This window comes from Ambystoma mexicanum, chromosome 5q (genome assembly GCF_040938575.1).
Source record: "Ambystoma mexicanum isolate Mex_15411 chromosome 5q, UKY_AmexF1_1, whole genome shotgun sequence".
NCBI classification, from domain to species: Eukaryota; Metazoa; Chordata; class Amphibia; order Caudata; family Ambystomatidae; genus Ambystoma; species Ambystoma mexicanum.
Genome location: NC_090933.1, coordinates 1,235,439,317 through 1,236,592,749, shown reverse-complemented (window position 1 = coordinate 1,236,592,749; position 1,153,433 = coordinate 1,235,439,317). Strand labels below are relative to the sequence as shown.

General features: G+C 45.7%; 5 protein-coding genes, 1 long non-coding RNA gene and 4 other non-coding genes across 10 annotated transcripts; 2 read left to right on the top strand and 8 right to left on the bottom strand.

Annotated features, from left to right (window-relative positions):
* Window positions 1-34,517: 34,517 nt before the first annotated feature.
* Window positions 34,518-34,679, bottom strand: LOC138498973 (U1 spliceosomal RNA). Its single transcript, XR_011279060.1, has one exon. It is a non-coding gene; the product is annotated as a U1 spliceosomal RNA (small nuclear RNA).
* Window positions 34,680-59,569: 24,890 nt separating this feature from the next.
* Window positions 59,570-59,731, bottom strand: LOC138498967 (U1 spliceosomal RNA). The gene has a single exon (XR_011279054.1). It is a non-coding gene; the product is annotated as a U1 spliceosomal RNA (small nuclear RNA).
* A 24,513-nt stretch (window positions 59,732-84,244) lies between these two features.
* LOC138498994 (U1 spliceosomal RNA) lies at window positions 84,245-84,406 on the bottom strand. The gene has a single exon (XR_011279061.1). It is a non-coding gene; the product is annotated as a U1 spliceosomal RNA (small nuclear RNA).
* A 24,902-nt stretch (window positions 84,407-109,308) lies between these two features.
* On the bottom strand, window positions 109,309-109,470 carry LOC138498997 (U1 spliceosomal RNA). The gene has a single exon (XR_011279063.1). It is a non-coding gene; the product is annotated as a U1 spliceosomal RNA (small nuclear RNA).
* Window positions 109,471-230,326: 120,856 nt separating this feature from the next.
* THEM6 (thioesterase superfamily member 6) lies at window positions 230,327-298,492 on the bottom strand. The gene is made up of 2 exons (XM_069621743.1): window positions 297,920-298,492; window positions 230,327-231,527 (listed from the first exon to the last, which is right to left on the bottom strand). Exons 1-2 carry the CDS (start codon window positions 298,421-298,423, stop codon window positions 231,414-231,416), a joined length of 618 nt encoding a protein of 205 aa, XP_069477844.1. The 5' UTR covers window positions 298,424-298,492; the 3' UTR covers window positions 230,327-231,413.
* A 178,516-nt stretch (window positions 298,493-477,008) lies between these two features.
* LOC138497967 (lymphocyte antigen 6E-like) lies at window positions 477,009-556,976 on the bottom strand. Its single transcript, XM_069621742.1, has 3 exons — window positions 556,719-556,976; window positions 504,652-504,774; window positions 477,009-480,569 (listed from the first exon to the last, which is right to left on the bottom strand). The coding sequence occupies exons 1-3, from the start codon at window positions 556,768-556,770 to the stop codon at window positions 480,361-480,363; spliced, it is 384 nt and encodes a 127-aa protein (XP_069477843.1). The 5' UTR covers window positions 556,771-556,976; the 3' UTR covers window positions 477,009-480,360.
* Window positions 513,349-937,278, top strand: LOC138497968 (uncharacterized). The gene is made up of 3 exons (XR_011278675.1): window positions 513,349-513,475; window positions 563,141-563,436; window positions 937,063-937,278. It is a non-coding gene; the product is annotated as an uncharacterized lncRNA (long non-coding RNA).
* Window positions 901,779-985,047, bottom strand: LOC138497966 (three-finger toxin A2-like). The gene is made up of 3 exons (XM_069621741.1): window positions 984,875-985,047; window positions 926,519-926,623; window positions 901,779-905,547 (listed from the first exon to the last, which is right to left on the bottom strand). The coding sequence occupies exons 1-3, from the start codon at window positions 984,924-984,926 to the stop codon at window positions 905,303-905,305; spliced, it is 402 nt and encodes a 133-aa protein (XP_069477842.1). The 5' UTR covers window positions 984,927-985,047; the 3' UTR covers window positions 901,779-905,302.
* A 30,226-nt stretch (window positions 985,048-1,015,273) lies between these two features.
* On the bottom strand, window positions 1,015,274-1,035,941 carry LOC138497965 (lymphocyte antigen 6E-like). Its single transcript, XM_069621740.1, has 3 exons — window positions 1,035,744-1,035,941; window positions 1,017,873-1,017,977; window positions 1,015,274-1,016,388 (listed from the first exon to the last, which is right to left on the bottom strand). Exons 1-3 carry the CDS (start codon window positions 1,035,793-1,035,795, stop codon window positions 1,016,144-1,016,146), a joined length of 402 nt encoding a protein of 133 aa, XP_069477841.1. The 5' UTR covers window positions 1,035,796-1,035,941; the 3' UTR covers window positions 1,015,274-1,016,143.
* A 70,520-nt stretch (window positions 1,035,942-1,106,461) lies between these two features.
* Window positions 1,106,462-1,108,491, top strand: LOC138497964 (nuclear apoptosis-inducing factor 1-like). The gene is made up of 2 exons (XM_069621739.1): window positions 1,106,462-1,107,291; window positions 1,107,606-1,108,491. Exons 1-2 carry the CDS (start codon window positions 1,106,871-1,106,873, stop codon window positions 1,108,445-1,108,447), a joined length of 1,263 nt encoding a protein of 420 aa, XP_069477840.1. The 5' UTR covers window positions 1,106,462-1,106,870; the 3' UTR covers window positions 1,108,448-1,108,491.
* Window positions 1,108,492-1,153,433: the final 44,942 nt, after the last annotated feature.

The window sequence follows — 1,153,433 nt, the reverse complement described above, 5'->3', positions numbered from 1 at the left end:
GCTTGTAACAGATTTTCTTTGGCAATGTTCTGTAACTTTTCTACCCTCTCTTTAAGTTGGTATGCATACTCAGTAAGTGAGATCTCTTGACTTGGCTCCTCTTCCCAGTTTTCCTCTAAAATATCGAGTAGCGTTCTCACTGATCTTCCAAACAGAAGCTCAAATGGTGAAAACCCTGTCGATGACTGTGGGGTATTCCTTAAGGTAAGGAGTATCCATGGCAACAATCTGTCCCAATTCTTTCCTCCCGGCTCTCCTGTTTTACGTAACATTTGTTTTATGGTTTGATTGTACCTCTCTACAAGGCCATCAGTTTGAGGATGATAGACGGCGGTTTTTAAATGCTTCATTTGTAGAATCGTGCACACTTGTTCCATCACTGATGACATAAAGTTGGATCCTCTGTCGGTAACAAACTCCTTCGGTATTCCCACTCGGCTGATAAAGGGTATCAAGGCATCACATATACTTTGTGTACTAGTAGACCTAAGAGGAAAGGCCTCCGGATACCTGGTAGCATAGTCGACAATCACTAAGATATATTTATGACCTCTAGATGAAGGTTCTAAGGGGCCAACAATATCTAATCCAATCCGATGGAAAGGTTCCAACACGACTGGCATCGGCTGTAAAGGTGCTTTCCTCACATTGGCTTTATTTTTCTTCTGGCATTCTGGACATGCCTGGCAGAAACGAGTCACCTGAGCATAAAGCCCCGGCCAATAAAACCTGGCAAGGATTTTCTGTGTGGTCTTCTCTGTTCCTAAATGACCTTCACCAATTTGTAGATGTGCCACTTCCATCACCGTTTGATAATATTTCTGGGGTACTAGTAACTGTTTCAGAATAGTTCCAGTGGCATCCTTGCTAGTTCGATAGTATAATCCTTTCTCTTTAACAAAAGAGGGACCATTTCCTGATACCCCTGAGTTAACTGCAGCCCTAGCATTTCCTAATAGTGGATCTATTTCTTGTGCCATTCTGAAAGTATCTCCCGCTTCATCAATTTTCCAGTCAATTGCAACGGGACAAACATTTTTTTCGGCCCAAACTTTCTTTAACTTTCTTAAATCAGACTTCACTTTCCTTTCTTTATTTAACGGCTCTGCAATGGTCTCTTGGGCGAAAGGGGCACTTCTTAACCAATTTTCTTCTATCGACTTTATTATCCGTGAAAAATTTGGAACATCGGAACCAATAAGTAGAGGCTCTGGTAATACTGGCATTAGGGCTGCCCTCACCTCCATCTGTTCCCCGGCTACTTTTAACCTAATCTCTTTGTTCGGGTAAGGTTTGACATCTCCATGGACACAACGTATGGGAATTAATGCATTCGGGTTCCCAGTATTCCCCACACGTTCTGTACTTACAACTGTTTGCAAACTGCCGGTATCCACCATGGCTCTTGTAGGTTTCCCATCAACCTCTGCTTCGCAAATATACGAATACGATGTTTTAGGGATTGCCGTTCCTTCTTGATATTCTCCTTCTCTGGGAACCTCCATGTTTCCCACGTCCATAGGTTCAGCCTTAACTCTTTTGGGACACATTCTTGCTAGGAGTCCCCACTCTCCACATTCAAAACATTGTATGCCTTTTGGTACCATACTAGCGGGCCTGATGCCTACAGGGCTCTCACTCGTTGGTCTCCCCTTTGGAGCCTCCCACTCCGGCTTACGTAACATCGAGTTCGGCCATCTTGTCACCGTAGTTGTTCTGAGAGAATGGTTAGTCCAAATGGGTGTGGGGGTTGGTTTGTTGTTTACCGCATATGTCATGGATCTGCCTTGTCCAGCCTTTTGATAGGCTGAAGCAATGTTAACAGCTTCAACCAGGCTGGGTCGGTGATGTTGGCGCACCCAACGTTGCATTGGTAAAGGTAAGGCTTCCACAAACTGCTCCATAACAATTTTCTCTGACATCTCATGAGCGGTACTGGCGTTAGACTGCAACCATTTCTCTCCTAACTCTTTAACTCTATAAAAGAGCTGCCTCGGGGTTTCTTCGGCTTGTAGCTTGACTTCTCTAAATTTTATCCTATGTGCCTCTTCATCATGTCCCAAGCGTTCCAGTACTACTCGCTTCATATCCGCATACGGGGTTTCCCCGGTTGGATTGGCTGCTTGGTAAGCACTCTGCATCTCACCTGTCATGAGGGGTGCTATGTAGTGACACCAGCTATCGTTTGGCCATTGAGCGTTCCTAGCTACTCTCTCGAAGTTCACAAAGAAGTGGGCTGGGTCTTCTCCTACTGCGTACTTTTGCAAGACTGATGCTGGAACCTGGGAATGTCGTTGTACGGTGGTCGCCTCCATTAATTGAGCTTGTTGTAGTTGTATGGCCTGTTGAAATGCTTGCCTATCTGCTTGGGCTTGTTGGTTCTGTAACTGTAACGCCTGTTGTAGTAATTGTTGCCCCTCACTTAGCGTTTTAATGAGTTCTTCCATGGTGTTCGGCTTTAGATCCCACTTCTGACACCAAATTGTGAGGTTTATACACAATATTGGTAAATAAACACAGTTAAACGGAGAATGTATATTCTTATTCTCAAGATAACTTTTATTATCAACGTATAACTCTTCTAAACTTTTTTCTATGTTTTCTTTCAGATAACCAAATAACAAGGATACAGGTGGTTCCCCGATGTCTTCTGGAGAGGACAGAGTTCTCTTTTGACCAAGCGGAACAGAATATTTCAGGTAAGCCTTTGTTAGACTTCGTGTCTTCCTTTCTTTGACGTCTATAATATTGTTTGAGTCTTTTCTCTTTTCCCTTGCTCGGATTCACTTCTTTTCTTTTAGTCTTCCTCTTTCCCTTGTCAAGACTATCCTATGTTAATTAGTCTTTTCTCCTTTGCTTAAGGTCTTGTCCCCCTCTTTATTCTCTTCACTCTTCTAATAGTCTGAAATCAACATTTCTCAGCATGCGTTTCGGCCCTTCGCACCCAGTTCATAGCGTAGCGGCTCTTCCCAAATAACTCGTAGGGTAACTGTGTTTCATCAACAACTCATAGCGTGATTGCGCTTCCTAAAGTATCCATAACGCAATGGCATTTCCTAAATAACTCGTAACAAGTCAGCGTTAACTAATACACAGCGCAACGGTGTTCGCTTATCACAGCGCTGCTCTTTCTTTCATAGTAACAGCTTACCGCTAATCAGCTGGGTCACGTCACATGGGTCTTCCGATCGGTCCTACGGGGTCATTCCCCTGCTTGCTCCCTCGTATTCATCAACGTTGGTTTACACCACTTCCGAGGGTCGCCTTCTGGTCACTCTGTCAGCCTGTAACGACTTTCTCTCTCTCACCTCCAGGCAACTGCGGGGAATCCATCACGATCGCGTTCACTACTCTTCCAGAAATACGGCGATCATTCTTCTCTCCTCAAACAAACCGCTTCCCCTCTTCTTAGCCGTGACACACGATCAGCTGTTCGTCTTGGCGTTCTCCGCTGACCAATACTTCTATCTTCGGAAGACTCACCGAGTCAACAGCTGCTCGGCTCGGCGCGGTCTCCGTTGTTACGAGCTCCGCCGCAGCTATCCGCTTCGACAGATCAGCTGTTCCGTCGTACGCTGACTCTCTCCCTCTTCGGTTTCTCTCGGCCTCACATGAGACAAACCCAATAGCGATTTCTAACTATCGCATATATTATTAGTTTCATTAACTTCTGCTTAACTCGGTGCAACGGCACAACTCCCTTCTTCTCTTTTGCTCTCTCAGTACGCCCAGTTCAAACCGTCTTCCTTCAAATCCTCCTCCTCGGTCTCCTGGCAACCAAAAAAAAATAAAGAAAGGACAATTGTTGTCATCCAAGTTCATCTCTCTCAAATCTTCTCTGTGATTGGCCCAGTGACCTGTCAATTACTCCCTTCTTTTAGATATCCTCAATTAACCCTTCATATGGTCTTTCTGCCTAGTATTAACAGAGCCTGAGCCAGCTGGTGTCTTTGTTACAAAATCTGCTCCCTTTTTATCACACCGGCCCAAACAGCTAAACCCATTGCCTTAATAGAAGCATCGGAAGCCTCATAGGGGTGCCAAGTGACAATCTATTCCGACTTGGCATACGTCACCATTATGGTGTATTGTAGATTAGCACAGTGGAAGAGGAGGAGATTTAAAAGAGGAGATGGGTCCCTTGTACAAAATGCGGCTTTGCTGAACAGGTTAATTCATGCCCTAAACTGAACCACTCTAGCAGCAGTGGTGAAATGCGCCTCCCACACCAATAATACAAACAAAATGTATCTCGAAAATGCTGCAGCAAATACATCAGGGAAAAACACAGCATACCTCCCGCTTACTGGAAATTGCAGAATACCCTGAAGTTGCAAACATGCAGGTACAATTGCCAGCCCCTTACACATCCATGCCCATAAGTGAAATAATTGAATTACAAGGTAGGGCTCCATCAGAGAAAGAAGTGTTGTAGGTCAAGAGAGGGTGTGTTCAGTCCCAACAGACATGATGTGGTGCCAGGGGGCTATAGGTAAATTGGTGATGTCCGATGAGTTGGTGTTGATTGCGTTCAAGCAACTACACTTTCCTTCTCATGTGTCAAAGCAGAATATTGCTGCAGACATAAAGGAGGACTGGTACAAATATGTTTGTGTCCAACTGTACTTTTTGTTAGAGTTGAGGGCGAAAACTGCGAGGTACTTTGCCTCGCCCTACTGGGCCATTCCATGAGATTCATATTGACTACGCTGACATGGGAGAATAGTGCAACAAATTCAGATACTGAATAGTAGTTGTGTACCCCTTCTCCTGTTGAGTTGAGGCTGCTCCATGCACACATTCAGATGCCAAAAGTGTGGCCAAATTTATTGTACGAGAAGTGTTTCCCTGATGAGGAGTGTGCAAAGTATTAAGCTCAGATAATGGCACACACTTCTTCAATGAGCTGTTCAAAGAAATAACAGCTCTATGAGGCATAAAGCATAGGTTGTGTTCCAATTATCATCCTCCGTCCAAGGGCATCGTCGAACGAATGAATGGCCTCTGAAAGGCCAAACTATCCCAGTTGTGTGCTACCCTCAAGAAGAATTGGGTCTACTGTTTGCCCGTGTCCCTTTTAAGCATGCAGACGCAGCCCTGTATGGATGACCATTCGTCCCCACATGAAATTGTAACAGGGAGGTATATGAACACGCCACTGTCTCTGGTTAGGAGAGCTTCTGATGCTCACAGGGCTGCTTCGAGCTTGGGGATGAGTTTAAAGAATATGTGTCTGTTTTGATGCACTCAATCAAACATAATTCTCAACGGAAAGCACCACAACTAACAGACGAACACACCAGCACTGCACCTGATTATGTCAACTTAACTCCTCTCCAACTGGCCACTTTTAGCTACGTGACAAGAAGCACTGAACTATGGCCATTTTAAGAGTGAGGCCTAGGGCAGCTGGCTCCAGCAATAGCACCTCATAGTATTTCAGCACCAATACACTTTCCCATCCATGTTCCCAGCTCAGGAGGCAGACAAAAGGGCATTCACACCAAATAGATACAACCACCCTGTTGTCACACATGGCAGGCCTATGCAACTAGAACGTAATGTTAGTAGTCAAGTACGAGCAGGGCTGCACCTGTCTCTGAAGGATGATCTCCTGGGAGTCTGGGCAGAGGCTAGTGGAGCTTTCCCTTCTGTAGGGTCCCATCCCATGGATCACAAATGACCAGTGTTATGTGACCGCAAGAACTCCCTCTTGAAAAACCACTGTTCATGTCATGACTGAGTTGCCCTACAGAGCTTTCTGCAGATGTCGAGGGCTCATACCCATCCAGTGTGAAAACGTAATACTTTGCCATTTTGAAATAGAGTGAAAATAAAATCCAGTACCGCTGCAGCTCAAATGTACAGGACAAATGTCTATGGGGAAAAGTCCCTTAAGGTTGCACAATGTACTCTTATCCAATCCAAACCAAACACCCGGAAGGCAGAGGCTCTAGAGAACCATTTGAACATGATGGTAGGGGAGCCCCTTTGCTTAGAGTGGAGGACAAAGGTCTAGGCCACCCATGGAGTGCTTATATTATAATGGAGGCAAGGGGGTTAATAGGCATCGATTATCACGAGAGCAGACAGGGAGCTAAAACACTGAACGCTGCCTGAAAAGGATGCTTCATTTTTCAGCTCCTTGCTCTCTGGCCGTCTCATGATTAGTCCTTCTTTGTCAGCGAGGGAGTAATGTAGAGAAAACAGGTACCACAGAGGCCTGAGGCAATGCCCAGAATGGCTCCAACTAACGTAGCTTGTAATGTGTGCACTGCAATGCTCACATTTAAAATTCAGAATGAAAGGCAAAGATTGCTGTGTCATACGACTACTGACTGCCAACATTTGGGCAGTTGCTGGGGGCCTCCCAGAAGCCCCTTTCAAATGTAATAGTTGAAAGGCCCGGATGCTGTCCCTGCCTAAAGAATAATGGGAACTTGAACGGCCCGAAAAAACAATTGGTCAGGATTAAAGCTGTGGTAAGACATCTCCAACTATATATTAAAATACTATTATTAATCCCATTTTGAATAATGAACGAACATTCATTTGTACCTTGACACTGACTTCCAGAATTATCTGTGTAATAGGTATGTATTGGAGAGTGTCACTGCCTAGACGACAACCGAGGGTCCGTTCTCTGTATTTCATATTTTATACTATGACTAAATGTCTACTGCTCTTCAAAAGTACAGGAATGAGTAATGGATACACCTCCTACTCAGACCCTCACTACTACGAAACAAGCAGTGATTCCAGTAATAAAGGTGAACCAGGCCCAGCCCACCAGGTGTACTTACTTCACCCATTTAAGGTAGCATGGGCTGCAGGCAGGCTATACTTTTCAGGAGATATGATATATGATATGATACATAGTCTTTTTGTATAGCGTCTACCAATGTGTTTCAAAGCGCTTCAAGGCAAGGGAGGGAACAAAGAAAAAAACAATGACATTCTTACAGACCATAAACAGTAAGGAGGTGAAATTAACCATCCTACTCGGCCTGACGACATTTCAGATAGGTCAAGAGCTAAGACATACATCAGGAAGGGAGAGGGAGAGTGGGAAGGAAATGGAAACAGACAGGCGACTACCGTACTAGGCCTGACAACATTTCTGGTAGTTCTGAAGAAATACAAAAGGTGAGGGAGAGGGGTGCAGAAAGGGAGGGGAGGAACCAAATAAGCGACTATCGTGCTAGGCCTGATGACATTTCAGATAGTGCTGGAGGTGGGGGGAGGAAAAACAAACAAGTAAGGGGGGGGGGGAACAGACGAGGTTGCTATCATACTAGATCCAGGGACAATTCCGATAGAGTAAGTGCATAGAAGAAAGTAAGGGGAGGAGGGGATGAGAGAACAGGTAGTAAGCCATCAAAATAGGGGAGAGCGAATACAATTGCAGAAGTCAATAGTAACACATAATGTTGCAAGCCAGGATACAAGATGAAGATGGGAACAGCATGATTCAGGGTCACCATGAGTACAAGGTGCAAAGGAAGTCCAGCATGAGTTGAGAAAGGGTGACGCACCGTGAATCAATGAAGTCCATGAAGTCAAATCCAGCATTAGCCACAAGACGGTGACGGTGAAACCAGAAGCAATCAGGACAGACTCCTGTAGAAGTAGGCTGGTGGGGGTGGGGGTGAGGAAGGGGTAGCAGAGTAAAAGAATCAAGCAAAACAGGCAACACCTGTGTGCGAGAAGGGAGGGGAGATATGTGAGCTACCTCAGAAGCATTCCAAACAATTATAGTACCCTGATATCAAATAAAAGAAAGTTCAACTAAGGTTATATAAAAATATAAATGGGATACTTGAATTAAGCGAATAATACAATTGCACTAATCAAAACCACTATAACCTACCGCTGTAAAATAAGACACAGGATATGCACACTTGTAATGGAAGTGGGCACTCTGACAAGTCCACTGAACAAGTCTTTTTAAAAGGTAGAGGGTGGAATCTTACTAGTTACTATGGATCTTTAATGTGTGCCATGGGGACAGAACCACTTAAAATACCTTTAAATGCGTGTTCTTTGGACTCAACAGCACCAAGCTAGTAATGGCTTGGCAGGTAAAGAACAGTGGTTCGGAGGGTTGCCCAGATGAATGTCAGAGGTTATGATTAAAAAATGAAGAAGCATATAAGAATAACCAGAAAGGCTGTGCTGGTCTAATAAAATAAGGAACAAAACCCTGCAAGAGAATATGCAGAGTATCCTGATAAAACCAAGATCAAACAAAGTTGTCTAGATTTGGGTATTAGTCAAAAGGACACCCAAAGAATAAAAACAACCTGGCAGGGGAGGGTACCAGGTGTCTTGAAAACATAAAGATAAACAGCCAAAACTGTTTATGAACTACTTAAGGATGAACCAAAGGGGTGGAAGAGAAGTCCTGAGATGGAAATATCAGGACTACTAAAAACCCACAGAATTCAGAGGAGAAGAAAAAACTTACCTCTGAAGTAGAGGTTTCCAGTCTTAAAATCCTTTTGTTTATGTTTGTAAAGATCCAGGGGCATAAAGACTTTGTGTAGGGGAATTAATGTATAAAGAAGGTACAACGTTTTTCTTTTAACCCGACACCAATATCCAAAAGAGTGAGAGAAAATGAGAAGAAGAGAACCACTCGCAAAGCAAAGCCACCTAAAGTGCTTCCATATTGGAAAAGCACAAAAGAAAAACCAAGAACTGTAATTTCTAAGAAACCATGAAGAAGAATCCAGGGAAGGGAAACATCCTATGGAGCAAGGAACCACATGCGTGAGAGACTTTTTGTTGGAGTTACCTATTTCTTTACCCATTTGAATACTGAAGGCCAAAGACATTATCCTTTTCACCTTAGAGTTCATCAGGGTAATTCATAGAATTTCGCAGAAAAGTGTCGCAAGCGGCTGGCGCAGAGTGTCCGCGTGCGATTGTCTGCGCCAGGCACGTGCGCTAAAACCAATTTCCGCGCACAGCGTATTCATGGATTTTAGGCTCCCAAACCAGCCGTGGCGCAGAGTATCGCAGCGACCCTGCAGCAGCGCCAGTAACGCCCCCAAGAACGCCCTCGCGCAAGGAAAAGCCATCAAAATCGCTAAATCATCGCAAAGGGCTGCGCTAACCCTGGACCAGTTTACAGGGCTGCCAAACAAGGAACGCAAAGCGGGTAACGTGCATATCAGGGGTAGGCGTGAAGTAATACACGCGATTAGGCAGGGTACGTGTATTACAGGGGTACGCGGGAAGTTTAACACGCGATTGGCCAGGGTACGTTTATTACAGGGGTAGGCGTGAAGTTTTACACGCGATTAGCCAGGGCACGTGTATCACAGGGGTATGCGGGAATGATCACACGGGATTTGGCTGGGTACGTGTATTACAGGGGTACACGGGAAGTTTTACACGTGATTTGGCTGTGTACGTGTATTACAGGGGTGCGTGGGAATCATCACACGCGATTTGGCTGGGTACGTGTATTACAGGGGTGCGTGGGAATCATCACACGCGATTTGGCTGGGTACGTGTATTACAGGGGTGCGTGGGAATAATCACACGCGATTTGGCTGGGTACGTGTATTACAGGGGTGCGTGGGAAGTCACACACGCGATTAGGCTGGGTGGGTCCTCACAGGTGTTCCCTGTACACCCTCCACGGCCCCTGCAGGCAGCCTACAAAACAGGGGACTACCCTGCACACCTGCTCATGTCCCCCTGCACCCCCACCCCCCAGCAGTGCAGGGGCAGCCTCCACCAGGCCCCCACTCATGTCCCCAATCACCCCCACCCCCCAGCAGTGCAGGGGCACCCTCCACCAGGCCCCCACCCATGTTTCCCACCACCCCCACCCTCCCGCCACCAGGGGTACCCTCCACCAGGCCCCCACCCATGTCTCCCACCACCCCCACCCCCCAGCAGTGCAGGGGCACCCACTACCAGGCCCCCACCCATGTCTCCCACCACCCCCACCCCCCAGCAGTGCAGGGGCAGCCTCCACCAGGCCCCCACTCATGTCTCCCACCACCCCCACCCCCCCCGCCACCAGGGGCAGCCTCCACCAGGCCCCCACCCATGTCTCCCACCACCCCCACCCCCCCGCCACCAGGGGCAGCCTCCATCAGGCCCCCACCCATGTCTCCCACCACCCCCACCCCCCAGCAGTGCAGGGGCACCCACTACCAGGCCCCCACCCATGTCTCCCACCACCCCCACCCTCCCGCCACCAGGGGCAGCCTCCACCAGGCCCCCACTCATGTCCCCTATCACCCCCACCCCCCAGCAGTGCAGGGGCACCCTCCACCAGGCCCCCACCCATGTCTCCCACCACCCCCACCCCCCCGCCACCAGGGGCAGCCTCCACCAGGCCCCCACCCATGTCTCCCACCACCCCCACCCTCCCGCCACCAGGGGCAGCCTCCACCAGGCCCCCACTCATGTCCCCAATCACCCCCACCCCCCAGCAGTGCAGGGGCAGCCTCCACCAGGCCCCCACCCATGTCTCCCACCACCCCCACCCCCCAGCAGTGCAGGGGCAGCCTCCACCAGGCCCCCACCCATGTCTCCCACCACCCCCACCCCCCCACCACCAGGGGCAGCCTCCACCAGGCCCCCACCCATGTCTCCCACCTCCCCCACCCTCCCGCCACCAGGGGCAGCCTCCACCAGGCCCCCACTCATGTACCCAATCACCCCCACCCCCCAGCAGTGCAGGGGCAGCCTCCACCAGGCCCCCACCCATGTCTCCCACCACCCCCAACCCCCAGCACTGTGGGGAACCTGCCAGCAGGCCCCCACCCATGTCCAACCCATGTCTCCCACCACCCCCACCCCCCAGCAGTGCAGGGGCAGCCTCCACCAGGCCCCCACTCATGTCCCCAATCACCCCCACCCCCCAGCAGTGCAGGGGCAGCCTCCACCAGGCCCCCACTCATGTCCCCAATCACCCCCACCCCCCAGCAGTGCAGGGGCACCCTCCACCAGGCCCCCACCCATGTCTCCCACCACCCCCACCCTCCCGCCACCAGGGGTACCCTCCACCAGGCCCCCACCCATGTCTCCCACCACCCCCACCCCCCAGCAGTGCAGGGGCACCCTCCACCAGGCCCCCACCCATGTCTCCCACCACCCCCACCCCCCAGCAGTGCAGGGGCACCCACTACCAGGCCCCCACCCATGTCTCCCACCACCCCCACCCCCCAGCAGTGCAGGGGCAGCCTCCACCAGGCCCCCACTCATGTCTCCCACCACCCCCACCCCCCCCGCCACCAGGGGCAGCCTCCACCAGGCCCCCACCCATGTCTCCCACCACCCCCACCCTCCCGCCACCAGGGGCAGCCTCCACCAGGCCCCCACCCATGTCTCCCACCACCCCCACCCTCCCGCCACCAGGGGCAGCCTCCACCAGGCCCCCACTCATGTCCCCAATCACCCCCACCCCCCATCAGTGCAGGGGCACCCTCCACCAGGCCCCCACCCATGTCTCCCACCACCCCCACCCACCAGCACTGTGGGGCACGTGGCCAGCAGGCAGTCAGGCAGCCGCAGATGGCAGGTGGGAGCGTGCTCAGGGCTCTGGGGGGCAGTAATTTGGCCTCCTGTCCAGGAGCGTGGTCTTTCGTGTGTGAACGCGTGGACAGCCTGATAGGGAGTGATTCTGCACGTGAAAATCCCACACGTCAGCGTGTGAATCGAGGAAGGCCCTTAGCGCGTAAACCCGTCACCAGCATATGCGCGCCTATAGTCACCTGCACGTGCAGGAAAATGTTGCGTGACACGTCCCAGTGTCAAAGCGTGTGATTGGTGAAAATGGATCTACACGCAGAAGTGACAAAGCGTGTGATTGGCGAAAATGGATCTACACGCAGAAGTGACAAAGCGTGTGATTGGAGAAAATGGATCTACACGCAGAAGTGACAAAGCGTGTGATTGGTGAAAATGGATCTACACGCAGGAGTGACAAAGCGTGTGATTGGTGAACGTACACGCCGCGTAAGTGACGCTGTACGTGTGGGCCTGTATATAAGGTACGTGTAGAACACCATTTCCTTGTATGTGCTTTTCGTGGAGAGCGAGTGGGTGAATTCTGTACTTCTTGTCGTTTCACACGCGATTTACTTCACGGCGTTTCCAGTTCGTACTCCCTGTTACCTCTGACAGCTTTTTCTCTTTTTTCTCTTGTACTGGTTTACCTGGGCCTGTTCCCTCAAACAGTGTCCCCTTCTACTGTTGTCCTGTCTTCTCAGACAGCGTACACATCTTCTTTTGGCGGGGGTATTGCCAACCAAACGCGCTCATTTTTCACGCTCTTTTACCTGGCAGACGGTGAGTCACGCACGTATCTAACTTCTGTGCTTGCCCCGTGTGTAGCCTACCCCTTCAGAGGTCATTCTAGGCTGCGTGTGACATGCATACGTTCATTCTTGTGTTACTGGGTGCCACAGCGTAGTGCAGGTTTTTATTTCTGCACACGTGGTCTAGGAGGGGTTGCGTGCACGTCATCTCCCTTTTTTGGGCCTCCTGTGCGTTGCGTGACCCGTCATCTTTCCCCAGGGGTTACAATCAGCCGTGCTAGAGCACTAGGGTACAATTACCATCTGGTACCCAACCCCTTTGACCCCCAATTGCCCAGGACAATTGTCTACAGCCACTCCCATACGCACATTAATATCAGTGCCATGGCTGGGAGGTGAGGATTCCGTAAGGGTGGCAAAGGTGGAAGAGCCACAAGTGGTGGCCGTGGTGGATCCGGTAGGGGACGTGGTCGTAACTTGCAGGGTGAGCCTGTCCCCACATGTGTGGAGGACCAGTCAAGGGCACCCATCATCCCCCCCTCCCCCCCTCCCCCCCTCTCGTTGAGGCTGAAGTGGCTGACACCATCCATGCTCAGCCCTTGTTGGACCAGCCCATTGTGGCACCAGACCTGGCTGACTCCATGGCTGACTTCCAGGTCAGCAGGGCTACGACACGTGCGCTGGTGCACGTTGATGCTATCATGCCACGTGGATCTGGGGCAGCAAGGTCATCTGCTGCACCAAGTAGGCAGGGCGGAGAGGCTGCAGGGGCAGCTGCGGCTCCATCCACCCCAGCTCTCACACACCCAGCCAGGACAGTGTCCGTCCTAGTCCATTCTGCTGACATTCCCCATGACACCATTACACTTGAGCCAATGCCTGCACCAACTCCCATGCTGAGTGTGCAATCCCACACACCTGATACAGAGCCCACCAGGGCTCCTGCCCCTAGTGTCCAGAGCGGCGCAGGACACTCAGGATCACCACCACCTTCCAAGCGGAAGAGGAAGAGTGCTCGTCCGGCACAGGCTGATGCCCCAGACACGGCTACACAGTCCGGTCCGTCGAGGAAGCCCAGCTTCACGGATGACGAACTGAATGCACTTGTCCAGTATGTGTCCGGACATGATAACGAGATGGTCATTGTTGCAGGATCCAAGACCACACCTGCACAACGCCAGGCACACTGGCAGACCGTTGCGGATATCGTAAGTGCCCTTGGAATTGTGAGGCGCACAGCCAATGATTGCTACAAGCGCTGGAATGACCTAAAGCGCAGGGCAAAGAAGAAGCTGGCCTCAAGTCATGCCGCAACTCTAGTGACTGGAGGTGGGTCTCCAGTAGAAGACATGGAACTCACTCCACATGAGTCAGTCGCTGGGACCTACGTCACGGAGGAACAGATCCAAGGCGTGGGAGATCTGCCTGATTACGAGGCATTGTCCGGTGAGTGCACATGCATGTGTGTGTCATCCATGTGCATGGTGTGTGTGTGAGGGCATCTGTTTGTGTGCCAGGTGAGAGTGCGCAGCTGCATTTTGCCATTGCAGTATCCCTTCTGCCAACAGTAGACATCTAGGCCAACAGCACCCAAGTTGGCCTTGAAGTGTCACCTTGCCACAACATTGTTGCTTATTTTCCTATGTTCAATCAGACAGATTGTATGCATTCCACCACTTATACTAGGCATTCCTCAGTCCTCTAGTCACATGTATGGCATGGCCATGGTAAAGTGGAGTTACTTTGTTACCTGGATATCATATGTTCACACATGTCCCTGTGCAATTGGACCATATTGGACTGCCAGCTCCAGGTGATAAAGCAGACCTTTTTGAATTAGAAAAGCTATTGCATGTGGGAACTGGACAGAATGAATAAGTGCTGCCCTCCTCTCCATCTACACTCAATAGCAATGGCACATGCCATCTGTGTGATGGCATGTGTGTGTCACCTGGCAATCACAGGGCAATGTGTGATGCCACTGCCAGGCAGCATGCATGAAATGTGTTCAACTTCCATCTTTGTGTAATGAGTGTGTGCCATTTGCCTGCCCTTCATACGCAGTTAGGGTGCATGCATGGGAGGGTCTTAGTCATGTGGGACATGTGTCAATCAAGTACTGGTTCTCTTGCTTCTCAGCCCTCATTGTGTGCCATGGTGCTAATGCGGGTTTCCATTTCTTTGTCATTATGTCATTGCAGGGGAAGACGCACCTGATACTGCTGGGGTTGTGGAGATGGTGCAGACCCAGGAGGGTTCCGAGGGCCGACCAACCACCAGTGAGGGACGTGGTCTGCTGGTGGGTGAAAACCCACAAGTGCTGCAGGTCGTGCTCTCAAGGGGTGTCTCTGGCTGCACCTCCCCCGAGCTGTACTCAGCTGTTGACTCGGATGATGAGACCTACGTGCCGTCGCAGGTGAGTGTTCCAGGGAGGGAATCTGTTCTGTCCCACCCACCTGCACCAGGGTCAGAACCCTCAATGGGGATGTCAGTGTTGGCAGCTAGGCCTTTGGTGGTTACGGATGCAGGGTCACACTCCGCGATATCTGATCCTGTTCCTGGGCCAGCAGATCAGAGGGGGAATGCAGTCCTGCAGCCTCAGGCAGTGCCGGCACAGCAAGGCGCAGTCCACCTTGCCCCAGACAGGTGTGGTGCCCGCCGACGTGGTGGCCGTACGCCACCTGGCAATACCGCATGGGAGCAATCCATTTACGGTATGGCTACCCAACAGGCAGCATCATCCGAGATGATGGCTCAGGCCATGGATAGGGTGGCCACTTCCATTGTCCCCCCTGAAAGGCTGATGGAGCGACTAGAGCAGGCAACCGACTCCATCTGCCAGTCACACAGGGAGGACATGTTGGCGTCCAACAGGGACAGGCGGGCGGCACTGGCGACTCTGCAGGAGGCCATCTCCATAGAGTCCCAGGGCCACAGGGAAGCCCTGAGGCAGGAGCTACATCAACTCAGGACGACTCTTGTTGAGCTAGAGGCTTCAACACACCAAAGGACAGAACAGCAGCTGGAGCGTCTCACCCGTACGCTCTCAGCTGAGATGCAAGCAACGAGGGCGGAGGTCCGGGCATCCCGTGAGTTGTTGCATGGGGACCTCCGCACACTCATCCTCCAGAACGAGACCTACCACACCGGCATGCTTGCAGCCATGGAGGAACAGAGTAGGGCCTTGCGTGGGCTGCCTCCCATAGTGCAACCACCTCCGGATGCAGCTGCACAGGGTGACAATAGCGACAGCAGTGATACTCCCACAATAGGGTAGCCGTGTGGGCCATGAGCCCATGGAGGTGTTTTTTTTTCCCAGGATCCACACAGGTGGTTTCTGGTGTGCACCCTGACCTCGGACCTCCTGGGTGGCCTCCCCAACCCCCCCGGGCCCTTTAATGGCCATTTTTTTTTTTTTTTATTTTTTTTTTTTAATTTTTATTTTTATATTTTTCCCAAATTTTTTTGGGACAATTTGTTGGCTTCCGTGGTTCCTGTGGGCATACGCTGCATTGTGGCTGGGCACATGCAGGCTTGTCATGTATTAGGTTCAGATGCCTGGGTTTGAGTCACACACACCCCTCCTGCTTCCCGTTTCCATGGGCTTGCAAAGGGTGTGCCCAAGTGACATTGAAGTACATGGTGACATTGGACTCCCACTACATGTGTGGGTAGTCTAGTCAATACTGTGTATACATTCCTAGTGCATATTGCTGTTGTGTTGTACACTGCATGTTGCATTGATGTGTAACTCATCATCTGTGTCTGCCTCCCAATTTGCAGGTCCCTTCCTCATGTCTACACAAGGCCCTCTAGTCTGGAGATGGGGTCCTTGTTGGCAGCAGTGCACCTACAACTCTACATGGCACCAACACTGTTCAGTTGGAAGTGGTGGGAGTGCAGGCATATCCAGGTGGTGAGACAACTGATCTATTACATTACTGAAGTCATGTTAATGGTAGTACGTGCTCAAGTTTGTTGTTTGTCCTGCATTACAGTGAGCATTTCAGGTGTAGGAAGTTTCAATTGGGGACACTGTACATCGCAACACTTGTCATGTTGTGGGGATTACTTTGTTTACCTGCACATAGCATGACATGGCACGGTGTGTTGTGTGGCGGTGCTGGGGATGGGTTGGGTGACATGGCACTGTCCTCTTGTTGCATTTAGCCAGTGGGTATTCATTTTGGCTGCTTGAATGTGTTTCTTCACAAAACTGCATTGGTGTTGTGTGTGGGTAGGGATGCACACATTGTAACACTTCCAGGTGAACAATCTCAGGCTGATATGCTTTTCACGGTTGAATCTCCAGACATCCAGGATCAGTGTCAGGTTGAGTCATCATTGATTGTCAGATGGAATGTGCCAGGCCAGTGTGCACTCCACAGGGGAGTGTATACTATGTGAAGTAATTAGCCACTAGCTGTGTACGGGTTGCCTCCCCTCGTGCCCTCCCATGCGCAGCGGCTGTGCATGTGGTTGGGGATGTGGGGCCACCACCATGTCCACGGGCAGGCCCCGGCGTGTTGCAACGTTGTGCAGGACACATGCTGCCACTATGATCCTGCACACTACTGGGGGAGCGTATAACAGCTGCCCGCCAGAACGGTCAAGGGAGCGAAAGCGTGACTTTAGCACTCCGAATGTGCGCTCCACTATGCCCCGGGTTGTAATGTGGGCTGTGTTATATCTTACCTCGGGTGGCGTGGTGGGGTTCCGAATTGGCGTCATCATGTGGGGGCTGAGAGGGTAGGCACTGTCCCCTGTGGAGGTGGTGATTGGTATCATTGGTGGGGTTGTGACCTTGCTCAGTATCCAACATGCATGCATGTGCAGTGGCATACATACTCACCAAGCAGCCATGTATCGCCATGCCGCCCAGCTTCTAGGTCCCGGCTTAGGGTGGACATTTGGTAAATGAAGCTGTCGTGGGTGGACCCGGGATAGTTGGCATATACTGAGGTGATGATTCCCTTGGCATTACATACTACCTGCACGTTGATGGAATGCCAGTGCTTGCAGTTCCTATAGATGTGCTCAGATGCCCTGGGGGGACGTAGAGCCACATGGGTGCAGTCGATGGCACCTAGCACTTTGGGGAATCGTGCCACACCGTAAAAATCCAGGGCGGCAGCAGGTGTTCTGGGCAGGTATATGTGCGATTTTCGCTGTGGACTGTGCGAATTTCGCTGTGGCCTGGCGCACGCCGTTAGATGGCCTGTGCGCCAACGTGCGCCGCGCCCTTTCTTATCGCACGTCCGATGGTTTTCTCACGCACGGCCTTCCATGAATCGATGTGCGCTGCTTTTCGTGCGATTTTCGCTATTCCACTGCGATTTTCTCTATTCCACTGCGATTCGCACGTTTTTGGCCACTTGCGCCGCGCTAATTATTCCATGAATCGGCTTGCATTTCTTTAGAATGTGAGGGTCACAATAGTACTTTGGACACAGCACGGTTTTGTTTTGGACATTCTGACACGGACATATACTTAGTATTGAGTTCAGGTAGGGAAACACCTCAAGTGCAGGGACAGCAAGACATTTTCCCACACGCATTTTATTTATCAATAAAAGTATTTAGCCAAAACCACATTCAACCTGTGTTTGAGTTTCATTACTGACTTCTCACAGTACTCATTGTGGATGTTAGCACCTAGGGCCTAGAAGCTGTAGGGTGAGGCAATTAATGTTCCATATGACACACAAGTGTTGAATGCAGTGGAGCCCGATTAGTCTGTGATTGACAAGAAGGCCTTAGCTTGCATGTGAAACGTTGATAATTCCTGGCAGTTCTTATGAGGTGGACATTTGGAAATCTGTCCTGATCACAAGCTATCAGTTGTTCTTTTTTCCAAAGGGGACACGATTCCTCCCATATTGGTTAGGCTTGTTTGTCGTTTTACAGTGCCAAGTTCTTCTCCTGTCTACCTTTAAAGGGGTGCCCATGAAGTAGATGAGCTAGACGTGCCCCTGAAAATTGCCAAAGGGATGAGGTCAGTTCTCCAGAGAGGTGGCAGTTTAAGGTTAAGACGTTAATTGGTATGTGTGGCCTCCACAAAGGCCAGAGAGACAGTCCTCTGCCCATACTAATAGGTTTAAGAAGAATTGTCAGTGGAGTGAGTGGTGGTGTTCAGGGGTGAGAAGATCTTTCCCCCACTAAAGATGCACCAGAGATTGGCCTATTTGGCACACACAGGCCACATGGGAATTTCGGCCACTAAGAGGGTGTGGCCAGAACAGTTTTGGTGGTCTAGCACGGTGGACCATTTGTGTGTAATTGCCGTGTAAGATACCTTGAAAGTCAGGACACCGACAATGATTCCGGTACAGATCCCCACGGCACCCTGGAATAAGCAAGGCCAAGATTTTGTTAAACCCCGGGAAGGCAATACACCATTTTGTGAATCGACGAATTCAGCAAATGGCATGAAGTGGGATTTGTTATGCACTCTGACATTGTCCAGGGTTATCACTTTCTTGCAGGCCCTGTCCATATGGGAGAGTTGGCCCACATTACTGGTAATGGATAATGGAGTGCAGTTCTGCATGAAGGAAACAGGAGAGTTCCTGGCACAGTGTTGAGAAAAACAGACCAGAAACTCTGTGTTCCATTACTGTAGTAATGGTCAGTTGGATCAGTTTAACAGGACGCTTAAGGAGGCGCACCAGGCAGCCACCGAGACGTGTGGGAATTCAGAAAAGGGTTTTCAAGAACGTCCTTGGGCTATCGCACTGTACTCAATTCCATGACTGCAGTAACCCCATTTGATGTATTGGGAAGAAGGGGGTTGGCACGAAACTTGGCCCCTGTGATTATTCTAGGAACAACCCCAGAGTGAGGTCAACCAAGAGGTCATTAGAGAAAGGGATAGGCACAAGCAGGATAGGAGTAAGGGATCATTTGGCAATAAGGGGGCATCAAAGGTTAGGTGAATCTGACTATGGGATTGGGTAAAGGTCACCCTCCCAGCTCCCTTGTGCCCGTGTAAGCTATGGAAATGTTCTGAACAGTAGCCGGTTCAGGAGGGGATAACTAATTTGGTTGTGACCATCGATGGTCGCACTTGGACTCTTAAAAGAGTATTCACTGTGAAGGCACCATGGAGAGAGAAGTGGGTCCTGAAGAACACTGAAGAAACAGACAACCAGAGGGAGACCAGTCTTCCTTTGAGGTTAAGGTGAAGGTGGCCTGTGCAGTTGTGTGTGTGTGAAAGAGGGAGCTGTGTGGCATCTTCTGCCAGCACCAGGGTGGACACTCATTATTTTGCAAGTTGTGTTCTGTCAAGCAGAATCCTCCCTCCCTAGGGATCCTTTGTCAATTGGTGGGAAGAGCACCTGGAGGGACACTGTACATTGTGTGTTGGTGAATAAATGCTCTCAACTTTCCTTCTGGCCTCATTCTCACTATTGCAGGGGTTCACTTCCACAATCGCTTTTGTCTTCACTCCCTCCCAGCTGGCAGCTTCAAAGCCTCGTACTGTGCTTACCTTCTTAGGGATTGTGGCACCCAGAGGCATTTGAGCTTGCAGCGTGCTTCGTCTGCATCACTAAACATGAACACACATATAGGTCTCAGGGGCAACGTGCTTGCACAAGCGGAGCAACACAGGTTCGATCCCCTGGTCTGCGCTTAGAAACCTCTGGGTATTAAGCACGTTATAAATAACCAATTATAAAAGTATAACAAATATAGACAAGTGCAGGGGAGTCAGATGCCTCTCTATCATCAGCCACTGACTCTGCAACGCAGTCTCAACTGGCTTATTTATTTATTTAATTTATGTATTTATTGCATTTATTTGCAACGCCCAACCCGTAAGTATCTCGGCGCTGATACAACTTAGGAAACAAAACAAAAGGAAAAAGTACACAAGCATGATAGTAAATATTGCAGAGCCTGGTAAGGGGGATGCCCAAGTTTCAGGTTAGTCGTATTTGCCTATCCTAAGTCGGCTTAGGATAGGCAGCTCAGTTCAAATCGCAAGACCTTTCTAGCTGATTAATAGCATTCCAGAACGATGGGCTGGTATCAGGTTTAAAAGCAGATATCCAATTAAGAATCCACTTAATATGAGACTTCTAGAAGTCAACCTGGTCAAACAGCAAAACAACACTAGACCCTGATGGCGACAAAGCAAGAATTAGGTATATATTGATGTTAAGGGCACGTAATTGTATGACGTAGGTGCTGGCAATACTAACTGTTAAAGACCAGTCATGGCCCGAGCGAAGCGGATGTACCTAACGAGCGTTCGCCGGAGCATGAGCATCATCGGCTGGCAGCATGGAAAAAATGTGTTCTAACAGAAACTAAAAAAAGGTACTTAAAAAGAAAGTGATGGGAATGTATTGCGGAGAACACCAGGTGCTGCAGGAAGCAAGCAACACTCGGGAATGAAACAAACAGGTTGCTTGGAACTGCCGCGCAATACCATCAATTACTACCCGGCGAAGGTCTATCAGAATGTTACAAACAATCGATTGGCCCTCGCCCGGTCCATACCCTACACAGAATCCTTCGAAGCTTTCGCTTCCCTGGCGGGGGGGTTGTGGCAGCTCCTCAGCCAATGAGGATGCTCGGAACAGGGTGATCCCTGTTCTGAGCCTCCGCAGGGCAGGAGGCTGCCATCCTCCCCCGCTGGGGATTCAGGTAAGTGGTTTCCACACCCCTGCCCCCCATTCCTCCAAACAATCCCCTCCACACCCTCCCAACCCGACTTACCTTCTTTTTCTTTCGTTTTCGAGAGCAAACGTGCTGGCAACACTTCTGTCCCCAGCCCATCCGCTCCCAATGGCCACCATGGAAGGGGAAAACCGCCTCTGGCCATTTTCTTTTAGATGTTTTTTTTCCTTTTCTGTTCCGAAATGCCATAGCATTTCGGAACAGAAAAAGATTGCTCTTAGTACCCCAGCCTTGTGGGCCGGGGTACTAATAGCAATAAGCCTCTCGCCGCGGGGCCATTACCGAGTTAGGTAATGCCCCAGGGCATGACTCGGTAATGGCCCAGCGGCTCAGGGCTTATTGCTTAATTATTCCCCATATTTCAGACGACATGATTGGATAGTATACACTGATGTGGTGATATATATGTAACATTTCTGCATTCTGAGGGCATTATCAGGTGGGAACAGCCCTCGTCTTCACTTTGGTCTTTCACCAGGCTAATGGCAACAGTCATCAGGCATCATTACTATAAGAACCTTCAGCCCAATGAGGAAAGAATGCTATGTTTAAAAACAAGAACAACGGAGAAACATTTGAATATTGGGAAAGAAGATTTATACCAGCCATAATAGCAATGGAACGTTGTTATGACCATTGTGAACAATGGTCACAACAAAGCTTCTCTGGGTAATAACTTGGGCTGCTAGGACATCACCCCCCACCTTCCAGCCCTTGGAATGAGGGATTAACGCCATATTATTGTCCTCTGCTGCCGTATTGTCTTTCGATGGCACTGCCAGCATTCGAGTGATCTAATTTAGCTTCATAGCCCAATCATGAAGGCTACTGGGAGTTATTGAAGTGGAAGCCCAAGTTAACGCCTGAGCGAAGCGAGGGCATTTACATGACCTCAGGGTCTTTACTACCAGTGTAGCCCAGAATGCTATTAGTACGCATGGGTCAGATGCTGTACAGTCCCAGAGGTACAAATAACGAGAGGTGCAGGAGTGCCAGGAGAAAGTGTGCACAGATGAAGAAACAGGGCTTCTGTAGCCATCACTGGCGCGAGATATTCTTGAGTATCGGTCCTATTGATGCTGCAGTGGATACTTACATTTTCAAGGAATATCGTTAAATGGTTCTCTGAGGTCCAGTATACACTGAGCCTCATTTCGAGGTTGCCGGTCCGGTAACAACGGTACTGGTATGCATGCCATTGTCAGCGAACTCTGAGTTGTGCTCGCGGGTGCCTTTCATTCCTCCAGGCCTAGCCTGGCAAGCACAGCAAGCCTGTAGCCTGTACACCTGTAGTTCAGTTATGAACGGTGCAGGTTCTACAGGCATCCCCATTCCCATTGAGCCCTATGCGGCTCAAATGGGAATGGGGAAATACCGGCACCGGATTTTCTTGCCGGTATGGAGGTAGCCTTGCCGGTAAAACTGCTAAACTGCTAAAAAGGCTTCCTCCATACCTCGTAATGAGGCCCATTGATTAAAAGTACAAATGCTATTTCGTTGTCCATCTTAACCTCCAACCTTATTCTTCAACTTTGCAAATATTTATGACCTTTTTAATGGCCACGGCCAACCCTCCCTTTGGCCTAGCCTTCAACCTTTAACAGGCAAGTAGATTGATAACCTCGTAACCATCAAATATCAGATTTACTTTGGCTGTTTCTTGAAGAAAAAAAAATCGTATTGATTCAAATCCATAGATAAGTCTACATTGGACAATACATTCCTAAATCCTCTAATATGCCATGAAAGAAAATAGAGGAACTATTTCTCTCTAAAGTGGCTCACTCAGTGTTTTCAGGTGAGCTGTCGAGTCTTTTAATGTTAAAGCCAACCATCGCCAGTTAGGTGCTTCATTGAAAGCATCTCCCTGAGCATGACTGCCCTCATTCCCTGATTCCCTCCCTGTACTTTCTGGATTCTCCCTCATACCCACCTCTGAGTGTATATTCATCACATTCTTAAAAATCGCGCAATGTCATACTCATATTTTTGCAGGTTGGCTGCTTATTTTAACAAAATTTTGCGAACCACATAGGAGTGAATAACCAATCTCACATAATCGTAACGCGTAGGATGAATAAAGTCCATCAATTGAATATCCGCAGAAGTGATCAGGCGAAGCGCCGGAATCTCATCAAAGAGGGCCAGAATACCCATTCTATGAAGGGAATCCAGGCCACCTTTAACAAATAAGTAATTCAGAATTAGACTAGGCGCCTCACGGTGTATTGGATAACGCAGCTTACGTGGTTGCTCCTGTGTTGTTTCGACAGACCCACGATATCCCTTTTCATCCCTACCACTAACCTGGATTGCTACACAACCTTCTGACTTCCCCCTCAGGTAATCTCCTTCTGTGTTTGTTGAACATTCTGTTAACCCTTGGGGGCTCTTCCGCACTTTCTACCAGATTCCTCACTTTCTATTAATCCTCCAACATTCTTCTCAGCCAAAAGATACCTGACTATATTTCTTACTTCACATTCTGACATAACTGGAGCCATTGATATTCCCCTGATCCCCCAATATAGGTCCCGTCACTCCCCCTTCTTGGTGAACAGACTTGCCCTTCTGATTTTTCTTCATAACACCCACTTCAATACACTTTCCTCCAGTGCCTTTACCTGCATCGTTTACAGATTCAGAAGCTGGTAAACGATCTTCAACCATATTACAAATATTTTCATTACTTATATGCTGACTAATATAGTGAGGCCAAGGTAGCTTTGGCTGGGACAATGCGGCTTGGTTGAAAATGTCATATGTTTGTTTAATAATTGCTGCATTGTTATTCTTCTTCGTTGCAGTACAGACTTCCCTCCGGTTTTGTTTTAAAACATCAGTCAATCTTGCATCGGAATTTACATACTGATTTCGCTCATTAGCTGTTATCATGGATTGACTGAAACGTGAGTGCCCCCCCTTGAATTGGCCCCCCTTCTCTCCTTGCCACCCTCCCCTTCTACACCCTTATACTCCCTCCCATTGGTTTTGTTACACCTTCCCCTCTTGAGACTGATCATTGAGATCTTGGAGAGCCATATTTCTAAGGTATTTACGGGATGAGGCTTTAGAGATTTTTTTATGTCTGAGGCCTTATTAATCCTGTTTTCTTTTTTCACGTTTTTCAAGTTTTTCAACCCTGCTGTAATAAAGAGGCCCTTACCCTCCTTCTCTAGCTGAACCTCTAATTGCTCACCGAAGGTTACCATAACCACATCCCCATTCTCCTCCCTACCCCCTTCTTCCATATTCACAGTGTACCCTGTTGGGACCATGTCCACCGGCTTATGAAGAGACTTTAGCAGCTTTTCTGCGATCGAAATCATACATTCATTTTGAGTTGTAAATATGTTAGAAAGACAGCTAGAAATCTCTTTTAGGTATCCTGATTGCACTATTATTTCCTTCCTAATAGAAGCTTTCCTTCCTTCCAGAGTATCAAGTATCACATTATTGTTCTGGTCAGAATAGGGATTACCTATAGGTACGGCCATTCTACGCCATCCGGTCCCACCGCTTTCTAATGTTCAGATATTGCCAACATCGTTATTTCCCCACTGAGGAAAATAGGAGGAGTGTCCAGAAAGGAACAATCTTGGATGCCTTTATCCACCCCCTTCGCCCGGTGGGTCACTTACATCGTCCCCAACCGTGTTTAATTCCAGATCCTCTGCATAGAGGGATTGTGAATGGACCAGAATGGACCCAGATCTGTCCACCCCAACCCCACTAAGCCATCATGCTTAGGCAGCACATCCCTTGTTTCACATGCCCTCTGTGGCGCAATACATGAGTCTTGTGGAGCCACTCCTTCCTTGAAGGCTCTCTCCTCAGACTCTTTTCCTGGAGATATGTTACACTCTTTTTCTGCAGATATGGGCAACGGCATTGCTATAGCCCTAGATAAAGTATTTCTTCTATTTGTAAAAAACAGGGGTGCAGCCAATATGTCTTTACGACTACTCGTCGCTTTTATCTTAATTCTTAATCTTGGTTACAAAAATGCACCCCCAGCCAAGCATTTTATTTTTTCCAAGAGGTCCATTCTCACACATTCCACACCTCAATCTAGTTACACACACGAGGGACAAGCTTACCCCTCACTCCCCCGCCCCCCAGCCAACAGCACTCTCTGGTACTCCCTTGGTGCGATGGCGCAGTTGTGCAGGACTGTGTGCTTTTCAGAGTTGCTGGTAGGCTCTGGACAGGGCTAGGAAACATAACAGAAAGAAAGGAGCTTTAGCGTCTACTTCTATGTCCGTGCTTCCATGTTTCCAAAAGAGTATGTTTCCAAGTGATTTCAATAGATATATGAACTACGATAACTACCATTCCATTTAGTAGACAATCCGAAAGAGAAACAGCTGACACTCTGTGGCACGACTGCAAAGGTCTCCTTCCGGCCAAAACCACTCTCTGGCACTCCCTCTGTGCGGTTACATTACAGTGCTTGTGTATTATTCCAAGGGTACTAATAAAGATCAACCATATTCTGCCTCAAAAACGTAGCTTCTCTGGGCCTGCAACACCAAGGAAATGGTCCTTTCAAAAGACCTTGCCAGGGAAAGCTAGAAGCCCTATTGAGTATTCTGATTGGCTCCCAGAAGGTCATGGGACATGCTGAGTAACTTGTTATTGTTTCAACTCTAGGCATTTAGCCTTAGTGTCCACATCTGAGGACCAAAAGCAGCAATGGGTAACGTAATGTTTAGGCCTGTTAGGGTCAGAAGCGGCCTATGAGCAGAGCCAGTGCTGAAGCCAGGAAAAACATTCTTTAGGATAACACCTTTTTGCCTCTTTGCCAAGCTTGCTCTTCACCAGACTCCTAATTCTGCACAGAGGGACCCTTCTACCCAGTAACTCTCGAATCACTCCTGAGCTAATACCTCAAAGAGCCATGGGACATCCCAGTTTTGGGGTTGCTAACAGTCTTTTGGTCACATACCACCCTACTCAGAACTTCTACCCGCTCCTTTCTAGCCAACATTTCACCCCTACTCAATTTCCACTTACCCTCCTAACCTCCCTCTTGAGCAGTGCTGGTCATCCACCGTCTTAATTTGCTCACCTCTGTTATCCTTCATCGTACACCACTTGCTTACTTCCTCCTTGTACTCACTCTTTTTCTCCCCTTCTTTCATAGCCTTCAGCCATCTTAATTTCTACCTCACTCCCCCCTTGCCTATTTCCCTCTGCGCCCCTTATCCTCACACCCCTCTCCCATGACCTCCAATCGCACCTATCTCCTTCGCCTATGGCATGACACCTGATCATCTCCCCCACCTCCTATCACTCTTTGACTTGGTCTCTGGAATGTGCAATCCTTGTGAAACAAGTCTTCCTACGTCACCAACCTCTTCGACTTTTATCATCCTAATTTGTCACTTCTTGCAATCGCAGAAAACTGGACCTCACTGCATGACTCTGCTACCCTAACCACTCTCCTCACTGACTCTGCTACCTTCTCCCACTCTCCCTGCCCAGTTGCGAAGGGTTTTGGAGTTGAAGTCATTATCAATAAGGATGTCAACACTGCCCTCCCACTTCTGTATGATCTCCCTGCCTCCTCACTATTCAATTCTTCCATCCTCCTCTCACTGGTCTGGCTCTCTCAACTCTTTCTATGGCCCTTCTTTTTGAGTAACTTCCCACCAACATACCCATTGTACCCTCTGCAGTCACACACCTTGAACGTAGTTCCCTCCTTTCTAAATAGTCACACAACAACCAGCCTATCCACTCTGTTGAGAACTATTGATCTTTTCTTTCCCTCTTCTTCACTCTCCTCCTCTGACACTATTGTACATTTTCCTGTCTTGGTCCAGCCACCTGGTGCTCCTCTACTGTATTTAATTCCCAATAGAAAATTCAAGCAGCGATATTGCCTTTTACCTTGACGAAACAAGGACCACTCTCCTTTCCTGCTCCCCAACTCATGCCTCTTCCACTGACCGTGCTTTTTCTGACTACACTATGCACCCATGACTCTCTTTAACCAACAGTATCCTTCACTCACATACATACCTTTCCTGCCCCTGTACTCAACTTTGGACAACCTCTGTGATCCAGACCCTAAAAAAAAACATATGCCGTGATCTGCCACACTGGTGCAAATTCGGGACACTCACCCCACTCTTAGGCTACAGAAATTCCATTGCTGGGCTCTCCACTGCACTTGACTCTGCCAAATTCTCCTACTTCACAAACCGATGCTCTTCCCTTTGTAATCACTGTTGCAAACATGCATGTACCCTCCAATCTTTGCTCATATCTCCCAAGCCCATATCTATTGCCTCCTCCATATCTACTGAGTTTTCTCACTTTTCCTCTAAAATCTCAGACATTTGTGACACTCTCCTAGCTCTCCTCTCTCTTCTTACCTTACCCTCCTTTTCACCACATCTCCCCCATACCCCTTCTACTCTGAATTACTTCTCCCCTACCTTCAATCCAAATTAGCACCCATTCTTTGCAGTGCAAGTCTATCTTGCTCCTCAAACGGTCAAAGACTTAGTTCCAATCATATCACTTCACCTCTCTGAGCCCTTTAACCTCTCCCTCACTACTGACTCTTCCAGGCCTCCTTTAAATCTACAACTGTCCTATCTCTTTTGAAGAAACCATCTGCTGTCCAACCATCCTTACAAACTATCTTCTGGTTTCCTTCCATTCTTCAAAGGTCATTGAGTGGGTAGGTTTCAATCAGATCACTACATACTTTGTATATAATGGCCTTGGAGTTCCACTTCAATCTAGCTTCCACAGTAAGCACTCCCCAGAGACTGCAGTCCTGCATGTCTACAACATTTCCTCTTTTGCTCACTATTCCAAACTCTCATCTCCAACCACATCTCTCAAACCTCTCGAGCCTGTCGGTACCACCTCTATAACATCCGCAAGATCTGCACCTCTCTCACATTCCATGCTTCCAAACTCCTAATCTCCTCCCTCATTTTCTCCCGCCTCTTCTACTGCTCCTCTCTCCTCTTAGGACTCCGTGTCTCTCACCTAACTCCCCTAAATTCCATCTACCACTCCTCTATCCGTACTCTATGCCTCCTCGGCCCTCAAGACTATATTTCTTCCTCTCTCACTCAACTTGGCTGGCTTCCCTTCCTCTCACAACTGAAATTTCAATTCCTGTGTCTTGTCTACAAATCTCTCCATGACCTAGCGCCCCCTACCTTTCCTCCCTCCTCACATTTTACTCCCCCTCCCGCTCTCTCCGCTCAGCAAACCTCTACCTCCTCACTGTACCCCAAGCCCCATGTGCCTCCTCACGCTTCCGCTCCTTCCAACTCTTGGCCCCCCTACACTGGAACTCCCTCCCGATCTCCATCCGCTCCACCCCCACCTACTCATCCTTGCGCCACTCCCTGAAAGCTCATCTTCTACACTCCCACCTGACTTCCCTTCTCTACCCCTCCTCCCCTTCCCATGCCCCCCTCCTTTTCCCCATCCTCTCTCCTTATCCTCTGACCTTAAATTAGTAACACATACTACTTAAAGGCAATGAGGACACCAGATCACTCTCCCTTCCCTTCCCCTCCCCCCGTCCATCCCCCCTACCTCAAATCCTACACTGTAACTCCCTTCTCCTACCCCCTTCTCTACCCTATCCCTACCCTCCCTCCCCCCCTTGTAAATAGTTCTACTTATTGTTCTAATGACCTGTTCATGCTTGTATATATGCTTCCCCTTCCCCTCCCTCCTCGCTCCCCCCTACCTCAAATCCTACACCGTTACTCCCTTCTCCTACCCCCTCTCCACTACCCTATCTCCCCACCCCCCCTTGTAAATACTTCTACTTATTGTTCTAATTACCTGTTCATGCTTGTATATAGGTTTCTCTCACTTTTGTACCTGTTGTTATATTGTAAAGCGCTTTGGCTTAAAGCGCTATATAAATTCAATAAACATAAACATATTTGGACTCCTCTCACACTTCCAACACTGTCAACCGCTCCTCTCTCCTCTTCACTCATGAGAGCGAAGATTTTGCATATCTGCTCCAGCCTGGAATGATGGAATGATTCCTACCTGGACAGTCACTCCTTTAAAATATCCTGGCACTCACAAACCTCTGACTGGAACCATCTGCCTGCCTATGTTTCCCAAGGATCAGTCTTTGGATCTCTACTCTCCACCCACGATACATCTGCCCTAGGTAAAACTATTGCATCATTTGGCTTCCACTACCATCTTTTTGTTGAGGACACTCACATCTCGTTCTCCTTTCCCTCCTTCACACCAGCCATCTTGGTACAGATAGCCACTGGATGGCACTCCGCTGCCCCATGCTAAACTCTTCGAAAATGGAAGTTACCTTTCTCTCAGATTCCAATATCTTCCCTATCCGTCCCTCTCTCCTTTCCGCCTAATCTTCTTGCTCCCTTTAACAAGGCTCGCAACCATGGGGTCCTCTTTGATAACCTCTGACTGCAACAATTCAACACTGCTATTGCCCCGGCTTCTCGTAGTAACTTCTGAACATTCAATAAATGTATTGTAAGTGGTCTTTTATAGCACCCTTCTTCCACGGTTACTGACATGGCTGTGGAAATATGAACATTTCGTACTCGGCACTCTACAGAAACTCTAATCTCCACATTTGTGCTCAGCAAATTTGACTACTGCTCAAGCCTACTCCTTGCCCTTCATCTCTACTTTTTCCTGCCCCTACATAAGGCCCTTCATTTTGCTACCCGCACTCTTTACAGCCTACCCAGATACTCGCCCGCTTCTACCTAGCGACACCAGGCTGGATGGCACTGCATGCACAACCACTCACTTTAAGATCCTTTTCCTAATCAATAAAGTTATCGATGGGGTCCCTAAGTACCTGTGTGACCTGTCTGACTGTATTTCTGTCTATTTACCATTTTTGTCCCTTCACCTCTCCTCTGAATGTAACCTCACTGTCCCCCTCTTTCGCCCGACTCACCCTGCTCCATTGGAACCCGCTGTCCATCACAATAAAAGCCATCTCAACTGTGGATTTATTTACTATTTACTCAATTGGTTATTTATAACATGCCTACTACCGGAGTTCATTTCTAAGCACTGAGTGGGGATTCGAACCTCTGTTGCTCTGCGGTTTTGCTTCCAAGACCAGCTGTTGCCCCTGTGCTATCCTCAGTTAGGATCTCTTCATGTCTTGATTTAAATTTGATGTACTGGTCAAAGAGGGAGAACCCCACCCCATAATCCTTACCGGTCCCCACCACTACCTCTGGTGCTGCTTCATGTTGCAGTTTTGCATATCTGTGCAGTAATCCTCTTTAGTCTGCAGCTCTCGCCCCCTCGGTTAATGATGCCTCGTGTGATGTTGACTTTGTAAGTCACCTGTTTCTTGTCCCCTGTCTATGGCCCACTTTGTTCACGGCCTCATGAACTGGCTCACGACGTGTTAGCCCCTTTTGGCGCTATTGTACAGGCGCCCTGCCTGGGAATGCATCCACCATCTGTACAAATCGGAAATTGACATCCGTGCTCTTCAAATAAATACAAATACACATTAACAATGTTTAGTGGGAAGTAAGGTAAGTACTGGGAGGCAAGGAAAACAGGCATGGTGGGCAAATCCCACAATTATAAAAACACTTGAAAAGGGAAAACCTTTAGAATTCGAATTTTAAACTATTTTACTCTATTTGTTTATACTTACTGGTTTACTGTAGCTGTAAATACTTCATGACTGTACATTATGTTTAATCTGATATATGTTAAGCCTATGTCTTCCACTGTTGTCTGTGGTAACTCTTGTAATGTGTATTACTTGCTCTCCAGCGGCCAGATGACCACGGGTTTGGCGCGCTCTACAAATGTAAATAAATTAAATACATACATTTCAAATATAATTATAGAAAATTGGCCTATCAACTTTAAGAAGTTTCATGTAAAGGGCAACTGAAAATGTGTTACCAACTTTTAAATATGTACCCCAATGAAGTAGGCGCCCCCACTATAAGGCTGGACTGAGTGCCCAGTACATACTAATTTGCTCCCAGCCATGAGTGCTCGGGCGATCTCCAGAACCCCACTCTGTGCTGCTGCACAGCCACTCACAAGTATGCCAAGAGTACATTTAACCCTCCCCTCCCTGCTGCTACACTAGCTCCCTCAAAAACGGGCCTCTGGGATATGTTTGGTTATTTATAACGCGCTTAATGCCCAGAAGTTTCTAAGCGCGGACCCGGTGTTCGAACCTGTGCTGCTCCGTGCCGTCTTGCTTTCAAGGCGAGCACGTTGCCCCTGAGCTATGCCTCCGAGATGAGGGGAGACCCGCAGCATCCCCACGCTCTTCCTATGCCAGCGCCAAGAGACATCTCAACCTGCTGTGTGGGCTCTAGACATGAATAAACATAAAGAGACTTCTTCCGGGCAAGGTGAGCGCTCAGAATCTGGCACTGTGTGGCACACAATGCCACACCCCTGTCAATAATTACATTTTACTCCACAGGGCGGGTGGCTGAATAATATGTACCTCTAGGAGCGTGCGCATGGAGACGGCGCACCCCAAACGCAGGTACAGGACAGCGCCTGCAATTGATGTATGCAACTATGATGGTTATGGCTTTAATTGCACATGTTGCGCAGGGTTCCAGTCTTGATTGATGATAATAGCATTTCAAAATAAACGATGCACTTTGGAAAGATAATGATGTGTGATATAACGTCAAATGCATTACTCAAAGAACTGCCGTGGGACAAAGTATATGCACTGCGTTGAATAATTATTGATCCAACCATGCTGCATGAGGCCATTCTGGGGTGGGTGTAATGCTTTCTTTTGTGCTGGCTGAGTGGGCCACAGGCCCAGGGATGCCTTTGCATCCCATCTTGGGGTTAACCCGACCCTCAGCCCTGGGAGGGGGTGATGCCATTTCTCGCTGGCCTGGAGCCAGCCAGGTTAATGGACCTCTTCTGCACATGCCAGGGCAGGTGGAGAGGCAACACAGCCCGTGGTGTGGTGACCAATCTCCCTGCTCAACTCCTGTGCCCCTAAGTGCAATAGAAATGGTCACACAGTGAAGGCAATCTGGTGATACATTTCAATCAAATGTATTCTTCAAAATGTAAAAAAAAATACTCAAATCTGTGAGCAGCTATGAAGAAACTTAACTTTAAAAGAAACAAAACCAGATATGAAATCAACACCAATGGGTGGGGAAACCAAGTGGAAAGGTGAAGCTTACGGTGTGCAGCAGCAGTGTGGGTGTGGCTCTGAGTGCAGGGGGCACTGCTTCCCCCTGCACTAGATGAGTATTGGCCCTCTACATCGGCAAAATACTACCAAGTGGAAAGGTGGAGTTTACAGTGTGCAGCAGCAGTGTGGGTGTTGCTCTGAGTGCAGGGGGCACTGCTTCCCCCTGCACTAGATGAGTGTTGACCATCTACATCTGCAAAATACTACCAAGTGGAAAGGTGAAGCTTACGGTGTGCAGCAGCAGTGTGGGTGTGGCTCTGAGTGCAGGGGGCACTGCTTCCCCCTGCACTAGATGAGTATTGGCCCTCTACATCGGCAAAATACTACCAAGTGGAAAGGTGGAGTTTACAGTGTGCAGCAGCAGTGTGGGTGTTGCTCTGAGTGCAGGGGGCACTGCTTCCCCCTGCACTAGATGAGTGTTGACCACCTACATCTGCACAATGCTACCAAGTGGAAAGGTGGAGCTTACGGTGTGCAGCAGCAGTGTGGGTGTGGCTCTGAGTGCAGAGGACACTGCTTCCCCCTGCACTAGATGAGTATTGGCCCTCTACATCGGCAAAATACTACCAAGTGGAGCTTGCAACGTGTAGCAGCAGTGAGGGTGTAGCTCTGAGTGCAGGGGGCACAGCTTCCCCCTGCACTAGATGAGTATTGGCCCTCTACATCGGCAAAATACTACCAAGTGGACAAGTGGAGCTTGCAACGTGCAGCAGCAGTGTGGGTGTGGCTCTGAGTGCCGGGGGCACTACTTCTCTCTGCACTAGATGGGTGTTGGCCCTCTACATCTGCAAAATACTACCAAGTGGAAAGGTGGAGCTTACGGTGTGCAGCAGCAGTGTGGGTGCGACTCTAGGTGCCGGGGGCACTGCTTCCCCCTGCACTAGATGAGTGTTGGCCCTCTACATCTGCAAAATACTACCAAGTGGAAAGGTGGAGCTTACGGTGTGCAGCAGCAGTGTGGGTGTGACTCTAGGTGCCGGGGACACTGCTTCCCCCTGCACTAGATGAGGGTTGGCCCTCTACATCTGCAAAATACTACCAAGTGGAAAGGTGGAGCTTACGGTGTGCAGCAGCAGTGTGGGTGTGACTCTGGGTGCCGGGGGCACTGCTTCCCCCTGCACTCGATGGGTATTGGCCCTCTACATCTATAGAATTTTAGTTGTGGGATGCATTTCCAAGACCCCTGCCCTCCGAAACGATTCAGAAAGATGTACTAGGGATACATGATAATAATAATGATGTATTTCTTAGGTAGCGCTACGCACCCATAGGTCTCAGAGTGTTCAAATAATAGAAGGCATTATTATCCCACAGAGTGGTACACGTTTTATTGACCTCCGAAAAATGAAAGGCTAAGTTGACCCTGCCGGGATTCGAACCTGCCACAGTTGGCTGCACACAGATATCAGGGGCGAGTGCTTAGCTCACTGTGCTATCTGACCCACATGACATAAATGTGTGACTGTATCGGATAGAGCAGGCTTGTCCAACCTTTTTGAATGTGGGGCCGAAGCATTAACTTTTTGTCACCCAGTGGGCCGGCGAGCCAAAAGTCAACAACCTCACCCAAAGCAGTATATTAAAAAGCGATATTGTGTGACCTTTGACACAATAGCATCACAGGCAGTGATAGCCATGCAGTCCCAAAGATAGCTTTTGGTGTCATGGGCAGTGATCAAAGGTTAGTTGCCTGTGATTTCTTTCAGTGTCTATGTGTTCATATTTTTCTGAAATAGTGGGGGCGTCCGAGCGCAGCGAAGGAGCTATAAGGTTCTAGGGAGGGTTTGGGGGGGTTACCCCCCCAAGAATTTTATTTCAAATATGGGGTTGAAATTGTGAATTTTACAGCAGAAAAGGTGACCAAAAAGCCATAAGTTTAGAATCAGTTCTAAAGGGGAACATGAAAATTCCATGTCACCAACAGCAGAAAAGAACATTTTACAACACAACACATTTTAATGATCAATGTGTCCACAGTGTAAAACAGCACTGTCACTGATGTAACACATTGTCATGCTGGTTCTACCCAAAATATGCCCCTGTAGCAACATGTCTATGCTGGCTGTTCCCAATATAGGCCAGCATTGTCCTGTACAAAGCATGATTGATGCTGCCTGAGCATGTGCAGTGTGCCCAATACATATGGCAGTTTATCTCTGTAATACACATTACTTCTGTGGTGATGAAATAAGCATAATTCAATTCAACAGACAAAATGTGGAAAAGCGATCACCCAAAGGTGAACCTAATTGAAGAAAAGCAATTTGAGCACAATCTTAAAGTATTCAACCTAGCAGGCCTAGTGCACACTTTACCTTTTCTTTCACCAATAAATCAGGGGGAGAGCGCAAACGCAGTCCCACACTACCCGAAATAATGCAGTCGTGTATCCTGCATTTGGGAACATAGCAGGGGTCAGCAAATCTGATGTGCAATGGGTAAGCCTCACCCTGGGAGATCTGCCCTTGAGATCAGAATCTCCCCTGCCAGCTAAGTATGAGTTGCATGCAAGAGGGCAGGGGTTGGGTCAGTTCTGGGAAGCCCCGCTAAACGAGGGTGAGAAGGCAGGCCCGGACCCAGCTCCAACCCCCTAGCCCCCCGGAAGCTCTGAGCATCTGCAGAGCTGCCTGTCCCACGTGCAGGGGGAAGCTCCAGCAGGCAGAGCCCAGAAGAAGAGCAGATTGTAGCGCAGTTCCTTCCTCCCATCATGCCCTGCTCGGCCCGAGATTAGAATAAATAGCAGGATGGCTCGAGCAGGCCTGTTGCAGTCTGCCCACAGGCCTGTCGGCCCCACAAGGGCCCATGGCCCTCCTGAGTGGAGCTGCCCAGCGCTCGCCCAATTGACACCATCATAATCATCCAGGACCTCGACGCTCAACCACCGCTGAATCTCAGAGTTCTGCTCAATGACAATGCTGAATTTTTGACATCTTTGCCGTAACCATATGCCGTGTGGTGTCAGCCGAGCCTGCACAGCGCCAAAGGCAAGTATTCCTTGTCCGGGCCCCGAGGTCACTTAGTCTTCCAGTGCCATCCACTTGGCACAGCCTACTGTTCCCAGTGTTTTCTACCCGCAAATCAGCATGACTGCCAAACAGAACTGCATCATTGGGGCCCAATGCTGCTGCTCTCTGACTTGACCCCAGCCCAGTGCAAAGGCACCCATGCTTCTGGTCTGATGCTGAAAAGCCTGGCTCTGCTGAGATCCAAAAGACAAGAACTAAGGTATTTTTGGAATATAGTACTATTGTTTTTTGTGTTGCAACTGTATCAGCTCACACCCCTCCTGAAGGGTATAGGCTGCCCTCAGACTGCGCTACCAAAAGAGTGAAAATAAGTTATACCTGTTGGGCTTGCCTGTTTCACTTTTATGATTGGGATCACTGCTGCATGGGTATTAAGCGCGTTATAAATAACCTATCATATCAGATCATATCATAGATCACAGATCAAGATCATAAGCAACTTTCAGAAACCTTGGCAGGTGGTCCACTGAGGCCCATTTGCAGGTTGCAGTGTGTTATTGGGGCACTACTAGGGTAACATATTGTGCTGTACATGTGGTACTCGCCATGCTTTGGTACCCCACTGGCCACATCTATAATGTCCAATGTACTTGGTATATGCATGGACATTTTCATCAATCCGCACTGTGCTTAGAGGTAAACGTAACAGAGCTCCCGCTGTTCTTTGTCTCGAGACGAGGAAAAAAAGCACTGCAAAGGTTAAGTTTCTCAGCTGATAAAGGTTCATCTTCGGTGACATTCGCAATTCAAAAGAACGATTTTTGGGGCAGACAGGCTGTGTTGCCGCAACCCCTGCTGAACATATGTCCAGAGATGACGAACCTTGAAAGTAACTCCGTACAATGGCCCTCCGAGCAGCAGCCCACGGCTAATCAGGGGTTCAGGAATCCACTGTGCTGCCCACGCTGAGAGGAACTCCTGCACAGCACCTGTCCACATAATCCTTCGCCCGGGCCAGCACTCTCTTCTCCTCACCTCACCACCTCCTCCCTTCATCTCAGCTCGCCTTTTGCCCCTCAGAGCACCATGCAAGAGAGGAACAGACATGCCTGGGCCGGAGCCCATTCCTCTCTTGCATGGTGGGTCCTACTTGCCTGAAATGGGATATTAAAAATGCATAGTAATCGCTACTATATTAATCCCATTGTTCATAGTTTGTGGGAGTACTGGGCAATTGTATGGACCCGCGCTCACTGAAAATGAATCGTATTCCCGAGGTACGCCTCACTATGCCGTGATACAAATTAGTCTCTCCTTCCTCTATCATCAAGTCCCAAGATCTTGACAAATGACAAATTCTTGACAAATGTATTTATTTCTGCAATGTTTGTTGGATATCCGACAAACATTGCATAAATAAATAAATTAACGCTTCGTGGCTGAGGACTGTAACTACCTCTGTTGACCCCATGGGGTCACCAAAGGAAGCAACAGATTTGCGCACAGGCACATTTAAAAAAAAAAATTAAAAAAAATCTTTATTTTATTATTCTTTTTTTTTTTACTCAAGAGTTGTCCAACATACAGCCTTGCGGGCCACATAAAATGGCTTGGCGGGCTGCATTGTGGCCCGCGGGCCGTATGTTGGACAGCCTTGGGATAGAGGGTGCCCTGTAGGGGCTAGAGAACATTATAAGTTTGCAGTAATGGAGGGTAGGAGAGCAATGTTTAGTCATGTGTCAAGAAGCACTGAACTATGGCCTTTTTAAGATTGAGGCCTTGGGCGGCCAGGCTCCAGAAATAGCAATAACACATCGTAGTATTTCAGCATCAGTACAGTTTCCCATCCCCCTTCCCAACTCAGGCAGAAGACGAAAGGGCCAACACACCAAATAGATACAACCACCCCATTGTCCCATGCGGCAGACCTAAGCAGCTAAAAAGGAATATGAATAGCCATGTACGAACAGTGTTGTGAACAATGATTACAATTGAATAGGTCCAAGAGAAATAGGTGCTAACAGAATACTCCTGTTTTTTATCACCCTCTGCATCAAAGAAGAATAAAAATTTCCAAGCTCTGTTGTAGAATCAATCTTATTTTTTATCTAATGTTAGTACAGTTCAAAATAAAATGGACGTTTCAGAGTTAGCAACAAGAGAAAAGGGAGGTCATTGACCTAAAGTACAGAAAATATTTACATCACACGGAATCAAAGGTTTTTCGATAGGACAACCATTTTGTGTGTGCAAGACAAAATCAAAATCAAATTTCATTTTTCAAGGGCTTTCGCATGAAAATGGCAAACATATAAACAATTGGACATTTACAACATCATTTGAAGATTTACTGTTATGATATGATATGATAGGTTAGGTTATTTATAACATGCTTAATACCCAGAGGTTTCTAAGCGCGAACCCAGGAATCAAACCTGTGCTACTCCTTGTAGTCTTGCTTCCAAGGCAAGCACATTGCCCCTGAGCTATCCTCCCGGGACATGGGGTACAAGGTAAACAGAACAAAACTGCAATATTGCCAACAGGAAATGTTATACCTGGGTCAACTTATTTCTATTTATGGTAAGAAAATAACCCAAGAGCTCTATGTGAGGTGTAAAACTGTGACCCCAGCCACCTTTTTGACAGAGATTGTCACGGACGATGATGGCATATGACTTATGAGGGACGGGACAAGGACATACCAAAAGCACGCGATTATGCTCTTGATGATGGGAAGTGTTCTTCATTGACGGGTCAGCAAGGATTGACCGGGCGATGGGCAGGAGGCATGTGGGAGTAGCAGTTGTCCATTTAGTGTATGGGGAATATGAAACAGTAGTGCAGAAAAGGTTACCCATGCATTAGCCGGCCCAAACAGCTAAACCCATTGCCTTAATAGAAGCATCGGAAGCCTCATAGGGGTGCCAAGTGACAATCTATTCCGACTTGGCATACGTCACCATTATGGTGCATTGTAGATTAGCACAGTGGAAGAGGAGGAGATTTAAAAGAGGAGATGGGTCCCTTGTACAAAATGCGGCTTTGCTGAACAGGTTAATTCATGCCCTAAACTGAACCACTCTAGCAGCAGTGGTGAAATGCGCCTCCCACACCAATAATACAAACAAAATGTATCTCGAAAATGCTGCAGCAAATACAGCAGGGAAAAACACAGCATACCTCCCGCTTACCGGAAATTGCAGAATACCCTGAAGTTGCAAACATGCAGGTACAATTGCCAGCCCCTTACACATCCATGCCCATAAGTGAAATAATTGAATTACAAGGTAGGGCTCCATCAGAGAAAGAAGTGTTGTAGGTCAAGAGAGGGTGTGTTCAGTCCCCAACAGACATGATGTGGTGCCAGGGGGCTATAGGTAAATTGGTGATGTCCGATGAGTTGGTGTTGATTGCGTTCAAGCAACTACACTTTCCTTCTCATGTGTCAAAGCAGAATATTGCTGCAGACATAAAGGAGGACTGGTACAAATATGTTTGTGTCCAACTGTACTTTTTGTTAGAGTTGAGGGCGAAAACTGCGAGGTACTTTGCCTCGCCCTACTGGGCCATTCCATGAGATTCATATTGACTACGCTGACATGGGAGAATAGTGCAACAAATTCAGAAACTGAATAGTAGTTGTGTACCCCTTCTCCTGTTGAGTTGAGGCTGCTCCATGCACACATTCAGATGCCAAAAGTGTGGCCAAATTTATTGTACGAGAAGTGTTTCCCTGATGAGGAGTGTGCAAAGTATTAAGCTGAGATAATGGCACTCACTTCTTCAATGAGCTGTTCATAGAAATAACAGCTCTATAAGGCATAAAGCATAGGTTGTGTTCCAATTATCAACCCCCGTCCAAGGGCATCGTCGAACGAATGAATGGCCTCTGAAAGGCCAAACTATCCCAGTTGTGTGCTACCCTCAAGAAGAATTGGGTCTACTGTTTGCCCGTGTCCCTTTTAAGCATGCAGACGCAGCCCTGTATGGATGACCATTCGTCCCCACATGAAATTGTAACAGGGAGGTATATGAACACGCCACTGTCTCTGGTTAGGAGAGCTTCTGATGCTCACAGGGCTGCTTCGAGCTTGGGGATGAGTTTAAAGAATATGTGTCTGTTTTGATGCACTCAATCAAACATAATTCTCAACGGAAAGCACCACAACTAACAGACGAACACACCAGCACTGCACCTGATTATGTCAACTTAACTCCTCTCCAACTGGCCACTTTTAGCTACGTGACAAGAAGCACTGAACTATGGCCATTTTAAGAGTGAGGCCTAGGGCAGCTGGCTCCAGCAATAGCACCTCATAGTATTTCAGCACCAATACACTTTCCCATCCATGTTCCCAGCTCAGGAGGCAGACAAAAGGGCATTCACACCAAATAGATACAACCACCCTGTTGTCACACATGGCAGGCCTATGCAACTAGAACGTAATGTTAGTAGTCAAGTACGAGCAGGGCTGCACCTGTCTCTGAAGGATGATCTCCTGGGAGTCTGGGCAGAGGCTAGTGGAGCTTTCCCTTCTGTAGGGTCCCATCCCATGGATCACAAATGACCAGTGTTATGTGACCGCAAGAACTCCCTCTTGAAAAACCACTGTTCATGTCATGACTGAGTTGCCCTACAGAGCTTTCTGCAGATGTCGAGGGCTCATACCCATCCTGTGTGAAAACGTAATACTTTGCCATTTTGAAATAGAGTGAAAATAAAATCCAGTACCGCTGCAGCTCAAATTTACAGGACAAATGTCTATGGGGAAAAGTCCCTTAAGGTTGCACAATGTACTCTTATCCAATCCAATCCAAACACCCGGAAGGCAGAGGCTCTAGAGAACCATTTGAACATGATGGTAGGGGAGCCCATCCATGGAATGCTTATATTATAATGGAGGCAAGAGGGTTAATAGGCATCGATTATCACGAGAGCAGACAGCGAGCTAAAACACTGAACGCTGCCTGAAAAGGATGCTTCATTTTTCAGCTCCTTGCTCTCTGGCCGTCTCATGATTAGTCCTTCTTTGTCACCGAGGGAGTAATGTACAGAAAACAGGTACCACAGAGGCCTGAGGCAATGCCCAGAATGGCTCCAACTAACGTAGCTTGTAATGTGTGTACTGCAATGCTCACATTTAAAATTCAGAATGAAAGGCAAAGATTGCTGTGCCATACGACTACTGACTGCCAACATTTGGGCAGTTTCTGGAGGCCTCCCAGAAGCCCCTTTCAAATGTAATAGTTGAAAGGCCCGGATGCTGTCCCTGCCTAAAGAATAATGGGAACTTGAACGGCCCGAAAAAACAATTGGTCAGGATTAAAGCTGTGGTAAGACATCTCCAACTATATGTTAAAATACTATTATTAATCCCATTTTGAATAATGAACGACCATTCATTTGTACATTGACACTGACTTCCAGAATTATCTGTGTAATAGGTATGTATTGGAGAGTGTCACTGCCTAGACGACACGGAGGGTCCGTTCTCTGTATTTCATATTTTATACTATGACTAAATGTCTACTGCTCTTCAAAAGTACAGGAATGAGTAATGGATACACCTCCTACTCAGACCCTCACTACTACGAAACGAGCAGTGATCCCAGTAATAAAGGTGAACCAGGCCCAGCCCACCAGGTGTACTTACTTCACCCATTTAAGGTAGCATGGGCTGCAGGCAGGCTATACTTTTCAGGAGATATGATATATGATATGATACATAGTCTTTTTGTATAGCGTCTACCAATGTGTTTCAAAGCGCTTCAAGGCAAGGGAGGGAACAAAGAAAAAAACAATGACATTCTTACAGACCATAAACAGTAAGGAGGTGAAATTAACCATCCTACTCGGCCTGACGACATTTCAGATAGGTCAAGAGCTAAGACATACATCAGGAAGGGAGAGGGAGAGTGGGAAGGAAATGGAAACAGACAGGCGACTACCGTACTAGGCCTGACAACATTTCTGGTAGTTCTGAAGAAATACAAAAGGTGAGGGAGAGGGGTGCAGAAAGGGAGGGGAGGAACCAAATAAGCGACTATCGTGCTAGGCCTGATGACATTTCAGATAGTGCTGGAGGTGGGGGGAGGAAAAACAAACAAGTAAGGGGAGGGGGGGGAACAGACGAGGTTGCTATCATACTAGATCCAGGGACAATTCTGATAGAGTAAGTGCATAGAAGAAAGTAAGAGGAGGAGTGGATGAGAGAACAGGTAGTAAGCCGTCAAAATAGGGGAGAGCGAATACAATTGCAGAAGTCAATAGTAACACATAATGTTGCAAGCCAGGATACAAGATGAAGATGGGAACAGCATGATTCAGGGTCACCATGAGTACAAGGTGCAAAGGAAGTCCAGCATGAGTTGAGAAAGGGTGACGCACCGTGAATCAATGAAGTCCATGAAGTCAAATCCAGCATTAGCCACAAGACGGTGATGGTGAAACCAGAAGCAATCAGGACAGACTCCTGTAGAAGTAGGCTGGTGGGGGTGGGGGTGAGGAAGGGGTAGCAGAGTAAAAGAATCAAGCAAAACAGGCAACACCTGTGTGCGAGAAGGGAGGGGAGATATGTGAGCTATCTCAGAAGCATTCCAAACAATTATAGTACTCTGATATCAAATAAAAGAAAGTTCAACTAAGGTTATATAAAAATATAAATGGGATACTTGAATTAAGCGAATAATACAATTGCACTAATCAAAACCACTATAACCTACCGCTGTAAAATAAGACACAGGATATGCACACTTGTAATGGAAGTGGGCACTCTGACAAGCCCACTGAACAAGTCTTTTTAAAAGGGAGAGGGTGGAATCTTACTAGTTACTATGGATCTTTAATGTGTGCCATGGGGACAGAACCACTTAAAATACCTTTACATGCGTGTTCTTCGGACTCAACAGCACTCAAGCTAGTAATGGCTTTGCAGGTAAAGAACAGTGGTTCGGAGGGTTGCCCAGATGAATGTCAGAGGTTATGATTAAAAAATTAAGAAGCATATAAGAATAACCAGAAAGGCTGTGATGGTCCAATAAAATAAGGAATAAAACCTGGCAAGAGAATATGCACAGTATCCTGATAAAACCAAGATCAAACAAAGTTGTGTAGATTTGGGTATTAGTCAAAAGGACACCCAAAGAATAAAAACAACCTGGCAGGGGAGGGTACCAGGTATCTTGAAAACATAAAGATAAACAGCCAAAACTGTTTATGAACTACTTAAGGATGAACCAAAGGGGTGGAAGAGAAGTCCTGAGATGGAAATATCAGGACTACTAAAAACCCACAGAATTCAGAGGAGAAGAAAGAACTTACCTCTGAAATAGAGGTTTCCAATCTTAAAATCCTTTTGTTTATGTTTGTAAACATCCAGGGGCATAAAGACTTTGTGTAGGGGAATTAATGTATAAAGAAGGCACAACGTTTTTCTTTTAACCCGACACCAATATCCAAAAGAGTGAGAGAAAATGAGAAGAAGAGAACCACCCGCAAAGCAAAGCCACCTAAAGTGCTTCCATATTGGAAAAGCACTAAGAAACCATGAAGAAGAATCCAGGGAAGGGAAACATCCTATGGAGCAAGGAACCACATGCGTGAGAGACTTTTTGTTGGAGTTACCTATTTCTTTACCCATTTGAATACTGAAGGCCAAAGACATTATCCTTTTCACCTTAGAGTTAATTTCTTTAGAATGTGAGGGTCAGAATAGTACTTTGGACACAGCACGGTTTTGTTTTGGACATTCTGACACGGACATATACTTAGTATTGAGTTCAGGTAGGGAAACACCTCAAGTGCAGGGACAGCAAGACATTTTCCCACACGCATTTTATTTATCAATAAAAGTATTTAGCCAAAACCACATTTAACCTGTGTTTGAGTTTCATTACTGACTTCTCACAGTACTCATTGTGGATGTTAGCACCTATGGCCTAGAAGCTGTAGGGTGAGGCAATTAATGTTCCATATGACACACAAGTGTTGAATGCAGTGGAGCCTGATTAGTCTGTGATTGACAAGAAGGCCTTAGCTTGCATGTGAACCGTTGATAATTCCTGGCAGTTCTTATGAGGTGGACATTTGGAAATCTGTCCTGATCACAAGCTATCTGTTGTTCTTTTTTCCAAAGGGGACACGATTTCTCCCATATTGGTTAGGCTTGTTTGTCGTTTTACAGTGCCAAGTTCTTCTCCTGTCTACCTTTAAAGGGGTGCCCATGAAGTAGATGAGCTAGACTTGCCCCTGAAAATTGCCAAAGGGATGAGGTCAGTTCTCCAGAGAGGTGGCAGTTTAAGGTTAAGACGTTAATTGGTATGGGTGGCCTCCACAAAGGCCAGAGAGACAGTCCTCTGCCCATACTAATAGGTTTAAGAAGAATTGTCAGTGAAGTGAGTGGTGGTGTTCAGGGATGAGAAGATCTTTCCCCCACTAAAGATGCACCAGAGATTGGCCTATTTGGCACACACAGGCCACATTGGAATTTCGGCCACTAAGAGGCTGTTGCCAGAACAGTTTTGGTGGTCTAGCACGGTGGACCATTTGTGTGTAATTGCCGTGTAAGATAACTTGAAAGTCAGGACACCGACAATGATTCCGGTACAGATCCCCACGGCACCCTGGAATAAGCAAGGCCAAGATTTTGTTAAACCCAGGGAAGGCAATACACCATTTTGTGAATCGACAAATTCTGCAAATGGCATGAAGTGGGATTTGTTATGCACTCTGACATTGTCCAGGGTTATCACTTTCTTGCAGGCCCTGTCCATATGGGAGAGTTGGCCCACATTGCTGATAATGGATAATGGAGTGCATGAAGGAAACAGGAGAGTACCTGGCACAGTGTTGAGAAAAACAGACCAGAAACCCTGTGTTCCATTACTGTTGTAATGGTCAGTTGGATCAGTTTAACAGGACGCTTAAGGAGGCGCACCAGGCAGCCCCAAGACGTGTGGGAATTCAGAAAAGGGTTTTCAAGAACGTCCTTGGGCTATCGCACTGTACTCAATTCCATGACTGCAGTAACCCCATTTGATGTATTGGGAAGAAGGGGGTTGGCACGAAACTTGGCCCCTGTGATTATTCTAGGAACAACCCCAGAGTGAGGTCTACCAAGAGGACATTAGAGAGAGAGGGATAGGCACAAGCAGGATAGGAGTAATGGATCATTTGGCAATAAGGGGGCATCAAAGGTTAGGTGAATCTGAGTATGGGATTGGGTAAAGGTCTCCCTCCCAGCTCCCTTGTGCCCGTGTAAGCTATGGAAATGTTCTGAACAGTAGCCGGTTCAGGAGGGGATAACTAATTTGGTTGTGACCATCGATGGTCGCACTTGGACTCTTAAAAGAGTATTCACTGTGAAGGCACCATGGAGAGAGAAGTGTGTCCTGAAGAACACTGAAGAAACACAACCAGAGGGAGACCAGTCTTCCTTTGAGGTTAAGGTTAAGGTGGCCTGTGCAGTTGTGTGTGTGTGAAAGAGGGAGCTGTGTGGCATCTTCTGCCAGCACCAGGGTGGACACTCATTATTTTGCAAGTTGTGTTCCGTCAAGCAGAATCCTCCCTCCTAAGGGATGCTTTGTCAATTGGTGGGAAGAGCACCTGGAGGGACACTGTACATTGTGTGTTGGTGAATAAATGCTCTCAACTTTCCTTCTGGCCTCATTCTCACTATTGCAGGGGTTCACTTCACCAATCGCTTTTGTCTTCACTCCCTCCCAGCTTGCAGCTTCAAAGCCTCGTACTGTGCTTGCCCTCTTAGGGATTGTGGCACCCAGAGGCATTTGAGCTTGCAGCGTGCTTCGTCTGCATCACTAAATATGAACACACATATAGGTCTCAGGAGGATAGCTCAGGGGCAACGTGCTTGCAGAAGCGGAGCAACACAGGTTCGATCCCCTGGTCTGCGCTTAGAAACCTCTGGGTATTAAGCACGTTATAAATAACCAATTATAAAAGTATAACAAATATAGACAAGTGCAGGGGAGTCAGATGCCTCTCCATCATCAGCCACTGACTCTGCAACGCAGTCTCAACTGGCTTATTTATTTAATTAATTTATTTATTTATTGCATTTATTTGCAACGCCCAACCCGTAAGTATCTCGGCGCTGATACAATTTAGGAAACAAAACAAAAGGAAAAAGTACACAAGCATGATAGTAAATATTGCAGAGCCTGGTAAGGGGGATGCCCAAGTTTCAGGTTGGTCGTATTTGCCTATCCTAAGTCGGCTTATGATAGGCAGCTCAGTTCAAATCGCAAGACCTTTCTAGCTGATTAATAGCATTCCAGAACGATGGGCTGGTATCAGGTTTAAAAGCAGATATCCAATTAAGAATCCACTTAATATGAGACTTTTAGAAGTCACCCTGGTCAAACAGCAAAACAACACTAAGCCCTGATGGCGACAAAGCAAGAATTAGGTATATATTGATGTTAAGGGCACGTAATTGTATGACGTAGGTGCGGGCAATACTAACTGTTAAAGACCAGTCATGGCCCGAGCGAAGCGGATGTACCTAAGGAGCATGAGCATCATCGGCTGGCAGCATGGAAAAAATGTGTTCTAACAGAAACTAAAAAATGGTACTTAAAAAGAAAGTGATGGGAATGTATTGCGGAGAACACGAGGTGCTGCAGGAAGCAAGCAACACTCGGAAATGAAACAAACAGGTTGCTTGGAACTGCCGCGCAATACCATCAATTAGTACCCGGCGAAGGTCAATCAGAATGTTACAAACAATCGATTGGCCCTCGCCCGGTCCATGCCCTACACAGAATCCTTCGAAGCTTTTGCTTCCCTGGCGGGGGGTTGTGGCAGCTCCTCAGCCAATGAGGATGCTCGGAAAAGGGTAATCCCTGTTCTGAGCCTCCACAGGGTAGGAGGCTTCTTCCTGCCCCGCTGGGGATTCAGGTAAGTGGTTTCCACACCCCTGCCCCCCATTCCTCCAAACAATCCCCTCCACACCCTCCCAACCCGACTTACCTTCTTTTTCTTTCGTTTTCGAGAGCAAACGTGCTGGCAACACTTCTGTCCCCAGCCCATCCGCTCCCAATGGCCACCATGGAAGGGGAAAACCGCCTCTGGCCATTTTCTTTTAGATGTTTTTTTTCCTTTTCTGTTCCAAAAATGCCATAGCATTTCGGAACAGAAAAAGATTGCTCTTAGTACCCCAGCCTTGTGGGCCGGGGTACTAATAGCAATAAGCCTCTCGCCGCGGGGCCATTACCGAGTCAGGTAATGCCCCAGGGCATGACTCGGTAATGGCCCAGCGGCTCAGGGCTTATTGCTTAATTATTCCCCATATTTCAGACGACATGATTGGATAGTATACACTGATGTGGTGATATAAATGTAACATTTCTGCATTCTGAGGGCATTATCAGGTGGGAACAGCCCTCGTCTTCGCTTTGGTCTTTCACCAGGCTAATGGCAACAGTCATCAGGCATCATTACTATAAGAACCTTCAGCCCAATGAGGCAAGAATGCTATGTTTAAAAACAAGAACAACGGAGAAACATTTGAATATTGGGAAAGAAGATTTATACCAGCCATAATAGCAATGGAACGTTGTTATGACCATTGTGAACAATGGTCACAACAAAGCTTCTCTGGGTGATAACTTGGGCTGCTAGGACATCACCCCCCACCTTCCAGCCCTTGGAATGAGGGATTAACGCCATATTATTGTCCTCTGCTGCCGTATCGTCTTTTGATGGCACTGCCAGCATTCGAGTGATCTAATTTAGCTTCATAGCCCAATCATGAAGGCTACAGGGAGTTATTGAAGTGGAAGCCCAAGTTAACGCCTGAGCGAAGCGAGGGCATTTACATGACCTCAGGGTCTTTACTACCAGTGTAGCCCAGAATGCTATTAGTACGCATGGGTCAGATGCTGTACTGGCCCAGAGGTACAAATAACGAGAGGTGCAGGAGTGCCAGGAGAAAGTGTGCACAGATGAAGAAACAGGGCTTCTGTAGACATCACTGGCGCGAGATATTCTTGAGTATCGGTCCTATTGATGTTGCAGTGGATACTTAGAGAGACACTCTTCTATTCTACAATTTACATTTTCAAGGAATATCGTTAAATGGTTCTCTGAGGTCCAGTATACACTGAGCCTCATTACGAGGTTGCCGGTCCGGTAACAACGGTACTGGTATGCTTGCCGTTGTCAGCGAACTTTGAGTTGTGCTCGCAGGTGCCTTTCATTCCTCCAGGCCTAGCCTGGCGGAATGAAAGGCACCCGCAAGCACAGCAAGCCTGTAGCTTGTACACCTGTAGTTCGGTTATTAACGGTGCAGGTTCTACAGGCATCCCCATTCCCATTGAGCCCTATGCGGCTCAAAGGGGAATGGGGAAATACCGGCACCGGATTTTCTTGCCGGTATGGAGGTAGCCTTGCCGAAAAACTGCTAAACCGCTAAAAAGGCTACCTCCATACCTCGTAATGAGGCCCATTGATTAAAAGTACAAATGCTATTTCGTTGTCCATCTTAACCTCCAACCTTATTCTTCAACTTTGCAAATATTTATGACCTCTTTAATGGCCACGGCCAACCCTCCCTTTGGCCTACCCTTCAACCTTTAACAGGCAAGTAGATTGATAACCTCGTAACCATCAAATATCAGATTTACTTTGGCTGTTTCTTGAAGAAAAAAAAAATCGTATTGATTCAAATCCACACATAAGTCTACATTGGACAATACATTCCTAAATCCTCTAATATGCCATGAAAGAAAATAGAGGAACTATTTCTCTCTAAAGTGGCTCACTCAGTGTTTTCAGGTGAGCTGTCGAGTCTTTTAATGTTAAAGCCAACCATCGCCAGTTAGGTGCTTCATTGAAAGCATCCCCCTGAGCATGACTGCCCTCATTCCCTGATTCCCTCCCTGTACTTTCTGGATTCTCCCTCATACCCACCTCTGAGTGTATATTCATCACATTCTTAAAAATCGCGCAATGTCATACTCATATTTCTGCAGGTTGGCTGCTTATTTTAACAAAATTCTGCGAACCACATAGGAGTGAATAACCAATCTCACATAATCGTAACGCGTAGGATGAATAAAGTCCATCAATTGAATATCCGCAGAAGTGATCAGGCGAAACGCCGGAATCTCATCAAAGAGGGCCAGAATACCCATTCTATGAAGGGAGTCCAGGCCACCTTTATCAAATAAGTAATTCAGAATTAGACTAGGCGCCTGAGGGTGTATTGGATAACGCAGTTTACGTGGTTGCTCCTGTGTTGTTTCGACAGACCCACGATATCCCTTTTCATCCCTACCACTAACCTGGATTGCTACACAACCTTCTGACTTCCCCCTCAGGGAATCTCCTTCTGTGTTTGTTGAACATTCTGTTAACCCCTGGGGGCTCTTCCGCACTTTCTACCAGATTCCTCACTTTCTATTAATCCTCCAACATTCTTCTCAGCCAAAAGATTCCTGACTATATTTCTTACTTCACATTCTGACATAACTGGAGCCATTGATATTCCCCTGATCCCCCAATATAGGTCCCGTCACTCCCCCTTCTTGTTGAACAGACTTGCCCTTCTGATTTTTCTTCATAACACCCACTTCAATACACTTTCCTCCAGTGCCTTTACCTTTATCGTTTACAGATTCAGAAGCTGGTAAACGATCTTCAACCATATTACAAATATTTTCATTGCTTATATGCTGACTAATATAGTGAGGCCTAGGTAGCTTTGGCTGGGACAATGCGGCTTGGTTGAAAATGTCATATGTTGGTTTAATAATTGCTGCATTGTTATTCTTCTTCGTTGCAGTACAGACTTCCCTCCGGTTTTGTTTTAAAACATCAGTCAATCTTGCATCGGAATTTACATACTCATTTCGCTCATTAGCTGTTATCATGGATTGACTGAAACGTGAGTGCCCCCCCTTGAATTGGCCCCCCTTCTCTCCTTGCCACCCTCCCCTTCTACACCCTTATACGCCCTCCCATTGGTTTTGTTACACCTTCCCCTCTTGAGACTGATCATTGAGATCTTGAAGAGCCATATTTCTAAGGTATTTACGGGATGAGGCTTTAGAGATTTTTTTTAATGTCTGAGGCCTTATTAATCCTCTGTTTTCTTTTTTCAAGTTTTTCAAGTTTTTCGACCCTGCTGTAATAAAGAGGCCCTTACCCTCCTTCTCTAGCTGAACCTCTAATTGCTCACCCGAGGGTACCATAACCACATCCCCATTCTCCTCCCTACCCCCTGCTTCCATATTCACAGTGTACCCTGTTGGGACCATGTCCACCGGCTTATGAAGAGACTTTAGCAGCTTTTCTGCGATCTCCATCATACATTCGTTTTGAGTTGTAAATATGTTAGAAAGACAGCTAGAAATCTCTTTTAGGTATCCTGATTGCACTATTATTTCTTTCCTAATAGAAGCTTCCCTTCCTTCCAGAGTATCAAGTATCACATTATTGTTCTGGTCAGAATAGGGATTACCTGTAGGTACGGCCATTCTACGCCATCCGGTCCCACCTCTTTCTAATGTTCAGACATTGCCAACATCGTTATTTCCCCACTGAGGAAAATAGGAGGAGTGTCCAGAAAGGAACAATCTTGGATGCCTTTATCCACCCCCTTCGCCCGGTGGGTCACTTACATCGCCCCCAACCGTGTTTAATTCCAGATCCTCTGCATAGAGGGATTGTGAATGGACCAGAATGGACCCAGATCTGTCCACCCCAACCCCACTAAGCCATCATGCTTAGGCAGCACATCCCTTGTTTCACATGCCCTCTGTGGCGCAATACATGAGTCTTGTGGAGCCACTCCTTCCTTGAAGGCTCTCTCCTCAGACTCTTTTCCTGGAGATATGTTACACTCTTTTTCTGCAGGTATGGGCAACGGCATTGCTATAGCCCTAGATAAAGTATTTCTTCTATTTGTAAAAAACAGGGGTGCAGCCAATATATCTTTACGACTACTCGTCGCTTTTATCTTAATTCTTAATCTTGGTTTCAAAAATGCACCCCCAGCCAAGCATTTAATTTTTTCCAAGAGGTCCATTCTCACACATTCCACACCTCAATCTGGTTACACACACGAGGGACAAGCTTACCCCTCACTCCCCCGCCCCCCGGCCAACAGCACTCTCTGGTACTCCCTTGGTGCGCATGCGCAGTTGTGCAGGACTGTGTGCTTTTCAGAGTTGCTGGTAGGCTCTGGACAGGGCTAGGGAACATAACAGAAAGAAAAGAGCTTTAGCGTCTACTTCTATGTCCGTGCTTCCATGTTTCCAAAAGAGTATGTTTCCAAGTGATTTCAATAGATATATGAACTACGATAACTACCATTCCGTTTAGTAGACAATCCGAAAGAGAAACAGCTGACACTCTGTGGCACGACTGCAAAGGTCTCCTTCCGGCCAAAACCACTCTCTGGCACTCCCTCTGTGCGGTTAAATTACAGTGCTTGTGTATTATTCCAAGGGTACTAATAAAGATCAACCATATTCTGCCTCAAAAACGTAGCTTCTATGGGCCTGCAACACCAAGGAAATGGTCCTTTCAAAAGACCTTGCCAGGGAAAGCTAGAAGCCCTATTGAGTATTCTGATTGGCTCCCAGAAGGTCATGGGACATGCTGAGTAACTTGTTATTGTTTCAACTCTAGGCATCTAGCCTTAGTGTCCACATCTGAGGGCCAAAAGCAGCAATGGGTAACGTAATGTTTAGGCCTGTTAGGGTCAGAAGCGGCCTATGAGCAGAGCCAGTGCTGAAGCCAGGAAAAACATTCTTTAGGATAACACCTTTTTGCCTCTTTGCCAAGCTTGCTCTTCACCAGACTCCTAATTCTGCACAGTGGGACCCTTCTACCCAGTAACTCTCGAATCACTCCTGAGCTAATACCTCAAAGAGCCATGGGACATCCCAGTTTTGGGGTTGCTAACAGTCTTTTGGTCACATACCACCCTACTCAGAACTTCTACCCGCTCCTTTCTAGCCAACATTTCACCCCTACTCAATTTCCACTTACCCTCCTAACCTCCCTCTTGAGCAGTGCTGGTCATCCACCGTCTTAATTTGCTCACCTCTGTTATCCTTCATCGTACACCGCTTGCTTACTTCCTCCTTGTACTCACTCTTTTTCTCCCCTTCTTTCATAGCCTTCAGCCATCTTAAATTCTACCTACCTCCCCCCTTGCCTATTTCCCTCTGCGCCCCTTATCCTCACACCCCTCTCCCATGACCTCCAATCACACCTATCTCCTTCGCCTATGGCATGAGACCTGATCATCTCCCCCACCTCCTATCACTCTTTGACTTGGTCTCTGGAATGTGCAATCCTTGTGAAACAAGTCTTCCTACGTCACCAACCTCTTCGACTTTTATCATCCTAATTTGTCACTTCTTGCAATCGCAGAAAACTGGACCTCACTGCATGACTCTGCTACCCTAACCACTCTCCTCACTGACTCTGCTACCTTCTCCCACTCTCCCTGCCCAGTTGCGAAGGGTTTTGGAGTTGAAGTCATTATCAATAAGGATGTCAACACTGCCCTCCCCCTTCTGTATGATCTCCCTGCCTCCTCACTATTCAATTCTTCCATCCTCCTCTCACTGGTCTGGCTCTCTCAACTCTTTCTATGGCCCTTCTTTTTGAGTAACTCCCACCAACATACCCATTGTACCCTCTGCAGTCACACACCTTGAACGTAGTTCCCTCCTTTCTAAATAGTCACACAACAACCAGCCTATCCACTCTGTTGAGAACTATTGATCTTTTCTTTCCCTCTACTTCACTCTCCTCCTCTGACACTATTGTTCATTTTCCTGTCTTGGTCCAGTCACCTGGTGCTCCTCTACTGTATTCAATTCCCAATAGAAAATTCAAGCAGCGATATTGCCTTTTACCTTGACGAAACGAGGACCACTCTCCTTTTCTGCTCCCCAACTCATGCCTCTTCCACTGACCGTGCTTTTTCTGACTACACTATGCACCCATGACTCTCTTTAACCAACAGTATCCTTCACCACTCACATACATACCTTTCCTGCCCCTGTACTCAACTTTGGACAACCTCTGTGATCCAGACCCTCAAAAAAAACATATGCCGTGATCTGCCACACTGGTGCAAATTCGGGACACTCACCCCACTCTTAGGCTACAGAAATTCCATTGCTGGGCTCTCCACTGCACTTGACTCTGCAAAATTCTCCTACTTCACAAACCGATGCTCTTCCCTTTGTAATCACTGTTGCAAACATGCATGTACCCTCCAATCTTTGCTCATATCTCCCAAGCCCATATCTATTGCCTCCTCCATATCTACTGAGTTTTCTCACTTTTCCTCTAAAATCGAAGACATTTGTGACACTCTCCTAGCTCTCCTCTCTCTTCTTACCTTACCCTCCTTTTCACCACATCTCCCCCATACCCCTTCTACTCTGAATTACTTCTCCCATACCTTCAATCCAAATTAGCACCCATTCTTTGCAGTGCAAGTCTATCTTGCTCCTCAAACGGTCAAAGACTTAGTTCCAATCATATCACTTCACCTCTCTGAGCCCTTTAACCTCTCCCTCACTACTGACTCTTCCAGGCCTCCTTTAGATCTACAACTGTCCTATCTCTTTTGAAGAAACCATCTGCTGTCCAACCATCCTTACAAACTATCTTCTGGTTTCCTTCCATTCTTCAAAGGTCATTGAGTGGGTAGGTTTCAATCAGATCACTGCATACTTTGTATATAATGGCCTTGGAGTTCCACTTCAATCTAGCTTCCACAGTAAGCACTCCCCAGAGACTGCAGTCCTGCATGTCTACAACATTTCCTCTTTTGCTCACTATTCCAAACTCTCATCTCCAACCACATCTCTCAAACCTCTCGAGCCTGTCGGTACCACGTCTAGAACATCCGCAAGATCTGCACCTCTCTCACATTCCATGCTTCCAAACTCCTAATCTCCTCCCTCATTTTCTCCCGCCTCTTCTACTGCTCCTCTCTCCTCTTAGGACTCCCTGTCTCTCACCTAACTCCCCTAAATTCCATCTACCACTCCTCTATCCGTACTCTATGCCTCCTCGGCCCTCAAGACTATATTTCTTCCTCTCTCACTCAACTTGGCTGGCTTCCCTTCCTCTCACAACTGAAATTTCAATTCGTCTGTCTTGTCTACAAATCTCTCCATGACCTAGCACCCCCCACCTTTCCTCCCTCCTCACATTTTACTCCCCCTCCCGCTCTCTCCGCTCAGCAAACCTCTACCTCCTCACTGTACCCCAAGCCCCATGTGCCTCCTCACGCTTCCGCTCCTTCCAACTCTTGGCCCCCCTACACTGGAACTCCCTCCCGATCTCCATCCGCTCCACCCCCACCTACTCATCCTTGCGCCACTCCCTGAAAGCTCATCTTCTACACTCCCACCTGACTTCCCTTCTCTACCCCTCCTCCCCTTCCCTTGCCCCCCTCCTTTCCCCCATCCTCTCTCCTTATCCTCTGACCTTAAATTAGTAACACATACTACTTAAAGGCAATGAGGACACCAGATCACTCTCCCTTCCCTTCCCCTCCCCCGTCCATCCCCCCTACCTCAAATCCTACACCGTAACTCCCTTCTCCTACCCCCTTCTCTACCCTATCCCTACCCTCCCTCCCCCCCTTGTAAATAGTTCTACTTATTGTTCTAATGACCTGTTCATGCTTGTATATATGCTTCCCCTTCCCCTCCCTCCTCCCTCCCCCCTACCTCAAATCCTACACCGTTACTCCCTTCTCCTACCCCCTCTCCACTACCCTTGTAAATACTTCTACTTATTGTTCTAATTACCTGTTCATGCTTGTATATAGGTTTCTCTCACTTTTGTACCTGTTGTTATATTGTAAAGTGCTTTGGCTTAAAGCGCTATATAAATTCAATAAACATAAACATATTTGGACTCCTCTGACACTTCCAACACTGTCAACCGCTCCTCTCTCCTCTTCACTCATGAGGGCGAAGATTTTGCATATCTGCTCCAGCCTGGAATGATGGAATGATTCCTACCTGGACAGTCACTCCTTTAAAATATCCTGGCACTCACAAACCTCTGACTGGAACCATCTGCCTGCCTATGTTTCCCAAGGATCAGTCTTTGGATCTCTACTCTCCACCCACGATACATCTGCCCTAGGTAAAACTATTGCATCATTTGGCTTCCACTACCATCTTTTTGTTGAGGACACTCACATCTCGTTCTCCTTTCCCTCTTTCACACCAGCCATCTTGGAACAGATAGCCACTGGATGGCACTCCGCTGCCCCATGCTAAACTCTTTTCGAAAATGGAAGTTACCTTTCTCTCAGATTCCAATATCTTCCCTATCCGTCCCTCTCTCCTTTCTGCCTAATCTTCTTGCTCCCTTTAACAAGGCTCGCAATCATGGGGTCCTCTTTGATAACCTCTGACTGCAACAATTCAACCCTGCTATTGCCCCGGCTTCTCGTAGTAACTTCTGATCATTCAATAAATGTATTGTAAGTGGTCTTTTATAGCACCCTTCTTCCACGGTTACTGACATGGCTGTGGAAATATGAACATTTCGTACTCAGCACTCTACAGAAACTCTAATCTCCACATTTGTGCTCAGCAAATTTGACTACTGCTCAAGCCTACTCCTTGCCCTTCATCTCTACTTTTTCCTGCCTCTACATAAGGTCCTTCATTTTGCTACCCGCACTCTTTACAGTCTGCCCAGATACTCGTCCGCTTCTACCTAGCGACACCAGGCTGGATGGCACTGCATGCACAACCACTCACTTTAAGATCCTTTTCCTAATCAATAAAGTTATCAATGGGGTCCCTAAGTACCTGTGTGACCTGTCTGACTGTATTTCTGTCTATTTACCATTTTTTTCCCTTCACTTCTTTCTCCTCTGAATGTAACCTCACTGTCCCCCTCTTTCGCCCTACTCACCCTGCTCTATTGGAAGCCGCTGTCCATCACAATAAAAGCCATCTCAACTGTGGATCTATTTACTTTTTACTCAATTGGTTATTTATAACATGCCTACTACCAGAGTTCATTTCTAAGCACTGAGTGGGGATTCGAACCTCTGTTGCTCTGCGGTTTTGCTTCCAAGACCAGCTGTTGCCCCTGTTCTATCCTCAGTTAGGATCACTTCATGTCTTGATTTAAATTTGATGTACTGGTCAAAGAGGGAGAACCCCACCCCATAATCCTTACCGGTCCCCACCACTACCTCTGGTGCTGCTTCATGTTGCAGTTTTGCATATCTGTGCAGTAATCCTCTTTAGTCTGCAGTTCTCGCCCCCTAGGTTAATGATGCCTCGTGTGATGTTGACTTTGTAAGTCACCTGTTTCTTGTCCCCTGTCTATGGCCCACTTTGTTCACGGCCTCATGAACTGGCTCACGGCGTGTTAGCCCCTTTTGGCGCTATTGTACAGGCGCCCTGCCTGGGAATGCATCCACCATCTGTACAAATCGGAAATTGACATCCGTGCTCTTCAAATAAATACAAATACGCATTAACAATGTTTAGTGGGAAGTAAGGTAAGTACTGGGAGGCAAGGAAAACAGGCATGGTGGGCAAATCCCACAATTATAAAAACACTTGAAAAGGGACAACCTTTAGAATTCGAATTTTAAACTATTTTACTCTATTTGTTTATACTTACTGTTTTACTGTAGCTGTAAATACTTCATGACTGTACATTATGTTTAATCTGATATATGTTAAGCCTATGTCTTCCACTGTTGTCTGTGGTAACTCTTGTAATGTGTATTACTTGGTCTCCAGCGGCCAGATGACCACGGGTTTGGCGCGCTCTACAAATGTAAATAAATTAAATACATACATTTCAAATATAATCATGGAAAATTGGCCTATCAACTTTAAGAAGTTTAATGTAAAGGGCAACTGAAAATGTGTTACCAACTTTTAAATATGAACCCCAATGAAGTAGGCGCCCCCACTATAAGGCTGGACTGAGTGCCCAGTACATACTAATTTGCTCCCGGCCATGATTGCTCGGGCGATCTCCAGAACCCCACTCTGTGCTGCTGCACAGCCACTCACAAGTATGCCAAGAGTAACCCTCCCCTCCCTGCTGCTACACTAGCTCCCTCAAAAACGGGCCTCTGGGATATGTTTGGTTATTTATAACGCGCTTAATGCCCAGAAGTTTCTAAGCGCGGACCCGGTGTTCGAACCTGTGTTGCTCCGTGCCATCTTGCTTCCAAGGCGAGCACGTTGCCCCTGAGCTATGCCTCCGAGATGAGGGGAGACCCGCAGCATCCCCACGCTCTTCCTATGCCAGCGCCAAGAGACATCTCAACCTGCTGTGTGGGCTCTAGACATGAATAAACATAAAGAGACTTCTTCCGGGCAAGGTGAGCGCTCAGAATCTGGCACTGTGTGGCACACAATGCCACACCCCTGTCAATAATTACATTTTACTCCACAGGGCGGGTGGCTGAATAATATGTACCTCTAGGAGCGTGCGCATGGAGACGGCGCACCCCAAACGCAGGTACAGGACAGCGCCTGCAATTGATGTATGCAACTATGATGGTTACGGCTTTAATTACACATGTTGCGCAGGGTTCCAGTCTTGATTGATGATAATAGCATTTCAAAATAAACGATGCACTTTGAAAAGATAATGATGTGTGATATAACGTCAAATGCATTACTCAAAGGACTGCCGTGGGACAAAGTATATGCACTGCGTTGAATAATTATTGATCCAACCATGCTGCATGAGGCCATTCTGGGGTGGGTGTAATGCTTAGTTTTGTGCTGGCTGAGTGGGCCACAGGCCCAGGGATGCCTTTGCATCCCATCTTGGGGTTAACCCGACCCTCAGCCCTGGGAGGGGGTGATGCCTTTTCTCGCTGGCCTGGAGCCAGCCAGGTTAATGGACCTCTTCTGCACATGCCAGGGCAGGTGGAGAGGCAACACAGCCCGTGGTGTGGTGACCAATCTCCCTGCTCAACTCCTGTGCCCCTAAGTGCAATAGAAATGGTCACACAGTGAAGGCAATCTGGTGATACTTTCAATCAAATGTATTCTTCAAAATGTAAAAAAAAATACTCAAATCTGTGAGCAGCTATGAAGAAACTTAACTTTAAAAGAAACAAAACCAGATATGAAATCAACACCAATGGGTGGGGAAACCAAGTGGAAAGGTGAAGCTTACAGTGTGCAGCAGCAGGGTGGGTGTGGCTCTGAGTGCCGGGGGCACTACTTCCCCCTGCACTAGATGAGTATTGGCCCTCTACATCGGCAAAATACTACCAAGTGGACAAGTGGAGCTTGCAACGTGCAGCAGCAGTGAGGGTGTAGCTCTGAGTGCAGGGGGCACTGCTTCCCCCTGCACTCGATGGGTATTGGCCCTCTACATCGGCAAAATACTACCAAGTGGACAAGTGGAGCTTGCAACGTGCAGCAGCAGTGAGGGTGTAGCTCTGAGTGCAGGGGGCACTGCTTCCCCCTGCACTAGATGAGTATTGGCCCTCTACATCTGCAAAATACTACCAAGTGGAAAGGTGGATCTTACGGTGTGCAGCAGCAGTGTGGGTGTGACTCTAGGTGCCGGGGACACTGCTTCCCCCTGCACTAGATGAGGGTTGGCCCTCTACATCTGCAAAATACTACCAAGTGGAAAGGTGGATCTTACGGTGTGCAGCAGCAGTGTGGGTGTGACTCTAGGTGCCGGGGACACTGCTTCCCCCTGCACTAGATGAGGGTTGGCCCTCTACATCTGCAAAATACTACCAAGTGGAAAGGTGGATCTTACGGTGTGCAGCAGCAGTGTGGGTGTGACTCTAGGTGCCGGGGACACTGCTTCCCCCTGCACTAGATGAGGGTTGGCCCTCTACATCTGCAAAATACTACCAAGTGGACAAGTGGAGCTTGCAACGTGCAGCAGCAGTGTGGGTGTGACTCTAGGTGCCGGGGGCACTGCTTCCCCCTGCACTAGATGAGGGTTGGCCCTCTACATCTGCAAAATACTACCAAGTGGAAAGGTGGATCTTACGGTGTGCAGCAGCAGTGTGGGTGTGACTCTAGGTGCCGGGGACACTGCTTCCCCCTGCACTAGATGAGGGTTGGCCCTCTACATCTGCAAAATACTACCAAGTGGAGCTTGCAACGTGCAGCGGCAGTGTTGCTGTGACTCTGGGTGCCGGGGGCACTGCTTCCCCCTGCACTCGATGGGTATTGGCCCTCTACATCTATAGAATTTTAGTTGTGGGATGCATTTCCAAGACCCCTGCCCTCCGAAACGATTCAGAAAGGTGAAAGGTGTACTAGGGATACATGATAATAATAATGATGTATTTCTTAGATAGCGCTACGCACACATCGGTCTCAGAGTGTTCAAATAATAGAAGGCGTTATTATCCCACAGAGTGGTACACGTTTTATTGACCTCCGAAGAATGAAAGGCTAAGTTGACCCTGCCGGGATTTGAACCTGCCACAGTTGGCTGCACACAGATATCAGGGGCGAGTTCTTAGCTCACTGTGCTATCTGACCGACATGACATAAATGTGTGACTGTATCGGATAGAGCAGGCTTGTCCAACCTTTTTGAATGTGGGGCCGGAGCATTAACTTTTTGTCACCCAGTGGGCCGGCGAGCCAAAAGTCAACAACCTCACCCAAAGCAGTATATTAAAAAGCGATATTGTGTGACCTTTGACACAATAGCATCACAGGCAGTGATAGCCATGCAGTCCCAAAGATAGCTTTTGGTGTCATGGGCAGTGATCAAAGGTTAGTTGCTTGTGATTTCTTTCAGTGTCTATGTGTTCATATTTTTCTGAAATAGTGGGGGCGACCGAGCGTAGCGAAGGAGCTATAAGGTTCTAGGGAGGGTTTGGGGGGGTTACCCCCCAAGAATTTTATTTCAAATATGGGGTTGAAATTGTGAATTTTACAGCAGAAAAGGTGACCAAAAAGCCATAAGTTTAGAATCAGTTCTAAAGGGGAACATGAAAATTCCATGTCACCAACAGCAGAAAAGAACATTTTACAACACAACACATTTTAATGTTCAATGTGTCCACAGTGTAAAACAGCACTGTCACTGATGTAACACATTGTCATGCTGGTTGTACCCAAAATATGCCCCTGTAGCAACATGTCTATGCTGGCTGTTCCCAATATAGGCCAGCATTGTCCTGTACAAAGCATGATTGATGCTGCCTGAGCATGTGCAGTGTGCCCAATACATATGGCAGCTTATCTCTGTAATACACATTACTTCTGTGGTGATGAAATAAGCATAATTCAATTCAACAGACAAAATGTGGAAAAGCGATCACCCAAAGGTGAACCTAATTGAAGAAAAGCAATGTGAGCACAATCTTAAAGTATTCAACCTAGCAGGCCTAGTGCACACTTTACATTTTCTTTCACCAATAAATCAGGGGGAGAGCGCGAACGCAGTCCCACACTACCAGAAATAATGCAGTCGTGTATCCCGCATTTGGGAACATAGCAGGGGTCAGCAAATTTGATGTGCAATGGGTAAGCCTCACCCTGGGAGATCTGCCCTTGAGATCAGATTCTCCCCTGCCAGCTAAGTATGAGTTGCATGTAAGAGGGCAGGGGTTGGGTCAGTTCTGGGAAGCCCCGCTAAACAAGGGTGAGAAGACAGGCCCTGACCCAGCTCCAATCCCCCAGCCTCCCGGAAGCTCTGAGCATCTGCAGAGCTGCCTGTTCCACGTGCAGGGGGAAGCTCCAGCAGGCAGAGCCCAGAAGAAGAGCAGATTGTAGCGCAGTTCCTTCCTCCCATCATGCCCTGCTCGGCCCGTGATTTGAATAAATAGCAGGATGGCTCGAGCAGGCCTGTTGCAGTCTGCCCACTGGCCTGTCGGCCCCACACGGGCCCATGGCCCTCCTGAGTGGAGCTGCCCAGCGCTTGCCCCATTGACACCATAATAATCATCCACGACCTCGACGCTCCACCACCGCTGAATCTCAGAGTTCTGCTCAATGACAATGCTGAATTTTTGACATCTTTGCCGTAACCATATGCCGTGTTGTGTCAGCCGAGCCTGCACAGCGCCAAAGGCAAGTATTCCTTGTCCGGGCCCAGAGGTCATTTAGTCTTCCAGTGCCATCCACTTGGCACAGCCTACTGTTCCCAGTGTTTTCTACCCGCAAATCAGCATCACTGCCAAACAGAACTGCATCATTGGGGCCCAATGCTGCTGCTCTCCGATTTGACCACAGCCCAGTGCAAAGGCACCCATGCTTCTGGTCTGATGCTGAAAAGCCTGGCTCTGCTGAGATCCGAAAGACAAGAACTAAGGTATTTTTGGAATATAGTACTATTGTTTTTTGTGTTGCAACTGTATCAGCTCACACCTCTCCCGAAGGGTATAGGCTGCCCTCAGACTGTGCTACCAAAGGAGTGAAAATAAGTTATACCTGTTGGGCTTGCCTGTTTCACTTTTATGATTGGGATCACTGCTGCATGGGTATTAAGCGTGTTATAAATAACCTATCATATCAGATCATATCATAGATCACAGATCAAGATCATAAGCAACTTCCAGAAACCTTGGCAGGTGGTCCACTGAGGCCCATTTGCGGGTTGCAGTGTGTTATTGGGGCACTACTAGGGTAACATATTGTGCTGTACATGTGGTACTCGCCATGCTTTGGTACCCCACTGGCCACATCTATAATGTCCAATGTACTTGGTATAATGCATGGACATTTTCATCAATCCGCACTGTGCTTAGAGGTAAACGTAACAGAGCTCCCGCTGTTCTTCTTTGTCTCGAGATGAGGAAAAAAAGCACTGCAAAGGTTAAGTTTCTCAGCTCATAAAGGTTCATCTTCGGTGACATTCGCAATTCAAACGAACGATTTTTGGGGCAGACAGGCTGTGTTGCCGCAACCCCTGCTGAACATATGTCCAGAGATGATGAACCTTGAAAGTAACTCCGCACAATGGCCCTCTGAGCAGCAGCCCACGGCTAATCAGGGGTTCAGGAATCCACTGTGCTGCCCATGCCGAGAGGAACTCCTGCACAGCACCTGTCCACATAATCTTTCGCCCGGGCCAGCACTCTCTTCTCCTCACCTCACCACCTCCTTCCTTCATCTCAGCTCGCCTTTTGCCCCTCAGAGCACCATGCAAGAGAGGAACAAGCATGCCTGGGCCAAAGCCCAATCCTCTCTTGCATGGTGGGTCCTACTTGCCTGAAATGGGATATTAAAAATGCAAAGTAATCGCTACTATATTAATCCCATTGTTCATAGTTTGTGGGAGTACTGGGCAATTGTATGGACCCGCGCTCACTGAAAATGAATCGTATTCCCGAGGTACCCCTCACTATGCCGTGATACAAATTAGTCTCTCCTTCCTCCATCATCAAGTCCCAAGATCTTCTTGACAAATTTATTTATTTCTGCAATGTTTGTCGGATATCCGACAAACATTGCATAAATAAATAAATTAACGCTTCGTGGCTGAGGACTGTAACTACCTCTGTTGACCCCATGGGGTCACCAAAGGAAGCAACAGATTTACGCACAGGCACATTTAAGAAAAAAAAAATTAAAACAAATCTTTACTTTATTATTCTTTTTTTTTTTACTCAAGAGTTGTCCAACATACAGCCTCGCGGGCCACATAAAATGGCTTGGTGGGCTGCATTGTGGCCCGCGGGCCGTATGTTGGACAACCTTGGGATAGAGGGTGCCCTGTAGGGGCTAGAGAACATTATAAGTTTGCAGTAATGGAGGGTAGGAGAGCAATTTTTAGTCATGTGTCAAGAAGCACTGAACTATGGCCTTTTTAAGATTGAGGCCTTGGGCGGCCAGGCTCCAGAAATAGCAATAACACATCGTAGTATTTCAGCATCAGTACAGTTTCCCATCCCCGTTCCCAACTCAGGCAGAAGACGAAAGGGCCAACACACCAAATAGATACAACCACCCCATTGTCCCATGCGGCAGGCCTAGGCAGCTAAAAAGGAATATGAATAGCCATGTACGAACAGTGTTGTGAACAATGATTACAATTGAATAGGTCCAAGAGAAATAGGTGCTAACAGAATACTCCTGTTTTTTATCACCCTCTGCATCAAAGAAGAATAAAAATTTCCAAGCTCTGTTGTAGAATCAATCTTATTTTTTATCTAATGTTAGTACAGTTCAAAATAAAATGGACGTTTCAGAGTTAGCAACAAGAGAAAAGGGAGGTCATTGACCTAAAGTACAGAAAATATTTACATGACACGGAATCAAAGGTTTTTCGATAGGACAACCATTTTGTGTGTGCAAGACAAAATCAAAATCAAATTTCATTTGTCAAGGGCTTTCGCATGAAAATGGCAAACATATAAACAATTGGACATTTACAACATCATTTGAACATTTACTGTTATGATATGATATGATAGGTTAGGTTATTTATAACATGCTTAATACCCAGAGGTTTCTAAGTGCGAACCCAGGAATCGAACCTGTGCTACTCCTTGTAGTCTTGCTTCCAAGGCAAGCACATTGCCCCTGAGCTATCCTCCCGGGACATGGGGTACAAGGTAAACAGAACAAAACTGAAATATTGCCAACAGGAAATGTTATACCTGGGTCAACTTATTTCTATTTATGGTAAGAAAATAACCCAAGAGCTCTATGTGAGGTGTAAAACTGTGACCCCAGCCACCTTTTTGACAGAGATTGTCACGGACGATGATGGCGTATGACTTATGAGGGACCGGACAAGGACATACCAAAAGCACGCGATTATGCCTTTGATGATGGGAAGTGTTCTTCATTGACGGGTCAGCAAGGATTGACCAGGCGATGGGCAGGAGGCATGTGGGAGTAGCAGTTGTCCATTTAGTGTATGGGGAATATGAAACAATAGTGCAGAAAAGTTTACCCATGCATTAGCCGGCCCAAACAGCTAAACCCATTGCCTTAATAGAAGCATCGGAAGCCTCATAGGGGTGCCAAGTGACAATCTATTCGGACTTGGCATACGTCACCATTTTGGTGTATTGTAGATTAGCACAGTGGAAGAGGAGGAGATTTAAAAGAGGAGATGGGTCCCTTGTACAAAATGCGGCTTTGCTGAACAGGTTAATTCATGCCCTAAACTGAACCACTCTAGCAGCAGTGGTGAAATGCGCCTCCCACACCAATAATACAAACAAAATGTATCTCGAAAATGCTGCAGCAAATACAGCAGGGAAAAACACAGCATATCTCCCGCTTACTGGAAATTGCAGAATACCCTGAAGTTGCAAACATGCAGGTACAATTGCCTGCCCCTTACCCATCCATGCCCATAAGTGAAATAATTGAATTACAAGGTAGGGCTCCATCAGAGAAAGAAGTGTTGTAGGTCAAGAGAGGGTGTGTTCAGTCCCCAACAGACATGATGTGGTGCCAGGGGGCTATAGGTAAATTGGTGATGTCCGATGAGTTGGTGTTGATTGCGTTCAAGCAACTACACTTTCCTTCTCATGTGTCAAAGCAGAATATTGCTGCAGACATAAAGGAGGACTGGTACAAATATGTTTGTGCCCAACTGTACTTTTTGTTAGAGTTGAGGGCGAAAACTGCGAGGTACTTTGCCTCGCCCTACTGGGCCATTCCATGAGATTCATATCGACTACGCTGACATGGGAGAATAGTGCAACAAATTCAGATACTGAATAGTAGTTGTGTACCCCTTCTCCTGTTGAGTTGAGGCTGCTCCATGCACACATTCAGATGCCAAAAGTGTGGCCAAATTTATTGTATGAGAAGTGTTTCCCTGATGAGGAGTGTGCAAAGTATTAAGCTCGGATAATGGCACACACTTCTTCAATGAGCTGTTCATAGAAATAACAGCTCTATGAGGCATAAAGCATAGGTTGTGTTCCAATTATCATCCTCCGTCCAAGGGCATCGTCGAGCGAATGAATGGCCTCTGAAAGGCCAAACTATCCCAGTTGTGTGCTACCCTCAAGAAGAATTGGGTCTACTGTTTGCCTGTGTCCCTTTTAAGCATGCAGACGCAGCCCTGTATGGATGACCATTCGTCCCCACATGAAATTGTAACAGGGAGGCATATGAACACGCCACTGTCTCTGGTTAGGAGAGCTTCTGATGCTCACAGGGCTGCTTCGAGCTTGGGGATGAGTTTAAAGAATATGTGTCTGTTTTGACTCAATCAAACATAATTCTCAACAGAAAGCACCACAACTAACAGACGAACACACCAGCACTGCACCTGATTATGTCAACTTAACTCCTCTCCAACTGGCCACTTTTAGCTACGTGACAAGAAGCACTGAACTATGGCCATTTTAAGAGTGAGGCCTGGGGCAGCTGGCTCCAGCAATGGCACCTCATAGTATTTCAGCACCAATACACTTTCCCATCCATCTTCCCAGCTCAGGAGGCAGACAAAAGGGCATTCACACCAAATAGATACAACCACCCTGTTGTCACACACGGCAGGCCTATGCAACTAGAAAGTAATGTTAGTAGTCAAGTACGAGCAGGGCTGCACCTGTCTCTGAAGGATGATCTCCTGGGAGTCTGGGCACAGGCTAGTGGAGCTTTCCCTTCTGTAGGGTCCCATCCCATGGATCACAAATGACCAGTGTTATGTGACCGCAAGAACTCCCTCTTGAAAAACCACTGTTCATGTCATGACTGAGTTGCCCTACAGAGCTTTCTGCAGATGTCGAGGGCTCATACCCATCCAGTGTGAAAACGTAATACTTTGCCATTTTGAAATAGAGTGAAAATAAAATCCAGTCCCGCTGCAGCTCAAATTTACAGGACAAATGTCTATGGGGAAAAGTCCCTTAAGGTTGCACAATGTACTCTTATCCAATCCAATCCAAACACCCGGAAGGCAGAGGCTCTAGAGAACCATTTGAACATGATGGTAGGGGAGCCCCTTTGCTTAGAGTGGAGGACAAAGGTCTGGGCCACCCATGGAGTGCTTATATTATAATGGAGGCAAGGGGGTTAATAGGCATCGATTATCACGAGAGCAGACAGGGAGCTAAAACACTGAACGCTGCCTGAAAAGGATGCTTCATTTTTCAGCTCCTTGCTCTCTGGCCGTCTCATGATTAGTCCTTCTTTGTCAGCGAGGGAGTAATGTAGAGAAAACAGGTACCACAGAGGCCTGAGGCAATGCCCAGAATGGCTCCAACTAACGTAGCTTGTAATGTGTGTACTGCAATGCTCACATTTAAAATTCAGAATGAAAGGCAAAGATTGCTGTGTCATACGACTACTGACTGCCAACATTTGGGCAGTTGCTGGGGGCCTCCCAGAAGCCCCTTTCAAATGTAATAGTTGAAAGGCCCGGATGCTGTCCCTGCCTAAAGAATAATGGGAACTTGAACGGCCCAAAAAAACAATTGGTCAGGATTAAAGCTGTGGTAAGACATCTCCAACTATATATTAAAATACTATTATTAATCCCATTTTGAATAATGAACGAACATTCATTTGTACCTTGACACTGACTTCCAGAATTATCTGTGTAATAGGTATGTATTGGAGAGTGTCACTGCCTAGACGACACGGAGGGTCCGTTCTCTGTATTTCATATTTTATACTATGATTAAATGTCTACTGCTCTTCAAAAGTACAGGAATGAGTAATGGATACACCTCCTACTCAGACTCTCACTACTACGAAACGAGCAGTGATCCCAGTAATAAAGGTGAACCAGGCCCAGCCCACCAGGTGTACTTACTTCACCCATTTAAGGTAGCATGGGCTGCAGGCAGGCTATACTTTTCAGGAGATATGATATATGATATGATAGTCTATTTGTATAGCGCCTACCAATGTGTTTCAAAGTGCTTCAAGGCAAGGGAGGGAACAAAGAAAAATACAATGACATTCTTACAGACCATAAACAGTAAGGAGGTGAAATTAACCATCCTACTCGGCCTGATGACATTTCAGATAGGTCAAGAGCTAAGGCATACATCAGGAAGGGAGAGTGGAAAGGAAATTGAAACAGACAGGCGACTACCGTACAAGGCCTGACAACATTTCTGGTAGATCAGAAGAAATACAAAAGGTGAGGGAGAGGGGTGCAGAAAGGGAGGGGAGGAACCAAATAAGCGACTATCGTGCTAGGCCTGATGACATTTCAGATAGTGCTGGAGGTGGGGGGAGGAAAAACAAACAAGTAAGGGGAGGGGGGGGAACAGACAAGGTTGCTATCATACTAGATCCAGAGACAATTCTGATAGAGTAAGTGCATAGAAGAAAGTAAGGGGAGGAGGGGATGAGAGAACAGGTAGTAAGCCGTCAAAATAGGGGAGAGCGAATACAATTGCAGAAGTCAATAGTAACACATAATGTTGCAAGTCAAGATACAAGATGAAGATGGGAACAGCATGATTCAGGGTCACCATGAGTACAAGATGCAAAGGAAGTCCAGCATGAGTTGAGAAAGGGTGACGCACCATGAATAAATGAAGTCCATGAAGTCAAATCCAGCATTAGCCACAAGACGGTGATGGTGAAACCAGAAGCAATCAGGACAGACTCCTGTAGAAGTAGGCTGGTGGGGGTGGGGGTGAGGAAGGGGTAGCAGAGTAAAAGAATCAAGCAAAACAGGCAACACCTGTGTGCGAGAAGGGAGGGGAGATATGTGAGCTACCTCAGAAGCATTCCAAACAATTATAGTACTCTAATATCAAATGAAAGAAAGTTCAACTAAGGTTATATAAAAATATAAATGGGATACTTGAATTAAGCGAATAATACAATTGCACTAATCAAAACCACTATAACCTACCGCTGTAAAATAAGACACAGGATATGCACACTTGTAATGGAAGTGGGCACTCTGACAAGCCCACTGAACAAGTCTTTTTAAAAGGGAGAGGGTGGAATCTTACTAGTTACTATGGATCTTTAATGTGTGCCATGGGGACAGAACCACTTAAAATACCTTTAAATGCGTGTTCTTCGGACTCAACAGCACTCAAGCTAGTAATGGCTTGGCAGGTAAAGAACAGTGGTTCGGAGGGTTGCCCATATGAATGTCAGAGGTTATGATTAAAAAATTAAGAAGCATATAAGAATAACCAGAAAGGCTGTGCTGGTCTAATAAAATAAGGAACAAAACCCTGCAAGAGAATATGCACAGTATCCTGATAAAACCAAGATCAAACAAAGTTGTGTAGATTTGGGTATTAGTCAAAAGGACACCCAAAGAATAAAAACAACCAGGCAGGGGAGGGTACCAGGTATCTTGAAAACATAAAGATAAACAGCCAAAACTGTTTATGAACTACTTAAGGATGAACCAAAGGGGTGGAAGAGAAGTCCTGAGATGGAAATATCAGGACTACTAAAAACCCACAGAATTCAGAGGAGAAGAAAGAACTTACCTCTGAAATAGAGGTTTCCAATCTTAAAATCCTTTTGTTTATGTTTGTAAACATCCAGGGGCATAAAGACTTTGTGTAGGGGAATTAATGTATAAAGAAGGCACAACGTTTTTCTTTTAACCCGACACCAATATCCAAAAGAGTAAGAGAAAATGAGAAGAAGAGAACCACCCGCAAAGCAAAGCCACCTAAAGTGCTTCCATATTGGAAAAGCACTAAGAAACCATGAAGACGAATCCAGGGACGGGAAACATCCTATGGAGCAAGGAACCACATGCGTGAGAGACTTTTTGTTGGAGTTACCTATTTCTTTACCCATTTGAATACTGAAGGCCAAAGACATTATCCTTTTCACCTTAGAGTTCATTTCTTTAGAATGTGAGGGTCAGAATAGTACTTTGGACACAGCACGGTTTTGTTTTGGACATTCTGACACGGACATATACTTAGTATTGAGTTCAGGTAGGGAAACACCTCAAGTGCAGGGACAGCAAGACATTTTCCCACATGCATTTTATTTATCAATAAAAGTATTTAGCCAAAACCACATTTAACCTGTGTTTGAGTTTCATTACTGACTTCTCACAGTACTCATTGTGGATGTTAGCACCTATGGCCTAGAAGCTGTAGGGTGAGGCAATTAATGTTCCATATGACACACAAGTGTTGAATGCAGTGGAGCCCAATTAGTCTGTGATTGACAAGAAGGTCTTAGCTTCCATGTGAACCGTTGATAATTCCTGGCAGTTCTTATGAGGTGGACATTTGGAAATCTGTCCTGATCACAAGCTATCAGTTGTTCTTTTTTCCAAAGGGGACACGATTCCTCCCATATTGGTTAGGCTTGTTTGTCGTTTTACAGTGCCAAGTTCTTCTCCTGTCTACCTTTAAAGGGGTGCCCATGAAGTAGATGAGCTAGACTTGCCCCTGAAAATTGCCAAAGGGATGAGGTCAGTTCTCCAGAGAGGTGGCAGTTTAAGGTTAAGACGTTAATTGGTATGGGTGGCCTCCACAAAGGCCAGAGAGACAGTCCTCTGCCCATACTAATAGGTTTACGAAGAATTGTCAGTGAAGTGAGTGGTGGTGTTCAGGGGTGAGAAGATCTTTCCCCCACTAAAGATGCACCAGAAATTGGCCTATTTGGCACACACAGGCCACATTGGAATTTCGGCCACTAAGAGGCTGTTGCCAGAACAGTTTTGGTGGTCTAGCACGGTGGACCATTTGTGTGTAATTGCCGTGTAAGATACCTTGAAAGTCTGGACACCGACAATGATTCCGGTACAGATCCCCACGGCACCCTGGAATAAGCAAGGCCAAGATTTTGTTAAACCCAGGGAAGGCAATACACCATTTTGTGAATCGACAAATTCAGCAAATGGCATGAAGTGGGAGGCCCTGTCCATATGGGAGAGTTGGCCCACATTGCTGGTAATGGATAATGGAGTGCAGTTCTGCATGAAGGAAACAGGAGAGTTCCTGGCACAGTGTTGAGAAAAACAGACCAGAAACCCTGTGTTCCATTACTGTTGTAATGGTCAGTTGGATCAGTTTAACAGGACGCTTAAGGAGGCAGCCACCAAGACGTGTGGGAATTCAGAAAAGGGTTTTCAAGAACGTCCTTGGGCTATCGCACTGTACTCAATTCCATGACTGCAGTAACCCCATTTGATGTATTGGGAAGAAGGGGGTTGGCACGAAACTTGGCCCCTGTGATTATTCTAGGAACAACCCCAGAGTGAGGTCTACCAAGAGGACATTAGAGAGAGAGGGATAGGCACAAGCAGGATAGGAGTAAGGGATCATTTGGCAATAAGGGGGCATCAAAGGTTAGGTGAATCTGAGTATGGGATTGGGTAAAGGTCACCCTCCCAGCTCCCTTGTGCCCGTGTAAGCTATGGAAATGTTCTGAACAGTAGCCGGTTCAGGAGGGGATAACTAATTTGGTTGTGACCATCGATGGTCGCACTTGGACTCTTAAAAGAGTATTCACTGTGAAGGCACCATGGAGAGAGAAGTGGGTCCTAAATAACACTGAAGAAACAGACAACCAGAGGGAGACCAGTCTTCCTTTGAGGTTAAGGTGAAGGTGGCCTGTGCAGTTGTGTGTGTGTGAAAGAGGGAGCTGTGTGGCATCTTCTGCCAGCACCAGGGTGGGCACTCATTATTTTGCAAGTTGTGTTCCGTCAAGCAGAATCCTCCCTCCTAAGGGATGCTTTGTCAATTGGTGGGAAGAGCACCTGGAGGGACACTGTACATTGTGTGTTGGTGAATAAATGCTCTCAACTTTCCTTCTGGCCTCATTCTCACTATTGCAGGGGTTCACTTCCACAATCGCTTTTGTCTTCACTCCCTCCCAGCTTGCAGCTTCAAAGCCTCGTACTGTGCTTGCCCATTAGGGATTGTGGCACCCAGAGGCATTTGAGCTTGCAGCGTGCTTCGTCTGCATCACTAAACATGAACACACATATAGGTCTCAGGAGGATAGCTCAGGGGCAACGTGCTTGCACAAGCGGAGCAACACAGGTTCGATCCCCTGGTCTGCGCTTAGAAACCTCTGGGTATTAAGCACGTTATAAATAACCAATTATAAAAGTATAACAAATATAGACAAGTGCAGGGGAGTCAGATGCCTCTCTATCATCAGCCACTGACTCTGCAACGCAGTCTCAACTGGCTTATTTATTTAATTAATTTATTTATTTGTTGCATTTATTTGCAACGCCCAACCCGTAAATATCTCGGCGCTGATACAACTTAGGAAACAAAACAAAAGGAAAAAGTACACAAGCATGATAGTAAATATTGCAGAGCCTGGTAAGGGGGATGCCCAAGTTTCAGGTTGGTCGTATTTGCCTATCCTAAATCGGCTTATGATAGGCAGCTCAGTTCAAATCGCAAGACCTTTCTAGCTGATTAATAGCATTCCAGAACGATGGGCTGGTATCAGGTTTAAAAGCAGATATCCAATTAAGAATCCACTTAATAGGAGACTTCTAGAAGTCAACCTGGTCAAACAGCAAAACAACACTAGGCCCTGATGGCGACAAAGCAAGAATTAGGTATATATTGATGTTAAGGGCACGTAATTGTATGACATAGGTGCGGGCAATACTAACTGTTAAAGACCAGTCATGGCCCGATCGAAGCGGATGTACCTAACGAGCGTTCGCCGGAGCATGAGCATCATCGGCTGGCAGCATGGAAAAAATGTGTTCTAACAGAAACTAAAAAAAGGTACTTAAAAAGAAAGTGATGGGAATGTATTGCGGAGAACACGAGGTGCTGCAGGAAGCAAGCAACACTCGGAAATGAAACAAACAGGTTGCTTGGAACTGCCGCGCAATACCATCAATTAGTACCCGGCGAAGGTCAATCAGAATGTTACAAACAATCGATTGGCTCTCGCCCCGTCCATACCCTACACAGAATCCTTCGAAGCTTTTGCTTCCCTGGCGGGGGGTTGTGGCAGCTCCTCAGCCAATGAGGATGCTCGGAACAGGGTAATCCCTGTTCTGAGCCTCCGCAGGGTAGGAGGCTGCCATCCTCCCCCGCTGGGGATTCAGGTAAGTGGTTTCCACACCCCTGCCGCCCATTCCTCCAAACAATCCCCTCCACACCCTCCCAACCCGACTTACCTTCTTTTTCTTTCGTTTTCGAGAGCAAACGTGCTGGCAACACTTCTGTCCCCATCCCATCCGCTCCCAATGGCCACCATGGAAGGGGAAAACCGCCTCTGGCCATTTTCTTTTAGATGTTTTTTTTCCTTTTCTGTTCCGAAATGCCATAGCATTTCGGAACAGAAAAAGATTGCTCTTAGTACCCAGCCTTGTGGGCCGGGGTACTAATAGCAATAAGCCTCTCGCCGCGGGGCCATTACCGAGTCAGGTAATGCCCCAGGGCATGACTCGGTAATGGCCCAGCGGTTCAGGGCTTATTGCTTAATTATTCCCCATATTTCAGACTACATGATTGGATAGTATACACTGATGTGGTGATATATATGTAACATTTCTGCATTCTGAGGGCATTATCAGGTGGGAACAGCCCTCGTCTTCGCTTTGGTCTTTCACCAGGCTAATGGCAACAGTCATCAGGCATCATTACTATAAGAACCTTCAGCCCAATGAGGCAAGAATGCTATGTTTAAAAACAAGAACAACGGAGAAACATTTGAATATTGGGAAAGAAGATTTATACCAGCCCTAATAGCAATGGAACGTTGTTATGACCATTGTGAACAATGGTCACAACAAAGCTTCTCCGGGTGATAACTTGGGCTGCTAGGACATCACCCCCCACCTTCCAGCCCTTGGAATGAGGGATTAACGCCATGTTATTGTCCTCTGCTGCCGTATTGTCTTTCGATGGCACTGCCAGCATTCGAGTGATCTAATTTAGCTTCATAGCCCAATCATGAAGGCTACTGGGAGTTATTGAAGTGGAAGCCCAAGTTAACGCCTGAGCGAAGCGAGGGCATTTACATGACCTCAGGGTCTTTACTACCAGTGTAGCCCAGAATGCTATTAGTACGCATGGGTCAGATGCTGTACAGTCCCAGAGGTACAAATAACGAGAGGTGCAGGAGTGCCAGGAGAAAGTGTGCACAGATGAAGAAACAGGGCTTCTGTAGCCATCACTGGCGCGAGATATTCTTGAGTATCGGTCCTATTGATGTTGCAGTGGATACTTAGAGAGACACTCTTATATTCTACAATTTACATTTTTAAGGAATATTGTTAAATGGTTCTCTGGGGTCCAGTATACACTGAGCCTCATTACGAGGTTGCCGGTCCGGTAACAACGGTAATGGTATGCTTGCCGTTGTCAGCAAACTCTGAGTTGTGCTCGCGGGTGCCTTTCATTCCTCCAGGCCTAGCCTGGCGGAATGAAAGGCACCCGAAAGCACAGCAAGCCTGTAGCCTGTACACCTGTAGTTCAGTTATGAACGGTGCAGGTTCCACAGGCATCCCCATTCCCATTGAGCCCTATGCGGCTCAAATGGGAATGGGGAAATACCGGCACCGCTAAAAGGCTACCTCCATACCTCGTAATGAGGCCCATTGATTAAAAGTACAAATTCTATTTCGTTGTCCATCTTAACCTCCGACCTTATTCTTCAACTTTGCAAATATTTATGACCTTTTTAATGGCCACGGCCAACCCTCCCTTTGGCCTACCCTTCAACCTTTAACAGGCAAGTAGATTGATAACCTCGTAACCATCAAATATCAAATTTACTTTGGCTGTTTCTTGAAGAAAAAATAAATCGTATTGATTCAAATCCACACATAAGTCTACATTGGACAATACATTCCTAAATCCTCTAATATGCCATGAAAGAAAATAGAGGAACTATTTCTCTCTAAAGTGGCTCACTCAGTGTTTTCAGGTGAGCTGTCGAGTCTTTTAATGTTAAAGCCAACCATCGCCAGTTAGGTGCTTCATTGAAAGCATCTCCCTGAGCATGACTGCCCTCCTTCCCTGATTCCCTCCCTGTACTTTCTGGATTCTCCCTCATACCCACCTCTGAGTGTATATTCATCACATTCTTAAAAATCGCACAACGTCATACTCATATTTCTGCAGGTTGGCTGCTTATTTTAACAAAATTCTGCGAACCACATAGGAGTGAATAACCAATCTCACATAATCGTAACGCGTAGGATGAATAAAGTCCATCAATTGAATATCCGCAGAAGTGATCAGGCGAAGCGCCGGAATCTCATCAAAGAGGGCCAGAATACCCATTCTATGAAGGGAATCCAGGCCACCTTTATCAAATAAGTAATTCAGAATTAGACTAGGCGCCTCACGGTGTATTGGATAACACAGTTTACGTGGTTGCTCCTGTGTTAGTTCGACAGACCCACGATATCCCTTTTCATCCCTACCACTAACCTGGATTGCTACACAACCTTCTGACTTCCCCCTCAGGGAATCTCCTTCTGTGTTTGTTGAACATTCTGTTAACCCTTGGGGGCTCTTCCGCACTTTCTACCAGATTCCTCACTTTCTATTAATCCTCCAACATTCTTCTCAGCCAAAAGATTCCTGACTATATTTCTTACTTCACATTCTGACATAACTGGAGGCATTGATATTCCCCTGATCCCCCAATATAGGTCCCGTCACTCCCCCCTCTTGTTGAACAGACTTGCCCTTCTGATTTTTCTTCATAACACCCACTTCAATACACTTTCCTCCAGTGCCTTTACCTGCATCGTTTACAGATTCAGAAGCTGGTAAACGATCTTCAACCATATTACAAATATTTTCATTGCTTATATGCTGACTAATATAGTGAGGCCTAGGTAGCTTTGGCTGGGACAATGCGGCTTGGTTGAAAATGTCATATGTTTGTTTAATAATTGCTGCATTGTTATTCTTCTTCGTTGCAGTACAGACTTCCCTGCGGTTTTGTTTTAAAACATCAGTCAATCTTGCATCGGAATTTACATACTCATTTCGCTCATTAGCTGTTATCATGGATTGACTGAAACGTGAGTGCCCCCCCCCTTGAATTGGCCCCCCTTCTCTCCTTGCCACCCTCCCCTTCTACACCCTTATACGCCCTCCCTTTGGTTTTGTTACACCTTCCCCTCTTGAGACTGATCATTGAGATCTTGAAGAGCCATATTTCTAAGGAATTTACGGGATGAGGCTTTAGAGATTTTTTTATGTCTGAGGCCTTATTAATCTTCTGTTTTCTTTTTTCACGTTTTTCAAGTTTTTCGACCCTGCTGTAATAAAGAGGCCCTTACCCTCCTTCTCTAGCTGAACCTCTAATTGCTCACCGAAGGTTACCATAACCACATCCCCATTCTCCTCCCTACCCCCTTCTTCCATATTCACAGTGTACCCTGTTGGGACCATGTCCACCGGCTTATGAAGAGACTTTAGCAGCTTTTCTGCGATCGAAATCATACATTCGTTTTGAGTTGTAAATATGTTAGAAAGACAGCTAGAAATCTCTTTTAGGTATCCTGATTGCACTATTATTTCTTTCCTAATAGAAGCTTTCCTTCCTTCCAGAGTATCAAGTATCACATTATTGTTCTGGTCAGAATAGGGATTACCTATAGGTACAGCCATTCTACGCCATCCGGTCCCACCTCTTTCTAATGTTCAGACATTGCCAACATTGTTATTTCCCCACTGAGGAAAATAGGAGGAGTGTCCAGAAAGGAACACTCTTGGATGCCTTTATCCACCCCCTTCGCCCGGTGGGTCACTTACATCGCCCCCAACCGTGTTTAATTCCAGATCCTCTGCATAGAGGGATTGTGAATGGACCAGAATGGACCCAGATCTGTCCACCCCAACCCCACTAAGCCATCATGCTTAGGCAGCACATCCCTTGTTTCACATGCCCTCTGTGGCGCAATACATGAGTCTTGTGGAGCCACTCCTTCCTTGAAGGCTCTCTCCTCAGACTCTTTTCCTGGAGATATGTTACACTCTTTTTCTGCAGATATGGGCAACGGCATTGCTATAGCCCTAGATAAAGTATTTCTTCTATTTGTAAAAAAACAGGGGTGCAGCCAATATGTCTTTACGACTACTCGTCGCTTTTATCTTAATTCTTAATCTTGGTTACAAAAATGCACCCCCAGCCAAGCATTTTATTTTTTCCAAGAGGTCCATTCTCACACATTCCACACCTCAATCTAGTTACACACACGAGGGACAAGCTTACCCCTCACTCCCCCGCCCCCCCGCCAACAGCACCCTCTGGTACTCCCTTGGTGCGATGGCGCAGTTGTGCAGGACTGTGTGCTTTTCAGAGTTGCTGGTATGCTCTGGACAGGGCTAGGGAACATAACAGAAAGAAAGGAGCTTTAGCGTCTACTTCTATGTCCGTGCTTCCATGTTTCCAAAAGAGTATGTTTCCAAGTGATTTCAATAGATATATGAACTACGATAACTACCATTCCGTTTAGTAGACAATCCGAAAGAGAAACATCTGACACTCTGTGGCACGACTGCAAAGGTCTCCTTCCGGCCAAAACCACTCTCTGGCACTCCCTCTGTGCGGTTAAATTACAGTGCTTGTGTATTATTCCAAGGGTACTAATAAAGATCAACCATATTCTGTCTCAAAAACGTAGCTTCTCTGGGCCTGCAACACCAAGGAAATGGTCCTTTCAAAAGACCTTGCCAGGGAAAGCTAGAAGCCCTATTGAGTATTCTGATTGGCTCCCAGAAGGTCATGGGACATGCTGAGTAACTTGTTATTGTTTCAACTCTAGGCATCTAGCCTTAGTGTCCACATCTGAGGGCCAAAAGCAGCAATGGGTAACGTAATGTTTAGGCCTGTTAGGGTCAGAAGCGGCCTATGAGCAGAGCCAGTGCTGAAGCCAGGAAAAACATTCTTTAGGATAACACCTTTTTGCCTCTTTGCCAAGCTTGCTCTTCACCAGACTCCTAATTCTGCACAGAGGGACCCTTCTACCCAGTAACTCTCGAATCACTCCTGAGCTAATACCTCAAAGAGCCATGGGACATCCCAGTTTTGGGATTGCTAACAGTCTTTTGGTCACATACCACCCTACTCAGAACTTCTACCTGCTCCTTTCTAGCCAACATTTCACCCCTACTCAATTTCCACTTACCCTCCTAACCTCCCTCTTGAGCAGTGCTGGTCATCCACCTTCTTAATTTGCTCACCTCTGTTATCCTTCATCGTACACCACTTGCTTACTTCCTCCTTGTACTCACTCTTTTTCTCCCCTTCTTTCATAGCCTTCAGACATCTTAATTTCTACCTCACTCCCCCCTTGCCTATTTCCCTCTGCGCCCCTTATCCTCACACCCCTCTCCCATGACCTCCAATCGCACCTATCTCCTTCGCCTATGGCATGACACCTGCTCATCTCCCCCACCTCCTATCACTCTTTGACTTGGTCTCTGGAATGTGCAATCCTTGTGAAACAAGTCTTCCTACGTCACCAACCTCTTCGACATTTATCATCCTAATTTGTCACTTCTTGCAATCGCAGAAAACTGGACCTCACTGCATGACTCTGCTACCCTAACCACTCTCCTCACTGACTCTGCTACCTTCTCCCACTCTCCCTGCCCAGTTGCAAAGGGTTTTGGAGTTGAAGTCATTATCAATAAGGATGTCAACACTGCCCTCCCACTTCTGTATGATCTCCCTGCCTCCTCACTATTCAATTCTTCCATCCTCCTCTCCCTGGTCTGGCTCTCTCAACTCTTTCTATGGCCCTTCTTTTTGAGAAACTTCCCACCAACATACCCATTGTACCCTCTGCAGTCACACACCTTGAACGTAGTTCCCTCCTTTCTAAATAGCCACACAACAACCAGCCTATCCACTCTGTTGAGAACTATTGATCTTTTCTTTCCCTCTACTTCACTCTCCTCCTCTGACACTATTGTTCATTTTCCTGTCTTGGTCCAGTCACCTGGTGCTCCTCTACTGTATTCAATTCCCAATAGAAAATTCAAGCAGCGATATTGCCTTTTACCTTGACGAAACGAGGACCACTCTCCTTTCCTGCTCCCCAACTCATGCCTCTTCCACTGACTGTACTTTTTCTAACTACACTATGCACCCATGACTCTCTTTAACCAACAGTATCCTTCACTCACATACATACCTTTCCTGCCCCTGTACTCAACTTTGGACAACCTCTGTGATCCAGACCCTCAAAAAAAACATATGCTGTGATCTGCCACACTGGTGCAAATTCGGGACACTCACCCCACTCTTAGGCTACAGAAATTCCATTGCTGGGCTCTCCACTGCACTTGACTCTGCCAAATTCTCCTACTTCACAAACTGATGCTCTTCCCTTTGTAATCACTGTTGCAAACATGCATGTACCCTCCAATCTTTGCTCATATCTCCCAAGCCCATATCTATTGCCTCCTCCATATCTACTGAGTTTTCTCACTTTTCCTCTAAAATCTCAGACATTTGTGACACTCTCCTAGCTCTCCTCTCTCTTCTTACCTTACCCTCCTTTTCACCACATCTCCCCCATATCCCTTCTACTCTGAATTACTTCTCCCCTACCTTCAATCCAAATTAGCACCCATTCTTTGCAGTGCAAGTCTATCTTGCTCCTCAAACGGTCAAAGACTTAGTTCCAATCATATCACTTCACCTCTCTGAGCCCTTTAACCTCTCCCTCACTACTGACTCTTCCAGGCCTCCTTTAAATCTACAACTGTCCTATCTCTTTTGAAGAAACCATCTGCTGTCCAACCATCCTTACAAACTATCTTCTGGTTTCCTTCCATTCTTCAAAGGTCATTGAGTGGGTAGGTTTCAATCAGATCACTGCATACTTTGTATATAATGGCCTTGGAGTTCCACTTCAATCTAGCTTCCACAGTAAGCACTCCCCAGACTGCAGTCCTGCATGTCTACAACATTTCCTCTTTTGCTCACTATTCCAAACTCTCATCTCCAACCACATCTCTCAAACCTCTCGAGCCTGTCGGTACCACGTCTATAACATCCGCAAGATCTGCACCTCTCTCACATTCCATGCTTCCAAACTCCTAATCTCCTCCCTCATTTTCTCCCGCCTCTTCTACTGCTCCTCTCTCCTCCTAGGACTCCCTGTCTCTCACCTAACTCCCCTAAATTCCATCTACCACTCCTCTATCCGTACTCTATGCCTCCTCGGCCCTCAAGACTATATTTCTTCCTCTCTCACTCAACTTGGCTGGATTCCCTTCCTCTCACATTTGAAATTTCAATTCCTCTGTCTTGTCTACAAATCTCTCCATGACCTAGCACCCCCCACCTTACCTCCCTCCTCACATTTTACTCCCCCTCCCGCTCTCTCCGCTCAGCAAACCTCTACCTCCTCACTGTACCCCAAGCCCCATGTGCCTCCTCACGCTTCCGCTCCTTCCAACTCTTGGCCCCCCTACATTGGAACTCCCTCCCGATCTCCATCCGCTCCACCCCCACCTACTCATCCTTGCGCCACTCCCTGAAAGCTCATCTTCTACACTCCCACCTGACTTCCCTTCTCTACCCCTCCTCCCCTTCCCTTGCCCCCCTCCTTTCCCCCATCCTCTCTCCTTATCCTCTGACCTTAAATTAGTAACACATACTACTTAAAGGCAATGAGGACACCAGATCACTCTCCCTTCCCTTCCCCTCCCCCCGTCCATTCCCCCTACCTCAAATCCTACACCGTAACTCCCTTCTCCTACCCGCTTCTCTACCCTATCCCTACCCTTCCTCCCCCCTTGTAAATAGTTCTACTTATTGTTCTAATGACCTGTTCATGCTTGTATATATGCTTCCCCTTCCCCTCCCTCCTCCCTCCCCCCTACCTCAAATCCTACACCGTTACTCCCTTCTCCTACCCCCTCTCCACTACCCTATCTCCCCACCCCCCCTTGTAAATACTTCTACTTATTGTTCTAATTACCTGTTCATGCTTGTATATAGGTTTCTCTCACTTTTGTACCTGTTGTTATATTGTAAAGCGCTTTGGCTTAAAGCGCTATATAAATTCAATAAACATAAACATATTTGGACTCCTCTGACACTTCCAACACTGTCAACCGCTCCTCTCTCCTCTTCACTCATGAGGGCGAAGATTTTGCATATCTGCTCCAGCCTGGAATGATGGAATGATTCCTACCTGGACAGTCACTCCTTTAAAATATCCTGGCACTCACAAACCTCTGACTGGAACCATCTGCCTGCCTATGTTTCCCAAGGATCAGTCTTTGGATCTCTACTCTCCACCCACGATACATCTGCCCTAGGTAAAACTATTGCATCATTTGGCTTCCACTACCATCATTTTGTTGAGGACACTCACATCCCGTTCTCCTTTCCCTCTTTCACACCAGCCATCTTGGAACAGATAGCCACTGGATGGCACTCCGTTGCCCCATGCTAAACTCTTTTCGAAAATGGAAGTTACCTTTCTCTCAGATTCCAATATCTTCCCTATCCGTCCCTCTCTTCTTTCCGCCTAATCTTCTTGCTCCCTTTAACAAGGCTCGCAATCATGGGGTCCTCTTTGATAACCTCTGACTGCAACAATTCAACCCTGCTATTGCCCCGGCTTCTCGTAGTAACTTCTGATCATTCAATAAATGTATTGTAAGTGGTCTTTTATAGCACCCTTCTTCCACGGTTACTGACATGGCTGTGGAAATATGAACATTTCGTACTCAGCACTCTACAGAAACTCTAATCTCCACATTTGTGCTCAGCAAATTTGACTACTGCTCAAGCCTACTCCTTGCCCTTCATCTCTACTTTTTCCTGCCTACATAAGGCCCTTCATTTTGCTACCCGCACTCTTTACAGCCTACCCAGATACTCGTCCGCTTCTACCTAGCGACACCAGGCTGGATGGCACTGCATGCACAACCACTCACTTTAAGATCCTTTTCCTAATCAATAAAGTTATCGATGGGGTCCCTAAGTACCTGTGTGACCTGTCTGACTGTATTTCTGTCTATTTACCATTTTTTTCCCTTCACCTCTCCTCTGAATGTAACCTCACTGTCCCCCTCTTTCGCCCTACTCACCCTGCTCTATTGGAACCCGCTGTCCATCACAATAAAAGCCATCTCAACTGTGGATTTATTTACTTTTTACTCAATTGGTTATTTATAACATGCCTACTACCGGAGTTCATTTCTAAGCACTGAGTGGGGATTCAAACCTCTCTTGCTCTGCGGTTTTGCTTCCAAGACCAGCTGTTGCCCCTGTGCTATCCTCAGTTAGGATCTCTTCATGTCTTGATTTATATTTGATGTACTGGTCAAAGAGGGAGAACCCCACCCCATAATCCTTACCGGTCCCCACCACTACCTCTGGTGCTGCTTCATGTTGCAACTTTGCATATCTGTGCAGTAATCCTCTTTAGTCTGCAGTTCTCGCCCCCTAGGTTAATGATGCCTCGTGTGATGTTCACTTTGTAAGTCACCTGTTTCTTGTCCCCTGTCTATGGCCCACTTTGTTCACGGCCTCATGAACTGGCTCACGACGTGTTAGCCCCTTTTGGCGCTATTGTACAGGCGCCCTGCCTGGGAATGCATCCACCATCTGTACAAATCGGAAATTGACATCCGTGCTCTTCAAATAAATACAAATACACATTAACAATGTTTAGTGGGAAGTAAGGTAAGTACTGGGAGGCAAGGAAAACAGGCATGGTGGGCAAATCCCACAATTATAAAAACACTTGAAAAGGGACAACCTTTAGAACTCGAATTTTAAACTATTTTACTCTATTTGTTTATACTTACTGGTTTACTGTAGCTGTAAATACTTCATGACTGTAGATTATGTTTAATCTGATATATGTTAAGCCTATGTCTTCCACTGTTGTCTGTGGTAACTCTTGTAATGTGTATTACTTGCTCTCCAGCGGCCAGATGACCACGGGTTTGGCGCGCTCTACAAATGTAAATAAATTAAATACATACATTTCAAATATAATTATAGAAAATTGGCCTATCAACTTTAAGAAGTTTCATGTAAAGGGCAACTGAAAATGTGTTACCAACTTTTAAATATGAACCCCAATGAAGTAGGCGCCCCCACTATAAGGCTGGACTGAGTGCCCAGTACATACTAATTTGCTCCCGGCCATGAGTGCTCGGGAGATCTCCAGAACCCCACTCTGTGCTGCTGCACAGCCACTCACAAGTATGCCAAGAGTACATTTAACCCTCTCCTCCCTGCTGCTAAACTAGCCCCCTCAAAAACGGGCCTCTGGGATATGTTTGGTTATTTATAACGCGCTTAATGCCCAGAGGTTTCTAAGCGCGGACCCGGTGTTCGAACCTGTGTTGCTCCGTGCCATCTTGCTTCCAAGGCGAGCACGTTGCCCCTGAGCTATGCCTCCGAGATGAGGGGAGACCCGCAGCATTCCCACGCTCTTCCTATGCCAGCGCCAAGAGACATCTCAACCTGCTGTGTGGGCTCTAGACATGAATAAACATAAAGAGACTTCTTCCGGGCAAGGTGAGCGCTCAGAATCTGGCGCTGTGTGGCACACAATGCCACACCCCTGTCAATAATTACATTTTACTCCACAGGGCGGGCGGCTGAATAGCATGTACCTCTAGGAGCGTGCGCATGGAGACGGCGCACCCCAAACGCAGGTACACGACAGCGCCTGCAATTGATGTATGCAACTATGACGGTTACGGCTTTAATTGCACATGTTGCGCAGGGTTCCAGTCTTGATTGATGATAATAGCATTTCAAAATAAACGATGCACTTTGAAAAGATAATGATGTGTTATGTAACGTCAAATGCATTACTCAAAGGACTGCCGTGGGACAAAGTATATGCACTGCCTTGAATAATTATTGATCCAACCATGCTGCATGAGGCCATTCTGGGGTGGGTGTAATGCTTAGTTTTGTGCTGGCTGAGTGGGCCACAGGCCCAGGGATGCCTTTGCATCCCATCTTGGGGTTAACCCGACCCTCAGCCCTGGGAGGGGGTGATGCCATTTCTCGCTGGCCTGGAGCCAGCCAGGTTAATGGACCTCTTCTGCACATGCCAGGGCAGGTGGAGAGGCAACACAGCCCGTGGTGTGGTGACCAATCTCCCTGCTCAACTCCTGTGCCCCTAAGTGAGGGGGGGGGGGTGAGGGGGGGCTGCAGGGGCAATGCAATAGAAATGGTCACACAGTGAAGGCAATCTGGTGATACTTTCAATCATATGTATTCTTCAAAATGTAAAAAAAAATACTCAAATCTGTGAGCAGCTATGAAGAAACTTAACTTTAAAAGAAACAAAACCAGATATGAAATCAACACCAATGGGTGGGGAAACCAAGTGGAAAGGTGAAGCTTACAGTGTGCAGCGGCAGGGTGGGTGTGGCTCTGAGTGCCGGGGACACTACTTCTCTCTGCACTAGATGGGTGTTGGCCCTCTACATCTGCAAAATACTACCAAGTGGAAAGGTGGAGCTTACGGTGTGCAGCAGCAATGTGGGTGTGGCTCTGAGTGCAGGGGACACTGCTTCCCCCTGCACTAGATGAGTATTGGCCCTCTACATCTGCAAAATACTACCAAGTGGAAAGGTGGAGCTTACGGTGTGCAGCAGCAGTGTGGGTGTGACTCTAGGTGCCGGGGACACTGCTTCCCCCTGCACTAGATGAGTATTGGCCCTCTACATCGGCAAAATACTACCAAGTGGACAAGTGGAGCTTGCAACGTGCAGTAGCAGTGTGGGTGTGACTCTAGGTGCCGGGGTCACTGCTTCCCCCTGCACTAGATGAGTATTGGCCCTCTACATCTGCAAAATACTACCAAGTGGAAAGGTGGAGCTTACGGTGTGCAGCAGCAGTGTGGGTGTGACTCTAGGTGCCGGGGTCACTGCTTCCCCCTGCACTAGATGAGTATTGGCCCTCTACATCTGCAAAATACTACCAAGTGGAAAGGTGGAGCTTACGGTGTGCAGCAGCAGTGTGGGTGTGACTCTAGGTGCCGGGGGCACTGCTTCCCCCTGCACTCGATGGGTATTGGCCCTCTACATCTATAGAATTTTAGTTGTGGGATGCATTTTCAAGACCCCTGCCCTCCGAAACGATTCAGAAAGGTGTACTAGGGATACATGATAATAATAATGATGTATTTCTTAGATAGCGCTACGCACCCATAGGTCTCAGAGTGTTCAAATAATAGAAGGCATTATTATCCCACAGAGTGGTACACGTTTTATTGACCTCCGAAGAATGATAGGCTAAGTTGACCCTGCCGGGATTCGAACCTGCCACAGTTGGCTGCACACAGATATCAGGGCGAGTGCTTAGCTCACTGTGCTATCTGACCGACATGACATAAGTGTGTGACTGTATCGGATAGAGCAGGCTTGTCCAACCTTTTTGAATGTGGGGCCGAAGCATTAACTTTTTGTCACCCAGTGGGCCGGCGAGCCAAAAGTCAACAACCTCACCCAAAGCAGTATATTAAAAAGCGATATTGTGTGACCTTTGACACAATAGCATCACAGGCAGTGATAGCCATGCAGTCCCAAAGATAGCTTTTGATGTCATGGGCAGTGATCAAAGGTTAGTTGCCTGTGATTTCTTTCAGTGTCTATGTGTTCATATTTTTCTGAAATAGTGGGGGCGTCCGAGCGCAGCGAAGGAGCTATAAGGTTCTAGGGAGGGTTTGGGGGGGGTTACCCCCCCAAGAATTTTATTTCAAATATGGGGTTGAAATTGTGAATTTTACAGCAGAAAAGGTGACCAAAAAGCCATAAGTTTAGAATCAGTTCTAAAGGGGAACATGAAAATTCCATGTCACCAACAGCAGAAAAGAACATTTTACAACACAACACATTTTAATGATCAATGTGTCCACAGTGTAAAACAGCACTGTCACTGATGTAACACATTGTCATGCTGGTTCTACCCAAAATATGCCCCTGTAGCAACATGTCTATGCTGGCTGTTCCCAATATAGGCCAACATTGTCCTGTACAAAGCATGATTGATGCTGCCTGAGCATGTGCAGTGTGCCCAATACATATGGCAGCTTATCTCTGTAATACACATTACTTCTGTGGTGATGAAATAAGCATAATTCAATTCAACAGACAAAATGTGGAAAAGCGATCACCCAAAGGTGAACCTAATTGAAGAAAAGCAATGTGAGCACAATCTTAAAGTATTCAACCTAGCAGGCCTAGTGCACACTTTACCTTTTCTTTCTTTCACCAATAAATCAGGGGGAGAGCGCAAACGCAGTCCCACACTACCCGAAATAATGCAGTCGTGTATCCTGCATTTGGGAACATAGCAGGGGTCAGAAAATCTGATGTGCAATGGGTAAGCCTCACCCTGGGAGATCTGCCCTTGAGATCAGAATCTCCCCTGCCAGCTAAGTATGAGTTGCATGCAAGAGGGCAGGGGTTGGGTCAGTTCTGGGAAGCCCCGCTAAACGAGGGTGAGAAGGCAGGCCCTGACCCAGCTCCAACCCCCTAGCCCCCGGAAGCTCTGAGCATCTGCAGAGCTGCCTGTCCCACGTGCAGGGGGAAGCTCCAGCAGGCAGAGCCCAGAAGAAGAGCAGATTGTAGCGCAGTTCCTTCCTCCCATCATGCCCTGCTCGGCCCGAGATTAGAATAAATAGCAGGATGGCTCGAGCAGGCCTGTTGCAGTCTGCCCACAGGCCTGTCGGCCCCACAAGGGCCCATGGCCCTCCTGAGTGGAGCTGCCCAGCGCTCGCCCAATTGACACCATCATAATCATCCAGGGCCTCGACGCTCAACCACCGCTGAATCTCAGAGTTCTGCTCAATAACAATGCTGAATTTTTGACATCTTTGCCGTAACCATATGCCGTGTTGTGTCAGCCGAGCCTGCACAGCGCCAAAGGCAAGTATTCCTTGTCCGGGCCCCGAGGTCACTTAGTCTTCCAGTGCCATCCACTTGGCACAGCCTACTGTTCCTAGTGTTTTCTACCCGCAAATCAGCATGACTGCCAAACAGAACTGCATCATTGGGGCCCAATGCTGCTGCTCTCCGACTTGACCCCAGCCCAGTGCAAAGGCACCCATGCTTCTGGTCTGATGCTGAAAAGCCTGGCTCTGCTGAGATCCAAAAGACAAGAACTAAGGTATTTTTGGAATATAGTACTATTGTTTTTTGTGTTGCAACTGTATCAGCTCACACCTCTCCTGAAGGGTATAGGCTGCCCTCAGACTGCTCTACCAAAAGAGTGAAAATAAGTTATACCTGTTGGGCTTGCCTGTTTCACTTTTATGATTGGGATCACTGCTGCATGGGTATTAAGCGCGTTATAAATAACCTATCATATCAGATCATATCATAGATCACAGATCAAGATCATAAGCAACTTCCAGAAACCTTGGCAGGTGGTCCACTGAGGCCCATTTGCAGGTTGCAGTGTGTTATTGGGGCACTACTAGGGTAACATATTGTGCTGTACATGTGGTACTCGCCATGCTTTGGTACCCCACTGGCCACATCTATAATGTCCAATGTACTTGGTATAATGCATGGACATTTTCATCAATCCGCACTGTGCTTAGAGGTAAACGTAACAGAGCTCCCGCTGTTCTTTGTCTCGAGACGAGGAAAAAAAGCACTGCAAAGGTTAAGTTTCTCAGCTGATAAAGGTTCATCTTCGGTGACATTCGCAATTCAAAAGAACGATTTTTGGGGCAGACAGGCTGTGTTGCCGCAACCCCTGCTGAACATATGTCCAGAGATGACGAACCTTGAAAGTAACTCCGTACAATGGCCCTCTGAGCAGCAGCCCACGGCTAATCAGGGGTTCAGGAATCCACTGTGCTGCCCACGCTGAGAGGAACTCCTGCACAGCACCTGTCCACATAATCCTTCGCCCGGGCCAGCACTCTCTTCTCCTCACCTCACCACCTCCTCCCCTCATCTCAGCTCGCCTTTTGCCCCTCAGAGCACCATGCAAGAGAGGAACAGACATGCCTGGGCCGGAGCCCATTCCTCTCTTGCATGGTGGGTCCTACTTGCCTGAAATGGGATATTAAAAATGCAAAGTAATCGCTACTATATTAATCCCATTGTTCATAGTTTGTGGGAGTACTGGGCAATTGTATGGACCCGCGCTCACTGAAAATGAATCGTATTCCCGAGGTACGCCTCACTATGCCGTGATACAAATTAGTCTCTCCTTCCCGCCTCATCAAGTACCAAGATCTTCTTGACAAATTTATTTATTTATGCAATGTTTGTCGGATATCCGACAAACATTGCATAAATAAATAAATTAACGCTTCGTGGCTGAGGACTGTAACTACCTCTGTTGACCCCATGGGGTCACCAAAGGAAGCAACAGATTTGCGCACAGGCACATTTAAAAAAAAAAAATTAAAAAAAATCTTTATTTTATTATTCTTTTTTTTTTTACTCAAGAGTTGTCCAATATACAGCCTCGCGGGCCGCATAAAATGGCTTGGCGGGCTGCATTGTGGCCCGCGGGCCGTATGTTGGACAACCTTGGGATAGAGGGTGCCCTGTAGGGGCTAGAGAACATTATAAGTTTGCAGTAATGGAGGGTAGGAGAGCAATGTTTAGTCATGTGTCAAGAAGCACTGAACTATGGCCTTTTTAAGATTGAGGCCTTGGGCGGCCAGGCTCCAGAAATAGCAATAACACATCGTAGTATTTCAGCATCAGTACAGTTTCCCATCCCCGTTCCCAACTCAGGCAGAAGACGAAAGGGCCAACACACCAAATAGATACAACCACCCCATTGTCCCATGCGGCAGGCCTAAGCAGCTAAAAAGGAATATGAATACCCATGTACGAACAGTGTTGTGAACAATGATTACAATTCAATAGGTCCAAGAGAAATAGGTGCTAACAGAATACTCCTGTTTTTTATCACCCTCTGCATCAAAGAAGAATAAAAATTTCCAAGCTCTGTTGTAGAATCAATCTTATTTTTTATCTAATGTTAGTACAGGTCAAAATAAAATGGACGTTTCAGAGTTAGCAACAAGAGAAAAGGGAGGTCATTGACCTAAAGTACAGAAAATATTTACATCACACGGAATCAAAGGTTTTTCGATAGGACAACCATTTTGTGTGTGCAAGACAAAATCAAAATCAAATTTCATTTGTCAAGGGCTTTCGCATGAAAATGGCAAACATATAAACAATTGGACATTTACAACATCATTTGAACATTTACTGTTATGATATGATATGATAGGTTAGGTTATTTATAACATGCTTTATACCCAGAGGTTTCTAAGCGTGAACCCAGGAATCGAACCTGTGCTACTCCTTGTAGTCTTGCTTCCAAGGCAAGCACATTGCCCCTGAGCTATCCTGCCGGGACATGGGGTACAAGGTAAACAGAACAAAACTGCAATATTGCCAACAGGAAATGTTATACCTGGGTCAACTTATTTCTATTTATGGTAAGAAAATAACCCAAGAGCTCTATGCGAGGTGTAAAACTGTGACCCCAGCCACCTTTTTGACAGAGATTGTCACGGACGATGATGGCATATGACTTATGAGGGACGGGACAAGGACATACCAAAAGCACGCGATTATGCTCTTGATGATGGGAAGTGTTCTTCATTGACGGGTCAGCAAGGATTGACCGGGCGATGGGCAGGAGGCATGTGGGAGTGGCAGTTGTCCTTTTAGTGTATGGGGAATATGAAACAATAGTGCAGAAAAGGTTACCCATGCATTAGCCGGCCCAAACAGCTAAACCCATTGCCTTAATAGAAGCATCGGAAGCCTCATAGGGGTGCCAAGTGACAATCTATTCCGACTTGGCATACGTCACCATTATGGTGCATTGTAGATTAGCACAGTGGAAGAGGAGGAGATTTAAAAGAGGAGATGGGTCCCTTGTACAAAATGCGGCTTTGCTGAACAGGTTAATTCATGCCCTAAACTGAACAACTCTAGCAGCAGTGGTGAAATGCGCCTCCCACACCAATAATACAAACAAAATGTATCTCGAAAATGCTGCAGCAAATACAGCAGGGAAAAACACAGCATACCTCCCGCTTACCGGAAATTGCAGAATACCCTGAAGTTGCAAACATGCAGGTACAATTGCCAGCCCCTTACACATCCATGCCCATAAGTGAAATAATTGAATTACAAGGTAGGGCTCCATCAGAGAAAGAAGTGTTGTAGGTCAAAAGAGGGTGTGTTCAGTCCCCAACAGACATGATGTGGTGCCAGGGGGCTATAGGTAAATTGGTGATGTCCGATGAGTTGGTGTTGATTGCGTTCAAGCAACTACACTTTCCTTCTCATGTGTCAAAGCAGAATATTGCTGCAGACATAAAGGAGGACTGGTACAAATATGTTTGTGTCCAACTGTACTTTTTGTTAGAGTTGAGGGCGAAAACTGCGAGGTACTTTGCTTCGCCCTACTGGGCCATTCTATGAGATTCATATTGACTACGCTGACATGGGAGAATAGTGCAACAAATTCAGATACTGAATAGTAGTTGTGTACCCCTTCTCCTGTTGAGTTGAGGCTGCTCCATGCACACATTCAGATGCCAAAAGTGTGGCCAAATTTATTGTACGAGAAGTGTTTCCCTGATGAGGAGTGTGCAAAGTATTAAGCTCAGATAATGGCACACACTTCTTCAATGAGCTGTTCATAGAAATAACAGCTCTATAAGGCATAAAGCATAGGTTGTGTTCCAATTATCATCCCCCGTCCAAGGGCATCGTCGAACGAATGAATGGCCTCTGAAAGGCCAAACTATCCCAATTGTGTGCTACCCTCAAGAAGAATTGGGTCTACTGTTTGCCCGTGTCCCTTTTAAGCATGCAGACGCAGCCCTGTATGGATGACCATTCGTCCCCACATGAAATTGTAACAGGGAGGTATATGAACACGCCACTGTCTCTGGTTAGGAGAGCTTCTGATGCTCACAGGGCTGCTTCGAGCTTGGGGATGAGTTTAAAGAATATGTGTCTGTTTTGATGCACTCAATCAAACATAATTCTCAACAGAAAGCACCACAACTAACAGACGAACACACCAGCACTGCACCTGATTATGTCAACTTAACTCCTCTCCAACTGGCCACTTTTAGCTCCGTGACAAGAAGCACTGAACTATGGCCATTTTAAGAGTGAGGCCTGGGGCAGCTGGCTCCAGCAATGGCACCTCATAGTATTTCAGCACCAATACACTTTCCCATCCATATTCCCAGCTCAGGAGGCAGACAAAGGGGCATTCACACCAAATAGATACAACCACCCTGTTGTCACACACGGCAGGCCTATGCAACTAGAAATTAATGTTAGTAGTCAAGTACGAGCAGGGCTGCACCTGTCTTTGAAGGATGATCTCCTGGGAGTCTGGGCAGAGGCTAGTGGAGCTTTCCCTTCTGTAGGGTCACATCCTATGGATCACAAATGACCAGTGTTATGTGACCGCAAGAACTCCCTCTTGAAAAACCACTGTTCATGTCATGACTGAGTTGCCCTACAGAGCTTTCTGCAGATGCCGAGGGCTCATACCCATCCAGTGTGAAAACGTAATACTTTGCCATTTTGAAATAGAGTGAAAATAAAATCCAGTCCCGCTGCAGCTCAAATTTACAGGACAAATGTCTATGGGGAAAAGTCCCTTAAGGTTGCACAATGTACTCTTATCCAATCCAATCCAAACACCCGGAAGGCAGTGGCTCTAGAGAACCATTTGAACATGATGGTAGGGGGGCCCCTTTGCTTAGAGTGGAGGACAAAGGTCTGGGCCACCCATGGAGTGCTTATATTATAATGGAGGCAAGGGGGTTAATAGGCATCGATTATCACGAGAGCAGACAGGGAGCTAAAACACTGAACGCTGCCTGAAAAGGATGCTTCATTTTTCAGCTCCTTGCTCTCTGGCCGTCTCATGATTAGTCCTTCTTTGTCAGCGAGGGAGTAATGTAGAGAAAACAGGTACCACAGAGGCCTGAGGCAATGGCCAGAATGGCTCCAACTAACGTAGCTTGTAATGTGTGTACTGCAATGCTCACATTTAAAATTCAGAATGAAAGGCAAAGATTGCTGTGTCATACGACTACTGACTGCCAACATTTGGGCAGTTGCTGGGGGCCTCCCAGAAGCCCCTTTCAAATGTAATAGTTGAAAGGCCCGGATGCTGTCCCTGCCTAAAGAATAATGGGAACTTGAACGGCCCGAAAAAACAATTGGTCAGGATTAAAGCTGTGGTAAGACATCTCCAACTATATATTAAAATACTATTATTAATCCCATTTTGAATAATGAACGAACATTCATTTGTACCTTGACACTGACTTCCAGAATTATCTGTGTAATAGGTATGTATTGGAGAGTGTCACTGCCTAGACGACACGGAGGGTCCGTTCTCTGTATTTCATATTTTATACTATGATTAAATGTCTACTGCTCTTCAAAAGTACAGGAATGAGTAATGGATACACCTCCTACTCAGACTCTCACTACTACGAAACGAGCAGTGATCCCAGTAATAAAGGTGAACCAGGCCCAGCCCACCAGGTGTACTTACTTCACCCATTTAAGGTAGCATGGGCTGCAGGCAGGCTATACTTTTCAGGAGATATGATATATGATATGATAGTCTATTTGTATAGCGCCTACCAATGTGTTTCAAAGTGCTTCAAGGCAAGGGAGGGAACAAAGAAAAAAACAATGACATTCTTACAGACCATAAACAGTAAGGAGGTGAAATTAACCATCCTACTCGGCCTGACGACATTTCAGATAGGTCAAGAGCTAAGACATACATCAGGAAGGGAGAGGGAGAGTGGGAAGGAAATGGAAACAGACAGGCGACTACCGTACTAGGCCTGACAACATTTCTGGTAGTTCTGAAGAAATACAAAAGGTGAGGGAGAGGGGTGCAGAAAGGGAGGGTAGGAACCAAATAAGCGACTATCGTGCTAGGCCTGATGACATTTCAGATAGTGCTGGAGGTGGGGGGAGGAAAAACAAACAAGTAAGGGGAGGGGAGGGGGAACAGACGAGGTTGCTATCATACTAGATCCAGGGATAATTCTGATAGAGTAAGTGCATAGAAGAAAGTAAGGGGAGGAGGGGATAAGAGAACAGGTAGTAAGCCGTCAAAATAGGGGAGAGCGAATACAATTGCAGAAGTCAATAGTAACACATAATGTTGCAAGCCAGGATACAAGATGGAGATGGGAACAGCATGATTCAGGGTCACCATGAGTACAAGGTGCAAAGGAAGTCCAGCATGAGTTGAGAAAGGGTGATGCACCGTGAATCAATGAAGTCCATGAAGTCAAATCCAGCCTTAGCCACAAGACGGTGACGGTGAAACCAGAAGCAATCAGGACAGACTCCTGTAGAAGTAGGCTGGTGGGGGTGGGGGTGAGGAAGGGGTAGCAGAGTAAAAGAATCAAGCAAAACAGGCAACACCTGTGTGCGAGAAGGGAGGGGAGATATGTGAGCTACCTCAGAAGCATTCCAAACAATTATAGTACTCTGATATCAAATAAAAGAAAGTTCAACTAAGGTTTTATAAAAATATAAATGGGATACTTGAATTAAGCGAATAATACAATTGCACTAATCAAAACCACTATAACCTACCGCTGTAAAATAAGACACAGGATATGCACACTTGTAATGGAAGTGGGCACTCTGACAAGTCCACTGAACAAGTCTTTTTAAAAGGTAGAGGGTGGAATCTTACTAGTTACTATGGATGTTTAATGTGTGCCATGGGGACAGAACCACTTAAAATACCTTTAAATGCGTGTTCTTTGGACTCAACAGCACCAAGCTAGTGATGGCTTGGCAGGTAAAGAACAGTGGTTCGGAGGGTTGCCCAGATGAATGTCAGAGGTTATGATTAAAAAATGAAGAAGCATATAAGAATAACCAGAAAGGCTGTGATGGTCTAATGAAATAAGGAACAAAACCCGGCAAGAGAATATGCACAGTATCCTGATAAAACCAAGATCAAACAAAGTTGTGTAGATTTGGGTATTAGTCAAAAGGACACCCAAAGAATAAAAACAACCTGGCAGGGGAGGGTACCAGGTGTCTTGAAAACATAAAGATAAACAGCCAAAACTGTTTATGAACTACTTAAGGATGAACCAAAGGGGTGGAAGAGAAGTCCTGAGATGGAAATATCAGGACTACTAAAAACCCACAGAATTCAGAGGAGAAGAAAGAACTTACCTCTGAAGTAGAGGTTTCCAGTCTTAAAATCCTTTTGTTTATGTTTGTAAAGATCCAGGGGCATAAAGACTTTGTGTAGGGGAATTAATGTATAAAGAAGGTACAACGTTTTTCTTTTAACCCGACACCAATATCCAAACGAGTGAGAGAAAATGAGAAGAAGAGAACCACTCGCAAAGCAAAGCCACCTAAAGTGCTTCCATATTGGAAAAGCACAAAAGAAAAACCAAGAACTGTAATTTCTAAGAAACCATGAAGAAGAATCCAGGGAAGGGAAACATCCTATGGAGCAAGGAACCACATGCGTGAGAGACTTTTTGTTGGAGTTACCTATTTCTTTACCCATTTGAATACTGAAGGCCAAAGACATTATCCTTTTCACCTTAGAGTTCATTTCTTTAGAATGTGAGGGTCAGAATAGTACTTTGGACACAGCACGGTTTTGTTTTGGACATTCTGACACGGACATATACTTAGTATTGAGTTCAGGTAGGGAAACACCTCAAGTGCAGAGACAGCAAGACATTTTCCCACACGCATTTTATTTATCAATAAAAGTATTTAGCCAAAACCACATTTAACCTGTGTTTGAGTTTCATTACTGACTTCTCACAGTACTCATTGTGGATGTTAGCACCTATGGCCTAGAAGCTGTAGGGTGAGGCAATTAATGTTCCATATGACACACAAGTGTTGAATGCAGTGGAGCCCGATTAGTCTGTGATTGACAAGAAGGCCTTAGCTTGCATGTGAACCGTTGATAATTCCTGGCAGTTCTTATGAGGTGGACATTTGGAAATCTGTCCTGATCACAAGCTATCTGTTGTTCTTTTTTCCAAAGGGGACACGATTTCTCCCATATTGGTCAGGGTTGTTTGTCGTTTTACAGTGCCAAGTTCTTCTCCTGTCTACCTTTAAAGGGGTGCCCATGAAGTAGATGAGCTAGACGTGCCCCTGAAAATTGCCAAAGGGATGAGGTCAGTTCTCCAGAGAGGTGGCAGTTTAAGGTTAAGACGTTAATTGGTATGGGTGGCCTCCACAAAGGCCAGAGAGACAGTCCTCTGCCCATACTAATAGGTTTAAGAAGAATTGTCAGTGAAGTGAGTGGTGGTGTTCAGGGGTGAGAAGATCTTTCCCCCACTAAAGATGCACCAGAGATTGGCCTATTTGGCACACACAGGCCACATGGGAATTTCGGCCACTAAGAGGGTGTGGCCAGAACAGTTTTCGTGGTCTAGCACGGTGGACCATTTGTGTGTAATTGCCGTGTAAGATACCTTGAAAGTCAGGACACCGACAATGATTCCGGTACAGATCCCCACGGCACCCTGGAATAAGCAAGACCAAGATTTTGTTAAACCCAGGGAAGGCAATACACCATTTTGTGAATCGACGAATTCAGCAAATGGCATGAAGTGGGATTTGTTATGCACTCTGACATTGTCCAGGGTTATCACTTTCTTGCAGGCCCTGTCCATATGGGAGAGTTGGCCCACATTACTGGTAATGGATAATGGAGTGCAGTTCTGCATGAAGGAAACAGGAGAGTTCCTGGCACAGTGTTGAGAAAAACAGACCAGAAACTCTGTGTTCCATTACTGTAGTAATGGTCAGTTGGATCAGTTTAACAGGACGCTTAAGGAGGCGCACCAGGCAGCCACCGAGACGTGTGGGAATTCAGAAAAGGGTTTTCAAGAACGTCCTTGGGCTATCGCACTGTACTCAATTCCATGACTGCAGTAACCCCATTTGATGTATTGGGAAGAAGGGGGTTGGCACGAAACTTGGCCCCTGTGATTATTCTAGGAACAACCCCAGAGTGAGGTCAACCAAGAGGTCATTAGAGAGAGGGATAGGCACAAGCAGGATAGGAGTAAGGGATCAGTTGGCAATAAGGGGGCATCAAAGGTTAGGTGAATCTGAGTATGGGATTGGGTAAAGGTCACCCTCCCAGCTCCCTTGTGCCCGTGTAAGCTATGGAAATGTTCTGAACAGTAGCCGGTTCAGGAGGGGATAACTAATTTGGTTGTGACCATCGATGGTCGCACTTGGACTCTTAAAAGAGTATTCACTGTGAAGGCACCATGGAGAGAGAAGTGGGTCCTGAAGAACACTGAAGAAACAGACAACCAGAGGGAGACCAGTCTTCCTTTGAGGTTAAGGTGAAGGTGACCTGTGCAGTTGTGTGTGTGTGAAAGAAGGAGCTGTGTGGCATCTTCTGCCAGCACCAGGGTGGACACTCATTATTTTGCAAGTTGTGTTCCGTCAAGCAGAATCCTCCCTCCCTAGGGATCCTTTGTCAATTGGTGGGAAGAGCACCTGGAGGGACACTGTACATTGTGTGCTGGTGAATAAATGCTCTCAACTTTCCTTCTGGCCTCATTCTCATTATTGCAGGGGTTCACTTCCACAATCGCTTTTGTCTTCACTCCCTCCCAGCTTGCAGCTTCAAAGCCTCGTACTGTGCTTGCCTTCTTAGGGATTGTGGCACCCAGAGGCATTTGAGCTTGCAGCGTGCTTCGTCTGCATCACTAAACATGAACACACATATAGGTCTCAGGAGGATAGCTCAGGGGCAACGTGCTTGCACAAGCGGAGCAACACAGGTTCGATCCCCTGGTCTGCGCTTAGAAACCTCTGGGTATTAAGCATGTTATAAATAACCAATTATAAAAGTATAACAAATATAGACAAGTGCAGGGGAGTCAGTTGCCTCTCCATCATCAGCCACTGACTCTGCAACGCAGTCTCAACTGGCTTATTTATTTATTTAATTTATTTATTTGTTGCATTTATTTGCAACGCCCAACCCGTAAGTATCTCGGCGCTGATACAACTTAGGAAACAAAACAAAAGGAAAAAGTACACAAGCATGATAGTAAATATTGCAGAGCCTGGTAAGGGGGATGCCCAAGTTTCAGGTTGGTCGTATTTGCCCATCCTAAGTCGGCTTAGGATAGGCAGCTCAGTTCAAATCGCAAGACCTTTCTAGCTGATTAATAGCATTCCAGAACGATGGCATTCCAGAACGATTGGTATCAGGTTTAAAAGCAGATATCCAATTAGGAATCCACTTAATATGAGACTTCTAGAAGTCAACCTGGTCAAACAGCAAAACAACACTAGGCCCTGATGGCGACAAAGCAAGAATTAGGTATATATTGATGTTAAGGGCACGTAATTGTATGACGTAGGTGCGGGCAATACTAACTGTTAAAGACCAGTCATGGCCCGAGCGAAGCGTTCTAACAGAAACTAAAAAAAGGTACTTAAAAAGAAAGTGATGGGAATGTATTGCGGAGAACACGAGGTGCTGCAGGAAGCAAGCAACACTCGGAAATGAAACAAACAGGTTGCTTGGAACTGCCGCGCAATACCATCAATTAGTACCCGGCGAAGGTCAATCAGAATGTTACAAACAATCGATTGGCCCTCGCCCGGTCCATACCCTACACAGAATCCTTCGAAGCTTTCGCTTCCCTGGCGGGGGGTTGTGGCAGCTCCTCAGCCAATGAGGATGCTCGGAACAGGGTAATCCCTGTTCTGAGCCTCCACAGGGCAGGAGGCTGCCATCCTCCCCCGCTGGGGATTCAGGTAAGTGGTTTCCACACCCCTGCCGCCCATTCCTCCAAACAATCCCCTCCACACCCTCCCAACCCGACTTACCTTCCTTTTCTTTCGTTTTCGAGAGCAAACGTGCTGGCAACACTTCTGTCCCCAGCCCATCCTCTCTCAATGGCCACCATGGAAGGGGAAAACCGCCTCTGGCCATTTTCTTTTAGATGTTTTTTTTCCTTTTCTGTTCCGAAATGCCATAGCATTTCGGAACAGAAAAAGATTGCTCTTAGTACCCCAGCCTTGTGGGCCGGGGTACTAATAGCAATAACCCTCTCGCCACGGGGCCATTACCGAGTCAGGTAATGCCCTAGGGCATGACTCGGTAATGGCCCAGCGGCTCAGGGCTTATTGCTTAATTATTCCCCATATTTCAGACGACATGATTGGATAGTATACACTGATGTGGTGATATATATGTAACATTTCTGCATTCTGAGGGCATTATCAGGTGGGAACAGCCCTCGTCTTCGCTTTGGTCTTTCACCAGGCTAATGGCAACAGTCATCAGGCATCATTACTATAAGAACCTTCAGCCCAATGAGGCAAGAATGCTATGTTTAAAAACAAGAACAACGGAGAAACATTTGAATATTGGGAAAGAAGATTTATACCAGCCATAATAGCAATGGAACGTTGTTATGACCATTGTGAACAATGGTCACAACAAAGCTTCTCTGGGTGATAACTTTGGCTGCTAGGACATCACCCCCCACCTTCCAGCCCTTGGAATGAGGGATTAACGCCATGTTATTGTCCTCTGCTGCCGTATTGTCTTTCGATGGCACTGCCAACATTCGAGTGATCTAATTTAGCTTCATAGCCCAATCATGAAGGCTACTGGGAGTTATTGAAGTGGAAGCCCAAGTTAACGCCTGAGCGAAGCGAGGGCATTTACATGACCTCAGGGTCTTTACTACCAGTGTAGCCCAGAATGCTATTAGTACGCATGGGTCAGATGCTGTACAGTCCCAGAGGTACAAATAACGAGAGGTGCAGGAGTGCCAGGAGAAAGTGTGCACAGATGAAGAAACAGGGCTTCTGTAGCCATCACTGGCGCGAGATATTCTTGAGTATCGGTCCTATTGATGTTGCAGTGGATACTTAGAGAGACACTCTTCTATTCTACAATTTACATTTTCAAGGAATATCGTTAAATGGTTCTCTGAGGTCCAGTATACACTGAGCCTCATTACGAGGTTGCCGGTCCGGTAACAACGGTACTGGTATGCTTGCCGTTGTCAGCGAACTCTGAGTTGTGCTCGCGGGTGCCTTTAATTCCTCCAGGCCTAGCCTGGCGGAATGAAAGGCACCCGCAAGCACAGCAAGCCTGTAGCCTGTACACCTGTAGTTCAGTTATGAACTGTGCAGGTTCTACAGGCATCCCCATTCCCATTGAGCCCTATGCGGCTCAAATGGGAATGGGGAAATACCGGCACCGGATTTTCTTGCCGGTATGGAGGTAGCCTTGCCGGTAAAACTGCTAAACCGCTAAAAAGGCTACCTCCATACCTCGTAATGAGGCCCATTGATTAAAAGTACAAATGCTATTTCGGTGTCCATCTTAACCTCCAACCTTATTCTTCAACTTTGCTAATATTTATGACCTTTTTAATGGCCACGGCCAACCCTCCCTTTGGCCTACCCTTCAACCTTTAACAGGCAAGTAGATTGATAACCTCGTAACCATCAAATATCAGATTTACTTTGGCTGTTTCTTGAAGAAAAAAAAAATCGTATTGATTCAAATCCACACATAAGTCTACATTGGACAATACATTCCTAAATCCTCTAATATGCCATGAAAGAAAATAGAGGAACTATTTCTCTCTAAAGTGGCTCACTCAGTGTTTTCAGGTGAGCTGTCGAGTCTTTTAATGTTAAAGCCAACCATCGCCAGTTAGGCGCTTCATTGAAAGCATCTCCCTGAGCATGACTGCCCTCCTTCCCTGATTCCCTCCCTGTACTTTCTGGATTCTCCCTCATACCCACCTCTGAGTGTATATTCATCACATTCTTAAAAATCGCGCAATGTCATACTCATATTTCTGCAGGTTGGCTGCTTATTTTAACAAAATTCTGCGAACCACATAGGAGTGAATAACCAATCTCACATAATCGTAACGCGTAGGATGAATAAAGTCCATCAATTGAATATCCGCAGAAGTGATCAGGCGAAGCGCCGGAATCTCATCAAAGAGGGCCAGAATACCCATTCTATGAAGGGAATCCAGGCCACCTTTATCAAATAAGTAATTCAGAATTAGACTAGGCGCCTCACGGTGTATTGGATAACGCAGCTTACGTGGTTGCTCCTGTGTTGTTTCGACAGACCCACGATATCCCTTTTCATCCCTACCACTAACCTGGATTGCTACACAACCTTCTGACTTCCCCCTCAGGTAATCTCCTTCTGTGTTTGTTGAACATTCTGTTAACCCTTGGGGGCTCTTCCACACTTTCTACCAGATTCCTCACTTTCTATTAATCCTCCAACATTCTTCTCAGCCAAAAGATTCCTGACTATATTTCTTACTTCACATTCTGACATAACTGGAGCCATTGATATTCCCCTGATCCCCCAATATAGGTCCCGTCACTCCCCCTTCTTATTGAACAGACTTGCCCTTCTGATTTTTCTTCATAACACCCACTTCAATACACTTTCCTCCAGTGCCTTTACCTGCATCGTTTACAGATTCAGAAGCTGGTAAACGATCTGCAACCATATTACAAATATTTTCATTGCTTATATGCTGACTAATATAGTGAGGCCTAGGTAGCTTTGGCTGGGACAATGCGGCTTGGTTGAAAATGTCATATGTTTGTTTAATAATTGCTGCATTGTTATTCTTCTTCGTTGCAGTACAGACTTCCCTGCGGTTTTGTTTTAAAACATCAGTCAATCTTGCATCGGAATTTACATACTCATTTCGCTCATTAGCTGTTATCATGGATTGACTGAAACGTGAGTGCCCCCCCTTGAATTGGCCCCCCTTCTCTCCTTGCCACCCTCCCCTTCTACACCCTTATACTCCCTCCCATTGGTTTTGTTACACCTTCCCCTCTTGAGACTGATCATTGAGATCTTGAAGAGCCATATTTCTAAGGTATTTACGGGATGAGGCTTTAGAGATTTTTTTTTATGTCTGAGGCCTTATTACTCCTCTGTTTTCTTTTTTCACGTTTTTCAAGTTTTTCAACCCTGCTGTAATAAAGAGGCCCTTACCCTCCTTCTCTAGCTGAACCTCTAATTGCTCACCCGAGGGTACCATAACCACATCCCCATTCTCCTCCCTACCCCCTCTTCCATATTCACAGTGTACCCTGTTGGGACCATGTCCACCGGCTTATGAAGAGACTTTAGCAGCTTTTCTGCGATCTCCATCATACATTCATTTTGAGTTGTAAATATGTTAGAAAGACAGCTAGAAATCTCTTTTAGGTATCCTTATTGCACTATTATTTTTTTCCTAATAGAAGCTTTCCTTCCTTCCAGAGTATCAAGTATCACATTATTGTTCTGGTCAGAATAGGGATTACCTATAGGTACGGCCATTCTACGCCATCCGGTCCCACCTCTTTCTCATGTTCAGACATTGCCAACATTGTTATTTCCCCACTGAGGAAAATAGGAGGAGTGTCCAGAAAGGAACACTCTTGGATGCCTTTATCCACCCCCTTCGCCCGGTGGGTCACTTACATCGTCCCCAACCGTGTTTAATTCCAGATCCTCTGCATAGAGGGATTGTGAATGGACCAGAATGGACCCAGATCTGTCCACCCCAACCCCACTAAGCCATCATGCTTAGGCAGCACATGCCTTGTTTCACATGCCCTCTGTGGCGCAATACATGAGTCTTGTGGAGCCACTCCTTCCTTGAAGGCTCTCTCCTCAGACTCTTTTCCTGGAGATATGTTACACTCTTTTTCTGCAGATATGGGCAACGGCATTGCTATAGCCCTAGATAAAGTATTTCTTCTATTTGTAAAAAAACAGGGGTGCAGCCAATATGTCTTTACGACTACTCGTCGCTTTTATCTTAATTCTTAATCTTGGTTACAAAAATGCACCCCCAGCCAAGCATTTTATTTTTTCCAAGAGGTCCATTCTCACACATTCCACACCTCAATCTAGTTACACACACGAGGGACAAGCTTACCCCTCACTCCCCCGCCCCCCGGCCAACAGCACTCTCTGGTACTCCCTTGGTGCGCATGCGCAGTTGTGCAGGACTGTGTGCTTTTCAGAGTTGCTGGTAGGCTCTGGACAGGGCTAGGGAACATAACAGAAAGAAAAGAGCTTTAGCGTCTACTTCTATGTCCGTGCTTCCATGTTTCCAAAAGAGTATGTTTCCAAGTGATTTCAATAGATATATGAACTACGATAACTACCATTCCGTTTAGTAGACAATCCGAAAGAGAAACAGCTGACACTCTGTGGCACGACTGCAAAGGTCTCCTTCCGGCCAAAACCACTCTCTGGCACTCCCTCTGTGCGGTTAAATTACAGTGCTTGTGTATTATTCCAAGGGTACTAATAAAGATCAACCATATTCTGCCTCAAAAACGTAGCTTCTATGGGCCTGCAACACCAAGGAAATGGTCCTTTCAAAAGACCTTGCCAGGGAAAGCTAGAAGCCCTATTGAGTATTCTGATTGGCTCCCAGAAGGTCATGGGACATGCTGAGTAACTTGTTATTGTTTCAACTCTAGGCATCTAGCCTTAGTGTCCACATCTGAGGGCCAAAAGCAGCAATGGGTAACGTAATGTTTAGGCCTGTTAGGGTCAGAAGCGGCCTATGAGCAGAGCCAGTGCTGAAGCCAGGAAAACATTCTTTAGGATAACACCTTTTTGCCTCTTTGCCAAGCTCGCTCTTCACCAGACTCCTAATTCTGCACAGAGGGACCCTTCTACCCAGTAACTCTCGAATCACTCCTGAGCTAATACCTCAAAGAGCCATGGGACATCCCAGTTTTGGGGTTGCTAACAGTCTTTTGGTCACATACCACCCTACTAAGAACTTCTACCCGCTCCTTTCTAGCCAACATTTCACCCCTACTCAATTTCCACTTACCCTCCTAACCTCCCTCTTGAGCAGTGCTGGTCATCCACCGTCTTAATTTGCTCACCTCTGTTATCCTTCATCGTACACCACTTGCTTACTTCCTCCTTGTACTCACTCTTTTTCTCCCCTTCTTTTATAGCCTTCAGCCATCTTAAATTCTACCTCACTCCCCCTTGCCTATTTCCCTCTGCGCCCCTTATCCTCACACCCCTCTCCCATGACCTCCAATCGCACCTATCTCCTTCGCCTATGGCATGACACCTGATCATCTCCCCCACCTCCTATCACTCTTTGACTTGGTCTCTGGAATGTGCAATCCTTGTGAAACAAGTCTTCCTACGTCACCAACCTCTTCGACTTTTATCATCCTAATTTGTCACTTCTTGCAATCGCAGAAAACTGGACCTCACTGCATGACTCTGCTACCCTAATCACTCTCCTCACTGACTCTGCTACCTTCTCCCACTCTCCCTGCCCAGTTGCGAAGGGTTTTGGAGTTGAAGTCATTATCAATAAGGATGTCAACACTGCCCTCCCACTTCTGTATGATCTCCCTGCCTCCTCACTATTCAATTCTTCCATCCTCCTCTCACTGGTCTGGCTCTCTCAACTCTTTCTATGGCCCTTCTTTTTGAGTAACTCCCACCAACATACCCATTGTACCCTCTGCAGTCACACACCTTGAACGTAGTTCCCTCCTTTCTAAATAGTCACACAACAACCAGCCTATCCACTCTGTTGAGAAATATTGATCTTTTCTTTCCCTCTACTTCACTCTCCTCCTCTGACACTATTGTTCATTTTCCTGTCTTGGTCCAGTCACCTGCTGCTCCTCTACTGTATTCAATTCCCAATAGAAAATTCAAGCAGCGATATTGCCTTTTACCTTGACGAAACGAGGACCACTCTCCTTTTCTGCTCCCCAACTCATGCCTCTTCCACTGACCATGCTTTTTCTGACTACACTATGCACCCATGACTCTCTTTAACCAACAGTATCCTTCACTCACATACATACCTTTCCTGCCCCTGTACTCAACTTTGGACAACCTCTGTGATCCAGACCCTCAAAAAAAACATATGCCGTGATCTGCCACACTGGTGCAAATTCGGGACACTCACCCCACTCTTAGGCTACAGAAATTCCATTGCTGGGCTCTCCACTGCACTTGACTCTGCCAAATTCTCCTACTTCACAAACCAATGCTCTTCCCTTTGTAATCACTGTTGCAAACATGCATGTACCCTGCAATCTTTGCTCATATCTCCCAAGCCCATATCTATTGCCTCCTCCATATCTACTGAGTTTTCTCACTTTTCCTCTAAAATCTCAGACATTTGTGATACTCTCCTAGCTCTCTTCTCTCTTCTTACCTTACCCTCCTTTTCACCACATCTCCCCCATACCCCTTCTACTCTGAATTACTTCTCCCCTACCTTCAATCCAAATTAGCACCCATTCTTTGCAGTGCAAGTCTATCTTGCTCCTCAAACGATCAAATACTTAGTTCCAATCATATCACTTCACCTCTCTGAGCCCTTTAACCTCTCCCTCACTACTGACTCTTCCAGGCCTCCTTTAGATCTACAACTGTCCTATCTCTTTTGAAGAAACCATCTGCTGTCCTACCATCCTTACAAACTATCTTCTGGTTTCCTTCCATTCTTCAAAGGTCATTGAGTGGGTAGGTTTCAATCAGATCACTGCATACTTTGTATATAATGGCCTTGGAGTTCCACTTCAATCTAGCTTCCACAGTAAGCACTCCCCAGAGACTGCAGTCATGCATGTCTACAACATTGCCTCTTTTGCTCACTATTCCAAACTTTCATCTCCAACCACATCTCTCAAACCTCTCGAGCCTGTCGGTACCACGTCTATAACATCCGCAAGATATGCACCTCTCTCACATTCCATGCTTCCAAACTCCTAATCTCCTCCCTCATTTTCTCCCGCCTCTTCTACTGCTCCTCTCTCCTCTTAGGACTCCCTGTCTCTCACCTAACTCCCCTAAATTCCATCTACCACTCCTCTATCCGTACTCTATGCCTCCTCGGCCCTCAAGACTATATTTCTTCCTCTCTCACTCAAAAAAAAAAAAGTTAAATACATGTTTTTTAATTTAATGGCTGGCTTCCCTTCCTCTCACAACTGAAATTTCAATTCCTCTGTCTTGTCTACAAATCTCTCCATGACCTAGCACCCCCCACCTTTCCTCCCTCCTCACATTTTACTCCCCCTCCCGCTCTCTCCGCTCAGCAAACCTCTACCTCCTCACTGTACCCCAAGCCCCATGTGCCTCCTCACGCTTCCGCTCCTTCCAACTCTTGGCCCCCCTACACTGGAACTCCCTCCCGATCTCCATCCAATCCACCCCCACCTACTCATCCTTGCGCCACTCCCTGAAAGCTCATCTTCTACACTCCCACCTGACTTCCCTTCTCTACCCCTCCTCCCCTTCCCTTGCCTCCCTCCTTTCCCCCATCCTCTCTCCTTATCCTCTGACCTTAAATTAGTAACACATACTACTTAAAGGCAATGAGGACACCAGATCACTCTCCCTTCCCTTCCCCTCCCCCCGTCGATCCCCCCTACCTCAAATCCTACACCGTAACTCCCTTCTCCTACCCCCTTCTCTACCCTATCCCTACCCTCCCTCCCCCCTTGTAAATAGTTCTACTTATTGTTCTAATGACCTGTTCATGCTTGTATATATGCTTCCCCTTCCCCTCCCTCCTCCCTCCCCCCTACCTCAAATCCTACACCGTTACTCCCTTCTCCTACCCCCTCTCCACTACCCTATCTCCCCACCCCCACTTGTAAATACTTCTACTTATTGTTCTAATTACCTGTTCATGCTTGTATATAGGTTTCTCTCACTTTTGTACCTGTTGTTATATTGTAAAGCGCTTTGGCTTAAAGCGCTATATAAATTCAATAAACATAAACATATTTGGACTCCTCTGTCACTTCCAACACTGTCAACCGCTCCTCTCTCCTCTTCACTCATGAGGGCGAAGATTTTGCATATCTGCTCCAGCCTGGAATGATGGAATGATTCCTACCTGGACAGTCACTCTTTTAAAATATCCTGGCACTCACAAACCTCTGACTGGAACCATCTGCCTGCCTATGTTTCCCAAGGATCAGTCTTTGGATCTCTACTCTCCACCCACGATACATCTGCCCTAGGTAAAACTATTGCATCATTTGGCTTCCACTACCATCTTTTTGTTGAGGACACTCACATCTCGTTCTCCTTTCCCTCTTTCACACCAGCCATCTTGGAACAGATAGCCACTGGATGGCACTCCGCGGCCCCATGCTAAACTCTTCGAAAATGGAAGTTACCTTTCTCTCAGATTCCAATATCTTCCCTATCCGTCCCTCTCTCCTTTCTGCCTAATCTTCTTGCTCCCTTTAACAAGGCTCGCAACCATGGGGTGCTCTTTGATAACCTTTGACTGCAACAATTAAACACTGCTCTTGCCCCGGCTTCTCGTAGTAATTTCTGAACATTCAATAAATGTATTGTAAGTGGTCTTTTATAGCACCCTTCTTCCACGGTTACTGACATGGCTGTGGAAATATGAACATTTCGTACTGAGCACTCTACAGAAACTCTAATCTCCACATTTGTGCTCAGCAAATTTGACTACTGCTCAAGCCTACTCCTTGCCCTTCATCTCTACTTTTTCCTGCCTCTACATAAGGCCCTTCATTTTGCTACCCGCACTCTTTACAGCCTACCCAGATACTCGTCCGCTTCTACCTAGCGACACCAGGCTGGATGGCACTGCATGCACAACCACTCACTTTAAGATCCTTTTCCTAATCAATAAAGTTATCGATGGGGTCCCTAAGTACCTGTGTGACCTTTTCTGACTGTATTTCTGTCTATTTACCATTTTTTTCCCTTCACTTCTCCTCTGAATGTAACCTCACTGTCCCCCTCTTTCGCCCTACTCACCCTGCTCTATTGGAACCCGCTGTCCATCACAATAAAAGCCATCTCAACTGTGGATTTATTTACTTTTTACTCAATTGGTTATTTATAACATGCTTACTACCGACCGGAGTTCATTTCTAAGCACTGAGTGGGGATTCGAACCTCTGTTGCTCTGCGGTTTTGCTTCCAAGACCAGCTGTTGCCCCTGTGCTATCCTCAGTTAGGATCTCTTCATGTCTTGATTTATATTTGATGTACTGGTCAAAGAGGGAGAACCCCACCCCATAATCCTTACCGGTCCCCACCACTACCTCTGGTGCTGCTTCATGTTGCAGTTTTGCATATCTGTGCAGTAATCCTCTTTAGTCTGCAGTTCTCGCCCCCTAGGTTAATGATGCCTCGTGTGATGTTGACTTTGTAAGTCACCTGTTTCTTGTCCCCTGTCTATGGCCCACTTTGTTCACGGCCTCATGAACTGGCTCACGACGTGTTAGTCCCTTTTGGCGCTATTGTACAGGCGCCCTGCCTGGGAATGCATCCACCATCTGTACAAATCGGAAATTGACATCCGTGCTCTTCAAATAAATACAAATACGCATTAACAATGTTTAGTGGGAAGTAAGGTAAGTACTGGGAGGCAAGGAAAACAGGCATGGTGGGCAAATCCCACAATTATAAAAACACTTGAAAAGGGACAACCTTTAGAATTCGAATTTTAAACTCTTTTACTCTATTTGTTTATACTTACTGGTTTCCTGTAGCTGTATATACTTCATGACTGTACATTATGTTTAATCTGATATATGTTAAGCCTATGTCTTCCACTGTTGTCTGTGCTCTACAAATGTAAATAAATTAAATACATACATTTCAAATATAATTATAGAAAATTGGCCTATCAACTTTAAGAAGTTTCATGTAAAGGGCAACTGAAAATGTGTTACCAACTTTTAAATATGAACCCCAAAGAAGTAGGCGCCCCCACTATAAGGCTGGACTGAGTGCCCAGTACATACTAATTTGCTCCCGGCCATGATCGCTCGGGCGATCTCCAGAACCCCACTCTGTGCTGCTGCACAGCCACTCACAAGTATGACAAGAGTACATTTAACCCTCCCCTCCCTGCTGCTACACTAGCCCCCTCAAAAACGGGCCCCTGGGATATGTTTGGTTAACGCCCAGAAGTTTCTAAGCGCGGACCCGGTGTTCGAACCTGTGTTGCTCCGTGCCATCTTGCTTCCAAGGCGAGCACGTTGCCCCTGAGCTATGCCTCCGAGATGAGGGGAGACCCGCAGCATCCCCAGGCTCTTCCTATGCCAGCGCCAAGAGACATCTCAACCTGCTGTGTGGGCTCTAGACATGAATAAACATAAAGAGACTTCTTCCGGGCAAGGTGAGCGCTCAGAATCTGGCGCTGTGTGGCACACAATGCCACACCCCTGTCAATAATTACATTTTACTCCACAGGGCGGGCGGCTGAATAGCATGTACCTCTAGGAGCGTGCGCATGGAGACGGCGCACCCCAAACGCAGGTACAGGACAGCGCCTGCAATTGATGTATGCAACTATGACGGTTACGGCTTTAATTACACATGTTGCGCAGGGTTCCAGTCTTGATTGATGATAATAGCATTTCAAAATAAACGATGCACTTTGAAAAGATAATGATGTGTGATATAACGTCAAATGCATTACTCAAAGAACTGCCGTGGGACAAAGTATATGCACTGCGTTGAATAATTATTGATCCAACCATGCTGCATGAGGCCATGCTGGGGTGGGTGTAATGCTTTGTTTTGTGCTGGCTGAGTGGGCCACAGGCCCAGGGATGCCTTTGCATCCCATCTTGGGGTTAACCCGACCCTCAGCCCTGGGAGGGGGCGATGCCATTTCTCGCTGGCCTGGAGCCAGCCAGGTTAATGGACCTCTTCTGCACATGCCAGGGCAGGTGGAGAGGCAACACAGCCCGTGGTGTGGTGACCAATCTCCCTGCTCAACTCCTGTGCCCCTAAGTGAGGGGGGGTGAGGGGGGGCTGCAGGGGCAATGCAATAGAAATGGTCACACAGTGAAGGCAATCTGGTGATACTTTCAATCAAATGTATTCTTCAAAATGTAAAAAAAATACTCAAATCTGTGAGCAGCTATGAAGAAACTTAACTTTAAAAGAAACAAAACCAGATATGAAATCAACACCAATGGGTGGGGAAACCAAGTGGAAAGGTGAAGCTTACAGTGTGCAGCGGCAGGGTGGGTGTGGCTCTGAGTGCCGGGGGCACTACTTCTCTCTGCACTAGATGGGTGTTGGCCCTCTACATCTGCAAAATACTACCAAGTAGAAAGGTGGAGCTTACGGTGTGCAGCAGCAGTGTGGGTGTGGCTCTGAGTGCAGGGGACACTGCTTCCCCCTGCACTAGATGAGTATGGGCTCTCTACATCGGCAAAATACTACCAAGTGGACAGGTGGAGCTTGCAACGTGCAGCAGCAGTGAGGGTGTGGCTGTGAGTGCAGGGGGCACTGCTTCCCCCTGCACTAGATGAGTATTGGCCCTCTACATCGGCAAAATACTACCAAGTGGAAAGGTGGAGCTTACAGTGTGCAGCAGCAGTGTGGGTGTTGCTCTGAGTGCAGGGGACACTGCTTCCCCCTGCACTAGATGAGTGGTGACCCTCTACATCTGCACAATACTACCAAGTGGAAAGGTGGAGCTTACGGTGTGCAGCAGCAGTGTGGGTGTGGCTCTGAGTGCAGGGGACACTGCTTCCCCCTGCACTAGATGAGTATTGGCCCTCTACATCGGCAAAATACTACCAAGTGGAGCTTGCAACGTGTAGCAGCAGTGAGGGTGTAGCTCTGAGTGCAGGGGGCACTGCTTCCCCCTGCACTAGATGAGTATTGGCCCTCTACATCGGCAAAATACTACCAAGTGGACAAGTGGAGCTTGCAACGTGCAGCAGCAGTGTGGGTGCGACTCTAGGTGCCGGGGGCACTGCTTCCCCCTGCACTAGATGAGTGTTGGCCCTCTACATCTGCAAAATACTACCAAGTGGAAAGGTGGAGCTTACGGTGCGCAGCAGCAGTGTGGGTGTGACTCTGGGTGCCGGGGGCACTGCTTCCCCCTGCACTAGATGAGTATTGGCCCTCTACATCTGCAAAATACTACCAAGTGGAAAGGTGGAGCTTACGGTGTGCAGCAGCAGTGTGGGTGTGACTCTGGGTGCCGGGGGCACTGCTTCCACCTGCACTCGATGGGCATTGGCCCTCTACATCTATAGAATTTTAGTTGTGGGATGCATTTCCAAGACCCCTGCCCTCTGAAACGATTCAGAAAGGTGTACTAGGGATACATGATAATAATAATGATGTATTTCTTAGATAGCGCTACGCACCCATAGGTCTCAGAGTGTTCAAATAATAGAAGGCATTATTATCCCACAGAGTGGTACACGTTTTATTGACCTCCGAAGAATGAAAGGCTAAGTTGACCCTGCCGGGATTCGAACCTGCCACAGTTGGCTGCACACAGATATCAGGGCGAGTGCTTAGCTCACTGTGCTATCTGACCGACATGACATAAGTGTGTGACTGTATCGGATAGAGCAGGCTTGTCCAACCTTTTTGAATGTGGGGCCGAAGCATTAACTTTTTGTCACCCAGTGGGCCGGCGAGCCAAAAGTCAACAACCTCACCCAAAGCAGTATATTAAAAAGCGATATTGTGTGACCTTTGACACAATAGCATCACAGGCAGTGATAGCCATGCAGTCCCAAAGATAGCTTTTGGTGTCATGGGCAGTGATCAAAGGTTAGTTGCCTGTGATTTCTTTCAGTGTCTATGTGTTCATATTTTTCTGAAATAGTGGGGGCGTCCGAGCGCAGCGAAGGAGCTATAAGGTTCTAGGGAGGGTTTAGTGGGGGTTACCCCCCCAAGAATTGTATTTCAAATATGGGGTTGAAATTGTGAATTTTACAGCAGAAAAGGTGACCAAAAAGCCATAAGTTTAGAATCAGTTCTAAAGGGGAACATGAAAATTCCATGTCACCAACAGCAGAAAACAACATTTTACAACACAACACATTTTAATGATCAATGTGTCCACAGTGTAAAACAGCACTGTCACTGATGTAACACATTGTCATGCTGGTTCTACCCAACATATGCCCCTGTAGCAACATATCTATGCTGGCTGTTCCCAATATAGGCCAGCATTGTCCTGTACAAAGCATGATTGATGCTGCCTGAGCATGTGCAGTGTGCCCAATACATATGGCAGCTTATCTCTGTAATACACATTACTTCTGTGGTGATGAAATAAGCATAATTCAATTCAACAGACAAAATGTGGAAAAGCGATCACCCAAAGGTGAACCTAATTGAAGAAAAGCAATGTGAGCACAATCTTAAAGTATTCAACCTAGCAGGCCTAGTGCACACTTTACCTTTTCTTTCACCAATAAATCAGGGGGAGAGCGCAAACGCAGTCCCACACTACCCGAAATAATGCAGTCGTGTATCCTGCATTTGGGAACATAGCAGGGGTCAGCAAATCTGATGTGCAATGGGTAAGCCTCACCGTGGGAGATCTGCCCTTGAGATCAGAATCTCCCCTGCCAGCTAAGTATGAGTTGCATGCAAGAGGGCAGGGGTTGGGTCAGTTCTGGGAAGCCCCGCTAAACGAGGGTGAGAAGGCAGGCCCTGACCCAGCTCCAACCCCCTAGCCCCCCGGAAGCTCTGAGCATCTGCAGAGCTGCCTGTCCCACGTGCAGGGGGAAGCTCCAGCAGGCAGAGCCCAGAAGAAGAGCAGATTGTAGCGCAGTTCCTTCCTCCCATCATGCCCTGCTCGGCCCGAGATTAGAATAAATAGCAGGATGGCTCGAGCAGGCCTGTTGCAGTCTGCCCACAGGCCTGTCGGCCCCACAAGGGCCCATGGCCCTCCTGAGTGGAGCTGCCCAGCGCTCGCCCAATTGACACCCTCATAATCATCCAGGACCTCGACGCTCAACCACCGCTGAATCTCAGAGTTCTGCTCAATGACAATGCTGAATTTTTGACATCTTTGCCGTAACCATATGCCGTGTTGTGTCAGCCGAGCCTGCACAGCGCCAAAGGCAAGTATTCCTTGTCCGGGCCCCGAGGTCACTTAGTCTTCCAGTGCCATCCACTTGGCACAGCCTACTGTTCCCAGTGTTTTCTACCCGCAAATCAGCATGACTGCCAAACAGAACTGCATCATTGGGGCCTAATGCTGCTGCTCTCCGACTTGACCCCAGCCCAGTGCAAAGGCACCCATGCTTCTGGTCTGATGCTGAAAAGCCTGGCTCTGCTGAGATCCAAAAGACAAGAACTAAGGTATTTTTGGAATATAGTACTATTGGTTTTTGTGTTGCAACTGTATCAGCTCACACCTCTCCTGAAGGGTATAGGCTGCCCTCAGACTGCGCTACCAAAAGAGTGAAAATAAGTTATACCTGTTGGGCTTGCCTGTTTCACTTTTATGATTGGGATCACTGCTGCATGGGTATTAAGCGCGTTATAAATAACCTATCATATCAGATCATATCATAGATCACAGATCAAGATCATAAGCAACTTTCAGAAACCTTGGCAGGTGGTCCACTGAGGCCCATTTGCAGGTTGCAGTGTGTTATTGGGGCACTACTAGGGTAACATATTGTGCTGTACATGTGGTACTCGCCATGCTTTGGTACCCCACTGGCCACATCTATAATGTCCAATGTACTTGGTATATGCATGGACATTTTCATCAATCCGCACTGTGCTTAGAGGTAAACGTAACAGAGCTCCCGCTGTTCTTTGTCTCGAGACAAGGAAAAAAAGCACTGCAAAGGTTAAGTTTCTCAGCTGATAAAGGTTCATCTTCGGTGACATTCGCAATTCAAAAGAACGATTTTTGGGGCAGACAGGCTGTGTTGCCGCAACCCCTGCTGAACATATGTCCAGAGATGACGAACCTTGAAAGTAACTCCGTACAATGGCCCTCTGAGCAGCAGCCCACGGCTAATCAGGGGTTCAGGAATCCACTGTGCTGCCCACGCTGAGAGGAACTCCTGCACAGCACCTGTCCACATAATCCTTCGCCCGGGCCAGCACTCTCTTCTCCTCACCTCACCACCTCCTCCCTTCATCTCAGCTCGCCTTTTGCCCCTCAGAGCACCATGCAAGAGAGGAACAGACATGCCTGGGCCGGAGCCCATTCCTCTCTTGCATGGTGTGTCCTACTTGCCTGAAATGGGATATTAAAAATGCATAGTAATCGCTACTATATTAATCCCATTGTTCATAGTTTGTGGGAGTACTGGGCAATTGTATGGACCCGCGCTCACTGAAAATGAATCGTATTCCCGAGGTACGCCTCACTATGCCGTGATACAAATTAGTCTCTCCTTCCTCTATCATCAAGTCCCAAGATCTTGACAAATGACAAATTCTTGACAAATGTATTTATTTCTGCAATGTTTGTTGGATATCCGACAAACATTGCATAAATAAATAAATTAACGCTTCGTGGCTGAGGACTGTAACTACCTCTGTTGACCCCATGGGGTCACCAAAGGAAGCAACAGATTTGCGCACAGGCACATTTAAAAAAAATAAATTAAAAAAAATCTTTATTTTATTATTCTTTTTTTTTTTACTCAAGAGTTGTCCAACATACAGCCTCGCGGGCCGCATAAAATGGCTTGGCGGGCTGCATTGTGGCCCGCGGGCCGTATGTTGGACAGCCTTGGGATAGAGGGTGCCCTGTAGGGGCTAGAGAACATTATAAGTTTGCAGTAATGGAGGGTAGGAGAGCAATGTTTAGTCATGTGTCAAGAAGCACTGAACTATGGCCTTTTTAAGATTGAGGCCTTGGGCGGCCAGGCTCCAGAAATAGCAATAACACATCGTAGTATTTCAGCATCAGTACAGTTTCCCATCCCCCTTCCCAACTCAGGCAGAAGACGAAAGGGCCATCACACCAAATAGATACAAACACCCCATTGTCCCATGCGGCAGGCCTAAGCAGCTAAAAAGGAATATGAATAGCCATGTACGAACAGTGTTGTGAACAATGATTACAATTGAATAGGTCCAAGAGAAATAGGTGCTAACAGAATACTCCTGTTTTTTATCACCCTCTGCATCAAAGAAGAATAAAAATTTCCAAGCTCTGTTGTAGAATCAATCTTATTTTTTATCTAATGTTAGTACAGTTCAAAATAAAATGGACGTTTCAGAGTTAGCAACAAGAGAAAAGGGAGGTCATTGACCTAAAGTACAGAAAATATTTACATGACACGGAATCAAAGGTTTTTCGATAGGACAACCATTTTGTGTGTGCAAGACAAAATCAAAATCAAATTTCATTTGTCAAGGGCTTTCGCATGAAAATGGCAAACATATAAACAATTGGACATTTACAACATCATTTGAACATTTACTCTTATGATATGATATGATAGGTTATTTATAACATGCTTAATACCCAGAGGTTTCTAAGCGCGAACCCAGGAATCGAACCTGTGCTACTCCTTGTAGTCTTGCTTCCAAGTCAAGCACATTGCCCCTGAGCTATCCTCCCGGGACATGGGGTACAAGGTAAACAGAACAAAACTGCAATATTGCCAACAGGAAATGTTATACCTGGGTCAACTTATTTCTATTTATGGTAAGAAAATAACCCAAGAGCTCTATGTGAGGTGTAAAACTGTGACCCCAGCCACCTTTTTGACAGAGATTGTCACGGATGATGATGGCGTATGACTTATGAGGGACCGGACAAGGACATACCAAAAGCACGCGATTATGCTCTTGATGATGGGAAGTGTTCTTCATTGACGGGTCAGCAAGGATTGACCAGGCGATGGGCAGGAGGCATGTTGGAGTAGCAGTTGTCCATTTAGTGTATGGGGAATATGAAACAATAGTGCAGAAAAGGTTACCCATGCATTAGCCGGCCCAAACAGCTAAACCCATTGCCTTAATAGAAGCATCGGAAGCCTCATAGGGGTGTCAGGTGACAATCTATTCCGACTTGGCATACGTCACCATTATGGTGCACTGTAGATTAGCACAGTGGAAGAGGAGGAGATTTAAAAGAGGAGATGGGTCCCTTGTACAAAATGCGGCTTTGCTGAACAGGTTAATTCATGCCCTAAACTGAACCACTCTAGCAGCAGTGGTGAAATGCACCTCCCACACCAATAATACAAACAAAATGTATCTCGAAAATGCTGCAGCAAATACAGCAGGGAAAAACACATCATACCTCCCGCTTACCGGAAATTGCAGAATACCCTGAAGTTGCAAACATGCAGGTACAATTGCCAGCCCCTTACACATCCATGCCGATAAGTGAAATAATTGAATTACAAGGTAGGGCTCCATCAGAGAAAGAAGTGTTGTAGGTCAAGAGAGGGTGTGTTCAGTCCCCAACAGACATGATGTGGTGCCAGGGGGCTATAGGTAAATTGGTGATGTCCGATGAGTTGGTGTTGATTGCGTTCAAGCAACTACACTTTCCTTCTCATGTGTCAAAGCAGAATATTGCTGCAGACCTAAAGGAGGACTGGTACAAATATGTTTGTGGCCAACTGTACTTTTTGTTAGAGTTGAGGGCGAAAACTGCGAGGTACTTTGCCTCGCCCTACTGGGCCATTCCATGAGATTCATATCGACTACGCTGACATGGGAGAATAGTGCAACAAATTCAGATACTGAATAGTAGTTGTGTACCCCTTCTCCTGTTGAGTTGAGGCTGCTCCATGCACCCATTCAGATGCCAAAAGTGTGGCCAAATATATTGTACGAGAAGTGTTTCCCTGATGAGGAGTGTGCAAAGTATTAAGCTCAGATAATGGCACACACTTCTTCAATGAGCTGTTCATAGAAATAACAGCTCTATAAGGCATAAAGCATAGGTTGTGTTCCAATTATCATCCTCCGTCCAAGGGCATCGTCGAACGAATGAATGGCCTCTGAAAGGCCAAACTATCCCAGTTGTGTGCTACCCTCAAGAAGAATTGGGTCTACTGTTTGCCCGTGTCCCTTTTAAGCATGCAGACGCAGCCCTGTATGGATGACCATTCGTCCCCACATGAAATTGTAACAGGGAGGTATATGAACACGCCACTGTCTCTGGTTAGGAGAGCTTCTGATGCTCACAGGGCTGCTTCGAGCTTGGGGATGAGTTTAAAGAATATGTGCCTGATTTGATGCACTCAATCAAACATAATTCTCAACAGAAAGCACCACAACTAACAGACGAACACACCAGCACTGCACCTGATTATGTCAACTTAACTCCTCTCCAACTGGCCACTTTTAGCTACGTGACAAGAAGCACTGAACTATGGCCATTTTAAGAGTGAGGCCTAGGGCAGCTGGCTCCAGCAATAGCACCTCATAGTATTTCAGCAGCAATACACTTTCCCATCCATGTTCCCAGCTCAGGAGGCAGACAAAAGGGCATTCACACCAAATAGATACAACCACCCTGTTGTCACACACGGCAGGCCTATGCAACTAGAAAGTAATGTTAGTAGTCAAGTACGAGCAGGGCTGCACCTGTCTTTGAAGGATGATCTCCTGGGAGTCTGGGCAGAGGCTAGTGGAGCTTTCCCTTCTGTAGGGTCACATCCTATGGATCACAAATGACCAGTGTTATGTGACCGCAAGAACTCCCTCTTGAAAAACCACTGTTCATGTCATGACTGAGTTGCCCTACAGAGCTTTCTGCAGATGTCGAGGGCTCATACCCATCCTGTGTGAAAACGTAATACTTTGCCATTTTGAAATAGAGTGAAAATAAAATCCAGTCCCGCTGCAGCTCAAATTTACAGGACAAATGTCTATGGGGAAAAGTCCCTTAAGGTTGCACAATGTACTCTTATCCAATCCAACCCAAACACCCGGAAGGCAGAGGCTCTAGAGAACCATTTGAACATGATGGCAGGGGAGCCCCTTTGCTTAGAGTGGAGGACAAAGGTCTGGGCCACCCATGGAGTGCTTATATTATAATGGAGGCAAGAGGGTTAATAGGCATCGATTATCACGAGAGCAGACAGGGAGCTAAAACACTGAACGCTGCCTGAAAAGGATGCTTCATTTTTCAGCTCCTTGCTCTCTGGCCGTCTCATGATTAGTCCTTCTTTGTCAGCGAGGGAGTAATGTAGAGAAAACAGGTACCAGAGAGGCCTGAGGCAATGCCCAGAATGGCTCCAACTAACGTAGCTTGTAATGTGTGTACTGCAATGCTCACATTTAAAATTCAGAATGAAAGGCAAAGATTGCTGTGTCATACGACTACTGACTGCCAACATTTGGGCAGTTGCTGGGGGCCTCCCAGAAGCCCTTTTCAAATGTAATAGTTGAAAGGCCCGGATGCTGTCCCTGCCTAAAGAATAATGGGAACTTGAACGGCCCGAAAAAACAATTGGACAGGATTAAAGCTTTGGTAAGACATCTCCAACTATATATTAAAATACTATTATTAATCCCATTTTGAATAATGAACGAACATTCATTTGTACCTTGACACTGACTTCCAGAATTATCTGTGTAATAGGTATGTATTGGAGAGTGTCACTGCCTAGACGACAACGGAGGGTCCGTTCTCTGTATTTCATATTTTATACTATGATTAAATGTCTACTGCTCTTCAAAAGTACAGGAATGAGTAATGGATACACCTCCTACTCAGACTCTCACTACTACGAAACGAGCAGTGATCCCAGTAATAAAGGTGAACCAGGCCCAGCCCACCAGGTGTACTTACTTCACCCATTTAAGGTAGCATGGGCTGCAGGCAGGCTATACTTTTCAGGAGATATGATATATGATATGATAGTCTATTTGTATAGCGCCTACCAATGTGTTTCAAAGTGCTTCAAGGCAAGGGAGGGAACAAAGAAAAAAACAATGACATTCTTACAGACCATAAACAGTAAGGAGGTGAAATTAACCACCCTACTCGGCCTGACGACATTTCAGATAGGTCAAGAGCTAAGACATACATCAGGAAGGGAGAGGGAGAGTGGGAAGGAAATGGAAACAGACAGGCGACTACCGTACTAGGCCTGACAACATTTCTGGTAGTTCTGAAGAAATACAAAAGGTGAGGGAGAGGGGTGCAGAAAGGGAGGGGAGGAACCAAATAAGCGACTATCGTGCTAGGCCTGATGACATTTCAGATAGTGCTGGAGGTGGGGGGAGGAAAAACAAACAAGTAAGGGGAGGGGGGGGAACAGACGAGGTTGCTATCATACTAGATCCAGGGACAATTCTGATAGAGTAAGTGCATAGAAGAAAGTAAGGGGAGGAGGGGATGAGAGAACAGGTAGTAAGCCGTCAAAATAGGGGAGAGCGAATACAATTGCAGAAGTCAATAGTAACACATAATGTTGCAAGCCAGGATACAAGATGAAGATGGGAACAGCATGATTCAGGGTCACCATGAGTACAAGGTGCAAAGGAAGTCCAGCATGAGTTGAGAAAGGGTGACGCACCGTGAATCAATGAAGTCCATGAAGTCAAATCCAGCATTAGCCACAAGACGGTGACGGTGAAACCAGAAGCAATCAGGACAGACTCCTGTAGAAGTAGGCTGGTGGGGGTGGGGGTGAGGAAGGGGTAGCAGAGTAAAAGAATCAAGCAAAACAGGCAACACCTGTGTGCGAGAAGGGAGGGGAGATATGTGAGCTACCTCAGAAGCATTCCAAACAATTATAGTACTCTGATATCAAATAAAAGAAAGTTCAACTAAGGTTATATAAAAATATAAATGGGATACTTGAATTAAGCGAATAATACAATTGCACTAATCAAAACCACTATAACCTACCGCTGTAAAATAAGACACAGGATATGCACACTTGTAATGGAAGTGGGCATTCTGACAAGTCCACTGAACAAGTCTTTTTAAAAGGGAGAGGGTGGAATCTTACTAGTTACTATGGATCTTTAATGTGTGCCATGGGGACAGAACCACTTAAAATACCTTTAAATGCGTGTTCTTCGGACTCAACAGCACCAAGCTAGTAATGGCTTGGCAGGTAAAGAACAGTGGTTCGGAGGGTTGCCCAGATGAATGTCAGAGGTTATGATTAATTTGAAAACTTCCAGCCTTTTGTTTTGAATGGGGCCTAGAGGGCCACAGGAACATGCAAAGATTACGTTGTCTTTTCAAAGAATAACCATTATCTGAAACCATGAAAGTGGAGTCTGTATTATTTCCATAATTTCTTTTTGATACGTAAAATATAGTTTGTTGAACTGCAGGTTTGATCTCATATCACATAACAAGTTGCATACCCTTATCAAAGAATGACTGAGAGCAAGTTACTTTATCAGAGGCTTTTTGGATCAGGTCTACGATGTTGAAGCATTAGGTGACTTTACAGAGCACTCAAATTGTCCATTGTTAGGTTTAAACTGTTAAGGCAGTCTGAAGTAATGGGGTTCTCAGGCTCACGCACCACGCTGGAGTCAGGAGTAAGTTACAGGTAAGTGTATTCCTGACTGTGAGCACAGGTAAGTCAGAGGATAAAAATACTGGGACATCCACCCCAGCCAGCACAGGATCTCCAATCGTCACTGTAGAACCCCCCTAGAACCCTGTCTCACCAACACTCCAGGTTCCACATGACCTCACCATCCTGCATCCACACACAAAGCCCATGTGATATCACCATCCTGCATCTACACCCAGATGCCATTGTGACACTTCTCCCTCCCTAATAAACAACACAAGGAGAGCATTCACAACAATACCAATCATTTCTTGCACAATCCGCGTGTGGCCAGCACGAAGACCAATTAAGACCAACAACAAAACTCCCCGACCTGTGCATGCCAATCAACCCCACACCACAATACCAACACACCTTAAAAGTAACACACACGCACTCACAAGGTGACCCCATTAAAACCCTGCAATGCTATGACCTTGATAGCGACAACAAAACCTGACAACTTGAATGACGAAACAAACTTGAACACGCCCAAGCTCCAGAGAAAAATATTGAAGACTGGACTGGCATGCCTAGATGTGAAAACCAACACCATGGCAAAGAAAACCTTAAAACGCACAAGCTCCAGGAAAAATGTAGAACTGGAATGAATACGCCGAGCTGGAACCACCAACTCAAAAAGGAAAGTCCAAAAGCAAATGAAATCCAAACTGCAGTTAAACTACCTACTGGAAACACGTGAAACCCAAAGTCGAGCTGCAACCGCCAACTGGAAACACGTCCCAAACTCCAACCTATTGGAACTAACAACTCACCAACTCCCTCCTTTAACAGCCCATCAACACAACACAAAATGCAACCCACCAAGCAAACCCCACGATGCGACTCCCAGTAAGCAGGCAAACAACAGAACATGAAAAATGCTAAGCACACAACCCCAACAAGTCTATGGCCTGAGCCTGACGTCCGGCAAAGAAGATAAAGGAGAAGGAGCTTGATGCAAAGCTAAAAAAAAAAAAAAAAAAAAAAAGAATACCAAGCCGACAGCCCCTTACTGCAACCCTGCAGTACTTCACTGCAAAACAACCGGCCATACTGTACTCCACAGCACCTCACTGCAAAAACACTCAGGACCCACCCGGCCATCCTGAACACAAGAGCACCTTACTGCACAATCACATAATACCAAACACACCAACCTGGCAGCACCTCACTGCAAAAACCCTGTAACACCTCACTGAACAACTACAAAACTCTCAGAGCCCACCCGGCCACTCCGAACCCAGCAGCACCTAACTGCCAACATCAACTCCCAGAACCCACCCGGACATTCTGATAAATTAGCAAAATTCACCAGGGGAAAATCCCTTACGAACAACATACAAAACCTGAAAACGTGAAAACATGCAACTATATGTAATATGCTCGGCCCCAAAACTCAACGTCGAGTTCCAGCACCTAAGTCCCAGCGATTGAGTCTCAGCGCTTACCCCACACCCGAATGTCCAAAGTGATTAAAACAAAAATAAAAATCCAAATACAGGACCCAGGCATCCCGCACCCACTACAATAATGACCTAAATTCATACTACAGCGCAGTTATGAATCATGTTTTTTTGTAAATGATTATACCTGCTGGAATAATTCCTATTCGAAATCAAAGTCATGGCTTCCAAAATATGAAGTAATGTAAGGCATTTTACAAAAAGAAATAAAATATATAACATGCATCAATGCATGTCTTCAGACACCTAGGGTGTAAGGAAATCTGTGTTTGACACCCCATTTCATATAAGACCCAACACCCCTGTGCAGCCCCCACACCCACGTGTCCACACCGCCCACTGGAAAGGAAAAAACAATATAACACTCAAAACCAACAATGAAAACAACAGTAAAATGCCCACCTCTCAGTGCACCCCCGCACCTATGAACCATGTCCTAAACAGGAAAGGCCACAAACATGAACACGACTTATTTTAGCAACAGGCCCTGGACAACTAACATCAGCCCATAATCCAACCCACCAGGCTCCCAAGGCTAGCATTCCCGAGGCCACAACAGGGAGACAACCATATAACAAGAAACAGGCCTCTTCCGCACACTATTCCTCATCTCCAACCCCGAGATCCATGAGCAGCATGTACAAATCCTATAAACCAGGGTCGAACTCCTCAAGATTTCCCGTCAAAGGCTTGCAAGGTGGACAGACGTGCCCCCCTGCAGCGCTCTCGCTGCATACACAGCACACTCCTGACCCGTCTCCGCCTGGCCCTCCACACGGCAAGCCTTGCTGTGCTCGCACATTCAGCAAACGCGAACATTGAACGTTTCCTCTTGGTACCACATTGCTTGTCACCATTCCACAAAGCAACACCAGGACACGTCGTTCCGGCTCCCGGCCTTGCCCTCTCTGCAGATGTCTCTGCAATGGGGAACTGACACTATGTTCCAAGCCTGGCACTTCCACTCCTCAATGTCCTCGCGTTCCAAGTCAGCTTTGCGTTCCAGCTGACCCTGCCCCCTGCACCGGCAATGTAATCATTACGGTCGCCAGCTCGCAGAACTAAACATCACGGTCCACACAACGTAAGCGCCGCTCCCAGCCACGCGCTCAGGCCCCCAGCAAAATGGATTTCCTTTAAACGGCCATGTAACTCACCGCAGCACTCCTCTCTGCTGTCCCTCACTGCGCCACTCCAGGCACCTTAACAGCTCATAGGCACTCCTGCTGTCCCTCACCGTCCATCACAACGGCTCGCAGGCCAGCAGACCACGGCGCCACCCGGCCTGGTTATCTCCTCTGCTGACCCGCTGTCAGTGCCCCAGGACCAGTGCACAGGCTGCTATGCCACGGTGCCACCCGGTTCTGGTTATCTCCTCCGCTGACCCGCTGTCAGTGCCCCAGGACCAGTGCACAGGCTGCTATGCTGGAACCTCCTGGAGTAGGAAACCCGCTACTGCTTCCTCCTAGCAGAGCCGCCCGGCCTGCAGCACCCTACTCTCACGGGCCTCTCCTCACAACAGCTGCTCCTTCGCCAGCACCCCCTAGCTGCTGAGATATGGGGAGAGTACTACCTCCAGCACCACCTGGGCCACTGGAGTATCCTGGACAATTTCCTCCTGGTCCAGGTTCCTCAAGGCCACCCAGACTGGGCCTGGCTACGAACAGCTGCTGTTCCTGCACCACCTGGCCTGCAGGATCCTCTAGGCCACCTCCTTCTGGTGCTCAAGGAACTGTTCCTGCACCACCTGGCCTGCAGGATGCTCTGGGCCACCTCCTTCTGGTGCTCAAGGAACTGGCACCTTACTGGATGGATGTCACCTCTGGAAGGCAGTACTTCATCCCCTGCTGCCCCTTCCCAACAGCCAACACGTCCTCGTGGCCAGTGAAGTAATGGGGTTCTCAGGCTCACACACCACGCAGGAGTCAGGCGGTAAGTTACAGGTACGTTTATTCCTGACTGTGAGCACAGATAAGTCAGATGATAGAAATACTGGGATATCCACCCCAGCCAGCAGAGCAACTCCAACTGTCACTGTAGAACCCCCCCCCTAGAACCTTGTCTCACCAACACTCCAGTTTCCATATGACCTCACCATCCTGCATCCACACACAGATGCCGTTATGACACAGTCCTGGCTTTACAGCAACATCAATTAAGTTCACACATTCTGGTCCCTGTAGTCCTACATTTCTATATGAGAAATTAACAGTAAAAGTACATGAAGGAAAATAAAATCAAATCATCTAAAAGGCAGGGCCTGCGGAACCTCATTTGCAAGCTATTTTTCTGCATATTTAGTACAGATGAGCGTATGATGAGCAAGCAGTGAGGCTCAGTTAGGAAGTGGGCGACATTCTGAGGCTTATTGGCCTTCACCCTTTCCTCCTCAGTAGTTACTTTGCATTTAAATCACTGTTATTTCACAAAACCCAAAACACACAATTCTGCCATGACAAGCAAATTCATTTTTCAAAAGAGCTGCGTATAACCCCCAAGTTACTAAAATGTGCTGGCCTAGTCTTGTGACTTTGTAACCTCATTCTATATGCAAATTAGTCCTCACACATACTGTCTCAGGACGTGTGCATTGTTCATGCCGCAAAATAATTGTATGCGCCCAGACAGCATGCTTCTCAGCCCTGCTCTTACGCAAACATCCAGGCCTCAAGCAGTGAGAGTATGGGCAAGTGGGCTTAGGGGTTGGAGTATGGGCAGGTGGGATCAGGGGTTACAGTATGGGCAGGAGGGATCAAGATTTAGGGTATGGGCAGGTGGGACCAGTGGTTAGCGTATGGGCATGTGGGCTCAGGGGTTAGAGTATGGGCAGGTGGGATCAGGGGTTAGAGTATGGGCAGGTGGAATCTGGGGTTAGAGTATGGGCAGGTGGGATCAGGGACTAGAGTATGGCCAGGTGGGCTCAGGGGTTAGAGTATGGGCAGGTGGGCTCAGGGGTTAGAGTATGGGTAGGTGGGCTCAGGGGTTAGAGTATGGGCAGGTGGGATCAGGGACTAGAGTATGGGCAGGTGGGCTCAGGGGTTAGAGTATGGGCAGGTGGGCTCAGGGGTTAGAGTATGGGCAGGTGGGATCAGGGACTAGAGTATGGGCAGGTGGGCTCAGGGGTTAGAGTATGGGCAGGTGGGATCAGGATTTAGGATATGGGCAGGTGGGATCAGGATTTAGGGTATGGGCAGGTGGGATCAGGGGTTAGAGTATGGGCAGGTGGGATCAGGGGTTACAGTATGGGCAGGTGGGCTCAGGGGTTAGAGTATGGGCAGGTGGGATCAGGATTTAGGGTATGGGCAGGTGGGATCAGGATTTAGGGTATGGGCAGGTGGGATCAGGGGTTAGAGTATGGGCAGGTGGGATCAGGGGTTACAGTATGGGCAGGTGGGCTCAGGGGTTAGGGTATGGGCAGGTGGGCTCAGGGGTTAGAATATGGGCAGGTGGGATCAGGGGTTAGTGTGTGGGCAGGTGGGATCAGGGGTTAGAGTATGGGTAGGTGGGATCAGGGGTTAGGGTATGGGCAGGTGGGACCAGCGGTTAGATTATGGACAGTTGGGATCTCGGGTTAGAGTATGGGCAGGTGGGATCTGGGGTTAGAGTATGGGCAGGTAGGATCAGGGGTTAGGGTATGGGCAGGTGGGATCAGGGGTTAGGGTATGGTCAGGTTGGCTCGGGGGTTAGAGTATGGGTAGGTGGGCTCGGGGTTAGAGTATGGGCAGGTGGGATCAGGGGTTAGAGTATGGGAAGGTAGTATCAGGGGTTAGGGTATGGGCAGGTGTGATCAGGGGTTGGAGTATTGGCAGGTGGGATCAGGGGTTAGAGTATGGGAAGGTAGTATAAGGGGTTAGGGTATGGGCAGGTAGGATCAGGGGTTGGAGTATGGGCAGGTGGGATCAGGGGTTAGAGTATGGGAATTTAATATCAGGGGTTAGGGTATGATTAGGTGGGATCAGGGGTTAGGGTATGGGCAGATGGGATCTGGGGTTAGAGTATGGGTAGGTGGGCTCGGGGGTTAGAGTATGGGCAGGTGGGATCAGGGGTTAGAGTATGGGAAGGTAGTATCAGGGGTTAGGGTATGGGCAGGTAGGATCAAGGGTTAGAGTATGGGTAGGTGGGCTCAGGGGTTAGAGTATGGGCAGGTGGGATCAGGGACTAGAGTATGGGCAGGTGGGCTCAGGGGTTAGAGTATGGGCAGGTGGAATCAGGGACTAGAGTATGGGCAGGTGGGCTCAGGGGTTTGAGTATGGGCAGGTGGGATCAGGATTTAGGATATGGGCAGGTGGGATCAGGATTTAGGGTATGGGCAGGTGGGATCAGGGGTTAGAGTATGGGCAGGTGGGATCAGGGGTTACAGTATGGGCAGGTGGGCTCAGGGGTTAGAGTATGGGCAGGTGGGATCAGGATTTAGGGTTTGGGCAGGTGGGATCAGGATTTAGGGTATGGGCAGGTGGGATCAGGGGTTAGAGTATGGGCAGGTGGGATCAGGGGTTACAGTATGGGCAGGTGGGCTTAGGGGTTAGGGTATGGGCAGGTGGGCTCAGGGGTTAGAATATGGGCAGGTGGGATCAGGGGTTAGTGTGTGGGCAGGTGGGATCAGGGGTTAGAGTATGGGTAGGTGGGATCAGGGGTTAGGGTATGGGCAGGTGGGACCAGCGGTTAGATTATGGACAGTTGGGATCTCGGGTTAGAGTATGGGCAGGTGGGATCTGGGGTTACAGTATGGGCAGGTGGGATCAGGGGTTAGAGTATGGGCAGGTAGGATCAGGGGTTAGGGTATGGGCAGGTGGGATCAGGGGTTAGGGTATGGTCAGGTTGGCTCGGGGGTTAGAGTATGGGTAGGTGGGCTCGGGGTTAGAGTATGGGCAGGTGGGATCAGGGGTTAGAGTATGGGAAGGTAGTATCAGGGGTTAGGGTATGGGCAGGTAGTATCAGGGGTTAGGGTATGGGCAGGTGTGATCAGGGGTTGGAGTATTGGCAGGTGGGATCAGGGGTTAGAGTATGGGAAGGTAGTATAAGGGGTTAGGGTATGGGCAGGTAGGATCAGGGGTTGGAGTATGGGCAGGTGGGATCAGGGGTTAGAGTATGGGAAGGTAATATCAGGGGTTAGGGTATGATCAGGTGGGATCAGGGGTTAGGGTATGGGCAGATGGGATCTGGGGTTAGAGTATGGGTAGGTGGGCTCGGGGGTTAGAGTATGGGCAGGTGGGATCAGGGGTTAGAGTATGGGAAGGTAGTATCAGGGGTTAGGGTATGGGCAGGTAGGATCAAGGGTTGGAGGATGGGCAGGTGGGATCTGGGGTTAGAGTATCGGAAGGTAGTATCAGGGGTTAGGGTATGGGCAGGTAGGATCAGGGGTTAGGGTATGGGCAGGTGGGATCAGGGGTTAGGGTATGGCCAGGTGGGATAAGGTGTTAGCTGATGGGCAGGTGGGATCAGGGGTTAGGGTATGGTCAGGTTGGCTCAGGGGTTAGAGTATGGGTAGGTGGGCTCGGGGTTAGAGTATGGGCAGGTGGGATCAGGGGTTAGAGTATGGGAAGGTAGTATCAGGGGTTAGGGTATGGGCAGGTGTGATCAGGGGTTGGAGTATTGGCAGGTGGGCTCAAGGGTTAGATTATAGGCAGGTAGAATCAGGGTGTATGGATAGGGTTGGGAGGGCTGAATATCTGACTCTATTCGCACAGGATCACAGTTCTCCCTCCCATTCTAATGAGGCGGATGATACAGTGGGGGCACTGAATACTGAGCTTGTGATTATTTGTGTGAAGGGGGATATTATCAGATGTGTGAAAATCCAGTGACGAGTGTAATGCCTTGGTGTGGTGCTACTGTTCATTGTTCATGTGGGGTCAGCCAGGGGTTGTTTCCATTGTGCTTGCATGTGCAGTGTGGGTGACTGTCATTTAAGGCTGGGCAATGGTGCATGGGCATCTCACAAGCGAGGCAGGGTAACTGCCGTTACTGTCGGCAGCTGGCAGAGGGGCAGCCCCAACCTCCCCGTGCCTGCTCCTCTCCTTCCCCCAGCTACGGAGACACGCAGTCTCGGCAGCACAAAGCCACGGAAGGGTAAGGTGCGAACAGTCATCTCACCCTTCCTCCAAACAGCAAGGTGCTAAGCGCCATAAGGAAAACAACCATCAGGCAGGGCCCAGGTTCAAAAGATCTGCCCCCACCAGGGGGCCAGATAGTCGTCTATCCGGCCGGGGGCTGCGACAGCAGCAGCCCCCACCACATACACAACAAAGAATCAAGGCCTCCCTGGGTCCTATAAATGAGAGCAGCATCCTCAGAGTAAACACAATCTGTTTGTGGACCCTGAACGGGGACCCAAGCAAACAGGAGGTTCACTGTTTACTCAGTGTCTTCCAAATCTTCTTGCTTCTTTACCACAGAACCCGCCCACCCTACAAAAAGGGGAGAAGAACAAAAAGAAGTACAAGGCACTGTACGGTGCCCACAACAAGTCGTGGGACACAAGAAGGCGGCACGGGTCAGAGGGGGTAACCTCGGGACCCGGTGCCCAAAAGTATGATACCATCATGATATGCGATATTGTTATTGCCATAACTCATATCTGTACAATAAAATCCTACGGCCTTTTATTGCCAACACTTGACACAATTTGTGAGCCTATCATTACGGGAGAGGGTTTGGGGTTCGGCCAATACTATTGCATGCATATGGGTTCAGCAGTTATGTGTTTGTACACACATGTTGGCTCTCCTGAAAAGTGAATGTGTTGCCCAAATCACTGAGAACACACAATGGGCCTCATTCCAACCTTGCCTGCAATGGGCCTCATTCCAACCCGCCAGAGTACCGGCAATGGCTGTTACTGTTTCCGGTACTCGGTCCGGCGGCATTCCCACTGGATTACGAGTGCTATAGGTATGGAGTTGCTCCCCATTCATGGAGTCAAATAGGAGTCCGTGAAGGGATTTGTCGTTGGTAAGGAGGGCTTTTTTTGCCGGTAGGGCACTTGGCTTATCTCCAGCTTTTAGCTGGAGGTAACCCAGGTGCCACACTGGCACACCCATAGTCGGCCAGTGCAGTAAAGTGCCGGTATCCACAAATAACCACACTTTTTTACTGCATCGGCTGACTCGGAATGAGGCCCAATGTACAGGGAACTGGTGATGCAAACCACACAAATAAAGTTATTGCTTAGTATACACAGTTGCTTAGCATATGCAGTTGCAAGAAGAGCTTAAAAAACACATGAGGTTGAAATGTCTTTTCCCCCTGGAAATTAAATATTTGTACTGCTGTGTCTTTAAGATAACAGAGGATGGGACCTGGAGAAAGGGTGGTGTTTGTAAAAGGGGTATCATTAATTATGGTAGGCTTACACTGGTTCGGCCTAGGGCAGCAGAAAGCCTAAAAAAGTCACAAGTGATAGGATTGAGCACTTTCAGAGCCCCAACGATGTTTGATTAACACAGAATTTATTGTATGTAGTTGCTAGGTTGCAAATAGCACAAACCTAGCTGCGAAGCAAGGGAGTACTGTAATAGGGTGCAATACATGAGTACAAATAGAAGGAAAGACATGGCGTGTGGGGAAAGAGAGGGACAGGGGACACATGGTAGGATCATGAAAAGTGATGCCCTACATGTGAATCTATGGCGAGAGTGAGAAAGGTAGTTGCAAATGAATTTAGGGTTTGGGTATGTTTGCCCACATTTTTTTGTTGGCGGCAAACTGACCGAAAACTATTTGATCAGGGCCCAATTTAAAGCCACATGCATTTTTTTCTCTCTCCCTCCTCCAATTTTAAGGAATCAGGGGACACCTCCGCACCCCCACTCTCCAGGGTTGGTATTTTACAATATATGCGACCAAATTGCCCCGAAGGCCAAATCACCCATGCAAAATTGTTTTAGGTCAAATAGGCTAATACCGAATTTAGGGGTGGCGCGCTAGTGTTTGCAGTGGGACAGTGGCGATGGGATCAGCTGCACAACTCGGTGGTTGCCTGCAATGGAGGCTCTGATCTGTTCTTGTATCTTATGCCTGTACCTTCAATAAAGCCTTCCTTTTGCTACCTGGCCTGCTCGACTTACCTGACGTGCAGCATACTTCAGGTATAAAAGACTATTATTGAGGAAGGTGTTCCCACAAGACTGTTCGCGGTGCCGCAATCCCCAAATAATTTTATTTGCATTGAATTTATATAGCACTTTTCGCCAAAAGCACTGATACAAGTAAAACAAAAACGGTCCAATCAAGGTGAGCAAAGCATTCCAGATAAAATCAGAAGAAGAGAGAAAGATGAACAGGAATGATGCAGTGATAATAATAAAACATTTGTAAGTGTGTAAAACCAGAGGAAGGGAGGAGAACAACGTTCGGTTCTTAGAGAGAGCAGATGAGAGATGAGCTTTTAAGATTAGATGGAAAGATACAAAGAGATGAATAAGAGCAAATAGAAAGAGGGAGAGAATTCCAGTGTTTGCACTCTAGCACAAGATCGGGAAAGAGATTATGCACACAGGGGTTTAGGAACCGAAAGAAGGAACTGGTTCTAACAGAGTGGCCGGGAAGGAAAATAAAGTGAGATAAGTGAAGAGAGATAAAGAGGAGTAAGACCATGGATACACTTAAGGACAACTCAGAGAACATGATAAAGAAGGCGGGACTCAAAAGGCAGAAGCGCAATAGAAAGTAAAGAAGGCGTGATCGAGGATTGAGGTGAAAGAGAGAAGACGAACAGAAGAATTATAAATATTGTGAAGAGGAAGATGAGAGGCAGGAAGGCCAAAGCGAAGAGCTGAGCAATAGTCGAAGCGAGAAAACACCAAGCAGCAAAAAAGAAGCTTGGCGGCGTAAAAGGAAAGATATGGTTGAGCACGACGGATAATAAAAAAGAGCAAAGCGACATGTTCCAGAAGTAGAGGAAATATGTGAAGGGAAAGAAAGAGAGGGGTCAAAGATTATACCGAGATTAGGAGCTGAGGAGGAAAAGGGTAAGATCTCAGTCTTTGAAGGATTGAGATGAAGAAAGTGATGACGTCCAATTCTAAAGATAAGTGGCTGAAAATGTTTCCTAGATTTGCAACATGTCTAACCAATTACATTCTAATCAAAACACAGACAATTCTAATGCTGGAAAATGAGTGGCAGACTGACTGTTAATTTAACCCGAACAGGAAAACCAGTACTTTAGTCTAGGTGTGGGTTATGTGCCAATGCTACCTGCAGAAGTAGAATACACACATTGGTAGTATTGTGTGGTACACAGCCAGGTAACAGTGCAATGGAACTGGAAGGGGAGATAAAGTCACCTTGCCTCTATCAACCCAGATTACCCTTCTTTGCTGTCATCTGCCAACTACAATGTTTTCAAATGATGTTGGGAATTCGGACGCCAACGCTCACAAACCACATGGTAAAACAACTTGATAGCTGAGCTGCATAGTAAACACTCAACACCATGTATAAATGTGCAGCCCATTTTCACATCGCAAATGTTCAGGGGCCGATTCCATTAGACCACCTGGTCTGTGCCGGCTAATGGGAGATATTGCTGGATATGCACACTGAGGCACATCATAGAAACGCCAAAGCATGTTATGGCTGAATGCCTTAGGATGGGAGTGTTAATGACTCCAATCAAGCATTCCCACTAAGTCAGTGCCTTGTCTGGGATTGCTCAAGGGAAGCCCTTATTTATATATTATTATGACAAGTTATAATCTGGATGATGAACCCTTGTATAACGCCCCTCTCTTTGAATACCCCTGACCTCACTGAGCCAAGAAGTAGGTTTGTTTTTTAGGCAATTTAAAAGATTTATTGAAAATTTAACAATATACATATCACACATTTATAACAAATTAATATTTGATATCACACTTAAGAATATGATGTTGATCAACAATGGATAATCTTACACTAGCACACTTATTTTATTACTTAGGAGTTGGTATGGAAAGAACAAGGTAGCTGGGAATGCTTTATGGTTTCCAGGAGATGCAAAGATGAATAAAAGGTAGTACAGAAATAAACTTGATATGATTTCAGCAAAAGATAATATGATCACTTTTTCTCTGACAATTCACTCCCCCCTATGCAATGTAAGGAGATGGAAGTAACACACACAGTCTTCAGGAATACAATCACAGTACAATATGAATTCAGTTCCCCCCTAGCAAGCTTAGAGAAACAGGGATGATTTTCAACACAGGCAAAGTACTTTAAAGGTGGTATGCAAAGAAGGGAAAAATATGCTAAAATGATTTTTAGTTCCCTATAAGAGATTCAGGGTGGGTGATAGCTACTTTAAATCAGTTCAGGCCAGCCCTATCAATGATTCAGGGATGGTTATCAGGTTGAAAACGGAATTCCATAATGAAAGCAAAAGACAAATATTTTTACACGTGGCTGAAATGAAGCAAAATGTCAAATCGCAGCAATTTAGTGTGTCGAGCGTAATTACAGAGGAACTATAAGGAGTAGCAAGTCGGTTTAGTGCTTGTTGGAAAGCTTAGAATCTCAGCTTTAAAACAAAATCTCGCTTCTATCACTAACGGTTCAAGAGATACGGACGATTTTGTGAAGGTAGTTTTTCAGAAATTAAATAATGATTCAAAATGGCAAAATGACTCTTTACAGGTTTAAAATCGGAGAAGGGACACACGATTCTATTGTGCAGTTCTGGACAGGTTCAAATGTTTTTAATCAGATTATTTTAAGCTAAGAGATGGGTTCTGCACAGTTCTAGCTGGGTACTCACTCCTAATTTTGGAAGGAATGGGCCTCGTCACGGATCTGGTCAACTGGTTGGACTGGACTTTTGGGCGGTCTCTGGTACTGGTTCTCTGGTTCTGGATCTCTGGTTCTGGTCTGGTCTGGATCTCTGGTTCTGCTCACAGCGATCTGGTCTGGGTCCGGTCTGCGGTTCTGGATACAGCTCTGCTTTCTGGGTGTTTCTGGCACAGGGTTCTAGGCCAGAATCCGACAGCTCAGCCCAGCTGTTCGAATAATTTGCAAATGATTTTGAGGCCTGCTGAAAAAGGATTCAGCTTGTGGATTCAGGCCTCTCTGCTACAAGTTCTGGAGTCTGGATTCAAAGTTCTGGTCTCTGGAGATTGATGGGTTTGAAGTCTGGAGTCTCCCGGCAAAGCGTCCTGCAAGAAAGTTGAAAGTGAATGTCCCTGTCTGGCTTCCAGTGGCTCTTTTTATGTCTTTTGAAAATGGGTGTGGATGCTAAGTTTCTTTGCCCAACCCACTCACGATTTGATAGGTCAAGGATTTCTCTTTGACCTGATTTGAGAAGGGAGCAGTGAGTCAGAGTGATGAGGTAGGTTTATGGTCAGAGGATCCTCACCTTGACAAATTGCACACAAATCTATTTCTGATCCAAATACATATTTCCCAGATACACAATTTGTGGAAATTACATACACACATCATATATCACATAAGGTAGTCTCTGTTCCAACTCTGATGTTTCTAAGAGCTTGGATTAAGAAATGACAACATTTTGCGCTTTTTGGTTGGTTTCCCAATATTGGACTTTTACCCAAATTTACACAGAGGTACCCTGTCTCTCTACACATATTCCAGTAAATTTCCATGTCTCTAGCTTAAACCCAGTGTCTGCAACATGAATAAATTGCGGGTTTCGGTCCCAGAACATCGTACGGAATTGAGTTTAGACTCAAATTGTAGGTACATTTTCCATTTTAAGGATCTCCAAATTGTACATTCCTGTCATCTGGTTACAATTAGATATCAGTGTTTTTATAAAACATATATTTGCCTTCAATTCAATTCACAAAAAGTGTCTGGCCCGCCCCTAGGAACTGGGTGAGTCAGGGATCACATGTCTCTTCTTCCAGGCAGAGCTCTGTTTACAGTCCACAGTCAAATCAGCATATCCCATTCAATTGAAAGAGACTATTGTGTTGGGTCCTGCAGGCTGGAGGAGAAACCCCTCCCTCTCAATTAACAGGGCCATGTGATATCCTGCCTCCTGGTGTGGGTCTCTGGGGTGTTAAGAGTTCTCAGGAAAGGCATGTCTTTTGAACTTTTAATTACATAAGACCCCCTTCTGTTCACTGCACAGTTCTGCAAGACAGCTCTCCTGTCAGGATTTATAGACCGCCAGCGCCAGTCCGTGTCCAATGCCGGTACTGCACCTATTTTTGACAGCTGTCTTGAATTAATACATTTCAAAAGGAAAGGATTTTACTTGATAGTATATGATCCTTGCTTGACATGGCATTGATGTGGATCTGTAGTAGAGTTAAAGTAAAACACTCAACCATAGTTGGATTTTTGTTTAACCATCTTTCTTTGCACTGGTGGGTGGCAGGTCAGGGGACCATTTTGCTGTGCGCAAAACTGCACGGTTCTCCAGGATTCTGGCGCAAAAGTGGGCTTTTCCCCCCTCTTGGATTTCCTAAACCCACAGCACCAAATGTTGCGCATAATAGTCCAAACGGGGGTCAGGACACCCAACAAGCCCCCCGACCGACTGCGCTTTGATTTTGAGTCGAGGGGGAGTCGGCTGCAAAGGATGTTTTGATCCACGCGCTGGTATGTCCGCATCATCTTCTTCCAATTCCGCAGATGGCACAGTTCAGCATCTTTTCCTCCATCCGGTTGGATCGATCAGTTCTCCTCGCCTTTCCTGATGGGAATATTGGGCGGTACCCCGGGCCCCTCGGATCTTTGCTCCCGGTCCCCGGGTCATTCTCCTTGGTCAGTCTCCATGGTTTCATCTCTCCTAGGATGATAAAGCAAAGCAGCAATATACATTCCTAGACATTTTTCCACCACTATTAATGGTGTGGCGAACATGTACATTTTATACATCCGGATACATTTTGCAGTCTTATTTTAAAAAACAAGATATAACAGGAAACATTTTCATACCTGAATCATGATATTTGGGAGACTATAAGCGGGATATTTTAGGGTTGGAACTGAATTACTCTGGAGCGGCCCCCTCTGGGATTCCAGAGGATTCCTCCAGTTGCTGCAGAGTGTGCCTCGGATGGCAACACTTTAGCTGATTGATGTGGACCCACTTGTCTTCTCCCTCTGCCAAACTGCCTTTCGGGAGGCGGATCTTGTATGCCACGGGGGAGAACTTGTCTATAATTTCAAAGGATCCCTTACATGTAGGCAAACATTTTCGCTCTTTGGCCTGGTTCCTTTGGAAATTGTATAGATAGACCCGATCTCCCACATTATATTCCTTCCTGGTAGTTTTCAAATCATAGTGAGTTTTCATGCTATCAGCTGATCTTTCGAGATTCTGCTGAGCATAGGCAAAAGCATGTTGGAGGTGTTTCCTCAAATTCTCCACATACTCATGGGATGTGGAGGCATTGATCAACGTCTGCTCTTGGGACCTGTAGAGCAAATGCTGGGGAAGCACCATCTTGCGTCCAGTCATCAACTCAAATGGTGACATTTTAGTTGCAGATGAAGGGGTAGATCTGATGGCCTTTAGGACCAGAGGTAACCGGATATCCCAACTTGGCCCAGAATCTGCCACAAACTTTTTTAATATGCTCACAATGGTCCGTTTGTAGCGTTCTACTGCCCCAGAAGAAGCTGGCCGGTAAGCAATATGTAGCTTCCTTTTGACCCCCAGTATCTCCCACATCTTTGTCATTACCTCGCTGGTGAAATGACTACCTCTGTCTGACTCAATCCTTTGAGGTAGACCAAAACGGGAAAAGATGTGGTTAATCATCAGGGCAGCTGCTGTTTCTGCCTTGCAGTTCGGGGCCGGGAGACATTCCACCCACTTGGTAAACAAGCATGTGACCGTCAACATGTACTTGTTTCCCCTAGACGAGCGAATCACAGGGCCTATGAAGTCGATTTGCAAATCTGACCATGGCAGTGTCATCCCCCTCTTTTGGAGAGGCGCACGGTGTGTGAGGGATGATGGCTGAAATTGTGCACACACAAGACACCCCTTCAAGTATTGGTCGAGGTCCTGCCCCATGTGTGGCCAGTATGCAACCTCTCTTAAGATCTCCAGTGTTGTGTGAAACCCCCTATGACCGGCTGTGGCCGCATCATGGGCGTGACTTAACATCAGGCTTTGGAATGAGGTAGGGACCACCCACTGATCATGGCCAGCTTGGGATTTCCTTACCAACAAACCGTCTTGGATTCGGAACATCTTTGGACATTTCATCAACACTCTAAGGTCCTCTTTCCCAATGTAATCGGTATCCGTCAGGGGAAAGTTCTCAGGGTCCTCAATGTGTTGGTAAAACTTACCAATTATTGGATCCCCCTTCTGAGCCGTAATTAAATCAGCAGCAGGAGTCTCCTTACTCCATTGTGCAGTTGAAAGATCGCTGTGAGCATTTGTCTGGGACCTAGTGATAGCAGTGACCTGGATTTCCCCCAACAGGGACTCACTCTCTATTAGATCCCCTTGGATGGCCCCGGTTTTGGCCAGCTGATCAGCTAAGTAATTTCCAGTTTTGTCTGGTCCCTCTACTTTGAAATGACCCTTGATCTTTTTCCAGTAGATGGTCATCCCATTCGATGTGACCAGATCATCAATATTTTGGATTAACTTCCCATATTTCAGGGGTTTATTATTAGCACATAACATGCATCTGGTTTTCCAATTAACCAGGTGCTCCACGAACCCGTTCCGTACATAATCTGAATTTGTGATTATGACCAGTTCGTGGAGTTGATGTTGGACAGCAGTGAGGATGGCCTGATACACAGCCTTCAATTCTGCCACCTGACTACTTCGGGGACCAATTTTGCACCCAGCGGCGGGTTCTGGGGACTCCTTTACCCATGCATTCCCTACGCCGGCCACCAGTTCTTTTTCCCCGTTGTTTTCAACATGGTAAGAGCATCCATCCACATAGACAGTGGGCATTCCCTCACACTTGTCTTCTTCAAAGACTTTGTGTGGGGAATTAAGGTATGCCTCCATGTTGTCCTTGATTTTTAGACTTTCGTCCTCGAGACAGTTTTCTCTGGCACAATCATGCAAGTCAGCCAGACCTTGCGCGAGGGGACTCTTCTTATTTTGGCCATATCTGACCTCTGCAGGAAAGCCTTGCATTGACAGAATCCAGGAAGTAATTCAGGAATTACTCACATTTCCAGCCCGGATTCTGTCACTTTGGAGATATTGCAGAGGCTGGTGTGGAGTCTCCACTATGATGTGTTCCCCCTGGATGAACGGGCGGTAATTCTTCAATGCCCACACCGTTGCCAGGAGTGCCTTCTCACAATCGTTGAATTTTTCTTCCACAGAGGATAAAGTTTTGCTCGCATAGGAGATTACTTTATTGACATTGTCATGCTTTTGGTATAATACTGCCGTCAAGCACGTATTAGAGAACCCTGTCTCCAGGAAGAACTCCTTATTTCTGACAGGGTAAGCTAGGCAAGGCAATTGTGAGAGACTTCTTTTGAGTTGTCTTACAGCCTCGGCTTGTTCTGGACCCCATTCCCACTTGACCCCCCCCCTTCAAGAGATGAATCAGGGGTCTGGTGATCTCTGCGTAGCCCTCAATGAACTTTCTGCTGTAATTAGTCAGTCCAAGGAGGCCCCTTAGTTCCCGCAAAGTTGTGGGGTCTTTCAGTTTCTGAAGTGCTTCCACTTTCTTTTCTTGGGGACAGAGACCCTGAGGAGTAATCTCATGCCCCAAGAAATTAACACGGGTTCTACACCACTGTGCTTTCTGAAAGGAAAGTTTTGCTCCGGCGGCCCTCAACTGTGTCAGAACATAACGGAACTCCGCTATATGTTCCTCCACAGATGAACTTTTGATGAGGACATCATCTACATAAGGCAGGTTACCCCTCGCACCCAGGTTGGGCATGGCCTTATGTAGGAAAATGTTGAATTCATTGCCGGAGTTGAGGTATCTGAAGGGAGTTCGGGTCCATGTGTACTGCTGCCCCCAAAGGTAAAAGCCAGTTTGTATTGGTCCTCCCTACTGACAGGCACGGTCCAGTATCCATTGGTCAGGTCTATTGCAGTGAATACCTGTGACCCCTGAATCTGGGACAGCCCTTGTTCAATGTAGGGCAGAGGCCATCGGGAAGTATGGACCCGTTTATTGAGCTCCCTAAGGTCAGCACAGAGTCTCCACTGGCCGTTTGGCTTCAATATTCGCAGCACCGGACTATTGAAGGTGCTGTGGACTGGATGGATTATTCCCCGGGACTCAAGGTTCTTAATTATTTCAGTAAGGGACTCCATGGATGCGAGGGGCAAACGGTATTGCTTCACAAACACTGGAGTCATGCCAGGGTCCATGGGAATTGTTGTTGTGTGGATGTCAGTGCGACCGCAGTCATATGAGTCTACCGCAAAGAGATCTTGGAAATCCAAGAAAACTTGTTTCAACTTTTGCTTCTGTTCCAGAGTCACACAGGCATCAGCTAGGTTGACTCTCTCTTCCACCATCTGCCTAAAGCCTGGAAAGACTTCTGGTTTTGCTATCTCAGCGGCCTCCTCCAGCTGGGTGGAGAAGTCCCTGGTCAGAGTGCGGATTTGGACTGGAGGCTTCAGGTGGAAAAGGCAGCCCTCATGGACCTGGAAACTCACCTCATCCCTTCTGAAGTCACAAGTCACATCTTCCTTACCATAAGGGCAGGAAGTGTACACCAGGAAGTTCCACCCATGCCGGGTAAAGATCCTGTCTGGTGTTGTATTGTCATCACTGTTACTGTCAAAACAGTCATTGGGGATTGGTCCTAACAGTTCATTTCCTAAATCAATGGAGAAATGTCGGTCATCAACCGCCATTCCACTGCGGCTAGAGTAATACTCTTTAAGTCGCTGTTATCCACCTCCATTGGAATGGTGTCATGTTCTATGTTGACTAATGGTGTTGGGTTTACCCCTAACCCTTGCTGTTGGAGGAAAGCATTTAGATGAATATTTTAACTTTCACTTCCAGGGAGAATTGTCGGGTCCTTTCTGGGATTGTGACTTCCTCTTTAACCTGAATTTCAACTGCATAAGGTAGCAATTGAGCTGACCTAAATGCTTTTTCTTGATCATCAAAGCCCATGGGATTATCCGCTAATCAGGACCAAGCTTTGAAGTTTATTAGGTCCAAACTAATGGCAAAGCGATTGAGAATGTCACTGCCTAAGTAAAAGGCGGCAGTGACGTCTCGCACGACCCAACATTTGTGGACTATGCTCTTGTTGCCAATGGAGATTTTGAGCATACACCTGCTTGGCAGGAGATGTTTGGAATTGGGTGTTTCCAGATCCATTTCCCATTTGTCTATCAGTTTGAATGTGGGAATGGCGGGATCTTTTGGGAGTTGGCGGAACATGGCTTTGCTGATGAATCTCTTACCGTTGTTGACACACACTCGGGCGAGAACAGAGTCCTTCCCATCATTTAACTGAACAGGGATGAACAACTGCTCTCCAATTTGCTGAACATCAGCCAGGCTCTGAGCTGATTTCACATCTTTCTGTACTATAGGAGTGGGAGTTTCTGATTGTGGATTGGTAAAGAATTTCAGAGTGTTTCCTTCCAGTGTGGAATATCACCTTAAACTGGAAGGAAGGTTGATTTTCAGAAATAGAGAGGACCCCCCATCACCAGTCTGTGGTCCTACTGCTATTACGGTCACGTCTGGAATTTGGTTGTTCTGGAAGTGAAATTCTACTTGGTCAGATTTGTGTTCAACCATGTGGCAGGTGCCGTTAAAACTAACATGGTTGACACTCTGTTTTAGTTTTATTGGTCGGCTAGTCTGGGTCCAGAGGACCCTGTTTACGCAATCTATTAGGGGTGACAACCTTCTCAGGAGGTCATTCCCTAGTAAACAAGGGCTGCCCTCTGGAGTCACTACTATGACTGGGTGTTTCACCTTGTGTCGCCCAATTTTCATGTCCAAATCTGCAGTCCCCTCGACGGGAATTTCCTTCCCGTCAAAGTTCTGGAGTTGTCCAGGAAGAGAGGTGAGAGGAATACGGTAATTCTCCCCCCTTCCTGCATTTATTTCATCAAAGGCCCTTTTGGAAAGAAGAGTAGCTTGGGATCCAGTGTCCATCAGTGCCAAAATTGTACCCTGCCCCTGTACTTGTACCGGGGCATAGTATCTTCCCTCCTTCTCCTCAAGGGGGCACAGATAATGCACATATTTGGACAACTGGTGGGCTAATTTTCTGGTTTTGGACATTGGGAGGGGAGAGATTTGGGCAGAATTCTGTGGAGAGTCATGGGAATCTGAAAGAAAAAGTTGGCAACTGGAAATGGTTTCGGGTTCCCCTGGTTCCGGTTCTGGGCCACCCCCCCCCCTTTTTGGAGGGAGTCATCAGGATGGGTTTCACCCATGGGATTTTGGTATTGTTGGTTCTGGGATAGGATGATGGGCGGCGACAGCTCAATCCCCACATCTACCCAGTCTATTGATGCGGTTTTAGGTTCCCCTGGTTCCGGTTCTGGGCCGCCCCCCCCCTTTTTGGAGGCAGTCACCAGGATGGGTTTGAACCAGGGGTTTTCGGTCTTGTTGGTTCTGGGATAGAATGATGGGCGGCGACAGCTCAATCCCCACATCTACCCAGTCTGGATTGGAATCCCTTGGGACCCATTTTTCCTTGGGAGGAGTTCCCCCATCTCTGAAGGAGAAGATCCTTTGCCCAGGATCCTCTGAGGATCCCTCTCCCTCAAATTGGAAGACCTGTACCTCCTCCACAAAATGGGTCTGTTTGGGTCCTTTGTTTCTCCTACCTCCTCTCTGCTCCTTGGGTGGCAGACTTTCAGGGGTAGGAGATTTTGTTTCCGGTTCCTGGGTTTCCAGGGGCTGTTTACAAGTGGGGAAGGAAGCCTCCTCCAAGGCTTTACACCCCCCTTCCCCTTGTGCCTCCTCCCTGGGAACCGGTGGGTTTTCGGGGTGCTGCCCCTGTCAGTGTTCTGGAGCACCAGGCCTAGAGTTTGGGGCATTCTGCGCTGGCATGCCCATCTGAGGGTTCTGTTGAGCCCTCAGTATGTGACCCAGATCCCGGGCCATATTTTGGACCTGGCGCTCAAGTTTGGAAACCCGCTCAGGCTGATACGGGGTTCTGTTTTCTCCCTTGGGCTGATCCCGGGAAGGGTAGCTATCCCTCCTCTGGTAATACCCTGGGTTGGGAAGATTTGGGTACCCCTCCACCCTTGGCCTCCCCTCTCCCGGATTCGGTGGTCTGGGCTCAGGGAATCGGGGAAAGAAGGATGGATGATTTTGGGGTTGGAATTTGGGTGGATACCTGGGAAAAAAGTTCTGCCCAGTGTTTGGGGAATTTCTGCCCTCCTGGGGGAAGTGCGGAGGGAAGTTCCCTGGGTTGGGTGCTTGGTTGGATCCCCCCCCTTTGGCCGGAGGAGTCCACACATAACCCAGGATTGGACTGTTTCCCTATTAGCGGGGACTTACATAGTCAGGTGAGCGGGGGACCCCATTTGTGGGACTACCTCCTTGACTCCCTGTCTGTGACTGGCCCGAGGGCCTTCTGGGCTGTGAATTATTTGGTGCAGGCAGGTTTTTGGGTCCCCCCATCTCCAAATCTAAAACGGGGGCAACCTTTACCTCTGCCACCTTGGCAGCAGCGGGGGTGCTGTTGGTTTTGGGGTTTTTGGGCTGATTCTTATTTTCCACCGGTTTCTGCACCTCATAGATGCGGGTGGCTTGCTCAATGACCCAGTCTAAAGATCTTTTCTCGTGAAAATCTCTCACGAGCTGCGTCATTATGTATTTGGGGAGAGCATGGAAAAATGTGTTGATGAATTCTCTGCTGTCCGTGCGCACCCTTCTGGTGGTCTGCGCAAAGGCACGCTTCAATTTTTGCATGAATTCTTGTGGGGCATGATCCTCCCCACATTGCAAATTGTAGGCTGTCTTGCGAGCCTCTCGGGGATTCCGGTGAACAGAAAAATGTTTCAAGATGGCCGCCCTATATGTGGACCATCTTGAATGGTTTTGGTCCTCCAGCCCCGCAAAGAAACTGGAGTATTCTGGGGAAAATGTCCATTTGACATACTGAATGCAGCTACTGCTGTCCTTCAAATGGAAAGTCTCCATCATTTGTTCATAGAGCTCCAAGTGTTCCCAAACAGAATACTTGGCGTTCTTGTGATAAGGCGTGATGACACTCCTGATTGCCTTGATCTGCTTTAAGGGGTCCTTAAGCAAGGCCCTTTTTGCTTTATTGGCCTTTTTGGTTCGGGTAACCCTGGTCCATTCCTCCTCTGACTCAGAAGCACTGCTCCTAGAGGTGCCCGTCTGATCTTCCAGGCTCTCCCGGATTCTGCGAGCCTGGGAATGGCTGGCAGAATGTGGGGACCTGGTCTCCTATGTCCTGGGCCGCTCAGAGGAGTCTTCAGATCCCTCCTTGCTGCCAGGATTTGATGGGTACCCCCCCCACTGACCTAACTGGGCAGAGGTTTTTAGGATGCCCTTAGTGGGTCTACTTTCCTGGGGTTCCCCATTCCTGGGAGGTACTGGCCTATGAACCCCATACTTTTGGCCCGATAGTAATCTGCCCTCCCTGTGGCCCTGTGCTCATGTGTGCCAGGGGACATGGGGGTGGCAGAGTCCAAGGACTGGGAGAGATGAAGGCCTCTGGCACTAGGGCTCCTGAGGTTATTCTCAGGTGTTTCCCTTTCCCAGCGAACTTCATCTCTATCAGCCCCTGCTCCCTGTTGCAGTGCAAGAGCCTGAGCTTTCAGTTTCTCAGTTAAGGCCTTACTAGACTCTATCAGTCTCTCCTGCATGGCTACCTGTTGCTGGAGCCTATCACTGTGCTGACAGAGAGCCTCATTCTCTCTCTGTGCCTCCTGATTGGTCCTGGAATACTGGGCCAGTCTTTGCTGCAGGAGGGTTACCTCCTGAGTCCCATCCCTACTGGCCTGCTCCTTTCTTGCCAGAGCATCTTCCACCCTCCTGGTGTGCTCTAACAAGTTCTGATGCTCTTTTTGGAGGTCGCCCAGCCCCTGGAGGGCTAGGTGAGTTCCTTCAATTTTTTCTTTTAATTGGCAGACTTCCTGGCCTAAGGTGTCCCTTTCCTGACTAAGAGCCTGCATCTGTGCCGCCAGGTCGTCCCTCTGCCTTTGAAAGGCACCAGCTTTCGGGCGTTCTTGATCAAATTCTGCCTGGGTATCCAGGTCTTTCAAAATCAATTTATTGCTTTCCTCTTTCTCTCTGTCTAGTCTGATTTGCAGGGTGGCTACCTGCTCTGTGCATGCCCTGTTAAAGTCTAGTTGTTGCTCCAGCTTTTTCTGGCTCTGCAGTAGGGAGTCCAAACCTTCTTGGTACTCCTTCTGCAAGGCCAGAGATCTGTTATCCTGGTCAGCCTTTTCCTGTTGCAGGATATCCATATCCTCCTTTATTTGACTAATATACTGCCTACTATCATTTTCTGACTCCTGGCTCCTCTGCAGCCTCTGCTCAGAAGAGACCAGGTTAGATTGGGCCTTCTCTAATGCCATCAGTTGCCTATTTGCCAGATCTTGGCCTCCAGCACATTTGTCCTGTATGGCTCCCATATGTAAATATAAATATGCAGCTACCCTGGCAATCTTCTTGTGCTCATCCTTGGCCTTAGGGGCCATGTATAGTTCACTCAGGGCCACATGTAAGGGACCCTGATCTCTCCATATATCTGACCCTGTTTCAGTGATCTGGGGTGCGATTGCCTGCAACCAGACCGCCTGGTCCTGATGAGCCCACTCACCTCTCACAAATAGCTTATGTAAGAGGTGTTCTCTGGCTATTTTGATATCTACTAAGGTCGTCATTCTGGAACTTGATTTCCTTCCTGATTTACAGAAGTTTGTATTTTATTTTGCAAAACAGACCATTTCCTTAGAGCGTTCCTTTGAGGAGTGTTTTTACAGTGTAACACGGCATGGTGATCCAACAGAATTTATATGTCCTGTCAGTTAGCACACTGTATTAATCTGCACAAGTGATAGATCTAATCCAGAATCCCCGGCTACGAGCCACCTACTCTATTAATGTCTCCAATCAAGCATTCCCACTAAGTCAGTGCCTTGTCTGGGATTGCTCAAGGGAAGCCCTTATTTATATATTTTTATGACAAGTTATAATCTGGATGATGAACCCTTGTATAACGCCCCTCTCTTTTAATCCCCCTGACCTCACTGAGCCAAGAAGTTGGTTTGTTTTGCAATTTAAAAGATTTATTGAAAATTTAACAATATATATATCACACTTTTATAATAAATTAATATTTGATATCACACTTAAGAATATGATGTTGATCAACAATGGATAATCTTACACTACCACACTTATTTTATTACTTAGAAGTTGGTATGGAAAGAACAAGGTAGCTGGGAATGCTTTATGGTTTCCAGGAGATGCAAAGATGAATAAAAGGCAGTACAGAAATAAACTTGATATGATTTCAGCAAAAGATAATATGATTACTTTTTCTCTGACAATTCACTCCCCCCCTGTGCAAAGTAAGGAGATGGAAGTAACACGCACAGTCTTCAGGAATACAATCACAGTACAATGCGAATTCAGTTCCCCCCTAGCAAGCTTAGAGAAACAGGGATGATTTTAAACACAGGCAAAGTACTTTAAAGGTGGTATGCAAAGAAAGGAAAAATATGCTAAAAATTATTTTAATTCCCTGTAAGAGATTCAGGGTGGGTGATAGTTACTTTAAATCAGTTAAGGCCAGCCCTATCAATGATTCAGGGATGGTTATCAGGTTGAAAACGGAATTCCATAATGGAAGCAAAAGACAAATATTTTTACACATGGCTGAAATTAAGCAAAATGTCAAATCGCGGCAATTTAGTCGTGTGCGTCGAGCGCAATTACGGAGGAACTGTAGCAGTTTAGAGCTTGTTGGAAAGCTTAGAATCTCAGCTTTAAAGCAAAAGTTAAATCTCGCTTCTATCACTAACGGTTCAAGAGATACAGACGATTTTGTGAAGGTAATTTTTCAGAAATTAAATAATGATTAAAAATGGCAAAATTACTCTTTACAGGTTTAAAATAGGAGAAGGGACACACGATTCTATGATGCAGTTCTGGACAGGTTCAAATCTTTTGAATCAGATTATTTTAAGCTAAGAGATGGGTTTGGCACAGTTCTAGCTGGGTAGCCACTCCTAATTTTGGAAGGAATGGGCCTCGTCACGGATCTGGTCAACAGGTTGGATTGGACTTTTGGGGGGTTTCTGGTACTGGTTCTCTGGTTCTGGATCTCTGGTTCTGGTCTGGTCTGGTCGGGATCTCTGGTTCTGCTCACAGCGATCTGGTCTGGGTCCGGTCTGCGGTTCTGGATACAGTTCTGCTTTCTGGGTGTTTCTGGCACAGGGTTCTAGGCCAGAATCCGACAGCTCAGCCCGGCTGTTTGAGTAATTTGCAAATGATTTTGAGGCCTGCTGAAAAAGGATTCAGCTTGTGGATTCAGGCCTCTCTGCTACAAGTTCTGGAGTCTGGATTCAAAGTTCTGGTCTCTGGAGATTGATGGATTTGAAATCTGGAGTCTCCCGGCAAAGCGTCCCGCAAGAAAGTGGAAAGTGAATGTCCCTGTCTGGCTTCCAGTGGCTCTTTTTATGTCTTTTGGAAATGGGTGTGGATGCTAACTTTCTTTGCCCAACCCACTCACGATTTGATAGGTCAAGGATTTCTCTTTGACCTGATTTGAGAAGGGAGCAGTGAGTCAGAATGATGAGGTAGGTTTATGGTCAGAGGATCCTCCCCTTGTCAAATTACACACAAATCTATTTCTGATCCAAATACATATTTCCCAGATACACAATTTGTGGAAATTACATACACACATCATATATCACATAAGGTAGTCTCTGTTCCAACTCTGATGTTTTTAAGAGCTTGGATTAAGAAATGACAACATTTTGCGCTTTTTGGTTGGTTTCCCAATATTGGACTTTTACCCAGATTTACACAGAGGTACCCTGTCTCTACACATATTCCAGTAAATTTCCACGTCTCTAGCTTAAACCCAGTGTCTGCAACATGAATAAATTGCGGGGTTCGGTCCCAGAACATTGTACGGAATTGAGTTTAGACTCAAATTGTAGGTACATTTCCATTTTAAGGATCTCCAAATTGTACATTCTTGTCATCTGGTTACAATTAGTTATCAGTGTTTTTATAAAACATCTATTTGCCTTCAATTCGATTCACAAAAAGTGTCTGGCCCGCCCCTAGGAACTGGGTGAGTCAGGGATCACATGTCTCTTCTTCCAGGCAGAGCTCTGTTTACAGTCCACAGTCAAATCAGCATATCCCATTCAATTGAAATAGACTATTCTGTTGGGTCCTGCAGGCTGGAGGAGAAACCCCTCCCTCTCAATTAACAGGGCCATGTGATATCCTGCCTCCTGGTGTGGGTCTCTGGGGTGTTAAGAGTTCTCAGGAAAGGCATGTCTTTTGAACTTTTAATTACATAAGACCCCCTTCTGTTCACTGCACAGTTCTGCAAGACAGCTCTCCTGTCAGGATTTATAGAGTGCCAGCGCCGGTCCGTGTCCAATGCCGGTACTGCATCTATTTTTGACAGCTGTCTTGAATGAATACATTTCAAAAGGAAAGGATTTTACTTGATAGTATATGATCCTTGCTTGACATGGCATTGATGTGGATCTGTAGTAGAGTTAAAGTAAAACACTCAACCATAGTTGGATTTTTGTTTGGTGCTTCCAGGCCCATGATCTTAGCAATTTTTGACATTAATAAAAACGGGTTTTGAACAGAACCATCTTTCTTTGCACTGGTGGGTGGCAGGTCAGGGGACAATTTTTCTGTGCGCAAAACTGCACGGTTCTCCAGGATTCTGGCGCAAATGTGGGCTTTTCCGCCCTCTTGGATTTCCTAAGCCCACAGCACCAAATGTTGCAGCATAATAGTCCAAACGTGGGTCAGGACACCCAACAAGCCCCCCACCCGACTGCGCTTTGATTTTGAGTCGAGGGGGAGTCGGGTGCAAAGGATGTTTTGATCCATGCGCTGGTATGTCCACATCATCTTCTTCCAATTCCGCAGATGGCACAGTTCAGCATCTTTTCCTCCATCCGGTTGGATCGATCGGTTCTCCTCGCCTGTCCTGATGGGAATATTGGGCGGTACCCCGGGCCCCTCGGATCTTTGCTCCCGGTCCCCGGGTCATTCTCCTTGGTCAGTCTCCATGGTTTCATCTCTCCTAGGATGATAAAGCAAAGCAGCAATACACATTCCTAGACATTTTTCCACCACTATTAATGGTGTGGCGAACATATACATTTTATACATCCGGATACATTTTGCAGTCTTATTTTAAAAAACAAGATATAACAGGAAACATTTTCATACCAGAATCATGATATTTGGGAGACTATATGCGGGATATTTTAGGGTTGGAACTGAATTACTCTGGAGCGGCCCCCTCTGGGATTCCAGAGGATTCCTACAGTTGCTGCAGAGTGTGCCTGGGATGGCAACACTTTAGCTGATTGATGTGGACCCACTTGTCTTCCCCCTCTGCCAAACTGCCTTTCAGGAGGTGGATCTTGTATGCCACTGGGGAGATCTTGTCTATAATTTCAAAGGGTCCCTTCCATGTAGGCAAACATTTTCGCTGTTTGGCCTGGTTCCTTTGGAAATTGTATAGATAGACCCGGTCTCCCACATTATATTCCTTCCTGGTGGTTTCCAAATCATAGTGAGTTTTCATGCTATCAGCTGATCTTTCGAGAGTCTGCTGAGCATAGGCAAAAGCATGTTGGAGGTGTTTCCTCAAATTCTCCACATACTCATGAGATGTGGAGGCATTGATCAACGTCTGCTCTTGGGTCCTGTAGAGCAAATGCTGGGGAAGCACCATCTTGCGTCCAGTCATCAACTCAAATGGTGACATTTTAGTTGCAGATGAAGGGGTAGATCTGATAGCCATTAGGACCAGAGGTAATCGGATATCCCAACTTGGCCCAGAATCTGCCACAAACTTTTTTAATATGCTCACAATGGTCCGTTTGTAGCGTTCTACTGCCCCACAAGAAGCTGGCCGGCAAGCAATATGTAGCTTCCTTTTGACCCCCAGTATCTCCCACATCTTTGTCATTACCTCGCTGGTGAAATGACTACCTCTGTCTGACTCAATCCTTTGAGGTAGACCAAAACGGGAAAAGATGTGGTTAATCACCAGGGCAGCTGCTGTTTCTGCCTTGCAGTTCGGGGCCGGGAGACATTCCACCCACTTGGTAAACAAGCATGTGACCGTCAACATGTACTTGTTTCCCCTAGACGAGCGAATCACAGGGCCTATGAAGTCGATTTGCAAATCTGACCATGGCAGTGTCATCCCCCTCTTTTGGAGAGGCGCACGGTGTGTGAGGGATGATGGCTGAAATTGTGCACACACAAGACACCCCTTCAAGTATTGGTCGAGGTCCTGCCCCATGTGTGGCCAGTATGCAACCTCTCTTAAGATCTCCAGTGTTGTGTGAAACCCCCTATGACCGGCTGTGGCCGCATCATGGGCGTGACTTAACATCAGGCTTTGGAATGAGGTAGGGACCACCCACTGATCATGGCCGGCTTGGGATTTCCTTACCAACAAACCGTCTTGGATTCGGAACATCTTTGGACATTTCATCAACACTCTAAGGTCCTCTTTCCCAATGTAATCGGTATCCGTCAGGGGAAAGTTCTCAGGGTCCTCAATGTGTGGGTAAAACTTACCAATTATTGGATCCCCCTTCTGAGCCGTAATTAAATCAGCATCAGGAGTCTCCTTACTCCATTGTGCAGTTAAAAGATCGTTGTGAGCATTTGTCTGGGACCTAGTGATAGCAGTGACCTGGATTTCCCCCAACAGGGACTCAATCTCTATTAGATCCCCTTGGATAGCCCGGGTTTTGGCCAGCTGATCAGCTAAGTCATTTCCAGTTTTTTCTGGTCCCTCTACTTTGAAATGACCCTTGATCTTTTTCCAGTAGATGGTCATCCCATTCGATGTGACCAGATCATCAATATTTTGGATTAACTTCCCATGTTTCATGGGTTTATTATTAGCACATAACACGCATCTGGTTTTCCAATTAACCAGGTGCTCCACGAACCCGTTCCGTACATAATCTGAATATGTGATTATGACCAGTTTGTGGAGTTGATGTTGGACAGCAGTGAGGATGGCCTGATACACAGCCATCAATTCTGCCACCTGACTACTTCGGGGACCAATTTTGTACCCAGCGGCGGGTTCTGGGGACTACTTCCCCCATGCATTCCCTATGCCGGCCACCAGTTCTTTTTCCCCGTTGTTTTCAACATGGTAAGAGCATCCATCCACATAGACAGTGGGCATTCCCTCACACTTGTCTTCTTCAAAGACTTTGTGTGGGGAATTAAGGTATGCCTCCATGTTGTCCTTGATTTTTAGACTTTCGTCCTCGAGACAGTTTTCTCTGGCACAATCATGCAAGTCAGCCAGACCTTGCGCGAGGGGACTCTTCTTATTTTGGCCATATCTGACCTCCGCAGGAAAGCCTTGCATTGACAGAATCCAGGAAGTAATTCAGGAATTACTCACATTTCCGGGCCGGATTCTGTCACTTTGGAGATATTGCAGAGGCTTGTGTGGAGTCTCCACTATGATGTGTTCCCCCTAGATGAATGGGCGGTAATTCTTCAATGCCCACACCGTTGCCAGGAGTGCCTTCTCACAATCGTTGATTTTTTCTTCCACAGAGGATAAAGTTTTGCTCGCATAGGAGATTACTTTATTGACCTTGTCATGCTTTTGGTATAATACTGCCGTCAAGCACGTATTAGAGAACCCTGTCTCCAGGAAGAACTCCTTATTTCTGACAGGGTAAGCTAGGCAAGACACTTGTGAGAGACTTCTTTTGAGTTGTCTTACAGCCTCGGCTTGTTCTGGACCCCATTCCCACTTGACCCCCCCCCTTCAAGAGATGAATCAGGGGTCTGGTGATCCCTGCGTAGCCCTCAATGAACTTTCTGCTGTAATTAGTCAGTCCAAGGAGGTTCCTTAGTTCCCGCAGAGTTGTGGGGTCTTTCAGTTTCTGAAGTGCTTCCACTTTCTTTTCTTGGGAACAGAGACCCTGAGGAGTAATCTCATGCCCCAAGAAATTAACACGGGTTCTACACCACTGTGCTTTCTGAAAGGAAAGTTTTGCTCCGGCAGCCCTCAACTGTGTCAGAACATAACGGATCTCCGCTATATGTTCCTCCACAGATGAACTTTTGATGAGGACATCATCTACATAAGCCAGGTTACCCCTCGCACCCAGGTCGGGCATGGCCTTATGTAGGAAAATGTTGAATTCATTGCCGGAGTTAAGGTATCTGAAGGGAGTTCGGGTCCATGTGTACTGCTGCCTCCAAAGGTAAAAGCCAGTTTGTTTTGGTCCTCCCTACTGACAGGCATGGTCCAGTATCCATTGGTCAGGTCTATTGCAATGAGTACCTGCGACCCCTGAATCTGGGCCAGCCCTTGGTCAATGTAGGGCAGAGGGCATCGGGAAGTATGGACCCGTTTGTTGAGCTCCCTAAGGTCAGCACAGAGTCTCCACTGGCCGTTTGGCTTCAATATTCGCAGCACCGGATTATTGAAGGTGCTGTGGACTGGACGGATTATTCCCCGGGACTCAAGGTTCTTAATTATTTCAGTAAGGGACTCCATGGATGTGCGGGGCAAACGATATTGCTTCACAAACGCTGGAGTAATGCCAGGGTCCGTGGGAATTGTTGTGTGGATGTCGGTGCGACCGCAATCATATGAGTCTACCGCAAAGAGATCTTGGAAATCCAACAAAACTTGTTTCAACTTTTGCTTCTGTTCCAGAGTCACACAGGCATCAGCTAGGTTGACTCTCTCTTCCACCATCTGCCTGAAGCCTGGAAAGACTTCTGGTTTTGCTATCTCAGCGGCCTCCTCCAGCTGGGTGGAGAAGTCCCTGGTAAGAGTGCTGATTTGGACTGGAGGCTTCAGGTGGAAAAGGCAGCCCTCATGGACCTGGAAAATCACCTCATCCCTTCTGAAGTCACAAGTCACATCTTCCTTACCATAAGGGCAGGAAGTATACACCTGGAAGTTCCCCCCATGCCGGGTAAAGATCCTGTCTGGTGTTGTATTGTCATCACTGTCACTGTCAAAACAGTCCTTGGGGATTGGTCCTAACAGTTCATTTCCTAAATCAATGGAGAAATGTCGGTCGTCAACCGCCATTCCAATAATGGTTCCTTAGGCTAGAGTAATACTCTTTAAGTCGCCGTTATCCACCTCCATTGGAATGGTGTCATGTTCTATGTTGACTAATGGTGTTGGGTTTACCCCTAACCCTTGCTGTTGGAGGAAAGCATTTAGATGAATATAAGCATCAGGGTTTTTCAATTTTTGTCCTCTTTTAACTTTCACTTCCAGGGAGAATCGTCGGGTCCTTTCTGGGATGGTGACTTCCTCTTTAACCTGAATTTCAAATGCATAAGGTAGCAATTGAGCTGACCTAAATGCTTTTTCTTGATCATCAAAGCCCATGGGATTATCGGCTAATCGGGACCAAGCTTTGAAGTTTATTAGGTCCAAACTAATGGCAAAGCGATTGGGAATGTCACTGCCTAAGTAAAAGGCGGCAGTGACGTCTCGCACGACCCAACAATTATGGACTATGCTCTTGTTGCCAATGGAGATTTTGAGCATACAACAGGAGTTGTTTGGAATTGGGTGTTCCCTGATCCCTTTCCCATTTGTCTATCAGTTTGAATGTGGGAATGGCTGGATCTTTTGGGAGTTGGCGGAACATGGCTTTGCTGATGAAGCTCTTACCGTTGTTGACACACACTCGGAACAGAGTCCTTCCCATCATTTAACTGAACAGGGATGAACAACTGCTCTCCAATTTGCTGAATATCAGCCAGGCTCTGAGCTGATTTCACATCTTTCAGGACTATAGGAGTGGGAGTTTCTGATTGTGGATTGGTAAAGAATTTCAGAGTGTTTCCTTCCAGTGTGGAATATCACCTTAAACTGGAAGGAAGGTTGATTTTCAGAAATAGAGAGGACCCCCCATAACCAGTCTGTTGTCCTACTGCTATTACTGTCACGTCTGGAATTCGGTTGTTCTGGAAGTGAAATTCTACTTGGTCAGATTTGTGTTCAACCATGTGGCACATGCCGTTAAAACTAACATGGTTGACACTCTGTTTTAGTTTTATTGGTCGGCTAGTCTGGGTCCAGAGGACCCTGTTTACGCTATCTATTAGGGGTGACAACCTTCTCAGGAGGTCATTCCCCAGTAAACAATCGGTGCCCTCTGGAGTCACTACTATGACCGGGTGTTTCACCTTGTGTCGCCCAATTTTCATGTCCAAATCTGCAGTCCCCTCGACGGGAATTTCCTTCCCGTCAAAGTTCTGGAGTTGTCCAGGAAGAGAGGTGAGAGGAATACGGTAATTCTCCCCCCTTCCTGCATTTATTTCATCAAAGGCCCTTTTGGACAGAAGAGTAGCTTGGGATCCAGTGTCCACCAGTGCCAAAATTGTACCCTGCCCCTGTACTTGTACCGGGGCATAGTATCTTCCCTCCTTCTCCTCAAGGGGGCACAGATAATGCACATTTTTGGACAACTGGTGGGCTAATTTTCTGGTTTTGGACATTGGGAGGGGAGAGATTTGGGCAGAATTCTGTGGAGAGTCATGGGAATCTGAAAGAAAAAGTTGGCAACTGGAAATGGTTTCGGGTTCCCCTGGTTCCGGTTCTAGGCCGCCCCCCCCTTTTTGGAGGCAGTCATCAGGATGGGTTTCACCCATGGGATTTTGGTATTGTTGGTTCTGGGATAGGATGATGGGCGGCGACAGTTCAATCCCCACATCTACCCAGTCTATTGATGCGGTTTTAGGTTCCCCTGGTTCCGGTTCTGGGCCGCCCCCCCCTTTTTGGAGGCAGTCACCAGGATGGGTTTGAACCAGGGGTTTTCGGTCTTGTTGGTTCTGGGATAGAATGATGGGTGGCGACAGCTCAATCCCCACATCTACCCAGTCTGTATTGGAATCCCTTGGGACCCATTTTTCCTTGGGAGGAGTTCCCCCATCTCTGAAGGAGAAGATCCTTTGCCCAGGATCCTCTGAGGATCCCTCTCCCTCAAATTGGAAGACCTGTACCTCCTCCACAAAATTGGTCTGTTTGGGTCCTTTGTTTCTCTTACCTCCTCTCTGCTCCTTGGGTGGCAGACTTTCGGGGTAGGAGATTTTGTTTCCGGTTCCTGGGTTTCCAGGGGCTGTTTACAAGTGGGGAAGGAAGCCTCCTCCAAGGCTTTACACCCCCCTTCCCCTTGTGCCTCCTTCCTGGGAACCGGTGGGTTATCAGGGTGCTGCCCCCGTCAGTGTTCTGGAGCACCAGGGCTAGAGTTTGGGGCATTCTGCGCTGGCATGCCCATCTGAGGGTTCTGTTGAGCCCTCAGTATGTGACCCAGATCCCGGGCCATATTTTGGACCTGGCGCTCAAGTTTGGAAACCCGCTCAGGCTGATACGGGGTTCTGTTTTCTCCCTTGGGCTGATCCCGGGAAGGGTAGCTATCCCTTCTCTGGTAATACCCTGGGTTGGGAAGATTTGGGTACCCCTCCACCCTTGGCCTCCCCTCTCCCGGATTCGGTGGTCTGGGCTCAGGGAATCGGGAAAAGAAGGATGGATGATTTTGGGGTTGGAAATTGGGTGGATACCTGGGAAAAAAGTTCTGCCCAGTGTTTGGGGAATTTCTGCCCTCCTGGGGGAAGTGCGGAGGGAAGTTCCCTGGGTTGGGTGCTTGGTTGGATCCCCCCCCTTTGGCCGGAGGAGTCCACACATAACCCAGGATTGGACTGTTTCCCTATTAGCGGGGACTTACATAGTCAGGGGAGCGGGGGGCCCCATTTGTGGGACTACCTGCTTGACTCCCTGTCTGTGACTGGCCCGAGGGCCTTCTGGGCTGTGAATTATTTGGTGCAGGCAGGTTTTTGGGTCCCCCCATCTCCAAATCTAAAACGGGGGCAACCTTTACCTCTGCCACCTTGGCAGCAGCGGGGGTGCTGTTGGTTTTGGGGTTTTTGGGCTGATTCTTATTTTCCACTGGTTTCTGCACCTCATAGATGCGGGTGGCTTGCTCAATGACCCAGTCTAAAGATCTTTTCTCGTGAAAATCTCTCATGAGCTGCGTCATTATGTATTTGGGGAGAGCATGGAAAAATGTGTTGATGAATTCTCTGCTGTCCGTGCGCACCCTTCTGGTGGTCTGCGCAAAGGCACGCTTCAATTTTTGCACGAATTCTTGTGGGGCATGATCCTCCCCACATTGCAAATTGTAGGCTGTCTTGCGAGCCTCTCGGGGATTCCGGTGAACAGAAAAATGTTTCAAGATGGCCGCCCTATATGTGGACCATCTTGAATGGTTTTGGTCCTCCAGCCCCGCAAAGAAATTGGAGTATTCTGGGGAAAATGTCCATTTGACATACTGAATGCAGCTACTGCTGTCCTTCAAATGGAAAGTCTCCATCATTTGCTCATAGAGCTCCAAGTGTTCCCAAACAGAATACTTGGCGTTCTTGTGATAAGGCGTGATGACACTCCTGATTGCCTTGATCTGCTTTAAGGGGTCCTTAAGCAAGGCCCTTTTTGCCTTATTGGCCTTTTTGGTTCGGGTAACCCTGGTCCATTCCTCCTCTGACTCAGAAGCACTGCTCCTAGAGGTGCCCGTCTGATCTTCCAGGCTCTACCGGATTCTGCGAGCCTGGAAATGGCTGGCAGAATGTGGGGACCTGGTCTCCTGTGTCCTGGGCCGCTCAGAGGAGTCTTCAGATCCCTCCTTGCTGCCAGGATTTGATGGGTATCCCCCCCCCCACTGACCTAACTGGGCAGAGGTTTTTAGGATGCCCTTAGTGGGTCTACTTTCCTTGGGTTCACCATTCCTGGGAGGTACTGGCCTATGAACCCCATACTTTTGGGCCGATAGTAATTTGCCCTCCCTGTGGCCCTGTGCTCATGTGTGCCAGGGGACATGGGGGTGGCAGAGTCCAAGGACTGGGAGAGATGAAGGCCTCTGGCACTAGGGCTCCTGAGGTTATGCTCGGGTGTTTCCCTTTCCCAGCGAACTTCATCTCTATCAGCCTCTGCTCCCTGTTGCAATTCAAGAACCTGTGCTTTCAGTTTCTCAGTTAAGGCCTTACTAGCCTCTATCAGTCTCTCCTGCATGGCTACCTGTTGCTGGAGCCTATCATTGTGCTGACAGAGAGCCTCATTCTCTCTCTGTGCCTCCTGATTGGTCCTGGAATACTGGGCCAGTCTTTGCTGCAGGAGGGTTACCTCCTGAGTCCCATCCCTACTGGCCTGCTCCTTTCTTGCAAGAGCATCTTCCACCCTCCTGGTGTGCTCTAACAAGTTCTGATGCTCTTTTTAGAGGTCACCCAGCCCCTGGAGGGCCAGGTGAGTTCCTTCAATTTTTTCTTTTAATTGGCAGACTTCCTGGCCTAAGGTGTCCCTTTCCTGACTAAGAGCCTGCATCTGTGCCGCCAGGTCGTCCCTCTGCCTTTGAAAGGCACCAGCTTTCGGGCGTTCTTGATCAAATTCTGCCTGGGTATCCAGGTCTTTCAAAATCAATTTATTGCTTTCCTCTTTCTCTCTGTCTAGTCTGATTTGCAGGGTGGCTACCTGCTCTGTGCATGCCCTGTTAAAGTCTAGTTGTTGCTCCAGCTTTTTCTGGCTCTGCAGTAGGGAGTCCAAACCTTCTTGGTACTCCTTCTGCAAGGCCAGAAATCTGTTATCCTGGTCAGCCTTTTCCTGTTGCAGGATATCCATATCCTCCTTTATTTGACTAATATGCTGCCTACTATCATTTTCTGACTCCTGGCTCCTCTGCAGCCTCTGCTCAGAAGAGACCAGGTTAGATTGGGCCTTCTCTAATGCCATCAGTTGCCTATTTGCCAGATCTTGGCCTTCAGCACATTTGTCCTGTATGGCTCCCATATGTAAATATAAATATGCAGCTACCCTGGCAATCTTGTTGTGCTCATCCTTGGCCTTAGGGGCCATGTATAGTTCACTCACGGCCACATGTAAGGGACCCTGATCTCTCCATATATCTGACCCTGTTTCCGTGATCTGGGGTGCGATTGCCTGCAACCAGACCGCCTGGTCCTGATGAGCCCACTCACCTCTCACAAATAGCTTATGTAAGAGGTGTTCTCTGGCTATTTTGATATCTACTAAGGTCGTCATTCTGGAACTTGATTTCCTTCCTGATTTACAGAAGTTTGTATTTTATTTTGCAAAACAGACCATTTCCTTAGAGCGTTCCTTTGAGGGGTGTTTTTACAGTGTAACACGGCGTGATGATCCAACAGAATTTATATGTCCTGTCAGTTAGCACGCTGTATTAATCTGCACAAGTGATAGATCTAATCCAGAATCCCCGGCTACGAGCCACCTACTCTATTAATGTCTCCAATCAAGCATTCCCACTAAGTCAGTGCCTTGTCTGGGATTGCTCAAGGGAAGCCCTTATTTATATATTTTTATGACAAGTTATAATCTGGATGATGAACCCTTGTATAACGCCCCTCTCTTTTAATCCCCCTGACCTCACTGAGCCAAGAAGTAGGTTTGTTTTGCAATTTAAAAGATTTATTGAAAATTTAACAATATATATATCACACTTTTATAATAAATTAATATTTGATATCACACTTAAGAATATGATGTTGATCAACAATGGATAATCTTACACTAGCACACTTATTTTATTACTTAGAAGTTGGTATGGAAAGAACAAGGTAGCTGGGAATGCTTTATGGTTTCCAGGAGATGCAAAGATGAATAAAAGGCAGTACAGAAATAAACTTGATATGATTTCAGCAAAAGATAATATGATCACTTTTTCTCTGACAATTCACTCCCCCCCTATGGAATGTAAGGAGATGGAAGTAACACACACAGTCTTCAGGAATACAATCACAGTACAATGGGAATTCAGTTCCCCCCTAGCAAGCTTAGAGAAACAGGGATGATTTTAAACACAGGCAAAGTACTTTAAAGGTGGTATGCAAAGAAGAGAAAAATATGCTAAAAATTATTTTAATTCCCTATAAGAGATTCAGGGTGGGTGATAGCTACTTTAAATCAGTCCAGGCCAGCCCTATTAATGATTCAGGGATGGTTATCAGGTTGAAAACGGAATTCCATAATGGAAGCAAAACACAAATATTTTTACACGTGCCTGAAATGAAGCAAAATGTAAAATCGCAGCAATTTAGTCGCGTACGTCGAGCGCAATTACGGAGGTACTGTAGCGGTTTAGAGCTTGTTGGAAAGCTTAGAATCTCGCTTCTATCACTAACGGTTCAAGAGATATGGACGATTTTGTGAAGGTAATTTTTCAGAAATGAAATAATGATTAAAAAAGGCAAAATTACTCTTTACAGGTTTAAAATAGGAGAAGGGACACACAATTCTATGATGCAGTTCTGGACAGGTTCAAATCTTTTGAATCAGATTATTTTAAGCTAAGAGATGGGTTCTGCACAGTTCTAGCTGGGTACTCACTCCTAATTTTGGAAGGAATGGGCCTCGTCACGGATCTGGTCAACAGGTTGGACTGGACTTTTGGGCGGTTTCTGGTACTGGTTCTCTGGTTCTGGATCTCTGGTTCTGGTCTGGTCGGGATCTCTGGTTCTGCTCACAGCGATCTGGTCTGGGTCCGGTCTGCGGTTCTGGATACAGTTCTGCTTTCTGGGTGTTTCTGGCACAGGGTTCTAGGCCAGAATCCGACAGCTCAGCCCGGCTGTTTGAATAATTTGCAAATGATTTTGAGGCCTGCTGAAAAAGGATTCAGCTTGTGGATTCAGGCCTCTCTGCTACAAGTTCTGGAGTCTGGATTCAAAGTTCTGGTCTCTGGAGATTGATGGATTTGAAATCTGGAGTCTCCCGGCAAAGCGTCCCGCAAGAAAGTGGAAAGTGAATGTCCATGTCTGGCTTCCAGTGGCTCTTTTTATGTCTTTTGAAAATGGGTGTGGATGCTAACTTTCTTTGCCCAACCCACTCACGATTTGATAGGTCAAGGATTTCTCTTTGACCTGATTTGAGAAGGGAGCAGTGAGTCAGAGTGATGAGGTAGGTTTATGGTCAGAGGATCCTCCCCTTGTCAAATTGCACACAAATCTATTTCTGATCCAAATACATGTTTCCCAGATACACAATTTGTTGAAATTACATACACACATCATATATCACATAAGGTAGTCTCTGTTCCAACTCTGATGTTTCTAAGAGCTTGAATTAAGAAATGACAACATTTTGCGCTTTTTGGTTGGTTTCCCAATATTGGACTTTTACCCAAATGTACACAGAGGTACCCTGTCTCTCTACACATATTCCAGTGAACTTCCATGTCTCTAGCTTAAACCCAGTGTCTGCAACATGAATAAATTGCGGGGTTCGGTCCCAGAACATCGTACGGAATTGAGTTTAGACTCAAATTGTAGGTACATATTCCATTTTAAGGATATCCAAATTGTACATTCCTGTCATCTGGTTACAATTAGTTATCAGTGTTTTTATAAAACATATATTTGCCTTCAATTCAATTCACAAAAATGTCTGGCCCGCCCCTAGGAACTGGGTGAGTCAGGGATCACATGTCTCTTCTTCCAGGCAGAGCTCTGTTTACAGTCCACAGTCAAATCAGCATATCCCATTCAATTGAAAGAGACTATTGTGTTGGGTCTTGCAGGCTGGAGGAGAAACCCCTCCCTCTCAATTAACAGGGCCATGTGATATCCTGCCTCCTGGTGTGGCTCTCTGGGGTGTTAAGAGTTCTCAGGAAAGGCATGTCTTTTGAACTTTTAATTACATAAGACCTCCTTCTGTTCACTGCACACAATTCTGCAAGACAGCTCTCCTATTAGGATTTATAGAGCGCCAGCGCCGGTCAATGCCCAATGCCGGTACTGTACCTATTTTTGACAGCTGTCTTGAATTAATACATTTCAAAAGGAAAGGATTTTACTTGATAGTATATGATCCTTGCTTGACATGGCATTGATGTGGATCTGTAGTAGAGTTAAAGTAAAACCCTCAACCATAGTTGGATTTTTGTTTGGTGGTTCCGGGCCCATGATCTTAGCAATTTTTGACATTAATAAAAATGGGTTTTTAAAAGAACCATCTTTCTTTGCACTGGTGGGTGGCAGGTCAGGGGACCATTTTGCTGTGCGCAAAACTGCACGGTTCTCCAGGATTCTGGTGCAAATGTGGGCTTTTCCGCCCTCTTGGATTTCCTAAGCCCACAGCACCAAATGTTGCAGCATAATAGTCCAAACATGGGTCAGGACACCCAACAGGAGCAAGCTACCAGACAAATTATGGTACCTTTGTCCACTGCTATGAATCGATAAAAGGTGATAACTTTTGGTTATCATATGAAATAGTGGATCCCTACACCATGCACTCTAAAGAGTTTGGTTAAAATTGAGTTTGAAGTTTGGAGACATTACCTCGAATATGTGAATTACTTTTGAATATTTTTGATGTTTTTCTTGTTTGATTTATTGTAGAAGTTGTTTAATCCTTTGTTTACATATAGTTCAACTATGTCTAATTCTGTTAATCTTTTGAATTGATACGTTCCTAATTGATTTTAGTTAAAAATGCAATATTGGTCTTTTGCAATTATATGTTTAAAGTTCTATGTGAACTGAATCACAATACAATAAAGAAATAAAAAATAAAAAATTAGACCACAACTTGATCGACCCATTTGCTGTGTGGTTATGTTTCCAATTAATGCACTGCAGAGAGCCTTGCCTTCTATCATAGGAGAATGTAAATGCACAAAGTAAGAGCAGATTACCCAGAGGACCCCCGCAGTTTGTACTTTCATGCAAAAAGGTCCCCTCTTTTTAATCTCCATCACCATGATTTGTGATCCGTAGTGGAAAAACTATAAATGCCACCGGCCATGCACGCGTGTTAGATAGCATGGACAATGAGTCCCCAGGGAATCTGCAGCCTTTCAACAGGTTCTTGAAACAGGCAGATTGCATAGGAAGACATTAGTTTTATTGCAAATGTCATGCTGGCTTAAAACCATCTTGTTTTTCCAAGTCTGGGAGGATAGTTTAGGGGCAACGTGCTCGCCTTGGAAGCAAGACGACACGGAGCAACACAGGTTCGATCCCCGGGTCTGCGCTTAGAGACCTCTGGGTATTAAGCGCGTTATAAATAACCAATCACATCATATCAAGGTGCAGGGGCATGCACCACGGAAATGGAACATGCATTCCATGCTGCATTCCACCTTCAAAAACCATGAACATGCCCTGCAGCTTAAATCAAGGCGTTAAACCTGTGTTAGTGAGTAGCTGTCAGGTTTAACACTTCACAGGTCAGTGACTCTAAAAATGGGGGCCTGTTTGGTTATCAATAAACCCCAAGATGTTGGGTTCTAGCATTTTTGCTATCGAAGATAATGTTCTATACTCTATATTGCTGTGAATCAGAAATATCCGGAAAACTGCAAAAGGTACGTGATGGCATGTTTTATCGAATTCAGTTGGTAGCTCATCCTGCATAGCTTCAACAAAATTCTGAAAACCCTTTGCAATTTACTTTACAATTCACTCACTTCATTGACCAGTCGTAACCTGATACAATCACTGAAACCCACCATCTTGCAAGCATGTGGTCCTGAAGGTATCAGACTGCAAAATACACTTGCATGCATAAATACGAGAAAGGTGAAACCACAGGTAAGTGCACTTTATGGGGATGCCACAGGTTGGGCCACAGCCTGATGGTCCGCATCGAACACATGACCGGTGCACTACAGTTAAGGGGGGGGGTTGCTCAACTCAGGCCACTCGTCTCCAGCGGACCGTAGTTGCTGAGGCAGCACTGGGTGATGTAATCAAGGTCAGCGAGCCAGTCCCACGGCTGCTCGCGGGAGCCGAGGAAGTCAACCTGATCCAGAGTAGCACTCACATGACACTAAGGCAGTCATACATTTCCTTTTGGCCAACGGTATGGGAACGGGGAGGTGGACTAGAGGTGTGTTTCATGAAGAAAGTTCTGGTGTCCCTGGAAAGTAACCAGCCCTCGGCGTGCCCATTACAGTGTTTGCAAAGGTCGCTGTCTTGCAAGTGCCATGTAAATGTCTCCCTTGCCACTAGTTCATTGTCTCGTGTTCCTTCTGCTTTGTTGCTGAGCAATGGCAGACGAAGAAAGGACCGGAGTTCAGCACAAATATGGTATTAATAAATGCAAACTGTTTGCAGGTGGAGCAGGAAGCAATGTGGCACCACATGGGGAGGAGAAGAGATGGGAGAGAGCAGATCTGTTTGCTCAAATCATGTTTGACTAACATATATCTAGCTATAGGGGTATGATGTATTTTAACCAGCAAGCATCGTGGGAACCACATAGACGTTAAGTTTAAAGTGCAACTCTTTCTAACTCTATGAACATTATATTAGCAGTATAAAAATGATGTTCGTTGTGTGCCAGTCTGCCAGCTCTCATTAACCAGTTCTGTTCCACTGTTATGTTTGAATTGTGCTCGCACAACTGTAATAACCAGCGTTACTTCTTGGCCGGTGTGCACTTCTTTTTGGACTACTTGTGGTAACTATTTATTATGCGCCTTGGAGGACCCCTGAAACAACGACTTGGCCGATGTGGAATTAATGTGCTGGTATTACCATATACCAGCACTTTTCCAGACTGTCTCTAAGTGCACGTTTGCTGGTGGGGTGAAGGAATTACACCCTGCCAACAAAAATAGTGGGTATTACCGGCATCGGTATTACTAGTGCCAATAATACCAGCAAATCCCCACATGGCGTCCTATAAGACTCCATGAATGAGGATTTACACCATCACCCCGGTGCGCGGAATCCGGCAGCAATACCGCTGGACCAAGTGCTGGTAACGGTGTTACCATTTGCTGGTATCCACCAGAATACCAGCAAAATTGTAATGACCCCCATTGACTCTGGGATTTTAGATTCTCTTTTGCTGTTCATTCGAGGGGTGTAAGAGTCGTTCAGTCTTGGATGGAGCAACTGAGGCATCACTATTAATGATCACTGTTCTTCTGTGTAGCCAGGGACTTGGTCTCAAGACAACAGGTTTGTTTGTTTGTTTTATTAGTTATAATGCGCACCAGACCCAAAGGTATCAGGGCGCAACAGATACAAGAATATGCAAAGCTTAGTTACAGTGAGTCATACATAATGCAATACAGTATTATACAATATTATACAAAGTAGGATAAGGCTATTTACAGATATTACAGGTATTGTACATAGAAGTGAAGTTGTCGTTATGGGATTAGCAGGTAGGAATGAAGGGTTTCATTTCAGTTACATAGTTGTGCGGTTAGTGGTCAGTGGATTTTAACCATGAGATAGTATTGGTTCTGAAGTTCTGATAGGACTGGTCTACTCTTAGGGAGGGAGGCAGGGAGTTCCATAGTTTGGCTGCTTTGACAGGGAATCTGTTGCCACCAATCGTGGATCGTTTAAATCTGGGGATGGACAAGCAGTCCAGGTTTGAGGATCTGGTTGGTCTTGGGGATGTCCGTTTGTGGAATCTCTCCGAGAGGTAGATGGGTGCTGCATTGTTGAGAGATTTATGGGTGAGCGACGCAGGTTTTAGTAGGATTCTGTCATTTGTCCGGAGCCAGTTCTGACGTCTGCTCTCAGAGATGTGCTCTCTTCTGGAGATACATAAGGCCGCTCTAAGGGCATTGTTTTATAAGGTTTGGAGTCTGGTAATGATGGATTTGTTTGATCCTATGTATAGGGCGTTACAGTAGTCCAGACGGGACAAGATGAGGGCTCTGGCTAGGATAGTACAGCTATTGTTCGAGAGAAATGGCTTACCGGTTCTAATGAGTTTCCACGTGTACGCCGTGGAGGACGCTAGTGTGTTGACCTGTTTGGAGAAGGATAAGGTGGAGTCGAGGTAAAAACCTAATGTTTTTACCTCCTGTGCTACCTTAATGAGGTTGCTGTCAATTATGAAGGAGGTATAGTCAGGTCCTCATTTTTTTTGTTTAGTGGGGGTACCCAGGATGATGAGTTCTGTTTTATTATCACAAATTAATTGGCAAGGGGGGGAGGTTTGAGGTTCAGCGCAAGGATCTAATACATTTAGTTGGAGTGAATAGAGCTGCAGGTGAATGCAGGAGGCGGGATTTGCCGAATCTGCCGCCAGGTAAGGAACCACAAGAGCAATTGTTTTGCAACCACACTGCGCGTAAACACTAGTTGAGTCCAAAGTGGTATAGTAAATTTTAATTGACACTGAGGTAGCCTGACACGTGTTTCGGGCACTTGCCCTTCAACTGAGGCTGTGAGTCAGGTGTGTTCAGTTTGGGCCTGAATATGGTTAAATGATAAAAGATAATTTCTCATGCGCTCCACTGTCACATGCAATTGCACTCAATTATATGTAGAAGCGTTTCCGCGTGTCAGCGTCTCCGCTGAGTAAACCGAACTGTTCGGTTTACTCACCTGACTCACAGCCTCATTGCCACTGTCTCTGAGCTCGTTGACTTGGGTTTTGAGATCGATGAGGGCAGTCTCAGTTCCATGTTGTGGGCGGAAGCCTGACTGTCTGGCTCCTAACAGGTTGTGTAGTTCTAGGTATTTTTGAATTTGCATGTAGGCCACTTTATCTAGTATTTTTAGAAGGAAGGGGATTGTTGTGATTGGCCTATAGTTGGTGGGAGTTAAGGGATCAAGGGTAGGTTTTTTTTAGGAGTGGGAGTACCCACGATTCTTTGAGCTTAGTAGGGATGGTGTCGGTGGCAAAGGATGCGTTGATAAGCTTGGATATGAAAGGTGATAGGTCTCGAGCCGCATCCTTGATGAGTTGTGCGGGGCAGAGATCACCCTGGCAGTTGGTTGGTTTGAGGGACAGACTAATTCTTTCCACCTCAATGATATATACTTTGGAGAAGTTAAATCGGCTGGGGTGGTTTTCAGCAGTGTTTGCGGATAGTATAGGTGTGAGTGGAGCATTTAATGATGCTTTTTTTTGGTATATTTTATTTTGTAGTGTAGATACTTTATTAGCTAGTGCGTGTTGGATATCTGAGCACCATTTTTTATCTTTGGTGCATGTGTCTGGTATTGCAATGGGTGTCTCTAGTTCTTTAAGAATAGTGAATAATTCTTTCATATTTGAATTAGCTTCGGAGATACGGGTGTCGTAGGATTCCCGTTTAGCTAAGCAAATTTCTTTTTTGTAGAGTGAGGCAAGTTTTGTAAGCTTTAATTTGTTGGCTTCTGATGGTAGTAGTTTCCATGCAGCCTCGCAGTTTCTTTTTTGTTACCTTAGGCTTTTTAGGAATGGTGTAAACCATTTGTTTAGGTGTTTTTTTGACTTACCTGGTCTCAATTTGAGAGGTGCAATCTGATCTACTCGTTGACCATGCTGTCTGGGTCGGTGTTGTTAGGGAGTGCGTTAAGGGTAGGGAGAATAGAGGGGATGAGCCTATCCACTGTGATGCTCTTTTTATTTCTAGTTAAGGTGGGTGGAGGGGGTGCTAGTCTCATGGAGAGGGGGTGCATTTGCAGATAATGGCAATGCCTCCGCCTCTGGTTCCTTGTCTATCTTGTCTTAGGATTGTATATCCCTCAGGGACTGCTAGCATGAGCATAGGGCCTGCTGCAGCGTGCAACTATGTCTGAGTGATTGCGAGGAAGTCTAAACTATCACTCAGGATCAGATCAGCAATCTCTGTTGCATGTGCTACAAGAGATCTGGAGTTTTTTAGAGCACATTTAATAGGTGGGCTTGTGAGAGTTGTAGTTGCTAGGTGAGGGGTTAGGTGGTTTTTACATTTGGAGTGCTGGGGTGTATCGATTTTTGTCTTAGGAGTGCTGTTGTATGCTACTTTTGTACTTGTGGGAGTTAGGTCAGGCAGGGTTTTTGGGGTTCTCTTTCCTGTAGGGGTGTGTAGTGAGCTAATGGGAGGCTCATGTATTTTGGCTAGTCTCGCTCTGAGGCGCGAGTACCTGGCCTCAGTTGTGCAAGGGTTGCTCAGGAGTAGGCATTGTAGGTCGTTCATAGCTGGGGGGCAATTGTGATAAGGCAGTAAGTACTTCAGTTCTGGGGATAGAGTCAGGGAGCATGAAAACCAACTCAGGGAGCATTCTCAGTGACGTGGATAGTCTCCGGGAGCATGAAATGCAACTCAGGGAGCATTCTCAGTGATGTGGATAGTCTCAGGCAGCATGAAAACCAACTCAGGGAGCATTCTCAGTGATGTGGATAGTCTCAGGCAGCATGAAAACCAACTCAGGGAGCATTCTCAGTGATGTGGATCGTCTCAGGCAGCATGAAAACCAACTCAGGGAGCATTCTCAGTGATGTGGATAGTCTCAGACAGCATGAAAACCAACTCAGGCAGCATTCCCAGTGACGTGGATAGTCTCAGGCAGCATGAAAACCAACTCAGGGAGCATTCTCATTTCTACAGGGACTCATGCAAGTAGCCCTTATCAGAACAAGTACACTTGCACCTATAGCTTTAGAATCAAAATAAAACAGAGTGTTAAGTTAGTTACTCACAGCCGCACAGTAAGATGGCTACCTGGAATGCATTTTAGGCGATTATTGGTGTATAATCACTCATGTACTGGACGTCCATGCCCGCCTTGCCAAGGACTGTTGGGATAGACATAATCTTGGCAGTGAGAGAGCAGCATTTCTTGCAAATCATACACAAGCAATAGTAGCCTGTGCACATTTCTGGCCTAGTACACATTCACTGGCTTCTATCCCTCGGTCACACCATCTCTGCAAATGCCACAAGAGAATTAGGAGACGGTAGCATAGGTGGCTGTATGAAGGGGGGCATCGACTACCACTGCAAGAGTCACAATGGTGAATCCCTCAGAATTACTGGTATATCCTGTTCCACTTCTTCGAGACTCCTGGGAAAGATAATTAGACACCAAAATGTAATTTTAAGAGGGGGGGGGGTTGCTCTGCACGTTGGTTCAAAATGTGAATTACTGCAACCAAATTACGATGATACATTAATGCAAAATCTCGATACTGCCCTACTGTGACTAGATTGCCATCTAGTTGTGTTGTGAAAGCCCAAGCTGTTTTGATTTTTATAAGATAATAAACTGTTGTTTGTATTCCTGATCAGCATACTCCCATCCTAAAACTCCATGCCAAACAGATAAGGTATACAAGTGCCTTTGGTGCACCAGTCTCCTGCCAACCGCAGCACCTGCTCTTGATTGACACCGGGCCGCTCTAAAGGTTGCATGTGCATTCCTGACAGCTGCAGTGACGTGAGCCACTGTAGACAGAGGCTGCAATTTAACTTCTGCACCTCTGATTCAAAATGTAATAATTATCGGCTTATCCTTCTGGTGGCAGGGCAAACCCTAAGAATAAGCTATACCTGATTATGTTATGGTGACTGATAAGAGCACACAATTGTCAAAGGAACAGCAATTTGATAACATACAAGTTATGTCACGTTGTTGGATATTTATACTGCACCCATCATCACCATGGTGGTCTTAGGGCGCCTAAACCTTGTCTGAGAAATGGTTCGAGTCCCTGCCAGGGTGTCATCAGACCTTGGTCTGTGGATGTAAAAGCAGAAGGGTTGGGGAACAGGATGACTAGTGATGCGGGATTAGCTGTGGCTGAGCAGTTTAGTGTGGGACAAACACATGAGGTGATGAAGAATGAAGATTGCGTTAGCTGGCATGCAGTGTAGCTATTGCTAGGCATGAGAGAAAGTTCAAGCACTGTTCTGCCTGATTTACACCAAAACATAACCGTCATTGCAGTATTAAGACCAGACTATACCTGATAAGTATGGTTGGTGTAAATCCTTTGGGTCCAGACTAGCTATGTGAGGACAATGTGTATTCACTGCAGCCTGGCTCTCTCTACTTCAGCAGGTCTTAAAATAGGTAGGATGCTGTCCTCCTTTGATTCCATGCGAGGAGGGGCAACCCCTCTCTGCTTGCCCAGAAGCACTCCCAAGGACATCACCTGGGAAGCCTGCATCAAAGAGGCTTTCACATAACAGAGACCAGCCTCACACCAAGGTGCTACACACCAAAAGGGAATTTGAAGTTGCAGGCTTGGGAAAGGGGTGGGGTTAAAGTAGCCAAAGAGAGAAAAAAGTAGAAGTGAGAAAGGTTCCACCATCTTGCTTTTCTGTGGGACTCTTTGTGCTTCCTGCCCCCCCCTTCCATTTACTCTTGAACAAGGCACTCTGGGTATGATGCAAGAAGGCAGGGGTCACTTGTTACAGCAACAGGGATTGGACCCCTTAGGGCAGTCTTGCTTTTGTCCAATCCCCAGTGACAATGTGCCTTTGTAAGGAAGAGTTCTCCCACTCCTTCCTTCAGTCATTTTAGATCTTCAATAACGAAATACTTGGTCACAGTCCTTTGCTGTTTCTTACGCCTCTGGGAGGGACCACGATATGCCTGAATGGAAATGTTATCCTGATAACCTCCCAAAACAGTGAGACAAAGACTCTGAGTGATGAGTGAAAGAGCCACTTTCGAGGCTTGGCAAGCATCAGACACTTAGTGGTCCGGTGACTTCTGTTCTTCTTTAGTAGCTCCTCATTTGTAGAGGAAACACAAATGTCCACTTCCTCAAATGAGAGTTCCAAGATTTTCTCCTGTACTTAGGCATTGAACTTTACAGAACACGTGCACCTGGCAGTAAACATCGGCCTCCTGGGGCATACCACTAGCAGATGTGTCAATATGATCAACTGCAGCTTTCAGGATATCCTGGGCCACCTGCATTGCCTCTGCCCAACCTGCATTTAAAAACCTGCCTTTCTGACAGAATGTACCTCTCAAAGTCTGCAAGTTATCTTTTCCAGCTTCTGGGTGGCTGCTGCCAACAGATCAATGCAATAAGATTCTGCACCTGAAGGGAGACATTTTGATCAATCTAGCCTGGCGGCTTTCAGAAACAGTTCCTCTTTCCCCATGTCAGAGGACGCAGATCTACCCGCCGCTGCCTTAGAATACAGGATGGCCGCTGCGACCGACAAGAGTGAATTGATATAGGACAAAAGGCATTCCTTCTCTGACAGGACATGTCAATACCTTATATTGAGCCAACTGTGTAGGAGTATGACCAAATAAGGGGTAGCAACAGCTTCATTATCTGACAGCCTTGGCACCCTGAATCTTTAGAGGAGCCTGTAGCCAAATAAGTTCCTTGACCGTGGTCTGGAACTGGAAATTAGTCCTCAGTAGGGGAGCTTCTGCGAACACTCTGGAAACAGAAAAGTCACAAAGATCTCTCCAGTGCAGGAGCAGATTCTGCATTTTGATGGCCAAATGAACAGGTCACGGGGAATTACCATACTTCCTCTCTGGGGCCAGACTCATGCCACAGGTGGTGGTACCCGGCCTCGGGGTACACCCCAACCCTTTCTCACAAGCATAGGCAGAGCACTGGTCAAGCATCGAAAGGCCATCCTTTTTTATGCTGAAAGTGTAGTTATGCTAATCATTATAACTATGGTACTGCAGAAAAACTATGCAGACATGTATGATGTCCTCAATTTCAGCTCCCATAGGAACCTGGATATCCTTCAGGCAGGAGTGAAACCTGGATTCTTACATATTGGTTTAAGAGGGGCCAGAATTAAGGACCCCAAACATTCCTCTGCCGCTTTTCTCCAGTAGAATAGAGGATCTATACATGAGGCGCACAACAGAGCAGGATTGGTACAATGCCCTTCCTTATCCTTGCTAATCATTTTCTGTTCTAGTATTACTTTGACGTGAGCAGCCATCTTACACCTCCCTACATCAGGATCCTCGAATATAACCCCCAGATTGATTTAACCATCACTTTCCCTGCCACCATGTGCCCGATTACCCCAAAGAAAGTTGAATAGGTGTTTTTGTACTAAATGCCCATTTTAATTACGCTGGGAAGTGGTTGGATCACATATAAAACATCTCACAAGGAAGTTCATTCTCTGCTGCCAAGAACTGTTCAATGTTTCCCTCCAGGTTGCACCCTCATATACCTTTTCCAGTGCTATCGGACCGGGATAAAGTAGTAAAACGGTATCCAGTGATTTTACCAACTACTTTACAGTGAATGCTTTTTTGACGAAAACACGAACAACGGGAAAAAAAAAACATTTGGTAGAAAGACATGTGAGGGTAGGCCAACCGGGTAAAACGGGTGGGGGTGGGGTTGAGGTGGACCTAGGCTTATAGAAAAACAGGTGGTTTGGGGGCCCGCCCCCAAAAAACCAAAGAAATGCAGTATTTTCTTTCATTGTGTTGGGTTCGGTAAGCATTCTCGGTAATGGAATTGGTTAAAATCACATAGAGCCAGTTAAACAGTGCTTTATACCTTTTGCATTTATTCACGCCTAAGCACTTAATGGGGTACCCTTCACATTCAAATCTGTAATTAGTTGTGGTGCATATTGTGGCGCTACGCCTCCATGTGGCTAAAGAAGTGCCACAGAGAATGAAATAAGGAAAGGGAGTTGAGAAGCGAATACATGGTTGGCATGGCAATTTGAAATGGTTGTGGCATAGAACTGCTGCAGCACGAAGTGCTCCTTCTTGTATCATTACGCCTATGTTATCCAATGAGGACGTGAGGGTAGTGATTTTACCACTTTCATTTGCATAATGCTTGGCCATTGGCTGACTCAGAAGAGTGCCACCGTCATATCACCCTGCCTGACAGGTTTCATCTGCACGGCCTTCTATGGTGCTGCAGCTGGGCAGACGGGGTTCACCTCCCTCACCCCAGGCAGCACATTTACCCACTTCAGTAGTGAATTTGTCCGGAGACTTTCAGAAAACGTGCACTCCTTCCATTAAAAGAAGGAGTTTCCCAGGAGCACGAGTGACCCATTACTTTGAGAATGCAATTCAAATCAAAAAGTCCCACAGACCGAATTCATCAACATTTTAAAATACAGCTGTAATGTGGAACAAAGCTCCCTTACCTTTCTCGTAGTAACTTGAAAGCAGCATTTCCAACAGTCTCTGCACCCACCCTTCCTCCTACACGGCAAACCAAAAGGGAAAGCTAAGTCTAGCTCTCCCAGCTCTCCCATCTCTGGTCTTGTACTCAATATATCTGCTCAGGAAGGATTTGCATAACTATTGAAATGTTATGCAGTTACTAGATTGGGTGAGCACAGTTGCAGCCACGTTATGCACATCTGGATACTCCAGGTCTCCTGCCACTGAAGGGATAATGTGTGTGTACCTTGTAAAAAGAGGGAATTATACAGAAAGAGATAGAGAAGGGGATGACTGGTGGAAGGAAAAGAGAGAAAGGGGGACAAGGCAAGAAAGGCGGAAGAAATCAAGGCAAAGAGCAAATGCAGAGAGGAAATAGAGAGGGAGAAACTGAGTAAAGATTTAAGGGGAGAATATGGGAGTGAGGGAGTTCATACAGACAGAAATACTAATACGGTGGGACTTACATAGCACGATGTGGAGCATGACAGAGTGCAATAGGGTCACACGTAGAGACTGAGAAGTGCAGCATTTAGAAAGTTAGTGAAAGAAATATAGAAGGGCACAGAGTTAGGGCCCAGACTGGGTGAGACATGGAGAAAAACAGATAGATGGACTTGCATGGACAGAGAGTGACTCATTGGCCAAAGGACACAATCCCTGAGGGAGGTGTGGACAGATGACTGCAGTGACAATGAATAAATGGCATGGGGGGGGACTCAGAGGACTGTGCAAGAGGATATATAGAAGATCTAAAAAGAGAGGGCAGAGACGCAGGAAATGAGGCAAGCAGACCCAGCGGCCTGGTCAGTCAACTAGTGAGTTAGCATGCATGAGAAAGAGGGGGTGAAAGGGGAGAATGAGACATAGAAGGTGGGGAAGGTTGGGCTTATTCACAAATAGTGTTGATGTGTACACTTACTAGAGAGATCCGACATATCCGCTGAGGACAAAGTCACGCCACTCTATGCAGGTTCCGCCATTTGGAGGCAGAATGTCTGAAGCATCTTTGTATCGAATGTTGCTCATTACGAGAAATGCGAGCTCTCTTTTTCTCCGAGTATGTACACGAGGAACACTTCTTAAACACATTGACATTTATAAATCATTTTTAATACATTTTTAAATATTTCTTATAAATAAACATTAGCATACATTACCATTTGGGGGACGTATTTTAACAGGACAACGCAACTCATTACTAATTAAATCGGTAACCTTTTTAGCTAAATTGAAATTAACTGAAAATGTATGAATTGATCATTTTAGTACTAGGGTGATTACAGATTTTTGATATGTAATGAAATTTGTATTTTTAGAGATGGTTGATGTAATGAAATAATTAAATTAGTGATTGTAAGCATAATGGTTGTGAGTTTACCAATTTCTCTTTTAGAATGTTCTTGTATACAAATGAATTGTGTTATGTGATGAATTTATAATTTTGAGAATTGTGATGCAATACAATGTCTTCATGTTTTGTGCAAGGTTTGAAATAAACCAAATACAATTACAAATTTAAAATGGAACCCATGAAATATGGAGTGAAGGGGTGAAGCAGAGAAAAAAGTGGAGAACATGAGAAGCAGAGAGAGAGGGAAAAATGTGAAGAGTGTATCTGAAAACCACTCAGAGATACACCTATGAAAGCATAGCAGAAATATAACAAAACAGCAAAAGAGGTGGTGAAGGATCCTGAGTGAGAAAGAGTTCACAAGATAACCGCAGGTGGATGATATAACACCCAGGGGAAACTGACAATAGCCACAGAAGCTCAAGGGAAACTGAGAGAACACAGGGGATTGAAACCCACAAATGGTGCAATACAAAGGGAGAAGGTATGAAAAGGAGACTTACAAAGAGATGGAGAGGGGCAGAGAAAGAGAGCATAAGACTTCCAGAACGAGGCACTGTGAAGTGGAAAGTCCAAAAGGAAAAAGTAAAATAAAGGGAAGGAAACAGCTCACATTATCACTTTGCATCTTTTTTTAAATTTGTTTTATTTACAGAGAAGTGTTGAAATATGCACCGACAATGACAAGGCTGCGGCATCGCAGACTTGGCCATAGTGCAAACCTTTTCTAGATACCGGCATTCATTGGGGCACTTCTTTTTTTTCCATGTTCAGCGAAAGGCGTTTTTTCAGACTTTTCATGTTCAGCGAAAGGCGTTTTTTCAGACTTTGCCCATGACAACAGGTCACCTTCTGATAAGAGGCTCAGCCAGGCCTCTGGAAGAATTTCCACTCGCGCATCAGTGGTTCACCCTGGCCCTCCTAGAGTTTCATGACAGGCAGTTGCAGAACATCCTGGCAGTCTGGACGCCTTTTGCCATTGACCCAGAAAAAGATGTGTACCAAACAGCAAACATAACCAAACACGCTGTGAAGTGACATACTCACCACACAACCTCAACGTACACAAGCAAAACGCGAATAGAACTCCATTAAAACGGTTGTATACTAATTGACCTTTTCACAATTGACCTCGGGAGAACTGACCTAATTTGGAAGGTCAATTAGGACATATATCAGTGGGAAACCCCCCGCAACCCTCCACCCAATCCAAAACCCCCTGCAACTCCCCACCCAATACCCTTATATTATTTATAATCCAAAACCAACCCGATACACATATAAAATAACTAAAATGATATAAAGGTTAATTGTGCAGAAGGTCAATTAGGACCACTATAATTAGGTCAATTGTGCAAAAGGTCAATTGTAAAAGGTCAATTTGGGTAATACTATTAAAAACATTGAGAACTAAATACAGACTTCAAAACTGGTCCATAAACACGTGCAGATGTGTACAATGAATCGGATCAGAATCGATATAAGGACACCGTACACAAGCATTGGCAAAGCCAATAGATTTGACTTTTTGGTATTCATATTGTGTTTTCTTCATTGTCCAAATTTTTTATTGTTTGTTGTAAGTAAATCTTGTTTTTTTGTTGTAAAAGATATGTAGAAATATATGTGTTTGTACATTTGTAATTGTGATTTATATAGTCATTAAGTTAGTCTATTGATTTGGTGATTTGTAATATTTAGGTAGGTGTGTGTGTGTGTGTGTGTGTGTGTGTGTGTGTGTGTGTGAGAATGAGAGCAAGAGTGAGTGTCTGCATGAGTGAGTGTGTGCATGAGAGTGAATGTGTGTATGAGAATTACGTTGTGTGTGTGTGTGTATGAGTGCAAGTTTGAGTGTGCATGCGAGTAAGTGAGTGTTTGAACACCACCCCATCCATGCCCCCATGTGACTGTCTTTTTTTAATATAATGGTTTTGTAGCTTGCGAGTGTGTGTATGAGAATTACGGTGTGTCTGTGTAGCAATGTAGGGGCATTTTTGGCAATGTGGTACATATGTACCAAGCCAAACTCTCCCAATTCTCAGCCTCCAAGGAGAAGGTCTAAGTCATGCAAACTAGTCTCTCTTCGTCCATCAACTTTCACAGAGAGGGGAAACTTTGGCTCTACTCCGTAGCCTTATAAGGGCACCTTTCAGGAGGTCAGGAAAGACTGGCATCATATCAGCAGGCAGTAGGAAAGATGCTTGTAAAAAATGATTAGGGATTCTGGCCCTACACAAGATTTGCAGATGGCTGCCTGGCTAATGTCATCTTTTATTTGATGGATGAAGCGCACGAGGAGTTAAGACACAGCTGAGGCCAAGGAGCATGGAACCCAATAAAGAAATGTAATGTCACATTGGTATATTTATATAGTACCAATTGCCCAGCAGGAGCCAAAAGTAGCTCGTGGTAGCTGCAGTGTCAAGCTAGCCTGTCTCTCCTAGGCTTGAAGCAAGAGCTAAATCGCTCCCAGCAGTTTCGAACCCTGTCTACGATGTGAACCACATATGAGGATGAGGTTTTCATTCATTAATTTGTTAACAATAAGCTTCCTTTGTTTCTTTGCCAAGTCGTGTGCCCTGGTACGCAAACTTTATCAGTGAAAAAAAATGATACACAAGCGCATTAATCCTACGGTATTTTCTTGAATTGGCTTGATCTAATCACAGGGTTATCTAAGTCCCACCTGCCCAGTTGGGTATCTGAAACGAAGCAGGTTCCTGACTGATTAAGCTTGCTTCAAGTAGGTTTATTACCAGTTCCATAGTTACTGTTACATACAGGACATAGAAGATAGATACATAGACAACACCGGCTCCCATCACCCAGGCAGGCCAGACCTAACTGCCACCACTGAGAACCCTCACTCAGAACATTCCACCATTCACCCATGAACACTCCACATGACATCACCAGCTATCAGCTACATCACAGACAGGCACTACACCACACACCTCCCTCCTTTACCAAACCACACATACACAAGGCACATCACAGACAGGCACTACCCAACACTATCCTTGTATCTAATTTTCCTGAGGTAAATTCGTCTGAAAGCGTGGGTATTTCACTACCAGATCCCAGATGCCTACAGTCGAGCCCACTGCACTTATTACACCCTCCAGATAAATATGAAATAAGGAGCCATTAGGGTATTGTATCCGATTTTAAGATTCAAGTCAACTGTTTTTCATCATGTGGCTCACTTCTCTCCCAAAGGGACAGCTTGAATCACCTCATTCCTGGAAGGAAGAGCCATGAGAGTGCTCTCAGATCCGGCATGCATCACCCCTGCCACCATCCATTGTGGAGTCCCGCAGGGATCCTGTATCTCTCCCACTCTCTAACATTTTTACCAGGCCACTAGTTGACATCCTGGATACCATCAGCATAGCCTACACCAACTATGCCGATGATACCCAAGTCCTCCTCCCTCTCTCCGGTAACTAGGAAACAGACGCCAAGGCTCTTAACACAGTCTACTCCACCATTCAGGCCTGATGGCAGCCAATTGGCTCTGCCTCAATGCGGAAAAAACTGAAATCCTCCTGGAAGGCCCCAGGAAACCCCAAAAAACTCAATAGTCAATACACAACATTCACAATCGACAACATACAGATCCCGATCTGATCCTCTGTGAAGACCATAGGAGTCTATCTAGACGCCACCCTCTCCTTGACACAGCAAGTCAGCGCATTTGCTTTCTCTGCAGCCTACTCCACTAAGTTGCTTAACGCAGCCAAACCATTCCTGTCCACCAAGAATTGCCTCTCCATTGCCAGAGCAATAACAGGCTCAAGATTGGACTACTGTAACGTCCTTTTCGTTGGTACCTCATTAAAAAAAAACGACTGAAACTACAAATAATCCAGAACAATGCTCTTCGAGCAGCCCTCAGCATCCCCAAAAGTGAACACATCTCTGCAGCAGGACGGGAAGCCCAATGGCTTCCCATCAAAGAACGTGTCCTATTCAAAACTCTCTGCATCATTCACAGAAAGAGAGACAGAGAGGGAGACAGGCAGACAGCACAGAGAGAGAGAGAGAGAGAGAGAGAGAGAGAGAGAGAGAGAGAGAGAGAGAGAGAGAGAGAGAGAGAGAGAGCAACAGAGAGTCGGAAGAACACAGAGACGCAGGTGAGCCGTGTCCCAGTAATGAGGATTGATATTTTCTTCATTCAACACCCTTCATCATAGGAGGTTCGATTCATTCAATCTGCTTTATTTTCTAGCGCTCGTGGGACCGCTACTAAATCTCTAATTCCCTAAAATTATTCTAGGCACTCTGTACCCCTCTCGGCTACAATACTAAACAGATCTACCATTCTACTAGCAGTCATGGGTGCTGTCGCAGGTATTATTGCACAACTTGCTGCTACCCGACCTTTGCACCTCAGCACACAGCTGCTATTTCCGTCCTACATAATTGGCTGAGGTGGCGTTCACTACAGGAGCGTGAATGATGGCGGGTAAAAAAGAAAATCAACACTTTGACATAGATGAAGAGGGAGTTCATGGTCCATTGAAGGAGATGATCACACTGCTGATGCATTCTGCCCCGCCATCAATATGCAGCTGGAAAATATGAACAGCTGGCTGCTGGGTCCCAGGTCTGTTGGACTTGCACAGGCAGACAGAGCCAACAATGGAATGACTTTCCACGTGTAATAGTGAACGGAACGCAGGATATATGTACATGTCATCGGCGTATAGAGAGGATGGGAATAGGTGTGCAAGAACACATCCAGGGAAGTGCCTGAATGACCTCCTTCCACTAGGACTAAGAAGCAACGGTCCCTGGAAAAGGTGGGCTCCGGGGGGAACGCGAAGCGTTTTCCCCCGGGGAGTTTTTGGCGCTGCACACGGCCAGCGAGTGGCCGTGGGAGGCAGAGCGCCTCCCGGGGTATTTAAGGGGCTCAGGGAAGGTTCGGGAGCCAGGTGACGGTTAGGACTTGAAGATTGTTGTCAGTCCGGGTCGCCTGCTCCCGAGCCTTCCCTGAGATAGCCAGGCCTAGTTGTGTGGGCGAGTATAGTGCAGGTGAGGTAGGGTAGGGTTTAGTGGGATTAGGAGGTTAGGTTTTTAGTTATAAAAAAAAAAAAAATAAGAGAAATAATTTTATTTTCATTCAGGGGTGCCATAAATAAGACACCCCTGTTTCTTACCTGCGTGTTGGGGCGGGTCGCGGTCGGGAGCGTTTTCTGTGTGTTTCGGGGGCCGGGCGGGCGTCTCTGCACGGCTTGGGGGTGGGTGGAGGAATTTGTATTTTCTTTTTCTTGGTGTTGGGGAGGAGCGGGATTTCTCGCGGGCTTGTCTGGCTTCGGGGACCCGCGTGCGGCTGTGGTGCGGGCCGTCGGCTTCTTCGTCTGGAGCGGCACGCGTTGCGTTCTCCTGAGCGAGAGGCACGGTCTTCCTTAAAGGGACCGTGTCTTAATTTTAATAGGGTGCTTTAAGGTTGTGTATCAGGCAGGGGGCAGTGTGAAAAATTTTATATCTAAGTATATTTTATCTGGGTGTTTTATTTTTGGTTTAAACTTTATACAGTGGTTCCTTTTGTTAGGGGGTGCTATTTAGGCAATTGTTATTAGGGGTTTATTTAAAAAAAAAAAAAAAAAATGTAATTTGTTTTTTGGGGTAATAATTATTTATTATCCTTCTATAGTATTATAAGGTATTTTTACTTCTTTATTATTTCTTTATATCCATTTATTTTACTGGGGTTGCTAGTTTACAAGGACATTCCAAGGGTAGGTTCTGGCTCGGGGGCTTAGCTAGTTAGCTTCATAGGGCGGAATATTAGTGCACTCTAAGAGGAGTAGTGCACCATGGTGGGACAGGGAGATAGTGAGAAGGGTATGGTCGATGCTAGGGCTTTGAGGGAGGCCCTTGAAATTATTAGCCGGGCGTCTAAGGCCCAGCTGGAGGGGGCGGTGGGGGAGGTCACGGGTGTGAGGGAGGTAGGGGGGGGGCAGGCCGCAGCGTAGAGCCGTGGCTGATGGGGCTCTCGCGGCAGTGGTGGCTTGCACCCCCGCGGCAGGGAGAGGGGAGGTATGGGAATCCAGGGGAAGGAGGTTGAGAAGGGAGATAGACAGGAGGGCGTCTGAGGGAGAGATGATTTCGGGTGGGGAGCCAGTGAGGGAGGGAGTGAGTAATATCCCTAGGGAAGATGGGAGTGCGCATATGGAGAGGGCTCTTGGGAACCCGAGCGGGGCGAGTGAGGGGGTACAGAGGGGGATGGCAGGGCAGAGGGGATGAGGGGGTAAATACTTGCAGAAGAGTACAGGAGGGAGAAGGAGGGAGAGGTCCCTATCAATTGAGGAGGTTAGAGTGGGGCGCGGAACGGCCCCCATGGGTAGGAGGATGGAGGGTGGAGGGCGCTGCGCAGCCCCCGCTGGTCAGAGGGAGGTTGACGGTTTTAGTACGTCCCCGCCTCGATCAGCACAAGGAGAGCCTAGAGGGAGCAGCACGGCCCCTAGCAATGAGGATTACAGGGTGGAGGACGGAACGCCTCGCCCGAGAGAAGAGGACCAGGCAGGGGTCCCCCCGGCCCCGCCGAGAAGACATCAAAGGAGTGATGGGGCGTACGCCCCAGGCTCGCAAGAAGAAGATCATCTCAACTCGGGCATGAGCTCGCATCAGCAGTGGTATATAAGGGATGATGAAGTTGGATTGGAGGAATATGTGGGGCAATGGGAGGTAGAAGGTTATAGATCGGCAAGGGAAAGGGGGGAGGAGAAAAGAAGCTTGAGGTGGGATATGGAAAGGCAGGTGCAGGGGGGCAGGGGGGTAGGGGGTCGGGGAAACTATTGGCTGGGTGAGTCTGTTGACATGTTTTGTCCCCGCAGTAGTAGCCCTCTAAGAAAGGAGATGAGGAGCATCGGGGTGGACGCCAGACCACAGACGGCAGGCGTGGAAAGAGGTGAGCAGGAACGGGAATGGTCATCTGCATGGCAGAGAGGGGTCACGAGAAGGGTGACGGGGAATGAAGGGGCGAATTTGCATGGGGTAAGGAAAGAAGCTGGTGTGCAGGCCATTGGAGCCGTGGGGGTTGAAAAGAGCATTTGCTCAGTGGAGGTCCAAACGGACAAGGTGATGGAGCCATTGGTGCTCGAAGTGCAAGCTGAAAATAAAAAAGAGGATGAAGTGAAAGGAAAGGAGAAAAAATTGCCGTACATGGGGATAACAAAACCATTGGGGGCACATTTGATGGCAACGACAAGGGAGAAGATTCAGGCTGGGGAATTTGTAGATGTGTTCAAATTGCTGCATAGGGAAGTGAGAGCAAAAGAGGGGTCTAAAGAAGAAGAAAGGGAACTGGCGTCGCGCCCAAGGGTCCCGGTGACTATTGAGAATTGGACGTCGGCATTTATCATTTATGCCAGTGTTTATTGTGAAAAATTTCCAGAGCGTTGCGTGGCCCTGCTCAAATATATGGATGTTATCAGGAAGGCTTTCACGAGTTTTGGGGGCTTTGCATGGGTAAGGTATGATGAGGAATTCAGAGCGAGATTGGCGGAGGACAGTCAGGTGGTCTGGGGGGAGATAGACATGGATCTCTGGTTGCAATGGATGGCTCCAACGAGGCCTGCCCCGACGCTGCACACGGCGAGCGGGCTGCCCGTACCTTTCCGGCCCTTTCTTGGTCGCCCCGCCCATGATGGGGCGGGGGAGGAGGTAGGGGGCAGTCATCAGCAGCGTGCTGGGGGTATAATAAGGACGGCTGCGCAAGGACCCTGTGTAGGTTCAGGCACGAGTGTAGCAAGTGTGGTGGAAAACACCCTCTCACTCAGTGTTTCCAACAGGGGGACAGGGGGAGCGGGAGGGGGGCAGGTAGAGGGGTTGTGGGGAAAAGCTTTTACTCCAATTAAAGTAGGGGTGCTCGAAAAATGGTTGCAATTTTATCCGGACAGGGAAGGGGCGAAGATTTTGAGTGAGGGTTTCTGTCAGGGGTTCAGATTAGGGTACCAGGGCCCAAGAGTGCGCAGGTGGGCTGAGAATTTGAAGTCAGCAAGAGAAAATGTTGACGCGGTGAGACATAAATTGACCAAAGAAATAGCGGCAGGAAGGATAGTGGGCCCATTTGATGACCTGCCGGGTGATTTAGTTATATCCCCATTGGGGGTGGTGCCGAAGAAAGCTCCAGGGGAGTTCAGACTGATACATCATTTGTCATGGCCGGAGGGTATGTCAGTTAATGATTTTATTGCCCCGGAAGAGTGTGGGGTTGTGTATGCCAGTGTTGACCAGGCGGTGGAACTGATAAGGAAGGAAGGGCGAGGGGCCTTCATGGCCAAGTGTGATATCAAGGCGGCTTTCAGGTTATTGCCGGTGCACCCGGAGGATTTTTGGTTGTTGGGTTTGCAGTTTGAGGACGGCATATACATAGACAAAGCCTTGCCAATGGGGTGCGCAATTTCCTGTGCTTTGTTTGAGCGGTTCAGCTCTTTCTTACAGTGGGTCTTCTCATTCAGTTCGGGTTGGGAGAGTGTGCTGCACTATTTGGATGATTTTCTTTTCATTAGCGGGGCAGAAAGAGTGGAAGATTGTGAAAAAATGCTACAGTCGTTTCAGGAGCTGACGGAGGAGCTGGGGGTGCCCTTAGCGGAAGACAAAACAGAGGGGCCGGCAGTGGTATTGACATTTCTAGGAATTGAAGCTGGATTCAGTGGCCATGACCTCACGCTTGCCGCACGACAAGGTGAGCAAATTGGTGGTTTTGTTGGAAAAAGCGGTGGCGGCCAAGAAAATTATGCTGATTGAAATGCAGAGTTTGGTGGGGCATCTGAATTTTGCATGCAAGGTGGTGGCCCCAGGGCGGACATTTTGCAGGAACAAGGCGAGGGCTATGGCGGGAGCGAAGTGCCCACATCATCGAATAAGAGTGTCAGGGACAGTGAGGGAGGATTGCAGAATTTGGCTGCGCTTTTTGGAGAGTTTCAACGGAGTGTCGATGTGGTTGCAAGGAGACCCGGTGACTTGGGAAGTACAGATATTTTCTGATGCAGCAGGAGCGGGAGGTTTCGGAGTTTTCTGGGGAGGAAAGTGGTGTGCGGAGAAATGGCCATTGCGGTGGTTGAAGGAAGGAAGGAGTATAGCATTTCTTGAATTTTTTCCACTACTAGTGGCATTGCAGTTGTGGGGGAAAGATTTGCAAAACAAGAAGGTGAATTTCAATGTTGACAATGAATGCGTAGTTCATGTGGTGAACAGGCAGTCAGCTAAGGATCAGAGGGTGGTGAGACTGATGAGAGAATTTGTTCTGCGCTGCATGGAATGGAATGTGGTGTTTAAGGCAACACATGTGCCGGGGAAGGATAATGGCATCGCTGATGCATTATCTCGTTTTCAATGGCAGAAATTCCGTGGATTGGCTCCAGATGCAGAGCAGGAGGGGCAACAGATTCCGGAGGAGCTGTGGAAGATAAGAAGCTGAGAGCGCTTTCATTGCTGGAGGGTTCATTGGCCTCGGCATCTAAGGAGGCATATAGGAGGGCCTGGGAGGATTTTATTAGAGGGGGAGCTTGTAGTTGGAAGGGTAGATGGGACGCGGAAGAGAGGAGGAGAGATGATGTTATGAATTTTCTCCTGAGGTGTATGGACAGGGGCTGGTCAAAGGCAACGATTGCGGGGAAGTTAGCAGGGATTGCTTTCTATGGGAAATGGTTTTGGGGTTTTCAACCAAGTGGGGGGGAAATGGCAAATAGGATGTTGGAAGGATGGGCAAGGGAGAGTAAGAGGGACAAGGATAAGAGGAGGCCGATATCACAGGAATTGTTGCAGAGGCTGATCGAGGTGGTGGGGGGAGTTTGCTGGTCGGTATGGGAAGGGGAATTGTTTGTGACTTGTTTTACTTGGTTATTTTTTGGGGCTTTCAGGGTGTCTGAGTTGGTAGGGGGAAAAGGGGGGGTAGGAGGACTGCAATGGGAAGATGTTCGAATTACAGAAGAAGGTCTGGACATGAAGATCAGAAGATCCAAGACTGACCAGAAGGGGAGGGGTTCTTGGGTTCTACTGGGTAGGGGGAGTAAGGATTTATGTCCAGTACAGGTAGGAAGGGTGTGGAAGGAGCGTTGTGGGGGTAGGACAGGATTGGTGTTTCAGCATGAGGATGGATCGCCGGTGGCAGCGGCACATGTGCTGGGGGTATTGAGGAAGGCGTTGGCGGCAGTGGGTGAAAAGGCAGAGGATTTTGGGACTCATTCTTTTAGGATGGGCGCAGCATCTGAAGGAAGTAGGTTGGGATTTTCCGAAGACAAAGTGAAAAGCTTGGGGCGTTGGAGGTCTGGGAAATACAAGGGGTACGTCAGGGATTTTGATAAGGGGAATGTTTGAAGAAAGGATGGAAAGGATTTTGGGACGACTGCTTTTATTGTAATGTTTTTGACTTGTCAGTGATTTTTAATTTCTTTTTCAGATGCTGCGCGAAAGGAAGGGGAGTTGGCGCAAGTGTGGATTGTTGGCCATTCAATTGTTAAGTGGGCTGGGAAAGAGGCGGAGAAAAGGGTGCTTGGGAGGCAGCTGGGATGCAGCTATAAGGAGGTGGTGGTGAGATGGCACGGTTTAGGGGGTCTGCGCTGGGATCAGCTGCTTCCTATATTAGCAGGGATGAGGGAACGCTATGGGGTTCCAGAGGTGGTGATTATTCACGCAGGAGAGAATGACCTGGTGAAGGATACGGGGGTTTCTCTGCGAAGGAAAATGAAGAGGGATTTAGTTTGGATGAGGGAAATGTGGCCTCAAGCAAAGGTGGTTTGGACCAAGTTGTTGCCACGGAGAGTTTGGAGGGGGGCGAGAAATGAGGGAGCAATAGAGAGGACTAGGAAAGGGATAAACAGGGAAATGGTTAAGTTTTGTGCCTCGGTGGCGGTACAAGTGATGGACCACAAAAAAATAACGTATGAAGGGCTCCTTTTTTTTAGAGAGGATGGAGTACACTTGTCCATGTATGGGAATAATCATTACCTGGCGGACTTGAGTTCCTGGCTGGGAGACTGGGTAAGAAGTTGGAGGTAGGAAAGAGGAGGGGGGGGGAGTGGGGCAGAAAGAAATCCTCAGGGGAGGGTTTTTCTGGTGCCGGGGGCATGGCCCCTTTTGATGTGGGGGGAGGGAAGCACAATGGGGAATGACACGGGAAAGGATGGGGTGGCGCTGTTTGCACAAGCAGGTCACCCCGGGGGAACAGGTATTGAGCCTGGAGGGGCATGGCCCCTGGGAGAAAGCGGGACGCCTGGGAAAAGGGCAAGGAGACGGTAGGCTCCAAGGGGTAAGTAGGGAGGAAATAGCTGAGTTATTTATTTAATTGTTGGGAAAAATGAAAATGAAAAAGGAGAATGTTTAATTATTTAATTGTTTGTTGAAATATTTATTTAGTTTGTTAGGCCATTGGAGCCAGTTAAGCATTTTGAATTGTAAGCTTTGGCCTGTCACATTAAAGCGACCTTTTCCACTTTTAAATGAGTCTGGGTTTTTGTGCAGTAAGCCAAAATGGGTGTGGGGAGTGGGTGGAAACTATGGTGATGCTGCACAGGACACTTGAAGACACCTCCTGAAATAGGTACAATGTGCATTATCAGCATTGTACACTGCATTTTGGAGAACCTACTGGGTGTGTGTAATCCTTCAACCAGTACCCTAAGAAGCATCTGGACCCGCTCAAGTGCTTGGTAATAGGACCATTCCTCAATGATGTACTCACTTGTTTTAAATGACTCAGCTGTGTTCTTCTCTGTGCAACAAAATATTTGCGGCAGTTTTCAAATATGGCAACTTCCGGACACTGCTTCTACTTCCTGACTCTAGCGGTTCTGCCCTATCCTCCTCATCGTATATGATGAACAGGCAAGGGCGAACAGAACCGTGAGCCCTTACACCGAAGGTCCGGGGATCTATGTGCTGTGCTCCTAATCAACCTGCAATTCTTTATTGCCCATTTTCTGTCCTATCGTCTCGTGCGACAATATGAAGCATAGAATTGCACGTTTTACCTTGTTGTGGGACCTTTAACCTCGCAAGTCGAGCTGTGGGGCATCCCAATTGACAGAAAAATGCTTTAAATAAAATACATATTTTTAACAGCTTAGCATGCCTTCTCAGGACTTTACAACTGCAAGGCTGCGAGCCGGCAGCGTGGGGGCCTGGGTAGCAGGCAGAGTCCTGGATGGGAGGTGTAGGTCATGAACTCATGGCTGTAGAGAGCAAAGGGAATGCCTCGCTCCTCAGCCCTCACCCGGACACTGGGAGATTGTAAGAATGTGGCGGTTTGTAGGGCCAGGGATAGATGAGAGCTCCAGCGTGGACACAAATAAAGAAATGAGTGGGCCTGGACGTGTGCCCAGAGAACCCAAAGCTGTCTGCTAACACTACCCACGCTTGGCGCTACGGCCGTGAAAGCTTCATTTCATACTTACCTGCAGAAAACTGCAGAGTCTTCTTCTTCTTCTTCTTAATTATCGGGTGCGTGGGCGGACCCACGCAGGCGCTTCCCCATCCTAAAGGATGATGTGCACCAGACCCACCAATCAATACTTGTCTCACATAAACTCACAACTCCTCCCGCCGCCCCGTCTCTCGCACAAAATACAACATCACACTGTTTCTCCTCCGCCCTCTCACCCCGTCACCTCCCAGCAAAGCCTTCCCACTCAGCTCAGCCATACCCAGCGCAGATAACCGAACCCTCATCAATTCTCTCTCCTCAACATGTCTCTCACATCTAAGCAGAAAATGTCCCACAGTCTCAGGCACCCCCCACACTGCACAATCCCTCGTCTCACGCTTCCCCACTCGATACAGACAGCCATTCAGCCCCACATGCCCTATCCTCAATCGATTCAGCATCACCTCCTCCCCCCTCCTCCATTCCAGACTCCCCCCATCCACCTTCACCGACACTTTCCCACGAACACCAAACATCCATCTGCCCTTCACCCCACTCACCCACCTCTCCTGCTACTCATCCATGACCCGTCTCACCACCACAGCCTTCACCTCATCCACACTCAAAGGCAGCCTCACATCAACCGCTCCCCTTCTCATACCCTCACCCGCCGCCAGATCCACCAACTCATTACCCAAAATGCCACTGTGACTGGGCACCCACGCCAACTCCAAATCCATTCCCCCACGCACACACCGATCAATCTTCCTCCTGATGTCCAAAATCACATCCTTCCTGTCGCCATCCCCTGCCACAATCGCCTGCAACCCACTCAATGAATCTGAAAACATCACCACCTTCTCTAACCCCAACTCACACACCCTGTCAATCGCCAATGTAATCGCCACCAACTAAGCCGTACAGATCGACACATCATTCATCAATCGTCCCACTTTATACTCCCCAGTGCTTTCCAGATAATACGCCATACCCACTCTCCTAGACACAGGGTCTTTCGAACCATCCGTGAACACCTTGCATCCTTCCTTTCCTGCCACATACGCCTGACCCAAAGCTTTGATCTCGCCCCGCAATCCTCTCTTCTTCGACCCCACATTCGCCAACCCCAAACACACCTTTGGAGACCCCATCATCCACCTCGGCCATCTCTCCAAATCCGTACCCGTCACAGCCAGCAAATCGCCCACACCCCACTGGACTCCCTTCTCCCACATGTGAAACCCAAAAGTGCCCCCCTTCCTCCTCCACCGGTCCCTATAATAGTCAAACCTCCAATTATACTTCAAACATTCACGCACCGGATGAGCCACACTCTTCGCACTGCACTTCACCCACCATCTCATATTCAACGCATCCCTCCTCAACCCCAATGGCATCTCCCCCACAAGCACCTGAACCGCATTCATTGGAGAGGACCTCATCACACCCGAACACACCCTCAATGCCCTCGCCTGTACCCTATCCAACCGCAACTTCTGACTCGACGTGAAACCCACTGACACCTGGCATCCAAAATCCATCACACTCAGAATCAACCCATTATACAACATTCGTAGACACTTCTGCTGCGCACCCCACTCTTTCCCTGTCACCGCCCGCAGCACATTCAGCCTACGTTTACACTTATCCACCATACCATTCACCTGCAAATTCCAGTTTAACTTCCTATCCAAAATCACCCCCAAGTACCGAAACTCTTCCACGCTTTTCACCCTCTCACCTTTCAAAACTTGAAGTCCAACCCTTGCTGCACTCTTCTCCTTGAGAAAACCATACTCACACTTTCATCCACAGACACCGAAAAGCCCCATTTCCCACACCACTCCTCCATAGGCATCGCAGCTTGCAGACGACTCTGCACCAACAACAAACTCCGCCCTCTTACCCATACCACACCATCATCTGCGAAGAAATCCACCTGACACCCGAAACCCGCCAAAGCTCGAATCAACCCATCCACCATCACATTAAATAGCATCGCACTAATCACACTCCCCTGCGGCGTCCCATTCTCCATCTTCCAAACCTCAGACATCACCCCCCTCACTCTCACTGAAAGGTCCTGTCAGCCAAAAACGCCTTAATCCACCGAAACATCCTCCCCTTCACACCCATCTCCAACAGTCTCACCAGCAACCCATTCTTCCACACCATATCATACGCCTTCTCCAAATCCAAAAAGAATGCCTCCACCATCTCCCCATCACACAACGCCTCCTCCACTCCAGTCACCAACCTCACGAATGGATCTGCCACCGACCGATTCTTCCTGAACCCACTCTGAAAATCACTCAAACACCTATTCGACCATCCGTTCCATAACTTTACACAACACAACAGTCAGCGCAATCGGTCTATACGACTTACATTCCGTCGGGACCTTGCCACTCTTCAAAATCGCCACCACAAACGCTCTCTTCCACAACCTCGGTAAAGCTCCACTCTTCCAGATCTCATTGAACAATGCGAACACCTCCAACTTACATTCCACTGACAAAAATACATACATGACCCCATCCACCCCTGGACTAGACCACTTCCCCTTCCGAATCGCCCCATCCAACTCCACCATAGAAAACTGAACCTCATACTGCTCTTCCCAAGGCCCAACAATCGCCAACAACTCCCGCATCTCCTCCTCAACCACTCCCATACTTAGTCTCACCGCATCTGGGAAGTTCCCTGAGCTCTGCACTCCCGCAAAATGCTCCCCCAACAAATTCGCCTTCTCCCCATCTTCACTGACTACCTCCACCCCTTTCAACAACACAGACATACCACCCTGCGGCCTCATCAACCCGGACATCCGCTTGAACTGCTTCCAAACCTCACCCACGCCAGAATTACTCCCCAGAGACCCACGGCCCCTCCAATATCTGCGCTTTCTTTTCCTAATCACCCTCTGCACCACCACCTTCGCCTTCTTGTATGCTACCAAATCCTCCAACATTCCCATTCTCACCGCCCTGGCCCTCACCTTCTTACGTGCTGCCACAGCCCGTGAACATTCCACCAACCACCAAGGAACCTCAACCTTCCCATCCTTCCCCTTCTCAACCTCCGGAACTGCCGCCACTGAGGCCGCTCTCATTCCCTGCACCAAATGCTCATTCCATTCATCCACTCCCCCATCCCTATCCCGAGGAACAATCAATTCCTGACACAATCTCTTATACAACTCCCAATCAGCCTTCCTAAAGTTCAACCGGCTCCCAGACATCCGTGGCCTGATCCCTACCTCACCGTCACCAAAATACCAGAATGGTCACTCCCCATATCCCCATCCTCATGCACCTCCCAATCACATTCTCCCGCAATCGCAGCAGACACCCAGGTCAAATCCAAACAAGACAACTTCCCAGTCCTCACATCCAACCACGTACCAGGACCATCATTCAGCGAAAACAGACACAATTCATCCGCCATGTCCTCCAATAGTTCCCCATTCGCATCTGTCCGATCACTACCCCACAACGTGTTGGCACAGTTAAAATCGCCACACAAAACACAAGGTCCCACATGCCCCCTTATCACTCCAGACAGCACATCCACCTCCACCACCTCACACGGATTATAATAATTTAACACCAAGACTTCCGATCCCCCTACTCGAAACCCCACCCCGATAACCTCCACTGCTCCATCCACCACAATCTCTCTTACAACCAACCCCTTCCGAACTGCCAGAGCCACACCTCCCTCCCCTCCAACCTATCCTTACGAAACAACTCAAAACCCGGAATCACAAACCTCAGATTACCCCTTAACCACGTCTCCTGAATACAAACTACATCAACATTCAATTCCCCACACAGCGCCGCTTTCAACTCCTGCCCATTCCTCAACAAACTCCTTGCGTTCCACTGCAAAATCCTAAGGCCGACACCCCACTCTGCTTCCGCACTTTAGTAACCATCCTGAACACATCCTTTTCCAACACATCCACAACATTCAAAAACCTCCTCCCTGCTTCCACCACTCCTTTTGTAAGATCCGACACACTGACTGACAAATTCCCCTGAACCAGCTCCAGCACACTCACTATAAAGCACATAAACTCCGTTTTCGGGATAACCATCATTTCTATGCCTTTCACCTCTCCCACCACTCTCTTCCTTCCCGCAGCCTCTTCCACCACCGGCTCTCTCCCACACACCTCATTCACTACTCGTACCGGTTTCACCTTTGCCACTGCCTCCGCATAAGACAAACCTTCTGCCGCCCTCACCTGCACCACCTCTCTCGCCACCCTATGGCTCTCACACCCCCTAAACGCAGTAGAGTTGCCCCCCCCCACAATTCACACACTTCTCTGAGGTCTCCACCTTGCATTCCTTAATATCATGATCTCCTCCATACCTCCCACAATGCCTCTCATTCCTGCACACTCTCACCACATGTCCAAACTGCTGACACTTATAACACCACAACGGCATCGCCACATAAGCTTTCACACGGAACCTCTGATAACCACCACCTCCGGACACACCATTCTCGCAAACCTCACTGCCACTGTCGTTGACACCACATCCCCTTGTGCATCTCTCCTCCCCAGCCTCCACGCCTCCACTACCCCCACATCCGCCAGCTGCTCCTCCACCTCAGACATATTCATGGACACCGGCACACCATACAACACCCCCTTACACGACACACCACTTTGATCAAACACTCGCACCGCATGTCTACCCAGACAACCCACTTCCAGAATCTTAGCTTTACTGCCAGCATCCGTCCCCTCCACCAACAACTGGCCCCCAGTCACCACTTGCACCCGAGTGACATCTCCCACAGCCTCTTTCACTATCCAGCAATCACCATCGGATTTTCCCCCTGAAACGTCTTCACACGACTATCAGGCTTCAACACCACCTTCCACACACTGTTACACTGCATCTTCTCCTCCCCAGACACACCGCTCCCTGAGACTTCCAGCCTCTCCAAAGTGCACTTTTCTTGGGTCCCCGACCCTGAGATGCCCCGGGTCAGCCCCCCTCCATCATCCCTCTGTGGAGATCTGCTGCGATGCCGTCCATCACTTCCCCCCTTTGCCCCCCTCCACAGGTGTAGATTTCACAGACTGCGTCTTCCCCCTCTTCTCCCCTTCCTCCACCCCCCCCCCCCCTTCTTTTCAGCCTTACCACCTCCCTTTGCCATCCTTACTTCTTCCTCCAGGCACACTCTCCCCCTGAACCTGCCTAGAGGGAACGCTCCGCCTCCTCAAGCCCAGCACCCTCCTCCCAGACACCGTTCCGCCCTGCCTGAGTCCGCCCGGATCTAGTTCCCATCTGAGGAACGGACCCTAGCAAAGTAGTGTGTGCACACCGTCCGGCAGTCCTCACTGACTCCTCGCTCTGCGACCTACTCCTCCGCCATGACGCAACTGCAGAGTCTGTTCTGATGGTTGGGGTAAACAAAGGCACCAGAGCGTGAACGTCACCACGCCACGTTAGTATTACACAAAGGGGCGGCTGTACTACAGATCCTTGCGCCAGTCCCTTTTTGCTAATTTGTGTATCCTAAAGGGATTTATTACTGGGGCAGGATGTACATTTTTTAAATAAATGCAAAGGGACCCAGAGAGACTGTGTTTAGCATGGGAGAGGGGCTCCTAGGAAAACAGTGAGCCTGGTGCTCGGCAACATCCACGGAGGCATGACCTGTTATCTAACTCTTGATTGGACCACATAACATTAAGCCAACCCTCATTGGTTCACATGGCTGCAGAACACAGAAAGTAACAACCGGTATTCCGGCCTTTTCATTCCCAAAGCATTGCCGGTTGCCATGGCCATCAGGTATTCTGGTTCCCAACTCCACTCCCCTTCTCCTTACTGTAGAAATGGTTTGGGCAATTTGGTGGCACAAAATCACGATCAAAAACAGCATTTGCTTGTGGTGAACATGGCTGCTGTGCGCTATGCAAAACAACTCGGCACCACCGTTTGTTGGCAGCCTATGCTCTGTCCTCATGCAGCAAGCCCAGATAGAGAGCACAGGCAGAAAGCCTTGGAGCACTGGAGAGCAGCACCAGACTGTTGGACCTGTGGGCAGTGCTGTACACACCTTTTATTTCGAGTTACCTTCTTTCATGGCCACTTGTTTAGAAAGGTAACTGGAAATAAAATGTATGTGCCATCAGCGGCCGCTGTGCTTTAGTTTGTCCAGCTTGTGGTCCTTATAGATATGAACCGCTATGCCGGCCAGGGGAATAATATTTATTTTAAAAAAACCAATACATTTAAATAAAGAAAACTTCAGAGAAACAAACAGCCTTACATTTCACTTCCAGTGTTGCCAGGTCAGAAGGAAACTAGAAACCAAATGGTTTACTTGGAGAAACAAACACACACTGCACAGCCAATCAGGTGTTCCTTACACCAAAAATACTACCCCAATCCCCCACAAGTCACACGATGTACATTTTGAGTGCCATTTCAAACCAAATCATACTATTACACTACCTTGTTTATTGTTAATAAAAAATATTTAACAATGTGTAACATATCTTGAAAGCTGCAATACATATATTTTAAAGCATCAATCAAGTCAAATACCATTTAAATAACATTAAGAGATGGCAGCCGTCATTTTGGAAGTAAAAATGGCTGACAAATTCACCAAACAGTAGAAATAAATTCCGCCAAAGAGTGCAAAAAGAGGTGTGGTTGGAGGGAAAATGGGAGGGAATGGGAGGAAAACCCTAGATTTCACTTATTGATGGGAGCTAAATGGGTGGGACACATAGCCAGACGACATAAATCCATCCTCATATGTCAACCTGCATTGAAAAGCATTACAAACCTGCACCAACGCCCCTATTACAAGCTCTCATGCTAAAGCTCTTCTTTTAATGACAATAGTTTTGGTTTTATAGGTAACTTTTTTAGTGCCACCTAATAGCCACAACTAAAAATCATCCATCCATCGTATTTCTTCTCCCATCCATTGTATTCCTTCTTCCATCACCCATTAGTTGTATTCTCCCTTCCATCACTCTGCTTTCAAATTCCTTTTCCCATCACTTCTCATCTTCTCCTATCAGTCATCAGCCATATTCCTTCTAGGACCTATTCCTTCTCCCATCACTCATCGGTTAGATTACGTCTCCCGACTCTCGTTTGTTTTATTCCTCCTTCATTACCCCTCTTTTGTATTCGTCCGTCCATCACTCCTCCATCGCATTCCTTCTCCCATCACTACACCCAGTGTATCCATTCTCCCATAACTGTGCGTGCCTGATTCAATTTCCATCAGCCTTGCCTTATTCCTTCTCTCATCACCCATCGGTTGCAATTATTATTAGTTATTTATAATGTGCTTAATACCCAGAGGTTTCTAAGTGCAGAACCATAGATCAAACCTGTGTTGCTCTGCGTTGTCTTGCTTCCAAGGCAAGCGCATTTCCCCTGAGCTATCGACCCAGCACACCGGGTTGTATTCCTTCTCCCATCATTTTTCTTCAACTTTCCTTCCTTCCACATATTCCTTCTCCAATCATCCCATTCCATTATTCCTTCTACCACATGCACCCCTGCGTGTTCCGTATCCCATCACCACACCCAAGTTCTCCATTCTCCCATCACTTTGCCTGCCTTTTTTTCCATCAACCTTGCCTTATTCCTTCTCCCAACACCCATTGGTTGCACTCCTTCTCCCATCATTTTCCTTCAACATTTCTTCCTTCCAAGACCAGCACAGGTGCAACGCGCTGGTCTTGGAAGCAAGAACACGCAGAGCACCAGAGGTTAGAATCCCAGATCTGCACTTAGAAAGTGAACACCGGTATTAAGCGCATTATAAAAAAAACAATTGAAATAAAATAAATAAAAATATTTCTTCTCCAATCATCCATTCCCTTATTCCTTCAACCACCAGCCCCCCAGCTTGTTCCTGTTCCCATCCCTGCCCCAGCCTTATTTATTTTCCATTCGCCAATCCCACCTTGTTCCTTCTCCCAGCATTCCTCTTGCCACATCCACTTTCCATCCCCTCCCTTTTCGTTACTGCTCCTTTTGATCCATTCAATATTTGTGTGCAATATTTCTTTCTCTCCTCTGTGTCAGCAATGTTTCTGGATCCCCATGTATGCATCCATTTTATAGGGAACCTGCGAAAACCTGGTCAGGTGTGGGCAGATTTGGGTGGCAGTGGTTTACAGTCGTTGGCAGGCTTTGGTTGGGGGCATTGAGTCATGGACAGCCGTATTATTTTAAAGCGATTTCTGGTGCTTTCTGTCAATACACGGCCTCTTTGTTGTGTCCAGGCAGCAATGCGTTTTTCTTTTGTGAAGTTTTGACACCATGTTCCCATTATATCAATTCCTTATGTTTCAGTTCTGGCTAGAATGTAGGCGTTCAGGCATGTTTTGTCCTCGGTCTACAGTGATTAGACTTGCTTCATTGCCCTCCACTCTTGCATTGTGACTATCTCACCCTCGGAGCCTTCAAGCACCCACACGTCACATTACCGGGCCGGGGAGGTAAGCAGCGATGCATTCTGGTGCCTACCACAGCGCTTGCAGACACAGCCCACACCACTAGTCCACGGCTTAAGCCGCGCTTGTCGCACTTACAGCCCCTCTGTACGCTGATTTGATTCCTTGCTCTGCTCCTCAATCCCAAATGTATGAATATGCAGAATCTCTTGTACGCACGCTCCTTGTGCCAGCGCTTTTGATGCCAAAGCTCCCCTCATATCTGGACATATCTACCCCTGCTAGCTGCATCACTTCGCGCACTCATCTGGATATGGTAGCCACCACTACTGCTTTATGTGGTTTCCTACGCACAATTGCGTTACTTTTCTCGCATCTCTGCTGTCCTGCTTTCTTACTCTCTTAGGCATGCTGCTACGCACCACTTGAGGTGGTCGTGCAGGTAGGGATAGTATATCGATGAGGAGCAAGTCTCTACCCTCCTGGCCACAGTGAAGGTGACCCTTTTGGGCCCATACATTTTCATATTCAGATCTAGTGCTTAACGTTTGTTACTCTTCTACAGGACACCAGGCATAGTAGCATAGCTAGCTTCCCTGACAACTGTTTCCGGGACAGATACTTGTGAGCCGGCCAGCTGGCAAGGAGTCTCAGTACTATTGTCACATCCAAAGGCGTATGTATTTTGGTTTCCGGCGGTTTCCTAAACCAAACTCCCTTAATGAGTCTTATCACTGCTGTGTTCTCACCTACGGGAATATCATTGGCGGGCAAGTGTCCCGCGGAGATGGCGGATTGTACACCCTTATGGTCCTAAATGCTTTCCTGTCTTGCAGCAGTTCCACTAGAAAGTTCAGGATTGCTACTGTAGGGGCAGGAACGAGATGAAAATTCTCCCCTTGTACCATCGTGACCATTTATTCCAAGCTGCATCGTAGCCCATGATTCTGCGATGAGTCGTGCAGCTTGTGCCGAAATGCCTGGGAGTGCCCAGCGTCTCCTGCTTTCATGCGCCCAATTAGTGGGAGAGTCCCTTTCACTCTCGGAGGATGAAATGACCCAACTGGGTCAGTGAGCAGGTGTTCTCCTGCTGGTAGTATTCTCGGGAAGTCTGTCAATAGTTCCATCAGAGTCGGGAACCATACTTGCGATTTCCATATCGGTGCCACTATGACCAGACTCGCTACCTCCCTGCAAGCTTTTTCTAGCACTCTGCTCATCATTATGAATGGGGGAAAGGCGTAATGCAGGTTCCCCCTCCAGTCTTGAAGGAAATCATCCACTCCTGTTGCTTTCGGTTCCAACCTCCAGCTGAAATATCTGCTCTTATGTGCGTTGAACCTCGATGCGAATATGTCTGAGTGGAATGGTCCCCACAAAGGTTCTATTCGCTGCAATAATTGTACATCTAGCTTCCAGTCGCTGGAATCCGACAAATGTCTGGAGTTCCAGTCTGCTACTACATTGAGCTTTTCTGGAAGATATTCTGCCATCACGGAGGTCCCCAATTGGAGGCAATAGTGGCAGAAGTCCTTGGCTAGCTCGGCTAGGAGTCTCGAATTCATTCCTCCTAGGTGGTTATTCACGTTGTCCTTTGTGAAGGGCTTGATCGCGAAGGATCCCGCCAACAGTTCTAGACAGTTTATGTGCAGCCGGAGCTCTTCTGCGCTCCATCTTTCTCCTGTTTGAAGTTGCCCGCAGCAGGCTCCCCAACCCGCTCTGCTGGCATCTGACTCTATTATCAGGTTGGGCCGGTCTCCGACTATGGCTTTCCCATTCCAGGCGCAGCAGCTATATAACGCTCTTGTCTAGGCAGCTCCTGATCTTTCTCTTGATGTCTTTCACTTTCATGGCTGGTAGCTCCAGCGTCGCTGCCTTGGTGTCTAAGATAAACCCGAGGAAGTCTATTCTCTTTGTCATGTCTGATTTCTCCAGATTCACTAGGAATCCCAGCAATGAGAGAAGCTTATCTACCCATCCTGCGTGGTATCAAAGTGTCTCTCTGTTGCTCACTAGTAGCAAAATATCATCCAGGTAGATAATCATGCGGATCCCTTTCTCCCTGAACGCTGCTGCTATCGGCCTCATGAGCTTCGTGAAGGCCCATGGTGCAGATGCTAGCCCAAAGAGCATTGTCGTGAATTGCCAATATCATTCATTCCAGGTAAATGCTAGACATAGTTCCTGAACTGGTATCATGAGATATACGTCTTTTAGGTTGATCCTTGTGAGCCAGTCGTCCTGCTGTAGTGTGTCTCGCAGCTGGGGGATCCCCTCCATCTTGAGGTGGTGATATGCCACCCAGCTGTTGAGCTCTTTCAAGTTTATTACAGGCTTTACTTTCTCTTTCCTGTGAACCAGGAACATATTGCTTATGAATCTTGGTGCTGTGGTGCAGGGCTTGATGGCTCTCTTCTGTGCTAGGCATTGAAGTTCTCTGTGTAAGCTTATTCTCTCCGACTGGGCAATGTGTATTGGGGGCGGGGGGAATGTGGCTCTCATGAGGCTCTTGTTTGAATTCTAACTGTAGTCCTTTGGCTGTCTGCAGCACCCAGGCGTCGCTGGAAAGTGACCGCCAGTTTTGCCAGAATTGCTTTGTTCTCCCCCCTACTGATGGATATGTTATATGCTCACCTAGGGAGATGTTTTGTCCTCTTCCGGATCCCCTTCCCCAGTGTCCTCTCGGGAAGCGGGTTCTCATGGGGAAGATGGTGTCTTGTTTATTGTCCCAGTAATGGGCTCTGTTCATTTGAGGTCTTCTCGTGCCTTGATAGGTACCGGTCTCTCGAGCTCCGTAGAGCCCGGTCCCGGTAAAAACTCTTGCTTGGGAATATCTTCCTAATGGAAGCTTGTGCCTTCTCTAGTGAGGTATATGTCCCCACAAATCTCCCCATTTCTTTTCCGAAAGTTTTGCCGAATTGGAGACCCTGGGCTGCTTCGCCACCCTTGTACGAGGCTAGTTCCCTTAACTTGGAATCAATTTTCAATAGAAGCCCTCTTCTCCACTCTGAAGAGATAGCGCAATTCACGTTGCCCAGCAGGCCAACTGCTCTCTGTGCCCAGATCGCCAATACGGCTGGATTTACTTCTTCTCCTGTGTCTCGGGATTGCTCTGCTAGGTCCATGATTTTGTCCAGAGGTCCTGCTAGGTCAAGGACTTTCTCCTGGCAGCTCCACCAGGACCTGTCTATTCCCTTCCGGGAGTATCTGGACATCCAGATACAAAGGCTTGCATTCTGGGATATAGTTCCGGCACTTCTATTACTTTTCCGAGCAACTTTGGTCTTGGGCACTCTGCTCTCATACATTGCCTCGCTACTTTTTCTAGCGCCTTGAGCAACCTCTGGGTCATATATTTGGCTACCCGTGGTGATGGTTGCCAGTCCGAAGACCTCGGGTTTCTTATGTTCTTTGGTTCGAACATATCTGCTATTTCTTCGCTCTCTTCTATGTTGTTTTCTTTTCTAAGCTTCTTCTTTGCAGGGGGTGGTTGTCCACCCTCCTCCATTCTGACCTCTTCTCATTGTGAAGAGTGAGGCGTCTCTGGTGACTCTTCTTCGGAGTCTAGCCCTTCATTTCCCCTTTATCTTCCCCTGGGTCGGGGGTCATGTGGCTTGGCACTGCCAACTTGCACATAAATGCTTCTTTAAGCTTTTTGACGGCGTCGGTAGCCTCTGGGGCCTCTTTACCTGCCCTGTAAGGTTGACCCAGAGGGTCAGAAGAGGTCTTTCTCTTCCATGTCTCAGTACACCCCTAAGGGCCTCCTGGGATACCCTTTGTGGATGTGCTTTCTCTTTCGTTGGTGCTCTTATGTTTCTGGCTCAGGAAAGTTTCTATTGTCGCCAGTCTTTCTTGTAGGGGTCTCACCCCTTGGGCCACTGCCTTCACTAGTGCGTTTCCGAGCATCTCTCCATAACTATGGGCCATGTACTCTGCCTGCTCCTCCTCGCTCCACTGACATTTTCTTCTCTGTGGCTGCTTGTGCGTTTTTTACCTAAACCCAGGTTGGGTGGAACATCGACTGGTACACTGTTGGGTCTTGTTTTGTGGCCTGCGCCATCTGGCTCTGTTTTCAGGAGCTCTCTGCACTCCTGAGAGTGTTTATCATGCAAACTCTGCTGCTGGTCAGTGATTGTTCTGGTCGCGTGCTGCTGTTACTTTGCCTCGTTAATATTATGCAACCCCCTCCCTGCTCAGGGAGTTTTATTGTGTAATCTGCTGTGCGCGGTGTCAGCGATTCTTTCTTTGCTATTTTTGGATAAAAGTGGTCTCTCTGAACAGCTCTATCTCTTGAAATGCACTCGGTGGCGAGCAGTATGTGTGTATGGCCCCGCCCCCGCAAGGGTGGGGGCTGCTGCTCTTTGGCTCACTCCAATAAGCTCACGTTGCTGCTCCGTGCAACGTCATCTCTCTGGTGACGTTCAAGCTTACGTGTTGTGGCGGAAGCTCTGCCCCCTCGAGGGCTCCGCCTCCCTGGTGGAGAGGGCCTTTGCTCTATTATCCGAGTGTCGGCGGGTCCCCGAGCATGCCAATAGTACAGCACGGGACCACGTCGCCACCAATCCTTTTTTATGTGTTTCTACTCATTAGATATTGGTCGCGCTTTATCTAATATCGTGCCTAACGCTCTAGCGTTATGTCATTCTTGATGTACGCGCTCAATGCACTAGCTCAGACATTGAAATACATTGTTAACCCACACGCTTTCTGCTTTGAAAACAAAGGGTACTTATCTGCTTGAAGAGTAGGAAAAGAAGGAGGAAGGAAGGTACAGGAAGGACCAGCCCTCCAGACAAGGGGCGTAATTGGCCTTTTTACGCATTTAATTCTTGCCAGTACGCCACATTTCACTTTTAAATGCGTACTGTTTACGCAGGATTGTCACTGTAATTCTTTATTTAAAAAATTCCTCTTTCTGCCAGTAGATGGCAGTGCAGTATGAACCATTATTTTATGCACACACGAGCTTCGTGAGAAGACTCCCGAAATTGCTTTGGACTTGGTGGGCTGCGTAGAAATAAGCAACGTTTTCTTACTCGGCCCCAAGTACCCAACCCCCTTTTATTTTGGACGTGTCACCATTTGTCAAGGAATACATGGTGATCTGAACTTTAAGCATTACCAACCGTTGTTATCTATAATCAGCTCACTCTAACTTTTTTTTTGTGTTACCAGTAGTGGAAAGATCATCTACCAGGGCCCTCGCCCATTCACTCCCAATTGAAATGGCACATTTTGTTAATTTAATTTTTGTGCCAGCAGACACAGGATCTCGGAGCCCAAGCACTCACTCTGCAGGGCCGACAGTCATCTGTGTGCTGATCCCCTGCCGTTTATGCAAATTATTAAACCTATTTGTCAGAGCAATTTTGAAACCTCAATTTGTACTGTGTGGATGCAAGGGTGTGTAAGAAAAGCATAAGTAATAAAAAGCAAATGTGCAAGCGTGCACGGGTGTTCAGATGTGAGGCTACGTGAGACCTAGCACAAGTGTGATAATGAGCAAGGGTGTGTGAGTGCGCAGGCATGTAAAGGATGTGAAAGTGCAAGGATACATGCAAGTGAAGGTGCAAGAGGGAGCAGGGAGGAGCGCTGGTGTGGATAAGAGCGGGTGAAAGAGAGGGCGATGAGCTGCAAGGGTGGAACTGAAGATTGAATCGAATTGTTGTGCTGAGTGGGCAGTAACCTGCACCTAGGACAGCAGATTATGGGAGGTGACGCCACCTTGGCAGCAAGTCTGACCGGGGCCTGAAGAAAGGCTTAGGGAAAGGGGCAGCATGCATGTTCTTACTGAGGCAAATAACAGCACTACTGGGCTCACACAGCACACGTTTTCTTACAGTAAGTAGAATGTGCAGCCCATATGCAGCACATCCAGCAAAAGTGTTCACACAGTGGGATGGGCAAAGTTGGTGGTACTCAGGCAGCACTGGTGTTACTGCATTGGGAAATACTGGCCTTACTTGGCAATGGCATCCTCTGTGTTCTTACAGTGCATAATGCACTGTGCATATATTTATACCAAGTTCGAACACTGGCCAAACTGTGCTCCAGAAAAAGTCAGCGTTCACTGGACAGCCAGACACCCGGGGCCATGGAGGTAACAGGAGATGCCTGGACTCCCTGTATCCCCTTAGGGAGGCTCCCTCACTGGAGGTGTGCATTCCCCAGGTTCTGTACAAGAGGTAATTTAATATTTTCTACAACCAGTACTCCACCATTTCCCTGTGTTTCCAGTGTATTGTATTGCTCTTCTATTTCACTGTGTATCAGTTGATCATTCACACAACCTGATGAGCAAACTATAAGCGGGGGAGGTGTGACAGGATTTCGCTTCAAGGTTCGGGTCTCCAGATACCGTGAGTGAGCTCATGTTCTGTAGTGCTTTTGCCACTTATTGCTGGACACTAGACAGTATCTTTTCAGGATTGAAGCTTTGCTCTAGAAAGCAAAGGTATTTTGAGAATCCTGCCCCTGTTTGTAATGCAGTAAAACAGCTAAATTGGTTTAGCGCCAGCTGCATGTTTCCTGCAGGTCGCAGGGTCTAAGCCCTCAATGCTGGCTCAGCCTTTAATCTTTCTAATCTTTGATTATTCCTATACCGCGTGTTCTTAAAACATCAGGTGAGACATTAAGTACCAAAGTGCAATGCGATTCCTATATTAAGTGAAGCCAGCGGATAGCAGGGCTTTGTTATAAAGTCCACTTTCAGGCAGTTGGTACGACTTGGAGACCAGACAAATATGTACACTGGCAAGTGCATGTATTTGTGTGTGTCTGTCTAGAATGGTATTGCATGCACCCTGAATACTGAAGCAGGGTATGCGTTAAACCGAATGGGATAATGCACCTGCTGCAGAGATCGTTTTATCAGAGGTTCCTGAGTTTGAAACTCTGCAAGGATGAGTCTGCTTTTTATTTCCTGTCATTAAAAGTGCTAGCTTCCTCTCTGTATTGGCAAACCTTGCCTGGGTAAACTTTACACAATAATTCAAAATAAAAATCCCCTCTGGTTAGTTTGTTTTCCTCCCTCATTTGAGCTTTGCACCAGACTAAAGATTTACAACAAACCGTTGCTTAAGTCTGTGTGCCCAGCTGGTAGGTACAGTGTGCCCAAGCTGCACACACTGTGCCTTTCCATGAATTCACGCATGCTGTTGGCGCAGGAACCATTCAACTGTGCAGTTTACCACACCTCACCCCACACTCCATGGTCCAGAGACCATCTCAGTGCTGACTGATTGGTTAGTCAAGGCCTGCAATCATGCCTTAAGTCCTCATTTCTATCACTGGCTGAATGCAGAGACTGAAGTTTTATTCCCCAAAGGTCTGAACATTTCGGATACATTTTACTCTCTTGTGAAAGAGTAAACACATTTTTACACGCTTGAAATTGCATTTACTCTCCAATTGTAAAATCGGGGAGTAAAATACTCCCTCCTCAAAATCTTATCTGGAGCACTGCCCATAACGTCTAATAGCTAGGTAAAAAGTTAAGTTTACTTCGATGTCTTTAGTTGAATGTTCTTTATCCATACATAACAACACGGTGGAGGTTTGTGACAAATCGCCAAACCTAAGTGAGTTTATGGCAGAACTTAATTTGTGTTTGTGTGTTTTTAAAGTGCTGAAAATAAAGTGGGTAAATCAGGATGTTTTGCATTTTGCATCTGAAAGTTTTCCATTCAGGATGTGGAAAATAAAGGTACAGTGATATTTCTGCCCAACATGCTGCTATAAGGATTTACATGTTGTCATGATGCTTTACTATGCAATTTGTTTATTTTGCAAGTAAACTCTATAGGACAGTATTATTGTAGGTCTTGACACCCAAAAATTGGAGTGCTTATAAATGATAAAGTTTACACCCTTACAATAGGACCGCTTTAATAAGTGTAGGGACAGATTGGTGTATCCTGGTGCTCATCTGCTAGTGGCTCCAATACTGCTGCATAGAATTGCATTATTGCTGCACTGGCCCTCCCCCACTCTTGTAACACTGTATTTGACAGGCTGACATAGTCTCACCAGCCAGTCAGTGCACCAAAGATTCTACTATAGCGGACTGCGATAGAACCAACATTACATTTTCTCCCCTGTTGCTCCCAGCCACTGAAGTTACTTGGGCCGTCCAGAGTACTGCCCCACACTCTGCAATGTCCTGTTTTGCTATGATATTGAGTCTTTCATTGCACACCATCTGCCATTTTCACACTTTCTAGGACTTTCAGGATCTGCAAGAAGTGGGTGTTTCAGACTCAAGGAGAGCAGTTAACTGATTGTAACATTGAAGCTGCACTATAATAGTCTTATTACAATGGTTAACGAAGGTAGATGCCCCTACACAAGTAAGTTTGCCACTCCTCCACAGTCTCTGAAGTTAGTGCCTCTCCCAACATTTGAAGGGTTAGCCCACCCCTACATTTTAGCCTAGGTGCACTCCTGGATGGGCGCACTTGCATTTTGTTAGGCAGAGAGGTGAGCCTTTCCCCGAAACTGACAGCATTAAAGTTTTACTGTGTTTGTTCAGAAAAATGTACTTGAACAAAAGCAGTAAAACTTTAAAGCTGTTACTTTCAAGAAAGTCCTCCATCACCTCTCTGCATATTGCGCTTTAAAATATACTAATCGATAGTTTGTCCCCACACCAGACCATAGGGGGAGGTGGGTAGAACAGTGGGAGCAGAGCCTCCAAGTTTGCCCTGCCTATTTTAGTGGCCCCTCCCATCACGACTTAATATTCCCCCCGAAATGTAGGGTTTATTTTGCGCCCTGCATGGGAGGGAGGTCAGGTAAGTCTGCTCACTCTCACAAGCCACCAGCCACCCCTCCCGCTCCCTTCACAGTGCAGAAATAAAGGGGTGGGAGCCCACACATCTGCAATAATTCCTTTACTTGCTGCACCATGGCCCGTTGCAAACCTGCTCTGTAATGTATAATTTATAAAGTTATGCTGGCTGTAGTAAGACGTGCGCTTGCTGGTGGGCTATACCACGATGGATGGGCCGTTACCCCATGCAGGGATAACGGTTCCATTACCCTGCACCAGAGATGCAGGGCAGCCCGGGAACTGAATATATTTGACATTAGCACAAGCAGGGAGGCCATTTGCCACTGGCAAATGCAGAAAACAGATGCTCAGTAAGCATGTGCTGGTAGGAGATTTGCGCTGCATGTGTACGGAGGCTATGCCAATAACATGTGGAAAGGGAGTATGTGTTCCTACATAGTGCTTTTAGCAAAATTCCTTCAGCTTTTAAGCACTGTGGTAAGTTATTATCCCAGTTTGAATTTTATTAGAGCAAAACCAAGCAGAATGCCAGGGGAGCATGTTGGGCATTGTGGTGGGGGCTGGTGAGGACATGTTCGAGTCAGGCTGAATAGGGAAAGGGGAGGGGGGGAAAACGGGTACATTTGACCCCAGTACATTTTGTCCATTTCCAGCACTGATAGTAACTTGTGTAAACGGTTATTCTTCATTATTGCATGTCTTGTAAGAAAGAAGCGACTCCTCTGCAGTCTTCCCTCTGTGCCACACCCATCAAGGCTGCGCCAGCCCTCCACGTAATTAGAACTTGGGAAGTACAGGCCGCTCTCCTGCCCGGTAGCTTTCAAGCCTTTCTTTGGATGCAACGTTAGCATGTGCTTTGCCAACATTAGCCTGTTTAGAAGGGAGCCCTGCCATTAAGACTGGCAGAGAGGAGATGTGCCATTATAGCATGGGCAGAGGAGATGCTACGTTAGCACTTGCAGAGAAGAAATGTCCCCTACTATGTACTTAGTAAAGATGTGTCATTTGTATGTGCCAAGAAGAGATGTGGCATTAGTATGGAACAGAAGTGCAATTAGCATGCAGAGCCGAGATGTGCCGTTAGCATGTGCAGAGACAGGATGTGGAGTTTGCACATGCTAACTGCACATCCCGTCGCTGCACAGGATGTGAAGTTAGTACATGCAGGGATGGGCTGTGCAGTTAGCATGTGCAGAGAGGGTATGTCCGATTAGCATGTGCATAGAGAAGGCGTGTCGTTAGCATGCACATCTCCTCTGTGCACATGTGCACAGTTAGCACGCATGTACAGAGAGCTGTCCCACTAGTATGTGCGCAGAGAAGATGCACCATTAGCAGACGAGAAGAGATGTGCCAATAGCATGCCCAGATAAGAGATTTGAGGTTGCTATGGGTAGAGATGTCCTGTCAACGTGTGCAGATATCAGGCTTGCTAAACAGAACGTGTTCTATCAATACTTGAAAACAATGTCTGCCATTAACATATGCATAGAGATGTGCTTGTGAGCATGCGCACGGTGTAAAGGTGCAATTTACACATGCAAATGACACAAATTTGCTCTTCAAATGCTAACAGCACATCTCTGAAAATGCTGAAAAGAGATGTTCCTTTACCATGTGCACAGAGTACTTGTCATTCTCATTAGTATGTGTCAAGAGGAGATGTGTAGCTGGCATGTTCAGGGAGGATGTATGCCATTATCAAGTGGAGTGATGTGCTGTTACTATGTGCTCAGACGGGATGTGCCGTTTGCATGTGGCGTGAAGGGCTCTGCGCAAGCCAGACAACTTTGATCTACAACACTTTTGGTCTACGGGTCTGATTTAACCTATGCATTGGGTATATGTGTTGGATAGGTTTTACTCTCTTGCAGAGGAGAAAACTAATTTTTACTCTCCAATTTGAAAAATTATGCGTAAAATACTCCCACCTCAAAATATTATCTGGAGCACTGGGAAGGACTAAAGACACGTGACAGGGTACGAAATGGGCTAGAGAAAGGACTTGATTTGAAAGGAAATGTAGTTTGTTAAAAAAAATAATAATACAAACTTAGAAATGTTTTATTTGTTGAAGTTGCTGGAGACAGGAATAAATAAGAAGTTGAAGCATAATGCTTGCCTCGGTTCTTGACATAGAATGTAAACTGCAATCAACAACTGCAAATGCCAAAACTATTTGCTTTGCAAATGTTTTATTTTTTTTCCAGGTATCGGAAAGCTCCTCCTTGGTTTTGGCACATTTTGGTGGCGCTGAGCACCACCATAATGCTTTAAAATGTTAGATCAGAGAGAAGGGCTTTTAGGAAGCATAACAAGATATTCATAATGTCCAGACCTCACCCGGAATACCGCTTTCAACTCATCCCCGGGAAAGATGCGAACCAGAAAGTAAGCCCCCCCCCCTTTAAATTCATTTTAGTATAGATACTACTGTTCCTGACTTGATCAATGAGTACCTGGATGAGGGGCAGCGAGCAGCGGTTCTTTACTGTAATCACGTTCAGTTGGCGATAGTCCACACATGGGTGGCATTCGGTTTGGGCAGGATGAAGAGGAAGGGAGCTTTGGCTGGGGATGTTGAATGGCATTTAAAATCCTTCTGGAGATTTTCCTCAATGAACTCCTTTAGGATTACGTTTTCTTTTTCCAACAATGCATAGGTCCTACCATAAAGGATGCTAGCCCCAGGAATTAACTCTATCCGGCAATCATAGTGTCTATGAGGGGGTAGCTTGTGTAGGGGAGGACTGGCCGCGAGGCCCTCCTCACCTGCAGCCTTCTCCCCAGGTGAGGACCATGACTCGGTGGCCGTCCCCTCATGCCACCCGGGCCCAGGTGGAGGAGGGTTCACCCGCCGACGACATTGCACGTTCCCTGCATATACCAAAATTCAGTTAGGCCTAGAAGCCATCTTGTCTAGCAAACATGGCGTGAGTTCAGCACACTGTAACGAGGCCCCCACCTTTGGAGGGCCTTTCATGCATCTCTGCCGCCGCAGTAGCCCTGGTAGATCCGCTGCGAGCGCGTTCCCATGAGAAAGTCGGGTATGAGCTAACCCAAGATGCTAACACTGTAACATTTTATCGTTCACAATGTAATATTGCACCCCGCACGACCTGGTCCGCGAGGCCCGGGTGACGGGAAAAAAGCTGAAGCATCACTATCTGAAGAAAGTACAAAATAATTCAAGTATTGGTATTAACGAACTACCTCTGTTTAAACAGATCCTGTAAACTGTGAATAAACCATAAAGATGTAACGTTACATGATACCACCCCAGGTCTGGACTAGTGCTGCTATAACCACAGAGAAAGATGTCGACCAAATGTATAGCCTTTATCTGTACAAGTGTTCTTACAATTTTATGTAGAAACCTGAACTCATATATGTTTTCTTAATCACCTAAAGCAGCGAGCATCAATCTCTGTAGGCCATAACCTAGAACTACCTCGTGTAACGTCTAATGTACATAAAATAATCACACCATGTAGTAAATATAATGTTAGGTAATGAAAAGGTACTCGGACCGACTGTATTAAAGAAATGTGTAACGAAATTGAAAGATATATGTGTGTTTAAATAACATCAAAATAAGGTGGAACATTATAAAAGTTCTGCATTCAAAAGTTAGCAACGCACGAGGAAAAAACCTTTGTGAATATATGCAAGGCCATTCTCCCTCCCACCCTACCAAGCCTGCCAGATAAAGAAGCTAAGGCATGTGCCGCGCTCCCTCACCTCCCCCAACCAAGCTGGAGTCGCTTCAGAGAGTCAGAGGCCCCGGTACCGCACCCAAGGCCACAGCCCGCCACCTGTGTTATTTACAGCACGGTAATAAACCCACGTTTGAATCTACTGATCTACCAGCACCCTCTCGTAAATCCCACAACCCCCCCTAGACCACCCCAAGAATCATGACCCCGTGCAAAGACGACCCCCATCACTGAGACAAGACACAGAGACCCATTTATATAATAACTTCTAACGCGGCAGACAGACATGTATCATTCGGCTCAGGCCCCAGAGCCCAGCCCCTCGACCTAAAATACCGGTCAATAGGACACAGGTAAATCTCACCCCAACCGACAACCACCGGACCTCTCACGAGGTGCATTCCTCATGTGTTGCGTTTATTTTATAAGACAAACTGCTGAGCGATTTATTGATGAACTTAGATGTCGTTTCTTGAATAACTGCAGTGTGCATGGCCTAGGGCAAACGAGTCAGGAAAGGTATTCATCTTTGTCACAGGCTGCCCCAGCATACCAACACCGCTCGGATGACCTCAAGCTGGCCTGCCAGGCCCAACCCAACCCACGAGGCTGACCAGTGACGTCCTCACGCCAAGACCAACCACGCTGCAGCAACACCTATAGTTAGTCGACGCCACCCAATCCCAATTAACTTGTGCCCCCTATAGTGTGTAGGTTCTGATGACGTTTTTTGTATTAGAAATACGCCTGTCTTTGCTATTGTCAGACAGAGCGCTCTCGGAGGTTGCAGAGTTCTTTGCATGCCCTATTCTTTGGATAAACTCCCACTTACGCTCACCCGCACTCTGTCTTGGTCTTATTCCCACTACGGGAGAGTCCCTTATTGTCTCTCATTGCGGGGAGGATCGTGCTGAAATTGGGGGTGCTTCCTTTCACTTGTTAGCTTCAACAGGATCGAATACTTTTTGGTAAGTATGGTACTCAGAGGGAATCCCATCCAAGTTAGTGGCTCCAATTGTGATATGGAACACAGTGGGACATAGGTTCAATGGTGGTGGAGAGGTTCTTTGGGCAGCGTGTCTCATACATTCTTGGTGGCAAAATGTAGGGTCTTTTCCATCCAATTAATACAAGGATTATGTTGTTCCAACCAAGGAGGCCAGAGTATGATCTGGAAGTGTGGTGCAGAAATAGCATCACAGCTAATGGCTTCTTTATGGGGTGGTTGACAGATCATCAGGAGTTGATTGGTTTGATGTGAGATAGGACCTAAAGTTAACTCGTACCCAACCAATTTAATTGGTTCAGGAATATCTTTGAGTAACAATTCAATCTTCTGAGGTATAGCAAATGCTATATCAATAAAAATGATGGTTGCTCCACTGTCTACTAGGGCCTGGATTTCGATCCGTTGACCAGACTGTGAATACACATTGATCATGAGATAAAAGTGAGGAGCTTCGGCTGGTAGAATAGAACATGCATTGTGGGAAGTAGTATATGAGATACCTGTTAAAAGTTTTCCCTTCCCTTAACAGATGGTATTGTTTCCCTTTTTCAGGGGAACCCTCTTCTGACAGAATCCTATGGTGTGTCTTGCTTCTCCACAGTAATAACACAGATATTGATTTCTTCTTTCTCCTTTTTCTATGGTCAGGGGGCCTCTAGCCCATCTTAGTTGCATGGGTTTGGAGTCAGGAGGAGATACCATTTCGGTTTCAGGTTTATTGGTACAATGGCGATAATCGGTTATCCGTCTTTCTCCTCTCCTTTCTCTTGGTCTAATCGTATCACAAGAGAAATGTACTCCGATAAACAGTAGGGCGGTCCGATAAACAGTAGGGCGGTGGGGGCAGGGGTGAATTCCTGGCTCATGGTATCTCTGAAATCTTCTCGTAGCCCTCTGTATAACAGAGTCAGCTGGACTTCTTCAGCCCACAGAGTAGTTTGAGCCGCAAGATTGTGAAATTTGGCGATATATGTCAACAGGTCCTTGCTACCCTGTTTGATTTGCACAAGTTCATTGTGCACAGTTTGGGTGGCGAATTGCCTATCATACAGTTTGCAACTTGGCGTAGAACAGATCATAATTCAGGAGGATGGGGGTCATTAGCGTCCACGTAAGGTGTAGCCCAACCAAGGCAGTTTTTCCAGATTCATCAAAATAAACACCACTTTGCCGATCGGAAGCATATAAGGTTGAACAGTTCAAAAAAAGGATTTGCAGTGGGTCAAAAAACCCTGAAAATCTCAGGGATTCCCATTATATTTAGCAGACAGGAACGTGTTCAGATTGCTGGGTTCAGTTTCTGGTACCTGTAGAGTAGCCAGGGTAAATACCTTGTGTCAGAACGAGTATTTGAGAGACTGGAGGGTCGTGCTGGCATCCCATCTATTGCCCCCCGTTTCCCTATTCCGGGGACTTTACTAGGCCATGAATCCACAATGCTCTGGAGGGAACACATAGTTTGGAAGAGAACATCATTCTCTTGCCGAGCCGCTGCAACCTCGGTTTGCAATTTTTGCAAAGGCGAAGCTAACTCCTTGACTATGTCCTCCATGATTCAAAGAAGACAATTGTAAAGGTCTCGCAACCTGTCAGAGATGGAAACTTCTTAGGTCCTCTGGGAGTTACGGAAGACAACACTGTGCACTCCTCCCATATATAAAGAAAGTCAGAAGTGTTCCGTTCGCTGGGGCAGAGGCGTTTACACACATTATACCTCTTCCGTAGGGAATCCAGGTACCTCGAATCAGGTGCTGGAGTGAGGGATAAATAATAGAGATGACAATAGGTTAGAGAACTATAACAACTCTGTACAATTCACCTCCTCCCCTATTTCCCAACTGGTCATACATGTTCTCTCCTGACCCATGCTCGAACCACCATCCTCCTGGACTGTTCCTGTTGTACTCACAGAACATCTACATGCTTACACAAGGTAGATAGAACTGCAGGACAGCATTGAGGGTAACTACTGTACTAGTTCAAAGTGAAACTCAAGTAAAGAAAGGAAGGTGGATCTTAGGAACAAATGGTCGCCAAAACATAAAATCAACAAACATGCTGTTAATTACCTAATAAAGTAGCCTCTTCTGTGGGACCCTCCGCATGAATGGATTGCGAGATGTGAGGCTCTGTGTCTTTTGTGCTTTCTCGGGGTAAATACCTTTTTCCAGCATGACGTGTTTCGTCATGATCCGCCATCTTGGGATTTGGTAGTCTGGTATGGAGGCCGCCATCTTGGGAATGGCCCACATAAACGGGGCATTGAAGACAGCTGCTATATAGCGCCGTGTCCATCTAGGTTGCCATAGGCGACCTGGTTCTAGATGAGTCGGTCTCAAGGAGCGTGGCTTCCTGACAATGGCCTTGTCTGAATGGTTGCATATCGGGATCTTGTCAGAGTGTTGGTGGACCTTAGTCAGCGGAAAGGAAAGGGAGGGTTGGGGAGGTGATAGGAAATAGGCAGTACAGAATGAGCAAAATCAGAGTGGAAATACAGTTGGATGAGTGAATATGAGCGTCAAGGTAGGGATGTGAGTTTCTTAAATGTGATTAGTTCTTGGTAAGCATGAGTGAAGGACACAAGAGAGGTTTATTGTGATGGCAGCATCTAGACCCCACAAAGCACGGAACTAGATGTAGTTAGTTGATGAGTGGTTGCGTGATCGACTTGAGAGCTTCTCAAATGTTCCCTAGTAGGGGAGGATGGTTTCAGGAGATTTGATTCTAAGAAACAATCCTTGTATTAAGGGCAAGCACTGCGTTTTACACTTATGGCAGGAAGAGTTGGACTTGTACAGGGGCATACCTCGGAAAAAAACTGGTGTAACTGGTAGGGAAGGGTGTTACGTTACTCAACTTTTATACTACACGAAAAAAACAGCATAACTAGTATACTTCCTAAATGAATGCTGCGTTTGCATGCAAATATGATCCTTGCCACTAGTTTGTTGCCACGCTCTACCACATGCCAATGAGTATTCACAATCATCTTGACTTTATTAGCCAAAGTCAAAAAAGTAGTGCCAAATACCATCCTACTGCCATGCCGTTTTTTCTCTAGAATAGCTTCCCTGTTGTGCCAGGTTCTCTTCTGGGGTCGGCCTAACTGTGTTGGCGTAACTTTTAATCCTCAATCCTTTTTGTTAGTTATTGAACTGCAATTTAATAATCATTCCGAAACTTACTGTTAAGATGTAATCTAAGATATTGTCCTTACTGTGGGTTTGGGACAATGGCCATTGTAGCAATGCAACATCACACATATGCCCAAAGTCACAAAGCTCGGAGCGCTTGCGCTTCAGCCCATGCTCTGATGTCCCAAACATAAGTCCATCCACCGTGTTCATGACCTGCGAGTGCCTGCATTGTACAGGTGTACATGGTAGCAGCCCGATAGCCACAGCAGCATACCCACTGTGCACATCCAGCCCATACACTTAAAGGCCACTTCCCCACTGCTCAGAGTGCCAGACATTTCCCACGCAGCATGCAAGGGTGGGAGTGGGTCTACAATGCGCTACCCGCTCCTATTACAGTCCTTGTACCAGCAACAATGGGCGTTATATTCTCTACTACCCTCTCCATGTCCAATCAAGTGATGGCTGTGTGCTAAGCCGCCCATCACCAGATCAGGCTCCTCAAGAGGGGCCTACCTATGATACCGGAAGCCTGCCGCCCCCCCTGTGGTGGCTGCGTTAGTGCTTTCACGATTAGACTATTGTAATTCCCTGTATTTGTCACAACCGATTGGTTTAATACAGCGGCTGCAGCGTATGCAAAACTTGGCGGCTAGGTTAGCCACTGGCACTCCTTATGGTGCCCATATCTCCACAGTACTCCGCCAATTGCACTGGCTTCCGGTGGGCCAGCGGGTTCTTTTTAAGTCCTTGTGTATTGTGCACAAGGCGGTATATGCCCAAGGAGCAGAGTTTTTGCAAGCGAAATTTACTCGCTATGTCCCTACACATGCTCTACATTCCTCGACCACCAATCTTCTTGTTGTCCCTAAGTTCAATCGTGAAAAGTTCGGGGGCAGAGCCTTCTCTATTGCTGCGGCTAGACCCTGGAACAACCTTCCCCCGACACTATGAAGTGCTTCTAATCACCTTGGCTTCAGAAGAGCTCTTAAGGCTATGCTGTTCTAATTCTTCTCCCCTAGGCCATCTTCTGTTGGATCAGCTCTCCCTTCTCAGTACCATGATGCCTCGGCGACCGTGCGCTTTATAAGCTTAATTAACATAACATAACATAACAAGACGACTGCTGCAGCAGTAACGGCTGTTCTGCATATTGCAGTGTGACGTAGGTATAACGTATGAATCCCTTTGTCATCACTCTAGAAACTAAATCAACTTTCTTTTTGATGGCATATAATCTATATTATGGATGACAACATAAGATGATGGGCATAGCCGGTCGGTGTCGTCAGCGCCGTCTCCACCATGCTTCACAGCATGAGTTCAGCCGTCTAACGTAGTAGCAATGACCAAAGTAGCACTCTGTTACCAGATCTCTAAATGGAAAATGCTTCTTGTATCTTCAGTTACAGCATACAGTAAAGTGCAAAGGACGGTACGCAAGACACAGAAGAGCACTCACCAGGCATCAATCCTAGAGCCATCCTCCTTCCAACTAACATTGATAGAACTCGACTTGCTCAACATTCCATCCACGAGCAGCAGTTCTTCGCAGTAGCCTAACCACATACATAGAAATAATGAATCCTTAAGCAGTGCTATGTAGAATAAGGACTAGGTAATGTCCAAAACTAGTTCCACAAGTTAATGATCGGATACAAACTTTTATCTCTGTGTCCTGAATCAAGTCTAATAGGCTTTTACCAATAAATCGTTCAATCTCAAACACTCTTTTCTAACAGTAGAGTAGAATGCATTGCCACATCCCATTGCGAATGCATAGCCACATCAAATTGCGAATGCATAGACATATCATTGGGGAGTATACCTTTAGTGCATCATGTGGAGAGGTGAGGCTTCCTTTGTGGGTTGCCATTTTAAAGCCACTTCTGTTGAAGAACGTTATTATTGCACTTTTTAACTTACCTTGTAACCCATGATATCATTTAATGCCTTGCTTGTTGTACGCTCTGCTTATTTTAATTAACAGGCCGCGTTGGTCTGCTGCTGAATCTTTTTATTCAATCTTGGTGAGGACGCTGCGGTGCAGCAGTCCTCTTTCTTTGTTTAGACGAGGCGGGTCCTTGCCTCCCCTCCTTTCCACTGGCGGCCTCATATGTGCCGGAGTGATCGCCCGTGCAGCGGACGGGCGCAGTGGGCGTGCCGTCAGCGTGCTGAAGTGAAGCCAGTCTGTGCACAGGACATGCAGGATGTGCAGCATATTGATGGTATTGTTGCGACACCTGACAGGTTGGAAAGCAGTACGATACCATCTTAATTATGCCCATCTAACATCAGATGCCTGGTGGGTTTTGTACTATCCCCTGCCTTTAAGAAAACTAAACAACCTGCCATGTTGAAGTGTGGATTACTTAACACACGCTCTTTAGTCGCTCACTCCATGGAATGCTATGACCTGCTATCCAATAGTGGATTTGACCTCCTTTTTCTAACAGAAACATGGCTGAGAGAGACGTCTGGCCCTGCCATTGTTCAGGCTCTCCCTGCTAACTATTGACTGACACATGTGGATCGTATGCCCCCCAGCCCCCATCCTGGTGGAGTGGTGGCCCTGATCCATAAAACCAACTATGTGGTTACCAGTTCACTTCCGGAGCATTCTTTAAAAATTAAATGCATTTTGACCCGTATTTCTGTCTCTCCTACTTTTACCTTTACAGTTCTGCTGGTTTATCGACCCCCGGGAGCTGATACTGCTTTTTATGCAGGTTTTTTTTTTATGCGGCGTTTACGGAGCTGGTGTTGGGAGTTGCAGACTATATATCCGACCTGATTACTATTGGTGACTTTAATTTGCCTGCCAACTCGGTTATGGCAGAACAGGTCACCATATTTATGGGTCTTATTTTTGCCCCACTATCTGCTGCGGTCACTGCTGCTCCTATCCCTGTAATGTGGTCATAGCATCTCATGGTGCCATTCTCCATCCTTCTTACGAGTTCCTCCACCCACTGTGACGGAGCCTGTGATCCGTAAGCGCAGCTGGTATGGGGTGTCCAAGTTTGAGCCGACTACCTCTCTAGAAACACATTGTGGTCCCGCTGCGAGCAGCTCCTTGGACTCACTGGAAGCCTCTTTCATAGCTACTGCCGATGTACTGGCCTCTTAGAAGCTATTTAAGCAGCCAAGTCGCCCCCCTGAACCATGGTTCTCGCAGCACCTTAGAGAAGGAACAAGTTACTTACCTGTAACTGTTTTTCTCCAGCATGGGTCTGGCATGGATTCACATGCTCATGAATATTCCCCGTCGTCAGGCTGGGAATCCTCGGTAAAGAAAAAAATCAGTATCAGTTTTGGTTCTGATCTGTTTTAGCAGTAACCAATCACTGATCTCTGGGTCATACTGCCCCCAGCCAATGACTGCCCTCTCCCTAAGCCCGTCCCCTGGCAGCCATCCTCAGATTTGGTAGCACGTAAAGTGGCAGTATGACCAAGTGAAGAGCCGCAGAGGGGAAGGAGGGAGGGTTTGCATGTTAATCCATGCCAGACCCATGCTGGGGAACAACAGTTACAGGTAAGTAACTTGTTCCTTTTCCAGCATGGGGTCTGGCATGGATTCACATGCTCATGAATATAACAATACATAGCAGTATACACATGCACATCCACGGGAGGTGGCAACGGGCTCAACATTAAGCAATACAACAACTCAACATTAAGCATCTCTTACCTCCTCACCAGGCTCACCTTAAGCGAACAGGTTGCGCAGCACTGCTTGGCCGACCCTGGAGTCCCGATCGATGCAGTAAAATCTTGTGAAGGTGTGCGTCGACCTCCACGTAGCAGCCCTGCAGATGTCCAGCAGGGGCACACCAGACAGGAACGACGTGGTAGCAGCGATCGCTCTGGTCGCATGGGCTCTCGGATGGCCGGGCAGCGGTCGTTTTGCCAACCGGTGACAGTGCATGATGCAGCCGGAGAGCCATCTGGAAATGGAAGCCTTCGAGAGAGCCTTCCCTTGATTCACAGGTCCAAAGTTCACAAACAGCTGTGATGTCTTCCGAAAACTCTTCGTGCGGTCCATGTAGAACTTCAGCGTTCTAGCTACGTCCAGCGAGTGCAGAGTCCTCTCGGCCTGCGACGAAGGGGACGGGAAGAAAACTGGCAGCACCAAGGGCTCGTTGAGGTGGAAGTCCGACGGCATCTTGGGCATAAAGGAGGGGTGCGTCCTCAGCACCACCCTCGTGTCGTGAAAAGTCAAGTATGGAGGCTTGCAAGATAGGACCTGGATTTCTCCCACTCGTCGTTCGGAGGTGATGGCCACGAGAAATGCTGTCTTCCACGTCAGGAACTTCAGCGGCGCCGAATGCATAGGCTCGAATGGGGCCCCCATGAGCCTGGTCAGCACCACGTTGAGCTCCCACGCCGGGGCAGGAGCCTTCACCGGCGGGAACGATCGGAATAGTCCCTTCATAAATTCCTTCACCAGGCGATGAGACCACAAGGAGGCCCGTCCTGTAGTTCTGGTGTATCGAGACATGGCAGCCAGATGTATCTTGATGGAGGAGTGAGCCAGTCCAGCTTTGGCCAGCGACAGTAGGTACGGCAATACTTGAGGGGCCGTAATCCGCAGAGGGTTAATCTTCTGTGCACGGCACCAGACAGAGAACCTCTTCCACTTATGTCCATAGTACTTGAGAGTTGAGGACGCCCTGGCTTTTGCAAGAACCTCTCTGCAGTCAGCCGGGATATCGTATCCTCCAAACTCTAGTGCTGCAGGAGCCAAGCCTGCAAGTTCAGCGACTCCGGGTCGTGATGAAGAATGGCGCCTCCTTCTCTGGAGAGGAGATCTGCGTCCGTCGCCAGCTTGATAGGTGGGGACGCTGACAAGTCCAGGAGGTCCGGGAACCAGATCTGTCTCGCCACGCCAGTGCGACGAGAATCATCCTGCACTGGACCTCTTGAGCTGGTTGATGAGACCGAGCGGCAACGGAGGGAACGCGTACAGGAACAGGCCATCCCAAGGGAACGAGAAAGCATTGCCCATGCTCCTCGGCTGTGTGAACCTGCTGGCGAACCTTTGGCACTTTAAGTTTGTCGCCGTCGCAAACAGGTCGATCTGGGGTTTGCCCCATCGTTGTGAGTCGGCAATGGTGTTTTTTATTCCTGCCAGGTGGAAGGGAACCAGAAACATACCCTGGGTGATGGCCCAGTGCCACAGATCCTGGGCCTCCTTGGATAGGGCTGGGGATCTGGTGCCTCCCTGCTTCCGGATGTAGAACATCGTGGTGGTGTTGTCGGTGAAGATCCTCACCACTTTATCCTTGAGGGACGGAAGGAACGATTTGAGCGCCCAGAACACGGCTCGTAGCTCCAGGATGTTGATGTGGAGAGACCTCTCCTCCGGGAGCCAGAGGCCTCTTGCATGGAGATCTCCGGTGTGGGCCCCCCATCCCTCCAGGGAGGCATCCGTTGTCACCATCCCCTGATACGCCGGGGCCTGAAAGTCCTTGCTTGCCGTGAGGTGCGCCCGGGTTCCCCACCATAGAATCGCCCGACGGAACTCCTCGTCGAGCGGGATCCTGCCTTCGAAGCTGCCCGCCGCTTGAATCCAGCGGGCGTCGAGGAACTCTTGTAGCGGACCCATCCGAAGTCTGCAAAGGGGCACAAGGTAGATGCATGAGGACATCATCCCGAGGAGGGACGTGATGGACCTCACCCTGGCCACATCCGTGGCTAACAGGCGCTGCACCTTGCCCAAAATGGCCTTCATCCTTTCTTCCGACGGAGATGCCAATCGCTCCACCGTATCGAGCTTCGCTCCCAGAAACAGTGCCACCTGCAACGGAACCAGGTGGGATTTGGGGTAGTTGATGGCGAATCCCATTTCCGTGAGCAGGCGGACGGTCCTCGCCGTGTGTTCGACGGCGAGTTCTCTTGACCTGGCACGGATTAGCCAGTCGTCCAGGTAGGGGTAGACGTGGATCCCCTGCAGGCGCAGCCGCGCCGCCACTGGTGCGAGGCACTTGGTGAACACCCTGGGTGGCAACTTTAATCCGAATGGCAGGGCTCTGAATTGGTAGTGACGCCACTGGACTACGAATCTGATGAACTTTCTGTGTCCTTTTAGAATGGGGATGTGGAAGTAAGCATCCTCCAGGTCCAACGACGATAGGAAGTCGCCCTCCTCCAGCTGTCCCAGCACGTGCTGGAGGGTGACCATCCTGAATTTCTGTGCCTTGATGTACTTGTTTAACCGACACAGGTCCAGGATGGGACACCAACCGCCTGTCTTCTTTCTGACGAGGAAGTACCTTGAGTATACTCAGGGGCCCCGGAGCCTCTTGGGGACGAGCTCGATGGCACCTTTCTGGAGCATCGCCCTTACCTCCAACAGCAGTTGAGGGACGTGATTCTCCTTCCTGGCCACGGGAGGAATGCGAGGACACTTCTTTTGAAGTCCTAGCGAGTGTCCGCGGGTCAGGGTGTCCAGCACGCAACGATCGGTGGAGATGACAAACTTCATCAGCCGGCCTCCCACCGGGGTGCTTCGATGGGGGCCGACGCTACGGACGGTTCAGTCCTGCTTGGAAGAGGCCTTGCCGCCTTGGCCTCCTTGACGACAGCGGCGAGACCCTCCTTGCTTGGCGCGGCCTCTGAAGGCCTCCTGGGACGAGGAGCGGGCCGCCTGGTGGTACGTAGAGGAGCCACCGATGGATCCCTTGGAGGCACCCTGTCTGCCTCCGGAGCTCCGAAATGGCCGCCATTGCTGAAGGACTCCTAGGGCTCGGGCTGTCTCTGTGTCGGTCTTGATGGCCTGGGGGGACTCATCCACCGTCTTCCCAAACAGGTTGTTGCCGTCGAACGGCATGTCCAACACTCTGGTCTGGATGTCCTGGCGAAAGTCCGTCGCCTTGAGCCATCCTCGTCATCGAAGGCAAACCCTGTTGCCCTGCTGGCGAAATCCAGTATCGGCAATGTCCGTTGCCACCGTTATGGCGTGATCCAACGCCACCTCACCTTCCTACAGAATCTGTAGGGCCTCCGCCGCCTTGTCATCAGGTAGGAAGTCTATCAGGGGAGCTATCTTGAACCAAAGCTCCCTGTCGTAACGGGCCACAATGGCTAAGGCATTGGCCGCCTTGATCGTCGTCGCCGCCGACGAGATGACTCGTCGTCCCATGGAGTCGAACTTCTTGCTCTCGCTGTCCGGCGGGGAAGTGGAAGTTGAAGCCGCCGCACCGGCCACTTTCTTCTTGGCCGCTGCCGAGACGACCAAGTCCGGCGTAGGCTGGGCCCTGAGGCACAAGGGGGCGGCATCAGGGACCCGGTACTTCTTCTCGTACCTGTCCCTTTTGGTGGGTGTCGTGGAAGGGTTCTTCAGGATAGCCAGCCCCTCGTCCCAGATGTCATCGAGCAACGGTACCGCGAGGACCGTCTTTCTCTTGACCTCCCGTCGTTGGTAAATAAAGCCTTCCTTTTTCTGTTCCTCGGGGCAGAGCTGGAAGAGCTCAGATGCCATGGCTATCATGGCGTGGAAAGAGCCAATTTCGTCAGACGGAGATGCCCGAGGGGGGGGTGATGAAGGAATGTTCGTTGTATCATCGCCACCGTCGTCGTCCGTCCCCGTCGCTGTATCCGTCGCCGTATCATCCCGAGGGTCCGGCGAGGGGGATGAGGAGTCCACAGGCCTCCTGGGCACGAAGGGCGGTGCGGGATGGACTCTCCTCCGCTTGTTCGGAGAGCTTCCTGACGGTCCTGGTTCTGGATCCTCCGTCGGGGTCCGTGGTAACCTCGTCCTTATCTCAGTACATAAGGATTGGATCGCCAACAAAATGGCCGCCAAGCTATCCTGGGGCTCGGGCAATGGCTGCTACGGGCGGGATGGCTGCTCCACTGGGCACCTCGTCATCGCCATCGTCGCTATCTTCGGTCACATCAGCAGGAACCTTCCCCTGGGATCGAACCTTCTCGAACCTCTCGTTGAGGCCTTCGAACCTCTCGTTGAGGCCTTTCACGGTTTCCACCAGATCCTCCTCGGAGGCTGAATCCGAGTCCGTAATGGCCACCGGCCCCCCCCTCTTTTTCCACCGGGGTCTTCACGGGGGGTCTTAACGATGGGCTGGAAAGAGGATTCCCTCCGCGGTGGCAGGGAAACTCTGGGCCCCGAGGCTGCCTCCACTGGCGTAGTCTCTGCCGGCTTCGCCATGGCCGCTGCGACAACCTCGATAGAGGCCTTTGCCGGGTGGATCAAGGCCCTCACCACCTTAGGTGCGTCCTGGGCCTTCGCTTTGGGGGAAGGGTCATCGCCTCGCTCCCCCTCAGCTCCCTTCGAGATCGACCGGGGCCTCTTCAGAAGCTGACCCGGGTTCTCGGACTTCCTCTTTCCCGAACCAGAGCGCTGGCTCGTGGTTGATCGTGCTAGGGAAGTCGCACCCTGCTTGGCAGCCGAAGAGCCCGACCTTTCGGCGCTCCTGGTGCCCGCGGACTCGCGGTGCTTGGCCTTCTGGTGGGCCCCCGTCGCCGGGGCGCCCTCACAGGACTTAGAAGACCGCTCAGACTTTTTCTTCGACTTCTCACCTGCTGTGCCCTTCTCCAGCCAGGCAGCGAGGCGGGAACGACGAGGCGGGAGAGGACAGTCATTGGCTGGGGGCCGTATGACCCAGAGATCAGTGATTGGTTACTACTAAGCAAGACAGATCAGAAACGAAACTGATACTGATTTTTTCTTTACCGAGGATTCCCAGCCTGACGACGGGGAATATTTATGAGCATGTGAATCCATGCCAGACCCCATGCTGGAGAAAGTAAATATTGTAGGCAGGCCGAAAGAAAGTGGGGTCTTAACTACTCCTCTGCCTCTAAAATCATCTTTCACAGTGCTCTCACTGCCTACCACAAAGCAGTGATGAGTGCTAGGAGAGTGCAGTGATGAGTGTTAAGAGAGTCTATTTTAGTCATGTGGTGGAGAGGGCTATTAACAAACCGAAAGTTTTATTTGATTTGGTTCAGTCACTCTCTATGCCCGAGACAGGCCGGGCTGTGGTGCCGCCCTCTCAGGATCTAAGTGATTCTCTTTCAACTTTTTTTGTGACTAGAATTGCCACCACTCGGGATAACATAAAATTGAAGCTGCGGCATCTATAGCTGACACAACCCTTGTGGAACCACCCCTGGCTAATGGGTTATGGTCCACATTTCCCATTTTCTCTAACTCGGATGTCCTGTCAGCTAGTAAACAACTTAAGTCTGCTTCGCTGCAAGATGCCATACCTTTGGCTCTTCTACAGGAGACATCCAGTGATTTAATTACTTACATTACTTTAGCAGTGAATGCCTCTTTTGCCACTGGAGTCATCCCACGCTCACTTAAACACGCCCTGGTTATTCCTTTGCTCAAAAAGCCTTCTCTGGATCCTGAAGTGCTGGCCAATTATAGTCCTATCTCGCTCCTTTTATTCAAGATGAAAGCTTTATAAGCACTGGTATCCCCCCTTCCGTCTACTTTCTTGGAGTCCTCCCGTTATTTTGACCTTTCCCAATCTGTTTTTTGGCCTAGTAGAGGTACTGAGTCTGTCTTGAATTCAGTACTGGATGACTTGGGCGCCTGGTGGATCAGGGTTGTGTCAGAGCAGTCCTGCTACTAGATCTGTCGGCTGCTTTCGACAAGGTTGACCATCTCCTCCTGATTTCCCGTCTCTCTGAGGCTGGTCTGTCTGATCAAGTCCTGAATTGATTTACAGATTTTCTAGCAGACCGCTCTGTATCGGTGTCTCTTCCTCCCTTCCGCTCTTCTCCACCATCACTTTTTTGTGGGGTTCCCCAGGGATCAGCATTGTCTCCTATTCTATTTAATGTTTATATTGGATATCTTCTGCTCCTCATTCAGTCGCATGGGTTTCATATTATTCTTATGACGATACCCAGATTTTGGTCCGTTTAGACCTCACCAAATCAGATTCAGCTACCCGGCTGAGAAAATGTCTTGAGGAGCTAGGGACGTGGATGACATCAAACTGGCTCAAGCTAAACGGCAGTAAAACCGAGGTCCTGGTTGTAGGTACTACATCTCCTCAACTGTTTTGGAGGGCTGATTTTTGGTCCGCATCCCTTGGTCCCCTCCCCACACCGGTCCTGCCGGTTAAGAATCTGGGAAGAGGATCTCCGCTACCCTGGCCATGGAGGAGCAAGTTGCTGCGGTTTTGTAAAACCGGCCAATTTAAGCTTTGTGTCCTTTGGAAGGTCCTCCCTTTTATTCCTACAGTATGTCAAGCCCCGGTGGTTGCAGCTCTGGTTCTAAGCATACTGGACAACTGTAATTCACTTTATCTGGCATAGCCTGGCTACCTGATTGGGCGCTTACAGCTACTCCAGAATGCTGCGGCCAGATCCATTCTACACCCCCACCCCCTTTCGGAGTCCACATGACCCCCTCTGTTGAGGCAATTGCACTGGCTCCCAGTTGCCGATCGGATCATGTTTAAGTCCATGCGTTTGGTACATCAAGCCTTTTACGGCATGGGAGAGGAATATTTGCAAGCTAAATTTGTCCACTTTGTACCCACCCACTGCCTCCGCTCTCAAGCGGCTCTGCGTATCGCAGTTTGCCGGTTCAGGTCTGCTCGAAAAGGGGTGGGGGGGCGTGCCTTCTCGGTGGTAGCCACGAAGGCATGGAATGATCTTCCTCTTACTCTACGAGGGACCACAGGCCATTTTGCTTTCCTTCGGCTGCTGAAAACAATGCTATTTTTAAAATAGTGACTTCACAAAATAATACTCCTCACGTCTCTAGCGCCATGATGCCCCCAGCAGTACGAGCGCTTTAATCAATTCAGTTAACATAACATTATATAGGGCGATTTGTTGCCATATGAACAATCCAACTGGGCGGGGTGGGGGGCTTATTAGAGACATTGGCCCTCATTACGACCCTGGCGGAAATCGAAAAACGATGGTGGAAATGCAATACCGCCATCGAATAGCGCTCGGTGCGATCATGACCCGTCACCGTAAAGTACGATGCCATTAGCGACACCGTAGTGAACGCCAACGCTAACTGCACCAAGTACGCGCACGCGCGCCATGCCAAACCGTAATTACCACCATGGCGCAACGGTACGCGAATCCTGACCCTAGCGGACATGCACCTAACGCCATCAAGCATGGCGGAAAGTACCATTCCGCCATGGTGAGAAGTACGGCCTCGCGAACCAACCGTAAACGGCCCTACTGAGTGCCTGTACACCACTCCCTGGCCACATTGCACAACTCCTCGTAGGTGCAATGAAGTCACACAATGCAACCAGTGAAATGTACAAGTCATCCATGCCTGCCAACGAACAAATGAATCTAGGGGCTCCAAGTGCCTTGTGAGTGGCCATCCATATTTGCCATGGCACCATTGCCGCACCGATGCAGCACAGCCATGTGAAGGGTCAAGTCCAGCAACATGAACAGAAAAATGAGACAAACAAAAACAGGCCCCCCCATCGACTGACACCAGTGTAAGGCAACATACAAAGCAGTATCCTGAGTGAGACTGCACCAGCCCTGTACTCCTGCCAGTAAACAAACCAACCATCAGCATAAGCATGTACCACACAAGTTGGCAGAGTGACTGAGCAGCCAGGCTCATCTCAAGAGGGGCCAATGGGAGCTGCAGGGCACAGATGGCACGAATACAGAAGCCATTAAAATGGACATGACCTCAGTCTCCCTCCAAGAAACGCACGCAAACACAGGCACCTGTGACCAGCCATATTCTGATAATCACATCATTCCACCAATCCACCTGGCTGACCCGCATCTGTTACACAAAAGTTAATCCCCCGCCCCTGAGCATGACATCATTAAAACAGTCATAATGGCAGCCCCTATCCCTGACCACACTGGGCTTCGTAGGCAAACGTGCCCAGTACAGTACCACGCAACTATACTCCGAAGCTGGAACCCAATGCAGATCTCCTCACAATACATCGCTCCACAAATAGGAATATGCTACATCACTTGCAAAGAAGAACGCTACACGGTTCATATCAGAATAGAAATTTAATGCACAACAAAATCACCAAGCCCATACAGCCATTAGGTCATGAACTCCAAAATATATTTCATCATTGTGGGCTGCATCCGCAATAAATGACCAGCTTCTTCTTGTGTGACGCCCTGTTCCTTCATGGTACACAGGGGCTACATTCACGTTCAAAAAGGCAACATGGAAGCGCCTAGAACCGCAGGGCCGTCCCATTAGGTAGGCACTAGTCCAGCTGAAAGGCCGAAATGTTGCTCCTAGCCACTAGTACTGCGTAAGGGCATGTGGCCCATTGGCGATCGTCCCATAAGATCGAAATGGTGCTCCACTGATTAACACGAAGCAGCAGGTGTCGGGAGTAAAATCCATCTGCAGGAGTGGCATACAGATGGCAGTGGCAAAAGGGGAGGAGATACCTGTCACCCAAATGAAATGAAAAAGAATAGTATGGGCATCCGAACTTCATTTGAATTACTCACTTCAATGATCACACTAAATCCACAGCCATATGCATGCTAGCCCACTCAAAAGGATTATTTCACCCAAAAACCACTTGCGAATCATAACTATATATATCGAGGTGAAAACACTATTACAAACGAGTGTTTTTGTGCATGCGTCTGTTAAAACAGAATCCATTCGATGGGATTAGTAACGTGCATAGACACAAGTGTTTGAAGGCGCGTCGAGACAGGGAGGGTTCAACAAGGGCAGATAGACGATGGTCCCACTATGGCAGCTCTGCATCACATAGCGCAGGGGAGGTGGATAGATTCCAAAAAGCCCTGTACATGGCAAACTCTCTATTAAATCATCTGTCCATGCATCCATACATCATTCCCTCATCCTGTAATGAAAACGCCTGATTTTATACTCACATAACATGTGAAATTTCCATTGAGTCTGTGCGTTATGCAGTCTGCAAAGTCCACTGTGCTCCAGCCCGTAATTCCAGTGTTGTGAAGTAACATGTATTTGGGAACGTCCGGCCTCATCGTCCACTACGCTATTGCGCATCCCATACTATTCATATCAATCATTGCATTCTCGGCATGGCCCCTGTCCCAAGGACATTGAACAATAGAACGTTATATTTGCAGTCAGACCTGTGGGCATCTCCTCGCCGCTAGCTGAAAACTGAAAGCGCCGTCCTTCGAATTCCTCATTTGCAACATCACGTCGAAAAGGCATCTGTGACCGCTTGAAATCACAAATTCATCCATCTAGTGCGGCAGTGTGTGAAAATGGCAACTGGCTTCACTCACAAATGGGACGCCCCGCCCGTCGGTGAACCGCGGTACAGTGCTGCATGAGGTTCCACCGTCAATCGAGTACTACATTCCACTGACCCTTCACAAGTTTGTTCGCGACTGCAAAAATAGTATGTGAAACAATGGGACCATAGCAGAATGAACAAATGAACCAATATTTCATTGCCATCGGGATTAAATACATGATTGTAATAGCAAGATGCCATGCGTCAAATTGCAGCGTTGTGTGCGGGACGTGCTCGCCCAAAGGGGATTGCAGCTTGCACAGGTGGAATGAATCACCACAGGTGGAGGCTATACAGCCTGAAGACACATAAATTGCACACCCAACCCCCTCCCACAACCACACCCACTCCGAAATGCTACCGGCCGGACTAGCGATGTTGGCCCTGGGGGACCTGATAGCACTGCAAGTACTCCAACTTCAAGAAGAAGACGGACACCAACTACTACAACAACCGGCCGCACAGAGGAGACGCAGGAGGAGGAGGAGGAGGGCAAGGCAGGGCCAGCAAGGGCCGCCAGCACAGCCACTACCACCACGCAGGCAGCCCGCAATCCCACGCCTCCGAGCACATCCGTTCAACCTCACTGATGAGCAGATCCACACCCTCTACCGTTTGGACCGGGACACCATAACGGCTATTGTGGACATGACACAGGCTGACCTTGTCAGCATGATAGATAGCCCAACCGCCATCCCACCCCTACTGAAGGTGGTGTCTGTACTCCACTTCCTGGCCACAGGCACCTACCAGCACACAGTCGGACAGTTGCATGGCATTTCACAGCCACTGTTCTCACGGACACTATTGCAAGTGCTCGATGCCCTCCTGAAGCATGCAGACGACTACATCTCTCTACCACGCTCGGAGCAGGAAATTACAAACACAAAAGTGGGATTCCATGCACTTGGCGGCATACCGGGTTGCATTGGTGCCATCGACTGCACCCATGTGGAATTGGTCGTCCCACATGCCATGGAGGCCCAGTACCGCAACCGAAAACAATTTCATTCTCTGAATGTACAAATGGTGTGTGACTCCAACAGGATCATTACACATTGTTGTGCCCGATTTCCTGGATCAACCCATGATTCTATGGTCTTGAGGAACTCTACAATACCACGCTACATGGAGCGACACGCAGGGAACAGATCCTGGCTATTCGGTGAGTCTCATTTTAAGCATGATAATGTGGGGTATGTGATGCGGCAATGACCTGGCAGGAAGGGGGGGGTGAGTACGTAGCAATGTCATTCCACAAACATCCTTTATTGTCCACATACAGGTGATGCCGGGTATCCACTGAAGAGATGGCTCCTTACACCACTCCGGAACCCACAGGACCAGCATGAGGAGGACTACAACCATGCCCACTCACGTACCCGTGTAGTCATAGAACAGGCATTCGGCCTACTGAAGACTCGTTTCCGCTGCCTCAGCAGGTCTGGCGGGGCACTCCTGTACCGCCATGAGAAGGTTGCAAAGATGGTCATGGCATGTGTCATGCTACACAACATGTGCGTACGTAGAAATGTGCCCATGCCTCCTGACGCAGAACTGCAAGCACCAGAAGATGGTCATGATGAGTGTGGGGATGTGGCAGCACCTCAAGGAGTCTGCGAGGCACAGGAGGGCCGTGGCATTTGTCAGCATATCATAGATGCATGCTTCTAGCACTCACGCCTGATGGCTGATACATGGACACGGGACTTGTGGCACTGTGTGTGTCTGGAACATGCACAATATGGACTGTACGCCTATAATGGCCTCGTACACAAAGATCAATGTCCACACATCTCATTGGATGATCGTGCATTGTTTATGGCATATGTGAAATTATGTTACACACCCCATCGACCGCCACCCAAGTGAGCCCAACACACCCCCTCCACCCTCCTACCTCCCCCCCGAACACCAGTGTCCAAAGATGCTCATTGTCAGTGGGCAGTCGCTATTGCAAGCCCCCTCTCCGGGTATCAGGGGCACCCCTGCCTGTGGAGCGCAGGTTCCTCCCAGATCTACGTTGGGGGCTGCCCTGGACGGAACTTGCAACGGATGATGTCTCTGCCTGCTCACGTCCATGCATGTCCCTAAGGGTTTGTGAGAGCTCAGTGAGCACACGGCGCACAGCGGCAAGTTCAGCACATACGTCTTTGGACGTCGCATGCAGTTCCCCCCTCAGGCTCTCGGTGCTTCTCTCCATTTGTGCCCTTAGTGTCTCTGTACTTCTCTCCATTTCTGCCCTAAGTGTCTCAGCTGATGTTTCTATGGCTGCCTTAGTACCCCCACATTCATCAGCATGGTCCTTGAGGAGCGTGGCCAGTTGCTGCTGTTGCTCGATCACCTGGTCGAGGGACTGTTGCCTCTGCTGGGCCATGGCCATTTGCGGTGGTGTCACAGAGGGGCTGGTCACCTCATGTTGCCTTGCCACAGGGCTTGTGGGGGATGGCCAGTCGTCGTCTTGTGGGTGCCCCTGCGTGGTATCCTCATGGTGTACGGGATGGAACAGACAGGGGGATTGAGACAGGTCATGGATGGATCTTACTTCGACATCCCCGTTTTCTGTGTCGGAGCATGCTGCCATTAATGCAGTGTCACCTATGGTGCTGCTGCCACCAGAAGCAGTGCCTTCTGTGGCATCCATTGGGGGGACCTGTGGTGGTGCTGTTGTGGGCATGCTGGCTGCTGGGGTGCCTGTTGGAGTTCCCTCCTGTGTGCTGCCACTTGATTTGTGCTGCTGCCGTGTCTTGATGCGTGCAGCTGAGGTGGAGGGTCTTTGGCCGTTGGTCTTGGCCCTCTTTGCAGGTGTGCTGGTAGGGGTGTCCTGGAGCTCGTCGTTTGATTCGGACCCTGTGGTGGAGTAAAGGAGTGCGAGCGTTATTGATGGTTCTGTGGAAATTGGAATGGCAATGTATCACATGCATTGGGGTGGTACCTGAGGGTGATTTGGGTTGTGGCCTTGGAGGTGGTTTCATTTTTGTGTGGATTGAGGATGCAGTTGTTTTGCAGCCTGCAGTTAGGGTGTGCCTGCTGCACGTGTAGAGGGTCTTTTTAGGATTTTTAATTATTTATGTATTTATTGTGACTTTTAAAGTGTGCTATCAGGCCTATGTATGTGGACGTTCTCCTGGACATGTGTTTCTGTTGCACTATGTGGACACATGGTACTTCACATGATTGGACATTGTGGATTTAGCATTGTTTTATTTGGCCCACCTACCTGATTCTTCGGATGTCTGCACTCCTTTCTCCATCCCTCCGACTCCCTCAATACTCTCCATTCCAATGGTGGAGGCACAGATTTCTTCCCAGGGGGTCAACTTGATGGGTGATTCCGATCCTCCCCGGTAGCTGTGGCAATGTTACGGTTGGCGGATAGTATGCTCCGTACGCGTATCCGCAAGTCGTCCCATCGCTTTCTGCATTGCTGTGGGTTGCGGGGTGCGGTCCCCACCGCACTTACCCGCTGTGCCACCAGGGCCCATATGGCCTTCTTGTTCGCAAGTGCCGTCCTGGTCATTTGCGTCGAGAAGACGACGGCAGCATTCTCCCGGAGGGTCTCTGTGAGCACGGTGCGTTCCTCACGGGAGAAGTGGACCTGCCGTTTGCGGTCGCACGCTTTTTTCGCTACTTTTCCCATTTTTATTGGTTTCACTAGGGTGGATGACGGGTTGGGATGAGTCTCAGGGTAGTATTTTTAATGGTTGTGTGGAAATTGTGTTTTTATAGGTGTACGGCGTGCTGTTTCCCGTTCCGGGACCATGTTTTTACTTCCGTTTCCGTATATTTACGGTCACCGTACTTTCCGACTGCCGCTCATTGCGGTGACCGCTAAGATGGGTGGCGGAATTGCACCTAGGGCGACGTACGGTGGCGGTGAGGGCCGTTTTGGTGACATTTCCGCCATCGCGGACTTTGCACTTCCGCCATGGCGTAGTGCTCGTGCCCGATGGGTCGGAATTAGCCGCACTTTGCTCCGTCGTGCAATGGCGGAAACGCTATTTACGCTATGGCGGTCAGGTCAGTCCCTTTCCGCCAGGGTCGTAATGAGGGCCATTGTGTATCCCCCCCTACTTAAACTGAGCAATAATTGCCAATATATCTGTATAGAATGATTCTTAAATTCTGAAAGACATTTGATTTGTAGCCTCTAAAATTATTCTGCAACACCCACCATTTTAACAGGTTTGTCTTTCATGGATTTTGCAAACAGAAAGTTCAATGTTATGAGCAGGTATTGCTTCTCCTCTTGTCTAGATGGCAAATGAGGAGTGGTGTTGTTACATCAGAAATTACTTATGTCATAACTTCAGCATATAATCCACGAGGATGCTATCTTTTTGGGGAATCACATCGCCTCCCCATAAGTCTTTTGACCTTGACATGAGAATTCTTTCCTTGAACGATCAAGGTCAGAACTGTGATGGGAGACATAGCAAATACAGGTGGCCGTACTAGAGAACCACATACCTATCTACCACTCATGCCCAAAGAGGTACACCATGTAACCTTTAAGAGTTAAAACAAAAAGCTGTAAGTGGTATTTTAAATATGTTTTTACATCCACCCTGACAACATGTAGGCACTGTGTGCAATACATTTATAAAATACCGTGTTGGCCCCTGGAACTGCAATGATAAAATGCTCCTCCACCTTGGCAGCCTCAGCTAAAGTTCAAGCAACTGTACATAATACAGTGGGAGGAAAACCAGTATCTATACAGAGGAACACAATGAGTGCAACGTACTACTTGTCACTACTTTTCGTGCTCAGAAACACTTGTGTGCGGGTGCGTTATAAATGCCATATCATATCATACTGGGAGAGCGCATACCAATTACAAACCATTGATTCTCATACCATGGTATAAGGCTATTGGATTTAGGAAACATGTAGTACACATGCGAGATATTGATATTCCATTTCAGGGCTGGTCATTAGGGTACCCATTGTAGTTAATTCCAATGTACAGCCCAGCGCGTCCTTCGGGAATTGAGATACAACAATATATCCTTACTTAGTAGTTGGCTTCCAGTAAATGCGTTTCCACCAGATGTACATTTTGTCAAGCCAGGAATAAAACACAACTCAAAATGTAGTTACATGTTTATTGTCTAAAGCATTTATTCAATCAATAGAGCTAGGTTATGTATTGTTTTCACTTACTGTGGGTCGCTAGTCAAAAACACTTATGTCCAACAAATCTTCACAACATAACAGAATGTGAAGCACACAATTCCTTAAATATAACCTTTTCTTTTTGTGTAGCAAGAAAAGGTTGTCAACAAAACAAGTCGTACACAGATATGCTTTGCAGATAGATGATCAAGAGTAAACCTTGGACAATTAAACACATTTACACTGGACTGCAGAGAAATGTAAGATGTGGTCTTTTAAACACTTTCTTTAAATTAGTTACAGTATATAAATAGATCTGTTTAAAATGATAAATAGTAGACACTCTTTTCAAGTAATAATAAACAAAATAAAAACAAGGGGAAAGGATGAATAGGAAGAGGGCACATCCAGAATCCATATAGATGTAAAACCAACTATGCTGAATTGGGAGAGGGGGAGCTTCTATGATCACTGAGCGAGTAGATGGGTTTAATTGCTGTCCTTCATGAGACTGGTTTATTTACTGATTGCTTTCATGAAATGTTTTATTCATGACTAAAATTAATAGAATACAAGCTGTGTTAAAATGTAGAAATTCCCAGTACAAGAGATGAGAGGGACCACAAAAACGAGCAAGCACTCAAGGAAAACTGGATTTCACAAATAGGAAATCAGAAGCGTTGAGGATATCATGAGTTCCAAGGCTCATGTGACTGGTCCTGCGACAACAGAGAATGTTGCTGAAGCCTCAATTAAGCTCAGACTTTACAAAATGTGCTATTCGTCCATGTACTACCATGATCACCCATTACAAACCGCATCAAAAGCTAGGTTTTCACAGGATCAAAGAAAGATGAAAAAGACCACTGTACGGTCAGTCACGTTTTTATATAGCACTACAAGACATATTTCTAAATGTGTAATGCACACTAATTCTACAATTATGAAAGGCAAGCCTGCCATGCAATCGTTACATATGAAGATGTGTTCATACATAAGCCACAAAACTGTTCCTGTCAGTAAGAATAACGTATCCAGTACCAAGATAACCAACAAATAAAAACCTTCCCTTAGTTTAGTGCCAGGCAGTAAGGAGCCTTAAACAGTCGCATACAAAGAAAATGGCACAGGAGAAATCTTTCAGGGAAAATTAAAGAATGAGGTGAGGCATATTTGTTACATGCTGGTTTTGGTAACTAGTTCAGGTTCGCGAGCTCGAAAACCAATCTACAAAGGAAGGAACACTTTGCTGATCCCATCTGGGGAGGAAAAATAAGACTGGATAACAACGTCCCACGATGGTCCAGATGCAATTACCCTGCCGTGCATTGATATTTACTGAAAGATATTGATGGGCATAGAAGAAAAATACAAGTGATTTGGTCAGGACCGCACAATGAAACAATCTTCCTTACACTCTCTAGTTTGCGTGCACAAGAATTACTTGGGTGACGAGCGGAAAATCAACATCTGGAAAAAATTATATGTTTCACGCTGACAGCGAGGGCTGGGGCAAGGCCAAATAGCCTCTGCTTAGGACAGATTCCTGTGCTCATCACTGAGACCAACAGCTCTGTTTTATCACCATTTATTTTTAGAAATTGTTAATCTACCATTCACTTATGTATTCTGCTTAAATTGATTGCCAACTGATACCAGCTTCGGATTTAAACAAAAGGAGGAACCTGCACTGAACTAGAACTACACATCAAAGGCCTGCAAGAGGAACATTGGTGACTGTGGCGCCACCTAAACTCTTAAGGTGGCATGATCATTTCCTGACAAAAAATAAAACATGAAGACTGAGATCAATTAATTGGGACGAGAAAGAAGCCTTGCTTTTGAATATATACAAATAATATACCCAGATTTGTGTGTGTTGTTTTTTACTAAAGTAGACAATGTAAATAAAGAAAGGACATGTGTTCAGCAACACTCTATTACAGAACTATCTGTATTCACAATGTGGACGGAGAAAAGAATAACCAGTATAACCTTTGCTTGTTGATGGACTGCAAAAGGACCGCTCCAGTACTGTGTACAATCTCCAAATACAACTTTTCCTGAGTGATAAACAGCTTACCCAGTACAATGGTACATTTCGACTACAGATGATACATTACCACTACAACTATGACAAGGTAAAACATCAAAATAGTGTAGAATGATGTTGCGACTCTAGTAGAAATACACTCTTATTTTGTGATGCAAAGTAGAGCCTGTACAGTACTGGAAGGTACACAGCTAAAAAGCACAGTCTCCCCTAAAGGAAAAGGACTGGGCATAAATTGGGGAAAACTGTACACTGGTTTGCATTGGTAATTACGAAGGAAAGCCATTAAAGAGGTACACAGATAAAACGCCACAAGTATTTCAATCTGTCCTGTACTAGGCAGGGAATACGGGAAAACTAAAGGGAAGCAACATTTATCCCCCAAGGTTCCCAAATTTCCAATCATGGAACTACACATTAAGAAGATAGTGCGACAATTCCAACCAATTCCAAGCTTATCAAGTCTTGGCACCAAAGGCAACCTCATACTACAGGTATGTGATGGAAAATGTGCAAGCAGAGTGACGTTTGAAAAATAATCTGCAATCAAAGTGTCAGTTGGTGTCTGTTGGTTCCCAATCGCTGTTAGAGTAATACCAGACCCAATTAATCCACCTTCAAATGTAGTGTGTGAGGCTGCACACTTTTGTAAATTCTACAAACTTTAAGAGAACATGTTAAACAGTAGATTACTTCAGTTATACAGATTCCAATAGTTTCAGGCACTTAACGCTACAGTTGATGTTTGCACTCCTTTATCGGACCAGGATTTCATTCCTACTGCAAAACCATTTTCATATTCTTTTATACAGGTAAATTGATTGTTTCAGCAATTTTAGTCTTAGAGCAACATTTTAAGTGTTTAGAAATCTCCAAGAAGCGGCCTACTAGGTGGCTGCATGCACGCACAAAGCATTAAAGGCAGACGCAAAATAACATGCTGATGAACTTTCCTGTACCTAACACCAAGATGTAGCGCTCCATTCTAAAGGCCCCAAAATCCACAGCCTTGTTCAACGAACCGTAGTAGGTCGTTGATCAGATTGAGCGAAGAGGGACACGGAATCCAAGCCTCATCTAGAAACATTAATTTAAAAAGGGCCAAAAAGCAAGAAAGTATGCAATTTGCATGTGTTGTAGAATATGGAATCCTTGAATTTAAGCATTTGTTTTACAAACATGCCTTTAAGAAGTACATGGCTGCCGGCAGGCCTATGATTACATTTACAGTGCCGTACACATTCTGATGCTTCTAAATAAATGCTACAATCATAACTGCCATTTTTAATGAAATATTGTACATTAATAAGTGGAGTATAGTCAATACGGCTCGAAGGCACAACACATTTATAGACAAATACTTTTATGAAAGATGAGTTGGTTCATCCATGTAGTCATTGGATTGAAACCTTGCCTTCACCTTTTAGTAATGGCTGCTCCCAAAACCAAGTTTGGAGATCTATACAGAGTCTCCCCAATTGACCAATTGCATGAGCCCTTTATTTCCTATTTGCCTCTGTTCCAGAATTAAACACCATTATATATTGAAGATTTTGAATTGTCTTGAAATTATGTTGCACACATCAGCAAAGAAATTAATGATCTGATAACTATCCTTTATATTGAACAATAGGTTTACATGCCTCACAAACGAGTGCGCCATGAGAAGGTGACCAACACTTTTCCGATTCAAACTCAGTCATTTGCTCAGCACTCAACTTACCCTCTGAGAAATAGCAGGAAGCCTATATTTTTCGCATGGGGCAGATGGTTTGGTGCAGTAAGAAAACAGGGATTCTGTTCACTCCTATGCAGTATATTTTAAAGAAGTTGAAGGAACTTTGTAGAAACAGACCAGCCTTCTTTGCCGGAAATGTTGCGGCACAATTCAATCCAGTTTTAATTTCAGCTGTGATCGTTGTGCCCCAAGGAAATACCTCTTGCACCATTTCTATTTTTAAAATAAGCACTGTGTTTTAACATTGATATCTCACAAGAATATAGCACAAGTTGAGGAGATTATTTCCCTTTGTTCCCATACATAATCTTTCAACGTTACCCTTCCAGGGCTCTGCCACAATCATTCATTTACAGTAAATCTGTTTTTGAGCATTATAAATACTTATGACAAATAATTTGTGCAAAATCTGGTAGTCTTTCATAAAGTTACATAAGCTGTAACAATAAATAAAAATAAAAATGCAAATACAAAGCATGAGACAGATTACTTGCATTGCAACAAAATTCATAACTCACGGTCTTCTAAAATGGTCTTCTTGATGTTCCTTTGGTATCAATGAGTTTAGTGTATTCTAATTACTCTTTTGTTTTTAGGATCACAATTCGTTATGCATTCACAATGGTCTTCTTGATGTTCCAATGGTATCAAGTTGTTGAGGTAACTAGCGTATTCCTAATTAATCCTTTGTTCGTAGGCTCACAATTCATTACCCGTACAAAATGGTATTTTTGAGGTTGCTTTAGTTTCAAAGAGTTGATGTAAATATCGTTTTGCTAGTCACCCTTTTGTGTTCAGGACGAACATTTCAGTACTGCTCCTATTCCACTGGCAAACAATAGAATTTAACAAGTATGTATAAATAGTAATGGGTCTGGCTTTGTCTCAACTATCTGGAGCACAGGCCTGTCGAAACAGTGCACGCACGCACGCACGCACGCACGCACGCGCACGCACACACACACACACTGCAAACACTGCTATATTAGTGTAGGCATAGATGGAGTGCTTACTTCATTGACTTTATGTGAATATACACTTTCACTGATTGCTTCCATTTGGCCCCGTTACTATTTTACTGCTTAAAACAGCTAGCTCCCCTAGCCAGACCTAAAAATTGCATTAATTGACATTCAATCTCCTCAAGTGGTTATGAATCTCACAATAGCTAACTCGTTTTTATTTTCCCTAAATGTTCTGGAAGATTTCTGAAATATAGCGAATGTGTGAAATACTTGCATGACACAAAATCCAAAACAAGTATGCATTACAGGATTCTAAGTTGCCAATAGAAAAAGATGTGCATGTGAAGGTTTGATAGTGGGTAGAGTGTGGTAATAACACTTGCATAAACAAATGGAGAAAATCTACCAATATAAACCTACTCCTACACTTTGGAATTATGGAATATATTTCGAAAGCAAATGGAATTCCTTGGTTCTAGTTTTGTGTTTCTGATATAAAAGAGGAAAGTGAAATGCTTTGGTGGTGGGACAAAAGAGCACACATTGGACAAATCATAATAAACCTTTCCTCTCAAATCAACCCGTCAGATGCCTACATCACCAACATTTTAGACAACGGACCTCTGTCCTATTGGCCCTGCCCCAGATGGCGGATAACAGGAGGAGCATGAAAACAAGTACCAAGATTAAAGTCCAAACACAGAAGACAACAAGCCTAGACACATTTAACCATTAGGGCAGGTAGCTTAAGTATAGGTGATAACTATACAGATGCCAAATAGTAGGCTGAAGTAGCTTTGCAAACCCCAAAGAAGCATCTCATCTTTGGCTGCCACTCAAACCCTAGCATATTTCTGTTAGCGGGTCTTAAGTTATGAGTAGTTCACCTCAACTCATCCTACGTGCACAGTGGATTACCCAGACACTTGCTTGAAAGAGGTCAACAGTTCTATTTATTTGCAGTTATAATGTGCTTATGCCCATGGACACCTTTGCCGTTAGAAGGCATAACCAACACGGCTCCACAGATTCATAGTAGTGGCAGGCAAGTGGGGAAAAAAACCTGGTGTTCAACGATTTTCAGAAGATCATCTGATCGTAAAGCTGCGTAACGTGAGAAGGTAGGCTAGTCCAAAGTTTGGCCCCAAGAAAAGAACTCATTGGCCGCCAACCAGTTGTGAACTAACAATAAGACTTTGCTCTTTAGACTGAAGTTTACACCAAGGTATGGGTTTCTTTTTGAACGAAGATACAACTCTCTGAAAGGCACGATGTGAACAGCATAGATGCTGAATAGGGCTTGGCAGAGGTAGCCAGTACAACTGCCCAATGTTGGGAGAACTGGGCTCTAATAAAAAAAGGACTTGGACTGACACATTTTGAATGCACTTCGTTGCAGAACTTATCTGTGGAACAAGATCACTTGGGACCAAATTGATGCCAACATTATAGACATGCCAAGTCAGAATAGGTCACGAAACAAGATCTACAGGACAAACAGAATAATTATAGCATTAAGAGGAGGTTTCAAAGAAAATAATATGTATTTTTGATGCATTCAATTTTGAATTCTTCCTGTGCATCCAGACCATTAACTATTAGCAGCATAGATCAAATTCTGCAAATGGATTTTCCTAGACACCCGAACTTTATATAAAAAATTAAATAAGTAGTAGGGGAGCAGCTTGGCAAGTGGTAGTAAATACCAATTAAAAAGAAGGGGGAAACAGGAGACATAAAGGGCCCCCGCACAGTAGGGTTTGAGTATCAGATCCAAGTGTGTTTCTACTTTGCCCATTCTGTTTTCCCCACATGAATCTATTTCCAAAAAGGACTGCATCCATTTTAGGAACATATGACCAATGCCCTCTGCATGAATCAGGCCCAGGATGGCATGGTCAACAGTTCACAGATCAAACAAGGTCAAAGCCCCTGTAATGAATACGCCCACCCACCCTCTTGGCATCCTTCGCGTCTCCCAGGTCATTCCCGCCATTCATGACGTCTATCATAATGGTTCTTTTACTTTACCACATAACACAACGGTGTATCGACGATATTTCAATACCAAAGTCCAAGTGTCAATGTTTGAAGTTCACTGCATACAGTTGTTTGTCCTGTACAAGTTGTGGTGAGATAAGTGGGGCTATGCAGAGGTCATTTAATTCTATTCATGACCACATCCTTCTTTGCAAAGTGCCTGAAAACATATCATGGGATTTTCTAAAGGAGAATGCTTTGCTACCAGCTTCCATTTCAAATTGCCCCACCTTGATCCATTTTAGAATTCCACATTTTAAATCTATTATATTCTTAACCTTACTCCAGTATACTTGAAAACACTGCCTTTGGGTGATTAACTTTGCCTACTGTGATTGCAAGACTCGCCACAAGACTTACTTTGTTCTTTGTGTAAGGTATGTGAAGGTGGCCAATTTACTTCAGCAACAAATTTAGTCTTCCAATGGCAGATTTAACCTTCCAACCATTCAAGTGACCGAATTCTATCCTCGGCAGGAACAGTTTCTCCAATCAAAAGAGGAGCTCAAACGTCTAGATGTACCTAGGAATGGGAAGGAGGAGTAAAAAGATTGACTCAGCAGTGCATCTACTGAGCTTTAACATCATCAGTTAGCCCGCTTTCAGCTCTCAATTTCTGGCTACTGCTCTGGTTGAAGGCGATCCAGTGGACCACTTCTTCAGGGAATTCAGGGGATTCCACCTAAAATAAAGACAATAACAAGAGATGAAACATAGCACAATTTTCTCTTGATGAGTAGAGCAATTTGTCCATGTATACATGCATACATTTGAACACACATGGACATAATGCATAGCTAGGAACCTAAAATAACTTGATTCCCTACCATAGAAATTGTAATGACAAATTCTTACGCCAAGCTCAAAGGTCTCATAATACGATATGCAGTTTTCAGAAGATTGGAGGAGGGCTCTATTTGGGATATTTTGAAGTAGGAACATTTGTAGCTTAGTTCATTCCACTCTGATACTAAAAAAATAAATGAATGTGCACGTTTAGCAAAGATACATTTGGAGACAAAGGACAGCACAAAGCATCGAGGCAGACCGTGAAATCCGTTACAGACAAAAGTGTTCCATTCCACCTTACCGCTAAGTCAAGCACTATGCTCCCAGGACGAAAGTAGACACTGCTCCCGCATTCCCATCTGTGGAGCAAATGCATGGAAGAGGGCATGCCAATCTGCACTCCATTTACATCTACCCAGGTACAACTGATTGGAACAGGCGCCGACGATTAAAAACTCCATCACAGTGGTGTAATGGAAATGTAGATGCCTCACTGTTATACATCTATGCCCCTTGATCACTGACCAATTAAGACTCAATCTACATCCCCTGGATATCTACCCCATGCAATTTAAAAACCATAATGCACCATCTTCTGGATTAACATCCAAGACATAAATGAAGCAATCTTTAAGAGAAGTACCCACGGTTCCCCTCAAGCTGGGGCCGCACTACCAACCCATTGACCCTGCCATCTGCTGTATGCACAAGCCCTTATTCAAGGGTTCAGTCCCTATTTTCCAATGCAATTTTGGTCATCGTCCTGGGGTAGGTTTTGGGTACAAATGTGTTATTTTCTGGTTTTGAAGGGTGTGAGGAATAGACGAATGAGGAGATGGTCAGTAATCAATCTATGACAAGAGTTGCAGTCCATAATCTGTTTAGATGTTTAGAATCCGGCAATGGCATGAGAGGGTGCATGGGCAGGGGGCTAAGATCATGCATGCAGAAAGATGTCTCAGGACTCAAAACCACAGTGAGATTCCGGGAAGTACAAGTATCATACTCTTGTCTGTTTTCAGGGTTTCATTTTGTGGCAGGGTATCAAAGAAAGTGACAGACTGTTTGGTCACTCCCTGGTGGCTGACAATGGATGCTCAAAGTGGGCCCTTTAGAGTATGTTGCTGGTTATATTGATGGCTGTCAAATAACTTGCTTCACTCCTTTTGCACAGGCTGTTTCCAGCAGCCTATGTTAAATGTCTGGTGAGGGCAAGAGGGGGTCTCACAAATGCAACTGGTAAGCCAGATCTGCCAGTATTTTGGGCTAAAGTCCACCTGATATCACTGACCTCATACATCCCCAGGATGGAGAAATGTCTGGGCAGATTCTATGAACAGGATCTGTCTCCTTTATGGCTCTGCCCTTATCTCAGGACATGTTCAGCTTTTGTGAGATATGGGAAACTATGGCTCAGGCTACTGGCTTGCATCCAAAGGACTGATCTTCTTACTCTTTATTACTCCAAGTCCAGAGACCCTTATACCTGGGCGGCAGATGCAATGACATTCCGGTGGCTGGGGACATGGAGGCTTCTCTTCACATTCGCTTTGATTCCTTTGGCCTAGGTAGGTAGGTGGAAATTCTATATAGCGCATCAAATCACCTCTGAAAGGCATTACGTTGCTAAAAAACAGATCTCAGGGCTGACTGCCACAAGACATGTATTACCTGGGGAACAGCCAGGTCTTTAAGTGTTTACTGAAGATCCGAAAATCAGACAGGTCTTCGATTACGAAAGGGAGAGAATATCTAAGTGGCAAGGCATGGGTTGCAATTGTGTTGCCACCCCATATGTCTCTCTTAAATTTAGGCAGATCGAAGAGGTCTCTCAGGGATATAGGACGAGAAATGGTTCCTCGTTAACATGGAACCTACATTGGAATAGGATTCATATTTAAGGCATACAGATTTAAATTCAACTCTTTTAGCCACTGGTAACAAGCGAAGAGAGAGAGAAATGTGAAAAATCAGCCTTACTAGTACATTTTAGTGCCTTGTAATTTAGGTGACAGGTTATGGGGAGCCCTATATAAATGACATTGAAGTAATCAAGATGGTTGGATATAAATGCAGCACCTTTCATGAAAAAGAGAAATAGTTTAAAAGGTGTTTATAGGCGTTCAATTGAAAGAAGCAGTTGCTCGATACTTTACCGATTTGTCTATCTAGGGACAGATTAGGATCCAGAAAGACACTCATCGTTTCGTACTATGCATGAAGTTTTAGGGTAAGCTCTCCACACAGATAGTCAAAAATCCCACATTCCGGGAGAATCATGAAAGTGTTTATTAGCTCTATTCAGTTCACAGTTAAGTATTTCTGTGTTTTACATATTTATATGGAGATAGTTGGTAGTCATCCAAATCTTCCCTTGTTCAATACAGCACTTTAATTGATCGATCAGTTTCTTAATGGAATTACTGCAACACAGTATTAGCGGAGTATTGTCGGCATACATATAACAAGTCATGTTAAAGCTGTGTACATTTCATGCTGGGCTCTGGCGCCCCCCCACTGGGGCAGGCCAGCCTGGTTGGGTTTGGGCACCGGAAACAGCCGGGAGTAAAAGCCCTCCCCTCGTTCCCCAAGGGGAACGGGTTCCACAGATCTGAGGTCCAGAAGTTTCTGAACCTCGGCTTTGAGGGAGGGTGAGCCCGACAGCTGAAAAAGAGGGTTGAGGGGTGGGGTAGGGGGTAGAGGTAAGCGGAAGCCCGCTCGAGCAACTGATAAGACCCATCTGTCTTCTGTGATGGCCTGCCACGCCTACCAATGAGACGCAATGCGTCCTCCCACTGGGGTCTCGTGCGAGCGCGGAAAACCCTAATTTAGCAGGTTTATCGGTGGCGGAGCCACCTGAACCCGAGGAGGAGGAGGCTGAGGAACGGGAGAAAAACCGCGTCCGTTGTTGCCTACGGCAGTTATTCCCCGCAGGGGTATCCACTCTGAGAGACTTGTGGTCGATGAAGCCCCTAAAGCCAGAGGAAGGTCGACTTTGCGACAACGGTCTCTGGGTTTTGAAAGGAGCCTTAACCAGGACAGACAAGGACTTAGCTGTCTGAGTGCTATCTTTCGTCTTGGTGAGCTCTACATCTGTTGTAGCATGAAAGAGCTCCTTCCCATCGAACGGAAAGGTCCAGCACCCTGTCCTGCACTTCTTTTGAAAATTTAGTTGCATGCAGCCATGCCTGCCGTGAGGTATCAACCCCCAGCATAAGGCCCCGAGCCGAGGTGTCTATGTGATGATCCGCAGCCTCCAGGAGATCCTGGGCCAAGACCCTGGCGTTGGAAAGGCCTCCTCTAAAGTCTTCCAGCTTCTCGACCGGGATAAACTCCTCAAAGTCCGACAGACCTTTCCACATCGGCATGTTAGCTCCCGCTAATATCAATTCAGCGTTGGCCTGCCTGAGCTGCAAGGCCGAGTTGGCAAAGATTTTCCTCCCGAGGGAGTCGAGGAGCTTGTCCTCCTTTCCCAGAACCTGAGTAGCCGCCGTGAAAGAAGATGCTGCAGGCCTGGACTGCAAAGTGGCCGCAGCCACCACTGTGGAGGAGGGGGGGCGGACAAGATGACAGGGCCACCTCTTCCGAACAATGCAGCCTGTATCTAGCGTCAATTTTCTTATTGACAAAAAGTCCAGAGTGTGGCTTTTCCCAGACTCTGCGGACCTCGGCCAGAACATCCGACAGATCAGAGTCCTGCTGAACCGTGTTGGGCGATGCCTTGTCCACAGGGGACAATGGGGGCAAAGGCGGAAGAGTCGGGGGAGGCACCGTAGGCAAGGGAGGCGCCGGCAGAACCACCCGAGGAACAGGTGGAGCCGGAGGTGCGGGAGGGCATATCTCCCTAAATAGCCCTTTGAAATACTCCCTCATGGGGTCGGTACGCATAATCGTTTGAAATTTACCGAAAAAGGCTCCGTCCGGGGACTGTTTCGGAACCTGAGGAGGCCTCTCATGAGGTGGACAAATCCAGGGACGTAACGGGGACGGGTGCCACACAGGCCCCCTCCACCGACGTATCCACATAAATCAACGGTGCCGATCCTGCAGGCAGCGAAACATTGTGCGGAAGAGGCATCCAAGCGTTCCAGTCATAAACTGGCCGATAAGGATGCGCACAAGGGACTCTATGTTCACCCAAGGGGCCAAGCCCTACACCTGAGGCCGATGGCGTAGTTGTAGGGGTAGCACCCAAAATGGCCGCTGCGGTCGTGGCGGGAATGGGCGCCATTTTGTCATCATCTGAAGGGAACTGCGGCACGTGAGGAAGTGAGGCAGGGGTCCCCGTCGATGGATCAGGGGTCTTAACTTTAGCCTTAACACAAGGGACCTCGGCAGAGCCGGTACTGTGAGGCCTGGAATGTTTTTGTGACATACCAACCACCAAATTAGCCTCCGAAGGAAGGACCTCGGCACTGCCGGTAAAAGAAGAACTTTGCTTCTTTGCCTCCTCAACAGGTCTGGTGTCACCGCTGTAAACTTGTAACTCTTGTAACGTCTGTAAACTTGTAACTTCTGTAACCAAGCTGTAAGCCCTCATGTCACTTGCGCCCTGCTACCTCTGGGTCCGGCGAGCACAATAAATAAATAAACAAACAAACAAGAGCGGGAACGGTGAGAAACAGCTTTCACCGACAAGGCCTTGTCAAGCCTCTCAGAACTGCTGGTAGCTTTAGCCTCTGAACGAGGGACCTCGGACCCAGGTCCGGTAACAGCCTTATCTGCACGGGCCTCGAACATCCGTTCGGTAACAGCAAGCCCACACAAGGCCTAGGGACGCACCCGGTCTTATTTTTGAGGGAAGCCGACAGAACGGCCTCAGAGCGAGCTCCGGTACCCCACGACTCAGTAGAACTGGGTCTACAAACAGCCCCCACAGGAGGGGCCTATGAGCGCACTCCGGTATCTACAGGCCCCTTACGGAGACTAGAAAACTATGGTACAATTATTAGGCGCAACGGGCACCTCAGGGCGAACCCCGGTGGCAGAGCGGTCAACGCCCCTCCCGGCCCGAGAGGAACCCGGAAAGGTATCCCCCGGCCGGGGTGCTCTGAAAACTAAAGAACTTACTTCTCGTCTATGAACGCCTGAAAATGCAAAGGAGGAGTTGGTCGGAACACCTCCTCCCACCGCTCCAACCGACGTTGAAGTGCCCGGACAGAAAGGGAGTCGCAGTAAAAACAGGAGTCCCAACGGTGATCCGGACCCAAGCACTCTAAACAAAGAGGATGGAGATCCGCCCCCGCGAAGCAACGAACAATCTGGAAAATCTATTTTGGACAACATAGAAAGACCAGCACTCGATTGCTAGCGAGAGCCAGAGGAAAAAAGGGAACTGCAAGTTGCAAGTGCGTCCAGTCCCGAACGAGCAGAGAAAAGGACCGATGGGCGATGCGCGGGGCGGAGCCAAGGTGGGCGGGGTTACAGCCGCGTGCCAGGCCCCGCACAAGAAAGAGAGGAAGGACACATTTTTGGAAACATTTTTGGATGCTCTTTACAAAGTGCTCCGGTCCCGTCCCACAGGACGGAGAGCTGTCCCATAAGTATGGAGGAAAGGGGACGGGACGTAGGAGTATGAGGGATATATTAAAAATGCATAACATGCTGAGTAATGGGGCTGTTATACCGAGGGTTGAAGAAGCTGATTATCTAGGTATTCGGTTTTCATCAGCAGCGTCGGGCAAAGCCCATACAAACAAACAGAAAATCAGAATGTGCCGATCTTTAGGGGGAGTTTTTTGTTTTATGGCCATGTGCAGGGACAGACGCTTCCAATGATATTGAAGATTTACGAGGCACAGACCAAGGCAGTAACTATGGTGCATCGCTTTGGGGTTTTGAGACTGTGTCAGAACTCCAGATCATGGAAAATAAAGCTTTTGGGTCTCCCTACCTCGGCTCCCACCTTTGCAATACATGTGGAACTGGGTGCTACATTTATGGAAGGTGAGTGGCGTTTGGCCCCTGGTCCTACATTGGCTGCAAATCTGGTTGAACCCCAAGGTGGATCTAAACCATTACATCATCAAGGCAATTTTGTCCAGAGTTGGTTGGAACGAAATCCCATGGTAAAACCATATTACCAAATGAATGCCTCCACACCTTCTCTAACTTATTGAGCAATGTACACAAAAATATTTATAAGAATACTTGTGCAACTTTTGTTAAAGAACAGCGTGAAACAAAGGAGCTACAATCTAAAGCAAATAGAACCCATGCAATTGTTAGCACGGTAGATTCCAGGCAACAGTACCTTATTTTAAATCACAGGAAACTAGTTTGCCGGCCGATCACCAGTCTTAAATTGAAAGTCAACACTGAAGTGGCAAGGCTATCCTGATGATCCCAGATGCCCAGTGTAAAATTCAATAGAAGAGGATCTTTTGCATTATATTCTGTTTTGCCCGGCATACTCATAAAAGGTAAAAACCATCATCCCTGTCTAAAGACAGCAGAATTGTACACAATGTCATCCAGCCTTATTCTATCTACTGAAGGCTGATTCACCCTTTGTGGCTTCGGCAGTGAGCAGAGTCAAATATAGAGCACACTAGGGCCAGATGGGAAGTGGGGAGACCAAGAACAAGACAGGAATAATAGTCAACAAGGGAGAAAACAAGGGTAGTGATCAAAAGTTTAGTGGCATGCAAAGTAAGGAAAGAACACACTTTTTTAACATTAAAAGAGATGAAAACGACAAGATGGTGCAGTGTTGGAGATTTGTGAAGTGAAGGAAAGAGAGGAGTCAAAAAGGATGCCTAGGTTGCAGGCAAATGTAGAGAAAGGAAGAACAGGCAGAAAACTGATAGAAGGGGTGAGTCTGTAGAGGCTTGAAAACAAGAGAATGTATGTGTTTGAGGCGTTGAGATGGCATCCATGCTTGGATGGCAAAAAAAGTTGAGAAAAATTAGACAGTTGTGAGTGATCCGCACAAAAGTGTGCCGACAACCCAAAAGGAGAGATGATAGCAGAGAGGAGAGCAGTGTATAAAGAAAAATGTAGTGGGTACATCGAATACGGCTGCAATTCTGCTGAGATAGACCGAAAGAAGCAGACGCAGTGCGGTTTGGTGCGGTTGGTTTGGGGTCCTTTCCTCTAAACAGAAGTTACTGGTGAAACTAGTGAAGCTGCAAGCTCTGGAGCCGCTGTGCTGTGTTGAGGCTCCGAGTGGAGCGTCCTGGACAAGGCCCCCCCCCTCTCCCAAATCCTGTGTGGTGTGGGTGTTGCAATTTAAACTCTACCAGCTCGAGGTAAGACCCGTGACGTACTGCAGTGAGTGTAGACAGCACCCCGCAGTGGTTTCGGGACCTCCTGGGTTGTTCCGGCTGGATCCTTGTGTCATTTGGAATTTGTTTTAGTGCTGGGGGGCGTCGGGTGACTCTGGCTGCAACCTTTAGGGGTTGGTGAGGCTGTAGTCCTTGTGTGGACTGCTTAGGTGGTCAAGCAGCAGGGAAGTTTTGGGAGTCTGAGCTGGGCCTGTTCTCCTCCTTGTAAGTCCCAACTGTATAAGCTCATCTAAGTGCAGTGGAGCCTAAACAGGTAGATGTTGCAGCTGTGGACGATATCAGCTTGTACTGCCGCACATATAGTAGCTGTGAGACCACTGTGAGCATTGATAAGATCCCCACCATTACCTGCATAGTGACATGGTGTAACCTTGATCACATTAGGGTAACTACGTGTATAAACTTAGTGCAAAGTCACGTTGCTGCGCCGAACTGCTTCTCCTTACATACTAGCCTTCCATAAACAGTTCCTGAGGTGCAGAAGGTGCATAGAGGAGAGCCAAGTTAAGGAGCAGTTTACATTTTACTGTGCTTATCATTGTTTGAGCTCTGTGGCTTGCTTTATCATCATTGCCTGCTTGCGTGCTTATATAGTGGAAAGAAATTCCATCAGAATTTCCTCTATTCATGTCTGGGAGCAGCAGGTGCTCGAAGTGTAACATACTTTCCTGGGCTTACATAAAGCATCAGCTCCAGCACGAAAGCCCGTGCCAAGTCAAGGATCAGTTTTACAGCTCAGCTGGATTGCTAGCTGCGGTGCGAGTACTGTGTAGGATTGGACATTACTAGCTACATTGGTGATTGTAAGTCAATCTAACCTGTAAACTAAGGTGATACTGTGGGGTACATTTAAGGCCCGAAGCAGAAATCCCCTTCAAACCAAAACCTGCATTGAAACAGTACCACAAAAACAGCTGTGCTTTGCCCCCCCCCCCTGGCGCAGGTGTGACGAGCATTGAACACTGCCATCCAAAGAACGGCTCTGCATTTGTTTTACTTTCAAGTTGAACGGCAGCACATTTGCTGTCCTGTCCTCTGATTAAAGTAGCGTACAGCATTCAAGACGGCCGGTGCATGTGTTCTTTCTTTTAAAACACCACCAAATTGTGCGCCCCATTAAAACCCACACCTGCGTCCTTTATTTCATCTGATTGCCAAAAAGTTAGGAAATACCTCCCAAGAACAGCATTATCTGCTGAGAAATTGCATGAGGGTCAGAGAGTTCTGTTTTTCACTCAACACGGCTTTTGTTTCCTTTTAATGTGAACCATTGCGCTCAAATTGCAGTAAATCAAAGAAATAACGTGGAGTTTGTTTTTTCATGCCAATATCAAAGACACTTTGGGTAGCATTCTTTGTGTCCATGAACCAACGGTATATGCAAAACCTCCCAGAAGATTAATTGAAACCATCCTGTGGTCTGCAGAAACCGCATTTGTGAACTTGAAATGAACACACATGTGAATCTGCTCTTTTGAAAATAAGGAAAATGCTGTTCAAATGTTAATGTCAAATGACAGCTTTTGCTCGCACAGAAATGTGATTGAATATGTGGGTGGGGTTTGGTTATATAATGTATATTATATCTGTCCCCAAAAGACTTGGTTAGAAAAGACTCAGAAACCAGTAAAACTGGGTTTTTGGCCCAGGCACTGAATTCAATGGCCAGCCCCGCCTCCCACTGAAAATAAAGTTGCATCCATTAGTGAACCGGCCCACAATGACATATGAAAAGGCTGAGAGTGTGAGGATTCACTGAGCTGCTAGACTAGCAGGCAGCCCTGGAAGAAGGAACAATGGAAGCCAATATGGCTGGGGCATGGCCAGGAGGTGTGATTTCCTCCAGCACCCACTCTGAATGAGGAACTGTCAAACTTAAAAGGGCATCATAAAAGTCCTTTGTTGTAAGCCAAGCCTGGCAGAGACAGTTTGCATTGGGGGCCTGCAGCACCGCCCACACATGTGACAAATCCACCCATTCACATTAAAGGACTTCTGTAGTTTAAGACATTTTTCCCAGCACTCTGAATAAGTAATAATGTTGTACCATGCCAGTTTTCCATGTGATTTTTAGGCAAATGTAAAGAGACTAAATACATGTTTCTAGCACTTGGTGAACTGAATTGGCCATGAAAGACTCATTTTGGGGGGGAACTATGAATGGGACAAATATGAAACTAAGAGGGAGGATGCAAATTGTTATTGGGAATATGTGGACTCATTGGCAGAATTTAAAATATTATGCACTTCATAAAAAAGGCAAAAATGTGCCAAATGGTGATGCAACATTGCACAAAGTCGGCGATCGGATTGTCCAATTCCCTGTGACCTTTCGAATCTGCCTATCTATGTCTTCTGGCAGTGGCTAGTATAAGTTTGAAGTTTTGATCTGTAACTCATTTTGGTAAAAAGTAGGCCTGAGAGACAAAGAAAGGTCATAAATGAAAACACATAAATGATGTAATTTCCCCTGAACCAATCGGCCCAGAGGGAGAAGGGAGGACTGGTAGGTAGGCTGTCCTATCCCAGTAAAGTAATCATTTCAGAGTACTTCCCCCCAGGTTGTAAATTTGATTATGTCAGTTTGGCTATATAAGGGAGAGACAGAGAAACACAAGGGGCTCTCAAGACTCACACGCTCAGGACTCACTCTCAAGACTCACTGAGTGAAGAATTCAAATCCATTCAAGATCCAGGAAACCAGATACATCCATTCATCCAGGTACACCCAAGAATCCAGGGAGAAAGGAGAGGAGGCAGCTGATCCCCATCCTAGAGAGTGCAGTGACCAGACCTTGCCTAGCTGTCAAGCATCCCATACAGGAGAGCCCAGTGACCAGATCCCTTGGCCCTGCTGTCCCAGTGACCAGATCCCTTGGCCCAGCTGTCCAGAGACCTCGCTGGCTTTCCAGAATAAGAAACTCAAGATTACATTGTAAGTAGCACATAACCCCAGTCCTCCAAACGATGTATCACGCTCTTTTGAACCTTGCACCCCAATGAAATCCCATTCAAGTCCCAAATTGCCAGTATAATCCGTTCACCTTTCCATAGACAAACCTGTATTAGCCTGTGTATGTTAGTGCATCCCTTTTCATAAATATTTCAAAAGTCTGTCCTTAGCATTATCTTCAAGTAAATAAATTAATTACCCTATAGAGATTCAAAGTGAGTTGGTTGACATTCGAAATCAAGCACCTCATGTCAAGTGCCTTTCTTTAATAACAAAAGTAATTAAAATATAGCTTCAACAAAACTAGTCTGTCTAACAAAAATCGAATTTGCCAGTGTTTTGTGTGCTTTCCGACCAATTCCGATTTGCATTTGTCCCATAGAATAACCCAAACTGTAGTCCCATATCTGTCAGAATCCTACCTGTTATGTGCCTCTGTTCCTTGTCCTGAAAACCGATTGTCGATTTTGACAGCCAAGCCCTTTCTGTGGCTGCCTGTCATTACCAGTCCCGTGTAGAAACGAATTTCTATTCTGCGCGTGTTCTTTTGCATTTTTTTTCTTCCAAAAATCGATTTTCTTACCTTGTGTTCACGTTGCCTTGGTGCCCTACTAGTAGTCTGTAAGCTTCCTTATCTCTCAAGTGTAGCAACATGAATTTCTGTCCTAGCTATCCCACCGTGGTAGCAAACTGCTGTGCGAATAACAAGTGAAATCCGAATATGCCATTTTGCTTATAATTAAGGTTGTCATTTTCTTTTCTGGCCTCCCATCTTGGGGTGGTGGGCTGAATTCGAAATCTGATCTCTCCCTCTTCTTTCTGACTCCTTGCCTCTGCCTTCCATCCACAAAGAATTTAGTTAACAGATGTTTGGGAGAGAGTGCTGCAGTGGGGGGGTGCTTAACCTGAATGCCATTGGTTGCTTTCAAAAAACCATTTCTCTTTTGCTTGCTATTAAAGGTTTCTGTATTTTGTGTTAAGAGTTTGAATTGTAGGGATTTTTGCATTTGTATTGCCATCACGTTGGTGGTTGCTGCCAGATTGTTTGATTTTGCTTGATTTTTCATTTGACCATAAAATTAATAAATATCATATTGTTACACACCGGCCTGGTTCCAGGTTCATTGCAATATGGGGTGTTTATTAAGGTGGGCGCAAGACTGGTTGGGGGTCTACTCAAATAAAGAACTTGTGGTTGATTAAAAGATAAAAATTATTTTTTTTGTGCACCACATTCATTGTCAGTGGAAGGAGTCCCCGGCTGGAGTGTGCCGTGTTATAAAACAGTTACAATACAATAGAATTAGTGGATATTTTGGGGCCATTTCTGTGGTCAAACATTCAGCCACTGAAAACATGATAACAATTCCACAAATACATGGGGAAGCCATATTGGAGTTGTATAAAGAGGCTCCCGAGCATAATCAGGAGATATCTGTGATTTTACCGGAGCAACATTTAACATCAGAAGCTCTTGGAGAGGAACATTTCCGTGCAGCCCCAACTGTAATAGTTGACCAAATAGATCTATTAACATCCATCGCTAATAATCATTCTGTATTCAATCTTTGCTTGAATTTACATCATAATTCTTTGGGGCCAACATAGGGAAATACCATCTTAAATTCTTCCGCTACTTTTAATAACATTATCGGAACACAACTGTCAGCCACACTGGATCTGCAGAGAAAGCTCTCAACATTTAGTTCATCCAGTCAGTATGATAGGGACTCTGAGAGTAAGGATATGGAAGATGAGGATCAGAGATTACGGGATGATGCAGATTTGATGTCTGCTAGAGCACCGGGAGGGTCGAATACAGCCTTCCTTGAATGCAATTGTAGCCTCTATAGACTCTTTATTAGTACTATGTACTAATATGGCTAATGAACAGCGGGAAATTAAATGAATACTGGCGAAAATGGTTGACCTGGTTTTGAATTCATGTGATCATAATGTGGAAGTACAGGATATGTGTGTTCCTGCTGACGATTATGTAACTGATTTATTAGACTGTGTAGACATTTTAAATACTCAATCAGTTACTACTACTAATTGTGTTTTAGAACCACCTTGTACTACTATTTATCTTATGAGTCAAGCTCTGCCTCTTTTAGGGATTCAACATGGAACTCTTGATTGTGATGGGTCTTTAATGGAGGAAAATGTGTCTGGAGCTCTATTAAAAGGACACTTCGTATCAGCCTAAACCTACTAAAGGAAAGAAGAAACGAAAACATAAAGGAAGTGCCTTGCCCTATGCATCAAGGAAGGTACTTCCTGATTCAGATCATAGTGGAAGTCAAAATAACCCAACTATGTCAGAACCCCACCGTAATACGCCTAGGAATGTACTGTCAATGGAAAGAACGATGACGGTTTATAGCCAAGGCCAAACTTTGTACTAGGGTTACTAATGTTCTGTCTGATGGCACAATGCGTCAAGTAGATCTCCGGTGTCCTTTGGAAAGATGGCTGCATTTGGGTGGTAGTGGTGTAAAATCAGAAATGAAATCACTGCCACCTACAAACATTTCTCATACAAATAATGTGATTAGTGATGAATACATAACATCAGGTATTGGGGATAGGATCTATGTTTCTAAAGGGGATACTGATTTAAAAAATATTTACGCTTGTGTGCCCACTTTGACCCAAACGATTAGTCATAGGCCTTATCCTATTGTGGAGGAATATGATGACAAATGGTTACCTTTGGCTAGGTGTATAAAGTAGGAGGAACTCATGCCATTATCATCTAGTCCATTCATGAATAGAAGCTTTATCATGGATCTACTCCATTGAAACCCAGCACTTGGGAATAGATGTAGAACAGACATGACAATGGTTGTTCTACCAACTTGGCATAGTTCTACGAGCGACTATACAGCATCTTAAAATACTAAATCTACATATCATGAACTAAGGAAGATGGGCTTCCTACTTACTGTTTGTCATAAACAAGCTAGGAATTACTCAGCATCCGATTCGTCCTCTAGTGTAAAGCAATAAATGCTTGTTCCCACATGGGTTGTAGTAACACATGCTTCAGCTAATAAAATTAGGCCCACGCACCTGGGGTGTAAAACGACCCCATTGAGGCAGGATTCCGGTAATCATTCCAACTCTCACCATACATGATTCCCTGGAAACTGAGCACAATTACGATGGGCTTCGTGAGGAGTCCAAGGGGTTTTAATTATTTTTTAGGAAAACCCCTGGGTTTGCAGATGATAACCTCATATGATACATTCCTTTTGCATGAGACCTGGTTAATTGAGTTATTTTGTATTGATGGGTTTAACATCATCTGTACTTCTGCAAAACAAAATATACGTGGTCGCCCGATGTGTGGGCTGGCTATAAGGGTTACATTCTTCCTGCATCAGAAAGCCTTAAAGGTGGGTAAATCTTGTTCTTATGTTTTATCGGCAGTTCTCTATGATGGGAGTCAGTCACAAATAATGACTCTAATCATAAATGTATATAAACCACCAGGGAAAAAGATAATTATGTTATAAGAAATAAGCTGAATGAATTACCAACCCACAGGTATACCTACCATCCATAAGGGAAGGTAGTTATGATATGATATATATATGAAATGGCATTTATAACGCGCCTATACACAAGTGTTTCAAGGCACGACGAGGCAAGGGAGGGGGAAAAAAGTGAAGATAGATAACGATCTTACTAGGCCAGGTGTTATTCAGATCACGCAGGTGCATGGGAAGGGGGAAAGGGAAAAGTGCGAGGGGGAAGGGAGAGGGGAAAGTGCAGTACATGGGATAGTAGAATAAATAAGAATAAATAAAATGGCCAGATGGTGGCAAGTGCAAGGTAAGTGCAGACATAAGTGCAGGTAGGGGGACTGTAGGGATACAGAAACAGTCCCCAGGTGCAGGGGTTGCCAGAGAGGCAGTGCAGGTGAGCAACTGGCGGGGCCTGGGCCCGAGATCAGAAAGTGTGGCCAGATAACCAGTGCAGTTTCAGCCAGGAATTCAGCAGGGGAGAGGAGGAGAGAAGGAGAGAAAGCAGAAACAAAGAGAAAGGTGTTGAGGGGCTTCCGGAACCGGAGATGGTTCTCGTCAGGTTTCAGGGAGGCAGGAAGGCTGTTCCAGAGGGAGGCCCGGGCCGAAGAGAGAGATCTACCACCAACTTGTTGCTTGGAGAAGTGACTGACCCTGAGGGAGTTGGAGGCAGATGAGCGAAGTTCTCGAGAAGGAAGATATTTAGGAAGAGAGAGTTGAAGGTATTGCGGCCTCAGAAGGCCTTGTGGACAATGCTAATGGCTTTTCTTCCTCATGCATTGATTATGTGTTTATTAGCCAAGGGTTTGGCCATATTTTAGTCCTACTACCCTGGTGCAACACAATCTCAGTGATCATTTGGTATTGATGTGGACATGCTCATTGGGAAATACTGTGTAGGTAGGAAAAGGGGCATAAAGGTCTCGGTTAAAACCAGAATAACAGAATATATTGGTCTGAAACAAATGTCTGAAAGCTTAACCATCTGTTAAACAATAATTTTAAATTGATTTTGAGTCAGTTATCTTATTATGACTGGGACCTGAATACTACATACACTGCTGCAATATTTTGATCATTTTAAGCTATGTAAATCAAATAATGTGAAGCAGCATAATAGGTGTGGTCAATTCGATATAGAGGTCCATCAAAGGAAAAAGGAGTATCAGGACTATCAGGGCTAGAGCTATGAAGCAAATTGAGTTCTCTAAACTGAACGTGTTGCATGTTTAGCAACTAAATATTAAAACTGGGTGAGACAACATCGTAGTTCGCTGCAGAGTGCAAATTGGGGATGCATGTTCGAAAAGCTTTATACAAGTAATAATGATAAATGATAATGAAGATAAATTATGATAAATGATAATAGAAAGTTTTGGTCCTTCTTTAGATCATATCTTGCAGGCTTATCTGTACAGGAACTGAATCCTATTTCTGAGAGATCTTGGTTACTGTATATGGGACACCTATTTCATGACCCATCACTAACTGAATTGTTTATTCCTGTTTGCCCTGGGGATTCCAGAATCTTGAAGGGATTCTAAATTGATGATATTGAATTGGTAATTAAAAACCTCAAGAGCTCTAGGGCTCCCGGCCCCAACATAATTCCGAATATTGTATTTAAAGCTAATCCATCCAAATGGGCGGTGATCTTGGCTGCGTGGTTGGTAAGATATTGTCATCTGGCAGGATTCCTGATAGTTGGAGGGAATCCATAATGATTCTGGTTTATAAAAAGGGCATGTGGTAGATCCCTCAAACTATCTCTTCCTAGCTATGTCTGATTCCAGCACCAAGATATTTGCAACATCATTGTTAAATAAGCTTAATATATGAGCAGAGAATAAGGGTCTCTTACATAAATGCCAAACTGCCTTTCTTAGAGGCTATAGCACATCTAATAACAATTGTGCTTCACAATGTCTATTTGCCAATTCAATTTGTCACAAGCGTAAACTCTATTTATGTTTTATTGACTTTTCTAGAGCATTTGACACTGTATCCTGGCCAAAGCTTTGGTGCAAGTTAACGCAATGCAGTATTGACCCTTTAGTCCTACATTTTGTCAGGGCCTTTTATAGTGATACAATGGTGTCAATAGGGCTGTCACAGGATGGTAATCTATCTCGGAAAGTGAAAACTAATGTTGGCTTAAAACAGGAGTGGGCATTCATATTATGGTTACCTTATCTCAGCCCGTATACTGAAAAGATGGCTATTAATCAAGCGGTTTATGTCAAATTCAGGAGGGAATTATATTGAAGGTTTGATAAAGGTCTACCAAACTAGTATTATCCAGACATTATGTCATGCAGCAGCCTTGGCGGTTGTGGCTACAATGGAAAATGCATCGGAAACTCTGCATGGAGTGATACGAGACGAGCACAACAGTAATCAGCAAACGCGGTCTAGTCTCCTACAATCATGGCCGTGGCATCACACAGCATTTCCATAACTACCAGCCGAGCTTCCTGTTCAGTGAGTCATACCTCGTCCTACTTGGTACACCACTGCTGCGTCCCTCGCAGTTTTGATCTATTTATTCTGCCTTTTGCAGTTACTTCTGTCTCCTTTTTCCTTGCCCCCTCTTGGGAGCAGTTATATCTCAAAGCTTCCTTTGACACTGATTACTCTCTTTAGATTCATCCGAGTTTTCGGTTTGGCTGGTACCTCCCCGTACCGGTATGCCTTACCTGTACTTTCATCGGAATGCAGCAGCTCTGTGTTCCGCCTTTGTTTACTTTTTACTTACCGGACTGTTTCGCTCTCCGGATCTTTCCTTTCTTGGTCTGTTCTGTGCCTCTGCATCCGCTGTAGCAGCTCTGGCATTCTGTTTACCTTTTTCTCCCAGCCGTGTGGATCTCACTTACCTTTTTCTTCGGAGATTGCCTCTTGTTCTTCCTGCTGTATAGTCGCTCCAGCACAGTGGGTGAACTACTGAAATACCACCAGCTTCCTACGGTTTAGAGACTTCCAACTTCCCTCGGAAAACCTACTCTGGCCATCGCAAGTACCATCCTCGATTTCACCGGATACAAGACTACTGCTGGGTTTTTTGGTGCTTAGAAGCTTTTTCCCTGATCTTTGAGGCTGGCTCCCCAGGGTTCCCTTTGGTGAGGAATTCATATCCTGTCAAGGAGGCCTCCGGTGGAGCTCATCCTTACCTGCACGATAAGAAGAAGTTCACAAAGGAAAAGAGAATACGGAGAAGAGACACTCACTGCGAAGACCCTGTGAAACCAGCCCTACTGTGACAAGACCACACAGACCAAGAAGAATACAAACCCACGACTACACACTCAACCCGAAAAGATGGAGTAATGATGCTCAAGCCTCGGTATCCAAAAATCACCGCTGATGGATAAAAATCTATCAGCAAGAAGAAGAACAAGCAGGAGAAGAGACACATCAGAGACCCAGTCTTACTTCTCGGAGGATAGAGGTGAGGAGGAGTCACGGGAGGGATCCTCAGTTGAATCCAGTGCTGACCATTAACCTTTGACTTGGAATTGTTGCCAGAGGCTTATATGGGTTGGTTAGATAGATTTGAGGGTAAGATACTCAGATCAATATTACAGGTACCCAAAGCTTGAAACATTATGTTTTGAATTAGGTCTATATTCACTTCGAGCTCAATGGTTATTGAAGAGGTGTAAATGATATTGTGCTTTATCAATACGATTACCAGATGATAAATCACTCATGGGCTTTGTGCCAGATAGATTCTGTGAGGACCCTTCAAATGTCTTCTTAGGAACATTGGAAAATTCTGTGTTATTTTATTTTGACAACATAAACTTCACTGTTAGGGAGAATTCTCTGTTCAGGCTGAATTTCCTAACCTAGTGAGTCCCCCAGCAGCTGTGCTGGATTTTTGGGGTTTATTTTCTTCTCCTGCCAAGAGTGAGACTCTTTTACCCTCACTCTTGGGCATGATTTTAGTGTGTTTCTTTGACTCTAGATGTGTTTAATGGGCTATGGGGTCCTTTACTCCATAGGGTCTCATGTGTTTTTACTATGTGTGTTACACAGCACTCTCTGTGCAGTAACACAGGGGTGTCATAGTGACACCCCACCATAGACTCCATACCCTGGGACTGACTACTGTCTCCCAGGGCATGTAAAGTCACCATTGGCTTTACTAGTCCCAAATTATTAACAGAAACCGGTACAAACCATCATATTGTGGACGTACTGGTCGGGGCAATTCGATTGTCCCGGGGTCTGTTAGTCGAGGGGGCACGTCTCCGGCCCCCGGATCGAGTTTTGGCTGGTGGCAGTGGAAACTACTTTTTATATTTGACCGCAAATATTTTCCTATGGGATTTTCCCATTGTTCGAGGCTATCAACTTTAATTATTTAATTCTCATAGCCTCGAACATACCGCCGGTTTATTTAATTAATATTAATTCGCCGGTTGGTATTTTTTGCCAGGACTCGATTCTAAAATGGCGTTTGTGTTCTCTTCTGTGACTCCAACCCAAGTCGAGCCCTTTGTTCCACTTTTTGGCAGGCTTCTCCACAGAAGCCTCCAAAAGTGGTGCCACTCTGTCTGGGTACCACAGGGGGTGTGGGAGGGGGTTTAGGCACCCTGGACTGAGTTACCTTGGTAACTCAAGTCGCACTCTTGTGTGATTGGCCCAAGTGGTGCGCCGGCTGGCTCACCACTTAGCATGTTTGATTGACAGCTAGGCTGAGTGAATGGGGGTATGCTGCATAAAAGCAGGGCTTTGGGGACTGGAACTTCAGAAGTCGCCACAGGACCTAAGAATCCGACGAGGGAGAAGCGGAGCCGACCTGCTACGGCGACACCACCGGTGGAGCCCTGCTGAACCGTCTCACCACTTTTGCTAACGACAGAGGAGATCTCCAGCCCGGAGAGTCTTCTTCCTTCGACTGGTGGGGATAACCAGTCTGCTTCCTTTTTCGCTTCCTGGAGCAGCTCGTGGCCGCCTTGCCTGTGCCAAGCACCCTGGCAACTGGGATACCACGTTTTACCACTACCGCGAATCAAAGGGTAGTACCTTTAACCGGAAAACTCTGCGGCTGGTTTCTTCCCTGGCAGTGCAACGACCTTCATCTTTCCTCCACGTCGAGATCTTCTCTTCCTCTGGACGACGCCGCGACTTGCACCCGCTGCCAGGAACAACTGCCCCGCTGGAGGATCCTTTCCACATAAGGTACCGTGTTCCGCCTGGCTTCCCTTGCAACTGACTGTACGGGCTAGATTTAGCCCCCGGCTTTCAAACCTGGGTTAGCCTGGGACACCCTGGCTAAACTTTTTCTGAGCCTAACTAAAACCTTTCTGAACTCCCTGCAAGAATTTTTAAGCCTCTTGTCATTGTGTGATCTTGGGTGCATTTGTGCCCTGCTCTCTCCAAGAGTGAGCCCGGCCTATGGACTTTGGCTCACAAGTAACTTTTGACTTTCCTGCCTTGCTTAAGAGTTCCTAAATATTAGTGTGGTGTATTTTCCTACATTCTGCCTTTTTCCCTCCCTTTTTCGTTAACTTATTGGAGTGCCATCTATAGTTAAGCGCTCACCTCTGTCTGGAAATAAGTGGTGTTAACTAAGACTTGTCTGATAAGGAATAAGGGCTGTATATATAATAATAGTAACTGTGTTTAGAGTGATTTACAATAATAGTGCTGGAGTGTTTCAATAAGTGTGTTTTTAAATAAATAATTATATACCTTGATACCAAAGCTCTGGTCAGTGTTTGCTTGTGCTATTGTGTCTGAGTGCCTATTGTGTATACTTTGCATACTGCCTAACTCTTCTTGAGGGAAGTCTGACTGCTCAGCGACAGCTACCAGGTAAATCTGGGTGGTACAGACTGCTACCAAGTGGGTTTACTGCTAACACCTGTAGTCCTAAATCTTTTGCAGTGTTCCCAAAGGGAACTGCACAGGTTTCTGCCTAACATTCACAAAGGATACCAAGAAAGGCTGGATTATCTAAATGCACTCAAGAAGAAGATCTGGGCATGGGATACCGTTGATTCTATGCAAAAATTACAAAATATTATCTACTTATGATTCAATATTTTGCCAACCTATGAATATGTGGGAGGATGGTATGATGTCCCATATGCAGACCGTATATGTAGATTGTGTCATGTCTCTCTGGAAACAAATCATCACCTCTTAACTCAGTGTTCCGGAGTGGAAATATAACATCAGAAGGCTTACTCATCTATAGTGCTAAGATTGGAAATATTCAGCCAGATCAATTTTGGAGTACACTTTATGGTGCCACCTCACTGGTAATTACTGGGGCAGAATATTATGTCTGGAATGAAGCTGTGAAATTATTGCTGTGACACTAATTGATGGTTGTAGAGAAATTGTGCTTATGCCTATATTATCGTATGATTAACTGCAGGATATTTTATGTACTATAAGGATGAAATGAAATTATCTATAAGTTATGTCTTAATGAATATATATATATATATATATATATATATATATATATATATCATATGTATATATATATGTGATTTTTATTCTTTTGTGTGTTAAAACATTTTATTGAGTCCATTAGATATATAAGATGCATATACTAAATTAAACAGCAAATATAATATAGAAATGCCCCACATGGCTACAGTATGGAACGTTCATTAACATTTCATTGAGTAACAATGGAACCTTTTATAATTAGTATAATATTCTATTTTATTCAAATGCATACAATGCAGCTTTAATAATCTAATAGTTATATAGCATATGTGTAAGACAGAATATATGGACATAGAGGTCTTACAGGACTAACATAAACATAAGGAGGGTATGAAGGGGGTAATATTGTAGATGAGTAAAAACTAATAAGACTTAATAATATTCTTCTAATCTTAACTGGGTGTTTCATTGTTCAAGAATTTTAGGAAAGATTGCCATTTTAATACTTATTTTTGCAATAAGAGTGGGGAAGCGTAATTGCACTTTTCCATTCTATGAATATTACAAACTGAATTCCACCACATTTAATGTGTACATCTTTAAGGTTTTTCCAATTTGATTTAATAGTCTGTATGGCTATGGCAAAAAATAAAATCAAACAAATAGCCTTCATTTTTATCAGTAACGGGTTGGATCCTTTCACTACCTTGGAATCAAACATCAAAGGAAATAGTTACTTGTACTCAAAAACCATATGCTTGAAAGATCCTTGATGGTTTAGACAGCTCCAGCATTTGTCATTTTGAGATTTTCCAATTTTAAAAAGCATGAGTGGGGTAATTCAAGCCCTATGGTGGAAAAAATGCAGTGTTTGAAGTATACTGACAGAGACAATTACTTTAGAGATATTGCTCCATATATGTGGCCATCTGAGTTGTGTGATGTTGGAGGAGCAATCTCGATTCCAATCTTCTTGACATTTGAGCAGAACTTCATCTGTTGATGTAGCGGAGAAAACTTTATAAAACATAGATGCTGTAACGTTATGATTAGATAAATGGAGTAGTCTTTGAGATTGATAGCTATTAGAGTTGAAAACTAACACTTCATAATTTTCCATAATAGCATTAAATAGACTCATGTATTTCTGAAGGAAACACCTCGGGACTAGAAACCTCGCTGTAAATTCTTCAAAAGGTCAATGCAGTACTTTGTAGAAACAATTGTCCTATATACTTAATGCCGAGAGATAGCCATGGTCTCCAACAAATCGTTCTTAATTTTTATTAGTGGATTCATCCAAATACTTAGAAATAGGCTTAGATCTACTTGTATGGAGAAGGAATAGGTATGAACATAAACACTTAATGGCAATATTAATGCTTGTGCTAATAAAATATGTATTCTTATTATTGATACATGGACAATAAAGGAGAACATGAGGGGAGACCATCACTCCCTCTATAAGCAGCCATTTCGGTAGATCAGTACCATTAGGAGAGAACCTAAATTGGGTTTGTTTTAGAACAAAAGCAACATATTTTTTATAATCTAGAAAACCTACTCCGCCCTCAGATCTGGATTTTTTTAAGTTTACACAATAATATCCTTCTTTTCTTTTCCCCTCCATAGAAATTTAAGTATACATGAGTTTAAAGATTTGAAGAACGGTGCTGGGAAGGTAATCGGAAGCATATAAAGAAAATATAATACAATAGGTGAGATCATCAATTTAACAGTTTCCAATCTCCCCACCAAGAAAGATAAAGGGATGACCATGTGTTTGTTAGTTCTTTCACTTTAGCAATAATGTTATCCGTATTTAGGTTAACAATGGTCTTAATTGAAGATGATATTTGGATTCCAAAATACTTAGTATCCTTTGGGCACCATTTCATACCAAGGTTCGACAATGACGACTTGTACAGTGTATATTAAGGAGTAAAACTTCGGACTTGTTCGTGTTAAGTCTGTACCCTGATGCTCTAGAAAATTGTGATATGATGTGTTTCAGATGTTGTAGATAAGTATCTGTTGTATTCAGTAAAAGTAGTAAATCGTCGGCATAGGCGTTTGTTTTGATCTTGATATCTTTAAACTGAATACCTATTATGTAGTTTTCTTGTCTAATCGCTTCCAAAAGGGTTCTAATGCTAATATGAATAAAAGAGGGGGGAAAGGGCTTCCCTGACGAGTGCCTCTATAAAGAGGAAATAGTGGGGACATTTGGTTATTTATAAAAATTGATGTTGTAGGATTGGATTATAATACCTTAGCCATTGATATAAACAAATCAGGGATCCCATGCCAAGTCAGAGCTTGAAACATATAATACCATTCCACCCTATCAAACGCTTTTTCAGCGTCTAGTGCTATGGCTGCGTAGGGATTAGGAGAATTATGAATAATACTAATAATATTAGTGAATAGTCTGATGTTCGCTGAGGACGTTCTACCCATGACATACCTCACCTGATCATTCTTAATTAAATTTGGGAGAAGTGGAATGAGTCTATTGGCAAAAATGTTGGCAAATATCTTACAATCTGTATTTATTAAGGAAATGGGTCTATAGTTTTGGGCCAATTCAGGGTCTTAATTAGGTTTGGTAAATACTATTAGCATTGCTTCTGAAAAGTAACCAGTGGCTTTTTTTATTATTAATAAAGGATATATATATATTTCCTTAAACATGGGAACTAATATTTCTTTAAAATGGGTGAAATAATCAATAGAGAAACTGCCTGGACCTGGGGCTTTGCCTTTTTTGAGATTTTTGGTGGCTTTAGAGATTTCACTTGAAGATAAGGGGTTGTTTAGAGACTGGAAGTTGGGATTAGTATATGAATGTTGGTCTTTTATGAACGTAATCCTTTGTCTTTCTTAAATGTGAGGTATGATGCCAATGCTTTGCCAGATTTTTTAGAAAACTGGTAAATATTGGACTTGTATTTAAAACGATTTGCGCATGAGTATTCAGTAGTTAAGTTATTGTATTGCATTTTGAGTTTGATGAGTTTTTGTTGAATGGGGGTACAGTTAGTTTGCATATATTGTGTTTGTAGTATTTTGATTTGTTTGAGACTATCTTCTGTTTCCTTTTAGCCGCCTTATAAGCTATAATGTGTCCTCTAAGTACTGTTTGTAGCAATTCCAATTGTTGTGGACTGATGTATCTGTAGGAGGGTTTTATGATATGATATGATATGATATGGCATTTATAACGCGCCTATACACAAGTGTTTCAAGGCGCGATGAGGCAAGAGAAGGGAAACAAGACGGAAGACAAAGACAATGATCTTACTAGGCCATGTGACATTGAGATCACGCAAGTGCAGGGGAGGGGAGGAAGGGGAAATGGGGGGCAGTGCAGTACATAGGATAACAGTAAAATAAATAAGAACATCAATAATCAATAGAAGTGCAGGCAGATGGTGGCAAGTGCAAGGGTAAGTGCAGACATATGTGTAAAGAGCTAGTAGGGGCTGTAGGCATACAGAAACAGTCCCCGAGTGCAAGGAGTGCCAGGGGGGCAGTGCAGGTGTGCAGATGGCGGGTAGGGGACGTGGGCCAGAGATCAGAGGGTAGCGAAGTGAACAGTGCAGTTTCAGATTCAGCCAGGAGATCAGCAGGGCAGAGGAAGAGAGAAAGCAGAAGCAAAGAGGAAGGTATTGAGGTGCTTCCGGAACCGGAGATGGTTCTCCTCAAGTTTCAGAGAGGCAGGGAGGCTATTCTAGAGGGAGGCCCCAGCAGAAGAAAGATCTACCACCAACTCGCTGCTTGGAGAAGCGACTGACCCTAAGGGAGTTGGAGGAGGATGAGTGGAGAGCCCGAGAAGGAAGATATTTGGGAAGAGAGAGTTGAAAGTATTAAGGCCCCAGGCCCTAGAAGGCCTTGAGGACAATGAACTTAATCCTCGCTGCCACTGGGAGCCAGTGCAGAGATTTCAGTCCTAGAGAGATATGATCTCTGGGCTTGAGACCAAGGACAAGTCTCGCAGTACTGTTTTGGATGAGTTGCAGAGGGCCGAGAGTAAAGGCAGGCAGATTTAGAAAGAGACTGTTGCAGTAGTCCAGCTTAGAGAGAACCAGAGGTCTGGAGACAAACGGGTGAACTGACTGACTGCTATAATCAAAGAAATCGGTCCTGATGAAGATGACACAAGAAAAGAAGTCATTGAATTTGGTCGATACACATTTTTTACAGATGGCTCTGAACTAAGAGAGACACGTGAACATAATATTGATGGCAACTAACCAGAGCCTAAACGGGATAGGACACTAGGTCCAATTGGTACTCATCATGTCTTTTGAACCATGACTTGAGTATAGAATAAGAAAGATATTATGAGTTTGTGTAATTAATGAACTTCAAAATACTGTGACTAACACGGCTCTAGAATGGAAATACCTCTTTTTTACACTGTTTTACGCCATTTAGTGAACGGAAAGGACAAGCACCCTTCGGAGGGTGAATAAAAAAAACTATAGGTACTTAATTCCCACGCGAACTGCCTGTCCTATCCGTCACACACACATGGGACATACTTTCCTGATTGTGCTTTTATGGTTTTTATACAATCAGTCCATTGTAGCAGTAGGGCGAGATGTTTTCTATCCCCTTTTAGATAGGCGTTACACCAGTACAACCTAGGGTGACCACACCACAGAGGGGTAGAGTATTCTTCCTACCAGGGTGAGTGAAAGGGAACACACTAACAGTTTAAACTTAAATAAGTAAAAAATGATTTGTACACCTACCCTCAAGCCATGGCAATTTCCGCCGTCACCTCGATCCCCAACCAGGCACAGAACCCAGCAGCAGCACGATCACTACTCTGCAAGCGGCCCAACTTCCAAATGACTGGAGCACGGAATACTCAGCCCGACATAATCTAAGAAAACTAAACTGCAACATGACATTGGCTCCAGGCTCCTCGACAGACCACCTTAATGTCCACTACTCACCCCACCAAGATCGTGCAAACCTCCACACCCACCGAGGCCAGCCCCAATGCGAGCAACAATAATACGGCCATTTCCATAACCAACACCACGTTTATCTCTGACATTACGGATATGCCTATGATATGTTTGTCATCACCATCCACCAAATGCCATGATGCTAATACCATCAAATTTAACTATTTTGCCAATGTGGACTTGCTGCCTACCACAGATAATAATGCCAACTCCATCCGCTGTAAACCTGCATTCAATGTGACCTTGCCAATTGCCACAGCCAATGATGTAAATTCCACACTATGCACACCCGCCTATGATGTGACCTTGCCTTATGTCATAGCCAGTGATGCCATTTCAGCTGCCCTAACCAATGATGCAAATGCTACCTTAGGTTTACCTGCCTATAATGCTACCTTGCCAATTGCCACAGCAGGTAATGCCTTGTCAGCTGCATTACCTGCCTATGAGGTTACCTTGCCAAATGCCGCAGCCAGTAATGCCCCGCATATTGCAATATCCACCACCATCCCCACACTGAACACACCTTTCAGTTGCGGCCTCATCAATGCTCGATCCATCAACGCCCACGCCCTTGACATCCACAACCTTATCACCACTCAAAACCTGGACCTTCTCATGATAATTGACCTCATCTACCGCCCCACTGACCCTATGGAAGATTTTCAGTCTGCCCTCACCCACATCCTCTCAGACAACCTGAAGAAATCTACCCAATTCATTATCCTAAGAGACCTGAGGCCTCAACGACCCCAAAGACCATGCTGCTAAATACGTCAACACTGCTCTTCTGACATTAGCGTTGTCAACACCATCACTGAACCCATACATTCTCTAGGTCGCACCCTGGACTGGGTAGCCCAACACATCTGCCACCTCTCTATCTATCACGGCCAATACACAGGCGCCGTGGTCAGACCACAATGTTATTCAGTTCAACATTACCCCACTCGGAAAGCTCACCATAACACACCCACCCTGCCACCAGCGATTACCCGAAGCTCCCGTCAACTCACGGCCCAGAGACTACTTCCACACCTTTAAGGCCCGGCCTTTAGGCCCCCCTTTTCCAATGATCCAGAGACCTTAGGAATATCCTACAACACTGCTATTAAACTACCAGTGGATGCTATTGCGCCCCTCAAAGAGTGGAAAGACAAACCTACCATGCACACCAATGCATGGTTCACCGATGACCTTCTAGAACTTTGTGCCGCACACTCCCACTGGCAAACCACCCAGTCAGAAGCAGCCAAGCAGAACTTCCGAATGCAATTGAAAAATCTACAAAAAAGCTATCACATGGGCGAAAGCCACATCCGTCAGAGCAAGGATCGCGAATGCTAAATCCAACACCAAGGAAATCTTCTCCGTCTTTAGAAACCTAGAAACCTCACCAAGGATAAAAACTGGTGCGTTGAAATACAAGCAGCCATGCTGAACAAACTGGACACCCTACAAGCTAAAATCAAAGCTACTCAACTAACCATGACCAACTCCCCCTGCACTGAACCTCCTCCAGCTAAGGAGTCTGCTCCCACATTTTCCTTCAAGGAAATCCAGGAGCAAGATATCTTAAACATCATGAATTCAATTAAACCATCAAACTGTAAAGGAGACAGCTGCCTAGGGGTGTCACGGTATTGGTTTTATGGCGGTATGATAACCTTCTTGCCAAATGACGGAATATCACGGTTATCGCGGTACAGCAGGTAGAGTTAACTAATCTTAACAAATATTTTCTTAAAGGTCATAAATTGTCAGCATTTTGAAACTTGTCTCTGCACATTTTTAGCTGATCCTCCAGGAGTCTAAGGTGGCTGCAGATTTGGTCTTTCATGGCGCTGACTAGTTGATCACCTTGAATGAAAGAGTGACTAGTGGAAGTGTTAAAATGCACATTTTGAGCAATGAGCTTGCTGCTCAATCACAGGTCATCGCATTGAAAAATAGGCCTCGACCTGCATTATTTTGGAACCACATGGCATGGGCATCATGACCCCTCGCTGCGATCAGTCTTAAAAATGTGCTTTGATAATGCTTTATCCCATTAAAGGGAGAAAAGTCACTCATGTGAGGTCTGAAAGCCCATTTAATTGTGTTTTTGTCAAAATGTCATAGCCAGCACACACTCACCAAAAGGTTGCATATTGATCAAATCACTATAGCTTGTTTACCATCTGCCTGTTGTATTATAAAGGTCTGATGTTGGAGTCACCACTGACCATGTAGACCTAACAGGACAGCGTTCAGTGGGCGCTGTTGATTTATTTCTTGATTCTTGCAATACATGTTCATTTACCTTCTTAAAGATAGTTGCACAAAAACTTTTGTAAAATTACAAAGTTAAAATACATATCGGCACAAATATGGTTTGGACCACCACCTCACCACAGCCCCATCATTACCTTTTTCCCCAGGTCTGAGCGCAGTAGGACCCTTGTCATGTGAGTTGAGACGGAGGAATGCTTTCAGGGGTGGTGTCACAAATCGACGACAGACCTGAGAAATCTCTCACCCCCAATGCTGTGGATACTTCAAATTGAATGTAGAATCTGTACTGCCTGCTTGAGTCCAGTGCCATATGCAGAAGGCTCTAGTGCCAATGTGCAAATCTACACGGGTGACAGTGGGGGGCAAGGAGAGGCAATTTATATACTAGTACAAAGAACTGATGGGCCCAGTGTTCATACTGTCTACAGAGCTAATGTTTTTTGTGGACATGCATCAGAAGGGCATCAGTTCATTCACCCCTTTGAATTCTGGGATGTGTAGTTCCCCATCTTTCAAATTGGTGGGAAAACTACAAATCGGCTGATCTTTAACCCGACTCTACTGATCAAAGAGAAAGAGCGGTCACAGCAGCAAAGCTGCATTTACTAATGTGGCCTCACTTTCCCTATGCTCTTGTCTGCCAAACAAGGGCTCCTTGGCAGATGCCACATCCCACAGTGCAAGACCCAGACTCTGCAACACTTGCTTACTGCAGCCTTTCCAAATCAGATTGAAAAGCTCACTTAATAGCTGCAGGCCCTAAAACGGTAAACGGGCATAAACAATGTGATGGCTATTATAGTTCAATTAAGTTGTTCACGGTTTCTATAATGGTATAACGGTATACCGTTACACCCCTACAGCTGCCCGGCGTCTATCATCAAGGAATGCGCTAATACCCTCTCTCCCTTCCTAACAGCCTTTGTGAACGCCTCCTTCTCCACCTGGTTCAAAGAAGCTTGGGTCCGCCCACTTCTAAAAAAAGCCAACCTTGGAACCCTCAGTCACCCAACAACTACAGACTCATTACGACAGTTCCTTTCCTGCTCAAAATATCGGTCAAAGCAGCTTACTCACAAATTCAACTCTTCATGTAAGAGAACAAAATCCTTGGACTGCGACAATCCGGTTTCCGCCCACGCCACAGCACTGAGACAGCATTACTCGATCTAAAAGAATCAGATGGATCAGGCTAGAGACGCAGATAACCCAGCGCTTCCCTTACTTCTAGACCTCTCAGCAGCATTTGATGTTGTCGATCACAATGTCCTCTGCCACCACCTAAACTCCACTGCGAACTTCTCACAAAAACAACATTGCCTGATCACGTCATTCCTACAAGGAAGATCCATGCAAGTCTTCTCAAACATAGCATCCGCAGGGAACACCATCATTTCATGCGGCGTACTTCTAGGGTCATGCATTTCACCCGCATTCTACAACATTTTTTCAAGGCCGCCCTTCTACATCCTAGACTCACTTGGTATCTCATACACGAACTATGTAAATGACACACAGATCCTCCTCTCACTAACAGGGGACTAGGAGTCTGACGCCAAAGTCCTGAACACCATCTACACTCCTATCCAAGCCTGAATGACCCTCAATGTGTCATGATTCCTACCTCCAAGGAGCCAGGCCGGGCCCAGCAACCCCAGAGGCAGACATCATTTTCCCCAGGGAAGTCTCAGCGGGCCCAAGTCGGGGCCCTTTGGACTCAGTCCTGGCGCCTTAGGCGCCAGGCTCATAGCGGACCCCAGTCCTGGCGCCTTAGGCGCCAGGCTCATAGAAGAGGATATGTGTTTAAGTGCTTGGGTGCACACTTACCTGATGCAGACCTTGCTGCTTCATCCAGGCCCTCTTGAGGCCTGAATGGGACTACTTTACCTGTAGGACTACTTCACCACCCGGGTGTGGTCGGGGAAGGATACATACCTGATTGGTGGAAGGATACATACCAGGAACTTCTTCCAAGGCTATTTAAACCCCACCCGAACAGCCACACGTGCTTCGCGTTGTTCTGCACCTAGCAGCTGGACGCTCACCGTGTCAGCTCCTGCATCCTGACTTCAGCCACGCCTGCCAGCACCCTGGAACACCTGCAAGGGGAGAAAGGAAGAGAATAGGCGAAGAAAAGCCCTTACCTGCTAAATCTGCATCCCGGAGTCATTTCTCCAACGGCCCTGAAAAGGAAGACATCATTTTAAAGGCATTTTGTTTCGATCGCTGCAGCGCTGCATTTTACTCACCTTTGCAAGGCGCTTCCATCTTCAGCAGCGATCTTCCGGATTCAGCTACGCCCCGGCGCCTAGAGGAAAAAAGACAAGAACAAAGGTGAGAGGGAGAAAAGGAATAAGGAAAGCTCAGTTTCCTTTTAAGTCTTACCTGTTGGATTATTCCCACTGCATTTCGGGTCCTGCCGCTTCCTGGCATCTCCGGACCCCGGCCCCTATGGGGAAAAAAGACAAAGACATTGAATGAGCGAATGCAAGACATTACCTGAGCGCTCATCCAGAACTGTTTCACTTCGGGTCGGCGCCATATCTCCGGCACTCCGAACCCCGGCCCCTAAGGGGAAAAAGACATAAGCATTAGCGCTTGCTGCAATTAGACAACGAACATTATTATTAAGCTTGAACTTTTGAACAGAACTTTTACAGCGCCTTACCTGAACAGTCAAGCTTACCTGAACTCCCATCAATCCTCAATCCATTGAAGTAACTGGGTTTCAACGCGCCCCTGCATCAGAAGCAGGATGGAGAGCTCATCCTTCCAAACCCTAAGGTGAGGCTTCACAGGGAATTGTGGAGGAGGTATCGTGGAGGGTTGGAAGGGAGTGGGAGGCTTGAGCATTGTTCCACAGTTGGTAATACTCCCTTTTCACGCACAGGAGGGTATCCAACGAGCCAGGGAAGCCAGAATAGAGGGGCCCTTCCTGTCCATCTTCAGAGTTCTGCGCCTTCGACGCCGCGCCTACGTGGGAACCAGGTGAGCGTTACACAATGGTCTTTGTCTCAACAGTAACAAAACGGAGCTCCTCATAATTGAGTCTTCGGAAACCCTCAAGAACCTCGACCCCAAATTCAGTCATTTCTCCATTGACAATAACATAATCCTAGTCTCAGACTCAGTCGAAACATTAGGAGTATACCTAGATTCTAAGCTATTTATGACCAGGCAAGTCAATGCCATTGCATCGGCCGATGACTACCATGCTACACTTCTAAATGCTGTCAGACCATTCTTATCCAAGGAAAACAGCCTGAACATCGCCAGAGTCATTACAGGCTCAAGACTCGATTATTGTAATGCCTTATTTCTGGACACGTCAGCCAAAAACATCGGAAAGCTGCAGATTATTCAAAATAGCGTGCCACGTGCAGCACTAGGCATACCCAAAATAGAACACATCACTGCAACCAGGAAACAGGCACACTGGTTACCCATTAGACAGCGCATCCTCTTCAAGACCCTCACACTCACCCACAAATGTGTCCTCCAAACTACCCCTCCTTACTTGCATCAGAAAATGCACCAGCCCACGACCACCAGACCTACCACGAATCCATACTTCAACATGCTAACGGTGCCCGGAATCAAGAGTCTGAGCAGGGGGCACCAGCTTCCCCTACCTAGCAGCCCAGCATTGGAACGCCCTCCCCTCAACACTCAGGAGAAAACTCACACTGCCTTCCGCAAGGTAGTAAAAACCTTACTCTTCACATAAAACTCCTCAGAATCCAGTTGCTACATACTTTGTTTTACAAATGTTAAATTGATACCTTCACTGCTTAGCGAAATGTACTCTGTATGTATGCAACTAATCCTATATTGATTCCAATAGCGTCTCTGACGCCATATGTAACTAAGCCTCACATGTAACCCGGGCTGTTTGTGTGCTATATAAATATAAATACATTTTTTAAAAATTGACCCACCCATAGTGGTTTGAATTTGGCAGCCTATTCTGTGAGAGGTGGGATTCTTGTAGGCATGCGATAGATGGTTTAGATTTGTTGAGGAGTGACAGTATTTTTTGCCTCTTAACAGGATTATGTAATCCTTTAACATTCCATGTTATAATGTTAAGTGCAATGAGTTATAATGCAAATAATATCAACAATCTTGTATTTATGATAATGGGCATTTGAGGTAACACACATAGGGGAATGGAACAAAAGTGAAAGGGAGGGACAAGCACGAAGAACACAGAGTTTTGCAATTTGCATAACAACCTTCTATTATATGAAAAAGTAGTGGCTAACTGGATACAGCCAGTCCAAACCATGTTCCTATGAAGTCTATTAAAGGTGGGGGTGGAGAGCCAGGTCTGGATGGGCCACTCTGTGCCCCATTCCGGCGCAATAAACATATTGTAGAACAAAACATTCTGTGTGCAACTTCCATTTCAAGTATGCTGTCTGGTAGTATTCATCTTTTTTTTTCTAGGGCCTTGAATAGAATTGTGCAAGTCTAATGGCTCTTGCAAAGTATACGAATGGCAATTAAGTGTAAATTTTAGGGATGCTGGGTAAATCATCCCATATCTGGCGTTAAGCTGCCGTAGCGATGGTCTGAACATCAAAAGTTCTTTCTGTCTCGCTGCTGTGGTATTAGAGACGTCTTGGGTTATGAAAATCTTGTTACCTTCCCATATCAGAGATTTCCTCTGTTTGGCTTTCTCCAAAATGAGCATGAAGTGGGTATAATCAAGTACAGCGAAGAACATAGTTCTTGGAATATTTTTAGATTAATTTCTAGGACCAATGCGATGTGCTCTCTGGATGTTGAACTGCCGAGGTGTGGGAAGCTCCAGAAGCGTAGGAAGCATATGGTAAAGGAACTGGGTCGGATTGTCATTCTCGATATTTTCTGGAAGACCAACTATACGTATGTTGTTCCTTCTATTCCTATTTTCTAGGTCTATTTCTATTTTCAGCCTCACCATCAGACCATCAGGGCTGGAGCCCTGCTACACGAGCTTCAGCAGCGTTGCCTGCCTCCGAGGCTTGCACGCTGCAGGGGCAGCTAGATGCTGCCTCTTCAACCAGACACGATCGCAGCATTCAGCAAACCAGCTGATGCCGTTGCCGACCAACACAGAGGGATCTGCAAGGCCAAGTGGCACCCATGAAGGCCGCCACTAACGAGGTATGACCTAGTTGTACCGGCCACCACTACCACGAGGAGCCATTACCCTGATCATCTGTTTCCTAAGATGGCCGCAGCACTATGGAGCTCATCTTTGTTTATTTCAGTTGCCTAGCAACCCTCCCTGCGGCATACCAATAGGCCTGCAAGGTGAACCGGAGGCGGAAGCCGGCCCACCTCACCTAAGGCCCTCGGTACCCAAGGCCCCCTTCCTGTCTGCACCGGCAGCACGGCGCAAGACACTTCCCGACACTACTTCCTCCGCTACTACCTCCCATTACCTGGTGCCATACATACGAACTACCGGCCGTATCGCTTCCAATCCTGATATAATCTGCTGTGGACAACATTCTCACTCGCCCCGCACGCTAAGGACTACCAGGTACTGCATTACGCCCAAGCATGGCACATATCCTTGCTGCTCTCTTAGCACAACCTATTCACCAAGGCAAGATGTCTTATCTAGATGCCTCTTTCTTACTGCTTAGCCCGCCCCACCAGCAATAGCCATTTCCATACTGTGATCACTATACGTGTGACAGTCTCCCACTCGATCCACATGCGCTAATACCGATACTAGCCTAACCCTATGTATGCACTATCTTCACTTTCCTCACACAGGGAACCACACCTAACCACTTGAATGCATTGTTGCTTTGTATGCCAGAAATGTTCATGCCTAATGCCTGATTGCATGCCAGTACTAAATTGAACTACCACTGTGATTCTTAAAATTGCCTGCTCTGCTCTGCATACCCTCCATTACTGTGCTAATGAATGTGCCTGCCGTCCTGACACAAACAACTGCTCACTTGATCTAAATATACCCATGCTTTGGTATTGTTCGGTCAACCAGAACTAGTCAGCACATGACTCCTTGCCACCCCTGACCACAGTCCGCTCGGAACACTTGCAAAAACTTTGACATTTGACCAGCCCAGCTTTAAAACCTATCTGCCTGATGATCAAACTCTTGCTACTACCTACCTATGGCCACTCAGCATACCAACCTAGTAAGGCTACTACCCTGCCTGCTAACCTATGCACTATCCCTATACCTAGTTATCCACATATGGTACCACACCACTCTGGTATACCGAGTACACAACAGTCCACAAATGGATCACGCTAAAAACAGCCACGCACTCTCCAAGCATGAATATAGCCGCTCCCCAACTATGGCCATGACACTGCCCTGCTCAGCCAACATTCAACCCATATTCTTCCTACCAGACTTTGTACAACCCATTACAAAACTCGCATCTAACTCCCACCAAGACCAGAACCTCACACCAGAACAATGGTTACATCTATTCGCTAGAAAACCCACACCCAACATACCATGCCCCACCACCATCAGGAACTCCAGACTAGGCAGCAGATTCCCCAAAAGACATCTCAAAACTTCACCTAACCGTGACAATAAACAACAACAACACACTATACACAACATAGCATTTACTGCTAATAACAAACCTACCAGGCTGAGCTTACCAGTCAAAAACACTAGCCAACAAACTTCACAGACCTTCACCTCCTCCAACTTGAAAGGCGATCTTATCAACTCTAGGTCTCTAACTGCACACGCACTTAACATTAATAACCCTATAACCTCCAATGACCTAGACCTCCTAGCCATCACGGAGATGTGGCTCCACAGCACCTCAGGCCCCCTCCCATCATTAGCCATCCCAAACCAATACACCATCATTAGACAAGAAAGAACCTCATCCAAAGGGGACGGTGTAGCTATTATTGCTAAATCCTCCCTAGGCCTCAGATAAATCCCTAGCCAAACTTTTTTACCGAACACTTATCATAACTACCTCTATCTCGGACTCAAACAATCACAGCCCACCTGATCTACAGACCCCCAGGCCAACTCTTCTCCTTTGAAGAAGACTTATCACTATTACTGACCAGTAATAACAAACCTTGCTCACAAACACTCCACCTTGGAGACCTCAACTTGAGTCTATATGACACCAATGATAATAACGCTACGGTGATTAGCAACAGCATAGCAAACCTAGGGCTCACCCAACGCTTGGCACAAGCCACCCATTCCAAAAGGTAGACAACTAGATTGATAGCCGATTGCAGCTGCAACACTACCATCACCTCAAACCATCCTCTTACCTGGACTGGCCATCACGCTATCCTCTTCTCTCTTCCCAGAGATCCCCCCAACCAGGAGAAAACCATTGCTTCTCCAAGACTAGCAAGAAACTTGTGCAACATAACAACCCCTAAAATACTCCCACTTCTTCAACCAATCCTGCATAGGGATACTACCATCGAAACTAATGATGACCCTACCGACCTGGTGAACCTCTACAACACCACCATCCTAAATGCCATCGACAAACTAGCACCACAGAAGGCTCGTAAAGCCAAACCTGTCGCCTCCCTAAACACCTGGTTTACCCCACAACTGAAGACACTCAGAAAAAACAAAAGAGCAGCTGAAACAAACTGGAGAAACGCCCCCACAGCTCCTAACAAAGAAAACTTCCTAGCAGCCTCTACCTTATACAAATCTGCTAACTTCCTAGGCAAATCTGACTCCTACAATAACCGCATCCAGAATGCCAAATCCAACACTAAGGAACTATTCAGCATTCTTAGAGAGCTTGAATCACTCACACAACCCCCTAATACCTGCATCAAGGACACCTCTTGGTGCCAACACATTAAAAACGCACTATCAGACAAAATTGAGCTCCTACAAAAGAAAATTGAAACGAAAAAAGCCAACCTAACCCAAAATCTTCTTGGTCACTCATCAGTGACCCCGCCCCCTCTCCAACATAACTTATTCAAATTCTCTTCACTCAGTTCCAAAGAAGTAGACGAAATAATACTAAGCCTCAGGCCATCTAGATACATGGCCGACATCTGCCCTGCTCCGATCATAAAAGAAACAGCGAAGGAGATTGCCCCATTCATTACCGCGCTGATCAACAGCTTTTCAAGACCAATGAAATCCCTACTAACCTAAAGAATGCATGGATCATGCCTCTCCTTAAGAAACCATCCCTTGATCCCAACAACCCTTCCAACTATAGACCAATCACCACGGTAACCTTCCTCCTGAAGATCATTGACAGAGCAGCTTACCTACAAATCCAGCACCACCTGGAAAGCAACAATCTATTAGGGCTACGACAGTCCGGATTCCGACCTAGACACGGCACAAAAACTGCCCCGATAGATCTAGTAACCCAAATTGAGAACATTAAAGACTCAAGGCAACCTTGCCCTCCTTCTATTACTAGAGCTATCAGCAGCATTTGACCTAGTCGACCATAAAATGAAACACCTCTCCACCACGGCCCACTTCTCCAATGACGCCATCACTTGGAACCAAGTATTTCTGAATAGAACAACCAGAGTATTTGCACCATCGGCCTCTGCACCTCCTTCGACTGTCACATGTAGGGTCCCACAAGGCTCATGTGTCTCCCCCACCCTCTACAATATCTTCACCAAACCACTATTTGACAAACTGGACCAACTGGGCATATCCTACACTAATTACGCTGACGACACACACATTCTCATACACATCACAGGTAACTACGACTCTGACTCACAACGACTCAACAACATCTACCAGATCATCCAAGCCTGGATGGCACAACACGGTCTATGCCTCAACGACAACAAGACTGAACTTCTCCTAGTGGAAACCCAAGACAGACTCAACAAATTCAACACCTAGTATATTGACGGCAATGACATCAAAGTCTCTAAAGACGTAAAAACATTAGGTATGTACATTGATGCCACCCTCTCGCTAGGTAAACAAATCAACAACAAAGCGTCTAACACTGCCTACACTTGTAAGCTTACTAAAGCCTGCAGACCATTCTTGTCCACCGAAAATTGCATCACCCTGGCCAGAGCACTGGTACTTACCAAACTGGACTATTGCAATGCGCTATATCTAGGCACCAGTGAACACAATCTTCACAAATTACAAATCTTTCAAAATAATGCACTTAGGGCAGCCACCAATTTCCTCAAGAAACCTGCACATCTCAGATCTGAGACGCAAGGTCCAATGGTTATCTATCAACCAAAGAATTAAATTCAAGACCCTCTCCATAGTACACAAATGTATAAACAACCAAGCACCTAAATACCTCTCTGACAAATTCAAACTCAACACTTCAGCTAGACAAACTAGATCCTCCCACTCCAACCTCCTCACCGTACCTAGGTACAAACTGGAAAAAGCAGGGGGCAGAAGCTTCCCAGTCCTCGCTGCCAAAACTTGGAACACAGTACCGCCCAACATCAGGCTAGAACCTCCCATTTATAAATTTCGCAATGGGGCCAAAACCTGGCTCACTCTGAACGAAAACTAAGCCACAACAGCTAAACTCGCGCTATACGCTCTCATAGCTGATCATGTAACTTTTGTACCGACGCCTGTGTTCTAGGCTATCTATGTAAATTCCTATAGAAATTCTTTTATGATATGTAATGTGCAGTCAGCTTATCTCTCATGCATGTATGTTGATGCCCCATGCCTGTAACTGCATATATGCATATCCTTGTCTGTAACTAAGAAATGTGCCCAGCTGCCTCAGGGCTCAGCGTGCTATATAAATAAAATAAAATACAATAGGTTCCCGGTTTGCTTCTGAAGGGTTAGAACTGGGTTTTCCAGGGATTGCACCCTTCCTGCAACATTTCGGCGTCACCCTTCTTTTTTTACTGGTTTCAAATGTAGACCACTTATCGTAAAGCTTTTGTAATTTTACCATAGTGGCTTCCATGAAGGGATTATGGGATTCGATTTCCATTAGAATAGCCTGCATAACAGAATCCTGCAATCATTCTACTGTATTTTGGGGGCATTGCTATTAGACAATGATGCATTTTCCTTAAATTGCCCCTTTTTTGAGGCCATGTTGAGACACTGCAAGTATTACTTGAAGCTGCAGCTTCTTCTGAAGGGTTGAAAATGTTATTTATCGATGGTGAGCTAGTAGCACAGAAGAGCTCTTTATTGCCCCAAACGTACTCTTACTCCACACAGATCTTGATAAGATTACGTTTGATAAGTAGCCTCAATTTACAGTGCTCACAATGTGAATTGAACATAGACACATAGCAGTTACATTAGCCTCTCACCATGTAGGCATCAGCAAGGTGGTCATGACTTGTTCTATACATCAATTCTGATAAAGATGTGTGACTTTGTTCAATGTAGGCAATCCAAGTGTTGCATATTATGTTTCAGCAAAACCTGTATTCCAGGTGCTTAACACACTCGAGATGTTGCAACACTTTCTATCACCGATTTATAGTAATTAAAATTAGCTGTGCTTAATAAGTTCAAAAGAATGTGCCATTTCCATGCCTAGACGCACACCACGTGTCTATGCTCTTATTTATTTTCCTTGTTTTTTTGTTTAATATTATCCAGATAAACTTATTTAAAAGTAAAATTAAAGCCCAGATGAAGCCTCCAATATGGATTTAAAAAATAATAAGTGCGTTGTATGTCATTATTTCCTTTCTTTAGCTTCCCATAGATAGTATTTAATTATGTATGTAACTTGTTTTGTCTTAAAAGTACTTGTATAAGTGTCTTTAAAAGGTGTTATGGGCTTAAATTACTTGCGTGCGGAGCCAACTGTCCATGTTATGAAGCAAAGGTGCTTCCTAACAATAGCGGAGCCTCTCTGCTTCACACGCTGATCAGCCGACGTGTTTGCACGGCTTCTGTCTAATGCGACCCTGCTGCGTAACAGGCCGCGTCCTCCACACAACGCAGCCCTCAGGCACTAGATACTTCCTCACTAAGGGCGCAGATTTTACACGAAAACAGCTGCCGGTTGTTTCAAGTAAACGCCAGTACTTTTGTGAATTATATTAAACAATATTTATGCACAGGAGTATTTAGAACTAAAAGCCGAGTTGGAAGCTTGGAATTAGGTGGCCATCCGATCTGGCGCTTGCCACGCCCCCGTGATTTTAATTCTTGCTGGATGTAATGATCTCAATAATTAGAGTGACAGTAATGTATTTTAGAATGTTTGTGTATATGTTTTTTTCTTCTAAACCAACGCACAATAAAAAAAAAAAAAAGAATAAAGTAGGGGGCCTAAGACTGAGTCCTGAAGGACTCCATGAGCAAGAGGAAAAAGGAGGGAATTAGATCCACCCCAGGAAACAGAACAAGAAAGCTCAGAGAGACAGGACCCGGCAGAGCGATGCCAGAAAAAGAAAAAAAAAAAAAAAGAATCTAGATTTGAGAGTAAAGTACAGCGATCTACAGTGTAAAAGGCAGCAGGGGGATGAAGAAGAATAAGAATAGAAGGGCTTAGAGCGTCTAGCAGATAGCAAAGAATAAGAGACAGAGAAAAGTGCAATTTCTGTAGAATCGAGCAGGCGGAAGCTAGACTGAGAAGGTGGAAGAAGAGAGTGTAGCTCGAGATAAAACAAGATCTGAGTGTATACCACCCGTTCTAAGATCTTAGACAGTGTTGGGAGAGAGGTGGTTTATCCCGCCCCTCTCACCACTCCCCCATGCACGGATCTCACTTGTGCTGAAGGTGGGAAACGTCTCCCTTTGCCCCCCCCCAACTGTAATCTGTGTTAATCACCGACTAATTACTAACAAGGAAATCATGTAATATGGCATTACTATCATGCAAAGACTCCCTTCTAGGTAGTTTGCCAGACGCCACCTATTACTAGGCCCGAAAATTATCTCTAAAAGCCTATCTCTCCATCTGTCCTGCACCTCACCACTGCCTCCCGCCAGCTTTGCACAAACCCTGTTCTCACTGAAGTTTAGCTATTCATTGTTGCAACCTTCAGTGCCGTCCCAGAACAGATGAGCTCACTGCACTGCGTGAGACCAGAACAAGCCCCCGCCTGAGAGCCCATCCACCTCCAATAACCTGCTAGTGTCCCTTTTTGACCCCCACCCTGCTAAGCTGTAAACTCCCAGGCCCAGGCCCATCCCCCTCTGTTCTTTGATACAGATACACATCTGACCCTCTGTAGTGGCCAAGCAAAGGCACCCCCGAGGGCCCAGATCCTAGACACTCATATATTCTTTCTAATCCTAACACTTGTCTATTCGTATCATTAGGCATCAGTTAGTTCAAAAACCTCCAAGGTGGGCACCTGGTCGGGGATTCTGGGTTTATGGGTACTGGGGGCAGAGCGTACAGTGCCTGTCTATAACTTGTCTAAGAATTCTGGGAGGCCCCCACATTCCTACATGACTTTACAAGTGTCATTTGTCTTATACTCTGAAATGCTGTTATTGCAAGATCAGTTAGTCAGGAAAAGTGTCATTTTTGCTGGCCTGACCTTCACCTTGCAAAGATGAGCCCAGCTGACCCACGTGCTGCAGTAGTGACGTCTAGGCACCCACCAATCCCATGAGTTCGACACGTATTATAGATCTATACAGCACTGACAACTCCACGCAATTGTGTTGCAAGAATGTGATGTCACTCATGACGCTTGGTGCCTTTTTAATGTGCTGCCCGTCTATCTGTTGGCAGAGCGCTCTCCGGGCAGCAGAGTTCTCATCATGCACATTTAATCTCATATAAACTTTGTTCTACTTGCAATTTATCTCCTGGTCTCATTCCCTACTGAGGTGTGTCCATTATTCTGATTTTTGGATATTGTGTCTGGGAGTGGGCACCTTCAACAGGTAGGAAAGAAGAGAAACAGAACGATAGTTAGAAGATGCAGAAGTGTCCAGAGAGGTTTTTTTTTTAAAAGTGGGAGAATAGTGGCTACTTTGACATCAGCAATTAAAGTGGCAGAAGAGAGGGAGAGATTGATTAATTGAGGTAGAGTATTAAAATCTGAGGGTGACCTGTTTTTCTTCTATATCCGCTCAGCGTGCCTCAAAGTGGCGCGCAGTGAACTGAGAGCTAATGTTAGCCAAGGTTGAGGAGTTTTTGCAGGGGTCCGAAAGAATGTAAGGGGTGGTTGGTATATCTCCAATGAGGAATTAAAAGACGTATTTTATTTAGAGAGCACCGTATCTACAGGGAGAGTATAAAAGGTTGCAAGGGGAGGAAGAAAGGAAAGAAGAGTATGGAGAAAAGCAGAAGTGTCGAACGTATGAAGATTCCAACATAGGAAGTTCGTTAAGAGGCAAGAGGGACAGGAGGTGTAGAAGTAGTGTATGAGAAATAAAGGTGATTCGAAAGAATAAAAGGGTAAAGAAAGGTGAAGATGAGGGCGCAAAAGAAAAGATGAGGCCAAGAGACAAACCAGACAAGTGCAACGGGGAAGGGGGCCAAGTGGATATAAAACAATAAGCCTAATCAATACTGATTTTAAGATTCTAACAAAGCTAATGACAAGAAGATTGGAAGGGTTATTACCGAGACTTATAGATGCCAATCAAGCAGGCTTTATAAGTGGTTTCCATGCAAAAGTTAACATGGGTATGCTATTTATTATTATGACAGAAAGACGGAGAGTCAATTCAACTGTAGCAGCACTATCTCTTGACGCTGAGGAGGCGTTTACTCGGATTGAATGGAGATTTTTGTTTAAGATAATGGACACAATGGATTTTGGGCACTACTTCCTAACATGGGTCAGGCTACTATACAATGGCAGTAGTCCCACGGTTATTGCATATATATATATCTCCCTTTCAACTGTCCCCTGTAAAGGGACGGATTTCCCGCCAAAAGGGTCTCAAAAGGTAAGGACCTTTTTCTCCTGCAGGGACACGCCAAAAGGTAGCTAGTAGATGAAGTAGGTATGTAAATTCAAATGGTGACAACGTGCTTTTTCTTCACTAGGAAAGCAATGTTTTATAAACATTTGTAACGTAAACAGTTACAAAATATGAGGGTAACATAAAAAATAGGTTCAACATAAGAAAGTGCATTACATTTACATTTTACAGAAATAAAGTGTTTTAAAAGCTGACATATTTAAAAAAATAGGGACCCCCAACTTTATATGGGGGTGACACTTGTTTTGTAGACAGCAGTAGATTAAAGAAAATCATATGAATACTTTTATCCTGGTTCCTCTGCTCAGTAAGAGAGGGGCCAAATTCTCACCTACCTCCCAACTCTGGAAAGTGGAGGGTTAATTCCCCCAAATTCCACTCTGGTTCCATATGGTCGTGTCTCAATGACATTTGAAGGAAATAAAAACTTAAAACAGAGGGACACTTGGTACAGATAAGGGTTGTGCTTTATGAAATTCTCAAATGCCAGAATAGTTTTTAAGACTTACCTATAAGGCAGCGACTGCTCACACACCTGCCTATCTATCTAGCTTGTGTGGATCCCACTTTCTTTGGGACATTGGAAGGAGTTAGGTCCTTCAGTGAACTCGAGGTCCACGGGCCCTAGGTACGGCTCTGCCGAACCCACAATTTACCCTAACAAGTTGGAGGCACTTCGGAGATCCCAGCAAGACCATTTGTGACGTCAGCTCGGCAAGAAGCGGACCCCTCTGCCGTCGCACCTCGGAGGACCGCAAGACCATTGCGGAATTGCGACACCACCGGACAGCGCAACCGGAGATTGGCCGTCGGGAGCCCACTTCAAAAATGTATCCTGTCTGCGGTTGGTGAGTGTCCACACGTGGTCCAGAAGAGGCGAGGTGAGCTAAGTGGGAGGGGAGCCAGCAGCTGAGCGATGCCAAAATCCATGTGCCCAAAAATTAAGTGTGGTCCACACAACGAGCAACAACATATTGTGTGGGTGGGGGGAGGATGTGTGCGTTGGGTGGTATCACATTGTCATAACCAAGGTGGTGATTGGCACGTGTATCAGTAAAGGGAACAGAGCGGAAGTAGTTCCATTCTTGTGCAGGTTAGCGTCTTGGGGGCAGGACAGTGGGTCCCCAGGGGTCGGAAAGGTTGTTGCGCCGATACGTCTGGACAGTGAACACATGTGTAGGGGTGTGGTTTTCCTATGAATTGACCTTGTAGTTCGGTGAATAGATGTGGTCTTCCCATTAATTGAGTGTTTTAGCTCGGTAAATAGATGCCGGATTCCCGTACAAGTTAGCTGTAGCTATTTTAAGATTGCGGAAGGTAGTTGACTGGTTAAGTTTCCCTTGTGAGACGCATATCACAGGTCAGGTGACGCGACGGGTGCAGTTCAATTACAAAAAAAATAAAAAATAAATACAAAAAGAGTTGATTAATGACGTATACTCCACTGCAGGGGAGGTGGGATGACAGCTGTGGGGATTGTGAGTTTCATATGCAGTAACAGGGAGACGGGTTGCATAAGCAAATTGTTTGGTTGTTTATCATGTTTTGTCAACAATTAGCTTGGTGATGTGACTTTTAGGCCATTGTATAGGACATTGTGTGGTTAGCGGGCGCGGTGCTCGCAAAATGGTGTGAAGCTACAGAACAGGTGAATTAGCAGCTGAGCGCGGACAGCAGCGGCGCATGATCAAAGGGGCGCACCGAGGGGCGACAGCCCAGTAGAGGCGGGGCAGTACCAGAGTACGCCACACAAATGCCCGGTCGCAGGGGGCTGGACACATTGAAGGGGCGTGCCAGAAGGTCAAACCCGTGGAGGTGAGATACGCTGAGTAAGGTATAAGGCCGCAGGGGCCATAAATGTTGGGGGGTGCCGGATAGTGGCAACTTCTTGAAGGCAGGACAGTACGAGAGTACGCCTCGCAGGATGTGTGGCTGTTACGGGTCACACGTATGGCTAATTGAAAGTCGAACTGCATAACAAACAAAATGTTACACTTGTCCTGACAGCGGAAGGCCGAAATCCTCAACTTGAGGTCAGGTAAAAACTATGAGTACAAAAAAAACAATGTATCATGGGGCGGGGGAGGAGCACCATACGGGGTACACGGGACAATGCTAACCCCAATCCAACACATCAGTAAGACACTGCCTACTTACCGAGACAAAATAGTCAAATACAGTTGAGAAAAACCTCTGTGTTGGAATCTGTATATTTGTAATTGGCCCCTAGCAGATTATGTTTTGTAGCAGGCTCTCCTTCAAGCAATATTGTTATGAACTGATTAACAGATAAAATTGACATTTCCACACAGTGTAGAATGGACCAAGGGTACAGATGGGAAAATAACGGTACCATGGCCGCCTGATGGCAGTTTCTCGAAGGATATACAACAGTTTCTACTCACTTACCTACACACCTCATTTTCAGGCTACCTTCGGCCACCTCTTCCCCGTCCCTCATCTCTGACTGCCTGTCTGCTATCCAGGAGTGGTGTGCCGCCAATGACCTCTGTCTTAATGCCAGTAAGACTGAGATTCTCCTCATCGGCACACCCACTACCTCCTTTCCTGTAGCTCTCTGGCCGGCCTCTCTTGGCCCTCTTCCTGGTCCCACCTGCAAAGCTAAAAACATGGGGGTCATCTTTGACTCCACACTCTCTTTCTCACCTCACATCTCTGACGTCTCTAAGAAGTCACACTACCAGCTGCACCTCCTCGGAGGTATTCTTCCTTTCCTCTCCTTCCCCTAGAAACTCAGTCTCCAGAGCCCTGGTTCTCTCCAGGCTGGACTATTGCAACAGCCTCTTTCTAAATCTGCCTGCTTCTACTCTACGCCCTCTGCAACTCATCCACAACAGGACTGGGAGACTTGTCCTGGGCCTCAAGCCCAGGGATCGTATCTCTCAAGGACTGAAATCTCTGCACTGACTCCCAGTGGCTGCGAGGATTAAGTTCAAAACCCTCTGCATCGTCCACAAGGCCTTCTGGGGCTTGGGGCCTCAATACCTTCAACTCTCTCTTCCTAAATATCTTCCCCCTCAAGGTCTTCGCTCATCCGCCTCCAACTCCCTCAGGGTCAGTCGCTTCTCCAGGCAACGAGTTGGTGGTAGATCTTGCTCTTCGGTAGGGCCTCCTCCTAGAACAGCCTCCCCGAAACTTGAGGAGAACCACCTTCGGTTCCGGAAGCTCCTAAAAACCTTCCTCTTTGCTTCTGCTTTCTCTCTCCCTCTCCCCTGCTGAAGTCCAGGCTGATAATGAGACTGCACGGGTTACCTGGCCACCCATCTGATCTCGGGCCCATGCCCTGCCAGTGCCGCGCTTGCGCTGCCTCCCAGGCAACCTCTGCACCTGGGGACTGTTTTCTGTATCCCTACAGTCCCCAAACCAGTACTTATGTCTGCACTCACCCTGCACTTGTCACCAGCTGGCCGTTCTTATTTATTTTATGTTATTTGATTATCCCATGTACTGCACTTTGCCCCTCTCCCCCCGCACTTTTCTTTTTCCCCTTCCCTTGCGCGGTCTGAATGACACCTGGCCTAGTAAGATTGTTGCCTGTCTTCCCTCTGTTCCCCCTTCCTTGCCTCATCGCGCCTTGAAACACTTGTGTATAGGCGTGTTATAAATGTCATATCATATCATATATCACATATCTGCCATACGTACAAGAGGAAGAAGCTAGCAAACCGCATGGAAATATTCGAGCTGTAGAGAATGTTCCAGGGATATTACCCTGGAATGTTGAGCATACAGGAGGTAAAGGAAGATGTAGGAGACTCATGCATCCCACCCCTGCACCTCCCAGCGCTGCATTGGACAACGGGGACAAGAGGAAAAACAGGGATTATACCCGATTAGGGAGCTAGAGGAAGCTGCAGAGCATCGGCAATTTAACTGCAGCCGAGGGCTACTCAGACCCCACGTACAAACCACCCCTGTAAACCCCAAACAGAAACGCCCCACGGCCAGAGGTAGGTAGCCCCGACGCTGATGAGGAGGGGCTGAAGCAGGGGAAGAGCAAATTCACAGGGATAAACCCAGATGAATGGATAGCAGCACAAGTATTATTGAAATTACAAGGGACCACAACAGGAGAAACGGAAGGAGCAACAAAGGCAATAGAGGAATTGGGGTTGGGGAAAGGGTGTAGAGGCCAGCAAAAGAACGACACGAAAGAGGAGCGGCTACGGGAGGAGGAGGCAAAGCTAGAAGCAAGGATTGCGGAACTGAAGGAGAAGAGGAACGCGCTAGTAAGACAACTGGAGCAAAAGGAACGAGAATGGGCGGCACCGCTAGAACTAGAGAGGCAGGAGAAGGTGGAGCATGAAAGTAGGGAACGGGAGGAATTGATGGAGAAGGAGCGGAGAGTGGGGACACCAATGGGAGGAACGAGCAAGGGGAGTATGGAAGCGAAAGGGCATAGAACACAAGAGAAGGAAAGGATTGAAGCTAAACGAGAAATGGCATTTTGAAGACGGAAGATATTGCTGGAAAGCACACGTAAGTACGAGGAAAGCAGACTGAAGCAGTTAACGTTAGTATTAACAGGGGGAGCAGGGAGTAAGAGAGACAAAGACGAAGAAGCACTATGGAAGGTACACAAAGAAGTAATGGAAGAAATAGATTGGACACGGGCAGACGAGGCATAACGAGAAGAACGAAAAGAGCATCAGCCCCGATGGATACTGACAGGACACACAGGGAGTAGCGTGGGAACGGCCGGGGTGCATCAGACAGAGTTCGTACAACAGAGCGCAACAGGAGGAGAAGACGTGAATCCGGAAAATTTTAAAAACATTCATCTCAAAAGCGTAACAGTGCGATACCCAATACCACTTAAGTTGACATTCTCAGGCGGATTCTGTAGTGAGAAGATAGCAATGGTGTAGGAAAGGAAGGGCTAAGTAAACTGTACATTACACGAACAGGCACAGGGATGTCATGGGAATATAAGACTCAAGATGAAAAGAACAAGGGGAAAACACAATGGCACGACTTCAGAGGACACAGCAGTAACAGCAGCACCCCACACACTCTACACGAAGAGGCTGCGAGACCTCCCCGGGTGCAGGAGAGATGGGGAAGCTGTAACACACAACAGGGGACACACATGTTAGCGGGGCTGGCACACAGGATCCGGGGATGCCTCACGCAGGACACCCAATATAGAGATCACAGATATCAGGGCAGACATGGAAGATGTGATAGGGCCAATACAGATACAACAGTATAGATGGACACTGGAGGAGAGGGCTGAATATTCACAGGTGCCATTATTAGAGAGAGGGGGAACTAGGCCGCAACATATACCCTAGAAGCACGCAGACAGGGAGAACGTTAAGAATAGGTTGACATCACTTAGTGGAGGGGCAGGGAAATGGATATATGAAATGGAAAAACAGACAGCGGGGCAGAGGCTGGAAGTGGGGGGAATTAAAGGACTGCTAGTATCGATACTGGGTGATGCAGCAGATGACATCTGGAAGAGGGCAGGGTTCACAGGGGTAACAACACAAAACACAATGCATGATGGGTCCCCATTTGAGAATTGCAGGCATTCGGTATGGAAAGCACTAAGGACACAATACCCTGACACATTAGATATAAGGGCAATTAAATCACGCAAGATGCGGGACAATGAAGATCCTGTTAACTACATTCAAGAGATCCAAGAGCTATGGCGCCTCGAAACTCGAGAGCCGTGTGACAAAACGATAGCCATCTTCTACCACATACTAATACAACGGTTGCCAGAACCTGTACAAAGACAAGTGAAGAAATTTGTGGGAATGGAGGATAAAGCATGGTCAGAAATACAACTAACAATAGTGCACCATTGCAGGTTATGGCAGTAATAGATGAAACATAAGGCGGAGGATAGGAAAGTAGACGAGGCCAAATTAGTGCAGAGGAAATTGTCAAAATATGCCTTAGAGGGAGCACGAATAACAAGCCCTGCACCCCCAGCCCAGGTAGCAGTGTCCCAACCCCAACCACAGCTACAACAACAGCTGCCACAGCAGCTGCCACAATACAACGCAGCCCAGCAGTACCAACAACCAATGGCGGTTGGGGGGGGGAATACATGGGCGTGTACTAACAAAACTTTAGAGGAAGGGGAGGAGGTACTAGGGGGCGAGGATTTGGGCCACAAGCACACTATCCAGGAGGCGGGTTCCGGGGTTATACACAGCAGGGGTGGCAATGCCAAGGGGAGGGAGGATTTCCATGACAGGCACGGGAACCACCCCAATGTTGGACATGCAGATTAGTAGGTCACATCTCCTGCACGTGTAGGTACCCAGCTGCACAACAGGGGTGGGGAGAGCAAGGGCAACAAAGTCACCAAGGGGGCCAGAATGGGTATTATCGACAGGCAGGACAACCACCCATGGGGCAACAGCAAGGCATGCCCCAACAACCAGCACAAACACAAACAGTACCAGGGACAATGCAACAACCACAACAGCAAATGCAACAACAGCAAACGCAACAACACCACATCCAGACAGTACAACAACTGACACAGTTACAGGATGACGTACAACAGCTAATGGACACAACGGCCGGTACACTGGCAACGGACAATCAGACGGACAAGAATGGGAGGGGTGACAATAATGGGACACAACCCATACACTGGCAACAGACAATCCCCGTACCCGTGATAGGACAGCCCACAGACTACCTTACTGTGTCCCATCCTATCGGTAACACCCAACCTTGCGGAGGAACCTCGCATAAAGGTGGCGATAGGTGACAAGACGTTCTCCTTCCTGGTTGATACAGGGGCTACAAGGTCATGCGTACGGGAAGGGAAATACACCTAGACAGGCGATGCCATGAACACTCGAGGATTCTCTGGGGCTCGTGAAGTGGTTCCATTTACTGATACCATCTCCCTATCTATTGGGGATCATGACCTATCACTACCCTTACTACGCACCCGTAAATATCTCAGGACGTGATATAATGAGTAGACTGAACAAGACCATCTCTTTCACAAATAAGGGTATAGTGTGCTCGACACCAGTCATACACATGCTCACAGCAAGGCAAATACTAAATACTTCAGGCATATTGTGATAAAAGCGTGCAGCGGGGGGAGCTGGTAGACCTCGAGGTATTCCATTATGGGACTTATATGGCATTGGCCTGGCTACCAGGAATAGCAGGGAAGGTATGGAGAAGACTAGGTGAGTACCTTTTCTGGCCAGAAACGCCCACAGATAAGAAAGAAGGAACATTTGTGTCAATAGACATTGAAGGGATAGTTGCACAAGAAGATTGGGTTGCCATACACGTCCTAGACGATGAAGGGAAGGCCTGGAGGGCAGTAATAGCACAAGCAGAAGGGTGTACATTGAGTCAAGTGTCTGATGAAAAACTGTTCTCACAACAAAAGGGAACGAGTGACATGATGCTGGGAATGAGTGTATATGTTTGGATATGGTTAACACACAGAGAGGTGGCCCAGAAAATGGCAATGGCACTAGAAGCACCACTCCCAGCACCACCCGCATTTTGCGAGGAGGACTTAGCAAAAGTACCAGTTTCATTATGGACAACAAGCCCCTAAGATGTGGGGTGCATCAAAAGCATAGGGGGAGTACAAATAAAACTGAAGAAAGGAGTAATTCTGCCCCGAGTTATGCAATACCCACCAATACCCACTGTCAAAAGAAGCAGATGAGGGCATTTATGAGACGATAAGCGCCCTCATCGAACGCAGCATCCTTGTCCCATCAGAATCACCTTGCAACACTGCTGTGTACCCCATCAAGGCAAACAGGGTTCATGGCGTTTCATACAAGATTTGAGACACCTAAACCACATTGTGGAAGCAGAATATCCCGTAGCAGCTAACGCAGCTACAAAACTTTGCGTCATTCCAGCAGCGGCTACACGGTTCACCGTGATTGACCTCAAAAATGCCTTTTTCTCGATACCACTACACCCAGATTCCCAAGACCTAGCGAGCTTCATGTATCGCAATACAAAGTGGAAGCACACAAGACTGCCCCAAGGATACTGCAAGTCGCTATCAATTTTCAACAGGGGGAACCAGATGGATCTAGGGAACATCGAGACAGAGTACGATACTACAATATGTGGATGACATCCTCATCTGCAGTACAACCGAAGATGAGTGCAGGAAGGACTCGGTTAAAATGCTCACTGTATTAGCAGAAAAAGGATACAAGGTAGACAAGGCGAAATTGCAATATTGCCAGGAGGAGGTTCTATGCATAGGCCAAATGATATCTCAGAAGGGCAGGCACATAGCACCACAGAGGGCACAGACTATACTAAACACGCCACAACCCCAGACAGTGTGAGAATTACAACAGTTCCTCGGCCATTGCAACTATTGTAGGGCCTGGGTGTTTGGTTACAGCACATACACAGGACCACTGCTCACAGCCCTCAGAGAAGCTCAAAGGGGAGAGAAGAAACTGGGGTGAACACAGGAAATGACAGAGGCATTCAGCGAATTAAAAGAAGCAATATCAGCAGCACCAGTACTAGGTACCCCTGATTATAAGAAGGAGTTTTTTATATTCTCACACTCTAACGGGGTGGTAATGAAAGCGGTAGTTACACAAAAAACAAGCATGGGCCACAAACCAATTGCATACTGCAGCGGCCAATTAGACCCAGTAATGACAGGACATTTCCTGTGCGAACAACACTTGGCTGCTGCAGCTTTCGCTGTATAAAAACAATCAATAACAATGGGATGTTCCACAAAGCTTTATGTGGCACACGCCCTTTTCGCGATTCTGCACAAGCCAAAAAGCACACTGACTACACAAAGAGCAACAGGCTATGAAATTATCCTCTCCCGACCAAAGCTAAAAATAGTGAGATGCTAAAATGTTAACCCTGAACAATTTCTGGCAGAAGAAGATGAAGGGGAATATGTACATGATTGTACAAAAGCTATCGAATATTACTCAGAAACGCGTAAAGTAGAGGAAGATGCACTTGAGGGGGGGGAAGACGTACTATACATTGATGGGTCATCAACAATTGACCAAAGTGATGGGGTAAGAAGAACAGGGGCAGCGGTGGAAAGATTAAGAGGACTGGACAAGCGAGGCGGTAAAATGCGTTTAACTGCCTCCCCAATATTCGGCCCAAGCAGCAGAACTAGTGACCCTGATACTAGCCCTTAGCGAGAGTGCAGGAAAACATGTCACTATCTATTCAGATAGCGCCTACTTGACATTAACAGTACATTCTGGTCTAGCAAGCTTGTTGATAAGAGGGATTAGAAGGGCAGATGGCACACCGGTATAGCACGCTCTCCTCCTAGGGTAACTAATAGAGGCTGTAACAGACCCAACAGAACTCGCAATAGTAAAGTGCCAAGCGTATACCAATGGGGAAGACCCAATATCAAAAGGAAATGAAGCAGCCGACTTCTATGCAAAAGCACGCCTCATATTTTGGAGATTTATGGGGCCTCCAAGAAAAACAAAAAGAGAGGGGAGGGGCAAGACAGATGCTAATGAAAGAAGGGTACAGTCATTTACCACAGACACAGGTAATGGAGTTACAGGCAGCAGCCCCAATGAGTGAAAAGGAACTGTGGATAAACAGAGGGTGCTCAATGTCCCCCACGGATGCCCTGTGGAGACAAAACAATACAGAGAAAGTAGTCATGCCTCTTGCACTATTAGAAATAGCATTAACACAACTACACTATCCTGCCCACACAGGGAAAGATGGAATTACGGCACGCATCAAGGAATCATGGTTTTGCCCCGAACTAAATGCTCATGTCTGAAATGTTTTCAGTAAATGCCTCACATATCAACAGTTTACAGCAGGCCATACGCTCAAACTAACAAAGGAGTGATACCCACACCCAAAGGCCCTTTCCTACACCTTCACATCGACTATGTCGATATGATAAATGTATGCCAAGGCTACTGCTACATGATCATGGTAGTATGTCCCTTCTCTAGGTGGATAGAAGCAGGCCCATGCTCCCATCCCGATATTATGGGCCGCCAAGTTCCTGGTCAGAGTGGTGTTCCCACAGTGGTGTGTCTGTGAAGTCCTACGATCAGACAATGGACCCCATTTTGCCAATGAACTGTTCCAGCATATAACCACATGGTTAGGTATACAGCACACGTTTGCTTGTGCATATCACCCGCAGGCCAACAGTATTTGTGAACGTCTTAACGGCCTCCTGAAGGAGACAATAGCGATAACGCAACAGACAACTAAAAATCACTGGCTCTACTGCCTGCCTCTCGCTCTATTTGAGGTACAGAATAAACCAGGGTCGGACCACCACCTCACGCCCCATGAGGTGGTGACCAGTCGGCAAATGCACCTCCCACTAGCCCCTCCTATAAGGGCAACTTCTGATTGTGAAGGAACGGCCGAAATGTTTGGAAGTGAGATGCATGACTATGTTACTTCACTGGTTACTAGTGCCTCCTTTATCTCTCAACAGATCCGACGGACACAGGGGAGGTCGGAGAATGATCTACAAGAAATATGTGACTCTCAGGACACAGCAAAAGCACCACCCATCAAAGAAGGGGACAGTGTCTTACTGCGTAACTATTGCCGGAAATGGAATTCTCCCAGATTCACAGGACCGCATACTGTTGAGGTGGTTACAAATAGAGCTGTGAAATTAAGGGGTAAAAGCGTGGCATCACACCCATGACATCAAGGCCTACAAAGCATCGGCCTCTCCGAAGCTCTGCTTCGACAGGGCCAACGCTACAGCAGCACAAAATATACAAGATAATAACAGTGCCCCACTAGCAATAACATCAAGCTCAAACAGTCCCATGAGCACAGATGAACAAGAGCATGTCCGTCACCCTATGACTAGGAGGTAACAAGCACTTGATCCCTTCCACTGAATTAATAAACTAAATATCATAGAACTGCACAGGAATTACCCACTGGGAAATGTATGATGCTTGATGTAGATGTGCAAACACAGCACACACACACACCCACTAGGAATACACTGTGTTCACACTGTCTAAGCATAGTCTTTTTCTTTACCGCACATGCACGGTTCTGCGTCTATGTAAAATGCGTATGTATAAATGTTAAAAGTAGGTTGAAAATTGATTCAGATGTTACCCCCCCGTTGAACACCCTGAAGCAGTGTCCCACCAATACATTCATGCTATACGAAGGCCTATACACTCCCGGCCAAGACCACCACGCGTTTACTACAATGCTTTTATAGAATACCTAGAGCAAATGTACCCACAGCTTCACAACGCCTTACCCATACTTAGAAATAGATCAATAGCAAAATATGGGAACAATTGTTTGCATGGGCACTAACTGATTATTTAGTAAATCGGGCTTGAAATACTAATATAAATAAAGCTTTATATCGCGATTTCCAGGCGGGCAACTTTATCGTCTCATCCAACAACAGGACAAAGGTGGTAAGAAGTGTACAGGTATATTTACTGATGGCGAAAATAATAAAGCTTATTATGACAACCGTGTGGCTCATGTTATCCACCGGATTGCTAGCCACTGTAATTTTGCAGCTGTACTCAGCACTGCTTGTCTCTGCAACTCCCCATACTAACGTTCCCCCTACCCAAGCTGAAACGAGCACAGTGTCAGGTGGTACGACCAGCAAGAATGAGAAGGTAAGGAGGGGTAAGCATAGCATTGGTACTGATGTTAATGGAGTTGACACATATCTCACTGGTACAGCACATGTCACAAACAACATGTGGTACAAGCACATGTCACAAATTGGTAAAGACACAGCACGGGACAGCTGCTATGTCTGCTCATTGATCCCGTATGCCATGAGCGCTTCCAGAACCTTTGTAGTCACAGAGGTTCCAGCAACGACAGCACAATGCCTCCTATACCTCGCCTTGTTCCAAACAAGGGGGAGATTCCAAGGGAAAACAGCAACCCTCCAGTGGAGATCAAAAGCAACATACCGTACGAGGATAGCTTTATAAACACATTACCTATGTTTGACAACTGCTGGCAACACACACAAGCACTCCGGTATATATGTGACGGACCAGTAAAAGGAGAAACTAAGGCAGTGAAGTTAGACTATCTGCCATTCAAATGGAACGCCAGAGAAACAGGCAGAGAACCCGGTTGCTGGGAACGCCCCCAGCTGTTGGTGTTTGGGAAAGTATATACTAAAGAAGGATGGGTGGATGGAGTGGTGGGAAGCAAGCCATTAACATTAACAAAGGTTGCAGTGAACAAGGTCCAGGAAGAAAACGACAAGTGTCTCAATGAATGGGCTAAGAGTGCAAGTTTGCTGACATGGCTGGATAAGGAAGATGGACCACTGACAATAATAATTCCTCTTACAACACCAACCCTATGTTACCAGCACGATGGGGATATTGAAGTGGGGACAAACGAGGGATGCAGGAGGATAGTGAAGATAGGAGACATGTGATCAGGCACAATGGCACTGATGGACCATTATTGGGCATGTGGGACAAAAGCATACGATAAACTGCCACCTAACTGGGGAGGGGGGAGGGATCTACTCCCTGGCACATGTCAATGTACCCTCGCTAGTAGTACCTCAAAAACATGTCAAGATGGAAAACTTCCCGAAAATGGATGAAGGCAATAAGCGAAGGAAACGGTCGCTACCACCTACCACACCACCATCTGGTCGGGACATCACCAAAGAGGCCCCATTACGAAGAGTAAAGCGACAGGGTATTTACTTATGGGGCAAATCTGAAACTACACTCGACGAAGTACCACCATCACATCGGATGTTCAGCAGGACTGCTATGTTCTTCTCAGCAATAATACAGACATAATTCCAGACATATGCAAAATCGCTCAAGATAACGTGGTGGGAGCTAATTATGAAAATAAACTCATCAGTCAAGGGATTCGACGCAAACAAAGAAGAGCTCTGAGCTAAACGATTAGTGGCCCTACAGAACAGGCACGTTCTGGACCTGCTCACAGCTATGGAAGGAGGAGTATGCGCGAAAATAGGAAGCTCCTGCTGCACGTTCCTACCGGCAAATGATGAAGATAACAGAACATTATCAGAAGCAGTGTCGCAATTGGCAAAAATGCACGCTAAAAATGGAAGAAGAATCAAAAGGCCTGAAGAAGGACGGAAGCTGGTTCTCATATTTGTGGTCATGGATGCCGTCCTGGCTAGCAGATGTTCTAAAAATACTAGCAGGTGGCCTGATTCTGGGGTTGGCCTCTCCACTTGGGATAAACGCGTGCATGGCAAAATCAAAGACGACTGCAGAAGAAATGATCGAGTTGAAGCTACTTCTACCTGCAGAGGACAACCAACACAGACATAATACGTATGGAACGTGAGAGACTACGACAACAGCTAATGGAATCAGACATTTACCCGCCATCGATGAAACTAGAAAAACCAAGGAATCCCAAGATTTATGTTAGAAAATGGGTCTACTGCAAGCCCGGAGGGCGATGCGTGTACATGTACTGGTCGTTCGACGATCATGTGAACCATTATGGACATCTTGCGCAAATTATGAAGGTCTGGCACCTGAGAGATGATAAGAGAAGCAACAATGTTGTGGTCGACAAGTCGACCTGAGGGGGGACTGAAGAGGGAATACCCGAATATCCCTTCCCTCCTGACAGGACCCCCAACCAGAAAAAGCATTCCCGACCGAATAATTATCGACTATCCGAGATTGCAGCCTGTCTCACCGCTCCCATCGCAAACTCACATCACGAAAGATATCCAGCCATCCGCCCACACAATCCCACGATGGCACGACCACTAGGCAACACAAGCAACAACAACCAAGACGGAGATGAAGACGACATTATGGACCAAATCGGTTGACGTCCCTGCAAGCCATGCTGCAGGTCATTAGAGACTTCATGACGACAAAGCCACGTTAGACAGGAAGCACACGTGCAGTCGGCACAATTGGGACACTCACACACCAATCCACACAAACATACGCGTACAGGTCTATGAGCTAGAGGACAGTGACACACATCCTGTCTGCACGTTTGTTATTTTTCATATAGGCCCGCTACCGCACTGCAAAAACGTAAGATGCCAGAAGAGCTTGTGTATATGCTTGCAGATGCTACTCGCTATTAACCCTATGGATGGATAGGAGCACTCAAGAGACCTGGCCACCCACGACATGTAGTTAGCCTTTGAGCAATTATATTGAAAGCATAGCCAGAGTTGAAGTAAGCCTCAGACAAATCCAGCACACTCGAATCGCCTCACAAGAGACCCCAAAGCTTAAAGCTGCTGAGCGAGCAGAATCACCATGGCAGGGACTGCCCCCTCCAAGGCCACGATGTTGCAAGTGACATTCCTCACCCACTGTGCCACGATGAGCCCAGCTACAGGAGTGAATGCCTCAAGCTAAAATACAAATCAAATTGAAGTAATTCGGCTTCACCAGCGACCCTGCCGATCGACAGGATGCCAAGGTCTGGAAGCTGGGAAGATGCAGCCGTCTCACGTCTAAGGCTGTGCCTTGCAACATAATTGTAACAATCTATCTACAATATGCACTGCGACTAGATTACTCTTGTGGTATTAGCAAGACCTCATTGTTACACACTGTCACATAGTCGCACCTTATTGATACACATTGTAAAAGAACAGATGTCTCGCGGGCTGGGAACAGCGGTGATCCCAGGCTTGGGGGCCCGCAGCCAGACCAATCAGGACATTGGGGGATAGGGGCTGGCGGCCGGAATCTCCAGCCAAGCATACCACCTGACACAGTGTCCACCAGCAACGACGCGCACTATATGCTCCTATACTGGACCTACCACTCAGGGAGACAACCCGGAGTGGCGTTAGGTTCAGGGAAAGATTTTGGTAAGTGACGCTGATTGTGATGTCACGGGTGTACAAAAAGGGCCTGCAAGCCCAGACTCGATGAGATGTGCTTGGACATGATTTGGCCCTTGTATGTTATCCCTGCTCATTTGTCATAATAAAACAGCAGTTACTCTTTGCTCCTTGCGTGGACCTCGACTTCTTTGGGACATTGGAATGAGTTAGGGCCTTCCGTGAGCTGGAGGTCTGCGGACCCTAGGTACGGCTCTGCCGACCCTAGAATTTACCCTAAAAACACCCTCAGAAATCCTAACTTCCCAGTCATCCAAAATGGTAGTGTCATTAGATGCTTCTGACCGGGTCGAAGAGAAACATATATCCTGAATCCATGCCAGATTTGGGTTAAGGCAGTTATTAATTTGTTTGGGTACCAACCAAATGAAAGTACCCCCTTTATAGGGCGTAACTGGGCAGACAAGGAGATATATAGGATAGTGGACATAATTGCACGACAATGCAGTTCCGGTTTGCACCAGAAATTATTACTGAACTACTGCTACAGCAATGTCATTGTTGGCAACTTAAATGTCGCTTAGTGAAGGCTTGTTCATCCAGATGGCTTGGTGGCACTGCTTTTCAGACAGTGGAAAGGTTACCTAAATAGGGGTTCACCTAAGGGGCAGTATCACTAGGTTCTATAAAAATGTTGGATGTAGTATGATCAGAAAACCTTATTCTTCAATGGGAAGGGAACATTCAGCAACTTATAACGAGTCAAAGGAAAAAATATGTATTATGCCACAGCGATGCATTAGGAGAAGCATGCTTGAAATGTTCATCGTTTTAATTACTATACAACTGGTACTGGTCATCAATAAAAACTAAAGCGGACTTTGAAAAGGACAATAGTTGTTTGAAGTGTGGAATTGAGAGTGTAGAAATTGTACATGTTCTTTGGGCTTGCTTGAAACTGCAACATTTTTGGTTCAGAGACGATGGTGCAAAACAATTCAAGAGTGCGTTGTTTTTTTAAAGAGAAAAAACTGTCCATCCCCATAGAACCCTGTGATGTGTTGTATATACGTTTTGCAAATGCTTTGAAGTTACCACACTGCATCTCGGAGGGTGAGCCAATACACTATTTTGATTTCACCAGTCTATAACCAACCCTTATCCGCTAGAACACCCCGAGATCATCTGTGACAAGTTTGGAGATGTAGACCAGTATTTTGGTTTAATCAGGTGCGAGGTCTATCCACCCCAAGGCATTTACTTACCCGTGCTGCCCTATAAATGTAACAGCAAGCTAATGTTCCAGCTTTGTCGCACATGCATCGAGACAAAACAGGCCTGGTGAATGCACAAAGATGAAGGTCGGAGGCTGACATGCACCTGGTGTATATGATAGAGTTACAGGCTGCTTTAAACAGGGCTATCGATTGGGGCACATACACGAGGTATTGCATTTTCAAACAATCACCCTAGAGCTCTTGTGTGCTTATGTTCAAATGTTCCTTGAGCAGAAACAGGTAGCCTCTGGCTTTCCGTTGTAGTGTGTGGACCATGCCACTAAAAAGGCCTACGTGGCCGCTTATTACAAACACCAGGCATACGCTTGAGTATGGAGCACATATAGGACAACCCTACTTGGCGGCTGTTGGCAAACGTATGCCTTAATTCGCTATGTGGCAAGCTTGCACAGAGAGTTAATTCATCAAACACAACCATCATCACAGATCTAAATTAACTTCATGCTTATTTATTCGATCATTCTTACGATGTAAGCAGCTGCGTGTGCATAGATGAGGAAACGGCTTGGTTATGCTGACGATACACTGAAGAATATCCAACAACCTCTGACAATACAAATATACTCATAGCTGCATTCTCAACCGCTCACGCACCCTTGAAGCTGTACAATGTAATAGAGAAATTGCAAGAGAGGGTTCGGTATCATGACACTGATAGTGTTAACTTTGGCTGCGCCCCGTGGATGTCAACCCGGCCACCAGCTATTATCTAGCGGATCTAACTTCGGAGCTTGCCCCCAGCGATTACATTGTGGAGTTTGTATCTGCAGGCGCCAAAACATACACCTATCGCATATGTCTAGGGACTGTCACTATGAGTCACAGAAATAACGCTGAACGTTAGCAAAACAGCCGAGATACATTTTGACAGTTTGAAACAGCTTGTACAGTCCTTTGCACCTTCATAATAGACAAATGAGGGTAGAGTGCTTCTTATACTCATTTTCTGCTCCCAATGCTTCCTCATTGTTTCCTGTTTCAGCATAGTCATTAGGTTAGGCAGGGAGGCATAATGAGGGGGATCCATATATGAGATACCCCATAAAGTCCATTGTTTACACCGCTCATTATGCCCTACATAATTTGGCAGAGCAAGGGACCCCCTGATTTCCTCAACGGCATCCTTTAAATTAGGGTTATTTGAGGGGCCTATACAAGCCTTTAGAAAATAACAGGCAAATCTAATTTTCATCGTGTCTCAGTGGTGGAAATCCCCAATTGTAATCACAGCGCACTATTAGGTGCACCTGCAGGGTGTCCAACTCATAAGTTCAAGGTTCTATTTTGAATCTTCTCCTAAATAGAACAGTTGGCGTAGGTCCAGATCTCACACCCATATATCATCAGAGTACAAACCTTGAATTTAAAAACATCAAGACACTTATCCAACATATGCCCTCCATACATATGATACAATAGAAGCAATCCTCCCACCCTTGCAACAGCCTTCACAGCAATTGCTGCTATATGCCCCGACCACTTTCAGTTTTTCGTAAAAACTAAACCAAGGTAGCAATACGACTTTACTACCGCAATTATTTCTCCATTAAGAACCCGTGATGATTGGTTTCTGCCCTTTCCAAAAACCAGGACCCTGGTCTTTGCTCTATTCAATTTGAGCCCATGGACAGAGAAATATTCCTCAGCATAGGAAAGGCTGCATTGCAACCCCCCAGGCCTCAAATCAATCAAAGCAGTGTCATTGGCATACATAAGCGATCCGAAGGTTGTGCCATGCAAGGAAGCAGGATTAACCTTAGGTCCCAGGACATCAGGGTTGAAATCAGAGAAATATAGAAGAAAAAAAAAGGAACAGGGCTAAGGAACAACCCTGCTTCACCCCATTATTTGTTCGGAATCGATCCACCAGCCTCCCAGAGGGCGATGCCCGCACTAACGCATTTGCATCCATATAAAAGACTGTAATAGATTCAAGAGCCCAGCCCGTATAGTTAATGCAGCTAACTTTCCCCATAGATTATGCCTTGGAATTCAATCAAAAGCCTTTTCCAAGTCAATGAAAGCCACATTTTACGTCCTGCCCCTAACTGTGCAATATTTATCAACGTAGTCAGCAACAGACATTGGTCAACCATAGAGTACCCTCTTCTAAATCCTCCTTGGGATGATTTGAGTAGATTCAAACTGTCGGCCCATTCATCTACTGTGGATAGTAGGAATTTGGCAAAAGGCTGACCCGATACACCAAGCAGCAAAATCAGTCTATAGCAATTAAGATCATTGTAGTCCCCTTTCCTAAATATGGGGACTATTATGCTCTGCGTCTATGATTGAGGTAATACCCCAGAGGAGCTTACTGCATCAAAAAGCTTTAACAAAATCGCGGAAGCCACCAATTTGAAAATCCCTTGATGTTTGAATGTATCCCATCAGGGCCAGCAGTTTTACCAGTGGGTAGAGTTTTTAAAATCAAAGTCATCTCCTCTAGGCTGAATTTCATTTATTTAGCACTATGATCAGCAACAGTTTCCTATGCCATTTTAATCACCATACAAAAAAAAAAGAACAAAAAAACTTGAAAATGGGACTTACAAATCTCTGATGAGAGTTGTTCGACCCTGTTTTCGCCATGGGACACAAAGCCTCTAGCCACCCACTTCCAAAACTGCTTACTATTGTTGGATTGTACCGAGGACTCTAATTGCTCCCACTGTTTTACAACATATTCAATTTTTTTGCTTTTTAACATTTCCTTATATGCCTTTTCTAGTTCATGTATGGATAGGCGTCCTCACTAGATTTTCCGCTATCTTATTAGATTGAAGATTAGTCTCCTCATCGTACCACAGTGCATCCCTTTTTTGATTAATATGTAGGCCGTTTCGATAGTTGTAAAAATCACACCTGTGGTAGATGGGTACGACGTTCATTCATCAAACAGGCTTTTTCGCTGAGTTTTTTGCTGCTGACATTTTGCCCCAAAAAATTCATAGAAAAAGATGGAGGAGGTGGGTAAAGGAATAAAAGGGACAGGTAGTAAAAAACTAGGAAGGCACGGTGTGCGGCGGACCCCTCCCCCCCAATTAAATAACTAAAACATTTAGGTGGGTTTTTCCAGGCAAAAATCGGCAGCAAAATACCCAGTGAAAACAAATACTGGCGATGGAATGACATAGAACCGATAGATTATGAGCTTATCATATGCAAATACCAGTCCAGCATCTAAAAGGGCTTCCACTATAATTTGATCTCTAATACTTGTAACCTGATCAGAGTGCCCGATCCCTTCAAATTCCTCCATGTGTCAATTTTCACGATGGTCTGATGCTACTATTCATTGCTAAAGATTCAGGTGCAGAAATTGTCAATACTGCACCATCACGGTTAGTGGCAAATGGTCACTTTCAGCCCTTTTTAATATTACAAAACAGGCTTTTTGAGGCTATTTCATTGGTTTTCCTGTGACAGCAAGGGAATGATTTTTCTGAGAATCGTACTGTAACACTGGAAAGCTCCAGGGTATAGTTGAATCCAGGATAACATCTAGATTTTTTACTTCATGGGTCATAGGCACAACAATACACAGAATGTTTTTTTCTTGCTTTCACACTGCCACTTAATCAACGAAATCACTGTAAAGTTTACACAGTTTAATTAAGTACAAAGCAGCCTTGACACGTGTTTCGAGCTGTAAGGTTCTTCTTCTGAGGCTTTGAATTGCTTGAAAATCGTGCGAAAAGCAATTAGTTGATATACGTAGTGCTGTTCTTGTTAGTCATGTCACTGGGCTCCACTATATTAGGCGCTGTTGCGAGACAGTGTCAATAAATTAGAATCAGATTAAATCAGCGTTACAACACTGATGCGGAAATACGTGTCAAGGCTGCTTTGTACTTAATTAAACTGTGTAAACTTTACAGTGATTTCGTTGATTAAGTGCGCAGTGTGAAAGCAAAAAAAACCCTTTCTGTGTATAGCTTCCTTGACTGGGGGACTTGGCAGGGAACCGACAACTTGCTTTTACCTGCAGCCCATCAACAACTTATTGTTTTTCGGATTTAGCGCTGGCTCTCATCTAGTCTCCTTCTGCCTCCTCTCCTCTCCTCTAGGCACAACAACTCTGACCCCTCAAAGGGGGGAGGGTGTTTTCAGGTAGCCCCCGGCTCCTTCCAAAAATCGATCCTGCCTGTGTTAAAATGGAGCCAGTTGCTTTACATCCAATGTTAAAAGTTCTCTAAAACAGCTTGATAAAACATTAAATCTGGCAAGTACAGCTTCTGTTTTGAAGGAGAACTAGGAGCCGTCAGCATTTGAATGCTGCAAAGACAAACGGAGAAGAGGTGACAGACATTAAAGACAGGATAGGCGGCATGAATTGACCATGCGCTCAATATTCTTCAACGGGAACTGCTACAAACAAAACATTAAAAGCATATATGCTCTAAGAAAGATTAAAACACATGCACAGCATTATTGCTGCTCTTGCTGACCTGGCAACTGGAAAAGATGGCTAGCACTACCCAGAATGTCAAAGCTATCCACATGAAGTAGTAGCAGACGAAAAGGCTTTTCATTAATTGTGAGGCCTGAATGCCATGCCACAATTCCAACAGCACAGTTTTAGTTGCTTAGCAAGATCTAAAATCAAACCGAACTGGGTGTAATAACTGGTCACTATACAGGGGGCGCTTGGAATTTGCCTCAGTACTACACTTTCCAAGATTCATAAATGGTCCTTGTGGGGCCCAGGAAGAAAGGAGCTCAAGAAGGCGGGTGGTGAAGTGTTAAAAGAATGGTCAATAACAGGCTCCCAACTGTGAGCCTGTCAGCTGAACTTTCCTGCAAGGAGAAAAAGCAGCTGCTGTGCAGCCGGGGTCTGGACAGTCTTTTACATGTTTGCAATGGTCTTTGTGGCCATAGCATGCAACCTTCACCGGCAACAGCAATAGTCCCTTCAGTCCTCACGTCCTGCATAAGCATAACCTTCGGAATGTGCTCTCTCTTCAAGCAACGCCTCCAGACCAGAACTACACACGGTTTTACAAGGAACCACTCTCCTCAAGAAAGGGTAGGCAGCCTTCACCTCTCCAGATAGTTGTGTCCAAAGATCCCATGATCCTTCACCATTGCACAGATTGTATTGGTTGATGGGAGTTGTAGGCCAAACCATCTGGAGAACCACAGTTTAACTACTCCTAGCAAATGTAATAGAGCAATGTGTAATGGATGTGCTGATGAGCGTAAAAGGGGGCAAAAGTAGGGGTGATGAGGTGAACAGCTTGCCACCCCAAAGCATGAATTAGTTTTCATAAATTGCTTAGCAGGGTTTGCTAATTAAAATGTTATTGATTAGCAAACAAGCTGATTTGATTAGCAATGTTGTACTCATATTTCTAATCTCCTCAGAAATTATTTGTACCCAAGACATAAATGAGGAATAATACAGCATTTTTGTATACCTCTGTAGTAAGATGTAATTGAGATGAGTTTCTGTAAAATGTAAAGTTTAGAAAGTGGAGGGGACAGGAAGGAAAGAGAGTGGTAGAGAGAAACAAGATGCTGGAAGCCTTCTTCCACTGCACAGATATCTCCTGTCTACACTAACCCTGCCCCCTTCTCTTCTCAATAGGATCAAAGGCCTTTAGAAATGCAACACCCTGGTGTGAGACTATTCCCTTTGAATGGGTGTGCGCCTTTGATGCCTGGGCCCCGGACAGCTGACTGTTGTGTGGCTGTCTCTGGAGGAGGGCTTTACCTACCCTCACAAAGAGGAGGTTTGGCCATTCAGGTTCCTGTCCTCACTTTGGCAGGATCAGCCTGTCTGGCCAGAATAAACATCACTTCCACAGCTGAGCTTGCTCACAATAGCCGACAAATGTGTGATATCAAATTGGATGTGGCTTCAATGTTTACACATAGTGCCATGCACCATGCCATAACTCAGGCACAGATTATCTTTTGAGTTTACCCTGCCACCATCACGGGCTACTCATGATCCTCATACTTTTGGTACAGAGGAGCATATATTAAATGGAGTCCCTGCACTGCAGACTAGGCGGTCACTGCAGCTGTCATATGGGCAACTGGGGCCTCTGAACCTGCTCTCCACTGTTAGAGCAGGTGCTGCAAGTCAAGATACTGATGCAGCAGGGCACAGATACACACTTTAGTTTTGGCATGGAGCAAACGAAAGGGGAATCTGACCAGCATACTACCCTTGCAGAGAATTAATTATCTGGATCATTTTATTATTTAATTAAAATTAAAAAAAGCCAGGTCTTTCTCACCCTTGCCAGATGGTAATTTATCACAACATAGTCAGATTTACAGGTGTGTGCCTCTTTGCAAAATTCCAACAAGCATGCAGTTGCTGTCAAAGCATTCCAAACTCCTGGATTACTGACTTTAGGTACCATAAGGGCAGCAATCCCATTTGGACTTGGTCGAGAGTTGCTCCCAAAGACACCAAGCATGGAGTGGGGTTTTATAAATCAAGACCATCGAGATGTGCAGTTGGGAGCCATGAATTGCCCCTAAGAACCAGAATAGTGTCATTGGATAGGACAGAGAAGGCCACTTCATTTTACGTAAAAGATCCCCTACCCAGAGTAACAGACATGAAGTTGAGAATACCACAGAAACATATAAACTTTGCAATCGCAACAGAAAATACCCCACCCGGTGAGAATTATTTGCTGCTGTGCGCAAAAAGGTGTCAGCATAGCTAGAAGCTAAACTAGTAGGAACAGTGGCAATATACAACCTTATGTCACGGCTCATAGGATTGTCCGGGTTCAGGCAAACAGATAATTGTAAGTTAAGGAAACTTGTGTTTTAGTGAGCAACTGCACAACATTTCTGAAATTCATAATTGCTATAGGAGAACTTGATCTCAAGTTATCAGACCAAGAAGAAGCCCAATATGAATACCATCAAGTCTGTCTTACTTAGGGCTCCAATGCGCCCAATCACCCAAGGGCGTGGTCTGGATGTAAAGCATGACACAGAAATAAAGATATTATATGTAGTTACAGAAGCTTTAAACGTTCATTGTCATTACCCACACTTGTCAACGTTCTGTAGAACAAAGCAAGATAATGCCCTGAGTACCATTTGCTTTGTTAAGTTATCCATGGTCCCGCATTTAAGTCTATACAGTGGTACGTATCTATTCTGTATGCTTCTTTAAAATGCCACATTTTATGACATTTTTTTCATTTCAGCACTCTACATTGCAGCAAGGAATAGCATTCTCTTTATTACCGTTGTATTTATTTTTTACTTTACATTTTCTAAAACTTTTAAATTCGCTAACAGTACACGTTTTCTTTTTTTTAAAGAACAAAGAGTCTTAAACTATTGCAAAGCCTTTTCCGATCGATGGAGGGCTAGTGAATGGTTTAAAACAGGAGAGGGAGACAGGATCAAAGAGTGAATACATCAGGAGAGGATTTACCCACCACACCTTGAGAGGAAGTTATGACAAAACCATCTGAGGGTGAGTCACTCACGAGTTCAGTTAGCAAAAAAAAAGAGAAGTTGTGAAAGGCCCTGATGAATCACAACTAACATTTCTACCAGTGGGGAAACAATGGCAAATTAACTTTGCACTATTTTTGCTACTTGTAATGTAATAAACATTTACACTGCGCCAATTAAGGAAATAAGGAACGGAGAAAATAGGTTTTGCTTTAATCTATATTACATAAAGATTTCTGCAATTCAATGAATTGATGTTTGACGACAATTCGATCATAAGTCTTTCATTCGGTCAAAAGGGTTTGTATTTTGAAATATTCCTCGGTTATCCAATCTTTAGCAATATCCACCTCAGAAATGAATGCAGCCTTTGACATGCAAGTAACCAATACAATTTATAGTTAGAACATCTGGCAAATATTAATTGGAAGTTGTATTGAAGGGGTTATTTGCACACTAAAACAGTCATGGATAGTCTGACGAACAGATCAACAGCAATGGCAGGCCCCTCGGCAGGAGTTTTGGTAGATTATCCTTAGAAGGTATAGTGAATCCCCACCTGAGTCTCCCAGTCATCAGTCGCCAGAATATTGAAACTCGGAGGGGGTTAAATCATGCAAGATACTGTCGGGGAATGCTAGATCTCGGGTAAGGAGATCGACGAGGGTGGAGCGATTATGATCAGTCTGTAGGGCTTGTGCAACTGGTGGGGGATGAATGTCTGCGTAGCCTACTCTTCAAAGGGGGAGGGGGATTGAACGAGTGGGTGATCCCATTAAAGTCTATCAACAGATCAATTAAGGTTGAGTGTGGCAGGTCTGTGACCCCATTGAAATCAACGTTACCGGGGTGAGTGGTACAGGTTTTCTTTGAGTAACCCTATAGAAGGCAATGGCACCACAACATTCCTCGCTAGTTGAAGGTGGTACAGGACTGCTTTGAGTAACCCTATAGAAAGTAATGGAGGGTGGTACAGGTTTGCTTTGAGTAACCCTATAGAAGGCAATGGCACCGCACCAGTCCAAGCTAGTTGAAGGTGGAACAGGTTTCTTTGAGTAACCCTATAGAAGGGAATGGCACCGCACCATTACTCGCTAGTTGAAGGTGGAACAGGTTTGCTGTGAGTAACCCTATAGAAGGGAATGGCACCGCACCATTCCAAGCTAGTTGAAGGTTTAGAGGAAAGGCGATCCTATTTAAATCTAACGGGGCTACACGGGAGGGGATAGATAACTCCGGGAAAGCCTCACAGCGAGAGAGGGAGGGAGGTATCATGGTCTGCAGCACTGCAGCTCCAGCACCACGGACAGCGAATGCGCTGTGGACGGGAGCGCGCATGCATAGCAGGGCGCGTGCACGCTACAGCGGGCGCTACCCCGCAGTTCCTTACCTTGCGCTTGCAGAGGTACTGCACCACCTTGTCCGGGCTGGAGGCCAGTATGTGCTGGCAGCTCAGCAGCACGGCGCACACCCGGCCGTCGCGGGGGCTCACGAAGCGCTGCTCCACGTAGAAGGCGCTCTGGTCCCAGCAGAGCAGGCGCGTGCGCACCTCGAAGGGCTCGAGGAAGCGCAGCGAGCGGCGGAAGCGCGCCGCGCACGAGGCCATGACCATGTTGGCGCCCAGCGCGCGCAGGGCCGGGAAGATGCCGCTGCGCATGAAGTGCGAGAAGCGCGCGAAGTCCGCCTCGCGCAGGTAGCGCCCGTTGTTCATGTGCATCAGCCAGTCCAGGTCCGTCGGCATCACCCGGCCCCGCACCGTGTGCTCGGCCAGCAAGTCCCGCACCGCCGGCTGCAGCCAGTTTCGGGCGATCACCCACGGGGTGCGCAGCCAGTACCAGCCGTCCAGCAGAGCAAAGAAGCAGCCGGTCAAGCAAATGCCAAGGGGCAACCACATCGCGAGGCCGGCAATTGCTTCCAGCGCACAGAATGTTTGACAGCTATCGCTGGGTCCAGGAAGAAAAGAAAGGCCAACCGCCTGTAAAAATAGGCCCAGTTCAAGCACAGACCACAAGAAGACGTGAACAGACTAAACAAGCGCTTCTAATTTGTTTCCTGAAGTATGTAGTTTTGTCCGAATTTCTAGAACATTTTAAGCAGTGTTATATAACCAAGCACCGGTATTCTTCTTGTGTTAGCAGCGGCTTAAACGGTCATTGTTTTTTGGATTATAGGAACTATGTTGGACGCTGCTATTATTAGAACTATTCCGCTGACTGAGAAGGATGGCAGTTGGAACCTGTCCTGGCGTGGGCGTGTGTGAGGATGTGGGTGTGCCAGTGCCAAAAGACGTGCGCTCTCCATAATGTACGTATTTATTGACACCACAGACAATACAGATTTTCCATACATTCGTTACAGAAAGTCATGATTCTATTAAAGACTCGGAGGCGAAAGATTATGCTTTACTTCTCTTTACTAAACTCGAGCAGCAAAATATTAAACAAACATCAATCCTGAAAAACCATAAGAAACTACAATTCCAATAAAACCCAAAACATTTGTAGTTCGTTTTTCATTGGTGATCAAACACGTGACTCCTTAACACCAATCACCACTACTTCTCCTCTTTAACATGTCAGAAGTCCTTAGTCCTTCCTCTTTCCTTTGCTAATCCCACAACTTGCGCCCCAACCGGTAGACGACTTAATTCTCTCTGGTATTCCTTCACGGTGTCGTTCTCTGCTCCGTCCCTGAAACAAATAAAACTGTTACCGATCTCATCATGAACGGGTGGGCAATCGCAACATTAACCGTATAATAACATCATCGTTAACATTACCATCCTCCAATACAATATTACAACATATATGAATATCACATCATCCACTTGCATCGCTGCGATTGAATTGGGTGGAATAATCTTTCCCCTCCGAGTCTTTAATAGAATCATGACTTTCTGTAACGAATGTATGGAAAATCTGTATTCTATGTCAAGACTCGGAGGCTCAGATTATGCTCGTTTAAAGCTTACTCACCACCAACGACGCTACTTGTTCCACAGGTCTAAAATAAAAATTCTTGAATGTTGCTTCATTAGACCAATCTGCAGCTTTTAAAATATCTTCTAGGCGTGCTCCTGCCAAAAAGGCAGATGACGCCATAGCACCTCGAGTGGAATGTGCACCAAACTGACTCACATCTACACCTGCTTCTTCCATGCACCACCTAACCCATCTAGATAAAGTGGCAGATGACACTGCTCTAAAAGGTTTTCTGATAGCTATCAACAACTGACATTCCCCCGCAGGCCTCACTTTATTCGCTTCTTCCTCATACACTTTCAGACATCTGACTGGACACAATTTGGGCCTGTCCGGGAAAGCCATGTACTCAACGGATTTAATGTTCGTCTTTGTTCTCTTCTCTATGTAAAACACTACTCCTAAAGGGGAAAAAGATTTCCTATTTACTTCCAAAGCTCTCACGTCAGATACCCTCTTACAAGAAATAAGACATAGCAATGTGGTTAATTTAGCCCACAAAGCTTTTCTAGACAAGAACTCATTATCTGGCCAAGCTTCGAACATTCTCAACACTATACTGACATCCCATAAGCGAGAATATCTAGGTGTAGGAGGTCTCATGCATTTAATGCCTTTCATAAGCCTACATACCAGAGGATGCTCACCTATTGGCTTACCCTCTATATATGCATGCCCTGCAGATATTGCTGACCTGTAATTATTAATCGTCCTGTAGGCCTTCGCCTGCGCTGCTAGTGCTGCTAAGAAATTTACCACGTGTACTACATCTGTACGTAAGGGATCAACCTGTCTCTCCAAACACCAATTATCCCATCTAGTCCATGCCAGTCTATAAGCTTTCCCTGTAGCTGGAGCCCAGGATTCTCTGATAAATTCTTGAGCCGTGCCCGAAAGTCCCGGCTTAGCCCAATTTCTCCTGAAATCGCCCACGCTAAGAGGCTCAGACTCCCTGACCTGACCAACGGATGCAGCTCTCCAGCTGGATTTAGCAAAATATCTTCTCTGACCGGCAGCCGAATCGGAGGTTCGAAAGACAACTCCAGAAGATCCGGGAACCAAGGCTGCCCTCTCCAGTCTGGCGTTATCAGAATCAATGTAGCTACTTGACGCCTGACTTGCGCTACTGTGCGCGCTATCATGGCGAAGGGGGGAAAGGCATACTCCTGTTCTGGACCCCAAACTTGCAGAAATGCATCTGTCGCTGCCGCTTCCGGATCTGGTCTCCAACTGAAGAATCTGAAGATTTTCCTGTTCAGCCTGGAGGTGAACAAATCCGTCCGGCACGGACCCCTGCGACGCATCAGCTCCTGAAACACTGATTCGTCCAACTACCAATCGCTGGAGTCCCTCAGGTACCTCGAGTTCCAATCTGCTACCTGATTGAGATCCCCCGGCAAGTGCTCTGCTCTCACCGTTATACCCTTCTGAAGACATAACTGCCAAAACTCTTTGGCCATCTCTGTCAACCTCTTCGACTTTGTTCCGCCCAGCCGATTTATATATCTGACTGCCGAAACGTTGTCCATTTTCAACAGAATGGCAGCCTTGACCCCTTCCTGCGTCCAACACTGCACAGCGAAGGAGCCCGCTAGAAGTTCCAGGCAATTGATGTGGAGACCTAGCTCTTCGCTCGACCATCTCCCTCCTGTCGCTTGGTCTCCGCACCTGGCTCCCCATCCCCAACGACTGGCGTCGGATTCTATCACTAGGTCCGGGGATGAGCCAAATATCGCCCTGCCATTCCATGCTTCCATGTGATGGTACCACCATTCCAATTCCAGTCTCGCTTCCTGCGATAATTCCACTGCCTGCTCGTAAGATAGGCCTCTCCGAAGGTGCTCTATCTTCAGTCTCTGCAACGCTCTGTAATGCAGCGGACCTGGGAATATCGCTTGAATTGATGATGACAGACGACCTACTAGTCTCGCTATCTCCCTCAAAGACACCTCTCGTCTTGTCATCATACACTTGATCTCTTTTTTCACTGAATTTACTTTGTCTAACGGGAGCTTGAGAACGCTTGAGTCGTCTCTAAGCTGAACCCCAGAAATTCCATCTCTTGCGCTGGTTCTAGCTCCGATTTCTCCCAGTTCACTAGAAATCCCAGCTGCTGGAGCAATCCTGCAGTCATATGAACCTGCTGAACTAGCACTCCCCTGTCCTGGCACATCAGACAGATATCGTCCAGATAAATAATCAACCTGATCCCCTGCTTTCTCAGGAATGCTACCACTGGCTTCAGTAATTTGGTGAAGCACCATGGTGCTGAAGCTAACCCGAACGGAAGGCATTTGAACTCCCATTTCCGTCCTTTCCATAGAAACTGTAGAAATCTCGTCTGCTCTGCCTGTATAGGAATCGTCAAGTATGCATCTCTGAGGTCTATTCGTGCCAACCAATCTCCCTGTTGGAGAACATCCCTCAAAAGATGAATACCTTCCATTTTGAAATGCCTGTATACCAGAAAGTAATTCAAACCCCTCAGATTTATCACCAGTCTTACTTTGTTCTTCCTTTTTACTAAAAAGATATTGCTTACAAAACCTCCTGGGTCTCTTGAAGCTGGGCCCACTGCGTTCTTGAGCTTGAGCAACTCCACCTCTTTGTCTAGAAGGCTCTCGTCTTCCCTGCTGAACTGAATCTGCCTCGGCAGCTCTACCTGATATGGCTCTTGCCAAAATTCCAACTGAAAACCTCTCACGGTTTCTCTTATCCAAACATCTGAGGACAATTCTTCCCATTTCTCTACATGCAAACGCACTCTTCCTCCTACTGGAGGAATACTCACATGCGAACTTTGTGCGCATTTTATATTTCTTACCTGAATTACCTTGATGCTGCTGTCTACTATTGCCCCTCCAGCCTCTACCCCTGCCTCTTCCCCTGGAAGGGAAGAAGGGGTTGAATCTTCGGTCTTCCTGCTGCCAGGAAGTTCTGTCCCTGAAGGAGCCTCTGAATTGACCACGGCTGGACGAGCGGCCCTTTCCTCCTCCAGCCCTATCGAAAACCTTCCGGCTAAAGATTTTCTTCAACGAAGATTGAGCTCTATCTAGCGACACATAAGTACTGGCGAATTTTGCCATGTCCTTGATGAATGCGTCTCCGAACAGCTTGCCTTTTGCCGCCATAGCTTGTTCGGAGGCCGCCATTTCGCCCAGTCTGGAGTCTAGCTTCATGAGAATGGACCTTCTTCTCTCGGTCGCCAACGCTGTATTGGCGTTCCCTAGCAGACAGAGGGTCCTCTGCGCCCAGCCTGCTACCACATCCGGATCTATGGGCTCTCCTTTCATTTTCGCCTCTTCTGCCAACTGCCAAATTCTAGTAATTGGCCCTAGTAAATCCAGCAGTTTATCCTGGCAGGCGTGCCAGGATCTATCAGTGCCCTTCTTGACGTCCCTGCCGTACCTGCCCAGGAACGTGAGAATCTTGTCATCAATTTCAGGGGTCTCTGCCACTCCATCTAGCACTCTAGGCCTTGGGCATTCTGCCCTCAATTTAGCTCTCGCTTGTTTACTTAGGGGTGCTCTCAAGCGTCGCCTAATGTATTCGGCGATCTTCTCTGGAGGGTCCCATTCATTGGACCGGGGATGCACTAGATCATCGGGATCAAACTCGTCCTTGATAGGATCCTCGCTTTCCCTCCTGCCCTTCTTGTTCTTAGGTGGGCTCTCGGCCTCTTCTGGGGAGGTTTGAAAATCGGATGAGGTGTAGCCCTCAGATTTTGAACTGCTTCTGCAGTAATCATCGTCTGATTCGCTAGAAGTTGTGGCCCGCCTTGTTCGAGATCTCGCCTTCCTTTTCCCCGTGGCCTTGCGGGGTGAACCCGGGGGGGTCTGGGCGCTACGGTCCCTGCGGGTTGAATGCTTTCTTCCCCCTTACCGCTTGCGTTGCTTGTCCTGCGACAACGCGGCCAGGCTCCTCAAAATGCCCCTGTCTTCTCGGGAGCTCCCGGCACTCTCTAATCTCTGGACTGCCTGACTCATGCGCAGCCCACTGACATGAGGGCCTTGAGAGTCGTCTGAATAATCACTCATCTTCACAGTGCTTGGTAGCACTTATGTAAAGCTTATGCAGTTCACTTGGGCTGCCCCCGTCACAATTATAGTAATGATGTAGCTAGGCGAGTCTCCACTAACAGTTTTACTTGGGGCTGTGCCCGTCAATCAGCTGCCGCACTCTCTTGTACCTCCTCCCAGTGGACAGAATGAGGGCTCGGTGTCTTAAGCAGGTTAAAACCTTCAGTCAACTTTGTGCCTGCGGTATCATAAAGCGCCACTAGATGGCGCCCGCGGCCAGCAAATCCTGCTGCAATCTCGCACGACACGAAGCAGCTTCCCGCTGTCGATGCGTTATTTCAGGACTTCAAAGGCTGTGAATTTAAGGCCGTAACGTGGATCCCTGTAAACTGCGAGAACTTCTCACATACACAAGTTCGCAACGACGCCGGAACTCCCGCGGCGTCTCTGCGAACTTCCGTGTATGCCGAGTCTCGGCACGAAGGGAAACCGACGCCGGAACGAAAAGGTCCCGTCGCGTCTATCCCCTGCGGATATGGTCCGCCAAATCCCTCTCGCAGAGCGCTGAGCGTATCTACGCGCGAGCGCGCTGCTAATTCATTAACTTATCTGTCACAGACTTCCACAACATTCACCCACATTAGGAAAAATATATAAGGGTACTTATCTCGGCTGCTCGAGCAGCAAAGAAAGAGGAAGGACTAAGGACTTCTGACATGTTATAGAGGAGAAGTAGTGGTGATTGGTGTTAAGGAGTCACGTGTTTGATCACCAATGAAAAACGAACTACAAATGTTTTGGGTTTTATTGGAATTGTAGTTTCTTATGGTTTTTCATGATTGATGTTTGTTTAATATTTTGCTGCTCGAGTTTAGTAAAGAGAAGTAAAGCATAATCTGAGCCTCCGAGTCTTGACATAGAATTATGTTGCTGGGAGTTTTTGATACCCAAGGTCATAAAGGGAAGTTACACTACAAAAAATACCATGAGTAAGCATAGAGACAAATGTGCAATTTATGAATGGTAATTCTTCTTTTTCGTTTTTCCTTTTCCCTTTTCTTTTTCTTATTGTCCACAGGGTGATATGAATCCCTGCAAGGGACTTCTGATTTTGGCATAGAACTATGTGAAGCAAAAAGAATATAATTGAAGCTTTCTTTTTTTAATTTTCCATCAGTTGACTTGTAAAGAAATGTTTCGGTATTACATATTTCAATAAAAATTCTATATCATCCTCTTCCCCTTAAAAAGCACAAATCATCATTACCATCTATAGCCCATGATCCTTAAATTAATGTCCTCATCTTCATTATTTTAGATAAAAATACCAATTTTAAAAGAAACATGACTGCAATTCTAACTTTCTTACCTATATAACTACTGCTAATGTCAATGATAGCGAATTTCCATTCGGTAGCTTTGTCCACCAAACCTCTGGTGTAAGGGTTTGATAACGGTTCATAATCTTGTCCATATAGAGCCCACGTTTTTCCACCAACGCCAGGCACATCGTTATTAAGTGTTTTAAAGCCTCGATTTTCACTCGCCTTTTGCCAAATCTACTCTTGGATGAATGTATTCCTAGTTTTCTTCTACTAAAAACTTCCCTTGTGTGATGCAGATTAAAATGCACTCTTAAAAAAATGGATCTACAGTCAGCACTTGGAAACTGTTTCAAATAAATAGGTAGCTCATTCAATGCCTTATTCTCTCCCCTAAAATCTTTAAAACTCTTCTAATCATAACACAATTCTCGCATCCTAATCCAATGTTGTAACCAACATTTCTCTTTTGCTTTATGCTATTTTCTAATAATAGGTCCTCCTTCTATATCCAATTTGTGGTCCACTTAATACACATTCTTTGCCAGTTTATCAAAAAGGGGTATTTTTGTGATATTATAGCGTCCTTAATAATCTTAAACAATGTGATCTCATTTGCTATTAAGCATTTTCTATATAATGTTAATAAATACTATTGCATCGTAACCTTTAGTGAAAGCAGCCCCAACTCGTACCGGAGTACCCTTTTCCAGAAAAGTGTTTTTTAATAAATCCCATAAGGGCATTGGTGTACACAATATTGTTTCTGCAGCATATGACAGAATTGGTACAACTTTCAACTTGTAATACTGGATTATTGGGAGTAATGAAAACCAGCTGTATCTCTGATGTATTACTAATCCTTGTACGGCTAAAGCTTCCACTCTACTTCTAAGTAGACACAGTGCGCGAAATCCTTCTCAATACTATCCAATTCAAATACCAAATATCGACAAAGTATCCACTTCTAAAGTTGGAACCTTGTTCAATTTGCACACACAGATCTGCTTCCTTTTTGATCTCTTAGACTTCAATATCAACGTGTTTGATTTTGCCACTTTAATACTCAAATGTTTCGGTTCAGCATATCTCTGCAGTGCTTCCATTTGTCAATTCCAACACCTGCTCTCCAACCTTCATTCCAACACCCCCTGTGTCCTCATCTTACTTGATCTCTTCTGCCTTTGACACAGTCAACCATGCCATCCGGCTCAACCGTCTCTGTGATAACCTGGGTATCACAGATCAGGCACTGGCTTGGCTGATTCTTTCCTCTTCGATCGACCTTCCCAGGTCCAACTTGGATCTCTACCTGTGGTGTTCCCCAGGGGTCTAACCTCTCTCCCTGGCTGTTCAACCAATACCTGGCACTTCTTGCCCACCACATTGCCGCTCTATGCTCCAACTTTCAGTGCTATGCGAATGACACTCAACTCATTTTCAGGCTCCCTTCCACCACCTCTTCTCCTTCTCCCATCTCTGACTGCTATCTGCTATCCAGGAGTGGTGTGCCGCCAATGATCTCTGCTTTAATGCCAGTAAGACAGAGATTCTCCTCATCGGCACACCTGCTCCCTCCTTTCCTGTCACTCTCTGGCCGGCCTCTCTTGACCCTCTTTCTGTTCCCACCTGCGAGGCTAAAAACCTTGAGGGCATCTTCGACTACACACTCTCCTTCTCTCCTCACATCTCTGACGTCATACTACCAGCTACACCTCCTCAGAGGTATTCTTCATTTCCTCTCCTTCCCCCAGAAACTCACTGTCTCCAGAGCTCTAGTTCTCTCTAGGCTGGACTAGCCTCTTTCTAAATCTGCCTTCCTCTACTCTCAGCCCTCTGCAACTCATCCAAAAAAGGACTGCGAGACTTGTCCTTGGCCTCAATCCCAGGAATCATATCTCTCCAGGACTGAAATCTCTGCACTGGCTCCCAGTGGCGGCGAGGATTAAGTTCAAAACCCTATGCATTGTCCATAAAGCCTTCTGGGGCCTCAATACCTTCAACGCTCTCTTCCTAAATATCTTCCTTCTCGAGTTCTTCGCTCATCCTCCTCCAGCTCCCTCATGGTAAGTCACTTCTCCAAGCAACGAGTTGATGGTAGATCTCTTTCTTCACCTGGGGCCTCCCTCTGGAACAGCCTCCCAGCCTCTCTGAAACTTGTGGAGAACCTTCTCCGGTTTCGGAAGCACCTCAAGACCTTCCTCTCTGCTTCTGCTTTCTCGCCTCCTCTCCCCTGCTGATCGCCTGGCTGAAGTGAAACTACACTGGTTACCTGGCTACCCTCTGATCCCAGGCCCCCACCCCACCAGCTGTACACCTGCACTTCCCCCCTGGCAACCCTTGCACTCAGGGGCTGTTTCTGTATCCCTACAGCCCCTTGACACCTGATGTCTGCACTCAGCCTTGCCGCCCGCTGGCCGCACTTTTTATTTATTTATTTATTCACTTTTACTGTTATACTATGTACTGCACTGCCCCTCCCCTTTTCCCCCTGAACCCCCCCTGCATTTGTGCGATCTCAATCTCACCTGGCCTAGTAAGATCTATGTCTCTGTCTTCCCTCTGTTCCCTCAAACCCAATTGAAGTTCGATAAACAGTCTTGAACTGTGGTCACTTGTGTCCGTCGTACTGTTGATACCATGACTTCCTTAGACTCCCCCTCTCGGCGGTGAGGTCAACAGTGTTTGAATCCTTGTTTTACAAACACTTGCCATTCCGGCTCTCATTGTAGAGATCATGACACTAGTTCCTCCCCTGTTTTCACCAGCTTTAGTTCCCCATTTCCAAAGGGGTTTTCCACCCCCACATTATCAGTGGCCCCAGAATCGTGCCCAAGAGTCATGCCAGAGGTTGCTGGCGCTTTACTTCTCAGTGCATAGACTGATGTCATAGTTAGCTGGCTGTTTCTGTAAATGTCAATAGAGGCTCACTCATCAGTTCTTCCTCCCGCTTGACTCCTGTATGACTGCAACTAGCTGCCACCTTTCACAATGGGGCTCCGTGCATCTCTTTTTAAAGATGATTTTCCTTAAAGGCACAGTCTATCCACGAATTCACATGGGTCTCCAAGCCCCAATACTCAGCATTCAAGACTGCAGACTGCCGTATTGTCACACGTCAGCGCGCCTCCCGGTCCTGAGGTCACGGACCAGGTGGCTGGCAGGTGTATGCACACTAGCTCCTCCCACGCAGGCCTGGCACTTACCTGTCTCACACTGGGCTCCTGCCTGCCAGGCGCATGGCGGCGACGTTGGGCAGCTGGTCTCCGTTTTCTCATGGCAAAAGAGGCCACCATCTACTCATGCAGCACTGGTTACATCGCTATGTTCCGGCGGTCACGCTGGTACACTAAAGCTGGGTTGCTAAGCAACCAGACTTAAACAGCCTCGTTTTCGCCCCAAGGCATAAAGGTGAGTGAAGCAATGCCTCAGTGTGTCTCAACTTTCTTTTTGTCTACGCTCCTCACTGCTCTGGCCCTGTTCTCTGTGTAACACTCCCTAGGTGTTTCCCTTGTCTTGCTCGCTGCCCGCTTTCCTTTACTCTGTCTTCTCCTAGCCTCTGGCCACTACCAGCCTTTGCGTCATCTCCCCTGTTGATCTCATCTCATGCCATCTGGTGCCCTTGTCTAGTGCCTCGCACTGTTTCTGCATGATGCTAATCAATGGGCACTTCGTGGTGCAGGAAGATTTACCCTGCTTTCTGTCACTGCATGTTTTTTGACTAGTCGGCAGGGGTAGAGTGGGTGTTCTGGTATTGCCTTTACTTTACTTTGCGCGTTATAAATTACATAAAGTAATCAGGGACCTGTAGGCTTAAGGGCACACAAATAAACAGAACAAGGACGAACACACAGGACAGATGATGTGGCATTAGCCTAGAGAGACAGACGACTCCAGAGAGAAGAGCAGCAAATCAGCAGAAGAGTCTAGGAAAATATGAATGTATTTTATTTTTTCCTGAAAACATCTGTTGACTTAAAATCTCTTAGGTCAAGCGGAAGTGCATTCCATGCCCTAGGTGCAGCTTTCACAAAAGCCACTTTCATGGCTTTGTTGGTGTTATAACTGGGAGGCTTCAATTGGTGTGAATTATTAGATCTGAGAAGTCTTATATTAGATTTCTCAATAAGCAATTCCTGCAGATAAATTGGCTTCAATCCCATACAGCATTTGTGAGTGATTGTAAGTGGTTTCAACCCGGCACTCCACCTAAGTCAATGCCTAGTATGGGATGCCCAATGGAAACCCTTATTTATATGTTTTTATGTCAAAAGTTCTTTTATTTCTGGATGATGTGCCCTTATATAACGCCCCTCTCTTTGAATCCCCCCGGCCTCACTGAGCCAAGAAGTAGGTTTGTTTTGCAAATTAAAAGATTTATTTGAAGAATTGAACAATATATATATATATATATCACATTTTTAATGATCAACAAATGGTAATATGACAATATCAACAATCTATTTAATCAATTAGTAGTAGGAATAGGAAGAATACTGTAGCAGAGAATAACTTTGTATGGGTTCAAGGAAATGCAGTGATATGAAAGAATGCAACACAGAAATAAACTTGATATGAATTTAACCAAAGACAATGTGATCACTCTTTCCCCCTGTTATTACTCAGTCCCCCAATATGCAATATGAAGAGATGGAATGAGGGCACACAGGTTTCAGGAATAACAATCAACAATTGCAACTTCAATCCCGATTCCCCCCAGCAAGCAGAGAGAAACAGGGCTGATTTTAAACAGGTCAAATGCTTTGGACTGTAATATGAAGTGATGGGAAAAATGCTAAACATGATTTTAATTCACTAAATAGGATTCAGAACTAGTGAGAGGTGCTTTGGATTGGTTCAGGTCAACACTAGCCATGATTGTAGAATGATTATCAGATAGAAAACAAAATTCAGAAGTTGAAAGCAAGAAATAGCTGTTTTACACGTGGTGAAATTGAGCCAAATACAAAATCGCAGCAAACTTTTCAGCGCACGACAAACGTGATTACAGCAAAACTGGAATGTTAGCTCCAGAATGACATTTACATTTTGTTCCTAGCACGTACAGTTCAGAAGTTACAGAGGTTTTAGGAAAGGTGGATTTTTCTCAAAAAGGGTCAAGATTTCAAAATGTTGAAGATTTGGAACAAAGATTTCTTAACACTAGAGAGTCTATGGAGCTGCAAACTACACGGACAGCACAGCCAAATATCCAGAGGCGCCTCCGGATGGTTTCTATCTGCCTGAGACGATTGCCTTTCTCCAGAAAATATATATTAGCGCCAATAGGATTATCACTACAATTATCACAGGATTATGTGGATGAGAGAAGAATTTAAGATAGACAAAAGAGATTCAATAATGCAGTTATGTATTCTTGGAATGGTTTGGATTGGGTTACTTAATACTAAGAGATGACTATGGACAGTTCTATGCTAAATACTCACCACTATGGCTTTGGAATGGAATGGACCCATCAAAGATCTGGTCAAAGGTTTGGCTTGGACTTCACTCGCCATCGGACAGGATTCAGGACACCTGGACTGCTCTCAGCAAGGCACTCTGGTCTGCACGGCCTCTTGGACTGGATCTGACAGGTTCTGGGTTACAGCTCTGCTGGACTGATCTGGATCTTGGGTTCTAGCAAGGGTTATTGGCCTGAAGCAGCAAAACAGCTCAGCCAGGCTGTTGAATGGTTTAGGCCCCGTGAAGTTTAGGAGTTAAAATCAGGTTGCTAGATTTTCAAGGCCTGCTGAAAAGGGTTCAGCTTTTTGGGTTAGGCCTCTGCTTCAGGGTTCTGGAGTCTGGTTCTGGAGTCTAGAGATGGGTTCTGGAGTCTGGATCTTCCTTCAGAGTGCTTCGCCAGTCGATCAGTGATGTGTGAATGTGTGCCTCCTTCTGGGTCCTCAAAAGTCCCTATTTATCCATCTTCCAAAGGGGTGGGGAGGCTGATTATACTATGCCCAACCCTCTAAGGATCTGATAGGTCAGATAATTCCCCTTCTCCTGATTTTAGAAAGGAACAGTGTGTCATGATGTGTCATAGTGATGCTGCCATTTACAATCTAGGGAAGAACCTCCCCTTTGTTCCTAACCAGAAAATCTATTTTCCCAAAAAACATATTTCCAATATCCACAACTTGTTAATAATACATATTGACATGACAGATTGACTAAGGTACGTTTCTGTCAAAATCTTATCTTCCTACGAGTTTTGGTTCACAAACGACAATTTTTCGCACTTTTGGGTGGTTACTCAGTGTCAGTTCTGTACCAATTTTTACACATGCATACACATGCCATCTGGGCATATTCCTGGAAATTTCCATGTTCCTATTATACTCACAATAGCTAGAATATGAACTTTTTCATGGTTCAGTCTCTGAATGTCACATAGATTCCAGATTAGTTTTAAACTGTGAGCGAACTTTTAATTTTAATAACCTATAAATCCCATATTTTTACCAGTTCAGTACAATTTGCTATAAGTCTTTTCCACAAACATACAGTTACTTCAGTTTCAAATCCACATTTTCAGTCTGGCCCGCCTCCAAGGCTTGGCTGAGCCAGAGAGTCACATGGGCTTGTCTTCCTGGGTAGTTGGTGTCGGTCACACCCGAATTAGCATTTTCTTTCAGTTCAAGGAACCCATTGTCTCCCAGAGCAGCAGAGGAAGTCTCCTCCCCTTCTCATTAGCAACTCATGAGATATTTATTCTCTCCTTTTGGTGGGAATGAACAGGGTGGTGTGTTCTCAGTGGTGGGAAACCTCTTTGAAGTTTTAGCTGAATCAGGTTACCTTATAGTCAATTGTGACATTGTTCCTTGTGAAAAATTACAGTTACAAATTTAAAATAAGCAAACATATCTTCAATTCCAGTCTTTTTCAACATGAAAATCAATGTGTGGCACCCTGTATTGCATTTGATGGAAGTTCCTTCTTTGGCATATTTAGCTTTTGAGACACAAGTTTCACCTGACAGATTTAGAGATCGCCAGCGTCTGACAGAGGCGAGTAACGGTACTGCACCCATTTTTGACATATTTCTTCCAGCAAGCATCTTTGAAGGTGGATTTTGTTCTGAAAAAATATACTTCTGCTGACATTATATTTATGTGGATTCTTGAAGTAGAATGATGTTCAACACCCAACAAGTAGGTTGGATCTTTTGGGTGGTTTGTGAGCCATGATTTTTGCAAATTTGACAACCAAGAAAAACGGATCTCCACACAGCTCTGTGTTTCTTTTGCAATCATTTTGCTCTGTGGGCAGCCAAATGATGGGTTTTGGCAGTGGTCTCCTGTGTTACCACTGACATAGGCAAATGTGGATGGCGGCCTATTTTCGGGGTTTTTCCTGCGCACTTCTTGGTGATTTTAGCGTGCATAATGCTTTCCAGCGGCCATTCTGATGTTTCTGATGCAAGCAGCGCACAGGAAAAACATCCCACATGATCAGCAACAACGAATACAATAGTCTAGATTCCACAGGGAGCCAGTACAGGCTTCTTCTAGCCTCAGAGACATGGTCTCTCCAGCTAAGGCCTTTGACCACTCTAACCGCACTTTTGAATCATCTGTAAGTGGTTGCATGCACATTTTTAAATAGACTATAACAGTAATCAATGTTAGACCCTACTATGGCGCTGGCAATGGTTTCTGCATTGATCTGAGTAATATACGGCTGAAGATGGACTAACAGTTTTATATAGTAAGCTGAAGATGAAATCAAACTGCTAGCATGCGCCTTCATATTTAAATGCTGACCAAGTACGATGGATAATGTCTTAACTTTCTTTTTTGTAACAATTTTGTACTCAGAAGTGGGCTCTGCCCCAAATCTATTGTTTACAATGTGGCGACATCTGCTCAACGGACCTCCCATACAGGTACACGCAAGCGCTTTGATCTGCTTGACAGATTGAGACACCTACACTCCCAATCTTTGGACATTGAAGCTCTGCAGGAATTGATGATGAAGTAGTGTCACTACGTCAAGTAGTAAAAGCCCTCAAACAGGAAAATCAAATACTGAAGGATGCTATGGCACAACATACCATGGCTTCATTCGCTGAGAGCTTGTGAGCCACGACTGCGTCCATCATCATACCCTCACCAAGATTTGTAATCATTGCCGAGTCCAGTTCCTGTTCCAACCAGTAAATTTCACTAGCGACAGAGTAAAAATTAAATTCCTAAACAACAACAAAGGAAAGGCTCTGGCCTGGGCTACACCCTATGTGTATGCCTGGAGTCGCGTCCTAGATTCCTTCTCTGACTTCGGGAAAGCGTTCCTTGATGCATTGCAGTCGCCTAATACCACGGCCATTGCCCAGAACCGGTTATTAAACATTAAACAAGGGACTCAAAACATCATCCTCTATGTTAGTCGGTTTCATCAGCTGGCTAATGAATCTCAATGGCCAGAAGAGACTTGGAAGACATTGTTCCGTCATGGGTTATGCGAGGAATACAAGAACGAATTGGTTCATGTCCCGGAACCCGCCACCACTCGGGCTTTGATCGATCTAGTGATTAAGATTGACCACCGTTTGACCGAACAACATCCCGAACGTTGACAAAGTGACTACAAAAAATTGGTACCACCTGCACCCTCAGCTACCAGAGGCCTCCCCTCAGCTCTGGAGGTTGGGCCTGAAACTATGCAGTTGGGAGCAGTATGGTGCCCCCTTAACGAAGCTTAAAGAAGACGACACAGACTGAACAACTGTGCCTGTATTGCAGTGATGGATGTCACTTTCTGGGTTCCTGTCCTGTTCGGCCTGCTAAACAGGGGTGAAACTAGCAGGCTTGTTGTCTGTCAGGAAGGAAACAACGAGCCCAGCTACTCCTCTCACTCTTCGCCCTGCCACGGTGCATGCCATGCCGCCCCACATACTATTCATCCTGCAGGTAACCATATCATGGGGCAAGAAGAAACAACCAACGAAAACAGCAGTGCTGATAGACTCAGTTGCATACAGCAATTACATGGATGCCAGATTCTGTGCCCACCTCAAAATGACTGCTTTGCTTAAAACTCATCCAGCAGTTGTGGAAGGGATAGACAGGACGCCTCTAGCCTCTGGTCTACTAACTCATGAAATGGAACCCATTGTTTCGACCATCAGTCAACACAAGGAAATCCTGGCTCTCGATCTTGTACAATCACCTTCATATTCACTGGTGTTAGGTTTACCATGGTTGGTGTTTCATAACCCTTACATCAACGGGGACACGCAAACCATGATATTCTTTTCCAACCTTTGCTCCAAAACCTGTTGCTCAGTCTCCCTGCCGCCTACGGTACAGTATGACCATCTTGATTCAAGTCCTGTTTGAGCAATCCTCTGCTGTCTCGAGCCCCATTGTTTTTTGCCCCAAAAAGGAGGGTATCCTTTTCCCATGTGTGGACTACCATCTATTAAATGACATAACAATCAACGACAGGTATCCATTACCTCTGATCCGAGACATACAGGAATCCCTACACAACGTTCGCGTATTCACTAAGATTGACCTCCAGGGTTCATACGATCTAGTAAACCTAGTAAAAATCAAAGCAGGAGTTGAATGGAAGACTGCGTTCAAGTCTCCTCTGGGACATTAGGAATACTGCGTAAAGCCTTTCGGTTTGTGTAATGCCCGCGCAGTTTTCCAGCGTTTCTTGGACTCCCTTTATTCTGACCTCCTTAGTATTACCACCTGAGATTATTTGGCTGACATCCTCGTCTTCTCTAAAACACTGGAGGAACACATACTCATGTCTCTGAGATCCTTCAGAGGCTACTGGATAACCACCTGTATGCCAACGAAGAGAAATGCAAAGTCCATCAAGAGCAAATCGAATTCCTGGGTTACGTGATTGCACCTAATGGAATCCAGATGGACCCAAGGAAGATTAACTCCATTACCAATTTTTACAGGCACTTTATACCCGATTTCGCTCAGAAGACCACATAAATTACACACCTATTGCAGAAAGGGGTAACCTTTTGTTCGGATAAACAAGCTGAACAAGCTTTCTGAGACATCAAAGTAGAGTTCACAAGGGCCCCCATCCTGAGGGACCCTAATGAAGAACATCCACTCTTCGTCGAGACTGATGCATCTGATAACGCTGTTGGCTCCGTCTTATTGCAATTGAATCCTGAAACCACTCTTGAACCTCCCATTGCATACTACTCTAGGAAATTGACCCCAAGTGAGCGCAAGTACGTGATTATTGAAAAGTAACTGTTGGCTATAAAAGACAGCTTCATGGAATGCCTTCTCGGAGGCAGGTACACAGTGGAGGTACGCACTGACCATAAAAACCTGGAATACGATCCATGTCTTGCAACAACAGTCACCAGGCCGATGGGCATTATTCTTCTTGCAATTCACCTTCACGATTTCTCATATCCCCGGAACTCAGACTATAAAGGCGGATGCCTTATCCCGTACCTTCGAGGATGGTACAAGGCCACAAACCAGTTTATCACCTGTCTTGCCTGCACAGCATTTTCTGTTCACAATCCAGTCTTTTTTGGAAAAGGTAAAGACAGCACAAGCTCTCACTCCCCACATGTCTACAATACGGATGTCCCTGCATTTCTGTATTCGAGACAGATTGTTTTTTTTCATAACAAAATGTATGTTCCCACCTCCGATCTGCAACAGATGTTCCTGCACAGCTATCATGATGCCAAAAGCACTGCAAACCGTGGAAAAACGGAAACAACGGAACTCATGTCTCGTCAGTTCTGTTGGCCTAATAGGAGAAAACAAATTGCTTCTTATGTGTCATCTTGTCCTACTTGTGCCATGCTGAATATACCCCGCTGCAAACCAGTTGGTCTTCTACAATCCACAAAGATCCCACATTTCCCCTGGCACACCGTGCCCTTGGACTTCATTGTGGGCCTTCCCTTGCCTCAGGGTTACACATGCATCATAGTGGTAGTGGACTGCTTCAGTAAGATGGCCCATTTCATTCCATTCGCTGCTCTACCTACTGCGTATCAGACTGCAAAAGCATTCCTCCAGATGGCTACCATTTGCTTGGCCTACCTGAAAAAATTATATCTGATCATAGACAACAATGTATGTCACGTCTGTGGTCCTCGTTCTGTCGTGCACTTGGAATACAAAAGGCCTTGAGTTCTGGATATCATCCACATTTCAAAGGGCAGACAGAATGGATCAACCAAACACTGGAAGCTCATTTGCGCTATTATACCAACACTGTACAAGACGATTCAGCAACGGTTTTGGACATGGCAGAGTTGGCTTACAACAATGCCTATCACACTGCCATACACTGCAGTCCCTTCTTCTGTTCTTCAGGTTTGCACCCTAAACTGTTACCTATGTCTACCATCCCTGCAACCACCATGCCAACCGTAGATGCCCTGCTCAGGAAGCTGCAAGAGATTTATAAGTCTGTCTGCGGCCATTTTTTGAAGCTAACCAAGACCCACCAGGAACATTTTGCTAATCGGCGCAGGACACAAGCACCCCCTTACGTCACGGGGGATAGTGTCTGGCTGAGCACGCCAGATTTACCCCTATGAAACTGCCCCGGGACCTTTCATCATTGTCCAGAATATCTCTCGAGTAGCATTTCATCTTGATGTGCTGACGTCAGCTGGGGAGCAGGTGTAAGTGGATCTAGGTCACCTGCCTAAGCCCCACCCACCTGGTGCCTTCCTGGTTGCCGCTCTTTTTCACCACTTAGCAAGCCCCGCCCACCTACTGCCTTCCTGCTTGCCGCTCTTTTCCCTACTTAAGGAGCCCTCCAGCCTCTTTTCCTTTGCAGCTGGGGAGCAGGTGTAAGTGGATCTAGGTCACATGGCCTAAACCCCGCCCACCTGGTACCTTCCTGGTTGCTGCTCTTTTTCACCACTTAGCAACCCCCGTCCACCTGGTGGCTTCCTGCTTGCCGCTCTTTTCCCTACTTAATAAGCCCTCCAACCTCTGTTCCTTTGCAGCTGGGGAGCAGGTGTAAGTGGATCTAGGTCACCTGGCCTAAGCCCCGCCCACTTTCTTAGCTCTGCCTTTTGCTTCCTGCTCTTAACTCTTAGATCACGGGCGTCTCCAGCCCGGGCGTCCAAAGAGAAGGGCAGTCAAAGAAAAGGGCAATTCTTTTTTGGACCTGTTCGGACCAGGAGGATCCAGAGTCCGACCCCCCTTGCTAAGACATCAGGTAAGCATGCACCAAGATGTGTTTACACCCTCTGTCCCCACAGGCCATTCCCACCCTCTCTGGTCACCCTGTGTTGTTCCTTTGTGCCCCCCTTCCTGCACACAGGAGTCTGTCCTTATACATTCTTATTTCACCATCACCGTCTTGTGGCCAATGCTGGATTTTACTTCTATGGACTTCATTGATTCATGGTGCGTCACCCTTTCTCAACTCTCATGCTGGACTTCCTTTGCATCTTGTACTCATGGTGGCCCTGAATCATGCTGTACTCATCTTCATCTTGTATGCTGGCTTGCAACATTATGTGTTACTACTGACTTCTGCAATTGTATTCACTCTCCACTCTTGCTTCTCCACTCTTTTTGACTGCTTACTCTCTGTTCTCTCCTCCCCTCCCCTCTCCCTTTTCCTATTTCCTCCCCTCCTCCCCTTACTTTCTTCTATGCACTTACTCTATCAGATTTGTCCCCAGACCTAATATGATAGCAACCTCATATGTCGCTCCCCCATCCCCTTACTGTTCCCCCCCTCCCTCCAGCACTATCTGAAATGTTGTCAAGCCTAGGACGATAGTCGCTTGTTTTGTTCCTCCCCTCCCTTTCAGCACCCCTCTCCCTCACCTTTTGTTTCATCCGGCTCTACCAGAAATTTTGTCAGGCCTAGTACTGTAGTCACTTGTCTGTTTCCATTTCCTTCCCACTCTCCCCCTCCCTTCATTATCTATGTCTTAGCACTTGCACTATCTGAAATGTTGTCAGGTCGAGTATGATAGTTAATTTCACATCCTTACTGTTTATGGCCTGTAAGAATGTTGTTGTATTTTCCCTTGTTCCCTCCCTTGCCTTGAAGCGCTTTGAAACACATTGGGTATAGGCGCTATATAAATAAACTATCATATCTCTCTTCCACTTGGCGCATTCATCTGGTATTCCATGTGTCTCTCCTCAAGCCTCATCGCCCGACACCTTTCTTCACCCTTGGCCGCGTCCTGCTCCTCTCTTGGTTGATGGGGACCTTGTATGAGGTTGCAGCTATTTGTGATTCCTGCTTGTCCAGAGGCCACCTGCAGTACTTGGTGCATTGGAAGAGCTATGCACCTTGTGATCGCTCTTGTGAACCTGCCACACAGGTACATGCCCCCCGTTTGGTTTGTCTGTTCTACTTGCACAATCCTTGGAAAGCGGGTGATCCGGTTGCCCCGGGAGGAGGGAAGAGTGTCATGTGTCAGCGTGCCTCCCGGTCCCACGGTCACGGACCAGGTGGCTGACGGTTGTATGCGCGCTGATGCCTCCCACACGGGAGGGGCGCTTACCTGTCTCGCACTGGGCTCCTGTCTCCCACAATGTGACGTTGGGAAGCTGCTCTCCAGTTTCTCATGGCGAAGGGGGGCTGCCATCTTCCTCACGCAATGCCGGCTATGTTGCTACGTTCCGGTGTTCACGCCGGTACACTAGAGCTGGGTTGCTAAGCAACCAGACTTAAACATCCTCGTTTTCACACTGAGGCAAAACGGGGAGAGAAACAAGGCCTTAGTGTGTCTCAACTTTCTTGTTGTCTACGCTCCTCTCTGCTCTGGCCCTGTTCTCCATGCACCACTTCCTAGGTGATTCCCTAGTCTTGCTCGCTGCCCTGCTTTCCTTTACTCTGTCTATTCCTAGCCTCTGGTCACTAGCAGCCTTTGCCTCTTCTCCTCTGTTGATCTTGTCTCCTACCATCTGGTGCTCCGGTCTAGTGCCTCGCACTGTTTCTGCATCACGTAATCCAGGGGCGCTTACTTGGTGGTGCAGGAAGATTTAAACTGCTTTCTGCCACTGAGTGTTTTTTGACCAGTCGACAGGGGTAGGGTGGGTTTTCAGGTATTGCCTGCTCTGCCCAGAAACTATTGTTTACAACGTGGCGACTTCTGCCCAACGGACCTTCCCTACAGCTACGCGCAAGCGCTCTGATCTGCTTGACACATATGACTGAACTTGCTGCCAACTTCCAAGCCGGTACTTGGCGCCACGCATCTTTTTTTAAAGATGATTTTTCTCAAAGGCACAGTGTATCTACGGACTCACAACGGTCTCCCCAACTAAGCTTTATTTTCACCCAGTTTCCTTGGAAGACTAGAATCCAAACCAGCTGCTTTCAAGACTTATAGAAATACAACTAAATATACCATGTGATAAGTTCACCCGGTTGTAGTCATTTTGTGACACAGGCATGCTGCATATATATGATGGAAATGTGAAGTTTGTCAAAATTAGTTCCTTGCAGTGGAAAGGGAGGGCCTTGCGGTGGGAGGCACGTCCTTGTGGCCTTGCCACAAAACACTGCCCCCCAGAAAACACAATTGAAGCTAGTTAGTATTTAGGCTGCCTGCTGGGGTCCCCATCAGTGAGGGAAAATGCATGCCTTTTGTATTCACATGTCTGGCTAAGTGTGTTCATTGTACTTTGTAACAATGGAGACAAAATAATGGGTTTCGGGCTCGTTTATGATAAGGGACAGGAGCAGAGCAACACCACCTGTCAATGCGGAAGCCTACCTCGTGCAATGTTTGATGTGTAGCTGTTCAAGAATTCTAACGTGATCTGTTTTAGAGTCAGATGTAAGTGTGCTCAGGAGTAGCTGCCGAAGCAGAGTGTAGCAGTTGTAGTGCTGTTTGCACCCAATGTACTGGAGCCATGGGTGTAGGACGCAAGGGGTTTGAGTGCGACATATCCCTCTCTCTGATTCCTGAGTGGAGGTGATATTTATACCCTCTATATTCCAGGTCTCACTGTGAACTTAATAGGTGGACAAAAGAGGCCCCAACTTGCTGCCTGATGCAATGACATAAGTGTACACTATTTCTTTTACAAAACATAAATAACACATGTCATGCAATTGCATAGCAAAACACAATGGCTGGAAGGTTTAGAATTAATCTTAACCTGTGGCATTACTCTGGGTAACCATTCAGACCATTGTTGTTCGCCTGCCGAGCCATTACAGAAGGGGAATGACCATATGCAAATCAGATTTGGTCCCACCCCAAAAGGAGCAGTCCAGCCTGAACTGCTAGGCCACATCCAGCACCAGCTCCCTTCCACGTGGAGCCGCTGCTCTGTGGACAACACGAACTATAAGATGGCAGCCGCCGTGCACAGCTGATCTTATGTCGATTGGTTGCCTAGCAACACTTCCCCCCCAACCAGCTTCTCGCCACATGGTGAACCAGAGGCGGAAGCCAGGCCACTTAGCCAAAGGCCCCATCCTGTCTGTGCCTGTCCGTGGCCTGCTGAGGGGCCATCCACTCTGCATCCCGCAACTGCTACAGGGTAAGCATCACTCGACTGCCATGCAAGCGAACTACTAGTCCACTATTTAACATGCCCTCCTCCCCTCACTGCTACTCGGGACCACCGCCGCCTACGCACCATATTGCTTTCATTCACTTGTCACTCACCCTCAGTGAGTATCACGGAGCCGTCCTCACTAACACAACTAGGTAAGTTCAGCAACTAAATCACTGTAACGTTTCATATATCATCTATGGCAGCACCATGTTTATGTAACCTATGTTGTATTGTGTTATGAAGTAACTAGTGTGCAATACGTTCACACGGCTACATCGATTATCTCGCACTGTGGCAATACATTATCATGAAGCTTATAAGTACTGCATTATATTGAACACAACCATTATGGCTAACTTTCTAAATCAACACTACACTTACTAGTAAACCCTTAACTATTTGTTCAGAGATTCTCTATGCCGCAAACTCAGAAGCATGTGATATTTGCACACACTGCACTAGCCTAATACTTCCTACTATTGTATACCCCATACTTGCTACTTAACTTATCTATCACAAACTACCTAGGTACACTATGCTAAACTGCAATGCTACTACTATTGCTTGATCTGCCCATTGTCATACTGCATGATTAGTTCTAAGTATCTCTTGTATTGTTACACACAACCCATCTGGGTCTCCTACTCCACTATATATGCCCGCTCAAAGGAGCCTACCTATTGTGCCACCTTTTCTTTGCCTGCTCATAGGAGCCTACCTATTGTGCTACCTTTTGCTTTGCCTGCTCATAGGAGATTACCTATTGTGCCACCGTTTCTTTGCCTGCTCATAGGAGCCTACCTATTGTGCCACCTTTTGCTTTGCCTGCTCATAGGAGACTACCTATTGTGCTACCTTTGCTGTGCCTGCTCATAGGAGACTACCTATTGTGCCACCTTTTGCTTTGCCTGCCCATAGGAGACTACCTGTTGTGCTACCTTTTGCTTTGCCTGCTCATAGGAGACTACCTATTGTGCTACCTTTTGCTTTGCCTGCTCATAGGAGACTACCTATTGTGCCACCTTTTTGCCTTGCCTGCCCATAGGAGCCTACCTATTGTGCTACCTTGTGCTTTGCCTGCTCATAGGAGACTACCTATTGTGCTACCTTTTGCTTTGCCTGTTCATAGGAGACTACCTATTGTGCTACCTTTTGCTTTGCCTGCTTATAGGAGACTACCTATTGTGCCACCTTTTTGCCTTGCCTGCCCATAGGAGAGGAGCCTACCTATTGTGCCACCTTTTTGCCTTGCATGCCCATAGGAGCCTACCTATTGTGCCACCTGTTTGCCTTACCTGCACATAGGAGCCTACCCTTTGTGCCTTGCCTGCTCACAGGTGCCTACCTATTGTGCCACCCTTTTGCCTTGCCTGCCCACAAGAGCCTACCTATTGTGCCACCTTTTTGCCTTGCCTGCACATAGGAGCCTACCTATTGTGCCTCCTTTTTGCCTTGTCTGCTCACAGGAGCCTACCTATTGTGCCACCTTTTTGCCTTGCCTGCTCATAGGAGCCTATCTATTGTGATACCTATTTGCCTTGCCTGCTCACAGGAGCCTACCTATTGTGCCACCTTTTTGCCTTGCCTGCTCATAGGAGTCTACCTATTGTCTACCTTTTTGCCTTGCCTGCTCATAGGAGCCTACCTATTGTGCCACCTTTTTGCCATGCCTGCACATAGGAGCCTACCTATTGTGCCTCCTTTTTGCCTTGTCTGCTCACAGGAGCCTACCTATTGTGCCACCTTTTTGCCTTGCCTGCTCATAGGAGCCTACCTATTGTGATACCTATTTGCCTTGCCTGCTCACAGGACCCTACCTATTGTGCCACCTGTTTGCCTTGCCTGCTCATAGGAGTCTACCTATTGTGCTACTTTTTGCCTTGCCTGCTCATAGGAGCCTACGTATTGTGCTACCTTTTTGACTTGCCTGCTCACAGGAGACTACCTATTGTGCCACCTTTTTGCCTTCCCTGCTCATAGGAGCATATTAACTGTGACCAGCCTATGTGGGACTAGCTTCCTGATGTACATGTTCCCTGCCCATGCAGAACTAGCCTGCTCTCTCTACCATTCCTCACCTATCAACTACGATGTGCCTCACTAAGACTCAGGTGACCTCTGTGCTGTGCCTTACCCTAATACTAATCGGCTTAATCATGTCCCTTTATAAACATGTACCTTGCCCCACATTGGACCTAAATAGCAGACTCTGAGCTAGACTACCTTGCCTTTACGAGCCTACAAAATATAGCAACAAGGCCTTTACTACCCAACATAAAGCTACTTCACAGTACCCTGAGCCTGCCCCCAACCTAACCACACCTCCCGCTAACACCAACTAACCTAAACTCATTCCAATAAAACTCCAGAATGTGCCCAACTCAACTACACTATATGGAGCCCTGATCAACGCCAGATCTTTAGTGGCCCACGCCACTGAAATAGCTGACATCCTATCTGCTGATGACCTTGACCTTCAGGCAGTTACTGAATCTTGGCTACACGAAGCAGCATGCCCAGCGCCCTCCCTAGCCATTCCAGAAAACTATCAATTAATCAGAATGGACAAACCTAACAGTAGAGGAGGCGGCCTTGCCATTATAGCGAAAACCAACCTGGCTCTAAGACTACTAGCCCAACCACCCCTTAAATTGTGCGAACTGCTCACAGCCAAATTACCTATCTCCAATTGACATACCCTAACTATCTATTTAATATATAGACTACCTGGACCCATTGGTACCTTTGAGGAGGACCTATCTACTCTTCTAGCTAATAACATTAAAGACTCCTCGCAACTCCTACTATTAGGCGGCCTTAACTTAGGATTTAATGACCCTGACGAAAAACCAGCCCAATCCATAGCCACTATGCTATCAGAACATGATCTAGCCCAAAGAGTCCTCACCCCAACACACGACAAAGGAAGGACCCTCGACTGGGTTGCCACCCTGAATTGTGATACTACCATAGCCAAAATTACCCCCCAATAATGGACAGACCATTACCTTATTGACTTCTCATAACACTGGATAAACAAATTACTACAGACAAAGTTATGGCACCACCACTACCCACTAGATCTAAAAGAAATATCACACCGGACAACCTTCTGCCACTCATACTTCCAACGATCAATGCCCTCCCCAATAATGTGGATCCAGAACTCCTAGTGGAGAGTTACAATAACGCTATGAAGAAAGCCTTAGATACTATTGCTCCCATGAAATTACGAAAAAGCAAACAACAAGCACACCTTAATGCCTGGTTCACCCCTCATCTGAAAGAACCAAGAACGCAAAAAAAGGAAACTAGAATCTCAACGGCGGCACACCCCGTCTGATGAAAACAAACTTAAACTTAAACTCTTCGCTAACAACTACAAAAAAGAAATCCTACTCACCACAACAAATCTATTCAACAAAAGGATCTGTACTGCAAGCTCCAACACCAAGGAACTATTTGCTATCCTAAGTGAGCTGGAATCCCCCGTACCCCCACCAGACAACATACCTAAAAACAAACAATGTTGCAGTGACATCCAAAATGCTTTAGCCAAAAAAATAAAAACACTCCAGACTAAAATCTCCATAAAAAAAGCTTCCCTATCCTCTAACGAAACACCACTGTCCAGCCTTACTTCAAGCTCACCAAGCCATGACCCATTTAAATTTGCTAAAGTATCTATTCAGGAAACCGAAAAAATCATTGCATCCCTCAAACCCTCTAACGGTCTAAAGGGTGACAACTGCCCAGCTCAATTAATTAAGAATGCAGCAAGGGATTTAGCCCCCTTCATAACTAAACTGATTAATGCCTCCTTCTCTACCAACACTATTCCAAGTAATTTAAAAGAATCATGGGTTTTACCTCTCTTCAAGAAGCAAACACTAGACCCCTCTATCCCTACTAACTACAGGCCTATCACCAAGGTACCCTTCCTTCTTAAGATAATAGATAGAGGAGCTTATTTACGAATCCAGCGATATCTTGAATCCAACCAGCTTCTAGGTGCCCGCCAATCTGGGTTTAGGCCACAACATGGCACAGACACAGCCTTAGTTGATCTCAAATCACAGATTGATGAGCTCAGCGACAAAGGGAACACTGCCATGCTACTCCTCCTTGACTTATCAGCAGCCTTTGACCTGGTGGATCACACTGTCCTGTGCGAACACCTGGCATCGGCTGCCCACTTCTCAAGCGAGGCCTGTAGGGTATTTTGTGTAGATTTGGGGCCTAGCGGTATTTTCTTACCACCAAAAATAAAAGTAATTTAGCAATAATCACTCCTTGCATTCATATTGGGTTTGGTATTATAGTGGTATCATGGCTATGCATTATTTCAGTACACAGATACATTTAGATGGTATGCATTTTGTTGTGGTATACTGATGAGCATAATTTCTTTGTTTTATTTGTGGCCCCAACATACAAAACCCCTTTCTTTTGTTTAGACTGTTCTTGTGATCTCTAGAGGCCTCAGGCTTCTACATTATTCAAGAACACCACATTTTCATATGAAGTGCCACTTATGGCTGTTATCACTGATTTATCTACACCAGTGAGCTATGCTTCCATAAAGTATTCACAATAACATGTGGTATAATCACTAATTTATTTACATTAGTGAAACTATTTCCAGAGGCCTCTCTCTCTGCTGACTTATGTATGTCCAGCAGACTATCAGATTGTGTTCCACTCAGAAGTCACACACACATATACACTGAGTGGAACCACACACACAGCTATTTATAATTACTCATAACATAACTTTTTCGACATGGGATGCTTGGCATATATTACCTAATAACCTCCCCTTTTATCAGGTGATATGAACTAACTGCACCTGAGAAAAACAGAAGCAAATAGAAGCCTTTACACAGATTGTGATTTACATCAGTTTCATTTAAAAAATCATACATTACCAGTTTTGCGAGGCAGTCTTTTCTAGAATAAACATAAGAGAAACAATTGCAAAATACATGGCATTTCATTAGATTCTTTGCAACAATAAAGAGAACAGTGCATCAGTTGACTTGCATTTCTGAATGGCAACATTAGAATGCAGATATTGTTACGCTGCCTGACTGAAATAGATTTCATTCACACACCGCACTCTAATTTTGTGTAAGATAATTACCAGCAAATTGTAGCTGTTCAGCGCGCGAACTCTCTGGGCTGGTCGCTCTCTTAAAAATGGCTCAGGGCTTCCTTTTAGAGCACCCGGCGAGGACATGCAGTTCCAATCTGCACTCTTTGGTCTTCAAGCCGGTGCTAATTGACTGGAATCTCCAGCCTGTGAAGGTCAGCAGTGCACTGGAACAACGCCCCTCAATCAGGCAACCCCACATGCAACTCCCGCCAAGTCCTCACCGAAGCTGTGCAAAATGTCCACTGCCTTTCTTCCTCCCCATTATGCACAAAGAGACCTCTGTTACAGCCCCTAACGTGACGTGCAGCCAATAAAAGTCTATCATGTGATACCCTCCTTCTTCAAACAATAGCTCACTTTTCAGTAAGAAACTGTATCCACTAATTTCCTGCTTATTCGAGTTTTGTTTCCTTCGCAAGGACTGTGAAAAGCACAGAGAAAGCAAAGAAAAAAAAAAATCTGAATGTCCGTTTAAAAAGAGTTTCAGCCTGCCTCATTTTTCACTTGGAAAACACATTATAATATTAATAAGTTAGAATCATGTTAGTACTGTTAATTATATTAGTTCATTAATCCTCTAATGTGTCTCCTGCAACAGAGGCAATTGAGGTGAGAAAAAAAATGGTGCATTTTTAAATGTGAATAAAAATGATGTGTTTTTGACTGAGTAGCCTGTCTTCATTTACATATCCATATGTTACACCGGCAACACATGGCTTGCTGTACCGCATTATAGCAATACATTGATCCCATGCAGTGGTGCTGCACTCCAAAAACACGCTATATATTGATCCCATGTAGTGGCGCTGCACTCCAAAAACACGCTAAATAATCCTACAGGCCATAGCCTGGGTCCAATCATTTTTGGACAACCGCACCCTGAGAGTTTTCTCCACATCGGCATCAGCGGACCCCATCAAAATAGTTTGCGGTGTACCCCAAGGTTCTTGCGTCTCGCCAACGATGTACAACATTCTACCAAGCCCCTATTTGACAAATTGGACAGATTGGGTGTCACCTACATTAACTATGCAGATGACACTCAGATCCTCATTCCCCTTTCGGGCAATTTTGTCACCGATACGGCCTTGGTAAATGAAATATATCTCATCATTCAGGCATGGATGGCCACTCATGGCCTATGCCTGACTGATGACAAAACCGAAATCCTGCTCCTTGGTTCTGCCGCCAACCTAAAAAAACGTAGCCCTAACTACTCATCATTCAACATCGACGGCAATATAATTAGAGTAGCTAAGGTAGTAAAAACATTAGGCTTTTACCTTGACTCTACCTTGACGCTGAAGAAACAAGTTAACTCCCTAGCATCATCCACAGCCTATACTTGCAAACTCATTAGGGCATGCTGAGCTTTCCTTACACAAGCCAGCTGTATCATCCTTGCCAACGCCCTTCTACTATCCAAACTTGACTATTGCAATGCCTTGTACCTGGAAGCCAACAAATACATCATTGACAAGATCCATATATTGCAAAACAATGCCCTTAGGACTGCCTTTAACTTACCCACAAGACAACACATCTCCAATATAAGAAGAGAACAAAAGTGGCTAAAAATGAGTGACAGGATTTCACTTAAAACAGCCTTACTAACCTTTAAATGTCTTAACAACGCAGCTCCCCCTTACCTTGCGGAGAGAATAGTGAGAAGAACTTCGACTCGCCCTACTAGAACTACCAATTCCTACTGCCTTCAGATACCTAAATTTAGGCTAAAGAAAACAGGTGGCTGTAGCTTCCCGGTTAAGGCAGCCCACTATTGGAATACGCTTCCGCTTGACATCAGAATAGACCAATTGTATTTCAGCTTCAGACGGAATATTCTCACATGGATACACTCCAACGACCACCAAGATTAATCTTTTAATAGCCAACTTCTGAAGATCTAACCCAGCTTGTCTGTATATATGTATATTATTGCTATAGATTTGTTTAGACTATTATCTGTAATGACTTACTTGTACCCCGTGACTCTCTTTGTAACTAAGGGTTTAAGGATCCATCTATTCTGTTCTCTGTTGCACCCAGTTACCTTTGGGTTTGGTGCGCCATACAAATTAACAAACAAACATCCCTTCTGTACGAGACCACATGCATCCGCAAACATGTGTCGGCCTTGTTGGGCCTCATTAGTGAGGAGTAGCTTGGGTCTCTAGGCCCAGCAGGCACAGGACCCACGTCTGAGCATACCTGTCCCACTCTGGGTGACTATAGCAAAACACAAAAGGTGATGGCTAGAATGTTTAGAATTAATCTTAACCTCTGGCATTGCTCTGGGCAACCCTCCAGACCACCGCTCTTCGCCTGCCAAGCCATTACAGAAGGGGAAAGACCATATACACTGATGTGGCTGCCTGGCTCATATTGGCAGCTATGATCTGATAAATTAATCGTGCTATGTGTTTCGTCTTCAGTGTAGTACATAGTTTGTTTGTTCACTATAGCATCATTTGTGTGGCGTTTTCACCTTGTTTTGTGGAATATATTGATCACACACAATAAGTCTAAATGCACATTGCTAGGTTCGGGCCATGATGATTCAGAAGATAGTGCCATGTGTTAAGCACTCGTTTCAGAGGCACATCACAATACTAAATGCCAGCAAAGCATATTCAGTTGTTCCAATCTATGAGATTTATAAAGTTGTGTATGTGAGCTTTTGTGAGAGTGACAACTGCTGTGCTATAAACTAACATATCATCAGAGCGCTACAGGTCTGGACCATTGTTCGCACAAATGAAGGTTGGAAAAACTGAGTAGCCATCCCTTATTAAGATCATGTTAATTTGGAGAGATGATTAGGTAGCCAAATTCAAGATAGTGGAACCAACGTGTTGAGGACCATATCCTGGCTTTGCAACTATACAATGTTGTGCTCTTGGACAGATAATCTCATCGCACGCACTGTATAGTACTCTGCTGTCTTTGGTCAAATGTGTTTCTCATCACATCCTGATCCCCTTGTTAGGTCTTTTTCTTGCTCTTTCCTTTCATTGTTGCTACTTAAGAGGAATGGGTCCTAGACAGAACAGATGTGACCACCTGCAACAAACCTCTGGAAAGCTGCTCTTCAGGTCTGTTATTTTTTCCACAAAAATAGTTTTGCTTTTTTCAAGAATGCGAAATGCTCTTCATATCATAAATAACAATTGGCAAGTCTGTGCCAGACAATGAATACAAGCAGGTTACTTTATCACACAGCTTCTTTTGCTGGATATGTTTAAACATTTCAAATACAGTAGTAACACTCAGATGAGATTTTGTTTAAGTTCAGATGATTGAGGAGACAAGTACGCCTAGACTCACATTTATTATTTATTTATTTATTTATTTATTTGCATTTATAAAGCGCACAGGCGGCCCGGGGGCATCGTGGCGCTGTTACAGAAGGCTTTTTCTTATGATACATGCATGACATGGTTATAGCAAATTACACACATACATTAAAGTCATAAAATGTATAGTTACTTAAGATGCAATTTACAACGTCGTATACAATACATGTGGTTCTAGCAGAATAGTTTTGTTTTCAGCAGTTTGCGGAAGGTGGGATAGGATTTTTCGTTTCTTAGTGAGGTAGGCAGGGCATTCCGGTTCTTGGGGGCAATGTACTGAAAGCTGGACCTTCCCGCTTTAGTTCTTTTGAATGTGGGACGTCTATCTGATTGGAAAGATGTGACCTGGTGTGTCTTGTTGACGAGTGGAGGGTGATTCTTTCTGACAGGTAAGGTGGGGCTTTCTATAAGCATTTTTTGTTTATTGTCATGTTAGTTGCTCACATGCTTTATGTACTTTCAGAATCAGTTCAGCAAAAGTGGATGTTATTTATGTTCTTGAATGTGAAACATTAAAACATGCACGCATCTTCCTGTATGACGAGAACTTGGAAGCAATGTAGTTTAGCACTGAAATTACAGACCACACACACATCCCAAAATTACCCATTAAGCATACTGTGTGATCTTGGGCATCTTATTTAATCTAACAATGTTTGACCTGTCAACTTTGCCAGTTCTAAAATTGTCAATTCATAAGTCTGATTTAGTTCATATAGAATGCGCCTCAGAAAAGCCTCATTAGTGGTTTATGTGGCTTTAGTAAGGCTTCATATGTAATTATATTGGCCATACACATGTTGCACACTGCAGCATCATTTTTTTCTTGGCTCACTCTAGGTAACACCACTTGAAAACCATGTTCCTCTTCTAATGTCAGTCTACAATCAGGTATGATACATACATGATAACCGTCCTATGTGCCGAACACCAGGATTCTTTAGTATGAACACATTTTCCCATTGTGTAATCAACTATTTGTTCAATTATCTGTTCAAAGAGTCATAATCAGCCATCGCCAACACGTGTTTCGAACTTTAACACATATGTCTTCTTCAGGGCGTTAAGCTGTCCACGATCAAATCTTCCATTTGCTTGTGGATCCTGTACTCTATATATAACTTTCTTGAACTTTCAATTCAGTCTACACAAGTTCCACATTGCAGAGATACTCTCTACATGCATCCATATGTTCCACCGCACCTCATTTAGCCTACTGGCTCTCGGCTTGTCTTCAGATAAATGCCCCATTGGGCGAGTTAAATCCCAGCACACATATTCCGGCCGAATTGCCAGCTCTCACCATCTCTTTAGCACTAAATGCATCGTTTAATGAGGATAGGTCAATGTTTAAATGAATTATTTGTACGTGTGACTCCCGCAGCATTCTTGTGCTGTGCACCAGCAGGATTCCCATGCACTACACCTCCTGACTTGCCTCCTCGTTGTGTTCCGGCTCCCTCATTCCTCTGGCCTCAGGCATAAAGGACTCAGGTGTGCTGGAGTCAGTGTTCATTCACAAACATTGCTACTCTGTTGCCATGTTATAGCGCATTCTTTGCAGTTAAATTAATTGACCCCTGTTCATTTAATAGTCAGGCTGATGAGAATTATTTTTTCTAGGCAAGGGCTACCAGAGCCCTTTACCACCCAACCTCCCAGAATCCCCAAACACCCCTCCAGGGCACATACACCTTTAATCTGTGTGTACAGCTAAACATATAGTTAATATTCATAGCTGTAGCGTCTGTTTGATGTTGCCGCTCCCCACCTTTGCTGTTCACATCCGCTTTCATCTTGTACTTTTTTGTGCAGCGCCTTAAAAAGGGAAGATAGCTCAGCGGGTTGAGCGATTGCTGCTGTGAACCGCAGTTCTCATGTTTGAATCCTGCAAGGCCAACTCAGCTCTTTATTCTTTTGAGGTCGATAAAAGAGTACCAACTTTGGTTGGGTGATAATTGTATGTAAACATGTTCTCTGTACAGTTCTTTTGTGAAAGCACTATATAAGTGACACATCATTATTATTGCTCAGCTGCTCAGCTGCCAGCTATTGAGCATGTGCACCGCGTTTCTGATGGAATCAATCCCCTGGGACATGACACACGTATACTTGTATAAAGCAGATGCTGTCAGGCGCCATGGGTCGTTTAGGTGGGGATAAAGTTGTTTATAGGCTGTTGCTTGCAGCCGCATGCATATACAGGGGAAAGCGAAGCACTAAGTCCCTGCAGAAACATTGGCTAAAAAGCTAAAACTGAGTGATTTACTCCTGATGATGGTGCGGGGGAGGGTTCTTGGCATCTATGTAGCTGAAGGGCATTTCATTATAAAGTTTAAGTGCAACGCTTGACACACGTATCCTGTTCTGTCTACAGGTATGTGTGTATAAGATCCAGGGTCATGAGAGATTGGCACTCGTAATACATGGCAGTTGATAACCTGTGACCTGTTTCAGGAATTTGCAGGACGTTTGAGCATCTAGAGTCCATCCAAAATTCGCTCCCTGGATAAGTAAAACTGAAAGCACATGCCCGAGCCACCGTAGGACAGTCATCAGCCGTTTCCAGCGCTTGTAGTCTTCGGCGATACAAAGAGGTCTCCATGTGTTCTTTGTCACATACAAGTTTAATGGCACAGGCCCAGCAGTGAGTGTGCAGTATGGAGGGGCTATGGTCTGCGGCATGCATTCTTCGATTCCCAGAGCTGCCTGGGACATAGAGCACACCTGGCTCCTTCAGCTTTAAATGGACATATCTGACCTGAAAGCCAGGCAGCACACTTTGATGACCCTCCCATGCTATGAGACTATAGCAATAGCAAATCAGGGCTTTAGAACTACCCACCACATAACTGTGCCTATAAGGCATTAAAGGGCAGCCCTGTAGGGGGCCCTTGGAACAAACTTCTACTGTTGCAAGCTGCAGTGCTTGAAAGCTTCTAGTAGTTAAGTGTCTCCTTAAGAGCCCTTTTATTTTAAGCCCAAACCGTTGGCCTTGCCAATGCTTGTTTCTATGATTTGCACAATTTTCTGATGGGAACAGACATGATTTGTTGTAGTTAAATGCTTCTCTGCACTTCTGGTGATATGACATCTAAAGTATTGCATTATTGCTTGTGTTCCCTACAGAAAGGCTTTTAAATCCTATGGATTTTTAATCAATTCATCCTAAAATGTGTGCTGTGAAATGCACCATTTCTGCCTATTATTTTTTAGAAGGTTCTCAGGAGTGAAGTTCCTTCTGAACCCACTTGAGTTTTTTGCAAGCGGCCTCACTTCACATGTTCCACTGTGGATTATTATGCTTTTCATTTTCATAGATGCAAAGGTGCGGCCCAGGTCTTGTCTGCTACATTTGCATTTTCTCTTGAGCTCTGATTCCTTCAAGCAGTAAGTGCTGCTGTCTAGTTCAACAGCTGGTTGTTGTCGGCCCTCCTCTCTTGAATTTTACAGATATATCAATGTCTGGATATTGTTAATAGCCCTACACTCATATATGAAATTAATGGAAATGTTTTGGGAGGGCGTGTCTTGGGCAGAATTTGGTTAAAGAATTTCTTGATTTTGAGCTCTCTCGAAAGCTTATAGCGATCAATATGTAAAATATTGCAGGTGTTTGTTGTGGCAAATGACAGTCGTTCACTGTTGTGAAAGGTGTGCTCTTCGCAAAGTCGTCTAGTGGAGAGATTAGTGATTAGCTTTTGTGTTATGTTTCTGTTGGCGGAAACGTTTCCTGGATCTAGGGCTTTACCCATGATCCTCCACGCGTGGTAAGTCGCTTAGGATCTTTTCCCTTGACTTTCTTGCCTCTGGGCCTGTACAGGCTGAAGCAGGTAAAGTGATGGCAGCGGCAAGATTACCTTTCTCGACAAACTGGGTCAGTTCCCTCGTTTGAGGTGACGTGTTTCAAATTAAACAAGCCTGAGTGTTGGGGGTCGCCTGCCAGGTCCACATGGCAGGCGACACAGGGGTGCTGCTTCCTCACAGCACATTGTTGGGGGTCGCCTGCCATGTTCATCCGGCAGGCACCCCCGGGGTGCTGCTTCCTCACAGCACCCAAACAGGCCCAGCGCCTTTGGGAGTTTGGGGCCTGCCGTGTCCATCCGGCAGGCCCCGCGGCGCTATGGGACACCAGCGCCATCGGGGTGGGGGCACAGCCTGCCAGGCTCCTGACCATGCGGACCTTGGCCACCGTCCTGGCAAAGGGGTCCCATGGCAACAGGACCTGCAGGCCTGTGCCTCCACAGGTAGGCCTACCGCCTACATCAATAAGTGAGACACGGACTCAGACCAACCTCTCATGGAGTCTGCAGCCGTTCTGTCTCACGTGCCTGCAGGGGCTCCTTTTATTAGCTTGGGCCATGACGCAGTCATGGCCCATCTTAAAGGGGCAACACACGTGAGGACAAACACATCCCCTTTAAGGGGCAACACACCCAGGCGGGTCCCACGTAACACTGAGATTGTTTTGACAGGCCTGAGGTTGAGGAGGAGGTGCGAGTTGAGTTATAGTTTCTGAGTCATTTCCTGTGTCTTGCATTGAGGTTGAGAGCTATTTGTGCTGGTTTGGTGTTTAACTCTGTGACTGTAAGTTATGATTGCAATATTATTTCCGTTGGAAAGAATACACTCTTGTGTTATCATTGTCTTATGCAACTCTTTTTTACAATTCTCGTGTTTCTTCAGCTTAAATTCTATCTCAAATTTCAATAAAATGTAATCTAGGTTTTGGTAATATTTGAACACGACTTCGGGAATTTTGAGTAATTAAATGTCTTTATTAAGGACGGTAGGATTCATTTAATCTTAATATGCTATGTAGTCCAATTATTCGATGGCTTTAATTTTAAAAAAATGCATTACAACTATTGCTGTTAAACAGTTCAGTGGGTTGAGTGCCTGCTGCTGAGATCTATTTGTAACTTGCAGTTAACCAGTTGAAACCATCTAAGCAGGCACTCGAAATGTTGTCCTTTTGAGAGTGAGGGAAGGCACATTATTGAGTCGTTTACAGTAGAATATTATAGTTGTGAATAGTCTAGGGCGTCTCTAATAAAAGCCCCGCCCCCGCGTTTGGGAGGCAGTTCCGGGGCAGACCAGCAACGCGTGCGGGTGTCTGTCTCTGCAGCTCGCGCTGGCGCTGCGCCGTGCGGCCTAGCCCGGACACTCCAGCCCCCGCGTGCGCCCACCGCGGGCTGGAACACAACAATGGCGACGAGGCGGAACGAAGTTCAACACGCGCTCGGCGTGTAAAGCATACCGATGGCCCACAGCCATCGCGGTGAAATTTTTGGACACTCGGTGGGGGGTGGATCACTCGCGTGACCCCCCCCCCCACCGCAAAAAAAAAAAATTTTCTCTGCATTTCTCCTTCGCTCTACGATCTCCTGCTGGGCATGGTGGAGCCATTCCAACATCTGGCACCGCCCCATTTGAGTGCAGCGACACGGATTGCCAACCAGGACAACGTGGAGACACCAGGTCCTGCGCTTCATCACTCAGTGGCTGGGGACCGCAGCACGTCCAGAGAAGGCCCATTTCCACGGCACTGGCGGTGATCTAAGCGAATCACGACAACACCGACAAGGTACACGTCGACATGGCGGCCGGCACATCAACCCCTGGGCCCACCACGCCATCCAGAATTGCGGCAAACCTGGCGCTGTCATCCCCCCAGCCGCGCACGCAAGGAGGGTCGTCAACTCTAATCCAGCCGTTTGACCCCTTCACGGACCCATCGTCAAGCGGACCCAGATGGCAGCTGTGGATCCAGAAGTTTGAAATGGCGATGGAGTGCAAGGAGATTACGGCGGCCAGGAAGATGAAAGCACACCTACTGCTCAGTGTGGGTGACGAGGTATTGCGCATTTTCAACTCCCTCAATGTTGATGATGGCCAAGATGCATACCAAAGCGCGAAAGATGCCCTCACGGCTCACTTTCTCCCTCAACTAAACCCGGACTACGAGACTTTTATTTTCTGCACCACCATACAGGCAGCAGACGAAACCTTTGACGCATATCACACCAGATTGAGAAAATTGGCTATGTCCTGCGAGTTCACAAATGTGGAGAGGGAAATCAGGAGGCAAGTTATGCACGGCATACACTCAGAAAAACTAAGACGCCTGGTCCTCAACGAAAGAGGTATTCCCTTACAACGCATCCTTGAACTCGGACGCCAAACGGAACTGGCTCACACCAGAGCGGCCAACATGGAGGCTACGCTACACAGATTGCAACCTACCCTCAACACAGCCGTGGTGGCCCAGATTGCCAACAAACCATCCTCGAGGGATGATCACAGTAGGGGATATGGCCAGAACAGGTGGCAACCGCGCATTCCTGGGCCCACAGAGTGCGGCTGGTGTGGTGGCCCACGACATGGCCATTGCAACTGCCCCGCACAAGGAAACACGTGTGGAGCATGCGGCAGGAAGGATCATTATGCGAATGTATGCAGATCAGCGGGCAGCTCCATCCAGCCTCTACAAAATCTTCCTGAGAAGAATGCGACCAAGAAAAAGAAGCAAGCCAATGCAAGGCGGGTCGCAGTGGCCAACTCCTCCACGGAGGAAGAAGGGGATGACGTCTCGACGATGCAGCAGAATCCCAGTAAAGACAACGACAGAAAAGGAAGGAAGGTATATCTGGTGCATGCATTGAGCCAAGGTCAAGGACCGCAAAGAAAATCTGCCCGAAGGCGCAAATGCATGGTCACCGTCCAAAACCAGAGCATCCTTATGACCATTGATACAGGCGCCTCAGTGAATGTGATGCCCACAAGCACATTCCAGACTATAAACCCTCCACCAGAGCTGAAAAGCACAGACACGCTGCTATACGCATACGGCAGCCGGAAGCCCCTACCAGTGATTGGCAGATTCCGCACCATGCTGGAACACGGTGAAAATAGACTATGGTCGAAAGTCTATGTCGTGAGGGCAGGAATTGAAAGCCTCCTGAGTGGGGACGCAGCAGAAGATCTGGGAGTGGTTAAATTCGTCTGCCACGTCGATGCGGGCGAGGAGGTGGAGAACATACTGAGGCAATACCCCCAGCTGCAAGAGGGAATAGGCTGTCTGAAGGGCAAAACCATCAAACTACACATTGATGAAACAGTACAGCCCAAGGCCGTAAGACATCAGAGAACCCCATTCCACATGAGAGAGCAAGTGGAGCAGGAACTCAAGGCTTTGGAAGAAGCCGGCATCATAGAAGAGGTCACAGGACCCACACCATGGGTCTCGCCAATGGTGGTAACGCGGAAACCCAAACAGCCTGGAAAAGTGCGGATCTGTATAGACATGCGCCTCCCGAACACTGCCATTAAAAGAGAGCGCCACATCACACCAACAATCGATGAAATCGTGGCTGACCTCACGGGTTCCTGTGTATTCTCGAAGGTTGACCTGAAGGCGGGGTATCACCAACTCAAGCTCCACAGGGACTCTCGCTATATCACGACATTCTCGACGCATTTGGGGCTGCGGAGATACAAACGCCTGAGCTTCGGGATATCGTCGGCAGCTGAGGTATTCCAGCAAACCATTCAAGAGGTCATCAGGGGCATCCCTGGTGTCCTCAATGTGAGTGATGACATTTTGATTCACGCCCCCGACACGGAAGAGCACATCAAGAGGCTTCGAACCCTACTGGACAGACTACAAGAGGCTGGGCTCACCATACACCGGGAGAAATGTGAGTTCCTCAGATCAGAGATCACCTTCTTTGGCTACAAGTTTGGCAGCACGGGCATCTCCCCTGACCCCCAGAAGGTCGCAGACATTCAGGCCGCAAGCCCACCGATGACCCCCACGGAAGTACGCAGTTTCCTAGGCATGGCCACCTACTGCGGGAGGTTTATCCGAGACCTGGCCACCCTATCTGAGCCATTACGGGAACTGACGAAGGCCAACACCAAGTGGGACTGGGGGCAGAAATGCCAGGACTCGTTCGAAAGCATCAAAGACTCCCTGTCTGTCGACACCAAAATGGCATATTACAACACCGAGCTGCCCACTGAACTGTTCGTGGATGCAAGCCCGGTTGGGCTCGGTGCCATCCTGATGCAAGTAACAAAGGAAGGGGAGAAAAGGCCGATAGCGTACGCATCGAGAGCCCTCACGGAGACCGAACAGAGGTACTCTCACATCGAAAAGGAGGCCATCGCCGTGTTGTGGGGGTGCCGTCATTTTCACCTCTACTTATATGGGCGTCGGTTCACGACAATCACGGACCACAAACCCCTGCTGCCCATCTTCATGGGGACATCGTCGCACCCTCCGGCACGAATCACCAAATGGCTCCTACACCTTCAGCAATACGACTTTGATCTCATCTACCAGCCAGGCAGTGGAAACCCCGCGGATTTTCTCTCGAGACATCCGCGAGCGGCGACCCACCAAGAGATCCAAGTGGCCGAAGAGTCTGAGGAACACATATGCCAAGTGGTACGCGCAATGAGGCCTAAGGCGGTGAGCATCGAGGAAATTGAGTCGGAAACCCACAAGGACCCTTGTTGCGACTTGGTGAAAGATGCCATCATCTCGAGTGATTGGAAGACTTTCATGAGACACACCCACAACAGGACAGAGGAAGCGAAAGGGTTTCTGTCTGGCATGTTCACCGTCCGGCAAGATCTGTCGATCACTGAAGGGGGGGTGATACTCCGAGGAAACCGCATCGTAATTCCTCTCAAACTACAAGCCAGGGTTGTGGCCCTAGCACATGAAGGACACCAAGGACTGGCTAGAACAAAGGCCCGCATAAGGCACAGGGTATGGTTTCCCCAGATCCAGGAACGTGTAGAGGCCCTAATCAGCATGTGCCTATCCTGTCAGATAACGGGAGCCCCGCCAGAACCGGAACCAATTCTATCGGCTGAACGCGGCCGCTCTCGGTGGGAGGCAATCAACATTGACTTCTGTAAGCTACGAGAAGGCCTCTACCTACTGGTGGCCATTGACGATCACTCGCGCTATCCTGAAGTGGAAATAGTCGAATCCAACGCGGCGGAAGTGGTCATTCCGGCCATCGAGAAGATGTTCGCAACTCACGGATTACCCACCTCCATCAAAAGCGACAACGGGCCGCCGTTCACAGGGGAGGAATTCAAGAACTATTTGCAAGAACTCAATATACAGTATCACCACATCATGCCGGGATGGCCCCAGGCAAACGGGGATGTGGAACGGTTCATGAGAACAATTAACAAAGTGCTAAGGGTATCCAAGGCGAATGCCAGCCCATGGAAAGTTGATCTGTACCGTTTCCTCAGAAACTATCGGGTCACCCCCCACAGCACAACCGGTATACCACCGGCGGACCTTATGTTCGGCACCGTTATCAGATCCTCGATTCCGCACCATCCGAGCAGGACCCCGGACGGGGTCAACGAAGAACGCACAGAAATGAGGAGAAGGAGTGCCAATGCCCACATGAGCGGCAAGAGGAGAGCCAGGCCGTCCAACCATCAAGTAGGGGATCAAGTCATCATGCTACGCAACCCCACCAAGGCAAAACTCGACACCAGATACGATGAACTGCCATGGACCGTCAGTGATCGGCGCGGAACCATGGTGACAGTGACACAAAAAATACCTACAACATACAACATCATAACAAGATCCCCTCCCCCAAACATAAAATACATCCTAAGAACTACAACTGGCACAGCAAATAACCATTTATAAATCTGTTCCTAACCATCCTGAGAATGTATCATTTAAAAAAATTCCTTTCAAACATAAAAGCAGCTGTTGTGATGCTTATTTAGTTCGCAGAAAAAACTGTACCCCAGAATTGATCTGAAGATCCTCTCAATCCTATGTACAAAGGAAGCATAGATCTTCACGTAGATCGGTCCCGACCTATCACAAGAGGTAAGCACATGGCGAATGGTCTCTACCTGGTTCAAACAAAGTCCACATCTTATCAGATCTTGATGGATCTTCTGCCAAGCATCAGTGATATTCTTAGTGTAAAGTTGGTTAAAAAACATCCTCAGAATTAAATGTCTAACTTGCAAGGGTATTGGCTTCGTTAAATTCAGTGGGAATTTAAAACCGTGTTTCACATCAAAGTTACTTTTTTATTTAGTAGCTAATCTCCCTATTAGCTGACTTAATTCCCAGCAATCCAATTTATTTTGTTTTTCAAATCTCTTAGAGCCGCCCCCGTGTTTTGATATTCTTCGACGTCAAAACCGCTTTCCATATAAAAATGTAATATGTCTCTCTCCATTATCAAAATGGCCGCACTTTTCCAGACCGCTCCCTTATTTATTTGATTAAAATAATACAAAAGAGATTCTGTATTCGTATGCATCATCCTTAACTTTCAATACAAAGATCCTCTGGACACTTTCCATGCGGTCAACAGTGATGTCAGCCCCATCTCGCAACGTATGGCTTCACTCGGAACACAACGAGGTAAACCCAGGACGTTTCCCCATATCTTGCATTCGTGGATCCCAAGCCACAATGTCTCCTTTTCCAGCGAAGCTTCGAAGCCATATACACCACAAGACATGATACATCTTTTATAGAACAAAATGAGACCCAACATAGAAAAACCTTCCTTCTGAGCAATAAAGGATTTAATCAGCCAAGTGTTTTTAATCATCTTAATACATATGATTTTTGATAATGGGGGTCATTACAACCCTGCCAGTCCGTTAACAACGGTGCCGGTAGGCTTACCGGCACCGTTGTTACCAGACCGGTAGAGTACAAGTTTGCGGGCCGGATCGCCCACCCGCCCGCCAGGTCTGACCTGGCGGGGTGGAATGGCACCCACCCGCAGACTGTGACGGTAGCATCGGCACCATTATGAATGGTGCCAGTGCTACCGTCTTTCCCATTCCCATTGAGTCCCATTTTTCCAGCGCCTGACTTCACGGAACAGAATACCCTGGTAATTCCGGGAAGCCAGGTGCGGGATAAATGTGCAAGTCCGGCGGCAGCCTGCCGGTTTTACCGCCGGACTTGTAATGAGGCCCAATATCTCCCCATCATGACAGGGGCTGATAGGAATCCCCAAATATATTTATATATATATTCCAGAACACATTCCACAGGGACATGATTCATTTTCCAAACAAAGTTATGTCTCCTCCACCCCTGATCCCCAATTATTAATATTTCAGTTTTGTTCTTATTGATCTTCAGCCCATTCAGTTTAGAGTAGGTAGCTAATGCATTGATACTTCGTTGTAAGCCAATAGCTGTTCTATCCAGCAGCACAGCATCATGTGCATAAGCAAGACAACTCAAAGCCTTTGTACCAAGCTTAGGTGGGACATTCTTACTTTCCTTTAAACAATGCTGCATATCAGCCATACATAAATGAAACAGTGTGGGGATAAACACACAGCCCTGTTTTACCCCATAATTGGTATCAATGACAGAAGAGACGACACCATTTAAATCCAACCTTAGCTCCACTGTTATGTTCTGCTATAATAGCTTTATCATATCCAGTAAAGCTTAATCATAACCCCAACTAGAAAGTATTTGCCAAAGAAGGAATTTGGCGTCTGGATCAAAGGCCATGGAGTAATCTATAAAGCAGGTGTAACTTTTGGTCCCTTCAAGCCTAATGTTGACCTGATTAATTATGTCAAAGTCCAGATATTAAATCCAGTCCCCATGCCATTTCTGAATCCTGTTTGCTGGGGAGAAACTATGTTTTGCCTCATCACCCATACATTCAGTTTTTCCAATAAGCAATATACATTTCTTTTGACATTACATCAGTGAAGGCTAGCAGTCTATAGTTATTCGAATCCTCCCTGGCTCCAATAAAAAAAAAATGGTGCCAAAGTGGCTCTACTCCAAGAATTGCTGGGAATTGCCCTGTTTCCACAAATTCTTTAGATAAAGCTGCCAGAAGGCAAGACCTTAAGAGAGGATTCGACTTCAAAGCTACACCAGGGATAAGATCTGGACCAGGCATCCTTGATGTTTTAAATTTCATAATAATTGTATATGTATCATTGGCCCCAAAATTGAACCAATTTATGGAACACCCTAACGAGGGAGCATCATAATCAATACATTTTTGGGGACCACTTTCAGTCCCACAATTTTTTTAAAATAGAGATATTCAATGTATTTTCTCCAGGTTAATTCAGAAATCGGGTTTATATGAGATTTCTCTACTCCTTTCATAAATGTATTGGAATAATGCCAAACTTTACGATTATCATGTGATTTGAGGGAATCATAAACTATCATCCACTGTGCACTGTTCTGTGACTGTTTATGGGTCTTTACCCAATGTATGTATTTTGTACGCGAGTTTGCTATTGCACTGCTTTTTTAGCAGGATCTGGTGTGGACATTTTTACCATTCTTCCTTCGGCTTGATGAACTTTTTCCTGTAAATTGATCCATTCATAACTAATAGGATTATTCTTATTTTTAGGATACATGATTTTACTACTCCATAACCACACAGTGGCTCTCGCCTGATTGACTTTACACACATTATTTCTTTCAAATATCCAGAAGCAATCTCTTTAAGGTTGTTCAGACTCATACTTCCTTCAAGTAGATCTTTTAGCAGATTATTACAATTTTCTACATTTTTACCTGACCAAATCGGTACGACGTCCTTTCATCGCGGGATGTTTTTTCGCAGGGATTTTTACCGTTAATTTATTTATGAAAAAACCCATCAAATTTTTTAGGGGGGTTAGAAAATTATATATATATGGAGTGTGGGTGGTTAGGAATACATAAAACATTAAACAGAATGGGTTGTTTGGGGGGAACCCCCACAAAAATAATGTAAAAAAATTCGATGGGTTTAGTTGTTAAAAAAATCACAGTAAAAAACCCTGCGAAAAAACATCCCGCGATGAAATGTCATGGAGCCACCAAATCAGTCTATTGCCCAGAGAGTTACAGTCCATCAGGCCTGACACACCATTATTCTTCTATTGTACCATCATTGCTGAATTACACATCAGGGCCACATGATCACTTAGCCCTGTCATAATAGCTGGCTACTCATAAAAATGTCCTTAAGGGCGCCTGAAACAAACATAATCGAACCTGGACTGCAACTTTCCCCTTGGCCATTTAAATATTGGGTTTATCACATACATCTATATTTAATCATACCCGGGTTAAGAAACTTCATATCAAAACCATCTAAGAAAAGAATTCTATCCACTCCTAAGCAGAATCCTTTGTCACAATCGCAAATCAGTGCATATTAAAACCCTCTACAATCATAACATTTTGCCCCCATCGATGTGTATCCAGTAATTTAAGTTATATTCAATCTAATTCTGCATAGAGATTGAGTGCATCCCCCTGGGTGGTCATACAAGTTAATCAATAACACCTTAATTAACTCTTGTCCCATAATAAAAGGCACAACTGCTGCTAATACATTTGTGCTACAGAAATAAGAGGTAGATATATCTTCATCAAAATATTATTTCAAACACCAATGATTAGACTACCAGATCGGTGCCCCAATCTTTTTGTTAATAACAGGTTTCTGTGATAATGTCAAACCATCCAAAGAACATGAATCCAAAAGCCAGGTTTCCTGTAAACAATAAATGTCAGACCCACACAAAATCTTCAAACCCCCTTTCTTCCCCCAGAAAGATTGAAACCCCCTCATGTTTGAAGACAGCAATTCTATTGCATGTTGTACTTCCAGATCATTGATATCATTAGCTTCCGACTTTCAATCTTTTTCAACCAGTGCTGCAGGTAATCATCTCCAATCAAAAGCGTTTCCAGAAAATGTAAAATCGTCCAATTTGGTAATTACTAGATCATTTATGTTTCTTCCGAAATCAGACTTCACAATTTCCAAATTGTTAATTCTGGCCAATGCCTATGATGGATCAGACTCTAAATGAACTTCTATAGTTTGCATGCGGATGATGTCAAAACCCATCTTTAATAAGTCCACTGCATGACTCAAAAGATATTCAATAACCAAAGGAGACGTGAAATGCACCACCGCCCAGGGAGCTCAACCAAAGAAATATCCTAAGTTGAGATCAAAGTAATTTGAAGGTATAGAATGCAAAATTCTCAGAACAACATCTCTATCATAATGTGGGCTGGTGTCTGTTGCAAATAGCTCGATGATTTTTATTTTTCTCAGATTGAGTTTGTTCAGTTTAACTGAAGCACGAGGGCAGTCAGATTCTTTAGGGCTAGCTGATCCTTTCCCACAGATTCTCAAGTCTTCAACCGCCGGTTTTAATTTTCCTTTCAACAAAGCCTTACTTTTAGGAGTAGAGAAATGTGCTGAAGCCGGCTCATCCAGCACAGATGAACCACTAGCTTCTAGATCATCAAGGGACTCAGACCAGACGGTGGATTGGGGTTTCTCCACCCATTTATCCAATGGGCCTGCTTCATTTCTTGCCTTTTTAATACAGGCTTTATTCTTCTTAGTCACAGACTTTGTGTCCTCTATATCACAATGTCAATATTTCCACCCTGCCCTTTTTATTATTAACTTTATTTGGCATTAAAGTGCATTTCGAGATAACGGGCTCTTCATTTGTTTTACCCTGCTTTTCCTGTTCTCTTTTTCTTTTCCATTGCAATCTTTTTTTCTCTCTTTTACATTTATGATTAGCTGATTCAGGAACATACTCTATGTCTTCAATTACAGTCACATCCCTAACCTCTTTTACATATCTCTGTCCTTTATTGATTATCTCACCCGGAGCAGAGTCACTATCATTAGGTCGTCTACATGTGCATCAGGAATGGGCTGAGAAATTGGAGCCGGCGTGTGAGGTACACTGATCAGCTCCCCTTGCAAAACTAAGCCACTATTGTAAAGAATTGCATGCACAGTCCTGCTGATTGCAAAAGTTTGCTCACTTTGGTCTTGGACAATATTAGAACGTGAAGCAAATAATGCTTTCACCGTTGATGCAAGTGTCATTAACTGTTCACATGTGACCAAACTTATATTCTTAGTGTATAAAGCTCACTATGATTATGCAGGCACTCTGCCAGGCACTCCAAGTCAGGTGATTTTGAAAGTCTTGGTTCACCAAAATTTAGAGCAAGCATCTCATCATCCAAAATATGATATGATATGATTAGTCATTTATAACGTGCCGGTACACAGGTGTTTCTAGGCGCGACAAGACAAGGTAGGAAAGACAGAGGGAGGACAAGACAAATGATCTTACTAGGCCTTGTGTCATTGAGTCATGCAAGTGCGAGAACGGGAAGTGCAAGGGGAAAGGAGGGGGAAGTGCAAGGGAGAGGGGAGGGGAAAAAAGGATACCAATGCTCTGAGTAAGTGCAGCCAGGGCAGCATGGCTCTGGATATGCAAGGAGAACAAAGGGCTGTAGGGTTACAGTTACAGCCCCTAAGTGTGTGGTAGGCCCAGAGGCAGTGCAAGGGTGTCTGTTCAAGAAAGAGCCGGTACCCAGTGAGACTCTGAGGGTAGCCAACAAACCAGTCGGTACACAAGACAGGTAGGTCAGGTAGGTCAGCAGGGGAGGGAGAGAGAGAAAGCAGATGAGAAGAGGAACATTTTGAGCTGCTTCCAGAACTTAAGGTGGTCTGGTTCAAATTTGAGAGGGGCATGGAGGCCATTCCAGAGGGAGGCACCTGCAGAGGAGATCTACCCACATTCTCTGCCTGAAGAAGGGTCTAACCCTTAGCGAGTTATAGGTAGCTCAGCAAAGGGTTCGAGAAGGAAGGTATTTTGGATGAGAGCATTGGTTGTAGTGTGGTCCCAGCCCCAGAAAGCCTTGTGAATAATGCAAAGGATCATGAACTTGACCCATGCAGCCACTGGGAGCCAGTGGAGAGATTTCAGGGCTGGAGACATACAGTCCCTGGGCTTGAGGCCCAGGATAGGTCTTGCAGTCCTGTTCTGAATTAGTTGCAGAGGGTGGAGAGTAGATGACCCTGCATTCCCTTTCCTCCAAGGATTCCCTTTGCAAAATGTAACAAAGATTTAGTAATGAGGTATTGTTTTCCAAGGGGCCGGGGCCAGGAGGATAGCTCAAGGGCAACATGCTCGCTTTGAAAGAAAGACGACGTGGAGCAACACAGGTTCGATCCCCGGGTCCGCCTTACAAACCTCTGAGTATTAAGCATGTTATAAATACCCAATTACAAATTACACAGAGGGATGAGAGGTACAGCCTTTTTCACTTGGTGGTCTTGGTGAAGATGTCACCACTGCTCCTTTATCACCGGAAGAAACCTCTTCAATCAATGGGGCATTCTGAAGGGGGGGAAAAGGATGTAATTGTAGCCATACGGCCCACCTGCTCAGGTTATATATCTGTATCCACCACTTCTTCCTGTGAGTGTATAAGTGACTGAGCGGTTTTAGAATACTGAAAAACCCCCAGGCCTATGGGTGCTAGAAGGTTTGGCTGCAGCTTTCCTTGCGGCACTGCACACCTGAATTGTGCAGTGTATGCCCAGTGGTAAACCTTTGACATACGATGCAGTTTACGAGATAAAATGCAACGTGTTCTAACAGGTTCAGTATGAACCAGTCTTCTGCAATTGTTGCAGCAAGATGTTCCCTAGTTACATGCGCAGGGTAGTATAGCTGTTCAAGCACTACCTTTAACAATGCTACTGGCATTACCGGCTTTCCAGTAATGTCCTCTCAACATAATGCTTCTGTGGGAGATAAAGAACACCCCCTTCGCTTCCATAATTCTTGCTCTTCCTGTGGTGGACTGCCTTGAACCTCCATTTACTGGGCTCTTGGTAAATGATTAAATCCTTCATTCACTACCATAATCGTAACTACCTTCTCCTTAACATCTGGAGTATCAAAACTTGAAATATCTGAGGAATATGCACCCTTTCTGCTTCTGTGGCTTTGTTCCTGCAAGAGAGAAAGTCAGTTTGCTTAGTATGCGCTGCGCATTTAACTATCGCTGTGACTACTGGGAGTTGCAGTTCCTTAATAAGTCTGTTCAATAATTATGCTTGTTGCACTGGAGTATCCCTTCCTTTTCCAACAGGCTAGCCCTGCATGTACGGTTGATGTCACATAGGCGGAGTCACTGTACACCATCACTTCCTGTCCAGCATGATTTTCGAGCATGACAATAAACACTACCAATTCTGCTGCTTGTGCTGAAAAGCGAGATGGTAGTCTTGCACTTGCTACAACCTCAAATTCACGGTTTGCTCTATTCCTCACTACAGCTGTGCCAGAATGCCTTTCTCCACTTGTTTGATCAATTTTTGAAGAATCATCAATAAAGAGACAATGCACTCTTCTTTACACGTGGTATATCGTCATAAACTCTTCATAGTTCACACAGTCATGCACATGTTAGCCCTCTGCCACTGGCTCAGCTACAAAGGGGGCAGGGGGCACTATTTAACATCTGACAATTTTAATCACTTTGTTTGATATAATTACTTCATATACAGAAGCTTTCTGAGATGTCAATGTACCCTTAGGTTTCTCCAAAATGGCAAACAAAGCATGCTCCACAAAAAGCGTCACAGCACAACCCATTACAATACTTGTAGATTTCTCAAATGCGAATGCAGCGGCTGCCAATGACTGTTCTCAAGGAGAATGCCCTTTCATAACCAGGTCTAAAAACCCCCTGTAATATGCCAGAGGTGTGTACCCTAATGTAGTTCTCTGTGTAAGCACTGCTGTCATAACTGTCCCATTTTTATGTGAAAACAAGAAAAACTCCTCAGCATAATTGGGAATTCCTAAAACAGGAGCTGTACACATTGCTTTCTTCAATACTTCAAATCCTCCCTCCATTTCCTGAGTCCATTCAATTTTCTCCTTATTCACTTGTGCTTTCTTTAAAGCCTACAAAAAGTGTCTTGTGTTTGAACTAAAGTCAAACACCCATGCTCTCACATAATTACATAATCCCCAAAACTGTTGCATCTGCTTCACCGTATGCGGTTTTGCAGTTTTCATGATCACTTCAGCTCTTTCAGGTGTTACCCTCTTTCCCTCGCGTGAGATCAACTGACCAATGTACACCACTTCTTCCTGACAATACTGTAACTTTCCTTTGTCTACTTTTTATCCTTTGTCTGCTAGAATAGTCATTAATTGAATGAAGTCTTGTCTACACTCATCTTCTGTTGTGCTACAAATCAAAATGTAATCTATGTACTGTATCATGGTGCTTTTCAAATCAGTATTGCCTAGATCCATCTGTAGGACTCTATTAAAGATCGATGGAGACTCACAGTACCCTTGATACAGCCTATCTGCCCTCCTTTCTTCTTCTCCCCAGCCACTCCAAACGTAGTAGAAAACATTATCCGCAGCCTAAAACCTTCAAGTTGTCAGGGGGACATCTGCCCGGCCCCAATTATTAAGGAAGGCTCAAAAGACCTGGCCCCTTTCATCGCCACTGTGATCAACGCTTTTTCAACTCTGGTTCAGTCCCTACTAGCCTTAAAGAGGCCTTGGTCATGCCCCTCCTAAAAAAACTCACTTTAGATCCCAATACCCAGACCAATTGTAGTCCCATTACCACTGTCCCATTCCTCCTAAAAAATACTGGACAGAGTATCCTATTTACAAATCCAAAAAACATCTGGAGGACAACAACCCTCTTGGTCTCTGCCATTCTGTCTTTAGACCGAGACACGGCACCAAAACTGCCCTCTTGGACTTAAAGATCCAAATGGACAAGTCTAAAGACAAAGGCAGGCTGGCCATACTCCTGTTGTTAGATCCCTCTGCAGCATTTGATCTCGTCGATCACCATATTCTAACAGAACACCTAACCTCAGCTGCTGCCTTCTCCCCAAAAGCCTCAAATTGGATTAAATCCTTCTTACCAAACCGAACCACCAGAGTCTTCACACCCTCAGCCTCAGCTGAGCCAATCCCTATCTCCTGTGGAGTACCCCAGTGCTCCTGCATCTCCCAACACTTTATTACATATTCACAAAGCTTCTCTTTGACCGTCTTGACAACATGGGTGTCACCTATACAAACTATGCCGATGACACCCAGGTTCCATGCTCACTGGTTGCTATGAAGATGACTCTAACTTGATAAATTAAATCTACCAGGAAATACAGGCCTGGATGGCTTCCCACAGTTTGTGTCTCAATGACAAGACAGAGCTCTTGATCATTGGGACCCAAACTCGCTTAAACAACCTTGACTCTCGTTACACATCCTTCAACATTGAAGGTAACATTATCAAGGTTGCTAAGGAAGTCAAGACCCTTGGAGTCTATCTAGACTCCACTCTCTCACTCAAAAGACAAGTGAGCGTGATTGCCTCCACAACTGCTTACAATAATAAGCTTATTAACACTTGCAAATCCTGCCTGTCACCTAACAGCTGCATTACGCTAGCTAGGGCGCTATTGTTATCCAAGTTGGATTACTGTAACCCTCTATTCTTAGGCTCCTCAGAAAGCAACTTGAATAGATTACAGGTCCTTCAGAATAATGCCTTGAGGGCTGCGTTAAACATACCTAGGTCCCACCACTTATCAAGCTTCAGACGGGACACCCATTGGCTCCCGATTTGCGATAGGATCCTGCTCCACATGCTCGGTATCACACACAAATGTCTGTACAATACTGCACCTAAATACCCCACATCCAAATTCACTAGAAATCAATCAGCTAGACCCACCAGCTAGACCCACCAGATCTATCTACTCACATCGCCTGAGCATCCCCAGGTTTAACATAAAAACCGCCGGAGGTTCAAGCTGCAAAATATTGGAATTCTCTCCCCCCTATGATCAGAACCAAACAATCTTTCTGGCCATTCAAAACTAAAGTAAAGAACTGGCTTACAGATAGGCTTCTTAACAGCCTATGCCATCTGCCTGTGCTGTCATAGAATTGTAACTTCCGCTAATTGGTAGCACTTACCTGTATTCACATGTACACCGACTACTCTGTAACTCTGAGTCATCTTGTCTCTGTTGTATTTTACCACTGTTTTGTTTTTTGCAACCATGTACCAAGTTTCATGTGCCCAGTTACCTGAGGGTTAGGTGCACTTTACAAATAAATAAACTAAACTAAACTAAACTAGTATGCTCCTGGCGAATTTGAAGAAACGTAAACAAAGTCAAGTCTTATGAGTCTTTGTGCAACGGGATTGAGAAAAATGCATTCTAGTATCATTGCTGGATTAGGAACTAAAGGAAACTCTGCTTCTACAATCTGGTTAATCGGTCTCATGTCTTGTATAAACCTCCATGACCCTCCCTTTGATTTCTTCACAGGGTACACTGTGGTATTGCACAATGATTCGGACGGTACTAGAATACCTTGCTCCATCAGTGCTGAGATAGTCTAAAAAATGCCCTCATCGGCCTCTCGAGACATTGGGTATTGTCTTGCTCAAGGTAAAATTGCTCCTGGTTTCAACTTTATTTTAATCTCCCCTACTCCCTTCAATAGGACAACATCATAAGGGCCTGTAGTCCATAAAACGCTTGGTACTTTCTCCAAGTCTTCCACAAAAAAATGCTGGACGCTGCCGCATTATTGCCATCCACTGTGGGATTTCCCTTTTCTTTATTCTGATCCAATATGTAATGCTCATAAAGAACACTACTTCATCATCTGATGGATCATCTCTAAACATATCATTGTCAGTGACGTCAGTCAATCTGCACCCTTCGCCATCACTGGCAATCATTGTTTTCCATGGCCTACCCTCATCATCCGTTCCTTCGAGCATTGCCATTTCCCCTGGTACTATGGCGCATCTAACTCTAAGGGGATGGTCTGTCCCCCCTCTTTGTCCAAAGGTATCTGTGGTCTAAACAAAAATGTATCACATATCCCCATAGTCTTTCCCACTAAGCCAGGTAGCCATGTTAACACAATGCTCACCGCATAATGGAAAGCTTTGGGTTCTATGGGCACACCTCGCAGAGCCATTTGACCTGTAAATGCCAATATAAACCTGCCATCATTCAGATAGTGTATCCCAGGAGCACACTATACCTTAATCAGTAAAATAAATCATCATGTTAAGGTTTGTCATTAAGTCTCTTCCCAAATTATAAACTGGTGTCTGCCATGAATACAACAATGGAACTGATGTGTCACATTCTCCTACAGAGACTGGTAATTCTTCAGTGAAAGGAACTCGACTAGTAGCTCCAGAGAATCATTGAGCATTCATGGCATTTCCCAACATTAGGTATTTTCCCTCTCGCATTCATGAACGAGTTCAACCAGTGTCTGCTAGAAACTAAAAAGATTTTCCTACTATTGTCACCTCAACCCTTGGTTCCTCTTGGGAGTCTGGTGTCACAGATAGTACTGAACACATCAAGTCATCCTGTGAGCTGTCCTATTGTGGATACATGTATACCCCAGTACCTGTGAAAGGATTCCCTCCCACCACAGTGACAGTCCCTATTCTAGGTGTCCGTAATTGTCCTGTGTTTGTATTCTGCTGTATCTGCATGGGGGCATGCTGTGACTGCCCTTGTGGTGGATTCATTGGTGCTTGCTGTGGTTGCTGTGCCTGTTGCATTTGCGGCGCTTGTGCCTGATATACTGTCTGATCTTGGGCGAATCCTTCCCTGGCTTGTGAGCTATACGCTGGAGAATGAATTGTCCCCCCTCTTGAGAATTGGCCATTTTGTGCATACCCTTGGCTTCCTCATACGCACACAATGTGCCCTGTCATCCCACATGTCCAACATATAGGAGGACCCCGTCTGACTAGTCCCCCTTGGTTGAACCCTCCTTGTGCACTCTGATTCTCATTCTGCGCATTATGAAACCCACCTTCAGTGTTTTGAAATCCACCTCTTACCCTGAATCCCATGCCTCTACCTCGTTGTACAAACCTGTTCCCGCCTCGGTCCATCGGGCGCTGAGTATTCGCCTGTGATGTACCCACTGCTTGCTGTATTCCTAATCCTTCTCCGCTTGTCAATACCGCCCCTTCTATGGCATATTTTAACTATTTATTCTGAACTAACCTGGCTTCCTACAATTTTCCTAGCATCATCTTTCTCCTTATTTCTCTCCTGTAACAGCGGACAATGATGCACTATAGTCAACTGTATTTCAGCCCATGGATTTGCTTCCATTCCCACTTGCTTCTTGAATTGCCTCCGAACCTGTACAGACAATCCCTGACATAAAATGTGGTCAAATATTGCCACTGTTTTTCCCTACAACTCGCGCATTTAAGAGTCCAGTGTTCCTGAATGTCATGAATGTAAGCAAGTGGATCCTCATCCTCTTTCATTTAACCTGTCATGATCGCACCCATGTCTGATACATTGAGATACTGTACTCTGAGAGCTCTCCAGACATCTGCCCTACAATTATTAAATGGCGCTCCATTGTGAGCTGTATTTTGCGCTGTCACACTTGAATAACCTGCTCTCTTCCAAATGTCATCAGCTCTTTCCCCAAGAATGGCTGCTAGGAGACCCTTAATATCCCCTGTTGCCAAGGTATTTCCTCCTGTCATTTTTCTAACTCATAAATACATTTTCCTGCACCCGCTGTTAAACAGGGGAGTTTGCACCTTAGATGATCCTTATCCATCTATGGCCATGGAATATACTGTGGTCTTGCTCCCCCTTTTTCCAATAAGAGAAACTGCATAAATCTCGATTTGCAATCGGCTCCCATTATCTGCCTATCCATAGTGGGGACAATTGTTCCTGATCACCTTCTTCCTGGCAATGACCTTAACCTGCTTACATATGGCGGTGTCTTTTCTTGCTATTCAATCATCCTTTAGGGCGCTGTGGATATGCTATAGGATCTGGCGTCCTTTCCTTAGGTTGCTCTAGATCAGACCATCTTACTTTCTTGTCTGCTTGCAGGCCTCCCTCAGAGGCACATGCACCTCCTCCCTCTTCCCCAAGGAAGAATTCTCTCTCCTCGTCTGACATATCTAGTCCCCAACTAGTGCCACTCTCATCCCCTTAACCCTTGTCTAAGGTCAGTCTACTTAAAGACAAGGCTCTATGCTCAAGACTGAATGGATTATTCTCTTTGCTTCGTGATTGGAAGACTAGGGTTTGATCTCCCTACCCTCGGTCTCCCGATTTGCCACCTTCTCTTAAATCCTGATAGGCTTTATCAATCCTATCTCTGATGCTCCCTATATCGAAGTCCTCTTCTAGGGTTACTCTAGATGGCCCTGATGTTGCTCCCTGTAACGGGAGGAACTCTTCTATACTGCTCCATTGTATTACTGGACTTGGCTCCATTAATTACCCGTTACTTTTCCCTGTTACTTTCTAAACTACCACAATCCCATCCCCTCAGTTTGCCATTCCCCTTAGTCTACTCACCATTCGCTCGTTCACCTCAAGGCTTTCGATATCAACTCCCCGCTCCAATTGACTACTTTTGCCTCCCATCCACAAGGCGCCTGTGGAAACCAGGAGGGATTTCGTGAAAGAGGGACCTGTCCCACGTCTCGATTTTCCTGCAAGAATTCTATATTGGCCGCTGTCCACAGGAAACCTTGCGATCTTCCTGCTAGATGGCAGAGGGTGCCTGATCGTCCGAAATACTGGAGTCTTACTGGTCGATGGGTCTTGCTGCCAAACCATCTGACATGCTACCAAGTGATCCTTTTAATTAAGGTAACACATCGTACGATGAATGGGATGGAGAATAACTCTCACACCAAATAAGTGACTCAGGAAGTTGGCAAAATGTCTGTTTATAATCAATGCTCTATATCAGGGAGTACAATGCACATCAAGGGATGTCGCACAGCATGGTCACAATGCATTTAATTTATAAAAACTCCTCATACATGACGTCATACTATGTGGCAAACTACGAAAACCTATGCGGAATTGTTATTGGACTAAGGGAAGTATCTAAGTTTACTTTCTATAAGGGATTGGTTTGTGATAGCGTCTCTATAGTCAGGTGGGCAACTCATGCCCTCCCTTAGTGCAGGTCATCTTCGACAGTGATTAGAAACCCAATATATCATTGGCTCTCAGACTATAAGGCCCTTTGTTATATGGCCTCCTACAATTTGTTGGCACACTTATACCCATCTGGAACATTTGATTCTCTATAAACACGTAAACTGGTACCCCAGGAGCTGCTGGGTGGACTTGACCGTACCTCCCCACCCAATTAGCCCATCATCTCTCATCATTCATGCCTTCTGCCATTTTGATTGTCTTTGAACTTGGCCTTGTAGTAGCTTTTCTTCTCTGGGAATATAAATGAGTGTGAGCATGTTCTTGTCAAGGTTCAGGCTTGCAGGCCCACTTCTATTTCCTCCTTCACTCACGTGACAGGAGACCGTGAATCAAATCCTTTTATAGCATTTAATTGTCCTGAATAAAGAAACTTGGCACTCATGGTGTTCTCTCTTTGCAACTTAACGAGGGATGCCTTGGCATCTTACATTCACTGTTCGTCAAGGACTTATAACCTATTTTGACTGCCTTAGCCTTTGACACCAGGCCAAGCAGTCTTCCTTTGGTCCATCTTCGAGCCCCTGCTTATTTCATTGCCATGAATCACACATAGCTATCAATCCTCCTTTCTCCATGGGTTGAGATTACAAAAATTGTGACATTGAATGTCCAGATTCTATATATATGTTGGTGGCACCGCCTGCAGTCTATTCACTACGTATAGACAGCCTTTACAATTACATAGTCTACTTGGGTTATGGCATCTGTACAGTTATAAAATGGCTTTCATTTCATGCAGTGCTTTTTCACACGTGCAATCTTCATTCCGCACATGAAAGTCTTCTTGATTCTTTACTTCGCCATCAGATTCTATAAGGTTTATGCATTATCTTCTTTGGTCATCCTTCTCAGTGCGTCACGCTCATTTCTTGTGACGTCACCAGCCTCTCCTTTTCTCACACTTCTTCGGGGGTCACCCTCAGTAGACCGTCATCTCTTCTGGGATACATCATGAAGGGTTCTCTCAGTGGATACCTTGTCTCAAAGGCTTCTCGTGGATTAGGTACCATTACTGGCGTTGCACATGTCGCAATTTCTGGGTTTTCAACATATAGGCAGAATAGGGACGGGACTTCCTGCAGAGGCATTCAGCTGCTCCTCTACAGATTCTAGGTCAGCCATTTTCCTGGTGGTATAAGGGTTCCTTCAGTGTTTTTTTCTGAAGCGGAAAGGTAACAGGTCTCGACTCCTTCGGCTAAGGTTTTGAAGTCGATTGACCTTTTTGAGTCTGATTCCGCCGAAGGGAGTAATTTAAATAGATTGGTCTCTAATCCTGATGGACCAGGGACTGGTTGTAACTGGGTACCAAAAAAAGGTTTGAGGCAGGGGTGGTGGCAGAGGGTGGGGGGGTTTAGGGGACCAGGTCCGATAAAGGTGTAGGCTGGCAGGGTTTTTATTATTATTCTATCCCACTGTTGGATATTATAATGAGAGAGTGGGAGTGTGTCTGATAAGACTTGGGTTTTTAAAAACAAATATTGTTTACCATTTGGGATGTACAGCTGAGATCGCAAAACCTCTTTAAGAGTGGATACGCGGTCAGAGTCAAGGAGTTCAAAGATTCTATTTTCCCCTTCTGGTGATACAACAATTATCAGCATGGATTCTCAGTTTTTATCAATTGAGTCATATTCCACCCCTTACACCACATGTAAGGAAGGCATGGTATCAACAGTAAGACAGACACAAGTGACCACAGTTGAAGGGTGTTTATTGAACTTCAACAAGGGTATGATAAACACCTATCTAAATCTACAAATAGGAGAAAGCTACGACCATCAAATAATAATAACACAGTCCTAGTGGTGTCTTGTCAAAATTAAAGGGCCTAAAAAAAAATATTGCCAATCATTACCTCTAAATACAAATAGTGTGGGGGTAGTGTTTATGAAACAGAAAGAAATGTTCATAAAAATGATATGTCAGGATGTTTAGGCTATTGTCCTCCCTTCACCATGTTTTCAGCATTTGAAAAGGCGGTTCACTCGAGCGTAGCACAATCTCTGACTTCATTAACATGAGGATACAGTCCAATCACTAGTATTGTGGGATATATTTACCCACTCAGATGTACTTCCCCACATCACCAAGCTGCATTTCAGCAGAAACAGCAAAATGGCTGCGCTGGATCCTGTGAGCACCATTGCACCCAAACTGCGTTTTGCAGCGACAAAAGGATGGCTGCACTGTTTTGCCAAGCACCATTGGGCAAGATGGAACATGGAGCACCCCGAGAAAGGCTACTTGGGTGTGTTTTTATTTGTCTCAAAGAAAGGGAGTAAAAAAGCAGTGCTGCTTTGCTGAAAGCCCAAAGTTTCTATTGAAAAAGGGACTATTTCACCTTTAAAATGATGCAGCTGTGATTCTAATTTCCCCTGTCCTTCATCACACTACCTTTATTTTATCAAAAAGACCCTGTCATGCCCAGTCATATTCAAATTGTGCTGTATCAGAAAAGAGCCTTATTCCTGAAAGACAGGCTGTGCCAGCCAAACCTGACAAAATCAACAAAAGCTTTCCTTCAGCTACACGGGAAATGCTTAAATTTTGCTACAAAATGTCAAAAATCACTGCTTGAAAAGAAAATCATAGCTTGCTGTCCACATGTCAATTTCATGAAGACTTTTGCTTTGTACAGACTGTTGTGTAAAACAAGCTGACTACAGCTACAAACCATGTGGGACTCCAGATGGAAGAGCAAAACCAAATTTGAAAGGAATATGCCAGCTTTCACCACGTGTCAGAATGGGCTTTTACAAACCAGAGGAAAAAAATGCCTGTTTTAAAAAGTACAATGTTGAATGAAAGCTTGTCCGTGCCTAGCAATGTAAAGGGGTTTGTTGCTGGGGAAACACTTATAGGTTGTTTTGATTCAGGACAAAATAAAAGAAAAATAAAACTGTTAAGCTGCATGGGCCGGATTTTGCAAGTTCCCAAAACAGGTTATTCCTGTTGGCAGAGCTAAGGCTTCCCCCAAAAGGGAACCACCATAAACTTCCAGGACACGAAAGTGATAATTGTTAGGTTGGAAAACTTTGACTGACCAAGAAGAAGAAACTTCACATACTAATCAGACTTGGGTCTGGGCTGAGCCATCTTACAATGGAACTTCCAGGACACGGATGTGTGAAGTGAAAAATCACACCTACTCGTGACTTCTACAGGAAGCTTAAAAGGAAATCTCTGAGACAACCCTGGATTGAGGGGGTAGCTTGGAAGCTATGCCCGTATATGGGAAACAATACTGAACATTTGTTTCCAAAGACTATTTTATAAATAAAACTTGTAAGACTTTTATCTTTGCAACATGAATTTGCAAAAATGTGAAAAGTTAACAGTTTAAATGGGATTTTATAGGCTTTCATTTAAGACGTCATAGACTTCACTGACACACGGGGAATAGAAATGGCAGATAATTGGGTATTATAAGGAAAGTATCCATGATGCCATTGCAAATTTTAATACTTACATGCCTAATGATAATCCACACCCATGTATAAAGTTATAGAATTTTAAGTAACATAATTCTCACTAAAAAGTGTGAAAAACTGGTAGAAGGGCGAGACAAGGTCCCACAGCTGCGAGGATTGGACTGCTATGCTCTACCTACAGTATGTAATCTGCCCATGTGATTGGTTAAAGTGCCACAAATGTATAAATGTGTAAATTATGTTATGACTGATTTTTGGCAAAAAGGACTGTGGGATGGCTTTTCACCTCATAAAATGCAACCTCATAAACTGGGACTCCTCCTCGAGGAGGCAACCAACATTGATTGTCCTATCCGCTTCTTGGAGGTAGGCCTAGCTCTGCCCACCAATAATGCTGTGATGTGAACATGCTCTATAAATAGGAGTGGTTGACAGAGCTCCAGACACTCTCTCCTGAATTTCCAGCGACTGCATTCCTGATCTTCCACATTCATCCTGCCAGACCCAGATTCCACTACAAGGCCAAAGCAAAGCTCACCAGATTTCACTGCCAGCCCGAAGCATAGCTGACTCTACTCCAGCAAAGGCCTAGTTTAAGAAACTCCCACCAAAATTCCATTAAAAAGGGGAAAGGCTGTGGTACCTTAACATCCTGAGGCCAGACCGGCTTGTCCACTACCTGTGCCATCCAGTGAGCCGAATTGCCCAACTGCACTTGACATCCGGTGACCAGACCTTTGCCCAGCTGTCTTTTGCCAGGAGAGTCCGCTACCTGGTGACTCGAGCGGTGCAGTGACCAGAACCCAGTTGACTGTTCCAAAATTCCCAAACCCAAGCGTGGACTGTGAGTATCCTACATCCCATAACGCATAGTCTACCCCATCCTGACCCGTTTGCCTTTGTTCCACTCTCTAAGCAATCCTATCCCTACCCTGGTAACTTGTTAAAACTGTTAGAATTCTCTGTGCACCCTGTCATTGAATTTCCCAGCGTTAGCGCCACTTTCCTATTTTTCTTTTGTTCTGCATAGATCATAAGTCATTAGCGATATTTTTATTAAATAAATTAATTTTCCCTAAAGAAAAGGGGTACACTTGTGAAGGGTTACAACTGCAGCATAACTTTTATATTCACGGGTGGCATTCCTCTTTTCTTAGCCATTTAATCTAGTTTAAGTAAAATGTGTCTTTTATTTTAAAACCGATTTTCCCTCTTTCACCGCTATGTTTTCCTAAAAACGAACCTCACTCTACCTTCCAAATCTCCTTCAATTCACCAGCTGGAGACGTATTTTCAACTCTATATTGTCCCTGTGATATATACCTATCCCCCAGCTCAAAACCGCATTGAGAATTCAAGTATTTCACCCGTTTTTCCTCAAATTCGTTTGTGTCATTTTAAACGGGAATTGAGAAAATTGCAACGTGTCATTCGGCTGCATGTTCTAATTTTTCACTTGTTTTTTAATTGTATGCTACTTGTTGATCCCTTGCATTGTGATTGCTAGGGTTTATGCATTACTGTCGTTATGAGAAGTCATATTTGTCTCAAAGATTTAACCACACATTAATTATTTATTTGTCAATTTCCGAGTGTTATTTCATGCTATTATAAAGGGTTTAAAATCCGGATTGTGATTCTGTTTGCTGCCTCTTATCCATTACTACCTGCTGCTTCTTTCTATCCACTCAGAATTTGGTTATTTGCGGGATGAAGGAACATTGCAGGGGGAAACCTTAACTTGGGTGCTATCTAACTGAATTCAAAAAGTGCTCCTATTAAATCGTGCTTTGGATATTTTCTGCTAGAAGTTTAACCAAGTGCATTGCTTCCATTTCCATTGTAATTATCACCCCAATGGTGATTGCTGCCCAATATTAAAATGTGTGTGATTTTTGTGCATTCTAAGAATATATAAATATTGTATTTCACCAACCGGCCGGGTTCATGGTCCATTGTGACCTGGGATATTTGTAAAAGGGGGGTGTGAGACGGGTCGGGTATCGGCTCAATTTGAATTAATTGAAATTAAAGAAAAAACATTCCTACTGAGCACCATATCCCAGGCCAAGACCAAGTGTCCTGGTCCAGTGTGTGACGCCGATTGGAATCCCTAACGAATTTGGGGATTATCCGGGATTGAGTTTGTCTATTCACCGGTGATAGCCTAACACAGCAGACTAACCTGCAAGGTAGTCATACTTTGTGTAGTTGGAATACCGGGTTACACTGTAGAAGCGCCTCCCCAAAAACAAATACTAAGTATCAGGCCACTGTATAAAATTCAAGCTAAATCATCCCCCAAAATAGACAAAAAGCAATAGAATACAGATTACCCTTACATAGATACATTAATAAAGAAAGAACACTTTCCAAAATGGCCACAGTAGAGATCAACATAGCTAGGGAGCACCTTCTGCCCAAACTATTTGTCAGGGGGAATGGCCAGAACAAGATGAAAAAGTCTGGCTAGAAGAAATAATACGACAGGTCATCGCCACAGAGATGGATACATGGCAGGACGGTGGCCTATTACACCAAGCCCTGAGTGAGTTGTACATGACTCCGAAAATTAAAGAGGAACAGACTAAAATTGTCAGAATTGCGGCCTATATGTATCTTCTTATGGGAGTGATGCAGGAAAAGCATGAGGAAAATACAACTCTTGCGCAAAATCAATCTGAACTTTTAGCTCAAATCCAGAGTGAAGTGAAATTAGCGGAACAAAAATTGCAGAAGAGCCAAGATTCTGAAGCAGAATCTGGAGATTACATTAAAAAGCTAAAAGAGGACTTGGCTCTCCAACAGCAGAATAATGTAGACCAAGAGGCCCAATTAAATGTCTTAAGAATGGAGTGTCAAGAAAAGGTTGACTCTTTGGAAGAGGGTCAACTGAAATTAAAACAACAAATACCATATAACATAGCCTGTTCAGACCAGATAACCACTTATATTAAAAAAGGTTGAAAAATTGGAAGAGGAGAGCAAGGAATTGATAAATAGAGAGCTTGACCTTCAGACTAACTTTGATCAAGAGCGCCAAAAATTAAATGCCATCAAGCAGCAAAGGGATGACCTGGCTGAACAGAGGGGCATCCTAAATCAGGAGAAACATTCCCTGGTCAGGAAGTAAGTAATTTAAAAACAGAATTACAGGAAAGTGAGTTAGGCCTCCAGAAACTAAATGAACTCAAAACAGAATATGGAAAGCTACTGGAGCACACCAGACGGGTAGAAGGTGCTCTGGAAGAGAACACCCAAACCAAAAATGCACAAACTCAGGAGGTGAGTCCCCTGCAACAAAATTGGCTCTGGGTGCCCAAACTATATAGGCAGCACAAAGAGATAATGAGGCCCTCTGTGAAGAAAATGATGGGCTCCACAAACAAGTGGCCGCTCAGGAGCGAGTCATAGAGGCCAGTAAAACACTGATAGCCGAGCAAAAGGCTCTGATCTTCGCCTATTAACAAGAGACAGGGGCTGAGAAAGACAAACTAGCAAGGTTGGGTTAAGAGTATTCTAGACCTAATTCCAACTGGAGGGACCCTGAACAGGCAGAGAGGGAAAGGGCAACCCCTGTTCATAGTATGATGACCTCTGTACTAAGGGACTCAAATCCATTTAACACGTTGTGCACCGCTGACTTCATGGCTACCGGTTCACATGAGCCGGAAACCATGAGGCCATCAGACTTAAATAGGCTGAGCATAATGGAGCTGACAGATCAGCGTCCCCCACAAATTGATAGAAGGGCGTCCCTGTGCAGGTATAAAAATATTATGGTTGCTGCCTCTGACCAGGAACCCTCCTATGAGGAGAAGGTCAGGGAATCAGATCTGCAGAATCACTACCTCCAAAGGGACCTGTTGGTTCAATTTGTACAGGAACAACAGGTAAAGAGGCCACAAAAGAGCATCCTGAAGACCTCCACCCAATCAGGCAGGGAGGAGTCAGAAGACTAATCTCCTGTGCACCACAGGGGAGTAGAAACTAGGCCCCAACATTCTGCAAGCCTCTCCCAAGCTCAAAGAACCCGGGAGCGCCTAGATGATCATGAGGGGACTTCAAGTAGCAGTGCCTCTTATTCTGTGGGCGAGTGGATTAAGGCCATTAGGAGTTTCATAACCCCATACCACAAAAACGCAAAATATTGTGTTTGGGAACATTTGGAACTCTATGAGCAGATGATGGACACTTTTTTTTTTAAAGACAACCAAAACTGCATAGGGTATGCTAAGTAGACGTTCTCTCCAGAGTACTCCAGCTTCTTTGCTGGACTGGAGGACCAGAACCATTCAAGATGGTCCACCTACAGGGCGGCTGTCTTGAAACACTTTTCCGCCCACAGAAACCGTCAGGAGGCACGCAAGGTGGCCTACAATTAGCTGTGCGGGGAAGATCAGGCCCCACGTGAATTTGTGCAGGAGCTAAAACGCGCCTTTGCACAAACCGCTAGGAGGGTGCGCACGGACAGCAGGGAGTTTATTACTACCTTCTTTCATGCACTCCCAAAGTATATCATGACCCAGCTGGTGACAGATTTCCACGATGAAAGATCTCTGGACTGGGTCATAGAGCAGGCAACCCACATTTATGAAGTCTAAAAATCTGCAGAATACAAAAATCAGACCAAAAACCCCAAACCAGCCAACACCTCTGCTGCTGCTAAGGTAGCAGAGGTGAAGGTTGCCCCCATTTTAGACCTAGAGATGGGGGAGCCTAAAAATGTACCTACACAAAATCAGTAAAATCAGAGATTCAGAAACAGGTGGCAGTCAGGGAGGCAATCCCACCAATGGGAACCCTAACTCCACTGATTATATAAGTCCCAGATACTTGGGGTATGTATTGGCTCCCCCAGCCAAAGGGGGCGGGATCCAATCAGGTAAGTACTGCCCCGGGAATCTTCCCTCCTAAACTCCCCCCCGCAGGGCAGTAATCCCCCAAATGCTGGGTTAAGTTTCTTTCCGGATATCCACAAAACCCCAACCTGCAGGACAACCCTTCTTTCTTTCCCCGCTTTAAGGAAACCATACAACCCAATCCGGGAGAGGGGAGGCAGAGGGTGGAAGGTTACTAAAATTCACAATATCCAGGGTACTACGGGAGAAGGGATAGTTACCCTTCCCGTGATCCACCTAGATTTGAACAGAGACCCCCGTACCAGACGGAATGGGTGTCCCAACTGGAGCACCAAGTCCAGAACCTTACCCAGGATCTGCGTCGCATGTTGAGGGCTTAACACAGAACCCTCGGATGAATATTGTGGCTCAGAACCCCACAAACCAAGGGTCTGGCACCCCAGAACAATGACAGGGAGAGAACCCTGACACCTGACAACTCACTGGTTCCAGAGGAGGAGGCATGGGAGGAATGGGGGTGTAAAGCCCTAGAGGAAGCTTCCTTTCTCATTCGTGAAAAGCCCCTGGACACCCAGGAACCAGAACAAAAATCTCCTGCCCCTGGAAATCTGCAACCCAGGGAACAGAGGGTGGGTAGGAGAAATAAAGACAGCAAAAAGGCCCATTTTGTGGAGGAAGTTAGTGTCCTCCAGTTTGAAGGGGAAGAATCCGCAGAGGATTCTGGGAAAACCATCTTCGCCTTCAGGGACGGGGGAACTCCTCCCAAAGAAAAACGGGTGCCAAGAGATCTAAATGAAGACTGGGTGGATGTGGGGGCTGATCCACAATCGCCCGTTCTTGAACCCCAGAATGAGAATCCAGAGAATCAAATATTAAAAGATGATTCCCAGACTTCCCGAATGAATTCTAGTGACTGCCTCCAAAAAGGGGGGGGGGCCAGCCCAGAATCAGAAAAGAAGGAGCCCGAAACTCCCCAAATATCACAATGTCAAATTTTGCTTTCAGATTCCCAAACTCCAACACAGAATTATGCCCAAACTACCCCTGTTTCGGAGTCCAAAATAAAGAAATTGACCACCCTGCTTTCCCAAAATGCACATTACCTTTGCCCACTTGAGGAGAAGGAGGGTAGATTTTATGCCCCGTCCAAGTGCAAGGGCAATGTACATTTTCAGCGCTGGTGGACACTGGATCCCAAGCCATTCTTCTGTCAAAAATGCCCTTTGAGCAGCTAAATTCAGGAAGGTCTGGGGATACCAGATCCCTCTCACCCCTCTTCCAGGACAACTCCAGAACTTCGACAGGAATGAAATTCCTGTTGAGGGGAGAGCGGACTTGGAAATAAACATTGGGCGACACAAAGTCAAACACCCAGTCATAGTTGTGACTCCAGAGGGCACACCCTGTGTACTAGGGAATGACATCCTACGCAGGATGTCCCCTCTAATAGACTGTGTGAACAAGGTCCAAAGGACTCAGACTAACAGGCCAATAAAATTGAAACAGAATGTCTACCATGTTAGTTTAAATGGCACATGCAACATGGTTGAACAAAAACCTGATCATATTGAGCTTCATTTCCAGAACAATCAAATTCCTGACGTGACAGTAATTAGTGTAGGACAACAAACTGGTGATGGGAACTCCTCTCCATTCCTGAAAATCAACCTTCCTTCCAGTTTCAGGTGGTATTCCACACTGGAAGGAAATACTTTGAAATTCTATACCAATTCACAATCTGAAAATCCCAATTCTATAGTCAAAAGTGATGAGAAACCAGCTCAAAGTTTACCTGATATTCAGAAAATTAGAGAACAGTTGTTCATCCCTATTCAGTTAAATGAGGGGAAGGAGTCTGTTCTCGCCCCAGTGTGCGTGAACAACGGTAAAAGCTTCATCAGCAAAGCCCTGTTCCGAAAGCTCCCAAAAGATCCAGCCACTGCTACATTTAAATTGATCGATAAGTGGGAAATGTGCCTAGAAACTCCCAATTCCAAACATCTCCTGCCTAGCAGGTGTATGCTCAAAATGTCTGTAGGAAATCAAAGCTTAGAACATAATTGTTGGGTCGTGGTAGATGTCCCTGCTGCATTCTATTTAGGCAGTGACATTCTCAATCGTTTTTCCATTAATTTGGACCAGATAAATTACAAAGCCTGGTCCCACTAGCGGGCAATCCCATGGACTTTGATGATTCAGAAAAAGCATTTCGGTCAGCCCAATTGCTGCCGTATGCAGTTGAAGTTCAGATTGGAGAGGAGGTCACCATCCCAGGACGGACCCGACTATTCCCACTTGAATGAAAAATTAAAAGAGGACAGAAACTGCAAAATTCTGACGCATATGTACACCTCAATGCCCATCTCCAAAAGCAGGGGCTGGGGTTAAACCCAACACCATTAGTCAATACACCATTACAATATTGGTGGATAACAGCGACCTCAGGAGTATCACTCTAGGCGCAGGCACCATTATTGGAATTGCGGTTGATGACCAACATTTTTACGTGGATCTAGAATGAACTGATAGGACCAATCCCCAATGACTGTTTTGACAATGACAGTGATAATTACATAACACCGGACAGGATCTTCACCTGGCATGGGGGGAATTTCCTGGTTTACTCTTCCTGCCCTTATGGTAAGGGAGAGGTGACCTGTGACATCCGACCGGATGAGGTGATATTCCAGGTCGACAAGGTCTGCCTCTCCTACCTGAAACATTCTGTCCAGGTCAATATTCTAACCAGAGACCTCTCCACCCAGCTGGAGGAGGCCGCGGAGATAGCAAAACCGGAAGTCTTTCCATCCTTCAGTTAAATGGTTGAAGAGCGGGTCAACCTAGCTGATGCCTGTGAGACTCCGTAGCTAAAGCAAAAGTTGAAACAGTTGTTCTTAGATTTTCAAGATCTCTTTGCTGTGGACTCGTGTGACTGTGGTCGCACCGAAATACATACTACAAAAATTCCCACGGACCCTGGAATGACTCCAGTGTTTGTGAAGCAATACCGCTTGCCTCTCGCATCCATGGAGTCCCTGACGGAAATCATCAAAAACCTTGAGAGATAATTTGTCCAGTCCACGGCACCTTTAATAATCCGGTGCTAGGGATTTTAAAGCCGAACGGCCAGTGGAAACACTGTGCTGACCTTAGAGAGCCAAATAAACGGGTCCACATGTCCCGATGGCCTCTCCCATACATTGACCTAGGTCTGGCCCAGATCCAGGGGTCAAAGGTATACACTACCATTGACCTGACCAATGGGTACTGGACCGTGCCTGTCAGTAGGGAGGACCAATGCAAGCTGGCCTTTACCTTCGGGGGGCAGCAGTACACGTGGAACCGGACTCCTTTCGGATAAATCAACTCCGGCAACAAATTCAACATCTTCCTAAATAAGGCCATGCCCGACTTGGGTGAAAGGGGTAACCTGGCCTATGTGGATGATGTCCTGATAAAAAAGCTCAACTATGGAGGAACACATAGCGGAAATCCGGTATGTTCTGACCTAGTTGAGGGTCGCTGGAGCAAAACTATCCTTCCAAAAGCAAAGTGGTGCAGGACCTGTGTCAACTTCTTGGGACATGAAATAACTCCTGAGGGTCTCTGTCCCCAGGAGAAGAAAGTGGAAGCACTCCTAAAACTAAAAGACCCCACAACTGTGCGGGAGCTAAGAAGCCTCCTTGGGCTGACTAATTACAGTAGGAAGTTCATTGAGAATTAAGCAGAGATCACAAGACCCCTGTTCCATCTGTTGAAGGGGGGATCAAGTGGGAGTGGGGTCCAGAACAAGCCGAGGCAGTATAGCAACTCAAAAGAAGCCTCTCACAAGTGTCTTGTCTAGCTTACCCTGTCAAAAACAAGGAGTTCTTCTTGGGGACAGGGTTCTCAAAAACATCTTGACAGCAGTGTTATATCAAAAGCATGACAAGGTCAATAAGGTCATCTCCTATGCAAGCAAGACTTTATCCTCTGTGGAGGAAATATTTAATGATTGTGAGAAGGCACTCATGGCAACGGTGTGGGCATTGAAAAATTACTGCCTGTTTATCCAAGGGGAACACATCATAGTCGAGACTCCACACCAGCCTCTGCAATATCTCCAAAGTGCAGTAAAACAAAACACCAGCATCCCAATTACCTCTTTCTCAGTATGCCTTGATAGCTGGGCAGTGGGGTGTGAGGATGTGTTAACTAGTTCATGAGCACAGAATTATATATGAAAAACATGCCACATCTTTGAACACAATTAAAACAAAATGTATTCATATAATATTTAAAAAGAAATGATGTTGGTTCTAAGTGCTTTCCACTATGCACATCGTACACCAAAATCAACAGAAAGAAATTCACTTTCTCAAACCTCAACGGTATAGGTGAATAGGGTTAGCATGTGACACCAGTTGGTTATCAACAAATTATCATTACTCTAAGTTCTTCAACATTTCATTGAAAGGGGAAAAACCGTGAATGTAAAGGAACGTTGTTGTGGTCCTTGTTCAAAATTAGACAAAATCTCTTTTGATGCCTAGAAGATGTCTACATATGTTTCGGCTAAAGTTCCACATTGACATCATCCCTGGTGTCTTACTCTTCTAAATTTAGCCCTCTTCAGGACAGGTGATTTCTTAAATGAATGATGTGATGTTCATTTATTCCCCAATGATTCAGAGTTTGCAGATTACTGTGAAAAAATTGACAGAGTATAAAAGGTGTACATTAGTGGTTTAGAAACATTTTTTTTTTTAAAGTGAAATGGATAATATATTATAGGACTTCTGTTCCCATTTATATATCCCACTGACCTTGTCAGTATCCCATGGTTAGACTGGAGCGTTGTCTTTAATAGGAGCAGATGTCTTCCTTCTTGTGAGGCTGCGTTATGTGGATTCCTCTGTGTTTTGCATTCCACTATTATGGAGTTGGAGTGTTGCAAGTGGGTGTCTTTCTTCTTTGCAGGCTGCGTAGTGCTGCTGTCTTTATTTGCCCTTCTTTTGTTTTAGGGGTGGGTCCTATTTATAAATGACCACAAATAGGTTATTTTGACTAATATTTGTTGTTCGTGTGTTTTTAGTTTTACGTTACTAGTTGTTAGCATGCACTGACCTGGTTAGTCAAATGTCTCAATTTATACTGTAGCGCTGGTTACAGGATTGTTCCGGAATGTAGATGCCTGCTGTCTGGGATGGACGTACTCGTTGCTTGTAATTTTGTTGTTTATCAAAGCTGTTGAGAAAAATAAAAAGGGGCGCGATAAATTAATGTCGCCGCTTTTCTAGAAATGGTGTATTTGCTCAGAATGTCACTAGAGACTTGACTCCCTAAGACGTGCGCTTGTACCTCGCTTCTGTGAGCGTCAACAGTGTGATTTATCATCGTTTTTTGGCAGTCCTCAGCTGTAGCAACAGTACTTACAGGATACAGTGTCTTCTTTTTCTTTTCGTCCGCTCTGCGGTGCAGCTAGCGTAGGTGAGCGCTTTCACTTCCAAGCTCGTTTGTTTCCAGTTGCGACTGATTTCTGCTTTGTGACTACAGTCCGGGTCGTATGGTTCAACACTAGACCGGCTCTACGCATACCAAGTGGGCTCGCCATGTTGGGAGGATTATTCAGTTATGGACGATGTTACGAGTGTTATTATTCTTCTTTATAAGGTGTTTGGTTATTTACACCTGAAAGAAAGGGGGTGATGATACTGGGTCCAATGGTTACTCTATGTTTTAACCTGTCACGGACACAGATGTTATTCGCATATGAATGCTCATATATTCTAGATGTTAATTTAAGGTGTTCAATTTTCTATTTTGCTTCTGCATGTTGAGAAAAAGGATTGTTCCTTTATAGGCGGAATTATTCATCTTTGTACAGTGTGTGGATATTCACACGTAAAGGAAGGGGGAGATGATACTGAGCCCCATAGTTACTCTATGTTTTGATTTATCACTGACACAGATGTTATTCACATGTGAATGTGCATGTATTTTAGGATGTTAAGTTGAGGTGTTCAATTTTTGTTGTTTGCTTCCGCATGCTTAGAAGAAAATTCCCCATTCGACTGCGGAATTTAAGCCGTGTTTTACAGTGTCCAAACTGTAAATCCATTTTTGTTCACATTTTCATAGTGCAATGTCTTTGTGGCCGCCTCTTTTGGAAATCTGTACTGTCTGGATAATAAACCAGAACATTTCACTAGCTTTCTGTTTAAGGCGCGCGTAATGTGCTACTAGTGGTTTGTTGAGAGTTAGATTTCTGATGTTGGATCTGTGCTCACCAATTCGTTGTTTCATTTGCCTTTTTGATTTTCTAATGTATAGGAGTTGGCAGGGGCATTGGATGGCATACACTACCCATTGAGAGGTGCAGTTGGTAAACATCTTTAGCTTTTCCTTTCAGGTTTATGCTTTTCAAGTTTTTTGTAAATGGACAAACAGAACAATTGTCGCATTTAAAATGTCTGACCACTGGTGGAAGTTCCCATAGGGTTCTCTGTGGATCTCTGATGTGAGTTTCTTTTGGGTACGTATGAACCAGGCTGTCTTTGAGTTTTTGTTGTCTTTTAAATTCAAACCTTGGTGGGGATGGGTTGAAATCCTCAGTTTTAATGAAATGCCAGTTTTTATGACCAACTTTCGGAGTCCATGGCTTATTGGACTAAAGGTTGTGACACATCTTATTTTGTCAGCTGTTGTTTTGCCTGTTGGATTAAGGCATGTGTCTCTGTTTGCCTTTTTGGCTCTTTTGTAGGCTACATTAATCTGTTTCCTGGGGTATCCCCTTTCTTTTAGACATAGTTTCAGATGTTTTCCATTTGATTATGTGTGCCTCCCCCGTGTTGCTCGTCACATATTTCTCAAAGATGGCAAGATCCCTTGTTTCTGCCTTTATAACGTGGAATATTTTACCTGGGACTATCTAAACATTTCCCCTTCCCCCAAGTGTAAATCTTTTTTACACTGTTCATACATTTTTACTCCTCTGCCCTCTTCCGACAGGTCCAGTATCATCCGGCAACCCCCCTTGTTCCACTTCCCGAACGCTCCCTCCTTCTGTCCCGGGGAAAACTGTTGGTTCTGCATTATTGGCATCAATTTTTGTTGTTTGCTTCCGCATGCTTAGAAGAAAATTCCCCATTCCACTGTGGAATTTAAGCCATTTTTTACAGTGTCCAAACTGTAAATCCATTTTTGTTCACATTTTTGTAGTGCAATGTCTTTGTGGCCGCCTCTTTTGGAAATCTGTACTGTCTGGATATTAAACCAGAACATTTCACTAGCTTTGTGTTTAAGGCACGCATAATGTGCTACTAGTGGTTTGTTGGGAGTTACATTTCTGATGCTGGATCTGTGCTCACCAATTCGTTGTTTAATTTGCCTTTTTGTTTTTCCAATGTATAGAAGTTGGCAGGGGCATTGGATGGCATACACTACCCATTGAGAGGTGCAGTTGGGAAACGTCTTTAGCTGCCATTCTTTTCCTTTCAGGTTTATGCTTTTCAAGTTTTTTGTAAATGGACAAACAGAACAATTGTCACATTTAAAATGTCCGACCACTGGAGGAAGTTCTCTGTGGATCTCTGATGTGAGTTTCTTTTGGGTAGGTATGAACCTGGCTGTCTTTGAGTTTTTTTTGCCTTTTAAAGGCAAACCTTGGTGGGGCTGGGTTGAAATCCTCAGTTTTAATGAAATGCCAGTTTTTTATGACCAACTTTCGGAGTCCATGGCTTATTGGACTAAAGGTTGTGACACATGTTATTTTGTCAGCTGTTGTTTTGTCTGTTGGATTAAGGCATGTGTCTCTGTTTGCCTTTTTGGCTCTTTTGTAGGCTACATTAATCTGTTTCCTGGGGCATCCCCTTCCTTTTAGACTTAGTTTCAGATGTTTTCCATGTGATTATGTGTGCCACCCCCGTGTTGCTCGTCACATATTTCTCAAAGATGGTAAGATCCCTTGTTTCTGCCTTTATAACCTAGAATACCTTACCTGGGAATATCTAAACATTTCCCCTTCCCCCAAGTTTAAATCTTTTTTACACTGTTCATACATTTTTACCCCTCAGCCCCCTTCCGCCAGGTCCCGTATCACCCGGCACCCCCCCTTGTTCCACTTCCCGAACGCTCCCTCCTTCTGTCCCGGGGAAAACTGTGGGTTCTGCATTATTGGCATCAATAGGGATGGAAAGGTTGTTCGCCTTGCCCTCTTAACCAGGATGTCCCATACCTCGCCCACCAAGGCGGTGATCCTGCTCCTGTACATAATTTTGGGCCTGTCAGTCTTCGGGCACCATTGTACCCTGTCTAGTGGTCTTCCCACCACTGCCCTATCCATGTTTGCCCATGCCTTTTCCTGGTCAGAACTGAACCCCTCCTGTATCACTCTAACCTGCGCCGCTAAGTAATATAGTTATAATTAAAGTTTTGAACCTCTAAGTCCCCCTTGTGAGTAAGTGTCATTAATACTCCCATTGACAGTCACAGCTTTTTATTATTCCAGATATACCTGCTTGCCAGACCCTGAAATTCCTTAAACTTTTGTGGGAACTTAATGTGGGGAGCCTGAAAGTGAAAGAGGATCTTGGGGAGGATCACCATCTTCAGAACATTTATTCTCCCTAGCCACAAAATCGAAGGCGGTCTGCAGTCTCTCAGCATTTCCTTAATCTTCTCCAGGAGTGGTAGATAGTTTGCCTTGTATATCCCCCCGATTGCTCCCATAAGCTGCACACCCAAGTAACAAATACTCCCGGTGGCCCAATTATAGGGGGACCTCTCTTTCAGCCTATTCACCCTCCCCTCCATCATGTTCATATTAAGCAATTCGGATTTATGATCGTTGATTTTCACACTTGCCACTCTACCAACCCCCAATTCCTTCCCCAACTCTGGTAATGTAGTGTCCGGGTTCGTTATTGCTAATAGCATGTCATCCGCGAAGGCCATCACCTTGTGGGTTTCTTTACCAAAGTTAATCCCTGTGATGTCTGGGGATTCCCTTATACGGGAGAGATGGGGTTTCAGGTGGATTGCGTAAAGGAGCGTGGAGAGCAGGCACCCCTGTTTCTTCCCCCCGGATACCCTTATACTTTCCGAGAGCTGGCCATTTATTGCCAAGCAAAGTACCGGGTCCTTGTAGTTAGCCCTCACCATGTTTATAAACCTATCCACTAACACCCTGGCCTCCATAGTTTGGAATAGGAACAACCACTCAACCCGGTCAAAGGCTTTCTCTGCGTACAAAGCTAAGACCACTGCAGGCGTATCAGTCAGGATGGCTTTCTCCATGAGGTGACACACCCTCCGCGCATTGCCGGAAGCATGCCTCGTTTTAATAAATCCTGATTGGTTGACCCCGATCAGGTTTGGGAGTATCCTCTCTAATCGGGTCACCAATATCTTGGTGTATATTTTTGCGTCCAAATTGATGAGGGAGACCTGCATAGCTCTGGGTTCTTATTGGGCTTTGGAAGTAGTAGTACTTTGGCCTCCTGCGTAGCATGGGCAACTCTCGCGGAGGACCTTAATGAAGATAAGGGCACTAATGTTGGTATCAGGGTTTATCAGAAGATTTTGTGGAAGCTGGCCAGGTAGCCGCCCGGTCCCGGGGCTTTCCATTTTGATAATGACCTGATCGCAGTCCTCACTTCCTCTGGGGTTATTGCCCCCTCTTACTCGTCGCTCTCCTCATGGGTGAGCCTTGTCAAAGAGGACCTCACCAGGAAGTCTTGCTGGGCCCCCTCTCCTCCGTTGATTCTGTCGCATAGAGGCTCAAATAAAATTCCCTGAAGGTGCTTAGGATGTCCTTGTTTGAGGTGCAGTCCCTTATTGCGCCGGACCTGATCTTTAATATGGTTCTGGCACCCTCCTTTTTCCTTAATTGCCTGCCCAGTAGCCTATCTGCCTTGTTAGCTTTAATGTAACATTTCTGCTGCAGGTATAGGAGTGACTGCTCTGTCCTCTTTGATTGGAGAATGTTTAGTTGCCCCCTAAGCCCCCTATACTCTTTCTTGATCGCGTTACTGGTGTTGTTGTCCATCCTGGACATTATCCCCTTCAGTTGTTCTTCAAGATCAAGGTCGCATCTTTAGGCTCATCCTTTCATCCCTCCACCTCCACTCCCCCACCACTGCTTCTTCTCTTTCAATTCCTTTTCCACTTTCACCCTACTCCGTGACTCTGATGCTGCCTCTTTTCTATCTCATACTCACTCCACTGCTTCCCCCACCTGACTGTATCCACTCCCTCCTTATCCCATTAATCTACCCCTACATAATCCACTACATCTAAATCTGCCTGCCTCTACGCTCTGCCCTCTGCAACTCATCCAAAACAGGACAGGGATTGTATCTCTCCAGGACTGAAATCTCTGCACTGGCTCCCAGTGGCGGCGAGGATTAAGTTCAAAACACTCTGCATTTTCCACAAGGCCTTCTGGGGCCTGGGACCTCAATACCTACAACTCTCTCTTACTAAACATCTTCCTTCTCAAGCTCTTCACTCATCCACCTCCAAATCCCTCAGAGTTAGTCACTTTCCGAGCAGCGAGTTGATGGTAGATCTCTTTCTTCTGCTGGGGCCTCCCTCTGAAGCAGCCTCCCTGCATCTCTGAAACTTGAGGAGAACCATCTCCGGTTCCGGAAGCACCTCAAGACCCTCCTCTTTGCTTCTGCTTGTTCCGGAAGCACCTCAAGACCCTCCTCTTTGCTTCTGCTTTCTCTCCCCCTCTCTCCTGCTGATCTCCTGGCTAAATCTGAATCTGCACTGGCTACCTGGCTACCTTCTGATCTCGGGCCCAGGTCCCGTCCCCGCCAGTTGCACACCTGCACTGCCCCCCTGGCAACCCATGCACTCGTGACTGTTTCCTTATCCCTAAAGCCCCTACTAGCACTCGACAACACCCGATGTATGCACTTACCCTGCACTTGCCACCAGCTGGCCGTACTTTTATTTATTGTCTTTATTTATTCTACTGTTATCCTATGTACTGCACTGCCCCCTCCCCTTTCCCCCCGCACTTTCCCCTTCCCTCAACCCCACACTTGCGTGATCTCAATGTCACCTGGCCTAGTAGGAGCGTTGTCTCTGTCTTCCCTCTGTTTCCCCTCCCTTGTCTCGTCGCACCTTGAAACACTTGTGTCTAGGCGCGTCATAAATGCCACATCATTTCATACATGACTCCCATATTCAATCTTTCCCTTTCTACTTTGTTCTTTCCCACCCCCTTCAAACATGATACTTTAATACAATCTCGCATCTCCCTTTCCTCCTAAAGCTTCTTGAAAGAGTCATCTAATCTCAAATTTCTTCCTAGCTGAATCACTACTCCTTACTTCCTCTGACTCAATCAGGATTCTGCCCTGCTCACTTTACAAAAACTGCCATTCTCACATCAGCAATTCTCTCCTCTCTGCTGGACACAATACATGTTCTATTCCTTTTCTCCTAGACCTCTCTGCCATATTTGACATGGTTGATCACCCTACTTTGCTCTCTGCCCTCACTGCTCTGGGATTCTCTGACCCTGTTACTCATTCACTCATATCTCTCTAACCGCATTTACTTGCTCTGTTGGGCTGGACACACTTCTCCTCCTCGCGCTCTCCTCTATGGTGTCCACCAAGGTGCTGTCCTGGGCCCTTTGCTATTCTCCATTGAGACCATTCTCCTTTACTCCCTCATGGAATCCTTTAAGCTCTCATGCCACTTCTATACTGATGACACCAAGATTTACTTTATTTTCCTTTTATATTCTTACTCTCTTCATTCATCTGTCTCTGATTGCCTCTCTGCTGTTCTGCCCTGGGTGTCATTCCCTTTTCCTACCTCTCAATGCACCGAAACAGAAATCTTATTCTAACCACCATCTTCTCCTTCACCTCCTCAGTCTCTTCCTGGGCTCTTTTTTCTTCCTTCCTCTCTATCCTTCTCCTCTTCTACATGTAATCTCAGTGTCATTTTCGACCTATCTGCTTCCTTTTGTTATCATCTCATATTTCTTCGACTTCTTGATTACCATTACTGCTATGGGGTCAATAGGACTGGGCCTCATCACAAGTTGGGCGGTAGCCTTTAAATGTATTACCGCCACATTTAAGGGCTGGCCCTATCATAAGTTGGGCGCTAAATGGGCTGTTTTACCTCCAGCTTTTTTCTGGAGGTGAAAATCCCATTTAGTGCCCTGTTTTCGGCGTAATTTTCACCGGCTATATTAGCGCGTAGAATTTACGCCAAAAATTCCAATGGACCCAATGGGGAAAGGGGATTTACTGTTAACGCCCAACCCGTGATCCGCCGGTAATACCGCCAGACCGGTTGGCGCTAACCCTATTGCAGTTGGGCGGTTTTACAGCCAGGATACTGCCCAACTCGTGATGAGGCCCAGACAGTGGTAATTCAGTGGTATTTAATCAAATGATGTTCAGAGGTAAAATGGAGGATGACTATGAAACCTTCATCAAATCATGTGTATTGTTTGTCTAAATAAACAGGAAGAACCGCATCAGTACTTACTGAAACGCTGCTACAGTATAAGCATATTCCTCTTAAAAGTGGAATGTCAAGCTCCCCGTCACAATGGATCGGGGCCTACTCGATTCAACGCAAGTTAACCCATCTTGCTGACTTTGAAATATAATCCTTCAGGATGTTCGTTTCTGTTTTATTGCTCTCACAAATCGATAATTGTGGTGTTGTGGTCTGCATAGGCACAGATATCGTCTGCTGGTAGCTTAGCTATGCAAGCTGAGTGCTTGCCTCAGATGTCCAAGTGTGTTAAATTGAGTCAAGTAATAGTACTTTAACAGTGCTTGGAAGCAGGAGGATACAATATGAAGTGCTCTCTGAAAACATTAGCAGAGTAAGCTACCTCTCGTGTGAAGCTAATATTGAACAGGCACATTTGGACTGGGTGTGTTCTTGTTTATGGGAATCACTTGAATACAATCGCTGAAAAAAATAAGTCAGGCTCTGAGGTCAAATGGAAACCAACTGATGCCCTGGGAATACTTTTCAAAGAAGTCATTGGGCCTCATTACGAGGTATGCCGGTAGCCATGCCGCTATTGGCGGCATGGCTGCCCGCAAAACCGCATCAGTGTCCGTGTCCTCGGAATGAGGACTTACCGGACCATTCCGAGTTCGGATGGCCCGGTAATTCCTCACTCGAGGACACGGACACGGTTCATCCCCAATCCCATTTCAGCCCCCATAGGGCTGAATGTGCATTGGAGAGGGAGTAAACAACGGGCCATTACGAGATGGCCCGTTGTTTGCTCCCTCTTCCCCTCGCGGGACCTGGTATGCACGCCTGGTTTTCCCAGGCATGCTTAACGTGTCCCGCGAGGGGACCTCGTAATGTGGCGGAACGGGTTGAACGGCGCCGCAGCCTTTTACGGCGCCGTTTAACCCGTTCCGCCAGGGTCGTAAAGAGGCCCATTGTGTGTCTGAGAAAACTTCCATTTAGCCCATGGAACACTCATCACCACAGCCAAAGCAAACTACTACACAACCATCATGGAAGCCTCCAAAAAGAGAAGCGTGATCTTCCAAGCCATGAAGCACTGCATCAATAATCCGGTGACAAATGCAATACCATTCACCGACCATATAAGGCAGCGTATTGGGAGCTCCAAAATCCACAGACAACCCGCCAGAACCAGCCTGCTACATATCAAGATATACCGAATTCAGGACATTTTTTCCAGAAGACCTAACAAACACTCTTTCACCTCTCAAACCCACCACCATCTCAAACCCAAGATGATATCCTCCCCATTGCCATTGTGAAGGTCATCACAGGTAAAGCTAGCAAACCACTTCCTAGCTGCACTAAAACACGATAGAGCCCCCGGATAAAGAAACCCACACCCTCCCAAGACATCCTCACCAACTCTCACACCACCATGAGTCTCCCCCATAAATATATATTTGTTTATAGATGATTTATAAGGTGCCATTCCTCTGCAAAGTGATTGCGATGACAGACAGCATTCAGGTGCACAATCTTTTGCAGGACTACCAATCCAGTTTCTGATCATGATTTAGAACAGAGACAACCCCCATCCATGTTATTGATGGCCTTCAATCTCATTGACCATGTAGCCCTGCTCACCAGCCTCACCAGATGCATGGGTTACAACAGAATAGCTCTGCAGTGGTTCACATCATACCTCTCCAGTATGAGCTAGTAAGTCCACAAGACTCTGTCCTGTCTCCTTTCATCTTCAGCCTCTAAATGAAAACTCTTAGGGGAACTCTTCAACTTCAACTTTTCAACAACAATAACAGCAATACACAGATGACACATAGCTTTAACTAAGATGAATTGCATCAACAACATCAGTTGACTCAAGCAACAGCTGTCCATCATCCAAACCTGCATGTCAAGTGACTACCTGACTCCTACTATATGAAATTGAATTCAATCTCCAGGAAAACCCGCCAGGCACGGCTGAGTTCAGAATTGGCTCACAGATATGAATGTTGACGGATTCATTCCTCAGCTTTCACTTAGTGGAAAATCTCTGACCACTCATTCAAATCACTCATTTTAGCCTCAGGGTGATTCTATCCTACACGTGTGTTATGGAGTAGGCTGGTGGATGCTGTTATTTAGTTTTGGCTTCACCAGGGGTGCAGCAAGGTTTACTGCATCGGCAGTCTAATCTACTAGTATGGTAGCCACTGGGGTATTAATGTATTTGTAACACCTACACCAGACCATTTTGCTTTTGTTCACACCTATGCCTGTTGGGAATATGAGGCATGCCTAAAATGCCTTTGTGTTAACATGATCTTACCCTGAGCCCAGCCCTCGACCCTCTAAAGGGCTTTGAACTGGATTTGCCTAGTTTCCTGCTCCAGACATGGCCAATACACATCCTCTGTGAGTGGACCTGAGTGTTTGGCATTGTTCAGGCCATCCTCAGTGACTGGCCACCAACACCTTTGTGTGTCTGTCTATTGGGTAAGTGAAGGCTTGCTTAGGCCAGCCCATGAATGAGTGTGCATATCTAGGCTAGATTCACTGAATTGCTTAGAGATCAGTTAATTCTTACTGAATTTCTGTAGGATTGTCAAGTAGATGGGATGATGATTCTGAGGACCAGGTTTGCCCATATTGGCTGCCCCCTAGCACCTCTGACCTTGCTGCTGGTTTCTTATTTTTTCTGCTGGATATCCTTCCTGGGCTTTTCCTTCTCCGCCTCGTACTCCTTACAGGATGGACTTGCTAGCTCGTGCTGGCACCATTTCTGGGTCATTGCTGTGTCACCCTGCTGTAAATATTCCTGGGCCAAACTCCTTGAGGGAGGGAGTTTTCTAACCCTATGAGGATGTGTAGGGAAATGTAATAGGGAAATACCTTTCTATATTCTGAATTTCAACAAGGTAGCTCCACATTTCATCCATTTTAGCAAAGGTCTGCATTTTAACTAGGGCTAAGGGTGTGAGACTCATATGTGTGACTCAAGTGTATGAGACTCAGGCTGAATCTAAATAGATGAAAATGTCGGTTATGCCCAGAACAAATGCTAGAAAATAATCACTTTGCTCCATGATACCGCAGTTGTAGGATGAGTTGCACTGAAAATAACTCATTTACCTTATGCATTTCACATATAACAGATTTCCATACTAACATTTAGTGCAAGCCAGCCCTTGACATAAACTTGGTGCAGATTGATGGAAATGCATGGTGGTTTGAAAATGAAATAAACTAAATGTGCAGGCTTAAAGCTGCGCTGTGTCTGAATGGAAGCGTGACACATCGGATGTGTGAAATGTGAGATTTGTTCGGCTAAAAACATTGCATTGTTTGAACAAATTTCAGAACAAATTTCAGAGCAGGAAATGGCACTGTGATGTATCTATTATTTTCTGCTCCTGAGCACTCTGGACACGGTCAGAACATTATTGTATTGGCTGACTGACAAAAAGGGAGGTGGTTTGAATGGCACATGAGGTTTTAGAAAAAGTATTGAAGAAGAAAGGGCTTGGCATTCACTAATTCACAAAGGGAGATGGACTGGCAGAGAGGCTTGGTTCCTGGGCAACTGAGTCTCCTGTGTTTCTGCCAGCAATGCTGCAAGCTGACTGTCTTTTGGACTGTCTGTCTATTTCCCGGGTTGGCAGTCCTTAGAAGATCTTTTGTTATGAGCACCCTTATCTGTGGTTGACCCTGGGTGCAGCAAGCAGAAGGGCTGAATCAGAGAATCTCGTCAGCTGAATCAAGGTAATTATGCTGTAATTGAGGAATGTGTTAAAGTGGATGTTTGATACTATGTAGCATAGTGTTAAATAAGTCATTTCATTTTTAGGCACTGCATAGTAACATTTTAAACATGTATGTGAAGCTTTGTTGTTTTTCTCTCAAGTTGCTGTGAAAAAGCTCAGAGTTTCAGAACTGTGCTCTGCCAGTTTTGCTGCAAAGTTCAAGGCCAATGACAGGCCATTATCGCAAAATAGAGTGTTGAAACCCACTGCAGGAAAACTTTGCTTATGTTTGAATTACAACGTGGGTGCACATGTCATTTTATGTAACTTGCATATTTCTAATTTCTGATAAAGAATAACAATTCGAAAAGGTGATTTAGTCTCAGTGTATTTATTCTGCACTCAGTTTCATTGGGTTGGCACGCATAGAGATGCAGAACATGCAGTAAAAAAATATCAAAGCAAAGTTAGTCACAGTAAATGGTTTTACTCTGAGAGAAGGAATGCATTTTTTATATATCATGTGAAATGATCAATGTATTCTGGGATGCAAGCCACAAAGGCAAAAAAGAGTGGTAATTTAGATAATAAGTCCGGTACTTGTTTACCGTTAGTGACCCTGGTAAAATATTTATTAGGCAGTGTTCTGAAATTAGTCTCACCACTAAATCGATACCCCAATAAATATACCACAATATATTACCAAGTGCTAACAACAATACTACTATACCAAAATACCACAAAATACCATGAGATATTAAAAATATAGCCCAAAAAAGATCTCTAACAGTCAGTAGGACACCATTACTCTGTCTCAGCTCCATCTTGGTTTCAACCAACTGTTGCACCCATTGTGGTACAGTTCTGTGGTTGTTGGCTGTCCGGTCTTGCCCCCTGAGCTGCAAGGATATCCATACCGTTCTGGCACCTTCTCCATTGATGATATTGATTGTGGCAGGCAGGTTGTTGTCCTGGGTACGCACATTGTTCTTCTTTTTGTCCATTGGTGTCATTGCTGTTCCAGGGTACAAGGCCCTAAGTATCAGATCATGTCCCAAGCCCTGTAAAAGAAAAACTGTACTTACTGAATACGTCAGTCTTTTCTGTGTCTGACATCACCAGCATTGGTACCTGGTGTGATACCTAAACATCAGACTACAGTAAATAGTACCAGGATATTGCACTGAACTGGCTAGATACATCAGTGAAAGATAGGAGAATCCTCCTGGTCACCCTGCACCCCCTCCAACGTGGCACAGAGCAGACAGGATTTCCAGGAAAACCCTCTGGGGGATAAAACCCTATGGTGTCACTGTCGATGTCTTCAGGGTCTGGTCTGCGGCTATAAGGAATTTCCTATACCCAGAAGTGCTTTCAATAGATGAACGGAGGCAATGAGCTACAATATAGAAAAGCATCAGTGCTGGTAGATTACAACCTCTCAGGTAAGAGAATTGTAACATAGGTGATTACCCATTCTTACTTTCTGTGTTGTGTGAAAGAGGATTTCCAGGGTTCGAAGTTTCTGGGAAAAGTATAAGTATTGTCTCAGGAGGCCACGAGTCAGTCTTCTGAGATGCTAAGTGGAAGCAAAGTATTTGTCACTAACTCAAGAGGCAAGGGGAAGAGGAGACGACGTAGCGGCGGAAGGTGTAATGCTTAATGCCTACCAGTTGCCAGGGAGACCGATTGGATATGCACGCTAGCTGGGTGCTGACAGTGTGAATGGTGACGGCTGGAGTTGACTTCGGGTATGGAAGGATTGCCGTGAGTAAACTCTAGACTGACTATATAATGTCCTCGTGAGCACGGGCAGGTAGCTATCAATGGGAGAACAAGAGAAATGGGATTAGTGGAAGCCGGAACTTAAGTGGGTTACCTAGGGAACCAGGATGCAAACTCCTACCCAGAACAAAGGTGTCTGTGGAAGTCAGCTGGGAGGACGGGCAAAGTATTGTGCTAACAAATGCAATCTGAAGGGATACAGGTTCAGATTAGAAAGGACAGAATATTGAATGCGAGTTACAATGTAAGATAGAAAGAGGCAAACTTACGATGTGCTTGCTAGAGAAAGTAGCTATGCACCGACTCTCAGTACGCTTCACCACATGTATTCCTGCAGCACCAAGGATGCCCAATGGATGCAAGGCAATCGGCCGGCTGGAATGCTGCAAACACTGCTAGCCGCCATCTTGGGGTGGAACGTAGATACAGAAGTGATGTGTCTCCAGCGTCGCCATAGCGACCATCGATGCCCCTGACCCATGACAGCATGCCCTCTCCGAAGGAGCGAACCCCCAGCTTTCTGGGATGAAACATATGAAAGAGCCTCAACAGATGCGGGGCATGTACAGCCGAGACGGGCTCCCAGGATCTCTCTGCTGGGGAGTGCCCCTTCCAATCAACTAAGTACTGGGGGGTACCCTGTGAAATCGGGAATTCGCAGATGGCTGATACTTCAAACTCAGGGCCAGTGACTGTAAACCCTGGGGGCGGACGATACCTGCCAGCCCTGCAGAAGCATTCCGGGATGTTCTTCTTAAGTTGGGAGACATGAAACACTGTGCGAATCCGTGACCAGGAGGGGGGAAGCCATAACAGAAAAGCCACCAGGCCTCTTTGATCCAGAACCGCAAAAACAGCTGAAAAACTGAGGGGACAGTTTTGATGGCACCAAATGGCGAGAAAGAAACTGGGATGCCAGCCACACTTGGTCACCAATGTGAATGGTGGGCGTGGGTGAGCGATGCCGATCAGTGAAGAATTTGACACGGCCCTGTGACGCTTGAAGAGCGGCTTTGGCCTTCTTGTGACCCTGCTGTATATTGGCAATTGGGGCATCGACATGAGAGAAGCGGGTGGCAGCTGGTCTGACCGTTAGACAACAGGTGGGATGAAACCCATAGGTGCAGTAGAAAGGACAGTTCTTCAGTGAAGCATGGGAAGCATTATTATAAGCAAATCCGCCAGAAGAAATAGTTCAACCCAGTTATCCTGGGTCACTGAAATGTAACAACGGAGGTAGCCTTCTGGGGTTTGATTGAGTCTCTCCATCTGCCCGTTGTCTGGGGAATGAAACCCTGAGTTTAGGGCTTGCTTGATGTTTAGTATTGAACAGAGGAGTCTCCAATATCGAGAGGTTTACTGAGGCCCTCAGTCCGAGATAATGGTTTCAGGAAGCCCATGTCTAGCAAAGATATGTTCGATGAAAATACGTGCCATGCGGGAATCTGTGGGTACACGCGGTAAGGGTACAAAATGAGCTATCTTGTTCAAAGTGTCAATGGTCACCATATCGCAGTTGCCCCTTGAGAGGGCGGTAGATCCACGACTAAGTCGGTAGAAATAATCTGCCACGGTCAATCAGGAAGTGGCATCTTGACCAAAGTACCTGGGGGAGAGACACACAGGCTCATAGTTTGAAGACACACCACATATGAGGATACATAATCCCTTACATCCGTGAGTAACGGGGGCCACCAAAAGCTTTTTTGGATTAGCTCAAGGATGTTGGAAATACCCCTATGGCCAGCTGCGAAGGAATCATAACACAGCCTGAGGACCTCCTTTTGTAGTGGTTCAGTTGGAACAAAAACCGTTTCCCCCAAAAGTAACATCCTTTATCTTTCACCAACTTGTGTTCAGTAATACATTCTGGGCTCTAGGTATACAGATGTCTGGATTTAGATTCAATGGTTTTCAAGAAGTCTTGTATGACATATATAAATTTTGCCTTGGGAAAGATTGGTTCAGTATGGAACTTAGACACGGATGTAGTCTCCTTCCTTGATAGGGCATGGGCTCATAGATTACCTCTTCCGGGTATAAACTGAAAGACAATATTGTAGGGAGAAAAGAAATGAGCCCAGCAAGCTTGATGACTGTTTTGTGTGTACACGTATTGTAAGGCCTTAAGGTTATGATGATCCGTCCTTACTTCGATCAGATATTCGGGTCCTATCAGTAGATGCCTCCACTCCTCGAATGCCCTCTTAATGGCCAATATCTCCTTCTCTAGGACTGTGTAATTTATCTTGGTGGGGGACAAAGTCTTTGAGAGATAAGCAATGCAGCATTCTACCCCCTAAGGACCTTCTTGTAAGAGGACTGCTCCTAAGGCATTGAGTGAAGCGTCGGATTCCAGGATGTAGCTCTTGTTCTGGTCTGGGGTACATAGGACAGGTGCCGTAGTCAATGCTTCCTTCAACCTTGCAAAAGCCAATTGGGCATTTATCAACCATTGAAACTGGACTCCTTTCTTGAGTAGGTGGGTAAGGGGAATTATGATGGCCGAGAATTGTGGAATGAAACGCCTATAAAAGTTAGCAAATCCCTGTATTTCCTTGACTTTGAATGGGGGAGACCAGTCTAATACCGCTGCCACTTTGAATGGGTTCATGGAAATGCCATCTTTAGAGAGGATATACCCCAGGTAAGATACTTGACTCTGATCAAATTCACATTTCTCAATTTTACATTCATCACCGGCTTCGATTCTAATGAGGTGGCATGCACCTCGCAGGTCCAACTTGGTGTGGATTACGGAATCCTTGACTGCTTCCAGAATGTAGTAGATCTCAGAGCCACCCCAGCTCCCTGAAGAGTGACGCTGTGTGTAATTTCTTTGCATCAGCCAGTTATTGACCGCAAATCCACAAACCCTGGTTGTCGGAGGTGGCTGACGTAGTGTTTCTTTTCCTGGTCAGTGCGGCTTGACAACGTGAGCATGCTTTAGGTCCTTTCTTCGAATTATTGAATCGAGTTCTCGCTTCGGACCTGCGGACCTGCTTGAGCAGTGTTGACGAGGTTCACAGTGGTGATTGTGGCAGCGGCGGCTGAGGAATAGCTGAGGAAAAGCTGACCTAGAGGCTGACCTAGATGCACCTTTCAGAAACTGATAAAAAACTGTGAGCTTTGCAAGTTTTGAATCCGTGCAGTGTTCGAGCCTGTCACGGTCTCTGACACGGTTTTGACACAGTTTTGGTTGTCTTTGTTGGACCTTCTACGGTCCTCTTTCGAGCGCAAAAGCACCTACGCTGCCTACGCTCCTCAGAATTCTTTCTGGCTGTGTGACAAGAGGTTGCCGTGCTTGAGAACTTGTAAGGTGACTGCAAACTTGTGCACAAACCTGTGATCATTCTGCTCTGAAAAGTCTCTCTAGTCTCTCTAGGGGGAGCATGCTACCGGAGCATGCTACTGGAGCACGGTGGAAGCACGTTAGCACTGTAGCCCGGCAGCCCCGCAGCCCGAAAGTCTGGGTCTTAGACACAGACATCAGTGGGGCATAATTTAAACAAATAATTGTTTCAGTGGAGGGAGAAATAAGGCGTGGAGATAAGGGCGGCGTAATGTACTGTTAATTCTGTGGAGTCTGTGCAGAGTCTCTGGAGGCTCGGGGGGTTTGTGAGGATCGTGAGGCTCGAGTGCACACCTCTACCCAGCACGTGATTATGGAGCAGGAGAAAGAACATACGCGGAAACATCGTCAGCCTCTGACGCGCTTACAACTCAGACGCAGTGGAGAGGGAAGTTTGGCCAGCTTTCCTCCACCTTTAAGCGGCCCGGAGAGTGATCGCTTTAAACGCCAAGTAAGACCTCATTGCTCCACACCTGTCATTTCCTCTGATTCTGTTACTCAATCACTGAGTGCTTTACCCTGTGAAATGTCTAAACTGAATACTAACTTGAACACGAAGGTTAATAAACGGAGCCTTGAGCAGTATTATTTGGCACGAATAGAACAAGAAGAGAGGCATGGCTATATACTGGATATAGCTACATCATGTGTGACTAGTGCGACCAACAGTAGAGTCGTGCGCCAGTCGTCAAATTCATCAAACAGCGAATACGACAAGTATGTTGCCCAGTTAGGCACTTTGCTTTTCCCTCTTCAAAAGGCCAAAAACAATAACAGGCTGGAAAAAATGATGCGTTCTATTACTGATGAAATATATGATTTAAAGATCCCCAAAACGGAACACATCTATTCATTGCGGACATTGGCGTGGGCAAACATACAAACTTTAAAGATGCCTTTGATCCTAGCTGAAGACGCAGATGACTTTGAAATGAGGAGTGGTACTCGGACCCAGCGCCTAACTTCTGAAATCACTAGTGCTTGATTTGAAACCATAAGCATCCCAAATAAAACAAATACATGTATATTTCTTTCTCAGGAAGCAGATTTGGATATGGAGAAAAGAAGCCAATCGGATTGCAAAATCTCACCAAGTACAATACCTGCAGCGGCTATTCAACCACCGCCAGTGCCAATAAACAGTGATGAAGTTAAGGAGCTAAATGCAACAAACAATGAAGCACATGTGGACAGTGCTATTCAGAGAGAGGAAAACCCGGATAGCTCAAAACAAAGCAAAATCAGGAATGGACTCAATAGAAGTGTGAATCTGAGCCCCAGTCCCAAAAAACGCTGTGACTCACTGGCAGTCGTGGATAAACTTTTACAAGACCTAACCATAATGAATGGTGATCTTAATGCGAAATCCACAAACAACCACACACTGAGTGCCTGTGTCATGGACAATCAAAATAAGGACAAGGAAATGCCGGAATCACAAGCGATACCTGCTAATAGTACTGCCCTGATTAGTCCAGTGCTCAAATGGCCTCCAGCAGCATGGAAACGCTGTCGAATGGATTCAAGCCCACTTCCAGTGATCTGTTGTTCCCAAAACAGAAACAAGCCGCGGGACAACTTCACATACTTACCAGATGAGAAGACTGATAGAAGTGCTAACAAGCAACATTCCATCCTTGTAGAGCCCCTACAAGAACGACCTAAAAAAGATCAAACTTCATCCTCCTCATCTGATGAATCTTCATCAGAATCATCCATCATGGAACGGCAATACCCAAAAATAAGACGCCTTCACTACAAATCTAGTGCCAACCAGGCTCGCAATGAGGAGATTTTACAGACCAGTGTCAAAGACTTGTTAAATGACTTTAGAGCACACATTATGTCTGATCTGGCTAACTCAATTGCGCCTCTGACCAAACTTTACGAACAAATCAATGAAAACGTAAAGTATCTATCAACACTGTCTGCACCTATGAACTCAAAATTGGTAACGAGCGATTTCGACAACACCTCTGCAAAGGTATTGATTTGGGATAATATAAAAAGAATTGATCTGTCACTCAAAGAATTGGTAGATAAAAAAAGAAACAATAGTGAATACAAACGACTTCTGGCTGAAGTTGCCAGAGAAGCCTTAGGTCTCCTTAAACATAATCAGAATGTGCAAAATGTATCCATTCTTACGCTCCCTATAAATTCTCAACAAATCAAAATGGATGCAAAACAGAGCACTGCGACTACAACGAGTGCCGGAACTGCAGCTGATGTTCAAACAGCGAATGCGATAGTGATGACTGCAATGAGCGCTGGAACTGCAGCTGATGTTCAAATAAATCAGAAGATTGGAACTGTCAGAGCCACCATTGCCACAGCTGTAACCAGTGTGGGGTTTGCGTCCTGTAAGGGCCAATGCAGGCGTAAACTATTGTATTATAGGACACTGTTATGTCCATATTGCAGGAAACAGGCTGAGGATAGCAGAAAACGCTATCCGGCAGCAAGAACTACAAATCCCAGCATACTCGCGCGCTCACGAGCAGAAGAACAACACGGGACAACGCCCCCGCCGGTCTGCGCATGCGCGTGGTGCGTGCACGGATCCCCGCTTGCGCTAAAGGACATGGATCGGAGCGGACGCATTGGCTGAGGGCTCCTGCAGGCTGCGACCCGCGGGGCCACCCACCTCCTGAGAATACTGCAGGCCCTGCGCCTCTGGCAAGATAAGTGCATTTCTCTTCATACTCTGTTACGAGCAAGCGAATAGACAAGAGAAAACTACCTGTTTAACTATAGCTAGACTGCCAGTGCATGCAACGTTGTGGGAAAAGTCTCCACAACTTTCGACGCTAACGTGTGCGTCGGACTGGGGGAAGTCCCGGTGGCATTTGCTATTCAGACAAGGCCAAGTGGCCGGCTTATAAATCTGGTGTAACTAATTCTGTGTGCCGTGTGAAGCAACACGGCCCTTGCAGATACTTAGGGCATATTGCTAGTGTGTTTGTGCTTTGTGAAGGAACGCAGTCCGTGGGCTGAGCTCATACTTGTTTTTGGTTCCTTTGTAGCGGCGCCCCGCTGTATTAGCAGCAAGAACTCGATTCACAACCGTAGCGTTACGGCAAGAACTGTGGCAGTCGCCTAGCACGCAACTCGGCAGCATCTAACAAAGCTAAGTGCTCATTTGATTATTCCAATATTGCGTTTGGTAGTAATGTTGGTGCTAACCTTGTGGGTTGATTGTGATAAGAACAACCAAGCTAATGTTTGAAACAAGAGCGTGACGAAAACGCTTTTGCATATGTGCTAATGCTATTAGAGGGTCTTCCATTTATGTCACAGTGATTTGGAGCCATAGCTTGCATGAGTGTGTGGAAGTGTGCATGGGCGGAGTACCTTCGGTCTCAGGAGCCCCAGCAGGGAACATCAAGGCGGACCTTTCCTCAAACCCTTTCCCTATCCATTACCCTTTCCTTACCTTTTACCCGGTTACCCTAATTCCCCCTACCTATCCAATCTAACGGATCCTAACCCTCTTTCCCCGGTGGGTTGCGGTGGCCTGTGTTGTTTACCAAGCCAGGTGCCTAGACCCAACGGCGAGGTAGGTGTACGTGCTACCTCTGCGCAAGATTGGGAGTCTGATAGGAACATTAGACAAAAGAGAGACTAGGACCAAGAGAGTTAAGTCATCGTTTTGGAAGAAAGCAATGAATCACAGGTGGAACCTGTTATTCAAGCTGCCATGAAGAAAGCTGATCAATGTGGAAGTGGGAACAGCAGAAATAAAGCACAAAATGTTAACCTGAGCTCACCAAAACCGTCAACGTCTGCTAATGGAGAAGGCCTCATTTGTAATCCTGATGCAGAGTATTGCAAAATAGTTGAGGAGAGTGATAAAACATACTCAATATTTCAAAAGAACATTGCTAGTGCTCCTAAACCATCCCCAGAAAAAAAATTAAAAACCCAAAAATGCACAAGAAAAAGGAACAATTTGGGGTCGAGAAAATTTCTCAGAAACTTGAAATCAGTAAATGTCTTTGTTAATTCAGGAAGTCAAGGACCGAAGTTAAAAAAGGACGAGGAAGTCACCAAACAAAATGTAGAACCACCCAGTACGTCTCAACCTAATACGATCGCAAGCATAGACACATCCATGAACGAGTTGATGAACATCTCTACATACGAGGATGATAGAACCATGGACGCTGATAAGGAAGACTGGGATGAAGAGAATGTAGATCCTTCTGGTGATTTAGTGGCTCCGGAGATTGCTGATAAGAGTGAGTCACCTGATGAAAGTAAGGTGATTGGCAAACCTGTGCACGGCAGAATGTGCTTGTTGATACAGCCCGCAGAATGTTCGTAATTGATCAAACTTCCGGAACAAGAAGATAAATTTGTGACCGTTGATGAAAAAAGAAAACGCCTCATATAAGCAAACAAGACATCGGAGTTAACCAAAAGCAATAAGTCTGTGCTAGTAACATTTGCAGACTTTGAGGACATTTCCTTACCATCCACAAACGTGAATAACATATTGGAAAAAAATGACAACAGATCGAAAATTGAATGATCGACCTACCAATGATAACAACAAGGATTAAGTGTCCTAGGAAAGAAAGGAAAACAAGCTCCACCAATGAATGAATTGAGTAAACAGCATTGCAACACTGCAAAATATCGACTGATACTTGAACGAATCCTGACAGTTAAGGATGATCTGATTCTAAATCGGAACAACATACTACGTTTGTTATATCGTGTTCCTGGGTTAAGATCAATTGAATTGAGTGATATACAAACTGTAGAATTTATTGATGAAGCCCATAACGACAGAGCTCGTCTAGATATAAATTCAAGGCTTATATGTGACCTCCTTTTGAATGCGATCCCCTTTATTTTATCATTAGGGTTTGACATTCATGAAGAAGGTAATGATCGCATAAACAAGGTTCAAGAAGAGGCAATTACAAGAAGCACACTAAGGCACAGAGATAACGCTGAGAAATTGAGCGCAATGCAATTACCAACTATAAATCATAAGGCCAGAATTGAGACGGCAAATTAATTCAATCATGAACGCCTTGTTGTGGACAACTTGGATGAAAGTACAAATGAAGCCATCCCTGGGCAAAAAATGTAAATCACCATTATGTGCAAGCCCACCCATAAGACACGAATAGCTGAGGCGGCGGAAACCCTCAGCCCGGCAGAAACATTAACCAGTTTGAACTGGCTAGCTGGTGTTCTGGGAGGACAGAAAAGTTAATGCCAGAAGGAGCCAGAAGACTGCGAACTAAACATCATATCCTGGAACACCAGAAGATTTACTCATCTATATAAAGACTCCTTAAACTGGACAGATGGCAGCACTATCATATGCATACAAGAAACCTGGATGTCTTGTTGCCCGATATCAGAGGACTTTGAACTGGCTATAAATTCCACGATAGTGAGAAAAAAGGGACGTCCTTCCGCAGGCTTGTTGATATTAATTAGGAAAAACTCTGGGTGGAAAATTGTGAAATCAACCAATCATTCAGCTTTCATTCAACATACAGTGATTGAATCCAAATGCAGCGCAACCAATAAAATCAAGCGACTAAATCTAATCAATGTCTATTGCCACCATGCCCTAGCAGGTACAAATAAGTTTATAAACATGGTGTGTGAAATAATCGATGACATCAATAGTACTTATGAAGATGCAAATATAATTCTTTGCAGTGATTTTTACCTCGACTGTAGAAAAGTGGAGAACTGCAGTATGGGTGCGAAAAATATCCGGCAAAGAACGGTCGCTAGATGGTGAGCTGTGATGAACGAAAGAAATTTAATGATGGCAAATGGCAATACCAAGGGTGACATCCCGGCACAAATAACTTGGAGCAATAAGATACAGTCTTCAATCATTGACTACATTTTGTATCGGGAAATTTGAACGACCAAATTGTCTCCTTGAAAATATGGATATCACCTTAGAGTGACCACAGCCAACTTAAGTTATCATTTTTGTGCTCAGAAAGAACCAAGATGGAAGAATGGGCACATAGTGTTGTTGTAGAATGTAACCAAATACGGTTGAAAATCAAGCCAAAGGAGGTAAAACCGTTGGCAGACACATATATAAAACATGCAAGAGGCCCCATGGAAAATAAAGTGGAGTATTCTTACCTGCTGACACAGTACATGTATCAAGCCCAAGGCTTAAGAAAGGATGCCTTCAAAGTACTGCACCAATATGATAACGAACTTGTAAAGAGAAGACAACAACTGCACAGAGAGCTAAGACAACATGCCAGCCTAGCGAGTGAGCCAAAACACCTAGCAAAGAAAGCGAGCAGACAAAAGTATAAAAACTGGCTGATTTCTCACAAGGCGATTCTTTATCAACAGGATGCAGAAAAGATGATGGTCAGTCTGGACAACAAAAAATCACAGGAATTCTGGAAACTCATGAACCATAATAGCTGTCAACAACAAACCTTACAAACATCTATGGTTTTGGAGCCCCAGTGGGTTCAACACTTTGAAAAGATGTATGAAAAGATCGATCTAGTACCAGAACCAAAGTTGCCAGTCCTAGCAAAATGAGACCTTCAATTCGATCTAGATGACATCGTCCACAGCATTCAGCGCTGCAGCTCATCTCTGGCACCTGGACTTGACGGATTGACAAATCAGATATTAAAACAGAATCCAGAAGAGTGGGCGTCCTTGTGCCTAACACTATTCACAAACATAACTCACACAAAGACAACGCCAGTGAGTTGGAAGAGTGCGATTGTAATCCCAATATTTAGAAAGGGAAATCGAGCGGATCCCAAGGACTATAGACCCATAGCCCTCTTAGATGTTTTAGGTAAGATCTACGCAACGCAGCTGCAAAAACAACTGCTGAACTGGGTTACGTCAAGTGGGCATTGGGACAGTTTACAGACTGGTTTTGTGAGGGGTGTGGGATGTGTACTAAATCTGCTGACCCTTAACCGCTTAAAAATGGAAGCCATTAAAAACACCATCAACATATATTTGGCTTTCATTGACCTGTCGCAGGCATTCAACAGCATCAATAGAGAACTCCTCTGGACTAAAATGATTGCTTGGAAGTGCCCTGAAAGTCTTATTCAGGCAATAAAAGAACTCCATACGGACACTGTAATAAGAGTAAGACTGGATCAGACAGGTAAATTATCGGAACCTATAAAAATGTATCGAGGTGTCAAACAAGGATGCCCCTTGACAGCAATAATTTTCAACTTGTTCATTTCCGATATTGGCGACAACTACGTGGGAAACAAGATCTACCCTCCAAAAATCAATGGCAATGAAATCAATTGGATCCTATATGCGGACGACCTGGTCCTACTTGACTTAACACTGATTGGCCTGCAGCGGGAACTAAATATTCTACAACAATACATCTTCCTTAATGGTCTATGTGTGAACACAAAAAAATCTGAAATACTGATCCTCCAAAATCTCCAAAACAATGGAAGATCGAAACTAACTAGAAATTTCACCTGGAAAATGGGCAAGGAGCCAATTGAGCTGGTAACACAAACTATGTACTTGGGCATGTGCGTTAGTGCCAGTATCAATGATGCACCATGGATCCAGAACACTAGAGCTATATGCAAGCAACTGACTGCTCAAGCTGGTTTACTAAATAAAAAGTTCGGAAAATGTTCCCTAACTCTAGTTATGAACTTTTACAATCTAAAGGTTGTACCTGCAGTGATACATGGGGCGGAAGTGGCTCTGGGATGTTATCCAGAATTTTGGTCTTTGCTGGAACACTCATTCTAGTCAAAGGTTCTCTGGCTTCCCAAAGGTATTCCGACAGCTTGTATAAGACATGAGCTGGGCTTAGTGCCAATCAATGGAAGAATTCCTTGGAACACCCTGAACGAATATCGTAAAATGTCTGGAAGCCAGATAGCACCTCAATATGCCATAATGAAGTGTCCTGAAAACGGCAAAAGCAAGAGCGTTGTATTCATGTGGGCTAAACGCTGCCAAAAAATCTTGGAGGACATAAATGCAGACTGCTTGATGTTGATCAATAATACTAACAAAGTCAAAACTATGCTGTGGACCCAGTATTGGATTGATACTGGGGACATCCGTAGCAAACACAGAACCATGAGCCAGGTGCCATTTGAAACAAAAAGGTTTAATGTAGCTCTAAAATATCTTGAGAAATTCCTTGGAACCATACGAAGATTACTATTCCAAAAATTCCGGTTAAACCATATACCAACGAGAGAAAATCTGAAGTTTTGGACCATGGATAGGTCTGTGGACATATCATGCCGCTTGTGTGGAGACCCCTGCGAATCATTGAAGCATTTAACTTTAATGTGTCCAGCATTAACGGAAGATCGAAAGCAGCATTTAGGACCTTTTATTGTAGAAAGGCCAACTCTAGGTGTAGAGGATTGGTGGCGGGAACTATTTAGTGACTCAAATCGAAAAATGACAATCGAATTAACATTCTTTTTAGAAAAATGTTTAAAAAGTTGATAAACATTTGAATATGACGCTGCTTACGAGGCTGCTTAAAAATGGCACGCCTAATCTGCCAATCTCTCTGGACTACAAATCCATTATGTTGGTAAAAAATTATGCATTATGTTTTATGTGGTGTGATATGTTCTGGTATATGATTCTTTTTCTTCATGTTAGTTTTTTTTTTAAAGGTTTGTAACAAACCAATTAAAAAAAAAATGAAAAAAAAAGCTTCTAGAATGTCCTGTATTAGCGGCATAGGGTATCTATCTGGGAAATAATGAAGCCCCTGCCGGTGATGTGGATTCTGTGATCTAACCGTTCTTGAGATTGCACTGCATGAAAACAATGGTTTACACATTTTCCGGAAATTGTAAACCATAGCAAAACCATAGATTTGCAACGGTTTACGATATTGTTGCAAACCTTTTGCAAACTTGATGTTTACTCAGTGTTTACACAACATTTTGTTGAGTGAACATTCTATTTACAAAATGTTTACGAGGGTATAAACAATAAGCAAACCTTATGTTTACTATATTTTGTATATTCGTAAACCATAGTAAAGGTAGGCTTTAAAATGTTTTTGAAGATTTTGTAAACCACAAAAAACATGATTTAAAATACTAGTAAAGTATTTATTTTTCCACATATTTTGAGTGAACATTCTGTTTGCAAAAATCTGTAAACCTTATAAATGTCATTTTCACATTTTTGGCGTGTTTTAAAACATTCAAATCTGTTTTCTTAAAGGTTTCTCAGGGGTCTGAAAACTATAACAACAACTGCAGTTCCATACTAGAAGGGATAGTGGATGCAGCGATCTGTATTAAAACAACTGTGATGCATTCAGCTGGTTAGTGTGTGGGTGAAAAATGTGGAATATTGTGAGTAGAGTTTAAAGCAACGGGGAAGGGTATTGGATCAGTATATATTTGCTACAGAAGCATACCAGTTCCCTTTTTGTGATTGTGGACTAAATGCTACTTGAACACTTGGCTAGAATGCTCTCTGGTGAAATATCTTCTATAAAGACACCTGCTAACCGAGTTGGTGACAGCATCAGCTATCGTTATAGGTCTCCCTGCAATTAAAGTTTCATGGAAACAGGTGGACCACAAGGATTATCTGCACATTAATCCTAGCAGTAGACATGTGACTGTCAGGAGCTATCCATGCTCCCCTACTGAAGGATCATAAGATATAAGTTATATTGGACATTAATTTAAAGAGAGAGAAGCCACACTCCATTAATCAAGATACTGCTTGGCTGATCCTGCCACGAGGGCATACGTAGACAACACATGGGTCACAAGAACTATGAAGTAATCCCCTCCCTCAATCTCACCATTCTACAATAGCAATTATGTGATATGTGGTGGACTCAGTCGTCATGACCCATGTGCTTTCTACATAGACAACTAGGCAATGGGCTCTTCAGTTTTGGCTTGGGTTCAAAACTGGCACCAATAGGCATGCAATCAAGGCAAAGCAGGTTTGAGAGAAATACATGGTAACACATTAATACTTTGAATCAAGGAGCGTTGAGATTAGGGGGAGAGTAAATATATGTTATATCATATTAAAGGCAGGTATATCAATGTTAATGTATTGTGGAATGCAGGTACACAAAGTCACAATACGTCAGGAGTAAGCATGTGGGTATCTTTAAAGTTAGGGTCAATTTTGAGGAGAAATCCAGTTTATATGATTCCCAGTTTCCGTAAAATCACTAGCTGCTGTGCTGGCTTCCTCTGCAGCATGCCCTTTTCTGCAGTCACACAAACATTTAAAGACATACAAACCCAAGAGGCATGCACAAACCCTGCATGTCCAATGGCCTACTACATATACCAACACATTCAATGTAATTGATTCCCATTGTGACTTTCAACATCCATCTAACCAGTCACACTGATCAACTCGCCTATTCATCCTCCATTCAGGCAATCAAACTCATCCATTCAACCTCCGTTCACTCCCTTGTGCACCTTCTTCTTAAGAAACCCACTGCTGACCCTTCCTGCCTGGCTAACTATCGCCCAATCTCCATCACTCCTTTCCTGGGCAAACCCCTGGAAAAGCTGGCAATCTCCCAGCTTAATCTTCACACTGAATCTGTTGATTATCTCCATGACCATCAGTCTGGCTTCAGAGTTGCCGGAAGCATGGAAACTGCTCTCCTGAACATCTGTGAAGACCTGCTCTCCAACCTTCATTCGAACACCCCCTGTATCCTCATCTTACTTGATCACTCTTCTGCCTTTGACACGGTCAAACATGCCATCCTGCTGAACCGTCTCTGTGATAACCTGGGTATCAATGATCAGGCCCTGGCATGGCTGACCTCTTTGCTCTCTGATCGACCCTCCCAGGTCCAACTTGGGTCCTTCCTCTGCTCTATCTCTGTCTCTACCTGTGGTGTTCCCCAGGGGTCTAAACTCTGTCTCTGGCTGTTCAACCAATACCTGGCACTTCTTGCCCACCACATTGCCTCTCTCTGCCCCAACATTCAGTGATACGCAGATGACACTCAACTCATTTTCTGGCTCCTTTATGCCACTGCTTCTCCTTTGCTCATCTCTGATTGTCTGCGTACAATCCAGGAGTGGTATGCTGCCAAGGGTCTCTGCCTTAATGCCAGTAAGACCGAGATACTCCTCCTTGGCACGCCTGCTCCCTACTTTCCTGTCACTTTATGCCAGCCTCTCTTGGTTCTCTTCCTGCTCCCACCTGTGAGGCTAAAAACCTTGGCGTCATCTTCGATTTCACTTTCTCCTTCTCTCCTCACATCTCTGACGTCTCTAAGAAGTCACACTACCAGCTTCACCTCCTCAGGGGTATTCTTCCTTTCCTCACCTTCCCCCAGAAGCTCACTGTCTCCAGAGCTATAGTTTTCTATAGGCTGGACAACTGCAACATCCTCTTTCTAAATCTGCCTGCTTCTACTCTTCGCCCTCTGCAACTCATCGAGAACAGGACTGTAAGACTTATCCTTGGCCTCAAGCCCGGGCATCTCAACTCTCCAGGACTGAAATCTCTGCACTGGCTCTCAGTGGCTGCGAGGATTAAGTTCAAAGCCCTCTGCATTGTTCACAAGGCCTTCTGGGACCTGGGCCCTCAATACCTTCAACTCTCTCTTCCTAAAAATCTTCCTTCACGAGCTCTTCGCTCGTCCGCCTCCAACTCCCTCAGGGTCAGTCACTTCTCCAAGCAACAAGTTGGTGGTAGATCTCTTTCTTCGGTTGGGGCCTCCCTCTAGAACAGCCTCCATGCCTATCTGAAATTTGAGGAGCACCATCCTCAGTCCGAAGCACCTCAAAACCTTCCTCTTTCTTCTGCTTTCTCTCCTCCTCTCCCCTGCTGAACTCCTGGTTGAAACTGCACTGGTCACCTGGCTACCCTCTGATCTCGGGACCAGGTCCCCTCCCCTGCCAGTTGTACCCCTGCACTGCCTCCCTGGCATCCCCACACTTGGGGAATGCTTGCTGTATCCCTACAGCCCCTTACCAGCACTTGACACCTGATGTCTGCACTTATCCTTGCACTTGCCTCCAGCTGGCCGCCCTATTACTTATCACTTATTTATTCTGTTTATTTTACTATCATTCCCATGCACTGCCCTGCTCCTCCCCTTTCCCCCTGCAATTTTCCACTTCCCCCTTCCCATGCACTTGCGTGATCTCAATTGCACCGGGCCTAGTAAGATTGTTATCTCTGTCTTCCCTCTGTTCCCCCCTCCTTGCCTCGTCGCGCCTTGAAACACTTGTGTATAGGTGCGTTTAGAAATGCCATATCATATCATACCGATAAATAACACAGATAAAAAGCTAGACCTGTTGGCTTTGCCAAAGCTTGCTATTTTATGTGCTTGGTGATTAAATACATGCAGTAGAGCAAGACATAAAACGTACATTACAAGATGTAGCCTCTCTGGTTTTCCAAACTTCTGCAATTTTAAATATGCTGATTTTTTTTTTTTTACCTTTACATTGCAAGTACCAAAGTGAAAGTGTGCTTTTTAATAGTGATGTGATAGATCATTATGAAATTAACACTTGCAAATATGTACAAACAAAAAAAGTACAGAAAGCTATTTGTTGACATGCCTCACTAGAAATTCGATTACGTGTTGCTGGGAACAAAATAATCTAACAGAATTACGTCCCATTTAACTGTAGCTCTAATATACGTTCCTTCAGTATTCTGAAGCGTATTTCTGCCTCCAAAGGCAGCAAACGGACACTCTCAGCACTACAGTGCCTTGTTTACATTCGCTGCAACGAAGGCTGCTGCCTCCAGGCATGTGAGACACATGCGCTGTATTGCAGTCCAGCGTTACACATCAAAAGTTCCGCGGGAAGAATCACCGCCTCTGTTCGCAACAGGATTCTTAGACGCTGCGTGGAAATGCCCTTGAAATTCTATCCTTCTCTCCCAGAGTAGAGCTCTGGTCTGTTCCAGCCAGGGACCCTCAAAGTCCAGGCTCAGACCAGTGCAAGGCACAGTATCAGTGAGTATGGCAGCAGAGGGGTACTTGAAATGCTTGAACAAAACACCATCGTGACGAGCAAGACATATTTATTTTATCAATGCTGAAATAATGTTTCATTTCTTTTGCCGTGCGTGCATATGTACTGTTTTGTTTTAGTGACGCTTAAAGGATAGTTCCGGGACTTTTTTTTTATTGTCCCTACGGTTCGGCCATGTGTTTTTAAGCATAACTCGGTAGATCGTAGAAAACTTTCCTATGGACCTTACCCGACTTTTCGTCCATTAACGCACTCGAAATCAGCCGCCATTTTCTGATAATCCTATCATTTCCCCCCATCGCCCTGGCTCACCTGCTTTTGCGGCACTAAATCAAATCCCCCGCCCCTGAAACAGACTTTACCCTATATTTTCATTTTAATTGCTTGCCCTGCACCACCAGGTGTCATTCATTGGCTTTAAAGGTTTCAGCGGCAGGAATAGTAATGCAACGTTACTCTAAAAAATAAATCTTGTTTACATAAAATGCCTACGGTTCTATTGTTCAAAAAGTGTAGTTGGAGCTATGTGCAAATTGTATGAGGCTTTTGTGCTGTGTCCGGCCACATCAATTGTATTGCCTCCCTGCCCACAGCTGTTGGTTTACATGTTAAGAAAAAAAAATCTGTTATCATTTTTAAATGTGTCTTTGTGACAGAAGTGACATTTGACCATTCAGAGTTTATTAGGGGACGGGATGGATGGTGTGGTGAGAAAGGGAGACACGTTGTGTAGTCAGTGCCTAAATATAGGAATTAGAAATGAAGGTATGTGTTCACAGAAAGGGGCTGATTGTGAGACTTGTTGGGCATTTGGAAAGGAAGAGTGTGGTGGCACAGCAACAGAGGGGACATTGGGGACAAAGAAAAGGGTAGGCCAGAATAAGGGCCAAAAGTGTGAGAAGCGGCAGAAGTGATGAGGTGGATAAGAGGATATCATGTATGTGGGATGACAGAAAGATGAAGGTTAATGGTGAACAACGTAAATGCCAATTAGTCACAATAATAACATTGACTGGGGAATGTTTCTGTTCTGGAGCTCTGTCTACACGCTGTTGAAAGTATGATTATAACTCAATCGCTGGTCAAAGTATGATCTTCAGGAATCTGCGTGTAACCAGATGGGTATGCATCTACTAAAATAGACTGGTCCACTTGTTGAAGAGACTGCTTTGCATTGATGCCATGGACGTAGAGATCTCTGCGTAAACTGTGTGAAACATAGCTGAGCAGGTTAATACACCTGCTGCAAAGACATGTGTGACCTCTTTCTCTCACTCTTGATTCCCTTTATATGATTTACAAGAAGGATGTTCTGCTAAAATGATATAATGCTGGGAACATTCAAAATCAAGATTGAACCTCACATATGGATGTCATTTTGCGAGTGGCAGAGGTCAACATTTTTATTTCTGTGCTTTTGAGCATTTTCAGCTTTCATAAGAGCAGATAGCCGAGCTCAGCAAATTAAATGCTCACCTGAGATATCTGTGCTTGTGACACAATTAGTTCTGCTCTGCATGAGTGTTGAGGTGAGCGGTGAATAAACCATTACTCAGCTCTTACACTTTTTCTAACCAACAGTGATCCCAATTATAAAGGTAAAATAAGCACATTCAAGAGATAAACCTTCTTTGCCTTTTCTGGTAACATGGACCGAGGGAAGGGTGTGAATATGATTCAGTATTGACCCAAAAAGCAGAGTGTCACAGCTCGAAACAAATATATATATTTAAACTCACCATCTGTAAGAAAACGAAATAGAAAAACTATACAAAAAACCACCCTCGTGGCCTGTAGGAAGAACAGATATTATGCAGAAAAGAGAGAATGCAACACTCTGTTTGAGAATCAAGGGGTGTGTTGCATATCCAAGTCCTCTGCCCCCACCGCCAAAATGATTTAGGTTGAGAAAAATATATTAGGTTTATATTGTAACGACGAAATCTGACTGTAATGGGGGAGTGGGTGTCCTGTAGGGGTGAGAGAACATCGTAGCTCACAGTTATGGAGGGTGGGAGAGCAAGCTCAGTCCTGTGACAATAATCACTAAACTATCGCCATCTTAAGATTGAGGCCTACAAAGGCCAAGTCCGAGCATCAGCATTAGCATATCCTGGTATTTCAGCACCAATACACTTTTCCCATCCCTGTTTCCAGCTCAGGCGGCAGACTGAAGGGCCTTCACACCAAATAGATACAACCCTCCCATTGTCTCACGTGGCAGGTCTATAGAAAGGAAAGTGAATAGCCAAGCGTGAGCAGGGCTGCGCCTGTCCCTGAATGACGATCTCCTGGGAGCCAGGGCAGAATTCCTGAGCTGCCAAAACAGCCCAGTTCAGATTTAAGGACCCTGTGCTCCCATGATGCGGGTCACTCTATTTGATCTACCAGATGCCAACAATTAGAACACTTAAATCCCTCACTGGGTGACTGATTAGTGTGGTCCTGGCTAAGCACAGGTGAAAGTCCGGGGAGGGGGCTACTGCCAAGGGGGAGAATAGGGCAGGATGTCTTGTGATTTGTACTGCGAGGTGCACAGGGTGAGAATATCAAATCTAGATCCATGCCGGGGAGGCATGGTGTGGGTCCCTATGTGTCTGGGATCCAAAGAAGTGCCTCACGTTTTAGAGGGCCAATTTGACCTTCAGAGTTTCCACTGAGCTCATGTCCAACTTCCAGTTCCCCATCATGTGAGTTGTCCATGGGGAGAGAAGTATTCTCAATTAAGGATCCAATCATATCTCTGAGATCTAGAGTGACACGGCCAAAGACCACGTGGAAGGGGGTGGGCAGAGAAACATGATAACAAATCGCTCTGTATCCCATATGGAGCCGGTGGTGCATACGGTACGACCAATGAGCTTGGGGAATTTATACTGTATTCTTTCTGCTTTGATCATTTGTGACAACTTCATTTAAAATGCACTGTCCTGCTTTGAACTAACCACTGCACTCCATGGCAGTCAGGATTGAATGCCTCTACTGACATGTGATGTTTTTATGAGAAAAAAAAACGTTGGTATCCTTGCAAGAGGTGCACCAAGCATTTTCCCTTAGATGATTGTCTTTTACTTATCTGGTTGCTGGTGGTCTGCCCTACAGGTGAAAAGGCAATTTCAATTACCACTATTTTCTTTGTAAAAGGTTATGTCTTGGGAAAATGTGCACAGGTAACCTAACTAGTCTACATGGATCAAAATGGACCAACAGGGCAATTATGGACCAAATGTACCTTCTTTGCAGTGAACCATGGTGTCCGGTGCAGTTTGAGGCTGTTCGGGAGTGGTGGTTGCATTGTCCTAGGGCGGATGCAATATCAAGCAGCAGTCAAATGGGAGCTTGTTGCGGTTTGAGAACAATGCTGCTAGACAAGTTGATCATGAGGGCAACCAGAGTTAGTTTGACGGTCATTTCGAGGCTGGTGACTGGTTGCGCTCTCTGCGGGATCGATTCTATAAAGCGGTCAAGGAGATGTGGATTGTGAGGGGCCACCATGGTCAGTTTGATGCTTCAGTAGATGGCAAAGATGCTAGATGTGCAGGTTTAGTTTGAGTGGTTGATGGTTAGGGCTCGAGGATCCGCCAGCATCACTGACAATGACAATTGGCAGCGAAGATGCGGGTGGTGCGAGCAGCAGTAGTAGAGGCAACAAAAAACGTGTATTTCAAGCCGAGGCAACAATGAGCTCAGCTAGCACGGTGCAGCAGCAAACAGCTTTGAGTCTGCAGTTCGAGTTCGAAGCTCTTGGTGAGTACCAAAGGCAGTCCTCGACGGTTCTGCTGGTTCTGCATGCAGTGAATCCAGCTTAACGACAGTTTGACCGGTTCGATGAATCACACGTCTCTTGTCTGGCTTGGCTCTCCGCATACTGTGATCCCCGCTCTGTGGCATCAGGGACAAGTTCAGTCCTTTTCATAGGACTCCCAGCAATGCAGCCTGGGGCACACCTTCAGGGGTCCTACAACAAGTTACGGTTGTGGCACCAGTGTAACTGGCAGAGATGTAGGTCTTGTTCCAGCATTAGGTCCACACCCAATGTGCCCTGGGGATGGTAGGGAACAGAGCTCACCTCTGCGTTGGACACTCAGTCTTCACCTCACTGATGGAGGGTTCTGGAAAGTCAACTATCCCAACAGAGGTCCAATGAAATTCTTCTCTGGTGTTTGTTCCAAAATTAAACTGAGAAGTGGTGGGAGACCCCTTCTTTTAAATTCAAACCCCCCAAGACAATTAGACTAAAGCAGGGGTCCACTCCCTGGCCATGGATCCAGTGGACCGTTCCTCCTGATGTCGCACCAAAAGTGCTTTTTGCTACAGAAAGTAGGGGGGGGAAGGAATGAGAGATAGGAGCAGAGAGAAACAAGATGGTGGAACCTACTTCCTGTTGTCAAGAGCGTCCACAACCCCACCCTTCCCTTCTCAATAGAATCAAAGGCCCTTAGATGTGCAGCACACTGGTGTGAGGCTACTCCTGTGTGAATGGGTGTGCCCTTTGATTCCTCCTCCCAGTACAGCTTTTTGTGGGGTGGCTGTCTCTCTGCAGAGGTGTTCCCATCCCTTGCAAAGGAATGAAAGAGAGGCAATCCCAGGGCTACAATCTTCCTGGCAGTAACAGCCCTGTCTGTGGAGAATACACATAGACCCTTTACAGCTACGCTGAGTTTACAAGGTTGTCACATATGTGATATAAAACTAATGTGTCGATAATAATTATGATAATACCATTTCTCAGGTATGGCTTATATTTAAGGATGTCTCTGCCACCAGGGCAGTAGCTCATAATTATAGGGTTTTGGTACAGGAGCAGGGTTCGCAATTGAGGGGAGCTGGGAGATATCTACCTCCAGTTTATAGCCCAGAAGAGCTGGGTAAGCTTAAAACAAACAGTTACCGGGACCTACTTTTGGCTCCCGAGTCCAACTGATGTCGAACAACCACAACTGTGTGCATTTGGGACAATCTATAAATAAACATTATGACACATCTATATGACATTTAAAGCATAAGGGGCCATAAATAATGGATACAATTATATGTTTGCATTTTATGTGGCAGTTAGATTTGTATAATGCTATGTACTAGCACCTCGTTCCCCAGTGGTAGCTCCTTCGGAGTGGTTATTACTTGATACCCAGGGGCTGCTCGTAGCTCCTGCTTATCCAATATTAATTTCGAGTCCTGTAGGAGTGTATGTCTTTAGTGCCACTCCTGTGCTGCAGGGAATTGGTTGTCACTGAAGCTGTCAGATGGGCACTTGTGTCCCCTGAAACTCCTCTGGGCCACTGAAGAACAGGTGCTGCAGATCAGGCTACTGATGCAGCAGGGCACTGGGGTATACCATGCTATACCATGCTTTTAGCATGATGCTTATGAAAGGGGAATCTGATTGGCAGATTACCACTTCAGAAATGGAATTACTCGCATCATGTTATTAATTAATTTAAAAAAGCCAGGGTTTCTACACCCTTGTCGGATGGCAATTCTCGCAGTGCTCCCGGCAATTAAAGATTTCATTCTTGGCATTGCCGACTCAGCCCTTCATCCATCCAAGAGTGACAGACTGACTACTATAAAGGAATGTGTCTCTTCTCCCCAGGGCGAGCCACCCCTTTGAAACTGGGGGTGAGCACGCTATGCAAAATCCTACCTTTAGGATGGGCAAGCGGGAGCCCACTGGGGTGACGCCCCTGCCCTCGTTTGGAGACAAGGAATGCCCAAAGAAGTATTCCCCTCCATCTTCCCTTATGACAGTGTACCAAGCACTCATGTGTTAAATGGGAGCTGTTAACAGGTACAGAGACCCTTTAAGGTGGACCAAAGAGATCTTTCCATCCCCTCCCAGGAGGAAACTAAATGCACCTGCCATGCCAGAGAAGGGGAGGGACCTGGCTGGAGAGCAGAGAATGCCAGCATGGGCAAGAGCGCAAAGGAGGATGTCCCTTCCCCCGAAGGAGGAACCTGTGAGGAAAGCCAAGCAGTTGTAAGCTCGCAGATGACTGCTGCTCCATCCAAAGCAGGAGTGCAGACGTATCCAGGGATGCCAAGAAGGTAAACAGACGGAAGTAACCGAGAGTGGGAAAACCCTCAGCCGCCAAAGCAGTGAACTAAAACCAAGACATCAACCGTGCAATCTGCCACCAGGATGAGTATACTGATCTGCAAATGCCTGAGAGACATGCAGGTTCAAGCAAAACCCATGTAGAGAAGGTACACATCCTTGCATGAGTGATGAGTGGAGGGTCAGGAGACTGTGCAGAATCCCATGCAGGGCTGATAATCCAAAGACCCCTGAAGGTGATAAGCAGAACTACAATCACAACAGGGCCTAATGAGTCCATAGCCCACACAGGGCTGATTGGCAGAAGAAGGGGGTAAGAGTAACTTCAAGCAAACCATGGCCAAGTGTGGCTGTAGTCCAAGCCGCGCTGATAACGAGAGAGCCCAGAAGTTTGCCCTAGTGCTATTGTGGAATGGTATTAGCACTAAGGGAAACATTGCCCTGGTGCTAAAATTTATTATTTTGAACTTGGGTAATCTTTGCCCTGTGCGTGTACCATGCCAGACTGCACTTGTCATGGTGCAATACTTTTCTAATATGTCCCGGCGCTGATAGAAATAGGGCATATGACTGTTAAAACCCTGCAAATTTGCACTTCCACTGGTGCAAAGTTTCTGTAATCTTGCCCTTGATGGTGCTTTTTGCAATGTCCATTGGTGTTTAGCGATAGTGGAACTTTGGAAATGGCAAGCAACTGTTTGGAGCACTGGGTAATTCAGGCAGCATGTATGTGCGAGACACGTTAAACCATTTTCTTTTACTTTTGTGTTCGCTATGTTAGGGTTAAAGCCCACTTTTTTAACAATTGTGGTATCCCCCTGCAGGCCTTGCTGGGTACTCTGGGTTTAGGAACGTATTTTTCTCCCAATCAGGCTTAATGCAAAGCCTGACTGAGTGTGCTGCTCTGTTAGATGTGCTTTGCCTTAAGAGTTCTTTTCATTCCCATGGCAGAGGTACACCTAAGTTACCCTTTAGTGTCCCATATAGGGTACCACATCTCTTTTAGTTAGGTACTAGGCTGGTGGCTAATTTTCCCCTATGTTAAATGGTTCTACTGGATGGAATCCATTTTACTTGGCTGGGTCCTTTTTTACCTACCTTCTCGTTTTCACAAAATGGAGGTTGTCTTTCTTTGCCTTGAAGACCTGAGGGGCCCCATGATTGTCCATGGTCCCTCTTTGTGTGTGTTTGTGAGAGCGGATGCCTGTATTGCAGGTCTGGGGACTGTAGTCAGCCTGAAAACAGTGATGACTAGTTTATGTAGATGCATGTCGGTATGCAGTGATTTTAACTAATATAAAACAACGAATTGCCTTTTTAACTAACTGAAAAGTCTAAAAATTAAATAACACATTTTTGAAAACTATGTATATGGGTTTGGGGATGGGAAAAGTAGTTTTGGGGGTGGTGAAAAGTATTAATTAAAAAAAAGGGGGACTTGGGAGGTGGTGGCAGAGTGGGGGGTGTTGCAGCCCCCCAAAAAACAATTACAAAAAATGTTTGTTTTTTTAGACATTTTTGGTTCATTAAAAGGGAATTCGTTGTTTTGTGATTCGTTAAAATCACACTTAACTATGCCTGTTTTGGATGGCGTGGATTCATTCCTTTGTGTGAGACACCCATCTAAATGCATGGGTGTGTTTTGGAGGGCTTGTCTGCCATTGACTGACCAACCCTCTGTTTGAATGATTCATGGGGTGTGAATGGTCACTGTGCTTACTTACCTCCTGTTGATAGAGATAGAAGCAGACCCCTTTAGCCATTCACCTTACCTTTTATGGGAAATCTGTACCCATACTCTGGAAGTCCTGATGCTTGAGGCAGACTGAAGCTCTGTATTTGCATACTTTGATGATCCAAAGAATCTGACAGAAAATCTCTTCCTCTCCTGGATGACCAGAAGTACCCTTTCCCCTAATGTGGTGGGGATAGCTGGTTCACAAAACATGCTTGGAGGCCCCGTGCCTAGCTGACCAGAGACTCTTTGTCCCAGGATATCAGGCTAGCACTCTGGTTCCATCTCCCCTTCAGGGAAGCACAAGGAGTCTGTTCAGCCTCTGATCCTGCAACTGCAATGCTGAACTTGCCTCCCAATCCTTCTTTGGTGACTGCCTACTCTCCAGTGTGTCTCTACTAGCAAATCTTGAACATGCATTCTTCCTTGGGGTCTTGGCAAGCGGGCCCCCTCCTCAGAAGCCAAATCATGTGCCCAATGATGGTGTGGGAGCCCTAAATTGAAGGCTACCACCATTCATGCCTGCTTTGTATTTCAGTTCTTGTGGCTCTTACCCTCGACCTGGGAATCACTGAATCATGAAAAATCACTCTTCCCACGAGTCTTTGGATCTCTCCTGCACTGGTGTGTCATCACTGCAACCTCAGGAGGTCACCAAATTACACGCACAGCAACAGCCTCTGAAAACTCCATCTGCCTGCTGTAGAACTACTTTTTTTTCGGTTCCAGGGTATTTGTCGCCTAACACTCCAGCATTGCTGATGAGCCTCTTCTTCAACTATTTCTTTATCCCTTTGCCCCTTCTTCATCATCAATGCTATCCCATTGGTCTCACTCCAGCGGACCTGCAGAAACTGCCTCTTGGACGATGCTCACAAAAGGGAGTTCTATACCACCGAAGACTACCCCTAATCCCTATTACTGGTCTCCCTTGGTCTTTTCTAACTTTCTAGCCCAGGTGTGAAAAGTGTTTTGCAGAAATGTGTGTTGCTTGCCTTTTACTGCGTTGTTCACTCTAGGAAAGACTGTTTTACTTGCTTGTTACATTGTGGCATCTTTTATTCTGAAAAGTGTACTTACCTGAAATTGAAGTATTTTTTTCTCTTTTCCTTTTCTTATATAAAGATCATAGGTTTATGAAAAAATATGATGTGTGGACATTCTCTCCTTGGCTATACATGAAAAGTGTGTACTGCACCAATTCAATCCACCTCCTGAGAATTAGCCCTCGGATGGTCTGTCATGAATACCACTTGGAAAGCCTGGTGTGCTTGAGGGAATCACTAGTAGTTGCTAAATCAGGAAGAAATACCTAAAAACTCTGACAACAAGGCTTAAGCAAATCTCACTAACACGCAGATAAAATGTCAAATCACCCAGTGTCCTTACCCCAATCCGGCAGATATTTTCTTTTCTATTCTGGCTGACAGGTAAGAGTGATTTTCTACTGCTAATGAAATGGTAGGACAGAAATATGAAGACTGATGGAAAATGGTTGCACATTAGGGCTGCCACCTTCTAGGTTTCTTATCTGAGTACTTTGGGCTTGGGGTAATCTGATTAGGTCAGGGGAAATATCTGTACACTAGAAACTTTGTTAGGGGTGGGATTTTAGGGTCCATCAGAGCTGGAATCCACACAATTTCTGAGGCAGAATGAATGTTATTGTCGGCTTGACAAGTTTGTTATGTACAGACTTTCTTTCATCTGAGATTGCTGCATTGAGCCGCAGTGAGCAGAGAGTGGCCCCATGGTGGAGCAGTGAGCTTCAGCCGTGGTTCCTGAGACTGAATGGTGAGCCTGAGCTTGTGGTTCCCGCGGCAAGCCGTTGAAGTATGTCAGGGTAGCCAGCATAAGAGCGAGAGTAGGTAGAGTGGCTGAGGATGGGTAACAAGGTTCATTGAAACCGTTGCTGAATTAAGGTGGTCCGGAGAACAGTGAGAGTTTCCAGTGGCATCTGTTGCCCCACGTGCTAGTTGTTTTTGTGAGGCACTGTGGGGCGGCACCCGCTCATTTTTATTTTCTCACCTTTAATCACCTTTTTAATGATTGCCATGAGAGGGGGACAATGACACAGCACTAATTGGCATTCTATTTATTGTGTGCTAGTTGTGTTCATTGTAGTGAGCCCTACTTGCGTAGCGAGTGTGGAAAGTGTTGTCAGCAGTTGGTAGCCAACAGGTGACTAAGAACAATCTATGTTGATAGGAGCTTTCCAAACATTGCCTAATATTCACCATGCTTAAGCGTGGTGTACAATATCATACTCACAATAAGACCTGTGTGGCTGTTTCTAAAGATGTTGATCACACTGAAAGCATGCTGACATTTTGTGTGTGTAAGAGAGATAAGGACATACCGGCCAAAGAGCAGGTATTAAATGACAAAGAGCCACCGGAGGCAGCACCCTGTGTGGGGAAAATGATGACGTACTTCCCAGCACATGTTTGGGCAGCTGGAATGGCCCCAGCTCATGCTTTGCAGGCCCCCAAGGTGGCGGTACAATCTTGCAAGGTGGCTCTTTGAAATCTCTTCCGTCTATTGACAACAATTCCCTCCTAAACCTGTGCTACAGTCTGCAGCAGCGAAGCACTGCAGGCGTCCCATTTGGAGGCGCAGAACTCTGCACTATCACAACATCCCAATTTTAATTTGATGTCATTTTTCTGCAACCCCGGACTTGGAGAAGCTCATTCATATGAGCAGTTGTCCTACATGTAAGTGTTTTAGTTATGGTGATGTGTCTGTGGACAAATGTTTAGAAGAGCTCGACAATCTGCGTACCTTGCTTTAAGTGGTACTATCGTTCTGTACAGAGATTTTCAAATGGGCAAAAGGTAAACTTTGCCATGTTTAAATCCATCGACATGGCTATGGGAGTACCAGTTACTCTTCAACCCTGATTCAAAGTATCTCAGTGGAACCAGGGACTAAGGATGAAAATGGTGGCATGGGGGATGACAATGGAGCAGCGCATATTTCGATCCAGGATTCGTTCCCTGGGGAGGTGACACCCCATTGTGAGGGTTTGTGCCACATTTGTTTCCTTTCCACAGGCTAGTGGTGGTGCAGGACAACATCTGCATCTGAAGCTGATTCTAATACTGACTTCTTTCAACCGTGAAAGATAACGCAGTGAAGGAAAAATGCATCTAAATATGGTTGCTCAACTACCAAAAAACTGAATGCTGAACCTTCGGTGCCTTCGCCGGATTCCCCGCTCACTTGCAACAACCTTGAGCCTGACTGTGACCTGGTGGAACAAGAACTGAGCCCAAAGGTCAGTCGCACCATGCTAATTTCATATCCACGTCCACGGGGGATACAGGGCTTCACAAAGTGGCTGATGGAACTGGGGCACTAATAGTTTGTTTTTGAACTTGCGTGATGCACTGGCGTTTCGCAAACAAAACAAAAAAAAGAAAAAAAATGCCTGCCAAGGAGCAGAAGAAGGGACTACATGTAGTCCCTTCTCCCTTTCCATGGTGGGCGAAAAAGAGATGCCGGTTTCCAGTACAGGAAAGAACATTGCGGGATGTGGCATGGAATCCCACTGAGGTGTGAGATTCATAGGCTCGTAAAGCCTGCCTTGCAGTAAATCGCAGGTGCTGTAACAAAGATAAAACTTCTTGCCAGGTACAACAAGATAAAATATACATTATACATCATAAATACAAGGACAAAACTTCATTCACAAGAATTTATAAAATGTGCATGCAAAGCCCAAGCAGAGGCTAAATACTTCATTAGTTGGACTACACCATTTGCATCCCTCCTTATTTTAAGCCGTCTACAGGCTGAAACAGTCCTTGTTTGCCACTGCACAAATAAGGGTCTTAAATATCATCTCCTTAGGGAGATATATAAGGGGAAGATACAAATAAAGTGCATAACATCTATCACCAAGGTAGTACAGAATGGTAATTTATCTAGAGAATCTTTATTCCATCGTGCAACAAGGTAATGAACCAGAAGAATTCCTAATCTAAACCTTATCGTCAGTCTTCTCAATCCTTTTACAAGGGATATCTAGATCCGATTCTAGCAAAAAAACACTTTTGAGCACTAGAAATTCTAGCACCAACCTTTTTCCCCAACGACTGTTTGAATTTCTCATTGAAAAATCATTTACCCTACGCCCCAACAAACTTGGAATTATGACACATCCGAAGAGGGTCCTTCCACAGCTGACGAATGTCCAACAATATGGCCATATTTTTGTTAAAAATGAAACCATTGAAGACCTGTTACACCATTTTGATGCAGCAGGTCACTCATTCCCTCCCGGTATCGTACAAGTTCAGTTGTATGCCATATGTGCAACCAGTATAGTAATGGTCGCAGCTGTATCAGATACTCCAGCCCATAACCGCCCAACTCAAGCTTGATTGGTAAATTCTGAGCACTTTTGGGAAGATTAAGAGCCGCTTCAATAATTTATTTTCCACCCAAGCCAAACCGCGGGCATCTGAATACCCCCACAATTCTGCTCCAAATAACGCAGCATGCACACCCTGCATTCTATAAATGTCCATAGCAGGGGAAATACTTCTCCCTCCATACTGATTGTTAAACCTAATCACTGCCAAACCCCGCCTAGACAGAGTGTTTAAGCTGTTCTCTATCTGGCTACTCCAACTGGAATTATGGCACACCAATAGCCACTGAGAAACATAACCCTCCACCTGTTCCAATTTAAGGATACGCATATAAAATAAATAAGATTTACACGTATGATAGTTCTTAGGGGTAAAGATCATAGCTTAAGACTATATTTCTAATGACCACATTAAACATGCCCCAATATTTGGAAGGCTCAATTTGTACAACTACCTGACCACAGGCACACACATTGTAATTGCCATTACTCTGTTTTGAACACTTGGGCCTTGTTGTAAATTGCTTGTATTTTAGTCTTATATCCCTACTCTAATCATTGGATATGAAATAATGTTGGATACTGTCTGGGATAAGAATTGTGATTTTGACGAAACCTCTGGTAGGGGAGAGCTGGTATCAAAGCAGGGTTGAGGTGTACACCAGTACTTTAGCAGGCTAGGAGTGTCATGATGCCTACCCCCAGGCATCCGGACCAAGCCCATCAGCCCCAGGAGCAGGCATCTAGACATTTAGTAAAACCTCAGCAGTCCCGGCTAGGGGCTATCTGGGTTCAGTCCTGGTGCCTTAGGCGCCAGGCTCATAGTAGAAATCAGTCCTGGCGCCTTAGGCGCCAGGCTCATAGTCCTTACTTACCTCAGGCAGACCATGCTGCAAATGACTCTAATCCAACATGAAGCCTGAAAGGGACTATTTTTCTACAGGGACTATTTTTTACTCGGCTGTGGTTCTAGGGACTTCTTACCTGGGACTACTTTTGAGGCTATTTAAACCACGCCCGACCAGCAACACGCGCTTCACGTTATTCTGCATCCAGCAGCGTAACGCTCACCGTGCCTGCAGCCTGCATCCAGTCTTCTGCCACACCCGCCTCGAATCCGGAGCTCCTAAAACAAAGAGGAAAGAAAGGGACAAGGTTAGAAAACAAACTTATTTCTATTCCACACCTGATTCTGGATCCATCTCGTCTCCGGACCTGTAAAGAACATCATTTCTGCATGCGCTGCACCTCCAGCTGCAGCTCCGCGCCATACTCACCAGTCTTCACAGCATCCTTCGGGTCGGCGCTGCCTCCATCATTTCTTCGCCGAACTTCGGCACCTAGGAGACAAAAGAAAACCACAAGGTGAGCCGAGGGAACCAACAAATATAATTCTTACCACCATAGACTTACCTGATTTACCACCGGAGGCATCCTTTTGTGACTCTCCATATTTTCACGTGCCGCATCTGTAAAGAGAGACAAAACAACAAGTTTTCCACGTGCAACATTTACTGGACAGCGCCGGGTAATACAGACTCTTACCTGAGCGCCACCAGCTGCCACAAGAGCATCTTTTCACAAGCCAGCTACAAGACAAGAAAGGAAGGGGGGGAACAAGAGTGAACATCAGACATATTGAACTCTATGAACTTAATACTTACTGGTCCTCACCATGAACCTCAGAGACAATACTCTCCGGAACTCTCCCGAGCCTTCAAACCAGTGAAGTAACTGGAATCGACGTGCCCCTGCAAATCCACGCAGGATGCAGAGCTCATCTTTCAAGAATATAAGGTGAGATTGCTGTGAGGGCATTTCAGAGGTGATTAGTTGGGGAGGACTGTGGGGGTGCCATCACTTGAATCCACAAGTGGCTAAATCCATCTCTCCACTTGCAGGAGAATATTTCTACAGGTTAAGCAGACAAGATTAGGAGGGCAGATCCAGTCAGTCATCGCTGCACTACGCATCACGTGGGTGGAGACCGCAGCTGTCCGGGTCCGACCGACGCCCCTGTGGGAGCCAGGTGAGCGTAACAGAACGCAAAGCCTATCTACAAATCCCCACCCGGGCATTATGGAAACCTCAGAAACCGACCAACTAGCCCTATTGTTAGGGGAACTTAGATCAGAAGTGCACTCCGCGCGCCAAGAGACTAATGCCCTCAGGAGAGAACTGATTGTGTCAAAGGAGCGCACTGATGATCTTGCTAGACAATTACTGCAAAACCAAGCTGGGCAAACACCATTACCTGGATTCGGGGGGAATCCAACTCCTGTTTCATCGAGCAATCCTGCGCAAGTGGTTCTACCAGGGAGCATTCCTTTAGCTCCACCCAAACGTTTTGCTGGGGACCCAAAAAAGTTTGCGGTGTTTATGAACCAATGCCGCTTGCACTTTTTATGCAGACCTGGAGCTTTTCCGAACGACCAAACCAAAGTAGCCTTTGTACTATCATATCTTAGTGGCAGCGCAGCGGATTGGTCAATTCCATTGGCTAACGAGAATGACCCTCTTCTTCGGGATTTTCAAGGTTTTCAATTGAGCATGGAAAGACTATTTGCCAGACATTCACAGGGACAGGCGCTGGATAATGAACTTTTATCATTACGACAAGGTAACCAGGATCTACTAACCTATATTGCCACTTTCAATAGGTTAGTGGTGGAAACCGGATGGCCAGAGGTAAAACGAATTACATTATTTCATCGTGGACTTCGGGGTGAACTCAAAGACGTTTTGGCCCAAGTTGTGAACCCACCTCAGGATTGCGCAGAATATATAGACTTAGTGGTCCAGTTAGACCACCGACTTCAGAATAGAAAGGCTGAACGAGCTTAGTTCGAGAATTGGGTATTGGTTAAACCCAATGTTACCCTCAAAGGAACAGATGTATCAGAACCGATGCAGATCATGGGGGTCAAGGGACCCTTAACTCAAAAGGAAAGAGAAAGAAGACGGCAGTTGTAATTGTGTCTGTACTGTGGGGGCTCAGGACATTTTCTACGGGATTGCCCTATAAAAACATCTAAAAGAGTATGCTGATAAAAATCAAACAGAGCCTGATTTGGGAAACGACCACGCCCCACAAGCGTAGAGGTCCGCTTGCCGAGCTTGGAGAAGGATACTCAGACCTCGCACTTCATCATACCAATGGTCCTTATAGATCCAAGGCAGCCATCACGTATGCACGCAGTGAGGGCATACATTGATAGCGGGGCCATAGGAAACCATGTGGACCACGAGTTGGCTTCTAGGATGAATCTATCTCTCTGCAAAAAGACCACTTTGGATGTCATCACCACAGTCGATGGAACTGAAATTGCCGCTGGGCCTGTAACTCATTCCACCGCAGAGATGACACTATTGGGTCAGGATGGGCATCGAGAGACTATTGTGTTTGATTTAATCAAAGCCCCGCAGTTCCAAATAATACTGGGGATACCTTGGTTGGAAACACATAATCCTTGTATTGATTGGCGAGAGAAGAGAATAACCTTCCCGGATTGTGCACATACTTGTTACCCGAAAAAACCCTTGAACCAAGGCCTGGCCACAGTCGCTACTCCAGTCGTGCAGTTACCTCAAGAATATCAAGAATTCCAGGATGTTTTCCTAAAGGAACAGGCAAACACCCTACCACCTCACAGATCATACGATTGTCAAATCGATCTCATACCTGGTGTACAACCTCCATGTAGTAGGATCTATGCCCTTACGGAACCCGAAAACCTTCACCTACGACAATACTTGGACCAATACCTTGCTAACGGCTTCATTCGTCCATCAAAGTCCGCTGCATCGTCAGCTTTGTTCTTCGTGCCTAAAAAGGAAGGTGACCTCAGAACGTGCATAGACTTCTGCGCATTAAATCAGATCACGGTTAAGAACCGATACCCTTTGCCTCTGATCCCCGAATTACTAGACCAAGTAAAGGACGCTTGCATCTACACTAAATTAGATCTCCGAGGGGCATATCATCTGGTACGTGTAAAGAAAGGCAACAAATGGGAGACTGCTTTTCGCACTAAGTACGGGTTATTTGAATACCAGGTGATGCCCTTCGGGTTGTGCAATGCACCAGCAGCCTTCCAGTATTTTATGAACGATGTCCTTCGTGAACTCATTGACGTCTGTGTTGTTGTATACATAGACGATATTCTAGTGTACTCCTCTTCAGAATCAGACCATGTGAAGCACGTTCGTGCAGTCCTTGAAAAACTACGCCAGCACAAGTTATATGCAAAATTGGAAAAATGTGTTTTTCATACTACGGAAGTTGAATTCCTTGGATTTATCCTGACTCCAAAAGAAGTCCGAATGGACTCTCGAAAGGTGGATGCAATCCTCAAGTGGCCATCACCCAGTTCAGTTAAAAGGGTACAAAGCATGCTCTGATTTGCTCATTTCTACCGTAGATTCATTCCGGATTTCTCACATGTTGTACACCCTATCACAGCACTTTTGCGAAAAAACAAACGCTTCTTGTAGACCGAAGAAGCTGAAAAGGCCTTCCAAGAGCTGAAAGTGAAATTCACGTCTGCACCTGTCTTAAAGCATCCACGCCCCGAACTTCCATACATAGTTGAAACTGATGCATCCAGTTTAGCCATGGGAGCTGTCCTGTCCCAGAAGGATCCTGAAACCGGTCAACTTCACTCAGTAGCATTTTGGTCCAGAAAGTTCTCGGCACCCGAGTTAAACTATGCGGTTACCGATAAAGAATTATTAGCCATCAAATCCGCCTTCAAGGCTTGGCGGCATTATCTTCTCAGTGCCAGGCATACCATTACGGTAATCACTGATCACTGGAACTTGCAGTATTTAAAAAACAGCCAAGGCCCAATCATTGCATCAACTTCGATGGGCATTGTTCTTTGCCGAGTTCGATTTCGTGATCACTTATCGACCAGGTTGTAAAAATGGCAAGGCAGATGCCTTATCCCGAATAGGGATGGGAGAAGCATATGCAAACCCGGATCCGGTGCCTATAATTTCAGAACAAAGAATTCTTGGCATAACCACTCTACAGACACTAGAGGATATTCAAGTAAAGATCCAACAACTCTTCGATCCAACAGCCCTGCAGGACTGGGTGAAGAAAGGCTTGGACTACTGAGTCATCAATGACCTACCTTATTATCAAGGGCGACTATTTCTACCACACAAGGAACTACAAGAACTAGTCATCTCCAATTTTCATGACACCCTGATGGAAGGACACCCGGGTATCGCAAAAACTGAAGCTAAAATTAAGAGACAATTCTGGTGGCCCACCTGGTGAAAAGACGTAATGTCTTGTGGCATTTGCGTCCAAAACAAAAGTCAGAAGAAAAAACCAGCTGGCCTCTTACAAGCTTTGAATATTCCACCTACACCATGGCACACCTTATCGTTAGACTTTATTACAGATCTACCTCCATGTAATGGATTTAACACCATTCTAGTTATTGTGGATTTTTTTTCCAAGATGACCCTCTTTATTCCTCTAAAGTGATTACCTTCTGCTTCAATTCTGGCCAAGGAGTTCCTCGAAAACGTTGTTCGAATACACAGATTCCCTTCCGTATTGGTCTCTGACCGAGGTAGTCAATTCATTTCACATTTTTGGAAGAAATGTTGTCAACTGGCGCAAATCGACATGAGGTTATCAACCAGTCACCATCCCCAGACCGATGGTCAGACGGAGAGGACCAACCAGACCCTTGAACAGTACCTACGTTACATGCTACACCAGACCGAAAGTAATTGGAAAGATATTTTATGGATTTCCGAGTATGCATACAATAACTCTGTACATTCAGGAACCGGACAAAGCCCCTTTTATACCATATATGGACATCACCCTCGAACCTCAGAACTAGATTCGCCTCAGCATTTAGAAATGCCTACAGTTAGTCATTTGCATTCTACTATTATACAAGCCTTTAAAGAGGCAACAGAACATTTGAAACAAGCAAAAGAGAAATATAAGAAAAATGCTGATCAACATAGAAGTGAAACTCCACTATACCAGATTGGGGATCAAGTTTGGCTGGCTACAAAACACATACCTCTGAAGGGAACTCAGACTTTTAACCCTAGATATTTGGGACATTTCACTATTAAGGCCATTATCAACCCGGTAGCCTTCAAATTGGAATTATCCTCTAATATGCGCATTCATCCTGTCTTTCATGTTTCACTTTTAAAACCAGTTCAACCAGGAACAAGATTAAACAAACCACCCAACCCCATCTTGATAGATGGAGAACCTGAATTCGAGGTAAAAAATATCCTGGACTCCAAGATGGTTAAATCAAAACTTTTTTATTTAATCGATTGGAAGGGCTACGGACCACAAGAAAGGTCATGGAAACCTAGTGACGACGTCCATGCACCTCGGTTGGTGAAAAGATTCCATCGGAACTTCCCAGACAAACCAGGGCCCAGGTGAAGAACAACTTTAGGAGGGTCCTTGGGGGGGGGGAGTGCTGTCATGATGCCTACCCCCAGGCATCCGGACCAAGCCCATCAGCCCCGGGAGCAGGCATCTAGACATTTAGTAAAACCTCAGCTGCCCCGGCAAGGGGCTATCTGGGTTCAGTCCTGGCGCCTAGGCGCCAGGCTCATAGTAGAAATCAGTCCTGGCTCATAGTCATTACTTACCTCAGGCAGACCATGCTGCAAATGACTCCAATCCAACATGAAGCCTGAAAGGGACTATTTTTCTACAGGGACTATTTTTTACTCGGCTGTGGTTCTAGGGACTTCTTACCTGGGACTACTTTTGAGGCTATTTAAACCACGCCCGACCAGCAACACGCGCTTCACGTTATTCTGCATCCAGCAGCGTAACGCTCACCGTGCCTGCAGCCTGCATCCAGTCTTCTGCCACACCCGCCTCGAATCCGGAGCTCCTAAAACAAAGAGGAAAGAAAGGGACAAGGTTAGAAAACAAACTTATTTCTATTCCACACCTGATTCTGGATCCATCTCGTCTCCGGACCTGTAAAGAACATCATTTCTGCATGCGCCGCACCTCCAGCTGCAGCTCCGCGCCATACTCACCAGTCTTCACAGCATCCTTCGGGTCGGCGCTGCCTCCATCATTTCTTCGCCGAACTTCGGCACCTAGGAGACAAAAGAAAACCACAAGGTGAGCAGAGTGAACCAACAAATATAATTCTTACCACCATAGACTTACCTGATTTACCACCGGAGGCATCCTTTTGTGACTCTCCATATTTTCACGTGCCGCATCTGTAAAGAGAGACAAAACAACACGTTTTCCACGTGCAACATTTACCGGACAGCGCCGGGTAATACAGACTCTTACCTGAGCGCCACCAGCTGCCACAAGAGCATCTTTTCACGAGCCAGCTGCAAGACAAGAAAGGAAGGGGGGAACAAGAGTGAACATCGGACATATTGAACTCTATGAACTTAATACTTACTGGTCTTCACCAGGAACCTCAGAGTCAATACTCTCCGGAACTCTCCCGAGCCTTCAAACCAGTGAAGTAACTGGAATCGACACGCCCCTGCAAATCCATGCAGGATGGAGAGCTCATCTTTCAAGAATATAAGGTGAGATTGCTGTGAGGGCATTTCGGAGGTGATTAGTTGGGGAGGACTGTGGGGGTGCAATCACATGAATCCACAAGTGGCTAAATCCATCTCTCCACTTGGAGGAGAATATTTCTACGGGTTAAGCAGATAAGATTAGGAGGGCAGATCCAGTCAGTCATCGATGCACTACGCATCACGTGGGTGGAGACCGCGGCTGTCCGGGTCCGACCAACGCCCTTGTGGGAGCCAGGTGAGCGTAACAAGGAGATGCATATGCTGGGCTTCTATTTCAAAATGCTTTTATTGTAGACTTCTAATATAGCGTACATTAGCTTCACCTATAGTTCTCTTGGATGTGCTGTAGGACCTCATCTGGCTTCATCAGTATTTTTTTGATTGAATTTACCAGTGGCCACTGTATGCCTAATGTTCAGCATTGACCATTTTCTTTAACTTTTAAACCCACTATCCTATTGGCTTCACATGGCTGTAGACATGTTATGTAGCTGTTGCTCACACTAGTTTGCCCTGTGAAAGTTAATTTTGGTACTCTGGCACACTGAGCACATTTATGACTTTTGAGCGACTGGTGAGTTTAGATTTAATCAAAAGACAAGTAAAGGGCCTTAACTGGAGGATTAATCAACAATTTGAAAGAAATGTAGGTGATGTAGGAGCAGCATAGCAAGAGTCTAGCGCCCTAGAGAAAATCAGTGGTTACATTTGTTTTACATGTTTGTTTATGGATCTCTGTTTTATTTGATGTGTGCAGTGGAATGTTGCCATCACATGACCGAGAGGCTTTAAATATTTGTATAACTTATTTTAGGTGTGCTGCGAGTGATGCACAATCAAGCTGTTTTCTTCAAATCATGTGTATTTTTGCTGCACAGAGGGAAGAACAGCTACTGCAGTAGATGCCAGGTCTACATTTACAAGGTTTTGTTAGGAAACCCCTAATACACAACCTTTACAACATTGTGTTTTAAGGGGTGTACAACATTATTATTTAATAAAGTAACAGTTTACTCAAAAGACTGGAATGTTTTTGCAAAGGTTTACAAACATTGTAAATGCTGTAAACCAAATGTTCACTAATATTGTCAATGTTGATGTATACACTAGGTTTGCAAAGGTTTCCAAATAGTCAATGCTGTAAACAAAATGTTTACTAATATTGACACATTTGAGGTGTACACAAGGTTTGCAAAGGTTTACAAATAACCGTTTTCTTTGTAAATGAAATGTTTGATTGTGCATGACACATTAAGTGTAAATTAGGTTTACAAAGTATTCATGTTTTGTAAACCATGGAAAACTTAGTGTTTACAAACATCTGGAACATAAAATCCAAATGGACTTGCATAACTACATGGTTCGCAAATGCGTAAACTCAATGTAGACCAAATGTTTCAAACAGGTGCAAACCTTTGTAAACCTATATTTTGTATAGGTTTGCACCCTGTTTACCAAATATGTAAAACTTAAATTTCATGGTAGCTAGATACTCCTTCAAGACCTCTTTCTCTTTGGCTGATAATATATACATTCTACCAAAAGATAAGGGTTTGTCCGGTATCAGATCTCTAGAACAGTCGTATCTCCGGTGTGGCGGGAGTTCGGAATATTCTGAGACAGAGAACACCTCTTGATGTTGCAGATTTTGGAAGGGAATTCCCTGAACTGAATTGAGTACTGTAGTTTTGGGGTGCTTGGGAACTAAGCTGGAAGGAACTGGAAATCCTATGGCTCCATGCGAAAGACAATGGGCCTCATTATGAGGTTGGAGGTAGCCTTGCCGGTTTCACCTCCAAGCTCGCACCTGGGTCCGGCACCCACGAATGGGCAATTGCCAGGCTATTCCAGCTATTCCATCACAGCCGGACACAGTAATTGCCCTTTCATAGGGTTCAATGGGAATGGGGAGAGTGGTAGCACCGGTACCGTTAATAATGGTACCAGTGCTACCATCATGTTCTGCTCGCGGGTGCCCGTACGGCCACCAGGTCAGGCCTGGTGGCTGCAAGGGCACCCGCAAGCAGAATTCCTAGTATGGCGGTACGGATGCAACAGTGCCAGTAGCTATACCGGCGCTGTTGTTGCCATACCGCCATACTTGTAATGAGGTCTCATGAGTTAAACAAAGTTCGGAACATAGGAAGAAGGTAGCAGCTATCCAATTGATGAAAGGGTTGAGTAATCTGAGCTAGGTTAACCCTAAAATAACCAGATAATTTGGAGTCTTGATGAGATCTAAGTGAATTTCCTCCTGATGGGAGCCATGTTCATGTGGAGAAGTTGTGTTTGTTCGCATATGGGACCGGAGGATAACGGACTACTGACCACACTCTCTACCGGATAGAAACGGACTTCACAGAACAAGGGATTACATGAGTGTGTGCCCAGTCGTTATCCATAAAATTCCCTGCAGCCCCACTATCGATAAGTGTTGGTACTTCAGCGACTCTGTTCTTTCCCCATGTAAATGTGACTGATATCACCACTGTCAGTGTTTTGGGCAAGTCAGTACTATGGAAGGCTATTTTGGCAGATGGGGAACTGTCTACTCCAGCCCGCAACATGGTTCCCTCTATGGCCGGGAGCTGGCGTTTCCCCACTTTCTTGGGGGTGCCACAGGACAGTAACAGATTAAATGGTCATTAGCCCCACAATACATACAAAGCCCCAAATTCCATCTGCGTGTTCATTCTTCGGCGGAGAAAGGACCTCATGCCACTCCTAACTGCATGGGTTCTTCGGGTGGAAGTGCTCTCCCTGTACTCAGGGATTTCCACAGATTTGCTGTGGATTCAGGTGGTGGTTTGGGGGATCGATACCTTCTTCTTTCTGCTTGTCTCTCATGCAAACGGTAATCCAGCTACATTACTAATGCTATCATCTCTGTGAGATTGAGGGATTTGGGGACCCGAGAGATTTCGTCCTTCAAATCATCATTGAGCCCCCTACGAAATAACGTCACCAAAGCATCATCTGGCCAAGAAGTGTCAGAGGCCATCTGCTTGAACCTGGTAATATATGTTGACACGTCTTGGCATTCTTGTCTAAAGTCCAGTTAATATGCTTGTGATGCCACCGTCATTTCTTGCCTGCCGAACATAGTTTTAATGCTATTTATAAAGGCAGGGTAAGAGTCCAAAATGGGATTATTCGTTGTGACTAAAGGAGTGGGCCATGCCAATGCAGGAACTGTTAGGTGGGTAATCATATGTCCTACCCTGTCCCGTCTGTGTGAAAAAGGCAGACTTAAAACAAACTGAGTGGTGCACGCTTCAATAAACTCCTTTAATTTATGAGGATTTCTGTCAAATCGTCCACTAGGCAGCGGCCCCAGAGAAATCTCTGTGCTTTGCAGAGACCGCACCATCTTTTGCCGTAATACAGAGTTTTCCTCCTTCAATGATTGGACTTCTGTCGTGAGGGATTGGACTGCAGCCATCAACTGCTGTACCTGGTCCATGATTCAGTCTGAATACCCGTACTATTCTGTGTTTAGCAGGCGTAACTAACTGTGATATCTGGACATCAGACAACAGTAAATAGTAACAGGCTATTGCACTGACCCGAGCGGATACAGCAGTGGAAGATAGAAGAATCCTCCTGGTCACCCTGCCCCCTCCACCAACGTGGCACAGAGTGGACAGGATTTCCAGGGAAATCCTCTGAGGAATACCCTGTGGTGTCAACAGTCTGGTCTGCGGCTATCAGGAATTTCCTCTACCCAGAAGTGCTTTCAATAGATGAACTGAGGCAATGAGCTACAATAGAAAAAAGCATCAGTACTGGTAGATTACACCCCTCTTAGGTAAGAGAATTGTAACATAGGTGATTACCCGTGCTTACTTTCTGTGTTGTGTGAAAGAGGATTTCCAGGTTTCCAGGTTTCTAGGATGTGTAGAAGGATTGTCTCGGAAGAGCATGAGTCAGTCTTCTGAGTTGCTAAGTGGAAGCAAGGTATTCGTCACTAAGTCAAGAGTCAGGGGGAAAGAGGAGATGCCGTAGCGGCGGAACGTGCAATGTTTAATGCCTACCAGTTGCCAGGGAGACTGATTGGATATGCAAGCTGGCCGGGTGCTGACAGTGTGAATGACGATGGCTGGAGATGACTTCGGGTATGGAAGGATTGCTGTGAGTAAATTCTAGATTAACTATATGATGTCCTCGTGAGCGCGGGCAGGTAGCTATCGAGGGGAGAACTCGAGAAAAGGGATTACTGGAAGTGGGAGCTTAAGCGGGTTACCTAGGTAACCTGGATGCAAACGCCTACCCTGAACTAAGGTGCCTGTGGCAGTCAGCTGGGAGGACGGGCAAAGTAATGTGCTAACGAATGCAATCTGAAAGGGGGAACGGTTCAGATTGGAAAGGACAGAAAATTGCAAGGGAGTTGCAATGTAAGATAGACAGAGGTGAACTTACGATGCCCTTGCTAGAGAGAGTAGCTACTCGCCGACTCTCAGTACGCTGCTCCGTATGAAATCCTGCAGCACTAGGGGGTGGAGCCCAATGGATGCAAGGCAGCCGGCCAACTGGAATGCTGCAAACACTGCTACCAGCCATCTTGGGATGGAACATAGATACCGAAGTGATGTGTCTCCAGTGTCGCCATAGCGACCATCGGTGCCCCTGACCCTTGACATCTGGGTCCTGACATAGGGCCTCATCACGAGTTTGGTGGTAACCCTTAAATCCGGCGGTCACGCTATTACCGCCGGATTTAAGGATCCGCCAAATCAGGGCTTCGGCAGTTTTCTCACCAGCTCTGAGCTGGGTGGAAATCCACTGAAAATTTGCGCTATTACCGCCGGCGGAGCGCGAAAATTCACCATTGAGCCCAATGGGGCATTCCCGAATGGGCTCAGTGGGGAATGGGGAAATCCATTACCGCCAAACCCGTGATCCGGCTCTAATAGCGCCAGGGGGTTTGGCGGTAGGGCTAATACCACCGGCAGTAATACCGCCGGCATTACCGCCCAACTCGTGATGAGGCCCATAGTCTGGTGTAGTTGCAGACTCCTCCCATCCCACCCTGCAACTGCAGTTTGCAAATGACTTTGATTGGTCCAAATCCTGCCCTTCTTCCTCCCATCTCTGGTCAGCTAGGTTGCAAACTTGGAAATGGAGCAGTTCAAGGGGCCTACTTTGGCATCCTCTGGGGTTGGGTGCTTCTTTGTTTGACCCTGTGGGGTTGAACAAGTACTGAACTGTCTCTAACCCATAACAGTGGCTTGCCTGTGGACATTGCCCTGTTTATTCCAATAGTGAAACTTTTTAGAGGAGCAGCTGTATACATCTTCAGGAGATCCCGTTCCCCTACTTCCCCTGTATTGGAGACATGAGACAGTGCCTTGCCTAACACCAGCTATCGTACTAATACCGCAGCAAGTATTTGGAAGGTGATACCCATTGAGACAACCCTATAGAATGTAACCCCGGAGTGACGGCAACCTGCAGGAGGAATTCCCTGAAGGAATATGAGAAGGAGCTAAGCAAATTAACTGATGACGTCATAAGAAAATGTGCACAACGTCCTAAGAAACGTAATTAAGACAATGTATGGATCCTAAAGGACAAATGATGAAGTAAAGGATCGAGCAAACTCTCATGTTTAGAAGAAGAAGATTATACTTTAACAAAGTGGTTTATATAAAAAATGATCAGGGTGAACCTGGTAAGCCACAAGAACAATTTAATAAAGATTTTAACAAAGACAATACATGTCATATTTCATACAAGTAAATAATTACCACAGGTGAGTGAGCCCTAACACATTCCCAACATTTAACATACACTGTAATGCATAATAATAGAGAGTATCAGGTAACTCTTTGGTACAACCCTTTGTGGTTGAGATAATAAAGGGCTGCAGACAACAGAAGCTCAATAAATGTACAGACGTTCAAAGGCAAGGTAGAGCAAGTCATCATAAAGGCTAGCTACGAGTAGTGAATAGAATCCAGGCGAAGCCGCCATTGAACAGAAACTGGATATTGGTATCATTAAATAAATAGGCAAGGCTGTCTGGCCTGAAGTCAAGATCCTAGAAATTGAGGTTAGCTTTCTAATCTGAAGTAGAATGAGTGTGCATAGGATGAATCTTCTTACATTAAGGTGCAAGAAAGGACACAAAGGATGGCAAGTTGCAATTCATTTAGGAGCATTTAAAAGCTGCAAAATGAACCAGATCATGGTCTTCTGTCACGTGAACCAAGGATGGAAATAGAGCTTGAACTTGAAGTTCCAGACACGATAGCGAGTGCCTTCACTTCTGTGCATTCCCAAAGATGAGAATACTATGCAAGGCCAAGTAAAAAGACAATTTCATGGCAGTAGGCATGAGTGATGAGAGATGCTAGGCTAATTGGATAGTGAGATAGCTTCATGTCCTATCTTCCTGCACCTGGATCTGGGCTTACGTGCTGATAAATAAACCGAATGTTCCAGTCATGGCACACACATGCCAACCAATTATATTAGTCCATATAGCGAAGGACCTTACAGTTAGTAAGAATAATAAGAAACTGTGTATCTAATGTTTCTGAAATTACATGTTTTCAGAGGTAGGCATAAGTTGTCCACCTGATATTGTACAGCCACTAATAATCCTAGCTCCTATATAAGTGTATATCTAGATGTCTTGCTGGAAACTAATCCAGACCTTTGATAGGTTTTTCACTATTGCCAAGTATGAGGTCACTCTGAAGCATATTTGAGTATAAAAATTGTAGTTTTGCAGAGATCACTGAGAGACTGAGCGTACGTCCGTTGATGTCCGTTGTAACCTCCGTTTTAGACAATTCTTAATAAAACAGTAACTTGCAATTTCTTGAGTTTGTCCGGTTATTTGGACGGAGAATTATTCTGGTGTAATCCCATCCATTACATATTCACATTCCAAAGAGCCATAAACTCACGTGTTAGCAGTGAGGATGGTTCCAGATCCAAACGAGTTTCAGTCCAGAGTTTCGGACAATCGGGCATCCTCTGCCATTAGCTGGAAGATTGTGAACTTTCCTGTGGAGAGCGACCAATAGAATTAAACTTGCAAGAAGAATCAAGACAGTGGGCAGGTCCCTCTTTGAAGAAATCCCTACTCTGTTTCCACAGGCGCTCCGCGGACGGAAGTCGAAGTGGTCAGCTTGGAGAAGGAGTCGATACCAAAGGCCGCAAGTTGATTTTTACTTTCCTTATTTAATCAATTTCTACTGTGCAGCCATGAACCCTGGGGCATGAGGGTGCATACCAAACAGACAAAACAAGAAGGAGACACAAATAAGATCAAAATCATCAGGAGAGAGAGGATCAAAGGCAAAGGTTGGGGTCGGCGTGAGAGTAAATCATAAATTTACGTTGTTAATCAATAAAAGAGCCAGGTCTTCTTGAACGAGATGATAGAGGAGTGCTATCTGAGTGTCTATGGGAGAGAATTCCAGAGTTTGGGAGCCACAATATAGAAAGCCCTATTCTCGACCTTCTTGAGTTTACACCGTGGTAGGGCTAGCAGGTTCTGGTTGCTGGACCTGAGAGTACTAGGGTTGACTTTATCCTGGGTGGGGTCTTGCAGATATTTGGGCATTATGCGACATCTGCATTTGAAAATTATCGTCAAAAGTCTGAATTTAGAACATACCTCGATAGGCAACCAATGTAGGTTGCATCGAGCAGCTGAAACATGATGGTGCTGCGTTAGACCCGTAACTACACGGACTGCCCCGTTCTGGACTACTTGAAGTCTAGTGGAGTCATTTTACCCAGAACGACCAGAAGGCTGCTACAGTAATCGATCTTAGCCCCGACTCTGGCTCTCGCGATGGTCCCGGCGTTTGCCTGTGAGATGAGAGGTCTCAAATGAGTCAATAGTTTCACGTAATAAGATGAGGATTAACGGATGTAAGTAGACTAAGGCAAATGGCAATATAAAGGGGCAGGATTGTGATATTCTTGAGTAACTGGAAATTTTGGGGAGATAAAGGAACGCCTAAGTAATCCTATTTCAAGGGAGATAAAAGAAGACGTCTCAAATTCCAATTGAATATTAAGACGGAGAATATGCACAGTCAGGACTGTGAAAGATGACGTCTTAAACCCTGTATAGGGTAACATAATTGGAGGCGTGGGAAGTATATCTCCTATTATAAATGGTCATAAAAGAAGCGAAGGTGATCACAGGTGTTATACATGTGTATTGTGTCATTATTTTGAGTGTTATTTGTTGTGTGACGTTTTAAGAGATAATAAGCCATGAAGGTTGTAAGTGACGTTGTTTGAAGTTAATGTATAGTAAATGATTGGCGCCAATCAGTAGAAAGATAGGTTGTTGAAACAAAAGAGGATTGAGCGGCGATTGATGGTGCTTGCTTATATTTGTTGTTTTGAGATTAAAAGTGGTGGCCAACTAGCCTTAAGATAGAGATTTTATCAACAATCTGGTAAGTATCGATAGTTAATTGCAACTTGTCATTATGGAGGACACCCCTCTCATGTACCTTTGCAAAGCACTACCAAGACATGTGCCCAAGCTGCTCAAACAGTACAGTGTGGAATGGGTAAAAGACACAGCTGATAAAATGTTCATGTTATGGCGACAAGGGGTATCATTGTCAAAAGCAGTATTACAGCGTATGACCACATATGTGCATGCTGCGTACACAGGGAAAAAATTAGAGAAATGATTGGCAGTTTTAGAACTTTGGAAAATGTACCAAGAGGAGAAAGAGGACCCACCATCAAAGAAGTGGATGCTTAATCAGCATAAAGGAGAAGGCATTGAGCCCTCACCTCCTCTTGCTTTGCTCGGAATTAAGAGCGCAGATACAGAAGAGATAGGAATTCAAAGCAGCAGCGAGGTATAGTCACCCAACATATGAACCCCCTGCTTACAGTAGTGATGACAGTCCAGGAGAGGGCAAAAGGAAGGAAGATGCCTGTAAGTTCATGTGGGATAAGGAAGAAAGAGGCAAGAGGTTGAATATATCGACAGACATAGACCGAGAAATCAAGAGGTGGAAAGGAGAAAATGATAGGGCTGATAAGGTAATGCTGGTTAGGAAGTTAGGGAAAGAGAAGACCAAGATGAGCAAGAAAAGAAGCACAGGGATTGAGAAAGGAGATTGAGCTAGGATGAGCAAGGAAGAAAAAGCAGGTAAAGTTGGGAACAGATATATAGAGAAGAACAAGAAAAATACAAAAAGCTGGCAGAGGAACAAAGGAAGTACAACACTAGAAACAAAGAAATAGAAGAAAGGGATAGGAGAGAAAGAAAGAGGAAGAAGAGGCTCAAAAAGTGAAGGACAAAAGATTACAGGGAAGAAGAAGAACAAAGACAGGAAGTGAGAATGGATGAACGAAGGCAAGAAGAAGAAAGGGCAAGACCCTATTGCTTATATCCGGGATATTCAAGAGAAATGCCTGCTTGAAACGCGTGAACCGTGGGAAAAGACAGTGGCACTATTTTATCATATTTTGCGTTAGGGATTGCTAGAATCAGTACAGAGACAAATGAAAAAACAAGTAGGGATGGAAGGGAAGTCATGTGCTGAGATACAATTAACTGTTGTGCATCATTGTCGGTTATTACAAGAGAAGAACAAAAAGAAAGATGAGAACTGAACAATCGAGGAAGCCAAGTTAGTTCAGAAGAAACAGTCAAAGTTTGCTATTGAAGGGGCAGTATTGACAAGTGGAGAGGGAATGGGAATTCAAGAAATAATGGGTACATTATAGGTGAATAATGCACACCCAATGGATCAGGTTTTGGCCATGAGATAGAGGTGTAGGCTTCAGAGGAAGAGGAGGAGGTGTCAGAACGCCCCAGGTGGATTTTCAAAAGGCCCAGAATGGAAGTAAAAATACTGAAGGAGGATATAGTAGAGGTATGTTGGAATTGTGGGACATATTATGCGTGTATGTAGAAGCCGAGGGAAGGCGCAACAAAATGGACAAACTTCAAGAGAGGGGACAGCTTATCCACCACCATATAGTGCACAAACATGAGAGGGCTTTGTCCAGGATAACACATCCTATCAACCACAGGCGCCGCTAGCACACCAGGCACAACAGGGGCCAGTACAAATGCACCCACCGCAAGGGCAGTCGCAACAAGTACCTATGCAAACACAACAGAATGCTTATATGGGGAAAATATTGACACCTAGAATCGGAGGAGTCACTGTGGTAGGAGGAAATCCTTTTACAGGGACAGGGATGAATTTGTACCCTCAATAGGACAGCTCACAGGGTGACTTCATGTGTTCAGTACCATCAGTAAGATCAGATCACCAAGAGGAACCAAGCGTCGATGTGATTATAGGAGGAAAATCCTTTTCTTTTCTTGAAGACACTGGTGCGACTCGCTCTTGTATAAGAGAGGGAAAATATCCGATGTCAGGTATTGCCATGAATGCTCAAGGGTTCTCTGGAGCTACAAATTTAGTTCCTTTTACTGTTAAATTACCTATTTCTATAGGGGAATGTAACATGTCTGTCCCCTTGCAATATTCACAACAGAAGCTAGTTAATATCTTGGGAAGAGATTTAATGACAAAACTTAATATGCACATTTCATTCACTGATCAGGTAATAGTGTGCTCCACTCAAGTAAAACACAATTTAAATGTATGAGAGTTTATATTAGCATTTACAGGGCAAGTGGCTCTATGAGAAGTCCCACTAGATCCGTAAGTCTTCATGTATGGGGTGTGCATTTTATTGACATGACTACCTGGATTAGTAGGGAAGAGTGTGAGGATACCTGGTGAGATACTATTCAGACCACAGGTTCCTATAAGTGCGGAAGAAGTACAGACTATTCCTATGGAATTGGAAGCAGCTATAGTACGAGGAGAAATAGCAATGCTTGAAAGAGTAGATGACCAAGGCAGAGCATGGAGGACAGTGATAGCTCTTAGGAGGGATAAAGATTGACTGACATAACAAATGAAGATATGTTCAAAGATGGAATTGGAAGCAGCTTTAGTACGAGGAGAAATAGCAATGCTTGAAGGAGTAGATGACCAAGGCAGAGCATGGAGGACAGTGATAGCTCTTAGGAGGGATAAAGATTGACTGACATAACAAATGAAGATATGTTCAAAGATGAACGTATAGACAATGAGGTAGTATTTTTTATAAGCATTATATACTGGCTAAAGATCTAGAAAAGAGAAGTCCCACAGCAAATGGAGATAATGTGGCAACGATCAGCATTCTACCAGGAAGACCTAGAAACGGTGCCAAGTGTCCTTTGGACTACAGGCCCATATGATGTAGGCCTATTGATGGGAATAGGAGAAGTTAAAATAAAACTCAAGCCAGTAGCAATTTCACCTGACGCAAAACAGCATCCTATGTCCCGAGAAGCTGATGAAGGCCTATTCAAGACTATTTCAGCACTGATGAATCAGGGAATCCTACTGCTATCAGAATCCCAGTGCAATACTGCAGTGTATCCAATTAGAAATTCTAAAGGGGGTCGTGGAGATTTATCCAGGATTTGCGCCGTCTTAATCAGATTGCAGAAGCAGAGATTCCATTAGTTCCTAATCCTGCGACAATATTATGTAGTATCCCAGATGAAGCTAAGTAATTCATGGTGATCAATTTGAAAAATACATTTTTCTCCATCCCGTTGCACAAGGACTCACAAGACCTTACTACCTTTATGTTCAGACAAAAAAAGACTAAAACATACTCATTTACACAAATGGTGTTGTTAGTCCCCATCAATCTTTAACAGGGTCCTACTGATGGATTTAGGTAACATTGAACTCAAGAGTGCGATAATTCAGTACGTAGATGACATAATAGTTTGCAATGAAACAGAGGATGAACAAGAGTCTATTCAGCTAATGACTATATTTGCAGACAAAGGATATAAGGTAGACATAGAGAAATTACAGTATTATCAGGAAGAGGTGTTGTACATAGGCCAGTTAATTTCAATGAAGGAAAGAAGGTGACACTCGAAAGAGCTGAGGCTATCATGAAGACACCAAAGCCAAACACAGTGAGTCAAATCCAGAAGTTTCTTAGTGGGCTTATGCAATTATTCCAGAGCCTGGGTTTTTGACTACAGCACATATACTAAGCCACTTTTGCAAGCACTAAAGAAAGCACAAGTTGGTAAGGAAAAGATAGAATGGACTGAAGAAATGGAGGAAGGATTTGAGGAATTATTAACAATTTGGAAAGTATTGACAGTCAATTGCAACTTGTCATTATGGAGGACACCCCTCTCATGTACCTTTGCAAAACACTACCAAGACATGTGTCTAAACCCAAACAGTAAAGTGTAGAATGGGTAAAGGGCAGAGCTGATAAAATGTTCATGCCATGGCCACAAGCGGTATGATTGTCAAAGCAGTATTACAATGTATGACCACACATGTGCACGCTGCGTACACAGGAAAGAAATTAGAGAAAAGATTGGCAGTTGTAGAACTTTGGAAAATGTACCAAGAGGATAAAGAGGAACCGCCACCAGAGTAGTGGATGCTTAATCAGCATAAAAGAGAAGGCATTGAGACCTCAGCTCCTTTTACTTTGCTCGGAATTAAGAGCGCAGATACAGAAGCGATAGGAATTAAAAGCAGCGGCAGGGTATAGTAACCCAACATATGAACCCCCGCTTATAGTAGTTATGACAGTCCGGGAGAGAGCAAAAGGAAGTAAGATGCCTGTAAGTTCATGCGAGATAAGGAAGAAAGAGGCGAGAGGTTGAATATATCGACCGACATAGAGCGAGAGATCAAGAGATGGAAATGAGAAAAGGATAGGGTTGACGAGGTAATGCTCATACAGAAAGAATGGATGGGAGGATAGATACTACTCAAGTTAGATGGGAAAAGCATCGAGGAAGTTAGGCAAATAGAAGACAAAGATGAGCAAGAAAAGAAGCACAGGGATTGAGAAAAGAGATTGAGGGAGGATGAGAAAGGAAGAAAAATCAGGTCAAGTTTTGAACAGATATATAGAGAAAGACAAAAAGCGGGCAGAGGAACAAAGGAAGTATGACACTAGAAAGAAAGAAATAAAACAAAGGGATAGGAGAGAAAGAGAGAGAGGAAGAAGAGACACAAGTGAAGGACAAAAGATTACAGAGAAGAAGAAGAACGAAGGCAAGAAGAAGAAAGGGCAATACTCTATTGCTTATGTATGGGATATTAAAGAGAAATGGCTGCTTCAAACGCGTGAACCGCGGGAAAAAACAGTGGCACTATTTTATCATATTTTCTGTTAGGCACTGCCGGAACAGGTACAGAAACAAATGAAAAAACCAGTAGGGATGGAAGCGAAGTGTCGTGATCCGAGGAGGTTGTAGGAGAGCTATGCCCTCTAGGAGACAGATCACTCAGAGAAACCCCAGCAATCGGACAAACAGCGTAGACGAAAATACTTTCCTCCCAAGATCGCAGCCTGCAGGATTGTAAATCACTGGATAGGTCAGGGGCTTGAGTGAAAAGGCAGGAGCAGCAACAGAGCGAAGGGAAAAAAGCACAGATAGTTTCAATGAATATCCACTAAGCAGTGAAACCCAGCCGCAACCTCGCCCAGCAACCCCAGTCCTACCTGCTGTGTGATGTGAAATAGTGGAGAACCTACTTGACTTCACGAGGTGGTGTGCAACAATGAATAGTGAGTCCAACAAAGTCCCGATCCCCAAAGAGTGCAAGTTCACGTAGCCTAACCCGAACGGCACAAGGCCGCAACTAACAATGTCCAAACAAATCCATAGTTAAACAGCAAAGCGCCCCAAAAGTACACCAAAAAAAAACAATCCCAATGTGACCAATATAGAAAACAGCAGTGCGTCCAGTAGGTGACCGAAGAGGATGATGAAGTGTGATGACATGTAGAACCAACAGCAGAGCGTCCCTGTAGAATGTGGTGCAGTGAAAGGAAGACAACAAACTTAAACAAAAACACCACCGTCAGCACACAGCTGCTGTGCCTCGCGGGAAGGTGTCCAACGCCTGCACACAGCGTTGATACCTGAACAGGAAAAGTTTACCAGGTATATACTTTTGTCCATAAAGGGCAAGGCAAGAGGAGCATTGCAGGACGGGCCAGGGGTCCGGTAGCCATGGGAACACAGTCAAAGGGAGCCAGGCGTCGGAAAGCTGGAAACGGGCAAGCAAAAAAGCAAGATCCGTGGAACAGTCCGAAATCAAGATACCAGGAATAGTCATAGACATGCAGAAAAGCGCAACTTGAATCGAGGACTAAAACACAATGGTTAAGGAGCATCCGACCAGTGGCTGTGGAGGATGCGGAAGGCGTGTTGCGTGCGCATCACGTGACTAGCCCTAACCTGGGACTGCTGGGAAACGTAGTTCCTCTGGCTCTAGGATAGGCGCCAGGGCAGTGTCCAGGTATTTCTGGAAACACCTTGGAATCGCAGCGCAAGGGATCAAGGCATTCAGTACCCCCCTGCAAAGGACGCAATCCCCTGGCAGTATGCAGTCTCTTTATCCAAAATGAGCGCAAAAGGAGAGCGCATGCAAACTGGAAGCCGGTTCCCAGGTCCTGTCCTCTGGGCCATAACCTTTCCAGTCGATCAAGTAGGAGCATACCCCGCGACATAGCAGGGTGTCCAGGAAAGCACGCACCTCGTACTCGTCTTCACCTTGGACTGTGATTGGTGCGGGGCAGCAGAAAGCCGGGTGCTGGGCACAAAAGGGCAGAGTAAGGAGACATGGAATACAGGGTGTATCCGCCAATGGGCCGGTATGTCCAAACGGACGGCAACATGATCGAGGCAATGCAAGATTCTGTAAGGGCCCACATAACAGGGTAAAAATTTGCATTTTCCTCAGATGGAAAGGTGTTTAGTGGAAAGCCAGACACGGTTACCGCAAGTGTAGGAGGAGGACCGAAAACAGCGTTTATCCGCCTGTGCCTTTGCCTGGGACTGAGCAGTGAGCAGGTGTTGGGCAACTGTTGTACGTATAGCGGCAAGGGAATCACCCACCTCTTTAGCTGCAGGGACCTGTTCCAGAGATGGTAGGGCCGGTGGGAGAACCCTGGGATGTTGCCCATACAAGGCATAGAATGGAGAACAACCAACAGAGGAGTGCCTGGAGTTGTTATATGCAAATTCAGTGGCCCCCAAAACCGATAACCAGTCCGACTGGTATTGTAGACACAAACAACGGAGGAATTGTTCCAAGGTAGCATTGGTGCTCTCAGTCTGGCCATCGGTCTGGGATTGATAAGCTGATGACAGAGACGCGTCGATGCCCAAGGAGCTGGTTAAAGTGTGCCAACAGCGTGACATGAATTGAGAGACACTGTCGGAAATCATCACCGTAGGAAGACCAAAAAAAACGATCCACATGATCGAAGAACAAGGCTACCAACAGGGTGGCTGATGGTATCCCGGGGCATGGTATGAACCTGTAAAGTGACTTCAATTCAGTACTCCAACTAAGTCAGTGCCTAGTCTGGGATGCCCAAGGGAAGCCCTTATTTATACATTTTTATGACAAGTTCATAGATCTGGATGATAAACACTTGTATAACGCCCCTCTCTTTGAATCCCTCTGACCTCACTGAGCCAAGAAGTAGGTTTGTTTTGCAAATTAAAAGATTTATTGAAAAATTAAACAAGATATATATCACACTTTTATAAATAAATTAATATTTGATAGCACACTTATGGATATTGCAGTGATCAACAATGGATAATATTACACTAGCACACTTTTTTAATTACTTAGGAGTTGGTATAGAGAGGATAAAGTAGCAGAGAATACTTTTATGGGTTCAAGGAAATGCAATGATGGAAAATAGTGCAGCACAGAAATAACTGAGATGGTTTCCACAAGAGATAATATGATCACTTTTTCTTTTGACAATTCACTCCCCCCTCCTATGCAATATAAGGAGATGGAAGGATAGAACACAATTTTCAGGAATACAATCGAATGCAATACCAATTCAGTTCCCCCCTAGTAAGCTTAGAGCAACAGGGATGATTTTAAAACAGGGGCAAGAATACTTTAAATGGGATTTGCAAAGAAGTGAAAATATGCTAAAAATGATTTTAATTCCCTATAGGAGATTCAGGGTAGGTGACAGCTACTTTAAATGAGTTCAGGTCAACACTAGCAATTAATCAGGAATGATTATCAGATTGAAAACGAATTTCAGCAGTTGCAAGCAAAAGACAGCGATTTTTAACGTGTGGTAAAACTGAGCCAAATTGCCCTTCGCAGCACTTTTTTCGAGTGTGTCGAGTGCGATTACGGAAAAACTGTATATGCTAGGTTTCGGGCTTTTTGGAAAGCTTAGATTCTTAGCTTTAAGATGACAGTTCCTAGCACGTATGGTTCAAAAGATACGGAAAATGTATTGGAGGTAGATTCTCAGAAATAAAGAAAGATTCAAATGACAAATGACACTTTCACAGGTTTGAAATTACAGAATGGACACACAATTTCTATGCAGTTCTAAATAGGTGGAAATGGTTTGAATTAGATTATTTTAAACTAAGAGATTGGTTTGCAAAGTTCTGGCTGGATACTCACTCCTAATTTTGGAAGGAATGGGCCTCATCACAGATCTGGTCAACAGGTTTAGCTGCGGTTCTCTCTGCTCAGCTGGTCTGGATCTCTGGTTCTGGCAAAAGTTCTGGCACTGCAAAGCAGTCTGGTCTGCTCTCTGGTTTTGGCAAAAGTTCTTGGCACTGCACAGCGGTCTGGTCTGGTCTCTGAATATTGTCTGGATTTGAAGTCGCCCGGCAAAGTGCTTCGCAAGAAAGTGGAAAGAGCAATCCCTACCTGGGTTTCAGTGGGTCTTTTTATGTCTTTTCACTGGGATATGTGTTGATAAAAACCCCTCTGCGTTTAATTTTACTTGGACCGTGTTTCCTTCATGGAGTGAAACCAAAATATCAATAAATTGTACTGGAGCTCCCCTGTCTCTTAATTTGAGCCATAATCTGTCCCGATTTACCAAATCAAAAGCGCTTGATAGATCGATAAAAGCGCTGTATAATCCTGGAGTTTTCCCCCCTTCCTTAATGCTGCAAAGAGTAGAAAGTACTATGCCATTTAGGGATGTAGAATGACCCTTTCGAAAGCCAGCCTGTTGTTTTGGAAGAATGTTATTTAACTCAGCCCAATGTTCCAGGTCTCTCAACACTAGGCTGGAAAATTACTTACTTTCCACATCAAGGAGGGTGATCGGTCTATAATTCAGGGGATCTCTTCTGTCCCCCTTCTTGAATATTGGGACAATAATTCCCGATTTCCAAGATGACAGGATCATTTTGAGCCCCAAAATCCCATGAAACAGGGTATTTAAGAGACCAGCCCACCTTTTGGGGTTTCTCTTCAAAATTTCATATGTTAAACCAATTGGGCCAGCCGCCCTTGAGGCTAAAGACTTTGTTATAAGGGCATGAATGTCCTCTTCCGTTCTGTCCAAGTTCCACTGGAAGCCCAAGTTGGGGAAAGATGAGCCCCCCCTCAGCTTAGTGTATTTCTTCGAGAGGAAATTTACCCACTCTGATTCTGTGACCATGTTTGACAGGACTCCGGCTTGGTCCATAGATTGTTGATTAATTAAGGACCAAAAATTCTGTGGGTTCTTATTTAGAACCGCCTGAGCATAGTTTCCCCATCTTCCTGGGCGCGGGACATTCGCTGTTGTTTCGACCATTGTTTGTACTTACTTCTGATGGACTTTATTTTGGTCTCTCTAATAGCTATAACATGTTCTTCCCTTCTAATAGCGCTTATTGCCTACCGCATCTCACGTTTCTTTTCCCAAGTTTGCTTATCAAATGTGTGTTTATGGATTTTTCTCGTTTGACCTACCACAGGCTTTGGAGCCTCAACCGACCACAAAAAGTCATGGAAAACATTAAGATTGCACATATCTTTCAATTTTCTTTCGCTTGGCTCTTGTTTACACTTATCCAGTGCTTTATTCAAATTCTCTCCTTCCCTATTATATTTAACTAACTGATTTTTCTGATTATTTACTACTGTGCGCTCAATCTGCCTCTTTACCTTCTTAACATTATTCCATTTTACTGACATTTCTAGTCGTTTGTGGTCGCTTGTACCTCCTTCTCTTACTCTCATATTTTCACATTGAACAAACAAACCTGGTGACATAAACATGTAGTCCAAAATAGATTCTGAAACTCCCCGGGACCATGTACTTGCCGCTGGAATGTCCCCCTCCAGGGATCCATTCCCCATTTTCAGATCCCATTCTTTAAAGAAAGATCTCCACACTTTTCCATTTGCAGAGATAGCTTTATAAATTGCTACTCCTCTCCCTTTACCGCCTTCCACGCATTGGGAATTTAGATCACCTACCACCAAAACATATGCATTGGGATAAGAAAATTTTATTTCAGTCAGCACACCAGACAGGAAGTCCAGAAAAACGGTAAGCTTTGAACACGCGGGGTTCCAATATAAGTTTACTACTGCTATTTGTTTTGACCCTTTAGATGTTGAGGCCTCACATATTACTGCCAAAATCCCCTCTCGTTCATCTGAGATTATTTTTACTTCTTTGAAGAGAGTGGCTTTACAAGCAAGTAACAAACCTCCCTTTGGCCTTCCTTTCCCAGTGGTCGTTGCTGGTTGAGCGGTCATTATAAAACCCTCTAGTTCTGGCACATTAACCAGCCATGTCTCCTGTAGGAGAACCAGGTCGTTCTTACCAAATACCTCTGATCTCATATTGAGGTTCCTAAATGAACTGGAGCCCCGCGTGTTCCAGCTCACTACCCTCATACTCTCCCAACTAAAGACAGGTCTCACCCATGCCCAATTTCTGGCAGACCTGTGTTAAAATTTCTGGTAGTAGTGCCCACATTGACCGCTTATCCTCCTCGGTTTTATCATGGGGAGCCACTGATGTTCTCTTTACTTGATCTTTTTTTGTTTTCACTCCTTCGCTCACTCCCTTCTCCCTTCCTTCCTCTAACTCAGTATCTAGTGGCATAGCTTCATATATGGTTAGACCATGGCTCTGTAAAAGGTCTGCCGCTTCCAATACTGCCCTTGCCCCTACCTTGGATGTCAACCCCACTTCCACTAAATGGGTCGCTTGACTGCTGGTGTTCTGTTTTCTTATGAACATTATTTTAGGCTCTTCATCTTTCCACATTTTGTATGCACACAATACTTCATTCTACCAGACATCTGCTGGTGTTCGCAGCACTTTTTTCGAGTGTGTCGAGTGCGATTACGGAAAAACTGTATATGCTAGGTTTCGGGCTTTTTGGAAAGCTTAGATTCTTAGCTTTAAGATGACAGTTCCTAGCACGTATGGTTCAAAAGATACGGAAAATGTAGTGGAGGTAGATTCTCAGAAATAAAGTAAGATTCAAATGACAAATGACACTTTCACAGGTTTGAAATTACAGAATGGACACACAATTTCTATGCAGTTCTAAATAGGTGGAAATGGTTTGAATTAGATTATTTTAAACTAAGAGATTGGTTTGCAAAGTTCTGGCTGGATACTCACTCCTAATTTTGGAAGGAATGGGCCTCATCACAGATCTGGTCAACAGGTTTAGCTGCGGTTCTCTCTGCTCAGCTGGTCTGGATCTCTGGTTCTGGCAAAAGTTCTGGCACTGCAAAGCAGTCTGGTCTGCTCTCTGGTTTTGGCAAAAGTTCTTGGCACTGCACAGCGGTCTGGTCTGGTCTCTGAATATTGTCTGGATTTGAAGTCGTCTGGCAAAGTGCTTCGCAAGAAAGTGGAAAGAGCAATCCCTACCTGGGTTTCAGTGGGTCTTTTTATGTCTTTTCACTGGGATATGTGTTGATAAAAACCCCTCTGCGTTTAATTTTACTTGGACCGTGTTTCCTTCATGGAGTGAAACCAAAATATCAATAAATTGTACTGGAGCTCCCCTGTCTCTTAATTTGAGCCATAATCTGTCCCGATTTACCAAATCAAAAGCGCTTGATAGATCGATAAAAGCGCTGTATAATCCTGGAGTTTTCCCCCCTTCCTTAATGCTGCAAAGAGTAGAAAGTACTATGCCATTTAGGGATGTAGAATGACCCTTTCGAAAGCCAGCCTGTTGTTTTGGAAGAATGTTATTTAACTCAGCCCAATGTTCCAGGTCTCTCAACACTAGGCTGGAAAATTACTTACTTTCCACATCAAGGAGGGTGATCGGTCTATAATTCAGGGGATCTCTTCTGTCCCCCTTCTTGAATATTGGGACAATAATTCCCGATTTCCAAGATGACGGGATCATTTTGAGCCCCAAAATCCCATGAAACAGGGTATTTAAGAGACCAGCCCACCTTTTGGGGTTTCTCTTCAAAACTTCATATGTTAAACCAATTGGGCCAGCCGCCCTTGAGGCTAAAGACTTTGTTATAAGGGCATGAATGTCCTCTTCCGTTCTGTCCAAGTTCCACTGGAAGCCCAAGATGGGGAAAGATGAGCCCCCCCTCAGCTTAGTGTATTTCTTCGAGAGGAAATTTACCCACTCTGATTCTGTGACCATGTTTGACAGGACTCCGGCTTGGTCCATAGATTGTTGATTAATTAAGGACCAAAAATTCTGTGGGTTCTTATTTAGAACCGCCTGAGCATAGTTTCCCCATCTTCCTGGGCGCGGGACATTCGCTGTTGTTTCGACCATTGTTTGTACTTACTTCTGATGGACTTTATTTTGGTCTCTCTAATAGCTATAACATGTTCTTCCCTTCTAATAGCGCTTATTGCCCACCGCATCTCACGTTTCTTTTCCCAAGTTTGCTTATCAAATGTGTGTTTATGGATTTTTCTCGTTTGACCTACCACAGGCTTTGGAGCCTCAACCGACCACAAAAAGTCATGGAAAACATTAGGATTGCACATATCTTTCAATTTTCTTTCGCTTGGCTCTTGTTTACACTTATCCAGTGCTTTATTCAAATTCTCTCCTTCCCTATTATATTTAACTAACTGATTTTTCTGATTATTTACTACTGTGCGCTCAATCTGCCTCTTTACCTTCTTAACATTATTCCATTTTACTGACATTTCTAGTCGTTTGTGGTCACTTGTACCTCCTTCTCTTACTCTCATATTTTCACATTGAACAAACAAACCTGGTGACATAAACATGTAGTCCAAAATAGATTCTGAAACTCCCCGGGACCATGTACTTGCCGCTGGAATGTCCCCCTCCAGGGATCCATTCCCCATTTTCAGATCCCATTCTTTAAAGAAAGATCTCCACACTTTTCCATTTGCAGAGATAGCTTTATAAATTGCTACTCCTCTCCCTTTACCGCCTTCCACGCACTGGGAATTTAGATCACCTACCACCAAAACATATGCATTGGGATAAGAAAATTTTATTTCAGTCAGCACACCAGACAGGAAGTCCAGAAAAACGGTAAGCTTTGAACACGCGGGGTTCCAATATAAGTTTACTACTGCTATTTGTTTTGACCCTTTAGATGTTGAGACCTCACATATTACTGCCAAAATCCCCTCTCGTTCATCTGAGATTATTTTTACTTCTTTGAAGAGAGTGGCTTTACAAGCAAGTAACAAACCTCCCTTTGGCCTTCCTTTCCCAGTGGTCGTTGCTGGTTGAGCGGTCATTATAAAACCCTCTAGTTCTGGCACATTAACCAGCCATGTCTCCTGTAGGAGAACCAGGTCGTTCTTACCAAATACCTCTGATCTCATATTGAGGTTCCTAAATGAACTGGAGCCCCGCGTGTTCCAGCTCACTACCCTCATACTCTCCCAACTAAAAACAGGTCTCACCCATGCCCAATTTCTGGCAGACCTGTGTTAAAATTTCTGGCAGTAGTGCCCACATTGACCGCTTATCCTCCTCGGTTTTATCATGGGGAGCCACTGATGTTCTCTTTACTTGATCTTTTTTTGTTTTCACTCCTTCGTTCACTCCCTTCTCCCTTCCTTCCTCTAACTCAGTATCTAGTGGCATAGCTTCATATATGGTTAGACCATGGCTCTGTAAAAGGTCTGCCGCTTCCAATACTGCCCTTGCCCCTACCTTGGATGTCAACCCCACTTCCACTAAATGGGTCGCTTGACTTTCAGGGAATTTGACATACTCAATATCACTTGATGAAAATAAATAAAGGTCTGGTATCTTTTTAAAGAGTATCAAAAGTGACCCTCTATTCAGATATTTGCAATTCATCTTGTCTTTATGACCCCGAAGCCAAAGCCGCGGGACTGCGAACCAGTTTTTTTTAAATCGAGGATGGTTCCCTTTCAACCCTTTCTTCTAGCTCTCCATCCTTTCGACATTCAGATTCTTTATAATTTGATTGCTCTGCCGGAAGGTTGTTTACTGCAGCTTCTTCTGATGATGGTGATGATGGTGACTCGCCTTGGGCCAAAGTTGGTAATAAACTTTCTCTTGATTTTTCATCTCTTTTTTCCAGGGCTTCAGTCTTTTTTTGGCCTTGCAAAAATATCGGAGCTATTTTTAATGCAGGAGCTCTTATCTGGGGCGGGTTTGTAGGAGCCAATTTGGCTCTAGGAAGGAAAATGTGGGCCCACTTTATTGATTTCCCTGCAATCAATGGTGGTAACATACCCGTCACTGGGCCAGCTGGGTTCTCCAGATTTTTACAGCCTACTTGCTCTGTTTGTATTCCTACTGTTTTCTTAGGTGGTTCTTTAATGACGGGTTTCAATTTTTCACTTGTCTTCTTTTGATTAATTTCCAACACCATCACAGCAGGAGTCTCTGTCTCCAGTCCTGGAAGCAATTTCTCTTCTTTATCCTTCTTCTTTTTATTTTGTTTGTTGGATAAATTAACTAAGTTATTAATGAACTTGTTTGTATCAGTATTGCTCGATTTCTTTGCCTTCATGTTTTTTGATTTCTTTTCTTGTCTGGAGAGTTGCTGTGATTTGTGCCTTGCGTTTTTTTGTTTCTTTTTTCTACCGCTCCTCTTTCTTTGTGATATTTGTCCTGCTTTTTCCTCTCCACGGCCCTCTTCATTATCCATGTCACTTGATTTTGGGGGCGAATCTTCCTCTATGCAGATCACCACATCTTGTGGAATAGCCTCCGCCAGAGGGGCTAGGCGGCAGAACTCTTCCATCACTGATGAGGATAAGGGAGTATCATCCCAGATGACTGGAGGTTGTTCTTTCACGGGCTCAACTGATAAAAATGGTTTCTGTCCCTTATCGTTTCCTTGCATCTGAGTAAAGTTATATAACATTGACTTAATTTCTTTTCCATTTGCGCTTATGCTTTGAAGCATTTTATTGATGTTGGCTATCTCCATATTCTGGGATGCTAAAGCTCCTGTCAATGATGTTTGCGAAGGTAAAATTGTACTGTTTATGGCAGTAGTAAGGCCCACTATTGAGGACTCAAACAGATCAAAATCTTTAGATATTTCTAACAAAATTCCGGTGTGGGCTTGAGTATCACTCTTTGTTGCCTCCAGGACCCCTACTAAGGAATTAAGGACAAAATGCAGCGCTGTTAAGGTGACCTTGTTTGCCCTGTGTTCCTTTGTTGGGGGTCTTACTGAGGGAATCTGTTCATGTATGCTTATTTGAGAGTTTGTTGCCAAATGGACCCCTGGGCCACTTCTGTTATTTACTGTTTCATGCAATGGGGGATCAGAATCTAAAGCAATGCCTAGTGGAATTGCAGACACATTGCTGCCTTCTGAAAAATCGAGGCTTGCCATTTGTAGAGAAATATTTCTCGTTTCATCCACAGAATTAGCATTGCAAAGCATAGGAGTTTGTGCACCCTCTCCTTCTTCAATCCGGCTTCTCTGCCCTCCTCTCTGGAAATATTGATCTATGGTCCCTTTTGATATTTGAGGTTGTAAGTGTATAATCCTTACCTCATTTGAGCGTTGAAACCAGGGAGGAAGCTATGTGTCCCGGTCCACCCTTCTGCTCTGATGTGAAAGAGTGGGGTTATGTATTTGTGCATATGTTAACCCGGTCTGCCCTGCGGGGATACACATTTGCAGCTCCTGCAAGGTGTTATCGTGTTGCATTGGAACATGATGGCTTCTAGGGCTCTCCCCCTCCTGATCCTCATGCTCTTCCCCCGCTGGGCCGCTTCTCAAGTTATATCTTGTTGACATAATAATTTCTCAATTACTCTGGGTATGTCAATATCAAGTGAGTTTCGTCTAACGGGATCAAAGAGGTCAAAGTCCCAACAGTCTCCCGTTCTGTCTTTATTCTAGACAAATTTGATTTCCAGGCACATGCTGTTTTAGATGATTCTTTGACCCTGTCGCAAAGGTGATTAAAATGTCAATATATGTTGAATGGTGACTCACGTTATGATCACACAGTTACGTCGAGGGGGACTTACTTGGATTCTCCACTATCGCCGTCTTTGTGTCTGAGTATGCTCGATAGCCTCAGCCCAGATCCAGCGTCCAGCCAAACAGCAATACAGACGGCAGCCCTTTTCGCGGCAGGGCTTATCGCCGCAAGGGCTGCTGGGTCCCCTTTTTCAAGTCGTTTCCTCCTTCTTCCTTCTTCCAGGGGGCGGGACCGGAGGCAGATTAAAGGTACAGGCACCAGTTCTTTCCGTATCGAGCGTTCTGTAACAGCTGATTGCCGAAGTAAAATGCAGCAAAACAGGCGGCAGCCCTTTTCGCTGCAAGGCTTATCGCTGCAAGGGCTGCTGGGTCCCCTTTTTCAAGTCGCTTCCTCCTTCCTCCTTCTTCCAGGGGGCGGGACCGGAGGCAGATTAAAGGTACAGGCACCAGTTCTTTCCATGTCGAGCGTTCTGTAACAGCTGATTGCTAGAAGTAAAATGCAGCAAAACAGACGGCAGCCCTTTTCGCGGCAGGGCGTATCGCCGCAAGGGCTGCTGGGTCCCCTTTTTCAAGTCGCTTCCTCCTTCCTCCTTCTTCCAGGGGGCGGGACCAGAGGCAGATTAAAGGTACAGGCACCAGTTCTTTCCGTATCGAGCGTTCTGTAACAGCTGATTGCCGAAGTAAAATGCAGCAAAACAGGCGGCAGCCCTTTTCGCGGCTGGGCTTATCGCCGCAAGGGTTGCTGGGTCCCCTTTTTCAAGTCGCTTCCTCCTTCCTCCTTCTTCCAGGGGGCGGGACCGGAGGCAGATTAAAGGTACAGGCACCAGTTCTTTCCGTATCGAGCGTTCTGTAACAGCTGATTGCCGAAGTAAAATGCAGCAAAACAGGCGGCAGCCCTTTTCGCGGCAGGGCTTATCGCTGCAAGGGCTGCTGGGTCCCCTTTTTCAAGTCGCTTCCTCCTTCCTCCTTCTTCCAGGGGGCGGGACCGGAGGCAGATTAAAGGTACAGGCACCAGTTCTTTCCATGTCGAGCGTTCTGTAACAGCTGATTGCTAGAAGTAAAATGCAGCAAAACAGACGGCAGCCCTTTTCGCGGCAGGGCGTATCGCCGCAAGGGCTGCTGGGTCCCCTTTTTCAAGTCGCTTCCTCCTTCCTCCTTCTTCCAGGGGGCGGGACCAGAGGCAGATTAAAGGTACAGGCACCAGTTCTTTCCGTATCGAGCGTTCTGTAACAGCTGATTGCCGAAGTAAAATGCAGCAAAACAGGCAGCAGCCCTTTTCGCGGCTGGGCTTATCGCTGCAAGGGTTGCTGGGTCCCCTTTTTCAAGTCGCTTCCTCCTTCCTTCTTCTTCCAGGGGACGGGACCGGAGGCAGATTAAAGGTACAGGCACTAGTTTTTTCCGTATCGAGCGTTCTGCAACAGCTGATTGCTCGAAGTAAAATGCAGCAAAACGGACAGCTTTTTTATGTCTTTTGAAAGTGGGTGGGAAGGCTGACTTTCTATGCCCAACCCTCTGAGGATCCTGATAGGCTATAGGATTCTCTGTCGCCTGACTGGGGAACTGAATTGTGAGTCATCCGGCATCCTTTTTATGGCATACAGAAAGAACACTCCCCTTGTCACTTTGCACACAAATCTATTTTTGACTTAAATGCATATTTATCTATGTACAATTTTCTGATATTATATGTCCAGTTAACATATTTTCTGTAGCACCAAACCATCCGATCCCTGTCTTTGTAAGATGTTGTGTTCACTTCTGACAGAATTCTGTCCTTTTCATCCAGAACACAACCTCTAAACTTTTCCAGAATTTACACAAATGTGTGCAAGGATTATGGGCATCAGATGATGAAGTGTCAGATTTTTAACATACATACATTTGGAGTAATACCCTATTTTCCGCTACTTCCCCCAGAACATACCACAGAGGCCTAACACCTCTTAAAATGTGCACAGAAAAATCACAGGAATCATGATATTATTGATATAATTTTGACAATTATGTACTATGAATTATCCATCTTTCTAAAATTATGCTCTGGCCCAGAGGGGTGTGGTTTAGGTTCCAAAGCACATGGGGGAATTTCTGTCTGTCCCCGCCTCCAAGATCGGCTGGCTCACAGAGGCAGTGCCCCTCCCATTTCCTTCCGGGAGGAAGCCATTTACGACCCCCTGATTTAGCATTTGCCTGAGCCAAGGAAAGTTCATTGTTCTGTTTCCTGCAGTCTCAGGTACCCCTCCCCTAATTCAATCAGAGAGGTGTAATCTCCTTTTGTTGGGGCAGGAGAAGACAGGCCAGGCCTGTGAATGCAGTTGCTGGGCAAGTTTCAACTCCTGTCGGGGGTAGTTGCGGGCAGAATTCAATCTCTTTAAGCCAGGCTTCAGCCAAATGTCACTTTTGTTCCCATTTTTCTTCATTCAAATCAAACTTACAATTTTGACACATGCAGCTAGAACGCTGATTCTAAGTTCAAAACTATGACATTTAAACAGTTGCAACCTATGTGACACTCCAAAGTAAATCACTCATTTATTTTAAACATTTCGATTTTAGTGGCTTTAAGTCCAATTTCACTTAAGCTGCTGACATCCACAGCTCAGCCTGTTTTCTTATGAACATTATTTTAGGCTCTTCATCTTTCCACATTTTGTATGCACACAATACTTCATTCTACCAGACATCTGCTGGTGTTCAGTAAGAATTTTGAATATCTTGCAATGTTTGAAATAGGCATTTTGAGCTTGCATTTCAGAGAAACAAATGTGATTTCGAAGCACTTTTTGAGCTAACAGGCACTGCTGTTTTTCCTTTGGCACCAAGTTTCCCTCATGGCACTTCTGGCCCATCACGCTCGCACTGGTGGGTGGCAGGTCAGGCGACCATTTTGGTGTGCGCAAAACTGTGCGGTTTTCCTGGATTCTGGCACAAATGTGGGCTTTTTGGCCATCTTGGATTTTCTAAGCCCACAGCACCAAATGTTGTAGCATAATAATTCAACCGTGGGTCAAGACACCTGACAAGCCCCCCGCCCGACTGCACTTTGATTTCGAGTCGAGGGGGAGTCGGGTGCAAAGGATGTTTTGATCCATGCACTGGGATGTCCGCATCATCTTCTTCCGATTTCCGCAGATGGCACAGTTCAGCATCTTTTCCTCCATCAGGGTGGATCGGTCGGTTCTCCTCGCCGGTCCTGATGGGAGTTTCGAGCAGTAACCCGGGCCCCTCGGATCTTGGCTCCCGGTCCCTGGGTCATCCTTCTTGGGCAGTATCCATGGTATATCTCTCTCTCTTCTCACCTAGGATGACAAAGCAAAGCGGCAGAAACATATTCGTAGACATTTCCCCACCACTATTAATGGTGGGGCGAACATATACATTGTATACATCAGGAGACCTTTGCATTCAAGAATCATAGAATTTTATAGGCTATATGTGGAATATTTTAGGGTTGGACTTGTATTAATCTGGAGCTGCCCCCTCTGGGATTGTAGAGGACTCCTCCAGTTGCTGCAGAGTGTGCTTTGGATGGCAACACTTTAGCTGATTTATATGGACCTACTTGTCTTCCGCTTCCGCCAAACTACCCTTGGGGATGCGGATCCTGTAGGCGACTGGGGAGATCTTGTCTACAATTTCAAAAGGTCCCTTCCATGTAGGCAGACATTTCCGCTGTTTGGCCTTGTTCCTTTGGAAATTGTATAGATAAACCCAGTCCCCTACATTGTATTCTTCCCTAGTAGTCTTCAGATCATAGTGAGTCTTCATGCTATCGGCTGATCTTTCTAGGTTTCGCTGAGCATAGGCAAAAGCATATTGGAGGTGTTTCCTTAAATTTTCAACATACTCATGCGTTGTGGAGGCATTGATCAAGGTTTGCTCTTGGGTCCTGTAGAGCAAATGCTGGGGAAGCACCATCCTGCGTCCGGTCATCAGCTCAAATGGTGACATTTTAGTTGCAGATGAAGGGGTAGATCTGATGGCCATCAGGACCAGAGGTAATCGGATATCCCAACTTGGCCCAGAATCTGCCACAAACTTTTTTAAGATGCTCACAATGGTTCAGTTGTAACGTTCTACTGCACCAGAAGAGGCTGGCCGGTAAGCAATGTGTAGCGTCCTTTTAACCCCCAGTATCTACCACATCTTTGTCATTACTTTGCTGGTGAAATGGCTGCCTCTGTCTGACTCAATCCTTTGGGGTAGACCAAAACGGGAAAAGATGTGGTTGATCATCAGGGCAGCTGCTGTTTCTGCCTTGCAGTTTGGGGCCGGGAGACATTCCACCCATTTATTAAATAAGCATGTCACCGTCAACATGTACTTATTCCCCCTAGAGGAGCGAATCACAGGCCCTATGAAGTCGACTTGCAAATCTGACCATGGCAGTGTCATCCCCCTCTTTTGGAGAGGCGCACGGTGTGTGAGGGATGTTGGCTGAAATTGTGCACACACAAGACACCCCTTCAAGTATTGGTTGAGGACCTGCCCCATGTGTGGCCAGTATGCAACCTCTCTTAAGATCTCAAGTGTTGTATGAAACCCCCTATGACTGGCGGTGGCCGCATCATGGGCGTGACTTAACATCAGGCTTCGGAATGAGGTAGGGACCACTCACTGATCATGGCCAGCTTGGGATTTCCTTACCAACAAACCGTCTTAGATTCGGAACATTTTTGGACATTTCATCAACACTCTAAGGTCCTCTTTCCCAATGTAATTGGTATCCGTCAGGGAAAAGTTCTCAGGGTCCTCAATGTGTTGGTAAAACTTACCAATTATTGGATCCCCCTTCTGAGCCGTAATCAAATCAGCATCTGGGGTCTCCTTACTCCATTGTGCAGTTGAAAGATCATTGTGAGCATTTGTCTGGGACCTAGTGATAGCAGTGACCTGGATTTCCCCCAAAAGGGACTCAATCTCTATGTGATTCCCTTGGATGGCCCCGGTTTTGGCCAGCTGATCAGCTAAGTCATTTCCAGTTTTGTCTGGTCCCTCTACTTTGGAATGACCCTTGATCTTCTTCCAGTAGGTGGTCATCCCATTCACGGTGACCAGATCATCAATGTTTTGAATTAACTTCCCATGTTTCAAGAGTTTGTTATTCGCACATAACATGCCTCTGGTTTTCCAATTAACCAGGTGCTCCACGAAGCCGTTCCGTACATAATCTGAATCTGTGATTATGACCAGTTCGCGGAATTGATGTTGGGCAGCAGTGAGGATGGCCTGATGCACAGCCATCAACTCTGCCACCTGACTACTTTGGGGACCAATTTTGTACCCAGCGGAGGGTTCTGGGGACTCATTCACCCATGCATTTCCTACGCCGGCCACAAGTTCTTTTTCCCCGTTGTTGTCAACCTGGTAAGAGCATCCATCCACATAGACAGTGGGCATTCCCTCACACTTGTCTTCTTCAAAGACTTTATGGGGGGAATTAAGGTATGCCTCCATGTTGTCCTTGATTTTTAGACTTTCATCCTCGAGACAGTTTTCTCTGGCACAATCATGCAAGTCAGCCAGATCTTGCGCGAGGGGACTCTTCTTGTTTTGGCCATATATGACATCCACAGGAAAGCCTTGCATTGACAGAATCCAGGAAGTAATTCGGGAATTACTCACATTTCCGGCCTGGATTCTGTCACTTTGGCGATATTGCAGAGGCTGGTGTTGAGTCTCCACTATGATGTGTTCCCCCTGGATAAACGGGTGGTAATTCTTCAATGCCCACACCGTTGCCAGGAGTGCTTTCTCACAATTGTTGAATTTTTCCTCCACCGAGGATAACGTTTTGCTCGAATAGGAGATTACCTTATTGACCTTGTCATGCTTTGATATAATACTGCAGTCAAGCATGTATTAGAGAACCCTGTCTCCAAGAAAAACTCCTTGTTTCTGACAGGGTAAGCTAGGCAGGGCGCTAGTGAGAGGCTTATTTTGAGCTGTCTTACTGCCTCGGATTGTTCTGGACCCCATTCCCACTTGACCCCCCCCCTTCAAGAGATGAGTCAGGGGTCTGGTGATCTCTGTGTAGCCCTCAATGAACTTTCTGCTATAATTAGTCAGTCCAAGGAGGCTCCTTAGTTCCCGCAGAGTTGTGGGGTCTTTCAGTTTCTGAAGTGCTTCCACTTTCTTTTCCTGGGGACAGAGACCCTGAGGAGTAATCTCATGCCCCAAGATATTAACACGGGTTCTACACCACTGCGCTTTCTGAAAGGAAACTTTTGCTCCGGCTGCCCTCAACTGTGTCAGAACATAACGGATCTACATTATGTTTTCCTCCACAGATGAACTTTTGATGAGGACATCATGTACATAAGCCAGGTTACCCCTTGCACCCAGGTCGGGCATGGCCTTATGTAGGAAAATGTTGAATTCATTGCCGGAGTTCAGGTATCCGAAGGGAGACCGGGTCCTTGTGTACTGCTGGCCCCCAAAGGTAAAAGCCAGTTTGTATTGGTCCTCCCTACTGACAGGCACGGTCCAGTATCCATTGGTCAGGTCTATTGCAGTGAATACCTGTGACCCCTAGATCTGGGCCAGCCTTTGGTCAATGTAGGGAAGAGGCCATCGGGAAGTATGGACCCTTTTTTTGAGCTCCCTAAGGTCGGCACAGAGTCTCCACTGGCCGTTTGGCTTCAATATTCCCAGCACCGGATTATTGAAGGTGCTGTTTACTGGACGGATTATTCCCCGGGACTTAAGGTTCTTAATTATTTCAGTAAGGGACTCCATGGATGCGAGAGGCAAGCGATATTGCTTCACAAACACTGGAATCATGCCAGGGTCTGTGGGAATTGTTGTGTGGATGTCGGTGCAACCACAGTCATATGAGTCCACCGCAAAGAGATCTTGGAAATCCAAGAAAACTTGTTTCAACTTTTGCTTCTGTTCCAGAGTCACACAGGCATCAGCTAGGTTGACTCTCTCTTCCACCATCTGCCTGAAGCCTGGAAAGACTTCTGGTTTTGCTATCTCAGCGGCCTCCTCCAGATGGGTGGAGAAGTCCCTGGTCAGAGTGCTGATTTGGACTGGAGGCTTCAGGTGGGAAAGGCAGACCTCATGGACCTGGAAAAGCACCTCATCCCTTCTGAAGTCACAAGTCACATCTTCCTTACCATAAGGGCAGGAAGTGTACACCAGGAAGTTCCCCCCCATGCCGGGTAAGGATCCTGTCTGGTGTTGTATTGTCATCACTGTCACTGTCAAAACAGTCCTTGGGGATTGGTCCTAACAGTTCATTTCCTAAATCAATGGAGAAATGTCGGTCATCAACCGCCATTCCAATAATGGTGCCTGCGGCTAGAGTAATACTCTTTAAGTCGCTGTTATCCACCTCTATTGGAATAGTGTCATGTTCTATGTTGACTTTACCCCTAACCTTTGCTGTTGGATAGCAGCATTTAGATGAATATAAGCATCAGGGTTTTTCAATTTTTGTCCTCGTAACTTTCACTTCCAGGGAGAATTGTCGGGTCCTTTCTGGGATGGTGACTTCCTCTTTAATCTGAATTTCGACTGCATAAGGTAGCAATTGAGCTGACCTAAATGCTTTTTCTGGATCATCAAAGCCCATGGGATTATCCGCTAATCGAGACCAAGCTTTGAAGTTTATTAGGTCCAAACTAATGACAAAGCGATTGAGAATATCACTGTCTAAGTAAAAGGCGGCAGTGACGTCTCGCACGACCCAACAATTATGGACTATGCTCTTGTTGTCAATGGAGATTTTGAGCATACACCTGCTTGGCAGGAGATGTTTGGAATTGGGTGTTTCCAGATCCATTTCCCATTTCTCTATCAGTTTGAATGTGGGAATGGCTGGATCTTTTGGGAGTTGGCGGAACATGGCTTTGCTGATGAAGCTCTTACCGTTGTTCACACACACTCGGGCGAGAATAGAGACCTTCCCATCATTTAACTGAACAGGGATGAACAACTGCTCTCCAATTTGCTGAATATCAGCTAGGCTCTGCGCTGATTTCACATCTTTCTGGACTATTGGAGTGGGAATGTCTGATTGTGGATTAGTAAAGAATTTCAGCTTGTTTCCTTCCAGTGTGGAATACCACATCAAACTGGAAGGAAGGTTGATTTTGAGAAATAGAGAGGACCCCCCATCACCAGTCTGTTGTCCTACTGCTATTACTGTCACGTCTGGAATTTGGTTGTTCTGAAAGTGAAATTCTACTTGGTCAGATTTTCGTTCAACCATGTGGCATGTGGCGTTTAAACTAACATGGTTGATTAATTTTATTGGCCGGCTAGTCTGGGTCCAGAGGACCTTGTTTACGCAATCTATTAGGGGTGACAACCTACCCAGGAGGTCATTCCCTAGTAAACAAGGGGTGCCCTTGGGAGTCACTACTATGACCGGGTGTTTCACCTTGTGTCGCCCAATTTTTTTTTAAAATATGTTTATTTATAGCAAGGCAGTAAAGGTTACAAACAGTATCGGGTGGCAGTATAATATTGCAAAGAAAAGGTTCTAGTTTTGAGTCCCTTTCCCCCCCTCATTCCGGTTTTCCCGGGCCAGAGATTCAGTTTAGCTCCCCCGCTTGATGCGTATTCTCCTTGTCTCTCAGGGCCCAACGGGCGTTGATTGGCTTGAACGTCATTGCGGGATATCGCTGATCATAGTCCAGCACTGGGGCCCACACATTCTGGAAGCGGTGCAGAGACCCCGCTCTCGCAGCGGTAACCTTTTCCGCTATTAAGATGTCCCACAATTTTCCCCACCAGTGGGCCAGGCAGGGGCCGTCCCGCGACTTCCAGAAGCGGGCAAGACGGTTCTGGCCCGCTTCTGGAAGTCGCGGAGGCACTGTGTGAGGAGCTTAGCCCTGTTGCCGGAGCGGGGGTAGATTCCAGGGACCGGGATCCCCAGCAGAATTGTCTCAGGGTCCAGTGGGAGGGCGGAGCCGGTGATTTGTTCGATGGTGGAGAGACACCTGGCCCAAAATTGCTGGATCTTGGGGCATGTCCACCACATGTGGAAGTAGGAGCCTGGTTGACTGCAGCCTCTCCAGCAGGTGGGGTCCACTTGTGGATTCATGTGGTGGAGTCTGAGAGGGGGGTAGTACCAGCGTAGGGTGAGTTTATATGCACATTCCTTGTTGGTGACACAGGTGGAGGAAGAGTGGGTGCGGGACCATATGTCTACCCAAGCTTGGTCATCGATCGGATGGCCTAGGTCCGCCTCCCACTGAGCCATGGATCGAGTTTTTGTCGCCAAGAAGTCCCCCAGGAAACGTCTATATATAGCTGAGATTCTTCCTCTAGCCGGCAGGTCCGCAAGAGTTAGCTCCAATGGAGTCGGGGGGCGAGTTGCCGCCTGGAGGGTCTGAGGGTGCGAACACCAGTGGCGGAGCTGGCAGTATGTGAATCTGTCCCTTTCTTGAAGCCGAAAAGTCTCCTTGCACCGCTCGAAGGTCCGGGGTCTGTTTTCGGAGTACATCTGCCCCAGGGTTTTCAGGCCTCCGTCTATCCAATTCTGGAAGTTGCGAGGGAGAGATCCCGGGGAGAAGTCGGGGTTGTGAAAGATCGGTGAAAGGGGGCTTCGGCCCCTCGGGATTCCCTTCTGCTTTAGAGCCCAATCCCAGGAGCTTAGGGTCTGCTTCGTTGTTAGTAGGATGTCCTTCCAGCGTGCCCTGAGGGAGGGTTGGATGTGGGGGAGGAACCGGAGGGGAAGCGGAAGCTGGGCCTGCTCCAGTTCCACCCATCTGGGGCGGGCTGTGCTCGTCTGCCAGGCGTGTAGATGTGACAGTTGCGCCGCTGTCCTATAGGCCTGCAGGTCCAGGACCCCTAGGCCTCCTAGCCTGGCGTTGCCAATCAGGGTTTTGTGGGGGATCCTGGCCTTCTTGCCTTTCCATATGAATTTGGATATCTTCCTCTGTAAGTCGTGGAGGGCCTGGGCTGGGAAGGGCACCGATAGAGATGAGCAGGCATAGAGGAACCTAGGAAGCAGGTTCATCTTGACGGCCGTGATCCGGCCCATTAATGAGATCTCCTGCGTGGTCCAGCGTTTCAAGTCCCCCTCCAGCTCCTTGATCAGTTTGGGAAAGTTCGCCTGATAGGTCTCCTTTGGGTTCGCTGGGATGAGAACTCCTAGGTAGGGGATCGAGTGGTCCCGCCATTCGATCGGGCACAGAGCCGTTAACGCCTCCTTGTCCTCTGGGCGGAGGCCGACTCCTAAAGCCACTGATTTGGTGAAGTTGACAGTGAAGCCGGTGACCTCCCCCAATTCCTTTATTTCGGCCAGAGCGTGTTTCGCTGAGGTGTTGGCTTCAGTGAGTGTCAATAGAACATCGTCCGCGTAGAGAGCGATCTTGTGGTGGGAAGAGCCCACCTGAAGACCCTTAATGGACTCATTGCGCCTGATCTTCTGGGCGAAGGGTTCCATTGTGAGGGCGAAGAGTAGGGGAGACAGCGGGCAGCCCTGTCTCGTCCCACAAGACAGAGGTATCGGGGCTGAGTGGATGCCATTGATCCTGAGGATGGTTCGAGGGTGCTTATAGTTCGCCAGGATCATGGCTCGGGCTGTGGGGCCGAACCCAAATGCTTCCAGAGTGCATTCCAGATAGGACCAATCGACTCTGTCGAAGGCTTTGGTTGCGTCCAGGGCCATTAGGGCAAGGCCTTGGGAGTTGCGGTGGGCGATGTTCACTAGGTTCAGAGTCCGCCGGATGTTGTCCCCTGCCGCTCGGTGAAGAATGAAGCCTGTTTGGTCGGGGTGGATTATATCCGGGAGGATAAGTGCCAGGCGGTTAGCTAAGATCTTCGAGTACAGGTTGGCGTCGATATTCAGTAGGGCGATGGGTCTGTATGACGCCGGATCTCTCGGGTCTCTCCCCGGCTTAGGAAGGAGAACCGTCACCGACTCCTGCATTGTGGCGGTCACGGATCCCGAGACCTTGAAAGAATTGAACAGGGCCACTATGTGAGGGATGAGCTGGAGCTTAAAAATCTTATAGAACCTCGGGGGGAATCCGTCTGGGCCCGGGGCCCGTGATTTGAGGGCCTTGATGGCTTTGTCAACTTCTTCAGCTGTTATTGGGGCTTCCAACTGCTCCCGTGTGGAGTCTGGGAGACGCGTCAAGGCTGCGTTCCGTAGGTATGCCTCCTGCTTTGACCGATCCCGGGTAGGCGCTGTCATGACCTGGATTAGGTGGTCTGAGGCTAGTTGTAGTTTCGTCTGTTCAGAGTGGTGTATCACCCCCTGTGGGTCCTTGAGCCCTATAATAGTGTTGGTCCGTTTTGTTTTAGCTAGCTTGGCCACCAGCAGCTTGTTGGCCTTGTTGCTTTTGGCATAGTAGAATTGTCTGGTCTTCGCCAGGAGTTGCGCAGTGTGTTCTGCATAGTGGGCCTCTAGTTTCTTCCTGGCCGAGCGGAGCGCTCTCTGTGTTCTGGGGGACCAGCCACTCTTCTTCTGGGCTTCCTCAGCTGCTCGCAGGTCCTCCTCCAGGGATAGACGGATTTGTTTCCGGTTTCGATGGTATGCCACGCCTTGGGCTATCAAGGTTCCCCGAATTACAGCTTTCATTGCATCCCAGTTATTGGCCAGGGAGGTGTCCGCGGCTAGGTTCTCCTCAAAGAAGTTCTTGATGGTGGTGGTTATGTTGTCTCTGATTGACATATCATTGAGGATCGGGTCGTAGAGCGCCCTTCTGCGTGTTGCCTTGGCGTGGGTGTTCTGAATGCTCAGTTCCATTATTATTGGGGCATGGTCCGATAGAATTCGTTGGCCTATCGACACCTCATTAGCGAGGGCGAGAGTTTGAGGGGAAGCCAGAAGGAGGTCGATTCTGGAGAAAGTTCGGTGTACGCCCGAAAAGAAGGAGTAGTCTTTCTCGGTGGGGTGAAGCACCCGCCATGTATCCACCACCTCCAAGGTTCTGAAGAGCCGCAGCAGACTGAGGGCCTGACCGAACTCGCCAAGGGCAGGGGGGTTAGATTTGTCCTTAGTGGGGTCTGGGACCCCATTGAAGTCCCCACCGATTATTGTCTGGCCTTCCACAAAGCTTGAGAGGGAGGAGCCCAAGGAGTCATAGAAGGTTGCCTGTCCCGAGTTGGGTGCGTATGCCGATACCAAGGTGTAGAGGTCCCCCAACAGGAGGCACTTGATGGCCACGAAGCGGCCCTCCGGGCACATCATGGAGTCCAAGATCTGGGGGCGCAGGTCTTTCCGGAACATAATCGCTGTGCCCCCCTTTTTGGAGTTCCCCGAGGCGAAGAACTGGTGTGGATATATGCTGGATCGAAGCCGGCCAAAGTCTGCCGGGAGGAGATGAGTCTCTTGGAGGAACACCACATCGGCCTCCTCATCTTGTAGCTTCTGGAGAATCGATTTGCGCTTGGGGGGGGAGTTGAGACCGTTAACGTTCCAGGAAAGGCATCTCAGCGTCTGGTGTTCCGGGATCGGGGAGCCAGGGGTTCCTTGCGTAGGGGATGGAGGGGGGACTCCAGGTTGTTCATTAGCTGCCATCGTGAAGAGGGTGGAGAGGTGAACTGTACCGCACTTGCAGTTTTAACCGAGGCCCCCAACGGGAGGCCAACTTTTTAACTAGCGGGGTGGGAAACATTGTGGGTGTAACCCCACCCCAGGCCAACAGGGCCAATTGTGTCCGGCAAAATAACGTTTGCATCCAAGGGCTCTAAGATGGAGCGGATCCTGGAGGGGGGGCATAGGCCGTGGAGGAAGCCCGCCGCGCTGGGCGAGCGTGGGATTGTGTTGGGCCGGAGTTACTATTTCTGAATTTAGCTGAAAGGACGTTGGGCGTCCGGGACGCCGGAGGTGCGGGGGGCATCCAGGGCCGCTCGGACTCGGGTTATCTTCTCCTGTTTCGGGAGGCCTTGGACCATGGAGGACGTCTGGGTTGGGGAGGGAGGGCTGACGTAGGGCTTCCCGAGGCTTCCAAGTCTGGGGAGGTGGTTCCTTCAGGGGGGGGGGATATCTGCATGATTTTAGCGGCATCTTCTAAGTGGGATATTCTCCGAAGGGAGCCATTATACGAAAATTGCAGGGCCGTGGGAAAAAGCCATCTGTATTTGACTTTACGCTCTTGGAGGAAGAGGGTTAAAGGTCGAAGAGCCCTTCTTTTCTGTAGGGTTGAGAGGGAGAGATCCTGATAAATTTGGAGAGGGTGACCTTGAAAGGAGAGTTCATCTCCGGACCGACTGATGGCGGAGATAGCTTCTTTAGTGGAGAAATAGTGTACTCTCGTTATGACATCTGGGGGCTGGTCGGAGTCTACTCCTCGTCGCGGACGGAGTCTGTGAGTCCGATCCAGCAGCAGTTGGGATTTATCTAGATGCGGGAGGAGAATTTGAAAGAGGTCTCCTATGTATCCTGCAAGATTTTGGTCGGGGACTGAGGACGGAACTCCCCTGATACGGAGGTTATTCCGACAAGCTCTGTTTTCCAGGTCCTCTTGTTTGTATTCGAGGATTTCGCACTTGTCCTGGAGGGCTCTTACTGTTTGCTGGATATCTCCCATGGCGGCTGTTTGGTCTTGGGAGCGATCCTCGATCTCACTCAGTCTCTGCTCCACTTCGGTCACCCTATGGTCTGTTTGTTCCAATTTGGAGGTGAGTTCCGACATGCAGGACCGAAACTCGGCTTTGATGTCTGCCATAAACGCCAGTAGATCACCTCTGGTGACTGGGGAGTCACCCCCCTCCTGGGAGAGCCCTGGGGTGGGAGTAACTGAGTTCGGTTTCTTTCCCTTATCAGGAGCGGTGAGCATGGTGGCAATGTCCACATTTTTAATAGCTTTCGACTGTCTCGACATGTTGGTGAATCGTGGGTGGGGAGATGGTTTATACGGCCCACCCTGTAGATGAGCGTCGAGGCTCTTGATTGAGAAGAGGGAAAGCTGGTTCCAAGCTTGGCCGGTGTATAGTGGCTTCGAGTGAGGGGGTGAACTCTCCAAATCTTGATGGTGGGCAAGTATGTGGGGCGTAAGTTCCAGTGGGGGGATTGAATAACGTGCGCCCCCTTGGGACTAGGCCAGAGAGAGCAGAGCGGGTCGCCCCAGGAAGTGGGCAGTCAGGTCACCTCCGAGGCCGAAGGGTCCTACCCGTCAGGGGCAGCCCGGGATGAGAGTGTGGCCAAGTCGAGGCTCCAGGTGGGCGGCGTTGGTCAGGCCCTTCTCGGGGCTTGCAGCTGTGGGTCCCTCGATGTGGCCCGGCTAGGACCGCTCCTCCTCCGAGGACCCAGGCTTGGATCACCTGGTGGGGGTGATAGTGGGAGGGGACCTCCAAGTCCCGGGTCTGAGCGGGGGCTCCAGATGATGGTGTGGGCCGGGGCGCCCCAGGAGTGTGGCGTATGGAGACCGGATCTCTGGGTCTTGGGTAGTGAGAGGTAGGAGCCCGCTGGAGGGCGGGGGAGGGGGGGGCGGTGATGGCGCGGCCCCCACCTCAGGCGCTGTGGAGGGTTTTCCCTGTGTGGCCTCGGCGGGGCGGGGGGCCAGCCCTCCACCCGGATCCTCACCCCCAGCAGCTCCTACCTGAAGGGCACCGTCCGTGCCGTCCCTCGTCGGGCAGTGCAGGCTCGGGCTGGTAGTGTGGGAGGCAAGGGTCGCCCCAGGGAGAGCACCGGAGGAGAGATCCGGGGGGCTGATGTTGCTCCGCCGCGACCCGGGTGCTCGAGAAACTGAGCCGCGTCCGAATGCGGTCTCAGAAAGCTCTCACCGCCCTCCAGGGCCGAGAGACGAGCACGGCCGCCATCTTGGGAGATCGTCGCTGGGGCCGGCTCGGGGAACCGGAGCGGCTAACTTCGTCTCCTTCGATCGTCATGGTCCCCGCTTCAGCCCGGATGGGCCCCAGGTCCCCCGACGTCCTTGGGATCAGCTGGGCTCCGGTATATGGGCGCGAAGCCGCATCAGGGGCCCAGAAGCGGCGGGCTTCGCACGGCGGGCCTCAGGGGAGCAGCCACATCGATGTGTGTCGCCCAATTTTAATGTCCAAATATGCAGTCCTCTCGACGGGAATTTCCTTCCCGTCAAAGTTCTGAAGTTGTCCAGGAAGAGAGGTGAGAGTAATACAGTAATTCTCCCCCCTTCCTGCATTTAGTTCATCAAAGGCCCTTTTGGACAAAAGGGTAGCTTGGGATCCAGTGTCCACCAGTGCCAAAATGGTACCCTGACCCTGCACTTGTACCGGGGCATAGTATCTTCCCTCCTTCTCCTCAAGGGGGCACAGATAATGCACATTTTTGGACAACTGGTGGGCTAATTTCTTAGTTTTGGACATTGAGGGAGAAGAGATCTGGGCAGAATTCTGTAGAGAGTCATGGGAATCTGCAAGAAAAAGTTGGCAACTGGAAATCAGAGCCGTTGTGGGTTCCCCTGGTTCCAGTTCTGGGCCGTCCCCCCCTTTTTGGAGACAGCCACCAGGATGGGTTTGAACCAGGGGATTTTGATGCTGTTGGTTCTGGGATAAGATGATGGGCGGCGCTAGCTCAGTCCCCACATCTACCCAGTCTGGATGTGAATCCCTTGGGACCCATCTTTCTTTGGGAGGAGTTCCCCCATCTCTGAAGGAGAAGATCCTTTTCCCAGGATCCTCTGAGGATCCCTCTCCCTCAAATTGGAAGATCTGTACCTCCTCCACAAACTGGGTCTGTTTGGGTCCTTTGTTTCTCCTACCTCCTCTCTGCTCCTTGGTTGGCAGACTTTCAGGGGTAGGAGATTTTGTTTCTGGTTCCTGGGTTTCCAGGGGCTGTTTACAAGTGGGGAAGGAAGCTTCCTCCAAGGCTTTACACCCCCCTTCCCCTTGTGCCTCCTCCCTTGGAACCGGTGGGTTATCGGGGTGCTGCCCGCGTCATTGTTCTGGAGCACCAGGCCGAGAGTTTGGGGCATTCTGCGCCGGCATGCTCATCTGAGGGTTCTGTTGAGCCCTCAGCATGTGACCCAGATCCCGTGCCATATTTTGGACCTGGCGCTCTAACTGTGAAACCCGCTCAGGCTGATACGGGGTTCGGTTTTCTCCCCTGGGCTGATCTCGGGAAGGGTAGCAATCCTTCTCTGGTAGTACCCCGGGTTGGGAAGATTTGGGTACCCCTCCACCCTTGGCCTCCCCTCTCCCGGATTAGGTTGTCTGGGCTCAGGGAATTGGAGAAAGAAGGGTGGATGATTTTGGGGCTGAAAGTTGGGTGGATACCTGGGGAAAAAGTTCTGCCCAGGGTTTGGTGAATTTCTGCCCTCCTGTGGGAAGTTAGGAGGGAAGTTCCCTGGGTTGAGTGCCTGGTTGGATCCCCCCCTTGGGCTGGAGGAGTCCACACATACCCCATGATGGGTCGGCTTCCCTTGTAACAGGGACTTACATAATCAGGGGAATGAGGGATCCCCTTTGTGGGACTACCTCCTTGACTCCCTGTTTGTGACTGGCCCGAGGGCCTTCTGAGCTTAGAATTTTTCGGTGCAGGCAGGTTTTTAGGCCCCCCCCATCTCCAAATCTAAAATGGGGGAAACCGTTACCTCTGCCACCTTAGCAGCAGCAGGGGTGCTGGTTGATTTGGGGCTTTTCTGGGCATTATTTTTATTTTCTATGGGTTTATGCACCTCATAGATTCGGGTGGCCTGTTCAATGACCCAGTCTAGTGACCTTTTCTCATGAAAATCTCTCACTAGCTGGGTCATTATGTATTTGGGTAAGGCATGGAAAAACATATTTATAAACTCTTTACTGTCCGTGCGCACCCTCTTGGTAGTCTGCGCAAAGGCATGCTTCAATTCCTGCACAAATTCTTGTGGGGCCTGATCCTCCCCACATTGCAAATTGTAGGCTGGCTTGCGAGCCTCTTGGGGATTTCTGTGAACAGAAAAATGTTTCAAGATGGCCACCCTATATGTGGACCATCTTGAATGGTTTTTGTCCTCCAGCCCCGCAAAGAAACTGGAGTTTTCTGGGGAGAATGTCCATTTTACATACTGGATTCAGCTACTGCTGTTCTTCAAATGGAAAGTCTCCATCATTTGCTCGTAAAGCTCCAAGTGTTCCCAAAAAGAATACTTGGCGTTCTTGTGATAAGGAGTGATGACACTCCTTATTGCCTTAATCTGTTTTAAGGGGTCCTTAAGCAAGGCCCTTTTTGCCTTATTGGCCTTTTTGGTTCGGGTAACCCTGGTCCATTCATCCTCTGACTCAGAAGCACTGCTCCCAGAGGTGCCCGTCTGATCTTCCAGGTTTTCCCAGATCCTGCGAGCCTGGGAATGGCTGGCAGAATGTGGGGACCTGGTCTCCTGTGTCCTGTGACGCTCAGAGGAGTCTTCAGATCCCTCCTTGCTGCCAGAATTTGATGGGTACCCCCCACTGACCTAACTGGGCAGTGGTTTTCAGGATGCCCTTAGTGGGCCTACTCTCCTGGGGTTCCCCACTAAATTGCACTGTACTTAGGTGCCTATACCCAGATGCCCGCCCATCCATTCCTGGGTGGTACTGGCCTATGAGCCCCATACTTTTGGCTGGATAGTAATCTGCAATCCCTGTGGCCCTGTGCTCACATGCTCCAGGGGACATGGGGGTGGCAGAATCCAGGGACTGGGAGAGATGAAGGCCTCCGGTACTAGGGCTCCTGAGGTTATACTCAGGTGTTTCCCTTTCCCAGCAAACTTCATCTCTATCAGCCCCTGCTCCCTGTTGCCATGCAAAAGCCTGTGCTTTCAGTTCCTCAGTCAAGGCCTTACTAGACTCTATCAGTCTCTCCAGTATGGCTACCTGTTGCTGGAGCCTATCATTGTCCTGGCAGAGAGCCTCATTCTCTCTCTGTGCGTCCTGGTTGGTCCTGGAGTACTGGCCCAGTATTTGCTGAAGGAGGGTTACCTCCTGAGTCCCATCCCTGCTGGCCTGTTCCTTTCTTGCCAGAGCATCTTCCACCCTCCTGTGTGCTCTAACAAGTTCTGATGCTCTTTTTGGAGGTCACCCAGTCCCTGGAGGGCCAAGTGATTTTCTTCAATTTTTTCTTTTAATTGGCAGACTTCCTGGCCTAAGGTGCCCCTTTCCTGACTAAGAGCCTGCATCTGTGCCGCCAGGTCGTCCCTCTGACTTTTAAGGGCACCAGCTTTCTGGCGCTCTTCCTCAAATTCTGTCTGGGTATCCAGGTCTTTCAGAATCAGTTTGTTGCTCTCTGCTTTCTCCCTATCTAGGTGGCTTTGCAGGGTGACTACCTGCTCTGCGTATGCCCTATTGAAGTCCAGTTGTTGCTCCAGCTTTTTCTGGCTCTGCAGTAGGGCGTCCAAACCTTCTTGGTGCTCCTTCTGCAAGGCCAGAAATCTCGTATCCTGGTCAGACTTTTCCTGTTGCAGGATACCCATATCCTCTTTTATTTTAATGATATACTGCCTACTATCATTTTATGACTCCTGTCACCTCTACAGCCTCTGCTCCGAAGAGACCAGATCAGATTGGGCCTTCTCTAATGCCATCAGTTGCCTATTTGCCAGATCTTGGCCTTCATCAGATTTGTTCTGTATGGCTCCCATATATAAATATAAATATGCCGCTACCCTGGCAATCTTGTTGTGCTCATCCTTGGCCTTAGGGGCCATATATAGTTCACTCAGGGCCACATGTAAAGGACCCTGATCTCTCCATGTATCTGACCCAGTTACAGTGACCTGTTGCGCGATTGCCTGCAACCACACATTCTGGTCCTGTTCTGTCCATTCGCCTCTCACAAATAGCTTATGTTAGAGGTGCTCTCTGGCTATTTTGATATCTACCAAGGTCGTCATTCTGGAAATTGATTTCCTTCCTGACTTACAGAAGTTAGTATTTTATTTTGCAAAACAGACTGTCTCCTTAGAGCGTCCTTCTTTTGAGGGGTGATTTTACAGAGTAACACAGCGTGGTGATCCAACAGGATTTATGTATCCTGTCAGTTAGCACACTGTATTAAGCTGCACAAGTGGTAGATCTAATCCAGACATCCCGGCTCAAGCCCCCACTCTGTAAAGTGACTTCAATTCAGTACTCCAACTAAGTCAGTGCCTAGTCTGGGATGCCCAAGGGAAGCCCTTATTTATATATTTTTATGACAAGTTCATAGTTTTGGATGATAAACCCTTGTATAACGCCCCTCTCTTTGAATCCCCCTGACCTCACTGAGCCAAGAAGAAGGTTTGTTTTGCAAATTAAAAGATTTATTGTAAAATTAAACAAGATATATATCACACTTTTATAAATAAATTAATATTTGATAGCACACTTATGAATATGGCAGTGATCAACAATGGATAATATTACACTAGCACACTTTTTTAATTACTTAGGAGTTGGTATAGAGAGGATAAAGTAGCTGAGAAAGCTTTTATGGGTTCAAGGAAATGCAATGATGGAAAAGAATGCAGCACAGAAATAACTGAGATGGTTTCCACAAGAGATAATATGATCACTTGTTCTTTTGACAATTCACTCCCCCCCATGCAATATAAGGAGATGGAAGGGGAGCACACAATTTTCAGGAATACAATCAAATGCATTACCAATTCAGTTCCCCTCTAGCAAGCTTAGAGCAACAGGGATGATTTTAAAACACGGGCAAGAATACTTTAAATGGGATTTGCAAAGAAGTGAAAATATGCTAAAAATGATTTTAATTCCCTATAGGAGATTCAGGGTAGGTGACAGCTACTTTGAATGAGTTCAGGTCAACACTAGCAATTAATCAGGAATGATTATCAGATTGAAAACGAATTTCAGCAGTTGCAAGCAAAAGACAGCGATTTTTAACGTGTGGTAAAACTGAGCCAAATTGCAATTCGCGGCACTTTTTCCGAGTGCGTCGAGCACGATTACGGAAAAACTATAAGGAGTAGCTTGTTGGAAAGCTTAGATTCTTAGCTTTAAGATGACAGTTAAATCTCGTTCCTAGCACGTATGGTTCAAAAGATACAGATGATGTAGTGGAGGTAGATTCTCAGAAATAAAGTAAGATTCAAATGACAAATGACACTTTCACAGGTTTGAAATTACAGAATGGACACACGATTTCTATGCAGTTCTAAATAGGTGGAAATGGTTTTAATTAGATTATTTTAAACTAAGAGATTGGTTTGCACAGTTCTGGCTGGATACTCACTCCTAATTTTGGAAGGAATGGGCCTCGTCCCAGATCTGGTCAACAGGTTTAGCTGCGGTTCTCTCTGCTCTGCTGGTCTGGATCTCTGGTTCTGGCAAAAGTTCTTGGCACTGCACAGCGGTCTGGTCTCTGAATATTGTCTGGATTTGAAGTCGTCCGGCAAAGTGCTTTGCAAGAAAGTGGAAAGAGCAGTCCCTACCTGGGTTTCAGTGGGTCTTTTTATGTCTTTTGAAAGTGGGTGGGAAGGCTGACTTTCTATGCCCAACACTCTGAGGATCCTGATAGGCTATAGGATTCTCTGTCGCCTGACTGGGGAACTGAATTGTGAGTCATCCGGCATCCTTTTTATGGCATACAGAAAGAACACTCCCCTTGTCACTTTGTACACAAATCTATTTTTGACTTAACTGCATATTTATCTATGTACAATTTTTCTGATATTATGATGTCCAGTTAACATATTTTCTGTAGCACCAAACCATCTGAACCCTATCTTTGTAAGATGTTGTGTTCACTTCTGACAGAATTCTGCCCTTTTCATCCAGAACACAACCTCTAAACTTTTCCAGAATTTAAACAAATGTGCGCAAGGAATATGGGCATCAGATGATGGATGAAGTGTCAGATTTCTAACATACATACATTTGGAGTAATACCCTATTTTCCGCTACTACGCCCAGAACATACCACAGAGTCCTAACACCTCTTAAAATGTGCACAGAAAAATCACTGGAATCATGATATTATTGATATAATTTTGACAATTATGTACTATGAATTATCCAGCTTCCTAAAATTATGCTCTGGCCCAGAGGGGTGTGGTTTAGGTTCCAAAGCACATGGGGGAATTTCTGTCTGTCCCCGCCTCCATGATCGGCTGGCTCACAGAGGCAGTGCCCCTCCCATTTCCTTCCGGGAGGAAGCCATTTACGACGCCCTGATTTAGCATTTGCCTGAGTCAAGGAAAGTTCATTGTTCTGTTTCCTGCAGTCTCAGCTACCCCTCCCCTAATTCAATCAGAGAGGTGTAATCTCCTTTTGTTGGGGGCAGGAAAAGACAGGCCAGGCCTGTGAATGCAGTTGCTGGGCAAGTTTCAAGTTTTGTTCCCATTTTTCTTCATTCAAATCAACTTACAATTTTGACACAGCTAGAACGCTGATTTTAATTTCAAAACTATGACATTTAAACAGTTGCAACCTATGTGACACTCCAAAGTAAATCACTCATTTATTTTAAACATTTCGATTTTAGTCGCTTTAAGTCCAATTTCACTTAAGCTGCTGACATCCACAGCTCAGCCAGTTTTGTTATGAACATTATTTTAGGCTCTTCATCTTTCCAGATTTTGTATGCACACAAGACCTCATTCTACCAGACGTCTGCTGGTGTTCAGTAAGATTTTTGAATATCTTGCAATGTTTGAAATAGGCATTTTGAGCTTGCATTTCAGAGAAACAAATGTGATTTCAAAGCGCTTTTTGAGCTAACAGGCACTGCTGTTTTTCCTTTGGCACCACGTTTCACTCATGGCGCTTCTGGCCCATCACGCTCGCACTGGTGGGTGGCAGGTCAGGCGACCATTTTGGTGTGCGCAAAACTGCACGGTTTTCCTGGATTCTGGCGCAAATGTGGGCTTTTCGGCCATCTTGGATTTTCTAAACCCACAGCACCAAATGTTGTAGCATAATAATTCAACCGTCGGTCAAGACACCTGACAAACCATGCCATTTTTGTAAACACGCCCACCACCACAAGAATGGCTGACATGCCTTTGACCACCGGTAAGTCTACCACAAAATCAAGGGTAACCATGTACCAGGGGTGTGGAGGTCGGCATTTTCATCAGGAGGCCTACAGGTTTTCCTCGTTGCATTTTGCACCGTATGCAGGTAGCACACCGGGAGACATACAAGTTGGTATCTTTCTTCATACCAGGCCACCAACAACATTGGTGCATAAGATCATAGGTTTTAGTTGGCCCGGATGTGCTGCTAGACGAGAATCATGAGACCATTCAAGGGCCTTTTTTCTGGAATGGTTGTCAGGCAGGTATAACAACCCCTGGAACATAGTGGAGGCCAGAAATGAGCGTGGCACCCAAACCATCGAGGATTGAGGAATGATCCTTAGCCCATTGTCGTAATCTGTCCAGAAGGGAAGGAGAGACCGAACAAACATATATCACCGAACCAGAGGGTAGGATGGATGTCCTAGGTTTCGGAGTATCAAGATCAGTACCAATGCGGGACAAGGCATCGGCTTTGCCATGTAACAGGCCAGGATGGTAGGTGACTGTGAAATCAAACAGCGTAAAAAAACAAATGCCAACATCTTTGCCGTGCATTGGTGCATTTGGCATGAGACAAGGCTTGGAGATTCCGGTGGTCGGTATAGATTGTAACCGGATGCCATGCCCCCAAAAGAGGGTGCCTCCATTCCTTAAATGCCGCTTTTATGGCAAGTAGTTCTCTCTCCATAATAGTGTAGTTCTGTTCAGAAGGTGACAACGTCTTGGAATAATAGGCCGCCGGATGTAGACGTTGTGTGGAAGGACAGATTTGAGAGAGAATAGCCCCAACTGCAATAGCGTAGGCATTAGCTTCCACAATGAATGGAAGGGAAGGATTTGGGTGCTGCAAAACAGGAGCAGAAGTGAATGCCTCCATCAAGGCTTGGAAAGCGGAATTGGGCTTTGTGGTCCCAAAGGAAAACGACGGAAGGACTAGTAAAACGGGTAAGTGGTGCCACAATCTCGGAAAAGGAGGCAATACACCGCCTGTAAAAATTAGAGAAACCCAAAAATGACTGCAGGGCTTTTACTGAAGTCGGGCAGGCCAATCTAAAACTGCCTGTACCTTAGAAGAACACATATGTACTCCTTTTGCGGATATGCGGAACCCCAAGAAACCGACCGATGGTGCATGGAAGACACATTTTCTTGTTTAGCAAACAACGAGTGTCCTCAGAGGTGTTGCAGAACAGAACGGACATGTTGGACATGATGTTGACGCGTGTCTCAAAAGATCAGGATAGCATCCAGATATATCACCATGTGTCACACTCAAATGTGTCTCTGCTGGAGCGATGGATGAGCCTCCTTTGACCCCAAGTTCTCACTCCCCTCTGTTTCCCCCGGAGGAACACCTGTCAAATACAAGATGTAAACTTAGACCTGAATTCACCTGATTCCCCTGGGCCCTTGTCTTCTCTTTCTGTGTGTTGTGATGTCCCCTAAGGGCTTACCTTGATTTTTAGTAGGGTGTGCACTCCATCCTGCATTTGCAGGGGCGCGATTCACTTGTAGGGATGATTCCAATGTATGTTGGCTGAGTTCTGATGCCACACGCTATTCTATGCCTTCACAGTGAGGCAGAGTGTTCTATGTGCCAGTTTCTTCACTAGGAGCTGCGGCGTGGAGAAAGCATGTGGATTTATCTGGTGCAGGTAAGCAGAAGCAGGATGATCCGGAGCAGGTAAGCAGAAGCAAGATGATCCGGAGCAGGTAAGCAGAAGCAGGTTAATCCGGAGCACGGCGAGTGTGTTGCTGATGCAGCTCACAGTAAGCAACACGAAGCATTGGAAAAATCTTGGGTGTCGCTTATATAGCCAGCCACACCCGAACACTAGAGAGCTGATGAATTGTCATGCACTTCCTGTTTGGCAACAGGAAGTGGTAACCAGGAAGTTACTACAAACACCAATAAGAAATTAAAAGAAGGTATCTGCTATGGGTTTTTTGTGTGCCTATGCCAGGCCTGCCAAGCCTCCACCCAGCTTGCCCAGACTACCTGCCTGGTACCCATGATCGTCTTCCCCCTCAAGACCCCTCCCAATGGTGTGTGTGTGTGGGTTTTGGTTTATCAGGATAGTCCCGATGGAATCTTTGCACCAATCGGGGGGCATGCACGTGTGTGCTGGGTTCCCATGATCTTTCCTCAGGTCCATACCCCTTCCAGTCAATCAAGTAATACAGGGTCTTTCGTACTAGTTTGGAATCTAATATGTTCGTTACCTCATATTCTGGTGCTTCTTCACCCACTTGTATGGGTGCGGGAGGTGTGGAAGTTCGGGTTCCAGGGTGTGCTGGTTTTAATAGTGACACATGAAATACGGGATGTATACGCATATGTTGAGGTAACGCCAGTCTCATGGCTGCTGGATTGTTCACTGTCTCGATTGTATATGGGCTGATGTATCTAGGCTGACATTTTTTGGGACCCTTTAAAGCAATGTGTCTAGTTGCCAGCCAAACTGAGTCCCCCAGTTGATAATCTGGGGCTTTCTGTCGATAGCGATCAGCGTTTCTTTTCTGTGTTTCTTTGGCTTGCTGTAGGTTCTGGCTGGCCTCTCTGGCTGCTTTCATGATGCTGGCACGCAGATTCTTTACCGCTGGCATCTCAATGTTTTCTGGCGGGTCATAGACAGATGTTCTGGGGTTTCAACCATATATAGTAAAGAAGGGTGTTGCTTGGGTTGATGAGTGTGTTGAATTGTTGTAGGCATACTCTGCCATCCACAGTATTTATGTCCAGCTTTGGCTTGTTTGGTGTAATAGACAGTGCAAATACTGTTCCATGGTCTGGTTCGTGCGCTCGGTTTGGCCGTCCTTTTGAGGATGGTGACTTGAAGACAGACAGATTTCTACTCTTGCCAGGGCACAGCATTTCTTCCAAAAACAAGATACAAATTGGCTGCCTCTGTCAGAAACGATTACGGTGGAGAATCCGTGTAACTTGACGATTCGGTCTAGAAAAACCTGCGCCACAGTCCAAGCTGAGGGAATACCTTTCAGAGCTATGAAATGGGCCATTTTGGACAAGAGGTCAACTACTACGAGGATGGTATTATAAGCTGAGCTAGGAGGTAAGTCAGTGCCAAAGTTCATAGATACTGTGTGCCAGGGCTGAAGCAGGCCGGCTGGTTTTTGCCTGGATGTCTTGTATTGTGCACACACCTCAAAGGCAACCAATAAGATTTGCTTACTTTCTTCATGGTTTTAGCTATACCTGGATGGGCTTCCAACAGCGAGTCATGGTAGTCTGATATAATTGCTTGTTGTAGATCCTTAGTTGGAACGTAGAGACGTTTTTGATAATATGGTAGTTTTTAACTTGAATGGTGAACTGATCTCGCTTCGTGTCCCAAGCCAGTAGGTCTTTTTCAGACATATTTTCTTTTATTGCTTCCTGAAGTGTGTTTACCCGAGATGGGCCAGTGCAGAAGCTGAGCATTTTATGGCTGGGTATGATCTACACCAGGTTAGGGGCATTGTAGACTTCCTCTCCTGTGCCAATGCGGGATAACGCATCCGCTTTCCGGTTCTTAACTCCGTGGCGGTAGGTGATCATAAAGTCGTATTCCATTAAGGATAGGGCCCAACGGAGCTGTCTTGAAGACTGAGCTTTTGCTGAGTGTAAGTATTGCAAGTTTCGATGATCTGTTATTATTGTGATGGTGTGTTTTGCTCCAAGTAAGTAATGTCGCCATTCGCATAGTGCGCTCTTGATTGTTAGGAGTTCTTTCTCAGAAATCGCATAGTTTCATTCTGCCATGGAGAATTTTCTTGACCAAAAGTCAATGGGATGAAGGCATCCGGTTTCGGGATTTTGTTGAGACAAAACGGCTCCCATGGCAATGCTTGAAGCGTCTGTTTCCACGATGTACGTTAAATCGGGCTGTCGGTGTTGCAGTATTGGGGCTGAGGTAAATTTTTCCTTGAGGGCTCGGAAGGCTTCTTCCGCCGCTGGTGTCCATTCGAACTTTCGGTGTTTGCGCAGGAAGGATGTTATTGGGTGTACAATATGTGAGAATCCTGGTATGAAGCGTCGACAGAAATTCGCAATCCTAAGAAACTCTGTACTCCTTTTACAGACGTGGGTGAGGACCAAGTTAGGATTGCCTCCACTTTTCTATTGTCCATCTTGATTCCCTGCGGTGTCTGTACATATCCCAGAAAACTCCACTTTGGTGACGTGGAAGGAACATTTTTCAAGTTTTGCGCACAGTTGGTTTTCACGCAGTTTGCGGAGTACTGCTCGCACATGGGTTACGTGTTCTTGGGGAGTGTTGGAGTAAATCATAATGGGCCTCATTACGACCCTGGCGGAAATCGTGGTGCAAAATGCACCATGGAGCACGGCGGAAAGCTGCCGATAGCGCCATGGGGGTTGGCGGATTTTCCGCCCCATTCCGACCTTGGCGGGGCGGTAAATCCCCATCCCCCATTTTACCCTTCCCCATTCCCATTTTTGCCCCATAGGGTATAATGGGAGTGGGGAAGGCGTTAATTACGCCACCGTAAAATACGGCGGCGTAATTAACAACAAGGTCCCGTAGCGCCATGGATTTCTCTGCCCGGAAAAACCAGGCGGAAAACGCTCCATGGCGCTACGGGAACTCGTAGTAGGGCGGACGGGTCCGCCGCGAATACCGCTGGCGTAAACCCACTCCGCCAGGGTCGTAATGAGGCCCAATGTCATTGATGTAGACGACTGTGCAGACATCGAGGAGTTCCCGTAACACATCATTCATAAAATGATGGAACGCAGCCGGGGCATTGCAAAGCCCGAAGGGCATGACCTGGTATTCATACATGCCATAGCGGGTACGGAACGCAGTCTTCCACTCGTCCCCTTTCTTCATGCGTACCAGGTGATATGCGCCATGTAAGTCTAATTTTGTGAAAATCTTTTCTTGTCTCACCTGGTCTATGAGTACTGGTATCAGAGGTAATGGGTACTTATTTTTTATGGTGACTTGATTTAGGGCCTGGTAATCAATACATGTTCTTAAATCCCCCTGTTTTTTCAGTATGAAGAAAAGTGGGGAGGCGGCTGGTGACTTAGATGGCGTAATGAAACCGTTGGCCAGGTATTGGTCCAAGTAGGTCCGTAGATGAGTGTTTTCTTCCTCGGTTAATGCAAAAATGCGGGTGCACGGTACTTGTGCCCCTGGTAGCAGATGTATCTGGCAGTCATAAACTTGATGTGGTGGCAGTGTATTAGCTTGTTCCTTCGCGAACACATCCTGGAACTCCTGGTATTCCACTGGTAAGGTGCCCACCAAGCCTAAACCTGCTATCTTTTCCTGTGAAGCTAACAATGGGCTTCTTTGGATCCCTTTGTCCTAGTAAGAGGCACATTCCGTGGAAAAGAGTAAGGTTCGAGCTCACCAATCTATCTTTGGGTTGGGCGTCTCTAGCCACGGTATCCCAAGAATCAGCTGGAATTGTGGTGCAGCGATCAGGTCGAATCTAATACTTTCCCTATGGCCATCTTCACAGATTAAGGTGAGAGTGGAAGTACACTGTGTTACTGGTCCCGAAAGGAGTTGTTTGCCATCCACAGCTGTCACACTTTCAACGGTGTCCTTACGGTGGAATGCCAATCCCAAGGTCTTTGCGGTGTTTATGTCAAAGTAGTTCCCAATAGCCCCACTGTCTATGAAGGCCTTGAGGGCATGCATTCGGGTGGGGGCATGCATTCGGGTGGGCTGTGAAGGATCTACCAGAACCACAGGAATACTGAAATGTGAGATCTGAGTGCTCTGTTCCTGCCTCGACAGACCGATCTCTACATCTGCTGGGCATTGGAGTTTTCCACTTCAGTGTCTTCCCTTGTGTTATCTAGTACCCCCATTGTCTTCCGTGGAGGTTTAACTGTGCAGTTCCGGAGGAAGTGACCTGATTGGTCGCAATGTAAGCAACGTTTTTCCTGACGCCTTCCTTCTCTCTCTGCTTTGGTGAGTCGTACCCTGAGGATACCCAATTGCATGGGCTCTGAGTGTCCTCGGAGGCCTGTCGATTGGACACTTCTTTCGGTCGGACATACACTGGTCTATGTTCTGATCTGGTTCGAACTGTGTTGGCTTGCTGTATCTAACTTTTGTTGTATTGTATCCAACCATTTCTAAGAAGCCTACTGAGAGTATTTAAGTTGGGTAGTATTAGTCTACTTGTAATATTTCATGACACTTTGGGGCATTGCTTAGAATTGTTATCCCCTCCCTCTAGGCACTATACTGGTTATATGCTTTACATGGGTGTTAACTATTCAGCTGTGCACTAGAGGTTGTGAGAATTATGGTGAATTACAGTGAGTAACTCTCGACTGGTTCCATCCCGACCGGCCTCTTCGAAGAGGAGTCTCCCCCATCGCCACCCACCTCCAGCACTTGGCACCCATGAAAGGTGGGGCCAGACAATTTAACCGCCATGTCTAATCCTCCTCCCAACCACAGGCACCAAAACAACGTACCTGTGTCTCCTACTGCTGGTCTGCTTCCTCCACTTGCAGCAGCTCCCAAACTCCTCATCGTCCTGCCCCAACTGCATTCTCTAGGCCCACTCCCTGCCCCCCACTTGTCCTCCTCCCAACGCGTCTAAGACCTGCGCTGAACTTCCCACGTGGGAAGGACAGGGCCCCCAAACAGGAAATCACTGTGAAGGTGGCTACAGGTGGAGCTCTGCAGTGCAGCAGCGGGCGGCTGAGGCTCTGGAGTGCAGTAACGGGGCGGCTAAGGCTCTGCAGTGCAGCAGCGGACGGCTGAGGCTCTGCAGTGCAGCAGCGGGGTGGCTGAGGCTCTGCAGTGCAGCAATGGGGTGGCTGAGGCTCTGCAGTGCAGCAGCAGGGCAGCTGAGGCTCTGCAGTGCCGGGCTGCAGTGGAGCCACAGCTGAGAGTGTGCAGTGTGCGATCAGGGCTACAGTGACTTACTGTGGAGCCTATGCCCTGCTGGCTGGTAGCAGAGTCATGGTACTGGATCTGTAGTGAAGCCCCGTCACGTGTGCTCTACTCTAAGTGGGATGCTTCGCTAGAGCAGATGGGTAGCTCTGCCCACTGCCTACGTGCTGCAGCCCTCTGCCTCCCTCCAGACCCTGCCCCGCCAATGACAGGCGATCTGACAGATTAGATTTCATTTTAGAAGTGGGAGAGTGGGCAGCAGACATGCAGGGAGCGGACAGACTATAATAACCCCTGCATTTGTCCATTTGCACCCATAGCCAATCAGCCATCATTTGCTCATTCCTCCGATGCACCTTGTTTTCTTTCAAGAAAATTAATTAGAATGAGACAGTAGTTTCAAAATGGCAAACTTGGCTGCAGTTTTATTTCCACAACAAAAGAATCACTGCACATATTTTGTGAAATCCATCTGAAAGTGTGGTGCTTGCTCCGTGTCCAAAATCACCTGCTTCCCCCTATTCTTTTGTATAGAGTCCATAGTAGGCCCAACTCTCCCAACCCTTTGTGGCTGAGCCTACCCTGCCCCTGCAGGTGTCCGTGGGCAGTGAGAGCACCGTTTCTTTTGGGGGAAGCTGAGCCCTTGTTGTTACCACCAGACGCCCCTGCCGTTATGCTCCTAAGAGGCACTGGTCCGAGAAGAGCGAAGACCCTTCCGGCTTCCTCCTGGCTCATTTGCAGTCACCCAAACACTGCCACGCCACCAGGTGGGTTACCGCCCACCGTGGCTCCCCCTCTCTCCTGCTTCTTTTTACAGCTCCAATAGTTTAGTACATATATTCCAGTACAAGAGTTCCATTCCCATTGCACACATCTTTTAAAAAATACTCTTGTTATTTTAGTTGATCTGGCCATGTCTGATGTATTGGAAGCCTCTGCCCTTGCAGAACTTTGCCATGGTACCATTCAACTTCTTCCTTGATTTCTCAACCGCTGTGTGGTTCTCGGCCCCCCTCCATTCCAGCCTGGGAATCACCTCCGACCACTCGATCTCTGTTTCACCCATCTGTGCTGACATCTCCTGTAATGAGAACATCATGTCCCTCAACAAGACCTCCTCCCTAGGTTGGTGAAATCGCCCCCCCCCCAAGTGGATGACCAGCACATCTGGCCTCTGCTGCTTACCCAGCAATTTCCGCAGCAGCCCCTGCAGCTGCACCCATTTCATCCCTGGCACTCCATGCCACCAGATCCTGAACTCGCCGGCCGTCAGCTCCTCCTGCTGCGGTGTCCAGCTCACCCTGGCACTTGAAATAAATGAGTGCCACACTACTCAAACAGAGCGCTTCTCCCTTCTTTGCAAAGCTGGTAATGAGAAGGAGATGAGATGGCATGTTACATTACATTTTCTCTGGCCTGATATACCTTTTGGAACACCCTGAAGACCATCTCCCCAACTTCTTGATGTCCTCCGGCCGCTGCGGAAGTGGCAGCCCCTATCCTGAACGAGTGGGGCCCCCCGTTAACCCCATTTTAGCCAACACCAGTTCCATCACCTTTTTGAACTGGAAGCGGCTCAAGGCGGACCCGTCCCTATGCAGAAGCAATGGTGCCCTGCTTCCGACAGTGGACGTTGCTGAAGAAAGTTGGCCAAGGCAGCCACTGGGCATACTAGACTCATTTGGATGGCCTGCAGTGTCAGTGCCACCCCCTTCACCTTCTGGTCGGTCTTTGACCTCCGCACATAAATAACCACCTAAGTGCTGCTTGCCTGCACATCCCTTAAACGCAAAAAGCCATTCCCTTTGCCCCCTTTGTTCTCGGGCACTAGCGCGCTCACCCTGAGGCACCCAAGAAATGCCACTGTGAAGGCTGCTGTAAATAGCACCCTCTCCGTATCGCAGCTGCATATTGTGCTCAGGCATTTAATAAAACCATGCAGTTTTACTATGTCGATGGGCCGCCTCTCATCAGGCTTCAGTACCGCTTGCTTGGCCCATCCTCTCATGGCTAATGTGATGTAATGTTCCTTTTTGGGGTCCTTTTCACCCCGTAGTTTGGCGTAATGAGCTATAGCTGCCAAATGATACGTCATCTAGGCTCTGGTTTTCCCCATCCTCCAGCACCAGCCCACAAAGGCCTGCACTGATAACTCTTCCTGACCCTCTGGAAACATGTCCCTTTGAAATGTAATGAGCCGGTCCCAACACGGCCTGTACCTCTTTGCTGTGCCTGGTGCCAGGGCTGTGTCTATCAAAGAGCTCAGATCACCCCAATCAACCCCCACCACTGGTCCTTAACGGGCCATCACCTTCTTTGCTTCTGGGCAGCTGTCTTGGAACTTCTCTCCTTCGAAGCGAGACAGAGAATCAGCGGCTGTGTTTTTGACGCCGGGGATGTGCCATGCCCTGACCTCCATGTTTAATGCCAGCAGGCATTTAGTGAGTTCCCTGAGCAACTTCAACACCCTCAAATTGCTTGAAGACCCCAGATTAATAATATGAATCACTGCTAAATTATCTGACCACAATGATACTTTTTTGTTCTCAAGGAGTTCACCCCACAACATAAATGCCACTACAATGGGGAACAGTTCCAACAGCGTGATGTCCTTCGTGATTCCCTTCCTATGCCACTCCGCCGGCCACGCTTTGCCGGACCACCTGACCCCCAGGATTTCCTCGAAACCGTGAGATCCTAATGAATCAGTGAATAGTTTGAGCCTCTCACTGCTGGCTCAGTCCTCCCTCTAGATTGAGACCCCATTCGATTCTGACAAAAATGTTTCCCACATCCGGAAATCCTCCTTCACCTCGGATCCCAACCGTTGAGAGGCATGCTGCAAGCCCACTGTCTTCAGTTCTACACTTCTGGCAAACACTTTTCCCGAAGGTATTACTCTCCCCGCCAAATTAAAGTTACCCGCCAGTGACTGCAGCTCCCTCAGGGTTGCTTTGCACTTCCCCTTCAAACCCTTTATCATGTCTTTCAATTTCTGCATCTTGTCCTGCGGGAGCCTGCATTCACCCTTTGCTGAATCGATTTCAATCCCCAAGAATGTCAGTGTAGTGGCTGGACCCACTGTTTTCCAGGAGCCAGCGGGAACCCCATGTGCAACATCAACCCCTGAAATGCCTCCATGAGTGCCCTGCACTCATCGGTCCCTTTTTTTCCAATGAACAGAAAATCAAGATAATGCAACATTCCACCCTCCTTCATTTTTTCTCACAGTGAATTCCAGGAAGGTACTGAATTCTTCAAAATAAGAGCATGAAATGGCACAGCCCATTGGCTGAAATTTGTAATAAAAATATTTCTTGCCCACCTTGAACCCCAGCAAATGATGGCTGTCCTTGTGAATTGGCAATAGTCTGAACGCTGACTCAATGTCTGATTTTCCCAATAGGGCGCCCCTCCCTACAGCTTTTACCATTTGTATAGCATCTTCCAAGAAGGCATAATGTACCCTACACAATTCCTCGGGAATGCCGTCATTCACCGATTGCCCCTCTGGGAAGGAGAGGTGGTGGATCAAGCGGAACTGGTATTCCTCTTTTTTTAGGCACCAACCCTAGTGGTGACACCACTAAATTGTCCATGGGAGGAGAACAGAAGGGGCCCGCCACCTTACCTATCTTTATTTCTTTCTCCACTTTCGCTTCCAGCCTCTCCAATGCTGACTGTAAGTTGGTTGCCTCTTTAACCCCTTGGTCTCTTGCCCCCGGGATCTTAAAGCCCCACCTGAACCCTTGCCCCAACAACTTTGCATCAACTTTGTTGTGGTATGTATTAAGAAAGGGAGTCATGGCAAGGAGGTGTGGGTAAGTTTGTTTTAATCATACTCATGTCTTTCAAAGGTTTGTCAAAATTGGCTTTCTCTGCTAATTCCTCATTCTCTTTTTGCTTTTTCTTTAGGTTTGCTGCTGCTTTTATACTTTGCTTCACCTGAAGCGTAGCTGCGGGCCACAGAGCTCCCACATCTTGGATGCCTGAATTTACATGCTTTCCCATAGGAGCACTCCCCTTCTGCAAACCTCCAGCAATCTTCTCGCTCCCCCTGGTGGGTTGCTGCCTGATAGACCCAGGAGGAGGGCCCGCGAAAGGACCCTCTGCCTTGCTGCGCATAACCCCCTCTGCCTCTCCAGACCCGGGACTTCTCCCCTTGCTGCTTGTCCCCAGGCTCCCTGGCGGGCATCATCTTATCAATGTATCCCCCGACATCAACTTCATCCCAAGACATTGCAGGCCACACTTGCATTTTTAGCCTGAAACCCTGATCATAATCCAGCCACCCTTCACCCCCATACTTCAGGTAAAGGTTGTGAATATATTGCTCATAAACTACCATTGCTAACGCATCCTGCGGGTATTTTTCTAGCATCACAGACATGTACATTATAAAAGCTTTCAGTAAGTTGGGAATAGTGTGTTCCACTTTAGCACTCTCTCTATCCCTTTTCTCTTTCTCTTTTTCTGACAATTCTTTCAAACCTCCCCCCAAAGGCACAATCCCAACAAATCAAAGATGTCCACAAATTCCTTCCTCCATAGCCTCTCCTTGGTGACCCATGGGACGTGCCACACCAGTGAGTTTACTGCTGCTCGCACTGGTTCAAATCCTGGCATAGGTCTTCCATACTGGGTTGCCAGCCCCCAGGCTCCCCTGACCCCCAATTGGTTGGGCCTCCTGGCAAAGGCTGCGCCTGACTCTCCCCACTGGTATTGAGAGTCCCCGGCCCTTGTCCCCACCATCCCTGCCTTTGTTGTGTCCCAGCTGGCGTGGATATTTGGGGCAGTTGATTACCCCTTCCCTCTCGACCTGTACTAGGCAAATCGATCGACTGAAACCCCCCTGGAGGAATTATACCTCTTTGAGGTACCAGACCAACCCCCCCCCAGGAGAAAAGACATGATACAATCCACTCCCTGAACCCCCAGAGACCTGTTTCACCCCTTGCTGAAACAGCCCTCCATTCTCATTGCCCACATTTTTAAACACACTGTCATTAGTACATATGTTCTGCACTTGCCCACCTTTCCCCCAAGCTTGCATGCATTCCATTAACATACCTTTGATCATCTCAAGGGAAGTGGGCCCTTCCGCAGCTACATCAACACAGGTCTTGTTGCAGGAATCTTGGACGTGCCCCCACGGTTCCCTGGAGCCTCAGCAGGTATCGGAGCCGGTAAGGCTGCATCCTCCTGCGCCCTCCCTTTCCCTCTTGGTTTCTTGGTGGCGTTAGCCTGCTCGCCTTGGCCTTTGCAGCCATAGTCATCTTCCTTTTCTTTGCCTGGGCCTCCTCCTCTTCCTGGTCCTCTTCTTCTTCCCCCTGGACCTCAATTTCCACCAGTGCCTCCTCACTGGCACTGTCCTGGAACATGAGTGGTGAGCTGTTCACCTCACTGGCCCCGGGAAGCTCCTGTCCTATTTGCACCACCATTGTTGATATCCAGTCGGGCCCATGGGTTGCTGCAGCTAATTTAGCCATCATCAGAAAGGCCTCCAATTCCATTCTCTAATAGCCTGTTGCTGGGCTGCTGCCCTTGATACCCACAATTGCTCTAGTGGCTCCTGTCGTTGTTTCCCAGTTGCCTGTCCACCTCGGGTGTCCTCCTCGTGTCTCCTTTCCCCTCCTTGCTGCTTAATGCCCCTCACAGGAACCACGTACTTCCCCAGGCAGTCAAGACGCACACTGTGGTTGGGTGTGCCTTTCCCCGGTGGCTGCTATGGTGCGGCACTCTGCTTAATTATGGGCACTTGCCCACTTGCTGCACAGCTGCCCCCAATTTTTTTCACCCAAGCAGCCCGGTTCCAGAGCCTGCTTGTGGCCCCTCCTTTTTCCTCCGAGCGGTCTGGGTATGCTGCTCCACAAAAGGCACTTCCTTACTTCCAGCCGCCTGCCCGATCGCTGCACTGTTGTTCCCAACTTCTCTTTCACCCAGGCAGCCCGGTATCAGAGACCTGCTCGCGGCCGCTCCTTTCACCCTCGAGCAGCCCGGGTATGCTCTTTAGATAAGGGCCGCGGCTTTCACAGCCCTCGCAGCTCCTTACCTGCTGGCGGGCCCCTCTTCCGTCCTCCGCCGCGCTCTTGCCTCTTCCGGGGTCGCCTCTTCTTCCCAGCGCAGTGTCCTGGAACATCACGGCTCTCTGCTGGCGCCGCTTGCGCTTCATTCCAGGCTCCAGCCACAAGCTCCTCTCCTCCGGCTGTGACGTTTCTTGGTCCAGCTTGGAGCTAAGGCACAGCCACTTCCTGGTTCCACACTCCGACCGACGCCGCTGCTTCTGAGCACGGTAGGTGTACCGAGTTCTGCGGCTTCCCTTCTCAGCTGGGCAATCCTTTCCACAACGTCCTGCAATCCACAAAGTCCTGAATCAAAACAAACTAAATCCTTCTTAGCGGCGGCGGCGAGGCAGGCATCCTACTTCAGGTGTTGGATGCTTCCTGCTGTAGGACGCCTGCTCATTATAAAGGGCTTACCCCGCCCCCTTCCTTTGTTTGCCCTTCGCAGGCTTTTGAGTTGTTTTGGTGCCATTCCGCCCCTGCACCCTCCCCTTACCCAGGGGTAGGGGAGAAAGGTTAGAGGAGGCCCCTGCAGAGGTTACCGGGCTGCCTCTTCCATTTTCTTTCCGTTTTTCCCGTCAGAAGCTTCAGTCTAGTAAAGGAAAAGGGAATCGGAACACTTGTGGACAGGCTAAATAGTGCTCATGTAAGCAAAACATACACATATAAATGCTGCACAGGAAGCAGTGTCTGGGAGGACCACAGATAAGGTTAGAGAGCGATGAAAAATTGTGCCTAGCACTGTCATGTGAGGCCTTATTGGATAAATGATTGGTCGTGTTGGGTGTTAATCCAATCGTATGTGACTCAAGTTGCCATGTCAGGGTCAGGCAAAAACCTGACTGCACAGCAGGAATGAAGCAGCCACTCAAACTGCCCCCCTCATTTTACACGGACCCAACACCACACACATCAGCATTGCCACCATTTTTTAGCCAAAGCTCAACAGTGGCAGCGTAGGAGGGCACCCATCATGAGTGTTCAATGTAAAGTGTATTGTCCCTGCTATGCAGCTGTGTACTGGTATTCTTGTTGTAGTTTTCTTCAGAGGCGCAGCCAGGATAGTCTAACAAGTGCGGCCTGAAGCGAAGGTAGTTGGGCCCATTGCAGCACTGCTGAGTGGGCATTTACAGATGTTGGGTGGGCTCTACCTTGTCTACGCCTCCGGTTTGCTTATAGTTAGTATGAAGCACGTGCAGAAGGAAATTGCAAGATCTAAATTTCACTTCATGCCTTTTTAGCATTCAAAACACGTAATTTGGCCGGGCTGGCCTGTTGATTGTGCTTTTTCAATGAGCTGGACAATTCCTTGCACATTGTTAAATCTTTTCCTCTCCATTTTCAGGCCCACTTGAACATTAGCTTGTTCATATAGAGGAGGATAGAAATTATCAGTACATTGGCAATGGTCTTTGTGTAGATTTGTCATCAAGACCAGGGGTCTGCAATCGGTGTCTCTCTCTGGATGTTTAGGACTACAAGTCCTGCAATCCATCATCCCTTTTCTCTTTGATGGGTAAGGCTGATGCAAGTTATAGTGCACAATATCTAGAGAGCCAAGTGTTCTAGACTCCTGTTCTAGATGTATCAATGAAAAGGATCATAGGAGGCTCATAAGTAGACGTCTTTGCATGGTTTGGGAATACGTGTTGTGGCTGCTCCTACATGTTTTCAGAAATGGCACCCTTTTCTCTAAAAGATGTACACAACTTTGCGCGGCACACCACCACGAGTGAAGCAATAGGCTTAGCAATAAAGAGCTTCCCACCTTCAATCTCCCTCCATGTTGACTTCATTGGTTGCTTCCTGGCTGATTGGGTGCTGGAGTGGCTCTCTTTGTTCCTTACCTATTTCAGTCTAAAGGCATTTCTCTTGTGTTTGCGAGTCCGTATGGTGAACATAGCATAGCTGCTAGTAACATTGCCAAACGTTTTTCTCCTTAACTCTTTAACTCTTATGTTACTGACTTTGTTAATTTCTGTTTGACTGAAAATATATTTCAGTTTGATGGACTTCTAAGCAGGGGTGTTTCTAGGTCTGTAAAAGATGTGGGGCATTGCTAATGTCAGGACTGTGGGGACTCAGGGCTATCTAGCCTTTTGGTTGTTGCTCCTGAGATTCTATCTGGTGCGACAACCAAAAGACCAGGGGCTACAGCCCTCTCAGCCCTCCATCGCCCGTATCAACGCCTCTGCTTCTAAGCTTTGAGTCCAGATTTTTCTAGCTGTATTTCCTGGTAATATTTGCTTTGACTTCAGCAGCGCGTGTTCCTATTGATAGTCAGGATGTTTCAACGTGTCCCCGTATTTAGAGAAATGTTCTTCCTCATTGGTTAGACCTTTATTGTCTGCATTGGTTATTTTGATGACACCCTGAGCTCTAATTGAGTGGCACCTACATCCTGATGGACACCAAGGCACGGTTGGACCGCCAGAGACTCAACACACAGATTTCATAGAGTAGGTCACAGAATAGATCCCCTTGGAAAACCGAATCGGACAGAGACGCAAACCATCTCAGAACTCTCTCACTCACTCACTCACTCACTCACTCACTCACTCACTCACTCACTCACTCACTCACTCACTCACTCACTCACTCACTCACTCACATCTGTGAGCACAAATGACAGGAATTCTGCAATTCAGTGAGGTCAAAATAAGTACACAGCTACAGACGTGCACTCCCCTACACATAGAAATAAACTAAGGAAAAGAACGTGGAATATGAATAAATATTTTATCATAGATACAGATTTTGATGAGCTTGAAGACGTCTCAGCTGTAAAAGTAAACACAATTAATTTTTTGACACTCTTTTACTATATAGAGAGTAAGATTGGAGATGTCGAACGAGGCCGGTGTTATAACCGTCTTGTCGTTGTGTCTCTGTGCGGTCCCGGTGCCAGGGGTTAAACAAAACCTTTGCTCTGAGGTCACTGGGTCTAAGAGTTGGAGACTTTATGGAATTGCCACATGCCTTGGAGTTAGGGTGCTTGTATATGGCCTAAGGGCACATTGGATTTATATAGAGGGCTTCATCCATAGGCACAGGGCACTCAAAGTGTTACCTAGAGTGGGAGTTTGGCGGTAGCAACAAAACATCCAATGTTCGGATATAATGGATGTGTTACCACTCAACCAAATTCTGAATTTCGGAAAATGAAACTCTCAAAACTGGCTGCTTTTGTTGGAGGACATTTTCTCAACACAAAAGTGTTACCGCATGCGGCATTGCAGCATGCAGAAATATTGCTTTTCCAAAGTGGTGAATAACTCAAGGACTGGCATGACCCTGAATCATGCGGCCCTTCCTACTACCATCATGTTTACTGCATGCGGTAACGGTAAATGAGTAGGTCATACCGCCAAACTCGGAGTGAAGCCCTCAGTGTAAATAATTCAGGAAAGAATGAAGTGAGGAGGTTCCAGGGGGTGATGTCATTGTTTCTATGATTAAGTCATAGGGGTCTCACGGCGTAGGGATTATTGATCTCGAAGATAACTAACTTGCTTACTTTTATACCAGCACACCTGAATTCGAAGTACAGCTTCTTCACTTGAGTAATTGTGTGACTCCGGGCCTATCACTTGCCAACCTTATGCATCAGTATTTCTTTAGGAAAAAGCTATCAGTATTTTCCTCTCTACCAGAAATGAATAAAGAAAAACCTTATATTTAGGCCCTAGGTGCCATTGCTAAGAATTTGTTTTCCCTTCTCAATTGAAGGTTCTGCTATAGGACCACCTACACATGTGTGAACAAAATGCTTTGTCCTCAAAATGGGGATGCACTTTTTCCTGCCTTTTCCAGTGTTTGTCATGAACAAGTGGTCTCTCCGCATGAGAGGGCAGTTGCCTGCATATGTGAGTGGTTCCCAGTCCCCGACCCACGTGGATGCAGGGAGCCAATGAGTACAGCTGTGCATGTTGCAAACTCTCTACACTAACCTGTTGGTATACGCAGAAAAAGTCACCAGAACAATTTCGAAAAGAGAAATGACTGCATCTTTTTTACGCATATTTCTCCAAATTTGGGGAAATGTTTAAGAAATATAGGGGTGGGGGATGTAAGGGGAATAGTTAAGGTGTGGAGTAGAGAGAGGTGGTAGGGGGGCATTCTAACTACACAAAAAAGATGCAGTCATTCCTCGTTTCAAAGTGTTTACGTTTATCCATCCTGCTTGAGAGCCAAAATGCTCTAAATGTGCAGGGGACCTTGGAAAATAAGGTGACATGCGCATTGTCAGTGGTAGAAGAGAACCGAACAAAGTAGTGGCTCTTTGACCTCAGCGGGGGACAGGGTTGACAGGAGCATATTGCAACATATGACAAGGTGTTGCAGCATGGCCGGTTGACAGCCAAGTGGGTGAAATGGGAAAATGGAGGTGGTGGCCCTGTATTGTTTTTCATTTTGTTTTCTTAGTCCACAAGTCAGGGGAATCATTCATATATTGCCTAGACTCGCTGATTGTATCTCCACTAGATCATCTACCTAAAATTTACCTCAACAGATGATGCTTCAACAAGCGTAGGGAACTAGAAAAAGGGTTACATGTCTTTTCATCGAATTCTATCTATCGAAAATATGTTCCAACTAAACTTTTTCTTGGAAAACGTACATTATAGAAATAATAAGTTTAATGAACAACAAAGTTAAAGATGTATGTTAAAAACAAAGATTTCTCTTATAACATTTGTATGGTATATTTGAGTAAGAAATTCAATGAAAAAAATTCAATGAATATTTATTTCGATGGAAAAAGTTTTCAATAAACAAATTTCGATTGGGAAAAAGAGTCTATGAATCTTTTGTCGATGAAAAGACTGCATACCTAAAAAAAGCTTTCATTGTTATTAACAGAATTTGGTCATTTACTCCTAACCCTGTATCCCAGGAATGATAGCCTCATTTCCTTGGGCCTGACAGAATTTTAGGGATGAATAGTCTGTGATTCTCAAAAGACAAGGTTCCATCCTGGGTCATACTGTGTGATGCTATCCAGATGGTAGGCAGGAGCAGCCATATTGAAGGCATTTGAAAAGAATTCAAAGACTTTTTAGCTGAATTTTCTACTTTACTGGGAGCCACACCCGGTTCCTGTAAACAGTTTGGACACAATCAATTTCCCTACGCCCAGAAACGAATCACCTTTGAGTCACCTGGAGTCTGCTAATAAGATTCATTGAAGGACCCCCAGGCGTGGATTAGAATAGTGCAAGCGACTACTCACTAAGGCTTCTACTACAACTATACACTTGCCCATGGGTATGAATGGACAACTCCTCTATAGCCACCTGACATTAAAAAGTGACCCTTGCGAATGGCATGGACCTTTTGAAACTATATTATCTTAGACCTTTTCCTGAGATAACAACTTGATGAGAATTCCAAAAATAAATTTGAGATGGAGCGTGAGAAGAAATTCCTTCTTAGTTTTACAAGGAACACCCCCATCTTCCCGCTGCTAAGATGAAGCCACTCAAATGCATCCAGGCTATGTCACTTAGGCTTCATATATGTTCAGTCAGATTTCAGTTTAGCTGCAGCTGCTAAAGGATGGTAAAGTGGAATTGTATGCTTTATTTTCAAAAAGTGCAGTTCTGGAATGGTGAATATGGGTGTAAAAAGCAGTGAAATGGTTAATAGTAAAAAGTAAAAGTAATGGAACCCCGCTCCCAACCGTTCCAGCTCACTTCGATCACTAAACATTGTGCGTATTTCTGAGATGCCTATGCTTTGAAAATTAGTCTTAGAGTGTTTACTCCCATCAGGAAGACATTTCTATGTGCAGAATAGCTAGCTGTCCCTATTTCAGCATGGACTGTTTCCAAGGCATGTTGATGAAAGGTTGAAAACACTAGTGTTGTTTTGCACCCCTGCCCACTAAAGGATTTCAAATGTTGTCAGGTGATTTACATTCATAACATACGCTGGACCAAGGTACAGTATGGGTCGATATGTGCAGTAAAGAGTCTGTTGATACATAAGAACCAATGAGAGCTTTCCAGTCATCTTATGCGGTCAAGCCAGTCCTGACCGGTCAAACATTATCCCACCCCCTGGCTGCCATCACAGTCTGGCAGCATGGAAGAGCAGACTGATAACGCAGGAAAGCGCCACTGCCACGCGGCTGATCGTCAAACTTTCTGTGCCGCTGAAGTTGCAGAAGTTCTTGTTGCAGCAGGAAACCGAGTAGGACGCCAGTATCACCGGATAGTTCTTTGTGCTGCACTGGGTGACGCACGACTTGGTGATAAGCGTCACCTGGTTCTCAAAACCTACAAGAAAACACAGTAGGAAAAGATGAGCAAATGTTTATGGCGAGGAAAAGAAACAAGTCATTCAAGGGTTCAAAGAAACTGCTTCCGGGTCAACTATGTGTGGCCTCTTCTGGAAGCAGAAATTCCTGTAGTTGGCGGTGGTGGGCGCCGTATTTATGTGAATTTGACCACTTTCCGCTGTGGCTCGGTACCAATGATTTGTACTGTAGCCAATTGTTTGACATAGGTTTTTGGACATCGACACGTCAGGCCTGATTCACAGAAGTATTCTACAATGGTGCAATCCTATAGGAAAATGCTCTGTGAATCAGGCATCACTAAGTATCGAGCATTAAAACCTGGGTATACAGTGATTATATCGAATAGGAAATGACGAATGCAATTTTACCGAACAAAATACTGAATGCTAAATATATAGGGGGTGGGGCTAGAGATTAAAAGGTGTGGGGGTGGTTTGGGGTGTGGTAGAAGCATGGGTAAATGGGGGTTTCAAGGGGAGCCACCCAATTAAAAAAAAATGGGATTTTCTATTATTTGGTTAAATTTTATTTATTTCTCAATTTGTTAATATCGCATGTAACCTAAAAATTGTAGTATTTAAATTAAAATAGCAACCAACATCAATAGACAACATTAGACATTGCTAAGAAGTTGCACGATGCAAGAAGAATCAGCTGAGATCGTCTCCATAGCAATATCTTGAAAGACCACAATCCATATGCCAGCCGCCGGAAACAATATTACCCATTTGGTGCTGGGCAGATGCAATTTCCACCATACCAAGTCATAACCATGCACTGAAACAATTCAGCCCTCTTGAAGAGTTTCCAATATTGTGTGTTTTACACTTGTTTAGTTGAGAAAATGCAGAATAACAACAAGAAGCACTACATTTAAGGTGTGTTTGGCAGCCAGGGCGGTCACATTTCTGTTTACAGGAGATAATGTTGTCCAGTGGTAAAGTCGCCTGGGAAAATGGTGGCCAGGAGCCGGCAATTCCAGGAAGATGCACCATCAGTAAAATCGAACACTTTCACCAAATATTCCAGGATTGGAGTTTATAATACAAAATGATACCCCTCCTAGAATATTAGGGGAAAGCATTTTAGGGATCAGGAAAAAGTCCAGGCGGCATTATCACATGCAACCGAGATAATATTATACAGGATATCATAATAGAGAGCAGAATGAGCTGGGAACTTCAAGACAGGGCAGAGGGAGGACATTAGAGAGGGATAGTGGATACACATATGTAATGTATAATTTACGCTATCAACACACAAACATACAAACGAAGTGTGTGTGTGTGCGAAAACACACACACACATGCACCCACCCACTATGTAGACTAGGATGCAGAAAATAAGGGAGGGGCGATGCCATTGTGTGTCTACTTGCAGTGAAAGAAGGTGTTTCTTAAAGGTGACCTTGAACCCTGTCACTGTGAGGTTCTTGTTTTCTGGGGGTATGGATTTGCAGTGATGGGGAGGCTGGCAGAGAATCAGCAGGAGACAGCGCAGTGTCCGCACAAGGCGGTAAGGTTTTGAAGGCTTGGGATTGCAGTGTGTAAGGTGGCGAATAGTGGGAAGAGAGTCAGCCCGTTTGGTGAGGGTCAAGGCCATGAACGCATTTGAAGACCAGAAGAAGGAAGTCGAACATGGAGAGACTGTGCATGGAGCATGCACTTGGCGAGCTGTCTGAACACAAAGGGCCTCATTACGACCCAGGCGGTAAGGGGTTTACGGCAGCGTTAACAGCTCCGACCCTTACCGCCTGATTACGAGGTCCCCTAGCGCCATGGTGCTTTTAACACCTGCTTTTAGCAGGTGTTAAAATCCATGGCGCTAAGGGACCATGGAGTTAATTACGCCACCGTAATTTACGGTGGCGTAATTAACGCCTTCCCCACTCCCATTATGCCCTATGGGGCAAAAATGGGAATGGGGAAGGGTAAATAGGGATTGGGGACTTACCGCCCCGCCAAGGTCGGAATGGGGCGGTAAGTCCGCCAACCACCATGGCGTAAACATAGTTTACGCCATGGTGGTAAAGTCACGGCCCAGGCGGTAACTTACCGCCTGGGTCGTAATGAGGCCCAAAGAGATTGGTAGGAATAGGGTCTGGTAGTGACTGGCAGTGTCTGATTAATAACGCCTGCTATGTCTCCCCTTAATGTTTTCTGCACAGGGATTCACTACACGTCAACAAACCAGGAACCAATGTGGGGCCTCCCCAGTAATGTAGCGATTGCCAATTTTTTATCACAAAATATATTTTCTTAAACTATGCATTGAAACAGTGTATTTTTATTTGTTGTGTTTTTATTATGTTTATCATTGACATTAACTTTTACGACTTTGTTACATTTAATTCTTCGTTTACCTCGGGTATTGTTTTGGGTCACTACAGCATGAGAATATGTATTCACTGGCTGGCCAGGTGACACCATTTCACAGAGAAACCACTTTTCCAATCCTAGGATTTTGCCTATCATTGTGATCAGATGTTCAAACCCCTTTTCCTCTATTGCAGGTCAAAATTAATCAAACTCCCAAAATGAATTACTTTATTTATTTATTATTATAGTTGTATTTTAGTTCATAGAACTTTAACAACTGTTACATCAAAGAAGCAAAGCATTTACAAAAACACAAAATCACGAAATTACACAAACACAAGGTTAACAACAGCAATAACATCAGAATATACATCATAATATCACAATAAATATATCACAATATCGCAATATACAGTAATGTATATCTTTATTGAATCAAAGTGTCATGGTACATTGTGGGCCACCTAGTTATACATACAGTACAGTTTTCAGGGCATTAAATATTGAGTGCAAACTGTCAATTTGCTATTTAAAAAGTTAAAATGTGTGTGTTCTGGGCTCCAGTTACATAACCATCAAGTTACCGGCTTCCATATTCCCGTGGCTGGTGCAAGTCCCAGGTCTGTGGCAATTTGTTTGCTCTTTTACCGAGAAAGGTTAAGTGATTAAGGCCATACATTTTAAAGTTTAGTACACACACACTGAGGGCCTCATTCCGAGATTGGTGGTAGTCATGGCGCTATTTGCCCACCGGCACCGTTGCTACCAGACCAGCACACTCTGAGTCTGCGGGCGGGTGGGTGTTATTAACAGTGCCGGTGCATTTTGCTGGGGATTACAAATATTAGGGTTGTTCCACTGTGCTCTAGGAAGTATAAACACCTTCTCAATAGGAAACATCACCATCACTTCTTGCACCAACTTCTTCAAGATTGGAACCAAACTCAAGGCACTAATGTACCCTAAATGCTCTCCTCCACAGTGCAGTACCAAACCATCAGGACCACCAAAGGTATCCATATCTCTTCACAAAGCAAGCAATGCTTGCAAATAACAGCCAGGCACAAAGTACCAGAAAGCATGCAGGCCTGGAAAACCAAGATCTCCAGAAACACCTCTTGCCTCAGCTTACTTCTGTAGATAATGCACAAAAGTATCTCCCACTATCCACACAGTAATTATCTGCCTCTCTCCAACACCAGCCATCTTCACTGCACAATAAACCTATACATGAAAAAGAAGTATAACCCTCCTTTCCTGTAAAGCACCCCCTTAACACTTGATTGGCTAATCCCAACAGTACAATCACATTTCCATGACAGGCATTCCGAAAAGCCCTGGATGTGGCACGTGCGATCCGTCAACTACTGCGGTATCTGCAGACCACATAGCACAAGGGCAGCCCTTCTTCCCTTTCCACTTCACTCTCAGCACCACTCCCTCATTGGCTACTGTTAAGCAGTCACACACCCATCCACCAATCACATCCAAATACTCAACATCTAACTCTGTGATCACAGTTCACCACTTTAGATCTACTTTTCATCACTCTTAGTACAGGTCTTGTGTGATTGCAAAACACCTGCAGCACAAACTACTGTAAAACTCTTAAAGATTTCTGCTTCCAGATTCATCCACATCTGCATCCATCAACACAAACTACAGGTATGCATATATTTTGTAGAGTACATTTCCAACTATTTTACAAATGCACAGAGTACCTGCCACTTAACCTGTACAACCTACTCGATAAGCATACCATACATGCCAACATTCCGAGGCAGCTGGGAGGGACATTTCATCTACGTAATCCAGAGACATATATTTTTCCATTTGGAATGAATTGGGTCTGGAATTATTTTAGGCGGGAGAATGTGAAAAATAGCAACATTTTTCACAGACAAATCGTGAGACTCCCGCCTAAATCGGGAGGGTTGGCAGTATTGGCATACTGTCATTTATCCCATCTCCTAGCATCAATTCCCACTTACAATACTGTGAAGTTTCAAAGTTTTATTTTACCCATTTCACCCATTGTAATATGTAAACTCTTATTCTCTTCTTTCCTTCTATCATTTTTACAACCACTTCCCCCACTAACACATCTGCTATGAAATGCCTAGAATGCACACAGAAAAGGAAAACTACATGTATCTTACCAAAGCACTCGCTGGCATTGAAATAATACACAAAAAGTAAAACAAATCAAACGAGGAAGTGTTAGCCACGTTTACAAGACGAGGCACATGTGGGTAGCCATGTAAAGAGAATGGCACTTACAAATAAGACAGCAAGCCTTTGGGTGAACACCTGACACAAGTCAATAACACGTATTAGCTCCGTGGACACAACCACCTCCACTGTTTGTATGCATGTGCAAAAAGAAATGCACCATCCACTTTACGTATAGAAGCAAAACTCTTTTGTAGTACTGCTTAGTGTCTACATTTCCGTATACAGCTATAGAAATGATAAAGCAGTCCCTGCAATATCAGAAACTACCCGCCATAGTTCAAAATGAAGGAGTACTGGGAACAAAGCACTATATACATTTTTGCCCTGGCTGTACCTTTTTTTGATGCTTTCATTAACACGTGCGTTGCTGCAGTTTCCAATTCAACTTGCATATTCATATAAGGATCCCACGTAGAAGGTTTGTGGAAGTCACTGTCAGTTATACTCCCCCAACCGTTCCACTCTCTCCCTTAAGGGCGTGTTACTGGAACCATGTAAACAGCCGCCTGAGTTCTATCCGCCCATCCTGGAAGTCGTTCTATGTGCCCAGTCTTGCTTAGACACCATATGGCCAACCTACCGCACTCTGTGTTCGCGGCCTCCTGTAGGCGCAACCTGCAATACCTTCTATTGGGGTCTTTATGCGCACTGTAGCTCGTGTTCTTTATACCGAACATAGCCAGCACTATGTACATCCTTTGTGACTTGGGTTTTGTGTGTTTGCCCAGCCTCTCGTTCAGCTTCTAGGAGTACATTTTATTTCACAGCTAGAGTTGCACACTGATTTGCTTTTATGACTCTCAAATTTGATACATCAACCATGATTAGATTGCATTATTTTGCCAGATTTACACACTTTGTTTAAATAGCAAAAGCAGGAGTTTGTACCAGGCGGAAATGTAAACATGTAATCACATATCTTCACAGATATACTTCATATCAGTATGTGCTAATGGATGGGAGGCAAACGGGTAAATAATTGGTTTTCTAGCAAATCACATATTACAATAATTTGACAGTATATACATTGTTGTATACATTGGTATAGAAACAGGTGAAGCAAATCAATGTGGTTATGCATTCATTTTGGGCATGCCAGATAGAGGTTTTCCGGTGTAAAGCAAGAGAATTCGATAGTGTAGTATATGAATGGACACTGTATTATTAATATGAAACAACAGTATACTGTGTGCAGACTCTGTAATTGCATCTGTGATGTTTATTATTATTTCACATGTGTGTGTTAAGGACTCTGGAGCCTGTAATAAAGTCAACTGTACATAAAAAAGCTTTTGTCTGCAAAGGACGCCTTTCAGCATGTGACCGCACTTAAGTCCGCCAACCCTAAGCTCCACCTCCATGCCCCGCCCACATTGGGCCCTTTGTCACATGCTTCCCACTGAGCCCTTGGCCTTTAATCTGCCACTGATAATGGCTATTTAAATGTATTGTTATTCCTATTCATTCGCAGATACCTTCTATCTTACTGCCCGTGTCACCCCTTCCACTTGCCAGCAGACAGATTCTGGAACAAGCATTTTAAGATTAGCATAATCTGTGTGTTTATGGTCATTGTTCTCTGGGACGATCGCTATGGCCCTACCTGTCCATTTGCGTTTCCGGCATTCAGAAGCAACATCCAAACATGCATGATGTAAGAAACCATGGAAACAAGAACTTTCACCTTGTCAAATCCAGAAAAACATGTGCTCTCCCACACGAACCACCAAGCACCATCAATTAATTCTTTTACTAATTTGCCAGGCGCCAGAAGAAGGACACAAAAGCATACACAACATTCTGCGCTCGAAGTTACCCGCACAAACAAAATAATCGGTTGTCTCATGCAGCTTACACTTTCTTGTGAACATTCTTTGAAAAATAAAAGTACTCGCAACATGACACACTATTCTTGATTAATTATTTAAATCTTCACTGAAAAAATACTATGTATGACAACACAGAGAGTGTACGCTCTGTGTAAGCATGTCTGTTTCATCTTGCCTTTATCTTCCCGTTTTGCTGACCTGGGTCATGACATAGCACCTTGGGCTACGCAGTCCACGAACGTAATGAAAATAGCAGCAGCAAATCATTGGAGCAACTAATGACACTTTGGAAAGTGAAGTGAAAAGGTTGTGGCTCACAGTAGTGCGCCTAGTAGTACTATGCCCTTCCATGCAGGATATGGGAAAAAAGAATAAATACATCCTCATGTTGCTCAACCAAGTTCTATGACCAATTATTCAGTGAAAGGTTAGTCCATTGTCAGCTGCTCCTTTGGGGGTCAAGTACTTAAATTATCCACATTTCAAATGTATAATGTTTAGCAAATCCTTTACTCCCTCAATATCGTATTTCTCTCGCTACTACCCGAAGTGTCTGAACTAGAGGAAATTATTTCAGTCTGAAATGGTGTCATATCATTCCCTAATGTGGAAGAAGGTGAACGAATTACACCAGATGAAACTGCAAACATTGCAGCTCACTTCTAGTGCACTACCAAGTCTACATTGTCCTTCAGAACCATTCTATAAAGATGACCACCCTAGGTAGAATGCATATGAAAAAAGGTTACAATCGAGCAACGTACAATATAAATACATTCCATACGCATATTTGTCGAAGCCATATACCAGTAGCACAGTGTTTGCATACATGGCTGTATTAAGTTGCAGTGGGTGGTTGCGGCCAGGGCATAGACGCAACCAAGCACCTAGGCCCTGGCCACAACCACTACAACGTAATACAGCCATGCATACTAACATATGGCCAGTTACCACAACCCACAAACCTAACATAAAACCACCGGCCCTACCCACTTCAGTTCACATACTATTGTACTACTTACAGCCAAACCACAAAATCTTCAGAACATAGGTTGTGCAACCAAGACGCTGTTAAGTGCTTGCAACCAATACATTGTCATGAAGTAAACTACACAGGAATCTGACCAGTGACCACAACCCAAACACATAACCCATCCACCCGAACCCTACACACTTCTGTACACACAGTATTGGAACACTTCACCCAGTGGACACACTCCAGGCCTATTGACTCCATCACCTCCAGCCATGCATCCAAAACTGTAGTACGTGCTCACAATCACCACACCATAGCACACCCGTGCAACCAATACTCTATACACAGATCCTCAGGACCTATGCTACCCTACCGAAAGCTGCCTGCACTCACCACAAAAGCTACTCGCTTCAGGAGCTATCCGTGAACTGAGTGTTCATGGACACTGCCCGCACATTGTTATCTTCTTGCACCAACACAAATACAACATATGAGCCATTTTTCAATCCCCCACCCTTTCCAGCCTCTCTTCCCTCCACCAGAGACTGCAAAGCATTTTTCCGAGCCCCTTTCACCACCGCACTATCCTCGTATATAACATGGCAGACGGTACAGAAAATGATGATGCATATCGCGCTTCTCTCCAGCCAACCACTGGGCACGTCGTATGTCTGCTAACATTACGCCGACCTCTGGGCCAATAGGAGTTATGACCGCGGAGCGAACAGGGAAATGAGACCGTGGAGCGAAGCCAGACATCACTAATTTTGTGTGACCTACATTTTACCTATTTTTAAAAAATCTACTGGACAGATTTTCACCAAATTTGCAAAAGCACACTTTCGGGTCCAAGCCTGCACTCTTGCTGCAAATTTGGTGAAAATCCATCCGGCGGTTTGGCCTCCACACATGCCCAAAGTTTTTCTCCATGTAGTCTATCGAAAAAAACAGTGTTTTGGGACCCCGCCTATAACTTCACCCCCGTGCACGAAACATTGCCAGAGCGAGCTATATACTTTTTTTGCAAAGTTTGATGAGGATTCGTCCATGGAGAGCAAAGTTATAAGCCTCCCAAAAAGTGGTCTTTCTATGGGTTGAGCAACTTAACCATAACTATACGCCCGCTACCGCAGGCCGTGTAATATAGGAACATTTCCCAATAATCTAGAAAAGAATAATGTATAATTGGCAATATTGATACAGAGGCTAAAAGGTAGAAGACAGGAGACTGGATTCCTGTTTACCTGCTATGAAGAGATTGTGCTTTAATATGGCTCCAAGCCTGTATTCGTCTGCTCTCTTGTGACAGCAACTACTGGCATAGCAAGCTAGAGGCATTGTCCTGGGTGAAGAATGATGAACATGTGCTGGAGGGAAGTGAATGTCGGTACATGTGTGGGAATACTTTCACATTAAATTCCTCTGAAACTTCAAACTTAGTGGGCCTGTGGTTCATGGGTAAGATAATTAAGGAAGTACTAGCTTTTTTGACATATTGTATGCCAGGGAAAGCTAGTACTCTCTCCCTATTTGCACTGTGTCTCTGTCTCCAACTCTATTACTCTGTTTCTGTCTTTCTCTCTCTTTCTCTCTCTCTCTCTGGTTGAGAGGAGGGGAAGGATGTGCTGTTTTTTATGGTTACAGGTAGAATGAGAGCAGCAGTGACAAAGACATCCCCCGAGGTGGGAACCACCCTTCTATTAGGTGGCATACATTGCAATGTCAGTGTGTGTGCCCTGCAGGAATGCTGCCATCGCACTGCATTGTTCACACAAGGGGAGGTAATGAGCATGTTGATGGCGTTAATCCGAGATCAACCCTTTCCAAGATGGAAGGACACTCAGAGAGATAAAATAGAGTGTAGTCCCAACAAAAGAAGATATTAAAAAGGGAAATCATGAATTGTTCCAACATTATATACTGGCTCTTCTCAATTTTTACAATTTTGCAATGTTTATCATCAATTATCACTTCTAGTATATACTGTAGTCTTAACAAGAAATTACACTTAGATAGAAGATATCATTCCAAGATGGACAGTCTGGGACAGCCCTATTGCTCACTTTCTATATACCCGTATAAGAAAGGCAAAGGGGACAAATAACATCAATGGTGGCTCCTGGCTGCTTTCCATACAAAGCAAATTATGTGAATATTTGAATTACTAGAGATCTTTATGTTTAATAAATATGTCTGTGGTAAAGGGGTTGTATTCTTGAATCAGTAATGAATAATGCAAAAAGGCCTTAGTGCTAATTTCATACCCTAACATTTGGGAGTTTATAATCATAATGTAAATATACTTATTTGGGTAGCCTCATGAACTGGAAGTGGAAGTGCAGATTAAATGGCTGTGACCTCTGTCATTTCTGGAAATAATGTTTCCTCTGCCATAAGAGGAAAGCTCCTTAGAATTTTAGAAGAGGAGTGGCTGGGTCTCAAGGTTGGGTGGTCTGTGCACGCCGTGTCCTAATCAGAAAGGTAAAAGATTTTGGTAATATGGGTCTGGGGAAATGTTCACCTCACTGATTAGCCAGGAAGGCCTGCATTGCAACCAATCGGGTGGCCAGAATGCTTCCACCACTCTCATTGATGAGAGTAGCTAAGTGGCCAGAAAGCTCCAGCAATTCTCATTGGCAATACATCTTGGGGCCACAGACAGAAAATAGGAGCGGAATCATAGAAACGTTAATCCGGGCATAAACAGATCTACTCATTTATCTTGCCATTTCTTTCAGTGAGATAAGGCAAAACATAAAACATGTTTGCTTTCCCTGTTTGTGCTTAATTGTCAGTGCTTAACGGTACAATTTGGCATGAGAATGGGAAAGTGCGTTTGCCCTCTCCCCAAGCAGGCCTGCACGTATATAATTTACAGTATCAAAGTTATGAGAATACAAAAATCTGTGTGATTTATGCTTTATTTGAGTCAATCTTTTTATAATGTGGGGTTTTAACGGAATCCATAGAAATGATCGAATTTAAAATAACGAATGGAGAAATTACCGAAATTGTTTACCGATTATTTTCAAAATGTGGAACATTTTACTAAAATACAGGTGTGGGGTAAGGGTAATAGGTAAGGGAGAGGGAGACAGGGGGGGCGTGGGAGGTGTCCCCCGCATTATTTAAAAAAAAACATTTGGTCATTTCTCCATTTGTTTATTTCATGATAGTCCGTTTTAACACCTCTTTTTCTTTATGGGGGGTCCAGTGCTACCGCTGTCTCTTGCTTGTATTACACAACATTACGTCAGTGAAGTGCAATGTGTGCGTCAGTGTAAAACTTGCGCTAGTGCACATATATGTTGTGGTGTCCTTTTTTGGAGTGGCACAGTCTTTCTCTGATTTAAAAACATAAAATGTGCTGGGGCCCAACCTTTCGTCAATACTGGTCCAGTACATTATAGAATCTTTGCTTGCAGATAGTATCTGTTTGTATTGTGTCTACAGGTAAAGAATGACACAAGAGATCAACTAGATAGTAACACCCGTCAAGTCAAATCTACCAATATGAAAGCCACTATTGCAGCAGTAAGACAATCCATCTGCACACGTTGACCAAAAGGTAATATACCTTTATATAGAAGAGAGCCTGGTAACCTTCCATTGAATTCGAGATACAAATACATCTTTAATGGATTAGAGTGCTACATTCAAAGCCTCTTATGCACTTGACCTTGCAGTCATGGGGCCTCATTACACGGTAGGCGGTGAACCATGGCGCAATTAGCGCCATGGTTCATGCCGGTAAAATACCGGCACCGTCTTGGTGGAAAGGGGAATTACCGCCCCATTCCAAGGTTGGAGGGGCGGTAATTCCCCCTTCCACCATTGCCCTTCCCCATTCCCATTTTTGCCCCATAGGGCATAATGGGAATGGGGAAGGCGCTAATTACGGCACCGCAAATTACGGTACCGTAATTAGCTCCCTGGGTCCCTTTGCGGGTTGGTTTTTAACGCCTGCAAGAAGCAGGCGTTAAAATCCCCAACCCGCAAAGGGACCTCGTAGTAAGCGAGTAAGGATTTACCGGTACCGGTAAAATACCGGTACCGGTAAACCCTTACCGCCTACCGTGTAATGCGACCCATGGAATTTACCGAATACTACATACACAAGAGTGGGTGAGAGGATTAATTCTGCAATATGTATCAAGACAATCATAACAGAGGTGTGATAAATGAATATACTTTATAATAAGTTACACTTATGATTCACAGTGGAGAATAACCCAGTGATGCTGAAAAAAAAGTAAATAGAAACAGAAAATCAAATTGAATGCAGATAAATATCCGTTTAGAAAACCATTCGCTGGGCCAACACTTTTATGCAATCTTCTTTATTTGCTTTTTGCAGATTCCAATGAGGGAGACGGGTAGAATGGTGAACACTTGCTGTTGTTACAGGCATATGAGGACGACCTGCTAAGGTAGGATAAACACTGTTCAAACTCATTTTATATTCTGCCTAATACAGACACTCTGGCCATTTGCAAGTAGCTAACAGCATTGTAATCTCAAATTTTGATACCGAGGTATATATTTTTTCTGTCTACTTGTTTTACAGGATATTATAAAAGGAAACTATTGGGTGAGCCCTCAGCCATTAGATTTGTCATAACACTTTCAATCGTCACTAGTATAGTGGCACTGGTGCAGAGAAGTTACCCGATATGGTTAGATTTTATCCACTCTTAACTCTAAATCGCAATGGACTTGGTGGAGGCACAAATCAACAATTGCACATAAGTTACAACACTTCCCACGAGAAAAATTACTTTAGATGACCGACAACACTTGTGACTTATAAGGGACTAGGGTAGTTTTAGTACTCACTTTATCAATAACAATATCACAACGCCTAACACGATACGATAACTGTATGATGAGTAACCTTTTCCCATACCTAAGTTTCTTTCCTATTTCCGGAACCCTGCCCTTTTGAGGTATGTACAAACTTTATGAACTGTTTCTATTTTATGTTATGATCTATAATATGTGCTATGCTATCTTTAGTTTACTTTCACACCGTATTGACCTGTGCAAAATGTCGGATGTGAACCGAATATTAACATTGTATCTATCACTGTACAACCTGTTTGCTATAACATGGACGCACAGCCTTGAGAAAGACATCTTGTCGAAACACGTCTTGGCTGTTTTTGCACAAGTAAACCACCAGTAAGTAAACTGCACAAGCAGCCTTACAAGATTTTGGGAAACTGATTTAATGGAAAATTCTTTAAAGGACAGTGCATATAAGTATTGGCCGAGCAGGAAGTGCGAATGGTTTTTCTAAACTCATCTTGTTAAGTGGCATACGGGTTTACCACATACCACTCGCCACACAGCAGGCACGCCTTATATTCATTGCCCCAGCGCGATAGTACACAATGTACCTGTTAAATCGATGTCTCTGAGGCACGTAGTATTTTCTAATGTGCTTTATTTGCAGGTTATATAGTATAAGGACCCTCAACAGAGCCAAGGCACACACAGACAGCACAGAAACTATTCAACTGACAAACCCTAGAATTAACAGAAAGTAAAAAAGAACACTCTGACAGCATCAGAACTCCTTTCAGAGGAAGCTCTATGAGACATAGTATGATTCCATCCAAGTCACATTATAACACATGTCCCCCTTTCAGAAACACACAAACACACACACACACACACACACACACAAACACACACACACACATATGATCACACTACACTCCTTCTTTCCATTGCAATTCTGTCTTTGTTCCACAACTGACCACCCAACACCCAAACCACTCCTTTCAAAACAGCAACCGCCTTCACAGGTTCAGAATACAATGAAACTCCTTTTCTCTCAACACCACCTTTCCTGATCCTTACCCAATCACCACTCTCTACTCTTCACTCCTTCTTGCCCCTCCATTCATTCGCTCTCATAACCCATTTCTCCTTTTTCCTTTTTAACATCCTCCTTACCTCATCCACAACCAAGTCGGAATTTCTACTCCTACCCAACCACAGAGGACTCACAATGGAATTGGGTTTGCGTCCTCTCATCAATTCAAATGGACACGGACTAGTGGTAGCATGTGAAGCCATGCACAAAGCCCATAACCTCTCCTGGATAGCTACCTTCTTATCATACCCACTCTCTTGAGCCATGCGAACACTCTCGATCACACACCTATTCATTCTTTCAACCATCCCATTAGTCTCAGGATGGTAAAGTGCGGTCTCTTGTGTTTTACTCCACATTCCCTCAAATACTCAGCAAAAAATCCTCCCGTAAATTGTGTACCATTATCCGTCAAGATACTTTCTGGCACATCTTCCTTTGCAAAAGATATCCTAAAGCACATCAACCATACTCTCCCCCGAAATCTCTCTCACAACCTTGAATTCACACCATCTCAAAAATAGATCCATGACCAATACCAGAAACCTACCCCTACCATAACCCAGATCAACAGGACCCAGAATGTCCATAGCGTTATTCTCAAAAATCACCTTGAGCGGTTTATGGTCCGTTCGAATCACAAAATCAGTTCCACACACACAGTTTTTGAATCTCTCCACAGTCCAGTAGCATGCTAAGGCTTCCTTCTCTAACATAGAATAACTTACTTCTGCACCTCTCAATCCTCGAGACGCATGGGCAATCACTTCTTCACTCCCATCGTCACAAAACTGTGACAGCACAGCGCCAACAGCTCCATCACTTGCATCCACTGTAATGATTTTGATCCTCCTCGTATAAAAACAACCTAACGGACGTGCTAAATTTATCTACTCCTTTATCATTTCAAATTCTTTTTCACATTCCTCCTTCCATATAAAGTCAACACCTTTCTTCAACAATTTTCTCTTCTCCATCACCGTGACTGCATAATACTCCACAAACATTTGGTAAAACTCTGTCATCCCAAGGAATTACCACAATTCGACCTTATTGGCCGGCCTATTCACCTCCTTTATGGCATCCGCCAGACCTCCCTTCGGTTTCACCCCTTCACTAGACACTTCATGACCCTGGTATTCTACTTTGGTCACACCAAATTTGCATTTTTCCTCCCTCAATGTGATCCCCTTCTCCTCGAAGATCCTTAACACTGTGTCCAATATCTTATCATGCTCTTCCACTGTCTCACCACACACCAGCACATCGTCTTGAAAGCAAAAGACACCTTTCACTGCCTTAAATAATTGTCCATTACTTTCCGAAATGCAGATGAAGCAGATACCAGCCCAAATGGCATCCTGGTGAACTGGAATACCCATTCATGTGTGATAAATGCTGTCAATTTCCGACATCCTTCTTCCAATTCCACTTGATGATAAGCGGATGCCATGTCCAACTTCGTAAATACCTTACCACGCCTCGCACTCGCCAACCTCTCTCCTATGTTTGGTAACGGATGTTTGTCAACCAACACACATTTGTTGACCTCCTGCAATTCCACACACAATCTCAATTCACCAGATCCCTTTTTTACCACTACTAACGGTGAAGTGCAATCCACACCCCCTGCCTTCTCAATTTCACCCATCTGTAACAATTTGTCCAACTCTCTCTTAACTCCATCCCTCAAGGCCAAAGAAGCGTCTCTCGGCTTGGCAACAATTGGTATACTTCCTTTCTTAATAATTATCTGATGTTGAACGCCCAGGATTTTATCAACACCCTTCCTAAACACCTTGGGATGTCTCTCAGCAGGTGTACACCCCACCTGTAGCACTTTCTCCTCCTCATTAGGATCAAGTCTTATCTTTAGATTTCTCTGCTCTCTCCATCCCAGCAATGTAAGTCCCTTCTCCGTGACATATTTTCCCTTCACAATGGCGCCCTTTAACCGCTTAAGTGCCAAGGACGAGTATGCTCATCCTTTTTGCATAGACTTGCATAATAGCCTGGCATATAAACTGACTATAAACAAATGTCAATATTGTCCTGGGAGTTTGCAAAAGAGGGAGGTAAGTGCAGTGAGCATAGGACAGAGGTAGGTGCCAGGTCATGCACTACAACATGATCGAAGTTAAGAGTATATCGAGCAATGAATTATGTCATCCCAAGAGAGGTGACAATTTGCTCAACTCCCTCCCTTCAATGTGGCCAAACCTGAGATTGCCAGACCCATCCTGGCCACCCCTGATGCCCATCTGCTGGTTGCCCCCTCCGGCAGCTACCTACAATCGCCTTATTGTTTCATCTGCTCAGCTGAGGAGGACATGACTGTCAACAAAGAGAAGTATTAGAACCGACACAGCTGAGAGGAAATTACCTAGAAAGCCCCAACTGAGACAGAGGCTAAAGGAGGGGTGTGGACCAAGGTCCTCGCTTACAGGTTTTTGTTTGGGGCCCTTTTTGTCCCATTCGAGAGAAGCACCCCCTCCACACGGTCTATTGTTGACTTGTGCATTACTTATTGTGTACAGTCTACAGACGCCCCAGCAAGTCAAATGTGAATTGGCCACCTTTCAGACAGATCTTCAAATGTGCACATGCATGACCTGAGTAAATGCTCCCCATGTGGGTTTATTTTTTCAGAGCTCATTTGCACTATGCACTTAGTGATTCAAACATACACCCCTTCATTATAGAGAAAACATGAAATTCATTTTCATGCTAAATAGTTCTGTATGGCTGGATGGATTATTATGTAAATTGTGTTAATTTATGTACACTTGTTTATCAAGTGAATGCTGACCTAATACTGCATACCTGTATTTTGTATTATAATAATTACTTGTTCCCTGAAATGTGACAATACCTTCAACTCTATGCTTTACCCTTTTTCTAACATTAACATTTTTAATATTGAAACATTCTTATCATTTGAGGGTTAGCAGATACCTGTATGTTGCAGAAATTTAAATGTCTAAATTTGGAAAATATCAGCATTTAACCTTTGGACCTATCAACTTTTGAACGTCTCAAAATGGGTTATCATTTTCTAGTGACAACTTTGGACTGCATACCATCAAATCCACATCGTGGAGAAAGTGAAACTGCGTCAGAAAAGTCCTGTTGCAGTAAATCCATACATATGTCAATGTGGAGTGAAATAGCCCCTGGATGCCAGAAATAAAAGAGGCCAGAGTCGTTGGTGGGCATGCCCCTAAATAAAAGGCCAGCGCAGAAGGCCTATGGAAACAAAGCAGAAAAGAGAGAAAGTGGGTCTAAAAATCTGAAGATGCTAAAATGTGCGCAAAACTTCACATGAAGGAAGGACACGTGGCCAGGATGTGTTGTCAAATCCATGAAGAGCTGTACTGATAGTTCCACGAAACAGCAGTCCACAGAACCCTAAATGACATGCCAGAATTGTGTGTTTAAGCAGCTGCAGTGAAACGGAGTTCATTTCATGAGAAAAAAATAAACAAAATGTTATTTTGTTTTCCAAAAAAAAAGTGACAATCTGCAAAGCAAAAGGTTCACCAAAACCATTAAAAGTGTGAATATGATGTACGTAGCTAATAGTTGTATGCAAGGAACAACTTAGTAGGGACACCTCTATATATGCTCAAACCGTATGCCTTCAAAGAGCTTAAAAGTAAAACCAGCCAATCCTGATAAGTCATGCCAAAGAATAACTGCACACCCACGTGCATTCTGCTTGCACTTAGGGTAACCTTACAGAGCACAATGCTACCACACGCCTTAGCCACCATTGCCAAAGATGAGAAGTATGACACCCTGCAGCCTACTAATGCCTACTATATCCCCTCCATATCCTAAACAAACTCAGCATCTCCCTTACCATGTCATCAGCACTACCTCACGATGACACCATACCACCTGCAAAGTTTTTGTCACCCTGGCTTCCACAGTCTACTAAACAAAACCCCTTTGCGAAGACAGCAGCAAATAATACCTGTATGTTGAGGCCTATCCAATGGATCCAGGGTTATACCTGCCGACCTGTACTCAACCAACCATGTCCCACTATAATTAGGAACCTCGGACTAGGATCTAGATTCAGAGAGGTCCATTTACCTTCATCCAACCAGAGAAGCACAATCAACACTAAGACTACGCCTACGAGGACAAAGACGCTCGTTCCTAACAACAACACTGTCAAAAACGACTCTAATATCTTAACCAATTCCTCAATGTCGTCAAGTAGCCCTAACAACATTACTACACCTATCAAGGGAGCACTCATAAAGCAAGATCCTTGACAGCACATCCCCTAGACATCACTGACCTCAATACCTCGAATGAGCTTGACTTCCTAGCCATAACCGAGACGTGGCTCCACGCCGCTGCAGGACTGGCCCTCTCACTAGCCATACCGCATAACTAGACTGTCATTGGACTAGATAAAGAATCTTCTAAAGGCAGCAGAGTCGCCTTTATATCCAAAGTCCAACTGGGCTTAAGAGCCCTACTTATTCTTTCAGTCCCTTCAGGTAAACTCCTATCCATTAAGTTACTGCTTTCAGCATCACAAACAGCAAAAATCCACCTTTTGTACAGACCCCCAGGCCCAATATCCACCTTCGAGGAAGATATTACACAACTCCTCTCTGACAATACCAAACTAGGATCCCAAATCATATTGCTTGGTGACTTTAATTTAGGCCTCCAAGACACAACTGATTACAATGCACAGCCTAAACCCATTCGATTACAGGACTAGGCTTCTCACACTGCATTACCAAGCCCACACATAACATAGGGAGAATTCTTGATTGGTTTGCAGACCTCAATTGTGACATCAACATCCTCTCCAACGTACCTTGCGCTTGGTCGGACCACAGAATCATCTTTCACCCTATAAAACTGCAATCGACCTAACTTGTGCAATCCCCCGGCACCGCCGGCTCTCACTAGAAGCAACCAGAAAATTACAGTAGAGAAACTACTGCCTCTACTACAACCCATCCTCAACCATGCTACTATTAATACAGACCCCTCATCACTAGCAGAATTATGCAACCAAACGGTACGCCAAGCTATCGCTACTGTAGTACCACTGAAAGTCAGCAAATCCAAGCCACACGCTCACCTAAACTCTTGGTTTACCCCCAGCCGCAAATCCTTATGCAAAAACAAAAGAAGTGCTGAAACATTATGGGAAAACCACCCCTCAGCTTCAAACAAAGAAATATTCCTAAAAGCTTCCAGCTGCTACAAATCTGCCATTCACCAAACTAAAAGTGACACCTATCATACCAGAATCAACAATGCCAAATCAGGAACCAGAGAACTTTTCACCATCCTCAAAGAGTTAGAGTCCCCCATACCACCACCTGAAACGTGCACCAAAGATATGACCTGGTTCACCAATATTCAAAAGGCTCTTCTTGATAAAATAACGCTTCTACAAGCAAAAATAGAAACTAAAAAACTCAGTATTAGCCTCGACTCACATCGACCTGAGTTCCAGCCCTCCTCCTCGAAACCTTGCAGCCTATTCAGAATCACCCCTCTCTCGAATCAATGACGTAGGAAACTTAATAACCAGCCTCAAACCAATAAAATGCCAAGGGGACATCTGCTCGCATCTATTATTAAAGAAGCAGCAAAAGACTTTGCACCATTCATCACCACACTTATAAATACCTCTTTTGAAACTAGCACGGTCCCATCTAACCTGAAAGATCCCTGGGTCCTCCAGCTATTAAAAAAGAAAACACCACGATCCAGATATTCCCACAAATTACAGACCAATTACCAGAGATCCATTCCTGATGAAAATTATAGACAGGGCAGCTTACTTACAGATACAGGAACACCTAGAAACTAACAATCTTCTCAGCCTACGTCAATAAGGTTTTAGACCTAGAGATGGCACCGAAACTGCCCTACTAGACTTGAAAACGCAGTTGGACGACCAAAAAGACAACAGCAATAAAGCCCTCCTTCTTTTACTAGACTTATCGACTGCCTTTGATTTAATCAATCATAACGTTCTGTGCAAACACTTATCTTCAGCTGCTCATTTCTCAGATGAAGCTACGGCCTGGATACAATCCTTCCTTGACAGCAGAACTATGAGAGTCTTTGCACCAAGTGCATCGGCTGATCCAGCACCGGTCACTTGTGGAGTACCTCAGGGGTCTTCCGTGCCACTGACGCTGTATAATATTTTAACCAAACCCCTTTTCGATAACCTCGACCATTTGGGTGTCACCTACACTGACTATGCAGATGACACCCAAATTCTCATCCCTATCACTGGGAATTACGACTCTGACACAAAATTACTGAATAAAATGTACCTTATCATCCAGGCCTGGTTGGCGACACACGGCCTCTGCCTCAATGATGATTAGAGTGAATTACTTCTCATTGGTTCCCAATCCAAAATAAATAAATTAGACAATCATTTTAAATCCTTTATCACAGATGGCATCAACATAACCGTGTCCAAGGAAGTCAAAACACTTGGGGTTTACCTCGACTCATCCTTGACTTTGAGTATACAAGTCAGCCTCTGCCGCAGCTTATAATTTCAAATTAATAGACGCCTGCAGACCCTTCTTGTTTTCAGCAAGCTGCATCACTCTAGCTAAAGCGCTCATTTTTATCTAAATTAGATCACTGTTATCCTCTATACCTAGGAACTAACAAGCAAAACCTAAAGAAATTACAAACACTTCAAAATAATGCGCTCAAAACTGCCCTAAACATACCAAGAACTCATCATATATCTTCAGTAAGATGCAATGCCCAATGGTTGTCTGTTAAAGACAGAATAGCATTCAAAATCTTAGCACTCACCCATAAATGCCTTTCTAACTCGGCGCATATATACCTGACTTGTAAATTCACTAGAAACCAATCAGACCGACCTACTAGGTCCTCACAACTACACTGCCTCAGGGTTCCTAGATTCAAGCTACAGAAATCAGGGGGCAGTCTTTCCCTGTTTTAGCAACAAAAAATTGGCACTCCCTGCCTGTAGCCATAAGAGCAGAACATTCAATCCACTGCTTCAGGAAAAATGTAAAAAAAAACTGGCTCGTCGCCCAGGAGGCTCCATAAATATAAGCTTCCCCTTGCATTTCTGTTTTTTATTATTTCATTGCTATTCCTCCTTTATCCATGTAATGTAACTGTAACTAATGTATGGACTGTACTGTTTCTCTTGTTTTGTTATGTAATTCATTGTGTAATCCTACAAAATGCACCCCGATACCTGGGGGTTAGGTGCACTATATAAATGAATAAATAAATTAAAATAAATAAATACATTGTGAGTTTAAAAGGCATTTTGTGGCTTGGGGCAGGAAAGTTCAGTTCTTCAGTGATGAAGCTGACCCCAGCATTCTTTTCCCTGCTGCCCTGAAGATCTGGCCTGGGTGGCATCATCAATCAGAACCAATTCTTAAAAATACAAGAAATAATATACTCTTAGATGGGAACTGCAGTGAAAACCAGATAAGATTTGCATTGTTCTGCAGCCCTTGTGACCGGCGGTCACAAGGCCCATAAAGAAAACCCTTTAGTGGCCATTAGCCCTTGAATGGGGAGGTGAAATCTAAACACAGATCCCTCTGCTGACATCATGTGCTCCAGGAGGGTGGGGGCCCAGCAGATGAGGAGTGTGGCTGTACATTGCTTAAAATGGTAGAAATGCTTTCTATCGTGTACAATTGACAATATACAACACACAACAGTCATTCTAGGATTTTAGGAAAGGTGAAAATGAACCCCACCTAACAATGCTAAAATGATTTTTGTGGGATAAACACAACTAAAGTTATTCATGAAAATGTGATGTGGCCCTTCTTGTGAATTCCAGAGGTATAGAAAGTGTATTAAAGCGTGTCAAGTATGATTAGTAGGATTCCCATAAAGTGCCATGATTCTCACCGATATAGTACCAGAGTAAATAGAGAAAAACTTTATCTCTGCACAGGAATGGCGTACAGACACCGGACTAGTCTCATGTGAGTCACTGTAAAATGTAGTTTTCAAAAATATATTCATATATGTCAAAACATGGAGATGAAAAGGTACTTGCCATGCAGTGAGATTTCCATGTCCCCGAAGCAGACCGTGCCCACCTGTTAAAGTGAGATGATGATGTTCTCGCCTCCCCTAGTTGACCCAAAGCACTGCCCTATTCCCTTGTCCTATCAGCACACAGGTGAGAGTGGGTTAGTGACACTCTACCAATCCCTTTTGCGATTTCCCAGTAGACAGAGGCCTAACCTTTCAGTGGATCCAGGAGACAAAGAGACTGACTGGGACTCTTGGAGGATTTAGGAAATCCTTGACTGACCCCATGCCATCCCAGCGGTGTACCCTGATGCTCCCTGATGCCCAGATCAGACCTCTCCTGTAGGTAGAAATACCCAAACTATAGATTGTGTATGCCCTGCATTCTTTCAGCATTGTCTTAGTTATTTCCCCTTTAAAAAACCCCCTGTTTGCGTGTGTAAATCAATTAATTCCCCCATTGAAATCACGAGGTCTGTATTGGTGGCATTTGAAACCAACAATCATTTCCCAGTGTATTGTGAGCTGGTATAGTCATAAAGATTTGACAAAATAATTAATAATTAATAATTAATATTAATTGAATACACTTGATATTACAATTTTGAAATCTGCGTAAATAGAAAGTGTTACCAACAATTGCTGGGAATCTTAAGTTCTAAAATTTTAAATTTTAATTATGATAGTACTTAGAAATATTTTCCTGTTCTCTATTATTATTATTAGGTATATTTAATTTAATTTTGTTCATTTTTCTTTCCTTCTATTGTTTTTCGAGATATTGCTTGATTATATAGTCAAACAATTTATAATTATGTGTAAAGTTTAAATCTAAACTGTATCACATTATTAATAAATTAAAAAATTAATTTCAAAAAGCCCTATTTCCCAGTGTTCCCATTGCGCTGCTCAAAACAAAATTGCTCATGTGTTCCTATGTGTTCCCATTGGGAGTTAAAAAAACAACACATTCCCATTTGCATTTTCTTTCTCACATTGCGATTGTGCTAAACATGCCAAAATCGATTTTCCCATTCTGTTCTGACTATAATCCTAAAGCCCTGTGTGTAATTGTCAGGTGCAGCAAAACAAATGTTCCCCTTCCCTTTCCTACTTTCATATTGTTTCTGTGAATCACAACCCATAACCAATTTTCCCATTGTGAGCTGGCTAATATCCCCCAAAGCATTCCTGTCCTTTTGAAGTGTAAAAAAAAAAGAAATCCCCCCCTTCTATCTATTCTTTCCCATAGCGGTGGTGCTAAATAATTAAAAACCGATTTTACCATTGCGCTCTGAAAAACGAATTTTCCCATTACCTTTCTGTCTCCCATATTGTTTCTGTGAGCACTACCCAAAAAACAAATGTTCCCTTGGGTTCCCACTCCCTGCCACTGCCTTCCATTCAAAATAGTCAAGCCTAGTGGATGTTTGTAGGGTGTAGGTTGCTGGGACAAAAGCATAACCCTGCTTGCATTCATTTTCATTGTGCACTTTGAGCTGTTCTTTGCTTGTATTGGGGGTTGATGTAAAAGGAAACTATTGTTACTGCATGTTCTAGTGTCATCTCTGTGTTGGTACTTTACCAAAAAGGATATTTTGTCTTTTTGTTGCCACAACATTGGTGGCTGATGTAATCTGATTGTTCTAATTTGACCTAAAGAAATAAATTAATAAATATTCTTAATACACACCTACCTGGTTCCTATTCCATTGTGACACTGGGTATTTGTTGTGTGCAAGACGTTTTGGAGGCCTTATCAAAAAGGACCTGAATGATATAAATAAAAGCGTTTTTATTGTACGCCATATTCATTGTAGGGGAAGGAGACCCTGACTTGCGTGTGCCTGTGTAATAAACCAGGACATCAAGATGTACATGTGCCTAATTTAGGAATTCCATACATCTATATCAGTTTCGGCAAAACCACTGGCAACCATAGATGCACTGTGTATCCAAGTACATTATTTTGAACCTTCCCTGACATTATACACTTCATGTTCCTTAAACACAGGACTGGTGACTTCAGGAAATGCCACATGGGTTATACCAGATGGAGACTGACCACCTACCACAACTGTCATACCTTTAGGCATGATGAAGATGACAGAGATATGACAAACCACCATGTATGCATTCATCCACTCCTGCTATCACTCTATGTGTGGGCACCTATAAGATTGAGGAGTAGAAAAGTATCTACATAGAAATGCCATGGATTGCATGGACTGGCTAGTTCCATCGACAATACCCTCCCCGACCAGGCCGAAATCGCTCCTTCTGCATAAGTCAACGCAACAGAAGAAGGAATGCTCAGCATCGCCAGACTGGGAAATGAGAAGTGCACAAAAGGGAAAGCAAAACAAAATCATTCTGGGGCCATGTACTTGGTGAGGAAGGATAGCTCAGGGGCAACGCATTTGTCTTGGAAGCAAGACAACGCAGCACAACACAGGTTTGAATCCAGATCCTGAACTTAGAAAACATTCTCTGGTATTAAGCACATAATAAATTAACAATTATAATTACATCACTTTCTGTCATGCAATTCAGGTAGAAATAGAAAACTCCTTGAAGAACATCTAGTCAACCGCTGATTGTGGTGCCCAGCGAACTCTCATATACAACTTTCTCACCTATTGTACCCTCTGCTTCTACAAGACAGCGCTCCTTTGCTCCTCAGCGAGGTTCTAGCTATAGAAGGTATTCACACGTAGACACCACCCTGTGGCTTGCTAGAGCACGGTTTACTTTTTGAGCCTTACCTATTCCCGATGTATCCACCACTGTCATGCAGCTGTAGCCAGACTGGGAGCAATTTTGAGTTTTTATGATACAGTTGTCGTTGGTCGTCTGAGAGACGCAGACAAAACAGATTATGGAATGAGCTGAAAAAGAAAGTTGTATGCATCAGCAACATCATTATGTATGTTCCCACAGAATTAACAGGTAATGACAAGAATGCAATGCACCCCTTTCTGCTGAGGCTGTTCACCCGTAGTCAGCTCCCACACACTTTTGATTGAGTGTGACCGCCCAAGTACCACTTAGCTGGCCGCATGGCTTACGAACGGTGCGTACAATGCATGTATCGGATAATTTTTAAGCACCATACGATATGCAGAATTCGTATCATGGAGTGGGGGCATGGATCGTAAATCTGCTTAACTTCTAGGGCGTGCATGTTCGTCCTGAATTCCCATAAGGAGTCCTTGTAGGCTCTGGCCACCCCCGCAGTTGATGCTGCTACCTAAACCCCTCTGTGTTACGAATCAGACAGCATCGCTATACACATCTGATTTTGCTACAGATGAAGATGCTTTGGATTCCTATGGAATTGGTATGTTTTTTTGCACTGGTTTTTTGCATCTGCAAAAATCAGGCGGATTCCATGGGAAACCATATAAATGCCGTCTGCCATGCAGAGTCATGGCAAGCAGCGTTTGCGATTGTTTGCATGTATGAGTGCACAGGAAAACCCAGTTCCGCCTGTATGTTCATGCATGTTTACACCTACACACACAATTAAAATGTCAAGGAGGAGAGTTCTTGCACATAAGAACAATCGTAAAAAGGGTCCTCTCAATGCTATAGATCTGCTCCATTACTATGAGCCTCTGAACATGACATGAATTCGGTATAGCACATTGCATTGGCACACATCACAGAAGAACCCATTGTGGCTGTCCTCCTTGCTAAGAGGTGTCCATTCCAGCAAAGGTTGAGTGTAAGCTGTGCCCATCCTGTTTAGCACCTCTGGTGGCGAGTGTGCAACACTGGTGAGCATAAAGATTACTGAGCTCTATTCACATTGACAGCCCAGATGTGAGATGAGTCATAAATAAAGTGTGATACGTTTATATGACACAATTTACAGTCTCTAGGGGCCGGCATTTATTTATTTATTTATTCGGATTTGTAAAGCGCGCAACAGCCCGTAGGCATCGTGGCGCTGGTTACAGAGAGTTGGCAAAACGTAGATACATGACAGAGCATTATACCGTTTTTATTTTTTTTACATTTGATCATTTTCAATACATTCAAGAATGTACACAGTAGATTTACAATAGGGCAGTGGTTGGAGACATAGGGAGGCAAGAGGTACACAATGTAAAGGGTAGGTGTCAGTTAAAAAGTGAAGTTTTCCGATTTTTTCGAAAGGCAGGGAGGGAGGTTTCAGCTCTGAGGGGAGTAGGGAGCGAGTTCCAGAGTTTGGGTGCAATGTACGGGAAGCCTCTCCCGCCTGCTTTCGCCCTGTTGATGTGGGGGGCGATGAGTTGATTGGTGTAGCGAGCTCTTGTCGGTCAAGAGGAAGTGGTTCTGTTACCTGTTCGGTAACAGGTGCTATTGTTGCCCATTTCAATAATACTCATTTGAGCTCTTTTGGGAGTTTAAAAGGCTGAGTGCATCCTTCCGTTGCACGCAGATCTCAGATCTGGATAAATGTGTGCACTAGTCTGGGTGCGCGGACACGGGCCTCTACTAGGACCAGCTCAGACTTCGGTCTTTTTGGATCTAAACGCAAGACTTTTCAATTTAGTTGAGCGTTGATTCTGTCTGTGGCCTTCCTGGCTTAGCCGCTTCTTGAGCGCCCTGATGCCTATGGTGAAAGACTGCACTACATAAGCGCTAGATAGATCGCACTGTACTGATCTCCAACTGAGATCTGCACCCCCAGAGCATGCAAGGAGAAGAAACATGTGTAGTGCCTAGAAGCCTTTGTAGTGAGCATGATCACTATGCCCCATAAGAGAGGTGAGCATATTAAAGCCTCTGTATAAGTAAATACTGGGGGGGGGTGGGGAGTTAATTGCAACCACTTCTTTAAATGGGTCTGTGTGCACCCTAATGTGACAGGTGGAGACATTACAGCACATAACGAAGATGTGTCAAGGCACTAGAAGCGGGGACGCTGCACTGGGAATGGGATGGGTGTTCAGAGGGTGGAGAGCGCCCAGAGAAGCTCAGAGGGGCTTTACTCCCTCACCCTGTCTCCAGTTAGACCTCAAAGGGTGGCACCTACAAACAGAGAAACGTGTGTTGCACGATTCATTGTGAAACCTGCCTCCGTAGCACACAAACTCAACTGCAGAGGTGCCCACGCAACCGGAAGTTCCCAGGTGGGAAAGTCCTCAGCAGAAACAGAGAAGAGACCCAGGCAGAAGGTCTCCAGCTGCTTCCCTTTAATCTCCAACATTGCGCCACTGGACACCAGATTGTTCCAGCTGATGACAATCAAGGGAAAGCAGGAAAGGCTGCTGTTTGGAGGCGTGTTGCTGGGGAAGCCATCTCCAAACCGACTTGCAGTAAGTGTGAAAAGGCACTGCCTCTCACCCCACTCTCCCCCTCTAAACCTACTTACAGTCTTGAGTAACTCAAAGCACCAGGCCTGCGAGTCCGCCTGAACCTTCCGAGTCCGCAGCCCCTTGACCCCGGGGGGAAGATGGACACAGCACCAGCTTCAGATGGACGTGCAGAACAGAGACGAGTTGATACGAGAAGATGATGTCAGAGAACGACCCCATGGTCGTGGCCGTGAAGTCAGGTGTTTCTCGTGTCCGGTGCTTTGTAAATTACCAATAAAAACACACACAATAAATGAGAGAGAGAGGGAGAGAGGGTGCAAATTGAGGATGGAAGTGTGCCACAGCCTGGGCGTAATTTTAGGGGGTGGGGGCCACGGGTGTTTGTCCCTCCAAACTTTAATGGCACACCATGTTGCCCCCATTCATTTGGCTGGGGCACCTTTTCTTCAGATGTCATGTCCCCCCGCCCCAACATTTTCAGAAAAGCTACTCCACTTCCAGCAACATTGGTGTACAGTGACTTGTTGGCTGGGAGTCACCTCTAGGAGAACGAATTCATTCAGTGAGAGGGAGGCAGGGAGGGTGAAAGGTGGGTTTTTTAATATTTGGCTCATAGGTGGCACGCTAGCACCACTTGAGTCAAACCAATCGATATTGAAGGCATAGAGCGGAAGATGGCATTCAATGTGCCACCTCCCCATTCGTGGCATTGCCCTTTGCTGCCAGCTGTGTAGGAGGCATTTCCTACTGACTGCTCTTGCTGCCACTCTGACGTAAAGAGCCATTTTCACATCTACCGAGGGGTAATATGTTTCCTAAAACTTCAAACACCTGAAAACGGTGTCGATGTTCTGGGCTGCTTCGGCTCAGCGTTACTTTCTCTTGTCGGTGATTTTTTGCAATCTATTTCGCTGCAGATGTGGGACATTGACTGGCCCGTGCCGTGCGTGACACACCGAGGGACAAAGGGAAGACTCTATACAACCAGGTGGCATGCGAGGTATGTTCCCTTGGGGTCAGGCTCAGAGGTTTAAGCATGGCCTAGGGAGATGCTCTCACCAAACAGGGACGCGTCGCAATATAACAGTGCAGAGCCTTCATTGGCCCGCCGTGGGCTGCTAGGCCTGGCGGTAGGGACTGCAGCCTGACAAGCTCCCGGGAATAGGCAACTCTCCCCTGGACGTCGAGTTACAGCGCCCAGGTGGGCCAGCTTCTGTCTCATGCCACAAACGAGCGGCACAGAATTGTGCAACCACTCGTAAACGGTGAGTGACTTAATGTGAATCACTTGTGTGTGAATCAGTTGAGTACAAGTGTGAATCACTTGTGTGCGAATCACTTGTGTACCGCCCAGAGATACAGACCTGGTGATGAGCAACAGCTGGCTGAACAGAAATCAGCACGCCGCTCATAGGGTCCTTGCCTTTTGAGTGCTATCATTTGTAATGCATGCTTTGATCCTGGTTCTGTTTCCATAGTGCCCAAACTTGCCGCAAGCCAATTGTGTGGTGTCTTAGGCCTCACGCTCTGGTCATGTGTCTTCTGCTTAGCACGTGCTATGACGGGCCATCTAGGTGCCCTGTACTCTGAGGGTGCGACGGCAGAGATGCCGGACGACTGATAATGCAAAGTAGCTCTCTAGCCTCATGAAGAGATGGAAGCATTCAGGCTGATTCTTAGAGGGGGCGAATATTGTAGGCATATGGAATCTGCAACCTTTGGACAGGGTTTCGGACTACAATGACCATGATATCTGGCTATTGACTATGCTGGTCAGGGATCATGGGAGTTTTAGTCCAAAACATCTGGCGAGGCAAAGGTTGCAGACCTCTGCTCTATACTCTTGGGATAAGGTGGCCTCCAGGCGCACACCTCACCTCAGCCCTGTGCCCCGCTATCCCCACTGCAGGCTTCCTCCTACGAACTTCCAGAGCAAGCGCCCAATCAGCACCAGAGCCCTGCTATCAGCCTGCAGCTCGCGCCTGTAGCCTCAGGCTTGGAAGTACCTCATGAATGGCTCAAGTTCCACCCCACAGGTAACTCGAGTGTCGGGGCAAACACTACTGTACACAGGTGTGGATTGGCCAAGCATGTGCAGGGCACACTTTTGGGAATCATGTTGGTTACTAAAGAAATTGAACACACAGAAAGTGTACACCGATTCCCCGATCTCGCTGTTGAAAAATGCACCCTGTTATGTCCCAGAATTCTGAGCGCCATGCATTTTCCACAACTTGCAACTATTTGGGTAATTATTGAGCGCTGACCTAGCTTCGGGAAGCAATTGAGTGCTGCACAATCACAGGGGTAAGAACAAGGTTAGGGAGCAGAGAAACAAGGGAGCGGGGTTCTAACAACAGGGGAGGGAGGGCACTAGTCAGCAATGGATCTACAAGTAACCAGGGGAGGAAACAGTGGGGATCAGATCAACCAGTCTCCGGTATGGAGGGAGCAGCCATTCCTTGAAGACGAGGGTCTTGAGCTCCACCTGGTAAAATACATTTTTGAGCTGCCCAGCTGTTGGTATGGTTCAGATAGCAGACATGGTATGCAGTGCACACGTGTGTTCCATGCATCAAACTCTTTACACATGCAGATCTTCAGCAGGCGTGTGGATATATCTCATCAGTTGCACAGGAGTCTCCTAGGAATATCACCCTGAACACGTTACCTTACCTGCACCTTTTACACGTTTCCCAAATTCATCATGTTGCTGTTGGGGGTTTGTTGCTGTGCAATCCGTATCGTTTGCCATTTGAGGGCATTGCAAAGTTCATTGTTTTCTTATCTGTGAAAGACTTCTGCCTGATATTTAAATCTAGTGCTTGATACCGTGTTCCCGTCGCACGCGATGACCACACACAATGTCCCCATGAGCACACACTGCCCCCACACACACTATCCACATACACAACTGCTCCCCAAACACAAGTGCTGCCCACTCATTGTCCCCCACAGACGCACTTCTTCCACCCATTGCCTCTTCTCACACACTGGGGGTCATTCCGAGGTTGGAGGTAGCCATGGTGCTATTAGCGCCATGGCTACACCCATACCGCATACCGGGTCCGTGTTCCCTGAATGGGGAAATACCGGGCCATTCCAACCTTGGAGGACCCGGTATTTCTCCATTCAGGGAACCCATCCCCATTCCCATTCGAGCCCCCATAGGGCTCAATGGGAATGGGGAGGGAGCAAACAACGGGCCAGTTAATAACGGGCCCGTTGTTAGCTCCCTGGCCTGCTAGCAGGACCCGCTAAGGGCGCCTGGTTTTACCAGGCGCCCTTTGCGGGTCCCGCAAGCAGACTGGTAATAGGGCGGTAAGGGGTTAACGGCGCCAGCACCATTACCGGCGCCGGCACCATTACCGGTGCCGTTAACCCCTTACAGCCTAGCTCGGAATGAGGCCCACTGTCTCCACATCATTCCATCCACATAGGAATTGCCCCCACACACTACGCCATACACAACTGCTCCCCAAACACATACATTGCCCACAAATTGCCTCCCCCCCATTCACACACTACTTTTACCCACTGCCTCTTCTCACATGCTGTCTCCACACCATTCCATCCACATAGACATTGCCCCGACAAACATTGCCCCCACACATTACCCCATACACAACTGCTCCCCAAACACATGCATTGCCCACCAATTGCCCCCCTATGCACACAGTTTTATCCACTGCCTCTTCTCACATACTGTCTCCACACCATTCCACCGACATAGGCATTGCCCCCACATGCAGTGCTCCCCACACTCTACCCATGCACAACTGCTCCCTCAACACACACCCTACCCACACATTGCCCTCCAAATGCACACACACACTACTTCCATCCACTGCCTCTTGTCACACACTCTCTACACACCATTCCACCCACATAGGCATTGCCCCACATACACTGCCCCCAAACACTACCCCATACACAACTGCGCCCCAAACACGCACACTGCCCTCCCGCACACACTAGCCACACGCTGAGTGTTCTCACACACATACTTCTCACATACTGCCCACCCATACAAACACTGTCCCACACAAACATAATCACCCCATATTGCCCCAATGCATGGATTGCCAACAAACACACTGCCCACACACACACACACTCTCCACATATATGAACACAAACTACCCAACACAAACACTGTCCACAAACTGCCCCTTACATACACTACACTAGCACATACTGCCCCCCAAACACACTGTGCCACACAATGCCCACGCGTATATATTGCAAATACAAAAGCAAACACATTGGCCACGTCAATTCTCGTTTCCTACTCGGTTACATTGTTTTCGACATATGCAGCAGAACCTTTCAGTCTGTAATTGATAAGGCTTGCCAAGGAGAAGGTTGAACAATGGGCCTCATTACGAGTATGGAGGTAGCCATGGTGCTATTAGCGCCATGGCTACACCCATACCGCATACCGGGTCTGGGTTTCCTGAATGGGGACTTACCGGGTCATTCCAACATTGGAGGACCTGGTATTTCCCCATTCAGGGAACCCATCCCCATTCCCATTCGAGCCCGCATAGGGCTCAATGGGAATGGGGAGGGAGCTAACAGGGTTGTTACCTCCCTGGTTCTTTAGCGGCTCCCGCTAACGGCGGCAACCAACCTCCCTTAGCGGGACCCACTAAGGGATCTCGTAATGCGGCAGTAAGGGGTTAACGGCACCAGCATCCTTACCGGCGCCGTTAACCCCTTACCGCCGACCTTGTAATGAGGCCCAATGTGTTTTAACCAGTGGAAGGTCTGTGGAAGTGGCATAACATCTAAGGATGAGAACTAGAGGCGGATTTAGCACACGGACAATGGACAAAAGGCCACTGGACCCCGACGTTTCCTGGTCCTACACCTTCCCATCTCCTCCCATCAGCCACAACACACACACACCCTCCTCCCTCCTTGCTGGCAGTCAGGCACATTGGAATATTAAAGAGTAGCTTTAGCGCTCGCTCACAGGGCCTGCATAAACATTTGTTAGGGCTTGTGGGGGCCCATTTCAATATGATTGGGCCCCCCCCTCGCCTAGAGTTAGGAGGGGCGGACAGAGTCTGGCACCCTTGGGTTGCTTAAATAAGAATGGATACAAAGGAATGCCTTTTCATTTAATGGGGCAAGCAGTTTTAGGCGAGCAGAAAAACTAAACTGCAACTGAGAAGGCAGTAATTGAGTAAAAGGCAAAGAGGTGTAATACACAGCACATGAAATTCACAACACAGTGGGAATGTTAGGCATGCAAGCTACTGATATGTTCTAATTTGTCTTCCGGACCTGTCCAGCAAAAGATATGGGAAACCTAATTGCCACAATATGGATGGACATGATCAGTAGTGACATCACCGTAAATAACATTACAGCAGTGACATCAGTCTGCAATACTCTAGGATACCTTTGGTAAAGAAATTAAAATATGTTTTCACATGTAAGCCAAAAGAATATTATGCTGAGCGATGTATATAAATATTCACTATTATAAATATTCAACAGCTCAATAGTTTAGTAAACCATGAGGGTTTTTCTTCATAGCAGAAATTGTAAACTGAATCACTTCTAGTGCCACCCAATGTTAGAAGATCAAGCACAATAAGATTAAATCATTTTCCCAAGGTCACACATTTTGTTAAAGTGGTGAAATTAGTATTTGGACCCAGGCTGTGATTTAAGCACTTGACTGCATATCTTCCCAGTAACAGCTCACATACATATTTTTTAAGGTTTGGGTTTCTGAAATGAGGTAGGATCCTCAGGCTCATTAGGTAGGTTTCAGTCAAGGACGTAGGGCATGGGAGGGGACATGGGAGGGGACAGTGGGGGCAAATCCCGGCCACAATTTTAAGAGGGGGAGATAAAATGGCATTTATCCCCCCCAGAATAAAATTGTTTTGTTGAGTCGTGCACAAATCCAGTACAGTGCACTGCACTGTCTGCGGTTGCAAATGTTTGCAGGCTGTGAGGCTGCTGCAGCCGTCACTCTGCGTGCGTGCACAAAAGTAAAAGTTCTTCTGCAGACTGAAAGGTAAATGTATTTGCTCGCACCTGCGCATTTGGAACTTGCCTGGGGAACAAACTGCGCATGCCCCTGCGCAGTGCACTGCTGCGCAGCAGCCTCAGCCTGCATTTTCTTCCAGAAGGATGGGAGCAGGCAGCAACGCTTGCTCTTGTCGTGCTGCTGACAGAGAACTTGGCTGGGCAGTCGTTATCGAGGAGGGAGAGAGAAACAGAGACTGTCTACTCGACAGCTACGAGCTACCTACTAGGGGCGGTATGTAGCAGTAAAATCTTGTGTTCTTGGGAAACCAATTTATAGTCAGAGCTCTGCATTCCAGCTATACCCAGCATGACCCAGAAAAACAAACGAGTGACCAATAATCACTGATACAACATGCAGAATTCTTTATAAATGCAACCAAACTTCAATTATTTGTCTGTCTGTCACCTCCAGGCCCTCTGTGTGCCACCAATAATATTGGGAACCTGACATATATGGTCCGGCGCTGTTCTGGTTGGCTGATTTACTCGTCGGCATCCCATGCATTTAACCAATGTGTCTAAGGTTTAAGAGTGCGATAAATGATTACTGCTACGGATGGCTGCTAAGAGCGGTTAACCTTTAGGTGCGCTTGGAAAAATCATCTGAAAGCGAGGCCGTGCAAGCAGAGCTGTGTGAAATCCCGTTACAGTATGCAGTGAAAATTATTCTGGCCCAATGCCCGCGTCTGCTAAAGGGCGACCTGGTTTAATCGCCAGTGTCTGCCACTGCACCAGCCGTGCCTTTCAGCGTCAGGTGCATAATGCCAAATTATAGATAGTAGAATCATTTGAGGTTTCTAGATGGCGGGAACAGTCCCAGAATATATTACCGCCTTGAATTACCCACATTTCTACGTGTGAAGGTTCTGTACGGCAGCATGTAATCCGCCAGAGTAGCTAATCATATCATATTGATTTAGATGCTGCTGGAAAGGGAAATCCAATTGTTAGACTGCACAAGCTTCTCGGAGAATCTGCACTAATGATTGCGTTTGTAATCCCATTTGCAGGTGAAAGTTCTGCAAAACATGCATGAGGTGAATATCAATTGTGCCTTGTGTGGATGCCACGCTGGCAAACTGGGTTTACAGGAGGAGAGGTGGACAATAATGCAGCTAGCTCAGGGGCAGCCTGGGATGGTACATACCATGTGCCCCTTCACACACGCCATTGCCTTATGACTTGATGCAGACAAAGATTTCTACATTCATTGCTAAAAAAAAAAATCCTGTTTCACTGCGTAAGAGTTCAATGCTCGCTCTCTGGCTGGCTGTCCTCACATGCAGGCTATGGCCCACGGCAATTGTGTGCTGGATGACATTAGTAATATGGTGACATTTTATATAGCGCTTCATGATATATTCCTGCCACTGCAAACCGCTGCAGTAGTAAATGTTATTTTTACCCAACTTCGATGGTACTCAAGACCTCAGAAAAAGATGGGCTCAGTCGGCCCTGCCTGCTTTCGAATCTTTGTTCGGCATCCTGACCAGACCCAGGTGAAGTTGTGTCGGCCCTGCTGGGCAGATACAACAGTCGTTTCTTAACTTTCCTGTTTGTGTGTGTCACATGCTTCTCAAACAGGAACGTTAGGAAACGACTGTTGTGTCTGCATTAAGTATGTTTCCAACACCCGACTATAGATGAATGACACATTTCCCACCATGAAATGTAAGCCAAATCGTTATAATTCATTTAAAACACAGAACCAATACCATCAGAAATCCCTATAATCACTAAAAGGAAGTTAAACAAGGTTTTTAAATACAAAATCAAATGCAAAGACAAAATCATACCCACAAATCAAGAGCCTAATTATGTTGCTGGCACTGTGTTGATCATAACCTTGTGTTCTGTGTTTATGGACCCCTAGCAACAGCTGGAACCTTTTCTTGCATGTGCCTCTCAGTTACAGATGAGGCTGTTAGAGGCGGGTGGCTTCCTGGGAGTTCCAAGCAGTGTCTGCAAGTGGCTCTGCAGCTCTTGTTCGCTTCCATTACTACTTGAGACACAATTAGCATTTTTAGAGGTTACTATCCCAGTCTCTCCAGGTGATAGGTTATGCAGCTCTCAAAACACAAATGCCGTAGTAAGGTTTTTATGTGCCTGCTTTGGGTATACCTTTGGAAGGATTCAGACATTGGCGCGGTCAATTCTCAGAGTAAAGACTGTAAAAAGGAAAACGTTATTCTGAGTCCAGGTCTTCCTTGTCCCAATTCTTGAGATCCCTCTGCTGAGGCCCATTTTGGTTGTAAACCACTTGGTATTCAAACAGGAATTCATGGTAAGTGAGAGGTGCTTTATAACCAGATGAGCGTTAGGGATATGCAAATGAGCAAACCTTGTAGGGATGGGGATTGTGAAACACCGGTCTTCCACATGAAAGTACGACGAGGAAGACCTGACTTGGCATAATATAGATGACTAGTAAGCAATTAGGCCATTTCTGTTTGTTTTTGGCTATGCAAGCTCTACCTGTGCCCGTTCCCTCTGCCCTCAAAAACTCTACACTGTGAAATTCTGGTGCTAGGGGCTGCATCAGGTACGTCTAATCGACAAAGAGTCCTATGTAATTTAATACACACTGCTATTTTAACTTTGTGAAAAGTCGAGTTCTTTGACCAAAATGCAATAATTACATTTTAAAAAACAAAGTCCTCAAGGTGTCCCCTGCCCCCCCCCCCATATTTTATGTGTCTCCTACGCCCCTGGTTCCAGTACAATTCCTTTATTACAGCATCTGTACGTTACATTCAGATATTACAGAGATAACTCAGAGATAACCACTGACTCCCATCACCCAGGCAGAGGCTCTCCAACTGCCTGTATCTAGTACCTTGTCTGCATACATTCTCTCACTCACAGCCAACATTCTTTCTTACATCACCAGGCTTCCACATCCATCCCAAGCCCTATACAGCAGTTTCCAAAAACTAAATAATTTGTTTTTCAATCAATGCCTTGAAAAATACACAAATCACATAAGAAACCAACCTGACATTACATACTTTGCTATAGACATAGGTCAAGCAAAAAGACATGTATATCTTTATTTTCACCAACTTGAATGCACAATTGCAGCAGTGTCCTGCAAAAGAATATGGCCCTAAAACAATATCATTTGGTCTTAAAAAGGGTATTAACAGCGAAGGAGAAATCAATATAAGGCAGTCTGCTAGCCATTATTTTACACAGCATGCAGCGTTATACTCTTTTCCCATTTATTGTCACCCACCAATCATGCCTTTTAAGAGACAACCGTCCTTATGCAGGTTCCCTGTGTCTGGATCATCAACCTCTGATCAGTTTATTGGAATGGGGTTGATACAAAGCTGAAACTGGGGGTGCAGATGGAGCATGCATTCTTATCTAAGTGGCTGCATATTCAACATTTACCTGTTCATTTATCTATTGCAGCTGTGACTGCGTGTAAGGGGGCAGCCAGAGCAAGCACGCGCCACCCTTGCATCACAAATATGCTCCCTTTTACTCTCCTGCTTCCATTTTCTCCCATACAACAGACTTTTTGCCCTCCTTTTTTCCTTACTAGCAATTTCCTCTCTACTATCCCACTGTTTCCTGCTCTTTTTGTACACTGTCATCCTCTGTTCTTGCCTCATTCCCCTAATCCTCCTCTCGCCTTTTCTTTCTCCATTTTCTGCCAAAGGTTTCTTTGTTATAAAAATACCACTCTCTTCCTCATTTTGCTGCTATTCACATACCCACCTGACTTCCTTCACTCCGACAATGTTTCCCTCTGTTGTTTACCCACGTCATACACCATTTGCCCTTACATTGCTGCCCCTCCACTCCCCATTCCTCACTCACTTGCCTCCCTTCTCTCTCTTGCTCCTGCCCTCCCTCACTCTTCATTTCTCCCTGACTCTTTAGACCTCTATTATTCCCCATTCTCCTGAACTCCCTGCCCTCTATTGCCCCACCCTTTAATCCTCTTCACCCTGCATTGTCCCTCATCCTTGTGCCTTATCAACTATTGTCCCACTCTCTTGCCCTCATTCATTTTCTGTACCTAGTCAGCCTTTTACCCTCAGCTGGCTCTCTTCAATCCCTTTATCTCCTGCCTTCCCTCACTCTCAATCTCTCCCTCACACTTCTGCCCTCCTTCATTCTCCACTCTCGTGTCCCATCAGTGTTCATGTTACCTGCCCCATCTCTACTTTACCCCCTCACTATTCTGCCCACATTCCCTTTCCATGTCCATTCACTGCTTCCCAGCAGGGCCCTTTTGGCACTGGTTAAGATATGGAGGTGGTGGGGTTAACGTTAAGGGGTCTTCCAAGTGCCAAAAGCAGCACCCACAAAAAAAGGCAACCTCTCGGATGTTTTGAGATTAAAAGGTGATCTCCTTTACGTTGGTGATGTGGAATGACACATCAAGTGTGTGGGGTAAGAACACGGGGGACACGCACACAATGGATATCACCTCCTGTAATGTCTCTTCCCATTGCCCATTGCCCATTGCCTCGAACCCTATAATTTCCAACATTAGTACCCAGCGAGGGCGCTATCAGAATAAAAGAGTCATTCTGATTGACCCTCGCCGAGTCATTACCAGGCCGGGAATCCCTCTGTTGGGATTCCATGGCCTTTGTCCCCAGCAGGGGGGGCGTGACAGCCCCTCAGCCAATGAGGAGGCTGGAAGCGGGGCCATCCCCGCTCCGAGCCTCCCCATGGCTGAGAGGCTGCCTTCGCCCCCCGCTGGGGACTGAGGTGAGGCTTTTTTTTCTGTCCTCCCCTTTCCTCCCACCTCCCTGCCCTCCCCACCCCACTTAACTTTTATCCCTTGGTTTCCGGTGGGGGATGATGGCAGCCTCCTGCCGTGTGGAGACTCGGAGCGGGGCCATCCCCGCTCCCAGCCTCCACACGGCTGGAGGCTTCCATCGTCCCCCGCCGGGGACTCAGGTACGTTTTTGTTTTTTTTCCCTTTCCCCTCCCTTCCGCCCTCCCAACTGCACTTACCTTCTTTTTTTTTCGGGAGCGGACGTGCTGGAAACGCTTCTGTTTCCAGCGTGTCTGCTCCCGATGGCCGCCATGGAAAGGGAAAACGTTTGCCGTTTTTTTTTCTCCCAAAACGTTGCTGCGTTTCGTGAAAAAAAAAGCTTTTAGTGCCCCGGTCACGCAGTTTTTACGGGCCAGGGTACTAATAGCTATATGCCCCTCATGGCGGGGGCATTACCGACTCAGGGCCCCGGGGCATTTGCAAGGGCCTTAACGAAGGCCCCGGTGCATTACCTGAGTCGGTAATGCCCTGCCGCTCGGGGCATATTGCTTTATTAGGCTTGATCTTTCAAAATTACCACCCTTAACAGCAAAACCTGCCAAAGAGATGCAGCTGTCTCTAGCTAGAGTCAGGCCCCCCAACACAGAAAACAGTAAAAAAAGCACTACTTTGAAAAAGTAACATTTGTTCCTAAAGTTCTCGTTGTGCAGCCCCGCCCACTCGAAGCTTCACCTCCTTGACCCACCCACATGTGACCCTCTGTCATTTTCGCACACTGGGTCCTTTGGTTTAAATATGCCACTGATGAGAACGTCAACTAGCGTCCGGTGAAGAGGACGCTAATTCCTTCTGGGCACTGGCGGCAGTTTTTAACTAAATGGTTTACCCGTTTGTGTGATAGCAACTGACTTTGACTTTTGATACTAGACTACCCTCTAGTGGCTATTCTTCAGAGTATTTCAAAACACACCTTCACAGTTTCCTAACATTAGTCATGTTTTATGTCATGTCGGGATCAGTGCATTATATTACTGTGCTCGACTGAAATTGCGGCATGTACTTTAACAGTAAAACCACCACAGTGACGGGAGCTCGCTGTTGAGGGGGCGGGGGAAAATGTCCGTTTGTGTTTATTGCTTCGAGTGCTAGCGATAGGACGGGCCGCTTCCCCACTTCTGCCCCCATAAGGTCCGAGGATGGGCACAGCTGCTTTGTGCTCCTGTAATGGCGAGGCGGCGATGTTAAGGGCTACTATATTTCTGAAGAAGTGACCCTATTTCATGACATGATCTGATTTTTGGAAAATGTCATATACTGTTAGTAGTGATTTTCAAAATATTGGGAAAGGCGATGTTTTTTTTGCAAGAGGAGCTCGCCTTTGTGAGAGGGCGCTGGATTTCAGGTAAGTTAAGGAGAGACGCAATTGCTTACTGTACCCATCACTCTCTACCACACATGAGACACGGGGCTTTCGTGTGCTTTTTAGACTACAATAAGTTGGCCGCTGATCAGTGAGCCGCACACCATGTGTTCACTTCTGCACCATTCTGTAGCACTAAGAGCAGTGTCCAAGTCCTGAACATTAAAGTGGGGGGACTCATCAACAATGTCAGGCGGGTCGTGGGTAGATAGCTCAGGGGCAACGTGGTACAGGTTCAATCCCCGGGTTCACGCTTAGAAACCTCTGGGTACTAAGCGTGTTACCTATCATACCATACCAAACACGCGAAATAACCTCTCGTATTATAACAAACACGCAATGGGATGTGACGCCACCAGAAATTAGCATATCTTGGTGGATTATGCCAATTTCATTAAATTGGTTTTGCATAACCACCCACATTGCACAGGACGAATGGCATTTGCCTTTCATAAAATCAACACACACACAAAACCAAGAGGATATGTTCTTCTTTTCTTCTAATAGGGTTTTTGAAAACGTTAAAAGGTGTGCATGTTTTAAACTCCAGGAACCAATACAAATGTTTTTCCTGGGACTTGTAGTCCCGAAATGGGACCTTTCACGTTTAGTTGTTTTTTTTCATCAGCGTATACAGTGCAGCGGTGAAGTGTCTGGCATGCAAACGTGACGACTGCAGCTCGAACCCCGGGGTCGGATTTTGATTCATGAATTCAAAGAGGACATTGTTCTTCATTTTAGCGGCACACCCACCCTGGCTGAGGGGCATAGCAAGCATGAGGCTCCTTGCATACCTGCCTACATTTGAAAATCAAAATTCCTGAGATTTATGCCCCGCCCACAGCCACACAAGACTCCGCCCATTTGCACACGGCCCCGCCCACCTATCAAAAAGGTAAACTCGGTTGTTGTAGCCTTCAGTTTTCTTACTATAGCATTGAAAATAATTAATTCAATGCTATAGTAGCCGAAATAATAGTGCTTTCAATCCATGTCATTGCATTGAAAGCACTATTATTTCGGCTGCGCCGCCGCCTTCATTTTGCTTACCATAGCACTGAAAATCATTCATTCAATGCTATAGTAACGCGAAAAGAAGGCGGCGCCGCAGCAGAAATAATGCTGCTTTCAATCCAATGGCATGGATTGAAAGCACTATTATTATAGTGGTGCAGGCAGTGTGCACAAACATTTAACGCCGTTTCCGGGTCCCGTCATATTCTCCACCTGTAGCCAATCAGGTGGAGAATTTGACGGACCGGAAAGAATCTCAAAATTCCTGAGATTCAAGGGACTTTTCCGGAGACCCGGAGAAATGCGTGAAATTCCGGAGTCTCCGGAAAAATTCCGGAGGTTAGGCAGGTATGGCTCCTTGCCAGGTTTCATGGCCGCATTGCTGCCATGCACGTGGGAACACTATGCTTGTTACCAGGGGAGCCGATTTATGAATTTCCCGGGGCGGGGGGGGGACAAATACAGGAAGTGACATCACTGGCAGTTATATGACCGCAAATTTGCATGTAGTCGCCAACTTGGTGTGACGGCGCGCAGGGGGGGCGGGTGTTGGCGCGCGCAGTGCAGAACAGTGGAAACATTGGCTAGCATGGACTGCATATACTAAAGTCAAGAAAGAAGGAGATTTAAGCCTTCAAGTTGCATTCCAGTAAGGCATCACTGCCCCTACTCCACCGCTCTATAATCGTCCAGCAACACAACTAGGATGGGAGAATGAAATGCTTGCTAAACAGAAGGTACAGCTGCAAGGTGGAGTACCACCACCACCAAAAAAAAAGTTCCCAATTCAAGGGAAACGAGAAGTAAAGATGTTTCCCGATTAAAAACTACCTAGCAAGACGTGTGTGGTGCCATAGTTACGTAAAGCATCAACAATTCAAACTTACAATAGTGCTGCTGTAGATTGGCCAGCCGAAAGTGAAGTTTGCTAAGATGTTACCTCTGGGTAACCAGATAGAGTTAGGGATGTAGCTTAATCTTAAACCTTTCAGTGGACACATCAGATGTGCTGCTGAAGTATAATGCAATCCTGGCTGAAGTATAATGCAATCAAGTGTGGTTTCAGACTTGGGGGGAAGAGTGTTAACTGGTTTTAACATTGTAGTTTACCAGAAATTCTGGTAAAGTAGTGTACAATGTTAAAAAGCAGTTACCCAGGCTCACCCTGAACCCAGGTGATGTTTGGGACTGATGGAAGCACTCGCGTCTAAATGTTGTATCCATGGTTGTCTCCATGTTTTAAAAACTCCCACTTTCCGGGTTTTCAACATTCATTTGAAACACCCCTTATTCAAAAAATGAAGGAGTCAGTAAAAAAGCCAATGCTGAAAAGCCTATTTCGCACAAGTAGTAAGACCCAAAGGGTAAGAGCGACTGTATAGCAGACCATGCCAATGTAGGATACTCCAGGATTACCTTCAGTCAAAATTCACCCACTCCAATGTTCCAAAATTCAGAATGCAGAGTAGTGTCCGACTGAACCTCAATCAGCTCTTCATGGCCATCAAATGGATGATGCACCACCTCCTCTGCCAGAAAAGTCTGCATCACCCAGTCATTAATGCCAGCATTTACTTCAGGGAAGTATTCATCAAAGCTGGACCTTAATGTTGCTAGGTGGCTTGCCCAGCTCCAACTGTTCTTTTCCAAAGGTCTAGCTTCCTCTTGAAGGCAAATACTTTTTTATTCATTCTTTCCTCTGTGTTCCCATGTCCACAGGAATGCCCCCAAAGGTGGGATTTGGAGTTTCTGGGTGGTGAGTTCTAGTGGTCTTAGTTTCCTTTGTAAAATACACAAATCACATAGTATGTCAACCAGACAATGTATCATTGTGTACAGCTTAAAGGGGGCCACCTGCCCAAAGCAGCACACTAGGAGATGTATTTTGGAGTATTTTGGAACAATCAACATTGTAAACACACCTCTAGTTTAGATTGTAAAGAGTGCTTGTGCTGCAATTACAAGCACCCAGTTAATAAAGTCCAGACTTAAAACACTTGATCAGCATTCAGTGGGTAAAATAACCTTATAAAAATAAAATGCAGTTTTGCATAAAATTACACAGAATTTTGGAATTATCAGGCACTGGCAAGCTGGCTCTGCTGTTGCTGTGGGAGAAGTCAGACTTGCAATGGCGACAAATTTAAGGTTAATAGCTGCCGTTTATCACAAGATGGCAGGCCAGCATAGATCTTAACCACTGAATGCCCACTGAGCAGCTATAAACCCTTCTATGTCAGCAAGAGGCTGATGTAGAGGAACCAGTGATAGAAAGCAATGAGGTAATTATACTGTATCATATCCCGTGGGAGGTGATGCCCCCCCAAGACTCAGTGAAGGCCCCTCGTGTCAAAAGGTTGAAAAGTCCTGCCGTCTCAGTCCCCACAGTCCTAACCTCTCCCCCGCTTAGAGTGGAAGCAGTCTGCGGCACAAGGCTTGTAATGCAAATCGCACATTTTAAGCGTCAGGACAAAAAACAGAGAACTGAATACATTGCTGAGGTAAATGAGTTCTGACTGGCAACACTGGTAATACCGTATAGAGCCACATTATCGCACCACCCAACTATGAGTTTGAGGGCAAAGGTGGAGGAAAATCCTCCAGCAAGAAGCTGGACGTATTTCTTCCACCATACCACCCAAAATAGAACAATTTGGGATATTACCACCAGCAAAATTACTATCAGCAGTAATACCGCTGAAATCCACCATGGAGTCCTATGGACTTCAATTAATGGGGACTAACACTGCCTACCACCACTTGTAATCCGGCAGTAATACCGCCAGACCAAGTGGCAGTAATGGTAGTACAGTTTGGTGGTATCTCGGCAGATTTACAGGCCACACAGAGACATCACCTCTCTCCATGTTGTCTTTTATTGTAAAGTGGATTACTAGGTTTCAGACCTGTAAGATACCCCTGTCTCCTCAGGTGACTCAGACCCCCACCCTTCCATCCTACATAAACTTGATGCCCCCAGGCTATTCTTCTAGTCTACTTTTATTCTACCCATGTAGATCCATGAACGTCATACTCCTGTTACTTTCATGGATTATTTTACTTTGTGTTCCTTAAAGCCAGGGGTCTTAAACATGTGGCTCTCTAGATGTTTTGGACTACGATTTCTATGATCCATCACCATTGACTATTCTGGCTGGGGCTGATGAGCATTGTAGTCCAACACATCTGCAGAGTTAAAGGTTGCAGAACCCGGCGTCCAAGCAGAGGCCTGGAACTCCATACTGCCACAAGCACCTTATCATTTGACTCTGGCTCTGAAATAGAGACTTTATGCCGGCGCTTTACCCACAAACACTGGTTGTTAATATTATACCTTGGAGCTGCACGCGTTAATAGCACTAGGCAAGAAACGTTCAGGACGGGTGGTAAAAAGACTTCTGTGTGTCTAATGCAGCCTATGAGTTCACAGGGTTTGGTTGACTAGGGAATAGCACACGAGGCATGGAGTTGGGACAGGATGGCAGGTTAGCTGCTGGCAACCTTTCAGGTGGCAACCGTAAACCCATGAAGAGGGAGCGGAGATGTGCAGTGCTTCTTTGCCCCCCCCGATTCTCTGATTTATCAGAGCTACATTTTCAAAGCCTCTCTCTGAATGGAGCATGAGTGCTTTCATCTCTCAGTTGATTCACACAGTTATTGTTCTGTCTGCGTCTTTCATTTGTTATAAAACAGCACCCAAGGTTGGTGGCTCTCAGGGGGTAGGGAGCCTGGGACGCTCCAAGGACAATGAACTGGCAGCCAGGGGGTTTTAGCAATGCGCTACTTTTGTAAACAAAATGAACCCCCAAAAAATATTTTTTTGTGACTGCACCAGTAAATCATCAAGAATAGATGACTGGGAGAGAGGCTGCAGGAGAGCGATTCCCCTAATTTGTATGGTACAGTAGCACAGATAGTCGAAAGAGGTTGGTTGGCTCTCGACTTACATCTACCTGTTCAGTAGCGCACCTGGGAGTGGGTAGTTGAACTGGCTTTGGGGTCCCCGTTTCTCTGTGATAGCATACTCTTGAGGGCATACTTTTTTAATGAACATTTAATTGCAACTGCATGTGTATACCAAGTGCTTAATTTGTAAAATAGTAGGTGCCTGTGCCCAGATATGTTCTAGCACTTCTATGACACTTGGGCAGTTCCACACCACTGCTGCCACCCAGGGTCGGACTGGGACAAGAAATAGGCCCGGTCACCCAAAAAAAAGTGGCCCACCCCTCGCCTCAAAAAAGTTGCCCACCCCTCGCCTCACGACACTTGACCCCTGATGATATCACCGGAAGTGATGTAATTTGACCCCACACCAAAGTGACATCCCGGGAAGCGATGAAACACAACCTTTCACCCCTTGACAAAATAGAAAGTGGCATCAAATAGCATTGTTCCTAAGTAAACTACACTATGAAAAATATGGTTATGATTTCACTAAGGTGATATACAATTCATACAAGAATGGATCACCATACGTATCATTAATATCTGTGTGTATAGATCCATATTGTCAAATTACTGTGACTCCAAGCAGACGTCCAAGGCCACGTGATAATATGGTATTATATAGCACTTACCCTTAAGCTCTTTTTTATAGAACAAATATGCATACAATATCACCCAACCTGTGTTGGTACTTATATCGACCCAAGAAGGATGAAAGGTTTTTGAAGAATAAAAAATGAAAAAATAAATTTGAAAAAAATGAATTTTTCCGAATATTTTTTTTCAAACTGGCCCAAGCATGGCCTGAAACCGGCCCTTACTTCCCAGGGACTGTTTCAGCTAGGCCAGGGGCCAATCCGACCTTGCTGCCACCACCCAGAGTGCGACAGAGGCCAGGCCTTTGTGGGGCCTCAGGCTCCATTGGGAGCCTATTCATGAAGACAAAAAAAAGCACACACATTCTTTTCCCGTGATGACCATCATCAAGCCCAAAGAAGGTGTGCGCTTTTTCTTTTGTCTTCATTAATAGGCTCCTAATGGAGCCTGAGACCTCACAAAGGCCCGGCCCCTGTCGCACTAAGCATGTGCGGCAGGGGCCGTGGATCGGACTGCTGCTTGTTAATGAAGCAATAGCCCGACCCTTTGGTCATTTATCCTCTTTTTTTTTTCTTTTTCTTTTCAAACTGTGGATGCGCGCACCCCCCCCCCCCCCCCCCCGGGCATGAGGCTGCGGCCCACCAGAGGGGCGCGGCCCACAGTTTGAATACCGCTGTGCCTAAGCCCTCCCCTCCAGGAACAATCAACCAATGAGTACTAGAGGGGAGGGCTTAATCGCACATTTTCGCGATTATACCCGGCCGGAGAGAAGTGATGCAGTATCGATGGAAAGGACCATCGATGCTGCATCACTTCTCTCCGGCCGGGGGTGGGGGACTCGGGCCCCGGAGCCCCCCGTACTCGGCGCCCCTGCTTGTTACCAGCTTTTTATTCAACTGTGTGCCCAAAGGCTTTTTGTGTCATGTCGTGACCCACTGATTTTAAGCTCCTTTTTGCATTTTTGTCCTTGGCTCGATACGGCTGGGTCATCATTCTTGCCCTCCTCCACACCCTCCTCTGCCCACTCCTCTATACTCACCGTCACACCGCCCGCCCCCCCCCCCATTCAAACCACCTACCTGGCCCTACCTTTCCTCCACTCCACCCTCCCACATTGTTATACATTAGTTCTAGACTGAAGAAAACACGACAGAAAGGGCATTTAAATGACCCCCACTATTGTGTCATTGTCACCCTCAGCATGCATGCACCTTTATGCAGCCGCCCCTTCACCACCCACCATTCTCACCTCTTAAAGAACTTGCCCGGCTACACACCCCCCATTCATTGCCTGCACACAGGTTTGAGCCTACAGCAGATTGCTGTAAGGTGGTGCCTTTTGGCTGCTTGGGAATGGGTTTTCCATCGCAAGCATTCTATTGACTTGAGGAAAGAGATGGCTCGGTTCCATGGTGCACTGACTTGACATTGGCAGCGCTCAGGTTCGAGTTCCCCGTTTGACGTTTAAGACAAAAAATATGTTAGTTGCCCTCCTGCAACGGTATTCTCTTTCGCATTAAGTAAGGGAACGATGAAGTATTGCTCCGCAAAGTAAGGGAACGTCGTACACTTCAGTTCCCGCCCGCTTTCACCTCTGACTGTCAGCCGCAGTTCCCTTCTTCTTTGCTCTCCCACTCTGGTCGATTACATCACGCGCATATGATTCATGTTGTGGCCCACAGGTGCACAATTGATCTCCCAAGATGATGTCTGGTCTTCTAGATGGACTATTTGTCCAGGATCACACACCTTCTGTGGCACAGGCATTGTTCACTGCTTGTTATTTCTTTTTCTCAATCATCCTATTTTGCTGCGGATCTTGAAGCTTACTGGATGGGACTGTTGGCCTTTCCCTGATCACTGCAAGAGGGGGCATGGGTCAGGTGTGATGTCTGGGTAATTGTTTCCGGGTACGAGCTTGCCTCATGTGGTGTGCACTCCAGCTCAGGATGGCGGCATAAGTGTCCTCCACTCTTGCACTCCACCGGACAGAGTCCTAATAACAGCACACTCACATCATAGCGCCATCGATCCCCTCTGCAACTCACGTCACTCCAATCACAGTACACATTTATCTAGTCTTCCTGGGAGGACTTGCATGCATGGCACTCGGAGGGTTAAAGTCACCCTCTCGCCCAAACTCCTATTTTCCATTGGTGCTCATCCATTCACCCTTTACACACTCGCCTCTTGGCTCTCTCGCTTCTGACAGCTGGCTTGGCAGTCTCAGATGGGTGAGCTGAGGACTAGCAGGAGATGCCCAACTGCGTTACTTGGCAGTAAACTCTACCTACATCATGGGCACGCCTGAGCACATCTCGAGTCCATTGCAGAACAATACTGATTCCAGTGCCAGCCTCCAAGTGTTGAAACGGCCCTCACTGGTCAATGCTTGTTACCATGAGATGCTTCATTTTGCATCTTTCAGATCAGTACTCCGTCTGCTCTAGTTCCACTTACTACGCGCGGCCTCCTAGTTCTATAATCGCATACCCACTCCCTCAAACCCTTGCCATCTTCTCCATGGGCAAATGTCTTTCCATTTTATTCCCACTTACCCCTTCCTTTCACCTTGTCCCATTTCCTTTTCTACACAGACCAAAATCCGATTACCCAGGGCGCGGGCACAATACTCCAATTTCCAGGCAAGCTTCGGAATGGGTAGACCACCACAGTGGCGATGGTGCAGTATAAAAGCTTATTACCAGCGCAAGACTTCCCATCGGGTCTCCTGTTGGGTCTGTCCAATCAAGTCTCCTTACTTTGTTTCAACCTTGACAGGGCCCTGGATTTCTCACCGGACCGCACCAAGACAGAGGGAGGGATACTGTATTGCCAATGGTGCATTGAAACCCCCTGGCGGTGAAACTAGGATAGTGAGCCCTACACTGATTAAGGAATGGAGAGTGACAGTAACAAGGCTACGGACAGGGGAGTAGCTTTACTGAAAATATTGGGGGGCATGACATCTAAATGAACGGTGCCCCTGCCAAATGAGTGGGACAAAATGGTGTGTCACAAAGGGTGGGGGGGACAAACACACTTGCCCCCCCCTTACAAATTATGCCCATGGCTACAGACGGACTGTGACGGACAAGGACAAGCTCGTTTAGATGGGAATAGAGTTAAGCTTTAGGTCAAGGTGCTTTCCTTACAGTACGTTATCACGGTATCTATGAGTGTGTTGTTGTGTGTACGCAGAAGTTGGCCTCATGGAATGTTATGAGGTAGGCTGGAATGAAGGGACCGTGAGGTTCCATGAATGTCAGCTAAGACACTTGTGGCTGAGAGAGGAACTTGAATGGATACATTGGCCCCACTCTCCCACTGCTGACCTCTATTGCTGTAACAAAGACCAAATAAAGCATCCTGTACTTACCTGGGTCTGGTCTGGTTCCTGCTCCTTTTTCTTTATCAAACCCAGACACATCAGTTATTTTAGTTAATTCAGGTTTTATTGAATGCATATAGTGCTTTCGCCAAAGAGCTGTACAAGTAAAAAAAAGTACAGCTCGGGAGGATAGCTCAGGGGCAACGTGCTCTTCTCGGAAGCAAGACCACACGGAGCAACACAGGTTCGATCCCTGGGTCTGCGCTTAGAAACCCCTGGGTATTAAGCGGGTTATAAATAACCAATCATATCACATCTTGCGGTTTATCTGCGAATGCACAGCACCTGATTAAACTCTGCAAGATGGTTGCGTAAAGAAGGAGCAAGCAAGGACTCCTTTCCCGAGAATGGTCATTTACTCCAATCAATGCTTGTAGAGCAGAAGACGACAGTAGAATTTGAGAATAACATTGTCTCTTTTTACCATTGGTATGGGCGCAAACCGCTGTGGGTGAACATCCGCGCTCAACCATAGTCCAAGGTTTGGGAAAACTGATTAGAGGAGTTCAGAAGGTGTGGGTGCATTTTAGCCAAAGCAATGTTGTGTAAGGGTCGCCCAGTCCCTACTAGCTACCCATATCGAGCTGGCAAGTGTATGGGAGCTTTAAAAGGTGACAGGAGAGTATGCCAGAGTAGTAGACTCATTTTCTGTCCAGCTAGAGTACATTTATGTTGCAGGGGATAGCTGCATTCTAATGGCAGAGGTGTTGTGCGATGTGTCATAGGAGTAGTGTATGGTTTGCAGATGGGTGCGGGTGGGTGACCTTGCCTTCAGGTATCTTCTATAACCATAGAGTGTGAATAGATACCTGTGTGCTCTGGCTGGCTTCTTGCTTTCGTAGGTGTGGCATGGACTCTCTCCTGTGTGCGGCTCGAGATTATTCGATTATTCTTACCGTCATTCAGTGATTACATGGAAGTTCTTTGCTACCCTGGACTAAGTGAAGTGGTTGACTAGCTCAAATAGGCAGGGTTTGTCTGGGTGCTAGGGGAAATATTGGATAATGTGACAAACCTTGTTTTTTTTATTTTGTTGGCACTGGTCGGTGGTTTTTGACCATCGGTGTAGCCCTGCATTATTCTAATGATTGGATACTTGAAATAAGGGAGAAAAACTCAGGACTTGTTTTCATCAGAAAGAGTTTATTGTTGCAACACACATAGGTCACCGGCCTAACAAGGCATATTAGGTAAGGTGAGAAGGGGAAGCCAACACGTGTTTCGACCATAGTCTTTATCAAGGCAGGGCAACGGTGTGTGATCCTGTATGGTGTACAGAACCATGGAGCTTCACTCTCCCTGATACAGATTGGCTAACCAGCAGACCGCCCAGGAGCACTTGGAGGTTTACTTTTGCTCTGCAATCCTATACAGGATCACACACCGGTGTCCTGCCTTGATAAAGACTACGGTCGTAACGCGCGTTGGCTTCCCCTTCTCACCTTACCTAACATGCCTAGTTAGGCCGGTGATCAACGTGTGTCGTAACAATGAACTCTTTCTGATGACAACAAGCCAGGAGTTTTTCTCCCTTATTTCAAGTATCCAATAATTAGAATAACGCAGGTCTACAACGATGGGAAAAAACCACCCATCCGCGCCAGCAAAAAAACCCCCAAGGTTTGTCACATTATCCAGTAACTCAACCACTGGGAACTTTGGTGTTTTGGTTCCCCCGACAAACCATGTGCCAGGACGCGGGTCTTATTACAGCAATCAAATAACTCTCTTTTTTTTAGTGCAGGGGACCGCTATCCTTCCAACTCCAAACAAGTGAACCTGCTAGGGGGAATAGCCACGTCTTGAGAGCCTTCCGGTTTGTCAAGCGCTCCTCTGTTCATCGGAAGTTAAGCGGGATTGAAATCCAGAGAGTAGGGGCTTTGACAGAGAAGGAGGAACCTCCTATTCTAGTCGATTTGAAGGTGGGGATCAGAAGGAGGAGTGAAGTGCCTGAGCGCGGGTTTCTGAAATCTCAATCTCCCTAAACTGCACGCATGGGAGGAGTTATATGTATTGACAAATTAATGGGATCCGTTTTTATCAATAAAACAGAAACTGGAAGATTGGATTTCTTTGGCCTCCGTTAATCATAGAGAATGTCAATCACTGATTATAAGTGGATCTTTATAAGTCTTATTAGCAATCCTATTGGATACATTATCATTTCAAGTACCTTACGGCCTAAGAACATCAGTCCATTCAAAGTGAAATTGGGCCCCTTGTTCGGTGGGTTCATTCATCTGATGCAACAACTCTAACACCGACATTAGGCTAAGACACAACCATCGATCTGAGACAGCGAAATGCCACACCCACAAATCTACCAAGCCCTCCTCTTCATGCTCACCTGTGTTAATGTTGCTCACAAACATGCCTCTCATAGCCACAACCTCTTTATGCACAACAATGAGGACATAATCGTTGTAATTACTGAAGCACCATACGGGCCCTGGCCCATCTTTGAAGAGCTACTCATTCATGGCGTGCACCTCGACCAGGAACCATATACCAATAAGGCAGGCAGCATCCATGCCATCATCCACAAAGACCACACACTCATAACAGAACAATCACTTTTTAAAGGCCTCTCTGCTCATCTCTCACCCTACCACCATCGGTATAATCTACTACTCACGTCAAAGTCACATTTTAATTGATGACGTCAATAACTCCATAAACAACACAGACAGCACTTACCTCAAGGGCTTCAAATTCGTAGATGGCTCTACTTCCAAATCCATGAAGTCAACATCACTACCTCACTTAACTTTGCCTCTTACATCAACTCGCTTGCTCGTTCAAGAGGAAATAACCAGGACTTCTCTATCAGCAAACCCCTATATCCTGCCTCCTACATAGCCCACTTGTAAAGTAGCCTGCTGGAAGAATACTTGTGCCTCAGAATTAACCCTGCACAGAGAGCTTTATTCATTAGGTTTTGCCTGGCTAACCTGCCGATTGCCACAGTTAAGGCAAGATGGAACACAACTGAGTTGGGTTGCTGCCCTTTTGTGCACCGGGGATTACCGAAATCATGGAGCATTTTCTCTTCCAGTGTCCTGCAAATGCAGATACCCGCAGGAAAACCTTATGTTATTTTATGTTATTGTATTTATACCGCACCAAAGCCCGTGGGCATCCATGCACCGAGAGGCCGATAAGTAGAAGTTATGACTGCAACAGACTTATTCCTACTGATTGAATAAGACAGTTTTCAGCTGCTTTCTAAACGCAAGGTAATTCTCGGTTTTGCGCAGCTGTACCCTGTCTCAAAATATTGGGGGTTTGCACTTTACATCATGCCAAGGAAATATGTAACTTGGCAAACGCTGCTGACATTATGTTCGCAGTTTCGAGATACCCGAGCAGGGAGTGTTGAAGGAGAGAATGCATCGCCAAACCATGTTGTTAACGAAGCTCTATTCTTGACCTGTCACCTGTTTGCATGGGTTGTAGTATTCTATTTTTATTATTATCACTAGCACAAAGTACTGGTTCTCTGAACAGTTTCTGTCGATAGACCTGACAACACTCACATCTGTTGGTGAAAAACAATGATCATGTAGGGCGCTGCTCCAATTTGCTTATTGCTTGCTGTGCCTTGCACTCTGAAGTAAACTGCACTGAGAATGGGTGTGTGTGGATGGCTGACATTCCCGGAGCAGACGTTGCGGGGAGGTAAGAGTTGATGTGCTGCTGCATACTGGGACCTTCGGTGCTCTCTCTCCACCTGTCGCCTCACCCTGGTGTGGTACAGTTCATTGTGGTGCATTGCAGTGCAAATATCTCAGAAACTGGGCATCCTAGCGACCTCGAGTTGAGTTCCTCGTGTCGAGCTCGGTCCTTCAATGACCACTTTGATTTTTCGCCAATTTCAGGCAACCATCTCATGTATGAAGGTTCTGAAATCAAGAGAAGGGGGCGGTGTGTTGAAATTACATGTAGACAGTGATGTCCAGAGGGTCGTAACAGATAACTATGCTAAATTTGGTGCAGATTGGTGAAGTGGTGTGGAATTGTAAAAGGAACAGCACTTCGCCAAGCCACAAACCAACAAACACATGTTGACTTTTGCTGAAATCCGAGGAAAGGAGAGGGGTGTCCAAATGTCACATAGCCAGTAATGCCCGGAAGGTCCTAACAGGTAATAATGCTTAATTTGGTGCAGATTGGTGAAGTGGTGTGGAATTGTAAAAGGAACCGCGCTTCGCCAAGCCACAAACCAACAAACACATGTTGACTTTTGCTGAAATCCGAGGAAAGGAGAGGGGTGTCCAAATGTCACATAGCCAGTAATGCCCGGAAGGTCCTAACAGGTAATAATGCTTAATTTGGTGCAGATTGGTGAAGTGGTGTGGAATTGTAAAAAGAACCGCGCTTCGCCAAGCCACAAACCAACAAACAAATGTTGACTTTCATATATATATAGATAGATTTAATGCTGAAAATTGTATTCCAGCTAGGATTGAGGTCTGCACTTATTGGATTTTATGTCTTTTAAATGATGTGTACTTTTATGGTTTTAACCAAAATAAAGTCTTGTTGTTGTTGTTAATATCCCACTTGACTGGGCTGAATATTTCTCATCACACATCCTCTAAATCCTGTACAAAAAAACAACAACCTTATAACACCAGCAGTTTCAAAAACACTCCACTCGACTTATAAGAAGAAACCATCATTTCACGTCCGCATGACAACACAAGGTGCACAGGCTCTTTCCTTGATAATCTCCCCAGCATAGTTTATACCTTCACAGGTCTCCATGCTTCCCGTTATACAAAAAAGACCAAAGCAATCCACCACCGCTGTACTCAGGATCTCAAGACCTCAAGATCTCAAGACCAACAGCTCCTGTCCTCTTTCCAAAAGAATAAGCAAAGCTGAAAAGTGAAATATTGCACAAACTGACTTCAACTTCATCTTGTTCCACGTGCCATGGGAGAAAACACAAGCATAAATCCATTTGTCACTGACAAGGTTAATGCTTTAGGCCACGGTTGATGGCTTTCCACCTGCTCTGGGAAACATCCCATGGTAATTTCAGGAGCTCAAGTGAATGAATTCTGCATGAAACAGCATCACTTTCATGAAAGGTGTTTTTAGTGCTTATTGTTAGGTGGCCATGCTGTCCCATAGTCTTTGAAATTAAACCTCTGACTTCCCTATACAGACACATAGGTATGCTTTCTGTTGTGTGAAGTTTATTTAGCCCTAACATCTGTTAGGCAACATGGGCACAGTTTAGGAAAATTAGACATGGCAGAGAAATGTGCACATGGCATGCTGACAGAAGAATCCATATACTTTTCCTTTAAAAACCTACTGGCCACAGGAAAGGGAAATAATATGATACAGTTGTACCCCACTAAAAGATGGAGTTGGGGGAAATATGTAATTGATTAGAAAAGTCTACTAAATATTCCTGGAAGCAATGGGCTTATTTGAATTCCTGAAGCCCAATTTTACTTTTCCTTTGCATTTTCAGTGCTCTCACATGCATAGTGACAGGATGTTAGACAAAGCTACACATTTATATATTTATTTATTTATTCGTTTTTATAAAGCGCACAACAGCATGGTGGCGCTGTTACAGAGAGACTTGCTGGCACATAAAACAATATGATGGCAACAGAGAATATTGTGATGCGACGAGACTTACAATTGTGGCCACCTCTGATTGAATAGATTTGAATTTACGAAACCTTATTCACATTTACTGACAGAAAGAAGTTCTTTCTGAAAGTGTTTTTTTTTTAACTGATGGCCTATGGTTTACTTTCCAACTGAGACATCATTTGTGTGTTTCAGGTAGAAACTTTAAACCTCACACACTTGTGTAGAGACTGGTATCGGAAGGCTGGGCTGAACCATACACAGGTCAATGAAACCTGCCTGGCAGAGGGTGATCAGTAGAAGAGAAGGTTATTAAAGGCAAAACGCCTTTTGTTCTGCAAGAGACAAGACACGGGCAGAGCCAGGTCGCCCAGGGAGTTATAACCTTGGAAAGAGGGTTGTGCATTCTTGTACTCACTCTAAAGAGAGTGGAACTTTCTCTAGGAAGTCATCCTCAATGGACTCTTGCAGGTGGCTTAGACAACACCATTCCACTGATACATTTTCACTAGTAATGCAGTGGAAACCCATCCCTCTTTTGATTCGTGTAGGAATTGTTGTCAACTCAAAGCCACATCACGTAGCATAGGATTGAAGGCATTGATCAGAGGAGGGAGAGAGACTCTTTCTTTCCTATTCCTGCGGCATCACTGGAAGAACTTGGAACTTTCCAGGACTTTGCCGCTTTGATCAATACTCCAAGTACCTGGAGTGGAGACAGCGAACAGCAGGAAACTCACAATTCTTTCCCCTTTGAGGGAAGAGCAGAAGAGGGCTACAGTTCTGTAGGGTTCTCTTTATTTACTTCTGATACTATTTACATCCAGGAGCTTCACCTCAGTGTGTTGTATGTTTGTTTCTTTGTTCGTTTATTTATTTATTTGTATTGAGCACCAAACCCAAAGTTATCAGGGCGCATTTGTGTACAAGTATACTTTAAACTTTGGTTACAGACATTGCAGTTGAACAAGTTACAGACATCACATATGAATGGAACATGACAGTGGCAAGGTAATATTTATATAGTAGAACAGTAGATGCACAGTAGGATCAATAAGACGTCGTTAAGGACATTGGCCGAGGTTCCAGGGTGAGCTGGTCAACGTGCTACTAGGCATAGGAAAATCAGGGCAAACAGGAGCCAAAAGGTACAAGTTCAAAACTTGTATTTACCTTGTCAGGATGGGTGTGAATAAGACTTTGAGGACCTATAGGAATCAAACTAGAAATTACAAGGCAGTCATTTTACCAAAAGTGCAGATTCCATGTAGGGGCCAGCCAGCATTTATACTTTTGATACGATACGAATTAGCTTTGTTCCGGCAAAGAGCCACAAAAGCATAAAACAACATTTCATTAATATTAAAAAAGCAGTACAGCATTTTTTTAACAATGTACATAAAATAGACATAATAATTACTATATAGCAGAAAAATGGCCCCAATGGGATTACAAATTCCTTCGTAAAACATTATTTGAACATGCTTGACACTTTAAATGATGCCTGGTATTGATTTTTTTGTTAAAAAAGACAAATCTAGTCCTTTCAATCTATACTACAGTAGTACCTTTGTCCCCGTTTGCACAGATCCACATTGTTCCAGCTGAGGCAGGTTCAGGGTTGAGAAACCCATGAATGGGACAGAAAATGATCTTGCACCCCATTCCAGCAGTAATATTCTAACAGTTAGTAATATCACTAGCGCTACTGGGGGAGGAGACTCGCGACCCATCTTTATAAGTCATGTTCATTCAGCTGATAAAGGTCATGCCAGTGTTGAATCAGCGTTACCATTTCAGGGGCGCTGCCTAAGCAGCCATGACCGATGGATAAACTTGCCCACTATGCTACTACCACATGATTTTCAGTGGATTTTAAAAATGTCATGGATAGTTTTTCGAATGCCCTCCATTCTCAGAATAGGTTTCAAATAAGCATGTCTTAAAAATCTCCAATTTGGGCACAAAAAGAGAAAATGATTCAGATTCAACGACTTACTACATACTGGGAAAATACCTGTATTTCCATTGGCCCACATTTTTTTTTAATAAGGCCACTCTCAGGGTGCCCATCCTAAAGTCCATGAAGAGACCGTCAGTGTACTGTGGGTCAATAAAGTCTAAATACAACTTGTAGCCAAACTTCAATTTGCTTGCCAGGTCGGTTTCACCCGGCTTACATTTTTGGCAATTGGCCACCATATTTTCCCTACAAAGAATTTTCACTGCGTTGTTTACTCTTCTAATGGCAACCTTGTCTATCCTCGCAGCGTTTTCGCAAAGGGAGATCTCGTTGAGGTCAAGAAGGGCTTTTTTTAGATGCTTGGCCCACGGGCAACTCACTCCCCCTTTCGATCCAATCAGATGCATCAGTTCCGTGCAGTATACCCCAAGCTCCGATGGAGTCCAGAACCGAGGCCAATAAAAAACTAGTTTAAAGGTGAGTTCAATGCTTATGCGGCAGACATCCAACTCCATATGAATGAATGCATTTGGGGTTCCCCTGGACAGCATGAGCATTCCCTTCAGGAATGTGTTTTTCCAAATAAGACAGATTCCATTTTCCACAAATTGCAGCCCCATAAGAGGCTGACGTAAGTGCTTGTTTTTATACAGATCTATAGCCGGGGAAACAACGCCCCTGCCATGATGAGTAAAAAAGCTCAGCACACCACGACTATGCTTTTCGAGAGTCGCGTATGCCTTGGTTATCTGGGTAATCCTGGCCCCATGTTCATGAAACCTGACACCCAGATAATCATAATAATTAACTTGCTCCAGGTCGTGGCCTTTGACGTTAATTGTTAGTCTTGCCTGTTTTGCAAATATCCGCTTCAACACAAGCATCTTGGTCTTGTCGGTGTTCGAGGTTAATTTAAATTCCTTGCATTTCTTTAGGAATGAACCTAAGCCCTTGGGGCAGTGTAGCAAGGAACACGGCATCACCCACAAAGAAGAGGGCCGGCTATCTCTCCAGCCCAAATTTTGGCAAATCCCAGCACTCTATTAGCAAAATGCTGATCACTTCCTCAATATAAAGACAGAATAATAGGGGGCAAGAACACACCCTTGCCTCACAGCCTTGGTGACTTTGATTTGTGGTGTTGTCTCGCTTACCAGCCCGTAACGGACCACTGCCGTATTGTCAGTATATAACAATTGGACCAGCAACAATGAGCCACTTGGCATTTTTATTTTAGCAAGAATTTGACACAGGATGTCCCTATGGACTCTGTCAAAAAACTTTTAAGATCTACGAATATGACATAGAGTTTAGTTCTTTTCAGGATGGTGTACTTCTGGATTAATACAAAGAGTCAGAAGCACTGATCGATAGTGCCTCTGCCTTTCTGGAACCCTGCTTGTAGGGTGTGAACAATGCCCTGATCATCAGCCCATTCTTGAATATATTTTAAAAGCACTTTTACAAAGATCTTACCAGTGCTGTCAAGCACAGAAATAGAGCGATAATTGATTGCCCTTTTTGAATATCGGGACTATTACAGCCTTACACCATGATTCCGGGATAGAACCCGTATTTATACTGGCCCAACACAGCTTCAATAAAATGGTGCGCATGCTACCAGTTCATCCATGAAAATATCTTCTGGAACCCTATCAGGGCGTGTCGCCTTACCCCCTCTTTGTGACCTTATGGCCATAGCCACATTGTCTATCATGAAGTGGAGCAGGCCGCCACTCAGCTGAACCCCTTCCATAGAGAATCCAAAAACGCTCGACCCAAATGTCTGGGATTATATTCCAATCTAGTTCCCTACCGGTGACTATTTTGGCACCAGAAAGGAGTTTCCAGAATATGTTACGCTGTCCGTCTCATCATAAACATTTGCTAAGCACTTCCACTCTTGTTTGAGGAACTCTTCCTTCTTGCTTTTATTAGCCTTCTATAAAGGCATCTATGTCAGCGTAATTCGGTCCTGTTTAATGTCGGCCCCACTGAGAAGCAAGCTGGGATATTGTTCTTGGCGTCAACACATTCTTGGTCATACCAGGGCATTGCTGGCATTCACTTGACTCACTGAGGCTGCCGTAAGGTAGAACCCCTCCCCCTCTTGACCAGTTTTTTCCCTATCTCATATGGCAACAGGGAGTGGGGCGGTATATTCGCGATTTATCATTTGATACTTGTTCCCTCCAATTGGCTCGATGCACTCAGTACCACAGACTTCTATCGCACAATTAGGAGCTGCCCCAGTCATTGCAGCTCCCCCCCTACCCGTACATGCCCTCCTAAGAGGCAATGGGCCTCATTACGAGTATGGCGGTAAGGCAACAACGGTGCCCATATCTCTACCGGCACCATTGTTACCATACCACCATACTAGGAGTTCTGCTCGAGGTTGCCCTTACAGCCACCTGGTCTGAACAGGTGGCCGTACCGGCACCCGCGAGCAGAACTTGATGGTAATACCGGTACTGTTGTTAACGGTACCGGTGCAACCACCCTCCCCATTCCTTTTGAGCCCTATGGGGCCAAATGGGGATGGGGAGTCCCTTATTACCGGCACCTGCGAATGGGCAATTACCGGGTCCGCCAAACTCGGCATTGCCCGGTAATTGTCCATTCGCGGGTGCCAAATACTTTCACACGTTCAGAGGTAGCCTGCCTGTATTACAGGCATGGCTACCTCCAAACTTGTAATGAGGCCCAATACCTTGCATTACATCTTTAATGTTTGATATTAATGCATTCATCTCATTAATAGGCTCAAACATAGTATATATTCTCTTGCTCGGAATATTAGGAGACAGAGGTCCTGCAGGTTACCTTTTGGACATTACAAATGATGAGCAAGCATTTCACTGTTGTTTCGCAAGAACTCGAAAAGGCTAAAAAAAAACACTTGAGGGAATGATAACAATAGCAATGACAAGTTACGGCAATGTCCGGGGTGGCTATAATGTGGACAGGGCACGCCCGAGTGGCTAAGGGGGCAGCTAGAGTCTATCTACCCTCCCTGTTCCACAAAAGTCAAGTAGCCAATCAGTCAATTAAGTCTCACTGTGTGTCTTTAGCAACACAAATCCAGCAAAAATCCATAGCTACCAGTGCGAGTAGGGCATGCCGGATTAGTTTAGGAGGCTGCCAATGTCCTTTTCCCCCCTACTCCACACATCAGCAAGGACCGGGCAAAAGTACCAGTCAGTAGGTCCAAAACGTTGCCCGCAGCTTAAAACCTCAGACCCTCTCAACAATACACTCACATCTAATCTCCCAGTTGGTCCCTGTCAATGTACAGCAGCTGCTATGAAAAGCAGGCATGTAAACATCTTATTTCTTTCCTTGAGTTAGAGGGTCAGCTCATAGCAGCTTGGATGAATTTTAATCTTGACTAAGGGCACACACAAACAGCGGCGCGCCCTTTACCCTATGAGGTTTGATTACCCAGGGCTCTTGTTCTCACTGCCTCGTTCAGCAGAGCCCGTGGATTGCCCAACTTCAGTTTTCTTGCCTTCAAAATTGCCTTTAAAATTGCTGGTTGCTGATATCCACAAATACCGTAAAAATTGCCATTAGGGTAGGTGGTGCCGGCCCCCTGCTTGTGACGAACACCTGCAGAGTCAAACACTGCTCGCTCTTCTGTTCTTGGTGTAATAGTGGAGCGCTTGGTGCTTCAGCAAAAGTCAATGATTAAGTACTCATGCTGTCCAGGGGAACCCCACATGCATTAATTCATATGGAGTTGGATGTCTGCCGCATGAGCATTGAACTCACCCTTAAACCAGTTTCTTATTGGCCGCGGTCATGGACTACACCAGAGCCTGGGGTATACTGCAAGGAACTGATGCATCTGATTGGATCGAAAGGGGGAGTGAGTCGCCCGTGGGCGATGCGAGGTGGATCCTTGTACAAGTTCAGTAATTGGTCCGTGTATAGTAGCAGCAACGAAGGAGAGAGTTGGAAATGGTAGTTCAAGTATGGAATGTTGGTATGCCAAAAGATGACTGCATTGAATGAATTGGGCTATAGTATTTTGTTGGTAATCCTTACAATAATTTGCTGCACCACAGAACCTCTTTATCTCTTTCTCCATTGGTTATGGTTTTGCTGTCATTGCTTCCTTTGATTGCCTTGTTCATCGCATATGTTCTCCCGCTCCCGTTCTTCCCCATTGTACTCCGTCTCGCCTCCCTTCTACTTCTTGCTTTCTCTTCCCACTGAGGCCGTTCAGCTTCCCTTACTGAACATGAGGGGGAGGGTTCCTGCACTTACAAACGATTACTGCTCCAAACCCTCCCATCCGTGGTTTGAGCGCTCTGTGAAAAGTCTTCATCACTTTATACGACTGTGACCAGGCTTGTGTTTGTTTTTATAAAGTTATGTCAAGTTTTATGATAACCCAATCCTCCACTTGGTATTCTCATGCTTGAGTGGCCTTGCATTTATCGAATGAAGGCTTGTTCCATTTTTATCTTTCTCTAATTCTATTTTGTACATCCTTACATCTTACAATTTTGTTCTGCCTGCTCTTCCAGGCATGAGGGACATACTCTAGTATTAGGTGTCTTTTCCTTTTTTTGTAATTGTGATTGGTTATTTATAATACGATTAATACCCAGAGATTTCTAATCGCGGGATCCGAACCTGTATTGCTCCCCATGGTCTTGCTTCCTAGACAAGCGTGTTGCTCCTGAGCTATCCTTCCAAGACTTAATATTTGGAATGGGTATAGTACTGTGGTTGCATTTGGAATTAGTCTGTCTGCTACTACTGTGCTATTGACTGCTTCTCTCCAATGTTTCCCAGCTGCTATTGCCCCTTGAATGCCGTCCTTAATGCCTCAATTGAATCTTTCCCCCATAGCAGAGGTTTTTGGGTGGCCTCATGAACTAATACAGAGGTCTATCACCTTCTTCTTAAGAAAGGTTTCCATATCCCTGAATACAAGATGCACTCCATTACCTGCAATTATAATTGTGGGATATCCTTCTATTTTAAATATTACGTTTGTGTTTTATTTGTGTTTACATAGCACTTTACGCCAAAGCTCTGTAAGCCATTAAAACAGTACAACAAGTGAGAGCATGACAAAAAAACAAAAAAAGAGTAGTAAGATAAAAGGTGTTCTTAGAGATGAGTTTGGAACAGAGGGTAGGAGGAGAGGGAGCAAAGAGCCAATGGGAGTGCATTCCAGTGGAGGGGGGCAAGCAGAGTAAAGGATCGAAAGTAGGACTGCGCACATGGGGGGCATGGAACAGTCAGAAGAAAAACGATTTGGATTGAAGAGATCAAATAGGAGAATAGAAACATACAAGTGAGGAGAGACAGAGATGGGAAAGATTGTATAGGGATTCAAAGACGAGGCCCAGGAAATGAAACTTGAGCTGAGAGTGAAAAGAAAGCCAGTGCAAAGAGGAAAGAGCAGGAATGCTAGAGTCATGGGTGGACAAAGAAAATAAAAGATGGATTGAAGAATTATAGATGGATTTGAGTGTGTATAAGCAGGAAGTAGGAAGGCCAAAAAGGAAGGAGGAGCAATCGAAGGGTAGATAAAAAATGAGGGAGGAAATGAGGAGTTTAGTGGCATGAAAGGAAATGAAAGGTATCGCTTTAGGAATATTCAAAAGGCACGCTCTCCAAGTACGAGAGAAGGAGGAGATGTGATTAGTAAAGTAAAGAGTAGTATCCAAATGAACAACAAGATTATTTCACCTAAGAACATAATCATATAATGTATATATATGTTCTGATTAAATCTTACTTCCATGAAGACAGCCGGTCTATAATGTAAAACCTTATTCACTCTCCTGGCATACTCAGTACTGTTGTTAGTGTAGTACAAATTCAGCAATATCTTGAAACTAACCAACTCCTAGGTGCCCGTCAATCAGGATTCAGACCGCAGCACGGTACAGAGACAGCCTTAATTGATCTTAAAACACAGATCAATGAGCTCAATGACAAAGTAAACACCGCTATGCTACTCCTCCTGGATCTGTCGGCGGCCTTTGACCTGGTGGATCACATGGTCCTGTGCAAACATCTGGCCTTGGCTGCCCACTTTTCAAATGAGGACATAGCCTGGATCCAATCATTCCTGGGCAACCGCACTATGAGAGTCTTCTCCACGATGGAATCAGCAGACCCCATTAAAATAACTTGCGGTGTACCCCAAGGCTCCTGCATCTCGCCAACTCTGTACAACATCTTTACCAAGCCCCTATTTAACAAATTGGACAGACTGGGTGTCACATACACTAATTACGCTGACACTCAGATCCTCATACCCCTATCAGGCAATTACGACTCTCATACGGCCATGGTAAACAAAATATACCTCATCATTCAGGCATGGATGGCCACGCATGGCCTATGCCTGAATGATGATAAAACCGAAATCTTGCTCCTCGGCTCCGACGCCAACCTAAAAAAACTCAACTCCAACTACTCGGCATTCAATGTTGATGGAAATATTATTTCAGTAGCCAAAACAGTGAAAACACTAGGCTTTCACCTTGATTCAGCCTTGACACTAAAGAAACAAGTGAACTCATTAGCATCAACTACAGCCTACACGTGCAATCTTATCAGGGCAAGCAGAGCCTTCCTCACCCAAGCCAGCTGCATCATTATCGCTAACGCCCTAATACTTTCCAAACTTGACTATTGCAATGCCTTGTATCTGGGAGCCAATAAATACATCACCGGCAAACTTCAAACACTGCAAAACAACACCCTTAGAAGTGCCCTAAACCTACCACCCAAGGAACACATTTCCAATAAAAGAAGAGAACACAAATGGCTCAAAATCTGTGACAGAATCTCACTTAAAACGGCATCACTCACCTTCAAATGCCTAAACAATGCAGCCCCCCCCCTACCTGGCAGCTAGAATAGCAAAAAAAAAACTTCTATCCACCCCACCAGAAACGTCAACTCCTACTGCCTACAGGTACCTAAATTTAGACAACAAAAAAACGGGCGGCAGCAGCTTCCCAGTCAAGGCAGCCCAATACTGGAATGCTCTTCCACTTAACATTAGAACAGGTCAATCCTACTATAGCTTTAGGCGGAATACTCTCACATGGCTACACTCTAACAACCCCCTAGATTAACCTCTATTACACCAATAGATCCTACTCAGTCTGACTGCATATATGTATATTCTTTAACTGACTTGCCTAAATGTAATTTGCTGACTGTATATATGTATATTTTTTTAACCGATTTGCCGAAATGTGATGTTTTATATTTATATTGTTCCTTACCCTGTAACTAAGATTTTAAGTACTCATATTTTCCTGTTCTCTGTTGCGCCCTGTTACCTTTGGGTTTGACGCGCCATACAAAATCAATGTACAAACAAACAAACAAACATAATGCGATTAGTTCCATTGAACACACTTCCTGTACTTACTGTGTAGAGCCTTCCCTTCCCAGAGCTAGCCCTGTGCCTCTGTCCTGTCATGGGTATCTTCAGTTGACCGACCTTGAGGGTGGCAGCTTTGTGAACAAGTTCATTGGCAGGCACACCTCTGGTGAGGTCTGCGGCTGCTTAGGTCACTCGTCGCTAGCATGATAATAAAACAGTACCAAGGTACCATGTTTTCCTTTATCTTCTCAGAGACATTTATACAATAAGGCCAACAAGGCCCTGGCCTAGGGCAGCAGATTGTCACAGAAGCAACATTTTATAGGAGTTGATTTTCAATGTTCTCTTTTTTTAAGTATAGTGTTCATTTAGTATTTTTGGAGTCTGGCTGTTCCACAGCAATACAGGAGTGATTTCAAGCTGTTAGCAGTCATTCCACTCTGACAGTAAAAGTATTTGCTGGCCAGACTTGTATATACACTTAATATTTACAAAATCTTTATTTTATGGTAACTTGTTAAAAAAAATTAAAGTACTGCATTCCAAACCGTATTTGACGATTCAGTCATACAACTCTCACAGACATACATGAGAGAGATGAAGCTTTTAGGTCATTCTTATGTTCCCAAAATGCTCTTTAATATGCAAAACAGCCAGAACCTCATTAGGTTTATTGGTGCAAATCGCCATTATCAATGGAGTTCTTTCTAAGCAACATGCACACACACTGTGTTAAGCAATCAGTGTTATGTTGAAATACACATGGCGTACAGTGTTCAACCATTACAAAAATGAAGGGTTTCCCTCCAGAAAAGTAAAGGTTAAAAATGAAATACCATTTTACAATATTAATCGTATTCCTATGCTTAAGTCAAGCACAGAGTTGGTACAGGAGGACACCAAAATGATGTGCAGAAGCAGGCACTACTTTCCCTTACCGGCCCCACATTTCGGAGGTCTGTGGATACCCAAAAGGTGCAAGCATAAAGAGATCATACATAAGTTTAAATGGCAAAGAGTAAATGTAAATGCGTGAGTGCATTGAGAAACCGGTGAAAGAAAACCCAAAGCCATAGAAGGGTGTGAGAGATCACAAGCTGTGTGCTAAACGTACACACTGTTTCTTAGCTGTAAAGAAGAAAGGTCTGTGGGGTCCCGGCAAGATATCCATTCAGCCATTTTTACAGAACCTGCCCAGCGCCAAACAGGGACATGGCATCCCTACTGGATTCATCATGTGTCTTTGATGAATTAGATTTTAAATACAAGGTTGGACTTTTACTGTGAAACAGTACCTCAAATGACAGTACAAAACGTATATCTACAACCCACAAATCTCAGAATGTTCCTACGTATTGTACAATCCAACCAACTCTAACATTTTAAATGACCATATACACAACCTGGTAAGACCCATATCTTAAACTACACTCACAAAAGTAACGTTGTGCTGCAACAACCGACCCACTAGTCAGTTGTACTCCTGGAGTGTTGTGTATTTTGGGCAATGGCACAAACAGCAATAAAGTAAACAGTATGTACCACTTCATTTGTTATACAACCTGCCTGGACTGCGCAGATACGAGGAATGCTGCTGTTTCCCACTCAAGCACCACCTACTAAAACTATTGCATACAGCTAGGGAGGAATGGCATATGAGGTGGCACAGAACGCTTGTAGTTGGTGTTTCATTATTTAACCACACTTTGGCTACCCATGGCCATGCAAATTCCTATGGACAGTCCCACCTGCTTCCTGTCCCTTCCCACCTCAAACACATCCTCCTGGGATGTCTTTGAGCTATCTTTATTAAGATGTACCATCAAACGGTGTGCTCGAAGTGCATGCCAGTGTTTTTTCAAAGCAGTCTTCTGAGAATTAATGAACACGCTACTGGTGCAATAGAAATGCCAACCAGGTCTGACCAGGTCTGCCTTCAGCAAGTTGATTTGTAAGCACTATGCATGCCCTTCAATGAAGCCCTATTAAAAAAAAAGCATTGGTCAAGCCAACAGGTTTGACTAGTGTATAAGTATTAGGCATTTGCCAGGCACTGCAATTATGTGCTGAGGTACTCTCACTATTGTGCTGGTGCTGCCATTGATGGCCAGTTAATACCACTATGGCACTGTCATGGGAACGCCTTTTTCCATGCTTACACCAAAGTCAAAACTGTTGACATTGCTTATGCCAATGCTTGTTATGAGATGTGCCTGTACCACTTCCATACATTTCGTATGTAAACATTACCATTTGACAAGACGGCAGGTAGAAATGTAGTAACGTTGCCAGAAACATTCATATTACACTCTCAGTCTAGGTTTTCTCAAGGGTAGACAGCAGGAAATTCGTGGGAAACTAGATATTAGCATTGCAACCAAAATTCCTTGTTCTAACCTTCTCTCGCTTGTGTCCAGTTGACAGATGGCTTATATTCTAATCACTTCTTCTAAAAGATTGTTCTCTGACCTAACCGAAAGTAGACAATTGGGCTGAACAAGTACCTCTAGTGCATTTAACTGTAAAACACACTGGCCTCATTACAGGTTTGGTGGTATCCCGCTGGTTAATCTGGCAGGACACCACCAACCGCTAATACCATTACCGCCACTTGATCTGCCGAAAATGACCAGTAGATTACAGGTCAGGTAAGTGCTGGAATTCCCCATTCCATAGAGTCTCATAGCACTCCCTGGGGGGGGAATACCCGGTATTACTGTCACCGGTAATACCGCTGCTGGTAATACCGGCATATTCTGCTGGTGGAGTGGCAGAATTACGGGCAGCTCAGAGCTGCTGGTAATTCTGGCAACCCCACCGGCAAACTTGGAGTGCGTCAGTGTGAAAAACGTGCGGGTAAACGGAATTACCGGTACGCTTTTTCCACACTGGCACACGCGTAATGATGTCTTCTCCTAATGTTGGGCAGCAGAGATATGAAAACTCTCTTGCCACCAACATAATACAACATACAAGACAAAATGCTTGAACTAAGAGAGTGAACTACCAGTCACACTACTTTAGCTCTGATTCTCTGAGCACCCTACTGCAGAACTTGGGCTCTTTCATAGCTCTCCTGATTAACTTGATTACTCAATGATGATTCTGAGTGTTTATTTCCTAGTTTCTTTTGTCTTTCCGAGCATGTTTATTGAGTACACTCTCCCACTTGTTTCCTTTCTGGTATTGTAGGACTTTGACTAATTGCTATCAGGTGTAGTGTTGTTATTTGCCACAAATACTAGCGTGTCAGCGGCCTATGGCTTATATAGCCTATCTTCTATTTTGATATCAGGCGCAAGTGAAACATTGGCCTCAGCACCCTACAGGTCTTCATTTTCTGCCTCCCTTTGCGCTCAATTCCAATCCAAACTGCAGTGGTGCAAGATCAAGGCAAGTGTATGCACTCCTATACCACTAGCTGGCAGCAAAGTAAGGGTTGAGCTCATGATCAGGATGACCACGCTCCTGGGTGTGGGTTTCTTTCTGGGGAGATGTGTGCATGTGACATGCTACTGACAATGTACTGAGAGGTAAGACTGTATATGAATATGACGTGGCACAAATACCTTCCTTTTCCCAATTAACAAATATCTGGACCAGAAAGAACTCCCCATTTACTGCATCATCTAATGTTTCTCCCAGAGACTGGGCCATCCTGGTCCCTCAAGCTTCATTCAGCCCCAAAGTGTGGAGACTGACATTATGTCACATTTGGTAGTGCTGTTGCTCTGCATTTCATCTGAAGCATTCATGAAATGTTTGATCCTTTGGGTTACTGTCAAACTACTGTTCCAGAAGCCTGTCACTTCATGGACGTGACCACCTTCTGTGCTCCGAACCCTACTATGCCTGTCAATCCTGCTCGGAAAGCAAGCACAGATGCAGTTTTGAATTTGATTTTGAATTTGAATTTTGAATATTTGTATCGCACTCTTGATGGGGCAACCATATAGTGGCGCAGCTGTCATTATGAAGGGGATCACGACAAGTTATCCCACCTTCAAATTTAAACAAGGTTCATATCATATTATATCATAGATAGATCAATAAACAGATTATCTGAACATGAATGTTTCAGTGCCCTACGGAATTGATAAACAGAGTCCAAGGCCCTCATCTCTCCAGGAATACTATTCTATATCCTTGGTCAGAAGATGGAAAATCTTCTATCCCCCCCTTGATAGAAACACAGATGAGGGGATACTCAGCAATAATGGATAAAGTACGTGGAAGGCTGATAAAGGCGGATCGTGTCCCTTAGGTAGCCTGGGGTTAGTCCATTCAGGAATTTAAATATAAGACATTCCACTTTAAATGTAATGCGTTCCTCCACAGCCAACCAGCGTAGTGCTCGGTGAGAAGGAGAGACATGGGCCATTTTACTCAGTCTACAGACCAGTCTAACTGTCGCATTCTGGACCCTCTCAAGGCTGTGAAGTTGTTTTGCTTGAATGCCCATCAACACAATAGTCCAGATGGACATTTGTCAGGGCTCCCACCACCTTAACATGATCTTCTTGTGGGATGTATGGAAGAACCTGGTGAAGTAGTCTCAATGAGTAGAACATTGCCTGCATCTTGGCCCCCACTTGGCCTTCACAGCCCAAGCTATCCTGCCAGATGCAACCCAAGTTCCTCACCTTGCAGTTAAAACTCAGCTCAACCCCCAAAGGTTTGGGAATTGGTTGTTTTTTGAAGGCTGTGGGTCAGTGTTTAGGCCCAAATAGGATAAACTCTGTTTTGGAGGCATTCAATTGAAGTGTATTATTAGAGATCCACTCGCTGATCTCTTGTAAACACTGATTGACCGTGGCAAAGGTTTCTTCAAGGTTGCCAATTTTAATGAAGATCTGAGTGCCATCGGCATAGGATTGATAACTCATCCCATGACGTCTCCAGATCTCCATTAAAGGTTGAATATATAGATTGAAAATAAGAGGCAACTGAGAAGACCCCCGTGGTACATCAACCCCTTTCCCACTGATTGAGCCCCTTGGAGCCAACTCACCATATTGAGAATCCTGGAACAAAGATTTTACTTCAAGATGCCACTTGATGCTACTTGAGACCAAGGAGCCTTGCCAACTCAAACCATTGCCTGCAGAACCCAACTCCCTCCATAGGAGATGATAGGGGTAGCTGGTGTGTACAACCTGTCATTACATGAGCTTTAGTAATGACTACAGATTAAGGATGCGTGGGTTTCAGGAGTAGCTGCTCCTGAAAACCACGCGTCTTTACATGCCAGTATATTGGATGATGATTGCACTCGCTATAAAAATTCTGTCTAATTTCAATGAACACCAAATGCAACCCGTCATGTTAAATTTTTTTGCCTTGTCCTATACATATGAGATAGAAACATTACTGCTTTTTTTATAGCGATTATTGCCTCCTGAAGAAGCTGCAGAATGCAGTGAAACTTGTAGTGAGGAATTCTTTTCACGCTCTTGAAACTTACTGTCAGAACATACAGTGAAACTATTTTGTGCTTGTATTACCGGGTGATTGGGATAGTAAATACAGCACACCTCATCTCACAAAGCAGAGCCCGGAGCTCAAGAGGATCCCGTATTAAAGTCCCCAAATGTCCTTGAGCCATGTAGCCATCCCTGTTTGCCGATAGTCGCTGCAGTGAATGAATCCTATTGAGACAGATCGCAGACTTAGAACTGCGGTAGCTCGAAGAAAAGCCCCATTGAAATGCTTTAAGAAAACTATTTTGATGACGTCAAGTCTCTGAAAGGGACTTAGATAGTGAACCGGGTGAGTAGGTGAGTTTCCATAGCCTTCCAGGTACTTTGACCGCCCCTCCCCCTGCGTCCGATACCTTGGGTCTTAAAGACACAGAAGAGGTTACGGCAGTGGTGGATCAAAGGAGTTGGGGGAATACAGCAGAGAGGCTGTACAGGAGGTAGTGAACGGTTGCACCGGCCACATGGAGGTATCCCTACATATTATCCCCAGCAAAAATATTGCTGTACATATGGTCGTTTGTCTCGTCATAGGCAATATTTTTGGGGGGGGATAATAATAATAATTTGCCATTTATTTAGCGCTACGAACCCTCAGGTATCTGAGTGCTGCTTATTATTACCCACGGTGTGTGGTGCTCATTTATCAACCTCGGAAGGATGAAAGGATGAGTTTGGCCCTGCCAGAATTCGAACCTGAGTTAGCAGGCTCTGCACAGATGTCAAAGCGAGCACTCTACTCGCTGTGCCACTTGACCGGATAACTTGTAAGAGCGAGGGTGTCCCCCACACATCTAAAAAAAAAAAAGGGGGTTGTCCCCCATACGGTCCATGGCTCAATATCGCCCCAAAAATATGGCGATATTTTTGTATCGCAATATTTTGGCGGGGATATTAACACATGGAACCCACATGGAGAAGGCAAGAAGGAAGGGCTGTTACAGGGAGAGAAGGACACAGAATGCCCCTAGGGTACGGTCTGCGAGGGCAGCACGAGAGTAGTCCTAGATGTTGAGGAGGAGCAAGTCCTTTAAAGAGTGGAAAACAATGGTGCCCCTAAATAAAAAAGAACAGTGCGGAATATGTGGTTGTTGTATGCTAGAGCCATCTTCTGAAAGAGCCGCTCTTAATAAAAGCAGATGTCAGTCAGATTGACGGAGGCTGGAGGGGCATCCTACCCACAAGGGTAGAGCATAATGAATAGATAGGCCTCTTCACGTTTAACTATCTAAAGCTCTACACTGATGGGTTATCTTGCCATCAAGTGATTAGTCATGGACATATCTAGGCTTTACACTTTTCTCAGAATGGAAAATGCCTCACATGGGGTAGCTCGTCCATAATGGGCCACTCATTCTGGTCGAGCCAAGCCAGCCCAGTGAAAATACAGAGTGCTCATTGGCTGGCTTTACCTGAACTGTCAAAGGGAAACCTGGATTATGGCTAGGGGCATTTTGCTTCCCCAGCATTGCATGTCCCATAGAGGATGGAGGCTGTGGTATGCCAGGGCTTAATGTGAGAGGGGACATTCTTGTGCCTTCCCGCTCTTCCAGGGCCTGAGAAGCAGATTGGTGGAGGTGCTATGGTTCCACCGGTCATATGCACGAGCCAGGAAGTTCCTGGTTCCTATTGTTAGCTGCCAGAGCGCCAGGGGGCCTTCATTGCAGCAGGCTGAGTAAGGCCAAGTGCACCGGAATCTTCTGAGAGAGGCTGCAGGTAAGAACATTTTAAAAAAATGTATGCGGGTTTGTGTTTGCAAGTGCATGCACGAATAAGATTGTGCATGTTGTTTCAAAGAAGCATGCAGGAAAAAGAGAGTATATGAATTCTATATGGGGTGCATGTGAAAAAAGGGAGAATGAAGAATGACTGCTGATGCATGTCTGTGAACGTGTGAGTGAAAGAATGAATTATGCAATGTGGCTGCTGATGCATCTATGACAGGCCAGGGAGCAGGCCTCTGATTGGGGCTAGGGAGAGTGACAACAGCCAGGGGGACCTATTTCCTCACTGTGGAATGACATTTTTTATTTGGCAACAAGGGTGAAAGCAGCATGATTAGTGTTCTTATGTGGTACAGGCCCATATTGGTGGGGCCAGTGTCAACGTATTTCTTCTGTGTGGCATGGCATCATTTATTGGGCATCAAGGGTGAGGCCAACATGATGAGTAATATTACATGGCTAGACTGGCCTACATTTTGTGCATTCAGTCTTAACATGTTTTCTTACTGTAGCATGACATATATTTACTAAACATCAAGGGTAATGCAGACATGATAAGTGTTGTTACCTGGCTATCTATCTCTCTATCTAAAGGTTTCTTATATCGCGCCACATGCCTGAAGGCACCAGGGTGTTCACCATGGGCTAGACATGCCTACATTAGTGCAGCCAATGTGGACATATTTTCACACTGTGCTATGGCATTCTGTACTTGTAAAGCCAACAGGAGAATGTTCTTATATGGTAATACTGGCCTATGTTGGTGCAGCCTCCATAGACATGTATGGGAACAGCCAACATGAAAATGTTTTGTATAATGGCATATATTAAGGGCAATGTCATAATGAAAATGAATTGGACAATGCTCCTGTGCACGGTTGGTGATTTGCATATATTGTTTTTGTATGTGGTTGTACAGACCGGTGGGGGGGGGTCTGCACTTCCGCTCTCTATATGGCAGAGGGGAGACACAGAGACCCCTGCCAAGATTCTCAATTATTGGTACGTGGTCGAGCAATCAAGGCCTAGCTTCTCGGGAGGTGATGCAAGCTGGTTATTAAGTACAGTGTAGTCCCCGAAGGAATGTCCACACACTGTATCAGTTAAAACACAGTCTTTAAATAATTAATATTCAAGGTCATATACACAATCACGATAACTCACTTTGTACTCCGAAAATCAACAATGGTAAATATGTACAGTTCTAAAGTGGTACCACTAACGTTACTCGATCTTATTAAAGTGCACACGGTCAGGATGACACACAGATCAAAATAAAGAGGAAACCAGCAGTAGAGAGAGGAAGGAAAGAAAGATGGTTGAGCAATAGGCAGAATACTGGTCCCACTACCTAGACACAGTTCTGTGTGGAGATCTCCCACCCGGGCAACCTGTAGAAGAAAGATACAAGCCCAGTCCATGTATTGTTCACACTAGACTTTCCAATTGTTCTGCAACCCCAAAGTACCTTGGTGTTGTAGCATTCCTCGTCGGGGAAATCGACAACCCTTCTTGAGTGTCCTCCCTTTCAGGCAGGAGTCACAGGTCATCGAATGTCCGACAGAGAACAGGTCGAGCTACGATGGTGAAGTGGCCGCGTCATTCGTAGCGGTGCTCGTTGACGGGGAAGCGTAAATGTCCTCCAAGGAAGAAGCGTGCGGGGCACCTCGGTGTCGATAGTTCTGGACCGCGAAGAGTTGAAGAACTGTGGCCCAGCAAGTGCGTCGAGTCGTCAGTGTCTCTGTGGTCTTTGGGTGGCGGGAAACCCACCGGTGGATGCTCCTCGCCGTGTCGACTGTCAGGCCTTCTCCAGCGGGATACAGCAGCGACGATGCGGACGAGAGCGTCCTTGGCTCAATCAAGTTCTTAGGCAACGGGAGGATGGCGGCTCCGGTCGACAACGGCGGTCGGCGACAGTGGCGGACAACAGTCCGGGGGCTTCTCCTTGGAGTTCCGCAGCAGTCCCTGTATCGGGTCGGCAGCTTGTCGAAAGTCTGTCTACCAGGGAGCTTAGACAAAGATCAGCTGTGCACGATGGTCCCTCGTAGCTCTGGAAGAGGGAGCCTTACCAGCTCCTCTCTGGGTCAGTTCTTGAAGCACAGCAGCTTTCAGATTGCGAAGGAGAGCAACAGCAATTCTTCTCATCCAGCAGTGCGCAAGGTTAAGCTTCACTTCAGTTACTCGTCGTAGTGGACTTCAGCTTCTAAACACGATTCCTAGCAATGAGAGGTCCCCAGATATACTGTTGATCTCCCATTCATTCCGCTGGGTCACACTCAAGCATCCAATCACGACTACGGGCATTCATGCAGGAAGCCAATCAGGCACACAAGGTATTCAGGCCATTCACTTCTCTCCAGACACTCACAACAAGTTCTGTGTATTGGGACAAGTACCGAGCCATTCAACACTCCAAGCTGCATTCATGCCGGTTTCGGGCAGGGCTGTCTCAACCATTGCGTCAAATACCAGATTCTCGACAGCCACAACATAGAATGTATATTCGTCACACACTCCATTCACCCAGGTCCCACCCACAGGCGTACCCACAACATATGGTCATTGAGAAGGCTCCAGCCAGTCTGGTCGGCACTTCCCCACACTACCATATACGGAACTTCCACCCAACAGCCAGTCAGGGGGAAGGGACAGAGGCAGGGCTTCCTGGGACTTCGGGAAGATCAAGGTAACAGGTGATGGAAGGCAAGAGGCCATGGGGGCCATTTTGTCTACATCAGGAATCTACCGATTCCCATAACAGGGCCAGAGCATCCCAAAATTGAGGACGCTCAGAGCACCAGTCATTTCAGCACGGAGCTGCCACCAGCCCGTACCCTGCTCTGTGGGTCACACACAGGTGCCCAAAAACATACACTAGGGGCACAGGGTTGTAGCCCTACCCATGGGTGCCCTAAGGGTATCCCATAGGTCTGTTCGCCAAACCAAAAGAGAGAGAGCTGCACCGTCAGGAGTCCCACAGGCACTCCTGCGCGGAAATCACGACAGAACACACGATAGAAAGGCAGTAAAGGACAAGGATACAGAGGCCCTGTCCCTCCGATGCATTTCCAGCATCAAAGTGGTACTCTACAAAACTGATTGCAAACTGTGACTTTTTACACAGTTTTTCACAGAAAGTGTGCTGAAAATGCTTGATGTTAACCCACTATTTAAAAAATGTTCTCGGTGGTAGATCCCACCCGTGAACATCCTTTAGTTCTTTCAAGCTAACTGGCTAAACTTGTTCGCTCCTGCATATTCATGGGAAATATTTATACCCCTCCATTTAAAAAACTCACCAGCTGCCACTGCGCCTCATCACTCTAAACAGCAACCACCCAAATCGACAACATTAAAACACGATTTTCGCAGAGAATTTTTCAGCGCAGTCCTTGGATGTCAACATTTCGATTTGGGCAACATATCTTCTGGGACTCTCAAATTTAGTGACTGATAGCAATTCAAGATTCTGGAAGGATTTACAGTGAGTGTTGCAGCAGCAAATTCGCTCTATTGGGTTGAGTTTTCACTGTGGCAACAAAGATGTTAATCCAGTTTGCTCAATGTTTGATGCTTCCCCACTAAGAACTGTAACAAACACATTTTACTCCAATCCATGTTGCTAAAAGGGTTTATCATTGGGAGAAAATGGCAACAATGGATATTGAGCTATTTTTGCTGTCGCCAAATTACTTGCATCTTAAATCCTTATTTTTGGAGCAACCCCTATTTGTCCTTCTCCCGATTACGCCAGCAGCAAACATAGAGCAAAACCATTATTTCTGCCTCCAGAGTGGACATATTTTTCATCTCATTCTATGACCGAGATCAAAACCCCATTCCACTGGATAGTCAATGCAGAAGACATTACCCCAGATTAGTCACTACCGAGGTAATTCACCATCAAACGGATGAATGTCTATTGTTTTCCAAATCTTGATTGACATAAAGAGTGATCCGCGACTACTGCTTCTATAAAACGTCTGTTGTTCAGTAGACCCAGTACCAACTGCGACAAGGGACAGAATTTGACGCACTCATGAGTGCACAAGCGCAAGCCCACTGTGAGGATAATACCTGAATGGTCATGCATGGATTTTCATAATGTCCAATGCAGTAATGGATTTCTGCCAAATGCTAGCAAGCACCCACCTGTTGCCTTCACCTTGCGTAAACGTAAGAGAGAGTCGTAGCAAAAGTCTGCCTAGAGACAATATGGAATAGATGTCTGAATGGATATCTTAGTGAGACACCTTTCCAGCTGTGAAACACCTGGGCACACAGGTTTTGTTCTCACCCTTCTGTGGCTACGGGTATCCTTTCACAGGTTTCTTCATGCTCTTGCTTTCAGATTTACTCTTCGCCATTTTAACTTTTCTATGATCCATTTCACGCGTGCACCTTTTGGGCGGCCACAGACGTCTGAAACGTGGGGCCAGGGAAGGAATTTAGTGCTGGCTTCTTCTGAACATCATTTTAGTGCCACCTGTGGGAACTCTGCATCTGACTTATATATAGGCATGCGTTTAATATGGTAACTTTATGCATCATTTTTAACCTTTACTTTTCTGAACGGAAACCCCTCATTTTTGTAATGGTTTAAAAAACACACGTGGTGTATTTAAATATAAAATGATGGCTTAACACAGTGCATGTGTGTATTGATTACAAAGATAATGTGATGTGGCACCCATAAAACCAATGAGGTTCTGGCTGTTTTGCATATCAAAGAGCATTTTGGGAAGATAAGAATGACCAAAAAGCTGCATATGTGTCATATATGATTGTGAGAGTTGTATGACTGAAGCACTAAATGCCCAAAGCACGCTGGGTTTAGTACGCGTTCCCTTTTTAATAATGATTTTTTTTTAACAAAAGTGCCCTTAACAATCAAGCTGTTTTATATATCAAGCATATATAAACATTTGGCAAGCAAAGAATTCAGCTGTCAGAGTGAATGACTGCTAATAGCTCAAATGCGGTGTTGTGGCTCAGCCAAGCTTAGAAAAACAAATTTGGCATTATTTTTAAAAAATGACAACCAACAAACTGCGGTTCTTGTTGTAAATACATCTATGAACGAACACACGCGCAACCTTACACAATGGTCGATTCACCAGCCCAGTCATAGAACCCCCAACGCAAACACACGCACACATCTGCTTGCATCCACCCCACCCATCTAGCTCAGTGGCACTCAACCTTACCTGTACACGCACACAGCTAATACGCACGCTCATTCATTCAGCCACACATTCACATAGTAACAGAAATGCACACATCAAGTCATCCGTCCACCAACTAAACCACACATCTGAGTGCTCATCTCTCCACACACACTCATTTTATCCCCACATGGACACTCCCAGACAGACACGCACGCTCTCTCTCACGCATGCAAAGTCACCCATCAATAAACAAACAACACTTTCATCTACACACATGCAGGACCTATGGACTTTGCTCATGCTTGTTTACAAGCGCCCCTAGCGTGTATGTGTCATGTGGCGGACACCTGACACATACACGCAGATGAGCTGCACATCGCATGCGATGTATTACACGCACCCACCTTAGTAGAGCGGTAAGGCCAGCCACTGGGCACGCGCATGCAGGGGGCGAATGCTCGGAGGGGGGGGGGGCGTGTCCTATTACGGGTTAAGGGGCGCTTTTTGATTAAGAGAATGGGTGCACAAACAATTTGAGCACACTTCAGGACGCTTCGTGTAACCAACAACGTTCAGGAAGCACAACTACAATACACGTGTCGGGCAGATTAAATCGCAACAAACACAATGCCTTTTTACACTGTTATTTTACAGTTAGCTGCCTGTTTAGGTTGATGGTTCGGAGCACAGAGGACTTTGTAAAAACAATATTCATATGAATTCGCGTATTTTTGTACACATTTCAGGAAATCAAACTTTTAAGTTCAGGTAGAAAACAGCCTGAGTTTTCCTATAGTCTATGCCACTCGGTGTAAAGAAACAAAGTTCCCGGCCGATTGTAGGCATAGGTCGTTACATCTTTGAATGCCAACAAACCCCCACAAATTCCAGACAGGTTATTCAGGTGACTACAGTATTCCCCCAATCCCCACCCGGCCCCCAGGCGGGAGACAGGCCGGGGCAGTGGAAGCTGGGGGGGAGGCGGGGGGCTTGAAAGCGCATTCTTTTGAGGATGGAACCCACCACCACCGCTTTGTGGCTCACCTTGGTGCACAGAGAGCAGGGCCCCCAGAAGAATCAGCAGAAAGCGCCCCATTTTGTGTGGCTCTGATCAGCCTTCAGCAGGCAATGGCTCAGCTTGGGGTATTTTAACTAAAGTTGCGCTTTATTGCGACGTTAGACTGGACCAACCAGTTGTCTGAGTCCTCCTCCCCCCGAGTGCCATTGAACAAGGGTGCAGGAGCGTTTCGCCCCTGCCGCTCAACCTCCAGGCAGGCCTGCGTCAAGGCAACTGCGATTCGGGTATTTAAAAGGTCCTTTAGACAACCAACGGCACGTGGCCTCAGGGGAAGGTGTACAGGTGCGCAGCTAGGCGTGTGCAGGGGCGGCCGAGTATAGGTAAGCGCGTCACTGGTCCAACCCAAAACTAGCAAATTGTGTTCAAGTTGCACCTCTTACTGTGGAGCCAAGGGCCTGGTTCACACAGATTTGCAGAGCAGCAAACTAGGAGATGCCCGTCAGCATCTCAGACATCCACCTTTCACCTTAGACTCAAAGGATAGCTCAGGGGCAACGCTGCCTTTGAAACAAGACATTACAGAGCACCACAGGTTTGATCCCTGGGTCGGGGCTTAAAACCTCTCGCTATTAAGTGCGTTATAAATAACCAAGTATAATATACCTGATTCACAACAGCAAAAACTAGAGATGCCCTCACACCCTTAAGGAGCAAGTCTTTGGGATTTGCGTACATGTGTGAGCACCTACAAGATATTCCAGGGACCTCCTTCTTAAGTCTTTTGTAATAATGAAGCAGGTTGTGGTTAAAGGGCTGCTAACCAGACCAACTGTGTACCCAACTGTGAATATTAAAGGGCTGCTAACCAGACCAACTGTGCACTAAAGAATATTAAAGGGCTGCTAACCAGACCAACTGCGTACTAAAGAATATTAAAGGGCTGCTAACCAGACCAACTGTGTACTAAAGAATATTAAAGGGCTGCTAACCAGACCAACTGTGCACTAAAGAATATTAAAGGGCTGCTAACCAGACCAACTGTGCACTAAAGAATATTAAAGTCTGACTATCTTGAAAAGGTCTGGCCGCCACTATACTGTTCTTACACAAAATGTTGAGGTGCCTTAATCTGTTTGGGTTCCACCTTCATCTTGGGGTGCTCAGTTTCTACTGCAATCTGGGGAGCCACGTGCCTTCACTTGCAGGGCCATGACCCATGAGGTTGTGCAGGAGGCTGCGAAACAAATTGCAGAATTCCTCACCATAACATAAAATACCGAGCCTGCCCTAGAACAGGCGATAACAATCCTTGAAAGAACCGGAAGAACATTTCATTTGGTATCCCGTTCATTCATCGACAGTAATCACTTTGTGGTAATTTACTACAAAGTAATTACTTTGAAATGACATCGACATGTATGGGTAATTATGTGTTAAGGGGCAAAAAGGGGGTGGAGAGTGATTTGGGTAGGGGCAGTTATGATGAGGAAGGGGGGCATGGGGAGGAACCCCCAAAATAAAAAATGTAAACATTTAATGTAAAATTTCAAAATAATTACTTTTTACTAAATTACCACAAAGTTATTACTGTCGATGTAATGACATGGAACCTTTATTTTACTCCAAAAGCTTATCAATGGCCGACACAGATGATCTTAGTATGTTTTTCTGGTCTGTAACATATAGTTTAAAACAAAGGTGTCTAAGTATATGAAATACAGTATCATGATATTTTAAAGTGCAATTTAAAGTGCAATATAATCCATGGCTTTAGCAACATTGCCACGCCTGCATTTATTTTTTTGCCCATTAGATGGTGCTGTATCCCCTGGTTATAAACCAAAACTATTGGCATGGCAAAGGAGCATCGGAAAGGGATGACATGTGAAGAGGTAGACACGACCAGTGGGTGTGCTTTGTTTTTTTTTCTTTTACCCGCCCATTGACTTCCCATGACTATGCTAGTTTTAAGACCACTGCCACGCACTACCTGTCCCTCTTCACCCAGCCCCCCACTCCCAGCCCCAGGACCACCACTTTAAGCTAGCTTTGTGCTGTGTGCCCAGGATTCTCCACCTACTCCTGGGGCTGCCAGGTCATCTTTGGCCTCCCTTCTCTGCCCTGCTTGCTGTGCATGGGCGTGCACTTCTGGACTTCAGAGTCATTATTGATCTGCTTATTCTATGTTGTGGAGCTCAGGTTGATCCACACCCCATTTTCATGTATTCATCATTAGTGGCGCATCAGTGCCTCGCAGTGTTCCCAAATTACTGGCATGGTGGGTAGAGAATGGGTACTGTCTTTCAATACCCCTTCTAGACATTCCTGGAATTGCTGATTACTTCTAGATGTGTGTATGCAGCTCTATCAGTCACTCTGAAATTGGTGTTGATAGCTGGTGACCCTTTGCTTGTCACAGTAATGCGTTTAGCACACCTAAATCAATAGAGTTCTTGGAAAGGACACCCTTTCCCATATGGATACTTGTTACATATGCTATTGTCTTAAAGTTCTCTGAAGTGTTAGGTTGGGCATAGTGACACCATGGGAAAGCAATCAGGATGCCCAGTGGTCAGTGCACCACCCACTGTGGCCTTTGTGCAACTTACACATCTACAAATCAACCTACAACTCAACTCAACAACGTCACATGCTGAGCCCCGGAGAGATCCAGCCCCTCATCCAACCTCTTGCACACATGCAGCGTACAGCAGAGAGCCAGCCCCTCACCCTGCATTTTCAGCACATGCAGCATACTGCAGAGATGCAGCCCCTCATCCCGCTTCTTGCACACATGCATTGTACTTCAGAGAGTTAACCCCTCACCCTCCATTTTCATCCCATGCAAATCCCTACAGAGATCCAGCCCCTCATCCCGCTTCTTCTGCCCATGCAGTGTACTGCAGAGATCCAGCCCCTCATCCCGCTTCTTCTGCCCATGCAGTGTACTGCAGAGATCCAGCCCTTCGCCCTGCTTCTTCTGCACATGCAGTGTACTGCGGAGATCCAGCCCTTCGCCCTGCTTCTTCTGCACATGCCGTCTACTGCGGAGATCCAGCCCTTTGCCCTGCTTCTTCTGCACATGCAGTGTACTGTGGAGATCCCGCCCTTTGCCCTGCTTCTTCTGCACATGCAGTGTACTGCGGAGATCCAGCCCTTTGCCCTGCTTCTTCTGCACATGCAGTGTATTGCAGAGATCCAGCCCCTCATCGCGCTTCTTCTGCACATGCAGTGTACTGCGGAGATCCAGCCCTTCGCCCTGCTTCTTCTGCACATGCAGTGTACTGCGGAGATCCAGCCCTTCGCCCTGCTTCTTCTGCACATGCAGTGTACTGCGGAGATCCAGCCCTTCGCCCTGCTTCTTCCGCACATGCAGTGTACTGCATAGAGTCAAACCCTCACCCTGCCTTTTCATCCCATTCAAAGCCCTGCAGAGATCCAGCCCCTCATCCCGCTTCTTCTGCACATGCAGTGTACTGCGGAGATCCAGCCCTTTGCCCCGCTTCTTCTGCACATGCAGTGTATTGCAGAGATCCAGCCCCTCATCCCGCTTCTTCTGCACATGCAGTGTAATGCGGAGATCCAGCCCTTTGCCCTGCTTCTTCTGCACATGCAATGTACTGCGGAGATCCAGCCCTTCGCCCTGCTTCTTCTGCACATGCAGTGTACTGCAGAGATCCAGCCCCTCACTCTGCCTTTTCATCCCATGCACAGCCCTGCAGAGATTCAGCTTCTTGTCCCGCTTCTTCCGCACATGCAGTGTACTGCAGAGATCCAGCCCCTCACTCTGCCTTTTCATCCTATCCACAGCCCTGCAGAGATTAAGCCTCTCATCCCGCTTCTTCCACGCATGCAGTGTACTGCAGAGATCAAGCCCCTCACCCTGCTTCTTCTGCACATGCAGTGTACTGCAGAGATCCAGCCCTTTGCCCTGCCTTTTCATCCCATGCACAGCCCTGCAGAGATTCAGCCTCTCATCCCACTTCTTCCACACACGCAGTGTACTGCAGAGATCCTGCCCCTCACTCTGCCTTTTTATCCTATCCCCAGCACTGCAGAGATCCAGCCCCTCACCCTGCTTCTTTTGCACATGCAGTGTACTGCAGAGATCCAGCCCCTCACTCTGCCTTTTCATCCTTTCCACAGCCCTGCAGAGATTCAGCCTCTCATCCCGCTTCTTCCACGCATGCAGTGTACTGCAGAGATCCAGCCCCTCACCCTGCTTCTTCTGCACATGCAGTGTACTGCAGAGATCCAGCCCTTTGCCCTGCCTTTTCATCCCATGCAAAGCCCTGCAGAGATTCAGCCTCTCACCCCGCTTCTTCTGCACATGAGGTGTACTGCAGAGATCCAGCCCTTCGCCCTGACTTTTAATCCCATGCAGAGCCCTGCAGAGATCCAAACTCTCACCCTGCCTTTTCACCCCCATTCAGGGTCCCACAGGGATTCAGCATCTTCCCCCACTTCTTGAAAATATATATGGCCCAACTAATGGAACTCAAGAACAGAAAACATGCTACAAATCCACACCTGACACCCACATTATTAGGAAACTACTTGTGGTGTCAACTAGCCCTAGCCTAGCTATCACTAATAGACTTCTTGATGAGCAAGAAACAATACAAGTGCAACCTGAACAGAGCAGAAATAATACTCTGACCAACTTAAACATCGTAGCCCATGACAGCCCTATGGCTCGAAACCATGTAAGATTTCTCTCAGCCCTCCATGTGGTCAGTAAGCTCAGGCTACTTTTGTACTACACCTTTACCTTGCAACCATAAGTCAAAGCACTGGTTAGAAATTGCTAATTTAATCTAAAATGTGTCTGATGCTCATGTCTTTTGAAAATCGCACTAGTACTTTCTAGATTGCACTATGACAACAGCCTATATTTGCCTCCTAGACTATATTCTGAGCAGATTCGCTACCCGATTTTACTATAAATATGAAGATCATGCTTTGTTTATCTTATGGAAGAAGATGCCTGACATGAAAACAGAGGGGGGAACTCATGCACCAGACTCTCAGAGACCCCCCTGACGCCAGAGATCTTCACGATGAGCCATGTTTACTTCTACCAGACTGTGACCGTAACCATCACCCATTTCTCGTCTCACAACGGCCAGCCTGGAGCAATCCTAGGTGCCAGGCTATTTATTATGTAACACTGTGCAAAAAGGACGAGCATACTCGTCCTTGGCACTAAAGGGGTTAACATTGTGCTCCCCTAGTTGCAGGGCTTGACCCAAATGCTTGTTGAGAGGCCTGTGAGAACTGACCGAGTCAGAGACCTGACACGTTGACGCATTAGACACAAAGCAGATATGCACTCACCATGAAGTTACCCGGACACTGGGACAATCTGCATTTCGACAAACTGCATTTAGACATGAAGAATGTTACCTGCATTTAATAGATATTAGAAAACATATACTTAACATATATGCTGAAGCGTAAGACGCATAAGAATACATATATTGCTTGCTTAACGTAGAAACGTAGTAGCAATGAGTAGACATTTGGGATCAAATAGACAGCGCCGACACATTCGAGTGAATTGGAAAACCAGGTGCTCATAATAAAGGTTTATTATTGGAAGAAAGGTAGCTCAAACAAGTCTTCATTGTACAGGAAGGTTAAAGGAACCCCCATTAAAATAGGCTAAAATCCTAGTAAAAATCAAGCAGAATTATTCAAAATGTGGTCTCCTCCCATGTGTCTTATAGTTGGAAAACAGGGGCTATTCATTAACTCCAGACACAGATGGACTGAGGCCTTCATTCCCCTTAAGTTCACAGAACAAATATACAAGACAGAGCCAAGTTCAAAGTCATGGCTCGTGGCCTAGAGAATCAGAGATATGATATGATAGGTTATTTATAACGCGCTTAATACCCAGAGGTTTGTAAGCGCGGACCCAGGGATCGAACCTGTGTTGCTCCGTGTCATCTTGTTTCCAAGTCGAGCACGCTGCCGCTGAGGTATCCTCCTGGGACAGATGGTGTGTTATAATTGGGGAAAGCAACACCATGGTGTTGCTCCCCCTGCTAATATTGTTGCTCATGTGCTGATGAACTGCCAAATAGTCAAGGTTGGTAAAACCACTGCCAACCAATCCCTATCCTCCAATAATGCTATTTTGCAATTGTTGCACCGGCCAATCCAGTAGATGACATGTATTCAGTGCTATCAATTTAGAGGTGGTCTCAGGTGGAGCCGTCAGATAGAGCGTGCCCAATGAAAAGACTAACCCTTCCTGTTGGTTTTTATAACGAAGTGTGTAATATGACATTGGTTATGATGTGTTTTGTACTTTTAAACCATTGTCAATCTCGAGACTGATGAGAGCGCTGAGACAATTCGTGTTTGCTGCTGTCCCTGTTTTATATTGATTTTGATGAAATAGACCTTTGTTATTTACCTTGACTTCTGTTTTTGGGTGCAGGATTTCCCAGCCTATTTGGTCTGCTTAGGGCTGGCCCTTTACACCTTACCGTTACATATGGTAGCATAGCTGGATGGTTGGCCAGTACCATCGGAATTATTGAGACTTCCTGCTGCAAGCTTGAGGGCTGCGATGTGACCTGTGGAGACCAGAGAATCCTGCGTGAACTGAGATGGTCCTCAGGAGCCCCTTTGGTGAAAATGCCACCCAGATTGCTGTGGGGCACCCTGGAGGACAAAGGCGGAGTGGCCAGCTGAGGGAGGTTTGATACCGAAGGCCTCGGCTGATACAAATATGTAAGTTTAAGAGCATTGAACTGACAAACAAAGGTGGGAGGGATTTGTTTTTATAACATTGGGGAAGAATGACAAAGAGTTTTATTAATGAGAGGAAACCTATAGCCAGGATTATAGAAGGTGGAGCCCTAAACCCCAGAACGGGGTATTAAGTTGTTGAAAAATTGAAGAAATAAACTGTAACAAGGACATGGAGGAGGGCGCACGCTCCGTTGGGGGCAGATTTAAGAAGAAACAAGGATACTGTGTCAGAGCAAGGCAGGAAGATGGCCGTTGTGTTTTGTTGATGTGTTGTGTTATTTTGAAGCTGCACCTTTATTTGTAGTGGTCGATGGCGCCCACAGTAGGAGAATGATAAGTTGTTTAAAGATGTGAAAATGAGGCTTTTGTGGTGCACAAACAAGGCTTTTGCGGTGCGAAAACTAGGCTTTTGTGGTGCGCGCCCAAAGTGTTGTTGTTGAAGCCGAGAGGCTTGGAAAAAGTTGTAGAAAGTGTTGGAAATTGAAGAAAATATTGTTTATGAGCTATTGTGAAGGAGGAGTGAATGTGTAATAGATTTGCAAGGCTCTTTTGGAGGTCTGGTAAGTATCGTCAGTCAAGAACGTGACATGCCATCATGGGAGGAGACACTCCCATTATGCACTGGTGCAAATACCTGCTGAGGTACAAGGAAACAATCCAGAAGTATCACGCTGTCATAAGAGGTATATCTAACCCAGAAATCCTGCTAAGAGACCCCAATCTGTAAGTGGTTTCAACACAGCACTACAAGTAAGTCAATGCCTAGCATGAGATGCCCAGCTGGAACCCTTAATTTATATATTTTTATGTCAAAAGTTATTTTATTTATGGATGATGTACCCTTATATCACGCCCCTCTCTTTGAATCCCCCCGGTCTCACTGAACCAAGAAGTAGGTTGTTTTGCAGAGTTAAAAGATTTATTTGAAGAATTGCACAATACATATATATATCACACTTTTATGAATATGAACAATATCTAAATATCACACTATTATGAATATGAACAATGATCAGCAATGGGTGATATCACAACAATCAACAATCTCTTTAATCAATAGGAGTATGGGTGAGAAGATTAAGGTAGCAGAGAATAACTTTATGTGGGTTCAATGAATGCAATGAGGTGAAATTAATGCAGCACAGAATAAATTTGATATGAATTCAATCAAAGACAATGAATGTAATCACTCTTTCCCCCTGTTAATACTCAATCCCCCCTTATATGCAGTATGAAGAGATGGAATGAGGGCACACAGGTTTCAGAAATTACGATCAACAATTGCAATTTCAATCCCAATTCTCCCAGCAAGCTTAGAGAACTGGAATGATTTTAAACAGGTCAAATGCTTTTGAATGTAATATGAAGTGATGGGAAAAATGCTAAAATGACTTTAATTCGCTAAATTGATTCAGAACTAGTGAGAGTTGCTTTGGATTGGTTCAGGTAGACACTAGCAATGATTGTTGAATGATTAGCAGATGGAAAACGAAATTCAGAAGTTGAAAGCAAGAAATAGCTATTTTTATATGTTGTGAAATTGAGCCAAATGCAAATCGCGACAAACTTTTCAGTGCGCGAGAACTGCGATTACAGCAAAACTATTATCATTTGAAAGCTGAGGATGTTAGCTTCAAAATGACATTTAGATTTTGTTCCTAGCACGTACGGTTCAAGAGTTACAGAGGTTTTAGTAGAGGTCGATTTTTCTCAAAAGAGTCAAGACTTCAAAATGAAAGATGTGCTGTTGAAGATTTAGAACAAAGATTGGCTTACACTAAGAGGCTATGAAGTTGCAAGATACCTGAACGGTCAGCCACCAGAACAGGGCGCCTCCGCTCTGACTTTTGCCCGCCGAGACATTTGTCTTCCTTCAGCAAATATATTTAGCGCAAAGATGATTATCACTACAATTATCACAGGATTATATGGATGAGAGAAAGATTCAGGACAGACAAAAGAGATTCTATAATGCAGTCGGGATATGTTGGAATGGGTTGGATAGGATTACTTAAAACTAAGAGATGACTATGGACAGTTCTATGCTAAATACTCACTAATATGGTTTGGAATGGGGCCGTCAAAGATCTGGTCAAAGGTTTGGCTGGAATTCGCTCACCACCGGACATGTCGCAGGCGCTTGGTTCTGCTCTCAGCAAGGCACTCTGGTCTGCACGCCCTCTTGGACTGGATCTGATGGGTTGGTTCTGGGTACAGCTCTGCTCTACTGATCTGGATCTTGGGGTTCTAGCAAGGGTTCTTAGCCAGAAGCAGCCAAAACAGCACAGCCAGGCTGTTGAATGGGTTAGGCCCTGGGAAGTTTAGGGGTTAAAATCAGGTAGCAAGATTTTAAAGGCCAGCTGAGAAGGGTTCAGCTTTTTGGGTTGGGCCTCTGCTTCAGGGTTCTGGAGTCTGGATAGTTCTGGAGTCTGGATAGTTCTGGACCTTGATTCTCCTTCAGAGTGCTTTGCCAGTAGATCAGTGATGGGTGAATGTGTGTGTTTTTCTGTGCCCTCAACAGTCCCTATTTATGTATTTTCCAAGGGGTGGGTAGGCTGATTATACTATGCCCAACCCTCTAAGAATCTGATAGGTCAGAGAATTCCCTCTCCCATGATTTGAGAAGGAAACAGTGTGTCATGATGTGTCATGATGTGTCAGAGTGACACTGTGTTTATGGTCCAGAGAAAAACCCTCCCCTTTGTTTTTACCCAGAAAATCTATTTGTCATAAAAAACATATTTCCAATATCTCCAACTTGTTAATAATACATATTTACATTACAGATTAACTAAGGTACGTTTCTGTCAAAGTCTCGTCTTCCTATGAGTTTTGGTTCACAAATGACAGTTTTTCACACTTTTGGTTGGTTACCCATTGTCGGATTTGTCCCATTTTTTTTACACATATGCACATAACATCTGGGCATACTCCTATACATTTTCGTATTCCTAGCATAATCACTATATCTAGGATAACAACATTTTCGTGGTTCAGTCCCTGAACATCGCACAGATTCCAGATTAGTTTTAAACTGTGAGCGACCTTTTCATTTTAATGACCACTAAATTCCATATTTTTACCAGTTCAGCACAATTGTCTATAAGTCTTTTTCTCAAACATACAGTTACTTCAGTTTCAAATCCACATTTTCAGTCTGGCCCGCCTCCAAGGCTTGGCTGAGCCAGAGAGTAACATGAGCTTGTTCCTGCCTGTGCTGGTTTTCTGTCACACCCAAATTAGGATTTTCTTTCAGTTCAAGAACCCCATTGTCTCTTTACCAGTGCAGCAGAGCAAGTCTCCTCCTTTTCTCATTAGCATCCAAATGAGAGATCCTCTCCTTTTGGTGGGAAGGAAAAGGGTGGTGGGTTCTCAGTGGGGAAAAACCTCTTTGAAGTTTAGCTGAATCAGGGTACCTTACAGTAAATTGTGACATTGTTCTTTATGAAAATTGAAGTACAAATTTAAAAATAAGCAAACATATCTTCAATTCCAGTCTTTTTCAACATGAAAATTACATAGTGGCAACCTATATTGCCTTTGATAGGAAGTCTCTTCTTTCCCCACACTTTGATTTTGAGACACAAGTTTAACATGACAGGTTTAGAGATCGCCAGTTTCTGACACAGGCGAGTAGGTGTATTGTGCCCATTTTCAACATATTTTCCAAGTAAGCATCTTTAAATGTGGATTTTCTTCTGATAAATGTACTTCTCCTGACATTGTATTTATGTGGATTCTTGAAGTAGAATGATGTTTAACACCCAACAAGGAGGTTGGATCTTTTGTGTGGTTTGTGAACCATGATTATTGCAAATTTGACAGCCAAGAAAAACGGATTTTCAAACAGCTCTGTGTTTCTTTTGCAATGCATCACTACTTTTTCCAGTATTTTCCTTTTACTTTGTGGGTAGCCAAATGATAGGTTTTGGCAGTGGTCTTCTGTGTTACCACTGAGATAGGCAAAAGTGGATTGGCGGCCTATTTCTCAGGTTTTCCTGTGCACTTCTGGGCTATTTTTAGCGCGCATAATGCTTTCCGGCAGCCATTCTGATGTTTCTGATGCAAACAGCGCACAGTAATGTTGCAGAGCCTGGATTAGTGGGTTAATACATCCCACAAGCCCCCCTCTTGCGATTTGGCATTGATCGTCCATCAATGGGAATTCGCAAGACTGGGATGTCAGTATTATCTCTTCTGATTCCACAAATGGCAAAGTTCATCATCTTTTCCTCCATCAGGGGTGGATCGATCGGTTCTCCTTGCCAGTCCTGGTGTGAGTATTGAGCGATACTCCTGGTCCCTTAGATCTTTCCTCCGGTCCCTAGGTAGTCCTCCTTGGTCTTAGTTTCCATGGTTTCCAATCCTAGGATGACAAGCAAAACATATTTGTAGATATTTCCCCACCACTATTAATGTAGTGGGGCGGACACATAGATTTTGATAAATCAGGACACCTTTTTGTATTGTAAATCATGGACTATATATGGAGTATTTTATAGCTGGAGTTTTATGGAGCTGGAGTGGTCCTCTCTGGCGTTCCAGAAGACTCCTCCAGTTGCTGCAGAGTGTGCCTAGGATGGCAACACTTAAGTTGGTTAATATGGACCCATTTATCTTGCCCCTCTGCCAAACTGCCTTTGGGGATGCGGATTTTGTAGGCGACTGGTGAGATTTTGTCTACAATTTCAAAAGGACTCCTCCAGGTAGGCAAACATTTGTGCTGTTTGGCCTTGTTCCTTTGGAAATTGTATAAGTAGACCTGGTCTCCTACATTGTATTCTTTTCTGGTACTCTTCAAGTCATAGTGGGTCTTCATGCTGTCTGCAGATCTCTCTAGATTTCACTGAGCATAGGCAAAAGCATGTTGAAGGTGTTTTCTTAGATTTTCAACATACTCATGAGTTGTGGAGGCATTGATCAATGTCTGCTCTTGAGTTATGTAGAGCAGATGCTGGGGAAGCACCATCCTGCGTCCAGTCATCAGCTCAAACTGTGACATTTTAGTTGCAGACGAAGGGGTAGATCTGATGGCCATTAGGACAAGAGGTAATCGAATATCCCAACTTGGCCCAGAATCTGCCACAAACTTTTTTAATATGCTCACAATTGCTTTGTTGTATCTCTCTACTGCACCACTTGAGGCTAGCTGGTAAGCAATGTGTAGCTTCCTTTTGACCCCAAGTATCTCCCACATCCTTGTCATTACTTCGCTGGTGAAATGGCTACCTCGGTCTGACTCGATCGTTTGGGGTAGTCCAAAATGCGAAAAGATGTGGTTGATCATCAGGGCAGCTGCTGTTTCTGCCTTGCAGTTTGGGGCCAGGAGACATTCCACCCATTTAGTAAACAAGCATGTCACGGTCAACATTGTAAGTAACTTCAATTCAGCGCTCCAACTAAATCAATGCGTAGTATGGGATACCCAATGGAAGCCCTTATTTATATATTTTTCTGTCAAAGTTCTTTAAATCTGGATGATGAACCCTTATAATACGCCCCTCTCTTTGAATCCCCATGACCTCACTGAGCCAAGAAGTAGGTTTGTTTTGCAAATTAAAAGATTTATTTGAAGAATTAAACAATATATATATCACACTTTTATGAACAAAATAATATTTGAATAGCACACTTATGAATATGTACGGTAATCAACAATGGGTAATATTACAAAATTAACAATCTCTTTAATCACATAGGAGTAGGAATAGGAAGGATACTGTAGCAGAGAATACTTTATATGATTCAAGGAAATGCAAGATGGAAAGAATGCAACACAGACATAAACTTGATATGATTTCAACAAAAGATAATATGGTCACTTTTTCCCTTGCGACTACTCAATCCCCCCCTTTGCAATTAGAAGAGATGGAAATGAGGGCACAAAGGTTTCAGGAATATAATCAAGAAGGCAGTTCACTTCCAGTTCCCCCAGCAAGCTTAGAGAAACAGGTATGATTTTTAAAACAAGGCAAAAATACTTTTGAATATGATTGCAATGAAAGGAAAATATGCTAAAATGATTTTAATTCACTAAAGGAGATTCAGGAAAAGTGATAGTTACTTAGAATTTGTTCAGGTCAACACTGACAATAATTCATGAATGATTATCAAATTGATAACGAATTTCAGCAATTGAGAACAAGGAGCAGCTATTTTGACAGAAAATGAAATTGAGCCAAATTGCAATTCGCAGCAATTTTTCTGTGTGCGTAAATCGTGATTATGGTAAAACTATAATGAAATGGAATAGCATGTAGGGTTTGTTGGAAAGCTTAGGATGTTAGCTTTAAAACGACAGTTAAATTTCACTTCTAGGACGTGCGGTTCAAGAGTTACAAAGGTTTTTGTGAAGGTAGATTTTGCAGAAAGAAAGTCAAGATTTCAAATGACAGATTGCGCTTTACAGATTAGGAATCTACAGGATGAACACAGGATTCTCTAATGCAGTTCTGGACAGGTTAAAATGGTTGGAGTAAGATTATGTTAAACTAAGAGATTGGTTAAGGACAGTTATAGACTAGATACTCACTCCTAGGCTTTGGAATGGAATGCGCCTCATCAAAGATCTGGTCAAGGGGTTTGGCTTCACTCTCACCACCGGACAGGTCTCAGGCCCTCTGGGTTCTGCGTTCAGCACTGCACAGCAGTCTGTGGCCTCTTGAACTGGATCTGACGGGTCTTGGATTACAGCACTGCTTTCTGGGTCTGGACCTTGGTTCTAGCACAGGGTTCTTGGCTAGAAAAGAACAGCTCAGCCTGGCTGTTGAATGTGGGAATCAGGTTTGCAAAAGATTCTGAAGCCTGCTGAAAAGGATTCAGCTTTTGGTTTAGGCCTCTCTGCTTCAAGGTTCATGAGTTTGGGTTCTAGAGTTTGGGTTCTAGAGTTTGGTCTCTGGATCTAGATCTGGAGTCTGGAGTCTCAGTCTGGATATTGTCTAGATCTCGTCTGGCAGAGTGCTTCGCAGGAATCGGTGAGTAGTGGAAAAAAGAGTGTTCTATCTGGGTCTCAGAAGTTCCTATTTATGTGTTTCCAAAGAGGGTGGGAAGGCTGATTCTACATGCCCAACCTTCTAAGGATTTGATAGGTTAAAGGATTTCCAGTCCCCTGACTGGAGAAAGGATCAGCGTGTCATGAGGTGTCGTCATGATGCTATGTTTATAGTCCAAAAGAAACTCCTCCCTTTTGTTTTTACAGAGAAAATCTCTTTTTCATAACAAACATATTTCCAAGGTGCACATCTTGTTCATAATACATATACACATCACAAATTACTTAAGGTACATTCTTGTCCAACTCTGATCTTCCTAAGAGCTCTAGTTCAGAAATAACAACGTATTCACGCTTTTGGTGGGTTTCCCAATGTTGGTTCTGCACCAAATTTTACACATGCATGCAGATCCTCCCGGGGCATATTACTGTAAGTTCTTATGTTCATGGCAACAACACTGTAGCTGCAATATTAATAATTCCGGGGTTTGGTCTCAGAACATCACACAGCGTTCAGCTTAGTCTTAAATTGTGAGTGTGTTTTTCATTTGAACCATCTCAAAGTTGTACATTTATGTCAGCTCGGTACACTTTGTTATACGCAATTTTATGAAACATATATTTGCTGGGCTACCAGAATCCACAATGGTTTGTCTCCGCCCCTAGAGCTGGCTGACTCAGAGGGTCACATGTCTTGTTTCTCCCAGAGCAGTTGTTGACCAGTCACACCCAAATCAGCATATTCTATTCATCCCAAAGCCCCCATTGTCTTGACTGAGAGCAACATGCCAGGGTGTCATGGCTAGTTCCTGTTCACACCAGTCTGTCAATCTCTTGGTCAAGGGCAGAAGGAAGCTTTTTTGTCTAGGGATAAGGTGTGAAAGGTTCCCATGAACAGAAGGCCTCTTGAAGTTTTAACTAAATCATTTTACCTTCTTGTCAATTGCAACATAGTTCCTTGTAAAAAAATACATTTATAAATTCACAATAAGCAACATATATTTAAATCAAGTCTTTTTCAACAATGAAATCATTGTGTGACACTCTATATGGCATTTTGATGGAATTCTCTTCCTTGGCATATTTAACGTCTGAAACACAGCTCTCCTGTCAGAATTATAAATCGCCAGCACCTGACAGAGGCGAGTAATGGTACTACACCCATTTTGACAGCTGTCTTTCCATCAAATATCTTTAAAAGTGGATTTTGTTCTAATAACACATGATTCTTTCTGACATTGGATTAATGTGGATTCTTGCAGTATAATGATGTGGAACACCCAACAAGGAGATTGGATCTTTTTTGGTGGTTTGTGACCCATGATTTTAGCAATTTTTGACAATCAAGAACACGGATTCCCAAACAGCTCTGTATTTCTTTTGCAATCAGCATTGCTATTTCCAAGTGGTATCAGGCTGCTTTGTGGGTAGCCAAATGGTGGTTTTTGGCATTGATCTCCTGGGCTCACTAAGATAGGCAAAAGTGGATGGCAGCCTATTTTTCAGGTTTTCACTGCTCATTTTCTGGTGATTTTGAGCGAGCAGCCTGCTTTCCAGTGGCCACTCTGATGTTTCTGCTGCCAGCAATGCACAGTGATGGTGCAGGGCTTGGATGAGTGGGTTAATACATCCCACAAGCCCCCCTCTTGCAATGGTCGTTGATCTTTCATCAATGGAACTTCACAAGACTGGGATGTCGGCCTCATCTCTCAGGATTCCAAAAATGGCAAAGTCAATCGTCTTTTCCTCCATCAGGGGTGGATCAATCGGTTCTCCTCGCCAGTCCTGATGGGAGTATTGAGCGATACCCCGGGCTCCTCGGATCTTTTCTCCCGGTCCACGGGTCATCCTCCTTGGTCAGTCTCCATGGTTTATCTCTCCTAGGATGACAAAGCAAAAAGGCAACAACATATTCGTAGATATTTCCCCACCACTATTAATGTAGTGGGGCGGGAAGATACATTTTGTAAATCAGGAGACATTTGCATTCTTATTATTGTATTTTGTAGAATATATGTGGAATATTTTATTGATCTGGAGTGGCCCCCTCTGGGGTTCCAGAGGACTCCTCCAGTTGCTGCAGAGTGTGCCTGGGATGGCAACACGTTAGCTAATTAATATGGACCCACTTATCTTCCCCCTCTGCCAAACTGCCTTTGGGGATGCGGATCTTATAGGCGACTGGTGAGATCTTGTCTATAATTTCAAAAGGTTCCTTCCAGGTAGGCAGAAATGTCCACTGTTTGGCCTGGTTCCTTTGGAAATTGTATAGATAGACCCGGTCTCCTACATTGTATTCTTTCCTGGTAGTCTTCAAGTCATAGTGGGTCTTCATGCTATCAGCTGATGTTTTTAGATTTCGCTGAGCATAGGCAAAAGCATGTTGAAGGTGTTTTCTTAAATTTTCAACATACTCATGAGTTGTGGAGGCATTGATCAATGTCTGCTCTTGGGTCCTGTAAAGCAGATGATGGGGAAGCACCATCCTGCGTCCAGTCATCAGCTCAAACGGTGACATTTTAGTTGCAGATCAAGGGGTAGATCTGATGGCCATTAGGACAAGAGGTAATCGGATATCCCAACTTGGCCCAGAATCTGCCACAAACTTTTTTAATATGCTCACAATGGTTTTGTTGTGACGTTCTACTGCTCCACTAGAGGCTAGCCGGTAAGCAATATATAGCTTCCTTTTAACCCCAAGTATCTCCCACATCTTTGTCATTACTTCGCTGGTGAAATGGCTACCTCGGTCTGACTCAATACTTTGGGGTAGTCCAAAACGCGAAAAGATGTGATTGATCATCAGGGCAGCTGCTGTTTCTGCCTTGCAGTTTGGGGCCGGGAGACATTCCACCCATTTAGTAAATAAGCATGTCACAGTCAACATGTACTTATTCCCCCTAGAGGAGCGAATCACGGGCCCGATAAAGTCGTCTTGCAAATCTGACCATGGCATTGTCATCCCCCTCTTTTGGAGAGGCGCACAGTGTGAGGGATGTTGGCTGAAATTTTGCACACACAAGACACTCCTTCAAGTATTGGTCGAGGTCCTGCCCCATGTGTGGCCAGTATGCAACCTCTCTTAAGATCTCAAGGGTTGTATGAAACCCCCTATGACCGGCTGTGGCCGCATCATGGGCGTGACTTAACATCAGGCTTCGGAATGAGGTAGGAACCACCCACTGATCATGGCCAGCTAGGGATTTCCATACCAGCAAAATGTCTTGGATTCAGAACATTTTTGGACATTTCATCAACAGTCTGAGGTCCTCTTTCCCGATGTAATCGGTATCCATCAGGGGAAAGTTCACAGGGTCCTCAATGTGTTGATAAAACTTACCAATTATTGGATCCCCTTTTTGAGCCGTAATCAAATCAGCATCTGGGGTCTCCTTACTCCATTGTGCAGTTGAGAGATCATTGTGAGCATTTGTCTGGGACCTAGTGATAGCAGTGACCTGAATTTCCCCCAACAGGGACTCGATCTCAATGAGATCCTCTTGGATGCCCCCGATTTAGGCCAGCTGATCAGCTAAATCATTTGCAGTTTTGTCTGGTCCCTCTACTTTGGAATGACCCTTGAACTTTTTCCAGTAGATGGTCAACCCATTCAAGGTGACCAGATCATCAATATTTTGGATTAACTTCCCATGTTTCAAGGGTTTGTTATTAGCACATAGCATGCCTCTGGTTTTCCAGTTAACCAGGTGCTCCTCAAACCTGTTCCGTACATAATCCCTTTCTGTGATTATGACCAGTTCATGGAGTTGATGTTGGACAGCAGTGAGGATGGCTTGATGCACAGCCATCAACTCTGCCACTTCACTACTTCGGGGACCAATCTTGTACCCAGCCGAGGGTTCTGGGGACTCATTCACCCATGCATTCCCTACGCCGGCCACAAGTTCTTTTTCCCCGTTGTTGTCAACATGGTAAGAGCATCCATCTACATAGACAGTGGGAATTCCCTCACACTTGTCTTCTTCAAAGACTTTGTGTGGGGAATTGAGGTAAACCTCCATGTTGTCCTTGATTTTTAGACTTTCGTCCTCGACACAGTTTTCTCTGGCACAATCATGCAAGTCAGCCAGACCTTGCGCGAGGGGACTCTTCTTGTTTTGGACATATCTGACCTCCACAGGAAAGCCTTGCATTGACAGAATCCAGGAAGTAATTCGGGAATTACTCACATTTCTGGCCGGATTCTGTCACTTTGGAGATATTGCAGTGGCTGGTGTGGAGTCTCCACTATGATGTGTTCCCCCTGGATAAACGGGCAGTAATTCTTCAATGCCCACACCGTTGCCAGGAGTGCCTTCTCACAATCGTTTAATCTTTCCTCCTCAGAGGATAAAGTTTTGCTCGCATAGGAGATTACTTTAGTGACCTTATCATGCTTTTGGTATAATACTGCAGTCAAGCATGTATTAGAGAACCCTGTCTCCAAAAAAACCCTCCTTTTTTTCTGACAGGGTAGGCTAGGCAAGGTGCTTGTGAGAGGCTTATTTTGAGCTGTCTTACTGCCTCGGATTTTTCTAGACCCCATTCCCACTGGACCCCCCCTTCAAGAGATGAATCAGGGGTCTGGTGATCTCTGCGTAGCCCTCAATTAACTTTCTGCTGTAATTAGTCAGTCCAAGGAGGCTCCTGAGTTCCTGCAGAGTTGTGGAGTCTTTCAGTTTCTGGAGTGCTTCCACTTTCTTTTCCTGGGGACAGAGACCCTGAGGAGTAATCTCATGCCCCAAGAAATTAACATGGGTTCTACACCACTGTGCTTTCTGAAAGGAAAGTTTTGCTCCGGCGGCCCTCAACTGGGTCAGAACATAACTGATCTCCGCTATCTGTTCCTTCACAGTTGAGCTTTTGATGAGGACATCATCTACATAGGCCAGGTTACCCCTCTCACCCAGGTCGGGCATGGCCTTATGCAGGAAAATGTTGAACTCATTGCCGGAGTTGAGGTATCAGAAGGGAGTCCAGGTCCATGTGTACTGCTGGCCCCCAAAGGTAAAAGCCAGTTGTATTGGTGCTCCCTACTGACAGGCACAGTCCAGTATCCATTGGTCAGGTCTATTGCAGTGAATACCTGTGACCCCTGGATCTGGTGAAGTATAAAGAAGGTAGGAGAATGGATTGTGAACAGCTACTCATTCACCCCAGAATTACATTAAAAAATATAAACTTTATTATGGGTTATTTGGTAATAAAACTCGTGTTAGTAAGGAAGACATGGTACATATAAAATTCATTTGCAGACACTCTAAAATATACACAAATATGACAATGACATAAAAGTTTCAAACACAATTATTCAAAAACGATAGACACATGTATAAATACAACCATTTAAGTTTTCAATTTTTAACCTTTGCTATACATCCTTAATTGATCTAGGTTTTTGATCTTGATGGATCTCTAGATTTTTTAACACAATCTGATTTTACTATTAGATTGTCGACTGAGTTGACATCTAGAGATCCATCAAGATCAAAAACCTATGAACAGATGTTTCACCTTGTGTCGCCCAATTTTAATGTCCAAATCCGCAGTCCCCTCGACGGGAATTTCCTTCCCGTCAAAGTTTTGAAGTTGTCCTGGAAGAAGGGTGAGAGGAATTTGGTAATTCTCCCCCTTCCTGAATTCAGTTCATCAAAGGCCTTTTTAAACAGAAGGGTAGCTTGGGATCCAGTGTCCACCAGTGCCAAAATTGTACCCTGCCCCTGTACTTGAACCGGGGCAAAGTATCTTCCCTCCTTCTCCGCAAGGGGGCACAGATAATGTACATTTTTGGACAACTGGTGGGTTTGTCTTGTAGTTTTGGACATTGAGAGAGAAGAGATTTGGGCAGAATTCTGTGGGGAGTCTAGGGAATCTGCAAAGAAAAGGTGGCAACTAGTGATGGGAGAAGTTATGAGTTCCCCTGGTTCTGGTGCTGGGCTGCCCCCCCCTTTTTGGAGACAGTCACCAGGATGGGTTTGAACCAGGGGATTTTCCTGCTGTTGGTTCTGGGATTCGATGATGGGTGGCGCTAGCTCAGTCCCCACATCTACCCAGTCTGGATTTGAATCCTTTGGGACCCACTTTTCCTTGGGAGGAGTTCCCCCATCTCTGAAGGAGAAGATCCTTTTCCCAGAATCATCTGAGAATCCCTCTCCTTCAAATTGGAAGACTCGTACCTCCTCCTCAAAATGGGTCTGCTTGGGTCCTTTGTTTCTCCTACCCCCTCTCTGCTCCTTGGATGGCAGACTTTCAGGGGCAGGAGATTTTGGTTCCGGTTCCTGGGTTTCCAGGGGCTTTTTACAAGTGGGGAATGAAGCTTCCCCCAAGGCTTTACACCCCACTTCCCCTTGTGCCTCCTCCCTGGGAAATGGTGGGTTGTCGGGGTGCTGCCCCCGTCATTGTTCTGGAGCACCAGGTCCAGAGTTTGGGGAATTCTACACCGGCATGCTTATCTGAGGGTTCTGTTGAGCCCTCAGCATGCGACCCAGATTGTGTGCCATGTTTTGGACCTGGCGCTCTAACTGTGACACTGTGATACCCGCTCAGGCTGATACGGGGTTCTCATTTCTCACCTGGTCTGATCCCGGGAAGGGTAGCTATCCCTTCTCCGATAATACCCTGGGTTTAGAAGATTCAGGTACCCCTCCACCCTTGGCCTCCCCTCTCCCGGATTAGGTTGTCTGGGCTCAGGAAATTGGGGAAAGAAGGATGGATTGTTCTGGGGTTGGAAGTTTTGTGAGTACCTGGGGAAAAAGTTCTAGCCAGGATTTGGGGAATTTCTGCCCTCCTGGGGGAAGTGATGAGGCAAGTTCCCTGGATTAGGTGCTGCTTGGTTGGATCCCCCCTTGGGCTGGAGGAGTCCACACATAACCCAGGATGGGTCTGTTCCCCTTGTAGCGGGGACATAGATGGTCAGGGGAGTGAGGGATCCCGTTTGTGGGACTACCTCCTTGGCTCCCTGTCTGTGACTGGCTGGAGGGCCTTCTGGGTTTGGGATTGCTCTGATTTTGTGCAGGTGGGTTTTTAGGCCCTCCCATCTCCAAATCCAAAATGGGGGCAACCTTCACCTCTTCCACCTTAGCAACAGCAGGGGTGTTGGTTGGTTTCAGGCTATTAGCATTATTTTTGTTTTCTAGGGGCTTTTGTACCTCATAGATTCAGGTGGCCTGTTCAATGACTCAGTCTAGTGATCTTTTCTCATGAAAATCTCTCACTAGCTGGGTCATGATGTACTTTGGTAGAGCGTGGAAAAAAGTATTGACACATTCTTTGCTGTCTGTGCTCACCCTTCTGGTAGTCTGCGCAAAGGCACACTTTAATTCCTGCACAAATTCTTGTGGGGCCTGATCCTCCCAACATTGCAAGTTGTAGGCTGCCTTGCAAGCCTCTTGGGGATTTCTGTGTATAAAAAAATGCTTCAAGATGGCTGCCCTAGAGGTGGACCACCTAGAATGATTTTGGTCCTCCAGCCCCGCAAAGAAGCTGGAGTATTCTGGTGAAAAGGTCCATTTCACATAATGAATGCAGCTAGTGCTGTCTTTCAAATGGAAAGTTTCCATCATCTGCTCAAAGAGCTCTAAATGCGCCCAAACAGAATACTTAGCGTTCTTATGATAAGGCGTGATGACGCTCCTTATTGCCTTGATATGTTTTAAGGGGTCCTTAAGCAAGGCCCTTTTTGCCTTATTGGCCTTCTTGGTTTGGGTAACCCTGGACCATTCATCCTCTGACTCAGAGGCACTGCTCCCAGAGGTGCTGTCTGGTCTTCTAGGTTCTCCCGGATTCTGCGAGCCTGGGAATGGCTGGCAGAATATGGGGACCCAGTCTCCTGTGTCCTGGGGCGCTCAGAAGAGTCTTCTGATTCCTCCTTGCTCCCAGGATTTGATGGGTACCCCCCTCCCCACTGTCCTAGCTTGGCAGAGTTTTTAAAGATGCCCTTAGTGGGCCTACTCTCATGGGGTTCCCCACTAAATCTTACACTACTTGGGAACCCATACCCAGATGCCTGCCCATCCATTCCTGGGAGGTACTGGTCTATGATCCCCATATTTCTGATTGGATTGAAATCTGCCATCCCTGTGGCCCTGGGCTCATGTGCGCCAGTGTACATGGGGGTGGCAGAGTCCAAGGACTGGGAGAGATGAAGGCCTCTGTCATTAGGGTTCCTGAGGTTATGCTCAGGTGTTTCCCTTTCCCAGTGATCCTCATCTCTATCAGCCCCTGCTCCCTGTTGCCATGCAAGAACCTGGGCTTTCTGTTCCTCAATCAAGGCCTTACTAGTCTCTATCAGTCTCTCTTGCATGGCGACCTGCCTGTGGAGCCTGTCATTGTTCTCACAGAGAGCCTCATTTTCTCTGTGTGCTTCCTGGGTTGTTTTTGAGTATTGGGACAGTCTTTGCTGCAGGAGGGTTAGCTCCTGAGTCCTGTCCATACTGGCCTGCTCCTTCCTTGCCAGAGCATCTTCCACCCTCCTGGTGTGCACTAACAACCTCTCCTGCTCTTTTTGGAGGTCACCCAGTCCCTGGAGGGCCAGGTGATTTTCTTCCAGTTTCCCTTTTAAATAGCAGACTTCCTGGCCTAAGGTGTCCCTTTCCTGAGCAAGAGCCTGCCTCTGTGCCACCAGGTCGTCCCTCTGTCTTTGAAGCGCACCAGCTTTCTGGCGCTCTTCATCAAACTCTGCCTGGGTACCTAGGTCTTTAAAGATCAATTTATTGCTTTCCTCTTTCTCTCTGTCTAGTTGGATTTGCAGGGTGGCTACCTGCTCTGTTCATGCCCTGTTGAAATTGATCTGTTGCTCCAGTGTTTTCTGGCTCTGCGGTAGGGAGTCCAAACTTTCTTGGTACTCCTTCCGCAAGGCCAGAATGCTGGTATCCTGTTCTGCCTTTTCCTGCTGTAGGATATCCATGTCCTCTTTTATTCTGACTATATACTGCCTATTTTCATTTTCTGACTCCTGGCTCCTATTCAGCCTCTGCTCAGAAGAGTCCAGATCAGTTTGGGCCTTTTCTAATGCCATCAGTTGCCTACTTGTCAGATCTTGGCCTTCAGCATATTTATCCTGTATGGCTCCAATAGATAAATATAGATATGCCGCTATCTTGGCAATCTTATTTTGCTCATCCTTGGCCATAGGGGCCAAATATAGTTCACTCAGGGCCACATGTAAGGGACCCTGGTCTCGCCATGTATCTAACCCTGTTGCAGTGATCTGTTGTGTGATTGCCTGCAACCACACATTCTGATCCTGCTCTGTCCATTCACCTCTCACAAATAACTTATGTAAAAGTGTTTTCTAACTATCTTGATGTCTACCAATGTCGCCATTTTGGAAATATTAATTTCCTTTCTGACTTACAGAAGTTTATTTTATCTTTGCAAAACAGACCATTTCCTTAGAGCGTTCCCTTTTGAGGGGTGCTTTTACAGTGTAACACAGCGTGGTAGCCCAACAGGATTTATGTATCCTATTAGTTAGCACACTGTATTAAGCTGTCATAAGTGGTATATCTAATCCAGAAATCCTGCTACGAGACCCCAATCTGTAAGTGGTTTCAACCCAGCACTACAAGTAAGTCAATGCCTAGCGTGAGATGCCCAGCTGGAACCCTTAATTTATATATTTTTATGTCAAAAGTTGTTTTATTTCTGGATGATGTACCCTTATATCACGCCCCTCTCTTTGAATCCCCCCGGTCTCACTGAACCAAGAAGTAGGTTGTTTTGTAGAGTTAAAAGATTTATTTGAAGAATTGCACAAAATATACATCACACTTTTATGAATATGAAAAATATCTTTTTTTATTTTTTTTATTTGTTTGGCTGAAGTACAACCTTTCAAATTTTTCGTACAAAAATTGACTTACCATTATTGTTGTCCAACTTTTCAGAATAAAATTACATTTCAAGTATAGAATTTAGACAAAGCAAAAATTAGAAATCTACAGACTTACAGACAATTTCATTTTGGGAAAATAGCAGCCAAAAATGTAACCAAGGCAATATGCATTGATGATCGATCACTGTTGATGAGATGCCCCCAAATTTCATCATCTGAACGAAAGCAATAGAGCTGTAGTACATTTTTAAAATATCTTTGCCGTAGAGAGTTCAATATGGGGCAGCACACCACTAGATGAGTTACGGACTCGATCTGCTCATTGTTCTTACAGAATCAACGCCAATTATGTCCTTTCGGTACAATGCCACGTCTAGCCAGAATTTCATTTGTTGGGTATAGATTTAAAAGTATTCTCAACATTTGAGCTCTGATAAAACTGGAGGGGCATTTTTGCAAGTATTTTTCCATTACTCCCATTTTTTCTGGTCGATGTATTAGAGTTGAATAGTCGACATACTTTTTACACATGTCTTGAGTATCAATCCAATCTTGGTGATATAATGCTGCTTTGGCTTTTGTTGGATTGAGAATTAACAGTTGCAATGAAATATTGGCATCATTTAGTGCATTTAAAACACATTTGTACCATGTATTTGGAAACTTGTCAATTGAAGTTAATAGATAGTGAGCTATGGTATTTAATACATTTTTCTCAGAGGCGCCCACTATACATTTCCTGAAAAAACATCACATTTTCCAAATAACTTGACAATAAATTGAGGTCGCCCCGATTTCGAGTCGCAGCAAAGGTGTGGGTGTGCAATTTGGAAGTTTAAAAACAGATTTCCAAAAGTTATTGTATCGATCCCAGTATTTTCTCATTTTTGGTATTTGAGATTCTGCACCATACGGCTCTATAGGTATCACTTTTTGTTTAAAAAAAAGTATTACATGGTTAGTGGTGAACTTTCCATATTTGCGCATTAGAATAGATGCCTGAGAAGCCAAGGTTCGAATTTTAGCATTTAGAGTCACTCAGTTTATGTGATGTCCAGGACTGCCTGAAAAAAAAGACCTATGTATTTGTAATTGTCTACAACACTAAGATTTTGCTTGACTAAGGACCATTGAAGATTTCTTGTACGTTTCTTGCTTTTCTTCTTCTGACAAATAACAACCTGAGTCTTTTCAATGTTAATTATTAAGTTGTTTGCAACACTATCGTTCTCTAAACAATTAAGCATATTCTGCAAACCTCTTGGAGTCTGTCAAACAAGCACCAGGTCATTGGCGTACAGGATCCACCTTATTTTTTGTGTTACCAACTTTGGAGCATCACTCTCAATGTCATCAAATACGTTTCCCAGATCTAGTATAAATAGATTGAAAAGTGTTGAGGCCGAAATACAGCCCTGCTTGACGCCTCTTTCCGATTTAACACAGGATGATAAGAGCCCTTCCAATGAGAGCCTAATTTGGACGGTCGTGTTGGAGTGTAGATTCTTAATTATAGTTTCTAGTGATTGAGGACAGCCATACATATTCAACTTGGCAAATAGCAGTTGGCGATCAACCGAGTCAAATGCACAACGGAAATCAACAAAAGCCATGTAAAGATTTTGATTTCGATGGTAATATGTTGCTTTCAGCATGTTGAGTATTATCATATTTGGTGCTGTGACAACACCTGTCACGAACCCTGTTTGAAATGGGTCATGCATGTTGAACGTATTCATCCATAGATTTAATTCCTTCAGGACTATTTGTGTGTACATTTTCCCCGGCGCATCAAGGAGGGCAATAGGCCTATAGCTCTCAGGTTTTTCATGATTGCCTGTTTTATAAAGTGGTACTATTATGGAGTGTTTCCATGAGCGAGGAATAGTTTGTGAGAGATTAATTTGCTCAAAAATTGAGAACAAGATGTTCGTCCATAGTTCAGGATGTTGTTTAAAGGTGTTGTTTGACAAACCATCAGGCCCTGGAGCTCTTGATGCACTAATTGTTTTGATATGTCTGATTTGTCAATGTTAAGATAAAAGGGAGTTGATTTTTTCCTAGTTATCACTCCACCTGCAGTATCAGGTAGTGCAAGAATTTTTTGGTAATATTCTACTCAGGTCACTTCGGCGACATGCTGAATTTGTTTTGATGTTTGTTGAGAGGAGGTGGAATCATTAATGGCTTCCCACATACGAGTCGTATTCTGGTTCCTCAAATATTCAAGCATTTGTTCTCCATCAGTTTGCATCATTTGAGCTTTATGATGCTGTATCCAATTTATATAGTTTGTCTTTATGCGCTTAAGAGTATGATAACGTACACATATCGGGAGGGATTCAGCCTCACGCTTTTCCTACGATAAAGTGTTTTCCTCTCCTTTATCATAGGGTCAAACACATGATTTCTGTGCTGGAATAGTTTTTTCTGGTAACCGGCTGACTCAGAGTTTGTATAATATCAAGATAAATTGAAGCACTGGAGGCTTGACCCAATTCTGGATTGCAGACGGCTGATTCTAACAGAAGACCAATCTGTGTAATAGATTGTTCTGTCCAGCATACCCGATTGACACTATTGTTGGCAGTGCCCCTCCATTTTGGTTTTATTTGCAATGATCGTCATTGTGGTATGGACCATTGTAGACATAGCATACTATGATCGCTGCTCATCATCTTTTCAATTCTGAATTATAATGAGTTCGAAGATAGTGCACTGTCTACATATATATTGTCGATAGTGCCACTGGAGCCTCTTTGAGACCAGGTGGGGTATGGTGGGCAGACAAAGAGCCTAGACCCATTCAACATGGAAAAAAGCCTTGTGTTTCCATTATATGGTTCCACAGAATTCTTCTCTTCTGTTCTGCAGCCTTGATATTAGTTATGCAGTGGAGATTTAAATCTCCAGCTATTAATGTGTGTGCTAATATTGGTACAGATGTAACGTAGTCCAACATAGTTGACACATTATTAACAGATTCCATATCTTCAATTCCTGCTGGATTCCAATACAAATTGACCAGAGCATGTAGTATGGTATTGATTGAGACAATAGTCAATTGAGAGTAGGGATTCAGAGAGTATTTGTATATCATTGAGATATTAGCACTAATTTTGGTGGCAGTGAGAAGGCCACTCATCGGGCGCCCTCTCAAGCCTTTTAGGGCTGGTGTAAGATGTATCTCATGATTATCCCATAGAATAGAGTCTGTGATCCAAGTCTCCTGTAACATGACTATGCTATGTTTTGAAAGTTCGCCATTCTTGTTATTGATTAAATGACGAAAGCCACGGGTATTCCAGGAGATTAGCGAAATTACTTCACATTCATCCATATGCTCTAGTTAACTTCTGGGCTCCTTGCAATGACATTGACATTTTTGTTTTTTACAATGTTCAGACTCTTGATTATCATCATTTAAACACCATGACACAGTGTTTTTAACACCCTCTTTCAAAGGAGGATTTACCATGGCTACATCTTGAGGATCAAAAATGACAAAAAAAAACATTTGAAACAGCACATCTTTAGATTGCCAGACAAGATTTCTAACAACTCTTGATCGGAACCATAATCTTACTGTACTCAAATGATTGATGGCAATAAACTCAACTTGTTCTATATCTGAACTGATAATGTCATCTAGTGATTTAATGTCAGAAAATAGTTCCATAATACTATGCCGATTTGGGGCATATTGTGTATAGGGGTCTGGACGACAGCCAAGTATCAATGAGCCCAAATTTTGGTGATTGATCTTAGTTTGAGTCGCCTCATTTGAGATCATTGATTTTTTCTTAGACAATATTGGGAATTGCTTGCCAGTTTCTTTAATAGGATTGGCTGGTAGCAGCGCTTTCAACATCTGGACTATTTCAGCACCGTGACCATCACTTTTATTAATAGATCTAGGTTGATCACGGATGGTACTGTCTTGTTTGTTAAGAGGTTCACTAAAATGCATTACCCCATCTTCACCAGAGGTGATTTTTTCTAAACTGGCTGACTTGTTTGGGGTAGTTGGAAACGTTTTGAATTTAATTTGTTGGGAGTTATTTACTTTTTCCTCACCACTATCCCACTCACACAAGTTTAGAGAGGAAGAGAGCTTGCTATAAAACTCTGGCACCTTTAGGTCTCTTCGAACGGAAAATTGTGCCATATAGGCATCAACTTCTTTTCTAATCCCCTTGCGACGTGAGGCGACATTTTGATTGTCGTCACCCTGCGATTTAACGCTGGATTTAGAAATGGGAGATTTAATGAGCATATTAGATGGTATAGACTTAATGGATCTTGAGTGAGAGTTGACCGCTTTTATTAGGTCATCTAATGGTTCATGAGGTGCCACAACTGTGTCTGATGATCTTGAGGCGCTAAGGTTTAATTTACGTACCTGAGCCAACTGCATATATTTTTTAGAAACAGCTGTAGATGCTATTTACGAGTTAGTGATTGGCACTTTGAGACGCTTTATAAACTGCTTAGACGCAGCAGTCATCAAATGGTTGGTTCCTTTAATATTTTTTGATTTGTCATTTTACAAGATATTTCTTTTAAACTTCGTTGCTTTTCTGCGTGGTCAGTTTTAGAAAAGATAGTATATACAGTATTGTTATTTGTTCTTTTCATGGGGGCCTCGCTTCCCGGTTCATCCGACACTACTGGTGCAGCCTGATTTTTAAAGGGCTGGTCAACAATAATGTTGGGAAAGCAGGGCAGCACCGGAGTCCAAGTTTTTGTGACTGCACTCAAGCAATCACTAAAAACTTTGACAGGAGAGGTGGCCATGTCAGCAAACCTCACCTTGTCAAATTTCTTACATTGATTTATTGATACTACCCCACTCGTCAATCAAGCTGCATCAAAGTTTGATTGCCAAGCTAAGATAGAGTTGAGTTGGTCATTCTGCACTTTCATTTTATCATTCAACGTGTCGAATAGTTTAACCAGTGTATTCATGGTTGTTTGCATAGCTTCGAAGGACATGATCACAACTTTGGACAAACCGTCATTCTCTTGATGTATCTGAATATCATTTTGTTTGCGTGTGGTAGGGGCCAAAAAGGAAGAAATCACTGATCGATTACGATAGGTGATTTCAGAAATGTTCGGCGAGAATGATAGTTTCTCCAACAATGCATGATTAGAAGGTTCACCACTTGAATAAACCAGGTCAATAGTCAAAGGATCAACAATGTGAAAAGCAGAATGAGAAACAGAATGATCACCCATAACAACTCTAGTATAGGCCACTGATTCCCCTCTGAGCACAGTGCTATCAGATAGAGATATATTACATGCAGTGACTTCTATTACATCTTCTGAATCATGCAAAACCACAGATGTCACTTTATCTGACGTGCTGTTTTTAACTGGATTACCTCCTGTTACTTCAGTGTTTGTCAAAGGCACGTCAGAAATGATAGGCCCGATGGGAGAATAGAAGTTTCTGATATCAGCAAGGTTACGTGCAGAATCATTGTTTCTACCTCGCTTTTTACATACAGAACTTAATTTGGGGGTCGAATGTGACGGCGCTGCATTACTTGCAGTTTCCTCTATGGTTTCAGTTGTATGCACAGTTCGCCATACATTTTGGAGCGGGGGCATGTTGGTTCTTAGAGTATATAAATGCTGCATCCCTTTGACAAAAGAAAATAACGCGACCAACGATCTCTTTTTTAAAACATTTTTTAAATAAAAAAGTTCAGAGAATAACAGACGAGGACTATGCCAAGCAATACTAGCCTCAACAACTTAACAGGATACTCCAAAGCCTGCACAGGTGCCGCGCCACGCACCACGAACAGCAAACAATACTTTGTTGTACTTCCGCGGTGCGCGCGTGAATGCGGAGGCCCGGGGCTATTTGTACAGCACGTCTTGGAGCTCGGGGGGTGGAGCAACTAGAACCAGGAAGCCTAGAGATAGAAAAGGGAAGTGTTTCAGAACAAGGCTAACACTCAAAGTGATAGCACATAAAACCCAGTCTTTCAGACTCTTTCAAAATCTTTCAAAAGTCTTTTCTTACTTTTCTTAAAGCGGTAGTAACAGATTGCTGTAACTGTTAAAGGAATCCTCCCAGAGCAATCTCGTCACTCGCTCTGTGATGAAGACTCGTAGGCACTCCACCAAACTCCAGCAAACACCAAGCACAGTCCGTGAGAAACAAGAGGTATGATAGCAAACAGTACTTCGTTGTACTTCCGCGGAACAATACCTAAATATCACACTATTATGAATATGAACAATGATCAGCAATGGGTGATATCACAACAATCAACAATCTATTTTATCAATAGGAGTATGGGTGAGAAGAATTAGGTAGCAAAGTATAACTTTATGTGGATTCAATGAATGGAATGAGGTGAAATTAATGCAGCACAGAATAAACTTGATATGAATTCAATCAAAGACAATGTAATCACTCTTTCTCCCTGTTACTACTCAATCCCCTCTGAAGAGATGGAATGGGGGCACACAGGTTTCAGGAATAACAGTCAACAATTGCAAGTTCAATCCCAATTCCCCCAGCATGCTTAGAGAACAGGAATTATTTTAAACAGGTCAAATGCTTTTGAATGTAATATGAAGTGATTGGAAAAATGCTAAAATGACTTTAATTCGCTAAATTAATTCAGAACTAGTGAGAGTTGCTTTGGATTGGTTCAGGTAGACACTAGCAATGATTGTTGAATGATTAGCAGATGGAAAACAAAATTCAGAAGTTGAAAACAAGAAATAGCTATTTTTATATGGAGTGAAATTGAGCCAAATGCAAATCGCTGCAAACTTTTCAGCACACGGGAAATGCAATTACAGCAGAACTATAAGTTAATGTGAAAGCTGAGGATGTTAGCTTCAAAATGACGTTTAAATTTTGTTCCTAGCATGTATGGTTCAAATGTTACAGAGGTTTTAGTAAAGGTCGATTTTTCTCAAAAGAGTCAAGATTTCAAAATGAAAGATGCGCTGTTGAAGATTTAGAACAAAGATTGGCTTACACTAAGAGGCTATGAAGATGCAAGATACCCGAACGGTCAGCCACCAGAACAGGGCGCCTCCGCTCTGACTTTTGCCCGCCTAGACACTTGTCTTCCTTCAGCAAATATATTTAGCGCAAAGATGATTATCACTACAATTATCACAGGATTATATGGATGAGAGAAAGATTCTGGACAGACAAAAGAGATTCTATAATGCAGTCAGGATATGTTGGAATGGGTTAGATAGGATTACTTAAACCTAAGAGATGACTATGGACAGTTCTCTGCTAAATACTGACTACTATGGTTTGGAATGGGCCTGTCAAAGATCTGGTCAAAGGTTTGGCTGGAATTTGCTCGCCACCAGACAGGTCGCAGGCGATTGGTTCTGCTCTCAGCAAGGCACTCTGGTCTGCACAGCCTCTTGGACTGGATCTGACGGGTTGGTTCTGGGTACAGCTCTGCTCTACTGATCTGGATCTCGGGGTTCTAGCAAGGGTTCTTAGCCAGATGCAGCCAAAAGAGCACAGCCAGGCTGTTGAATGGGTTAGGCCCCTGGGAAGTTTAGGGGTTAAAATCAGGTTGCAAGATTTTAAAGGCCAGCTGAGAAGGGTTCAGCTTTTTGGGTTGGGCCTCTGCTTCAGGGTTCTAGAGTCTGGATAGTTCTGGAGTCTGGATAGTTCTGGAGTCTGGATAGTTCTGGACCTGGATTCTCCTTCAGAGCGCTTCGCCAGTAGATCAGTGATGGGTGAATATATGTGTTTTTCTGTGCGCTCAACAGTCCCTATTTATGTATTTTCCAAGGGGGTGGGTAGGCTGATTATACTATGCCCAACCCTCTAAGAATCTGATAGGTCAGAGAATTCCCTCTCCCCTGATTTGAGAAGGAAACAGTGTTTTTACCGAGAAAATCTATTTTTCAAAAAAACATATTTCCAATATCCCCAACTTGTTAATAATACATATTTACATTACAGATTAACTGAGGTACGTTTCTGTCAGTCTAATCTTCCTACGAGTTTTGGTTCACAAATGACAGTTTTTCACGCTTTTGGTTGGTTACCCATTGTCGATTTGTCCATTTTTTTTTACATATATGCACATAACATCTGGGCACACTCCTATAAATGTTCGTGTTCCTAGCATAATCACAATAGCTAGGTGTCATGATGCCTACCTACAAGGAGCCAGGTCCGACCCAGCAACCCCAGAGGCAGGCATCATTTCCCCCAGGGAAGTGCCAGCGGGCCCAAGCTGGGGCCCTTTGGACACAGTCCTGGCGCCTTAGGCGCCAGGCTCATTTTGGACCCCTGTCCTGGCACCTTAGGCGCCAGGCTCATAAAGCTAGTCATGTGTTCAAGTGTTTTAAGGTGCACTTACCTGATGCAGACCATGCTGCTACATCCAGGCCCTCTTGAGGCCTGAATGGAACTACTTTACCTGTGGAACTACTTTCCCCTGGGTGTGGTCGGGGAAGGATACATACCTGATCGGTGAAAGTATACATACCTGGAACTTCTTCCAAAGCTATTTAAACCACGCCCGATCAGCAACTCACGCTTCGCGTTGTTCTGCTCCTCGCAGCTGGACGCTCACCGTGTCAGCTCCTGCATCTGGACTTCAGCCACGCCTGTCAGCATCCTGGGTCACCTGCTAAGAGAGAATTGGAGAGAAAGAAGACCGTACCTGCTAAAGCTGCATCACGGAGACTTCACACCGACGATCCTGAAAGGGAAGACATCATTTTAAAAGCATTTCGCTTCGATCGCTGCAGCGCTGCATTTCACTCACCTTTCCTGGGCACCGCCATCTTCAACAGCGATCATCCGGATCCGCAGCCTCTTCCCAGAGCCTAGAGAGAAAAAGACAAGAACACAAGGTGAGAGAAGGAAGGGAATAGGAAAAGCTCAGTTTCCTTCTAAGACTTACCTGTTGGGTCATTCCCATTTTATTTCGGGTCCTGCCGCTTCCTGGCATTCCGGCCCCCGGCCCCTATGGGGAAAAAAGACAAAGACATTGAATGAGCGAATACAAAGACATTACCCGAACGCTCATCCAGAACTTACCTGTCATTTACTGGAACTGCACGTTTCACTTCGGGTCGGCGCCATATCTCCGGCATTCCGAACCCTGGCCCCTAAGGGGAAAAAGACATAAGCGTTAGCGCTTGCTGCAATAAGACAATGAACATTATTATTAAGCTTGAACTTTTGAACTAGCTACAGAACTCTTACAGCGCCTTACCTGAATAGTCAAGCTTATTTGAACTCCCATCAAACCTCAATCCAGTGAAGTAACTGGGTTTCAACGTGCCCCTGCATCAGAAGCAGGATGGAGAACTCATCCTTCCAGACCCTAAGGGGAATATTCCTGCGAGCCAGTGAGTCCATCTTCAGAGTCCTGCGCTTCACCATAGAAGAAGCATCAGCACTCGAAGCCAGACCTGCGCCTCCGTGGGAATCAGGTGAGCGTGACACAATTTGATAACAACATTTTCGTGGTTCAGTCCCTGAACATTGTACAGATTCCAGAATAGTTTTAAACTATGAGCAACCTTTTTATTTTAATGACCTCTAAATTCCATATTTTTACCAGTTCAGCACAATTTGCTATACGTTTTTTTCTCAAACATACAGTTACTTCAGTTTCAAATCCACATTTTCAGTCTGGCCCGCCTCCAAGGCTTGGCTGAGCCAGAGAGTAACATGAGCTTGTTCCTGCCAGGGCTGGTTTGCTGTCACACCAGAATTAGCATTTTCTTTCAGGTCAAGAACCCCATTGTCTCTTTACCAGAGCGGCAGAGCAAGTCTCCTCCTCTTCTCATTAGCATACAAATGAGAGATCCTCTCCTTTTGGTGGGAAGGAAAAGGGTGGTGTGTTCTCAGTGGGGAAAAACCTCTTTGAAGTTTAGCTGAATCAGGGTACCTTACAGTACATTTTGACATTGTTCTTTATGAAAATTAAAGTTACAAATTTAAAAATAAGCAAACATATCTTCAATTCCAGTTTTTTTCAACATGACAATTAAGTAGTGGCAACCTATATTGCCTTTGATAGGAAGTCTCTTCTTTCCCCACACTTAGATTTTGAGACACAAGTTTAACATGACAGGTTTAGAGATCGCCAGCTTCTGACACAGGCGAGTAGCAGTATTGCGCCCATTTTCAACATATTTTCCAAGCAAGCATCTTTAAATGTGGATTTTCTTTTGATAAATGTACTTCTGCTGACATTGGGCCTCATTACAACCCTGGCGGAAGACCATGGTGCTATTAGCACCATGGTCCATGCCGGTAAGTTACCGACTCCGACATGGAGAAAGGGGGAATTACCACCCCATTACAAGGTTGGCGGGGTGGTAATTAACCCTTCCTCCATGGCACTTCCCCATTCCCATTTTTGCCCCATAGGGCTCAATGGGAATGGGGAAGGCGCTAAGTACGGTGCCGCAAATTGCGGCACCATAATTAGCACCAAGGTCCCTTTGCGGGTCCTTACTTTAACGGCTGGTCTACATCAGCCGTTAAGGTCGGGTCCCGCAAAGGGACCTTGTGATTAGGCGCTAATAGGCTACGGCGCCGCAGCCTTTTACGGCACCGTTAACCCATTAGCGCCTGGGTCGTAATGATGCCCATTGTATTTTTGTGGATTCTTGAAGTAGAATGATGTTTAACACCCAACAAGGAGGTTGGATCTTTTGTGTGGTTTGTGAACCATGATTATTGCAAATTGGACAGCCAAGAAAAACAAATTTTCAAACAGCTCTGTGTTTCTTTTGCAATGGATCATTACTTTTTCCAGTAGTTTCCTTTTACTTTGTGGGTAGTTTGTTGGCAGTGGTCTTCTGTGTTACCACTGAGATAGGCAAAAGTGGATTGGCGGCCTATTTCTCAGGTCTTCCTGCACACTTCTGGGTGATTTTTTGCGCGCATAATGCTTTCCGGCAGCTATTCTGATGTTTCTGATGCAAACAGGGCACAGTAATGTTGCAGGGCCTGGATTAGTGAGTTAAAACATCCCACAACGCGCAGTGGGTTCTTGCCAGAGCAATAAAAAGTTTTCACCTTGGCCCTAAGAGGGCACTCTCTCAAAATGAGTGCTGCAAAAACATGACCACATATTTACATGCTGTGTATAAAGGAAAAAAATACTGCAGAAGAGATTGGCTAGTTTAGAACTATGGTAAATATTTGGTTACGAGGTGGAAGATACACCCCTGAGGAAGTGGATAGTTGACCAGCATGAAGGGGAGGGCACAGTGCCCTTGGCTCTGCCTCCTCCTTCCCATGGCATTGATCCACCAGGTGAAGGACAGGTATTCTATCCATTGAAAGTATTAAAAGCAGTGGGAGGGGGAGGGTACACTAACGCCACATATGCCGCACCTGCGTACAGTAGTGAAGATGCTACAAATGGGGCCAAGTTAAATAATCAAAAGCCAGCGTCCATGTGCAATGAGTATAGTGAGCGCTGCAAACTACAGGTAAAGCTAACAGAGCTTGAAGAGGTGATGCAACAACAGAAAACCAGGCAGATTGACTGGGGAGAGACGGTGTTAATTCCGAATGAGTGGGTGGGAGGACAGATACTACTTAAATTAGATGGAAGGAATGCAGATGATCCCAAATACAAAGAAGTGGAAGTTGGAAAGAGACAGTGAAAAGAGGAAGCAGAGACACGACAGAGGAGCAAGTTAGAGAAGGAAGCCAGAGAGTGGGGTAACATAATGGAGGAAGCAGAAGAAAGGGAAAGCAAGTATAGGACAAACAAAGAAAAGGAGAAGAGCGACACAAAGAGATGAGAAAGGAACTACAGGAAAGAGAAAAGGAGTATGAGAGAGAATATAGGGAGAAAGCAAGAAAGCAAAGGTAAGAAAGAGAGAGGAAAAGGAAAGTGGAAGGATAGTGAGCGAACGAAATGGAAGAAGAAAGAGAAAGACAGATAGAGCGGAGCCGGAAGAGACAGCGAAAGGAAGTTCAAAGACTCATTAAAGTGCATGTACTTCAAAGGAAAGAGAAAAGTGAGAAACGGGAGTGGGAAAGAGTTGGGGGTTTAGAAAGATGCTTTAGAGAAATGGAAGAGATAATGAAGAATCATACTCTCTCCGACGAAGATGAGGGAACAGCGATACGAAGTAGGGTTGGCATCCTATATAGAAGCATGAGGGACAGTGGTGTCATCCGTAAGAAGAAAAGGAGTATGGTGGGATGTCCACAGAGAGGAGAACCAAGTTTATTGGAGAAAGCATTGAAGGGAATATATGAGGCAAACCCTCCAAAATGATTAGATTTTGAGGACAGAGAAAATGAAGAAAGTGATGGCAATTGTGGGACAATATGTTCAGATGAGGAGAGGCATGAAAGTGAAAATGAGGAAGAAGGGGGGAGCCATGCAAGGGCCACCCACATGTGTGAGCCCAGAGAAAGAGACAGAGTAGTTGGATTTATAAGAGCCAGAAGGGGAAAATCCAGAACCTATGCAATGCCCCAAGCATTCAAAAGGCGATCGCATAGCTTAGAAGAGGTAACCCCTTATGCAAATAGGTTGAGGACGTTACCAGGATGAAAGAAAGCGAGCATGATAGATGGTTTCACAAGAATGAAGATTACAACTGAACTTGAATATAATGTAGAAATGACACAATTCCCATTTCTAGAAAAGAGGGTCGGATGGCCGCAATACATGCCATGGCCACATATGGACAAGGATAATCTGCTGTGTAAGTTACCAACGTTAACATCGGGTGGGGAAATGGATTTATGAGCTTGAGAGGATGACATAGGGAATGACGTTAGCAGGCATAAAAAGCTTGCTCGCTGCCACCATTGGGGAGAGAGCTGACAACATTTGGAAGCAAGCAGGTAATCCCGGGGGAAACACGCGGCACACAACTCATGACAGTGCACCATTTAATAACTGCAGGGCAGCTGTGTGAAGAGTACTCAGTGAACAATATCCCGATACATCAGACATGAGTGTGATCGTGACGCACAAGATGTGTGATGACAAAGACCCTGTTGCTTATATTCAGGAGATTCAAGAGCCATGGCATCTTGAGACTCGAGAGCCATGGGACAAATTTATAGCCATTTTCAATCATATATTGTGTCAGGGGTTACCCGAGCCGGTGCAGAGGCAATTGACAAGAATTAGTGGGAATGGAAGCTAAGCCATGGCCAGAGATTCAATTGACTATTGTTCACCATTGCCGATCATTGCAAGAGAAATCTAGAAAGAAGCTTGAGTAGAAAAGGATAGAGGAAGCAAAGTAAGTTCAGAAAAAGCTGTCAATGTTTGCACTGAAAGGAACCCAATTGACAAGTGGAGAGGGAGTGGTTGACCAAAACACAAAGCAGGTACAGCCAATGGCTGGAGGGAATTTTGTAGGAATAGTATAACTATTGGCCAAGAGGAAGATCGGTTGCATTGAGGGGAAGAAGGGTTGGATTCCAAACTCCACAAAGAGGAAGATTTAATGGGGAACAGCCCAGCTTTGGAGGACCACCTCAGCAATGCTGGACGTGTGGGGAAAATGTGACACATCGCTTGTGTGGCAGAAGCAGGGGAGGGATGCAACAGAATTGGTAAGATACAAGAGGGGGAATGGCATATCCACAACCAGACAGTGCTGCGCTACCTGAATATTATGCCCAATATCACACACAGTATCAGACACATGCATCACAAATACAGCCACCACAACAAGCACTGATGCAAGCACAACAGGCACCATTACCAACACAGCAAGTACCCATGCAGACACAGCACGCACAGATGCAACCAAACAAACACCAGTACATCAGAATACCATAGTCACTTGGAACGCAGGTGTAGGAGCACAAAAAGCTACACCCAGAATAGGAAGTGTGACCGTAGTGGGGTGGAATCCTTTCACCGGACAGGGATGAACATATACATACAATAAGACAGCCCAAAGACTGACTTGATGTGATCAATCTTATCCGTTACTCCTGACCCACAAGAGGAACCACAGGTCGGAGTAACCATAGTTGACAAAACATTTTCCTTCCTTGTAGATACAGGAGGCAACCAGGTCCTGTATTAGGCAGGGGAGATACCCAATGCCAGGCATTGCCATGATTGGGCAAGGTTTCTCTGGGGCTACAAATTTGGTTCCATTCACTGGTGATGTTCCTGTTACTATAGGAGAACATGACCTTTCTATGGCACTATTATACTCCTGCCAGACACCATTTAACATAATGGGGAGGGATATGATGAGTTAGTTGAACATGACCATCTCATTTACTGACCAGGGTATAGTGTGCTCCACTCCAGGCATTCATCACATGGATGTATGAGAATTAACACCAGCATTCTCGGGACAGTTAGCAAAGCAAGGGTTGCCCATGGATCCTGAAGAATTTCAACATGGAGTGAACCTCTTGTTAGTATGGCTTCCTAGGATAAGGGGCAAGGTATTGCAGCTCCCTGCAGAATTTGTAATCAGGCCAGAAGTTCCCATGGATGAGCAGAAAGAATGTGTGTTCCCATTAGAGCTAGAAACTGTCATAGTGAAAGAAGAGACAGTGATTATTCACGGGACTGATTACAAAGTAAATGTATGGCAAGTAGTAATAGCTCTTGACAAAGGACACAGACTGACTGATTTGACAGATGAGGAACTATTCATAGATGAGAATTCAGATTATGTACTAGTGTTCTTCATCAACCTCATGTTGTGGGTGAAGATTGAGAACAGGGATGTGCCACAGAGGATGACATTGATAAAAAAAGACGCCATCATTAATCCAAGAGGATTTGGCACAGGTACCAAATACGCTTTAGACCAGCAGTCCTTAAGATGCTGGCCTACTTCAATGCGGAGGTGCAGTCAAAATCAAACAGAAGCCAGGAGAAATCTTGCCAAGAGTGAGACAATATCCCATGTCAAAAGAAGCAGATGAGGGCGTTTATGAGACAATTGTCTACGTTAGTGCAACAAGAAATACTAGTGCCAACAGAATCCCCATGTAACACAACGGTGTTCCAGTGATAAAATCAACAGCAGGGTTGTGGAGATTTATTCAGGATTTATGCCCCCTAAATAAAATTGTCGAATCAGAGTTCCCATTTTTCTGAACCCAGATATGATATTGTGCAACATCCCTTCCAAAGGAAAATGTTTTACAGTGATCAATTTATTTAAAAAAAATGCATTCTTTTCAATCTCCATTCATGAAGAGTCACAAGAACCAACTTTGTTTTTGTATAGAAATAAAAAGTGGAAACATACAAGGTTACCTCAGGGGTACTGTGAGTCCCCCTCGATATTCAACACGGTCCTCCAGATGGACTTAGGAAATGTACACCTTGACAGAACAGTTATTCAGTATGTAGACAACATTTTGGTGTGCAGTGAGACAGAAGAGCAGTGCAGAAAAGACTCAATACAGTTGATGACAGTTTTGGCAGACAAGGGACACAACGTAAACAAGGAGAATTTACAATATTGCCAGGAGGAGTTCTTGTATATTGGATAGCTGATATCTCAAGAGGGCAGAAAACTGACCCCTGAAAGAGCAGAAGCAATCATGAAAATACCCCTGTCAAAGACAGTGAGGGAAAGCCAACTATTTCTTGGCCTTTACAACTACTGCAGGGCACGGGTCTTTGATTAAAGCACATATGTCTGACCCCTATTAAAAGGACTCAACTAAACTCAGAGAGATGACACATGTGTAGCAAGGACAAGTGAACTGACAGAAGCATTTGAAGAATTTAAAGAAGCAATATGCACAGCACCCGTTTACGGGAACCCTGATTATAGTCCAGACTTCTTTCTATTCTCGCATTCAAATGGGGTTGTAATGACAGCAGTTCTCACACAGAAGACAACCTTCCAACACAAGCCATTAGCACACTGCAGCAGGAATCCTAGATCCAGTGAAGAGGGGCCATTACCTGTGTGAACAATCTTTGGCCGTAGCTGCCTTTGTAATTGAGAAATCAGCCAGTACCATGATGGGCTATGAAGTAACACTACACGCGGAACACTCCCTTTTTGCCATTCTTTAGAAACCCAAAAGCACATTGACCACACAGAGAGCATCTGGGTACGAAGTGATAATTTCAAACCCAGCAATCGAGAGTCAGATTTAGAGTAGTGAACCCAACAACGTTCGGAGAAGAACCAGTGGAGGAAGTAGATCACGTGCATGACTGCACCAAATACACAGAATATTATGACGATATACCCCATGTCAGAGAAAATTCCATCCGAAGGGGTGAAGTGCTCTTCATTGACGGCTCTTCATCAATTGACCAGAATTGGGGGATAGGCACAATGGGACTGCAGTGGTAAAACTAAAACAAAATAGAAATTTTGAAATAGTGGCAATTGCAAGGTTGCCTCTACATTTTTCAGTGCAATCAGCATAATTAGTAGTGCTTATTGTAGCTCTTGAAATGCTTAAAAATGAAGAAATCCCTCTGTATTCTGACTCTGCCTACGTGACTTCAGCAATACACACAGGGCTCTCATGTTGTAAAAGGCGGGGCTTCCTATGTGCAGACGGCACACCAGTGCAGCACACAACATTATTGGACAGGCTCATAGACGCACTACAGCTCCCATCGGCCATCACCGTGGTGGAGTACATAGCCCATAACAGAGGAGGAGATTTAATTTCCTGTGACAATGAAGTCACTGACAGAGGCCCAAAAAGCAACATATGTTCCATAAATATCTAAATTTGACATTACCTAATAAGCACACGTGAGCACGCAGCATGGTGATGAAAGAAGGCTTTAATTCCTTGCCCATAACACAGATAACTGAATTTCAGGGACACGCGTCACCTGAAGAGCAGGAGCAGTGGAAAGGCAGGGGGTGTTAACTGTCCCCCATCAATGCAATGTGGCGACAGAACAGTACTGGCAAACTGGTCATACACATCACAGTACTTTAAGTAGTGTTTGTCTAGATTCACAATACTGCAACACCCAACATGAGAGAGTCTTGTAGCCCGAATTTCAGCTGACTGGTTCACACCCAACCTCACTGACTATGTTGCTGCATTCATTGTGAACTGTGTGGTCTGCCAGAAATGTCCAGCAGGTCACTTACTGCGTGTAGTGAGAGTAACAATACCCCATCCCACTGGACCATTCCAACATTTGCATATCAAATGCGTGGCTATGCTGCAAAGATGTAACTTCCACAGATATATGTTAGTAGTTGTATGAAGTTTCTCCCAATGGAGCGAAGCAGGTCCCTGCACACATTCCGATGCCACATGTGCTCCAAAATTCCTCAACAAGAGGTCTTCCCAAGATGGGGAGTGTGTGAAGTCCTTCGATCTGACAATGGAGTGCATTTTGTGAATGAATTATTTGAGCACATCACAATCCTACTGGGTATTAAGCATACATTCTCTTCCACTTATCACCCACAGGCAAATAGAATTTTTGTGAGCGGCTTAATGGCTTTCTCAATTGAAGAATAGCTGAATTAAAAATTACCCTGAAAAAAGGATGGCTCCATTGCCTACCCTTAGCCCTATTTGCATTACGCAATCAGCCTGGCACAGACCATCACCAGACTCCTCATGAGCTGGTGACAGGGATGTCGAATGCACATACCTCTTGCTCCTCCCACTTGAGAGTGAACTGAGGCTCACAGTACCATAGTTGTTCTTCTTGGATCTGAAATGCATGAGCACCTGGCTGCTATGATGACAAGTATCTCTCTTATATTTTAAAAGCGTTGAGCCCTGCAGGTGGGGTCAAAGAAGAATGATGAAGATAACCGACAGCTCAATTTACAAATTTTACTCAATACACACATCTATTTCCTGGTCATAAAATGTATTTAACACATTTTACCAGGAGCTGGCATAACGCCAGGTTCAAGTGCCCTTTTTTAGTGGAAGAAGTCACTCCCACTGCTGTTAAAGTCCAAGAAAGACATGCATGGCTCCACCTCGGCCACGTCAAACCCTGCAAATACGAGACCCCCCTGCTGCCACTCTCAGATGGTGAAGTTGAAGAAGAGGTGACGAGAGTCCAAAACCGATCGGTCACAAGAAACAGACAGCAACCTGCAGATGAAAACAAATAATACACTGTCATTTCTTACCCAAGCAATCAACCAGCTAGAGTGAACTTTTACTTGCATAATAAAGAAACAGCATGCACTTTTGAGAGTAAGAAAATACTTCTGGATGGGGCCTTTAAGAGTACTACTGTGTGCAATTCTCTCTTTTATAATAGATAGCTAGATAGCTATCGTGCCTTCAAAACAAGTAAAATGCTGCATATTGATCTATTAGTAGATCCAACAACAAGATTCATCTTTGAAAGGCTCCTCCAAGATTTTATGATGCAATTTTTCTGATAGGTACCAACAATCAGAAAACGTCTTGAATATATCGAGTAAAAAGTAAAGAAAATTAATCTTTTTAATTTTTTGAGGTACACGATTTTGGCACGTAGACTGTATAACGGACGTGGACACACTAGTAGTAATGATTGTAGATGCCTTTTTCACCTTCTGCTTTCTCTATTTCTTTATTCTTCTAGCATTACGAGAATTGGTTCTCTATAATGTACCCAAACCAGTGTATACTAACATGATCCCCATTCCCATGTTGGATGAATCAATAACCCAACCCTTCTCTATTACTACTAAACAAATGAAAAGAATTAAACAAGATACTGAACTAAATCCCAACACATAAATCCCTACATGACTGACTCTTCTCAAATGGCTAATAGCGTGTGGTATCAGCACATGACCCAGGTAGGGAGAGGGACATCTGATGGGAGCTGTTATGAGTGTTCTCTCATTCCCTATGCTATGGGCGCCTCCAGGGATTGTATAACCACAGAGGTACCCATTGGAAGGGCGTACTGCCTAACACACCATGCGTTCTGTATGACCCAAGGACAATTCCAAGGTCAGACTTCTTCATTAGTGTGGGTAAATAAAGCAAAATGCCAAACGAGAAGAAAATTATATACAAGGCATAAAGTCCATGATGAAACATGAAACCGTAAACCAGCTAAAAGGTATGAGCAATTTGGAATAAACGGAGCAGGGATTACACTGGAAGAAAATAAAATGCTGCAGTGCAATGAGAAGACAGGGAAGGAAATACCCGGATGTTGGATATGAGGCCAGTTACAGATGAAGGGAACTGTACTTACCCCTAAGGGATGGACCAATGGATTAATGGTATGCAAAGCATCTGGCACTGCTGGAACAATGAGAAGAGGTTGTAGTAAACGCAAATAAACAATTTTTCGATCAGTGGGATAACATTTCAACATTACTCACATGGGTCGATGAATATGGGGTACCTGTACAAATAATACCCTTGAAGAATGCTGCCTTGTGCTCCCGAAACAATGGCACAATAAATGTTGGGAAAAACAAAGGGTGTTAATGTATCTTGAATGTATCAGGGATGAAAAAACAGGATCCACAGTATTAATGGACCATTATTGCGCCTGTGGATCCAGAGTATACATGATACTGCCCCTAAACTGGGGAGGGCTTTGTTCAATAGTGCTGATAAACATACCCACGTTGGTAGTGCCCGTAAGCGATGTACACATTTCAGAGTTCCCTAAAATGGATGCGTACCTGAGAAAGAAAAGATCCCCAAACGTCAATTCAACAAATAGAGGCAGTAACTATATCACCACCAAAATGGAAGAGGCACTTGATGAAATACCATGGAAGCATAGGTTTTTCAGCAGGTCAGAAATTATTTTTGCCTTTGTCATCACCGGTTTTCAAACACATGCAAATGCTAAGTGGTTTCAGATAATTCATTGGGAGCTGCTACAAACGAGTAATTAAACAGTGAAGCATTTCAATGCAATAAAAGAAGAGTTGACAGCAATAAGACTCATGACTCTTCAAAACAGGTATGTCCTTGATCTGAAACAGCCATGGAGGGTCATGTTTGCGTGAAATTTGGTGCATCATGCTGTACCTACAATCCTGCTTATGATGAGGAGAATGGGATCCTCACACAAGCCATAACGTTACTGACAGACCTCAACACCAAGATGGTAGAGGAGGTAGAGGAAATAGGGGATGATGATTGGTTCACTTACTTGTTCTCCTGGATCCCCTCCTTGATGGCTAATACATTCAAAGTACTGATAGTCAGATTAGGATAGTACAATTAGGATTCTGTATTCTAAGTATTGCCATACGCCGATGCAAGAAGACAGGTTAAAAAGGTGGTAGCAATGACGATAGTGATAAATGTGGACAAAAGGATGCACAGGTACACACAAACTGATGATCTACCTCATTTGGACTTAAGACAAAGTCCTATCACCTCTACCCACGCCCCCACTCTGGCTTAAAAATTCATTATCCCGAAAGACCTCTGCAATTACATGGGATGTTGGATATTCTGCAAACCAAATGGGGAGTGCTGCTATATGACCTGGACTGTGGATGAACACATAAAACATTGTGGTGACTTGAGGGGGGTGACTCCTAAGGTACCCAACCCAGGAGGGAGACCTCTGACAGATTTGGCTGAGGACTCGACCAGAGGTGGGAATGTCGAGAGACAGATGAATGTGCCATCCATAGCTTTGACCCTTCCCCTGCCTCTATACCATAGGAATGAAAGAAGTGCATCATTCATGGCACCTGTCCCCTCCCTGCCGCCATATTGCAGGTATGAGAGATGCTACTCACTAAGACATTCCTACCGGCCTTACCCTAGAATGATCAAAGAAGAGATGAGTCTTCAAGAACTAGCATACATGAACATGCTGTAAACAAAGATAATGAAAGCAAGTGAAATCACTGCCAAAATTTGACACACATTGACGCATTAGACATGAAGCAGATACACACTCAAAATGAAGTTACAGGAACACTAGGTCAAACTGCATTTAGACATGAAGAATATTACCTGTATTCAATAGACATTAGAAACCATACACTCAACATATACGCTGAAATGCAAGATGCCTACGAATACATATAATGCTTGCTTAACACAGAAATGCAACTGTAATGAGCAGACATTTTGGATAAAATGGACGGCACTGTCACGATCGCGTGATCGGAAAACATTGAAGAAGCATTGAAGCTGCAGGAAGAATAGATTTGCTTAATTAGCTAAACGCACAGATCCGAGCAGACCGAACAAAAGCTGAACAACGTATGCAAAGGTTATGGTAGAAAAGGGAGGTTTTGTACTTGCACTAGAGAGAACAGAAGATAATAATTCCCAAGCACAAGGCACATTTCTCTTAGATTAAGTAAACTAACAAAAAATCCTTAAAGAACAGGTGTTTATTAATGAAGGCTTAATATTGGAAGAAAGGTAGCTCAAACACGTGTCCAGTGGACAGGAAGGATGAAGTCAGCCGCATTTAAATAGACTCAAATCCTAGCAAAAGTCAAGCAGAATAATCCAAAATGTGGTCTTCTCCCACGTGACTCATAGTTGGAGAACAGGGGCTATACATTAACTCCATACACAGATGGACTGAGGCCTTCAACCCCCCTCAAGTTCTCAGAACAAAGATACAAGACAAAGCCAAGTTCAAAGCTGAAGTTCTGCCTCGTGGCCATTCGCAATCAGAGATGGTGTGTTATAATTGGGAAAAGCAGCACCTTGATGTCACTCCCCCGTCAATATTATTGCTCATGTGCTGATGGACTGCCAAGTAGTCAAGGTTGGTAAAACCACTGCCAAACAATTCTTATTCTCCAATTATGCTATTTTGCAACTGTTGCACCGGTCAAGTAGTGTAGAGACGACATGAACTCACTGCTATCAATTTGGAGGTGGTGTCAGGTGGAGCCATCAGATAGAGCGTGACCAATGGAAAGACTAACCCTTATGGATTGTGTACATAGATGATTCTCCTAAAAAAATCCCCCTTTCCCCTACGTTTCTGTAACAAAGTGTGTAATATGACCTCGGTTATGCCGTGTTTTGTACTTTTAAACCATTGTCAAGCTCAAGAATTATTAGCGCGCTGAGACAATTTGTGTTTGCTGCTGTCCCTGTTTTATATTGATTGTTAATAAAAGAGGCCATTGTCATTTACCTTGACTCGTCCATTTTTGGGCGTGGGATTTCCCGGCTTATTTGGTGTGCTTAGGGCTGGGAATTCCCACTACACCATTACATAGTTGTTTCCCAGAGGTCCCACAGGTCTCAGGCCCCAGGCCCCAGTTAGATTGCCAGCTGTGAATTCCAAAGCCTCTAATAGTTCACAAGTTAATAACACTGGAGGGGGCCTAATTAAAGGTAGTTGCTCCTGGTTGGAAGCAGGTTGGTCTTGGAGAAACAGAAGCAGAGAGACTAGAGGCAGAAAAAAAGGCAAAAGACTGATCTAGCAGAGCAGAAACCAAGGGATGAAAGGGAAAAAAAGGCTGCAGCAGATTTAGTGGGACAGAAACAGAGGGATCTGGGCACATTGGGGCTGTATAACCTTTAAGTGGTGAATCAGCGGGAATGCAGAGCTTCCAGTGGGGACAGGAGTACATCCAGTATTGGCTCCCAAGGTAAGCCTAGGTGGCACCTTCCCAAGGACTAAATTCAACTTGATGAGGAGGGGAGGGATATTTTTAAAGTGCCAAAAAAAGCTGGAGTTAGCTTCCCGCCTCCAGGAGTTGGAGAGGAGGTTCTGAGCCATCCACCTGTGGGTGGAACTCAGAGTAAACATTCAGTTGTCTCCTGAGGAGAGGCCAATCTATCCCAAGATGAAGGTCACTGTTAGGGAGAATTCTCTCTTTAGGCTGAATTTCCTAACCTAGTGAGTCCCCCAGTAGCTTTGCTGGATTTCTGGAGTTTGTTTTTTCCTCCTACCAAGAGTGAGACTCTTTTTCTCCCACTCTTGGACATGATTTATGGTGTTCCTTTAACTGTTAATGTGTTTTATGGGCTATGGGGTCCTTTACTCCATAGGGTCTCATGTGTTTTTATTATGTGGGTTACACAGCACCCTCCGTGCAGTAACACAGGGGTGTCACAGTGACCCCCCACCATAGACTCCATACCCTGGGACTGACTACTGTCTCCCAGGGCACGTAAAGTCACCATTGACTTTACTAGTCCAAAATTATTAACATAAACCAGTACAAACCACCATATTGTGGACGTACTGGTCGGGGCAATTCGATTGCCCCGGGGTCTGTTAGTCGAGGGGGCACGTCTCTATCCCCCCTGATCGAGTTTTGGCTGGTGGCAGTGGAAACTACTTTTTATATTCGACCGCAAAAATTTTCCTATGGGATTTTCCCATTGTTCGAGGCTACCAACTTTAATTATTTAATTCTCATAGCCTCAAACATAGCGCCGGTTTATTTATTTAATATGAATTCGCCGGTTGGTATTTTTTGCCAGGACTCGATTCTAAAATGGCTTTTGTGTTCTCTTCTGTGACTCCAACCCAAGTCGAGCCCTTTGTTCCACTTTTTGGCGGGCTTCTCCACAGAAGCCTCCAAAAGTGGTGCCACTCTGTCTGGGTACCATATGGGGTATGGGAGGGGGTTTAGGCACCCTGGACTGAGTTCCCTTGGTAACTCAAGTCGCACTCTTGTGTGATTGGCCCAAGTGGTGAGCCGGCCGGCTCACCACTTACCATGTTTATATTGACAGCTAGGCTGAGTGAATGGGAGTATGCTGTATAAAAGCTGGGCTTCGGGGACTGGAACTTCAGAAGTCGCCACAGGACCTGAGAATCAGACGAGGGAGAAGCTGAGCTGACCTACCACGACGACACCACCGGTGGAGCCCTGCGGAACCGACTCACCACTTCCTGACGACAGAGAAGATCTCCCGGCTGGAGAGGCTTCTTCCCCTGACTGTTGGGCACAACCAGTTTTACCTTCCTTCTTCGCACCCCAGACTGGTTTGTGGTCGAACTGCCCGTGCCAAGCACCCCGGCGGCCGGATAGCCACTCACCACTGAACTGCGAATCAACGGACCGCTCCTTGTACCTGAGAAACTCTGCGGCTGGTTTCTTCCCTGGCAGTGCAACTGACTCCTATCTTCCTCCCCGACGAGATCCTCTCTTCCCCCGGACAAAGCACCGACTTGCATCCACTGCCAGGAACAACTGCCCCCGCTGGAGTCTTCTCACCACTTTAAGGTACCGTGTCCGCCAGGCCTCCCTTTGTAAAGATTGCTACAAGGTAATAATAACTCCTTAACCTTCTGGACTGGGCTGGCCGCCTTGACCCTCTAACTGGTCCCTTTCTTTGGTCCAACTTCTTTTTGAACCATTACAAGACTTTTGTGCACTGCAATCGTGTGACCTTGGACACATTTCGTTTGATCCTTTGAAAGTGGATCCGACCTATTGAACTCTAACTTCACGGTTTTACTTTGCCTTCCTCTCTTGTTATGTTCTTGTAAAAGTGTTGGGATCTGTTTCAACTTGTTCTCTGCTTTTCTCTCCCTTTTAAAAATGAACTATTAGAGTGCCATCTACGTTAAGCGCTCACCGCTGTCTGAAAATAAGTGGGGCTTTACTTAAGACTTGTCCAATATTCTTTTAAGGGAGTGTATATCTTTTAGTGACCATGTTTTTGAATTGCTTACTATTGGTGCCTGTGTGTTTTTCTAGATGTGGTTTTTAAATAAATAATTATTTCTCTTTTACACCAAGCCCTGGTCAGTGTTTACTTGTTCTATTGTGTTCTCTTGACCTATTGTGAATACTCTGTATACTGCCTAAATCTTCTTGAGGGAAGTCTGACTGCTCAGCCACAGCTACCAAGTGAATCTGTGTGGTACAGACTGCTACCAAGTGGGTTTACTGCCAAACACCTGTAGTCTTAAATCTTTTGCAGTGGTCCCAGAGGGAACTGCACTGGTTTCTGCCTAACAGTCACCATTGTCAGGAAGATCTGCAAAACATCAGAACAATAGAGAGCTCACCAAAAAAGGGGACTCAAACCTTTGATGCATGTGCGCATCAATCACTAAAGTATCTGAGTGGATGGGTTACAGGTAACAAAGTTGTCTCACTTGGGGCATGTATCATTTGATTGTATGTGAGAATATCCTTAACCAGTTTGAGATGCAGTCCCACAAGCATTTAGTGGACAAGAATATCACAGACCCTAGGGAGCTTGCAAAGGGAGTAGACAGGTATGTGAGTAGCCCTTCTATCTAACCCTTCTGCTCCCTCTTGATGGAAGAGTGAGGGCCACCCTATCGTTGGGGCACCCACATTAACAGCTCCACAGGGATGCCTTACCTTTGGAGACCCAAAACACAGAAATTGACATCCTGCCTGCAAGGATGGACCAAATCCATCTGTAGTTACTGCTACCCTCATGGAGGAGGAGGAAGAAGAGGAAGAGTTTGTGAGTGTGGCCATCTCAGATGAATCCACTAGGCCACAGGCTGGCTGAATGTACCCTGGTATCTCTGAGCAGGATAAGTACTGGGTTTCCTACAATGGCCCCAATCCCCACCTGAAGTTTTGCTACGTCTTGAAAAGATCGGGGGCTATGCTAATGTCGGGGCTGACGTGACTCAGGGCTAGCTGCCCTTTTAGTTGTAGCCCATGAGCTTCTATCCGGGGCTACAACCAAAAGACCCAAGGCTATAGCCCCATCAGCCCCTCACCTAGCTACTACTCTGCACCTCGCTAATACAGAGATCTTCTTGGACCATATGTTCATAAATGACAAATTAATTAGGGGGTTTGAGGGCCTTACTCTATGCAAACTGGCTATGAAAGAGTCCAGCTGGACAGGGGAAACCTCTCAGCTCCACTTCGCTGTCAAAGAAGTAATTTCAGTGGACTGTCTGTTAAGGAATTACAAGCCTGACACTGAAATCATTGCCACGATCACAAACTCTAGGGTGAAGGAAGCAGCAAGGGCAGCCAACATCATGGCCATGGCAAAGATGGAGAACATGCCGAAAGACCTGCACTACTGGTACTGCCTCATAAAGATCCATAACCCACAGAGGCACCTGTGCCTGCCAGATAGGGCCTATTAGCCACTGAGGAGCCTTCTGCAGTGGCACCATATTCAATGACACCAGCGTTAAGATGGTCTGGAACACCCCAGTGTAAGCAGAAATAAGATGCTGGAAAATCCTGTGCTCAATTACGGAAATAGTCAAAGTGAAATGCAAAACCTGATTTATTAATAATCCAACATAAAGCAGGGACAGCATACATGCATCAAATCCTGTGACTCTCGCTGGTTCTCATGCCAACCAACAGATTATAAACCAAAAACACATCATGATGACGATATAATGCTAAAAACCTATGGGACGAGGGGCTTGATTAGGGGAATTGACTATATACACATTATATACAGGTTAGTCTTCTAATTGGATGTTATGTATCTGAAGGCTCCAGCTGGGACCACCTCTAAATTGATAATAGTGAATACATGTAATCGCTAAAATACAAGATTGATTAATGTAACATGTACTGGGTGGCCTAGCACTGACGGTCCTGATTGGTTGGCATTCTACTGACCAACTTGGGCAACTGATAGGTTGTCAACACAGAATGGGAGTAGGGGGAGAGGTCTGCGGACTGCTTTCCTTTCAATTAAAAAGATACTCTCATTCCTAGGCCATGAGCCAGAGTGACTTCTTTGTAGTTAATCTTGTAAGGAAGCTTATGTCTGGGAACATGCGTGAGGAGTAAGGCAGTTGTCCGATCTGTGTCCAGTGCTAATGAAGAGACCGTGTCTTTCAGCCATGGGTAACATGTGATGATACTGCTTTTGAAATTATTTCATCTTGCATTTATTGGGAATATAGCTTGCTTGGTCCATTCCCTATGAAGTTTTTGGGCTCATAATTATCCTGCACCTACATTTCAAAGACTGGTTCTTCTTTTAATTAATCTTAAAAAATATGGTTTATGCCTTGGAAATTATAATCTGTGTTCTCTCTGAACCGTCTGGAGCCTCCTTAATTACTTTGTAACCTTGGCTTGGATTGCATAGCTACTGTCAGTGCCCTTTTGTGGTCTGTATTTCAGTGAATTCAGCAGTTTGAGTTTGCGTGGAGTCTCCAGGCCTTTCATTCACTTAGCTGCATGATGCGGCTTCAATTTTGGAAGAGATGGCTGCCCATTGTTGTCGCGTTTCTCTGTTAGTTAGCCGGTCCGATAGCACAGTGAGTAGAGTGCTCGGTTTGACATCTGTGCAGAGCCTGTTGACGCAGGTTTAAATCCCAGCAGGGCCAAACTCAGCCTTTCATCCTTCTGAGGTCGGGAAATGAGCACCACACACTGTGGGTAATAATGAGCAGCGCTCAGATACCTGAGGGTTCGTAGCTCTATATAAATGCTAGATTATTATTATATAAATGTATTCTTCATGTTACATTTAGCTTATAAATTGTTTATGTAAATATTCTTCGTGTCTGAATGATTGCAATTGATATGTATGGATGCATATTTGGCCTAGTGTTCATGTATCTTCATGGTGAATGCATATTTGCTTTGTGTCTATTCCATACATATGTGTTATTTTTCTATGAGTTTGCATGTTCTCGCCCTCTTAAGTTACATAAGGTCCATTTCCTGCTGACCTGCCTGGGATAAGGGTGGTACGGTCGCCTAAGTGAGTAATGTATGTCACCAGTGCGACATTGGGGTGAGGGAGGGGCAGTAGCTATGATTGACATATTCATCTACCTGTCAACATTCCCCCCTCTGGTTGAGTCCCCCTCCACACCCCTTTAGGCCCTTCGCCACATAAGGTAACTTGGGAGTCCATATTTTAGTCACCCCCCCTCAGGTTGCCTGCACATCTTATGTGTCTGTCCACACTCCAGGTCAGATAGCAGCTCTCCCCATCTGGCTTGCAAAATACCCATCGACTGATATAATTACATGGTTCTGGGTGATAAGTAAGGTTTGATCCTGGAGAGTAATAGGGCTTTCCCTTACTTGGGCACAACGTGTGTGATCTGTTAGGGTCTACTCATGTGCAGGAGAATTCAAGTCCATTACTATTTCCATTCCAACTACTCCTTTGTCAGCCTTTTTTACAACCATTTATTGCTATACTTAAAACACAGAAGGCCAGTAGTATGAATACTAACATGGCAATTAGTATCTTAAATGCATTGGACAGCCAGTTGGATATCCAGGAAAACAGATAACTTAATAAGTCATCATTTCAGGTTCATCCACTTCCAACTCCATTTTTGGGTGCAATTCTGTTAAATTGGCTATAGCCTCTGTGAGGGTTCAATTTTTCTCATTGTGGGCAGGTTTGTATGTGCAGCAAAAGGGCCAAATATTTACATGCATGCCACCCGCCATTTCACTTATTTAATCAAGGACATACCTGTTCTGAAAGGTCATAAGCCTGATGGCGCTTAGCTGCTCCTTTATGGCATTAAATTCTTTCACAGTTGCAATAATTCTGCTATACAACTCCCATCTTGTTATTGGCAGCCGTTTTGCATTCACAGCTGCCTGCAACCCAGGGACAAGAATGAATGTGAAAATCATTGCTATCTTGCTGAATACATTGGTTCCATGTGATAATGTCATCTGGAAAAAGTCGCCAGGTAGGCGACTTTTATTTCCTGACCCCTAAAATACATCCCCCAAATATTCTAGGAGGAGTATAATTGTATATTATAAATTCCAATCCTAGAATATTTGGATAATGTGTTTTATTTTACTGAGGGTGTATTTTCAGGAAAATGTCACTTCTCTGGACCATTTCGCAGGCAACTTTATCACTGGCACCAATAACCTGTGCTAATCTGGTATGTGATCATAAGCGTGCATTGATTTTTTCGAGACATAATTATCCCTTTTACTCTGTTTGAGGGTAAAGGACTTCTTCTTTCATAGGTCTGTGTTAATTCTGGGAAAATCGCCAATTTGCACATACGCTTATGAACCACAAGCTCAATGGTGCACCCAGTGTACTTTCCAACATTTATTGTACCATTATTTAGGAAGCCTAGGGTGACCTTTATCAGGGGCAGTATCTGTTCTGGTCTCCCCTCATTGTTGACCCATGTGAGTAACTGTGATATTGAGGCATAAGTCAAGACATGCTGCATTTGCGTTCACCACAACCTCTTCCCATTGCTCCAAGAGGGCTAGTGCTTTGCACACCACCATTCTTAAGTCCATCCCTTGGCTGTGAGTAAATATCCCTTCATTTGCAATTGTCCACTTTCCCAAAATCTGGGTGTTTCCATCCCCTTCTTATTGTTGCACTGCAGCATTTTATTTTCTTCTATTCTGATACCGCACCTTCACAGCCGTTTGTGTCACTTTTTCCATGACAAAAGGAACCGCAAACTGTGGCTTATGCCAGTGGCATGTCCCCTGGGTATAAAGTTAGAAGTTTCAGAACTGTTGTAGTATCAATTTGTTTGTTGTCTTCATCAATCTTTTTCAACCTCCCCTGCAGCGCTCAAAGCTGTCGAGACATATATTTAACATTTTCTGTCATAGCAGCCAAATAAACATCCATTTTCTTTCCCAATACATTTGAATCACTATGAGCAACAGTTTGTGCTTGAGCGGGAGCAGCAAGAGGTACACACATACAGCGTCCCGTCACCAGCTCATTTGGAGTCTGGTGATGGTCTCATCCGGTCTGATCACGTAATGCAAATTGGACTAAAGGTAGGCAATGGAGCCATCCTTTTTTCTGGGTTCCTTTTAATTTGGCAATGCACTCTTTTAGGAGGCTGTTGAGGCATTCACAAATGGTTCACTTGTGGGTGGTAAGCAGAGGAAAACTTGTGCTTGCTACCCAATAAGAGAGTAATGTGCTCAAATACTTCATTTACAAAGTCAGGTCTATTATCGGATCTGAACCCTTCGCACACCCGCCATCTTTGAAATACCTCACGTAAGAGGAACTTCGCTGTACATGTGGCATCAGGATGTATGCATGGACCCGATTTAATCTTTCGGGAAAAGGGACACATGAGTACTAGCATATATCTCTAGTCATTACAAATTTGGTGTATATCTACATATTCAATATGCAAATTCTGAAATGTTGCAGTAGTACAGGGTATTGCTCCTCTCACTGTTCGCAAAATGTGTCCAGCAGTAAACTGCTGGCATGTTAAATAATTCACTACACATTGCGTAATATGTTCTGCCAGGTTTGGAATAAACCAGTCTTCAGAGATCAACACTACAAGCCACTCTCATGTTGCTGGGCGATCTAGTTGGTCTAATGCTACTTTGAGCAATCCCAAGGGCATAACTGGTTTCCCGATGCAGTCCTCCTGCCATATTGCATCTGTGGAGGAAAAGGAACATTTCCTTTGCTTCCATAATTCTTGTTCTTCTGGTGGTGCTCTTCCCTGTAGTTCTATTATATGTACTATGGGCAATGTATTAAAACCTTCCTCCATTAACATGGTTCGTGCACGTGTGTACTTATTTGGTGCAGTATCAAGGTCAGATATTTTTGCGGGAAATATGCTGTTCTTTTATCTTCAAAATCTGAAGGCCCATTGCTGCAAGAAATCAAGTCTCTACCTTTAATGTGTGTGGCACACTTCACCATGGTGATGAACGATGGGAGCTGAAGCACGCTTATGAGCCGGTGAAATAATGGCGCATACTGAACTGGTGTGCCGTCTGTGCTTTAGAAGCCCCGCCTTTTGCAATGTGACAGTCCTTCATGTACTTTTGACATCACATAGGCGGAATCGGAATACACCGTTAGTGCCTTATCTTCATGCGTTTGAAGTGCCAAAATGAGCGCTATCAATTCTGCTGTTTGTGCTGAGATATGCGCAGGCAATCTCACACTTTCCACTGTCTCAAATTTATCAGTCAAATCTGCTTCTATCACTTCTGTATGGCTGTATCGCTCACCCCTGCTCTGGTCTATTGTTGAGAACCCATCAATGCAGAGGATTGTTCCCCCTCCTAGGGCATTTTATTTAACGTGTGGTATCTCATCATAATATTCAGTGTACTTAGTGCACTCATGCACACTGTCTCCTTCTTTTACTAACTCTGCTATAAATATGAATGGATTCACTACCCCGCATCTGACAATTTTGGGTTTGATAAAATCGCCTCATAGCTCGAGCCTCTCTGTGTGGTAAATGTTCTATTAGGCTTTTCATGAATAGCAAATAGGGCATGCTTGACACATAATGTTCCTGCACATCCCTTTGTGATGGTGGCATATTTCTCAATCGCAAAAGCTGCTGCCGCCAATGCTTTCTCTCATAGATAATGTCCTCTTATCACTGGATCTAAAATCCCACTGTAAAATGCTAATAGTTTGTGTCCCATGGTAGTTTTTAGAGTGAGTACAGCCGTCATCACTACTCCATTTGGATGGGAAAATAGACCACATTTTTCATTATAATCAGCAATTCCTAACACAGGTACTTTGCTGATTTTAATTCATCAAAGGCATCTATCATTTTGCATGTCCAGATGAGGTCACTGGTCTCTTTCTGCATTTCTTTGAGTCCTTTTTAAAGAGGCTTTTCATAGTTTGCTTATTTTTATTTATTTATTTATTGCGCTCTGAATAGACAAAAGGCATCAGGGCGCAACAAAAACACTCAAGACAGCACATACAACTCAAAACAATATGTGCTTTAATCAAAGGCCAATGCCCTGCAATAATTGCAAAGGCCAAGAGTTGTTGTAACCCTTTCACTGTGTCTGGCCTGGGTGTCTACATAATTGCTTCTGCTCTTTCAGCTGTCACTTTTCTTCCTTCCTGCAATATTAGCTGACCTATATTAAGAACTTATTCCTGCCAATATTGCATTTTTTCTGTGTCAACCTTGTACCCCTTCTCTGCCAAGACTGTCATCGGTTTTATTGAGTCTCCTCTGCTCTCTTCCTCTGTCTCGCTACACACCAGAATGTCTTCTACATATTGTATCATTGTGCTATCAAGGTGTACATTTTCTAAGTCCATCTGAAGTACTCTGTCGAATACGGAGGGTGATTCACAGTACCGCTGATGTAAACAAGTATGTTTTAACTTTATTCCACGTTAGGAAAACAAGGTCAAATATTGGGACTCCTCATGAAGGGGGATCGAAAAAATAAGTTGTTCTTTAAATCAAACATTGTAAAATATTTAGCTTTGGACAGGATATTGCACAATATTGTGCCTGTGTTCAGAACCAATGGGAATTCTGCTTCAACAATATTTTTCTCGGGGCGATAGTCCTGAATAAATCTCCATAACCACCCTGTTGCTTTTTTCACTGGGTACACAGCAGTATTACATAGAGAATTTGATGGCACTAGTATCTCTTGTCACAAAAGGGCAACAATGGTGTCATAAATACCTTTGTCTGATTCATTTGACATTGGGTACTGTCTCACCCGTGGTAGAATAGCTCTTTGTTTCAATTTAATTTTGGCTGCTCCTACTCCTTTTAACAGACCAACATCATATGGTCTACTCGTTTACAATATGCTTGGTACTTGTGCAAAATCTTCCTGGAGAAAAGACAGTACCTTTTTTATTAATGCCATTCTCTGAGGTACTTCTCTGTTTTCAATTTTTAGCTGATAACTAAGACTTATGTGAAAGTCGTCATCTGTCAAATCAGTCAGTCTGTGTACCTCATCAAGAGCTATCACTGTCCTTCAATGTATTCCCTCATTATCTCCATAACCATTTCACTATTTCACTATTTCACAACTCCATGCAAATTCATTCTGTCTTCTCTCACTATGGCTGTTTCTAGCTCCATTGTGATAACCTGTCCTTCTTCCTCAGCCATGGGTACTTCTGATTTGACCAGAAACTCTGTGGGTAATCATAATAGTGTGCCCCATATTCGTGAAAGCCATGCTAACAGTACGTGCACTCCGTAAAGGAATACCTTTGGGTCTAATGGCACACCCCTTTGTGCTTCTGCCCATAAAATGCTGTTATCAATTCTTGTGCATTTACATAATGAATCTCTGGGGTGGAACATATTATTACCTGCTCTGTGAATGATATTGTCATGTTCAATTTACTCATCAAATCTCTTCCCAATATGTTGACTGGTGTCTTGCAGGAATAAAACAGTGGCATGGAAAGATGGTGTTCTCCTATGGTGATAGGTAAGTCATCAGTAAAAGGAACCATTGTTGTCACCCCAGAAAAGCCTTGTGAATTCATGGCAATGCCAGACATTGGGAATTTCCCTTCTCCAACATAGGATCGAGTCACCCCCGTATCTATACGGAAGGAAAATGCTTTGTCACTTATGGTTAGGCTGACTCTTGGTTCCTCTTGTGTGTCTAGTGTAACTGATAGGATGGAACACATCAAGTCTTTATGTGAGCTGTCCTATTATGGGTTTAAGTTCAGTACTGTGCCGGTGAAAGGGTTCCCTCCCACTACTATCACACCGCCAGTCTTAGGTGTGGGTGTTAGTGGCACTAGGCTTTCGTTCCACTGTGCCACTGTATTTTGTTGTACAGGTGTTTGTGTTTGCATCAGTATCAACTGAGTATGCATAGGGGCTTGCTGTGCTTGCATCAGTGCTTGTTGTCTTTGGGTCGCTATTCCTTGCTGAGTACGTTGTATTTGTTGTAGTTGTGTTTGATAATGTATGTGTTATTAGGTGGGTCTGCGCTATATCGTGGGGGATATGCTGTCCACCCTTTTTGATCTGGGCAATTCTGTTGTATTCCTTCCCTGCTTCTACACACCCAGGAAATGTACCCCATTTTTCCACATGTGCAGCATTGCTGTGTCTGTCCGCCAAACTTAGTTTGTCCTCCATTAAATCCTCCTCCTCTCTGTGGAGTCTGAAATCCAAACCCTCTACCTCAGGGCGCACCCCTTCCTCTTAGCTGGAAATAGTTGTACGCTCCCCTTCCTGGAAAAATTCCCATTGTTTATTGGTTGTGCCTGCTGTGCCTCCTGTGTAGTCACACCTTGTCCACTTGTTAATACTGCTCCTTCCACTGACAAATTTGATAGTTTCCTCTGAATTAGTTTTGCTTCCTCCAGCTTTCTTTACTCAATTATCTTTCTGTCTTTCTCTTGTTTTAACTGACAATGGTGTACTACAGTCAACTAGATATCTGGCCATGGTTTTACTTCCATTCCCACTGTCTTTTTAACTGTCTCTGTACTGCCTCTGGCAGTCCCTGACACAATATGTGATAAAAAATAGATATAGTTTGATCCCACGGTTCTCTCATTTGTAACTGCCATTTGTCCTAAATCTCTTGAACATAAGCATCTGGATCTTCATAGTCACACAACCTACGTTTCATAATTGCACTCATGTCTGATGAATCGTAATACTGACCCCTGAGTGCTCTCCATACATGAGCCCTAAAATTGTTAAAGGTTGCTCCATCATGTGTGGTGTTCTGGGCCGTAACACTGGGATAGCCCACTCTTTTCGAAATGTCATCTGCCCTCGCCCCTATTATGGCAGCAAGCAAGCTTTTTATGTCAGCCACCACTAACATCATTCCCGCTGTCATTCTTTCTAATTCATAAATCCACTTGCCCACTCCTGGTGTCAGCACTGGCAGTTTACAGACTAAATTATTTTTGTCCATCTGTGGCCACAGAATATATTGCAGCCGTCCTCCCTCATTCCCCAACAATGGGAACTGTGTCAATTCTGCCCCTTGTCCAAGTGCAGCCGCACCCTTCTTCATTATGACCGTGTCTGTCATTCTAACTTACTTTTCCCCAGCACAGTTCTTAAACTATTCACGTATAGGGTTCTCTCTTCCAAGCTGCTTGATCATATTTGTGGTCATCTGGGATATTCTATAGGTTCTGGCTTCCTCCTTTCTGGTTTTTCCAAATCTGAAGATGCTGTCTCTTTCTGTATTCTCATGCTCATGTACCCTTTTCCTCTTCATGTTCCTCCTCATCTATAAACATTGTATTATCACTTTCATTTCCTTCATCATCCTCCCTGTCTTCAAAATGTAGTCTTTTAAGGGGTCTTGTTATGTACGTCCGGTTCATTACCTCTTCCAATATGTTCCTTCCCTCACCATGTGGAGACCCTGCACTTGTCTCTGCTATGCTACTTGCCCCATCCCTTCTGCTTTTGTACAAATTGGCAATCCTTCTTCGCATGGCTTCTCCCTCTCCTTCATCTGGAAGCATATGCTGTCTACGTATCTCATCCAATTACCTGTGACGTCTTGCCCAACTTCTTTCTCTTTGTCTCAATTCCTGTTTCTCATCTCTCTCTTTATTTGGGACAGTATCTAATCTCATCTATTTCTCTTCATCATCTTTCCCTGGTTCTTTCAATCTCTAATTGTCTCTTTCTATCACTTTCTTCCTCTTTTTTCTTTCTATTTTCCTTTCTGCATCTCTTCGTTGCTCCCTTTCCTTTTCTTTTTCTCGTTTTCTCTCTTTTTCTCAGTCTTCATCTCGTTTCTTTACTTTTTCTTCCTTATAACTTATTTCCCATTCTATTTCTCATTTGTTCTCTTTTTTCCTGTTCCCTTTTCTTTTCCTCTTCTTTCTCCTGTCTTTCTCTGACTTCCTTTTCTCTTTCTTTAAAATAATCCATACCCTGTTCATCTAATTTAAGCATTATGTGTCCTACCACCCATTTGTTTGGGCAATAGCTGTCTCCTCCCTATTGCCCTAGCTTTCTGTTTCTGTCTGGACCTTCTCCTCAGCATCTGCGAGTTTTGCCTGTAACTCACAACGTTCATCATATTCATTGTGTGTGGACACTGATTTCTGCTTATTTATCTTTAATCCGTTTATGACACCTTCACTGTTGCACACATGGGGCGCATATGTGGGGTTGGTGTATCCTACCGCTGCTTTTCTTTCTCATAATGGTTATAATCCCTGCTCCTCTGAGGGCAAATTTCTTGTCCGGGGAGGAGGAGGAGCCGAGGGCGCTTTGCCCTCCCCTTCATGCTGATTAAGCATCCACAGGTGGTTCCTCTGTATCATCCCCATACATTTTCCACGAGTCCAGAATGGCTAACTGTTTTTCAAACGTCTTCCCTTTGTATGTGGCATGTAAATATGTTGTCATGTGTTGCAGTACTGATCTCAAAAGACTGCCCTCCTGCGGCCAAGGAATAAACATATTGGGACTCATTACATGTTTGCCGATCCGGAAACAACGGTGGCGGTAAACCGGCTGCCACCGTTGTTTCTGGACCGGCAAACTAAGAGTTCTGCGGGCGGGTGGCGTTACGCTCGCCAGGTCTGACCTGGCGGGCGTAACGCCACCCGCCCGCAGACAGACGTGGAAACACTGGCACCATTACGACATGGTGCCAGTGTTTCCACTTCCCCATTCCCATGGAGTCCTCCACGGGAATGGGGATTTACAGAATGCCGGCTCCGGAATAACCGGATCAACCGGATCACCGGAGTCGGTAAATCCCCACGAGTCCGGCGGCAGCCTGCCGGTTTTACCGGCATGGCTACTGCCGGACTCGTAATGAGGCCCACTCCCCGCAGTGTCCACTAGTATTTCACAATTTTTCCTTGTACAGGAGTAATTCTTTACATAAATGAATAAAGGGGGGGTGTCTCACATGATGGCACGTCACAACCTATTCTAACAATACCTACTAAACCTCTATTTTAATTCCAACTTACTAACTGTTCACCTTTTCTTCACAATATTCCCCCAACAATATTTCCCTTTACTCCCAATGCTTCCACGTCTCCCCCCCAACACCAAACTTTCTACGTCACAACACAATACCCAGGCAACACCACAAACTGCGCCCGTGCCCTGGACTGCACCCTTCGGTCCAAACCACAACTTCACACCCTACACAATAAATACAATATATACCAATTTACAGAAAAATTCACTCTTCAACTCATGACTATCTTACAACCTACGGCTGGTGCAAGTAATCACTACACAAATTAACACACTTCAAATGCAAAATGGCCATCTTCTCAACTCCTGGTGAAGCAATCTCTCATTAATGATTGGTTAATACAACATGTACTGGGCGGCAGCATTGAAGGTCCTGATTGGTTGGAATTCTTCTGACCAGCTTTGGGTAACTGACAGCTCTTCAACAGATGAGTCAGAATGGGAGTAGAGGGAGAGAGTTCTGCGGACTGCATTCCTTTAATCTAAAAGATACTATCCCTTATTCATGAGCCAGAGCAATTTCTTTGTAGTTAACCTTGTAAGGCACCTTATGTCTGGGAATATGCATGAGGAGTAAGGCAGTTGTCAAATCTGTGTCTGAGTCTAATGAATAGACAGTGTCTTCCAGCTATGGGTCACATGTGATACAACTGTTTTTTAAATGATTTCATCTTGCATTTATTGGGAATTTAGCTAATATAAATAGAAATATTTAGCAAGTGTTATTACTTTTTCTACCAGTAGGGACTTACTTGGTCCGTTCCCTATGAGGTTTTTGGGCTCATAATTATCCTGCACCTGGCTTTCCAAGGCTGGTTGTTCTTTTAATTAATCTTAAAAAATATGATTACTGCCTGGGGAATTATTATCTTGTGTTCTCTGCGAGCCGTCCAGATCCTCCTTACTTTCGCAGTAACTTTGTCTACTGTCTGCGCCCTGCATGCGTTTGTAATTCTGTGAATTTAGCCTCGAGGCCTTTCATTCACTTAACTGTGTGCTGCAGCTTCCGTTTTGGAAAAGATGGCTGCCCATTACTAGGGGCAATAGCTATGAGTGACATATTCATCTGCCTGTCAACACCAGCATTGCCTATGGACATAGAACAACAACATGGGGTTGTTACAGACCTCAAGGACCTGTCAGAACTAATTGACATGTCCTTAGCTGGAGATCCAAGCCAGGCTGACTTTTGCCAATCACAAGAAAATCTGCCCCACACTGGCAGGTCTGCATGGGCAGGTATATTAGCAGGCCCAGGGAGAAGCCCCTGAATTCCAGGGTATACTGATATATGATATGATAGGTTATTTATAATGCAGTTAATACCCAGAGGTTTTTAACGCGGACCCGGGGATCGAACCTGTGGTGCTCTGTGTCACCTTGCTTCCAAGGAGAGCACGTTGCCCCTGAGCTATCCTCCTGAGGGAATGGTCTCCTGTACAGTGAGTGCACACATTCTGTGGCAGGGTCTATCCAGTGGTTGGTGGTGCCCTAATTCCACAGGAGAACCCCACTGGACTTAGCTCATGACATTTTGTTGGAAGGTCATTTAGAAATGACCACATCAGAAGGTTTGTCTGGTCGTGCCATACTTGCTGAGCATCTGGCAAGGTTTGCAGAGCCACAGTCTCCTTGATTCCACTACCAGTAATTGGGATGTCTTTATAGAGAATAGGTATGGGCATTGCGGGTTATATGGACCCCCAAACCTCCTCAGGAAACCAATACATCTTGGTAGTGGTGGATCATGCCACACAGTATCCTGAGCCTGTGCCTTTGAGAGCACCAAGCCCTTGTGGTGGGACGAAGACACTCTTAGGTATATTCTCTCATGTTGGATTCACTAAAGATGTAATTTCTGACATGGGATCCAACTGCACATCTGCATATATGAAGGCTATGTGGGATGAGTGTGTAGTAACCTACAAGTTCGCCACAGCCTTCCACCCACAAACAAACATGTTTGGTGAGTGGTTCAACACGACCCTAATGGGCATGATAGGTGTCTTGAAAGATACCCTGAGGAGAAAGTGGAATATTTTTCTGCTCTGTCTGCTGTTCTCCTACCGGGAGGTCCCGCAGTTTGCTGTTGGGTTCAGTCCTTTCAAGCGCCAGTTTTGGCACCCTTTTAGGGGTCCGCTAAGTCTAGTGCGGGAAAGATGACAGGGCAAACCCTAAACTCCTTTCCATGACATAGTGGACTATGTCCTTGGTCTCTGGTTCAGAGTGGCCATGTACAGTGAACAGAGCCCACTGCATCTGAAAGCTTGCCAGGAGCTCATGGAATACTGGCATTACCAGGAGGAGGAGTGGCTTCCAGCATACCTGTGTGTTTAAAAACATCCAGACAGCACAGAACACGTACAGTGTGTGACGTGTGTGGAGGCAGTGCAGCAGTAAGCATTACGCTTATCATTTTGGAATCCTGAATGTCTGTCTTCATTGCCTTTGAAGAGGAGTGGCTTCCAGCATACCTATGTGTTTAAAAACATCCAGAAGGCGCAGAGCGTGCGCAGTGTGTGATGTGTGTGGAGGCAGTGTGGCAGGTCGGCGGGTTAGGTGAGTGGCGTGAGCCACCCCCAGATTGAAGCTACACAGCACTGAGTGGAAAGCCCCTCTTATCCATCCCACCAGTGTTACTTCCTGAACACCCATGCATGTATGACCTTTGCAGTTCATCTAAACTTGCACCACTGGACAATATGTTACAAGATTGTTTTGTATCAGATCATGACCTGTTACAAATGTCCTTAGACCTCCCATTCCCCCTGTCACCTGGGGAAGGTATATCCAGGGTCCCTTCAAGCTCAATTTCCATGGCAGAAGGTCCCACTAAAGGCAACCAAGCTAAAATACAGAAGGTGGGAAAAAATACAAAACAGTGGGTCTGTGGGTGACCAGGAGGGTACTAACAGTATCTCGGAACAAAACATAAGAAATAGACAAGAGAACAGCATACTTTCCCCCGTTGCCATGCCGTGTTCCCTCATTGTGATGGAGTGCTCCCCCCACTCACGTGGATCTGAGTGTTGAAGATGAGACAATGCATCGACGGAGATCTACCGAATTGCAGGATCATCCGTTGGAGGAAGGAGCACAATGTGATAGCAACGAAATAACAACCGAGGAGTGGGAGGACGCACGGGTGGCAGACAACAAACTACTGCAGTCCCCGGATTTGAAAGAAATCTCAGTCTATGATTCAAACTCCTTTAACTCAACCTATGTATCCACACCTGCTCCCTGTCTCCCTAGGAGCCTCTCTGCAATGCTGAGAAATGTTGACCACAGAATTTTGGAGAGTCCAGATGAGGCTATTATCCCAGTAATGGACGAAATTATTCCAGTACTTTCAATTTTGGTAGCTCTGTATGAAGCTCTAAAAGTTGAATATCTACGAACCACTCAACCATGTTGGAACCCATACTGTTTAAATTCAAAAAAGTTGGGAAACAAACTAAAATCAAGGACTTTTTGATGTCCAACATAAGGCCTGAGGTTAATCATAGTCGTGCGCAGTGACCAACAGATGCACGATCAGCAGATTGTTCTGCAAAGCCATTGGACAAGACATTGGAAGACAACCACCAGCAAAAACCAACTGGTTAACACTGCTCAGATAAGAACCCTCCAGCTTCAGTGGTTGTCATGAGATGGGCCTCCGTTTTACAGTGGAGTACACTGAGGTGGAAATGGCTGATGGCAAAGTGATTTTGCTGGAAGACTCAACAACATCCTCGTTAAACTCCAGCATTTCCATGACTGTACCTGTTAGGAATAAAGTACTGATTGAACAGAGAGATTTGCAATATGAAGAGCATCAGTGTTTGTGCCAAGGAAAAAAGAACAATAAAAGTGCTAGGGGTAAAAGCAAACAACAGCTGGAAGTTCCGAGTAAAAGGAATCCCCCAAAAAGATAATCGAAAAGATCATCAAGGACATTTTTGAGGATGTTATCAAATCAGCTGGCGGTTTGGAGGAATCGAAAATTACAACATTGTCCCAAGGGAAACAAGGGTGTGTGTGTTTTGATTCAAGACCAGCTATAGTGGGCGATCAGATCAATCATTTAAGTATGGTGCCAGGAACGGAGATGTAAAGCTCTCAGCACCTGCCCCGTTGGGAGGTATGAGCAGGGCATATGTTCTCAGCCCCAGACCAAACCTTCTCTCTGACTGAATGTGGACCATGAGAAATGTTTTGCATCATTTGCTGTTCAGACGGAGGCTCATCCAGTTGCGTTAACCAATCCTAATACATTTGCTCCATCTAGTTCTATTAGAAGTGAAGCAAGTGTGGAGGAAATAAATGGCGGAAGGCACTCCATGATCAGAAATATGTTATCTGAATCCTCAGCCCCTGCTCCACTACTGCACTGGTAGTTATATCATAAAGGGTACAGAGGGAGGTCACTATAGATCCTACTCAGAAGCATTGAGATGGGGGATAGCCACGCAGAAACCAGCATTTGTGTGCTCACGGGATGTGGAGGAAATTGGTCAGCTACTTTTCTATAGTTTCTGAAAAGAAGAAAAGGGGCTAGTAGGATGTCCAGAATTATAAAAAGTGCTATGGGAGCAGAGAAAAGTCCCATATGTTCTGTCAAAAATGGGTCAGTAGGCTCACAACTGACTTTTGGTGGCGTCCAGCCCCACAAAGCACGAGCATTCCACCATGTCCTCTCATCAGATCTTTGTAGAGTTCCTTCTGCTGGAATATCGAGAGGTGATACTTAATAGGACTAATATTCTAAGACTTTTTGAGTCAGTCTGAAACGTATCCATGCTGACGTCCAAGTATATTGCCAGGGTCGACTTTGTTGATCTACATCGTACCGACCGAGCACTTGCACCGAATCAAGTCTGGTGAATGAACTTTTTGGGCAGGAATTGCAGTCTCTCCGTTAGGTGGGCTTCGATATTCCCCCCTATTTTGCAAATGCTGATTTAAGGGGAATGTAAAAGCAGGACTTTCCCACAAGACTTGTACTGAGGAGAAATGTCATCTCTACGAATGTGCATATAGATACAGGACTCAAGGTTGTTCTATCAAAAACCCTCACAAAAGGAGGTCTAGTGGATCAGGATCTGTCCTGGATAGTTGTTCCTCTAAAAGGTACGAGGTTGGATGAAGGAGGTGATCAGAATCTTTAGTGGGGAAGGTGTTGAATCATTACTGTCATGGAATAGCGGGGGCCACAAAAGTTTGTTTTTTGACCCCATGTTATGGGCTATACTAAAAGAATATAGTATTCTATGTCTACAAGAAACATGATTTGTTGTTGATGCATAAGCCGAGGCTTCCCAACATGCATGGAAGAATTCTCTGGGGCGACGATCAGGGGGTCTTATGATACTGTTGAAATCCTCTGAGGGAATTAATATGGTGAATAGTAATGACGTAAGGGGGGGTCTTCTAGCAGTGCACATTAAAGTTAATGAAAGTAAGGATGAGCTTGATGTACTATTGCTTAACGTGTACTGGCATAAAGACATTTGTAGTGTGGAGGATATGTTGAATTCAGTGACCACGTGTGTTAACCGGTGGCAAGATGTTGTACCAGGAGGTTTTGTAATTCTTGTAGGCGATCTAAATGCCCCCTGTCTTGAAGTTGCCCTGGATACCTTCTGCTGCACTATCCCGAACATCAATAATGATAGAGGTGTGAATGGATATAAAGGGTTAACATGTCTGGAGGGTTTGGGTCTTAACATGTTATTTCACAAATTTGGGAAAGACCAACAAGGGCACATTAGATGGAATAATGGAAGGTCTGCCTCAACAACTGATTATATCTTTGCGGATGAGGGTTTGATGATTAGATGTAAGTAACAACAAATTAGCTCCTCCCTTCATAGTGACCACTGCATGTTGATAACTGAAAAGCATAAAATGGAGATATGAATGTTCAATATTTGCTCGTGACATCAGGGTTAATCCGGTGGGAAATCGTATATCTTGGAATCCTCACTGTATCCTTATGGTTTTTTTTTTTTTTTTTTTTTTTTTTAAATTTTTATTTATAATATATACAATATATACAATATATCAGCCACTACAATATTACAGGAAACCAAATTATAAACAAAGAGAAATAATCAAGAACCAACTTAAAAGAAGTCATTGAACACATTCCAAATCTTTTCATATGTCGACATTTTGCATTTCAATCTGTAAATAAGTTTCTCCGTCCGTGAGAGGCATTGCATTTCCTGGATCCACTCCCCATAGGAAGGAGATTCCCTCCCCTTCCACCCGCGGAGAATCAACCTCTTGGCCACAATAAATGCACGAAAAAACCACTTCTTGTGGGCTGCGCTGATTTCACCCAACCCTGAATCATCACCCAGGATTACCGTCCTAAAATCGAGAACTGAACCACCTCCTGTAATCCTGTCACACACATTACAAACCTCACTCCAAAAATCTCTGACTCTCACACAATCCCACAGCATGTGTTCCAATGACCCGACTGCCTGGACGCACCCCCAACAGTTAGAATTGTCAGACATGCCTCTTTTATGCAATGTTTCAGGGCACCCGGTTCAGGATCTTTATCTGTCGAGAACGTTCACTTAGATTCAGAGAGCACAAAGATACATTACTGCACATATTCTGCCAATCATCCAAATCAATCTCTGATCCTATTTTCTCACTCCACACTCCCCGCAAATTGTCATTACTCCGAAAATGTGACACCATTAGCTTGTAAAGCCGACTGGCTAAACCGCCACACTTCCCACTTGAGTCTGTCAGCAAAGCACACACATCCAAAGAGTCAGACCAGTCGACCCCACCAACCGCTCTCCTTAGCCGTCTATATGCAGAGTCCGATAGACCATCAAAATTCCATCTCTCTCTCAGCTCTGCGGCAGTCAACCATCGATCATCATTCCCCAAATCAGAAACCAGTCTAATATTCATCAAAAACCATTCAGGCCAAAAAACTGTCCTCAAATTGTCCCTGATCCTAGGATTCAACCAGATAGAGGCACTCCTGCTTTTGAACGCATCCCGTTCAAGCAACGACCAAACAGCAGTCCATGAATCACGCAAAAAGGATGTTGCCAACAAATTGCCACCCGAAATCTTGGTATTAGTGGTCAACAAGGCTGTCGGGCCCAGCGGCCCATAAGCGCTGGACTCTGCCACCGCCCAGCTGTCTAAATCACCTGACAAAAATGGAACAAAGGAATAAGCAGAAAAGGCCAAATGATAGGCCCGAAAATTCGGTACCCCAAGACCGCCCAAATGGACCGGAAGCTGTAACTTCCAAAGACTAAGTCTTGGTGGCTTTTTGTCCCACAAAAATTCTTGAACTAATCGATCCAATTCCTTCCAGTAGCAGCTCTTAATCTTCAAAGGAAGCATGCTAGATACAAAATTGATTTTGGGTGTTGTATTCATTTTCAGGGCATTGACTTTACCCCATAAGGAGAGCTTAAGCAAAGACCACCTTTCTAGATCCGATTTACTTTCCCGAATAACCACAGTCATGTTCTCATCCACCATCCTGGAAAGAGGATACGTCAACCAAACCCCCAAATAACGTAAGCGTTCCCCGCACCACGTAAACCCCTGTCCCGTAACCAGGGTTTTATCACATCCATTCGTTAGGGGCAGCACTTCAGACTTCAAACCGTTAATCTTGTAACCCGAGCAATCATGAAAACCCGACAACACCCTCATCAAACTAGGCAAGGACACCTGCAAGTTCTCCAGTACTAATAGAAGATCGTCCGCATAAAGCCAAGCCTTTTGTACCATACCCCAGCAACTCACCCCGTGCAAATCTGGTTCATGTTTGATGCAAACAGCAAGAGGTTCAATTGCTAGAATGAACAACAGAGGGGAGAAAGGACAACCTTGACGCGTGCTGCGTTCTAAACAAAAGGGTTCTGAAATTAGGCCATTAGTCTTAACGGCAGCAGTCGGCTTGGAATATAGAAGAGCAACCCAAGAAATGAACTCTTCCCCCAGATTCATCTTCCTCAGTACAGAGTACAAGTAATCCCAACTAACCCTGTCGAACGCTTTTTCCGCATCAAGCGAAAGGACAGCAGCATCTCGATTCGTTCTGTCTGCCGTTTCCATGGTAAGCAATAATCTTCTGATGTTACTAGAGGTACGCCTATTTTTCATTGTTCCTCACCAATCAGATTAGGTAAAAATTGCGCCAGGCGCATAGCAAGGACCTTGGCAAGAATCTTATTATCCGTATTGATTAGGCTGATCGGACGGTAACTGCCTGGGAGATTACAATCCCTACCCTTTTTAAAAAAAAACGAAATAGAAGCATGATTAGTACTTTTAGGCAGCATCCCAGTCTGTTTGCTAGATACGTATACTTCTCTCAAGAGTTCCAAGGCTGAGTTCGGAAGAACCTTATAAAACTCACAAGGGATGCCATCAGGACCCGGGGATTTGCCTGTATTCAGCGCTGAAATCGCTCCTTTGATCTCATCCACCGTAATTTCAACACCAAGCAGATCACGATCGTCATCTAAAACCGTCGGGATTGGCAAATTACCAAAGAAGTTCTCACCCACACCGGTAATACCCGCCTCTTTGCTATACAGATTCTCATAGAAGTCACGAAATGTCAAGTTAATTCTATTTGGATCAAATGTAATTCTACCATCCTTGTCTATAATAGACGTTATTGCCGATTCCGAAATCCTTTTCCTTAACCTGTAAGCCAACCATCTGTCGCAACGCTCCCCTTTCTCAAAATATGTACATTTTGAATAGAACAAGCCTCGTTCAGCCCTCATCGTCAAAAAGTCCTCCATTTCTTTTTTAAGTTTCTTCAAAGTTGCTAAAGAAACCGAATTAGTCGGGTCAAGCATCAGATCCCTCGAAATCCCACTAATACGTAGATCTAGATCACGCCTCTTACACTCTTCCTTCTTTCGCTTACCACACGACAGCCCTAAACAGATACCACGCATACTGCATTTAAAGGCTTCCCACGTGTTCTCAACACTGATCTCTTCCGAGCGATTCTCTGAGACAAAGTAATCCGCCTCCGAAACAATCCGTTCCAAAATGTCATCATCTAACAGAATAGATGTGTTCATCTTCCATGAGAAACTCCTTTTACATTGAAATTTAAGTCTCAAATGCATCTCAACGGGGGCATGATCACTCAATAAAATATTGCCAATACTACTTGACACAACACTTTCCGATACATTCCCACCAGACAAAATCATATCCAATCTAGAGAACACACCATGCGCACCAGAAAAGAAGCTATATTGCCGTTTGTCCAGGTTCTCCAAGCGCCACATATCTTTCAGATCATGCTCCTCCAAGAGTGAATGAAGTGCTTGGTGATGATAATCACAACGCAACACACGCCTGACTCGACTTCTATCCAGATCAGGATCAATTACCGTATTGAAATCACCCCCAAGCAGAATATTAGGGTTATTCAAATCTAAAAGGGTTTGTGCCACCATTCTGAAGAAGGAGCCATCATCCACTGTGGGAGCATACACATTGCAAAGGGTTAACAACTCCCCCTGAATCTCAACCAGCAATGCAATCATTCTGCCCTCTTTATCTGCACATTCCTTCAGGATTTTAACAGGCAGTTTCTTACGAATCAGAATGGCCACACCCCTCGACCTTGACGAGAAGGAAGATCCATAAACTGAACCCACCCACTCCCTTTCCAGCCTCGAAATCTCGTCCTCCAAAACATGAGTCTCTTGTAAAAAACAGATGTCAGCATGCATATCCTGTAACATGTGAAAATCTTTCTTCTTCTTTAACGTATTATTGACCCCATTAACATTCCAAGAGACAATACGCAGGTCATTAGTGGTCCCCCCTATGCAAAAAGGCATCATGCCTATAAAATCTGGAACATCGAAAGCAAAACTAAAATAAAAAGAAAATGAAAATAAACCAGAAAAAGAAAATAAACATAAAAACGAACCAATAACATAAAATAACAAATCTGAAGAATAGATAAGACTGCGAAGTCTATTCAGCTCAAAGAACAAGTGAATCCACATTCAGAACCAATCCCAGGACCCCTCCCAATATCCAATAAAAACCACATTAAAATATTATCAATAAGCATACTAAGAATAATTATCACGCGTAACCGAAAACCACCACATGACCATAATCCTCCACCCCTCAATAGATGAGTCAAACCATATAAATATAATAATATAATAACAACTATTATTAATAACAACAATTATTAAGGCAACCGGTAAGCCCACCCCTTATTATGTATTGGGGCCCTATGTGTCCTAGACACGTACATGCTAAATCATAATCCGGGACCAGAGATCCATCTCAGATTTTCCACCTGACTGAATTGAAGTACTCATCAAAATGAAAATTGTGTTCATGGGCATGTTGTTACCTAGCATTAAAGTTTTGGCAACAGCTCTGTGTAAGTTACTTCACACTCCCCTCACCTTCAGACCCCAGAGCCAACATGTAGGATCTCACACTCCACAATATCCCCAACACAACCTGACTACAAAAACTCATAAATAATCTCAAAAATAAAAATTATAATAATCATGAAGGTTTACCAACCCCAAGCCGGCATCAACTAAACCAACAGATTCCACAGAGATCACATCTAAATGAACAGAGGACAAATGGGCAAAAGGCACTATGAACTTGAGACAAAAGGGCAGAATACCAAATTGAGTGCCTAGATTCGGATTTGGTTAAAGGCACTATAAACACTTGAAACGAAAATGGCAAAATACAGGCAAACTAAGAACATTCAGATGCAGTCATACCACTTCCAGAATGCAACAATAAGATGAAGCAGAGGGTGCATACGACATCTTCTCACATGTCAAGGAAGACAATAATCACTTATAGTCGTACTACATTCCTTCTTGACCTTGCATGCTCAGAAGTGGCTAATGGAAAATCACAAATCACACTAGCTAGACGGTAAAGCAATTCATCAATCAAATACATGTCAAGAATAGAAAAACATTAAATTGTCTGCTGTGGCAGTTAATGGACTCATGTCTATTTGTTGTTTTCTAAAGCATAGGTCAGCAATTAAAAGCTTTCAGTCCCTAAGAGTCTGTGTGAGGGACGCCTTGATGCATATTCTCCGAGCCTGGCTCTCTGGATATGCAGACCACCCTGTCCATGAGCAGCAGGTCCCTCTGCAATCATCAGCAGCCTCGCTCTGCTGAGAAGCAGGGCTTTTAAAGTCTTCTATATAATTGACGTCTATGGGAAGCAAATAAGATTCTCCTAGCACATGCTGTGAGCTTCTTCACAATATAAACAAAAAGCAAATATATATGGTTCAAATAAACAAAATCTACTTCTCCCGGAAGGTCTTACCCATTCTAGAATGGTAGCATCATCTTCCCTCTGGTGTTCGTGGTGCCGTTTGCCTATAGCCGAGCATGTGTCACTCTTATTTACAAAGAGCAATGGGCACACAATGTTTACAACAAATGTCCCAGGCAGCTTATAAAGTAAGCAAAAGCAAGTGTCTTCTCCATTTCAAAACCTCTTCCTAGCTGTTTTCGGGTTATGTGTTTCAAGTCCATAGTTGACCCAGTCCGGGCCTCCCCGCACCGAGAGCACAGCAAAAGCACATCGGGTGCGTTCCTTTCGTTCGAAGATGCCGGGCGGATCAGCTGACGTGAGCGCCGCTCGGCGTGCTTCAAACGTCATTCCGTGCGGGTCCTTTCCTCTAAATATGCCGGCAGCAACGCGGAGCTCCGTCCGAGGCCGTAACATGGAATCCGGGTAAGAAGAAGTTCCAAATCAATTTTAAAAAGACTCGAAATGCCAACAGTCATCGGCCACCGGCGCCATTTTAAAAAATAAAACCTACTGTGAAAATAAGTACAATGTAAAAACAAGACTGATCCACTGGGGGATGAGGCAATTGGATGTTTTGTAAATCAATTAATTAGTCAGAGCAGGTATAGGAACACCTTTCTTATAGGTCTCCAGCCAATCCAGCGCTTGCACAGGGTCAGAAGTGCTTTTTTCCCCCTCAGGAAATACCATAGTAAAAACGTTATTCCTGTTTAGAAATGCTCGCAGAGACAGCTGTCTGGCCATGTCTTTAGCCCCCTTAAATGACCTCCTCAAGAGCAGGATTTCTTTGGGATAATCAGGGTATAAATAAACAGATTTACCTTTGAAGGAGGCATTCTCAATCTTCCTAGCAGCTTTCATTAAACACTCCCTTGACCTCTGATTCAAAAAGGAAATCAAAACATGCCTCGCTTTGCCCCCCTGATGTTTCCCAATTCTAAAGACATTGTCAATATCTTCCATTTTAACGGTGAGGCAATGGAAACTTTCCTTAAAAACCTGCAAAATCAGGGAGGGCAAATCCTCTTCATCTCCTGCTGGATCCTCCACTCCAACCAATCTGATGTTTTTAGCCCTGAGCTTTAACTCCAAATCCAATCGCAGTTCCATTTCTCTCTTCAAGTCAGACTTCAGGTTATTATATGCTTGAAAGCTGCCTGCAATCTCAGAACTCATAGTCAAGGATGATTTCTCCAAGTCTGTGACTCTGCCATCCAGTTGGCCAGTCTTCAAATTAAGCTCAGCCACAGTCAGCTTGATTTCACTCACATCCTGGGCCACCCTAAGAATAGTTTTGTAGACGTCAGACAGGCTTGGGGTGTCCTCCATCTCTGGGACCTGCTTGGATTTTTTTGAGGCAGGGTTCTCGGCTTCACCAATCTTTTTCTTTGAGTTCATGACAATGTCTTTATAAATTTCTTCAGGGAGAGGTCCAGAGCAGTTGAGCTAAGCTGCTACTCCGCTGCCAGCCATTCTTATGGTGAACACAGAGTTTGACAAATGGTTGAGTGGACCTCCCTGGTTTGGAGTTCAACACATTTACTGTTGATACATTCAATTTATGTGTAGATTATGTACTGAAACAAATCTTGGGTTCCCTGCGAGTTAAGCCTCGTAGTCAGTGAATGAACACCTACATAGATTCGATAAAGAAGTAGCTGATCAGAAATGCAAGTTGAGAGCAGAAATCAGTGCCTTGATATTCGCTGGTGGTGGTAACCACAGGTCAGTTGTTTTTGCCCATAAAGAACCTTAACCTTTCCGATATGGAAACTGTGTTAGGGGAATTAGAGCTTTCCTGTTGCAGAGTGATAGTCAAACTTTGCTGAAGACCTTTGGTAACAACAACTCCTCACTGTTTTTGGAAATCAATGAATGGTAGTGCCCACTCACAAGTGGCAGTGCAGATCAATGCAGTTTAGGAATGTGACTGGGTAAACCATTTTGAAAATATCTTTTCTTTTTTTAATTTGTTTTATTTAACGTGTTACATAGTTATGCACAATGACAACTTTTGAAAACATTAAAAAAAACATACAATCCAGCTAAAAAAGATAAATTAAAAAGAATGATCTCCCCACAAGTCCGTCATTGCCGAATAGGCTAATTCCTGAATAATCACAACACCAATTCACAATGAATGAAGATCATTTAGAATCAGCACTATCCTCCTCCACTTAATTGTGAAGAAGATGATGCAAGATGCATTATTACTATCCATAAACAGTGGCCACATCCCCGCATTGAGAGCCCCAGGCTCAATTCCATCAGCCTTATAGAAAACCATCCGCAAAACTGCTACTGCTTCACAACTCATTTGCAAGTGTTCATCAGTTTCAAATTGGAGATTTCCACATAATCTACAGTAGCGAAGAGGCCTTGGAATATTGGACCAGGCTCCAAGAATTTCAAGGGTCTTAACTGCATTCATTTTTATTTGAAGGTAATACCAAACCAAGGAATTACCCACAAACTGGTGGATACAGGCTGGATATCCTTCACATGCCAAGATATAATCATGGAATAGAACACTATTACTCTTAATACTGATCTTCAGTATCTGCTGGCCATGATAGTGTTCAAAGATTGTAGTTATCATAATGGATTTATGATGATCGAAGCAGGAGTTCAAGGTATTACCTGCAGCCACAGCATACCATTGATCATCAGCCAAGGTAATGTTAGCCAGGGTACTATTTGGCATAAAACGTACCTTAGTCCTTGCAGCGTCATCACCAGTCCAGATGAAATATTCCAGTTTGAGAATTTACGCCAAAGCCCGGCCATGTCAACAGAATTGAAGGCAGTGCTGTAGTCAATAAAAGCCACAAACACTGTCCTTCGACGAACATTCTAGGCTTGCTGGATAACTGCAGACAAGGCAAAATAATTAGTGGTCATACTCAAGCCCTTCTGGAAGCCTGTCTTGTTTATCAAAATAAGGTTAGAGCTTTCCGCCCAATTCCATAACTCGTACAGCAGCAAGTGAGCAAAGATCTTAGAAGAGGTGTCCAGCATTGATAATAAGTGAAGGTTACTAGGGTCAGCACAGCTACCCTTTTTCCCGATGGGAACAATAATGCTGTCACGCCACAATGGGGGAACTGACTGGCATTCTCCAATCCTGTGTAGCCCAATGACTAGGGTCTGATTTAATCAGGCTGCTACAAAAACCATTGGGACCCAGGGCTCTTGATGATTTGCTTTTCTCAATCAGCATCAGGATGTTAGCTGGGCCCTTTTAATAAACTCATTTGCCCGGGGGATGTTTGTTGTAGATGTAGCCATAGCGCCCTTCACCAATGAAATATATTTGACCCACGTCAATTACAAAACTCCAATAACATCACGAGTCACCGGGGAGTCACCCTCGATAGTTCACCAGAATTGGCGAACATCATTAGCCAATGCAAAACTCACCAAGGATCTCCAGTGTGAACACTCTAGTTCATATCGACAGTGTCTCAGCCATTTGCGGTAATTACTTTTAGCCAAGTTAGGCCACAAGGCAAGTTCAATAGGATCCATGACCGTTCAAGTTAACTCCCAAAGGTTAGAACATAGTTCCTTCCTCTTGGTAACAGTCAACCCATTAAATAAATGTCGGGTTGTAAGAGGATTCAATTCAACACTACAGCTAAGTCAACACCTAGTCTAGAATACTGAATGAAAACCCTTATTGATATATCTTTATGTCCAGTTCATGCGTTCTGGATGACTACCCCTATATAACACCCCTCTCTTGGAATCCCCCTGACCCCACTGAGCCAAGAAGTAGTTCTGTTTTGCAAGTTTAAAGGTTTATTTGATAATTTAAACAATATATATATATATATCACACTTTATAATAAATTAATAATTGAATATCACACTTAATCTGAGCAGTAATCAATAATGGATAGTCTGGCACTAGCACACTTGTGAATAGGAACAGAAGAATAAGGTGGTAGAGAATACTTTATATAAGTTCAGATGGATGCAATGTTGAATGAAAATGCAATACAGAAAATACTCAATATGATTTCAACAAAACAATGTAATCACTTTTCTCTGGCAATCCCCTTCCCCCTTTATGCAATGCAAGGAAATGGAAGGAAAGCACACAGTTCTCAGAAATGCAATCAAATGTAATTCAGTTCACCCCAGCAAGCTTAGACTACAGAAGTTGGAAACACAGGCCCAAAATGCTTTTATATGTGCTGGCAATGAAGTGAAAAATATGCTAAAATGCTTTTAATTCCCTCTTGAGGTTCAGGGTGAGTGGTATCAAGTTAATATTAGTCCAGGCTCACTCTAGCAATGATTCAGGGATGGTTCTTAAGAGGCAAACGAAATTTTAGCAAGGAAAGCAAAAACTGCTGTTTTCACACGTGGAGAAATTTGCAAATCGCGGCAAATTCGCGAGTGCGTTTTTCGCGATTGCGGCAAAAGTATCGGGGGTAGGAATGCGGTTCTAGGTTCGTAGGAAAGCTAAGATTCTAAGCTTTCAGAGGAAAGTTACTGCAAGTCTCTAAGACAAACGGTCACGGAGATATGCGCGATATGGTAAAGGTCGTTTTTCAGATTTGAAATTTTAAAGTTCAAAGTGACAAGTGGCAGCTAGCAGCTAGAAAATGACAGGTGACAGCTTTTAGGCAGTTCTACTTAGATTAAAATAGATTGAATTATATTATTTTAACTAAGAGATTGGTTCTGCACAGTTCTGCTGGGTACTCACAATATATTTTGGAAATAGATGGGCCTCGCCACGGATCTGGTCAGGTTTTAGACTGGACTCTGGTCTGGTCTCTGCACTTCACAGTGATCTGGGTCAGCTCTCTGGTTCTGCTAACAGTGGTCTGGGTCAGCTCTGCTCTCTCTGGTCTAGCCTCTCTGGATTCTGGAGATTGATGGATTTGAAGTCTGGATCTCTGGATGTTGTATGGTCCGGCAGAGCGCGTTGCAGCAAATGGAATTGAATGTCTCTATCTGTCCTGACTGTCTGCTTTTATGTGTTTTGAAAATGGGTGTGTGTGCAGCATCACTAGGCTCTACCCCTCTCCACTTGTCATTGGCCACTTCCTCCTCTTCCCCTTGATTGGGGGAATGAAATGAAGTGTCATCATGATGAGGTCTGTTTATGATACAGAGAACCCACCCCTGTCAAATTACACACAATCTATATTTTGAGACATAATTGCAAAGGTACACATTTGTTTAAAATTACATATCACAGGAGGTATACCCTGTCCAAATCTGCTCTTCCTGGGAGCTTGCATTCAGAAATGGCAACATATTTCACTTTTTGGTCAGGTTACCAATATCAGATTCTTACTTAAATTTACCCAAATGTGTGCAAGGCATGCAGGCATTAATTGATGAAGTATCAGACTTTTCACATGCAGACATTTTAAGTAATACCCTCTTAACTGCTAGCTTGCCCCCAGATCATGCCACCGGTTCTAAAAACCTCTTAAAATGTGGGCAGAAAAATCACAAGAATTATGGTATCATTTAAATAATTATGACAAGTCCGTACTATGAGTTATTCATCTTTTTCTAAAACCATATTCTGGCTACAGGGGTGTGTCTTTTCAGGTCACATGGTACAGAAACCAGTCTTTCCACTTTCTTCAAGCTCAGCCTCTGTCTCCAGTTTCTCCCCCTCCCAGTTTCTGCCAAGAGGAAGCCATTTTTATTACCCCTGCAATAAACCATCTGCCTGGGCCCTGGAAGGCCCATTGTTCAAGAGGAAGCCATTTATGTCCACTTCAATAAACCCTCTGCCTGGGTCCTATGTTTAGTCTCTAGCAGTCCCTTGATAATCCAATCAGAGAAGTGTCAGATCCCTTTTGGTGGGAGCAGCAAAAAGGCAGCTAGGCCTGGGAACACAGCAGTTGTGCAAGTCTCAACTCCTGTCGGGGGTAGCTGGTGGGCAGAATTCAGTTCCTTCAGCCAGGCTTCAGATAAAATGTCACTTTTTGTTACCCAGTTTAAGTCAAGACAATGTTTACATATGCAGCTAGAATGCTGATTCTAAGTTCAAAACTATGGCATTTCAACAGTGACAACTATGTGCCACTCAAAAGTAGGTCACTCAGTTAATTTAAACATTTAGATTTTTAGTGTCTTTCAGTCCACATTTACTTAAACTGCTGAAATCCACAGCTCAGCCAGTCTTGTTATAAACCTTCAAGTCACTTCAGAATATAACTTTACATTGGATCCACCTCTCAGTAAGTCTTTCTTTGGCCTGTTTTGGGTTCATTTATTCAGTTTTACACGAAAAAGAAAAAAGTCTGGTGTTGTTTTAAAACGCCGGCTTTCTGATAGTGGTGAGTACTGGTAATGCACCCATTTTTGGGATTTAAGAAAATGAATTCCCCACAATACTAGGTTGCTTTTGGCAATCAGCATTGCCATTCCCAATGGTTTCAGACTACTGTGTGGGTAGTCCAATGGTGGTTTTAGGCAGTGCCCTTCTGTGCCCATAACATCGGCAAAAATGAGTGGCAGGCTATTCTTCATGCATTTCCCTGTGCATTTTCTGGGAAGCTCTGGCCACCATGATGTTTTCCATGTCAGTACTGCAAAGTTTTTGAGGTAGGGCTCGGATGTATGGGTAAAAACATCCCACAAGCCCCCCTCTTGCGATGCCCATTCTGTTTCACTGATGGAACTCGCAAGACCTGGGATGTTTCCTCATCTTCTTCCAATAGATGGCACAGTTCAGCATCTTTTTCTCCATCCGGTCGGATCGATCGGTTCTCCTCGCCGGTCCTGATGGGAAGATTGGGCGGTACCCCGGGCCCCTTGCGTCTCTGCTCCCGGTCTCCGGATCGTCCTCCTTGGCCCGTCTCCAGGTTTTCTTTCTCCTAGTACGACAAAGGAAGAGCGGCAATACGTATTCATAGACATTTTTCCCCCACCATTGATATAGTGGGGTGGCATATAAATTTATAGTCAAAACATATGAACATGCACATTTCTTTTTGCATTAGAAAACCAAAACACACACATTGAGAAACTCAGAATTTGATAGGCGATATGTAGGATATTTTAAGTTAGAACTGAATTAATCTGAGACAGTACCCTCTAGGATTCCAGAGGATTCCTCCAGTTGTTGCAGAGTGTGCCTGGGATGGCAACACTTCAACTGGTTTATGTGGACCCACTTGTCTTCCCCCTCTGCCAAACCGCCTTTGGGGATGCGGATCTTGTAGGCCACAGGGGAGATTTTGTCTATAATCTCAAAGGGTCCCTTCCATGTAGGCAAAAATTTTCGCTGTTTGGCCTGGTTCCTTTGGAAATTGTATAGATAGACCTGGTCTCCCACCTGATATTCCTTCCTGGAAGTCTTCAGGTCATAGTGGGTCTTCATGCTATCAGCTGATCTTTCTAGATTCCGCTGAGCATAAGCAAAAGCATGTTGAAGGTGTTTCCTTAAATTCTCCACATACTCATGAGTTGTGGAGGCATTTATCAGTGTCTGCTCTTGGGTCCTGTAGAGCAAATGCTGAGGAAGCACCATCTTGCGCCCAGTCATCAACTCAAATGGTGACATTTTGGTTGCAGATGAAGGGGTAGATCTGATGGCCATTAGGACCAGAGGTAATCGGATATCCCAACTTGGCCCAGAATCTGCCACAAACTTCTTTAATATGCTCACAATGGTTCGGTTATATCTCTCTACTGCTCCAGAAGAAGCTGGCCTGTAAGCAATATGCAACTTCCTTTTGACCCCCAGTATCTCCCACATCTTTGTCATTATTTCACTGGTGAAGTGGCTACCGCTGTCTGACTCAATCCTTTGAGGTAGACCAAAACGGGAAAAGATGTGGTTAATCATCAGGGCAGCTGCAGTTTCTGCCTTGCAATTTGGGGCTGGAAGACATTCCACCCACTTGGTAAACAAGCATGTCACAGTCAACATGTACATATTCCCCCTAGCAGAGCGAATCACGGGGCCTACAAAGTCGATTTGTAAATCTGACCATGGCAGTGTCATCCCCCTCTTTTGGAGAGGCGCACGGTGCGTGAGGGATGATGGCTGAAATTGTGCACACACAAGACACCCCTTCAAGTATTGGTCGAGGTCCTGCCCCATGTGTGGCCAGTATGCAACCTCTCTTAAGATTTCCAATGTTGTGTGAAACCCCCTATGACCGGCGGTGGCCGCATCATGGGCGTGACTTAACATCAGGCTTCGGAATGAGGTAGGAACCACCCACTGATCGTGGCCAGCTTTGGATTTCCTTACCAGCAAATCGTCTTGGATTCGGAACATTTTTGGACATTTCATCAACACTCTTAGGTCCTCTTTCCCAATATAATCGGTATCCGTCAGGGGAAAGTACTCAGGGTCCTCAAGGTGCTGGTAAAATTTACCAATTATTGGATCCCCCTTCTGAGCTGTAATCAAATCAGCATCAGGGGTCTCCTTGCTCCATTGGGCAATTGAAAGATCACTGTGAGCATTTGTCTGGGACCTAGTGATAGCAGTGACCTGGATTTCCCCCAACAGGGACTCAATCTCAATTAGATCCCCTTGGATGGCCCCGGTTTTGGCCAGCTGATCAGCTAAGTCATTTCCAGTTTTGTCTGGTCCCTCTACTTTGGAATGACCCTTGATCTTTTTCCAATAGATGGTCATCTCATTCGAGGTGACCAGATCGTCAATGTTTTGGATCAACTTCCCATGTTTCAAGGGTTTGTTGTTAGCACATAACATGCCTCTGGTTTTCAAATTAACCAGGTGCTCCACGAACCCGTTCCGTACATAATCAGAATCTGTGATTATGACCAGTTCGTGGAGTTGATGCTGGACAGCAGTGAGGATGGCCTGATGCACAGCCATATATTCTGCCACCTGACTACTTCGGGGACCAATTTTGTATCCAGCGGAGTGTTCTGGGGACTCATTCACCCATGCATTCCCTACGCCGGCCACCAGTTCTTTCTCCCCGTTGTTGTCAACATGGTAAGAGCATCCATCCACATAGACAGTGGGCATTCCCTCACACTTGTCCTCTTCAAAGACTTTGTGTGGGGAATTAAGGTATGCCTCCGTGTTGTCCTTGATTTTTAGACTTTCGTCCTCGAGACAGTTTTCTCTGGCACAATCATGCAAGTCAGCCAGACCTTGCGCGAGGGGACTCTTCTTGTTTTGGCCATATCTGACCTCCACAGGAAAGCCTTGCATTGACAGAATCCAGGAAGTAATTCGGGAATTACTCACATTTCCGGCCCGGATTCTGTCACTTTGGAGATATTGCAGAGGCTGGTGTGGAGTCTCCACTATGATGTGTTCCCCCTGGATAAATGGGCGGTAATTCTTCAATGCCCACACCGTTGCCAGGAGTGCCTTCTCACAATCGTTGAATTTTTCCTCCACAGAGGATAAAGTTTTGCTCGCATAGGAGATTACTTTATTGACCTTGTCATGCTTTTGGTATAATACCGCCGTCAAGCACGTATTAGAGAACCCCGTCTCCAGGAAGAACTCCTTGTTTCTGACAGGGTAAGCTAGGCAAGGCGCTTTTGAGAGGCTTCTTTTGAGTTGTCTTACTGCCTTGGATTGTTCTGGACCCCATTCCCACTTGACCCCCCCTTCAGGAGATGAATCAGGGGTCTGGTGATCTCTGCATAGCCCTCAATGAACTTTCTGCTGTAATTAGTCAGTCCAAGGAGGCTCCTTAGTTCCCGCAGAGTTGTGGGGTCTTTCAGTTTCTGAAGTGCTTCCACTTTCTTTTCCTGGCGACAGAGACCCTGAGGAGTAATCGTATGCCCCAAGAAATTAACACGGGTTCTACACCACTGTGCTTTCTGAAAGGAAAGTGTTGCTCCGGCGGCCCTCAACTGGGTCAGAACATAACGGATCTCCGCTATGTGTTCCTCCACAGATGAACTTTTGATGAGGACATCATCTACATAAGCCAGGTTACCCCTCGCACCCAGGTCGGGCATGGCCTTATGTAGGAAAATATTGAACTCATTACCGGAGTTAAGGTATCCGAAGGGAGTCCGGGTCCATGTATACTTCTGGCCCCCAAAGGTAAAAGCCAGCTTGTATTGGTCCTCCCTACTGACCGGCACGGTCCAGTATCCATTGGTCAGGTCTATTGCCGTGAATACCTGTGACCCCTTGATCTGGGCCAGCCCTTGGTCAATGTAGGGCAGAGGCCATCGGGAAGTATGGACCCGTTTGTTGAGCTCCCTGAGGTCGGCGCAGAGTCTCCACTGGCCGTTTGGCTTCAATATTCCCAGCACCGGATTATTGAAGGTGCTGTGGACTGGACGGATTATTCCCCGGGACTCAAGGTTCTTAATTATTTCAGTAAGGGACTCCATTGATGCGAGAGGCAAGCGATATTGCTTCACAAACACAGGAGTCATGCCAGGGTCCGTGGGGATTGTTGTTGTGTGGATGTCAGTGCGACCACAGTCATATGAGTCTACCGCAAAGAGATCTTGGAAATCCAAGAAAACTTGTTTCAACTTTTGCTTTTGTTCCAGAGTCACACAGGCATCAGCTAGGTTGACTCTCTCTTCCACCATCTGCCTGAAGCCTGGAAAGACTTCTGGTTTGGCTATCTCAGCGGCCTCCTCCAGCTGGGTGGAGAAGTCCCTGGTCAGAGTGCTGATTTGGACTGGAGGCTTCAGGTGGGAAAGGCAGCCCTCATGGACCTGGAAAATCACCTCATCCCTCCTGAAGTCACAAGTCACATCTTCCTTACCATAAGGGCAAGAAGTGTACACCAGGAAGTTCCCCCCATGCCGGGTAAAAATCCTGTCTGGTGTCGTATTGTCATCACTGTCACTGTCAAAGCAGTCCTTGGGGATTGGCCCTAACAGTTCATTACCTAAATCGATGGAAAAATGTCGGTCATCAACCGCCATTCCAATAATGGTGACTGCGGCTAGAGTAATACTCTTTAAGTCGCTGTTATCCACCTCTATTAGAATGGTGTCATGTTCTATGTTGACTAATGGAGTTGGGTTTACCCCCAACCCTTGCTGTTGGAGAGAAGCGTTTAGATGTATGTAAGCATCAGGGTTTTGCAAATATTGTCCTCTTTTAACTTTCACTTCCAGGGAGAATTGTCGGGTCCTTTCTGGGATGGTGACTTCCTCTTTGATCTGAATTTCAACTGCATAAGGTAGCAATTGAGCTGACCTAAATGCTTTTTCTGGATCATCAAAGCCCATGGGATTATCCGCTAATCGGGACCAAGCTTTGAAGTTTATTAGGTCCAAACTAATGGCAAAGCGATTGAGAATGTCACTGCCTAAGTAAAAGGCGGCAGGGACGTCTCGCACGACCCAACAATTGTGGACTATGCTCTTGTTGCCAATGGAGATTTTGAGCATGCACCTGCTTGGCAGGAGATGTTTGGAATTAGGTGCTTCCAGGTCCATTTCCCATTTGTCTATCAGTTTGAATGTGGGAATGGCTGGATCTTTTGGGAGTTGGCGAAACATGGCTTCGCTGATGAAGCTCTTACCGTTGTTCACACACACTCGAGCGAGAACAGAGTCCCTCCCATCATTTTACTGAACAGGGATGAACAACTGCTCTACAATTTGCTGAATATCAGCCAGGCTCTGAGCTGATTTCACATCTTTCTGGACTATAGGAGTGGGAGTTTCTGATTGTGGATTAGTATAGAATCTCAGAGTGTTTCCTTCCAGCGTGGAGTACCACTTTAGACTGGAAGGAAGGTTGATTTTCAGAAATAGAGAGGACCCCCCATCACCAGTCTGTTGTCCTGCTATTACTGTCACGTCTGGAATTTGGCTATTCTGGAAGTGGAATTCTACTTGGTCAGATTTTTGTTCAACCATGTGGCAGGTGCCGTTTAAACTAACATGGTTGACACTCTGTTTTAATTTTATTGGTCGGCTAGTCTGGGTCCAGAGGACCTTGTTTACGTAATCTATTAAGGGTGACAACCTCCTCAGGAGGTCATTCCCCAGTAAACAAGGGGTGCCCTCTGGAGTCACAACTATGACCGGGTGTTTCAACTTGTGTCGCCCGATCTTAATGTCCAAGTCTGCAGTCCCCTCAACGGGAATTTCCTTCCCGTCAAAGTTCTGCAGTTGTCCAGGAAGTGAGGTGAGAGGAATTTGGTAATTCCCTCCCCTTCCTGCATTCAGTTCATCAAAGGCCCTTCTGGACAGAAGGGTAGCTTGAGATCCAGTGTCCACCAGTGCCAAAATTGTACCCTGCCCCTGTACTTGTACCGGGGCATAATATCTTCCCTCCTTCTCCCCAAGGGGGCACAGATAATGCACATTTTTGGACAACTGGTGGGCTAACTTTCTGGTTTTGGACATTGCAAGAGAAGAGATTTGGGCAGAATTCTGTGGAGAGCCTTGGGAATCTGAAAGAAAAAGTTGGCAACTGGAGATCAGAGCCATTGTGGGTTCCCCTGGCTCTGGTTCTGGTCCGACCCCCCCTTTTTGGAGGCAGTCACCAGGATGGGTTTGAACCAGGGGATTTTCTTGCTGTTGGTTCTGGGATGAGATGGTGGGCGGCGGTAGCTCAGTCTCCACATCTCCCCAGTCTGGATTTGCATCCCTAGGGACCCATTTTTCTTTGGGAGGAGTTCCCCCCTCTCTGAAGGAGAAGATCCTTTTCCCAGGATCCTCTGAGGATCCCTCTCCCTCAAATTGGAAGATCTGTACCTCCTCCTCAAACTGAGTCTGTTTGGGTCTTTTGTTTCTCCTACCCCCCCTCTGCTCCTTAGGAGGCAGACTTTCAGGGGCAAGAGATTTTGTTTATCGGTTCCTGGTTTTCCAGGGGCTGTTTACAAGTTGGGAAGGAAGCTTCCTCCAAGGCTTTACACCCCCCTTCCCCTTGTGCCTCCTCCCTGGGAATCGGTGTGTTATCGGGGTGCTGCCCCCGTCATTGTTCTGGAGCACTAGGTCCAGAGTTGGGTGCGTTCTGCGCCGGCATGCCGATCTGAGGGTTCTGCTGAGCCCTCAGTATGTGACCCAGATCCCGCGCCATGTTTTGAACCTGGCGCTCTAACTGGGAAACCCGCTCAGGCTGATACGGGGCCCTGTTTTCTCCCCTGGGCTGATCTCGGGAAGGGTAGCTATCCCTTCTTTGGTAGTACCCCTGGTTGGGAAGATTTGGATACCCCTCCACCCTTGGCCTCCCCTCTCCCGGATTCGGTTGTCTGGGCTCAGGGAATTGGGGAAAGAAGGGTGGAGGATTTTGGGGCTGGAAGTTGGCTGGATACCTGGGGAAGAAGTTCTGCCCAGGGTTTGGTGAGTTTCTGCCCTCCTGTGAGAAGTTGGGAGGGAAGTTCTCTGGGTTAGGTGCTTGGCTGGATCCCCCCCCTTGGGCTGGAGGAGTCCACACATAACCCAGGATGGGTCTGTTCCCCTTGTAACGGGGGCTTACATAATCAGGAGAGCGAGAGACCCCATTTGTGGGGCTGCCTCCCTGGCTCCCTGTCTGTGACTGGCCCGAGGACCTTCTGGGCCTAGCATTATTAAGTGCAGGTAGGTTTTTAGGCCCCCCCATCTCCAACTCTAAAACGGGGGTGACCTTTACCTCTGCCACCTTGGCAGCAGCAGGGGTGCTGTTAGTTTTGGGGTTTTTGGGCTGGTTTTTGTTTTCCACTGGTTTCTGCACCTCGTAAATGCGGGTGGCTTGTTCAATGACCCATTCTAAAGATCTTTTCTCATGAAAATCTCTCACGAGCTGGGTCATTATGTATTTGGGCAAGGCATGGAAAAAAGTATTAACAAATTCTCTGCTGTCTGTGCGCACCCTTCTGGTGGTCTGCGCAAAGGCACATTTCAGTTCTTGCACAAACTCTTGTGGGGCCTGATCCTCCCCACACTGCAAATTGTAGGCTGCCTTGCGAGCCTCTTGGGGATTTCTGTGAACAGAAAAATGTTTTAATATGGCCGCCCTATAGGTGGACCACCTGGAATGATTTTGGTCCTCCAGCCCCGCAAAGAAACTGGAGTACTCTGGGGAGAATGTCCACTTTACATATTGGATACAGCTTTGGCTGTCCTTCAAATGAAAAGTCTCCATCATTTGCTCATCGAGCTCCAAGTGTTCCCAAACAGAGTACTTGGCGTTCTTATGATAAGGCGTGATGATACTCCTGATTGCCTTAATCTGTTTCAATGGGTCCTTAATCAAGGCCCTTTTTGCCTTATTGGCCTTTTTGGTTCGGGTAACCCTTGTCCATTCATCTTCTGACTCAGAGGCACTGCTCCCAGAGGTTCCCGTCTGTTCTTCCAGGTTTTCCCGGATTCTGCGAGCCTGGGAATGGCTGGCAGAATGTGGGGACCTGGTCTCCTGTGTCCTGTACCGTTCAGAGGAGTCTTCAGATTCCTCTTTGCTGCCAGGATTTGATGGGTACCCCCCCCCACTGACCTAACTGGGCAGAGGTTTTCAGGATGCCCTTAATGGGCCTACTCTCCTGGGGTTCCCCACTAAATTGCACTGTGCTTGGGTGCCCATACCCGGATGCCCGCCCCTCCATTCCTGGGTGGTACTGGCCTATGAGCCCCATGCTTCTGGCTGGATAGTAATCTGCCATCCCTGTGGCCCTGTGCTCATGTGCGCCAGGGGACATGGGGGTGGCAGAGTCCAGGGACTGAGAGAAATAAAGGCCTCTGGTACTAGGGCTCCTGGGGTTATGCTCAGGAGTTTCTCTTTCCCAGCGAACCTCATCTCTATCCGCCCCTGCTCCCTGTTGCAATGCAAGATCCTGCGCCTTCAGTTCCTCAGTTAAGGCCTTACTAGACTCTATCAGTCTCTCCTGCATCGCTACCTGTTGTTGGAGCCTATCATTGTGCTGGCAGAGAGCCTCATTCTCTCTCTGCGTTTCCTGATTGGTCCTGGAGCACTGGGCCAGTCTTTGCTGCAGGAGGGTTACCTCATGAGCTGTGTCCCTATTGGCCTGCTCCTTTCTTGCCAGAGCATCCTCCACCTTCCTGGTGTGCTCTAACAAGTTATGGTGTTCTTTTTGGAGGTCACCCAGTCCCTGGAGGGCCAGGTGATTTTCTTCCATTTTCCTTTTTAAGTGGCAGACTTCCTGGCCTAAGGTATCCCTTTCCTGACTAAGAGCCTGCATCTGTGCCGCCAGGTCGTCCCTTTGCCTTTGGAAGGCACCAGCTTTCTGGTGCTCCTGGTCAAACTCTGCCTGGGTATCCAGGTCTTTCAAAATCAGTTTATTGCTCTCTGCCTTCTCCCTATCTAGGTGGCTTTGCAGGGTGACTACCTGCTCAGCACATGCCCTATAGTAGTCTAACTGTTGCTCCAGCTTTTTCTGGCTCTGCAGTAGGGAGTCCAAACCTTCTTGGTACTCCTTCTGCAAGGCCAGAAATCTGGTATCCTGGTCAGCCTTTTCCTGTTGCAGGATGTCCATATCCCTCTTTATTTTAATGATGTGCTGTCTACTCTCATTTTCTGACTCCTGGCTCCCCTGCAGCCTCTGCTCAGAAGAGACCAGGTCAGATTGGACCTTCTCTAACGCCATCTGTCGCTTATTCGCCAGATCTTGGCTTTCAGTACATTTATCCTGCATGTCTCCCATATATAGGTACAGGTATGCCGCTATCCTAACCATCTTGTCTTGTTCATCCTTAGCTTTAGGAGCCATGTATAGTTCACTCAGGGCCACATGTAAGGGACCCTGATCTCTCCATATATCTGACCCTGTTTCAGTGATCTGGGGTGCGATTGCCTGCAACCAGACCGTCTGGTCTTGATGAGTCCACTAACCTCTCACAAATAACTTATGTAAGAAGTTCTCTCTGCCTATTTTCATATCTACCAAGGTCGTCATTCTGGAATTTGAGTTCCTTCCTGACTTACAGAAGTTTATATTATATTTTTGCAAAACAGACCTTTTCCTTAGAGCGTTCCTTTGAGGAGTGCTTTACAGCGTAACACAGCGTGGTGATCCGACCGGATATGTGTATCTGGTCAGCTGGCACACTGTATTAATCTGCACAAGTGATAGATCTAACCCAAACATCCTGCTGGAGCCCCCAATGTGTAAGAGGATTCAATTCAACACTACAGCTAAGTCAACACCTAGTCTAGAATACTGAATGAAAACCCTTATTGATATATCTTTATGTCCAGTTCATGCGTTCTGGATGACTACCCCTATATAACACCCCTCTCTTGGAATCCCCCTGACCCCACTGAGCCAAGAAGTAGTTCTGTTTTGCAAGTTTAAAGGTTTATTTGATAATTTAAACAATATATATATATATCACACTTTATAATAAATTAATAATTGAATATCACACTTAATCTGAGCAGTAATCAATAATGGATAGTCTGGCACTAGCACACTTGTGAATAGGAATAGAAGAATAAGGTGGTAGAGAATACTTTATATAAGTTCAGATGGATGCAATGTTGAATGAAAATGCAATACAGAAAATACTCAATATGATTTCAACAAAACAATGTAATCACTTTTCTCTGGCAATCCCCTCCCCCCTTTATGCAATGCAAGGAAATGGAAGGAAAGCACACAGTTCTCAGAAATGCAATCAAATGTAATTCAGTTCACCCCAGCAAGCTTAGACTACAGAAGTTGGAAACACAGGCCCAAAATGCTTTTATATGTGCTGGCAATGAAGTGAAAAATATGCTAAAATGCTTTTAATTCCCTCTTGAGGTTCAGGGTGAGTGGTATCAAGTTAATATTAGTCCAGGCTCACTCTAGCAATGATTCAGGGATGGTTCTTAAGAGGCAAACTAAATTTTAGCAAGGAAAGCAAAAACTGCTGTTTTCACACGTGGAGAAATTTGCAAATCGCGGCAAATTCGCGAGTGCGTTTTTCGCGATTGCGGCAAAAGTATCGGGGGTAGGAATGCAGTTCTAGGTTCGTAGGAAAGCTAAGATTCAAAGCTTTCAGAGGAAAGGTCACGGAGATATGCTCGATATGGTAAAGGTCGTTTTTCAGATTTGAAATTTTAAAGTTCAAAGTGACAAGTGACAGCTAGCAGCTAGAAAATGACAGGTGACAGCTTTTAGGCAGTTCTACTTAGATTAAAATAGATTGAATTATATTATTTTAACTAAGAGATTGGTTCTGCACAGTTCTGCTGGGTACTCACAATATATTTTGGAAATAGATGGGCCTCGCCACGGATCTGGTCAGGTTTTAGACTTGACTCTGGTCTGGTCTCTGCACTTCACAGTGATCTTGGTCAGCTCTCTGGTTCTGCTAACAGTGGTCTGGGTCAGCTCTGCTCTCTCTGGTCTAGCCTCTCTGGATTCTGGAGATTGATGGATTTGAAGTCTGGATCTCTGGATGTTGTATGGTCCGGCAGAGCGCGTTGCAGCAAATGGAATTGAATGTCTCTATCTGTCCTGACTGTCTGCTTTTATGTGTTTTGAAAATGGGTGTGTGTGCAGCATCACTAGGCTCTACCCCTCTCCACTTGTCATTGGCCACTTCCTCCTCTTCCCCTTGATTGGGGGAATGAAATGAAGTGTCATCATGATGAGGTCTGTTTATGATACAGAGAACCCACCCCTGTCAAATTACACACAATCTATATTTTGAGACATAATTGCACAGGTACACATTTGTTTAAAATTACATGCACCCATCACATATCACAGGAGGTATACCCTGTCCAAATCTGCTCTTCCTGGGAGCTTGCATTCAGAAATGGCAACATATTTCACTTTTTGGTCAGGTTACCAATATCAGATTCTTACTCAAATTTACCCAAATGTGTGCAAGGCATGCAGGCATTAATTGATGAAGTATCAGACTTTTCACATGCAGACATTTTAAGTAATACCCTCTTAACTGCTAGCTTGCCCCCAGATCATGCCACCGGTTCTAAAAACCTCTTAAAATGTGGGCAGAAAAATCACAAGAATTATGGTATCATTTAAATAATTATGACAAGGTGTCACGCCGCGCGCTCGCTCGCGGGCATCACTTACCTGTCCTGGGGTCCCTGGTCCACGGCCGCAGCGATCTCCTCCTTCATGGAGATTGTACCCGCGGTGGCGTCTCTCCTCACGCCGACCCGCGGTTCGGATGGGCGCCGTGGACGCCGCCATCTTGCGAGGATCTGCGCATGCGCGGATCGTCAGTATTCGACGTCCCGCGCATGCGCAGTGTCGGAACATGCGTTCCAAGCCTCGCTTTCACCCCGGGCCATAAAATGGCACCGCATACACAGGGACAACGCGTCTCAACGCGGTTGTTACTGTGTATGCGCTGCTGGAGTCCTGGCGCTTGTTTCCAGCCCACCAGTTCCCTGTTCTAACCTTTTCTGCCTAGTCCTGCCTCATCTCCTTATTCCCATCTTGCTTCCTGGTCCTCCTACCCTTTATTTCTGATACCTTGCCTATCCCTGGTTTAGGGTAGAGTAGGTCCTGTCTGGGTTCCTAGTTGTAGTGGGGACTCTCTTGTCAGTACTGCCTTTTCTTGCAGTTTGCCTTCCTTTGCCTGTCTTGTGCCCTGCCGGTACCTGTGCCTTTCTGCCTTTGGGAAGTTCCTGAGTTCAGCCCTGTTATCATCGGTGATTTCTTCAAGCCTTCTCAGCCAGTGGAAACACTGTCCCGACGTCACGCAAATTCTGAGAAGTGCCACCCGTGGCGTTGGGAGTTGGTCCAGTGCCGTCCTGTCTTATATCGTCAGGAGGGGATTGGGCTGATTTCTCGCGTTACCCATTCATCGGCCATCATACATCGACATTCTGGCAACCTCAACTCCACGGTCTACAGGAAGCAGAGGTAACCCACGATCTCGTGAAGATTCGTTTAACAGATTGAGACGCCTACCCCCCAGTCCCGACATGGACGACATGCAGGAGCTACGTGAAGAAATGCGTGCCATGCGTCTTGAAATGACCACTCTCCGCCAGGAGAACAACACCCTCAGACAAGCATTGGATCGGTGTTTGGCTAATCCCGCACAACCTGTCACACCGCCTGAGAACTCCATGGCTTACACTACTCCGATGAAGTATGATGGTGATCCGCGTCGAGTGGCAGAGTTCTGCACTCACTGTCGGATCCATTTCCAATTCAGGTCTACTCATTTTGCTCAAGACAAGGCTAAGATCGGGTATATCCTTGGTAATCTAACCGGCAATGCACTCGCCTGGGCCGCACCTTTGGTCTCTACCAACAGTCCTCTGTTGGATGATTTCGCTGCCTTCGAGAAAGCCTTTTTGGACGTCTTCAAACCGCCCAATTTGGCATCCATGGCCCAGAATCAATTAATGGAGATCAAGCAAGGGTCAGGTGACATAATCCACTACATCAGTCGTTTTCGACAATTAGCAACCAATTCACAATGGCCCGAAATTACTCAAAAAACCTTATTTCGTCGGGGACTACGAGAAGAGTACAAAGACGAACTGCTGCACATTCCTGAGCCAGAAACGTTGCCTGCATTGGTGGAACAAGTCTTACGCATTGACCATAGGTTAACCGAACGACGGAGTGAACGCCGCAGATCCGACAGGTATCAACCAATCCCTCCAGCACAGAACCCCGGACCGGCTGTTTCTACCGATGTAGGTCCAGAACCCATGCAGTTGGGTGCCGTCCGAGGTCCGTTATCCGAGACTGAAAAGAAAAGAAGACGACAGAAGAACTTGTGCATGTATTGCGGTGGTTCTGGCCATTTTCTAGGCACCTGTCCGCTACGTCCTCTGAAGAAACAGGAAAACTAACAGGCCCGTTGTTTGAGGCGAAGGCAGCAGCGGGCCGCCTTTCTGAATCCGTCCTTCCTCCCATGAACTCAGTACCCTTGTTGATCCTGAAAGTCGGTGTTGCTTGGCTTGGAAAGTGTGTGAAGACCTGGGCCCTTCTGGATTGCGAAGCATCTGGCAATTACATCGATGCCTCGTTCGCAATTGCCAATGGGATCCGTTTACATAACAAGGAACGACCAACGGTGGTCGAGGTGATCGATGGTTCTACTTTGTCTTCTGGTCCGGTTTGCCAACACTCCGATCCCTTGTGGCTCTCTGTGGAAGGGCATCTCGAACGTATCTCATTGGACGTCATCAAGTCTCCCTCATTTCGGGTGGTGCTGGGTTTACCATGGCTGTTGTATCACAATCCCCAGGTCGACTGGACCACTCGCTCCCTGGTGTTCTCTTCGACACGTTGTCCTCGTGACTGTGTACTTCACGAAACCTTTCCTGCAATTTTGGAGTCCCTCAATCCTGCTGATGTATCTGCTCGTTTATGTGTCACTCAAGCAGTTCCTCATGAATATGCCGGATACCACAAGGCGTTCTCCAAGCCTGAGGACATACCACTACCACCCCATCGGCACTTTGATTGTTCCATTGACGTCCTGCCTGGTGCGATCATTCCCCACGGCAAGATCTATTCGTTGACGCAACTCGAGAAAGGCATCCTGCAGGAGTACATTACGGATTGCCTCAACAAGGGCTACATAGTGCCGTCCAAATCCCCTGCAGGATTCCCGTTGTTCTTCGTCAAGAAGAAAGAGGGCACTTTGCGTCCTTGTATCGACTACCGTCAACTAAACGAGATCACGAGGAAGGACAGGTACCCGTTACCACTCATCCGGGACATCATCGAATCCCTGAAATCAGCACAGATCTTCACCAAGCTGGATCTAAGAGGGGCCTATCACTTGGTGCGGATTAAGAAGGGAGATGAGTGGAAGACGGCCTTCAAAACACCTATTGGTCACTTCGAATACAGGGTGATGCCGTTTGGACTCTGCAACGCCCCGGCAGTCTTCCAACGGTTCATGGACGATGTCTTTTCCGACCTTATTGGAATATCTGTCTGGGTTTACCTTGACGACATTCTGGTTTTTTCTGATACTCATACTGCACACGTGGCGCATGTACAGGAAGTCCTCCGTAGATTAATACACAACGGCCTGTATGCCAAAATTGAAAAATGCCAATTTCATAAGGAGAGCATGGAGTTTCTGGGTTATGTGATCAGTAACACAGGAGTACAAATGGATCCCGCAAAACTGCAAGCTATACAAGAATGGAAATCGCCACATGGCGTGAAGTCACTTCAAAGGTTCTTGGGCTTTGCCAACTTTTATCGGCGTTTCATTCCACGCTTTTCTCAACTGGCCAACAGTCTAACCCGCCTAACCAGTACTAAGGTGCCGTTTCTCTGGGACACGCAGGCCGAGGAGGCATTCCTGGAATTAAAAAGAACATTCATGTCGGCTCCTGTTCTTAGACATCCAGATGATGTAAAACCATTTGTGGTTGAAACAGACGCTTCGGACTACGCAATTGGGGCGGTCTTACTACAGCAAGATGCAGTCACGGGAATAGAGCACCCGGTGGCATACTACTCGAGGAAATTGTCTGTGAGCGAGAGAAACTATGCAGTGATTGAAAAGGAATTACTGGCGATAAAGGCTGCATTCGAGGAATGGCGACATCACTTGCTGAGTGGGAGGTACCCGGTGGTGGTTCGTACGGATCATCGTAATCTACAGTTCCTGCGCTCTTTGCAATGCAGAACCTCCCGTCATGCTCGTTGGGCCTTTTTCTTTTCACAGTTCGATTTCACCGTCACCTACATTCCTTGTTCCCAAAACACTAAGGCTGATGCCTTGTCTCGATCCCTGGAAAACAACGTTGAAGGTGTCAAGGAACCGGAACCTCTGATAGCGTCCAAACATTTTCTATCGATGGTGACTCCCCAGCTCCAACAGTTGACTGAGGCCACACGAACGGATCCCTCAAGAACACAGATACTACAACGTGCTGACATCAGGGAACGTGACGGCTTGTTGTTCTTCAAGGATCGTCTATACGTTCCCACATTGGAACTCCAGAAAATCGTTTTACAGAATTGTCATGATTCCGTCGTTTGCGGTCACCGTGGAGTCCGCACAACACAAGAACTGGTTGCACGACAGTACTGGTGGCCTGGATGGGCTACATTGGTAAAGCACTACGTGGACACTTGCCCTGTATGTGCCCAGACCAAGATTCCTCGCAAAAGGCCCATTGGTCTTCTGAAACCCACGCCAACGCCTCCGTACCCTTGGCATACCATCGCCACGGATTTCATCGTTGACCTGCCCCTGTCTGGTGGTTTCACGTGTATAATGGTGGTGGTGGATTGTTTCACCAAGACTGCTCATTTCTTGCCCTTTCCTAAGCTGCCCACCGCATCCCAGATGGCACGATGTTTTCTACACGAGGTGTATCGTCTTCATGGTCTTCCGGAGAAGATTTTGTCAGACCGGGGGTCTCAATACATCTCTTCCTTTTGGGGCCAACTGTGTCGGCATTTGGACATTCAGCGAGCCCTGAGTTCCGGCTATCATCCGCAGACTAATGGACAGACGGAACGTACCAATCAGACCCTTGAGCAATACCTACGTTGTTATGCTAATGCTACCCAAGACAACTGGTCGGAATGGTTGGACACCGCGGAAGCAGCTTACAACAACGCTGTTCATTCCGCTACCGGACTCAGCCCTTTTTTTTGCTCTACTGGTCTTCATCCCAGACTGCTGCCTATTCATCCGACGTCTTCCAGTGCCGTTCCATCTGCGGATGCCCTGGTGTCCCTGATCCGCGATCAACATCGTCTGGCGGCCGGTACCTTGGCAGCGGCACAAGCACATATGAAGGAGCAGGCTGACAAGAGACGGAGCCCTGAGCCTGTCCTTCATGTTGGGGACATGGTTTGGCTGTCCTCCAAGAATCTACCGGTACGCAACTTACCTGTGAAACTAGCCCCCCGCTTTTTTGGTCCCTTTCGCATCACAGGGCGTATTTCGTCTGTTGCCTTTCGTTTGTCTTTACCTCGCTCTTGGAGGATCCATCCTGTCTTTCATGTTTCCCTTTTGAAGCCCTACGTGCCCGATGTTATGTGTCGTACCTGTTCCCGTCCTGCCCCGGTCTTGGTTCGGGGGCTCCCTGAATTTGAGGTGCAGGAGATATGTGATTCACGGATTTGGCGAGGTGCTCTGCAGCTTCTGGTCAGCTGGAAGGGTTATCCTGCTTGTGACCGTACTTGGGAACCGCGCTCCTTCGTGCATGCACCGCGCCTGGTTCGGTACTTCTATCTCCGCTACCCTTGGAAACCCGGTGCTCCGGGGTTTTCCGGGAGGGGGTATGGTGTCACGCCGCGCGCTCGCGGGCGTCACTTACCTGTCCTGGGGTCCCTGGTCCACGGCCGCAGCGATCTCCTCCTTCATGGAGATTGTACCCGCGGTGGCGTCTCTCCTCACGCCGACCCGCGGTTCGGATGGGCGCCGTGGACACCGCCATCTTGCGAGGATCTGCGCATGCGCGGATCGTCAGTATTCGACGTCCCGCGCATGCGCAGTGTCGGAACATGCGTTCCAAGCCTCGCTTTGACCCCGGGCCATAAAATGGCACCGCATACACAGGGACAACGCGTCTCAACGCGGTTGTTACTGTGTATGCGCTGCTGGAGTCCTGGCGCTTGTTTCCAGCCCACCAGTTCCCTGTTCTAACCTTTTCTGCCTAGTCCTGCCTCATCTCCTTATTCCCATCTTGCTTCCTGGTCCTCCTACCCTTTATTTCTGATACCTTGCCTATCCCTGGTTTAGGGTAGAGTAGGTCCTGTCTGGGTTCCTAGTTGTAGTGGGGACTCTCTTGTCAGTACTGCCTTTTCTTGCAGTTTGCCTTCCTTTGCCTGTCTTGTGCCCTGCCGGTACCTGTGCCTTTCTGCCTTTGGGAAGTTCCTGAGTTCAGCCCTGTTATCATCGGTGATTTCTTCAAGCCTTCTCAGCCAGTGGAAACACTGTCCCGACGTCACGCAAATTCTGAGAAGTGCCACCCGTGGCGTTGGGAGTTGGTCCAGTGCCGTCCTGTCTTATATCGTCAGGAGGGGATTGGGCTGATTTCTCGCGTCACCCATTCATCGGCCATCATACATCGACATTCTGGCAACCTCAACTCCACGGTCTACAGGAAGCAGAGGTAACCCACGATCTCGTGAAGATTCGTTTAACACAAGTCCGTACTATGAGTCATTCATCTTTTTCTAAAACCATATTCTGGCTACAGGGGTGTGTCTTTTCAGGTCACATGGTACAGAAACCAGTCTTTCCACTTTCTTCAAGCTCAGCCTCTGTCTCCAGTTTCTCCCCCTCCCAGTTTCTGCCAAGAGGAAGCCATTTTTATTACCCCTGCAATAAACCATCTGCCTGGGCCCTGGAAGGCCCATTGTTCAAGAGGAAGCCATTATGGCCACTTCAATAAACCCTCTGCCTGGGTCCTATGTTTAGTCTCTAGCAGTCCCTTGATAATCCAATCAGAGAAGTGTCAGATCCCTTTTGGTGGGAGCAGCAAAAAGGCAGCTAGGCCTGGGAACACAGCAGTTGTGCAAGTCTCAACTCCTGTCGGGGGTAGCTGGTGGGCAGAATTCAGTTCCTTCAGCCAGGCTTCAGATAAAATGTCACTTTTTGTTACCCAGTTTAAGTCAAGACAATGTTTACATATGCAGCTAGAATGCTGATTCTAAGTTCAAAACTATGGCATTTCAACAGTGACAACTATGTGCCACTCAAAAGTAGGTCACTCAGTTAATTTAAACATTTAGATTTTTAGTGTCTTTCAGTCCACATTTACTTAAACTGCTGAAATCCACAGCTCAGCCAGTCTTGTTATAAACCTTCAAGTCACTTCAGAATATAACTTTACATTGGATCCACCTCTCAGTAAATCTTTCTTTGGCCTGTTTTGGGTTCATTTATTCAGTTTTACACGAAAAAGAAAAAAGTCTGGTGTTGTTTTAAAACGCCGGCTTTCTGATAGTGGTGAGTACTGGTAATGCACCCATTTTTGGGATTTAAGAAAATGAATTCCCCACAATACTAGGTTGCTTTTGGCAATCAGCATTGCCATTCCCAATGGTTTCAGACTACTGTGTGGGTAGTCCAATGGTGGTTTTAGGCAGTGCCCTTCTGTGCCCATAACATCGGCAAAAATGAGTGGCAGCCTATTCTTCATGCATTTCCCTGTGCATTTTCTGGGAAGCTCTGGCCACCATGATGTTTTCCATGTCAGTACTGCACAGTTTTTGAGGTAGGGCTCGGATGTATGGGTAAAAACATCCCACAGGGTCCTTCCGGTAGTCGTTCTGGCCCTAGTATTTCTTTTAACAAAGGTTTTAGAAATGATTGCTGTAATTAGATCAACAAAATCCCTGATGTCATCAGCCGACAGGGAAATTGTAGGTTTGAGTGCCCTTTCTTCACTATCACTAATATACGAGACAAATTCTGCTTGCATGGGAGCCAAAATCTCTGACAACCGTCGATCATTCCATGATATACGGTTCAGAGCCGGGCCAACTCTCAACTCCTGGGTAGATATCAAAGGGGAATGGGACACACAACAGTTCAAACTCACAAGGAGAGGCAGAAGGCCACTCTCAAGTCTATGGATAATACCCATGTCGGTAACCAATGAACAAGCATTAGCCACTGAAATCTAATCCAAGATACTACAGGACTTTTGTCCAATTCAAATATATTGAGGGGGAGTGTCGGACAGGAAATCACAGTTAATTATCACAAAGCCAAAGGAATAAAGGGTGTTTGCCAACTCAAGGTCCCTCTTACAGGAGTGTGAGAGCAAATGCCCATCCGCTAAGGCAGACAAAGGAACGGCAGTCCGATCGAGGGGGCCAATTCCCTCAGTATTTTAGAGTTAAAATCTCCACATAAGATACATGGAAGGTGGCCAATTTGATGAGCAAGCAATGCTTCCATTACCGTTAGTATCAAGTCATAGGAGAGGAATGACCGATGGGAATTCACCGTTCCGATCCGAGGGGGCCAATTCCGTCGGTATTTTAGAGTTAAAATCTCCACATAAGATACTTTTAAGGCTGTCAATTTGATGAGCAAGCAAGGCTTCCATTTCCGTTAGTATCAAGCCATGGGAGGGGGACTGTCCGATGGGAATTCACTGTTAATAATCATGAAACCAAAGGAATAAAGGGTGTTTGCCGACTCAAGGCCCCTGTTACAGGAGCGGGAGAGCAAATCCCCATCCACTAAGGCAGACAAAGGAACAGAATTCCGATTGGAGAGGGCCAATTTCCTCGGTATTTTAGAGTTAAAATCTCGCCATAAGATACATGGAAGGCAGGCAATTTGATGAGCAAGCAATGCTTCCATTTCCGTTAGTATGAAGCCATGGGAAAGCATATAGGGAGGATCATATAAATTCACTATGATGAGTTCCACAACATTGGGTGGGAAAGTAATTTTACCCACTAAGATGTTTGGGGAGTTTGAGGTTAATTCCACCAAGGATAGAGGGTTCTTAATTCCTGCCCGCAAGACTCCACTGGGGCACCCACAGGGTCCCTGGACTGCCAATTTATGGAGAACCTGCCATCCATCTATGAGTAGTTTGTGGGTAAGCCATGTCTCCTGTAACGCTAACACAGAGTTATCATCAGTTTGTTCCATCAAACCACCACCTTCCAGCAGATGATGATGCCCTTGGGTGTTCCAGGTAAGAAGTTGGGCAAAAGACATCATACTGGAGGCTAAAGTTCCAGCTTCCCGTGCTGCGTGACCAAATTCACCAACCAAACCCAGTAGGATTCTTTCCCCCATTTATCGTCACTTTTCCCAGCTCCATATGACAAGCTTGGGGCAACATTATGTTTACTACCACCTGGGCAAACTACATTGGATCTCCCACCCAATTTTGTGGGGCAGAATCTCTCATTCTCGGTTTCTACAGCAATGGATTCATAACCAAGACGGCTAAAAGAGCCAGCATGTTCCAAAATATAAGATAGGGTACTATTTACAAAAAGAAATACTATTGATGTAGGGTTATGAACTTGCTCAGAGATGTCAACAGTTTTTATGTCACTACTCTCAATAAGTCGCAAAGGAATAATGCCATGGAACAGATCCAAAATATCAACACGATTCAAAGCCAGTCCACTATCATCACAGAAGAGGCTCTGGATTTGTAAGGTCTTGGAGGTACCTCTTCATTTAGACTCAGTCACCACCAGTGGAATAGTCTGCTCAATCGGGTCCCGACCCTGGATATCAGATCTCGCAATATTCAAGGGTGCAGCAACAGACTATGAGTTAATGGGTACATTGGAACTTATTCTAAACCCCCAGTCATTTTGGACGGAGGCATTGGTGATAGGTCCAACAGAGACTGATTGGTTATCAGGCAAGGATTCCAAGTTATGGTCACATTCGAGTACCCCAGTGGCCTTCCCAGAGATGGTTTTGGGAGAAACAAACACTTTTTTCTTAGTCAAGTTAGGCTGTACCCTTTCAGATCTCTTAGTTGAAATCGTCTTCAGAGCACCAGTAGTCGTACTTCTCGGTGATATAGGTAAGGAGCGAATATCTGAATGGGCATCACTATCGGAGCCCAAGTTCGAGGTCCCTGAAGGCTTCCCCGAATAGACAGCCCAATTAGTAGATGAAAGGGGCCCCTGGGTTAACTTTTGCATTGGGTCTCTGTTTTTACAAGCTTGAAAGATGAGATATAGTGACAAAACTGGTTCTCTAGCTAGGGGCCTACCAGCCTTGAGTTTCCTTCTCGTTCTTTTCTTTTTTTCGACCAGTGGCTCTTACATCAGAGCCTGTTTGATGGGCTTACGCTGTTGCCCTCACCTGCTAGTCACAGGAAACCAGTCCACGAGGGTCTCGATCAGGACCCCCAGGCCTTTTTCAGACGACGCACGAAGCGAGGGCATTTTCAAAGATAACTTGACATTAGTGTAGGTAATGCTTGAGGAAGAAGAAATAAGAGATTTAGGCACCGCCAATGATGACCTCTGAGTATCAAATGAACTACGAAGATTGTCCACTGATGCCATAACGTTTATTAGTTGTTGGCCTTGGATAACCAGCTTGTTCGCAATTGCCTCGCATTTTGTGGTAAGCTACATTAGTAATGTCTCTAGAATGTTAAACATCACTGCCAATGACCCACTTCCGTCAGCCATGTCCAAATCAGCTGAAGAATGTAGAAGCAGCGAAGAGGTTAAGCCGTTTTAGTGAAGCAATGTTACTGCATGGAGATCAAGTGGAGGTGATACACTCCTAAGGAGTAGTGGTATCTCCTTTTCCTTTGGATTTTCAGGTGCTGCAGAAGCATGGTTCAAGTGAGTCTAAGAGAATAATATCGGAATTGCTGGCAAGACAGTGTCAGGTGTCGAGCTCACCACATTCCATGCTTAGGACCCGTTTTCAAATACCTCCTGCGTGGGTAGGAGTTCCTTTCGCTGTGTGCTGAGCAGTGCACAGCTACCAAAAGTAAAGGGTGGAGAAGAGGTGATTACGCTTGCTTGGATGCCGCAGTAAGTGCATCTAAAGGTGGCAATGTAGTGTTGGTGAGTGCATTCACTACGCTTGCAATGGGTTTAGATCTCAGGCACGTAAGTGATTTTGAGAGTTACTCGGTAAGTTCATCATTAAAAGAAATTACATCATGCTTTGGGAGTGTCCCATTATTAGTAGGAGAATAAAAGTCAGTCATTATTGGGTTATCTACAGATACCTTCAAGGGTACCCCCCACAGTTCTCTGGGGGCATACACGAATCGCGCATTTGGTGTTCTTGGCCAGCAATGTCCAATGATACGTCGGTCTGGTCTTCCAAACATTAGGACTCAAGTATCTCATCAAGAGCGGACACCTGAGCTGTCAGATGTTCCATTGTGCCTGGTTGTTTTAGAGCAGCACTCTTCACAATGCGTGCTGCAAAGGGGCTACCAGCTATCAGCCCAACTCTTCAGTGTCAATATAAGAAGGAAATAGTATAAGGTGGGGCATAAACCGCTAGTGAAAGATGAAGTCAGCGGCCCTCCAGTGTCCCTAGATTCAGTGCACAGTGAGCCAGTGACAAGCTCAAGTTCTTCTTCTTTTCTTTTAGGGTTCGAGGCGGGACGGCAAGAGGAGGTTGTGAATAGGAGATGTCTCGCGAGGAAGCGTGCAGTCGCAGAACTGCCCGCAGCCGCACACCACGCGCGTACCATGCCGGGTGCAGGTTTTGACAACGACCATCCTTCAAGCAGCTGACACAGTAGAAAGACTCCCTCAAGGACTCCAAAAGCTCCACAGTCTCCAGAACTGCACACAGCTGCACACACCGCAACAGGTGAAGGTTTTGACAATGACCCTCGCATCTGGAGGGAATGACTTGGAGAAGCGTGCTGGATGTTCCTAAATCTATCGCACTTCCCCTGATTCATATCGAACTGGGACTGAACTCCCTAGAATGTAAACCACCATGGAGGCTTCTGTCCTTCTACAGAAAGATAATAGCTCCTTTGCAAAAATCTCTATTCTGTGATCTGAATAGTTTGTTGAAGTAGAATAGGCCAGGCCAGGCTATCTAAGAGAGTTTACTGCATGTTGCTCTAACCAAGAAGTGACCAAGAAATTACTCAGGTGGATCTTATTGAGAATCCCCTCAAGGTCAAAATGTATCTTTACAAAAATGGCAAGTACGCTGAGAGCGCTTCACTCATATAATTCTCTTGACCATCTGAAAAGGTAGTACAAGAAGTTGTGAATGCTTGTCCCGTATCTGTTGAAATATCCTAACAGATAAGCCCAGGAGAGCATTTCTGAAATTCAAATGGAACCTCTCATTAACATAGGAGGTACTGGTTAAATATAAACAAATTCCTTTGCAAACATCTCTATTCTGTGATATGAATAGGTTGTTGATGGAGAATAGGCCAGGCCAGGCTATCTAAGAGAGTTCAACCCATTTTGCTCTAACCAAGAACCGACCAAAAAATGACTCAGGTGGGTTTTATTGAGAATCCGGTCAAGGTCAAAATTCATCTTTACAAAAATGACTGGGCAAGTACGCTGAGAGAGCTCCACTCATGTAATTCTCTTAACCATTTGAAATGGGAGTACAAGATGGTGGGAATGCTTGTCCCGTATCTGTTGAAATACCCTAACAGATACATCAGGAGAGCATTTCTGAAATTCAAATGAAACCTCTCCGTAACATAGGAGGTACTGGTTAAAAATAGACGAATTCCAAGGGGAAATGTGGTATGTCGCTTTTGTGCAGGAAGTGCCTCGAAGGAATCACTTTACCATTTGTTAAGTGAGTGACCATCGCTACAGGCGAAAATTATGGTTTTCTTTAAGAAACATATTGATTGAGACAACTCATATTGTGATAAGGGAGGCGGGTTCTGGAAGACATGTTTAGCCGGTCGCACTACTACAGTGGTTTTGTCAGTGGTAGGGTTCATTGAATGCCTGCACCTGGAGACTACTGGACTATGATGAAGATGAATTTTGACAAAGTTTTTATGAAACTTCATAGTTGCCTCTTTTAAATGAATTCTTTTTGTTGCCTTTTTGTGTATGTATCATGAATGAATTGTTCTGGTGTTGTTTTCATATTGTTATTTTAAGCAACTTTGCTTGTTTTAACTCTTTGTTTTATGAATTATATTCTGCCTTATGAATTATATGTTCTATTTCTTTATTGGATAACGTGTATTTGTTTAACCATATAAACAATAAAAACATTTTTTTCAAAAAAAAGTAGACCTGTGCCAAACATTATTTTGAACTATCTGTAAACACTCTAGGGGAAGGGAAGACCCCCTAAGAATATACAAACTAGTTGAACTATAACATATTGTGGGAGCTTTGTTTGTTGAGATCCTGGCCCCAGAAAGAATTTGCCCACTTTTAGCTTTTGTTGGAACACTATTTGGAAATGTCTGTTTGTTTAACATTGGAACTGTCAACTAAAGAACACAAAACTCTCTGCACCATCTTTTTCCTCTTTTAAGTGTAGGGGACAGAGTTAGATTCGAGCTGACGGTGGACATTATGTTGGACATTTGAAGCTCCTTAGTTTTAGATTTGAGTTAGGGCAAATCCTCTTCATGATGAAGGATAGTCAGGCCCTTCACAACCCTTTTTCCTGTCTGAATAAAAGTCTTTAGCCCAAACAAATATGGCACATGGGTTTTGCCTCTTTCTCCTTCTGCTCCCTTACAGTGGTCACTCCACAGTGCTTGAATTTGTGGGGCTGATTTTGTTACGACCTCTTTTCAAAAATAAACATCCAGGTTGTACTAGACTTAATGTGTTGCTCCTTTTACCATTTGTTTGAAGTGTTGATTTGCCATGCAGGAGCACAGAGATCTGGTTGGTTTCTGTTTAATCTTTCAATTAGATGGTAAAGTCTCCTAATTAGGTTTCATGACCCACCCCAAGGCCAGCACCAGTGTTTGTGAATCGCTCAGCAAAAGTGGGATTGTCAGAAGTAGGTTGAAATAATAATATTAGGAAGAATAGTTGAATCAAATATAACATAGGAAGAATAGTTGGACCAAAAATAAAATAGTCAATAGATACAGTTAATTTTTATAATGATGGCAGACTACAAAATGAGATAAATACAAGAAAAACAAAAAGGTTATGACAAAATAAAGTACATTATATAAAAAAAAACAAGATATGCAAACAGGCCCAAATGTACTAAGCAGGGGAATTCAACTAAATTATATCCTGATCCTGAGCATATAAATTAGTTGAGATTCAGAATCTAAACAAGTGAGTTTACAGCTGGAGGCTAACAATACTGAAAGCATACTTATAACTAGTAGTAGAGTTGGGAGGGGTCGGTGGCTGCCCCATTTGGGTCCCTCTTGTCCTTCCCGGCTCCTCCCTTGTCCCATGCTTCTGAGGCTGATTTTAAAAATATACATATGCACTCAGAAAGGTGCTGGAATCAGTGAGCTGAGTGGCACCATGCAGACTTCGCTCACTGCAGCCCACAGGTTGCTAGGCAAGCAGGTTCAGACATTGCATGACCCTGCATGTTTGTTACTACTTCTGCTTCTTGGCTGCCTGTGCCACGCTTAATGAATCCTGTTGCCCCAGATGGAAGAGAAGGTATTTACAAAAAGGTTTGTGCATTGTTATGCAATGTGTCTGTGCACACAAGATTGCATCAGTCTGCAAATATGTGAATGTGCATGTGTGTGGGTATCATTGTGTTTGGAAGTGTGAACCATGCATATGTTTGCTTGTCAGTGGAGGGGAGTCACACCACAACATGAAAATAATTTGTAGTGGGAATGCTAGCGTATATTGTGTGTGCAGTACATCGAAGGGGCTTACAGTGGGAATGTTGGCATATTGTACGGGTATAGTGTCATTAACTGGTTTTATAGTAGGAATGCTGGCATATATTTTCAGCACATCATCATAAGCAAGATTTACCGTACAATGCTGCCATCTGTTGTGTGTGCGATAACGTGTTATTTTCCGACAGACATTTTTTTAAAGTAATTTCTAACATCAGAATTACTTCGAAATAAACTCATCTAAATATATGGAAGGGTAAAAATGGGTGGGGAGGGGGTTGGGAAATGGGTCAAACAACAGAGAAAGGGGGGGTTGGATGATCCCCCAAAATGAAAAAAAAGTTGATGATTTTTTCAAAGTAATTCCAACGTCGTAAAGTACTTTAAAAACAAGTCAGACCACAAATTAACAAAGAACCATGTGTGCAGCATAATGAAAGGTGTTTATAGTTGTAATTATGCCATATATTAGGGATTCAACATTATGACAGATTTTACAGTGGCAATTATGATATGTACTGTGGGCACCAGTGCTATGAAACTGTTTTACTTTGGGAATGCTGGAATATTGTAAGCACAGACATAATGAAGGTGTTTCACAATGGGAATGCTGGCATATACTGTGGGAGCAGCATTATAAAGGTATTACAGTTGGAATGCTTGCATATATTGTGGGAACACAATTATGAAAGTATTTTACAGTTACAATGCTGGCATATATTATAGACACAGAAGGTTATTTAAAAGGTTTTAACATGCTCCTGTGTACTCCTGGTGACTGGCACGCTATTGGATCGGTCCATGTGTTACCCTACATAACTGGTTGTACATGGTAAAACCTTTTAACCCTTTTCTCCACAAAATTGTTCTGCAAAATAAACCATGTTAGCCCAATATTTTAAAAATGTTCTTGGGAGAGAACCCCCATTACTGTCAGCCTGACTTAGTTGTGAGTTTCAACGCTTGGTCACTAATGCTCATTGTGGGCGCGGGTGTATATTAATGCATTGCAGTGAAAATTTGCACCAGTGACTGTGAATAATTTAGAATGCAAATATGCCTCCTCTTAAACCCGCTCACCCCGGCCGACAACAAAAGCTGCCTCTAAATAGAATATAAGGACTGGCAGTGGGCTTCCCAGCCAGGAAAGTGTAGCAGAGTAGACTGGATTAGACCTATTTACATGCCGAATCCTGGTGATTTAATATTTCTTTGCACGGAACAGAATTCCTGGGTTCACACATGCTCACACCTGTCACCAAACAACATCATTACAGTATGTACAGTTTAAACAAGGTAATGCTTCCGTTTGGCATGAAGCTAGAACACGTTTTGATTCACAAGTCGCTATTTAATGGTAAGGTAATACAAGAAAACATGTGAAGTGAAGAGTTTATTATTATAACCAATATATTTAACTATATCCTTCATTGTTTGAATGTGTGTAGTGTAAACAGACATGGAGTTCATGGGGGTTTGTCCTTCATTGTTTTAGGGGCAAAGTGTGTCTGGTTTATAATCCTTCTGATGTTTTGAGTAAAGGATGGCAAATTCCTTGCTGAAATCTCAGTGTGCATTACCTCCGCCCCTTTGGCACCCACCTTCTCGGGAGTTTCTCTCTGTGCATTCTTCAGCTTGTTGACGTTCTCGTTTGCAAAATAAACCCCAGGGCGTTGTACGGCGAGCATGACAAGTGCAGCTTTTCGTGGAAGGTGGGAGAATCATGTTGAGAGCCAGAGGGCGAATGCATGCACGTCACTGTGGCAAATTATCTAACAAAGGAACATTCATCGTACTTTGCTATTACAATCAGTGGTCGAAGTGAGCAGGAGTGGCTGGGAGTGGTGCTCTGTTCCTATACTATTTTTTGAAAAAGAACAGGTTCCAGGACTGGTTTCGTTTTAAAATAAAAGTGTAGTAAGAAGTAGAAACATGGTATGGAATATTGTTTTTCCAAGAACACCATTAGCTGTGCTTTTGAAATCCCGACTTGTGTTCGTCACCTTGATTATGTGACGTCGTGTTGGGTCAATAAAGTTCTTCTGGTGGCTACTAGACAAATACTACATGTCTGGAAAACTAGGAAAAAGCCATGTGTTGAAGAATGGCTAGTACATGTGCAGCTCCTTTCACGCTTTGAGAAAATTCAATTTGAAAAATTGCATAGAGAAGAAGCTTATAAAGAGCAATGGAGTGTATTTAATGAGTTTTATGCTTGATACTCTGTCAGAGCAGGCTTGACTATGTATCATACTCTATGATGGGGTGGGATGAGGGTAGTGGGGGTTGATGTTTGTTGTGTTTAGTGTCTTGTGTTTATGTCTGCATTATATATACTTCTGATGATATTTTGTCAAAAGGTTATTTGACAATCAGATTATCCTTGGGTATTTCTTTTATTGTTAGTTCTAGACTTTCTGTGCTTATTAATTCTGCTTGATTTGTATTCTGGTTGCTATCCTTACGTATGGCTTTATTGATATGTTATTGTTATTGATAAACTAAATAAAGCCTATAACTTTTTTTTTTAAAGAAGTTAAAACTTGCACTTCAGTGCACTGAATGTTCCCTGAAACAGAAGGTGTGCTTGTTTGGGGGTTTGGATTGTGTGTGGGAGATGCGTGGCGGTGGGGTTTGTGGGGAGTGGGGGAAGGCTAGCAGGGAACATTGTTCCACTACTTCTTTTTGTACACTTCGACCACCGGACGTTCCGTACAAAGCCACATGCGTTTACATTAGAGTCCCCTACCTGAACGACTCATGATGCGGGGGCTGGTTCAAGTTCAGAGCTCGACTGCTGCCAAGTTAGAAGCTTTCCAGGAGGCAACTTTCCCACTCGTTCTGTTTGTTCTGGTTTATTGCATGTGCCCTCAAGTAAACATATTTCTACGCCTCAGTGGCAGTGTGCAAGACAGATTTCAAAGGGATAAATGAAGTAATAGGTGGACCCGAATAAAGAGCTTTTCCACAATCCACTCTAGGTAAGGATAATGCTTGTACCACCGATGAGAGTCGGATGGTAAAAGAACGAGTTGTATATGTTTTAGCAGTAATAACACCAAGAAGTATGTTGGTTTCACTTTAGAACTTTTGACGTTTAAAGTTTAAAAACAAGTCTAAAGACAAACCCAAGGAACAAAGTCAGGAAGGGACAAAGTCAGGAAACATTGGGATAGAAAAACAATAAACTCGATTAAGCAAGAGAAGATCATCAAGGAGATTAAATTAACACAGTTTTGGAAGGATTTAATGTAAGAAATGAAATCTAACATCGAGTCCTTTCTGCCACCTATGCAGTACCTCAGGTGTTTTTTTGTTTACTTAGGTATATCTGTGTGGGCTATGTGTGTAGTGAAAAATGATGGAAACAGAAAAAAAGAGGATGGCGAGGCGCACACTCCAGTTCCCAGTCCAATTATACCTGATAAAAAATAACTGGGTTAGATCCCAAAAACAACTTAGTAAGTATTAACAGGGTTGAACCCCAAAACAAAGAAAAAGTATTAACAGGGTTGGATCCCTTCTGCTGTTCTGTTGCTCTGTTTTTGTTCTCCTCCTAGCGCTTTCCTATCACAAACATTCATCAGGGAGGCTGTGCTGGTATGCAGGTGGTTCCAATTAGTAGCTCTAATAGTGTCTGGGGATTCTGGCAGCTGTAGATGCCTCATGTTGCCAATCAGGTGACCAGGAACTGACACCCCTCCTAATACACAAGTCTTTCCCAAATTTGGGGGAGGGGAGAAAACCATTAATAGGGTTCTCTAAAGTGGGGCACAGTAACCCTGGTGCTGCTGCCTCTGAAGCCCGGAACTCCACACTGTAGGAAACAGAATAAAAGAGGATGGCGAGGCACGCACTCCAGTTCCCAGTCAAATTATACCTGATAAAAAAATAACTGTGTTAGATCCCAAAAACAACTTAGTAAGTATTAACAGGGTTGAATCCGAAAACAAAGAAAAAGTATTAACAGGGTTGGATACCTTCTGCTGTTCTGTTGGAACCCGACCCCTCCACCTGTCTCCCAGTGACTCCTTGTACATTTAAAATAACACGGACACAATGGCGAAATCTACGTCACAAGTGATGGGAGTTGGGTTTGACTTGGAAGATGACCCGATGAAGGTTAAATTCCCAAATGAATTTATTTTACTGGTGTAGAACATTATCTCTGATTTTGCTGATGGGGGAACATGAGGTCAATGAAAATAAAATAGTACATGTAAAGAGAAGCATTAATGGATACCAGTTAGTTAGACCTCATTGCAAGTTCAGCAGTAAAGCAGACGCTAATTCCATGGGCTGGGAATCACTTTGCCTCTATCCCATCTTGCAGTATTAGCAACATATTAGAAGTTGAAACATGTGTCGAGAAGCGCTTTGTGGTAACAGTAACTCTGCTATGCAGAATTACTGCAATACACTGTTACTATATGATAATTGCTCCAAGTTTCAGCAGTATTGGCGTTACCACCAAAATAAGTAGAGGAATTACCGAACGGTAATAGCATCTAAAATTGTGCGGAATTACCAACGATAAATTGCATCATTGCAGGAAAGAGAAGCTGAGTGGCAGACATCTCAATCCAGTTATAATCACTATTCTATTTACAACTCCCATCCAGGGTAGAAGAAGGCAAATGCCATGCGTGGGACAGAAGGCAACTCAAAAAACACCTAAATTGAGGCTGAGCAAGCCAAGGTTCACTAAGGTGGAGCTCAAGGTATTGGCAGAGGAGGTGGTAGGGCTTGCAGAGGAACTATTTGGCAGTCAAAGTTGCAAAACCACCCATTGAAGCAAGACCAATATATGGTTAGATATATGGGACAAGGTGGTGGCAGACGGCGCGGTGCACAATGACACAGAGGGCATAAAAAAGAGGTCAAATGTCCTGAAGGCCAAGGTGAGCTCCCATGGGAGGATAGTTTCAGCGGCATTCTAATCATTGCTGGCGTAGAAGAAATCGGAGCAGCAGAGGTCATAGCACTGAGTACATGCAAGTCCCCTAGCCAAAGTGAAATGCCAAACATACATATTCCCACACGCCCTTAGAAACCCTGCTGCTGCAGGTTGTTGCGGAGTCCATGGTGAGACTGCATCTCCAATGCCATGGCACCAGTCATGAGGGCCCAAGGTAGTTGACAGGCAGAGAGATTAAGTGAAGCTGAAGGAAGCAGGGATGTCACTAAATAGCTGACCTGACTTTTTAGTGTGCTGCCTGCAACCTTGCGTGGCCTTGATACCATCCCTGGCAATTCCTTCGGGAAGGGAAAAAAGCCCCTCCCTTACGACAAAGCCCTGCACATCAGCGACCAAGGAGTCAGCAGTACCTGTTTACACTGAGACACGTACCATACCACCAGCTATCTTACAGAACTGTCACAGTGGGGCCCTCAACAACCTCTGCTGCTGAGGACCTGCAAGGAACTGCCACGATCATGGACAGCAGCACTATAGCTCCAAAACTGCCATCTCCGGTTCCCAACATGTACACTCTCACTCCTGTCATGGCCAAGGCTTGTCATTGCCAAGGCTGGAGAGGACTGGGACGTTTTCTCTTCCCTTCCTTCCCTTTCACCCCCCACCACCCTAGTCCCTCTTCTGTTGAGGGTCTGCTCTGGCAAGAACATCAGCCATCTGACAGTTCTCACAATGATGATAACACAGCAGTTAAAGGATGTGAGGTGCTGGGAGGATGGGTATGCAAGATCACCATTCCCCAATGACCACATAGAGCCTGATCGCCATATGTGATAGGCTGACCCAAACAGGACAGAGGACAGGAATGCTGGGAGCGACTTGCAGAGGAACAACTTGCACACTCACAAGCCATGTGAGATGTGGTCCATCGGGCTTCAAGCAAAATTGCTTGCACAATGGACTGCCAGTTCAGGCAGATGCCAGAGTGCACTGCTACTATCACATGGTGAGTTAGAGGATGCTGGTGGATACAGGGGACATTTCGGCAGGGCATGTTGCTCCCTACCGTGTCTTCAATTCTACAGCACTTCTGTGGTGGTTGGGACCATGCAAACTCTGTCTCTGTGACACTGGCAGAGAGATTTGTTTTGTTTGTTTGGTAATGCGCACCAAACCCGTAGGTAACTGGGCACAGCAGATAAGAATACTTTAGGAATGGTTACAACAGAGTATCGGTACAGTACAGGACATATTAGTTACAGGTAGGTTACATTAATGATACAGTAAGTTACATACATTTCAAGGGGGGGTGCATGCAGGATACATGCTTTAATGAAGCAGTACATTACGTAGATTCAAGAGGGGGGACGAGGATACCAGGTGACCAGGATTATGTGTCGTTGGATTGCAACCAGTTTAGTGAATTGCGTCTGAAGCTAGAGTAGGATTGGTCAATTCTCAAACTCAAAGGTAGTGCATTCCAGTGTTGTGCAGCTTTAACTGGGAATCTACCTCCTCCAGATTTGGTAAGTTTGAACCTAGGTATCTCTAGGAAATGGGAGTAAGCTGCTCTGGATGGGGCGTATTGAAGTTTTTCTGGTCATTCTTTCTCAGAGGTATGGGGAAGCTCCATCGTTTAGGCATTTGTAGGTGAGTGAGATGGTTTTAAGTAAAATCCTATCACTTATTTTTAGCCAGTGGTGGTCTCTTCTGATGTTCGAAATATGTGCTCTCTGTTAGTTATATTAAGGGCAGTTCTCAGGGCATTATTTTGCAATGTTTGTAGTTTGTTGAGGATGTATTTATTGGCTCCTAAATATAAGTTGTTGCAATAATCTAATTTTGATAGGCCAGGATGATGCAACTGGCTTCAGTTAGATAAGGTCGGCAGGCTCTATTCAGTTTGCCTGTGTAGGCAGTAGAGGAAGCCAAGGAGTTGACCTTTTTCCTTAGAGGTAGGGTGGAATCCAGAAAGAATCCTAATGTTTTTACCTCGTTTACTGCTTTAATTATGTTTCTATCTTTATTGAATGAGGCGTAGTTAGGGCTTAGTTTCTTTAGATTGGCTGTGGAGCCGAGGATCATGGTCTCTGTTTTATCGTCATTCAGACAGAGGCCATGGGATGCCATCCATGCCTGAATGAGGAGGTATATTTCATTTACCAAGGCCGTATCCTTATCGAAATTGCCCGAAAGGGGAATGAGGATCTTGGTGTCATCTGCATAATTTGTGTAGGTGACACCCAGTCTGTCCAATTTATCGAATAGGGGCTTGGTAAAAATATTACACACTTGGTTTGAATCGGGTCTGCTGAAGCTGAGGGATGATGGGATGCAACCCACACCGCAGACCACACCGTAACACAAGCTTACATCACCTGTCACACTGAAAAGGGCCAACCACTCCTGGAAGTAGGGAGTTACAGACTCATGCACTTTAGGATATGTTTGAGAGAGCTCTGACAGCAGCTAGATATTGCAGTGTCGTTGTGGGTTTCTTCACCCACTTTACGGGAAGAGCCTTTTCATCTGCCATAAGGGTACATAGGTCCCATGCTATTCCAGCTATTACTTGCAGAGCCGAACTGTGGGGCCATGTACCCTGTAGTACCCTGCAAATTCCTGAAGCACCTTTTGTGAGTATCCTGTAGTTCTCTTCAGTTACAGTTGCTGTGTTGCTATGCGTTGTCTTGCTTCCAAGACACACATGGTGCCCCTGAGCTAGCCTCCCGGCCAATCATAAAGTCAATCAGCTTGTGGATAAGGGCTGCTTTCTCAATACCCTATAACCTGCAAATTAAAATCGGGCTGAAGAGAGATCACATCACCAATCAGCCTGCAACCCAGTTCTAAGTGTACTCCAAAGTTTGGAGCTGAGGACAAGCCCAACATTTTCTTGAAGAAGTGATCTCCACTATTTGAATGGAGGTGATATTGGTGTAACCCCACCATTCCATCCCAAGTGTAAAATTTAAGCAACAAGTCAACAAGTCAAATGGTCTAGATATAAATGACTTCTCCCATTGCATGCTTAAATTGGGCATCCTGTTTACTCACATGAGGGTTAGGGCTAAAGTTAGAGGAAAATCTGACCCCGAAACAGTCAATATTATCGACTCTGCGGATCACAACACTCTTGCAGTACATAGCTCTACATTTCACAGTGGGCCTCCCCCTATAGCAGGCCATTACAGCCCACTTCTCGGCATTTACCACCAGGTCCAGACCATCCATAAAATAGACATAAGTTCAGAGCATAAATGAGCTCTGCGCAGCACACAGGGTACACGCCATTAAAATGGTATCATCCGCATATACGATACCAGCAAGGTCCAGCCACCCAGTCTGGGGACGGCACAGGAAGATCTCAGTATATGTGCAAACAGAAGTGGGGGGAGGCCAGGACGCAGCCCTGGCGCATCCCTAACTCCACTGCAAAAGAGCTAGTGCATCGCTCATTCACACCACTCCAGACACTAGCCTGTATCGAGTCATGCAATCTGGCCAGAAGGCTCACCAGAGCTGGGGCAGTTCATGGATCCGAGCACGTACCATAACTTGGCACGATTGACCTTGTCATGGGCAATGCTCAGATCCATGAATGTCAAATACATTGGCTCCTGCATTATATAGATGGAATGAGAAATTACCAGATAAAGATTAAGGTCCTGCTCGGCCATACCCAGACCTGGCTAGAAACCCAACTGCACCAATGAGAGAACCCCTCAACCCACAAATGACCCTTCTAACCTAACACGACCCAACATTTGAAAAAGGCAAACCAGCAATGATATAGGCCTATATGAGGTAGGGGATTTCCGTGGCCCCTCTTTATATATCTGCTGGATAATGGCGAGAGACCAAGATGGCAGAACCACAACCCCCCTCCCTCACACAGATGGCGTAAAAACCCTGATTCAACACAGAGGCCCACAGATTTGGAGCTATGACAAACAAGTCAGCCGGGACCTGGTGCCCGATTGTATCGCTGACAACTAATGGCTTTAACTATTTAATCCACTGTGAATACGATCCTTGCATCTTAGCCCCCTGCCACCAAATTTCCCTAGGTAGCAGGGCAACAATACATTTCCTCACGGCATACACTATATAGGGATGAGAAGTGATCCATCCAAGCCTTATCCAATGCATCGCAGACTGGGAATTATAAAATGGATCAGGATTCGCAATTTCCCAGAAGATCTTTGCGACGTTGTCCTTGGAGGCTCTGACCCACATATCCCATGCCTTATCTTCTGTGGCCCTTTTCCCCGTGGCCAGGACCTTCTTATAACAAGACCTAGCACAAATAATAGTGTTTTTAGAGGCCAGTGAACTTCTCAATACTGTAAGCCGATGGGACTTGGCTCTGGTACAGTCAGTGTCAACCAACCAACCTTCACTGATTCCATTAGTTTACCCTCTGCACAGGAGAACACCAGGGACAAATTAGACAATAACAACACAAACTCTTTCGAGATAAAGTTCTGATCCCTAGTCCATGATAATAGACTCTCCAATTCGTGTGGGCTAGATTGGATTGTCTTTCTCAATAATTCCTTTTTCCTATCATGATTCTTCTTCAGTCTACGTCCGGAGGTGTTCAAAGACACTTCCGGAAGGTAGAAGGGTAGGCCTGTGCAAGGGGAACATTCCTAAGTGCCAATCAGATGTGAAGCCTAATATGAAAGTGGTCACCACAAATATTATCCACCACTTAAAACGCCACCAATGCACCCCAAAATGTAACTGGGACAACCAAGCAATCAAGGGTGAAACTACCCAACGTGGAGGAAAGCGTTAGCCTGCCTGGGATGTTGGCACAAAATCAGCCATTTACAGTGTGCAACTCCCAGTCATATGTATTTATTTATTTATTTTTGGAGATTTTGTATGGCGCATATGCATCAAAAAGTGTTTCCATAACATAGAAGTTTTTCTCCTGGCTATCTTGAATAAGCGCGGTGCTGGAGAGGCCGACCTGCGCTCGTACTTAGGGAGGGAGGTCTAGTAGTTAAGTGCCTGGCAGTCCGTGGCAGAGCGGTGGCTGTGTCCATAAGTTATGGATGTGGCTAAGCGCAATGGCGGGTGAGGGTTATTTTTTTCCTTCTACCTTGAATAATCATTACATCTAATGTATGTGCTATGCAATGTTGAATCACGTGCCACAAATCATTCACTTCACTCAAACACCACTATTCATGCACCTATTTAACCTATGTCACAAATGTCACGAACCACATGATTTTTGAATATTCATCAGCCTTGACAAAGACCCACGGGTCGAAACACGTGTCGGCTGACAAACAAGGCGCACTATTGCCTTTGAGTGTACTTAACGCTTATCTGATGTAATATGAAGGAACAATTCAACACTATCACTAATAAAAGCGAATCCTGCATCGCATTAAGTAAAGTGTTATAACAATTCTTTCAACTACTGAAGCAAGATAGCCAGGAGAAAAACTTCTCTTTTTCTACTCAACAAATTGGGGTACTGGCTTAACCCCAACAGCTCCTGTGATCTTGCAATGCCTAAATAACTCACTAGTCTCGAACAACAGAGGAGCCTAGCACAGGCTGTTTCCACACCTAGAGCCAACCCAGATTGTTTCCATAACATAACATAGATAGTGCTATAACCTCTGCCCTTCTGCACATAGGGCCTCATTACAAGGAATGCGGTAAGGGTTTACCGGTACCGGTAGGGGCACCGGTACCGGTAAACCCTTACCGCCTTACTACGAGGTCCCTTTGCGGGACCCGACCTCAACAGCTGGTTTTACCAGACATTAAGGAACGGGCCTGCAAAGGGACCTTGGTGCTAATTACGGTACTGCAATTTGCGGTACCGTAATTAGCTCCTTACCCATTCCCATTGAGCCCTATGGGGGCAAAAATGGGAATGGGGAAGTGCCTTGGTGAATGGGGAATTACCGCCCCCGCTCACCTTGGAGTAGGGCGGTAATTCCGCCATCCACCAAGGTGGACATGGTAAAATACCGGCGGCAACCATGGCGCTGATAGCGCCATGGTTACCGCATCCCGTGTAATGAGGCCCATAATCTGGAGTCCATCATAGTTGGGGGCGGAATCCCCTCCACCACATCCTCCATGTCATCATACAGCATATTACCCAGCCCTCCTCCCATGAATCAAAACGTTCACATTGTTAAAGGAAAGTCATAGCTGTAATATAGGTATCCTCTGGTGTTGCTGCAGGTGTGGTAACTGTCAACTCCAGGTAGACAAGATAGTCTTTGCCTATCATTGAAATCAACTGTTTTCAATTAAGCTTTAAATAGCACTTACAGAGGAGGGCAGGGTTGGTAATGGACCTCAAGCCCGAGCCAGTTAGGCCTAAGCACAGCATTTCAGCCTGCATACCCACAAAAGCACTACTCCAAACCACCATCTGCAGTCCTGATACTTTTATTGTTTGATTTTAAGGGAACCAGGCTTTTTGCAACTCATGCTTCCCTTAAAAATAATGTACACATGTCTCAGCAATTGAAAATACCTATTTCCAAGATCTGTTGGTGGGCCAGGAGGTGCACAGGTGAGTTGGCACGGGGGCCTGGCTCGGGGAATCGGCTCGGGGAATCTGGTGGGGGAGGAAGGGTCAAGTTGCGGCACATCAGAATGAAATGCTTACGTTCCCGGCATCCGGTTTAGCCAGATCTCTCCCCCAGGTGCTACTATATAATGCAACCATAAGGCAAAGCAAGCTCTGAAGACAAACTACAGTGTATGGTATTGCAGTAGGTCTGTAGCTGTACAGTCTGGATGGAACTATTGACCATTACTTTATGTCAACATCTAGTTAGCTTTGTGCATTAATTATATAAGAGGAAAGAAAGTAAGAGACTAAGCAGAGGGGTGGCATAGCATGCAGAGAACTGAGCAAACTAGAAATAATATTGTAGTTTGTGGACTTCTCACTTTTTGGGTAACTGCTGTAAAGCAAAAGAATGATGGCATGTCAAGGGGTCTAGGATCAGCTCATGGGTTGAGCACCTGTTGCACAGATGTGTGCAACCAGAAGGTCACAGAACTACATTCTCCATCAACAGCATTTGGCCTTGTGATCATGTACATTTTCAAAAGCGTTCACTAATCAATATGAAGCTCCTTTCCCTGAGATATGATACTATGAGATTTGGAACCATTAACCTAAACTTTACTGAAACGAATTGAGACAATGCAGTGTTTTTTAGTAGAAATACTGTAATAATGCAATATGTAACAACTTAATTTTGTAGGAATGGAATTGCAGGACTTTCAAAAAACATTTGGTTAACACATCCTCGTCTTTACCAAATTGAATATAGGTTGTTTAATACAAGTAGAATCTTGATTACTTCTGCTTTCCAATTATTTGAAATAGAAATAACTCTTCTTGGCTGCACCCCCAGAGACTTGATGAGAGTATTATTTATTTATTTATGAATTGGATTTTTGTAAGGCGTCTATACAACAAATTATGTATCAAGGCGCCACAAGACAAAAAAGGGTGGGGGGGGATAAGAGAGAAAGATACAAATCACTTTCCTACTACGCCTTGTGATATGTGGTTCATGCAAGTGCAGTGACTCTGTCTCAATTAGCCCCTTCGATCAGATGGCCCACAGAGACAAGAGGGTGGGAAAAGCTCTGAAGGCAAGAGAGTAAAGCTGGGTGAGCTGTGTTTTCAGTGTACTGGGTAATTTAAATCACCAGCTGTGCTTCATTACGTGACAATTGAATTAACAAACCTACAGAATTATATAGCAAATTCCTATGTGACATTTCTTATTTTATGCCTTGAGTTGGTTGGCGGAAGTGTGGGGGCGGAGTAGGTTGTTTGGCCACTATTCCTCCTTGTATTCTTGTATATTCTTGTAGAGCAAAAGTCATTTGGTCTCAGTAATACATTTTAAAAGGTCCAAAACAATTATGCATTGTCCTTAAATGGTACAAAGTGCAGTCCTAACTACACTGAGAATACTTGAGAAACATGCAAGAGCCACTGTAGCTTCCTCTGCATCCACAACCTCCTTTTTATTCCTCTCCCTCCTGTTTGCCCATGGTTCACTCCAGATTGGGTGAAACTTTGTTGCCGTAATACTTTGAATCGGGTGTGTCCGTATTGGTCACATGAAGTATTTGATGACAATGTCTCTGTTGTGGAACAGGTCAGACTACATTTTCTGTTCTATGTTGAATGTGCATCATTGGAAGCTACAGTCTTCCATTTTCTCTGCTCCAGTATTTCGTTCAGCAAATGGGCCTGATCATTATCTTGCCTACCTCTCTACTTTACAGTTGTCCTCCTTTCCAAACCTTTACCTGTTTAAGTTTATAGCCTCCCGACTAGGACCGTCCTATGCTTAATTACAGCATTACTTGTTTATGTTTGCCAGGAAATGTACCCTGTTAAGTGTCTAGGTATACACATCTTATGTTATTGAAAGCTTCTCATTGATCCTCCTTCCCTGGGGTCAATTGCTCCAATTGAATCCTCTGTAGAAATGTGTAGTATCTGGATTATGGGTACGAATAATGAATGGGCAGACTATATATACATTTGAATATATATTATGTTTAATAAGATATATATATATATATATATATATATATATATATATATATATATATATATATATATATATATATATATATATATATTAACTGTAATTAAGAGGGAGCTAGTGTCTGCTGGTCAGGTCGGCTCCTGTAGCTGTTTTCCTTTGACTAGCATTCCATCTTCCATCCGTACCATTCCAACATGATGTCATCCAACACTGGCTCGCTCGCATAGAACACAAAGAGTCACTGGATGACGTGCCGATTCCGCTGAGCTGGGCACATCATGGAGCCAGTATACTACGGCTAGTTTACTACACAATGCTATTATCTTGCTTGACCCGTTGACAAATAACTAGTGCCATGCAGGAGTACAAGGATGAGTAATGGTACCTATTTAGCCCTCACACTACAAGACAAGAGTGATCCTAATCATAATGGTGTTACCGGCACAGTTCTGAGATATACCTCTCGAACACGGTTGAGTCCCCGCCCAGGGGCTCAAGGACAAGAGTAGTCCTTTTCGTCTTAACGGCCACACAGGCTAAGCTAGATGACACCGGCAGGAGTCCTTCGCCTCCAGGGAGGAGCCTGGGTACCATTACAGCTTGCAGTGTGCACAGGTCTTGGTCCACCACCAGGTCACCCTGAATGTGCCCTGGGGATGGATGGGTAGGAAGTAGTTTGCCGCTACCTTGAAACTTCTGTCTTCACCTCATGCAGAGGGCTTTGAAAAGGACTGTTCTCCCAACAGGGTCCAAACAAATTCCTCTACTAAAAGTCCAAAATTAATTGAGGAAGGAGTTTGAGACCCCTTATAACGGCAAAAGGCCATCCAGGATTGGGAGGAAACAAGCCTGCTCCATGGAGTCCAATTCCTGTTAAGGTAACAGGTGACCTTTGCCTTCTTGCATCGTGCAGGAGACAGAAAGGAAAGACATGCCCACAAAAAACCAAGATTGAGGGAAATAAGGAAATTCGGTGAGCCACGTTCTCACATCTAATTGCTAACCTCTGGAACACCATGCCCAAAGAAATAGAACCACAGAAGACCACATCACCTTCAGGAAACGACTCGAAACCTGACTATTCAACAGATAATGACAACGTCAAAGGGACAACGCAACAATAACATCACAGACAAACAACTTGAGATGAGATGAGAAGTGCCGAAGAACCACAACCAAGAACCTGGCTAGATACCATCAAGCAGCAACCAAAGAGCCACGTGAGAGGCTCCAACAGGTCGACAGTCTTACTAACCCACTTTCCCCCTCCTGGTCCTCCAACATAACTGACACCCCTACACCAGACCTTGGGCTAGCCACACTACACATCAACAAACCATGAATCAATTCTATGTTCACACCCAACATCCCTGAGATGCTGAAGCACACCTAGAGTGAACACCCCACATAGTCCATAAAACCATCAATAACGCAAGTACACACAACAGACAATGGATAGTCATACAGCTATGGCCACCTGAGACTCCGGGTCCCTTATGGACACTATCTAACCAGTGCGCCGAGCCAAAACCCACCACAATACACTAACACAGACTCAATATACTTCCACACACCCGAGGCACTGAATCCAACCCATACGGTTACAACACACAGAGTCTCTCGCACAAACTCCCACATGGCCGGTTTGATGAGTTAATATGCTGCTCAATTAATAGTTTGAGCCCATGCTACTGATAAAATATGCTTCAAAATGCATTATTTGCAACACACTTTACCACAAACTCCCCTCTTTTGTTGTAGTCTAACCTTCTGTCATGTGGTATTGTGGACCACTGTTTCATTGGTCCCCAACCGAGTAAATGTCCCAGTCCGACACTGTTTCAAACATGCCTCATCCCATCCACGAGATTCCGATCCAATCTTGATTGCTTTCTCTGCCTTCTGGGACTTGCAGTCCTGGATTTATATTGGAGAAGAGTGGACTAAAAGTTCCAGAATGCAAAGGAGGAAACAGGTATGGACTTGCATCGCCTAAATAAAATATGTCACTGACTTCTATTCATGATAAAAACCATTTTAATGACATGAAGTTGACAAGGGTGAACACTCTTCTGAAGAAACACCAATATTCCACATTTAGAACAAGTGGCATTTTCTTGAACATTTTAGAAATGTATGTCAACGCATGAGGTCGCTGCGAAACAGGTGCGATTTGCTGGAGGGAACTGTCCATCTGTATTCTGAGTCGCTGTTGTTTCAGTCCTCTAGAGGTTAAGATCCCATCGCATTCTGATTCGGTGTGTGTGGGAAGTGTTGCCACTGCTTGTGCAGAACCGGTGGAGATGGCTGGTTATGCATCTGGGAAGGGGTTCTTCTGCGCCTGATCTCCCCTGGGCTGTACAAGTCTTGTTCCTCGCCTCCCACGTTACTGCACGCCTCCCGATAACCAGCCTTAGGCTAGTTGTGTCAACATTTTCAGTTGTGACTATAGAGGTTAAATGGAAAGATTACACTGAATCTGAGGGAGGCGAGTAAAGGTTACTGGAGGTCTAATTGTCAGCCCTCCCTGAGTTCCATCGGGAGTGGCATTTGGCCTGCATGGCCTCAAAGGACTATTCCAGGTGGTCGAGAGGTCACTGTCTAGAACCTTACCGGGCCGGAAGTGAATGGCACAGAAATAGCGCTTTTATTTAAGCCGCTCAACTCACCCTCTTTTGGAGACGGTCACTAGCCTTGGACACACATTTACCCCCCATGAATTTCAATGCGCCCACCCCTCCAGGAAAACTTTACTAACAGTGAAAAATTCCTTAGCTCCCACTGACTTCAATGGGATTAACCTCACCACACTCACTGTGCACACCTGATTTCACCCGCCTTAGAGAGTCAAACGGTCTAGGGCAGGAGTTATTCAAACGGTGGGGCGTGCCTCTGGTGGGCCGCAGCCTCATGCCCACGGGGGCGCAAGAGGATAAATGACCAAAGGGTCGGGCTGTTGCTTCATCAACAAGCAGCAGCCCAGTCCATAGCCCTGCCACACATGCTTAGTGCAACAGGGGCGGGGCCTTTGTGAGGCCTCAGGCTCCATTAAGAGCCTATTTATGAAGACAAAAGAAAAAAACACACACCATCTTTTGTCGCGATGATGGTCATGGGTAAACCATGCGTCGTCATACTCTAGGGGTATGTTGGGACAAAATCTTATGATGGAAAAAACAATACACAGAGAAAGAAAAGAGAAATAGATCAAAAGCATACCAAGACAGAAGAAACACGCATTGGCATAGCCAATAGTTTTGGCGTTTGACGTTGTTTATTGCATTATACATTTATAAGTAAGAATGTTATGTTATGTTATGTTAAGAGTGCAGTAAATACTTAGGGTCGCATCACGAGTCTGGCAGTAACCCTTAAATGCGGTGGTAGCGCTATTACCGCCGCATTTAAGGGTCTGCCCATTTATGGGTCCTCATGGCAATCCGCCGCAAATTTGCAGATTTTCGGCGCTATTACCGCCAGTGGGAAATCCACCTGCGGTAATAGCGTGAAAATGCCCCATTGGGCCCAATGGGGAATGAGGAATTCCCGAATGGGCCCAATGGGGAATGGGATCCAACCGTTTTGCCAAACCCGTGATCCGGCGCTATTCGCGCTGGGGTTTTTGCAGTAGCGTTAATAGCCCCGGCGTTACCGCCCAACTTGTGATGAGGCCGTAGGTCTCTACTTACCCCGTAATTCCAAACTTTTCTGCAAATTACTGTTTGCAGGAACATAACATTAGTCATATCATGTATAGAAAGACTTCTCTTTGCTGTGGTGTATCAAAGTCATTGAACAATTTCTATTACTAATGTTACGCATCAGAAAACACTAACCTGCAGCCATGTATGACACTTTTAAAGTATGTACAGTGATTTCAGGGGTTAGCTGCGGTGGTAGAGCAGGGAGCAGGGTGACATTCGACAGGAGGAAGCGGTGGGCATGGTAGGCAGAGAGGGTTTTAGATGGGTGGGCACAGTGAGAAGACACATGGGTGAGGAAAAGAGGGGTTGGGGGTTGAACAGAAAGGGTGTGGGGGCAGTGAGGGGGAGGGTAGTTGCTGCACAGAGGGGGTATGTGCAGGGGAATCAAGGTGTAGGGTCGGGGTGGGGAAAGAAGGGGTGAGAGTGAGGATGGAGGCCAGAGAGGGGGTGGGTGTGTAGGCGTGGGCAGAGTTGGTTGGGGGCAGAGAGGGGAAGGGTGGGTGATTAGCAAGGTGCGGTTGGAAGGCTGTCAGAATGGGTGGATGTAGGGCAGATAGAAGGTGGTGGCAGGGAGGATGTGGGTGAGTCAGAGAGGGGATGAATGGGTGGTCAGAGAGTAGGTGTGTGGGGGCATGGTATGGTATTGTTTTTTTATAAAGTGCCTATGCACAGGCAAGTGCTTCAAGGCGCTCAAGGAGGATGGGAACACAGGGGAAAAAACAGCAGTCGCTCAGAGCCCTTGAATTTCTGAAGCGATAACGGTCTGCACAGGCAGATTAAGTGTATATGTTAAATTTAACAGTTAAGATACAACAAATATTGGCGATTCTGCTCTTTTTTCAAGTGCACATTAAGGGGGGGGAGACAAGGAAGGACAGAATGAACTACAGGCAGAGCTGTAGTGCAAGTGAAGGCAGGACAAGGGAGGGGCAGGGGACCAAGTGCACCCAGTCAGTCGAGACTGGGGAAGTGCAGAGAGAGAAGCTCTCAGGGTGTATTGCAAGTGCAGTGAGTGGGTGGGGTGCAGGGCCCTGAGGCAAGTGCAGAAGGACTGACAGGGTTGCCTCGGACCTGTGAGACTCTGGGGTACACCAGGCGGCCAGTCAGTGAGCTGTATGGAAAGGAGGGGGGAGAGGGAATAGCAGAGAGCTAGGTTAGCTGGGGGAGAGAGAACGAAGAGGAGAAGAGGAAGGTCTTGAGGAGTTTCCGGAACATAAGAATATCAGACTCAAGATGGAGGGTGGCAGGGAGTCCGTTCCAGAGGGAGGAAAGGGATCTCCCTCCAAATCTCTGCTTGGAGAACCTGCTCACTCGCAGAAGGTTGGAGGTTGATGAGCAGAGGGCTCGGGAGGGACAGTTTTTAGGAAGGCAACATTGAAGGTAAGTAGGTCCCAGGCCCCAGAAAGCCTTGTGGACAATGCAGATGGCCTTGAATTTGATCATTGCAGCCACGAGGATCCAGTGGATGGATTACAGAGCCGTAGAGATGTGGTCCCTGAGCTTGAGGTCAAGGATAAGTCTTGCGGTTCTGTTCTGGATGAGTTGCAGAGGGCGCAGGGAAGAAGCAGGGAGGTTTAGGAAGAGGCTGTTGCAGTAGTCAAGCCTAGAGAGAACAAGGGCTCTGGAGATAGAGAGCCGCTGGGGGAAAGTGAGAAGAGGTAGAGTGCCTCTGAGGAGGTGTAGTTGATAGACTTTTTTGAGATGTCAGAAATGTGTGAGGAGACAGAGAGGCTAGAGTCAAAGATGATCCCAAGGTTTTTGGCCTCACAGGTGGGCGCATGGCCAAGGGAGGCCGGCCACAGTGAGGGGGGGAAGTGACAGAGTGGGGGGTGAGAGGTGGTGTGTGGGCATAGAGGGGTGGATGGGTCAGAGAAAGGGTGGGCAGATGTGGCAGGGAGGGGGTGGAGCAGAGATGGGGTGCGGCAGAAAAGAGTGTGAGGAGTTGTGGAAGCATAAAAGATGGTCATGGAATGGGAGAAGCACAAAAGAGGGTCAGGATAGTGGGAGGATCGCAAACGAGGATCAGTGGCTGGGGAAGAAGAAAATAGTGTTGGAATATGCACAGAAGGGGGTCAGGGTAGGGGGAAGCACAACACATGGTTGGGGAGTGTAAAAGAGGGTCATGGTGTTGGAGCAAGCACAATGGGGTTGAGGTGATAGGAAGCACAAAAACAGGTCAGGTGCTTGAGGTAGCACAAACGAGAGTAGGGGTTGCGGTAAGCACAAAAGAGGGCCTTGATTGGGAATAAGCACAACAGCGTGTGGGGACTGAGGGAGGTGTTTGGGAGGACAGCGAGAAGAGAGATGGGCTTGAGAAGGTCAGTGGGCAGGAAAGAGAGACCCAGAAAATGAGAGTGGCTTTTGGGAGAGAGGGAGAAAAAGAGAGAGAGAAGGCCAGATGTAGAGCAAGGGGGAGGGGTTCATATGGGGGACATGGCAACACTTGCACACCAATATCTCATACCGCAGGGTGGAGGACCTCGCAGGAGTCGCCACCTTGCTGCACGGCTTACACATAAAGCGTAGCGACATCATGGATCAGTGGAACCAAACGTGCCTTCTTTTTTTAAGGAAAGGACATTCACCATCCTTCACTTTCACAGAAGGAAGATAGAGGCCCTTTTGTATGAGTTTTAGCATGCATGACAGAAGGAAGCTATCACACAGAAGAGTGGGGCTGAGTAGCCAGCAAAAGAAGGATCACTCTGTTGCTGTTTGGGTTGAATGCACTTTTTCGTCCCAAAGGGGCTACTTATAGGCACAATCATGAAAGTGCATCCACTCACGGTTTTGAGTGAAAGCAGGAGAAACAAATTAACATTATGTCATACAGCAAATTCCTACCTGAGCAGTACCAGCTACCATAACAACCGGATATCATCATCTCTGATTCTCTCTTTTGTGGTAGCAATGATTTTCCACATAGGTAGCGTTAACGCCACCAAATGGGCCAAAGGATTTGATGGTCTATAGAAACAGTAAAACGTTAAGGTCAAGCGACATGCAAGACAAAGTCGTGCCATGTCCCACACAATCATAGATGACAAGGACAATGAGGACATGGACCAAACCTAAAAATGCCTAATGCATGTACGTGTATATTGTTGCTAGGGTAACTTTTTATGCCTGTCTTAATCCCCTGGTTCTCACGAAAGGTCAGTGGATGCAGTGGACGAAAGACCGGGCTTTGGGTTAGACAACATGGAACAGCTCGAAATGTCCAACACCTCACTGCGAGTTTGATGGTAATTTGGCAGTAAATCTGTACGTAGGCCTTCTAACCAGTACTTCTAAGCACTTGGCAGGACAACACCATGCCTGCTTGGAGGATAGTTTGAACAAAAAGAGAATAACTAGGACTCTGAGATCTCATGACCTCAAACTATTAGAAGTTCCTAGATCCAATGTAACCCTAGTCCAAAGAAGTGCATTCTGGGTAGCTGCACCTCATAGCTGGAATGCCCTGACCATGGACCTCAGAAGCTGTGAGTCATTCCAAAGATTTAAGAAAAAACTAAACACTCACTTATTCAGGCAGGCCGCTATTTAGCCGAGATAGTTATATATAGGTCTCATTTTCTTTTATCTATTACCATCTTTGTTGGCACTCCAGTTCCAGGCGCCCATATGCCACCGGGCCTTTTTGTTTCTGCAGGAATAAAGGAATTGAAGTAAACTAAATATTGATTTTTGGTGGTTTTATCACTGGTGCATTTACTGCTTGGTAAATCCACCCGTTTTTGGAGGTAAAGTGGTAAATGCTGCACTTTACCTACAGATTTATAATTCTGCGGTGTTGGAAAAATGACCATCAATAAAAATTGGCAGTAACAAAATCACCACTTGTGTGCTGCACTTGCAATTAGGCCCTTTGTCCCTGCCGCACAGGCTATCTCCATCTTTCTTCATCTCCTTCTCCAAACTGTCCCTTTTTAGGTGCTTCTCTTTCTTCATGCCTTTGCACTCCCCTTCACCCTTCACCTTCTCACCACACTCAAATGACTCAACCTTCTGGACCTAACCACACTCAAATCACTCAACATTCCCAAAATCACACTCGCACTCAGACAAATGCACACCGGAATGGGGTACACCACCCACTGCACAGAGCAACAAATATACACAACAAACTAGAACTAAACATCCCAGGATAAACGTTACACACCGCAATGTCTGTCACTTCTCTAACAAGGGGTCATTATGAGTTTGGTGGAAACAGGGTTTATGGTACAAACAGGCAGTATAGAAAATCACAGCTATTTGCTATTGACGACCTGATTACATTTGAATTTGGAACTTATAAAGCACCACCTACAGAATTAGCTGCATCAAGGTATCCCACACTCTATACTGTATCGAGGAGCAGAAGTTAACAAAAAATGTCTAGCACTTGAGCTTCACAGAACTTCAAGAAATCCTCCAGCTCCCTAATGTTCTGAGGAACGGAAGTCCATAATCTTGTTGCTAATACAGAAAACCAGCTATCAGCTCTGTGAACAAATTTAGACACAGAAATAGCCAGAGACTCTTGTCTTTCGAATGTAAAGCTCTTACTGGATTTGATATCTTGATTTTGTTTTTGGAGGTTCAGAGGAACCAACGCATTAAGGCATTTAAAGGTTAAGCAAAGAATCTTAAAATGAATCCTGCATTTCAGAGGCATTTTACCAATGTAGTGATCGGCACGGAGGAGAAATAGATTCCCAACTGGGGAATTTTGTACATTTTGAGGTTGGTGAAGTTGATATCCAGGAATGATAAAAAAATATAATGAATTGCAGTGATTTCGTTTTGAATTTATCAGACAGCCGATCACACCAACAGGATCATTTCTATTGATAAACAGAGAAACACTTCAGAGTAACTGCAAATTAAAGAAAGAAGACTCTACCAGTGGGTTTATTTGTTGTTACAAAGTAATATCTTGCTGCCAATACACATCAACATGTTTTACCTTGGGCACAAAGTTCATCGGAATATCAAATAAGATTGGGGAGGACAGAGATTAGCTGGTTTTCCGAATGTTTGCTTTCGCCCCAAATTTAGGATTAAGCTGCAGCATCCAACATCCAAGCTTCCACTTCATCCAGAGATGGATTAATCAAGCCTAGATACATCAGAAATGTGATTGAGAGGTGTTATATCTATGGTGAACAAAATCAGGGAAAACGTTTGACTTGATGGGTCCTATCTGAAAATTGGATTGAAACCATTTGGATGCATGACTGGCGATGTGCATGTGCGACTTTAGATGGTGAATACAAATATCATGTTCCACATATTGAACACCACAGCCACATCCATCGTGACCAACATGGTACAACCACCCTTATCTGCCTGCTATAAGGTGTCATCCCAGACAGTAATTAAGACTATTTCTGTACCATGTCTAGGCCGAAAACCTGATTGGAACATTTTCAGCACAAAGTTCAATACCACAAATTGCTGCAGCTGGCCTGAAACTATTTTTTCTAAAATCTTTGCATGTCAAGGGAGGTTTGCGACTGGACAATACTTTTTCAGAACTCAAGGATCTAGGGAAGGTTTAAGGTTTCTTCAACAAAGGAGAAACATTTGTTGCCTTCTGTTGAGATGGACATGGCCTGAGGTCAATGATTTATGAATAAATGTAGTGGTCAGCTTGGAAAGAATGCCTGAAAAATTGCTATCTGTGGGAGCTGTAGGGGTTCCTGAAGATGGACCATAAGTTTCAATCGTGTGATCATCTCCGAGACCTTTTCTAGCAATACTGGGCCTCATTACGAGGTGGGTGGTAACGGTTTACGGGCACCGGTAAGGAGACCGGTGCCAGTAAACCCTTACCGCCCTATTCCGAGGTTCCTTAGCGGATCCCGCTATGGGTGCCTGGTGCCGCTAAAGGACCAGGGAGCTAATAACGGGCCCATTGCTCGAATGGGAATGGGGAATGGTTCTCGAAAGGGGGACTTACCGGGTCCTCCAAGGTTGGAATGACCCGGTAAGTCTCTATTTCGAGAACCCAGACCCGGAATGCAGTAAGGGGGTAGCCATGGTGCTAATAGCACAATGGCTACCTCCTACCTCGTAATGAGGCCCACTGAGTGGAATTGGCACAAACATTTTACCTGGGGTTCCTGCATATCAAGTGAATCACTATGAATACCCTGATGTCCAATGTGTTTACTCTAGACTGCCTTGCATGACTTAATTTCTTACTGAATATCAGAGATTTTGGAAACAATATACTCATTTAAATATACTCATTTAATATAAATCAATTGTTTTCCAAAACTGGAATTGGCTGAGCGGCCACAATATATTTCAGTTTCAAAATAATCATCTGAAATAATTTCCTAAGAACAGTTTCGGCCTTTAGAATCTGTTCACTTAGATAATATTCCTTAAACTTTAAAAAAAATGTTCTGTTTATAATTCATCTGTATTCATTTAAGCTGATTTAAGCATTGGACAGTGATTTCTTCCACATCCTTTCTGTTCTTCCTAAAGAAGTTTTAATTTCCATTAATTCTGGCGTGAACCATGGGGCCAATTTGTTATTGCCCTGCAAAGACAGATTGATGCTATCCAAGAATACTCCACTCGGAACAAACTGTCTATTAATAGCAAGAAGACCAACATGATTAGATTCATTGCTAACAAAAAAGCAAAATGGGTTTCAGTTGACATATGGAAGATCACATTTTTATCCCGATGCCATTGCTAACCTATTTAGGCTTCATAATGGATCTGAACGATAATATCGATGTCCAATGGCCTGCTGACGAAGGCATCTCAAGCAGCGTTGCAGATGAAGAAGAGTTGGTTTCAGTACTGTAGGTTCTCCATCTGCCCATTGCTTACATATTATAGAACGAAGGTGGTCCCAGGATTGCTATATTCACAGAGATTAATCACAAGCTGCGTTCACTCCAGTATGACAAGATCGAATCCAGGGTATGGAAGCAAGACCTTGGTTTACCGGATTGTGTGCTTGTGACCTCATTGAGATATGAGCTGGGCTTAACCTTGTTGAGGGGCCTGCTGGAGTGGAGGATAATCTTGCTATATAGAAGGTTGTTGGAGTCAGTGAAGGACTCCTTGTATGAAGATTTGGTAAGGGTTCTGCAGACGCCCTCAATACCAGCTATGTTCAACTTTAGGAAAAGTGCTGACGAAATCCTGAATATGGTGGAGCTATCAACCAGTGATTTTATAATCAATCCAAATGAGGTAAAGAAGGATTTTATGAGACATTATTGGATAATTACAATTTCAAAGATGAGGCAATATAAATTAGCATTCTCCCACCACTTGATAAGCTCTGGGGTAGTATTCCTAAATACTTAGGAAAATTCCCGAACTTGTAATGGGCTTGGCAGTTCTTGAGAAAAAGATTAAACCGGCTCCCCATGAGTGAGATATGCCAGATTAGATTGTTGAATAAATAAGGTGACTGACATGGGTTGTTCATTGTGCAAGGGTTCATTGTGCAAGTACTTGCTAGTGTTACAAAATAGAGAGCTAATTGTTCTGAATTGTCCCGCCCTAGCAGTAATTAGAACGTTGTAGCTAGGGAGTTACGCACATGATTTTCCTCTGTTCAATACAGATCACTTTTTTGCCCAAATTTCAAGTGGTGAGGAGACCATTGCTACTATTGCTGTTAAAATCCTACATAAGGCTGGCTTGATTAGGATAAGATTGTAGAAAACATAAGTGGCTTAGCTACTTGAGGTGCTGATTATGTTCTATGTGGTGATCACAAAATGTGATGAATCTTATTCTCTCTCTTAGTTATTTAGAAATGTCTTCTTTGGAATATTCAAAAGCCTTGCATTGTTTTATAAGTATTGATGTATATATGTAATTGCATTTGCATTTGGCATGTTTTCGGTCTTATTTTTTAGATATTTTTAGATGTGTTTTTGTGTAAGGCTGAGTGTGAGCAACCAGAATCACAATAAAAAAATTGTAGAGGAGCAGGTGGATGCTTAAATTCCCTCCCCCTCACCGTCGTCATATTGGAAAAGTAGATGAAGAGCAGTAAATGAGAACCTCTGTATTGTTCAAATACTGCATAGAGTGTATGAGAGCTGATATGCAGCCAGACAGCCATACAGAATGTCCCACCGCACTGAAGGTGTGGTAGGATGCCGCATGGAAGAATGTCAGAACGCACCTGTGGACATCATGGAACGTTAAAGTGAAACCTCACAAGGGCAGAGTGACGTCATGAAGAAGATATGTAAACCTATGTTGAAACAATATGAAAATACTTAAGAGTAACAATGTAACTGAAGCACCAAGAGAAACATGTACCTAAGGCTAAAGTAATCATGAATACAAAAAAGGTGAAGTAACTTTCTGGTCAATAACGGTAAATACGTGGTAACGCAAGGTAGAAAGGAAACATATAGAGTTTTGCTATAGACGAATATATAACATGGCAAGGACGGCCATTATAGGGAATTGGACGCTGGCTCATGTCGAATTCAACCAAGCTTCCTCAGAGACAGACCAAGGTTGCAGAATCAGCAGAGGCTGTGTGCAGAACAACGGAAAGGCTATGTTCGCCCAGGATCAAGGATGCTATTTTTAGGAATAATTGCAAGGCACACAGGGAGTTAACCAGGACAAGCTATGAATGAAGGAGACATTCCTCTTAGATTAAAGAAGCATAAAACATCTGCAACGGCCAAAGTATTGGACAATTAAAAGTGTATGAAGTCTATGCAAGGTAGAGTGAGCAAGTCTCTAGAGGTCAAGAAGAGCAACAGCACCCTACATAATTGAATCAAATAACAGTAAATAAGAGACTGAAATGGACACATTTGAGGTCTCTTCACATGTTGACTTTAGAGGTCGACGATACGGGCTATTCATTAGAGCCACAGACGAAGATAGTGTTGTGCTCACACTCCCTTGAATGTTCCAGGCCAGTGAGCAGGCTACAGGGTCAACTATAGACAGAAGACTTTGGCCTATGGCCGACCGATGAGAGATGATGGACTAATTCGGAAAACGGGAGTAGTCTGATGTGATTCAAACACCTACATTTCGTTTCACGTACGTGCTGCTAAAGAGCCGAAAGTCCAAGGTTAGGATAGCATGCCAACCAATCATTGGGTCTAACGGGCAACCTAACATGCAATGTTGCATAGACCAATCCACTGCCATTTTGTCCACTATAATCAGTACTATACATATTTAGAGGTAGTTCAAGGCGTGCCATACAGATAAGAGGTAGCCAAAGATCTACTAATTCTCGGTCCCAGGTCTCTCCCCCGCCAGTCTCACACCTGCGCTGCCTTCCTGGCAACCCCCACACTTAGGGACTGTTTTCTGTATCCCTACAGTAACATTACCAGCACTTGACACCTGATCTCTGCACTTACACTGGCCACCAGCTGGCCACACTTACTTATTGTTTATCTTTATCCCATGTACTGCACTTCCCCCTTCACCCTTCTCATGCACTTGCGCAATCTGAATGACACCTGGCCTAGTAGGATTGGTGTCTATCTTCCCTCTGTCCCCCTCCCTTGCCTTGTCGCGCTTTGAAAAACTTGTGTATAGGCACATTATAAATGCCATATCATATCATATCATTCAGGTTCTATATGCAGATATGTTCCCTTAACCAATCCCTACCCTCAATACGTTTTATAATTTGCCATGTAGAATGACATCATAGATTACGCATATTGTGGTATAAGACCTCCATGTAATCAAGTTGCTATGTGAGTGTACAGGCATCAGTCCCATGCTGTCAGTTCTCCCTGTTTTATTAAATGAGAATAAAGTAGTACTTTGCCATATTCCTTGAGTCTGTCCAATTATTTTGGTCTGAGATCATTATTTGTAATTCAATCTAACACACGAGATGCTCCAAGGTGCTAGAGCACACAATAATAATTTCTTATTGAATCCCTTTACAGGTTGCACATTGGCCATGGTCTTACATATATTGTTAAAATAATCAAAAAATCTGTTAGGGTAGTCCTTAGGCGAAAGACTGGAATGATGCAATTCTGCTGCTGAAAGAGAAGTCTTTTTATGTATTTTTCAAGTTAAGGTTTTTGGCTTCATGTTGCCAGTGGCATATTAGTACCTAGAGTACCCAAATGAAAATAATTGGATAGAATGATTACTGTGATTTAAAAATACAGAATACAAAAATACAGAATTACCCCCTTACATAATTATTACCCTTACCCACCTCCAACATATAACTGCAACGTAATTCGGAACAAACCGAGGCATTTTTGCATTTGGTATTTTTCCACTTACAGTAAACGAGTGATACCCAATGACCTTGGGAGTGAGTTGGCATCATGGGTATGGTCAAAGCTATGGCCCTGATTCATGGAATTACGTACGTGCAAAACTGGATAAGCATGCCATTCTATCCGCAAATCCCTGTTTGACGAAAGAGGAGGTGCGCAGAATGGCACACAAATCCCCGTTTTACACTCAAACAACTCCATGAATCAGAGTGAATGTGTCTGGAAAGGATAACAAAAAAGTGTAGAATATGGCAGTCCATCATCATACAACGAAATGTCAAAGTCACCCAGAACCACAATTGGACAAAGATCAACATTATCACTCAAAAAAAGTTATTCTTCACCCAGCCTGTGCTGTCAGTGCAGGATGCCCATCTTATGTCATTGGATTATTTTATATTTTATTAGTGTTTGGTTTTAACGAAAAACCTTTTACAAGTTATAAAAGTAATCATCAAATATTTAGTTTTTCCATTTCTTACGATTTATGAGCAGAAAGGAAAAGAAGAGGTTATGCACCCATTATGCAGTCTTTACAATTTATGTGCTTAATATTAAATTGAACATTTCTTTAAAAATGTTTTTTGAAGCCAGAGTTAGCGACAGTCTTTCCCGCCTCAATCAATTGGATCCACCACTGGTCGGTCGAGAACGATGGTCTGTCGTTAATGTATTTGCCCAACCATTTAGTCCTCAATTCCGTCATTGCTGGGCAAGATAGCACTAAGTGCTGGAGAGTTTCCTTGGCATCTTTGCAGGTGAAAAGTCTACAACTGAATTCAACTTAATTCCCTGCCACATGGGCACCCAAAATCGCTCTGATAGGAAAGAGGTTTAGTCGAAAGCGCATAAACTGTTGCTGGATCAAACTCCCAGGTAGATTCGTGGGCTACTAGGAGTTCGCAGACTCTTGGAAGGCCCCAACAAGTTCCCCAAAAAGGAACGTAGACCCAGCCAGACAGCAAGTTCAAACTGTGGTTTGTTACAGACAAAACCACAGGGATCAGTACAAGGATAGAAGAAATACAAAGACATATTAACGTCTCCTGGTTCGCAGGCCAGTTTTTACCTGAAGTGGCATCATAGTGACATCACAACCTGGTCCCCTCTCCTCAGCTTACTGGTTTGGTCGTCAGGAGCCTAGTAACCTATATAATCCCCTATATTAGTTATTCTACTGGCTCTCGCGTGTCAGGTGGCTGGCCTGGTCCATCCACAAATTATTATCTCTAAACAATGTTGCAGTGTGAGGGTCTTATCATTGGTTCTTGTCCGTTGCTACCCACCCCAAGGAGCCTGAACTGTGATTTGCTAGAGCTGTCCTCTGTAGGCCTGGGATCCACAATGGTTCTCAGCTCTTGGTATACCTTCTCTTGCAACACTTCTGTCATATTGTAACATCTTTGTTGCAAGCTTCTGTCTGGCAGCGTGAGATTGATTTTCTTTCCCAGCTCTAGTTTCTATTAATTGTCTGAGTCGGCCGGGTCACGTGTTCGGAGACCGTGATTTGGAGCTTCTGTAGCTCTAAATTATGAGGAATTATTTGTATTTATTGCAGTTGGTGTTACTGCCATTCAGGGAATGGAATGTCATTTGTATCTGGTGGCCTTGGTAGCAGGTCCTGTCTCATATGTTCACTCTCTGTTCAGCCTGAATTCAGCTCAGCTCAGCTCTTGCTGAGAGTCTGTGGCCTGTCATTTTCCTAAGCCATAACGTGGCTTCTACATGTCCCTGCTATTCTATATTCTCCATATGTTAGTCACACTTGGCTCATGATGTCTCATCCCAACATGTTTACAAGTGTCTGTTGATAGTAAAGCAAAGGTAGTGATAAGTCGTGATCTCCTATAGATAGTGAGATATTATCAGTAAAAGAAACCCCTTTTCGAGCCCCAGAGAATCCTTGTGTGTGCATGGTATCGTCTGCCAACTTAAATTTTAATTCCCTAATGCATGACCTAGTCGCCCCAGTGTCAACAAGAAAGGAAAGAGATTTGTCACTTATCGCCATCCCTATGCAAGGTTCCCCCACAGGTTTGGGTGTGATCGACAGGATGGGACACATCAAGCTCGTCTGTGGGCTGACCTATTGAGGGTACATGGATAATCAGTTTCCTGTAAAGGGGTTGTTTCCCACCATTGAGACCCCTCCCAGTTGTCAGACGCATACTGTTGCTACTTTGTCCTCGTGTGCTGGTGTGTCATCATTATGTATCTGTGCTAGTTGCTGTGTGCACCCTAAATCTATGGTGCTTGTAAATACTGTGGTATCGGTGCTGACATCTGTGATACCTGCATCTGTACCTGTGGCTGTGCTTGTGCTTGTGATTGTGCTTGTGGCATCTGCTGATATGTATCTTGCATCTGCCCTTGTGGCTGTTGGTCCTGTATGTAGTAATCGTCTTGTCCCCCTTGATATGGCTGCTGGCCTTGCTCTCCCCAATTCTGTTGTGTCCCTCTAAATCAGCATGCTCTTTTAATGTGTTGTAGCTGGCCGCAGGTCCAGCACTGTGGTGGCTCTCTCCCTTGTCCTGAAAAGCCTCCTGAAAAGTCTCCTGGGTTCTGCTGCATCTGTTGTCCAAAACTCTCCTGTAAACCCCCCTTGATTGTGATGCATCTGTGGCCCGAAGTGTCGCCTCCTTTATAAACCCCTTCTTCCTCGGAATCCCTGCTGTGGGCTGCCCCGCCCCATGTACCCTCCTCCCATGGGCGGTGCAAACTGTTGTGGTTGTTGATACTGCTGCTGCGCCTGTGGGGTGGGGCTGGTTATAACCACCCCTTCTATTGCATACTTTGATAGCTTCTGCTGCATTAGTTTGGCCTCATCTGCCTTCCTATCTTCCGCATTTTGTTTAACCTTCTCCTGCCCCAATCTACAATGGTGTACTATTGTGAGCTGTATTTCTGGCCAACCTTTTGCTTCCATCCCTACCAGTTTCTTCAAACTCTTCTGTACTGGCTCTGGTAGTCCCTGCACTAAAATATGATAAAATATTGCTATTGTTTTTTCCCAAGACTCTCGAGTTTTGAGGCACCAAAGCTCTTGAGTCTCCTGAAGGTACTGCATGGGGTCTTCATCTTCCTTCATTTTGTGTGACGTAATCGCACCAATGTCTGACATGTCTGGGTATTGTGTTCATAATGCCTGCCATACTGCTGCCCTGCAGTTTACAAATGGTGATCCATCGTGCTCTGTGTTCTGTGTCTTCACGCCAGGGAACCCCCGCCCTCTTCCATACGTCATCAGCTGCATCTCCTAGGATTGATACTAATAGTCCCTTTACGTCACCTACTGCTAATCTGTGGACAGCTGTCATCTTCTCCATCTCATAAATCCATTTCCCTGCTCCTGCGCTCAATCATGGTAACCTGCACTTCACATTATCCTTGTCTGTGTGCTTCCATGGCACATACTGAGGCCTCACCCCTCCTCTCTGTAATAAAGGTATCTGTGAATATGCCGCCCTCTCGTCTGGTGTCCGTCGGTACAGTCTAATTTGTCGATGCCCTTTCTTGTCCTAAATGTCTGTGCACATCTCTGCTGGTTCCAATGTGGGTACCCTTCTGTTATCTTCATATGCTCTAGACAATCGTCCTCTCGAACAAGCCATTGCTGTTTCCCCCATCCTACGTCCTGGGAGGTCCCTTTGTCTATTAATATATGTGTTGTGTGTGGTGCCCATGTCGTTCACCTGCTGTGATTACTCTTCTGAATCGACCCCTCCTTCTCCTTGTTCGTGGGTCCCATATTCCCATGACGCCCACTTGTCTATCCCTGTGGACTGTGACCGGCTTTGCTCCCCCTTCTCATCTCCACTGTGTTTGTCATCATTGTCGGATCCGGTGTCCATGTTACGACAGAAATAATCAGCGAAACGTGGTCTCCTCGATGTCAAGTCAGTGATAGGTTTCATGCTAAGATCAATGTCCACTAAATCATATTTGCTGCCTCCTGCCCAGCCCCTTTGGCCTGCTCCACTTCCTTCTGTCATGCTGGTGCCTCGTGAATTTGTGCTATCTCTCTCAGCTCGTCTGTCCTCCTTGCGCCTTTTCTTTTCCCTATCCATTGCTGCCTGCGTCCTCACTGCCCTAATTGCTCGTTCGTCTTCCACCCTACGCGCATGTTTTCTTACCAGTCTGTCCAACTGCAACTTTCTCTGCTCCCTCTCTGCTAACTTGCGTTTTTTCTTGCTCTGCTATCTCTCTCCGTCCCTCCGCCTTCTCCAGTTCCCTCTCCCTTTTCTCCAGCATCTCCCTTTTTGATCTCTTCCTCTCCTTCAGATCCATCTCTACTCTTTCTTCTCGTTCCCTTTCCAAATGCTCCCTCTCTTCTTCCCTTCTCCAGTCCGTGTATTTTTGCTCCAGTTTCTCCTCTCTCCATCTCTCTCTGTCCTCGCGCTCTAATCTCACTTCCCTGTCCTTCACCCTTCTATCCTCCTCTTCTATTAGTTCTTCCCAGTCTGTTGTGTCGTTGTCCGTCTTCTGGCTCTGTATTGCCTCAGTCGTCCCTTCATCCTCTCCATCTGTCTTTCCTTGAAGTTTTAAGAGCACATGTGCTGCTATCCATTAGTTCGTACTTATGCTCTTGAAGTCCTCTTTCGCGCACTGCTGCGCCTCGCAGCATGCCCCTGCATCACTAACTGGCTGTCCTGTGCCTTTCTGCTTATTCTCTTTAGTATTTTGGTGGTGGCTTATATGTCGGATTTGAGTACTCCTCTGCTGCCATTAGTTCCCTCATTGGATACATTCCCTGTTCATCATCTGTATCATAAGAACTGTGATTGACTAGAGCTGTTCTCCCCAGGCTTGCGATCCGCAATGGATATCAGCTCTTGGTGTACCTTCTCATGGTAAAAAGAATGACTATGTGTCTGCATTGTACCATGTGTGCACCACCAAGACTATTAGAGTGCTTGTTCATCTCGTGCAACACTTGTCTCACATTGTAACATCTTTGTTGCAAACTTCTGTCTGGCAGCGTGAGATCGACTCTCTTTCCCAGCTCTGGTTTCTATTCATTGTCTGAATTGACCGGGTCACATGTTCGGGGACCGTAATTTGGAGCTTCTGCAGCTCTGAATTATAATATGATATGATACGATATGATATGGCATTTATAACACGTTTATAACGCGCCTATACACAAGTGTTTCAAGGCACGAATTATGAAGGTAGTTATGAGCGCGGTAATTATGAGGAATTATTTGCATTTATTGCAGCTGGTGTTATTGTCGTTCAGGGAATGGAATGTCGTTCGTATCTGTTGGCCTTGGCAGCAGGCCCTGTCTCATACATTCGATCTCTGTTCAGCCCGAATTAAGGTCAGCTCAGCTCTTGCTGAGAGTCTGTGGCCTGCTGTAATTTTCCTAAGCCATAATGTGGTTTCTACATGTTTGTGCTATTCTATTTTCTCCATATGTTAGTCCCCTCTGGGGATAATTTGTACCACACCTGGTCTGTAGGGCTAGCTGAGTGGGTACCTCTCCACATACTTATCAATTATTGGAGCACTAGGTATTGGTCCGAAATAGTGTGGGCGTTCATGATATCTCCTGCTCTTCTTCCGAGTCATGTACATTATAGGAGGGGGACGAGGGAGCGATTTTGCCCAGCCCTCTTCACTGTGCACAATTCTGAATGCATTGAAATTTTAGTAAGTATTTTGGAAGTGATTTGAGCAAGCGCACTTGAAAGATGGCTTTCCCATAGTACTTCAAACTCAGTCTTTCCTGCTGTGTTTTGATTCAATCATGAGCCCATAGTTTGTGTTTCATCCCAGTGGGATTAGTTGTTAACATTTCGACAGAAGAATCACTGCCCTCTAGAATGGCGATGAAAATGTTCTTCCATTCTTGTAAAGTGCCTTCTGACCTTTCTAAAAGAGCATCCTTCAGGAATTTGAAGCCCAGTGGCAGCGATAGTAGTATGCATTTACAGAGCAAGGTCACGGACTTCCAAACCACCATCGCGTACATGGTGGTTAGGCCAAACTCAATTCCTGGATAGAGGTACCTCTTGGGAGATTGAGGACCTTTTTCCAAAATACGCTCTCCAAGAGAGGCCATACTGTTGCCGGGAGGGCAAAGAAAGCTTCAGCACCGTAAGTGAGTATCAGGACTACCTTCATGCGGTAGAATGATACCAACGGGCACATTGTGAATTTGCAGTATTTTTTCAGAATAATCTGAGCCTGAGCAGCTAGGTTCTTGACCTTACTTTGCAAGATAATTTCTCTTGGGGTATCATTTGAACTGGTGTTTAAGCACATCCCCAGGTAAATCAACGAGTTTACTTTAGTGAGCTCTTCGCCATTCATGTACAAAGAGTGTTTGTTTCCTCCTCTGCTGCCCCCAGGTTCCCTGATCAGTATGCGTGATTTCTTGGCGTTGATCTTGAGCCCGTTTTCCCGGACATATACTCAGAGAGCATCTAATTGTCTTTGCATGCCAATCAGGGTCTGGTCGATAAGGATGAGATCGTCTGCACATAAAAGTCTGTCCAGTTGGTCACCAGCTACTTTCAGTTGGAAGGTTCTTGCACTCTTCAATGTGTTGTAGATGTCAGACATGAAGAGGCTGAATAACACTAGAGGTAGAGAACAGCCTTGCTTCAATCCCTTCATGGCCTTAATGGGTTCAGAAAGCATGCCCCTCCCATCCAGTCTAACTCTTAAGGAGGTCTCAGAGTAGAAATATTTTATTGCTTCAACCAAGTCTTCCGGGCAGTTCCACTCGTCCAGCTTCGACCAGAGTTGTGTACGGTCAATTGTGTCAAAAACCTGGGCCAGGTCTATGAAGGCTAAATAGAATTTAGTGGATTTCTTCTCCTTTATACAACTCTTTAACATGCTGATCAGAGAGATGTTTAGCGATGTGCTGTCATGAACTACAGAACACGCCCCTTTTGGACTTCCTGGTCCTTGTCTCAACGGGGCTTACACTCCCTTGTCCTCCCAACATGGCCATCCACTGTGAAACACCTTCCTCGCTCTACACCTTGGACGTAGCGTGTTCTATTAATAGACCACGCCTCCCGCGGCTCGGCGCGTCTCAATGCTATTGCGAAGTAGAAACCAGACGTGTGCTCCGTAGCTCGCGGTATTGTTTTCCTTGCTTCTTTCCAGCCAACCCCATTCCTACTCCCTTGCCTCCCTTTCTTGATTCCTGGACTCGTGTGCTAGTAGCGCACTCTGAAAATTTCCCAGATTCCTGGATCTTTGCATCCCGGAACTTTGAACGCACGCTGGAGTCGGAAGAGACTCGTGCAGCCTTATTCAAGACTCGATCTGTCCGCAAGAAGGCATCGATCAAGAAATCCAACAAAGATCGAACTCAGGTGAGAAGGGGGGAACTCCTTGACAGTTTGAGACGCCACCCGACTGAACTCGATATGGACATGGAAGCGGCCGTCCAGGACCTGATCCGTGGCATGCAAGAGCTATCAACCGAGATGCAGAATCTTAAGGTGGAAAACGCCACTCTCAAACAATTAGTTCTATCCCGTGATTCTGCCACAAAAGAAAGTTTGTTGCTGGGCGGCATAGTGGACAAATACGATGGGTCGGCAAAAACCCTTCGCGTTCCCCTGGATTCATGTTTGGTCCACTTAACTTTTAAGCCCTACTACTTTTCAACTCCCGGGTCTAAGTTGGGGTTCATAATTTCCCACCTTTCAGGAAACGCCTTAACCTGGGCTACTCCCCTCGTTAATTCCGGCGATGCTCTCCTAGATGACTATGATGGCTTCATACAAGCCCTTAAGACCATGTTTGACCGTCCAGAGCAGGTCTATAGTGCCCAGGAACGCCTGTTAGACTTTCAGCAAGGATCCCAGGATATGCTCACCTCTGTTACCCGATTCAAGCAATTAGTCAAGGAAGCTGATTGGTCCCCTGAGGCGAGTTTTACCCTTTTCAGGAGAGGACTGAATGAGGAGATTAAGGATGAGTTGGCCAGAGTGGCTTGCCCAAACTCATTCCAGGCACTAATGGACCTTGCCATGCAAATAGATTTCCGTATCCAGGAAAGGAAGGCAGAGAAGAAGAAATCCAGAGGTAATCCTCCGAAGCTGTCCTTTGAGAGTACCACCAAGACGGACACAAACCCAGGCTCAGTCTCTGAACCAGAACCCATACAGATAGGAGCCTTCCGTGGACCTATGTCCCCGCAAGAAAGGATGAGAAGGATTCATACGGGGTTGTGCATGTATTGTGCCTCAGACAAACACTTGGTTAGGGAGTATCCTCTAGCCCCTCCTCGGCGTTCGGGAAACGCCAGCTCCCGATCCTAGATGGAGCACAGCTTCGGGAGAGAGATGTTTGCTCCACATCAATTCCATCCTTGAACTCTCCTGGACAAAACAATTTGGTGATACTACAGGCCTTCCTGTCGCCCTCCAAGAATAAGACCTATTCCATTCTGGCCTTGGTGGACTGCGGAGCTATGGGAATTTTCATTGATCAAGACTGGGTTGTTAATCATCATATTCTGTACGAGACATGAAGCACCATGCAGCCGTCGGAAGCAATCGACGGAAGACCCCTCACTTCAGGACCAATAAAAGAGCGGATTACATTCGACATCATTAAGTCAGCTCATTACCCCATGGTAATGGGTATGCCCTGGTTACAGAAGCACTATCCGTATATCAATTGGACAGCAGGATCACTATTCCTAGGCTCAGAGTTTTATATGTCCCACTGTTTATTTCTGGATCCCTCCTCGACACCCCCTAAAGAACCACTAAGAGACCAGCAAACACCACTCATGGTTTCCAATATCATACAAGTCCCAGAGGCCTATCAGGGATATGCTGATGTATTTTCAACTGCCATAGTCCAGGCCTTACCCCCTCACAGACCTAAAGACTGTGCCATAGATACAGATCCCCCAGCAGTGATTCCCTTCGGCAGAATGTTCATCCTTTCTGAACCAGAGAAAACGGCCCTCCGAGAATACCTGGATACCAACCTTGAAAACGGCACCATAAGACCCTTAAAATCTCCAGCGGGTGCTTCGTTGTTCTTTGTTCCCAAAATGGACACCAAGGAACTCAGACCTTGCCTCGATTATCGTGGCTTAAATCAATGAACCCTCAAAGATCGGTACCCACTGCCCCTGATCTCGGATATCCTGGAAGCTGTGAGAGGCGCCGTAATATTCACAAAGTTGGATCTCCGGGGTGCCTATCATTTGATCCGTGTCCGGGAAGGAGCCAAATGGAAAACAGCCTTTAGAACCCCCTTTGGTCACTATGAATATCTAGTCATGCCCTTTGGACTAGCTAAAGCCCCCGCGGTTTTTCAACGTTTTATGGAAAGGGTGTTTTCTGACATGTTATTCCTCTTCGTCATTGTCTATCTGGATGACATATTGATCTTTTCCAAGGATCATCTAAAGCATGAATAACATGTAAAGGCAGTATTACAACGACTCAGTGAACACAAACTTTTAGCCAGACCCGAAAAATGCTTCTGACACGTTACTTCTGTTCACTACCTAGGATTCATCCTTAGCCCAGAAAGAATTGGTATGGACCCTTCAAAGGTAAAGGCCATACTGGCATGGCCCGCTCCCACATCCGTGAAACAAGTTCATTCCTTCCTGGGGCTTGCCAACTTCTACCGGAAGTTCATTTCTACCTTTTCCGAGATCGTTCAGCCGATCGTTGCCCACTTGAAGAAAGACACCCCCTTTATCTGGTCTACACCGCAAGATAAGGCATTCCAACGTCTAAAGACAGAGTTCACGCAAGCCCCCATCTTGGCCCAACCTGACATAAATCGGCCATTCCTAGCGGAAATGGATGCCTCTAACTATGCCATAGGAGCGGTCTTGAAGCCGGAACTTGAGGATAAACTGGAACACCCCATTGCTTACCTCTCACGAACCCTGACTCCCAGTGAGACACATTACTCCATCCTGGAAAAGGAACTGTTAGCCATCCGCCAAGCCTTCACTGAATGGCAACATCTACTTCTGGGTGCTAGATATCCAGTTCAGGTCCGCACGGACCATCGGAATATTCAAATTCTACAGCCGTTGGAGTTCAGGAACAGTCGTCAGGCGCGTTAGGCCTACTTCTTTGCCCAGTACCAAATCCCAAATCACTCATGTTCCCGGATCACAAAACCTGATTGCTGACGCCTTATCTCGATGTCCTGACTATGTAACTACTGAAGACAGGGCCTAGCCTAAGATGTTTCCCCACACGATCTTTGTAGCTCAAGCTGTCAACCTCCTGGAAGAAATTCAAGTGCAAACCCAATCCTCTGACCTCTGGAAGGATATTTCAAGGAAGAATCGATGGAACCTAAGAGTTAAGGAAGGATATTTATTCAAGGACAATGCACTGGTCATTCCTACACAGAAATTACAACAAAGAATAATAAACCTCTGTCATGATACCCTTCACTCTGGACATCGTGGCATAACCAACATCCTCCGTCTCATACAAAGACAGTTTTGGTGGCCTGGAATGAAGACCAACGTACAGCAGTACATCAAAGCTTGTACTATCTGCAGTCAAAATAAACATGATAACAAGAGACCGGCGGGTCTTCTACTGCAACCTACACTGTACCATCTTCCCGAGGATATACGACCATCATGTTTACCATAGACTTGTTCACTCATATGGCTCATTTTACACCCCTGTGTAAGCTACCATCCTCATCCGAGCTTGCTGGAATCTTCCGTTTACATGGACTTCCCTCCAAGATCATATCTGATCGAGGACCTCAATACGTCTCTCAATTCTGGAAACATCTCTGTCGCATTTTAGGAATCCAACGTGCCCTCTCATCTGGTTATCATCCCCAAACCAACGGGGCCACAGAACGTGCTAATCAGACCCTGGAGCAGTATCTTCGATGTTTCGCCACCAAGGTTCAGGATGACTGGTCGCTCCTGATACCCTTGGCTGAAGTCGCCTACAACAATTCCGATCATTCAGCACTTAAGACCAGTCCCTTTTATTGTAGCCAAGGTTTCCATCCATCCGTTCTACCCTCCGTTCTCCCTCATCCTACACCAGTACCTATTGTCGACTCCTGGATAGAAACCCTCATCAACGTACACCAGGAGGCCAAAGAAAACTTAGAGAGGGCCAGAACACAGACTAAGAGGTATGCGGATTGCAAAAGAAGACCAGGTCCTTCTTATGCAATTGGTGATCAAGTCTGGTTTTCCTCGATATTACTACCCCGACATCTACGGCCAAACAAGTTGGCCCCTCGGTACTATGGTCCAGTTCCCATCAAGGAAATTATCAATCCAGTTTCATACCGGATCAGACTACCATACCCCTGGAAGAATATTCACCCAGTATTTCACACATCCTTATTTAAACCCTACACCCAATCCTCCCGGAAATCCTGCCGACCTCCTCCTCTGCTGGTCGACAACCAATTGGAATATGAAGTAGTATCCCGAATATGTGACTCCCGGTATAAACAGGGTCAGCTTCAATACCTGGTTGAATGGAAAGGGTATCCTCCTAGTGAAAGAACCTGGAAACCACTTTCTAATCTCAAGGCCCCTCGACTGCTCAGAAGATTTCACCTTATACACCCGGGCACACCCGGAGGAATGGGTCTTCGGAGGAGGCATGCTGTCATGAACTACAGAACACACCCCTTTTGGACTTCCTGGTCCTTTTCTCAATGGGGCTTACACTCCCTTGTCCTCCCAACATGGCAGTCCACTGTGAAACACCTTCCTCGCTCTACACCTTGGACGTAGCGTGTTCTATTAATAGACCACGCCTCCCGCGGCTCCGCGCGTCTCAATTCTATTGCGAAGTAGCGACCAGATGTGTGCTCCGTAGCTCGCGGTATTGTTTTCTTTGCTTCTTTCCAGCCAACCCCATTCCTAGTCCCTTTCGTCCCTTTCTTGATTCCTGGACTCGTGTGCTAGTAGCGCACTTTGTACATTTCCCGGATTCCTGGATCTTTGCATCCCGGAACTTTGAACACATGCTGGAGTCGGAAGAGACTCGTGCAGCCTTATTCAAGACTCGATCCGTCCGCAAGAAGGCATCGATCAAGAAATCCAGCAAAGATCGAACTCAGGTGAGAAGGGGGGAACTCCTTGACATGTGCCCACTCCTTTTACAAAACCAGATTGCCTGATGTCATAGTTCCCAGAGGTAAGGCACCATTTTAAAAGGCCCTGCAGTACAAATGATGTGAGGATCTTCCCTGCCACATCCAACAAGGCTATGGGCCTGTAATTGGCTGGAGTAGCCCTGTCACCTTTTTAAAAGATTGGGACAACAATTGATGTTTTCCATGAGGGTGGTACTCGCCTTAGCTTCTTGATTTATTGGAATAGCACCCACAAGAAGGAGGGCCACTGATCCGGATTCCTCTTTAGCATTATATTGGACGTCCCATCTGGGCCCGGTGCCCTTGAGTTACTTGCTTTGATGATAAAGTATGAGGATGTCGTCTCTAGTCGTCTCAAAAGTCCAGCCTCCACCCTCTGAGGTACGAGTGACAGTTTTCACCGGCTCATTCGTCTGGAATAATGAGGCAAAATGCTCGTCCTAGGCACTGGCCGAAACTGAGTTCGTCAGCAAGACCTTCTGAGGGGCACTTAAGCTGTTCATCCTCTGCCAAATCTCACTTGTATTTTTTGACTTCTTAGCATGTTTTCGGCGTCTTGCTGTAGTAGGTAATGTTTTCTTGATCTAACCCAATTGCAATAGATTTGTTTCAGTTTCTTACTAGTCATTCTTGCTTTATTTATATCCAGTAGTTTAAGGTGCCTAAGTTTAGAATTGAGGATCTTTGTCCTGTCTGCCACTGTTTGGTCATAAGTGTGCATCGGTGCAAATGATTATCTTGGCACCTGTTACCTGGATTCTACAAAATCTATCATCAATTTCGGATAGTCCAAGACTTGTTTATTTGGAGTACCTTTTCCATGTTCATCTGGGCTTTGAATCTCATGATCAACAGTTCAATTCTCTCCGGGTAGACAATAAGTCGATTTCTCCCAGCGGACGCACCGGTTCGGGTAAGTTTTCCAGCAGTTTGGCGTTTAGTGCCGCACATGTTAGCTTGAGTATGTTGTGGTCACTCTGCCAGGTTTCCAAAACCACAAGCTGTTGCACAGAGTTTGGCATATTGCGTGAAATAAAGATGTAGTCCAAGATCTTGCCTTCAGGTCTGTTTTTCCATATTACTCTGGCCGGAGTGTCACCCTTAGTATTTCCATTTATTATATGTATATTTCTCACTGACAACTCCTCTCGCCACCTCAGACCTCTTGTTTCCGCTTCAGTTGTTGCCAGGTTTGTGTTTTGAATAAGGCATTTGTTTTTATCAAAGCAATGGATGTTTAAGTCCCCACAGAATAATATATAGGGTTCCAGCCATTTTTTCATTGCCCCGTCCAGAGAGTCCATGTTTGTTGAGGGGAACTGGGCAGCCTCAGGAGCAGTCATTCCAATAGAGGTTTAACATAATCAGTATGTTCGACCTGGTGGGATAAGGCCCACCCAACCTGAATGTAAGAATCTGGATGTATAGATTATAGTTCTCTATGTTCAGTACTTCCAGATTAGCTTCATGCTTCAAAGCTATAAATAAACCTGCCATTGCTCGCCCCTTCTGCCCTTTCACAGGAGGGTTGAAATAGACCATGTTTCCTGCAGACAGAGGATATCATAACCGTCTACATCCAGATCGCCTTGACAAAACAGATGTTTAAAGCCTCTTGTGTTCCAGCTTCCAACGACCATGTTTTGCTGATCTGTTTGCTTGTGCTGTTATGATCTTCCGGGTTTAGTTGACAGCACCCTGGCCAACCAACTCCAGTTTTCTTCCTCCAACATAACTCTCTTGTCGTCTTTATGTGGATGGTGGCTATAGTTAACGTGGTCATTCTCCAGCATGACAGATAAGTCTCTGTTGTTCTTTTGGACCCCTACTTGCTTATCTCCGGGGATCAATTTCCCAGGCTGTCTGTCCAATTCCCCAAGCGCTGGTCTTCTACCTTCAGCAGCCATAGTTGATGAGCCGATCTCCGATGTTCACCTTCTGGTCTCCCTTCCTCGTTCACTGTTAATTCCCTTAAGTCAAAGCCCATCCTTAGCAGGCCTGATGCCTCGTATAGTAATTTATTTTTTACGAATCTGGAGGGTAGATGAATGATCACCATGTCCAATCGATCTTCCTGTGGGAAGTTGATGAATTTCAGGTCTTCTGTTGTGACCAGTCTGAGGTTTGGGATGTGATGCAACAACCTCAGCACATTAGGGCAATTCATTATCAGGCCATCATTGATGTCAAGTATCTGTTCCAGAAAGAGGCAGGTTTCCTCTGTGTGCCAGTCTCGAGGCTTATCATGTTTAACTGCATTATGAGTTCCCAGGTGCTTGCTTTTGTCAACAATTTCCACTCTAGGTTGTTCGCCATCCTGGGCGAAAACTTTTCGTTTTTGCTCCAAGGTTTTAAAAGTAAGTGAATCACTGTTCGTATTTTCAATTGGCCTCTCCCGCTCGTCCTCTTTCGTTGCTGAATTGTCGACTGGTGACGATTCTCTTGGAATGCTTTTCAGCCAGATATGTATGCATTCAAGACAAAGTGTTTGTTTGTGAAAGTGATCTGTAATCTGCTTTCTCTAGCTCAGTGACAGCTTCCAGATGAATGGTCCTACACTCTTCAGTGAATCTTGGCTGCTTCGGTTGTTTAGCGATCTCTGATCAATCTGTAAAAGCCACTTTCTTTTATCTTCCAGGGGAGAGTAGTGTTGTCTTGGTTTACAGGGCCTATCATCAGGATCTCTTTCTTTGTTACTTATGTTGTGATCTTCCCTCCTTGGCTGTTCAGGCTTCGATTTAGCGAGTGAGATGACCTTGGGTGAACTGATGTAGTCTCCTGTACTTGAAGGTGCCACTGAGGGCGAACCTATATCCTGCTCTCCCTGGGGTATTTTCTTGGATTGGGTGCGGGCGCGTGAGTCACGCTGTATTTGTTCATTGTCACCTGAAGTTAGGTTGCTAATATGGTCTTCAAATTCTTCATTTTTAAAAAAAATACTTTTATTGATTTTACAACAAACAAAATATAACTTACACTCCCAACATTTTCAGTTACAAGTGTTATATTATACATTCCATGCTTTCTTCTTAATGTCTCCCCCCCTCCCTTCCCCTTAAACTCGAGTTCTTCTCCCTGCACCTCTGGCTACCCTTTCTCCGGATTAGTTCTCTTCCTGGCTCTCAGGCAGGTCCTCATTCATCACTGAGGTCATTTTGGGTATACCCATGCACCAATTGTCTCCACTCCATCAGTGGCCACACTCTGATTGCCGCCTCGTGCCATGCCACTGTCTCCCCGTCTGTCCACTTTAGGAGGTCCTTCCACCATATCTCTAATCTGGGTCTATGAGCAGCCTTCCAGCTCATGGCAATTCTTCTCTTGCCCCGAATATATGCCAGGTCTTTAAGTTTACATACGTGTCTCAGGTTTGGCGGCCTGGTGAATCCTCCCAGCATACACGGCCATAAGGATTCCACATCTAGTTTAATTCCTTTTTCAGATAACTTGTGTTTAATTTCCCCCCAGAATTTCCCAACCTCCGGGCACGCCCAGAACATATGAATCATGCCTGCTCCCTCCTCTCCACACTTGGGGCATTTGTGTATCCCTATTCCAAATTTTGCTATCATTTGGGGGGTCATGTATGCTCTGTTGGTAACATATAGTTGGATCTGTTGTAGCCTGGCATTTCTGGACACTTTCTTGTGATATCTTTGGGCCCTCTCCCATTGCCCATCTTGCTTGGTCTCTCCCGCCTCCTCCTCCCAATCCCGCCACAATTTGAGAGGCTCTTTCCCCATTCTTTATTTGTTAATTCGTATATCCTGGATATTTCATGCCCTCCCTCCGAGATGTCATACATCGTTTCAATGGCAGTATCCGTTTGCTCTGCTAGCATTATTTCGGACCACCTTTCTTTCACCCTCTTAACTATTCTACTGTATGTGATGTGCTGTCCTGCATGTACCCCGGTTTCATCCATTATTGTTTGGAAATCCATAGCCTCCCCCTCCTGCCAGATATCCCCCAAGGTAGCTAGGCCCACTGGCTCCCAATATTTACGGATCACTTTTCTTAATTGGTGGCGTCTGTGGGGAGCACGGGGTCGGGCTTCCCATGGTTCGGCACGCTTTGTGCCAGACCTCCCAGCCCAGTGTCAACAGTTTAGGCCTACCCTGCATCTCTGCCTTGGGTAGCCATATTAGTTCTCGTAGGAAGTATGGGGCACTCTCATCCCGCAGCAGCCTGGATTCTGCTGTCTCCTCCTCCGCCAGCCACTTGGCAACATATTGTAATTGCGCCGCTAGGTGATATATCTCAAAGTACACTAAATGTATCCCCCCTCTGTCATACGCATTCTGTCATTTCCACAGGGCCTCCCTGTTTCTTGTGTTATGCCACAGGAAACCCCTGCACAGGCTGTGTAATTTAGTAAAGAAGCGCCTGGGCACCATGTGTGGGATGTTTGCAAAGAAATGCAATAGCCTAGGTAGGACCACCATTTTCAGAAGGGCCGTCCTCCCCACCATGACCAGGGATAACTTTTGTCCAAAACACTATGCTATTCTTGACGCCCTCCACTGCTTTCTCTGTATTGTAGATGTTGATCCCCAAGTATCTGAACGTTTTGGTCTGCCAGGCTATCTACAGGGTGGGTAGGTTTGCCTGTGGTATACCTTTATATATACCCAGGGGGAACATGCTCGATTTTTTGAGGTTGACTGTTATCCCGGATAAAGTCGCATATCGCTCCATCACTTCTAGGATGTACTACAGTTTCTCCTCTGGGTAACGCAGGTACAGGAGCATGTCATCTGCATACAGTGATATCAGGTGCGGTCCCCCTCTGGTGCGCACCCCCACTTCGCTGTATTGCTGCCTTAGATAGATTGCTAGTGGCTTGAGTGCAAGTATGTACAGCATCGGAGACCAAGGGCAACCTTGTCTCGTGCCTCTACTTAGTTTACCACCTCTCCGAAATGATCGCCCCCGTTTTTACTCTGGCCATGAGGGAGCTATACAACATTTTCACCCACCCCAGGTACCCGGGTCCCATCCCATATTCTTTAAGGCGGCCAACAGCCATGGCCACCAAACCGAATCAAAGGCCTTAACTGCATCTAGCGAGACTACTGCTATTTCATCTGGGTCACCCTCTGTCTGCTCTATAATGTGGTGGAGCCTCCTATGGTTATCAGATATACTCCTGCCGTGTCGTACCCAGTTTGGTCATGGTGTGTTAGTTTATTTATCACCGGCTTAAGTCTATTAGTGAGTGCTGCCGTAAGGAATTTGCTGTCTTGGTTCAGCATGGATAATGGTCTATACGAGCCGCAATCTACACTGGGCTTATCCGGTTTTAGGAGGGGAATGATTACCGCCTCTCTCAGAGATTCCGGCAGTCTCCCTTTCTCATATGCCTCATTTAGCATTGCTAGCAGCGGGGGGAGGATCTCTTGTATGTATGTTTTATAAAACTTGCTAGGGAGCCCGTCCGTACCTGGGGCTTTGCATGTAGGTAGTTGCATCACCACTGCTTCTAGCTCCTCCAGTGTGACTGGGGCTTCTAGGTTCTCTCTATACTCTGCGCTTAATTTGGGCAAAGCTATGTCTTCGAGGCTCTCCTGCGTCTCCCTCTCCATGTTCCTCTCCCTGTCTGCATAGAGGTGTTTATAAAATCTGAGGAAGCTCTCGTTCACTGTTTCCTGGGTATTCCAGACTTGTCCCGCCTCTCCCACTATCTCTCTAATTGAAGGCCTAGGTGTCTCATTTTTATATAGCCATGCTAGCAGCCTCCCAGGTTTATGCCCTCCATCGTGTTGCCGTTCAATATATTTCTTGTAATTCAGGTTGCTTAGTCTCTACCATAGCTCCCCACCAGCCACTTGCAACTGACTCACATCTTCAGCTTGTTCCCGTGTGGTCCCCTCTTTTTCCATTATTGTTTCCAGCCTCTTTTCTACATCCTGCAGCTCCCGCTCTATACCCCCATGAAGCCCTTTAGATTTTGATATGGCCGCTGCCCTTATCACCACCTTAAAGGCCTCCCATAGGGTCCCCTCCGATTCCACGCTTCCCGTGTTGTGTTTGAAATAGCTTACTATCTCTTCCCAGAGGTCCTCTCGGAATGTGGTGTCCTTCAGTCCATCGGCTCTGAGTCTCCACGTTGGGATTCTGGCTCTCGGGGGCTGGTGTTGCCATTCCAGCACCAGTGGAAAATGGTCCGATAATATCACGGCTTTGTATTCTGAGCCCACGACTTCCCCCGCTATTCCAGGGGTGGTGAACACATAGTCCAGCCTCGTGTATAGATCATATGGGGCTGCATAATGTGAGTACTGTCTCGCTGTTGGGTGTTGCTGCCTCCAGATGTCCTCAAGCCCAAAATCTCTTAGCAGGGCCCATAACATTCTCGCCGCAGGGTGGGTTTATCTAATTTCGTATCCGATCTATCTAGGTTAGGATCTAGCGTACAATTGAAATCCCCCCCATATGATCGCTCTGCCAATGAGGGGCTGATCTTACCATATAAGGTTTTATAGTAGGTCACTGTGTCATTGTTGAGGGCATATGTGTTGATAATACTTAGTTCCCTGTTCTCCAAGAGCCCCCGGAGTGCTACCATCCTACCGTCTGGTTCCACCATGGTCTGTAGTACCTGAAAAGGCACCTTTGGTGCCACCCAAATGAGCACCCCCTAGCATATGCTGAATATGTTGCACCTATGGTTGTGCCTTTCCACTTTGTTTTAATTACCTCCTGTTTCTCCTTAGTAGAGTTTCTTGCAGCAGGGCTATGTTTATTTTCTGCAAGTACATCCATCACCCTTTCGGCCCTTCCCCCCGTCTCTCCCTCCATCATCTTTGGCCCGTGGGTACCTAACATGGGTTATGCGCAGGGGTACGCGGTTGCATGCTCGTTTCCCAACCTCTATTCCTTCAAACTCCCCAACTCCCTCCCCTCCCACCTCCCGTCCCAACCCCAACTGTTGCTCAACCCCTTCTCCAAACACTCCCCAACTGACCCCCTCCCCCCAAACTCCCCAACTAAATGCACTACACACATCCCTACACCCTCCCAGCCCTCCTCCCCGCCCTTTCCCAACTGTTGCCCAGCTCCATCCCTGGATCTCAGGCTTTCCTGCATTTGGTTCTTTAACCGGTAGTACCGTTCTCAAGAGCCCAGCAGGGGGTTACCAGTCTAACGGCGGCCTAACTAAACTAATAAAGGGGGTATAAGAATGGCTCCTCTGGTCTCCTGCAATTTGTGCTAGTTCGCCCTGCCTGGGCTCCACACATATGCTACCCATTACAAAGCTGTCTCAGCTGGCATCGCCCTAACTTATATTCCAGTCCCAATGTCTGGTTAAGCGGCACCTCGCTAATTGCCACCACAGTTCTACTTATCTTTTCCATCTTCCTTATGTTTATCTGGGTCCGACGGGCAGTTCTGGGAGTCCAGCCACTCTATCGCTTCCTCTGGGGTGTCGAAGAACAAGGCTCTGTTATTATTATACACCTTCAATTTCACCTGTTACATCAGCATATATTTGTAGCCCGCCTCTCGCAATCTTCTCTTCACTGACCCATAGTTCATTCGTCGTCTCTGCACCAGAAGTGTATAATCCGGGTACGCTGTGATATTTGCTGATGCCCTTTGTATCGTGCCCCCTTTATGGAAGTGTTCAAGGATCTTCTCGATAATTCAGGATTGTGGCTATTATCGGTCTTGGGGGAGCAACTGGTGGTGGCTGCCTAGTTAGGGCTCTGTTTGCCCTTTCCACTGCAAAACCTTGAGAGAGGGCCTCTCCTTCTATTTTCTGCAGCAGCATCGTCTCGACGTAGTCCGTCGGGTTTGATCCCTCAGCCCCTTCTGGTAATCCCACGAGACGTATGTTGTTTCTCTGGGCTCCTACCTCCGCTTCTTCTGCTCTATTCTCCAGGTTGCTCACCCTTTGTCTCAGGATGTGTCGCTCCGATGTGTGGGACGCACATGCTGCAGTATTTGGGGACACTTCTTTTTCCAGTTCACCTGTGCGTTCCACCAGCGCTCTAACATCTTGTCTAAGGAGGTTCACATCTTCCTCGACCTTTCTGACTTTAAGCTCCAAGGCTGCTTTGAGTTCCATCATGGCAGACTTCAGTTTTCCACGTAAGTTTCAGGTCGGCGATCGCCTCCAGGATCTGCTGGTTGCTCTGTGCTGCGGTGGAGTCTGTGGAGGGGGTCTTCTCTTTACTTCTAGCCCCTTCCTGTGGTTGTGGGGACCTGGCAAATTCCTCCAGCGTAGGTTGTTTCGCTTAGGGCTTGATCGACCTGTTAGACATCTCGCTGCTGCCTCACGACTTCAGTTTGACTGTCCTAGGTGTGACCACCCATTATTCAAGGCAATTTGTGGTCAGCCGTGATTCCAGTGGAGAGCTGCAGTTAGTGTCGGCTTTCAAATGGGTTGTTGTCTCCAACGTCACCAGCTGCTAATGCCACCGCCCTTCTTTAGTGCACCAGTCCCTGTTGGGCCTGGTTACATCTGTCCTCCTTGTTCTTTAAACCTCTTGTGCTGCTCTATGTCCGGGACGGCAGTGCTTGTTTGCTGCCGTGGTATTTCTCTCAGGGGGAACGTCTTTGCCTTGTCCCAGTCTTTCCTGTGCTGCGCCGTGGTTTATTTCTCCGATTGCTTCCCTTTTGTCTCGGCAGCTTAGCTACAATATCTCTGGCCACTGTAACTGCGCACCCTGGCCGTGTTCCCTTGGGCTGCTTCCAGTTATGAGGCTGCGGTATGCATGTTACATCGCGCTGTGCAGAAGATATGTTCGGGTCTCATTGCAGTCTTGTGAGACCTCATGCACTCACCATGCCATGTTATGTTCCCGTCCAGCCTCTAGGCCAATCTCTTTTCGGTGACTCGGAATCCTGGATCAATCTTCCTAGCAGTTCCAGCGACTTTCTGTATTAGGCTGTCTATACAGAGCTGCCAGCTGAGCAATCCTGTTTGTATTAGCTGCCGTCTCAGGCGCCTCAATTATACTCCCGTCCCTAGGTCACACACTCACTTCATGGTTGATAAGAGCCGTGTTGTGCAGCTCCTCTGTCTTAGAGTCATTGGCACCAAGTACTGCATCCCCCTTGTGTGCCGCCTTTCGTTTGGCTATCCGCCGCTGGAAACCTCTGCTCACTCTCTCTGGTCTTTAATTAGCCCTGCCCAGTGTACCACGGGCTGCGGCTTCGGCTGTGCGCTCCGGCTTTTGTTGCCTCTCCGCCGCCACAATGTATCTGTTTCGCACTTCGGAGAAGTGCATATGGACCGCTCCTCTTTGTATTCCTGTCTACGGAGCCAGACCTGTTTCCGGGCTTTCGGTTAATGGTGTCTGGCGGTCCCGCAGTCTCTGTCCACACCGCAAGGCTTGGCACCCGTGCCTTGTCCAGTTCCTGGCAGCAGTATCCATACTTTGCTGGTACCTACGAACTTGATCCCAGTCTTTGTTCACATCCAGTCAGCTGCGGTGCATATGGCTGCATTTGGTGCCTCCCCCGTCTGGCCGATACAACGTATTTCCCCACGCAGTGGGTGTCCGCCTGTTTAATGTGATTCCGGCCGCCCGCTGCTCCGTGTGTTAAAGTAGCAAACGGAGCCTTTTCGTGCCTCTGCATACGGCTAGAGGGGCATTGCCTTACCAATGCAGCTCCGTACTTATCAGCTTCCAGCGCAGGCAGGCTCCATCTGCACACCTCACTCAGCTTGTCTAGGTCTGCTCAACAACATCCATGCCGACCTTCGTGCTCCCTAGCGGACATGCATATTAGGCGGGGGCTCTCCTATCTACTGATTGTGAGCCCCTTTCCTCGGGCGCCCTGTTGCGGAGAGTGGTTATGCTCCGGCACACTGCACGTTACACTGCCGGGACTCTGAATCCGGTGTCTCCTTCACTCCATTAGCAGTTTTCGCTAATCTATAGGGGTCTGTGTACATATTAGTCCTGCAGTGTACGTTGTGTTTCCACTTGATCACGGGCACTTTCCATTACGATCACACTGCGGTCTCATCTCCTCTCCGATCAGCTCCGTCCTTTGTTCATTATTCGGGGCCGGCCGCCATTTTCCTACGAGGTCGCTGCAGTCTGCCCTTGCTACAGTATCCACCGCAACTTCAGTGTTACAATTCGGTTTTCTTCAGGGAAGCGTTCTTTCTGCACCTCTTGATTTCACGCAGCCTTAGGTGCTTTTCTGTAACACACGCTTCAGTTTAGGCATCCATATACTTCAGGATCTTGGAAGGATCAGCAGGAGACAGTCTGAGGAACATCCTTAGCGTGGGCACCCCAGTGCCTTGACCTCCCCCCCTCCTCCATGCCCTGGCCCCTCACTCCCCCCCGCTCCTTCCCTCATACCACCCAGCACATGTCATACATCACACTTTGAAAAAACAACTCAGACACCTTATAAAGTTGGAAGAGTAAAATGCCTCAGCCGCTTTATTTTGCATAAAGTCTTGGAGTTATCTTACAGGCGATCCGTAATTCACCACCACAGGTATACTACTCTGTGTGCGGCTACCTAGGCATCCCTTGTCCTCCCCCCTCTCCCTTACCCTCCTCGTCCGGTGGACGCCTCAGGTTGAGCCCGGCCCTTGCTATTAACCTCTCTCTGCCCCTGGCCGTTTGTTGATTTCCCTTGAGCGACTTTTGACATAGGCCCCCCCTTTTTTTCTCTAGGTCTTTGTTGTGAATCCCCTGCCCCCCCCCCGACACTTCACCGTGTCCTGTGTTTGGGTCTAGGTAAAACCGGAAGCCACGCGGTGCCTCGCTAGTAATCAGGTTCCTATACCGGCACCACCACAAGTGCCCCAACGTTACACATATCCCACATCCGTACGTTAAAGCCGTATTACACCGCCCTCCGGTGCCGGCCCACAACATTCTGCCTGCCTATATGGTCATCGCTTTGCGATGCCCGTCTAATATTGGCCTTTCTACTCTACTCTGCCCCCACCCTCCATCCCCCAAGTGCCGCTTGTACCGGAAGCCCTATCCTATCTATGCTGCCCCCCATGTCTCTCATCCGTCTTGCCAAGCCCCTAAATCCTCCCAGTTCCCTCTCCCCCAGGCCTCCCTGTGGAGTCTGGCCCAGTGCCCCCCCTGCCAGCATAATATCTCTTAGGTGTACCCTATCCCATCTCCTTCCTTCCCTTCCCTCCCTTGCTCCTCCACTCACCAGGTCCCCAGTTTTTGGGTCCCGCCAACCCCCCCCTCCCTGCCGTTTCTGCCCCTCCATCTCCTAACTCCCTTTCCCCCCGGAGGCAGACTTCCCAGCCCTGTTCTTCCGTGCCCCGTCTCCTGTCCCCCAGCTTTTGGTCCTTGCCCCCCCCCCCTTATTCCTTGGGGCTGGCTACCTCCCCCCTTGTTCCCTCTATTCGCCTAGCTGCACTATCTTGGATCCTCCACCTCCCTCCACCTCATGCCCCCCTCCTTCCGTGAAGACTTCCCCTTGCTGATTTTTTCACCGTTACCTGAGCCCCCGTAGTCTCCACTTGCTCCCCCCCGACCGACTTCCCTTGATGGCCTTGATTGTAAGTTTATGTTGATTCCCCCCCCCCCCGCAATTTTGGGCTTGGAATTGGCTCCCAAGTCCCCTACGTCCCTCCCCTTTTTTCCAGGGCCTCCCCTGAGCCTAGTACTCTTGGGGCGCCGTAAGATCTAAGCTGTTGGCTGAGCGTTCCCCTATGGGCCTGCCAGTACTTCGCTACAGGGATCGACCTGTGACTCCTCCAAGACTCTCTGCTGGTTGCCGGCGGCAGAGAGTTCCACCCAGCCTGCACAGGTCGCTCCATAGCTGACCCTTCTGCTTGCTCCTCTTGCTCTGTTGTTACTTGGTTGGTGTATGGCCTCCTTGTCCCCCCCCACCCCCGTCCTTCCCAGGCCTTGCCTCCCCTGCCCCCTTGTCCCCCCCCACCCCCGTCCTTCCAAGGCCTTGCCTCCCCTGCCAGCCTGCGCACCCTACACCCAGGCAGCGGTGAAGCAAACACACTGGGGGGGTCTGGTGGGGGGGGTGTATGAGTTGGGCTGAGGCTATTCCATTTGTTGCCATTGCCGGGTTGCGGACCTAGGCCTAGGTCAGGTTGGTTCGTAACTGTGAGGGAGTAGGCAAATACCTAATTTTGAACCCTAACTTAAATACGCGATGCCCTTACGTGTAGTTTGTATGAGTGGGTTTGAAATTCGTTCCAGTGAAGTCGAGTGTATTCTCTACTGCCCCCTTCAGGAGATACCTCTCTGTTGATCCGCGCTGAGCTCTTGCGGCACGTTACCTTGTGATGCTTAACTGGTTGGTTTAATAGAGCGGCACGTTACCTTGTGATGCTTAACTGGTTGGTTTAATAGAACTGTCTGGCCCAACAGATCATGCTTGAATATGATATTTGTGCTCTCACCCTTGCCCCCCCTCCAATTCCCGGTGTCCCGTTCCGTACCCCTTCATACTGTGCCCCCTTACTCCCTCTTTCGCCGGAACGAGCACCCCAATCCCCAGCCATTCTCTGCACGGGGTGAGGGGGCTCGAAGCGAATGTGTGGTGCTCCGTGTGGTCTTGTTCCCAACATTGGTCAAAACTATTAGCCGCATAGTGAAGTAACTCGTATGCAGTGCCATGGAAGTGGTTTAAGGTTGAATACATATCTAAAGAAATTGTGCGTTTTAAAATATTATATTGTACCTTTCCTTTGGTTGGAGGTCAACTCAGTTCAGTCTTAACACTTACCCAACCGTTTTCCTATTAACCTGATAAGGCTCAGTGACTTTTAGTTTTGGGTATGGCACTGGGGCATGATCCGGTCAACGCTTGCCGCTGGACTGGCCCCCCTATTTACCCGACCTCTGGTCAACCTGGGAATGCGCCAGCGCCACACTATATACAATATCATTTGTAGCCTTAAAACAAATCCACCCGAGCTGCAACCCAACACAAAACAGCGCACAGAAAATCACTGTCCATGTACGTATCGAAAACGAGCACATAACCATCTTATTTCCGCCTATGGCCATAAACCCTGCCGTGCAATTCCTGTGGCTAAATGCATTAAAATTATATTATTGTGGTGTCCGTCCCACCACATGGAGCTATGCAGGTCCAGCAACCGGGCCCCCCCACTTTATGCACCCCGCTGAAATGCGACCCCCAAACCCTACACTTCAGGTGGCCATCCAAACATAGCGGCCCTTTCCACCACCTCAGAGAGAGCTCATTCATAGGCGCTCTAAAATAATATATCAAAACCTGGTACGTGTCAGCATGGCAACCTCCCCAGACCCCCTGGTGTAAGCCCTCTCCACTTGAACCACCACGATCCGAGGGACAAAGGGGACAATAAATCTCAAGGAAAACATAATTGATCAGAACACCAAACTCGTGGGGCCATTGTCGTAAACACACACAACTAAATAACTACCAGCAGGCCCAGTGGCCTGCGAGCGATACTGCGTCTTATGGACCAGCGTGTACATTTCTTTTATAATAACGTCGCCCATAATGCACTACTGAAATACTCTGCGTTCCCCATCTGCAGGCCAGCAGAGACCGGCTGGTCTTTCCAATGTTAGGTTCCCTTTTTCCCCTATGATCCATTTACAATTGTGCCAGTTTTCCCCCCTTTCCCACAGAATTGCATCAATTGCAAACAATCGCCATCCGCCAAAGTAGAGCGCCTTAAACACTTTAGTACGCAACCGCTCCCCAACCGCATGGCCAAGCTCGATAACTATCATTTAACTGCAAGTGCCAGCGCGCCAAATACCCTTATACTACATCGCCCATAATGCACCACTGAAATTATTAGCGTTCCCTGTCTGCAGACCAGCGGAGCCAGTGCAACTGTCAGAGATTGGAGTCCATGGACAAAGGCGACCATGTCCCAAGACAAAGACGCGTCACCAAGAGCAGTCCCCCAAACAAGCAGGCTCACGACTGAGCACGTGGCAGACCAAACCACATGCCCAACACATAGGCCCAAACCAGACAAACGCCCACAAAGGCCCGGAAACTGACCCAAACGCACAAACCAATGCGAGCCCACACACACCGGGCCCCGGTTGCAACCCACAACAACAAAAACATGGGAAAGTCAGACGTCCCCAACTGGAGACCTCCCCCAATGCCCGCGGCGCGAAACCGTCCCCCAGTGCCAAATCACAATTCCTGAATGCATGCACGAACCACACAACAACCCATCCTCGCCACATGCTCCGCAGCCCCACCGTGCAGCGCGGGGCCGTCCACAAGCACCACAAAGCCCTGAAACCCACACGATGCAACACACGCTGCAAGAACGAACCAACAAAACCCAGCCGAATGCACCACAAGAGGCGCGGCGGCCAACAAACACTCGACGATGTGGGCACGTCCACCAAACAGTGCGCGTGGCCGCCATGCAAACCAACTGGATTGCAACACTGCCCTCCCGGCCCAGCGCCAGTGACCAAACGAAAGAGGGACCGACCACACGACGCCCGGTCCATGCGCAAACCGCCAGCTCCAGCTCTCTGGAAGGTGCACTGCACGACGCCGCACTGCACGGAATGGCTGGAAACTGCATTCAACCCACAAAAGCAAAGACGATGCAGCTTGGATGATCCCAAGAGAATTCCCGATAGTCACCGAGCGGGTGCCGTCTGCCCGACATCCAACAGCGCCACCCGCCGTGTGCATCCCCTTTTCAAATTTTTTTTTTTTTTTTTCTTTCCCCTTCCTTATTTTCTTCCTTCTCTTCTTCTTCCCTATCCTTCCCGCCTCCCGTTAAAAGACAAACACACTCAACCTTGTCAAAAGCTACAACGCGACAAAAGCCCAGAAAATCTGACTGCCTGCCTCCCCTGTTGAGGACACTTGGTTCCCCAACACCTCTGAACACTTCACTACAGGGAGGGAGGGGAGGCTAAGGGAAGCCAGGCACTGGGCGCCAAAATGCCAAACATCCCAGAAACGACAAGGATTTCAAGCTCCAGATCTGAGCACGTTAGACTGGAGTGGAGGAGAGAGAGGGAAAACAAAAGGAGAGGGGAGCAGGGGGGAAGAGAGGGAGAACGTTTGGTACGGCTGAGGAGAGGTTTGAAAGAATGGCGGGCGAACGCTCCCGCGCTCCGGCCCGCACGCCGGCAACAGCAACAGGCCGCAGCACCACCGGCCCCCGGCCCCCGATCCCACGCAAGACCCCCCACCGTCCATGCAGCGACTCACAAGCCACCGGCCCCCCAAGCTCGCAAACCCAAGCTCGCAAACCCAACCCGCACCTCCTCAGACACTCCTCCGCAACGCGACCCCCTCGCTGTACGCCACTCCCTCCGGAACAGGAGACTCCGGCTGCCCGAACACAGGAAACTCCAATCCCCTCCACGCCACGCGGCCGCCCACACCGATGCCCGGCCCCTCTGCGCGCTCCCCCTGCCCAACATCCTCCTCAACCCACACCCCCACACAGCGCACCGCCTCCCCGCAACGCCCGACATCCCGCCACCCCCGGGCCCGCTCACCTTCCCCCACTTCACCCCGGCCACGCTCGCAGGACCGGAACACCAAACCCGCAGCACTGGTACCTGGAATCGCCGGACTGCAGGAACGCTGCACTCTCCAGACGGGAACACTGGACGCCAACCCATCTTCCTTCTGGAGGCAGGAACAAGAGAAAAACAAAATCCACGATCCGGTGGGGGCAGGAAACCGAGGGAGAATGTGTTTGGAAAAAACCCGTGCCCTTTATGAGGCCGGCTTCTCCCTCGGCTCCCCGCCCCGCCCCTTACATTTCACGCGCTCCGTGTTCCTCCCCCACCCCTGCCCCCCTGCCCTGCTTGAGTAGAAGGGGGGAGGAGGCCGGCTGGGCAGCCCCCACTAAGGGGCGGCACCCGCCATGCCACCTTCGCTGGCGCGTTTGCCCGCCAATCTCATGGCTGCTTAGCCACGCCCCCTCTTCAAATTCTTCATTGTCCGATATTGGGCAAGTAGATAAGTTTATTAGGTCCTTATCTACATCTGGGCTTAACAGAGGGGAGGGCAAGTAGACCACTTCTGGAGGAGTAGATTTATTTTCCATGGAGCCTGGGACCTGTTTCTGAAGCCTTAAGGGAGACGTCTTATCTGAAATTGAATTTACATTATTTGTCGGTTATGTCAGGTTTCTGACAAATGATTTGCTAACGTTCAATCTTGCTTTAGATGTGGGTTCAGCATTTTAGTTTTTTTCCCGATGTCAGTTCTTTTACTTGTAGTTTTCCAGATGCCATGGTGTTCTTCTTAGCGTTTGCCTTGGTGGAAACTGGGGCTCGATCACCCGGGCTTGACTTCAGTGCCTCTGACTTCCTGGTAAATAGGTCCTATTCTTTTGTGTGTGATGTAGGCTCTTTAGATGTAACACCTGAGTCGACTCAACTAGAGCAACCTCAGTTACAAGCCCATCTCTGAAGGGGTCAATTTCAACCTCACAGTCGTCAATGCACTCTGGGGTTGCTGCATCTACCTGGGTTGTAGTTGATGTAGAGGGAGTGACCAGGCAATCTCTGTGATTGCCATGTAGCGGTCTCAGGGCCAGACAAGGAAGATTTTCTTTTACACAAGTTCTTGCTTACAGAAGCTGAATAGTCCAAGTTTATGTTCACATTCAATTCAATTTGTGTTGCTGTAGATGATAAGGATTTTTCAAGTCCCGGCTTGCCCTTCTCCAAGATAATTAGTTCCAGAATACTGTGCAGGATGCTCGTGGTCTGTGCTGTTTTCTTGTCCAGTTTGTCTTGTATGGCTGTTATAAAACCTTCCACGAATAATGCTTTGGAGTGTAGCATAGCGAGGACCATAATGTTGTCTTTGAGTTGGTCGCCCAAGCTCTCATAAAGTTTCATGAAAGGGGCCATAGTGATGGTTAGGGCCGCTATTGCGTTGGCGTCTATGCCCGGTGTAGGATCATTCTTAACCCTTGGACGGGTGTTTTCTTGTGCTTGGGACAAGGTTAATGGTGTGGATGTAGATTTGTTAAGCCTGGCCGATGCTTCCTCAATGACGGGGACCTGGACCTCTTCCCAGAATAGGAGGTAAGTATTTGTCTCTTGTTGGATGCCTTGTAGGGGTTATTCTGAAGTGGAGCTGCTGCACAAGTTGAGGGGGTAGGTGCGTTGCTCCATCTAGTATCTGATGGGCAGCTTTCTGCACTGGATTTAGTTGCTCCTCCGTGGTACTTGGCCAGTAATTGATGATGGAATCTATGGAGGCTGCTTGTCCTCTGATGCACATTAAGCCCTCTTCATTACCCGGACTTGCAATGCTTTTAAGTTGAAAAGCTTCTTAAGTTAGGGCTTCCTCCTCCAGGTTTTTCATGCTTTCTAACAGCACACAATCCGATACCTCGCCTGAATTGCCAGTTTGGTCGTTAGGCTGGGAGTGTGGTTTAGTTCTGTTGTCAGGGTTGGTTCTCCTGTAGAAGAATTGGTTAGCTAGCAAGTTGCTAGAGGTCAGGCCTTTTGGGTACCAGATTGAATTTGTCACTGTGCAGTACCTCTTCACCTGTTTTAATTCGTTTTGAAATCCAAGGTTGTTGGTTGCAGGGGAGTTGCTAGGTCTGGAAAAGACCCGGGGCTAAACTGATGTCGGAACTGTTGGGAATGGGGGCTAGCTAGTCTTTTGGCTGTAGCTCCTGAGATTCTATCCGGGGCTACAACTAAAAGATCGGGGGCTATAGCCCCCTTAGCCCCCCCCTAGCAACGCCCCTGGTTGGTTGGTTTATTTTTGATTGGCATCTTTTCATTCTGATCCCTTATAGGGTTATTCAGGTTTGTCACCTGTTTGTGTGCTTTTGATGGTAGAGATGGCGACTGGGTCTTCCCGGTATTTAAAGAGCCAAATGTGAATGTTTTGGTTCCTGTTCGATTTCGCAAGGTATTGACCAGTCGTGTGTTTGTTTCTTTACAGTAGCCACCCGGGGGAGGGTGTGCTATGTTCCAACCTTGTGGTCCAGTCTCCCCAGACAAGGGCAGAGCAGTTGAAGAGTTGCACTCTGTCCTATTTAGTAGCACTTTGCTAGTACCACAATCCTTCTTGGTAGTCTCAGAGTGACCGGGTTGTCCACCAATAATCAAGTCCTCAGCCGACCGCTGATGAGGGGCTAGCGCTAGACAGTCATTCGATCGATGAAGTGTGTCCTCTGACGTCCTCAATAAAGGTGTCCCAAAGGGTTTGCAATTAGAGTTAGTGCTTAAGGGGGAGGGCGAGGCAGGAGTCACTACCTCATCTAACATTCTGTTAACATTAATGGAGGAGTTGGGGGGGCTATGGAAGGCAGATAGGTGAGTTCACACTCCACAATGCCGTTAGTAAAGACCAAAAGAACGAAGTAGTGAGTAGGAGCACACAGAGACAAATCTATGTGATAACTGCACATTATGAAATTGTGAATCCAAATAGATCGAATTGCAAAATCCTGTTGCGCTGTGATTACTTAGATCACTATCCGCCATCCCGCATAACCACTACCCCTGCACCCCACTTACCTTTTTTGGTGGAACACACAAAAGTGTCCTGCCGGCTCTCCTGTACCCCTGTGGTGCCAGTTCCGTCCCACTAACTTTGGTCAGAGCTGGCCCTGCTGGGTGCTTTCTTCAATAATGTTTTCTTTTTTTCTTTGTGTCCCCTGCTTCCAATTTCATGCAAGTGCGGGATACCCCGGCCACCCGCAAAGACCACAAAGACATACAAGGAGAGCGGGGGACAACCGCGCAACCCCTGCACCCCTTGTTCGTCATTATGGCATTTGATTTTCTGGTTAATGCCAAATGCAAAGCAAATGTACCTTTGGCTTTTCTTCTCTCGATACTTTGGAATAAACCCCACAGAGACTATGCTGTGAGTGGAGAACAACATAGAGAAGTCGTGAGTTGGAATACACAGAGATGCTGCAGTGAGTGGAGAAGAAAACAGAAATAGTGAGTAAGAGCACACAGAGGCACTGCAGTGGTGTCATGACCAAAACAGAGACATACTGAGTAGGACCACACAGAGACGCTGCAGTGAGTGGAGACCAAAACAGAGAAGTAGTGAGTAGGAGCACGCACAGACCATGCAGAGAGTGGAGACCAAAACAGAGAAGTAGTGAGTAGGACCACACAGAGACTATGTAGTGAGTGGAGACCAAAACAGAGAAATAGTGAGTAGGAGCACACAGAGATGCTGCAGTGAGTCAAGACCAAAACAGAGAAGTAGTGACTAGGACCACACAGAGATGCTGCAGTGAGTCAAGACCAAAACAGAGAATTAGTGAGTAAGACCACACAGAGACACTTTAGTGAGTGGAGACCAACACAGAGAAGTAGTGAGTAGGGGCACACAGAGATGCTGTTGTGAGTGGAGACCAAAACAGAGAAGTAGTGATAAGGAGCACAAAGCGACTATGCAGTGAGTAGAGACCAAAACAGAGAGGTTGTGAGTAGGACCACACAGAGATGCTGTAGTGAGTGGAGACCAAAACAGAGAAATAGTGAGTACGAGCACACAGAGACGCTGCAGTGAGTCAAGACCAAAACAGAGAAGTAGTGAATAGGACCACTCAGAGACGCTGCAGTGAGTCAAGAACAAAACAGAGAAGTAGTGAGTAAGACCACACAGAGACACTTTAGTGAGTGGAGACCAACACAGAGAAGTAGTGAGTAGGGGCACACAGAGATGCTGTTGTGAGTGGAGACCAAAACAGAGAATAAGTGATTAGGACCACACAGAGAGGCTGCAGTGAGTAGAGACCAAAAGAGAGAAGTAGTGAGTAGGACCACACAGAGACAGTGCATTGAGTGAAGACCAAAACAGAGAAGTAGTTAGTAGGACCGCATAGAGACGCTGCAGTGAGTGGGGCCCAAACACAGAAATAGTGAGTAGGTGCACACAGCGACTATGCAGTGAATAGAGACCAAAACAGAGAAGTAGTGAGTAAGACCACACAGAGACACTTTAGTGAGTGGAGACCAACACAGAGAAGTAGTGAGTAGGGGCACACAGAGATGCTGTTGTGAGTGGAGACCAAAACAGAGAAGTAGTGATTAGGAGTACACAGCGACTATGCAGTGAGTAGAGACCAAAACAGAGAAGTAGTGAGTAAGACCACACAGAGACGCTGTAGTGAGTGGAGACCAAAACAGAGAAATAGTGAGTACGAGCACACAGAGACGCTGCAGTGAGTCAAGACCAAAATAGAGAAGTAGTGAACAGGACCACTCAGAGACGCTGCAGTGAGTCAAGAACAAAACAGAGAAGTAGTGAGTAAGACCACACAGAGACACTTTAGTGAGTGGAGACCAACACAGAGAAGTAGTGAGTAGGGGCACACAGAGATGCTGTTGTGAGTGGAGACCAAAACAGAGAAGTAGTGATTAGAACCACAAAGAGACGCTGCAGCGAGTAGAGACCAAAAGAGAGAAGTAGTGAGTAGGACCACACAGAGACAGTGCACTGAGTGAAGACCAAAACAGAGAAGTAGTTAGTAGGACCACACAGAGACACTGCAGTGAGTGGGGCCCAAAACACAGAAATAGTGAGTAGGAGCACACAGCGACTATGCAGTGAGTAGAGACCAAAACAGAGAAGTAGTGAGTAGGACCACACAGAGACACTGCATTGAGTGAAGACCAAAACAGAGAAGTAGTGAGTAGGACCACACAGAGAAGCTGTAGTGAGTGGAGACGAAAACAGAGAAGTAGTGAGTAGGAGCACACAGCGACTATGCAGTGAGTAGTGACCAAAACAGAGAAGTAGTGAGTAGGAGCAAACATGGTGGCTTTTGCAGCTTCAACAAAGCCATTACCCCGGAGAAGCTGAACTTGGTTAAGCCATCAAAGAACATTCCATGGATAAGAACCTAACGTTCTAAAAAGGGAAACAAGGCAAGTCCTGAAATGAGGATCATAGAGCAAAAGTAAGTCCAGTGGAGCAGTGGCTCTGAGAGACAGACCAAGCAGATGGTCCAATGGTCCACCCATTCGCCTGCAAGAGTCTTAATGTATGGGGGCAGATGTCCATACTCCCGATACCTCTGAAGGACAGAATGTCTAAACAGTAAAAGCAAGCGCGAACGTGTTACATTGTGGAAATTGAGGTCCTCATTCCAAATGCGAAGGGGAGGATGTCTACGCAGTCAAATAAAGTGTGGCAGTGTTGCATTGTGGGAATTGAAGAGGAGGTTCATTAACCAGTCAAAGTGAGCGATGACGGATTGAGCTGTTGAACAATGATGCCCATATGACCATTACCTCCATGCAAAAGGGCCTTCGGAGAAGCCTTCTCACAACCCACACATGCTGAGAACTGGAGACCATATTTCCAATACCCCAGAGAAAGAGACTGAACACCCCACGTTTACATGGCGCCAGCAAAAGCCTAGAGTCAGAGGATTGATGGGAAAAGAAGAGACTCTGAAACAGAGTGCATACTGGGGATTGAAGTCCAAATTACTAGATCAACTAGAGAAGGAGACTTTAAACCAGAATATCAGGTATCATTGCTGATGCCCCCGTTCAGAAGCCAATGAATAACAGAAGTGCAGCAAGTGGTCGGGCAACATTGCAAGATACAGACAAGACTTTGTGTAGAAATAAAAGGTGTGACATATTCATGTTAGATCTGGTCTCATTGCCTCATTTTATGCCACAGACCTCACCAATGGGTTCTAGATTGGACAGCCAACATGATAATTCTCAGAGAGCAGCTGTGCTCCAATAAGGGAGGTCTGCTCACAGCCATACAGGCAAAGGAACTCACCCACCACTAAACAGGGTTCAGGGCACCTGATGTAGCCCCCGCCACCGGGTCATGCGGCCCTGTGGTGTGCATCAGGAATTGCAGGATCATTGAATTTTAGGAACAAGGGCTGGTCATTGATAAGTTATGAATAACTTTGGCTCATGCAGACACATGAATGAAAAGGCGGCGACACTGCTGCAAGGCCTTCACTCTTATTGCATAGTAGTAACCACACCAGGAGCGCAACGACACCTACATTTCAGGAGGAGGTTGGGAGGAATTTCGGGAGAGGCGGTGGGGACAGCTAGCTTGTTAACGCATTCTGATGTAGCTTCAATGTTACACGCAGTTAACTCTCTCCTTTAAGTCTGAAAGCACCCACTTAAGGACTGCTGTGAGAATCAGCGGTCTCCTGTCCCTTCTCTATCCTTCTAATGAACACCCTGGCGTGCAAGGACTAACGCCACATCACGATTGCAATGTTCCTAAAAATGTATGCCAATGACTGCAAGTGGTAGCAGTGAAATGCTTTACGCAAGTAATTACAGGGCCTTTGTTGACAGTGAAGCCCAGGCGCCGTTTAACATCTGTCCCCTGTTCTTTCCGGCCACGGTTCTGTAGGTCATCCAGGTCGAGTCAACATAGCCCAAAATCTCAGTGGGGGCTCACTAGTCAGCTTAATGTTGTTGCGCCACTGTCCCACACAGTTGTGTGATCTCTTGAATCGACGTGTGGAGCCCAATGCACCACGACCTTACTGTGCATTCTAAGTGCAAAGGCTCAAGCTATCATACAATTCCTTGGCATGATTTGTATATGGTTCCGTAATTAACATGTCCAGGTATGAAATAGCACAACCGAAAGAACTGTAAAAAGCACACGAATCCTTTCATGATTCCAGCTACTGTAAACAACATTCACCCCTGGGCAAGGGCGCTCAGTCAATCAGGTGGCTGGAACAGCAGTCAAGAATACACATTCTCCGCCTGCTGTTTCCAGTCACCAGAGGCCCTTCCGCAGCAACAGGGAGCCTCTTGCCTCCTAACCACCCCGTACCCCCAAACAAACCAAACCTATTCCCCTTCCCTTCCCTCCACTTACCTGCTGGACCGAAGATTTGTGCACCGGTCCTGGCTTTCCTCCCGCTCCCAGCCGCCATAGAAATGGAAAACCATGGTGGCGGGCCTCTTTATTATTTTTTGCGAGATTGGCGTCGCTTTGCCAGCCAATTTCCTGAGGGACTCGAAGAAAAAACGAAACCATTCGCACCCCAGATAAACCCCATGGTGCGAATGGCTTTCACCCTCACTGTGGGTGGCGGACACGGTCATGACCCCCAGACCTCGGCCCAAGCAGGCCGTTACCGTCTATGCCCGCCCCCCAAAACGGGGGTGAAAGCCATATGCATAGCAGAAGAGATCCACATGAAAGATTCCAAAAATAGATGTCAGACGAACGGGTAAGGCATGTTTCCAGTTGCCAAGCATGCACCCTTTTCAGGTATGTTAAAAAGAATGAAGCCCTACAACCAGCGCAATGCAGTGTTTTCTACTAATGTCTTCTGCCTCAAGCTTGTTTTTTCCCGTATGCAACATGCCGGGTTTTACACAGTCATACACAAACCTGTCATATCAATAACACAATTATCAATTTCTAGTATTACGCAGGGAGTCCGAAAACAGTTTTTGGCACAAAAGATGCCCTTCATTTGTGACAACAAAAAGTTGTGCAATTTCACAAATCAATAATCAAAACAGAATTTCAGGGTGTGAGGTCACATCAAAAAAACTAATTACACATAGCAGTATGGTAGAAATCAAAAACAGCTCATGTCATGATTTGATGCATTTAATTAGCATAACGTTCGAGTTGACACAATGTGTGGATAGAGTACACAGAGATATGTAAAAGCAAAATACAATACAAGTAGGTATAGTCCAGCGTGATGAAGTGGATTCATATGGAAAATAAAGAGGTTCTGCTAAAATCTGAAAACCATATTGGGTTGTGCAGGTACAAAAACAAGAACACAAGAAAAACAAATCCAGTGAACATATATCAATACATACAACAATGCTTGAGTTGTGCATTGAGCATATGAAATGATCGTCGACACAGGGTGTTTCGGCCAAAAGATGAGCTGTGGATTGCAGCTTAATGTACAGGCCTTCTTCAGGACGTGAAATGGAAATTGTCCGGGTCCCAGGGTCTCTATCTATAATTTACAAAGGGAGTGTGATAAGCAGGTGGGTGACCTCAGAAATGAATAATTGTACACTTTATAAGGCTCTAAAAAATAGATGCTCACCAATTGTAACAAGAAGCTCCATAAGAGTATGGAGTATGGGTCTTACCTAAGACTTATCCAGTGTTAGGGTAAGATGTAACATCCTTCTTACTGTGGATGGCACACTGGCATATCACTGACCAATGTGGATAACAGGTGAAAACCTGAGGAAAAAAATATATAAACATCTATATGTATATATGGGAGGTTGGACTAGGAAAGCTCAACTTGGTACATAAACATTGATGGTATAATGACCCATAAAATAAGTACAGTCTTACCTCAAAAGGGCGGAGACTGTCCCCAAAGTGGCAAATTTAATGGCAGGGGAAAAGGTAACCTGCTCGTCGATGCAAGAGCTGCTCGACTGTTTCATCCAGAAAATGGCGAAATCTGTATGTGGGGCAAGAATGGCTCTGTCAAAACGCTGTCCAGATCGCTCACTGGCAAAAAAATAAGTTTCCGCTGTGCGTTTAAATTATGCGAAATACTCGCGTAATAAACACATTGAAGATGACAGCTGAGAGGAGTATGCAAACAACCGCAAAAGCCGTCACAGTGTTACTGCTGAGCACTTACTTTCAGATGGTTGGAGATTTGGAGATTGTTCTTACAGGTCGCTCGAGTGCGGCGTCTTCGCGTGGAATGAAGCTGTCTCCCTGGGAGACCACATATACATAAAAAATGACTTATCCTGATAGGTGGGTGAAAATACACACCCCCCCTAAATGGCGCGTTGTCATTGGAGAACGTAAAAAGTCTGTCGGCGTTGGCCCAGACCAAGAGGTACGCGGTAATCCCTTGGGAACGCGTAACCCGTGGCAACCAAAAAAAGAAAGACGTCACGTGTGAAGGTACGTCGATCGGGGGCGGGGAAGAAATGAAGCCATTGTAGAGGCGTAATGGCGTACAACGCCCAAAGGGGGTGTGTGTACCCCTGGCTAATCATGATTGAATATGGTGCAACGTTTGAGAGTGTGCCGGCACCTGCAGAAGGCAGTCACAATTCCATACATATTTCAACAGCATTTAAGCTATGGTGAAGTTTAAATGCAGACGTATTAGAGCGCATTGGTGCTTGAAAATAGTATAAAGAAGTGTGTAGATCACCTCAAAAGTGTCCATCGTCCTACAGAGGCGAGTTTGATGGATTCACTAACTGTAGAAGTGTTTCCATTCTACAGAAACGTTCAGGCCAGTCTTCAAAGTGTCCAGTGTGTGGACCAGTTATTGTTTTAGTCTGGTAAGGGCCTTGTCCCTGTCTCCTCCTCTCTTTTGTGGAATCAGTTGTTGTATGATGGTCCAGGAGATTTCATCTTGGGTATGTCCTAAATGATTGAAATGTTCCACCATGGGCTTGTCCGGTGTCCTGTTCTTTATGCAGGACCTGTGTTCTGAGATCCGTTGCTTAACTGGTCTTGTGGTTTTTCCTATGTAGAGCAGGTTACATGGACATCTTATGCCATAAATGACAAACTTGCTGTTGCAGTTCGTATGAGTACGGAGGATCCGGTGGTAGTCTTTGTGGTCAAATGTTTTTGTTGGAGTAGTAAACCGACATGCCACACAGTTGCCGCATCGGAAATGGCCCACAACGTTAGGTAAGGCCCACAGAGTGTTGTATTTTTTGGTTTCCTCTATATATGTGTGAACCAGAGTGTCTCTCAGGTTTCTATTTTTCTTAAAAGCAAAAATAGGCCACACTTCCCAGAGTGTGACTTCCTAGACTCCTACAACAGAAACCCCACCCTACTTCTCCTAATAATGTCATTCACAATGTATGTATGTGCATATATATGTAATTTGTACTTACCTTTTAGATTGTGAAATTAGGGTATACATGTATATCGTATTCATGTCTGTTCCCATCTAATCATCCATGCAATTCCCTCATCTGCACAAACACCTCATTGTAAAGGCAACCTACCATGGGAATCACTGTCTGTGGAGGTTACGAAAATAACCTTTCTCAATTCCATTTGACCCCTTCACTGAAATTCACTTCAATATCCATACAGTACAATTTCAGAATTAAAAATAAATAGTTTTTAGTGTGTTTTGAAGAACTTTGAACATGGGGATTTATCCTATGGAAAAGAATACAAAATTCAGTCTGAATACACTAAAATTTGCTGTTTCAATGTTCAGGATTGTTGTCATGCATCTACATCATGTGAGGATTTAGCGCACTGAAAATAATGTTTAAAATCTATCTGTCCAATTTTAAGATATTCAAGTTTTATGATGTATCTATATATCACGCATTTGCAGAATAAATGTGCATCTTTTATACAGACCGTACACGTGTGTACAAGATGTATATTTCATACATGTACACTACTATACATATATATGGTTTATTGTGTGTATAGTATACATACTAACTTACAGAAAAATACAAAACAGGAAAAATCACACATTGCATTCAAAACAACATATAGCAAATTCTCTACATATGTCCGGCAATAAAACCATATATCTTATAAAAATTCCTTTTTCCCAATACATCAAAAATGTTCGTAAATTATTTCACCTGCGGTTCCATAAACTAGTTGCAATCATTGCTGAGGTAGAATGTATAAAAGGTCCCAGTAATATTTCCTGTAGGTGGCCATCTCTGCATTCCAAAACTATGTGATAAAGGGACTCATTTTTACAATGTCTGCATAATCTCAGGTCTTTATGGATTTTTAGTCTAGGGCCGATGACCTCTAGGGCAGGTAGACATTGTAATCTAAACCTGAGATACCAATGACGGAAATTATGTGATGGAAATTTCCTTAAATATAGTCTAAGTTAAGGCATAGGTACATACAGAAGACCATCATTTTGATACAATTTCAACCTTTGTAAGTCCTCTGTGTAAGCAATGTTGTCCCACCTTTTGATTTTATTTTTCAGAACCCACTAAAACGAACACAACATTTCTTAATGTTTCAGAAGAATACATTCGAATCTCTGCTCAACATGTTACCCAAGTATGATGCCTTCTGCATTAATAACTTTGACATACAAAGAAATACATTTGTGGTGCCTCAGGGTTTAGGAGTTTTACAAATGCAAAAATAAAAATAATAAAAAATGTTGTTCTCACCAGGATTGTAATCCCAACTCCACTCCGATGATACTGATGCATATGGATTTGGGTAAATGAAATACTTCTTTCAGTATTCAACCCTGTAGGCTGTTCAAATATGTTCGATTTGTAAAAGAAACCAATTGTACGCTATAGAGAACCATCGCTGATACCTTCATACTATAACATTCGAATAGAGGGACAGATGAAAAAGCACCTAATGCGTACTTTATCAGTTTCATCATTGAGGTACACGCTCTTAATTTTCTCTCCAATCTCATTTTCTGTCTGTTAAGTACATTTGTTGTGGTAAACAGATAGCCCAAATAACTCACTCAGTCAATCTCTAACACTCTTACATTGTTGATAGCCCAGACATACTTTTCCTCTTTCATTTATTTGTAATAATCATGATCTGAGATTTCACTGGATTTATAATCAGTTTATTCTGATTTAGATAAGGGCCACTAGAAGACCAGCCAGTGTAAAATCCAGGAAAATGAGATCATCCACATAGGCAATGTAGTTAGCTCTTAATGTGCCACATTTTGAAGGATATCCACACCATCCAGAGTTCGGATATATACAAGTTAAAAAGAGTAGGGGCTATCACACATCCCTGAAGGACCTCTTTACCCACTTCTATTGCGTTGGACAAGACCCCCTCAATGTTCAACCTCACCCTTGGGTTGTTGTATGAAAAGGATAGTGGCAGAATTCGTAGGAGACCTAATTCTATTGCCCACCTAGCCCATTTTCCCCACAGGATGGATCGATCTACCTTATCGAAGGCAGAGGAGAGGTCCAGCACTGCCACATAGAGAGTTCTGCCTGTGCCCCTCTCAGCCTGTGCCACACAAGAGGCAAAAGTGGACCCACTCAATTCTGTTCCAGTACCCTTTATATATCCGGTTTGAAGCAGGCTGAACCTCTGTGAAGTCTCTGCCTACTTAGTCAGATCTTTTAGTACCATGTTGGCAAGTATTTTCGAGGAGGTGTCTATCAGGGAGATAGGTCTGTAACTTGTCGGTTGATCAATCTGACCTTTTTTATAAATCAGAATTTGAATTGCCTGATTCTAAGATAAAGGGCTATTACCTGTTCTAAAAACCTGAGCGAATAATTTAAATAAAATCTCAGATCATAGTTCTGGGTTGTTTTTTTTAACAAGCAATTGGTCACTCCATCAGGGCTACATGCTCTTGAATTTTTCAACCTTCTGATGATGGCCTTAATTTCGTATTTATCAAATGTATATGACCATGTAACCATACGGTGGCAGTTGTTATGTATGCCCCCAACAGGAATGCTGTTTTCACTTACAAATATGGTGGAGAAAGGATCAACCCAGCCCCCTTCTGCCACACACGAGGACTGCATGTTAATTTGACCCTAATGTTTCTTATTCAATTTCCACCAAATGGATCTGGTGTTAAAATTAACTATGTCCACTAAAAACTCTTGGTTCTCGTTTATGTACTTCAAAACTCTATCATCTTTCGACCAGTCTTTAAACGTCAACTTGATGGTACACATTTCTGCATTCTTCACCTCCCAGTTACAGCCAGAAGATTTAATCACTCTCCTAATATTTCCACTCATGGCACGTTTCTTTAGGTTAATAGCTCCATCAAAGTTATAACCCTTGTTCTCTGCAAAGTTCTGAATCTTCCATATCTGTGAGGACTTTCTCTTAACTTTTAGTATAGAAAGAGTATTCGAAAATTCAAAGGGTGAGCAGTGTCTGATCTTCTCAAATTCAGTTATAGTATCACACCATTTCTCTCATTATTTCTCATTATTTTTTACTAAAGTCTGCAATCCTGTTACCAGATGCAGTGGTAATCAAATAAATTCGAACACCTTGATCTTACTGCTATATTACGGTGTTCTAGTATTCTAAAGGTAGATGTCAAAATTGCATGGTCGCTAGCATTCTTCTCTATTTGAAAGCTACATATATCATTCTTATCAATGTTTGCTAAAAAAAAGTGATCTATGGTAGATGTTGATGAAAAACCAAACCACGTCGGTTGAGGATTGGGTCCAATGCTAAACAGAGAATTAAGTTGGTAAAATCCCCATCTAGCTAGGAAGCTCGCCCAGATATCACTGTGCCTCTGTGTTTTCCCTTTAGCTATTTTGTTGGAGACACATCTATTGCTGGCTCTCCCATGAAGCTCTTCAAATGGCAATTCCATATTCGGACATATGCAGGTAAAATCAGCACGAGTAATTATCGGTCATTTCACGTCAGTCACTGACCATTCAATAAGCAATAAGCAAGTTTTTGCACTTCACCGATCACGGATTTAAATAGATGCTAATAATATGTAAACTTGAATCAATCTCACCGGTCTGGTAACCTAATACCATGGGCAATAATGCAGCTGACAGAATTCTACTATTCTGAATAACCCTAGCCTGGTGTTTTAGACTGCAGTAAGAATTCCTCTGAATGGCCTACCCTTATTCCCTTTGTGGCATGCTTACCATCTACAATGAACCACTTTCAAAACCGGTGTCACACTCAGCCGTGTCTCTTGCAAGAACACAATACTTACAGAGCAAGCACTTTGCTCATTTAGGCATTTAAAAAGATATTATGCCCAAGCAAGCTCCAACTCCTTCCATTCACTTCTTTCCAAAACCACATCTGGTACCAATGGATGTTGTAAATGAGGTTGCAAGGCAGGCCCAACTGGCAGGCTCTTGATCAAAGCTGGCCTGCCTCTGACCATCATTACCAATCCAGGGAAGGACACCTGGTCTTTAGTATTTGGTCCTTACCAGATTTTAGTATAGAACTGTGTCAACAGTTCTTTGTAGTGGGATTTGACTCTGCTAAGTTTTGTGAATTGTTTATGACAATAACTTCTGGCATAAGATGAACACCAAGTGTCTCAAATGAGTCGCAGTCGTCTCTCCTTTTGGAGGCGCTTAGGATGTTTCTTAAAAACCTCATCGACCCCTTGTTGGTATGCTTGGCTCCACCTTTGACGTTTTTTTTTCTTAACATCCTACCAATGTTAGATTTCTTAACCATTGTCTCTCTGGCCGTGTTATTTCTATGGTTGCCACTTACCTAGAAGAAGGACACATGTTGGTAGTTGCTTCTATCCTACTTTCCCACGTTTCTCTGTCGTTTCTCTAGCTTTTGTCAAGAGCCGTAGATTCACTGGTTAGTAAACATGCACTTAGTTCCTGTAAGATACTGGAGTTAGCTCTCACCTCCAGTACTACTGTGTCGTACAGTCTAATAAAAGACTGTAGCACTACATTTAAAGCTATGAGGGAGCTACATCTGCCTTCTAAGGGATCCTGTGTTAGAGTATCCTCCCCATGAAACGGAAGAGAAGAGCATTCACTAATGTTCGTATTTGTCGGTTGCTTGACCAATGGGAGAGTCAAACAGTTTAGGAGAGACACTAAAGGGCCTCATTACGAGGTCGGCGGTAAGGGGTTAACCGTGCCGTTAAGGATGCCGGTGCTGTTAACCCCTTACTGCTGCATTAGAAGGTCCCTAAGGGCGGCTGATAAAACCAGCCGCCCTTAGCAGGCGCCGCTAAAGGCCCAGGGAGCTAACAACCAGCACGTTACGTTGTTAGCTCCCTCCCCATTCCCATTGAGCCCTGTGGGGGCTCGAATGGGAATGGGGGTGGGTTCCCTGAATGGGGAAATACAGGGTCCTCCAAGGTTGGAATGACCCGGTAAATCCCCATTCAAGGAACCCGGACCCGAGTTTGGAGGCAGCCATGCCACAAACAGCAGCATGGCTACCTCCAAACTCGTAATGAGGCCCCAAGTCTTGAAGGTGGCATCTCCAATGCATGAACTTCGTCTTCCAGGCTTATGCAGACATCCATCAAAGAAGTGCTGGCACGTCTTTCCACTTCCCTCAGCACAGGCCCAGAAATATCCATGCCATCAGTCTTATTCTAGCACTATGTGATTTCCTATATAAAACCTTGGAGAAGCCAGGAAAGCTGGCTGTTGAAGAATAAACACCCTCTCTGGTCCACCTCTATATCTGTGTAATTTGATCTGTTTGTTTCTCTTTCTTTGTATTTTGAAGTGTTTATTAAATCTAAGAGAACAGTTACATTTCTTAATTATTTATGCTTATGTTTTCTTTTTTACTTTGTTGTAAATTTGTGAAAGAGTCTCATCTGTTCTTTTTTTGTATTAATGGGAGTCAAAACACAATAAATAAAAAAAGAAGTAATTTCCTGAACCCACAATCAGTGAGTCAGTAATCCACTGTATTGATTGTACCACTTGGCTGTAGGTTTTATTTTGTACTTGGGGAAAGAACGTTGTGATCGTCTCTTGGTCACTACATTTGGAATTCATTCTTTCTGTCCTGATGTTGTGGACCATTTCATTGTCAAGTGGAGTTCAGCGCTTCTGAGGTCATAGCGTTTTTTACCTCATGTTGCCTCAGCCGTGGAGACTGGAGAGGCAAAGCTTATTGCATGAAGTGCTCCTTTGACTTTTCAAACTTGTGTAGCAATACTCGTCGATCAAAGCCGACAAAGATAGGCCATACGGAGCCGATTACCAGCGCAAATGAAAATCCTGCAGTCACTGGTAGTCCTCCTGCCTCTTAGCCTGTGTAGAATAGAGAGAATGCAGAAAAGCAGCGAACTGTGCAGAGCCGACTACAAGCTCGAAGGGAAACCCAGGAGTCACTGATAGTCCTATGTGCACAGTCCATAATTAAGACGCTCTTTCTACAAAAATATAACTACAAGAGCGAACGCTCATGGGTTGCACCCGGCACTCTTCAACCGAGCCAACTTCGCTGGTTGCTCTAGCGTGCCCCCAGATCCTCATCGCCGTGAATACTGCCCAGAGAGTGCCCACACTGCTCAATTCAGCAATGCCTGGATTGTGCTTGCACTTCGGATTTCTGGCTCCCCATTGCAGGCATGTGCCGCGTTCCCCAACATGCTTCTTACACGTCACACGCCGTGTACGCATGTGCTGCAGTTGGGAGATGCTTCTCCTCGCCTGTGAGAATTGACGCCAAGGTAAGGACTGTCCCTCTCTGGATAAAACGTCTGTATTAAACGTCTGTCTGCTTTCCCCAGGAGGTCTGATACTTCTTCCTAGAGCGATAGACTAGGCTCAAAATCAGTTCTCTAATTCAGATCGTCTCTATCCGCTTTCCTCAACAACAGTTTAGCTACTAACCATATGAAAACGGACATCAAATTCTGGACTGGCTTTGACTTTTCTGTCATTTTCTAAATGTATATGAGACATATAGGTGCCGATTCATGGAACAAATGTGCACCGAACATCTCAGCTCAAGCAGGCGCAAGCTGGCGGAAGCGTGAAAAAGCAAGCGCACGCGCACGTGTGTGATTCAAGGAAGGGCATGCGCGTGTTTTCCCCAGGATGTGCGCCAAATCCATGCGTGGCGCACATGGGCGCACATGTCATTGCAACATCCCGAACGCCGTGCGTGACGCGCACAGGTAAAGCGCACAACGTCGGCGCACACACCAAAAAGGGGGCGGGACACGGGGCGTAACACGCCGAATGGGGAACAACGCGTGAAAAAGAAGGCGTAACTGGGAAGTACTGCATCGAAATACACAGAATGCCCACACGCACGCGAACAACACGTATTCATGGAATCGAATACGGGAAACCCGTGCACGGCAAACGACACGCCTAGGCGTCAACACGTCCGCCATACGAAGGCAGGCGGAAGCGTCCCCGCGCACAATATAAAAGTGCGCGCAAACAACAAACACGTATATTCAGCTACGATGAATGCCCCATTTGTCGCAGCACTGATCGTGGGACACCGCAGGAGGAGGAGAATAGCCAGGGCCCGCATTTCTTTTCTCCCTGGACTAGCCTTTTTGGGATGCATGACGACCAGGTCTGTGGCAGGTATAGGTTTCCACCCCGTATCATCCTAGACCTGGTCAGGGAGTGGAAAGATGACCTTACATCACCCACCCTGTGCTCCCAAGCATTGAGCCCCTTGGAGAAGGTGCTCAATGCCCTGCATTTTTTGGCCATAGTGGTGGGGGGGTCTCACAGGCAACGCAGTCACGCTGCCTACACCAGGTGTTGGAAATCATCACTGAGCGCCCCTCAGTCCGCAGGCACATATACATGCCCAGAACACCCCCAGAAAGGCAGGCTGTGGTCCAGGAATTTTACAGTGTGGCACACTGCCCCAAAGTGCTTGGTGCCATAGATTGCACCCATGTAGCCCTACGTCAATCGAAACCGCAAGCACTGGCATTCCATCAACGTGCAGGTCGTATGCGATGCAAAGGGAATCCTCATCTCTGTCTATGCAAACTACCCTGGCTCTACCCATGACAGTTTCATATACCGAATGTCCACCCTGAGCCGGGCCCTGGAAGCTGGGCAGCATGGCAACACATGGCTGCTAGGTGAGTACAAATGCCTGTGCACATGCATGCATGTCACTCACAGCCAAATACACAAACCCCAATAATCACAACCATTATCACCTCCCCAGGTGACAGTGCCTACCCTCTGAGCAACCACATGATGACGCCAATCCGGAACCCCACCACACCACCCCAGGTAAGATACAACGCTGCCCATATTGCAACCAGGGGCATAGTGGAGCGCACATTCGGAGTGCTCAAGCCATGCTTCCGCTCCCTTGACCGCTCTGGCGGCCAGCTACTATATGCACCCCCAGTAGTGTGCAGGATCATTATGGCAGCATGTGTCCTGCACAATGTTGCAACACGGCGGGAACATGATGGTGCCCCCACATCCCCAACCACAGGCACAGGCGCTGCCCATGGGAGGGGAAAGGGCACGTGGCGAGGCAGCCCGGACACAGCTTGTGGCCACATTTCTCACCTAAACTCCCACCCCTGCGGAGTGCACATACCAGGTGACAATCGATGATGACAGAGACAGTCAACTGTCACAACCTTACCACCCTGAGAATGCTGCCACGGAAGTGCTACATTGTGTGCATCCCTAGCTACTTAAACATAACCAATCCTGTGTGACCAAAAGGAACACATGCAAGGTGTGTATCACCCCCCCCCCCCGCAAAACAGGCTATCACAATCCCTGGTATGTCACCCAATCCCTCCCAACCCACATTACCCTTATCTGCCACACCATGACATGGAATGCAATAGCAAAAGGACAATACATGACCAATAAGATACAAAGTGACATGTCATAGGTGAAAACTGGCACGAGACAATGATGCGTGACATGGAATCAGATGAAATGACTGACCAACAACCTCCCACACATACAAAGTCAGACACAAATGCTTTCCACCAGTCGTAGCATGAACACAACACTGAATGCCTGTTCACATGCACATTGTGCACGGCACAATCCCTACTGCCAAACCCGTGTGCTGTTTGCGTCTCCTGCAACACACTGCTCAGCACACAGCACATTGAGCTGCCATTGTGTTGCAGATAAACCTTGAGCATCACATGAAAATGACAAATCAAATCAATATCCAAATGACGCATATACAGGATACACAAATGGTCATAGATCATGTGATGCAGGGACACAGTGGGCCAGAGAATGCAATCTGTGTGCACCTGTGGCCATGGAAGGGTGGTTGTACGTGTGGTGGATCATTGTGCAACTGTGTGTGTCATTATGGATATGCACTCTATATATGCATGTGAAATAAAGTGACCCTCAGTGTCCTGTACACATCACATGTGAACATTGCCCATGTGAACACCCCAGCATGTCAAACCACACCAATCCCCTGACACCTGAAAAGTAAAGACAGCACAGGAACAGGCATTGACCAGCACAATACATCATGCATATAGTATCCCACTATTACAATGTCAGAGTGCCCAAAACACTGTAGCCCTAGCCAACTGTCCAACAACAAAAGGCCCTCCCTCATTCACACATCACCGTGACCTTCTGAACAACAGTTGCTGGGGTATGTAGCCTTCTTCCTTCAAGTCTACCTGGCTACAGGATCACCCTACCCCTTGGTCTCCATGTTCCAGCTTGCGTGTAAATAGGGTCCAGCCCCCTCAGAGGCCACCTTGACTGGTAAAAATACCAAATCGCAGAGAACTCCAAGGAGCCAAACCCACAAACCAGGGAAAAAGCCAATAGGCACCAAAAAACCCAGGAAGAGTCTCCAGTAGATGACTTGAAGTAGCAGGAAATGTCAAAGCACATGTACAAGCACAATGATAGAACAACCAAGGTAGCACAGTTGAAAAATGGTCCTACAGGATGGGTACCAATTACGGTACATAACATACAATGAGAATGCAACAACTGATGGGTAGTGTCACAGCTCCGGTGTCCAGGCGCAGGAGTGGCACAAACCAACCACCCCCTCTGTGGTCTGGGCGCCTGTAAGGTCAAACTTACACAGGTCTCTGAGACCACAGCGGGGAAGGAGGGTCTGGGATGTGTTGTTTGGACAGGCAATGGTATGCAGGATAACCGGAAAGAGGGGCAGGAGAGGGGAGTTGGATTAGCAAGGGAAAGTAGTCAAAATACAAAAAACTACCATTCATAATAACACATACTCAATCTGAGAAAACATGTTCATCATGCACATTGTACCAAATGCATCGAATGCAAGCCAAAGAGTGACTTATCTCTGGGGTGAGTGCTGGCCTCCTGCCTGCGCACACTCAGGTCTGGTAACAGGAGCAGTTAAATGCTGCAAAGAGAGCGTGAGTTACTAATCTGAATGTGTGTTAACAACACACACACACAACACCATCCATGCCCCAAAGTAAGTGACTCCTCCACAAACAAACACTCCTGTCTGCCTCTTTGTACCCATACGTTAGCTTGGCCCCCTCATGGTTCATACACTGTCAATGCAGTAATGCAGGCACATGTGGGTGCACGGGAAATGGAAGACCAATGGTCCCTGGGTGAGCTGCTACACGCGTATAGTGAGGTGCAACTTCAGTATAAATTATGTTCTGGCAGCCGCAGATTACAATAGGTAGTGCAGGTGGCAATTTGCATATGCAAATGATATGCACTGCACACGAGTCTGTGCCTCGCAGGGTGTCCCTGTGTGCTGTATATGTTTCTGGCTAGGAATGCTACTGCCCTAATAACTCTGCTTCAATGGAGCAGGGGGTACTCGAGGATATGTTCAATGGCCCCTGCGTGTGCCCCTGACAACTTGTAAAGCCACTTAGCATTTGTGCCTCAACGCATGTCAGCTCAACGCATGTCAGCTGTACTGTGTGCTTCTCCAACAATGCCTGGCAAAGCTCCCCAGCACTGGTGATACTTAGCATGCATGTGCAAGTGGCCTGATGGAAGGTTGGCTGCGGTGTCGGCCCTTGTGCTGGTCACCTTGCCTGGAGCTCCTGGAAACACTTCTGCTTCTGTCGGACGTCTGAGCACAAGCCCTGTGCTTCTGCTCGCGCACACATGCACACGTCTGCTCCACCGAACGTGGGCAGTCATCAGGATTACTCGTCCCTGTGTCTGCTGGCAAAGGTAGTGTGAAGGCTCATTTCCCTGCAGAAAGGGCAAAAAAGATATTAATAAGGCTTGAAAGTTCCCTGTGTGTCTGTCTTCATGCTGGTTGTCACTGGGCCAGGTCATAGACCTACATCCAAACTCCTCCCACCATCAGTGTGACTTTGACAGGCCAAGGGTGCAGGCTACTGTCTACATCATGAAAGGCATCAAGCACATATACAGGCAAGAAAATAACATACATCACAATCCACATCAATTAATGGAGACATCAATCACATACTCACCCAAATTGATTACAGACATGGGGTGGATATAACGCTACAAATCCCCACTAGGGGTGTAAACACAAGTAGTTCAGCAGCAGACAGGCCAGTTATGACGAAAGTCCAAAGCCCTTGTGTAAAAGTTTGTTACACCGAACCATCCTAGCAAGCCCATGGATAAGGGAAGCAGGAGTGGCATATGTGAGTCAGGACCCCAAGCTGCAAACACATACACGAGACAAGCTTGAAGGGCCCAGCTGAAACAGACAGTGGATGCTTTCAAAAGCCACAAAGCACCACACTGTCACATGAATGCACAATAGACAAACAATATTTAACTATATTAACTAATTAAACTAACAATGAACAACCTACATAACCTAATCAAAACAATTATCAAATAGTCAATATTAACTAACTAAACTAAAATCAAAAATCAAAAATGGCCACATACGACCAGGGGGTGGGGGGTCCCCAACACCCACATGCAGAGTGTGGGAGATATCTCGTCGTCCGAGTCTGACTCATCCTGAAAAGGAGGACGTGGCACAGGAGCCTGACCACACCTAGCCGCACCTTGCCCCTCGTCGGCAGCAAGTCTGCCGGACGGGTGAGCCTGGTTCTGTGCAGCGATGACACGTAGGTCTGCATGCAGAACTTCCCGTGATACACGTGCTTCCTCTTGGAAGGTAACACAGAGTTCTTCCTGCAAAGCCTGGCTGGACAACTGATGCACCTCCCGGGAAGCACGTAGCTCAGCCGAGATGGTACGCTCAAGCTGCTCAAACCTCTCTTCTGGCCGCGCCCTCTGGGACATCAAGAGGATACCCAGAGTGGAACTGAGGGACTCATACTCAGCCCTCAGGGCCTCCATGTGTGCCTCTGCATGAGCAGCAATTGCTTGACGCAAAGACAACATTTCAGCCTGGCGTGCCCTGTCTGAGGCCGCCATGCCCAGCCTGAGCGAGCAGGCCATGGACTGTGGCGCCCGCTGCTGGAGAAGCACCTGCTTAGCAGGGGGGAGCACGGATTGGGCCACACGCTCCATGCTCACAGCGATGTTTTCCATTGCTGCCCCCTGGCGTTTTGAATTGGCAGTCATATCTTGCTCCCACTCAGTATACCTCGGAGGCGCGCGGCCATCGCGTTGCTGGGCTTGACACCTGCGGGGCCCCAGGACCGGCCGTCCTCGTTGGGTTGGCACCGCCCGCGGCTGCACGACTACATGCCCCCGTCAACGTGATGGCCCAGGCACATCAGCGACTCATGTGGAGGGTGACCCTGCGTTCCGATCCACCACAGGCAGAGGTCCCACCACTGTCTGGCCCCTCAGTGCAGGTGTCGCGGACAGAGGACTGTCCACCTCAGAATCACTTACCCCTGACGTATGGACCTGATGCACATCCAACTCGACATGGATGTCAGAGTGGTCATCTGGGCTGGACTCATTCCCAGCCAAAGACAAGCTGGTCTGTAGCACATGTGGGTTCTCGTGGTCTACCACCCCATGACCCCCACTTGTGCCGGGTTGCTGGTGTGATAAAAACCCTGTGCCTGGCATGACAACATCATCCTCTGGCTCCATTGCGTCATCATCTGAAAAGTTGAGAGAAAAAAGAGTAGTAAACATGTTAGAAGAAGACAACACACACACACATAGACATCAAACAGACAGCCAACACATGAAGCAGACATGTCACACACAAAAGAGAACCTGCCATGCATGCCAGGTCAACTTGACATTGCTTCAGTGAGTAGGCATGTAGAAGGGTGTTATACGGCTCAGAAGTGGGTCGATGCAGTGCAGAACATGTATACGTTACTCACTATCTACAAGTACAAGTACTTCATGATGTGTATCAAAAAACGTGAAGGCAGTGCAAGGTCAAGTTCAGGCATCACGTGCAATGTGCATGCAATGGGTTGCATGGCTACAAGCAAACCACCCCTCCCCCTAAGTGGAAATTCAGGGATGCCTTGCATGATATCAAAAGGATGACCAGAGACCTGTGTATTGGCAGACAGTGTTGACTAGCATCAATTGCATCATTTGAGTCAACTGACAACACAGCAGATGATGATGGGACAGTAAGCAGGACACATGATGAACCCTCAGTAGTACAGCCATGTGTGCAGAAGACACTAAACCAGTTGGACAGTCAGTGGGCCTGAAACAGGGTGAGGCCTGTGACCAACACAGACTGTCACACCCTAAACATGTGTGGGACGCAGGACTGAGCCACAGTGGGCATGGGAAGGCTGATGAAATGCCATGAAACGTAGGTCACCCTGGACACGTACTACAATGATCATCCAGTCAAGGACACATAGGGGCATGCATGGAATGCACATGGAGCATGAATGGGTACTCATGTCCCTGCGGAGCATCTGCCATCTGCACAGTCCAAGTGAGACACCCTGCATCAAGGACAAAGGATGTACCCCACTGCATGTGTCTGGAAGGTTGGCTGGTGGAAGTTAGCATGTACACAGGAGGCATGAACGGGCCATTGCTTTACGGCAAAATCATGCACACCAGTGCAAAGGTGAAATTGGGTGCGGGGGTGGAGGGGAAAGGGAGTATGCCTACGTGGACTACCCGCATGCAGGCAGAGGACACAAGGACGTCAGTCATGCTATGACATAGTCCCAGTGCTAAGAGGAAGGACACCACAGGCTACAAGCAGAAGGGCCAGTGAGCCGGAACATGGACCGGAGGGGCATCCAAGTGACCAGCATGTGAGTAGGTGCAAGTGTGGTGATGAGCACAGTCCCCGTCTGCTCTACATGTCCACCATCCTGCAGAGCAGCCATGCATCAGTGAAGCATTGCATTACTTGCACATCTGAACCATGTACACATGACATATAGTGGCAGTCATGTACAACACATCACACAAGTAAAACACACATGGCCTTGACAAACACGCAGCAACACTCACTGGACTGGGCATCAAAGTCCTGCATCTCTCCCACTCCTTCGACCAATTCTGGTGGTATGAACTCTGCAACAAGTGACTTGTGCGGAGTGAGGCCTTCCTCCTCAGGTGCCGGCCCACTGCCAGTCACCAGAGTCATGTTGTAATTTGAGGCATGCTTCGCCTTAGTGCTGCCTTTGAGGTCATTCCAACGCTTTTTGCACTCTTGCGCCGTGCGCACCTCATGGCCGAATGCACTCACATGTTCCGCAACTTGCTTCCAGTGGGTATCACGATGGGCAGCCGTAGTTTGCCAATTAGGCCCCACTAGCATGTCATGGTTGTGGTCCCGCACGTAGTCCACGAGGAAGTCCGGTTCCTGCACACAGAAAGGCTTCTTCCTCGACGTGCCGGAGGTCGTGGCTGTGTGTGGGGTCCCAGCGTGTGCTGCAGGTGCAACCTTCCTCCTCTTGGATGCTGGTCTGGACCCTGGCTGGCAAATGCCACCCTGATCAATATGGGCAGTGGCGCTGGTGGAATGAGCCGAGGGAGTAGCAGGTGGAACATGGAGTGTAGCCCCGACTTGCGTCAGTAGCTGCTGGGTTCCCTGGAATGGACCCTGCGCAGCAACATCCGCTGTGCCAGGGTCATTGACCGCAACTGTCCTGGTTGGTAGACTCACAACCGGGGTGTTGCTGGCTGCATCTGCCCCTGCACTTGCCAACACCCGGCTAGTCGGGGCAGCATATGACATTACTGCTCCAGGGACACGTGCCTCGGTCAGGGCAGCCCTGCATGCACCTACGGTGTTCCACCTGACCTGCTGGAAATCATCCATGGACTCTTCAAGTGCAGACCCTGAGCCTGGGTGGTGGTGTCCACAGCTGCACCTGCAGCTACCACTACCCTTGGGCCCGTGGCAGTTGATGAAACGGACTGCCAGGTCACATGGGCACCAGTGCCAGATGCAAGAACTGCATCTCCCGGAGCCGCACAGGGTGGTGGCATGACTTCACCAACACGTGGCACAAAATCGCCCCGAGCTGGCGCACCCCTGCCTCTTGCCCCTCTGCAGCCACCCTGGACACCCTGGAGTCCCCCTACTCCCTGGTCACCCCGGCCACGTCCCTGACCACGCCCGCCACGAGGTGTACTCCCAGCTGAGATGGCCCTCACCTTACGTGGCCTCCCAACCATGGCACAGATGGAGCAGTGCCGGCACAGATGGAGTAGTGCCAATGAGAGGTGTACACGACAATTGTCCTGGGCAATTGGGGTGAAGGTGATGGGATACAAGATGTTAAAAGCACCCCTGCACCTGCAAGGCTGTATGTGACCCCGGTGATGAAGTGATGGGTCACGCAACGCTCAGGCACCCCAAAACTGCAGTAAAACCGTACGCGGTGGCACCCAGGGACACGAAAAACACATACGTGTGGGACACGCAGGCTACTATGACCTCAAAAATGGGTACACGATACACAGGGGCACCCGCAGTGGGAAAAAAAGCATGCGCGACTCACTGTCAGACTAGCGTGATAATGAAAAACCCGCATAGCCAATAACCCCGCCAAAAGAAGAGATACGTCAATTGATCCGCTGTGAAGTTGTGATGGTGCGCGAAACAACACGAAGTAGCAACACACATGTCGGTCTCCACGAAAGGCACGTACAGCTAACTGCTGGCCCCGCTCACCTTTAACCCGTGCTGAGGGAAACACCCGTGCGCGTCATGTCACTTACGCGCTTAGGCCCTTTACTCGGATTACAGCCATTAACACGCGGATGTGCTGTTTTTTTCACATGCTGAATCACTATCCACCCGTCACGAGGGTAACGCCTGTGCGCGTAACGTCACAGACACGCTTACGCGCTGAGGGCCTTTCCTCGAATTACACGCTGATGTGCAGTTTTTTCACGTGCCAAATCACTCTGTATCAAGATGGCCACGCGACAACACACGGAAGACCACGCTCCTGCCCAAAAGGCCATTTACCTGCCCCCCGGAGCCCTGAGCAGGCTCCCACCTGCCATCTGCTGCTGCCTGCCTGCTGCCCACGTGCCCTGCTATTTGGTGCCTGCACATTAGCCATCTGCAGGGGTCCAGTTGCTGTGTCCACCCCTGCTGGAACAGAAGACTCCCAACCATCACTCCACAGCCCAGCACCAGGACCCAGTTGCCCACCCACACCTACCTCGGTGGTCGCCATGTCGGGGCAAACACCATCCAAGACCACTGGCGACCCCCAGCCAAAGAGGCAGAGGGCTACCAGCTTCACCTATAAGGAAGTTGGTATCCTGGTGGAGCAAGTTCTGGGGCATTATGATGCCCTCTTCACACCATCGTGCGTCAACAAGGAAGGACGGGAGAGGATCTGGGAGGACGTAGTGGTTGACATCAACGAGGAGGGGGTGGCAACCCGCGACATCAAGCAGGTCTGGAAGTGCTGGGAGGACTTCAGGTCCAGGACCCTCAGCAAGGCCCGGCGCCTCTTGAAGGCAGAGGATGCAGAGGGGTGCCGGGTCAGCCTGAGCAACATCCAGATGAGGGTCCTGGAGCGCATAAGCCCAGCGCTCCACGTCCAGATCCTACAGAGGCAGACCCGTCTGGAGTTGAGTGGTAAGTGGCCATGCATTGCTGTGTGAAACAGGGCATGTTGCAGTGTGCTGGTAGTCAGCTACTTGCCTGTATGTGTGACATAGGCCATGTATGGATGTGTGTGTGCAGGGACATCATGGTAACGCATGTGAGACCTGTCATGCGTGAACCACATGGATGGTGCATGTGTTTCAATGCAACATGGGGAGCAGCATGCGGAATGCACACATGAATGCATGCCTGTCTCTGTTCTTGGACATGGATGGGGTGTGAGAGATGGGTGCTGCTCTCATGTACATGTCTGTGTGTCTGAGTAGCGTGTGTGTGACTTTGACACGCCATGGATGCATGACACATGTCCGTGACGATGGGTTGATTCACTTATGCAGTCTAGTCATCCTTGTATCACTGATGTGTGTGCATGGGATCAGTATGAGCCATGATGCATGTGAGTTTGAAGCCAACATTTATGTCAATAGAGGCCCTTGTACATGGATGCTGATGTTGATTGCATGTGCCGTGCCTGTTTCTGCATGTGTGTTGCCTTCATTGACCCATGTGTTGTGGAGGGACAGGATGGAAGTGACGTTTGACAGTGCCACTCATGTGTTATTGATTCCTGTCTAGGGGAGTATTGTAAGTACCCTGATGCTTGTGTTCTATGTCTCCCTCTATGCAGCGTTGAGTGAAGAAGAGGGCGGAGACGGCGCTGTGGAGCAAAGCGGCGGGGATGCTTTCACCGGGCAGCGACGCAAGGCCCAGCCACCCTCCCAGGAATTGCCATCATCTGGGACCGAGGGGACTGGTGCCACATCTGCCACTACGGCTGCAGCAGAAGGGCCGGGTGAGCCCCCACAGGGGCTTGCAATGGCGGAAGACGGTGCACAGCCATCCAGGTTGGTGGTCTCCATAGAGGAGGAGGAGGCCGCTACTGAGCCACACATGGGGCGTGGTGGGCGTAGTACCACTGGTGCAAGTGGTGCAGTCCAGGGCCAGGGGCAGGAGGCAGCACAGGTCACCGTGGAGGGGCTTGGGCATGTCACTGTCCCTGACCCTGTGACTGCACCACCATGCAGGAGCATGGATGCCCCGTCCCAGGCCCTTCCGCAGGTAGGGGGGAGGCTCACGTCATCTGGCACTCCACTACCTGAGGACGAGGAGACCCATGACCGTATGGGGTCCGTCCTGATTGGTGTCGCGTTGCGCACGCGTGTCATTCGTGATGACGTGCATGCTTCCTGGGGGGATCACGCACGCCATCACGAAGAGCTGTGTGGCAACGTGGCACAGTTGGGAGGGGCCCTGGTCGGAGGGTTCCTACATGTGTCAAGCACTCTGGCGGCCCTCTCCTCCTCTGTGGAGACTAGGCGCCAGTCGTTCTCCCTGCCGTCTTCCGGCCCAGATTCCACCAAGGCCCCCTGTGGACCTGGCCTGACCAACACAGCCAGCTTGGTGGAGATCACATCCCTGCCACAGTCGGGAGTCGGAGGTCCAGCAGGGGTGGACACCCCACCAACTGGAGACCAGCAGATTGAGGATGTGCCGGCATCATCGGGCAGGGCACATGGACAGCAGCAGCAGGCTCAAGGTGGGAGCGATGATGGCTCGGGGCCATCAACATCAGAGGGGCAGGCATCGGCCGGAGGGCAGAGGACACTGGAATGGGAGCGTCTCGGTTGGGCCAGCGGATAGATGCGGAGCGGCGGCGGGCAGAAGAGTCCCGGCTCACCATGGTCAGGGCATAGTTCTCCATGTGCAGGGTGTTGAGGTGGGCTGAGTGCCTCGAGGCAACTCACAGGGAGTTGGAACAGGCCATGACTGCATCCCTGCGAAATCGGGGCCTGCTGGCAGGTGCCTGTCACTGCTGGGTGGGTGAGTGGGTGGGGGGACATGAGTCGGGGCCTGCTGGCAGGTGCCCGTCACTGCTGGGTGGGTGAGTGGGTGGGTGGACATGAGTCGGGGCCTGCTGGCAGGTGCCTGTCACTGCTGGGTGGGTGAGTGGGTGGGGGGACATGAGTCGGGGCCTGCTGGCATGTGCCTGTCACTGCTGGGTGGGTGAGTGGGTGGGGGGGACATGAGTCGGGCCTGCTGGCAGGTGCCCATCCCTGCTGGGTGGGTGAGTGGGTGGGGGGACATGAGTCCGGGCCTGCTGGCAGGTGCCTGTCACTGCTGGGTGGGTGAGTGGGTGGGGGACATGAGTCAGGGCTTGCTGGCAGGTGCCTGTCACTGCTGCATGGGTGGGGGTGCAGGGGGACATGTGTCGGTGCTCACTTGTGCATGGTTACATGTGGGCCGGCTGGGGGGCATAGCCAGGGTGGATGGGCTGCCTGCGGGGCATGGCCAGGGGTGCAGGGTAGTCCCCTGTGTTGTGGGCTGCCTGCAGGGCCTGGGGAGGTGGCAGAGGGCACACCTGGGAGGACACACACTGCAATTCGCGTTGGGGCACACCAGGAATACACATACCCCTCCTGTGGCAGTGAAAACGTGTGTAAAACTCTCCACGCACCCCCTGAAATACACGTACCCCGCTCGCACAAGACCTATCGCGTGTGATACTTCATGAGCACCCCCGAAATACACGTACCCTGCTTGCACAAGGCCTATTGCGTGTGATTCTCCCAGCACACCCCCTAAATACACGTACCCCGCTAGCACAAGGCCTATCGCATGTGATTCTCCCTGCGCATCCCCGAAATACACGTACCCCGCTAGCACAAGGCCTATCGCGTGTGATTCTCCCCGCGCACCCCCGAAATACACGTATCCCTCTAGCACAAGGCCTATTGCGTGTGATACTTCACGTGCACCCCCGAAATTCACGTACCCCGCTAGCACAAAGCCTATCGCGTGTGATTCTCCCGGCGCATCCCCGAAATACACGTACCCCGCTCCCCAAAGCCTATCGCGTGTGATTCTCCCCACGCACCCCTCGGAATACATGTACCCCGCTAGCCCAAGCCCTATCGTGTGTGACACTTCACACGCACCCCCAAAATACACGTACCCCGTTCGCACAAGGCCTATCGCGTGTAATTCTCCTTGCGCACCCCTCGGAATACACGTACCCCGCTAGCCCAAGCCCTATCCCCTGTGATATTTCACGTGCACCCCTGAAATACACGTACACTGCTAGCACAAGGCCTATTGCGTGTGATACTTCACGCGCACCCCGAAATTCACGTACCCCGCTCCCCAAGGCCTATCACGTGTGATTCTCCCCGCGCACCCCTCGGAATACACATACCCCGCTAGCCCAAGCCCTATCGTGTGTGATACTTCACCTGCACCCCCGAAATACACGTACCCTGCTCGCACAAGGCCTATCGCGTGTAATTCTCCTTGCGCATCCCTCCGAATACACGTACCCCGCTAGCCCAAGCCCTATCGCCTGTGATACTTCACATGCACCCCTGAAATACACGTACCCTGCTAGCAGAAGGCCTATCGCGTGTGATACTTCACGGGCACCCCCGAAATACACGTACCCCGCTAGCACAAGGCCTATCGCATGTGATACTTCACGCGCACCCCCGAAATACACGTACCCCACTCACACAAGGCCTATCGCATGTGATTCTCCCTGTGCACCCCCCAGAGTACACGTACCCCACTCGCACAAGGCCTATCGCCTGTGATTCTAACCGCGCACCCCTCAGAATACACGTACCCCGCTCGCACAATGCCTATCACATGTGAAACTTCCCGCGCACCCCCCAAATGCACTGTCCCGGCCCTGTGAACTGGTGCAGGGTTAGCACGGCCCTTTGCGCTGCATTGGGGATTTCAATGCCTTATCCTTGCACAAGGGGCATTCTTAGGGGCGTAACTGGCGCTGCAGGGTGTTCTCTGCACCAGCCCTCAAAATGGCTTTGATATTTCATGAATACGCAGTGCGCCAGAATGCTGTTTAGCGCACACGGCTGGTGCACGCTAGCTCTCTGCGCTGCTCGCATGCGCTGCTTCTGCGCTGAAATCTATGAATTACCCTGATAGCTAATACACATTGCGCACATAATACAAACATTTAAAAACACACATCAAAGTCAAAGCACACTTATTTTTGACTTTTCAAATATATCAGCGGCGTAGAGGACATGTGTGCTTTATATGACTTTAAACCAAGCATGGTAGGGAGCGTGTTCAATTACAATTAAACTCTCCCCAACACGTTCGAATGTCACAGAGAGTTCGAGTTTCATTTCAGTTGTGTGCAACGCTTGCCATGGCAAGCATGCTAAGCAGTGCTCACAATGAAAAGTATATGTTGCCTGACATGCCAGCATGCCAGGCAGCATTTACTCACTTTGCACTGCAGAGAGCAAACGTGAAGGTCAAAAGGCAGTGTACGCATGTGTATGCTGCCTTTTGCCCTTTACATTTGCCCCCGGCAGTGCAAACGATTAAAATTTGGTGGCAGAGAGCCATTTATGTTTATGTGCAAACGCAACGGCTCTCCGCCTACAAATCATTGGACTTTTATGGAGCATGAGCTCCGTACACACCAAACACATCAAATCCTTACAACAGACAAACATTGGACACACACTCTTACAATTCTTACTCTTACGACACATGCTTATGACACACTATCATGCCACATGCTCTTACACCACATACTCTTATACCACATGTTCTTATGCTACACACGCTTAGGGCACACAACATTATGAGACACGCTCTAATGGCACATGCTCTTAAAATACATGATCCTATAAAACACGCTCTTATGACACACACTTACAACACACATTCCTACATCACACACTGCTATGACACACAAACCTACGACACCCGCTTTCATGCCACACACTCTTGTGCTTTGCACTCTTAAACAACTTGGCCTTATACTCAATTGCCATACACTCACATGCCATCAAAACATGATGTAAACACATACAACATAAACACATATGCCAAACACTTCCATGTCATATGCCATACATCTCACACAACATACGCCACAAGTCATACTCTAATACCCTCCCCAGTACAGACCATCCACCAATGGAGTTTCCACTCCAGGAGCACTGCCCCAGCACCGACTATAGACATGGCAACATTAACAATACCATTTGGGATATGTTAATCCAGTCCTATTTATAAATTTGCATTCTGGGATTTGTATTCCTGGGTTTATTATAGGCAAATTCAGGGCTACAAATCCCGGAATGTAATGTTAAAACCAGGACTGGACTATTGTCTCCAGAGGGAAATGGATAATATTGACATGTATGTGCCACCCACCCATCAGCTCCTCACCAGCATAGACCACCCATCCCAGGAGGTCCAGCATAGGTCACTCACCCCAGGAGTTCCTCTCCAGCATAGGCCACCCACCCCAGTAGCGCCTTCCCAACACAGTCCACTCACCCCAGTAACCCCTCAATAGCACATACCTTGATATTTTGATAGCTGAAAGGACTCTTGCCTTTTTCCTAACCCTTATCTTTAAATTAGGGTTTTCCATATGTGCAAACGTTTTCTAGATATGCCCCCTCTCCTTCCATCCCTCTGCTTTCCCAGAGTGATTTCCATACATAGCTGCTCCTGGATAAATCCACAAAGTGTATGACACACCTCATCCCGCAGCACCCTTTCACCCATCTTCATTTAATCTATCCCTCAAGACCTACCGCTCACAAAACACATCCATCTCCACCCCACGTCATCGTTAGTTATGGTTAAGTTGCTGTTTCCATAGGAAGAGCACTTTTAGGGCGGCTCATAACTCGGCTCCCCCTGGACGAATCCTTACCAAAGTTTGCAAAAAAAGTACATGGGCCACTCTGAATTATTCCCCAAGGTTTGGTAAGGATTCGTCCAGGGGTGGCAAAGTTATAGGGGGAGTCCCAAAACTTATTTTTTTCCCATAGACTGAATGGGGCAAAAACGTGTTAATTTTGTGAGAAATCATACTGTACTTCCTTTTAAAATGATCAAAAAGTAGCACTCTAAGAATTAGTGATATCTATGTCCGCTCCGCGGTCCCACTTCCCTGTTCGCTCAGTGGAGAAGATTTGTATTGGCTAATCTATGGCATGCTGTATGTCTTTCACCGATTGGTTCTGCGCAGCATCAAGTGCATAGCATTCTTTTGATACGGCCGCCATGGTCATTTAGTTTATGTGTTGAACGCCGACATTCCCGCAAACAAACCCTTATGGAACACTGTGTTGAAAGGTAAGCATTACTTATATGTGGCAGTAGGAAGTGAAACAGTGCTTTATTCTTGTTACCAATATCATCCCGTATAGTGAAAATTGGTAGGCAACGTACGACAAGCACTTACTGCGTCTATGTAAGAAGCCACCACCAAAAGTAGTGCGGTTAGACTGGCGTCCTATGTTTTGGAATCTGAGGCAGCCACCTGCACGGATTCGTCAACACTGCACGTCTGCACGTGGTCGGGAGTAACGGTTCTCATTATTGACTGCTGATATGTTGTTGCAAAATGAGAGTATATTTGCATTCGGAGTGAAGGTCAGTTCATTTTATTTCATTTTTTCAGTAGGCACTCAGAATGGGCGCACATGTAGCAAACCTCATAAGGGTCAATTGTTTTTCGACCTTGACGTACACAGAACAGAGACAGAAAGAATGTAGGGAGTCACAGTTTGTGAAACATTCCCTTTGATAAGTTATGCTTCAAAAAAGGTTTGTGAAGCTCATGAAATATCAATTCCCGAGGACGTCTTACTGCAAACAACTACTGTGTGATTGCAGAGGCCGAAATGGAGCCGGTGCACATAATGTAAGCTTATTTCTCAGGGCTGTACACCAAACTGCCATTATTGATTTAGTGTGAAAAAAATATATATTACTAGTAATGCATTTGGAAGTTTGTGTGCCGTTGAAGTTTCAGATTGCACATTACCGTTACTATAATGCATTTGGAAGGTTGTGTGCCTTTGAAATTTCAGATTGCACATTACTGCCATCTGTACGATGTCACTACAATTTCCACTATTACCTACGAAATTTATGTGGCACTGATACTTTTTTACCTAGTATGTCTATTGCACATTGTCGCCGTTTGTAGGGAGTCAGTACATTTCCCCGTATAACATTCATTATTTATAGAGATGCTATGTAGTACACCTTACATTTCCGCAAAGGCTTCATATTGATAGATCTTTTTTGTCTTTATCCCCTCAGCTACTTCCTTCCGTATTGCGAGTGTCATGGATTGCAGTCTCTGAGTGATGGGTTTTTTAATCGTCAATTGCAGCAATTGCAGCTATTCGTCACGACGTATGTGCGTCATCATAGAATGGGATGACCGCATCGGACCTCTATGTCCCTACGAAGTTGTAGCAGTAAGAAGCAACATACCCTCCTTTCTGGTGTCATAGTTCGCAACCATTCACGTCGCCTTGTAAATCACTGTGAGAGGAATACGCCTACTGTGTCAACAATGCATAGTTTATGTGTGGTTAAACAACAACATCACCATTGCCACTAGCATTATACTTTCTGATGGACTACATCACAGCGATTGACGGCATCTTGCCAATGATTGTGAGAGGAAACCTACTACTGTGTCGCCACTTCACACTGTGTGCATGATAAAAACTGTGGTGCCAACGCATGGCGACTGTGTGGGAAAACATCAACGTGACTATCAAAATTAACATTTTCATTGTGCGGCGGAGACACAAACTTCAAATTTCCTTGCAACTGAGAAAAGGGCGATGATTTAGCACTGTGCATTGTGAAATAAAAGTACATTCCTACTTTTTACATGTGAGTGTGTTTTTTAATCATTTCATGTTCCCCTTCACAATCTGCCATGGTACGTTGCAGGTTGTAGTATGTTCTTTAATAGGTGCCGTATCATGGTGCGTAAGCCTTTAAGAAAGCATTTGTTTACTCTGCCAAGGTACGTTATCCAGAACGCTATTGCACACCACTTGCTTTGGCAACGTAAGGCTCAGGCCCATCTATTATGCTTTCGTGCCGTTAGGGTACTTTCTGTTACCCAGCTGGCACAATTACAAAGATTAGTTCTGCATGAAGACGGTATGTTGTCAGATTTGGTATCTTTCTAAAAGTGGAAAAATTAGATCAGGTGCACTGAAAGTGTTTGCTGTACAGAAACGTTTCAAAAGGAATGCTTCCTTATACCTTCGCACTACACATTTCTTCACCCTTTTCACCTTGTGGCACTTATACAAAAATGTGTGCACAGGTCAGTGGTAAGGGTGTTGCTTGCCATATTTCTGCCATTAGTGCACTTCACTTCACAGGGGTTGTTGTGATTTTGTCCACATATTAGAGGATTACTTTTTTGCGTTCTGCACACTCATTTTTGCCAAACATATTCCCTGTATGTTCCACACATTTATGTAAAGGTCATTGCGCACGAACAAACACCTTTGTATTTTACATGTCGTGTTTTCATACTTCACAAGTGTCGTCATGTACATAAGCAATCAACGGTACGCCTTTCGTCTCTGAAGGGTACACTGTAGGTATGCTTACTGACCACAGTGTCGGGGAAGTAAATACTTTAATTTACAGGTTGGGACAAAACATTGCATTGCAGTCGACATGTCCACCAGACACTGGCTTTCTGTTAAGCTTTCAGTGATGTCATCAATGACATTTGTCATGTCATCTTTGATATCCTGGGTGTTAGTCTTAGCAGTGCACGGTGGTGGCGCGGGTTATGGTTGCATAGCTGACATAAAAGAAAGGGGCTAAAGATGGGATGGCATCAGTGATGGCATCAATGACATGTGTGGTGGCATCTTTTATGGTCGGGGTGGTAGTGGTAGCAGTGGAGAGTGCAGATGGAAAAAATGGGTGATTAGCCTAACATAACTCCCGAATTTCAGGGGTTTTTAGATTGTATTTGTAATCATAACGCCCTTTTTACAAAGTTTTTGTACAGAATGGCATAGGTTTTTAATAGGGCAACTTAACCACAACGTCCCTTTAACAAAGTTTTTTTTGTAGTGAATATATATATATATACTTTGTTAAAGGGACGTTATGGTTAAGGTGAGCTACTAAAAACCTATGAAATTCAGTGAAAAAACTTTGTTAAAGGGACGTTATGGTTCAAAGTAAAACCGAAAAACCCCTGAAATTCGGCAGTTATGGTAAGATAAGCAACCATAACTCACGCCGACACCGTGCACTGCTAACACTAACACCCAGGACATCAAAGATGACATCACAAATGTCATTGATGACATCACTGATGACATCACGTGGCTGGCTCTCCCTTTTTTTCCTTTCCTGACATATCTAGGCCACATGATTTTCTTCAGTAACAGTCAGGAACTAAAAATTGTAAATTACTATATTCGTAGACTTATCCTTCAAGTATGTTCTTAGAATAATTCCCTTATGGTCCAGTCATATCATATGAAACATATACATAGGAGAAGCCACAACCTTGAAAGACAGCAATCCTTTTTGTGCATTAAAATTATCAGTAGATTTATCAGCACTTTCTGATACTTTTGATGTTTTTTTATTACTGTACTTTCCCTGTATATGCTCCTATTTTTATATGTTGTACTCACACTATTTTCCTTAGGGTCCAGACACATCATGTGATATATATAGATAGGGTAAGTAACAGCTTTGAAACAGAGCAATCATTTCTCTCCATAAAGGTAATCAGTTAGGTTATGAACACTTTCTGCTACTATTGCTGTTTCTTTTTCCTACTTCAATTCCCTTGTATATATTCATATTTGTATGTGGTGTTGTCTCTTTGTGATTTGTGTATAATAATGCAATTATGTAGTAAGTGGGTTTTATTACCTACTTATCACAAGTTTCACTGTACGCAAAACTCTAATATGAAAACAGTTATCATTTCAATATTCAACATGGCAAGCTTATGAATATTGTACCTCCATCATGTATGCTGCACAGAATGCCTATGTTTCTACATGAGTACCTTAGTATACTGGATTGAAGTTAATAATAGAATGCTATTTATATCAATGCATAGCTTAATGCACTGATTAGCACTTGATATTTATTCCAATAATCTTTGACACTTTTTTATTAACATTACACTAAGAATCCCTTGTACAGACTTTTCATGAAAGGTAAATGCGCATGTGATGTCATCAGTGATGTCATCAATGACATTTGTGATGTCATCTTTGATGTCCTGGGTGTTAGTGTTAGCAGTGCACGGTCGCGGCGCGAGTTATGGTTGCTTATCTTACAATAACTGCCGAATTTCAGGGGTTTTTCAGTTTTACTTTGAACCATAACGTCCCTTTAACAAAGTTTTTTCACTGAATTTCATAGGTTTTTAGTAGCGCAACTTAACCATAACGTCCCTTTAACAAAGTTTTTTCACTGAATTTCATAGGTTTTTAGTAGCACAATTTAACAATAATAACTCTGATTTTATGTACATGTAATATGGAACATACTGAACCCCCTCTACTGAATTTGATTTCCGCGAACTCTTTTAATGTCCACGGACATGTTTAGACAACAGCACCACTACCCAAAAAGTCTGGGGGGTATGTTTAATTGTTATATCATAACATATGAACATTTTACAAATTCACAAACCAGCACACATACACATTATATGTAGTAATAAATAAGAAGTGTAACCCATGTATATAACACACTAGCCATTCATTTAAATACAATATTTTCTGAAATGGAATATACCAAAAGAAGAAAGATAGGCTTCCAACATGATTACCTCACAGAACCTCCACAACTAAGAACAACAGCAGATCTACAGACCACTCAGAACACACCTTACCTGAAATAGTAAGTGTACTGCATTTTACTCATAGATTTGTAAACTTTCTGTATTAGATACAAAAAAGAATGATATTATGTTTTTTTTCTCACAGAAATTTCAAGTACTCTGGAGTGGCTAGAGGAGCATTTCCCACGTGAGGAAATGTCAGAAGATGGTGAATCTAATGGTAGACACTTTACTATATAAACCAATTAATTAATATTATTTTATATACATTTAAGATATATTTTTTTTGTACAGACCATACAAAAATAGAAAATACTAATGAAAAAGCTGTATTGGATAAGACTCTTCAGCACATAGAAGAAAAAATGAACCTACTCTTGGGGTTTTCCCCCCAGTGCCAAGGCCTTTTTTGGTGATTTCGGGATTTCACCATTCAAAGCCTTCTAACATTTTCTCCTACATTAACCCCTTAAGGGCCAAGGACGAGCTATCTCGTCCTTGGCACTGGGGTGGTAATCCCAAGGACGAGCTATCACGCCCTTGGCACTTAAAAGGTTAATAATTTGAAAAACTTTGTGGAGGATCACTTCAAACAAACAACTACATACCATTGTACCACATGTACCTGTCCCCCTCACCATACCCCAGTCAATTATCCCCAAACCCTCTCCATGAACCAAAACGTTTTGATGAGACTTCCATCCCTTCTTCACCTCATATAAATCCTATTGAAACCCCTAATTCTCCTCTTTTTGTTTCAGTTTCTGCCTCACCTTCTCTGTCATAAATTTAACATACATGTAAAATAAAGTAAAATTATTATATTGTGTCCTAATTCATTTCTTGTTTTTTTAATTAAAAAAAAGCAATTCAGGTGTCCGCGGACAGCGCTGGTGTCCGGAATGTCAGTGAAGAAACGAAAATGGAGGTGTCCTAAGAACACTATGGGCCTCATCACGAGTCTGGTGGTAACCCTTAAATGCGGCGGTAGCGCTATTAACGCCGCTTTTAAAGGTCCGCCAGATCATGGCTTTGGTGCATTTCCCCCCGCTGGTGGTAATAGCGCAAATTTTCCCCATTTGGCCCAATGGGGAATGGGTGTCCTGAGGACGCTGTCCGTATTGTGCGCTGGCAAGATGATAGTGTTCTTAGAACATATTATGTGTCCTGGATGTTCGTAAATAAACAAAATGGGTGTATCCTGAGGACGCTATGCCTGTCCGTATTGTTCGCAGGCAAGTTGAAACTGTTCTAAGAACACAGGCTGTGTCCTAAAATGTTCGTAAAGAAACAAAATGGGAGTGTCCTGAGGACGCAATACCTATCCGTATTGTTCGCAGACAAGTTGAAACTGTTCTAAGGACACAGGCTGTGTCCTAAAATGTTCGTAAAGAAACAAAATGGAAGTGTCCTGAGGACGCTATGCCTGTCCGTATTATTCGCAGGCACGTTGAAACTGTTCTAAGAACACAGGCTGTGTCCTAAAATGTTTGTAAAGAAACAAAATTGGAGTGTCCTTAGGACGCTATGCCTGTCCATAATGTTCGCAGGCAAGTTGAAACTGTTCGTAGAACACACGTGGTGTCCTGAAATGTTCGTCAATGGACGAAATGTGGGTGTCCTGATAACGCTGTCCGTATTGTTCGCTGGCAAGTTGAAAGTGTTCTTAGAACATATTATGTGTCCTGGATGTTTGTAAATAAACTAAATGGGGGTGTCCTGAGGACGCTATGCCTGTCCGTATTGTTCCCAGGCAAGTTGAAATTGATCTAAGAACACAGGCTGTGTCCTAAAATGTTCGTAATGAAACAAAATGGGAGGGTCCTGAGGACGCTCTGCCTGTCTGTATTGTTCGCAGGCAAGTTGAAACTGTTCTAAGAACACACGCAGTGTCCTGAAATGTTCGTCAATGGACGAAATGTGGGTGTCCTGAGGACGCTGTCCGCATTGTTCACTGGCAAGATGAAAGTGTTCTTAGAACATATTATGTGTCCTGGGATGTTCGTAAATAAACAAAATGGGTGTATCCTGAGGACGCTATGTTTGTCCGTATTGTTCGCAGGCAAGTTGAAACTGTTCTAAGAACACAGGATGTGTCCTAAAATGTTCATAAAGAAACAAAATGGGAGTGTCCTGAGGACGCAATGCCTGTCCGTATTGTTCGCAGACAAGTTGAAACTGTTTTAAGAACACAGGCTGTGTCCTAAAGTTCCTTCGTAACGAAACAAAATGGAAGTGTCCGGAGGACGCTATGCCTGTCCGTATTATTCGCAGGTAAGTTGAAAGTGTTCTAAGAACACAGGCTGTGTCCTAAAATGTTTGTAAAGAAACAAAATGGGAGTCTCCTTAGGACGCAATGCCTGTCCATAATGTTCGCAGGCAAGTTGAAACTGTTCTCAGAACACATCAAGTGTCCCGGAATGTTCATAAATAAACAAAATGAGGGTGTCATGAGGACGCTATGCCTGTCCGTATTGTTCGCAGACAAGTTGAAACAGTTCTAAGAACAAACGCCTGTCCGTAACTGTTTCACTTGTGACACACTTATAATTACTCCAGGACCCGAACAGTGTCCGTAGAACACCAACGCGCTTGCACAAAATAGTTTCAATGCATTTGGTGTCCTGCGGACACCTGCTCCCTTCGTGGACAAGTCCGCAAAGCTATCATGTGACCGCACCCACGATCAGCCTATGTTCTGATTGCGAACACTGTTTGTGTCCCCGAACAATTTAAAACTACATTTTCAAGTAATCTACAATATTTTCCAACTAAAACTCACCATAGAACAAGTCCCACATAGTAATCCTGAGTTTCTACATACTTTTTGTGACTTTTTGATCCCTTGTTTATGTTCGATCTGTCCACGGACCGCGCACAAGCACCCCTTTAAAAGACCACGCCCTAGAGCTCATTCTGATTGTGTTTCTGGCTATCCTACAGAGCACAGAGAATTTTGCTGCTAATTTGCAGATTTCCATCGCGAACTTGATGGCATCCGTGGCTCCACTACTGCCACCTGGTGCTGCATCTGCCTCAGCAACACCCCCACCCCCTCCACCACCACCACCTCCCCATGGGCCTGAAGAGGGGAACAGGAGTGAGGCTGCACAGGAGGAAGAAGAGGATGATGAGAATGAGGTAGTGGAAGTCCCTACTACCAGCACTCGGCGTGAGTCTTGGGTGTGGCGGTTATTTACCATTCGTGGTAATGGTCCTAAGGCGCGTGCGAACCAAGTCACCTGCAATGAGTGCAAAATGGTACTCAGTCGCGGGAGGCATGGTTCATACAGCTTTGAGACAACTACCATGAAGCAACACCTAAAGTCATTCCATTCGGGGGCCGTTCGCAAAGTTGTACCTTGCGAGGAGCATAGCAGGTTGACTTCCTCTACTTCATCCTCTGTTTCCGATCCTGTCATCACAAGGAACACTCCTGTGGGACAGCGTATTCCTCAAGCTGCCTCACAGGCCATACGCAATGCTGATGACCCTTACCATTCGAGGGCCACAGTTGTGTGTATGTACTCCGACGCAGTACTGTGCAGGGGGAGAGACTTTGTAGTGCTTTTGAGGCTATCGTTTCAGAGCACGAAAAAGTCTGCTCACTACCCAAGTGAAACCCACTCTACATCTTCCTCTATCAGCTCGCCCTTTTTTATCCCCGTGGTTTACCCTCCTTTCCCCTCCTCTCCAAGTGTGTCTTGTATAAAAAAAAAAAAACAAATGTAAAACAACAAAAATCTACTTAAAAAAAGGCTCTGTTCAGAGCTGCCTTTTACAGTTAAAAAATAGAAGTGAAAATAAATGAAGCAGAACTCTGTGTATTTTTTAGAAGTCCGCGGACAGTCCGCGGACATCTAAAATTTTAATCATTGCAGTTTTATCTGGGCGGAAGTGGTGGCTCTGAAAAGAGCTTTTGGTGGTGTTTATTTGTGTTTGAAAAATTTGAAATGCTCAACACCTACTATAAAATGGATGCTGTAATTCCAAAAAAGGTCACAATGCATTTTGTACATTTCTCAAAAAAATCTGTTTGCCAGCATAAGTAAGATGGACTCCATCTCTGCGAAAAATGTATGTACTACGAAACATAATTTTTTCGTTGTGAAAGAGGACATGCCAAAATCTCTTAGAAAGGCACAAACAGCCTTATTGACATTGCGCCTTGCTTTCTCCACTTGTGGACCAAATGCAGAAGAACGAAGCCACATTTGTCTCTGCACAATCCGTGAAAAAATTACTTGAGAATTTGGAAACATGTCCATGACCTTCCCAAGTCCTTCTTTCATTGCAAATTGCAAAGAAATTCCAGACACATGTCCTAAACTGTTCCCTCCACAATGAATTACAATTATGTCTGGATGTTGCTCTGTCTCCAAAGTAGCACAGAGAGGTAGCAAGTCCAAGCACTTCATTCCACGTACTCCATGCCAGTGCACTGTCACATGTGGGAATCCAAGATCTACAGCTACTCCACAGCTTTCTGCATGCACCTTCAACCAATGTATCCACGAGTCTACCAAAATCCAAACAATCTGTTGATTGAAACACACAGCCATAGCTATCTGCTCTTCTCTCAGCAAAAAGAGTATCTGAGAAACTCTCTCCTGGCACAACACACCCACTAAACTTTCCTGACCAATACCTTTCTCTGCTCATTCTCATTCGCATGGCTCCCCAACCCAAAAATCCCCAGATATAACACCCGATGGCCGCGGACTACCGCCATGCCCGCGGACATATCGTAACATGAACAGTCCTTCTACCATTTCCTTTTCACTTTCTGTGCCATTCCCTCATTAGATATAGCTAAGAAGTCACATGAACATCCACCAATCACATCCAAGACCTCTACATCTAACTGCATCATCATAGATCAGCACTTTAAATGTATTGTTAATCTCTCTGAGTACAAGTGTCATATCATTGGAAAGCACCTTCTACCAGAAATACTGTACAAGTCTCCAAGATTTCTACTTGCAGCTGCATGCATATCCATATCCATGAACACAAACTACAGGTATGCATATTTTCTATATAGTACATGTACAATTTTTATAGATTCATATAAACAGATTAACTGACGTTTAGCTTGTATAATCTGTAAAATTAATTTACTGTCATTTTTTCCATCTCCTAAAATCAACTGTCACTTCCAAACCTATCTGCTATTTAATTTCTTTTTACACACGCATGTTCAAAGCATGTTGAACTAACATATTTAAAGTACAATATGAAGAGTTAACATACTCAAACAAAATTGCATGCAAAAATCAAACAACAATACTTGTACAAAAATATAAACATTTATTTACTTATATTAATATAATGCGCAAGCAGCCCATGGCATTGAGGCGCTGTTACTTACAAGACCTTAGTTACAGAAATAGTGGTATTCAGTGGTACATTATGAATTCCACAAGGCATACAAATGATATTTTGGTTGGTACAGTTAGTCATTACAATACAGTTTATGCATTAAGAACATATGATATGTAGTCAATTGGTGCGACGCATCTCATGTGAATAAGATTGTTTTCATGATTTTGAGGAAGGCGCTCTGGGTCAATGTCAATTAAAAAAAATCAATGTCTAAATTAAAAACAATGCTATATACAAACAAAATTCCTTATTTGTTTCCTTTACAATTGAAGTGAAGACCATTCTCCTGAAAAGAAACAGCTGAATTTGAAGTACAAAGAACAACTAAGAAGAAACCTGCTCATTTAAAAAAAAAGTAAGTTGAATACCACCATATTATTTGTACTATTATTCAAACACACTGTAAGGTTAATTCATGCTATTTCTGTGTCTAAAAATAGAGATTGTGCACCATTCTGTCTACAAAACCCCATTTCTTAAACAGAGATTTACAGGCAGAATGACACACAATTTCTTAGTTATTGACACACAAATAACCCAACTCAACCCCTAGAATTTTCATATTATAGAACAAACAACTGTTTTAATTGTATACCATTAGATTTACCATGTCTACTTCTCCACACCACCAGCTTACTTTCTACTATCATCTGAACCCCAGTTTAGTAGCACATAAATTCAAGAAGAGCAATCCCAACTAGTTGTAGTTGCCCAATGCACAATCACACACCATTACATACATATTTATTATCTTACCCACACACTCATGCAAACAGCACACATACATTAAGAACACGCAACCCATACATTCTTTATTTTTTTTGCAACAGACCATAAAGAATGCCTACCAAAAATCAAGTCCGTAGAAAGCAAGGCAGAAACAGAGCAAATGAAAATAGAAGTGTCCAAAACAAGCATTCATCCCTAGCAGAATTTGTAAAAAAAAGTTAAAACAAAACAGCTAATACAGTCGTTTAGCGAAACAACACAATCTTCAAGTACAGAAACTTTGCCTCCTCTATCAAAATGTAAAACAAACCACAAAACAATGAACAAAAAATCAGCTACCACTACAGATGAAACTGCTCCTATAAATCTTGATATAGTGCAAACTAAGCATACCAAAAAAGTATTTTAGCAAAAATGTTCCGTCACAGAGTCCTGCAAAATCTTATAAAAACAGGAGAGAAATCAAACTCGACCCTTAAAACCTATCGTAGGAAATTAATTTTAGAAGCGTTGATAGACAGTGCAATCCTTCTCAAAAGAAACTTATTTATTTTAGTGTTAAACAAAATGAAACCACTAACAAAACTAATGACTAAATTACAAAAAAGACTTCTCAATAAACGAAATGTCAACAGAAATAACTTCTTAAGTATCTGTGGAGGTGAATGGAGTCACTCTACGAGCACAGAACCATACTTTAATAAAGAAGCATACAAATAAAAGCAAACAAATAGAATTGCCATACATAGCAGTGGACGAGGTTATGAAAAAGTTAATAATACCATAATGGAACAAGAAATACTACTTACAAAAATATCCCCAGAAAACTTAGAATTACCTCTCCATTCAACTGAATCAGAACGTCTAGTATACAAATGGCCATGCACGTCATTGTGTAACATTCCCAAAGAATCTTTCAAGTCTTTACGCCAATTCCTCAATCAATATGTGAAAGGCAAAGACAAAATGAAAATTAAACTACTGCAAAATATGGATACCTGTCCAGTGCGCAAGCACACAGGACTACAAGGACATTCATTGGCCTGCATTTCAGGACCTACTTGCAAAACCACCTTCCATTATATCAAAATGATATCAACACATCATTCAACTATAAGAAATCTAGTCTATAAACTGTACTATGCTAAAAGTCCTGCTTTAGCACTAGCCAATTTAAATAACATTCTTCTACCTGGTACAGCAAAAGACCTACTTGAAGAAATTGACTATATCCAGAAAAAATATTTTGCACGTGAAAGCCACTTACAGAATGAAATAGCTTTAAGGCAAATTAGCAACAATTCCATGCATGGCAACCTTCTACTACACACATACAAAAAAGAAATACTGAAATTTAAAAGTACATCTGCTGAAATAGCAAACCATGGGTGTGTATGTTGCCGTAGAACTTTCTATAAAAGTAACACAAAAACTGTAGACCTAACATATAAAATAGAAAACAATGAAGATTCTAAATGGTTTGAATTAGCTCTCTACCTTATAGCAGAAAACAAATACGAAATAACTGACCCCTTAATACTTTGCAGTTACTGCACTACAAAACTTGACAACAACCAAACTCCTTCACGTGCTATCCCAAATAATTTGGAATTATTTCCACTACCAAAACCCCTACAACAACTCAATTTATATGAGAGCATCATAATTCAAACAGTGTACCCCTTTCAAGCAATAATACGCCTTCAATCAAAAACAGCAAAATTACCTCCCTCTGAATTAGTGAAAGGTATTCGTGGAAAAGTAGTGTATTTACCATTAGATCTAAAAGAAAATGTGCACACTCTAGGAGTGCAACGTCCAATGGAGCAATCTTTAATTATCTTAGTAAATGGTGTACCTACAAAAGACAAAAGAAATTGGCAACAACTGGTAGATTTACATAAAGTTAGACAAGCTTTGCAATATCTAAAAGACAATAATGAATACTACAAAGAAATTAATATTGAAGAAAACTTGAAGGATACCACTGAAATAATTCAAGAGACACAAGAAGCTGGTCAATTTGAGCTGCTAGATCCTGCTACATTATCCAATACTTTAGACCATATACAATTCACCCATTACATTCTAATGACCCCGTAGAAGATGCAATAGAAACGTACCAAATGCATCAAACAAAAGCATCACCAATCAGCATATGGGAAAAAAGTATAGAAGCACATGCTTTTCCTCTACTTGTTCCTACTGGCAAAGGAGGAAGGTACGATGATACACCTATTCAAATAACAGCATCAGAATATCGCTCATTACGGATGTATTCTGAAGATTCCAGATTTAGACAAATGTGGAATACATATTCCACCTACTCTTTGAAAGTGAACCAGCAACTTTATGTTACGGAGTTGCACACACATTAAAATCAGGATCCCACTTTCAAAATATGTCAGCTAAACAATTATTACAAAAAGTGCAACAAAAAGATGAGGTTTTACAATCGAATATTACAGATCTATTAGTAAATATGCGTGGTACTAAAGAATACTGGTTTCGATGTCACGGAGATGTACATTGTATGATAAGAAACCTTGGCCCACCCACTTTGATTATTACATTTAGTTGTACAGAATATGCATGGGAAGATTTACATGATTTCCTATGCATATCAAACAAAAACAAAAAAACAAAACAAACATAGATATACTAACACCTGGAGAACTTTGCTCTCTAGATCCTGTTAATGTTTCAAGATATTTTCACCATCGCTTCATTGCTATGCTACACCTTATTTGTAATAAAACTGCTCATCCCCTTGGAGAAGTGCAACACTTCTTTTGGCGAAAAGAATACCAAGCTAGAGGAGCACCACATATCCACATGCTTTTATGGATTAAAGATGCTCCTAAATTTGGTCAAGACAGTGACACCACTGTTTTACAGTTTATTGAAAAATATGTCACTTGTCAAATTCCATCAGAAGCAACAAATAGTGATCTCTAAGCACAAATTTTACAATTTCAAAGACACAAATGTGGCAAATATTGTCGTCGCAAATACAAAAACAAATGACGCTTTGGTTTCCCTAGACCGGTTACAAAAACAGGTCAAGTGAACAGCTTCATGTCTTCAGTTAGACATAGGCCCTCATTACAACCCTGGCGTTAAGGGGTTAACGGCACCTTAAAAGGTGGTGGCGGCGTTAACCCCTTAACGCCTGATTACGAGGTCCCTTTGCTGGTTGGAGATTTTAACGCCTGCTTTTTGCAGGCGTTAAAAACCAACCCGCAAAGGGACCTTGGTGCTAAGTACGGTGCCGCAATTTGCGGTACCGTACTTAGCGCCTTCCCCATTCCCATTGAGCCCTATGGGGCAAAAATGGGAATGGGGAAGGGCCATGGCGGCATGGGGAATTACCGCCAACCTCGGAATGGGGCGGTAATTCCCCATCCCGCCATGGCGGAGTCAGTAAGTTACCGGCATGGACCATGGTGCTATTAGCACCATGGTCCAACGCCAGGGTCGTAATGAGGGCCATAGTGTTAAAGGCAAATCACCTAAAAATACATATTACATAAAAAGAATAGAAGAAGAAAAATATATCAATGATTACAATGCAATCATTGCCCACTTATGGAATGCAAACATAGATGTGCAGTACATTGCAGACAATTCCACTGCAGTTGCACGATATGTTACAGCATACTTAACCAAAGCAGAAAAAAACAGAGCTACAAGACCTCTGGAATGACCTGTCATCAGACAAAACACTGTCTCAAAAATTATACAGCTTGCGCATACAAATGCTCTCCCATAGAGAATGTGGCTCCTATGAAGCAGCAGATTGTTTAACTGGTACTGCTTTGTATGGAAAATCTGAAAATATAGTATGGCTAAGTCTTGGTCCTGCTAAATCTAGAAAAAGAGTTCTAAAATCATACGAAGATATAGAAACAATAGCCAAACATGATCCCAACAGTCAAGACATTTTAAAAAACAATTTGCTGGACACATAGGCCCTCATTACAAGTCCGGTGCTGGACCATGGTGCTATTAGCACCATGGTCCATGCCGGACTCCGGCATGGTGGATGGCGGAATTACCGCCCCATTCCAAGGTGAGTGGGGCGGTAATTCCCCATTCACCATTTGCCCTTCCCCATTCCCATCTTTGCCCCATAGGGCATAATGGGAATGGGGAAAGGCGCTAAGTACGGTGCTGCAAATTGCGGCACCGTACGTAGCACCAAGGTCACTTTGCGGCATGGGTTTTAACGCCTGCAAAAAGCAGGCGCTAAAACCCGGGACCTCTTAATCAGGCGTTAAGGGTTAACGGCACCGACGGCGCCGTTAAACCCTTAACGCCTGACTTGTAATGAGGGCCATACTACCCAAACAGAAGTACCACTTTGGAAACCATGTGTCTATACCACCGAGCCCAAAGCTTCACATACAAAAATAATATAAAACCTGATGAAAAAAAAGGTAGATACAGAGTGACAAATTGTGAAGGCAGCTTAGTAAAACTCACCAAACCAAATTTAATTAATCATATCAAATTATCATTAAAGACTCCTCAACATAAAGAACTATATTATATGTCCCTGCTACAACGCTTTAAACCATGGAGAAAAGAAGAAGAAATACTAGATAACAATGACTCCTATGAAGACGCTTTCAAAACAAATGAAAGCACTGTAAACATTACACAGTACAAAACAATGTTGCACAATGAACAGCAACACGAAGAAGAACTGTAGGCCCAACTAGATAAGGACACTCCTGACAGTAGTCAACCTTCTGTAACAGGAAGCCAAGAACCCCTGGGAGAGCCACTAATGACAAATGAGGCAGAAATAGCTATGACAGAAGTAGAAGTAGAAAACACCATGTGTCAGTATGACGATAAAGAAGACTTAACTATACTACAATCAAAACTAAACAATGAACAACGTAGCATTTTTGAAGAAGTAACAAAAGAAATTGCACATGGTGTACAACATGAAAAAAAGAATGCACCTACCAAAATTACAAACCTATACTACTGTAGTCAGTGGTGAAGCTGGTTCTGGCAAAACATTCTTAATCAAAATCATCAGTAAATTCCTTCAACAATTGACAAACAACAAACTGTCAGCTGTTGTCACTGCCCCCACAGGTTTAGCTGCCTACAACATAGGCGGTGTCACTTTAAACTGATTACGACTCCTGCCAGTAGAACACCAAAACAAATTAGACTATTACAAACGTTCTACAGAAACTGCAATGGAACTACGCAGAGTATTAAAACAAATGAAAATGCAACTAATAGATGAAGTGAGCATGGTCTCCAACCTAATGTTGGCCTTGATTCACCTCAGATTACAAGAAGCTCTCAAAACAAACTACAAAGAGCTCTTTGGAGGAAAACACAGTATTGTTTTCGGAGCTCTTCTTCAATTGACACAAGTGAAAGGTGAGCCTATTTTTCTATTTTTAAAACCTTAAAACACAAACTCTGCCGTAAAACTGTTGGCAGCATTGGAAATGTCAACCTTTGGCAACATTTTCAATACTGAGAATTAACAGAAAATAAGCAGCAATCTGCAGATCTCACTTATGCCAACATCTTAAAAAGTATTAGAATTGGTATATTATCTCAAGATTCACAAACAATATTGAAAACCCTGCACATTAATGCACTTTATGGCCATAATGCATGTGCTATGGATGGAACAATTAGCGCACAAAAATGTAAATTGTATGGCCTTAATGCCAACTCTTGCAAGCTGTTTCAAATTCAATGAAACAATGTTAAAAAAAGAAATGCAACCAATAATTGAAATTAGCGCCACAGACAAACTAGACATACATGGTATGACACTACCCATGTGTGAACAAGCCACAACGAGTCTAAATAGTTTAGAAAATTCAATCTCCAACACAGCTGGATTGGAAAAAATATTAAAATTATCCTTAAATTGCAGAATAATGCTTAAACGTAACCTTGACGTGGATCAAGGACTAGTTAATGGAGCACTGGGTACAGTTGTTGGTTTTTAAACATATCCACATGACAACAACATTCAGTTTGTCAATATTCTCTTTGACAAACTTTCAGAAGTTAAAAGGATAGGACGCTCAACAGCTCGATTCCTTCTCTTCAAAGACATGTATGTACGAAGAGAACAATTTTCTCTAACTCTTGCATACGCAGTCACCATTCATAAATCACAAGGTCTTACCCTAGACAAAGCATTGATAGACATTGGTACCACAGTCTTTAAAGAAGGCATGAGCTACATAGCACTATCACGCTTACGTACACTTGACGGTCTATTTCTAATCAACTTTGATGCAAGTAAAGTAAACGCTGATATTCCTTGCATTTCAAAATACAATAGACTTCGTTCACTATACACCCCATCTAAAAATATATCCTATTCCACAAAAAGTAAAATGTTCTAAGAGAAAACTAAATCAAACAGAAATGTAACAGAATGTCACTGCAAATCCTCACTAAGAGAATAAAAGTAACTAATACTTATTCAAGTAACAATATCAAAAAAAGAACCTGTTAGGGAAAGTAAATCAGGTACTTCTTCAAGGAAGGAAGACAAACTTCAAAAAAAGCACTCAGATACAGAACTACCTGGTCCATTTAAACTTTCAAACGTACATGGTGTAAATTGCTACGCAAATGTAGCAATGAATATTCTATTTCAATTACCACCAATAGTTGACAACATTTACTTGCACAGTACAGACCAATTGTGTTTGCAAATGTTAGTACTTCATAGAAACGCAACAAACAATCCTGACAACACGTATAGTGTTTATGGAATAAGACAACAATTGGACTACTGTGCTGGAATGGTTAAATTCACTATAAACTCACAGGAAGATACACAAGAATGTCTAATGTACTTACTACAAGTAATGGAAAACTAAACCATACCTATAAATGAAATCTTCCAGATTTCATACATGTGGAACCATACATGCACTCTGTGCAACAATGTGACCCAAGAACAAATCCCCAATGAGCGCTTTGTGTATGTATCAATACCTAATTGTGAATCCCTTCCATATCAGCAACTTGTATACAATGCAAACCATGGTAGATTATGTACTACCTGCAATTCAGATAACCGCTCCACCTTACTAATACAAACACATAGTAAATAAGTAATACTAATGCTTCTACGTTACAATACAGATGGTACCAAAAACAACTGCAAGCTGACTGGATTCACACATGGTCATGTATCACTTGGTAAAAAAACCTTCACAACAATAGGTATAATCTACCACACAGGAGCCCCAACCAATGTAGGTCACTATACTGCATATATAAAAAAGAATTGTGGATGGTTCGAATGTAATGATAGTACCATTACTCTAAAGCAGAGATTACCTGCAAATCTTACAAACGTTTCTTTTTTAATCTTCTTAAAACCAAAATGCATTAACTAAACTGTACTTAAACACTAACTAAACTTTTATTAGAAAACTATAAACTGTTACAATATGCCAACAGCTATATAACTGCCCCAAGATTCTACAACAACTAAACAGATAAATGAATACCACTAAATTATTTTAAAAAATAAACATTCAGAATACGCCAACTGGTATATAAAATTTTACAATATCCGAACAGATAAATCAATACCACTTCATTATAATTTCTTAAAACCAAAATGTATTAACTAAACTGTACTTAAACATTAACTAAACTTCTATTAGAAAACTATAAAGTGTTACAATATGCCAACAACTATATAACTTCCCCAAGATTCTACAACAACTAAACAGATAAATTAATACCACTAAATTCTATCAGAAAATAAACAGTTACAATACGCCAACTGGTATCTAACTACCCCAAGATTTTCAATAACCAAACAGATAAATCAATACCACTACATTATAAAAAAAATAGACAGTTAGAATATACCAAATGGTATCTAACTAACCCAAAATCTTACAATATCCAAATAGATAAATCAATACCACTTCATTATAACAAAAAATAGACTTAGAATATGTCAACAGGTATCTAACTGCTCCAAAAATCTGCAACAAGCCAATATATAGAGCATTGGACAGAAACAACAAGTGAATACTGAAAACAAACAAACAAATAGACTGTAAGATAACAAAAAAAGGGTCTTTTGTAATCCAACATGGATTTTTTTTTCTCCCACAGACCCAATGATTTTAGTAACAAACACAGAAACTGAGCAAATTGCACAGTGCACTGGTTTGTAATCTACTAAATATGAGGGTCAAAAAAACAAAATGTTGATTATTCAATGTTATAAGTTGTTGCAAAATACCAATACTAACATGATCTTTTCTTTTATCCCAGAAATAAACAAGAAATACATGTACTCCAGTTACTAAACCAAACAGTAAGTATATTATATTAAGTACAACCATCACAGAAAATCACACCCATAGTGACTTATAACTTTGCTGCCTATAAATTTGATCTTGTCCATGCACCCAAGACTATAGACCCTGCCCACAACCACCACAGCATATCACACCCATAATGACTTATAACTTCGTTGCTTATAAATTTGTTTTTGGATCCAAAAGTTATAAGCCACTATGGGTATGATATGCTGCGGTGGTTGTGGCCAGGGCATAGAGTCTTGGGTGCCTGGCCATATGGCCAGGCACCCAAGACTCTATGCCCTGGCCACAACCACCGCAGCATATCACACCCATAGAGTCAAACATTTTAACTATGCCATATGGACACTTTTAATGTCCGCGGACATCATGAGTGTCCTTAGAACAGTTTCAACTTGCCTACGAACAGTACGGACAGACATAGCGTCCTCAGGACACCTTCATTTCATTTATTTACGAACATCCCAGGACACATAATGTGTTCTAAGAACACTTTGAACATTCTTAGAACAATTTGAAATTGCTTGCGAACAGAACGGACAGGCATACCGTCCTCAGGACACCCCCATTTTATTTATTGACGAACATCCCAGGACACATGGTGTGTTCTTAGAACAGATTCAACTTGCCTGCGAACAAAACAAACAGGTTTACCGTCCTGAGAACACACCCATTTGTTTATTATCGAACATTTCAGGACACCGCCAGTGTTCTTAGAACACTTTCAGCTTGCTTGCGAACAATACGGACATGCGTAGTGTCCTCAAAACACCCCCATTGTGTTCATTTACAACATTTTAGAACATCCGCGTTGTCCGTGGACAAAGCAAACACAACAGGGGGGTCTACCACCTAAATAAATAAAACATTTAACTCATCTCTTACTCCCCCACCCTCCCCAAACACTTTCACACAACAACACATTGTACTAAATAGTATTTTTCAACAAAGTTTATCCGTGCTGTCCACGGACATCCGTGAATCCAAGATGGCGAGCGTTCCCACAAATCTGACGTGCTTCACACTTTTCACCATCCAATCAATGAACACGTTGCATGTCCGCGGACATGACGCAAGCCGATCGGCCAATCAGGACACTGTCCGCGGAGCGAACAGGGAAGTGTGTCCGCGGACTGAACATAGATATCACACATTTTTTTTGACCTATTTTTTGCTAATTTTATAAAAAAAATGACTGGACGGATTTTCACCAAATTTGCACAAGCACGCTTTCGGGACCAAACCGCTGCTCCTGGTCCAAATTTGGTGAAAATGCATCCAGCGGTTTGGGCTGTAGACGTGAGCAAAGTTTTTTTCCCCATTCAGTCTATGGGAAAAAAAAGAAGTTTTGGGACCCCCCTTATAACTTTGCCCCCCCTGAACCAAACCTCACCAAACTTTGCAAAAATAAAAGAGTGACCCATATACTTTTTTTCCAAAGTTTGGTGAGGATTCATCCAGGGAGAGCGAAGTTATAAGCCATCCAAAAAGGGCTCTTCCTATGGAAACAGCAACTTAACCATAACTACACAGCCACTACCGTAGCTGTGTAATATATCACACGGCTACGGTAGTGGCCGTGTAGTTATGGTTAAGTTGCTGTTTCCACAGGAAGAGCACTTTCTGGGCGGCTTATAACTTTGCTCCCCCTGGACGAATCCTCACCAAACTTTGCAATAAAAGTATATGGGCCACTCTGAATTTATTTGCAAAGCTTGGAGATGTTTGGTCCAGGGGGGCAAAAGTTATAGGAGGGGTCCCAAAACGTCTTTTTTTCCCATAGACTGAATGGGGTAAAAACTTTGCGCACGGCTACAGTTCAAACCGCTGGACGGATTTTCACGAAATCTGTGGCAAGTACAGGGGCGTGGTCCAGAAAGCGTGCTTTTGTAAATTTGGTGACCTTCCATGCAATACTTTTCTTTAAAATGATCAAAAAGTAGGTCTGAAAATATTAGTGATATCTATGTCCGCTTCGCGGTCACATTTCCCTTTTCGGTCCACGGACAAGATACCGATTGGCTAAGGGGCTGGCGTCATGACCGCGGACACGCAACGTCTCTGCCCATTGGCTGCTGTGAGACGTGTTCTGTGTCAGATTGTTTGGATGCGCCTTACATCTTGGATTTGCCGAAAGCGGAGCAACAAAGAGCGTACATATGCTCTATTTATAAAACTCTTTTGCTGTGTCATAGACCATTGGGAAATGTTCAGATAGTAAGACATGGGTGATCAATGCATTTGTTCCGGGGGTCGGTCTTCATGATGTACTTTCCATGGACAGCTTGTACGCACAGAAAATGAGGGGTGTAATAACGATAGCACTTCAGTCAATGCAGTGGACAGGAAACTTCTAACTGTTGAAAGCACACGCGTAGTGGTAGCCAACATTGAAATTGACAACATGCCGTGATTGCATTACATTTCCCGATGGCTATTATTATATTCATTAGTTCGCCGCCATGGGTGTCACATGCTATAGAGGTTGTGGCCAAGGCCTAGAGTCTTGGATGCATGCTGAAGGCCTTACCTCCAAAACTCTATGACCTGGCCACCAACACTTCAGCATGTCACACCCATGGATACCCCCTTACTAATGCGTATCGATTGCCGGGTTGTGGGGAGTGTGTGTACTCTTAGGTGCAAGGCTGAAGGCCATGCCCCCAACAACAAAGCTATAACCTCTTCACTTACAAGCCCACATGGGTTTCATGTAGTGCGGTGGTTGTGGACAAGATGTGTACTTTTGGGTGCATGGTTGCAGGCTGTATGCCATACACCCAAGCATGCACCTAACAGGAAACTTGTAAGCACTGGAGTTATAAGACACTTCACAACCATATATTGAAATGTATGGCCATACACCTAAAATTTTAGGCCCTGCGCAAAAACAGTGCAGCATTTCAGAGCTACAAATACACCCCTAGTATTGAACATCAGTCAGGTGTCTGTGGGGAGAGTCTGCAGTCATGAGTGCATGACCGCAGGCCATGTACCCAACACACGGTTATATGTAGTGTACCTACAAGGCACAATGGGTACGATATGGTGTGGTAGTGAATCACTCTGTCGGCTGTGGGGAGGGGCTACAATCATAGGTGCATGGCCAAAGGCCATACCCCCAAAAGTACATTTGTTCGTAGTGTACTTATATGCCACAATGGATGTCATATGGTGTGGTAGTAGTGGCCAGGATGCAGAGTATTTGAATAAAGTAATAAGCACTGCAATTGTAAGTAACTATGCATTTTAAATACTGTATACCCATACAATCATAATGCTATGGCCTCAAACTCACCTCTGTAGCCTGTGGCTACAAACTATTGCACCATATCACAGCTATTGGTACACTTGTACTATGCAACATCATTAAGATGGTTGTGGGGAGGGTGTAGCGTTTTGAGAGCATGGCCAGAGGCCATGCTCCCAAAACCAAGTTTGTACATAGTAAAATGACAAGGCACAATGGTTCCGTCCGATATACTGTGGTGTTTCTAGCCAGGACCCAGACTCTTGACTGCATGCCCAAAGGCCATGCACCCAAGACTGAAGTCATAAGCAGTGGATTTACAAGTGGATATGGGTGTGGTGTAATGCGCTAGTTGTGTGGACGCCCTAGTGTCTTGCCTGCATGGCTGCAGATGATGGTCCGAAAAGTAAATTTATAAGTAGCTAATTTACAAGGACCATGGTTTTGATATGCAGCGATGGTTGTGGCTAGGAACTATACTCCTTGTACCTTGGTCGTAAGGCGTAGATGGTAGATTACACACCGAAGATGCAAGGGCCAGCCTAGAGGCACTGCAGCATATTAGTGCCATAGATTAGATGTGTGGATTTGCATGCGTAGAAAATGACTGCCAATATACTTACTCCTTACTTTGTTCAGAATCCACATACAATTTTTAAATGGTTATCGTACTTGGCGGAAGTATCCCTTTTTCCATTTGTGTGATAAACGAAACAGGTATGTTAGTCTTTGCATTTTTGGAAAATTTACTACATTGCTTAATAGACAGTTTGCCTTTTTTTTTTTTACCCTCATATTTAGTTTACAAACCAGTGTTCTGTGCATTGTGCTCAGTTTCTGTGTTTGCTTTTCTAATCCTTGGGTCTGGGGAAAAAAAATCCTTGTCGGATAAAAAAAAACCTTCATTTATTATGGTACTAACTACTTCCTTGTTTCCTTTGAGTGTTTCCTTCATCTTTCTGATTAATGTTATGTTTGTTGCCTTCCTGCCGATTTTTAACAACAGTAAGATACCTGTAGGCGTGTTCTACCTGTGCATTTGTTCCCAACGATCTGTGATATTCATTTATTTGTGTCATTCTTACATCCTCTTGGGTAGTTAGATTCTAGTATTCTAACTGTTTGTAGTCTTTCAAATCATTTTTTGTATAAAATCTTGAAGTGCACATTATTTCATAAATTTTGGCTTTAAGAACATTAAATACTCATTTGTAAGGTTAGCTGGCAATCTCTGTTTTAGAGTAATGGTGCTATCATTACATTCGAACCATCCACAATTCTTTTTAATGTATGCAGTCTAGTGACCTGCATTGGTTGTTGCTCCTGCATGGTAGATTATACCTACTGTTGTAAAGGTTTTCTTTCCAAGTGACATTTGACCGTGTGTGAATCCAGTCAGTTTTCAGTTGTTTTTGGTGCCATCTGCATTATAACAAAGAAGCATACATATTATGTAGGCACTATGTGATTGTATCAGTAAGGTGGAGCGATTGTCTGAATTCCAAATAGTACATAATCTGCCATGGTTTGCATTTTGTACAAGTTGCTGAAATGGAATGCTCTCACAATTTCGTATGGAAACATACACAAATCGCTCATTTGGGATTTCTTCCTGTATCACTTTGCTACAGAGAGTGCATGTATGTTGCCACATGTACGAAATCTGGAAGATTTCATTTACAGGTATGCTTTTGTTTTCCAATACTAATAGTATGTACATTAGACATTCTTGTGGATCTTCTTGTGAGTTCATAGTGAATCTCACCATTACAGCACAGTCGTCCAATTGTTGCCTTACTCCATGAACACTGTATGTGTTGTCAGGATTGCTTGTTGCATTTCTATGCAGCACTAACATTTGCAAACACAATTGGTCTGTACTGTGCAGGTAAATATTGTTAACAATTGGTGGCAATTGAAATAGAATATTGATTGCTACATTTGCATAGCAATTTACCCCACTTTCATTTGCAAATTTGAATGGTCCAGCAAGTTCTGTATCTGAGTGTATTTTTCAGAATTCCTGTTGCTTCTTTGCCGACGTCCCTGGTTTACATTCCCTAATAGGTTCTTCTATGTTTGGGTAATTGATGAAACTTTAGCTTCTTTTCTTTTCTTTCCGGAATTTGCTGTTGAATTCTGTTGCATTTCTGTTTCATTTAGTTTTCTTTTACCATGTTTTACTTTATCTGGAACAGGGTATGTTTCAGATGAGGGGTGTACAGTGAACGCAATCTATTGTATTTTAGAATGCAAGGAATATCAGCTTTGACTTTACTTGCATCAAAGTTCATTATCAATAGACCGTCAACTGTACGTAAGCGTGCTAATGCTACGTAGCTCATGCCTTCCTTAAAGACTGTGTTTCCTATATCTATCAATGCTTTGTCTAGGGGAAGACCTTGGGATTTATGAATGGTAATTGCATATGCAAGAGTTATGGAAAATTGCTCTCTACGTACATACATGTCTTTGAAAAGAAGGAATTGAGCAATTGAGCGCCCTATCCTTTTCACTTCTGAAACTTTATCAAAGCGAATATTGACAAACTGAATGTTGCTATCATGTGGGTATGATTGAAAGCCAACAACTGTGCCCAGTGCTCCACTAACTAGCCCTTGCTCTACGTCAAGGTTACATTTAAGCATTACTCTACAATTTAAGGATAATTTTAATATTTTTTCCAACCCAGCTGTGTTGGAGATTGAATTTTCTAAACTAATTAGTCTTGTTGTGGCACACATGGGTACTGTCATACCACGTACGTCTAGTTTGTCTGTGGCACTAATTTCCAGTATTGGCTGCATTTCTTTATTTAACATTGTTCCATTGAATTTGAAACAGCTTACAAGAGTTGGCATTAAGGTCATACAATTGACATTTTTGTGTGCTATTTGTTCCATAACATTAGTTGCACATGCATTGTCGCCATAAAGTGCATGTATGTGCCGGTTTTTCAATACAACTTGTGCTTCTTGCGATAATACACCAACTCTAATACTTTTTAAGATGTTGGTATTAGTGAGATCTGCAGATTGCTGCATATTCTCAGTTAATTCTCCATATTAGAAATGTTGCCAAAGGTTAACATTACCTATGCTACCAACAGTTTTCTGGCAGAGTTTGTGGCCTAAGGTTTTAAAAATCAGTTCACCTTTCACTGGTGTCAATTGTAGAAGATCTTCAAAAACGATAATGTGTTTCCCTGCAAAGAGTTCTTCGTTGTTACTTTTAAGTACTTCTTGCAATCCGAGATGAATCAAAGCCAACATTAGGTTGGAGACCATGCTCACTTCATCTATTAGTAGCATTTTCATTTGTTTCAATACTCTGCGTAATTCCATTGCAGATTCTGCAGAAAGTTTGTAGTAGTCGAATTTATTTTGATGCTCTACTGGAAGCAGTAGTAATCGGTGTAAAGTGACACTGCCTATGTTGTAGGCAGCTAAACCTGTGGGGGCTGTTACAACAGCTGACAGTTTGTTGTTTGTCAATTGTTGAAGGAACTTGCTGATGATTTTGATTAAGAATGTTTTCCCTGATCCAGCTTCACCACTGACGTACAGCAGTATAGGTTTGTAATTTTGGCAGGTACATTCTTTATTTTCGTGTTGTACACCATGTACAATTTGTTTTGTTACGTCTTCAAAAATGGTGCGCTGATCGTTGTTAAGTTTTGCTTGTTGTACAGTTAAGTCTTCAGTATCTTCTTGACACTGATACATGGTGTTTTCTACTTCTGCCATATCTACTTCAGCCTCATTTGCTATTAGTGGTTGTCCTAGTGGTTCTTGACTTCCTGTTACAGAAGGTTGACTACTGTTGGAAGAGTCCTTATCTAGTTGAGCCTGAAGTTCTTCTTCCTGTTGCTGCTCATTGTGTAACATTATTTTGTAATGTGTGAAGTTCACATCGGTGATAGTGCTTTCATTTGCTTTTATAGCATCTTCATATCAGTCATAGTTATCTAGAATGTCTTCCTCTTTTCTCCATGGTTTGAAAAGTTGTAACAGAGACATGTAATATAGTTCTTTCTGTTGAGGAGTTTTTAATGACAATTTTACATGATTAATTAAGCTTCGTTTGGTAAGTTTCACTAAGCTCCCTTCACAATCGGTCACTTTATATCTATGTTTGCTTTCATCGGGTTTTGCATTATTTTTGAATGCAAAGTTTTGAGCTATGTGGTATAGACACATGCTTTCCAGAGTGCTACTCCTATTCGGATAGTAAGTGTCCAGTAAATTGTTTTTTAGAATGTCTTGGCTGTTGGGATCATTTCTGGCAATTGTTTCTATGTCCTCATATGATTTTAGCACTCTTTTTCTAGATTTTTCAGGACCAAAACTGAGCCATACTCTGTTGTCTGATTTTCCATAAAAAGCAGTACCGGTTAAACGATCTGCTGCTCCATAGGTGCCACATTCTCTATGAGAGAGCATTTTTATGCCTAGGCTGTACAATTTCTGTGATAATGTTTTGTCTGATGCTAGGTCATCCCAGAGGTCTTGAAGCTCTGTTTTCTCTGCTTTTGTTAAGTAGGCTGTAACATACCGTGCAACAGCAGTTGAATTGTCTGCATTGTACTGCACATCTATGTTTGCATTCCATAAGAGGGCAAGAATTGCATTGTAATCATTGATATAGTTTGATTCTTCCCTTCTTTTTATGTAATACATGTTCCTAGGTGATTTGCCTTTAACACTATGTCGAACTGACATGAAGTTGTTTACTTCACCTGTTTCTGTAAGTGGTCTAGGGAAACCAAAGCGGCATTTGGTGTAGAATTTACCTTTGTTTTTGTATTTGCGGTGACAATATTTGCCACATTTGTGTCTTTGAAATTGTAAAATCTGCCCATGCAGCTCACTATGTGTCTGTTGAGAAGGGATTTCACAAGTGACATATTTTTGGATAAACTGCAAAACAGTGCTGTCACTGTCGTGACCAAATTTCGGTGCACCGTTGATCCATAAAAGCATGTGAATATGTGGTGCTCCTCTCGCTTGATATTCTTTTCTCCAAAAGAAGTGTTGCACTTCTCCAAGGGAAGGAACAGTTTTATTGCAAATAAAGTGTAGCATGGCAATGAAACGATGATGGAAATATCTTGAAACATTAACTGGATCTAGAGAGCAAAGTTCTCCAGGTGTTAATATATCTATGTTGTTTTTGTTGCTGTTTGCTATGCGTAGGAACTCATGTAAATCTTCCTATGCATATTCGGAACAACTTAGTGTAACAAACCAAGTCGGTGGTCCAAGGTTTCTGAACATGCAACGCACGTCTGCGTGCCGTCGGAACCATTATTCCTTTGTACCACGCATGTTTGCAAACAAATTTGTTATACTTGATTGTAAAACCTCATCTTTTTCCTGTACTTTTTGTATTAACTGCGTAGCTGAGATATTTTGAAAGTGGGTATCAGATTTAAGAATGTGTGCAACTCTGTAACATAGTGTTGCTAATTCACTTTCATAGAGTAGGTGGAATATGTATTCCACATTTTGTCTAAATCTGAGATCTTGCGAATACATTCGTAATGAACGGTATTCTGATACCCCAATCTGTGTGGGTCTATCATTGTATCTTCCACCTTTGCCAGTAGGAAATAGCAGTGGAAAAGCATGTGCTTCTATACTTTTTTCCCATATACTCATTGGTGACCTTTTGGTATGTCGCATTTGGTATGTTTCTAGTGCATCATCTATGCTTTCATTGCAATGTAATGGATGAATTGTGTAATGGTCCAAAAGAGTGGATACTGTAGCAGGATCCAGAAGTTCGAATTATCCAGCTTCTGATGGCTCTTGAATTATTTCAGTTGTTTCCCTTAAGCTTTCATCAATATTTATTTCCTTGTAGTACTCATTATTGTCTTTTAGATATTGCAATGCTTGTCTAACTTTGTGTAAGTCCACTAATTGTTGCCAATTTTTTTTGTCCTTTGTTGGGACTCCATTTACCAAGACTATTAAAGAATGCTCTATTGAACATTCCACTCCTAGAGTGTGTACATTTTCCGTTAGATCTAATGGCAAATAAACTACTTTGCCATGAATGCCTTTCACCAATTCAGAGGAAGGTAATTTTGCTGTTTTTGGATGAAGGCGTATAATTGCTTGAAATGGGTGAACTGTTTGAATTATTATGCTCACTGAATTATTATGCAACAGATGCAAATTGATCTGCTGCAGGATTTTTGGTAATGGAAACAATTCCAAATTATTTGTAATAGAACGTGAAGGAGTGTGGTTGTTGTCTAATTTTGTAGTACAGTAACTGCAACATATTAGGCATTCGGTTAGTTAATTGTTTTCTGCTAAAAGGTAGAAAGCTAATTCAAACCATTTAGAATCATCATTGTCTTCTATTTTGTATGCTATGTCCAAATCTTTTGTGTTCCTTTTGTAAAACGTACTGCGGCAACACACACACACATGGTTTGGTACTTACGCCGATGACCTTTTACATTTTACTATTTCTTTTCTGTATGTGTCTAATAGAAGGTTGCTATGTGCAGAATTGTTGCTACTATGTTCTAAAACTGTTGCATTTTGTAAGTGGCTTTCACTTCCAAAATACTTTCTCTGAATACGGTCAATTTCTTCTTGTAAGTATTTGGGTGTACAATGCAGAAGAGTGGTATTTAAGTTGCCTAATTCTGAAGCTGGACATTTTGCATAATATATTTTATACACTAGATTTCTTACAGTGGAATGATGTATTGATATCCTTTTGATATCATGGAAGGTACTTTTGCAAATAGGCCCACAAATGCAGGCTAATGAATGTCCTTTTAGTCCTGTGTATTTCCGCACTGGGCAAATATCCATATTTTGCAGCACTTTCATTGTACTTTTGTCTTTACCTTTTACATATTGATTGAGGAACTGACGTAAAGATTTGAACACTTTGTTTGGAATGGTACACATTGATGTGCACGGCCATTTGTATACTGGATGGTGTGGTTCTGCTGAATCCAGATGTAATTCTGAGTTTTCAGGGAATACATTTGTAAGCAGTGTTTCTTGTTCCATGATGGTAGTATTGATTTTCTAATACCCTCGTCCACTGCTATGGATGGCAATTGTGTTTGTTTGATTTTGTTTGTATGCTTCTTCATTAAAATAAGGTTTCTGTGGTTGTTGTGTGACTCCATTCACCACCACAAACATGTAAACAAATATTTTTGTTCACATTCCGTTTATTGCTGAGTTCCTTTTGTAGTTTAGTACTTAGTTTTGTTAGTGCTTTCATCCTATTTAAAACTAATATAAACAACTTCCTTTTGAGAAGGATTGCACTGTCCACGAGAGCTTGTAGGATTAACTTTCTACGGTAGGTTTTAAAGGGTGAGGATGATTTCGGTCCTCTTCTTCGTAGATTCTGAAGGACTCTGTGATGAAACATTTTTGATAAAATATTTGTTTTACTATGCGTTCTTGTTACAGTATCAGGATTATTAGGAGCATTGTTAGCTGTACTGGTAGTTGTTTTTTGGCAACATATTTGTTGTTTTGTGACACATTTTGATGGAGGGGGTAAAGTTTTGGTAGTTGAGACTTCCTTTGTTTTGCTAACCAACTGCATTAGCTGGTTTGTTCCAACATTCTCTACAAACTCTACAACAGGTGGATGCTTACATCGGGCACTTTTATTTTGATTTTCTCTACTTTTGCGGTCCTTTCTACGGAGTTGCTTTTTGGTAGGCATTCTTTGGTGTCTGTTGAAAAAAAAGGTATACTTTGGTCTGTTGTCCAATGTCTGTGTGCTGTGTGCATGTGTACATGAGTCTGATGGGGAAACTCTTTGTCATGGTGTGTCGATGTGCATTGGATTCTTGCAATGATTTGGTAAGGCTACTTTATTGTTTGTATACTACTACAATGTGCTTCAGATGAGTACAAAGTGGGCTACTTGTGACGAGAACCATTATTAAAAAACGAAATGCCATAAACTTGCAACAGCAACTTCTTTTCTAAATGTAACCTTCTAAGGATTACGTATGTTATTTGAGTTCCAAACACACAGGGATTTGTGAGCCATTCTGCCTATTATTCTTTGTTCAATAAATGGATATTTGTAAGTAGAATGGTTTAGAAATCAATGTTTGCTTTGGCGCACCAAAATAGAAAAATAACCCACATAGCCTCTTTGAGGGGTAGTTACAATATAAAGGTAGTAGTGTACTTACTTTTTTTTGCAAAATAACCTGGTTTCTTCGGATATGTCGTCTGCAGTGTAGATGCTGTTGATTCTCAGGAGTGTATTCTTCACTGCGGTGCAAAAAAACAAAATCAATTACTTTGTGTGTTTACAGCAGTGATGATACTGCACACATTAATTGTGCTTCTTTCGTCACAGCATTCTACTTTCATATTTTAACCCAGTGCATGTGTGCATTTCACTTCACTCTGTGCAGTCTTTGCATGGTATTTGCAATATGGTACTTGAAAGTCCTTCAAAATTGCTAACAATTTTAAGTTTATGGAAATGCCTTGTTTTTTACACGGTGTACTATGTATAGGAGAGAGGTTTGTAAGCGACAGGGCACAGTAGTAGATGGGGAAAAATGTTCTACTTGCAAATTAAAAGCACAATGCCAAGAAATCGGGAGACCCTCAGAGGGAGATGTCACCACAGCAATCGGGAGTGCTTACTTTTCTCATACGATTACATTGCAAGTAGCATTACTGTAGCCCGTACACAGTACACAACTCCGACATTTTCACATACAAAATTGAGTTCCGCCCTAAACAGGCATGCTTGTAATGTACGTATAGGTTATGCGGAAGACAGTAAGCAGTCGTGCTTAAAAGGGGGAGCGTTGGTATGTATTGCCTATGCACATTTAGCAGCATTAATTTGTCTAAATTAAATCATAAGGGTTGCACATATTCTTTGATTACAATATACATACCTGTATTCTATACTCATGCATGTTCGCATACATGGACTGTACGTAGAAATTCGCAATACTTGCACAGTAGCTTGTGAAGTAGGTGCTTTGCAATGATATGCGACTTCCATTCAGAATCATCGACAGTAATTTTGAAGTGCGCAATGTTGATGACTGAGTTAGAATTAGCGATGTTCAATGTGATTGGTGGATGGTTGTGTGACTGCTTAGTTGTGTCCAATGAGGGACTCGACTTGCTACCGCTGTGGAAAGGGTGGAAGGACTGGGTAAGAGTTACGTGCCGCAGGTAGGCAACACTTGTGCGCAGGAAGGGCGTGTCACATACGGGTGTCTACAGCAAAACCTGCATGGAAAGTGGATTGTAGGCATCAGCCAATCAGATGTTCAAATTACTCTTTTGTGTCGAAAGACAGTGCGTACACTGAAGATGGCAGAGGTGGAGAGGGTCAGGGTTTTGGTGCTTGGAGACATTTTTGTGCATGGCGTACAACACTATGCCAAGAGTAGGCATGTGGTACACCATTTCAATGTGAGAGGAGTGGAGGTGGTGTGGAGCGCTGACATTGATGCCAATGCTGCAGCAATTCTGCATGTTTGCAGAGACATGCGTACAATGACCGCTCCTCATGTGGTAATATTGCACTACGGTGCTTCCTATTTGGTTCACGTACTTTGTTGGCAGATTTGGCACAGTTGGTTGAAGGACTCATGACCATCTTCCCAACAACGAAAGTCATTTTTTGTGCTCTACTCCCTAGAGTAAAATGGGAAAACAATTCTGTTTTCTGTCCAGATCAAAGTATTGGGAGGTGTATCATCAATCGCGGCATGCGTGCATTCATGTTACAACCTGGTATGTTTTTCTGCAGCCACGATACATTGCTTCAAGCAATGCAGATTATTTTGAAGCAGATGGTGTTGCGCTATCTTCTTTGGGAAATGCAATGTTCTTTTGGAACGTAAGGCTTGCTTTAGAGAAGGTTTTGTAATGGTTGTAGGAGTAAAGCAAGGACAAAAAATACAAAAAAATGAATGAAATAACAGATGTCTGTACGGTATCTGGACAAACATTAAAAAAAACGCTCTTTTCAGAGCCCACCTTAAAGGGGAACAGGGGAATAACACTTTAATGTACCGTCGTCATGCTCTGATCCTATACATGTCCACGAACATGGTGGTACTTTGCAGCCAGCGCATATCACCAACGGGTATTCAGGGGTGGAGACGCATGTAAATGAGAATGAGCGGAGCTAGGGTTTGGTCCATAAAGTTCAGTAGGTGTGTTCTGAACGGCGCACTTTAGTATGACCGTCTTCTCCCTGACAGGAGACCACACAGTCATGGCTTTCCATGCTCGAAAACAGATTGGCCCTCATTACGACCCGGGCGGTAAGTTACCGCCTGGGTCGTACCCTTATCACCATGGCGTAAACTATGTTTACGCCATGGTGGTTGGCGGATTTACCGCCCCATTCCAAGGTGAGTGGGGCGGTAAATCCCCATTTCCCATTTTAACCTTCCCCATTCCCATTTTGCCCCATATGGCATAATGGGAATGGGGTAAGGCGATAATTACGGCACCGTAAATTACAGTGCCGTAATTATCGCCAAGGTCCCTTTGCGGCATGGATTTTAACGGCTGCAAAAAAGCAGCCGTTAAAAGCCATCCCGCAAAGGGAACCTTGTAATCAGGCGTTAAGGGTCGGCTCCGTTTACGGCGCTGTAAACCCCTTAACGTCTGAGTCAGAATGAGGGCCATTATCTCTATTTTGGGAGACTCATGGATACATTGGTTGAAGGTGCATGCAGAAATCTGCAGTTTAACTGCAGATCTCGGATTTCCTTATGTGGAAATGCACAGGCATGGCATGCGTGGCATGAGGTGGCTGGACTTGGTTCCTCTCTGTGTTACTTTACTGACAGAGCGTCCTCCAGATATACATTCATTCCGGAGGAAACAGTTTAGGCCCTGTCTCTGGAATTTCTTTGCAATTTGCAATGAAGGAAGGACTTGTGAAGCTTATGGACATGTTTCCAAATTGTCAAATATTTTTTTCCCGTATTGCACAAAGACAAATATGGCTGCGTTCTTCTGCTTTTGGTCCACAAATGGAGAAAGCGAGACACAATGTGAATAAGGCTGTTTGTGCCTTTTTAAGAGATGTTAGCATGTCCTCCTTCCACAATGAAAACATTTTGTTTCGCAGCTCTTTCATTTTCCGCAGAGATGGAGTCCACCTCACATATGCTGGTAATCAGATTTTTCTTCGCAATGTACAAAATGCATTGCAACCTCTTTTGAATTCACACTAACCTATCTGACAATCTGTTTTCTCCAATCCACAGTTTTTGACCCACACAAAACACCACCGAAAGGCTCTTTTCAGAGCCACCACTTACTCCCAGCGTACACTTCATTGTGTTTGCTCTCCTTGCACCCTCCCTTATTTCCCCTACGACTGTCTGTGAACTTTTCCACCACTCTGCGGGGGTCTACGACTGTCACTTCATAGTTCTTTCTTTAAACTAAGAAAGGCGGCTCTGAAAAGAGCCTTTTTTGTAATTTTTGTTCTTTTCACGTTTATTGCTTCACAGCACACAACACATTAGGAGAAGAGGCCAAAGGAGGGTAAGGAAGGGACAACAGCCACGGGGATAGGAAAGGGCAAGTGAACAGGGAAAGATATAGGGTGAGCTTTATTTAGGTAAGGAGCAGATCTTCTGGTGCTCTGTGACCGTAGCCTCAAAAGCACTTTGAAAACTCTCCCCCCTGCAGAGTACTGCGTCACAATACTTACACACTATTGTCACCTTTGAAAGGTAAGGGAGGATAGGACACGGAGGATGTTGTGGAGGAACTCAATCGACTACGCTCTTCATATGGCACCACCTTGCAATGTCCGCTGTGTGGAACTAAGTGAGGTGTCACTTCATGGTTGTTGTACCAAAGCTGTACGAACCAAGTCTCCCACGACTCAGCACCACCTCGCACTGCTTACACTTCACCAGGTTCGCACGTGCTTTTGGTACGTTCCCATAAACGGAAAACAACCGCCACACCCACGACTCCCGGAGAGTGCTCCTAGTGCCGAGTTCCTCCACTTTATTCTCTTCCTCCTCTTCTTCCTCGCTCTCTACTACATCCTCACCCATATATCTCTCTGCAGGTCCTTGGGGAGGTGGTGGTGGTGGCGGGTTTGGGGGTGGTGCAGAGGCTAATGAACCAACAACAGCCATGGAAGCCATACCGATTACTTTCCTTTTGGCCACTACAGCAGTAAAGGCAGTACACCTCAATCTGCTATAGCTAGAAGGACAATGAAGATGCACTTGGGGGTGTGGCCATTTGTAGGGGTAGAGGGGTGTGCCTCGTGACCGTCTTCATCACTGCAAAGCAGTACAAAAAATTTACACACCAAGTCCTCAGGTCAGCTATTGTCTGGGATATGTGAAATTATATTTTTACACTCTACAATACTTTGCCTTGTGTCTACAAGTTCTTTTGGACTGTTGCGGAAGCACACAAACTGTGCAAATTAGTCCACACGCTCAGCGTGGGTGCGGTCACATGATGACATCCTGAACACATCCGCGTTAGAAATGGGAGTCCGCTGGAAAGCAAATGCAGAGTACCAAACCTGCGCATGCGCGCAAGTGTTCTACAGACAGTGTTCGGGTTCTCAAACTAATTCAAAGTGTGACACAAGTGAGACGGACAGTTAGGGACAGGCACGATGTTCGATACACTTACGGTTGTTCTGCGCATGTGCATACATGATGTGTTCACGGTACGGACAGTTCCAGTGTCCTTAGGACAACTCCATTTTGTTTGCCTACGAACTTGCCAGCCACTGCGCCTGTTCTATGGACAGCACCATTTTGGCTGCCCCCGATACGGACAGGTATACTGTCCTTTACACACTCCCATTTTGCTCATTTACAGCCATCCCGGACATCTGGTGTGTTCTACGAACATATTTCATCTTGTTTACAAGCAGTACGGTGAGGTATGATGTCCTTAGGACGCCCCTTTCTGTTTATGTACGCACAACTTCAACAGATGGTGCGGTCAAACATCAAGTCCATCTTACTTCACATTAGTAAGGGTAGGTGTACTGCCTTTACAGCACCCACATTCCATTCCTTACGGATAAGTCGAACAGGCGCGCTGTTCGCGAACATTTTACGTCTTTTTAAAAAAAATGTTTTACTCACACTCTTTCACTACAACTACTGTACAAAAACATTCCAAACACACACACACACTTCACTCCAAAGAAATAGCGGGGGAAGCGGACACTGACACAAATATGGGGGAATTAGGATTCAACACGGGCTGGTTATGAGGAGAAGATTTGTGAGGGGAAGAAGGGATGGATATTTTGTCAAAACGTCTATTTTCCTCTTGAAGGTTTGGGGAAGGTTCACTACGGAATGGAGAAGCGGGGCAGGTACAGGTGGGGCAAAGGGAACAAACGTTTCCTCTCACACAGTCCTCCACAAACTCCCGTAAACTTTTAAAATTCTCGTTCAATATGTCAATTTTCTGCTCAGTCCTTTTTATCCTATCTACTTCTGTCTCGTTTGTTGCCCTTTCTTCTTTTCTTACCTGGTCTGTTAAAAAAAAAAATATACACATGTTAAATACCTATAAAATACTGGTCATGATTTTGCATATGCAGAGCAATGTGTACCATTATTGTCGCTGTCTTCAGACATTTCCCCATGCGGAAAATACTCCTCCAGCCACTCCAAAGTACTAGCCATTTCTGAGTCAAAACAACAGAAAGAAATTATTATTTCTGCACCACATACCAAAATAAACACACACATACAAAAAATGACCTCCACTCACTCTTTTGATGTAATCTCCTTTCTTCCTACTGCGTCCGGCCACTGTCGTTCCAGGCTGCCGAGTTTCTGTGAAGTGATTATGCTGGAGGCATCCTTTTTTTTTAATGGTACCATCCACTTCATTCTACATGCTTATTAAATGTGTCCTTTTCTTTTCACATCTTCAGGTTTCCATATTTCCTTATCACTACTTATAATATCTTTATGTCCTTCTTCTACGTTGTACATTTTTTGTGTAAAACAATAGTACATTTTCAGATACCCCCTGCCTCTTTGGGTAATGTTGATCCTGTTCGCCCGCGTCCGCAAACAGGCGCTCAATCGTGTATGTTCTATGTTCTATGTTAAATGTATATCAAGTACGTAGATTATACTACATATCTCCCAAAATCACATCATCACAGTGTATATTCCACACAACACCTTCATTGACACACTGTCATGATTAAGTTCCCCTTCCAAAAACCTGTACAATTCACTACAAAAAAAACTTTGTTGAGGGGACATTACTGGCTACATGACATTTGGGCACCCCACACCCTTCCCCCAATTTCATCAAAAACCAACATTTTTTTTTTAGATTTGTGGGTTTGTGGCAAAGCTTTGTTACAATTCCACACTGTTTCACCAATTTGCACCACATTTTGCGGAGTTTACCTGTTAGGACCCTCCAGGAATTACTGGCTACATGAAATGTGGACACCCCACCCCTTTCCCCAGATTTCAGCACAAATCAAAATCTGTGGTGGGGGGTTTGTGGGTTTGTGGCTTGGCCAAGGGTTGTTCCTTATACAATTCCACACTGTCTTGCCAATCTGCACCACATTTTGCATAGTTAGCTGTTAGGACCCTCCGTACATTACTAGCTACATGACATTTGGACCCTCCACCCCTTTCCACAGACGTCAGCACCTTCACACATGAGACGGTTGCCTGAAATCAGCGAAACATCAATGTGGTCGTAGCAGCACTGGTCCCGACACGAGGAACAAAACTCGAGATCCAGGCCCTAGGATCAGATTTAGGATATGCTTCCGGGCACAGTTACTGAGTACAACTCAATTGATACAGTGGTGGATGCTGACAAAGTCGTAAACTATGCCAACAGAATTCCTCAACTCACTCAACCCCCCAGAAATGCCACCACATCACCTTCGACGGAACGTTTGGTCACCCATCATGTTGCTTCGCAACCTGGACCCACCCAGGCTGTGTAATTGCACAAGACTATACGTTGTTAAAAAATTGATGCCCAACATTATTGAAGCAACAGTGTTCACCACGAAGGGAAACAAAAAACTTACAATGAACATGTACTTTAGTAATATTGAACTTTAAGTCCATAGTTGTTGGCACCATCGGCATCACGTCACCCATCATAAACAACTCGTGTCAGTCGGGATTTGTTCCCCCAGAACTGAAATCTGCTAGGGTTATTGCCCTCCTTAAAAGCCTTCTCTTGACCCCACTATCCCGGCTAATTTCCGCCCTATTTCTCTACTTCCGTTTCTGTCCAAACTGCTGGAATCACTGGTCACACCGCTTCTGCCCTCTTTTTTTGAATCTTCCAAAATATTTAATCATGCCCAGGTGGGTTTTAGGCCTGGGAGAGGTACGGAAAGTGTCCTGGTCTCGGTGCAGGACGACATGTCCAAACTTGTCGATGCTGGCGGAGTTGGGGCCCTGATCCTGTTAGATCTCTCTGCCGCATTCGACACGGTAGACCACTCCATCCTTCTCTCTCGTCTCTCACAGATTGGGATATCCGGTGCTGTTCTTGCCTGGTTTACTTCGTTTCTTTCGGATCGCACTCAGACCCTCACTATGCCACCGTTTCTCTCCCCCTCTTGCTTTCTCACTTGTGGTGTCCCTCAGGGATCCTCTCTATCGCCAATTCTGTTTAACATCTACATCTGGGCCCTGATTTGTCTCATCCACTCCTATAGGTTAAACTGCTACTCATATGCAGATGATACCCAAATCCTGATCCGTCTGGACCAGGATCAATCAGAGAACTCTGTATGCCTCAACGACTGCCTTAGGGCAGTCGGGATCTGGATGGACCAGAATTGGCTAAAGTTAAATGGTGATAAAACGGAGGTACTGTTGGTAGGCTGCCCCCCCAACCCCTCCCTGTGGACCCCTGCTTTCTGGCCCACTGCCTTGGGCCCGCTACCCAACCCAGTTAGCAAAGTCAAGAATTTAGGAGTTATCCTCTCCGCTTCTTTGTCAATGTCTAACCAGGTTGCCGCCGTGTGCCAGTCCACTCACCACCAGATCAGAATCCTTAAGAGGGTCATGCCCTTGATCCCGGTAGCAATCCGCCCCCCTGTTGTAGCCGCGTTAGTCCTCACACGACTGGACTATTGCAATTCGCTCTATCTGTCTCAACCTATCGGCCTTATCCATCGCCTTCAGCGTATGCAGAACCTGTGCTTCGCCAACTGCATTGGCTCCCGGTGAACCAACGAATTCAGTTTAAATCTCTGTGTATTGTTCACCAGGCTATTCACGGTCAGGGTGCTGAATCTTTGCAGCTTAAATTCACCCGATATTGTCCGGACCGGGACCTCCACTCTGCTACTTCTAACCTGCTTACTGTCCCCAGGTTTAACCGGGCAAGGCTCGGTGGTAGAGCCTTCTCTGTTACCGCGACCATACTTTGGAACAGCCTCCCTGAACCTCTTAGGGCCACTGTTAACCATCTCGGACTCAGAAGAGCGTTGAAAACCAACCTGTTCTAAGCCTGACCACTCCACTGGTCTTCTCCGACTGGGTAGCTTCCTTCCAGCGCCATGATGCCTTTGGGCGAACGCGCGCTTTACAAATGTTAATAACTTAACATAACATGCTGCTCAGAATTCTCCAAGCTGTTCTCATGTACAGTTATACGTTTCAGAGTGACTTTTTAAGAAGAACAATACATTGTGTTGTGTAGTCTTTCTAAGAATTTTTTTAAAAATAAATAATCGAAAGATTTAGTGAATCTTTCTTTTCACCTTTCCTATGGAGCCTTTCCGAAGAGAATAAAGCTACCTTAAAGTATTTCTAACAAATAGTACCAATAACAAAATAAAATCCGGGGCAATGCCGGGTATATCAGCTAGTGTATATTATAAATATTAACACCCAGGGGTCAAACTTGTTAAATCAAATTACCCTGAACGCAGGAAATGCTCTAGATATAACTTCTTAACCACTGAACCCTATTTCCGGAGCACCACCTTATCCTTCTGCCTCTATACATCACAGCACTTCTGCTCCCTTCGCTAAACCCCACAATTTTATTACAAACTCCACGAGAGCATCCTCAATGTTACTTTCCAGCTAGACTCATGCTTTATACATCGCATGCAAACTCAGAAGGAAAACATCAAGCTAGGAGAAGAACCTTAGTCAGCTAAAAGATCGGGGTGCCGCTTGTGCACAACTGTGGGTTGAGCTCTTCTGAGTTCAGTTTATCAGGTGTCCTCTGCTAATTCTCTTAGATGCAATAATGATGCCTTGTTTACCATTTTTATTGAAACAATCTCGCTCTAAAAGTTCTCTACCTCCCACCTAGGTTCATACGTGAGAAATGTCAAAATACCTAAGCATCACAATGCAACAATTGACTCATCAGTGCACTCACTTAACCTAACCAGGAAGTGACCTGAGACAAGTCGTTTCCGAGAACCATGCTGCAGTTTTTCTATTACCCTTGCACTGGGTGTTGCGCCTGAACATTTTCTCATAACCAGGGTTATAGTAGAAAACAGGATTGGGAATTAAAGTGTGTCACATGAATAACCAGGGTTAATTTACGAATAAACAGGTTATTTGTAGTATATTCCCATTATCAGGGTTCTTTTGCATCCATGATTACTTTATCATTTCGTACATGTTTCTCTTGTCATTTCAGTTACATTGGGCCTCATTACGACCCAGGCGGTAAGTTACCGCCTGGGCCGTGACTTTACCACCATGGCGTAAACTATGTTTACGCCATGGTGGTTGGCGGACTTACCGCCCCATTCCGAGGTCGGCGGGGCGGTAAGTCCCCAATCCCCATTTACCCTTCCCCATTCCCATTTTTGCCCCATAGGGCATAATGGGAGTGGGGAAGGCGTTAATTACGCCACCGTAAATTACGGTGGCGTAATTAACTCCATGGTCCCTTAGCGCCATGGATTTTAACACCTGCTAAAAGCAGGTGTTAAAAGCGCCATGGCGCTAAGGGACCTCGTAATTGGCGGTAAGGGGTTGGCGCAGCTAACGCTGGCGTAAACCCCTTACCGCCAGGGTCGTAATGAGGCCCATTGTCTCTTACGTATGTTCATATTGTTTCAGTACATCTCTGTTTATTTGCTTTTTGACATCACTTTGCCCTCATCTGGTTTCACTCAGCGCTCTATTATGTTCAATGGTGCCTGCTGACATCCCTCCACATGGCATTCTTCCACACTTTCAATGCAAGGGTACATTTGGTATGGTTTTCTGGGTGCATATCATCTCTTGTACTCTCGCTGCAGTATAGCTGCAAAACATGGGGTCCCATACAGAGCTCTTCTCCTATTGTTCCAATATGACGGTGGTGAGGGGGCGGGAGTTAGGGATAATGCGACCAACTGCTCCTCTACATTGCCTTGCATCAAAAACACAGTCTCCTTTCATTTGGCTACAGGCAATGTTGAATTCAGCACGCTTTTTAAAGGAGAAGGGAATACCTCTTTAAGAAGAAACTCATATGAAAGTGGGATGAGTAAACCAGAGAGGAAGAGAGAGAACAGTGCGCAGTGGAAACCCCCTGACTTTAGAACTCTGTGGAGAGGTGGAGCAGAGTTGAACCGAGGTACCGGCGGAACTGCGAGAATCCGAGAACGACAAGCTCAGTCGCTGGAGGCCTGGCAAAGTAGACACCAGCAAAGCTGTTATCAGGACGGAGTTTGAGGAACCATCCGACCTGGTGGCGTAACCACAGAAGTACCATGGAGGGCCAGGCACCCATCTCACAATGCTGAAAGCTGAAGGACAGGGAGTATTGACAGCTCCCATCTGTCGTTGATTGCTGAACATGGCCAGCTGCAGAGACTTCGAGACTGGTACGCATGTGAAAGAAAGAAGCAAGAAAGCAAATCAACATACCCAAGCCGAGAGAAGTTCCCCATGGCAAACATAGGAAAATGGGTAAACTGCAAATACAGGAAGCCGCCGGGGCATGACACAATAGAAGAACGCACCATGACTGCTATATGGGCCATAACAGAATATTGAACAAGTATAACTTGATATCTGAGGAAATATTCGAAAACCTGAAGAATTAGGATTTTTGTGAATCGTTAAGAAAGTGGAAACTTATATCCTCTGCGAGAGTTAGAAAACCACAAGAGATAATTCCACAAGAGATAATTATTGAAGAGTGGGGAGAAGATCTAATGAGAAACTGTCGAAAATGTTATGAGCTAAAAGCGCAGAGTGAACCAAGCAAGGAGAGAAAGAGTGAATTCAAAAGACACCAGGAGTGGAGAAATGTCAACCCAAATAAAACAAAGGAACAACATAAAATAAAAGGGCAGTGACTCAAAGAATTTCTCAAAGGTACCACTTATAAGTGTCATATTGTCAGGATGATAAGATCTTTCAACAGTTGGGAGGAGCTACACGAGCTCATGAATAAAGCCTGAGAAATGTATCAGAAGAAATTACCAAAGGAACAGATTTTATAAGAGAGAAACATTTGCATATTGAAGTATGGTGGATACCAAGAAAACCCTGAGAGAAAGCCTAAAGACAAGTGGCCAAGGGGAGTCAGCCAGAAGAGAAACCTTATTTTGGCAACCTTTAGTTGTTACTGTTAGTGGTAGGGTCAGGTAGTTTAAGGTTTGGACTGAGGACATTTTTGAGTTTGTATTTCATTACGACAGACAAGCATGGTTAGTTTAATTTAGATAGGTTGGGAATCCCCCTATAGCGATAGAGTGAGATGTAACTTTTTCATTATGATTTAAATAATGGAACATCAGAATATGTACTTTGTGTCAGACTCCTCTTCTGACCCACCACAGGATCCAATTAATCTATTATGTTGTCATAATATGGTGGTGGACAAGTGAAATTGTTTAATTTTCTTCTTGCTCTATCCGGGTTAAGATGCTAGGGATACAAGGTTTCTCAGCTTGTTTAAGTCAATGATTTTCATATCTTCTGAGATTTAGGTGAACATGTAAATCTGATCCTAACAAAGCCACACGAGAATGGCATCGATAAGTGATCTGATCAGTCAACCTCTATAGGACATTGAGATAATATGCACCCTTTATTTGATAAGATAACATCTAAAGCAGAGCCTTTCTTGTTGGTGGATTCAGGAAGTTGTGTCTTAGGTATTTTTGTAACAAAGTAAACAATCATGCAAGATGTTTCCAATTATTCCACCAATGGAGAGCAAAGTCTCTAAGAAAGATGCTATCTTCGGATGTGAAAGGTTGTTTAGTTAAGTAGTCTATGGACTGATTCACAAATTGCCACATTCGCCTACTGTTCCCAGCGGGTGATTCTGAGCACATTTAGTAACTGCCAAATTAACCTGCCACCCAAGGTATCACACAACCTGGGTTAAATTTTAGTCAATGACATTTTATTTGTATCTGTTTTTGCATAAAATTAACAATTGAGCAATTCATTTGATAACAAATGCAGCTATTATACTCAAATCTAAAATAAAAAGCTACAAATCTTTGATATCTATCCTTAATGGCACACAGATACCAACAATGACCCGTATTCCACTCTCGTTCCAGTGATCATACACAAATTGAATCATCGACTTTCCTATCCGGTGCGATTCCGCTTCAATCTGGTTCCCTATTCATAGAATCCCAATTCAATGAATGTGCATGCTAGTCTAGTCCTCTTCTAGACTTTTCCAATGTTCACACATTCATTTGACTCGATGCAGGCTTCATCAGCGGGGAAGCCATTTTTTGTGTGGTCATGTTCCTTCCCATGTGATGATGATGCATTTATTTAACTGCACATGAGACTTTATACTAAAGTAAACAAAGATAGTGAAAGGTGGAGAGAGAAATAGAGAAGAGTCTGAAAGGAGGAACTTAATACATTTTAAATTTGACAACCTTTACTACATGACATAATTGTATTCCTGTATCTTCTGTTAAGAACAAATATGTATTTGTAATTGCATAATTCTCTATTTGTTTTTATCCATGACAAATCATTCCTCCCTTTTTGACAACCAGTCTTCTATGACTGAAATCCACAGGGGGACAGTAGGGGATGGCAGGGGGACAACCCTACGTTCTAAAATATTACTACTACATGTAACTTCTTTGAAGCGATTTAGGTGCATGCAAGGTTGAAAGATGAGGCATGAAAATGGTCTGGGTGGGTCTCACCTGCCTTATCTCAGATCTCAAGTGTATCACTGTGTCTAGATCAATTATCACTTGTAGCCATAGTTTGCAGCTCATATTATTATTCACCATACTGCACAGATGGTGCTGAGCAATTGATTCAGAGCAATAGTATATAATTACCTGGTAAGGTGAACACAATCTTACCTGGGTCATTCTATTTTCAAATGTATGGATTAACATTTGTGGAATGCAGGGCGCTAAGGATTATCTATGGTTTTTCCTCAGTATCTTTCCATCAATTTAGACACAAATGCCATATGAACACCCAGCAGAGGCATAAATGCATTATCCTCTGTTTAACACAATTATTATACAATAAAACATAATTTTCAACCTATAAACTCTTGCCTGTTAGCCTTAGGATCAAGGATTTTTACTGTCATGTAAACTTACATGAATACATTCCAGGTCGCTATGGTATTTAGTTTGTGACAGTGGGCCTCATTACAACCCTGGCGTTGGACCATGGTGCTAGTAGCACCATGGTCCATGCCGGATTCCGCCATGGTGGATGGCGGATTTACCGCCCCATTCCAAGGTTGGCGGGGCAGTAAATCCCCATTCACCATGGCCCCTTCCCCATTCCCATTTTTGGCCCATAGGGCTCAATGGGAATGGGGAAGGCGCTAATTACGGCACCGTAAATTACGGTGCCGTAATTAGCACCAAGGTCCCTTAGCGGGTTGGACTTTAACGCCTGCAAAAAGCAGGCGTTAAAGTGTGAATCGGGCGTTAAGGGTTTAACGGCGCTGCATCCTTTTACGGCGCCGCTAACCCCTTAACGCCAGGGTTGTAATGAGGCCCAGTGTGTGAAACATGTGGACGCATCTTTTTCCTGTTTAGCTTAGTATGTTATCCAGGGATGTGGCCCTTTCAGCTCAATTTCCCAAATCCAAAGCCAAACATTTCATTTTCGTTTGCAAGTGGGTTTTGCAGTGTTCCACCATCTGATTTATCAAGTGTTTCTAGGGGACCTTTGATTGATTTTCATTTATCCTGATGCTGGTCGCTATTGTTGTCTCGCTGACCCTTCTGCACCCTGGCTGCACCACACTAGCCAGGAGCTTGGTCTTGTCCAAAATCGATTACTGTAATGCCCTTTATCTAGGCACAAACCAATGCGATCTCAACAAGTGACAGGTTATCCAGAATAATGCCATTAGAGCTGCACTAAACATCCCCAGGAATCAGCACATTTCTGACACCGGGCAGAGCCTTCACTGGTTTTCTGTATCACAAAGAGTTTCCCTCAAAACTCTTGCTTTGACACACAAATGCCTCGCGAACCAAGCTCCCAAATACTTTGCCTGTAGATTTGCTTACCACACATACAACAGACCTCTCAGAACTGCCCAGGCCATTCGTCTCTCCATACCTTGCTTCAGGCATGTTGCTAGGTCTGGAAAAGATCTGGGGCTACGCTAATGTCGGAAACTGTCGGGGCTGAGGGCTAGCCAGCCTTTTGGTTGTAGCTCCTGAGATTCTATCCGGGGCTACAACCAAAAGACCAGGGGCTATAGCCCCCTAGGCCCCCGGCTAGCAACGTGTCTGCCTTGCTTTAAGCTGCAGAGATCAGGGGGGTGAGCTTCCCAGTCCATGCTGCGAAACTATGGAACTCACTTCCTAACACTCTTAGCGCTGAACCCTCGTTCCATGCCTTCAAGAGTAAGGCCAAAGTATGGCTAACTGCCCAGGACCTTTCCTGGCACTGACTAGACCTTGAGCGCTCTCTTCTTCATCGTGTAAAGCTGATTGTGTATATACCTTGTAAATTACCTGCTTATCTACTTACTTGTACATATTGTGTGCTTGATTATCTGCCTTGATTATCTCCTCCTTTTGCTCTTTAGACTTTAGAATCTTTATATGACTGTAACTTATGCCTCTTCCTTTTATACTGTACATTACCCTGTATGTTTATGCTTATGTCAACCTGTCATGTAACTTAAGAAATGCGCCCAGATGCCCTAGGGCCAGGTGCACTATATAAATAAATAAACTACAAATACAAATACAAATAGATTACCCAAGTCCATATTGGCATAGAATTCCAAAGACGGCATGTTTGCTAAGGCAAATACTATGGATGAGTTTATTCTATAATATTTTTGCAAATAGGAACATTTTGGTTGTAATCACTGAACGAAATAAGTCCCATTTTCCACATGATACATGTCCTTATACTGGTGGTAGACCCCTGTAATCAGTGACGGTTGATAAAAGGTCTGAAAAAGGTCTCCTGTCAAACAGTAGCTCTTCAATTAGTGTGATCAAGTCACATGTCACCTAGAAAGGCAAAGGTCCCGTTTGGCAAAGGTTGAGGAAACGTCAAATTAACTATCATACTCGGCCTGACGACATTTCAGATAGTGCAAGAGCTAAGACATAGATAAGGAAGGGAGCGGGAGAGTGGGAAGGAAATGGAAACAGACAGGCGATTACCGTACTAGGTCTGACAACATTTCTGGTAGAGCCGGAGAAAAACAAAAGGTGAGGGAGAGGGGTGCAGAAAGGGAGGGGAGGAACAAAACAAGCAACTATCGTTCTAGGCCTGATGACATTTCAGATAGTGAGAGGGGGGAACAAGTAAGGGGAAGGGGAAGGAGACAGACAGGTTGCTATCATACTAGGTCCAGGGACAATTCTGATAAAGTAAATGCACAGAAGAAAGTAAGGGGAACAGGGGAGGAGATAGGAAAAGAGAGAAAGGGAGAGGAGGACAGAACAGAGAGTAAGCATTTAAAAACGAGTGGCGAAGCAAGAGGGGAGGGCGATTACAATTGCAGAAGTCAGTAGTAACACATAATATTGCAAGCCAGGATACAAGATGAAGATGGGAACAGCATGATTCAGGGCCACTGTGAGTACAAGATGCAAAGGAAGTCCAGCATGAGAGTAGAGAAAGGGTGATGCACAGTGAATCAATGAAGTCCATAAAAGTCAAATCCAGCATTGGCCACAAAATGGTGATGGTGAAACCAGAATGTATCAGGACAGTATCCTGCATAAGTAGGCTGGAGGGTGGGGAGGGGCAGCAGGGTAGAAGAATCAAGCAAAACAGACAACACCTGTGTGCGAGAAGGTTGGGGGCACAAGGGCACATCCCAGGGGGGACTGAGGGGTCGGGATGGCATGTGGGACATAGATGCCAGTGTAGAAACACAGCATGAGACTATTAGTTAGTCCAACAGGTTAAGTGCCCTTTTATGAATTTTATGAAGCACATGAGAGAACAAGTGCCAAACATCCAGTTTTTGAAGGGATAAAGTTTCTTTTTGCTGGTAATGTTGTCTTTCTGTGCTTTGCCTGTTTCTGTCTAATAAGTGACTTCATTTCTTGCCTAAGGTCACTAGTTACTTTTTAATAATGATCAAAATGATGAGTATCATTATGTTCAACATCATATTTTTCGATGTTCATTAGTATGATCAAACCATATTTATTAGGACGTTTTATGGTCAATTCTGGATGTTTCTTAACTTCTCTCAATGCTTTCCATTTGCTGGGGTGTCAGATTTGATGTTGATAGATTTTTTGAGTATAAATTAAATCTAGTCAAGTCAGCATGATTTTCCCAACTGCCAACATCGTGAGTGGCATTATCTGGTCTCAGAACAGAAAATTGTGCTTCAGTCAGTTTGGTGACACCTGTGTCCTCGAGTGAATCCCTATGTGAAACAAGCATTAGCAAAGCCAATAGTTTTGGCATTTGTAGTTGTTGATTGCATTTTACATTTAGCATGCAGGGAAGGAATGAGGAATGACAGCACAGAGAGGAAGAAATGACAACATGGGAGGGGATGAAGTGCAGCACCAGGGGGTGACAGAAGCACTGTGGGTGAAGGAATACAAACTAAATGTCAACACAAGAAAGAATAAAAAAATCCAATAGATGAAAGGTCGGCCTGCAACAGTAGCAGGAGTATTGTACAACATGTTAAGGAAGGAGTGACAGGGCAAAAGGGTGGGGGGCTTTAGCAACAGCACAAGGGGGACTGATCGACAGTGTAGAGGAGGGTGGAGCAACAGCACAAGAGGAAGAAGGAGTGGAGGAGCAACAGCACAAAGGGTGAGGCACGACTGTGCAAAGGGAGAAGCAACAGTGCATTGGCGATGGAGGCACAGCGCAAAGAGGGTTTATAGTGATAATTTCGAAAACAAAAATTTTGAATTTTTTTTAATTACGTTTTTTATTCAAAATGGGGGTTCCCCCCAAACCCCTTTTTAATTTTTTTTTTGTTTTACCCATTTATTTTATTCCCAGACCCCAAAATAAATATATAATATTTAAAAAAATAAATATTTTTTTTTCGATATTATTGTTTCGACATTATTGTCTTTCGATTTTTTTTTTCTCGAAATTATGACTGACCACCCGCAAGGAGGGAAGGAGGGACTGTGCAAGGGTGAAGGAGGGACAGTGCAAGGATCGAGGGACAGCACAAGGGTTAGAGGGACACGGCATGGGGGGGGACAGCACAAGGAGGGAAGGAGGGGCTGTCCAAGGGGGAAGGAGGGACTGTACTAGGAGGAAGGAGGGACAGTGCAAGGAACGAGAGACACCACAAGCGTTAGAGAGACAGTGCAAGAGGGGGAAGAGAGACAACATAAAGGGTAGGGGAAAGTGCAAGAAGAGGAGGGAAAAGGCAAAAGGAACAGCACAAGGGGGAGGAAGGTAAGCGCAAAGGGGTGAGGAGGGACAGTGCAAGGGAGGAGGGACAGTGCAAGGGAGGCAGAAGGAAGTAGGAACAGCACAAGAGAGAAAGGTGTAATAGTGCAAGGCAGGAAGGAGTGACAGCACAAGACGGGAAGGAGCAACTGTAAGGGGATGGAGCGACAGTGCAAGGCGGAAGGAACAGCAGGACAGGTGTAGGGTGGAGGAACAGTGCAAGGAACAGAGGAGGGACAGCAAAAGGGGGAAGGAAAAGCGCAAGAGGAAAGGAACAACAGCAAGAGGAACAGCACAAGGGGGAAGGAGCAAAAGCACAAGAGGGAAGGAGCAAAAGCACAAGGGGGAAGGAGCAACAGCACAAGGCGTGGGAAGGAGCGACAGTGCAAGGGGAGGCATGACAGTACAAGGGGGAAGGAGCAACAGCAGAAGCCTGAAGGCGTGACATCACATGGTGGAAGGAGTGTAGCACAAGGGGCGGGAAGGAGGGACAGTGTAAGGGAGCGAGGAGGGACAGCACAGGGGGGAGTGACAACACAATGGGGAGAGAGAGCAAGGGGGAGGAGAGATAGTGCCAGGCGAGAGGATGGAAAGTGCAAAGGGATAGAAAATGCAGGTGGAAAGCACATGGGGGAAGGAGGAGCAGCGCAAGGAGAGGAGTGACAGCACAAGGGGGAGGAGGGAAAGCACAAGAGGGAGGAGGGACATTACAAGGGGGTGGATAGTGTAAGAAGGGAGGAAAGGCAGTGAAAGGGGGAGGAGGGAATGCACAAGGGGCAGGAAAGGAAATGCAAGGGGGTCAACCCAAAGGGGAGGAGGGGCAGCACAAGGTGGTGAGGAGCGACAGTGCATGTGGAAGGAGCAACAGCACAAGGGGGAAGGAGCAACAGAACAATGGCGAAGGAGGGAGAGTGCAAGGCAGGGAGGAGGCACAGCACAGGGGGGGGAGAAGGAACAGAGCAAGGAGAGGAGTGACAGCACAATGGGGAGAGAGAGCAAGGGGGAGCATGGATAGTGCAAGGGGAGAGGATGGAAAGTGCAAGGGGTAGGAGGGAGAGCACAAGGCGTCAGCACAAGGGGGAAGGAGTGACAGCACAAGGGGTGAGGAGAGACAGTGCAAGGGGAGAGATGAGACATGGGGGAGAAGGGAAAGCATGAAGGGGAGGAGGGAAAGCACAAGAGGGATAGTGCAAGGGAGAGGAGGATAGGCACAAGGGAGCAAGGAGTGATAGCAAAAGGGGAAGGAGCAACATTGCAAGGGAAAACATGCAATAGTTCAAGGAGTGGGGAAGTGGAACAGCACAAGGGGGAGGAGGAACAAGGCAAGGAAGAAGGAGGAGGGACAGCACAAGGGGCAAAGGAACACCAGCGCAAGTAGAGAGTGGCATCTGTTGGTTCTATGTATCATTGCATCCTTTGGTTGTAGATGTGTATATTGTAGTTTTGATCTCTATGTGATCTCTTACATGGATGCCTGTATGTTGTCAGTGGCACTGCACCTACCCAAAAAACTACATTTTGCAGATGTCGTCACAACGTATTTTATTGGCAAGGTGCAGTACAACTGACTACATACATATGTCCTCATAAGAAATTATATTGAGATTGGAAAGGTGCAGTACCACTGACAACATGCAGATGTCCTCATAAGAAATCACATTGAGATTTCTTATGAGGACATCTGTATGTTGTCTGTGGTACTGCTTCTCTCCAAACATAAAATAAATAAGAACTAGGGAAATAAGAAATAGAAATGGAAACAGGTTTGTGAGCAGGAGAAAACCTTTGTCAGTGGAACTGCACCTCTCGAATGAACTACAATTTACAGATGTCATCACAACTTATTTTATTGGCGGTGCAGCACCAATGACAACATACATTTGCCCTCATAAGAAATGTTGTTAGTTGTAATAATCGCTTGTATGGTAACTGTATACAGAAAGGGGTCCCTACATCTAGCCCAATGGGACCAGGAATGTAGCTGAAATATAGCCCAACTCCCTCTGGGCATTTAGGGCCCGATTCATGGAATAAATTGTGCCTAAAAAGGGGGACTTGCACGCAAAAACATTGCAAATGCCCATTTGTCGATTCATGGAACACAATGCGCGGGGCTTACCAGAGACATTCGTGCTTGTCAAACACGTCACTGCGACACTACGAATGCCTTGCGTGAGACTCACAGTGAAGGGGCATACCGTCTTGTGCAGTTACCTATAAAGGGGGGTGGAAACCATGGACTGGGGAGCAACAAGCGAAAATGTTGGTCTAACGAGGGCAGTACCACAGTAAGATCCTTGCATCGCCCATACGCTTGCTAACAACACTTATTTATGGAATTGAACAGGGCTATCCGGCACGCAGAAAAAGACGTGCAAAGCCGGAAACACATCCGCCACACAAAAGCTGGCGTAAGTGTTACTGCGCACTAAAACAAATGCATATAAAGGCTACAGGAACAGTCAACGTGAGTATAAAGCTACGATGAATGTACCATTTCTCGCAGCACTGATCTTGGGACACCGCAGGAGGAGGAGGATGACCATGGCCCGCATTTTTCTAACCAGACCCAGCCTTTTTGGGATGCCTGATGACCAGGTCTATGCCAGGTATATCTTTCCACCTCATAACATATTAGACCTGGTCACGGAGTGGGAAGATGACCTTACATCACCCACCCTGTGCTCCCAAGCACTGAGCCCCATGGAAAAGGTGCTCAATGTACTGCATTTTGTGGCCACTGGGTCATTTCAGCAGACAACTGCCATAGTCAAGGGCATTTCACAGCCCACTCAGTCACGCTGCCTACACCAGGTGTTGGTAATAATGACTGCACGCCCCTCAGACCGCAGGCACATATACATGCCTAGAACCCCGGCAGAAAGGCAGGCTGTGGTCCAAGACGTTTACGGGGTGGCACACTTCCCTAAAGCACTTGGTGCCATTAATTGCACCCATGTGGCACTACGTCAACTTAGGTCCACAGAGTACATCTATCGCAATCGCAAGCACTGGCATTCCATCAACGTGCAGGTTCTATGTGATGCCAAGGGAATCATTACTTATGTATATGCAAACTATCCAGTGTTCACCCATGATAGTTTCACATTCAGAATGTCACCCCTACACTGGGCCCTGGAAGCTGGGAGGCATGGCAACACATGGCTCATTGGTGAGTAGAAATGACCCTGCACATTAATGCATGTCACACACACACACAAAAGCACACCACTGACAAACCTTCTCACCTCTACAGGGGACAGTGCCTGCCTTCTGAGCATGTACATGATGATGCCAATACGGAACCCTGCCACACCACTCCAGGTAAGATACAATGCAGCCCATATTGCAACTCAGGCCATAGTGGAGCGCACATTTGGAGTGCTCAAGTCACGCTTCTGCTCCCTTGCCACTCTGGTGGTGAGCTTCTATATGCACCACCAGTAGTGCGCAGGATCATTGTGGCAGCATGTGTCCTGCACAATGTTGCAACGCGGCGTGGCATACCGGCGGAAATGGTGGTGCCCCCACATCCCCAAAAGGAAAAAAACGAAATTGCTGCCATTTGACATTTAAAACTGCAGGAACATGAAAACTGTTTCAAGCAGGTTTGGTTCTCGATTTGACTTGGAAAGTAATGAGTTTCCCAATAAGTGTGCAATGTTACCACATGCATGTCGGCAGCGCATGGTAGGGTAAAGGGCATGTGGCGAGGCTGCCTCTACCCAGCTTGTGGTACATTTTTCACCTAAAATCCAACCCCTGCAGAGTGCATACAGCCCTGGCACATTCCAAGTGCCATTCAATGTGTCACAGGTTTCCCCCTTTCTCACCTGTTTTCGTTGTCTGATGACTTCTTTAGGAGGAGTCTTCTTTGGTATGGTTCGGGTCTTATACTAGCCAGCTCGGCCGTCCTCGGCTTCCAGTGTTCGTTCAGCTTCGATGTCCGGGATCAAGGGAAAACTCCAGGAAATTCAGAAAAAGGATATGGAGTACGTGCAGGCGGTGCAGGGGTTCCGGGAAGGGCTGGATAAGAAGGTGGGAAGGTAGATTGGAAGAAGGGGTTCCAGGAACCAGGAAACAACAGAATAATACAAGGGAGAGTACAGATCACACGTCCGGTCACAGCTAACAGCAGCGTTGAGACACGTGGGGCCGCAGGGGTGTGGCCTCTTTATAGAGTACGCTGCGTAGAACGTGAAGACTGGTGAGCAGCGTTCTGAGCTTGCAGCCATGTTGGTAGTATTATGGAGTGTAATCCCCAACGTATCAGGGACCAGGAGGCCCAGAAAGGGCGCGTTCGATGGTTCATGACAGCATGCCTCCTCCGAAAACCCGTCCCGCCGGGTTTGCCCGGGTGTATGAGATGGAACCTTCTGAGTAACCTGGGGGTATTAAAGTTTGAGATAGGTTCCCAAGTGCGTTCTCTGGGGGGATATCCTTTCCATTACACCAGGTACTGGAGTTGCCACGTCTATATCTGGAATCACAAATTCTGGAGACCTCATACTCCAGTTGGTCATTGACAAGCACTGGGCTAGGCCGGAGGTTATTTCGAGAGGTCTGGACGTATGGCTTTATTAAGGATGTATGAAAGACTGGGTGGATTTTCTTTCAGGATTCTGGTAATTTGAGTCAAAAGGCCACTGGGCTGATGATTTCCTTTATAGGGAAAGGCCCATAATACTGGGGAGCCAATTTATTTGGTTGTAGATGCCGTGGCAGTAGCTTCGAGGATAGCCATACTTTATCCCCTATTGTATAGGAAGGGCTCGGTCTTCTTTTAGAGTCTGCATACAGCTTGGTCTGGGTCCTGGCCTTCTCTAATTGTTCTTTGGCCTCTCTTTGTACATTAATGAGTCTTTCAATCCAGGAGTCGACTGTGGGAACTGGTGTAGGATGTGGAAGGACAGAAGGTAGAACCGAAGGGTGGAATCCTTGACTACAGAAAAAAGGGCTGGTCTTAACGGCCGAGTGATCTGAATTATTATAAGCAAATTCAGTCACTGGTATTAAAAGGGACCAATTGTCCTGGACCTTGGTAGTGAAGCAACAGAGATATTGTTCCAAGGTTTGGTTAACACGCTCTGTAGCTCCATTGGTTTGGGGATGATAACCTGAGGAGAGGGCAAGTTGAATTGCTAGTATTCGGCAAAGGTTTTTCCAGAACTGAGAAATGTATTGAGGCCCTCTGTCCGATATGATCTTGGAAGGCAGTCCATGTAGTCGGAATATGTGTTTCAGGAAAATTCCAGCAAGTTCTGACGAGGATGGCAGTTTATACAGGGGTGTAAAATGAGCCATATGAGTGAACAGGTCAATGGTGACCATGATGGTTGTGTATCCCCTGGAAGGTGGTAACTCCACAATGAAGTCTGTAGCTATGAATTCCCAAGGCCTTGTTAGTAGTGGAGGTTGATGTAGTAGACCCGCCGGTCTTTTGTTGTTGTGTTTGTTTTGATTACAGACTTAGCATGCCTGAACCTACGTCAGCTTTCATTCCGGGCCACCAAAATTGCCTTTGTATTAGTCGAAGGGTATTGGTAATACCATGATGTCCGGAGTAAAGGGTATCGTGACAGAGGTTTATTATCCTTTGTTGTAGTTTTTGTGTTGGAATGACCAGGGCGTTATCTTTGAACAAGTATCCATGTTTAGTCTTCAAATTCCACTGGTTCTTGCTCGAGATGTCTTTCCAGAGCTCAGAGGATTGAGTTTGCATGCGAACTTCATCTAGGAGACTTATTGCCTGAGCTACAAATATTGTATGGGGAAACATCTTAGGAAATGTTCGGTCTTCAGGGGGTTCATAGTCAGGACGCCAAGACATGGCGTCAGCGATTATATTTCAGGAACATGGTGAATCTGGAACTGGTATTGGGCAAAGAAGAAGGCCCAACGGCCTGACGGCTGTTCCTGCATTCCAGGGCCTGTAATACTTGGAGATTTCGATGGTCCGTGCGAACCTGGACAGGATGTTTGGCTCCTAGAAGTAAATGACACCACTCGGTGAAGGCTTGGCGGATGGCTAGCAGTTCCTTTCCTAAAACCGAGTAATGAGTTTCACTGGGGGTCAATGTCCATGAAAGATAGGCAATAGGATGTTTCAGTCTGTCATCGAGTTCCTGTTTCAAAACTGCTCCGATGGCATAGTTAGAGGCATCTGTTTCCACTAGGAAGGTTCGATTTATATCAAGTTGAGCCAGGATGGGAGCTTGTGTAAACTCTGTTTTCAAGCGTTGGAAGGCCTTCTCCTGGACTGATGTCCAATGAAAGGGAGTATCTTTCTTCAACAAGGCAATAATCGGTTGAACAATCTCGGAGAAGGATGGTATGAATTTCCGATAGAAATTAGCTAGGCCCAGGAAAGACTGGATCTGTTTTGCGGTGGTTGGAGTTGGCCAGAATAGTATGGCCTTAACCTTGGATTGATCCATTCCTATGCCATCTGGGCTAAGGACAAATCCTAGATAGTGAACAGTGGAAACATGAAAAAGGCACTTCTCGGGTTTTGCTAGGAACTTGTGTTCACAAAGCCGTTGTAATACTGCCTTAACATGTCCTTCATGCTTGAGAGGATCCTTAGAGAATATCAAAATATCGTCCAGGTAGACGATGACAAAAAGAAACAGCATATCCGAAAACACCTGATCCATAAAGCGTTGGAAGATCGCCGAAGCATTAGCGGGTCCAAAGGGCATGACCAAGTATTCATAATGACCAAAGGGAGTTTTGAAGGCTGTCTTCCATTCGTCTCCTTCCCTAATAGGGATCAGATGGTAGGCACCCCTGAGATCCAATTTGGTGAATATTATGGCTCCTCTTACGGCTTCCAGGATATCTGAGATCAAGGGTAATGGATAACGATCTTTAAGGGTGCACTGATTTAGACCTCGATAATCACGACAAGGTCTGACCTCCTTGGTGTCTTTCTTAGGAACAAAAATTAGTGAAGCTCCGGCTGGAGACTTGGATGGGCGTATGGTGTCGTTTTCTAGGTTAGTATCTAGGTATTCACAAAGTGCCTTTTTCTCGGGTTCAGACAGAATAAACATCCTTCCAAAGGGAATCACAGCTGAAGGTTCGGTTTCAATAGCACAGTCTTCCGGCCTATGGGGTGGTAAGGCTTGGACAATAGCAGAAGAGAACACATTGACGTATTCCTGGTAGGCTTTAGGAACCTGGACTATGTTGGAGACCGTAAGAGGACCTTGCTCGGTTGTTGAATGTTCTTCCGATGGTGTTGGAGAAAGATCCAGGAGTAGACAATGAGACATGCAAAATTCGGAACCTAGGAACAGGGAACCTGCTGTCCAATTGATGTATGGATTGTGTTTTTGTAGCCAGGGCATTCCCAATACCATTGGGTAATGGGCAGATTTTATGATGTCAAACCTTATCTTCTCTCGATGATGGTTTATTGCAAGCTCGATTTCCTTGGTCTGAAGGGTTATAGGTCCAGAAGAGAGGGGTCTCCCATCAATTGCTTCTATGGGTTGCAAGGTGTTCCAGGATTCGTAGGGAATATGATGTTTAAGTACCCATTCTTGATCTATGAATATTCCCATGGCCCCACAGTCCACTAATGCCAGAATGGGGTAGGTTTCCTTCTTGGATGGCGATAGAAAGGCCTGTAAAATTACCAGAGAGTTTTGTCCAGGAGAGTTCAAGGATGGTATAGATGTGGAACCTACATCTCTCTACTGAAACTGAGCTCCATCTAGGATCGGGAGCTGGCGTTTCCCGAACGCCGCAGAGGGGCTATTGGACATTCTCTGACTAAATGCTTGTCCGAGGCACAGTACATGCATAAGCCAGTATGGATCCTTTGCAACCTTTCTTGGGGGGATATGGGTCCACGGAAGGCCCCTAGTTGCATGGGTTCAGGTTCGTTTGTAGGAACAGAAGTATCTTCGGATTTCGAGGAGGTCTCTAAGAGGTTCTTCTGGAGGGGTGACTTGGTCTTCCTTTTCTCTGCCTTCCTTTCCTGGATGCGAAAATCAATCTGTAGAGCAAGATCCATAAGTGCCTGGTAAGAACTTGGACGTGCCACCCTGGCTAATTCATCCTTGATATCTTCATTTAGCCCTCTTCGAAAGAGAGTGAATCAAGCTTCAGGAGGCCAACCTGCTTCTTTAGCCAGTTGCTTGAATCGAGTCACATAAGTGAGCATGTCCTGATAGCCTTGCTAGAAATCAAGTAAATGTTCTTGAGCACTAAAGACCTGTTCTGGGCGGTCAAACATGGTTTTAAGTGCTTGAATGAATCCGTCATAATCATCCAAAAGGGTATCTCTGGAATTAACTAATGGTGTGGCCCAGGCTAATGCATACCTGGAAAGGTGTGAAATAATAAAGCCCACTTTAGCCCTGGGGGTGGAGAAATAATAAGGTTTAAAGGTAAAGTGGACCAAACAAGAATCCAGGAATCCACAGAGGGTTTTTGCAGAGCCATCATATTTCTCAACAATGCCGCCCAATAGCACACTGTCTTTTGTGGCAGAGTCGCGGGATAGCACCAATTGCTTTAACGCGGCGTTCTCAGCTTTCAGGTTCTGCACTTCGGTCGTTAGTTCCTGCATGCCGCGCATAAGACCCTGGATGGCCACCTCCATGTCTGTATTGACTTTGGTCAGGTGGCGTCTCAATCTGTCACAGGTTTCCCCCTTTTTCACCTGTTTTTGTTGTCTGATGACTTCTTTAGGAGGAGTCTTCTTTCGTATGGTTCGGGTCTTATACAAGCCTGCTTGGCCTTCCTCGGCTTCCGGGAAGGGCTGGATAAGAAGGAGGAAAGGTAGATTGGAAGAAAGGGTTCCAGGAACCAGGAAACAACAGAATAATACAAGGGAGAGTACGGAGCACACGTCCGGTCACAGCTAACAGCAGCGTTGAGACACGGGGGCTACGGGGGTGTGGCCTCTTAATAGAGTACGCTGCGTAGAACGTGAAGACTGGTGAGCAGCGTTCTGAGCTTGCAGCCATGTTGGTAGTATTATGGAGTGTAATCCCCGATGTGTCAGGGACCAGGAGGCCCAGAAAGGGCGAGTTTGATGGTTCATGACACAATGATGACAAAGGGACAATCATCTGTGCTCTCCAAACCACCCTGAAATGTGTCCTTCAAAGTGCTACATTGTGTGCATCCCTTAGAAATTAAACTAATTTAATCTGGTGTGTACAAAAGAAACACATATAAGAGGGAGTATGCCACTAACACCATGTCAAAGTACACATCTAAATGCCGGTGTGTCACATAAACCCTCCCACATGTAAAATTATCCCCACGCCATTCGATGGCATGCAATGCCAAACGAGATACATAAATGGCCAACACATAACACTACAGTCACAAAGCACTCCATGATGTATGGAACAAGTCTCAAATAACACATGCTCAGACATCAAAATAATAATCTTGACAGGATCAGTAAATGCCTATTACAACATACTATAAACACTGGAGCTAACAGTGAATCTGTTAAATATGATAACAGTGACTTATCATATTTCCACAAGTGCCTCAATGTGTTGTAACTTGCACAGGGCACCCAGGTATGTTTTGACTGGCGCTGCTAATTTAAGTGGGCAGGTAAGCGCATACAGCAGCAAGTCAAACAAGAATGGAGATAGACGAGGTAATTAATAACGACGTAACAGGAAAAAAGGATGGATCTTAATGTTCAACCAAAAAGGGATCATAACCAGGCACTGGGCAAAGATTGATGAATCCCACCCTGGCTGTATACACAGGTTGTACTTGAGCCTGCCCACAGATATAAGGGAATCCCAATGCCTCTGTGTAAATTACTTTTTCAGGCACCACTCCTTGCAAGCCCATGGAAAGGGGAAGCAGGAGTGGCTTCTGTGTCAGGACCCTAAGGCACAAGCAAGGAGTGTACTAACACGGGGCAAGCCGGTATGGGTACAGCCAGAACCTACAGTGGATGCCCAGATCATAACATACTGTTACATAAATTCACCATCGACCACAGGTAAGACAAGGGAATGGAAGGGGGAAAGATTGCCTGCTGGGAACCCCAGCATCCTAACTCCGAACAAAGGAATAACATATGCACAAGTGAGAACACAAGAACGGCAACCAAAATCAAAAGGGTAAACAAGCCAGTAAAGTCAGCAAGGATCAGAAGGGAAAAAACAAGTAAATAAACATCAAACATGTCCATTTGGGCCAGGGGGGGGTCACCCAGGAGGGTGGAGGGGCAGGGTGCATGTCAACACCCACATTTGTGGATGTTGAGAAAATAATTATTCCTCCATGAGTTCATGGGCTGTACAGCTAGCATGGATTAGGTGGTAGTGGTAAGGGAGGTTCACCGAGATGAATGCATCTGCAACATGAAGCCTCGGAGGTCCACATGCAACACCTCACAGGATGCACAGAGTTCCTCCGAGATGGTACGAGTCAACAGTTGCATCTGCTGTTCATACTGTGTACTGTGGGCTGCCTCTAGCACTTCCAGTGTAGCTCTGAGGGATAGAAACTCTTGCCTCAGGGCTTCCCTGTGGGCTGACCCTCTGCAAGCAGGGATGCCTGCAGAGACCTCAGTTCCGCCTGTCGGCTCCTGTTGCTGGCCTCCATGTGCAGCCTGTGTGAGCGGCATGTGTACCGCAATGCCTGCAGCTGGTGCTCTACATTTGTTGCTGGTGGGATCATGTAAATGGCCACCCTACCATGGCCTCAGACAACATTTCATAGGCAGCACCCTGTGTTGTGCAACAGTATACATGGACTGCTCCCACACTGTATCGCCAGCCGTAAAACATGTCCATCGCGACACCACGCCTACCTGACCCAAGGGAGCATGGCCCTTGATGGGATGCCGCTGTCTGTGGCTGCAGGACTGCATCCCTCCCTTGCTCAGCTGTCCCAGGACCAGGAACCAATACTGTAGTGCGTGACCCTGCAGCTGTAACCACCACAGACAGCTGTGACAACAATGACCGGCCCTGTGAGGGGACGTGACCCCCTGCAGATGTTTGGGCTACAACAGCACCAACACCTGACGCACTCACCTGCAACAGCATTGAGGAATCCACATCCGGTTCACCACCAGAGCTACAGGTTTCATCAGAGGTGGACTCTGTCTGAGTCAGGCCCTGGATGTTCTGTAGCACCAATGGATTCTCATGGGCTGCCACACCACGTCCTCCACTGATGCTCCATGGCGGCTCAGTATCCTGTTACTCCTCAACCTCCTTCTCTGCATCCAGTGCCTCATCAACTGCACATGGACAGAAAAATACATGAAGAGACATGTAAATAGCATAGTACACACACATAGGTATCACAATGGTGCCCTGCAACACATAAACATGCTATGTCACTCATGCCACAATGTCCCACACGTTGCCAATGTTAATGGAAGGTATGGATAGCATGAACCCAGCTATGGACATGTGTGGAAGGACTTAACACCACATGCAGTGAATGGTGTATAGCATCTGCTTCAGACACAAGCACTTGACTGGCATAGTTGAGTCACTAACATCACTGATGAAAATACCCACATGCCACGTAGCATAGGCATGACGGAACTGTCAATTAGCATGAGACGGTTCTTGATGACTACTGTCCAGAACCATGTACAATGGATGTGACATGATACAACATGGAATTCAGAAAGTGCAAATACACAAGTGTTACAAGGTGCGACAATGCAAGGGTGTGGGAATAGAGTGAAGTCAGTCACACCGATATCATGAGGCCAGGTGACATTGAGATTTCGCAAGTGAAGGTGAAAGGAAAAGGGGAGACGGGGGAAGTGGGAGGGGGCAGTGCAGTACATGGGAACAGCATCAAAGAAAAATATAACAACATAAGCACTAGGGGATGCAGTGCAAGGGTGCAGCTGGCCGCCTAGAGGCCCGAGATGGAGATCGGATGGTGACCAGAGCATTTTCAGATTCAGCAAGGAGTTTAGCAGGGGAGAGGAGGAAAGAAAGCACAACTCAAGAGTAAGTATCAAATGTGATTCCAGAACTGGAGAAGGTTCAACTCAAGTTTCAGGGAGGGAGGGGAGGGAAGCCGTTTCAGAGGGAGGCGTCAGCCAAAGAAAGACATCAACCACCAACTCTTTGATAGGAGAAGCAACTGAACCCGAGGGATTAGGAGAGGGATGATTGAAGAGCATGAGAAGGAAGATATTAAGGAAGATACAGTTGAAGGAATTGCGGCCCCACAACTCATAAGGCCTTGTGGACAATGCAGATGGTTTTTAACTTAATAATCGTAGCCACTGGGAGCCAGTGCCAAGATTACAGTCCTGGAGAGATACGATAACTGGGCCTAAGACAAAGGACAACTTTCACAGTCCTGTTCTGGATGAGTTGCAGAGGGCAGAGAGTAGAAGCAGTCAAATTAGGTAAGAGGCTGTTGCAGTAGCCCAGCCTAAAGAGAACCAGTGCTCTGGAGACAGTGAGCTGCTGGGGGAAGGAGAGGAAAGGAAGAATATCTCTGAGGAGGTGCAGCTGGTAGTGTGACCTCTCAGAGACGTGAGCAATGTGAGGAGAGAAGGAGAGTGTGGAGTTCAGGCTTATCCCAAGGTATCCTGCATCACAGGTGGGAGCAGGAAGAGGGCCAAGAGAGGCTGATTGATTGATTGATTGATTGATTGATATTTTATTTCTATTGCGCTTGTACACAAGTGTTTCAGAGCGCGACAAGGCAAGGGAGGGGAACAGGAGAACAAAATAGTGATGTTACTAGGCCCAGTGACATTGACAACGCGCAAGTGCATGGGAGAGGGGGGGAGAAAAGTGCATGGAAGGGGGAGAGGTGGAAAGTGCGAATCAGAGGAGAAACAGATAAATAACAATAAATAAATAATAAAGGCAACAAACAGTGGTAATGCAGCCAGCAATTTGCAAGTGCTAAGTTTAAGGCAGCAGACAGGGTAGGTCTGATAAGTGCAGGAAGAAAAAGGGGGGGCTGTATGGGTACAGATACAGACCCCGGTGCAAGGGGTGGCCCGGAGGTAGTGCGGGCGGGTGGCAGGATGAGCAGGTACCTGGGCCCAAAGGACAGAGGGTGGCTAGGTGCATGGTGCCAAGAGAGAACAGATCAGCAGGGGAGAGGGGGAGCGAAGGCAGAAGAAAAGAGGAAGGTCTTGAGGTGCTTCCGGAACCAGAGATGGTTCTCCTCAAGTTTTAGAGTGGCAGGGAGGCTGTTCCAGAGGGAGTCCACAGCCGAAGACAGAGATCTACCCCCAGCTCAATTCTTAGAAAAACGACTGACCCTGAGGGAGTTGGAGGTAGAGGAGCGAAGAACTCGAGAGGGGAGGTATTTGCGGAGGGATAGCTGAAGGTATTTTGGACCCATGCCCCAGAAAGTCTTGAGGACAATGCAGAGGGTTTTGAATGTTATCCTTGCATCCACTGGGAGCCAGTGGAGAGATTTCAGAGCTGGAGAGATACCATCCCAGGGCTTTAGGCCAAGGACAAGTCTTGCAGTCCTGTTCTGGATTAGTTGCAGAGGGCGGAGAGTAGAGGCAGGTAGATTTAGAAAGAGGCTGTTACAATAGTCCAAGCTAGAGAGAACCAGAGCTTGGGATACCATGAGCTTCTGGGGAAAGGAGAGGAAAGGCAGAGTACATCTGAGGAGGTGCAGTCGGAAATTTGACTTTTTTGAGACCTCAGAGATGTGGGCGGAGAAGGAAATGGAGGAGTCAAAGATGACCCCGAGGTTCTTAGCCTCGCAGGTGGGGGTAGGAGGAGGGCCATGGGAGGCCGGCCAGAGAGTGAGGGGAAAGGATGGTGAAGGTGTGCAGATGAGGAGGATCTCCGTCTTGCTGGCATTCAGACAAAGATCATTGGCGGCACACCAATCTTGAATGGCAGTTAGGCAATCAGAGATGAGAGAGGGAGAGGAGGTGGCAGAGGGCAGCCTGAAAGTGAGTTGAGTGCCATCAGCGTAGCACTGGAAATTTGAGCAGAAAATGGCAATGCAGTGGGTGAGAGTTGCCAGGTATTGGTTGAAAAGCCAGGGCGCGAGGTTAGACCCCTGGGGAACACCACAGGTAGAGAGGAAGATAGATGAAAGGAAGGACCCAAGTTGGACCTGGGAGGGTCGATCTGAGAGGAAAGAGGTCAGCCAGGACAGAGCCTGATCAGTGATACCCAGGTTTTCACGGAGACGGTTGAGCAGGATGGTATGGTTGATCGTGTCGAAGGCTGGAGAGAGATCGAGGAGGATGAGGACAGAGGGAATGTTAGAGTCAAGGTTGGAGAGCAGATCTTCACGGATGTTCAGGAGAGCAGTTTCCGTGCTTCTGGCAGCTCTGAAGCCAGACTGGTGGTCATGGAGACAGCCAACAGAATTGGAATGAAGGTTAAACTGAGAGATGGCCAACTTTTCCAGGAGTTTGCCAAGAAAGGGAGTAATGGAAATTGGGAGATAGTTAGCTGGACAGGAAGGATCAGCTGTGGGTTTCTCGCCAGAGAGTGACAGGAAAGGAGGGAGCAGGTGTGGTGATGAGGAGAATCTCAGTGTGCAGCACATCGGTTATATGCAGTCTGCAGGACAACAAGCACGGGTCAGTACACCATGACATGGTTCACTCATGGCAGTCACGGAAATGCAGGCAGAAGTGCAATCATAACACTTCATTCAATCGACATCCACATGTTCTGGATGCACACGCTTCATCACTCACCGGACATTGCCTTGTAATCTGCCAGGCCTCCCACGCCTTGGATCTGCTCCACATTTATCAACGTACTCATGGCCTCTTCATGTCGTGTGAGATCATCCTCCTCTTGTGGTGACCCACCTCCAGTCACCAGAGTAGAGGCAAAATTGGCACCCACCTTCTGTTTGGTTCGATGCAGGAGGTCATTCCAGCGCTTCACGACCTCACGAGCGGTGCTCCTCTCATTGCCACAAGGCGTTGATTCTATCCGTTACTCGCTGCCAGTGGGCCATACGCTGAGCAGGCGTTAATGTGCTCCCTGCCTGCATGAGCATGTCACAGTAGTGTTCGCGCATGTAGTCCACGAGGAACTTGATTTCTTCATCATTGAAGCTCCTCTTCCTTGACGGGGCGGTCTCCTGTGCCGGGCCTTGGGATTGAGCCTGTTCCGCTACTGCACGCTTTACCTTCTTGGAAAGTCGTGCATACCCTGTGTGGCTGGGACCACTCGGGTCAGTAGGGGCTGGAGCAATAGTGGCCTGGGCTATGGCATCACCCACTGATACTGGGACAGTAGGTGCCCCTGCAGGTAGCCATCCCTGGGTGCTGGTGCCAATTCCTTTCCCTGCACGTCCCTTCCCCTTGGATGCATGGACAACATCTGCCCCTTTGTCTCTGTGGGCCTGGGCAGTGACAACTACAGCCATGGATGGTGGACCCTGAGCCTGGGTGGTGGGGACTGCAGCTGCCCCTGCAGCTTCATGACCCTGGATGGTGTGAGCAGCAGATGACCCTGCAACTCCTGGACCCCGGGTGCGGTGCCAGGGTCTTTCACTGCATGTCCCTTCCCCTTGGATGCACGGACAACATCTGCCCAAGCGTCTCTGTGGTCCTGGGCCGTGACAACTACAGCCATGGCTGGTGAACCCTGAGCCTGGGTGGTCGGGGATGCAGCTGCGCCTGCAGCTTCATGATCCTGGCTGGTGTGGACAGCAGCTGGCCCTGCAGCTTCCGGACTCTGGGTGCTGGGGACATCAGCATCACCTCCATCTCCCTGACCCTCTTTGGTGGGGAGCATAGCTCTCCCTGCATGTCTCCGACCCCGGACACCTCGGCGACTTCGGCCACCTCTGCCCCCCTTCCCACCCGTTGCCTTTTCACTCATGGAACAGATGTATTTGTTCAATGGGTGGCACAGCAATCAATTGTCCTAGGCAATTTGAGTAAGGGTGTAGGGTACGTGATGTAAAACGTACTAGTGTGGTCCAGCAATGCTCACTTTAACCCCTGGGGAAAATAAAACAGGACGCGTAACGCACAGGTACCCCAAATATAAAAAATGCATGTGCACGACCCCTCAGTAACTCACGTGAAAAAAGAAAGCGCCCTGCAACACTAAAAATGCGTATGCAAAGTCCAGGTAAGCTACTCTGATGTTACGAAAGGGGGTACACAATGCACAGGGCTATCCAGAGAATGGATAATGCGTACGCGACTCACAGTTAGCCTCTCCAAATAGGGTAAAGGACATGCACGTGTGCGTGGAGGCAAATCCCCCACCAAAACAAGAAGCTTGCACTGTCACAGTAGTGAACAGATCATGTGGCACCCCATCTGCAAAGTCCATACGTCCACCTGCTCCAACTCTCACAAGCAATTGATGTTCTCATACACACTCCTTTATTCCGAATGTTAACGTCAACGCCCAACATCCAGCGCGTGTCACGTAACTTACACGATTAGGCCCTTTCCTCTGATTTCATGTGTACGCGCTAATTTTCCACACACAAAGTAACCGTCACTGGCTGCCCATGCGAGTAACACAGAAGACCTATGCGCTCCTGCCTACGAGCCAATTTACCTGCCTCCTTATGCCCTAAGCTGCCTCCCATGAGCCATCTGCTGCATCCTGCCCACTGTGTGTGCCTGCTGCCCACAAACCCTGCAATTTGAGTGCCTGCTATCCAGCCATTGCCAGTGCTCCAGTCGTCGGCTCTGTGACCGCCTCAGCTGATCCAGAAGACTCCCAACGTGCCAGATCACTGCTCCACAGACCAGCCCCAGGACCACCTTGCCCAACCACACCTGCCTTGGGGGTTGCAATGTCTGAGCAAACATCTCCACAGGCAAGTGGCAACCCTGTGGCAGCGAGGCAGAGGGCTGTCAGCTTCACAGCAAGGGAAGTTGACATCCTGGTGGAGCATGTCCTGGGGCATTATGATGCCCTCTTCAACCCTGCAACGCAACTCGGCAAGGAAGGACAGAAGCTGATCTGGGACCGGATTGTGAGTGCCATCAAGGCGGAGGGGGTGGCACCCCGGAACTACCATCATATGCACAAGCGCTGGGAGGACCTGAAATGCCTCTTGTATGGATTTTTGTGTGCATGTCCCAGACAGTGCTCCGCATGTGTTCTATGGACCATGGGTAATTTCAACTGTATCACTTTTACAATGTGTGTTGTACTGCAGCATGACAGAAAGTGCACATGGTTTCTTACATCTGTCTGAGACGTGCCCGTGGGTGAGGTGTGTCACATGGGTGGTGTCGTCAACATCATGAGCAGGCATGGTGTACATGTGCATGTGTCTGAGATGTGACTGTGTGACTGTCCATCACTCCTGGAAGGATGTAACTGGTGCATTTCAATGTATGCCCTAGTCTGGTAGCCTGACTGATTTTGAGAGGACTCTGATGTGATAGCTCAGTGCACTGCTTCAGGACTATCAGGTGATGTGTGTGCATGACATGTGTATGTCCCATGACACATGTGGGTGTAGCATGCACAATTTGTATGTGGTGACAGTGCCATGTGCAAGGATGTGATTGTCTGTTGTGAGGGGGACAGACATGTATGTGTATGTATGTACATTGCATGTACCTATGTGTTGTGGAGGGTGGTGATGGTTGTGACCTTTGGCAGTGTACTTCATGTGCATATGTTTTGTGCCAAACACACATAGGTACAGTACACTGATGTTTGTGTTCTATGTCTCCTTATCCACTGCGGCGTTGGAAGAAGAGGGCGGAGTAAGTGTTGTGGAGCAAGGCAGCAGGAATGCCTCCACCGGGCAGAGATGCAAGGCCCTGTCATTCCCCCTGGAAGCACCATCATCGGGGTGAGAGAAGACAGGTGTCGCATCTCAACCATAGCCCACAGCTGTGGAGGGGAGCTCCAAGAGGGAGAAGGTGGACGTGGACTCCTCGGCAGCGGGGAGGACAGGTGAGCTCACACAGGGGCAATACACTGCGGAAGATGCTGGGGAGGCATCCAGGGTGGCGGGGGAGGAGGAGGAGGCCGTATTAGCCCAGTCCATGGGGCCCAGCGGGGGTGGTGAGGTGGGTGTGACTAGTGCAGTCCTGACTCAGGGCCAGGAGGTAGTGCAGGTTGCCGTGGAGGTGCCTGCGCCAAATCCTGTCCCTGGGCCAGTGCGTGTATGCACCTGCTGGCATGCCCCAGGCCGGACCCATTCGCAGGTGTCGGATGTTTCCACCCAAACTGACACCCCAATGCCTGCGAATCTGGCCATTCGAGACAGAGTGGAACCACTGCAGGCTGGTATAGAGAGGTGTACAGCTGTCATTTGTGATGATGTGCAGGCTTACACTTGTGGGCTTACACATCATCACAATGAGGTCTGGCATCTGAACTGGCTAGCAACATTCCTGGTCTCAAATTGGCTGCTTTGGCTAGCCACTTATGCGACCCCCTCCTTGTCTCCCTCCTCTGTGCACCAGTCATTCTTCTGGGTGCCTTCTGGCCCAGATACCACCAGGGCCCCCTGAGTACCTGTCCCACCCACGTCGGCCCGTCTGGTGGGGATCACATCCCTGCCTGAGTTGGGAGTCAACATTGGATCAGCCGAGGTGGTCACCATGCCGATCCGGGCTACGACAGGAGCTATGGCAATGGAGGGAGAGCAGGCACCCAGGAGCAGGGCACTTGCCAGACGCCCCTGGGTAATTTCATCAGCCCGGAGCGTGACCATGCGACGCAGGCACCAGGCAATAAGGCAGCAGCAGGCTCTAAGTAGGAGGCTTTGTGACTCAGGGCATACCATCCAAAGGGGGCAGCTATCGGGCGTCAGGCAGTAAGCAAATGTGGAGGCTTGCAGGGGCTGGGAGGCCAGGGAGAGGGCCATGCTGGTGGATCTACAAGCCCTTGAGGAGGCAACAGAGCCATGCATTGTGGAGGAGAACGGAGTGCTCGATGATGCCCTGGCCCAGACATTGAGTGACATCTGTGAGGAGGACTAGCCCGCTTCCTTTGTACATAATTTTTAGACATAAGTTTCCTTTGATTTTATTTATTATTTTGAGGTTTCGGACATTACTCTGTTTTTTTGTACATAGTTCTTCATGTTTGTTTTTCCTTTTTTTTGGTTTGTTTTGGAGTGGACTTTAGGCATTACTCCATGTTTATTTTGTACATAGTTTTATTAGGGTGTGTTTGAATGTTCACAATGCAGTAATGTTTTTTTTTATTTTCATTGGTACTGTAAATATTTTTCATAGACATGGACATTTTGGCATTCATTTTATTTATTAAGGACATATTTTGAGATTTTAGTTACATTATGTATGAAAGCAATCCAAATGTTCAATAACATTTTTTTTATTATCTCACAGTCATTGTTTCTCACAGTTATTTTTGCAGTGTGCCGGTTTGGTAGTCCATTTAGTGGCCCTGGTTCTGGCCAACATTGGTCATGTGTGTGGTGACTTGCAAGCATGTGTCATGTTTGAGGTCCATTTGCATGGTGAGTATACACATGTGGCTGACTGGTGGTGGAGTGTGAAGTGGGATTTTGGTATTGCAGGGTAAAATGGCATTTGATTTCACATGTGCAACATCACTGTATATGAGCCCCCACTGTGTTCGTGAGCGAGGTGGGTGGGGTAACAGTGGAAGTGTTACATGTTCAGGATATTGGCAGATTGGGCCTCATTACGGATCAGGCGTTAAGGGGTTAACGGCGCAGTAAACGGCGCCGACCCTTAACGCCTGATTCCGAGGTCCCTTTGCGCCATGGTGAGTTTAACGCCTGCTTTTTGCAGGCGTTAAAATCCATGGCGCTAAGGGACCATGGTGCAAATTACGCCACCGTAATTTACGGTGGCGTAATTAGCGCCTTCCCCACTCCCATTATGCCCTATGGGGCAAAAATGGGAATGGGGAAGGGTAAAATGGGAAATGGGGATTTACCGCCCCATTCACCTTGGAATGGGGTGGTAAATCCGCCATCCACCATGGTGTAAACATAGTTTACACCATGGTGGTAAGGGTACGACCCAGGCGGTAACTTACCGCCTGGGTCGTATTGTATTGTATTGTATTTTATTTATATAGCGATCCTAGCCCTGAGGCAACTGGGTACTTTTCTTATAGTTACATATTATACATTTCAAACAGTTGCATATTACAGGTAAATGGATCATTTGTGCATCGTTTGGTAGTATTTACATTTGAATGTATATAAGAACATAGTGTGCATAGTTAGAAAATGTACAATAGTATTCGTGTTTGCATATATATACATTTACATTTACATACTAGCAATGGTAGCGCAGGTGGTGCATGATTTGCTTGATGCTGTGTAACACACATGTAGTGCTTGCCCCTTCACCAGCATGTGTTTGTGCAGTTATCATTATCTCTGGTGTTGGCCGACCACTTGCACTGGCATGCAATATTGGCAATTCTTTGAATTTACCCAGACCGATGCACATGTTCTCAATCAGACCTCCAAACATTCCTTTTTGCTTGTCGTTTCTCTCCTCCTCTCTCCTGCTGAACTCCTGACTGAATCTGCACTGGTCACCTGGCTACCTTTTGACTTTGGGCCTAGGTCCCCTCGCCCGCCACTTTCACCCCCGCACTGCCTCCCTGGCATCCCCCGCACATGGACAGTTTTTCTGTATTCCTACAGCCCCCTATCAGCACTTGACACCGAATGTCCGCAGTTCCCCTTGCACTTGCCACCAGCTGGCTGCACTTTATTTAATTGCTTTTGCTTTGTTATGGAATTTATTTTAATGTCCTTCGCATGTACTGCACTGCCCCCTCCACCTTTCCCTGCACTTTTGCCGTCTCAATGTCGCCTGGCCTAGTAAAATCATTGTCTCTGTCTTCGCTTGGTTCACCCTCCCTTTCCTTGTTGTGCCTTCAAACACTTGTGTATAGGCACGTTATGAATGCCATATCATTTCGTATGTTATCATATCATATCCTTCAACATTGGAGGAACAGTGATGTGTTTATTAGTAAATCTATTCTAGAAATAGGATCTCATTGAGGATCAGGCTGTGAGCCGCCTGGCCACGGTATGTTCATGTGGCACACATTGAGGCTGCTTTTTATTCTGTCATTGTAAGTCTAATTGTTCCTGGGGATTTGTGACATGGCATTGTGACATGGCCAGCAGCGCCTCACTTTAACATTAACTTGTGGCATGTGTATGTTGGGAGATGGTTTCGGAAAGGAATTGTGTAGGAACAGCTGCCACACTCATGGATGTGTGCCAGGTGTATGCATTTATTTTGCTTTGCAGGATACATTTTCTGGTGGATATTCGGGGTGGTGTCACAACCATCAATGGAGTGATGATTTGTCACTATGTCAGCGTCCAGAATGCAGGTGATGTCCTGCCTGGAGGGGGCTGCCTGCAGGGTGGGGTGATGGGGGCTGGCAGTGTCCCATGTGGAGGGGGCTTCCTGCAGGGTGGCGTCACGGGTGATGGGGGCTGGGGTGTGGGTGTCCTATCAGGAGGGGTCTGCTTGCACGGATTGAGGTGCAGATGCACAATTTGGCTGGGGCGCCGCCAGGGATTGCATGTAGTTTTCACGCGATTTGTCTGGGGTGCGGACAGGGATCGTGTATGGTTTTCACAAGATTTGCTGGGGTGTGCGGCCGGGGATCGCTCGCTGTTTTCACGCAATTTGGCTGGGGTGCGGATGGGGATTGTGTGTTGTTTTCATGCGATTGGGCTGGGGTGCGGCCGGGGATCGTGCGCTGTTTTCATGCATTTTGGCTGGGGTGCGGGTGGGGATCACATGTAGTTTTCACACGATTTGGCCGGGGTGAGGCTAGGGCGAGGCCGGGGATCGCGCGTAGTTTTCACATGATTTAGCTGGGGTACCGGCGGGTATCGTGCACTGTTTTCACATGATTTGGCTGGGATGTGGGTGGGGATCGTGCATACTTTTCACGTGATTTGGATGGGGTGTGGCCGGGGATCGTGCATAGTTTTCACGCAATTTGGCAGGATGCGGGCGGGGATCGCATGCTGTTTTCATGGGATTTGGCTGGGGTGCAGGTGGGGATCGTGCATAGTTTTCACGCGATTTCGCTAGGGGGCTGTATGCTGGCTCATGGACGGCGCAGATGTTTGCTCTGTGTTAGGCTTTTCACTTGCTTTTAACTGCGTGTGGGGGCTTGCTGGGGGCGTTACTGGTGCAGCTTGCTATTCCTTGCACCACAGCTACTGAACCTGTGGAAATCCATGGATACACGTGCCGCACAATCATTTCTCTGCCCCACGGCATGCCGCACACTCCTTTTCGGCGTGCGGCGCTTGCGCCTTTTATCCGCCAGATTCTATGAATCAGTCTCTTTGTGTGTAGGCTGATTATTGCACAACATTGCCAGTTTTCATGCCAACCCCAAAGTCAGCTTTCTGGAACTCCTTTACTCTCTCTGTTCTCTGTAGCAATGGTGTTGGTGATAGTTTGGTGGCTGCACATCATAAGAAATGTCAATACATCCCACTCCAGTTGAAATTTCAATTCAGTCTGTATTTGGATAAAAGCTGAGCCCCCTGGATATATAATGAAACTTGATGTTGATCTAGTTCTTGATTGGAAATGTTAGGCATAGTAGTAGTCCTTCCCTCCTGTATGATTGTGTCATGTTCTGCTGGTACCTGTGGAACTCTGATATCAGGAGCTCTGAACCTGATTTTCTCTATGTTTTTCACTGGACCTCTGTCTATATAAGGTTCCCTTAGGTACTGATTTTCCTGATGGGTATGTGGGACATAGGGCTCTCATCCTCTGGTGACCCGCTTGCTGTGGAGTCCAAAACATGGTCCCACATCTTTCTTCTATTCTTGTTTTGGTTTCTGCGTCCTCCTTGTTTGCGAAAATAAAAATTGGCGAGTCAGTATACAGTCTGCTTTAAGAAATGGCTATAATAATGCTATGTTAATATTACTGATGCCTATTTCCTGACCGTAACATTTCTTATTACTGTGGATGTTTTTGAAATCCTTAAGTTACACATTTACCCTAATATAGCCCCTGTTTTCTGGCTCAGCCAGGGGCAAGGATGAGCGCCTCCCTTAACCTAGGCTAGGGACGGTCCCCATGGGAACCAAACCCCCACCCCTCCACATGCCAGCTCGATATAGAGTGGCACTGCACCTGCAAAATAAAATCGCTGTTAACAGGAGGTGGGCTATGCCCTGAGCCCTCACCTTACCTCTCCTTACTCCTTCATGAGAGCCAGGCAGCAAGGTGGATTGTTTTGGCATCCCAACGGGGACCCCTCATTATTTATAAAAACACATAAATCTTCCTTATTTTAATTCCTACCCTTCTATTCACTAATTGGGCCTCATTACAACCTTGGTGCTAAGTGCACCAACTTTACCACCATGGTGTAAACTCCGTTTACACCATGGTGGATGGCGGATTTACCGCCCCATTCCAAGGTGAGTGGGGCGGTAAATCCCCATTTCCCATTTTCCCTTCCCCATTCCCATTTTTGCCCCATAGGGCATAATGGGAGTGGGGAAGGCGCTAATTACGCCGCCGTAAATTACGGCGGCGTAATTAGCACCATGGCAGGTTAGCGCCATGGATTTTAACGCCTGCTAAAAGCAGGCGTTAAAATCAGAATCAGGCGTTAAGGGTTAACGGTGGCGTTAACCCTTAACGCCTGAGTTGTAATGAGGCCCATTGTCTTCTAGGTGTGAGTTCTTTCTAAAGTGATCTGCTCCGTCAGCCCACCCGTCCAAACAGGGGTCACAGGGAGATCCGCAGGGTCGAACAGGTGGAACACACCCCTGACCGACACCTTGCACCACCCACTGCAGAAGGAGCCAGAGGATGGCCTCAATGGGTGGTGCTATGCTGGACGGCCATGGCCAGGCCGCCACTTCACTCACCTACTTCACGCATCAGTAAAAACCATCATCTGACCCTCTCGCCCTCTACTGAATTCCCTAAACAAACACTACCATGCACTAAACGTATCCCTACTATACTTATCACCACACACATCTACTTAACTATTAACATTCCCTATATACACATAACGTCTAACCCCTATACTTACAATGTACACAACTATAAGCATACAGCTATATATACATGTAGTCATATAACAACTAAACATCTAAAGAATTATTTTACATGGGGTGATGACTACTGCAGTAAGCCCCCGTGTCCCACTTACCAGTACCTCTTGGTGGTGCAGTCCTGTAGGTTGGGGCCTGCCTCCTGATGGCAATAGGGCAGTGTCCCCGCCATTCTGTTCTTCCTGGGGGGACCTGTTCTCCACGTGGGGCCACCTGATCTCACATCGTGGTGGCCCAGTGCACACAAATCAGTTCATAGGTGGCCCCCATGCCTAGGTGGGGGGCCCGCCGTGATCACAACCGCACCCGTTTTACAGCACATCATTCATTCAATTCAACTCTATTTCGGAGATAAAATCCATAAAAGTAATACAAATTACACAACATACATTCATAAAATACAAGAGCACATATCCATTGAGCAGACATTCTGCATCATCCTTTAGGATTCCACCAAATACACACTGCAAATTCACGAGAATCTCTCTCCTCCTCTTCAATACAGTACTCAGAAACATGGAAACTGCAAAGATTACATCAACTGTTCTAGCACCTTTACATACATTTTCCGCATCATTTACATACATTGGCCCTCATTACGACCCTGGCGGAAATCGCGGTGCTAAAAGCACCGCGGAGCACGGCGGAAAGCTGCCGATAGCGCCATGGAGGTTGGCGGATTTTCCGCCCCATGCCGACCTTGGCGGGGCGGTAAATCCCCAATCCCCATTTTACCCTTCCCCATTCCCATTTTTGCCCCATAGGGTATAATGGGAGTGGGGAAGGCGTTAATTGCGCCACCGCAAAATACGGTGGCGTAATTAACATCAAGGTCCCGTAGCGCCATGGATTTCTCCGCCCGGAAAAACCAGGCGGAAAACGTTCCATGGCGCTACAGGAACTCGTAGTAGGGCGGACGGGTCCGCCGCGATTAACGCTGGCGTAAACCCACTCCGCCAGGGTCGTAATGAGGGCCATTGTCCCCCTTATCTCGGTATCAGGTAATATTATCCCCACCAAAAATATCGCCGTACACATGGTCGTCGGGAACGGCCATAGGCGAAATTTTTGGTGGGGATAATTTATGGGGTAAATGGATGGGGGGATGCGGGATGTCCCCCGCTCCCTTTTAAAATATATGAGGGTTGTGGGGGGGTCCCCCACAGGTGGTTCCATGGGGAAATATCGCCGCACAAATATGGCGAAATTTTTGTATGGCAATATTTTTGCGGTGATATTATCACATGGAACCCTCATCTCTCCTCCCTCCTCTCTTTCTACACTCCCTCCCACTCCCTTTGTTCTGCTGACCACTTCCTTCTCACTGTTCCTCCATCCCCTTGTGCCCCCTCCCGTTTCCTAGCCCCCCTGCACTGGAACTCCTTACCTCTCTCAATCCGCTCTATACCTACCTTCTCCTCCTTCCGCACCTCCCTTAAATCTCTCCTTCTCCATCCCCCGCCATGAAACCCTTGCCCCTTCTTGCCCCCACTCCCTCCTTTATCTTTTCGCATGATCTTCTCCCTCCCCTCCCTCCTCCCACCCCATTCTCGCCCTTATACCCCCCTTCTGTTTCCCTCCTCCTTCTCCTCCTCACCCCTCCCTCTTCCCTCTCAGTTCTACTGCACTACTCTCCCTCTCCCCTTTCAGTTTAATTGCTCTACTTGCTGTTTTGTTGGTCTGATTCATAATTGTAAATTGCTTCTACTGTTTTAACGTTATATGTATCCAGTTGTTAAATGTACAGCGTTTTGGAGTAAAGCGCTATGTAAACATAATAAATACAAATACAAATACAATTCATTCAACGTCCTCATGCTGCTATTTTTCATACAATGCTCAAGATTCTATTCCTGATATCACTATATTGGGGGCAGAAAAAAAGAAAGGGTTGTAGAGATTCCTTGATACCAGTGCACTTCGCTTTTACCGCAGCAAGGGGTAATTTCCCCCCTGCCGAATCTTCGCAAACTGGGATCATTTCATCGGATTTTCCAGAATAGAGGATCCTTCCATAGCTAAATCGTTCTTGCAAAACAATTACACATAGGCCATTGAGAGGTTTAGGCACTTCGTCACATATTCCCCCCCAAACAAAGTCGGTATGTGCATCTATTAGGATCTATCTGGCTGCAGAATTAATGGAATCTGGCCTATTCCTCAGGACTTCTAACTTCACCCTATACACGAATTGCTCGATATGTCGAATCCATGCACCCAAACTTGCCCCATTAAGTAGCAACACCTCTTTCAGTGCTTCCCGATATTTTGTGTGGACTCGCAAACCCATATGCGTATCCACAATGATACCGGCTTGAGGGCTATTTGGTCTGAAACGCATTGGGGACCCAGGTCGATATGCAGGGAAATATTGGGGGTACATGTCGGTAGCCTTAATAGCATTTTCAAAACCTAATTATGGGTACTGATAAATCACTTACTCTGGCTGAGCCCCATATATCCGCACCATAAAGAGCCCCAGCCAGAATGTGTCCCCTATATATGTCCACCACTGGAGTGACAGAGTGGTGCTTAGCCTGATTGACAGATGCCTCAATACCATTGGATTTCCTCTCCAACCTGGCATTAGCTCTTGTCACATGCTCTTGGCATGTTCCGTCATTGGTTATCCTAACAACCAGATAATCAAAATGTTCAACTTCTTCCACCTTTTCCCCCTAAATTGTCAGTTCCACTCTTGTCCAATGGCTGCAGTGTCTACCACATCTCATAGGGTTTGCACAGCATGTGCTCTTCTGCATTCCCCTTGCCTTGGGGCTGCCCGTTTTAACTGCTACAGCCTGTGGCCATTTTAACCTTCTTGGGTGGCCCTGTTCCCTTGGGGACCGCCCACGGTCACTGCTGCGCAATTGTTTCCTCAGGCGGCATCCCTGTTGCTGATTCTGGTCTTGCAGCCCCACCCCTTCTGTATTGCTTTGGAGTGATGCAGGTGGTAGCACATACTCACCAGGCTGAGGCCGTTGTGTCAGAGCCCTCTTCTTCACCTGAGCTGTGATAACTTGTGGAGTGGCCCAGGACTCCTCTTCACCTGGGCCATGAGAATGGAGTGGCCCAGGACTCCTCTGCACCTGGGCCATGAGAATGGAGTGGGCCAGGACTTCTCTTCACCTGGTCCATGAGAATGGAGTGGCCCAGGACTCCTCTGCACCTGGGGCATGAGAATGGAGTGGCCCAGGACTTCTCTTCATCTGGGGCACGTGAATGGAGTGGCCCAGGACTCCTCTTCACCTAGGCCATGAGAATGGAGTTGCCCAGGACTTCTCTTAAACTGGGCTATGACAATGGAGTGGCCCAGGACTCCTCTTCACCTAGCCCATGAGAATGGAGTGGCCCAGGACTCCTCTTCACCTGGGCCATGAGAATGGAGTGGCCCAGGACTCCTCTTCACCTGGGCCATGAGAATGGAGTGGCCCAGGACGCCTCTTCACCTAGGCCATGAGAATGGAGTGGCCCACGACAACTCTTCACCTAGCCCATGAGAATGGAGTGGGCCAGGACTTCTCTTCACCTAGGCCATGAGAATGGAGTGGGCCAGGACTCCTCTTCACCTAGCCCATGAGAATGGAGTGGCCCAGGACTTCTCTTCATCTGGGGCATGAGAATGGAGTGGCCCAGGACTCCTCTTCATCTAGGCCATGAGAATGGAGTGGCCCAGGACTTCTCTTCACCTGGTCCATGAGAATGGAGTGGCCCAGGACTTCTCTTCACGTGGTCCATGAGAATGGAGTGGCCCAGGACTCCTCTTCACCTAGGCCATGAGAATGGAGTGGCCCACGACAACTCTTCACCTAGGCCATGAGAATGGAGTGGCCCAGGACTTCTCTTCACCTGGTCCATGAGAATGGAGTGGCCCAGGACTTCTCTTCACCTGGTCCATGAGAATGGAGTGGCCCAGGACTCCTCTTCACCTAGGCCATGAGAATGGAGTGGCCCACGACAACTCTTCACTTAGCCCATGAGAATGGAGTGGGCCATGACTTCTCTTCACCTGGGACCTCCAGCAGATCAGGGATGTCCTTCACTGGGGCTGCTCCAGAAGCCCAGGGCTTCCTTCACCATCCCTATTCACCTCCCAAGCCACCTGGCAGATGTGGATCCGGAGGACTTTTCTTTACGTGGCCCGTCCCTACTGGCCCTGGTGCGGGCCAACAGAGAGCATGGCCAAGTTGCTCCATTCAGGCCTCATAGCTCAGGCGATTGGGCCTCTACGGACCAGCCCCTGGGCAGGCAGACAGTCACCATGATGCTGAGGGGGACCAGACTGCCATGACCCTTCATCACGGGACCATGATAAGGACGCTGTGTCACCTCCAAGCCGCATCCTGATAAACAAATTGCCTTTAGGCCCAGGGGGCACTCTAGTTACTCCTGCTTCCCTTCCAACGGTTCTCCTCCTACCCTTTTTATTTCTTCTTTGAATCTTCTCCCCTGCCCAGTGCATTCTGAGGTAGCGGGGTTCTGTTTTTTTTCTCCATTCCAACATTCAATCCAGCCCCATGGTGGGCTGGATGGGTCAGTCCAGTTAAGTCCTTCCAGTAAACACAATATACATCAACTGGATACAAAATAATATGTTTTATTTACACACTCTGATGTCCTTGTCTTTATTTCTAGATTCTCCCAGGGGACAAGCATGTAGCCCTTTCTAGCCAGGCCCTATTTGGGCCACGGTTTACTCTAAGTTCCCTTGAATATCTGAAATCATACTATTTTCCAGGAAATGCTTCTCATCTTCCTCAATTTCCACCTGTATTGTTAAGACAATTCTTTGTACCTTGGTTTTTGTATGGGACATCAGGTCTCTGCAGCACTTAGTCAACATTTGGGTGTTGTGCATTGCCTATTGGTGGGTTGTCGATGATATTGAACATTGATGATTTGGATGCCATCAACATTTCTATTAATTACATCCACCACTGCGCTCTTTTTTGTGATGGATAAAGGAATGTCTATGGGGTAAAAGGGACTCTAAAAGGGTTTGTACAATCTCATCATGACTGGTTTCTGTTAACATGCTGAGATCCAGTTTGAGCTCTTTCAGAGTGGCTTTTGGTATGCCATGGCTTATCTGCATTTGTGGAGGAAATCTTTAACTGTAATATATTCTGTAGTTTTAAAGGGGGAAGAGACAGGCGCTTGTAATATTTGAACCCTGGTTTTTCATTGGGCATCCCTGTGTGTGGGGGGATACTCAAACCATGCCATCTTCCCTTTGCAAGGTGTGCTGTGATCATTTTCTGGATAGGTTGCGGAGGGTTAAATTGATCGGACTGCGTCCTTGTAAGGGCGGGACTTGACCCTCTGTAAAATGGCCGGGCATTATATTTTCAAAGATGAAGGAAAAGAGGTGTATTTCTACGAGGTTGTGAGGTTGGACCAACCAAAGCGAATGTGCTGCGTACTTATATTGTGTGAGGAGTCATGCATAAATAGTTGAGTCTGAGTGTGCATAGGAAAATTGTTTTTTTGGAGATGGATTAGTGTTACATTTAGTATAATGTATCCAAGCAGCTGAATGCCATGTTTGTTGTCTCTGGGAGTTGAGAGGGGGGCTTGGATGTGGATCAGTCTGTGGCTAGGTTCTTGTTGTTGTAGGAGTTAAGGGAAATAGTTAGCATCCTAGCTGGTTGACCACATTCTTAAAGCAATCGAAGTTATGAAATTGTATCTTCTGGATAGAAGGTGGTAACATTCTCGGAGATGAAGAGTCGTCCGTGATTTCAAATAAGGTCGAGATAGAAATCTTGTTTAGCACCTGAGGCAGGGGAGCCAACCAATCAGGTTGCTTGAAACGTGGGCTGAAACCGCTAATCTCAGTCCCTATTCCGAGCAGCCTACTGGCTGCTTCCCCCGCCCGCAGCGCCATTTTACCCCAAACCTCGCGTATTTTTATTTTTTTAATGCTTTCCTCCTACCCTCCCTAATTACCTGTTTTCAGGGGTGGCCCCTCTACCACCTCCACCGCGCTTCAGCTGTAGCTCCATGGCCACCATTTCCATGGTGGCCATCTTTAGACAGCATTTTCATTCACTGAACAGGACGTGCATGGCGATCCGTTCAATTAATGAAAATACTTTTTTTTAGCACCCCAGTTTACTGCTTGGGTATCCCGGGGTGCTAATAGCCTTAAGACCCTGTCTGGTGGGCCGGTTCTTATTGGGCCGGGGACCCTTGTTAAAGGTGACCTTTGTTAAAAGCCCTCGCTTCGCTCGGGCCTGTAACTCAGGCCCCGGACCAATAAGACCGGATCCGGGTCTTAACGCCATGATAGGGCTGCAGGGTTCAACTGTTCTCCTGCACCCAATTTCACTTTAGGCCAATTGGTATACCACAGAAATGCCTACATTTGCATTCCCTCCTGTAGAGAAGCTTTTATTTTTATTCCTTTATAGTGTGTTATTAGATGACTAGCATCTTTTGCTCGATTCGTATCTCCTTGCATGATGGATGGTGAGCGACAGTAGGCTGTCTGGTCCAGTTAGATTGAACTTTATCTTGTCCCATAGGTTGCATGCGGCCAATGACCAGCGCATGCCAATGGATGCAAGGCCCAGCTCTAGTCTAATCGCCTGCTTGGGCGTACCGGAAGGGAGGCTCAACATTGAGCGCAAGATCTTTCCTTCCAGCTTCTCAATAGGCGCAACCCATTTCCAAGGAAAAACTTCTAAAGCATAGATGATGGATGGAACTATTGAGATTTTATACGCTAGAAGTTTAGCTTCTATGTTCCTGCCACCTTGTCTATCGATGATTTTCCTTAGAGCTAGCCATTTCCCACAAGCATTTTTGGTTGTTGTCTCTAGGATCGAGGTTGCCATGGCTCTGGTTGTGAACTTGATTCCCAAATAACGGGAGGTGCTACTTCTCCAAGCCACCAGTTTTTGTTCTTCATGACGGCAGTATAGTTCCCAAATATCATGATCTTAGTTTTACTGATATTGGGCTTGGGGGACAACTCCTGTGAGAACGAATGCAATGTCATCAGAGAATTTTGTAATCCGACTTTGGTTCTATCGAGAATCACTACATCGTCCGCATATGCAATACATATCAGTCCCTTGTTGCCATATTGAGGTTGGGTGTTATGGGCTGCCCCCAGTCTTCTCGCCAACATGGAAAGGTATAGGTTGAAGAACAAAGGGACCAGTGCACAACCTTGTTTCAGCCCCCTCTGAGTGGGGATACTTACGACAGGACGCCTTCCTGTGACAGCCTGATTCTCACTGTCGTATCCCCGTAAAAGGCTTTCATGAAATATAGCAAGGAAGGATCTATCTCCTACTCTTCAAACATGGACCATAGTTTGGCCCGGTCTACGCTGTCAGACGCAGCGGTGTAGTCCATGAAACATGCGTATAGTGCCATCCCAGGTTTCACACCCAGGTCGGATATCAGGGTTGTGAGGGTCCAAATGGAGTGGGTTGTAGAACAGCCCTTTCTGAACCCTGTTTGATGATATGTTAAAATGCCCTTTTCTGTTGACCATGCCGTGAGTTGTTCTAGAAGAATGTTGGCAAATACTTTACTACTACAATCTAGCATGGCTAAAAGTAGGTAGTTCTCGGGCCTTTCCCTGTCACCTTTTTTAAACACTGGAAACAGGATGGCCTCTTTCCACGAGTCTGGGATCACCCCAGATGGACAAATCTGTGTAAACAATTGTCTTAAAATACTAGCCCATAGCTCCGGTTCACTTTTCAAGATCATGTTGTTTAAGCCGTCGGGGCCCGTGGCGCTTGAAGATTTTAATTTCTTAATGCGAGCCACTAGGTCTGTTGATTTCACCAACTCACTTACTTTTGAATTTTGTTGTTTCGGGGGATTCAGAACTAAGCCTTCAGGGCCATCGAAGGAGCCTTTGATGAACTCTATCCAGCTGGCTTCAGTTACAGTTACAGTTTCTTTTTGCGCCCCTATAATTTGCTAGGCTTTCCCTATCCAATTCCAGAATTTCTTTGAATTGTTCGTTCTTATTAACTTATTCAGATATTTCCACCCTCCATCCTCATTGGATTCCCTATGGTTGCAGAGCCATGAGTTGTAGTTGTTCCTAACAGTTTTTAACCCCTCCTTTAGGACCATAGGGAAGCCTCAGTACTTTTCCTCCAGCTTTTTTAATGATAGAATTCTTTTCTTTCTTTTTATTGGCTATGGCAGGATCAAAGTACTGGCCTGGTCCCCATATTTTCTTATGCAACCCTTTCATGTGTGCCGCAGCCTCCGCTTAAACCCGGGCGTAGATTTCGGTGATAATGTCTTGTGCTCACTCTCCATCTCTGTTCAGCTAATCATGCCATAACAGTGTGTTGTACCTAAGTATTGTCTTTCGGGACCAGCGAACACGGTTCCCCCTTGGGTTAACAAACACACTCACTCTCATGAGTTTTTTGGGTCTGCAGGTATGGTCATGAAGTTTGCAATTTAAAATTTCATGGTCAGTGGCCTTAGTGTCTGTCAATTCCAATTTTACCAAGTTCATGTCTCTTCCTTGTTGATGAATATGAAGTCGATCCTGGTGGAAATGGTGCCATTGGTCCATGTCGTATCTCTAGCACTGTCCTCTGTGCGAATAGGTGATAAGTCAAATTCGGCCATGGTTCGCAGCCAAGCTTTAGCTCTCTGTGCACCCTTCAGTCTCTAACTTGAGACACCCGCCTGCTTGCCCCAGGAAGTTGCCTCTTCCCCAGGATCTTTTCCACAATCAACATTAAAGTCCCCGGTGATTACCACTAGGCCTTCTTTATTGGTAGTTAGCCATGCTCGCAAGGTTGTGACCAGTGTGGCTTTTATCTCTGAGGTCTTGGCCCTACCGGGAGGATCATATAAAGTAGCTACCAGGATAGGGGGGGAACCCTCTTTGGGATTACTTATGGTGCCGCTAGGAAATTCGGATTTCGCGGTCCTTCTTGGAATTCCTCCAAGTTCAGCCATGTTTTAGCACCGATGCTAAGGCCCCCTTTAGGTCGTCCTGAACTCGGATGCTCGGCCAAACAATGTATTATCGTAAAAACCGTCCATTACCCACAGCTCACAGAGCCAAGTTTCTTGTAAGCAAAATCAGGGCATTTTATTCAAGAGTGTCAAGGTCTCGTAGTTTCTTAGGAAGGACCCATGGACTCTAGAGTACCATGATGCCAGGGTCATTCCTAGGTTACGACCATGTAGTTTTATTTGTCACTCTACCTCAGGCTGGATTTCCTCCCATTGTCCCTCCAGTCTTCTATCCTCGGTAGCTGATGCCCATTTATCGGCTGACTTCTTGTATGGCACCCTTACATTTGGTTGTCTCTTGGCCGGGAAAAAGACCAGCGTTTCGAATCCCAATAATTTTAGTGCCTCTTGATTTTTGCAAATCCTATCCACCACCATCGATGAAGTACATTACATTATCACCCAGTTGTCCCTGGCGTCTATCTCAGGAAGCTCGATTTTTGCGATATCTTTGGTGGAAATCAGTGCCAAATCAGGAACCACGTGGAGGAGTTCTAGCAACCATTTCCTATTCAAGAACGGACTGTTTACGGTGGGGTTTCGTTCCACCAGCTTCAAGTGTTGTAGGTCCTTACACCAAAGAGGATCTTTAGTGTTATTCTCTGTAGGTGGGGTACTTCCATCGAGCTGGTTTACTCTCTCTTCCCAGGTGGCATTTGACTGCGAGGGTTCAATTTCTGGTGTACCTACCCCTCCAGCTAGCAAATAGTTATGTTGCATCGACTTCAGATTTTCCTCCACTTGTGGTATTGTCTGGCTTTCTTTTACAATTACAGCAAGAAAGATCGTTTTGAATCTCCTGATCAAGCGTCCCAGTCTGCTGAGCGGGACCTTCATCCCCCTTGTTCACCCTATTGGATATTTTTCTCTGGGGGGGGTGATTAGTGAATTTCACATCCAGCTGTCCAATGGGCCAATTGATTGTATTTTTCCAGGCTCTTGGCCTTGTGGCTTAATCGTCACCTTTTTATTAATTTTTTGTTTTATTGGACTCTTTGGTTTTGGTTGGTATGTCTTTATTCCATTCTATGCGGTCTTTTTCTGTATTTTCACCAACTGTTTTCCCGGGCCAGTTGTTGGTATGATCTTTCGGAATTTTCTTGGGGGGGAGTCAGGTGCATTCATAATGGATATTTCCGCACATAGGGCTTCTAAAATTCCACTGTTCGACTCTGCCACTACAAAAGCCTGATCTGTGGCTGAGTCTAGGTAACTGGAAGATGAAGTAGAGATTTCGGGAGGGGAAGGCAGAGGCTTTGGTAGGGGGGGTTTAAGGGGGCTATAGCCCCTGATCTTTTAGTTCTAGCCCCGGATAGAATCTCAGGAGCTACAACCAAAAGGCTAGCTAGCCCCTAGTCCCAACAGTTCCGCCATCAGCGTAGCCGCGTGTCTTTTCCAGACCTAGCAACACCCCTGGGGGCAGGCACCTGCTTAGTCTCTCCCGCCCATGTTGGAACCTTCCAACTTTTTAATAAATGGACGATTTCTGCCATATCCTCCTTCACTATTTTTTTGTTCTGTTGCCATCTTTGCACAGAGTTGAAATAAAGCTTCTAGTTTAAACTCCATTGCCTCAATTATTCTAGGCCAGCCTGGGGGAGAGACCACTTCACTTGTGGCACTCGCCGCTCTCGGTTGTTGCTGTCTTCACTGCGTGCCTCGAACTGCACTGCAGGTCTCCACATCCCGCACACCTGAGCCCATCCCATAGTACCTCAAGACACCTTTCTCAGAAGACTTGAAACTCCGGCAAGAACGGGTTGCGGTCCCTGCAGCACTTCTTGCATGCTGCCATAGAGTCTGTGGCTTTCATGGCTCTGAGGGAATGCATGCTCCATGAGGATCAAGTATAAGTGGCATATACTTTAAAAGTGCTGAGACACAATGATTCTCAAATGCTGCTATTTTGCTTTTATTATCAGAAAAGGAGCTATCTGTATGATATGATAGGTTATTTATAACACGCTTAATACCCGGCAGTTTCTAAGTGCTGACCTGGGGATCGAACCTGTGTTGCTCTGCTCCGTCTTGTCTTGCTTCCAAGGCGAGCACGTTGCCCCTGAGCTATCCCCCGAGATTATCCAACTAATTGACTCATATGGACCTGCGGCTGAATATCATTTGAACATCCAAGATCTGAAGCTTTTCTGCTATCTCATTCCTGGCCCACAGTATAATTTTAAAATGGTACATTAATGGTCTGGTAAAGTTATTAATCGGTATTAGTATTTCTATTGTTATTATTGTTAATAGTATAGTAATAATGTCATTTATGATAACTTATTCGGCATACACACAACGTGAAACAGAACATTGTTAGGTAAATGAAGGAATATTTGAGATGAGTGACTGCAAAATGAAACTCGGATTTGGGGCAAAGTAAATATTATTAAAACGTGCATTTTTACAAAAGAAAATGCTAATTCTCTTGAATATAGCAGCCACACTTGTGGTGGGGGATTTGGATTTTGATTACAAATGTGTGTGTCCTTTACTGTGGTTTCCGGAGAGAGGATTGCATGCACTTGGGCTCTTTTAAAGGTTGATGTATTTCCTTACTTAGCAGTGAACTTCAAGGCTTTCGCTCTGCATCACATTCTTTCATTTATTCTTTGTTTGTTTGTTTGTTTTTTTTTGTTTATTTTATTTATATAGTGCGCCTGACCCAGGGGTATCTGGGCGCTTAAGATGATTACGGTTACAGAGGTACAGATATGTACAGACATACAGGACGTTCATGCAAGTGTACATATACCGATATTACAATGAAAAAGGGAAAGGGCTAAATTGAAGGCACTAAAATGTGTGGGAAGCATACAGTGGTGTACGGGTAGTGGAGAAGAAGAACATACATGTCAAGGAAGAAATATATACGTGTGAGAGCGAAGGAGTGTGATTGTGTAAGATGAGTGCTGGTGAAGGTCCTGGTGTGTGAAGTTAAGTAGTCATGTGATGATGTGACTTCTGAATTCTACGAAGGACTGAATAGATTTGATGTCCTGTGGAAGTGTGTTTACATCATTGGGCGGCTACAACCGGAAAACTGGTTCCGCCAGCTCCTTTGAGTTTGTATCTGGGCACCAAAAGGCAAGAGGTGTTGGTAGATCTTGTATTCTGATCTATTGAGTTAAACAAAATAAAATGGGTAAGATTCAGGGAGAAAGCTGGAATGCCTTTCCCTCGAGCAAAGGGGAATAACAATTGGTAGAATGACGAATTTAGTTATTGGATCGTGAAGTATGTCCAACATCACAAAGAGCTTCTGCACTTAGTATAACAGGAACTCAGAATTCGTTAGTCGGGTCTTGTCTTTGAATCAGAGTTGGGCTTCATATGCCTAATAAATGCAATTATGTAGGGTACTTGCTACTAACTGTAGAGGCTATGCTGAATTCTCTGCCTTTCTGGATTTCAGGTGCAAAGTGGAAGCCCCACAGGGCTTAGTTCTGTGCAGACTGGACTATTGAAACAATATCTATTTATGAGCTCTGAACGGCACCTTGAGACACTTCTGATTAACCCTGGCCTGGGCAACATGTATGACCCCAGGGCTGAAAAAGAGGGATAGCATCTGCACAGGTATGAAGAGCCTCCAATGGCTGCCACTTAAAGAAGGGGTGTCCTCCTAAACCTTGAGCAGGGTTCACCAAGCAATCTGGAACAAAGGCCTTCCCAATGATTGAAAGGGGCTGAATTTGCATAGACCAACAAGGAACCTCAGATCAACTGAAACAGGCCTCCTCGGCAAGCTGTGATGCCAACCGTGTTGGAGAGGAGGCACCGGGCTTGGTGCTGTTGGTCCCAAGATGTGAAATGAACTACCCGTGGCCTTGAGATTACCAGAACATCAACTAGGTATCAAAGAAGAGCTGAAACATTTCTTTTTACAAAGTTCTTCCAGGTTCTGACCTGGATTCTACTTGAAGTGCTCCCTTTGCCAGCCTTGAGCACAGATCTAGCAATACGCCCTCTATCAGCTATCATGTCCATCCATACCCTACTCTCCAGAGCAAGACTCCCTCCCTTGCTTCTCAATCCTGCCCACTCAGTCGCAGGATCTTGGGCTCCACACACAAAATGCCTCTCTTCCAGGGCAATTTCCCTCCTATCATACCTCTGGGTTTTGTACGCTATATAAATGTTCAAATAAAATAAATAAATAAATCATGAACAGTGCCATGAACACGTATGCAGCTTTCATCAAATTGTATTGTATTGTATTGTTTATTTATTTATAGAGCACACCTGGCCGTTAAGCAACTGGTCGCTTGCAGAAAATAAATCTTGGGTTACAGGTACATGAGTATGTTACATTTCTTAAGTTACAGGATCATATATTACAGGTTCATACATCAAACAGTTCTTACTTACAAAAGAGATGTTACATATATCAAAATCAAATTCAAATTCAAATATTGAAGAGGTACACCACAAGACTTCTAGCAGCATTGCACGGAATTTGGAATCCTCCATTTTTCTTGGTGGTGCCCCCTTATCCTTACCCACTGAATTGCAGTGTATGTACCTATTGATGGTGCTTAACTACCCCAGGTAGTGAGGTATTCGGGACTGCAGCCTTTGGGCTCAATGCACATGTCACACTCCTTCCTCTTTGCCCCTCACTGTCCTCTATTGCCGGCCATTGATTCATATTTCCTGCCCCTACACTACCCCGGGCTCCGAAGTGTTTTCTCTGCTTATAATGCCGTACACAACTCCAGATAAATAAGTAAATAAATACATGCATAAAAGAATCCATAAATACACCATGTCGAGTTCTGCAAGATATGGTTATTTCTGAAATACTTAAAGGGATTTAGGGTAGGCACTTATAATCTTCAAAAAGTCACACAGAAGCTCATCCAGCTCTAACAGTTACTGTCCACTCTAGAGTCCACTTTCAGACAAGCAATGACAGGGTCGGGGAAGCTGACGACTTTGGTGGTAACGTATAAGGTAACTTGGAAGACAAGAAATATGACTTGACATGGTAGAAGCTCCCACAGACCCCGACAATCACGTGAGAACATAAAAAGTCTGTAATAACTGGGGCGATAAACGTATTGCATGTTAATATTACAGTTGTCATAAATACATTTAAGCCAGTTCCTTCAGGGGTCCAGAGGTCTACAAATGCTCGCCCGCTCCTGGCCATGTCTAGAAGGTTGCGAGTAAGAAAATCCCTAATGCAGGCTCCTGTGGAGAAGACTACTAGAGTCTTTGTCATGGACCATGTTATTATTACCAACATTGAGGACCCGGTGGAAGAGAGCCGAGAGAACCTTTACGGAATAAAGTATTGGCTTGGCTTCGCCAAAGAACTTGGCCAGGAGTGGCTAGAAGCTCCGATTTTAAGATCCTACCTAGGCTCGCTATAGCCGCTTGCTGGCTGCACTACCATTGTTTGTTGGCCATTATTTATTTATTATTATTTATCTGTTTTTCACCTTTGCACCGCACTTTCCACTTCTCCCCCCTCCCATGCATTGGCGGTGCTAGGAAGGGACCTGGGGGGGGCAGGCCCCCCCCCATGAAATCCTGTGCCCACCATGTGCCCCCCACCTAAGATGAGCAGTGACCATGTTCTCCCCTTACTTTTATCTGCGCCCCCCTACTTTTGTCTCTGGCCCCCTCTGTGCCCCTCCCAAATTTGATTCCTGGCGACGCCACTGCTCCCATGCACTTTTGCCCTCTCCCTCTCCCATGCACTTGCCCATTCTCAATGTCACTGGGCCTAGTAAGATTGTTGTTTTGTTCTCCCCTGTTTCCCCTCCCTTGTCTGGTCACGCTCTGAAACACTTGTGTACGAGCGCGATATAAATAAAATATCAATGTCGATAGATGACTAGTGTGCTCAGGAGAATAGAGATTGTGTACTGGTAGGATGTGGGCCTAGTAACTTGCCCTATTTCCTCAGTATCTCTCGATATCTGCCCAACTGATCCTCGATCCTTAATCTTGTAATTGATTAGATTTGCTTACACTTTCTGCAGGTTGTTCTTTATTTTGGTTTCCTGCTTATTTTGTTGTTACGTTTCAATATATGTTTGTAAAAAAAATTGTTTTCTGTTGTAGCACTCTCATGCATTGGGCTTTTAGCGCTATATAAATAAACAAACAAATAAATAAATAAACAAACAAACAAATAAATAAAGAACAACCTAGGAATAGTGCATGATGGTTAGAAGGGGAAACCCAATGCATTCATAGAACTGGAGGCAATCAGCACCACAAGCAATAAACAACAGGGAACCTGGAAGGTGGGAGCTGGGAAAAGATAGGAACTCACCACAAAACCCCATACTCAGAAAAGGAAAAGAAACGGGATCATTACCTGAAAATAGGAGTAGTCTCAAAGTATTCAAGCATAAGAAGAAGTGCTCACAGATAATTAGAGCTATTTCAAAATATTTTTGTGAACAGTACCACTGTGCTGGTTAATAAACTTCAGAAACAAGATACAGCACAACTGGCTCCGGAAACAAGAGTGTTGGTAAACCTCTGCATAGCAGAAAACCCCAGAAAAGCATAGCAAGCACAACATTCAGGAATTCAAAAATCACAGGACTCAGGAAATCCCGCCTGCAGCTACAGTGTCGCGGAACCTCTCACACAGTGCTGTCGGGGGTGCCCACCTGGTACCAGGCTAACTGGTACGCAAGAAGACTGCTCTGTGCCACGGTGCATGTGCAAGAGGACCTCGTGCACACCTGGCACAGCAAAAAGGGTGGATACCCTTATGCTACGACGGCACACCCAAACACATATTTAGACACACACTATGCTCATGCCTACAGACCAGCCTGGTGATCACTCTTCCATTTACCTTTGCCTTGTTCATAGTGGATATGATCTATGAACCTCAATGTGATACTTTTTTTTTTTTTTTAATTTTTTATTGGGTTATATTACAACCCTTTAAAAAAAGAAGAGACGAGACAAAAGCAAGCCAAGCCAGAGTTTCTACAATCATATCAAAACAGTAGCATCCCTCATCTCAACATCTATTCCCCATGACATGGCCTCTGGTGCGCACATCCGGACGTCCCAGCGATCAGATCCACCGTGACGTCGTGTAAATGATCTTTTATGACACGGAGGAAAGAGACCAGGGCATATAGCACCACTCTGTTTGACCCATCAAACAGGGCTTTCCACCAGTCATCACGGGTGAGGAACTGATAATTCATTGTTATTGGGCTAAAGATGTTAACTCTTTTGGTCTCAAACTCGGGGCACATTAGGGTTAGATGTTTAAGCGTTTCCTTCGAGGTGGAACAGAAACGACAAGTAAGGTCCAGGTCCGGAGATTGTGTCCAGTAGCAGAGGCGTTCTTTAGTTGTCATAACATTCAACCTAAAGTGAAGGTAAAGGGCCCGAGCCCACTGGTCCGGAAAACAAGCTAAATATGATGGTACACATCCATATGCTCTTGCCTCGGCCGGCACTTCAAGCATGGACCTAGAGTTGGCTCGTTTATCGCAGGTCTGGATCCAATCATTTCTCCAAATCTTTAGTTTCGCGGCATCTGGATTTTCGAGCAGCAGTTGCATCGTGATATCATACGTGCTAAGCACATCATGGCATAGCTTGTTCCATTGAAAAGCTATTGTAGGGGCCTTGGCAGACTGTAGGTTGTGTAAAATGTCCAACTGGGGCAATGTGGTATTTGCGTTTAATTTTCTGAAGACGCTTAGAAGGTTCCAAGCAACTCTCGCTTGCATAGATATGTATCCAAGTTCATATCTGATACACACTGTAGCGGTGCCTTTGGGAAGATGGAGAACCCTAGACCAGAAGATGTTTTCTAAGGAATTCCACACTTCAGGCCCACACCCGAAAGCGTTTTCGCCAGCATATATAAGAGACGGTACCACCTTCTGCTGGAAAAAAGTTAGCGTCGGTCTTAAACTAAATTTTCCAAATTTTTTATTAATTAAGACTGCTTGGCATGCCAATTGGCGGCATTTTTTCTTGGCTGAATCAACCCAGGGGGCGTCGTTTCTGCTAGCACTTAGCTGCATTCCTAGGTATCTAGTGTCAAGCACTCGCCCAATGGGTTCTTTGTTCACATACCATTTGAATTTCTGCCGAATCAAATTAGATCCTTGAAGTCTTTCAAGGACCATGACTTCGCATTTCCCCCTATTGATAACCAGCCCATTATCTGTTAAATATTTTTCCACGGCATTCAGTTTGCGCTGTAGACCTATAGGAGTTGAGTCTATCAGAATGATGTCATCCGCATAGACTAAATAGTCCACATGGGAGCCATGGAGTTTTGGCGGGAAAGTGCGAAGACCATGGAATACATCCTTGATATCGGATATGAACAAGTTGAATATGATTGCCGCAAGCGGGCACCCTTGCTTGACACCTCGAAAGGTGTCAATGGGTGAAGAAAGGTTACCTTTTTGATCTAGACGAACTCTGATGGTCGTATTCGTGTGGAGTTCGTAAATGGCGGCCAGCAGACTTGCAGGGCAGTTCCATTTGGTCAATTTAGACCAAAGCAGTTCTCTATTAATACTGTCGAACGCTTGGGACAAGTCCACGAAGGCAAGATAGATCTTGGAGTTAGATCGTAAAGCTTCCATTTTCAATAGGTTTAGTATTAAAAGGTTAATACCGCAACCCAAACCTTTTACAAAACCAGTTTGTCTAGAGTCCATCTGGTTGCAGTTTGTTGACCATTCCATCAGTTTTTGTTGGAGGAGAGTAGCATAGACCTTGCCCAGTACATCAAGTAGAGCAATTGGTCTATAATTCTTTGGATCGCGACGGTCGCCTTTTTTGAAAATGGGTATAATCACTGCTGATTTCCAAGACGTGGGAGTCTTGCAGTTGTTGACAATCCTTTTGAACAATAGCTCACAAAAGGTGGTCCATATTTCAGGTTGAAGCTTGAGCGTAAAGTTCGTTAGGCCATCAGGACCAGGGGCTCTTGAGTTGTGCAAGTTCTTAATGACTCTCAGTATATCCTCATGGTCGAAGACCAAGTCCCAATGTGACAGTGCAGGAAGCCTCCAAGCAGCGGCCTCATTGTTGTTGCAAAAGAGGTTTGCATAGAAGGATACCCACTCGGCCTCAGAGACCAAGTTAGCCTGGAGGGCATGTTGAGGAGCAAGGTTGTCATTTATCAGTCTCCAGTATTCAGCGGCATTTGAACTCTTCATTTTTGAAAACATTAGCTCTGCATCGTTCTGCAACATGATACATTTGTGAGACTTAAGCCAGTTCTTATAGCCTTGTTTAAATTTTCTGACAAGTCCGTAGGCAACACTAGATATTTGTTTGCGGGCCGATCTTATCTGCCAGCGTAAAAGACGTTTCCGTTTTTGCACCTCAAGATCGAATTTGTGTTTCAATGAGAACAGACTGTTGCCTATGTGGGTCCTGCATTCACGATATTGGGTTAGAAGATCGCCATATTCCGTGAATTCAGAGGTCTGGAAACGCCTCAAGATGTTGCTTGTCTCCGAACAATCTAGATTTAAACGAATCCTACCAGTTCCTGTTCTGATAGGAAAGGCCCAGAGATCTCGAGAGTTTTCAACCGTTTCCGTGAATGTCAGGACCACCATGTCGTGATCGCTATGCTGCATTGTTTGGACAGACAGACTAGTCGTTCTTATGTGAATTCGACTGGATACAAAAATGTAATCCAAGGTGGAGTAGAGTTCGCCTCGACGCCAAGTAGGAGCAGCAGGAATATCACCCAAAGTTTGACCATTCAACATCATTAGATCACGTATCTCCATTTCTAGATACCATTGGGTTACTGGATGAAGTTCTAGGTTGTTTACAATCTTTTTGTGACCTGATTCATTCGAATGATCAAAGCAGTCAATGTTGAGGTCTCCACAGACAATCAGCTCGTATAGGGGGCCAGCTTCCATATACTCGTCCAAAGACTTCGTAACTTCATCTATGAAGTTTTTAGTTCCGCTAACCGCATGGTTCCAATAAAGGTTGAAAATGCAGATGGTGGTCGAAGCTCTAGCAGGTGTGCTTCCCACCCCGATCGTAGTTACCTGGATGTATGGAGAGATATCAATTGAATTCAGAATCCGAAGACCTGAGTTGATCCTGGCAGCTACGAGGAGGCCGGCCATCGGTCTCCCCCTAGTCTGTTTGAGGGCCGGTGTAAAGGCAATTTCAAACCCTTCCAAAATGGGTTTTTCACTTAGCCATGTCTCTTGTAGGCAAATAAGGTCCAAGTCTTTGGCCCAGGTGGTGTTAAACAGGTGGCTGAAGCCTCTTGTGTTCCAGGAACCCAAAGTGAGGTTTTTTTTGTTGTTAAGCTGTCTGGGGGCCTGGCGTTAACAAGGCATGGTATTGTTTAGGGTTTCAGCAACCCAGGCCCAGTCGTTCCCTTGCACCATAGATGATGTGTCCGACACGGGCCGGTCTTCAGTCGGATATACTTGGCTGACACCTTGGATTGTAATCTTGATGTTGTTTTGGCTAGATGTCTCATTCATCGGCTTCCAAGTCTTCTGTACCGGGGAGAGTGATCTTGAATGAAAAGCTGCAGTATCTTGCTCGCTTGAGCGCGTTGGAGGGTTTTTGTTGTCTCTGCCGACTTCCATCGGACTCGCGGCTTCATTCAATGCCTCAGCTGGGGCTCGTGTTGAGGCTAGTGAGATATCAAAACCCAGCGACATTAGCACCGGTCCGGCTTGGAGCAATGTATCAGCTATGATTTTTGACTGTACATGTAAAATGACTGCATCATTTTTAGTTTCCTCGAGGAATTCTACAATTTTCAAGTCGCCAGATTCAATTGCCCGAAGGCTTGGGACCAGATGACATAGCCACAGAACATTGTGGTGATTCATTATCAAATCATCAGCAGAGTCGATACGTTCTAAAAGTACCTGATGGTAAGAAGACTCACTCTTCCAATGTTTGCTTTTAAGGGGTTCTTTTGTTATTTGGTTTTTCATTTTAAGATTTCCTTGCGAAACCCCCATGGCCTTAGGTTGCGACGCATTAGTCTGAGAATGGGCCTGTGAATTAGAACCTGAGGTATCAGTCTTGGAGGCTTTAGGTGGGTGCCGGTTAGGGCAAGGGATTAAAGAAGCTTGATTTTCTAGATCTTTCAATTTAGGAGAACCTTTGTTAGGCTGGCTGCAGGTCTTGCGACGTTTCTCCTCGAGCGTCATGAAGGGTTTAGAGCAGATGTTCATATCATCTATTAGAGTGGTAGATGGCCCAGTTGCTTCACATAAAGATATAATTCTAGATGCTTTCTGGGTCGGCACTTTGGGCGGAATAAACTTAAAGCCAGACAAGTTTACTCCGGTGTCGGGCTGGTTAATTATTTGGGGACAGACTGCATTCGAGAGAGCAGCGGTGTTGTCAATCTGCTTGGGTACATCAAGAGGGGTAACCAACAACAAATTGTGCTTAGCCGGCCCATCCACGTTCTTGGCTACTTCATCCACATATACCGACATGTTTAACAGCTCGTCCGGTATGTCGCATGAGTCGATTATGGGTTCAGTGGCCGAGTCTAGATCGATGGCAGTGTCGTTTGGCAGAGGTTCACACACATCTTTTTTATTGCCTTTTGAAGTTGTCTTGTTGACAATTACATTCAAAGTTTTTAGATTACGCAGGAATTTCCTGGGATCATTACCTCGGTTCCTTTTTTTCATAGGCATGTTTTTTGATTTTTTGGATTCGTTGTCTCTGCAGTTTCCGGCTTTCGAAACACTGATGGGCCGACTCGTAGAGTGTTTAAATATGTCGAAAACTGCAGCAGCAGCGTCATTTCCTGGTTTTAGTACATCAACCGGCACCTCTGAAACAGGAGCAGGACCAAAAATTAAGTTTGAAGAGGCAGCCAATTGAGGATCGTGAAGAGCCAAATTCTCTACAGCTTGAGTTTCTAGGCAAATGGCCTGGAAATTGGTCAAAACAGGTGGCGTCAGATCAATGGCGGAGGAGACAAGCTCGGCCATTTGTGGGCCCAAAGCACGTGGAGCGAGTAACATCAAAGATTGATCTTGACAATCTTCGGCTGTCGCCTTTTCAGTGCTAGCCAACTTATCTGCACTTGTCTTGCACGCAAGAGCAGTGGCTTCTGCAATCTGGGCACACATGGCTGTTGGTATCCGAGAAGGTAAGCATGGTACAGGATTATTTGGAATTCGAGAGATCTGGACATCTTTGTCTTCAGGAGCTTCAATGTAACCAGGATTGTCGGCTTTTTGTTGAAAGAGATGTAGAGCCTGTTTAGCCACTTCTGCCAATAATTTTCTGTCTAGGAGTGCATTTTTGTTGCTGTCTATTAGAGCAACTAATGCCAATTCCACCTGTTTATTGGTGTGCAAGGATGTGTTCATTAGAATCGTGTGAGAATTCTCCAATTCAGCAGTCTTCGCATTTAAACCACTAATTGAAGCTGTTAGGTCTTTCATGTTATCGTTTATATGTTCATACATTTTTAAGAATGGAGCCAAGGCAATTGTGGTTGATGACATAATGAGACTTTGAAGGTCTTGCATACTTGATGTATGGCATGCGTTGCCAATACTGTCCATTGTGTGGCCTTTAGATCGCCTTTTGCTTACTGGAAGGCGTCTGATTTTGGGAAAGGGGCGCTCCATTAGTGATGAGTCCGATGAGGATGACTCTGACTTGTCTTCAGATTGTGAACTCGCACTTGATGGTCCGTGCGTACGTTGATATAAGTTAGACGATGAACCGTTTTGTGATGTGATGGGGTCAGCCCTTTTCACCATAGCAGGTTTCTTCAGTGAGCATAGAATGCTCGGTGAAAGACTCAAGCACCTACTTCCTCTTTCGATCAGATTGGCCGTGGAGAGGCTCCGCGGGGGGCTTTTAACCAGCAGCGCTGATGGGGGCAACCCATCCCCAGGGATAGTGGACGCTCCCGTTGAGGCTGTAGCACCCGGCATACCGTTTTTTAATGCCGAGTTGGTCGATCTGCTTTTATTCAGATGCTTAAGGTCCATTAGGAGCTTGTTAACAACTTCTAAGGAATTTCTGCGGTTGATTGGGTCTTTTTCTTGCAGAACTGGCATCCTCTCCCACTCAGCATTTGCAAAGGATTGTGAGTCCGGGTTTTGAACCGGTTTACTTACTTCATTAAATGTGAACGCTGTATCAGGAGAACTACCTTCGAACAGCGTATTTAGTGGGAACGCCGGCGAAGGTAGCAGCTTCTCATGTGCACTGTAGAATCGTGTGCGTGGAGAACCGTTGCTTGATTGTTTTTGTGTTAGGACACCTACTGCATCACAATCATCAGGGCTCGTATGCAGTACCTGGGCGCCGGGCATCAAACTAGTGAGTTGATAAGGTGGCGTTTGCATGATAGCGAGATCATGTCGCATTGAGCCATTGTCATGTAGTGCAGTTTTAGCTAGAGAATCAGAAGGGCCATGTGTTAAAGCCGAGTTAGACATAACCATCGGAATTGACTGTACTTCATGTGAACTAGCGCACTTATCGGGTGGCCCACCACTTTTATTTTGCCACGGGGAGCAGGATGGAGAAGCCTGGGGTGGGACCATTTCTGGTAGGCTGGGCTGGGCAGTAACAATGTCAGTAGTAGATTTTAAAGCAGTTGCCTCGGCTACTCTCTCAGCCCCCAAACCCTTTGCCGCTCCTCCCATTTGCCGAGAATAAGAAGGAAAGTCTAGATTTGCTCGTGAAGTAGCAACCACACAATCACTAACTGTCTTTTCAGCGTTGTCGTTGTGTGTGGGTGTCGAGTTCGCGGCTGGCTGCATCAGACGCTCATCTTCATTCTTAGACTGTACGCAGTCGGAATCAGCAGCGACAACAGGGACAGGTGTATGAAGCGCCTCCGAAGACTCCGCCGAGAGCCATGATCGTTCGGAGTCAAGGCACGCTGACTCGCGCCCACGTTTCCTTTGGGCTCGAGTCTTTATAGCAGTGCTCACGGTCTTTCCTTTCACCAGGGCCGTGCAAGCGTTTGTTCGCATTGTAGCTGCGGGGATGAGTACAATGGGCAGAGAGCCAGGGGGGTCTAGAGGAGAGTCCCGGATTCCACGGACTTCCTCGGACTCCTCAGACTCTGCCAGACTCCGCGCCCGCTCCGCGGGGAGAAGCAGTTTTTAGGTAGAAAGACACTCCCACAGCAATAGAGAGCGAAGAGTTACTGGACACTCCTGGTCACTCCTCAGACTCTGCCAGACTCCGCGCCCGCTCCGCGGGGAGAAGCAGTTTTTAGGTAGAAAGACACTCCCACAGCAATAGAGAGCGAAGAGTTACTGGACACTCCTGGTCACTCCTCAGACTCTGCCAGACTCCGTGCCCGCTCCGCGGGGAGAAGCAGTTTTTAGGTAGAAAGACACTCCCACAGCAATAGAGAGCGAAGAGTTACTGGACACTCCTGGTCACTCCTCAGACTCTGCCAGACTCCGCGCCCGCTCCGCGGGGAGAAGCAGTTTTTAGGTAGAAAGACACTCCCACAGCAATAGAGAGCGAAGAGTTACTGGACACTCCTGGTCACTCCTCAGACTCTGCCAGACTCCGCGCCCGCTCCGCGGGGAGAAGCAGTTTTTAGGTAGAAAGACACTCCCACAGCAATAGAGAGCGAAGAGTTACTGGACACTTTAGAAGCCCTCTCCCTAAAATCAGTGTATTTGGGCACTTGCTCCAAATGTGTGCCAACCAGGATGGATCTTCTCTGTCTTTTTCCTGGGGTTTGCCCACCCCCAGTCCCTATTATTTTTATTACAATTGATTGATGTTTTTTACTCTTTTATTCTTGTTACAGTAATCCTCTATTTCTGCTAATAAATAATGAGAATTGCAGGTTATTCAGTGTTCTTGTAAGCAGAATTGAATTGTCGACTTAAAACAACATAGGCACCTGAGTCCTGGGTTCCATGTGATAATGTCGCCTGGAAAAAGTCACCATGTAGGCGACTTTTATCCCTGACCCCAAACATTTCTTGAGGGGTATCATTTCATATTATAAACTCCAATCCAAGAACATTTGGGGAAAGTGTTTGATTATACTTAGGGTGCATTTTTGGGGAAACAGCACCCCCTGGTGGCCATTTCCCAAACAACTGTATCACTGGCCACCAAGTCCCCTGTGTAGGGCACATCTTTAGAAGATGTCAACAATTTGGTGGTCATATCATTCACATAACAAGCATTGGCAAAGCCAATAGTTTGAGCGTTTACTGGCATTTTACATTTGCACCAGGGTGCAAGAAGGAGAGCATCATACTAACAGCCCAATCCTTGCCCCTCGCAAGGGGCATATGCGTAAAGTCAGCCCAAAATTGTCTGTCAATATGCTGAGGGTTGTCCCCAGTGCCGTTCCCCAACATCTTGCTATGCACCCTGTAAAGAGATTGCCAGGAAATTGTAAAATGTGGACATAAAACCATGTGGTTGTTTCTCAGTGCCAGCTGGATGGTAACACGCACGTTTCCGCATAAAAAGGGGGGTCCAGTGGTGAAAGCCCAGCTCTAGGATATTGCACAGTTGCTATCAGTTATCAGAGATAAGTGGAGTAGCTGATCGAAATGCACGTGTCAACCAAATTAACATTCCGTAATTTAGACTATCATAAAAACACAGGTGCCCGGTCTGGAAGAAATGCCGCATAAAATTCTGCTAATACCAGCACCTTTTCCGGACCAGGGAAACATAAGTTTGCCGGTAGGGGGCAGTATACTACCGGCAGGCCTGACCTGCAAGGAGTTCAGACCCGACCGGCAAATAATTACTAGACTCAACAGCACTGGTACTACCAGTACTGGTAATTTAGGCATGGAATGGGAATTTACCAGCGAGCGTCTCCACCATATGTAATATTCTGGTAATACCGGGATATCGGGCGGCAGATACAGTAAGGCATTTTCATCGGTATTCCGGCAGGATACCGGCGACACTGTAATAATTGCAACAGTACACCTCTTTAAAGATGGGGTAAGGTGAAGGTCCAGTTTCACAACATTGTTCTGACATGTAATGACTTTGCCCAAAATATCTCCTATAGATTCTCCTTAGCCCTGACGGTTGTCCTTTGCCGACGTTGCTAGGGGTGGGGTTGTCAGACTTCCTTTTGAGGCCTGAATGGCTCGTGCTTTACCGCTAAACCGCTGCGATAACTTGGTAACCTGACAACAAGATACGTTGTTCTTTTTGTAAGCTCTCGAAATACCCAGCTTCACGCTCAACATTCACCTAAACGTAAAGTAATCGCCTTCACGTCACGTGCACTCCTCACACGTTTACGGCGCTGCCTGGTTAGGCCAATGCTAACCAACCATACGTGTGCCTAAGTTCTTGTCCCTTTGCCCTCAGGATATCACTAGGGCACAGCCCCCATTGCAAAGAATGCAAAGAATGAGTGTAACATATGCAGGCTGGAGTGGGTTTCCCAGAACAGTGCCTCTATACACTGAGCCATTATTAAAAACCCTGGGTCCTACTGTATGAGTTGCATTAGAAAGCATGACCACCATTCTGCAAGGTCTATGTTATATGCAGTGCTGGTCATTGGGCCGGCTCTCGGCGGATCCGAGATCCGGCACCAGATATGGACCCGGATCTCGGGATCCGGCCAGAGTTAGCCGCCCAAGCCCATGAGCGCTGGAAAACTTAAACAAAAAAAGAAAAAAACAAAAGTGCACGCGACGGCAGCATTGACTTTTACCGCAGCTTTGGCACTGGTGTGTGATGCACAAAACTCGTACATGTACAACTGATTCCTTTCAGTTGTACATGTAGCGAACATTGTGCATTACACTCCAGTGCCAAAGCTGGCGGTAAAAGGCAATGCTGCCGTCGCAGGCGCTTTTTAAAAAAAAAAATGTTTTACGTATTCCAGCATTGCTGGATGTCCACTACGAGCCCCGCCCCCTCTAGACCACGCCCCCACCCCCCCAAAAACCCCTCCCCCACCCCGGCCTTTTTGTTGTGGGATCCCCCACCACATTTTTTCCATTTCCACCACTGGTTATATGTTATGGTATGTTATACAGACTTATATCGCCGAAGGCATCTTGGCAGGAGGAAAGGAAAAGATACTGGCCTTGCCGTAACCCAAAAACAAAAAAGTCTTCAGCGCCCTTCTAACGTGGAGATAATTCCTCGTGCCTCTAAGGCAAGTTGGGAGCCCATTACACCATCTACTCGCTGCGTAAGAGAAAGCACGACCGCCCACACGGGCCAGACGGGTTTTAGGGATGACCACTCAATTGCCTCACTAGAAGGAATGTTCCTGCTCGGAATATAAGGAGAGAATGTATCCTGCAGGGATTTCGGTCCCTGCTCAGTAAGAACTACAGTGAGCACACAACTCTATCGAATTAAATGAACCGGATTGGAAATAGTGGTCCCGGCATTATAACCTCCTTTCCGTCCCTTAGGATAAGGCACTGTAACAATCTCGCAGAGAAATGCCCGGTGTTACAGTTTCAGTGGTTGGCACTCAGAACTCTTCTGTGAAACACACTGGAAACAGAGGATAGACACGAGTGTCTCAAGATTCGACCAGCGGCAGTTACTCCACCTGCTGAGCTTTCTTTGCAGGATTCCGGTGTGCACTGTCACTGAACATTCATAGCAGTCAATGTTGTGTGTCTATTCCTGATACGTCTCACAATCACTGCCGTATTATAGCAACATTGACACTGCGCGCCAGCCTTTCACAGTCAAAGAAGGAAGACAGAGGCGCAAGGAAGGGGGCTGCAGCATGTTAACGCTTCACTGCCCAACGGCACTCAATCCCAACCAAAACAGGTGTGCTCCAGTACCTGCCATATAGCACCACATTGGTCACCCCTCTTCCAAGCCACCCTCTCAGCGTGCAAAGTGCCATCTCAGAAAAATACAGCGTACTGAGCCACGCACATCATTAAAAACGCCCAGCGCATAGCTGCAGGCCCAGCGCATAGCTGCAGGCCCAGCGCATAGCTGCACGCCCAGCGCATAGCTGCACGCCCAGCGCATAGCTGCACGCCCAGCGCATAGCTGCCCGGCAACCTCCCAGTGCCTCTGTTCCAAATCCACACCGAACAGGGAGATACACTATGCGTCCCAAGAGGGGGGCAAAGGAGGCAACTGCCCCCCTTCCAGTTGCTGATTTTCCCCACCCGAATTGGTGGCTTGCCACCCCCTCACCCCGTCTGGCAAATAACTCTTTCCAGGAGTTGTAAAGGCGCTCCTTTCCCCAGCTGTCCTTCACTGTTCGCAGGCTTTGTTGCAGGCTTATTTGCTCAACCTGTGTTATTTCTTCTGGCCTGAAAGGGACAGCTCAGGAATCAATGGGCGATGAATATAACTGGGGTGGGGCCCACGACTGTTTAAAGCAGGCTCCCTGCAGGCTGGGTATACCGCTGTCTTTATAACGAATACATACATAACAAAAACGTTTTCAGTGAAAAGAAAAATAATGAAAACATGTTGAATGTTTTTCTTTTTTATTTGGGGTCCCCAAAGTCCCCTGTTTCGTCGGCGTTACTTACACCACCCTCATATATACTTTTACCAAAAACTTTTTTTTCATAATTTGATTTTACTGAAAAAGCTATTTGTTATTATTTTTTTTCATTACAAACACTGTATACCTGGGTATACTATGGTTTTCCATGGGTGCAGCTGCCACTTTCAGTGAAAAAAACAAAAAACACATCATCAAATTGAAACGTGCTTCCTAAACAGCCATTCACTAGTTTTATTTAAACTGTGTATAGTTTTTTTGTGACTACCCACAAATAGCCTGTGATTTGTGTGCCCCTTCCTTTGTGTTATATCACAGGACACACTGATAAATATGTTATATGTGTGTCAAACTGCTTAATCACAAATATATGCTTCTGTTGTGCTTACATGCGTGTATTGTGCGTACAGCAGTTACATCGGAAATTATTCTGTGGGATCATGGGTGCCAACTTTTGATTTTCACTACGGGGGGCAGACATCCCCCGACCCTGCCCTAAATATGAGCAAGCAAACCAGCCCAACCTATCCCCTGGCTGAACACATTTTTATAATACTTGTTTTTTATAAGTATTTGCAGAGTCCATAAGATTAACAGCCAGCTTTAAAGACATAAAATCTCAGCAACAGTCACCCAACACGCAGAGCTACCCCCTTCTACTGTAGGGTGTATCTATGATCTTTTAATGCGCTCAACATCACCACACTACCAACAGTGCAGTTCATGCACTTCAAAGGCAACAGTATTTAATCTCCAGCCACACTGACCCTGTGCCATTGGGGACGTACCAGTGGTGGTTTGTCTATAATGGACGCAGGGCGCGACCGACTGGCACCCTCGCCCATTATGGAGGAGTCAAGGAACTAACCCTGTGTAAAGACTGTGCGCTCCCTCCGCTGTTTTTTGCAGCTGAGAGAGCCCCCCTGGGCTGGCTTGAACTCTTAAAGGGAAACAGGATTTCTGTTTAACAAGTCTGTTCCCCAGCCAGGCATGTCCAATTGGACATGCAAGCCGAGGGTGTTTTGCTTCTCCAGTCTTGCATAGCCCATTGGGGATGCTGGCTGGGGAATTGCATGTTTGTATGTGTGAGGTGCACTCCTGCGTCTCCCCACACATACAAACAGAGCAGGAGCTTCGTCATCAGCACTCCAGCTCTTGGGCGCATGTGAAGGAACCAGGAAGCGCTCTTTGATTCCTGGTTCCTGTTCATGTTACGCGGTAGCTGGGCACTGGGCGGAAACTTCAGGATTGGTGCAGAGGTAAGTTAATTTTAATGCGTGCGTATGCGTGTATCCTTGCGTTGTTTGTAATGAGTGAGTGTATTATTATGCATGCCCATGTGAATAGGCGAGCGCATGCTGCATGCAAATGTTGTGTGAATGGGTGTGCCTGTGTGTTTGTGTTGGACCAGAGAAAGGATTCTGGTGGGTGGCAGGGATGTACAAGTGTCGGCTCGTCCATTGGCACAGGGGCGCTGACTCACTGGCACCCTCACCCATTCAGAGGAGTCAAGGAGCTAACCCAGTGTAAATATTGAGCGCTCCCGCAGCTGTTTTTTGCAGCTGCGGGAGCTCTCCTGGGCTGGCTTGATCTGTGAAAGGGAAACAGGGTTTCCGTTTGACAATTCTCTTCTCCACTCACGCATATCCAATGGGCCATGCAAGCTGTGGGTGTTTTGCTCCCCCAAACTTGCATGGCCCATTGGGGATGCTGGCTGGGAAATTGCATGTTTGTATGTGAGGGTGCACTCTTGCGCATCCCCCACATGCAAACAGAGCAGGGAGCTTTGTCATCAGCGCTCCGTATATGATTGTGTTATGTATAATGAGTGAGTGCATGATGATAGGTGCGCATGTGATTGAGCGAGTTCATGCTGCATGCAAATGTTGTATGAATGTGTGTGCCTGTGTGTTTGTGCTGGGTGGGCGAATCGATTCTGGTGGGAGGGAGGGGGGTTGTGCAACAACAGCATTTTAAAAATCCTCCAGACTGGCCAAAATCATCTCCCCATGAAAGGTCCTGAGGGAACCTGGGGTACCATGGGGGCCAGCATGGCATTGTTTTACTGGGTATCTGTGATGGATACCTATTAAATAATACCATGCCTTCCCCCAAGGCCCCGAGCACCTATCATGCACACTTAATCACATTGTATGCATATGAGGTGCTGTAAGGCCCAGGAGCCAGGCACAGCATTTTTCTACTTGACATCTATGATAGATGCCTAGTAAAAAATACCATGACTCACACTGATTTAATGCATGTGAGGCACTGGGAGGCTATGAGTAAGGCATGGCATTTTTTTTTACTGGCCATCTATGATAAAGCAAGCATGATAAGTGTTATTATGTAGCTAGGCTGGCATGTTAATGCAGCCAGTTAAGCTATTTCTCATTTTGTATTAGGCATCTTTCATAAAGTAAGCAGTCGGGTTGGACATGTTTTTATACTGTGGCATAGAATTTTGAATGATAAGGCCAACTGCAGTATGTTCTTGCGTGTACGTGGGGTACTACCATATATTGGCAGACCACCCATGGATATCATTACTGACATTATGTGCAACGTGAGTATGTTCTTATATGGGAATACTAGCATATATTGGTGCACCCAGCATGGAAATGTATGGGCACAGCCAACATGAACATATTTTTATACTGGCATATATTGATGGCAAAGAAAATGGGTTGGGGAAATGCTTCTGTGCCCTGTTGGTGACCTGTATCTATAGGATGTTTTCACGAGTTACACTACAAAACCAATTGCAAACTGTATGCCTTTTTATCAAATTTTCAAAAAGGTATGCAGTAAAATGCACCTTTTTAATCCATTATTTAAAAAAAGCTCTCGGGGGCACAGAGCCACTGCAGCCTCTTGACTGACTCAGGCTCTCTTGCTACATTCAGTCGCTTTGGCATATTTGGTGGAGATATTTATGCCCCTTCAATTGAAAAATTCAGCAGCGACCACTGGGATGAGCAGACAGAAACTGAAAACAATTCTATGGGGACAATAGGAGAGTCCTGAACCATTTCTAAATAACCAAGGTTAGTAGTTGACTCCTTTTCCCCCTCTACTGTCCACCTTTAGGCGATATTTCATCTGTTAAACATACTGTCCTTGACTTTCATTTGAAACTGAGGTATGAGTGATATCTCGTCTGTAAAACTGGCTCTTTTTTTACTGGCTCTTATTTAAAACGGAGCTGGGAGAGATGTCTCTTCTGCTAAATACCAACTCTAACTACACATCATTTGCGGCTTTGATGGGAGTGATGTCTGCTTAAAGAATGCAGTGTCTTGCTGAGTGCATGTGAGGTCAGGGAAGGAGTTTTGAGCTAAGGTTTAAGGGATGGGGCAAAATGGAACTGGAAGTATGTCAGTTAATTGTAAGGTAGGTGGGTGAAAGGGCACCAAGGCTGTGATGCAAAAGAAGGACACTGGAGCGTGATGGTGAATGAAAATGCAAATGAAGCAGGAGCACACATCTGGAAAGGTAAGTAAGGTAAGTAAGCATATTCAGTGATTGTTGGCGAGATCTGTGCCAAACCTTCTGGCCACTGCACCCAATTGGGACGACTGGCTGAGTTCCTTTTTTTCTGTCAAAGTGATGCATACTTTGTTTATGGACAGTGTTTCAATTAAGAATGTTATTACATTTTGTCATGTTACTTTATTATGTGACTTGATCCTTTGAAATACGGAATTAATGAACAGCGTACTAATTTTGCTCGACTTTGCATAAAGCTTTTTGTTGGTTCTAATATCGAAGACAGGATAAAATCCTGTATGCGGTTTGACTATAAAACCGTGGCTCCGAATATTGGTGATAGTGGTCAAATCCCTGCATTCAACAACTGACACATTATGTGATCCTGAGCAAATCACCTTTCATCAGTGTGCCTTGTTTCTCCTAACTATATGTATGGAAAGTCTCTATCATCTGGGTTTATAATTTATAGTGTTAATAAACAAATAAATATTAAACATTTATGTAATATATACTAGTGGGCAGGTAGGAGGCCAAGTGAGTTTCTTATGTTGTGGGGTGGTTGCATTGACAGTGTGCCAGGTATGGGGTTTGGGTTGTCGGGTGTGGAGGCAGGAAGCAATGGAATGGGATTTTTCACCACATGCTTGACTCTTACAGGGCCATTACGGGCTTGCCGTTAACCCGCCTGTTCTACCGGTGGTTTACCGGCAAACCTGCCTTACCGTTACCAGCACCTGATATCCCAGTGTTAATGGCGGTAAGTTCCCATTCCATGGAATCACTGCCACCTGTACTACCAGTGCCAATGATTGGGGTAATTCTTCGCTGGTAGGGGCCTGAACTCCCCACAGGTCAGGCCTGCCAGTAGTTCACTGTCCCTACCGGCAAACTCTGATTTTGGCAGTCTGGTAAATATGCCAGATCCGACATTACCAGCATTTTGCCGGGCATTTTTACCAAACCACCACATTCCTAATGAGGCCCTTATTGTCGAAGCCAGACCCCTTGACTAGTCTCTACCAATGAATTCTCTAACTTCTCCACTCTGTACATTGGACTAAAAGTAAAGATGGGATGGTATGGCGTGAAATGAGAGGACATTGCAAAATGGCACACAAGGACCCCTCATGAACCGGATTTTCAATGTTTCCAGATTCCGATGTCCTGGTGAAGTAATCTTACTACTTTTGGTATGTGGGGAAGGTTCCCTGGGGCCGGGATCTCTAAGAAATAACAAACATAACTGAAAAGATCTGTTTTATAAAATGAATTTAGTGTCAATAATATTGACTATATATTCTTCGTAATGTGAAGGATGGGTAGAGGTTGCTATTGGGTGTTGGGGAAGGTGGGGCCGCTGCATTGTCCGACTTAGGCCACTGCACCATTGGCCAGAATATTGTAACAGCCCCCCCTGGTCTAAAGTTTCCAGTCCTCCTCATCAGAGGCGTTGCTAGGTCATGGGGGGGCTGAGGGGGCTATAGCCCCAGGTCTTTTGGTTATAGACCCGGATAGAAGCTCAGAGGCTACAACCAAAAGAATACTTAGCCCCGAGTGCCGACGGTTCCGACATTAGCATAGCCCCGGATCTTTTCAAAACCTAGCAACACAGTGACAGACAAAATGACAGGGGATCAAGGTAAATATGTAGCATAAAGACTCAGCTGCTCCCAGGAATGTTACTGAGCCGGAAACTGTGTTCTCATGTTGTGTATTTAATGACAGAGCGATTCCTCGTGTTCTGAATACTTACCCGTATGTTCCTTTTTAGTTTATTGTTAACCCGTTATTCCAAGAAACCTCTAACCAACCTGTTTGAAGCTTTTCGAGTCACACCCGTGCCCCAGGTGCCCATATTACCGTAAGACATCACTGACTTTCTCCTCCGTCCTGACTCATCAACCAATCACGCAGCTCTGTCAGGGTCTGCCAGCGTGAGGCAGTGATAAAAGAGGAGGAGAGGTTTCAAAACAGTTTCAGGAAAGACAAGATGGCCGACCCTGACATTGCCAAAATGTGTGCGTCATTATCGACGGTCTCTTAAAATTATAAAAGCAAAATACAAGTAAACAACAGTGAACACGTTCTTCTTAGTTTGTGCCTTCCCTACTGTACAACCCATACATTGTTCAAAATATTTATCTCGATGTAAACTCGTCCAGGTAGGTCTGAGATATGGGCATTACACTTTGTAGTAATGTTAGAATGATGCTATCCAGATAATTTTATGTTGTCATTCTGTGTGTTCTTGGGGCAAGTAAAGGGATTTTTAACAAAAAGAAACCGTGCATGGATCTCTGATACACTACCCCAAAACGCTGAACACTGGATCTTCAAAAAAGAGGAGATGAAATCAAGACTCTGAGTGGATTCTTCAGACTCCTCCTTTTATCCTCCACAGAGTTATAAAATTAGAAAAGCAATAGCAACAGCATTTATTCCTGTCCGACAACCTCCTGATCACAGTTATCGCCCCAAGATTCTTAGCCAAACCTTAATAACATTAGTCTGCAACCTATGGCCTCCCCCAGAGGGATTCCTTTACAACACATTAATCACACCTCAGACCACGCTACATCTGCCCTCCCATCCTCAGTGCATCCTCAAAGCCTTAAGACTAAAATCTCAAAAAACACATCCTGCCTCCCTCAGTGTGCAGCTGAACAAATCATTCCACAAAGGCATCCAACCAATCGATTAATAGGTATCTAGAAAATCAAAACTACTGGGTCGGAGGTTGGAACACAGCAGGATCTTTATCAGCTAATGATCCGACAGCACGCATGCTACATGTGCATGTCTACTAACAATCTATCCTCCTTGGGAAAATAGAATATGTGCACGCGTGCATCACGAACATCCCTAAGAACACAAGAGAATTACTACAGGTCCCCAATGAACAATCTTACCCAGCATTCCACAGTCAAATCTGGAAACAAAACAGAAGCTGGCCATTGACCTGGTTAACTAAATCACCTCCAGAATCACTGATATCAAACAGTTCCTATCACAGTCAATGCCCACCTTAAACCGGGCCTCGACCACCTCGTGGTCCTCAATGTGTCACTGGCTCTAATGTGTCTTTCATTTGTAAATTTGAAATCTTGTTTCATGGATGGAGGCTCCTTTTGCTTTGCGATACCTTTTTACGAAACTGCTTCATGAAAATACACATAGAGCCCCTAGCATGCTTGCTATGTGCAACACTGCCTTTCACTTTGAGCATGCAAAAGTAAATACAAACCCCTTTGCTCTCTCCAATTATCACACTATTGCAAACCACTCATTTGAAGGTAAAATACAGGTGAGAACAGTCTTGGTCCAAGTTCAGTGAATATAATACTCTGCTTCCAATCAGAATTCTGGCCCAAAAGGATCACCAAATGAACAGTGATTTTAATTCAGGAGACTCTCCTTCGCTGCATGAATGACCTACGACACAGTGGATGACCCTACCTGCTTCACAGCCCTCAACAAGTGATGGCAATTGGCAAAGATGCTTTAAAATGTTATGATTCATCTAAAAGGATAGGACCTGCCAAAGGAAATTGGGACATGGCATCTCTATTGGCTAACTTTCTCATTGTGGAATACCACAAGGTTTGTCAATCTCAACAATGCTCTTTTAATATCTATATGTAGTGCCTGGCCACCCTGAGTACATCATCTGACGTGGCTTACCAAGCTCATGTGAACATAATTGTGGGATCTTCCAATGTCCTTGAACCCCATAACATCAATTTCTCATTGGGTATCCTCTGAGATCACTGTTAGCAAATGTCATCTCATCACATAATTCTCAATCTGTCTATTGGTCACAAAATGGAGGACAGCCTCAAATACTACTGGCTCTCGTCCCCCGGCCAAATGTTGGTAGTTTCATTAGAGATCTTTGGCAGTATATGAGGGAGCAGTTAAGAATGGCGTGAGGCCGGGAATCTGTTTCCACCTATGAGGTATATTCTTTATTTTCAATTTGTTTTTGGGGTGTGGATCCTCACACTTTGAAGCTCAGACCTACCAGCTGCATCAGGTTTGCTAATCATTCAGGATTTCTATTTTTACCAGAACATTTTGAACTCAGAGTTAGCGCTGGCAAATTGTGATCAGGGCTGGTGTGATTAATTGACTTCACGCGCTGCAGGACTACAAGGATGAGCAGAGGGTAAAGCAAATGCTCAGCCCTCACACTTCTACAAACCAAGAGCCAACACAATCATAGAGTTACACAATGTGATTCAGTAGCTAAGTATAACAGTCCAAAATAAAGGAATGTCCAATCAAGGTTCTATACAAATAGGTATAGTTTAATCAAACGCACCATATGCAACACTAGCTAAATAAAAACACTACACAAAATCCTCCCATGAGGAAAGAACATAGAATTAGCAAATATAGAAAGATGCAGCACTCTGTGTAATCAATCAGGGGTGAAAGACAAGTTCTTTAAAAGCATATATTCTTGAGTGCAAACGCTCTAAAAGGGAACCATAGGGAACAAAGCTGCACCTCACTGAGGAGGCCTAACATGGCCGAAACATGTCTGGGGTTGCTTGTGTTTCAGTGCAGAGGGGACCTGTCCTAGCAGTTCAGGCTGGGCTGCTACCATTGGTGGCAGTACCTGACTGGTTTTCTTATTGCTGGACCCCTTTTGAAATGGCGCAGATGGGCTAAAAAATGGTAGTGTGGAAGGTTTCCCAGAGCAATGCCAGTGGTTCAGATTCATTCAAAACCTTCCACCCATCACTTTTGTGGTCACAGTTTGTCTCACTATGTGAGACAGGGTATGCCCAGACATGGATCCCTTGCTCGCTGCGTAATAGGGAACCAAGCATCACTTCATTGAGGAGGCCCAACAAGGCCGAAACATGACTGGGGTTGCTTGTGTTTCCGTGCAGAGGGGATCTGGCCTAGCAATTCGGGCTGGACTGCTTTCATTGGTGGCAGTACCTGACTGATTTGCATATGGCTGGACCCCTTTTGCAGTGGCGTAGACGGGTTAAAAAATGGTGGTGTGGAAGTTGGCCACGAGCAATGCCAGTGGTTCAGATTCATTCAAAACCTTCCACCCATCACTTTTGTGGTTATAAAAGTGACCTAACCAGTCTGTACGCCCCACAACTGGACCAAGTGGGCATTTAGCAGTCAATACTATCTTTTTGTAGTTCTTGGTGGTTCAACGGCATTGAACTAAGCTTCAAGCGTTCTACGAGCCAAGTTTGTGTGCAGCAAGCTCTTATTATCCAAGCGGCGAGCTTGCACCAAGCTGGAGCAAATAGGATGCTCAGAGTAGTTCAAAGGCAACTTTCGAGCAATGCATGTTAGAGCACTCTCCAGGACCAGTTTGGGCTTAAGCCAGTTCAAGTCGGGGTTGTAACCTCTCGGTAGGATCGGCAAGTGATACTATCTTGGCTTGAGTCGAGTGTTGGCAATGGTTAGAATCGGCAAGCCTGATGCCCCCGGGGTGCAGTTCAGCGAAGCAGCAGTTTGGGGTCGAGCCTTGACGAGTCTGTTTGCGTTACTGCTGATTCAAGTTGGCAAGTGACACTCCACCGGTTTCAGTCAGGGTCTGGCCATAAGAAGTTGATTCAAGCCGACCAGGAGATGGATCTCTGTGAAGTATGATGTGACATCGAGCAGGTTCAAGAAGCAAGATTGCTGGTTTGAAGAGTTTGGTTGAGTGCAAAGGCAGCACCAGTGGTTCCTGTGGTTGAGGATGTATAGGATCCAGATCGAAAGCAATTTGACCAGTTTGATGTGATGAAAGCAGGGGTCCTGGCTGTCTTGGCTCTCCAAATGCTCTGAATCCCGATCCAGTGTTTCAGGGATAAGGTTGGCTCTTGTTATTGGGCTCCCAAACATGGAGAAAGCTGGCAACCAATTGCAGGGGTCCTTCAACACAGTGAGGTCATTGGCACCATTGTAGTTGACCCCCACTGGTCCCTTGGGATGGATAGGGGACAGAGATCCCCTCTGCCTTGGATACACAGTCTTCACTTCACTGACAGAGGACTTTGGAAAGATTAACTTTCCCGACAGAAGTCCAATACATTCTTCCTTAAGTGTTTGTCCAAACGTGAATCAAAAACAGAATGGATGCCCCCATCTTTTAAAGGTGAAAGTCAACAGGTAATTGGGCTAAATCTAGCCTGCTTTAGGGGTCCAATCCCTGATATTGGAACAAGTGGACTTTGCCCTCTGACATCGCACCCAAAGTGCCTTGTGCTACAGGAAGTGCAGAGGGCACAAAGGAAAGATATAGGCAGTAACAAGGTGGAAAGAGCTCCCTCTGTCTACACTAGCCCCTTCACCCCCTCCCTCCTGAATAGAATCAAAGGTCTTTAGATATGCAACACTCTGGTGTGAGGCTGCTCCTGGTGTGTATGGGTGTGCCTCTTGATTCCTGTTCCCAGGACAGTTTCCTGTGGAGTGGCTGTCTCTCTAGGAACGGGATTGCCTGCCCACAGAAAGGAATACAGAGAGGCAATCCCCAAGGCTACACTCCTGCCATCAGTGGCAAGGCCAGTCTTTCTGGGGAGAATACACATAATACATTCACAGCTGAATCGGGCTCACAGAACAGACATATGTCTGATATCAAATTTCTACGGCTGTAATAATTACCACCCACCATACCATAACTCAGGTGTGGCTTATATTTAAAGATGGTTCTACCACCAGGACAATAAACTCATAATTATAGGGTGTGGGTACAGGGGTGCATGTCTTAAATGCAGCCCCTGCACTGCAGAGACTTGGCTGTCACTGCAGCTGTCAGTTGGGCAACTGTGACATCCAAACATGCTCTGTGCCACTGGTAGACCATACCTTGCAGATCAGGATATTAATGCAGCAGGGCACAGGGATATACTATGATTTTGGCAGAGAGCTTATGAAAGAGGAATCTGATCAGCAGATTTCCATTTCAGTAATGGTATTACTGCATCATTTTATTAATTTTAACTCCGTTACCAGATGGCAATTCCACACAGCTGGTTCTTTTAATCTGCTGTTCTCTTGCAGGAACAGTCAGAATCTAACAACATCTCTCATCTCACATCAGGCTGCCCCACAACTTAGGCGGTGTTCGCTCCATCACAACTTAGGCCACGTGTGCTCCATCTCAACTTAGTCCGTGTGTGCCCCCTTGCAACTAAGGCTACGTGTGCTCCCTCGCAACTTAAGCCGCACACACTCCCTCGTAATCTAGGTCACAAATGCCCTTTTTTCGCATCCTAGGCCCCCCCGCAACAGGTCTACCCTTCCCCTCCCAGCATTTCCCCTACCTTCCTCTCGCATCTTTGCCTCTTTGTTCTCTGTCCTATTGGATTGTCACCCTCTTGTGCAGTGTTTCCCTGGTCATTTCTTTGTTTTGTTTCTCTACTGTACCTTTGCATTGCCTGCATTACTCTTCTTCTAGGTTCCTTAGTTGTGTATTGTGCCTGTTGTTTGGGTTTATGTACTGTACTTTGACACTGCCGTTGTTTTATCTCTACTGTATTGACATTGTGTTGTTCTCTACATTGTTGGCATTTCATTGCATTGCCTGCATTCTTTATTTGTAGGTTTCCTTGGTTGTGTATTGTGCTTTGTTGTAACGCTCATCTGGTATCCACGGGGACGTCACCCGGTCTGGACGGCTGCACTCTTGAACCTTTCCCCTTTTACCCTTGTGTGGTTGATGACCAGGTCTTGCTTCTTGATTTGGAGCGCTCTCCGTCCTGCCTCTCCGAGCAGGGGTGCGTTGGGTTAGTTGTCACCGCCTAGTTACTTCACTGGGGCAACATTACGGGTCCAGGCCAGCTGTGACTCCGCTTCTTCAGGTAAGTCTCTTTGAATGCTTTCTTGTTGTTGTAATTGTCCCGTCTCTCCTTTCCTTGTAGGTGTGGATGCTGTTCTTATGATTTTGCGCAGGTTTGTGCACAAGATGGTAAATTAGCATGAAGCGCGGCGCTTTGTGCTTCTTTGTGCTAACCTTTTGTCTTTCTGCAGGTAGCAATGCTGTCCGGAATGCGTGCGCCGAGCTGATGAAGAGCGGTAAGTAGTGAAGAGCGGACCGCTCGCTGTACTCTGGATTCGGGCCCAGGCCTTCCACTCAATGCAGGTAAGATATGTTTTCAGAATGTCCAAGTAAACGCTCACTAAATTGCTTTTCTCTGTCTTTTCCTTTCCAGATGATGGACGAAGTCCACCGAGATGTTGTCTGTTCAGGATCCTGGAGCGGAATGCTGAGACTGCTCCCAGGCGGTGAGCGAACTCTAATGATGTCTCCTTTTGTTCTTGCACGTGATTGGGGCCGGCGTGCGGATAAAGATGCTAGCTGATCGCGGTGAATGTTACGCTGCCACTGGCAGAGCAACGCGAAGCGTGTGCTGGAGTCTGGGCGTGAATTATACAGCCTGCAGGTATCCCAGGTATCTCTGGGCCTGCCACACCCAAAAGGCTAGACCGCATGGTTCAGTTCAAGAACTGAGCCATGTGGAAGCTTCCATGTTGTTGCGCAATGTCCTATGGGCCCAGATTATTGCCTTATCACATGAGCATGGTGACAAAGGTGCCAGGACTGACTCCAAGTGAGTCTGGAGAGAATGTTAAGGCCCCTGAGGCCTTGATGAGGTTACTAGATGCAGCCCATCTGGTTGGGTAGTGCCGGCCAGGGGCTGTGGTCTTGACATTTGTTGATGGGTTCTGTATCGACCTGATATTGTAGGTCCTCGTGTTTCTTGTTCTTTGTTGTGCTCCCCTCTGTGTTGTGTCCCCCCCTTGTGCCTCCCTCCTGTCTGCCCCCAGCATTGCCCCCCCTGCTTGGGCTGCCCTTACCCTTACTCCCCCCTTTTTCCACCCGCATCCTCTATGGTGCTCTCTGTCTCCCCTATCTTTGCTAACTGCTATTCTATCGACTCCTATCCCTGTCACTAAGTCAGGCAGGAATAAGCTCAAAAGGGACATCCTGCTCTCCAACCCAGGCCTCCCTATCACTGATACCTACCCCAGTGCTTCCTCCAGACAGATCCTTACCAACATCCTCTTTGTTGTTCCCTCTCCAGGCCAATGGACCCCCCATATGGTCTCTGTTCTCCCTCCTTTTTCCTCATCTCCCATTAATGCTGGCACATGGTGGGAGGCTCTCCTGGCCCCCTTCCATTCGGTTGTATACAAATTGATCGCTTTAGAACTGCTCGAATGACAATTGACCTTTTCACAATTGACCGAATTGTGAAGGTCAATTGTACCACATATGAGGGGGGAATCCCCCACAACCCCCCACCCAACACCAACCCCCCCAAAAACCATATATATATATGGTCTTGTATTTCAATTGTATTATCATTTGTATAGTTGTGTATATATAATTTGTTGTTCCTACATCAAGGCTATGAATGCACTAAGCACTTTATATATTCTTGTATAGGATTTCTATGCTGCTATATTGCTATTTGCACATTACCCGTTGGGGTTAGTTATTGCGATTTTGCACATGCACTTGCACTTTATGCATCCCTATATGCGGTTTATGCAAAAAGCAGCCTGTGATGCATTATGGCACTTGCACTTTCATCACATAGCCTATCAACAATATGATGTATGATAATTTCGAATATATGTCAATAGCTACATTGACACATAGCTTTTCGCAATTCATTTATGAATTGCAGGAATAATATTTGGCAAATTATCCAGGATTGAGACTAATGAACAGTATGTAATACATTTGTATTTTGTCTGCATGTTTTTTGACATTAGACAAACGTGTTTTAGACTAATAAATAAACACGATACACGCAGCACTACACATACATATAGACCTGACTTAATACACACTTTAAATCACACATTTGTTTATAAACGTAACGTGTGCAAAAGGAGGACACTTACTGAAGTTTAAAATGGGTGGTTTACATGTTGAGAAAAGCGATATATCGCCAGCCAATTGGATCTGCCTAACAAATGTATTGCATGCAATTCAATGTTTTTTAAGGTAACCCACTGTGGGTTTAAACACTTTCAAGCATGGCGGATTTTGTGGGAAAAAATGGCTACCATTGTTTTGGACAATCTATCCATGTATACCATAGAGAATATATGGGTTTAAATGGACTTCTTTTGTTTCTGCACCCTCATCGTGATCAAGCGGCTAGCTTTGCCGCGAAACGCGTCGTTGTCCGCATTTTTCGCTTGTCCATGGCATTTCATTAAAGAACATTTTGGACGTTTGGATGACTGCTGGTCTCTTTGCTACTCTGGGTCCTGTGTGGAATCACCACGTGAGTTCGTTTTCTGGAGTGCACTCCGACAGCCTTATACTGTGGTACAAGGCTTTTCTATGTTGGCCACCCTGTTGTCTCCTTCGGACAAAACTTCTCTGGCACTCTCTTCTTCCTCTCTGACTACCCTGCTGCCATCTCTTCCGTCATATTCTGCCCATTCTCGGGCACCTCCTACCCCTCCACAGGGCATACTTTTGGCCTCTATGCCTCCACGCGATTCCTGAAAATGTGGCAACCTGTTCCACATCGCTGCTCTTATCTCTCGCTCTGCTGTCAAACACTCCTCTGATGGTTACCAGACATTTGATCGAAAAAAATTGGTCGACTGGACAAATGGTCGAACCACTTTGGTCGAAAACCAAATGGTCGAATTTTTATTTTTTTTATTTTTACCCCTTTTTTGGGGGGGGGAGGGGGTCCCCCCAACCCCCTTTTTTTTCTAAAAAAACCTTTTTTTCCCTAAACTACAACCTAAAAAAATATATATATAAATAAAAAAAAAATTCGACCATTTGGTTTTCGACGAAATTACGTCGACCAAATGTCCTGTCGACAAATTTTTTTTGATTAAATGTCCGGACACCTCCTCTGACATCTGCCGTCTCCTGGAAGAGCTTGATTTGGATGTACCTGTCTCACCAAGACTTGGTTCTCGGCCAGTTCTGTCACAAGTTTTGACCCTCTCCTTCCCGGTGGCTACAAGATTCTCTCCGAACCCAGAACTAACCATCCCGACGGAGGGGTAGCCCTAATTTTCCCAGAATGGCACCCTGCTTCTGTCATTCCAACGCAGGACTACTCCTCCTTTGAATGACCGGTCTGCAGGCTCTCTATCTCTCCTGGCCTCTCTCTCACTGTGGCCACTATCTACAGTCTGCCTTGCCAGGTCACCCTCTTCCTCCTCCCTCCTTGCCTCTACCTCTCAACTTCTCCCCGGAGACCTGAACATCCACCTGGGTGCTACGAGCCTCTCTTCAGGGCTCTTTTGCAACCTCCCTCTCCATTCTTCCCTCTGGCCCAACTCACTCTGCAGGGCACACCCTGCATGTTCTGTTCCCTTCAGACCTCCCCCTCACTAGCCCTCTCACCACCCCTCTCTCCTGGAGCGAGCACTTTCTGCTTTCTCTGCGCCGCAGGTCAAGCCGACCCCAGCACTGCCACCGCCACCCACCTTCTAGGTCATCCGGCCCATGAAGCGTGTGTCAGTTGAGGTGTCCACCGCTTCTTTCTCTTCTCTTCCTACACCTTTGGCTGACTCACACTCTGCCACAACCCTTTCTAACCTCCATTTCTCTATCTCTAACATTCTTGACGTCTTTGCCCCTGTCATGAGGATGCATTTGAAGCCCACACTCAAGTGCAACTTTTGTACGATTCTGACCTTGCCACCCATAAAAGTAAGTGTAGGGCAGCTGAGAGGAAGTGGAGGGCATCAAGAGCACCCTCTGACAAACGGGCACGCCGCCTGCTCCAAAGGCAGTACAGACTCTCAACCCTCTCTAAGAAGAGAGCCTACACCCAAGCCTGCATCTCTGTGGCATTAAACAACTCGGCCGAACTTTTCAAAATCTGCAAGGAGCTGGTCAATCCTGCTACAGTCTCTACCTCTCCTGATCCCTTCCAGGCCCTCTGCACGGCCCTGGCTTCTCATTTCACCACTAAAACTCAGGACATCCGGACCACTCTCCATTCCTCTACCTCCTCTTCCTCCTCCTCTACCAGCCCTGACCCCTCTTAGGCCATTTCTCCTCCTCCTTTCTCCTCCTTTTCTACCCTGGGCCGTTAAGGTAGGGTCCCACAAAGGGACCTCGTAGTAAGGCGGTAAGGGTTTACCGGCACTGGTACCCTTACTGGTACCGGTAAACCCTTACCGCCGTCCGTGTAATGAGGCCCATTGTGTGGAACAGCCTGATTGTGGGTGAGACCACAAGATGCACTTTGGCAACCGTGAAGCTGCTAGACATAGCACTAAAAAAGATCAAGCAGGGAACTGTTTCGCCGTAATACCATGTATGACAATGTCATCCCCGAACGCTCTTTCTCGCTCTCTCTTACAAACTGGCGCAGCCATCTTTTAGCTTCACAGATTTGAACAACTTTTTCTCGTCCTCTTCTTCTACTTCTTCTTCATTTTTCTTTTGCTAGCTACACTCTTGTAAAAATCTTATTGATTAAATACAAGTAAATAAAAAATAAAAAAAAAAACAAATAGAAGGAATTCAACACATCGCCAGTCAATGTGCTTGCTGGTATCAGCTTGCACGCAGGTGCTCTGGTCCCATCAGCTTTCTCGATCCTTTTCTTTCAGTTTTGCAGGCCACTCCATTTGTATTCACCCCTACGTTGATTGCTTTCTTTCCTTCCAGTGTGGACTTTCCTAATCTGGGCAGCTCCTCGTGTTCTTACCCTTTGGATTACTATAGCTGCCCTGACGTCTTGGACACATTCACAGATCCTGAGAGTGTGGAGTGGAGTGATGTTGGGGGAGGGGCATGTTATTCTTTCATAGCCATTGTGCACTCACTATTGCTACTTATCGTGTACCTATTGGAGGTCATCCCCCTAGCTCTAAAGAATTCACCTGTCTGAGTGGTGGGCTACATACTATGTCACACATGTCAGTATGGTGGTTTGCTCTCCAGAATACTAAGCTGACCATTAAGTAATCTGGATGCTTGCTTTGAAAAGGTGTGTTGTATACCTTGGGTACAAAGTTATTGGAAGAAAGGATCAGAATCTCCAGTTCAAGATTAAGGTGATCCTTGACTGGCATTTTCCTACCATCCAGTCACAAATTGGCATCTTATTGGACCTAACCCGGTACAATCTGTATTGTGTGGAATCCCATGGTAGCTTGGAGGCTCTGCCAACCTCACAAACATCCCGCCAGGAACAATGTGTGCTTGACCACACACATGCTCTCTCCTCGTTAGATTTCTTGGTCAGTTGTTCGGATGTCTGGGTCTCGATACCCAGAGCAGCCACTTCCTAGGTGACCCCCTCCCAGAGGGCAGCCCTTTTGCTAACGGTGGTATGGTGCCCTTGCAAGTTGTGGAATTTCGCATTGTGCTTCAGGAAGAAGCACACCAGGACCTCTATCTCCACTTCTCTGACGTGTGTCCTTGTGCTTTGGGGAGCGCCTCCTCTAGCATTTGTGAAATGGGAGAACTGTCATGTATAACATGCCCAGTGTTTAGAAGGGTTTGTGGGAGGGGGCTGCATGTGCTTAATACTAATGAGGAGTACTCGTGATTAGCCACTGTTGGAAGAAGTATGAGTCATATTGGTTTCTGTTACTCCACATTGCATCAGTATTTGATGTTCACAGCTGTTTGGCCCATTACCTCCTTGTCCATTCTTCCTTGTCACAGTACTTACATCATGACACTGCTTCCTCCGACACAGAACCTTCTTCTATTTCTTTTATTTTGTATAACTCCTCCCCTTAACCCACGCCATCCAGGTTAATTTTTCTCTGGCAGATTGACTGTTCTCGGTGCGGAGCACCGGGGAGCGACAATTGCTGGCCCCCAGGTGGGGCTGTATGGCAGGGCCTCGGCTTCCTTCAGGTGCGACGTGTTCCCGGTTCTCCTGCTGGGGTTGGGCTCTGGTGTGCATGGATGGAGCCTCTCCCAGTTTTTGCTGGGCATCATAGCCGGCATGTGAGGCATCACCATTCGGCGCCTGCAGGCCCGGGGTTAAGGTAAGGTAAGGGGAGGGGTCGGCCCCGGCTGTCCGTTCCTCGGACCGTGCTGTTGTCTCCAGAACAGGACCCAGTGGATAACAGGTGGTGATATGATATGATATGATGTGGCATTTATATGTGGCATTTATAACGCGCCTATACACAAGTGTTTCAAAGCGCGAACAGTGTTTGTTTTTTCCGGGAGGGGGGGTTGGCCCTGCCTCCCGTGGGTGGAGGGTTTATTGTTGTTTTCTCTGGAGGGCCTGGAGTTGAATCACTGCAGTAACGGCCTGTTGCCAGGGGAATTGAGTGATTGTTCTCCCTCATTGGTGGATTTTCTCCCAGTCCTGGAGTTTAAATGTCGTAAAAGTGTTTTTGCTGTGTTTGCGCTGCTTACACCATGGGAAAGTGCACTGCTAAACTCAGGCACCTTGCCCCTTTCTCTTCCTCATCTTCCTCCTCCCCTGAGCTTCACAGGAGGAAGAAGAAAAAGTTTAAAAAAATGTCATTGTGCATGAAGGACATTAAAAAGTTGCTTATTCGGCATCATGCATAAGGTGCCACACGCATGGGCACAAGCGCCGGTGTTGGTCGTCTTCATCTTCCACCTCTTCTGGCAGAGAGTCCTCCTCTGTCACTTCTCGTTCCTTGTCAGCTGATGTGGAAGGAAAATATCTGGACAGGGAAGAGGTGGAGGATGTTCTGGCACAATTTTGGGACTGCATGGGGTTTTTTGGACCCCTTGGTGCAGGTGGATTGGGCTGGCCCCTCTATTCGACAGTATAAGCATACCCCGAAGATGGGGTTGCCTTTGGTCTCTGACATCGGGGCTAAGATTCTTTGGGAGAGGAGTGATCCAGAGAAGATTGCCATGCCCCACCTTATGGCAAAGCTTTACCCATTGAAGTGGGGTGTGTCTGGAGGGGTGCTCCTCTGTGTCGGCCGAGGAGGCGGCTGTCTGGGACCCAGTGGACCGTAGAGTGAATTTCAGCCTGAAGAAGGTTCATGCTGGTGCATGTCTGGCCCTCAGGGCGAATATCTACGGCTGCTACACTGCAGAGACTGTGCTGAGTGATTTCAGGAAGTTGAAGAAGGCCGTAGAAGGTGGCTCTGACTGTCCCCCGCTGCTGGCTTACAGGCAGCGGCAGGTTCAACTCTTGTCCGATCTGACGTTTGATGATGTGCGCGGCTCGGCCATGGCCCTGGGTGCTGGTGTGTCGGCCCGGAGGCATGTGCACCTGCGGGATTGGAAAACGGAGGGTTCACAGAAGGCGGCTGCCCTTAAATTTCCTTTTGTTCTAAACATTTTGGTGATTTGCTTGAGGATAAAGTGCATAAGGTGTTTCGTGCTGACAAACACGCTGATAAATTACGGCAGAAGTCTACCTCTACGGTCAAGAAATCTGCTTCTGGTGCGGATGCAGGGCCCGGACAGTCTTTCCCTGGTTCCTCCTCTGGCTCCTTTCGGAGGTCCAGGAGGGGGTGTGGTCCTCCGCGCTCATCTCGTCCAGGTCCAGCCCAGAAGTCCTTATGGTTTGGTGGGCAAGTAGGCAGACATCTCCGGCTGTTTCTTCCGGTATGGGAACAGTGATGCTCGGATTCTTGGGCTCTGGACACTGTCCGAAGGGGTTATCATGTGAACTTCCTGTCTCCCCCTGTCCAGGATTGCATGGTTCGAACTTCTGTTCCCAGCTCGCTGCCCAAGAAGTTGGCTATGTCAACAGCTCTGACCGAGTTGCTAATAAAGGCAGCTATCATCCCCATTCCTTTTCCGCAGCGGGGTCTGGGATTTTACTTGAGGGTGTTTCTGGTCCCCAAACCTTCAGGGAATTCTGGCCTCATCTTGGACCTCAATGCTCTGAACTGCTCCATCCGGAAGGAACGCTTCAAGATGGAAACTTTGCAGAACATTTTCCTGATATTGTGCAGGGGGACTAGATGGTGTCCCCGGTTCTCCAGGATACATATTACCACATGTCTCTCAGCCTCTGCCAGATGAAGTTCTTCGGCTTTGCCGTTGGATCTCAGCATTTTCAGTTCTGAGTGCTATCGTTCGGGTTGCGCTCGGCCCCCAGGGTGTTCACCAAGCTGGTGGCTCCCCTGGTGGCGCATCTTCACCTGAGGAGCATTCAGATTTTTCCCTACCTGGATGACTGGTTGGTCAAGGTGGCCCTCCGGCAGACGGTCCTGGCTCATCTCCAGCTGGTTTGCCAGGCATTGTGGGACTGGGGGTTTCTGATGAACTGGCAGAAGTCTCATATGGTGCCCTCTCAGGATTTGGTTTTCATCGGGGCTCAAATTTGCACCAGGATGGGGATGGTTTTTCTGTCCCGGGAGAGGGTCCAGTGCTTTCTGTCTGTTCTGCGCAGGGTTCTCAGGCGAAAGTGTGTCATGGTGTCCTGTTGCTCATGCTTCAGGGGGACATGGTGTCTTGTGCCTTCCTAGTCCCCTGGGCTCGTCTTCATCCTTTGGTGTCTTATCTACTTGCCCACTAGCACCTGGCTTATCAGGCTTACGAGGCCTTGATCCTGGTGTCTCCTGCTCTGATGGCCACTTTACTGTGGTGGATGCGGGTTCCGAATCTTCCGGCCGGCGAGTCGCTAATCGTCCCCCTTTGACCACTCTTACTGCTGTCTGAAGGCGTATGACAGACACTGGGGACAGTTTCGGTATAGGTGTGGGCGGTCTGGGATCCCCTCTACATTCCTGTCTTCCCGCTATTCTCCAATTCCTCCAGGAGGGGTTTGACAAGGGCCTCGTCATCTCCACTCTTCACTCCCAATGGGCCTCCATTAACATTCTCTTGGGGGACTCTGATGGCCACCTGGATAGGGAGGTCTTGGTGGGGAAGTTGGTTCAGGGTTTCTCTTTATCCCGTCCTTGTTCTTACAAGGGCCTTCCCCCTTGGGATCTCCCTCTTGTCTTGAGATTCCTTCAGGGGTCTCCCATTGAGCCCCTGTCAGAAATTGACATCAAGCATCTTACACTAAAACTGGTTTCCTGATCGCTATCACGTCTCCCCGTATGGCTGGGGGACATTGGGGGTCTTTTGTATCATCCCCCTTTCTTGAGGGTTCTACCGGACTCTGTGGTTTTGCGGTGTGATCTGAAGTTTCTACCTAAGGTTGTGTCTCGGTTTCACATCTCTCAGGATTTAGTCCTCCCTGCTTTTTTCCAGCATCCACAGACGTCGGACGAGATAGCTTGGCATGCCATTGATGTTCGTCGGGCGGTTCTAGAGTATTTCGCTCAGACTGCCCCTTTTCCGGCAGTCTGATAGTCTCTTGGTTACTTTCAACCCAGTGCGGCAGGACGGAAGGTCTCTGTGGTTTCCATTAGCCAGTGGATCCAGGCTATTGTCTCGATGGCTTATGTGGCTTCTGGCCTGCCTGTGCCTGCCCACATTCAGGGTCACTCTACCAGGGGTTTGGCGGCTTCCTGGGCGGATGCTAGGGGGGTTTCTCTACAAGAGATTTGTAGGGCAGCAACCTGGCCAGATCATAGCACCTTTGTCAACCACTATCAACCACTACCGGTTGAATGTCACCCTCTCTGGGGATGGCTCCTTCGGGGTTGGGGCTTTGTCTGTTGGGATGTGATTTTGGAATCAATAAAGGTGTGGGTTTCTTTTTTGGTTGTGCACTTTCTGTCTCTGTGTCTCATTGGGACCTCTCCTCATTGCTGCTATGTTATGCCTCATGATGTAGGTACTGGGACAAGGAAGAGTGGATGTGGAGGTAATGCTCTGATAACTTACCGGTAATATTCATTACTCTTAGCTCTACTCTTCCTCGTCACAGTGCTGACGACCCTCCTCTCCCACCCTGCGGGGGAGGTCCCATGCTCCTGCTTGGATATGTTAAACAGGATGCCATGGGTTAAGGAGAGGCATTATACAAAATAAAAGAAATAGAAGAATGTCCTGCTTCGGAGACAGGGGCCTTATGTTATGTTATGTTATTGGATTTGTATAGCGCCAAAGCCCTAGGGTATCCAGGCGCTGAAACAGGAAAAGTGAAAAACACAGACCAAAGCTTTACATGAACAGTCTGGTCTTTAAAGATTTTCTAAAGACCAGGTTTTCCTCCCTTCTTAGTGCTTGAGGTAACTCATTCCACGCACATGCCACCAGCACTGGAAAGGAGCGTCCATTTCCACAAGCTCTCTTAACACCGTCCACTCTCAGCAGATGGGTAGTGGCGGATCGCAGGACATTGGTTGGCTGATGTACAATCACCTTTTCCTTGAGATACTGGGAGGCGAGTCCAAAGATACATTTGTGGCCAAGTGTCAACAGCTTGAAAGAAATCCTAGCTGCCACGTGTAGCCAATGCAATGCCTTCCTGGCTGCAGAGGTTGATTCATGTCGTGTCATTATGTGGACAATACGTACAGCAGCATTTTGAATTTTCTTCAGCCGAAGGATATCTTCCTTGCTAGCGCCACCCAGAAGAGAGTTACAATAGTACAGGTGAGGAAGAACGACTGCTCTGACTAGCTTGGCCTGATTGTCTTTGGAGATCATGGTAGCCACCTGTCTTGGGATCTACTTGTGCTTCTGCATTCAGGGTGGATTCCATGTACGTGCCTAAGGTTTTCACTTTGTTGGCAACCGTTATCCGACTACCCTCAATCTGAAAGCCCGGGAAGACCGGATCAAGGCTCTCCCTTGATTGTTTTGACCCATATATCATTAGTTTGGTCTTCCCGGCATTCAAACATAACCAATTGGTGGTCATCAAGTTTTTTATAGTCTGTATAACCTTATTTAGCTTATCTGATCCTCCTCATAGTTTCCGGTCCTTTGCCAGCTGGAAGTCATCCGCGTAGTTCGTGAAAAAATAGTCATAATCTTTCTAACTCTATGCAAAGAGGTACTATATAAATATTAAAATGTAATGGGGACAAACATGCCCCCTGAGGGACACCACAATCCGTGATTTCAGCCTCTGAGGAAGAGTCTCCCCAATACACCCTGGATCTTCTGCCTTGCAAGAATGATTTCATCCAGTTTACTGCCTCATTGAAAGCCCCCCTGTGTCAACCAGCCATTCCAATATGATCTTGTGATCCAGCAGATCGAAGGCTGCTGATAAATCCAGTAACACCGGCAGCCCCAATCTACTTTTTTCCAGCGTAGTTAGCATCTGGGTCTGAAGATCAATCAGTGCACTCTCAGTGCCCCGAAACCTGACTGCTTTTTATGCAGCGTACCAGAGGCTTCCATGTGGGATTGTGATTGGGTCATGGCCACTTTATCAATCAGTTTCAGAAAGAATAGAGTGTTCATGATGGGTCAATAGTTCACAGTATTATTTGGATCGAGGCCTACTTTCTTCAACAAAGGAGTCACTGCCACATCTTTGATTGCTTGTGAAATTATACAGTGCCTGAACGACGCATTAACAAATCTACATAGGTAGGGTGCAAAGATGACCTGGTATTTCAGGATTATCTTTGAAGGAAGAAGGTCCCCAGGACAGCTTGTTGGATGCATAGCTTTCAAGATATTTTTAATTTCTACAACGGATAGCTTAGAAAAACAGAACCCGGTGGAATGTGTCTCCCGGTTCCGATCTCCTGTATTAGGGGGCGAACAACCCGCCACATTGCTGCCATGGCCATTCCCCGTAGTGGTAGCATCAGTACCAGATTTCAGGCCCTCTACTCATCCGTGATCTTGTTTTGGGCACACTGCAGTTTATCTGAGAAGGCCTTCTGGACTGGTGTGCCGTTGCTCTGTGTCGGAGTAATGGTCTGATTAAGCACTCTTGGTTTTTCCCATAATCTAAAAAGTTTTTTTAAAAACTTAGTTTTATCACCACCTCTTTCAATCTGATCATTATAGTGGCTGTGCTTAGCTTCAATTATCTTGTCTTTATATGTTTGTTCTGAAAGCTTCCAAGGCGCCTTATTTTCCGTACTTTTCTCTTGAAGCCAGATGTGCTCTGCATGCCTCTTTCTGGCTTTTAACTTGGCCAGTTCAGGGGAGAAACATTTTTGATGATTAGGCGTCTCTCTAATCCTTCTAGATTTCATTGGGGCAACTCTATCGAGCAGAGTTATCATATCCTTGTTACATCATTCAATTAATGTATCAGGGTTGTCTGAATCTCTCGATTTAGTCATTAGGGCATCCATAGAGTCAGACAAATCAACCGCTGTAATAACCTGGTAATTTCTACTAGTAACTTTACGTAGTGGTTGATGTTGTTGCCTAGATGGTTGAGGCAGCTTTATCTGACATGAGATGGTAAAGTGATCGGACCATATACAAGGTGTGGTCGTAATCCAAGCCAATGGGATGTTACTGCTGGCCATCCAATCTAGGATGTACCCCTTATGATGTAAGTACAGTGACGAGGAAGAGTGGGACCAGGAACAATGTAGATTACCGGTAAGTAATGAGAGCATTTTAATTCATGTGTGTATGTTGCATAACAGTGATTCTGCAGTTGGATAATTTGACGACGTCAGATCCGGCTCTCCCAGTGTCCAACGCCCCTTGTTCAAAATGGCTGTGCTGTGGGGTGTGTCCTGGACTCTTGTGGTACGTCGAGGAGGGTGTGCCAAAAATAGCAAGTGTTTTGGGAGGCGTGCGTATGTAATTGAGGGTGTGTCTGTGGTAGTATGTGGTGGTTTGTCGGCATGGCAGTGGTTATGTCATGACATTATAGGGTCACAGGCCTCAGGCGTAAGTTGGCCGTCATTTACTGAAAAGATTTGTGGACTGGCAAGAGGTTTCTCCTGTGTTGTAAGTTACACCTGCAAAATGATAGTGTAATTGTGATGCAAGAGGTGTTGCTGTACATCACGTGTTCAATTTCTGAAATGAATGTGTGATGTTCATGTGTCAGTCTCCTGTAAAAGTGTTGTGTTGTGTTTAATGGACACAGTGGCTGCTGGAATGATGATTCTGAGACCTGCTTGTCTATTAATAGAGAACCCCAGGCTCGGACTGGCCTATAGGACAATGCCCAATCCAAAAACGTAAAATGCCAGTGTGGACCAGTTTTTTGGGTCAAAGTGACTCACTTTTTTGGCCAATGTGGGTCAGTTTGATGAGTTACTTCACTATGTGACTAGTATTTTTGACCAGTGTTGCTGAATAAATAATCTTTAAAAAGCACAGCTTGCGTCACCCTTTTTTTTAAAAACTCCCCCTTGGGTTCTATTCAAACAGTCTGCCACAAAATGAATTAATTGCCATCTGGTGCATTTGCCAGAGTGCTTTTTCTGAGTGCAGTTACTTGCTGGGAGGACCTTGAACGTTGGCTGGATCATCATTTACGTCGTTTGAGGACCCATTTTTGATCCTTTGTGGGCGTTTTAATTGACTTTTAAGAGCAAATTAACTTTGGCTCCGCCCCCTTACTTCCTGCCGTCTACATTAACATCTCACCTTGCTCATTTGCCTGTTCACATTTGCTGGAGTGCTTTTGCTGAGTGCAGTTACCTGCTGGCAGGACCCTGAATGTTGGCTGGTACTTGGTGAAGAAACTGCTATCCTACCCGCTCAACTTTTAACAGTGAATCGCTGCCTGGCATTTATTTTTGCTTTTTTCCTTTAGCATCATCATTTACCTTTGTGGACCTTTGTGGACCTATTTTTGATCCTCTATGGACATTTTAATTGACTTTTAACAGCAAATTAACTTTGTCTCTGCCCTCTTACTTCCTGCCATCTACATTAGCAGCTGGCGCTGCGCATTTGCGCGCGTATTTGCCAGAGTGCTTTTGCTGAGTGCAGTTAGGCAGTTTGGCTGGGTGGCGGGGTGGCGGTCGCCAAAGCATTTTTCAAAATTTGTATGATCTAGCTTACCACTCTATGAAGGGCATTATGAACTATGCTTATACGTTAAAATCTGCTATGCCGACTAATGACTCAAATGTTTCTAATGCCAAAAGTGCTACTTGTAAAGACCTGTAACAAGACTGCAGCAAAATGTCTGTTCCTCAATTAAGTTTTCATTATCGCAGACCCACTCTCTTACAATCTGCAGATATATGTGATTTTTGTATGACTAAACCCGCCCACATAATTGACAATCACTCACCTACCATCAATGACCAAACTCAGCCACATGTAGAGGTTGCTGCTGTGGCGGAGGCGGTTTCTGACATTCCTGATGCAATTTTAATTGATTTCGAAGACTCAGTGATAGTACAGTCTGGTCTGCCTCCTATTTTGTCAGTAAGGGAACATGCCGCTAAACTTGTCTCATGCTGAGTACCCCCACGGCGCGCAGGCTGGCGAAGTGAATGTAGCAAGTGCCAAAATTAATACTGTTAGAGAAGAGCATGTGCCTGTTCTTAATTCTCCAATATCTTCAAATAATTTTGATAATACAAGGAATCAACATACCCTGAGTGATGCCCTTAACTTAAAGGCGAGCGGCGGTACGGAGATGTTACCTTCTAACTTTACTGGCCAGAATTATGCTGGCAACTGTTTGGAAATATGCACAACTTTGGACCACTGCAGGACTAAGCTGACATCACCCGGACCGATTCATATACCACTAGTTGGCAGGCCTGCAGCAACTCAGCTGAATGTCCAACAGAACCCAGACGGCTTCAAACATAGACCAACAATTGATAGATCCATTGTAACTCGGGTAATTGACCAGTAAAATAGAGATGACTCCCCTCAAATGCAACATCGCTCACCTGCCCTATCCCAATCACTGATTATGTTTTCCAATTGCTCATCTGCTCCCTCTCCTCTGTCTGCCTCTTTTGCTAACACTACACCTCGAAGAGTGTCTTTCCCCTGGCAGACGTCACCTCCTTTGATTGAGAGCCATGGGAGCCATGAATATGGCGCCAACATCACTAACAAACCTTTTCGAGATGTTGGACGCCAAGATAAATAAAATATTGTTGTTGGATCTAACTGCCTGTAGTGTGGCTGATATGGCTCTCAATACAAACGAAATGTTTGGTGAATATTACCACAAAGGAAGCAGTCGATATTAAACAAACTACATCAGCTCCCTTGCTTAATGTCAAACTTAATAGAACGCTCATAATGTGCTCACCCGCAAGTGCACATCATTGCCTCAAGCAATCACATTGTGCACTAGACAGCTCCCTCATTTTAGTTGATTTGACATGTTAATGTTAATGTTAAAGGACATTTGTACCGCGCACTATCACCACCGGAGTGGTGCCTTGGTGCTCTGGCGGCTCTGAAAGAGGAGGGGAGGTTGCGTTAGTGGGAGGAAGCAGGAAAAGTGCATGAGAGCAGTGATGTACTGTTGGCAGCCTCAGCCCGGTGGGTCCATTGGTTGGGCCTGGGGTGTTTGCGGTCGGTAGTCGTTGTGTACTGTTGTGTAAGGCTATGTGTGTTTTTTGTTTTGTTGTGGCAATGTAGTGAAGTTTGTGCGGTTTGTTGTGCTGTAGGTTTTGGTTGTGTCTGGTTTGCAGTTTGAGATGTGTATGCAGAAAGGGAAATTGTTAGTAGGGTTGGTTAGTTTGCGTCTCTATTCTGAATTTGGAGCGCTCGGCTTGCATGGTCTCCCTGTTGCGGCTCTGTCCTGTACTGGGTCTGACTGGCATACAGGTTCCTTACTCCTCTAGCCCCCGCCTCTAACATGCTCTCTCATAGCTCCCCTTATCCTCCATTCATACTTCTGTGGCCAGTGCCCCTGCCAATGACAACCTCTCAAGTAGTGGGCGATTGCCAATATCTTGATAGTTCCACACCAATGTGGTATCTGGCGGTAATTAAGGGCGGGCGAAGTGTTGGTGGGATTGTCTGGGGTAGCTGACTCAGTCTCCGTGCGTGCCGCCTGTGTTCCAGTCTATCAGGTGTCACCCGTGCAGGTGTCGTGGGCGTTACTCTCTCGGGTCAGAGATGTCCGTGTCTTTTCGGTTTAGTCGTCCTTTTTCCAGTTTCGGTTTCCAGGTTTAGTCTGTGATGTTGTAGAGGCAGGTTTTTAGTGATTTCCTGAATTTTAGGTGATCTTCAGTGTTTCTTATTTCTTTTGGGATGTTGTTCCAGGTTTTTGTGGCTAAGTGGTAGAAGGAGGTGCCTCCAAGTTTTTTCTTCAGGTATGGTTTGAGTTCCAGGTGGATTTCGTTGCTTGATCGGAGCGGTCTCGTTGGTGTGTAGACTGTTATTTTCTTTTGTAGGAATTCTGCTCCTTGTCCGCTGATTACCCTGTGCGTTATGCACATTGTTTTGAAGGTGATGCGATGTTTTACTGGCAGCCAGTGTAGTGTTTTTAGGGCTGGAGTGATGGGGTCTCTTCTGGATCGATTGAGGAGTAGTCTTGCTGCTGCATTTTGGATCCGTTGCAGTTTTTTCAGGAGGTATTCTGGTATTCCGAGGTAGAGGCTGTTGGCATAGTCGATTTTAGACATGATTAGGGCGACGATAGTGAGTGTTTTGTGCGAGAAGGAGAGGAAAGGTAGAATTCTTCTTGCCGTGTGGAGGAGGAAAAAGCATTTCTTCACTGTTGCATTTATTTGTGGTTCCAGGGTTAGGTTGTTGTCCATTATGACTCCCAGATTTTTTACTACCTTCGATGGTGTCGGTGCGTTTCACATTTCTATAGGCCATGGGATGGTGGTTTCGTTCTCTTGGTCGTTGGATACGATCATGATTTCTGTCTTTCCTGGGTTGATTTTCAGGTTGTTGGCATCCATCCAGTTGAAGACTTCTTTTAGACAGTCGATTAGGGTTGAATGGTCGGCATCGGTTTCTTTGATTTTGTAGATGATCTGGGTGTCGTCTGCGTAGTTATAACATGTAATGTTGTATTTTTTGAAGATTCTGATGACCGGGGTCTGGTAGATGTTGAAATATAGTGGAGATAGTGAGGATCCTTGTGGTACTCCACAATCGTTAACTCGTGGACTGGATTTGAAAGGTTTTATCCATACGGTTTCTGTTCTGTCTTCTAGGAATGATTTGGTCCAGCGTAGTTCTGTGTCTGTTATGCCTATGTCTTCTAGTCTTTCGGTAAGGGTATCGTGGCTAACTGTGTCAAAGGCTGCGGAGAGGTCGAACAGAATAAGGGCTGAGGTAGTGTTTGAGTCTGCGTTAGTTTTGAGGTCGACCCAGATGGATAGTAGTGCTGTTTCCGTTCCTCTCGCTGGTCTGAAACCGATTTGAGCTTGGTCCAGCAGGTGGTGTTTTTCTGCGTGTTCTTGGGTTAGTTTATATACGTAGGTTTCTAGGAGTTTCACTGGGTAGGGGATGTTAGAAATCGGCCTGTAGTTGGACAGGTCATCTGCATCACCACTTGTGTTTTTTAAGAGTGGCTTGATGTATGCTGATTTGAAGATCTTCGGTACAGCCCCTGTTGATAGTGATAGATTTAGAAGGTTTCTGTAGTGTTCTGCTGGCGATCCTTGTGCGAGGATTGATTTGTAGATGTCTGGGGAACATGGGTCCATGGGTGATCCCGCTTTCTTGCTTCGTTTAACCAGCATTGCGAATGCCTCTGCTGATATTTCAGGAAAACTTCGGAGTTTGTGTTGTGGTTCCGAGTTGGGTTCGTTGAGTTTTATGATGTGGTTGGTTGGTTGCTTTTGTATGGTCTGACGGATGTCGTTGATTTTTTTTTTAAGTGATCTGCAAGGTCGTTGCATAGTTTTTCTGAGGGGGTTGGGGCATTATCGCAGCCTGGTGGGTTTCTCATTTCTTCAATGATGCTAAACATTTCTTTTTGTGTGTTGGTGGCATTGTTGATTCTGTCATCGTAATGTCTTCTCTTTGCCTTTTGAATTTCCTTCTTGTATGCACAGATTTGTTTCTGGTACAGTGTTTTTCTCCCTGGGTTGTATTCTTTCCTCCATTCCAATTCCATCTTTCTGTTTTCCTTTTTCATGTCATTTAGTGGTGGGGTGAACCATTTTGCAATTTATCTTTTTTTTGATGGGGTGAATGGTTTTTCTGGGGCGATCTTGTCTATTGTATCTGCGATCCATTTGTGCAGTGTCTCTGCTTTTCCGTCCAGGTCAGCTAGCTCCAGTTCTGTGGTTGAGGGCTTTGTTAATTCCAGTTGTTCGAATAGGTTGCTTTCTTTGACGTGTTTCCAGTTTCTTTTGGTGGTGGTTGTGAGTTTCAGCTGTTGGATGTAGGCTTGGGTAGGCAGAGTGATCACGAACGGGATGATGAGATGGTCGCTCCATAGTATTTGTATCGGAGGTGCCGTGGTGATGAGTTTTTCTTTGGCGAAAATTGCGTCTAGGGTGTGTCCTGCCGAGTGCGTTGCTCCTTTGACTAGTTGTTGTAGTTTCATGGTGCTGAGTTGTTCAATTAGTGAGTTTTGGGAGTTAGCGTGGCTGTCTTCAAACCAGATGTTGAAGTCCCCCAGGATGATTAGGTGTTCATGGTTGATGGCTAAATTGGTGATGGCTTCTATGAAGTTGTCGACGAATGTTGCATCATATGTTGGTGGTCTGTATACCAGGATGAATGTGATGTTGGTTTTTGGGGTCGCTGTTAGGTGTATTACCATGGTTTCGCAGTTGAGGATGTTGAGTGGATCGTCAGTTTTTATTTTCAGGTGTTCTTTGAATGCTATAGCGATGCCTCCTCCTTTTTTGTTTTTTCTGTTTATTTGTAGGCATTTGAAGTCGGTCGGAAGGCAGCTTTGGAGTGTGATTTTGTAGTTGTCGTCCAGCCATGTTTCTGTGATGAACAGGATGTCAACGCTGTTGTCGTCGAGTAGGTCGAAGATCTCTGTTAAGTGTTTTAACATGGATCTTGCGTTTATTAGATTGCAGTGAAGTTTGAAGGTGTTGTTTGGTTTGGGTTTTGTAGAGGTCGTCTTCCGCTCGGTGTTGAGGTTTCCTTCTTGGTTGGCCACTTGTTGGGCTGTGGGATTCGGGGTGTCAGCGTCTTCGAAGAGTTCTTCTAGGGGTCTTGGGGTTTTTGTGTTTTCATTGGGTTCGTCTTCCGGGGGTTGTGGTTGTTGATTGGAAGTTCCTCTTGCTTTGGTGATGTAGGGGGTCATTGGGTCGGTCGTCTGTTTGTTGTTTGTCTTGGTCATCCTTCTTCTACTCGCTTGTGTTAGGTTGATTGATGTTGTTGCCTCTAATGTTGGGTTGGATTGCCGTGGTGGCCCGTTGTCGGCGAGGTATGGAGTTAGGTATAGGGATTTTTCTCTTTTCTCAGAGTTCCTTCGGCTTGTGTTCCTGTCTGTGTGGGTCCAGTTTATGGTTGTTGTTTTAGGTTGCTGCTCTGGCGTGTTTGTCCTTTCATCTCTTCGTCTTTTCCTCGGAATGGGTGGTCTGCGCGGCATTGTAGGATTGAGAGTTGTTTAGTCTTTGTTTGGTGACGTCTAGTTGGTCCTGCTTTGGTCTGTGGTCTTGTGGTGTAGTGGCGGGTGAGGGGGTGTCCGCTACTAGTTTGGGCTCCGTCTGTGGGTGGTATTCCGGCTGGAGTTGACGATTCGTTCTGTCACTGTCCTAGGAGGGGAGGGGGTGGTAAAGGTTATTAAGTGGGTGGCGAGCAGGCTGTGTGGGTTGGGAAGGGCATCCACTGGTTGGAGGGTGGCTTGGATGGGCGCCGCTTGGACCCTCACCTACTGGTGCGAGAGGCCCTAGTCAGAGAGACCCACCCCCGTAATTCGCTGGTGGTTTTTGTCTCACTTGAGAGTTTGCTAAATGTGCAAGTGAGCTAGATTTGAGAGACCTGTATAGTGGGAGAGAGGCCCAGCAGTGCAGCTTGGGTTCACACAATGGAGTTTGGGCACAGAAGCCCTGCCAAGTTTGAGACACCTGTATAGTGGGAGAGAGCCCTAACAATGCCGTTTGGGATCACACAATGGAAATTGGGCACAGAGGCCCTGCTATCAATGCAGTTTGGGATCACACAATGCAACTTGGGCACAGAGGCCCTGCTATCAAAGCAGTTTGGGACCACACAATGCAATTTGGGCACAGAGGCCCTGCTATCAATGCAGTTTGGGACCACACAATGCAGTTTGGGCACAGAGGCTCTGCTATCAATGCAGTTTGGAGATCACACGATGCAATTTGGGCACAGAAGCCCTGCCGAGTCTGAGACACCTGTATAGTGGGAGAGAGGCCTAACAATGCAGTTTGGATCATACAATGGAATTTGGGCACAGAGGCTCGGCTATTAATGCAGTTTGGAGATCACACAATGCAATTTGGGTACAGAAGCCCTGTTAAATTTGAGATACCTGTATAGTGGGAGAGAGGCCTAGCAGTGCAGTTTGGGTTCACACAATAGAGTTTGGGCACAGAGGCCCTGCTATCAATGCAGTTTGGGATCGCACAATGCAATTTGGGCACAGAGGCCCTGCTAAGTTTGAGACACCTGTATAGTGGGAGAGAGGCCAAACAATGCAGTTTGGGGACCACACAATGCAATTTGGGCACAGAGACCCTGCTAAGTTTGAGACACCTGTATAGTGGGAGAGAGGCCTAACAATGCAGTTTGGAGATCACACAATGCTATTTGGGTACAGAGGCCCTGCTATCATTGCAGTTTGGGATCGCACAATGCAATTTGGGTGCAGAGGCCCTGCTAAGTTTGAGACACCTGTATAGTGGGAGAGAGGCCTAACAATGCAGTTTGGAGATCACACAATGCTATTTGGGCACAGAGGCCCTGCTTTCAATGCAGTTTTGGATCGCACAATGCAATTTGTGTACGGAGGCCCTGCTAAGTTTGAGACACCTGTATAGTGGGAGAGAGGCCCAACAATGCAGTTTGGAGATCACACAATGCTATTTGGGCACAGAGGCCCTGCTATCAATGCAGATTGGGGCAATGGGTGGTGATTACTTTGATCGACATTGGTTTTGCCTAGTGGTCAGGTATCTAGGGTAGAGTTGTACCTCTCCCCAACCCAAGCCTCCCTACCTTACTGGTCCTTGTAGTTGCTGGTTGACGGCTGGCCACTGGCTTCCCCTGCGGACACCTGCTGACACTTCCCGGAGCCGCCTCTGTTGGAGCCACCCTTGGCCTTGGGGCCCTTAGCCGCAGGGGGCTGCCGGGCAGAGGGCTGCCCTGGGGGGACCAGTGATGAAGGGCTCACGGCCCAATCAGAGAGGGGATGGGCGGGTTGGGAGGCGGGAGGGCATAGAGACCAGGAAGGGGTGCGGGGTGGGAGAGGAGCACTTCGGGGGTGCCTGGGGCCTTGTTTGGGCCAAAGGTTTCATGGGTGTCCAGAGATGGGCTGCCTCACCTCGCGCCGGCTGCCTGCAGTGGATGCAGGGGCTGGTGCGAGGAGGCTTGCTAGGCTCTTTCCCGTAGGGCTCACGGCCCAATCAGAGCGGGGATGGGCGGGTTGGGAGGCGGGAGGGAACAGAGACCAGGAAGGGGTGCGGGGTGGGAGAGGAGCGCATCGGGGGTGCCTGGGGCCTAGTTTGGGCCAAAAGTTTCACGGGTGCCCAGAGATGGGCTGCCTCACCTCGCGCCGGCTGCCTGCAGTGGATGCAGGGGCTGATGCGAGGAGGCTTGCTGGGCTCTTTCCCGTAGGGCTCACGGCCCAATCAGAGCGGGGATGGGCGGGTTGGGAGGCGGGAGGGAACAGAGACCAGGAAGGGGTGCGGGGTGGGAGAGGAGCGCTTCGGGGGTGCCTGGGGCCTAGTTTAGGCCAAAGGTTTCACGGGTGCCCAAAGATGGGCTGCCTCACCTCGCGCCGGCTGCCTGCAGTGGATGCAGGGGCTGGTGCGAGGAGGCTTGCTAGGCTCTTTCCCGTAGGGCTCATAGCCCAATCAGAGCGGGGATGGGCGTGTTGGGAGGCGGGAGGGAACAGAGACCAGGAAGGGGTGCGGGGTGGGAGAGGAGCGCTTCGGGGGTGCCTGGGACCTAATTTGGACCAAAGGTTTCACGGGTGCCCAGAGATGGGCTGCCTCACCTCGTGCCGGCTGCCTGCAGTGGATGCAGGGGCTGGTGCGAGGAGGTTTGCTAGGCTCTTTCCCGTAGGGCTCACGGCCCAATCAGAGCGGGGATGGGCGGGTTGGGGGGCGGGAGGGAACAGAGACCAAGAAGGGATGCGGGGTGGGAGAGGAGCGCTTCGGGGGTGCCTGGGGCCTAGTTTGGGCCAAAAGTTTCACGGGTGCCTAGAGATGGGCTGCCTCACCTTGCGCCGGCTGACTGCAGTGGATCTGACATCACTGACCTCAGAATTTGCTGATTCAGTGAGCCCTGGTAATGGTTCCAAAGCTTGCCAAAATATGGTGGCCACAAAAATACAAGAAATAGAGCCTAGAGGTACATTTTACACACGAACCAGAATGTCTCTGGCACCACCGTCAGCAAATTTTCTAAAGCTAAGGTCGTGCCATTCGCCATACGCATGGCAAACAAATTGAAAAATAAAAAATTGCCAACGAAATCAACCCAGGGAAACTGTCGAAAGTTCATACAATCTTTGACACTCCCACCCATACCCATATATATGTGGGGAAGGGGGTTACATGATATAATATTATTATGGTGGGATGCGGGGGATCTCCCCCCGCATATATATGTGGTATAAAGGGGTTTTCGGCCGTCGCAATTGTGAGGGTCGCAGTGATTACATAGATTCCAAACACAGGCATCTAGCTATCAAATTAAGAACAAATACATTGAAATGGCTAACGCAAAGAGAGCGATTAATAAGACCAAGTCAATGACGCTATAAGAATTGCCTACCAGCTCTGCTAGGACACATGAGCCATTAATACAGGAAGCTGCCAATCTCGAAACTAAGAATTCTCTGAATGAATCTAATTGTGAGATTCAAGCTGCTGCAATTCATCAAACGAAATCAGATATATATTCTTATCTGAAACCTCCGATGAAATCTGGGGCTATACACTCTCCATTCTTAACCTTAGAACAACGACGAAGTAAGGTAACACAGCCCATCATCTACGATAACATACTAAAAAAAAGAAGGGCCCAGAGCTCTGTCTCACTGTAAAATATGATATGATAGGTTAGTTATAATGCGCTTAATACCCAGAGGTTTCTAAGCGCGGACCGGGGATCACACCTGTGTTGCTCCGTGTCGTCTTGCTTCCAAGGCGAGCACGTTGTCCCTGAGCTATCCCCCTAGAGACAAAGAGCACAAGTGGTACCAAATGATATCAGTGAGAGATCCTCTAACACACAACTTCATTTGTCCACCCTTGCGAAGGGCACTAACCCCAAACAGGATAACTCTTTAACCTCTTACAAAAGCAACATTCTCTCTATATTTGGTGACACACAATCTCTTGAAGACCTCAGCTCATCAGATATTTAAGTGGTAGAGTTTCCATAGCATCAGGATCTAACGCAAGTGAGACTTTGGATTAAGTCAGGCATAGTCTTGAACACTTTATGAAAAGTCAACGCAGAGTTGCTTCGTCGAATTCATATTAAAACAAGATGAACTATGTAATGACACACTAACGACTGATCAAACCCTGGTGAGGCTCCATCCTCCTACAGTATCGGCCCCAAATCAGATATTGAGAATTACCTGTACTCGGGGAGCCTTCGAGCATGTGCGAGAAGTCTTCTTTGCATTAGAAAATGATGACTGTGTACCATGGCGGGAGGGTTATCCCCAAACGAACAAGGGAAAGAATCATGCATAACAATCCGTCAATTCTAATGCAATGCTTTGCAAGTTAGCCAGATGGAACAGAAGGGGATTTAAGCACTTATTACAATTGAAACATAATCCCTTAAATGACATACATGTGGAAGCACGGCATGCCATCAGAGACAGAGGAGACGTCAAAGCAAGCATATGTTGCCAGGACAGCAACCCTCCTGCCACAAGGGCCATCGCTGGGTGGATGGTCAGACAGCTGACATTCGTAAGGACAAGTTGATAAAAAGTGTGACTGTCAGGATCCCAAAAACCTGAAGTTCACATTCCATGAACCATAGGCCATGTGGCATGCTGTGATTCCATGATTAGGACTTCTTCGAGGGCGTAGCAAATCAGAATGGCAGATCGCTGATAGAGCCAGGGTATGGCTAGATAATGTCCATAAGGACTCCATGATTGGAGTCTTTCCACGTGAAGCATTGCAGGGAGTGGTGGGATGACCTGTGTTGGAGTGAAAGCCCCACGCCTGGACAGCTCAGGTGAAAGAATGACAAGTGTTGAGTGGGGGCGTACTACAGGGCTTGCCTGCATGAGCACCTAAAATATGTGTTAGGTATCTGATGGAAGCACATGTCTTTCCCATGTTTCCCAATAGCACGGATCCCCAGGCCACTCCAGAGTTAGGCTCCAATCATTGGTCCACTCATTGTTTTTTGGGTTGGGCCAGCGCTATGCCGCTACAACCTGATTGCTTGATATTAGCAGCCTCGATCGTGTCGTTGAGCATGCACACATGACTCTTCAAAGGATGTCTATGATTGCAAAATCCTTTGGAACGGTACAACATTGTTACATCGCCAGTATATTTTTAGATAATATTTTTTGCTGAAAATTTTTCAATGAAAAACCTCACTGAAAAATATAGGGGGGATAAGGGGAGACAAGGGGTAGTGGGTGGGGAATAGGGAGCAAATAATAAGAGAGGCAGCAGTATTAGCAGGAACCCCCAGATATTTGTAAAGTATTTTGTGGGAGTTTCTTTCATTAAATAATTGTCTGCAAAAAACGGATCGAAAAAATAACTGGGGGTGAAAGAACATAGAACCCTCTGGAACACCATGCCTGGTTGCATACAGAATACTGCCTGCCAATTGCTAATGTCTACCAATTGCCCCGATGCCTTCGGGCTAGATGCACTATATAAATTGCAAAATAAATAAATAAATGTCAACATTGCTTATGAGGCACAATAGATAGGTGTGTGTATGTATATGGCACACATTTGTGTGGGCAAGGTGAAAGCCTTGGGAAAGTGTGCTTGATTTAGAAAGGAGTCTATTAGTGTGTGAGTGGCTCGGTAGGGGGTATAATGAACTAGGCCTTGGGGGCTGGTTGCCTAGAACTGATGTCTGCCATCACAAAGCTATTGCTTGGGGTGTAGAATTTTTTTTTTTAAAAGGAAGGCCTCAGCTGAGGTCTCTCCCAGGGAAAACTCTAAGAAAACTTTTTTTTGATATGTTCCACCCAATTTGGGAAGTAAATGTCTTGATATCAAAAATTGGCGTGTTACTATCTGACATGGAAAAAGGGGAAACGTTAATGCTATTTCAAAATGTGTCTTTTCTGGAAGTGATATGGATGCTATGGAACTGGTTGGAGTGGATCCCGTTTCTACCAACAAGGGTTTGCCACAAAACAGGGAGATTCAATAAGCCAGTTCCCTTCCTCCGAACTTGGAGAACTTTATTGCTGGAAGTAGACCAGAGCAGATGGGGGGAAGGAATTATTCGCTCCCGGTTGGTAAGGCAAATTCAAACAGTGCAATTTTGCCTTGTGTCATCAAATGGGCAGAGTTAGTTAGTAAGGGGAATACAAATAACTTGACTCTTTCTGAAAATCTGGAGCTGGTTGAAACTAAAGTATTAGTATTCCCGCCAACTATTCCAAACCAAAACAATTCCCTCCCACTGATCATATTTGATGAAGAAACAGATGTGGTAAAAACACAGAGGGAAGCTGGTGATAGCTATGGGAAGGTGGAGGTTGTAGAGGAGGGGAGGGGGATAACTAAAATACCTACTAAGGAACCCCTTCCGAGGACAAAGAAAAAATTGATTAGGAAGGGTGCAATTAGAATTCAAACTAGACTAAAGGGCTCCACTGTGCACCCCAGGGCGTCATCACAGGTCACGGGTAAAAGCTCCAGTATTGCTGTGTAGGAACAACTAAAAGTGGATCTAGCTGCAGAAATAATTAATTTGAAAAACAGTGTACAAGGCTTATTGACTCTGGTGAAACACATACAGGAAGGATTGAAGAGGCTGACTAAAATTCTGGTAAGTGAGGTAATTCTGGATAATAAATGTTGCAAGCCTCAGGTCTGCCGAGGCCAACAAGTGGCAGAGAATATTGCGGGTCCAGTGGGGTCCCCTATTGTCCCCCTTTTGGGTAATATACCAAGGTATATACAATCCGTAAGATAAAATGATTATGCCTGGCAAAGCTGACATCTGGACAATACCCGAACGACCAAATGTGAGTACTGTGGGGGATGCAGATGGCACCCCATGTGGTAGGGTAAGAGATAGATTTAGGCTCCTAAGAGGCTCAATAGGGAAGGGCTCTAAAGATTTTTGTGTTGTTTTGAACAATGTCCCAAGGTTAGCAAACAAAGAATTTGAAGATCAGTATTCCCTAAGGAACAAAAGTCATCCACTGGTTTAGACATAGAAAAGGGTGCTTGTCTAGGCATAGGGATGTGGGTCCAGCACTCTACCTGATTTTTTAAGATTGTGTAAATATCTCACCAGAGGGTCGTCTAACTGTAATTTGATTCTCTGATTTATCTTGTTTATAGGGACTTGTTTTTGTGTTCCTCCTCTGGCTGGTTGATACCATTTGTGTACTCTTTTTGTCACTATTTTTATAATTTGTTGATATTCATGTTGTTTGTACTGTCTGCACCCTCACGCCAACAGGTTTGTTGGTGCGCTATATAAATGAAATAAAGTAAAGTAAAGTAAAGTAACTCGGCTATTGTATGATGAAGTTTGGCTGGTGACATTACGCTCCCATTTTGGTGGAAAGAGGGACTCGTCAGTGGTGCCAATTGGCTCACCTCTTATTTTCTATCTACATCAATACCATCGTAGAAGAACTGAGTCTTAACAGCTTTTATTTCCCACGTCTGGGGAAAGACAAATTCCCAGCATTATTGTTTGCAACAACGCCGTTCTCCTTTCCACCAACCATTCGGGTCTAAAATTGTCTTTGTCTTGTTTTCACAAGAGGCGTGTGGTACTAGGCCTCAAATAAAATGTAGGAAACATAAAGGTAATGGTCTTCTCCCCAAAATATTCACTAAACAATTCTATATGCTATTGTAGGAGGGGTAACATCCCTGGGGTCTCCCTTGCTACCCCTAAAAAAGAAATCCGGAATAACACCTTTTATTTATTTTTTTACATTGAGGCTCATGGGCTGTGGCCATCAGTATGTGGCTCTTTGTTTCTGGAGTGGCTGGATTTCTAATAGCTATAGCCGGTAAAGGTAGCTCAGTGCGTTGAGCGCTGGCTGCTGCAATGTGTGTGTGATCTGCAGGTTGGAGGTTCGACTCCCAGCAAGGTCAATTCAGCCTTTCATCCTGCTGAGGTTGATAAATGAGTACCAACACAGGTTGGGTGATATTTTATGTACATATGTTTTATATGGAGCACTTAAGTGTAAATGCTATATAATAACACATCATTATCGTTTAGTCTTGGACGTCTACTTGCATTCACAGTGATTTGGCAATACAGGCCTATACGCACTGATAGTAACAATGCATATGTTAATCAATTCCTGTATGAAATGCGATATCGTAACCATATTTTTCATAGTGTACTCAGAAACAATGTTATGTGATGCCACTTCCTGTTTTGTCGAGGGGTCGTGTTCAATCGCTTCCCATGATGTCACTTTGGGGTGGTGTCAAATGGCATCAGAGGTCAAGGGTTGTGTGATGTCACTTCCGCTACCCCTGGCATTTTGGTGAAATGACGTCCCTGGTAACATTAGAGGAAGTTTCCTGGTATGACTATCTTGGAATTCACCTTGCATCTGTTGGTGGTTGGGCTCTCTACGCGGACAGGATTGGCAGAGATTTGGGCAAAAACTGTGGTTCACTGAAAAAAAAAGTTTTCACACAGGGAGGTGGTGCAGTTGGACAATTGTTGAAAGTCTACAAAGCGCAAGCAGAAGCAGCCACACTTTATTATGCAGAAATGTGGGGTGTGTTTAGGGGAAAGACTGCCAACACAATTGAAAATAAGTTTGTAAAAAGCATTTTGTTACTGTCCCAAAGTGGCCGGAAGGCCTTGGTTGGTCCACATGAGTGCAATAGGTGCCCTCTGCAAGAGGAGCTTGCTATGAATCCCGCCTTTTATTGGTTTAGAATCTGGCAGAGGCCAGCACTGGGTAATTTCGCGATGCATTCGTGCAGGTGATGAAATTGGAAGCGGGAAGTGTCTCCTGTGGTTTACCCATGTTAAAAATTCTCTGACTACCCTAGATCCTACATGTTATTAGCTGAATCCAGGCCTGATTACTAAATCTACGAAATAAGAGATAAAAAAAAGCCTGGGCAATCTTGAAGGTGAACAATAGGAAAGGAGGAGGTTTGACTGTCTCAGGGCTTGGATTACTTGGCTTTCAAACAGAGCACTTTGTATGAGCCATGCCTAGACATGATTGCTCTAAATTATACCTGGGCCCTGTACATTGAATTTAGAATGGGTTATTTGGGGGTACGGCAACACACAAACAAATGGAAAGATAAAACTGGGGGTAACTCCATATTGTGTGGTACCATTAAGGAAGATATTATGCACTTTCTGTTTATATGTGAAGGGCTGAAATAGTGAAGGGACAAATACCTCAAACCACTGCTTGTTTGCACGAACTTCCCACTGTAATTCATGCTAACAAATTGTTCAGAAAATCTGACATCTTAGTAGTAGCATACTTTATGGCAATGTACATTTATTTTTTTATTTTTGCAATTTGAATAGCGCACAGAACCATGAGGCATCTGGGCGCTGTTCTTGACAATGGTTAGTACAGTAGTTACATGATAACAATAATGCATGATCGAGATTAATACATTCTTACATTCACTGAGTCTGGATAAGGAAACGCGTATTGTTAGCACTTAAGAGCTAAGGGCACATAGTTTCTTGTTCCAAATGTATTTTAAGTTGTTAAATTAGATTATGTGTGTTTATCTCTATGTAAAGTCACTGAGGAAGTTTTAAATGCTAGCTAGGTACTTGGAAAATACTGTTTGAATTAGTGATTTTCAGCATTTTAGGAAAAGGATGAATTTTATGACTTTGTATGTGTACATCAAGTACAATGACTATTCAAACAGAAACAGGAAGAGAATTTGTAATTGTATTTTTGGATCACTGGAATAAGCAATGCTATGTGATTAATATTTGATGTATTTTTCCTGATGACTCTATGGTCGAACCAAGGGTTATCAATTACAATCACAAAGCTATCGCTTCAGAGTCACTCCTCTCTCTCACTGCATCCTAGACATGTAGAGACAGCGCCCGCTCCAACATTTCCCTTTTTGAGGAACTATAGAAGGCTTCTACAGGGATGGCGAGACCCACCAGCTCTGGTTGTACAAGCACACCCCGTGCCCATGCAGGTGGTCATGAGTCAACTCTGGGCAACTGATGTCAGCAGTGCCAGAAGCCAGGGATGCACTGTAGACCCTGCCATGATGGCTAGATTGGGCAAACAGCAAGCACGCAACTGGTTCACCTCCCTAATGAGGTAACTAAAAACCAATAGGTCCATATTCTCATTGATGGGTTGAACAACTAAAGGATATCTGACATCAGACAGTGGAATGGCACCAAGGAGTAAATGATGACAAGCTGACCCCTATCATAGGAACAGCCTGTTTTACATGCCAGGATTTTCAAGGTGCCTATACTGTTAGATGAGGGCACCTCAATAATTTTTTTAATCAATGTAAGGCATACTTGGGGATTGTTTAAGTACAATGGGCATTTTGAGGGTGACACCCCAGGCAACCGACATGGAGGAGGGGGAATTTACATTCCGTCCTTGACAAATTACTTTCTACGCTTTCGCTTTTTGAAAATTGTTTGCATTGAACTATTCTCTCGTCAAATTTTAGTGATAACAGTGTACTCATTTGTGCGTTTAGACTCTTAAGATTATCAAGTTATTGGTCCCACCGATTTAGTTGTGAATTGCATGGGTAAAAGACTATGCTGGTCACCTAGATTTAATGGGAATGTGTGGGCCTGATTCATGGAAGTGTTTTATAATGGCACAATCCCATACGAAAATTTTCCATGAATCAGGCCCTGTGTGTTTTATATAAAGATCAACTAGAATGTATCACTCTAAATGGCTTCTCCCCTGCAGGATTTGCACGCAAGATTTAAACATACATTCTAGGCAGGTGGGTCCTATGGTAGTATGCATAAACATTCCTTTGATGCGATCATCCAAAGCAAGAAGTGTGCCCTAAGGAGTTTTCCATGTAGATTAGAGAAGTCTTCTCTGAAGCTCACTAGACTTAAACAGAAGGATTGACATTAGGTTAAAGCCCACAAGCTGAGCCTTTGGCAAAGAGACAATTTCGGTTGTGCTCAAAAAGCAGTCACAGTGTTTCTGGCACTTAGTTAATGAGAACAAAATTCTACACCCTCACTTACAGGAATTATTTTTATACTTCTGTTTGTGCTGGGAATTTGACCATCGAGTCTCAGCTATTGAATCTGAGAAATGTTCCTTGGAGCCTTGACTTCCACCAAGTGTACCTTTTAATTAAAAACTTAAAGGATTCCCACACAGCAGGACCGGCTGGACTTTCTAACCTCATACTAAAGAAAGGTTAAACATCCAAGATCCCCTCCCACCAGGGTTTCAGGAAGGGAATAGGAACTGGCCAGAACGCCCTCATTTTATATTTCTTATTTCTGCAAGGCTGGAGATAGAAGTGTACATAATATATTCCTTTTGCTGATTTAACTATGGTTTTGACAGTGTAAGTAGATAGCGTTTATGGTTAAAACTTCTCAAGTGGACCTTCATATTTTTTTGGTTGACATCTTAAAAACCTGGCATATGGATACTTCTCTTTAGATAAGATTTGATGTTTCAGGCCGTGCGTCCGGCCCAATCAAGATCTTTGAAGGGCTGTGCCGAGAATGTGTCCTGGCTCCTTCATTATTCAACCTATAAATCTCATCTCTGATTTAAAGAATCTTTATGGGCAGTTCAGACCTATCGCCTAAATTGGGATCTGTGGCATTTCCTTTTTGGCATATGCTGACAATTTAGTTTTAACTGGGAAGACCCCAGTTGGCCTTCAAAGGTCCTTGAAAGACCTGAGATCACACCGAAGAGAAAAGTCGGTGTTTCTGCCATGATGTGATCCTGTGTAAACCATGGGCCTTAGATCACAGAGTGATGAGAAAAGTCAGTGTATCTGACATGATGTCATCCTGTGTAACCATGATATGTTGGTATGGGTTTGTCATTAGGAGGTTTCTTGATTCAGCAGGGGGTGTAGAGTTGATTATCTACCAGGTGCTATTGATGTGGGTGTGGCAACAACTGCTTTTGGAAATGTGACTTTGTTGCATATTTCGGCTTCTGATCAGACCCTGGTCTAAGTGCCGGCGGGGCCTATACCTTGGCTCGACCTTGGCTAGACATGAAATGTCAAAATACATAGGCCCTCATTACGACCCTGGCGCTAAGTGAAAAACGATGGCGGTAAATTTTTACCGCCATCCTTTTCCGCTAGGTCCGATCATGACCCGTGACCGTTAACTACGATGCCATTAGCGGCATCGTAGTTAACGCTGCCGCTAACTGCACCAAGGATGCGCGCACCCGCCCTCCCACACCGTAATTACCGGCATGGCGCAAAGGTACGCGAATGCCGACCCAAGCGGACATGCACCTAACGCCATCACCCAGCCCGTTAAGTACCTTACCACCATGGTGCTAATTACGCCATCGCGAACCAACCGTAAAGGGCCTTGTGCAGTGATTCCAGCTGCCACAGGTGCACAGAATCAGCACAGGTGGAGGCAATACAGACTCAGGAAGTAGAAAAAGAGCACACCCAACCCCTTCCCAGACCCAATCACACTCCACAATGATACCAATAGGACTAGCATGTTGGGGCTGAAGGACCTGATAGCAATGCAAGTGCTACAACTTCAACTACAACAACAACAACAACAACAGGCTGCACAGAGGAGACGCAGGAGGAGAAGGAGGGCAAGGCAGGGTCAGCAAGCCCCACCAGCACAGCCAGTGGCACCACGCAGGCAGCCCCCAATCCCACGCATCAGAGCCAGTCCATTCAACCTCACCGCTGAGCAGATCCACACCCTGTACCGACTGGACCGGGACACCATCACCATCATTGTGGACATGATACACAACGATATCGTCAGCATGATTGAAACACCCACCGCCATCCCCCTCCCCACTGAAGGTAGTGTCCGTGCTCCACTTCCTGGCCACAGGCACCTACCAGCACACAGTGGGGCACTTGCATGGCATATCATAACCATTATTCTCACGTACACTGATCCAAGTGCTCAATGCCCTCCTCAAGCACACAGACGACCACATCTCATTGCCACGGTCTGCCCAGGAAATTTCTAACACCAAAGTGGGTTTCCATGCATTAGCTGGCATACCTGGTTGCATTGGTGTCATCGACTGCACCCATGTGGAATTGGTGGTCCCACATGCCATGGAGGTAGCGTACCGCAACCGTAAACTATTTCACTCAATCAACGTGCAAATGGTCTGTGACTCCAACAGGATCTTCACACATTGTTGTGCCCGATTCCCCGGATCAACCCATGATTCAATGGTCCTGAGGAACTCCACAATACCACGCTACATGGAGCAACATGCAGGCCCAAGATCCTGGCTACTCGGTGAGTCTAATGTCATGAGCATGGAAATGTGAAGTGAGTAGGTGATCGACGTACCAATGCATACTTCACCTGGCAGAAAGGGGGGGGGATGATGCATACTTCACCTGGCAGAAAGGGGGGGGATGATGCATACTTCACCTGGCAGAAAGGGGGGGAATGATGCATACTTCACCTTGCAGAAAGTGGGGGTGAATGATGCATACTTCACCTGGCAGAAAGGGGGGGGGAATGATGCATACTTCACCTGGCAGAAAGGGGGGGGAATGATGCATACTTCACCTGGCAGAAAGGGGGGGGAATGATGCATACTTCACCTGGCAGAAAGGAGGGGGGGGGGAATGATGCATACTTCACCTGACAGAAAGGGGGGGGGGGGAATGATGCATACTTCACCTGGCAGAAAGGGGGGGAATGATGCATACTTCACCTGGCAGAAAGGGGGGGAATGATGCATATTTCACCTGGAAGAAAGGGGGGGGAATGATGCATACTTCACCTGGCTGTGACTAGCAGTAGCCAGATCATACCCTGAGGCAGCACTTACGTCATCTGACAACTGGATACATGATGCCTGACCTAAGCAGCCCAACATGGGAATGAAGGTGTCTCCCAACCATGACACAACCATCTGCAAGTGCATTGTACAAAATGTGACCACATTGACTCCAACGAAAAGCACCTACATGCACGTCACCAAACACCATCAACTGAAAGGCCTGTCCCCCATAACTGCGCACAAAGGAGGCACATGACGGACAGGAACATCAATACACCACAACACAGACAGCAAGGCCCACAAACTGTCCCCATTGACATCAGTATTGTTCACTGGGGTCATAATGAGGCAAACAGCAATGTTGCAATCATGTGAGCGTTGACCTCACAGGACACGTGCCAGGTCACCTAAAGAAACGGCCTGAACGGACACAGTGGATGGGCACTCACAAGGCACTTGTCCCCCCTGCATCGTGTCTTGGCATGCAAAACTGTACATGAGAGCCATGAACATATACCAGTTGCATAGTGTGAATCCATTAGCGCAACTAAAAGTGGTGCAAAGTAACAGTTGAATGCAAGGCATGGTGGCACGTTATGTACAGAAATCAATCTCATCCCTGACACATACATTTTTGCCCACTTACAGGTGATGCAGGCTATCCCCTGAAGAGGTGGCTCCTTACACCAGTCTGGAACCCACAGAACCAGCATGAGGAGGACTTCAACCGTGCCCATGCACGTACCCGTGTGGTGATTGAGCAGGCATTCGGCCTACTGAAGGCACGTTTCCGCTGCCTCAGCAGGTCTGGCGGGGCACTCCTGTACCGCCATGAGAAGGTTGCGAAGATCGTCATGGCATGTGTCATGCTACAAAATATGTGCGTCAGACGAAATGTACCCCTGCCCCCTGACGCAGAACTGCAACCACCTGACGATGAGGATGATGAGGGTGGGGATGGGGCAGCACCTCAAGGAGGCAGCGATGCACAGGAGGGGCGTGAAATGCGTCAGAATCTCATTGACCAATGCTTCTAGCACACACGGCGTGTGCGTGTAACATGGAGACGGCACTTGGGGCACTGTGTGTGTCTGGGACATGCACACTGTGGACTGTACAACAATAAAGTACACATACGCAATGAGCAATGTCCACACATTTGATTTGTGCTAAACGAAAAAGTGTATTATGATTGTGAAAAGGTATGACACACCCATTCCCCCCTCCCCCCTCCCCCTGAACACCCCAACACACCCACTCCCCCCTCCCCCCTGAACACCCCAACACACCCACTCCCCCCTCCCCCTGAACACCCCAACACACCCACTCCCCCCTCCCCCCTCCCCCTGAACACCGCAACACACCCACTCCCCACTCCCTCCTCCCCCCTGAACACCCCAACACACCCACTCCCCCCTCCCCCCTGAACACCCCAACACACCCACTCCCCCCTCCCCCCTGGAATCCCTACGAAGGTGTGAGTGAGTCTGTGCAGCAGTGTGTGATGCAGTAATTCTCCACTGTCCAGCCACTAATGACAGTCCCCTCCCCTGGCCCCTGGGGCACCCCTGCCCGTGCTGCGCAGGTTTCTCCCTGATCGTCGGATGGGGCTGCTCTGTGCCGAGCTGGTTGACGAGGAGGTTCCTATATGCACATTTGGACGCATGTCCCGAATGGTCTGCACCAGTTCTGAGATTACGTGCCGCACAGCGGCGAGTTCTGTGCAGATGTCCTTCGTGGAGGACTCAATGGCAGCCGTGACTCTGTCTGCACATCTCTCCATTGCATCCTTTGCCCCCCCACACTCTGCAACGTGCTCATTGAGGAGCGAGGATAGTTGCTGCTGCCGGGTGACGATCTCATCCAGGGTCTGTTCATTCCTCTGGCTCATGACTGATGGCATTGGCATACCCATTGGGCTGCTCACCTCCGGCAGCGGGGATGGGGTGGCTGGCCAATCCTCGTCCTCTAACTGCCCCTGTGTGGCATCCGCATGCAGGCTGCTTAGGGATATGTAGGGGGAATGTAGGTGGGCAGTGGGGCTTGCATCCTCAATCTCCTCAATGATCCCAGCTTCACTATCGGAGGAGGCTGCAATGGCAGCAATTTCGCCAAGAGTGCTGCTTGCAGCAGAGCCTGTCCCTTCGGTGGGCACGATTTGTGTAATGTGCGCTGCTACTGCTGATTCTGTGGTGACAGTTGTGGTGGCTGGCAGTGCCCTGTCCTCTTTCCCTGGCAGGGATTGTGGCTGCTGTGGTGTTTTCATCGGGACGGCAGAGGTGGAGGCTTGCGGTCTTGGCACAGTTGTCCTGGCCCTCTTGGTGGCTGTGGAGGCAGTGGTGTCCTCATCCTGAGGGTCTGAATCTGAGCCTGTGGTGGAGCAAAGGAGGGATAGTGTTATTGATGGGTCAGCGGACATTGGGCCTGCATTGTGACGAATGGCATCTTATCAGTTAGTACATGCAGCACATTTGAGGCAGGGGCATACAGGTTGTCTGCCTTTTGTGTGGAAGTAGCATGGAGGTATGTGGGTGCCGGCAGTTAGGGTGTGCATGCTGCATGTGTACAGGGTGGAGATCGGATGTGTCTGTGGGCAGTCTCCTGCTGCTGTGTTGCATTTGCACAATGGGGCAACATTGTACTTCACATGATTGGACTTTAGTGAATTTTGCATGGCTTGATTTGAGCCACCTACCTGCATCTCCTGATGTCGGGGCTCCTCTCTCCATTCCTCCTACTCCTTCTATGCTCTCCATTCCAATAGTGGAGGCACAGATTTCCTCCCATGCTTGCAATTTGATGGGTGATTCAGATCCTCCCCCAGTTGCCGTGGCCAGGTTCCTATTCGCCGAGAGGAGGCTCCTGACGTGGAGCCTCAGGTCGTCCCACCGCTTTCTACACTGCTGTGCGTTGCGGGGTACGGTTCCCACCGCACTGACACGCTCTGCCACCAGGGCCCATATGGCCTTCTTCTTGGCAATTGCCGGCCTGGTCATTTGCGTGGAGAAGACCACTGCAGCATTGTCCTGGAGGGTCTCTGCAAGCATGGTGAGTTCCTCACGAGAGAAGCGGTCCTGGTGCTGCCGATCGCAGGCTTTTTTGACAGCTTTTGGCATTTTCAAGTTGGTAAATGGGTGGGTAATGGGTTATGACAGGTCTCAGGGTCGGATGTGGAGTGGTTGGGGAGGATGGCAATGGATTGTGTTTTTAAAGATGGCCACCGTGCTCTTTCCCGTTCCGCCGCGATGACGCTACTTCCGGTTCCGCTTATTTACGGTCACTGCTAATTACGGTCACCGCTAATTACGGTGACCGGTAATTGCCGTGACCGCTATGATGGGTGGCGGAAGTGCACCTTGCACGGCGTACGATGCCGGTAGGGGCCGTTTTGGGGTCATTTACGGCATTGTGTACTTTACATTACCGCCATGGTGTAATGCTCGTGCGCGATGGGTCGGAATGTGCCGCACTTTACGCCATGGGGCCAGGGCGTAAACGTAAATTACTCCATGGCGGTAATGTTCGATACTTACCGCCTGGGTCGTAATGAGGGCCATAGAGTGCTATGGGTTGATACCCCTTCATGAAATACAGGAAAACATGGATGCAGGAGATGACCTACAACCAGAGTCCACGGACACATTGTGCCTGCTGCATATGGTGCATAAGCACTTACTTCTGGCCTGGCCTACAGGACCACTTCCATGGGCCTGATTGCATCACATACCTACCTTCAACAGGGAAGAGAAGGAAGGGATGTAATGTTATCTATGGGCACATCACGCCATCTTTGCAAGACCGTTGTCCACACACACCCTATTTGCTTATAAAGCTGCAAGTCCATGGCCGCTCCTTAGTGATGTCACATCCTCAGGGAACCCATCAAGTTACATCCTGTGCAGGGGGTCTGAAGGGTACGCCAAATCCTTGCATTCCTTTCCACAAACCTGCACCAGTCAGAGTCATGAAGCAGGATCATGTTCCTGTGACATTCCTGGCTTGGGGCTTGGTGTTGGAGACTGGCAGAAGACATGGTGATGGCAACGTGCAAGGGGTTGAGTATTTTACACTGTTGCTGGGGTCTCGGAGTGGAATGCATGAGGTTACAAGTGAGTGTGCTACAGCATAACCTGCATCATTTTGAGTCTGTTAGAGAGACGAACAGGGAGCATGCGAATGTCCTCAATGAGATAGGCCAGAACGCTGCTAATATTATAAGAAAAATAGCGCAGAACGTTGCTGATGCTATCAGGAAGGTAGGCCAGAACGCTGCTGATGCTATCAGGAAAATAGGCCAGAATGCTGCTGATGCAATTAGGAAGGTAGGCCAGAACGCTGCTGATGCTATCAGGAAGATAGGTCAGAATGCTGCTGATGCTATCAGGAAGATAGGCCAGAACGTGGGTGATGCTATCAGGAAAATAGGCCAGAATGCTGCTGATGCTGTCAGGAAGATAGGCCAGAACGCTGCTGATGCTACCAGGAAGATAGGCCAGAATGCTGCTGATGCTATCAGGAAGGTAAGCCAGAACGCTGCTGGTGCTATCAGGAAGATAGGGTTGGGCAAGAGAGATGGACTGTTAACCCTGGACAGGTGACTTGAAAGGCAAGAGGGGAGAGGGGGTCAAGCACCACAAGATACACATGGAATGGGTGCCCTCTGTACATCAGACATCTTATGATGAGTTAGTCCCTCTGATTAATGTCACACAGTCCAGGGAAAACTGGGTCAAGCCAAGTGGTTGCACACCAGTCTACTCACCATCTGGCTCATCACCGTTCTGCAAAGTTAATCACTGGCCAGAGAATAAGTAAGGTCTCAGTGATAGGTTAACAGTCTCTGACAACATGTACTCAGCGTTGCCATCCTACACATGGCAATGCTGAGAGCCAATACTGGAGTGATTTCCACACCATGCACCTTACATGCAGTTACAGATCATGTGTGACTGCCATAAATGTTATCTGCCTGTTCCCCTTAAAGGCACATATGTTTATTTGGAATGGCACTGTGTGTTTCAACATGTTGTCACTCCTTTATCATATATCCTTCCTTTAACTGTTTGAGGGTTGTGGTTGGTCCTTTCCTTTTTGTGATCAATAAATGTATGAATTTACTTGGGACATATGTGTGTAATGATATGTCATAGGAAGGGACATGGAGATAGGTGTTATAAAAAGATTCTTCTAAAATTATTTGTGATTCGTCACACAGGTATTGTGGCACAACAGTCACTTAATGTGAACAATGCCACGCAACAGGAAAAGAATCAAAACCAAAAGTTGATGGATGGAAGGTATTTAATAAATCATAACCACAGGCACAACTCTTTGCAACACTCGAGACCATCAAGTTTCAGCCTGCCAAGCTATTATAGAAGGGGAAGGAGCATTTGCAAATCAGGCTTGGTTCCACCCCAAAAGGGGCAGTCCACCCCAAACTGCTAGGTCACATCCTTTCTGCACAAGACCACAATCATCCCCAGACATGTTGACCTTGTTGGGCATCATCAGTGAGCAGTAGCCTGCATCTTTGTCCACATTGCCCTCTCGGCTGCATTTTACAGCTTCGACCACCGCATCCTTTGCTACCTCGTTTATGACAGGATGGAATTCTATGGCACTGTTCTGAATAGGTTTACCTCCTACCTCTCAGGCAGACACCAGGCTGTCCAGATGAACCTGTTTCATTCTAACCAACTACAGGTCTCCTGCAGAGTCCCCCAAGGCTTCATCCACTCACCAATCCTTTTTAACCTTCACATTGAGCCTATGGGCACTCTCTTAAACAATCCCAAATAGACATCCACCAACACGCAGACAATACTCAGTCAAACTGAACCCATCCAAGACTGAATTCGTATTGATCGGTCCGCTCGCTAAAAACAACTTGTCCAACAATGGCTCAATGATATGCGTCTAGAAGGATTTGATCCACTACTCTCAGGCTCAGCAACATCCTTAGACTTCACCATTGACAGCAATCTGACCTTCCAGAAACACACAGTCAAGAAGGCCCAAATAGCCTGGTTCAGAATATCTACCCTTTGGAAAATCAAGCCATTCATCCCATTGCAGGACTTCCAGACAGTAGTATAGGCCCATGTGGTCTTGCACATCGATGGGGGATATGCTTTCCTAACAGGGCATCCAGGGCACCCAGCAGCTCGCTTGGCTCCCCTTAAATCACTCCACCACTCTGCAGCACGTCTTATTACGGGAGCACAGAGAAATTTGACGTAATTACTCCTATTCTACGCAAACTACATTGGCTTCCACTCTAAGCCAGGATACTGTACAAGACTGCATGTGTCATCTACAAAGCAGTCATGAGTAGCACACCAGTGTACCTGGTGGCTGAGCTCCACATATGTGGTGGCACACGCTGCTCATGCAGCAAATCGACCAACCGGCTTGAAACACAACTCGCCTGCAACGAGATGATCCGCAAACAATCCTTTGATTGTCATGCAACCACTCTTTGGGCTTGTAAACATGCTCCATATTGTGAAAAGGCCTGTGTCTGTGTTTTTCCCAGCATGAGTTGGTTACAACCCTGCTTAGCCCGTTGATTCCAGTGAGGGTGCTCCATTATATTTTCCTTTACATGATTTTGCAGAAATGAGGATGCTTTCAGCTCGAGTGATGTGCTGACGTTTATCATTGTTGAGCCACATGTTTCCCAGCAGTCTTTGAGTGGGTCTGCAAACAGTTTCCATGTATTGGCTAAACTGGTGTACTGGGTCTGTGTCAAGTAGCCTCTGTGGCACATGCATGCCATGATCGGAGTGGATAACATTATTTTGGAAACTTGCAAATGGCTGCATGTGACAATCGGCTTTTTTCGAAGGCATGACAGGGATCCGTGGCCATACTCCTTTGATCGTCCTTACCTGCCACCATAGTCTCGAATTCGTTGCAGCTATGCTTAATGGCTCAGTGTAGTTCCCACTCGACCACCAGGACACGACAAAGGGACTCATTACAAGTGTGGCGGTCTGGAAATAATGATGCCGGTCACACCGTACCGGCACCCTTAATGGACCGCCCCACTACAACTCTATGGGTGGGCACCCATATGCCCAGCAGCTCTGACCTGCTGGGCGCAATGACACCCACCCGCAGAGTTTTCATGGAAGCACCGGCACCATTAACAATGGTGCCGGTGCTTCTGTGTCCCCATTCCCGTGCAGTCCTATGGAACTCAATGGGAATAGGGTACAGTATTTTCCGGCTCCTGATATCCTGGGTCACTGGGACTTGTAGCACCGGGACTTGTAGCACCGGGAGTGGTAGCACCGGCGGGTTACTGCCAGACTTGTAACGAGGCCCTAAATCTGTGTTTCATACAGAGAACCTTAGGGAGCAGTGATTTCCTGTTTTAGTCTTTGCTCTGTCTCTTTCTCAGCCTCTTCTTCTTTCTTGCTTCCCGAGTGCCAAGATGCCTTAGCTGGTGTTGGTCACGATTGGGTTTAACATAACACAACATAACATAACATAACATTCATGCAGATGGACGGCCTAACAGTAGAGACAACAATGCATGGATACATGGGGACACAAAGTAGTTTCCAGCAGACCAAGAGTTTTTGATTTCGTCATGGGCTTTGCTTATTGACAGCCGCTTACTTTTTGAGTGTGGAGGCGGGTGATGTGCATCGCATGTGTAAGAGTATCATGCCCTTGCCGTGCTGTGTGTTTTGATGGGAGGCTTTAGTAAGGAGATAATGGGGCACTCTCACCTTACTTTTGTTCCTTTATGTGACAAAAGGCCATTTTTGTAGATGTTCTCTTTGGGTTGACATATTCTTTTCTCATTTTTCATATTTTGCTATGTGTAACTTACGATCGGCGTAAGGTTGGTGGAAGTCCTTAGACTCTTTGGTGTAAAAGGTATACATACACCTGTTGATGAATCAGAGTAACCTCAACATATGTAACTTAAACCACTGTTCATGTCAGACTTAATCAAAAATGATTCCTAGTCAATCAGGCCCCTGGTTTTTACGTGAGGGTCACTCCTGAACATACTAGTAGAAGAAGTCCTACAGGCTTCTAAACTCCATCACTGTATCTTGGTTATTATGTACAATGTTATACAGTTTCCAGTGCTGTACACCAGAATAAAGAAAAGTGCATTGGCTCGCTCAGCTGTTTTTTTAAATTTTCCAATGAGAAATTCCCAGCAACAGTACTTCCTACTTGGCATTTGAATGAAAACATTAAATGGGATTGATTGCTCTTTGGCACTAAAAGCTGGGCTGAAAGATTGACGGTGTCTCTGCTGTGAGTGGTGGAGAAAAGGAACTCAAGAAGATTTGCATATGTTATGAGGTTGCTATTAGGAAGGTGTAAAAAAAACCAGGAGGACATTGGTACTTGCAAAAAACAGCACCAAGTGGCTGTGATCATTTAAGACTCCCACCACCATGTATGAGAACTCTGTGAACGTGTGCCCCAGTTGATGGACAGTGCAGTTTGCATCTCGCACCACACTACCACACTATGGGGAGACTGAAGATGTGCAAATCATTTTTCATTGGCCATCAATGAAGGGGAATAAGAAATAAGTGTGTTTGCAGCAGGCAACCAACATGCAGAGTATCGTATTGTGGCAAAGGGCAGATTGCACGCTGATTCAGATTACAAATGTCCATAACAAGGTCTGTTGGAGTTACATAATTGGTAGTTCCTGGGGAGATCAGTCACTGATATACACGCAGATCAAACTCATCCAGTCCTGCATAAGCAACAGATGACCTGACACACAGTGTGGCCTAGGATTGCTTGGGATGAAGACCACCAACCCGCTCAGGCACCTTGGAAACATTGTTCAGATCAATACATGGATACTTATATACCATGTCCAATAGAGGTATTAGAAATACTTCTCAATGTGAATAGCCACACCTCTACGGATTAGCAAAAGTGTTGAACACATTCCAGATTTATTTCTTGTGTTTTTCCTTTTTCTGTTTTACTTTGGATATTGAATAATTGCTTCTATTGCACTCTCTGTTTTAAACATTTGTTCATCAACTGTTTATGTCTCTATGTTTTATGCCACTCATTTTTCAAATGTGTATGAAAATTAAAGGCATACATCAATATTCTATAATTCATCAGTTTATAATTTCACGTAACAGTGTTCTTTGAGTTTCGAGATTCTTGACGTGACATTATGCACGTTCGTGTTTTCTAAAATAACTTGATACTGTATTGTAATGTTTGCCGCATGGACCATACTTACTTGTAAGTAAACATTGTTCACGTCACCTGGGGACTCAGGGGCTGACACAGAGTGCCATTTGATGACTCTCTTTGGATAAGTTTACTAAACTGGAAAGGGGAAACTAAACTCCCAACTGGAAAAAAAAGTCTCCATATTCAATGCATCTCTCTAAAGAACCATGACAGGTGTATACATTTCTCAGATTTTATTCAGGGTGGGCTTTATTATAAGTGTGGAAACCAACCATTATTTATTTTTTGTTATTTACCAAGTTCCCATATATTAAGCTTACACTTTACAAGAAGCAGTAAAGAGAACTTCAATATAGAATAGATAATTGTTGACTAGTGAAATGACCTGCATCTTCATGAAAGAAGCAAACAGGAGACAGTGACGCGCTGGCTGCAGTTAACTCTGTTCGACCAATGCACATTGGTGGGTCTTTACTTTCTGGGACTGGCATGTCATTTAAGGAAGTGGTGAAAAAGCAGTAAGTAGTTCAAGATATGTGAACTATTGCGGTTGTTCCTACCATATCTAGTGCCTGCATTGTGCCAATCACTGCATTGGATATGAAATATACAGACTAGTTGATAGCTGCGGTCTGTGTAGGTGCATGAAAAGGCATTGTAGCTACTATAGTGGAGTGTAGGGGTAACAAAAGATATATATCATGGTAACATCATGAGTTTGGTGAGTGTATGTGCATTAAACAACATGGTAGAGTTACTCACTGCAGGGTGTGTAGGCAATATCAAATGATACAGTAGGTTAACTCAGTGCAGTGAGGAAGGTGCATTAAGAATTAAGAGACATGGTAGAGTTACTCGCCCCAGGGAGTGTAGGTGTAACACATTATAGAGTAGTTCTACTCAGTGTAGTGAAGAAGGCGCATTAACAGACATTGTAGAGTTACATGCTGCTGAGTATAAGTACATTAAAAGATAAAGAAGAGTGATTCTCTGCATTGAGCTTAGGTGCATTAAAATGCATGGTAAAGTTACTTAATAGAGTGTGTGTAGATAAAACAAAAGATGCAGCAGGGTAACTCCTTGGCTTCATGCTGTGTGATGACTATTTACTCGGAAACAAAAGGAGAGCTGGCCAGTCCAGTCCTCCTCCTGTTTCTGAGTACAGAGACATGAAGCAGCCCGTGTAGCCAAAGCCTGCACGGTTACACAGGCTGCTTGCAAATGTCAGTACTTCCAAAGTGCTGCCACCTGCAGGCAGCCTCTGTAACTGCATTGCTTCAGCTACACAGGCTGCCTGGCAGAGGTGTCGGGATGGCTGGGGCTAGTCAGGGTGGATCCCAGCAGGGCAACAGCTCAGGAGCCATTTTTGGAGACTGCCCGGCTAGCTCCGGCCCACTTAATGCTCTGGGGTTTCCTTCAAAGGCACTACCTGCCTTCCCACTGAATGCATGCGTTTTCAGCCTAGCGTGTGACATCAGAAGTACTATCCCGAGGGACACCACCCTCCTCAGTGTTATGGGGTTGTGCCCTCTCCCCTTAGTCCTGCACTGCTATGTCCCCTCATCTGCTTCGGTCCATTGTCACTTTAGAGGCATGTAGGTGTGACCTGTCATGTTGAAGTATAGCGCTGCTACCTGCCACTTTATGTTTGGAACTGGGCCCTATTTTTTCAATGGTATACCACTGTGCTATGAGTCCTGAAACTCAGGGCATCATGCCCTTTCCCCCCATGGCAATGGTGCTCTTCTGTTAGATTGAGATGCAGAACTGTGCCCTGCCACAAAGAGGTCTCGAGATCCGCCCTGTGAAAAAGAAGTAATCAGTGGGCCCCTGTCATACAACAGTATGTACTTGTGCACTGCAAGTAAGGCCCAAGCTCTCCCTAGGTAAGAGGCTGGGTCCTGCCACGAGGAGGTTAGGAGCTGCTCCCCCACAATGCATGTTGTGACATGTATACTAAAGGATTTGGAGGTTTGACTTTGCCATTTGTGACCCAGGGGGTGGCTTGCCACCCTAGATATATGACGCTGTTCCCTATTACCCTAGGGCGTCTGTCTACAACCTGTGACTCTCCAGATGTTTTGGACTACAAATCCCATGATCCACCAGCATTTCTATGTTGTCTACGGCTGATGGGAGAGGTCTTCAGGGAGATGCTGAGAGCCAAAGGTTGAAGACCCCTGCCTTAGTGTTACAGAGCTTTGTCATGTTGGCTGGGGCCTTTTGTATCTAGGCACTGTCACTAGAGGGTAGAGGGTTATGCCGTGTTTACAAACAGTCGAGTAATGGATGTTGTTCCTTGGGACCTTTCTCACATGACAAGAGAGTGCATCTGGGTACCATGCAACTATTAATTTATTTATGTTGTCATTTGTATAGCGCACATAGCCCAGAGGCATCTAGGCGCTTTTTGCTTAAGAGTGTTGGTTACAGTGGTTGCTTGCACAGGTAACAGGTTACAGACGTTGCTTACATAGGTTACAGGAAAGTTGACATGAGTTACAGCTGTTTGTTGCATAAGATACATCATACATTAGGCTGATGTCTATATGAAAGTGCATTGAGTAGCCATGTTTAGGGTGCCAGCCATTTGGTTGCCTTGTGACAAGCATAGGCTAGGTGTCTTGGGAGAAGAGTATGATTTTGAGGACTTTGGGAAGGGCCAAAGGGATGGGTCTGATCTCAAGGCCAGGGGCATGGAGTTCCATTGTTAGGCCGCAATCACCGGGAAGCTGGAGCCTCAAGCGTTTTGTTGTCTAAACCTAGGGATGGCAATGTGGCAAGATTGCAATAATGCAAGGTTTGAAAATGAGATAAGACTGTGGCACATAGAGGGTCCGGGCAGTGGTACTATGTCAGGCCCTGAGAAGTAGTCCTGAAAGCCAACCATTGTGACTTAACAGGGAGAAGCGATAAAGGTCCTGCTGATGACGTCCAAATAATGCAATAGCCACAATCAGTGGCCGGTGGCCAGAGTGGTTAGAAATACAATCTAAACAAAGGGGGTGACTGTGAAGAATGCATTTGCAAACTTGGGGAACAGGAACATGCAGGTATCCGTGAAGAAGGTGGTGCACAAGTTACACGATACCACATCACCCGTTAGTGGAAAAGGCAGGGCATCGGCTTTCAGAAAGTCGAAAGGTGAAATGATCTGCAATAGACATGAGAGGTGAACATAATCGTGTGAAATAGCCTTTGCCTGGTCATAGATGTGTCCACTTGTTTCGTGTGCCTTTAATTAATGCAATATGATTAAGCTCAGAATCAAGTTATGATATACCCAGGTCAGGGCAGCCACCACAGGTCAACACATGGATTTAATTTAGTTTCAGCATTGCATCCTGGGATTGTAAGTCACACGTTGTTGTAGAATAGGGTGTGGGGGGAGCATGGGCCATGCTATATGTGGCGTCTTAAGCACCTTCTCAGTGCTCTCAATGCTCGTTCAGTTCTCTAAGTGATCCTCTCCCAGTACAAAGCGAAGCCAAGCAGAAGAAGTGGGATTGTCTTTCCTGATTAGTTAAATCAAGAGATCCAGGACAGACACAATAGTCCCCCCCCCCCCCCCCGAGAACAAGTGAATGTAGTTAAACCAGGAGACCCAGTAAAGGCGTGATGGTCCCAAGAGAACAATGGATTGATCTAACACCATTTGATGGAAGCAGCACTCAGAAATCAGCTCTGAGATGAATAATTATTGATCTCTCCCACCCTTCGTGCCCTCCTTCGTGTTACAACATTACTGTCCCATCTTGAGCAGCGCAGCCAGGAATGCTACCAAGGCCAGCGGCACCAACGCGTTGATCTTCACGCCGGTTGCGCCGCTGATGGCAAAATCGCTGTTGACGTTTCCGAGCTTCTGGTTATTGCACAGGTTCGTGTTGCAACAGCCTTGGGTGGTGTCGGCAAGAATGAGGTTTTGGTGGCCGTTAACGCATGACGAGGCGCAGCGTTTGGTCATTATCCAAACGGACATAAATTTGCCTGAAATAGAAAAAGACACAACATTAGAACCTGCAGCTCCGCTCCCCCCAAGTCTCAGTTTCTAATGTTTTGCTTTCCTATACATTGTTTACTGACAAGTTCTAAGGATATTCTTCGTGCTCTGATTATTTCAATCATCTAGGTCTGGTTTACAACCTGGTGCTGGGATAATCAACTTTATTCAGACCCTCTCACTGAAAAGGGGTGCTCCAGATTGGCATGAAGCACCATTGACGTTTGAGCTCCTCATTCCATGGCCTACTTCCAAAATATAAGTTATGGTGAAATGTATGCTCCGATTTCTTACCGGCAATCTTCAACAGCCCTTATCGTCACAGTACTCTCTTGGAATGTCGAGTGAGAACCAGATCAGGCACCCTTCTAAGATGCTGAAAAATTAGTCCAGGACTCCTGAGACCATGACTTTCACAAAGGGAACAATGGTCATTGGGGCGAGTAAGCCCCCTTCACAAGAGGGCAACTCCAAATACCTCCTACCCCAAGGCGAGTGACTCAAAAAATAACTGACATACCTAGCCGAAAACAGCCAATAGCCCTCAAGCCCATCCCCTAGGGCCATGTCTCAAGGGCCTGAAGAACCAAATACCTAAAGCGCAAAGACCTAGGTGCCAAAAGTGCCTGGATTCAGGCCAATATACACAACTTCTAACATGTCTCCAAGCAGATCCTACTTACCACCAAATAACCCAAAGAATGCGAGGTTTGGAGGAAAAGGAGAACTTCTATAATTCAGAAGAGGCTATCCAAAACCTGTGAAACAACACAGGACACAGTTACCCAGCATAACATAATCCTCAAGATACTATGGGGCCTGCAAAGAATCCTGACCTCTCTTCAACAAGCTCCACCTGCCGTCGAGCCATACATATGCAAAATGGCCACTAGCAAGCGCTCAGCCGACACAGTGTACCACAACACAAGATGATTATGGGGCATGTCAGGTGCTTTTTTCGTCAGGCTAGGAGGGAAAGCTATGAACAAAATATTTTTTAGGAAAGGATTCTGTGGGAAGGCGGATCACTTCATAAGTACTGTGACAAGCACATGGGATGTAGAGGTATTGCTAAAGCTTGTGCTCTAATCAGCTTTTGGCAAAATAGAATGGATGACACTGGCGTTCCTAACTTGTCTGAACCTTAATCAATGTATCAAATCATATGTATTTGCTTTAAATATGGTGGATTTGTTTTACATTGTTTTAGATAAAATCAATACCTCCTACAACCTCCTCAATGCTCTCCCTTAAACCGTCTGCTCTCCCATCCATATGGTATCAACTTCTACTGTCTTCTAAATACTTGCCATCTAATCTGCAACACTGTCTCTCTCAGATGGTATGACCTTCTCCTCCAAACACTTAGGTACTTTCACCATCTCCTGCCCCTCAACTCCCAACAGTCCTCTCGGCTTGCCAACCACCTCCAAACACCTCCCTCCAGCACCCCACACTTCCAGATTAAACTAGCTGATTTATAGGGTGGCCTCCCCTCTGTTTGGGTGGAGCCTGGAAATACTGGTTGCACCTGGGTGGTGTGGGCTCAGCTGTTTTGTGATTAGATCATTTTCATAAGGTCAGGTGAGCTTCAACGTGTTGGCTTGAACAATACATTAAACTGTTCCAGCAATTTGGATTTTAGAATTGCTCTGGACATATTTGAGGTTGACTCCCCCCTCCCCCTAGCTCTTTGAAACTCTATTCCCATTGCCTTCATTATCCTGTGTACCTCTACCTTTTCAGAGTGTGATCTATAAGCCAGCAAGCCATCTAGTAAGCCTCTGAAGCTACCTAGAATCTCTTGATCCTCAGAGTGTGATTTACAAGTCAGCAAGCCATCTAGTAAGCCTCTGAAGCTGCCTAGAATCTCTTGATCCTCAGAGTGTGATTTACAAGTCAGCAAGCCATCTAGTAAGCCTCTGAAGCTGCCTAGAATCTCTTGATCCTCAGAGTGTGATTTACAAGTCAGCAAGCCATCTAGTAAGCCTCTGAAGCTGCCTAGAATCTCTTGATCCTCAGAATGTGATTTACAAGTCAGCAAGCCATCTAGTAAGCCTCTGAAGCTAGTATATCTGGCTACCCAGAGTGTGATTTACAAGTCAGCAGAAAGCCATCTAGTAATCCTCTGAAGCTACTATATCTGGCTTCCCAGAGTGTGATGTACAAGTTAGCAGCAAGCCATCTAGTAAGCCTCTGAAGCTACCTAGAATCTCTGGATTCACATAGTGTGAATTACAAGTCAGCAGCCAACTAGTAAGCCTCTAAAGCTACCTAGAATCTCTGGCTTCTCAGAGTGTGATTTACAATTCTGCAAGCCATCTAGTAAGCCTCTGAAGCTAGAATATCTGGCTTCTCAGAGTGTGATTTTCAAGTCATCAGCAAGCCATCTAGTAGGCCTGCGAAGCTGCCTAGAATCTCTGGCTTCTCAGAGGGTGATCTACAAGACAGCAAGTCATCTAGTAAGCTTCTGAAGCTGCGTAGTATCTCTGGAACGCCTTTGTCTTGGGAACGTTTCAATTGTGTAAGTAAGTCGCACAACGTTCAGCAGAGCAGGAAAACTGACTTTGTTTATTTTCTTCTTGTGCATAATGCAAGTCACTTTTGCTTTGTTTGCAGGTTTGTATCCGTGGGACTTCCCCAAACTGTGTGCATGTGAGTCACAATATAGAGGGTTTCCTGCGACGTAAGTGCAAAAGCTTGAAATGTGTTTCTATGATTGTGAGTGACTTTTTAGTTTAACAACTTGCTTCCCTCAAAGGGAAAGGCCTTCCTCCTAACACTGGATGTTTGAGTCTGGCTAGGGAACTGGAACGGCTCTCTAAGTCGGTCAGCCTTTGGCAAAGGGGCACCTTTGAGGATCAGTGTGTGCCCCCTTTGTCCCTTGTGGCCACTGGTGTCTGCAGGGGTGGTCGGGTTGTGATAACCCTTTTCCTCTGTATGATGACTCGGCTTTGGTGGACCGGCGATCCCACGTGTTCCTCCTGCGGGTCCAGCACCCATTAGGACAGGGTGGCCCCCATTCTCTGGGACCTCCTTCTGTTGGTTCCAAATGTTAGGCTGGGCACATGCGGTACAGACCGGTACAGGCATTTACCATTCATAAATGGAATGTCATGAACATTGGTCTTGAAATGACAGGCGTCTGGTTGTTCCTTGAATGTCTTAACTCGGCCTACAGAGTAGTGCTTACATCCTATACACAATCATAGGTCACACAACAAGCTCTACATTGCACTACCATTTTTCCTAGCATGGTCCTAAGCAGAGAAGCCCCACTCATGGTTTCACTGGCTACAATGCTGCTTACACTATAATAGTGAACATTGATAAATTGCACACCGCAGGCACTTGTTCCCTTGATCTCCAATGGCAACACTATTTAAAAACAATGCCCCACTTCTAATATCAGTCTGTCTGGATACAGACACCATCCTGGTAGCTTCTAATCTGCATCCACTGTCCATGTTATGGTATGTTTAGCTTTCGCCTTCCTTGCAATTGGTCTCCCCTATCAATGCTTGAGCACTTTTGCATTCTGTAAGGCAGATAATGCGAGTTCTCTATTCTGGATTACATGTACATTTTACATACGGTCCTGCATTAATAAAACAGACTGCATACCTTCCTGGACGTTATTGATAAAAAGTCTCCTGTATCTATACTAGAACAGAAGTAACCTCTTCGTGTACTGCTAATGTTGGCCTTCAAATGCTACTTGTTTATCATTCTGATTAGAGCAAGAATGAAGAGGGTAAGGCGACTTAAAGGGAGTAAACATCCTTAATTTGTATCACTTAATTTCTTTGGTTTGGTGGAGGAGGGCCCCAAAGATGTATGTGCCCAGGGCTCCAAAAGTGCTTAAGGTGGCCCTGTCCTAAGGCCAATTGCTCAGCCTTATTCCACTTCCTCCGGCATGGGACAGACCATGTGGCGCAACCCAGCACAGCGCGCCAATGCAGTACACTTTGCCATGTCTCCATGTTGCCACTGCGGCACAATGTTTAAAATGCTGTTTGTCAAACACAAACAAGAATATAGTGACCCACATGTTATTGCCACGGTACTGTGGGAGGGAAAAGTTACTGCCTGCAAGACAGTTCACAGCAGCCTTACGTACACATGTTTAGGAAAGAGGAAACTGCGCAAAATACGCTTTAAGTGTGGGAAGAAAGCCCAAATAAATGTTGCAGCGCTTCAAATGATGACCCCTATAACTCCTTCTCCAAGAGATGACCTCTCGTCCCTCTACTCCAGTGTTTGCCTTTGAATGTGTGGGCTAGATTAAGTCATTACATTGGCCCACGTTAGCTCCAAGGTGAAGCAATAGGCTGAAGTTTGCAGATGCGGTAGCCAAAGCCGCACACAGATCTCAATTGGCAGCATATGCCATGAGGCTCATCTATAGTGGTACACAGGGCATAGTTGCCAATGAAGTATATTTCTGGATTAACGTATTGTTAAAATATTGAACGTTATGTGTCTCTTTCTCTAGACTGTGGAATGTTCAGTAATCGAAATGGCCATGTTGGTCTAAGTCAGACTATTATAGTATGGTATAGCATAGTATAGCATAGTATCGGAAAGCTATGAGTTAAGTTTATGAACCTTTGTATGAGGTATACGCCTGCACATTATTTCTAAATCACATGCTCTCAACATAGACCATTGCTCATTGTTAGTGAACCCAGCAATGCACTGGTGTTCACTGAGGCACGCCTCCGTGATGCATGGAATACACCAAAGCAATGTATTTATTTATTTATTTAATAGTTTTTTTTTCTAACGTGCCTAATACCGTAACAGAGTTTGGTTACTAAGCGCGATCCGGGATTCGAACCTCTGTTGCTCTGCGCAGTCTTGTTTTCAATGCAAGCAGTGTTGTTCAGTGAATACAAAGGTGTTAAGATGGATTTCTGAACTCTGTCCTGGAGGGGCAGAGGTTCAGAAGGCCAGCCTAGTTTCTTGGAACAGGGTAACCTCTGGACAAGCCAGACCAATCAAGGTAGCGATGGCGGCGGTCAAGACTAGGTCTCAAGAGGGGTGAGGGTGACTGAAAGCCTGCAATGAGCACACAAAGCAAGGACACGTACAAATTACTCTAAACAGGTGTTATATTAAAAATATAGACACATTTATTACAAGGCCTTTGTAACATTGACCGTAGCAAGAAATCACAATAAAACTCAAGTGAACCAACACATCACAATCAAATACAATATTTATACAATTACCAACAAGTCCAACGAGTTAGACGCACATAATGTGCAGACCACCTATGTGGGGAGGAAAACAGGCAGTGCGAATAATAGTTAGACCCAGTCCGCCTTCAGAGGCACCTAACTAGAAGGAAGTCTGAGCCCTACGAAGAGTGGAGCCTTGTGCTCAAAAGTACCTGCACACGCTCGTGCCAACGGGCAAAGGGGAGTCTCTTTGAGGGAATCAGGCAGTTCAGTTAGATGAACAAATGAAGATGAACAGAGCTCTGTGACTCAAGCGCGGCCTCCACTGTGGGCAGTAGCAGAGCGCGAGTACGGAAAAGGGGTGCTGTTTAACACTGCGAGGAAAGGCTACGGGCTACTGCAGGAGGGCGACCAGTTCCTAGCGTCGCTACTCACCGGTCCACGATGCAGGCAGACCCAGGCTTCTCCGCGTCAGTTTCAGTGCTGGCAGGTTCAGATACAAGCAGGGGACGTCTCGGCGTCATGTAGATTCTGCGGCAGCAGAAGTTAGAGTTGAGGATGTCCCAAATGCAGTGAACCCGCACAGATTGTTACCACAGCAGGGCAATAAGCGGCTGTGTGCATTTCAGCCCAATGTACACTTCTCACTTCAGACCTGGTAAGGCCAAGTGTACGAATCGTGTGAGAGTGGCAAGGACTCGTAATACAGCAGCAACCTGACGGTGGTTACAGAGCAAGACTCCTGGGTAGGCAGGTCAGTCCAATGGATGGCCCAGAGACACTTCCGAAGGCTTACGTGCAGGAGATGGTGAAGATGCTGAGAATAGTTGTTCCCACTATTCCAATGGGTCGAAGTACCAGTACAGGCATTCTCGTTCGATCAGGGGTAGAAAGGGTTTCACAAAGCAACAGCAGTGCAGAGGAGCAGTCCTTCAGGGGGTCACCAGCGATTCCTCGGTTCAGCCTCGTAGTTGCAGGATACTTGGCTCCTGTATTCCTTCGTTCGTGAGAACTCAGGAGATCGACATGGTAGTGGTGTTTCCAGCCTCCTCTTACCCACGGTTCCCTTTGCGCCAAAACAGAGGGGACCCAATGGGAAATCTGCTCACAAAACACTCACACCATACGCGGACCTATCACGGACCACGGTGGTCCCAGGCATTCATGACACACTAGACTCTCTGGTACCCAGGAGGTGTATTGGGACCAGACATCCCAGCCCACATCCTGGAGGCACACACAAGGCCTGTAGAAGCCCGCAAAAGCATCTGTGTTTCGTGGGAAAGTACATGCCCAAATAAGGAAGGCCCCAGGTCGGCTCGACCTGGGGAAGGTGAAGGGGGCAAGACGGTCAGCGGGCAGGACAAAGAGCCTTGTGGTCTGGCCATATTGGAAGCCAGGCCACCATTTTGGGCTAAGCACGAGAAACTTGCTTAAACAGCCAAAAGGAGCTCAAAACACAAAGAACGATCGCTGCCACCAGTCCCGTCCGTGATTCACTTGCACCGTTTGTTAACAATCCAAAGAGAGTGTCTAGGGCCTGTATAAGACTAGAGACCCAAGAGAGCAGTAACTTAGCTTACAGTGCCCTCTTGTGTCATGTTGCGCGAAAGCTGCAACATGATAAAAGAACTACGGAAAACAACGTTTCCCGGTACTGACTGTCTTAAGGGCATGTCAGTTTCCCCGTAAGAATGGAGCGAAAGCCCAGAGGAGTGCGGCAGAAGGCTGCACTTCGCTGGCAAAGTCTAGATCATGGTGAACACAACAGCAAAACGTTTAGGGGTTGCCACATGGAAGGAAAATTACCCACAATTACGAAATCTTTCCTAACACTCGCCCCTTCCGGACTATGGACCTGGGGAACTAATCCACCCCTGGATGAGTCTCTTGTTCAGGTCGGTTAAACATTCTGGACAACCTATCAGCATTGCTATGTTGGACACCTGGCCTATGCTCAATAGTGAAGTCGAAGCCTTGTATACTTATGGACCACCTAAGCAACTTTGGATTCTCTCCCTTCATGTTCATTAGCCACTTTAAGGTCTTATGGTCAGTTTGCACAGTGACGTGGGTCCCATAGAGGTAGGGCCTCAGCTTCCGTAGGGCCCACACAACAGAGAAACATTCTTTCTCCACTGTCGACCATCTGAGCTCTCTGTCCTTAAACTGGTGACTAATAAAACCACTAGGGTGTTCCTTACCCTTCTCATCTACTTGCGATAGTACAGCTCCTATCCCAGTGTCAGAGGCGTCCGTCTGCACAATAAAAGGTCTTTGATAATCAGGGGCCCTGAGGACAGGGGCCTGGCACAAGGAGTCTTTGAAGCCGTTGAAGGCCTTCTCACACTCGTTGGTCCAAGTTACCATCTTGGGTTTCTTCGGAGTGGTGAGAGCAGTCAGAGGGGCAGCTATGGTGCCATAGTCTGCCATGAAGTTGCAGTAATACCCCGTGAGTCCTAAGAAGTTCTCTCACTTGGGTCTGTGTAGTGGGGGTAGGCCAGTCTTGTACTGCTTGTACTTTACTGGGAAGAGGCTGTATCCTCTCTCCACCTAGTTCATGTCCAAGGTAAACCACGGAGCCTTGTCCAGTCTGGCATTTACTAGCCTATATGGTCAAGTGTGCTTTCTGAAGAGCCTGGAGCACAACCCCGAGGTGTTTCACATGGTCTTCCGAGGTGGCACTGAAAACTGCTATATCATCCAGAAATGCAAGACATAATTTGTCCAACCCATTCAACACATGATTCACAAGACTCTGGAAAGTGGCAGGTGCATTCTTCAACCCGAGCGGCATTACCCTGAATTGGTAAAGACCGTCTGGAGTAGAAAACGCTGTCTTCTCCTTGGCATGTTCTGCTAGAGCTATTTGCCAATAGCCAGCAGTGAGGTCAAACGTGCTGAGGTACTTGGAGGCACCCAAGGTATCCACCAGCTCATCTGTTCGAGGCAAGGGGTGTGCATCTGTCTTGGTGACAGCATTCAGAGCCCTGTAATCCACACAGAACCTCAATTCAGAAGTGCCTGCCTTTGGAACCAAAACCACAGGGCTGGACAAAGGACTACTAGAGGATTCAATCACCCCAAGGTCTAACATCTTGTTGACCTCGGTCTTAATGTAAGACCGTACTTTGTCTGACATCCTGTATCCCCTACTTTTGGTAGGTACACTGTCTCCTGTGTCTATCTTATGTTTGCACCAAGGTGTCAAACCAGGCGACTGTGAAAACAAGGGGATAAAACTGCCTACGCAAACTTTTCACCTCAGCCTGCTGATCAGAAGTCAGGTGAGGGGCCACTCGGACACCCTCAAAGGAGCTATCTGAAGGACTGCTTTGGAACAGGTCGGGGGGAGGTTCTGACTCCTCTTCCGCAACATCTGAAGCCAGTAGCAGCGCTGCGATTTCGACTCTTGGGATGAAAGCCTTCAGCCTATTTACGTGGAACACTTTTGGAGCCTGTCCAGGCCTTCCAAGGTCCACTAAATAGTTAACCTCGCCCAGGGGCTCCACCACTGTGTAAGGGCCTGACCATTTGTCCTATAAAGCTCGAGGCCTTATGGGATTCATGATCAGGACTTTCTGACCAGGTGTAAAGTTGACGAGGGAAGCTTCTGGTCGTACCAATGGTTCACCAGCGCTTGTCCTGCCTTCAATTTATCACTAGCCAAGCCCAACCGAAGTACCATCCATTTTCTGAGCCCCAGCACATAATCTACTACGCTGGTAGTAACAGGGGGAGTGGGCATCTCCCATCCCTCTTTGACTATGGCTAAGGGTCCCCGCACAGGATGTCCTAACAGAAGTTCCAAGGGGCTGAAGCCAACACCCTCTTGTGGTACCTCTCGGTAGGCAAACAGTAAGCATGGTAAAAGAAGATCCCATTTTCTTCTCTGAGATTCTTCCAGAGCCCCAATCATGCTCTTTAACATTCTGTTGAAACGTTCCACCAGACCATTGGTCTGGGGGTGGTATGCAGAAGAGAACTTGTAGGTGACCCCACATTCTTTCCATATAGCCTGCATATACTTTGACATAAAGTTGCTGCCTCTGTCAGACACAACTTCTTTAGGGAAGCCAACCCTAGTAAAGATGCCAAGTAAGGCTTTTGCAACTGACTTGGCAGTTACAGTTTTCAATGGGATGGCCTCAGGATATCTGGTAGCATAGTCGACTAGCACCAAGATAAACCTATTGCCTGAGGATGTCTGCGGGTCAAGGGGACCAACGATGTCGATCCCTACCCTTTCGAATGGTATTCCCACAACGGGCAGTGGTACCAATGGAGCGTGGATTGTTGAGCCACTCTTACCAGATAATTGGCAGGAGGCACAACTCCTGCAGTGACTTTCTACTTGCACCCCCATCTTGGGCCAGTAGAAGTGCATGGATAACCTTTTCTTGGTCCTCTTAATACCAAGGTGATCAGCCAGGGGCACTTCATGCGCCAGCTGCAGGAGAGAGGGTCTTACAGCAAGGGGAACCACCAACCTCCTATGGTCTCCTTCTGTAGCCTCTGTGGGCTCACTATACAGGAGTCCACCTTCTCAATAAATCTGATGTGTCCCAGGAGGTTCACCCTCAAGCTGGGAGCAGGCCTGTCTCCTTAGGCCTTCCAGAGATGGGCACTCACGTTGGCCTTTACTGAATTCTTCCCTGTCAGGACCACCTTCTACTAACAAGTATTTTAGTTCAGGATGGTCATTGGGGTCAAATACTTCAGGCATCGCCACCCCCTCGTCAGGTCCGGGTGATTGACCAACTTCCTCCACCTCAGTGGTAGGCGAGTTCGGGGGAATGTTCTCTTTCCCTCGTCTTGACTTTCTTACTCCTTTCGCCTTGGGTTTCCCCTTTGGCTGGGGCGGCGTATTGGTCTTGGCCAATGCTGCCAGTGTTTGAGACCGTGTGCCGGGTCTGTCGGCAGTGTCTCCTACGAGCCCTAAAGCTCTGAGATCGTTGCCTAACAAGACCTTTCCTGGGACGTTTCTCTGAATGCTCACTGGAATCCTGACTGCTGTACCATTTAAAGTAAGATTTACAGGTATTACTGGAAACATGCGAGGTGGGCCGTCAGCCAACTTAGTGGGGATCAGAGTAGCTCTGGCAACTTCCTCTGAGTCTACCAAGGTAGAATCCACTACAGTTCGACTGCGACTACTATCCCTAAGAGCTGGAGTATCTACTCCATTGATCAGCACACTGTCTTCAAAGTAGTGCTTGGCATTATCTGGAATCCTAGCATAAGCCTCTGCGACTTTAGGCTCCCAGGAACCCAGGGAAACTAAAACTACCTCAGCTTCTATCCCGCTGGGGAAGGAGTCTGAGGAGAAGGATGCTCCTGTAATCTCTTCTTCCTCGTAGGAGGAGAAGGCCAGATTAGCGGAGTGGACCCCCAAAGGTTTAACCTCACACCGGGGATCCCCCTTCACGTGGTCAGTTGCTCCACCAGCAAAACACGATCCATTGGGTCTGATTACATAGGGAGGCTTATTGTAACCAGAGTTCTGGTTCGGAGGCTGACCTCCACTACCCTGTGAGTTCTCTTGTGTCTTACCCTTATTTTTCTTTTTGTGGCCTTTTTGAGAAGAAGATTTATCAGATTCTCAACCCTCCTTATCTTTGGACTTTTTCCCTTCCTCCTGCTTACCAGGATGAGTTTTGTCCTTATGGGACACTCGATGTGACACCCATAAATCTGCGGCAATGGCCAGCTTCTTAGGATCTATCTCCTTTGAATCTGCCAAATGCTGCATAAGCTCCGGGGAAGAAGATGCAAAAATATGTTCCAGCATGACAAGACTTATCATGCCTTCAAAGATAGAAACCTTATAACCTTCGACCCATCCAGTCAAGTTTTTTAAGGATTCGGTTACATAAGATACCCAAGTACCACCTTCTTTTTTCTTATACTCTCGGAATCGTTTTAAATATTGGGCAGGAGTCTTTCCAAACATTAAAATGAGATTTTGCTTCAACATTGCAAAATCTGCTCGCTCAGTCTTCGGCATTTCCATAATGGCACTGCAGCCAGAATGGGGCAGTCTGCTGAGTAACCAGGCAACCTTATCAGCATTGTCAACTTGTTGAACTTCACATGCATACTCAAACGTATTCAGCCAGTCCATAATGTCATTCTTTTCCTCATACACACTGAGCAGATCATTTGGAAACCGTGGATGAGAGGACTCCCCAGACCCATGTCCAAGACCCTTGGATTCATTTGCAACCTGAAGCTTGGCCAGTTCCAATTGGTGATCCCGGTCTTTCTGTTTTTCTGCCTGTTCGATTTTTAGCTTGGCCATACTGAAATCAAGCTCCTTCTGCCTAAACAGCAGCTCTTGCTTCTTGAATTCAAGCATGGCCTCCCCAATCAACACTGGCAGAGGAAACATTAGACGTCTCATCCTCCCTGTCCTTGTGGTCGCGGTGGACCAGTGCAGCGGCAGAACCGTTGGTTCTGCCAGTGAGAGCATCCCCACCTCCTTCTGCACTGTCCTCAGAAGTTATAGCGTCAAGCTGAGCTTCTTGCCACGCCATGATTCTTTGGATCATATCCAATTTGGTGCATTGCGAGGAGACACCTCTCTCCGCACACATCTTTTTCAATGTTTCGGATTTAGAAGCATTTAAAGTTAACAAGGTATTTGTTTCCATACTGTTAGATAGGACTATGGCCTTTTAAAAGTTATACTACGACAATTCACTACTTGTCCTGGTAGGAATAACTTGAAATGCCTTCGCTCGTGCGCAACACTGGAGACCTTCAGTCGTATCCCACCGCTGTACACCAATTTGTTAAGATGGATTTCTGAACTCTGCCCTGGAGGGGCAGAGGTTCAGAACGCCAGCCTAGTTTCTTGGAACAGGGTAACCTCTGGACAAGCCAGACCAATCAAGGTAGCGGTTGCGGCGGTCAAGACTAGGTCTCAAGAGGGGTGAGGGTGACTGAAAGCCCGCAATGAGCACACAAAGCAAGGACACTTACAAATTACTCCAAGGCCTTTGTAACATTGACCGTAGCAAGAAATCACAATAAACCTCAAGTGAACCAACACATCACAATCAAATACAATATATATACAATTACCAACGAGTCTAATGAGTTAAACGCACAAAATGTGCAGACCACCTAGATGGGGAGGAAAACAGGCAGTGCGAATAATAGTTAGACCCAGTCCGCCTTCAGAGGCACCTAACTAGAAGGAAGTCCGAGCCCTACGAAGAGTGGAGCCTTGTGCTCAAAAGTACCTGCACACGCTTGTGCCAACGGGCAAAGGGGAGTCTCTTCGAGGGAATCAGGCAGTTCAGTTTGATGAACAAATGAAGATGAACAGAGCTCCGTGACTCAAGCGCAGCCTCCACTGTGGGCAGAAGCAGAGCGCGAGTACGGAAAAGGGGTGCTGTTTAACACAGCGAGGAAAGGCTACGGGCTACTGCAGGAGGGCGAGCAGTTCCTAGCGTCGCTACTCACTGGTCCCCGATGCAGGCAGACCCAGGCTTCTCCGCATCAGTTTCAGTGCTGGCAGGTTCAGATACGAGCAGGGGATGTCTCGGCGTTGTGTAGATTCCGCGGCAGCAGAAGTTAGAGTTGAGGATGTCCCAAATGCAGTGAACCCACACAGATTGTTACCACAGCAGGGCAATGAGCGGCTGTGTGTATTTCAGCCCAATGTACACTTCTCACTGCAGACCTGGGAACGCCAAGTGTATGAATCGTGTGAGAGTGGCAAGGACTCGTAATACAGCAGCAACCTGACGGCGGTTACAGAGCAAGACTCCTGGGTAGGCTGGTCAGTCCACTGGATGGCCCAGAGACACTTCCGAAGGCTTACGTGCAGGAGATGGTGAAGATGCCGAGAATAGTTGTTCCCACTATTCCAAGGGGTCGAAGTACCAGTACAGGCCTTCTCGTTCAATCAGAGGTAGAAAGGGTTTCACAAAGCGACAGCAGTGCAGAGGAGCAGTCCTTCAGCGGGTCACCAGCGATTCCTCGGTTCAGCCTCGTAGTTGCAGGATACTTGGCTCCTGTATTCCTTCGTTTGTGAGAACTCAGGAGATCGACATGGTTGTGGTGTTTCCAGCCTCCTCTTATCCACGGCTCCCTTCGAGCCAAAACGGAGGGGACCCAATGGGAGATCTGCTCACAAAACACTCACACCATACGGGCACCTATCACAGACCACGGTGGTCCCAGGCATTCACGACACACTAGACTCTCTGGCACCCAGGATGTGTATTGGGACCAGGCATCCCAGCCCACATCCTGGAGGCACGCACAAGGCCTGTAGAAGCTCGGGAAAGCATCTGTGTTTCGCGGGAAAGTACATGGCCAAATAAGGAAGGCCCCGGGTCGGCTCGACCTGGGGAAGGTGAAGGGGCCAAGACGGTCAGCGGGCAGGACAAAGAGCCTCGTGGTCTGGCCATATTGGAAGCCAGGCCACCATTTTGGGCTAAGCGCGAGAAATGTGCTTAAACAGCCAAATGGAGCTCAAAACACAAAGAAACGATTGCTGCCACCAGTCCCGTCCGTGATTCACTTGCACCGTTCGTTAACAATCCAAAGAGAGTGTCTAGGGCCTGTAGAAGACTAGAGACCCAAGAGAGCAGTAACTTAGCTTATAGTGTCCTCTTGTGTCATGTTGCGTGAAAGCTGCAACATGATAAAAGAACTACGGAAAACAACGTTTCCCGGTACTAACTGTCTTAAGGGCATGTCAGTTTCCCCGTAAGAATGGAGCGAAAGCCCAGAGGAGTGCGGCAGAAGGCTGCACTTCGCTGGCAAAGTCTAGAACATGTTGAAAACAACAGCAAAAAGTTTAGGGGTTGCCACATGGAAGGAAAATTACCCACAATTAAGAAATCTTTCCTAACAAAAGGTATGCCGAAGTAACAGTATATGCATGCATGCATGGACACTTTCTGCTTTGGGCATCTTCTGCTTGTGCCATTGCAAACATTTTGTGAAATAGCCCCACAGTCTCTGTTAGGGAGAATTCTCATAAATGCGCTAATTCCCTTCTACCTTAGAGACCCCCAGCTCCTTTGCTGGACTTTAGGACTTTTAATTTTTAGCCTGAAGAGAGTGAGACCTTTGACCCCGTCCCTCATGCATTTTTATTTGATTTGAACACTGTGTTTCTTTTGGTTTTGAAGTCTGACAAACTCCATAGGCATCATCTTTTTACATTGTGACACACAGCACCCTCAGTGCAGTGTCACAGAGAAATCATTTGGATCTCTGCTAATGTTTAAATACCTTCTATTGGATAACTACTGTTTCCAAGAGTAGTAAAGTGACATTGGGCCTCATTACACGGTAGGCGGTAACCATGGCGCTATTAGCGCCATGGTTGCCGCCAGTATTTTACCGTGTCCGCCTTGGTGGATGGCAGAATTACCGGCCTACTCCAAGGCGAACGGGGGCGGTAATTCCCCATTCACCGAGGCACTTCCCCATTCCCATTTTTGCCCTCATAGGGCTCAATGGGAATGGAGAAGGAGCTAATTACGTTACTGCAAATTGCGGTACCGTAATTACCACCAAGGTCCCTTAGCGGGCCCGTTCCTTAACGGCTCTGCAAAGGGACCTCGTAGTAAGGCGGTAAGGGTTTACCGGTACCGGTGCCCTTACCGGTACCAGTAAACCCTTACCACCTACCGTGTAATGAGGCCCATTGACTTTACTTACATGCTCCTCTTTATACACCCAGAACACACTCTCTTACAATAGGGTGCTGGAGGGGTTACTTAGTATCCCCTTTGTCTAACTTCTCATGTAACATTTTTAGGTTACCCTTTCTACAATTAATGGCTGGTGGCAGTCGTTTACTTTTTCCTACCATTGTGTGTTTTTACCGCGGGCTGCGTTCGCAGCTGCAGTATAGCACCCATGGGGGCCCATTTTGTAAAAATGGCCCGTCTTCTTTTTTCACCATTTCTTGTTGGAAAGGTCCTTCTTGAGATTTACTCTGTAAGCCAAACCAGGTTTGGTCCCTTTGTTCATTTTGTCTTTCGGGGGATTCACTGAAGCAATTGAGGTGCCCGAAACTCCATGTGCTTAGTCTCCTTGGTTACAGGAATGCACGCAAAGGTGATTAGCAGGCTGGCTGTCCTTGGAGGACAGCCATCCTGCTGTGTGAGTGACAGCTAGGCTGCGAATGAATGGGAACGACTTGCATAAAAGGTGAGGTATTTTACAAGGAAGGCAGTCGACCACTGGACTAAGGAACTGAAGAAAGAAACTAGAAGAGACGCTTGCTGCAACTCCTGGACCGTTGGTTTGCCCGGTGAAGCCCTGCTGCAGTGCTGAAGCTCCTATTTCGACATTGACTAGAGAATCCCGTAAAGGACGACTTCTCCCCTTGAGTTGGTGGGACCAATCAACCCCAAGACAAACTCGACTGAAACCGAGTCTGCTGGCTGTACTTCATTTGCTGCTGCAGGAACCAAGTGCCCGGGGACAGGAGCACCAGAATCAAGTGCATCTTTTTAAGCCAGACCTGCACTCCAGGAAGATCCTCCGGACTCCCTCGAAGCAGGGATGACCAAGCCTGAGCCACCTCAACAGAGTGATGGACCCCAGAAGCAAGGAAAGTCCTCAAGGTGTCCAAGAACCGCGGTGGTGCTACTAGCGAGAAGCTGAAACTGTGAAGTGCTGCTGATCTGAATTGTGCCCATTGCTGCTGCCGACCTTCAAATCATTGTGCAGGAGTCCCCAGACATCCTCCCTCTTGTCTCCATGACTGAGGCCCAGGAACAACAGGGTCTGCTGGAACTACAACAGGTACAGAAACCAGCTGGAACCATTTTTTCAGACCTAAGGTAGTGTGAACTAAGGGGTTACTTACCTCTTGTGTGTGTAGCTTGCTTGCTCTCAGTTGAGACTTGCATTGGCTTCCCTTTGCAGAGTTGCTTGCAGATTTGCCCTTCACGAGCCTCCCAGCTTGTGGCCCAACACTGATTTCTTATTCAACAAAACTCTCTTAACATTGTGCAAGACTTTTACCTACCTTCAAGTAATGCCTCAGCTCCCCTAGGCTTTGCTCAAGTGACATTGGCTGTCCTGGCTCCCTGAAAGACTCTTTATAGCCTCAGACTTTGTGTTTAACTATCGCTCCAAAATGTCATACATACCTTACTTGCATAGCTGGGAAATGGTTAATCTACATTGTATTGGGGGGTTCAAAAGTACTAACCTGAGAAACGTGTTAACCATTGTTTCCTTCCCTAACCTTTTCCTTTCTGCCACAACTTCAGTATTACCATTTAAGTGTGAAAAGTGATATATTAATGTCCACAGTGTCCTAGCAATTGAAGTCACCTCGGGGTGTAGGAATATCTGTGTGCCATCCCAAAAGGGTATCTACTTACTTTATTGAACTGGAGGAGTGTATTTTGAAGTGTATTTTTATTGTTGCCAATTGCTCCCTTCTAATGAAGGCTTATTTTAAAACTGACTGTTAAATTAATAAAAAATTATTTTATCAAGAAACCTTGAGTATAAGTGTTCTTTGAATACTTGTCACTGTGAAACTCTATGTTGCAACCCTACGGCTCACATTGACCACTCTTGAGATAAGCCTGGCTGCTCAGTCACACTACCAACTTGTGTAGTACAGGCCTATACCAAAGGTTGGGTTACCTATTGCCAAGAGGACAAGGCTGGTGTAGTCTCCCACAGGGTTACTACATACAATCATGCCTAACAGTCTTAAATCATGCAAGTTGGCACATGTAGAGCAATTGGCAGGCTCCTGAAGACTCTAAAGGGACTTGCACAATTTAGAAGGGTGCTGGATGCTGTTCCACAGTTGACTCAGCTTTTTGCATGGAAAGGCCGGTATCCAGTTCTGCATTTTCTTGGGCTGGAGAATGCAGGCTCCTATTTCTTCCATGGCAGAGGCCAAACTCTGATTTATGTTTCATTCGTATCAATATATGAATCAGACTGGTGAACATTTAGTAAAGTTGCACTCACATTGAGTGTACCCTGTAATTGCCTTTAATTAGGAAAAGGGATCCATTCCTAAAAAAATAAAGTGGGGGGCTCATAAACATACCAATTGAATGTGGCGTCACCAGAAATTAGCATATCAAGGTGCCCTTTGAAATAAATGGGGGGACTCTGTCCACCCGCGTGCACCCTCGACTTGAGCTATTATGACACTTCCTGCTTAAGAACATAGCATATGGGTTATGGGTTGTGCCCTCCTGAGCAATCTTTACGTAGACCTGTAGTCTCCCACGTGGCACATATTACGGATGTATACGATAGTTCGTATCAATTTGCCCGTGGCCGATTTGACCATTTTATTTTGTTTGTTTTTTACCATTTTGAAGGCAAATATATGTGGGGAAACTCCTCGCAGCCCCCTCTCCCAAATCCCCCTATATTATTTATTACCCCAAACCCACCCCCCACATATATTTGCGGTCAGAATGGCCGCAAACATTTTTGCCAAATCGGTCGCAAGCAAATGGGCCTGGTCAACTTGAGTAATACCCATATTACATATAATGCCTTGACTATTATGTCACCGCCTGTGCCTCCCACTGCGCCATTGGGTGGACAGGGATCTTTAAGGGGATGAGCTGAATGTCGACAAACTTCCAATACATAAATAAGGGCCCGCGATCGTACAGTGGTTAGTACTCTGTGTTGTGTGTGTGTGAATAAGGGGCACAGACTCAACTAGATGCATGCCACACAGGACATGTTATGCACACTGTCTATTACTAATCTTCTATCTGAAACACTTGTGTAAGAGCGCAATATAAATAATATATCAATATCAATATCTTATGCTACTATTGATAAAAGAAAATTCGGCCGTGGAAGTTGCCCTTGTATATCTTCTCATCATTAATCTTTGTTGGACATTGTATCAGATATCAGATCTGCAGGGCACATTTACATTTTCAAGACACACACATGAGGGAACAGGGTATTCCAGGTTGAAGGAAGGGTGCTTCCTATCGCAGGTGGAGGTATTCCCGCTAGCCTGAAAGAACGACCATCCACGCACAGGCATCTCAGAAGAATCCTGAGCTCTGATGGGGTCTGGATAGATTGGGCTTGGGAAAAGAAAGTTGGGCACAGCTGCATTTGGACCCCAGTGAGGGCATCATTAGGGCTGGTGGACAGACCATAAATGGGAGTAGAGTTGGGCACAGCTGAATTCGAGTGCCTGGGAGAGATCTGTAGCAGACTGTCTTAGGACACAGAGACAAAGTGGGTTATACATTAATTCTGCTCATGTTTTCTATTCAGCATATGTCAGCGGGACCTTATTACGAGGCATGTTGCCTAGTTGGGTTACTAATGCATTGCTCGCTCATCAGTCCTGTCTTAGTGCCCTTATGCAGCTAGGCTTCATAATACTTGTACGTGAACTGCCTGTCCAACACCCCCCCCCCCGCTCGCTCTTTTGGCATTCTAGTTGGGTCAAGGCCATGCCAATCATTACCTGATTCAATAAAGCACGGGGGCGACCCCTGCCTCCGCTACCAGAGTCAGGGTTCCTGAGCACTCCGTTACAGGCTGGGGGCTAAGCACCGGATCTCTACATTCTGTGGAAAGTTGCAAGAACCTTCTAGTCAGAGAGACAGGATGCCAGCAACTATCGGAACTCCCAGCCCACCCTTATGCTCCCCCCGTTCTCTTCCTGTGGCTCTGATCTGATAGTGTCTCCCTCATCTTAGGACATTACCCGTGGCTGGGTCAGTGCACCCACCTTGAAGATCAGGCCTAGCACCTACACCTAGTCTTCCTGGCTGCTGCTAGGGGAAATGACATTGGGTATTGATCTGAATAGGAAAGCACATGGGGAATGCTGGGTGGGGATTACATCGCAGAGAATCTGGGTCCTTCTTTCTGGGACGAGGCAATGCAGGCAGACTAAATGCCTACACACTCTCAGATGCCTCACCAGGGTTTCCTAGTCATTCTACTGGGGGAGGGTTTTAGGCGAACATGGCCTCTGGGTGTTGTGCTGAACTACCTGTGAGTGCACTTGTGGATATTCTGAGTACCCACCAACAAAGGGTTCTGATAGGCCATTAGCTGATTTCTGAATGTCATACAATAGTCACAATCCTATCACAATCTGTAAATGGACAATTGCAAATTTAATTGGTGGATAGGAAAAGGATTGCTCATTCCATAGCACATAACTGCTGCATTGGAGGCCGTGCTTTCTCACCAGCAATATTTCTGAGAACGTGCCCCAGTAGCACAAAATATCTTTTAATACTTATTGGGGCCGATTCATGGAAGTATTGAGCAGAAAATGGGCTACTTGCGCTCAGTCTGCATGCACAACCCGGTTTGTTGATTCATGGAATCGAATGCAGAGCATTTTTCCTGGAATCGCGCGGATTTTGCACTGGCCAAGCACACCTGTGCGAGCCATTGAAGGCTTCGCCCGAGACTCAGAGCAGAGGGTGTGCGTGGCCTGCGCAGTTGGCTGGTAAGAGGCCGCTTTCACCAGAAATGCGGACTAACTTGCGAAAAAGTGGGCGTTCCGAAGGATGGCCTGCAGGCAGTCCCTCGCACGCCCACTATCGCGCAGCAAGAGACGTCTCGGTTGGGAAATGCTCACGCAAGTCCTTCATAGAATCCTCCACCCGAAGGCTGCCATAAGTACACTTGCGCATAGGATTTTCAGCACGCAGGTGGGATCGCATGTCAGATTTCAGGGTATGTGTACTCAATTGGGGTTCCGCTGTAACGTAGGGGTGCACGTAAACTGTGTAGCGGGGTGCAGGAACGTTTTAAGTGGGTTTGCACGAACATTTCCCAAGTTATTGCTGATTTATGAATTTTCATATGCATGTTGTCGGGGTGCCGGATATAGTTACTAGGGACCAGCGAGCAGGCTCCCAGAGTCGCAGGCCTGCTTACGGGGGACGCCACACACTGCTTGAAGGGTGTGTGCATTTGTGCCCAGGTGAGCGCGCAAAGTAGCTGATCTGGCAGTTTCCTGCTTTGCGTGTGGGCGTGTCGGGGGCGATACAGCCGTGACTTAGCAATACGGTTACTTTGCACGAACATTTCCATGAACACCAGTGGCGCGCATTTTTCTTTCTGCGCGTGGGTTCGTGCAGTGTTCTTCTCAGTGCGCGGTCCTTGCGCGATTTCTGCATGAAATTCCATGAATCAGCCCCTTTCTGTCTCCAGAATTGTACACAGTGCTCTTGATGTGGCAGATGACTGGACCATAATTATGATAAATATAGAATCATTTAAAAATCCCTTTAGAGAACTGGTCGCAGCTCCCCAGAAGCACGTTTGCATCCCACACATTTTCAAAACACTTCTGAATATGGCAGGGCTCGCTGGTACATATGATGAATTTCAGTGCAGATCATTTGCATACATGTCTGACATTCTCAAAGCTCTCAAGTTTCCCATAGCCATGGGTGAGACGCCCCTCCAGTCCTGTTTTTCCCCTTCGATTCTTTGACTTCCCATTTGAAATTTGGGACTTGTATTTTAGTTTTTTCTATTTCAAATTTAGGAAAACTACAAGTGCCAGAATTCCAAGCAAAAACAGGACTGGATGGCTTTGTCCCGCACAGCCATGGGTAAAAATGAAGAGGTCTGCATTGTGGAAATCTCATTAGACTTTACTGTTCAGAGAATAGAGGAGTTCCAGCCAATTTCTAAAAATGTACTTTTACCTCTGCTTCCCCAGCTGCCTCACTGCTCCACTTCACCCTCCCCTGCACCTCACTCCAAGCTTCCCCTGAGAGTACATACCAGTGCTGGTACTTACCAATTATGGTTTCACAGTAATCCATGCCGAAAGGGCAGGTCTGGTTTGTCATACAGCTGCTGTCCGCCATTGCAGCGGTGCATGTGTAGCACGTAAGAGAGTCAGCTGAAAAAAAGAAAGACATGGCCGATTCTATTAGTTATCTTCAGTGGTGACATCCTACAGATGGGCGTGTGCATGACTATATAGTGGGAAAACAATTTATTATTCAGTACTTGCTAGTGCAATTTGATTCATTGTTGAATCAAATCTCTCTTTCTCCTCCACTGCCCGCAATCTTGGCCTCTATTTTGACTCTGATCTTTCCTTTGCCCACCATATTTCTCTCACCTCACATGCCTGTCGATTCCATTTTTACAACATACGTAAGATTCGCCCCTTTTCTTACCTTTCACGCTACTAAACTTTTGGTCTCCTTGCGAGTCTTTTCTCGACTCTTCTACTGCTGTTTTATTCTTTGGTCTACCCTCCTCACATCTTGCCACTCTCAAATCAATCTATCATTCCTCTATTCGATCTCTTTGTCTGCTCTCTTACCAAGACTCTGTTTCTTCTGCCCTTGACTCTCTCGGTTGGCTTTCCTTTCACTCCCAGCTAAAATTCAACTTCCTTTGCCTAGTGTTCAAATCTCTTTATGGTCTTGCTCCTGTCTACCTCGCCTAACTTCTCTTATTCTATTCCACTTCTCGGCCTCTTCATTCCGCTAGTCTTTTTCGACTCAATGTCCCCTGTACCCACTCAGCGCTATCTCGTTTCCGCTCTTTCCAACTTCTTGCTCCCTCTCCTGGAATCTCCTTCCTCTATCTCTCCAATCTATTACCTCCTATTCTCTCTTTCACTCCTCCTTAAAAACTCACTTATGTCAATCGCCTGTTTGGTTGTGACCGGTCGACCCTGAAATACTCTTTGCTACGGCTATTTTTATGTACTACTGATTGTTCTCTGTGAAACATATAATAAAATACAAATAAAAAACCAATACATTGTAAGCTGCGTGTTTCAAGTCTGGAGTCAGGGAAACCTGGGATCTAACCCCGATTGGTCACTTTACCAAAATCTGTGCGATTCTGGACATTGTTTTATCTACAAATTCGGAATATGTGCCAAGTAAAAAAGTAAAATTTGACTGTGCTTTCCGTTAGTGCTAATTGCCTAAGTTACATGTTTCCAACCACCATCCGACTCAAATCCTGGTTTATTTGTTTTGGCAGCAGCACACACCACGCTGTTCTTTGTACAGAATGTTTGAGAAGATCCTGATACAATCGAAGCAATATTCTTAGTGAAGTAACTCTGCTGCTCATGTAACTGCGCGCCCGCTACATTAACTAACTAAGCTAAAACCTTCCAACGGCTGGTTTTGTGACTTGGTTCGGACTGTTGGAGCAGCCTCTTGGCCTGCGAGTATGGCATAATTCAACTATATATCCAACAAGCATTGGAAATGCCAACAGTTGTGGCTTTTGTGTAGGCATGGGAAAGGCACTTGCCAGGCACAGCTGCTGTGGTATTAACTGGCCATTTATGGTAACCGGTGCAAAATGGTGCAGGTATCTGGGTATATAATAGCAGTGCCTGGCAAATGCCTAATACTTATACACAAGCCATGACTGTTGGCTTTGCCAATGCTTGTTTTTAACAGGATTTCAGTGAAGGACACATATAGTGCTTATAAATTGAATGGCTGAAGCAATACCTGCTTAAGACATTTTTATTACACCAGTAGTGCATTTACAACTCCAAGTAAGTTATTAATTCTCAGAAGACTGCTTTGAAACAACACTGGAAGGCATTACGAGTGCAATGTTTGCTGGTAAGGCTTGATAAAGCAAGCTCAAAGAGATCCCAGGAGGATGTGCTTTGGACATGGAGGGACAGGAACTCGTTGGGAATGGCCAAGGGGATTAGCATTGCCATTGGCAGTCAATGGGTGGGCAAATAACCAAACAACACATACAAGCTGTGTGTCCTTCCCCATATGCAATTTCTCCCTATCTGTACTCTAATTCAATAGTTCCGGCTTATAGGTGTTGCAAGAGCTACCTAATAGCCCAAACTACAAATGACCAAGGATCGCTTCTTTAGTACTGTGTGCTCAACAAATGGTACCCCGACCATGCCAATACAATAGCATTTTTGAATATATTACTTATTTACAGATGCAATGTAATACAAGTGATGATACAGTTATTTAATGCAAAAAACATTCAAAATGTGAAACAGACTAAAACAGAGTCAATGCATTTTGAACATGTGTTCGTCATGAAAGGCTATGTGTTAAATCATTTGTGCAGTATATGCCATAGGCTGTGTGCAGTGGTGTTGGTACTAACATTTAGCATTAGGGACAATAAAGGGGGTGAGTTTGAGTACTGACATTTAGCATTGACTGATGAAGTAGCCTGATTCTAAATTAGGTAGCTGGGGGCTTCTTTCATGAAGAAGGGGTCGCAATCTTCATAATCCATTATCTCGTAAACTCTTAGTTTTGCTACTAACCCAACATTAGCTAAGGGCAGGGGAACGTAAATGAGAATTGAAGTTATATCTATAGTGCATTTGCTTCATAGCCAAAGTGCTAGATATGTGGAATGATGTTAGATGGAAAACTTAGATGGTATGTTTGAAGTTTTGTGCTGATCCAAAGAAATGTAATTATTGATGCAAAGTGTTTTTCATGTTTTTCTCATGTGTTCAATGCAAATGTTAACCATCAATGTTTCTTTGCTCACCACTATACTATTTATGAGATAGTTTGATTGTCTATATGTTCTCTCTAATGTATGAATGTATAAAGGTGCCTAAGTGCATAACTGTGAAAGTGTGTGGTGGCTATTATTGAGTCTGTTATTTATTTGGTTTACACCTAAAGTAAATGTCAATCAAGAATACATAGGCATGGTATAGAGTCTTCAGATGTCTGGCTAAGATCCCAGGGAATGAACTGTGCAAAAGAGAAGTGTCAGGAAATATCTGACAGTAAACAGACTAAAGTAGAGTCAATGCATTTTAGACATGTTTCCATCATCACGGTCAAGTCTGTAAAAACAAAAAAGCCAACTTTTAAAATTCACTGTTGCTTTTTCTCAGTTTGTTTTATACTGACTATTGTGTGTGACTACATGACTGTGATCAATTAAGAATGGCAGATATTTGAATGTATATTGTTTGTATTTCTTGTTTTTAATATTCTCATTGTATTGACATGATCTCAGTATCTGAGGTACCTGAGGTTCTGCTGCCTCTGGGTCTGAGTCTGTTATTGCTATGTCCGCGTCCTCTCGTTTTATGAAGTGTTTGAATTGGCATTCCTTGTGACTTCTTGTTTTGCATTCTGCGCTGTCACCATTGTACCTTTGAGGGCCACGACTGTGAGGGGTCTCAGTGAGTACCGAGTGTCTGTTTTCCTATTAATTGGCTGTTTTACTAGGACCTCCTCACCGACCACAAATTCTTTGGCACTGCCCTCCATCAGTTGTCTTTGTCTTGTTTGGCGTGCTCTTTCTTCTCTGCATCCCTAGTTTCTATGTCCTCATTCGCTTCTTCTGAGTCATCCGGGTTTGTCACCAATCTGGTCTGCACATGGTAGCGCATCATGATTTCAGCCTGTGTTTTGCCAGTTGCTTCATGGGCGGGAGTTCTGTAGTCCCTGAGCATCCTGCACAGTGCCTGGTGGGGGTTCATGGTTTTAACATGGGCCCTTTTAATTGTCTTTTTGATGGACGCCATTAACCGTTCTGCCATTCCATTGGCCTGTGGCTATCTGGGTGTGATTTTTTTGGTGCTAGAACCCCAGGTGTCTCTCAAACGTGGCAAAGTCATGGCTGCTGAACGGGGGCCCATTGTCTGATTTGCTTGTACAGGATATGCCGCATTCTCTCAGCACTACGTCGAAGGTTGCGGCAAATCTGTGGGTATGCCATCATGACTATTCTCTTTATGGTGGGTAATCATAAATATATCTAATCGCCTGTGTCCATTGGGCAATAGACATCAACTGCCACGCGGTCCCACGGTCTGTCTTGGATTTGTGTAGGTTATAGTGGTATGGGGCATCCACTCTCGCAGTGCATTTGCAGGGCAAACAGTTCTTTATCCATTCTTCCACGAAGGTGTCCATGAAAGGGAACCTGGCATGGCACCTCAGTTGCTTTTTCGTGTTATCAGCCCCCATGTGTCCTTTGTAAACTGCCCTTATGACTTCCGCCCTGAGCACGGGTGGTATGACCAGCTTGCATCCCCGGAGTAGTATCGATTGGTCCTTGACTGCTAGCTGCTTGTGTATTCTGGCCAGCCTCTCAATCTCATGTTTGCTTGCTGCCGGGTGGCTTTCAAGCTGTCAGTGATAGTCCCTCCACTTGTTGTTGGTGGTTAATGCTATGGCCAGAGCCATGGATACATCAGCACGGCCGTGGAGGCAACTGTTTCCAGTGAGAGGGCCGGCGGTAATGCATTCGCTGTGACGTAGTTGAGATATTCTATGCCGCCCTTCCTTGTCATTTGGCTCCCTTGTGGGGTGATGTGAGATGTAGTCTGAAGGGTTTTAATCATCCCTGGGTTGGTGAATGATGGTGTAATCATATTCTTGGAGGCGTATGTCCCACCTCTCAATCCTCTGTGGCATGTTGGTCCTGGGGTTCCTGAAGAGGGAGAGAAGGGTCCGGTGGTTGCTGATCAGGGTACATTTCTTCCCTATAATGAAATCGTGGAAATGCTCACATCCCCAGACTGCCGCCAGGCTCTCTTTTTCGGTCTACAAATATGTTTTTTCCGTGGGCGAGAATTGCCTGCTCGCATATGCCACTATGTGTCTGAGGTGCATGTCCGCCCCACTTGTTTGGGCAAAGATGGCCCTGAGCCCGACTGGACTGGCGTTCACAATGATCTCCGTGTGCTAGGTGGGGTCAAAGTAGGTGAGGCATTTGGCTTCGGCTAGTGCTCGCTTGATGTTTTCGAATGCACTCTGGCATTCATCAGTCCATTGGAACATCGTGTCCATCTGTAGGTGTTGCTGCAGGGGTTCAGTGCGGGTTGTGTAATGCGGGATGTATCTGGCACAGTACCCTGCCATGCTGATGAAAGATCGCACGTCAGCCACTTATTGTGGTGCTTGGGGGTTTGTGATTGTACTCACTTTGTCTGGGTCTGGTGTCATCCCTGCATCAGAAAAGACGTATCCAAAAAATGAGAGTTTTTTCTTGTTGAACCTGCCTTTCTCCAGATTGAGCGTGAGGCCAGCGCTCTGTAATGCATTGCACGTGTACACCAGGGCGGTGTCATCTTCTTCCTGTGTCATCCCAAAGACCAGGCCGTCGTTGCTGTAGTTCAGCGCAGATTTGATTGGGCGGATGACTTGTCTGATGGCATCTTGAAATATCTCTGCCGCCGAGGAGATGCCGAAGTTCAAGCATCGGTTTTGATAAAGGCCCTCATGTGTTGAGAATGTGGTGATGACCCTCGACTCTGGGTGTAGTTTCAGTTGGTGGACCAAGTTGAGTTTCAGGAATGTGGTTGCCCTGTTCAAGTGCACAATCATGCCCTCAATACAGGGGCCCAAATGTTATTCCCGTAGAACGGCAGTATTGGCAATTCTCATCTCAACACACAGCCGCATGTGCCCCCCTTCTTTGGGGATGATCACGAGCAGAGAGACCCACGGGATCGTCCGGTATCCAGTTTGATTATGTTGTTTCATAACAGTTGGTTCAGTTCCTGTGAAACTGCCTGTTGGAGAGGAAATACTATCCTCATGGGGTGCTGGGGGACAGGTCATGCTGTCTTGTCGACGTGTAGCTTGATCAACACGTTTTTCAGTTTTCCCAGTCCTTTGCACACATCTGGGAATTTAGCCTGGGTGACCTCTCATGAGATTGGGCAGTCTGTGGTGTACATACTGTCCATCGCACGTACCAACTCTGGGATGTCCGTCGGTGTCTCGGTAGACTAAATCACTTCACAGTTTTGGTAGTGGATGTCGATCTGCCTAAATGGCTTGCAGTGTATTAGCGCAGCAGACAGCGACCTTTGGTGGGGCTGCGAATCACATGGATGATGGTGTAGACAACTTGGCTGTTGTGCACCAGCGTGCACTGAAATTGTCCCACGGAATGTAGTGGTTGGGCGGCTCCCCATTGGACGATTCTCAAAGATGCCTTTGTGAGGGTCGGTTTCTCAGGCATTAGTAGGAATTCTTGTTCACCCATTATATTAACTGTTGTACCCAGGTCTACTAAGAAGCAATAGTGTCTTTTTCCTAGGTTGATAGTGATTCTGGGTGCTTCCTTCGCCCCTTGGTCATCCTGGATGAGGTTGACATACTCGTCTTCTTAGGGGTGGACATAGTCGTCGGTGTAGTCATATGGATCGGCTAGCTGCTATTGTTGTTGCTCTCCGAAGTACTGGTATGGGAGTGGGAGTTCGTCGTACTCATCTCTGAATCATGTGCTTGCATCATATTGATAATAGCCCTGTTCTGGGACTTGGTATGGCACCTTGTCCATTTGCGTCACAAACCGTTGCTGCACTTGGAAGGATGTCAGCTGTGGCCGTGGGGCATAGTGTGGTTGTTGAAATGCTCTGTTGTATTGTCTCCCTGGGGGTGGAGGGTTCATTCTCGGTGTGGGGAATGGCCTCTCTTCATGGCATACAGATTGGAAATGCCCCACTCTCCTGCAGTTAGAGCATTTTTGGGTGAGGGCCGGGCATGTTCCTGAATGTGGAAAGTTCATCCTGCATCGATAACATTGCCTTTGTGTCTGTTGAAATGTTTGGTTGCTTGGTATTCCTGTGGGCGGTCCCCGATCCACAGTGCTCTGAGGTGAACCGCTGCAATTGACTCATTCTCAATGGATGCCGCCTGTGCGTCAACTCTCTGAAATATTGTTGCGAGTTCACTCACTTCATCAATGGATAGTGCTTTCTTGAGTTTTTGTTTCCTGAAAGGTAAAAGCCTTAAGACCTTTCTCTTTACATCTTCTTTCTTCTCCTCTCTTCCCTGATAATCTTACCACAGTGTGACTGATGTGCAGGGCCCTTATGTGTCCTTGAGGCCTTAACCCCCACATCTCTCATCCCAGCCGCTGTCTTTCTGTTGCACTTAATTGGGCCCACCCTACCCATGGGTGGTTGCACTTACGTTCTTCTTCTCTTAGCACTTATCCTTAGCACTTCGCCATCAGCACCTATCCCTCACCCCTCTCACTCTGCACTTGAACATTCTGAACACTCACAAGGCATAGTAGGTATGCCTACCCTTCACTTTACTCTCATTATTTGTTTGTACTATTAATGAAATTATTTATCCTTGCGAAATTCATCTCTACCTCCACTGTGCCCTCCCTGTTTGCCCTTTGGGCGCTTTTCTGCTAATTGTATAAGTGCCTAATTAGTGATCAATAATAAATAAATAAATACATAAAGATTGATGTCAATCCAGGGGGTGAAATAAATAAACAAATAAATAAATAAAAAGAAAAACAATGAATGAATATTAAAGCAACAAAAAATACAAGTTGCTAGAAGGTGTAAATAAAGGAACAATTATAACATTGTGACACAAGGTTGATGGAGGAAGGTGTGGATAATATACAATGATTTTCAAACAATGGGCAGGAATGGATGGTGCCTGTTTAAATTGATCAGTGCAGTATATTTGATAAAATAAATGCGATAATGAAAGGCCAAGAAGGTATGGACGGCCACGATTGATCTAACAGTATGAGAGAACTTCTAGTAGAATGAAACAAAAGAACATATGAGAGTAAGTAACAAGAACATTGTTTATGTTTATATGAAAATGTTGATGTAAGTATTACAGATGAAAAAAAATCATTTTTGGAGAGTGGAGGAATCTCTATATAGCCTTAGCGGAGTGTTAGGGAGAATTCTCCAGAATGGCTGATTTCCCTTACCTTTCGAGTCCCTCAGCAGCTTTGCTGGATATCTGGGGTTTAAGTTTTTTACCTGGTAAGAGTGTGAGCCTTTTCTTCCCACTCTTACATGTGTTTTGCTGTGTGTTATACATTTTTATGCTCACCCACTCCATAGGCATCATCTTTTTATTGTGTGTCACTCAGCAGATTTAGTGCAGTGACACAGGGTTGTCTTTTCCCACTTTTAACTCAATTTTCTGGGACCTCCCAGAACATGTAAAGTTACCATTGACTTTACTAGTCTTTTTAACTTTACAGACCCAGTACACCCTATCTTCCAATAGAGTACTGGAGGAGTTAATAGTTATCCCCTTTTGTCTGATTCTCATGGAACATTGTTATGTTCCCCTTTTTCTAGGATTCGGCTGGTGGCAGTGGTATCTACCATTTTTATTCTACCGCGGATTATGAAAATAGCCTCGGTACCGTTAGAGGCTATGGTGGTAGCCTTAAACTCAAACCCGGTAATCCACGTTTAATTTAACTTGGTTCTGGTTGAGTTCTTTTGCCATATCTTTTTGTAAAGGTCTTTCTAGTGTTTTACTTTGCGCGCCAAACCAGGTTTGGTTCCTTTGTTCACTGTCCTTTGGCTGGCTTCTGTACAGAAGCCCTCCTTAGGCACCTGAGTGTCTGGGTGGACAGGATGTGAGGGAGTGGTTTGACTCCCTCTTCACCGGGTCTCCTTGGAGACCCAAGTCACACTCTTGTTTGATTGGCTAGGTGGCTGCCCTGCCAGGACAGCCACCCTGCTGTGTGATTGACAGCCAGGCTGTGTGAATGGGGGATTTGGTGCATAAAAAGCCAGTCTCTAGGACTGGAAGGCAGAGTCACCATTGGAACGAGAGAACCAACAAGAAGCTGAAGGAAGACGACTGCTGCAACTACTGGACACCCGGTGAAGCCCTGCTGCAGGTCTGAATCGCCTGAAACTTCAACGACAGAGGATATTTGCAAGGAATCTTCTTCCCTTGAGCTTGGTGGGAACAACCAGCTCGCTAAACACCAGACACTGGTGCTCATCCTGGTCGAATTTGCTGTGCATCGCTGCAGTAGATCGGATAGCCAGTGGGAAGAGAACCAGTTTTGGTTTTAAGGAGCGCACCTTTTATTCAACGTTTTGCTCAGCTGCTGGCTTCTTCCCTGGGCAGTGCAGGACCCTCCGACTGTCCTTCTTCTTCTTGGCCCCACGACTGAAGCTTCAGGCACCGTGAGCCTGCAGGAACTGCAGGAACAAGTGCCTCAGCTACAGCATTCTTCTTCTTTTAAGGTACTGTGCAAACTCGGTCGTTCTTTCCGTCTGACCGCTGTGAAAGTGCTTAAAATCTTTCCCCTCTCCGAAGTCTTGGTATTCTCTTCTCCTTTAAATAACTTTGCCTCTGCCCAACTTTGTTTTGAACTCTTGGCATAGACTAAACCGCAAACTACTCTGAACTGTGTGATCCTCTGCAAAGACTCTGAACCATTAACATTGGCCCAGACCTATTGACTTAAATCCTAGTTGTAGTAGCCTTTTCTAGATTGCCCTGCCTATAACTTGTTGGTGCTATTGATTTATGATAACCATGTCCTTTCTTCCTTTTAAATTGCTGGAGTGCCATTTTGCTCACACTTCATTTTAAGCTTAACTTGTCCAGAATTGATTGGGTGTTATTGTAGTATAGTCAGACTGTGATTTTCTGCTGCTTTATAATAGTGAACTGTTTTATAAGTGATGGTGTAAATAAATGTATATTCTTTTACTCAGAAACCTTGAATCAGTGTTTGTTTAAACCACAGTAATTGTTGTCCTTTGTGTAACCTCTTGTACTGTTCACTTTAAGCTTGAGATAGGTCTGGCTGATCAGCCATCGCTGCCACTTTACTGTGTAGTACAGGCTTGTACCAAAGGTGACATTGTACTTATACTTGTAGTCTTAATTGTGTGTGGTGTTCCCAAAGGGTACTGCATATGATTCTGCCTAAAGTAGAGTATAGCGATATAATGGGAAGAAACATTATGACAAAGGTAAGTACTAGTGGACAAGCAAAGAAAGGAAAGGTAAGTACCAGTCGACATAGTAAGTGTGTGAATAACCTCATTGATCATTATCAGGAGAAAGAGGATCCAGGTGGGTACAGAGAAAGGTAGTAAGGGATACAGTCCATTTAAAAAGGTAGCATTTTTCCCAAGAAAGGTGTATACCACACGTGTATGCACTTATTAGGATCAGTGCTTATTTCCAAATACCAAGGGTAGGTAAGATTAGTGTAGGAAGGGCAACACAAAATGTTAATTATGTCTCAACAGAATAAATACAGCAAAGAAAGAAGAGATTGCAGTCCCACGCTATCAGGAGGAGGACTACAAAAATACAGAGAAACTTTTCAGCATAGTAGAAAAGATTAAAAACATGCCACTATATTTAGGATAATTCAAAAGAAAAGACTAATTAAAGTGCACTGTCGTTTCCATTTTTTAAACAAATTATGCATTTTATTGAGTTGAGGACACAAAGAAATTACCCCAGCAACATCATATTGAAAGAAAAAATGAATAACAGAGGCCTATTTTAAGGAAATAACCGATCACTTTGCTAGCCTATCATGACTTTGCCTCTATTTTGGTTTCTACAGGGAGCAAGAAACCATATTAGCTATGGATACGACAAGAAGAAAGAAGAGGAGTGGCTGAAGAAGATGACACCCTTTTTTTCAAAAAAATGGTATGAATTTGTTCTGTAGTCTATTTTGTCTTTTATTATTTTTATCATAAAAAAGGAAACAGTGTAACTCTGGCGGTGTGAAGAATGACACAACCACAGGGAAAATGTTTCCTTTGTCACTTAGAAAATAAACACACTATAAGAAAAAAATAAAATTGGAGTGTGCGCTCATAAAAAGATGTGGCAAATGAAAGAAAAACAATTATGTATGTGCTTTATGGTCTCATATCATAGACACACCCAGGTATCAGTCAGTATATATATATAGCATAGGGGACACTAAGATATGCATAACAAGGGAGAAAGAGGCAGCCATTCCATTACATTAGAAAAAAAGAAAACTCAGTAACAATTGTTTTAGGAGGGAGGAGCACTTTAAGGAAAGGGACACAGTTATTATAAGGTTTAGGTTTGAGGAGGAAGTACTGATGATAAAAATGTTCTTATTCTTCAAGAAACTGGCCTAGTTTTCATATTACAGCTGGACGGGCAGCACCTGCACTCCGTGTGATTGAAAGCAACCGATCCTTCGTCACGTTGTCATTAAAAGGGTTTTTGAGGGACTGTTTTTGAGGGACCCAGCCAGATGCCCAGTTGCAACTAAAACTGAAGACTCTCTTTATGAAGCTCCCCCATCCTTCTGTTTCCCGGAAACAATATAATGTCCACTTAACTGACTATTTTATTTGAATCAGAAGATTGAGAGTTCGTGTCCTCTGTGGTCACAAAACAGTGGACCCTAGAATACTGGCCTATGAATTACGAGGCCCTTGAACTTGCTGCAAGGCAGCCTAAAGTACAAATAAAAATAAACTATGGAATAAATTGACAAATTCCTTGGACTTGGAATAAAGAGAATAAAGAATCGGGTGGAAGATGTGCAGATGGAAGACGAATAAGATGAAGACAAAACTGAACGTGCATGCGGAGAGGGTAGGGACCAAGGAAGTGTCATGGGGTGGGAAGAAGAAGAAGAAAATATATATATATATATATATATATATATGATTAAAATTTTGCAAGTGGGAGGAGCAGTAAAACATGGGCTGGTGGGTTCCCTCAAGGAACGAGCAAATGTTGTAATGATCTCTCCCAATTCGCATGTTTGTTATTTTAACGTTTAAATGGGTAACAGGAGTGGGAACCATATGGGAGCGAATAAAGTTACTGTAAAGGTATAGGTACATGCAAGGATCAAAAAAGGGCAAAACATATGCCATAACATTTTGACAGAAAAGAGATACATATATATCTTAGATTAGGAGAATGCAATATGGTTGAAGACACTATTGATTCTTTAGAAGTGTCTTTTTTGATACCTCCCATGTTGAGATAGACCATTGCATTGAGTTGGGTGACTGGGATAGGGATGCATAGGTACACTGCATATGGCAGAGGGTGGGCACTGGGTGTAGTGGTTGAATATTAAACACTGGTCGAACATCAACCAGAGGGGGGAAATGTATGGGAGGTGCCAATCCCTTCCCCCTGAACTGAACATAGATAACATGGTAGGCAGATCATATAAGTTCACTCTCCCATCCATTATTGCAGAAATCAAGATTAGAGTGCATTTATTAAAGGTAGAAAGTGAACATGGCACTGCGCATATTTGGGTTGGGATGGCCCAGGAAGTGAAGAGTACTTTTAATATTACACACACTCCATAAGTGCACAAGGATACAAAGTGAGAGATGCTTAATTAAATAAATAATAGCTCCCTGAAGCAAAATACAGTGTCAGACAAAAATATATTTCAAAATGGATACTCAAGTGCAAAATGGTTTTCAGGCCTAAGCCAAGTGTGGAGGACTATGAACCATGCCAAAATTTTTCAGATAAGCAACAGAGGCTGAGCCATTCATAGTCTTTGGCAGCATCTCGCAGTTGGGTAATTAGGTTTGTTAGGTTCGAAATGAAAATTGGCAGGTAAGCCGGACAAGATTGTAAGGAATTGTGAGGCCAGAAAAAGTAAGGAAGCTTAGATACATATATCTATGTTCATATTGAAGTGGCCACAATGTGTATCATGCAGTCTATTCTGAGAGACCAGCTATATTATTTTGGCAGCCGTAAAATCTGCTCTAAGGCAGTACAGGAGTACAAAGCACTAACTAACTTGGTATGACCTCAGCAATCAGATAAGGATTAGATATTAGTGTGTCAAAATGTTCTTGGCAGGAGTTGAGCACTGTCATAGTTGTGTCCAGCCATGTCTAAAACAAGCTTATCAGTTTTGTGCATCAGAGAACATTGTGGATGCCAGCTATGCTAATGTGGGATTATTGCATACAAAGGTTATGCTATCCAATGATACTGAAGGAATGCTTTTTCTCTGACTAAGGGGACCTATCAGAAGCATACCATGTACAAGTTAGTCATTTGCATAAACATGTTGCATCATCCAAAAAGAGTATAAAAACAGGTTAAGGACAAAATATCTTTAATTGTGTCCTGGTATTCCAACAATAAAGGCTATGATGAAAAAGCTCCCAGACATCTGATTTTCTCTTATCTGTCATGTTCATAGATGTCTGGTGCTTGGTGGAAGATGGGGAGCAGGGACCCTAGGCTCAGACAGTGGGAGGCATGGAAAGCACAAAGGGCTGTGAAGCCATTCACGTGCCAGACTAGATAGCCAACCAAGGAGCAAGATAGCAGACAAATAGTGACATGGAAGGGCAAAAGGGGAAAAGGGACCCTGGGGAACAGGTAAGGAGGAGGGCAAGCAGGAACTAGGAGAAATGGAAGACCAAGCAATACAGGACACAGAGGGGCAGAAGGCAGACAGGAGTACAAGAACAACCAGGACTGAAGCTAACTGCAGTGCTGGCAAGGAGCGTTCAGACGCACCAGCCTGAAGCCATGCACTTGCTTTCATATTCCAGACCGAAAGTTCCCACAGCGTAGCACGAGAAATGCTGCCCTAGTAACTGGAGATGCATGGATGTGTGAATCGTAGCCAGGGGGTGGGACCTCCACCCTGACATGTCTTGACTGTCATGGCAGTACCCTCATACAATGCCCGTAATTCCTCTGTGCGCCACATCCCAGCTGTTGCTGGACCAACACAGGAGTAGCCGCCACCGCTGGTTAAGGTGCCAGGCATGTCCAAGTAAGTGAGGTTGTGCTGCATGATGTTCAAATACATGTGGCAGGCCTAACATTATCCTATAAAACAGCTACTGTCATACCTCTCCTTGAGAAACATGCTCTGGATCCTAGCTGTAATGACAACTTTTGCCCCTTCTTTCTTCAACCACACTATTCCAAAATCCCAGAGCAATTAGTATTCAATCGACTCACTGATTTCTTTGATACTCACAACCTCCAGGACCCTCTTCTGGATTCTGACCTCTGCATTCTTCCGAGACAGCTCTATGTCCGCAACTTCATTTTTTCTGCTCGCCATGCAAACCTTTTATCTATTCTTATTTATCTCAACCTCAATGTGGCTTTCGATGTTGTCAACCATTCTGTACTTTTCTCTACATTATCTCTCCTTGGCATCAGAGAAAAATCCCTTGCTTGACTTGCTTTATACCTTGCCCCCAGACACTTTCAGGTGTCTGTGAACAGCCATACCTCCGCACTAACCCTGCTTACTGTTGGAGTTCCCCAAAGGTCTGCCCTTGGTCTAATTCTCTTCACTCTCTATGCTTCAGCTCTTGGCAGCCTAATCTCTTCTTAAGGCTTTTCCTAGCAACTTTTTGCTGACGACACTCAGATCTTCTTCTCCTATCACTCCTTTACCATCAAATATTGGATGGCTTCTCATTCGCTCATGCTCAACTCCACTAAGACTGAAGTACTCTACTTCCTAGTCAAACAGTCTATCTCTTCCTCTCCTCCTCCTCCTCTCCTCTTCTCTCCTAACTACCTCATTACTCTGTTTCCACTCTTAACCTTGGTGTTATCTTCGACACATCAGACAACTTCTTGCACTTCATCTCCAAATCTGCCACTGCACCCAGACTCAATCTCCTCAATATCAGAAACACCTGTCATCTTCTACCTTTCAATGCTGCTAAACAGCTAACTTCTCCTTATTTCTTACTAGTTCTGACTACTGTGCCAATCTCCTCTATGGCCTTCCCAACTAAGCTTTTCACCTCTAGATAAAGTCCTCAACTCCCCAGTCTGCACACTTTTCAGCTTTTCTCGCTTTACCTCTACCTCCTATGCCCATAGCCAGATTGACTAGCTATCTATGAAACAAAGGGCTAAATTTACACTTCTTCTCATCATCTTCAAAACTATCCATGAACTCGCCACACCCTACCTATTTGCTCATCTCACTTTCTACACTCCACCTCACTCGTTAAGATCTTCCTCAGCTCACCTCCTTGTCAGAACTTGAGCCCCCTGTGCTCCCTCTCGTTTCCACTCTCTCCTCGTTCCCCTACTGTGTAATGCTCTTCCCCTCCCTCTCATTACGAGTCCAACTCGGCCACTATTTAAATCCAACCTCAAAGCTCTGCTTCTTTCTGAAGAACCTCTTTCCTAGCACTCTATACTATTGCATCACCCTGTTTTCCTCTCTCACTACCCTTCATGGACAACCATGCAGCACTTTACTGTCAGCCCCCAATTCTTAATTGAGCACGTTCGTCACCATCCCGTTTCTATGTCATTTTGTCCTGTCCTGGTCCATGTGCCAAACGTCCCCTGCAACATCTGGTCTTCAAGTCACATTCTCTCACCCCATTGTTAAGGACCTATTTAATTTGCTCTGTTATCAATGGTACATTCTGTAAGCATTTTTGTATCAGTGATTTTTATAAATGAATAAAATAAATAAAGATCTTCCAGGTTCAATTAAAAATGCATCTGCTCCTTTCTCTTTTCACTCATAACTTCAGTTGATATGTCCTTCTGTCACTGTCTGAATTTTTAGTGTAATTGTAATTAATCTCTGCTGTTATGCGCTTTGGCGATAGCGCTCTGCAAATCTAATAAATACAATCAATACAATACTAGGAATATGAAAATGTGAATATTTTTATTTAACGCTTCTTCCCCCAGATTCTTTTGTGACAGGAAAATACATAAATACAGAACAAATCAAATGGATGATTAAAAGCAGTGGGTTAACAAGAGAGATGACTGTCGAGGTAGCAGGAAAAGTTAAAGAGTCAGGGTTTAAAGACAAGACTTCTTGCCCTGGACATTTTAGTTCAAGAGAGACACGCGTAAAATATTTAAATCATAGTTCAAAAGAAGTAAACTCATTTGTCGTAGTTAAAGAGAGAGATGCCTTCTCTTGATAAGCTCCTTTTGCTCCACGAAGCCCCCAATTTATATTCCTCAGCCCCATCCCTTCCACACACAGTAACACACCACAAACAGGTTATGGGTGGGGTCAGGGGCGTTGCTGGGGGGGGCTAAGGGGGCTATAGCCCCTGATCTTTTGGTAGTAGCCCCTGATAGAATCTCAGGAGCTACAGCCAAAAGACTAGCTAGCCCCCAGTCCCAACAGTTCCGACATCAGTTTAGCCCCGGGTCTTTTCCAGACCTAGCAACTCCCCTGGGTGGGGTTGTGGTGCAGAACAGATTACTCTCCACACAGCTGCAATTTATCCTATGGTCATTGAGGACATTGCTCTAAAACATACCTGACAACACCCATCACGTCTCATTGAATAGTTAATCTGCGTCCATAGTGTCATACCCTGAATATGAGTAATGAAAAGCTACATATCTAACTCAAGATTCATGATGATTGAACATCACATCATTGTAGTCCATTGACCTCCGGGGAATTCAGGAATCTTTTAGTGCGGAGGGAATATGGAGTTATATTTACATGATTGCCTAATGTATGTAGATTGGAAATGTAACCGTAAGAGAACTCAAATTGAAATGAAAAAGTACACTAATGTGAAGAGAACAGAGGAACAATGTGAAGAGGCCTTATATTCAGCACACCTACACCTTTGGAGAGGATGAGATCATGGGTACAGACTAAAAGGCAGACAGATAAGGATGGAGGCTGGTCTATGAGGTGTGACGGGAGAGATAGAAGTAGAGCATGAGAAAAGGAAAGATATGGGTAATAGGAGGACATAGGGAGAGATGCAAGGCAGAGAATGAATGAGATAGAGATGGATCTAAGAAGAGATATGGCGGTGACACAACTGGAGAAGTTGAACTCCATGTGGAAATGAGAGATGAAAGTGAGACTGAAAATAGATGGGACGCCAGAGGGTCAATATGGAGACAAAAGAGTGGGAAATGGAGGGTAGAGGAGGGCATGTACAGTAGACATAGACATAGAGCCTAGAGAAGGAAAGCGCTTAGAGAATAAGAGGTGAAGGTAGCTAGAAAAATAGGAGAGATTAGGCTAACAAAATGACAATTCAAAGGTAAGAAAATGAGAGCACCTGTTCCCTAAAATCACATTTTTATCCCACGAATGTAAATGCCTGTTCTGAACTTCGATGTACACCTGAGCATGTATCCCCTCCTCCCACAACCGAAACATCACCTATGATAAGCATTAATATTGACGCTGTATCTTCCCAGGGTTCCCACCCCTTAGACCCAGCACGAGCCGCTGGGGAGTTGTCCACTAGTAACACACTCTTAACCTCTGAGCTGTCATGTCACTCAGTCTTGTGACAGGATGTCTGTGAGATCCTGAGCCATCTTTCTATGGTCTTTCTCTGGTGGCTGCCACATTAGTTTGGGCTATTAGGTGGCAGAGCTGCCTATAAGCCGAAGCTATTGCATCAGAGTACAGCTAGGGAGAAATGGCACATGAGGAGGGACACGCAGCTAGAAGGTTTTTTTTGGTTATTTGCCCACCCATTGACTTCCCATGACCATGGCCATTCCCACCCAGTTCCTGCCCCTCCCGCCCAAACACCTCCCCATGAGAACTCTTTGAGCTTGCTTTAATCAAGCCTTATCATCAAACTTTGCACTCAAAGTGCTTGCCAGTGTTTTTTCAAAGCAGTCTTCTGACAGTTAATGACTTAATAGGAGTTGTAAACCCACTACTGGTGTAATAAAAATGTCTTACCAGGTCTGCCTTCAGCCACTCGATTTATAAACACTATGCGTGTCCTTCACTGAAGTCCTGTTAAAATCAAGCATTAGCAAAGCCTACAGTGTTGGCTTGTGAATAAGTATCAGGCATTGCCCAGACACTGCTATCAGATGTCCAGGTACTCGCACCATTTTCCACCTCGTACTATCAACAGCCAGTTAATACCACTACGGCAGTACCAGGCAAGTGCATTTCCCATCCCTACACAAACGCCCATACTGTTGGCATTGCCAATGCTTGTTTTTCTGTGTGATTCTGAGAGAAGTCATTGCTGAACAACTGGGCAGTTTAGCTAAGCTGCACATAGATAGAAAATAGCACTAATGAAGCAGGTGTATACTGTGTCTGGGGATGACTGCTACAGTCTCACCTTTCTCATGCACACGTGTGTCATTAAGGCTGCGTGTGCAGCATGGCATAGGCCTGGCCTGACTACTATTTCACCTGTGACGCGCGGCTGGGGTTTTGTCCATGTAACTTCTGTAAGTCATGAAGAAGTATGCACATTGCAGAAGCCCTACTCCTCAGCTAAGCCACCAAAATTAGTGCAGGCAAGCAAATCTGTGGGTTCAGGCGGTCAGACTGATGTTCTACACAAACAATAATTTATTAGCAGGCAAATGGTTTAACATCAAGTCAACCACCATTAAGGAGAACAATGAAAAAGTACGCCAGAGGTTTGAAGCGTTCATCCACGAAGTGCATTCTCACGAGGGAGCAATTGAATATGACATGAAGCAAATAGGCTTCACCTCTTGCCACTGGAACATTCCAAGCGGCCATCTTGCTGCTTACACTGTAATGACACTCATTTGTTGCACGCCATTTTACTGAAGCCTCACCTTTTTCTTTTCAAGAGCTCTTCATCCCCACTCACATTTCAACATATTTTCGGTCTCATGAGCTCTGTAATTACCTCCAAACCGGTTTCTTATCGGTCATTAGCCTTAATGACTCTGCTTTCTATAGCCACTTATTTGCACTGCCTCGTCATGCTAATGTTCATTTGTTCCAGTTCGGTCTTGTTGGCCGAAAACAATTTCAAATACACGTATCACAAACCCAGTTTGAGGATAGAGAACCTTTCTCGAACCGCCAGCAGGGGTGGACTGGCAACAAAAAGAGGCTCTGTAAATAATATTCACGTGGCCCCATAATACACATGTTCAGCAAACCCAACCCTTTACCTATGAGAAAATGTGGAAATAAATAGGTTCCCACACAAGAAGCCCAGAGTGAAATCTCCAGAGTTCCCCATAGGCCAGTCCACTCCTGACGCCAGTCATACTATCTGTGATCTTCAAGTCCAGTCCACGACAGCCTAACCACACCAGGGTTTCAGAATAACCACTATGTTATTTAACTTCCTTCCTGGCTGACTTATTCTAATTACTTTGATGTCGATAGCTTGAAAACATGGACTGAATTTGTTTATTCAGGACTAGATTCGAGACCCTGTGGCGCTATGCAAACGCTGCGGTGCATGGTACTCTCTCCGGCACGGCCTGCCATGGTACTTTTCTCTGCACTCCCCTGTCGTCACTCTTCGTGCCATTCCGTCATCTCCTTACTATAACGTGCGTTGAGTCCTGCGATTTGATATTCCCAGGGTCATTTTACATGAAATGTAAATTGCATGAAGAGGACCACCAAGGTTAGTACCTACGGTCTGCTGCATGAACGTTTAAAACTTCAAGAGGTGGAAGGGAGACTGCAAGAGTAAAAGCGAGGCAATCTCCCTTTTACTTTTTCCATTTCCCCCTCTGTCTCGTTGAAAAGTAAATGGCACCAGCGAATGCGCTTTCCAAGCCTAGTGTACCAATGGATTACTATGGAATTCGCCAGGTTTGGACCAAATGCAAAACCGAGGCGTATTCCATAGGAATTCATTTGGTTTACGTCTAATTGGATAGCTCATGCAGGCATAAAACAAAGTGCCCACACAAGATGGAGGAGGTGAGCACAATAGGGATATTTTATCCGCTCTGTGCCCATACTCCGGCTTAGTGGGAGACTTTATTTCAAAATATTGTGCCAGCCAACTGTTCACTGATAAAAGAGGGCCTCATCACGATTTGCGTGGTAGCCCTTAAGGGCGGCGGTAACAGTGTTAATGCTGCATTTAACGGTCCACCCAATCTTGAGTCTGGCGTGTTAACCCCCAACTCAGAGCTGGGGGTAAACACTCCAGAAAAAATGCCCATTTTTGGCGCTATTACCGGCAACGGTATTACAGCATGGTAATTGCGCTGTAAGTTGCCCATTGGGTCTATGGACCCAATGGGGAATGAGGACTAATGGTTAGTGCCCAACCCGTTATCTGGTAGTAATACCACCGGACGAGTGGTTGCTAACGCAAATAAAGTTGGGTGGGACCCCAGCCAGGATACCGCACAACTCATGATCAGGTTCAGAGTCTGGTGGGGACTTAGGATATTTCCTGAAATAGGCAGCCTTACATCTAAAAAACCGGGATGAACGTGCTAGGCTTCGGGTTCATTGGTTGGGCGATTGACATATTATCATGGCAAATGAAAGAAGAGTAGAGGGACATATTCCAGGGAATTTACTTGGCATTCAAAGCAGAGCGTCTTGATGGTATATGTTTTTGCTGATCTTAAGCATTTTAGTAAATTGGTGAAGGTACATATTGCACAAAATCCATGTAGTGGCTATTCGGCCCTTTCTCTGGAATGGTTTAATGATGCCTCATTACATACAGGTACACATTCCCTAGTGCATTACAGGTAACTTCGAGCAGGAGGAGAATTCTATGAAGCTATGAAACAATAATAAGGATTAACAACGAAGAATATTCTTTGAAGAACTGAATTATCATGGCTTGCCAGTCCAACTTCATAGTCTGCCACAGTCACTGGCTGGTCATGCATATGATTAAGTGATAATGAGCTATACCCCAAAGGACCTGTAGCAGTTATTGGTTTGACGTTCCATAGTAAAATAAAAGATCCCGCTAGTTTTAGGTGGGACATTTGAAAAGAAAACATTGAACTAGTACATGAATATATATACTTAGGAACATGTTTTCATAATAAAGCAGTGAAGCAGCAAGGAATGCTATGTTATGTTAATAGAACTTATACAGAGCAGCATACACCCAGGGGCATCATGGTGCTCAGGAATAGATTTACAAACAGCATTAATCCAACCGTAGTGACCATAAAGGGTTTTTAATAATAAGATGGAGGCTTTTCTGCGACACCAATTATAACTGTGTATAGACAAAGGTTTGCACCGATGGTCAGTTATGCATTGGCAACTGAATTGACTAATTTACCAGATTGGGTAGAAGGGGTAGAAGGGGTAGAATTGATACTTTGGAAGGCAGTTTCGAACCTCCCTCCACGCTGACCTATGGCAAAAGAGTGTTCAATCTTAGGAAAGATGCCTTTGAGCACCACTAGCAAGTCTAAAAGAGCAATATTCTCTTTAATGATGATGGAGTGGGATCAATGAAACACTCTTCTATGTAAGGTAAGCATTGAGGATGGACACATTTAAGGATGGTTCACAACCTTGGGAGATTAATACGAACTTCTTAGATAAGATTGAGATTCAAAGAGGTGCTGCTATAAATATTTCAATTTGCATTCATTAGGAATCTTAAAAAAGTGCATTGTGGGAAAGAATTTGAGCCAATAAAAAGTTAGCAAAAGAGTGGCTACGTTTTGATCCACAACAGAACTACTATGACATATATTGTGCATTTCACAAATAAAACCATGAGGAGGATATGTGTGAACACCCAGATTAAAATATTACACACCATGAAGGTAATGGGACCTGGAAACATGTTGAAGCTCGAAAATGAAAATGACGGCTATGCAAGTAAGAATGGACTATTGAGACGCCGAAACATTGGGTTATGGAGTGCATGGAATTGGTAGATCAAAGATGTATTTCTTTTAATAGGTTTATTTATAAGACCAACTTTCTGTACTCCAATAATTTTGGCACAAAGTTGCATAAGTGATTGCATTGTGTAGATTTTTGTCTTACATTTTATATAGCCTAAAGGGGGACACGAAATTTACAATTAGCCCACTAACTGTTATTATGCTTGTCCATAACACTGTATTTAGTATTTTGAAGTTATTCCAAAGGTGTTTTGTAAACTTAATAGCATTAATAAACTAAGTATTACAGGATCTTCAATAGCGACCCTGTAGTTATGGTTAAATTGCACTTCCCATAGGAAGAGCAGTTTTTGTGCGGCTTACATTGGCGCTGTTTGACAAATCTGCATGAAACTTTGAAAAAGAAATATAGACCCAACTCTGAATTTCTTTGGACAGTTTTGGGTGGTTTTGTTGAGGGGGGGAAGTTGTAAGGGGGACCCCAACCCTTTTGAAATCCAGATAGACATGAGTGGAAATAAATATGCTCGAAGCTACAGCCCAAACTGCTGGATGGATTTGCACCAAATTTGCAAGAGGAGCAGCGGCCTGGCCCCGAAAGCATACTTGTGCAAATTTGGTGTTAATCCATCCAGTATGTTTTTTAAAAATGCCCAAAATGTAGGTCAAAAGTAATTAGCGATATCTGCATACTGTCCGCAGACTCACTTCCTGGTTAGGTGTCTGCGGACGCCTTTGAGCCAATAATGGAGCCAAGAAATATTTTCTCTGGGCAAAGGCACAATTTATAGGTGATATCGGGAACAGGTGGGAGGAAGGCTTGGCACCCTACAGTCTCACCAATTAAGTCATTTCTGGCTGGAATCTTGCTCCCTCTGCGTCGGATGAAGAAGTCATTAACAGTTATTAACATCACTTCCAAATAGGGATGCTGATGCATTGGGGTTCATATGTTCAGGCTCCACAGACCCCCATGTCTCAGCTGTCTGCAAACCCATCCTCCTTCGATGCTTTGGGTTGGTCATGTGGAATAATTAATGGGACATTCTTTCGCTATCCAGTCAGCTTTAGCCGAGATTAGCATGGGTAAAGTTTCCTGGCCTCCTGTTTTTTTTCCAGTGTTTCAAATAATTTGGTAAGAATTCCATAATTTATGTCATGGAGGGTAATCTCATGTGTTAATGTTACCGGTTGTCTCGAAACAAAAGGATGGGCGAGGGGTGGGCTTTGCATAGGACATGGGTGAGGATACAGAGGTATTGATTGTCGAGTTTGCTGGTACAATATTTGTGAATGTGAGAGATGTATAGATTTTCTAAACAGTAGTTCATCTAACTGTGTTTAATATTTAATGGCATTTGCATTGCACATGTTGACATTCATTCTCATTTCCTCATTTGGCATTACAGCCTCTGGTCGTTGGAGATCTAAGGGTGCAGGTGCTGGCTGCGTAGCTAAACACTGCCATGATGCACGTGTGCGATGTGCGTGTGAGATGTGCGCGTGTGAGGCTTAAGTGTTGAGTCCGGGTCTAGTCTTCCTCTGCAAGGGAAGAATAATGGATTGAACAATAAACTAAGTTGAACTGTTTAAATTCTAGCAGCAGTGATGTCAATCTAATACAATGTGCCTCCAGGCAAGTCCGTGAGGTCTTAGCTGTGTAAATCCAAAGGTTACACTGTAGACCGTGGCAGAGGCTCACAGGCGTGTTGTGCTTTACAAAAATTAATATAAATATATAAATATAAATACAATAAATAGAGTTCACAAAATGTTCACATTGGATTAGACTTCGGCAGCTTAACAGCACTCGCATAGCACTCCCACAATGCGTGAGCGTGAGGCTTAAGTAGCGCATCACTCTGTTATTTGAAACTTCTTATTTGATACGAAGACCATTAAATAACGCAACAATTCACCTACATGTCAATTGCAATATACATTGCACATGGACTGCTTATGAGGACTTTGTTGTAACAGATGTTAAACTTGTGTGAGACGGCAGCGCATCCAAACGGTGGAACATTTATTGTCCTGTTAAGTAGTGGGTCTGTGTCAGGGGGGCGTGGCTAGTCTTCCTCTGCAAGGGAAGATTAAGGTATTTAACAATAAACTAAATTGAACTGTGTCAATTCTAGTAGCAGTGATGTTAATCTCATATCATGTGCAAGTCCGTGAAGTCTCAGCTGTGTAAATTCAAAGGTAACGCTGCAGACCGCGGCAGAGTTTGCAAAATGTTCACAGTAGATTAGAGTCAGGCAGCTCAACAGCACTCACCTCGCACTCCCACAGTGATTCCTTTTATAATCAGCTTGGTCAGATTATTAGAGATTTAATGTTTCTTCAGATCTTGTTCTGAAGTTTGACTAGACATGATACTTAGAAAAATTGACTCAAGCTCCGAGAGTTATTATGCTGTAGTCGGCACGATATCTTCTGCTCTGTATTTTTTCCATAGTTGGTACCTGTGGAAGATTTCCATTTATTTCGTGATTGGTTTTTTGATAAATTGTCAGTACCTCTTCTCAAGGGAGAAATTTGGAGATGTGTAAAACCAATTAATACTGGTCATTTTATGGCCAAGGAGGAGGTGTTAGTAGAGATATGGAGATACAGCAATCAAGTAGTTCTGTTGGTAAGCATCCTATCACATCATCACTGAAACTCCAGCAAGACTGTAGACAAAAAAGCAGCCAACCTGGCAAACTCTTCCAGGAACTCCTCAGACGTGGGAGTGTCAGGGCCCTCATATGTCTCTATCAAATCGATCTCCTGAACCCCAGGTGAGCCCGCTTGCACCTTTGAGCACTTTTAATGAGGTGCCATGTTTAGTTTGTTGCATGACATTGTCTCTCCTGCTACCGTTAAAAAGCACAGCCCGTTTACTTTGCATTGGTCATATTCAAAGCCGGAGGGACTCTACAAGAAAATGCACGCTAGCAATGAAGACTGACGATGATATGGAGGTAAGGAAGAAGACAAATTAATGTATGCTTGCCACATGTGGAGTATTCTCACACCTTTGGTGCCAGGTGAGATAACTGCTAACTTTGTGTTTGGGCAGGGTGTTAGTGGTAAGTCATAGACAGATAATGTTTGGGTTTGTAGAGGATGAGGGGATGGCCTGGAAGGAGGAGGCCTTACTATTCTATACTGTGGTCTCTGCCAGGATGCTCATTGCATATGATGGGCACATCACAAAGGCAATGAATCATGCATTGTGAAATAGTGAGTTATGCTGATGGATGACTACTTTCTCCAAGCCTATTGGAAGATCTGAAAGATGTATCGATTATTACCTCCCACTATAGTCCTATGTCCTTTCATGTTAACATCGTATGGGGTCGTTCTGTATGATAATTATCCTAAAATAGATTGCAGGAGATCAGTCCCATAGAACGTGGACTTTTCTTCTCCCGCAGATGATACATTGCCTATACCCATAATAACTGAGTGTAATCTCTTAAGGATCTGCGGACAGCACAAAGGTACAGTCACTTGATATAGTCTGCAGATATGGCTTCAACCAAATAATTCAACCATTACCCTGCTCAGATACTTTCTTCTAATATTTGATATTTCATCCACTCAATTAAGTAGCCGCAATAAACTCCCACTTTCCTGCATTTCCTTCTGCTCCAAGAGAAATGCATGTTCCGAAGAACCTTGACAATGGGCTTAGATCAGGAATTTGAGCATCCCCATACAATTATCTAGCCATTTCAAGCAAACCTCAAAATATGATCTCTTGCTACCATCAATGCAATTGCCCTTGTCAAACACTTGAAAACATGAGATCCTCACACTAGCTGGTAAATTAAATAGCGTATTACTAGCAAACACCACGCTAGAGAAATGCCACCTCTCTCGCTCATCAATTCTTCCAACATTCAAAATTACCAGAAATCATCACTTCAAATCAAAGTGCAATGTCAAACAATGTTTCATTTCCAAAGAAATCTTAGCTTCAATCAACAACCCCAGGCTGCTGTTCAGAACTGTAATCAAACTACATTCCCAAACTGTACCTTGTTTCCTGTACATCACACATAAGAGCTTATCAATGGCCAATGCTCAATCACTTTCTCAGATTTCATAACCCATTCATCTTCAAAACCACTAACACACTCGTCATTACATTCACTACCAAAAGGATCCACTGTGCAGATGATCTAATAAAAGGCATCCCACCCACCAAAGAATCAAAAGACATCTGTCCTACAGTTTTTTAAACCAACTGTGCCAACGGCCACCCTATAGCTGAGTTCATCAACCTTTCCCAGCATAAAGGACCGTTTCCTGGTTCTCTCAAACAGTCATTGCTGTTCCCAGAACTTCCACACTCCACCCTTTAGTGCTGTCCCATAGAAAGCCTATCCAGGGTCACAAATGTCTTTCAGAAAGCCATCATTGCCAGCGCAAGTGGTCATGCGGAGATACAGACACCACTGGTCTCCCTGCAATCAGGCTTCCATCCCAGACACAGCACTAAATCTGCCCTTGTGAATCTCTGAAAAGACATTCTGCCCCTAAAGTGTGATGTTTCTCTATGAATTTTCATACTTTTCGAGCTGTGTATTTCGTACTGTCAACCACTCTCACCTCTTTGCGAGAGTTGGATGGAGGCCTGGTCAGAACTTGTTGTATTTTCAAGACCTTCAAACCAACCTTCATCAGAGAGTCAGGCTTGAGGACTTTTAATCACCAGGTTTTCCCCATTCCTCATTGCACTCCTCTGCGCTCTATTCCTGGGTCTCTACTCTCTATCACTCATATGATCTCTCTCATGGGTCTTTTCCATTAACATTACATTAGCTTTATTCATACAAGGACAACAAGCAAATCTACCTATCCGTCATTCGGAGAAGGATCCATTTTTTTATCTGTTAAGGAGATCTTGAGGAATGGATGTATCATATTAGGTAATTGACCAATGAAGCAAAACCAAAAGTCCTGCCTCGTGGACCCACCCATTTACTTAAAAGACAAAGGGCCTCATTACGAGTAGTGCAGTAAAAACGGGGTCATTACTGGCAATGAGGTACGAGCGGGTCTGTGCTTGTATGACGCCGCTAATAGCAGGTGATTAGAGAGCGCGAGCATGCACGAACCCCCATGCCGGTAATGGCCATACCGGCATGCCGCTAAAGGCCCTCCAACCCCCCGATAGCGCCATCACGGGACCCGCCGATACTGCCACCGCCTAGGAGGAACACCTTATTACCAATCCGTTAATAACAACATGCTAATACTGGGCTCGTAATACCGGACCAGGAAGTAACGTCATCACATTGGAACAGGAAATGCGCCGGTGGCCATCTTCAAAAACACAATCCATTGCAATCCTCCCAAACCACCAGTTGTTTCCTGGAGAGCTCTGTGGCAATACATTCGTTATGTCTAAGGCAACCCGGAAGACCACCCCCCGCCTGCGGAAACAGCGCTTTTCAGATGCTGAGCTAAACATGCTTGCGGACACCCTTGCTGCACAAGCTGGTGTCATCAGATCCCAGAACCTGAATCGAGAGATGTAGCAATGCAAGAAGGAGATCTGGCAGGAGGTAGCCCGCAAGGTCTCCGCTGTTGGAACCTGCCCACGGACTGTTCGGGATTGCAAGAAGAGGTGGGATGACCTCCGCCTGAGGGTCTGTAACATCCTTGCAAGCAACAGGAGGGAGGCCATGTCCACAGGCGGGGGTCCCCACTCTCCTGCCAAACTTACCACCTGGGAGGAGACGGCAAGCACCTTCATCAGTCCAGAGTCCATCGAGGGATTTGGGGACATGGAGACGGGTTCGGCAACATCACCGGAAGGAGGTGAGTGACCCTGCAGATCCGAATAGGGGAAACCATGACATAGCACAAGTGATGTGGAAGAGAGTCTAGGCAAGCCAATGCATGTCCCAACACCTACAGGATCTATACTGTTCTTATCCCCCACCATTTGCTGTTAATTTTAACTAGGCTAGGCAATCCGCACACTACTGTATGGGGTTGCCATGGTGTACAATGAGCAGACAAAGTGTGTCTTTGATAACCAGCGTCATATTACCCATTAGTTTTAAACATTATATATTGCACGGAGATCGGTGGGGCGTGAGAGCTATCTCTTACGTTGTCCCAGGTCCGGCCTCCTTGTGATCACTGAAGGCTAGCGAGAGGTGGGGCACCTTACAGCTCAGTCTGCAGTAGTGCCCCGCCTCGCGCTATTTAAATTTATTTAAATAAATTTATAACTCTGGCGACAAATCATGAGATGATTCATGATCCTCTAGAATCAGAAAATTGAGACTTCTCATCTTTTGCTGTACAATACAACTAGGCTGGGCAATCCGCACACAACCGTGCGGCATTGCCGTGGAGATTAATGAGCGGACAATGTGTTTCCTTGACGACCATCGTCATGTCACCCATGGCTACGGAGTGTGAATGTCTGACTCTTCAGTTTTCACATGAGATGGGTGTTTACAATAGCATTTTGTTTTGCTAATATAACAAGATACTAAACGCTGGTTACATATGTTCAATGTGGAGCGGATTGTTCTATTTTCGGCTGAGTACTCCGTACTAGTCAGAAAATTTGCCCATACAAACATGGCGTCCATGGATACGGCGCACATGCACGTCGCTCCCATGGTAACCCATAAACAGAACACAGAGCCGAGCAGCGCGTTTTCCTGACGGGCGGCTCGAGTTCTTTGTCTGCTTGCATATAGTAGGTAGGAAATTAGAATTGTTATGGGAGCATGATCCACACGCTTGAAAATAGACTCGTTTGAGAATATATATTTCTTTGAAGCGCACGTACAATATTTATTTTTACGAACACCCGACTGATGCAAAATAGGAAGTTCGCCTCTTGGAGTTCTATACAACTCGATATGCACGACATATTGAAACACTGCTAGAGTGAATTAGCACCATTAGTATATGAATTCTGACTCTTTGTAATATAATTTGTTGAACTATGCCCTTAGTATCAGACTCTTGTAAATATTACATTTTCTAATATTAAATGTTTTATTTAAACCATATAGTTTATACAACTTGGGACTTACCGTCCATCATGTCACACATACCCACGACGAGGAGTAATCCCTTGGGCCGGGTGAGTGATTAGATTGGAGCTATCTCTGAGCTTTTCTTTTGACTGGACATACTATGTTCAAGGTAGCTGAGGATTGTCTATTTGTTCTTAACACAAGTTAAGGTGTTTTTTTCGTTTGCCCCAACTACAAGGTTAGTGATTTAGCATACTATACACTTTCTGAATCCATAAATGACTTATAAATAGAACTAATTAGTTTATCCTCGTTTTCTTTAGGAAAATACCTTGAAACTGTACACTACTCGCCCTGAAGATGGATTAGTTGAAATCCTTAATGCGCTGGCACTATTAGGAGTGTATAGGATAAATGACTGAGCAGAAGGGATGTTACTGCTCACGCATATAGAATGAGCAATCACCATTTGTCATTGGGTCTTGTACTGAATGCTTAAAAACATAACTTGGTTTATCAAGATTGATTACCAGCTTGTACCCAACACTATTTTTGATGAAATTGTTGACTATATCTTTGTATTCATTTGTATCCATTTAATGTACACACAAGAGTACAGTGTATCAACAAAAATTTGCTCTCTTTAAAAATTTCTGTTATTCACCAAAAAAACTTTGCTGTCTGCCTTGTATCATTTATGGTCTTGTTGGCTCTTGACCGTGTCAAATCCGGGTGACGACATTATTAACGCACATTTGTGCACCAAAGGTTGCACAGAGTATATTTGAGTCTTTGAATGTATTTGTAATTGAAACTGTTAAACTGATTAGTTTGGTTTGTGACTTCCAACAGGGGGTCACCGTCATAACTGGTATTGAAAATACTAGGGTTTATTTCCTAATTAGAGTGCAACTCTGGCTTATCGGTTGGCGACGACCGGTGTATGTTGTCTATTGTTTGATTTGGGTCTCAAATGGTCTCGAGATCTACCCAGCTGCAGCAGAAGTTTAAGTAACACACAAATTGAATAAACAAGAAGGAGGTGTGTACTCCTCACTTACGACTAACTAAACATAACAGCACATCACATTGTTAGTGCTTCCCTGCCCATGTTCTTTTTGCTTTACCCAACACCTACATGAACATATCCAAGTACAGATGGAGGGCCAAACCCTGCCACACAGAAATGCATGCTGAGTGCCAATCCCATTACCAACACACGGCCAACACACATGGACCGTTCCCATGTAATACATCACACAAACCACAATACAACGGCATTCCACCTGCCATGCAGCAAATGCCAAAATGCCCTCTCAGACTACCCTGTGTGACACACCTGTAAGACATGAATGCATGATTAAATAAATAATGAACAGCACCATAGTATGCAACTGGCATGTAACACCATCACGGATGCCCTGCATCTCTTCCACCCCCCAAAGCACAGATGGAGAAGATGCCAGCCAAGATACCAGCGCAAGGGCATCCACATCCCGCCTGACACAGTCGTGACCCAGCTGCCCACACCCACACCAGTGCAAGGGGAGTCCCTAGAAGCACTGGCCACCAATGAAGATGACTTTGAGGAAAATATGAACCAGGAAGGAGTCACAAAAGTGACATGTACACCCACCCCAAAGCCTGTGTCCTCCCCCCGCCCCAAATTCAGCCCTCACCCACCTACAGCAGTGCTGATCCCTCCCTGCTGATTTGGACCTGTGCCCCTTCCCTGAAGACAGCACTGAAGAAGCAGGCCCCGTGACAGCACCCCCACCACTCCGGCTCCCACCAACACCCTTGAGTCACGGCTGGTGAGGGTGGAGGCCCGACAGGAGTCGATGTTGGAGCTCCTGCAGCAATACATAGCGGATGGCGACGACACCAGGCGGGAGATTGTCACAGACGCCATTACAGCCAATACAGCTGCAGTGAATGCCTCAGTAGTACTGATGAGAGACTGTCTGGCAGCCATAACACAGGTACTAACATCCATCCTGTTGCACATGCAGCGGCCACGACCTGCAGCAGGCATGGAATCCCCACCGACTCCTCATCAGCCACCACACCTGCTTCCTCTGCCCCCACCAGCCCTGTGCGTCCTACCAGAAGGAGTGTGAGGCACACCAAAATGTTGCCCCCAGAGAGCAAGAAGACCCGCAAATAGTGTGGGAGGACAATGGGAGTGGGTCACATGGTGTTGGGGGTGAATGGGAGCATTTGGGGGAGTTTATTGGGGGGGTTTGGGAGTTCACTGGGGGGGGTTTAGAGTTTATTGTGGGGGTTTGGAGTTAACTGGGGGGGTTTGGGAGTTCACTGAGGGTTTGGGGCGGATTGTCACATTTTTGCAGCTTGAACTTACACACCCGTTGTGAGAAAAAACATAATGCCTGGACATTGTTCATTTCGTGTGTATCCATTTAATGCATTAGGGTGTTCAGTGCCCAAATCCCAACATTCCCTGTGTGCATGTCACTGACACATGTCCATCAAAGTCCATGTGGTTCAGAAGTATTTGTGAATCAGTGATAGGCATACTGCATGGCCATCCTGTGCATCACGTACTGGCAGGGGTGCTGCTTCACCTCTATCTCCATCCCCATCATCCTCACCCGGTGCATGCATGTCAATGTCAGGTGGCAGTGGTACATTTCTCCAGACACACATGTTGTGCAGCATGACACAGCCATGGTGATCGTTGCCACCTTCTAAGGCCTATAAAGGAGTGCTCCACCAGACCTGCTTAGGCAGTGGAACCGTGCCTTCAACAAGCCAAAGGTCTGCTCAATCACAACACGGGTATGGGTGTGTACCCGATTGTACTCCTCTTAAGGGCTGTTCATCGGGTTCCGCACAGGGGTACATAGCCACAGCTTCAAGGGATATCCTCCATCACCTGCAAGCAAATACAAATAGGTGTGTGTCACTCTGAGCTGCCACCTTCAGGAATCACAGTCATGGCTGCAGCTATTTTTTGTGGACATGCACATGTCCCTGTACGTAGGCACGAATGTCATCTAGATGCATACTATACTGCTGTGAGGTGTGGTATTTTGGATGGAGTTCAATAGATGATGCAGGGTGAAATAATGCATGCTGAGGCGGATGTACTGTCGTTGTACGACAATGTTTAGCCTCACATTTATGCTGTCTATACTACTCTGTGCATGGACACACTAGTCACATTGGCACAGTTTCAATCCTGTTCAGTCATGCATTGCTTGACATACACATGGTGGTCAGGTTGTGCGTCTTACATGTGGTCATTGATATGTGTTAATGGTCAGATGTGTGGCAATGATGTGTCCTGTTGAGGTTGGGGGGTTCAGGTCAGGTGTCATTAGCTGTGTGTGCATTCTCCACTCACGGTCCATTACCACCCAGGTGGGGTATGCATCCCCCCATTCCCACCCAGGTAGGGTATGCATCCCCACATTCCCACACAGGTGGGGTATGCATCCCACCCATTCCCACCCAGGTGGGGTATGCATCGCAACACATCCCTACCCCGATGCACTGGCATGGGCCAGTCAGGCAACTCACCAAGCAGCCAGGCACGTGGTCCAGCATGTCGCTCCATGTGACGGGGTAGCATGGAGTTATGCAGCACCATGGCATCATGTGTCGATCTGGGAAATCGGGCGCAGCAATGTGTGATGATCTTGCTGGAGTCACATACCATCTGCACATTGATGGAGTGGTATAGCTTGTGATTGCGGTACACCGCCTCTACGGCATGGGGGACTACCAATTCTACATGGGTGCAGTCCAGGGCACCAACAGAATTGGGCATGCCTGCCAGTGCATGGAAGCCTACTTTGGTTTCAGCTATCTCCTGGGTAGTCCGTGGTAGGATATGTGGGTGCTTGCGTGCTTCAGCAGTGCTTCGAGCACTTAGTTCAGCATGCGTGAAATTAGTGGTTGGGAAATGCAAAGCAGCTGGCCCACTGTGTGCTGGTAGGTGCCTGTGGCAGGAAGTGGAGCACAGACACCACCTTTAGTAACGGGGAGATGGCAGTGTGTATTTCTATCAGGCTGTCAATGTCATTGTGTATCATGTCCACTATGGTGGTGATGGTGTCCCAGTCCAACCGGTAAAGGGTGTGGATCTGCTCAGGGGTTAGATTGAATGGAGGGATTGGTGGCTGCCTACGTGGAACTACTGGCTGCATTGGTGGTAATTGCTGGGCCTGTCTCACCCTCCTTCTCCTCCTGCGTCTCCTCTGTGCTGTCTGTTGTTGATGCTGTTGTTGTTGTTGTAGTTGCTGTTGTTGCTGTAGTTGTAGCAGTATCGGCATGTCCTCCAGCTAGTGGTAGCATTTTGGTGTAGGAAGGGGTATGGTGTGTGGGTGTACTCCTTTTATACTGGGCCAGACTCCATTGAGTCCACCTGTGGTGATTGTGTGCACCTGTGCCAGTTGCCTTGATTGCAGATTGCTGTTTACGGGTGGACCGTGATGCCTGTATGGCCACCATTCTGCAGCCCCTAATTACCGCCTTTGGGATGCCGGTATTTGCATGCCCGCGTGGGTTGTGATGTCCTCTAATTACCAGCATGCCGGTATTTGCTCCCCAAAGGGGCGCGTGTACGCACCCATGCCGGTATGAGCGGGCACGGTACCAGCGGTGCCGGTATTGGCGGGTTGTCGGGTCGTAATGACCCGGACCCGTTAACGATGTCACTATTACCATTCTGCTTCCTTTTTTCATTACCTGCAGTCTCGTAATGAGGCCCATAAACATCTCTCTCCATCACATTGTTGGGCTTTCAAGTCAAAAGGTGATCAATTTGAGGGTCAACTGAGATGCTGAATTAAATATGAAGTCATACTTTTTCCAGCTGAAGACACTCAAGGAAACTGTTGGTGTGTTTTTTACTCTTGAAAATCTAATTTAAGCCGAACTTCCTGTCTATTCAATCAAAAGGCTATAGTTAGTAGAGAACGCAGCCAGCAGACTTATTGCTGACATCCGAAAGCAGCACTGTTATCGAGTTGAGGAAACTGCGGGCCAACTTTTAAATTGAAAATTGGATGAGTCAAAATTCAAGCAAAATGGAGGTAGGACTCCAAAAGGTCTCTGATGCAGTGAATATGGATATAATTCGGGAGCAAACCGAATTTACGGGGTGAAAGTATTACTAAATTGTTACCCCTTGTTGGATAAAATACACATTTTATTAAATGACTATTAAATCACTATCATTCAAATCATAACATTTCATATTGCTTACACTTGGAAAAAAAACTTAAAATGACACCATTTATAAATTACCTAAAAACCTATATAAAGTGCTACAGTGACTCTACTGCTTCCCATGTATATACTGTCTATTTATCATTTACAGATCAGTTAGCTACAACTGAATGGTATATGGTTCAATACAATCTTATTGATCCGTAATTCGCTCTACATGTTTCTGTTCTTATGTCCTTGGTTGGAGAACATTCTTTAGGAGCACTTTTCTGTCGGTCACTATCAATAAATTTGCTTTCCAATTTATTCGATGAAACCTGTTCCTCCAACATCTATTCCCATGCTCTATCGGGATGGATGTTTGGCAGTCTCTTTCTGAGATGTGTGTGTGAGTCACAGAATATTCCTTTGTCGAACCTCTTCCAGTGTTCTTTTCTGATTTTTCATAGTGCAGAGTTTGCTTCTTTACCTCCAATAATAGATAGACAGTATATATATATATATATATATATATATATATATATATATATATATATATATCTGTATTTGTATTTTATTTATATAGTACACCAAGCCCAAAGGCATCTGGGCGCATAATGATATAGGAAGTAGTAGAGTCACTGTAGCACTTTTTATAGGTTTTAGGTAATTTATAAATGGTGTCATTTTGTAAAGGTTTTTTTTTCAAAATGTATGCAATATTAAATGCTATGATATGCATTATGATGATTTAATAGTGATTTAATAACATTTGTATTTTAACCAACAAGGGGTAACCATTTAACAATACTTTCAACCGTAAATTCGGTTTGATCCCAAATTAAATCCATATCCATTGCATCAGACACCGTTTGGAGTCCTACCTCTATTTTGCTTGAATCCAAAAACATCAACCACTCTCCACATCATCGCAAGCTCGCCATGGGCGTTACATTTAATGTTAGAACTCTTTGAAACTGCTATGCCTATCCATAAAGTATAGCAATGCTTCAACAGCACAGCTTCCAAATATCTTGAAGGCAACATCCCACACATCCAACATGGTGGGAAAATACATACGCTCTAGCAACCAACAGAGTCTACTTAAGGCTAAAGAGGCAGAGGAGATGAAAGGTTCTCAGATGCTGCCTCCACTTTAAAGAACAATTAATGCAAGCACATTTGAGAAGCTGCATACCACCACCAGGTCAAGGAACTAAAAGGAGGTTGGACAATGAACCGAGCTCAACTATCTTTCCAAAAATGCCATGTGAGATTTAACATGGATTTTGTCTAAGTCTTTCACCTTGTTTTCATTCCATCCGCTCTATCCGTCCCCTATGCTGAATCCGTTCCTGCTTTCCAGCATTAATGGTGTTTCCTCTTGAAAATCAACTATTTCGTTTGTGGTGTGTAGAGGTAAAGATGATGTGTTAATGACAGAAGCGCAGATGGAAGTGAGACCTTCGGAGAGGATGAGATCATGGGTACAGACTAAAAGGCAGACAGATAAGGATGGAGGCTGGTCTACGAGGTGGGAGGGGAGAGATAGAAGTAGAGCATGAGAAAAGGAAAGATATGGGTAATAGGAGGACATAGGGAGAGATGCAAGCCAGAGAATGAATGAGATAGAGATGGATTTAAGAGGAGATATGGCGGTGACACAACAGGAGAAGTGGAACTCCATGTGGAAAGTGAGACTGAAAATAGATAGGATGCCAGAGGGTCAATATGGAGACAAGAGAGTGGGAAATGGAGGGTGGAGGAGGGCATGTACAGTAGACATAGAGCCTAGAGAAGGAAAGCGCTTAGAGAATAAGAGGTGAAGGTAGCTAGGAAACTAGGAGAGATTAGACTAACAAAATGACAATTCAAAGGTGAGAAAATGAGAGCACCTGTTCCTTAAAATCACATTATTATCCCACAAATGTAAATGCCTGTTCTGGACTTCGATGTACACCTGAGCATGTATCCCCTCCTCCCACAATCGAAACATCACCTATGATAAGCATTGATATTGACGCTGTATCTTCCCAGGGTTCCCACCCCTTAGACCCAGCACGAGCCGCTGGGGAGTTGTCCACTAGTAACATACTCTTAACCTCTGAGCTGCGATGTCACTCAGTCTTGTGACAGGATGTCTGTGAGATCCTGAGCCATCTTTCTATGGTCTTTCTCTGGTGGCTGCCACATTAGTTTGGGCTATTAGGTGGCAGAGCTGCCTATAAGCTGAAGCTATTGCATCAGAGTACAGCTAGGGAGAAATGGCACATGAGGAGGGACACGCAGCTAGAAGGTTTTGTTTGGTTATTTGCTCACCCATTGACTTCCCATGACCATGGCCATTCCCACCCAGTTCCTGCCCCTCCCGCCCAAACACCTCCCCATGAGAACTCTTTGAGCTTGCTTTAATCAAACCTTATCATCAAACTTTGCACTCAAAGTGCATGCCAGTGTTTTTTCAAAGCGGTCTTCTGACAGTTAATGACTTAATAGGAGTTGTAAACCCACTACTGGTGTAATAAAAATGTCTTACCAGGTCTGCCTTCAGCCACTCGATTTATAAACACTATGCGTGTCCTTCACTGAAGTCCTGTTAAAATCAAGCATTAGCAAAGCCTACAGTGTTGGCTTGTGAATAAGTATCAGGCATTGCCCAGACACTGCTATCAGATGTCCAGGTACTCGCACCATTTTCCACCTCGTACCATCAACAGCCAGTTAATACCACTACGGCAGTACCAGGCAAGTGCATTTCCCATGTCTACACAAACTCCCATACTGTTGGCATTGCCAATGCTTGTTTTTCTGTGTGATTCTGAGAGAAGTCATTGCTGAACAACTGGGCAGTTTAGCTAAGCTGCACATAGATAGAAAAGAGCACTAATGAAGCAGGTGTATACTGTGTCTGGGGATGACTGCTACAGTCTCACCTTTCTCATGCACACGTGTGTCATTAAGGCTGCGTGTGCAGCATGGCATAGGCCTGGCCTGACTACTATTTCACCTGTGACGCGCGGCTGGGGTTTTGTCCATGTAACTTCTGTAAGTCATGAAGAAGTATGCACATTGCAGAAGCCCTACTCCTCAGCTAAGCCACCAAAATTAGTGCAGGCAAGCAAATCTGTGGGTTCAGGCGGTCAGACTGATGTTCTACACAAACAATAATTTATTAGCAGGCAAATGGTTTAACATCAAGTCAACCACCATTAAGGAGAACAATGAAAAAGTACGCCAGAGGTTTGAAGCGTTCATCCACGAAGTGCATTCTCACGAGGGAGCAATTGAATATGACATGAAGCAAATAGGCTTCACCTCTTGCCACTGGAACATTCCAAGCGGCCATCTTGCTGCTTACACTGTAATGACACTCATTTGTTGCACGCCATTTTACTGAAGCCTCACCTTTTTCTTTTCAAGAGCTCTTCATCCCCACTCACATTTCAACATATTTTCGGTCTCATGAGCCCTGTTATTATCTCCAAACAGGTGTCTGATAGGTCAGTATGCCTACATGACTCTGCTTTCCATAGACACTTATTTGCACTGCTTCGTCATGCTATCCTTCTTTTGTTCCAATTCTGTCCTGTCGGCTGACAACAATTTCAAATACACCTGGCAGGAGCCCAGTTTCGAGAGAGAGACTCTTTCTCGAACCGCCAGCAGGGGTGGACTGGCAACCAAAAGAGGCTCTGTAAATAATGTTCACGTGGCCCCATAATACACATGTTCAGCAAACCCAACCCTTTTCCTATGAGAAAATGTGGAAATAAATAGGTTACCACACAAGAAGCCCAGGGTGAAATCTCCAGAGTTCCCCATAGGCCAGTCCACTCCTGACCGCTGGTCAAACTATCTGTGATTTTCAAGTCCAGTCCTCGAGAGCCATAACCACACCAGGTTTTCAGGATAACCACTATGTAAATAACTTCCTTCCTGACTGACTTATTCTAATGGTTTTGATGTCGATATCTTGAAAACATGGACTTAATTTGTTTATTCAGGACTAGATTCGAGACCCTGTGGCGCTATGCAAACGCTGCGGTGCATGGTACTCTCTCCGGCACGGCCTGCCATGGTACTTTTCTCTGCACTCCCCTGTCATCACTCTTCGTGCCATTCCGTCATCTCCTTACTATAACGTGCGTTGAGTCCTGCGATTTGATATTCCCAGGGTCATTTTACATGAAATGTAAATTGCATGAAGAGGACCACCAAGGTTAGTAACTACGGTCTGCTGCATGAACGTTTAAAACTTCAAGAGCTGGAAGGGAGACTGCAAGAGTAAAAGCGAGGCAATCTCCCTTTTACTTTTTCCATTTCCCCCTCTGTCTCGTTGAAAAGTAAATGGCACCAGCAAATGCGCTTTCCAAGCCTAGTGTACCAATGGATTACTATGGAATTCGCCAGGTTTGGACCAAATGCAAAACCGAGGCGTATTCCATAGGAATTCATTTGGTTTACGTCTAATTGGATAGCTCATGCAGGCATAAAACAAAGTGCCCACACAAGATGGAGTAGGTGAGCACGACAGAGATATTTTATCTGCTCTGTGCCCATACTCTGCCTAAGGGGGAGACATTAATGCAAAATATTGTGCCAGCCAACTGTTCACTGATGAAAGAGGGCCTCATCATGAGTTGGCTGGTAGCCCTTCAGAGTGGCCGTAACGGTGTTACCGCCGCATTTAAGGGTCCACCCAATCTTGAGTCTGCAGTGTTTACTTCCAGCTCAGAACTGGGGTTAAACAGCAGAATTAATGCCAATTTTCGGCGCAATTACTGCTGACGGTATTACCGCATGGTAATTGCGCTGAAAATTCTCCATTGGGTCCAGTGGACCCATGATCCTGTGGTAATAATGCCAGACAGGTGGGCACTAATGCTAATAAAGTTGGGCGGTATCACTCCTGGGATACTGCCCAACTAGTGATCAGGCCCAGAGTCTGGTGGGGACTTGGGATATTTCCTGAAATAGGGAGCCTAACATCTAAAAAAAACATAACGAATGTGCTAGGCTTCGGGTTCGTTGGTTGGCCGATTAACATATTATCATGGCAAATGAAAGAGTACCGGGACATATTCCAGGGAATTTAGTTGGCATGCAAAGCAGAGTGACTTAATGTTAGATGCTTTTGTTGATTGTGAGCATTTTAGTAAATTGGTGAAGGTACATATTGCACAAAATCCATGTAGTGACTATTCGGCCCTTTCTCTGGAATTGATTAGGGCTGCCTCATTACATACAGGTACACATTCCCTAGTGCATTACAGGTAACTTTGAGCAGGAGGAGAATTCTATGAAGCTATCAAACTATAATAAGATTTAACAACAAACAATATTCTGTGAATAACTGAATTATCATGGCTTGCCAGTCCAACTTCATAGCCTGCCAGGTATCTGATATCGTCAAAACTGTGATCACGCGTGTGGGGGTTGGATCCATAAGGCGTGAATGCAGCGCTTCGATAGCATGATAGCCTACAAGAAAAACAAAATTCATGCTACTATAAGAGCATTGACGAATGATAATTGTGAACACACTTAGCTTTTATCATAAGGAAAAGAACAATAATGCAGATTTATACAAACTGGGGAAAGCAGCATGAAAGGAAGAACCTCATATTGAGATGGAAGAAAATGTTACACAGATTATAAATACAAAGGATGTAAAAGGGTTTCTGGAAACTAGAAAATATGCAGGAACATTGGTACATTGTCAAGCAAATTTGCCCAATGATTCCTGGAAGCAGGATATGTCTTTGACCCCCATCTGAGAAGTAAAGTACCATTCATAAAGACAGGTTTATGATTAAAAATCAAACTAAACTCCGGATTCTCTTTTGAAAACCATAATATGGAGTTCATAACTAGAATGCAGTCATCAAGGGTGCCAAGCTCGATGCGCCCTCAACCTTGGGACGCATATCACATCTGCACTTTTCTGCAGTAATAAGATCCAGCTTAATCTCTCCATTGTGGAGAGAGAGAGTTTATTAGCCCCTACACATACAAAGGGAGACCGATTGAGCCCTGCAAACTACCATCTGATAACATTTTTAGATGTTAGCAGCAAGATTTGTCCAGCTATATTGCTTGCTGAATTAAATCGGGGGTGGAAAGAGAAGATGTATTACCGCAATGCCAGATGGGATTTGGCAAGGGTTGAAGATTTTTAACACACAGAGCCAGTTTACGAGAGCAGAATGTACTCTTTGTTGCTGTGATAGATTTTAGATCTTCATTCATTTAAGTAGACAAACACCACCTTTTGGTAAATATGGTAGCAAAACATATGGCTAAGGACCTGCTTTTCTTAATCCAAGTGTTATACCATGAATCAAAAACTAGGGGGCATTTGGGTTTAGCGTGAACGTGTACGGAACTCCTAAGAAGAACCTTTTTTCAGCGGTAAAACGGCCTTGCTGGCTAGCACCCCTGTTATTTACTGCTTACCTTGCAGGCTTAGATGAAGGCCACACATGTGTTTTCGCCAATGCTGGGATCATTCTTCTTACACTGGCTGGTCATGCATATGATTTAGAGATGATGGGCTATACTCCGAAGGACCTGCAGCAGTTACTGAATCCTGTGTCTGCTTATATTGCAGAAAGTAAACCGGAAAAAAGCAGCCAAAAAAACAAAAGTATCATGTTCCATAGGAAAAGAAAAGATCCCGCTAGTTTTAGGTGGAACATTTGAAAAGAAAACATTGAACTAGTAGATGAATGTACATACTTAGGAACATGTTTTCATAATAAAGCAGTGAAGCAGCAAGGAATGCTATGTTATGTTAAGTGAACTTATACAGAGCAGCATACACCCAGAGGCATCATGGCGCTCAGGAATAGATTTACAAACAGCATTAATCCAACCGTAGTGACCATAAAGGGTTTTTAATAATAAGATGGAGGCTTTTCTGCGACACCAATTATAACTGTGTATAGACAAAGGTTTGCACTGATGGTCAGTTATGCATTGGCAACTGAATTGACTAATTTACCAGATTGGGTAGAAGGGGTAGAAGGGGTAGAATTGATACTTTGGAAGGCAGTTTCGAACCTCCCTCCACGCTGACCTATGGCAAAAGAGTGTTCAATCTTAGGAAAGATGCCTTTGAGCACCACTAGCAAGTCTAAAAGAGCAATATTCTCTTTAATGATGATGGAGTGTGATCAATGAAACACTCTTCTATGTAAGGTAAGCATTGAGGTTGGGCAAATTTAAGGATGGTTCACAACCTTGGGAGATTAATATGAACTTCTTAGATAAGATTGTGATGATTGTGATTCAAAGAGGTGCTGGTATAAATATTTCAATTTTTATTTATTAAGAATCTCAAAAAAGTGCATTGTGGGATTGAAATAATAATTCAGAAATTTTAGCCAATAAAAAGTTAGCAAAACAGTGTCTACGTTTTGATCCACAACAGATCTACTATGACATATATTGTGCATTTCACAAATAAAGCCATGAGAAGGATATCTGTGAACATCCAGATTAAAATATTACACACCATGAAGGTAATGGGACCTGGAAAAATGTTGAAGCTCGACAAAGGAAAATGACGGCTATGCAAGTAAGAATGGACTATTGGGACGCCGAAACATTGGGTTATGGAGTGCATGGAATTGGTAGATCAAAGATGTATTTCTTTTAATAGGTTTATTTATAAGACCAACTTTCTCGACTCCAATAATGTTTGCGCAAAGTTGCATAAGTGATTGCATTGTGTAGATTTTTGTCTTACATTTTATATAGCCTAAAGGGGGACACGAAATTTACAATTAGCCCACTAACTGTTATTATGCTTGTCCATAACACTGTATTTAGTATTTTGAAGTTATTCCAAAGGTGTTTTGTAAACTTAATAGCATTAATAAACTAAGTATTACAGGATCTTCAGTAGCGACCCTGCAGTTATGGTTAAATTGCACTTCCCATAGGAAAAGCAGTTTTTGTGTGGCTTACATTGGCGCTGTTTGAAAAATCTGCATGAAACTTTGCAAAAAACATATAGACCCAACTCTAAATTTCTTTGCACAGTTTTGGGTGGTTTTGTTGAGGGGGGCAAAGTTGTAGGTGGGGCCCAAAAATGTTTGAAATCCAGATAGACATGAATGGAAATAAATATGCTCGAAGCTACAGCCCAAACTGCTGGATGGATTTGCACCAAACTTGCAAGAGGAGCAGCGGTCTGGTCCCAAAAGCATACTTGTGCACATTTGGTGTTAATCCATCCAGTATGTTTTTTAAAAAATGCCCAAAATGTAGGTTAAAAGGAATGAGTGATATCTGCATACTGTCCGCAGACTCACTTCCTGGTTCGGTATCTGCGGACGCCTTTGAGCCAATAAGGGAGCCAAGAAATATTTGCAGACATCAGACATGCCCCCTTATTAGTCAATTAAAAACATTAGGGGCATCAAAAATGTTGGAGCAGATTTGCAAACTGCAGCCCTAGTCCGGGAATATCGCAGTAAAAACATATTCACATTTTTCACATTTTTAGAATGTTTGCATTCTAGAAGGGATTGTATTTATGAACTTGTGTACATTACTTTTTTCGGAAAGGCGGATGCTCTTATATTATAAATATCACTTTAACAGAACATTAAAGATCTATGATGAAACATAGGTGAATTAGATGTATTATTTTCGTACCTTAATTTATGATTTCAAAAAGTGCATTATTGCTATTTAAAACATTGGGAGGGCTTCCCTTAGAGTGCATTTGTGTAACCAATTGGGTAGATTGGTCTGTGTATTCTCATTGTATCTAGAATCTTGGTGGTGTAGGATTTTAATTCGTCTGCACCTGAAATCTTTCTAAAACAGTTATAAACTGAACATTATATTGAACGGCAGTGTGCCCCAATACCCCCTGTTTCTTTGTATTGTATTTGTTTAAAGTGGTCATTGCAGGCAGTGACCGGCTATGTGGTTAAGGTTAGCAGTGGAGCTGACCCCCGGCATGGACAAGTGCAAAATATAGTGATATATGCTCCGGACAATCTGCCCACTGCCCATGGCCACCAGGGATGGGCAATGGGGTTAAAGTGGGCATAGCGACTAGGGATCGGCTATGTGGTAACATTTTTGAAATATGGATAGGCTGGCATGGGAAATCAAATTCTGCTTGCGGCTGCAGCCTGACGTTCTGGATGGGTTTCCAGCAAACTTGCATGAGGAGCATCAGCGTGGACCTGAAAGCATGCTTTTGCAAATATGTCCTGTGTTTAATTTTTTCCAATGCGTCAAAATGTAGGTGCAAAGAATAGTGATGAAACTGTGTCCCTGCGCAGTGGGTCTGGCCTACGAAAAGGACACATGTTGATTCTCTGATTTGCTTACTGGGACATGCAGCATGGCCAATGACCATGCCACGTGGAGTGTGGGCACTGGCCATGGTTGCAGGCCATGAACATTCCCTATTTGTCACATCATGGGGCTATAGTGGACACTGGACCAGGATGCAGGCTAGGTGCGGTGGAAAACAAGGGTGGTTTGGCGGGGCTGGGGTCATGGTGGAGCATCATGCACTAGGCAATTGAACCATGACTTGCAGCCCATGCGTGCATTGCTGAAAATGACACACATCAGTAAGTGCTGGAAAAAATATGTTTGTTATTGGAGGTTTATAGTCCTTTCATATATGCTAAAAGAGGAATTCTTCATAAATTATATACAGTGCTGTAACATCATTAAACATTTTCACTTATAAAAACCATTGAAATTCAGATAAAAAACTTTGTTAACGGGACATTATGGTTAAGTTGTACAAATAAAAACGGATCTACGTGATACAGATTTTCCCGCAACGGAAATGTTCACATGGGAAATGCACGAATACAAAATGTTTGTACATTTCCCAGGCGAACATGCAGGGGTGTCGCCCTCAACACCCGCTCACTATACTGTGTAGTATAGTGATCGGGATGTTGTGGGGAACACCAACACAGCCCCCGATTTTCTTTTTTTTCTTCTTTGGTTCTCCCCGACGGGTAGTGTGTTAGTGGGGTGATGCAGGAGACATCCCGCAGCCTTTAAAAAAGAAAAAACATTCACACCAACCCCACTAAAACACCTAAACCCATTCCACGAAAAGTTCAAACTTTTGGTTGTTAGAACTTTTCGTGGTGTGTGTTTTAGGTCTTTTGGTGGGGTTGGTAATTTTTATTGGGACATTTCGTCCAATTCCATAAAAACCTATGAAATTAATTGAAAAAAACTTTCTTAAAGGGACGTTATGGATGCAAGGTAAAATCGAAAGAACCAAAGCAAATTGGCAGTTCTGATAAGCTATGCAACCATAACGTGTGCCACCGCCCTGCACTGCTAAGACGAACACCCAGGGCATCAAAGATGACATCACAAATAGCATCATCGATGACATCACATATGACACCACTCCTCTGTAACAATGCCGATGGAATGTTCCTACACAAGGTTCTATTTAGAGTATCACTGGCAACACTTATGGAAACAGAAACATTCTACTGAAGTTTTGTTGTTAATACAGCAATCTAATAATACATAAACTGAGACAATGGCTGCAGCATGGACCATAGCAGTAGAGTATTCTTAATTTGGTATGTTTGGCCAGTGGAATTATAAGTCCAAACCTGTCAGAATCTTGACTAATGTTAAACTTGGAATCAACAGCTAAACATTACAAGAATAACTTCATACGTGTTAGTTTATGTAAATCATCAAAGCATAGAAGTCTAAGGCACATACAGGGAAACTCTAGTAAGGGGGAAACACATACTATGACCAGAAAATGACATTAAGATTAGAGTTCATCATCACGTATAAAAATTGTATTGTCTGTCTTGGGCCTGCTTATTGTGACATGTATGTGCACCATGAGATCAGACTAAACCCTAAGGAAAGTACCTTAAGAATATAGCACAAGGTTAAGGTCTACATATACAGCAGCTTTAACGTATAAGTATCATGTTTTATACCCTCTGCTTCAAATTCTTTCATCAGTGATGTCATCGATGATGCCATTTGAGATATCCTCTTTGATGTCCTGTATGTTAGACTTTGCCAGGGTGGTGGCACAAGTTATGGTTGTATAGCTTGCCACAACTGGTGAATTTCATTGGTTTTTCGATTTTACCTTGCAACTATAATATCCCCTTTCAATTAATATATATAGATAGATTGATATATAGGTAGCTATGAATCCATCTATATCTATTGCTCTATTCATATCTAACTATATTCATTGATGGATAAATGGAGTAGGGTTTGTTGTACAACAAAGTCTACTTTTCATATTGGATTCTGTCTCACTCTTATGGAGGAATTCTGAACTTCAGCCTGCGTTGCGTCTAGATAGAAATATGACTGTTAGCATGTGCCACACTTAAATGAAACTGTGAATGATGACAAGTGCAGAACTTGAATGTAATCGTGATCACTAGCCTGCCTCACATCTAGACAGAATATTGAAAATTAGCAAGCGCCACACTCCGATGGAATAGTGAATGATAGTAAGCATCTCACCTAGACATAATTGCAAGGACAGCAATGCCAACTAACCAATCCACTAACAATTTGACCCCTCTGCATACACCTCTCAAATTCTAACCAAACACAACCGCAAGCCTCAAACGCAGCAATCTGCACAAACTTCACTACACTGCACCAACAAACAAACTGCACATAGACTTGCACAAGAGCACACAGCGACTACTGACCGTGAAACACCCCAAGCCCAGCCAACGGACCCACCGGGCTGAGTTTGCCAACAGCACATCCCTGCTCTCTTGCACTTTTCCAGCTTATTCCCACTAACTCACCCCTCGCCCCTCCCTCTTTCAGAGCTGCCAGATCGCCAGGGGACAACTTCGGTGGTGATAGTGTATGGTACAAATATCCTTTAACATTAATATTAACATTATGGAGGATCTAAGTCAGGTGGCCCCTAGACTAGTCCTCAAGAGCACAATTAACAAGTTGATTTCAGAATATCCAAATAAAATACATTTAACATGAATGGCCCCAAGTTACACAGATTTGCACTGAAGCAAATCAGAGTCTGCCCTGAACATCTAAGATGTGCACCTGCTACCTTACACCTTGTACACACATGAGATAATGTTCTAAGACCTCGTAAATAGCATGGAAGGGACCTGTTATATTTGCATTTAACTGCAAAAAGGCCCCTCTTTGCAATTTCAATCATTTGCACTACAAAGTGCACAAAAAGGTGTAAAGTCAGGCCACATCGCCGCTGCACCTTGTGATAGTCAGTTCGCAGGCAGAATCTGCAAATGAGTCGTGCTGGGTCTGCCTGCTTTTAGAAAGGGTCAAAATCAGACAGCCAATGCATTGCCGCTAGCATGACAATCAGATGCTGGCGGTAATGCATGGAGATTTGCATGGCCGAGTGGGTGGGGCTGTGGAAGCGGTCATTCCACACCCTTCCCCCCTGACCCCCCTCCTGCATACAAACCGAAGAACATATGGAGAAGTATCAAAAAGGGATGTTGGAACGTGTAAGTAATAATTTGTACACCTGCCTGGAACACGATAATGACCTAACTGGTGTAACCCTGGAGCTGCCTCGAGCAGCTCATGTGCGAAAGCGATGCACACAGATTTGCTCATGAGCATGTCGGAAATGCGCCAGCCAGATACGCATGTGCTGTGTAGTGAGCTTTGTGATTCAGCTGTGATGTGCCAGAGCAGTTCTGGAATGTTTCGGACACCACCTGATCCGCGAAAGTCTTCGTGAATAAGGTCCAATAGGAGTTATTTACATAGTCTGTGGTTATTCCAAAAACCTGATGTGGTTGGAACATTGGCGGATATTTTATGTATTTATTTTAATTGGTTATTTATAACGCACTTAATACCCAGAGGTTTCTAAGCACAGACCTGGGGATCGTACCTGTGTTGCTCCGTGTCGTCTTGCTTCCAAGGTGAGCACGTTGCCCCTGAGCTATCCTCCCGAGACACAAAATAGAGGTATGAAGAACAGAAGCCATCAAACCTCATTATTATCCAATAGCAGCATACAGAAAGTGACATTAGTTGGTAGTTTCATCCCAGTTTGTAATGGGACGCTGTGTAGTCTTAGCACGGTGTGCCATTTCCAAGAATGGCACACGTGTTGCATTCTCAGCACTCGCTCTCCATCAGTTTTGGTTCTTATACTTGCGCTGGCCTAATGCAGTCCTGTTGTATTTTTTGCTTATAATTCCAATTTTTAATGGACTGTTAATCATAATCCTCATAACAAATTCATCGAGCCAGTAAATTAATGACCGTAATTCCATGGCCGCCACTTGTTTTAGCTGCAATAGAATTATCGCCAGTTTGACCAGACTCCCGAATTCTGACTTTGATATTGCTGAAGGTAGATCCTCCACTTTACCTCCAAAAACGACTGGTTCTACTGCAGCGGAACATGCGCTCACGGTAAATCTTCAAGAAAACTCATGCTCTATACCAATGGTCAGAATAACTCAGTTGTGTGGGCCATATCCCCTGCAAATGAGGGGAATACCCCTTGTAAATGTGCACCCACAAAGACAATGGCCAACATTCATTTTTAAAGATCGGGCAACACAACTGCTCAAATAATCTACCTTACTATCTGCAACAGAATTTCATCTAGCTACCCTGCAGCCAGAGGATCCCCATACATGTCCTTAGAGGTCAGCTTCACTGTTGTTTACATGTTTTTCGTATCTGCACCTCTAGCTTTAGTCACGCCACCTTCCCTAATCAACTGAAACTAGCCAAGAATAAAAATGCTGAGCCTTGATCTGGAAGACCATGCAAACTAGCAACTGGTTGATGCACTCCCTTTCCTGGAAAAAATAATTTAATTGGTAGCACCCGCCAACTGAAGTCGCACCTTGTACCAATCACCCTCTTTATCCAATGCAAGCTGGATTTTGTTGAAATCATGTCTCTGAAGCAGCCATAGGACAAGACACGATAAGACAACTGGCTTAAATTGAATGGGGGTAAGTCGGAGGTGATGCTGGTTGGTCCTGCCTTCTCATCCTCTCTTTGGACTCTTTCTCTTTGGCCTTCATCTTTTGGACCCCTTCCTGTGCCTGCTCTTACAGTTAAGAACTTGGGCGTCAAACTGTCTGCATTCCTTTCTATGGCAGCGAAACTGGCCACATTCACCTGAAGATTTTAAGAAAAGTCCTGAGGTTCCTTCCTCAGCACCTTTGGGCTCCTGTAGTTGCAGCTCTTGTATTAAATCGTATTGGCTACTGCAACTCATTGTATCTGGCACGGATCTGCGTGATTTTTCCGTCGCGGAAAAGTCTGCGACGGAAACGTTTGCATGAGAAATGTGCAAACCACAAAAGGTTCGTATATTTCCATGCGACCACGCATTCAAAACCCCTACATACCCACACCCACACCCACAACATACCCACAACACTCCCCCACCCACACCCTCAACACACCCACACTCCCAACATAAACAAACCCTACTTACCTTTTTTACACGCCAAGTCCCTGCAACGCCAGTTCACTTTCACTTCCGAGATCGGGAACCGGCGCTGCAGGGTCCTTTTTTACGGGAGCTGGAGGGGTGTTCCCTGCAACCCCTGCTCACTATACCACACAGTATAATTACCTACAATGCTACCACCAAAGGTGCGAACTTTTGGTGTTCGAATCTTTGGTGGTAGTATTTTTTGAACTTTTTGTACGGTCGGACCTTTTTTTTCTGTCCGATCGTACAATTCCATCTGGCACAACCTGCTTTTTTGATCAAGCTCCTGCAGCCTCTTCAGAATCGGCAACCAGACTCGCTATTGGTACCCCTTTAGGGATCACATCTCTCCGATTCTGTCGGTCCTCCATTGGCTCCCGGTGGCCAAAAGCCTGTATTGTAAATCCCTGTGTCTGGTTCACAGGGCTTTCCATGGTGAGGGAGCTGAATATTCACTACTTAGGTTTCACCCCAATGTCCCTGGCCGCCTTCTTCTTTCCAGGGACAGATTTCATATTTCTGTCTCCAGATTTCGATACGCCTGGATTGGTGGCCGTTCTTTTTCAGTGGCTGCCACTAAGCTCTGGAATGCTTTTCCGTTAGCCCTACATTCGACTATTAACCATATGCAGTTCCGCTGCTCTTTGAAAACCCTGTTATTTGGAGAAACTGGCCTGGCTGTCTGTGTTTTGTTATGGAAAAGCTTTCGATAGCGCCAAGATACCCCTAGACGAATGTTGCGCTGCACAAAAATGGATAACATAACATAATCTCTTCATTGATTAATTGAATCCAGTATGTGCACACTGCTAGACCTTGCCAACTTCTTTTCTGTGTTTGGCATACTGTACCACCAAATGCTATTTGATCATCTCACCTTAGAGGCCCACATCACACCCTCGTATCTACTCTGACTTTATTTCTATCCGACAGATACTCCAAAGTTTGCCAAGACCCTCAGCCTACTCCGAACATCCTAACTTCCTGTTGAGTGCATCACCGCTGCAGCCATTTACAAAGGCTCTTCAACATCTACATGCATCTACTGGTAGCTATGTCGACTCTTTCCCAGTGTCAGACGGGACATGTCTATAGCCAGTGCTCAGTTACATAGTAGAGTGTCAGATAATGGCTCACCTCACCTCAACTACATACAATCAACTCCGAACCAGATCAAAGCTCGAACGAATGACAACACGCTGTCCCTGAACATATCCAAAACCACATTTTGACCACTCTTATCCACAAGAGCTATCCTCAATATATGCTCTGCCTGTCAAAGTCCTGTTCTCTTGGGTCAAGACATTGTTAAAGTCACTATGTGAAGTGACACTAGACGTGTCCCTCTCTTTCGAGGCTCACATCAGCGCCTCTCTCTTCTTCGACTATTTTATCTAGGAACTTCCTCACAACAGAAACCTTTCCCTACCACGGTCAAACTCTGCATACTTTCACAAGCCTTTGCCACTCGCACGCATGACTATTGACACAACTTGCGGAAGGATCAAGCTTCAAATTAATAAACAAGCTGAAAATTCTCCAAAACACAGCTGGTAGCCTAATGACAGATGTCAAGTGTCAAGATCACATTCACCCAACTCTCAAATGGCTTGACTGACCTGTCGGAGAAGCAAGAACATTCAACGCTCTGGTGCTAATACATAGATCCCTCAATGACAATACAATGGATCACCTGTGCAACCTGATTGCTCCACCACAGACGTTCCAGACTCCATTATTCCAACCAGAGGCTGCTGGATCATCCGTACACGCTCATGTGTACCGAGGCGGAAGATTCACAGTGAGAGCCGCTCTCTTTGTGAAACGTGCTACCTCAACACCTCCATTATGCTACGCATACCTATCCATTGTGGTTTCGATGTAATAATGTCCCCTCAAAAAGGACTCCCTACAAAAAAGTCGCTGTTCTTTGCAGAGACATTATTACATTGAACATGCGGAGGACAGCACCGCAACCCCCGATTTTTTTTCTCACAAGCGGACCAGGGGACATCCTTGCAACCCATCCTCATACATAATGTCACCATATACAATGTTGCCAATGGCTTTTCCCTGCGACATTATGCGTGGGGACATTACCTGATACCCAGTTGTGTAGGTACCTAAACTCAAAACCTGGCTATTCACCCAGGCATTCGACTAACCAGCATTGAGTTTGTGTTGCCACGCACCTTGATAATAATTATTGGAGCAGTACAATCTTACGTGTTTCTCAACTAATGTCAAGGCAGCAGTGATTGCGTTAATGCATTATGAACCAGTCTGTTCAATTCAGAAAATTGCTGACTATGGGATTAATGCTGGAGCCTGCTTCTGCCAGTATATCTAACGCAATCAAACACAAATGAACATGTTTTTCTATGACATTAGCAGCACTGATATTTGCTAATCCTGTTTCATATTGATATTTTATTTGTATCGCGCTCGTACACAAGTGTTTCCAAGATTTGTGTATAATCCATGTTGTGCATATGTTCAACGTTGTATACATTTCATTTGTCACCTGTGTTCCTGGTTGCTGTGCTACAGTTGGGTAACCATTACACTTCCCTCTGTACTCGTGTTTACTCGGTTGCTGTGCTACAGTTGGGTAACGATTACATGGTTACCTGTATCCAGGTGGACCGAGCAACACTACTACTAATTTGTTCATAATCTCTGTACTGTTCAGTGCCATATCTGGGATAGGCTCAGCCACTCTACTTCCGGTTTGTAACTAGGATCTGTAGAATGCTGTATGACTTACTGGAACACACCCGGCCGTAATGCTACTTGTTACTCACTGAAGTATACATTTTGCTGTATAATGACTGGGCAGACCTGTGCAATTCTTAATAGTGTCTAGATTGGGTTTTACATCCGCTGGGTTGGACCTGCCCAGGATGCTACTGGTTCTGAACAGTGGCTATACTTTGCTGTACCGTTCATGTACTGCTAGTTTCTCGACAATGCCTATACCGTGCTGGGTATTAGCATAATTGACCTACAATCATTTGACCTAAAACATTTGATCGAATTCGTTTGAACTTTTTTTCAGTCAAATTTAGTTAAATATATATATGGGGTGGGTAAGCGTTTAGATTAGGTTGAAGGGAAGTGGGGTGATTGCGGGGGGTCTCCCCCCACATTTTAGACCAGAAAAAAGGTCAAATAAATTTGATCAAATGTGATTAGGTCAAATGTTTTAGGTCAAATAGACCCAAACCCTGTGCTGTACTACTACTGGGATGCAACCGGCCGGGATAATACTCAATATATTCCACGCAGAAATGTTCAACTAATATCATGGTGTGATGTGCATTAATCACTTACTCCTCTATTGTGCCGAGGGTTACGCGCCCTGATCGTCCTCCCTTTTTAACAGGTAGGAGTACATCACATTCTAGCCAACCATGTACAGGGCTCTGAAGCCCTTTGTGGTCTGATCCGTGTGCTATAAAACTCTATAACAGGCACACGACTCACTGTCAGTAGATTCTCACACTCAGTAAGCCACTGGTTCTGCAAGCATCAACAGAAGAGCACAACCTCTATCCTATCCCTCTTCCCTCACCCACCCACCCGCCCTCTTTATTACTGTGCCACGTGAGCGCCTGGAGACCATGCAAATTGCAGCGGTGCGCGGTATAAATAAACATAACATAACATTCTTTCCAATCTATATGAATTCCTTACAAAACCTCACCATCACTCCTGGCATATTGAAGGGCACTGAAGCCTCATCTGCTCATAAAATACCCACTTTATGCCTGCACGACTCAAGAATGCTGCATCCATTGTTTTTTTTGGAACCAGATTCATTTACCCTCCTGACTGGCCACTCCTGGGGGCCCAGGGCGCTCTTCTTGGTAGGTCCTCCTGTTCCTCTTACTCTTCTCCCTCCTCCCTATCATGTGAGCCCGCCCCCTCCCTTTGACCGACATTGTCAGTGCTGCTGAGTCATGTAACGCCGAAACATTACCACAGTACCATGATGTGCTCTCAGGACAGTGCAGTGTTACACAAATCTTAAAATGCTGAGCATATCCAACAAATTAGTGGTGATCAGTTCAACAAATGTGTTTTGTAAAGTTGTGTAGCAAAAACGTTTGCTTGAAAGTTCCACACCCATTTTTATTAAACAATTGTGAGAGTAAATATTCTTGGAACACGACAATGTGGATAATAAAGACAATGTTCCTTTAATTGTCCCCATAATATTTAACTTTCTGATCATTTTTCTAGGAACCCCTCTGCAGGGGGCATCCTTCAGTACCTGCTGTTGGGGACAAACTCCCAGGTAGGTTCGAGGCTACTAGGAGTTTGTGAAGTCACTACTCATGGAAGGCCCAACACCTTCCCCCAAAAGGAAGGTAGATTCAGACAGACAGAACGTTCGAACTGTGGTTTATTACAGCCAAACCAACAGGGAACAGTACAAGGATCGAAGTGTCCCAATGTGCGGATGGCACGTGTGCTTCATGTCTAACGCATCTATGTCGTGGTGTCTCTAATGACATCAGTGGTTTGGCTTCTTGGCGTTTTAGTCAATACTGCCAATTGAGGTCTCTTTGGTCACGGTCTGCGGTTCTTCATCCACTCTGGTCAGTGTTTGTACTGTTCCTGGACTGTATGGTTGGCTGAGTGGGTACCTCTTGACATACTTATCTGTCATAGGAGCGCTGGGAATTGGTCCGAAATGGTATGGCCGACTGCGATATCCCCTGTTCTTCTTCCAGGCCATGTACTGCCAAATTATTTATCAGAGAAGTTTAAAAAATAATAATAAAGTTGTGTGGTTCATGTTTAAGATGTTATGCACATCATATATAAGGGTAAGTTATGCGGAATCAGGTATTTTTAAAGGATCACACAAAAATAAAAAAGTAAACAAGAATTCAAACAAAAATAAAGTAATTCATCCACCTATGCAGCAGAAAGACAGGCTGCCCCAGTCGAAGTTATTGAAGCGCCAATTTTGGACAAATGATGGTTGCTTTGCATGGCAATCCTATAAACCCCCCTGAGCTGTGATGATGGGGACCGGCATGGCAGGGCTTTAAGTGGGCCAGGGCTAGCTAGGGTTCATCTCTGGAAGTCTCCAAATATTCACATTGAGCCAGAGCTCTGCCAGAGCGCCCCAAACAAACCCTTCCGCCCTCCCCCCCACCCCCATGGACTTCCCCAACCAAATTTATTCCCTGCATTGATGCAAATAAAAATGAGTGCCAATGCTGCTCTTCAACAGACAATGTCAATTTCAGCCACGTTAAGAACCATAACATAAGTTAAAGAAATGTGCTTGTTTTCAAACACTGAATGGAAATTATACCAGATTACATTTTTTAATTATTTTTTTACAACACATATTAAAGAATTATCATTAGAAATATTTTAATTTGTAAGAATCACAGTCTTCTTTCATAAGTATTTTTATGTTGTTCAATATGTGTACACACAGTAATTATATATTAATACATCTTTTAAAGTAAAATGTTCTCCTTTTCATTACACATACGAAAACTTGATTGCACTCTTGGGTCACCCCTATAGTTACATAGGCCCCACCTCTTTCAAAGGTTTATTATCTAATTGGGAAGTGCAGCTGCCCGAGACCCTTTTTAGGGCTGCCTCTAAATATTGCATCATGACGCGTCAAAGACCCCCCTCGATTTCTTTCCCCACTTAAAGCACTGGGGAAGAGGGTTAGCAATGCTATGGCAATCAGCTATAGCCGCGGGCCATCAAGCAGGCAGGCAGTGGCCACTCTTCTCATGGAGATCCTTACATTGGGGTAACTCTTAGGTAGTTTCGGCAAGCTTTCGGGACAGCATGGGACCCTTCTTCAGGCATTTCTCATGCAACTGGGGCAGACTGTCCCAGTACTCTCCCAGTCTTATTATAAAAAGGTTTAAACACATTCTGCTCAGTACAGTAGTTTTGCATCATTATTTTGCTGATGCCAACTGGATTTAAATGCTTAACTCTGTCAATATTTTCCCTGCAACGTCAGTAAACTTAGCATATGCCACAGAGTGTTCTGTAGAGCAGTGTTGGTCCGATTCCCAATGGTCCCGATTTATGGCGTAAATTACGCCTGCCATAATTTGCACAGGACTGATGTAAATTATTTTTCCATTGAATATATCCTTTCTCTTCACACCCTGCTAATGTGTAAGCCACCATTGCAGCTTTCACGTTTCTTGCACTACAGTTCCATCTACGTAGCACACGACATGATATTATATATTTTATTTGTATCGCGCAGTCTTACTAGGCCCAGTGACATTGAGAACGCGCAAGTGCAGGGGAGAGGGAAAGTGCAAGGGAGAGGGGAGAAGTGGAAAGTGCTGAGCAAGGGATACAGACAACAACTGGTAGTGCAGCCAGCAAGGTGGCAAGTGCAAGGTTTAAAGCGCAGACAAGTGGTGTCTGATAAGTGCAGGTAGGAGCATTGTAGGGTTACATATATAGACCCAAGTGCAACGGTTGCCAGGAGACAGTGCAGGTGTGTGGTTGGGTGGGCAGGGACCTGGGCCCGAAATCAGAGCGTAACTAGGTGCACAGTGCCGAAGCACACAGATCAGCAGGGAGAGGAAGAGCAAAGACAGAAGCAAAGAGGAAGGTCTTGAGGTGCTTCCTGAACCGAAGAGGGTTCCCCTCAAGTTGTAGGTGCCATTTTAGCAACAGGAAGTTGGTTTTTGCAGAGAACTGTAACTTTTGATGAATATTTTCTAAATTACAACTTTGTAGGTATGTGCTTTTCAAATAACACATCTCTTGATTGACAGATTCACTGAGACGACCTTTGACGCATCCATTCCAGCTGAATGATTTCACTGACGGCATGGGTTAGAGACGAGCAGTTTGCGCCGTTTCCTGATGCGCAATTGGCGCAACGTTTAATGTCCCTGCAAAGGTTTATGAGAATGTCCCTTTAATCACGCATAGCTTGCCTTGGCTCGATTTACAGCGTCTTCCCTGTCTTACACAGCACAGAAAATAATGGGCTGGCACGGTGTATCGGCAAAACCTGCCTTGCGGAGCGCTGCCCTGTGCCCAGACCAAGGGGCTAGTGCAGGAGACTCACAGGCCACGGGTGAGCAACCCGCGCTGTTCTGAAGCTGAGTTACTGCAGGCAAGAGTGATCCGCCTTCCAACAAGCAAACCGCTTTCAGAAAACTCAAGGATCAGCACGCGAAACTCAATACAGAAGCAGCCAAACCCTCATACTTGTTGCCGCTGTCCAAACTGGTATATATGCCCTGCAATTTACAGTCATTGGTTTGTTAGGGTGAGAACTGTGAACAATTAACACCACTGAGTCCAACTTTCATTATTTGCTCAAAAGCAATGCTTTAAATGGACTGGTCCTACCCGGCCCTCAGTAACTGTACTTCTTATTCTTGATCATTTGAGTGCCTGCACTTCTCAACGCCTGAGGGAGACTACTGGTACTCAAAAGCAATGCTTTAAATTGGCTGCTCCTACCCGGTGCTCAGTACCTGCACTTCTTATGTTTGAGCATTTGAGCACTTCTTATGTTTGAGCATTTGAGTGCCTGCACTTCTCAACGCCTGAAGGAGACTACTGGTACTCAAAAGCAGTGCTTTAAATGGGCTGGTCCTACTCGGCCCTCAGTACCTGCACTTCTCATGTTTGAGCATTTGAGTGCTTGCACTTCTCAACGCCTGAAGGAGAGTACTGGTACTCAAAAGCAATGCTTTACATCGAATGGTCCTACCCGGCGCTTAGTACCTGCACTTCTTATGTTTGAACATTTAAGTGCCTGCACTTCTCAATGCCTGAAAGAGAGTACCTAGGTGGCGAGGAGAAAATTAAAGCTTTTCATTTTACTTTATCGCAACTTAAAGGACTAAGCTTCTGCAGCCTTTGCTGGGGAAAGCAGCGGCCTCTCCCTCCTCCTCTCTCCACCACCCACAGTGCCTCTAATGTCCACCCTGCAGAACAAAAGTTAAAACAAACATGCAGCTACTGCTCTCAGCACACCAGGCCCGGGCCACTGTTTCGCTAACTGGGCTTCACCTTTGAACTTATGGGGCTGGGATTGATTTGTGAAGCCTGTAAAGTTGCTTTTTTAAGTTGTTTCTTCGTTATTAGCAGCGCCTATTCTAATAAGTCAATGTGTGGGAGTTGTGATGGAACTATTGAAATCCCGCACACAGCGCCAGTTACCTACCAAACTTCTTATTAGGCAATGAAAGCGGCCAATAATAATACTCCCCTTCTAAAGCTTAGTTTACAGCTCTGATATCTGCTAGCTTGATAACGCAAAAAAAAGAAAGTCTCATTGTATATGGATATTCAAACGTTCTTAACAGAATGCAGAGCAAAAAACTGGAGGTTTCTGTGAAAGGATCAAACATACACTGCTTTACCAAAGTGTGTGATTCTTGGCACATAATTTAGTCTCACTGGCATTGCCTGCAAAGAACAGGGTGCGCCTAAACGGGACCTATGCCTAAGTTGGCGCGCCGAAACGGCCGGTGCGGAAAGCACTGCGCTGGAATGTCCGGCTTCGTAGCTTGGTAAGTACATGCACTTCCGTTTTTCCCATATAAACCGCTGCTCAAAAGTTTTTTTTTTACTGAATTCCTATAAGATATGTTTCAAAATTAAAATTGTGTTCTGATGTTCCCATGATGCTCTCTTTGCTTTTATGCAAATCGGCAGGATTCGGTTCTATGAAGAGATACTGTGTTGCGTCTGGCCTGGGGCCATGTCCTTGGCGCCCTTGTCTCCATCTACAGCACAGGTCTGACTCCTGGACAAAAAGGCTTGTGAATGGACTCCTCAGTCTATAAACCGGCGCCCTCTGGCCCATAAACGTAGCTATGTCAGGCCAGCCGTTGGGGCCTTGCCACCGCCCTCTAGGCCTGCCTGAGGGTGATAGAGTTTTTCTCGTGCAGTAGTTTTCAGACTCACCCCTCCTTTGCGGGTAAAGAACATGAGCGAGGACCATGAGAGGTCTCTGGACACCACTTCCTGGAGTCCAGCATGATGGACCGGAAGTGAGTGGTGTGGGAGAGAGGGTCGAGGTGGAGCCAGTATTGTTCCAGCTATCACTAGTCCCAAAGTCTGTCCATACAGCGTTTTGACACCAACAAGTCGCTGAGAGCAATTTGCAAACGTAGGCTGCGTTTTCTTTGAGTCAGCGAACAAACCGCCATCATGTGGGACCCAGGCCTGGGTGGAGTTGACCCCCCAGTCACTTTGCCTGCATTGTCTGTATCTTGATACTTTTGTTATTTACTGTGCAGTTTGCAAGGCCGCTGAATGCACGGCCGCGCGCCCGCTGCTTAACACCAGTCTTCCTTGCAGGACTGACTCAGCCTTTCATCCTCCAATGAAGATGACATGATTATCATTGGGCGATCCATAGTAACATTCGTTAAACGAGTTAATTCGTACACACACTGTAGCAGGCAGGGTCGTACTGGGGCACCAATGAAAAAGTGGCCCTCAGCTGCAAAGGGCAATTCATTCCTTTTGTGACAGACTGTTTGAGTAGCGCCCAAGGGGGCGCTTTTTGATCAAATGCGATGCAAACTGTGCATTTTAAAGAATATTCATTCAGTAACACTGATCAAAACTACTAGGCGCATACCGAAGTAACTCATTAAACTGGACCACATTGGCTAAAAAAGTGCCCCACTTTGACCCAAAAAACTGGCCCACACTAGCCTTTTGCGTTGTTGGTTCGGGCATTGCCCTAGCGCGAGCCTGGTAGAACGTCCGGGGAAACTGTACAGTTTAAACGTCATTTTGTTAAGAACTCCCTCTGACATAGAAAGGGGCCTTTACACGCCAGCTATAGTCACTCACTTTGGCTAACTCGCGAGCTGTCCCCTTTGCAGTTTTTATATGTGCTTTTCATTAAAAATAATATTTATTTATTTATTTATTTATTATACAATCCAGATTGATACAACACATTGTATTTACACTCCAAGGTCTGAAAGTGGTGAAAAGTGGTCCATAGCAGGCCCCTTCGCGTATAGGAGACTACAAAAACAAAATAAATATAAAATGAACATTAATAATGCTACGCCAGAAGGCGATCAGATTTGAGCAGATGTGCCCAGGTGGGTCTGCTCACCGCAGGGAAGCCTTACCTAGCCCGACGCATAGGGCAGCAGCCAGGAGCGTGAGGAGCAGAGCCTTCATTTTGTCCGATGCCCGGAGTCTGCACGAGCCCTGCCCTGGGGTCCTTATATATACACTCGGCGTGTTTCGCGTCTCTGTAACCGAGGGGTACCGCTGGACCGGAGCAGCCGGTTTCCCGGCTCTGATGTCTGCCTGTCAAGCACAGGAGTAGAAGTCACACCTTCCTTGTACTGTCAGAGATCTGTGAACTCTCCACCCCCACTCCACACTGAAAGTGAAACAACATGCGGTAAAGAGGGGCTCAGGACTTTCTTCTGTCCAACTGACACCTGTCTAAGATGGCAGCCATCTGGCATTAAAGTCCACGGGGTGAGCTTATTTGAAAACCTGGGGCCCGATGTAAGCAGGCCGTGAGTAGAAGGTGTTGTAGATTAGGAAGGCAGTGCTAAATTCGGGGCCGCATTGCATGTCTGTTCTCTATTGCTAGCCAGGTTGCATTGTACAGGTAAATATAGCGCACAGAGCTCATGTCGCCATGTTGTCCTGGACACCTTTAGTGAACCAATTCAATAGTTGTACCCTTTGTGTAATTAAACATTTTCTGAGTTCATGCCCACAGACACACTTACATCTGCCCGCCCCCTATACTCACTGCCACCCCCAGACCCCATCTCAAACCCCATACCTGGGGCCTTCCATGCCTCCACTCCATCCTACAAAACTGTAGTTTACAACAGTTATATCAAGACTAAAGAAAGACAGTGAAATCAAATGAAAATTACCCCCATTAGTGTCAGTTAGTTTCCCCATATCATGCTGGTCTCGCGCCCCTCCTTTCGAATCACTCATCGTTCGTAGTAACCTGTGGACCCAAGAGGTTAGTGACTGACCCCCACTCTGCATCTCCCCAGCGACCATCCGCCCAGTCACCATTTCCACAGAAACCACTGAAACAGTGTGTAAAAGGCAGCGGTTTTTATTGCACATCACGTAATGAACACAATTATGTTATGTTAAAGGTACTTATATAGCGCACGGTCACCAACGAAATTGGTCCCCAGGCGCTCTGGCGGATCTGTAAACAGGAAGGAGGGCGAGTAGGGTTAGTCGGGAGTAGGGGAGTAGGAGAGCGGGAGAGGTGGTGCGCTGTTGGCAGCTTCAGCTCGGTATACACTGAGTGCTGGGCTTTGGTGCAAGTATCGGATCGGGTGAGGCCTCGTGTGCTGCAGGTGCTGTCTATGTGTTGGTGCAGTGTGGTGAAGTGCGTGTGGATGGCTGGGAGAGAGATGGTTCTCTGAGTTGAGTGTGGGTTGAGTATGCAGAAAAATGAGAGTTGGGTTAGTGGGGCCTGTATCCTGGTTGAGGTACTTCTGGTTCCGTTGGAGCTGTATCCCTGTGGATGGGGTTGTTGCTGGTTCCTTATGGGCCCTCTTGCTGTGGTGGTGCTGCGCGTATCCAGCTTTGTCATAGTGAGTCTTGTATGGGGTGGTAGGTGTGTCTGAACCATTTCTTCGGGTGTGGAACTTGGTTGGTACTATCTATTCTCTTGTTATCTAGTGTGACAATGTTCATTGGAAGCTTTAAATGGTTCAGGGTCTGAGTGCTGTTGATGAGGCATCCTAGTGCATCCGTCTCGGTCAGCCTGTGTATTCCGTCATTAGTTTCCTCCTATCATGACTGTCTTTCAGTTAGTTCTCTGGTTTCCGTGGGGTGACTTCCTTAGGGCTATTGGTTAGTTGTACAGAAAAAGAGTGTAACTATGTTCATACCTTTGTTCCCCCACCCCTGCTCACCTTCTCCCCATACACAAACCCCATACCTGGTCCTCATAATGATCATGTATTACATAATGTACACTTTTGGGCACGAGGTCCAGGGTTGTTCCTCTTCCCACGAAGATTGCCCTGTATCTCCTTTCTTCTCTTTTTCCCCCTTTTTCCCCCTTTTTCTTGGGTGGGTGGATTTTGGGAAAAGATAAAGTATTCTGCGTGCCAAGTGAATTGTGTTTCTCTGCTGCTTGAGCAGCCCCTTATATTAGTGTAGGAAGGCCCTAGGCCATGTCTGCTTGTGGGGGCCTTTGCTGTGCCCCCGGCTGATGCCGACGACAGTTAGCACCTTGCCGTGTTCATTGTTCCCTACCTGTGCATTTCCTGCCTCCCTGATCTTAGGTACTTCGCCCCTGATATTGTGTTGTAGCACCCTGTTGTGCCCCTCATACTGCCTGGCTCCATGTGTATGTGGGGGAACGGGGGAGAGGTGTTGGTCTTCCCATGTGGTTTTGGAGCCCCTTGTAATTTCCCCCTCGCCCCCCAGGCCCTCCTTGTCCCTCCGGTTACTGGCCCAAGTATTTAAGCTGTGGGGTGCCCCCTCCGCAGCGCTGTCTTTAACCTGTGGACCCAAGAGGTTAGTGACTGACCCCCATGCTGCATCTCTCCAGCGACCATCCACCCACTTACCATTTCCCCAGAAACCACTGAAACAGTGTTTAAGTGTTTGCCAATAAAAGGCAGCGGTTTTTATGGCACATCACGTAATAAAAATAATTATCATAATTATCAAATATTACATAAAGTACACTTTGGGCAACAGGGCCAGGGTTGTGCCCCCTGGCCTGCACCACCACACCTGGATGGGTTACGGGCCTTCCTTGTTCCCCCCAAAAGTTATTACCTACATCCCCTTTCTGCCAGGTTGTCTACTATTTCTCTGTAAAAATGGTCCATCCCTTTCTCAGATAGATGGGTCCCATCTTTTTGACAGAGTTCCGGATTTGCCAGTGATATGGCGCTATGTTTAATGAAATGCATCCCTCTGCTTGTGCAGAATTTCTCTACCCCTCTGTTCAATTTCTTTCTCACTATGTCGATGCCCTTATTCGAGTTCGCTCCCAGACATTTTTTCCTGGGCAGCATTGCAGAGTAAAACGTTTGGGTTTCCTTCCAGTTGTGGTCTATGCCCGCTAAAGAGGCACATGTATCTGTCAATAACTAATTTCTCCCCATTCTTACTAAATCATTTCCACCCAGGTATATGATTAAGAATTCCGGGGGGTCTCTGAACGCCACAAGGTCCGCTTGCCTTTCATGAATGGACCACTACAAACCCCAAAACCCCCACCATGACGTGATAGTGTTTTGAAAAGCTATTCTTTCTTTCATCTCCTCTGACCATCTCCCTCTTCTGAACACAAAGGAATGTCCTATTATCCATGCAGATCTGAGGAGGGCACCGTGATCTGTTTGTGAAGAAAATTTGTATTAATTCTGACCTTATGGACCGTTTGTAACAGTCAGATTTCCAACCCTCTATCGTTTTTACCTTTTGGCCCTCAGGCCCCCATGCTAGGCTGTTGTTGCTGCCCCTATTCTAAGAATGGGTTCCAAATTCCTTCGTGTCTCACCAGGCCATATCTATGGCTTCCATAAGCACGGCTTTGAACTGGAATAGGCTTAGTGCGGAGGCATCCCTATGCACCAGGAAACGGCCCCCTACTGATGGACGCTGGTTGTTGTACTGGTTGGTGGTGCACACCGGGCAGTTGGAAATCTATTCAATACAGTAGATATTGATTACCCTCTGGCCGCCTGTTTTGGATGTCTGTACCTCTATGGTGACGCTATCCGCTTTTACCCTTACATCCAGTATTCCCAGTCTGTTGCTGGCTTTTGTACTTGATGCTATTAACTCGCTTACATTAAAAGCCCCAAAATAAGCTAACATAAACGCAGTTTTAAACAGTAGGGATTCATATAGGTGTGAGCATATGGTGTCTAATAAACCTGCTAGTACTATCAATTTCTGGAAATCGAAAGGGCGCCTCTTATCTTTCTAGGACCCTCTGTTTTTCCCCAACCTTTCAAAGCATATGATATTAGCACGCTATGGGTCGGGTCCGACACTCCCTGGATTTTTGCAGAAAATGCTACTGCTGTCAAATGCCTTTTTGCCCATTTCTTCTTTACCTGTTGTCTGTAGGCCCATTCTAAAAACTTATTGATATCTTTCTAGTTACTAACTCCACATGCGCTAAACCTGTAACATTCAGTACCATTTTCAGACAGTTACTATATGGTGCAGTGCTGCTGTTTGCCAGTGCCTTCTTGGCCAGATCTAAAAGCAACCCCGTTGCAGGGTCTGTGTTTTGTGCCGGAGGCATCCTCCTGCTTCCACCCGTATCTGAGGTGTGTGCTGATGTTGGTTGTCCAACCCGGTTGTTAAGCGTTGGCGTTGGTTGTGCATTCTGGCCCTGGCTGTTCGGCGTTGGCGTTGATGCTGTGCTTATCTGGCTTCCAGATCTTTGGAACTTCCATCATGTCTTTCTGGGCATTTGGGGCCATTTGGTGAAATTTGTTTCACTGAAAACGAGACAATGCATCTGTAATGTTATTATCTGTTCTGGCGATGTGTTTTGCTCTCAATACCGCCATGATATCTGACCAAGTGATTAGTTCCCTGTTGGCCACCTGGTCCCCCAAGTGTGCAATGCCAGCCAGATCGGTATGATGTCGCAATATATTACACGGCTAAAGCAAGTCAGGTATCTCCTTCCCCTACAATGAATGTGACGCACAATAAAAACGCTTTTTATTTCTACAACAAGGTTCTTTCTTAAGAAGGCCTCCAACCCGTCTGACACACAACCTCCACAAACTCCCCGTGTCACAATGGACTAGGGACCAGGCTGGTGTGTATCAATAAGATATTTATTAATGTATTATTTAATGACCAATTAGAATACGCAAATTACAGCAGCCACCAATGTTGTGGCAGCATAAAAATGCAGTGACCTCTATAAAGTGAACAGGTTAAAATATGCTGTCACAATTACTTCTAATGGCAGAACAGAAGAAGAACTTTATACAACAGAATGATAGCACATCTAGTTAAGCACTTCCCCTGCAACACTCAACCCCCAAACATCAATTGGACTTGTTTCCTTTGAATGGAAGGCAATGGCAGGGAGTAAGAATACAGGGCAAAAACGGTTTTGGTGTGGTGCTCACAGACACAAGACAGGGAGCCAGTAAAGAAGGGGAAACCCCGTTTTGAATGGGGTTTTTAATTATTTCTCACAACTGCTATGGGAAAGATGTTAGGGAGAATTCTCAAACATGTGCTAATTCCCTCCACCTTAGAGACCCCCAGCAACTTTGCTGGATTTTGAGGACTTGATTTTTTTTAACCTGGTGAGTGAGACCCTTTTTTCCACTCTCTCGTGTATTTTAATGTGATTTTATGCACTGTGTTTCTTTTGGTTATGGAGTCTAACCAACTCCATAGGCATCATCTTTTACAAATTGTGTCACCAAGCACATTCAGTGCAGTGGCACAGGGAAGTCTTCCAGATTTCCAAAGGTTTAAATACCTTCTCTGAGATCAACTATTGTTTCCCAGAGCAGTAAAGTGAAATTGACTTTACTTACCATTGTACATTTCTAGATCCAGCACACACTATCTTACAATAGAGTGCTGGAGGGGTTACTTAGTATTCCCTATGTCTAGCTTCTTATGTAACATGTTTTATGTTACCCTTTTCTCACTGAATGGCTGGTGGCAGTGGTTTTCGTTTTTAACTACCGTGGTTTGCGGTAAAGCAACCGTGGGAGCCATCTCTTTCAAAATGGCGCAAAGCCATCTTTGATAAAAAGGCCCCCGGTCTTCTTTTTTTTGCCATGTCTTTGTGGAAAGGTCCTTCTAGAGATTTTCTCTGCGTGCCAATCCAGGTTTGGTCTCTGTTCATTTCGCCTTTGGCTGGGTTTCTGAGTGAAACCCGCCTCTCGTTCCAGAGTGTCTGGGGTAGGCAGGAAGTGAGGGAGGTGCTTGAAACTCTTTGTGCGTAGTCTCCTAGGAGACCCAAATGCACTCTGTGGTGATTGGCTGGCTGACTGTCGGGCAAGGACAGCCACCCTTTTGGGTGAGTGACAGCTAGGCTGGAATTAATGGAAGAGAACTGAATAAAAGGCAAGTCTTTTGGCTTGGAAGGCAGAGTCGACCACTGGACGAAGGAATCGAAGAAGAGCTCGAAGAGGATGCCTGATGCAACTCCTGGACCATTGGTTTGCCCGGTGAAGCCCTGTTGTAGTGCCAACTTGCCAAGTTTGCATCGACAGAGAAGCCCCTGCAAGGTCGACTTCTCCCTTTGAGCTGGTGGGACCAATCAACTCCAAAGTAAGCCACCTGGACATCCATCTCGGAGCTGTTTGAATTTCCTCAGAGTTGCTGCAGGAAACCGAATAGCCAAGGAGAGGAAAACCAGATTGTGTGCATTGCTTTTAAGATGGCCTAAAGCTTTTGGAAGATCCTCCGGACTCCCACGAAGCAGGACTGACCAAGCCTGAGCCCCCTCAGCAAAGTTTGCCAGTTGCCAGTTTTGACAGTCCCAGTGCAGTGCAGGTGTCCCCCAACATCCTCCCTCTTGTCCCCATGACTGAGGCCCAGGAACAGTGAGATCTGCAGAGCTGCATAGGAACAAAGGTCATCAGCTGCATCTTTTCTTCTTTACCAAGGTACTGTAAAACAAGTCTAAGAGAACTTACCTCTTACTGTAGAAGTGCTTGTAGCTTCCACAACTCACAAGTCTAATCAGCTTGTGGCCCTACATTTGATTCTTCTTTTTATCAAAAACTCCTAAGAACTTGTGCAAAGACTTTTCCATTTACTTACCTGAAGTGCTGCATCCTATACAAAGACTTTCCCCCATTGACTTTGGCTTAGCCTATTGAATTGTATGACTCTTCTAAGAGGACCTGAAAGTTTTTGCCCAGCTTAAACATATTGGTGATCTCTTGTGTTCTAATAACCTTTGCCTTTTACCAACTTTTAAGAGTGTTCTGAATGCCAACAGTAAGAAATTAATGTCCCCAGCACCCTTGTATTGAAGTCACCTGTGGGTGTAGGTTGTGTCTGTGGGCCATCCCAAAAGGGTCTTGTCTGATTCAGAAACTCAAAGTGTACAGTATTGAAGTGTATGTGTGTGTTACTATTATATTGCTACCTTCTAAAGGAGGCTTTATAACCGGCTGATAAATAAATTAATAATTGTTTCTGCAAGAAACCTTGAGTGAAAGAGTTTATTTGAATACCTGTAACTGTGAATCTGTGTGTAACTCCACTACTGCTCACATTTCCCCTCTTGAGATAAGCCTGGCTGCTCAACATGTTACCAAAACTGTGTAGTACAAGCTTGTACCAAAGGTTGGGTTGCCTATACCTGTAGTCATAGTTGCTTGTAGTGTTCCCAGAGGGCACTGCATTCAAACTCTGCCTAACAAAAGAGATAGAAAACTGGGAACTTGCTTGCTTATGTTTAGAAAGACAGCTGAGCTTTTAGGGAATACTTGTCAGCACGCTAGGGGAAAATTGGTTTTAGGATATGCAACACATGGGCAATGGGAAGGGAATGTAAATGGAAATTCGTTTTGACCACACAATAGGGAAAGAGGAACAGACGGGGAAAATCAGTTTTTGTGGTGTTAAGCTAAATTTCAATGGGAAAGAAAATGCAAATGGAATTTGTTTTTACTGAGGCTGCAAAATACAGGTAGGATCTGGGAAAGGGGTAGCTCATAAAAGGAAAAATGTTTTTTGGTTAGGATGACAGATGCAAAGAGTTGCAAAAGGAAATGAATTTAGAAGGGCACAAATTAAACACAGGGACACATTTGTTTCTCAGATCACAATGGGATTAATTCTTTTGGGCCACACTTTATAACTATACCAATTCACAAGGCACTGGGATGAGATGGTGGGTTTTGAATTCCCTCCATACACATCCTGTGAAATAAATGGAAAAATTAATTGATTTACTTACAAAAATACACTAAGGATTTACACAGACAAACGAGGGGTTTTTCAATGGGGATTTGCCAACATACACAGGAAAACAAGAGATTATTTAATGGGGAGATGATTGAATCCACGGGCAAACAAAGGATGGAGGAGATGACTAGACACTGGCAATTGGGGTTTCAATTCTGAATTTTCAATGGGGGAAATATTAATGCAATGCTACAAGAATAAAGAGCTTATGCAATTTACAGCTTGGGTTATTGCTACTTACAGGAGAGGACTGGACATCAGGGGCATCAGAGCACCACTGCTGGGACAGCCAATGGGGTCAGTCATGGATTTCCTCCTTCCTTCAAGGGTTCCCAAGTCAGCTACTAGGTCTCCTGGCTGATCTGCAAGATTCGGCCTCACTGCTTGGATGTTTCTCCAGATTTCGGCATGTAGATTGCCTCCAGGGTTAGTAGCAAGAGTTCTGATTTGAGGTGGAATTACCTAGTTATAGGGCAAGTGACATCACTAATGAGTCATAGTTCCTGCAGAAAGGGTTGGTGGAGAGTCACTAGTCCTTGCCCATCTGTGTGCTGGGAGGTTCAGAAAATGTGGGGGTGCTTTGGACTGGCTAGGGGAGGAGGCCACTCCATCAAATACCTTCGACAGGAGGCTTGGTCTGATTCAGGGACATAGAAGTCTCACTTCATGACAAGTGCCCTTAATCTTAATATTTTAAAACATATGACAGCATTTTTTAAACCTATATTGTAATATGAGTCAAATGACATAACTCAGGAATTTGTATGTCATTCCTGTGCGGAGCTACAGCTTTTTCCCTTTTTTTCCAGAATTATATCAGTGAAAAATGTGTCCCTTGGTGGGCAGCATATGAATGAAGTGCTACATGTTTTATCAAATTTGTATGGTTCTCACAGTCATACGGTGGTCACATTAAGTTTTTTTATTAATAACATTTGATATGTTGGGCCCACAAAAAATGTTTTGGGGTGACCAGCAGCAGCAAGCTGACACCTTTCCAGAAATCTCAAAATTATTATTGTTGGATGAATACTCTTGATGTTATGTGATAAAAAACATTTCTCCCAATTTACACAGTGGGAGATCAACTCCCTCCTTGACTTCTTGCCCCTACCCTCGCCGTGTGCCTGTTCCTGGCTGTGACAGCAAGAGGGGTCTTGTGTTGAAATTATCTGGCACATTCCAAGAGCTAATTGCCAGCTAAGCCAAGGTTTACTGTGGCCGAATTGACCTGGGTCATAAAATCTGGGGAACAGAGCTGCCTCCATCTCTCCCACACCGCAAATTTGATCTCTTCAAGTATTTAAGCTATATTCTTACAAGAACCACTCCTGTTTGAAGTGAGCCAGGCCTACATACCAATGACAACATGGGATTTGTAATCTAGTTTCACATTTGAAGACACAATCAGAGAGAAACGAACCAAACCAAGATCAGGCCTGTCTCCACTTAGCCAAAATGGCCTTTTAACTCCATTTCACTTTCAAATGAACTCTTGAAAATCCACACAATTTTACCATGGAAAACCCCTTCAAAGTAGTTCCCTGCACACAGTGATTGAAGAAGGGCAACATAATTACATTTTTTAGAGGCTTTCGTACACATTTGGCTGTGCATATTGCCACTTTAGAGGCAAAATCGAAATTGTTAGTTTGAGCCGTGGAAAGGCCTTCATTTTACTGTAGTTCAACATCACCTTATGGATTCTGTACACTGTTTCCTCTGTGATGGGCTCTAGATGGACAGGAACTGAGTTCATATTTGACAGTCTTGCACACATTTTGATGAACATTACTTTAGTTTGAAGGGAAAAAATGGAATGATTCATTTTATTTAATGTTCATGCCTGAAAATAATCTGCTTCACTGCAACTGCAACACACAATGCTAACATACCATTGAGGGTTCTGTGGTTTCTGAGACTGCTATTTCAGCCCTCATAAAATTTGGCAAACCTTGTCTCATGTCTTTCCCTTATGCCAGGCAGTTGGCATTCTTACATTTTATTACAATTTGATGCGCAATTTCACTCCTTCTCGCTTTGATTTAATAGCCTCATTTTCCATATTAGTTCAGGTCAGGTCTTTCATTTTTGGGAAGACCTCACAACTGACTCCTGTTAAGGATTCTAATTGGGCGTCACACACCGGACCAGGACCCTTGCCCTTAGCCTAGGAGGTAGCGCTCAATTAGAATACTTTTTGTTTATTTCCAAGAATTCAGATTGAGCTGGCACCCAACCCATCTCACCCCCCTTTTACAAATGCCCTGGGTCATAATGGACCATGAACCAGGCCGGTTGGTGGGAATGCAATATTTATTTATTTTAAATTCAAAGAAAATCAAACAATTTTAATATTGGACAGCAATCACCAATGGGGTGATAATTACAAGGAAATTGATGAAATACCCTTGGTTGACCTTCTACTAGAACATATCCAAAGCACAGATGAATAGGAGCAATTTTACTGTTCGGGTAGATAGCTCCTGAGTTAAGATTTCCACCGGCAGTGCTCTCTCAAACCCCAATTAATCAAACCCCTATTAATAAAATAGTGGATAGGAAGGGACAGCAAGGAGTCAGGGATACTAGGCAGCAAACATAATGAAAATCTGACCTTCCCCCATGAAATGAGAGGCAAGATTTTAAACCCTTTGCAATTGCAGAAACAACACTCAGAATTGGTAAATAATACATTTAAATGTGTGGTTGAATAAATTAGGTAAATAGGAGTTTATCACAGTATCAGGAATGTAATAACACTAGCAACTACAAGGCAAGGTACCAACAAAGGGCATACCATTCAAAAATCAACTTGAAAGTAAGAACACAGGGCAGCCAAAATCAAACACACAGAATTTGCATTTGCTAAATTACACAGGTTTAAATGTCAAAAACGGTTTGAAAAACAGGTGAAATAGACAGAATCGGAATGCATTTATTTGGCTGGGTGGTAGATGCACATCACAGGGATAATACAGAAGTGAAAGAGTGACTCTAGCTGAATAACTGGATGAGATTGTCAATGTGAAAGGAGATTCGGTTTTGGGAAAATAAAAGCAGTTAGAGAAAATCGGTTTGGAAAGAAAAGTGACAAGTGCTACTACAACTATATCTTTGTAAGTAGATTATCAAGAAGATAAGGCTGCCCATGAAACAGGTTAAGCGGCCGTCTTAACCCCTTCACGCTGCATGTCTCTTTATGTGGAAATTAATTAATTTACTCTAAATATGACTAAGGACTTACAAATGACAGAAATGAGTAGAAGAATTGTGCTAACACTAGAAAATCAAGGACAGGATGCACAGAGAATTCAGACTATCTTAAGCAAGTTATGAGTATATGGATGGGATTACTTAGAGGGTGGAACCAAGAAAAGGTATTAAGATAGGGTAGGCTGTGTGTTGTTATGGGATGGGGATATACTCACAATCAGCGCTGGAGTTAGGAATTTGGGACATCCAACTGGGTTTCTGGACTCAAGGCAATATCTGGTCACTGGTCACCGTGGGGCTCTCCTAGAAGAAAACAGCTGAGCCTGTCTGGTCACAGCACAGCAGTATGCAGGTAGTGGGGCAAAAAGCTGGTCTGGTCACAGGATACTCTCAAAAAGGGTACCACAGCTTTTCCTCCTTCTCCCTGAGTCAGTGGGATTTTGTTATTGGGTTTAGTTCTGAAGGGTGGTTCTGCCTGAATAGGAGGGCCTGTATCAACTATCCCTTTTCTGTCAGTGGAGTCTGGAATCTGCAGAGTGAATCTGGAATGTCAGGATACGCAGGATGCACAGGAGCTGGAAAATTCTGAAGAGTGTGTCCTTTGGCTCTGTAAGCTCCCCCTTTTTATAAGGCAGATGACATCACAGGATTTTACAGTGGGGCAGGCTTAGGCTGGGCATGCCTCTAACAACTGGATTGGTAAGGGGTGATTGTTACCGCCCTGCTGTCAGCTAGTTGGGTTTCAGGGGCCTTGGCATCAGATTTATGATGCATGCTTTATAATGCATAGGATCGTCCCAAAGTTACTTTTGCTAAAACCAGTTATGGCACAAACATGCAACTTTTTACAGTTGTGGAACTTTTGAAACTTACAAAGGCAGATTACATATTTCACTTAGAGCATGGCAGTCCAATTTCCAAGTTTGTAGGACTTTGTTTTGTCCTTCTAACAATCTTTCATGATTTTCAGTGGGAAATATTTCACTTACAATTCTATAACTTTATACATGTTTACATATTATCATAAGAAATGTTAATATTGAATTTCAAAGTCGCACCATATACACTTTCCTCAGAATATTCACTTTTCTGCCATTTCTGTCCTCAATATGCTAGTGAAGGCTATCACGTCTTAATTTAAAGCCACACAAAATTGCATTTAAACTGTGAAACCTTTGCATTACTGCGTTGTCGAATAGCAGAAATAACAGTCTTAAAGTTTATTAATTAAAATAGTCTTTTGAGCAAGATGGCCAGCATTGTCTCCCAAATAAGGACATGACTTCCAAGGCTGCTCTGGAGTTAGTTGGCTTTGAAGCCGCCCAGTTGAGGTTGAGGGGAGGTGTTATTTGCAATTTCACACCAAAGTGTTCTGGCGTCTATAGCAGCAGGTCCAAGCCAGACACAAAGTCTGACGAGCGTGTGATATGATTCTTCTTGATCCATTAAGAGTTTCCAAGGTGGTGGGCCCTTTTCGGGGAAGGCAGTTCCTGTTCCCAGCAAACAAATGCCCTTTGAAGCCAAGCAGGAAAACCTCTTTTGCTGGTTCCTCAGTACATGAAATGCATTTTTTTTTCTGAGCCAAAAAGCAAGGCCGTTGGAATAAAACATTATATTAGATTTCAAGCAAAACCCCCCTTAGATTTCTAGGCAAGGGCAGGGCCTTATTCAACATTACACTTTGCAACAGACATTTTTCTTTTTTGCAAAAGGAACCATTTTTACACATGGTTAATTCTGCTGGGATGTCACTTTCAAACACTGCCTTCTTACATCCATTTTCTGAATCTTTCCAATGCCACATTCATGTTTCCAATGCACAAGCATCTGTCAAAATAATGATCCCTTGAAACTGACATATGCACAGAGAGCTAGGGTTCTTTTAAAAGTTTATCTGAGATATATTGTAGCAATAGTAAAGCATTTTTCTGTACGGCTGGGAGTAAAGTTATTTGTGATTTCACAGATTTTTCCTGACACCGCCTGTCATTCAGTGAGAAATGCTACCTTTAGCTCGGGCACAACCTGAACATGGCTGGGCATAGCTGGGTCTCACTGGATCAGGATTGTGTATTGTTGAACAGATGAAAAAGGGCATCAGGGCTGCATCATTTTAAATGTAAAATATTTCCTTTTTCAATGGGAAATTCTGAGCTACCAGCAAAGCAGCACTGCTTTTCATTCTCTTCTTTGGTGCACATCAGTAAACACACTGGCAGCCTTTCTTGGTGTGTTACCGGTTCCATCTTGCCCCATATGTGCTTGGAAAATACAGCACAGCCATTATTTTGGTGACTGCAAAACACAGTTTTTAAGGCAAGGCGATAGTGCTCAGCAGTGCCAGTACAGACATTTTGCTGGTAACTGCTGGAGTGCAGATTGGTGATGGAGGGGAATTCTGCTGGGTTGGTAAATGTACCCCACAAATACCCCCCCGCTCTGAATCTCCTGAGACTTCTTGTTGAGGGAGAGTAGGGCAAAGTGCGGCTCATCAGTTGGAGTCCTTCTTCCATAAGGGAGCGGTACACCACAATCCTCCCGTTGTCTTTCATTGAAGTGTGGAGCGACACCCAAAGATTTTCCTTCGGTCTTTCCTTGGAATGTGGAGCGACACCCCCAGATTTTCCTTCGGTCTTTCTTTTCTGGGTCCCTGGGGAAGTCCTCCTTGGTAATCAGGAGCGGAATCAGTAATAATCTAATGGATGAATGAAGACAGGTTACAACATTTTCCCACTGACTGTCTTCCCGGAAGGTTGAGAGCATTGGGACACACATACCTTACGGTCATTCACGCACTGGGACAATAACGACAAATAATTTCTTACAAGACAAAGATAACCATTGATCTTTTTACTAGAGTTTTTGGTGATACCCGTTTGCACTGACAATGAAGAAAAGTATGCCCTGTTAGATAGATATACCTATGAACCTACCTGTTCCCTTCTGGTTCTTCTTTTACCTGTTCTCATTCTCTAGATGTCTCCTCTATTTGACTTTCTCTTGGCTCCTCAATCAGCTGCAAAGTGTTTCTGGGATGAAAACTCCTTAACTGATTAATATGTACCCATTTCTCTTCTGCTAACTCTCCTTTGGGAATGCAGATTCTGTAGGCGACAGGTGAAATTTTATCTACAATTTTCAAAAGGACCGCGCCAGGAGGGAGTCGTTTCTGCTCCTTGGTTTGGTTCCTTTGGAAATTCTACAAGTAGATCCTGTCTCCTACTTGATATTCCTTTTTTGTTGTTTTTAAGTCATATTGAGTCTTCATCCCAGACTTTTCCAGATTCCGCTGAGCGTATGCAAAAGCATGTTGAAGGTGTTTTCTTAGATTCTCAACATATGATATGATATGGCATTAATAACGCGCCTATACACAAGTGTCTCAAGGCGCGACGAGGCAAGAGAGGGGGAACAAGAGAAAACAGTCAATGATCCTACTAGGCCAGGTGTCATTGTGTTGTGGAGGCTTTACACACATACTCATGTGTTGTGGAGGCGTTTATCAGTGTCTGCTCTGTGTTCTATAGAGCAGATGCTGAGGTAGCACCATCCTTCGTCCAGTCATTAGCTGAAATCGTGGTCACAGAAGATGGGGTAGATCTAATGGCCATCAGGACAAACGGTAATCGGATGTCCCAACTTGGCCCAAAATCTGCCACAATTTCTTTTAGAATGATCACAATTGTTCTATTGTACCTCTCAACTCCCCCACTAGAGGATTGGGTTATACAATGTGAAGTTTCCTTTTTATCCCAAGATCTTACCCATCTTTGTCATCACTTCGCTGGTAAAGTGACTTCCTCGGTCTGACTCAGTCCTTTGGGTTAGGCCAAATCACAAGAAGATGTGTTTGATCATCAGGGCAGCTGCCGTTTCTGCCTTTCAATTTGGGGCTGGGAGACATTCCACCCATTTGGTAAACAAGCATGTTACGGTTAACATGTACTTGTTCCCCCTAGAGGAGCGAATCACGGGCCCGATGAAATCTACTTGTAAATCTGACCAAGGCTGTGTCATCCACCTCTTCTTTAGGGGAGCTCGCTGTGTGAGTGAAGTTGGCTGAAATTGTGCACACACAAGACACCTCTTCAAATATTGGTCGAGGTCCTGCCACATGTGTGGCCAGTATGCAACCTCCCACAATATTTCTAGAGTAGTGTGAAACTCCCGATGACCGGCTGTGGCCGCGTCATGAGTGGGACTATGCATTAGGCTTCGGAATGAGGTAGGTACCACCCACTGGTCACAGCCAGAGATGGATCTTCTTACCAACAAACCATCTTCGATTCGGAAAATGTTTGGACACTTCATCAACACCCTGAGTTTCTCTTTCCCAATGTAATCGGTATCCGTCAGAGGAAAGTTTTCAGGGTCCTCAATGTCTTGATAAAATTTCCCAATAATTGGAACCTCCACTGGGCTGTTGAGAGTTCATTGTGAGCATTCTTCTGGGACCTAGTGATAGCAGTGACCTGGATTTCCCCCAACAGTGACTCAATCTCAAGGAGATCCCCCTGGATGGCTATGGTTTTGGCCAGCTGATCAGCTAGGTCATTTCCAGTTTTGTCTGGCACCTCTATTCTGGAATGAGCCTTGATCTTCTTCCAATAGATGGTCATCCCATTAGAGGTGATTAGATCATCAATATTTTGTATTAGCTTGCCATGTTTGAGTGGTTTGCTATTAGAACACAGCATGCCTCTGGTTTTCCAATTAACCAGGTGCTCCACGAACCTGTTCCAGACATAATCTGAATCAGTGATTATGACCAGTTCGTGGAGTTGGTGTTGGATGGCAGTGAGGCTGGCCTGATGAACTGCCATCAACTCAGCCACCTGGCTACTGCGGGCACCGATTTTGTACCCAGCTGAGGTTTCATGGCATAATTCACCCAGGGATTCCCAACCTCGGCCACCAGTTCCTTTTCCCCGTTGTTGTCAACGGTTTATAGTGATTATCTTGAGAAAAACACTTTCGAAAAACAAACATTTCGAAAACAAAGTTTTAAAAAAAGCTGTGACAAGCTATATTTAACATGCAAAGTGCATTTCTTTCTAAACCAATCCGTCGACAATAGTCATGGACTGGTTTCAATTGAAATGCACTTTCACATATTAAAAGTCCTCAACGCAGCCAGGCCCTTCTTGCCCAGTCAAAGCTGCCTCACGATTGCCAGGGCAATTATCGGGTCAAGACTTGACTACTGTAATGCCATTCTCATCGGGACTTCCAACAAAAACCTCGCCAAACTTCAGCTAGTCCAGAACAATGCACTAAGGGCACCGCAAGGAGAAACCACATCTCCGAAATCAGAAGGCAAGTACACTGGCTCCCGGTTAAAGAAAGAATTGTCTTTAAAACTCTTGCCCTCACCCACAAATGCCTTCACGAACTTGCCCCCCCCTACCTGACTAACAGAATTACCAGGCACTCCGCCACAAGACCGCTCAGATCCATCTACGCCAACACCATTGTTAGTCCTACCTCTCGGAAAGTGCGCTCTGGTGGCTCCAGTTTCCCTAGCAGCCACGCATTGGAACACCCTGCCTCCTCACCTAAGACTCATTGAGTCCCACCTAGCCTTTCGTAGGCTATCAAAACCAGACTCTTTGTGTGATTTAAATCTGTATCCTCCACTGCCTATGTGCCTACCAAATTGTAACTAAGAGCCTCTGGCACCCATATGTAATCTTAAATATGTGTATCCTCTGTAACTAAGAGCCTCTGGCACCCGTATGTCATCTTAAATCTGTGTATCCTCTGTAACAGCGCCTCAATGCCTTTTGGGCTGCAAGTGCGCTTAACAAATGCAAATAAATAAAATTAAAATAAAATAAAAGTAGCATTTCAATGCTTTTTTTTAAAAACTTTCAAACATTACATGGAGCGAATCTAGTGCGAATTTCAGCACTGGACAGCTCCATTTAACGTTTCAAAGTTTTTGTGTATATTGGGGGGGTTCCCCCTTGCCAGCCCCCCCAGCCCCAATGCCACCCTCCCACTTCCCCACCCTAACCCAAGCCCCAACCCTACCCCTAACCCTAGCCCTGGCCCAACCCTAACCCTAATGCTATTATAACCCTTAAACTAACCCAAACCCCAACCCTAACACTATTTTAACACAAACTAACCCTAGCCCAACCCTAATCCCAGCCCTTACCCTAAACCCTAAACCCTAACCCTAAAGCCTAACCCTAGCCTCAACCCTAGCCCTAACCCTAATTTAACACTTAAACAAAGCCCAGCTCCAACCCTAACCCTAACCCCAACCCCAACCCCAACCTTAAACCCCTAAACCCTAAACCCTAGCCCCAACCCTAACCCTAACCATAATTTAACCTCTAAACTAACCCAAACCCCAACCAAAACCCTACACCTGGCCCCAGTCCTGCACTAATACTTACCATCACATGTCGAAGGCACCTTCACATTTTTTTCAACGAAATTGTAATTCAAAAGAATGGCATTTCGACAAAAAAAATGTGAAGGTTTGCCATTCGAAACTTTTGCATTTGTTAGAATGACCGGGTACCGTTGTTAGCATGGTAGGAGCACCCTTCCACATAAACTGTGGGCATTCCCTGGCACTTCTCTTCTTCATAGACTTTGTACAGGGAATTCAGGTATGCCTAGATGTTGTCCTGGGTTTTAAGACTTTCGTCCTCGATACAGTTTTCGCTGGCACAATCATGCAAGTCAGCCAGACCTTGCGCTAGGGGACTCTTCTTGTTTTGGCCATATCTGACCTCCACAGGAAAGCCTTGCATTGACAGAATCCAGGAAGTAATTCTGGAATTACTCACATTTCCGGCCCGGATTCTGTCACTTTGAAGATATTCCAGAGGCTGGTGTGGAGTCTCCACTATGATGTGTTCCCCCTGGATGAGCGGGCGGTAATTCTTCAATGCCCACACCGTTGCCAGGAGTGCCTTCTCACAATGGTTGAATTTTTCCACCACAGAGGATAAAGTCTTGCTTGCATAGGAGATGACTTTATTGACCTTGTCATGCTTTTGATATGAAACTGCTGTCAAGCATGTATTCGAGAACCCTGTCTCCAAGAAGAACTCCTTATTTTTCACAGGGTAAGCTAGACAAGGCGCTTGTGAGAGACTTCTTTTGAGTTGTTTTACTGCCTCAGCTTGTTCTGGACCCCACTCCCACTTGACCCCCCCTTCAACAGATGGATCAGGGGTCTTCTGACCTCTAAGTACTTCCTACTGTAATTAGTCAGTCCAAGGAGGCTTCTTAGCTCATGCAGAGTTGTGGGGTCTTTTAGTTTTAGGAGTGCTTCCACTTTCTTCTCCTGGGGACCGAGACCCTCAGGAGTTATTTCACGTCCTAAGAAATTGACACAGGTCCTGCACCACTATGCCTTTCGGAAGGACAGTTTTGCTCCGGCAACACTCAACTTGGTCAGAACATAACGGATTTCCGCTATGTGTTCCTCCACAGTTGAGCTTTTTATCAAGACATCATCCACATAAGCCAGGTTACCCATTTCACCCAAGTCGGCATGGCCTTTTGGAGGAAGATGTTTAATTTGTTGTCGGAGTTTATGTATCCAAAGGGAGTCAGCGTCCCTGTGTACTGCTGCCCCCGAAGGTAAAGGCCAGCTTGTATTGACCATCCCTACTGACGGGCACAGTCCAGTAACCCTTTGTCAGGTCAATGGCAGTGTATACCATTGACCCCTGGATCTGGGCCAGTCCTTGGTCAATGTATGGGAGAGGCCATCGGGACACGTGGACCCATTTATTTAGCTCCCTAAGGTCTGTTTAGCGTCTCTATTGGCCATTTGGTTTTAAAATCCCCAGCACCGGATTATTAAAGGTTCTGTGGACTGGACGAATTATCCCACAGGACTCAAGACTTTTGATTATTTCTATCCGGGACTCCATAGATGCTAGAGGCAAGCAATATTGCTTCACAAATACTAGAGTCATTCCAGGGTATGTGGGAATTGTGGTGGCATGTATCTCGGTGCGACCACAGTCGTACGAGTCCACAGCAAAGATATTTTGGAAATCTAAGAACACCTGTTTCAACTTTTGCTTTTGCTCCGGAGTCTCACAGGCATCAGGTAGGTTGCCCGCTCTTCAACCATTTGCCTGAAGCCTGGAAAGACTTTGGGTTTTGCTATCTCAGCTGCCTCCTCCAATTGGGTGGAGAGGACCCTGGTTAGAGTATTGACCTGGACAGAGTGTTTCAGGTAGGAGAGGCAGTCATTGTGGACCTGGAATATCACCTCATCCTGCCTGATGTCACAGGTCACCTCTTCCTCCCCGTAAGGGTAGGAAGAGTACACCAGGATATTCCCCACTTGCCGGGTGAAGATACTGTCTGGTGGTATGTTATAGTCAAAGCAGTCATTGGGGATTGGTCCTATCAGTTCATTTCCTACATCCATGGAAGAATGTCAGTCATCAACAGCCATTCGAATAATGGTGCCTGCGCCCAGATTGATACTCCTAGGGTCGCTGTTATCCATCAATATTGGAATGGTGTTGTGTTCTACATTTACTAATGAAGTTGTATTTAACCCTAACCCCTGCTGTTGGAGATGGGCATTGAGATGTACATAGGCGTCAGGATTGTGCAGTTTCTGTCCTCTTTTAAGTTTTAATTCAAGTGGGAATTGTCAGGTCTGTCCTGGGATGGTGACCTCCTCTCCAATTTGAACTTCAACTGCATACGGCAGCAATTGGGCTGACTAAAATCCTTTATTTGAATCATCAAAGCCATGGGATTGCCCCCTAGTCGGGGCCAGGCCTTTTAATTTATAAGGCCCAAATTAATTGTGAACCGATTGAGAATGTCACTGCCTAAATAGAATGCAGCAGGGACATCTCGCACTACCCAGCAATTATGATCTATACTTTTATCACCTATAGATATTTTGAGGCTAGGCAGGAGATGTTTGGAATTGGGAGTTTCCAGGCCCATTTTCCACTTATCTATCAATTTAAATGTGGAAATGGCTGGATCTTTTGGGAGCTTTCTGACCATGGCTTAATTGATTAAGGTCTTTCCGTTGTTCACGCACATCCTAGCGAGAACATACTCCTCCCCCTCATTTAACTGAATAGGAGGAACCGCTGTTCTTTAATTTTCTGAATGTCAGCTAAACTTTGAGCTGGTTTTTCCTCACTTTTCACTATAGAATTGGGATTTTCAGATTGTGAATCAGTATACATTTTCAATGTATTTCCTTCCAGTGTGGAATGTCACTTAAAACTGGAAGGTAGGGGGATTTTTTCAGGAATGGAGAGGAGTTCTCATCACCAGTTTGTTGTCCTACAGCAATTACTGTAACGTTAGGTATTTCATTATTCTGGAAATGAAACTCAATATGAACAGATTTCTGTTCATCCATGTGCATGTAACATTTAAACTAACATGGTTGATACTTTGTTTTAATTTTATTCGCCGGTTAGTCTGAGTCAAGGGGACCCTGTTCACACAGTCTATTAGGGGAGACAGCCTGCGAAGGATGCTATTCCCTAATAGACAGGGGTTCCTTCTGGAGTCACGACTATGACCGGGTGTTTCACTTTATGTCGCCCTATTTTTATTTACAAATCTGCAGTCCCCTCGACAGGAATTTCATTACCGTCTAAGTTCTAAGTTGCCCAGGAAGAGGGGTGAGAGGGATTCCTGAATTTAGCTGTGTAAAGGCCATTTTTGATAGAAGAGTAGCTTGGGATCCAGTGTCCACCAGTGCTGAAAATGCACATTGCCCTTGCTCTCGAACAGGGGCATAGAATCTCCCCTCCTTCTCCTCAAGTGGGCAAAGGTAATGGGCATTTTGGGAAAGCTGGGTGGTCAATTTCGTTATTTTGGACTACGACACAGTGGAGTTTTGGACAATTTTCAATTTTCTGTGCCGGAGTCTGGGAATCTGTAATACAAATTTGACATCCTGAAATAGATGGGAATTCGCAATCCCCCTTTTCCCATAGCTCTGTGCTGCCCTCTCTTACCTGGGGTTTGTGGGGAGGATCCCTCCATTAATATTTTTCTCTCAGGATAATCATTCTGGGGTTCCGGGATGGGTGACTCAGAATCAGTCCCCACACCCACCCAGTCTTCATTCAAATCTCTTGGTACCCATTTTTCTTTGGGAGAAATTCCCCCATCCCTGAAGGAGAAGATTGTTTTCCCAGAATCCTCTAAGGATTCTTCCCCTTCAAACTGGAGGATACTAACTTCCTCCACAAAATTGGCCTTTTTGATGTCTTTATTTCTTCTACCCACCGTCTGTTCCCTGGGTTGCAGATTTTCTGGGGCAGGAGATTTTAGTTCTGGTTCCGTGGTGTCCAGGGGCTTTTCACGGGTGAGGAAGGAAGCTACCTCTAGGGCTTTAGGTTCTCTCCCCGTCATTGTTCTGGGGTGCCAGACCCTTGGTTAGAGGGGTTCTGAGCCGCCATGTTCATCTGAGGGTTCTGCTGAGCCCTCAACATGCGACTCAGATCCTGCGTGAGGTTCTGGACCTGGCGCTCCAGTTGGGACACCCATTCCGGCTGGTACGGGGGTCTTTGTTTATACCTAGGGGGTTCACGGGAAGGTTAACTATCCCTTCTACCGGAGTACCCTGGGTATTGGGGATTTTGGTAACCCTCCATCCTTGGCCTCCTCTCTCCCGGATTGGGTAGTCTGGGCTCCTGAAAGCGGGGGAAGAAAGGAGGGTTGTCCTGCAGGTTGGGGTTTTATGGATACCGGAGAAAGAAAATTTAACCCAGGATTTGGGAGATTACTGACCTCCTGAGGGAAGTTAGGAGGGAAGATTCCCAGGGCAGTACTTACCTTGTTGGATCCCCCCTTGGTCCGGGGGAGTCCATACATACCCCAAGATAGGCTGGTTTCCCTTGTATCTGGGACTTATATAATCAGGAGAGTTAGGGGTCCCATTGGTGGGGTTACATCCCTGACTGCCACCTGTTGCTGATTAATTAGAAGGCCGTCTTTGCCTCTGATTTTGCTGATTTTGAGTAGGGGCATTTTTAGGCCCCCCACTTCTAGGCCCAAAATGGGGGCAAAGTTCACCACCACCACCTTAAAAGCATCAGGGGTGTTGGTTGTTTTTTTTTTTTACCTGATGTTTATTTTCCGCAGGCTTTTGGACCTCATAGATCCAGGTAGCCCACTCTATTACCCAGTCCAGGGTCCTTTTATCATGAAAATCCCTCACCAGCTGAGTCATGATGTATTTTGGGAGCGCATGACAGTAGGTAGTTATAAACTCTCTGCTATCCGTGCGCACCCTCCTGGTAGAGTGTGCAAAGTCATGTTTTAGCTCCTGCACACATTCTCACGGGGCCTGATCTTCTCCACATTTCAAATTTTAGGCTGCTTTGCAAGCCTCTTGGGGGTTTCTGTGGGCTGAAAAGTGTTTCAAGATGGCTGCCCTATAGGTGGACCATCTTGAATGGTTTTGGTCTTCCAGTCCAGCAAAGAAGCTAGAGTACTCCGGAGAGAAGGTTCATTTGGCATAATCTATGCAGTTTTGGCTATCTTTAAGATGAAAAGTGTCCATCATTTGTTCATAGAGTTCCAAATGCTCCCAAACAGGATATTTTGTGTTTTTATGGTACAGTGTTATGAAATTCCTAATGGCCTTGATCTGTCTTATGGGGTCTTTCATCAGTGCTCTTTTTAGTTTATATGCCTTCTTTTTGCATGTCACCTGATTCCTCTCGCTCTCAGATTCAGAGGCACTACTGTTTGAGCACCCATTATGATCTTCTAGGCACACCCTGATTCTTTGAGCTTGTGAGGGGCTCACAGAATGCTGGGCCCTAGTTTCTTCTCTCCTGTGGCGCACAGGAGAGTAGTCTTCTGACTCCTCCCTGCTTCCAGGGTTGGCGGGGGATCCTCCCCACTGCCCCGATTGTGTGGAGGTCTTCAGAATGCTCTTTTGGTGGCTGATTTCCTGCTGTTTCTGTGCAAATTGAACCAAATGATTCCTTTGGAGATAGTGCTTTTGCAGATCTAATTCCCTGACTTTCTCCTCATAGGAGGATTCCTGGTCAGAGACATCAGCCGTAATATTTTTATATCTCTATAGGGACGCGTGTCCATCAATTTCTGAGGGGCACTGCCCTGTCAGCTCCATCATGCCAGGCCTATTTAATTCTGATGGCCTCATGGTTTCTGGCTCATGTGAACCAGTAGACATGAAGTCAGCAGTTCACAAAGTATTAAATGGGTTTGAGTTCCTTAGTACAGAGGGCACCACACTGGGATCAGGGGTAGCCCTGTCCCTCTCTACTTGTTCAGGGTCCCTCAAATTTGGATTTAGCCTGGCATACTCTTTCTCCAACCTCCCTAGTTTCTCGCTCTCAGCCACTACCTCTTGATAATAGGCAAAGGTCTGAGCTTTTTGCTCCACTATCAGTGTTTGTGTGGCCTCTATGACCCGCTCTTGAGCTGCCACCTGCTTGTGGAGCCCTTTGTTCACCTCACAGAGAGCCTCATTGTCTCTTTGCACTGCGTGAATGGTTTGGTAACAATGAGACCATTTTTGTTGCAGGAGATTCACCTCCTGAGTTTGCGCATTTTTAGTTTGGGTATTCTCTTCCAGAGCAACTTCTACTCGTCTGGTGTGCTCCATTAGCTTTTCATATGCATTTTTCAATTCATTTTGTTTCTGGAGGATTAACTCTCTTTCCTGTAAATCTGTTTTTAGGTTGCTCACTTCCTGATAGAGGGCATCTTTCTCCTGATTTAGGGTGCCGCTCTATTCAGCCTGGTCATCCCTTTGTTGCTTGATAGCATTTGATTTCTGATGTTCTTGATAAAATTCTGCTTGGAGGTGGAGTTCTTTACTAATTCATTTATTATTCACCTGTTCCAATTTGTCAACCTGTTTTTGTAAAATGGTTATCTGCTCTGAACAGGCCCTGTTATATTTTATTTGTTGAATCAGCTTCTGTTGACCCTCTTCCAGGGCGTCAACCTTTTCCTGACACTCCTCTTTCAATGCATCTAATTGGGCCTCTTGGTCCGATTTATTCTGTTGTTGTAGAGCCAAATCCTCTTTTAGCTGTTTAATGTAATTTTCCATTCCAACCCCAGAATATTGGCTCTTTTGTAATTTTTGTTCCGCTAATTTTAGCTCAGTCTGTATTTGAGTTAAGAGTTCAGATTTGTTTTGCACACGAGTCATATTTTCTTCATGTTTTGCCTGCATCACTCCCATATGGAGATACATGTAGGCTGTAATTCTGACAATTCTAATCTGCTCCGCTTTAATTTTCAGACTCATGTACAACTCGCTCAAAGCTTGATGTAATCGCCATCGTCCTGCCACGTATCCATGTCCATGGCGGTGACCTGTTGCAACATTTCAGACTTTCTCATCTTGCTCTGCCCATTCCCCCCTGACAAATAATTTGTGCAAAAGGTGCTCCCTGGCCATATTTATCTCTACTGTGGTAGTTTTTGGAAAGTGTTCTTTCTTGATTAATTTATTTATATACAGGTAATCCTTTATTCTGTTGCTTTTTTGTCTAGTTTGGGGTTGATTTTCCTTTAATTTTATACACAGGCCTGGTACTTCGGTCCTATGTTTGTGGAGGCGCTTTTTACAGCATAACACAGCTTTCTAGCCACACAAAGTATTGCTAGCTTGAAGGTTAGCCTGCTGTGTTAAGCTGCCACGGGTGGCAACACTTACCCAATGCCCGGCACGAGCCCCCAACTGTTAAGTATTCTAATCGGGCATCACACACCAGACCAGGACCCTTGCCCTTAGCCTAAGATGTAGCGCTCAATTAGAATACTTTTTCTTTATTTCCTAGAATTCAGATTGAGCTGGCACCCAACCCGTCTCACACCCCTTTTACAAATACCACGGTCACAATGGACCATGAACCAGGCCAGTTGGTGGGAATGCAATATTTATTTATTTTAAATTCAAAGAAAATCACACACTTTTTATATTTGACAGCAATCACCAAATGAGTGATAATTACAATGTAAACTGATGAAATACCCACGGTTGACCTTCTACTATAGCATATCCAAAGCACAGATGAATAGGAGCAATTTTACTGTTCAGGTAGATAGCACCCGAGTTAAGATTTCCCCCTGCAGTGTTCCCTCAAACCCCTATTAATCGAATTTTGAGTGGATAGGAAGGAGCAGCAAGGAGTCAGGGATACTAGGCAGCAAACAGATTTAAAACCTTTGCAATTGCAGATATAACACTCAGAATTGGTAAATAAATTAAATGTGTTATTGAATAAATGAGGTCAATATAAGTTTATCACAGTATCAGGAATGTAATAACACTAGCAACTACAAGGCAAGGTACCAACAAAGGGCATACAATTCAAAAATCAACTTGAAATTAAGAACACAAGGCAGCCAAAATCACACACACAGAATTTGCCTTTGCTAAATTACATGGGTTTAAATGTGAAAAACAGTTTGAAAACCGGGTGAAATAGACAGAATCCGAATGCAGTTTTTCTCGCTGGGTGGTAGATACACATCACAGGGATAATACAGAAGTGAAAGAGTGACTCTAGCTGAATAACTGGATGAGATTGTCAATGTGAAAGGAGATTCGGTTTTGGGAAAATAAAAGCAGTTAGAGAAAATCGGTTTGGAAAGAAAAGTGACAAGTGCTACTACAACTATATCTTTGTAACTAGATTATCAAGAAGATAATGCTGCCCATGAAACAGGTTAAGCGACCGTATTAACCCCTTCACACCGCATGTCTCTTTATGTGGAAATGTATTAATTTACTCCAAATAGGACTAAGGACTTACAAATGACAGACATGAGTAGAAGAATTGTGCTAACAATAGAAAATCAAGGACAGGATGGACAGAGAATTCAGACTATCTTAAACAAGTTATCAGGGTATGGATGGGATTACTGAGAGGGTGGAACCAAGACACGGTATCAAGAGGGTAGGCCATGTGTTGTTATGGGATGGGGAGACACAATCAGCGCTGGAGTTTGGGACAGCCAACCAGGTTTCTGGAAACAGCTGTGCCTGCCTGGTCATGGCACAGCACCATGCAGGTAGTGGGGTAAAAAGATGGTCTGGTCACAGTATACTCTCAAAAAGGGTACCACAGATTGTCCCCATTCTCCCTGAGTTAGTGGGATTTTGTTATTGGGTTTAGTTCTGAAGGGTGGTTCTGCCTGGATAGGAGGGCCTGGATCAACTATACCTTTTCTGGCAGTGGACTCTGGAATCTGCAGTGTGAATCTGGACTGTCTGTATAAGCAGGATGCACAGGAGCTGGAAAATTCCGAAGAGTGTGTCCTTTGTCTCTGTGAGCTCCCCTTTTTATAAGGCGGATGACATCACAGGATTATACGGTGGGGCAGGCTTAGGCTGGGCATGCCTCTAACAACTGGATTGGTCAGGGGTGATTGTTACCGCCTTGCTGTCAGCCGGTTGGGTTTCAAGGTCATGACATCAGATTTATGATGTATGCTTTACAATGCATAGGATCATCCCACAGTTACTTTTGCGAAAACCAGTTATGGCACAAACATGCACCTTTTTACAGTTGTGGAACTTTTGAAACTTACATAGGCAGATTACAGATTTCACACAGAGCATGGTGGTCCAACTCCCAAGTTTGTAGGACTTTGTTTCGTCCTAATAATCTTTCGTGATTTTCAGTGGGAAATATTTCACTTATAATTCTATAACTTTATAGATGTGTACATATTATCATAAGCATGTTAGTTTTGAATTTCAAAGTGGCACCATATACACTTTTCTTTCCAAAATGCTAGTGAAGGCTATCATGTCTTAATGTAATGCCACAAAAATTGCATTTAAACGGTGAAACTTTCACATTACTGCGTTGTCCAATAGCAGAAATAACAGTCTTAAAGTTTATTAATTAAAATAGACTTTTAAGCCATATGGCCAGCATTTTCTCCCAAACAAGGGCATAACTTCCAAGGCTGCTCTGGGGTTGACATTGAAGCCCCCGAGTTGAAGTTGAGGGGAGGCGTTATTTTCAATTTCACACTGTTGTGTCCTGGGATCTATTGCAGCAGGCCCAACCCCAGACACAAAGTCTGACGAGCGTGTGAAATGCTTCTTCTTGGTCCATTGAACGTTTCCAAGGGGATGGCCCCCGGGGGGTAGGCAGCTCCCGTTACCAGCAAACAAATGTTCTTTGAAGCCAAGCAGGAAAACCTGTTTTGCTGGTTCTCCAGTACAGCAAATGCATCTTTCTTTTTTCTCTGAGCCAAAAAGAAAGGCTGTTGGAATAAAACATTATATTATATTTCAAGCAAAACCCCCCTTACATTTCTAGGCAAGGACAGGGCCTTATTCAACATTACACTTTTAAACAAACAGATGTCTTGTTTGCAAAAGCAACAATTTTTACACATGGTTAATTGTGCTGGGATCTCACTTTCAAATGTAGCCTTCTTACATCCATTTTTTGAATCTTTCCAAAGCCCCAGTCATGTTTCCAATGCACAAGCATCTGTCAAAATAATGATCCCTTGAAACTGACATATGCACAGAGAGCTAGGGTTTATTTTGAAGAGTTTATCTGGGATATTTTGTAGCAATAGTCAAGCATTTTTCCGTATGGCTGGGAGTAAAGTTGTTTGTGATTTCACAGATTTTTCCTGACACCGCCTGTCAATCAGTGAGAAATGCTTTCTTTAGCTGGGGCACAACCTGAATATGGCTGGGCATAGCTGGGTCTCACTGGATCAGGTCTATGTATTGTTGAACAGATGAAAAAGGGCATTAAGGTGGCATCATTTTAAATGGGAAATTCAATGGGAAATTCTGACTTAGCTGCAAAGCAGCGCTGCTTTTCATTCTCTTCTTTGGTGCACATCAGGAAACACACTGGCAGCCTTTCTTGGTGTTTTCCCAGTTCCATATCGCCCCATATGTGCTTGGCACAGACAGCACAGCCATTATTTTGGTGACAGCAAAATGCAGTTTTTAAGGCAAGGCGATAGTGCTCAACAGTGCCAGTGCAGCCATTTTGCTGGTAACTGCTGAAGTGCAAATTGGTGATGGAGGGGAATTCTGCTGGGTGGGTAAATGTACCCCAAGGGTATGGCAATGACGCTCTGCCCTGTTGTAAAGAGCTGCCGAACCGTTCCCTGCCACCTAGGGCAATGGAAATATGCCCTGTCAACAAGGAGTAATCAGAAGGACCCTGTCACACCAAAGTACGTGACCAGAATTAAAAGGCTGTACTCTGCTGCAATGAGGTTGGGCGCTTCTCGCCTACCTTATATATACAAGGCTGTTCCTTGCTACCTTAGAGCAGGGGCTGCAGCCGCATCTCTGCAGATGTTTTGGACTATGACCACCAAGATCCTTCACCAATGTCTAGTGCTGATGGGAGTTGAGTTCTAAAGCATCTATTGTGCCAAAAATGCTGCAGGTCCAGCTGCAGATGTATGGAGCTTTGTTGCGTTGACTGAGTATTTTTGGGGAACTGTTATTCATTGGCGGTGAAGTATGCCATGTTTCCAAACAGTAAGGCTGATCATAATCTAAAGTAAGACAGTGGGCCTCATTATAAGTTTGCCAGTCCAGAAACAGGGGTGCCAGTAAGGTCACTGGAACCCTTGTTTCCCGTAGCGGCAAACTCTGAGTCTGCCAGCCGTGACCGCTGTGGCTGACAGGTCTGAACCTGCCAGTCGCAGTGGCCACAGTAGGCAGACTGGTCACAGATGCACCGGCACCGTTACCAACGGTGCTGGTGCTTTCGTGTCCCTACTCCCATAGAGTCCTAAGGACTCTATGGTAATGGGGACTTACATTTTACCGATGGCTGACTTATTGGGCCACCAGACTTGGAATCTCCTGGTGGCATCGGGAAGTCAGGTGTCGGTAGAATTTTACGTGTCCCACGGCAACCAACCGGTAGAACCTGCAGGATTAACGCTGGACTTGTAATGAGGCCCACTGTGCTCTTTTCATTGTGGATACGGAGTGAATATTATAGCAATCCCACCCCCACCGTGTGGGGGTGGGGGCATACGTTGCAGGCAATCACTCGGGCCTTAGTGAGGTTTCAGGGCCATTGCTGTCCATGTATCACCCACAAGAGAGTGACAGGTATTCATACCTGCAGGGTTCCCTCTGGGGTACGAATAGCATCATTCTTTTTTTTTTTACTGAAGATGGGCTCCGAGCATACTGCGCAAGCCCAATCACCAGTAAAAAAAAGAGGGCCACCACCATAGAAAAAGAGACAACGTTCCTTTTCACTTTCTATGCTGGTAGCCGGAAATGGGGCAGAGAGCCACGACCAGAATAAAAAGCTCTGATCTAGCAGGTTAGTGGGTAGTAAGGGTGCAGGATTTCGTAGGGGGTTGAGTGGAGGGTGGGGGCATGGGGACAGAACAAGGAGGCCACGCTGCTGCCTCCCCACAATCAAGGTAGCCGCACCCGAGAGATTGGCCTCTGGTGGCTGGGAAAACTCAGGCATACACTGGCAGTTCACACCCGGGTCTCCAGCCACCTAATTGGCTGCGTGTCGTTCCTTGGGTACAAATTTATGTTCTCTTATGAGCAATGAGAGGAGCTTGTCCTAAACAGGACAGCACTGCACCCATGATTACTGATATGGTGCAGCTAGGCAGTGAGCAGCTACAACTGTTTGGCACAATTTGTACAAGACCAGAAGGCTATCCGTCTGTGACACAAACCCCTGTTTGGAGCATACACGCATCCAGATAAGTGACTCGTCATGTATGTAAGGGAAGCTTGGTTTAGTCTTCGAGCAGAAGGCAATATCAAGAGGGACATCGGATAGCGGGCAGTGACTGATCACATATGGTGAAGCGATCCACCAGAATTGATGACTGCGTCATAAGGTACTGGAAAATTGAAGTGTACAAGCAGGTATTGTGGCACTGTTGACAAAGTACCCAAGGTCACGGAATTTCCTAGGAGGACTGTTTAACTGTAACCGATTAAATGTTTCTTACCATCTAAAGAACCTTTCTCTTGATGTAAAACCTTATAAAAACTCGGATGAGTCTAGACTCGGTGGTCAATTTCTCAGGATGGGCTACTCTGATCATTACCCTACAGGTGTGGAATAATACACCTGTCTCTGCTACCTGATGTGTTAGATCGAGTTTGGATTTATTTGCAGTTCTGTCAGGGCTCATAACTAAGATGGAGAATGGGTTTTCACCTTTGGCATCATTCTCACATGACAAGAGAGTACGCTGGGAGTCCTGGGGCTTGACATAATATCAGTTCACTCCTGGCAAGAAGAGGGCTACTACGCCAAGGCTTGGACGCGGTCCCAAAAGCCAACAATCGTGACTTAACCTCTGGAAGCGGTGAATGTCCTGCTGGCGATGTCTGAATAACCTGAAGCTGAATCAGTGACTGGTGTGGTTGTTTATGTTTATTCGTTTATAACGCGCCAGAGCCCGCAGACATCATCAGGGTGCAACAGATACAACAGACAACACAAACATTGTACATATTACGTAAACAATGGCTTCTTCTGACATTGAAGTTAGAAATGAGAGCTGAACAAAGGGGGTTTTTCAATGAAGAATGTTCTTTAAACTTTGGAGAATTGGAACATGCAGGCGTCTATGAAGAAGACAATGCACGAGTCATCACGCTGACCACACCATCTGTTGCAGGAAACGGTAGGGCACTGGCATTCTGAAAGGTTCAAGGAGAACGTGTCCTATTGAAAATAATGAAACGCAGTTGGCAAGAGGGATTCAAATTATGGTGTGGCAATGTTAACAAATAACTTTTCCCTCATTTAAAATGAATCCACTTGTTCACCCTGCCTCTGAATGGATGGTTCTTGCAAAGTAATCGAGTTTAAAAATCAAGTTATCACACAGGGCAGTCATCACCGGTCAACACATGAATTGCACTTTGTTTAAGCATTGCATCCTAGGACTGTAAATCACACGATGAAATTGACCTGTGTCGGTGGATGGACCATGCTGTACGTTGTATCGTAAGCACCTTCTAAGTGCTCCTCCCTGTGCTTGCACTTCTATAAGTGACCCTCTCACAGTACAACATCAAGTCAAATAGAAGAAGTGGGATTAGGTTTCCTGGCTCTCACCCTCTTGGCTTAGCCAAGAGAAGAGGGAAAGGTGTAGTGAATGCATCAGTATTTCCCTGGGTTGATTAACACAATTTGATATAATCAGCTCCCAGGAATCAGCAGTGAGCTGATTTGTTATTGATCTCTCCCACCCATAACGCTCTCCTTTGTTTTACAAGATTACTGTCCCATCTTGAGCAGTGCAGCCAGGAATGCTACCAAGGCCAGTGGCACCAATGCGTTGATCTTCATGCTGGTTGCGCCGCTGAAAGGAAAGCCGCTGTTGGCGTCTCCGAGTAACCAGTCGTTACACAGGTCCCTGTCGCAACAGCCTTCAGTGGCGTTGGCAATCATCAGGTTTTGGTGGCCATTAATGCATGAAGAGGCGCAGTCTTTGGTCACCCAAGTGAGGGACAGAAAGCTGCCTGAAACAGAAAAAAGATGGAACGTTAGAAACTGTTCTGAGAGGCGTCTTCAAGTTGTGAATATTTCAAACTACTACTTTAAGACCTAGTGCTCGAACAATTACCTATATTCAGACCAGTTTCTCTAAAGGCCTTAATTACTAGTGTGGGCCGGATCACACTTTATTTTGAGGAAGCATGGACATTTGACTCTCCTATTTCTAGGTCGATTGCCAAGCGCTATTGTTATGGGGACTCATAGTGACAGAGAGCACTACACCAGGTAGTTTTCAGCCAAACAAAATGGCTGACAATGGTATTCCTAAATCGTCTTAACAAAAACCCTGAGAAGGAATTGGATCAGAACAGTCTCAAGGATCAATATGGGAGGAGTTTACAAACCACCTCTGAAAGTCATCCTTATTCACCAGTACACGCCAAACTAAAGCAATGAAATGGTCCAAAGTTGTATATATGTCTCATGCTTTGCACACATTTTACTGTCAGGGTGACTATTCTGACAGATGAAATGAGCACCATACCCAGTGTGCATTGCATGCTCAAAAGGAATGTAAATTTGAATTATGAATTGGTGGTCATTCTTATGCTCCCAAAAAACATTTTGTTTTTATGCAAAGGAGTCAGCATTCTATATACAGGACACCCACATTACACAACACCTAGCTGCACCCCTCAGTGCAGCACACACCTCTGACCATCCACCCACAAACCCTCCTCCTGCTACCCCCTCCCCTGTGCGTGAAGGAGGGGGAAGGGAGGATGTTCCCCAGTAAATTGTGTCCATTTCCAGTACTGCCAAAGCGCATGGTGTGTTACATGAAGACTGCCAAAGAAAATAGACTGAAAGAATGAGAGGAAACATTCCACATGCACCAAAACTCTGAATGCTGGAACACAACGTTAAGGGGATGCAATGAAAGCTGCAGAGAAGCTGTTTGATTCGCCCAAAGGCTTCCTCTGTCACTTATGCAACTTCCAAATCGAGAGATGTTGGACACTCGTTTAGAGAATTACCGACAGGGGATGCTAGTGTCTCGCATGATGAATTGTGTCTCCACAACTGCAAACGGTCCTCTTGATGAGGCAGCCGGCTGGGACAAAATTATGTTTATTACAGCCACATATGGACACCCCTGCTTGCAAAATTTCGGACACCTCTGCATCTCCTCAAACAATCTCAATATGGCATGGCTCACTAATATATCCACGTTGTAACATCCAGTCAGCTTTCCTGGATATCCACAGCAAGAATATATAAGCAACATGTGCGTATGATCACTTTTAGTGCAGATCATTTGCGCACTCGTCGGCCATTTTGAAACTCACATAACAGTTTACTATTCACCAGGATGAGGAGCCCCAGCCATTTTCTGAAAAATAACCTTTTAGTTGCTTCACCAGCTGCCTCACTGCTCTTCCTGACCCCTCCCCTTCTGCTCACTCCAGGTTGCCTGTGGGTGCACTGTAAGAAGGCTCGCACTTACCGACGGTGGTGCTACAGTAGTCCTCGTTGGAAGAGCAGTTCTTGATTGTTTTGCAGCTCATATCCGACATTGCAGCTGTGCAGGAGTAGCAGGCACGAGAGTCAGCTGAAAACGGAAACACAGAGCAGATTCGATTAGATATCTTAAGTGGCCGTGTCATACACATGGGTGTTTCTATGCGTATATTTCAGGATCACACTTTATCAGACATTATGTAAAGAAGGCCCTGTGGTTAGATTTCTGAGTTTGGAGTCTGGAAACCTGGGATCTAATCTCAGATTGGTCACTACACCAAAACATGCGTGACGTGGACACATTCTAAAACTATTGTGCATTAGTACCCAGCGACGGACAATCAGATTGTAACAATCAGACTGGCCCTCGTCCGGGTCGTTGCCGGTCTGACAAAGACTTACCTGACTGGGACGTGCGCTGTGTCCTTCGAGGAAAGGGAGAAGGGACTACGTGCAGCTCTTTTCTCCCCGTTCCAATGGCAGTCATTTTATTTGTTTATTTTTTTCAATTCACTATTCAATGGGCGCCATGGAAAGGGAGAAAGGACAATGTTTAGTCCCTTCTCCCCTATCCCTGGCAACCTTTATTTTTTTGCACAGAAACATGCACAGAAAGATTGCTCCCCGGTGCATCTACCTTTAAGCTACCTTTAAGAAAATAGGATACTGTCTGGAATGTTCCTGACACATATGTGCGTTACCCCAACACTTATATTAGGAATGTGGACTAAAGTTGCACGCACAAATGAAAGAGCACCTGCAGTTGCTGGTGGAGTAACTTTGCTGAAAATGTAGGGGGGGGCAGGTGTATTGAAGGAAAGGGTCTGGGCGGAGGAAGGGCGGATGGTGACTTTGAGGGATAACACTAAACGACTACACCGCAAGAGCCCATTGCCAACGCTCTGTTATCACTTTCATGAGACTGGCAGCGTATCTTTAAAATTCAATCAGGCCCCTACACATCTTCAGCCGGGCGTGCCAAGCACCCGGTGACCAACTTCATTCCACCCAGAACATACAAATAATGCATTATTTATCATTCATTGAGACACAAAAGTCACACATGTTTGCACACACTGACACACACACACACAAATGCACCAAGCACCTCCATTGACATACAGTGTGTGCACACAATACTTATATGTACATACACAATAACAACCTCCATTGACATACAGTGTGTGCACACAACACTTATATGTACATACACAATAACACATGGAAACAGTGGCACAAGGTCCATTGAGTAGACCAGTCTTTATCATCCCCTGAGCCCTGACATTTTGGGCTACGTTGACTTGACCTAGATGAACTATAAAACCATGGCCGAAAGGAACAGATTCACTGGGATGTCAGCAATTCCCTTAATTTTTCCATTCATTCAGAGGCCATCGGTTAATTCAGTGCAGTGGGCGACCAAGTATACTTGGTATAGATTTTTAAATGCCATATATCTCCAAACTTGGGTTCTGCACAGCACCTTATATGTGTGCGTGCTGATCGACGTTTTCTACAAAATTCTGAATGATTAAAATTATGATATGTTTTCCAGTGTTCAAATTACCCCAAGCAGTGCAGTGCCGAGTGGGAGAGGCAGAGGGGGCAAGCTGCCCCCTGTGACACTTTTAAGAGCCAGACCCGGACCTTTGTCAGTGGGACACCTCTCCCATTCAGCACCTCAAAAAGGGTGCCCAACGGGAAAGGTGTCACGCTGGCAGGACAATGTGTGCCGAGCAATTACTGCTCAGCACACTCATTGTCCTGGCAGCAGGGTGCCTTACCTGTTCCGAATGGTAGAGGTGTCCCGCTGCCAGAACAACGTCCCAAGCTCCGGGCAGCAGAGGGTCCTCACGCGTTGCTCTCTGTCAATAGAGCATTACAATATGAGCCATTAGGCACTGATGGGAGGGGTGGGGATACTATTTGCAGGGACTTTTGTCCCTTTATAAATGTGAATGGAAGGGAGTGATCAGAAGTGAGAGGGGGTGCATAATACTGCATCCTTTATGAAATAATAACTATGGCTTTAAAACCCAAGGGGGATTTTTTAGGCTTACAATAATATTGTGACTTTGCATGCAGGATGGGAAGAATAAAACTAAAGCCATACTCTCATTGCTTAACATATATCGAGTTTCAGTTCACTATATATAATATACAGTGGACACTGTTGAATGCTGCATCCATTGGTAAAGGCCAACATCTCTGGTTGGTAGCTTGTTAGTGTTTTAAAATAGTCAGTGCACATGGATGAAAGTTGTGACCACTGTCCATAACTGAAGGCCATGACTAGTACCCATGCATATGTTAAAATATATTTGGCCATGCGCACTGAGCATGGCTGAAGGCAATGCGTAATGCCAGTTACTGTTGTAATGTAATTAGTGATGTCATCAGTGATGTGATCTGTGATGTCATTATTGTGGTCATAGTCTGCGCACCTGGGAGTGTGAAGTTAAGGTGGCTTTAGCTGAATTTACAGGGTTTTGTTGCATTCAGTTCTCACCTTAATATCTCTGCAATTAGTGTTTCCCTTGAATTTCAAGGGTTTTGTCACAATGTATTGCTCACTTTAACGTCCCTGCAACTAAAGTTGTTTCCTTCAATTTCAAAGGTTTTCCTTGAAAAAAAAAAAAAAAAGAAAAAAGAAAATATATATATATATATATATATATATATATATATATATATATATATATGGAAAGAGAGGAGGAGAAGGCGAATCGCACTCCCGCAGGCACAAACATGAATGCCAGGTTCAAAAGGTTCGGAAAAAAAACAAACAGACACAGTGTAAGAATTACTGATGTCTTTAATGTTTTCATAAGGTAAAAACAAAACGCATCGTGCAAAAAGCAAGTACACGATACATAGCAGCACATAGAGGACAGAACAACAACAGGACGCCTAGGGGCAGCAGCCTGCAAACAACGCGTTTCGCGCTATACTAAGCGCTTGATCACGTACGGGGGAGAAGGTTGGACAGTGTAAATACATTTTCAATAGTGGTCCTTCAACTATGTCAATGGCAATGGCTATTACCAGTTTCAAGGGGACAGGGGCGGCCATATTGGAGGGGAGTGTGCATGTATGCTAAAACATAAAAGATTAGAGCACAGTGCTTTGCCAATGCTTTTATCCAGCAAGAAGGACCTCAAACATGTAAAAATACATATGAGGGGACTTGACAACATATCAATACAAAATGTATAAATTATTAGTGTGATAATCGCATAGCATAACAGATGTAATAAGCCACACTCGAAGTATTAAAAGGTCTCCCATATAAATGCATGGTTAGTCCAGTGACAAAGGTTATTCCCAACACTAAAAATAGACAATGCAATATAATGACAAATGAAACTAGTCAACCACAATTAGATGTAAAATCAGGTTAAAAGCAGTCGGACTGGACCTGAATGTTAAAAATTAGCAGCAGAATAATATAGCCGGCAAGATATTTTTTAGTGCAAACAGCAGAGATAGTAGCTAAAACATCAAATATCAATTATAAAGTGCAAAAGAGCAAGATAAAACAGCAAGGCACCAATATGCCTATCCAGCCTCCAAATGGTGGATATAATAAAGTGCTGGTGCATCAATCTGATGAACTGTGCAAAAATTGCAAAAATTAGCAGCTGAGTCATCAAAGTGCAAGTGCAAAACTTGATGTCAAAATATCTAAAACTGGCAAGATATTTTTTGGTGCGAACAGCAGAGATAGTAGCTAAAACATCAAATATCAATTATAAAGTGCAAAAGAGCAGGATAAAGCAGCAAGGCACCAATACGCCTATCCAGCCTCCAATTGGTGGATATTATAAAGTGCTGGTGCATCCATCTGATGAACTATGCAAAAATTGCAAAAATTAGCAGCTGAATCATCAAAGTGCAAATGCAAAACTTGATGTTAAAATATCTAAAACTGAAGGCACAAAGGTAGTATAACAGATCCAGAGCATACAGTAGACTAGAACAAAAATTTCGAAGCATTGAAGGATAATAAAAAGTAATGTCAGAAAATGAAGGGAATGAACAATATAACTAAAACAAAGGACCACATGTAAATCCCCAAGATAAGCAAGGCATAGTTGAGACAACACTCCCCCAGTTGCAAAATAATCAGCTAAAACAGACAGATGAAACCAAATAATGAGCATAAGTGCAAAAACAGAAAAAGATCAGTCAATACCTGCGACTGAACCAACAGAAATAGAGCAGGAATACAAAAATACATAAGCAATAAACATGAAAGACAAGATAACCCCAACCATGGAAAACATCGCATAAATGGCAAAGAATAAGAAATAATGAAAATACAAATTATGTATAGAAACAAAATTAGGTTCCCAGAAATGTATGCAATTCCTCATCAACATTGTGACCTCTGGGAAATTTTGTGTCAAGATCCAAAATGAATCTGGTTTCGAGTTGTCTCAGCCTCAAAGTACGATCACCACCCCTTGGATGAGGGGGTACATGTGCCACAGCGAAAAATGTTAGTAAGTTAGCATCTTTGTTGTGTGCAGATTTAAAATGCTTGGCCATAGGATATGTCGGATCAGAGTTCTTGATGGCCCTCAAATGTTGAAGAATTCTGAGTTTGAGTTTACAAGTGGTACTGCCCACATACCAGCGCCCACAAGGGCACGAAAGCACATAAACAACAAAATTTGTATCGCAGTTAATAGAATGACATATCATCTGCTGAACCTGTGTAATGGGATGCAGGAAGGATTTCTTAACAATAGCATGGGCACATGCTTTACATTTCATACATTTGGTGAATCCAGTATCAGAGGCTGGAAGCCAGGTGTTAGATCGCTGGATCTTGCCCATAGGAGGTAGAAAACTAGACACAAGTTTGTCCCTTAGAGAAGGAGCACGTTTGTAAGTCACAGTTGGACGCTTGCCCAAAATGGGTTTCAGGTCAGCATCAAGGGTAAGAACATGCCAATGTCTTGATACGATTTTACGAATGTCATTGGACGAAGTGTCAAATGTAATGATGAGTCTAGGATCATCATTTGAAGCAGTTTTGAAACCAGTATTGTAAATCAAGGTATCTCTAGACATGCCACGAGCTCGAAGATATGCCATTTCTATTGTTCGTTTTTGGTAACCTTGCTTCAAAAAGTCCATAGCTGCTTGTGCACAATAATGATCAAAACATGTGATGTTAGAGCAATTGCGACGATATCGAATAAATTCCCCATAAGGGATTGATTTTTTGCAAGGTGTCGGATGACAACTATTGGCATGAAGTGGCAAGCCAGTGTTGCTGGATTTCTTGTGTAATGCCGTACTGATACCTGAGTCATCCATCATGACAGTTACATCCAGATAAACAATTTTGGAACGACTGTGGCATTCAGTAAAACTGAGATTGACCTGGTTATTATTAATGCTTTTAACAAATGAGAGCCAGTCAGTTTCGGTGCCCTTCCAAATGACAAAAACATCGTCAATAAACCGCCACCAAGAGATAATCTGTGTCGGAAAGAAGGATAGTAATAGGTCAGAAAGGAAAGTAGCCTCCCACCACCCCATTGTGAGATTAGCATAGGATATATACTTAGGCTGGATATTTCAACAGTGTTCCTCTGTTATTAATTACTTTGTTGCAAGCAAACGGTGTGTCTGGGGAATTGATAGCTCAGCAAGTTAAGCACTCATCTCTGAGGTGTGCAGTTACAAGTTCAAACCCTAAGCATGACAATGCTTATAGCTAATGTAGTGTTATAGTATAGACTGTGTACTGTCTGATATATCTGGCCTGGATGGCTATAAAATGAGGTGCCATATAGAGATCAGTGTGGAAAGACAAGCCACCCATGGTCTGACCCCTTCCTCAGCTCATACACCCCCTCATTGCCAGGCGTTATAGAATACTGCAGTAACCACCAATGGATACACCCACCTTCCCGTGCCCCCACCCTTGGCCCCACCCACAAATAGGTGTGCACGCCTCATCTGATTTCCCGCATACTAGTTATGCCAGCACACAGCCAGGTGATTTATCGAGGCAATGCTCCCCTTTTAGAAAATGGTTCACATTTCTTGGCATAAGTTGGCAAATTTAGGCCTTTGGTGCTCAATAGTATTCTACACAAGAGAGTGTTTTAAAAAAGGCATTTTTAGTAATGTCCCAGATCTTTGCTCGCCTATTAAACATCCTTGCAGGCCCACGCTTTGCACCGCTTTCCCGGGCCTTTGTCAATAACTTATATATAATAGCAAAACATGCTATATAAGTATTATAGCAAAACATGCTATATGAGTATTAGAACATTATGTGAGTACCTGGACTTATGATGGCCAAGCCACAGGGTCATTACAAGTATGGTGGTGCGGGGGAAAAAAATAAGGCGGTAACGTACTTACGTCACTTTGCCCACAGCGCCATATTACAAGTATGCTCTGGAGAGGGGGATTTACCTCCAGCATCATACTGAAGGTAAATCCTCCCACTTTGCGCTGTAAATCAGCAACATTGGCAGGATTATCACTACAGTAAATCCACCGGCGGTAATTCTGCCAAAAAAGCACCATAGAGTCCAATGGATTCTGAAAAAATGTGATTAACTCCACCACCGCCAATTGTAATCCAGTGGTAATTACGCCAAACCGAGTGAGGGTAACATGGTGGTATCTGGGCAGACTTACCGCTCAGATATTGCCAAACTCGTAATGAGGCTAGTGATTTCATTGTATGTTTATATTGTGCTCCATGCCGAACTCCTCCAGCCTCAAAGTGCGGGACCGGGTATTGAACCCATGTTGCACGGCATCGTCCCGTTCCCAAGGCGAGCACCATACACTGTAACTATTGGCTTTGTCTCTGCTTGTTCCAACTTGTGTGCACACTTTGCGCAATTTATGCTGAATAATATTGATAATTTTGTAGCAGGCAGTATTGCCTTGCAGAACCCAACTGGCTCCAGCTTTCTCTTTCTATTAACAAATACATAGGGGGCCAACTTCATGGAATAGCGTGCATTGATCCTGCAAAGTCCCTGTGCCGACAATGGCTTTGTGTGTCCTGTGTGCAGAAAATGTTGGGCATGCTCTGTATATTCATGGAATATTTCCTGCTAAATAACCATATGTGCAAGTAGTGGCCAGAACGCCCCTGACACCACATACACCTGCCTTTCTAGCCTCCACAGCTGCAAACTCATGCACCCTGGTAATACTGTGTGGGGTCCCCCGCAACCAAGCCAGCACCCAGGCGACACTGCGTGGGGTCCCCTGTAACTGTTACCAGCACTCAGACAACATGCGTACCATTTTCCGCAACTTGGTAATTCTGTGGTCAATCTGCGTGCGAACCCCCATAAACCGCGGCTGCACCCCGCTACTCTGCATAGACACACACCCAACTCTGAACGGCACCCCGACTGCATGCATGCACGCCTAAATTCACAATCAGACCTTACCTTTGCGCTGTGATTCCTATGTGATTGGGGCCTTGCACCTGCTTTGACGTGGCAGTGTGATCAGGAGCTTTGCGTGCTGATTTCCCCGACATGATGTTGCACGGCCACATCCATGAATATGCTTGGTTTTGGGTGCTGCTGGGCATGCGATTTCCTCACGCAGGCTGTTCCTTGACATGTCCACGTCACACCTTGTTTCTCCTCATTTTGTGTGCAGTATGGGGATTATGCATGGTCCGCCCCCTATTTATATCTCTGTGCAGGCCCGACCCACACTCGAGTCTCGCACAAGGCACTCGACTGCTCGCAGAGGTGTGCCGGGCCTGTGCGGAGTCCCGGAGAAAAGTCCTGCAAAGTCAATTCCATGAATAGACGGATGGGATTTTGCACTAAGAATGGCTCGCAAAGTCCCTATTTTCCATGCAATAAATTCCAGGAATCAGGCCCAGTGTCTCAGTAGTAAGTATATCTAGGGGATGTAAAATTAATTATGAGTTGGGCGGTATACCAGCAGTAAATCCACTGGACTACCGCCCAATTGAATTACCATTACTGCCACTTTGTCTGGCAGAACTATCGCCGGATTACAAGTGTCAGTGGTGGTGTAAATCCCCATTTTCTTTTAGTCCATTGGACTCAATGCAGCTTTTTTGTCGGAATGACCGCGGCAGAATGACCGCTGCAGTTATTCTGCCAATTATTCAGCGGTGAGTAGGAGAATTTACCTCCAGGACTTTTCTAGAGGTAAATCCTCCACTGCAGGCCCGACCTCATAATTTGGCATAGTGGTAAAGTTGGTGGTAATGGATTTACCACCAATTTTACCACTTAACGCCATACTTGTAATGAGGCCCACCATATGTATTATTTTACTTTAATCTTTCGAGGGTTTCTGTATCACAGTAAACACCAACGGCTTATCGCTTCTTTTTTTTTTTCTTTAAAGTTTTATTTAGATTTGCTCATTGGCAACATATAAACAAGAGCATTAGAAAATCGCACATCACATATACAATTAATAATTCAGTCGTAAGTCTGGCTGTCTGTTAGACAGGAAGGGTGACTTTCTCTGTCCTCACCCAACAACATCGTGGCCTCGCCGTGGTCTTTTAGGTATCGGCGGAAGTCCACCAAAATGTCGCTGGGCTCGCTCCTTGCGTGGACTAGTGACCCATACGTTTCCTCCATATCAATGGCCCACAGTAATCCTGCATCCATGTGTCCACCGACGGTGGTCGATTGTGTGTCCAGTTCATAAGGATGTGGCGACGTGGTCTTTTAGGCATCCGCGGAAGTCCACCAAAATTTGCCTGGGCTCGCTCCTTGCGTGGACTAGTGACCCATACGTTTCCAACCATATCGTTATCCCACAGTACATCCTGCATCCATGTGCCCACCGAAGGGGGTCGATTGTATGTCCAGTTCATAAGGTTGTGGCACTTGGCCAATAGTAAGCCAAGATTCAGAAATATTCGTGTCTCGTTTATTGCTTCTTAGTGCTATGGGGGAGGTGAGGAGCCGGAGAAGGGGAAACATTTAATGTTTGTGTACAATGCAGGACAGGCGATTGTTAAGTGCTTTTCTGAACTCCAACCGGGCCAGTGCAAGTCAGAGTTGCAGAGGAAGAGATTCTCGGAGGGAGTAGAGTAGCAATGCCATTAAAGTAGACGGTGACCTGGCATATATGTTTGCGTTCTTCTCAGGATGCTAAGGGGTGAATAGACGCTCTGTGGTCCACCCGTGACCCCATAAATCATCAAAGTCAAGTTTGGACACTTGGGAGCCAAATACAAGAAACATAAAAGGGTGCTTGCACATCTACCATCAAATCACCATGTGGTCCAGGAACAGAACTCTGGAGATGAGTGAACATCTAAACTAACCACCCTGGCCCCATCCATGAGCCTCATGCAATAAAGTGGTCAATTTCGTTATTATTATTATTATTATTGTATTTATTGAGTGTGGACCTGCAACAGAGCACTTCACAGAGGTATGCAACAGTACAGATGCATAACAGAGCACTTTACAGAGGTATGCAACAGTACAGATGCATAACGGAGCACTTAACAGAGGTATGCAACAGTGCAGATGCATAACAGAGCACTTTACAGAGGTATGCAACAGTACAGATGCATAACAGAGCACTTTACAGAGGTATGCAACAGTACAGATGCATAACAGAGCACTTTACAGAGGTATGCAACAGTACAGATGCATAACGGAGCACTTAACAGAGGTATGCAACAGTGCAGATGCATAACAGAGCACTTCACAGAGGTATGCAACAGTACAGATGCATAACAGAGCACTTTACAGAGGTATGCAACAGTACAGATGCATAACGGAGCGCTTTACAGAGTTAACCAAACAAATTTACAGCGGGGTAGGATACAGAGGGACACAGATGACAAAAGAAATAAAAGGAAAAGAAGGCATAGGGCGTCGGCCGTTTCTTCTTAAATTCACTTAGTAGACAACCCTTCTATATTGTTTACGATTTTAGATTTTTAACAAACGTGATCATAACTCATTATTCCAGTCTTTGAAAAAGAAGGTTTGGTTGCATATACATTAAGAATAATAAAAAGGAGTATTGTCGTTACTCTCTGATTCGAATTATTAGTTTCTACCCGGCCAAAGTTATCCGTGCCATGGTTTAGGGTCCGAAATGCTGGCATTTGGATAGTTCGTATTTTCTTATTTGACTGGAAGCAATTGTATGAAAGACGGTTTGGTCACTGCCGAAGTGAATCCCAGTAGCCCTTACTAGGTTTGAGCTGGGTCTTACCTTGTTGGGGGCTGCGGTTAGATGGAATAAGCTCATTTTGTACCGTACATTTGATCTTGCCCTTCAAATGCTATGTTAGAAGTTGTGAAGGCCTGTTTATCTTCTAGAGCATGTAATCATTAGAGAGAATTGGTGCATAAGTGCAACAGTGCACTGAAGGATCTTGGGTATCCCTTTCCGTATTCAGAGATAGAATAGGTTGTTGGATTCTTGGAGCCCACCCCCCCATCCATTCACTTTCTAAATATAAACTTTATAAACAGGCATATATATAGGAATCTTAGGAGGGTAGGAACTCTTCTGGATCATTCACAGTGATGTCACTTTCTTAAGATTCCGTTTGACTACGCTCCCTAAAAGGGAGATTCAGTATATGCATTCTAGGATAGCTCCTGAATTAAGATCATGCAGATTTTACAAACGAAGGGGCCAATAAGAATCTTCGCAACACCTCTTTACACATAGTGACACACCCTTCAGTTAAGAATTGTCCACCTAGCCACATTTGTAACCGATATTGATTTTATATATTCAGATTACTTTTGGCATAGGTTGCTCAATCGTTCTGTAATCTCATTAACAATTACTGTGATCAAAATGATTAACATAATATTAGAAATAACAGTAAAAAGTGTATAAGGTACATAAGGAATGCACTTTAGCATGGACAGTACTATTAAGTTAAATGTTTTAACTATCATTGGTATTAGACAGCATGCTGCGGTGTGTATAATTGTCTTATTCTATGCATACATGTGTAATTTGTAATATTTCAAACCATAACACAATGAAAACATTTAAAAAAAAACACTTAAACAAATGCCCCTTGAAGCCATTGCTTTGGAGCATGGGTCTACAACCTTTGGACCATCAGATGTTTTACACCAACTCCAAACAGCCCTTTCCAGTATGGCCACTGGCGAGGGATCGTGGGAGTTGTAGTCTAAAGCATTTGTAGAGCCACAGGTTGCAGAGCCCTGCTTTAGAGGATAACACAAACAAGAAGGGAGTAGCAGACCGCTTGCTACAGATTCATGATAATAGAGGGTGAGGGGTGTGATTCTGCGTGGAATTGATTCCAAGATTTTAATCTTAGAGTCTCCAGGTGGAGTAGAACGTATCCGTGTCAGATGTGCATCATGCTGTGAAAAAGTAGGTGTGGGCAGACGGGTACATGGAACTCTTGCAGGCGTAACGCACTGATGAACAGAGGATTGTGGATACGACTTTCTTGCTCAGCACTTACTGTTGGATCATTTCTTCCGTTTTACCATGGACCAGAATACGTATTCACCAGCAAAGTGTACCCGATGTGCACCACATATTACCTTTACCCCCCCCCAGCACTATCTGAAATGTTGTCAGTCGTATCACGATAGTCGCTTGGTTTGTTCCTCTCCCTCCTTTCGCCTCCCCTTCACCCTCACCTCTCGTAAATCTCCGGCTCTACCAGAAAGGTCATCAGGCCTAGTACGGTAGTCGATTGTCTGTTCCCATTTCCCTCCCACACCCTCCTGTGTCTCAGCTCTTGCACTATCTGAAATCCGCCTGGCCGAGTATGATATTTCATTTCACATTCTTTGTGTTCATGGCCTTGGCCTTGTAAGAATGTCATTGTATTTTCCCTTGTTCCCTCCCTTGCCTTGAAGTGTTTTGAAACACATTGTGTTTAGGCGCTATATAAATAAACTATCATATCATAACAATGCAAACACATTCCTACAACTTAACTCCATTAAGAGATTATCTGCATCACTATAGCACTCCCCATATCCAATGTTCTTATCATGCATGTCTTGGGCCCACGTTTAAGGAGGAGGAAGAAAAGTTTGGTAAACCTGAAACATATGAATGAGAAAGAAGAGTTGAGCAAATGTGGATTGAGGGTACCTGCATAGGTGTATGGAGAGATCTCTCTCTGGCGCTCTTACGGAAGCCCTTCTTGAAAATGTGTGGTCCTTAGCATCCAGGATTTCCCTACAGCTTCCTATATTTTAGAATATGCTTGACCCACCCTCTTTTGTTCAACCCATTATTAAATGTACTTATTAACAGGTGTAAAGTTATTCTATAAAGAGATACCACTGTGCTTTATGAAAAACAGTGGACAACTGTGATCAAATCTTTCCTTCACAGAAGTCCTGAGCAACTCACTATTATTTGGTGAAGTCCCAGCATTACTAAAGCTTGCTTATATAAACAGGCAGTCCTTTTAGGTGTCTCCAACTGGAGGATCATCTCAGATGTACCATTTCTGGCCAAAATGCTTAAAAGGGTGGATGCTCAGAAACTTCAGACTTTTGAAAAATCTATTTCCCTTGTAGACTCCATACGGGAGGGATACCCCAATGCAGGAAATAGAGGCAGTAGTGACCTCTATTATTGATGCACTTGAGTTGTTTGAGGGTGGAGTCAAGGCCCTGGTCTCATGAGGGTGTTCAGTGACCTTTGAAACCATCAGCTGTATCATCTTTCTCTCTGGCTTAAATTACTTTAGTATCACAGGCTCAGCCATGGAGTGGGTAAGATCGTTCTTGCAGCTAACACAGCAGAAGAGTTGTCTAAAATGTTTACATCTCGGACTTAGACAGCGAACTGTGGATTGCCTCATTGCCATTCCCTGTGATTTTAATGTCTACCTTAAATGAATACAAAAGTTTGATGTACAAAATAAACAACTGTTCTGACAATACTCAACTCATTTTTAAGCAGTAAAGATCTGTATCCTCCCAGATGATCTAGCATCCCACATTATTTTCCCTGCATGCCTTCACGTAATCATATTTGTGACTGCCATCTCAAGTCATACAGACTTCGTCACACATTCTACCTATTTCCCTGAAAGCCCAGAAACCATCAGCTCTCAGTTTATCCCTCCATGTACCCAGACGTTTCTGGTCATCAGAAAACAAGCCCTGGTGCTCCCAGGGAAATTCCACTTTACATCTAAGAACCCAATCTGGCCATAAAAATCTAACAAATGGATTTCCATTCTGTTCCCACTTTCAGCCCTTTGTGATGTTATCACAACTGCCCATATGCGGTTTGCTTCCTTCTGAAGAGCTGAATGAATGAGGTCATGGACGGGACCTCAGTCATCCAGCTCTTCAAACCAGGCAAATAACCCATTCATGCAAATCCAGGGACTCTGCAGCCTACTAACTATCCAAGTAGGTGAAACCTGCATTCTGTGATGTCTTCTTGTACCCACAATGAACCCATATTTCCCAGTTCCCCAAATGTATTTGGAATCTAAACCATTTACGAATTCCCACGTTAGTTTCCCCTACAATGAACTTCTCTATTGAATGTATAAAGGTCCCCACTACGAACTTCCTAGTGCTACAAGTTGCACATTACATTGTATCCAGGCTACGGCTACTCATGTTGCTGCCTACTATAACTCTCAAATGTATCCAACTAAAACACAAAGTACCACTCATTTCAATTGTTCTAAGTGCATTGAACATAAATTTTAGTTGCAACATCACATCTAACCGAGCCACACCAAATCCTAGTACAATTTACGTGATGTGAACCTCTTTTCCGTGTTGGGACCTAAAATGTCTACCCTCAACACACAGACAGCGGTCAATCTTGAAAGGATGATCCCTACATTAGCCATGGCAGTGTGCCAACATGCACACAGGATGTGGGCAATCTTGAAAGGATGATCCTAGGTCAGTCCTGGCAATGTGCCATCACGCACACAGGCATTGGGCAATCTTGAAAGGAGGATGCAGAAATTAGCCCTGGCAGTGTGCCATCATGCACACAAGCAGTGGCTATCTTGAAAGGATGATCCCTAAATTAGCCCTGACAATGTGCCGTCGTTTACACAGGCGGTGGCTAATCTTGAAAGAATGATCTTAGGTCAGTCCTGGCAATGTGCCATCATGCACACAGGCAGTGGGCAATGGTAGTGTGCCATCATGCACACAGGCAGTGGGCAATCTAGAAAGGATGATCCCTAAATGAGTCCTGGCAATATGCCGTTGTGCACATAGGTTGTGGGCAATCTTGAAAGGATGATCTTAGGTCAGTCGTGGCAATGTACCATAACACACACAGGCAGTGGGCAATCTTGAAAGGATGATCCCTAAATTTGCCCTGCCAGTGTGACATCATGCACACAGGTTGTGGGCAGGGCTATTGCTAGGTCTGGAAAAGATTAGGGGCTAAGCTAATGTCGGGACTGGTGGGACTCGGGGCTCGCTAGCATTTTTGTTGTAGCACCTGAGCTTCTATACGGGGCTACAACCAAAAGACCCGGGACAATAGCCCCTTCAGCCCCCCTCCCCCTAGCAACGCCTCTGGTTGTGGGTATCTTGAAAGGCTGATCCCTAAATTAGGCAAACCCATTTAGTTTTGGAAGCTTTCTGGACAGCACACAGCCGTTCATTGGGCAATTCTCTTACAGCAGAGGCAGATTGCCGCAGTACTCACCCGCCGCATTATGGAATGATCTAAACACCTATCCCACAATGCAGTAGATTTACGATATAAACATACAACCCTAACCGTGCAAGTATTTCACTGCATCGTCACTAAACTTAGCAAATAGAAAATCTTCTATAAAGCCCATCTGCGAAATATTCACAAAAGATCCGATTCACAAAAAGTCCTGTTTTCCCTGAGTACATTATGCCTGCCATATGTCACGGATAACGCCTGCCATATGTTACGCAAGATGCCTGCCATGTGTTACGCAAGATGCTGGTAATTTCAATCTGAAAACAGGAATCACAAAGATGAGAATTGAATGTTGTCATAAGATTCGTCAGGTTGAGAAATGGTATATCTAGTGCCCGACTCACTAACACAACATACGCCATCTTCATTGGTAGGTCCACCTGGGAGCAAATTGCGCCTGAGCAGTATTAGGTGAAACAACCAATTGTATTCACCAATTAAAAGACACTTTCTTTCAGCCTCAGCAAAGTATTTTTCCGTGGCCTATATCTGTGTTCTCCTCCCATCCCGCTAATGTGTATGCCAACCTTGTAGAGAGGCCTGACTTCTCGGTCTAATCGAAGCCAAAGGAAATATGTTTTTTGCAGAGAAAAGTCCATTTTGATGAATACTTTCTAAATTACTACTTTGCGGGTGTGTACGTTTCAAGTACCACATATCTTGACAAAGTGGCGAATTCACTGACTCACCCTTGACTCACTCATTCCAGGTGATTGGCTGCACTGACGTAGATGCGTGCAGCTGGCATCCGTTTCTGATACAGGTTGCCTCAGGATGTGAAATGCGCAACACGTTTTCTAGTCACGACTCATCTGCAGGCTCACCTGTCAGCTTCTTCCCGGCCTGCGGCAGTTTTGTACCTGAACATAGCAGCGCTCTCAAGGCATCCAGTCTTGCTTTGCTTGGAATTATGGGGCGTGTAGTTTTCCTCTAGGGGGTACCAGATGACTGGACGGAGGACATGTCGGTGTCTTGTAGCCAGTCCGGAGATATGGCAACCAGCAGTCTTTGCACACTAGTTCCTAAGTCCATCGACATTGACGGGATGAGGAGTGGGCCATACAGGGAGAGCAGCGCGAGGACAAGGACAACTTGGGAGCCGAGATGCCCAACAACTCCATCTATCGTAGACAAGTATTGGCAATGCCAACAGTTTGGGTTTTTGTGTAGGTATAGCATTTTCCAGGCACTGGCGTAGTGGTATAAACTGCCCAGCAATGGTAGTATCTGCAAAATGGTGGCGGTGCCTGGGCATATAATAGAAAGGCCTGTACTTATACACAACACAAAACTGTTGGCTTTGACAATGCTTTTTTTAACAAGATGGCAGTGAAAGACTTGCATACAGCTCCTCCATCGAGTGGCTAAAGGCGACCTGGTTAAGGCATTTTTATTAGACAAGGAGCAGGTGTACAGTCCAATGAAATGATTAACTCTCAGAAGACTGCTTTGAAAAAAAGCACTGGGAGGCACTTCGAGAACAGAGTGTCATGGCAAGGCTTGATAAAGTTAGCTCAAAGAGATCCCAGGAGGATGTGCTCTGGGTGGGGTTGGGCAGAAGTGGGTGGGAATGGACCTACGGATTACCATGGCCATGGGCAGTCAATGGGTGGGTAAATAACGAAACACCACCTTCAAGCTGTGTGTCCCTCCTCGTATGCCATTTGTCCCAAGCTGTACTCTAATGCTTTAGTTTCGACTATGCCTAATAGAAAAATCAATAAACGGGGGCGAGGGGGCAGCCACAGATGTCCCCGTCATGGCCATATCGGCTTGCTCCTTTTTGCATCCTAGGTGTGCAAAACCACCACCGCACCACCACAACGAGACGGCCCATAAGGAACCAACAACCACCCCATCCACAGGGATACAGCTCAAACGGAATCAGAAGTACCTGAATCAGGATACAGACCCCACCAATCCCAACCCTCAATTTTCTGCATACTCAACCCACACAAAACTCACGCAACCATTTCTCTCCCAGCAATCCACACGCACTTCACCACACATTGATCAACAACACATAAAAAGAACCAACAGCACATGAGGTCTCGCCCTATCCGATACTTGCACCAAAGCCCAGCACTGGGTGTATACCGAGCTGAAGCCGCCAACAGCACACCACCTCTCCCACTCCCCTCCTCCCAACTAACCCTACCCGCCCTCCTTCCTGTTTACAGATCTGCCAGAGCGCCTGGGGATGAATTCCATTGGTGAGGGTGCGCTATATAAGTACCTTTAACCTAACATAACAGGTGTCTTCAGGCATCTGGCAGCCAAAATGTACTCAACGTACCACCCACCACAACAATTCCCAAAAGTCTGCCTACACTAGAATGACAAACCATGGATGGCTTTTTTTCCGCGCGGCGTGAGCTCTGCTTGGTCCCGTGTGGTCGTGTGTGGAGTGGGTTTGCCCCCCCCCCCCCGTTTCTCTGCTTGTGATTCACCCACTGCAGCTGTGGCGCAGGGCTACGCAGATGGGAGGGGGCGCTGGCTTCTCATAGCAGAATAAAGGCAGGATATTTCCAAGGCAAATGCCTAATTCACAGAAGAGTTTTCTAATTGCAAAACCCCACTGGAAAACGCTCTGTGAATAAGGACTCATGGTTGCATGCATGTAAAGTTCTGCGTACGATGTTATGTGCATTGGCCCATACGTTATTTGGCATCGTGCTGCGCAAACAGTGGTAGTTGATAAATGGTGGCATTTACTGGAGGATAATTCACACCTACTGGGCTGTAGCACTCCTGGGAAACCCGTGCACTCGCCGAGGCTCGTTGTACCGTAGAACGAGACCTTGCCATGCCAGCTGTAAATCACTCACTTAGACTAACTCGCGACATCTCTCCTTTGAAGTCGCTGGAAGTGCTTTTACATGAAAAATAAATAAATAAATCACAGTTTGATACAGCACGTTCCTTGTGCGCCCCTCTGCATCCCCCTCCTCCTACTCTATCCATGGTCCTAAAGTTCCCCAAAGTAGGCCTGTTGGCACTATATACCAACGACTACACAGACACACACAATAAATACAAATGAAAACATAGAAATGCTAAATTCAAATAATAAATATATATTATCACTTGAAGGAGGCCAGGGGAAGGCAGCTGTGCCCACGTGTGTCTGCCTAGCGCAGAGAAGCCTTACCTAGCCCGACGCACAGGGCAGCACCCACGAGTGTGAGGAGCAAAGTCTTCATTTTGTCAGAGGCCCGGAGTCTATACGAGCCCTGCACGCGGCCCTTATTTATACACTTAGTATCGTCTGGCGGCGCTCCTTGCAGCCGAGGGGTACAGCCGGACCGGAGCAGCTGGACCAGAGCAGCCGGTTTCTGGGCTCTGACGTGTGCCTGTCAAACACGAGCTCAGGTGCCTTGTTCAAGCCAAGAACTGAGCACACCGCACGGCCCCCATCACCGACTTAAGGGGCCTGGTGCATAAAGTGTTATTCAAATAGTGTGCCCCATTGAAAAACACGTTTTCAATTTTGCCCCCGAGTGCTTCTCCTGCTCCAGTGACACCGTCTGCGGATATAATGTGCATAGGTTGGTACTGGTAGCCAACCCTTCTTATAGTCCAAGGAATGTGCTCTCGTGCCAAAGCTAAAACCTGGATCCAAATGTAAACAGTACAATAGTCAGGCCTTGTCAGCACCCGAGGCGAGTCAACAAAATGTGCCCCCCCACGCCCTAGGGACACCCCCTACCCGGATCCCTGCAGTGGGGGAGGGGGAAATGGAGGGGGAGGCTGGGGCGCAACATTTTAGTTGCTGTGCTAAATAGAGCACCACCACCCCCGCTCCCCCCCCCTCACCTGCAAAACCAGCAGGGCCGCTCTATTTAATGAAGTGCCTAACTCCCATGCAGGAGTGGGGGGTTAATCACTTCAATAGAGCGCAGCTGTCACACCAGCATCTGTGCCCTATTGTAATAAAAAGCACCAGGCTCACCTGCTGGCGCGCCCAGCATCGGCAGCAAGCCAGGGCGCTTTTCATTATAAAAGGGTACCTGCCACGCCTTTCCCCACCAAGTAGCCCTTGATAGACTCCCCGAGCTGGCGTGGCAGGCGGGCTTATGTGGCTCTCTGGGCAGTCGCCCGGTTGACCCTGGCCGAAAGCCGGCCCTGGCGCTAGTAAATAAGTGTTGCACGCTGGCACAGTTGGCTCTGGGCCAATCCTGGCACAGCATGAACCTGGCACTGACACTCCAAGGAAAACATATTTATGTTTATCTGCTTTTATACTGCCCCCCAGCCACCACCATAACAGTTTCAGGGAGCCTAGGCTTGTAGATAGGGTGGCATTGATAGAAGCATATTACTATAATATAACATATTAAAAATATAGTACTACATTGTATTTATGTGCTATTTTGCAAGTCAGGCTGCATCCTAGAGTTTAACATTGCACATGGTGGATTTCCTGAAAGTAGCATCAGTTGACATATAGACCTCCCGTCAAGGCCCTTTTTAGTTTTAGCTATAAGGTGGTGCTAAGCTTAAACTATTCCATTAGAGTACAGATGGGAGAGAAATGCTATATAAGGAGGGACACACAGCTTGTAGGTGTTGTTTGGTTATTTAGCCACTCATTGCCTGCCCATAGTCATGCTAATCCCTATGGCCATTCCCACCCACGTCCTGCCCCTTGCCACCAAGAGCACATCGTCCTGGGACCTCTTTCTGCTAACATTATCAAGCTTTACCATCAAATGTTGCACTGGAAGTGTCTGCTAGTGCTTTTTAAAGCAGTTTTATGAGGGTTCATGTCTTATTTGGAGCTGTAAATGAGGTACCAGTGTTATAAAAAAAGCCTTGAACAGGTCTGCCTGGTCTTTCAATTTATAAGCACTGTGCATATCTTTCAATGAAGTCCTGCAAAAATCAAGTATTGGCAAAGCCAACAGCTTTGTCTTGTGTAGAAGTGCTAGGCATTTTCCAGGAAATGCTATGATATACCCAAGTACACACACCATTTTGCAGCTGCTGTCATCAATGGGCAGTTAGTACCACAATGGCAGTGCCTGGCAAGTTCCTTTCCCATGCCTGCAGAAAAGGCCAAACTGTGGGCATTGCCAATGCTTGTTTTCTGTTTATCTGTGCAGTGATTTGATTTGGGCTCACATTTGGCAACACATATATCCCATCATTGACAAAGCCAACAGATTTGGCTGTTGTGTCGTGAAAACATGTTCTAAGTTCATGCACAGAGACTCTCTTAGGCACTCGGGGCTCTGGCTAGGGGAAAGCAGAGAGAAACTGGACAGAGGGTGACAGGATTGATGAATGAATGAGTCAGAGGTAGGCTGTGAGGATGAATGATCATGAAGATAGTTACAGGCTGGAGAAAGGAATAAAAGATTCTGAAGATGGCTGAATGAACACTAGTGAAGGGTGTTTGCTAGTGTGAGGCTGTATGGAAGGGTAAATGCATACATGTCATATGGATGAATGGTTTATTGGATAAACAGGTAGGAATGGCTACATGCGTGGGTGATGTGTGAAACAAGGATAATGTGGCCAAGATGAATTAGTGAGTTTGATGACAGAAGTGTGATGTCCACAATAAGGGAATGGCTCGTGGCCCTCCTATTGTTTATCATGCTACGGTGTGGGTTGTAAACAAAGGCCCCAAACCAACGGAAATGAAGGGCCATGTTGAAATGCCCTACCTGTCATTACCAAAGGAAAAGCAGCATTATAATTCACAAAGGCAGAAGAAATTAAAAGGTCCCTTTCACATGAAAAACAGGATTTTTAAACACTGACACCAAAACTGCTTTGCATGTGTGTCTGGAAGTTAAAGCAAGACATGAGAAAAATGTGCCCCAGCCAAAATAAATATGTCATGGAAAAGACATGGGCCCTCATTACGACCCTGGCGGAGGACCATGGTGCAATTTGCACCATGGTCCATGGCGCTAAGCTGCCAACTCCGCCATGGGGGTTGGCGGACTTACCGCCCCATTCCGACCTTGGCGGGGCGGTAAGTCCCCAATCCCCATTTACCCTTCCCCATTCCCATTTTTGCCCCATAGGGTATAATGGGAGTGGGGAAGGCGTTAATTACGCCACCGTAAATTACGGTGGCGTAATTAACAACAAGTCCCGTAGCGCCATGGATTTTTCCGCCTGCAAAAAGCAGGCGTAAAAATCACCATGGCGCTACGGGAACTCGTAATCTGGCGGAAAGGTACGCCATGCTTTACGCTGGCGTAAACCCCTTTCCGCCAGGGTCGTAATGAGGGCCATGGTGTGTGTGTTGTGACAAAAAAGTAATGTATATTATGCTTCAAATGCAAAATACCGGAAACCCATTTGGAAAGAAAATACCACTTTGATGCCATGAAAAGTTACTGTAGGCCCGAGGCAGACTATTTGGCTGTCTTTCTGCAGTGGAAATCCAGAAAAAACTAAAAACAAAATGTATTCCAAGTGCAGATTGGAAAAGTGCATGACATTATTGGCTTTGAAATAAATGCAGCATTTTCAGTGAAACTGCCAACCATCAAAAGGTGGTGCACTGTGACAGTTCAGCCCCACTTTTCTGCAGAAAAACAAAGAAGTGTATTTTATTAATGCCTGAAGGAAACAGCCCTGCACTTTCAGTGCAAAAGCAAAGTGAACTCTGATCAGTAAAACACACTGTGTGTCAAAGAATAAAGGCTGGTGTTAGCCTTTTCTTTTTTTTAAATATATTGTGCATTTGCAAGGTGCTTATACATCAAGTAAATTGTGTTTCAAAGCGCCCACAGGGCAACAGGGAGGGAACATGGGAATGAATGGAGAATATAACAATGAAAGAGAGAGACAATCCTACTTGGCCTTGTGATCATTCAGAACGTGCACCTGCAGAAAGAGAGAAAGGATGAGGGAGAGAGGATACGTGCTAGGAGTACCATGGAGGGAAGTGCTAGGGAGTAAGTTGCAGGTAGATGTTAAGTGACTTGCAGAAATCACTTGGTACGAGTGGTCAAATGCCAATAGATGAGTGCAGGCCTGTGATAGCACAGACCAGTGGGCGCCAAGGCAAGTGCTGGGAGCGGGCGGAAGCTAAAGGCGATTGTGGATGAGAGGCCAGGATCCAGGTGGACACAGAAGGGCCCTGGTCACCAATATCAGTGACTCTGGGGTTTAGCAAAGGAGGGAGAGGGAGGAGGTGAAAAGGAAAAGGAAAGTCTTGTGTAGCATATAGAAAATGCAATATGTGAGTTCCTGTCAGCCAAGGAAAATGGGCAAAATTCACAAATAGCTTCACCCACTGCCTGCCTGGTTTGTGCATCATAACTGTTTACAACTGCTATAAAATGTGCCAGGAAGGGTTTCGAAAACAACGTTTTCAATGACCTGCAGTCTCTGAAGGCAGTTCTGAGCAGGCAAATGTTTTAGCCAGTGCATGGCAAGAATTTGGGGAGGGGGATATCTGTGTTGCCAAGGCCCCAGGTTTTACAAGTGGCAGCCATCAACCTCAAACAACCAACTTCAAACAACAAAGAGGCTCATAAAAACGATGGTCACAGGTTGGCCAATAGAGACAAATGGCCTGGATGAAGCAGAGCTCCCATTTGCTGAACATACAGAATTTGCATTTAATTTAAATGGACTATTATAACTTAGCCATTTATCCCAGCAACAAGTCATATTGCATTGATTTATGAGTCATTTCTTAGATAGTTTTCAGGGAATTTTGTTGAAATAAAAATCATCCATCTGCAACTTAGGGAAATGTAATGACCAGCTAAAATGGGTTTCCGGCTGATCTAAAAATATCCAGAATTTAAGAGATGGCTTACGGGTCAAGGGTAAAATTAGTAATGTGGGGAGTAAATTGTGTGTTCATAATTGTTATGCATTTTATATGAACGGCAGAAAATTGCCACATGGCTGTTCAACATGATGCAGAAATGTGTGCCAGTTTATTAAATTCCCCATGAGTAGCTGAAGTAGAATATATGTTTATCAGGGCAGTTACTAGTAAAACCAGGAAGTTCTTCTACAAAACTAAATGTTGCCCAAAAGAAGACATAGAAACAAAAGGGGATTTCAAAGGGAAGTTGCCATATGTCTGTTCCAGACTCTTAAACCAATACTGAGAGAAGAGTTCTAGGGTTCGGAAGGAAGAGAAAGGTAACTGTCCAATCCTGGTGCGAGAATTCTTGCAAGGAGCTGCCCAAGATTGTAAACTGGATGGTGTCATCACTGCTATAAAGTGGATGCACTATGAAATAGAAAATGAGCTCCTAAAATTACCATCTTGAACAGAGCTGCAAAAACTGACCATCTGACAGCCACAAGGAAACACCAAAAGGAGATGTTGCCTCTGAGGTGGAGTTTTCTATTGCTGCTGCCTCTGGCTGCGGAGGCCTAAAAGCTGTCTGGATTCTATGGTGAAGAGCTGAGGTCCATCCTTGAGAGTGGAGTGACCATACCCCTGCCCTATACTTCAAGAGGGAAGTGCAATGCAGCTGGCTTTCTGAACTTTAAACAGCAGATTTCTATGGAAGTCGAACTGAGCCCTGGGAAACCAAAAGGTGGGGGAGTCTGCTTGCTTTAAATCCTTTCCCTTTATAGTGGGTGGGGGGAAAAACTGTGTAGATCCTTACCCTATTTAACTAAACATATTCATTTAATAAATCCTCTTGGCGGAACACCACAGGGTGCTTTTTGTTAAAATTCAACGTTAACAAATCTCATTCCCGATGTACGCTGAACACTATAGACTGTAATGTAATTGGGTAATACTATTTTGCCTGTTTACGCAGACTTCTTTTGGGAAGAGGGATGCCTTTGTTCCTAAACCAAAAAAATACTCCCTACTTAACCATCCAGCTTTCCCAACACATAACTTTAAGTGGAAGGGGGACTGAAATCCCAAATTTTCAAATCATCCCAAACTTTACCCTCCTGCTTCCCCAACACATACCTTTAAGTGGAGGGGGGCCTGAAATCCCAAATTCTCAAATCATCACAATGTTTGCTGTTCAACTTCTCCAACACAGACCAACGTAGGGGGTGGTCTGAAAATAAACTGTTAAATCACCCTTTTTATTTTAAAGCAAATATGTGGATGAAATAATAATTGCCATATGCATTTCCACACATTTGTCAAACTTAACTGCTAGCCATTTAAGCATGCAGGAAAATCGAAATTGCACAGCATTGCATATGTAAATGGTTATTGGTCACTGACCAGTGCTGATTATTTCTTGAAGTGAACTCTGTAGAAAGTAATGATCAAAAGATTGCTGTGACCGCCATTCTTTTTGCAGGAGCCTCGCTGGCCCAACAGGTTGTTAATAAACCGAGCTACCACGGCAGAGCTCGCATTCTACTTACAATCTTCTTGCTCTAAAACACACGAGCAGGAATACTGCCACAGATCTATAACACAAGCAATGAAGTAATTGAGAGTATTTGGCACGGTGTAGCTTGACACAGCAGAAACCAGGCATACTCACTATGGCAATTTAAGATGTCCAGATCCAGAGTTAATAAAAGGACAGCGAGTAGCGAGTGACGGCTTGTCGGCGTGTCAGCTGTGGAGGCTGAGTGAGGGTCCTTTCCTCAATACGGAAGCACAGAAGCTGCAGCCGTAGCTGTGGCCGGAGATGCGGAGACGCTTCGGCGCGGAGGAACTGAGGAGCGGAGACCCGTGGACCTGTGGAGCTGTCGGTGCTTGGGAGGCTGGAGCAGCTCTAAGCTACAAGCAAGCGGCTATGGAGCACACCTCGGGGGGCTAAATCAGGACGCGCGTCCATGAGCCGTGGATATCGCGCTGCTGGTGGTGCTGTTGGCGGCACTCTAGCCCACTCTAGCGCTGTTGGCGGCACTCTGGCACTCTAGCCCAAGCCCGGCTCCAGCTGTGGATGGTGTCCTGCCGGGGCTGAGCCCGAACGCGGTAAGACGCGGTGAGAATCAGTGGTGGCTGTCTGGTAGTTTATTCTGCCCTCTTCCCCTAAAGTCCTTCCACTCCATTCAAAACCTCTGCCTCTTTCACTTCTGTGTTTTGTGTTTTGTTCTATACCGCGTACAGCGGAGGGCGCCATACTAGTTTGGGGTGCTCGGGAGTCGTAATCCACATATCTCTGGGTTTAGTGTTTCCCTTCTCTCCGGCCTTGTTAGACCTTAAATGGCCCTATCTACTCCATCTGAACCGACTACGGAAAAACGATGGCTTCGAAGTAGCACCCTCTCAAAGGAACTTGGAGGCGAAAATTTGTTATCATTTCCATTAAAAATTGCCTCTTCTGATGATCAGGAAACGAGTTTGACTTCGGACACCTCTAGGATCATGCTGGCTCAGAAATCGTTATTGCCGGCAAAGAGCCCCCAAATATCTACTCTATGTGAAGCACAAACGGGACAAATGGGACAAGTACCATTGTCGGGACTGACCCAGCCGCAGCAGGAAAATTCCTTGCTTTACATTGAAACTGGTGAGTTAAATGTCGAGAAGGGGGACAAGCAAAAAAGTGAAAACCAAACGGACTACAAGGAAAAAGAACGAGCGTCTGGCCAAACAACTACGCAGTCCCCCTCCGGTATTACCGTATTGACGAGCGGTTCTTTGCCTGAGGCTGTCGGAGGACGGCCTCGGCAAGAACCTAAACGGAAGGGGACCGAAAACATGGCCCGCGCCCTAGATGCCGCTCAGTCACATCCACTCCAAAGTCCCCTCCCCGTAGAGAACGAGATTGAAAATAAAATAAAGGATCCTGAAAATCCGGTACTCCAACGAACAAACACTTTAATAACTGTACAAATCCACAGATGTTCAAATCAGAACACCGGAAAGCAAAGCTCACACTTTTCATCAAACTCCTTCTCAAGAACTGCCTCAGGTGTCTCCTTGACTTCGGATCAAGATGACTTATCTATAATTGAGGGGCCCAGAATTTCTGACGAGGACGAGTCGGAAGCAGAATCATCAAAGAATGAAAATCCCTTGGATCAACCATCGGTGTCTCTTAGGACGGTGAATCAGAGACAGAAACATAAAGATTCGCTGTGTGTGACCAACTTTAGAGACAAAAACTTAACTTTGGAACCAGTCGCCAAAGGGAGCCAGGGAAGTGGCAAACAAGTCGGCAAAGAACCCGTTGGCCCGACAACAACGGAGCAAAACACTAAAGGACCAATGAAAGCAAAGTTAACTCCCAACAAAATATATACGAAAAAACAAAGGAAATCTGGACTTAAAAATCAAGACAGTGCAAAATGCCTTCCAACGCCGTTAATTTCATCCTCTCTAAGGGACTACTTTTTGAATCAACATAAAAGAAAGTTAGATCATGATGCAGAACTCTCCGACGCAGAGATCTTGGAGGTGGTGCAAGATCTACTCCCCGCAAACAAAACTAGAAAGAACGAACAAAGTGCTCAAAGGTTGGAATCAAACTTAAAAGCACCAGTCCAAAAGGAGGTGATGGAGGAAAAAATGATAAGTGCAGGTTTGCAGGATTGTCGTGTAGAGCCGCCCACTCAGCTATCGGTTCTACCAAACCTCGGTAGCATAAATGAAAGACGATCCGAAACAGAAGTAAAGGAAACGTCGACAGCTCCTCGGACTGAGGAAGAAGCCAGTCCTCAAGGATCAATTACTCTTCTAGAAGCCAGGCGCTCCCCAAAATCGATAGTGGGTTCAGGAGAAGATCGAAATGTAAGGACAAGAGCACACATAGCGGAATCAACGCGCTATACTAAAGGTCATAAAGCTGTGACTGAGAGCCGCACTGATGATTTACTACAGTCTATAGACAGAAGAAGTATGGACAGATCATCTGCCCACATGGGCGACAAAGGTTTCCATACACCGGTCACTAGCAGGAGGCTTAGTGAAATATCGATGCCGGCTCAGAAAGACTCTCCTAGCAAAAAAAACTGATCTGCTACAAATAATGTCATCATTTACAATTGCGCTAAATCCGTTTACTAAGCTCTACGAGTCCATTAATGAAACTCTCAAAGACAACACCTCTTTGTCATCAGCAATGTTGGAAAAATTGACCTTTATGGAAGGCTATATAAGAGCTCTTGAGACAAAAAACACGCTATCACAGGCGAAAATGGAAAACAAATCACCAACCTAGAAGCGCAGCTGTCGGAAAAACACATCGCTGTTCATTTGCCATCTTCTAAAACGTCTACTGGTTCACAGACTGGTGAAGGGCCTACCCATACGGACTTGGCACCAATTTTTGGAAAAAAATCATCCGGAATTCCAACTATAATATTGGAACTGAAAACAAAGAAAAATGAGCAGACAGAGACAGAGTCCCAAAAATTTAAATCAACTCAAATGATCCAAAGAAAAGATGTATTAACACATAAATTGAAGAAGACTGAGGAAAAGTCTTCTCATCCACTGTTGGTTTTGGGCCCTGGGACAAAAGGGAACAAACCCAAAGAGAGTAAAGCAAGGAAGACGGAATCCCTCCAGAATACACCATCTGTCAAATCTGTCCATAAAGCTTCGCTTACATCTCCAAAAACGATTGAAGAATTTCTAGAAGATAGTGAACTAATGAATTTGCCTCAACATCATGCAAATTTGGAAGATTCCCAAGTTACGGTAACATCATCCCAATCGGAAATTGAAGAGGTGGAAGATACTAAAGAAGCCCCTAGACAGAGGGCCCAAAGAGAAGAGAATGTCAAGGTGCATATAGAACCCAAAGAAAAAAGTAAAACGAGTTCGGAAGATCAAAGACAAAATAAGTTGATGATTTCAGAAAAACATTGTGAACAACGCGAGATCGCCAGTAGACCCCCAAAATTTCTAGGAAATCTAAGGAAGAAAACGGGAAACAGGAATCTCGATGAAAAACTTGAAGGAACTACAGTATATAAAATCGAACAAACATCATCAAAAGAGGGTTATATGGTTCTAAACAGAAAAATGATTCTTAAAATCATAGCAAAAATCAAGAAACTACAACATCTGACGACAAATGATATTGAATTAGTTGAACCATATCACAGGGAGCACAGAGCAAAAGCCCTTATCTACATAAGAAACGAAGTTCTGGCAGAAATCCCTAAAGAAACTTCCAAAGATCTACACAAACTAGGATTCAACCTGACCCTAGTATCTAAACAAGCACGCAAAGCACCAGAAAAAGAAAATCGGAGGAGGCTCACTTCGACAAGGGCTGATCACACTCAAAACCGCAGACATGACCCGGACAGGAGTAAAATCCCTCGATTAAGGGTACTGAGCAATTGCAATGACCATGTCAATGGGAAAAGAGAGGAAAAAAAAAAATTGAATTTTCATCAAAATGGGAAAATACAAACCAGACTCCGCATTACCGAAACAATTACAAATCTACGTGGACAAGAAAAGATAGAATCAACTCTACTGACAGATGGGAAGATCCAAGGAAATTGCAAAAAGGCGCCGAAGGTCCGTGGAAGTGGCTGGCCGAAGCGTTTGGACGCTCCCATAAAAAATAGCAGCGACCAGAAAGTCCTTTCCAAGAGTCTCCGCCGTGTAGTGTGAAACTGGCCTTAAATTTGACCAAGAAAGATCTGGTAATGGCATCCTGGAATACCAGAGGTTTTAATCACCTGACTCGCCCGAGCGACATCAATTTAGGAAGTTTTGACATTCTATGTCTACAGGAAACATGGTTAGTAGATTGTCCAACATTAGACGGATTTACAATTGAAATCTCGCCAGCTTGCAGATCGTTATTGGGTAGACCATCTGCGGGCCTATTAACAGCTATCTGCATTGGCTCAGGTATTACACCAAAGACTAAAATCATGGAAGCCTATGGTATGCTTGGTACCCTTACCTCATGGCAGCGCTATGATCCCAAATCAGCTAAATGGATTACAACAGACCTTGCAATTATAAATCTATATTGGAACCCGGAGAGAACAACAATAAGACACTTCTGCGATAAAGTAACGGAAGTTATTGATATCATCTTCACAGATGGCAACATCGAGAACCTCATAATTTGCGGAGATTTAAACGCTAAATGCAAAACCGAAGTAACATCTGAAAAAGCATTACAGACTTACTCTTCTGCTGATAAAAGAGGGTGTGCATGGTCTAAATTGATGAAATCAAGAAATCTCTTTACTACTGCTACATTAAAAGATCAGGGATCCCAGATTCCAACGTGGGAATGAGATAATTCTTCCGCTACCTTAGACTACATCTAAGTAACTGAAAGTTTGATCCCCTACGTTTCATCTTTCAGAGTTGTAAAAACCTTAGAAAGTGATCACAATTTGTTAGAGTTAACTTGGAGATCAACGGCTCCGGAAAGATCTATATATACAGCGGAAGTAGAGTCAAATGAACAACAATCCAGATTGCGCCTTACGGGCGGAAAATATAAGAACTACAAAAGACAGGCTGAGTACGAATCGCCAACGCAGAACAACGACCTCTATTGCTAAAAGGCCAGATTACATTCCTCTATTGCTTCCTCACAGGGTGGCCTTCTCAGGAGGTAAGGGAAAAAAATCTGTACACAACCACACCCACGATCGGTTGGTGGTTCTAAAGAGGCGTGAAGTAAGAAATTTGAAAAACCTAGTTGTAAGGCACCAAACAGTGGAGGCATGGGCTGATTATTATGAGGGCACATCCCACTACAAATCATGGATAAAACATCATGTGACGAGTTTGTACCAGAAGGACGCTGAAGCGATGCAAAGGTCTCTTGCATCAAAAAATACAAGAGATTTTTGGAACTAATTAAAAGCTACCAACGGCCAAAGTGCTCCCTCTATAGCAAATGCAGTCTCGGAACAAAATTGGTTGGCGCACTTCACTGCACTCTTTCAATCACCTTCAACGACTATAGGTAAAAAAATCAGTCCTCAGATGACGATTGGATTCCGCTGACGAACATGGAGGATATACTGAGAGTAATATCACAACTAAAAACTTCAAGAGCCCCAGGCCCTGACGGACTGACCAATATTGACATTAAACAACATCCGGATGAATGGGCCGCAGTATTAAGGGAAATTTTCATTCACTGTCAAAAAATAAAACAAATTCCAGTATCTTGGACAGAAGCAGTGGAGGTACCAATTTATAAAAAAGGCCATAAAGAAAATCCTTTTAACTATAGGCCTATCGCACTATTGGATATCCTGGGGAAAATATTTGTGACCCTATTATTAACCCACTTTCAGAAGTGGGTTAAGATTTCCCCAGCGGCCGACCATTTTCAGACGGGATTTCAGAAGGGTACAGGGACGATAATCAACATCTTCATTTTAAACATCATCAAAGCAAGGGTGAAATCCGGCTCTCCTAAAGTCCATCTGGCTCTGGTGGACCTGTCAAAGGCCTTTGATACTGTGGATCGTGAGAAACTGTGGGCCAAACTGAGAGCCTGGAATTGTCCGGCGCAAATCCTGGATCCAATCATGGCTTTACATACTCAAACATCAATGCGGGTCCGATTAAGTCAGCAATGTCATTTATCACACAAAATCCCTACAAATCGTGGGGTTAAGCAAGACTGCCCTCTAGCACCGGCTTTATTCATCACCTTTATAGGAGATTTTCAGTATACTGAGGGAAAATTTTGCTCATTTCCACCAAAAGTGGGATTGTCACAAGTGTCCAGACTATGGTATGCGGATGACCTAATTTTGATGGACCAGACAAAAATTGGTCTCCAGCGGCAACTATCAAACCTTTATACCTACATGAGTAAAAATAATTTAGAAATGAATGTTCAGAAAACAAAAATCTTGATTTTTACCAAATCGTCAACTAACCGAAAAACACCATCGGCTTGGTTTTTGGAAAACAGAAAATTGGAAGTGGTCAATGAATATAAATATCTTGGAGTATGGATAGACAATTCCCTGAAAGAAAATACCACTATGGAAGCTCTGTGGGACAAAGCCAGAAATCTGACAGCTCAATTAAAAGCTGTAGACAGAAAGTTTGGAAAATTTTCATGGACACCGGCTTTGAATTTCTACAAGGCAAAAATAGTGCCGGCTTTAACGTATGGAATGTGTGCAAACCTAAGCCTTCCAGAAGAATTATGGCAAAGACTGGAAGGCTTTATATGGAAGTCGGTATTGGGTCTCCCAAAATCAGCACTGATAGCGGCAATTCGTAGAGACCTCGGCCTTACGTCCCTTGCAGCATCAGTGGAGCATGGTGCTCTTCAACTTTTCAGAAAAATTGTATGCCCAAATGCCCTCCCAATTTTTAGAGTGGTAGCAGACTAAATTCAAAGAGGCGGGTGTAAGCCTCTAACTGCCTGGGTCAAGAAACGAAAAGATAAATTGGAAGAGATAACCTGCACGGAAGAACTCTTGATTGTTAACCCAAGCAGAGTAAAAGAAAAACTATTGCAGCAAGATTGGATCTGAACAAACGAAAACATTTTGTCATATAAACTGTTGAAAGACCTTCCACCTGGCCACAATAAACCAAAAATTCCACTGAAATACTGTGAAAAATGTCCCGAAAAAGCTTTAAGAAAAATGTTCATGCGAGCTCGGCTAAACACTCTTAAACAAGGGAAATTTTATATATTAGATCAAAATCCCTTACAGCCTCATGTGAAAATCCTGATCAATTGGAAACTGTCAAACACCTTCTGACGTCTTGTCCAGCGATGTTTTTAGAAAGAGAGACGTACTTGACACCGCTATTATCCCATTCATCGACATTAACTGAAGAGGTGGGCTGGTGTCGGCTCATTTCTGGCGATTCCGCCAGATGGTCGAGGGCTGCCGCAAAACTACTGGACATTGCTTTAAAAAAGGCAAACCTGGAAAACTATTTGACAGGCTAAACAAGGTCAGTCCAGTCGGATGATGACAGGGCAAAACCCGCCCACAGAACGACTTGTGGCTTTTGAAAGAAAGAAAGAAATGGAGAGCGGTGTGTCAAGTCGTCTACTTAAAAACTGTTCATGAAAAGAATTTTAAAAAGACTGTTTTTGTAAAAATCTTTTTGATTAAATGCAAATAAAAAAATAAAAAATAAAAAAAGAAAGTAATGTATCGTAATTTGTGATTCTCCCAAAGCATTGTTGTGATTTATTTGTCCAACATGAAGTTAACTGTGAGCCATAAAGAAGGTAGTGTGTGTAGTTTGGTCTGTTTTCTATTACTTCTAATTTAAATAAATCCAAATATATTTGCTGTACACTGGCCTGGTTCTTTGCTCAGTAGCTCAGAGGGAGGGATCCAAGGGGCATGATATGAGGCTGAGATTGGGCTGAATAATTACCGTTTATTGTGTGGCACTTAGCTTGGGGAGTGAAACAACTCCCTGTGTCGAGGGTGGCCTCTCAATAAACTGTTACAACTTTGGGGCTCGTGGCCAGGATTTGGCTGGCTATTTCTGACTCATGACAAGTGCATTGTGAAAGAACATTCATTTTGATGTAAGTGTATTGAGGTGGAGGGAATGTCATCTTTGTTTTGTTAAAGTGCCATGAGAACTTGAATCCTGAGATCCAGGGAGGTATATAGGTGATTCTCGGGAGGGTAGCTCAGGGTTAACATGCTTGCCTTGGAAGCAAGTCGACACTGAGCAACACAGGTTTGATCCCTGGCTCCGCGCTTAGAAACCTCTGGATATTAACAGGCATTAAGGTACCCTGACCAATCAGGGTATGGGAAAGGGCCCTCTGATCCAGGGGTGGTGCCCACTCCATCAGGAACCTCGTGCCAGTTAACCACAACTTCCTATGAACCTACTGCGTCTGACCTCATGCTTTCCACCTACCAAGCCCAAGGAAGCATGGGGCACCAACAGTGCCATTTGTACTTAAAACGTTAGACAGGGTGGTTTATCTCCAGATACAGGAGTATTTAGAGTACAACCAGCTCCTAGGAGTCTGTCAATCAGGCTTCAGGCCTCAACACAGCACCGACACTGTGCTGATTGATCTCAAGTCCCAGATCGACGAGCTTAGGGACAAGGGGAAATCGGCCTTACTACTTCTCCTAGATCTCTTGGCTGCGTTCGACTTGGTGGATAACAATGTCCTATGCAATCACCTTGACTGAGCAGCCCACTTCTCTCAGGAGGCCATAGTCTGGATCCAATCCTTTCTGAGTGACAGGACTATGAGAGTCTTCTCGCCATCAGCAGCAGCTGACCCTATTCCAATTACTCGTGGAGTGCCACAGGGCTCCTGTGTCTCACCCACAATGTACAGTATATTTACTGAGCCCCTTTTCAAATTCCTAGGCCCAGCCCACACTATTTTACAATAGAGTGCTGGAGGGGTTACTTAGTATCCCCTATGTCTAGAAAATCATGTATCAGTCAAATGCTACTCTTTCCTCTCAAAATGGCTGGTGGTAGTGGTTTTACAACAAACTACCATGATTTTTCCTGACTGCGAACACCGGTAGCTAAGAATCATGGAGCCATGTTTTTCAAGATGGCGCCTGAGATCCCTTTTATTTAAACAGATCCCGGTCTTCTATTTTAGCCATTTCTTTTTGGAAAGGTCCTTCTAGAGTTTGTCTCTGCACGCCAAACTAGGTTTGGTCCTTTTGTTGCTATGCCTTTGGTGGGCTTCAGGACTGAAGACCGCCTCTGGCGCCCAAGTGCCTGAGGTGGGCAAGAATTAAGGGAGGTGCCCAAATCTCCCTGTGCTTAGTCTCCTAGGATACCTAAATGCACTCTGGCATGATTGGCTGGCTGACTGTCCGGCAAGGACAGACACCCTGCTGGGTGAGTGGCAGCTAGGCTGGAATGAATGGGAGAAAACTGTTTAAAAGCAGAGTCGCTTGGACTGAAAGGCAGAGTCGACCATTGGAATGAAAGAACCAAAGACGAGCTGGAAGAGGACAGCTGCTGCAACTACTGGACCATTGGTTTGCCCGGTGGACCCCTGCTGCAGGTCTGAATCGCCAAGTTCACCTCAACAGAGAAGCCCCTTCAAAGATGACTTCTTCCTTTGAGTTGGTGGCACCAATCAACTCGTAAGATACTTGGATACTGAAAGACCAAAGAAATATCGAGGCTTAGTACCACCAAAATGAAATACGACAATCACGAGTTCAGAGATACATGTATTATTAATTTCTGTACAGATAGCAATCTTGCTCCCAACACCTCGCAGTGTGTACCAGCAGACACCTGGGGAGGGAGTGCTGGACATTACAAAGCATGCATCTTTTATACACAATCCCAGTTACATCGTCCAGCCCTTCTTCAAGTTAACAATTGGCTAGGGTTCATACCCATTTCACATGACAAATACAGCAATGTTGTCTTCAAACACTTTAGATGTTTTTCTGTATACAAAATACAATGGTAATGTTGGTTCTCCAGGTTAAAGTTAGTCCAGTTTCAAGAAATGAACACAATGGGTTTCTGAAAAGACACACAGTTTCAGCTATTCAGTGTTCTATTCCACTGTTTGAACAAGGATGAAGCTATTGGTGCAGACAGCATTTAAATTGCAGTTCAGTTCAGCTACAAGGTTTCTTAGTGAAGGACAAACATTCTGCTTCAGCAGCCTCAACATGTTGACACAGTGCAAAATTCACCTTTCCCTGCTGTAGCCGAAAACACAGTTTAACATGAGACAGAAACAGGAGTTAAACAAAATGGCAGATGATTCTAAAATGGCGGCGTAGTCAGCCTCATTCAGGTCCATTCAAATACGGTTTTCAGTGCGATGCAAATGTGCTTAGGCCAATGCTCATTATCAGGCGGTATTATGTGAAATATGGTTATACAAACCCTCCTTTTGGCCTAAGCCAAGAGCATTTACTCAGACACTTTCACTGTACAGAGACCATGTATCATTGTCAGAGCAACCTGAGTCATTGGATTCAGAGATATCAATCGCCATTAACTCCTTGATGGTAATATCCTGCATTACTAAGACATTGGTAGCTTTTTCAGGCATATGTATTTTAGGTAATAGTGTATCTATGGCTTGGGCACAACATCCTCCTATCATAGAAAAAATGACAGGCAGACATTGTATACAACAACAGCAGAACAGAAAAATGGCAAGGATTACCATTAAGGCTGCAAAGATTGTCCAACCCCGAGATCGTAATAAGTCCCAGAACCATATGCTAATATTCCAGTTTCCCTTTGGGACATGTACTTCAGTACTTAAGGTATGTAGATTCTGAATTGCCTTAAATATGGTGTGGGAGGAGCTGGGTACATAAACGCAACATGCAGATCCCACCTTGTTGCATACCCCACCACGCTCAGCTAGAATGATGTCTAACACCATCCTGTTTTGGAGGGCTACTAATCTAATTGCTTTTTGCTCTAGCGTCATGTTATACAGAATATCAGTGGTCCTATTGATGGTTTTCTCCAATACCCTTTCTAATTTTCTGATATCTTCAGAATGTATTATCTCTCCCCAGACTGGCACGAAGGATTTGGCAACATCAACCAAGACTTGTGAAGGAGTATCACCATCCTCATCCTGCCTGGGACGAGTATTTAGAGATTTCAGCGGTGGTGGCAACATATACTTCTGGCAGCAATATACTCAAATAACAAGTACCCCCCCAATCGCTGGGTAACCACGGATAGGCCTCATTGCCGCAAACAAAGTAAACAGGATCGCCTATATACAAAGGTCTATCCTCACTAGTTAAATCTGCAATATTTGTACTTCCCTCAAATGAACATATTGGTTGGGAACCTTCTCTATGTATGCAAATTGATTGGAATTGGGACCATAATTGATACCCTAGGAAGGAGGCATGGCATCCCTATTGACTATGGGAGCCATCTTGAAGGAAATCAATGTTTGAAAAGGTCTAGAGAGTTTGTCAGAAGGCCTAATAGAAGCAGCATTTAGCTTGCTCCTATTTGTAAACAAAGAACATCCTAAAGGTGTTAAAACTCACTTTTCCAATTCATTAAGATTAGTCCCGTCAAAATTCCCAGTGACACTATCATTCCAACGACCAAAGAATAGTTACCTAAGTGAAGCGTAGCAAGCAGTAGTTAAAGGAAGAGGATGTATATACCACCCCAGTCCCTTTTCCCCATGTTGTGACATGCAAACAGACCCAGCAATTTGTTTTGTTTAGAATGGAATGGGTTGCATTCATAATTAGCAAAAGAGTGTTATTATGATAACCCTCTCTATTTCGGAGGTCTCGAGGAGGAAGAGTGTGCAGATGCACATAAGGTGGAGACACAGTGGAGGTACTTGCGGTTGGTAACAAGACATCAAACGGATGCACATTTTCTAGATACCAGAACCCAAACGTCAAGGTAATCATAAAAAATACTTGTATTGTAACCAGTAACCAGTTGGTCTTTGGGGCCATGACACTTGATGGGCAGATTCATCATCAAACAAGTGACCAAAATCCTTTTTAGTGCAAGTAGCTTTCAAAATAGGCATTGCTTCTCAGCGTATGTTAAGAAGCCTCACTGTTAGGCTTTTTTAGTTCATCCATCGGTGGCACCTGACCATGTGGCCTATGTTGATTGAAGGTAACCTTGCCGGTCCCTGCCTCTTATTTGATGCAGCAGAGGAATGATGAGGGACTGGCTCAACAGTGGTTTCTTGTGGGTTTCTTGTGGGCAGAGCCGAGGATGTACTTCCCTAACCTATTTACATTAACATAAATGTCAGCAACTCTAAATCTAAATCCGATTCCGAGGTCGCAGATCGTACCTTGAGACTCCAGGTATGGTATGATCTGTGAACAAAGTGTCGTTGTTTCCTGAAGACAATGAGGAAGCATAAGCAAGATCGCTCGACAGTGAAGAAGAATTTGAAGAAGAAGCAACAATCTCCCCAGGCCCACGGGCTCAGGAAGGACTTTCGTAGACAAAGTAGCAGTCTCCCCATGCCCCACGGGCTCAGGAAGGATTTCCGTGACACCGTCAGTGTTGAATAGAGCAGGCTCGTTGTGACCATCAAGACCAGCAATTCCATTTTCCTCTCCTCTGTCGTATGTCAGAGGAAAAGGATTCCTCTTCACGTGTGTTGCATGGATCAAATGTTTCTTCCCTGCCACTCGTACGGTGGTCTGCATGGCCAAAAGGACTTGGTGCAGTCCCTTCCAGCGAGGTGCAAGACAGGAGCCTCTCTCAAAGTTCTTGAGTAGGATCCACTGGTCAAGGCAGAGTTGATGACCTGGGCCCTCGTATTTTACTGGGAGGGCTTCTCGTACCTGTTGATGAATCAAATACAATTTTTGAGTTAACTGGTCACAATAGTAAAAAAGAAGCGGGTGTTCAACATCTCTCAACAGTTTGGATTTTGGTATGTTCCATATATTGGCTGGTCTCCCCATGTCAATCTTATAGGGGGAGAGCCATGTCTTTGTGCAGTCGTCTGCACTGATAATAAGGCAAATGGTAAGGCATCAGGCCATTTCAAATTACTATGCGCACAAACATTTGCTATCTTGTTCTTTAATATCCTGTTATGGTGTTCTACAAGTCTGGCACTCTGAGCGTGCCTGGCCGAATGGAACTGTTTATCAATCTCTAATCCCTTGCTTATTTGCAGGATGACAGCAGCGAAAAAATGTGGAGCATTATCAGACCAGATGACTCTCGGCAAGCCAAACCTAGGAAACTATTCCTTAAGCATGGCTTTCCCCATTGACAATGCTGTGGCATCTTTTACAGGAAAAGCTTTAGGAACTGCCAGGAACAGAAGTCTTCAGCTGCATCTTTTTCTTCAATATAAGGTACTGTGAAAACCCGACCGAGAGAACTTACCTCTCACATGAAAGTTTGTGGAACTTTGGCAACTTGCATGCCTAGTCAGCTTGTAACCCAACATACAGACCTTTCTTCCGTGAACTACTTCTAAGTACCGTGGCAAAGACTTTTCCATTTTAAATACCAGAACCGTTTTTACTTATTCAAGAAACTAGCCCATTGACTTTGGCCTATCTATCACATTGAATCAACTCCCCTGGTGAACTCAAACTATTTGCACTTTTTAAAATTAACTGTAATATTAGTTTTTTCAACTTATGCCTTTTTTCTCCTACTTCAATGCTATTGCGCTCCAAATTCAAGGGAGCTCAACTGCTTAGTAATCAGTATTGTAGTATAACCTTTGTGTGATATTGGTTGCCTCATTTAGTGAATGTTTTATAAATGATTGTGTAATAAATTAATAATAGTTTTACCAAGAAACCTTGAGTATAAGTGTCTTTGTAGACATCTGTTTAACACCCTTACAAGCTAACATTGCCTCTTGAGGTAAGCTTGGCTGCTCAGCTCGCTACCAGAAACTGTGTGGTACAGACTTATACCAAAGTTTGGTTTTGCTTACACCTGTAGACCTAGATGTGTGTAGTGGTCCCAGAGGGTACTGCATACAAACTGTGCCTAACACTACCAGTTACACTAAAAGGGTGTTTTTTTGGTAGATGACTGTTATGGAATTACTACTGCTTTGAAGATGTTCAAGGATGAGTATTGACTAACCACTTACTCAGTTCCCACACTACTGCAAAACAACAGTTATCCCAATCATAAAGAAGGAACAGTCAAAAGATAAAGGGCCCAATTCATAGAAACCAACGCAGAAAAGGCGCAAATGCTGCACAAGAAGAAGAGTGTGCCACACGTGCGTCAGCTGTGGTGCAAAAACCAATTGCGCGGCATGCGTATTCAATGGATTTCCCGAGGCATCACTAGCTGTGGCGCAAGGTACACCAAGCAGCGCCAGTAACAACCCCATCATGCCCCCACGTGCAGTACAAAGCAAGTAAAATGCCAATACCGGCGCAATCCCCCGTGCCATCCCTGGAGCAGCTTACAGCCCCCCCAGCCAAATCGCATGAAAACTCTTTGCGGACGGGGTACGCACTTAATTATTACCCCGGAAGCACCCTAGCAAAATTGTGTGGAAACGCCCACACGTACCCCTGACGCACCCCAGCCAAAACGCGTGGAAAAGCCTGCCCGACCCCGGACGCACCCCAGCTAAATCGCATGTAAATGTGAAGTACACCATAACAAATAGAACAATGTTGAAAATCAAGAAACTGAGGCCAGCATGTGTCAAGTCCAAGCCTGAGTGCAGACAGCAGGTGTGAAGTGCAGGTAAGTGGTTGTTGCCATACATAAAACCAGTCCAAGTGTGGTGGATGCCAGGGAGGCAGTGCAGGTGTGCAAGTGATGTGCAATGGGACCTTTGGCCAAATTTAGAGGACAGCCACGTGACCATTGCAGATACCGACATGAGTTCAGCAGGTCAGAGGAGTACCAAAAGCACAAGCAAAGAGAAGTGACTCAAGTAGTGAATGACTACATGGCAATCAGAAATAGCGCTACCCACTGAGACCTCTACATTTGTGTGGAAAAATGCAAAAACATAGAAATGCCAAAAGTGATTGCCAGAGCAATATCCCAACCACAGCACAGAGAATGAAAACAGCACAAACACATACATGTGAAAGTCAAAGCACGCCATGTGCGTTACACTGCATCAAGCAATTCCTCGCAAAATATCATAAACATTTCACACTCATTCATTCCCCCAACCCCAACCCCCCCAAACAGTGAGGACCAATACAGAGTGATGGTGCACATGTGATAGCAAATGAAACTTCCATGTGCATAATGAAACTCACCCTTCACACACATCCAGTGGTCATGCACATGTGTAACTGCAACACGCAAATGGATAACAAACATGACACATGCATGCAAGTAAGCACAAACATGACCAACAACGGTCCTGACCTGTGACACCAAACAAAGAAACAAACCAGTACAAAACATCAGAGAAGACATTACTGTGAGTAATGCAATCAAAATATATTATCCAATTGTATTAATTTCATACAACCTGCAAAACATAAATAAGAATATGTACATTTTGAAACAAAGAAACAGTTCAAATGTCCAAACAAAAATTTCTAATATGTACATAAAAAATGTAAAAGTCTTACAACAGGTTCATACCCATAAAAGTCACATAGAAAAATCTTCCAAATGTAATAAAAAATGATTTCCTGCAATTTAAGAAGAAAGAAAAAAGAAAACACCACTAAACTATGTACATGGAGCAAAGACCAATTATCCCTCCAAATCATAAAGAAAACAAAAGGTACATCACACACAAACAGCTATGTACAAAAAGTGGAGTGTAGTCCAAAAACTCCAAATCATTAAAAAAAAATCAAATGAAGCTTGTCACTAAATAACTATTTACAAGCGCAGCGGGCTAGTCCTCCTACTCAACATGCTCCCTCAATGGCTCTGCCAGGGCATCATCGAACACTGCGTCCAAATCCCCTAGGCGGACCTCCGCTCTCACCTCGAAGGCTTGCTGGGACTCCAACTTGCTGCTCTCCCACTCCTTGCAAGTCTCCTCGAGGACGTCAGCCCGCCTCTCTGCCCGAAGCAGTGAAATCTCCACCCTGGCCATGGTTAGTTGTAACTCCCATGCCCACTGCCGCTATGCCCCGAACTGCGGCGCGAAACAATCCAACATGGAAGACATCCTTTGTGTAAGGTCCACGTTTCCCTCCTGCTTGTTGGCCAATACCTGACTCCCTGAGTTGGTATGACCCGAGTAATGTAGCCTCCTACTCCGAGCCTGATGCTGCCAAATGGCCCGGTTCTTGCTCCTTAAGGACAGCCTCTGGGATGCGGACATCTCCAGTGGCTGTCGTGCTCATGCCCTGCTCCTTCGTGCCTGCTCTCCCTCCATTGTCACATCTCCTGTCGCCCGCTGGATCTGTGTGGTGACCACCGCAGCTGATCCAACTTCGACTCCCGACTCTGGTAGGGATTTGGACTCCACCAGACTGGATGCTGGGGTTGGGACAAGTTCACAGGGGGCCCTGGTGTTATCTGGGCAGGAAGGCGGCAGGGAGTACAGAAGTGGCCAGCCCACGCACCCAATTTTGAGACCAGGAAATGTGCTAGCCAGTTCACTAGACACACAACCTCATCGTGGTGATGTGCAAGCCACCAATGGGAAGCCTGCACATCATCACGAATGTTGCCTGTACGCATCTTGATACCGGCTAGCAATGTTTCCACCCTGTCCCGAATGGCGACATCCGCAGGTATTGGTGTTTCTGTTTGCGTGGAAACATCCTCCACCTGCAGATGGGTCCAGCCTGGGGGATGCCTGCAGGTGTATACTGGTGCAGTCACAGTTCAAGGGGCAGGAATAGGCACAGGCACCTCCACAGTGACATGTACTGCCTCCTGCCCTGGAGTCTGCTTGACTGCACCAGTCACACCCACCTCATCACCCCCGCTGGGCCCCATGGAGTGGGCTGATGCAGCCTCCGCCTCCTCCCCAGCCAACCTATATGCCTCACCACCGTCTTCCGCAGTGGACTGCCCCTGTGTGACCTCACCTGTCCCTCTCACTGCTGAGGAGTCCGCGACCACCTTTGCCCTCTTGGACCTCCCCTCATCATCTGAGGGCGTTGTCTCAGACGCAACACCAGTCTCCTCACTCCCCAAAGATGATATTTGCTGGGAGCGTGACTGGACCTTGCGTCTGTGCCTGGTGGAGGCATCCCCGCTGCCTTGCTCCACAGCACCTTCTCCGCTCTCTTCTTCAAACGTCGCTGTGGATAGAGAGACATAGAAAAAATACATATGGGTACTGTACATTTGTGTGTATTGCACAAAACATATGCACATGAATTGCACTGGCAAAGGCCACAAACATCATCACCCTCCACAACACACTGGTACGAGCAATTAACAAACAAGCACATACATGACCGTCCTTCACACCAGTCAATCACATACACGGACAAGGGACTGTCAGCACCTACAAAATGTGCATGCCCCTCACATGCATAATGGGACATACACTTGTCATTTACACACATCACATGACAGTCCTGAGGCAGGGCATGGAGCCATCACATCAGAGTCCACTCAATCGGGGTCATTACGACCTTTGCAGTAAGGGGTTAACGGCACCGGTAATGGTGCGGGAGCCGTCAACCCCTTACCGCCCCATTACGAGTCTGCTCGCAGGACCCGCAAATGGTGCCTGGTAAAACCAGGTGCTCCTAGCGGGTCCCGCTAGCAGACCAGGGCGCTTAAGCGTGAAATCAGAGGAAAGGTCCTAAGCACGTAAATTACATGATATGCGCTGAATGTTGGGTGTGGCATTCAGGATCGGGATACAGTAGTGTGTAGGAGAGCATCACACGCTTGCGCCAGTTATAGTGGACGTACGTGTGGACTTTGTTTCCACGCAATCTCTTCACTGCGTGCAAGCCTCTTGTTTTGGTGGGGGATTGCCTCTGCGCACACACATGTGTACTTTTGACTCTGACGGTGAGTTGCGTATGCATTTTGCATTCTGTGGGTGCCCCTGTGTGTTGCGTAACCCCTTATTTAACATCACTGTAGCTTACGTGTCCTTCATATACGTATTTCTTATGTTGCTGGGTGCCACAGCGCACTGCGTTAGGTTTTGACTTTACAGGTGGGCTACGTAGGGGTCGCCTATATGTATTTTTCATATTTGGGGTGCCTGTGCATTAAGCAGCCCTTTAAGTTTTCCCCAGGGGTTACATTGAGCCTTGCTGGGGCACACTGGTACAGTTAAAATCATGTGCACTGCCCCCTCACTAAAAAATTGGCCAGGACAATCGATAGCTGCACCTCCCATGGCACTAATCCATCAGTGCCATGACTGGGAGGGCAACTAGTGGGAAGGGAGGCAAAGGTGGCGAGGTGGTGGATGTGGCAGAGGTGGCGGAGGTGGGCGAGGTGTCCGAGGTGTCCGGGCCCATGCAGGGAGAGCTATGCCGCCCACCCAACAGGATCAGGAAGCTGCAGGTGTAGCTGCAGACCTCTCCACCCAGGCTCAGGGCCACCCAGCCAGCACTGTAGTGCTCCACACCCCGGTCCACAGAGATGCTGGGGCAGATTCTATCCATGCATCAATGGGGGAGGGATGGGCTGTGAAGGGTCCTGCACCAGCACCCAGGTACAGCCACCTGCAAGGGCACCTACTGTCACACCATCAGTGTGTGATGCCACAGCCCAGGCTACCAGTGCTCCAGTCCCTACTGACCCAAATGGTCCCAGCCACTCAGGGTCTGCACGACCTTGCAAGTTGGCAAAGCGTGCAGTAGACAAACAGGCTCAGTCCCAAGGCACGGCACAGGAGACCCACACGTCGAGGAAGAGGAGCTTAGTGATGAGGAACTCCGGATCCTCGTGGACTACGTGCAGGAACACAAATATGACATGATTTTGCGGGCAGGGAGCATACATACACCTGCCCAGAGTATGGCCCACTGGCAGTGTGTCACCGATCGTATGGGCCCCTTGGGCGTTGAGAGGCACACAGCTTCAGAGGCAGTGAAGCGTTGGATGACTTCCAGCGCCGAGCCAAATATAACCTGGGTGGCAACTACACCTCTACTCTGGTGACTGGAGGTGGGCCAACACAAGAGGACAAAGAACTCACTCCACACGAAGAGATCATTAGTGATATGATTGATGTGGAGCAGATCCAAGGTGTGGGAGACCTGCCAATTTATGAGGGAATATCTGGTGACTGGTGATGCGTGTGTCCAGGACATGTGTATGTTGCTTGGATGAAGTGTAATGATTGTCTGGCAGTTCTGCCTGCATTTACATGACTGCCATGGGTGAACCATGTCATGGTGGACTGACACGTGCTTGTCCTGCAATCTGCATATGCACAATGTGCTGCACACCGTGACAAACCCCATCACCACACCTGCTCATTCCTTCCTTGTCACTCTCTGTCCAGCCTCTCTTGGCTCTCTTCCTGCTCCAACCTGTGATGGTGGATAGCTTGTGACAATCTTCCACTCCACACTCGCCTTCTCTCTGCAAATATCTGATGTCTCTGAGAGGTCACCCTGCCAGCTGCACCTCCTCAGGGGTATTCTTCCGTTCCTCTCCTTCCCTCAGCAGCTCACTGTCTCCAGAAGACTGGTCATACCTATGGTGGGGTCCTGCAACGGCCTCTACCAGAGTTCTGTGCCTCTACTCTTTTCCCTCTGCAACTCATCCATACCTGGATTGTGAGAATTGTCCTTTTGTCTTGGGGCCAGGTATTGTATCTCCCTATGACTGTGATGATGGCACTGGCTCCCAGTGGCTATTACTGTTCATTTCCAATCACTCTGTATTGTTCACAGGGCCTTATGGGTCCTGGTGCCGCAGTTCTTTAAACTCCCTCTTCCAATTTGCTTCCTTCTCATGGTCTTTGGTCATCCCTTTCCTGCTCCCTCAGGGTCAGTTACTTCTCATAGCAATTAGTTGGTGGTTAATGTCTATCTGTGGCTGGGGCCTCCCTCTGGTACAGCTTCACTGCCTCAATGGAACTGTAGATGAAACATCTCCGGGTCTGGAGGCACTTCTGATGCTTCCTCATGTGTTCTACTTTCTCTCCTCTCCCCTGATGGAGTCCTGGATGACTGAGAGAATGCACTAGTCACCTTCCAACACTCTGATCTCCGACCTGGGCCTCTGAGCTACCAGTTGTACCCATGCACTGCCTCCCTGCCATCCCCCACATTTAGTGGCTGTTTACAGTATCCCTACAACCCTCTATCAGCAATTGACACCTGATGTCTGCACTCACACTTACACCAGGCCACCACATTTTCTTTGCTGATTATGTAGTTGTATTTGATTAGTATGCCATTACCATGTACTGCACTGCTCACTCCCACGTCCAACCCCAGGTCTCACCTTTACCATGCCTATTCACTTGCGTGATGTCAATGTGACCTGGCCTCATGGGACGGGTGTGTCTGGCTTCACTCTATTCCACCACCCTTGCATCGTAGCACCTTGTGACACTTGTGTGTATTGAGTTTGTGAATTACATGTCATGTCATGTCACATCCATTGTACATGGCTCTGGGACAGTAGTCAGCAAGTTCCACCTCATGCAGTTTTACAGTTCAGGCATGGCTATGCTACGTGGCATATGTGTTTTTGCATCAGTGATGTTGGTGAATGAACTATGTCAGTCAGGTGCTCGTGTGTATAGCAGGTGCTATGTAACATGCACTACATGTTGTATTTAGCCCTTTCACATATGTCCATGGCTGCTTTAATGCTACCCTTCACTTGCATTGACACTGCGTACGTGCGGGAGTTTGTGACTTGGCAGGTGGATGTGTTGCATGACGACATTGTGATTCCTTTGTGTGTGGGCTATGCTATTTAAATGGCTCTTCATGTATTTTTCTGTCCATGTGCAGGTGACGAGGCACTGGATGCAGATGCAGAGGAGGAGGTGGAGGAGGAGCAGGATACTGAGCCACGACCAACCAACAGTGGAGGACATGGTGTGGTAGCCCATGAAGATCCACTGGTGCTACAGGCCATCCTGGCCCAACTCAGTCTGAGTCCGCCTTCAAGGAAAGCTTTAGCTAAGGTGGTGAAACAGATATGGAACCCCCTGTGCTGTCGCAGGTGAGTGCATCGACTGTGGGTGCTGTTGTATCCCAAACATCTGAAGGGGGGGAGCTCACACGGCCGGTCAGTGTAGGTACGTCCGTCTGTGGTGGTAACGGCTGCAGGGTCATGCTCAACAGTATTGACTCCTGTTCCTGGGCCAGCTGATCAAGGGAGGGATGCAGTTGTTCAGCCACAGACAGCTCCATCACATCAAGGGCCAGGTTCCCTTGCCCCAGGCAGGCGTGGGGTCCGCCAACGGAGTGGCCATGTGTTAGCTGGCAATACTGTGTGGGAGCAGTCCATGTATGCTGTTGCACAACAACAGGCTGCTTCAGATGAGATTCTGGCTCAGGGCATGGATAGGGTGGACAATTCCATGATACCCCCATCAAGACAGGTGGAGCACCAGCAGCAGGCATTGCAGTCCACATGCCGCTCACACAGGCTGAACATGGTGGCCAGCAACAGGAGCCGACGGGCAGAACTGAGGGTTCAGCACGCATCCATGGCTGCAGAGGGTCGGGCCCACAGGGAAGCCCTGAGGTTAGAGTATAGGTCTCTCATGACTACACTGGCTGCACTCAAGGCAGCCAGCAGTAGACGGTCTGAACAGCAGATGCAACAGATGACTCGTACCATCATGGAGGAAGTGTGTGCATCCCATGAGGTGTTGGATGGAGACCTCCGAAACATAATGTTGCAGATGCAAGTATCTCAGTCCCGCATGGCCACTGCCATCGAGGACCAGACCAGGGCTATACGTGGCGATCCTCCCTTGCCACTACCACATTCAGATGCAACACCAGAGGGTGGTGACAGCTGCGACAGGTCTCCCGATTCATGCTAGCCATGCAGCCCATTAACACATGGATGCGTTTTTTTTCTCTCAACATCCACACTCCCTCCTGGGTGGGGTACCACATGGGCATTTTTATTTTTTTTTAACTTGTTTTTTGTCCATTGTGCATTAATGTGACAGTGCGTTGCTTTGTGTGGCAGCCGAGGGCATCCACTGTAGGTTCCAGCTGGACCCATGCAGCTTGTCTCGTGTTGGTACCCTCCTTGTTTGTCCCTTAGGGTCCAGACACATATGTCATTCCTGCTTCCGTTTTCAATGGGCTTGCAAGGAGTGCATCGTGTAAAAGTAACTTACACAGACGCATTTGGCTTCCATTCTATCTGTGGGCAGTCTCAAGTCCAGCCTGTGTGTTCACCCCTAGTGGGATTAATGATTGTTTGTCCAGTGCATGGTTAGCTTCCCTTTTTGTTTGTACATTGAGAGCCATCCTTTGTTCATGTTCCATCTTCATGTATTGGCTTGACTATCTCCATTATTCTTAGCCTTCCTGCAGTATGCGCTTCCCTGCCCCCTTTGGTTAGCAGTGCCAGACAAAAAATACAAGGGTGCCATGTGCAAGTCACGACACATTGAGGCACATGTGCAAATATGTATGGTCATGGTCAGACAGATTCACTCTTGGGTCCTGTGTCTGGTATGCTGTACTGGCCAATTGATGTTCCTGTGTACATTATTAGATTGATGAGTGAGAACGAGTTATTTCTGAACTTGTTCTGTTCATTGTTGAGCACGTTGTGACAGTAGTTTTATGTGTTGGCCATTTATTTCTCAGTTTGTACATTGCATGCCATGGTATGATGTGTCAACCAGGTGACATGAAGTGTGGGAGAGTTTAGGTGACATACCGGCATTTAGATGTGTACTTTGGCATGGTGTTAGTTGCATACTCCGTCTTCCATGTGTGCCCTTTGTGCACACCTGATTGAGATACTTTTAGTACTAAGGGATGCACACAATGTAGCACTCCCAAGGACGGATTCTCAGGGTGTTAAGATTGGGACAGATGATTGTCCCTTTGTCATCATCGATTGTCACCTGGAATGTGCCAGGGCTGTGTGCACTCTGCAGGGGTTGGATTTTAGGTGATCAATTGTGCCACAAGCTGGGTACGGCAGCCACACCACGTGCTCTTTCCCATCCCATGCATAGCCGCCGTGCATGTGGTTGGGGATGTGGGGGCACCAACATGTCCAGCGGTATGCCAAGTCGTGTTGCAACGTTGTTCAGGACACATGCTGCTACAATAATCCTGCACACTACTGTTGGTGCATATAGAAACTCACCACCAGAATGGTCAAGGGAGCGGAAGCGGTACTTTAGCACTCTGAATGTGTGCTCCACTATGGCCCTAGTTGCAATATGGGCTGCGTTGTATCTTTACTGGGGTGGTGTGGTGGGGTTCCGTATTGGCGTCATCATGTAGGTGCTAAGAGGGTAGGCACTGTCCCCTGTGGAGGTGAGAAGGGTTGTCATTGGTATGGTTTCGTCTGTGTGAGATATGCATGCATTTGCAGTGCCATTTGTACTAACCAATGAGCCATGTGTTGCCATCCCTCCCAGCTTCCCGAGCCCGGTGCAGGGGTGACATTCTGAATATGAAACTATCATGGGTGGACCCTGGATAGTTGGCATAGACAGAGGTAATGATACGCGTGGCATCACATACAACCTGCACTTTGATGGAACGCCAGTGCTTGTGATTGTGATAGATGTGCTCTGTGGCATTAGGTGGACGTAGGGCCACATGGGTGCAATTGATGGCACCAAGAACTTTAGGGAAGTTCGACACCCCCTAGAAGTCGTGGACCACAGCCTGCCTTTCTGCAGGTGTTCTGGGCATCTATATGTGCCTGCGCACTGAGGGGCATGCAGTCAAGATTGCCAACACCCGGTGTAGGCAGCGTGACTGTGTGGCCTGTGAAACACCCCCAACTATGGCAGTTGTCCGCTGAAATGACCCAGTGGCCAAAAAATGCTGTACATCGAGCACCTTTTCTAAGGGGCTCAGTCTTTGGGAGCAGAGGGTGGGTGATGTGAAGTCATCTTCCCACTCTATGACCAGGTCTAAAATGGTACATTCAGCGTAGCTGTATATGCGTGTTGGTTTTTCGTGTGCCCTTTTTATGCATTGTTTTTAGTGCATGGTAACGCTTACATCTGCTTTCGCGCGGCGGATGTGTTTCTGGATTAGCGCATCTTTTTCAGCGTGCCGGTGAGGCCTGTTTGATTCTATGAATACGTGTTGTTAGTGCATGTGTGGGCCGTGCAAGTATTTTACTGTGGTACTTCCCACATAATGCCCACATTTACGCTTGTTGTCACCCATTCCATGTGTTCCGCCCCATTTTTAGGTGACTGCGCAAGACGGTATGCGCCTTTGCTGGCCGTCTCGCGCAAGGTGTGGTGTCGCAGTGACGTGTTGGACCCAAAGTGCTTTGGCGCAAGTCGCGGGTAAGCCCTGCACATTGTGTTTCATGAACCGGCGAACGGGCGCTTGCGCATGTTTTGGATGAAAGCGCCCCCTTTTTCCGTGCAATTTTATTTCATGAATTGGGCCCTTACCGTCTTTGCCTTTTGTGGTACCATGGGACAGGGTACGTCTATATTCTTATGAGGGGTGTGAATGTGATTATAGTAAAACAAAAGTGGTGATGGCTGGAAGGTTTAGAATTAATTATACGCTCTGGCATTGCTCTGGGCAACCCTTCAGACCAGCGTTCTTCGCATGCCAAGTCATTATAGAAAGGGGAAAGACCATATGCAAATCAGCTGGTCCCACCGCTAAAGGGGCAGTCCAATCCGAAATGCTTGGAAGAACTTGCACAGTTTGCTTTTTCTCAGGGAGGTAGATGAAAAGGGGAAATGTAGTAGTACCTTCGTGGGGAGCATCTGCAGCCACACTCAGAATGGAAGACCTGGCATGTTACCAACACTGTGGTCCGCGCTAGAATCCAGCCTCTGGTAGAAGCTTCCATGCTGCCTCTAGCTGCATTCAGAATTCAATCGCATTCTCTGCGTGTGCGCTGAAAATGGTCTTGGAAGACCTGATGTATTATCAGCACTGTGGTCCATGCTACAATGTAGCCTCTGTTAGACAGCTTCCACGCTGCCTATAACTGCAGCCACACTCTGTGCTGAAAACGGTTTTGGAAGACCAGGTGTGTTACCAGCACTGCGTCCATGCTACAATCTATCCTCTGGTAGAAAGCATCCACGCTGCCGCCACTTATGTCTTGCTCGCTGAAGCCAAGACAGGCAGTCTGGCCACAAATCAAGATGGCCTTTCCATAGTTAAACTGGGATCACAGGGTTGACACGAGTATGATACAAATCTGATGTGGCTTTAATAATTGTGCGTACTATCAGTCCCAATATCAAAACCCAGCCACGACCTCTTCTTTGCAATTACTGTGCCACCAGATGGATCTTCACATAGTTATTGGATCAGAGGTGTAGATTCAAATGCAACCTCTGTCTGCAGTGACTTTGGTGTCAGAACAGCTGAAACCAGGGCACCTGCAACCCTTCAACCTGCTCTGTGCCCGGGAAGAGGAGGGGCTTCAGATCAGGAGACTGGTGCAGTATGGAACATGTCTTCACTGTGCTTTTGGCAGGGAGCTTTCTGAAGGAAAGATCAGATTAGCAGACCATCTGTACTGAGTTGGACTACCAGCATCATTGTATTATGAATACACATAAAAAAGCCACAGCTTCTACATCTTTACCATGTGGCAATCCTTCACAATGACCCTGTGTATTAATGCAAAACCTTATAATTTAATCAGTGTTTTCTCCTTATACCAGACGCTCACTTCAATAGAAAAAGACTGACATGCGTCAGGCAGACTATGATTAGTGCTTTTCTCGGTATCTGATAATGGGCCTCATTACGCGGTAGGCGGTAGCCATGGCGCTATTAGCGCCATGGCTCTCCCCTTACCGCATTCCAGGTCCGGGTTCCCGAAATAAGGACTTACCCGGTCATTCCAACCTTGGAGGACCCGGTAAATCCCCATTCCGGGAACCATTCCCCATTCCCATTCGAGCCCCTATAGGGCTCAATGGGAATGGGGATGGAGCTCATAACGGTACCGCAATTTGTGGTACCGTTATTAGCTCTGAAGTCCCTTAACAGGTCCCTTCCATAACGCCTGGTAAAACCAAGCGTTAACGAAGGGACCCGTTAAAGGACCTCGGAATAGGGTGGTGAGGGATTACCGGCACTGGTGCCCTTACCGGTGCAGCTAATCCCTTACCGCCTACTGCGTAATGAGGCCCAATGTCTTTGACATTTGAGTTTATTATTTATTTTTTCTATAATAAAACATCGACAGAAACGTCAGTATCTTGAGACTTCTTGATTTTCCTCGCTTAAGGTTTTTCAGGAGCAGGAACTCACGGTCTTGAATATATACCACTGCTTTCGCAAGAGACCACTATTAGCAGAAATGCCCAGAGCACCTATGTTTTGAAAAGCTCTTGTTAACTTCATGTACCACCTAGTGTTAGTTTAGCTGCCTTTCATACGTTTTTTGGGCCATGTGTTCTTAACAAAGCTAACTTTTCCTTTGTGAGTCACTCCTCATTCCAATTTGCATTAATAAAAGTGGTGCTGTGTCTGGTGTCTGTGAAAGTCAAGTATTGTGGGTCCTGTTTCCTTGGCCATTGTAATTTCCCTCATGCTTTGCCACAGAGTAAATACATTAAGCAAATGTATGATGTCTTGTGGTCAGTGTCATCTTACCACTGCAGGTGATGAAGAGCTTTCATTAAATATATGTATGTACCACCTCCATTGTGTGACCTCAGTCGTACCCTGCATTCACGGCCCATTAGTGCATGCTATTTGGGGCACCTTAATCTCCTCCTATAGGTCGACCATTTGTCGTCCACCACCTGTGCCATTTAGAACAGCAGCTGCAGTAAAATAGCATTAGGACCTTTTCATTGATGAAATGTATTCCCTGGACCCCTTGTTATTTAGAGAATGGGGTATCGGGGTGTCTCATCCATAATGGGAGATGAGACGCCGACCTGCCAGCCATTATACTGGAGCGAAGCCAGCCAAGTGAAAACAATGAGCGTGGGAGCGCACCCGGGCTGGTTTTAACTCCCTTTGAGAGTTCAGTACTCAATCAGTCATACCTAAAGGGCCATGCAATGTGTTAAGATCAGGGGAGTTGCTAGATCTGGAAAAGACCCGGGGCTACGCTGATGTTGGTACTGGGGGCTAGCTAGTCTTTTGGCTGTAGCTCCTGAGATTCTATCCGGGGCTACAACCAAAAGATCAGGGGCTATAGCCCCCTTAGCCCCCCCTAGCAACGCCCCTGGTTAAGATGGATTGTCAATATCAGCCCTGTCGACAGATTCTGAGAGGCCACCCTATTCTGATGAACAGGGAAAGGCACTGATGTCTAGCCAAACTCTATCTGGTTAGTGTGACTGAGCAGCATGGCTTAACTAGGAGAGCGTGGGAGTGGTGAAGGGCTCAGGCAAGTACACAGATAGGACTCTTAATAATACAAGTAAGGCAGAATTTATAAAAAGACAATTATTTATTGAGGCCTTAAGACAAACTCTTAGCAGTTAAAAACCACAGGAAAGGATTACATTACCACAGTCATTAGTATTATTTACACACTCACTTTTGGGGTGCTCTGGCTAAAGAGCAGTAACACTTGGCTTTAGTGTCAGTTAAGCAGTCAGAGCAACTTGCAAAGCAAGTGAATAAAAAACAAGGTAAGTTAGAGCTCTAATATGTATGACATGATATGATTTGGTATTTATTATTATAATTTTTTTTTCTTGATTAAACAATGATTAATTTATTTAACAGTCAGAGTAAGCTTTCTTCAGAAGGTTCAATATAATAGTAACACACAAATACACTCCAAAATACAATCTTTTTTAACTTTATTATTTTAAAACAGAAACCACCACTCAAGCAAGTAAATAACCCCCATTAGCCCCTACCCCACCACCCCCCGAGATTAGACTCATAACTTTACCATCACAGTCCACTTCCACCATTAAATTCGTACGCATTTCTCAACCATAAACCAAGGCCATGTCGAACAAAAGAAAACCATTGCTCAAGCCATACTCTCAAGGCAATAGAGTACATGTTCTTCTTAACCGTATGAATCGGAGGATGATCCAGGGGATTGCGTAGCTTGCATCCTGTCCATTTGATATTGTCTGTACGGGGGCCAATAATCGAATGGACGGCTGGTGCTTGGAAGTGTTGAAGCAAACATAGACTCCCGCCGCTCACAAAGCTCCATGCATTCTGACCATCTAGAAAAGGTAGGGGTTTCGCCTTCCCCCATGTTCTGGCCGCCCCCCCCATGCCCAACAGTTTTTTTCGGTGCGTGTACCCCCCTGAATCAGCGCCAGGAGCCAAAGTTCAGGTGAGTATGTTCGTGGTGATGGCAACATTTCCGGCATGACCTCTTCAATCCTTCCCCAGAAGGATCTGATATTGGGACAACTCCAACAGACATGAAAGAAATCCGCTCGGTCTGCACCACACCTTTTACTTGCAGATGACCGGTCAGAAAAGACTTTTCAGAGTGCAAGCGGGGAATAGTATGCCTGGTGAATGTACTTAATATGAATCAATCTATATCGAAAATTTAAAGAAATATATTGTGTCTGCAAGCAGACGGATTTCCACTGCTCCCCGCTTAGTGTTTTCCCTAATAAAGCCTCCCATGCATTCTTACACGCCAATTCCTGCACAGCCTTCGCCTTCCTCACAAGTTTATAGATGGTAGACAACAATTTCCCCCGAGACACGGGGTGAGCTATATAGCGTAACACCAGCAGAGCAGATGGGGTCATGGAAATTCTGGCCATTTAGCCCTAATAATGCCCCTGAGCCTGTAATAGTGTAGTAGTGTCACTGTATCCGTGTCACCTTTAGTGCTCAGCTCGTTCCATTGTAAAAAGCGCCCGTCCTGTATCAGGTCCTCCAGGGTTTGTATTCCTAGTGCTTGGAACAGGTCCCTAAAGGACCTCTCATGCGAAAGCGAAATCCCAGCTACATTATACACTGGTAACTCTGGAAGGAAGTGAGGCATGGATTGCAATAATTGGTTCAGTCTTCCCCAGGTCCTGCATGTTATCTCTAAAGGCTGAATTTCCCCCCTCGGGACAGGGTCTCTCTCGCCCCACAGCAGACCCATTAGAGCATCCGGGTGGGCAAGAGCTTTAGCTAATAAGGTATGCAGGGATTCTGAGCTGGGAGGGTTCCACCCAGATATGTACTGCGCTTGTGCAGCAAGATTGTATAAATATACGTCAGAGAATTCCATGCCACACATATCATTTGGCCGGGTGAGAGTGTTCTAGGCTATCCTAGGTTGCTTATCCTCCCACACTAGTCTCGTAAGCATCCTCCTAATGCGAGCCCAGTAACCATCAGGGGGCCACAACGGGACATTATTGTATATATACAGAAGTTTAGGAAATATCACCATTTTCGCCAATGCCATACGGGCAGCTTGAGAAATTGGCAGCCGTATCCACGCCTCCACCTTCAGCTCCAGGTTTTCCAATGGCATAACATTATCTCATATACCTTATCCCTTAGAGTAGACACCATGATACCCAAGTATCGTATGCCCACCGGTCGCCATTAAAAATCATCGCCCACATCGGTTCTTTGGACCTGTGCAGTTAGGGGGAGAACCTCAGATTTTTCCCAGTTGATACTAAGCCTAGATCATTTCCCAAACCTGGTCACCTATTGCATCAACGGGGGAAGGTTCTGGCGCAGGTGTTTAACATAAAGAAGAACATCATCAGCATATAATAATATGATGGAAAGATGTGTACGCGCATAAATCCCACGTTGTGCATGCAGCTCCTGTATATGGCACGGCAGGGTTTCCATCGCTAAAGCGAATAAACCTGGGGAAAAGGGGCATCCCTGCCTAGTGCCGCGCGTGGGATATATCTGCGCTGAGATAAGCCTCTTTGTATATACCGCAGCTCTCGGGCCGAATATAGCAGTTTGATCCATTTGATGTACGTCAGGCCCAGGCCAGACCGATAAAGTACCTTGAAAAGGAAAGGCCAGTCAACCGAATCAAATGCCTTTTCGACATCCAAGGCCGCCACTACCATCGGTATTCCAGGGTTAACATTATGCATAAGAGTAAAAAGACATCTTAAAATTGTTTTGAGTGGAGCACCCAGGGATAAACCCAGCCTGATCTGGAAGCACCTGGGCCGACATGTGAGGAAGTATACAGCTCACGAGGATCTTAGCCAATATCTTATTATCTGTGTTAATAAGCGAAAGGGGGCGGTAAGACGAGTGACATAGAGGATCCTTGCCCCGTTGCAGCAGCACAGTGATTAATGCAGATCTTGTGGATCCCCAGGAGGGTGCCCCTGGCCATGGCACCTTCAAACATTGCAAGGAGATGGGGAATAACACAGTCTATGTACGCCTTGTAGAATTCAGCAGTGATTCCATCAAGGCCAGAAGCCTTCCCATTAGGGCGCGATTCTATAGCCATACAAACCTCCTCTTCTGTAATTGAGCAATTAAGGGCGGCACCCTCTTCGGGGTCCAACCAACCCAATGCCACTTCATCCAGATACTGCAGCCTGGCATCGTGCCCTGGCATGGGCCGAGACGTATATAACTGCTCATAGAAGAGACGGAATTCATCATTGATCCCCTTGAGATCCCATACCCGATTCCATTCCGATCTATGATTTTGGCTATACTGGCAGACGGGCGTTCTCTGCGAATGGCCCAGGCCAATGTCTTAATAGACCTATGCCCCTCCCCATAGCTTGCTGCCTGTATTGGATCCCCCAAATATCTTTCTTCATCACATGCCAACTCACATAATCTCCCTGTTTGCCCTTAATTCTTTACGCAGTTCTGGAGTATCCTGAATGCTCTGCTGTTTTTCACCCTTTCACGTCTTCCAGTTTCCTCATGGACCTTCTAATGGCTCTTAACCTTCCCTACCCCTATCTAGAGATGCAGCATCCACATATATAAGCTTTAAAGGCTTCCCAAATTGTGCCCGGGTCCGAGACCGAGCCTACATTAGCCTGACAATATGCATCTATATCCTCCCCTATTTCGGTCCTAAACGCTCCATCACCAAGAGCAGCAGACTGAAAGCGCCAGCGCAACAAATTGGGCAATTGAGCTGTGGGCTCAAATCTGACCAGCACCGGTGAGTGGTCGGACAGAGTCCAAGACAGAATAGTAGCTTCCGTGACCACCCTAGGAATGGGAGTAGTGAACATCACGTAATCTATTCTAGACAAACGCCCATGCACCCCAGAATAAAATGTGTATTCCCTGACAGCGGGTTGCAAAGTACGTCACACATCATGTAGGTCATGCGTCTGTGAGATATTGCCCCATGCTTTGAACGCCTGAGAGAGGGAGCATTGAGTCGTCGTAGTTCTGTCCAAAGCTAGTGTGAGGGCCAGATTGAAATCACCAGCCCAGATTATTTCGTACTCAGAATATTTATGAAGATGACTGGCACACAAAGGGAAGAATTCTGGTGAATCCGTATTCGGTGCATATACGTTTATAATCAGGAGCCTAATTCCCAATACCTCACCTGCTAATAACAAAAACCTCCCTCCCTCATCCCACACCTGCTCATGCAGCTTAAATTGCAGTGATCTATGTATGTAAGTAGCAACCCCCCTGGAATGGGAGGAAATGGAGGAGCCATATCTGTGAGAGCCCCACCCGGCAAGGCTAGGAAGGGTTCACCCCTGGCGAGGTGAGTCTCTTGTAAACATAATATATTCACCCCATGATTCCTATCATAGTTGCCTATCAGTCACTTCTTCTTGTGGTTGGTAAACCCCCGAATGTTCCAGGACATCAAAGATATGATCGTTCTGTGATCATCCCTCATAAAAGTCTGGGTCATTCAACAAGCGCAGAATTAACCACACAATGACCCCACCCGGAATGGGTGAACCTTACAGACTCTTTGCCCCTTTCAAGTAGCACGTTCCTACAGTTCTCAGCACACTTCTGAAATAAAGTTGGAGTCGTCCGACCCAAACCAACATAACAGTTAAACCACAACATTAATCCCCTCCCTCCCCATCCCACCATGCCAGAAACAAGAACATACTGGCACCCACTACCATCTGCCCCCTTCCCCAACCGGACCTAAGCAACACCGCAGTGTCTACGGCAACTGAGCTCTGAGGGCATCCCAAGTGCTCCTTGTGGCAACAACCAATATATAACAAACCTCCCTCCCACCCACCGCTCCCCCAAAACTTGGGTTGGCCAATGCTCTTCTCACACATTGCAGTTCCGATGACGTAGGAAATCAGTTCTAGATCAAGGTGGGTGCCGTGGCGATCGCCCCGGGTCTGGTAAATTTCTAGCATATTGTTCTGCTGCATCCTGTGCAGTAAAGAATACTGCTGACCCATTATACTGCACACGTAGCTTGCCCGGGTAGATCATGGAGTACTTTATTCCCTTACGTCTCAGGATGTTTTTGGCCGTCTGGAAAGTCTTCCTTTGATCCTGGACTGCTGGACTAAAGTCTGGGAACAGTCGTATGGTAGAGCCTTCCCATCTCAGCTCCCCCCTCTCTTGAGCCGTTCACAATATGGCATCTCTGTCGCGGTAGCAAAAAATTCTCGCTATGATGGGGTGCTCTGGGGCGCCCGGCTGCGGTCTTGCCGCCAAAGAGCGGTGAGCGCGCTCCACCATATACATACTGGACAGCGAGGGGTTATCAAGTATATCCAGCAGCAGCTGCTCCACACATTTTTGCATGTTGCCTATATTTGTGGATTTCGGGACACCAGTTATTCTAAAAGTATTCCTCCTTGAGCGCCCTTCCAAATCCTCATTCTTGGCTGCAATCTTTTTCACCGCTTGTTGCAGACTGGAGACCTCATGCTGGAGGGTTGCAACGCTATCTTCCATAGTCCTGATCCTCTGCTCTGCCTCCTACATACGCCCACAGAGTTTCTCTATCTGTACAGCTGACATGTCCACTTTGCATGTAAGGACGTCTATTTTAACCCCAAGCGTGTCAGTGCTCCCTGTTAGTGCTAGCAGAGTCTGATTCAGGGCAGCCATATCTACTTGTTCAGGCCCTGGCATTTGTGAAATGACGGCTGGGGCCTGGGCCTGATCTGTGCGGGCAAATTGGTCCATCCTTGCCTGTTTCTTCTGGTTGCCATGTTACCAGTACAAGGATTTATCAGGCCGCCTCCGCAATACTAAATCTTGCGGTGTAAACACCAGTCCCTGGTCAGTCACCTTGCTGGATCAGTGCTTTAATCCGCTCTCCACTACTTAGGCCAGTGTATGCGGAGAAATTATTAACACTAGGTGGCTATTGTTCCACGAGAGGGCAGTTTGCCCCACTGCACTCCCAGGCCCGCCCGGGGAGGTCCACCAATGTCCAGTTCCTCCTTCACAAGCTCTCCTCTGCTATTCTCTTCTGTGGTCTTCCACGATGGCGGCTTGCGGCGGCACTCCATCTGCTGGTGCCCAGAAGGTTAGTTGTCCCACCACCGCTATTACTAGGGAACAGGGACAGGAGGAACAGGATATTTTACAAGGATTTATGCCTGTCATTGCCGGAGCTTTTCAGGCAGCCGCCATCTTGATATGCTGCACAATAGCGCCCCCATGATTTGGTATTTATAACGCACCTCTACAAGACTGTTTCTAGATGCCACAAGACAAGGGAGGGAAGGCAGAGGGAAGACAAGACAAACAATCCTACTGTGCCTTGTGTCATTGTGTCATTGGGATCGTGCAAGTGCGATACCGAGAAGTGCAGGGGGAAGGGAGATGGGCAATTTCAGGGGAAAGGGGCGGGGGGAGTGTGGTCAGGGCAATAAGGCTCTGAGTAAGTGCAGCCAGGCAGCGCACCTCTGGGTAAGTGCATGGAGGCAGAGGGGATGTAGGAGTTCTGTTTACAGCCCTTAAGAGTGCAGTAGGCCAGGAGGCAGTGCAGGGATGACTGGTCATGGAGGAGCCTGGTACCCAGTGAGGCTCTGAAGGTACCAAGCAACAAGTCTCCGCAGCAGAAAGGTAGGTTAGCAAGGAAGTGAGAGAGAGAAGGTAGAGGAGAAAATGAAGGTTTTGAGCAGCTGCTGGAATATCAGGTGGTCTGGCTCAAGTCAGAGAGGCAGGGAGGCCATTCCAGAGGGAAGCACCTGCATGGATACAGAGATCTACCTCTGACTCTCTGCTTGGAGAAGCGTCTGGCCCTCAAAGAGTTAGGAACAGCTGAGAAAAGACCTCTAGTAGGAAGGTATTTAGGCATTCATACTCCATACATGGGGAAGGTATGCAGAAAAGGAAGGAGTTAAAAATCCCAGACACAGCCTTTGACTTTTAAAATAAGGCAATGTACTTTAAAAGGTCCTTCCCTATTTAGAACAAAGGGGCCTAGTGCTCTTAGAGCCACAGGTCCAAAAGCAGTACCTTTCAGAAAGCAACACATATTTTTAAGAGTCTGAATAAGACTTGGCAAAGCCTAATTATTTCATAGTATTAGAATAAAGGAAGTCAGGTTCTTAGCAGACCCTCTCCTAATGCAACCACCTTAAAATCCATTTCCTGAGGATACTTGACCAGGACTCCACCAATCAGGGTCAGGCAAGGGAGTGGTAAGGTCTGTATTTTACGTCCGTCAAACCCTATGAATGTAGGGCAGATAGAAACAGGTATGTTTACACACCCGCTCTAGTCTGATTCACTCAGCAACCATTTTGGCAGCTGTGAAATTGCTGCAACCCTATGCTCTGTATCTTGGTTCTGTTGAAGGAACTGCAGAGGTCACTTTCAAACTCAGGATGTTGGGTCTGGCTGGTTGGTGGTTCTGGTCAGACAGTTCCTGGAATTGGACAGGTGATAACCGTAGCACAATGTAGAAAGGACCACCATGTTGTCGTTGGACTCAGAGGAGCTCCTGTAGATGATGCAGGAGGAGATCAGCGATGGCTGCTTGAAGGAAATGGCAGAGGAAAACCATTGTGGTGGAAACAAAGAGGCTGAAAGGACCCTCTTTGTGCAAGGGAATGGTAGGGGGGCACCTGTTGCACAAGTCGCGGGTCTGTGGAGTCCACAGTCTGAACTTACAATGATATCCAATGAAACGAGAAAGCCTACAAGGAAGCTGGTCATGCCAACAAATGATTCTGTACACTTCCAAAGGCTTCGAAGGTTCTGAATCCTCAAGCAGGTTTGGGACTGGTTGTTCCCACTGATCCATGGGTTGGAGCACTGATGAAGGCCTTCTGGGGATCACCAAAGGATCAGGAAGTCACGAGGTTGGTTCAAGAAGACAATGCTTGTCAGTTGTAATTATGAGTTCTGGTTCTGCTCTTCATAGGGGTCTTTGCTCCAAAATCGGTCTTCTTAATGGCTTCAAGAGCCCTCCTTTTATCCAGAAATCGAGGTGGAGTTACCCTCAAACCCTGCGACATTCAAACTGGAAGTGGCTGTCCAATCATGCACAGCCTTTGGCCACCACATGTGCCCAGCAACAAACACACTTTGGCATGGAAGTGGACTAGGACCAGACAGTAAAGCCCCCACACACACACCACTGTTTTGCCCTGGAATGCTGGAGCTTTCACTGGGGAAAGAAACTTTCCATTTGTTGCAAATCAGTCCATGAGAGGGTAGGAAGAAGGCTAAAATACAAGCTGGGTAAAGGACAGAGAATACACCCTGTGGCAGGCCCCTTTTTGCGGGTGTGGCAGTCTGAAACAAATTAAGCAGTAAAATGCAAGAGCACATGGGACAATTATAAGTAGCACAGTAGAAAAAGATCCACTGCCACCAGCTGTCTTCTATGCATCATGCATAAAACCACAAAGTTATAGGGACACAAAGTATCCCTACCGCACCTCACTGTAAGTTGAAATGTGCAGTGTAAAATAAACAGTATATTCCACAATAGAGAACAGAGTTCTACTACACAGATAGAAATAGAGCATGTATGATATGATATGGAATTTATTACGCGCCTGTACACCTGCCTGTGTTTCTAGGCGTGTATGTGTATGCTCGAGTGTGTGACAGGATAGGCAACAGGCACGTCAATGGAGGGAGGCAGCCAGCATGTGCATGCTTTGAATATTATGAATACTGGAAAATATGGGGAGAACATCTAAGAATGTCTAATTTTCTGAGTGGTAATATAAGACCATGGCAAAAAGTGAAACATACCATGCCCCAGTAAGAAATCATGCCCAGTCTGGCTGCACCAATGTACCCAGCTAACCCAACGTATGAACTCTCATCGTGTTGACTTTCCCCATTATGCTAGTTAGATATGGCAAACGGGCTGCACCAATGTAAGTCAGAATGGCCACCTTAGAACACTCATGTAGGCTTTACCCTTACGGTTACTTTGCACTAATAATAACCTTTGAAACTCAGGGAAAAACAATGTTAAAGGGATGTTATGGTTACAAGAAAAATCAAAAATCCCCAGAAATTCGCCAGTTATGGTAAGATAAGCAACCATAACTAGCGCCACTACCATGCCCTGCTAAGACTAACACCCAGGACGTCAAAGATGACATCTCAAATGGCATTGATGACATCACTGATGGCATCACATTTCTGGGCCACTTTTTTTATGTTCACTGATATATCTAGGCCAGGTGGTTTTGTTAACTAACAGTCATAATATGAAAATTGAAAACGTGCAATATATCTAGACGTTAACCTTCTTGTATGTTCTTAAAGTACTTTCCTTAGGGTTTGGTGCACATATATGGGGCAATAAGCAGGTCTCAAACACACAATTAATTTGTACACATACCTGCACTTCTCCCTTCCCCCTCCCCCACTGGCTCTTCTCCCCTCACTCTTCCCTGCACTTGCGTGATCTGAATGACACAATGCCTAGTAAGATAGTTGTTTTGTCCTCCCCTTGTTTCTCCCTCCTTGTCTTATCGTGCCTAGAAACACTTCTTTACAGGTGCGTTATAAATGTCATATCATATCATATACATGATGATAAACCTTAATGTTATTGACATTTTCTGGTCATGTTGCTTCTTTGTTCCTTACTTTAGTTTCCCTGTATGTGCCTCTGATGGTTATGCATGGCCCAATGGCAAGTGGCGCTCTATACAAATTAAATAATAATCATAATAATAAAAATAAAAATAATAATAATAATAATAATAATAATAATACTAGTAATAATAATAATAATAATAATAATAATTGTGTTGTTTGTACTAACACAAGTATGCAGTAAGTCTTGAATTGTTAGCAATTTATTCCTTGTTTGAAATTACTCAAAACTCTGATGGGGTAACATTCATTATTTTACTAGCCAAAATCACCAGATAACAAATATTGCACTTCTATGGTGCATGCTGCAGCCATTGCCTATTTGTATGAATGATTAGGTTACTGTATTAACAACAACACTCCAATATAATCTTTTATTCAGATGAGAACATTTTTTTCTCCAAATTTTATTTCAACTTTCCCAGATGAGTTACAGAAAGACCAACACAATATACATCCATATCATCTTAATTACACGAAAAACATGGTTCATTTCGACGTTCTAGTCAAGAGTTTGTGATGTCAACTCTGTGTCATAGTGCCGTTCAAATAGGTCCGGAGCGGTCCCCAAATGTCTTTCGGCCTGCTTGTCGTGGCTACTGATTTAACATACCCTTCCCCCCTTTCATTTACATATGCCAGTTCTCTAAGCCATTCGCATAGCGTCGGTGCAGAATTGGATTTCCATTTGAGCAAAATGCATTTCTTAGCTATTAAACAGCCCATATTAAACAATCGGTGCATTCTAATATTAACCTCACTGATGTCCCCCAACAGGTATTTTAGAGGGAGAAGTGTGGGGAGAATGTTGGTCATTGTATGTAATGCTTTGGCTACCCCTTGCCAAAATCTTGCTACTTCGGGCAGTTCCAGAAAATGTGTATGGTGTTTTCTCCTTCTCGTTTACATTTCGGGCATTGAGCAGATGTGTTGGGAGAGAATCGCGCTACCTTCTCTGGTGTGTAATGCAGTCTGTCCAGCACCTTGAACTGTATGAGTCGAAGTCGTGCCTTGAGCGTGACCTCTTTTGTAAGTGAACAGCATCTCTGCCATTTGGCCTCATCTATAATTGTCCCTGTGTCTTCTTTCCATTTTGATCTAACTGTGCTGTGGTGTTCATTTTTCGTCCTGTGCTTTCCTATACAGTCCAGACAGCATCTCTCTCTGGGCGTTCCCTCTTAACCACCATTTCCATGCAGGTGCATAATTGCGGCTCTTGAGGGAAGGATGGGCTTTTCTTCCTAACCGCAGCACGCATACGATAATATTGTAGTGTACGAACAGGGTTGTTTCGTAGCCGCAGTGCAAATTCACCCAAGGTGACAATCTAATTTCATGTTTCCCTCTGGGTCCAATGCTCTTTGTATGTCAACATCGAATGTAGGGGGGAGTCCTGGGAAGTTCACAGCGGGATGCTACCACAATAGCGATCTTTTATGCCCAGTCTAGTGTGCAGTCGCTCCCAGGCATTGACCATTGTGCGCACAGGATCAAATACACATGAGTCAGCATATTGATCATCATGTATGGCTGATCTGAGGTCAGCTGGGGGAAGCTCCATAGCATTAAAGTGCCAAATGTGGTGGATACAGATCTTGCCTATACCAGTATTCTGCATAGTGAGCTTGCAATGTTATATCATACAATTTGAAATCAGGGGCCGCCAGCCCTCCTCTTTCATAGGGCTCTGTCATGTCTTCCCAGTTCCTTCGAGCCGATTTGTCTCCCCATATAAACTGCACCGCTAATGATCGCAGTCGGCTGAAGAATTTGCGCCCTGGCCAAATTTGGATGTTATTGAAATAGTAAAGTAATTTGGGTACAACTATCATTTTTAGGAGGGAAATGTTCCTGTATAATTAAATGGGGTATTTGGTCCATAGATGCAATTTTACATCCAGTGGATTCAAATAGATCTCGTGGTTTTTCTCATATAGCAGATGTCTTGTGTGAGATACATTCACCCCTTAATACTTAACAGTTACTTGTGCCTGCCGAAAACCATGAAGGTTCTCTGGTTCCTTTGTGTTTTTGGTAAGTGGGAATAGCTCGGACTTGCTGGTGTTAAATCTGTATCCCGAGTGCTCTGTTAACTTCGCCACTTCCACCATTACTGGTTCTATATTTATGTTAGAGTTTTGTAGGTACAATAGAGTATCATCTGCATATAAAGAGATTATCTGCCGGGGTCCTGCGATATGTATTCCTCTATGTCCATGATGGTTTCTAATTCGTCACACCAGTGGTTCTATAGTAAGTGCGAACAAGAGGGGAGAGAAGGGGCACCCCTGGCGAGTGCCCCTAGCCAGTGGGAATTTATTCGATAGTACCCCATTTGTATACACTTTTGCTGATGGATTAGTGTACAATAGCTTCACATATCGTATAAATTGTTCTCCCATACCAAAGCGTTTAGGTGCTCCAAATAAGAAGACTGAATCTAATGCCTTTTCTGCATCTGGGGAGGCTGCAACTGTGGAGGCCCCGGGGTTGATCTGTCCTATAATCCAAATAGACGGCGCAAATTCAGGGCCATTGATCTACCTGGTATGAAACCCGACTGGTCAGGGTGCACCAGGTCAAGCGTGTACGGGAGCAGTCTATTCGCAAAAATGTTCACGATACCTTTGCTTCAGAGTTTATTAATGATAATGCGCGATAGGAGGATACGTCCTCGGGGGGGCCTTTCTGGTTCCGGGAGGACTATTATTACTTCTTCTGATAGCGATGGCGGAAGGATACTGCTCAGGCACGACTCCTCCCAAACCTTCAGCAGGCGAGGTTTAAGGATATCATTATATGTCTTATAGAGCTCTATTCCCAGTCCGTCTGGTCCCGGGGCTTTGCCCGAGGCCAGGGCATAGAAAGCCTTGGCAACCTCCTCAACTGTGAAAGGACTGTCTAGTTTTTCCTTGGCATCATCGCCTAAGTTGGGTAGGGCAATCTCCCTTAAATAGGAATCTACTGCATCTACGATGCGGTTGTCTGCGTTTGCATATAATTCTTGGTAGTATGCCAAGAATACAGCAATAATGTCTTCACTTTTGGTTATATGTTGTCCTACTGGCCCGTTTATGCTTGTTATAAATTGCGTCTCTCTCTCTCTCCCTTCTGACCACTCTGGCCAAGAGTCGTCCGGGGCTGTCCTCCTCCCCATATCTGCAGGTTTGAACCTGCTTTGCCATAAAATGTACCTCTTGGTCCGCCAGTTCATGGAATTTCGATACATTGCCCCCAATTAACCCCAGAAGTGCTGTATCCCCAGATAGCCCATATTTGTTTTCGAGTTTTCATAGTGTTTTTTTCTAATTCACCTAGGTCCTGCCTTATGCTTCTTAGCTTCCCAGATGCAGAGGATATCATGATGCCCCGCACCCACACCTTGAATGTTTCCCATACCATGAAATAAGTTGTCACAGGCCCTTCATTTACCGTAAACAATCTTTCTATTTCATCATTGATAGTGGACACCAAATTAATATCAAATAGGGCGGTCGATACCATCTTCCATAACGGACGGGGTTTTGTTGTATTTGTCAATGATAGGGTAATCAACACCGGTGAGGGTACACATCAATATTTTGCTTCCCCGCATTCTATCTGACCACTCCGTGGATACCAGCCAAATGTCTTTGCAAGATAATGCATTGTGCACTGTGGAATAGTATGGGAATTCTTTAGTACTAGGGTGTTCTTCCCTCCATACATATAGGAGTGCGTGTTCTGCCATATCTTGTAGCACTGCCTAGTTGGCCTGAGTGACCCCCGATGTCTGGTGCTATATCTATCCCTGGTGAGGTCAAGGATCATGTTAAAGTCTCCTCCCCACACGATGGGAGCCTTAGTTGTCTTCGCCAAAAGGTTGAATACATGGGCAAAAAAGCTAGTGTCATAAATGTTTGGACCGTATGTGTTCACCAGCATGATGCTCTCTCCATTGTTTGTCCCGGAGACAACAACGTATCTCCCTTGGGGGTCTATTTGAGCATTGCTAGTTTGGAATCTCAATTACTTATGTATATGTGTGATCACTCCTCTGGCCTGAGATGAGTATGAAGTGTAATATCTTTGTTGCCCCCACTTCGATGCCAGTATTTGGTGCACCGCCATAAGGGCGTGTGTCTCTTGCAACATCACAATATTGAGTGTGTGCCGTTCAATGTAGGACCAAATTTACCTAGCTTTTATGTGGTTGTTTAAGCCTCTAACATTGCATGATATCAACCTCAGAGTTTCATCCATCAGGGTTCAATTCGGGTTGGTTGATGTCTATGTTTTAAAAATCACCAAAATGTATTTGGATGAGTACATTTTTTTAATACATTAAGTAGTTCCTGATAGATCTCATGATCACCCCCGACATCTTGTTATCAACATTGTAAACACAACCCGTTATGGGGATTTTTCATATGTGATGTCATCTTTGATATCTTGGTTGTTAGTCTTAACAGTGCACAGAGGTGGTGCGAGTTATGGCTGCTTAGCTTACCATGACTGGCAAATTTCTGGAGTTTTTCGATTTTACTTGTAACCATAACGTCCCTTTAACAAAGAATTTTCCCTGAATTTCATAGGTTTTTTTATCAATGCAACTTAACCATCACGTCTCTTTTGCAACTTTTGTCAGTGAATTTCATAGGTTTTTACCAGTGCACCCTAATTTGCTACTTCATAATATCATACTCACCCCCAACATAACAGCATTTCCGGCCGATTTAGGGAGTTTCAAGTGAAAACATTGCTATTCCCCACCTCTGTGCAACTTTCTAAACATTTCTATCAACTTTCTACAACTTTTTACACCCTTTTTTGTTAGCCGACATTCACGAATGTCTGATGACATCGTGGACTTCCCGGACAGCGTCACGTGACCACACGTGTTGCGTGATGACATGTCTGTGCTATGCAGACATTTTGAAAGTGCATTTTTGGCTGATCTAGGAAGTTTTAAGTGAAAACTGTGCCATTCCACACTTCCTAGCCACATTCTTAACACTTCTATTAACATTGTACATCTTTTTACATATTTTTTTGTTAACCGATGTTCATTAACGTCTGACGACGCGGTGGTCTTCCCAGACAGCATCATGTGACCGTACGCACACCTGCGGCATGATAACATGTCCACCAGCGGGTCTGTGCTTTGCAGACATTTTGAAAGTGCATTTTTCGGCCTATCTAGGAGGTTTGAAGTTGGAAATGCACTATTCCACAGCTCCTAGACCCATTCTTAGTTGATTTGTCAACTTTTTACAACTTTCCAAGGCCTATTTTCTACTCAATAATCTGCAGACAGTCACACGGTCCGCAGACGGGTCCTCTGATGGGACACCCCCATTACTTTCAGTCATTCTCAATCTGGCTATCCAGGAGAGAGCACCAGGAAAGAGCGGCTTGTGCTGTAGGTGTAAGCACTTTTTTCCATTACATCTACAAGGATTTCTACATTTTTGGGACCTCTCCCATATAACTTTACACCTCCTGAGCTAAACGGCACCAAACTTTGCAAAATCGTTCCGATGTGGTCATATACTTTTTCTTTTTGCAAAGTTTGGTAAAGGTTAGTCTCACAGCTCCAAGGTTCTAAGTCACCGAAAAATGCTCTTTCTATGAGTTAATGTTACGCTCACCTGGTATCCACGGGGGCACCACACGATACTGGATGGAGGTCTAAGCGCTATCCCGGACTCCTCTCTGCTTGGTTATGTGCCAGATGTTGGGTAGCACCTATAACAGGAGAATGGAGGGTTAAGATACTGGTTCTGTGATGGGTGGACTCCCACCTCCCTCTGGTCCAAATCCCCTCCCTTGGGGGTTATTGCTCAGTTTAGGTTTTTGTGCATTGAACTCTCCGTCCTGCGTCTCTGTGCAGGAGTGCATGGTTGGTGCGAGCGTTCCGTGGACCTAGTTGCTTCACTGGTCAGTGTGCCCTTATGTCGGGTCCAGACCGGCTGTGACTCCAACTCTGCTTGCTGTCTTCCAGGTGAGTTATAATGTCTTTATTCTGTCTCTTTCTTTCCCTCCGTTTTCTCTGTCTTCTCAGGGTCTTGCTCCACTGTGCTGTTCCCTAACAATGTCTCTTTTTGTTTTCACAGGGATGGTTGCGATCTCGGAGTTGCTGTGCCGATGGCGAAGACCACAGTGAGTTATTGATGCACGGAGCGCTGCGCTGTTTATTGGTGTTAATTGCTAACCTGTGTTCTCTTCTCTTCTTTGTACAGGTTGCAGTGATGTTCCGGAGAGATGAGCGATCGAAGCGCTGCTTGCCCAGGTAAGTGCTTTGCTAATGCTGACCTTGTTCCTTCTCCCTTGCAGGTTGTGGTGAAACCCGGAGATGGGCGAGGTATGAGAAGCGCAGGGTGCTGCCAGGACTTGCTGCTTGCCCAGGTAAGAATTGTTATTAATGCTGTCCTTGTTTCTTTACCTTTGCAGGTTGCGGCAAACTCTGGAGATGGGCGAGGTAAGCGAAGCACAGGATGGGTTCAAGGCCGGTTACTTCACAGGTAAGTGTTCTTGCTTGCTAGTGCTGTTCTTGTTTTTACAGGTTATTAATGGAATTTGGATCTAAGGCTTCAGGATCGTGCCACTGGAGAAGCAGATGAGCAGGAGCTGGACACGGTGAGCGTTACGCTGCAGGAGTGCAGAATAGCGTGAAGCGTGTTCTGCTGCTTGGGTGTGGTTTAAATAGCCTGGCTAAAGTAGTTCCAGGCCAAGTAGTTCCAGGCCCAGCCATACCCAAAACACTAGACCGCATGGCTTGGTTCTAAAGAACTGAGCTGTGTAATAGGCCTCCATGTTGGATTAAGGTCCAAAACTGGTATTGCTTTATTCCTGATAATGAGCCTGGCACCAAAGGCGCCAGGACTGACTCCATGTATGTTTCTGATGGAGTTTTAAGGCACTTGGGGCCGGTGTGAAGGGCTTTAGCCCCATTGCTGCCAGGGGACTCTTATACCTGAGGGGGCCAGGGGCATAGATCATGACAGTTAAGCAACTTAAACATAACTATACAGCTGCTACCGCAGGCTGTGTAATAAACATATTACTATAGTATGTGTGGCCAGATTCTTGGGGCACTACGGCCTACGGCCATGCCCTCTAGAATCTGGCCACTGGCCACAACCACCACAATACAATTCAACTATAGAGAGAGCACTTTTTGCAACCATAATTCGTGCCACCACCGTGCACTGCTAAGACTAACATCCAGGACATCACAGATGACATCACAAATGGCATAGATGACATCACTTATGACATCACATATCTATGCCACTTGTTTTTGTTCACTTACATGTCTAGGCCAGCTGCTTTTGTTCACTAACGATGAGAATTAGAAAATTCAAATGGTGCTACATATCTTCACGTTAACCTTGTCATATGTTCTTAAGGTACTTTCCTTAGGATTTGGCCTATGCTCATGGTGCACATACACAGGGCAATAAGCAGACTTTAAAACACAATTCATTTGTATACATGATGATGAACTTTAATGTTATCGTCATTTTCTGGTGATGTTGTTTCTTTGTTCCTTACTGTAGTTTCCCTGTACGTGCCTGTGATTTGTATGCATTGTGTGTCTTCATATGTATAGTTTGTACTAACACAAGTGTAGTAAGTCTTCAATTGTTAGCTATTTTTTCGATGTTTAACATTAGTTAACATTCTGATAGGGGTGCATTTATTTTTTTACTGGCCAATATTACCAGATTAAAAATGCCAAAAATAATAATGTCTTCTTTTCTTATAGTACATAGTTTACATGAAGATACTACACCACAGGTTATATCATTATGGAGAATCACAGCAATCAGAAAGACAATCCCAATCCCCAACTGTACACAATTAAATCATGATCTTGTCTTCAAAATTGGATGAACTTAGCAATGACTTTAAGGAACTTCTAAATTAAGTTAAAAATCATGCTATTAAAAATGTTGATTATCGCTGTCCTAATTGACTTGTCCCCAGCAATCACCCCAACCAAATTCACAAAATATAAATCAAAGAATGTTTGATGAAACCTCTCTCCCTGCCACCCCGATGATAATTTTGTAGAAATTCAATACTCTCACATTTATGTTTCCCATTCTGATACCCCATCCCTTTCATAAATACGTTCATTTTGTATAGTATAAATATCTTGCATATTAATCTGTCATATATTCTTTTTTTTCTTTAAAAACCCCAATCAATAGTCCACAGACCACACTACTGTTCGGGAGTTCTGTTTACTAAGTCGGCTGTCCGTGTACATTGGATCATGTCCGGACATGTTTGGTCTTGCATGAAGCACTTTTAATTGGTCTGCGGACAGCACAACCAATTGCGCACATCCATGCGCATGCACCTGACATCTCCAACTTGATGAGGTCCCCAGACATCCGCCGCAGCCGCAAACGTCCCTGGACATCATCATGGGACCCATCCTATGCAGCATAATTGCGTGTCCGCGGATGGTGTCTATGCTCCGCAGACAGTCACGAGTTGCGTGGGCGGTTCCTCTGAAGGGACTCACCCATTACTTATAGTCATTCTAAATCTGGCTATCCAGGAGAGAGAACCTAGAGCACCTGCTTTGCAGATCACTAACCTGCATCTATGGCTTCATTCGTGGCCATTCCTCCTCCCAAGGAGCCACCACCACCACCAACACGAGGGCCTGGACCGGGGCATAATCATGATTATGCGGAGGAGGATGACGCGGAACAAGACGATGGGGTAGAGGAAGTGCCTTTCTCCAGCACACTGAGTGATTCATGGGTGTGGCAGATTTTTCCCACCTTTGGGGGGTGTACCAAAAGCTTGGGCTGCCCAGGTGAAATGCATTGAGCGTGGGGTGGTACTCAGTTGTGGAAAACATGGGCAGTACTCTTTGGGGACCTCCTCCATGCACCGCCACACTCGATCCAACCACCTGGGTCCTCTGAGAAAGGCTGTTCCTTTCTCAGGGCAAAGCAGACAATCTTCATCTACCCCATCTTCCTCAACCGCTCCTGCCACCACACAGGCCACTCCTCTAGGGAAGAGGATCACACCATCTGCCTCGCAGGCCATTCATGACGCTGTCAATCCTTATCTTTGGAGGTTGTCACAGTCTTCTGTTTGTACTGCAGCACACCACTCTGCAGGGGGTAGCAGTTTCAGAGTGCTTTTGAAGCTTCGCTCAAAGGAGCACAAGAAACACTGCCCCCTACCCATACAAGGAGATGCAGGGCATGCATACATAATAATCACACATCGGACACATTTAGCAGTCCAGGCCTCAGCAAACACCTCAACACCTGATATCACACAATGGAATTGCCATCATTCTGAACATACATGAGCCTGTCTCTGTCACATAGCCATCATGTAAACGACACTAGCAGTCAAAGCCAACACACTCAGCCAATACCAACAGTCAACCCCATCAGTGGATGCAATGCCAATCACAGCAGACATACACAACAGTGGATCATGTCTGCTGCATAAAAGATATCAAGGACAGGTGACGCATGATGTCACTACTCATAGGTACTAATGGCATGTGCTGCAACACGAGATTAAAAGCGTATCACACAGGTGCTCATAAATGTACACTGCATCATATTCCTGACTGGCTGGCTCAAGCTTTCCCCAGCATGTGTACAGGCCGCCCAATAAACGGTACTGTCCTGTCCGTTCAATGTGTGCAATATCAACCGTTGCCTCCCAGTAGAGGGGGAACATACTGCTGGGACACGGACATGTCAATGCGGGTTTGTGTGCCGTTGGCATCAACCTGTGCACGTCTCTACACCACTGTCCTTGTGTGGGAGAGTCAATGCCCCCTGCATGCACCACCCTGGCACACGTGTGTAAGGTGCAAAAGCACCCAGCCAGGCGCGGATTGTCCGTCAACACATGGTGTAACTTCTGGCTCAGTCTGCCTCCATAGCAGCAGTGGGTGTGCATAGCAACCATAGGGTTCCCTTGTCACATGAAGACCAACTGTGCCAATACACATAGTCGGCAGCTGACATGTAAGTGAGCAGTATACGCCATGAAGGTAGGGCTGACACAGACCCACGGGAGAGGCCCTCTGGTCTGTGCGGGAGATTCACACAGAGCATTGGCAGGCAGCCCACCACTGTGGATGCATGCGCCTCTAGCACAAGAGGTGTCTGTTTGAAGGGGCACCATGGGCGAGCAGTACACATTGGCAGGCCCACCGTCACCAGTGCACCCTGTCATGCGCAACATCCCCACTGCCCAAGATAAGGACAATGTGGATTCTCAAATGCAAAACCTCCTCCAATTATGGAGGAGGAAGAGGGGGAGGATGGGGACCTACTGCCACATTTTTTTAATAACACCCTTAATACCGAAATGGTTTCTAAGTGCTGACCCGGGATTCGAACCTGTGTCACTCTGTTGTCTTGCATCCAAGACGAGCGCGTTGCCACTGAGCTTTACTACCCAAGCCAACATAGGGCCTGTGGAGTACCCCAGTGGGAAAGGAGTCCCTGCCTAACTAGAAGCCATGATTGCTTCCACCATTCAGTCAGCACCTACCACCCCTACCCCCACAACACCACAGATGCTTTTCCACCTTCCAGGGACGACACCTCCTCTCCATCTCCTCGGTTGTGAAAACCCAACTTCACCAAACAGGACATGGAGGTCCTGGGGCAGAGGTGCTCATACAATATGCGCACCTCACCAGTTAGAGCTCGCTGCATTCTGAGGTGGCTGCACGGTCAGTTTATGGGCCAAAATTGTAAGGCACATCAGCTTACTTTGGGTGTACCAGTGCAAGTTAAATAGGTGAGGAAGTGCTGGGATGACCTCAGGCGGTCACTGGCATGAAGGCAAGGAAGTTGCTGGGGGCGGGGCTAGAGGATCCATCCTTGCCCATTCTGCAGGCCCGCATCATCCCCCTGGAACTCCGGGTCCTACAGCGAATTTGCCTGGAGGCCAATCACAGTGTTCGGCGGATTGACAGGCACTAGAATATGCCCGGTAGGTGTTCCCCGAATTATCGTCCACTATGACCTTCCAATGAATTTTGTGATATGCCTATCTTTCCCCGGGTGTATGTGCCACAATCATGTCTTCTCAGCACCCAATGCTGAGTTGCGTTGGCTTGTGTCCACATGTGCAAATGTGTATGATGTCTGTTGCCCTGAGTGGACATGATGTGTGCCCCACATGTATGTGCAGCACATCCCTTGGTGTGAGCTTTCTCTCATGTGTCCCTTTCTCCCCTCTTGCATCGTCCTTTGCCAGTGACCCCATGGTCCACGACCACAATTGTGTGTCAGAGCTGCAACCCGCCAACAGGACTCACACAAGGAGGAGTGTGGCAGAGGTTGAGTTGTCAGAGGTGGAGGTGCCACAGGAGTGCCAGCAGGCAGGGTTTGAAGGCAAATATAACCCCCTAGGAACTACTGTATCCTTGTCTGCTGTGGCTCAGGTGCATCCTCCTGCTGCACCTGTCCCCACACCTCATGTCCATGTGGGTTGCGTTGGCTTGTGTCCACATGTGCGAATGTGTATGATGTCTGTGGACCCTTCCTGGACTGTCTCACGCCCTTGTTCCCCCATGTTACCTGCCCCACTTCAGGAGCTCGGACCAGCACGAGTGCACAGTGAGTGCACCCCTCCTGCCACCCTGTATGGGGCACGCTCATGTCCTTTGACACCTGCATGAGTGGGGTACACCATGTCCACTGTGCCACCCGGACCATCTGTGTTGGGGTGAAGCTCACTCACCTATGGAGCCAACTGTGCCTGCCTCAGTGATTGCTGCCATCGTACCTACTGTGGACCGGCCTGATGCCACCATGGCTCGGGCCCTCACACCTGGAGGTGGCAATGTGGACTACCATGTACAGTTGCTGTGGGTCCTGAAGGGCATCAGGGTGGGCTTGCCGGAGGTGAAAAGGGAGGTTAGGGAAGTGGGGGGGGCAAAGGTTCCAGGAACAGTGGGAATTGAGGGAGGAGGTTGCAAGACTGAGAGCAGCATTGCAGGCAGATAGAGGGGAATTTAGAGTGATTAAAGATTCTGTCTGTGTCAAACAACATCTTTCACAGACACCCTCTTCCCCTCACAGGCCCTCTGCGCTCTCTGCCACTTTGACTCGTCCTATGTGCAGGAGTGGCCAGCAGGGACATGCAGCCGGCACCTCCATCTCTTTTTCCTCCATCCCGCCAACCCAGCGGCCCCTGAATTGCGAGGTAAAGGATGAGGAGGTTGCGGTGGTAGTCATGGTGGATAGTGAATATGAGGAGTCAGAGGAAGACCAGTGATTGTATATTATTTGTTTCAATCCAATTTCACTCTCTGCACAGTGTGCATTGTATCTTCATGTTCCTGTTGTCACTTGTACAACTTATTCCCTCTGTGGATTGCACCATCACTGTGGATGTTGATGTACCTGCACGCACCCTTTTGTTCAAATATTCTCTGGCTGGCGGTCATGTGCACCATTTTCCCCTTTGCTTTCCATACTGTGTTGTGCTTTTCAATATACATTTTTCATGTGCCATCCACGGCTCGTGTGCATTTTGTTATGTGTGTGTAGTGTAGTGTGTGCCTCTGTAGGTTGTGGTGGGTGGAATGATATTGAGCCTGAACCTGCACCTGGTCAACGCAGGTGTGTTATTTAGAATGGCAGTGTCCGTGTGATTGTGTCATGATGCACATGTGCTTCCAAAGGCATATCAAGTGAGTAGTCCTGAGACGGAGCCAGTGTGTCCAGTCTATCGATGATGTGCACGTAAGGACATGAAGCTGCTGGGAGTGCGATTTGCAGACATGGAGGTGTTCTGTTCATTAATGGGTCTATACATCTGGTCAGCATTATCTTGTGTCAGGTCCACGCATGGGCTAGAGAAAGTTATAGTGAAGGGCACACTGTTTATCATGGCCTACATCAACTGATTAGTAGAGAGGGAGTCGTACATTCGATGGCACATTAGAATTTGTGTGAGGGCCTTACGTCCTTTGATGCATAACTATGAATATGGGTGCCCTGTTCCATCCTGCTAGTATTTTGCATAGATAAGGTCTGGAAGGGGTGTTACGTGGACATTCTGCTTTGGGATACAATCGGACTACAGGTGGGTACCTTGCGAGTGTGCCTTTACCCATGTGTCCCAATGAGCGACTGTGTACATTGTGAGCCCTTGCATGAACGTATGCCTGTATGTGCTGCATTGTCAGCATGGAACTGGTGCACAGGGCAAGGATGTCGACACAAGTCAATCCTTTGGTACCACTACATCTGAAGTAAGAACACATCTTTACTAGCATGGCTCCATGCATTTGTCTTGCTGCAAACTGTGGGAAGAGTTAGGGTCTTGCGTCCCATTTTGGTTTCTGACTGTGCATTTCCTCTCCTTGTCCCTAGATACATTGTTTAAGTATGTCAGCGCTACAGATTATTTGTCCCAGAAAAAGGATTTTTCAGGGAAGTTTCAGCCAATCATCTTCCGTTTTGCAGCTCATTGTTTTGTTTTTTTTTATCAAAGATTTTATTGATTTTCAAGTTTTAAACAACATTACATCCATCTCTTCACGCTCTAGGGAGGGGACATGGGTGGGGGAGGGGGCGGTGGGAGGGGAGCGAGACAGACAGGAAAAAAATAACATTAACAACTCAGCTTCAAGGACCACGGTCCAACAGTCAGTCGGGATTGGAATAGGGTGATCTCGTGGCATAGTGTGCTCCCAACAGAGCCAGTATTTCCCCTTCAGTGGGCCTCTCAGAGTCTCAGCGCCTACAGGACTTGCTCTTGGCCCTCAGCCATCCTCCTCCCACCTTCTCCATATTTTCTCGGCTTTTTGCGCACAACCTCTTGCTTTGTACACCCGATGCTCCATTACTGCACATATGTCCACGTCCGTGACCCACTGGTCGTAGCTAGGTGTGTGCTCCGAGCCCCACAGTTGTGCAATGTTCCACTGAGGACCACCCCTGAGGACTGCAGTCGCTGTTGACAACAGCAGTTTCTCGTATCGGGAGAGGTCAGATTCACTGGAGACCCCCAAAAGTAATTGCTTCGGGCACCTCTGTATCGGTTTACCCAGGACGCTGGACAATTTGTCACAACATTTCTGCCAGAGCTGCTGAATATTACCACATTCCCACAGAATATGAAAAAAGGTACCTTCCTCTCGCTTGCATCGTAGGCATCTTGCATCTGAGGCCCTGCCCCAGCGGAAGAGGGCCACTCTCGGGTAGTAGGTGCGATGCGGGATCTTCAGCTGGACAAGTCAGAGTCTCGAGGAGATGGTTGTTTCTCACGGGTACATCAGGGCCTCCACCCAGTCCTCTGGCAGGAGCGGGCCCATGTCGCGTTCCCACTTGGCTTTCAGACTGGATAGCTCCGGTGTTGCGAATGAGGTTATCACACTGTACATAGTGGAGGTAACCTTCCGCTCAACCCGGTCTAGGACTATGTTTCATTCTAGCGGGGAACTTTCGGGTAGATCTTGTGTGGTCTGTCGATGGGCCATCCACGCATGATTTAGCTGCATATGGTGGAACCTCTGTATCCGGCAGGGAGAACCTCTCTTGCATTGTCTCGAACGTCGCCAGGTTATCTTCATGCACGACATCCCCAACACTGGAAATACCTCGCTGGGTCCACTCGGGCCATCTTGGCAATTTTTGTATTTCGGGAAGGTTGCAGTTGTTCCACAATGGTTGGGCCAGAGGTATTTTCCCTCCCCACCCTAAGTATCGAAGCGCTTCCTTCCAAACTCTCGTTATGTGTGATGCCATGTCGGGTGTCGGAGGACGGTCCAGGTCTCTGTAGAGATGCTCTATTGGCTTGGCTGTGGTGTTACAGTGGAAACCCTTGATGTGCGGTAGGCTCGCGTCGCCGTGGAGCATATCATTCACCACCTCCATCTGGCTGGCCCAGTAGTATGATTGCAGTCTGGGCAGCCCGACCCCCCTTCCCAGATGGACCTCTGAAGGGTAGCAAGAGCAATTCTTGGGTGTCCTCCTTTCCAGAGCAATTTCCGGAGGAGGCATTCGATTTTGTGGAAGTCCTGATAGTGGATGTACAATGGCGTGTTTTGCAGGATGTATAGGAATTTAGGAAGGGCGATCATTTTGAACAAAGCTGCCCTACCCAACAGCGTCAGTGGCAAGGAGATCCAATGGCGAGTGCCAAGGGGGAGAGGTTTAAAGTTGTGTATTCCGTAAGATGCATCGTGATGTGGATTCCCAGGTATTTGAACTGCTCTTTCTCGATCTGGTAGGGACCCGTCACCAGATTTTTGGGCGGGGCGTCCCTTATAGGGAAAAGGATGGATTTGGACCAATTCACACGTAGGCCGCAAAATGCCTCGTATTGCTCTAGCAGTTGTACAATTCTGGGGCAGGAAGCATTTGGGTCCTTCAGGTAGATAAGTAGGTCATCCGCATAGAGGGATATTCTGTCTTCCCAGGTCTCAGACCACCGGAAGCCTTCCCAGGTTCGAGTGTTTCGCAGCAGGATCGCTAGGGGTTCGATAGCGATGGAGAATATCATGGCCGATAGTGGGGAGCCCTGCCGTTTACCCCTTCCCATTCCGAACAGTTCTGATCGGCAGCCATTGACCTTGGTCCTAGCAACCGGGGAATCATACAGCAGCCGCACCCAACTCATGAAGATCTCACCGAAGACAATGCGGCGCATTATGGTCCAGACGGACTCCCATCTCACTGAATCGAAGACCTTTTCAAAGTCAATTGCCAACAGGGCTAGTGGCCCCTGTATGCTGTTGGCCCTTTCCAGCGCTGAAAATAGCCTGCAGAGGTTCATGCGAGTTGATCTTTGTGGCATGAAGCCGCATTGGTCCGGATGTATCAGGGAGGGAATTACCTGCTGTAAGCGGCCCGCCAACAGTTTTACCAGTATTTTAGTCTCAAAGTTGATGAGTGAGTTGGGTCTGTACGAGCTGCATCTTTCCGGGGGCTTATCCGGCTTGGGTATCACCACTATTGTTGCTTCTCAGAGGTCTGGAGGGAGGATGCCTTTTTCTCGTGCATGGAGGTACATTTGCAGTAATTGGGGGGCAATCACATTAGTGCCTACCCTTCGCCATATCTCCACCGGGAAGCCATTAGGGCCAGGGGTCTTACCGGACTGGAGGCCAGAGATGGCACCTAGGATCTCATCCTCTGTGATCTCCTGTTCCAGCTGTTGCGTTGTGCCGCGTTTAGGGTAGGGGTTTCGATGTAGTCCATAATTGTAGCGTCCATCGGGGTTGTGGGTTCACTGCATAGCTCAACGTAGTTTTCTGCGAAGCCTTGGGTTATTTCCTGGTCCGTCACCCCCGCATTTGACCCTTTTGCCTCGAGTCTCCGGACATGGCTGCGTCCCTGCTCCTTCCTTTCCAGCCATGCCAGCATCTTGCCGGCCTTGTCGCCTGTTTCATAGACCCTTGCTCGCATTGCAGTGTGCGCTTGTTTCGCGTTGTCCATCGCAGTGCTTTGCAATCTTTTTTGTGCTAGTAGCAGCGCCCGATTAGAGGCTTGCGTTTTTTCGTTTATGTGCCCCTCCTCTGCCTGTTTGACATGAGTCTCTGCTTCAAGGATCTTGCTCATGTGCTGCCTCTTTTGGGCCACCGTCCATGATATTAGTTCGCCTCTTAGCACGGTTTTATAGGCTTCCCACAACGTTTCAGGGTTCATTCCCGCCTGTGTGTTCAGCTCAAAGTAAGTGTTAGTAGTCTCCTGTAGTCTGTCCACTAGCTCAGGGTCACCCAGATAGTAGCTGTTCAGGCGCCAGCATGGCGGTGATATCCTCCGGGATGTTATGAGTAACATTTCTAACGGAGAGTGGTCAGAGATGCCTCTAGGCAGCATGTTTATTTCCTGTGCCCTGTATAGGTCGGTTGCGGGAGTGAAGAAATAATCCAATCTGGAGAGCGAGGCATGGGCCCCCGAGTGGAAAGAGTACGCTCTAGTGTTTGGGTGGAGTTCTCTCCACACATCGCAGAGGCCGAGTGCATTGGCGAATGTGGCCAGCCTGGTGGGGATGTTGGGGTTCCTGTTACGTAAATGTGATCTATCCAGGGTTACATTCATGACTTGGTTAAAGTCACCACCTAGTATCATGCAGTTGGATGCATCATTGGCGATTAGCGGGGTGATGTCAGTGAGTAGTGGCTCTTGAAGGGTTGGTGGTGCATAGATAGCATTCAGTGCGACGGACTGCCCCCATAATTCACCCGTCACGTATATGTATCTACCGCCTGAATCATGGGTCACCGTGTGGAGGTGGAGGGGAAGGTTTTTATGTACTAGGATCATGACGCCTCTTGAGCCCATCGTGAAGCCCGAGTGGAATGTTAGCTTATAATTCGTGCGTCTGAATAGGGTACATTCTGTGCCTGCAAGGTGTGTCTCGGATAGGAATACTATATCAGCCCCCCGTCTGTCAGGAATTGGCACACCAAACGACGCTTGATTGCATTGCCCAGACCATTAACGTTCCAAGACATGAGCCTCAGTGTTCTGAGGGCGTCAGCCCTATTATTATCCTCTGCCATAGGAGCGTGTACTGGTAATAGCCCACAATGCCTCCGGCGGCGCCGTATGCCTGTTGGAGCCATGCTCGTGGGCTCTGGACATCCAATCCCGCCATATTCCGCTCTGAATTCGATTGGTCCCTACTGAAGCTGTACTTAACAAACCCCTAACCCCCCCCCACCCTATACTCCTCCCAACTAGAAGCATCGGTCGCCCGAACATCGAATCTATGGCGTCAACCGGACACCTAACATGTACTAAACTTACGTTCAAGTGAAAGTGGCCTTCCCCTAGACGGGACCCAGGGGGAGGGAAATACTCCTCTAAAGGTGATCCCCGTGGGAGGCTACAAGTGTGCAACCCGTGGAGCTTGTTGCACTCTCGGGGGGATGGAGGGGTTTCTCCTTCTGCTTTAGGGTTTGGGGCTTACCGCGGCCGCTACAGGTGGGTATATGTTGCCTGTTGTTGCATGTATGTGTGTGCTGTAGAAAGGATCTGTAATGCGGCTTGGGTATTGCAGCGTGGCCATGGGATATTGACAAGAGCTGTGTGGGGGGGGGAATTTCAACCCCCCAAGTCTTCCGGTAGGTCCTGCGCCGGTGGTTGTCGGGGTTCTCGCAGCTGGTCTAGCGGAGGTCTTCGATTTCTCCCCCTATTTTCGCGAAGGGCCGACCAGTCCCCTTCTATATTCTGCTCAGCCCAGCCCCAAGCCTCCTTGGGGTCACTGAAATGGACTGTTGGGCCCTTGTGGTAAATTCTGAGTTGTCCGGGAAAGAGCAGCCCGTACTTGACTCCCATCGTGTGCAATTGTCTTTTCAGGGGGTCGAAGAGCTGCCTTGTCCTTTGCACTTCCCTTGTGTAATCTGGAAAAAAGGCGATTTTGGAGCCATTGAATGTGACAGTTCCTTTGGCCTGCGCATGTTGCAGTAGGGCGTCGCGATCCATGTAATTTAAAAATCTTGCTATTACTGTTCGTGGGGGGGCGCCAGGCGGTGGTCTGCTCGTGGGTACTCTGTGCGCCCTCTCTATAGAGAAAAACTTGGAGAAGGCATCGGGCTCGTACAGGTCGGCAAGCCATTGTTCTAGAAAAAGTTCCATGCAGGCGCCCTCTGCCTTTTCGGGTATACCGAGGATGCGCACATTGTTGTGTCTGGACCTACCCTCTCCCTCTTCCATTCTGTCTTCCAGCACCTTCAGTTTGGATGTCACGCTATGGAGTTGTTGTTGCATGCTGGTCATCCTGTCCTCCGTGTTGGATATGCGCTGCTCAGCCTCTCCGGTGTGTGCCGTTAGTTTCTGGAGGTTGTGTCTGAGGAGGGAAACATCCATGCTTATCCCATCCATTTTTTGCTCCATGGATGTGCGAGAGTCCGCTATGGCAGCCATGATGTCTTTCAGCGAGATTCCCTGGTCCGACTCCATCTCTTCTGTGGATTGCAGGTGGTGGTCAGTGGGCTGGAGTGGGGGAACGGTGTACTGATCCATTCTGCTCTGTGTGGGAGGCTTCCTCGGTTTTTCCTTCCCCATGATGCCAAACACGTTGGGTACTAGCGTTTCGGTGTGTTGGACCCTTTCTAGCGGGTGTTTCACTATGTATTTTCGTGGAACCACCAAGCACACGTTGTGATCGTGGGGGTTGCAATTACGGACCTGGAAAAGGTGTGCTCCGGGTCCAAACTGCCCACTGAAGGCTGGCCAGTGTATCCTGGTGTTGGGGGGCCTGCTGGTAGGCCAGGTGTCTTGTCCCGCTTCAACCGCCCCTGGCTATACCCCACTTCGGGGCAGCCGGCCGACTGAGGGTGCTACAGTTCACCTTGCTTCGATTGCCACTTGCGTTGTATGGGCCGGTGTGGGTGCCAGCCCAGCCGCCTTTCACCTGGGCGCAACACCTCCGAGTGTGCCCTCGTCTCCTTTACCTCTGTGGCGTATCAGGCCCTTTGTAAACTTCTGCTCTTGGGCCCTCGTAGCCCCGCGTCTCCAGGAAGCCTCCCTCCGTGTTCGAGACAGCCGGCCGACTATGGATGGCGCAGTTCACCTCGCTCCGATCGCCGCTCGCCTTGTATGGGCCGGTGTGGGTGCCAGCCTCGCCTGGGCGCTTCGCCTCCTGGTGCGCCTCCTGCCTCCTTTACCTCTTCGGCGTGCCCGGCCAGGCTCTTTGCAAGCTTCTGCTCCTGGGCCCAGGAAGCCTCCTCCCGTGAACCACACCGTTGCAGCCGCCCGCTGCCAGACTGCAGAGCGCCTCCAGGGCAAGGTGTCTCCCCCGCCGCCTGATCACAGATGCCTGTACCGGCCTGCGGGTCCGCGCGTGTGTCACTGGATCAGCGGCGCCCGCGGGACCAGGGCATGCAGAGTGCACGTTGGCTGCGGCGGCTCCCCTACGGTTCTGGCCTCTCCTCGGGCCGCCTCGCTTGCCGCTGTTGTCAGGGGGCAAGGTCCATTCAGGGGGCACAGCTTGCTTCGCTCTGGCCGGCCCTCCTGGCTTCCCAGCCGGCGACGCTCCGGTCCGATGCTCCCGCCGGGCTTCTCAGGAAGCAGGCGCCAGCGCGGGGGAGCCCAGATTCCACCTCTCGGCAGACTCTCTCGCTGTTCTCCTGTCTGTGCCTGCCAATCTGGGCCTCTCCGGAACCTCACCGGGTCCGCGTCCTCCCTCCGCCGCAGTCAGCAGGGTTGTCGCGGGCTGGTCTCTGTCACAGCACAGCCTCGCTGGATAAGCACAGAGTGTTCAGTCGAGCCCGCCCGCGGCCATTTTGGAGGCAGGCTGGACGCTGCTCACGGCAAACTTCTCACGGCCGTCTCTGGTGGCTCCGGCCGCGGCTTCCTTAGTTCTTCGGTCCAAGTGTGCCCAAGGGTGTTCGGATGCACACAAAGGTATTTCCAGCTCTGGTAGTCATCCGAAAAACAGGCTTTTGAACAGGATATTTAGTGCGCCGCGGGAGCCGAGCAGACGCACGTCTACCACATCCCGCGGTTAGCCACGCCCCCCCAGTTCATTGTTGATAATGCAAAGTGACATGGATGGACTGATTTGCCTGCATGTAGTGCTGCGCATGGTGACCAACGCACTTGTCCTGCCTCTGTGATGTGATCTGCATGATTTGCAATAAAATGTACAGTCACCCCTAGTACCATGAACATGTCTGTGTGTCATACATGGTGGTTGCTGCTCATGCTGGTGCTCTTGAGCAAATGTACCTACTCGCAGCTTCTCTCACGTGCATGCTGACTGGCTATGCTGGGGTGGTGGGTACAAGTGGCATTTCGGGGAGATGTCCCATTCCATGGGGTTCATGCAGGCGTCCTGTTGCAATTTGCTGGTTAAGGTGTCATGGTGCTTTATGACACGTCGTCTGTGGTGGTATCCTACGTCAGGTGAGCAAGGTACACTGATTTTCACACTTATGCTGTGTTGGTCATGGGCTGTCATTTTGGGTGGAGGGATGTTGGAGGCTGACATATGGGAAGAGGTGTTGTCCTCAGTGGGTGGGTGTGGTGCTGAACATCCTTATGTGGGCCTGGTGGAGTAGTTGCCACAGTGTGAGTGGACCCTTCTGGTGTGTCATTGTTGTTCTGAGTAATGCCCTCTCTCCCTGTTCTATCATGCCAGGTAGTGTGGGTATGCAGTGTGCATCAGCATTTGCAGTTCACCACCAGCCCTCACTATCAGTGTCCTTAATGCCAGTGATGTAGTGCCATCATGAGTTGTGTGTTCTCTGTGGTTGCATACGTTGATATTTACTGATGTTCAGATTGTTGTAGGGCCTTATGTCATCAGTCTATCCCCTGCTGTTCCTTGGTGATGTTGTTTTTGGAATCCACACTGGACTCATCCATGTCCCGCCACCCCCATTGATTTGATGATGTTGGGTCTGCCTTCTGACTTTGTACTTGGTGGGACCAGTGCATCTCCTTGGGTGCTGGATGTCACTTCACTAGATATAGAATTGGGTGCTCCCCTATTTTTGTTAACGGGGGGGGGTCAAATCTGTATATTGGGGAGAAATTATAGTCGACGAACAGAAAACAGATTGACTACCTCTCTCTATATGATTCCTTCTGCACAACGGTTAACTGATTTGGATCTACTTTGTCATTGAGTAGATACGCCTCCTAAATCAATAATTAGACATTTCCATGTATCACACAACTTTAGGCCCAATAACTAAGTTGAAGTGACAACCCAAGAGAGGGTTTAGTACATGTTGTAAGGGCCGAAACATATGTCGACTGTAAAAGGGAATCAAATATGTTTTTCCCGATCTCTTGCACATAACTCACCAAAGGTTATGTTTGAAGACAAATCAATTCAGTTACCCCATTAAAGTATAATCAATGTTGTATGCAAGTGGGGAATGATGTTTATTAAGTAAGGGTTTACATGTTCTTTTAGAATGTTTTATGATGAATAAATAAAGCAATTATTTTTGTAATCAAAGTTGTGTGATACATGGAAATGTCAACTTTTTGATTTAGGAGGCTTATCTACTCAATGACAAAGTAGATCCAGATTAGGTAACCCGTTGTGCAGAAGGGATCATATAGAGAGGGGTAGTCAATCTGTTTTCTGTTCGTTGTCACTTCACTAGACCATGGTCTATCATCTTTGAATCCCAAGGTGCAGTCACACAGTGTTCCACTTGTTCTCTGTGCTTTTTCGGGTGGTGGGATGTTTGCTTTGCTCACTCCACCGGGGAACTTTTAGACTCTTGGTCAGATTGAATGCAGTGTCCTGCCCAACACTAATTGTCCATTCATGCATGTGACGTCATTGTGGGTGAGGTTTTGGCTGTGCGTAATGACACCACATCCATGCAATCTGCTAATGCGTTTTCCTCCATGTACACTCTCTTATGTGCCCCTGTGTACCTCTGCCCCTTATGCGCAAGTGCCTTGTGAAGGAGTGTTGCATGCTTCCGGATGGGTGGGTGGTGGATGTTCCACCGGGGGATGGTGTATTCGCCACATTACACAGACAGGTCAAGTCAGCCAATGTTTTTATGTTGGTCCTCCGGTGAGATGTATTGTTTATCGTGCTGCGGAGTCTTGGTACTCTGTTTGACTAGACTGGAGTTGTGTTACTATGTGTCATGTGCTATTGGTCATGTGTGGTGTCCAGTTAAAGGTGCAAATACAAAAGGTTCGAATGCAAAAGGTGAGAATCAATAGGATCGAAAACAAAAGGTTTGCATTTTTTATTATATATATTTTTTTGGGTTTCCATATAGGTAAAAAAAAGTGGTTTTTACCACAAAAACGGGGGTTAGGGGAGGGACCTCCCCCAAAAAAAAGAAAAAAATTAACAAAAAAAAATACTTTTTTTTCGAACCTTTTGTTTTCGGTCCTTTTGATTCAAACCTATTGTATTTCGAACCTTTTGATTCGAACCTTTGACCTATAACCGTCATGTGTGACATGTCGTGTAGGCCGCATGTATGGTGGTGTGGGTACGTGTGGACACTATTGCTGGATCCGGATGTGCTGAGGGGTATATGGTGGTTTGAGTGCTGCTGTGTTCAATTGAGTTTCTTTTGATCCCTGCTTACTCCATGATCACACCTTATGGGTTTTTGAGGATGTACAGTTCTGACATGCCGAAATGGTTGCATGTATCTATCCATTTCTTTTTCATCCACGGCACGCTTGCATGTGTGGAGCCATGCAAGTTTGCTATGTGTTTGCATGGCCAGATGTCTGTTTCCATGGGTGTCTCAGGCAGGAGAGGGTTTGCAGGCTGTACCTGGCACTTGTCATCCTTCAATCATAGACACCATCTCGTTTGCGGTCAATGTTCCGTTCTGGCAGCATGCATGCTTATGTGAGGAAGCTGTTGAATAGCCGCTCCCTCACTCATGTTGCTGTTGCACTTGTCTCCCCCAGTTTCAGTTGCCTGGCTTGTGGCTCTGGCATGACGTCAGGTACTAGGTCTGCATGTGCACCTTTGCGCACTGCAGTGTTATGCAGGATTCAACATGCATGTATGATGGTGCGCACGACATGTGGCCTTTATATGCAAACACCCCCTGAGTGATCTAGGCATCTGAATTGTCACTTCAGGAGGCCTATGGATCGCTCAAGGATGCCCCTGGTGGCCCTGTGTGCCATATTGTACCTTTCCAGTTGCATACTGGCGGGTTGCCTGTAGGGTGTCATAAGGTAGTGGCTCAATCGATAACCGGCATCACCTGCATGAGGAAAGACACAAATGGTGTTAGTATACTTTGGGTGTTCCTTCGTGTGTCCTGTTGGATGCTTGCTAGTTGGCTTTATGTGGACCCAGTGACGATGTGCACATGTTGTGATGGTCATGTGCTTGTGTGTCTGTGTGTGGATGTGTGGCTGCATGACAGTGGTGCAATGTCGTGGGAGTTAGAGTTCTTGCCTATCAGCCACAAATCTCATTAGTATCTGGATTCCAACTGCGCACAGAAGCTGGAGACCCAGAATATGTGGCTCTGATGTACTGAGCCGGGAAATTTGCGTACACATCCATGAAAAGCCCACCATCATCGCAGACCATTTGTGCATTAATAGAGTGCAAGCTGTGCAGGTTCTGGTACATGTATGCATTGGCTTGTGAGGGGCATAGTGCAAAACGGGTGCAGTCAATGGCAACGATGACCCGGGGGGGAATCGGTGCGCCATGCAGAAGTCGCAGGCCACATGACTTTGTGCATCCTGTGGTGAGGGCATGTGGACATGGTGTCGGCTGCTCTATATGATGCATGTTACGACCTGGTGTAGGGCCTGTGACCGTGTGGCCGGGCAGGTGCCTGCAGTGATGCCACTGGTCCTCTGGTAAGAGCCAGTAGTGAAGAAATGCAGGCCAGCCAAGCCCTCACATGTGCCAGCATATAATGTGAACGCACAGTGGTATGGTGCAAATCACGCTCCCACTCCCGCAATTATGACGTGCTGAAGGAAGCAATACCTTCGGTAAACCCGTTGTCGACAATGTTGAAAAGGGAGAGCCTGGTGCGGAAGACACACTCCTTCTACATCCTCCTCGGCTGGTGTGTGGCACCTGCAGCAGCAGCATTGTGCCATTGCTGGTGTAGAGCTCTATCACTAGTTTGCAGGGATACATCTCCTGAGGTCAGAGGCATAGAGTGGCACTGTGAGCCTTCATCTAGAGATGTATGCCATCATGTTGTGCATGCTGATGTGCATCATTGCTGTATTGGTTGGTTTGTCCTTGTTTGTGTGGGATGTTCTGCCGCTGTGTGTGTGTGTGTGTGTGTGTGTGTGTGTAAGTAGGATTCAGGTCCATCTTGTTTTTAACGTTGTGTGTGTGTTTTCGCATGGGGATGTTGTTCCTTTTTTGGGATAGTTGTTTTGGCAGTATGTGTTTTTGATGAGTTCTTTGGTGTGTCACTAGATGCTTTAAGGGTTTTGTGTGTTTATTCTCGGTGGATGTGCTATAAACAAAAAAGACAATAAGTCATGCTGTAGTGCTTACGCAAACATCCATATACAAAAAAAATAAATGTTATTCCTGTACAACAATATAGATACAAGATGTCACAATTTGTTAAAACATCATGTACACAACAATGTGAATACATACTTTTTGAAGTGTCCAAACTTCTATCTCCACATATAAAGGGAGATCCTATAATCTAAAAAATAGACAATTCCAACAATAGCCTATATATCTGTCTTGTAGCAGGTCAGAATCAGGGATACACTTGAACACTGAGTTTCAATTTTCACAAACGTGATTAACTTCACACCGAAACCTATTCTCGGATGACTTTTTGGTGATTGTGGGTGTTATGTGATTCAGCCTTGTCCTGACATGTTGATAACAAGTCATACAAATTGGAAGAAGGATGCCCTTTCCATCAAGGGCTCCCTCAAGGAGAGCCAAATGATCTGCAGCATAGTACAGAAATATTTCTTTGACGATGCTCAGTGGAACATACACTCCTCCATTATCTTTCATGCAGCGTAGAGCGTGATTAGCTTAAACTGTCTCAAGCCAGAGAACTATATTCTAGTCGATCAAGGAACAAAAGCCATGCACAGTCTGCACCAAGAATTTGCTGAACGATTTGCAATACATCATTAGTTGGACTTCACAGGTGTGTCTCAACACGTTAAGGCGCTATATGAGTCTTCCTTTCTATTAGCCACTATTATATACAACTTTGTGATAAAGCGGCAGACCTCGGTTTCAAATGGGTAATTTGGATCTATGTGATTATTGCGACAGCCGAAAAATGCCAACTTTTTTTAACCCTTTACACCACATATATCTGTGGTGGGAGACCCCCTGAAGCACCCCCATATTATTATTATACTCTAACCCCCCCCCATATATATATGTGGTGCAAGGGGGGGGGTTAAAAAAAGTCGTAATTTTCAGCCGTCGCAATTCCCAGGTCGACATTTTTGTACGATTCCGGTAATTTCAACCTGCAAGATAAGAATCATTCTTCTCTCACTTGTACAACATTTGGAAAAGTCTAAAACACTTTGTGGTATCGTTGATGTAACTTTGCCCAGCTTGATGGAGCTTGTAAATGTACCCTTCTCCGCTGCCATGGGGTTATGATATGTTATGTTATGTTAACAACACTTGATATAGCGGAACTACCTCGTGGAGGTATCTTGGCGCTACAAGGGGAACGACCCAATGAGGTCACTCAAAAAAGAAAACTTCATGATGAAAGCAGAGAACAATGCAACTATTAAGGATAAAGAAATGTTTTGAGAGCTTTACAAAACGTGGAGTGAAGGGGCTGTGACCAAAAAAGCCTAGCCCCAATGGCTGACTTCTTGACCCGTGGGACAAGGAGAAGATGACGTTTGGCTGAGTGAAGGTCTCTATTGGGTACATAAAAGCCTATCTTCTCACGAAGATAGAAAACTCCTTGACCATGAAGTGCACAATTAATCAGACAGAGGGCCTTAAACTTCACCTTACCCTTGACAGGGGGCCAGTGGCATCTGTTCAAAACTAGAGAGACATGGGCATAGCTCGATAGACTAGCCACCCGGCCCGCTGCTGAGTTTTGTACAATCTGGAGTCTTTTAAGGTCGTAGTTGGCCTGGACCAGCAGGGTAGCATTACAATACTACAGGATTCCAATAACAGCAGATGAAACCACAGGTCCTCTTAAGTCAGATGGTAGCAAAGGCATCACCATTCATTTTTAAAGGCGTTTAACTTAAAATGACCCGAACTGCCTCTTGCACTAACCTGCAGGTCAGGGGAAAGAGAAGCCGAATTTGTAATCCCCAGATTTCTGAAAACTCAACCGGAGTAGGGAGTGCAACTAAAAAACAGGGCCAGAGGTCTGTGGTCCAAAGGGACCGAGCTGCCTGGGGACCACAAGACCTCAGGTTTATGACTGTTACATTTTAACCAGTTGTTGTTCATACAAGTGCCAATGGTTGCTAAGCAACCATGCAGACATACTGCATCTTCACTCAGATAGTGATCCACTTTTAGAATAAGCTGCCCATGTGGGCGGGACAAAGACTGATATGCGAATGGATATTTCCCATCTGTGAAAGGTACAGTGAGCAAAAAGCATGTGCTGCAAACTCTCATCTCAGAACAGGTTATCATGCCATGTTCTTTCTGGAGAGGAGCGCCTGCTCCCTTTTTTGAAATATTTGTTATTTGTTATTTGTTTATTAGATACACATCTAGCCAATTTAGCTTTGTATAGCACAAATACATACAACATAACATATATACCATTCATCTGTATCCAATGTTAAAATTTGTATAAAAGCTAAAATACATTATTCAATACATCTTAAAATCTCCACAATCTTTAGATAAAACAGTACCAAAAAATATATTAGATTGATATCATTTCCTCTCATAAAATTCCTCCACAACTCCATATTAGCATTCATATCAATGGTGTTGTCATAGGATTTAAAAAACCTAGTTCTCAAGATCATTAGACTTTCACTTTTCATAATCAAGTGATGTAGGGACTCAATCACATTATTACCACATAGATGAAATTTTCTATGTTCTTGGGCAACTCTCAATCTGTCACCTTTTGTCTGTAGCGCCTCAGATACATTGGGCCTCATTACGACCCTGGCGGTAATCCGCCGTCATTACCGCCATGGCGTAATGAACGTTAACGCCGTGGGACGATGGTGTAAAGTGCGCCACATTACGACCCATCGCGCACGAGCATTACGCCATGGCGGTAATGTAAACAGCGCCATGGCGGTAATGCCCCCAAAACGGCACCTACCGGCATCGTATGCGGCGCAAGGTGCACCACCGCCACCGCCGTACATAGCGGTGACCGTAGTTAGCGGTCACCGCAATTAGCGTTGACCGTAGATAAGCGGAACCGGAAGTAGCGTCACCGCGGCGGAACGGGAAAGAGCACGGCGGCCATCTTTAAAAACACAATCCATTGCCATCCTCCGAAACCACTGGACATCCGAGCCTGAGACCCCGCCAATACCGGCTTCAACCTTCTACCTGCAGGAAGATGCCGAAAGTTTTGAAAAAAGCCTGTGACCGCCAGCGGCAAGACCGCTTCTCCAGAGAGGAGCTCACCATTCTAGCGGAGACCCTACAGGAGAACGCTGCAGTGGTATTCTCCAACCAACTGACAAGACCGGCCATAACCAAGAAGAAGGCCATATGGGCACTGGTAGCTCAGCGGGTCAGTGCCGTGGGAACGACACCCCGCAATGTCAAACAGTGCCGCAAGCGGTGGGACGATCTCCGGCTCAGAGTCAGGAGCATACTATCAGCCAACATGAACCTGGCAATGGCAACTGGGGGAGGATCGGAGTCCCCTATAAAATTGCAGCCATGGGAGGAAATCTGTGCCTCCACAATCGGAATGCAGAGCATTGAAGGAGTAGGAGGAATGGAGAGAGGAGCCCCGACATCGGGCGATGCAGGTAGGTGGCTCAAATCAAGGCATGCAAAGTCCATTCATGTGAAGTACAATGTTGGCCCATAGTGTGAATGCAACACATCAGCAGGAGACTGCCCACAGATACATCCGATCTGCACCCTGTACACATGCAGCATGCACACCCTAACTGCAGGCACCCACATACCTCCATGCTACTTCCACACAAAAGGGAGTCAACTTTTTTCCCCTGCATGAAATGTGCCACATGTACTAACTGATGAGATGCCAGTCGCAACAATGCCCGGCCAATGTCCGCAGACCCATCAATAACACTCTCCCTCCTCTGTCCCACCACAGGCTCAAATTCCGACCTTGAGGAAGAGGACACCACAGCCTCCACACCCACCAAGAGGGCCAGGCCAACTGTGCCAACGCCACAACCCTCCACCTCTGTCGTCCCGAGGAAAACACCACAGCAGGCAAAATCCATGCAAGGGAAACAGGACAGGGCACAGACAGCCACCCCAGCAGGCAGTACAGCAGCAGCAGCAGCAGCAGCAGACATCACACCAATCATGCCCACAGAAGCCACAGCCTCTGCTGCAAGCAGCACACTTGGGGAGACTGCTGCCATTGCTGCCTCCTCCGATAGTGAAGCAGGGACCTTTGAGGAGAGTGATGTCAGGAGCCCCACAGGCCACCCTCATTCCCCCTACCTGTCCCTAAGCAGCCCGCATGTGGATGCCACACAGGGTCAGCCAGAGGATGACGATTGGCCAGCCACTCCATCCCCGCTGCAGGGGCAGATCAGCCCAATGGGAATGCCACTGCCATTAGCCATGGCCCAGAATCCCAACCATTCTCTGGAGGCGATTGCCACCCGGCAGCAGCAACTTTCCTCGCTGCTCGAAGAACATGTTGCTGAATGTGGGGGGTCAAGTGCAGCAATGGATAAATGTGCTGAGACTGTGAAGGCAGCTATAGAGTCGTCCACAAAGGACATCTGCGCGGAACTAGCTGCTGTGCGGCACGCCATCACTGACCTTGTGCAGACAATACGGGCCATGCGTCCAAATGAGCAGGCAGGATCCTCCTCGGTTGCCAGCTCGACACCGAGCAGCCCCATCCGCCGATCGGGGAGGAACCTCCGCAGCACAGGCAGGGGTGCCCCGGGGGCCAGTGGAGGGGGCTGCCAATAGTGGCCGGACAGTGTAGGAATCCTACTACTGACACTGCTGCACAGACCAACTCACACCTTTGTTGGGATTCCAGGGGGGGGGGAGGGTGGAGGGGGGAGTGGGTGTGTTGGGGTGTGCAGGGGGGTGGCGGGGTGGTGTGTTGGGGAGTTAAGGGGGGAGTTTGGGGGGGGTGTGTGCAGGGGGGAGGTGGGAGGTGGGAGGGGGTGTGTTGGGGTGTGCAGGGGGGTGGCGGGGTGGTGTGTTGGGGAGTTAAGGGGGGAGTTTGGGGGGGGGTGTGTGCAGGGGGGAGGTGGGAGGTGGGAGGGGGTGTGACACGACAGTACATAGTTCAAATACAGTTTATTCGTTTCACAAAAGGAAACGTGTGGACATTTTCATTGCGTATGTGTGCTTTATTGGTGTCCAGTCCTCAGTGTGCATGCCCCAGAGTCACACAGTGCCCCAAGTGCTGTCTCCATGCGATGAACACCAGCCGTGTGTGCTAGAAGCAGTGGTTGATGATACTTTGGCGCATGGCACGCCCCTCCTGTGCATCGCCTCCTCCATGTGGTGGCGCCCCTTCTGCACCCTCCTCATCCTCATCCTCATCGTCAGGTGGTTGCAGTTCTGCGTCAGGGGGCAGGGGCACATTCCGTCTGACGCACATATTGTGCAGCATGACACATGCCATGACGATCTTTGCCACCTTCTCATGGCCATACAGGAGTGCCCCACCAGACCTGCTGAGGCTTCGGAACCGTGCCTTCAGGAGGCCGAATGTCTGCTCTATGACCACACGAGTACGTGTATGTGCACGGTTGTAGTCCTCCTCGTGCTGGTTCTGCGGGTTCCGGACTGGCGTGAGGAGCCACCTCTTCAGGGGGTAGGCTGCATCACCTGTATGTAGGCGAGAATGTATGTGTCAGTCATGTTGTCTGTCCAGGAACATGATGTCCCACCATGGCTGGCATGGAACTGTTACCTTGGCTCACTTCTACATGCACTAATTGATTCACACTATGCAACCAGTATATGCCCATTGCTGCCATGGCCTGTTTAGCATGCCATCACCCTATGTATGCAGAGGGGTTTAGTGCATTGTGAGTGGCCTTCCTCTGTATCCGTTCTCTGTGTTACTCACAGCCAGGTGGAGTATGCATCATCCCCCCCCCCCTTTCAGCCAGGTGGAGTATGCATCATCCCCCCCCCCCCTTTCAGCCAGGTGGAGTATGCATCATCCCCCCCCCCCTTTCAGCCAGGTGGAGTATGCATCATCCCCCCCCCCCCTTTCAGCCAGGTGGAGTATGCATCATCCCCCCCCCCCTTTCAGCCAGGTGGAGTATGCATCATCCCCCCCCCCCTTTCAGCCAGGTGGAGTATGCATCATCCCCCCCCCCCTTTCAGCCAGGTGGAGTATGCATCATCCCCCCCCCCCTTTCAGCCAGGTGGAGTATGCATCATCCCCCCCCCCCTTTCAGCCAGGTGGAGTATGCATCATCCCCCCCCCCCTTTCAGCCAGGTGGAGTATGCATCATCCCCCCCCCCCTTTCTGCCAGGTGGAGTATGCACTGGTACGTCATTCCCATGCCCACTTCCATGACATAGCACTCACCGAGTAGCCAGGATCTTGGGCCTGCATGTCGCTCCATGTAGCGTGGTATTGTGGAGTTCCTCAGGATCATGGAATCATGGGTTGATCCGGGGAATCGGGCACAACAATGTGTGATGATCTTGTTGGAGTCACAGACCATTTGCACGTTGATAGAGTGGAACTGTTTCCGGTTGCGGTACGGTACCTCCATGGCACGTGGAACCACCAATTCCACATGGGTGCAGTCGATGGCACCAATGCAACCGGGTATGCTGGCTAGTGCATGGAAACCCACTTTGGTGTTTGCAATCTCCTGGGCAGTCCGTGGTAATGAGATGTGGTCGTCTGTGTGCTTGAGGAGGGCATCAAGCACTTGGATGAGTGTTCGTGAGAATAATGGTTGTGAAATGCCATGCAGGTGCCCCACTGTGTGCTGGTAGGTGCCTGTGGCCAGGAAGTGGAGTACAGCCACTACCTTCAGTAGGGGGGGGATGGCGGTTGGACTTTCTATCATGCTGACGATGTCGTTGTGTGTCATGTCTACGATGGCGGTGATGGTGTCCCTGTCCAAACGGTACAGGGTGTGGATCTGCTCAGCAGTGAGGTTGTTTGGATTGGCTCTGATGCGTGGGATTGGGGGCTGCCTGCGTGGTGGCACTGGCTGTGCTGGTGGGGCTTGCTGGGCCTGCCTTGCCCTCCTTCTCCTCCTGCGTCTCCTCTGTGCTGCCTGTTGTTGTTGTTGTTGCTGTTGCTGTTGTAGTAGCACATGCATTGCTATCAGGTCCTCCAGCCCCAACATTGCTAGTCGTATTGGCATCATTGTGGAGTGTGACTGGGTGTGGGTAGGGGTGGGGTGTGCTCTTTTTATACTCCCCTGAGTCTGTATTGCCTTCACCTGTGCTGTTTCTGTGCACCTGTGGCAGCTGCATTCACTTGAATTGGCCCTTTACGGTTGGTTCGCGATGGCGTTATTTGCACCATGGCGGTAAGGTACTTAGCGGCCTCAATGATGGCGTTAGGTGCATGTCCGCTTGGGTCGGCATTTGCGTGCCTTTCCGCCATGGCGCTAAGTACGGTGTGGGCGGTCGCGTGCGCGCACCCTTAGCGCAGTTTGCGGCAGCGTTAACTACGATGCCGCTATTGGCATCGTAGTTAACGGTCACGGGTCATGATCGGACCTGGCGGAAAACGATGGCGGTAAGCATTTACCGCCATCGTTTTTCGCTTAGCGCCAGGGTCGTAATGAGGCCCATTGAATTTAAGTAATAAGTAAGTGCGAAATGTTCTAATGCTTGGATAAGCCAAACCTCAATATACATCGGTGGCATAGTTGTAGACAATCTCTCTTCACAATATACTCCGCTGTGTGCTAGGGATGACAAATTTACCATAGATTGCTCATAACTATGAATATGCAATTTCTTTTTTAACCACATTTTCAATTGCAATATTGTATTTACTGGATCACTGCCCAGCCTCCATTTTCTGTGTATTCTTTGCAAAGTGCCAATTGTTCCTATGGTCACATTTCCCTCAAGGCTCAGGAATGCTTTCACATAGGGTACGATTAGCGTGTCAATTTGCAATTTGCATACTTTTTCGTAAGACATTATGCATTGACTCGTGTAGGCATACCAGATCCCTATTATATTAAACTCCAGGTACAGGTATTCAACGCTAACACATTGGGGCAGTCTAATTAGTTTCCTTAATATTTTCGCTTCAAACATCACAAGGTGTTTTTCAAATTTATGTCGCCATATTTCCACAGCATACAGTAACATTGCTCTTATTTTTGCCATATAGATAGTAATTACTGCGGACAGGGAGTATCCATTGTTTCTTCCAATGAAATATTAAGTGTATTTACCAATACAAGACACCATGTTTTCAAGGCTAACCACTGTTGCTCCCAATTAAGCTTCTCATCAATTATTATACCAACATACTTATACGTGGTGACCTGTTCAATCTTTTTAAGCCCCAAATTCCATGAGTATCTCATCAGTCGATATTTAGTGGAGAAGACCATTATTTTACTTTTATCAGTGTTAATTGTCAGACCATTCTCCCCACAATTACGGCTAATGAATTTAACATGCACTGCATACCCGCAGGAGTATAATCTAGCATTATCAGGTCATCGGCGTATGTCAGCCATCCAATTAATACATTGTTAGTTTTCACAGGGTTAGCTTCTGGTATATTGAAAGCTGCCTTCATATCTGCCAGATATAAATTGAAAAGAATAGCGGTGATCATATACCCTTGCTTTACCTCACAACTGGTTGCCATAAAGTCAGAGTCTTCCTACTGCATTCAGTCTTATTCTTACAGTTGTATCTGTATGGAACAACATAAGTGTGGAACCTGATAGTATGGAGAAGCCTGGTTTGTTATCTTTATGGAATCATTACACATTGTTATGGAATCATTACCCATTACTACCCATTTAGGTATTAGTTATCCATCATTCATTCTGATTAGTACTGATTAGTAGTGACATGAAATAGTAACATTAGACTATCCACATTAGACTGCCACATATATGTATGCATTTGAAATTTGCTTATAGAATAAGGCCTGTTATATTTGAAGTGCCATGTAGAGACATGTTACACATGTAGGGATATGTTATGTATTATGTATGCATGTAGAGAGACACGCATTGAGTGTGCACTTAGAATATGCATGAACTTTGAGTATAGTGCTTGGTATGAATTAATGTGTTAGGCACTACATTCGAGAATAGAGAAAGCATGTAGCTGGCTCCTAAGCCATCCTGAATTGAAACACACTGAAGCTGTTCCGCGGAGTGCAGAGAGATTGTTATGAGTTACAATGTACAAGTATTGGTAAACAGTTGCTTGCCAGAGAGATAACATGAACCTTTGTCCGGGAGGAGAGCGATGCTGGCCTTATCAGCATGGCTGGCTGTGCTTTGCACAGAGAGAAAAGGTGGGGGCATCGCCATGTAGAAAGGGAGACCTTTGGAGGCAGAGGCATGCACGAGAAGGATAGAGGATTTCAATGGAGAAATATGAATAGATGGTAAGATGGTGTACCGCAGGCAGACAGAAGCACTGATAGCATGGTATAGATTTGTAGAAAATGTCACGATGGCAGGACACAGAGTGATTGAACAAGTACAAGTACATGCAACACAGACATTTAGGCACTGCTCAAATATAGAATTGCTGACAGAGAAAGTGGCATTTTAGCTTACAGAGAGACATGTAACCATGGTGAAAGTGTGACGTGAATTGACACTATAAATGGAAGACTGAAATTGAAGTAGAGAGAGACGTCTGGTTGGCATGAGATCGAGAGGCGAATGAAAGGATGGTGCCATTGAGAGAGAGGCGTTTGGTGTGGGAGTGATGCAGCTTTGGCAGACCAGCTTGGGAGAGATCGATGAGCTTGGCAGAGGCTTGAGGCAGTTCGAGTGACCAGACTTGGCAAAGGGAGCTGGAGAGGGGAGAGATGGAGCACATTCGAGATGAGAGCAAGGGAAGCTTGCACATGCAAATAGGAAGTATGGATTATGGCCTAAACTGATTGATTAGGGCAGACACTCACACATAGCTTTGTGTTCGGAGAAGTGGAAATCAGACAGGGATTGTCTTAGAGAGAGAGAGAGTGAGGAATGGTGTGGATTGGAGAGGAATGCTGAATGCGGACACTTGCCATAAGTATATTGCATTAGACATTATAGATCCAGCTAATCACAGGCTTGCATTAGAAGTCTGTAAGGCTTGCAGTCATTACACTGCATGGTAGATTTGCACCAAAAGTATAAAAGGTGCAAATTCGAGATTTGTATTATAGTATTGTGTGCATCATACCTTGCTGTGCATGAATAAATGTAGTCTATTGTTATAATTGAAACTGACTTGTGTGTTTTTATTTTGTGTCCATTGTGCATTTTATTTAGTTTTGTGTCTATTCTTATGGTTATGGGAACAGCTTATGTTTGTGTGTCTATAGCATAGTAACCTAGGAGTAACACAGTGCACAACTGAACTGAGATACAAGAGCAGGGGGCATAGTGATCCACACCCGCAGGAGATTGTCTAAGACTGATGCATGGTGGCCCACTAGGGCTAGGCCAAAGGCAGATTTGTGGCACAGTCTCACAAATGGCACCCGTAATACGGGACTTCATTAATGCTTACTGATAACATGGAACAGAGGGTTTAGTCTGCAGAATTTTGCACCTGGCTTTTGATCCACTTATCGATTTGCTGAAGTAGAATTTGAACATCGTGTGCAGCTACGTTTTCTGTTAGTTCATGGGAATAGATACTTTTTGTTGGTGTTTTGTCTGTCTTGGGGATGTTATGAATTAGAGCATGCTTCGTCCACAATTTTGTTCTCTGTGGGAAGGGGAACACAATTGTCTGACTGAATTTGAATCCGGAATTGAATTTGGAATTGATCCAGAGCAGTATTTCATGACTGGCATTTTGGGAATGAATGTACATCCATTTAGCTGAGCTAAAGAAACAGTTTTTTCTTGAAGACGCATGTGGTATTTTATTTCATTGGAACTCCACAGAGACTGGGAGGCTGACACTTTTTGGGGAAATCTTCACATTTCTGGCAAGTCGACGACTGTATCTGCATGTTTAGAGAAGTCTTGGAGCTTGTTTTTTGAAACTCACTTGAGTGCCGTGAGATTGATTGGAGAGAAATCCCGAGGGTGAATAATTAAAACTGCAAAATGAGCTCATTTTTTAGTGATTTGAAAGCAATAAGAAATTGCCTTAGAAATATGCTTGATGCCTTGGAAGTTTTGCCGGCACCAACCATAATGATTGAGGAATTAAAAGTGAAGAGTGAAGAAGCAGGAACATAAATGACAGCATATATTAGTCACTTGCGAGCAATAATATATCGTCTCAGACATGTAATTGAAAACTGGGAAGATGTCTCGGCAGCTTTCAATTACCCATTGAAATCTTTGTCAACAGCAGTGATGGGTGGGAACAGAGTTCCTAGAGAAATGAATATTGTTCGTTGTTGAGAAATAGTTACCTCAGAATAATGAAATAGAGGAAATGGAGAGTGCATTTTTGACAGATATGAAGAGAATGCATATAGGGTTTGCCTATGAAGATTTGCATTATGAAACTGTATCATTAGGGACACCTTTGCATGGAAGCAGATATGTGCATGGAGGAAGTTATGTGAAGCATTTGAAAACTAGGTTTGTGAAGAGAACAGATATGGTGAAAATCTTTGATTTGAATAGTAATGGCGATTGTAATGGCATTTTTGGCAGGATTGATAACAACAGTACTTTGCCTACGTTATCAAGTGAAAATATTATTTTGTCTATTGACATAGAAACTTGGATAGCATTGAAGGAGAATGTGAATAGAGTGAAACGTGCGAAAGTTGGATATTCTGAGATACAGCATTCTTTGAATTTTTTGAGTTTGAATGAGTGCACAGAGAGAAGGGTTGTTGACGTTATGCAGAAACATTGCGCGGGATTAGCAGACTATTTATTTGAAGAAGGAGAAAGCAGTGAAAGGAAGGAATGTTGTTTGAATCTGAATTGTATTACACATGCGGGAAGCAGTGTCTATTTGAATGAAATCGATTTGTTTGTCAACATTTAGTGATTCATCGTTGTGAATACATTATGTTGAAAGGGGAGTCTGTGACTACAACGCATGAAAATGACACAGAAAGCAATGCTTTTGCAGGATATGGAGTTCAATTGAATGAGAGGAATGCAGTTGTGCATCATTTGAATGTGCAATTTTTGAATGTGCATTATTTCCTGGGCTACGTGAAGTGGGCTGTTCCGTTTTGTTTTGAGAAGGATCGAGATGGAGGCAGGAGTAATGCATCATGAGGCATGGTTAGACTGATACACTAGAACTGATACACTGAGAGAACTAGCATTGATGTCTTTTGAAAGACATGGGGAGTTTAGAACTAGCTACGTTCACTGAAGTATACAGAGGCAATGCTGTTTTGTTTTTGGCTTTGAATACACCTGGAAACTGATGTGAAAACTGATACTTGCACTTTTGTTTTCTTTACATGAAATCTGGAGAGACACCTTGACCAGACCAAGATTTGCAGATACACCTTGCAGATTGCCTTGACTGACCAGATTGCATCGCATGAATTGACCATACCATGATTGGCAGCAGCATGACGATTGAAAGCATGAACTGACCAGACCAGATTGACCAGACCTTGATGAAACTATGTGACTTTGCATCATGGCTGTTTGTCTGTAGCAATGATGAGACATTGGTACCTGACATCTACGTTTTGCAGCAGCACTTCTGTGGAATGCCGACCAACCAATTTGAGGCCTTAGAGTGTGGCTTTGTCTATGGCTGTGCTCTGAGAAGGTACCCAGAAAACCTGCTTGCTACCTGAATTCCTGGCATGACAACTTAAGCCATGGAAAGTGAAGATCGTGACTGACTGAAGATATGAACCAACACCTTGCAACATTCTGTGCCAAGAGAGTGAAAGATATTCAGCAAAAGGAGAAATTTGTTTTGTGGGCTGTTTTGTAATCTGCAGCGAGAAGAGAATCCATTTGGAATGCCTTACCTTGTGAACCAGACCAGACACAAGTTTTGGCTGAGAGAAGCGAGAGATGCAGGAATGAGCAGGAAGACGTGCTCTGAAAGCATTTGAATTCCTGGTGCTAACCACGTTTGAAAAGCAGTGAAGCTTTGTCTCTTGAGTGAGAAAGAGAGCATTGATCTGACACCATGGTGCTTTGAAATTTGCACTTGCATCCAACATTGGCTGGTCCCTCATGAGAAGAGCAGGGACTGGTCTGACATGAACTGGAATACTGGCATGGCATGGCAACAACTTGCATTGTAACGGCATGACCTGCCAAGGAATAAGAAAATATGAAGAAATTGCATGAAATTGCCAGAGGAGAGTTGCCATCTGCATTGTTTTGCAAACACTCTGAATGAGTGCCACATGAATTATACATCGGTATCAAAAGAGGATAGACTAGGGAATGCTTTGGAATAGGGAAAGTTGAGACATCATCATATGGGACCTCGTAGTAAGGCGGTAATGGTTAACGGTCACCGTTACCACTAATGGTGGCCATTAACCATTACCGCCTTCCGTGTAATGAGGCCCATTGATCATTTTGTCATTCCCAGCTCTTACAGGTAAGACTATGTTCGATCTTTCCCCTGTTTATTTATAGGTTCTCCTTTCTGCAACAGATTTTTGAATATTGGTCATGAGTTCTGAGAATTTTGGAATCAATGATATATTGCTATTTGTTCCCGACACGCCATCCTGTATGAACTCAGGCAATAAGGACGTGACTACATGAGTTGCCCTATCTATATTTTGATGGTGCCATACTATACGATTTTTACCCTCACCTATATAGACCATCCCATTGGCATCATGGTTAATGACCTCTTTCATTTGGTTTGGTGTATCAAAGAGGAGACATAGCGGCAGGCGGTCGCTCTCCTCCCGCTCTATGATACCCATGTCCCTTACATATTGAATGCCCATATTATTTGAGAAGATGTAATCTAAAGTTGCAGCAGCCCTACCCTCTATTCTAGTGAAAGCCATTTCAGCATCACTCGGGGTTAGGCCATTTAGTGTCACTAGTTTATGTGCATATAGTGTCTTATGCCATTTGATCCCTTGTTTGTTATAGGTCTTACAATTAGAATCAGAACTATACGTTCTCACCGGCATTCATTATTTGTTCCAAGATCACCAATTTTAGCATTAACGTCACCAATTAACCATATGGGATAACGGTGGTTATACAACTTGAGCACGATATCTACTGTTAACATGTTTTCTTTTGTCAGTACCATATTGGGGGGATCATAAACATTAATGACTATTATTGTTATTCCAGACCAAGATAGTTTTGTAGCTAATCCATACTGCATTGACTGAGATAATTTCTCTATCTTCCATGGAGATGAAACGGATACAAGCAGACCACCTTTTGGTCTTCCAAGGGGGCCTTTGGTGGCAACTTGTTGAACAGTGCTTCTGTCATCCAACTGCACCTCAGCTGTTAGCCATGTTTCCTGGAGAGCTACCACACTAAATATTGCCAAATTTGCGATCAGGCCTTCTTCTTCGAACAGATGTGCATGCCCTCTGGTATTCCAGGAGTATAGCAAGGCTAATGGTTGCGGTCATTTCTGTGGGTCTGCAAAGTGTTGTTTAAATGTCACCGGCATGTTCTTTCTGGAGAGGAGTGCCTGCTACCTTTTTTTAAATATTTGCAAGGAACTTGGGGTTGGTCACCTTAAGTTACATGGGGGCAACCAGACGTGGACTCCCTGCTCACTGTGCTCACAGAGGCACAGCTTCACCTCAATGATGAGGCCCAACAAGGCTGAAACACGTATATGGGGTTACTGTTGGTACTCTTGTTCAGAGAGGAATTGCCATAGCATTTCGGTGCTGGACTGCCCATGTGGGCGGGACAAAGACTGATATGCAAATGGATATTTCCCATCTGCCAAAGGTACAGTGTGCAAAACACATGTGCTGCAAACTCTCATCTCAGAACAGGTTATCATGCCATGTTCTTTCTGGAGAGGAGCGCCTGCTACCTTTTTTGATACACTTTTAGAATAAGCTGGGTGTTGTCCCGCATAGACATAGAACTGACACCTGTGATCCTGTATCAGGTTGGCTAAAAGATGAACATAGATGTTAAAAAGTAGAAGGGAAATAGCAGACCCCTGTGGGGCCCTGCAGGATAGAGCAGATGCGGCCGATCTAAACATTGGAAGTGACAATGTCTGGTTATGTTGCACTTTGTTACCTGCACTTCTCCTCCTCCCCTCCGTTTTGCACTTCTCCATCCCTTCAGCCCCCTTTGCACTTCCCCACTCCCCTCTCTCTGCGCTTGTGCAATCTGAATGACACAAGGCCTAGTAAGATTGTTATTTTGTCCTCCCATTGTTTCCCCCTCCTTGTCTTTTCGCACCAAAAAACAATTGTGTACAGGCCTGTCATAAATTCATAAATGCCATATCATATCATATCATATCATATCATATCATATCATATGATAGCATACCGGCTCGCAATAAACTTGCTTGCCGCTGTCGCTCATCTTCCCACGCCGAGCACAGGCTGCACACGCCGTCTGCTTCCACTCATCATCATCATCATCATCATCATCAAAGTTTATTTGGATAAAAAATCCATAAACCACATATACATACAGCAATCCATCAATACAACAAAGGAATAATCAACAAACAATTAAAAATCGCAATATGCGCCAGAAGTTTAAAACATAGAAAAAGCATTCAGGATTAAAACAGTGGGTTAAAAATTGCCCTCCAAATTCTTTTTACTACAATGCTAAGATTTTCACAAAAATTCCAAGCAACCCCATGCAACTGGTACTGTTTCTGCACGTAAAAGATAGATCAATGCAGGTAGGGCTTGCATGAAAATGGTAGCTTTAAGCAACTGAAACAATCGTTTTCTTTCTAACATCATGACAAAGGGGACAGAATAATACAAAGTGCAACATATCTTTTTTTGCAGACTACACCCCGGGCAAACTGTGGACTGGTGCCGAGATCCCCAGAGCTTAGTGACTGCTCTGAGCCATAAAAGGTTAAATCGGGCTCTAGTCAGAGCCCAGCGATCTGTCTCTTTATCACTGTGCAAAATATATGATTGGACACCAGCTGCTTCTGAAATTAACAAATGTTTATTATTAGTTAGGAAAATAAAAAATCACTTGTGTACGAGCGTGATATAAATAAATTATCATATCATATTAGATTTGATCCTGAGCCCAGATGTTTCCCTGTTGGCTATAACTAAAGAACCAAACATCTGCTTGTATGTACTTTTCACTGCTGCCAGTGTTAGGAGAGCAGAGGGACACTGCAATCGTAGAGTGTTCAATTGTAACAAGCACTGAGAGATACAATGTAGCCAAGGGATTGTGTGCCAGAATGAGCTATGCATCAAGGCTTTGATGATCATGTGTGTCAACTTAGCTCTTTGATTAGACCAATGTGCCAGCCAATGTGAAAGCAAAGCCATGTACCACTAATCACCTATGTGCAGTGTTCCTAGTTATCCATGTACAGCAAAATTCAGTGCTGAGCTAGGGCGACACAAAGGTTTTTTGAAAAAAACATTCTCTATTACTTCAATAGCAGTTATCTTTTGGTTGCCCCACAGGGCAGGCCCGTAATTAGTTGCTGCCTTGGTCTGTGCTCTATACACTTCCAAAATAAGCTTAATCGGCTGACCCTGGCACATATTCATAAAGCGAGACAATGCCCCCAGGGCATGTCTCATTCTGAGACACTGTTTCTCTATATGTTCTCTATATGTAAGGCCCCCCACCAATTTCCCAGATAATCACATTTTTCAACACGTGGGATATTTTCACCGTTGCTCAGCATTCTTCTCATTTTTATCCTCCGTCCGTCCCTTTTAGAACATACCATCACTGCTGACTTATTTGTATTTAGAGGTAGTTTTAAGTCAGACATAAAGGCAGTGTAGGTGTCTATTAAAAGTTGCAAGGCAAGTGGGGTCCGTGCAATCAGGACCGTATAATCAGCATAAGCCAGTACAGGGAGGGGTGTCTCACCCAACTTGGGGGAATCAGCTAGTGCCTTGTATAAACCATTAATATAAAGGGCAAACAGCACCGGGGCCACAACACATCCTTAGCGTACTCTGTAAGACACCTCAAAGAAACCCAACATTGCCCCTGTTCTCCCAACCTCACACAGGCTCTAGTATCCTCATGAATGATCGGTAAAACCTTTACCAATTCAGCTGGACACCCCATGTACCCGAGCACTTGCCATAGTCTCACTCTATCCGCGCTATCAAATCGTGTGCTCAGGTCTATGAATGCCAGATAGACTGGTTCATCCCCTACGTAAATAGAGGATGCTCCAACCAGATACAGGTTGAGAGCCTGCTCTGGCATCCCCAGGCCTGGCCGAAAACCATATTGGATGACTGATAGACTATCATTATCAGAGATCCACAGTTCCACATGCTGCAATTCTGCGCGTCCAAAAATCTTAAAAGATGTGTCCAATAATGAAATAGTCCTATATGAAAGAGGGCTTCCTGGATCTCCCTTTTTGAAAATAGGGTAGATTATAGCATTTTCCCAGGATTGTGGGTAGTCCCCCAATTTTAAATAGGAATGAAAATATCTAGTCAATATTGGAGCCCACAGTTCTATTTCCTCTTAAATAGGTCAGCTGGGATTGCATCGGGGCCAGGTTCCCGATTATGCATTTGTCGACTAAGCGCATTTTGCACCTCTTTCACAGTCAGACATAGGGCCTCATTACACGGATGGTGGTAAGGATTTACCGGTACTGGTAAAATACCGGTACCGGTAAATCCTTACCGCCTTACTACGAGGTCCCTTTGCGGGTTGGGGGATTTAACGCCTGCTTTTTGCAACCCGCAAAGGGACCCAGGGAGCTAATTACGGTACCGCAATTTGCGGTACCGTAATTAGCGCCTTCCCCATTCCCATTGAGCCCTATGGGCCAAAAATGGGAATGGTGAAGGGCAATGGTGGAAGGGGGAATTACCGCCGCGCCAACCTTGGAATGGGGCGGTAATTCCCCTTTCCGCCAAGGCGGTGCAGGTATTTTACCGGCATGAACCATGGCGCGAATAGCGCCATGGTTCTCCGCCATCCGTGTAATGAGGCCCATAGTATAGAGGACCCGCCGCTCCCTGTCCTCATATCTAGCTGCTTGTCCTTTAAACAATAGCTTACGGTGGTCTGACCAAGCCCTTGCACTCACGTGATTCTCTCTATGGGTCATACCCCTCTTAAACGCTGGACCACATGCAACAAATTCTCAAACATTTTTTGAATCCTTATTCAAGACTGCTAAAAGAATTTCTTCCCACACAAAGGTTTCTAGAGAATTCTTTCTTAAAGCCATTGCACTTTTATACCATGCTCTTGCGCCGATGACCTCTCCTCTGCTGCTAGCCTTATCCCTCAAGGTACCCTTCAGATTGTTCTGTGCTATCCTACACTATTCATCAAACCAACTGTGCACAATACTTTTTCTATTTTTGAAATCATGTTGGAATGATTCTGTTAAGGAATCCCATATTATTTGTGATGCGTGAATAACTTCCCCTGGTTGTACATCATGAGACAAAATACATGCAATGTGGTCCAGGTTTGGCTGGATCGCCTTATGCTGGTTTCAGACTGGATAACACTTAGCCCATTTTATCCTACGTTTGCATAATGAGTTGATGTCACGGACGTCCAAATGTGCGTACATAGTTACCGGCATCACAGGAGAACCCAAAGACAAGACCAACCTCAGAGGGAAGTGGTCACTATTTATCTCATCAATGACTTTGAAGTCCACAATGAATGGCCAATGTTGGATACAAATACAAACATAGTCAATTATAGATTTACCCTGGGAACCAACAAATGTGGCCTTACCTGAAACATCCAAGTTTACACGCCTGTTCAATAAACGGTATTCCCAGTCTAGCAACCATGTATTCAACTGTAGACCCCTTGAGCACATTCTCTTGTCGGACAGGGATAGGGATACCATGTGCAAAATCTTCACTGAGGTCTACCATATCATTTGGGATCCCCATTCCTAATTTGGCATTAAAATCCCCTCCCAGAACCACCATCGTTTGTTCACTCAGCTTGGACAGATAGTCTAACTCAAAAAATTCCTTCAATTCACCCAAAGAGTCCTTATCGGAAACATAGGGGCTGTTATAAAAGTTGACCAAAATCAAATCTTGACCAGACTCAGAGGAGGCTGCCACACATTGCAGGGTAGGGTTCTTCAACTCCCTCTCCGTTATATAATAGTTAAGGGAGGATTCAATCAAAAGTGCCATTCCACCATGGCAGCGGCCTCTAATCCTCTTCCTCACAGGTTTGCACATTGAAACATAACCATCCAAGCAAACAGGAGTCAATGCCTACGTTTCCTTCAAGACACTGATGTCACAAGACATCAAATAGGACACAACCTCCCTCCTTAATAGCTTAGACACCACACCAGCAATGTTCCAGCAAAGGATTGTCACTCCAATCATCTAAAACCCCAGGCTTGCAGCAGAAGTGATTCCCCACCTCTTCCTGGAGCTCTGGGCATGGGCTGAGGCAGTGGGAGTGTAGCTCCAAAACCAACAAGTGGTGGGCGAAGTTACCAGTCGAGCGTGGCATGTAATGCCCGCCACCCCCTGGTTCCCCTGCTGAGCTTCTTGTATTTATGTTCACGTCATGCATGCGCTGCGGATGCCGGAAGCAGCGGCAGGCTGCAAAGATCACTCTGCTTAAGACTTTAAAGATAGTCCGACAGGAGTTCCAGTAACAAAGAGTATGATTGCATTAAAATGAAAATATCAACATGCATATAGATAAGTGCAGTCATGTTGCTCCTACTTAGGAGCGCACAGTTCTACAACAACATCAGCAGGCCGGCATAAGTAAGTGAGAGGGTCAAGGCCCGAATGGTATTTCGGCTATTTCATCGTCCAGGCTTTAGCAAGTTTTCATGCCAACACCATACACTGCTCACAAACTCCCCTTTACAGTTTATTCTTTACTTTAGCAATGCTTTCCCACTATTTTGGTGGTTACACCACCAAAATGCGCCAAAACCAATAACTATGTATAATTGTGAGGTCGCCGGGCATTCAGTGTGCACTGCCAGCATATATTGAATGCCAAGCACATTGCAGGGTATGTGCGTGCACAAGACTCCGAAGGCGCCAACAGGCAACCTCATGTCAGCGCAATACCCAGGATTGCCAATACTTACCTAGATGCATATATCGGGTTCCCTGGGGCAACAGGGAGGCGAAGTAGTAACGTAAACCGTCTCGCCTCCCACCAGAATCCTAATGGAGCCTGATCAAAGCATGAAAATCATGTGACCTGGGAAGTCACTTGATTTGGCATTGAGCCGAAAGTAAATGGCAGGCCATCCTAAAGTAGGAAACACACTGCCTGCACTGCCAGCAAACTTATAAAATGGATAATGTAGGGACGTCATTTAGGGTTTACCAGGAGTCGAAATTGTGACCTCTGAGGTCTCCCTTGCTATCCCTGTGGTCTCCCTTGCTACCAGAAATATTTTTTTTAAAAAAGATTTATGTTGTTGTTTAGATTCAAGCTCCTGGGCTGTGGCCAACACCATGTGGCTCTTTATTTCTGGAGTGGCTGTCTTTCTTGTTCAGGCCCCTTAAAAAACAGGGGCTTCCACAAGTGTAACACTTTGAGCAGTGACACAAAATATCAAAGAATAGGAATAACAAATAATTTGTCTTTCTGGAATTCTACATAATTGCTAGACTAATTAAAGGTTTATTTCAGGCACACTTCAGGGGGCGAGTCACTGATTTAGTCGGTTCTTAAACACCTCAACTCAGCCTTTCATCCTTCTGAGGTCCATAAATGAGTACCAACACATTGGGGGATTTTTGTATGTATTTTTGTTCTATATAAGGTGCTTAAGCCTAAGTGCTATATAATAACACATCATCATTTGGCTTTGGACGTCTGCTTGCATTCACAGTAATTTGGTAATATGGGCCTATACACACTGATATTAACAATACATATGGTGATCCATTCTTGCATGAAATTGATATCACATTATAGTGGTATCGCAACCATATTTTTTGTGGTGTACTTAGGTACAATGCTATGTGACGCCACTTACTGTTTTGTCAAGGGGTGAAACGTTGTGTTCCATTGCTTCCTGTGATGTCACTTTGAAGTGGGGTCAAATGACATCACTTCCTTTGATGTCATCAGATGTCCAGGGTCGTATGATATCACTTCCGCTACCCCTGGCATTTTGGTGAAATGACGGCCCTGGGATAAAGTCACAAGAAAAGGGGGGATTATTTTCAAAACCATACACTCCATAATCTGGAATAAATAACTCCTGGCCATCTGTTGTTTCCTGCACATGTAGAGTTTGTGCCTGCCTGCTGACCACTCCATTAGGGAGGTGCACTTTCTGTGCATTACTGCACCTCCAGGGGAACGACTGAACTTGTTGGAGAAGCACTGTTTTATTGGGCATTTTCATCTTGCTGCCTTTTTAGGAGCTTTTTAATACCTGAAGCTGTCTTGCTATTTAGAAGCCATGTGTTTTCCCACTATTGCCTGCTTATTTGACTGATTTTTGGCCCTTCCAAAATGGCCGCCCTGGTTTTCTTTGGTGTGTAGCAGGCGGCTGAACTACCTCTCCCTGTGCAGCACTCCCATTGCTTGCTGAGTGTTTTCTTCCATCCAACCAGGGACCGGAAGGCTTTAGCCGGCCAACTCAGCAAAGGCCAAATTCTAAGTCTGTTCCCTGTCCACTTCCGGAACGCTAATTGGAGTCCTCCCTGCTCCTTAACCATAATGAGGCTGCCACCTCATTCCTCTAGGAAATCCGGACTGCCTTGACATTGTCCCCTCCAGAACTATGCTTTAGTTGCCTCCTTCTGGACTCACTCGTACCACCTTGGACTATCACTGTTCTTTCTGCTTGTTACTCTCATGTTGTCATCCTGATGTGCAGTGCTTCTTAAAACCCTTTGCTAACATTTGAATCCCTGATTGGAAAGTCAAATCTTGCTGTTTTTGCCATTTGCTGGAAAGTCAAATCTTGCAGTTTTTGCTAAATTCTCAGTATTTTGATTGAATACTGTTGCTTCTCTGTAATGTGCCAGCCCAGTGACCTCACCTCTCTCTTTTGTCCCACACCTACCTGCCTTAGCCCACCCAGTTTCTCCATCCTCTCCTCGCTTCAACCCCCATGGCACTTTTTGTTTCTCCTATCTTTTCCAACTGCTTCTCCATTGGCTTTCCTTCCCTTCTCACTAAGTCTGGTAGAAAGAAGTTCAAAAAGGAAATCCTGGCCTCTGACCCTGGTCTTCCTATCGCCGACACCTACTCCAATACTTCTTCCAGACAGACCTTTACCGACATCCTCTTTGTCGTTCCTTCGCCAGATCTATGGACTCTTCATATGATCTCTGTGCTCTGTCCTATCTCCTCCTCTCCCATTAATGGTGGCACTCGCCGGGAAGTTTTCATGGCTTCCTTCGACTCCTCTAAAGTCATCATTAATGTCTCCCTTAATGGCACTATCATGGTCCAGGGCCCTCAGGCCAATCTCATTCTCTTTGATAGGCACTTCCCTCACCTCATCAATTTCCTCTCATCTTCTGCTGTCCCCTCCTCCCCCACCTTGGCTACCTTGCTCTCTCTCTCCTCCTCTACCCCTCCTAAAGCTCTTTCTCCCCCACAGGGCATACCTCTGATTTGTACCCCTCCCCGGAAGGTCTTTAAGGCTGATAACCTTCTTCATATTGCCACTCTCAAATCTCGCTCTGCTGTCAAACACTCCTCTATCATCTGCCACCTCCTTGTAGAACTAGACCTTGATGTCCTTTGCTCACGGCCAGCTCTGTTACAAACTTTGACACTCTCCTCCCTGATTGCTACAAGACCCTCTACGCACCCAGATCCTCCCGGTCCGGTGTGGGGGGGGTAGCCCTGATCTTTCCTGAGAGGATTCCTGCCTCTATCATTCCCACTCAGACCTACTCCCCTTTTAAATGCCTTGTCTGTAGGCCTTGTCTGTAGGCTGTCTGTAGGCTCTCTCTCTCTCCTATCCACTCTCTTACTGTGGCTACCATCTACTGGCCTCCTGGTCAAATCACCTAATTTCTCTCTGAGTGGGCGGACCTCTCCTCCCTCCTGGCCTCTACCACTGAACTCCTCCTCCTCTGTGACCTCAATATCCATTTAGACTCTCCTTTTTCCTCCTCTGTACTCTTCCGTGACCTCTGCGACTCCCCCTCCCTGTCCATCCTCCCCTCTGGCCCAACTCACTCTGCAGGGCACACAGTCAATGTCTTGATCTCCTCTGAACTCCCCCTCTCCATCCCTCTGACTACTCCTCTCTCTTTGAGCTATCACTCCCTCCTCTCCTCTCATCTCTCCCTCTCTTCCCCCCAAGCCAAGCCTACCCCAACACTGCCACCTACCTTCTTGAACATCTGGCCCATGAAGCGTGTGTCAGTTGAGGCTTTTGCCACCACCTTCTCCCCCCCCGCTTCCACCTCTGGCTGTCTCGCATCCTGACACAGCCCTGTCTCTGCTCTACTCTTCAATTTCTGATACTCTTGATGCTCTTGCCCCTGTCATGAGGATCTGTTTGAAGTCCAAAGCCAAGTGCAATTCCTAGTATGACTCCGACCTAGCTACACTTAAACATAAGTGTAGGGCAGCTGAGGGGAAAAGAGGGCTACTTGTTCATCCTCTGACAAACTGTCCTGTCACCTGCTCCAATGGCAATACCGACTCTCTGTCCTCACCAAGAAGAGAGTCCACATTCAAGCTCGTGTCTCTACGGCATCTAACAACTCGGCCAAACTCTTTAAAATCTGCAAGGAGCTTGCCAACCCTGCTACAGTGTCTACCCCTCCTGTTGCCTCCCAGGCTCTTTGCAATGCCGTTGCCTCTCACTTTATCTTAAAAACCGGGGACATCCTGTCCATCCACTCCACCCCTCCCACTCCTCTCCCCTCTCCGTCTGTGCTTTCTGACCCTCCTTCAGCCACCCCTACCCTCCTTCTCGTCCTTTCCTCTTTTCTTCCCTGATGAGGTCGCTAGACAAGTTCGATCTATGAAAGCCTCATCAAAACAGGTTCATCCCTGTTCCTCTAAAACCATCAAGGACCACATTGACACCCTGGCTCCGGCTCTTGCTGATGTTTGAACCACTCCTTTGCCTCAGGATCCTTCCCCTCCCTGTGAAGTACTCCCTTGTGAATCCTCTTCTCAAGAAACCCACAGCTGATCCTTCTTGTCCGGCTAACTATCGCCCAATTTCCATTGCTCCCTTTCTGGGCAAACTCTTGGAAAAGTTGGCCATCTCTCAGTTTAGCCTTCATTCCAATTCTGTTGGCTGTCTCCATGACCACGAGTCTGGCTTCAGAGCTGCCAGAAGCACGAAAACTGCTCTCCTGAACATCCGTGAAGATCTGCTCTCCAACCTTGACTCTAACATTCCTTCTGTCCTCAGCTTCCTCGATCTCTCTTCTGCCTTTGACACGGTCAACCATACCATCCTGCTCAACCGTCTCCATGATAACCTGGGTATCACTGATCAGGCTCTGGCCTGGCTGACCTCTTTCCTCTCTGATAGACCCTAACAGGTCCAACTTGGGTCCTTCCTATCATCTATTATCCTCTCTACCTGTAGTGTTCCCCAGGGCTCTAACCTCTCGTCCTGGCTTTTCAACCAATACCTGGCAATTCTTGCCCACTGCATTGCCATTTTTTGCTCAAATTTCCAGTGCTACGTTGATGACACTCAACTCATTTTCAGGCTGCCCTCGGCCACCTCCTCTCCCTCTCTCATCTCTGATTGTCTAACTGCCATTCAAGATTGGTGTGCCGTCAATGATCTTTGTCTGAATGCCAGCAAGACGGAGATCCTCCTCATCGGCACACCTTCACCATCCTTTCCCCTCACTCCCTGGCCGGCCTCCCTCGGCCCTCCTCCTACCCCCACCTGCGAGTCTAAGAACCTCAGGGTCATCTTTGACTCCACACTTTCCTTCTCCGCCCACATCTCTGATGTCTCTAAAAAGTCAAACCTCCTCAGAGGTACTCTGCCTTTCCTCTCCTTCCCCCAAAAGCTCATGGTCTCTCAAGCTCTGGTTCTTTCTAGGTTGGACTATTGTAACAGCCTCTTTCTAAATTTACCTATCTCTACTCTCCTCCCTCTGAAACTAATCCAGATCAGGACTGCGAGACTTGTCCTTGGCCTCAAGGCCTGTGAACCTATCTCTCCAGCTCTGAAATCTCTCCATTGGCTCCCAGTGGATGCAAGGATTGAATTCAAAACCCTCTGCCTTGTCCACAAGGCTTTCTGGGGCCTGGGTCCAAAATACCTTCAGCTATCCCTCCGCAAATACCTCCCCTCTCAGGCTTTTCGCTCCTCCACCTCTAACTCCCTCAGGGTCATTCGTTTTTCAAAGAAACGAGCTGGGGGTAGATCTCTGTCTTCGGCTGGGGCCTCCATCTGGAACAGCCTCCCTGCCACTCTAAAACTTTAGGAGAACCATCTCCGGTTGCAAAAGCACCTCAAGACCTTCCTCTTTTGCTTCTGCCTTCGCTCCCCCTCTCCCCTGCTAATCTGTTCTCTCTTTTCACCGTGCACCTGGCGACCGTGTGTCCTCTGGGCCCAGGTACCTTCTCACGCTGCCACCGTCCCGCACTGCCTCCGGGCCACCACTTGCACTGGGGTCTGTATCGGTAACCATACAGCCCCCCCTTTTTCTTCCTGCACTTATCAGACCTACGCTGTCTGCTGCCTTAAACCCAGAACTTGCCAGTTGCTGGCTGCACTACCACTGTTTGTTGCCTTTTTATTTATTTATTCATTATAATGTATCTGTTTCTCCTTTGCTCCGTACTTTCCACTTCTCCACCTTTCCATGCACTTTTTCCCTACCCCTCTCCCAGCACTTCCGCGTTCTCAATGTCACCGGGCCTAGTAAGATCGCTGTTTTGTTCTCCCCTGTTCCCCTCCCTTGCCTTGTTACGCGCGGAAAAACTTGTGTACAAGCGCGATAGAAATAACATATCAATATCGACTCTTCAGCTACGTTCAGATTTAGCATGGTTCTTTTCCACTTTAATGTTAACCAATATAATAGAAAGAAATCTCGGTTTAGTTTTATGAGCTTTAAGAGTTCATCTATCAATTGCATTTCTCTTCAGTCTTGCATTTCCCTAAATGCATGCCTTTGGCCGTGGCCTAGTGCCCGCCAGACCCCTGACAGGCATTCCTTGTAAGCGTGATCACGCCGCCCCATTTCCGGCCGCAATGTTAGACTCTTGTCTCATAGCTCACCCGCCCACTTCCGCCGTTCATTGTTAGCTAGGAATGCATTCAGGAGTTCTAAAATAGCCGTGCTCATGGCACGTCATTTGCCGCTCCCTAGGAACGGGGCTTGTTTGCCACCGTTGGTGCTTTCGATCACTCAACCCAGACTCGTTTAACAACATGGCGGTCCGTTCAACCGTTCGAAAATGATGGGCAGTCTATAAAACCGTGCACTCGGTTTCCTGTTTTTCCTGTTCCTGCAAAGCCAATATTCATTCAATGTTGGATGTTAAACAATGCTGTGATGCAGGTACTATTGTAAGAGTGTATCTAAAATAAGCAACTTGCAGGTGGAACTTCTCGTCACAGAACAATGAAAATAGCAGGTAAGCAGCCAAGCAGGTGGCAGATCGCACGACCCAAAGGATGTGATTATTTTCTGCTCATGCCCAAGAAACAAACCTGTAGGGAACCAAGACCTCTATCGGAGCGATCTTGTCAAACAAAACCACATGAAGGATGCAAAAGATGAGCTTGCAACCTCCCAACCCCCCCATTTAGATCATTTAGATCACTTGAACTCTCAACGAAGCCGGTAGTTAGCGAATTCAGCAAGGCAACCAGCCACTGCTTCTGAGAAAAGGACCCAAGTAAGAAAGCAGACAGCTGTTATACTCTTTTCATGGCATAGAGAGCAGGCACTCTAACACAACAATGCACGTTGCACCATTACACATGGCAACATATTGTATACTTGCTACATTGCAGTCAGTAAACTTAAGGGACTATATTTAGGGTGACCAAACGTCCGGGTTTTGCCAGGGCTGTCCCACTATCTGGTTCTCTGTCCCCCTTTCTCGAGATTATTTCCCATTGGAAACTGCAGTGGGCAATCTCGCAAAGAAGAAATGCTGTATTTAACAACTTAAGATAGTGTTAGTTTGTGGTAAATTAATTATAATATGTGTTTCTTTGAACAGTAACTCTTAAGCCCCCTTCTCCTCCAAACGCTACTGAAGTGTAGTGCCTTGACAGCCACTTTCAAGAGTTAGTCCTTCTTTTATGTCAGTTGCCGTGTCCCAGTTTTTTACTTTTTAAATCTGGTCACCCTAACTATATTGCCACCACTGCTGAGCCCTGACACAGCATGGAGGCTGCAGAACACATGCTCACCTCTGACTAAATGCGTTAGGGTGCACAGTATTGCAAAACACAATTCTTAAGGTTAACTGGCTATTGAAGTGGTTGCGGGTGATGTTATGTGGGTGCCAGGGTGATGCAGAGTGATGTTTTATGTACAAGAACTGAAGCTTGGCGGAGCAATGATATTTTAAGTATAGCTGCTAGCATCTTTGGATTCAGTGTGACTAGATGGGAATCTTCACACCGGCTTCCAGACTCTGAGTTTTTGTATACTTCCTTCTCAATGTGTTTCCAGGCTATGATTAGTGGATGTGTCTGACTCTGGGATTGCTACCTAAATTAGTGCACATATTACGTGCAACTAGGTTTTTCTATGAATGATGTGTGTGTTTTCTTTCTGATACCCGAATGCTAGAATTGTGAATCAGTTTCAATGTGTACCTTTCCTTGTTGTCATATTCATACCTCTTTAATTAAGGTGGCGGTCACAGGCCTGAATTCCGTGCATACTCTTGCTTTCCCCAAACAAGGTTAAAGTGAACTTTTTCTTTTTTTCGCTGAGAAGGAAATGCCCAGTGTGGGGTTTGTGTGTTCTGTTGCTCATTTGCTCCATGAACATCTGATGTGATGAACACGCTTATGGGACATAGAAAGCTAATCCGTTGTACCATTTCAGCATAATACTTTCAGTTAATCCAATAAAGGGTATTAAAACATTTGTAAAACCAAGAATAATATAAGACATAATATAAAGACAGGGCTTCTTAACACTAAGGAAGCACAGGGAATAAGGTTACTTTTGAAACGTAAATATTAGTCCATCCACATGGAAACGTAACCTAGAAAGCGGCGATAGAAGATGATACTGGTCGTATTCAAGAAAGCATCCATATTCAAAATCTTCCTGTGATGGGAAGTCTAATTAATCGGAGAGCAGACCTGAAAAAGATGCTGCTCCTAAAACTAGGAGGGCTCCGAAGTCTGAAAGCCGGCCATGCAAATCCCATGGTGTAGAGGGACAATTAATACCATTAACTCCAGTAGTTAATGAGAGTGCGAAAGCCGATAAATTGGAGAATCGGGCACAGCCGCGATCAGTGGAAAAGGAAGATATCAACTAAGGTCTGACTCTTAGCCACCTGCATCTACTGTGACATCCAGAACATCACCCGCTGAGGCACCCAGGGGATCATTTTGTGAAATATGCAAATTGCAGAGAGGGGATTTGCAATTTGTGTACTTGGGACCATTGCAGTCCCTTCCGTGAAAGGTTCACTGTTTTTGTATTTTATATTTGTAGTCATTAAAGAACCTGGTGTCATGTTCAACCGAAATGACTTGCAGAGTCGGCAGTAGCTGTGGGGTCCTCTGGTAAGGTACCTTTACATAAGAGCATTTTCTGACTGAGTGACCTATACCAGGCGGTGAGTGGGTGAGGGAATGGTGATGGGGTAAGAGTGAGAACATATATCTAGATAGGGAGCTGAGGACACTGTTTTTTTGAATTGATCATCTGAAACTAGTGTACACCAGTATTTACACATTTACAAATCACATATATGGCCTCATTACGAGTTGGGGCGGTATTCTGCTGGTAAATCTGCCATAATACCACCCAACTGAATTACCGTTCCCGCCACTCAGTGGGTAATTCCATTACTGCCAATTCTTTCCCGCTCCGCCATACAAGTAACAAGGCGCATAGTTTTCCTGAGGGCAGAGTTCAGGGAAGTAAATCATGAACTTAGTTTGCATAGGAGGCTGGAAGGGGCTCATTCCATTGCTTGCAGGTGGAATTTGAGATGCATTTTGAAGAGTTCTCCACTGAGTTGCACTGAGAGGAGAGGATTCCAATGGGGCGGGGAAGGCTGGGAAAAGGATCATAAATGAAAGGAGACACAGGGGTACAGGATATTGATTGGTTGTAAAGGGACAGGGAGCAAAGGTTTTCAGTGGGAGATTACAGCGAACTACAGTTAGCAAGGTGGAGTGTGGGCAAGACCATGTATGGGTTTATAGATGATTAGCAGAAATGTGAGGAGAGTTTCATTTTGCATGGAGAACCATCCAGCGTATTGATGGTAGGTAAAGGCGGAGGAGGATCTAGAGAGGTTGAAAAGGATGCGTGTTGCAAAGTTGAGGGATTTGTTGAGTGGGGCATAAAATTAGAGCTGTAGACCAAGAGGTAGGTTTGAAGAGTAGCCTGGACTGAGCTCAAGGGTAGCCATACATTTCTTTTAGTTGAGTGGAGCATTAGGTGTGGTCGATTCTTGTAATGTTTAGGAGGTTAGGTCTGGCCATGAAGAAGGGGCAGAGGTGAAGGTTGCGGTTGAAGGAAACCCTGCGATTGCGAGCCTGTAACGCTCACCTGATTCCCACGGAGGCGCGGGTCTTGGCAGGAAGGTGTCCGTAACACGAAACGTGATGTGCAGGATTCGGTTGGCTTCTGGGGTCGAACCTCTCCGCACTATGTGCCGAACTCGCAGGGTGAGGTTTCTGCAGGTGAAATAATATGGGGATTAAAGGTCTGGGTGGTCGAATGTCCCTATCTCTCTCCTCCCAGCTTGTCTGTTGAACCCCCCTCCCAGGTCAACTTGCTCACCTTAGATAGGTGAATGCTGGGCTCTCCATCTGCGTCTAGTGCAGGGTGCCGTTGCCAGTTCCTTCACTGGTGAAACGTTAGCCTCTTGACTTCAGAGGATGAGTACCGTCGTTGTCTGTAAAGTAAAATAATGCTGTTTGTCTTTGCAGGTGCAGGTGCAGCGTGGGACACGCCCGCTGCCGAGGGATCAGGTAAGCAAACACTGCGTGTGAAAGTTCGTTCTGCTAACCTGTTGTTTCTGATCTTTTGCAGGTGCTGATGTTGCTCGGGTACTGGAATGGTGAGTATACTTCTTGCAGGTTCAGGATCCAAAGAAGAAAAGCTGGAGCAGACTCGGTGAGCGTTCTGCTGCAGATGCAGAATAACGCGAAGCACGTTTCATCAATCGGGTGTGGTTTAAATAGCCTTGGAGTGATGAGGCGTCTCCTTCCACGGCCCCGCCTAGACAAGAAAAGAGTTCCTGCTTCCAGAAGAGTTCCAGTGGAGTGGAGCTGCCCCACCCAGGTAAGAAAAGTAGTCCCAGTTCCCCGAGGACTTTTAAGAGTCTGGCAAGTCAGCAGCATGGTCTGCCGCAGGTAAGTCCACCCAAGCATCTTCACACCTAAGATGAGCCCGGCGCTTCCAGTGCGGGGACCAAGGCTTCTGATGAGCCTGGTGCCACCGGCGCCAGGACAAGGTCCAAAAGGTCCCTGTGGGGACCGGCTGGTGCCTAGGATCAGGGTTAGGGGCCTGCTTCCAAGGACGTTGGACTGATCCTGACTCCTTGGAAGCAGTGATCATGACAGTATCCCCCCTCAAGGCCCCTCCTAAGTGTGCCTTCTCCGGGGGCTTTGGCTTGTCGGGGTGATTCAGATGGAATCTCTTGACCAGACGAGGTGCGTGGACGTGTTCTGAGGGTTCCCAAGACCTTTCCTGGGGACCGTATCCTTTCCAATCAACCAGATAGTATAATTTAGACCTGGAAATTTTGGAGTCTAGAATGTTCTTCACTTCAAATTCGAGTTCTCCGTCTACCAAAACGGGTTCCGGGAGTTCAGTCAATCGGGTTTCTGGTTGTACTGGTTTTAATAAGGAGACATGGAATACTGGATGTATTTTCATATGCATAGGCAATTCCAATTTGGCAGCCACCGGATTAATTATGGCAGATATGAGGTAGGGCCCCAGGTATCTCGGGATGAAAGTGCGGGGTCCTTTTAAAGGCAGGTGCTTAGTGGATAACCAGACTTGATCTCCAACAGTGTAGTGAGGAGCCTCTTTACGTTGCCGATCGGCTGCCTTTTTGAATTGAGCTTTAGCTCTTTGCAGATGGGCAGTGGCTTCCTTAAAAGCACAGGTGATCTCTGAATGCAAGTGATCCACAGCAGGTGCTTCAATTTCTTGGGGAGGGTCCAGGTTGGAGGTTCTAGGATGGTGTCCATATAACAAGAAAAAAGGCGTTTTCCCGGTTCCAGAATGAGTCGAATTGTTATATGCGTATTCAGCGATCCAAAGAATGTCCTTCCAGGGGTTTTCTGTTTGATGGAGCATGCAGCGTAGATATTGTTCTAGTGTCTGGTTTGTCCTTTCGGTTTGTCCGTCAGTTTGGGGATGGTGACTGGTCGAAAGTCTTACATCAACTTGGGCTAGACAACAGCAACTGCGCCAGAAGTGGGAGATGAATTGACTTCCCCTATCGGAGACTAAAACCGAAGGAAAACCGTGTAAGCGAACAATGTTTGCCAAGAATTCCCGGGCCAATACTGAGGCTGAAGGCAGACCCTTCAAGGGTATGAAGTGAGCCATTTTCGAGAATAGATCCACGACTACTAAGATGGTAGTATATCCCAAGCATGGAGGTAGGTCCGTGATAAAATCCATGGACAGGGTATGCCATGGACATGGAGGGATGTCAAGTGGCTGTAATAGGCCGGCTGGTCTTTGCTTTTGACTTTTATTCTGGGCACACACACCGCAGGAGATTACAAAGTCTCTAATATCCCTTTTCCATGATGGCCACCAGAAATGTCTTTTAATCTTTTCCATGGTTTTGGTAATACCAGGGTGCCCCTCCATTAGAGAGTCATGATAACCGGAGATTACTTGTTTTTGTAGTTTCTCACAGGGCAAGTGCAATCGTCCTCGGAAATATGGTAGATCTTGATCTACTGAGAAATCCTTTCCCTTTAATTGCCAGTCCTGCAAATCGGTCGGGGTTAGGAGCGATTTCACCGTGGTCTTGATGTCTTCAAAAGATTGAGTGCTGACCAAACCCAAAATCCTTTGTTCTGGGATTATGGGTATTGGATCTGGATTGATCAAATGTTCATCTACTCCCATCCGGGAGAGGGCATCCGCTTTTCCGTTCTTACTGCCTGGTCGATAAGTAATTATAAAGTCAAATTCTGCTAGAAACAGAGCCCAACGAAGTTGTCTGGAAGACTGAGCTTTGGCGGTCTTTAGGTATTGTAAATTGCGGTGATCAGTCATTACGGTGACTGTGTGTCTGGCTCCTAGAAGATAATGCCGCCAAGCTTTAAAGGCCGATCTGATGGCCAAAAGTTCCTTGTCTGTAATTGAATAGTTGATCTCAGGAGGCGATAACTTGCGGGACCAAAAGGCAACCGGATGTAGTTGGTTTGTGACCGAATCTCTTTGTGATAACACTGCACCCATAGCAAGACTAGAAGCATCCGTTTCCATGATGTAAGGTAGTTCTGGGCGAGGGTGTTTTAAAACAGGTGCAGAGATGAATTTAGCTTTTAAGTCTTGAAAAGCTTGTTCCGCTTCAGAAGACCACTCAAAACGCTTGTTCTTTTTCAACAGAGCGGTGATGGGCTGGACTATCCGGGAAAATTCAGGAATGAATCTGCGGTAAAAGTTAGCGAATCCTAACATGCTTTGAACTCCTTTTACAGAGGTTGGTGATGGCCACTTGATAATTGCATCAACTTTCTTTGAATCCATATGGACTCCGTTAGGTGACAGTATGAATCCCAGGAACTCGACTTCCGTTGCGTTGAAGACGCATTTCTCAAGTTTAGCAAAAAGACTATGTTGACGCAATCTCTCGAGAACCTTTTTAACATGTCTCTGATGTTCTTCTTCAGATGGTGAATAGACGAGGATGTCGTCAATGTAGACAACTACACATACGTCAATGAGTTCTCTGAGGACATCGTTCATAAAATATTGGAAAGCAGCAGGAGCATTACACAGTCCAAAGGGCATCACTTGATATTCGAATAGCCCGTACTTGGTGCGGAAGGCCGTTTTCCATTCATCGCCCTCTTTGATCCGTACCAAGTGGTAGGCTCCTCTGAGATCCAGCTTTGTGTATATACAGGCATCTTTGACTTGGTCCAGGAGTTCAGGGATCAAAGGTAACGGGTATCTGTTTTTAATAGTGATCTGATTCAGGGAGCGGTAATCTATGCAAGTCCTAAGGTCTCCTTCCTTTTTCGGAACGAAGAACAAAGCCGATGAAGCTGGAGATTTTGAAGGACGGATGAACCCGTTAGCTAGGTATTGGTCCAGGTACTGTCTGAGGTGAACGTTCTCTGGCTCGGTGAGGGCATAGATCCTGCTGCAAGGAGGGGTTGTTCCAGGTATCAGATCTATTTGACAATCGTAAGACCTATGAGGAGGTAGGGTGTTAGCTTGATCCTTCTGGAAGACGTCTTGGAACTCCTGGTATTCGGGAGGCAATTTGAGAATCTCCTCAGAAGAGATTGTCGCCAGTGAAACATCAGGTCGAGGATAACAAGTGGTAGAACACTCTGGAAACTGAACCGTTCTTGCTCGCCAATCAATCTGAGGGTTGTGCTTCTCTAACCAAGGGATTCCCAGAATGATCTGGAACTGAGGGGCCTTGATTACATCGAACACTATTCTCTCCCGATGTCCGTTATGACTCAACAGCGTCACTTCTTGGGTGGCATGCGTTACTGGTCCGGAGGCTATCTCCGTGCCATCCACCGTAGTGATGACGTCTTTTACTGCCTTATGGACAAGGGGTAGATTCATCCTTGATACCATTTCACGGTCCACATAGTTACCGATTGCTCCGCTGTCAATGTAAGCTTCAATTGCATGCAAACGATCCGGACGTTCAGGACTAATGAGGACCATGGGTATCACGAAATGCGAGGTCACGGGACAGATCTTAACGCTCGGCAAGAGGACCTCTACTCTTGTCGGGCGAGGTCGTTTCCCTGCTCAGGACTTGTGGTACAGGTATCAGCGGCTCCTACAGTCTTCTTAGCTGGTTTCACGGGACAGTCCCGAAGAAAGTGTCCTGAATTACCGCAATAGAGGCATAATTGCAGCTGCCTTCTTCTTTCCCGCTCTTTCTGGGTTAAAGGTCCTCTCATGCCCCCTATTTGCATGGGTTCCACAGTATCAGCTCCCTTATTCGAGGTCTGTGGTTTGGTAAACACTCGGGTATCAAATCTGGAACGATCTGCCTTCCTGTTCTGTAGTCTATGGTCTAGTTGGACAACCAAGTCAATATAGTCTGAACATTCTTGTGGAGGATTCACAACCTGCGCTAGCACATCCTTGAGCTCTCCACGCAGGCCTCTGTAAAAAAGCGTTATTCTCTTGTCCTCGGGCCATTGTGTTTCCACTATGAGTCTGTTGAAAGAGGCTATATAAGCCAAGAGGTCTTGGTTACCCTGTCGTATTGAGAGAAGTTCATTATCCAAGGCCTGCCCTTGTGCATGTCTTGCGAACAGTTTCTCCATGCTGGACTGGAAGGCTTGAAAATCGTGTAAAACCGGATCATCCTGGGTGACTAAAGGGATCGACCAATCTGCAGCACTGCCACTGAGATAGGAAAGCACGAAAGCTACCTTGGCCTGGTCCGTTGGGAATGCAGCTGGTCGACACAAGAAATGTAGGCGGCACTGGTTGATGAACACTGCAAATTTCTTTGGATCACCAGCAAAGCGTTCGGGCGGAGCCAAGGGCACATTACCGGGCAGATTGATTTGCACTGGGTTTGAAGCTGATGCAGAAGGATAACTCCCCCCTGGAACGGGCAAAGGTGTCTGTCCTGCCTGAGTTTGTAACAACTGCCTAGCAAGGTCCTCGGTTCGCTCCTTAGAAATTATCAGTTCTCTTCTTAGGGAGCTTGTTTCCTGGCGAGCTGCATGTACTTCTGCTCTTAATTCCCCAAGCAACTGGGCTAGTTGATCGGTATCTGAAGTTTCCATTGCGCCTGGGTAGGAGTTTAGTGGTGGGCTTCGCGTTCTGTAACGCTCACCTGATTCCCACGGAGGCGCGGGTCTTGGCAGGAAGGTGTCCGTAACACGAAACGTGATGTGCAGGATTCGGTTGGCTTCTGCAGGGTGAGGTTTCTGCAGGTGAAATAATATGGGGATTAAAGGTCTGGGTGGTCGAATGTCCCTATCTCTCTCCTCCCAGCTTGTCTGTTGAACCCCCCTCCCAGGTCAACTTGCTCACCTTAGATAGGTGAATGCTGGGCTCTCCATCTGCGTCTAGTGCAGGGTGCCGTTGCCAGTTCCTTCACTGGTGAAACGTTAGCCTCTTGACTTCAGAGGATGAGTACCGTCGTTGTCTGCACGACCGGTAAGTTTCTGGACACCTTTAGACTGTAAGTATGGCAAGCGCTCTTACTGTCTCTTTCTTTGTCTTTGCAGGCGACGATGCAGAAAGAAGAAATCCGGAAATCGCCACGTGCCGGTGAGTGTATCACTGCTGCTGTCTGTGCAGGTGAAGATGCAGCGTGAAGAATCCGAAATGCACAGCGTGCCGGTAAGTAGAATAATGCTGTTTATCTTTGTGCAGATGCAGCGTGAAGAATCCGGAATGCACGGCGTGCCGGTAAGTAAAATAATGCTGTTTGTCTTTGCAGGTGCAGGTGCAGCGTGGGACACGGCCGCTGCCGAGGGATCAGGTAAGCAAACACTGCGTGTGAAAGTTCGTTCTGCTAACCTGTTGTTTCTGATCTTTTGCAGGTGCTGATGTTGCTCGGGTACCGGAATGGTGAGTATACTTCTTGCAGGTTCAGGATCCAAAGAAGAAAAGCTGGAGCAGACTCGGTGAGCGTTCTGCTGCAGATGCAGAATAACGCGAAGCATGTTTCATCAATCGGGTGTGGTTTAAATAGCCTTGGAGTGATGAGGCGTCTCCTTCCACGGCCCCGCCTAGACAAGAAAAGAGTTCCTGCTTCCAGAAGAGTTCCAGTGGAGTGGAGCTGCCCCACCCAGGTAAGAAAAGTAGTCCCAGTTCCCCGAGGACTTTTAAGAGTCTGGCAAGTCAGCAGCATGGTCTGCCGCAGGTAAGTCCACCCAAGCATCTTCACACCTAAGATGAGCCCGGCACTTCCAGTGCCGGGACCAAGGCTTCTGATGAGCCTGGTGCCACCGGCGCCAGGACAAGGTCCAAAAGGTCCCTGTGGGGACCGGCTGGTGCCTAGGATCAGGGTTAGGGGCCTGCTTCCAAGGACGTTGGACTGATCCTGACTCCTTGGAAGCAGTGATCATGACAGAGCCATGGGTGAGGGACTGAGGAGGCCAGGAGTAAAACAGCTGGGCAAAGTGAGCGTGAGGCAGATGTTGGAGGTAGGGAGGGAGAAAGATGACTTCCATCTTTGAGGAGTTGAACATGAGGCTGCATAGAGCCATCTAGAGGCAGATTGCGAACATGCAGTTTGTTTTCATTGAGAGATTATAAGGGTGAAGGGGGAAAGAAGAAGAATATCTGGCTATAGTCAGCAAAGCGGTGAGAATTAAAGCCATAGAAAGAAATATGTTTGCAGTGGGAGGAGGTGTGTAGGGTGAAGAGAAAGGGGCACAGGGCTGGTCCTTGAGGACCACCCACTGGAAGGAAATCCATGAGGAGTCCCATGGGATGAACACTGGAGTCCCATGAGATGGAGGAGTGTTCAGGGAGACAGGTGTCTACCCTTTAGTGAACCATGTCCTTCAAGCCGAGAAGGATAGCAGTTTGAAGGAGGGATGGAGTTTTGAAAACAGCAGAACGGTCTAGAAGGATGAGAAGGCAGCGTAGGGAAGAGTAGCGGGCAGTGGTAAAATGATTGGTGACATAAACGTGAACAGTCTCAGTTCCTATTTTGATCTGAAACCAGATTGGGGGGGTGTCAGCAAGTGAGTTAGCCTTTCAATTGTTGACTATACAGTTGAAGAGGATACTCTCAAGGATTATAGAGTGGTTGGGAAAGAAAGAGAACCGTAGAATGAGGGGTTTTGTGGTCAGCATATGGTTTCTTTAGGCAAGGTATGACTGTAGCTAGTTTGTAAAATGCTGAGAAGATGCAAGTTGAGAGAGGTTAAATAAGGTGGAGAGGTGAACAGAGGTCACAATCTGAACTACAAAGGGGTCCATTGGAGTTCAAAATGGGTTGGCAGTGTGGGGTGAAATGCAGCCCCTGAATGCTAGAAATCAAGAGGCCAGAGTCATTTACAAATGCCCAGCAAAATCTAAGGCTACAACAGAAATGATGATATTGGACATAAGGCCTATTAAACCTAAATTACCAAGGAAAGAAAATGGGCCTCAATTAAAAGTGCAAAGATGTGCGCAATGCATTTCAGGAAGGAAAAGGATGACATGTCACTGACAATCCATGGATAGCTGCACTGACATATAAAGAAACCATAGTGCACAGTATCGTCAATGGGATACCAGATTGTGCTCCAAGCAGCTAAAGTGAAACAGAGCATTGCATGTAAAATAAATGAAAGAATGTCATTTTGATTTTACTCTCATCCAAATTGACAGTATGCTAAGAGAAATAATAATAATAATTTGGCACTTATGTAGCGCTACAAACCCTCAGGTATCTGAGCGCTGCTTATTATTACCCACGGTGTGTGGTGCTCATTTATCGACCTCGGAAGGATGAAAAGCTGAGTTTGGCCCCGCCCGGATTCGAACCTGTGTTAGCAGGCTCGGCAGGGATGTTAAAGCGAGCGCTCTACTCGCTGTGCCACTTGACCGGCATGCTCAACAAACTTTCAAAGTGTGACTATGGTGTTCTCATATAACAGCCTTACACAAATGGACAATTTAGAAGTGACACTCATGTATGTTGAAACTGTGAAAACCTTATAAGATGCTGTGTAAAATTGCAATAATGTGTGAGTTTAAAGGCGATATGCTGCAGGGTATATTGACGGTTATTTCTCCCAACATGAAACTAAGCTTCGGGACCTCCCCTCTGCGGTCCTGAAGACAGGCCTGGTTGTCATCATCAATCAGAGCTATTACTTAAAAATATAAGAAAGAATTACATGGCTTAGATCAGAAACACAGTGAAGACCAGATAAGCCTATGTCGGTTCTTGCAGTAAGAGTGACCTTGAGGTCACGAGTCCCATAAAAGTGTCCATTTGGAGCTGTTATCAGGGCCTCACATGCCTTGAAGGGGTAAGCCAACATAAACCTGAGCCAGGCTCTGCCTAGTCACATGTCCAAAGAGAAATGAAACTTTAAGAAAAGATGGGGGCAGGAGTGAAAGAGGCCTTTGAAACTGCAGTTGATTAAATGCGAGAAATACATTTTATCGCATACAAAGGGCAGCGTGCATGTCACAATGGTAATTCCAGACTTTTATTAAATGTGACAGTCACCCCCTTTTAACCATGCTAAAACAATTTTGGTGTGATAAACATAACTAAAGTTATTAATGTAAATGTGATTTGGGCCTTCCTTTGATTCCAAGAGATTTGAAAGTTGATTTGAGCGTGCAGGGAGATAAGTAGCATGAAAACTGTAACGTGGAATATTTTTCACTGGTATGGCTCCTGAGTAAATGAAGAAAAACTGTATCTCTGCATAGGTAGGGCGTGCTGACTTCAGACTAGCCTTAAAATGTAGTTCTCAAAAATATATGCATACATTTAATGATTTGAAAATGTAGGGTTCTTGCCATGTTGAGAGATTTCCGTGTCCTAAAGCATGCCGAGCCCACCTGTCAAAGCAGTATGATGAAGCTTTCTCCACCCACAACTGTCCAAAATCATTCTCCATCCCCTTGTCCTATCAGCACAAAGGTGGGAAGTGAGTAGTGATAATCAACCAATCCCTTTTGCGAGAATCTTGAGAAGTTTGTGATGTCATTTTCCTTATAAGTAAGTCAGTTTGCATTAGAACTGGACTTTTTCCACTAATTCTGAGAGGTAACATGCTGCTAATATTCGGCAAGGAACATCCCAGCAGAGAGGCGTAAATCTTGCATTGGCGACAGGAACCAGGAGACATAGAAGCTGATTGGTACCCCTTGGAGGAGTCAGAGGAGATCCGTGACTGACCCCCTTGCTGCCCCAGCGGTGCCTTACTGTTCCCTGATGCCCAGTTCCAGGCTATCCTGCAAGTACAACTACCCCAACGCCATAGATTGTGCAGTCCCTATATTTTTCCAGCATTGCTTTAGTTATTTCCCCACAGAAAAATACCCTGTGTGTCTGTGTAGATCTATAGCATATTTAATCAAAGTAAATCAATTAATTTCCCTATTGAAATCAAAGGCTCTATTTGTTGGAATTCGAACCCAACACGCTCTTCCCAGTGTATTGTGAGCCCGGTATAAAGATTTGCCAAAAATAATTAATCCCAAACCCCTGATCCTACGTGAGTGCGCCAGGTGTAAAAACGCTCTGACCACAAACCCAAAGCCCTGCCTGTTCTTTTTACATGTAGCAAAACCAATTTCCAATTGCTTTTCTTTCTTTCACATTGTTTCTGTGATCAATATCCCAAAACTGATTTTCCCATTGTGTTCCCACTCTCTGCCACTGCCTTCCATTCAGAGGAGTCACGTCTAATTGATGTTTGGAGGGTGAGGGTTACTGTGAGAAAGTATAATGAAATATGCCATCACTGTGTTTGTTGAATTGTTCTTTTCCTGTATAGGTGGATGATTTAAAACAAAATAATTGTAACTGCATATCTTAGTATTTTCCCTGTGATGGTGCTTTTACGGAAGTCATTTTTGTTCTTGTGTTGCCACAGCATTGGTGGCTGATGTTAATCTCTGTGTGAAATGTGGTTTACATAAATAAATCTATATTTTCAATACACACCGGCCTGGTTACTAGTCCATTGTGGCACCGGGTACTTGTTGGGGTTGGGTGTGAGACTGGTTGGAGGCCATACCATATAGAACCTGAATCAAAATCATAGTGACTTGTTGTGCGCCACATCCAGTGGGGGAAAGTCACTCCCTGGGTTGAGTGTGACCGTGTAATAAACCGCAACTGCAGAGTGAAGGTTGTTTGGAAGTACATGCAAGGTGACACCAATGCAGTGAGCATGCAGAGGACAGAGTGCTTTAAGTGAGATGTTGATATGGTTGAGGCAGGGGCTATGCATTTGGGACTCAATTTCCATTGTGTGATAGTTAAGGGAGTTGTGTGAGTGGGGGAGGAGTAGAGAAGGTGAAGTGAATAAGACAGTTGCCAGAGTTGGAAGGGTCCACTGTGGGAGCATTGAAGGCCAAGGTGGAAGATCGCAATATTAGATCACACATTTAGTGCCAAGAATACACAGAAATACCGGCAGACTCAGATGTGGTTGCCTTATTTGCATATTGTAGCATGAACACTTGCGAATACCCCCTTTGATGTATGCAAGGAGAGAGGGGCCTTAAATGGATCCAGCATCAAAGTCCGATGCTGGCATACATCCATTTGTTTTTAGCAGCCGGAGCAGAGGAGCAAGTTAGACATTTTAACCTCATTCAGTGCCTCTACTTCACCTGCCTAAGTGAATAACCGCTTCTCGAGTGGTAAATAATGCATTAAACCATGAGTAAACATTTTACGCATATTTTTTGCACATGGCTAAGGGACTTGGAAATATAGGGCCCTAATAGCCATCCTTCAAGAGCTTAGCAGAAAGGACTTACACTGAAGGAACAGAGACAGAGTCAGGCAAAGGTCAGGCAACAGCATGACAGCCAAAGAGAGGGAAAGACAAATGAAAACAGCAGATGAAGCTAAAAAGCTAAAAAGCTTCCCACTACTATTAGCGAACTGTATGAGATGGAAACAGAGGCAGTAGCCATTGGACAAAGATACACCTCAATAGTGCCCATAGCAATGGCAGCAAATAAGGAAAGCTTACCAATGCACCTATAAAAAAAAAGAAAAAATCACAAAGTGCCAAGCACATATCCGAGAATGATTCACTGAGAAAGTAAAAGGAAAACATATAGTATACTTCTTACAGATGCTGAAACTTTTGTATTAGAAGAAACAAAAACAACCATCCCAGTTTGGAAAAAATGACAAGTCGTCCACAGGGGTAGGAGATGGCAATGGCAGACATGATGGAAAGGAAAGAGAGCGGAGCATTCATGGATAACAGTTGACTTATTAGCATCCCTGAAGCATGTAGAATGGGCCAACTCTTCAATCTAACATAAATAAGTTTGTTTGTTTGTTTATTTATTTACATGACGCACCGGACCAGAAGGTATGAGGGCGCAGGTATTACAAGTATATTCGCAGCTTAGTTACAGTACTGTACATAATTTGACATTGTTAGCATTGGCAGTGTGGTTGCGAAGAAAACAGTGAGGTAGTGCAGTTACAAGGCATGAGACAGTCAAGAACACTTACGAGAGACAGGTCGATAGAGTTACAAGTTGATCATATTTGCACTAATTACAATAAAGGTGTCGGTTACTGGTCATTGTTCTTTAGCCACTGGATGTAGGTGCATCTAAATTGGTGATAGGTTTGTGGTGCTCTTACGGAGGGTGGTAGTGTGTTCCAGTGTTGGGCTGCTTTCACCTGGAAGCTATTACCGCCCATTTTCGTTCCCTTGAACCTGGGAACAGTGAGCAGGTTAGCGTTGCTATTTCTGATGTGTCTGTTGGCCGTATATCTGGTTATTCTGTCGGTTAGGTAACGGGGCGCTGCATTGTTAAGGCATTTGTGGGTGATGGAAGCTACCTTAAGCAGGATTTGGTCCGCGTGGTGAGCCAGTTGTGGTTCTCCTGATGTTCGAGATGTGTTCTCTTTTCGGGAAGTTAAGCGCTGCTCTGAGAGCATTGTTCTGTAGGATCTGGATTTTGTTGATAACCTGTTTGTTAGCACCTACGTATAGGGAGTTACAATAGTCCAGTTTGGATAGTATGAGGGTTCTGGCTAGGGTAATGCAACTTTGGGTGGAAAGAAAGGGTTTGGCCAAGCGTATAAGCTTACATGTGTAGGCTGTGGTGGAGGCCATGGAGCTGACCTGTTTATGGAAGGAGAGGGTCGAGTCTAGGTAGATGCCAAGGGTTTTCACTTCCTTGGCAACTTTTATAGAATTGCAGTCTATGGTGAAGCCGGAATAGTTGGGGTCCAATTTGCTAAGGTTCGAGGCTGATCCCAGGATGATAAGTCCGGTATTGTCATCATTCAGGCATAGACTGTGGGAGGCCATCCATGCCTGGATGATGAGGTATACTTTGTTCACCAAGGCCAAATCCGTGCTGTAATCTCCCGTCAACGGGATGAGGATCTGGGCATCATCAGCATAGTTAGTGTAGGTGATACCCAGACCGTCGAGATCATCAAACAGGGGCTTAGTGAACACATTGTAAAGTGTAGGGGAGACACAAGACCCCTGAGGGACCCCGCAAGTGATGGGGATGGGGTCAGCGGAGGCCGTGGTGGAGAAGACGAGCATGGATCTATTGCTCAGGAAATAATTGATCCAGCCAATAGCTTCTTGGGAAAAATGGGCCGCCGAATCTAAGTGGCTGCATAAGATTTTGTGATCAACAAGATCAAATGCTGTGGAGAGGTCTAGGAGAAGCAGTAAGGCAGTCTTCCCATTGTCTCTCAGAGTGTCGATTTGGGCCTTGAGGTCAATGAGAGCGGTTTCTGTGCCGTGTTGGGGTCTAAATCCTGATTGCCGGACTCCTGGGAGGTGGTTCTGTTCAGGAAATTTATGGATTTGTTGATAGGCTGTCTTGTCAAGGATTTTAAGTAAGAAGGGGACAGTGGTGATGGGTCTGTAGTTAGTGGGTACTGCAGGGACTAGTGAGGGTTTTTTTTAGTAGGGGGAGGTCCAGGATTCTTTGAGGTTATTGGGGATGGTACCTGATGAGAAGGAGGCGTTGGTAAGTTTGGTGATGAATGGAGATAGGTCTCTAGCTGCGTCTTTGATGATTTGAGGTGGTCATAGGTCACCTTGGCAGTTGGGGGGTTTGAGGCTGAGTATGATTTTTTTCCACCTCTAGCGTGGTTACTTTGGTGAAGCAGAAGCGGGTGAGGGGGATGGGGGAGGGTGTTGAGAACAGGTGCGCGGGGGGGTGTTGTTGGGTTTGGACGCATTAGATAAAGCTTCTTTTTTATTGTTAATTTTGATTTGGAGTCCTGCAACTTTGTTGGACAGGGCATTCTGGATGTTGGTACACCATTGTTTATCTTTCTTGCAGGTGTCTGGGGCAGGGATGAGTGTTTCTAGCTCTTTTAGAATGGTAAACAGTTCTTTGGTGCTGGATTTGGCCTGAAGTATCCTCAGGTTGTACGATTCTTGTTTGGCCCGGAAGATTTCCTTTTTGTACGTGGAAACTGTTTTGTTGAGGATCAGCTTGTTGCTGTCTGTGGGACCTTGTCTCCATAATTGTTCCTTTTTGCGTTTCTCTAATCTTAGGGCTTTTAGGTGGGCCGTGAACCAGGTGTTCAGGTGTTTTATCGGCTTGCATTTTCTCAGCTTTAGAGGAGCAATGGCGTCTAGGGCTGAGCGCATGCTATTGTTGTAGCTTTCAACCAGGCGGTGAGGGTTAGAGTTGGCTGGTAGTTGGTTCAAGGTTGGTAGAATGAGAGGGATACGTTTTTTCACAGTTATGTTTTTCTTGTTTCTAGTCGGGATAGCTGAGGCTAGAGAGGTGTTAGAGATTGGGCTAGACGCTTCGAGTGTGAAGGAGAGAAGGTGGTGGTCAGACCAGGGTTGTGGGGTGATGGCAGTGAAGGAGATCACGCAGTTGTGATCTGCTATCCAGTCACAGAATCTCCCTTTGTTATGAGTGGGGGTAGACACTATTTGTGTATAGCCTAGATCTGACAGTGAGTTGTTAATGACAGACGCATGGGGGTCTTTAGGGTCGTTGTATCCAAGGCTAAAGTCTCCTAAGAGAAGGCTTTGGGAGGTATTTTTTAAGTTGTTGGAGAGGATGGAGTTGAGGTCTTCCTCGAACGAACCTGGGGTTCCCGGGGGTCTGTATAATAGGTGGAGGGTGATGGTTTGGGAGTTAGAGGTGGGGAGCTTGGCAGTGAGAAGTTTGCATGATGAGTAGTGGTCAGTGGTATCGGGTTTAAGGTTAAGGTGGGTTTTGGCGATTATGGCAAGGCCACCGCCTCTGGAGTCCGTTCTGTCAACTCGGAGGATGGAGAAGTTCTCAGGGATGGCTAATGTAAGGGAGGGGCCAGCGGCTGCATGAAGCCAAGTCTCCGTAATGGCTAGAAAGTCTAGTTCTTCCGTTAGGATGAGGTCTGCTATGTCAGTAGTGGTAGTGGTGTTGGTTCGGCTAGGCTTAGGTAGGTCAGAGCGGTTGTTGGTGGAGGTAGCCGCGATAGAGGGCTCAGGCCAGTTAAAGGATTTGGTCTGGGTAGTATCCCTAGCTCTAGGCTCATAAATTTTAGGGAGTCTGGCACGTAGTTTGGCGTTTCTGGCAGAGAGGTTGCAAGGTGTGGTGAGGTACAAGGTGGGTGGGGGGTGGTACCCATATTTGTAAGCTCAGGGGGGGAGTTGGGATGACTAGATAAGTGGATAAGGTGGAGGATAACTCTCAGCACTACTGAGTATATACCTGGAAGAAACATTTTGGTGGAGAGAGGTGAGAGCAGTGGACATGTGTCTACTATCGGCTTGTTCCTAACTTGCTAGGTTTCAGGGCTGGAGGGCTGGACGCTATGCTTAGAAACACAAGAGCAGCGAGGTCACCTATGGGTTGCATATGCAGGGTGGGGTGTGGCTTCAACTAAGTATGAGAATCACAGCGTAGCTAATGTCACACTAGTTTGCATTGGCTGAGTGGTGCAAAGATTCACTATATGCGAAAATCAAATAAGCAGCTGAGAACACTCTAGTTAGCATTGGCTAAATTGGGTAGAGAATCATCTAAATGCAAAAATCAAAGAGCAGCTGAAAACACACTAGCTTGCATTGGCTAAATTGAGTAGAGAATCACCTAAATGCAAAAGTCAAAGAGCAGCTGAAAACACACTAGCTTGCATTGGCTAAATTGAGTAGAGAATCACCTAAATGCAAAAGTCAAAGAGCAGCTGAAAACACACTAGCTTGCATTGGCAAAATTGAGTAGAGAGTCACCTAAATGCAAATATCAAAGAGCAGCTGAAAACACGCTAGCTTGCATTGGCTAGATACACTTACAGTATTGACCTAGATTCGAGAATAAATAGGCAGATGAGGACACACTGGGTTGCAATGACTGGGTGTTATAACATTTCAGTAGAGTGCGGGAGAACGCTAGGAGTACCCTTACAGTATGCAGCAGATTATATACTAGAAATGCACTTACAGTATGCAGCGGTTGTACACTTGGGCAGGTTTGGAGGTGGCGGCGGATATGGTTTCGAGAGCCATACCACTAATGCAATTGGTACACGTTTGGAAGTTTGCGATGGTGGCAGCACAGTGTGGAACAGCAGTAGTGTGATGTGTGATGCGAGTTACCTTGCCTTAGTCAGATTTGGCTCTGTATGGATGTTTGCGGATTGTTCAGTGATTGTGCGGCAGCTGCCCTTATCGGTAAAGGCAGACGGATTTAGGCAAGACGTAGCTAGCTTGGAGCTATATGGTGGTAATTGGGGATGCGTTGGGCAGTATGGTGGGCCCTGCGGCCGTTTCAGGCCAAGACAGGCACAGACAGGCGTTGCCCTTAGTGTAGGCCCTTGGAGTGGATGGCCCAGCTGACGCCTTCCGGCACACGGGTGCCCGGAAGTAGCGTGGGGCAGCCAATCACGAGCTTCTAGGGTTGCTTGGCAATTGTAAGCACAACGTGATGAGGGAGGGCCGCCATTGCTCTACGTGCGTGGCGGTTAAATAGCAGGGCTGGAATCACAGCGTGGATCGGTAAATGGGAGCGGGCTGCGGCAGCAGTTATTGCTTACCCGCGGCTCCACTGTTCCTCAACTTGGCGTGTAGCGGATCCTCCGGGGCCGGATGGCTGGTTGGCTGGGATAGGCTCCTGCCTCATGAGCGCAGTGCTGGAGATCCCTCGGTGGCCAGATGGATGGCTGGACGAGGATCCTGCCTCACGAGCGGGGTGCTGTTGAGTGGGCACAGACAGGCTCTGCCCTTAGTGTAGGCCCTTGGAGTGGATGGCCCGGCTGACGCCTTCCGGCAACACAGGTGCACGGAAGTAGCGTGGGGCAGCCAATCGCGAGCTTCTAGCGTTGCTTAGTAATTGTAAGCATAACGAGATGAGGGAGGGCCACCATTGCTCCACATGTGTGGCGGTTACCTAGCAGGGCTGGAATCACAGCGTGGATCGGGAAATGGGAGCGGGCTGCGGCAGCAGTTATTGCTTACCCGCGGCTCCACTGTTCTTCAACTTGGCGTGTAGCGGATCCTCCGGGGCAAACCGAAATGCCATGAACAGAATTAATTAAATGCTTTTTACCACACAGAGGAGGGATTACTTCATCAGAGTAAGTCTCCCCTAATTTAAAAAGTCTTCATAATAAAACGGATGGGTGGGGACTTTTTAAAATCATATAAAGAGCTTTAGGGGCCCGATTCATGTCATTTTGTGCAGAAATTGCAAGGGCCGCGTGCCGAGAAGGACACTGTGCAAGCCTGCACACAGAAAGGAAGATACTTGAGAGGTTGCTGCTCTTCACCAGCTCTTCAGGCCCCTCTCTTGGTTAGGTTTTCCCCAGTGTCTGAGATATACACCTCGTCATCTGCCCCCAGACAAATACGCACTCACTCCTTAAGATGTTAGCACATACAACCCGCACATATACCTCTCCACACCTATCAAATCGCATGGCTTCAACATTAACTCCTACCTTTCCTTCACACACAACATAGTCACTGTCACCGAACCAAGCAATGTACATGTTCACCTCCTATATAATACCAGACACATCCTTCCTCCTGATGATGGCCACACAGCAGTCCAAGCAGCTTGTTCTCTCTACAATTGACTATGGTAAAGCCCTCCACATGGGACTCCCCAGCAGCACCCTGATACTGCTGCAAGCCATACAAAACACAGAAGCCAGACCTATGCCCCACCTTCCTAAACATTCACACATCATCCCAGCTCTCGCCAGCTCCACTGGCTACCACACTGAAAACAAATTCAAATAAATACATGCACAAATAAAAAGATATCCCTCACAAGACACTTGGCCTCATTACGACCCAGGCGGTAAGTTACCGCCTGGGCCGTGACTTTACCACCATGGCGTAAACTACGTTTACGCCATGGTGGTTGGCAGACTTACCGCCCCATTCCGAGGTTGGCGGGGCAGTAAGTCCCCAATCCCCATTTACCCTTCCCCATTCCCATTTTTGCCCCATAGGGCACAATGGGAGTGGGGAAGGCGTTAATTACGCCACCGTAAATTACGGTGGCGTAATTAACAACAAGGTCCCTTAGTGCCATGGATTTTAACACCTGCTAAAAGCAGGTGTTAAATCCTCCATGGCGCTAAGGGACCTCGGAATCAGGCGGTAAGGGTCGGCGCTGTTTACGCCGCCGTAAACCCCTTACCGCCTGGGTCCTAATGAGGCCCACTGAGCTCTATCTCAATCTGGTATTCCCCAGTGCCGAAGATATTTATTTATGTATGTACATATAAAGCGCTGAAAGCCCACAGGCATCCGTGCACATCACATAAAACTGGGTTACTGCAGAAAGACTTAACACCCTATAACGAAGGTGATCTTCCTACTCATGGTGACCCTCGTTTACTTGGAGATATGTGTTTTTAGACTCCTTCTGAAGGCCATGTGTTTGAGCTCAAGTCTAAGGGCAACAGGGTGTTTATTCCATTCCTTTGCTGCCTGCACAGGGAAGGCCCTGCCCAACCCTGTTGCTCGTCTATGTGGTGACATTGAGATCCTGCCCAGAGCCTCTGATCCCAAGGCTCGATTAGGATGATCTCACGTGAGGATGTGTTTCTTTAAATATTCTGGTGATGTGCCAAAGAGACCCTTTTGTGCCAGAGTCAACGATTTGTAGTGGATCCGTTCATCAATATTTAGCCACTGCAATGCTATCCTGTCCTTTGAGATGTGTTCACTCTTGGATTTTCCTTGTATTATTGTAATAGCATTGTTCTCTATGACCTGCCATTTTTCCAAGCAGTTCTTACTAGCCCCAAGCATAAGATCATTGCCATAATCCAAGTGGGACAGTGTGATAGCTCTTGCAATAGTTGCAGTGTTTTTGTCGCTCAAGAAAGGGTGGATAGCTCCGAGTAGGGGGAGATGATAGGAGCTGCTTTTATGCAAATGGTGCACGTGAGCATCAGCACCCAGCGATGCTTCCATGACGAATCCAAGAGTTTTTACTTGCCCTGACACCTGCCTGTTGGTTTCCTTGATGACAAAAGACTTATATTCGGGCCCTAATTTAACTCGTGCTTGATGGGTGCCAACAATCATCAACTCTGTCTTCTTGCTGTTAAGGCACATCCAGTTACTTATCATCCACTTCTCCATGATGTTATACAGAGTCAAGATTTTAGTGCTGTCCTTCAGGTAATCCCCATCTAGCGCAACCACTAACTGAGTGTCATCGGAGTAGTTTGTGAAAAATGCTGCAAATCCTTCCCATACCTCACACAGACATCTCATATACAGATTGTAGAGGAGTGGGGATAGACTCGCCCTTTGCGGGACTCTGTACTTTATGAGGGCTGCCATGGAGAGTGCCCCATCCCCCAGTGAATTTTGGCTTCACTATCAGCCAGGAAAGATGCCAGCCTTCAAGCAGCTTGCTACTTTTTCTAGTATCTGTTGAAGCAGTTGGTGATCTACCAGATTGAATGCCACACTCGGATACAGTAGCATAAGCTTCCCTATTTTGGCTTTATCCCTCACACCAAGTTTGTGCATCTGCAGATCCAACATGGCAGTTTCCGTACTATGTGAGGTACGAATGCCAGATTGTTGGTCAAACAGGAGGGGATTCTCTTCCACATGCTTCTGTAATTGAATTGTTGCGATTTTGTCCAGGAATTTCAACAGGAAATTGCAGTTTGTATGGGTTGCAAATTCCCCAGATCCTTAGGATCTAGCCCTGGCTTTTTTATAAGGGGCGTGATAGTGACTGCTTTGATGCTTTTAAGCACAAAGCCCTCCCAGAAGGAGACATTTACCTTAGTACTGGTACGAAGATTTCCTTGTTCTCCAGTATTATTCTGGGGAGAATTATGGGGGGAATTGTGTTCTCAGCACATGAGGTTGGTTTCATTACTGCTAATAGCTTCGTCATTTCTTCCTCGGAGATAGGTCGGAACTGAAACTTCTCGCCCTCCAACTGATGATGTCCCCCATCCAAATTGGTCATCTCTCTGTTGGAGGTGTTCCTGGCTGTTATTCTGGTATATCTGGTCTATTGAATTTTCTGAGAATAGATATAGCCCACAGCAGGCTCTTCAGGTACTGTCTTACTCAGTTTAATCTTAGTATTTTATGGAGGAAATGCCTTGGCTAAGCCCTGTTGGATCTACAAACATCACTGGCATGGAGGCCAAGTATAGGCCATCTGATTGATCAGTAATGTGCCCAATTCGTTACTCTATTTCCTCTC

Excerpts from the sequence above, each read along its gene's own strand:
- LOC138497966 (XM_069621741.1), bottom strand. The coding sequence starts at position 984,926 with ATGAAGGCTCTGCTCCTCACGCTCCTGGCTGCTGCCCTATGCGTCGGG. Across the intron at positions 926,624-984,874 it reads TGCCCTATGCGTCGGGCTAG|CTGACTCTCTTACGTGCTAC; the intron begins GTAAGGCTTCCC and ends TCTTTTTTTCAG. Across the intron at positions 905,548-926,518 it reads TTACTGTGAAACCATAATTG|GCAAATTTATGTCCGTTTGG; the intron begins GTAAGTACCAGC and ends TTTCTATTTCAG.
- THEM6 (XM_069621743.1), bottom strand. The coding sequence starts at position 298,423 with ATGTGGTTGCCCCTTGGCATTTGCTTGACCGGCTGCTTCTTTGCTCTG. Across the intron at positions 231,528-297,919 it reads AGTACCTCTGCAAGCGCAAG|GTGGAATCCCCTGAATTCCC; the intron begins GTAAGGAACTGC and ends TCTTTATTTTAG.
- LOC138497967 (XM_069621742.1), bottom strand. The coding sequence starts at position 556,770 with ATGGGGCGCTTTCTGCTGATTCTTCTGGGGGCCCTGCTCTCTGTGCAC. Across the intron at positions 504,775-556,718 it reads CCTGCTCTCTGTGCACCAAG|CTCATTCCATAATCTGTTTT; the intron begins GTGAGCCACAAA and ends TTTCTTTTTCAG. Across the intron at positions 480,570-504,651 it reads GGTGGATACATCGGGAATAG|GTTTTGAGAACCAGGTGACG; the intron begins GTAAGGCTCAAA and ends GTTTTCTTGTAG.
- LOC138497964 (XM_069621739.1), top strand. The coding sequence starts at position 1,106,871 with ATGCCGAAAGTTTTGAAAAAAGCCTGTGACCGCCAGCGGCAAGACCGC. Across the intron at positions 1,107,292-1,107,605 it reads CCCGACATCGGGCGATGCAG|GCTCAAATTCCGACCTTGAG; the intron begins GTAGGTGGCTCA and ends GTCCCACCACAG.
- LOC138497965 (XM_069621740.1), bottom strand. The coding sequence starts at position 1,035,795 with ATGAAGACTTTGCTCCTCACACTCGTGGGTGCTGCCCTGTGCGTCGGG. Across the intron at positions 1,017,978-1,035,743 it reads TGCCCTGTGCGTCGGGCTAG|CTGACTCTCGTGCCTGCTAC; the intron begins GTAAGGCTTCTC and ends TTCCGTTTTCAG. Across the intron at positions 1,016,389-1,017,872 it reads CTACTGTAGCACCACCGTCG|GCAGCTTTCTGTCCCTCACT; the intron begins GTAAGTGCGAGC and ends TTTCTGTTTCAG.